Genomic DNA, 1,153,433 nt, shown 5'->3' with positions numbered 1-1,153,433 from the left:
AGTGTTGGTTAAATCAGCAGCGTGATTTACCCCTCAGTGTGGGTTAAATCTGCAGGGTGAATTACCCCTCAGTGTGAGTTAAATCTGCAGGGTGATTTACCCCTCAGTGTGGGTAAAATCTGCATGGTGAATTACCCCTCAGTTTGGGTTAAATCTGCAGGGTGAATTACCCCTCAGTGTGGGTTAAATCTTCACTGTGAATTGCCCCTCAATGAGGGTTAAATCTGCAGGGTGAATTACCCCTCAGTGTGGGTTAAATCTTCGCTGTGAATTACTCCTCAGTGTGGGTTAAATCTGCATTGTGAATTACCCCTCAGTGTGGGTTAAATCTGCAGGGTGAATTACCCCTCAGTGTGGGTTAAATCTGCAGGGTGAATTACTCCTCAGTGTGGGTTAAATCTCACTGTGAATTGCCCCTCAATGTGGGTTAAATCTGCAGCGTGATTTACAACTCGGTGTGGGTTAAATCTGCAGGGTGAATTACCGCTCAGTGTGGGTTAAATCTGCAGGGTGAATTACTCCTCAGTGTGGGTTAAATCTTCACTGTGAATTGCCCCTCAATGTAGGTTAAATCTGCAGCGTGATTTACCCCTCAGTGTGGGTTAAATCTGCAGCGTGATTTACCCCTCATTGTTGGTTATATCTGCAGGGTGATTTACCCCTCAGTGTGGGTTAAATCTGCAGCGTGATTTACCCCTCAGTGTGGGTTAAATCTGCAGGGTGAATTACCCCTCAGTGTGGGTAAAATCTTCACTGTCAATTACCCCTCAGTGTGGGGTAAATTTGAAGGGTGAATTGTCCCTCAGTGTGTATTAAATCTGCAGGGTTAATTGTCCCTCAGTGTGGGTTAAATCTGCAGAGTGAATTAGCCCTCAATGTGGGTTAAATCTGCAGGGTGATTACCACTCAGTGTGGATTAAATCTGCAGCGTGATTGACCCCACAGTGTGGGTTAAATCTGCAAGGTGAATTACCCCTCAGTGTGGGTTAAAACTGCAGCGTGATTTACCCCTCAGTGTGGGTTAAATCTGCATGGTGAATTACCCCTCAGTGTGGGTTAAATCTGCAGGGTGTATTACCCCTCAGTGTGGGTTAAATCTGCAGCGTGAATTACCCCTCAGTGTGGGTTAAATCTTCACTGTGAATTGCCCCTCAATGTGGGTTAAATCTTCAGAGTGAATTACCCCTCAGTGTGGGTTAAATCTGCAGGGTGATTTACCCCTCAGTGTGGATTAAATCTGCAGCTTGATTTACCCCTCAGTGTGGGTTAAATCTGCAGGGTGAATTACCCCTCATTGTAGGTTAAATCTGCATGGTGAATTACACCTCAGTGTGGGTTAAATCTGCAGGGTGAATTACCCCTCAGTGTGGATTAAATCTGCAGCGTGATTGACCCCACAGTGTGGGTTAAATCTGCAAGGTGAATTACCCCTCAGTGTGGGTTAAATCTGCAGGGTGAATTACCCCTCAATGTGGTTTAAATCTGCAGCGTGATTTACCCCTCAGTGTGGGTTAAATCTGCAGGGTGAATTGTCCCTCAGCGTGGGTTGAATCTGCAGGGTGAATTACCCCTCAGTGTGGGTTAAATCTGCAGGGTGAATTACTCCTCAGTGTGGGTTAAATCTTCACTGTGAATTGCCCCTCAATGTAGGTTAAATCTGCAGCGTGATTTACCCCTCAGTGTGGATTAAATCTGCAGCGTGATTTACCCCTCATTGTTGGTTATATCTGCAGGGTGATTTACCCAGTGTGGGTTAAATTTGCAGCGTGATTTACCCCTCAGTGTGGGTTAAATCTGCAGGGTGAATTACCCCTCAGTGTGTGTAAAATCTTCACTATCAATTACCCCTCAGTGTGGGGTAAATCTGAAGGGTGAATTGTCCCTCAGTGTGGATTAAATCTGCAGGGTTAATTGTCCCTCAGTGTGGGTTAAATCTGCAGTGTGAATTGTCCCTCAGTGTGGGTTAAATCTGCAGGGTGAATTACCCCTCAGTGTGGGTTAAATCTGCAGGGTGAATTACCCCTCAGTGTGGGTTAAATCTGCAGGGTGAATTACCCCTCAATGTGGGTTAAATCTGCAGCGTGATTTACCCCTCAGTGTGGGTTAAATCTGCAGCGTGAATTACTCTTCAGTGTGGATTAAATCTGCAGGGTGAATTACCCCTCAGTGTGTGTAAAATCTTCACTATCAATTACCCCTCAGTGTGGGGTAAATCTGAAGGGTGAATTGTCCCTCAGTGTGGATTAAATCTGCAGGGTTAATTGTCCCTCAGTGTGGGTTAAATCTGCAGTGTGAATTGTCCCTCAGTGTGGGTTAAATCTTCACTGTGAATTGCCCATCAATGTGGGTTAAATCTTCAGGGTGAATTACCCCTCACTGTGGGTTAAATCTGCAGGGTGATTTACCCCTCAGTGTGGGTTAAATCTGCAGCGTGATTTACCCCTCAGTGTGGGTTAAATCTGCAGGGTGAATTACCCCTCAGTGTGGGTTAAATCTGCAGGGTGAATTACCCCTCAGTGTGGGTTAAATCTGCAGTGTGAATTACCCCTCAGTGTGGGTTAAATCTTCACTGTGAATTGCCCCTCAATGTGGGTTAAATCTGCAGGGTGAATTACCCACAGTGTCGTTAAATCTGCAGGGTGAATTACCGCTCAGTGTGGGTTAAATCTGCAGGGTGAATTACCCCTCAGTGTGGGTTAAATCTGCAGGGTGAATTACCCCTCAATGTGAGTTAAATCTGCAAGGTGATTACCCCTCAGTGTGGATTAAATCTGCAGCGTGATTGACCCCACAGTGTGGGTTAAATCTGCAAGGTGAATTACCCCTCAGTGTGGGTTAAAACTGCAGCGTGATTTACCCCTCAGTGTGGGTTAAATCTGTAGGGTGAATTACCCCTCAGTGTGGGTTAAATCTGCATGGTGAATTACCCCTCAGTGTGGGTTAAATCTGCAGGGTGAATTACTCCTCAGTGTGGGTAAAATCTGCAGGGTGATTTACCCCTCAGTGTGGGTTAAATCTGCAGGGTGAATTACCCCTCAGTGTGGGTTAAATCTGCAGTGTGAATTACCCCTCAGTGTGGGTTAAATCTTCACTGTGAATTGCCCCTCAATGTGGGTTAAATCTGCAGGGTGAAATACCCCATCTTTCTAGGTTAAATCTGCAGGGTGAATTACTCCTCTGTGTGGGTTAAATCTGCAGGGCGAAATACCCCTCAGTGTGGGTTAAATCTGCAGGGTGATTTACTCCTCAGTGTGGGTTAAATATTCACTGTGAATTGCCCCTCAATGTGGGTTAAACCTTCACTGTCAATTACCCCTCAGTGTGTGGTAAATCTGAAGGGTGAATTGTCCCTCAGTGTGTGTTAAATCTGCAGGGTGAATTGTCCCTCAGTGTGGGTTAAATCTGCATGGTGAATTGTCCCTCAGTGTGGGTTAAATCTGCAGGGTGAATTACCCCTCAGTGTGGGTTAAATCTGCAGCATGAATTACCCCTCAGTGTGGGTTAAATCTGCAGGGTGAATTACACCTCAGTGTGGGTTAAATCTGCAGGGTGATATACCCCTCAGTGTGGGTTAAATCTACAGGGTGAATTACCCCTCAGTGTGGGTTAAATCTGCAGGGTGAATTAACGCTTAGTGTGGGTTAAATCTGCAGGGTGAATTACCCCTCAGTGTGGGTTAAATCTGCAGGGTGTATTACCCCTCAGTGTGGGTTAAATCTACAGGGTGAATTACCCCTCAGTGTGGGTTAAATCTGCAGGGTGAATTAACGCTTAGTGTGGGTTAAATCTGCAGGGTGAATTACCCCTCAGTGTGGGTTAAATCTGCAGCGTGTATTACCCCTCAGTGTGGGTTAAATCTGCAGCGTGAATTACCCCTCAGTGTGGGTTAAATCTGCAGGGTGAATTACCCCTCAGTGTGGGTTAATTCTGCAGGGTGATTTACCCCTCAGTGTGGGTTAAATCTGCAGCGTGAATTACCCCTCAGTGTGGGTTAAACCTGCAGGATGAATTACCCCACACTGTGGGTTGAATCTGCAGGGTGAATTACCCCTCAGTGTGGGTTGAATCTGCAGGGTTAATTACCCCTCAGTGTGGGTTAAATCTGCAGGATGATTTACCCTTCACTGTGGGTTAAATCTGCAGGGTGAATTACCCCACAGTGTGAGTTAAATCTGCAGGGTGAATTACCCCTCAGTGTGGCTTAAATCTGCGGCATGAATTACCCCTCAGTGTTGGTTAAATCAGCAGCGTGATTTACCCCTCAGTGTGGGTTAAATCTGCAGGGTGAATTACCCCTCAGTGTGAGTTAAATCTGCAGGGTGATTTACCCCTCAGTGTGGGTAAAATCTGCATGGTGAATTACCCCTCAGTTTGGGTTAAATCTGCAGGGTGAATTACCCCTCAGTGTGGGTTAAATCTTCACTGTGAATTGCCCCTCAATGTGGGTTAAATCTGCAGGGTGAATTACCCCTCAGTGTGGGTTAAATCTTCACTGTGAATTACTCCTCAGTGTGGGTTAAATCTGCATTGTGAATTACCCCTCAGTGTGGGTTAAATCTGCAGGGTGAATTACCCCTCAGTGTGGGTTAAATCTGCAGGGTGAATTACTCCTCAGTGTGGGTTAAATCTCACTGTGAATTGCCCCTCAATGTGGGTTAAATCTGCAGCGTGAATTACCCCTCATTGTAGGTTAAATCTGCATGGTGAATTACACCTCAGTGTGGGTTAAATCTGCAGGGTGAATTACCCCTCAGTGTGGATTAAATCTGCAGCGTGATTGACCCCACAGTGTGGGTTAAATCTGCAAGGTGAATTACCCCTCAGTGTGGGTTAAATCTGCAGGGTGAATTACCCCTCAATGTGGTTTAAATCTGCAGCGTGATTTACCCCTCAGTGTGGGTTAAATCTGCAGGGTGAATTGTCCCTCAGCGTGGGTTGAATCTGCAGGGTGAATTACCCCTCAGTGTGGGTTAAATCTGCAGGGTGAATTACTCCTCAGTGTGGGTTAAATCTTCACTGTGAATTGCCCCTCAATGTAGGTTAAATCTGCAGCGTGATTTACCCCTCAGTGTGGATTAAATCTGCAGCGTGATTTACCCCTCATTGTTGGTTATATCTGCAGGGTGATTTACCCAGTGTGGGTTAAATTTGCAGCGTGATTTACCCCTCAGTGTGGGTTAAATCTGCAGGGTGAATTACCCCTCAGTGTGTGTAAAATCTTCACTATCAATTACCCCTCAGTGTGGGGTAAATCTGAAGGGTGAATTGTCCCTCAGTGTGGATTAAATCTGCAGGGTTAATTGTCCCTCAGTGTGGGTTAAATCTGCAGTGTGAATTGTCCCTCAGTGTGGGTTAAATCTGCAGGGTGAATTACCCCTCAGTGTGGGTTAAATCTGCAGGGTGAATTACCCCTCAGTGTGGGTTAAATCTGCAGGGTGAATTACCCCTCAATGTGGGTTAAATCTGCAGCGTGATTTACCCCTCAGTGTGGGTTAAATCTGCAGCGTGAATTACTCTTCAGTGTGGATTAAATCTGCAGGGTGAATTACCCCTCAGTGTGTGTAAAATCTTCACTATCAATTACCCCTCAGTGTGGGGTAAATCTGAAGGGTGAATTGTCCCTCAGTGTGGATTAAATCTGCAGGGTTAATTGTCCCTCAGTGTGGGTTAAATCTGCAGTGTGAATTGTCCCTCAGTGTGGGTTAAATCTTCACTGTGAATTGCCCATCAATGTGGGTTAAATCTTCAGGGTGAATTACCCCTCACTGTGGGTTAAATCTGCAGGGTGATTTACCCCTCAGTGTGGGTTAAATCTGCAGCGTGATTTACCCCTCAGTGTGGGTTAAATCTGCAGGGTGAATTACCCCTCAGTGTGGGTTAAATCTGCAGGGTGAATTACCCCTCAGTGTGGGTTAAATCTGCAGTGTGAATTACCCCTCAGTGTGGGTTAAATCTTCACTGTGAATTGCCCCTCAATGTGGGTTAAATCTGCAGGGTGAATTACCCACAGTGTCGTTAAATCTGCAGGGTGAATTACCGCTCAGTGTGGGTTAAATCTGCAGGGTGAATTACCCCTCAGTGTGGGTTAAATCTGCAGGGTGAATTACCCCTCAATGTGAGTTAAATCTGCAAGGTGATTACCCCTCAGTGTGGATTAAATCTGCAGCGTGATTGACCCCACAGTGTGGGTTAAATCTGCAAGGTGAATTACCCCTCAGTGTGGGTTAAAACTGCAGCGTGATTTACCCCTCAGTGTGGGTTAAATCTGTAGGGTGAATTACCCCTCAGTGTGGGTTAAATCTGCATGGTGAATTACCCCTCAGTGTGGGTTAAATCTGCAGGGTGAATTACTCCTCAGTGTGGGTAAAATCTGCAGGGTGATTTACCCCTCAGTGTGGGTTAAATCTGCAGGGTGAATTACCCCTCAGTGTGGGTTAAATCTGCAGTGTGAATTACCCCTCAGTGTGGGTTAAATCTTCACTGTGAATTGCCCCTCAATGTGGGTTAAATCTGCAGGGTGAAATACCCCATCTTTCTAGGTTAAATCTGCAGGGTGAATTACTCCTCTGTGTGGGTTAAATCTGCAGGGCGAAATACCCCTCAGTGTGGGTTAAATCTGCAGGGTGATTTACTCCTCAGTGTGGGTTAAATATTCACTGTGAATTGCCCCTCAATGTGGGTTAAACCTTCACTGTCAATTACCCCTCAGTGTGTGGTAAATCTGAAGGGTGAATTGTCCCTCAGTGTGTGTTAAATCTGCAGGGTGAATTGTCCCTCAGTGTGGGTTAAATCTGCATGGTGAATTGTCCCTCAGTGTGGGTTAAATCTGCAGGGTGAATTACCCCTCAGTGTGGGTTAAATCTGCAGCATGAATTACCCCTCAGTGTGGGTTAAATCTGCAGGGTGAATTACACCTCAGTGTGGGTTAAATCTGCAGGGTGATATACCCCTCAGTGTGGGTTAAATCTACAGGGTGAATTACCCCTCAGTGTGGGTTAAATCTGCAGGGTGAATTAACGCTTAGTGTGGGTTAAATCTGCAGGGTGAATTACCCCTCAGTGTGGGTTAAATCTGCAGGGTGTATTACCCCTCAGTGTGGGTTAAATCTACAGGGTGAATTACCCCTCAGTGTGGGTTAAATCTGCAGGGTGAATTAACGCTTAGTGTGGGTTAAATCTGCAGGGTGAATTACCCCTCAGTGTGGGTTAAATCTGCAGCGTGTATTACCCCTCAGTGTGGGTTAAATCTGCAGCGTGAATTACCCCTCAGTGTGGGTTAAATCTGCAGGGTGAATTACCCCTCAGTGTGGGTTAATTCTGCAGGGTGATTTACCCCTCAGTGTGGGTTAAATCTGCAGCGTGAATTACCCCTCAGTGTGGGTTAAACCTGCAGGATGAATTACCCCACACTGTGGGTTGAATCTGCAGGGTGAATTACCCCTCAGTGTGGGTTGAATCTGCAGGGTTAATTACCCCTCAGTGTGGGTTAAATCTGCAGGATGATTTACCCTTCACTGTGGGTTAAATCTGCAGGGTGAATTACCCCACAGTGTGAGTTAAATCTGCAGGGTGAATTACCCCTCAGTGTGGCTTAAATCTGCGGCATGAATTACCCCTCAGTGTTGGTTAAATCAGCAGCGTGATTTACCCCTCAGTGTGGGTTAAATCTGCAGGGTGAATTACCCCTCAGTGTGAGTTAAATCTGCAGGGTGATTTACCCCTCAGTGTGGGTAAAATCTGCATGGTGAATTACCCCTCAGTTTGGGTTAAATCTGCAGGGTGAATTACCCCTCAGTGTGGGTTAAATCTTCACTGTGAATTGCCCCTCAATGTGGGTTAAATCTGCAGGGTGAATTACCCCTCAGTGTGGGTTAAATCTTCACTGTGAATTACTCCTCAGTGTGGGTTAAATCTGCATTGTGAATTACCCCTCAGTGTGGGTTAAATCTGCAGGGTGAATTACCCCTCAGTGTGGGTTAAATCTGCAGGGTGAATTACTCCTCAGTGTGGGTTAAATCTCACTGTGAATTGCCCCTCAATGTGGGTTAAATCTGCAGCGTGATTTACAACTCGGTGTGGGTTAAATCTGCAGGGTGAATTACCGCTCAGTGTGGGTTAAATCTGCAGGGTGAATTACTCCTCAGTGTGGGTTAAATCTTCACTGTGAATTGCCCCTCAATGTAGGTTAAATCTGCAGCGTGATTTACCCCTCAGTGTGGGTTAAATCTGCAGCGTGATTTACCCCTCATTGTTGGTTATATCTGCAGGGTGATTTACCCCTCAGTGTGGGTTAAATCTGCAGCGTGATTTACCCCTCAGTGTGGGTTAAATCTGCAGGGTGAATTACCCCTCAGTGTGGGTAAAATCTTCACTGTCAATTACCCCTCAGTGTGGGGTAAATTTGAAGGGTGAATTGTCCCTCAGTGTGTATTAAATCTGCAGGGTTAATTGTCCCTCAGTGTGGGTTAAATCTGCAGAGTGAATTAGCCCTCAATGTGGGTTAAATCTGCAGGGTGATTACCACTCAGTGTGGATTAAATCTGCAGCGTGATTGACCCCACAGTGTGGGTTAAATCTGCAAGGTGAATTACCCCTCAGTGTGGGTTAAAACTGCAGCGTGATTTACCCCTCAGTGTGGGTTAAATCTGCATGGTGAATTACCCCTCAGTGTGGGTTAAATCTGCAGGGTGTATTACCCCTCAGTGTGGGTTAAATCTGCAGCGTGAATTACCCCTCAGTGTGGGTTAAATCTTCACTGTGAATTGCCCCTCAATGTGGGTTAAATCTTCAGAGTGAATTACCCCTCAGTGTGGGTTAAATCTGCAGGGTGAATTACCCCTCATTGTAGGTTAAATCTGCATGGTGAATTACACCTCAGTGTGGGTTAAATCTGCAGGGTGAATTACCCCTCAGTGTGGATTAAATCTGCAGCGTGATTGACCCCACAGTGTGGGTTAAATCTGCAAGGTGAATTACCCCTCAGTGTGGGTTAAATCTGCAGGGTGAATTACCCCTCAATGTGGTTTAAATCTGCAGCGTGATTTACCCCTCAGTGTGGGTTAAATCTGCAGGGTGAATTGTCCCTCAGCGTGGGTTAAATCTGCAGGGTGAATTACCCCTCAGTGTGGGTTAAATCTGCAGGGTGAATTACTCCTCAGTGTGGGTTAAATCTTCACTGTGAATTGCCCCTCAATGTAGGTTAAATCTGCAGCGTGATTTACCCCTCAGTGTGGATTAAATCTGCAGCGTGATTTACCCCTCATTGTTGGTTATATCTGCAGGGTGATTTACCCAGTGTGGGTTAAATTTGCAGCGTGATTTACCCCTCAGTGTGGGTTAAATCTGCAGGGTGAATTACCCCTCAGTGTGTGTAAAATCTTCACTATCAATTACCCCTCAGTGTGGGGTAAATCTGAAGGGTGAATTGTCCCTCAGTGTGGATTAAATCTGCAGGGTTAATTGTCCCTCAGTGTGGGTTAAATCTGCAGTGTGAATTGTCCCTCAGTGTGGGTTAAATCTGCAGGGTGAATTACCCCTCAGTGTGGGTTAAATCTGCAGGGTGAATTACCCCTCAGTGTGGGTTAAATCTGCAGGGTGAATTACCCCTCAATGTGGGTTAAATCTGCAGCGTGATTTACCCCTCAGTGTGGGTTAAATCTGCAGCGTGAATTACTCTTCAGTGTGGATTAAATCTGCAGGGTGAATTACCCTTCAGTGTGGGTTAAATCTTCACTGTGAATTGCCCATCAATGTGGGTTAAATCTTCAGGGTGAATTACCCCTCACTGTGGGTTAAATCTGCAGGGTGATTTACCCCTCAGTGTGGGTTAAATCTGCAGCGTGATTTACCCCTCAGTGTGGGTTAAATCTGCAGGGTGAATTACCCCTCAGTGTGGGTTAAATCTGCAGGGTGAATTACCCCTCAGTGTGGGTTAAATCTGCAGTGTGAATTACCCCTCAGTGTGGGTTAAATCTTCACTGTGAATTGCCCCTCAATGTGGGTTAAATCTGCAGGGTGTATTACCCACAGTGTGGGTTAAATCTGCAGGGTGAATTACCGCTCAGTGTGGGTTAAATCTGCAGGGTGAATTACCCCTCAGTGTGGGTTAAATCTGCAGGGTGAATTACCCCTCAATGTGAGTTAAATCTGCAAGGTGATTACCCCTCAGTGTGGATTAAATCTGCAGCGTGATTGACCCCACAGTGTGGGTTAAATCTGCAAGGTGAATTACCCCTCAGTGTGGGTTAAAACTGCAGCGTGATTTACCCCTCAGTGTGGGTTAAATCTGTAGGGTGAATTACCCCTCAGTGTGGGTTAAATCTGCATGGTGAATTACCCCTCAGTGTGGGTTAAATCTGCAGGGTGAATTACTCCTCAGTGTGGGTAAAATCTGCAGGGTGATTTACCCCTCAGTGTGGGTTAAATCTGCAGGGTGAATTACCCCTCAGTGTGGGTTAAATCTGCAGTGTGAATTACCCCTCAGTGTGGGTTAAATCTTCACTGTGAATTGCCCCTCAATGTGGGTTAAATCTGCAGGGTGAATTACCCCTCAGTGTGGGTTAAATCTGCAGGGTGATTTACCCCTCAATGTGGGTTAAATCTGCAAGGTTATTACCCCTCAGTGTGGATTAAATCTGCAGCGTGATTGACCCCTCAGTGTGGGTTAAATCTGTAGGGTGAATTACCCCTCAGTGTGGGTTAAATCTGCATGGTGAATTACCCCTCAGTGTGGGTTAAATCTGCAGGGTGAATTACTCCTCAGTGTGCGTTAAATCTGCAGGGTGATTTACCCCTCCGTGTGGGTTAAATCTGCAGCGTGAATTACCCCTCAGTGTGGGTTAAACCTGTAGGGTGAATTACCCCTCACTGAGGGTTAAATCTGAAGGGTGAATTGCCCCTCAGTGTGGGTTAAATCTGCAGGGTGATTTACCCCTCAGTGTGGATTAAATCTGCAGCGTGATTTACCCCTCATTGTTGGTTATATCTGCAGGGTGATTTACCCCTCAGTGTGGGTTAAATTTGCAGCGTGATTTACCCCTCAGTGTGGGTTAAATCTGCAGGGTGAATTACCCCTCAGTGTGGGTAAAATCTTCACTGTCAATTACCCCTCAGTGTGGGGTAAATCTGAAGGGTGAATTGTCCCTCAGTGTGGATTAAATCTGCAGGGTTAATTGTCCCTCAGAGTGGGTTAAATCTGCAGGGTGAATTGTCCCTCAGTGTGGGTTAAATCTGCAGGGTGAATTACCCCTCAGTGTGGGTTAAATCTGCAGGGTGAATTACCCCTCAGTGTGGGTTAAATCTGCAGGGTGAATTACCCCTCAATGTGGGTTAAATCTGCAGCGTGATTTACCCCTCAGTGTGGGTTAAATCTGCAGCGTGAATTACTCTTCAGTGTGGATTAAATCTGCAGGGTGAATTACCCTTCAGTGTGGGTTGAATCTTCACTGTGAATTGCCCATCAATGTGGGTTAAATCTTCAGGGTGAATTACCCCTCACTGTGGGTTAAATCTGCAGGGTGATTTACCCCTCAGTGTGGGTTAAATCTGCAGCGTGATTTACCCCTCAGTGTGGGTTAAATCTGCAGGGTGAATTACCCCTCAGTGTGGGTTAAATCTGCAGGGTGAATTACCCCTCAGTGTGGGTTAAATCTGCAGTGTGAATTACCCCTCAGTGTGGGTTAAATCTTCACTGTGAATTGCCCCTCAATGTGGGTTAAATCTGCAGGGTGAATTACCCCTCAGTGTGGGTTAAATCTGCAGGGTGAATTACCCCTCAATGTGGGTTATATCTGCAAGGTGATTACCCCTCAGTGTGGATTAAATCTGCAGCGTGATTGACCCCACAGTGTGGGTTAAATCTGCAAGGTGAATTACCCCTCAGTGTGGGTTAAAACTGCAGCGTGATTTACCCCTCAGTGTGGGTTAAATCTGTAGGGTGAATTACCCTTCAGTGTGGGTTAAATCTGCATGGTGAATTACCCCTCAGTGTGGGTTAAATCTGCAGGGTGAATTACTCCTCAGTGTGGGTTAAATCTGCAGGGTGATTTACCCCTCAGTGTGGGTTAAATCTGCAGGGTGAATTACACCTCAGTGTGGGTTAAATCTGCAGAGTGAATTACCCCTCAGTGTGGGTTAAATCTGCAGGGTGAATTACCCCTCAGTGTGGGTTAAATCTGCAGGGTGAATTACCCCTCAATGTGGGTTAAATCTGCAGGGTGATTACCCCTCAGTGTGGATTAAATCTGCAGTGTGATTGACCCCACAGTGTGGGTTAAATCTGCAAGGTGAATTACCCCTCAGTGTGGGTTAAAACTGCAGCGTGATTTACCCCTCAGTGTGGGTTAAATCTGAAGGGTGAATTACCCCTCAGTGTGGGTTAAATCTGCATGGTGAATTACCCCTCAGTGTGGGTTAAATCTGCAGGGTGAATTACTCCTCAGTGTGGGTTAAATCTGCAGGGTGATTTACCCCTCAGTGTGGGTTAAATCTGCAGGGTGATTTACCCCTTAGTGTGGGTTAAATCTGCCGCGTGAATTACCCTTCAGTGTGGGTTAAACCTGCAGGGTGAATTACCCCACACTGTGGGTTAAATCTGCAGGGTGAATTACCCCTCAGTGTGGGTTGAATCTGCAGGGTTAATTAACCCTCAGTGTGGGTTAAATCTGCAGGATGATTTACCCTTCACTGTGCGTTAAATCTGCAGGGTGAATTACCCCTCAGTGTGGGTTAAATCTTCACTGTGAATTGCCCCTCAATGTGGGCTAAATCTGCAGGGTGAATTACCCCTCAGTGTGGGTAAAATCTTCACTGTGAATAACTCCTAAGTGTGGGTTAAATCTGCATGGTGAATTACCCCTCAGTGTGGGTTAAATCTGCAGCGTGATTTACCCCTCAGTGTGGGTTAAATCTGCAGGGTGAATTACCCCTCAGTGTGGGTTAAATCTTCACTGTGAATTGCCCCTCAATATGGGTTAAATCTGTAGGGTGAATGACCCCTCAGTGTGGCTTAAATCTGCAGGGTGAATTGCCCCTCAGTGTGGGTTAAATCTTCACAGTGAATTGCCTCTCAATGTGGGTTAGATCTGCAGGGGAAATTACCCCTCAGTTTGGGTTAAATCTGCAGGGAGATTTGCCCCTCAGTGTGGGTTAAATGTTCACTGTGAATTGCCCCTCAATGTGGGTTAAATCTGCAGGGTGAATTACCCCACAGTGTGGGTTAAACCTGCAGGGTGAATTACCCCTCAGTGTGGGTTAAATCTTCACTGTCAATTGCCCCTCAATGTGGGTTAAATCTGCAGGGTGAATTACCCCATCTTTGTAGGTTAAATCTGCAGGGTGAATTACTCCTCTGTGTGGGTTAAATCTGCAGGGCGAAATACCCCTCAGTGTGGGTTAAATCTGCAGGGTGATTTGCTCCTCAGTGTCGGTTAAATATTCACTGTGAATTGCCCCTCAATGTGGGTTAAATCTTCACTGTCAATTACCACTCAGTGTGTGGTAAATCTGAAGGGTGAATTGTCCCTCAGTGTGTGTTAAATCTGCAGGGTGAATTGTCTCTCAGTGTGGGTTAAATCTGCATGGTGAATTGTCCCTCAGTGTGGGTTAAATCTGCAGCATGAATTACCCCTCAGTGTGGGTTAAATCTGCCGGGTGAATTACCCCTCAGTGTGGGTTAAATCTGCAGGGGGAATTACCCCTCAGTTTGGGTTAAATCTGCAGGGAGATTTGCCCCTCAGCGTGGGTTAAATTTTCACTGTGAATTGCCCCTCAATGTGGGTTAAATCTGCAGGGTGAATTACCCCACAGTGTGGGTTAAACCTGCAGGGTGAATTACCCCTCAGTGTGGGTTAAATCTTCACTGTCAATTGCCCCTCAATGTGGGTTAAATCTGCAGGGTTAAATACCCCAACTTTGTAGGTTAAATCTGCAGGGTGAATTACTCCTCTGTGTGGGTTAAATCTGCAGGGCGAAATACCCCTCAGTGTGGGTTAAATCTGCAGGGTGATTTACTCCTCAGTGTGGGTTAAATATTCACTGTGAATTGCCCCTCAATGTGGGTTAAATCTTCACTGTCAATTACCCCTCAGTGTGTGGTAAATCTGAAGGGTGAATTGTCCCTCAGTGTGTGTTAAATCTGCAGGGTGAATTGTCCCTCAGTGTGGGTTAAATCTGCATGGTGAATTGTCCCTCAGTGTGGGATAAATCTGCAGGGTGAATTACCCCTCAGTGTGGGTTAAATCTGCAGCATGAATTACCCCTCAGTGTGGGTTAAATCTGCAGGGTGAATTACCCCTCAGTGTGGGTTAAATCTGCAGGGTGATATACCCCTCAGTGTGGGTTAAATGTACAGGGTGAATTACCCCTAGGTGTCGGTTAAATCTGCAGGGTGAATTAACGCTTAGTGTGGGTTAAATCTGCAGGGTGAATTACCCCTCAGTGTGGGTTAAATCTGCAGGGTGTATTACCCCTCAGTGTGGGTTAAATCTGCAGCGTGAATTACCCCTCAGTGTGGGTTAAATCTGCAGGGTGAATTACCCCTCAGTGTGGGTTAAATCTGCAGGTTGATTTACCCCTCAGTGTGGGTTAAATCTGCAGGGTGAATTACCCCTCAGTTTGGGTTAAATCTGCTGGGTGAATTACCCTTCAGTGTGGGTTAAATCTGCAGGGTGAATTACCCCTCAGTGTGGGTTAAATCTGCAGCGTCATTTACCCCTCAGTGTGGGTTAAATCTGCAGCGTGAATTACTCTTCAGTGTGGATTAAATCTGCAGGGTGAATTACCCTTCAGTGTGGGTTAAATCTTCACTGTGAATTGCCCCTCAATGTGGGTTAAATCTTCAGAGTGAATTACCCCTCAGTTTGGGTTAAACCTGCAGGGTGATTTACCCCTCAGTGTGGATTAAATCTGCAGCTTTATTTACCCCTCAGTGTGGGTTAAATATGCAGGGTGAATTACCCCTCATTGTAGGTTAAATCTGCATGGTGAATTACACCTCAGTGTGGGTTAAATCTGCGGGTGAATTACCCCTCAGTGTGGGTTAAATCTGCAGGGTGAATTACCCCTCAGTGTGGGTTAAATCTTCACTGTCAATTACCCCTCAGTGAGGGGTAAATCTGAAGGGTGAATTGTCCCTCAGTGTGGATTAAATCTGCAGGGTGAATTGTCCATCAGTGTGGGTTAAATCTGCAGGGTGAATTGTCCCTCAGCGTGGGTTAAATCTGCAGGGTGAATTACCCCTCTGTGTGGGTTAAATCTGCAGGGTGAATTACCCCTCAGTGTGGGTTAAATCTGCAGAGTGAATTACCCCTCAATGTGGGTTTAGTCTGCAGCGTGATTTACCCCTCAGTGTGGGTTAAATCTGCAGCGTGAATTACTCTTCAGTGTGGATTAAATCTGCAGGGTGAATTACCCCTAAGTGTGGGTTAAATCTTCACTGTGAATTGCCTCTCAATGTGGGTTAAATCTTCAGGGTGAATTACCCCTCACTGTGGGTTAAATCTGCAGGGTGATTTACCCCTCAGTGTGGGTTAAATCTGCAGCGTGATTTACCCCTCAGTGTTGGTTAAATCTGCAGGGTGAATTACCCCTCAGTGTGGGTTAAATCTTCACTGTGAATTGCCCCTCAATGTGGGTTAAATCTGCAGGGTGAAATACCCCTCAGTGTGGGTTAAATCTGCAGCTTGTTTTACCCATCAGTGTGGGTTAAATCTGCAGCGTGAATTACCCCTCAGTGTGGGGAAAATTTGCAGCGTGATTTACCCCTCAGTGTGGGTTAAATCTGCAGGGTGATTTACCCCTCAGTGTGGGTTAAATCTGTAGCGTGAAATACCCCTCAGTGTGGGTTAAACCTGCAGGGTGAATTACCCCTCACCGAGGGTTAAATCTGCAGGGTGAATTGCCCCTCAGTGTGGGTTAAATCTGCAGGGTGAATTGCCCCTCAGTGTGGGTTAAATCTGCAGGGTGATTTACCCCTCAGTGTGGGTTAAATCTGCAGCGTGAATTACCCCTCAGTGTGGGTTAAACCTGCAGGATGAATTACCCCACACTGTGGGTTGAATCTGCAGGGTGAATTACCCCTCAGTGTGGGTTGAATCTGCAGGGTTAATTACCCCTCAGTGTGGGTTAAATCTGCAGGATGATTTACCCTTCACTGCGGGTTAAATCTGCAGGGTGAATTACCCCACAGTGTGAGTTAAATCTGCAGGGTGAATTACCCCTCAGTGTGGCTTAAATCTGCGGCATGAATTACCCCTCAGTGTTGGTTAAATCAGCAGCGTGATTTACCCCTCAGTGTGGGTTAAATCTGCAGGGTGAATTACCCCTCAGTGTGAGTTAAATCTGCAGGGTGATTTACCCCTCAGTGTGGGTAAAATCTGCATGGTGAATTACCCCTCAGTTTGGGTTAAATCTGCAGGGTGAATTACCCCTCAGTGTGGGTTAAATCTTCACTGTGAATTGCCCCTCAATGTGGGTTAAATCTGCAGGGTGAATTACCCCTCAGTGTGGGTTAAATCTTCACTGTGAATTACTCCTCAGTGTGGGTTAAATCTGCATTGTGAATTACCCCTCAGTGTGGGTTAAATCTGCAGGGTGAATTACCCCTCAGTGTGGGTTAAATCTGCAGGGTGAATTACTCCTCAGTGTGGGTTAAATCTCACTGTGAATTGCCCCTCAATATGGGTTAAATCTGCAGCGTGATTTACAACTCGGTGTGGGTTAAATCTGCAGGGTGAATTACCGCTCAGTGTGGGTTAAATCTGCAGGGTGAATTACTCCTCAGTGTGGGTTAAATCTTCACTGTGAATTGCCCCTCAATGTAGGTTAAATCTGCAGCGTGATTTACCCCTCAGTGTGGGTTAAATCTGCAGCGTGATTTACCCCTCATTGTTGGTTATATCTGCAGGGTGATTTACCCCTAAGTGTGGGTTAAATCTGCAGCGTGATTTACCCCTCAGTGTGGGTTAAATCTGCGGGGTGAATTACCCCTCAGTGTGTGTAAAATCTTCACTGTCAATTACCCCTCAGTGTGGGGTAAATCTGAAGGGTGAATTGTCCCTCAGTGTGTATTAAATCTGCAGGGTTAATTGTCCCTCAGTGTGGGTTAAATCTGCAGGGTGAATTCGCCCTCAATGTGGGTTAAATCTGCAGGGTGATTACAACTCAGTGTGGATTAAATCTGCAGCGTGATTGACCCCACAGTGTGGGTTAAATCTGCAAGGTGAATTACCCCTCAGTGTGGGTTAAAACTGCAGCGTGATTTACCCCTCAGTGTGGGTTAAATCTGCATGGTGAATTACCCCTCAGTGTGGGTTAAATCTGCAGGGTGTATTACCCCTCAGTGTGGGTTAAATCTGCAGCGTGAATTACCCCTCAGTGTGGGTTAAATCTTCACTGTGAATTCCCCCTCAATGTGGGTTAAATCTTCAGAGTGAATTACCCCTCAGTGTGGGTTAAATCTGCAGGGTGATTCACCCCTCAGTGTGGATTAAATCTGCAGCTTGATTTACCCCTCAGTGTGGGTTAAATCGGCAGGGTGAATTACCCCTCATTGTAGGTTAAATCTGCATGGTGAATTACACCTCAGTGTGGGTTAAATCTGCAGGGTGAATTACCCCTCAGTGTGGGTTAAATCTGCAGGGTGAATTACCCCTCAGTGTGGGTTAAATCTTCACTGTCAATTACCCCTCAGTGTGGGGTAAATCTGAAGGGTGAATTGTCCCTCAGTGTGGATTAAATCTGCAGGGTGAATTGTCCCTCAGTGTGGGTTAAATCTGCAGGGTGAATTGTCCCTCAGCGTGGGTTAAATCTGCAGGGTGAATTACCCCTCAGTGTGGGTTAAATCTGCAGGGTGAATTTCTCCTCAGTGTGGGTTAAATCTTCACTGTGAATTGCCCCTCAATGTAGGTTAAATCTGCAGCGTGATTTACCCCTCAGTGTGGATTAAATCTGCAGCGTGATTTACCCCTCATTGTTGGTTATATCTGCAGGGTGTTTTACCCAGTGTGGGTTAAATTTGAAGCGTGATTTACCCCTCAGTGTGGGTTAAATCTGCAGGGTGAATTACCCCTCAGTGTGTGTAAAATCTTCACTGTCAATTACCCCTCAGTGTGGGGTAAATCTGAAGGGTGAATTGTCCCTCAGTGTGGATTAAATCTGCAGGGTTAATTGTCCCTCAGTGTGGGTTAAATCTGCAGTGTGAATTGTCCCTCAGTGTGGGTTAAATCTGCAGGGTGAATTACCCCTCAGTGTGGGTTAAATCTGCAGGGTGAATTACCCCTCAGTGTGGGTTAAATCTGCAGGGTGATTTACCCCTCAGTGTGGGTTAAATCTGTAGCGTGAATTACCCCTCAGTGTGGGTTAAACCTGCAGGGTGAATTACCCCTCACCGAGGGTTAAATCTGCAGGGTGAATTGCCCCTCAGTGTGGGTTAAATCTGCAGGGTGAATTGCCCCTCAGTGTGGGTTAAATCTGCAGGGTGATTTACCCCTCAGTGTGGGTTAAATCTGCAGCGTGAATTACCCCTCAGTGTGGGTTAAACCTGCAGGATGAATTACCCCACACTGTGGGTTGAATCTGCAGGGTGAATTACCCCTCAGTGTGGGTTGAATCTGCAGGGTTAATTACCCCTCAGTGTGGGTTAAATCTGCAGGATGATTTACCCTTCACTGTGGGTTAAATCTGCAGGGTGAATTACCCCACAGTGTGAGTTAAATCTGCAGGGTGAATTACCCCTCAGTGTGGCTTAAATCTGCGGCATGAATTACCCCTCAGTGTTGGTTAAATCAGCAGCGTGATTTACCCCTCAGTGTGGGTTAAATCTGCAGGGTGAATTACCCCTCAGTGTGAGTTAAATCTGCAGGGTGATTTACCCCTCAGTGTGGGTAAAATCTGCATGGTGAATTACCCCTCAGTTTGGGTTAAATCTGCAGGGTGAATTACCCCTCAGTGTGGGTTAAATCTTCACTGTGAATTGCTCCTCAATGTGGGTTAAATCTGCAGGGTGAATTACCCCTCAGTGTGGGTTAAATCTTCACTGTGAATTACTCCTCAGTGTGGGTTAAATCTGCATTGTGAATTACCCCTCAGTGTGGGTTAAATCTGCAGGGTGAATTACCCCTCAGTGTGGGTTAAATCTGCAGGGTGAATTACTCCTCAGTGTGGGTTAAATCTCACTGTGAATTGCCCCTCAATGTGGGTTAAATCTGCAGCGTGATTTACAACTCGGTGTGGGTTAAATCTGCAGGGTGAATTACCGCTCAGTGTGGGTTAAATCTGCAGGGTGAATTACTCCTCAGTGTGGGTTAAATCTTCACTGTGAATTGCCCCTCAATGTAGGTTAAATCTGCAGCGTGATTTACCCCTCAGTGTGGGTTAAATCTGCAGCGTGATTTACCCCTCATTGTTGGTTATATCTGCAGGGTGATTTACCCCTAAGTGTGGGTTAAATCTGCAGCGTGATTTACCCCTCAGTGTGGGTTAAATCTGCGGGGTGAAATACCCCTCAGTGTGTGTAAAATCTTCACTGTCAATTACCCCTCAGTGTGGGGTAAATCTGAAGGGTGAATTGTCCCTCAGTGTGTATTAAATCTGCAGGGTTAATTGTCCCTCAGTGTGGGTTAAATCTGCAGGGTGAATTAGCCCTCAATGTGGGTTAAATCTGCAGGGTGATTACCACTCAGTGTGGATTAAATCTGCAGCGTGATTGACCCCACAGTGTGGGTTAAATCTGCAAGGTGAATTACCCCTCAGTGTGGGTTAAAACTGCAGCGTGATTTACCCCTCAGTGTGGGTTAAATCTGCATGGTGAATTACCCCTCAGTGTGGGTTAAATCTGCAGGGTGTATTACCCCTCAGTGTGGGTTAAATCTGCAGCGTGAATTACCCCTCAGTGTGGGTTAAATCTTCACTGTGAATTGCCCCTCAATGTGGGTTAAACCTTCAGAGTGAATTACCCCTCAGTGTGGGTTAAATCTGCAGGGTGATTCACCCCTCAGTGTGGATTAAATCTGCAGCTTGATTTACCCCTCAGTGTGGGTTAAATCGGCAGGGTGAATTACCCCTCATTGTAGGTTAAATCTGCATGGTGAATTACACCTCAGTGTGGGTTAAATCTGCAGGGTGAATTACCCCTCAGTGTGGGTTAAATCTGCAGGGTGAATTACCCCTCAGTGTGGGTTAAATCTTCACTGTCAATTACCCCTCAGTGTGGGGTAAATCTGAAGGGTGAATTGTCCCTCAGTGTGGATTAAATCTGCAGGGTGAATTGTCCCTCAGTGTGGGTTAAATCTGCAGGGTGAATTGTCCCTCAGCGTGGGTTAAATCTGCAGGGTGAATTACCCCTCAGTGTGGGTTAAATCTGCAGGGTGAATTTCTCCTCAGTGTGGGTTAAATCTTCACTGTGAATTGCCCCTCAATGTAGGTTAAATCTGCAGCGTGATTTACCCCTCAGTGTGGATTAAATCTGCAGCGTGATTTACCCCTCATTGTTGGTTATATCTGCAGGGTGTTTTACCCAGTGTGGGTTAAATTTGCAGCGTGATTTACCCCTCAGTGTGGGTTAAATCTGCAGGGTGAATTACCCCTCAGTGTGTGTAAAATCTTCACTGTCAATTATCCCTCAGTGTGGGGTAAATCTGAAGGGTGAATTGTCCCTCAGTGTGGATTAAATCTGCAGGGTTAATTGTCCCTCAGTGTGGGTTAAATCTGCAGTGTGAATTGTCCCTCAGTGTGGGTTAAATCTGCAGGGTGAATTACCCCTCAGTGTGGGTTAAATCTGCAGGGTGAATTACCCCTCAGTGTGGGTTAAATCTGCAGGGTGAATTACCCCTCAATGTGGGTTAAATCTGCAGCGTGATTTACCCCTCAGTGTGGGTTAAATCTGCAGGGTGAATTACCCCTCAGTGTGGGTTAAATCTGCAGGGTGAATTACCCCTCAGTGTGGGTTAAATCTGCAGTGTGAATTGCCCCTCAGTGTGGGTTAAATCTTCACTGTGAATTGCCCCTCAATGTGGGTTAAATCTGCAGGGTGAATTACCCACAGTGTGGGTTAAATCTGCAGGGTGAATTACCGCTCAGTGTGGGTTAAATCTGCAGGGTGAATTACCCCTCAGTGTGGGTTAAATCTGCAGGGTGAATTACCCCTCAATGTGAGTTAAATCTGCAAGGTGATTACCCCTCAGTGTCGATTAAATCTGCAGCGTGATTGACCCCACAGTGTGGGTTAAATCTGCAAGGTGAATTACCCCTCAGTGTGGGTTAAAACTGCAGCGTGATTTATCCCTCAGTGTGGGTTAAATCTGTAGGGTGAATTACCCCTCAGTGTGGGTTAAATCTGCATGGTGAATTAACCCTCAGTGTGGGTTAAATCTGCAGGGTGAATTACTCCTCAGTGTGGGTAAAATCTGCAGGGTGATTTAACCCTCAGTGTGGGTTAAATCTGCATGGTGAATTGTCCCTCAGTGTGGGTTAAATCTGCAGCATGAATTACCCCTCAGTGTGGGTTAAATCTGCCGGGTGAATTACCCCTCAGTGTGGGTTAAATCTGCAGGGGGAATTACCCCTCAGTTTGGGTTAAATCTGCAGGGAGATTTGCCCCTCAGTGTGGGTTAAATTTTCACTGTGAATTGCCCCTCAATGTGGGTTAAATCTGCAGGGTGAATTACCCCACAGTGTGGGTTAAACCTGCAGGGTGAATTACCCCTCAGTGTGGGTTAAATCTTCACTGTCAATTGCCCCTCAATGTGGGTTAAATCTGCAGGGTGAAATACCCCAACTTTGTAGGTTAAATCTGCAGGGTGAATTACTCCTCTGTGTGGGTTAAATCTGCAGGGCGAAATACCCCTCAGTGTGGGTTAAATCTGCAGGGTGATTTACACCTCAGTGTGGGTTAAATATTCACTGTGAATTGCCCCTCAATGTGGGTTAAATCTTCACTGTCAATTACCCGTCAGTGTGTGGTAAATCTGAAGGGTGAATTGTCCCTCAGTGTGGGTTAAATCTGCATGGTGAATTGTCCCTCAGTGTGGGATAAATCTGCAGGGTGAATTACCCCTCAGTGTGGGTTAAATCTGCAGCATGAATTACCCCTCAGTGTGGGTTAAATCTGCAGGGTGAATTACCCCTCAGTGTGGGTTAAATCTGCAGGGTGATATACCCCTCAGTGTGGGTTAAATGTACAGGGTGAATTACCCCTCAGTGTGGGTTAAATCTGCAGGGTGAATTAACGCTTAGTGTGGGTTAAATCTGCAGGGTGAATTACCCCTCAGTGTGGGTTAAATCTGCAGGGTGTATTACCCCTCAGTGTGGGTTAAATCTGCAGCGTGAATTACCCCTCAGTGTGGGTTAAATCTGCAGGGTGAATTACCCCTCAGTGTGGGTTAAATCTGCAGGTTGATTTACCCCTCAGTGTGGGTTAAATCTGCAGGGTGAATTACCCCTCAGTTTGGGTTAAATCTGCTGGGTGAATTACCCTTCAGTGTGGGTTAAATCTGCAGGGTGAATTACCCCTCAGTGTGGGTTAAATCTGCAGCGTCATTTACCCCTCAGTGTGGGTTAAATCTGCAGCGTGAATTACTCTTCAGTGTGGATTAAATCTGCAGGGTGAATTACCCTTCAGTGTGGGTTAAATCTTCACTGTGAATTGCCCCTCAATGTGGGTTAAATCTTCAGAGTGAATTACCCCTCAGTTTGGGTTAAATCTGCAGGGTGATTTACCCCTCAGTGTGGATTAAATCTGCAGCTTGATTTACCCCTCAGTGTGGGTTAAATCTGCAGGGTGAATTACCCCTCATTGTAGGTTAAATCTGCATGGTGAATTACACCTCAGTGTGGGTTAAATCTGCGGGTGAATTACCCCTCAGTGTGGGTTAAATCTGCAGGGTGAATTACCCCTCAGTGTGGGTTAAATCTTCAATGTCAATTACCCCTCAGTGTGGGGTAAATCTGAAGGGTGAATTGTCCCTCAGTGTGGATTAAATCTGCAGGGTGAATTGTCCCTCAGTGTGGGTTAAATCTGCAGGGTGAATTGTCCCTCAGCGTGGGTTAAATCTGCAGGGTGAATTACCCCTCTGTGTGGGTTAAATCTGCAGGGTGAATTACCCCTCAGTGTGGGTTAAATCTGCAGAGTGAATTACCCCTCAATGTGGGTTTAGTCTGCAGCGTGATTTACCCCTCAGTGTGGGTTAAATCTGCAGCGTGAATTACTCTTCAGTGTGGATTAAATCTGCAGGGTGAATTACCCCTAAGTGTGGGTTAAATCTTCACTGTGAATTGCCTCTCAATGTGGGTTAAATCTTCAGGGTGAATTACCCCTCACTGTGGGTTAAATCTGCAGGGTGATTTACCCCTCAGTGTGGGTTAAATCTGCAGCGTGATTTACCCCTCAGTGTTGGTTAAATCTGCAGGGTGAATTACCCCTCAGTGTGGGTTAAATCTTCACTGTGAATTGCCCCTCAATGTGGGTTAAATCTGCAGGGTGAAATACCCCTCAGTGTGGGTTAAATCTGCAGCTTGTTTTACCCATCAGTGTGGGTTAAATCTGCAGCGTGAATTACCCCTCAGTGTGGGGAAAATTTGCAGCGTGATTTACCCCTCAGTGTGGGTTAAATCTGCAGGGTGATTTACCCCTCAGTGTGGGTTAAATCTGCAGCGTGAATTACCCCTCAGTGTGGGTTAAACCTGCAGGGTGAATTACCCCTCACCGAGGGTTAAATCTGCAGGGTGAATTGCCCCTCAGTGTGGATTAAATCTGCAGGGTGAATTGCCCCTCAGTGTGGGTTAAATCTGCAGGGTGATTTACCCCTCAGTGTGGGTTAAATCTGCAGCGTGAATTACCCCTCAGTGTGGGTTAAATCTGCAGGATGAATTACCCCACACTGTGGGTTGAATCTGCAGGGTGAATTACCCCTCAGTGTGGGTTGAATCTGCAGGGTTAATTACCCCTCAGTGTGGGTTGAATCTGCAGGGTTAATTACCCCTCAGTGTGGGTTAAATCTGCAGGATGATTTACCCTTCACTGTGGGTTAAATCTGCAGGGTGAATTACCCCACAGTGTGAGTTAAATCTGCAGGGTGAATTACCCCTCAGTGTGGCTTAAATCTGCGGCATGAATTACCCCTCAGTGTTGGTTAAATCAGCAGCGTGATTTACCCCTCAGTGTGGGTTAAATCTGCAGGGTGAATTACCCCTCAGTGTGAGTTAAATCTGCAGGGTGATTTACCCCTCAGTGTGGGTAAAATCTGCATGGTGAATTACCCCTCAGTTTGGGTTAAATCTGCAGGGTGAATTACCCCTCAGTGTGGCTTAAATCTTCACTGTGAATTGCCCCTCAATGTGGGTTAAATCTGCAGGGTGAATTACCCCTCAGTGTGGGTTAAATCTTCACTGTGAATTACTCCTCAGTGTGGGTTAAATCTGCATTGTGAATTACCCCTCAGTGTGGGTTAAATCTGCAGGGTGAATTACCCCTCAGTGTGGGTTAAATCTGCAGGGTGAATTACTCCTCAGTGTGGGTTAAATCTCACTGTGAATTGCCCCTCAATGTGGGTTAAATCTGCAGCGTGATTTACAACTCGGTGTGGGTTAAATCTGCAGGGTGAATTACCGCTCAGTGTGGGTTAAATCTGCAGGGTGAATTACTCCTCAGTGTGGGTTAAATCTTCACTGTGAATTGCCCCTCAATGTAGGTTAAATCTGCAGCGTGATTTACCCCTCAGTGTGGGTTAAATCTGCAGCGTGATTTACCCCTCATTGTTGGTTATATCTGCAGGGTGATTTACCCCTAAGTGTGGGTTAAATTTGCAGCGTGATTTACCCCTCAGTGTGGGTTAAATCTGCGGGGTGAATTACCCCTCAGTGTGTGTAAAATCTTCACTGTCAATTACCCCTCAGTGTGGGGTAAATCTGAAGGGTGAATTGTCCCTCAGTGTGTATTAAATCTGCAGGGTTAATTGTCCCTCAGTGTGGGTTAAATCTGCAGGGTGAATTCGCCCTCAATGTGGGTTAAATCTGCAGGGTGATTACCACTCAGTGTGGATTAAATCTGCAGCGTGATTGACCCCACAGTGTGGGTTAAATCTGCAAGGTGAATTACCCCTCAGTGTGGGTTAAAACTGCAGCGTGATTTACCCCTCAGTGTGGGTTAAATCTGCATGGTGAATTACCCCTCAGTGTGGGTTAAATCTGCATGGTGAATTACCCCTCAGTGTGGGTTAAATCTGCAGCGTGAATTACCCCTCAGTGTGGGTTAAATCTTCACTGTGAATTCCCCCTCAATGTGGGTTAAATCTTCAGAGTGAATTACCCCTCAGTGTGGGTTAAATCTGCAGGGTGATTCACCCCTCAGTGTGGATTAAATCTGCAGCTTGATTTACCCCTCAGTGTGGGTTAAATCGGCAGGGTGAATTACCCCTCATTGTAGGTTAAATCTGCATGGTGAATTACACCTCAGTGTGGGTTAAATCTGCAGGGTGAATTACCCCTCAGTGTGGGTTAAATCTGCAGGGTGAATTACCCCTCAGTGTGGGTTAAATCTTCACTGTCAATTACCCCTCAGTGTGGGGTAAATCTGAAGGGTGAATTGTCCCTCAGTGTGGATTAAATCTGCAGGGTGAATTGTCCCTCAGTGTGGGTTAAATCTGCAGGGTGAATTGTCCCTCAGCGTGGGTTAAACCTGCAGGGTGAATTACCCCTCAGTGTGGGTTAAATCTGCAGGGTGAATTTCTCCTCAGTGTGGGTTAAATCTTCACTGTGAATTGCCCCTCAATGTAGGTTAAATCTGCAGCGTGATTTACCCCTCAGTGTGGATTAAATCTGCAGCGTGATTTACCCCTCATTGTTGGTTATATCTGCAGTGTGTTTTACCCAGTGTGGGTTAAATTTGCAGCGTGATTTACCCCTCAGTGTGGGTTAAATCTGCAGGGTGAATTACCCCTCAGTGTGTGTAAAATCTTCACTGTCAATTAAGCCTCAGTGTGGGGTAAATCTGAAGGGTGAATTGTCCCTCAGTGTGGATTAAATCTGCAGGGTTAATTGTCCCTCAGTGTGGGTTAAATCTGCAGTGTGAATTGTCCCTCAGTGTGGGTTAAATCTGCAGGGTGAATTACCCCTCAGTGTGGGTTAAATCTGCAGGGTGAATTACCCCTCAGTGTGGGTTAAATCTGCAGGGTGATTTACCCCTCAGTGTGGGTTAAATCTGTAGCGTGAATTACCCCTCAGTGTGGGTTAAACCTGCAGGGTGAATTACCCCTCACCGTGGGTTAAATCTGCAGGGTGAATTGCCCCTCAGTGTGGGTTAAATCTGCAGGGTGAATTGCCCCTCAGTGTGGGTTAAATCTGCAGGGTGATTTACCCCTCAGTGTGGGTTAAATCTGCAGCGTGAATTACCCCTCAGTGTGGGTTAAACCTGCAGGATGAATTACCCCACACTGTGGGTTGAATCTGCAGGGTGAATTACCCCTCAGTGTGGGTTGAATCTGCAGGGTTAATTACCCCTCAGTGTGGGTTAAATCTGCAGGATGATTTACCCTTCACTGTGGGTTAAATCTGCAGGGTGAATTACCCCACAGTGTGAGTTAAATCTGCAGGGTGAATTACCCCTCAGTGTGGCTTAAATCTGCGGCATGAATTACCCCTCAGTGTTGGTTAAATCAGCAGCGTGATTTACCCCTCAGTGTGGGTTAAATCTGCAGGGTGAATTACCCCTCAGTGTGAGTTAAATCTGCAGGGTGATTTACCCCTCAGTGTGGGTAAAATCTGCATGGTGAATTACCCCTCAGTTTGGGTTAAATCTGCAGGGTGAATTACCCCTCAGTGTGGGTTAAATCTTCACTGTGAATTGCCCCTCAATGTGGGTTAAATCTGCAGGGTGAATTACCCCTCAGTGTGGGTTAAATCTTCACTGTGAATTACTCCTCAGTGTGGGTTAAATCTGCATTGTGAATTACCCCTCAGTGTGGGTTAAATCTGCAGGGTGAATTACCCCTCAGTGTGGGTTAAATCTGCAGGGTGAATTACTCCTCAGTGTGGGTTAAATCTCACTGTGAATTGCCCCTCAATGTGGGTTAAATCTGCAGCGTGATTTACAACTCGGTGTGGGTTAAATCTGCAGGGTGAATTACCGCTCAGTGTGGGTTAAATCTGCAGGGTGAATTACTCCTCAGTGTGGGTTAAATCTTCACTGTGAATTGCCCCTCAATGTAGGTTAAATCTGCAGCGTGATTTACCCCTCAGTGTGGGTTAAATCTGCAGCGTGATTTACCCCTCATTGTTGGTTATATCTGCAGGGTGATTTACCCCTAAGTGTGGGTTAAATCTGCAGCGTGATTTACCCCTCAGTGTGGGTTAAATCTGCGGGGTGAATTACCCCTCAGTGTGTGTAAAATCTTCACTGTCAATTACCCCTCAGTGTGGGGTAAATCTGAAGGGTGAATTGTCCCTCAGTGTGTATTAAATCTGCAGGGTTAATTGTCCCTCAGTGTGGGTTAAATCTGCAGGGTGAATTAGCCCTCAATGTGGGTTAAATCTGCAGGGTGATTACCACTCAGTGTGGATTAAATCTGCAGAGTGATTGACCCCACAGTGTGGGTTAAATCTGCAAGGTGAATTACCCCTCAGTGTGGGTTAAAACTGCAGCGTGATTTACCCCTCAGTGTGGGTTAAATCTGCATGGTGAATTACCCCTCAGTGTGGGTTAAATCTGCAGGGTGTATTACCCCTCAGTGTGGGTTAAATCTGCAGCGTGAATTACCCCTCAGTGTGGGTTAAATCTTCACTGTGAATTGCCCCTCAATGTGGGTTAAATCTTCAGAGTGAATTACCCCTCAGTGTGGGTTAAATCTGCAGGGTGATTCACCCCTCAGTGTGGATTAAATCTGCAGCTTGATTTACCCCTCAGTGTGGGTTAAATCGGCAGGGTGAATTACCCCTCATTGTAGGTTAAATCTGCATGGTGAATTACACCTCAGTGTGGGTTAAATCTGCAGGGTGAATTACCCCTCAGTGTGGGTTAAATCTGCAGGGTGAATTACCCCTCAGTGTGGGTTAAATCTTCACTGTCAATTACCCCTCAGTGTGGGGTAAATCTGAAGGGTGAATTGTCCCTCAGTGTGGATTAAATCTGCAGGGTGAATTGTCCCTCAGTGTGGGTTAAATCTGCAGGGTGAATTGTCCCTCAGCGTGGGTTAAATCTGCAGGGTGAATTACCCCTCAGTGTGGGTTAAATCTGCAGGGTGAATTTCTCCTCAGTGTGGGTTAAATCTTCACTGTGAATTGCCCCTCAATGTAGGTTAAATCTGCAGCGTGATTTACCCCTCAGTGTGGATTAAATCTGCAGCGTGATTTACCCCTCATTGTTGGTTATATCTGCAGGGTGTTTTACCCAGTGTGGGTTAAATTTGCAGCGTGATTTACCCCTCAGTGTGGGTTAAATCTGCAGGGTGAATTACCCCTCAGTGTGTGTAAAATATTCACTGTCAATTATCCCTCAGTGTGGGGTAAATCTGAAGGGTGAATTGTCCCTCAGTGTGGATTAAATCTGCAGGGTTAATTGTCCCTCAGTGTGGGTTAAATCTGCAGTGTGAATTGTCCCTCAGTGTGGGTTAAATCTGCAGGGTGAATTACCCCTCAGTGTGGGTTAAATCTGCAGGGTGAATTACCCCTCAGTGTGGGTTAAATCTGCAGGGTTAATTACCCCTCAATGTGGGTTAAATCTGCAGCGTGATTTACCCCTCAGTGTGGGTTAAATCTGCAGGGTGAATTACCCCTCAGTGTGGGTTAAATCTGCAGGGTGAATTACCCCTCAGTGTGGGTTAAATCTGCAGTGTGAATTGCCCCTCAGTGTGGGTTAAATCTTCACTGTGAATTGCCCCTCAATGTGGGTTAAATCTGCAGGGTGAATTACCCACAGTGTGGGTTAAATCTGCAGGGTGAATTACCCCTCAGTGTGGGTTAAATCTGCAGGGTGAATTACCCCTCAATGTGAGTTAAATCTGCAAGGTGATTACCCCTCAGTGTCGATTAAATCTGCAGCGTGATTGACCCCACAGTGTGGGTTAAATCTGCAAGGTGAATTACCCCTCAGTGTGGGTTAAAACTGCAGCGTGATTTACCCCTCAGTGTGGGTTAAATCTGTAGGGTGAATTACCCCTCAGTGTGGGTTAAATCTGCATGGTGAATTAACCCTCAGTGTGGGTTAAATCTGCAGGGTGAATTACTCCTCAGTGTGGGTAAAATCTGCAGGGTGATTTAACCCTCAGTGTGGGTTAAATCTGCATGGTGAATTGTCCCTCAGTGTGGGTTAAATCTGCAGCATGAATTACCCCTCAGTGTGGGTTAAATCTGCCGGGTGAATTACCCCTCAGTGTGGGTTAAATCTGCAGGGGGAATTACCCCTCAGTTTGGGTTAAATCTGCAGGGAGATTTGCCCCTCAGTGTGGGTTAAATTTTCACTGTGAATTGCCCCTCAATGTGGGTTAAATCTGCAGGGTGAATTACCCCACAGTGTGGGTTAAACCTGCAGGGTGAATTACCCCTCAGTGTGGGTTAAATCTTCACTGTCAATTGCCCCTCAATGTGGGTTAAATCTGCAGGGTGAAATACCCCAACTTTGTAGGTTAAATCTGCAGGGTGAATTACTCCTCTGTGTGGGTTAAATCTGCAGGGCGAAATACCCCTCAGTGTGGGTTAAATCTGCAGGGTGATTTACACCTCAGTGTGGGTTAAATATTCACTGTGAATTGCCCCTCAATGTGGGTTAAATCTTCACTGTCAATTACCCCTCAGTGTGTGGTAAATCTGAAGGGTGAATTGTCCCTCAGTGTGTGTTAAATCTGCAGGGTGAATTGTCCCTCAGTGTGGGTTAAATCTGCATGGTGAATTGTCCCTCAGTGTGGGATAAATCTGCAGGGTGAATTACCCCTCAGTGTGGGTTAAATCTGCAGCATGAATTACCCCTCAGTGTGGGTTAAATCTGCAGGGTGAATTACCCCTCAGTGTGGGTTAAATCTGCAGGGTGATATACCCCTCAGTGTGGGTTAAATGTACAGGGTGAATTACCCCTCAGTGTGGGTTAAATCTGCAGGGTGAATTAACGCTTAGTGTGGGTTAAATCTGCAGGGTGAATTACCCCTCAGTGTGGGTTAAATCTGCAGGGTGTATTACCCCTCAGTGTGGGTTAAATCTGCAGCGTGAATTACCCCTCAGTGTGGGTTAAATCTGCAGGGTGAATTACCCCTCAGTGTGGGTTAAATCTGCAGGTTGATTTACCCCTCAGTGTGGGTTAAATCTGCAGGGTGAATTACCCCTCAGTTTGGGTTAAATCTGCTGGGTGAATTACCCTTCAGTGTGGGTTAAATCTGCAGGGTGAATTACCCCTCAGTGTGGGTTAAATCTGCAGCGTCATTTACCCCTCAGTGTGGGTTAAATCTGCAGCGTGAATTACTCTTCAGTGTGGATTAAATCTGCAGGGTGAATTACCCTTCAGTGTGGGTTAAATCTTCACTGTGAATTGCCCCTCAATGTGGGTTAAATCTTCAGAGTTAATTACCCCTCAGTTTGGGTTAAATCTGCAGGGTGATTTACCCCTCAGTGTGGATTAAATCTGCAGCTTGATTTACCCCTCAGTGTGGGTTAAATCTGCAGGGTGAATTACCCCTCATTGTAGGTTAAATCTGCATGGTGAATTACACCTCAGTGTGGGTTAAATCTGCGGGTGAATTACCCCTCAGTGTGGGTTAAATCTGCAGGGTGAATTACCCCTCAGTGTGGGTTAAATCTTCAATGTCAATTACCCCTCAGTGTGGGGTAAATCTGAAGGGTGAATTGTCCCTCAGTGTGGATTAAATCTGCAGGGTGAATTGTCCCTCAGTGTGGGTTAAATCTGCAGGGTGAATTTCCCTCAGCGTGGGTTAAATCTGCAGGGTGAATTACCCCTCTGTGTGGGTTAAATCTGCAGGGTGAATTACCCCTCAGTGTGGGTTAAATCTGCAGAGTGAATTACCCCTCAATGTGGGTTTAGTCTGCAGCGTGATTTACCCCTCAGTGTGGGTTAAATCTGCAGCGTGAATTACTCTTCAGTGTGGATTAAATCTGCAGGGTGAATTACCCCTAAGTGTGGGTTAAATCTTCACTGTGAATTGCCTCTCAATGTGGGTTAAATCTTCAGGGTGAATTACCCCTCACTGTGGGTTAAATCTGCAGGGTGATTTACCCCTCAGTGTGGGTTAAATCTGCAGCGTGATTTACCCCTCAGTGTTGGTTAAATCTGCAGGGTGAATTACCCCTCAGTGTGGGTTAAATCTTCACTGTGAATTGCCCCTCAATGTGGGTTAAATCTGCAGGGTGAAATACCCCTCAGTGTGGGTTAAATCTGCAGCTTGTTTTACCCATCAGTGTGGGTTAAATCTGCAGCGTGAATTACCCCTCAGTGTGGGGAAAATTTGCAGCGTGATTTACCCCTCAGTGTGGGTTAAATCTGCAGGGTGATTTACCCCTCAGTGTGGGTTAAATCTGCAGCGTGAATTACCCCTCAGTGTGGGTTAAACCTGCAGGGTGAATTACCCCTCACCGAGGGTTAAATCTGCAGGGTGAATTGCCCCTCAGTGTGGATTAAATCTGCAGGGTGAATTGCCCCTCAGTGTGGGTTAAATCTGCAGGGTGATTTACCCCTCAGTGTGGGTTAAATCTGCAGCGTGAATTACCCCTCAGTGTGGGTTAAATCTGCAGGATGAATTACCCCACACTGTGGGTTGAATCTGCAGGGTGAATTACCCCTCAGTGTGGGTTGAATCTGCAGGGTTAATTACCCCTCAGTGTGGGTTAAATCTGCAGGATGATTTACCCTTCACTGTGGGTTAAATCTGCAGGGTGAATTACCCCACAGTGTGGGTTAAATCTGCAGGGTGAATTACCCCTCAGTGTGGCTTAAATCTGCGGCATGAATTACCCCTCAGTGTTGGTTAAATCAGCAGCGTGATTTACCCCTCAGTGTGGGTTAAATCTGCAGGGTGAATTACCCCTCAGTGTGAGTTAAATCTGCAGGGTGATTTACCCCTCAGTGTGGGTAAAATCTGCATGGTGAATTACCCCTCAGTTTGGGTTAAATCTGCAGGGTGAATTACCCCTCAGTGTGGGTTAAATCTTCACTGTGAATTGCCCCTCAATGTGGGTTAAATCTGCAGGGTGAATTACCCCTCAGTGTGGGTTAAATCTTCACTGTGAATTACTCCTCAGTGTGGGTTAAATCTGCATTGTGAATTACCCCTCAGTGTGGGTTAAATCTGCAGGGTGAATTACCCCTCAGTGTGGGTTAAATCTGCAGGGTGAATTACTCCTCAGTGTGGGTTAAATCTCACTGTGAATTGCCCCTCAATGTGGGTTAAATCTGCAGCGTGATTTACAACTCGGTGTGGGTTAAATCTGCAGGGTGAATTACCGCTCAGTGTGGGTTAAATCTGCAGGGTGAATTACTCCTCAGTGTGGGTTAAATCTTCACTGTGAATTGCCCCTCAATGTAGGTTAAATCTGCAGCGTGATTTACCCCTCAGTGTGGGTTAAATCTGCAGCGTGATTTACCCCTCATTGTTGGTTATATCTGCAGGGTGATTTACCCCTCAGTGTGGGTTAAATCTGCAGCGTGATTTACCCCTCAGTGTGGGTTAAATCTGCAGTGTGAATTACCCCTCAGTGTGGGTAAAATCTTCACTGTCAATTACCCCTCAGTGTGGGGTAAATCTGAAGGGTGAATTGTCCCTCAGTGTGTATTAAATCTGCAGGGTTAATTGTCCCTCAGTGTGGGTTAAATCTGCAGGGTGAATTAGCCCTCAATGTGGGTTAAATCTGCAGGGTGATTACCACTCAGTGTGGATTAAATCTGCAGCGTGATTGACCCCACAGTGTGGGTTAAATCTGCAAGGTGAATTACCCCTCAGTGTGGGTTAAAACTGCAGCGTGATTTACCCCTCAGTGTGGGTTAAATCTGCATGGTGAATTACCCCTCAGTGTGGGTTAAATCTGCAGGGTGTATTACCCCTCAGTGTGGGTTAAATCTGCAGCGTGAATTACCCCTCAGTGTGGGTTAAATCTTCACTGTGAATTGCCCCACAATGTGGGTTAAATCTTCAGAGTGAATTACCCCTCAGTGTGGGTTAAATCTGCAGGGTGATTTACCCCTCAGTGTGGATTAAATCTGCAGCTTGATTTACCCCTCAGTGTGGGTTAAATCTGCAGGGTGAATTACCCCTCATTGTAGGTTAAATCTGCATGGTGAATTACACCTCAGTGTGGGTTAAATCTGCAGGGTGAATTACCCCTCAGTGTGGGTTAAATCTGCAGGGTGAATTACCCCTCAGTGTGGGTTAAATCTTCACTGACAATTACCCCTCAGTGTGGGGTAAATCTGAAGGGTGAATTATCCCTCAGTGTGGATTAAATCTGCAGGGTGAATTGTCCCTCAGTGTGGGTTAAATCTGCAGGGTGAATTGTCCCTCAGCGAGGGTTAAATCTGCAGGGTGAATTACCCCTCAGTGTGGGTTAAATCTGCAGGGTGAATTACTCCTCAGTGTGGGTTAAATCTTCACTGTGAATTGCCCCTCAATGTAGGTTAAATCTGCAGCGTGATTTACCCCTCAGTGTGGATTAAATCTGCAGCGTGATTTACCCCTCATTGTTGGTTATATCTGCAGGGTGTTTTACCCAGTGTGGGTTAAATTTGCAGCGTGATTTACCCCTCAGTGTGGGTTAAATCTGCAGGGTGAATTACCCCTCAGTGTGTGTAAAATCTTCACTGTCAATTACCCCTCAGTGTGGGGTAAATCTGAAGGGTGAATTGTCCCTCAGTGTGGATTAAATCTGCAGGGTTAATTGTCCCTCAGTGTGGGTTAAATCTGCAGTGTGAATTGTCCCTCAGTGTGGGTTAAATCTGCAGGGTGAATTACCCCTCAGTGTGGGTTAAATCTGAAGGGTGAATTACCCCTCAGTGTGGGTTAAATCTGCAGGGTGAATTACCCCTCAATGTGGGTTAAATCTGCAGCGTGATTTACCCCTCAGTGTGGGTTAAATCTGCAGGGTGAATTACCCCTCAGTGTGGGTTAAATCTGCAGGGTGAATTACCCCTCAGTGTGGGTTAAATCTGCAGTGTGAATTACCCCTCAGTGTGGGTTAAATCTTCACTGTGAATTGCCCCTCAATGTGGGTTAAATCTGCAGGGTGAATTACCCACAGTGTGGGTTAAATCTGCAGGGTGAATTACCGCTCAGTGTGGGTTAAATCTGCAGGGTGAATTACCCCTCAGTGTGGGTTAAATCTGCAGGGTGAATTACCCCTCAATGTGAGTTAAATCTGCAAGGTGATTACCCCTCAGTGTGGATTAAATCTGCAGCGTGATTGACCCCACAGTGTGGGTTAAATCTGCAAGGTGAATTACCCCTCAGTGTGGGTTAAAACTGCAGCGTGATTTACCCCTCAGTGTGGGTTAAATCTGTAGGGTGAATTACCCCTCAGTGTGGGTTAAATCTGCATGGTGAATTACCCCTCAGTGTGGGTTAAATCTGCAGGGTGAATTACTCCTCAGTGTGGGTAAAATCTGCAGGGTGATTTAACCCTCAGTGTGGGTTAAATCTGCAGGGTGAATTACCCCTCAGTGTGGGTTAAATCTGCAGTGTGAATTACCCCTCAGTGTGGGTTAAATCTTCACTGTGAATTGCCCCTCAATGTGGGTTAAATCTGCAGGGTGAATTACCCCTCAGTGTGGGTTAAATCTGCAGGGTGAATTACCCCTCAATGTGGGTTAAATCTGCAAGGTGATTACCCCTCAGTGTGGATTAAATCTGCAGCGTGATTGACCCCTCAGTGTGGGTTAAATCTGTAGGGTGAATTACCCCTCAGTGTGGGTTAAATCTGCATGGTGAATTACCCCTCAGTGTGGGTTAAATCTGCAGGGTGAATTACTCCTCAGTGTGTGTTAAATCTGCAGGGTGATTTACCCCTCCGTGTGGGTTAAATCTGCAGCGTGAATAACCCCTCAGTGTGGGTTAAACCTGTAGGGTGAATTACCCCTCACTGAGGGTTAAATCTGAAGGGTGAATTGCCCCTCAGTGTGGGTTAAATCTGCAGGGTGATTTACCCCTCAGTGTGGATTAAATCTGCAGCGTGATTTACCCCTCATTGTTGGTTATATCTGCAGGGTGATTTACCCCTCAGTGTGGGTTAAATTTGCAGCGTGATTTACCCCTCAGTGTGGGTTAAATCTGCAGGGTGAATTACCCCTCAGTGTGGGTAAAATCTTCACTGTCAATTACCCCTCAGTGTGGGGTAAATCTGAAGGGTGAATTGTCCCTCAGTGTGGATTAAATCTGCAGGGTTAATTGTCCCTCAGTGTGGGTTAAATCTGCAGGGTGAATTGTCCCTCAGTGTGGGTTAAATCTGCAGGGTGAATTACCCCTCAGTGTGGGTTAAATCTGCAGGGTGAATTACCCCTCAGTGTGGGTTAAATCTGCAGGGTGAATTACCCCTCAATGTGGGTTAAATCTGCAGCGTGATTTACCCCTCAGTGTGGGTTAAATCTGCAGCGTGAATTACTCTTCAGTGTGGATTAAAGCTGCAGGGTGAATTACCCTTCAGTGTGGGTTAAATCTTCACTGTGAATTGCCCATCAATGTGGGTTAAATCTTCAGGGTGAATTACCCCTCACTGTGGGTTAAATCTGCAGGGTGATTTACCCCTCAGTGTGGGTTAAATCTGCAGCGTGATTTACCCCTCAGTGTGGGTTAAATCTGCAGGGTGAATTACCCCTCAGTGTGGGTTAAATCTGCAGGGTGAATTACCCCTCAGTGTGGGTTAAATCTGCAGTGTGAATTACCCCTCAGTGTGGGTTAAATCTTCACTGTGAATTGCCCCTCAATGTGGGTTAAATCTGCAGGGTGAATTACCCCTCAGTGTGGGTTAAATCTGCAGGGTGAATTACCCCTCAATGTGGGTTAAATCTGCAAGGTGATTACCCCTCAGTGTGGATTAAATCTGCAGCGTGATTGACCCCACAGTGTGGGTTAAATCTGCAAGGTGAATTACCCCTCAGTGTGGGTTAAAACTGAAGCGTGATTTACCCCTCAGTGTGGGTTAAATCTGTAGGGTGAATTACCCCTCAGTGTGGGTTAAATCTGCATGGTGAATTACCCCTCAGTGTGGGTTAAATCTGCAGGGTGAATTACTCCTCAGTGTGGGTTAAATCTGCAGGGTGATTTACCCCTCAGTGTGGGTTAAATCTGCAGGGTGAATTACACCTCAGTGTGGGTTAAATCTGCAGAGTGAATTACCCCTCAGTGTGGGTTAAATCTGCAGGGTGAATTACCCCTCAGTGTGGGTTAAATCTGCAGGGTGAATTACCCCTCAATGTGGGTTAAATCTGCAGGGTGATTACCCCTCAGTGTGGATTAAATCTGCAGTGTGATTGACCCCACAGTGTGGGTTAAATCTGCAAGGTGAATTACCCCTCAGTGTGGGTTAAAACTGCAGCGTAATTTACCCCTCAGTGTGGGTTAAATCTGAAGGGTGAATTACCCCTCAGTGTGGGTTAAATCTGCATGGTGAATTACCCCTCAGTGTGGGTTAAATCTGCAGGGTGAATTACTCCTCAGTGTGGGTTAAATCTGCAGGGTGATTTACCCCTCAGTGTGGGTTAAATCTGCAGGGTGATTTACCCCTTAGTGTGGGTTAAATCTGCAGCGTGAATTACCCCTCAGTGTGGGTTAAACCTGCAGGGTGAATTACCCCACACTGTGGGTTAAATCTGCAGGGTGAATTACCCCTCAGTGTGGGTTGAATCTGAAGGGTTAATTAACCCTCAGTGTGGGTTAAATCTGCAGGATGATTTACCCTTCACTGTGCGTTAAATCTGCAGGGTGAATTACCCCTCAGTGTGGGTTAAATCTTCACTGTGAATTGCCCCTCAATGTGGGTTAAATCTGCAGGGTGAATTACCCCTCAGTGTGGGTTAAATCTTCACTGTGAATAACTCCTCAGTGTGGGTTAAATCTGCATGGTGAATTACCCCTCAGTGTGGGTTAAATCTGCAGCGTGATTTACCCCTCAGTGTGGGTTAAATCTGCAGGGTGAATTACCCCTCAGTGTGGGTTAAATCTTCACTGTGAATTGCCCCTCAATATGGGTTAAATCTGTAGGGTGAATGACCCCTCAGTGTGACTTAAATCTGCAGGGTGAATTGCCCCTCAGTGTGGGTTAAATCTTCACAGTGAATTGCCTCTCAATGTGGGTTAGATCTGCAGGGGAAATTACCCCTCAGTTTGGGTTAAATCTGCAGGGAGATTTGCCCCTCAGTGTGGGTTAAATATTCACTGTGAATTGCCCCTCAGTGTGGGTTAAATCTGCAGGATGATTTACCCTTCACTGTGGGTTAAATCTGCAGGGTGAATTACCCCACAGTGTGAGTTAAATCTGCAGGGTGAATTACCCCTCAGTGTGGCTTAAATCTGCGGCATGAATTACCCCTCAGTGTTGGTTAAATCAGCAGCGTGATTTACCCCTCAGTGTGGGTTAAATCTGCAGGGTGAATTACCCCTCAGTGTGAGTTAAATCTGCAGGGTGATTTACCCCTCAGTGTGGGTAAAATCTGCATGGTGAATTACCCCTCAGTTTGGGTTAAATCTGCAGGGTGAATTACCCCTCAGTGTGGGTTAAATCTTCACTGTGAATTGCCCCTCAATGTGGGTTAAATCTGCAGGGTGAATTACCCCTCAGTGTGGGTTAAATCTTCACTGTGAATTACTCCTCAGTGTGGGTTAAATCTGCATTGTGAATTACCCCTCAGTGTGGGTTAAATCTGCAGGGTGAATTACCCCTCAGTGTGGGTTAAATCTGCAGGGTGAATTACTCCTCAGTGTGGGTTAAATCTCACTGTGAATTGCCCCTCAATGTGGGTTAAATCTGCAGCGTGATTTACAACTCGGTGTGGGTTAAATCTGCAGGGTGAATTACCGCTCAGTGTGGGTTAAATCTGCAGGGTGAATTACTCCTCAGTGTGGGTTAAATCTTCACTGTGAATTGCCCCTCAATGTAGGTTAAATCTGCAGCGTGATTTACCCCTCAGTGTGGGTTAAATCTGCAGCGTGATTTACCCCTCATTGTTGGTTATATCTGCAGGGTGATTTACCCCTCAGTGTGGGTTAAATCTGCAGCGTGATTTACCCCTCAGTGTGGGTTAAATCTGCAGTGTGAATTACCCCTCAGTGTGGGTAAAATCTTCACTGTCAATTACCCCTCAGTGTGGGGTAAATCTGAAGGGTGAATTGTCCCTCAGTGTGTATTAAATCTGCAGGGTTAATTGTCCCTCAGTGTGGGTTAAATCTGCAGGGTGAATTAGCCCTCAATGTGGGTTAAATCTGCAGGGTGATTACCACTCAGTGTGGATTAAATCTGCAGCGTGATTGACCCCACAGTGTGGGTTAAATCTGCAAGGTGAATTACCCCTCAGTGTGGGTTAAAACTGCAGCGTGATTTACCCCTCAGTGTGGGTTAAATCTGCATGGTGAATTACCCCTCAGTGTGGGTTAAATCTGCAGGGTGTATTACCCCTCAGTGTGGGTTAAATCTGCAGCGTGAATTACCCCTCAGTGTGGGTTAAATCTTCACTGTGAATTGCCCCACAATGTGGGTTAAATCTTCAGAGTGAATTACCCCTCAGTGTGGGTTAAATCTGCAGGGTGATTTACCCCTCAGTGTGGATTAAATCTGCAGCTTGATTTACCCCTCAGTGTGGGTTAAATCTGCAGGGTGAATTACCCCTCATTGTAGGTTAAATCTGCATGGTGAATTACACCTCAGTGTGGTTTAAATCTGCAGGGTGAATTACCCCTCAGTGTGGGTTAAATCTGCAGGGTGAATTACCCCTCAGTGTGGGTTAAATCTTCACTGACAATTACCCCTCAGTGTGGGGTAAATCTGAAGGGTGAATTGTCCCTCAGTGTGGATTAAATCTGCAGGGTGAATTGTCCCTCAGTGTGGGTTAAATCTGCAGGGTGAATTGTCCCTCAGCGAGGGTTAAATCTGCAGGGTGAATTACCCCTCAGTGTGGGTTAAATCTGCAGGGTGAATTACTCCTCAGTGTGGGTTAAATCTTCACTGTGAATTGCCCCTCAATGTAGGTTAAATCTGCAGCGTGATTTACCCCTCAGTGTGGATTAAATCTGCAGCGTGATTTACCCCTCATTGTTGGTTATATCTGCAGGGTGTTTTACCCAGTGTGGGTTAAATTTGCAGCGTGATTTACCCCTCAGTGTGGGTTAAATCTGCAGGGTGAATTACCCCTCAGTGTGTGTAAAATCTTCACTGTCAATTACCCCTCAGTGTGGGGTAAATCTGAAGGGTGAATTGTCCCTCAGTGTGGATTAAATCTGCAGGGTTAATTGTCCCTCAGTGTGGGTTAAATCTGCAGTGTGAATTGTCCCTCAGTGTGGGTTAAATCTGCAGGGTGAATTACCCCTCAGTGTGGGTTAAATCTTCACTGTGAATTGCCCCTCAATGTAGGTTAAATCTGCAGCGTGATTTACCCCTCAGTGTGGGTTAAATCTGCAGCGTGATTTACCCCTCATTGTTGGTTATATCTGCAGGGTGATTTACCCCTCAGTGTGGGTTAAATCTGCAGCGTGATTTACCCCTCAGTGTGGGTTAAATCTGCAGTGTGAATTACCCCTCAGTGTGGGTAAAATCTTCACTGTCAATTACCCCTCAGTGTGGGGTAAATCTGAAGGGTGAATTGTCCCTCAGTGTGTATTAAATCTGCAGGGTTAATTGTCCCTCAGTGTGGGTTAAATCTGCAGGGTGAATTAGCCCTCAATGTGGGTTAAATCTGCAGGGTGATTACCACTCAGTGTGGATTAAATCTGCAGCGTGATTGACCCCACAGTGTGGGTTAAATCTGCAAGGTGAATTACCCCTCAGTGTGGGTTAAAACTGCAGCGTGATTTACCCCTCAGTGTGGGTTAAATCTGCATGGTGAATTACCCCTCAGTGTGGGTTAAATCTGCAGGGTGTATTACCCCTCAGTGTGGGTTAAATCTGCAGCGTGAATTACCCCTCAGTGTGGGTTAAATCTTCACTGTGAATTGCCCCACAATGTGGGTTAAATCTTCAGAGTGAATTACCCCTCAGTGTGGGTTAAATCTGCAGGGTGATTTACCCCTCAGTGTGGATTAAATCTGCAGCTTGATTTACCCCTCAGTGTGGGTTAAATCTGCAGGGTGAATTACCCCTCATTGTAGGTTAAATCTGCATGGTGAATTACACCTCAGTGTGGGTTAAATCTGCAGGGTGAATTACCCCTCAGTGTGGGTTAAATCTGCAGGGTGAATTACCCCTCAGTGTGGGTTAAATCTTCACTGACAATTACCCCTCAGTGTGGGGTAAATCTGAAGGGTGAATTGTCCCTCAGTGTGGATTAAATCTGCAGGGTGAATTGTCCCTCAGTGTGGGTTAAATCTGCAGGGTGAATTGTCCCTCAGCGAGGGTTAAATCTGCAGGGTGAATTACCCCTCAGTGTGGGTTAAATCTGCAGGGTGAATTACTCCTCAGTGTGGGTTAAATCTTCACTGTGAATTGCCCCTCAATGTAGGTTAAATCTGCAGCGTGATTTACCCCTCAGTGTGGATTAAATCTGCAGCGTGATTTACCCCTCATTGTTGGTTATATCTGCAGGGTGTTTTACCCAGTGTGGGTTAAATTTGCAGCGTGATTTACCCCTCAGTGTGGGTTAAATCTGCAGGGTGAATTACCCCTCAGTGTGTGTAAAATCTTCACTGTCAATTACCCCTCAGTGTGGGGTAAATCTGAAGGGTGAATTGTCCCTCAGTGTGGATTAAATCTGCAGGGTTAATTGTCCCTCAGTGTGGGTTAAATCTGCAGTGTGAATTGTCCCTCAGTGTGGGTTAAATCTGCAGGGTGAATTACCCCTCAGTGTGGGTTAAATCTGAAGGGTGAATTACCCCTCAGTGTGGGTTAAATCTGCAGGGTGAATTACCCCTCAATGTGGGTTAAATCTGCAGCGTGATTTACCCCTCAGTGTGGGTTAAATCTGCAGGGTGAATTACCCCTCAGTGTGGGTTAAATCTGCAGGGTGAATTACCCCTCAGTGTGGGTTAAATCTGCAGTGTGAATTACCCCTCAGTGTGGGTTAAATCTTCACTGTGAATTGCCCCTCAATGTGGGTTAAATCTGCAGGGTGAATTACCCACAGTGTGGGTTAAATCTGCAGGGTGAATTACCGCTCAGTGTGGGTTAAATCTGCAGGGTGAATTACCCCTCAGTGTGGGTTAAATCTGCAGGGTGAATTACCCCTCAATGTGAGTTAAATCTGCAAGGTGATTACCCCTCAGTGTGGATTAAATCTGCAGCGTGATTGACCCCACAGTGTGGGTTAAATCTGCAAGGTGAATTACCCCTCAGTGTGGGTTAAAACTGCAGCGTGATTTACCCCTCAGTGTGGGTTAAATCTGTAGGGTGAATTACCCCTCAGTGTGGGTTAAATCTGCATGGTGAATTACCCCTCAGTGTGGGTTAAATCTGCAGGGTGAATTACTCCTCAGTGTGGGTAAAATCTGCAGGGTGATTTAACCCTCAGTGTGGGTTAAATCTGCAGGGTGAATTACCCCTCAGTGTGGGTTAAATCTGCAGTGTGAATTACCCCTCAGTGTGGGTTAAATCTTCACTGTGAATTGCCCCTCAATGTGGGTTAAATCTGCAGGGTGAATTACCCCTCAGTGTGGGTTAAATCTGCAGGGTGAATTACCCCTCAATGTGGGTTAAATCTGCAAGGTGATTACCCCTCAGTGTGGATTAAATCTGCAGCGTGATTGACCCCTCAGTGTGGGTTAAATCTGTAGGGTGAATTACCCCTCAGTGTGGGTTAAATCTGCATGGTGAATTACCCCTCAGTGTGGGTTAAATCTGCAGGGTGAATTACTCCTCAGTGTGGGTTAAATCTGCAGGGTGATTTACCCCTCCGTGTGGGTTAAATCTGCAGCGTGAATAACCCCTCAGTGTGGGTTAAACCTGTAGGGTGAATTACCCCTCACTGAGGGTTAAATCTGAAGGGTGAATTGCCCCTCAGTGTGGGTTAAATCTGCAGGGTGATTTACCCCTCAGTGTGGATTAAATCTGCAGCGTGATTTACCCCTCATTGTTGGTTATATCTGCAGGGTGATTTACCCCTCAGTGTGGGTTAAATTTGCAGCGTGATTTACCCCTCAGTGTGGGTTAAATCTGCAGGGTGAATTACCCCTCAGTGTGGGTAAAATCTTCACTGTCAATTACCCCTCAGTGTGGGGTAAATCTGAAGGGTGAATTGTCCCTCAGTGTGGATTAAATCTGCAGGGTTAATTGTCCCTCAGTGTGGGTTAAATCTGCAGGGTGAATTGTCCCTCAGTGTGGGTTAAATCTGCAGGGTGAATTACCCCTCAGTGTGGGTTAAATCTGCAGGGTGAATTACCCCTCAGTGTGGGTTAAATCTGCAGGGTGAATTACCCCTCAATGTGGGTTAAATCTGCAGCGTGATTTACCCCTCAGTGTGGGTTAAATCTGCAGCGTGAATTACTCTTCAGTGTGGATTAAATCTGCAGGGTGAATTACCCTTCAGTGTGGGTTAAATCTTCACTGTGAATTGCCCATCAATGTGGGTTAAATCTTCAGGGTGAATTACCCCTCACTGTGGGTTAAATCTGCAGGGTGATTTACCCCTCAGTGTGGGTTAAATCTGCAGCGTGATTTACCCCTCAGTGTGGGTTAAATCTGCAGGGTGAATTACCCCTCAGTGTGGGTTAAATCTGCAGGGTGAATTACCCCTCAGTGTGGGTTAAATCTGCAGTGTGAATTACCCCTCAGTGTGGGTTAAATCTTCACTGTGAATTGCCCCTCAATGTGGGTTAAATCTGCAGGGTGAATTACCCCTCAGTGTGGGTTAAATCTGCAGGGTGAATTACCCCTCAATGTGGGTTAAATCTGCAAGGTGATTACCCCTCAGTGTGGATTAAATCTGCAGCGTGATTGACCCCACAGTGTGGGTTAAATCTGCAAGGTGAATTACCCCTCAGTGTGGGTTAAAACTGAAGCGTGATTTACCCCTCAGTGTGGGTTAAATCTGTAGGGTGAATTACCCCTCAGTGTGGGTTAAATCTGCATGGTGAATTACCCCTCAGTGTGGGTTAAATCTGCAGGGTGAATTACTCCTCAGTGTGGGTTAAATCTGCAGGGTGATTTACCCCTCAGTGTGGGTTAAATCTGCAGGGTGAATTACACCTCAGTGTGGGTTAAATCTGCAGAGTGAATTACCCCTCAGTGTGGGTTAAATCTGCAGGGTGAATTACCCCTCAGTGTGGGTTAAATCTGCAGGGTGAATTACCCCTCAATGTGGGTTAAATCTGCAGGGTGATTACCCCTCAGTGTGGATTAAATCTGCAGTGTGATTGACCCCACAGTGTGGGTTAAATCTGCAAGGTGAATTACCCCTCAGTGTGGGTTAAAACTGCAGCGTAATTTACCCCTCAGTGTGGGTTAAATCTGAAGGGTGAATTACCCCTCAGTGTGGGTTAAATCTGCATGGTGAATTACCCCTCAGTGTGGGTTAAATCTGCAGGGTGAATTACTCCTCAGTGTGGGTTAAATCTGCAGGGTGATTTACCCCTCAGTGTGGGTTAAATCTGCAGGGTGATTTACCCCTTAGTGTGGGTTAAATCTGCAGCGTGAATTACCCCTCAGTGTGGGTTAAACCTGCAGGGTGAATTACCCCACACTGTGGGTTAAATCTGCAGGGTGAATTACCCCTCAGTGTGGGTTGAATCTGAAGGGTTAATTAACCCTCAGTGTGGGTTAAATCTGCAGGATGATTTACCCTTCACTGTGCGTTAAATCTGCAGGGTGAATTACCCCTCAGTGTGGGTTAAATCTTCACTGTGAATTGCCCCTCAATGTGGGTTAAATCTGCAGGGTGAATTACCCCTCAGTGTGGGTTAAATCTTCACTGTGAATAACTCCTCAGTGTGGGTTAAATCTGCATGGTGAATTACCCCTCAGTGTGGGTTAAATCTGCAGCGTGATTTACCCCTCAGTGTGGGTTAAATCTGCAGGGTGAATTACCCCTCAGTGTGGGTTAAATCTTCACTGTGAATTGCCCCTCAATATGGGTTAAATCTGTAGGGTGAATGACCCCTCAGTGTGACTTAAATCTGCAGGGTGAATTGCCCCTCAGTGTGGGTTAAATCTTCACAGTGAATTGCCTCTCAATGTGGGTTAGATCTGCAGGGGAAATTACCCCTCAGTTTGGGTTAAATCTGCAGGGAGATTTGCCCCTCAGTGTGGGTTAAATATTCACTGTGAATTGCCCCTCAATGTGGGTTAAATCTGCAGGGTGAATTACCCCACAGTGTGGGTTAAACCTGCAGGGTGAATTACCCCTCAGTGTGGGTTAAATCTTCACTGTCAATTGCCCCTCAATGTGGGTTAAATCTGCAGGGTGAATTACCCCATCTTTGTAGGTTAAATCTGCAGGGTGAATTACTCCTCTGTGTGGGTTAAATCTGCAGGGCGAAATACCCCTCAGTGTGGGTTAAATCTGCAGGGTGATTTACTCCTCAGTGTGGGTTAAATATTCACTGTGAATTGCCCCTCAATGTGGGTTAAATCTTCACTGTCAATTACCCCTCAGTGTGTGGTAAATCTGAAGGGTGAATTGTCCCTCAGTGTGTGTTAAATCTGCAGGGCGAAATACCCCTCAGTGTGGGTTAAATCTGCAGGGTGAATTACCCCTCAGTGTGGGTAAAATCTTCACTGTCAATTACCCCTCAGTGTGGGGTAAATCTGAAGGGTGAATTGTCCCTCAGTGTGTATTAAATCTGCAGGGTTAATTGTCCCTCAGTGTGGGTTAAATCTGCAGGGTGAATTAGCCCTCAATGTGGGTTAAATCTGCAGGGTGATTACCACTCAGTGTGGATTAAATCTGCAGCGTGATTGACCCCACAGTGTGGGTTAAATCTGCAAGGTGAATTACCCCTCAGTGTGGGTTAAAACTGCAGCGTGATTTACCCCTCAGTGTGGGTTAAATCTGCATGGTTAATTACCCCTCAGTGTGGGTTAAATCTGCAGGGTGTATTACCCCTCAGTGTGGGTTAAATCTGCAGCGTGAATTACCCCTCAGTGTGGGTTAAATCTTCACTGTGAATTGCCCCTCAATGTGGGTTAAATCTTCAGAGTGAATTACCCCTCAGTGTGGGTTAAATCTGCAGGGTGATTTACCCCTCAGTGTGGATTAAATCTGCAGCTTGATTTACCCCTCAGTGTGGGTTAAATCTGCAGGGTGAATTACCCCTCATTGTAGGTTAAATCTGCATGGTGAATTACACCTCAGTGTGGGTTAAATCTGCAGGGTGAATTACCCCTCAGTGTGGGTTAAATCTGCAGGGTGAATTACCCCTCAGTGTGGGTTAAATCTTCACTGTCAATTACCCCTCAGTGTGGGGTAAATCTGAAGGGTGTATTGTCCCTCAGTGTGGATTAAATCTGCAGGGTGAATTGTCCCTCAGTGTGGGTTAAATCTGCAGGGTGAATTGTCCCTCAGCGTGGGTTAAATCTGCAGGGTGAATTACCCCTCAGTGTGGGTTAAATCTGCAGGGTGAATTACTCCTCAGTGTGGGTTAAAACTTCACTGTGAATTGCCTCTCAATGTGGGTTAGATCTGCAGGGGAAATTACCCCTCAGTGTGGCTTAAATCTGCAGGGTGAATTGCCCCTCAGTGTGGGTTAAATCTTCACAGTGAATTGCCTCTCAATGTGGGTTAGATCTGCAGGGGAAATTACCCCTCAGTTTGGGTTAAATCTGCAGGGCGAAATACCCCTCAGTGTGGGTTAAATCTGCAGGGTGAATTACCCCTCAGTGTGGGTAAAATCTTCACTGTCAATTACCCCTCAGTGTGGGGTAAATCTGAAGGGTGAATTGTCCCTCAGTGTGTATTAAATCTGCAGGGTTAATTGTCCCTCAGTGTGGGTTAAATCTGCAGGGTGAATTAGCCCTCAATGTGGGTTAAATCTGCAGGGTGATTACCACTCAGTGTGGATTAAATCTGCAGCGTGATTGACCCCACAGTGTGGGTTAAATCTGCAAGGTGAATTACCCCTCAGTGTGGGTTAAAACTGCAGCGTGATTTACCCCTCAGTGTGGGTTAAATCTGCATGGTGAATTACCCCTCAGTGTGGGTTAAATCTGCAGGGTGTATTACCCCTCAGTGTGGGTTAAATATGCAGCGTGAATTACCCCTCAGTGTGGGTTAAATCTTCACTGTGAATTGCCCCTCAATGTGGGTTAAATCTTCAGAGTGAATTACCCCTCAGTGTGGGTTAAATCTGCAGGGTGATTTACCCCTCAGTGTGGATTAAATCTGCAGCTTGATTTACCCCTCAGTGTGGGTTAAATCTGCAGGGTGAATTACCCCTCATTGTAGGTTAAATCTGCATGGTGCATTACACCTCAGTGTGGGTTAAATCTGCAGGGTGAATTACCCCTCAGTGTGGGTTAAATCTGCAGGGTGAATTACCCCTCAGTGTGGGTTAAATCTTCACTGTCAATTACCCCTCAGTGTGGGGTAAATCTGAAGGGTGAATTGTCCCTCAGTGTGGATTAAATCTGCAGGGTGAATTGTCCCTCAGTGTGGGTTAAATCTGCAGGGTGAATTGTCCCTCAGCGTGGGTTAAATCTGCAGGGTGAATTACCCCTCAGTGTGGGTTAAATCTGCAGGGTGAATTACTCCTCAGTGTGGGTTAAATCTTCACTGTGAATTGCCCCTCAATGTAGGTTAAATCTGCAGCGTGATTTACCCCTCAGTGTGGATTAAATCTGCAGCGTGATTTACCCCTCATTGTTGGTTATATCTGCAGGGTGTTTTACCCAGTGTGGGTTAAATTTGCAGCGTGATTTACCCCTCAGTGTGGGTTAAATCTGCAGGGTGAATTACCCCTCAGTGTGTGTAAAATCTTCACTGTCAATTACCCCTCAGTTTGGGGTAAATCTGAAGGGTGAATTGTCCCTCAGTGTGGATTAAATCTGCAGGGTTAATTGTCCCTCAGTGTGGGTTAAATCTGCAGTGTGAATTGTCCCTCAGTGTGGGTTAAATCTGCAGGGTGAATTACCCCTCAGTGTGGGTTAAATCTGCAGGGTGAATTACCCAACAGTGTGGGTTAAACCTGCAGGGTGAATTACCCCTCAGTGTGGGTTAAATCTTCACTGTCAATTGCCCCTCAATGTGGGTTAAATCTGCAGGGTGAATTACCCCATCTTTGTAGGTTAAATCTGCAGGGTGAATTACTCCTCTGTGTGGGTTAAATCTGCAGGGCGAAATACCCCTCAGTGTGGGTTAAATCTGCAGGGTGATTTACTCCTCAGTGTGGGTTAAATATTCACTGTGAATTGCCCCTCAATGTGGGTTAAATCTTCACTGTCAATTACCCTCAGTGTGTGGTAAATCTGAAGGGTGAATTGTCCCTCAGTGTGTGTTAAATCTGCAGGGTGAATTGTCCCTCAGTGTGGGTTAAATCTGCATCGTGAATTGTCCCTCAGTGTGGGTTAAATCTGCAGCATGAATTACCCCTCAGTGTGGGTTAAATCTGCCGGGTGAATTACCCCTCAGTGTGGGTTAAATCTGCAGGGGGAATTACCCCTCAGTTTGGGTTAAATCTGCAGGGAGATTTGCCCCTCAGTGTGGGTTAAATTTTCACTGTGAATTGCCCCTCAATGTGGGTTAAATCTGCAGGGTGAATTACCCCACAGTGTGGGCTAAACCTGCAGGGTGAATTACCCCTCAGTGTGGGTTAAATCTTCACTGTCAATTGCCCCTCAATGTGGGTTAAATCTGCAGGGTGAAATACCCCAATTTTGTAGGTTAAATCTGCAGGGTGAATTACTCCTCTGTGTGGGTTAAATCTGCAGGGCGAAATACCCCTCAGTGTGGGTTAAATCTGCAGGGTGATTTACTCCTCAGTGTGGGTTAAATATTCACTGTGAATTGCCCCTCAATGTGGGTTAAATCTTCACTGTCAATTACCCCTCAGTGTGTGGTAAATCTGAAGGGTGAATTGTCCCTCAGTGTGTGTTAAATCTGCAGGGTGAATTGTCCCTCAGTGTGGGTTAAATCTGCATGGTGAATTGTCCCTCAGTGTAGGATAAATCTGCAGGGTGAATTACCCCTCAGTGTGGGTTAAATCTGCAGCATGAATTACCCCTCAGTGTGGGTTAAATCTGCAGGGTGAATTACCCCTCAGTGTGGGTTAAATCTGCAGGGTGATATACCCCTCAGTGTGGGTTAAATCTACAGGGTGAATTACCCCTCAGTGTGGGTTAAATCTGCAGGGTGAATTAACGCTTAGTGTGGGTTAAATCTGCAGGGTGAATTACCCCTCAGTGTGGGTTAAATCTGCAGGGTGTATTACCCCTCAGTGTGGGTTAAATCTGCAGCGTGAATTACCCCTCAGTGTGGGTTAAATCTGCAGGGTGAATTACCCCTCAGTGTGGGTTAAATCTGCAGGTTGATTTACCCCTCAGTGTGGGTTAAATCTGCAGGGTGAATTACCCCTCAGTTTGGGTTAAATCTGCTGGGTGAATTACCCTTCAGTGTGGGTTAAATCTGCAGGGTGAATTACCCCTCAGTGTGGGTTAAATCTGCAGCGTCATTTACCCCTCAGTGTGGGTTAAATCTGCAGCGTGAATTACTCTTCAGTGTGGATTAAATCTGTAGGGTGAATTACCCCTCAGTGTGGGTTAAATCTTCACTGTGAATTGCCCCTCAGTGTGGGTTAAATCTGCAGGGTGATTTACCCCTCAGTGTGGATTAAATCTGCAGCTTGATTTACCCCTCAGTGTGGGTTAAATCTGCAGGGTGAATTACCCCTCATTGTAGGTTAAATCTGCAGGGTGAATTACACCTCAGTGTGGGTAAAATCTGCAGGGTGAATTACCCCTCAGTGTGGGTTAAATCTGCAGGGTGAATTACTCCTCAGTGTGGGTTAAATCTTCACTGTGAATTGCCCCTCAATGTGGGTTAAATCTGCAGCATGATTTACCACTCGGTGTGGGTTAAATCTGCAGGGTGAATTACCGCTCAGTGTGCGTTAAATCTGCAGGGTGAATTACTCCTCAGTGTGGGTTAAATCTTCACTGTGAATTGCCCCTCAATGTAGGTTAAATTTGCAGCGTGATTTACCCCTCAGTGTGGATTAAATCTGCAGGGTGAATTACCGCTCAGTGTGGGTTAAATCTTCAGGGTGAATTACCCCTCAGTGTGGGTTAAATCTGCAGGGTGAATTACCCCTCAATGTGGGTTAAATCTGCAAGGTGATTACCCCTCAGTGTGGATTAAATCTGCAGCGTGATTGACCCCACAGTGTGGGTTAAATCTGAAAGGTGAATTACCCCTCAGTGTGGGTTAAAACTGCAGCGTGATTTACCCCTCAGTGTGGGTTAAATCTGAAGGGTGAATTACCCCTCAGTGTGGGTTAAATCTGCATGGTGAATTACTCCTCAGTGTGGGTTAAATCTGCAGGGTGAATTACTCCTCAGTGTGGGTTAAATCTGCAGGGTGATTTACCCCTCAGTGTGGGTTAAATCTGCATGGTGAATTACCCCACAGTGTGGGTTAAATCTGCAGAGTGAATTACCCCTCAGTGTGGGTTAAATCTGCAGCGTGAATTACCCCTCAGTGTGGGTTAAATCTGCAGGGTGAATTACCCCTCAATGTGGGTTAAATCTGCAGGGTGATTACGCCTCAGTGTGGATTAAATCTGCAGCGTGATTGACCCCACAGTGTGGGTTAAATCTGCAAGGTGAATTACCCCTCAGTGTGGGTTAAAACTGCAGCGTGATTTACCCCTCAGTGTGGGTTAAATCTGAAGGGTGAATTACCCCTCAGTGTGGGTTAAATCTGCATGGTGAATTACCCCTCAGTGTGGGTTAAATCTGCAGCGTGAATTACTCCTCAGTGTGGGTTAAATCTGCAGGGTGATTTACCCCTCAGTGTGGGTTAAATCTGCAGGGTGATTTACCCCTTAGTGTGGGTTAAATCTGCAGCGTGAATTACCCCTCAGTGTGGGTTAAACCTGCAGGGTGAATTACCCCACACTGTGGGTAAAATCTGCAGGGTGAATTACCCCTCAGTGTGGGTTGAATCTGCAGGGTTAATTAACACACAGTGTGGGTTAAATCTGCAGGATGATTTACCCTTCACTGTGCGTTAAATCTGCAGGGTGAATTACCCCTCAGTGTGGGTTAAATCTTCACTGTCAATTACCCCTCAGTGTGGGGTAAATCTGAAGGGTGAATTGTCCCTCAGTGTGTATTAAATCTGCAGGGTTAATTGTCCCTCAGTGTGGGTTAAATCTGCAGCGTGATTGACCCCACAGTGTGGGTTAAATCTGCAAGGTGAATTACCCCTCAGTGTGGGTTAAAACTGCAGCGTGATTTACCCCTCAGTGTGGGTTAAATCTGCATGGTTAATTACCCCTCAGTGTGGGTTAAATCTGCAGGGTGTATTACCCCTCAGTGTGGGTTAAATCTGCAGCGTGAATTACCCCTCAGTGTGGGTTAAATCTTCACTGTGAATTGCCCCTCAATGTGGGTTAAATCTTCAGAGTGAATTACCCCTCAGTGTGGGTTAAATCTGCAGGGTGATTTACCCCTCAGTGTGGATTAAATCTGCAGCTTGATTTACCCCTCAGTGTGGGTTAAATCTGCAGGGTGAATTACCCCTCATTGTAGGTTAAATCTGCATGGTGAATTACACCTCAGTGTGGGTTAAATCTGCAGGGTGAATTACCCCTCAGTGTGGGTTAAATCTGCAGGGTGAATTACCCCTCAGTGTGGGTTAAATCTTCACTGTCAATTACCCCTCAGTGTGGGGTAAATCTGAAGGGTGTATTGTCCCTCAGTGTGGATTAAATCTGCAGGGTGAATTGTCCCTCAGTGTGGGTTAAATCTGCAGGGTGAATTGTCCCTCAGCGTGGGTTAAATCTGCAGGGTGAATTACCCCTCAGTGTGGGTTAAATCTGCAGGGTGAATTACTCCTCAGTGTGGGTTAAAACTTCACTGTGAATTGCCCCTCAATGTAGGTTAAATCTGCAGCGTGATTTACCCCTCAGTGTGGATTAAATCTGCAGCGTGATTTACCCCTCATTGTTGGTTATATCTGCAGGGTGAATTACCCCTCAGTGTGGGTTAAACCTGCAGGGTGAATTACCCCACACTGTGGGTTAAATCTGCAGGGTGAATTACCCCTCAGTGTGGGTTGAATCTGCAGGGTTAATTAACCCTCAGTGTGGGTTAAATCTGCAGGATGATTTACCCTTCACTGTGCGTTAAATCTGCAGGGTGAATTACCCCTCAGTGTGGGTTAAATCTTCACTGTGAATTGCCCCTCAATGTGGGTTAAATCTGCAGGGTGAATTACCCCTCAGTGTGGGTTTAATCTGCAGGGTGAATTACCCCTCAGTGTGGGTTAAATCTGCAGCGTGATTTACCCCTCAGTGTGGGTTAAATCTGCAGGGTGAATTACCCCTCAGTGTGGGTTAAATCTTCACTGTGAATTGCCCCTCAATATGGGTTAAATCTGTAGGGTGAATGACCCCTCAGTGTGGCTTAAATCTGCAGGGTGAATTGCCCCTCAGTGTGGGTTAAATCTTCACAGTGAATTGCCTCTCAATGTGGGTTAGATCTGCAGGGGAAATTACCCCTCAGTTTGGGTTAAATCTGCAGGGAGATTTGCCCCTCAGTGTGGGTTAAATTTTCACTGTGAATTGCCCCTCAATGTGGGTTAAATCTGCAGGGTGAATTACCCCACAGTGTGGGTTAAACCTGCAGGGTGAATTACCCCTCAGTGTGGGTTAAATCTTCACTGTCAATTGCCCCTCAATGTGGGTTAAATCTGCAGGGTGAATTACCCCATCTTTGTAGGTTAAATCTGCAGGGTGAATTACTCCTCTGTGTGGGTTAAATCTGCAGGGCGAAATACCCCTCAGTGTGGGTTAAATCTGCAGGGTGAATTACCCCTCAGTGTGGGTAAAATCTTCACTGTCAATTACCCCTCAGTGTGGGGTAAATCTGAAGGGTGAATTGTCCCTCAGTGTGTATTAAATCTGCAGGGTTAATTGTCCCTCAGTGTGGGTTAAATCTGCAGGGTGAATTAGCCCTCAATGTGGGTTAAATCTGCAGGGTGATTACCACTCAGTGTGGATTAAATCTGCAGCGTGATTCACCCCACAGTGTGGGTTAAATCTGCAAGGTGAATTACCCCTCAGTGTGGGTTAAAACTGCAGCGTGATTTACCCCTCAGTGTGGGTTAAATCTGCATGGTGAATTACCCCTCAGTGTGGGTTAAATCTGCAGGGTGTATTACCCCTCAGTGTGGGTTAAATATGCAGCGTGAATTACCCCTCAGTGTGGGTTAAATCTTCACTGTGAATTGCCCCTCAATGTGGGTTAAATCTTCAGAGTGAATTACCCCTCAGTGTGGGTTAAATCTGCAGGGTGATTTACCCCTCAGTGTGGATTAAATCTGCAGCTTGATTTACCCCTCAGTGTGGGTTAAATCTGCAGGGTGAATTACCCCTCATTGTAGGTTAAATCTGCATGGTGCATTACACCTCAGTGTGGGTTAAATCTGCAGGGTGAATTACCCCTCAGTGTGGGTTAAATCTGCAGGGTGAATTACCCCTCAGTGTGGGTTAAATCTTCACTGTCAATTACCCCTCAGTGTGGGGTAAATCTGAAGGGTGAATTGTCCCTCAGTGTGGATTAAATCTGCAGGGTGAATTGTCCCTCAGTGTGGGTTAAATCTGCAGGGTGAATTGTCCCTCAGCGTGGGTTAAATCTGCAGGGTGAATTACCCCTCAGTGTGGGTTAAATCTGCAGGGTGAATTACTCCTCAGTGTGGGTTAAATCTTCACTGTGAATTGCCCCTCAATGTAGGTTAAATCTGCAGCGTGATTTACCCCTCAGTGTGGATTAAATCTGCAGCGTGATTTACCCCTCATTGTTGGTTATATCTGCAGGGTGTTTTACCCAGTGTGGGTTAAATTTGCAGCGTGATTTACCCCTCAGTGTGGGTTAAATCTGCAGGGTGAATTACCCCTCAGTGTGTGTAAAATCTTCACTGTCAATTACCCCTCAGTTTGGGGTAAATCTGAAGGGTGAATTGTCCCTCAGTGTGGATTAAATCTGCAGGGTTAATTGTCCCTCAGTGTGGGTTAAATCTGCAGTGTGAATTGTCCCTCAGTGTGGGTTAAATCTGCAGGGTGAATTACCCCTCAGTGTGGGTTAAATCTGCAGGGTGAATTACCCAACAGTGTGGGTTAAACCTGCAGGGTGAATTACCCCTCAGTGTGGGTTAAATCTTCACTGTCAATTGCCCCTCAATGTGGGTTAAATCTGCAGGGTGAATTACCCCATCTTTGTAGGTTAAATCTGCAGGGTGAATTACTCCTCTGTGTGGGTTAAATCTGCAGGGCGAAATACCCCTCAGTGTGGGTTAAATCTGCAGGGTGATTTACTCCTCAGTGTGGGTTAAATATTCACTGTGAATTGCCCCTCAATGTGGGTTAAATCTTCACTGTCAATTACCCCTCAGTGTGTGGTAAATCTGAAGGGTGAATTGTCCCTCAGTGTGTGTTAAATCTGCAGGGTGAATTGTCCCTCAGTGTGGGTTAAATCTGCATCGTGAATTGTCCCTCAGTGTGGGTTAAATCTGCAGCATGAATTACCCCTCAGTGTGGGTTAAATCTGCCGGGTGAATTACCCCTCAGTGTGGGTTAAATCTGCAGGGGGAATTACCCCTCAGTTTGGGTTAAATCTGCAGGGAGATTTGCCCCTCAGTGTGGGTTAAATTTTCACTGTGAATTGCCCCTCAATGTGGGTTAAATCTGCAGGGTGAATTACCCCACAGTGTGGGCTAAACCTGCTGGGTGAATTACCCCTCAGTGTGGGTTAAATCTTCACTGTCAATTGCCCCTCAATGTGGGTTAAATCTGCAGGGTGAAATACCCCAATTTTGTAGGTTAAATCTGCAGGGTGAATTACTCCTCTGTGTGGGTTAAATCTGCAGGGCGAAATACCCCTCAGTGTGGGTTAAATCTGCAGGGTGATTTACTCCTCAGTGTGGGTTAAATATTCACTGTGAATTGCCCCTCAATGTGGGTTAAATCTTCACTGTCAATTACCCCTCAGTGTGTGGTAAATCTGAAGGGTGAATTGTCCCTCAGTGTGTGTTAAATCTGCAGGGTGAATTGTCCCTCAGTGTGGGTTAAATCTGCATGGTGAATTGTCCCTCAGTGTAGGATAAATCTGCAGGGTGAATTACCCCTCAGTGTGGGTTAAATCTGCAGCATGAATTACCCCTCAGTGTGGGTTAAATCTGCAGGGTGAATTACCCCTCAGTGTGGGTTAAATCTGCAGGGTGATATACCCCTCAGTGTGGGTTAAATCTACAGGGTGAATTACCCCTCAGTGTGGGTTAAATCTGCAGGGTGAATTAACGCTTAGTGTGGGTTAAATCTGCAGGGTGAATTACCCCTCAGTGTGGGTTAAATCTGCAGGGTGTATTACCCCTCAGTGTGGGTTAAATCTGCAGCGTGAATTACCCCTCAGTGTGGGTTAAATCTGCAGGGTGAATTACCCCTCAGTGTGGGTTATATCTGCAGGTTGATTTAACCCTCAGTGTGGGTTAAATCTGCAGGGTGAATTACCCCTCAGTTTGGGTTAAATCTGCTGGGTGAATTACCCTTCAGTGTGGGTTAAATCTGCAGGGTGAATTACCCCTCAGTTTGGGTTAAATCTGCTGGGTGAATTACCCTTCAGTGTGGGTTAAATCTGCAGGGTGAATTACCCCTCAGTGTGGGTTAAATCTGCAGCGTCATTTACACCTCAGTGTGGGTTAAATCTGCAGCGTGAATTACTCTTCAGTGTGGATTAAATCTGTAGGGTGAATTACCCCTCAGTGTGGGTTAAATCTTCACTGTGAATTGCCCCTCAGTGTGGGTTAAATCTGCAGGGTGATTTACCCCTCAGTGTGGATTAAATCTGCAGCTTGATTTACCCCTCAGTGTGGGTTAAATCTGCAGGGTGAATTACCCCTCATTGTAGGTTAAATCTGCAGGGTGAATTACACCTCAGTGTGGGTAAAATCTGCAGGGTGAATTACCCCTCAGTGTGGGTTAAATCTGCAGGGTGAATTACTCCTCAGTGTGGGTTAAATCTTCACTGTGAATTGCCCCTCAATGTGGGTTAAATCTGCAGCATGATTTACCACTCGGTGTGGGTTAAATCTGCAGGGTGAATTACCGCTCAGTGTGCGTTAAATCTGCAGGGTGAATTACTCCTCAGTGTGGGTTAAATCTTCACTGTGAATTGCCCCTCAATGTAGGTTAAATCTGCAGCGTGATTTACCCCTCAGTGTGGATTAAATCTGCAGGGTGAATTACCGCTCAGTGTGGGTTAAATCTTCAGGGTGAATTACCCCTCAGTGTGGGTTAAATCTGCAGGGTGAATTACCCCTCAATGTGGGTTAAATCTGCAAGGTGATTACCCCTCAGTGTGGATTAAATCTGCAGCGTGATTGACCCCACAGTGTGGGTTAAATCTGAAAGGTGAATTACCCCTCAGTGTGGGTTAAAACTGCAGCGTGATTTACCCCTCAGTGTGGGTTAAATCTGAAGGGTGAATTACCCCTCAGTGTGGGTTAAATCTGCATGGTGAATTACTCCTCAGTGTGGGTTAAATCTGCAGGGTGAATTACTCCTCAGTGTGGGTTAAATCTGCAGGGTGATTTACCCCTCAGTGTGGGTTAAATCTGCATGGTGAATTACCCCACAGTGTGGGTTAAATCTGCAGAGTGAATTACCCCTCAGTGTGGGTTAAATCTGCAGCGTGAATTACCCCTCAGTGTGGGTTAAATCTGCAGGGTGAATTACCCCTCAATGTGGGTTAAATCTGCAGGGTGATTACGCCTCAGTGTGGATTAAATCTGCAGCGTGATTGACCCCACAGTGTGGGTTAAATCTGCAAGGTGAATTACCCCTCAGTGTGGGTTAAAACTGCAGCATGATTTACCCCTCAGTGTGGGTTAAATCTGAAGGGTGAATTACCCCTCAGTGTGGGTTAAATCTTCACTGTGAATTGCCCCTCAATGTGGGTTAAATCTGCAGGGTGAATTACCCACAGTGTGGGTTAAATCTGCAGGGTGAATTACCGCTCAGTGTGGGTTAAATCTGCAGGGTGAATTACCCCTCAGTGTGGGTTAAATCTGCAGGGTGAATTACCCCTCAATGTGAGTTAAATCTGCAAGGTGATTACCCCTCAGTGTGGATTAAATCTGCAGCGTGATTGACCCCACAGTGTGGGTTAAATCTGCAAGGTGAATTACCCCTCAGTGTGGGTTAAAACTGCAGCGTGATTTACCCCTCAGTGTGGGTTAAATCTGTAGGGTGAATTACCCCTCAGTGTGGGTTAAATCTGCATGGTGAATTACCCCTCAGTGTGGGTTAAATCTGCAGGGTGAATTACTCCTCAGTGTGGGTAAAATCTGCAGGGTGATTTAACCCTCAGTGTGGGTTAAATCTGCAGGGTGAATTACCCCTCAGTGTGGGTTAAATCTGCAGTGTGAATTACCCCTCAGTGTGGGTTAAATCTTCACTGTGAATTGCCCCTCAATGTGGGTTAAATCTGCAGGGTGAATTACCCCTCAGTGTGGGTTAAATCTGCAGGGTGAATTACCCCTCAATGTGGGTTAAATCTGCAAGGTGATTACCCCTCAGTGTGGATTAAATCTGCAGCGTGATTGACCCCTCAGTGTGGGTTAAATCTGTAGGGTGAATTACCCCTCAGTGTGGGTTAAATCTGCATGGTGAATTACCCCTCAGTGTGGGTTAAATCTGCAGGGTGAATTACTCCTCAGTGTGGGTTAAATCTGCAGGGTGATTTACCCCTCCGTGTGGGTTAAATCTGCAGCGTGAATAACCCCTCAGTGTGGGTTAAACCTGTAGGGTGAATTACCCCTCACTGAGGGTTAAATCTGAAGGGTGAATTGCCCCTCAGTGTGGGTTAAATCTGCAGGGTGATTTACCCCTCAGTGTGGATTAAATCTGCAGCGTGATTTACCCCTCATTGTTGGTTATATCTGCAGGGTGATTTACCCCTCAGTGTGGGTTAAATTTGCAGCGTGATTTACCCCTCAGTGTGGGTTAAATCTGCAGGGTGAATTACCCCTCAGTGTGGGTAAAATCTTCACTGTCAATTACCCCTCAGTGTGGGGTAAATCTGAAGGGTGAATTGTCCCTCAGTGTGGATTAAATCTGCAGGGTTAATTGTCCCTCAGTGTGGGTTAAATCTGCAGGGTGAATTGTCCCTCAGTGTGGGTTAAATCTGCAGGGTGAATTACCCCTCAGTGTGGGTTAAATCTGCAGGGTGAATTACCCCTCAGTGTGGGTTAAATCTGCAGGGTGAATTACCCCTCAATGTGGGTTAAATCTGCAGCGTGATTTACCCCTCAGTGTGGGTTAAATCTGCAGCGTGAATTACTCTTCAGTGTGGATTAAATCTGCAGGGTGAATTACCCTTCAGTGTGGGTTAAATCTTCACTGTGAATTGCCCATCAATGTGGGTTAAATCTTCAGGGTGAATTACCCCTCACTGTGGGTTAAATCTGCAGGGTGATTTACCCCTCAGTGTGGGTTAAATCTGCAGCGTGATTTACCCCTCAGTGTGGGTTAAATCTGCAGGGTGAATTACCCCTCAGTGTGGGTTAAATCTGCAGGGTGAATTACCCCTCAGTGTGGGTTAAATCTGCAGTGTGAATTACCCCTCAGTGTGGGTTAAATCTTCACTGTGAATTGCCCCTCAATGTGGGTTAAATCTGCAGGGTGAATTACCCCTCAGTGTGGGTTAAATCTGCAGGGTGAATTACCCCTCAATGTGGGTTAAATCTGCAAGGTGATTACCCCTCAGTGTGGATTAAATCTGCAGCGTGATTGACCCCACAGTGTGGGTTAAATCTGCAAGGTGAATTACCCCTCAGTGTGGGTTAAAACTGAAGCGTGATTTACCCCTCAGTGTGGGTTAAATCTGTAGGGTGAATTACCCCTCAGTGTGGGTTAAATCTGCATGGTGAATTACCCCTCAGTGTGGGTTAAATCTGCAGGGTGAATTACTCCTCAGTGTGGGTTAAATCTGCAGGGTGATTTACCCCTCAGTGTGGGTTAAATCTGCAGGGTGAATTACACCTCAGTGTGGGTTAAATCTGCAGAGTGAATTACCCCTCAGTGTGGGTTAAATCTGCAGGGTGAATTACCCCTCAGTGTGGGTTAAATCTGCAGGGTGAATTACCCCTCAATGTGGGTTAAATCTGCAGGGTGATTACCCCTCAGTGTGGATTAAATCTGCAGTGTGATTGACCCCACAGTGTGGGTTAAATCTGCAAGGTGAATTACCCCTCAGTGTGGGTTAAAACTGCAGCGTAATTTACCCCTCAGTGTGGGTTAAATCTGAAGGGTGAATTACCCCTCAGTGTGGGTTAAATCTGCATGGTGAATTACCCCTCAGTGTGGGTTAAATCTGCAGGGTGAATTACTCCTCAGTGTGGGTTAAATCTGCAGGGTGATTTACCCCTCAGTGTGGGTTAAATCTGCAGGGTGATTTACCCCTTAGTGTGGGTTAAATCTGCAGCGTGAATTACCCCTCAGTGTGGGTTAAACCTGCAGGGTGAATTACCCCACACTGTGGGTTAAATCTGCAGGGTGAATTACCCCTCAGTGTGGGTTGAATCTGAAGGGTTAATTAACCCTCAGTGTGGGTTAAATCTGCAGGATGATTTACCCTTCACTGTGCGTTAAATCTGCAGGGTGAATTACCCCTCAGTGTGGGTTAAATCTTCACTGTGAATTGCCCCTCAATGTGGGTTAAATCTGCAGGGTGAATTACCCCTCAGTGTGGGTTAAATCTTCACTGTGAATAACTCCTCAGTGTGGGTTAAATCTGCATGGTGTATTACCCCTCAGTGTGGGTTAAATCTGCAGCGTGATTTACCCCTCAGTGTGGGTTAAATCTGCAGGGTGAATTACCCCTCAGTGTGGGTTAAATCTTCACTGTGAATTGCCCCTCAATATGGGTTAAATCTGTAGGGTGAATGACCCCTCAGTGTGACTTAAATCTGCAGGGTGAATTGCCCCTCAGTGTGGGTTAAATCTTCACAGTGAATTGCCTCTCAATGTGGGTTAGATCTGCAGGGGAAATTACCCCTCAGTTTGGGTTAAATCTGCAGTGAGATTTGCCCCTCAGTGTGGGTTAAATATTCACTGTGAATTGCCCCTCAATGTGGGTTAAATCTGCAGGGTGAATTACCCCACAGTGTGGGTTAAACCTGCAGGGTGAATTACCCCTCAGTGTGGGTTAAATCTTCACTGTCAATTGCCCCTCAATGTGGGTTAAATCTGCAGGGTGAATTACCCCATCTTTGTAGGTTAAATCTGCAGGGTGAATTACTCCTCTGTGTGGGTTAAATCTGCAGGGCGAAATACCCCTCAGTGTGGGTTAAATCTGCAGGGTGATTTACTCCTCAGTGTGGGTTAAATATTCACTGTGAATTGCCCCTCAATGTGGGTTAAATCTTCACTGTCAATTACCCCTCAGTGTGTGGTAAATCTGAAGGGTGAATTGTCCCTCAGTGTGTGTTAAATCTGCAGGGCGAAATACCCCTCAGTGTGGGTTAAATCTGCAGGGTGAATTACCCCTCAGTGTGGGTAAAATCTTCACTGTCAATTACCCCTCAGTGTGGGGTAAATCTGAAGGGTGAATTGTCCCTCAGTGTGTATTAAATCTGCAGGGTGAATTACCCTTCAGTGTGGGTTAAATCTTCACTGTGAATTGCCCCTCAATGTGGGTTAAATCTTCAGAGTTAATTACCCCTCAGTTTGGGTTAAATCTGCAGGGTGATTTACCCCTCAGTGTGGATTAAATCTGCAGCTTGATTTACCCCTCAGTGTGGGTTAAATCTGCAGGGTGAATTACCCCTCATTGTAGGTTAAATCTGCATGGTGAATTACACCTCAGTGTGGGTTAAATCTGCGGGTGAATTACCCCTCAGTGTGGGTTAAATCTGCAGGGTGAATTACCCCTCAGTGTGGGTTAAATCTTCAATGTCAATTACCCCTCAGTGTGGGGTAAATCTGAAGGGTGAATTGTCCCTCAGTGTGGATTAAATCTGCAGGGTGAATTGTCCCTCAGTGTGGGTTAAATCTGCAGGGTGAATTGTCCCTCAGCGTGGGTTAAATCTGCAGGGTGAATTACCCCTCTGTGTGGGTTAAATCTGCAGGGTGAATTACCCCTCAGTGTGGGTTAAATCTGCAGAGTGAATTACCCCTCAATGTGGGTTTAGTCTGCAGCGTGATTTACCCCTCAGTGTGGGTTAAATCTGCAGCGTGAATTACTCTTCAGTGTGGATTAAATCTGCAGGGTGAATTACCCCTAAGTGTGGGTTAAATCTTCACTGTGAATTGCCTCTCAATGTGGGTTAAATCTTCAGGGTGAATTACCCCTCACTGTGGGTTAAATCTGCAGGGTGATTTACCCCTCAGTGTGGGTTAAATCTGCAGCGTGATTTACCCCTCAGTGTTGGTTAAATCTGCAGGGTGAATTACCCCTCAGTGTGGGTTAAATCTTCACTGTGAATTGCCCCTCAATGTGGGTTAAATCTGCAGGGTGAAATACCCCTCAGTGTGGGTTAAATCTGCAGCTTGTTTTACCCATCAGTGTGGGTTAAATCTGCAGCGTGAATTACCCCTCAGTGTGGGGAAAATTTGCAGCGTGATTTACCCCTCAGTGTGGGTTAAATCTGCAGGGTGATTTACCCCTCAGTGTGGGTTAAATCTGCAGCGTGAATTACCCATCAGTGTGGGTTAAACCTGCAGGGTGAATTACCCCTCACCGAGGGTTAAATCTGCAGGGTGAATTGCCCCTCAGTGTGGATTAAATCTGCAGGGTGAATTGCCCCTCAGTGTGGGTTAAATCTGCAGGGTGATTTACCCCTCAGTGTGGGTTAAATCTGCAGCGTGAATTACCCCTCAGTGTGGGTTAAATCTGCAGGATGAATTACCCCACACTGTGGGTTGAATCTGCAGGGTGAATTACCCCTCAGTGTGGGTTGAATCTGCAGGGTTAATTACCCCTCAGTGTGGGTTAAATCTGCAGGATGATTTACCCTTCACTGTGGGTTAAATCTGCAGGGTGAATTACCCCACAGTGTGGGTTAAATCTGCAGGGTGAATTACCCCTCAGTGTGGCTTAAATCTGCGGCATGAATTACCCCTCAGTGTTGGTTAAATCAGCAGCGTGATTTACCCCTCAGTGTGGGTTAAATCTGCAGGGTGAATTACCCCTCAGTGTGAGTTAAATCTGCAGGGTGATTTACCCCTCAGTGTGGGTAAAATCTGCATGGTGAATTACCCCTCAGTTTGGGTTAAATCTGCAGGGTGAATTACCCCTCAGTGTGGGTTAAATCTTCACTGTGAATTGCCCCTCAATGTGGGTTAAATCTGCAGGGTGAATTACCCCTCAGTGTGGGTTAAATCTTCACTGTGAATTATTCCTCAGTGTGGGTTAAATCTGCATTGTGAATTACCCCTCAGTGTGGGTTAAATCTGCAGGGTGAATTACCCCTCAGTGTGGGTTAAATCTGCAGGGTGAATTACTCCTCAGTGTGGGTTAAATCTCACTGTGAATTGCCCCTCAATGTGGGTTAAATCTGCAGCGTGATTTACAACTCGGTGTGGGTTAAATCTGCAGGGTGAATTACCGCTCAGTGTGGGTTAAATCTGCAGGGTGAATTACTCCTCAGTGTGGGTTAAATCTTCACTGTGAATTGCCCCTCAATGTAGGTTAAATCTGCAGCGTGATTTACCCCTCAGTGTGGGTTAAATCTGCAGCGTGATTTACCCCTCATTGTTGGTTATATCTGCAGGGTGATTTACCCCTCAGTGTGGGTTAAATCTGCAGCGTGATTTACCCCTCAGTGTGGGTTAAATCTGCAGTGTGAATTACCCCTCAGTGTGGGTAAAATCTTCACTGTCAATTACCCCTCAGTGTGGGGTAAATCTGAAGGGTGAATTGTCCCTCAGTGTGTATTAAATCTGCAGGGTTAATTGTCCCTCAGTGTGGGTTAAATCTGCAGGGTGAATTAGCCCTCAATGTGGGTTAAATCTGCAGGGTGATTACCACTCAGTGTGGATTAAATCTGCAGCGTGATTGACCCCAAAGTGTGGGTTAAATCTGCAAGGTGAATTACCCCTCAGTGTGGGTTAAAACTGCAGCGTGATTTACCCCTCAGTGTGGGTTAAATCTGCATGGTGAATTACCCCTCAGTGTGGGTTAAATCTGCAGGGTGTATTACCCCTCAGTGTGGGTTAAATCTGCAGCGTGAATTACCCCTCAGTGTGGGTTAAATCTTCACTGTGAATTGCCCCACAATGTGGGTTAAATCTTCAGAGTGAATTACCCCTCAGTGTGGGTTAAATCTGCAGGGTGATTTACCCCTCAGTGTGGATTAAATCTGCAGCTTGATTTACCCCTCAGTGTGGGTTAAATCTGCAGGGTGAATTACCCCTCATTGTAGGTTAAATCTGCATGGTGAATTACACCTCAGTGTGGTTTAAATCTGCAGGGTGAATTACCCCTCAGTGTGGGTTAAATCTGCAGGGTGAATTACCCCTCAGTGTGGGTTAAATCTTCACTGACAATTACCCCTCAGTGTGGGGTAAATCTGAAGGGTGAATTGTCCCTCAGTGTGGATTAAATCTGCAGGGTGAATTGTCCCTCAGTGTGGGTTAAATCTGCAGGGTGAATTGTCCCTCAGCGAGGGTTAAATCTGCAGGGTGAATTACCCCTCAGTGTGGGTTAAATCTGCAGGGTGAATTACTCCTCAGTGTGGGTTAAATCTTCACTGTGAATTGCCCCTCAATGTAGGTTAAATCTGCAGCGTGATTTACCCCTCAGTGTGGATTAAATCTGCAGCGTGATTTACCCCTCATTGTTGGTTATATCTGCAGGGTGTTTTACCCAGTGTGGGTTAAATTTGCAGCGTGATTTACCCCTCAGTGTGGGTTAAATCTGCAGGGTGAATTACCCCTCAGTGTGTGTAAAATCTTCACTGTCAATTACCCCTCAGTGTGGGGTAAATCTGAAGGGTGAATTGTCCCTCAGTGTGGATTAAATCTGCAGGGTTAATTGTCCCTCAGTGTGGGTTAAATCTGCAGTGTGAATTGTCCCTCAGTGTGGGTTAAATCTGCAGGGTGAATTACCCCTCAGTGTGGGTTAAATCTGAAGGGTGAATTACCCCTCAGTGTGGGTTAAATCTGCAGGGTGAATTACCCCTCAATGTGGGTTAAATCTGCAGCGTGATTTACCCCTCAGTGTGGGTTAAATCTGCAGGGTGAATTACCCCTCAGTGTGGGTTAAATCTGCAGGGTGAATTACCCCTCAGTGTGGGTTAAATCTGCAGTGTGAATTACCCCTCAGTGTGGGTTAAATCTTCACTGTGAATTGCCCCTCAATGTGGGTTAAATCTGCAGGGTGAATTACCCACACTGTGGGTTAAATCTGCAGGGTGAATTACCGCTCAGTGTGGGTTAAATCTGCAGGGTGAATTACCCCTCAGTGTGGGTTAAATCTGCAGGGTGAATTACCCCTCAATGTGAGTTAAATCTGCAAGGTGATTACCCCTCAGTGTGGATTAAATCTGCAGCGTGATTGACCCCACAGTGTGGGTTAAATCTGCAAGGTGAATTACCCCTCAGTGTGGGTTAAAACTGCAGCGTGATTTACCCCTCAGTGTGGGTTAAATCTGTAGGGTGAATTACCCCTCAGTGTGGGTTAAATCTGCATGGTGAATTACCCCTCAGTGTGGGTTAAATCTGCAGGGTGAATTACTCCTCAGTGTGGGTAAAATCTGCAGGGTGATTTAACCCTCAGTGTGGGTTAAATCTGCAGGGTGAATTACCCCTCAGTGTGGGTTAAATCTGCAGTGTGAATTACCCCTCAGTGTGGGTTAAATCTTCACTGTGAATTGCCCCTCAATGTGGGTTAAATCTGCAGGGTGAATTACCCCTCAGTGTGGGTTAAATCTGCAGGGTGAATTACCCCTCAATGTGGGTTAAATCTGCAAGGTGATTACCCCTCAGTGTGGATTAAATCTGCAGCGTGATTGACCCCTCAGTGTGGGTTAAATCTGTAGGGTGAATTACCCCTCAGTGTGGGTTAAATCTGCATGGTGAATTACCCCTCAGTGTGGGTTAAATCTGCAGGGTGAATTACTCCTCAGTGTGGGTTAAATCTGCAGGGTGATTTACCCCTCCGTGTGGGTTAAATCTGCAGCGTGAATAACCCCTCAGTGTGGGTTAAACCTGTAGGGTGAATTACCCCTCACTGAGGGTTAAATCTGAAGGGTGAATTGCCCCTCAGTGTGGGTTAAATCTGCAGGGTGATTTACCCCTCAGTGTGGATTAAATCTGCAGCGTGATTTACCCCTCATTGTTGGTTATATCTGCAGGGTGATTTACCCCTCAGTGTGGGTTAAATTTGCAGCGTGATTTACCCCTCAGTGTGGGTTAAATCTGCAGGGTGAATTACCCCTCAGTGTGGGTAAAATCTTCACTGTCAATTACCCCTCAGTGTGGGGTAAATCTGAAGGGTGAATTGTCCCTCAGTGTGGATTAAATCTGCAGGGTTAATTGTCCCTCAGTGTGGGTTAAATCTGCAGGGTGAATTGTCCCTCAGTGTGGGTTAAATCTGCAGGGTGAATTACCCCTCAGTGTGGGTTAAATCTGCAGGGTGAATTACCCCTCAGTGTGGGTTAAATCTGCAGGGTGAATTACCCCTCAATGTGGGTTAAATCTGCAGCGTGATTTACCCCTCAGTGTGGGTTAAATCTGCAGCGTGAATTACTCTTCAGTGTGGATTAAATCTGCAGGGTGAATTACCCTTCAGTGTGGGTTAAATCTTCACTGTGAATTGCCCATCAATGTGGGTTAAATCTTCAGGGTGAATTACCCCTCACTGTGGGTTAAATCTGCAGGGTGATTTACCCCTCAGTGTGGGTTAAATCTGCAGCGTGATTTACCCCTCAGTGTGGGTTAAATCTGCAGGGTGAATTACCCCTCAGTGTGGGTTAAATCTGCAGGGTGAATTACCCCTCAGTGTGGGTTAAATCTGCAGTGTGAATTACCCCTCAGTGTGGGTTAAATCTTCACTGTGAATTGCCCCTCAATGTGGGTTAAATCTGCAGGGTGAATTACCCCTCAGTGTGGGTTAAATCTGCAGGGTGAATTACCCCTCAATGTGGGTTAAATCTGCAAGGTGATTACCCCTCAGTGTGGATTAAATCTGCAGCGTGATTGACCCCACAGTGTGGGTTAAATCTGCAAGGTGAATTACCCCTCAGTGTGGGTTAAAACTGAAGCGTGATTTACCCCTCAGTGTGGGTTAAATCTGTAGGGTGAATTACCCCTCAGTGTGGGTTAAATCTGCATGGTGAATTACCCCTCAGTGTGGGTTAAATCTGCAGGGTGAATTACTCCTCAGTGTGGGTTAAATCTGCAGGGTGATTTACCCCTCAGTGTGGGTTAAATCTGCAGGGTGAATTACACCTCAGTGTGGGTTAAATCTGCAGAGTGAATTACCCCTCAGTGTGGGTTAAATCTGCAGGGTGAATTACCCCTCAGTGTGGGTTAAATCTGCAGGGTGAATTACCCCTCAATGTGGGTTAAATCTGCAGGGTGATTACCCCTCAGTGTGGATTAAATCTGCAGTGTGATTGACCCCACAGTGTGGGTTAAATCTGCAAGGTGAATTACCCCTCAGTGTGGGTTAAAACTGCAGCGTAATTTACCCCTCAGTGTGGGTTAAATCTGAAGGGTGAATTACCCCTCAGTGTGGGTTAAATCTGCATGGTGAATTACCCCTCAGTGTGGGTTAAATCTGCAGGGTGAATTACTCCTCAGTGTGGGTTAAATCTGCAGGGTGATTTACCCCTCAGTGTGGGTTAAATCTGCAGGGTGATTTACCCCTTAGTGTGGGTTAAATCTGCAGCGTGAATTACCCCTCAGTGTGGGTTAAACCTGCAGGGTGAATTACCCCACACTGTGGGTTAAATCTGCAGGGTGAATTACCCCTCAGTGTGGGTTGAATCTGAAGGGTTAATTAACCCTCAGTGTGGGTTAAATCTGCAGGATGATTTACCCTTCACTGTGCGTTAAATCTGCAGGGTGAATTACCCCTCAGTGTGGGTTAAATCTTCACTGTGAATTGCCCCTCAATGTGGGTTAAATCTGCAGGGTGAATTACCCCTCAGTGTGGGTTAAATCTTCACTGTGAATAACTCCTCAGTGTGGGTTAAATCTGCATGGTGAATTACCCCTCAGTGTGGGTTAAATCTGCAGCGTGATTTACCCCTCAGTGTGGGTTAAATCTGCAGGGTGAATTACCCCTCAGTGTGGGTTAAATCTTCACTGTGAATTGCCCCTCAATATGGGTTAAATCTGTAGGGTGAATGACCCCTCAGTGTGACTTAAATCTGCAGGGTGAATTGCCCCTCAGTGTGGGTTAAATCTTCACAGTGAATTGCCTCTCAATGTGGGTTAGATCTGCAGGGGAAATTACCCCTCAGTTTGGGTTAAATCTGCAGGGAGATTTGCCCCTCAGTGTGGGTTAAATATTCACTGTGAATTGCCCCTCAGTGTGGGTTAAATCTGCAGGATGATTTACCCTTCACTGTGGGTTAAATCTGCAGGGTGAATTACCCCACAGTGTGAGTTAAATCTGCAGGGTGAATTACCCCTCAGTGTGGCTTAAATCTGCGGCATGAATTACCCCTCAGTGTTGGTTAAATCAGCAGCGTGATTTACCCCTCAGTGTGGGTTAAATCTGCAGGGTGAATTACCCCTCAGTGTGAGTTAAATCTGCAGGGTGATTTACCCCTCAGTGTGGGTAAAATCTGCATGGTGAATTACCCCTCAGTTTGGGTTAAATCTGCAGGGTGAATTACCCCTCAGTGTGGGTTAAATCTTCACTGTGAATTGCCCCTCAATGTGGGTTAAATCTGCAGGGTGAATTACCCCTCAGTGTGGGTTAAATCTTCACTGTGAATTACTCCTCAGTGTGGGTTAAATCTGCATTGTGAATTACCCCTCAGTGTGGGTTAAATCTGCAGGGTGAATTACCCCTCAGTGTGGGTTAAATCTGCAGGGTGAATTACTCCTCAGTGTGGGTTAAATCTCACTGTGAATTGCCCCTCAATGTGGGTTAAATCTGCAGCGTGATTTACAACTCGGTGTGGGTTAAATCTGCAGGGTGAATTACCGCTCAGTGTGGGTTAAATCTGCAGGGTGAATTACTCCTCAGTGTGGGTTAAATCTTCACTGTGAATTGCCCCTCAATGTAGGTTAAATCTGCAGCGTGATTTACCCCTCAGTGTGGGTTAAATCTGCAGCGTGATTTACCCCTCATTGTTGGTTATATCTGCAGGGTGATTTACCCCTCAGTGTGGGTTAAATCTGCAGCGTGATTTACCCCTCAGTGTGGGTTAAATCTGCAGTGTGAATTACCCCTCAGTGTGGGTAAAATCTTCACTGTCAATTACCCCTCAGTGTGGGGTAAATCTGAAGGGTGAATTGTCCCTCAGTGTGTATTAAATCTGCAGGGTTAATTGTCCCTCAGTGTGGGTTAAATCTGCAGGGTGAATTAGCCCTCAATGTGGGTTAAATCTGCAGGGTGATTACCACTCAGTGTGGATTAAATCTGCAGCGTGATTGACCCCACAGTGTGGGTTAAATCTGCAAGGTGAATTACCCCTCAGTGTGGGTTAAAACTGCAGCGTGATTTACCCCTCAGTGTGGGTTAAATCTGCATGGTGAATTACCCCTCAGTGTGGGTTAAATCTGCAGGGTGTATTACCCCTCAGTGTGGGTTAAATCTGCAGCGTGAATTACCCCTCAGTGTGGGTTAAATCTTCACTGTGAATTGCCCCACAATGTGGGTTAAATCTTCAGAGTGAATTACCCCTCAGTGTGGGTTAAATCTGCAGGGTGATTTACCCCTCAGTGTGGATTAAATCTGCAGCTTGATTTACCCCTCAGTGTGGGTTAAATCTGCAGGGTGAATTACCCCTCATTGTAGGTTAAATCTGCATGGTGAATTACACCTCAGTGTGGGTTAAATCTGCAGGGTGAATTACCCCTCAGTGTGGGTTAAATCTGCAGGGTGAATTACCCCTCAGTGTGGGTTAAATCTTCACTGACAATTACCCCTCAGTGTGGGGTAAATCTGAAGGGTGAATTGTCCCTCAGTGTGGATTAAATCTGCAGGGTGAATTGTCCCTCAGTGTGGGTTAAATCTGCAGGGTGAATTGTCCCTCAGCGAGGGTTAAATCTGCAGGGTGAATTACCCCTCAGTGTGGGTTAAATCTGCAGGGTGAATTACTCCTCAGTGTGGGTTAAATCTTCACTGTGAATTGCCCCTCAATGTAGGTTAAATCTGCAGCGTGATTTACCCCTCAGTGTGGATTAAATCTGCAGCGTGATTTACCCCTCATTGTTGGTTATATCTGCAGGGTGTTTTACCCAGTGTGGGTTAAATTTGCAGCGTGATTTACCCCTCAGTGTGGGTTAAATCTGCAGGGTGAATTACCCCTCAGTGTGTGTAAAATCTTCACTGTCAATTACCCCTCAGTGTGGGGTAAATCTGAAGGGTGAATTGTCCCTCAGTGTGGATTAAATCTGCAGGGTTAATTGTCCCTCAGTGTGGGTTAAATCTGCAGTGTGAATTGTCCCTCAGTGTGGGTTAAATCTGCAGGGTGAATTACCCCTCAGTGTGGGTTAAATCTGAAGGGTGAATTACCCCTCAGTGTGGGTTAAATCTGCAGGGTGAATTACCCCTCAATGTGGGTTAAATCTGCAGCGTGATTTACCCCTCAGTGTGGGTTAAATCTGCAGGGTGAATTACCCCTCAGTGTGGGTTAAATCTGCAGGGTGAATTACCCCTCAGTGTGGGTTAAATCTGCAGTGTGAATTACCCCTCAGTGTGGGTTAAATCTTCACTGTGAATTGCCCCTCAATGTGGGTTAAATCTGCAGGGTGAATTACCCACAGTGTGGGTTAAATCTGCAGGGTGAATTACCGCTCAGTGTGGGTTAAATCTGCAGGGTGAATTACCCCTCAGTGTGGGTTAAATCTGCAGGGTGAATTACCCCTCAATGTGAGTTAAATCTGCAAGGTGATTACCCCTCAGTGTGGATTAAATCTGCAGCGTGATTGACCCCACAGTGTGGGTTAAATCTGCAAGGTGAATTACCCCTCAGTGTGGGTTAAAACTGCAGCGTGATTTACCCCTCAGTGTGGGTTAAATCTGTAGGGTGAATTACCCCTCAGTGTGGGTTAAATCTGCATGGTGAATTACCCCTCAGTGTGGGTTAAATCTGCAGGGTGAATTACTCCTCAGTGTGGGTAAAATCTGCAGGGTGATTTAACCCTCAGTGTGGGTTAAATCTGCAGGGTGAATTACCCCTCAGTGTGGGTTAAATCTGCAGTGTGAATTACCCCTCAGTGTGGGTTAAATCTTCACTGTGAATTGCCCCTCAATGTGGGTTAAATCTGCAGGGTGAATTACCCCTCAGTGTGGGTTAAATCTGCAGGGTGAATTACCCCTCAATGTGGGTTAAATCTGCAAGGTGATTACCCCTCAGTGTGGATTAAATCTGCAGCGTGATTGACCCCTCAGTGTGGGTTAAATCTGTAGGGTGAATTACCCCTCAGTGTGGGTTAAATCTGCATGGTGAATTACCCCTCAGTGTGGGTTAAATCTGCAGGGTGAATTACTCCTCAGTGTGGGTTAAATCTGCAGGGTGATTTACCCCTCCGTGTGGGTTAAATCTGCAGCGTGAATAACCCCTCAGTGTGGGTTAAACCTGTAGGGTGAATTACCCCTCACTGAGGGTTAAATCTGAAGGGTGAATTGCCCCTCAGTGTGGGTTAAATCTGCAGGGTGATTTACCCCTCAGTGTGGATTAAATCTGCAGCGTGATTTACCCCTCATTGTTGGTTATATCTGCAGGGTGATTTACCCCTCAGTGTGGGTTAAATTTGCAGCGTGATTTACCCCTCAGTGTGGGTTAAATCTGCAGGGTGAATTACCCCTCAGTGTGGGTAAAATCTTCACTGTCAATTACCCCTCAGTGTGGGGTAAATCTGAAGGGTGAATTGTCCCTCAGTGTGGATTAAATCTGCAGGGTTAATTGTCCCTCAGTGTGGGTTAAATCTGCAGGGTGAATTGTCCCTCAGTGTGGGTTAAATCTGCAGGGTGAATTACCCCTCAGTGTGGGTTAAATCTGCAGGGTGAATTACCCCTCAGTGTGGGTTAAATCTGCAGGGTGAATTACCCCTCAATGTGGGTTAAATCTGCAGCGTGATTTACCCCTCAGTGTGGGTTAAATCTGCAGCGTGAATTACTCTTCAGTGTGGATTAAATCTGCAGGGTGAATTACCCTTCAGTGTGGGTTAAATCTTCACTGTGAATTGCCCATCAATGTGGGTTAAATCTTCAGGGTGAATTACCCCTCACTGTGGGTTAAATCTGCAGGGTGATTTACCCCTCAGTGTGGGTTAAATCTGCAGCGTGATTTACCCCTCAGTGTGGGTTAAATCTGCAGGGTGAATTACCCCTCAGTGTGGGTTAAATCTGCAGGGTGAATTACCCCTCAGTGTGGGTTAAATCTGCAGTGTGAATTACCCCTCAGTGTGGGTTAAATCTTCACTGTGAATTGCCCCTCAATGTGGGTTAAATCTGCAGGGTGAATTACCCCTCAGTGTGGGTTAAATCTGCAGGGTGAATTACCCCTCAATGTGGGTTAAATCTGCAAGGTGATTACCCCTCAGTGTGGATTAAATCTGCAGCGTGATTGACCCCACAGTGTGGGTTAAATCTGCAAGGTGAATTACCCCTCAGTGTGGGTTAAAACTGAAGCGTGATTTACCCCTCAGTGTGGGTTAAATCTGTAGGGTGAATTACCCCTCAGTGTGGGTTAAATCTGCATGGTGAATTACCCCTCAGTGTGGGTTAAATCTGCAGGGTGAATTACTCCTCAGTGTGGGTTAAATCTGCAGGGTGATTTACCCCTCAGTGTGGGTTAAATCTGCAGGGTGAATTACACCTCAGTGTGGGTTAAATCTGCAGAGTGAATTACCCCTCAGTGTGGGTTAAATCTGCAGGGTGAATTACCCCTCAGTGTGGGTTAAATCTGCAGGGTGAATTACCCCTCAATGTGGGTTAAATCTGCAGGGTGATTACCCCTCAGTGTGGATTAAATCTGCAGTGTGATTGACCCCACAGTGTGGGTTAAATCTGCAAGGTGAATTACCCCTCAGTGTGGGTTAAAACTGCAGCGTAATTTACCCCTCAGTGTGGGTTAAATCTGAAGGGTGAATTACCCCTCAGTGTGGGTTAAATCTGCATGGTGAATTACCCCTCAGTGTGGGTTAAATCTGCAGGGTGAATTACTCCTCAGTGTGGGTTAAATCTGCAGGGTGATTTACCCCTCAGTGTGGGTTAAATCTGCAGGGTGATTTACCCCTTAGTGTGGGTTAAATCTGCAGCGTGAATTACCCCTCAGTGTGGGTTAAACCTGCAGGGTGAATTACCCCACACTGTGGGTTAAATCTGCAGGGTGAATTACCCCTCAGTGTGGGTTGAATCTGAAGGGTTAATTAACCCTCAGTGTGGGTTAAATCTGCAGGATGATTTACCCTTCACTGTGCGTTAAATCTGCAGGGTGAATTACCCCTCAGTGTGGGTTAAATCTTCACTGTGAATTGCCCCTCAATGTGGGTTAAATCTGCAGGGTGAATTACCCCTCAGTGTGGGTTAAATCTTCACTGTGAATAACTCCTCAGTGTGGGTTAAATCTGCATGGTGAATTACCCCTCAGTGTGGGTTAAATCTGCAGCGTGATTTACCCCTCAGTGTGGGTTAAATCTGCAGGGTGAATTACCCCTCAGTGTGGGTTAAATCTTCACTGTGAATTGCCCCTCAATATGGGTTAAATCTGTAGGGTGAATGACCCCTCAGTGTGACTTAAATCTGCAGGGTGAATTGCCCCTCAGTGTGGGTTAAATCTTCACAGTGAATTGCCTCTCAATGTGGGTTAGATCTGCAGGGGAAATTACCCCTCAGTTTGGGTTAAATCTGCAGGGAGATTTGCCCCTCAGTGTGGGTTAAATATTCACTGTGAATTGCCCCTCAATGTGGGTTAAATCTGCAGGGTGAATTACCCCACAGTGTGGGTTAAACCTGCAGGGTGAATTACCCCTCAGTGTGGGTTAAATCTTCACTGTCAATTGCCCCTCAATGTGGGTTAAATCTGCAGGGTGAATTACCCCATCTTTGTAGGTTAAATCTGCAGGGTGAATTACTCCTCTGTGTGGGTTAAATCTGCAGGGCGAAATACCCCTCAGTGTGGGTTAAATCTGCAGGGTGATTTACTCCTCAGTGTGGGTTAAATATTCACTGTGAATTGCCCCTCAATGTGGGTTAAATCTTCACTGTCAATTACCCCTCAGTGTGTGGTAAATCTGAAGGGTGAATTGTCCCTCAGTGTGTGTTAAATCTGCAGGGCGAAATACCCCTCAGTGTGGGTTAAATCTGCAGGGTGAATTACCCCTCAGTGTGGGTAAAATCTTCACTGTCAATTACCCCTCAGTGTGGGGTAAATCTGAAGGGTGAATTGTCCCTCAGTGTGTATTAAATCTGCAGGGTTAATTGTCCCTCAGTGTGGGTTAAATCTGCAGGGTGAATTAGCCCTCAATGTGGGTTAAATCTGCAGGGTGATTACCACTCAGTGTGGATTAAATCTGCAGCGTGATTGACCCCACAGTGTGGGTTAAATCTGCAAGGTGAATTACCCCTCAGTGTGGGTTAAAACTGCAGCGTGATTTACCCCTCAGTGTGGGTTAAATCTGCATGGTTAATTACCCCTCAGTGTGGGTTAAATCTGCAGGGTGTATTACCCCTCAGTGTGGGTTAAATCTGCAGCGTGAATTACCCCTCAGTGTGGGTTAAATCTTCACTGTGAATTGCCCCTCAATGTGGGTTAAATCTTCAGAGTGAATTACCCCTCAGTGTGGGTTAAATCTGCAGGGTGATTTACCCCTCAGTGTGGATTAAATCTGCAGCTTGATTTACCCCTCAGTGTGGGTTAAATCTGCAGGGTGAATTACCCCTCATTGTAGGTTAAATCTGCATGGTGAATTACACCTCAGTGTGGGTTAAATCTGCAGGGTGAATTACCCCTCAGTGTGGGTTAAATCTGCAGGGTGAATTACCCCTCAGTGTGGGTTAAATCTTCACTGTCAATTACCCCTCAGTGTGGGGTAAATCTGAAGGGTGTATTGTCCCTCAGTGTGGATTAAATCTGCAGGGTGAATTGTCCCTCAGTGTGGGTTAAATCTGCAGGGTGAATTGTCCCTCAGCGTGGGTTAAATCTGCAGGGTGAATTACCCCTCAGTGTGGGTTAAATCTGCAGGGTGAATTACTCCTCAGTGTGGGTTAAAACTTCACTGTGAATTGCCTCTCAATGTGGGTTAGATCTGCAGGGGAAATTACCCCTCAGTGTGGCTTAAATCTGCAGGGTGAATTGCCCCTCAGTGTGGGTTAAATCTTCACAGTGAATTGCCTCTCAATGTGGGTTAGATCTGCAGGGGAAATTACCCCTCAGTTTGGGTTAAATCTGCAGGGCGAAATACCCCTCAGTGTGGGTTAAATCTGCAGGGTGAATTACCCCTCAGTGTGGGTAAAATCTTCACTGTCAATTACCCCTCAGTGTGGGGTAAATCTGAAGGGTGAATTGTCCCTCAGTGTGTATTAAATCTGCAGGGTTAATTGTCCCTCAGTGTGGGTTAAATCTGCAGGGTGAATTAGCCCTCAATGTGGGTTAAATCTGCAGGGTGATTACCACTCAGTGTGGATTAAATCTGCAGCGTGATTGACCCCACAGTGTGGGTTAAATCTGCAAGGTGAATTACCCCTCAGTGTGGGTTAAAACTGCAGCGTGATTTACCCCTCAGTGTGGGTTAAATCTGCATGGTGAATTACCCCTCAGTGTGGGTTAAATCTGCAGGGTGTATTACCCCTCAGTGTGGGTTAAATATGCAGCGTGAATTACCCCTCAGTGTGGGTTAAATCTTCACTGTGAATTGCCCCTCAATGTGGGTTAAATCTTCAGAGTGAATTACCCCTCAGTGTGGGTTAAATCTGCAGGGTGATTTACCCCTCAGTGTGGATTAAATCTGCAGCTTGATTTACCCCTCAGTGTGGGTTAAATCTGCAGGGTGAATTACCCCTCATTGTAGGTTAAATCTGCATGGTGCATTACACCTCAGTGTGGGTTAAATCTGCAGGGTGAATTACCCCTCAGTGTGGGTTAAATCTGCAGGGTGAATTACCCCTCAGTGTGGGTTAAATCTTCACTGTCAATTACCCCTCAGTGTGGGGTAAATCTGAAGGGTGAATTGTCCCTCAGTGTGGATTAAATCTGCAGGGTGAATTGTCCCTCAGTGTGGGTTAAATCTGCAGGGTGAATTGTCCCTCAGCGTGGGTTAAATCTGCAGGGTGAATTACCCCTCAGTGTGGGTTAAATCTGCAGGGTGAATTACTCCTCAGTGTGGGTTAAATCTTCACTGTGAATTGCCCCTCAATGTAGGTTAAATCTGCAGCGTGATTTACCCCTCAGTGTGGATTAAATCTGCAGCGTGATTTACCCCTCATTGTTGGTTATATCTGCAGGGTGTTTTACCCAGTGTGGGTTAAATTTGCAGCGTGATTTACCCCTCAGTGTGGGTTAAATCTGCAGGGTGAATTACCCCTCAGTGTGTGTAAAATCTTCACTGTCAATTACCCCTCAGTTTGGGGTAAATCTGAAGGGTGAATTGTCCCTCAGTGTGGATTAAATCTGCAGGGTTAATTGTCCCTCAGTGTGGGTTAAATCTGCAGTGTGAATTGTCCCTCAGTGTGGGTTAAATCTGCAGGGTGAATTACCCCTCAGTGTGGGTTAAATCTGCAGGGTGAATTACCCAACAGTGTGGGTTAAACCTGCAGGGTGAATTACCCCTCAGTGTGGGTTAAATCTTCACTGTCAATTGCCCCTCAATGTGGGTTAAATCTGCAGGGTGAATTACCCCATCTTTGTAGGTTAAATCTGCAGGGTGAATTACTCCTCTGTGTGGGTTAAATCTGCAGGGCGAAATACCCCTCAGTGTGGGTTAAATCTGCAGGGTGATTTACTCCTCAGTGTGGGTTAAATATTCACTGTGAATTGCCCCTCAATGTGGGTTAAATCTTCACTGTCAATTACCCTCAGTGTGTGGTAAATCTGAAGGGTGAATTGTCCCTCAGTGTGTGTTAAATCTGCAGGGTGAATTGTCCCTCAGTGTGGGTTAAATCTGCATCGTGAATTGTCCCTCAGTGTGGGTTAAATCTGCAGCATGAATTACCCCTCAGTGTGGGTTAAATCTGCCGGGTGAATTACCCCTCAGTGTGGGTTAAATCTGCAGGGGGAATTACCCCTCAGTTTGGGTTAAATCTGCAGGGAGATTTGCCCCTCAGTGTGGGTTAAATTTTCACTGTGAATTGCCCCTCAATGTGGGTTAAATCTGCAGGGTGAATTACCCCACAGTGTGGGCTAAACCTGCAGGGTGAATTACCCCTCAGTGTGGGTTAAATCTTCACTGTCAATTGCCCCTCAATGTGGGTTAAATCTGCAGGGTGAAATACCCCAATTTTGTAGGTTAAATCTGCAGGGTGAATTACTCCTCTGTGTGGGTTAAATCTGCAGGGCGAAATACCCCTCAGTGTGGGTTAAATCTGCAGGGTGATTTACTCCTCAGTGTGGGTTAAATATTCACTGTGAATTGCCCCTCAATGTGGGTTAAATCTTCACTGTCAATTACCCCTCAGTGTGTGGTAAATCTGAAGGGTGAATTGTCCCTCAGTGTGTGTTAAATCTGCAGGGTGAATTGTCCCTCAGTGTGGGTTAAATCTGCATGGTGAATTGTCCCTCAGTGTAGGATAAATCTGCAGGGTGAATTACCCCTCAGTGTGGGTTAAATCTGCAGCATGAATTACCCCTCAGTGTGGGTTAAATCTGCAGGGTGAATTACCCCTCAGTGTGGGTTAAATCTGCGGGGTGATATATCCCTCAGTGTGGGTTAAATCTACAGGGTGAATTACCCCTCAGTGTGGGTTAAATCTGCAGGGTGAATTAACGCTTAGTGTGGGTTAAATCTGCAGGGTGAATTACCCCTCAGTGTGGGTTAAATCTGCAGGGTGTATTACCCCTCAGTGTGGGTTAAATCTGCAGCGTGAATTACCCCTCAGTGTGGGTTAAATCTGCAGGGTGAATTACCCCTCAGTGTGGGTTAAATCTGCAGGTTGATTTACCCCTCAGTGTGGGTTAAATCTGCAGGGTGAATTACCCCTCAGTTTGGGTTAAATCTGCTGGGTGAATTACCCTTCAGTGTGGGTTAAATCTGCAGGGTGAATTACCCCTCAGTGTGGGTTAAATCTGCAGCGTCATTTACCCCTCAGTGTGGGTTAAATCTGCAGCGTGAATTACTCTTCAGTGTGGATTAAATCTGTAGGGTGAATTACCCCTCAGTGTGGGTTAAATCTTCACTGTGAATTGCCCCTCAGTGTGGGTTAAATCTGCAGGGTGATTTACCCCTCAGTGTGGATTAAATCTGCAGCTTGATTTACCCCTCAGTGTGGGTTAAATCTGCAGGGTGAATTACCCCTCATTGTAGGTTAAATCTGCAGGGTGAATTACACCTCAGTGTGGGTAAAATCTGCAGGGTGAATTACCCCTCAGTGTGGGTTAAATCTGCAGGGTGAATTACTCCTCAGTGTGGGTTAAATCTTCACTGTGAATTGCCCCTCAATGTGGGTTAAATCTGCAGCATGATTTACCACTCGGTGTGGGTTAAATCTGCAGGGTGAATTACCGCTCAGTGTGCGTTAAATCTGCAGGGTGAATTACTCCTCAGTGTGGGTTAAATCTTCACTGTGAATTGCCCCTCAATGTAGGTTAAATTTGCAGCGTGATTTACCCCTCAGTGTGGATTAAATCTGCAGGGTGAATTACCGCTCAGTGTGGGTTAAATCTTCAGGGTGAATTACCCCTCAGTGTGGGTTAAATCTGCAGGGTGAATTACCCCTCAATGTGGGTTAAATCTGCAAGGTGATTACCCCTCAGTGTGGATTAAATCTGCAGCGTGATTGACCCCACAGTGTGGGTTAAATCTGAAAGGTGAATTACCCCTCAGTGTGGGTTAAAACTGCAGCGTGATTTACCCCTCAGTGTGGGTTAAATCTGAAGGGTGAATTACCCCTCAGTGTGGGTTAAATCTGCATGGTGAATTACTCCTCAGTGTGGGTTAAATCTGCAGGGTGAATTACTCCTCAGTGTGGGTTAAATCTGCAGGGTGATTTACCCCTCAGTGTGGGTTAAATCTGCATGGTGAATTACCCCACAGTGTGGGTTAAATCTGCAGAGTGAATTACCCCTCAGTGTGGGTTAAATCTGCAGCGTGAATTACCCCTCAGTGTGGGTTAAATCTGCAGGGTGAATTACCCCTCAATGTGGGTTAAATCTGCAGGGTGATTACGCCTCAGTGTGGATTAAATCTGCAGCGTGATTGACCCCACAGTGTGGGTTAAATCTGCAAGGTGAATTACCCCTCAGTGTGGGTTAAAACTGCAGCGTGATTTACCCCTCAGTGTGGGTTAAATCTGAAGGGTGAATTACCCCTCAGTGTGGGTTAAATCTGCATGGTGAATTACCCCTCAGTGTGGGTTAAATCTGCAGCGTGAATTACTCCTCAGTGTGGGTTAAATCTGCAGGGTGATTTACCCCTCAGTGTGGGTTAAATCTGCAGGGTGATTTACCCCTTAGTGTGGGTTAAATCTGCAGCGTGAATTACCCCTCAGTGTGGGTTAAACCTGCAGGGTGAATTACCCCACACTGTGGGTAAAATCTGCAGGGTGAATTACCCCTCAGTGTGGGTTGAATCTGCAGGGTTAATTAACACACAGTGTGGGTTAAATCTGCAGGATGATTTACCCTTCACTGTGCGTTAAATCTGCAGGGTGAATTACCCCTCAGTGTGGGTTAAATCTTCACTGTCAATTACCCCTCAGTGTGGGGTAAATCTGAAGGGTGAATTGTCCCTCAGTGTGTATTAAATCTGCAGGGTTAATTGTCCCTCAGTGTGGGTTAAATCTGCAGCGTGATTGACCCCACAGTGTGGGTTAAATCTGCAAGGTGAATTACCCCTCAGTGTGGGTTAAAACTGCAGCGTGATTTACCCCTCAGTGTGGGTTAAATCTGCATGGTTAATTACCCCTCAGTGTGGGTTAAATCTGCAGGGTGTATTACCCCTCAGTGTGGGTTAAATCTGCAGCGTGAATTACCCCTCAGTGTGGGTTAAATCTTCACTGTGAATTGCCCCTCAATGTGGGTTAAATCTTCAGAGTGAATTACCCCTCAGTGTGGGTTAAATCTGCAGGGTGATTTACCCCTCAGTGTGGATTAAATCTGCAGCTTGATTTACCCCTCAGTGTGGGTTAAATCTGCAGGGTGAATTACCCCTCATTGTAGGTTAAATCTGCATGGTGAATTACACCTCAGTGTGGGTTAAATCTGCAGGGTGAATTACCCCTCAGTGTGGGTTAAATCTGCAGGGTGAATTACCCCTCAGTGTGGGTTAAATCTTCACTGTCAATTACCCCTCAGTGTGGGGTAAATCTGAAGGGTGTATTGTCCCTCAGTGTGGATTAAATCTGCAGGGTGAATTGTCCCTCAGTGTGGGTTAAATCTGCAGGGTGAATTGTCCCTCAGCGTGGGTTAAATCTGCAGGGTGAATTACCCCTCAGTGTGGGTTAAATCTGCAGGGTGAATTACTCCTCAGTGTGGGTTAAAACTTCACTGTGAATTGCCCCTCAATGTAGGTTAAATCTGCAGCGTGATTTACCCCTCAGTGTGGATTAAATCTGCAGCGTGATTTACCCCTCATTGTTGGTTATATCTGCAGGGTGAATTACCCCTCAGTGTGGGTTAAACCTGCAGGGTGAATTACCCCACACTGTGGGTTAAATCTGCAGGGTGAATTACCCCTCAGTGTGGGTTGAATCTGCAGGGTTAATTAACCCTCAGTGTGGGTTAAATCTGCAGGATGATTTACCCTTCACTGTGCGTTAAATCTGCAGGGTGAATTACCCCTCAGTGTGGGTTAAATCTTCACTGTGAATTGCCCCTCAATGTGGGTTAAATCTGCAGGGTGAATTACCCCTCAGTGTGGGTTTAATCTGCAGGGTGAATTACCCCTCAGTGTGGGTTAAATCTGCAGCGTGATTTACCCCTCAGTGTGGGTTAAATCTGCAGGGTGAATTACCCCTCAGTGTGGGTTAAATCTTCACTGTGAATTGCCCCTCAATATGGGTTAAATCTGTAGGGTGAATGACCCCTCAGTGTGGCTTAAATCTGCAGGGTGAATTGCCCCTCAGTGTGGGTTAAATCTTCACAGTGAATTGCCTCTCAATGTGGGTTAGATCTGCAGGGGAAATTACCCCTCAGTTTGGGTTAAATCTGCAGGGAGATTTGCCCCTCAGTGTGGGTTAAATTTTCACTGTGAATTGCCCCTCAATGTGGGTTAAATCTGCAGGGTGAATTACCCCACAGTGTGGGTTAAACCTGCAGGGTGAATTACCCCTCAGTGTGGGTTAAATCTTCACTGTCAATTGCCCCTCAATGTGGGTTAAATCTGCAGGGTGAATTACCCCATCTTTGTAGGTTAAATCTGCAGGGTGAATTACTCCTCTGTGTGGGTTAAATCTGCAGGGCGAAATACCCCTCAGTGTGGGTTAAATCTGCAGGGTGAATTACCCCTCAGTGTGGGTAAAATCTTCACTGTCAATTACCCCTCAGTGTGGGGTAAATCTGAAGGGTGAATTGTCCCTCAGTGTGTATTAAATCTGCAGGGTTAATTGTCCCTCAGTGTGGGTTAAATCTGCAGGGTGAATTAGCCCTCAATGTGGGTTAAATCTGCAGGGTGATTACCACTCAGTGTGGATTAAATCTGCAGCGTGATTCACCCCACAGTGTGGGTTAAATCTGCAAGGTGAATTACCCCTCAGTGTGGGTTAAAACTGCAGCGTGATTTACCCCTCAGTGTGGGTTAAATCTGCATGGTGAATTACCCCTCAGTGTGGGTTAAATCTGCAGGGTGTATTACCCCTCAGTGTGGGTTAAATATGCAGCGTGAATTACCCCTCAGTGTGGGTTAAATCTTCACTGTGAATTGCCCCTCAATGTGGGTTAAATCTTCAGAGTGAATTACCCCTCAGTGTGGGTTAAATCTGCAGGGTGATTTACCCCTCAGTGTGGATTAAATCTGCAGCTTGATTTACCCCTCAGTGTGGGTTAAATCTGCAGGGTGAATTACCCCTCATTGTAGGTTAAATCTGCATGGTGCATTACACCTCAGTGTGGGTTAAATCTGCAGGGTGAATTACCCCTCAGTGTGGGTTAAATCTGCAGGGTGAATTACCCCTCAGTGTGGGTTAAATCTTCACTGTCAATTACCCCTCAGTGTGGGGTAAATCTGAAGGGTGAATTGTCCCTCAGTGTGGATTAAATCTGCAGGGTGAATTGTCCCTCAGTGTGGGTTAAATCTGCAGGGTGAATTGTCCCTCAGCGTGGGTTAAATCTGCAGGGTGAATTACCCCTCAGTGTGGGTTAAATCTGCAGGGTGAATTACTCCTCAGTGTGGGTTAAATCTTCACTGTGAATTGCCCCTCAATGTAGGTTAAATCTGCAGCGTGATTTACCCCTCAGTGTGGATTAAATCTGCAGCGTGATTTACCCCTCATTGTTGGTTATATCTGCAGGGTGTTTTACCCAGTGTGGGTTAAATTTGCAGCGTGATTTACCCCTCAGTGTGGGTTAAATCTGCAGGGTGAATTACCCCTCAGTGTGTGTAAAATCTTCACTGTCAATTACCCCTCAGTTTGGGGTAAATCTGAAGGGTGAATTGTCCCTCAGTGTGGATTAAATCTGCAGGGTTAATTGTCCCTCAGTGTGGGTTAAATCTGCAGTGTGAATTGTCCCTCAGTGTGGGTTAAATCTGCAGGGTGAATTACCCCTCAGTGTGGGTTAAATCTGCAGGGTGAATTACCCAACAGTGTGGGTTAAACCTGCAGGGTGAATTACCCCTCAGTGTGGGTTAAATCTTCACTGTCAATTGCCCCTCAATGTGGGTTAAATCTGCAGGGTGAATTACCCCATCTTTGTAGGTTAAATCTGCAGGGTGAATTACTCCTCTGTGTGGGTTAAATCTGCAGGGCGAAATACCCCTCAGTGTGGGTTAAATCTGCAGGGTGATTTACTCCTCAGTGTGGGTTAAATATTCACTGTGAATTGCCCCTCAATGTGGGTTAAATCTTCACTGTCAATTACCCCTCAGTGTGTGGTAAATCTGAAGGGTGAATTGTCCCTCAGTGTGTGTTAAATCTGCAGGTTGAATTGTCCCTCAGTGTGGGTTAAATCTGCATCGTGAATTGTCCCTCAGTGTGGGTTAAATCTGCAGCATGAATTACCCCTCAGTGTGGGTTAAATCTGCCGGGTGAATTACCCCTCAGTGTGGGTTAAATCTGCAGGGGGAATTACCCCTCAGTTTGGGTTAAATCTGCAGGGAGATTTGCCCCTCAGTGTGGGTTAAATTTTCACTGTGAATTGCCCCTCAATGTGGGTTAAATCTGCAGGGTGAATTACCCCACAGTGTGGGCTAAACCTGCAGGGTGAATTACCCCTCAGTGTGGGTTAAATCTTCACTGTCAATTGCCCCTCAATGTGGGTTAAATCTGCAGGGTGAAATACCCCAATTTTGTAGGTTAAATCTGCAGGGTGAATTACTCCTCTGTGTGGGTTAAATCTGCAGGGCGAAATACCCCTCAGTGTGGGTTAAATCTGCAGGGTGATTTACTCCTCAGTGTGGGTTAAATATTCACTGTGAATTGCCCCTCAATGTGGGTTAAATCTTCACTGTCAATTACCCCTCAGTGTGTGGTAAATCTGAAGGGTGAATTGTCCCTCAGTGTGTGTTAAATCTGCAGGGTGAATTGTCCCTCAGTGTGGGTTAAATCTGCATGGTGAATTGTCCCTCAGTGTAGGATAAATCTGCAGGGTGAATTACCCCTCAGTGTGGGTTAAATCTGCAGCATGAATTACCCCTCAGTGTGGGTTAAATCTGCAGGGTGAATTACCCCTCAGTGTGGGTTAAATCTGCAGGGTGATATACCCCTCAGTGTGGGTTAAATCTACAGGGTGAATTACCCCTCAGTGTGGGTTAAATCTGCAGGGTGAATTAACGCTTAGTGTGGGTTAAATCTGCAGGGTGAATTACCCCTCAGTGTGGGTTAAATCTGCAGGGTGTATTACCCCTCAGTGTGGGTTAAATCTGCAGCGTGAATTACCCCTCAGTGTGGGTTAAATCTTCAGGGTGAATTACCCCTCAGTGTGGGTTATATCTGCAGGTTGATTTACCCCTCAGTGTGGGTTAAATCTGCAGGGTGAATTACCCCTCAGTTTGGGTTAAATCTGCTGGGTGAATTACCCTTCAGTGTGGGTTAAATCTGCAGGGTGAATTACCCCTCAGTTTGGGTTAAATCTGCTGGGTGAATTACCCTTCAGTGTGGGTTAAATCTGCAGGGTGAATTACCCCTCAGTGTGGGTTAAATCTGCAGCGTCATTTACACCTCAGTGTGGGTTAAATCTGCAGCGTGAATTACTCTTCAGTGTGGATTAAATCTGTAGGGTGAATTACCCCTCAGTGTGGGTTAAATCTTCACTGTGAATTGCCCCTCAGTGTGGGTTAAATCTGCAGGGTGATTTACCCCTCAGTGTGGATTAAATCTGCAGCTTGATTTACCCCTCAGTGTGGGTTAAATCTGCAGGGTGAATTACCCCTCATTGTAGGTTAAATCTGCAGGGTGAATTACACCTCAGTGTGGGTAAAATCTGCAGGGTGAATTACCCCTCAGTGTGGGTTAAATCTGCAGGGTGAATTACTCCTCAGTGTGGGTTAAATCTTCACTGTGAATTGCCCCTCAATGTGGGTTAAATCTGCAGCATGATTTACCACTCGGTGTGGGTTAAATCTGCAGGGTGAATTACCGCTCAGTGTGCGTTAAATCTGCAGGGTGAATTACTCCTCAGTGTGGGTTAAATCTTCACTGTGAATTGCCCCTCAATGTAGGTTAAATCTGCAGCGTGATTTACCCCTCAGTGTGGATTAAATCTGCAGGGTGAATTACCGCTCAGTGTGGGTTAAATCTTCAGGGTGAATTACCCCTCAGTGTGGGTTAAATCTGCAGGGTGAATTACCCCTCAATGTGGGTTAAATCTGCAAGGTGATTACCCCTCAGTGTGGATTAAATCTGCAGCGTGATTGACCCCACAGTGTGGGTTAAATCTGAAAGGTGAATTACCCCTCAGTGTGGGTTAAAACTGCAGCGTGATTTACCCCTCAGTGTGGGTTAAATCTGAAGGGTGAATTACCCCTCAGTGTGGGTTAAATCTGCATGGTGAATTACTCCTCAGTGTGGGTTAAATCTGCAGGGTGAATTAATCCTCAGTGTGGGTTAAATCTGCAGGGTGATTTACCCCTCAGTGTGGGTTAAATCTGCATGGTGAATTACCCCACAGTGTGGGTTAAATCTGCAGAGTGAATTACCCCTCAGTGTGGGTTAAATCTGCAGCGTGAATTACCCCTCAGTGTGGGTTAAATCTGCAGGGTGAATTACCCCTCAATGTGGGTTAAATCTGCAGGTTGATTACGCCTCAGTGTGGATTAAATCTGCAGCGTGATTGACCCCACAGTGTGGGTTAAATCTGCAAGGTGAATTACCCCTCAGTGTGGGTTAAAACTGCAGCGTGATTTACCCCTCAGTGTGGGTTAAATCTGAAGGGTGAATTACCCCTCAGTGTGGGTTAAATCTTCACTGTGAATTGCCCCTCAATGTGGGTTAAATCTGCAGGGTGAATTACCCACAGTGTGGGTTAAATCTGCAGGGTGAATTACCGCTCAGTGTGGGTTAAATCTGCAGGGTGAATTACCCCTCAGTGTGGGTTAAATCTGCAGGGTGAATTACCCCTCAATGTGAGTTAAATCTGCAAGGTGATTACCCCTCAGTGTGGATTAAATCTGCAGCGTGATTGACCCCACAGTGTGGGTTAAATCTGCAAGGTGAATTACCCCTCAGTGTGGGTTAAAACTGCAGCGTGATTTACCCCTCAGTGTGGGTTAAATCTGTAGGGTGAATTACCCCTCAGTGTGGGTTAAATCTGCATGGTGAATTACCCCTCAGTGTGGGTTAAATCTGCAGGGTGAATTACTCCTCAGTGTGGGTAAAATCTGCAGGGTGATTTAACCCTCAGTGTGGGTTAAATCTGCAGGGTGAATTACCCCTCAGTGTGGGTTAAATCTGCAGTGTGAATTACCCCTCAGTGTGGGTTAAATCTTCACTGTGAATTGCCCCTCAATGTGGGTTAAATCTGCAGGGTGAATTACCCCTCAGTGTGGGTTAAATCTGCAGGGTGAATTACCCCTCAATGTGGGTTAAATCTGCAAGGTGATTACCCCTCAGTGTGGATTAAATCTGCAGCGTGATTGACCCCTCAGTGTGGGTTAAATCTGTAGGGTGAATTACCCCTCAGTGTGGGTTAAATCTGCATGGTGAATTACCCCTCAGTGTGGGTTAAATCTGCAGGGTGAATTACTCCTCAGTGTGGGTTAAATCTGCAGGGTGATTTACCCCTCCGTGTGGGTTAAATCTGCAGCGTGAATAACCCCTCAGTGTGGGTTAAACCTGTAGGGTGAATTACCCCTCACTGAGGGTTAAATCTGAAGGGTGAATTGCCCCTCAGTGTGGGTTAAATCTGCAGGGTGATTTACCCCTCAGTGTGGATTAAATCTGCAGCGTGATTTACCCCTCATTGTTGGTTATATCTGCAGGGTGATTTACCCCTCAGTGTGGGTTAAATTTGCAGCGTGATTTACCCCTCAGTGTGGGTTAAATCTGCAGGGTGAATTACCCCTCAGTGTGGGTAAAATCTTCACTGTCAATTACCCCTCAGTGTGGGGTAAATCTGAAGGGTGAATTGTCCCTCAGTGTGGATTAAATCTGCAGGGTTAATTGTCCCTCAGTGTGGGTTAAATCTGCAGGGTGAATTGTCCCTCAGTGTGGGTTAAATCTGCAGGGTGAATTACCCCTCAGTGTGGGTTAAATCTGCAGGGTGAATTACCCCTCAGTGTGGGTTAAATCTGCAGGGTGAATTACCCCTCAATGTGGGTTAAATCTGCAGCGTGATTTACCCCTCAGTGTGGGTTAAATCTGCAGCGTGAATTACTCTTCAGTGTGGATTAAATCTGCAGGGTGAATTACCCTTCAGTGTGGGTTAAATCTTCACTGTGAATTGCCCATCAATGTGGGTTAAATCTTCAGGGTGAATTACCCCTCACTGTGGGTTAAATCTGCAGGGTGATTTACCCCTCAGTGTGGGTTAAATCTGCAGCGTGATTTACCCCTCAGTGTGGGTTAAATCTGCAGGGTGAATTACCCCTCAGTGTGGGTTAAATCTGCAGGGTGAATTACCCCTCAGTGTGGGTTAAATCTGCAGTGTGAATTACCCCTCAGTGTGGGTTAAATCTTCACTGTGAATTGCCCCTCAATGTGGGTTAAATCTGCAGGGTGAATTACCCCTCAGTGTGGGTTAAATCTGCAGGGTGAATTACCCCTCAATGTGGGTTAAATCTGCAAGGTGATTACCCCACAGTGTGGATTAAATCTGCAGCGTGATTGACCCCACAGTGTGGGTTAAATCTGCAAGGTGAATTACCCCTCAGTGTGGGTTAAAACTGAAGTGTGATTTACCCCTCAGTGTGGGTTAAATCTGTAGGGTGAATTACCCCTCAGTGTGGGTTAAATCTGCATGGTGAATTACCCCTCAGTGTGGGTTAAATCTGCAGGGTGAATTACTCCTCAGTGTGGGTTAAATCTGCAGGGTGATTTACCCCTCAGTGTGGGTTAAATCTGCAGGGTGAATTACACCTCAGTGTGGGTTAAATCTGCAGAGTGAATTACCCCTCAGTGTGGGTTAAATCTGCAGGGTGAATTACCCCTCAGTGTGGGTTAAATCTGCAGGGTGAATTACCCCTCAATGTGGGTTAAATCTGCAGGGTGATTACCCCTCAGTGTGGATTAAAGCTGCAGTGTGATTGACCCCACAGTGTGGGTTAAATCTGCAAGGTGAATTACCCCTCAGTGTGGGTTAAAACTGCAGCGTAATTTACCCCTCAGTGTGGGTTAAATCTGAAGGGTGAATTACCCCTCAGTGTGGGTTAAATCTGCATGGTGAATTACCCCTCAGTGTGGGTTAAATCTGCAGGGTGAATTACTCCTCAGTGTGGGTTAAATCTGCAGGGTGATTTACCCCTCAGTGTGGGTTAAATCTGCAGGGTGATTTACCCCTTAGTGTGGGTTAAATCTGCAGCGTGAATTACCCCTCAGTGTGGGTTAAACCTGCAGGGTGAATTACCCCACACTGTGGGTTAAATCTGCAGGGTGAATTACCCCTCAGTGTGGGTTGAATCTGAAGGGTTAATTAACCCTCAGTGTGGGTTAAATCTGCAGGATGATTTACCCTTCACTGTGCGTTAAATCTGCAGGGTGAATTACCCCTCAGTGTGGGTTAAATCTTCACTGTGAATTGCCCCTCAATGTGGGTTAAATCTGCAGGGTGAATTACCCCTCAGTGTGGGTTAAATCTTCACTGTGAATAACTCCTCAGTGTGGGTTAAATCTGCATGGTGAATTACCCCTCAGTGTGGGTTAAATCTGCAGCGTGATTTACCCCTCAGTGTGGGTTAAATCTGCAGGGTGAATTACCCCTCAGTGTGGGTTAAATCTTCACTGTGAATTGCCCCTCAATATGGGTTAAATCTGTAGGGTGAATGACCCCTCAGTGTGACTTAAATCTGCAGGGTGAATTGCCCCTCAGTGTGGGTTAAATCTTCACAGTGAATTGCCTCTCAATGTGGGTTAGATCTGCAGGGGAAATTACCCCTCAGTTTGGGTTAAATCTGCAGGGAGATTTGCCCCTCAGTGTGGGTTAAATATTCACTGTGAATTGCCCCTCAATGTGGGTTAAATCTGCAGGGTGAATTACCCCACAGTGTGGGTTAAACCTGCAGGGTGAATTACCCCTCAGTGTGGGTTAAATCTTCACTGTCAATTGCCCCTCAATGTGGGTTAAATCTGCAGGGTGAATTACCCCATCTTTGTAGGTTAAATCTGCAGGGTGAATTACTCCTCTGTGTGGGTTAAATCTGCAGGGCGAAATACCCCTCAGTGTGGGTTAAATCTGCAGGGTGATTTACTCCTCAGTGTGGGTTAAATATTCACTGTGAATTGCCCCTCAATGTGGGTTAAATCTTCACTGTCAATTACCCCTCAGTGTGTGGTAAATCTGAAGGGTGAATTGTCCCTCAGTGTGTGTTAAATCTGCAGGGCGAAATACCCCTCAGTGTGGGTTAAATCTGCAGGGTGAATTACCCCTCAGTGTGGGTAAAATCTTCACTGTCAATTACCCCTCAGTGTGGGGTAAATCTGAAGGGTGAATTGTCCCTCAGTGTGTATTAAATCTGCAGGGTTAATTGTCCCTCAGTGTGGGTTAAATCTGCAGGGTGAATTAGCCCTCAATGTGGGTTAAATCTGCAGGGTGATTACCACTCAGTGTGGATTAAATCTGCAGCGTGATTGACCCCACAGTGTGGGTTAAATCTGCAAGGTGAATTACCCCTCAGTGTGGGTTAAAACTGCAGCGTGATTTACCCCTCAGTGTGGGTTAAATCTGCATGGTTAATTACCCCTCAGTGTGGGTTAAATCTGCAGGGTGTATTACCCCTCAGTGTGGGTTAAATCTGCAGCGTGAATTACCCCTCAGTGTGGGTTAAATCTTCACTGTGAATTGCCCCTCAATGTGGGTTAAATCTTCAGAGTGAATTACCCCTCAGTGTGGGTTAAATCTGCAGGGTGATTTACCCCTCAGTGTGGATTAAATCTGCAGCTTGATTTACCCCTCAGTGTGGGTTAAATCTGCAGGGTGAATTACCCCTCATTGTAGGTTAAATCTGCATGGTGAATTACACCTCAGTGTGGGTTAAATCTGCAGGGTGAATTACCCCTCAGTGTGGGTTAAATCTGCAGGGTGAATTACCCCTCAGTGTGGGTTAAATCTTCACTGTCAATTACCCCTCAGTGTGGGGTAAATCTGAAGGGTGTATTGTCCCTCAGTGTGGATTAAATCTGCAGGGTGAATTGTCCCTCAGTGTGGGTTAAATCTGCAGGGTGAATTGTCCCTCAGCGTGGGTTAAATCTGCAGGGTGAATTACCCCTCAGTGTGGGTTAAATCTGCAGGGTGAATTACTCCTCAGTGTGGGTTAAAACTTCACTGTGAATTGCCCCTCAATGTAGGTTAAATCTGCAGCGTGATTTACCCCTCAGTGTGGATTAAATCTGCAGCGTGATTTACCCCTCATTGTTGGTTATATCTGCAGGGTGAATTACCCCTCAGTGTGGGTTAAACCTGCAGGGTGAATTACCCCACACTGTGGGTTAAATCTGCAGGGTGAATTACCCCTCAGTGTGGGTTGAATCTGCAGGGTTAATTAACCCTCAGTGTGGGTTAAATCTGCAGGATGATTTACCCTTCACTGTGCGTTAAATCTGCAGGGTGAATTACCCCTCAGTGTGGGTTAAATCTTCACTGTGAATTGCCCCTCAATGTGGGTTAAATCTGCAGGGTGAATTACCCCTCAGTGTGGGTTTAATCTGCAGGGTGAATTACCCCTCAGTGTGGGTTAAATCTGCAGCGTGATTTACCCCTCAGTGTGGGTTAAATCTGCAGGGTGAATTACCCCTCAGTGTGGGTTAAATCTTCACTGTGAATTGCCCCTCAATATGGGTTAAATCTGTAGGGTGAATGACCCCTCAGTGTGGCTTAAATCTGCAGGGTGAATTGCCCCTCAGTGTGGGTTAAATCTTCACAGTGAATTGCCTCTCAATGTGGGTTAGATCTGCAGGGGAAATTACCCCTCAGTTTGGGTTAAATCTGCAGGGAGATTTGCCCCTCAGTGTGGGTTAAATTTTCACTGTGAATTGCCCCTCAATGTGGGTTAAATCTGCAGGGTGAATTACCCCACAGTGTGGGTTAAACCTGCAGGGTGAATTACCCCTCAGTGTGGGTTAAATCTTCACTGTCAATTGCCCCTCAATGTGGGTTAAATCTGCAGGGTGAATTACCCCATCTTTGTAGGTTAAATCTGCAGGGTGAATTACTCCTCTGTGTGGGTTAAATCTGCAGGGCGAAATACCCCTCAGTGTGGGTTAAATCTGCAGGGTGAATTACCCCTCAGTGTGGGTAAAATCTTCACTGTCAATTACCCCTCAGTGTGGGGTAAATCTGAAGGGTGAATTGTCCCTCAGTGTGTATTAAATCTGCAGGGTTAATTGTCCCTCAGTGTGGGTTAAATCTGCAGGGTGAATTAGCCCTCAATGTGGGTTAAATCTGCAGGGTGATTACCACTCAGTGTGGATTAAATCTGCAGCGTGATTGACCCCACAGTGTGGGTTAAATCTGCAAGGTGAATTACCCCTCAGTGTGGGTTAAAACTGCAGCGTGATTTACCCCTCAGTGTGGGTTAAATCTGCATGGTGAATTACCCCTCAGTGTGGGTTAAATCTGCAGGGTGTATTACCCCTCAGTGTGGGTTAAATATGCAGCGTGAATTACCCCTCAGTGTGGGTTAAATCTTCACTGTGAATTGCCCCTCAATGTGGGTTAAATCTTCAGAGTGAATTACCCCTCAGTGTGGGTTAAATCTGCAGGGTGATTTACCCCTCAGTGTGGATTAAATCTGCAGCTTGATTTACCCCTCAGTGTGGGTTAAATCTGCAGGGTGAATTACCCCTCATTGTAGGTTAAATCTGCATGGTGCATTACACCTCAGTGTGGGTTAAATCTGCAGGGTGAATTACCCCTCAGTGTGGGTTAAATCTGCAGGGTGAATTACCCCTCAGTGTGGGTTAAATCTTCACTGTCAATTACCCCTCAGTGTGGGGTAAATCTGAAGGGTGAATTGTCCCTCAGTGTGGATTAAATCTGCAGGGTGAATTGTCCCTCAGTGTGGGTTAAATCTGCAGGGTGAATTGTCCCTCAGCGTGGGTTAAATCTGCAGGGTGAATTACCCCTCAGTGTGGGTTAAATCTGCAGGGTGAATTACTCCTCAGTGTGGGTTAAATCTTCACTGTGAATTGCCCCTCAATGTAGGTTAAATCTGCAGCGTGATTTACCCCTCAGTGTGGATTAAATCTGCAGCGTGATTTACCCCTCATTGTTGGTTATATCTGCAGGGTGTTTTACCCAGTGTGGGTTAAATTTGCAGCGTGATTTACCCCTCAGTGTGGGTTAAATCTGCAGGGTGAATTACCCCTCAGTGTGTGTAAAATCTTCACTGTCAATTACCCCTCAGTTTGGGGTAAATCTGAAGGGTGAATTGTCCCTCAGTGTGGATTAAATCTGCAGGGTTAATTGTCCCTCAGTGTGGGTTAAATCTGCAGTGTGAATTGTCCCTCAGTGTGGGTTAAATCTGCAGGGTGAATTACCCCTCAGTGTGGGTTAAATCTGCAGGGTGAATTACCCAACAGTGTGGGTTAAACCTGCAGGGTGAATTACCCCTCAGTGTGGGTTAAATCTTCACTGTCAATTGCCCCTCAATGTGGGTTAAATCTGCAGGGTGAATTACCCCATCTTTGTAGGTTAAATCTGCAGGGTGAATTACTCCTCTGTGTGGGTTAAATCTGCAGGGCGAAATACCCCTCAGTGTGGGTTAAATCTGCAGGGTGATTTACTCCTCAGTGTGGGTTAAATATTCACTGTGAATTGCCCCTCAATGTGGGTTAAATCTTCACTGTCAATTACCCCTCAGTGTGTGGTAAATCTGAAGGGTGAATTGTCCCTCAGTGTGTGTTAAATCTGCAGGGTGAATTGTCCCTCAGTGTGGGTTAAATCTGCATCGTGAATTGTCCCTCAGTGTGGGTTAAATCTGCAGCATGAATTACCCCTCAGTGTGGGTTAAATCTGCCGGGTGAATTACCCCTCAGTGTGGGTTAAATCTGCAGGGGGAATTACCCCTCAGTTTGGGTTAAATCTGCAGGGAGATTTGCCCCTCAGTGTGGGTTAAATTTTCACTGTGAATTGCCCCTCAATGTGGGTTAAATCTGCAGGGTGAATTACCCCACAGTGTGGGCTAAACCTGCAGGGTGAATTACCCCTCAGTGTGGGTTAAATCTTCACTGTCAATTGCCCCTCAATGTGGGTTAAATCTGCAGGGTGAAATACCCCAATTTTGTAGGTTAAATCTGCAGGGTGAATTACTCCTCTGTGTGGGTTAAATCTGCAGGGCGAAATACCCCTCAGTGTGGGTTAAATCTGCAGGGTGATTTACTCCTCAGTGTGGGTTAAATATTCACTGTGAATTGCCCCTCAATGTGGGTTAAATCTTCACTGTCAATTACCCCTCAGTGTGTGGTAAATCTGAAGGGTGAATTGTCCCTCAGTGTGTGTTAAATCTGCAGGGTGAATTGTCCCTCAGTGTGGGTTAAATCTGCATGGTGAATTGTCCCTCAGTGTAGGATAAATCTGCAGGGTGAATTACCCCTCAGTGTGGGTTAAATCTGCAGCATGAATTACCCCTCAGTGTGGGTTAAATCTGCAGGGTGAATTACCCCTCAGTGTGGGTTAAATCTGCAGGGTGATATACCCCTCAGTGTGGGTTAAATCTACAGGGTGAATTACCCCTCAGTGTGGGTTAAATCTGCAGGGTGAATTAACGCTTAGTGTGGGTTAAATCTGCAGGGTGAATTACCCCTCAGTGTGGGTTAAATCTGCAGGGTGTATTACCCCTCAGTGTGGGTTAAATCTGCAGCGTGAATTACCCCTCAGTGTGGGTTAAATCTGCAGGGTGAATTACCCCTCAGTGTGGGTTAAATCTGCAGGTTGATTTACCCCTCAGTGTGGGTTAAATCTGCAGGGTGAATTACCCCTCAGTTTGGGTTAAATCTGCTGGGTGAATTACCCTTCAGTGTGGGTTAAATCTGCAGGGTGAATTACCCCTCAGTGTGGGTTAAATCTGCAGCGTCATTTACCCCTCAGTGTGGGTTAAATCTGCAGCGTGAATTACTCTTCAGTGTGGATTAAATCTATAGGGTGAATTACCCCTCAGTGTGGGTTAAATCTTCACTGTGAATTGCCCCTCAGTGTGGGTTAAATCTGCAGGGTGATTTACCCCTCAGTGTGGATTAAATCTGCAGCTTGATTTACCCCTCAGTGTGGGTTAAATCTGCAGGGTGAATTACCCCTCATTGTAGGTTAAATCTGCAGGGTGAATTACACCTCAGTGTGGGTAAAATCTGCAGGGTGAATTACCCCTCAGTGTGGGTTAAATCTGCAGGGTGAATTACTCCTCAGTGTGGGTTAAATCTTCACTGTGAATTGCCCCTCAATGTGGGTTAAATCTGCAGCATGATTTACCACTCGGTGTGGGTTAAATCTGCAGGGTGAATTACCGCTCAGTGTGCGTTAAATCTGCAGGGTGAATTACTCCTCAGTGTGGGTTAAATCTTCACTGTGAATTGCCCCTCAATGTAGGTTAAATTTGCAGCGTGATTTACCCCTCAGTGTGGATTAAATCTGCAGGGTGAATTACCGCTCAGTGTGGGTTAAATCTTCAGGGTGAATTACCCCTCAGTGTGGGTTAAATCTGCAGGGTGAATTACCCCTCAATGTGGGTTAAATCTGCAAGGTGATTACCCCTCAGTGTGGATTAAATCTGCAGCGTGATTGACCCCACAGTGTGGGTTAAATCTGAAAGGTGAATTACCCCTCAGTGTGGGTTAAAACTGCAGCGTGATTTACCCCTCAGTGTGGGTTAAATCTGAAGGGTGAATTACCCCTCAGTGTGGGTTAAATCTGCATGGTGAATTACTCCTCAGTGTGGGTTAAATCTGCAGGGTGAATTACTCCTCAGTGTGGGTTAAATCTGCAGGGTGATTTACCCCTCAGTGTGGGTTAAATCTGCATGGTGAATTACCCCACAGTGTGGGTTAAATCTGCAGAGTGAATTACCCCTCAGTGTGGGTTAAATCTGCAGCGTGAATTACCCCTCAGTGTGGGTTAAATCTGCAGGGTGAATTACCCCTCAATGTGGGTTAAATCTGCAGGGTGATTACGCCTCAGTGTGGATTAAATCTGCAGCGTGATTGACCCCACAGTGTGGGTTAAATCTGCAAGGTGAATTACCCCTCAGTGTGGGTTAAAACTGCAGCGTGATTTACCCCTCAGTGTGGGTTAAATCTGAAGGGTGAATTACCCCTCAGTGTGGGTTAAATCTGCATGGTGAATTACCCCTCAGTGTGGGTTAAATCTGCAGCGTGAATTACTCCTCAGTGTGGGTTAAATCTGCAGGGTGATTTACCCCTCAGTGTGGGTTAAATCTGCAGGGTGATTTACCCCTTAGTGTGGGTTAAATCTGCAGCGTGAATTACCCCTCAGTGTGGGTTAAACCTGCAGGGTGAATTACCCCACACTGTGGGTAAAATCTGCAGGGTGAATTACCCCTCAGTGTGGGTTGAATCTGCAGGGTTAATTAACACACAGTGTGGGTTAAATCTGCAGGATGATTTACCCTTCACTGTGCGTTAAATCTGCAGGGTGAATTACCCCTCAGTGTGGGTTAAATCTTCACTGTCAATTACCCCTCAGTGTGGGGTAAATCTGAAGGGTGAATTGTCCCTCAGTGTGTATTAAATCTGCAGGGTTAATTGTCCCTCAGTGTGGGTTAAATCTGCAGCGTGATTGACCCCACAGTGTGGGTTAAATCTGCAAGGTGAATTACCCCTCAGTGTGGGTTAAAACTGCAGCGTGATTTACCCCTCAGTGTGGGTTAAATCTGCATGGTTAATTACCCCTCAGTGTGGGTTAAATCTGCAGGGTGTATTACCCCTCAGTGTGGGTTAAATCTGCAGCGTGAATTACCCCCCAGTGTGGGTTAAATCTTCACTGTGAATTGCCCCTCAATGTGGGTTAAATCTTCAGAGTGAATTACCCCTCAGTGTGGGTTAAATCTGCAGGGTGATTTACCCCTCAGTGTGGATTAAATCTGCAGCTTGATTTACCCCTCAGTGTGGGTTAAATCTGCAGGGTGAATTACCCCTCATTGTAGGTTAAATCTGCATGGTGAATTACACCTCAGTGTGGGTTAAATCTGCAGGGTGAATTACCCCTCAGTGTGGGTTAAATCTGCAGGGTGAATTACCCCTCAGTGTGGGTTAAATCTTCACTGTCAATTACCCCTCAGTGTGGGGTAAATCTGAAGGGTGTATTGTCCCTCAGTGTGGATTAAATCTGCAGGGTGAATTGTCCCTCAGTGTGGGTTAAATCTGCAGGGTGAATTGTCCCTCAGCGTGGGTTAAATCTGCAGGGTGAATTACCCCTCAGTGTGGGTTAAATCTGCAGGGTGAATTACTCCTCAGTGTGGGTTAAAACTTCACTGTGAATTGCCCCTCAATGTAGGTTAAATCTGCAGCGTGATTTACCCCTCAGTGTGGATTAAATCTGCAGCGTGATTTACCCCTCATTGTTGGTTATATCTGCAGGGTGAATTACCCCTCAGTGTGGGTTAAACCTGCAGGGTGAATTACCCCACACTGTGGGTTAAATCTGCAGGGTGAATTACCCCTCAGTGTGGGTTGAATCTGCAGGGTTAATTAACCCTCAGTGTGGGTTAAATCTGCAGGATGATTTACCCTTCACTGTGCGTTAAATCTGCAGGGTGAATTACCCCTCAGTGTGGGTTAAATCTTCACTGTGAATTGCCCCTCAATGTGGGTTAAATCTGCAGGGTGAATTACCCCTCAGTGTGGGTTTAATCTGCAGGGTGAATTACCCCTCAGTGTGGGTTATATCTGCAGCGTGATTTACCCCTCAGTGTGGGTTAAATCTGCAGGGTGAATTACCCCTCAGTGTGGGTTAAATCTTCACTGTGAATTGCCCCTCAATATGGGTTAAATCTGTAGGGTGAATGACCCCTCAGTGTGGCTTAAATCTGCAGGGTGAATTGCCCCTCAGTGTGGGTTAAATCTTCACAGTGAATTGCCTCTCAATGTGGGTTAGATCTGCAGGGGAAATTACCCCTCAGTTTGGGTTAAATCTGCAGGGAGATTTGCCCCTCAGTGTGGGTTAAATTTTCACTGTGAATTGCCCCTCAATGTGGGTTAAATCTGCAGGGTGAATTACCCCACAGTGTGGGTTAAACCTGCAGGGTGAATTACCCCTCAGTGTGGGTTAAATCTTCACTGTCAATTGCCCCTCAATGTGGGTTAAATCTGCAGGGTGAATTACCCCATCTTTGTAGGTTAAATCTGCAGGGTGAATTACTCCTCTGTGTGGGTTAAATCTGCAGGGCGAAATACCCCTCAGTGTGGGTTAAATCTGCAGGGTGAATTACCCCTCAGTGTGGGTAAAATCTTCACTGTCAATTACCCCTCAGTGTGGGGTAAATCTGAAGGGTGAATTGTCCCTCAGTGTGTATTAAATCTGCAGGGTTAATTGTCCCTCAGTGTGGATTAAATCTGCAGCGTGATTGACCCCACAGTGTGGGTTAAATCTGCAAGGTGAATTACCCCTCAGTGTGGGTTAAAACTGCAGCGTGATTTACCCCTCAGTGTGGGTTAAATCTGCATGGTGAATTACCCCTCAGTGTGGGTTAAATCTGCAGGGTGTATTACCCCTCAGTGTGGGTTAAATATGCAGCGTGAATTACCCCTCAGTGTGGGTTAAATCTTCACTGTGAATTGCCCCTCAATGTGGGTTAAATCTTCAGAGTGAATTACCCCTCAGTGTGGGTTAAATCTGCAGGGTGATTTACCCCTCAGTGTGGATTAAATCTGCAGCTTGATTTACCCCTCAGTGTGGGTTAAATCTGCAGGGTGAATTACCCCTCATTGTAGGTTAAATCTGCATGGTGCATTACACCTCAGTGTGGGTTAAATCTGCAGGGTGAATTACCCCTCAGTGTGGGTTAAATCTGCAGGGTGAATTACCCCTCAGTGTGGGTTAAATCTTCACTGTCAATTACCCCTCAGTGTGGGGTAAATCTGAAGGGTGAATTGTCCCTCAGTGTGGATTAAATCTGCAGGGTGAATTGTCCCTCAGTGTGGGTTAAATCTGCAGGGTGAATTGTCCCTCAGCGTGGGTTAAATCTGCAGGGTGAATTACCCCTCAGTGTGGGTTAAATCTGCAGGGTGAATTACTCCTCAGTGTGGGTTAAATCTTCACTGTGAATTGCCCCTCAATGTAGGTTAAATCTGCAGCGTGATTTACCCCTCAGTGTGGATTAAATCTGCAGCGTGATTTACCCCTCATTGTTGGTTATATCTGCAGGGTGTTTTACCCAGTGTGGGTTAAATTTGCAGCGTGATTTACCCCTCAGTGTGGGTTAAATCTGCAGGGTGAATTACCCCTCAGTGTGTGTAAAATCTTCACTGTCAATTACCCCTCAGTTTGGGGTAAATCTGAAGGGTGAATTGTCCCTCAGTGTGGATTAAATCTGCAGGGTTAATTGTCCCTCAGTGTGGGTTAAATCTGCAGTGTGAATTGTCCCTCAGTGTGGGTTAAATCTGCAGGGTGAATTACCCCTCAGTGTGGGTTAAATCTGCAGGGTGAATTACCCAACAGTGTGGGTTAAACCTGCAGGGTGAATTACCCCTCAGTGTGGGTTAAATCTTCACTGTCAATTGCCCCTCAATGTGGGTTAAATCTGCAGGGTGAATTACCCCATCTTTGTAGGTTAAATCTGCAGGGTGAATTACTCCTCTGTGTGGGTTAAATCTGCAGGGCGAAATACCCCTCAGTGTGGGTTAAATCTGCAGGGTGATTTACTCCTCAGTGTGGGTTAAATATTCACTGTGAATTGCCCCTCAATGTGGGTTAAATCTTCACTGTCAATTACCCCTCAGTGTGTGGTAAATCTGAAGGGTGAATTGTCCCTCAGTGTGTGTTAAATCTGCAGGGTGAATTGTCCCTCAGTGTGGGTTAAATCTGCATCGTGAATTGTCCCTCAGTGTGGGTTAAATCTGCAGCATGAATTACCCCTCAGTGTGGGTTAAATCTGCCGGGTGAATTACCCCTCAGTGTGGGTTAAATCTGCAGGGGGAATTACCCCTCAGTTTGGGTTAAATCTGCAGGGAGATTTGCCCCTCAGTGTGGGTTAAATTTTCACTGTGAATTGCCCCTCAATGTGGGTTAAATCTGCAGGGTGAATTACCCCACAGTGTGGGCTAAACCTGCAGGGTGAATTACCCCTCAGTGTGGGTTAAATCTTCACTGTCAATTGCCCCTCAATGTGGGTTAAATCTGCAGGGTGAAATACCCCAATTTTGTAGGTTAAATCTGCAGGGTGAATTACTCCTCTGTGTGGGTTAAATCTGCAGGGCGAAATACCCCTCAGTGTGGGTTAAATCTGCAGGGTGATTTACTCCTCAGTGTGGGTTAAATCTTCACTGTGAATTGCCCCTCAATGTGGGTTAAATCTGCAGGGTGAATTACCCCTCAGTGTGGGTTTAATCTGCAGGGTGAATTACCCCTCAGTGTGGGTTAAATCTGCAGCGTGATTTACCCCTCAGTGTGGGTTAAATCTGCAGGGTGAATTACCCCTCAGTGTGGGTTAAATCTTCACTGTGAATTGCCCCTCAATATGGGTTAAATCTGTAGGGTGAATGACCCCTCAGTGTGGCTTAAATCTGCAGGGTGAATTGCCCCTCAGTGTGGGTTAAATCTTCACAGTGAATTGCCTCTCAATGTGGGTTAGATCTGCAGGGGAAATTACCCCTCAGTTTGGGTTAAATCTGCAGGGAGATTTGCCCCTCAGTGTGGGTTAAATTTTCACTGTGAATTGCCCCTCAATGTGGGTTAAATCTGCAGGGTGAATTACCCCACAGTGTGGGTTAAACCTGCAGGGTGAATTACCCCTCAGTGTGGGTTAAATCTTCACTGTCAATTGCCCCTCAATGTGGGTTAAATCTGCAGGGTGAATTACCCCATCTTTGTAGGTTAAATCTGCAGGGTGAATTACTCCTCTGTGTGGGTTAAATCTGCAGGGCGAAATACCCCTCAGTGTGGGTTAAATCTGCAGGGTGAATTACCCCTCAGTGTGGGTAAAATCTTCACTGTCAATTACCCCTCAGTGTGGGGTAAATCTGAAGGGTGAATTGTCCCTCAGTGTGTATTAAATCTGCAGGGTTAATTGTCCCTCAGTGTGGATTAAATCTGCAGCGTGATTGACCCCACAGTGTGGGTTAAATCTGCAAGGTGAATTACCCCTCAGTGTGGGTTAAAACTGCAGCGTGATTTACCCCTCAGTGTGGGTTAAATCTGCATGGTGAATTACCCCTCAGTGTGGGTTAAATCTGCAGGGTGTATTACCCCTCAGTGTGGGTTAAATATGCAGCGTGAATTACCCCTCAGTGTGGGTTAAATCTTCACTGTGAATTGCCCCTCAATGTGGGTTAAATCTTCAGAGTGAATTACCCCTCAGTGTGGGTTAAATCTGCAGGGTGATTTACCCCTCAGTGTGGATTAAATCTGCAGCTTGATTTACCCCTCAGTGTGGGTTAAATCTGCAGGGTGAATTACCCCTCATTGTAGGTTAAATCTGCATGGTGCATTACACCTCAGTGTGGGTTAAATCTGCAGGGTGAATTACCCCTCAGTGTGGGTTAAATCTGCAGGGTGAATTACCCCTCAGTGTGGGTTAAATCTTCACTGTCAATTACCCCTCAGTGTGGGGTAAATCTGAAGGGTGAATTGTCCCTCAGTGTGGATTAAATCTGCAGGGTGAATTGTCCCTCAGTGTGGGTTAAATCTGCAGGGTGAATTGTCCCTCAGCGTGGGTTAAATCTGCAGGGTGAATTACCCCTCAGTGTGGGTTAAATCTGCAGGGTGAATTACTCCTCAGTGTGGGTTAAATCTTCACTGTGAATTGCCCCTCAATGTAGGTTAAATCTGCAGCGTGATTTACCCCTCAGTGTGGATTAAATCTGCAGCGTGATTTACCCCTCATTGTTGGTTATATCTGCAGGGTGTTTTACCCAGTGTGGGTTAAATTTGCAGCGTGATTTACCCCTCAGTGTGGGTTAAATCTGCAGGGTGAATTACCCCTCAGTGTGTGTAAAATCTTCACTGTCAATTACCCCTCAGTTTGGGGTAAATCTGAAGGGTGAATTGTCCCTCAGTGTGGATTAAATCTGCAGGGTTAATTGTCCCTCAGTGTGGGTTAAATCTGCAGTGTGAATTGTCCCTCAGTGTGGGTTAAATCTGCAGGGTGAATTACCCCTCAGTGTGGGTTAAATCTGCAGGGTGAATTACCCAACAGTGTGGGTTAAACCTGCAGGGTGAATTACCCCTCAGTGTGGGTTAAATCTTCACTGTCAATTGCCCCTCAATGTGGGTTAAATCTGCAGGGTGAATTACCCCATCTTTGTAGGTTAAATCTGCAGGGTGAATTACTCCTCTGTGTGGGTTAAATCTGCAGGGCGAAATACCCCTCAGTGTGGGTTAAATCTGCAGGGTGATTTACTCCTCAGTGTGGGTTAAATATTCACTGTGAATTGCCCCTCAATGTGGGTTAAATCTTCACTGTCAATTACCCCTCAGTGTGTGGTAAATCTGAAGGGTGAATTGTCCCTCAGTGTGTGTTAAATCTGCAGGGTGAATTGTCCCTCAGTGTGGGTTAAATCTGCATCGTGAATTGTCCCTCAGTGTGGGTTAAATCTGCAGCATGAATTACCCCTCAGTGTGGGTTAAATCTGCCGGGTGAATTACCCCTCAGTGTGGGTTAAATCTGCAGGGGGAATTACCCCTCAGTTTGGGTTAAATCTGCAGGGAGATTTGCCCCTCAGTGTGGGTTAAATTTTCACTGTGAATTGCCCCTCAATGTGGGTTAAATCTGCAGGGTGAATTACCCCACAGTGTGGGCTAAACCTGCAGGGTGAATTACCCCTCAGTGTGGGTTAAATCTTCACTGTCAATTGCCCCTCAATGTGGGTTAAATCTGCAGGGTGAAATACCCCAATTTTGTAGGTTAAATCTGCAGGGTGAATTACTCCTCTGTGTGGGTTAAATCTGCAGGGCGAAATACCCCTCAGTGTGGGTTAAATCTGCAGGGTGATTTACTCCTCAGTGTGGGTTAAATATTCACTGTGAATTGCCCCTCAATGTGGGTTAAATCTTCACTGTCAATTACCCCTCAGTGTGTGGTAAATCTGAAGGGTGAATTGTCCCTCAGTGTGTGTTAAATCTGCAGGGTGAATTGTCCCTCAGTGTGGGTTAAATCTGCATGGTGAATTGTCCCTCAGTGTAGGATAAATCTGCAGGGTGAATTACCCCTCAGTGTGGGTTAAATCTGCAGCATGAATTACCCCTCAGTGTGGGTTAAATCTGCAGGGTGAATTACCCCTCAGTGTGGGTTAAATCTGCAGGGTGATATACCCCTCAGTGTGGGTTAAATCTACAGGGTGAATTACCCCTCAGTGTGGGTTAAATCTGCAGGGTGAATTAACGCTTAGTGTGGGTTAAATCTGCAGGGTGAATTACCCCTCAGTGTGGGTTAAATCTGCAGGGTGTATTACCCCTCAGTGTGGGTTAAATCTGCAGCGTGAATTACCCCTCAGTGTGGGTTAAATCTGCAGGGTGAATTACCCCTCAGTGTGGGTTAAATCTGCAGGTTGATTTACCCCTCAGTGTGGGTTAAATCTGCAGGGTGAATTACCCCTCAGTTTGGGTTAAATCTGCTGGGTGAATTACCCTTCAGTGTGGGTTAAATCTGCAGGGTGAATTACCCCTCAGTGTGGGTTAAATCTGCAGCGTCATTTACCCCTCAGTGTGGGTTAAATCTGCAGCGTGAATTACTCTTCAGTGTGGATTAAATCTGTAGGGTGAATTACCCCTCAGTGTGGGTTAAATCTTCACTGTGAATTGCGCCTCAGTGTGGGTTAAATCTGCAGGGTGATTTACCCCTCAGTGTGGATTAAATCTGCAGCTTGATTTACCCCTCAGTGTGGGTTAAATCTGCAGGGTGAATTACCCCTCATTGTAGGTTAAATCTGCAGGGTGAATTACACCTCAGTGTGGGTAAAATCTGCAGGGTGAATTACCCCTCAGTGTGGGTTAAATCTGCAGGGTGAATTACTCCTCAGTGTGGGTTAAATCTTCACTGTGAATTGCCCCTCAATGTGGGTTAAATCTGCAGCATGATTTACCACTCGGTGTGGGTTAAATCTGCAGGGTGAATTACCGCTCAGTGTGCGTTAAATCTGCAGGGTGAATTACTCCTCAGTGTGGGTTAAATCTTCACTGTGAATTGCCCCTCAATGTAGGTTAAATCTGCAGCGTGATTTACCCCTCAGTGTGGATTAAATCTGCAGGGTGAATTACCGCTCAGTGTGGGTTAAATCTTCAGGGTGAATTACCCCTCAGTGTGGGTTAAATCTGCAGGGTGAATTACCCCTCAATGTGGGTTAAATCTGCAAGGTGATTACCCCTCAGTGTGGATTAAATCTGCAGCGTGATTGACCCCACAGTGTGGGTTAAATCTGAAAGGTGAATTACCCCTCAGTGTGGGTTAAAACTGCAGCGTGATTTACCCCTCAGTGTGGGTTAAATCTGAAGGGTGAATTACCCCTCAGTGTGGGTTAAATCTGCATGGTGAATTACTCCTCAGTGTGGGTTAAATCTGCAGGGTGAATTACTCCTCAGTGTGGGTTAAATCTGCAGGGTGATTTACCCCTCAGTGTGGGTTAAATCTGCATGGTGAATTACCCCACAGTGTGGGTTAAATCTGCAGAGTGAATTACCCCTCAGTGTGGGTTAAATCTGCAGCGTGAATTACCCCTCAGTGTGGGTTAAATCTGCAGGGTGAATTACCCCTCAATGTGGGTTAAATCTGCAGGGTGATTACGCCTCAGTGTGGATTAAATCTGCAGCGTGATTGACCCCACAGTGTGGGTTAAATCTGCAAGGTGAATTACCCCTCAGTGTGGGTTAAAACTGCAGCGTGATTTACCCCTCAGTGTGGGTTAAATCTGCAGAGTGAATTACCCCTCAGTGTGGGTTAAATCTGCAGCGTGAATTACCCCTCAGTGTGGGTTAAATCTGCAGGGTGAATTACCCCTCAATGTGGGTTAAATCTGCAGGGTGATTACGCCTCAGTGTGGATTAAATCTGCAGCGTGATTGACCCCACAGTGTGGGTTAAATCTGCAAGGTGAATTACCCCTCAGTGTGGGTTAAAACTGCAGCGTGATTTACCCCTCAGTGTGGGTTAAATCTGAAGCGTGAATTACCCCTCAGTGTGGGTTAAATCTGCATGGTGAATTACCCCTCAGTGTGGGTTAAATCTGCAGGGTGAATTACCCCACAGTGTGGGCTAAACCTGCAGGGTGAATTACCCCTCAGTGTGGGTTAAATCTTCACTGTCAATTGCCCCTCAATGTGGGTTAAATCTGCAGGGTGAAATACCCCAATTTTGTAGGTTAAATCTGCAGGGTGAATTACTCCTCTGTGTGGGTTAAATCTGCAGGGCGAAATACCCCTCAGTGTGGGTTAAATCTGCAGGGTGATTTACTCCTCAGTGTGGGTTAAATATTCACTGTGAATTGCCCCTCAATGTGGGTTAAATCTTCACTGTCAATTACCCCTCAGTGTGTGGTAAATCTGAAGGGTGAATTGTCCCTCAGTGTGTGTTAAATCTGCAGGGTGAATTGTCCCTCAGTGTGGGTTAAATCTGCATGGTGAATTGTCCCTCAGTGTAGGATAAATCTGCAGGGTGAATTACCCCTCAGTGTGGGTTAAATCTGCAGCATGAATTACCCCTCAGTGTGGGTTAAATCTGCAGGGTGAATTACCCCTCAGTGTGGGTTAAATCTGCAGGGTGATATACCCCTCAGTGTGGGTTAAATCTACAGGGTGAATTACCCCTCAGTGTGGGTTAAATCTGCAGGGTGAATTAACGCTTAGTGTGGGTTAAATCTGCAGGGTGAATTACCCCTCAGTGTGGGTTAAATCTGCAGGGTGTATTACCCCTCAGTGTGGGTTAAATCTGCAGCGTGAATTACCCCTCAGTGTGGGTTAAATCTGCAGGGTGAATTACCCCTCAGTGTGGGTTAAATCTGCAGGTTGATTTACCCCTCAGTGTGGGTTAAATCTGCAGGGTGAATTACCCCTCAGTTTGGGTTAAATCTGCTGGGTGAATTACCCTTCAGTGTGGGTTAAATCTGCAGGGTGAATTACCCCTCAGTGTGGGTTAAATCTGCAGCGTCATTTACCCCTCAGTGTGGGTTAAATCTGCAGCGTGAATTACTCTTCAGTGTGGATTAAATCTGTAGGGTGAATTACCCCTCAGTGTGGGTTAAATCTTCACTGTGAATTGCGCCTCAGTGTGGGTTAAATCTGCAGGGTGATTTACCCCTCAGTGTGGATTAAATCTGCAGCTTGATTTACCCCTCAGTGTGGGTTAAATCTGCAGGGTGAATTACCCCTCATTGTAGGTTAAATCTGCAGGGTGAATTACACCTCAGTGTGGGTAAAATCTGCAGGGTGAATTACCCCTCAGTGTGGGTTAAATCTGCAGGGTGAATTACTCCTCAGTGTGGGTTAAATCTTCACTGTGAATTGCCCCTCAATGTGGGTTAAATCTGCAGCATGATTTACCACTCGGTGTGGGTTAAATCTGCAGGGTGAATTACCGCTCAGTGTGCGTTAAATCTGCAGGGTGAATTACTCCTCAGTGTGGGTTAAATCTTCACTGTGAATTGCCCCTCAATGTAGGTTAAATCTGCAGCGTGATTTACCCCTCAGTGTGGATTAAATCTGCAGGGTGAATTACCGCTCAGTGTGGGTTAAATCTTCAGGGTGAATTACCCCTCAGTGTGGGTTAAATCTGCAGGGTGAATTACCCCTCAATGTGGGTTAAATCTGCAAGGTGATTACCCCTCAGTGTGGATTAAATCTGCAGCGTGATTGACCCCACAGTGTGGGTTAAATCTGAAAGGTGAATTACCCCTCAGTGTGGGTTAAAACTGCAGCGTGATTTACCCCTCAGTGTGGGTTAAATCTGAAGGGTGAATTACCCCTCAGTGTGGGTTAAATCTGCATGGTGAATTACTCCTCAGTGTGGGTTAAATCTGCAGGGTGAATTACTCCTCAGTGTGGGTTAAATCTGCAGGGTGATTTACCCCTCAGTGTGGGTTAAATCTGCATGGTGAATTACCCCACAGTGTGGGTTAAATCTGCAGAGTGAATTACCCCTCAGTGTGGGTTAAATCTGCAGCGTGAATTACCCCTCAGTGTGGGTTAAATCTGCAGGGTGAATTACCCCTCAATGTGGGTTAAATCTGCAGGGTGATTACGCCTCAGTGTGGATTAAATCTGCAGCGTGATTGACCCCACAGTGTGGGTTAAATCTGCAAGGTGAATTACCCCTCAGTGTGGGTTAAAACTGCAGCGTGATTTACCCCTCAGTGTGGGTTAAATCTGAAGTGTGAATTACCCCTCAGTGTGGGTTAAATCTGCATGGTGAATTACCCCTCAGTGTGGGTTAAATCTGCAGCGTGAATTACTCCTCAGTGTGGGTTAAATCTGCAGGGTGATTTACCCCTCAGTGTGGGTTAAATCTGCAGGGTGATTTACCCCTTAGTGTGGGTTAAATCTGCAGCGTGAATTACCCCTCAGTGTGGGTTAAACCTGCAGGGTGAATTACCCCACACTGTGGGTAAAATCTGCAGGGTGAATTACCCCTCAGTGTGGGTTGAATCTGCAGGGTTAATTAACACACAGTGTGGGTTAAATCTGCAGGATGATTTACCCTTCACTGTGCGTTAAATCTGCAGGGTGAATTACCCCTCAGTGTGGGTTAAATCTTCACTGTGAATTGCCCCTCAATGTGGGTTAAATCTGCAGGGTGAATTACCCCTCAGTGTGGGTTAAATCTTCACTGTGAATTACTCCTCAGTGTGGGTTAAATCTGCATGGTGAATTACCCCTCAGTGTGGGTTAAATCTGCAGCGTGATTTACCCCTCAGTGTGGGTTAAATCTGCAGGGTGAATTACCCCTCAGTGTGGGTTAAATCTTCACTGTGAATTGCCCCTCAATATGGGTTAAATCTGTAGGGTGAATGACCCCTCAGTGTGGGTTAAATCTGCAGGGTGAATTGCCCCTCAGTGTGGGTTAAATCTTCACAGTGAATTGCCTTTCAATGTGGGTTAGATCTGCAGGGGGAATTACCCCTCAGTTTGGGTTAAATCTGCAGGGAGATTTGCCCCTCAGTGTGGGTTAAATTTTCACTGTGAATTGCCCCTCAATGTGGGTTAAATCTGCAGGGTGAATTACCCCACAGTGTGGGTTAAACCTGCAGGGTGAATTACCCCTCAGTGTGGGTTAAATATTCACTGTCAATTGCCCCTCAATGTGGGTTAAATCTGCAGGGTGAATTACCCCATCTTTGTAGGTTAAATCTGCAGGGTGAATTACCCCTCAGTGTGGGTTAAATCTGCAGCGTCATTTACCCCTCAGTGTGGGTTAAATCTGCAGCGTGAATTACTCTTCAGTGTGGATTAAATCTGTAGGGTGAATTACCCCTCAGTGTGGGTTAAATCTTCACTGTGAATTGCCCCTCAGTGTGGGTTAAATCTGCAGGGTGATTTACCCCTCAGTGTGGATTAAATCTGCAGCTTGATTTACTTCTCAGTGTGGGTTAAATCTGCAGGGTGAATAACCCCTCATTGTAGGTTAAATCTGCAGGGTGAATTACACCTCAGTGTGGGTTAAATCTGCAGGGTGAATTACCCCTCAGTGTGGGTTAAATCTGCAGGGTGAATTACTCCTCAGTGTGGGTTAAATCTTCACTGTGAATTGCCCCTCAATGTGGGTTAAATCTGCAGCATGATTTACCACTCGGTGTGGGTTAAATCTGCAGGGTGAATTACCGCTCAGTGTGGGTTAAATCTGCAGGGTGAATTACTCCTCAGTGTGGGTTAAATCTTCACTGTGAATTGCCCCTCAATGTAGGTTAAATCTGCAGCGTGATTTACCACTCAGTGTGGATTAAATCTGCAGCGTGATTTACCCCTCATTGTTGGTTATATCTGCAGGGTGATTTACCCCTCAGTGTGGGTTAAATTTGCAGCGTGATATACCCCTCAGTGTGGGTTAAATCTGCAGGGTGAATTACCCCTCAGTGTGGGTAAAATCTTCACTGTCAATTACCCCTCAGTGTGGGGTAAATCTGAAGGGTGAATTGTCCCTCAGTGTGGATTAAATCTGCAGGGTTAATTGTCCCTCAGTGTGGGTTAAATCTGCAGGGTGAATTGTCCCTCAGTGTGGGTTAAATCTGCAGGGTGAATTACCCCTCAGTGTGGGTTAAATCTGCAGGGTGAATTACCCCTCAGTGTGGGTTAAATCTGCAGGGTGAATTACCCCTCAATGTGGGTTAAATCTGCAGCGTGATTTACCCCTCAATGTGGGTTAAATCTGCAGCGTGATTTACCCCTCAGTGTGGGTTAAATCTGCAGCGTGAATTACTCTTCAGTGTGGATTAAATCTGCAGGGTGAATTACCCTTCAGTGTGGGTTAAATCTTCACTGTGAATTGCCCATCAATGTGGGTTAAATCTTCAGGGTGAATTACCCCTCACTGTGGGTTAAATCTGCATGGTGAATTACTCCTCAGTGTGGGTTAAATCTGCAGGGTGAATTACTCCTCAGTGTGGGTTAAATCTGCAGGGTGATTTACCCCTCAGTGTGGGTTAAATCTGCATGGTGAATTACCCCACAGTGTGGGTTAAATCTGCAGAGTGAATTACCCCTCAGTGTGGGTTAAATCTGCAGCGTGAATTACCCCTCAGTGTGGGTTAAATCTGCAGGGTGAATTACCCCTCAATGTGGGTTAAATCTGCAGGGTGATTACGCCTCAGTGTGGATTAAATCTGCAGCGTGATTGACCCCACAGTGTGGGTTAAATCTGCAAGGTGAATTACCCCTCAGTGTGGGTTAAAACTGCAGCGTGATTTACCCCTCAGTGTGGGTTAAATCTGAAGGGTGAATTACCCCTCAGTGTGGGTTAAATCTGCATGGTGAATTACCCCTCAGTGTGGGTTAAATCTGCAGCGTGAATTACTCCTCAGTGTGGGTTAAATCTGCAGGGTGATTTACCCCTCAGTGTGGGTTAAATCTGCAGGGTGATTTACCCCTTAGTGTGGGTTAAATCTGCAGCGTGAATTACCCCTCAGTGTGGGTTAAACCTGCAGGGTGAATTACCCCACACTGTGGGTAAAATCTGCAGGGTGAATTACCCCTCAGTGTGGGTTGAATCTGCAGGGTTAATTAACACACAGTGTGGGTTAAATCTGCAGGATGATTTACCCTTCACTGTGCGTTAAATCTGCAGGGTGAATTACCCCTCAGTGTGGGTTAAATCTTCACTGTCAATTACCCCTCAGTGTGGGGTAAATCTGAAGGGTGAATTGTCCCTCAGTGTGTATTAAATCTGCAGGGTTAATTGTCCCTCAGTGTGGGTTAAATCTGCAGCGTGATTGACCCCACAGTGTGGGTTAAATCTGCAAGGTGAATTACCCCTCAGTGTGGGTTAAAACTGCAGCGTGATTTACCCCTCAGTGTGGGTTAAATCTGCATGGTTAATTACCCCTCAGTGTGGGTTAAATCTGCAGGGTGTATTACCCCTCAGTGTGGGTTAAATCTGCAGCGTGAATTACCCCCCAGTGTGGGTTAAATCTTCACTGTGAATTGCCCCTCAATGTGGGTTAAATCTTCAGAGTGAATTACCCCTCATTGTAGGTTAAATCTGCATGGTGAATTACACCTCAGTGTGGGTTAAATCTGCAGGGTGAATTACCCCTCAGTGTGGGTTAAATCTGCAGGGTGAATTACCCCTCAGTGTGGGTTAAATCTTCACTGTCAATTACCCCTCAGTGTGGGGTAAATCTGAAGGGTGTATTGTCCCTCAGTGTGGATTAAATCTGCAGGGTGAATTGTCCCTCAGTGTGGGTTAAATCTGCAGGGTGAATTGTCCCTCAGCGTGGGTTAAATCTGCAGGGTGAATTACCCCTCAGTGTGGGTTAAATCTGCAGGGTGAATTACTCCTCAGTGTGGGTTAAAACTTCACTGTGAATTGCCCCTCAATGTAGGTTAAATCTGCAGCGTGATTTACCCCTCAGTGTGGATTAAATCTGCAGCGTGATTTACCCCTCATTGTTGGTTATATCTGCAGGGTGAATTACCCCTCAGTGTGGGTTAAACCTGCAGGGTGAATTACCCCACACTGTGGGTTAAATCTGCAGGGTGAATTACCCCTCAGTGTGGGTTGAATCTGCAGGGTTAATTAACCCTCAGTGTGGGTTAAATCTGCAGGATGATTTACCCTTCACTGTGCGTTAAATCTGCAGGGTGAATTACCCCTCAGTGTGGGTTAAATCTTCACTGTGAATTGCCCCTCAATGTGGGTTAAATCTGCAGGGTGAATTACCCCTCAGTGTGGGTTTAATCTGCAGGGTGAATTACCCCTCAGTGTGGGTTATATCTGCAGCGTGATTTACCCCTCAGTGTGGGTTAAATCTGCAGGGTGAATTACCCCTCAGTGTGGGTTAAATCTTCACTGTGAATTGCCCCTCAATATGGGTTAAATCTGTAGGGTGAATGACCCCTCAGTGTGGCTTAAATCTGCAGGGTGAATTGCCCCTCAGTGTGGGTTAAATCTTCACAGTGAATTGCCTCTCAATGTGGGTTAGATCTGCAGGGGAAATTACCCCTCAGTTTGGGTTAAATCTGCAGGGAGATTTGCCCCTCAGTGTGGGTTAAATTTTCACTGTGAATTGCCCCTCAATGTGGGTTAAATCTGCAGGGTGAATTACCCCACAGTGTGGGTTAAACCTGCAGGGTGAATTACCCCTCAGTGTGGGTTAAATCTTCACTGTCAATTGCCCCTCAATGTGGGTTAAATCTGCAGGGTGAATTACCCCATCTTTGTAGGTTAAATCTGCAGGGTGAATTACTCCTCTGTGTGGGTTAAATCTGCAGGGTGAAATACCCCTCAGTGTGGGTTAAATCTGCAGGGTGAATTACCCCTCAGTGTGGGTAAAATCTTCACTGTCAATTACCCCTCAGTGTGGGGTAAATCTGAAGGGTGAATTGTCCCTCAGTGTGTATTAAATCTGCAGGGTTAATTGTCCCTCAGTGTGGATTAAATCTGCAGCGTGATTGACCCCACAGTGTGGGTTAAATCTGCAAGGTGAATTACCCCTCAGTGTGGGTTAAAACTGCAGCGTGATTTACCCCTCAGTGTGGGTTAAATCTGCATGGTGAATTACCCCTCAGTGTGGGTTAAATCTGCAGGGTGTATTACCCCTCAGTGTGGGTTAAATATGCAGCGTGAATTACCCCTCAGTGTGGGTTAAATCTTCACTGTGAATTGCCCCTCAATGTGGGTTAAATCTTCAGAGTGAATTACCCCTCAGTGTGGGTTAAATCTGCAGGGTGATTTACCCCTCAGTGTGGATTAAATCTGCAGCTTGATTTACCCCTCAGTGTGGGTTAAATCTGCAGGGTGAATTACCCCTCATTGTAGGTTAAATCTGCATGGTGCATTACACCTCAGTGTGGGTTAAATCTGCAGGGTGAATTACCCCTCAGTGTGGGTTAAATCTGCAGGGTGAATTACCCCTCAGTGTGGGTTAAATCTTCACTGTCAATTACCCCTCAGTGTGGGGTAAATCTGAAGGGTGAATTGTCCCTCAGTGTGGATTAAATCTGCAGGGTGAATTGTCCCTCAGTGTGGGTTAAATCTGCAGGGTGAATTGTCCCTCAGCGTGGGTTAAATCTGCAGGGTGAATTACCCCTCAGTGTGGGTTAAATCTGCAGGGTGAATTACTCCTCAGTGTGGGTTAAATCTTCACTGTGAATTGCCCCTCAATGTAGGTTAAATCTGCAGCGTGATTTACCCCTCAGTGTGGATTAAATCTGCAGCGTGATTTACCCCTCATTGTTGGTTATATCTGCAGGGTGTTTTACCCAGTGTGGGTTAAATTTGCAGCGTGATTTACCCCTCAGTGTGGGTTAAATCTGCAGGGTGAATTACCCCTCAGTGTGTGTAAAATCTTCACTGTCAATTACCCCTCAGTTTGGGGTAAATCTGAAGGGTGAATTGTCCCTCAGTGTGGATTAAATCTGCAGGGTTAATTGTCCCTCAGTGTGGGTTAAATCTGCAGTGTGAATTGTCCCTCAGTGTGGGTTAAATCTGCAGGGTGAATTACCCCTCAGTGTGGGTTAAATCTGCAGGGTGAATTACCCAACAGTGTGGGTTAAACCTGCAGGGTGAATTACCCCTCAGTGTGGGTTAAATCTTCACTGTCAATTGCCCCTCAATGTGGGTTAAATCTGCAGGGTGAATTACCCCATCTTTGTAGGTTAAATCTGCAGGGTGAATTACTCCTCTGTGTGGGTTAAATCTGCAGGGCGAAATACCCCTCAGTGTGGGTTAAATCTGCAGGGTGATTTACTCCTCAGTGTGGGTTAAATATTCACTGTGAATTGCCCCTCAATGTGGGTTAAATCTTCACTGTCAATTACCCCTCAGTGTGTGGTAAATCTGAAGGGTGAATTGTCCCTCAGTGTGTGTTAAATCTGCAGGGTGAATTGTCCCTCAGTGTGGGTTAAATCTGCATCGTGAATTGTCCCTCAGTGTGGGTTAAATCTGCAGCATGAATTACCCCTCAGTGTGGGTTAAATCTGCCGGGTGAATTACCCCTCAGTGTGGGTTAAATCTGCAGGGGGAATTACCCCTCAGTTTGGGTTAAATCTGCAGGGAGATTTGCCCCTCAGTGTGGGTTAAATTTTCACTGTGAATTGCCCCTCAATGTGGGTTAAATCTGCAGGGTGAATTACCCCACAGTGTGGGCTAAACCTGCAGGGTGAATTACCCCTCAGTGTGGGTTAAATCTTCACTGTCAATTGCCCCTCAATGTGGGTTAAATCTGCAGGGTGAAATACCCCAATTTTGTAGGTTAAATCTGCAGGGTGAATTACTCCTCTGTGTGGGTTAAATCTGCAGGGCGAAATACCCCTCAGTGTGGGTTAAATCTGCAGGGTGATTTACTCCTCAGTGTGGGTTAAATCTTCACTGTGAATTGCCCCTCAATGTGGGTTAAATCTGCAGGGTGAATTACCCCTCAGTGTGGGTTTAATCTGCAGGGTGAATTACCCCTCAGTGTGGGTTAAATCTGCAGCGTGATTTACCCCTCAGTGTGGGTTAAATCTGCAGGGTGAATTACCCCTCAGTGTGGGTTAAATCTTCACTGTGAATTGCCCCTCAATATGGGTTAAATCTGTAGGGTGAATGACCCCTCAGTGTGGCTTAAATCTGCAGGGTGAATTGCCCCTCAGTGTGGGTTAAATCTTCACAGTGAATTGCCTCTCAATGTGGGTTAGATCTGCAGGGGAAATTACCCCTCAGTTTGGGTTAAATCTGCAGGGAGATTTGCCCCTCAGTGTGGGTTAAATTTTCACTGTGAATTGCCCCTCAATGTGGGTTAAATCTGCAGGGTGAATTACCCCACAGTGTGGGTTAAACCTGCAGGGTGAATTACCCCTCAGTGTGGGTTAAATCTTCACTGTCAATTGCCCCTCAATGTGGGTTAAATCTGCAGGGTGAATTACCCCATCTTTGTAGGTTAAATCTGCAGGGTGAATTACTCCTCTGTGTGGGTTAAATCTGCAGGGCGAAATACCCCTCAGTGTGGGTTAAATCTGCAGGGTGAATTACCCCTCAGTGTGGGTAAAATCTTCACTGTCAATTACCCCTCAGTGTGGGGTAAATCTGAAGGGTGAATTGTCCCTCAGTGTGTATTAAATCTGCAGGGTTAATTGTCCCTCAGTGTGGATTAAATCTGCAGCGTGATTGACCCCACAGTGTGGGTTAAATCTGCAAGGTGAATTACCCCTCAGTGTGGGTTAAAACTGCAGCGTGATTTACCCCTCAGTGTGGGTTAAATCTGCATGGTGAATTACCCCTCAGTGTGGGTTAAATCTGCAGGGTGTATTACCCCTCAGTGTGGGTTAAATATGCAGCGTGAATTACCCCTCAGTGTGGGTTAAATCTTCACTGTGAATTGCCCCTCAATGTGGGTTAAATCTTCAGAGTGAATTACCCCTCAGTGTGGGTTAAATCTGCAGGGTGATTTACCCCTCAGTGTGGATTAAATCTGCAGCTTGATTTACCCCTCAGTGTGGGTTAAATCTGCAGGGTGAATTACCCCTCATTGTAGGTTAAATCTGCATGGTGCATTACACCTCAGTGTGGGTTAAATCTGCAGGGTGAATTACCCCTCAGTGTGGGTTAAATCTGCAGGGTGAATTACCCCTCAGTGTGGGTTAAATCTTCACTGTCAATTACCCCTCAGTGTGGGGTAAATCTGAAGGGTGAATTGTCCCTCAGTGTGGATTAAATCTGCAGGGTGAATTGTCCCTCAGTGTGGGTTAAATCTGCAGGGTGAATTGTCCCTCAGCGTGGGTTAAATCTGCAGGGTGAATTACCCCTCAGTGTGGGTTAAATCTGCAGGGTGAATTACTCCTCAGTGTGGGTTAAATCTTCACTGTGAATTGCCCCTCAATGTAGGTTAAATCTGCAGCGTGATTTACCCCTCAGTGTGGATTAAATCTGCAGCGTGATTTACCCCTCATTGTTGGTTATATCTGCAGGGTGTTTTACCCAGTGTGGGTTAAATTTGCAGCGTGATTTACCCCTCAGTGTGGGTTAAATCTGCAGGGTGAATTACCCCTCAGTGTGTGTAAAATCTTCACTGTCAATTACCCCTCAGTTTGGGGTAAATCTGAAGGGTGAATTGTCCCTCAGTGTGGATTAAATCTGCAGGGTTAATTGTCCCTCAGTGTGGGTTAAATCTGCAGTGTGAATTGTCCCTCAGTGTGGGTTAAATCTGCAGGGTGAATTACCCCTCAGTGTGGGTTAAATCTGCAGGGTGAATTACCCAACAGTGTGGGTTAAACCTGCAGGGTGAATTACCCCTCAGTGTGGGTTAAATCTTCACTGTCAATTGCCCCTCAATGTGGGTTAAATCTGCAGGGTGAATTACCCCATCTTTGTAGGTTAAATCTGCAGGGTGAATTACTCCTCTGTGTGGGTTAAATCTGCAGGGCGAAATACCCCTCAGTGTGGGTTAAATCTGCAGGGTGATTTACTCCTCAGTGTGGGTTAAATATTCACTGTGAATTGCCCCTCAATGTGGGTTAAATCTTCACTGTCAATTACCCCTCAGTGTGTGGTAAATCTGAAGGGTGAATTGTCCCTCAGTGTGTGTTAAATCTGCAGGGTGAATTGTCCCTCAGTGTGGGTTAAATCTGCATCGTGAATTGTCCCTCAGTGTGGGTTAAATCTGCAGCATGAATTACCCCTCAGTGTGGGTTAAATCTGCCGGGTGAATTACCCCTCAGTGTGGGTTAAATCTGCAGGGGGAATTACCCCTCAGTTTGGGTTAAATCTGCAGGGAGATTTGCCCCTCAGTGTGGGTTAAATTTTCACTGTGAATTGCCCCTCAATGTGGGTTAAATCTGCAGGGTGAATTACCCCACAGTGTGGGCTAAACCTGCAGGGTGAATTACCCCTCAGTGTGGGTTAAATCTTCACTGTCAATTGCCCCTCAATGTGGGTTAAATCTGCAGGGTGAAATACCCCAATTTTGTAGGTTAAATCTGCAGGGTGAATTACTCCTCTGTGTGGGTTAAATCTGCAGGGCGAAATACCCCTCAGTGTGGGTTAAATCTGCAGGGTGATTTACTCCTCAGTGTGGGTTAAATATTCACTGTGAATTGCCCCTCAATGTGGGTTAAATCTTCACTGTCAATTACCCCTCAGTGTGTGGTAAATCTGAAGGGTGAATTGTCCCTCAGTGTGTGTTAAATCTGCAGGGTGAATTGTCCCTCAGTGTGGGTTAAATCTGCATGGTGAATTGTCCCTCAGTGTAGGATAAATCTGCAGGGTGAATTACCCCTCAGTGTGGGTTAAATCTGCAGCATGAATTACCCCTCAGTGTGGGTTAAATCTGCAGGGTGAATTACCCCTCAGTGTGGGTTAAATCTGCAGGGTGATATACCCCTCAGTGTGGGTTAAATCTACAGGGTGAATTACCCCTCAGTGTGGGTTAAATCTGCAGGGTGAATTAACGCTTAGTGTGGGTTAAATCTGCAGGGTGAATTACCCCTCAGTGTGGGTTAAATCTGCAGGGTGTATTACCCCTCAGTGTGGGTTAAATCTGCAGCGTGAATTACCCCTCAGTGTGGGTTAAATCTGCAGGGTGAATTACCCCTCAGTGTGGGTTAAATCTGCAGGTTGATTTACCCCTCAGTGTGGGTTAAATCTGCAGGGTGAATTACCCCTCAGTTTGGGTTAAATCTGCTGGGTGAATTACCCTTCAGTGTGGGTTAAATCTGCAGGGTGAATTACCCCTCAGTGTGGGTTAAATCTGCAGCGTCATTTACCCCTCAGTGTGGGTTAAATCTGCAGCGTGAATTACTCTTCAGTGTGGATTAAATCTGTAGGGTGAATTACCCCTCAGTGTGGGTTAAATCTTCACTGTGAATTGCGCCTCAGTGTGGGTTAAATCTGCAGGGTGATTTACCCCTCAGTGTGGATTAAATCTGCAGCTTGATTTACCCCTCAGTGTGGGTTAAATCTGCAGGGTGAATTACCCCTCATTGTAGGTTAAATCTGCAGGGTGAATTACACCTCAGTGTGGGTAAAATCTGCAGGGTGAATTACCCCTCAGTGTGGGTTAAATCTGCAGGGTGAATTACTCCTCAGTGTGGGTTAAATCTTCACTGTGAATTGCCCCTCAATGTGGGTTAAATCTGCAGCATGATTTACCACTCGGTGTGGGTTAAATCTGCAGGGTGAATTACCGCTCAGTGTGCGTTAAATCTGCAGGGTGAATTACTCCTCAGTGTGGGTTAAATCTTCACTGTGAATTGCCCCTCAATGTAGGTTAAATCTGCAGCGTGATTTACCCCTCAGTGTGGATTAAATCTGCAGGGTGAATTACCGCTCAGTGTGGGTTAAATCTTCAGGGTGAATTACCCCTCAGTGTGGGTTAAATCTGCAGGGTGAATTACCCCTCAATGTGGGTTAAATCTGCAAGGTGATTACCCCTCAGTGTGGATTAAATCTGCAGCGTGATTGACCCCACAGTGTGGGTTAAATCTGAAAGGTGAATTACCCCTCAGTGTGGGTTAAAACTGCAGCGTGATTTACCCCTCAGTGTGGGTTAAATCTGAAGGGTGAATTACCCCTCAGTGTGGGTTAAATCTGCATGGTGAATTACTCCTCAGTGTGGGTTAAATCTGCAGGGTGAATTACTCCTCAGTGTGGGTTAAATCTGCAGGGTGATTTACCCCTCAGTGTGGGTTAAATCTGCATGGTGAATTACCCCACAGTGTGGGTTAAATCTGCAGAGTGAATTACCCCTCAGTGTGGGTTAAATCTGCAGCGTGAATTACCCCTCAGTGTGGGTTAAATCTGCAGGGTGAATTACCCCTCAATGTGGGTTAAATCTGCAGGGTGATTACGCCTCAGTGTGGATTAAATCTGCAGCGTGATTGACCCCACAGTGTGGGTTAAATCTGCAAGGTGAATTACCCCTCAGTGTGGGTTAAAACTGCAGCGTGATTTACCCCTCAGTGTGGGTTAAATCTGAAGGGTGAATTACCCCTCAGTGTGGGTTAAATCTGCATGGTGAATTACCCCTCAGTGTGGGTTAAATCTGCAGCGTGAATTACTCCTCAGTGTGGGTTAAATCTGCAGGGTGATTTACCCCTCAGTGTGGGTTAAATCTGCAGGGTGATTTACCCCTTAGTGTGGGTTAAATCTGCAGCGTGAATTACCCCTCAGTGTGGGTTAAACCTGCAGGGTGAATTACCCCACACTGTGGGTAAAATCTGCAGGGTGAATTACCCCTCAGTGTGGGTTGAATCTGCAGGGTTAATTAACACACAGTGTGGGTTAAATCTGCAGGATGATTTACCCTTCACTGTGCGTTAAATCTGCAGGGTGAATTACCCCTCAGTGTGGGTTAAATCTTCACTGTGAATTGCCCCTCAATGTGGGTTAAATCTGCAGGGTGAATTACCCCTCAGTGTGGGTTAAATCTTCACTGTGAATTACTCCTCAGTGTGGGTTAAATCTGCATGGTGAATTACCCCTCAGTGTGGGTTAAATCTGCAGCGTGATTTACCCCTCAGTGTGGGTTAAATCTGCAGGGTGAATTACCCCTCAGTGTGGGTTAAATCTTCACTGTGAATTGCCCCTCAATATGGGTTAAATCTGTAGGGTGAATGACCCCTCAGTGTGGGTTAAATCTGCAGGGTGAATTGCCCCTCAGTGTGGGTTAAATCTTCACAGTGAATTGCCTTTCAATGTGGGTTAGATCTGCAGGGGGAATTACCCCTCAGTTTGGGTTAAATCTGCAGGGAGATTTGCCCCTCAGTGTGGGTTAAATTTTCACTGTGAATTGCCCCTCAATGTGGGTTAAATCTGCAGGGTGAATTACCCCACAGTGTGGGTTAAACCTGCAGGGTGAATTACCCCTCAGTGTGGGTTAAATATTCACTGTCAATTGCCCCTCAATGTGGGTTAAATCTGCAGGGTGAATTACCCCATCTTTGTAGGTTAAATCTGCAGGGTGAATTACCCCTCAGTGTGGGTTAAATCTGCAGCGTCATTTACCCCTCAGTGTGGGTTAAATCTGCAGCGTGAATTACTCTTCAGTGTGGATTAAATCTGTAGGGTGAATTACCCCTCAGTGTGGGTTAAATCTTCACTGTGAATTGCCCCTCAGTGTGGGTTAAATCTGCAGGGTGATTTACCCCTCAGTGTGGATTAAATCTGCAGCTTGATTTACTTCTCAGTGTGGGTTAAATCTGCAGGGTGAATAACCCCTCATTGTAGGTTAAATCTGCAGGGTGAATTACACCTCAGTGTGGGTTAAATCTGCAGGGTGAATTACCCCTCAGTGTGGGTTAAATCTGCAGGGTGAATTACTCCTCAGTGTGGGTTAAATCTTCACTGTGAATTGCCCCTCAATGTGGGTTAAATCTGCAGCATGATTTACCACTCGGTGTGGGTTAAATCTGCAGGGTGAATTACCGCTCAGTGTGGGTTAAATCTGCAGGGTGAATTACTCCTCAGTGTGGGTTAAATCTTCACTGTGAATTGCCCCTCAATGTAGGTTAAATCTGCAGCGTGATTTACCACTCAGTGTGGATTAAATCTGCAGCGTGATTTACCCCTCATTGTTGGTTATATCTGCAGGGTGATTTACCCCTCAGTGTGGGTTAAATTTGCAGCGTGATATACCCCTCAGTGTGGGTTAAATCTGCAGGGTGAATTACCCCTCAGTGTGGGTAAAATCTTCACTGTCAATTACCCCTCAGTGTGGGGTAAATCTGAAGGGTGAATTGTCCCTCAGTGTGGATTAAATCTGCAGGGTTAATTGTCCCTCAGTGTGGGTTAAATCTGCAGGGTGAATTGTCCCTCAGTGTGGGTTAAATCTGCAGGGTGAATTACCCCTCAGTGTGGGTTAAATCTGCAGGGTGAATTACCCCTCAGTGTGGGTTAAATCTGCAGGGTGAATTACCCCTCAATGTGGGTTAAATCTGCAGCGTGATTTACCCCTCAGTGTGGGTTAAATCTGCAGCGTGAATTACTCTTCAGTGTGCATTAAATCTGCAGGGTGAATTACCCTTCAGTGTGGGTTAAATCTTCACTGTGAATTGCCCATCAATGTGGGTTAAATCTTCAGGGTGAATTACCCCTCACTGTTGGGTTAAATCTGCAGGGTGATTTACCCCTCAGTGTGGGTTAAATCTGCAGCGTGATTTACCCCTCAGTGTGGGTTAAATCTGCAGGGTGAATTACCCCTCAGTGTGGGTTAAATCTGCAGGGTGAATTACCCCTCAGTGTGGGTTAAATCTGCATTGTGAATTACCCCTCAGTGTGGGTTAAATCTTCACTGTGAATTGCCCCTCAATGTGGGTTAAATCTGCAGGGTGAATTACCCACAGTGTGGGTTAAATCTGCAGGGTGAATTACCGCTCAGTGTGGGTTAAATCTGCAGGGTGAATTACCCCTCAGTGTGGGTTAAATCTGCAGGGAGAATTACCCCTCAATGTGAGTTAAATCTGCAAGGTGATTACCCCTCAGTGTGGATTAAATCTGCAGCGTGATTGACCCCACAGTGTGGGTTAAATCTGCAAGGTGAATTACCCCTCAGTGTGGGATAAAACTGCAGCGTGATTTACCCCTCAGTGTGGGTTAAATCTGTAGGGTGAATTACCCCTCAGTGTGGGTTAAATCTGCATGGTGAATTACCCCTCAGTGTGGGTTAAATCTGCAGGGTGAATTACTCCTCAGTGTGGGTTAAATCTGCAGGGTGATTTACCCCTCAGTGTGGGTTAAATCTGCAGCGTGAATTACCCCTCAGTGTGGGTTAAACCTGTAGGGTGAATTACCCCTCACTGAGGGTTAAATCTGAAGGGTGATTTGCCCCTCAGTGTGGGTTAAATCTGCAGGGTGATTTGCCCCTCAGTGTGGGTTAAATCTGCAGGGTGAATTACCCCTCAGTGTGGGTTAAATCTGCAGTGTGAATTACCCCTCAGTGTGGGTTAAATCTTCACTGTGAATTGCCCCCCAATGAGGGTTAAATCTGCAGGGTGAATTACCCACAGTGTGGGTTAAATCTGCAGGGTGAATTACCCCTCAGTGTGGGTTAAATCTGCAGGGTGAATTACCCCTCAGTGTGGGTTAAATCTGCAGGGCGAATTACCCCTCAATGTGGGTTAAATCTGCAGGGTGATTTCCCCTCAGTGTGGATTAAATCTGCAGCGTGATTGACCCCACAGTGTGGGTTAAATCTGCAAGGTGAATTACCCCTCAGTGTGGGTTAAAACTGCAGCGTGATTTCCCCCTCAGTGTGGGTTAAATCTGAAGGGTGAATTACCCCTCAGTGTGGGTTAAATCTGCATGGTGAATTACCCCTCAGTGTGGGTTAAATCTGCAGGGTGAATTACTCCTCAGTGTGGGTTAAATCTGCAGAGTGATTTACCCCTCAGTGTGGGTTAAATCTGCAGGGTGATTTACCCCTTAGTGTGGGTTAAATCTGCAGCGTGAATTACCCCTCAGTGTGGGTTAAACCTGCAGGTTGAATTACCCCACACTGTGGGTTAAATCTGCAGGGTGAATTACCCCTCAGTGTGGGTTGAATCTGCAGGGTTAATTAACCCTCAGTGTGGGTTAAATCTGCAGGATGATTTACCCTTCACTGTGCGTTAAATCTGCAGGGTGAATTACCCCTCAGTGTGGGTTAAATCTTCACTGTGAATTGCCCCTCAATGTGGGTTAAATCTGCATGGTGAATTACCCCTCAGTGTGGGTTAAAATTTCACTGTGAATTGCCCCTCAATGTAGGTTAAATCTGCAGCGTGATTTACCCCTCAGTGTGGATTAAATCTGCAGCATGATTTACCCCTCATTTTTGGTTATATCTGCAGGGTGAATTACCCCTCAATGTGGGTTAAATCTGCAGCGTGATTTACCCCTCAGTGTGGGTTAAATCTGCAGCGTGAATTACTCTTCAGTGTGGATTAAATCTGCAGGGTGAATTACCCTTCAGTGTGGGTTAAATCTTCACTGTGAATTGCCCATCAATGTGGGTTAAATCTTAAGGGTGAATTACCCCTCACTGTGGGTTAAATCTGCAGGGTGATTTACCCCTCAGTGTGGGTTAAATCTGCAGGGTGATTTACCCCTTAGTGTGGGTTAAATCTGCAGCGTGAATTACCCCTCAGTGTGGGTTAAACCTGCAGGTTGAATTACCCCACACTGTGGGTTAAATCTGCAGGGTGAATTACCCCTCAGTGTGGGTTGAATCTGCAGGGTTAATTAACCCTCAGTGTGGGTTAAATCTGCAGGATGATTTACCCTTCACTGTGCGTTAAATCTGCAGGGTGAATTACCCCTCAGTGTGGGTTAAATCTTCACTGTGAATTGCCCCTCAATGTGGGTTAAATCTGCATGGTGAATTACCCCTCAGTGTGGGTTAAAATTTCACTGTGAATTGCCCCTCAATGTAGGTTAAATCTGCAGCGTGATTTACCCCTCAGTGTGGATTAAATCTGCAGCATGATTTACCCCTCATTTTTGGTTATATCTGCAGGGTGAATTACCCCTCAATGTGGGTTAAATCTGCAGCGTGATTTACCCCTCAGTGTGGGTTAAATCTGCAGCGTGAATTACTCTTCAGTGTGGATTAAATCTGCAGGGTGAATTACCCTTCAGTGTGGGTTAAATCTTCACTGTGAATTGCCCATCAATGTGGGTTAAATCTTCAGGGTGAATTACCCCTCACTGTGGGTTAAATCTGCAGGGTGATTTACCCCTCAGTGTGGGTTAAATCTGCAGCGTGATTTACCCCTCAGTGTGGGTTAAATCTGCAGGGTGAATTACCCCTCAGTGTGGGTTATATCTGCAGGGTGAATTACACCTCAGTGTGGGTTAAATCTGCAGTGTGAATTACCCCTCAGTGTGGGTTAAATCTTCACTGTGAATTGCCCCTCAATGTGGGTTAAATCTGCAGGGTGAATTACCCCTCAGTGTGGGTTAAATCTGCAGGGTGAATTACCCCTCAATGTGGGTTAAATCTGCAAGGTGATTACCCCTCAGTGTGGATTAAATCTGCAGCGTGATTGACCCCACAGTGTGGGTTAAATCTGCAAGGTGAATTACCCCTCAGTGTGGGTTAAATCTGCAGGGTGAATTACCCCTCAATGTGGTTTAAATCTGCAGCGTGATTTACCCCTCAGTGTGGGTTAAATCTGCTGCGTGAATTACTCTTCAGTGTGGATTAAATCTGCAGTGTGAATTACCCTTCAGTGTGGGTTAAATCTTCACTGTGAATTGCCCATCAATGTGGGTTAAATCTTCAGGGTGAATTACCCCTCACTGTGGGTTAAATCTGAAGGGTGATTTACCCCTCAGTGTGGGTTAAATCTGCAGCATGATTTACCCCTCAGTGTGGGTTAAATCTGCAGGGTTAATTACCCCTCAGTGTGGGTTAAATCTGCAGGGTGAATTACCCCTCAGTGTGGGTTAAATCTGCAGTGTGAATTACCCCTCAGTGTGGGTTAAATCTTCACTGTGAATTGCCCCTCAATGTGGGTTAAATCTGCAGGGTGAATTACCCACAGTGTGGGTTAAATCTGCAGGGTGAATTACCGCTCAGTGTTGGTTAAATCTGCAGGGTGAATTACCCCTCAGTGTGGGTTAAATCTGCAGGGAGATTTGCCCCTCAGTGTGGGTTAAATTTTCACTGTGAATTGCCCCTCAGTGTGGGTTAAATCTGCAGGGTGAATTACCCCTCAGTGTGGGTTAAATCTGCAGATTGATTTACCCCTCAGTGTGGGTTAAATCTGCAGGGTGAATTACCCCTCAGTTTGGGTTAAATCTGCTGGGTGAATTACCCTTCAGTGTGGGTTAAATCTGCAGGGTGAATTACCCCTCAGTGTGGGTTAAATCTGCAGCGTCATTTACGCCTCAGTGTGGGTTAAATCTGCAGCGTGAATTACTCTTCAGTGTGGATTAAATCTGTAGGGTGAATTACCCCTCAGTGTGGGTTAAATCTTCACTGTGAATTGCCCCTCAGTGTGGGTTAAATCTGCAGGGTGATTTACCCCTCAGTGTGGATTAAATCTGCAGCTTGATTTACCCCTCAGTGTGGGTTAAATCTGCAGGGTGAATTACCCCTCATTGTAGGTTAAATCTGCAGGGTGAATTACACCTCAGTGTGGGTAAAATCTGCAGGGTGAATTACCCCTCAGTGTGGGTTAAGTCTGCAGGGTGAATTACTCCTCAGTGTGGGTTAAATCTTCACTGTGAATTGCCCCTCAATGTGGGTTAAATCTGCAGCATGATTTACCACTCGGTGTGGGTTAAATCTGCAGGGTGAATTACCGCTCAGTGTGCGATAAATCTGCAGGGTGAATTACTCCTCAGTGTGGGTTAAATCTTCACTGTGAATTGCCCCTCAATGTAGGTTAAATCTGCAGCGTGATTTACCGCTCAGTGTGGATTAAATCTGCAGGGTGAATTACCGCTCAGTGTGGGTTAAATCTGCAGGGTGAATTACCCCTCAGTGTGCGTTAAATCTGCAGGGTGAATTACCCCTCAATGTGGGTTAAATCTGCAAGGTGATTACCCCTCAGTGTGGATTAAATCTGCAGCGTGATTGACCCCACAGTGTGGGTTAAATCTGAAAGGTGAATTACCCCTCAGTGTGGGTTAAAACTGCAGCGTGATTTACCCCTCAGTGTGGGTTAAATCTGAAGGGTGAATTACCCCTCAGTGTGGGTTAAATCTGCATGGTGAATTACTCCTCAGTGTGGGTTAAATCTGCAGGGTGAATTACTCCTCAGTGTGGGTTAAATCTGCAGGGTGATTTACCCCTCAGTGTGGGTTAAATCTGCAGGGTGAATTACCCCACAGTGTGGGTTAAATCTGCAGAGTGAATTACCCCTCAGTGTGGGTTAAATCTGCAGCGTGAATTACCCCTCAGTGTGGGTTAAATCTGCAGGGTGAATTACCCCTCAATGTGGGTTAAATCTGCAGGGTGATTACGCCTCAGTGTGGATTAAATCTGCAGCGTGATTGACCCCACAGTGTGGGTTAAATCTGCAAGGTGAATTACCCCTCAGTGTGGGTTAAAACTGCAGCGTGATTTACCCCTCAGTGTGGGTTAAATCTGAAGGGTGAATTACCCCTCAGTGTGGGTTAAATCTGCATGGTGAATTACCCCTCAGTGTGGGTTAAATCTGCAGCGTGAATTACTCCTCAGTGTGGGTTAAATCTGCAGGGTGATTTACCCCTCAGTGTGGGTTAAATCTGCAGGGTGATTTACCCCTTAGTGTGGGTTAAATCTGCAGCGTGAATTACCCCTCAGTGTGGGTTAAACCTGCAGGGTGAATTACCCCACACTGTGGGTAAAATCTGCAGGGTGAATTACCCCTCAGTGTGGGTTGAATCTGCAGGGTTAATTAACACACAGTGTGGGTTAAATCTGCAGGATGATTTACCCTTCACTGTGCGTTAAATCTGCAGGGTGAATTACCCCTCAGTGTGGGTTAAATCTTCACTGTGAATTGCCCCTCAATGTGGGTTAAATCTGCAGGGTGAATTACCCCTCAGTGTGGGTTAAATCTTCACAGTGAATTACTCCTCAGTGTGGGTTAAATCTGCATGGTGAATTACCCCTCAGTGTGGGTTAAATCTGCAGCGTGATTTACCCCTCAGTGTGGGTTAAATCTGCAGGGTGAATTACCCCTCAGTGTGGGTTAAATCTTCACTGTGAATTGCCCCTCAATATGGGATAAATCTGTAGGGTGAATGACCCCTCAGTGTGGGTTAAATCTGCAGGGTGAATTGCCCCTCAGTGTGGGTTAAATCTTCACAGTGAATTGCCTTTCAATGTGGGTTAGATCTGCAGGGGGAATTACCCCTCAGTTTGGGTTAAATCTGCAGGGAGATTTGCCCCTCAGTGTGGGTTAAATTTTCACTGTGAATTGCCCCTCAATGTGGGTTAAATCTGCAGGGTGAATTACCCCACAGTGTGGGTTAAACCTGCAGGGTGAATTACCCCTCAGTGTGGGTTAAATATTCACTGTCAATTGCCCCTCAATGTGGGTTAAATCTGCAGGGTGAATTACCCCATCTTTGTAGGTTAAATCTGCAGGGTGAATTACCCCTCAGTGTGGGTTAAATCTGCAGCGTCATTTACCCCTCAGTGTGGGTTAAATCTGCAGCGTGAATTACTCTTCAGTGTGGATTAAATCTGTAGGGTGAATTACCCCTCAGTGTGGGTTAAAACTTCACTGTGAATTGCCCCTCAGTGTGGGTTAAATCTGCAGGGTGATTTACCCCTCAGTGTGGATTAAATCTGCAGCTTGATTTACCACTCAGTGTGGGTTAAATCTGCAGGGTGAATAACCCCTCATTGTAGGTTAAATCTGCAGGGTGAATTACACCTCAGTGTGGGTTAAATCTGCAGGGTGAATTACCCCTCAGTGTGGGTTAAATCTGCAGGGTGAATTACTCCTCAGTGTGGGTTAAATCTTCACTGTGAATTGCCCCTCAATGTGGGTTAAATCTGCAGCATGATTTACCACTCGGTGTGGGTTAAATCTGCAGGGTGAATTACCGCTCAGTGTGGGTTAAATCTGCAGCGTGAATTACTCCTCAGTGTGGGTTAAATCTTCACTGTGAATTGCCCCTCAATGTAGGTTAAATCTGCAGCGTGATTTACCACTCAGTGTGGATTAAATCTGCAGCGTGATTTACCCCTCATTGTTGGTTATATCTGCAGGGTGATTTACCCCTCAGTGTGGGTTAAATTTGCAGCGTGATTTACCCCTCAGTGTGGGTTAAATCTGCAGGGTGAATTACCCCTCAGTGTGGGTAAAATCTTCACTGTCAATTACCCCTCAGTGTGGGGTAAATCTGAAGGGTGAATTGTCCCTCAGTGTGGATTAAATCTGCAGGGTTAATTGTCCCTCAGTGTGGGTTAAATCTGCAGGGTGAATTGTCCCTCAGTGTGGGTTAAATCTGCAGGGTGAATTACCCCTCAGTGTGGGTTAAATCTGCAGGGTGAATTACCCCTCAGTGTGGGTTAAATCTGCAGGGTGAATTACCCCTCAATGTGGGTTAAATCTGCAGCGTGATTTACCCCTCAGTGTGGGTTAAATCTGCAGCGTGAATTACTCTTCAGTGTGGATTAAATCATCACTGTGAATTGCCCATCAATGTGGGTTAAATCTTCAGGGTGAATTACCCCTCACTGTGGGTTAAATCTGCAGGGTGATTTACCCCTCAGTGTGGGTTAAATCTGCAGCGTGATTTACCCCTCAGTGTGGGTTAAATCTGCAGGGTGAATTACCCCTCAGTGTGGGTTAAATCTGCAGGGTGAATTACCCCTCAGTGTGGGTTAAATCTGCATTGTGAATTACCCCTCAGTGTGGGTTAAATCTTCACTGTGAATTGCCCCTCAATGTGGGTTAAATCTGCAGGGTGAATTACCCACAGTGTGGGTTAAATCTGCAGGGTGAATTACCGCTCAGTGTGGGTTAAATCTGCAGGGTGAATTACCCCTCAGTGTGGGTTAAATCTGCAGGGTGAATTACCCCTCAATGTGAGTTAAATCTGCAAGGTGATTACCCCTCAGTGTGGATTAAATCTGCAGCGTGATTGACCCCACAGTGTGGGTTAAATCTGCAAGGTGAATTACCCCTCAGTGTGGGATAAACTGCAGCGTGATTTACCCCTCAGTGTGGGTTAAATCTGTAGGGTGAATTACCCCTCAGTGTGGGTTAAATCTGCATGGTGAATTACCCCTCAGTGTGGGTTAAATCTGCAGGGTGAATTACTCCTCAGTGTGGGTTAAATCTGCAGGGTGATTTACCCCTCAGTGTGGGTTAAATCTGCAGCGTGAATTACCCCTCAGTGTGGGTTAAACCTGTAGGGTGAATTACCCCTCACTGAGGGTTAAATCTGACGGGTGATTTGCCCCTCAGTGTGGGTTAAATCTGCAGGGTGATTTGCCCCTCAGTGTGGGTTAAATCTGCAGGGTGAATTACCCCTCAGTGTGGGTTAAATCTGCAGTGTGAATTACCCCTCAGTGTGGGTTAAATCTTCACTGTGAATTGCCCCCCAATGAGGGTTAAATCTGCAGGGTGAATTACCCACAGTGTGGGTTAAATCTGCAGGGTGAATTACCCCTCAGTGTGGGTTAAATCTGCAGGGTGAATTACCCCTCAGTGTGGGTTAAATCTGCAGGGCGAATTACCCCTCAATGTGGGTTAAATCTGCAGGGTGATTACCCCTCAGTATGGATTAAATCTGCAGCGTGATTGACCCCACAGTGTGGGTTAAATCTGCAAGGTGAATTACCCCTCAGTGTGGGTTAAAACTGCAGCGTGATTTCCCCCTCAGTGTGGGTTAAATCTGAAGGGTGAATTACCCCTCAGTGTGGGTTAAATCTGCATGGTGAATTACCCCTCAGTGTGGGTTAAATCTGCAGGGTGAATTACTCCTCAGTGTGGGTTAAATCTGCAGAGTGATTTACCCCTCAGTGTGGGTTAAATCTGCAGGGTGATTTACCCCTTAGTGTGGGTTAAATCTGCAGCGTGAATTACCCCTCAGTGTGGGTTAAACCTGCAGGTTGAATTACCCCACACTGTGGGTTAAATCTGCAGGGTGAATTACCCCTCAGTGTGGGTTGAATCTGCAGGGTTAATTAACCCTCAGTGTGGGTTAAATCTGCAGGATGATTTACCCTTCACTGTGCGTTAAATCTGCAGGGTGAATTACCCCTCAGTGTGGGTTAAATCTTCACTGTGAATTGCCCCTCAATGTGGGTTAAATCTGCATGGTGAATTACCCCTCAGTGTGGGTAAAAATTTCACTGTGAATTGCCCCTCAATGTAGGTTAAATCTGCAGCGTGATTTACCCCTCAGTGTGGATTAAATCTGCAGCATGATTTACCCCTCATTTTTGGTTATATCTGCAGGGTGAATTACCCCTCAATGTGGGTTAAATCTGCAGCGTGATTTACCCCTCAGTGTGGGTTAAATTTGCAGCGTGAATTACTCTTCAGTGTGGATTAAATCTGCAGGGTGAATTACCCTTCAGTGTGGGTTAAATCTTCACTGTGAATTGCCCATCAATGTGGGTTAAATCTTCAGGGTGAATTACCCCTCACTGTGGGTTAAATCTGCAGGGTGATTTACCCCTCAGTGTGGGTTAAATCTGCAGCGTGATTTACCCCTCAGTGTGGGTTAAATCTGCAGGGTGAATTACCCCTCAGTGTGGGTTAAATCTGCAGGGTGAATTACCCCTCAGTGTGGGTTAAATCTGCAGTGTGAATTACCCCTCAGTGTGGGTTAAATCTTCACTGTGAATTGCCCCTCAATGTGGGTTAAATCTGCAGGGTGAATTACCCCTCAGTGTGGGTTAAATCTGCAGGGTGAATTACCCCTCAATGTGGGTTAAATCTGCAAGGTGATTACCCCTCAGTGTGGATTAAATCTGCAGCGTGATTGACCCCACAGTGTGGGTTAAATCTGCAAGGTGAATTACCCCTCAGTGTGGGTTAAATCTGCAGGGTGAATTACCCCTCAATGTGGTTTAAATCTGCAGCGTGATTTACCCCTCAGTGTGGGTTAAATCTGCTGCGTGAATTACTCTTCAGTGTGGATTAAATCTGCAGTGTGAATTACCCTTCAGTGTGGGTTAAATCTTCACTGTGAATTGCCCATCAATGTGGGTTAAATCTTCAGGGTGAATTACCCCTCACTGTGGGTTAAATCTGCAGGGTGATTTACCCCTCAGTGTGGGTTAAATCTGCAGCATGATTTACCCCTCAGTGTGGGTTAAATCTGCAGGGTGAATTACCCCTCAGTGTGGGTTAAATCTGCAGGGTGAATTACCCCTCAGTGTGGGTTAAATCTGCAGTGTGAATTACCCCTCAGTGTGGGTTAAATCTTCACTGTGAATTGCCCCTCAATGTGGGTTAAATCTGCAGGGTGAATTACCCACAGTGTGGGTTAAATCTGCAGGGTGAATTACCGCTCAGTGTTGGTTAAATCTGCAGGGTGAATTACCCCTCAGTGTGGGTTAAATCTGCAGGGAGATTTGCCCCTCAGTGTGGGTTAAATTTTCACTGTGAATTGCCCCTCAATGTGGGTTAAATCTGCAGGGTGAATTACCCCACAGTGTGGGTTAAACCTGCAGGGTGAATTACCCCTCAGTGTGGGTTAAATCTTCACTGTCAATTGCCCCTCAATGTGGGTTAAATCTGCAGGGTGAAATACCCCATCTTTCTAGGTTAAATCTGCAGGGTGAATTACTCCTCTGTGTGGGTTAAATCTGCAGGGCGAAATACCCCTCAGTGTGGGTTAAATCTGCAGGGTGATTTACTCCTCAGTGTGGGTTAAATATTCACTGTGAATTGCCCCTCAATGTGGGTTAAACCTTCACTGTCAATTACCCCTCAGTGTGTGGTAAATCTGAAGGGTGAATTGTCCCTCAGTGTGTGTTAAATCTGCAGGGTGAATTGTCCCTCAGTGTGGGTTAAATCTGCATGGTGAATTGTCCCTCAGTGTGGGTTAAATCTGCAGGGTGAATTACCCCTCAGTGTGGGTTAAATCTGCAGCATGAATTACCCCTCAGTGTGGGTTAAATCTGCAGGGTGAATTACACCTCAGTGTGGGTTAAATCTGCAGGGTGATATACCCCTCAGTGTGGGTTAAATCTACAGGGTGAATTACCCCTCAGTGTGGGTTAAATCTGCAGGGTGAATTAACGCTTAGTGTGGGTTAAATCTGCAGGGTGAATTACCCCTCAGTGTGGGTTAAATCTGCAGGGTGTATTACCCCTCAGTGTGGGTTAAATCTGCAGCGTGAATTACCCCTCAGTGTGGGTTAAATCTGCAGGGTGAATTACCCCTCAGTGTGGGTTAAATCTGCAGGTTGATTTACCCCTCAGTGTGGGTTAAATCTGCAGGGTGAATTACCCCTCAGTTTGGGTTAAATCTGCTGGGTGAATTACCCTTCAGTGTGGGTTAAATCTGCAGGGTGAATTACCCCTCAGTGTGGGTTAAATCTGCAGCGTCATTTACCCCTCAGTGTGGGTTAAATCTGCAGCGTGAATTACTCTTCAGTGTGGATTAAATCTGTAGGGTGAATTACCCCTCAGTGTGGGTTAAATCTTCACTGTGAATTGCCCCTCAGTGTGGGTTAAATCTGCAGGGTGATTTACCCCTCAGTGTGGATTAAATCTGCAGCTTGATTTACCCCTCAGTGTGGGTTAAATCTGCAGGGTGAATTACCCCTCATTGTAGGTTAAATCTGCAGGGTGAATTACACCTCAGTGTGGGTAAAATCTGCAGGGTGAATTACCCCTCAGTGTGGGTTAAATCTGCAGGGTGAATTACTCCTCAGTGTGGGTTAAATCTTCACTGTGAATTGCCCCTCAATGTGGGTTAAATCTGCAGCATGATTTACCACTCGGTGTGGGTTAAATGTGCAGGGTGAATTACCGCTCAGTGTGCGTTAAATCTGCAGGGTGAATTACTCCTCAGTGTGGGTTAAATCTTCACTGTGAATTGCCCCTCAATGTAGGTTAAATCTGCAGCGTGATTTACCCCTCAGTGTGGATTAAATCTGCAGGGTGAATTACCGCTCAGTGTGGGTTAAATCTGCAGGGTGAATTACCCCTCAGTGTGGGTTAAATCTGCAGGGTGAATTACCCCTCAATGTGGGTTAAATCTGCAAGGTGATTACCCCTCAGTGTGGATTAAATCTGCAGCGTGATTAACCCCACAGTGTGGGTTAAATCTGAAAGGTGAATTACCCCTCAGTGTGGGTTAAAACTGCAGCGTAATTTACCCCTCAGTGTGGGTTAAATCTGTAGGGTGAATTACCCATCAGTGTGGGTTAAATCTGCATGGTGAATTACCCCTCAGTGTGGGTTAAATCTGCAGGGTGAATTACTCCTCAGTGTGGGTTAAATCTGCAGGGTGATTTAGCCCTCAGTGTGGGTTAAATCTGCAGGGTGAATTACCCCACAGTGTGGGTTAAATCTGCAGAGTGAATTACCCCTCAGTGTGGGTTAAATCTGCAGCGTGAATTACCCCTCAGTGTGGGTTAAATCTGCAGGGTGAATTACCCCTCAATGTGGGTTAAATCTGCAGGGTGATTACGCCTCAGTGTGGATTAAATCTGCAGCGTGATTGACCCCACAGTGTGGGTTAAATCTGCAAGGTGAATTACCCCTCAGTGTGGGTTAAAACTGCAGCGTGATTTACCCCTCAGTGTGGGTTAAATCTGAAGGGTGAATTACCCCTCAGTGTGGGTTAAATCTGCATGGTGAATTACCCCTCAGTGTGGGTTAAATCTGCAGGGTGAATTACTCCTCAGTGTGGGTAAAATCTGCAGGGTGATTTACCCCTCAGTGTGGGTTAAATCTGCAGGGTGATTTACCCCTTAGTGTGGGTTAAATCTGCAGCGTGAATTACCCCTCAGTGTGGGTTAAACCTGCAGGGTGAATTACCCCACACTGTGGGTAAAATCTGCAGGGTGAATTACCCCTCAGTGTGGGTTGAATCTGCAGGGTTAATTAACCCTCAGTGTGGGTTAAATCTGCAGGATGATTTACCCTTCACTGTGCGTTAAATCTGCAGGGTGAATTACCCCTCAGTGTGGGTTAAATCTTCACTGTGAATTGCCCCTCAATGTGGGTTAAATCTGCAGGGAGAATTACCCCTCAGTGTGGGTTAAATCTTCACTGTGAATTACTCCTCAGTGTGGGTTAAATCTGCATGGTGAATTACCCCTCAGTGTGGGTTAAATCTGCAGCGTGATTTACCCCTCAGTGTGGGTTAAATCTGCAGGGTGAATTACCCCTCAGTGTGGGTTAAATCTTCACTGTGAATTGCCCCTCAATATGGGTTAAATCTGTAGGGTGAATGACCCCTCAGTGTGGGTTAAATCTGCAGGGTGAATTGCCCCTCAGTGTGGGTTAAATCTTCACAGTGAATTGCCTTTCAATGTGGGTTAGATCTGCAGGGGGAATTACCCCTCAGTTTGGGTTAAATCTGCAGGGAGATTTTCCCCTCAGTGTGGGTTAAATTTTCACTGTGAATTTCCCCTCAATGTGGGTTATATCTTCAGGGTGAATTACCCCACAGTGTGGGTTAAACCTGCAGGGTGAATTACCCCTCAGTGTGGGTTAAATATTCACTGTCAATTGCCCCTCAATGTGGGTTAAATCTGCAGGGTGAATTACCCCATCTTTGTAGGTTAAATCTGCAGGGTGAATTGCCCCTCAGTGTGGGTTAAATCTGCAGCGTCATTTACCCCTCAGTGTGGGTTAAATCTGCAGCGTGAATTACTCTTCAGTGTGGATTAAATCTGTAGGGTGAATTACCCCTCAGTGTGGGTTAAATCTTCACTGTAAATTGCCCCTCAGTGTGGGTTAAATCTGCAGGGTGATTTACCCCTCAGTGTGGATTAAATCTGCAGCTTGATTTACCACTCAGTGTGGGTTAAATCTGCAGGGTGAATAACCCCTCATTGTAGGTTAAATCTGCAGGGTGAATTACACCTCAGTGTGGGTTAAATCTGCAGGGTGAATTACCCCTCAGTGTGGGTTGAATCTGCAGGGTTAATTAACCCTCAGTGTGGGTTAAATCTGCAGGATGATTTACCCTTCACTGTGCGTTAAATCTGCAGGGTGAATTACCCCTCAGTGTGGGTTAAATCTGCAGGATGATTTACCCTTCACTGTGCGTTAAATCTGCAGGGTGAATTACCCCTCAGTGTGGGTTAAATCTTCACTGTGAATTGCCCCTCAATGTGGGTTAAATCTGCAGGGAGAATTACCCCTCAGTGTGGGTTAAATCTTCACTGTGAATTACTCCTCAGTGTGGGTTAAATCTGCATGGTGAATTACCCCTCAGTGTGGGTTAAATCTGCAGCGTGATTTACCCCTCAGTGTGGGTTAAATCTGCAGGGTGAATTACCCCTCAGTGTGGGTTAAATCTTCACTGTGAATTGCCCCTCAATATGGGTTAAATCTGTAGGGTGAATGACCCCTCAGTGTGGGTTAAATCTGCAGGGTGAATTGCCCCTCAGTGTGGGTTAAATCTTCACAGTGAATTGCCTTTCAATGTGGGTTAGATCTGCAGGGGGAATTACCCCTCAGTTTGGGTTAAATCTGCAGGGAGATTTTCCCCTCAGTGTGGGTTAAATTTTCACTGTGAATTTCCCCTCAATGTGGGTTAAATCTGCAGGGTGAATTACCCCACAGTGTGGGTTAAACCTGCAGGGTGAATTACCCCTCAGTGTGGGTTAAATATTCACTGTCAATTGCCCCTCAATGTGGGTTAAATCTGCAGGGTGAATTACCCCATCTTTGTAGGTTAAATCTGCAGGGTGAATTACCCCTCAGTGTGGGTTAAATCTGCAGCGTCATTTACCCCTCAGTGTGGGTTAAATCTGCAGTGTGAATTACTCTTCAGTGTGGATTAAATCTGTAGGGTGAATTACCCCTCAGTGTGGGTTAAATCTTCACTGTAAATTGCCCCTCAGTGTGGGTTAAATCTGCAGGGTGATTTACCCCTCAGTGTGGATTAAATCTGCAGCTTGATTTACCACTCAGTGTGGGTTAAATCTGCAGGGTGAATAACCCCTCATTGTAGGTTAAATCTGCAGGGTGAATTACACCTCAGTGTGGGTTAAATCTGCAGGGTGAATTACCCCTCAGTGTGGGTTAAATCTGCAGGGTGAATTACTCCTCAGTGTGGGTTAAATCTTCACTGTGAATTGCCCCTCAATGTGGGTTAAATCTGCAGCATGATTTACCACTCGGTGTGGGTTAAATCTGCAGGGTGAATTACCGCTCAGTGTGGGTTAAATCTGCAGGGTGAATTACTCCTCAGTGTGGGTTAAATCTTCACTGTGAATTGCCCCTCAATGTAGGTTAAATCTGCAGCGTGATTTACCCCTCAGTGTGGATTAAATCTGCAGCGTGATTTACCCCTCATTGTTGGTTATATCTGCAGGGTGATTTACCCCTCAGTGTGGGTTAAATTTGCAGCGTGATTTACCCCTCAGTGTGGGTTAAATCTGCAGGGTGAATTACCCCTCAGTGTGGGTAAAATCTTCACTGTCAATTACCCCTCAGTGTGGGGTAAATCTGAAGGGTGAATTGTCCTTCAGTGTGGATTAAATCTGCAGGGTTAATTGTCCCTCAGTGTGGGTTAAATCTGCAGGGTGAATTGTCCCTCAGTGTGGGTTAAATCTGCAGGGTGAATTACCCCTCAGTGTGGGTTAAATCTGCAGGGTGAATTACCCCTCAGTGTGGGTTAAATCTGCAGGGTGAATTACCCCTCAATGTGGGTTAAATCTGCAGCGTGATTTACCCCTCAGTGTGGGTTAAATCTGCAGCGTGAATTACTCTTCAGAGTGGATTAAATCTGCAGGGTGAATTACCCTTCAGTGTGGGTTAAATCTTCACTGTGAATTGCCCATCAATGTGGGTTAAATCTTCAGGGTGAATTACCCCTCACTGTGGGTTAAATCTGCAGGGTGATTTACCCCTCAGTGTGGGTTAAATCTGCAGCGTGATTTACCCCTCAGTGTGGGTTAAATCTGCAGGGTGAATTACCCCTCAGTGTGGGTTAAATCTGCAGGGTGAAATACCCCTCAGTGTGGGTTAAATCTGCAGTGTGAATTACCCCTCAGTGTGGGTTAAATCTTCACTGTGAATTGCCCCTCAATGTGGGTTAAATCTGCAGGGTGAATTACCCACAGTGTGGGTTAAATCTGCAGGGTGAATTACCGCTCAGTGTGGGTTAAATCTGCAGGGTGAATTACCCCTCAGTGTGGGTTAAATCTGCAGGGTGAATTACCCCTCAATATGAGTTAAATCTGCAAGGTGATTACCCCTCAGTGTGGATTAAATCTGCAGCGTGATTGACCCCACAGTGTGGGTTAAATCTGCAAGGTGAATTACCCCTCAGTGTGGGTTAAAACTGCAGCGTGATTTACCCCTCAGTGTGGGTTAAATCTGTAGGGTGAATTACCCCTCAGTGTGGGTTAAATCTGCATGGTGAATTACCCCTCAGTGTGGGTTAAATCTGCAGGGTGAATTACTCCTCAGTGTGGGTTAAATCTGCATGGTGATTTACCCCTCAGTGTGGGTTAAATCTGCAGCGTGAATTACCCCTCAGTGTGGGTTGAATCTGCAGGGTGAATTACCCCTCACTGAGGGTTAAATCTGAAGGGTGATTTGCCCCTCAGTGTGGGTTAAATCTGCAGGGTGAATTGCCCCTCAGTGTGGGTTAAATCTGCAGGGTGAATTACCCCTCAGTGTGGGTTAAATCTGCAGTGTGAATTACCCCTCAGTGTGGGTTAAATCTTCACTGTGAATTGCCCCCCAATGAGGGTTAAATCTGCAGGGTGAATTACCCACAGTGTGGGTTAAATCTGCAGGGTGAATTACCCCTCAGTGTGGGTTAAATCTGCAGGGTGAATTACCCCTCAGTGTGGGTTAAATCTGCAGGGTGAATTACCCCTCAATGTGGGTTAAATCTGCAGGGTGATTACCCCTCAGTGTGGATTAAATCTGCAGCGTGATTGACCCCACAGTGTGGGTTAAATCTGCAAGGTGAATTACCCCTCAGTGTGGGTTAAAACTGCAGCGTGATTTACCCCTCAGTGTGGGTTAAATCTGAAGGGTGAATTACCCCTCAGTGTGGGTTAAATCTGCATGGTGAATTACCCCTCAGTGTGGGTTAAATCTGCAGGGTGAATTACTCCTCAGTGTGGGTTAAATCTGCAGAGTGATTTACCCCTCAGTGTGGGTTAAATCTGCAGGGTGATTTACCCCTTAGTGTGGGTTAAATCTGCAGCGTGAATTACCCCTCAGTGTGGGTTAAACCTGCAGGTTGAATTACCCCACACTGTGGGTTAAATCTGCAGGGTGAATTACCGCTCAGTGTGGGTTAAATCTGCAGGGTGAATTACCCCTCATTGTTGGTTATATCTGCAGGGTGATTTACCCCTCAGTGTGGGTTAAATTTGCAGCGTGATTTACCCCTCAGTGTGGGTTAAATCTGCAGGGTGAATTACCCATCAGTGTGGGTAAAATCTTCACTGTCAATTACCCCTCAGTGTGGGGTAAATCTGAAGGGTGAATTGTCCCTCAGTGTGGATTAAATCTGCAGGGTTAATTGTCCCTCAGTGTGGGTTAAATCTGCAGGGTGAATTGTCCCTCAGTGTGGGTTAAATCTGCAGGGTGAATTACCCCTCAGTGTGGGTTAAATATGCAGGGTGAATTACCCCTCAGTGTGGGTTAAATCTGCAGGGTGAATTACCCCTCAATGTGGGTTAAATCTGCAGCGTGATTTACCCCTCAGTGTGGGTTAAATCTGCAGCGTGAATTACTCTTCAGTGTGGATTAAATCTGCAGGGTGAATTACCCTTCAGTGTGGGTTAAATCTTCACTGTGAATTGCCCCTCAATGTGGGTTAAATCTGCAGGGTGAATTACCCCTCAGTGTGGGTTAAATCTTCACTGTGAATTGCCCCTCAATGTAGGTTAAATCTGCAGCGTGATTTACCCCTCAGTTTGGGTTAAAACTGCAGCGTGATTTACCCCTCAGTGTGGGTTAAATCTGTAGGGTGAATTACCCCTCAGTGTGGGTTAAATCTGAAGGGTGAATTACCCCTCAGTGTGGGTTAAATCTGCATGGTGAATTACTCCTCAGTGTGGGTTAAATCTGCAGGGTGAATTACTCCTCAGTGTGGGTTAAATCTGCAGGGTGATTTACCCCTCAGTGTGGGTTAAATCTGCAGGGTGAATTACCCCTCAGTGTGGGTTAAATATGCAGGGTGAATTACCCCTCAGTGTGGGTTAAATCTGCAGGGTGAATTACCCCTCAATGTGGGTTAAATCTGCAGCGTGATTTGCCCCTCAGTGTGGGTTAAATCTGCAGCGTGAATTACTCTTCAGTGTGGATTAAATCTGCAGGGTGAATTACCCTTCAGTGTGGGTTAAATCTTCACTGTGAATTGCCCCTCAATGTGGGTTAAATCTGCAGGGTGAATTACCCCTCAGTGTGGGTTAAATCTTCACTGTGAATTGCCCCTCAATGTAGGTTAAATCTGCAGCGTGATTTACCCCTCAGTGTGGGTTAAAACTGCAGCATGATTTACCCCTCAGTGTGGGTTAAATCTGTAGGGTGAATTACTCCTCAGTGTGGGTTAAATCTGAAGGGTGAATTACCCCTCAGTGTGGGTTAAATCTGCATGGTGAATTACTCCTCAGTGTGGGTTAAATCTGCAGGGTGAATTACTCCTCAGTGTGGGTTAAATCTGCAGGGTGATTTACCCCTCAGTGTGGGTTAAATCTGCAGGGTGAATTACCCCACAGTGTGGGTTAAATCTGCAGAGTGAATTACCCCTCAGTGTGGGTTAAATCTGCAGCGTGAATTACCCCTCAGTGTGGGTTAAATCTGCAGGGTGAATTACCCCTCAATGTGGGTTAAATCTGCAGGGTGATTACGCCTCAGTGTGGATTAAATCTGCAGCGTGATTGACCCCACAGTGTGGGTTAAATCTGCAAGGTGAATTACCCCTCAGTGTGGGTTAAAACTGCAGCGTGATTTACCCCTCAGTGTGGGTTAATTCTGAAGGGTGAATTACCCCTCAGTGTGGGTTAAATCTGCATGGTGAATTACCCCTCAGTGTGGGTTAAATCTGCAGCGTGAATTACTCCTCAGTGTGGGTTAAATCTGCAGGGTGAATTACCCCTCAATGTGGGTTAAATCTGCAGGGTGATTACCCCTCAGTGTGGATTAAATCTGCAGCGTGATTGACCCCACAGTGTGGGTTAAATCTGCAAGGTGAATTACCCCTCAGTGTGGGTTAAAACTGCAGCGTGATTTACCCCTCAGTGTGGGTTAAATCTGAAGGGTGAATTACCCCTCAGTGTGGGTTAAATCTGCATGGTGAATTACCCCTCAGTGTGGGTTAAATCTGCAGGGTGAATTACTCCTCAGTGTGGGTTAAATCTGCAGAGTGATTTACCCCTCAGTGTGGGTTAAATCTGCAGGGTGATTTACCCCTTAGTGTGGGTTAAATCTGCAGCGTGAATTACCCCTCAGTGTGGGTTAAACCTGCAGGTTGAATTACCCCACACTGTGGGTTAAATCTGCAGGGTGAATTACCGCTCAGTGTGGGTTAAATCTGCAGGGTGAATTACCCCTCATTGTTGGTTATATCTGCAGGGTGATTTACCCCTCAGTGTGGGTTAAATTTGCAGCGTGATTTACCCCTCAGTGTGGGTTAAATCTGCAGGGTGAATTACCCATCAGTGTGGGTAAAATCTTCACTGAAAATTACCCCTCAGTGTGGGGTAAATCTGAAGGGTGAATTGTCCCTCAGTGTGGATTAAATCTGCAGGGTTAATTGTCCCTCAGTGTGGGTTAAATCTGCAGGGTGAATTGTCCCTCAGTGTGGGTTAAATCTGCAGGGTGAATTACCCCTCAGTGTGGGTTAAATATGCAGGGTGAATTACCCCTCAGTGTGGGTTAAATCTGCAGGGTGAATTACCCCTCAATGTGGGTTAAATCTGCAGCGTGATTTACCCCTCAGTGTGGGTTAAATCTGCAGCGTGAATTACTCTTCAGTGTGGATTAAATCTGCAGGGTGAATTACCCTTCAGTGTGGGTTAAATCTTCACTGTGAATTGCCCCTCAATGTGGGTTAAATCTGCAGGGTGAATTACCCCTCAGTGTGGGTTAAATCTTCACTGTGAATTGCCCCTCAATGTAGGTTAAATCTGCAGCGTGATTTACCCCTCAGTGTGGGTTAAAACTGCAGCGTGATTTACCCCTCAGTGTGGGTTAAATCTGTAGGGTGAATTACCCCTCAGTGTGGGTTAAATCTGAAGGGTGAATTACCCCTCAGTGTGGGTTAAATCTGCATGGTGAATTACTCCTCAGTGTGGGTTAAATCTGCAGGGTGAATTACTCCTCAGTGTGGGTTAAATCTGCAGGGTGATTTACCCCTCAGTGTGGGTTAAATCTGCAGGGTGAATTACCCCTCAGTGTGGGTTAAATATGCAGGGTGAATTACCCCTCAGTGTGGGTTAAATCTGCAGGGTGAATTACCCCTCAATGTGGGTTAAATCTGCAGCGTGATTTACCCCTCAGTGTGGGTTAAATCTGCAGCGTGAATTACTCTTCAGTGTGGATTAAATCTGCAGGGTGAATTACCCTTCAGTGTGGGTTAAATCTTCACTGTGAATTGCCCCTCAATGTGGGTTAAATCTGCAGGGTGAATTACCCCTCAGTGTGGGTTAAATCTTCACTGTGAATTGCCCCTCAATGTAGGTTAAATCTGCAGCGTGATTTACCCCTCAGTGTGGGTTAAAACTGCAGCATGATTTACCCCTCAGTGTGGGTTAAATCTGTAGGGTGAATTACTCCTCAGTGTGGGTTAAATCTGAAGGGTGAATTACCCCTCAGTGTGGGTTAAATCTGCATGGTGAATTACTCCTCAGTGTGGGTTAAATCTGCAGGGTGAATTACTCCTCAGTGTGGGTTAAATCTGCAGGGTGATTTACCCCTCAGTGTAGGTTAAATCTGCAGGGTGAATTACCCCACAGTGTGGGTTAAATCTGCAGAGTGAATTACCCCTCAGTGTGGGTTAAATCTGCAGCGTGAATTACCCCTCAGTGTGGGTTAAATCTGCAGGGTGAATTACCCCTCAATGTGGGTTAAATCTGCAGGGTGATTACGCCTCAGTGTGGATTAAATCTGCAGCGTGATTGACCCCACAGTGTGGGTTAAATCTGCAAGGTGAATTACCCCTCAGTGTGGGTTAAAACTGCAGCGTGATTTACCCCTCAGTGTGGGTTAATTCTGAAGGGTGAATTACCCCTCAGTGTGGGTTAAATCTGCATGGTGAATTACCCCTCAGTGTGGGTTAAATCTGCAGCGTGAATTACTCCTCAGTGTGGGTTAAATCTGCAGGGTGATTTACCCCTCAGTGTGGGTTAAATCTGCAGGGTGATTTACCCCTTAGTGTGGGTTAAATCTGCAGCGTGAATTACCCCTCAGTGTGGGTTAAACCTGCAGGGTGAATTACCCCACACTGTGGGTAAAATCTGCAGGTTGAATTACCCCTCAGTGTTGGTTGAATCTGCAGGGTTAATTAACACACAGTGTGGGTTAAATCTGCAGGATGATTTACCCTTCACTGTGCGTTAAATCTGCAGGGTGAATTACCCCTCAGTGTGGGTTAAATCTTCACTGTGAATTGCCCCTCAATGTGGGTTAAATCTGCAGGGTGAATTACCCCTCAGTGTGGGTTAAATCTTCACTGTGAATTACTCCTCAGTGTGGGTTAAATCTGCATGGTGAATTACCCCTCAGTGTGGGTTAAATCTGCAGCGTGATTTACCCCTCAGTGTGGGTTAAATCTGCAGGGTGAATTACCCCTCAGTGTGGGTTAAATCTTCACTGTGAATTGCCCCTCAATATGGGTTAAATCTGTAGGGTGAATGACCCCTCAGTGTGGGTTAAATCTGCAGGGTGAATTGCCCCTCAGTGTGGGTTAAATCTTCACAGTGAATTGCCTTTCAATGTGGGTTAGATCTGCAGGGGGAATTACCCCTCAGTTTGGGTTAAATCTGCAGGGTGAATTACCCCTCAGTGTGGGTTAAATATTCACTGTCAATTGCCCCTCAATGTGGGTTAAATCTGCAGGGTGAATTACCCCATCTTTGTAGGTTAAATCTGCAGGGTGAATTACCCCTCAGTGTGGGTTAAATCTGCAGCGTCATTTACCCCTCAGTGTGGGTTAAATCTGCAGCGTGAATTACTCTTCAGTGTGGATTAAATCTGTAGGGTGAATTACCCCTCAGTGTGGGTTAAATCTTCACTGTGAATTGCCCCTCAGTGTGGGTTAAATCTGCAGGGTGATTTACCCCTCAGTGTGAGTTAAATCTTCACTGTGAATTGCCCCTCAATGTAGGTTAAATCTGCAGCGTGATTTACCACTCAGTGTGGATTAAATCTGCAGCGTGATTTACCCCCCATTGTTGGTTATATCTGCAGGGTGATTTACCCCTCAGTGTGGGTTAAATTTGCAGCGTGATTTAAACCTCAGTGTGGGTTAAATCTGCAGGGTGAATTACCCCTCAGTGTGGGTAAAATCTTCACTGTCAATTACCCCTCAGTGTGGGGTAAATCTGAAGGGTGAATTGTCCCTCAGTGTGGATTAAATCTGCAGGGTTAATTGTCCCTCAGTGTGGGTTAAATCTGCAGGGTGAATTGTCCCTCAGTGTGGGTTAAATCTGCAGGGTGAATTACCCCTCAGTGTGGGTTAAATCTGCAGGGTGAATTACCCCTCAGTGTGGGTTAAATCTGCAGGGTGAATTACCCCTCAATGTGGGTTAAATCTGCAGCGTGATTTACCCCTCAGTGTAGGTTAAATCTGCAGCGTGAATTACTCTTCAGTGTGGATTAAATCTGCAGGGTGAATTACCCTTCAGTGTGGGTTAAATCTTCACTGTGAATTGCCCATCAATGTGGGTTAAATCTTCAGGGTGAATTACCCCTCACTGTGGGTTAAATCTGCAGGGTGATTTACCCCTCAGTGTGGGTTAAATCTGCAGCGTGATTTACCCCTCAGTGTGGGTTAAATCTGCAGGGTGAATTACCCCTCGGTGTGGGTTAAATCTGCAGGGTGAATTACCCCTCAGTGTGGGTTAAATCTGCATTGTGAATTACCCCTCAGTGTGGGTTAAATCTTCACTGTGAATTGCCCCTCAATGTGGGTTAAATCTGCAGGGTGAATTACCCACAGTGTGGGTTAAATCTGCAGGGTGAATTACCGCTCAGTGTGGGTTAAATCTGCAGGGTGAATTACCCCTCAGTGTGGGTTAAATCTGCAGGGTGAATTACCCCTCAATGTGAGTTAAATCTGCAAGGTGATTACCCCTCAGTGTGGATTAAATCTGCAGCGTGATTGACCCCACAGTGTGGGTTAAATCTGCAAGGTGAATTACCCCTCAGTGTGGGATAAAACTGCAGCGTGATTTACCCCTCAGTGTGGGTTAAATCTGTAGGGTGAATTACCCCTCAGTGTGGGTTAAATCTGCATGGTGAATTACCCCTCAGTGAGGGTTAAATCTGCAGGGTGAATTACTCCTCAGTGTGGGTTAAATCTGCAGGGTGATTTACCCCTCAGTGTGGGTTAAATCTGCAGCGTGAATTACCCCTCAGTGTGGGTTAAACCTGTAGGGTGAATTACCCCTCACTGAGGGTTAAATCTGAAGGGTGATTTGCCCCTCAGTGTGGGTTAAATCTGCAGGGTGATTTGCCCCTCAGTGTGGGTTAAATCTGCAGGGTGAATTACCCCTCAGTGTGGGTTAAATCTGCAGTGTGAATTACCCCTCAGTGTGGGTTAAATCTTCACTGTGAATTGCCCCCCAATGAGGGTTAAATCTGCAGGGTGAATTACCCACAGTGTGGGTTAAATCTGCAGGGTGAATTACCCCTCAGTGTGGGTTAAATCTGCAGGGTGAATTACCCCTCAGTGTGGGTTAAATCTGCAGGGCGAATTACCCCTCAATGTGGGTTAAATCTGCAGGGTGATTACCCCTCAGTGTGGATTAAATCTGCAGCGTGATTGACCCCACAGTGTGGGTTAAATCTGCAAGGTGAATTACCCCTCAGTGTGGGTTAAAACTGCAGCGTGATTTCCCCCTCAGTGTGGGTTAAATCTGAAGGGTGAATTACCCCTCAGTGTGGGTTAAATCTGCATGGTGAATTACCCCTCAGTGTGGGTTAAATCTGCAGGGTGAATTACTCCTCAGTGTGGGTTAAATCTGCAGAGTGATTTACCCCTCAGTGTGGGTTAAATCTGCAGGGTGATTTACCCCTTAGTGTGGGTTAAATCTGCAGCGTGAATTACCCCTCAGTGTGGGTTAAACCTGCAGGTTGAATTACCCCACACTGTGGGTTAAATCTGCAGGGTGAATTACCCCTCAGTGTGGGTTGAATCTGCAGGGTTAATTAACCCTCAGTGTGGGTTAAATCTGCAGGATGATTTACCCTTCACTGTGCGTTAAATCTGCAGGGTGAATTACCCCTCAGTGTGGGTTAAATCTTCACTGTGAATTACCCCTCAATGTGGGTTAAATCTGCATGGTGAATTACCCCTCAGTGTGGGTTAAAATTTCACTGTGAATTGCCCCTCAATGTAGGTTAAATCTGCAGCGTGATATACCCCTCAGTGTGGATTAAATCTGCAGCATGATTTACCCCTCATTTTTGGTTATATCTGCAGGGTGAATTAACCCTCAATGTGGGTTAAATCTGCAGCGTGATTTACCCCTCAGTGTGGGTTAAATCTGCAGCGTGAATTACTCTTCAGTGTGGATTAAATCTGCAGGGTGAATTACCCTTCAGTGTGGGTTAAATCTTCACTGTGAATTGCCCATCAATGTGGGTTAAATCTTCAGGGTGAATTACCCCTCACTGTGGGTTAAATCTGCAGGGTGATTTACCCCTCAGTGTGGGTTAAATCTGCAGCGTGATTTACCCCTCAGTGTGGGTTAAATCTGCAGGGTGAATTACCCCTCAGTGTGGGTTAAATCTGCAGTGTGAATTACCCCTCAGTGTGGGTTAAATCTTCACTGTGAATTGCCCCTCAATGTGGGTTAAATCTGCAGGGTGAATTACCCCTCAGTGTGGGTTAAATCTGCAGGGTGAATTACCCCTCAATGTGGGTTAAATCTGCAAGGTGATTACCCCTCAGTGTGGATTAAATCTGCAGCGTGATTGACCCCACAGTGTGGGTTAAATCTGCAAGGTGAATTACCCCTCAGTGTGGGTTAAATCTGCAGGGTGAATTACCCCTCAATGTGGTTTAAATCTGCAGCGTGATTTACCCCTCAGTGTGGGTTAAATCTGCTGCGTGAATTACTCTTCAGTGTGGGTTAAATCTTCACTGTGAATTGCCCATCAATGTGGGTTAAATCTTCAGGGTGAATTACCCCTCACTGTGGGTTAAATCTGCAGGGTGATTTACCCCTCAGTGTGGGTTAAATCTGCAGCATGATTTACCCCTCAGTGTGGGTTAAATCTGCAGGGTGAATTACCCCTCAGTGTGGGTTAAATCTGCAGGGTGAATTACCCCTCAGTGTGGGTTAAATCTGCAGTGTGAATTACCCCTCAGTGTGGGTTAAATCTTCACTGTGAATTGCCCCTCAATGTGGGTTAAATCTGCAGGGTGAATTACCCACAGTGTGGGTTAAATCTGCAGGGTGAATTACCGCTCAGTGTTGGTTAAATCTGCAGGGTGAATTACCCCTCAGTTTGGGTTAAATCTGCAGGGAGATTTGCCCCTCAGTGTGGGTTAAATTTTCACTGTGAATTGCCCCTCAATGTGGGTTAAATCTGCAGGGTGAATTACCCCACAGTGTGGGTTAAACCTGCAGGGTGAATTACCCCTCAGTGTGGGTTAAATCTTCACTGTCAATTGCCCCTCAATGTGGGTTAAATCTGCAGGGTGAAATACCCCATCTTTCTAGGTTAAATCTGCAGGGTGAATTACTCCTCTGTGTGGGTTAAATCTGCAGGGCGAAATACCCCTCAGTGTGGGTTAAATCTGCAGGGTGATTTACTCCTCAGTGTGGGTTAAATATTCACTGTGAATTGCCCCTCAATGTGGGTTAAACCTTCACTGTCAATTACCCCTCAGTGTGTGGTAAATCTGAAGGGTGAATTGTCCCTCAGTGTGTGTTAAATCTGCAGGGTGAATTGTCCCTCAGTGTGGGTTAAATCTGCATGGTGAATTGTCCCTCAGTGTGGGTTAAATCTGCAGGGTGAATTACCCCTCAGTGTGGGTTAAATCTGCAGCATGAATTACCCCTCAGTGTGGGTTAAATCTGCAGGGTGAATTACACCTCAGTGTGGGTTAAATCTGCAGGGTGATATACCCCTCAGTGTGGGTTAAATCTACAGGGTGAATTACCCCTCAGTGTGGGTTAAATCTGCAGGGTGAATTAACGCTTAGTGTGGGTTAAATCTGCAGGGTGAATTACCCCTCAGTGTGGGTTAAATCTGCAGGGTGTATTACCCCTCAGTGTGGGTTAAATTTTCACTGTGAATTGCCCCTCAATGTGGGTTAAATCTGCAGGGTGAATTACCCCACAGTGTGGGTTAAATCTGCAGGTTGATTTACCCCTCAGTGTGGATTAAATCTGCAGGGTGAATTACCCCTCAGTTTGGGTTAAATCTGCTGGGTGAATTACCCTTCAGTGTGGGTTAAATCTGCAGGGTGAATTACCCCTCAGTGTGGGTTAAATCTGCAGCGTCATTTACCCCTCAGTGTGGGTTAAATCTGCAGCGTGAATTACTCTTCAGTGTGGATTAAATCTGTAGGGTGAATTACCCCTCAGTGTGGGTTAAATCTTCACTGTGAATTGCCCCTCAGTGTGGGTTAAATCTGCAGGGTGATTTACCCCTCAGTGTGGATTAAATCTGCAGCTTGATTTACCCCTCAGTGTGGGTTAAATCTGCAGGGTGAATTACCCCTCATTGTAGGTTAAATCTGCAGGGTGAATTACACCTCAGTGTGGGTAAAATCTGCAGGGTGAATTACCCCTCAGTGTGGGTTAAATCTGCAGGGTGAATTACCCCTCAGTGTGGGTTAAATCTTCACTGTGAATTGCCCCTCAATGTGGGTTAAATCTGCAGCATGATTTACCACTCGGTGTGGGTTAAATGTGCAGGGTGAATTACCGCTCAGTGTGCGTTAAATCTGCAGGGTGAATTACTCCTCAGTGTGGGTTAAATCTTCACTGTGAATTGCCCCTCAATGTAGGTTAAATCTGCAGCGTGATTTACCCCTCAGTGTGGATTAAATCTGCAGGGTGAATTACCGCTCAGTGTGGGTTAAATCTGCAGGGTGAATTACCCCTCAGTGTGGGTTAAATCTGCAGGGTGAATTACCCCTCAATGTGGGTTAAATCTGCAAGGTGATTACCCCTCAGTGTGGATTAAATCTGCAGCGTGATTGACCCCACAGTGTGGGTTAAATCTGAAAGGTGAATTACCCCTCAGTGTGGGTTAAAACTGCAGCGTAATTTACCCCTCAGTGTGGGTTAAATCTGTAGGGTGAATTACCCCTCAGTGTGGGTTAAATCTGCATGGTGAATTACCCCTCAGTGTGGGTTAAATCTGCAGGGTGAATTACTCCTCAGTGTGGGTTAAATCTGCAGGGTGATTTAGCCCTCAGTGTGGGTTAAATCTGCAGGGTGAATTACCCCACAGTGTGGGTTAAATCTGCAGAGTGAATTACCCCTCAGTGTGGGTTAAATCTGCAGCGTGAATTACCCCTCAGTGTGGGTTAAATCTGCAGCGTGATTGACCCCACAGTGTGGGTTAAATCTGCAAGGTGAATTACCCCTCAGTGTGGGATAAAACTGCAGCGTGATTTACCCCTCAGTGTGGGTTAAATCTGTAGGGTGAATTACCCCTCAGTGTGGGTTAAATCTGCATGGTGAATTACCCCTCAGTGTGGGTTAAATCTGCAGGGTGAATTACTCCTCAGTGTGGGTTAAATCTGCAGGGTGATTTACCCCTCAGTGTGGGTTAAATCTGCAGCGTGAATTACCCCTCAGTGTGGGTTAAACCTGTAGGGTGAATTACCCCTCACTGAGGGTTAAATCTGAAGGGTGATTTGCCCCTCAGTGTGGGTTAAATCTGCAGGGTGATTTGCCCCTCAGTGTGGGTTAAATCTGCAGGGTGAATTACCCCTCAGTGTGGGTTAAATCTGCAGTGTGAATTACCCCTCAGTGTGGGTTAAATCTTCACTGTGAATTGCCCCCCAATGAGGGTTAAATCTGCAGGGTGAATTACCCACAGTGTGGGTTAAATCTGCAGGGTGAATTACCCCTCAGTGTGGGTTAAATCTGCAGGGTGAATTACCCCTCAGTGTGGGTTAAATCTGCAGGGCGAATTACCCCTCAATGTGGGTTAAATCTGCAGGGTGATTACCCCTCAGTGTGGATTAAATCTGCAGCGTGATTGACCCCACAGTGTGGGTTAAATCTGCAAGGTGAATTACCCCTCAGTGTGGGTTAAAACTGCAGCGTGATTTCCCCCTCAGTGTGGGTTAAATCTGAAGGGTGAATTACCCCTCAGTGTGGGTTAAATCTGCATGGTGAATTACCCCTCAGTGTGGGTTAAATCTGCAGGGTGAATTACTCCTCAGTGTGGGTTAAATCTGCAGAGTGATTTACCCCTCAGTGTGGGTTAAATCTGCAGGGTGATTTACCCCTTAGTGTGGGTTAAATCTGCAGCGTGAATTACCCCTCAGTGTGGGTTAAACCTGCAGGTTGAATTACCCCACACTGTGGGTTAAATCTGCAGGGTGAATTACCCCTCAGTGTGGGTTGAATCTGCAGGGTTAATTAACCCTCAGTGTGGGTTAAATCTGCAGGATGATTTACCCTTCACTGTGCGTTAAATCTGCAGGGTGAATTACCCCTCAGTGTGGGTTAAATCTTCACTGTGAATTACCCCTCAATGTGGGTTAAATCTGCATGGTGAATTACCCCTCAGTGTGGGTTAAAATTTCACTGTGAATTGCCCCTCAATGTAGGTTAAATCTGCAGCGTGATTTACCCCTCAGTGTGGATTAAATCTGCAGCATGATTTACCCCTCATTTTTGGTTATATCTGCAGGGTGAATTAACCCTCAATGTGGGTTAAATCTGCAGCGTGATTTACCCCTCAGTGTGGGTTAAATCTGCAGCGTGAATTACTCTTCAGTGTGGATTAAATCTGCAGGGTGAATTACCCTTCAGTGTGGGTTAAATCTTCACTGTGAATTGCCCATCAATGTGGGTTAAATCTTCAGGGTGAATTACCCCTCACTGTGGGTTAAATCTGCAGGGTGATTTACCCCTCAGTGTGGGTTAAATCTGCAGCGTGATTTACCCCTCAGTGTGGGTTAAATCTGCAGGGTGAATTACCCCTCAGTGTGGGTTAAATCTGCAGTGTGAATTACCCCTCAGTGTGGGTTAAATCTTCACTGTGAATTGCCCCTCAATGTGGGTTAAATCTGCAGGGTGAATTACCCCTCAGTGTGGGTTAAATCTGCAGGGTGAATTACCCCTCAATGTGGGTTAAATCTGCAAGGTGATTACCCCTCAGTGTGGATTAAATCTGCAGCGTGATTGACCCCACAGTGTGGGTTAAATCTGCAAGGTGAATTACCCCTCAGTGTGGGTTAAATCTGCAGGGTGAATTACCCCTCAATGTGGTTTAAATCTGCAGCGTGATTTACCCCTCAGTGTGGGTTAAATCTGCTGCGTGAATTACTCTTCAGTGTGGATTAAATCTGCAGTGTGAATTACCCTTCAGTGTGGGTTAAATCTTCACTGTGAATTGCCCATCAATGTGGGTTAAATCTTCAGGGTGAATTACCCCTCACTGTGGGTTAAATCTGCAGGGTGATTTACCCCTCAGTGTGGGTTAAATCTGCAGCATGATTTACCCCTCAGTGTGGGTTAAATCTGCAGGGTGAATTACCCCTCAGTGTGGGTTAAATCTGCAGGGTGAATTACCCCTCAGTGTGGGTTAAATCTGCAGTGTGAATTACCCCTCAGTGTGGGTTAAATCTTCACTGTGAATTGCCCCTCAATGTGGGTTAAATCTGCAGGGTGAATTACCCACAGTGTGGGTTAAATCTGCAGGGTGAATTACCGCTCAGTGTTGGTTAAATCTGCAGGGTGAATTACCCCTCAGTTTGGGTTAAATCTGCAGGGAGATTTGCCCCTCAGTGTGGGTTAAATTTTCACTGTGAATTGCCCCTCAATGTGGGTTAAATCTGCAGGGTGAATTACCCCACAGTGTGGGTTAAACCTGCAGGGTGAATTACCCCTCAGTGTGGGTTAAATCTTCACTGTCAATTGCCCCTCAATGTGGGTTAAATCTGCAGGGTGAAATACCCCATCTTTCTAGGTTAAATCTGCAGGGTGAATTACTCCTCTGTGTGGGTTAAATCTGCAGGGCGAAATACCCCTCAGTGTGGGTTAAATCTGCAGGGTGATTTACTCCTCAGTGTGGGTTAAATATTCACTGTGAATTGCCCCTCAATGTGGGTTAAACCTTCACTGTCAATTACCCCTCAGTGTGTGGTAAATCTGAAGGGTGAATTGTCCCTCAGTGTGTGTTAAATCTGCAGGGTGAATTGTCCCTCAGTGTGGGTTAAATCTGCATGGTGAATTGTCCCTCAGTGTGGGTTAAATCTGCAGGGTGAATTACCCCTCAGTGTGGGTTAAATCTGCAGCATGAATTACCCCTCAGTGTGGGTTAAATCTGCAGGGTGAATTACACCTCAGTGTGGGTTAAATCTGCAGGGTGATATACCCCTCAGTGTGGGTTAAATCTACAGGGTGAATTACCCCTCAGTGTGGGTTAAATCTGCAGGGTGAATTAACGCTTAGTGTGGGTTAAATCTGCAGGGTGAATTACCCCTCAGTGTGGGTTAAATCTGCAGGGTGTATTACCCCTCAGTGTGGGTTAAATTTTCACTGTGAATTGCCCCTCAATGTGGGTTAAATCTGCAGGGTGAATTACCCCACAGTGTGGGTTAAATCTGCAGGTTGATTTACCCCTCAGTGTGGATTAAATCTGCAGGGTGAATTACCCCTCAGTTTGGGTTAAATCTGCTGGGTGAATTACCCTTCAGTGTGGGTTAAATCTGCAGGGTGAATTACCCCTCAGTGTGGGTTAAATCTGCAGCGTCATTTACCCCTCAGTGTGGGTTAAATCTGCAGCGTGAATTACTCTTCAGTGTGGATTAAATCTGTAGGGTGAATTACCCCTCAGTGTGGGTTAAATCTTCACTGTGAATTGCCCCTCAGTGTGGGTTAAATCTGCAGGGTGATTTACCCCTCAGTGTGGATTAAATCTGCAGCTTGATTTACCCCTCAGTGTGGGTTAAATCTGCAGGGTGAATTACCCCTCATTGTAGGTTAAATCTGCAGGGTGAATTACACCTCAGTGTGGGTAAAATCTGCAGGGTGAATTACCCCTCAGTGTGGGTTAAATCTGCAGGGTGAATTACCCCTCAGTGTGGGTTAAATCTTCACTGTGAATTGCCCCTCAATGTGGGTTAAATCTGCAGCATGATTTACCACTCGGTGTGGGTTAAATGTGCAGGGTGAATTACCGCTCAGTGTGCGTTAAATCTGCAGGGTGAATTACTCCTCAGTGTGGGTTAAATCTTCACTGTGAATTGCCCCTCAATGTAGGTTAAATCTGCAGCGTGATTTACCCCTCAGTGTGGATTAAATCTGCAGGGTGAATTACCGCTCAGTGTGGGTTAAATCTGCAGGGTGAATTACCCCTCAGTGTGGGTTAAATCTGCAGGGTGAATTACCCCTCAATGTGGGTTAAATCTGCAAGGTGATTACCCCTCAGTGTGGATTAAATCTGCAGCGTGATTGACCCCACAGTGTGGGTTAAATCTGAAAGGTGAATTACCCCTCAGTGTGGGTTAAAACTGCAGCGTAATTTACCCCTCAGTGTGGGTTAAATCTGTAGGGTGAATTACCCCTCAGTGTGGGTTAAATCTGCATGGTGAATTACCCCTCAGTGTGGGTTAAATCTGCAGGGTGAATTACTCCTCAGTGTGGGTTAAATCTGCAGGGTGATTTAGCCCTCAGTGTGGGTTAAATCTGCAGGGTGAATTACCCCACAGTGTGGGTTAAATCTGCAGAGTGAATTACCCCTCAGTGTGGGTTAAATCTGCAGCGTGAATTACCCCTCAGTGTGGGTTAAATCTGCAGGGTGAATTACCCCTCAATGTGGGTTAAATGTGCAGGGTGATTACGCCTCAGTGTGGATTAAATCTGCAGCGTGATTGACCCCACAGTGTGGGTTAAATCTGCAAGGTGAATTACCCCTCAGTGTGGGTTAAAACTGCAGCGTGATTTACCCCTCAGTGTGGGTTAAATCTGAAGGGTGAATTACCCCTCAGTGTGGGTTAAATCTGCATGGTGAATTACCCCTCAGTGTGGGTTAAATCTGCAGGGTGAATTACCCCTCAGTGTGGGTTAAATCTGCAGGGTGAATTACCCCTCAGTGTGGATTAAATCTGCAGGGTGAATTACCCCTCAATGTGGGTTAAATCTGCAGCGTGATTTACCCCTCAGTGTGGGTTAAATCTGCAGCGTGAATTACTCTTCAGTGTGGATTAAATCTGCAGGGTGAATTACCCTTCAGTGTGGGTTAAATCTTCACTGTGAATTGCCCATCAATGTGGGTTAAATCTTCAGGGTGAATTACCCCTCACTGTGGGTTAAATCTGCAGGGTGATTTACCCCTCAGTGTGGGTTAAATCTGCAGCGTGATTTACCCCTCAGTGTGGGTTAAATCTGCAGGGTGAATTACCCCTCAGTGTGGGTTAAATCTGCAGGGTGAATTACCCCTCAGTGTGGGTTAAATCTGCAGTGTGAATTACCCCTCAGTGTGGGTTAAATCTTCACTGTGAATTGCCCCTCAATGTGGGTTAAATCTACAGGGTGAATTACCCCTCAGTGTGGGTTAAATCTGCAGGGTGAATTACCCCTCAATGTGGGTTAAATCTGCAAGGTGATTACCCCTCAGTGTGGATTAAATCTGCAGCGTGATTGACCCCACAGTGTGGGTTAAATCTGCAAGGTGAATTACCCCTCAGTGTGGGTTAAATCTGCAGGGTGAATTACCCCTCAATGTGGTTTAAATCTGCAGCGTGATTTACCCCTCAGTGTGGGTTAAATCTGCAGCGTGAATTACTCTTCAGTGTGGATTAAATCTGCAGGGTGAATTACCCTTCAGTGTGGGTTAAATCTTCACTGTGAATTGCCCATCAATGTGGGTTAAATCTTCAGGGTGAATTACCCCTCACTGTGGGTTAAATCTGCAGGGTGATTTACCCCTCAGTGTGGGTTAAATCTGCAGCGTGATTTACCCCTCAGTGTGGGTTAAATCTGCAGGGTGAATTACCCCTCAGTGTGGGTTAAATCTGCAGGGTGAATTACCCCTCAGTGTGGGTTAAATCTGCAGTGTGAATTACCCCTCAGTGTGGGTTAAATCTTCACTGTGAATTGCCCCTCAATGTGGGTTAAATCTGCAGGGTGAATTACCCACAGTGTGGGTTAAATCTGCAGGGTGAATTACCGCTCAGTGTTGGTTAAATCTGCAGGGTGAATTACCCCTCAGTGTGGGTTAAATCTGCAGGGTGAATTACCCCTCAATGTGAGTTAAATCTGCAAGGTGATTACCCCTCAGTGTGGATTAAATCTGCAGCGTGATTGACCCCACAGTGTGGGTTAAATCTGCAAGGTGAATTACCCCTCAGTGTGGGTTAAAACTGCAGCGTGATTGACCCCTCAGTGTGGGTTAAATCTGCAGGGTGAATTACCCCTCAGTGTGGGTTAAATCTGCATGGTGAATTACCCCTCAGTGTGGGTTAAATCTGCAGGGTGAATTACTCCTCAGTGTGGGTTAAATCTGCAGGGTGATTTACCCCTCAGTGTGGGTTAAATCTGCAGGGTGAATTACCCCTCAGTGTGGGTTAAATCTGCAGAGTGAATTACCCCTCAGTGTGGGTTAAATCTGCAGGGTGAATTACCCCTCAGTGTGGGTTAAATCTGCAGGGTGAATTACCCCTCAGTGTGGGTTAAATCTGCAGGGTGAATTACTCCTCAGTGTGGGTTAAATCTGCAGGGTGATTTACCCGTCAGTGTGGGTTAAATCTGCAGGGTGATTTACTCCTTAGTGTGGGTTAAATCTGCAGCGTGAATTACCCCTCAGTGTGGGTTAAACCTGCAGGGTGAATTACCCCACACTGTGGGTAAAATCTGCAGGGTGAATTACCCCTCAGTGTGGGTTGAATCTGCAGGGTTAATTAACCCTCAGTGTGGGTTAAATCTGCAGGATGATTTACCCTTCACTGTGCGTTAAATCTGCAGGGTGAATTACCCCTCAGTGTGGGTTAAATCTTCACTGTGAATTGCCCCTCAATGTGGGTTAAATCTGCAGGGTGAATTACCCCTCAGTGTGGGTTAAATCTTCACTGTGAATTACTCCTCAGTGTGGGTTAAATCTGCATGGTGAATTACCCCTCAGCGTGGGTTAAATCTGCAGCGTGATTTACCCCTCAGTGTGGGTTAAATCTGCAGGGTGAATTACCCCTCAGTGTGGGTTAAATCTTCACTGTGAATTGCCCCTCAATATGGGTTAAATCTGTAGGGTGAATGACCCCTCAGTGTGGGTTAAATCTGCAGGGTGAATTGCCCCTCAGTGTGGGTTAAATCTTCACAGTGAATTGCCTTTCAATGTGGGTTAGATCTGCAGGGGGAATTACCCCTCAGTTTGGGTTAAATCTGCAGGGAGATTTGCCCCTCAGTGTGGGTTAAATTTTCACTGTGAATTGCCCCTCAATGTGGGTTAAATCTGCAGGGTGAATTACCCCACAGTGTGGGTTAAACCTGCAGGGTGAATTACCCCTCAGTGTGGGTTAAATCTTCACTGTCAATTGCCCCTCAATGTGGGTTAAATCTGCAGGGTGAATTACCCCAACTTTGTAGGTTAAATCTGCAGGGTGAATTACCCCTCAGTGTGGGTTAAATCTGCAGCGTCATTTACCCCTCAGTGTTGGTTAAATCTGCAGCGTGAATTACTCCTCTGTGTAGGTTAAATCTGCAGGGCGAAATACCCCTCAGTGTGGGTTAAATCTGCAGGGTGATTTACTCCTCAGTGTGGGTTAAATATTCACTGTGAATTGCCCCTCAATGTGGGTTAAATCTTCACTGTCAATTACCCTTCAGTGTGTGGTAAATCTGAAGGGTGAATTGTCCCTCAGTGTGTGTTAAATCTGCAAGGTGAATTGTCCCTCAGTGTGGGTTAAATCTGCATGGTGAATTGTCCCTCAGTGTGGGTTAAATCTGCAGGGTGAATTACCCCTCAGTGTGGGTTAAATGTGCAGCATGAATTACCCCTCAGTGTGGGTTAAATCTGCAGGGTGAATTACCCCTCAGTGTGGGTTAAATCTGCAGGGGGAATTACCCCTCTGTTTGGGTTAAATCGGCAGGGAGATTTGCCCCTCAGTGTGGGTTAAACCTGCAGGGTGATTTACTCCTCAGTGTGGGTTAAATATTCACTGTGAATTGCCCCTCAATGTGGGTTAAATCTTCACTGTCAATTACCCCTCAGTGTGTGGTAAATCTGAAGGGTGAATTGTCCCTCAGTGTGTGTTAAATCTGCAGGGTGAATTGTCCCTCAGTGTTGGTTAAATCTGCATGGTGAATTGTCCCTCAGTGTGGGTTAAATCTGCAGGGTGAATTACCCCTCAGTGTGGGTTAAATCTGCAGCATGAATTACCCCTCAGTGTGGGTTAAATCTGCAGGGTGAATTACCCCTCAGTGTGGGTTAAATCTGCAGGGTGATATACCCCTCAGTGTGGGTTAAATCTACAGGGTGAATTACCCCTCAGTGTGGGTTAAATCTGCAGGGTGAATTAACCCTTAGTGTGGGTTAAATCTTCAGGGTGAATTACCCCTCAGTGTGGGTTAAATCTGCAGGGTGTATTACCCCTCAGTGTGGGTTAAATCTGCAGCGTGAATTACCCATCAGTGTGGGTTAAATCTGCAGGGTGAATTACCCCTCAGTGTGGGTTAAATCTGCTGGTTGATTTACCCCTCAGTGTGGGTTAAATCTGCAGGGTGAATTACCCCTCAGTTTGGGTTAAATCTGCTCGGTGAATTACCCTTCAGTGTGGGTTAAATCTGCAGGGTGAATTACCCCTCAGTGTGGGTTAAATCTGCAGCGTCATTTACCCCTCAGTGTGGGTTAAATCTGCAGCGTGAATTACTCTTCAGTGTGGATTAAATCTGTAGGGTGAATTACGCCTCAGTGTGGGTTAAATCTTCACTGTGAATCGCCCCTCAGTGTGGGTTAAATCTGCAGGGTGATTTACCCCTCAGTGTGGGTTAAATCTGCAGGGTGAATTACCCCTCATTGTAGGTTAAATCTGCAGGGTGAATTACACCTCAGTGTGGGTAAAATCTGCAGGGTGAATTACCCCTCAGTGTGGGTTAAATATGCAGGGTGAATTACTCCTCAGTGTGGGTTAAATCTTCACTGTGAATTGCCCCTCAATGTGGGTTAAATCTGCAGCATGATTTACCACTCGGTGTGGGTTAAATCTGCAGGGTGAATTACCGCTCAGTGTGGGTTAAATCTGCAGGGTGAATTACTCCTCAGTGTGGGTTAAATCTTCACTGTGAATTGCCCCTCAATGTAGGTTAAATCTGCAGCGTGATTTACCCCTCAGTGTGGATTAAATCTGCAGCGTGATTTACCCCTCATTGTTGGTTATATCTGCAGGGTGATTTACCCCTCAGTGTGGGTTAAATTTGCAGCGTGATTTACCCCTCAGTGTGGGTTAAATCTGCAGTGTGAATTACCCCTCAGTGTGGGTAAAATCTTCACTGTCAATTACCCCTCAGTGTGTGGTAAATCTGAAGGGTGAATTGTCCCTCAGTGTGGATTAAATCTGCAGGGTTAATTGTCCCTCAGTGTGGGTTAAATCTGCAGGGTGAATTGTCCCTCAGTGTGGGTTAAATCTGCAGGGTGAATTACCCCTCAGTGTGGGTTAAATCTGCAGGGTGAATTACCCCTCAGTGTGGGTTAAATATGCAGGGTGAATTACCCTCAATGTGGGTTAAATCTGCAGCGTGATTTACCCCTCAGTGTGGGTTAAATCTGCAGCGTGAATTACTCTTCAGTGTGGATTAAATCTGCAGGGTGAATTACCCTTCAGTGTGGGTTAAATCTTCACTGTGAATTGCCCATCAATGTGGGTTAAATCTTCAGGGTGAATTACCCCTCACTGTGGGTTAAATCTGCAGGGTAATTTACCCCTCAGTATGGGTTAAATCTGCAGCGTGATTTACCCCTCAGTGTGGGTTAAATCTGCAGGGTGAATTACCCCTCAGTGTGGGTTAAATCTGCAGGGTGAATTACCCCTCAGTGTGGGTTAAATCTGCAGTGTGAATTACCCCTCAGTGTGGGTTAAATCTTCACTGTGAATTGCCCCTCAATGTGGGTTAAATCTGCAGGGTGAATTACCCACAGTGTGGGTTAAATCTGCAGGGTGAATTACCGCTCAGTGTGGGTTAAATCTGCAGGGTGAATTACCCCTCAGTGTGGGTTAAATCTGCAGGGTGAATTACCCCTCAATGTGAGTTAAATCTGCAAGGTGATTACCCCTCAGTGTAGATTAAATCTGCAGCGTGATTGACCCCACAGTGTGGGTTAAATCTGCAAGGTGAATTACCCCTCAGTGTGGGTTAAAACTGCAGCGTGATTTACCCCTCAGTGTGGGTTAAATCTGTAGGGTGAATTACCCCTCAGTGTGGGTTAAATCTGCATGGTGAATTACCCCTCAGTGTGGGTTAAATCTGCAGGGTGAATTTCTCCTCAGTGTGGGTTAAATCTGCAGGGTGATTTACCCCTCAGTGTGGGTTAAATCTGCAGGGTGAATTACCCCTCAGTGTGGGTTAAATCTGCAGTGTGAATTACCCCTCAGTGTGGGTAAAATCTGCAGGGTGAATTACCCCTCAGTGTGGGTTAAATCTGCAGGGTGAATTACCCCTCAATGTGGGTTAAATCTGCAGGGTGATTACCCCTCAGTGTGGATTAAATCTGCAGCGTGATTGACCCCACAGTGTGGGTTAAATCTGCAAGGTGAATTACCCCTCAGTGTGGGTTAAAACTGCAGCGTGATTTACCCCTCAGTGTGGGTTAAATGTGAAGGGTGAATTACCCCTCAGTGTGGGTTAAAACTGCATGGTGAATTACTCCTCAGTGTGGGTTAAGTCTGCAGGGTGATTTACCCCTCAGTGTGGGTTAAATCTGCAGGGTGATTTACCCCTTAGTGTGGGTTAAATCTGCAGCGTGAATTACCCCTCAGTGTGGGTTAAACCTGCAGGGTGAATTACCCCACACTGTGGGTAAAATCTGCAGGGTGAATTACCCCTCAGTGTGGGTTGAATCTGCAGGGTTAATTAACCCTCAGTGTGGATTAAATCTGCAGGATGATTTACCCTTCACTGTGCGTTTAATCTGCAGGGTGAATTACCCCTCAGTGTGGGTTAAATCTTCACTGTGAATTGCCCCTCAATGTGGGTTAAATCTGCAGGGTGAATTACCCCTCAGTGTGGGTTAAATCTTCACTGTGAATTACTCCTCAGTGTGGGTTAAATCTGCATGGTGAATTACCCCTCAGTGTGGGTTAAATCTGCAGCGTGATTTACCCCTCAGTGTGGGTTAAATCTGCAGGGTGAATTACCCCTCAGTGTGGGTTAAATCTTCACTGTGAATTGCCCCTCAATATGGGTTAAATCTGTAGGGTGAATGACCCCTCAGTTTGGGTTAAATCTGCAGGGAGATTTGCCCCTCAGTGTGGGTTAAATTTTCACTGTGAATTGCCCCTCAATGTGGGTTAAATCTGCAGGGTGAATTACCCCTCAGTGTGGGTTAAATCTGCAGGGTGAATTACCCCTCAATGTGGGTTAAATCTGCAGCGTGATTTACCCCTCAGTGTGGGTTAAATCTGCAGCGTGAATTACTCTTCAGTGTGGATTAAATCTGCAGGGTGAATTACCCTTCAGTGTGGGTTAAATCTTCACTGTGAATTGCCCATCAATGTGGGTTAAATCTTCAGGGTGAATTACCCCTCAGTGTGGGTTAAATCTGCAGGGTGATTTACCCTTCAGTGGGGGTTAAATCTGCAGCGTGATTTACCCCTCAGTGTGGGTTAAATCTGCAGGGTGAATTACCCCTCAGTGTGGGTTAAATCTGCAGGGTGAATTACCCCTCAGTGTGGGTTAAATCTGCAGTGTGAATTACCCCTCAGTGTGGGTTAAATCTTCACTGTGAATTGCCCCTCAATGTGGGTTAAATCTGCAGGGTGAATTACCCAGAGTGTGGGTTAAATCTGCAGGGTGAATTACCGCTCAGTGTGGGTTAAATCTGCAGGGTGAATTACCCCTCAGTGTGGGTTAAATCTGCAGGGTGAATTACCCCTCAATGTGAGTTAAATCTGTAAGGTGATTACCCCTCAGTGTCGATTAAATCTGCAGCGTGATTGACCCCACAGTGTGGGTTAAATCTGCAAGGTGAATTACCCCTCAGTGTGGGTTAAAACTGCAGCGTGATTTACCCCTCAGTGTGGGTTAAATCTGCAGGGTGAATTACTCCTCAGTGTGGGTTAAATCTGCAGGGTGATTTACCCCTCAGTGTGGGTTAAATCTGCAGGGTGAATTACCCCTCAGTGTGGGTTAAATCTGCAGAGTGAATTACCCCTCAGTGTGGGTAAAATCTGCAGGGTGAATTACCCCTCAGTGTGGGTTAAATCTGCAGGGTGAATTACCCCTCAATGTGGGTTAAATCTGCAGGGTGATTACCCCTCAGTGTGGATTAAATCTGCAGCGTGATTGACCCCACAGTGTGGGTTAAATCTGCAAGGTGAATTACCCCTCAGTGTGGGTTAAATCTGCAGCGTGATTTACCCCTCAGTGTGGGTTAAATCTGAAGGGTGAATTACCCCTCAGTGTGGGTTAAATCTGCATGGTGAATTACCCCTCAGTGTGGGTTAAATCTGCAGGGTGAATTACTCCTCAGTGTGGGTTAAATCTGCAGGGTGATTTACCCCTCAGTGTGAGTTAAATCTGCAGGGTGATTTACCCCTTAGTGTGGGTTAAATCTGCAGCGTGAATTACCCCACACTGTGGGTTAAATCTGCAAGGTGAATTACCCCTCAGTGTGGGTTAAAACTGCAGCGTGATTTACCCCTCAGTGTGGGTTAAATCTGAAGGGTGAATTACCCCTCAGTGTGGGTTAAATCTGCATGGTGAATTACCCTTCACTGTGCGTTAAATCTGCAGCGTGATTGACCCCACAGTGTGGGTTAAATCTGCAAGGTGAATTACCCCTCAGTGTGGGTTAAAACTGCAGCGTGATTTACCCCTCAGTGTGGGTTAAATCTGAAGGGTGAATTACCCCTCAGTGTGGGTTAAATCTGCATGGTGAATTACCCCTCAGTGTGGGTTAAATCTGCAGGGTGAATTACTCCTCAGTGTGGGTTAAATCTGCAGGGTGATTTACCCCTCAGTGTGAGTTAAATCTGCAGGGTGATTTACCCCTTAGTGTGGGTTAAACCTGCAGGGTGAATTACCCCACACTGTGGGTAAAATCTGCAGGGTGAATTACCCCTCAGTGTGGGTTGAATCTGCAGGGTTAATTAACCCTCAGTGTGGGTTAAATCTGCAGGATGATTTACCCTTCACTGTGCGTTAAATCTGCAGGGTGAATTACCCCTCAGTGTGGGTTAAATCTTCACTGTGAATTGCCCCTCAATGTGGGTTAAATCTGCAGGGTGAATTACCCCTCAGTGTGGGTTAAATCTTCACTGTGAATTACTCCTCAGTGTGGGTTAAATCTGCATGGTGAATTACCCATCAGTGTGGGTTAAATCTGCAGCGTGATTTACCCCTCAGTGTGGGTTAAATCTGCAGGGTGAATTACCCCTCAGTGTGGGTTAAATCTTCACTGTGAATTGCCCCTCAATATGGGTTAAATCTGTAGGGTGAATGACCCCTCAGTTTGGGTTAAATCTGCAGGGAGATTTGCCCCTCAGTGTGGGTTAAATTTTCACTGTGAATTGCCCCTCAATGTGGGTTAAATCTGCAGGGTGAATTACCCCTCAGTGTGGGTTAAATCTTCACTGTCAATTACCCCTCTGTGTGGGTTAAATCTTCACTGTGAATTGCCCCTCAGTGTGGGTTAAATCTGCAGGGTGATTTACCCCTCAGTGTGGATTAAATCTGCAGCTTGATTTACCCCTCAGTGTGGGTTAAATCTGCAGGGTGAATTACCCCTCATTGTAGGTTAAATCTGCAGGGTGAATTACACCTCAGTGTGGGTAAAATCTGCAGGGTGAATTACCCCTCAGTGTGGGTTAAATCTGCAGGGTGAATTACTCCTCAGTGTGGGTTAAATCTTCACTGTGAATTGCCCCTGAATGTGGGTTAAATCTGCAGCATGATTTACCACTCGGTGTGGGTTAAATCTGCATGGTGAATTACCCCTCAGTGTGGGTTAAATCTGCAGCGTGATTTACCCCTCAGTGTGGGTTAAATCTGCAGGGTGAATTACCCCTCAGTGTGGGTTAAATCTTCACTGTGAATTGCCCCTCAATATGGGTTAAATCTGTAGGGTGAATGACCCCTCAGTTTGGGTTAAATCTGCAGGGAGATTTGCCCCTCAGTGTGGGTTACATTTTCACTGTGAATTGCTCCTCAATGTGGGTTAAATCTGCAGGGTGAATTACCCCTCAGTGTGGGTTAAATCTTCACTGTCAATTACCCCTCAGTGTGTGTTAAATCTTCACTGTGAATTGCCCCTCAGTGTGGGTTAAATCTGCAGGGTGATTTACCCCTCAGTGTGGATTAAATCTGCAGCTTGATTTACCCCTCAGTGTGGGTTAAATCTGCAGGGTGAATTACCCCTCATTGTAGGTTAAATCTGCAGGGTGAATTACACCTCAGTGTGGGTAAAATCTGCAGGGTGAATTACCCCTCAGTGTGGGTTAAATCTGCAGGGTGAATTACTCCTCAGTGTGGGTTAAATCTTCACTGTGAATTGCCCCTCAATGTGGGTTAAATCTGCAGCATGATTTACCACTCGGTGTGGGTTAAATCTGCAGGGTGAATTACCGCTCAGTGTGGTTTAAATCTGCAGGGTGAATTACTCCTCAGTGTGGGTTAAATCTTCACTGTGAATTGCCCCTCAATGTAGGTTAAATCTGCAGCGTGATTTACCCCTCAGTGTGGATTAAATCTGCAGCGTGATTTACCCCTCATTGTTGGTTATATCTGCAGGGTGATTTAACCCTCAGTGTGGGTTAAATTTGCAGCGTGATTTACCCCTCAGTGTGCGTTAAACCTGCAGGGTGAATTACCCCTCAGTGTGGGTAAAATCTTCACTGTCAATTACCCCTCAGTGTGGGGTAAATCTGAAGGGTGAATTGTCCCTCAGTGTGGATTAAATCTGCAGGGTTAATTGTCCCTCAGTGTGGGTTAAATCTGCAGGGTGAATTGTCCCTCAGTGTGGGTTAAATCTGCGGGGTGAATTACCCATCAGTGTGGGTTGAATCTGCAGGGTTAATTAACCCTCAGTGTGGATTAAATCTGCAGGATGATTTACCCTTCACTGTGCGTTTAATCTGCAGGGTGAATTACCCCTCAGTGTGGGTTAAATCTTCACTGTGAATTGCCCCTCAATGTGGGTTAAATCTGCAGGGTGAATTACCCCTCAGTGTGGGTTAAATCTTCACTGTGAATTACTCCTCAGTGTGGGTTAAATCTGCATGGTGAATTACCCCTCAGTGTGGGTTAAATCTGCAGCGTGATTTACCCCTCAGTGTGGGTTAAATCTGCAGGGTGAATTACCCCTCAGTGTGGGTTAAATCTTCACTGTGAATTGCCCCTCAATATGGGTTAAATCTGTAGGGTGAATGACCCCTCAGTTTGGGTTAAATCTGCAGGGAGATTTGCCCCTCAGTGTGGGTTAAATTTTCACTGTGAATTGCCCCTCAATGTGGGTTAAATCTGCAGGGTGAATTACCCCTCAGTGTGGGTTAAATCTGCAGGGTGAATTACCCCTCAATGTGGGTTAAATCTGCAGCGTGATTTACCCCTCAGTGTGGGTTAAATCTGCAGCGTGAATTACTCTTCAGTGTGGATTAAATCTGCAGGGTGAATTACCCTTCAGTGTGGGTTAAATCTTCACTGTGAATTGCCCATCAATGTGGGTTAAATCTTCAGGGTGAATTACCCCTCAGTGTGGGTTAAATCTGCAGGGTGATTTACCCTTCAGTGTGGGTTAAATCTGCAGCGTGATTTACCCCTCAGTGTGGGTTAAATCTGCAGGGTGAATTACCCCTCAGTGTGGGTTAAATCTGCAGGGTGAATTACCCCTCAGTGTGGGTTAAATCTGCAGTGTGAATTACCCCTCAGTGTGGGTTAAATCTTCACTGTGAATTGCCCCTCAATGTGGGTTAAATCTGCAGGGTGAATTACCCACAGTGTGGGTTAAATCTGCAGGGTGAATTACCGCTCAGTGTGGGTTAAATCTGCAGGGTGAATTACCCCTCAGTGTGGGTTAAATCTGCAGGGTGAATTACCCCTCAATGTGAGTTAAATCTGTAAGGTGATTACCCCTCAGTGTCGATTAAATCTGCAGCGTGATTGACCCCACAGTGTGGGTTAAATCTGCAAGGTGAATTACCCCTCAGTGTGGGTTAAAACTGCAGCGTGATTTACCCCTCAGTGTGGGTTAAATCTGCAGGGTGAATTACTCCTCAGTGTGGGTTAAATCTGCAGGGTGATTTACCCCTCAGTGTGGGTTAAATCTGCAGGGTGAATTACCCCTCAGTGTGGGTTAAATCTGCAGAGTGAATTACCCCTCAGTGTGGGTAAAATCTGCAGGGTGAATTACCCCTCAGTGTGGGTTAAATCTGCAGGGTGAATTACCCCTCAATGTGGGTTAAATCTGCAGGGTGATTACCCCTCAGTGTGGATTAAATCTGCAGCGTGATTGACCCCACAGTGTGGGTTAAATCTGCAAGGTGAATTACCCCTCAGTGTGGGTTAAATCTGCAGCGTGATTTACCCCTCAGTGTGGGTTAAATCTGAAGGGTGAATTACCCCTCAGTGTGGGTTAAATCTGCATGGTGAATTACCCCTCAGTGTGGGTTAAATCTGCAGGGTGAATTACTCCTCAGTGTGGGTTAAATCTGCAGGGTGATTTACCCCTCAGTGTGAGTTAAATCTGCAGGGTGATTTACCCCTTAGTGTGGGTTAAATCTGCAGCGTGAATTACCCCACACTGTGGGTAAAATCTGCAGGGTGAATTACCCCTCAGTGTGGGTTGAATCTGCAGATTTAATTAACCCTCAGTGTGGGTTAAATCTGCAGGATGATTTACCCTTCACTGTGCGTTAAATCTGCAGGGTGAATTACCCCTCAGTGTGGGTTAAATCTGCAAGGTGAATTACCCCTCAGTGTGGGTTAAAACTGCAGCGTGATTTACCCCTCAGTGTGGGTTAAATCTGAAGGGTGAATTACCCCTCAGTGTGGGTTAAATCTGCATGGTGAATTACCCTTCACTGTGCGTTAAATCTGCAGCGTGATTGACCCCACAGTGTGGGTTAAATCTGCAAGGTGAATTACCCCTCAGTGTGGGTTAAAACTGCAGCGTGATTTACCCCTCAGTGTGGGTTAAATCTGAAGGGTGAATTACCCCTCAGTGTGGGTTAAATCTGCATGGTGAATTACCCCTCAGTGTGGGTTAAATCTGCAGGGTGAATTACTCCTCAGTGTGGGTTAAATCTGCAGGGTGATTTACCCCTCAGTGTGAGTTAAATCTGCAGGGTGATTTACCCCTTAGTGTGGGTTAAACCTGCAGGGTGAATTACCCCACACTGTGGGTAAAATCTGCAGGGTGAATTACCCCTCAGTGTGGGTTGAATCTGCAGGGTTAATTAACCCTCAGTGTGGGTTAAATCTGCAGGATGATTTACCCTTCACTGTGCGTTAAATCTGCAGGGTGAATTACCCCTCAGTGTGGGTTAAATCTTCACTGTGAATTGCCCCTCAATGTGGGTTAAATCTGCAGGGTGAATTACCCCTCAGTGTGGGTTAAATCTTCACTGTGAATTACTCCTCAGTGTGGGTTAAATCTGCATGGTGAATTACCCATCAGTGTGGGTTAAATCTGCAGCGTGATTTACCCCTCAGTGTGGGTTAAATCTGCAGGGTGAATTACCCCTCAGTGTGGGTTAAATCTTCACTGTGAATTGCCCCTCAATATGGGTTAAATCTGTAGGGTGAATGACCCCTCAGTTTGGGTTAAATCTGCAGGGAGATTTGCCCCTCAGTGTGGGTTAAATTTTCACTGTGAATTGCCCCTCAATGTGGGTTAAATCTGCAGGGTGAATTACCCCTCAGTGTGGGTTAAATCTTCACTGTCAATTACCCCTCTGTGTGGGTTAAATCTTCACTGTGAATTGCCCCTCAGTGTGGGTTAAATCTGCAGGGTGATATACCCCTCAGTGTGGATTAAATCTGCAGCTTGATTTACCCCTCAGTGTGGGTTAAATCTGCAGGGTGAATTACCCCTCATTGTAGGTTAAATCTGCAGGGTGAATTACACCTCAGTGTGGGTAAAATCTGCAGGGTGAATTACCCCTCAGTGTGGGTTAAATCTGCAGGGTGAATTACTCCTCAGTGTGGGTTAAATCTTCACTGTGAATTGCCCCTGAATGTGGGTTAAATCTGCAGCATGATTTACCACTCGGTGTGGGTTAAATCTGCATGGTGAATTACCCCTCAGTGTGGGTTAAATCTGCAGCGTGATTTACCCCTCAGTGTGGGTTAAATCTGCAGGGTGAATTACCCCTCAGTGTGGGTTAAATCTTCACTGTGAATTGCCCCTCAATATGGGTTAAATCTGTAGGGTGAATGACCCCTCAGTTTGGGTTAAATCTGCAGGGAGATTTGCCCCTCAGTGTGGGTTACATTTTCACTGTGAATTGCTCCTCAATGTGGGTTAAATCTGCAGGGTGAATTACCCCTCAGTGTGGGTTAAATCTTCACTGTCAATTACCCCTCAGTGTGGGTTAAATCTTCACTGTGAATTGCCCCTCAGTGTGGGTTAAATCTGCAGGGTGATTTACCCCTCAGTGTGGATTAAATCTGCAGCTTGATTTACCCCTCAGTGTGGGTTAAATCTGCAGGGTGAATTACCCCTCATTGTAGGTTAAATCTGCAGGGTGAATTACACCTCAGTGTGGGTAAAATCTGCAGGGTGAATTACCCCTCAGTGTGGGTTAAATCTGCAGGGTGAATTACTCCTCAGTGTGGGTTAAATCTTCACTGTGAATTGCCCCTCAATGTGGGTTAAATCTGCAGCATGATTTACCACTCGGTGTGGGTTAAATCTGCAGGGTGAATTACCGCTCAGTGTGGTTTAAATCTGCAGGGTGAATTACTCCTCAGTGTGGGTTAAATCTTCACTGTGAATTGCCCCTCAATGTAGGTTAAATCTGCAGCGTGATTTACCCCTCAGTGTGGATTAAATCTGCAGCGTGATTTACCCCTCATTGTTGGTTATATCTGCAGGGTGATTTAACCCTCAGTGTGGGTTAAATTTGCAGCGTGATTTACCCCTCAGTGTGCGTTAAACCTGCAGGGTGAATTACCCCTCAGTGTGGGTAAAATCTTCACTGTCAATTACCCCTCAGTGTGGGGTAAATCTGAAGGGTGAATTGTCCCTCAGTGTGGATTAAATCTGCAGGGTTAATTGTCCCTCAGTGTGGGTTAAATCTGCAGGGTGAATTGTCCCTCAGTGTGGGTTAAATCTGCAGGGTGAATTACCCATCAGTGTGGGTTAAATCTGCAGGGTGAATTACCCCTCAGTGTGGGTTAAATCTGCAGCGTGATTTACCCTCAGTGTGGGTTAAATCTGCAGGGTGAATTACCCCTCAGTGTGGGTTAAATCTGCAGGGTGAATTACCCCTCAGTGTGGGTTAAATCTGCAGTGTGAATTACCCCTCAGTGTGGGTTAAATCTTCACTGTGAATTGCCCCTCAATGTGGGTTAAATCTGCAGGGTGAATTACCCACAGTGTGGGTTAAATCTGCAGGGTGAATTACCGCTCAGTGTGGGTTAAATCTGCAGGGTGAATTACCCCTCAGTGTGGGTTAAATCTGCAGGGTGAATTACCCCTCAATGTGAGTTAAATCTGCAAGGTGATTACCCCTCAGTGTCGATTAAATCTGCAGCGTGATTGACCCCACAGTGTGGGTTAAATCTGCAAGGTGAATTACCCCTCAGTGTGGGTTAAAACTGCAGTGTGATTTACCCCTCAGTGTGGGTTAAATCTGTAGGGTGATTTACCCCTCAGTGTGGGTTAAATCTGCAGGGTGATTTACCCCTCAGTGTGCGTTAAATCTGCAGGGTGATTTACCCCTTAGTGTGGGTTAAATCTGCAGCGTGAATTACCCCTCAGTGTGGGTTAAACCTGCTGGGTGAATTACCCCACACTGTGGGTAAAATCTGCAGGGTGAATTACCCCTCAGTGTGGGTTGAATCTGCAGGGTTAATTAATCCTCAGTGTGGGTTAATTCTGCAGGATGATTTACCCTTCACTGTGCGTTAAATCTGCAGGGTGAATTACCCCTCAGTGTGGGTTAAATCTGCAGGGTGAATTACCCCTCAGTGTGGGTTAAATCTGCAGTGTGAATTACCCCTCAGTGTGGGTTAAATCTTCACTGTGAATTGCCCCTCAATGTGGGTTAAATCTGCAGGGTGAATTACCCACAGTGTGGGTTAAATCTGCAGGGTGAATTACCGCTCAGTGTGGGTTAAATCTGCAGGGTGAATTACCCCTCAGTGTGGGTTAAATCTGCAGGGTGAATTACCCCTCAATGTGAGTTAAATCTGCAAGGTGATTACCCCTCAGTGTCGATTAAATCTGCAGCGTGATTGACCCCACAGTGTGGGTTAAATCTGCAAGGTGAATTACCCCTCAGTGTGGGTTAAAACTTCAGCGTGATTTACCCCTCAGTGTGGGTTAAATCTGTAGGGTGAATTACCCCTCAGTGTGGGTTAAATCTGCATGGTGAATTACCCCTCAGTGTGGGTTAAATCTGCAGGGTGAATTTCTCCTCAGTGTGGGTTAAATCTGCAGGGTGATTTACCCCTCAGTGTGGGTTAAATCTGCAGGGTGAATTACCCCTCAGTGTGGGTTAAATCTGCAGGGTGAATTACCCCTCAATGTGGGTTAAATCTGCAGGGTGATTACCCCTCACTGTGGATTAAATCTGCAGCGTGATTGACCCACAGTGTGGGTTAAATCTGCAATGAGAATTACCCCTCAGTGTGGGTTAAAACTGCAGCGTGATTTACCCCTCAGTGTGGGTTAAATCTGAAGGGTGAATTACCCCTCAGTGTGGGTTAAATCTGCAAGGTGAATTACCCCTCAGTGTGGGTTAAATCTGCAGGGTGAATTACTCCTCAGTGTGGGTTAAATCTGCAGGGTGATTTACCCCTCAGTGTGCGTTAAATCTGCAGGGTGATTTACCCCTTAGTGTGGGTTAAATCTGCAGCGTGAATTACCCCTCAGTGTGGGTTAAACCTGCTGGGTGAATTACCCCACACTGTGGGTAAAATCTGCAGGGTGAATTACCCCTCAGTGTGGGTTGAATCTGCAGGGTTAATTAACCCTCAGTGTGGGTTAAATCTGCAGGATGATTTACCCTTCACTGTGCGTTAAATCTGCAGGGTGAATTACCCCTCAGTGTGGGTTAAATCTTCACTGTGAATTGCCCCTCAATGTGGGTTAAATCTGCAGGGTGAATTACCCCTCAGTGTGGGTTAAATCTTCACTGTGAATTACTCCTCAGTGTGGGTTAAATCTGCATGGTGAATTACCCCTCAGTGTGGGTTAAATCTGCAGCGTGATTTACCCCTCAGTGTGGGTTAAATCTGCAGGGTGAATTACCCCTCAGTGTGGGTTAAATTTTCACTGTGAATTGCCCCTCAATATGGGTTAAATCTGTAGGGTGAATGACCCCTCAGTTTGGGTTAAATCTGCAGGGAGATTTGCCCCTCAGTGTGGGTTAAATTTTCACTGTGAATTGCCCCTCAATGTGGGTTAAATCTGCAGGGTGAATTACCGCACAGTGTGGGTTAAACCTGCAGGGTGAATTACCCCTCAGTGTGGGTTAAATCTTCACTGACAATTGCCCCTCAATGTGGGTTAAATCTGCAGGGTGAAATACCCCAACTTTGTAGGTTAAATCTGCAGGGTGAATTACTCCTCTGTGTGGGTTAAATCTGCAGAGCGAAATACCCCTCAGTGTGGGTTAAATCTGCAGGGTGATTTACTCCTCAGTGTGGGTTAAATATTCACTGTGAATTGCCCCTCAATGTGGGTAAATCTTCACTGTCAATTACCCCTCAGTGTGTGGTAAATCTGAAGGGTGAATTGTCCCTCAGTGTGTGTTAAATCTGCAGGGTGAATTGTCCCTCAGTGTGGGTTAAATCTGCATGGTGAATTGTCCCTCAGTGTGGGATAAATCTGCAGGGTGAATTACCCCTCAGTGTGGGTTAAATCTGCAGCATGAATTACCCCTCAGTGTGGGTTAAATCTGCAGGGTGAATTACCCCTCAGTGTGGGTTAAATCTGCAGGGTGATATACCCCTCAGTGTGGGTTAAATCTACAGGGTGAATTACCCCTCAGTGTGGGTTAAATCTGCAGGGTGAATTAACGCTTAGTGTGGGTTAAATCTGCAGGGTGAATTACCCCTCAGTGTGGGTTAAATCTGCAGGGTGTATTACCCCTCAGTGTGGGTTAAATCTGCAGCGTGAATTACCCCTCAGTGTGGGTTAAATCTGCAGGGTGAATTACCCCTCAGTGTGGGTTAAATCTGCAGGTTGATTTACCCCTCAGTGTGGGTTAAATCTGCAGGGTGAATTACCCCTCAGTTTGGGTTAAATCTGCTGGGTGAATTACCCTTCAGTGTGGGTTAAATCTGCAGGGTGAATTACCCCTCAGTGTGGGTTAAATCTGCAGCGTCATTTACCCCTCAGTGTGGGTTAAATCTGCAGCGTGAATTACTCTTCATTGTGGATTAAATCTGCAGGGTGAATTACCCTTCAGTGTGGGTTAAATCTTCACTGTGAATTGCCCCTCAATGTGGGTTAAATCTTCAGAGTGTATTACCCCTCAGTTTGGGTTAAATCTGCAGGGTGATTTACCCCTCAGTGTGGATTAAATCTGCAGCTTGATTTACCCCTCAGTGTGGGTTAAATCTGCAGGGTGAATTACCCCTCATTGTAGGTTAAATCTGCATGGTGAATTACACCTCAGTGTGGGTTAAATCTGCAGGGTGAATTACCCCTCAGTGTGGGTTAAATCTGCAGGGTGGATTACCCCTCAGTGTGGGTTAAATCTTCACTGTCAATTACCCCTCAGTGTGGGGTAAATCTGAAGGGTGAATTGTCCCTCAGTGTGGATTAAATCTGCAGGGTGAATTACCCCTCAGTGTGGGTTTAATCTTCACTGTGAATTACCCCTCAGTGTGGGTTAAATCTGCAGGGTGATTTACCCCTCAGTGTGGATTAAATCTGCAGCTTGATTTACCACTCAGTGTGGGTTAAATCTGCAGGGTGAATTACACCTCAGTGTGGGTTAAATCTGCAGGGTGAATTACCCCTCAGTGTGGGTTAAATCTGCAGGGTGAATTACTCCTCAGTGTGGGTTAAATCTTCACTGTGAATTGCCCCTCAATGTGGGTTAAATCTGCAGCATGATTTACCACTCGGTGTGGGTTAAATCTGCAGGGTGAATTACCGCTCAGTGTGGGTTAAATCTGCAGGGTGAATTACTCCTCAGTGTGGGTTAAATCTTCACTGTGAATTGCCCCTCAATGTAGGTTAAATCTGCAGCGTGATTTACCCCTCAGTGTGGATAAAATCTGCAGCGTGATTTACCCCTCATTGTTGGATATATCTGCAGGGTGATTTACCCCTCAGTGTGGGTTAAATTTGCAGCGTGATTTACCCCTCAGTGTGGGTTAAATCTGCAGGGTGAATTACCCCTCAGTGTGGGTAAAATCTTCACTGTCAATTACCCCTCAGTGTGGATTAAATCTGCAGGGTTAATTGTCCCTCAGTGTGGGTTAAATCTGCAGGGTGAATTGTCCCTCAGTGTGGGTTAAATCTGCAGGGTGAATTACCCCTCAGTGTGGGTTAAATCTGCAGGGTGAATTACCCCTCAGTGTGGGTTAAATCTGCAGGGTGAATTACCCCTCAATGTGTGTTAAATCTGCAGCGTGATTTACCCCTCAGTGTGGGTTAAATCTGCAGCGTGAATTACTCTTCAGTGTGGATTAAATCTGCAGGGTGAATTACCCTTCAGTGTGGGTTAAATCTTCACTGTGAATTGCCCATCAATGTGGGTTAAATCTTCAGGGTGAATTACCCCTCACTGTGGGTTTAATCTGCAGGGTGATTTACCCCTCAGTGTGGGTTAAATCTGCAGCGTGATTTACCCCTCAGTGTGGGTTAAATCTGCAGGGTGAATTACCCCTCAGTGTGGGTTAAATCTGCAGGGTGAATTACCCCTCAGTGTGGGTTAAATCTGCAGTGTGAATTACCCCTCAGTGTGGGTTAAATCTTCACTGTGAATTGCCCCTCAATGTGGGTTAAATCTGCAGGGTGAATTACCCACAGTGGGTTAAATCTGACTCTGAATGGGCCCATTCAGAGCCAGCTCTTCAGCGCTTGATGTCCTGCTTTGCGGAAACTGCCAAAATGTTTGGCCTGGAAGTCAGCCTGAAGAAAACTGAGGTCCTCCATCAGCCAGCTCCCCACCATGACTACCAGCCCCCCCACATCTCCATCGGGCACACAAAACTCAAAACGGTCAACCAGTTTACCTATCTCGACTGCACCATTTCATCAGATGCAAGGATCGACAATGAGAAAGACAACAGACTCGCCAAGGCAAATAGCGCCTTTGGAAGACTACACAAAAGAGTCTGGAAAAACAACCAACTGAAAAACCTCACAAAGATAAGCGTATACAGAGCCGTTGTCATACCCACACTCCTGTTCGGCTCCGAATCATGGGTCCTCTACCGGCACCACCTACGGCTCCTAGAACGCTTCCACCAGCGTTGTCTCCGCTCCATCCTCAACATCCATTGGAGCGCTCACACCCCTAACGTCGAGGTACTCGAGATGGCAGAGGTCGACAGCATCGAGTCCACGCTGCTGAAGATCCAGCTGCGCTGGATGGGTCACGTCTCCAGAATGGAGGACCATCGCATTCCCAAGATCGTATTATATGGCGAGCTCTCCACTGGCCACCGTGACAGAGGTGCACCAAAGAAAAGGTACAAGGACTGCCTAAAGAAATCTCTTGGTGCCTGCCACATTGACCACCGCCAGTGGGCTGATAACGCCTCAAACCGTGCATCTTGGCGCCTCACAGTTTGGCGGGCAGCAGCCTCCTTTGAAGAAGACCGCAGAGCCCACCTCACTGACAAAAGGCAAAGGAGGAAAAACCCAACACCCAACCCCAACCAACCAATTTTCCCTTGCAACCGCTGCAATCGTGTCTGCCTGTCCCGCATCGGACTGGTCAGCCAAAAACGAGCCTGCAGCTGACGTGGACTTTTTACCCCCTCCATAAATCTTCGTCCGCGAAGCCAAGCCAAAGACAGGGTTAAATCTGCAGGGTGAATTACCCCTCAGTGTAGGTTAAATCTGCAGGGTGAATTACCCCTCAGTGTGGGTTAAATCTGCAGGGTGAATTACCCCTCAATGTGGGTTAAATCTGCAAGGTGATTACCCCTCAGTGTGGATTAAATCTGCAGCGTGATTGACCCCACAGTGTGGGTTAAATCTGCAAGGTGAATTACCCCTCAGTGTGGGTTAAAACTGCAGCGTGATTTACCCCTCAGTGTGGGTTAAATCTGGAGGGTGAATTACCCCTCAGTGTGGGTTAAATCTGCATGGTGAATTACCCCTCAGTGTTGGTTAAATCTGCAGGGTGAATTACTCCTCAGTGTGGGTGAAATCTGCAGGGTGATTTACCCCTCAGTGTGGGTTAAATCTGCAGCGTGAATTACCCCTCAGTGTGGGTTAAACCTGTAGGGTGAATTACCCCTCACTGAGGGTTAAATCTGAAGGGTGAATTGCCCCTCAGTGTGGGTTAAATCTGCAGGGTGAATTGCCCCTCAGTGTGTGTTAAATCTGCAGGGTGAATTACCCCTCAGTGTGGGTTAAATCTGCAGTGTGAATTACCCCTCAGTGTGGGTTAAATCTTCACTGTGAATTGCCCCTCAATGTGGGTTAAATCTGCAGGGTGAATTACCCACAGTGTGGGTTAAATCTGCAGGGTGAATTACCCCTCAGTGTGGGTTAAATCTGCAGGGTGAATTACCCCTCAGTGTGGGTTAAATCTGCAGGGTGAATTACCCCTCAATGTGGGTTAAATCTGCAGGGTGATTACCCCTCAGTGTGGATTAAATCTGCAGCGTGATTGACCCCACAGTGTGGGTTAAATCTGCAAGGTGAATTACCCCTCAGTGTGGGTTAAAACTGCAGCGTGATTTACCCCTCAGTGTGGGTTAAATCTGAAGGGTGAATTACCCCTCAGTGTGGGTTAAATCTGCATGGTGAATTACCCCTCAGTGTGGGTTAAATCTGCAGGGTGAATTACTCCTCAGTGTGGGTTAAATCTGCAGGGTGATTTACCCCTCAGTGTGGGTTAAATCTGCAGGGTGATTTACCCCTTAGTGTGGGTTAAATCTGCAGCGTGAATTACCCCTCAGTGTGGGTTAAACCTGCAGGGTGAATTACCCCACACTGTGGGTAAAATCTGCAGAGTGAATTACCCCTCAGTGTGGGTTGAATCTGCAGGGTGAATTACCCCTCAGTGTGGGTTGAATCTGCAGGGTTAATTAACCCTCAGTGTGGGTTAAATCTGCAGGGTGAATTACCCCTCAGTGTGGGTAAAATCTTCACTGTCAATTACCCCTCAGTGTGGGGTAAATCTGAAGGGTGAATTGTCCCTCAGTGTGGATTAAATCTGCAGGGTTAATTGTCCCTCAGTGTGGGTTAAATCTGCAGGGTGAATTGTCCCTCAGTGTGGGTTAAATCTGCAGGGTAAATTACCCCTCAGTGTGGGTTAAATCTGCAGGGTGAATTACCCCTCAGTGTGGGTTAAATCTGCGGGGTGAATTACCCCTCAATGTGGGTTAAATCTGCAGCGTGATTTACCCCTCAGTGTGGGTTAAATCTGCAGCGTGAATAACTCTTCAGTGTGCATTAAATCTGCAGGGTGAATTACCCTTCAGTGTGGGTTAAATCTTCACTGTGAATTGCCCATCAATGTGCGTTAAATCTTCAGGGTGAATTACCCCTCAGTGTGGGTTAAATCTGCAGGGTGATTTACCCCTCAGTGTGGGTTAAATCTGCAGCGTGATTTACCCCTCAGTGTGGGTTAAATCTGCAGGGTGAATTACCCCTCAGTGTGGGTTAAATCTGCAGGGTGAATTACCCCTCAGTGTGGGTTAAATCTGCAGTGTGAATTACCCCTCAGTGTGGGTTAAATCTTCACTGTGAATTGCCCCTCAATGTGGGTTAAATCTGCAGGGTGAATTACTCACAGTGTGGGTTAAATCTGCAGGGTGAATTACCCCTCAGTGTGGGTTAAATCTGCAGGGTGAATTACCCCTCAGTGTGGGTTAAATCTGCAGGGTGAATTACCCCTCAATGTGGGTTAAATCTGCAAGGTGATTACCCCTCAGTGTGGATTAAATCTGCAGCGTGATTGACCCCACAGTGTGGGTTAAATCTGCAAGGTGAATTACCCCTCAGTGTGGGTTAAAACTGCAGCGTGATTTTTCCCTCAGTGTGGGTTAAATCTGGAGGGTGAATTACCCCTCAGTGTGGGTTAAATCTGCATGGTGAATTACGCCTCAGTGTTGGTTAAATCTGCAGGGTGAATTACTCCTCAGTGTGGGTTAAATCTGCAGGGTGATTTACCCCTCAGTGTGGGTTAAATCTGCAGCGTGAATTACCCCTCAGTGTGGGTTAAACCTGTAGGGTGAATTACCCCTCACTGAGGGTTAAATCTGAAGGGTGAATTGCCCCTCAGTGTGGGTTAAATCTGCAGGGTGAATTGCCCCTCAATGTGGGTTAAATCTGCAGGGTGAATTACCCCTCAGTGTGGGTTAAATCTGCAGTGTGAATTACCCCTCAGTGTGGGTTAAATCTTCACTGTGAATTGCCCCTCAATGTGGGTTAAATCTGCAGGGTGAATTACCCACAGTGTGGGTTAAATCTGCAGGGTGAATTACCCCTCAGTGTGGTTTAAATCTGCAGGGTGAATTACCCCTCAGTGTGGGTTAAATCTGCAGGGTGAATTACCCCTCAATGTGGGTTAAATCTGCAGGGTGATTACCCCTGAGTGTGGATTAAATCTGCAGCGTGATTGACCCCACAGTGTGGGTTAAATCTGCAAGGTGAATTACCCCTCAGTGTGGGTTGAAACTGCAGCGTGATTTACCCCTCAGTGTGGGTTAAATCTGAAGGGTGAATTACCCCTCAGTGTGGGTTAAATCTGCATGGTGAATTACCCCTCAGTGTGGGTTAAATCTGCAGGGTGAATTACTCCTCAGTGTGCGTTAAATCTGCAGGGTGATTTACCCCTCAGTGTGGGTTAAATCTGCAGGGTGATTTACCCCTTAGTCTGGGTTAAATCTGCAGCGTGAATTACCCCTCAGTGTGGGTTGAATCTGCAGGGTTAATTAACCCTCAGTGTGGGTTAAATCTGCAGGATGATTTACCCTTCACTGTGCGTTAAATCTGCAGGGTGAATTACCCCTCAGTGTGGGTTAAATCTTCACTGTGAATTGCCCCTCAATGTGGGTTAAATATGCAGGGTGAATTACCCCTCAGTGTGGGTTAAATCTGCAGGGTGAATTACCCCTCAATGTGGGTTAAATCTGCAGCATGATTTACCCCACAGTGTGGGTTAAATCTGCAGCGTGAATTACTCTTCAGTGTGGATTAAATCTGCAGAGTGAATTACCCTTCAGTGTGGGTTAAATCTTCACTGTGAATTGCCCATCAATGTGGGTTAAATCTTCAGGGTGAATTACCCCTCACTGTGGGTTAAATCTGCAGGTTGATTTACCCCTCAGTGTGGGTTAAATCTGCAGCGTGATTTACCCCTCAGTGTGGGTTAAATCTGCAGGGTGAATTACCCCTCAGTGTGGGTTAAATCTGCAGGGTGAATTACCCCTCAGTGTGGGTTAAATCTGCAGTGTGAATTACCCCTCAGTGTGGGTTAAATCTTCACTGTGATTTGCCCCTCAATGTGGGTTAAATCTGCAGGGTGAATTACCCACAGTGTGGGTTAAATCTGCAGGGTGAATTACCCCTCAGTGTGGGTTAAATCTGCAGGGTGAATTACCCCTCAGTGTGGGTTAAATCTGCAGGGTGAATTACCCCTCAATGTGGTTTAAATCTGCAAGGTGATTACCCCTCAGTGTGGATTAAATCTGCAGCGTGATTGACCCCACAGTGTGGGTTAAATCTGCAGTGAGATTTACCCCTCAGTGTGGGTTAAATCTGAAGGGTGAATTACCCCTCAGTGTGGGTTAAATCTGCATGGTGAATTACCCCTCAGTGTGGGTTAAATCTGCAGGGTGAATTACTCCTCAGTGTGGGTTAAATCTGCAGGGTGATTTACCCCTCAGTGTGGGTTAAATCTGCAGTGTGATTTACCCCTTAGTGTGGGTTAAATCTGCAGCGTGAATTACCCCTCAGTGTGGGTTAAACCTGCAGGGTGAATTACCCCACACTGTGGGTTAAATCTGCAGGGTGAATTACCCCTCAGTGTGGGTTGAATCTGCAGGGTTAATTAACCCTCAGTGTGGGTTAAATCTGCAGGATGATTTACCCTTCACTGTGCGTTAAATCTGCAGGGTGAATTACCCCTCAGTGTGGGTTAAATCTTCACTGTGAATTGCCCCTCAATGTGGGTTAAATCTGCAGGGTGAATTACCCCTCAGTGTGGGTTAAATCTTCACTGTGAATTACTCCTCAGTGTGGGTTAAATCTGCATGGTGAATTGCCCCTCAATGTGGGTTAAATCTGCAGGGTGAATTACCCACAGTGTGGGTTAAATCTGCAGGGTGAATTACCCCTCAGTGTGGTTTAAATCTGCAGGGTGAATTACCCCTCAGTGTGGGTTAAATCTGCAGGGTGAATTACCCCTCAATGTGGGTTAAATCTGCAGGGTGATTACCCCTGAGTGTGGATTAAATCTGCAGCGTGATTGACCCCACAGTGTGGGTTAAATCTGCAAGGTGAATTACCCCTCAGTGTGGGTTGAAACTGCAGCGTGATTTACCCCTCAGTGTGGGTTAAATCTGAAGGGTGAATTACCCCTCAGTGTGGGTTAAATCTGCATGGTGAATTACCCCTCAGTGTGGGTTAAATCTGCAGGGTGAATTACTCCTCAGTGTGGGTTAAATCTGCAGGGTGATTTACCCCTCAGTGTGGGTTAAATCTGCAGGGTGATTTACCCCTTAGTCTGGGTTAAATCTGCAGCGTGAATTACCCCTCAGTGTGGGTTGAATCTGCAGGGTTAATTAACCCTCAGTGTGGGTTAAATCTGCAGGATGATTTACCCTTCACTGTGCGTTAAATCTGCAGGGTGAATTACCCCTCAGTGTGGGTTAAATCTTCACTGTGAATTGCCCCTCAATGTGGGTTAAATATGCAGGGTGAATTACCCCTCAGTGTGGGTTAAATCTGCAGGGTGAATTACCCCTCAATGTGGGTTAAATCTGCAGCATGATTTACCCCACAGTGTGGGTTAAATCTGCAGCGTGAATTACTCTTCAGTGTGGATTAAATCTGCAGAGTGAATTACCCTTCAGTGTGGGTTAAATCTTCACTGTGAATTGCCCATCAATGTGGGTTAAATCTTCAGGGTGAATTACCCCTCACTGTGGGTTAAATCTGCAGGTTGATTTACCCCTCAGTGTGGGTTAAATCTGCAGCGTGATTTACCCCTCAGTGTGGGTTAAATCTGCAGGGTGAATTACCCCTCAGTGTGGGTTAAATCTGCAGGGTGAATTACCCCTCAGTGTGGGTTAAATCTGCAGTGTGAATTACCCCTCAGTGTGGGTTAAATCTTCACTGTGATTTGCCCCTCAATGTGGGTTAAATCTGCAGGGTGAATTACCCACAGTGTGGGTTAAATCTGCAGGGTGAATTACCCCTCAGTGTGGGTTAAATCTGCAGGGTGAATTACCCCTCAGTGTGGGTTAAATCTGCAGGGTGAATTACCCCTCAATGTGGTTTAAATCTGCAAGGTGATTACCCCTCAGTGTGGATTAAATCTGCAGCGTGATTGACCCCACAGTGTGGGTTAAATCTGCAGTGAGATTTACCCCTCAGTGTGGGTTAAATCTGAAGGGTGAATTACCCCTCAGTGTGGGTTAAATCTGCATGGTGAATTACCCCTCAGTGTGGGTTAAATCTGCAGGGTGAATTACTCCTCAGTGTGGGTTAAATCTGCAGGGTGATTTACCCCTCAGTGTGGGTTAAATCTGCAGGGTGATTTACCCCTTAGTGTGGGTTAAATCTGCAGCGTGAATTACCCCTCAGTGTGGGTTAAACCTGCAGGGTGAATTACCCCACACTGTGGGTTAAATCTGCAGGGTGAATTACCCCTCAGTGTGGGTTGAATCTGCAGGGTTAATTAACCCTCAGTGTGGGTTAAATCTGCAGGATGATTTACCCTTCACTGTGCGTTAAATCTGCAGGGTGAATTACCCCTCAGTGTGGGTTAAATCTTCACTGTGAATTGCCCCTCAATGTGTGTTAAATCTGCAGGGTGAATTACCCCTCAGTGTGGGTTAAATCTTCACTGTGAATTACTCCTCAGTGTGGGTTAAATCTGCATGGTGAATTACCCCTCAGTGTGGGTTAAATCTGCATGGTGAATTACCCCTCAGTGTTGGTTAAATCAGCAGGGTGAATTACTCCTCAGTGTGGGTTAAATCTGCAGGGTGATTTACCCCTCAGTGTGGGTTAAATCTGCAGGGTGATTTACCCCTTAGTGTTGGTTAAATCTGCAGCGTGAATTACCCCTCAGTGTGGGTTAAACCTGCAGGGTGAATTACCCCACACTGTGGGTTAAATCTGCAGGGTGAATTACCCCTCAGTGTGGGTTGAATCTGCAGGGTTAATTAACCCTCAGTGTGGGTTAAATCTGCAGGATGATTTACCCTTCACTGTGCGTTAAATCTGCAGGGTGAATTACCCCTCAGTGTGGGGTAAATCTTCACTGTGAATTGCCCCTCAATGTGGGTTAAATCTGCAGGGTGAATTACCCCTCAGTGTGCGTTAAATCTTCACTGTGAATTACTCCTCAGTGTGGGTTAAATCTGCATGGTGAATTACCCCTCAGTGTGGGTTAAATCTGCATGGTGAATTACCCCTCAGTGTTGGTTAAATCTGCAGGGTGAATTACTCCTCACTGTGGGTTAAATCTGCAGGGTGATTTACCCCTCAGTGTGGGTTAAATCTGCAGCGTGAATTACCCCTCAGTGTGGGTTAAACCTGAAGGGTGAATTACCCCTCACTGAGGGTTAAATCTGAAGGGTGAATTGCCCCTCAGTGTGGGTTAAATCTGCAGGGTGAATTGCCCCTCAGTGTGGGTTAAATCTGCAGGGTGAATTACCCCTCTGTGTGGGTTAAATCTGCAGTGTGAATTACCCCTCAGTGTGGGTTAAATCTTCACTGTGAATTGCCCCTCAATGTGGGTTAAATCTGCAGGGTGAATTACCCACAGTGTGGGTTAAATCTGCAGGGTGAATTACCCCTCAGTGTGGGTTAAATCTGCAGGGTGAATTACCCCTCAGTGTGGGTTAAATCTGCAGGGTGAATTACCCCTCAATGTGGGTTAAATCTGCAGGGTGATTACCCCTCAGTGTGGATTAAATCTGCAGCGTGATTGACCCCACAGTGTGGGTTAAATCTGCAAGGTGAATTACCCCTCAGTGTGGGTTAAAACTGCAGCGTGATTTACCCCTCAGTGTGGGTTAAATCTGAAGGGTGAATTACCCCTCAGTGTGGGTTAAATCTGCATGGTGAATTACACCTCAGTGTGGGTTAAATCTGCAAGGTGAATTACTCCTCAGTGTGGGTTAAATCTGCAGGGTGATTTACCCCTCAGTGTGGGTTAAATCTGCAGGGTGATTTACCCCTTAGTGTGGGTTAAATCTGCAGCGTGAATTACCCCTCAGTGTGGGTTAAACCTGCAGGGTGAATTACCCCACACTGTGGATTAAATCTGCAAGGTGAATTACCCCTCAGTGTGGGTTGAATCTGCAGGGTTAATTAACCCTCAGTGTGGGTTAAATCTGCAGGATGATTTCCCTTCACTGTGCGTTAAATCTGCAGGGTGAATTACCCCTCAGTGTGGGTTAAATCTTCACTGTGAATTGCCCCTCAATGTGGGTTAAATCTGCATGGTGAATTACCCCTCAGTGTGGGTTAAATCTGCAGCTTGATTTACCCCTCAGTGTGGGTTAAATCTGCAGGGTGAATTAACCCTCAGTGTGGGTTAAATCTTCACTGTGAATTGCCCCTCAATATGGGTTAAATCTGTAGGGTGAATGACCCCTCAGTGTGGGTTAAATCTGAAGGGTGAATTGCCCCTCAGTGTGGGTTAAATCTTCACAGTGAATTGCCTCTCAATGTGGGTTAGATCTGCAGGGGGAATTACCCCTCAGTTTGGGTTAAATCTGCAGGGAGATTTGCCCCTCAGTGTGGGTTAAATTTTCACTGTGAATTGCCCCTCAATGTGGGTTAAATCTGCAGGGTGAATTACCCCACAGTGTGGGTTAAACCTGCAGGGTGAATTACCCCTCAGTGTGGGTTAAATCTTCACTGTCAATTGCCCCTCAATGTGGGTTAAATCTGCAGGGTGAATTACCCCATCTTTATATGTTAAATCTGCAGGGTGAATTACTCCTCTGTGTGGGTTAAATCTGCAGGGCGAAATACCCCTCAGTGTGGGTTAAATCTGCAGGGCGATTTACTCCTCAGTGTAGGTTAAATATTCACTGTGAATTTCCCCTCAATGTGGGTTAAATCTTCACTGTCAATTACCCCTCAGTGTGTGGTAAATCTGAAGGGTGAATTGTCCCTCAGTGTGTGTTAAATCTGCAGGGTGAATTGTCCCTCAGTGTGGGTTAAATCTGCATGGTGAATTGTCCCTCAGTGTGGGTTAAATCTGCAGGGTGAATTACCCCTCAGTGTGGGTTAAATCTGCAGCATGAATTACCCCTCAGTGTGGGTTAAATCTGCAGGGTGAATTACCCCTCAGTGTGGGTTAAATCTGCAGGGTGATATACCCCTCAGTGTGGGTTAAATCTACAGGGTGAATTACCCCTCAGTGTGGGTTAAATCTGCAGGGTGAATTACCCCTTAGTGTGGGTTAAATCTGCAGGGTGAATTACCCCTCAGTGTGGGTTAAATCTGCAGGGTGTATTACCCCTCAGTGTGGGTTAAATCTGCAGCGTGAATTACCCCTCAGTGTGGGTTAAATCTGCAGGGTGAATTACCCCTCAGTGTGGGTTTAATCTGCAGTTTGATTTACCCTTCAGTGTGGGTTAAATCTGCAGGGTGAATTACCCCTCAGTTTGGGTTAAATCTGCTGGGTGAATTACCTCTCAGTGTGGGTTAAATCTGCAGGGTGAATTACCCCTCAGTGTGGGTTAAATCTGCAGCGTCATTTACCCCTCAGTGTGGGTTAAATATTCACTGTGAATTTCCCCTCAATGTGGGTTAAATCTTCACTGTCAATTACCCCTCAGTGTGTGGTAAATCTGAAGGGTGAATTGTCCCTCAGTGTGTGTTAAATCTGCAGGGTGAATTGTCCCTCAGTGTGGGTTAAATCTGCATGGTGAATTGTCCCTCAGTGTGGGTTAAATCTGCAGGGTGAATTACCCCTTAGTGTGGGTTAAATCTGCAGCATGAATTACCCCTCAGTGTGGGTTAAATCTGCAGGGTGAATTACCCCTCAGTGTGGGTTAAATCTGCAGGGTGATATACCCCTCAGTGTGGGTTAAATCTACAGGGTGAATTACCCCTCAGTGTGGGTTAAATCTGCAGGGTGAATTACCCCTTAGTGTGGGTTAAATCTGCAGGGTGAATTACCCCTCAGTGTGGGTTAAATCTGCAGGGTGTATTACCCCTCAGTGTGGGTTAAATCTGCAGCGTGAATTACCCCTCAGTGTGGGTTAAATCTGCAGGGTGAATTACCCCTCAGTGTGGGTTAAATCTGCAGTTTGATTTACCCTTCAGTGTGGGTTAAATCTGCAGGGTGAATTACCCCTCAGTTTGTGTTAAATCTGCTGGGTGAATTACCCCTCAGTGTGGGTTAAATCTGCAGGGTGAATTACCCCTCAGTGTGGGTTAAATCTGCAGCGTCATTTACCCCTCAGTGTGGGTTAAATCTGCAGCGTGAATTACTCTTCAGTGTGGATTAAATCTGTAGGGTGAATTACCCCTCAGTGTGGGTTAAATCTTCACTGTGAATTGCCCCTCAATGTGGGTTAAATCTTCAGGGTGAATTACCCCTCAGTGTGGGTTAAATCTGCAGGGTGATTTACCCCTCAGTGTTGATTAAATCTGCAGCGTGATTTATCCCTCAGTGTGGGTTAAATCTGCAGGGTGAGATACCCCTCATTGTAGGTTAAATCTGCAGGGTGAATTACACCTCAGTGTGGGTTAAATCTGCAGGGTGAATTACCCCTCAGTGTGGGTTAAATCTGCAGGGTGAATTACTCCTCAGTGTGGGTTAAATCTTCACTGTGAATTGCCCCTCAATGTGGGTTAAATCTGCAGCGTGATTTACCACTCGGTGTGGGTTAAATCTGCAGGGTGAATTACCGCTCAGTGTGGGTTAAATCTGCAGGGTGAATTACTCCTCAGTGTGGGTTAAATCTTCACTGTGAATTGCCCCTCAATGTAGGTTAAATCTGCAGCGTGATTTACCCCTCAGTGTGGGTAAAATCTGCAGCGTGATTTACCCCTCATTGTGGGTTATATCTGCAGGGTGATTTACCCCTCAGTGTGGGTTAAATCTGCAGCGTGATTTACCCCTCAGTGTGGGTTAAATCTGCAGGGTGAATTACCCCTCAGTGTGGGTTAAACCTTCACTGTCAATTACCCCTCAGTGTGGGATAAATCTGAAGGGTGAATTGTCCCTCAGTGTGGATTAAATCTGCAGGGTGAATTGTCCCTCAGTGTGGGTTAAATCTGCAGGGTGAATTGTCCTTCAGCGTGGGTTAAATCTGCAGGGTGAATCACCCCTCAGTGTGGGTTAAATCTGCAGGGTGAATTACCCCTCAGTGTGGGTTAAATCTGCAGGGTGAATTACCCCTCAATGTGGGTTAAAGCTGCAGAGTGATTTACCCCTGATTGTGGGTTAAATCTGCAGCGTGAATTACTCTTCAGTGTGGATTAAATCTGCAGGGTGAATTACCCCTCAGTGTGGGTTAAATCTTCACTGTGAATTGCCCCTCAATGTGGGTTAAATCTTCAGGGTGAATTACCCCTCACTGTGTGTTAAATCTGCAGGGTGATTTACCCCTCAGTGTGGGTTAAATCTGCAGCGTGATTTACCCCTCAGTGTGGGTTAAATCTGCAGGGTGAATTACCCCTCAGTGTGGGTTAAATCTGCAGGGTGAATTACCCCTCAGTGTGGGTTAAATCTTCACTGTGAATTGCCCCTCAATGTGGGTTAAATCTGCAGGGTGAATTACCCCTCTGTGTGGATTAAATCTGCAGGGTGAATTACCCCTCAGTGTGGGTTAAATCTGCAGGGTGAATTACTCCTCAGTGTGGGTTATATCTCACTGTGAATTGCCCCTCAATGTGGGTTAAATCTGTAGCGTGATTTACCACTCGGTGTGGGTTAAATCTGCAGGGTGAATTACCGCTCAGTGTGGGTTAAATCAGCAGGGTGAATTACTCCTCAGTGTGGGTTAAATCTTCACTGTGAATTGCCCCTCAATGTAGGTTAATTCTGCAGCGTGATTTACCCCTCAGTGTGGGTTAAATCTGCAGCGTGATTTACCCCTCATTGTGGGTTATATCTGCAGGGTGATTAACCCCTCAGTGTGGGTTAAATCTGCAGCATGATTTACCCCTCAGTGTGGGTTAAATCTGCAGGGTGAATTACCCCTCAGTGTGGGTTAAATCTTCACTGTCAATTACCCCTCAGTGTGGGGTAAATCTGAAGGGTGAATTGTCCCTCAGTGTGAATTAAATCTGCAGGGTGAATTGTCCCTCAGTGTTTGTTAAATCTGCAGGGTGAATTACCCCTCAGTGTGGGTTAAATCTGCAGGGTGAATTACCCCTCAGTGTGGGTTAAATCTGCAGGGTGAATTACCACTCAGTGTGGGTTAAATCTGCAGGGTGAATTACCCCTCAGTGTGGGTTAAATCTGCAGGGTGAATTACCCCTCAGTGTGGGTTAAATCTGCAGGGTGAATTACCCCTCAGTGTGGGTTAAGTCTGCAGGTTGAATTACCCCTCAGTGTGGGTTAAATCTGCAGCGTGATTTACCCCTCAGTGTGGGTTAAATCTGCAGGGTGAATTGCCCCTCAGCGTGGGTTAAACCTGCAGGGTGAATTACCCCTCAGTGTGGGTTAAATCTGCAGGGTGATTTACCCGTCAGTGTGGGTTAAATCTGCAGCGTGAATTACTCTTCAGTGTGGATTAAATCTGCAGGGTGAATTACCCCTCAGTGTGGGTTAAATCTTCACTGTGAATTGCCCCTCAATGTGGGTTAAATCTGCAGGGTGAATTACCCCTCAGCGTGAGATAAATCAGCTCTGTGAATTACTCCACACCTTGTAAGGGCGCGACCGGAGCCAAATGTAATACTCCAAGTGTGGTCGAACTAGATTTTTATAAAGCTGTCACCTTTCTTACTCACCCTATGAACTTGCATGTCAACCTTGAGGGAACTATGGTTTTGGACCCCAAGAGGTCTCTGTTCCTCCACACTGTTAAGAATCTACCATTAACCATGTACTCCACCCTCAAGTTAGACCTTCCAAAGTGCATCACTTCACCCTTATCCATATTTTACTCCCTCTGCTATTTCTTCACCCAACTCTGCAACCTGTCTTTATTCCGTTGTAACTTTCAACAACTTTCTACACTATCCACAGCAGCTCTAAAACTTGTACCATCTGCAAACTTACTCAACTACCCATCCACCTCTTCATTCAAATCATTTATAAAAATCACTAAGAACAGATCCCTGTGAACGGAACTAGTCATTGAGGCCCAGCAGTTTACGCCCAATCTACTACTACCCTGTGCTTTCCTCAGCCAATACAATTCAGAATCCAGTTCAGGTTACAGAGAAAAATGCAATAGCTGCAGGAAATTAAATCAGTCGGGCATAAACTGGACAATTAACATCTGCAACAGAGTATTTAGCAGTTTCTTTTCTTTCCACATGAGCTTGTCCATCTTCCCCTTAAATTAATCCATCTATTTCTTTCAACCACTCTCTTTTTGTGAGCTCTTCAATCTCAGAATACAATTCTCCTGAATTTTCACTTAGATTTATTGGTGACTGTTTGATATATATATGTGTGCCTGCTGGTGCAAGTCTCTCCCACAGTGACCACAAAAATTCTGTGCGATTGAATTCATTTGAAGAATTCAGTTAAGTCTGGTCAGGCATTTTGCCTTCAGCAGGACTCGGCATCCAGAAATGTGATAGGCATACAAGATTGCACACTGGTGCATTGAGCTGAGTCCGTGCTTCACAGTTCCAGCAACGTTCTCCAGTCCGGATCAACTGTGATTTCTCTACGGATTTTTTCACATTCTTTCTGTGACATTGAGGTGCTCCCACAACCCAAAGATATACAGGTTGGTCAATTAATTGGTCACTGTAATTAGCCTGCACTATTGTGACATCATACTTTATTTCCACTGACTGAAGCAGTGTCAGTCATAAAGCCATTGACTTATACAATGCAAAATTGACTCTTCATCTCAACTCGTCCACACCAATCAAACTGTTTAAAACTGTTCATACTTATCTATCCATTCATGTTTTTTCACTCTCATGTGGTAATTGAATTTAATCCCATTGTGCAGAGTCCAGTAAAGTAGAAAATTGCTGATGTACAACCAGTCCACAAAAAGGGAACATCAAATCCAATCCTTCCTAACTGTTTTCAGGAGGTAATTGTCACGCATTGATTTTCATTTGGAATTCCACACGATGATTTGCGACAGACTTGGTGAAACAGGGAAAACTAGCTGAACTCTAAGCTTAAGGTAAGGCTGTGATTCTCAGCCAACAATCTATTGCCTTTCCAACTTCCATTACACAAACTCAACCAGTCAAACAAACAAATCCAAGACCAAGGCAGCAGATACACATACACAACCAGTCAAACTCACAAATCTCAGGTAAAGGCAGCCATTACACAAACTCAACCAGTCAAACTTACATATCTCAGGCCAAGGCTGCAGATACACAAACACAACCAGTCAAACTCACAAATCTCAGGTAAAGGCAGCCATTACACAAACTCAAACTGTCAAAAAAACAAATCTAAGGTCAAGGCAGCAGATACACAAACATAACCAGTTAAACTTACATATCTCAGGCCAAGGCAGCAGATACACAATCACAACCACTCAATCACACAAATTTCAGGCCAAGGCAGCAAATCCACAAACACAACCAGTCAAACACACAAATCTCAGGCTAAGGTGGCTGATACACAATCACAATGAGTCAAACTCACAAACCTCAGCCCAAGGCAGCAGATACACAAACACAACAATTGTAACAAACAAATCTCAGGCCAAGGCAGCAGATACGCATACACAACCAGTCAAACAAACAAACCTCAGGCCAAGGCGGCAGATACATAAACACAACCAGTAAACCACACAAATCTCAGTCCAAGGCAGCAGTTACATGAACACAACCTGACAAACTCACAAATCTCAGGCCAAGGCAGCAGATACACAAACACAACCAGTAAACTTCACAAATATCAGTTCAAGGCAGCAAATCCGCAAACACAACCAGTCAAACAAACAAACCTCAGGCCAAGGCAGCAGATACCAAAAAACATCCAGTCAAACTCACAAATCTCACGTGAAGGCAGCAGGTACACAAACACAAGCATTCAAACTCACAAATCTCAAGCCATGGTAGCAGATACACAAACACAACCAGTCAAACTCACAAACCTCAGGCCAACGCAACAGATACACAAAAACAACCAGTCAATCTCACAAAGCTCAGGCCAATGCAGCAGATACACAAACACAATGACTCAAACAAACAAATCGCAGACCAAGGCAGCAGATACATAAACGCAAACAATCAACCTCACAAATCTAGGGCCAAGCCAGCAGATACACACACACAACCAGTCAACCTCACATATCTCAGTCCAAGGCAGCAGATACATTAACACAACCCTACAAACTCACAAATATCAGTCCAAGGCAGCAGATACACAAACACAACCCTACAACCTCACATATCTCAGTCCAAGGCAGCAGATACATTAACACAACCCTACAAACTCACAAATATCAGTCCAAGGCAGCAGATACACAAACACAACCAGTCAAACTCACAAATCTCAGGCCAAGGCACCAGATACACACACACAACCAGTCAACCTCACATATCTCAGTCCAAGGCAGCAGATATATTAACACAACCCTAAAAACTCACAAATCTCAGGCCAAGGCAGCAAATACACAAACTCAACAAGTCAAACACACAAATCTCAGACCAAATCAGCAGATACACAACCACAACCTGTCAAATACACAAATCTCAGACCAAGGCAGCAGATACATAAACGCAAACAATCAACCTCACAAATCTAGGGCCAAGCCAGCAGATACACACACACAACCAGTCAACCTCACATATCTCAGTCCAAGGCAGCAGATACATTAACACAACCCTACAAACTCACAAATATCAGTCCAAGGCAGCAGATACACAAACACAACCCTACAAACTCACATATCTCAGTCCAAGGCAGCAGATACATTAACACAACCCTACAAACTCACAAATATCAGTCCAAGGCAGCAGATACACAAACACAACCAGTCAAACTCACAAATCTCAGGCCAAGGCACCAGATACACAAACTCAACCATTCAAACAAACAAATCTAAGGCCAAGGTAGCAAATCCACAAACACAACCAGTCAAACAAACAAACCTCAGGCCAAGGCGGCAGATACATAAACTCAACCAGTCAAACTCAGAAATCGCAGGCCAAGGCAGCTGATACACAAACAAAACCATTCAAACAAACAAATCTAAGGCCAAGGCAGCAAATCCACAAACACAACCAGTCAAACTCACAAATCTCAGGCCAAGGCAGCAGATACACAAACACATCCAGTATAACCCATAAATCTCAGGCTAATGCAGCAGATACACAACAACAACCTGTCAAACACACAAATCTCAGGCCAAGGTAGCAGATACACAATCACAACCACTCAATCACACAAATTTCTGGCCAAGGCAGCAGATGCACCAACACAACGTGACAAACTCAGAAATCGCAGGCCAATGCAGCAGATACAAAAACATAACCAGTTAAACACACATATCAAAGACCAAGGCCGCAGACACACAAACACAACCAGTCAAACAAACAAATCTCAACTATGGCAGCAGATGCACCAACACAACGTGACAAACTCAGAAATCGCAGGCCAATGCAGCAGATACAAAAACATAACCAGTTAAACACACATATCAAAGACCAAGGCCGCAGACACACAAACACAACTAGTCAAACAAACAAATCTCAACTATGGCAGCAGATGCACCAACACAACGTGACAAACTCAGAAATCGCAGGCCAATGCAGCAGATACAAAAACATAACCAGTTAAACACACATATCAAAGACCAAGGCCGCAGACACACAAACACAACGTGACAAACTCACAAATCGCAGGCCAAGGCAGCAGATACACAAAAGCAACCAGTCAAACTAACAAATATCAGGGCAAGCCAGAAGATACACACACAACCAGTCAACCTCACATATCTCAGTCCAAGGCAGCAGATACATTAACACAACCCTAAAAACTCACAAATCTCAGGCCAAGGCAGCAAATACACAAACACTTCCAGTAAAACTCATAAATCTCAGGCCAACGCAACAGATACACAAAAACATCCAGTCAATCTCACAAAGCTCAGGCCAATGCAGCAGATACACAAACACAATGACTCAAACAAACAAATCTCAGACCAAGGCAGCAGATACATAAACGCAAACAATCAACCTCACAAATCTAGGGCCAAGCCAGCAGATACACACACACAACCAGTCAACCTCACATATCTCAGTCCAAGGCAGCAGATACATTAACACAACCCTACAAACTCACAAATCCCAGCCGAAGGCAGCAGATACACAACCACAACCTGTCAAACACACAAATCTCAGGCCATGTTAGCAGATACACAAACACAACCAGTCAAACAAACAAATCTCAGTCCAAGGCAGCAGTTACATGAACACAACCAGTCAAACTCACAAATCTCACGTGAAGGCAGCAGGTACACATACTCAACCAGTCCAACAAACAAAACTCAGGCAAAGGCAGCAGATACATAAACAGAGCCTGTCAAAGTCACAAATTCGAGGCCAAGGCAGCAGATACACAAACACAACCAATCAACCTCACAAATCGAGGGCCAAGGCAGCAGGTACACAAACACAACCAGTCGAAATTACAAATTTCAGGCCAAAGCAGCAGATACAAAACATAACCAGTTAAACACACACATCAAAGACCAAGGCAACAGATACACAAACACAACCAGTCAAACACACAAATCTCAGCCCAAGGCAGCATATACACAACCACAACCTGTCAAATACACAAATCTCAGGCCAGGTAGCAGATACACAATCACAACCACTCAATCATACAAATTTCTGGCCAAGGCAGCAGATACACAAAGACAACAAGTCTAACTCACAAATCTCAGGCAAAACAACAGATACACAAACACAGCCACTCAAACTCACAAATCTCAGGCCAATGCAGCAGATACACAAACACAATGACTCAAACAAACAAATCTCAGGACAAGGCAGCAGATACATAAACGCAACCTGTCAAAATCACAAATTTCAGGCAAAAGCAGCAGTTACAAAAACATAACCAGTTAAACACACACATCAAAGACCAAGGCAGCAGATACACAAACACAACCAGTCAAACTCACAAATCTCAGATAAAGGCAGCAGATACACAAACTCAACCAGTCCAACAAACAAATCTCAGGCAAAGGCAGCAGATACACAAACAGAGCCTGTCAACCTCACATATCTCAGTCCAAGGCAGCAGATACATTAACACAACCCTACAAACACACAAATATCAGTCCAAGGCAGCAGATACACAAACACAAACAGTCAAACTCACAAATCACAGGCCAAGGCAGCAGATACACAAACTCAACCATTCAAACAAATAAATCTAAGGCCGAGGCAGCAAATCCACAAACACAACCAGTCAAACAAACAAATCTAATGCCAAGGCGGCAGATACATAAACTCAACCAGTCAAACTCACAAATCCCAGCCGAAGGCAGCAGATACACAACCACAACCTGTCAAACACACAAATCTCAGGCCATGGTAGCAGATACACAAACACAACCAGTCAAACAAACAAACCTCAGGCCAAGGCGGCAGATACATAAACTCAACCAGTCAAACTCAGAAATCGCAGGCCAAGGCAGCTGATACACAAACAAAACCAGTCAAACTCACAAATCTCATGCCAAGGCAGCAGATACCAAAAAACATCCAGTCAAACTCACAAATCTCACGTGAAGGCAGCAGGTACACAAACACAAGCATTCAAACTCACAAATCTCAAGCCATGGTAGCAGATACACACACACAACCAGTCAACCTCACAAATCTCAGTCCAAGGCAGCAGATACATTAACACAACCCTACAAACTCACAAATATCAGTCCAAGGCAGCAGATACACAAACACAACCAGTCAAACTCACAAATCTCAGGCTGAGGCACCAGATACACAAACACAACCAGTCAAACTCACAAATCTAAGGCCAAGGCAGCAAATCCACAAACACAACCAGTCAAACTCACAAATCTCAGGCCGAGGCAGCAGATACACAAACACATCCAGTAAAACCCATAAATCTCAGGCAAATGCAGCAGATACAAACACATCCAGTAAAACACATAAATCTCAGGCTAATGCAGCAGATACCAAAAAACATCCAGTCAAACTCACAAATCTCACGTGAAGGCAGCAGGTACACAAACACAACCAGTCAAACAAACAAACCTCAGGCCAAGGCGGCAGATACATAAACTCAACCAGTCAAACTCACAAATCTCATGCCAAGGCAGCAGATACCAAAAAACATCCAGTCAAACTCACAAATCTCACGTGAAGGCAGCAGGTACACAAACACAAGCATTCAAACTCACAAATCTCAAGCCATGGTAGCAGATACACACACACAACCAGTCAACCTCACATATCTCAGTCCAAGGCAGCAGATACATTAACACAACCCTACAAACTCACAAATATCAGTCCAAGGCAGCAGATACACAAACACAACCCTACAAACTCACATATCTCAGTCCAAGGCAGCAGATACATTAACACAACCCTACAAACTCACAAATATCAGTCCAAGGCAGCAGATACACAAACACAACCAGTCAAACAAACAAACCTCAGGCCAAGGCGGCAGATACATAAACTCAACCAGTCAAACTCAGAAATCGCAGGCCAAGGCAGCAGATACTCAAAAGCAACCAGTCAAACACACAAATCTCAGGCCAAGGCAGCAGATACACAAACACATCCAGTATAACCCATAAATCTCAGGCTAATGCAGCAGATAAACAAACACAATGAGTCAAACTCACAAATCACAGCCGAAGGCAGCAGATACACAACCACAACCTGTCAAACACACAAATCTCAGGCCAAGGCAGCAGATACACAAACACATCCAGTAAAACCCATAAATCTCAGGCCAAGGCAGCAGATACACAAACACATCCAGTAAAACACATAAATCTCAGGCTAATGCAGCAGATACACAACCACAACCTGTCAAACACACAAATCTCAGGCCAAGGCAGCAGATACACAAACACATCCAGTAAAACCCATAAATCTCAGGCCAAGGCAGCAGATACACAAACACATCCAGTAAAACACATAAATCTCAGGCTAATGCAGCAGATACACAATCACAACCACTCAATCACACAAATTTCTGGCCAAGGCAGCAGATGCACCAACACAACGTGACAAACTCAGAAATCGCAGGCCAAAGCCGCAGACACACAAACACAACCAGTCAAACAAACAAATCTCAACTATGGCAGCAGATGCACCAACACAACGTGACAAACTCAGAAATCGCAGGCCAATGCAGCAGATACAAAAACATAACCAGTTAAACACACATATCAAAGACCAAGGCCGCAGACACACAAACACAACCAGTCAAACAAACAAATCTCAACTATGGCAGCAGATGCACCAACACAACGTGACAAACTCACAAATCGCAGGCCAATGCAGCAGATACAAAAACATAACCAGTTAAACACACATATCAAAGACCAAGGCCGCAGACACACAAACACAACGTGACAAACTCACAAATCGCAGGCCAAGGCAGCAGATACACAAAAGCAACCAGTCAAACTAACAAATATCAGGGCAAGCCAGAAGATACACACACAACCACTCAACCTCACATATCTCAGTCCAAGCAGCAGATACATTAACACAACCCTAAAAACTCACAAATCTCAGGCCAAGGCAGCAGATTCACAAACTCAACCATTCAAACAAACAAATCTAAGGCCAAGGCAGCAAATCCACAAACTCAACCAGTAAAACCCATAAATCTCAGGCAAATGCAGCAGATACAAACACATCCAGTAAAACACATAAATCTCAGGCTAATGCAGCAGATACACAAACACAACCAGTCAAACAAACAAACCTCAGGCCAAGGCGGCAGATACATAAACTCAACCAGTCAAACTCAGAAATCGCAGGCCAAGGCAGCTGATACACAAACACAACCAGTCAAACTCACAAACCTCAGGCCAACGCAACAGATACACAAAAACATCCAGTCAATCTCACAAAGCTCAGGCCAATGCAGCAGATACACAAACACAATGACTCAAACAAACAAATCTCAGACCAAGGCAGCAGATACATAAACGCAAACAATCAACCTCACAAATCTAGGGCCAAGCCAGCAGATACACACACGCAACCAGTCAACCTCACATATCTCAGTCCAAGGCAGCAGATACATTAACACAACCCTACAAACTCATAAATCCCAGCCGAAGGCAGCAGATACACAACCACAACCTGTCAAACACACAAACCTCAGGCCAAGGCGGCAGATACATAAACTCAACCAGTCAAACTCAGAAATCACAGGCCAAGGCAGCTGATACACAAACAAAACCAGTCAAACTCACAAATCTCATGCCAAGGCAGCAGATACCAAAAAACATCCAGTCAAACTCACAAATCTCACGTGAAGGCAGCAGGTACACAAACACAAGCATTCAAACTCACAAACCTCAGGCCAACGCAACAGATACACAAAAACAACCAGTCAATCTCACAAAGCTCAGGCCAATGCAGCAGATACACAAACACAATGACTCAAACAAACAAATCTCAGACCAAGGCAGCAGATACATAAACGCAAACAATCAACCTCACAAATCTAGGGCCAAGCCAGCAGATACACACACACAACCAGTCAACCTCACATATCTCAGTCCAAGGCAGCAGATACATTAACACAACCCTACAAACTCACAAATATCAGTCCAAGGCAGCAGATACACAAACACAACCCTACAAACTCACATATCTCAGTCCAAGGCAGCAGATACATTAACACAACCCTACAAACTCACAAATATCAGTCCAAGGCAGCAGATACACAAACACAACCAGTCAAACTCACAAATCTCAGGCCAAGGCACCAGATACACAAACTCAACCATTCAAACAAACAAATCTAAGGCCAAGGTAGCAAATCCACAAACACAACCAGTCAAACAAACAAACCTCAGGCCAAGGCGGCAGATACATAAACTCAACCAGTCAAACTCAGAAATCGCAGGCCAAGGCAGCAGATACTCAAAAGCAACCAGTCATACACACAAATCTCAGGCCAAGGCAGCAGATACACAAACACATCCAGTAAAACCCATAAATCTCAGACCAAGGCAGCAGATACATAAACACAAATAGTCAAACTCACAAATCTCAGGCTAAGGTGACTGATACACAAACACATCCAGTAAAAATCACAAATTTCAGGCCAAAGCAGCAGATACAAAAACATAACCAGTTAAACACACATATCAAAGACCAAGGCCGCAGACACACAAACACAACCAGTCAAACAAACAAATCTCAACTATGGCAGCAGATGCACCAACACAACGTGACAAACTCAGAAATCGCAGGCCAATGCAGCAGATACAAAAACATAACCAGTTAAACACACATATCAAAGACCAAGGCCGCAGACACACAAACACAACGTGACAAACTCACAAATCGCAGGCCAAGGCAGCAGATACACAAAAGCAACCAGTCAAACTAACAAATATCAGGGCAAGCCAGAAGATACACACACAACCAGTCAACCTCACATATCTCAGTCCAAGGCAGCAGATACATTAACACAACTCTAAAAACTCACAAATCTCAGGCCAAGGCAGCAAATACACAAACACTTCCAGAAAAACACATAAATCTCAGGCCAACGCAACAGATACACAAAAACATCCAGTCAATCTCACAAAGCTCAGGCCAATGCAGCAGATACACAAACACAATGACTCAAACAAACAAATCACAGACCAAGGCAGCAGATACATAAACGCAAACAATCAACCTCACAAATCTAGGGCCAAGCCAGCAGATACACACATACAACCAGTCAACCTCACATATCTCAGTCCAAGGCAGCAGATACATTAACACAACCCTACAAACTCACAAATATCAGTCCAAGGCAGCAGATACACAAACACAACCCTACAAACTCACATATCTCAGTCCAAGGCAGCAGATACATTAACACAACCCAACAAACTCACAAATATCAGTCCAAGGCAGCAGATACACAAACACAACCAGTCAAACAAACAAACCTCAGGCCAAGGCGGCAGATACATAAACTCAACCAGTCAAACTCAGAAATCGCAGGCCAAGGCAGCAGATACACAAACACAACCAGTCAAATTCACAAATCTCAGGCCAAGGCAGCAGATACAAAAACATAACCAGTTAAACACACATATCAAAGACCAAGGCCGCAGACACACAAACACAACCAGTCAAACTCACAAATCGCAGGCCAAGGCAGCAGATACACAAAAGCAACCAGTCAAACTAACAAATATCAGGGCAAGCCAGAAGATACACACACAACCAGTCAACCTCACATATCTCAGTCCAAGGCAGCAGATATATTAACACAACCCTAAAAACTCACAAATCTCAGGCCAAGGCAGCAGATTCACAAACTCAACCATTCAAACAAACAAATCTAAGGCCAAGGCAGCAAATCCACAAACTCAACCAGTCAAACACACAAATCTCAGGCCAATGCAGCAAATACACAAACACAATGAGTCAAACTCACAAATCTCAAGCCAAGGCGGCAGATACATAAACGCAAACAATCAACCTCACAAATCTAGGGCCAAGCCAGCAGATACACACACACAACCAGTCAACCTCACATATCTCAGTCCAAGGCAGCAGATACATTAACACAACCCTACAAACTCACAAATATCAGTCCAAGGCAGCAGATACACAAACACAACCCTACAAACTCACATATCTCAGTCCAAGGCAGCAGATACATTAACACAACCCTACAAACTCACAAATATCAGTCCAAGGCAGCAGATACACAAACACAACCAGTCAAACTCACAAATCTCAGGCCGAGGCAGCAGATACACAAACACATCCAGTAAAACCCATAAATCTCAGGCTAATGCAGCAGATACACAAACACAACCTGTCAAACACACAAATCTCAGGCCATGGTAGCAGATACACAAACACAACCAGTCAAACAAACAAACCTCAGGCCAAGGCGGCAGATACATAAACTCAACCAGTCAAACTCAGAAATCGCAGGCCAAGGCAGCTGATACACAAACAAAACTAGTCAAACTCACAAATCTCATGCCAAGGCAGCAGATACCAAAAAACATCCAGTCAAACTCACAAATCTCACGTGAAGGCAGCAGGTACACAAACACAAGCATTCAAACTCACAAATCTCAAGCCATGGTAGCAGATACACAAACACAACCAGTCAAACTCACAAACCTCAGGCCAACGCAACAGATACACAAAAACAACCAGTCAATCTCACAAAGCTCAGGCCAATGCAGCAGATACACAAACACAATGACTCAAACAAACAAATCTCAGACCAAGGCAGCAGATACATAAACGCAAACAATCAACCTCACAAATCTAGGGCCAAGCCAGCAGATACACACACACAACCAGTCAACCTCACATATCTCAGTCCAAGGCAGCAGATACATTAACACAACCCTACAAACTCACAAATATCAGTCCAAGGCAGCAGATACACAAACACAACCAGTCAAACTCACAAATCTCAGGCCAAGGCAGCAGATACATAAACACAAACAATCAACCTCACAAATCTAGGGCCAAGCCAGCAGATACACACACACAACCAGTCAACCTCACATATCTCAGTCCAAGGCTGAAGATACATTAACACAACCCTACAAACTCACAAATATCAGTCCAAGGCAGCAGATACACAAACACAACCCTACAAACTCACATATCTCAGTCCAAGGCAGCAGATACATTAACACAACCCTACAAACTCACAAATATCAGTCCAAGGCAGCAGATACACAAACACAACCAGTCAAACTCACAAATCTCAGGCCAAGGCACCAGATACACAAACTCAACCATTCAAACAAACAAATCTAAGGCCAAGGTAGCAAATCCACAAACACAACCAGTCAAACAAACAAACCTCAGGCCAAGGCGGCAGATACATAAACTCAACCAGTCAAACTCAGAAATCGCAGGCCAAGGCAGCTGATACACAAACAAAACCATTCAAACAAACAAATCTAAGGCCAAGGCACCAGATACACAAACACATCCAGTAAAACCCATAAATCTCAGGCTAATGCAGCAGATACACAAACACAATGACTCAAACAAATAAATCTCAGACCAAGGCAGCAGATACACAACCACAACCTGTCAAACACACAAATCTCAGGCCAAGGTAGCAGATACACAATCATAACCACTCAATCACACAAATTTCTGGCCAAGGCAGCAGATGCACCAACACAACGTGACAAACTCAGAAATCGCAGGCCAATGCAGCAGATACAAAAACATAACCAGTTAAACACACATATCAAAGACCAAGGCCGCAGACACACAAACACAACCAGTTAAACAAACAAATCTCAACTATGGCAGCAGATGCACCAACACAACGTGACAAACTCAGAAATCGCAGGCCAATGCAGCAGATACAAAAACATAACCAGTTAAACACACATATCAAAGACCAAGGCCGCAGACACACAAACACAACCAGTCAAACAAACAAATCTCAACTATGGCAGCAGATGCACCAACACAACGTGACAAACTCACAAATCTCAGGCCAAGGCAGCAGATACAAAAACATAACCAGTTAAACACACATATCAAAGACCAAGGCCGCAGATACACAAACACAACCAGTCAAACAAACAAACCTCAGGCCAAGGCGGCAGATACATAAACTCAACCAGTCAAACTCAGAAATCGCAGGCCAAGGCAGCTGATACACAAACAAAACTAGTCAAACTCACAAATCTCATGCCAAGGCAGCAGATACCAAAAAACATCCAGTCAAACTCACAAATCTCACGTGAAGGCAGCAGGTACACAAACACAAGCATTCAAACTCACAAATCTCAAGCCATGGTAGCAGATACACAAACACAACCAGTCAAACTCACAAACCTCAGGCCAACGCAACAGATACACAAAAACAACCAGTCAATCTCACAAAGCTCAGGCCAATGCAGCAGATACACAAACACAATGACTCAAACAAACAAATCTCAGACCAAGGCAGCAGATACATAAACGCAAACAATCAACCTCACAAATCTAGGGCCAAGCCAGCAGATACACACACACAACCAGTCAACCTCACATATCTCAGTCCAAGGCAGCAGATACATTAACACAACCCTACAAACTCACAAATATCAGTCCAAGGCAGCAGATACACAAACACAACCAGTCAAACTCACAAATCTCAGGCCAAGGCAGCAGATACATAAACACAAACAATCAACCTCACAAATCTAGGGCCAAGCCAGCAGATACACACACACAACCAGTCAACCTCACATATCTCAGTCCAAGGCTGAAGATACATTAACACAACCCTACAAACTCACAAATATCAGTCCAAGGCAGCAGATACACAAACACAACCCTACAAACTCACATATCTCAGTCCAAGGCAGCAGATACATTAACACAACCCTACAAACTCACAAATATCAGTCCAAGGCAGCAGATACACAAACACAACCAGTCAAACTCACAAATCTCAGGCCAAGGCACCAGATACACAAACTCAACCATTCAAACAAACAAATCTAAGGCCAAGGTAGCAAATCCACAAACACAACCAGTCAAACAAACAAACCTCAGGCCAAGGCGGCAGATACATAAACTCAACCAGTCAAACTCAGAAATCGCAGGCCAAGGCAGCTGATACACAAACAAAACCATTCAAACAAACAAATCTAAGGCCAAGGCACCAGATACACAAACACATCCAGTAAAACCCATAAATCTCAGGCTAATGCAGCAGATACACAAACACAATGACTCAAACAAATAAATCTCAGACCAAGGCAGCAGATACACAACCACAACCTGTCAAACACACAAATCTCAGGCCAAGGTAGCAGATACACAATCATAACCACTCAATCACACAAATTTCTGGCCAAGGCAGCAGATGCACCAACACAACGTGACAAACTCAGAAATCGCAGGCCAATGCAGCAGATACAAAAACATAACCAGTTAAACACACATATCAAAGACCAAGGCCGCAGACACACAAACACAACCAGTTAAACAAACAAATCTCAACTATGGCAGCAGATGCACCAACACAACGTGACAAACTCAGAAATCGCAGGCCAATGCAGCAGATACAAAAACATAACCAGTTAAACACACATATCAAAGACCAAGGCCGCAGACACACAAACACAACCAGTCAAACAAACAAATCTCAACTATGGCAGCAGATGCACCAACACAACGTGACAAACTCACAAATCTCAGGCCAAGGCAGCAGATACAAAAACATAACCAGTTAAACACACATATCAAAGACCAAGGCCGCAGACACACAAACACAACGTGACAAACTCACAAATCGCAGGCCAAGGCAGCAGATACACAAAAGCAACCAGTCAAACTAACAAATATCAGGGCAAGCCAGAAGATACACACACAACCAGTCAACCTCACATATCTCAGTCCAAGGCAGCAGATATATTAACACAACCCTAAAAACTCACAAATCTCAGGCCAAGGCAGCAGATTCACAAACTCAACCATTCAAACAAACAAATCTAAGGCCAAGGCAGCAAATCCACAAACTCAACCAGTAAAACCCATAAATCTCAGGCAAATGCAGCAGATACAAACACATCCAGTAAAACACATAAATCTCAGGCTAATGCAGCAGATACACAACCACAACCTGTCAAACACACAAATCTCAGGCCACGGTAGCAGATACACAAACACAACCAGTCAAACAAACAAACCTCAGGCCAAGGCGGCAGATACCAAAAAACATCCAGTCAAACTCACAAATCTCACGTGAAGGCAGCAGATACACAAACACAACCAGTCAAACTCACAAACCTCAGGCCAACGCAACAGATACACAAAAACATCCAGTCAATCTCACAAAGCTCAGGCCAATGCAGCAGATACACAAACACAATGACTCAAACAAACAAATCTCAGACCAAGGCAGCAGATACATAAACGCAAACAATCAACCTCACAAATCTAGGGCCAAGCCAGCAGATACACACACACAACCAGTCAACCTCACATATCTCAGTCCAAGGCAGCAGATACATTAACACAACCCTACAAACTCACAAATCCCAGCCGAAAGCAGCAGATACACAACCACAACCTGTCAAACACACAAATCTCAGGCCATGGTAGCAGATACACAAACACAACCAGTCAAACAAACAAATCTCAGTCCAAGACAGCAGTTACATGAACACAACCAGTCAAACTCACAAATCTCACGTGAAGGCAGCAGGTACACAAACTCAACCAGTCCAACAAACAAAACTCAGGCAAAGGCAGCAGATACATAAACAGAGCCTGTCAAAGTCACAAATTCGAGGCCAAGGCAGCAGATACACAAACACAACCAATCAACCTCACAAATCGAGGGCCAAGGCAGCAGGTACACAAACACAACCAGTCGAAATTACAAATTTCAGGCCAAAGCAGCAGATACAAAACATAACCAGTTAAACACACACATCAAAGACCAAGGCAACAGATACACAAACACAACCAGTCAAACTGACACATCTCAGGCCAAGGCAGCAGATACACAAACACAACCAGTCAAACACACAAATCTCAGCCCAAGGCAGCAGATACACAACCACAACCTGTCAAATACACAAATCTCAGGCCAAGGTAGCAGATACACAATCACAACCACACAATCATACAAATTTCTGGCCAAGGCAGCAGATACACAAAGACAACAAGTCTAACTCACAAATCTCACGCAAAACAACAGATACACAAACACAGCCACTCAAACTCACAAATCTCAGGCCAATGCAGCAGATACACAAACACAATGACTCAAACAAACAAATCTCAGGACAAGGCAGCAGATACATAAACGCAACCTGTCAAAATCACAAATTTCAGGCAAAAGCAGCAGTTACAAAAACATAAACAGTTAAACACACACATAAAAGACCAAGGCAGCAGATACACAAACACAACCAGTCAAACTCACAAATCTCAGATAAAGGCAGCAGATACACAAACTCAACCAGTCCAACAAACAAATCTCAGGCAAAGGCAGCAGATACACAAACAGAGCCTGTCAACCTCACATATCTCAGTCCAAGGCAGCAGATACATTAACACAACCCTACAAACACACAAATATCAGTCCAAGGCAGCAGATACACAAACACAAACAGTCAAATTCACAAATCACAGGCCAAGGCAGCAGATACACAAACTCAACCATTCAAACAAATAAATCTAAGGCCGAGGCAGCAAATCCACAAACACAACCAGTCAAACTCACAAATCTCAGATAAAGGCAGCAGATACACAAACTCAACCAGTCCAACAAACAAATCTCAGGCAAAGGCAGCAGATACACAAACAGAGCATGTCAACCTCACATATCTCAGTCCAAGGCAGCAGATACATTAACACAACCCTACAAACACACAAATATCAGTCCAAGGCAGCAGATACACAAACACAAACAGTCAAACTCACAAATCACTGGCCAAGGAAGCAGATACACAAACTCAACCATTCAAACAAATAAATCTAAGGCCGAGGCAGCAAATCCACAAACACAACCAGTCAAACAAACAAATCTAAGGCCAAGGCGGCAGATACATAAACTCAACCAGTCAAACTCACAAATCCCAGCCGAAGGCAGCAGATACACAACCACAACCTATCAAACACACAAATCTCAGGCCATGGTAGCAGATACACAAACACAACCAGTCAAACAAACAAACCTCAGGCCAAGGCGGCAGATACATAAACTCAACCAGTCAAACTCTGAAATCGCAGGCCAAGGCAGCTGATACACAAACAAAACCAGTCAAACTCACAAATCTCATGCCAAGGCAGCAGATACCAAAAAACATCCAGTCAAACTCACAAATCTCACGTGAAGGCAGCAGGTACACAAACACAAGCATTCAAACTCACAAATCTCAACCCATGGTAGCAGATACACACACACAACCAGTCAACCTCACATATCTCAGTCCAAGGCAGCAGATACATTAACACAACCCTACAAACTCACAAATATCAGTCCAAGGCAGCAGATACACAAACACAACCAGTCAAACTCACAAATCTCAGGCCAAGGCACCAGATACACAAACACAACCAGTCAAACTCACAAATCTAAGGCCAAGGCAGCAAATCCACAAACACAACCAGTCAAACTCACAAATCTCAGGCCGAGGCAGCAGATACACAAACACATCCAGTAAAACCCATAAATCTCAGGCAAATGCAGCAGATACAAACACATCCAGTAAAACACATAAATCTCAGGCTAATGCAGCAGATACCAAAAAACATCCAGTCAAACTCACAAATCTCACATGAAGGCAGCAGGTACACAAACACAACCAGTCAAACAAACAAACCTCAGGCCAAGGCGGCAGATACATAAACTCAACCAGTCAAACTCACAAATCTCATGCCAAGGCAGCAGATACCAAAAAACATCCAGTCAAACTCACAAATCTCACGTGAAGGCAGCAGGTACACAAACACAAGCATTCAAACTCACAAATCTCAAGCCATGGTAGCAGATACACAAACACAACCAGTCAAACTCACAAATCTCAGGCCAACGCAACAGATACACAAAAACATCCAGTCAATCTCACAAAGCTCAGGCCAATGCAGCAGATACACAAACACAATGACTCAAACAAACAAATCTCAGACCAAGGCAGCAGATACATAAACGCAAACAATCAACCTCACAAATCTAGGGCCAAGCCAGCAGATACACACACACAACCAGTCAACCTCACATATCTCAGTCCAAGGCAGCAGATACATTAACACAACCCTACAAACTCACAAATATCAGTCCAAGGCAGCAGATACACAAACACAACCCTACAAACTCACATATCTCAGTCCAAGGCAGCAGTTACATTAACACAACCCTACAAACTCACAAATATCAGTCCAAGGCAGCAGATACACAAACACAACCAGGCAAACTCACAAATCTCAGGCGAAGGCACCAGATACACAAACACAACCAGTCAAACAAACAAACCTCAGGCCAAGGCGGCAGATACATAAACTCAACCAGTCAAACTCAGAAATCGCAGGCCAAGGCAGCAGATACTCAAAAGCAACCAGTCAAACACACAAATCTCAGGCCAAGGCAGCAGATACACAAACACATCCAGTAAAACCCATAAATCTCAGGCTAATGCAGCAGATACACAAACACAATGAGTCAAACTCACAAATCACAGCCGAAGGCAGCAGATACACAACCACAACCTGTCAAACACACAAATCTCAGGCCAAGGCAGCAGATACACAAACACATCCAGTAAAACCCATAAATCTCAGGCCAAGGCAGCAGATACACAAACACATCCAGTAAAACCCATAAATCTCAGGCTAATGCAGCAGATACACAGACACAATGAGTCAAACTCACAAATCTCAGACCAAGGCAGCAGATACACAAACACAACCAGTCAAACTCACAAATCACAGCCAAAGGCAGCAGATACACAACCACAACCTGTCAAACACACAAATGTCAGGCCAAGATAGCAGATACACAATCACAACCACTCAATCACAAAAATTTCTGGCCAAGGCAGCAGATGCACCAACACAAAGTGACAAACTCAGAAATCGCAGGCCAATGCAGCAGATACAAAAACATAACCAGTTAAACACACATATCAAAGACCAAGGCCGCAGACACACAAACACAACCAGTCAAACAAACAAATCTCAACTATGGCAGCAGATGCACCAACACAACGTGACAAACTCACAAATCTCAGGCCAAGGCAGCAGATACAAAAACATAACCAGTTAAACACACATATCAAAGACCAAGGCCGCAGACACACAAACACAACGTGACAAACTCACAAATCGCAGGCCAAGGCAGCAGATACACAAAAGCAACCAGTCAAACTAACAAATATCAGGGCAAGCCAGAAGATACACACACAACCAGTCAACCTCACATATCTCAGTCCAAGGCAGCAGATACATTAACACAACCCTAAAAACTCACAAATCTCAGGCCAAGGCAGCAGATTCACAAACTCAACCATTCAAACAAACAAATCTAAGGCCAAGGCAGCAAATCCACAGACACATCCAGTAAAACACATAAATCTCAGGCTAATGCAGCAGATACACAAACACAACCAGTCAAACAAACAAACCTCAGGCCAAGGCGGCAGATACATAAACTCAACCAGTCAAACTCAGAAATCGCAGGCCAAGGCAGCAGATACCAAAAAACATCCAGTCAAACTCACAAATCTCACGTGAAGGCAGCAGGTACACAAAAACAAGCATTCAAACTCACAAATCTCAAGCCATGGTAGCAGATACACAAACACAACCAGTCAAACTCACAAACCTCAGGCCAACGCAACAGATACACAAAAACAACCAGTCAATCTCACAAAGCTCAGGCCAAGGCAGCAGATACACAAACACAATGACTCAAACAAACAAATCTCAGACCAAGGCAGCAGATACATAAACGCAAACAATCAACCTCACAAATCTAGGGCCAAGCCAGCAGATACACACACACAACCAGTCAACCTCACATATCTCAGTCCAAGGCAGCAGATACATTAACACAACCCTACAAACTCACAAATCCCAGCCGAAGGCAGCAGATACACAACCACAACCTGTCAAACACACAAATCTCAGGCCATGGTAGCAGATACACAAACACAACCAGTCAAACAAACAAACCTCAGGCCAAGGCGGCAGATACATAAACTCAACCAGTCAAACTCAGAAATCGCAGGCCAAGGCAGCTGATACACAAACAAAACCAGTCAAACTCACAAATCTCATGCCAAGGCAGCAGATACCAAAAAACATCCAGTAAAAATCACAAATCTCACGTGAAGGCAGCAGGTACACAAACACAAGCATTCAAACTCACAAACCTCAGGCCAACGCAACAGATACACAAAAACAACCAGTCAATCTCACAAAGCTCAGGCCAATGCAGCAGATACACAAACACAATGACTCAAACAAACAAATCTCAGACCAATCGAGCAGATACATAAACGCAAACAATCAACCTCACAAATCTAGGGCCAAGCCAGCAGATACACACACACAACCAGTCAACCTCACATATCTCAGTCCAAGGCAGCAGATACATTAACACAACCCTACAAACTCACAAATATCAGTCCAAGGCAGCAGATACACAAACACAACCCTACAAACTCACATATCTCAGTCCAAGGCAGCAGATACATTAACACAACCCTACAAACTCACAAATATCAGTCCAAGGCAGCAGATACACAAACACAACCAGTCAAACTCACAAATCTCAGGCCAAGGCACCAGATACACAAACTCAACCATTCAAACAAACAAATCTAAGGCCAAGGTAGCAAATCCACAAACACAACCAGTCAAACAAACAAACCTCAGGCCAAGGCGGCAGATACATAAACTCAACCAGTCAAACTCAGAAATCGCAGGCCAAGGCAGCAGATACTCAAAAGCAACCAGTCAAACACACAAATCTCAGGCCAAGGCAGCAGATACACAAACACATCCAGTAAAACCCATAAATCTCAGACCAAGGCAGCAGATACATAAACACAAATAGTCAAACTCACAAATCTCAGGCTAAGGTGGCTGATACACAAACACATCCAGTCAAAATCACAAATTTCAGGCCAAAGCAGCAGATACAAAAACATAACCAGTTAAACACACATATCAAAGACCAAGGCCGCAGACACACAAACACAACCAGTCAAACAAACAAATCTCAACTATGGCAGCAGATGCACCAACACAACGTGACAAACTCACAAATCTCAGGCCAAGGCAGCAGATACAAAAACATAACCAGTTAAACACACATATCAAAGACCAAGGCCGCAGACACACAAACACAACGTGACAAACTCACAAATCGCAGGCCAAGGCAGCAGATACACAAAAGCAACCAGTCAAACTAACAAATATCAGGGCAAGCCAGAAGATACACACACAACCAGTCAACCTCACATATCTCAGTCCAAGGCAGCAGATACATTAACACAACCCTAAAAACTCACAAATCTCAGGCCAAGGCAGCGGATTCACAAACTCAACCATTCAAACAAACAAATCTAAGGCCAAGGCAGCAAATCCACAAACACATCCAGTAAAACACATAAATCTCAGGCTAATGCAGCAGATACACAAACACAACCAGTCAAACAAACAAACCTCAGGCCAAGGCGGCAGATACATAAACTCAACCAGTCAAACTCAGAAATCGCAGGCCAAGGCAGCAGATACCAAAAAACATCCAGTCAAACTCACAAATCTCACGTGAAGGCAGCAGGTACACGAAAACAAGCATTCAAACTCACAAATCTCAAGCCATGGTAGCAGATACACAAACACAACCAGTCAAACTCACAAACCTCAGGCCAACGCAACAGATACACAAAAACAACCAGTCAATCTCACAAAGCTCAGGCCAATGCAGGAGATACACAAACACAATGACTCAAACAAACAAATCTCAGACCAAGGCAGCAGATACATAAACGCAAATAATCAACCTCACAAATCTAGGGCCAAGCCAGCAGATACACACACACAACCAGTCAACCTCACATATCTCAGTCCAAGGCAGCAGATGCATTAACACAACCCTACAAACTCACAAATCCCAGCCGAAGGCAGCAGATACACAACCACAACCTGTCAAACACACAAATCTCAGGCCATGGTAGCAGATACACAAACACAACCAGTCAAACAAACAAACCTCAGGCCAAGGCGGCAGATACATAAACTCAACCAGTCAAACTCAGAAATCGCAGGCCAAGGCAGCTGATACACAAACAAAACCAGTCAAACTCACAAATCTCATGCCAAGGCAGCAGATACCAAAAAACATCCAGTCAAACTCACAAATCTCACGTGAAGGCAGCAGGTACACAAACACAAGCATTCAAACTCACAAACCTCAGGCCAACGCAACAGATACACAAAAACAACCAGTCAATCTCACAAAGCTCAGGCCAATGCAGCAGATACACAAACACAATGACTCAAACAAACAAATCTCAGACCAAGGCAGCAGATACATAAACGCAAACAATCTACCTCACAAATCTAGGGCCAAGCCAGCAGATACACACACACAACCAGTCAACCTCACATATCTCAGTCCAAGGCAGCAGATACATTAACACAACCCTACAAACTCACAAATATCAGTCCAAGGCAGCAGATACACAAACACAACCAGTCAAACTCACAAATCTCAGGCCAAGGCACCAGATACACAAACTCAACCATTCAAACAAACAAATCTAAGGCCAAGGTAGCAAATCCACAAACACAACCAGTCAAACAAACAAACCTCAGGCCAAGGCGGCAGATACATAAACTCAACCAGTCAAACTCAGAAATCGCAGGCCAAGGCAGCAGATACTCAAAAGCAACCAGTCAAACACACAAATCTCAGGCCAAGGCAGCAGATACACAAACACATCCAGTAAAACCCATAAATCTCAGACCAAGGCAGCAGATACATAAACACAAATAGTCAAACTCACAAATCTCAGGCTAAGGTGGCTGATACACAAACACATCCAGTCAAAATCACAAATTTCAGGCCAAAGCAGCAGATACAAAAACATAACCAGTTAAACACACATATCAAAGACCAAGGCAGCAGACACACAAACACAACCAGTCAAACAAACAAATCTCAACTATGGCAGCAGATGCACCAACACAACGTGACAAACTCAGAAATCGCAGGCCAATGCAGCAGATACAAAAACATAACCAGTTAAACACACATATCAAAGACCAAGGCCGCAGACACACAAACACAACGTGACAAACTCACAAATCGCAGGCCAAGGCAGCAGAAACACAAAAGCAACCAGTCAAACTAACAAATATCAGGGCAAGCCAGAAGATACACACACAACCAGTCAACATCACATATCTCAGTCCAAGGCAGCAGATACATTAACACAACCCTAAAAACTCACAAATCTCAGGCCAAGGCAGCAAATACACAAACACTTCCAGTAAAACACATAAATCTCAGGCCAACGCAACAGATACACAAAAACATCCAGTCAATCTCACAAAGCTCAGGCCAATGCAGCAGATACACAAACACAATGACTCAAACAAACAAATCTCAGACCAAGGCAGCAGATACATAAACGCAAACAATCAACCTCACAAATCTAGGGCCAAGCCAGCAGATACACACACACAACCAGTCAACCTCACATATCTCAGTCCAAGGCAGCAGATACATTAACACAACCCTACAAACTCACAAATATCAGTCCAAGGCAGCAGATACACAAACACAACCCTACAAACTCACATATCTCAGTCCAAAAAAGCAGATACATTAACACAACCCAACAAACTCACAAATATCAGTCCAAGGCAGCAGATACACAAACACAACCAGTCAAACTCACAAATCTCAGGCCAAGGCACCAGATACACAAACTCAACCATTCAAACAAACAAATCTAAGGCCAAGGCAGCAAATCCACAAACACAACCAGTCAAACAAACAAACCTCAGGCCAAGGCGGCAGATACATAAACTCAACCAGTCAAACTCAGAAATCGCAGGCCAAGGCAGCAGATACACAAACACAACCAGTCAAATTCACAAATCTCAGGCCAAGGCAGCAGATACAAGAACATAACCAGTTAAACACACATATCAAAGACCAAGGCCGCAGACACACAAACACAACCAGTCAAACTCACAAATCGCAGGCCAAGGCAGCAGATACACAAAAGCAACCAGTCAAACTAACAAATATCAGGGCAAGCCAGAAGATACACACACAACCAGTCAACCTCACATATCTCAGTCCAAGGCAGCAGATATATTAACACAACCCTAAAAACTCACAAATCTCAGGCCAAGGCAGCAGATTCACAAACTCAACCATTCAAACAAACAAATCTAAGGCCAAGGCAGCAAATCCACAAACTCAACCAGTCAAACACACAAATCTCAGGCCAATGCAGCAAATACACAAACACAATGAGTCAAACTCACAAATCTCAAGCCAAGGCGGCAGATACATAAACGCAAACAATCAACCTCACAAATCTAGGGCCAAGCCAGCAGATACACACACACAACCAGTCAACCTCACATATCTCAGTCCAAGGCAGCAGATACATTAACACAACCCTACAAACTCACAAATATCAGTCCAAGGCAGCAGATACACAAACACAACCCTACAAACTCACATATCTCAGTCCAAGGCAGCAGATACATTAACACAACCCTACAAACTCACAAACATCAGTCCAAGGCAGCAGATACACAAACACAACCAGTCAAACTCACAAATCTCAGGCCGAGGCAGCAGATACACAAACACATCCAGTAAAACCCATAAATCTCAGGCAAATACAGCAGATACAAACACATCCAGTAAAACACATAAATCTCAGGCTAATGCAGCAGATACACAAACACAACCTGTCAAACACACAAATCTCAGGCCATGGTAGCAGATACACAAACACAACCAGTCAAACAAACAAACCTCAGGCCAAGGCGGCAGATACATAAACTCAACCAGTCAAACTCAGAAATCGCAGGCCAAGGCAGCTGATACACAAACAAAACCAGTCAAACTCACAAATCTCATGCCAAGGCAGCAGATACCAAAAAACATCCAGTCAAACTCACAAATCTCACGTGAAGGCAGCAGGTACACAAACACAAGCATTCAAACTCACAAATCTCAAGCCATGGTAGCAGATACACAAACACAACCAGTCAAACTCACAAATCTCAGGCCAACGCAACAGATACACAAAAACATCCAGTCAATCTCACAAAGCTCAGGCCAATGCAACAGATACACAAAAACATCCAGTCAAACTCACAAACCTCAGGCCAAGGCAGCAGATACACTAACACAACCAGTCAAACAAACAAATCTCAACTATGGCAGCAGATGCACCAACACAACGTGACAAACTCAGAAATCGCAGGCCAATGCAGCAGATACAAAAACATAACCAGTTAAACACACATATCAAAGACCAAGGCCGCAGACACACAAACACAACGTGACAAACTCACAAATCTCAGGCCAAGGCAGCAGATACACAAACACATCCAGTAAAACCCATAAATCTCAGGCCAAGGCAGCAGATACACAAACACATCCAGTAAAACCCATAAATCTCAGGCTAATGCAGCAGATACACAACCACAACCTGTCAAACACACAAATCTCAGGCCAAGGTAGCAGATACACAATCACAACCACTCAATCACACAAATTTCTGGCCAAGGCAGCAGATGCACCAACACAACGTGACAAACTCAGAAATCGCAGGCCAATGCAGCAGATACAAAAACATAACCAGTTAAACACACATATCAAAGACCAAGGCCGCAGACACACAAACACAACCAGTCAAACAAACAAATCTCAACTATGGCAGCAGATGCACCAACACAACGTGACAAACTCACAAATCTCAGGCCAAGGCAGCAGATACAAAAACATAACCAGTTAAACACACATATCAAAGACCAAGGCCGCAGACACACAAACACAACGTGACAAACTCACAAATCGCAGGCCAAGGCAGCAGATACACAAAAGCAACCAGTCAAACTAACAAATATCAGGGCAAGCCAGAAGATACACACACAACCAGTCAACCTCACATATCTCAGTCCAAGGCAGCAGATATATTAACACAACCCTAAAAACTCACAAATCTCAGGCCAAGGCAGCAGATTCACAAACTCAGCCATTCAAACAAACAAATCTAAGGCCAAGGCAGCAAATCCACAAACTCAACCAGTAAAACCCATAAATCTCAGGCAAATGCAGCAGATACAAACACATCCAGTAAAACACATCAATCTCAGGCTAATGCAGCAGATACATAAACACAACCAGTCAAACTCACAAATCCCAGCCGAAGGCAGCAGATACACAAACACAACCAGTCAAACAAACAAACCTCAGGCCAAGGCGGCAGATACATAAACTCAACCAGTCAAACTCAGAAATCGCAGGCCAAGGCAGCTGATACACAAACAAAACCAGTCAAACTCACAAATCTCATGCCAAGGCAGCAGATACCAAAAAACATCCAGTCAAACTCACAAATCTCACGTGAAGGCAGCAGGTACACAAACACAAGCATTCAAACTCACAAACCTCAGGCCAACGCAACAGATACACAAAAACAACCAATCTCACAAAGCTCAGGCCAATGCAGCAGATACACAAACACAATGACTCAAACAAACAAATCTCAGACCAAGGCAGCAGATACATAAACGCAAACAATCAACCTCACAAATCTAGGGCCAAGCCAGCAGATACACACACACAACCAGTCAACATCACATATCTCAGTCCAAGGCAGCAGATACATTAACACAACCCTACAAACTCACAAATATCAGTCCAAGGCAGCAGATACACAAACACAACCCTACAAACTCACATATTTCAGTCCAAGGCAGCAGATACATTAACACAACCCTACAAACTCACAAATATCAGTCCAAGGCAGCAGATACACAAACACAAAGCAGTCAAACTCACAAATCGCAGGCCAAGGCACCAGATACACAAACACAACCAGTCAAACAAACAAACCTCAGGCCAAGGCGGCACATATATAAACTCAACCAGTCAAACTCAAAAATCGCAGGCCAAGGCAGCAGATACTCAAAAGCAACCAGTCAAACACACAAATCTCAATCCAAGGCAGCAGATACACAAACACATCCAGTAAAACCCATAAATCTCAGGCTAATGCAGCAGATACACAAACACAATGAGTCAAACTCACAAATCTCAGACCAAGGCAGCAGATACATAAACACAAATAGTCAAACTCACAAATCTCAGGCTAAGGTGGCTGATACACAAACACATCCAGTCAAAATCACAAATTTCAGGCCAAAGCAGCAGATACAAAAACATAACCAGTCAAACAAACAAATCTCAACTATGGCAGCAGATGCACCAACACAACGTGACAAACTCACAAATCTCAGGCTAATGCAGCAGATACATAAACACAACCTGTCAAACACACAAATCTCAGCCGAAGGCAGCAGATACACAAACACAGCCTGTCAAACACACAAATCTCAGCCGAAGGCAGCAGATACACAAACACAGCCTGTCAAACTCACAAATCTCAGGCCAAGGCAGCAGATACACAAACACTTCCAGTAAAACACATAAATCTCAGGCCAACGCAACAGATACACAAAAACATCCAGTCAAACACATAAATATCAGGCCAAGGCAGCAGATACACAAACACATCCAGTAAAACCCATAAATCTCAGGCCAATGCAGCAGATACACAAACACAATGACTCAAACAAACAAATCTCAGACCAAGGCAGCAGATACATAAACGCAAACAATCAACCTCACAAATCTAGGGCCAAGCCAGCAGATACACACACACAACCAGTCAACCTCACATATCTCAGTCCAAGGCAGCAGATACACAAACACAACCCTACAAACTCACATATCTCAGTCCAAGGCAGCAGATACACAAACACAACCAGTCAAACTCACAAATCTCAGGCCAAGGCACCAGATACACAAACAAAACCAGTCAAACAAACAAACCTCAGGCCAAGGCACCAGATACACAAACACAACCAGTCAACCTCACATATCTCAGTCCAAGGCAGCAGATATATTAACACAACCCTAAAAACTCACAAATCTCAGGCCAAGGCAGCAAATACACAAACTCAACCAGTCAAACACACAAATCTCAGGCCAATGCAGCAGATACACAAACACAATGAGTCAAACTCACTAATCTCAAACCAAGGCAGCAGATACATAAACGCAAACAATCAACCTCAAAAATCTAGGGCCAAGCCAGCAGATACACAAACACAACCCTACAACCTCACATATCTCAGTCCAAGGCAGCAGATACATTAACACAACCCTACAAACTCACAAATATCAGTCCAAGGCAGCAGATACACAACCACAACCTGTCAAACACACAAATCTCAGGCCATGGTAGCAGATACACAAACACAACCAGTCAAACAAACAAACCTCAGGCCAAGGCGGCAGATACATAAACACAACCAGTAAACCACACATATCAAAGACCAAGGCCGCAGACACACAAACACAACGTGACAAACTCACAAATCGCAGGCCAAGGCAGCAGATACACAAAAGCAACCAGTCAAACTAACAAATATCAGGGCAAGCCAGAAGATACACACACAACCAGTCAACCTCACATATCTCAGTCCAAGGCAGCAGATACATTAACACAACCCTAAAAACTCACAAATCTCAGGCCAAGGCAGCAGATTCACAAACTCAACCATTCAAACAAACAAATCTAAGGCCAAGGCAGCAAATCCACAAACTCAACCAGTAAAACCCATAAATCTCAGGCAAATGCAGCAAATACAAACACATCCAGTAAAACACATAAATCTCAGGCTAATGCAGCAGATACAAACACATCCAGTAAAACACATAAATCTCAGGCCATGGTAGCAGATACACAAACACAACCAGTCAAACAAACAAACCTCAGGCCAAGGCGGCAGATACATAAACTCAACCAGTCAAACTCAGAAACGCAGGCCAAGGCAGCTGATACACAAACAAAACCAGTCAAACTCAAAAATCTCATGCCAAGGCAGCAGATACCAAAAAACATCCAGTCAAACTCACAAATCTCACGTGAAGGCAGCAGGTACACAAACACAAGCATTCAAACTCACAAATCTCAAGCCATGGTAGCAGATACACAAACACAACCAGTCAAACTCACAAACCTCAGGCCAACGCAACAGATACACAAAAACATCCAGTCAATCTCACAAAGCTCAGGCCAATGCAGCAGATACACAAACACAATGACTCAAACAAACAAATCTCAGACCAAGGCAGCAGATACATAAACGCAAACAATCAACCTCACAAATCTAGGGCCAAGCCAGCAGATACACACACACAACCAGTCAACCTCACATATCTCAGTCCAAGGCAGCAGATACATTAACACAACCCTACAAACTCACAAATCCCAGCCGAAGGCAGCAGATACACAACCACAACCTGTCAAACACACAAATCTCAGGCCATGGTAGCAGATACACAAACACAACCAGTCAAACAAACAAATCTCAGTCCAAGGCAGCAGTTACATGAACACAACCAGTCAAACTCACAAATCTCAGATAAAGGCAGCAGATACACAAACTCAACCAGTCCAACAAACAAAACTCAGGCAAAGGCAGCAGATACATAAACAGAGCCTGTCAAAGTCACAAATTCGAGGCCAAGGCAGCAGATACACAAACACAACCAATCAACCTCACAAATCGAGGGCCAAGGCAGCAGGTACACAAACACAACCAGTCGAAATTACAAATTTCAGGCCAAAGCAGCAGATACAAAACATAACCAGTTAAACACACACATCAAAGACCAAGGCAACAGATACACAAACACAACCAGTCAACTGACACATCTCAGGCCAAGGCAGCAGATACACAAACACAACCAGTCAAACACACAAATCTCAGCCCAAGGCAACAGATACACAACCACAACCTGTCAAATACACAAATCTCAGGCCAAGGTAGCAGATACACAATCACAACCACTCAATCATACAAATTTCTGGCCAAGGCAGCAGATACACAAAGACAACAAGTCTAACTCACAAATCTAAGGCAAAACAACAGATACACAAACACAGCCACTCAAACTCACAAATCTCAGGCCAAGGCAGCAGATACACAAAAACATCCAGTCAATCTCACAAAGCTCAGGCCAATGCAGCAGATACACAAACACAATGACTCAAACAAACAAATCTCAGGACAAGGCAGCAGATACATAAATGCAACCTGTCAAAATCACAAATTTCAGGCAAAACCAGCAGTTACAAAAACATAACCAGTTAAACACACACATCAAAGACCAAGGCAGCAGATACACAAACACAACCAGTCAAACTCACAAATCTCAGATAAAGGCAGCAGATACACAAACTCAACAAGTCCAACAAACAAATCTCAGGCAAAGGCAGCAGATACACAAACAGAGCCTGTCAACCTCACATATCTCAGTCCAAGGCAGCAGATACATTAACACAACCCTACAAACACACAAATATCAGTCCAAGGCAGCAGATACACAAACACAAACAGTCAAACTCACAAATCACAGGCCAAGGCAGCAGATACACAAACTCAACCATTCAAACAAATAAATCTAAGGCCGAGGCAGCAAATCCACAAACACAACCAGTCAAACAAACAAACCTCAGGCCAAGGCGGCAGATACACAACCACAACCTGTCAAACACACAAATCTCAGGCCGAGGCAGCAGATACACAAACACAATGACTCAAACTCACAAATCTCAGACCAAGGCAGCTGATACACAATCACAACCACTCAATCACACAAATTTCTGGCCAAGGCCGCAGACACACAAACACAACGTGACAAACTCACAAATCGCAGGACAAGGCAGCAGATTCACAAACTCAACCATTCAAACAAACAAATCTAAGGCCAAGGCAGCAAATCCACAAACTCAACCAGTAAAACCCATAAATCTCAGGCAAATGCAGCAGATACACAACCACAACCTGTCAAACACACAAATCTCAAGCCATGGTAGCAGATACACAAACACAACCAGTCAAAGAAACAAACCTCAGGCCAAGGCGGCAGATACATGAACTCAACCAGTCAAACTCACAAATCCAAGCCGAAGGCAGCAGATACACAACCACAACCTGTCAAACACACAAATCTCAGGCCATGGTAGCAGATACACAAACACAACCAGTCAAACAAACAAACCTCAGGCCAAGGCGGCAGATACATAAACTCAACCAGTCAAACTCAGAAATCGCAGGCCAAGGCAGCTGATACACAAACAAAACCAGTCAAACTCACAAATCTCATGCCAAGGCAGCAGATACCAAAAAACATCCAGTCAAACTCACAAATCTCACGTGAAGGCAGCAGGTACACAAACACAAGCATTCAAACTCACAAATCTCAAGCCATGGTAGCAGATACACACACACAACCAGTCAACCTCACATATCTCAGTCCAAGGCAGCAGATACATTAACACAACCCTACAAACTCACAAATATCAGTCCAAGCCAGCAGATACACAAACACAACCCTACAAACTCACATATCTCAGTCCAAGGCAGCAGATACATTAACACAACCCTACAAACTAACAAATATCAGTCCAAGGCAGCAGATACACAAACACAACCAGTCAAACTCACAAATCTCAGGCCAAGGCACCAGATACACAAACACAACCAGTCAAACTCACAAATCTAAGGCCAAGGCAGCAAATCCACAAACACAACCAGTCAAACTCACAAATCTCAGGCCAAGGCACGAGATACACAAACACAACCAGTCAAACAAACAAACCTCAGGCCAAGGCGGCAGATACATAAACTCAACCAGTCAAACTCACAAATCTCATGCCAAGCCACCAGATACCAAAAAACATCCAGTCAAACTCACAAGTCTCACGTGAAGGCAGCAGGTACACAAACACAAGCATTCAAACTCACAAATCTCAAGCCATGGTAGCAGATACACAAACACAACCAGTCAAACTCACAAACCTCAGGCCAAGGCAGCAGATACACAAACACAACCAGTCAAACTCACAAATCTCAGGCCAACGCAACAGATACACAAAAACATCCAGTCAATCTCACAAAGCTCAGGCCAATGCAGCAGATACACAAACACAATGACTCAAACAAACAAATCTCAGACCAAGGCAGCAGATACATAAACGCAAACAATCAACATCACAAATCTAGGGCCAAGCCAGCAGATACACACACACAACCAGTCAACCTCACATATCTCAGTCCAAGGCTGCAGATACATGAACACAACACTACAAACTCACAAATATCAGTCCAAGGCAGCAGATACACAAACACAACCCTACAAACTCACATATCTCAGTCCAAGGCAGCAGATACATTAACACAACCCTACAAACTCACAAATATCAGTCCATGGCAGCAGATACACAAACACAACCAGTCAAACTCACAAATCCCAGGCCAAGGCACCAGATACACAAACACAACCAGTCAAACAAACAAACCTCAGGCCAAGGCGGCAGATACATAAACTCAACCAGTCAAACTCAGAAATCGCAGGCCAAGGCAGCAGATACTCAAAAGCAACCAGTCAAACACACAAATCTCAGGCCAAGGCAGCAGATACACAAACACATCCAGTAAAACCCATAAATCTCAGGCTAATGCAGCAGATACACAAACACAATGAGTCAAACTCACAAATCACAGCCGAAGGCAGCAGATACACAACCACAACCTGTCAAACACACAAATCTCAGGCCAAGGCATCAGATACACAAACACATCCAGTAAAACCCATAAATCTCAGGCTAATGCAGCAGATACACAAACACAATGAGTCAAACTCACAAATCACAGCCGAAGGCAGCAGATACACAACCACAACCTGTCAAACACACAAATCTCAGGCCAAGGTAGCAGATACACAATCACATCCAGTAAAACCCATAAATCTCAGGCTAATGCAGCAGATACACAAACACAATGACTCAAACAAATAAATCTCAGACCAAGGCAGCAGATACACAACCACAACCTGTCAAACACACAAATCTCAGGCCAAGGTAGCAGATACACAATCATAACCACTCAATCACACAAATTTCTGGCCAAGGCAGCAGATGCACCAACACAACGTGACAAACTCAGAAATCGCAGGCCAATGCAGCAGATACAAAAACATAACCAGTTAAACACACATATCAAAGACCAAGGCCGCAGACACACAAACACAACGTGACAAACTCACAAATCGCAGGCCAAGGCAGCAGATACACAAAAGCAACCAGTCATACTAACAAATATCAGGGCAAGCCAGAAGATACACACACAACCAGTCAACCTCACATATCTCAGTCCAAAGCAGCAGATACATTAACACAACCCTAAAAACTCACAAATCTCAGGCCAAGGCAGCAGATTCACAAACTCAACCATTCAAACAAACAAATCTAAGGCCAAGGCAGCAAATCCACAAACTCAACCAGTAAAACCCATAAATCGCAGGCAAATGCAGCAGATACAAACACATCCAGTAAAACACATAAATCTCAGGCTAATGCAGCAGATACACAAACACAACCAGTCAAACAAACAAACCTCAGGCCAAGGCGGCAGATACATAAACTCAACCAGTCAAACTCAGAAATCGCAGGCCAAGGCAGCTGATACACAAACAAAACCAGTCAAACTCACAAATCTCATGCCAAGGCAGCAGATACCAAAAAACATCCAGTCAAACTCACAAATCTCACGTGAAGGCAGCAGGTACACAAACACAAGCATTCAAACTCACAAATCTCAAGCCATGGTAGCAGATACACAAACACAACCAGTCAAACTCACAAATCTCAGGCCAACGCAACAGATACACAAAAACATCCAGTCAATCTCACAAAGCTCAGGCCAATGCAGCAGATACACAAACACAATGACTCAAACAAACAAATCTCAGACCAAGGCAGCAGATACATAAACGCAAACAATCAACCTCACAAATCTAGGGCCAAGCCAGCAGATACACACACACAACCAGTCAACCTCACATATCTCAGTCCAAGGCAGCAGATACATTAACACAACCCTACAAACTCACAAATCCCAGACGAAGGCAGCAGATACACAACCACAACCTGTCAAACACACAAATCTCAGGCCATGGTAGCAGATACACAAACACAACCAGTCAAACAAACAAACCTCAGGCCAAGGCGGCAGATACATAAACTCAACCAGTCAAACTCAGAAATCGCAGGCCAAGGCAGCTGATACACAAACAAAACCAGTCAAACTCACAAATCTCATGCCAAGGCAGCAGATACCAAAAAACATCCAGTCAAACTCACAAATCTCACGTGAAGGCAGCAGGTACACAAACACAAGCATTCAAACTCACAAACCTCAGGCCAACGCAACAGATACACAAAAACAACCAGTCAATCTCACAAAGCTCAGGCCAATGCAGCAGATACACAAACACAAAAACTCAAACAAACAAATCTCAGACCAAGGAAGCAGATACATAAACGCAAACAATCAACCCTACAAATCTAGGGCCAAGCCAGCAGATACACACACACAACCAGTCAACCTCACATATCTCAGTCCAAGGCAGCAGATACATTAACACAACCCTACAAACTCACAAATATCAGTCCAAGGCAGCAGATACACAAACACAACCCTACAAACTCACATATCTCAGTCCAAGGCAGCAGATACATTAACACAACCCTACAAACTGACAAATATCAGTCCAAGGCAGCAGATACACAAACACAACCAGTCAAACTCACAAATCTGAGGCCAAGGCACCAGATACACAAACTCAACCATTCAAACAAACAAATCTAAGGCCAAGGTAGCAAATCCACAAACACAACCAGTCAAACAAACAAACCTTAGGCCAAGGCGGCAGATACATAAACTCAACCAGTCAAACTCAGAAATCGCAGGCCAAGGCAGCAGATACTCAAAAGCAACCAGTCAAACTCACAAATCTCAACTATGGCAGCAGATGCACCAACACAACGTGACAAACTCAGAAATCGCAGGCCAATGCAGCAGATACAAAAACATAACCAGTTAAACACACATATCAAAGACCAAGGCCGCAGACACACAAACACAACGTGACAAACTCACAAATCGCAGGCCAAGGCAGCAGATACACAAAAGCAACCAGTCAAACTAACAAATATCAGGGCAAGCCAGAAGATACACACACAACCAGTCAACCTCACATATCTCAGTCCAAGGCAGCAGATACATTAACACAACCCTAAAAACTCACAAATCTCAGGCCAAGGCAGCAAATACACAAACACTTCCAGTAAAACACATAAATCTCAGGCCAACGCAACAGATACACAAAAACATCCAGTCAATCTCACAAAGCTCAGGCCAATGCAGCAGATACACAAACACAATGACTCAAACAAACAAATCTCAGACCAAGGCAGCAGATACATAAACGCAAACAATCAACCTCACAAATCTAGGGCCAAGCCAGCAGATACACACACACAACCAGTCAACCTCACATATCTCAGTCCAAGGCAGCAGATACATTAACACAACCCTACAAACTAACAAATATCAGTCCAAGGCAGCAGATACACAAACACAACCCTAAAAACTCACATATCTCAGTCCAAGGCAGCAGATACATTAACACAACCCAACAAACTCACAAATATCAGTCCAAGGCAGCAGATACACAAACACAACCAGTCAAACTCACAAATCTCAGGCCAAGGCACCAGATACACAAACTCAACCATTCAAACAAACAAACCTCAGGCCAAGGCGGCAGATACATAAACTCAACCAGTCAAACTCAGAAATCGCAGGCCAAGGCAGCAGATACACAAACACATCCAGTAAAACACACAAATCTCAGGCTAATGCAGCAGATACACCAACACAGCCACTCAAACTCACAAATCTCAGGCCAAGGCAGCAGATACAAAAACATAACCAGTTAAACACACATATCAAAGACCAAGGCCGCAGACACACAAACACAACCAGTCAAACTCACAAATCGCAGGCCAAGGCAGCAGATACACAAAAGCAACCAGTCAAACTAACAAATATCAGGGCTAGCCAGAAGATACACACACAACCAGTCAACCTCACATATCTCAGTCCAAGGCAGCAGATATATTAACACAACCCTAAAAACTCACAAATCTCAGGCCAAGGCAGCAGATTCACAAACTCAACCATTCAAACAAACAAATCTAAGGCCAAGGCAGCAAATCCACAAACTCAACCAGTCAAACACACAAATCTCAGGCCAATGCAGCAAATACACAAACACAATGAGTCAAACTCACAAATCTCAAGCCAAGGCGGCAGATACATAAACGCAAACAATCAACCTCACAAATCTAGGGCCAAGCCAGCAGATACACACACACAACCAGTCAACCTCACATATCTCAGTCCAAGGCAGCGGATACATTAACACAACCCTACAAACTCACAAATATCAGTCCAAGGCAGCAGATACACAAACACAACCCTACAAACTCACATTTCTCAGTCCAAGGCAGCAGATACATTAAAACAACCCTACAAACTCACAAATATCAGTCCAAGGCAGCAGATACACAAACACAACCAGTCAAACTCACAAATCTCAGGCCGAGGCAGCAGATACACAAACACATCCAGTAAAACCCATAAATCTCAGGCAAATGCAGCAGATACAAACACATCCAGTAAAACACATAAATCTCAGGCTAATGCAGCAGATACACAAACAAAACCAGTCAAACTCACAAATCTCATGCCAAGGCAGCAGATACCAAAAAACATCCAGTCAAACTCACAAATCTCACGTGAAGGCAGCAGGTACACAAACACAAGCATTCAAACTCACAAATCTCAAGCCATGGTAGCAGATACACAAACACAACCAGTCAAACTCACAAATCTCAGGCCAACGCAACAGATACACAAAAACATCCAGTCAATCTCACAAAGCTCAGGCCAACGCAACAGATACACAAAAACATCCAGTCAAACTCACAAACCTCAAGCCAAGGCAGCAGATACACAAACACAACCAGTCAAACAAACAAATCTCAACTATGGCAGCAGATGCACCAACACAACGTGACAAACTCTGAAATCGCAGGCCAATGCAGCAGATACAAAAACATAACCAGTTAAACACACATATCAAAGACCAAGGCCGCAGACACACAAACACAACCAGTCAAACAAACAAATCTCAACTATGGCAGCAGATGCACCAACACAACGTGACAAACTCACAAATCTCAGGCCAAGGCAGCAGATACAAAAACATAACCAGTTAAACACACATATCAAAGACCAAGGCCGCAGACACACAAACACAACGTGACAAACTCACAAATCGCAGGCCAAGGCAGCAGATACACAAAAGCAACCAGTCAAACTAACAAATATCAGGGCAAGCCAGAAGATACACACACAACCAGTCAACCTCACATATCTCAGTCCAAGGCAGCAGATATATTAACACAACCCTAAAAACTCACAAATCTCAGGCCAAGGCAGCAGATTCACAAACTCAACCATTCAAACAAAAAAATCTAAGGCCAAGGCAGCAAATCCACAAACTCAACCAGTAAAACCCATAAATCTCAGGCAAATGCAGCAGATACAAACACATCCAGTAAAACACATAAATCTCAGGCTAATGCAGCAGATACAAACACATCCAGTAAAACACATAAATCTCAGGCTAATGCAGCAGATACACAAACACAACCAGTCAAACAAACAATCCTCAGGCCAAGGCGGCAGATACATAAACTCAACCAGTCAAACTCAGAAATCGCAGGACAAGGCAGCTGATACACAAACAAAACCAGTCAAACTCACAAATCTCATGCCAAGGCAGCAAATACCAAAAAACATCCAGTCAAACTCACAAATCTCACGTGAAGGCAGCAGGTACACAAACACAAGCATTCAAACTCACAAACCTCAGGCCAACGCAACAGATACACAAAAACAACCAGTCAATCTCACAAAGCTCAGGCCAACGCAACAGATACACAAAAACATCCAGTCAAACTCACAAACTTCAGGCCAAGGCAGCAGATACACAAAAACAACCAGTCAATCTCACAAAGCTCAGGCCAATGCAGCAGATACACAAACACAATGACTCAAACAAACAAATCTCAACTATGGCAGCAGATGCACCAACACAACGTGACAAACTCAGAAATCGCAGGCCAATGCAGCAGATACAAAAACATAACCAGTTAAACACACATATCAAAGACCAAGGCCGCAGACACACAAACACAACCAGTCAAACAAACAAATCTCAACTATGGCAGCAGATGCACCAACACAACGTGACAAACTCAGAAATCGCAGGCCAATGCAGCAGATACAAAAACATAACCAGTTAAACACACATATCAAAGACCAAGGCCGCAGACACACAAACACAACCAGTCAAACAAACAAATCTCAACTATGGCAGCAGATGCACCAACACAACGTGACAAACTCACAAATCGCAGGCCAAGGCAGCAGATACACAAAAGCAACCAGTCAAACTAACAAATATCAGGGCAAGCCAGAAGATACACACACAACCAGTCAACCTCACATATCTCAGTCCAAGGCAGCAGATATATTAACACAACCCTAAAAACTCACAAATCTCAGGCCAAGGCAGCAGATTCACAAACTCAACCATTCAAACAAACAAATCTAAGGCCAAGGCAGCAAATCCACAAACTCAACCAGTCAAACACACAAATCTCAGGCCAATGCAGCAAATACACAAACACAATGAGTCAAACTCACAAATCTCAAGCCAAGGCGGCAGATACATAAACGCAAACAATAAACCTCACAAATCTAGGGCCAAGCCAGCAGATACACACACACAACCAGTCAACCTCACATATCTCAGTCCAAGGCAGCGGATACATTAACACAACCCTACAAACTCACAAATATCAGTCCAAGGCAGCAGATACACAAACACAACCCTACAAACTCACATATCTCAGTCCAAGGCAGCAGATACATTAACACAACCCTACAAACTCACAAATATCAGTCCAAGGCAGCAGATACACAAACACATCCAGTAAAACCCATAAATCTCAGGCAAATGCAGCAGATACACAACCACAACCTGTCAAACACACAAATCTCAGGCCAAGGTAGCAGATACACAATCACAACCACTCAATCACACAAATTTCTGGCCAAGGCAGCAGATGCACCAACACAACGTGACAAACTCAGAAATCGCAGGCCAATGCAGCAGATACAAAAACATAACCAGTTAAACACACATATCAAAGACCAAGGCCGCAGACACACAAACACAACCAGTCAAACAAACAAATCTCAACTATGGCAGCAGATGCACCAACACAACGTGACAAACTCACAAATCTCAGGCCAAGGCAGCAGATACAAAAACATAACCAGTTAAACACACATATCAAAGACCAAGGCCGCAGACACACAAACACAACGTGACAAACTCACAAATCACAGGCCAAGGCAGCAGATACACAAAAGCAACCAGTCAAACTAACAAATATCAGGGCAAGCCAGAAGATACACACACAACCAGTCAACCTCACATATCTCAGTCCAAGGCAGCAGATATATTAACACAACCCTAAAAACTCACAAATCTCAGGCCAAGGCAGCAGATTCACAAACTCAACCATTCAAACAAACAAATCTAAGGCCAAGGCAGCAAATCCACAAACTCAAACAGTAAAACCCATAAATCTCAGGCAAATGCAGCAGATACAAACACATCCAGTAAAACACATAAAACTCAGGCTAATGCAGCAGATACACAAACACAATGACTCAAACAAACAAATCTCAGATCAAGGCAGCAGATACATAAACACAACCAGTCAAACTCACAAATCCCAGCCGAAGGCGGCAGATACATAAACTCAACCAGTCAAACTCAGAAATCGCAGGCCAAGGCAGCAGATACTCAAAAGCAACCAGTCAAACACACAAATCTCAGGCCAAGGCAGCAGATACACAAACACATCCAGTAAAACCCATAAATCTCAGACCAAGGCAGCAGATACATAAACACAAATAGTCAAACTCACAAATCTCAGGCTAAGGTGGCTGATACACAAACACATCCAGTCAAAATCACAAATTTCAGGCCAAAGCAGCAGATACAAAAACATAACCAGTTAAACACACATATCAAAGAACAAGGCCGCAGACACACAAACACAACCAGTCAAACAAACAAATCTCAACTATGGCAGCAGATGCACCAACACAACGTGACAAACTCAGAAATCGCAGGCCAATGCAGCAGATACAAAAACATAACCAGTTAAACACACATATCAAAGACCAAGGCCGCAGACACACAAACACAACCAGTCAAACAAACAAATCTCAACTATGGCAGCAGATGCACCAACACAACGTGACAAACTCACAAATCTCAGGCCAAGGCAGCAGATACAAAAACATAACCAGTTAAACACACATATCAAAGACCAAGGCCGCAGACACACAAACACAACGTGACAAACTCACAAATCGCAGGCCAAGGCAGCAGATACACAAAAGCAACCAGTCAAACTAACAAATATCAGGGCAAGCCAGAAGATACACACACAACCAGTCAACCTCACATATCTCAGTCCAAGGCAGCAGATATATTAACACAACCCTAAAAACTCACAAATCTCAGGCCAAGGCAGCAGATTCACAAACTCAACCATTCAAACAAACAAATCTAAGGCCAAGGCAGCAAATCCACAAACTCAACCAGTCAAACACACAAATCTCAGGCCAATGCAGCAAATACACAAACACAATGAGTCAAACTCACAAATCTCAAGCCAAGGCGGCAGATACATAAACGCAAACAATCAACCTCACAAATCTAGGGCCAAGCCAGCAGATACACACACACAACCAGTCAACCTCACATATCTCAGTCCAAGGCAGCGGATACATTAACACAACCCTACAAACTCACAAATATCAGTCCAAGGCAGCAGATACACAAACGCAACCCTACAAACTCACATTTCTCAGTCCAAGGCAGCAGATACATTAACACAACCCTACAAATTCACAAATATCAGTCCAAGGCAGCAGATACACAAACACAACCAGTCAAACTCACAAATCTCAGGCCGAGGCAGCAGATACACAAACACATCCAGTAAAACCCATAAATCTCAGGCAAATGCAGCAGATACAAACACATCCAGTAAAACACATAAATCTCAGGCTAATGCAGCAGATACACAAACACAACCTGTCAAACACACAAATCTCAGGCCATGGTAGCAGATACACAAACACAACCAGTCAAACAAACAAACCTCAGGCCAAGGCGGCAGATACATAAACTCAACCAGTCAAACTCAGAAATCGCAGGCCAAGGCAGCTGATACACAAACAAAACCAGTCAAACTCACAAATCTCATGACAAGGCAGCAGATACCAAAAAACATCCAGTCAAACTCACAAATCTCACGTGAAGGCAGCAGGTACACAAACACAAGCATTCAAACTCACAAATCTCAAGCCATGGTAGCAGATACACAAACACAACCAGTCAAACTCACAAATCTCAGGCCAACGCAACAGATACACAAAAACATCCAGTCAATCTCACAAAGCTCAGGCCAACGCAACAGATACACAAAAACATCCAGTCAAACTCACAAACCTCAAGCCAAGGCAGCAGATACACAAACACAACCAGTCAAACAAACAAATCTCAACTATGGCAGCAGATGCACCAACACAACGTGACAAACTCTGAAATCGCAGGCCAATGCAGCAGATACAAAAACATAACCAGTTAAACACACATATCAAAGACCAAGGCCGCAGACACACAAACACAACCAGTCAAACAAACAAATCTCAACTATGGCAGCAGATGCACCAACACAACGTGACAAACTCAGAAATCGCAGGCCAATGCAGCAGATACAAAAACATAACCAGTTAAACACACATATCAAAGACCAAGGCCGCAGACACACAAACACAACGTGACAAACTCACAAATCGCAGGCCAAGGCAGCAGATACACAAAAGCAACCAGTCAAACTAACAAATATCAGGGCAAGCCAGAAGATACACACACAACCAGTCAACCTCACATATCTCAGTCCAAGGCAGCAGATATATTAACACAACCCTAAAAACTCACAAATCTCAGGCCAAGGCAGCAGATTCACAAACTCAACCATTCAAACAAAAAAATCTAAGGCCAAGGCAGCAAATCCACAAACTCAACCAGTAAAACCCATAAATCTCAGGCAAATGCAGCAGATACAAACACATCCAGTAAAACACATAAATCTCAGGCTAATGCAGCAGATACAAACACATCCAGTAAAACACATAAATCTCAGGCTAATGCAGCAGATACACAAACACAACCAGTCAAACAAACAAACCTCAGGCCAAGGCGGCAGATACATAAACTCAACCAGTCAAACTCAGAAATCGCAGGCCAAGGCAGCTGATACACAAACAAAACCAGTCAAACTCACAAATCTCATGCCAAGGCAGCAGATACCAAAAAACATCCAGTCAAACTCACAAATCTCACGTGAAGGCAGCAGGTACACAAACACAAGCATTCAAACTCACAAACCTCAGGCCAACGCAACAGATACACAAAAACAACCAGTCAATCTCACAAAGCTCAGGCCAACGCAACAGATACACAAAAACATCCAGTCAAACTCACAAACTTCAGGCCAAGGCAGCAGATACACAAAAACAACCAGTCAATCTCACAAAGCTCAGGCCAATGCAGCAGATACACAAACACAATGACTCAAACAAACAAATCTCAACTATGGCAGCAGATGCACCAACACAACGTGACAAACTCAGAAATCGCAGGCCAATGCAGCAGATACAAAAACATAACCAGTTAAACACACATATCAAAGACCAAGGCCGCAGACACACAAACACAACCAGTCAAACAAACAAATCTCAACTATGGCAGCAGATGCACCAACACAACGTGACAAACTCAGAAATCGCAGGCCAATGCAGCAGATACAAAAACATAACCAGTTAAACACACATATCAAAGACCAAGGCCGCAGACACACAAACACAACCAGTCAAACAAACAAATCTCAACTATGGCAGCAGATGCACCAACACAACGTGACAAACTCACAAATCGCAGGCCAAGGCAGCAGATACACAAAAGCAACCAGTCAAACTAACAAATATCAGGGCAAGCCAGAAGATACACACACAACCAGTCAACCTCACATATCTCAGTCCAAGGCAGCGGATACATTAACACAACCCTACAAACTCACAAATATCAGTCCAAGGCAGCAGATACACAAACACAACCCTACAAACTCACATATCTCAGTCCAAGGCAGCAGATACATTAACACAACCCTACAAACTCACAAATATCAGTCCAAGGCAGCAGATACACAAACACATCCAGTAAAACCCATAAATCTCAGGCAAATGCAGCAGATACACAACCACAACCTGTCAAACACACAAATCTCAGGCCAAGGTAGCAGATACACAATCACAACCACTCAATCACACAAATTTCTGGCCAAGGCAGCAGATGCACCAACACAACGTGACAAACTCAGAAATCGCAGGCCAATGCAGCAGATACAAAAACATAACCAGTTAAACACACATATCAAAGACCAAGGCCGCAGACACACAAACACAACCAGTCAAACAAACAAATCTCAACTATGGCAGCAGATGCACCAACACAACGTGACAAACTCACAAATCTCAGGCCAAGGCAGCAGATACAAAAACATAACCAGTTAAACACACATATCAAAGACCAAGGCCGCAGACACACAAACACAACGTGACAAACTCACAAATCGCAGGCCAAGGCAGCAGATACACAAAAGCAACCAGTCAAACTAACAAATATCAGGGCAAGCCAGAAGATACACACACAACCAGTCAACCTCACATATCTCAGTCCAAGGCAGCAGATATATTAACACAACCCTAAAAACTCACAAATCTCAGGCCAAGGCAGCAGATTCACAAACTCAACCATTCAAACAAACAAATCTAAGGCCAAGGCAGCAAATCCACAAACTCAACCAGTAAAACCCATAAATCTCAGGCAAATGCAGCAGATACAAACACATCCAGTAAAACACATAAAACTCAGGCTAATGGAGCAGATACACAAACACAATGACTCAAACAAACAAATCTCAGATCATGGCAGCAGATACATAAACACAACCAGTCAAACTCACAAATCCCAGCCGAAGGCGGCAGATACATAAACTCAACCAGTCAAACTCAGAAGTCGCAGGCCAAGGCAGCAGATACTCAAAAGCAACCAGTCAAACACACAAATCTCAGGCCAAGGCAGCAGATACACAAACACATCCAGTAAAACCCATAAATCTCAGACCAAGGCAGCAGATACATAAACACAAATAGTCAAACTCACAAATCTCAGGCTAAGGTGGCTGATACACAAACACATCCAGTCAAAATCACAAATTTCAGGCCAAAGCAGCAGATACAAAAACATAACCAGTTAAACACACATATCAAAGAACAAGGCCGCAGACACACAAACACAACCAGTCAAACAAACAAATCTCAACTATGGCAGCAGATGCACCAACACAACGTGACAAACTCAGAAATCGCAGGCCAATGCAGCAGATACAAAAACATAACCAGTTAAACACACATATCAAAGACCAAGGCCGCAGACACACAAACACAACGTGACAAACTCACAAATCGCAGGCCAAGGCAGCTGATACACAAACAAAACCAGTCAAACTCACAAATCTCATGCCAAGGCAGCAGATACCAAAAAACATCCAGTCAAACTCACAAATCTCACGTGAAGGCAGCAGGTACACAAACACAAGCATTGAAACTCACAAACCTCAGGCCAACGCAACAGATACACAAAAACAACCAGTCAATCTCACAAAGCTCAGGCCAATGCAGCAGATACACAAACACAATGACTCAAACAAACAAATCTCAGACCAAGGCAGCAGAAACATAAACGCAAACAATCAACCTCACAAATCTAGGGCCAAGCCAGCAGATACACACACACAACCAGTCAACCTCACATATCTCAGTCCAAGGCAGCAGATACATTAACACAACCCTACAAACTCACAAATATCAGTCCAAGGCAGCAGATACACAAACACAACCCTACAAACTCACATATCTCAGTCCAAGGCAGCAGATACATTAACACAACCCTACAAACTCACAAATATCAGTCCAAGGCAGCAGATACACAAACACAACCAGTCAAACTCACAAATCTCAGGCCAAGGCACCAGATACACAAACTCAACCATTCAAACAAACAAATCTAAGGCCAAGGTAACAAATCCACAAACACAACCAGTCAAACAAACAAACCTCAGGCCAAGGCGGCAGATACATAAACTCAACCAGTCAAACTCAGAAATCGCAGGCCAAGGCAGCAGATACTCAAAAGCAACCAGTCAAACACACAAATCTCAGGCCAAGGCAGCAGATACACAAACACATCCAGTAAAACCCATAAATCTCAGACCAAGGCAGCAGATACATAAACACAAATAGTCAAACTAACAAATCTCAGGCTAAGGTGGCTGATACACAAACACATCCAGTCAAAATCACAAATTTCAGGCCAAAGCAGCAGATACAAAAACATAACCAGTTAAACACACATATCAAAGACCAAGGCCGCAGACACACAAACACAACCAGTCAAACAAACAAATCTCAACTACGGCAGCAGATGCACCAACACAACGTGACAAACTCAAAAATCGCAGGCCAATGCAGCAGATACAAAAACATAACCAGTTAAACACACATATCAAAGACCAAGGCCGCAGACACACAAACACAACGTGACAAACTCACAAATCGCAGGCCAAGGCAGCAGATACACAAAAGCAACCAGTCAAACTAACAAATATCAGGGCAAGCCAGAAGATACACACACAACCAGTCAACCTCACATATCTCAGTCCAAGGCAGCAGATACATTAACACAACCCTAAAAACTCACAAATCTCAGGCCAAGGCAGCAAATACACAAACACTTCCAGTAAAACACATAAATCTCAGGCCAACGCAACAGATACACAAAAACATCCAGTCAATCTCACAAAGCTCAGGCCAATGCAGCAGATACACAAACACAATGACTCAAACAAACAAATCTCAGACCAAGGCAGCAGATACATAAACGCAAACAATCAACCTCACAATTCTAGGGCCAAGCCAGCAGATACACACACACAACCAGTCAACCTCACATATCTCAGTCCAAGGCAGCAGATACATTAACACAACCCTACAAACTCACAAATATCAGTCCAAGGCAGCAGATACACAAACACAACCCTACAAACTCACATATCTCAGTCCAAAAAAGCAGATACATTAACACAACCCAACAAACTCACAAATATCAGTCCAAGGCAGCAGATACACAAACCCAACCAGTCAAACTCACAAATCTCAGGCCAAGGCACCAGATACAAAAACTCAACCATTCAAACAAACAAATCTAAGGCCAAGGCAGCAAATCCACAAACACAACCAGTCAAACAAACAAACCTCAGGCCAAGGCGGCAGATACATAAACTCAACCAGTCAAACTCAGAAATCGCAGGCCAAGGCAGCAGATACACAAACACAATCAGTCAAATTCACAAATCTCAGGCCAAGGCAGCAGATACAAAAACATAACCAGTTAAACACACATATCAAAGACCAAGGCCGCAGACACACAAACACAACCAGTCAAACTCACAAATCGCAGGCCAAGGCAGCAGATACACAAAAGCAACCAGTCAAACTAACAAATATCAGGGCAAGCCAGAAGATACACACACAACCAGTCAACCTCACATATCTCAGTCCAAGGCAGCAGATATATTAACACAACCCTAAAAACTCACAAATCTCAGGCCAAGGCAGCATATTCACAAACTCAACCATTCAAACAAACAAATCTAAGGCCAAGGCAGCAAATCCACAAACTCAACCAGTCAAACACACAAATCTCAGGCCAATGCAGCAAATACACAAACACAATGAGTCAAACTCACAAATCTCAAGCCAAGACGGCAGATACATAAACGCAAACAATCAACCTCACAAATCTAGGGCCAAGCCAGCAGATACACACACACAACCAGTCAACCTCACATATCTCAGTCCAAGGCAGCAGATACATTAACACAACCCTACAAACTCACAAATATCAGTCCAAGGCAGCAGATACACAAACACAACCCTACAAACTCACATATCTCAGTCCAAGGCAGCAGAAAAATTAACACAACCCTAAAAACTCACAAATATCAGTCCAAGGCAGCAGATACACAAACACAACCAGTCAAACTCACAAATCTCAGGCCGAGGCAGCAGATACACAAACACATCCAGTAAAACCCATAAATCACAGGCAAATGCAGCAGATACAAACACATCCAGTAAAACACATAAATCTCAGGCTAATGCAGCAGATACACAAACACAACCTGTCAAACACACAAATCTCAGGCCATGGTAGCAGATACACAAACACAACCAGTCAAACAAACAAACCTCAGGCCAAGGCGGCAGATACATAAACTCAACCAGTCAAACTCACAAATCGCAGGCCAAGGCAGCAGATACCAAAAAACATCCAGTCAAACTCACAAATCTCACATGAAGGCAGCAGGTACACAAACACAAGCATTCAAACTCACAAATCTCAAGCCATGGTAGCAGATACACAAACAGAACCAGTCAAACTCACAAATCTCAGGCCAACGCAACAGATACACAAAAACATCCAGTCAATCTCACAAAGCTCAGGCCAACGCAACAGATACACAAAAACATCCAGTCAAACTCACAAACCTCAGGCCAAGGCAGCAGATACACAAAAACAACCAGTCAATCTCACAAAGCTCAGGCCAATGCAGCAGATACACAAACACAATGACTCAAACAAACAAATCTCAACTATGGCAGCAGATGCACCAACACAACGTGACAAACTCAGAAATCGCAGGCCAATGCAGCAGATACAAAAACATAACCAGTTAAACACACATATCAAAGACCAAGGCCGCAGACACACAAACACAACCAGTCAAACAAACAAATCTCAACTATGGCAGCAGATGCACCAACACAACGTGACAAACTCAGAAATCGCAGGCCAATGCAGCAGATACAAAAACATAACCAGTTAAACACACATATCAAAGACCAAGGCCGCAGACACACAAACACAACCAGTCAAACAAACAAATCTCAACTATGGCAGCAGATGCACCAACACAACGTGACAAACTCACAAATCGCAGGCCAAGGCAGCAGATACACAAAAGCAACCAGTCAAACTAACAAATATCAGGGCAAGCCAGAAGATACACACACAACCAGTCAACCTCACATATCTCAGTCCCAGGCAGCAGATATATTAACACAACCCTAAAAACTCACAAATCTCAGGCCAAGGCAGCAGATTCACAAACTCAACCATTCAAACAAAAAAATCTAAGGCCAAGGCAGCAAATCCACAAACTCAACCAGTAAAACCCATAAATCTCAGGCAAATGCAGCAGATACAAACACATCCAGTAAAACACATAAATCTCAGGCTAATGCAGCAGATACAAACACATCCAGTAAAACACATAAATCTCAGGCTAATGCAGCAGATACACAAACACAACCAGTCAAACAAACAAACCTCAGGCCAAGGCGGCAGATACATAAACTCAACCAGTCAAACTCAGAAATCGCAGGCCAAAGCAGCTGATACACAAACAAAACCAGTCAAACTCACAAATCTCATGCCAAGGCAGCAGATACCAAAAAACATCCAGTCAAACTCACAAATTTCACGTGAAGGAAGCAGGTACACAAACACAAGCATTCAAACTCACAAACCTCAGGCCAACGCAACAGATACACAAAAACAACCAGTCAATCTCACAAAGCTCAGGCCAACGCAACAGATACACAAAAACATCCAGTCAAACTCACAAACCTCAGGCCAAGGCAGCAGATACACAAACACAATGACTCAAACAAACAAATCTCAACTATGGCAGCAGATGCACCAACACAACGTGACAAACTCAGAAATCGCAGGCCAATGCAGCAGATACAAAAACATAACCAGTTAAACACACATATCAAAGACCAAGGCCGCAGACACACAAACACAACCAGTCAAACTAACAAATATCAGGGCAAGCCAGAAGATACACACACAACCAGTCAACCTCACATATCTCAGTCCAAGGCAGCAGATATATTAACACAACCCTAAAAACTCACAAATCTCAGGCCAAGGCAGCAGATTCACAAACTCAACCATTCAAACAAACAAATCTAAGGCCAAGGCAGCAAATCCACAAACTCAACCAGTCAAACACACAAATCTCAGGCCAATGCAGCAAATACACAAACACAATGAGTCAAACTCACAAATCTCAAGCCAAGGCGGCAGATACATAAACGCAAACAATCAACCTCACAAATCTAGGGCCAAGCCAGCAGATACACACACACAACCAGTCAACCTCACATATCTCAGTCCAAGGCAGCAGATACATTAACACAACCCTACAAACTCACAAATATCAGTCCAAGGCAGCAGATACACAAACACAACCCTACAAACTCACATATCTCAGTCCAAGGCAGCAGATACATTAACACAACCCTAAAAACTCACAAATATCAGTCCAAGGCAGCAGATACACAAACACAACCAGTCAAACTCACAAATCTCAGGCCGAGGCAGCAGATACACAAACACATCCAGTAAAACCCATATATCTCAGGCAAATGCAGCAGATACAAACACATCCAGTAAAACACATAAATCTCAGGCTAATGCAGCAGATACACAAACACAACCTGTCAAACACACAAATCTCAGGCCATGGTAGCAGATACACAAACACAACCAGTCAAACAAACAAACCTCAGGCCAAGGCGGCAGATACATAAACTCAACCAGTCAAACTCAGAAATCGCAGGCCAAGGCAGCTGATACACAAACAAAACCAGTCAAACTCACAAATCTCATGCCAAGGCAGCAGATACCAAAAAACATCCAGTCAAACTCACAAATCTCACATGAAGGCAGCAGGTACACAAACACAAGCATTCAAACTCACAAATCTCAAGCCATGGTAGCAGATACACAAACAGAACCAGTCAAACTCACAAATCTCAGGCCAACGCAACAGATACACAAAAACATCCAGTCAATCTCACAAAGCTCAGGCCAACGCAACAGATACACAAAAACATCCAGTCAAACTCACAAACCTCAGGCCAAGGCAGCAGATACACAAAAACAACCAGTCAATCTCACAAAGCTCAGGCCAATGCAGCAGATACACAAACACAATGACTCAAACAAACAAATCTCAACTATGGCAGCAGATGCACCAACACAACGTGACAAACTCAGAAATCGCAGGCCAATGCAGCAGATACAAAAACATAACCAGTTAAACACACATATCAAAGACCAAGGCCGCAGACACACAAACACAACCAGTCAAACAAACAAATCTCAACTATGGCAGCAGATGCACCACACAACGTGACAAACTCAGAAATCGCAGGCCAATGCAGCAGATACAAAAACATAACCAGTTAAACACACATATCAAAGACCAAGGCCGCAGACACACAAACACAACCAGTCAAACAAACAAATCTCAACTATGGCAGCAGATGCACCAACACAACGTGACAAACTCACAAATCGCAGGCCAAGGCAGCAGATACACAAAAGCAACCAGTCGAACTAACAAATATCAGGGCAAGCCAGAAGATACACACACAACCAGTCAACCTCACATATCTCAGTCCAAGGCAGCAGATATATTAACACAACCCTAAAAACTCACAAATCTCAGGCCAAGGCAGCAGATTCACAAACTCAACCATTCAAACAAAAAAATCTAAGGCCAAGGCAGCAAATCAACAAACTCAACCAGTAAAACCCATAAATCTCAGGCAAATGCAGCAGATACAAACACATCCAGTAAAACACATAAATCTCAGGCTAATGCAGCAGATACAAACACATCCAGTAAAACACATAAATCTCAGGCTAATGCAGCAGATACACAAACACAACCAGTCAAACAAACAAACCTCAGGCCAAGGCGGCAGATACATAAACTCAACCAGTCAAACTCAGAAATCGCAGGCCAAGGCAGCTGATACACAAACAAAACCAGTCAAACTCACAAATCTCATGCCAAGGCAGCAGATACCAAAAAACATCCAGTCAAACTCACAAATCTCACGTGAAGGCAGCAGGTACACAAACACAAGCATTCAAACTCACAAACCTCAGGCCAACGCAACAGATACACAAAAACAACCAGTCAATCTCACAAAGCTCAGGCCAACGCAACAGATACACAAAAACATCCAGTCAAACTCACAAACCTCAGGCCAAGGCAGCAGATACACAAAAACAACCAGTCAATCTCACAAAGCTCAGGCCAATGCAGCAGATACACAAACACAATGACTCAAACAAACAAATCTCAACTATGGCAGCAGATGCACCAACACAACGTGACAAACTCAGAAATCGCAGGCCAATGCAGCAGATACAAAAACATAACCAGTTAAACACACATATCAAAGACCAAGGCCGCAGACACACAAACACAACCAGTCAAACAAACAAATCTCAACTATGGCAGCAGATGCACCAACACAACGTGACAAACACAGAAATCGCAGGCCAATGCAGCAGATACAAAAACATAACCAGTTAAACACACATATCAAAGACCAAGGCCGCAGACACACAAACACAACCAGTCAAACAAACAAATCTCAACTATGGCAGCAGATGCACCAACACAACGTGACAAACTCACAAATCGCAGGCCAAGGCAGCAGATACACAAAAGCAACCAGTCAAACTAACAAATATCAGGGCAAGCCAGAAGATACACACACAACCAGTCAACCTCACATATCTCAGTCCAAGGCAGCAGATATATTAACACAACCCTAAAAACTCACAAATCTCAGGCCAAGGCAGCAGATTCACAAACTCAACCATTCAAACAAAAAAATCTAAGGCCAAGGCAGCAAATCCACAAACTCAACCAGTAAAACCCATAAATCTCAGGCAAATGCAGCAGATACAAACACATCCAGTAAAACACATAAATCTCAGGCTAATGCAGCAGATACAAACACATCCAGTAAAACACATAAATCTCAGGCTAATGCAGCAGATACACAAACACAACCAGTCAAACAAACAAACCTCAGGCCAAGGCGGCAGATACATAAACTCAACCAGTCAAACTCAGAAATCGCAGGCCAAGGCAGCTGATACACAAACAAAACCAGTCAAACTCACAAATCTCATGCCAAGGCAGCAGATACCAAAAAACATCCAGTCAAACTCACAAATCTCACGTGAAGGCAGCAGGTACACAAACACAAGCATTGAAACTCACAAACCTCAGGCCAACGCAACAGATACACAAAAACAACCAGTCAATCTCACAAAGCTCAGGCCAATGCAGCAGATACACAAACACAATGACTCAAACAAACAAATCTCAGACCAAGGCAGCAGATACTTAAACGCAAACAATCAACCTCACAAATCTAGGGCCAAGCCAGCAGATACACACACACAACCAGTCAACCTCACATATCTCAGTCCAAGGCAGCAGATACATTAACACAACCCTACAAACTCACAAATATCAGTCCAAGGCAGCTGATACACAAACACAACCCTACAAACTCACATATCTCAGTCCAAGGCAGCAGATACATTAACACAACCCTACAAACTCACAAATATCAGTCCAAGGCAGCAGATACACAAACACAACCAGTCAAACTCACAAATCTCAGGCCAAGGCACCAGATACACAAACACAACCAGTCAAACAAACAAACCTCAGGCCAAGGCGGCAGATACATAAACTCAACCAGTCAAACTCAGAAATCGCAGGCCAAGGCAGCAGATACTCAAAAGCAACCAGTCAAACACACAAATCTCAATCCAAGGCAGCAGATACACAAACACATCCAGTAAAACCCATAAATCTCAGGCTAATGCAGCAGATACACAAACACAATGAGTCAAACTCACAAATCTCAGACCAAGGCAGCAGATACATAAACACAAATAGTCAAACTCACAAATCTCAGGCTAAGGTGGCTGATACACAAACACATCCTGTCAAAATCACAAATTTCAGGCCAAAGCAGCAGATACAAAAACATAACCAGTCAAACAAACAAATCTCAACTATGGCAGCAGATGCACCAACACAACGTGACAAACTCACAAATCTCAGGCTAATGCAGCAGATACATAAACACAACCTGTCAAACACACAAATCTCAGCCGAAGGCAGCAGATACACAAACACAGCCTGTCAAACACACAAATCTAAGCCGAAGGCAGCAGATACACAAACACAGCCACTCAAACTCACAAATCTCAGGCCAAGGCAGCAGATACAAAAACATAACCAGTTAAACACACATATCAAAGACCAAGGCCGCAGACACACAAACACAACGTGACAAACTCACAAATCTCAGGCCAATGCAGCAAATACACAAACACTTCCAGTAAAACACATAAATCTCAGGCCAACGCAACAGATACACAAAAACATCCAGTCAAACACATAAATCTCAGGCCAAGGCAGCAGATACATAAACGCAAACAATCAACCTCACAAATCTAGGGCCAAGCCAGCAGATACACACACACAACCAGTCAACCTCACATATCTCAGTCCAAGGCAGCAGATACACAAACACAACCCTACAAACTCACATATCTCAGTCCAAGGCAGCAGATACACAAACACAACCAGTCAAACTCACAAATCTCAGGCCAAGGCACCAGATACACAAACACAACCAGTCAAACAAACAAACCTCAGGCCAAGGCACCAGATACACAAACACAACCAGTCAAACTCACAAATCGCAGGCCAAGGCAGCAGATACACAAAAGCAACCAGTCAAACTAACAAATATCAGGGCAAGCCAGAAGATACACACACAACCAGTCAACCTCACATAACTCAGTCCAAGGCAGCAGATATATTAACACAACCCTAAAAACTCACAAATCTCAGGCCAAGGCAGCAAATACACAAACTCAAGCAGTCAAACACACAAATCTCAGGCCAATGCAGCAAATACACAACCACAACCTGTCAAACACACAAAACTCAGACCAAGGCAGCAGATACATAAACGCAAACAATCAACCTCACAAATCTAGGGCCAAGCCAGCAGATACACACACACAACCAGTCAACCTCACATATCTCAGTCCAAGGCAGCAGATACATTAACACAACCCTACAAACTCACAAATATCAGTCCAAGGCAGCAGATACACAAACACAACCCTACAACCTCACATATCTCAGTCCAAGGCAGCAGATACATTAACACAACCCTAAAAACTCACAAATATCAGTCCAAGGCAGCAGATACACAAACACAACCAGTCAAACTCACAAATCTCAGGCCGAGGCAGCAGATACACAAACACATCCAGTAAAACCCATATATCTCAGGCAAATGCAGCAGATACAAACACATCCAGTAAAACACATAAATCTCAGGCTAATGCAGCAGATACACAAACACAACCTGTCAAACACACAAATCTCAGGCCATGGTAGCAGATACACAAACACAACCAGTCAAACAAACAAACCTCAGGCCAAGGCGGCAGATACATAAACACAACCAGTAAACCACACAAATCTCAGTCCAAGGCAGCAGTTACATGAACACAACCTGACAAACTCACAAATCTCAGATAAAGGCAGCAGATACACAAACTCAACCAGTCCAACAAACAAATCTCAGCCGAAGGCAGCAGATACAAAAACATAACCAGTTAAACACACATATCAAAGACCAAGGCCGCAGACACACAAACACAACGTGACAAACTCACAAATCGCAGGCCAAGGCAGCAGATACACAAAAGCAACCAGTCAAACTAACAAATATCAGGGCAAGCCAGAAGATACACACACAACCAGTCAACCTCACATATCTCAGTCCAAGGCAGCAGATACATTAACACAACCCTAAAAACTCACAAATCTCAGGCCAAGGCAGCAGATTCACAAACTCAACCATTCAAACAAACAAATCTAAGGCCAAGGCAGCAAATCCACAAACTCAACCAGTAAAACCCATAAATCTCAGGCAAATGCAGCAGATACAAACACATCCAGTAAAACACATAAATCTCAGGCTAATGCAGCAGATACAAACACATCCAGTAAAACACATAAATCTCAGGCCATGGTAGCAGATACACAAACACAACCAGTCAAACAAACAAACCTCAGGCCAAGGCGGCAGATACATAAACTCAACCAGTCAAACTCAGAAATCGCAGGCCAAGGCAGCTGATACACAAACAAAACCAGTCAAACTCAAAAATCTCATGCCAAGGCAGCAGATACCAAAAAACATCCAGTCAAACTCACAAATCTCACGTGAAGGCAGCAGGTACACAAACACAAGCATTCAAACTCACAAATCTCAGTCCAAGGCAGCAGATACATTAACACAACCCTACAAACTCACAAATATCAGTCCAAGGCAGCAGATACACAAACACAACCCTACAAACTCACATATCTCAGTCCAAGGCAGCAGATACATTAACACAACCCTACAAACTCACAAATATCAGTCCAAAGCAGCAGATACACAAACACAACCAGTCAAACTCACAAATCTCAGGCCGAGGCAGCAGATACATTAACACAACCCTACAAACTCACAAATATCAGTCCAAAGCAGCAGATACACAAACACAACCAGTCAAACTCACAAATCTCAGGCCGAGGCAGCAGATACACAAACACATCCAGTAAAACCCATAAATCTCAGGCAAATGCAGCAGATACAAACACATCCAGTAAAACACATAAATCTCAGGCTAATGCAGCAGATACAAACACATCCAGTAAAACACATAAATCTCAGGCCATGGTAGCAGATACACAAACACAACCAGTCAAACAAACAAACCTCAGGCCAAGGCGGCAGATACATAAACTCAACCAGTCAAACTCAGAAATCGCAGGCCAAGGCAGCTGATACACAAAGAAAACCAGTCAAACTCACAAATCTCATGCCAAGGCAGCAGATACCAAAAAACATCCAGTCAAACTCACAAATCTCACGTGAAGGCAGCAGGTACACAAACACAAGCATTCAAACTCACAAATCTCAAGCCATGGTAGCAGATACACAAACACAACCAGTCAAACTCACAAACCTCAGGCCAACGCAACAGATACACAAAAACATCCAGTCAATCTCACAAAGCTCAGGCCAATGCAGCAGATACACAAACACAATGACTCAAACAAACAAATCTCAGACCAAGGCAGCAGATACATAAACGCAAACAATCAACCTCACAAATCTAGGGCCAAGCCAGCAGATACACACACACAACCAGTCAACCTCACATATCTCAGTCCAAGGCAGCAGATACATTAACACAACCCTACAAACTCACACATCCCAGCCGAAGGCAGCAGATACACAACCACAACCTGTCAAACACACAAATCTCAGGCCATGGTAGCAGATACACAAACACAACCAGTCAAACAAACAAATCTCAGTCCAAGGCAGCAGTTACATGAACACAACCAGTCAAACTCACAAATCTCAGATAAAGGCAGCAGATACACAAACTCAACCAGTCCAACAAACAAAACTCAGGCAAAGGCAGCAGATACATAAACAGAGCCTGTCAAAGTCACAAATTCGAGGCCAAGGCAGCAGATACACAAACACAACCAATCAACCTCACAAATCGAGGGCCAAGGCAGCAGGTACACAAACACAACCAGTCGAAATTACAAATTTCAGGCCAAAGCAGCAGATACAAAACATAACCAGTTAAACACACACATCAAAGACCAAGGCAACAGATACACAAACACAACCAGTCAAACTGACACATCTCAGGCCAAGGCAGCAGATACACAAACACAACCAGTCAAACACACAAATCTCAGCCCAAGGCAGCAGATACACAACCACAACCTGTCAAATACACAAATCTCAGGCCAAGGTAGCAGATACACAATCACAACCACTCAATCATACAAATTTCTGGCCAAGGCAGCAGATACACAAAGACAACAAGTCTAACTCACAAATCTCAGGCAAAACAACAGATACACAAACACAGCCACTCAAACTCACAAATCTCAGGCCAAGGCAGCAGATACACAAAAACATCCAGTCAATCTCACAAAGCTCAGGCCAATGCAGCAGATACACAAACACAATGACTCAAACAAACAAATCTCAGGACAAGGCAGCAGATACATAAACGCAACCTGTCAAAATCACAAATTTCAGGCAAAAGCAGCAGTTACAAAAACATAACCAGTTAAACACACACATCAAAGACCAAGGCAGCAGATACACAAACACAACCAGTCAAACTCACAAATCTCAGATAAAGGCAGCAGATACACAAACTCAACAAGTCCAACAAACAAATCTCAGGCAAAGGCAGCAGATACACAAACAGAGCCTGTCAACCTCACATATCTCAGTCCAAGGCAGCAGATACATTAACACAACCCTACAAACACACAAATATCAGTCCAAGGCAGCAGATACACAAACACAAACAGTCAAACTCACAAATCACAGGCCAAGGCAGCAGATACACAAACTCAACCATTCAAACAAATAAATCTAAGGCCGAGGCAGCAAATCCACAAACACAACCAGTCAAACAAACAAATCTAAGGCCAAGGCAGCAGATACATAAACACATCCAGTAAAACCCATAAATCTCAGGCAAATGCAGCAGATACAAACACATCCAGTAAAACACATAAATCTCAGGCTAATGCAGCAGATTCACAAACACAACCAGTCAAACAAACAAACCTCAGGCCAAGGCGGCAGATACACAACCACAACCTGTCAAACACACAAATCTCAGGCCGAGGCAGCAGATACACAAACACAACCAGTCAAACAAACAAATCTCAGACCAAGGCAGCAGATACATAAACGCAAACAATCAACCTCACATATCTCACTCCAAGGCAGCAGGTACACAAACACATCCAGTAAAACACATAAATCTCAGGCTAATGCAGCAGATACACAAACACAATGAGTCAAACTCACAAATCGAGGGCCAAGGCAGCAGGTACACAAACACAACCAGTCGAAATTACAAATTTCAGGCCAAAGCAGCAGATACAAAACATAACCAGTTAAACACACACATCAAAGACCAAGGCAACAGATCCACAAACACAACCAGTCAAACTGACACATCTCAGGCCAAGGCAGCAGATACACAAACACAACCAGTCAAACACACAAATCTCAGCCCAAGGCAGCAGATACACAACCACAACCTGTCAAATACACAAATCTCAGGCCAAGGTAGCAGATACACAATCACAACCACTCAATCATACAAATTTCTGGCCAAGGCAGCAGATACACAAAGACAACAAGTCTAACTCACAAATCTCAGGCAAAACAACAGATACACAAACACAGCCACTCAAACTCACAAATCTCAGGCCAAGGCAGCAGATACACAAAAACATCCAGTCAATCTCACAAACCTCAGGCCAAGGCGGCAGATACACAACCACAACCTGTCAAACACACAAATCTCAGGCCGAGGCAGCAGATACACAAACACTTCCAGTAAAACACATAAATCTCAGGCCAACGCAACAGATACACAAAAACATCCAGTCAATCTCACAAATCTCAGGCCAAGGCAGCAGATTCACAAACTCAACCATTCAAACAAACAAATCTAAGGCCAAGGCAGCAAATCCACAAACTCAACCAGTAAAACCCATAAATCTCAGGCAAATGCAGCAGATACAAACACATCCAGTAAAACACATAAATCTCAGGCTAATGCAGCAGATACAAACACATCCAGTAAAACACATAAATCTCAGGCTAATGCAGCAGATACACAAACACAACCAGTCAAACAAACAAACCTCAGGCCAAGGCGGCAGATACATAAACTCAACCAGTCAAACTCAGAAATCGCAGGCCAAGGCAGCTGATACACAAACAAAACCAGTCAAACTCACAAATCTCATGCCAAGGCAGCAGATACCAAAAAACATCCAGTCAAACTCACAAATCTCACGTGAAGGCAGCAGGTACACAAACACAAGCATTCAAACTCACAAACCTCAGGCCAACGCAACAGATACACAAAAACAACCAGTCAATCTCACAAAGCTCAGGCCAACGCAACAGATACACAAAAACATCCAGTCAAACTCACAAACCTCAGGCCAAGGCAGCAGATACACAAAAACAACCAGTCAATCTCACAAAGCTCAGGCCAATGCAGCAGATACACAAACACAATGACTCAAACAAACAAATCTCAACTATGGCAGCAGATGCACCAACACAACGTGACAAACTCAGAAATCGCAGGCCAATCAGCAGATACAAAAACATAACCAGTTAAACACACATATCAAAGACCAAGGCCGCAGACACACAAACACAACCAGTCAAACAAACAAATCTCAACTATGGCAGCAGATGCACCAACACAACGTGACAAACTCACAAATCGCAGGCCAAGGCAGCAGATACACAAAAGCAACCAGTCAAACTAACAAATATCAGGGCAAGCCAGAAGATACACACACAACCAGTCAACCTCACATATCTCAGTCCAAGGCAGCAGATATATTAACACAACCCTAAAAACTCACAAATCTCAGGCCAAGGCAGCAGATTCACAAACTCAACCATTCAAACAAAAAAATCTAAGGCCAAGGCAGCAAATCCACAAACTCAACCAGTAAAACCCATAAATCTCAGGCAAATGCAGCAGATACAAACACATCCAGTAAAACACATAAATCTCAGGCTAATGCAGCAGATACAAACACATCCAGTAAAACACATAAATCTCAGGCTAATGCAGCAGATACACAAACACAACCAGTCAAACAAACAAACCTCAGGCCAAGGCGGCAGATACATAAACTCAACCAGTCAAACTCAGAAATCGCAGGCCAAGGCAGCTGATACACAAACAAAACCAGTCAAACTCACAAATCTCATGCCAAGGCAGCAGATACCAAAAAACATCCAGTCAAACTCACAAATCTCACGTGAAGGCAGCAGGTACACAAACACAAGCATTGAAACTCACAAACCTCAGGCCAACGCAACAGATACACAAAAACAACCAGTCAATCTCACAAAGCTCAGGCCAATGCAGCAGATACACAAACACAATGACTCAAACAAACAAATCTCAGACCAAGGCAGCAGATACTTAAACGCAAACAATCAACCTCACAAATCTAGGGCCAAGCCAGCAGATACACACACACAACCAGTCAACCTCACATATCTCAGTCCAAGGCAGCAGATACATTAACACAACCCTACAAACTCACAAATATCAGTCCAAGGCAGCAGATACACAAACACAACCCTACAAACTCACATATCTCAGTCCAAGGCAGCAGATACATTAACACAACCCTACAAACTCACAAATATCAGTCCAAGGCAGCAGATACACAAACACAACCAGTCAAACTCACAAATCTCAGGCCAAGGCACCAGATACACAAACACAACCAGTCAAACAAACAAACCTCAGGCCAAGGCGGCAGATACATAAACTCAACCAGTCAAACTCAGAAATCGCAGGCCAAGGCAGCAGATACTCAAAAGCAACCAGTCAAACACACAAATCTCAATCCAAGGCAGCAGATACACAAACACATCCAGTAAAACCCATAAATCTCAGGCTAATGCAGCAGATACACAAACACAATGAGTCAAACTCACAAATCTCAGACCAAGGCAGCAGATACATAAACACAAATAGTCAAACTCACAAATCTCAGGCTAAGGTGGCTGATACACAAACACATCCTGTCAAAATCACAAATTTCAGGCCAAAGCAGCAGATACAAAAACATAACCAGTCAAACAAACAAATCTCAACTATGGCAGCAGATGCACCAACACAACGTGACAAACTCACAAATCTCAGGCTAATGCAGCAGATACATAAACACAACCTGTCAAACACACAAATCTCAGCCGAAGGCAGCAGATACACAAACACAGCCACTCAAACTCACAAATCTCAGGCCAAGGCAGCAGATACAAAAACATAACCAGTTAAACACACATATCAAAGACCAAGGCCGCAGACACACAAACACAACGTGACAAACTCACAAATCTCAGGCCAATGCAGCAAATACACAAACACTTCCAGTAAAACACATAAATCTCAGGCCAACGCAACAGATACACAAAAACATCCAGTCAAACACATAAATCTCAGGCCAAGGCAGCAGATACACAAACACATCCAGTAAAACCCATAAATCTCAGACCAAGGCAGCAGATACATAAACGCAAACAATCAACCTCACAAATCTAGGGCCAAGCCAGCAGATACACACACACAACCAGTCAACCTCACATATCTCAGTCCAAGGCAGCAGATACACAAACACAACCATACAAACTCACATATCTCAGTCCAAGGCAGCAGATACACAAACACAACCAGTCAAACACACAAATCTCAGGCCAAGGCACCAGATACACAAACACAACCAGTCAAACAAACAAACCTCAGGCCAAGGCACCAGATACACAAACACAACCAGTCAAACTCACAAATCGCAGGCCAAGGCAGCAGATACACAAAAGCAACCAGTCAAACTAACAAATATCAGGGCAAGCCAGAAGATACACACACAACCAGTCAACCTCACATAACTCAGTCCAAGGCAGCAGATATATTAACACAACCCTAAAAACTCACAAATCTCAGGCCAAGGCAGCAAATACACAAACTCAACCAGTCAAACACACAAATCTCAGGCCAATGCAGCAAATACACAACCACAACCTGTCAAACACACAAAACTCAGACCAAGGCAGCAGATACATAAACGCAAACAATCAACCTCACAAATCTAGGGCCAAGCCAGCAGATACACACACACAACCAGTCAACCTCACATATCTCAGTCCAAGGCAGCAGATACATTAACACAACCCTACAAACTCACAAATATCAGTCCAAGGCAGCAGATACACAAACACAACCCTACAACCTCACATATCTCAGTCCAAGGCAGCAGATACATTAACACAACCCTACAAACTCACAAATATCAGTCCAAGGCAGCAGATACACAACCACAACCTGTCAAACACACAAATCTCAGGCCATGGTAGCAGATACACAAACACAACCAGTCAAACAAACAAACCTCAGGCCAAGGCGGCAGATACATAAACACAACCAGTAAACCACACAAATCTCAGTCCAAGGCAGCAGTTACATGAACACAACCTGACAAACTCACAAATCTCAGATAAAGGCAGCAGATACACAAACTCAACCAGTCCAACAAACAAATCTCAGCCGAAGGCAGCAGATACAAAAACATAACCAGTTAAACACACATATCAAAGACCAAGGCCGCAGACACACAAACACAACGTGACAAACTCACAAATCGCAGGCCAAGGCAGCAGATACACAAAAGCAACCAGTCAAACTAACAAATATCAGGGCAAGCCAGAAGATACACACACAACCAGTCAACCTCACATATCTCAGTCCAAGGCAGCAGATACATTAACACAACCCTAAAAACTCACAAATCTCAGGCCAAGGCAGCAGATTCACAAACTCAACCATTCAAACAAACAAATCTAAGGCCAAGGCAGCAAATCCACAAACTCAACCAGTAAAACCCATAAATCTCAGGCAAATGCAGCAGATACAAACACATCCAGTAAAACACATAAATCTCAGGCTAATGCAGCAGATACAAACACATCCAGTAAAACACATAAATCTCAGGCCATGGTAGCAGATACACAAACACAACCAGTCAAACAAACAAACCTCAGGCCAAGGCGGCAGATACATAAACTCAACCAGTCAAACTCAGAAATCGCAGGCCAAGGCAGCTGATACACAAACAAAACCAGTCAAACTCAAAAATCTCATGCCAAGGCAGCAGATACCAAAAAACATCCAGTCAAACTCACAAATCTCACGTGAAGGCAGCAGGTACACAAACACAAGCATTCAAACTCACAAATCTCAGTCCAAGGCAGCAGATACATTAACACAACCCTACAAACTCACAAATATCAGTCCAAGGCAGCAGATACACAAACACAACCCTACAAACTCACATATCTCAGTCCAAGGCAGCAGATACATTAACACAACCCTACAAACTCACAAATATCAGTCCAAAGCAGCAGATACACAAACACAACCAGTCAAACTCACAAATCTCAGGCCGAGGCAGCAGATACACAAACACATCCAGTAAAACCCATAAATCTCAGGCAAATGCAGCAGATACAAACACATCCAGTAAAACACATAAATCTCAGGCTAATGCAGCAGATACAAACACATCCAGTAAAACACATAAATCTCAGGCCATGGTAGCAGATACACAAACACAACCAGTCAAACAAACAAACCTCAGGCCAAGGCGGCAGATACATAAACTCAACCAGTCAAACTCAGAAATCGCAGGCCAAGGCAGCTGATACACAAAGAAAACCAGTCAAACTCACAAATCTCATGCCAAGGCAGCAGATACCAAAAAACATCCAGTCAAACTCACAAATCTCACGTGAAGGCAGCAGGTACACAAACACAAGCATTCAAACTCACAAATCTCAAGCCATGGTAGCAGATACACAAACACAACCAGTCAAACTCACAAACCTCAGGCCAACGCAACAGATACACAAAAACATCCAGTCAATCTCACAAAGCTCAGGCCAATGCAGCAGATACACAAACACAATGACTCAAACAAACAAATCTCAGACCAAGGCAGCAGATACATAAACGCAAACAATCAACCTCACAAATCTAGGGCCAAGCCAGCAGATACACACACACAACCAGTCAACCTCACATATCTCAGTCCAAGGCAGCAGATACATTAACACAACCCTACAAACTCACACATCCCAGCCGAAGGCAGCAGATACACAACCACAACCTGTCAAACACACAAATCTCAGGCCATGGTAGCAGATACACAAACACAACCAGTCAAACAAACAAATCTCAGTCCAAGGCAGCAGTTACATGAACACAACCAGTCAAACTCACAAATCTCAGATAAAGGCAGCAGATACACAAACTCAACCAGTCCAACAAACAAAACTCAGGCAAAGGCAGCAGATACATAAACAGAGCCTGTCAAAGTCACAAATTCGAGGCCAAGGCAGCAGATACACAAACACAACCAATCAACCTCACAAATCGAGGGCCAAGGCAGCAGGTACACAAACACAACCAGTCGAAATTACAAATTTCAGGCCAAAGCAGCAGATACAAAACATAACCAGTTAAACACACACATCAAAGACCAAGGCAACAGATCCACAAACACAACCAGTCAAACTGACACATCTCAGGCCAAGGCAGCAGATACACAAACACAACCAGTCAAACACACAAATCTCAGCCCAAGGCAGCAGATACACAACCACAACCTGTCAAATACACAAATCTCAGGCCAAGGTAGCAGATACACAATCACAACCACTCAATCATACAAATTTCTGGCCAAGGCAGCAGATACACAAAGACAACAAGTCTAACTCACAAATCTCAGGCAAAACAACAGATACACAAACACAGCCACTCAAACTCACAAATCTCAGGCCAAGGCAGCAGATACACAAAAACATCCAGTCAATCTCACAAAGCTCAGGCCAATGCAGCAGATACACAAACACAATGACTCAAACAAACAAATCTCAGGACAAGGCAGCAGATACATAAACGCAACCTGTCAAAATCACAAATTTTAGGCAAAAGCAGCAGTTACAAAAACATAACCAGTTAAACACACACATCAAAGACCAAGGCAGCAGATACACAAACACAATCAGTCAAACTCACAAATCTCAGATAAAGGCAGCAGATACACAAACTCAACCAGTCCAACAAACAAATCTCAGGCAAAGGCAGCAGATACACAAACAGAGCCTGTCAACCTCACATATCTCAGTCCAAGGCAGCAGATACATTAACACAACCCTACAAACACACAAATATCAGTCCAAGGCAGCAGATACACAAACACAAACAGTCAAACTCACAAATCACAGGCCAAGGCAGCAGATACACAAACTCAACCATTCAAACAAATAAATCTAAGGCCGAGGCAGCAAATCCACAAACACAACCAGTCAAACAAACAAATCTAAGGCCAAGGCAGCAGATACATAAACACATCCAGTAAAACCCATAAATCTCAGGCAAATGCAGCAGATACAAACACATCCAGTAAAACACATAAATCTCAGGCTAATGCAGCAGATACACAAACACAACCAGTCAAACAAACAAACCTCAGGCCAAGGCGGCAGATACACAACCACAACCTGTCAAACACACAAATCTCAGGCCGAGGCAGCAGATACACAAACACTTCCAGTAAAACACATAAATCTCAGGCCAACGCAACAGATACACAAAAACATCCAGTCAATCTCACAAATCTCAGGCCAAGGCAGCAGATTCACAAACTCAACCATTCAAACAAACAAATCTAAGGCCAAGGCAGCAAATCCACAAACTCAACCAGTAAAACCCATAAATCTCAGGCAAATGCAGCAGATACAAACACATCCAGTAAAACACATAAATCTCAGGCTAATGCAGCAGATACACAACCACAACCTGTCAAACACACAAATCTCAAGCCATGGTAGCAGATACACAAACACAACCAGTCAAACAAACAAACCTCAGGCCAAGGCGGCAGATACATAAACTCAACCAGTCAAACTCACAAATCCCAGCCGAAGGCAGCAGATACACAACCACAACCTGTCAAACACACAAATCTCAGGCCATGGTAGCAGATACACAAACACAACCAGTCAAACAAACAAACCTCAGGCCAAGGCGGCAGATACATAAACTCAACCAGTCAAACTCAGAAATCGCAGGCCAAGGCAGCTGATACACAAACAAAACCAGTCAAACTCACAAATCTCATGCCAAGGCAGCAGATACCAAAAAACATCCAGTCAAACTCACAAATCTCACGTGAAGGCAGCAGGTACACAAACACAAGCATTCAAACTCACAAATCTCAAGCCATGGTAGCAGATACACACACACAACCAGTCAACCTCACATATCTCAGTCCAAGGCAGCAGATACATTAACACAACCCTACAAACTCACAAATATCAGTCCAAGGCAGCAGATACACAAACACTACCAGTCAAACAAACAAACCTCAGGCCAAGGCGGCAGATACATAAACTCAACCAGTCAAACTCAGAAATCGCAGGCCAAGGCAGCAGATACTCAAAAGCAACCAGTCAAACACACAAATCTCAATCCAAGGCAGCAGATACACAAACACATCCAGTAAAACCCATATATCTCAGGCTAATGCAGCAGATACACAAACACAATGAGTCAAACTCACAAATCTCAGACCAAGGCAGCAGATACATAAACACAAATAGTCAAACTCACAAATCTCAGGCTAAGGTGGCTGATACACAAACACATCCAGTCAAAATCACAAATTTCAGGCCAAAGCAGCAGATACAAAAACATAACCAGTCAAACAAACAAATCTCAACTATGGCAGCAGATGCACCAACACAACGTGACAAACTCAGAAATCGCAGGCCAATGCAGCAGATACAAAAACATAACCAGTTAAACACACATATCAAAGACCAAGGCCGCAGACACACAAACACAACCAGTCAAACAAACAAATCTCAACTATGGCAGCAGATGCACCAACACAACGTGACAAACTCAGAAATCGCAGGCCAATGCAGCAGATACAAAAACATAACCAGTTAAACACACATATCAAAGACCAAGGCCGCAGACACACAAACACAACCAGACAAACAAACAAATCTCAACTATGGCAGCAGATGCACCAACACAACGTGACAAACTCAGAAATCGCAGGCCAATGCAGCAGATACAAAAACATAACCAGTTAAACACACATATCAAAGACCAAGGCCGCAGACACACAAACACAACCAGTCAAACAAACAAATCTCAACTATGGCAGCAGATGCACCAACACAACGTGACAAACTCACAAATCTCAGGCCAAGGCAGCAGATACAAAAACATAACCAGTTAAACACACATATCAAAGACCAAGGCCGCAGACACACAAACACAACGAGACAAACTCACAAATCGCAGGCCAAGGCAGCAGATACACAAAAGCAACCAGTCAAACTAACAAATATCAGGGCAAGCCAGAAGATACACACACAACCAGTCAACCTCACATATCTCAGTCCAAGGCAGCAGATACATTAACACAACCCTACAAACTCACAAATATCAGTCCAAGGCAGCAGATACACAACCACAACCTGTCAAACACACAAATCTCAGGCCATGGTAGCAGATACACAAACACAACCAGTCAAACAAACAAACCTCAGGCCAAGGCGGCAGATACATAAACACAACCAGTAAACCACACAAATCTCAGTCCAAGGCAGCAGTTACATGAACACAACCTGACAAACTCACAAATCTCAGATAAAGGCAGCAGATACACAAACTCAACCAGTCCAACAAACAAATCTCAGCCGAAGGCAGCAGATACAAAAACATAACCAGTTAAACACACATATCAAAGACCAAGGCCGCAGACACACAAACACAACGTGACAAACTCACAAATCGCAGGCCAAGGCAGCAGATACACAAAAGCAACCAGTCAAACTAACAAATATCAGGGCAAGCCAGAAGATACACACACAACCAGTCAACCTCACATATCTCAGTCCAAGGCAGCAGATACATTAACACAACCCTAAAAACTCACAAATCTCAGGCCAAGGCAGCAGATTCACAAACTCAACCATTCAAACAAACAAATCTAAGGCCAAGGCAGCAAATCCACAAACTCAACCAGTAAAACCCATAAATCTCAGGCAAATGCAGCAGATACAAACACATCCAGTAAAACACATAAATCTCAGGCTAATGCAGCAGATACACAAACACAACCAGTCAAACAAACAAACCTCAGGCCAAGGCGGCAGATACATAAACTCAACCAGTCAAACTCAGAAATCGCAGGCCAAGGCAGCCGATACACAAACAAAACCAGTCAAACTCACAAATCTCATGCCAAGGCAGCAGATACCAAAAAACATCCAGTCAAACTCACAAATCTCACGTGAAGGCAGCAGGTACACAAACACAAGCATTCAAACTCACAAATCTCAAGCCATGGTAGCAGATACACAAACACAACCAGTCAAACTCACAAACCTCAGGCCAACGCAACAGATACACAAAAACATCCAGTCAATCTCACAAATCTCAGACCAAGGCAGCAGATACATAAACGCAAACAATCAACCTCACAAATCTAGGGCCAAGCCAGCTGATACACACACACAACCAGTCAACCTCACATATCTCAGTCCAAGGCAGCAGATACATTAACACAACCCTACAAACTCACAAATCCCAGCCGAAGGTAGCAGATACACAACCACAACCTGTCAAACACACAAATCTCAGGCCATGGTAGCAGATACACAAACACAACCAGTCAAACAAACAAATCTCAGTCCAAGGCAGCAGTTACATGAACACAACCAGTCAAACTCACAAATCTCAGATAAAGGCAGCAGATACACAAACTCAACCAGTCCAACAAACAAAACTCAGGCAAAGGCAGCAGATACATAAACAGAGCCTGTCAAAGTCACAAATTCGAGGCCAAGGCAGCAGATACACAAACACAACCAATCAACCTCACAAATCGAGGGCCAAGGCAGCAGGTACACAAACACAACCAGTCGAAATTACAAATTTCAGGCCAAAGCAGCAGATACAAAACATAACCAGTTAAACACACACATCAAAGACCAAGGCAACAGATACACAAACACAACCAGTCAAACTGACACATCTCAGGCCAAGGCAGCAGATACACAAACACAACCAGTCAAACACACAAATCTCAGCCCAAGGCAGCAGATACACAACCACAACCTGTCAAATACACAAATCTCAGGCCAAGGTAGCAGATACACAATCACAACCACTCAATCATACAAATTTCTGGCCAAGGCAGCAGATACACAAAGACAACAAGTCTAACTCACAAATCTCAGGCAAAACAACAGATACACAAACACAGCCACTCAAACTCACAAATCTCAGGCCAAGGCAGCAGATACACAAAAACATCCAGTCAATCTCACAAAGCTCAGGCCAATGCAGCAGATACACAAACACAATGACTCAAACAAACAAATCTCAGGACAAGGCAGCAGATACATAAACGCAACCTGTCAAAATCACAAATTTCAGGCAAAAGCAGCAGTTACAAAAACATAACCAGTTAAACACACACATCAAAGACCAAGGCAGCAGATACACAAACACAACCAGTCAAACTCACAAATCTCAGATAAAGGCAGCAGATACACAAACTCAACAAGTCCAACAAACAAATCTCAGGCAAAGGCAGCAGATACACAAACAGAGCCTGTCAACCTCACATATCTCAGTCCAAGGCAGCAGATACATTAACACAACCCTACAAACACACAAATATCAGTCCAAGGCAGCAGATACACAAACACAAACAGTCAAACTCACAAATCACAGGCCAAGGCAGCAGATACACAAACTCAACCATTCAAACAAATAAATCTAAGGCCGAGGCAGCAAATCCACAAACACAACCAGTCAAACAAACAAATCTAAGGCCAAGGCAGCAGATACATAAACACATCCAGTAAAACCCATAAATCTCAGGCAAATGCAGCAGATACAAACACATCCAGTAAAACACATAAATCTCAGGCTAATGCAGCAGATTCACAAACACAACCAGTCAAACAAACAAACCTCAGGTCAAGGCGGCAGATACACAACCACAACCTGTCAAACACACAAATCTCAGGCCGAGGCAGCAGATACATAAACGCAAACAATCAACCTCACATATCTCACTCCAAGGCAGCAGGTACACAAACACATCCAGTAAAACACATAAATCTCAGGCTAATGCAGCAGATACACAAACACAATGAGTCAAACTCACAAATCTCAGACCAAGGCAGCTGATACTCAATCACAACCACTCAATCACACAAATTTCTGGCCAAGGCCGCAGACACACAAACACAACGTGACAAACTCACAAATCGCAGGCCAAGGCAGCAGATACACAAAAGCAACCAGTCAAACTAACAAATATCAGGGCAAGCCAGAAGATACACACACAACCAGTCAACCTCACATATCTCAGTCCAAGGCAGCAGATACATTAACACAACCCTAAAAACTCACAAATCTCAGGCCAAGGCAGCAAATACACAAACACTTCGAGTAAAACACATAAATCTCAGGCCAACGCAACAGATACACAAAAACATCCAGTCAATCTCACAAATCTCAGGCCAAGGCAGCAGATTCACAAACTCAACCATTCAAACAAACAAATCTAAGGCCAAGGCAGCAAATCCACAAACTCAACCAGTAAAACCCATAAATCTCTGGCAAATGCAGCAGATACAAACACATCCAGTAAAACACATAAATCTCAGGCTAATGCAGCAGATACACAACCACAACCTGTCAAACACACAAATCTCAAGCCATGGTAGCAGATACACAAACACAACCAGTCAAACAAACAAACCTCAGGCCAAGGCGGCAGATACATAAACTCAACCAGTCAAACTCACAAATCCCAGCCGAAGGCAGCAGATACACAACCACAACCTGTCAAACACACAAATCTCAGGCCATGGTAGCAGATACACAAACACAACCAGTCAAACAAACAAACCTCAGGCCAAGGCGGCAGATACATAAACTCAACCAGTCAAACTCAGAAATCGCAGGCCAAGGCAGCTGATACACAAACAAAACCAGTCAAACTCACAAATCTCATGCCAAGGCAGCAGATACCAAAAAACATCCAGTCAAACTCACAAATCTCACGTGAAGGCAGCAGGTACACAAACACAAGCATTCAAACTCACAAATCTCAAGCCATGGTAGCAGATACACACACACAACCAGTCAACCTCACATATCTCAGTCCAAGGCAGCAGATACATTAACACAACCCTACAAACTCACAAATATCAGTCCAAGGCAGCAGATACACAAACACAACCCTACAAACTCACATATCTCAGTCCAAGGCAGCAGATACATTAACACAACCCTACAAACTCACAAATATCAGTACAAGGAAGCAGATACACAAACACAACCAGTCAAACTCACAAATCTCAGGCCAAGGCAGCAGATACACAAACACAAACAGTCAAACTCACAAATCACAGGCCAAGGCAGCAGATACACAAACTCAACCATTCAAACAAATAAATCTCAGGCCATGGTAGCAGATACACAAACACAACCAGTCAAACAAACAAACCTCAGGCCAAGGCGGCAGATACATAAACTCAACCAGTCAAACTCAGAAATCGCAGGCCAAGGCAGCTGATACACAAACAAAACCAGTCAAACTCACAAATCTCATGCCAAGGCAGCAGATACCAAAAAACATCCAGTCAAACTCACAAATCTCACGTGAAGGCAGCAGGTAAACAAACACAAGCATTCAAACTCACAAATCTCAAGCCATGGTAGCAGATACACACACACAACCAGTCAACCTCACATATCTCAGTCCAAGGCAGCAGATACATTAAACAACCCTACAAACTCACAAATATCAGTCCAAGGCAGCAGATACACAAACACTACCAGTCAAACAAACAAACCTCAGGCCATGGTAGCAGATACACAAACACAACCAGTCAAACAAACAAACCTCAGGCCAAGGCGGCAGATACATAAACACAACCAGTAAACCACACAAATCTCAGTCCAAGGCAGCAGTTACATGAACACAACCTGACAAACTCACAAATCTCAGATAAAGGCAGCAGATACACAAACTCAACCAGTCCAACAAACAAATCTCAGCCGAAGGCAGCAGATACAAAAACATAACCAGTCAAACAAACAAATCTCAACTATGGCAGCAGATGCACCAACACAACGTGACAAACTCAGAAATCGCAGGCCAATGCAGCAGATACAAAAACATAACCAGTTAAACACACATATCAAAGACCAAGGCCGCAGACACACAAACACAACCAGTCAAACAAACAAATCTCAACTATGGCAGCAGATGCACCAACACAACGTGACAAACTCAGAAATCGCAGGCCAATGCAGCAGATACAAAAACATAACCAGTTAAACACACATATCAAAGACCAAGGCCGCAGACACACAAACACAACCAGACAAACAAACAAATCTCAACTATGGCAGCAGATGCACCAACACAACGTGACAAACTCAGAAATCGCAGGCCAATGCAGCAGATACAAAAACATAACCAGTTAAACACACATATCAAAGACCAAGGCCGCAGACACACAAACACAACCAGTCAAACAAACAAATCTCAACTATGGCAGCAGATGCACCAACACAACGTGACAAACTCACAAATCTCAGGCCAAGGCAGCAGATATAAAAACATAACCAGTTAAACACACATATCAAAGACCAAGGCCGCAGACACACAAACACAACGTGACAAACTCACAAATCGCAGGCCAAGGCAGCAGATACACAAAAGCAACCAGTCAAACTAACAAATATCAGGGCAAGCCAGAAGATACACACACAACCAGTCAACCTCACATATCTCAGTCCAAGGCAGCAGATACATTAACACAACCCTACAAACTCACAAATATCAGTCCAAGGCAGCAGATACACAACCACAACCTGTCAAACACACAAATCTCAGGCCATGGTAGCAGATACACAAACACAACCAGTCAAACAAACAAACCTCAGGCCAAGGCGGCAGATACATAAACACAACCAGTAAACCACACAAATTTCAGTCCAAGGCAGCAGTTACATGAACACAACCTGACAAACTCACAAATCTCAGATAAAGGCAGCAGATACACAAACTCAACCAGTCCAACAAACAAATCTCAGCCGAAGGCAGCAGATACAAAAACATAACCAGTTAAACACACATATCAAAGACCAAGGCCGCAGACACACAAACACAACGTGACAAACTCACAAATCGCAGGCCAAGGCAGCAGATACACAAAAGCAACCAGTCAAACTAACAAATATCAGGGCAAGCCAGAAGATACACACACAACCAGTCAACCTCACATATCTCAGTCCAAGGCAGCAGATACATTAACACAACCCTAAAAACTCACAAATCTCAGGCCAAGGCAGCAGATTCACAAACTCAACCATTCAAACAAACAAATCTAAGGCCAAGGCAGCAAATCCACAAACTCAACCAGTAAAACCCATAAATCTCAGGCATATGCAGCAGATACAAACACATCCAGTAAAACACATAAATCTCAGGCTAATGCAGCAGATACACAAACACAACCAGTCAAACAAACAAACCTCAGGCCAAGGCGGCAGATACATAAACTCAACCAGTCAAACTCAGAAATCGCAGGCCAAGGCAGCCGATACACAAACAAAACCAGTCAAACTCACAAATCTCATGCCAAGGCAGCAGATACCAAAAAACATCCAGTCAAACTCACAAATCTCACGTGAAGGCAGCAGGTACACAAACACAAGCATTCAAACTCACAAATCTCAAGCCATGGTAGCAGATACACAAACACAACCAGTCAAACTCACAAACCTCAGGCCAACGCAACAGATACACAAAAACATCCAGTCAATCTCACAAAGCTCAGGCCAATGCAGCAGATACACAAACACAATGACTCAAACAAACAAATCTCAGACCAAGGCAGCAGATACATAAACGCAAACAATCAACCTCACAAATCTAGGGCCAAGCCAGCAGATACACACACACAACCAGTCAACCTCACATATCTCAGTCCAAGGCAGCAGATACATTAACACAACCCTACAAACTCACAAATCCCAGCCGAAGGCAGCAGATACACAACCACAACCTGTCAAACACACAAATCTCAGGCCATGGTAGCAGATACACAAACACAACCAGTCAAACAAACAAATCTCAGTCCAAGGCAGCAGTTACATGAACACAACCAGTCAAACTCACAAATCTCAGATAAAGGCAGCAGATACACAAACTCAACCAGTCCAACAAACAAAACTCAGGCAAAGGCAGCAGATACATAAACAGAGCCTGTCAAAGTCACAAATTCGAGGCCAAGGCAGCAGATACACAAACACAACCAATCAACCTCACAAATCGAGGGCCAAGGCAGCAGGTACACAAACACAACCAGTCGAAATTACAAATTTCAGGCCAAAGCAGCAGATACAAAACATAACCAGTTAAACACACACATCAAAGACCAAGGCAACAGATACACAAACACAACCAGTCAAACTGACACATCTCAGGCCAAGGCAGCAGATACACAAACACAACCAGTCAAACACACAAATCTCAGCCCAAGGCAGCAGATACACAACCACAACCTGTCAAATACACAAATCTCAGGCCAAGGTAGCAGATACACAATCACAACCACTCAATCATACAAATTTCTGGCCAAGGCAGCAGATACACAAAGACAACAAGTCTAACTCACAAATCTCAGGCAAAACAACAGATACACAAACACAGCCACTCAAACTCACAAATCTCAGGCCAAGGCAGCAGATACACAAAAACATCCAGTCAATCTCACAAAGCTCAGGCCAATGCAGCAGATACACAAACACAATGACTCAAACAAACAAATCTCAGGACAAGGCAGCAGATACATAAACGCAACCTGTCAAAATCACAAATTTCAGGCAAAAGCAGCAGTTACAAAAACATAACCAGTTAAACACACACATCAAAGACCAAGGCAGCAGATACACAAACACAACCAGTCAAACTCACAAATCTCAGATAAAGGCAGCAGATACACAAACTCAACCAGTCCAACAAACAAATCTCAGCCGAAGGCAGCAGATACAAAAACATAACCAGTTAAACACACATATCAAAGACCAAGGCCGCAGACACACAAACACAACGTAACAAACTCACAAATCGCAGGCCAAGGCAGCAGATACACAAAAGCAACCAGTCAAACTAACAAATATCAGGGCAAGCCAGAAGATACACACACAACCAGTCAACCTCACATATCTCAGTCCAAGGCAGCAGATACATTAACACAACCCTAAAAACTCACAAATCTCAGGCCAAGGCAGCAGATTCACAAACTCAACCATTCAAACAAACAAATCTAAGGCCAAGGCAGCAAATCCACAAACTCAACCAGTAAAACCCATAAATCTCAGGCAAATGCAGCAGATACAAACACATCCAGTAAAACACATAAATCTCAGGCTAATGCAGCAGATACACAAACACAACCAGTCAAACAAACAAACCTCAGGCCAAGGCGGCAGATACATAAACTCAACCAGTCAAACTCAGAAATCGCAGGCCAAGGCAGCCGATACACAAACAAAACCAGTCAAACTCACAAATCTCATGCCAAGGCAGCAGATACCAAAAAACATCCAGTCAAACTCACAAATCTCACGTGAAGGCAGCAGGTACACAAACACAAGCATTCAAACTCACAAATCTCAAGCCATGGTAGCAGATACACAAACACAACCAGTCAAACTCACAAACCTCAGGCCAACGCAACAGATACACAAAAACATCCAGTCAATCTCACAAAGCTCAGGCCAATGCAGCAAATACACAAACACTTCGAGTAAAACACATAAATCTCAGGCCAACGCAACAGATACACAAAAACATCCAGTCAATCTCACAAATCTCAGGCCAAGGCAGCAGATTCACAAACTCAACCATTCAAACAAACAAATCTCAGGCCAAGGCAGCAAATCCACAAACTCAACCAGTAAAACCCATAAATCTCTGGCAAATGCAGCAGATACAAACACATCCAGTAAAACACATAAATCTCAGGCTAATGCAGCAGATACACAACCACAACCTGTCAAACACACAAATCTCAAGCCATGGTAGCAGATACACAAACACAACCAGTCAAACAAACATACCTCAGGCCAAGGCGGCAGATACATAAACTCAACCAGTCAAACTCACAAATCCCAGCCGAAGGCAGCAGATACACAACCACAACCTGTCAAACACACAAATCTCAGGCCATGGTAGCAGATACACAAACACAACCAGTCAAACAAACAAACCTCAGGCCAAGGCGGCAGATACATAAACTCAACCAGTCAAACTCAGAAATCGCAGGCCAAGGCAGCTGATACACAAACAAAACCAGTCAAACTCACAAATCTCATGCCAAGGCAGCAGATACCAAAAAACATCCAGTCAAACTCACAAATCTCACGTGAAGGCAGCAGGTACACAAACACAAGCATTCAAACTCACAAATCTCAAGCCATGGTAGCAGATACACACACACAACCAGTCAACCTCACATATCTCAGTCCAAGGCAGCAGATACATTAACACAACCCTACAAACTCACAAATATCGGTCCAAGGCAGCAGATACACAAACACAACCCTACAAACTCACATATCTCAGTCCAAGGCAGCAGATACATTAACACAACCCCACAAACTCACAAATATCAGTCCAAGGCAGCAGATACACAAACACAACCCTACAACCTCACATATCTCAGTCCAAGGCAGCAGATACATTAACACAACCCTACAAACTCACAAATATCGGTCCAAGGCAGCAGATACACAAACACAACCCTACAAACTCACATATCTCAGTCCAAGGCAGCAGATACATTAACACAACCCCACAAACTCACAAATCTCAGGCCAAGGCAGCAGATACAAAAACATAACCAGTTAAACACACATATCAAAGACCAAGGCCGCAGACACACAAACACAACCAGTCAAACTCACAAATCGCAGGCCAAGGCAGCAGATACACAAAAGCAACCAGTCAAACTAACAAATATCAGGGCAAGCCAGAAGATACACACGCAACCAGTCAACCTCACATATCTCAGTCCAAGGCAGCAGATATATTAACACAACCCTAAAAACTCACAAATCTCAGGCAAAGGCAGCAGATTCACAAACTCAACCATTCAAACAAACAAATCTAAGGCCAAGGCATCAAATCCACAAACTCAACCAGTCAAACACACAAATCTCAGGCCAATGCAGCAAATACACAAACACAATGAGTCAAACTCACAAATCTCAAGCCAAGGCGGCAGATACATAAACGCAAACAATCAACCTCACAAATCTAGGGCCAAGCCAGCAGATACACACACACAACCAGTCAACCTCACATATCTCAGTCCAAGGCAGCAGATACATTAACACAACCCTACAAACTCACAAATATCAGTCCAAGGCAGCAGATACACAAACACAACCCTACAAACTCACATATCTCAGTCCAAGGCAGCAGATACATTAACACAACCCTACAAACTCACAAATATCAGTCCAAAGCAGCAGATACACAAACACAACCAGTCAAACTCACAAATCTCAGGCCGAGGCAGCAGATACACAAACACATCCAGTAAAACCCATAAATCTTAGGCAAATGCAGCAGATACAAACACATCCAGTAAAACACATAAATCTCAGGCTAATGCAGCAGATACAAACACATCCAGTAAAACACATAAATCTCAGGCCATGGTAGCAGATACACAAACACAACCAGTCAAACAAACAAACCTCAGGCCAAGGCGGCAGATACATAAACTCAACCAGTCAAACTCAGAAATCGCAGGCCAAGGCAGCTGATACACAAACAAAACCAGTCAAACTCACAAATCTCATGCCAAGGCAGCAGATACCAAAAAACATCCAGTCAAACTCACAAATCTCACGTGAAGGCAGCAGGTACACAAACACAGCCACTCAAACTCACAAATCTCAGGCCAAGGCAGCAGATACACAAAAACATCCAGTCAATCTCACAAAGCTCAGGCCAATGCAGCAGATACACAAACACAATGACTCAAACAAACAAATCTCAGGACAAGGCAGCAGATACATAAACGCAACCTGTCAAAATCACAAATTTCAGGCAAAAGCAGCAGTTACAAAAACATAACCAGTTAAACACACACATCAAAGACCAAGGCAGCAGATACACAAACACAACCAGTCAAACTCACAAATCTCAGATAAAGGCAGCAGATACACAAACTCAACCAGTCCAACAAACAAATCTCAGCCGAAGGCAGCAGATACAAAAACATAACCAGTTAAACACACATATCAAAGACCAAGGCCGCAGACACACAAACACAACGTAACAAACTCACAAATCGCAGGCCAAGGCAGCAGATACACAAAAGCAACCAGTCAAACTAACAAATATCAGGGCAAGCCAGAAGATACACACACAACCACTCAACCTCACATATCTCAGTCCAAGGCAGCAGATACATTAACACAACCCTAAAAACTCACAAATCTCAGGCCAAGGCAGCAGATTCACAAACTCAACCATTCAAACAAACAAATCTAAGGCCAAGGCAGCAAATCCACAAACTCAACCAGTAAAACCCATAAATCTCAGGCAAATGCAGCAGATACAAACACATCCAGTAAAACACATAAATCTCAGGCTAATGCAGCAGATACACAAACACAACCAGTCAAACAAACAAACCTCAGGCCAAGGCGGCAGATACATAAACTCAACCAGTCAAACTCAGAAATCGCAGGCCAAGGCAGCCGATACACAAACAAAACCAGTCAAACTCACAAATCTCATGCCAAGGCAGCAGATACCAAAAAACATCCAGTCAAACTCACAAATCTCACGTGAAGGCAGCAGGTACACAAACACAAGCATTCAAACTCACAAATCTCAAGCCATGGTAGCAGATACACAAACACAACCAGTCAAACTCACAAACCTCAGGCCAACGCAACAGATACACAAAAACATCCAGTCAATCTCACAAAGCTCAGGCCAATGCAGCAAATACACAAACACTTCGAGTAAAACACATAAATCTCAGGCCAACGCAACAGATACACAAAAACATCCAGTCAATCTCACAAATCTCAGGCCAAGGCAGCAGATTCACAAACTCAACCATTCAAACAAACAAATCTAAGGCCAAGGCAGCAAATCCACAAACTCAACCAGTAAAACCCATAAATCTCTGGCAAATGCAGCAGATACAAACACATCCAGTAAAACACATAAATCTCAGGCTAATGCAGCAGATACACAACCACAACCTGTCAAACACACAAATCTCAAGCCATGGTAGCAGATACACAAACACAACCAGTCAAACAAACAAACCTCAGGCCAAGGCGGCAGATACATAAACTCAACCAGTCAAACTCACAAATCCCAGCCGAAGGCAGCAGATACACAACCACAACCTGTCAAACACACAAATCTCAGGCCATGGTAGCAGATACACAAACACAACCAGTCAAACAAACAAACCTCAGGCCAAGGCGGCAGATACATAAACTCAACCAGTCAAACTCAGAAATCGCAGGCCAAGGCAGCTGATACACAAACAAAACCAGTGAAACTCACAAATCTCATGCCAAGGCAGCAGATACCAAAAAACATCCAGTCAAACTCACAAATCTCACGTGAAGGCAGCAGGTACACAAACACAAGCATTCAAACTCACAAATCTCAAGCCATGGTAGCAGATACACACACACAACCAGTCAACCTCACATATCTCAGTCCAAGGCAGCAGATACATTAACACAACCCTACAAACTCACAAATATCGGTCCAAGGCAGCAGATACACAAACACAACCCTACAAACTCACATATCTCAGTCCAAGGCAGCAGATACATTAACACAACCCCACAAACTCACAAATATCAGTCCAAGGCAGCAGATACACAAACACAACCCTACAACCTCACATATCTCAGTCCAAGGCAGCAGATACATTAACACAACCCTACAAACTCACAAATATCTGTCCAAGGCAGCAGATACACAAACACAACCCTACAAACTCACATATCTCAGTCCAAGGCAGCAGATACATTAACACAACCCCACAAACTCACAAATCTCAGGCCAAGGCAGCAGATACAAAAACATAACCAGTTAAACACACATATCAAAGACCAAGGCCGCAGACACACAAACACAACCAGTCAAACTCACAAATCGCAGGCCAAGGCAGCAGATACACAAAAGCAACCAGTCAAACTAACAAATATCAGGGCAAGCCAGAAGATACACACGCAACCAGTCAACCTCACATATCTCAGTCCAAGGCAGCAGATATATTAACACAACCCTAAAAACTCACAAATCTCAGGCCAAGGCAGCAGATTCACAAACTCAACCATTCAAACAAACAAATCTAAGGCCAAGGCATCAAATCCACAAACTCAACCAGTCAAACACACAAATCTCAGGCCAATGCAGCAAATACACAAACACAATGAGTCAAACTCACAAATCTCAAGCCAAGGCGGCAGATACATAAACGCAAACAATCAACCTCACAAATCTAGGGCCAAGCCAGCAGATACACACACACAACCAGTCAACCTCACATATCTCAGTCCAAGGCAGCAGATACATTAACACAACCCTACAAACTCACAAATATCAGTCCAAGGCAGCAGATACACAAACACAACCCTACAAACTCACATATCTCAGTCCAAGGCAGCAGATACATTAACACAACCCTACAAACTCACAAATATCAGTCCAAAGCAGCAGATACACAAACACAACCAGTCAAACTCACAAATCTCAGGCCGAGGCAGCAGATACACAAACACATCCAGTAAAACCCATAAATCTTAGGCAAATGCAGCAGATACAAACACATCCAGTAAAACACATAAATCTCAGGCTAATGCAGCAGATACAAACACATCCAGTAAAACACATAAATCTCAGGCCATGGTAGCAGATACACAAACACAACCAGTCAAACAAACAAACCTCAGGCCAAGGCGGCAGATACATAAACTCAACCAGTCAAACTCAGAAATCGCAGGCCAAGGCAGCTGATACACAAACAAAACCAGTCAAACTCACAAATCTCATGCCAAGGCAGCAGATACCAAAAAACATCCAGTCAAACTCACAAATCTCACGTGAAGGCAGCAGGTACACAAACACAAGCATTCAAACTCACAAATCTCAAGCCATGGTAGCAGATACACAAACACAACCAGTCAAACTCACAAATCTCAGGCCAACGCAACAGATACACAAAAACATCCAGTCAATCTCACAAAGCTCAGGCCAACGCAACAGATACACAAAAACATCCAGTCAAACTCACAAACCTCAGGCCAAGGCAGCAGATACACAAACACAACCAGTCAAACAAACAAATCTCAACTATGGCAGCAGATGCACCAACACAACGTGACAAACTCAGAAATCGCAGGCCAATGCAGCAGATACAAAAACATAACCAGTTAAACACACATATCAAAGACCAAGGCCGCAGACACACAAACACAACCAGTCAAACAAACAAATCTCAACTATGGCAGCAGATGCACCAACACAACGTGACAAACTCAGAAATCGCAGGCCAATGCAGCAGATACAAAAACATAACCAGTTAAACACACATATCAAAGACCAAGGCCGCAGACACACAAACACAACCAGTCAAACAAACAAATCTCAACTATGGCAGCAGATGCACCAACACAACGTGACAAACTCACAAATCTCAGGCCAAGGCAGCAGATACAAAAACATAACCAGTTAAACACACATATCAAAGACCAAGGCCGCAGACACACAAACACAACGTGACAAACTCACAAATCGCAGGCCAAGGCAGCAGATACACAACCACAAACTGTCAAACACACAAATCTCAGGCCATGGTAGCAGATACACAAACACAACCAGTCAAACAAACAAACCTCAGGCCAAGGCGGCAGATACATAAACACAACCAGTAAACCACACAAATCTCAGTCCAAGGCAGCAGTTACATGAACACAACCTGACAAACTCACAAATCTCAGATAAAGGCAGCAGATACACAAACTCAACCAGTCCAACAAACAAATCTCAGCCGAAGGCAGCAGATACAAAAACATAACCAGTCAAACAAACAAATCTCAACTATGGCAGCAGATGCACCAACACAACGTGACAAACTCAGAAATCGCAGGCCAATGCAGCAGATACAAAAACATAACCAGTTAAACACACATATCAAAGACCAAGGCCGCAGACACACAAACACAACCAGTCAAACAAACAAATCTCAACTATGGCAGCAGATGCACCAACACAACGTGACAAACTCAGAAATCGCAGGCCAATGCAGCAGATACAAAAACATAACCAGTTAAACACACATATCAAAGACCAAGGCCGCAGACACACAAACACAACCAGTCAAACAAACAAATCTCAACTATGGCAGCAGATGCACCAACACAACGTGACAAACTCACAAATCTCAGGCCAAGGCAGCAGATACAAAAACATAACCAGTTAAACACACATATCAAAGACCAAGGCCGCAGACACACAAACACAACGTGACAAACTCACAAATCGCAGGCCAAGGCAGCAGATACACAAAAGCAACCAGTCAAACTAACAAATATCAGGGCAAGCCAGAAGATACACACACAACCAGTCAACCTCACATATCTCAGTCCAAGGCAGCAGATATATTAACACAACCCTAAAAACTCACAAATCTCAGGCCAAGGCAGCAGATTCACAAACTCAACCATTCAAACAAACAAATCTAAGGCCAAGGCAGCAAATCCACAAACTCAACCAGTAAAACCCATAAATCTCAGGCAAATGCAGCAGATACAAACACATCCAGTAAAACACATAAATCTCAGGCTAATGCAGCAGATACACAAACACAATGACTCAAACAAACAAATCTCAGACCAAGGCAGCAGATACATAAACACAACCAGTCAAACTCACAAATCCCAGCCGAAGGCGGCAGATACATAAACTCAACCAGTCAAACTCAGAAATCGCAGGCCAAGGCAGCTGATACACAAACAAAACCAGTCAAACTCACAAATCTCATGCCAAGGCAGCAGATACCAAAAAACATCCAGTCAAACTCACAAATCTCACGTGAAGGCAGCAGGTACACAAACACAAGCATTCACACTCACAAACCTCAGGCCAACGCAACAGATACACAACAACAACCAGCAATCTCACAAAGCTCAGGCCAATGCAGCAGATACACAAACACAATGACTCAAACAAACAAATCTCAGACCAAGGCAGCAGATACATAAACGCAAACAATCAACCTCACAAATCTAGGGCCAAGCCAGCAGATACACACACACAACCAGTCAACCTCACATATCTCAGTCCAAGGCAGCAGATACATTAACACAACCCTACAAACTCACAAATATCAGTCCAAGGCAGCAGATACACAAACACAACCCTACAAACTCACATATCTCAGTCCAAGGCAGGAGATACATTAACACAACCCTACAAACTCAGAAATATCAGTCCAAGGCAGCACATACACAAACACAACCAGTCAAACTCACAAATCTCAGGCCAAGGCACCAGATACACAAACACAACCAGTCAAACAAACAAACCTCAGGCCAAGGTGGCAGATACATAAACTCAACCAGTCAAACTCAGAAATCGCAGGCCAAGGCAGCAGATACTCAAAAGCAACCAGTCAAACACACAAATCTCAATCCAACGCAGCAGATACACAAACACATCCAGTAAAACCCATAAATCTCAGGCTAATGCAGCAGATACACAAACACAATGAGTCAAACTCACAAATCTCAGGCTAAGGTGGCTGATACACAAACACATCCAGTCAAAATCACAAATTTCAGGCCAAAGCAGCAGATACAAAAACATAACCAGTCAAACAAACAAATCTCAACTATGGCAGCAGATGCACCAACACAACGTGACAAACTCACAAATCTCAGGCTAATGCAGCAGATACATAAACACAACCTGTCAAACACACAAATCTCAGCCGAAGGCAGCAGATACACAAACACAGCCTGTCAAACACACAAATCTCAGCCGAAGGCAGCAGATACACAAACACAGCCACTCAAACTCACAAATCTCAGGCCAAGGCAGCAGATACAAAAACATAACCAGTTAAACACACATATCAAAGACCAAGGCCGCAGACACACAAACACAACGTGACAAACTCACAAATCTCAGGCCAAGGCAGCAAATACACAAACACTTCCAGTCAAACTCACAAATCTCATGTGAAGGCTGCAGGTACACAAACACAAGCATTCAAACTCACAAACCTCAGGCCAACGCAACAGATACACAAAAACAACCAGTCAATCTCACAAAGCTCAGGCCAATGCAGCAGATACACAAACACAATGACTCAAACAAACAAATCTCAGACCAAGGCAGCAGATACATAAACGCAAACAATCAACCTCACAAATCTAGGGCCAAGCCAGCAGATACACACACACAACCAGTCAACCTCACATATCTCAGTCCAAGGCAGCAGATACACAAACACAACCCTACAAACTCACATATCTCAGTCCAAGGCAGCAGATACACAAACACAACCAGTCAAACTCACAAATCTCAGGCCAAGGCACCAGATACACAAACACAACCAGTCAAACTAACAAACCTCAGGCCAAGGCACCAGATACACAAACACAACCAGTCAAACTCACAAATCGCAGGCCAAGGCAGCAGATACACAAAAGCAACCAGTCAAACTCACAAATATCAGGGCAAGCCAGAAGATACACACACAACCAGTCAACCTCACATATCTCAGTCCAAGGCAGCAGATATATTAACACAACCCTAAAAACTCACAAATCTCAGGCCAAGGCAGCAAATACACAAACTCAACCAGTCAAACACACAATTCTCAGACCAAGGCAGCAGATACATAAACGCAAACAATCAACCTCACAAATCTAGGGCCAAGCCAGCAGATACACACACACAACCAGTCAACCTCACATATCTCAGTCCAAGGCAGCAGATACATTAACACAACCCTACAAACTCACAAATATCAGTCCAAGGCAGCAGATACACAAACACAACCCTACAACCTCACATATCTCAGTCCAAGGCAGCAGATACATTAACACAACCCTACAAACTCACAAATATCAGTCCAAGGCAGCAGATACACAAACTCAACAATTCAAACAAACAAATCTAAGGCCAAGGCAGCAAATCCACAAACACAACCAGTCAAACTCACAAATCTCAGGCCGAGGCAGCAGATACACAAACACATCCAGTAAAACCCATAAATCTCAGGCAAATGCAGCAGATACAAACACATCCAGTCAAACACATAAATCTCAGGCTAATGCAGCAGATACACAACCACAACCTGTCAAACACACAAATCTCAGGCCAAGGTAGCAGATACACAATCACAACCACTCAATCACACAAATTTCTGGCCAAGGCAGCAGATGCACCAACACAACGTGAGAAACTCAGAAATCGCAGGCCAATGCAGCAGATACAAAAACATAACCAGTTAAACACACATATCAAAGACCAAGGCCGCAGACACACAAACACAACCAGTCAAACTAACAAATCTCAACTATGGCAGCAGATGCACCAACACAACGTGACAAACTCACAAATCTCAGGCCAAGGCAGCAGATACAAAAACATAACCAGTTAAACACACATATCAAAGACCAAGGCCGCAGACACACAAACACAACGTGACAAACTCACAAATCGCAGGCCAAGGCAGCAGATACACAAAAGCAACCAGTCAAACTAACAAATATCAGGGCAAGCCAGAAGATACACACACAACCAGTCAACCTCACATATCTCAGTCCAAGGCAGCAGATACATTAACACAACCCTAAAAACTCACAAATCTCAGGCCAAGGCAGCAGATTCACAAACTCAACCATTCAAACAAACAAATCTAAGGCCAAGGCAGCAAATCCACAAACTCAACCAGTAAAACCCATAAATCTCAGGCAAATGCAGCAGATACAAACACATCCAGTAAAACACATAAATCTCAGGCTAATGCAGCAGATACAAACACATCCAGTAAAACACATAAATCTCAGGCTAATGCAGCAGATACAAACACATCCAGTAAAACCCATAAATCTCACGCAAATGCAGCAGATACAAACACATCCAGTAAAACCCATAAATCTCAGGCAAATACAGCAGATACAAACACATCCAGTAAAACACATAAATCTCAGGCTAATGCAGCAGATACACAAACACAATGACTCAAACAAACAAATCTCAGACCAAGGCAGCAGATACACAACCACAACCTGTCAAACACACAAATCTCAGGCCATGGTAGCAGATACACAAACACAACCAGTCAAACAAACAAACCTCAGGCCAAGGCGGCAGATACATAAACTCAACCAGTCAAACTCAGAAATCGCAGGCCAAGGCAGCTGATACACAAACAAAACCAGTCAAACTCACAAATCTCATGCCAAGGCAGCAGATACCAAAAAACATCCAGTCAAACTCACAAATCTCACGTGAAGGCAGCAGGTACACAAACACAAGCATTCAAACAAACAAATCTAAGGCCAAGGCAGCAAATCCACAAACACAACCAGTCAAACACACAAATCTCAGGCCAAGGCAGCAGATACACAAACACAATGACTCAAACAAACAAATCTCAGACCAAGGCAGCAGATACATAAACGCAAACAATCAACCTCACAAATCTAGGGCCAAGCCAGCAGATACACACACGCAACCAGTCAACCTCACATATCTCAGTCCAAGGCAGCGGATACACAAACACAACCCTACAAACTCACATATCTCAGTCCAAGGCAGCAGATACACAAACACATCCAGTAAAACACACAAATCTCAGGCTAATGCAGCAGATACACAAAAGCAACCAGTCAAACTAACAAATATCAGGGCAAGCCAGAAGATACACACACAACCAGTCAACCTCACATATCTCAGTCCAAGGCAGCAGATATATTAACACAACCCTAAAAACTCACAAATCTCAGGACAAGGCAGCAAATACACAAACTCAACCAGTCAAACTCACAAATCTCAGGCCAAGGCAGCAAATACACAAACTCAACCAGTCAAACACACAAATCTCAGACCAAGGCAGCAGATACATAAACGCAAACAATCAACCCCACAAATCTAGGGCCAAGCCAGCAGATACACACACACAACCAGTCAACCTCACATATCTCAGTCCAAGGCAGCAGATACATTAACACAACCCTACAAACTCACAAATATCAGTCCAAGGCAGCAGATACACAAACACAACCCTACAACCTCACATATCTCAGTCCAAGGCAGCAGATACATTAACACAACCCTACAAACTCACAAATATCAGTCCAAGGCAGCAGATACACAAACTCAACCATTCAAACAAACAAATCTAAGGCCAAGGCAGCAAATCCACAAACACAACCAGTCAAACTCACAAATCTCAGGCCGAGGCAGCAGATACACAAACACATCCAGTAAAACCCATAAATCTCAGGCAAATGCAGCAGATACAAACACATCCAGTCAAACACATAAATCTCAGGCTAATGCAGCAGATACACAACCACAACCTGTCAAACACACAAATCTCAGACCAAGGCAGCAGATACATAAACGCAAACAATCAACCTCACAAATCTAGGGCCAAGCCAGCAGATACACACACACAACCAGTCAACCTCACATATCTCAGTCCAAGGCAGCAGATACATTAACACAACCCTACAAACTCACAAATATCAGTCCAAGGCAGCAGATACACAAACACAACCCTACAACCTCACATATCTCAGTCCAAGGCAGCAGATACATTAACACAACCCTACAAACTCACAAATATCAGTCCAAGGCAGCAGATATACAAACTCAACCATTCAAACAAACAAATCTAAGGCCAAGGCAGCAAATGCACAAACACAACCAGTCAAACTCACAAATCTCAGGCCAAGGTAGCAGATACACAATCACAACCACTCAATCACACAAATTTCTGGCCAAGGCAGCAGATGCACCAACACAACGTGACAAACTCAGAAATCGCAGGCCAATGCAGCAGATACAAAAACATAACCAGTTAAACACACATATCAAAGACCAAGGCCGCAGACACACAAACACAACCAGTCAAACAAACAAATCTCAACTATGGCAGCAGATGCACCAACACAACGTGACAAACTCAGAAATCGCAGGCCAATGCAGCAGATACAAAAACATAACCAGTTAAACACACATATCAAAGACCAAGGCCGCAGACACACAAACACAACGTGACAAACTCACAAATCGCAGGCCAAGGCAGCAGATACACAAAAGCAACCAGTCAAACTAACAAATATCAGGGCAAGCCAGAAGATACACACACAACCAGTCAACCTCACATATCTCAGTCCAAGGCAGCAGATACATTAACACAACCCTAAAAACTCACAAATCTCAGGCCAAGGCAGCAAATACACAAACACTTCCAGTAAAACACATAAATCTCAGGCCAACGCAACAGATACACAAAAACATCCAGTCAATCTCACAAAGCTCAGGCCAATGCAGCAGATACACAAACACCATGACTCAAACAAACAAATCTCAGACCAAGGCAGCAGATACATAAACGCAAACAATCAACCTCACAAATCTAGGGCCAAGCCAGCAGATACACACACACAACCAGTCAACCTCACATATCTCAGTCCAAGGCAGCAGATACATTAACACAACCCTACAAACTCACAAATATCAGTCCAAGGCAGCAGATACACAAACACAACCCTACAAACTCACATATCTCAGTCCAAGGCAGCAGATACATTAACACAACCCTACAAACTCACAAATATCAGTCCAAGGCAGCAGATACACAACCACAACCTGTCAAACACACAAATCTCAGGCCATGGTAGCAGATACATAAACTCAACCAGTCAAACTCAGAAATCGCAGGCCAAGGCAGCTGATACACAAACAAAACCAGTCAAACTCACAAATCTCATGCCAAGGCAGCAGATACCAAAAAACATCCAGTCAAACTCACAAATCTCACGTGAAGGCAGCAGGTACACAAACACAAGCATTCCAGATGAGGAAGATAAAATCTGCCGATGCTAGAACTTTGGGTAAACATGGGGAAGCTGGAGAGACTCAATGGGTCGGCCAACATCCACACATAGAAATAGTCAGTAAATATTTTAGGTCAAGAATAAAGCACTAATAATGGGTCTCAACCTGAATTGGTGAATAACCATCGACTCTCCCTGGTCCAGTTTGTATAAATTCCAGATTCTTATCTAACTACTCAATGCAACTCAAGTTGAAGGCAAGCATACAATTACACAGTCTGGTCTAACATTTCTTTATCATTAAGACTGAATTCCAAAATTGTCAGTTGCCAGAATCATTTGAGATGGATGACACATCATACTTGCATGGAAAATGACAGCAATTTTAAAGTTTTGGAAGAATTGATGGAAGCAGGCAAAGAGGGCCTTAACCACACAATTTCTTTCCATTTATGCTCCATAACCTTCATATTTGTTGAGCTCAGTAGCCTCTGATCTGACTCATTCAACTTGAAAGATTGTTAAAATGTGCAAATTCCTCAACCAACCCCACACTCCCTTCATTTTTGCAGTTCTTGTTGTTACAGTATATATTTTTTTGTTTTTGAAGGAGATACAGAAATATCTAGGCTGGAGCAGAGCAGTGTGTGAGTTAAGAAAAACATACTGCAGGCTCTCTGGTAGAATCTGGTTACATTCTGAAGTTATTCATCAAAAGAGACTAATTGCCTCTTACATTCCTTTGAATCCTCCAAAGAATACAGTGCACTTGTCCTTGTTAACCCTCAGTTCATTCTTTAAGCTCTCAATAATTCTACCTTCAAACCATGGCTATGAGGAGCTTATGACTTATTTCCCAGTTTCGTGCTGCCTGCAACTCTTTTCCATTTCTCTTTTTGTGGTACATTGACCATTTCTCTGTATCGCAGCAGAATATATTTGTCATGTACTTGAGTAACTTATTTGTCTCATATCAAAATAATTTGCTCACAAATAGTTCCCAAAACTAAATGTATTTGTTAGTTTAAGTATAGAACAATATTGGGTTCTTCTCAGTAAACCAAAGTCCATCCTTCTTAGTAAATTACAGAAAGATAAACGTTTGTTCTTGGAACATCTTAGTTTAATTTCCATTTTCTTTCTCCATTTGTTTTCCATTTAGAATCACTCTGCAATCCAAAACAATTAGGACTACCAGGGTTTGTGTGCCAGACAAAGTGAAGCATTTATATAATACAAGGCTGTTTCTTAGAGCAACCTCCCACCAGAGCCGGGCTGCCAGATTCAGTAAGAAAAAAAGAGTGAACAATTGGCAATTGTGAGCTGTCTGCAGAAACACAACCAGCCCATTCCATGTGTAGACTAAGGCAAGTCTGAACTTGGAAATAAAACATGCTCAAGCAGCTGAAAAGGGAAACCATTAAAGGTTAACTGGGGGAGATGATGTTTTAAAATAATTAAGCTGCTCAGCAACGTTCCTTTCGATGAGAGCAAGGTTCTGGCTCTCACCCAAGTTGCAATGTCTCACAAAGCCTAGTGCTCTAATCTACAGAAGCTTTACATCTTCTAATGGCAGTGAAACACAAAAGACTGCAGAACCTCCAGATATTTCCCTATCCTCCCCTCTATGACTTTCACAGGGACTGCTACCTCCATTACCCCCTTGTCCATTCCTCCCTCCCCACCAACTGTCCCTTTAGCACCAACCCCTGTGATAGCAGGAGATGCTCCACTTGTGCCCACACGTCCACCCTCACTAGCATTTGGGGCCCCAAACAGTCCTTCCAAGTGAAACAACATTTCACTTGTGAATCTACAGGGGCCATCTACTGCATCTGGTGGTCTCTTCTACATCAAAGACTAGGTGCAGACTGGAAAATTGCTTTGTTGAGCTCCTTGGCTCTGACCGCCACAATAGTGTGGATCTCCCAGTGGCCATCCTTTTCAATTCACCATTCCATTCCTTTGCTGACATGTCTGTTCATGGTCTCATGTACTGCCAGACTGAGACCACCCACAAATTTGAGGAACAACTCATCTTCTGTCTGGGCACCGTCCAACCAGACGGTATTAACATTGACCTCCAGTTTCTGTTAAACCCCCACTCCACCTGTTGCCTTTCACTCTCTCTCTCTCTCTCTCTCTCTCTCTCTTTCTCTCTCTCTAGCTCTTTCCATTTCCTTCTGTCTCCTTTCACAGCCAATTCTCACCTCTACTCTTATCATATCCAATTAACACCTTTTGTTGGTTTCGATTCCTCCTCCTGGCATTCTTCAATCTTTATTCTGATACCTTCCTGTTCTTTGCTTATACCTTGAAGAAGAGCTCAGACCCGAAATGGTGCACGTATATCTTTACCTTCTATGGACGCTGCAGACCGGCTGAGTTCCTCCAGCATTTGTGTGTTTTTATTACCTTCTAATGACAGCCTTTGACACCGTGAGCAGGAAAGGGCTTTGGCAAATACTAGAGCGCCTCGGATGCCACCCCAAGTTCCTCAACATGGTTATCCAACTGCACGAAAACCAACTAGGTCGGGTCAGATACAGCAATGAGCTCTCCGAACCCTTCTCCATTGACCTCGCACCAAACCTCTTTACTATCTTCTTCAGCATGATGCTGACACAAGCCATGAAAGACCTCAACAATGAAGACGCTGTTTATATCCGGTACCGCACGGATGGCAGTCTCTTCAATCTGAGGCGCCTGCAAGCTCACACCAAGACACAAGAGAAACTTGTCAGAGAACTACTCTTTGCAGACGATGCTGCTTTAGTTGCCCATTCAGAGCCAGCTCTCCAGCACATGACATCCTGTTTTGCGGAAACTGCCAAAATGTTTGGCCTGGAAGTCAGCCTGAAGAAAACTGAGGTTCTCCATCAGCCAGCTCTCCACCATGACCACCAGCCCCCCACATCTCTATCGGGCACACAGAACTCAAAACGGTCAACCAGTTTACCTACCTCGGCTGCACCATTTCATCTGATGCAAGGATCGACAAAGAGATAGACAATAGACTCGCCAAGGAAGACTACACAAACGAGTCTGGAAAAACAACCACCTGAAGAAACACACAAAGATCAGCGTGTACAGAGCCGTTATCATACCCACTCTCCTGTTCGGCTCTGAATCATGGGTCCTCTACCGGCATCACCTACGGCTCCTAGAACGCTTCAGAGTCCGCAAGCATCGAATCCATGCTGCTAAAGACCCAACTGCGCTGGGTGGGTCACGTCTCCAGAATGGAGGACCATCGCCTTCCCAAGATCGTGTTCTATGGCGAGCTCTCCACTGGCCACCAAGACAGAGGTGCACCAAAGAAGAGGTACAAGGACTGCTTAAAGAAATCTCTTGGTGCCTGCCACATTGACCACCGCCAGTGGGCTGATATCGCCTCCAACCGTGCATCTTGGCCCCTCACAGTTCGGAGGGCAGCAACCTCCTTTGAAGAAGACCACAAAGCCCACCTCACTGACAAAAGACAAAGGAGGAAAAACCCAACATCCAACCCCAACCCACCAATTTCCCCTTGCAACCGCTGCCACCGTGCCTGCCTGTCCCACATCGGACTTGTTAGTCACCAACGAGCCTGCAGCAGACGTGGACATACCCCTCCATAAATCTTCGTCCGCGAAGCCAAGTCAAAGAAAGAAATGACAGGTTAGTTAAGAAAACACAAGAGAGCCAGCGATACAGAAGAACTCAAGGTCTCAAATATTTTCTGTCATTCAATTGTAATTGATAGGTCAAAAAGACATTTTTCATTTTTTTTTACCTTATCTCAGAAACATAATAAATAGGAGAGGGAGGAGGTCATCTGACCTATCGAGCCTGCTCTGCTTTTTGTAAGATCATGGCTGATCTGGTCATGGACTCCACTTACCCACCTAATCCCCTCAACTGTCCAAGGATGATACACGGCAGCTGTGGCAGGGAATGCAGGCCATTACAGCCTACAAAGCAAGGGCGAACACTGTAGATGGCTGTAATGCTTCATTACTCAATGAGCTGAATGTGTTCTATGCCCGCTTTGAGAAGAACCACCTACTAGAATCCCTGAAAAGGCTGAGGACCTTGTCACCCTTTTCACACCACAGGCAAGTGGTGACCCTACTTTGTCCTGGTGAAATTCTTGGACTATCAGGATCTCCCTAGCCTTATACACTGTGGTCCAAATTCCCAGGAATTTTCCATTCTTGGCAATTTAGGGGGATCCTGCCCCCAGCCAATGATGTGTTATGCACTCAAAGGAGTAAGAGTTCACCTCCCGTGGTCACTCACTTGACTGCCCGCTCTTTAGCACCCCCCCCCACATGCTTCGGTATGTCGTGATGATGGCACAATGCTGAATGAATGACTGACTTAGTTTCCCATAGTCCCTCATGCAGCTGGAACTACTCTGGGGAATCCAGCCATGTGAGAGATTATGGTTAACAAAGGCACCCATTCATCCCGCATTGTGCTGACGCCACAATGTGCCAAAGCGGCCATTGTTTCAAGAGGTAGGTATCTTTTAATTTTAATTGAGTATGTGACACAGCATGCAAGCACTGACATCACATGGCTTCCCCACTTGGCCATTTGCCTTTTCACATCGCAGGGAGAGGATGGACCTGTTTAAAGTTCCCATGCCAACCTTTTCACACTGCAGGTTCATGGGAGGGTTCCTGGGAAAATTTTCCAAGAATCTTCATTTTACACTGCAGTGTGAAAAAGCCTTGTGATATCTGTTTCTGAGGGCGGCGTTAGAACATCATTCAAGAGGGTGAACCCTTGCAATGTGTCTGGCCCTGATGGTGTACCTGAAAATCTGCGCAAACCAACTAGCCGGAGTGTTAACGGACATTTTCAACCTCTCATTGGTGCAGTCAGAGGTTCCACCTACTTCAAAAGGGCATCAATTATCTCAGTATCCAAGAAGAGTAGCGTGGGGTGCCTCAACGACTACCGCCCAGCAGCACTAACTTCTGCTGTGATGAATTGTTTTGAGAAGCTGGTCATGGCCAGAATTAACAGGTACATAAGCAAAGATCTGGACCCACTGCAATTTGTCTGTTGTCACAATCACTCCACAGCAGATGCAATATTGCTGGCTCTTCACTTAGTTCTGGATCACCTCAAAAATAGCAATTCATACATACAGCTGTTCTTCACCGACTACAGCTTGGACTTTAATACCATAATTCCTTCAGTGCTGAGATTTTTTTCTTTATCTTGATATTTTAAACATTTAACCACTATAGAGCGAGGCTTTTCATCTGGTTCTGGTCATGGTCTATGTGCCCCTTCAATTTCAATAGGACTTTAGGTATCTGTAGGAATCGAATTGTTCTCGTTTTTCTTCTCCTTCTTTCAATCCAACTATTTTAATATTAGTTCTTCTACTAAAGTTTTCCACACATTCAATTTTTTTCCAAACATTTCTTCCTTTCAACAGATCCTACTATAACTTCATTCTCAAATTTCCCCACTTTCCTGTACATTTTCAATCTTTGCTTCCACTTTATTAAGCTTATGATTTATTTTGCCCACATCTTGCAGCTTTTCCACATCAGCTGTCAGCTTAATAAACTTTGTATTCATATGTTTTACCTCAGACCTTATATAGTATTTCTTCCTTCATTTCCATCATATGTTGCAGCATTTCCTCTTACAACCCCCTCAAGTGGAGTCTCTTTAAATTCACTCTCTTTTGTATAACCCCATACTTAACTTGTTCTTGTTGTTTCTCTTCTTCTTCTCCTTGTTCTGTATCTTCAACATTATTACTTTCTGGCTTCATCTCTTCTATTTGTTGCAAGAAATTCCACTTTGTTAAATCTTTTACCAAAGCTAGTACTTCCTCAAATGAACTGTGCATGTCTGCCGATTCGGACATGAGCAGTGGCACACTTCTTTCTTGTCCAATGTCATTTTTCCCAGTCTTGAGGAGGGATGTATCTACAAGCATCCCCTCCATCTCAGCCTTCTGACAGGACCTTGTCACAACTCCAGGTTCAGGCTCCTTCTGTGATGGAGGCTTCCCTTCAAATTTCTTGGAGATGCCACTAAACGGTCCAATGATGTTTTTTCTCTTATTTGGATACATCTTAAAAAGACAAGTATCTATTACTCAATGTTTCTTCCTGTTTTTACTTTGTTTTATTTCATTTAAATATTCTTTTTTTATCTGTTTTTGCAGGATGGTTCAGATCCCACGTCCTACATCCACCGAATGACGTGAATTCCTTCAATGCTGGTCAAGAAGCTACCAACTCTAGGCCTCTGTACCTCCCTCTGCATCTAGATCCTTGACTTTCTCATCAGAAGACCACAGTCAGTACAAATCGTAAATAACGTCTCCTCCTCACCGATCATCAACACAGGCGCACTCCAAGGATGCGAGCTTAGCCCACAACTCTACTCATTATACACCCATGACTGTGTGGCCAGGCACAATTCCAATACTATCTACAAGTTTTCCTATGACACCACAGATGTCAGCAGAATTACAAGCAGCAATTAAGAAATGCACAGGAGGGAGATAGATCAGCTCACTGAATGGTGTAATGACAACAACCTTGCACTCAATGTTAGCAAAACCAAGGAGATGATTGTGGACTTCAGAAGGAAGTCATGGGAACACGACCCAGTCTTCACCGAGGGCTCAGTAGTGGAGAGGTTCAAGAATTTCAAATTTCTGGTGTCAACATCTCTGAGGATCTGTGCTGGAGCCTCCATGTTGATGCAATCACAAATAAGGCTCTCAAGCAGCTAATCTTTGTGAGGTGTCTGAGGAGATACGGTATGTCACCGAAAACTCTCAAAAATATCTACAGTGGAGAGCATTCAGGTTGGTTGCAACACTGCCTGGTACGGAGGTGGCAACTCTCAGGACAAGAATAAACTCCAGAGGGTTGTTACCTTATCCTGTGACATCACAGGCACCAGACTTCACTCCATTGAGGACATCTACATGAGGCGGTGTCTTAAAAAAGCAGCCTCTATCCTCAAAGAGCCCCACCTCTCAGGCCATGCCCTCCCCTCTGCTCCTATCAGGAATAAGGAACAGGAGCCTAAAGACGAGCACGCAACAGCACAAGGACAGCTTCTTCCCCGCTGCCATCAGATTCCTAATAATCATTGAACCAAACGCACTGCCTTACTTTTTGACCACTACTATTTTTTTAAATTTATAGTAATGTTGTAAGATGGTTATAATATGAATGTTTTCACTCTGATGCTGCAGCAAAACAACGAATTTCATGACTTGTTCATGACAATAAATCCTAATTCCAATAATTCCAAATATTCACAAAGATTTCAGATTTATTGTCAGAGTACATACATGACATCACATACAACCCTGCATTTCTTCTTCCTGCAAGCAAGGCAGAATTAGCACTTATTGGTAGCGCAAAAACCAAACTGTACTCAACATATACATCTAAACAAATAAAAAATGTAAACAAACTGACTGTGCAATGCAAAGTGAAAAGTGTCACGTACAAAAGAGTCCTTAAATGAGTCCCTGATTGAGTTTGTTGTGGAGAAGTCTGATGGTGAAGGGGTAGCCACTGTTCCTGAACCTGGTGGTGTGAATCTTGTGGCACCTATACCTTTTTCCTGATGGTAGCAGATAGAACAAGGCAAGTACTGGGTGATATAAATTCTTGACGATTACTACTGTTCTCCAACGGCAGCATTCCCTGTTCTTTATGGTGGGGAGGGTTTTGCTTGTGATGTCCAGTGATGTGTCTACTACCTCTTGGAGGGCTTTACACTCAGAGATATTGGTGCCCCCATACCAGTCTGTGATGCAGCCAATCAGCATAAACCACCACAGATCTGCAGAAAATTGCCAGGGTTTCCGACGTCACACCAAACCTCCGCAAAATCCTGAGGAAATAGAGGCGCTGACGTGCTTTCTTCACGATGCCATTAGCATATTTGGTCCAGCAAAGATCCTCCAAGGTAGTGAGTCATAAGAACTTACATTTACTCACCCTCTCAATTCAATTACAGATGGAAGCTCAGAGTGGGTACACTTTATGTTTGGACTCAAAAGGGCCTTCAAAATTGGATGCAAACATTGTTTGGAATCATACTTAATCTAATTAATGAGCTGTTGGCAGAAATAAGAAGCAACAACAGTTTCTGAAACAAAAAAAAAAGGATTCAGTGAGAAGGAAGCATTGGATTCAAACTGTGCAGGAAAAATTGGACTGATGCTGGGGAAAGGGTCTTCGTTTCTATGGTTGGAGGCTTGCAGTCTTCCATTTACGATAGAGAAACAAACATGACTGGGGCATTTGGAGCAAAGAAACTGCAGATGCTGGGGATGCTAAAGACAAAACACAAATAATTGATTCCAGAGATAAGGAGGTTCGCCTTTGATGAGAGATTAAGTCATTTGGTGCTGCATTAGTATGAATTTAGGGGATCTTATAAAATGTATACAATTATGAAAGAAAAGATAGAGGTAGGTAAGTTGTTCCTATTGGTGGGGGAGACTAGAACTATGGGACATGGCCTCAAGATCTAGGGAAGTAGATTTAGGATGGAGACATCCAATTATCTTTTCTGCTGCCCTCACCACCCGTTGAAGTCTTTGCCGCTCTTCTTCAGTGCAATGGGAGAACCATACTGTGCTGTAGTACAGCAGGATGCTCTGTATGGTGAAACTGTAGAAGGTAATCAGCAGCTTCTGACCCACCTTGCTCTTTTTGAGCATTCTCAGGAAGTACAGGCGCCTCTGGGCCTTTTTGATGACTGCTGAAGTGTTTACAGTCCAGGAGAGGTTGTCTGAGATATTGATGCCCAGGAGGGTGAAGCTGTGGACCCTCGTCACAGTCACCATCTATGTAGAGGGGGAACGGGTCAGACCTGTGCTTCCTGTGATCAATTAGCATCAAGCTTGGGCAACAAGATAGCACTGAAGTGGAGTTCATTCAGGAGCCCAATGGCTGTGGGTTGAAACAGTCTTTAAATCTGCTGAGGTGTGCTTTTCACACTTTTAAGCCTGATGGGAGAAGTGAGATGAAATGATTGTTTTATAAATTGGTCATTTGAGGAGGAAATAAAGAAAAAAATTGGAACAAAGTAAACAGTCACATCTGTGGAGGTAGAGGGCGAAGGATAATTACCTGAAAATAATACATTCAACAATGGATGTGGAAAACTGTGACTAAAGATGAAGTGGGGACTCCCTGCTGGCTACTGATGGAGCAACAGATTTTTGAAGTTGCTCCAGCTTTCTGTACTATTGCCATCTTTTTGAAGTCCTTACTCTTAAACTTCACTGCTTATTGAACTTATTGGATAAACAACAGTAATTATCTTTAATATGGATAGAGGAGTGTTAAAGAAACTACAAGAGATGAGGATCCTCATCCGTCTTTGGATTCGATTATGGAATTGCTTCGACAACATAGAAAAGGGTCCTCTGATGAATTTAAAGGAGTATAAGCAGATGCTTAAACCAGTTTAAACTCCCTTTTGAATCTGAGATGATTATGACAAACATATTTAAAGAAATAAAGCCATTTTGAATGTTTTAGATGGAAGACTGGAGCATATTCAAGAGTTATGTAAAAACCAATAAAAGACTAATGAAGATTTAAAGCAAAATATCATTAACATAGAAAACAGAGCTTGAAAGAGTCCACTGAGAGTGGTCAAACCACTAAATTCTTTGCAAATTTTTTGCTAGAATTATTTGGTCCTGGAGTTTTGCCAACTCTCCATGTGATAGATCATGCACACAGATCACTGGTTTTTAAACTAGCTCCTGATCAGAGCCCTTAATCAGTTGCTGTGTGTTTTCATTAAATTAAAACTAAGGAGCTTTTAAGACGTGAATCTCATCGCAGCGGAATGATCAACTACAAAGGTCAAAAGATTTACATTATTGAAGATTATTCACTTGAGGTTATGAAGGAGCATGTTAAATACAAGATCATTTTGGAATTCTACAGTCAAGGGGTTAAACCTTCACTTTTTTTTCCAGCGAATCTGTGAATTACATTGAAAGACACATCTAAAATTGTTTTGATGCAGCCCAAAAGTTTCAGGATGAAGAACTGCCATCTATTATTTCTCCACCTGAGCAATTGCTTGTCTAATTTCCTGTAGATGATTCTTGAATCTTTTAGTGTTTAATTAAAAAAATGGTTTACTGAGTTAATGCCTTAAGTGTTTATGCATTTTGATTTGAGATTTTTCAGAAATAATTTGAGACTCTAATTTTTTTAAATCACTTAATTTATAATGCTTAGCTTATTAATTCTGATTTAAACATTTAAATCAACATTTTAATATTTGTGTATTTTTAGTTAAAGGTTTTTCCTTTGTTATAAATGTTTTAAAATGTTTTCTTAGTTGTGAAAATGTAATGATTATCCTGGTCTTTGTCCTTGGCATTAATAGTAGTAGATAAGTTTTGTCTCGCTTGGAATACATTTCAGGTTTCATTATAATATTGGAGTTTTGCCAACAGGGGGTCTGAGGGGATTGGAAATGTAGTTAATAGCGTGCCATCTGACTATTGGTTGGCTTTGTGGCTGAAGGAGGAGGGTGGAATCGAGGTCATTTTTTTTCTAGGAAGCTGTTTTGGCTTTGCAGAAACATCTGTTTTTGGTTTTCTCATTTTCAACAGCTGTTCAATATAACTGCTAGTCTTTTACTTTTTACTTCTATTAATTAGTCTTTTACTTTTTACTTCTATTAATTAGTTTTAATGTTAATGGGTTGAATAATCCTGTAAAACTAAATAAGTTTTTTTTGGCTATATTAAAAAATATAAGATCCCAAAAATATTTCTGCAAGAAACACTTATATGCAAAAGTGATAACACACACCTTTTTATACAGTGAAATGGGCTGCAGTTTCACTTTTCATTTCAGGCTAAATCCAGAGGGGTATCAATTTTGTTAGCTCACACAATTCCCTTTGTTGAACATAATGTTTTCTCAGACACCAATGGTTGTTTTGTTATTGTGACAGGGAAATTGTATAACAATTTCATTAATGTTTATGCTCCAAATGTGGATGACCCTGTATTTTTAATTTTTTTTTTCATTTTTGCCTGCTTTGAGTCTTTGTTCATTCGGAATGGGTGGAGACTTTAACTGCTGGTGAGATCCAGTATTAGATCATACGTCTGATAAACCAATTACTTTGAACAAATTGGCATTATTCATTCAATCTTTTTCATTAAAATGTAGTATTATTGATTTCTGGCACTTTTTTTCACCCTGAAGACAGAAAATATTCATTTTTTTCTTCTGTTCACTATACATTCTCACAGATTGACTATTTTTTTAATTGATAGTCACATGATCCCATTAATTTGTTCTGTGAATACAAAAATATAGTTATTTCTGACCATGCTTCTGTGTTACTATCTTTAAAATTTCCTGGCTTTCCTCTAATAAACAGATACTGGCATTTTAATTAGAAATTAGACAAGCAATTGCTCAGGTGGAGAAATAATAGATGGCAGTTCTTGGAGGAACAAATTATTCTCTTTTTTTTAAAAATACTATGGAAGAGTTCTAGTCATTGTTTGGGTTGCTTTTAAGGCTTTTATTAGAGGACAAATGATCTCTTATACTGCAAGCATTAGGAAAAAGGCTCATCAAGACAAAACTGATTCAGCTCACCAACTGAAACAATTAGATCAAAAGTATGCTCTGGCTCCATATCCTGCTTTATATAAATGGCATGTGGAAATTAAAACTAAATATGACCTTCTTTTAATGTATCCAGTTGAAAGCCAACTTTTAAAAGGTAAAAGATAATTTTATATCCATAGTGATAAAACAAGTAAACTATTGGCTAATCATTTAAAAGCTTCAGTAGCCAAACATCAAATCAAAGAATTTTGCAAAGGTAATGGTTTTAATGACAACTGATAATTTTGAAATAAATGATACCTTTAAAGAATTTTATTCTGAACTGTATAATTCCAATAATATTGTAATGAATTAACTTTTTTTAGATAAATTGAACATTCTTGTATTATCTGCTGCTAATTAAAGATCAATTGGATCAAACTGAAATTGTCATTACATTTTGGAAAGTCACCCGGTCCTGGTGGATTTTATAAGGCTTTTTCCTCACCACTCACACCTTATCTATGTTCTGTTCTTTCTGATTCTTTTAAGCTTGGCAAGAGGCCACAGTCTTTTTTGAGGCTCCTACCTTGCTAATTAAAAAAAAATTAAATCTAATTGAATGCTCTTCATACAGGCCAATTTCTTTACTCGGTGTTGACACTAAAATTTTATCTAAAGTTTTGGGTCATGGACTTGAAAATATTTTATCACATTATATCTGATGGTCAGTCTGGATTTATTAAAAATCAGTAATCCCATTTCAATGTATGACATTTACTAAACATTATATACTCTCCTTCTAAGGTTTCAGAGTGTATGATATTTCTGGATGTTGAGAAAGCTTTTGATTGGGTAGAATAGAATTATTTAAGACTATAGAAAAATTAATTTGGGGGTTGGTTTTATTCAATGGTTTAAGTTACTATATCTATTCCCTTCTGCCTGTGTTCTTACTAATTTTCAGAATTCTAAACTATTTAAACTTCAGCATGGAACCAGACAAGGATACCTTTTAAATCCATTACTTTTTGACCTGGCTTCCCTGAGCTATCACCTTTCAAGAATCTAATGATATTACTGGCATTTTAAGGGAGGGGCACAGCCCATAGTTTTGCTTTATGCTGATGATTTATTGCTTTTTATTTCTAACTCTGAGACTTCATTGCCTTCCGTGCTTTTTTTAATTTCTCACTTTAGTCAATTTTCAGGTTATAATTTAAATCTACATAAGAGTGAACTTTTTCCACTAACCCTCCTTTTAAAATTGTAAGAAATCAATTCATCTATTTAGGTGTAACAATTACCAAACACTATAAAAACTTAGTCAAAGAAAATTTTCTCACCTTATTCAAATACATGAGAAGGGCATTGGTCACATAATTGGTCACCCCTTTCTTTATTGTTGGTTGGTCGAGTCAATTCTATTAAAATGAATATATTACCTAAATTCATATAGCTTTTTCAGGCTTTGCCTGTTTTTATTCCTGTTTTTTTTTAGTCCCTTGATTCAATCTTATCTTCTTGCATATGGAAGAATAAACATCCTTGTCTAAATAAAGTCCATTTATAAAAACTTAAAAAGAATGGAGATTTAGACTTACCAAACTTTAGGTTCTATTATTGGGCAGTCAATATACAAAATCTGATGTTTTGGTTATATTGTATTAACCATGAACTCTGTCCAATATGGGTCTCTTTAGAATCTAATTCTGTTACAAAAATTTCTCTTATTTCCCTTATTGGATCCTCACTTTTTACATCTTTAAATAAATTAACGAATAATCCAGTGATTAAACACACTTTGAGGATCTGGGTACAATTTAGAAACCATTTTGATTTAATGTGATTTTCTCTTTCTAGTCCTATTTTTTCTAATTATTTCTTTAAACATTTCATGATTGATCTAACTTTTAATGGTATAGCCATTTGTAATGAACCGCTCATAACGAGCAGCAATAGACAATGAACCAGACAGTGTTTAATTTAAAAAAAACTAATTTAATTTCTTACTCTTAAGCTTTGGTCTTAACTTTTGAACTATCCTTAACACTAAATCTATCCCCAGCTATGCACAAGTGACATGCGTGCATGTAGGCCTTTGAAATTTAATCCCCAGAATTAATGTTAAACTGATGTGAAGATTGGAGCTGTGGATGCTACAGACTCACAAATTCTTCTTGCATTGCCTTTGAAGAGATGTCCATCCACATGAGCTGTGGTCATAATACTTCTGGTCCTTTTGTAAGCAAGACTCAAACTGGGCAGCCTCCATGAAGCTTCTAAGACCCTAGCACCAGTCTCTAAGTATTTTCACTGCTAGTCACACTTAAAATGAAGCACTTTGCTTCCCTAAAAGACCCTCTTGGCACAGGTTAATCCACCAAAAAGACCCAGTCATTCACAAAGCATGCTCTGCTCTAAATTCCACAAAAAAAAGGCTGCCTACAAAAAGTCAGAATGGTTCTCCCTTTGTAAAATCACAATGTCTTTGCAAATGTATCAAATTTTGGAACAGACTGTGACAAACTTCCCTCATTTCTTCCAATGTATCGAATTGCCACTGGGCAGTGACTCGCAGTGTGATGGTGCTTGTGTGAAATGTTAAATGTTAACTGTGAACATTCAGTTCCTCCTGTCTGTCCTATCCCTTACAGTGATAATCCCATTTTACTAAAACAGGAGCTCATAATACATGTTTTAAAGATTTATTTTTTTGAGGGGCATCTCGCTTTTTTTGAACAACTTTCAGTTAAATATAGATTACCAAATTCTCATTTTTTGTTATAAACAGATTAGAGATTTTTTGCAATCTCAATTACATAAAAGGACTGATAAAAATTTAATTGATGTGATTTTGAATTTACAACCTTTCTATAATAGTTCATATCTAACATTTATGATATGTTTTGGGTATAAGAGAGGCTCCCTCAGATAAAATTTAAAAATCTTGGGAACAGGACCTACAGCTTTTAATTTCTGAAGAAACTTGGAATGTAATTTTCTTTATGGGCTCACCACTCCCTCCTACAATTTGTCCAAATTCAAACTATCTCGTTTTTATGCATATCTATCTCCTCGTTGTGATAAATGCAACAATGGAGATGCTTCATTAATTCATGTGTTTTGGACATGTCAGTGTCTTGAGAAATATTGGAATAAAGTATTTCAAACTTTCTCTCTACTTTTTTCTTTCTTTTTCAATCTTTTTATTAATCATATTATAGGTAAACAATATTTGAGGAGAAAAGGAGTACATAATCAAGATGGAAAAATATCACTATATGACATCTTATAACATATTGCAATACACCACAATTATGTTCTCATCTCCTCAAACTGAAATCTTCAAAAAAAAATTATGTATAACCCCACCTAATCTTAAAAGAAGAGATCGAGGAGCCTATCCCAAAAATGTATTAGTAAAAAAAAATTGTCTGGTCTCTGTACTTTTTAAAGTTAATTTTAAACCTAATTCCTTAACTGCCCTATTTGGTATTGTTGGAGAGAATGACAGAACTTTAACAGCATCTGATTTGCACGTATTCACTTTTAATTCTCTTACGGCTAGGCGGGTGGTGTTGCTCAGATGGAGGGACGTTGCTCTGCCTACTCATGTTCAATATCTACACGTCATGTTTAAATTTAGAGATTAGATACTCAATTTCCAATTTGAATTCAAATTTTCAAACACTTTGGGGATCTTTCTTCAATAGCTTTCATAATCTCTAATTTGATATGAAGGTAGAAGCGTTAATTAATAAGGTAATTTATCACTGATTATAATTCTATCTTTTTTTTTTGCCAAACAGCTTTTTTGGTAGTGGGTTTAGATCTTTTTTTAAATAATAAAAGAAAATATTAATTTGTTTGATTGAAAATGTGGGGTACCTTGGATGAAATATGATTTAAATGTAATGCATCTTTTTGACTTTTAACATATATCCATATTTTTGGATATGGAATTTCAATGTTAATAAAAATATTGAAAAAGATTAAAGATGAAGTACTGTTCCACAAGCACACGTCAGGCCCTTTTAGAGCAATGGAAGAGGTTAGAGTGGGAGTGAAAAGACAATTACAATGAGATGGGATTGGAAATCCAGATTACTCTTAAAATTATACAGCTTGATAACATGCCCTTTTGGCCCACGAGCCTGTGCCACCCAATTGACCCACAACCCCTGGTATGAGTCTGGGCAGAGTTGATGGGAATGTAGGGAGAATAAATAAAAGGGATTAGTGAAGATGGAATTTGAATGGTTAGCATGGACTCAAGGGGCCAAAGGGCTATATTCTGTGTTATTCGGTTCTGCAGTAAAACAAAATTCTGCAGACCCTATGGTTGACGCAACAATCGCAATGGTGGAGAAACTCAGCAGATCAAACTGTAATTTATATAGCAAATATAGATACATAATCAACATTTCAGGCTTGAGCTCTTCATCAAGGTATGTGGCGAGCCACCTGAATAAAAGGTTGGGGTGGGGGTGGGGGTGGGGAAGGGGGAGGAGCACCGTCCAACAGGTAAGAGGAAATGAGTGGAAAAGGGAGGGAGGGCACACCAGCAAGCAAGGGGAGGGGGAATGGCTCTGTGAATGGCGAGGAATGGGGGTGGAAAGCTGGTGAAAAGAAGACAGAGGGATGAAGAGAGAGGAAACACAGGGAGTTGACTAGCAGAAACCACACAAGTCAATGTTAATGCCATCTGGCTGGAGTGCACTGAGACAGAAAATTAGGTGTTGCTCCTCCAATTATGGGTGGTTTTGGTTTGACAGCACGAGGCTATGGACAGTCACATTAGTGCGGGACTGGGGTGGAGAATTGAAATGTTTGGCCACAGGGAAATCCCTGTCACTGATGCGGAAAAAGCGGGAGTGCTCTGCAAAGCAATCTCCCAGTCTGCGTCCAGTTGTCCAAGGTAGAGAGACTATGCCTCAGGAGTACCGTTGCAATTTTTCAGCAAGTAGTCCTTACTTGAACTGTTGTTCTTCTTCTAAGTTAGGAACCTGAGAAGAACAGCAACTTTAACAACAGGCATTTTTTGCATAAAACATTCTTTAAATTAGCAAACATTGTGTGACGGAGTATAAAGATATATATATATTCTGGGAGATAAATTGGGAAAGGTTTGTTAGAGTAGGTCACATACAAACACTTTAAAAACAGATCTTATTTGAAATACTGGAGCTCTGCTAATGCTAGACACATCGGGGCCTCAACAGCTTTTGCAAGAGCTTTGAAGAGTGCTCAAGAGACTTCACTAATGGATTGTTGTTTGCAAAAAGCAACAGATCAAAGAGCATGTTGGAACCGCTACGTCTGGAAGAGCACATGATGTTCTGAGAGAGTCATATGGTTTTGTAAGCAAAGTGAGTCAAACAGACTTTCTCTTAGAGAGAGAGAGAGAGAGAGAGAGACAGAGATCACTTGACAGTGTTACAGCCAGCAGAAGTGGCTGGGACTGGAACAGGACAAGCTGGCAAGCCCAGTTGTAAGACGGCCTGGTCAAAGCCCTTGTGGTTCATGCAAAAGGAGAGGACTGGCTGCATAATGTTTCACTTGGAAACAGAGAAACAGAAAAGAACTCTGTGCTGCCCTGAAAGAAGGAGGTTATCAACTGGAGAACCCTGAAGGGGCAAGTTTCGTCAGCAAGACACTGAAGTCGCTGTTTGAAAAGGAACAACAAATCTCTCTCTGAAAACCGACAAGAACCTTCCTGAGTGGTAACCATTTAACTTTCAAGCACCAAAGCCTGATGAACTTTATAAATGTTAAATTCTGTGCACAGTAGAAGAATTGCCTGCAACCAGTGAACTTGGAGGAGTGAGAAGTGATTGGATTGTGAACCAAAGAACTTTTCTGAACTTGCATACACGTGCACTTAGAATTGGAAGGGGGTTAAGTTAGGTTAAGTAAGTCAATAGAAATAAGTTAAAGTTTGATTCTGTTTTCATGTTAAAAGATAATTAAAAGCAACTTTTGTTTAAGTAAATACTTGTCTTGGTGAATATCTATTGCTGCTGGGTTTTGGGGTCCTCTGACTAAACTGAAATTACAGAAGTTGGAATTAATAATTTCTGAAATGCTTGTGGAAGAATGTTAAGAATTTAGAATCCAAATTCATGACTCTTCCCTATTATATAAAGTTTAGGCAACTATATATCAGTTCAGACTCTGCTATTTACTGGAAATAATCTGATAAGATTATACAATACTTTGCCTCGTTCGTACAGTTTATTAGACATTTGAGAAACTCACCAGAGGCGACCCTCGGTGCGCTCTCCCTGCTCGAGCCTCCACCAGCCCGCGCAAGCGTGCTGGGGCTCCAGCAGCAAAATTCGGGACGCTGTCGCTGCTCCCTGAGTCGCCCAGGTCCGTGCAGGCGCACTTGGACTCCCTGCGCAACTTGTATGACCCAACGGAGCGCTCATGGAATCTGAAAATCTGCCCTAATACCTTTGGAGGTTCACTGATCTATGCAGCCCTTTTCTATATGTACATTCATAGCTGCAATTGCAACCTTTCCCAGGTTGTTTGGGCTTTACGAGTAAAGGCCAGTTTCTACATTGATTGGAATTGAGGGTCTGCATTCGCTGCAGAGATTCATCAGTATCTTCACTTGACCGTAATGATAGAAAAGGTAATAATAAAATGTTCAACGAGCCCCTTTTCAATCTGCTACTTGGTTCCCCAATTACATTCCATTTGGCAAACACGGTTCACGTGAAGAAAGCTGCAGTTTTCCGGAACACCAAGACGTTAATGCAGCTGCCGACACCTACCACTGATGAAAGGGAACGCGTGACAGGAGAATGAGACCAATGATTATACCTTGGCTACTTTTCCAACGCAGTGGCAAGTGCAGCCATTCCCAGGTTTTTTTTGGAGAGGCAACACAAAGTTTATGGGCCCCCTTCCCTGACAAGGAGTTGAGTTGGTCTCTCCTACCCACTACATGAAAACATTAAAAAAATATTGAGGATGTCCTGTGGTCCCTGGGGGGGCGGGGTATGCCCCCACGGAGTCAAGTTTATTGTCATCTGATTGCACAAATAAAGCCTGTGATGAAGCAACATTCTCCAGTCCTCGGTACAAAATGCACAGACACAAAACCAGACTTAACACACATGCAGGCAAACAATACAAATGCAGGATAAGTATTCATGCGCATACAAATAAATAAATGAGTTTCTGATAATTAGTGGGAACTTTCTGAGAATGGAGGGTGTAGATGGAGTCCTAGGTGGGGGCGAGGGGTTTGGATAGTCTGACCTGCATTGTACAGAGGAGTTTTTTTTTAAGTGTGAGCTCTTTAAAATTGAAGCTTTACCTGGGACTAATATTTCACAGTCAGCACAGATCAATAGGTTAACATGGTACAGTATTAGGAGAACTGTGGCTTAGTGGTTTAAGCCAGAGTTCTGGATCACTGATCCAGGGCACAGAGTTCAAATCCACCACAGCAGCAGAATTAAAGAAATTCTGAATTTAAAAGAAAACTAGACAACAAGCATGAAACAATTGGATTGTCATAAAATCCAAACTGATTTATTAACGTATACTAAGAAAGGAAAATTGTCCTCACTCAGTCTGGCATATACAATGCCCTGCATGTTTGGGCCAGACACTTTTTTTCCTTTATTTGCCCTGTGTGCCAGTTTGAAATTTGTAATCAAACAATTCACATGTTTAAAGTGCACATTCCAGATTTTATTCAAGGATATTTCTACACATCAGGGTATGTCACCTAGGCATATTGGGGGTTGACATGACGGAGGTGGGCCCTTTCGACCAAGGGATCAGACATGGCTCTTCACAATCTTCTGGACTAGTATGTCAGCCATGCTGGTAATGTGCTCCCTGTTGTAGATTTCATGGAAAAGGAAAACATATGTTCATGCTGTGTGGCATTTGTGGCAGGATATAGCAGGGACCTCTTGCCAACAGGAGACTGGGAGGCCCTTAGACCGCAAGGCCAGAAGGACTACCTTCCAAATCGCAGCACTCTCGTCCACTTGCCCATTGCCCTGAGGGTTGTAACTAGTGGTCCTGCTTGTGGCAATGCCCTGACCAACAGGTACTGGAGCAGTTCATCACTCATGGTTATATAAGGCATTGAAATGTTGACATTTATTCTCAGGGACCCTGGAGACCACTGCTGAACACACACAATGCACTTGACCCCTGGTACCCTGCCTCTGTCTTGAGACTCATCGGCACCTACCCACTGGCACAACACTGATAAGTACATACAGACACCCGAGACCATCCAGGAGCTCATTGATGCACCACAGCCGCAACTGGTGTTGCAACGGTCCCACAAACGTCCAGACTGCCTGAAAGACTGAATTTGTGATTTTTGAATTTGTAACTTTGTAAGTTCCATTTCACTCTGCTGGATTCTTTTTTTTAAAAAAAAACAAGGGGTAAATGTGGTAAACCACTGTTGCATAGAATTGTCTGGTCAGGCACACCTATTAGCGATTGTACCTGTGGTCTCTCCCCACAGGCTAGTGTATAAAGGTGACTGTTCCACAATCCCCTCCTCAATGTAGGACAGGTGAACAGTATGGATGTGCCATTGTTCTTAAGTGAATAAAACCCTGTTGGTTTCTCAACAACAGTCTTTCAAATAATTTATGGTGCATCAAGGAGTTTGTACATTCTCCCTGTACCTGAGTGGGTTTTCCCCTGGGCCTCCGGTTTCCTCCCACCATTCGAAACATGCCGGGATGTAGGTTAATTGGATGTAAATTGGGCAGCACGGACCAAAATTGCCTGTTAACTTGCTGTAAGTCTAAATTAAAAAAAAGGTTTTATCCAGGGCTTTGAACATCAAGAAACACTGTAGTTGAGAGAGTAGAGAACAAGTTCCTTAGAATTCATTTAACTAATGACCTATCATGGACACTCAATATCTCCTCACTTGTCAGGAAGGCACAACAGTGACTGCACTTCCTGAGAAGACTGAACCAGACAAGGCTACTGGCCACCATCATGTTAACCTTCTATTGAGGGCTGGCTGTATCACAGTGTGGTATGGTTGCTGCAGAGAAATGGATTGAAGATCTGTCCATAGGTCTATAAGAGAATCATTGGAGTCTCCCTTTCTCCACCTCCCCATTGTCGTGATCTACTGGGATCATTGTCTGAAAATGGCGTGCAAAATCATTGAGGACCCTTTCCACCTTGCATTCAGCATTTTTCAGCTGCTCCCATTGGGGAAGAGATATAGGATCATCAGACCCAGCACCACCAGACTGAGGAACAGCTTCTTCCCATGAGCAGTAAGATGGCTGAACAACTAAAGGAACTGCTCAAACTAACCATCCAAGACTCTCATATGTACAAAACAATATTTATTTAGTTATATAAATGATATACTTGTTCTGATTATGTATTGTTTATCTATGTAGGTATGTTATGTGTCTGCAAGTTTGGCACTGAGGACTGGAGAATGCTGTTTCATCAGGATGTACTTGTATAATCACATGACAATAAACGACTTGACTTGGAATGGAGATGAAGGTGACGTGGGTTTTTCATGTAAAGTGTTCACATAAATTGAGACTGGTACCAGTAAATGAGACAACTTTTTTATTTCATGTCCCTAGCCCAAGGCTAGCCCTGGATTTTAGTTTCTTTTCTAGGGAAGACTGAACAAGTCAACATGTGCAACACAGTGGACGAACTGAATATTGCCAGGTTACTGCCTAAAGCAGGAGCTACCTGCTGGGAGTTATTATTGTATAACAGTGAGGCACCACGTTACCGCGCAACGAGGACAGCACTTACCACTGAAAGCCACAAGCATTTCCATGAGCAAATGCAGCGAACTGACAAATCCCACGTCAGACTTGGTGCCACATGTTCAGCATAGGGCACAACCGCGTGACACGTAGAATCATTTAAAGTGCAACTCCTTATTAATTTAATCTATTATGCAGCTCCAAAGATAGAGTCGATAATTAAATTTGCATATACATTTAAGTGTACTCTCTGAACCTCATTTCATAATTACAACAGCATATATTGCACTCGGACACAGCAGCAAGTTTGATACAGTAATGATTATATTTAGCAACTTATAAATCCGCAAGGACCTGGGCAATATGTAATTCCACAAATCATGAACACCTGTATTGATTTATGTATATAGGCTATGATGTACTTGTATCTATGATGTATTAAATATTTGAGGATACTAGAAATAGGAAAAGTTACCATAGTGTGACAAGTTTCCACAGGAAGTTTTAACTAAAAATGTGGAGAATGGAATTTATAATGGAAATACAATATTAAGAACTAAATATATGGACTTCAAATGAAATCCAAGTTGATGGCATTCCCACTCTCAACTCCCTATGTCAAATGTCACGGGTCATTAAATGATTACAAGTACAAAATCAGGAATGCAACATTTGGGATCAATATCAGATCCATTAACTATTTTTCTTTACATACTGTACATCTAGAACCTTTGTATGGTTCCATTTGACAATTAACAACATTTTACAAGGATTTCTTTTGCTGCACTTCCCCATTTTACGTTGCACAAAGCTTATAGGATCAATCCAGGGCATCTAAGATTAATATTGAAGAGTGGGGACAAGCAAGATAGCTGTGAAGCTCATACTGATATAGGCTAAATAAACCTCATCATTGGAATTTCTGACTTCACATTCAGATAATATTAACCTTTGAGTTTGTACTTCGAAATAAAAAAAACTAACACTGTGCTGTCTGTGCAGACTTTGTGCATTCTTTCTGTACCATTAGGGCTTCAACTAGTGCTCCAGTTCTCTCTTGAAGATGTGTAGGTTGGTGAACTGATTGCTGTAAATTACCCCTCATAAAGGTGAATGGCAGCAGAATCAGGGAAGATTCATGGGCATATGAGAGACAACAGGTTGAAGGGAGATGTGAGTGAACTCTAAGACATGGATTAGACAGAACCGTAGAACAAAAGAACATTACAGCACAGAAACAGGCCCTTCAGCCCTTCTACTCTGTGCCAAGCTATTATTCTGCCTAGTCCCACTGACCTGCGCCTAATTCATAGCCTTCCATACCCCTCTCATCCATGTACCTGTTCAAATTCTTCTCAAATGTTAAAATTGAGCCCGCATTCACCACTTCAGCTTGCAACTCCTTCCACACTCTCACCATTCTCTATGTGAAGACATTCCCCCTAATGTTCCCCCTAAACTTTTCCCCTTTCACCCTTAACCCATGCTTTGTATCTCACCTACCCTCAATGGAAATAGCCTACCTAAATGTACTCTGTCCATACCTCTCATAATTTTAAATACCTCTATCAAATCTTCCCTCATTCCTCTACACTTATTCCTCAGTGGATAAAGTCCTAACATGTTTAATCTTTTCCTCTAACACAGTTCCTGAGGTCTGAGCAACATCTGATAAATGCTAGTGAGGGGAACGGCCACAGGGGTGCCCTACACTGACTGTCTGTTCCCTTTCCCTCTCCTGACTCTCACCCTCCTGTTTCTTAGGTATGACTGCATCTCTATAACTCCTGTCTATCAATTCCTCAGCCTCCCGAATGATCCAGAGTTCATCTAACTCCAGCTCCAATTCCCTCAATCAGTTAGTAAGGAGCTGTAGCTGGATGCACTTCTTGCAGATGAAGTCATCAAGGATAGTATTGGCTTCCCTGACTACTCACATTCTGTAAGAGGAGCATTCCTCTGACTTGGCTACCTTTCCCAATGACTAGAGGTAAAAATATACAAGATGAATAAAACCTGCCCTTACCTGTGCCTACCTGCTGAACCCTTTTTGTTCCTCGAATAGAGTGGGCCTTATTTAGTTCAACACCTGCACCACACCTCAGCCAGATGATCTCCTCTAATGAAAAGTGATTAAAAAAAGTTGCAAAGCATTTTCCAAACTAGCAAAATATTTATGCATGTTAAAATGTTGGACAGGCAGGAAAGATTTCTAAATTCAAAGCCAAACACTGCCTCAATGAGACAGATTCAGCAGCAGACCAATTGAGGTGGAGAAGGTTAGTCGATTTTACATAGCTCCCATTTGTCAGTGACAAAGTTGAGACAGCAAAAAAAGTAATCAAGCTACAATAATAGGTATAGCTCAACTTTATTCACAGGGGCTAAAATCTCAAAAGGATTTGACATTAAAGGCCAAGAAAGCTCTCAGCCTCCAACCTATCCTGCCTCTGTGACTGAAGTACATGGAGGATGTGTTCAATAAGGTGGGCTACTCCATAGAATTATGAATATGTTACACAGCAGCCCTGGTACAATATGCAAATCTGGTCTAAGGAGAATTCCAGATTATGTCTTTCTATCCCTGCACTTACAAAGTTGTTTAATATTTGTTTTCATGTTTGATCTTGAGATCATCGGTTTAATGTTATTTCTGACAGCAGGGCTGAGCTTTTTTTTAAGTGTATGCCAGCTATAGTAAGTACATGACGCAATCTGGAATGATGAGCTCAACTCTTGTTGAGGAGTGATAATCAGTAACTACCTCAGGAGGTAGTCAAAGCATCCACTTAATTTTGGCATTTTTGTTCTTGAAAAACTGAAAACAATCTCAGCTCTTCCTAAAATCAATGCTGTATCATTTGAAAGTTTGAGTTAAGCACAACCCTGCCACTTCAACAAGCCTACACCAGAGATGAATGTTACACACTGGTGAAGTAGGATGAGATCATGGCACAGGGTCAAGTTCTTATCAGATGTTGCATACCCAGTGACTGTATCAGTGACTAAAAAAAAGCACTAAGGAATATTGAAAGTCTCATGCCATCTGCCTGTATATGTTCTCCTAGGAAGGCTGTCAAATTGGAGGAGAGTTCTGTTCTGTTGACTTATGGCTGTTGGGAACTAGGTTACAAGACTGCCAGAGAGATTCAGTGAAGATATCTGAATCCCACGGAGGAACGAGAATAACCCATGAGTCTGGCAAGAAGTTAAACCTACACCCTTTGGAGAAAGGTTATGATTATAATCCATAGTACAGCTATTCTAAACATTTGACAATTCAATGTACAGTCATGCGTCGCTTAACTTCCACGATACATTCTGTCAAATATGCAATATGGACATTGTGCGAACACCCTATTACATACAAATGACAGGTGATTAGATGGGATGGGTGCCAGGGTAATTAAACCTCTCCATGATACCAACATTTGGTGCTGTGGTATTCCTGCATGAGGATAATTGTTACAGCACATTTTCACCTGCTGGGCCACAACTTCGAACATCATTAATTTTCTACTGGAACATGGTGTCTGGAGAAATGGATTTGGGCTCATTTTCTTCCTGCTGGAAGCTCAGAATTCTTCAGTCTTGTGGCAGCAGTTCTGTCAGACAAGAAGAATTTTGCAGTAATGACAAACAGTGGCTGTGACTGAGAGGATCACTGAGCGAATTGAGAAAGTTCAATTACGAGAGATACGTCCTCTATGTCCCTTTCTCCGATTGGAATTTCTAAACGGATGTATATGCGGTTGGACATTGCCCGAACGGACGTTATGTGGCACATGACTGTATAGGTAGTATATCTGTTGACATGGCTATTGTATAAAAACAAATATACTGAAACTCATGGAAAAGAACACAACAATCTCTTTCTTAATATTGCATCTTGTCCCAGGTAAGGTGAATTTAAAAGAATGGTACTCTGCCTATTGGTTGCCTTTGAAGGTTTAGGCAAGCTCAAGCAAGAGGATTCTGAAATACTTATGGGCAATATTCTTTCTGGTAAAGATCCAGTAAGTATGATTCCCATGCAAAGCAATTTAATGCAGAGCTTTCTTTATTACTTATATTAGAGATCTAACCCTCCAGAATTTTAACTTAAATATATTTTTAAACCAATAGTTTGAAACAAACATATTGTACTCAGTCTGGCCAGCTAAGATTAGAATTGCCATTTTTCCACTAAGCTGTCTTCTCTTACTGATTTTCCAATTGTAACATCTTCAATCAGATTAACTAAAATATAAGACAACACATACTTTCAAACAAATCTTGCTCCTCATGCCTTTAGCAAGGTTGACAACTTAGTGGTTCATGTCCAGGTCATTACAGATTCATAAACTGCACTGCAGTTAATTTTCATGCTCTGTCCCACCCCAGCAAAACCTGACCCTAATTTCCACATTTGCAGTTCTGTATTCTCTCAAAGCAAAAAGGGCGAACATTGCAAATATAAATTGTCTCAGGAGTCTGTAATGCCATTCTTTGCCATCACAGCAATCAGGTCAGCAGGAGCTGTCGTTAAGAGTGAGGGTAGTTAATTAGGCCTTGTTACTAGTTCGTTTAATGCCAGGCTTCAGTCAACCCTGAAAATTGAGATTTGAGGGATTGAATGCATGAGACTTTGGTTTCGGAAGGCGGGAATGCCAAACACACACTACAGGTTTTTCTGCCTGGGATTCAGAACCTTGATCCTTTGCAGAACAGTCTTTTCTGTGTGGCTGCTTTATCTGTAACCTTGTGGGTGGCAGCATCTCGAAAGAAGATTCACCTTGATGTTCAGGAGGCTCAATACATTGAGTCTCTTTATCAGATGATGCAGGGCTGGCTGAAGGGGCTGAAGTCTTCATGCTCAGAAGCGGTGAAGAAAGGGAAGGTGATAGTTTGGATTTTCTTTTTTGTTGTTCCTCTTTTTGTTCAGGAAGATTTGTGGACATTGATAGTTCGAGGTGTTGTTTGGATTCCTTTTGATTATTTATAGATGGTTGAACTTGAGAGAAAATTTCTGTATGAGAAGTTGCAACAGCATTTCTTCTAGGCCTGGTGACTTTAGAAGACTTCACTAGCGGAGTCTGGATCTTGGACTTGACATTAAAATCCTTAGAAGGTAGACACTGTTTGAAAGCAAACTTAGGACGATTGTCTTTATTCAAGCCTTCTTCTATAAATACTGAAGAGCTGGGCAAACTGACCGGCTGTACTGAAACTTGTCTGTGCCGATGTTCTATCGGCAGAGCACTTGGATTCTGTTTGGCTTTGTTAGACTCTGGGTGTTTCTGGGCAGATCCGTCACTGGAGTCTTCATTCTTCCATTGGGTTGATGGAGTGAAGCCTCTATCAGAATTCATCTGAGAGCAAACAATAATGTTTCCATCTTGGTTAGTTCGGGGGCAGTTCTCAGTGGATCCATTCTTCGGATTCTTACTGGGGTCCTCGATACGGACTGGTTTTGCTAATTTTCCCATGTTGCGATCTCTGGAGTTGTGTATGTAGCTGGAAGGCAGTAGTACTGGAGGCTGTTGAAAGAAAAAGACCATTTTGGAATATGTTACGTTTAATAAGATTTAACCAAGAGTCTGGCCCAATGCATGCGGGGTTGCTTTGCTTTTCTGTGCATCATGCAGGAGCAATATAGAGAGCCATAGAGAAGCAGAGCAGAGCAGACATAGAATAAAACCACAGCAGCCATTCATTGGAAATACAATGATGCTTTCTCAGAAAAGGAAGAAAATGTTTAAAATAACTCTGCAATGAAAACCATACAGAATGCATAATAAACACATTTAAAATAAATGGTAGCATCCAAACCTTCTTGTAAGTCTGTAACATTTATAGCAAATCAACATGGTTCAAAAAATAAGTGAAAATTATTATTTTTTTTATTTTTAAAACTATTTTATGCTACTGGACTAAGAATCCAGATATGTTCAATTCTAACCACATGAATTTAAGAATTTGGATGTTAAAATATCTAGAAATGGAAAGCCAGGAAGAGTGACTCCTGCAGAGTGTCAATTAGTTCACCATTTTCAACTGTTCTGACAATTCAGTAACTTTGTATTGGCTGAGCAAACCTACCTATATGTCAAAATGAAGGGTACTGCTATTTCTTACAGTGTAACCCCAATCATGGGCCTTCCCAATCACACTTATTAATCCCAGTGAATCTTCTGGGCATGGCTCATGACAAATCATACAAATTTTATATACTTCCAAGATTTCTAAGACATACAGTGCATATGTGCTATCCTGCTGTTAATGCAATATGTTTAATTAGACTACCATTTACAGGCCACAAAATCTAATTGGCATAAACAACCATATTCTCCAAGATCAATTAGAGGCTAATTTCTTTCATTAAGAGAATTTGCTGATTAGCAGGTGCTTGGTAATTCATAGCTCCAGATTAACAAGCCTATGTTCAAAAAATGTCTATTCTTCTCTTTTCTTTTCCTACTGTTGACACACAAATTAAAACCTTAGGTTAAAACACATATGTAAGCTGTAAATTCATTTGAATTTCCAGGCTGTTAATATCTGATCGCGTTGGTATGTGCAAATAAACAATGCATAATAATGACAGCTCTGGTTCAGAGTGCCTCAGCAATAACAATACTACCCTTTAGTGAACTTCATTCAACCACGTTAGTGAATTTATTATTTTTTTTCTACTGATTCCTGTATAAGACTCTGTGAGGCATTGATAATTCTGGCAATCTTTCAGCCATCTTTGGCATCACTTGTCCTTCTTTGTTATTCAATGAAATGAAAATAGATTGATTATATTGCAGATTTTGACAAGCAAGCAATTTAGATGGCCTCTTTTGCAAGGATTATCTGATGTGCAGCAATTATGCGACTGCAGAATAATCCTCCTTGACTGAAGGTTTGGTTGATCATGGGGTGGCTAAAAATTGAATTGCTACTCTTTCTTTTACCTTCAGCTATGTAATTTTTAACAATTGGCGATTTTGGTTCAGGTTTATCCTTAATGTATAAGGATCTGGTTTTCCCTTGCATTGCAATTTTTCTGTTTAAGTTATTCAAGTGACTGTGACAAAATAGTTGATGTTTGAAAATGTTTGCTTGAATTTCGAAGCCTTGCTTGATGAGCCAAGTCTTCCAAAAAACTCCTAAGAACCCTCTCAATTTTCTTTGCATCAAGGAGAATGATCCTAGGTAATCCATTCCAACCCACAGCTGAAATACTTCAATATTTTAAATATTCTCTGCACCCTTTTCTGGGCCTTCACATCCTACCTAAAGCGAAGTAACCAAAATTGAATGCAATGTTTCCACTGTTGTCTGACCAATCATTTCTACACGTCCAACGTAAGATGATGATTTTTTCACTTTATGCTTCTATTTATGAATGCCAAGATCCCAGATGGTTTACTAACCGCTTTGATTAGTAAGGCAAATTGGATCTTTCCTGATGGCATAAGCCACTGAAAGTACCTGACCATTTTCAGCAGATTACACCCAAACAAACCCAGTTCCCTTTGTTCCTGTAGTCCCTTGAGAACGGTGGTCATTATTTTGCCTTATATCTTTTGCTGTAATGTGTCACTTCTCACTTTTTGTATTGAATTTCAATAACCTATTCTGTCATCCCATCTATGCATTTCTTCAGTCTAACCTATCATCCGCACTATTTACTACACTTCAAACTTTGTATCTACCACAAATTCAGATATTGAAATTCACATACTTACATCTAAATCAATATATACATTAAAAACCAGTCACCCCAGCACTGATGCCAGGAGAAGTCTATTAGCCAATAACCATTTACCACCCCTCTAATTTTAGACATTAAGCCAATTTTCTCCGCATGTGCAGCCACTCTTTAATTCTACATGTAACAAAAAAGTTATTTAAAAATATACCAGGAAATTAAAAAAATTCACCTTTTTATATTTACAGTGAACACACAAATTTGATGCAGGTAGAAGTCACTGGGAACCTCATACCTGATGCATCATTTGGTAAGACCATGCTTTATCTGGTTGTAACCTCATCTCTGTTATCCCGCCTATTCCACTGTCTCTTACTTATCTGGTAACTTTTGCTCATTAAGAATCTGTCTATTTTAAAAATATCCAATGGACTCTGCTTCACCACCCTTTTGGGAGGAGAGTTCCAAACACTCACAGTCCTCAAAGAGAATAAAAGATGTCTGTCTTACACGAGTAACCTTTTGTTTTCCGCACAAAAGTGATCTTTAGTTCTAAATTCTCCTACATGAGGAAATACCCTCAACATTCACCCGTGAAGACACTTCAGGATGTTTCATGTTTTAATTAAATTACTTAGTCATTTTTCTATGCTCCAGAGAAACCTATCCTCATAGACATTCTTCCCATTCCAGATATCATCTAATAAATATCTGAACTGCTTGGTAACAATGAAAATTAATGTGATACACAGATGCAGGGCCCTTTCTAAATGAAGCATTGCCCAACTACTTTTGATTCCCCTTGTAAAAAACATTGTTAGCTTTCCTAATGACATTTTCTAATTTTCCTAATTACATTACATTAAGTCTTATGAGGCAAGATTAGCAGAGCTGGGGCTTTTTTGGAGCATAGAAGGATGAGAGGTGCCTTAATAGAGGTCTACAAGATGCTGAGAAGCATAGATATGGTAGACAGCCAGCACCTTTTTCCCAGAGTGGGAGTAGCAACCATTAGAGGACATTTGTATAAAGTGAAGGGAGGAAGGTTTAGGGGAGACATCAGGGGTAAGTTTTTTTACACAGAGAATTCTGGGTGCCTGGAATGCTTTGTAGTGGAGGCTGAAACATTAGGGGCGTTTAAGAGACTCTTTGACAAGCACATGGATGAAAGACAAATATAGGGTTACAAGGTAGGAAGGGTTTGGTTTTTAAAAATATTTTGGTAGGAATATATAGGTAGGCAGAACATCGAAAGCCATGTACTGTCCTGTAGTGTTCTATGTTCCTGCACCTGCAAACTTTCCTTCTGTCAGCCATCCATGAGGCTCACCAGATATCTTTGCATTTTTGTGATTTCCAACCAAGTCAATAAGATGCCTTTAAAACAAAATTATCCTTTTAAAATGGACTTTTTCCCATTTTCCTACATTATATCTAATTTGCTAGACATTTGTCCACCCATTTAACCTATCCAAACTTCCATTCGCCTCAAATCCTCTTCACAGCTTACTTTCGCATCTTCTTTTGTGTCATCAGCAAATTATGTCTTGGTAATTTTTTGTAAAATGTTGACACCCCAGCAGCAATCTTGTGGATACAACTTGTTAGATCTTCCAATAAGGAGAAAGACCAATTTAGGCCGATTCTCTGTCGTGTTAACCAGCCAATCTACCCACACTAATAGTAGCTCCTACATCATGAGGTTTTTTATACTCTACAATAAGATTAAAATGCCTAATCAAATGTCTCCTTGAAACCATAGTGTGCTCACTTTATTCACAGTAAATTAACATTTTCAAAGAACTGTAAATAAATTGATCAACCATGATACCTCATTCACAAAATCATGTTGACCATGTCTCATCTTGTATTTGGTGCCTTTTCTTTCAGCTGTTAGGGCTGCAGTTACTGATTTCTGTCTCCATCTCCTTTTGAACATTAGATTTACATTTGCTATTTTTTCTTTCTAATGGAACCATATCTGAATCTTTGGAACTTTGGGAAAATTATAAACCAATCTATCAATTATCACACTAGCCATTTCTTTTAAGACTCTTGAATGAAGTCCAGTGACTTGCCACCCAGAAGTTCCTACAGTGTGCAAAGCACTTGTACCCTACTGATTACAATTTCAACCCCCTGCCCCTGCCCCTGCCCCTAGGTTCCAGAATTATAGCCATTTCTGAGATGTAACTCTGTGCCGCCCAATTTACATCCAATTAACCTACATCCCCAGTACGTTCCAAATGGTGGGAGGTAACGGAGCCCCTAGGGAAAACTCACACAGACACAGGGAGAATGTACAAACTCCTTACAGACAGCATGGGATTTGAATTCCAGTCCCAATCGCTGACGCTGTAAAGGCATTGTGTTAAACACTGTGCACCGGGCCGACATCATATTCCCCACTCTGCATCTTCATGCAGTTAAGGACATTTACAATAAAACTACTACTCAACGTGCGACCATGCACTAACTTCATAAAATTTAATTGCACAGTCCAAACTCTTAGCACTCTCCTAATTTTCATGCTGAATCTTGATTCCCACATGAGCCCAGTGCTCTCCCTGAACCACCTTGCCTAACTGCCGATAGAAGCTTCCAAAAAAGTGACTTCAGCACATTAACTTTGAGCTCCCTCCTCCCTGGACCTGATGCTGAATGCAATACTATGCAAGGATTTTCTATCATTGCACTGTTTAACTGCTGATCCTAGACTTGATAAATGTGTTTAACCCTGCAATAGTGCAGAAAACATCGAGGCCGTCTGAAAACTTGCATTAAATCAAGAATTTAAATCTGAGTTTCACGAAGAAACTCTATCCAGTGGCACAATGGTTAACAACTAAAATACTGTAAATACTCATGTAATCGTTGATACTGTGTAAAAGTCGATCACCCCTTTTTGGGCCTAAAAATCATGTGTTCTGTATGACCCGTGTAAAAGTTGACCCCCCCCCCCCCAATTTTTGGCCTCGACTGCCTGCCCAACACCCCGAATGCAGACTCACCACCCATGCCTGGTCATCCAAGCTCACGATGCCTTGAACAACGCAGGTACTTACCGCAGTCAAAATTATGACTCGTGTCAAAGTCGACCCCCCCCCTCCAAATTTGACCTGAAAAATTGGTCGAAAAAAATTTGAGAATTACATGTTAAGGTACATCATATTTAAATATTGGCAAAAGCCTACAGATAACCGGTTTACTCAGCAAGCCATATTGATTTGGAACACACACTCTGAAAGAACAGTTGAACCAGATTCAATAGAAACATTCAAAAGAAATTTAATAAGCATTTGGAAAGAAAAAGTATCAGGGCTATGCCAAGAATAGGGGAACGTGCTCTGCAGAAAGCTCAAATACAAAGAGCTATCAAAATAGTGATCAAAATTATAATGAACCAAATGGTTTCCTTCAGTGTCATATAATCCTATGCATACTTCATGATCAGTTGGGTTATCTCATTCAATGATCTTCATTTGTCATCACCTGCTACATGTGACACTCACACTTATTGGTCGCTGTCTGTGTCGTTTCAGATAACAACCATGATTTCATGTTTGAACAAATCTATTAATGCAACCTGACAGAAATGAATTAATTGCCCTAATACATGGCTGTCCCCATCTCCGATGGGGACATCGTTAATGCTTTCCAGAGTGCTGTAAGGCTGCATTCTGACATGGTTCGCCAACTGTAAATAAAATTGTTGTCTAGTTTTTAAAAAGTTCTACTGCCTCAAATATTTTGCATTATATTTCTTGTGTTAGAATTTAAAGAATTTTCAATCTGTTAGTTACTGGTCTCATTCACACACAGTCCACAGGCAGGCTGTTGGCGACTTGAGGTGAGGAACCTGCACAGGCTGCTGGCAATTGTGGTCAAGGGATTCACACCAGGCTGCAGACTGCTGGAGTCTGGCTGATGGTACGAGGTATTGGAACCAGGACGTGAGAGGGTATCGAGGCTGCTGAAGGTTTCCTGATCATGTCGGAGATTTGGATCTGGAGCTAGGGCTACTAATGGTCTGGACTGTAATCTGTGTGGCTGCATGGGCTGCAGGAGGACTGCAGGTGAATCCACAGATGCTCAGTGACTCTGAGGGGACTCTTGCTTCTCCTTCTCTGACTGAAAGAGGCGCTTCAGGCAATTTCTGCTGATGGCAAACCTGTCTATCTTATGGTAGACTAAAGCATATTACATGCAATATTGCACTGTTTTTATTACATGACAAGATCATTTCGATCTGTGAGCTACTGCTCTCGTTCATTTATGATCAAAGACTTTCATGCTTCAAGCATTTTTGCTGCTCAAAAATGTGATTTACAATGCAAATGTGCGCAAGAAACATTTGCAAAGCCCACAACTCATGAAAAGTTTTAAGCAAATTCCAAACAAGGTGAATCTTCTCCTAAGTGAGTGGAAATTTCAATTGAATTGGTTATTGGAGACTGGGGGGAAATCTGGCCCAATATCGAGCATTATTGCTAAGGTCATCGTTAATGGACAGATAGGGTTCACGTGTTGGGAACAATTTCAGATTTATTGGTGTTGGTGAGGCACATCACTGGAACTAGGTGAATTTGAAAACCAACAAAAAAAAATTTATATTGGTCACAGCATGAATGAATTTTCTAGTTTATATTATTTTCCAGTTTGAGTCTTTCTAAGGATAATACCTATTTATAGATAGTACCAAAACCAACCTGTCTTCCAGGTTTGAGCTACTAATCTGCTGACCTTTAAAGTTGCTCCCCTGATGATCATTGCATGACTTGGTCCAAATGAAAGCAGTCTTTTGTATTTTCTTCCCGACTGGCTGCAGCCCAGTTTGAGTTTGATTATTTCAAGTTACGCTGAAATCAAAGACAGTGGGGCAAAAACTCTTCTCGGGATGTTTGTGTTTTGTTTTGGAGAAATACTCCAATGTTTAGCATAGATGTTATACATATGAATTCACTTAATTTCCTGAAAGCTACATTTCTACAATCCTTTGACTCAGAAGAATATAATGAAGTATCTCCCAAAGGATAATTCCACACGATTCAATTAGTCAGTTCTCCTCAGTGAATAGTTACCTATGTTTCAGTGACAGGTTGAGCTAAAAGTGAAAGATGAACACTGAATTCAAAATATCCATAACGACTACCATGGGAGAATCAACTTGTTTACAGAAAACTCAAAAAATATTTCTCATACTTCAAATGTTGTATTTTAAAGGTTAAGCAATGAACTCTGCTCATCAATCTGAATTTCTCTCACACATCTACTGCAATAAATGTTCCAGTGATCAATGGGAGAAGACACATAAAAAGAATCTAAGCTTGGGCAATTGAGAATTTTATGTTCACTTACAGAGTGGAGGGAATTTGAAACTCAATGTCTGATAAAGTGGTGGAGACATTAACCCATGTTATATTAAAAAAGTAACTGAATGAGAATTTGATATGCTGTAACCTACGAAAGCTGGGAAGCAAGGTTAGGTGATAGCAATGATTAATGAGATGATCTTGCATACCTCATTCAGCGGTGCTTGTATCTATGATAAACAATTTTTTTCAGAAATAACAGAACTTAATGACACTAGTCACCTCTTTAAATCCCTAATTCAGACCTTGGCTCCAGCTGTATGATAGCACACATTCTTTTCAGGTCTCTGCTATTGTGTTGAATGTTGTCACTTCTCTATCTAGAGCTGCTTCTTCAATCATAGCTCAGGAACTCCAACTGCAGATTTCAGAATCAGAATTTATTGTCACGAACACGTGTTACAAAATTTGTTGGTTTGTGTCAGCATTATTGTGCATTAGATTTCACCCGGTTTCCCAAATCCTCTTCATTCATATATCTACAATCTTTGAATTTGTTCTCCTGCTTTCCTCAATTTCCTAAAACTATGACAGATTTTGCTAATCTCAGGAGTAACGCAAAAATTAAAATGGTCATTATTGCTAAAACCAAACACTCTCTTATGGTTAATCTACCAGATGATGGAAAACACCAATAACACTCAGACCAATTGCGATGGAACCTTATTGTTTAATGGGATATTCTACTTGCCAAGTAGTTTCCCATGATCAGCAGAAGGAATTTAAGCTTTTGGTGCTTATAAAGCAGATGGTTTAATAACGACAGTATCAGCGGATGCCAGATTAAGGCCCCAGAGAATTTATACATTGAGTAAAATATAAAGAGTTGATGTTTATGGCATTCTCACTTTGGAATTGAATTCTGACAAGTCTTGATTTTTGAAGTGCTGACCCAACTGTTTCATAAATGTTTTTGTGATGTTCATACTTAAGCCATCATAACGGGACACAGTTGAAATGAGAACAGATATGTGGTGCGTATCTTGCACGATGGTTTTAATTTATATTTCACTCGGTTTTTCTTTTACATGTAAAGATTCGACTGTTCAGTTAAAAGAGGATTTACCTTGCTAGCAAGAAGGGAAAAAAAGCAATTGATTCCACTGTGTTCATTTATATGCTATCCTGTGATTTCACCCTTTCCAAAATTCTGTCCTTACCCAACTGGGCAGAGTCCACCAGCCATGCACAGATTGTCTTTGGGAGCAGAAAGAGAAATTTAAAGGTGATGCAAGCTTTTTTTCAGTATTGTCTGCATGCAATAAATCTGATAGAAGCAGATTATTTAAAAATTGGAAAAGGGATTTATTGGTGTCACTATTTTAATATTACAGTCACTGTACCTCACTGAATGGTGCTAGTTACTTTTCGCTCTACCATGGAGATTTCACACAGATCTGTTCACTTGTAGTCAATCAAAATATATTAAGCAATTTTTTGCACTACCAATTAGTGATAATTATGCCACACCTACAGGAAAAAAGGAACCTCAGGGTTGTATGTGATGTTGTAGCGACCCGTGAACCGAGTCATAATCTGGCTCACAAAATGGCTGGTGAATGCGGTTAACCGCGAGGGCCCCGCAGGGACCAATAACAACTCTTTTGTGAGACCTCCAGGATGGAGAAACAGTTGGCATCAGCAGGAACGCTGGCCACTTGGAGGACAACGCTGATATGATGTCACTCCTGTCATTGGAGGCAGGGAGTGAATATAAATAGTTGCCAGTGCAATAAATCAGTCTTCGACCTTGACTCGATTGCATGTGTGTCATTCTTACTTCACACTTCATGAAGCGTGCACGCAACATTGGTGACCCCAATTGGCAGTTGGACCCAAAGATGATGGACCAAGCAGCTCTCCACGCAGTCTCAATGAAGGTGCCAGCTTTCTAGGCGTTGCAACCACACATGTGGTTCGAATCGGCCAAGGCCCAGTTCCACCTTTGACAGATCGCCACTGACGATACACCTAACCAGGATACAGCAGTAAGGGAGGTCGATTTCCTACGGCAGCCTCCAGAGCAAGGTAAATAAGGTGCCCTCAAAGAGTTGCTAACCAGCACCTTTGGGCTATAATGGCGTGAGCATGCCACATGTTTCCTGCACATGGACAGTTTGAAGGACAGGGCCCCATCCGTTCTCATGAGCTAGATGCTCGCACTTGCCGAGCGGCACAGGCCTTGCCTGATCTGAGCAGATATTCCTGGAGCATCTGTCCAAGGACATCCGACTCTTGCTCACCAAAGAGGAGCTCAGCCACCTGAGGAACGTCGCAGCCTGGGCAGAGGTGCTCTGGAGAGCAGAGAAAGAAAACTGCATCCTGGTGGAACAGATCACCAAGCCCTAGTCCCAGCCGGCAAAAAGACCACAGTAGTCAGAGAGGTAAGTGGAACCCTCTACCCAACCATATTGCTATTATCATCAATGATGGGGTGTAGGGACCCATCGATCCCGCCCATCCTGCACGTTTCCGGGAAAAGCCATGGCCAACTGCAATTAATAGCTGTGACGGTTGGCCAACTTGGCAGCCTCCTCCGTGTGTGGGACTCTGTCAGGAAACATAGAAAAATAGGTGCAGGAGTAGGCCATTTGGCCCTTCAAGCCTACACCGCCATTCAATATGATCATGACTGATCAGTACCTGGTTCCTGCATTCTCCCCATACCCATTGACCCCCTTAGCCACAAAGGCCAAATCTAACCTACTCTTAAATATTGACAAGGAACTGGCCTCACTACTTCCTGTGGCAAAGAATTCCACAGATCCACCACTTTCTGAGAGAATAAATTTTTCCTCATCTCAGTCCTAAAAAACTTCCCCCTTAAACTTGTGGATATTAGTACCGAAATAAGTGTCCTTCCCCCCCATGCCCTAGGCACCTAGAATGTCAAGCTGGGCCTGGCACTGTCAGCGAACAGCACCTCCATACGGACACAGCACCTGCACCGTGCCCCTATGATTTGCTGGCCACCAATTTAAGTGGACTTTTACTGTAATGGCAGTGGCACAACTGCTCCTGGGAGCCAATTCCTGCATGCCCACTGCCTGTTTGTAGACTTAAAAGGGTGGCGTTTGGTGGACGCCAGAACTTTTAGACCATTCCTCTGGTGAGGAGTCAAACTATTGGCCCACCAACCTCGACTTCGTCACGTTGTCCAACAACACCTATACATGCATCCTGGCAGAGTTCCCTGCAATCGTGGCGACACTATTTTCCTCCGCAGGACTAAAGCACAGAGTAAGTCACCACATCCTCACCGAAGGCCCCCACTCCATGCCAGGGCGCGCTGCCTTCTCCCCTAAAAACTTGACCTCACCAAAAAGGAATTTAAGAAAATGGAGGATTTGGGGATAGTGCGCCGGTCGGAAAGCCCCTGTGCCTCCCTCCTTCACATGGTCTCAAAGGCAGCAGGAGAGTGGAGGCCATGTGGTGATTACTGACACCTCAATTAGGCCACCACACCGGACAGATACCCAATGCCTCATATCCAAGAATTTACTGCCAACTTGCAAGAAGGTTTCATAGGTAGATTTAATCAGGGGTTATCATCAAATCCCAGTGCACCAGGACATACCCAAAACTGCCATAATCACCCCCTTTGACCTGATTGAATTCATGAGGATGCCCTTCAGGCTTAAGAATGTTGCTCAGACCTTTCAGTGGCTGATAGACGTGGTGGGCTGGGACCTCCCATTTGCTTTCATCTACTTGGACGATATCCTTATTGCCAGCTGCAACCATACAGAGCACACAGCCCACCTCAGAAAACTATTCATCCACCTGCAGAAGTTCAGGCTGACCATTAATCCTGCCAAGTGTCTGTTCGGGCTGGACACAGTTTGATTTTTTGGGACATCATATTGACAGATATGGGGCGAAACCACTGCCTGAAAATGTGGAAGCTGTTCAGCAGTTCACGAAACCTCACACCTTAAAGAGGCTGCAGGAGTTCACTGATATGATTAACTTTTACCATCAATTCATAGTGGCAGCAGCTCAGTGTATGTGTGCTTATGGCAGGGATAAATAAAAGATGTGGCCAAGGACGAGGAGGCCTTGCAGATGTTCCAGAAGGCTAAGGATGCCTTGGCTAATACCACCCTTCTGGTTCACCCCAGGCCGGAGGCACCGACTGCCCTTATGGTGGATGCCTCCAACACAGTGGTTGGAAGGGTCCTCGAACAGCTGATTGATGGACAATGACAGCCCCTAACCTTCTTTAGCAGGCACCTCTGGCCACCTGAACTTAAATACAGCACTTTTGATAGGGAGCTATTGGTGATGTATCTGGTGGTCAGGCACTTCCGATACTTTCTGGAAGGTAGACAATTCAAGGTCTTGACAGATCGTTAACCACTAACTTTCACCTTCCACAAAGTGTCTGACCCGTGGTCAGCTAGACAGCAGAGACACCTTTCCTACATGTCCAAATTCACCACGGACATCCAACACATTGCCGGTAAGAGCAACGTGGTGGCCAACCCACTCTCCCATCTCGCCATTGAATCCATCCACGCCCTAACCCAGGACATAGACTATTCAGCCTTAGTCAGGGCACAACATGATGACCCTGAGATCCAGGTGTAGAGGACGGTGCCTTCTGGGCTGGGCTGGAGGATGTTGTCATCATCACTGGCAACGAGATGCTCCTCTGTGATGCTTCCATCAGAAAACCCCGCCCCATCGTGCGGGCAGTATGGAGATGGCAGGTCTTCGACGTGGTGCGCAATCTTATGCATCCGGCCATCAGAAGTACGGTAAAGACAATGGCCAGCAGGTTTGTCTGGCATGGGCTCTGCAAACAAGTCAGTCAGTGGGCCATCACCTACACACTCTGCCAGGCATTCAAGGTGAAAACTCACACTTAAGCACCTCCCGAGACTTTTGAGGCAGCACAGCGTAGGTTCAGCCATGTCCACATCAAAATTGTGAGGTGGCTACCAGTTTCCCGTGGGGAAGATACCTCCTCACTATGGATGACCGCTCCACGAGGTGGTTGGATGCGGTTCCGATGGCTGATATGACCACGGAGATCTGCACGTGGGCACTAATGACCAGGGTTTCCAGATTCAGAGTTCCGGAACATCTCATTCCTACAGGAGAGCACAGTTTACCTAGGGACTCTGGGCAACACTAGCCAAACTGTTGGGAACTCAGTTCCACCATACCAACAGGCTAGTGGAGCGGCTCTACAGACACTTAAAAGCAGCCCTGATGGCCTGGCTCAAGGGGCCCAACTGGGCAGATGAACTGTCTTGGGTCCTTCTGGGGTTATGGACTATGCCGAAAGAGGACTTTAATGCCTCCACAGCAGAAATTATCTACAACGCATCTTTGGTAATTCTGGGGGAGCTCTTGGCCACTGCCAAGAATTCAGAAACCTCCGCAGTTGCACTGAAACAGCTGAAGGAAAGACTGGGTACCCTAGCTCCTCCACAGCCCCATCACACAGCTAGCCCAAATCTTTCATCCCCAAGGATTTGCACACCTGTGAATATGTTTTTGTACGAAGGGGGGTGCACCAGGCACCCCTCCAACAGCCATATGAGGGGCCATAAAGAGACATCAGGCATAGTGGGTTGACATGTGTATTGGACGTTGCCAGCAAAGAGGAAACCTTCACCCTCCATCATCTGAAACTGGCCCATGTAGACATAAGCCAGTCAGTAAAGTCTTATTATTCCCCGTGATGCAGAGGTAGGCTCAGATTATTGTCTCTGTGGAGGGTGGGGGGGGGGAGAGTAGCGGCCCACGAACTGAGTTGTGACCTTGTTCACAAAATGGCCGGCGAATGTGGCGATTGTGAGGGCCCCACAGGGACCGGCTGTTGTCCCACATGGTGGGAAATAGTGGGCAACGGTGAGAAATAGTGGCCAGTCGGAGGCCAGCGCTGCGATGACCACTCCTGTCATCAGAAGCAGGGAGTGAATCTAAACAGAGCTGGTAGAACAATAAATCAGTCTTTGACCTCAACTCAACTATATGTGTGCCGTTCTTACTCCACACTTTGTGTAGTGTGCACACTACATTGTCATGTTTGTTCTGTGACAATAAATCTGAATCTAAAATCTAAAGGGGGAGATTGTTTTTGTAGAGAATTCTTTTTCCCCAACAAAATTCACTGCTGCCAGTCTAGGAATGGCCAGGGAACAATTTTAACAAGGTCTACACTGGGGTGAAATCACAGAGGATACAATGTAAATGATCATTTACATACCAAAATTAAACCAACAGACAGCTGCACTCCATCTATCCTGAACCTGTTCCAATAAATTAACAGCCTGTTGAGCCCCCACTGCTCGAAGGCAAGAAGCTCCTTGCATTGAGAAGATGAATCTGCTCAGCAAACAGATGTCTGTCCTTTATCAGCTATATTGGGAAGATTGGAAAAAATGTATTAAAAATGATCCAACTTTGGATTACTTTAATTAAACCAAAAGGCATATTCAGCTCATCGAATCTGCCCTGCTATTCAATCATGAGCTGATCTATTTTTCCACTCAGCTCTAATGACCAGCCTTTTCCCCATAACCTATGATGCCCTGGCTAATCAAAACCTACCAATCTCTGCCTTAAATGCACTCATTGACTTGGCCTCTGCAACCGGCTGTGGCAACAAATTCTACAGGTTCATCATGACCTGGCTAAAGATATTCCTCTGCATCTCTGTTCTAAGTGGACACCCTTCAATCCTGAAGTTGTGCCCTTTTGTCCAAAATTCTCCCACCCTGGGAAACAACCTTTCTACATCTATTCTGCCCATACCTTTCAACATTCAAAATGTTTCAGTGAGATTCCTCATTCTTCTAAATTCCTACAAGTACAGGTCAAGAGTCATCAAACGCTCCTCATATGATAGCTTTTTCATTCCCAGAATTATCCCTGTGAACTTCCTCTAATGTCAGCACATCCTTTCTTAAATGAAGAGCCCATAACTGCTCACAATTCTCCAAGTGAGGTTTCACCAGTGCCATATAAAGCCTCAACATCACATCCCTGCTCTTATATTATATTCCTCTTGAAATAAATGGCAAAATTGGATTTGCCTTCTTCACCACCAACTCAACCTGCAAGTTTATCTTCAGGCTATTCTACACGAGGACTCCAACATCCCTTTGCATCTGGGAATTTTCAAGTATCTCCCCATTTAGAAAACAGTCTTCCCGTTTATTTCTTCTACCAAAGTGAATTACTATATCCTTTCTGACATTGTATTTCATTTGCCACTTCTCCACCAATTTTCATGATCTGTCAAAGTCAAAGCCCTCCCTGTTTCCTCAACACCACTTAGTCCTCCATCTACCATTGTATCATCTGCAGACTTGGCTACAAACATAAAAAGAAGTGGCCCCCAACATCCCTGTGGAACACGACTAGCAACCAGAATATGATCCCTGTTTTCTGACTCTGTGCTTCCTGCTGATCAGTCAATGATCAACCCACACCAGAATGTTTCCTATTATACCACAGGCTCTTATCTTGTTAAACAGCCTCATGTGTGGCACCTCATACCTCCAAAATGCTTTTAATGTGCCTGTGTGATAACAATATCCCTAATCAATTATTAAAAAAATATATTTATCAATTCTCTGGTATCATCAATTTTGCTTCTATAATTTAAATTTGCCAACTCAAAGAAAGTAAATGTATTCCTACTGTTGGAAAGGAATTTTGGATTTCCATTTTGAAGTAAAATCTCACTGCATTTTACGTCCATGTTCATGCATGGCTACTTGATATTTTTTGGCATTTTAAAACAGAATATCTTGGAAATATATAGGTTCAGTAGAACTGGAATAAGAATAAGAAAAAAAAGTTCAGGGTTTGTTAGATCTTTGAAAAGTGTCTCTGAAGATTTTCCCACCAATTATGCTTTTAATTCAGACTGTAATTTTCAGAATTTTGTTTTCAAACTTTACTGATCAATACTTGACTGATTTTCAGCTGTTGAAAGTAAATACTCACTTTCAGGTCATATTTAATCACACTTCATTACCAATTCCTGATCTGAAGACTAAAAGAGTTAAGAATTTAAATACAAATTGTGATGGGGATTGAAAGTATCTGAGCCACCTGGACTACTGGATTTGATTATTTCCTATCCAACCCCTTTGGGAAATAGGAGAGGGAAACACCTTAAAAGTAACCAAAAACCATGTTAACTCATGATTCACAAGTTCACTCATGATATTCACATTAGATACCAATTCTCCAACTTAAATATGTACAGAATGCCATTTGTTTAGCAAAAGATCAAAATAAGAGAAGGAAAACAGTGTGCTGAGGTAGTGGGAAAAATATGGGATTGGTTAAAGGCTCAAAGAAATGGAATTGCGTAGGGTTAGGGTTAGTAACAAAGAGAACCTGATGAAGTGAATAGCAAATTAATAATACATAAAACATAGAATAACGCAGCACACCAACAGTGCTGACCATGATGCTAATTTAAAATACTTCCATTTGCAGGCCCAGGATCAGAATTTATTGTAATGAACATGTCATGCAATTTGTTTTATTTTACAGCAGCATTCCAGGTGAAATATTGCAACAATACTTCTCCATCCTGTTCAAGTGCCTCTTAAATATTTCTTAAACATCTCTCGGCAGCAGCACTTATCACTCAGTTTACAAAACTTGCCTCGTACATCTCCTTTAAACTTGTCGCATATTTCCTTTAAACTCTTTTCTCCTTTAACCATGAAGTTGTGCCCTCTTAGATTTGATATTTGCACCCTGAGAAAAAGATTCTGACTACCTACTCTCTCTATGCCCCTTATAATATTATATACTTCTCGACTTTCAGCCTCCAACATTCCAGGGAAACCAATTCAAGTTTATCCTTTCTCTTATTTTGGCAATTATTCTCCAATCCTGCCAACATCCGACTGAAGCTCTTCAGTGACCCTCTTCAAAGCCTCCACCTTCTTCCTGTCATGTGGTAACCAGAACTGCATACAATAGGCCAAATGTGGCCTGACCAAAGTTTGATACAGCTGCAGCATGACTTCCCAAATGTACTCAGTGCCTGACCAATAAAGATAAGAATGCTGTATGCCTTCTTTACCACCTCATTTACTTGTGCTGCCACTTTCTATGAGCAATGGATTTGCACCAAGATCCAAGCATATATCATTGCTCATAAGGCTACTGCCTTTACTGTGTACTTTCCAATTACATTTGAATTCCCAGAGTGCAATACCTTGTGCTTATCCAGATTAAACTCTATCTGTCATTTCTCTGCCCGATTCACCAATTGATCTATACCCTGCTGTATCCTTTGACAACATTCAAAATGTTTCAGTGAGATTCCTCATTCTTCTAAATTCTTACAAGTACAGGTCAAGAGTCATCAAATGCTCCTCATATGATAGCCTTTTCATTCCCAGAATTATCCCTGTGAACTTCCTCTAATGTCAGCACATGAAGAGCCCATAACTGCTCACAATTCTCCAAGTGAGTAATTTATCATAAACGGCATGATTCTAACATTTCTTAGCAGATGTGGGAAAACAGACGTAGACCAGAATATTTCTGCATTGGGAATACATGTTGCCAATCTGTAACACACTTGTTCAATATGTTATTTGGTAAAAAGTTATTTAACAAAAATATGGATACATTGTTTTGCCTTTGAGTAAAATTGCATGTTCTCCTTAGATATGACTGTGACTTTTAATGAACTCTTGATATGAAACAAACTTGTTGGCAAGTTTGATGATGGTGAGCCTCCACATTTGATAAGCACCACAGAGTCACATTCATAGTGACTTCAAGAACAATTTAATACTTAACTTTGTTGACTTTCATTCTACTAACTTAAGGCACCTCCCAAAATATTAAACATTCATGCACTACTTAGACAGTTAAAAAAGAGCAAGTCATGATTAAATGGTGCAAACTTTTGGATTGAAAGGGATGATGAATATATTGTCAACCATATGCTGACCTTATTGTAGCTCTATGGTTCCTGGAAAAAGTATTTCAGAATTTATTTTTAACTTTTTGAATATTCTTGAAAGGATTCTCTTTTTTTAAAAACAAATCATCTTGCAAGTTGACCGAAGCCCTCTGCTGAAACTTCCCAAATTCATTAGAATTTAGTGCCTACAAGCTTTCCAATGAGTTTGGGTTTATTTCCCCACCATTTGACTGGTGAAGAGGGATGGGATGCTACATCTTTCAGGACAGATTCAAGACCAACAATCCACCAGCATGCCCTATTTAGAGTCTTGAAGTTGACAGATTTATTGTTTGTGCTATTTCCTTTGCTGTGGAACCTCTTGTTAATTAAGGGAGGAAGATTTCAAAAGGATGAACAAATCAGACAAAGGCATTTTTAATAATACATACAATCTCATCATCTATATACTTTAAAAATGGATATAGGTCAATGAAACACAATATAGCTCAGCTGAGAAAATTGGATGTCATCATTGTGTAATCTTATACTCCTTAACTGAGTGGATATTAACACCATCTTAATTCAATGTATAATCTCTTTTAGTGGGTATGACCATTAAACAAATATTTCTTCAGACTGATCCAATGTAATTTTACACAGTAATGATGCATGATTGGGCAGTATTTTCATGTTGGGCCTGCTGAGCCATGTTGTTGCTCACTGTTAATTTCAGCTTGTATATACAGTAGAAGTCCAAAATTCTGGATGCCAAAAATGCTGACCACCTGAGAATCTGGCCTTTTTGAAAACTCTCAAGTTTTTAAAATTTAGTGGCCTTTTGATTGCATGCATGCATGTGTAAGCACCACAGATGCACAGTGCCAACAAGCGACCACATTTAATACAGGTGATCCATCACAAAGAAATTCATTTGTATACTATATTCTTCTTTTACAGTGAAACATAATTTCAAGCATTAGGTGCATTATTTGATGTTTACATTTTTGTCAAATATTGACTTTATTTTTCTTTAAAACTGCTCATTTTGATAAATGAAGCATCCTGTATTACTGGCCAAGATTCTGGAAAATCCAGACCGACCCAATCCCTGAGCCCTATGGATTTTCAGACTTCTATTGTAGGCAGATGTATGTGATACGTGAGCACACAGAATTCAGTCATTTCATCAAACATTGATCATATAAGTTAGTGAGTGCATGCATGAATGAATCTACCAGTCATGCAGCATGCAATTAGCAGTGATTATTTTGTATTATACCATACCACACTTTATCATAGAAGTATTGGACAACATCCTCAACTCCTTGCCCAGCCAATGAGAAGGGAGAGACAAAGAAAGACAAGGACATGGCAGTGACATCACAAACAATGATCTGCATTTATCAGAGCACTTGTTAATGCCTCAGTTGAAAAATACCTTGGGGATTCAATTCTATAAGCAACATTTTCTGAAAGGGTTTACATTATAGGAGACTGTAGAGGTTGTACTGTGTTTTATATACTGGTTAGTATATGCACTCCCTACTCAATACACTGCTGAGTCCATAGATCTCACTGTCATAGTATTTTAGGATCCTGTACAAGAATTTCTGTCTAATGTAACATTAAGAGTTTATATATGTATACATTACTTATTTTGTCCTTTATTAATCAATTGATAGGCTCTCCTATAAAATATACCACCAATAGTGAGGCTTCCCACCTGCATCACATATCATTGATATAAAGCATCCCATAATGTATTGTTTAATGTACTGTCTACCTGTAATCATTCTTAATTCAGTGAATAGCTTCACTGCAAAATGTATTAACAGTTTGACACTTTCCAGGAGATAGAAACATGATCAAGGTAATATTATTATTTTACCTGTTTATAATAAACATTGTTAACAATGCAAAAATAATTATTTGCTTTCAACTCTGAAAGCACAAATCCAATATTTCACCATCTCATTAAATTGTTGACATTTTCGCTTTAGAATTGACATTAACTACATCTCATTGAAAATAATGACCTTCCTTCCAATTAAAGGTTTCAGATAAAGTGAAAGTGAGCAGTAACTGTTGTCCTGCTGTCATTGTAACAATTCCCAACATCTCAAGCTTTATAAATCTACACTGGAGATGTAGATCATAGAACTTTATGACTATTGTTCTCTAAAGGCATCAGGTTTGTGCAGTCTAAACAGTGACTTCTCAAAGCATTTCATTTTCATATCCACTCTACTTCACTTAAATTAACAAACGATTTTTACAATTGATTATTATCATTCTCTTTTCTCCGCTTTTTCACAAATTGCTGCAACAAGGCTAAGGGGCCTTGGACTCAACGCAAGCAAGTTGTGCTGAATGATCAGCAAAAGACACGCACTGCTTGACAGAAGCCTTCATTCTGGTTGCACTTCAGATAGAACCTAGGACAGTACAGCGCTGGAACAGGCCTCTTAGCTCACTATGTCTGCGCTGACCATGTTACGCAAAATGAATTGAAACTCTGCCTCCTTTCCCTGGCAGCTCGTTCCAGGCACCCACCATTTTATGTGTAAAATTCTGCCACAGCCATCTCCTTTAAATTCCCTCTCCCTTCCCTATGTCATTTTTACACTGGGGAAAAAAGATTCTGACTGTCTATCCTATCTATAAGACTCATAATTTTATGTCTCTCATGATTTTATAAACTTTCAGCTCTCTCCTAAAACTCTGATGTTCCAGAGAAAACAACTTTGTCCAACCTTTCCCCATTGTTCATACCCTCTCATCCAATCAGCATCCTAACAAACCTCCACTGTACCCTTTCCAATGTCTCCACATCCTTCCTGTGATGGGACAACCACAATTAAACACAAAACTCTAAGTGTAGCCTAAGTCAGGTTTAATATAACTGCAACATAACTTTCTTATCAGATCCAGCACCACCAGGCTGAGGAACAGCTTCTTTCCATGGGCAGTGAGAATGTTGAACAAGCAAAAGTACTGCTCACACTGACCATCTGAGTCACTAATCTTCACTAATCCATATTTATGTATATGCATATTTTTCCTGCATGTGTATTGTTTGACTGTATGTGTGTTATGTCTGTTTGTGTGTCTAAATGTTTTGTACTGTGGACTGGAGAACGTGGCTTCGTCGGGTTGTACTTATACAATCAGATAACAATAAACTTGACTTGACTTATTCTTTTCCTCAATGCCCGAACCAATAAAGGAAAGTATGCCATATTTCTTCTTTACCATTCTATCTACTTGTATGGCCACTTTCAAGGAGCTAAGGACCCGTATCCTCATATCCCTTTGCATGTGAATGCATTTTACGGTCCTGCCATTAGCTATATACTTTCCCCTTAGATTCGACCTTCCAAAATGCCACACCTGTGCAGATTAATCTCCGTCATTTCTCTACCCATATGTCCAACTGATCTATACCCAGTTGTATTCTTTGATAAACCTCTACACTGTTCACAACTACTCCAATTTTTAGACAATTGAGGAGTGCAGAGCAACAAAGGGATTTAGGAGTTATGGTAAATAGTAACCTCAAGGCTGATACTCAGGTAGATGGTGTGGTGAAGAAGGCATTTGGAATGTTGGCCTTCATAAATCGGAGTATTGAATTCAAGAGTAGGGAGGTTATGATGAAATTGTACAAGGCATTGGTGAGTCCAAATTTGGATGACTGTATACAGTTTTGGTCACCAAATTATAGGAAAGATATAAACAAAATAGAGAGAGTGCAGGGAAGGTTCACGAGAATGTTGACAGGATTTCAGGGTCTGAGTTACAGGAAAAGGTTGTGCAGACTGGGGCTTTTTTCTCTGGAGCGTAGAAGATTGAGAGGGGACTTGATAGAGGTGTTTAAGATTTTAAAAGGGACAGACAGAGTAAATGTGGATAGGCTTTTTCAATTAAGAAAGGGGGAGATTCAAACTAGAGGACATGGTTTAAGATTGAAGGGGGAAAATTATAAGGGGAACATGAGGGGAAATTTCTTTACGCAGAGGGTGGTGGGGATGTGGAATGAGCTTCCGGAAGACGTGGTCGAGGCGGGATCATTGGTTACATTTAAGGAAAGACTGGATCGTTACATGGATAGGAGGGGACTAGAGGGGTATGGACCGGGTGCTGGTCAGTGGGACTAGGAGGGTGGGGATTTGCTACGGCATGGACTAGTAGGGCTGAACTGGCCTGTTCTGTGTTGTAAGTGGTTATATGGTTATATGGTTATGGTTATCTGCAAATTTAGTAATACATCCACTTATCTTTTCATCTGTCATTTATGTATATCACAAAACAAATCACAACACTGATCCCTGCAGACCACGGATCATGGACTTTCAGCCAGGAAGACATCTAACTACCTCTACTCTGTCTTCTATGGGCAAGCCAATACCAAATCTAAACCATCGATTCATCATGAATTCTTACATGAGTGAACCACGAGAGACCTTGTAAAATGCCGTACTAAAGATTATGGAGACAACATTCACTTGCCTACCTCATCTATCACCATCATCACCTCCTCAAAAAGCACAATCAAATTATACACCAATGTGAAATAACAAACAAACTCATTTTACAGTATTATAAATTGCTTTCACTATTTGGAACAAGTAAAACTGCTGTACATTTGAGGTTTGCGAGGGTCAAATCTGTATCAGATGAGATTCATTCTATAAAATTAAAAAAAGCTGCCTTCTGTGGAAATGGTTGGTGGACATATAAGCCAACTCACATTTTTTTTAATGAGGTCATTTCTTTTAAATTTGAGCACACGTATATTCTGAAGCAGCACCCAATCAATTCCCATATTTATGTTTTTGGGGCTCATTAATATCAATATGTTCTAATGGAACCTAATGGCTCGCTTGCATTTCCACCAGTCATAGGTTCTTGAGGTAGTGAGTTTCTGTGTAGATTATCCTTGAATGGATTCACTACCAAGGGTCTAAAGCATCCTTGCTGCTCTGCTATGCAATATTCCCATATGAGCTGATTAGTCAGAACTAACAATATGGCAAATAGACAATAAATAAATAAATATTGTTTTTAAATCTGTGAAGAACATGCTACTGCATTAAAATAACACAATCATCAGTTTACTGGTAACACTCTTTATCCAGCTTACTCAGAGTGATGGACATGGCAAAAATGATGGAAATAGTTAAAAAAAAGCCTGGAAACAAACTATGTGAGAGAGGGACATTTCAAATGACTGTGATTTTACATCTTACATCTTACACATAAAATGAGCAGCTTTAAAATTATTCCAAGATACTGGACTGAGCAGTCAGAATCCCAAAAATCAGCTCTTCGCTTCGTGTAAATCAAAAGAGACACCTGATACTCCAGGAAATGGACCATCTGGCATTGATGGAATTAGAGAAAAAGCATCGTCAGGAATAACCCTCCCTGAAAATGCTTTGTCAGGCTTATAATCCATGTGGTCGCTACACATGAAACTGATATATTAAATGGGTCCCCAGGAAGATCTTTGCATCTTTTAAGCATCATTAAACACCAAGAGTGTGCAAATCAGAATGCTGCACTCCCTGGATGTGTGCATGCTAGATATCATGTACACCAAGGATAACATAATAGAACATTTTATAATTAGTGAGAATAACCCCCAGTACCAGGTGGGAGGGAAGGTCACAGTTGATCTAAATTCCGACCAAATGACAGTGCTCAATACAGATGGTCTTGTTACTTTAGTCATGTACACAATAGGTGGCAAAAAGTAATATTTCTAAATTAATTAGACCAACCGGGAAATAGAAATTTAGAAAATATATGGCTTCAGAAGGGGAAAATATCTTACAATGGCTATAAATCAACTTTCAGTCCTAAATCAACTTTCAGTCCTAAATCAACTTTCAGTCCTAAATCAATTACACTGCAGTTGCTAATGTGTTAGTGTGGAAATGGGAGAGGGTCTGTGTATGGTCCTGGCCACTAATCTTCAACATGATACCGTAAAACCACTCAAATAAAAAAAACTAAACCAAAACTTGTGACAATTGATCCATTCAGGTATTAAAAATTGTATTTACATGCTTTTTTTCTGTCTGTTGTTTCTATTTGATTTCTGTCCACATTCAGCAATGCAGGGTCAAAATTCTGGCTTTTACGTGATGATCTGGAATTCATCCACCATGAAGAACTGAGAGGGTTATTACATTGTGGGAATCTTTCTAGCAGTTAGGTGACATCTAATCATGAAAGAAGAGGCTAGTTTATTTAATCTCCTACCACTAGACTCCCCTCATCCTTTCAATATTCCTATGGCTGGGGAATTATTCTGAGCATTAATCACTGTTTAGTAACAAAATTTTTGAGGCATCCTTTTTTTTATATTTACTTTTCAGTTATTAAAAACAGATTCCTTGTTAGAGTCGATAAAATATTAAACTAGTGTAGTTCACATTAATCGAGATGTTAAAGTGACCTGGACAACATTGATAATGTTGAATCGATGATAAATAGCAGTACATGGAGTAAACAGAATCAGTGATTAGAAATTTGAAATAAAAACAAAATGCTGGAAAAACTCAGCACTACAGGCAGAATCCATCCCTGATATCTGGTATTCAAGCAACTGGCAAAAAAAGTTATAGAAAATAAACAGGTAAAAATACGGAAGTTTAAAACTGGCACACCTCCATTCATGCAACATGCAGTCTCAAGCAACCGGAAAACTTGTTTATCTGGCATCTACAAATCCCTGTAGATGCCAGATACCAGGTGTTTTACGATAGTTTTTATGTCAAAGGTCCTCGAGGTTCTGCCTGACATGCTGAGTATTTCCAGCATTTTCTGATATAAAGACAAAATTCCCCACAGTAAGCTAACAACCTGAGCCTCAAAGTGGACAAGACGAAGATCATGGACTTCAGAGGACCAGGAATGACCACCCTTCACTACACATCAAAAATTCTGTAGTAGAGAGAGTGGAGAGCACCAAGCTCCTTGGAGTTCACGTAACTAGAGACCGCTCATGGACACACATCTCCTCACTTGTCAAGAAGGCAAGTGAGGATATGTTGCTTGAGAAGACTGAAACTGAAGCGGGCAAGGCTACTGAACGCCATTATGTCAACCTTCTATAAGAGCTCTATCAAGAGCGCTCTGGCCAGCTGCATCATAGTGTGGTACGGTTGCTGCAGAGAAATGGATTGGAGATTAATCCATAAGAGTGGCAAGGAGGATCCCTGCCTCCCATTGACACGATCTACCGGGATCGTTGACTGAAGAGGGTGTGCAAAATCTTTGAGCACCCCAGCAAAATCGCACACAGCTACTCTCATCGGGAAAGAGATACAGGAGTATCAGGGCCATCACCACCAGGCTGAGGAAAAACTTCTTTCCACGGGAAATGAGAATGATGAACGACTAAAAAACTGCTCAAACTAACCATCCAAGATTTGTTCAAAATTATATTTATTTACATATTTTTAATAGATAACATACTTGTCCTGCATATGTATTATTTGTCTGTATGTGCGTTATGTCTGGTTGAGTGTCTGTATGTTTTGCACCGAGGACTGGAGAACGCAGTTTTGTCAGGCTGTACTGTACAATCAGATGACAATAAATTTGACTTGACTAATGAGTCACTGAATTGAAACTCTAAATTCATATCTTAGTGAATCACTCTGAGTATTGCTGCACATAAACTTCACAATGATTTCACAGACAGTCCTCGAATGCCTATGTTGCTAAACTCATCAATAAATAGACAAAGGGAAATGTCCATGCAATGATCATTTTGGCTGATTAAATAAATTAGTTTCTCCTCCTGATGCAATTTCAAGCCCAATTTAATCAGCTCTATTTAATGAAAGGCACAAGGTTGGGCATGCAGCCCAACACTTGGCCAGTTCCGGCCCTAGCAGCTGGATCTGCTCTACCCCTCAATGACTAAAGAGCCTGAAAGGCCAAAACCTCTTTTGGCAGTTCACCAATTTTTCCAGCTCTCTGGCAGCTGATGCTGGGCCCATGCATTCTAATACCTCTGCACGCTCTCCTCCTATGCTGACTCCGCACTCTGAATTATCCTCTCTTTTGATTTCTGGACTCAGCATCTAGAATAGAGGGAATAAATCTGTGAGCAAATGTGAAGCATGCATCACCAATTAAAACGTGGTGGAAAAGGTCTATTGGTACAAAGCCTGCAAAATCCTCCCAACATTTGTTTTGTCAAGGGCCTTAACAATCTTGTAGAGGATTGCCTCTCACTCTTCCAAACTCTCAGGTATAGACGTAATTTGGTTAACCTTTTCTCAATCTTTCCAGTTACTGTAAGATTTTCTTTATTATTATACGCCAACCCTCTAAGGTAAAATCCAGTATTCCATTAGCTTTCAATCATAGCGACGATTGTCTTTTGTTTAGGGTGGTTAGATCTGACCGAAGAGAAAACAAGAAGATTCATTGGCTCACTGCCCTCTCCTAGTATTCTGTTAAAGACTTGGTCCAGATGGTTATTTCCACCATTATTGATTGGACTACATCTTTTACTCAATGAATAAGGTAGGTTTGTATATTTTTTAAATTCAATAGCTCTGCTAATTATTTTTGGATTGTGATGAGATTTATTTAATCAATGTGAATGGCCCTTGTCACGAAAGTTCAAATCTATAAACTCAAAATCATAGAGCAGCTGGTATTTAATCACTAAGATTTAAATATTTTTTGCCATTTTTAATCACTCACAAGCCTAAATCTTAGACAAAATACCCTGTTGGCATTCATTTTTTTGAATATTTTATTAAACATTTTTTCCATACATATAATTAATAAATCATACAATTCAATATTTAAATTGAAGAGGTTCTTTCATTACATGGTTATATCCACTCCCCCTCCCTCCCTATCCCAATCCCCATCCTCCTCACCCTGATAGAGAATAGATGTAAAATGCTATATATAATAGAGAAAATAATAAAAAAAGAAAATACCAATATAGTTCCTTGGATTGCCTGGAGTGTCACATTGGGATTAAACAGATCTTGTTTAATCATTTCATTTTAGGGGAGAAGATTAACACAGGACTAAAAAAGCTGGAAGACTGTTGCTATGTATTTATATCTAATATTTGCATATACTGGCTCCAAATTGGCATTCATGATTTGCAAACAAAATCATTGATTTGCCTTTCAATAGTTTAACAGTAATTCTCTTGAGCAAACTTCTTTCTTTTTAAAATTAAAAATCTAAAATTTACTGGAAGTAGACCTTGATAAGATTACTGACATTTTGGTGAAATTGAGAACTTCTACAGAATTAAGTTTTTTAGTCACCTGAATAATATCTAATAATAATAAAATCAAAATAATAGATTTTTTACCAGGTTACCAAAAAAATGGAATTTATTATTTATTGGGAAGAAGACATTGAAGTTTAGCATAAAATTCATGAGTGTATATTTGCATTGCTACATATCAGCTAGACTCCTTGAACTTTGATTCATCAAAAGGTTGCTCTGATGTCAGAGAATTCTGAGGAGCTTTGGTTACTTCACAAGTCTTCTTTTTGAAGTATAGATTTTGTCCAGTTTGGTGTTATTCTTGAGAATATTTTTCTTAGCAGAAAGTGATTCATAGTAAGGTAAATGTCAATAATTGGGTTTACAGCACATTTAAACGCATTACTAAATGGAATGAAATTAAATAGTTTCCACAAGATTCGTACCACCCAGTTCAGGAACTGTTGCTACATCTCCACCATCAGGCTCAATATTTATTATTGATTTTTTTTCTCTCTGTATTGCACAATAAGTTTGTTTACATTTATCTCTTGTGAAAACGTAGCTCTCTTGAGTACAGGTAGTACCTAACTCACAACCTATGCATCTTAAGTCCATCCATACATATGACTGATAAAAATCAAGAAAGAAAAAATATAGAATTTATACCTTTGGTTTGAATGTTAAGACCCTCTCTATGGAAAATAGTGTCTGTGGCGGGGTGGCCAACTTCTCACGAGAGCTGGCCTTGGTGGCCGCCATGATGTATTTGACGACCGATAAAAACAGATACACTGAATTTCTGACTCACGTCCATTTCAAGATACGACCGGTCAATCATAATGGAACACGGTCTTAAATTGAGGACTATCTGTACAGTTTTTTGCACTCTCTGACCTGTAAGAGAAAAAGAATCTAAGGCATGTCTGTGATGTCATGTAAGTACTCTGAATTGTTGCCAGATCTCTTCTGGCAATTAATTTATCTGGCCGAGTCAGGATTACTATAATCCAAAGCAAAATGATGAACAGTGTAACAAAAGGTAATTGACATGAAGAAATTTCTCTCCTCAATGCTACAACTGCCCTGAATTTGAAAGCTTGCATATAGAGTTTCACAATTTAGCACAGGGAGAAGGAAAAGACACATACAATGATAAATGTTGCTGGTTACGCTGACAGCTTTTGATCACGGAAACAAATAATTCATAAACTTCGATAGAATAAATACTCAGTTTTGCAGCATAAGTGGAGAGAAAAGCATCTACTCTGGTTTTCTCTATACTGAGATGGTCTGACTTCATGAGAATTACCAGCATTGCATTTTTAAAAAAATTTTAGATTAATTATTTTGCTTTTGAAACTGGATTCCATGCTTAAACATTCCAAAATATATAATCATACATTCAGCTCAAAGTCACACACTCTCAAATGAATTAAATAAGACTTCATTCCTTTGCCTGAAATTGCTTGTAATTTGGATTTAAGTGCATGTGTCATATGCAGTAAAACTCCTTGTATCCTGCACCTATGTGGATTGGTAGATGCTGGATGTGAAATTTCAGGTTGCTTGAGATTGTGTGTTGGGTGATTGGAGAACCAACAGTGAAGTGTGCCAATTTTAAACTTAGGTCTTTTTTCCTATTTATTTTTTGAGACTTTTTGCTGCTTGTTTGAGGCTGCCAGTGGAATTCCAGATAACAGTGGTATATTAAATTGGGTTTGGATTATAAACACTAGGCTCTTTCTCTCTAATGCATATTGTCCCTCCTGATTGCCATTGGACACTGTTTAGCCAAGTCTAAACTTTAGCACATTGGCAGCATTTCCCAAACCTATTGTATCCACTGTCAGGAGGGACAAAGAGAGCAGGGAATACTACCATCAGCATGCTACGATGAGATCAGAAATATCAAATTCATAACCCATACATGGTGAGATCTACCATTTTCATTCGAGTCATAATTGCAGACCACAGAAGCAAGCTCTTCAATCCAACATATAAATGCCAATTGTCAAGGTTTCGACACTACTCCCATTTACCAACACTTGGTCTGTAGCATTCAGCTGCTCATCTAAATACTTATTGGATGTTATTAGAGGACCTGGCTTCCACCATCTTCACACTCAGGCAAGGTTTTCCAGACTCAGGGTGGAAAGATTTTTCATGTGATCCCCTCCAACCAATGCTCTCTACTTTGAATTTCCTCAGGAATGGGGAAAAGATCCCTATCATCTATCCTGTCAAAGCCCCTCGTTAATTTGTGTACTTCAAGTCTTCCCTCAGCCTCCTCCACTCCAGGGAAATAAAACTCAGCTTATACAGCTTTTCCTCACATTGAATTGCTCCAGCCAAGAAAACACCCTTATGAATCTCCACTTAATTCCCTCCAGTGCAATCATGTGCTTCCTACAGTGTGGCATCGAGAAATGCACACAGTACTGCAGCTATGGCTTAACTTGTAGGTTATAAGCTACATTATTTTCTCAGCTTGCTCCTTGTGTTCTGGAGATCTTGACTACCTGCAGCAGGCATTTCTAGGTAATAGAAAAATACCACTACTGCCACAGCAATTTTGGGAATATTAGGACGGCATGGTTAGCGGTTAGCACAACGCTATTACAGAACTAGTGATACAGGTTCGAATCCAGGAGTGTCTGGAAGGAGTTTGAATGTTCTCCCTGTGTCTGTGTGGGTTTCTTCTGGGTGCTCTGGTTTCCTCCCACTGATGTACCGGAGTCATAGATTAATTAGTGTATTTGGGCGGCACTAGTTTGTGGACTGGAAGGGCCTGTTACCGTGCTGCATGTCTCAATTAAATTTAAAAAATTTGAATTGGTGGCTTCTAGAAAAAGGGAAGGGTTGTCACTAGGAAGACCCCATTAACAATCAGTTTTGACAGTAAAAATTAAGGTCCAATGGTGCTTAATGGCAAAAAGTCAATAAATTCAGTATTTGGTTGATGTGTTCACATCTGTCTTCTTTGGGATGTACAGAAAAGTGCTGTCCACATTGAAAATGAATATTTTACTTGGATGAAAGACATATCAAAGGAGGAAGAAAGACTACACAGAAAATTAATGGCAGCAATATTGTGAGTAATGCAAAGCAAACAGCTAGAAAGTTACACGTCCACAACATGGAGTAGGTCTTTTTCCATGGATGAATGGGCTAAGAAGTGAGGGCTGAACTTTGATAGAGTGATAGGACATTAAGAGAAAGAACACAGTAGTTGGAGATAGCTCTGACTGTGTAGCAAGGCAATGGAAGTTGAAAAGACAATGATATAGTGGTCATGAGGATTCCATACATGAATAAGAAACTTATACAGAGGCAGAGGTTAAGGCACAATGGGAGTGGAGTAAAATAGAAGAGCAAGAGCAGGCTCAGTATAAAATAGAGATCAAGGTATTACTTCCTGTCAATCGCAGAGCACTGATCCCATTGCACTATCTGTCACATTCAGCATGAAGCTTATAACAAACAGAAACCCCATCAATCACAGAGCCCCAATCCCATTGCAAACATATTGCCCATCAATCATGGAACGCCAATGCTGTTACAGACATATAACCTGATATTCATGGAATAGATCTGCCAGTACAAGGTTGTTGTTTGTCATTTTACCATTACTACTGGATTAGTCACTCAATTGATTTTCTCAGATGGCAAATTATTCCAAAACTACAAAAGGCATTTAGTATACAATGCAATGGGTCTTTGATTGTACTTTAGAATTTTGTTTTCTTAAATGATCTGGCAATTACAAACTGCCCAGCTATTCATTACTACAAATTCTACCTCAGAACATTCTTAACTATTAATTTGACAGCCTACTCTTTTCTTGAACATTGTCCAGGCATTTGTTTTTCAGGATCAAACATAAGTATCCAGTGTCAACATGAGTACAAAATACAGACCAAAATATAATTTGGGACTGAAAGCTATAAGAATCTGGGGTGTCTTAAGAACTATGCAGAACTAAATTAATAATGAAAACAATAACAACAGATAACCATTTTAAATTTATCTTCAATTGCTCTCTGAAGTATTGTAAATATTTATAAAACGTTTTTTAGTACTGAGGTTACATGGATAAAACTGAGGAATGAGAAAGGGATGACCACATTAATGGGATCTATTATAGACCTCCCAAAAGTCAGCTGGCATTGGAGAAGCAATGGCAGACAGCTCCAAGAAACATAAAGATGTAATTGTAGGTGATTTTATTTTCCACATTTGACTGGAACTCCATAGGTTAGAGTTTGTCAAATGCTGTTCAGAAAAGTTTCTTAAATTAACCAACCAGAGAGAGTGAAATACTGAATCGCTATTTAGGAATGATACAGACCAGGTGATGGATATCTGTGTAAGGGAACAATCTGGATCTTGTGATTATAATGCCAATAGTTTCAAGAAAATTATTGAAAAGAATAGGTCTGGTCCTTGGGTTGAGATTCGAAATTGGAGAAAGGATCATTTTGATGGCACCAGAAAGGATCTGGCAAGTGTAGACTGGGACAGGTAGTTTTCTGGCAAAAGTGTGCTTGGTAAGTGGGAGGTCATCCAAGGTGAACTTTTGCGAGTACAGAGTTTGATGCTCCTGTCAGAATTAAAAGCAAGACTAACAGATATAGGATATCTTGGTTTTTGGAGATATTGAGGCTCTGGTTAAGGAGATGCACAGTGGGTACAGCCATTAACGAAAAGTTAAGTACTTGAGGAATTTATAAAATGCAAGGAAATGTTTAAGAAGGAAATGAAGAGGGCCAAAAGAAGGCATGATATGGTTCTAGTGGATAAAGTGAAGGAAAATCTCAAGGACTTTTATAGATATATTAAGAGCAATGGGATATCAAGGGAAAAAAAAATTATGCATGGCAAAGAGATGAGAAAAATGGATTTTCTGCATCTGTATTTACTCGGGAGATGGACACAGAGTTTTGAAGTGAGGCAAATCATCGTGGAGCCTACACAAATTACAGAGAAGCAGGTGTGTGCTCTCTTGAGGCAAATAAAGGTAAATAAATCTCCATGACAGAGGCTGTACAGAAATTGCAGGGGCCTGAGCAGAGGTATTTAAAACATTCTTAGGCATTGGTGATGTGAGGGACGATTAGCGGACCACAAGAGAACTTTGTGAGTCAACAAAAGTGTTTCCCTTCTGAATAGACTAAACATCTTCTACACACAATTCGTTGAGAAGAGCAGGCTGATGCCAAAGAAAGGACCTTCTCCCTTTGAGGAACAAGCCCCTTTCCTAGCTGTGGCAGAGGTGAGGAGAATCCTATCCATGGTGAACCCACACAAGGCAACGGAACAGACAACATACCCAGCCGGGTTCTTAAGGACTGTGCTGACCAACTGATGGAGGTCTTTAAGAACCTTCAACACATAATTGCAGCAGTCCAACTTCCCTGTGGGTACCTAAGAGGGCAACAGTGATAGGCCTCAGTGACACTGTCCAACATTATGAAAGGCTTTGAACATCTGGTGATGGAATGTATTAAAGTTCACCTCCCAGACACTGGAACCATTTCAATTTGCCACTGATGATGCTTTTGCCTTGTCTTTCCACTTCTCCTTGATCCTCCTGGAGAATGATGCCTCATACACCAGGCTGCTGTTCATTGACTTCAGCTCGGCGTTTAATATTATCATACCCCAGAGGCTAATAGAGAAGCTGCCATCACTGGGACTCAGTGCCCCTCTCTATAACTGGATTCTGGACTTTCTAACAGAAAACCATAGTCTGTCCAGTTTGGTTACAGAATGTCAAGCACTGTCATGCTGAGGATTGTGTGCTCATCCCGCTCCTGTTCATGCTACTGACCCATGACTGCATCACCAGATCCAGCTCCCACATCATCATCATGTTTGCAGGTGACACAACATAGTTGGCAACAATGATGTCAAAATACAAAGAAGAGGTGGAAAATCTCATGAAATAGTGCGAGAATAACAACCTGAGTCTCAACATTGACAAGACAAAGGAGATCATTGAGGACTTCAGGAGGATCAAGAATGACCATCCTCAACACAGTAGTGAAGAGTGGAAAGCACCAAATTCCTCAGAGTCCAGTTAAGAAGTGACCCATTCTGGACATATTCCATTCTCCTCACTTGTCAAGAAAGTGCAACGGTGACTGCACTTCCTGAAAAGACTGAGGCGGGCAAGGCTATTGGAGCTCTATTGAGAGTATCCTGGCTGGCTACATCACAGTCTAGTAAAGTTGCTGTAGATAATTGGTTCGGAGGTCAATCCATAGAAGCGCAAGAGAGGATTACTGGGTTCACCCTCCCCCCACCCCCAATCAATAGGATTTACTGCGATTGTTGAAAGAGAGCTTGTAAAATCAGTGAGGACCCCTACCACTTCACATCTTCTAGCTACTCTCATTGGGAAAAAGATACAGAAATATTAGAGCCAGAACCATCAGGCTGAGGAACAGATTCTTCCCATGGGCAGTGAGACTGCTGAATGACTGCTAAAACATCTCTCCATGACTTGACTATTAAGAATATTTATTTATTATATGTACATATGTAGTGTGTATTTGTATCATTTCGATGTGTGTTTTTGTCTGAACGCATATTTTGGACAGTTCTGCACTGTGTTCCAGAGAACGCTATTTCATGTCCAAGTTTATTTATTATCCGATTGCACAAGTACAACTTAATGTAGGCGTGTACTAGTACAATCGGATGACAAATAAACTCAAACTAATTTGTTCCATTGTTTAAGATAGGCTCTAAGAATAATCCAAGTAATTATCTGCCAGTAAGCCTGACATCAGCATCAGGTAAGTTATTGGAAAGTATCCGACATAAAGTACTTGGACAGACATGGACTGATAAGGGATGTGTATGGTAAGCCAAGTCAAATTAATCTTATTGTTTTTTTTGAGGAGGTTACCAGGAAAGTTGCAATCCAGAGAGTGGTGGAGTTTTGGAACTCATTGCCCGAAAGGGTAGTAGAGGTAAAAATTGTCATCAAATGTTAGCAGTTCCTTAGAACTGGATCAACAGGTTTGCGGATCAAGTGCTGGAAAGCAGAATCATGTTGTGCCCCTTCCTTTGGCTATGTCTTACTTTTTAAATAATTCTATCTATAAAGTTGTGGCAGCAAGAAATCAATGATGCTGCAATCTTGAAACATATTTAGACTTAAAATTACTGCAGAGCATATTCCACTGCAAGGAAGCTAACAGGCCAGATAACAGTCAGAACACGTGAGTGCTGAAAGTTTACTTGGATTTAAGGTTTCATTAATGGTAATGGTGGGGGGTGTCATTATTCATAAGACCATCAGATATAGAAGCAGAGTAGGCCATTCAGCCCATCAAGTCTGCTCCACAATTCCATCATGAGCTGATGCATCCTCCCACTCAGCCTCACTCCTCTGCTTTCTCCTCTTAACCATTAATAAGACTATTAAGATACCTATCAATCTCTGCCTTAAATACACCCAACAACCTGGTCTTCACAGCCACTCGTAGCAGCAAATTCTCGAGGTTCACCACTCTCTGGCTAAAAATTCCTCTGCATCTCTATTTTATTAGGCACCTTTTGATTCTAAGCTGTGCCCACTTGTCCTTCTGTGGGAAACAACTTTTCCACATCTACTCTATCTTGGCTTTTCAACATTCGAAATTATTCTATGAGGTCCCTCCCCATTCTTTTGAACTCCAAAGAGTACAATCCAAAAGCTGTCAAATGTTCCTCATATGCTCATTCCTTCATTCCAGAATTATTCTTGTGAATCTTCTCTGAAACCTCTCCAATGCCAGCACATTCTTTAATAATAATATCCAAAACTGTACCCCGTACTCAAAATGACTGTCTCCAGTGTCTTATGAAACTTCAACATCACATCCCTGCACTTCTATCCTATTCCTCTAGATATGAATGCCAATATTGCATTTTGCCTCTTTGACCACTGACACAACCTGGACGTTAACCTTTAGGGTATCCTGCACGGGGACTCCCAAGTCCCTGCGCACCTCCAAATTTTGAATTTTTCCCCTATCCAAATAATAGCCTGCCTTTTTATTCTTTACTCCAAAATGCATGACTATACATTTTCTATCATTGTATTTCAGTTGCCATTTCTTTGCCCTCTGTATCCACCACTCTTTTCTCTTAATCTATCTTTAGTTTCTCTGCAGCCTCTTTGTTTCCTCATCATTATCTGCATCATCTGCAAACTTAGTCACAAAACCATTTATTCCATAATCCAAATCATTAACATTCAATGTAAAAAAAAAGGCCCAACACCAACCCCTATAGAACGCTAACTGGTAGCCAACCAAAATAGGATAGCTTTATTCCCACTCTATTTCCTGCTAATCAGCCAGAGCTCTACCATACTAGTATCTTTCCTGAAATTCCATGGGCTCTCGTCGTTTCACAGCTTCATGTGCGGCACTTTGAAAGTCTAAACATGCAACACCCACTGCATCTCTGTTCTCTGACCTGCTATGGTTTGCTCAAAAAATTGCAGTAGGTTTATCAGGCAAGATTTACCCTGAAGGAAACCATGCTGACTTTGACCTATCTCATCATGCACCTGAAGGTACTCCATAACCTCATCTTTGATGATCAACTCAACAACTTCCCAACCACCGATGTTAGACTAACAGGTCTATATTTTCCTACTGCTGCCTCCCTCCCTTTTTAAATATTGGAGCGACCTTTGCAATTTTCCCATTCTCTGGAACCAGGTTAGAAACTATTGATTCTCCAGGAGACATCTACCCTTAAACCTTTCAGATTCTCAAGCACCTTTTCCCTAGTGATTGCTGCCTCTCTTCCCTGATAATCTTGAAAGTAATGTATTCTACTAATGTTTTCCACAGTGAAGACTGATGCAAAATACTCATTCCTGCCATGTCCTCATTTCCCATTACAGTTTCACCAACATCATTTTCTATTGGTCCTATCTCTACTCTTGTCTTTTTTTTTTAACTCTTAATAAGCTTTTAGTGCCCTTTTTGATATTATTTGTTTGTTTCCATTCAAAGTTGATCTTTTCCTTCCTAATAGCATTCTTGGTTGCCTTCTGTATACTTTTAAAAGCTTCCCATTCCTCTATCACTAATTTTTGCTTCCTTGTATACCCTTTCTTTGGCTTTACTTTGGCTTCGACTTCTCTTGTCAACTACAGATATGTCATTTTTCCATTCCAATATTTCTTCTTTTTTGGAATAGACCTGCCCTGCAGTTTCTTTATTTCTCGCAGAAACTCATGCCATTGCTACTCTGTCTTCTCTCGAGTGTGCCTTTCCAATCAACTTTGGCCAGTTCCTCTCTTACACCTCTGTAGTCCCCTTTATTCCACTGGTATAACTGACACCTCCGATTTTAGTTTCTCCCTCTCAACCTGCAGGGTGAATTATATCATACTATGATCACTGCCTCCCAAGTGTTCCCTTATCTTCAGATCCCTTATCAATCTGGTTCATGACACAATACAATCCAAAATTGCCATTTCCCTGCTTGGCTCAGTCACAAGCTGTTCTCAACAGCCATCCTAAGCCATTCGATAGACTCCTCTTGGGATCCAGCACCAACCTGGTTTCCCCAATCATCCTGAATACTGGAATCTCCTGTGACTAATGTAACTTTGCCCTTTTTGTATGCCTTCTCTATCTCCTGTAGATTGCATAGCATATCCTGGCTATTGTTTGGAGGCCTGTATACAACTTCCATCAGGGTCTTTTTACCCTTACTCTTAATTCTACCCCCAGGGATTCTGTATCTTCTGATTCAATATCTCCTCTCCAGATTTAATTCCTTTTTTTTAACCTGCAGAACCACCCTAACCCCCTCTCCCTGCCTTCCTGATATACTGTGTATCCATGGTTATTTAATTCCCAGCTGTAGTCTTCTTTCAGCCACAACTATTATGGTCACACTATTACACCTGCCAACTACCAGCTATGCTACAAGATAATCTAGACATTTAAATGCAAGTTCAAATTTATTTGTCATCCAATTGTACCAGGATAACCCGACGAAACAACATTCTCCAGTCCATAATGCAGAACAGTGCAAAACACATGACACACATAAAGACAAAAAAAATTACATACAGTACATATATTAAAATAAATATCATTAATAAATAGTGGAGTCACAGAGAATCATTTTCGCATTCAGCAGTCTTACTGCCCATAGAAAGAAGGCGTTCTCAGTATGGTGGTTCTGGCTCTAATACTCCTGTATCTCTCGCCAGGCGGGAGTAGCTGGAAGATGCGGTGTGCAGAGTGATAGGTTTTGTGAACCCTCTTTAAACAATGATCCGGGTAAATCACATCGATGGGGATGGAAGGGAGACCCCAGTGATCTTCTCTTCCACTTTTACGGTCCTATGGTCCTGTAATTTTCTGGACCTCTGATCCAATGCTCTTTGGCAGCAACTGTAACCAAGACCTTCAGTGCTGTTTTCATCATCCCTTTCAGTTTTGTTTCCAAAGTACCCCAAGTTAAATACTTAATCTTATGCTACAATTTTGCATTATTGACTACCCATCCTTCCTCACAAGATTTAACAAGGATTCAAGCTCAATCATACTCTAAAACACAGCTAAACCCCTTCTCACGATGCAGGGAGTGATGGTCATTAGAACTGGCAGCATAACAGACACCTTTGATGTTGAAACATTACTTGCAAATCATATGTTCATTTTTATTGACATTTTGAGTTTGTCTTTTACTGAAAACTCAAAGTTTGATCCATTATTCAGGCTTCAGGGAAGCAAAGAATAATAAACATGGATTTTGCAAATGTGGCAGAAATGCTTGAACAAAATCTGTTGCATTTAACCAAGGATAACAAAAACATGCTGGTAATTAATTCTTCATCTTCCATTCTGCACATGTGTATTTGATATTTATTGTGCTCTGTCAACAATGATTCCCTGTAAACAGAGCTTTGATAGGGACTAATTTTAAACTCGTGGCTTGTTTTATTACGTCTGCCACTTCAGACTGGAGAAACATATTTGACATAGCAAACAGGAGGGATGACTATATGTCTATCGGGGACAGAATATAAGAAATAAATAGTTTCTGGGCAGTATCTGACATGCCCATGGTTTTGAAATCACTATGAAACAATTGAGAATGAGAAAATACTGAACATACTTATCCATAACATACAGTGCCCCTGATGTAGTCCTGCAATAGACAGTGGACACAGCCCAGGACATCACAGGCAAAACGCTCATCAGCATCAAGAACATCTACAGGGAACATTGCCGACTGAGAGCAGCTGTAATCATCGAGGATCCACACCACCCAGCACATGCTCCGTCAGGAAAGAGGTATAGATGTCACAAGACTTGCACCACCAGGTTCAGGAATAGCTGCTACCCCTCCACCATCAGACTCCTTAACAACAAACTCAATCAGGGACTTATTTAAGGACTCTTACTTTTGCATTTTATTGTTTTTTTCCCACTTTTGTACAGACAGCTAGTTTACATTTCCTCATTTGTTTAAATGTATATGTTGAGTACATATTTTTGTACTACCATTAAGTAGTAATTCCACCTGGCCTGCAGGAAAAAGAATCTCAGGGTTACATATGATGTCAGATATGTACTCTGAAATCTGTTCTATTTCAAGTTCTTTCATGAGTAGCTTTGGGATACATTTCATAGTTTTTTGGACACCTATCACATGCACAGGACCTTTAATGGGGCTGTCAATATTGACATCTGTTGCTTGAAAAATGACCTGGTCAGTAATAAAATTGCAGTTGATCACTTACTTTGTGTGGGGTGTGCCATTGCAGGATGAATTTTAGTACAAGTCAATCAATTCCAATACTGATCTACAGAGGATTACACTCCATTGGCATCCTTTCACCTTTCAGTAGTTCTGAGTTTATTTAAACATGCTGACTTGTAAAAATATGTTTAGATATACATATCCAGTCATCATTTTTTCTTAAGATAACTTCACTGATTGCTAGATTAGATTAACAATTATTCACTCCCAAGTATCTCTTAATCTCGACAAAATTAACATAATGTTAAATATGCACATTTTAATTGAACTTGAATACTGATTTGTCATTGAGAGGGAAGGACATGTCTTTCCTGCATAAAAACATCAACAGTCAGTGCACCTTGTTATATGTTACTGACTGCCGAAATTTAGTGTAGTTAATACATTCTGGCATCGTGGCTAACCCTCGTAGTCGAGGATTGTTCCATTGATCCACAGAGCGAAGACTTCTGTGCATTTATTTGTTTAACATGTACTTGATGTTACATGCCAAGAAGCACACAATACTTCACAAATCAATCAACTAATTCCAATGGCATGAGAACCACAATGAGTGGAACTGATGGATTTGTTGGAGCCTTCACAGCCACTGAGTAACCGAGTTATAACATATTATTCAGTGAACAGATGGTGGAGGACATAGCAAGATGTCAACGCTGCAAAGATAAGCCAAAACACTGAGCTCAAGTTGAGTTTTATATAAAGCACCCACTTTGTATGTAAGGGCATTCTTAACCAAATTCATTTCTTATTAGTGAATGTGCCCTAATGGAGGCAAATAAGATCACTGAAGAATTGCAAAAAGGTTGGGGTGAAGGTTTTTGTGTGGAGTATAGTCCATGACAGGTAACACAAATGTTTATGGTAAAAACACAGAAATGCTGGGGTCTCACAGCATCTACAGTAGGCAGAGATACATAACAGATGTTTCGCACCTGAGCCCTTCTTCAACATACGAGTGAAAACCAGGCAGACACCTGAACTAAAAGGCTGGGGAGAAGGGAAGAATAGGCAGAGGAGGAGTACAGACCAACAGAAATAAGGTGATAATTGGATATGGATAGCAGGAGAAGGGAAAGTTGAGAATTGATTGGGGAAGAGGGGATTTTTGGCTCTGTAAAACCAGAGGAAAGGAGACATAGGGAAAGATGGGGTGTGGTGGGGTGAGGGTGGTGGTGGGCTAATAAAACCGGAGATATCAATGATAATGCCATCCAGTTGAAAGGTGTTGTTTTTCCTATTTGCCGGTGGTCCTAGTCTGGTAGTGTATGACACCATGGACACACGTTATCAGGGGAATAGGGCGTGGAATTGAAATGGTGGCCACTGGGAGACCCCTACTATTGCACTGGACAGAGATGAAGTGATCTCCTAGTCTGCGTCCAGTCACTCCGATATAGAGACCACATCGGGAGCACTGGTTGCAACCCCATGAGCCTCTTCAACAAACATAACATTCTATGCCATTTACACTACCTACTTACTATGTGATCCCACTATTATTGGACTACTAGATGTGCGATGACTAAAAAACTGGCCATGTTGATACATGGAAGTGACAGTAAGTGAAGAGATCAAAACATGTGCTTAAGAAATATCTCTACTCTCAAATAGAGATAAAATACCCTGCAGAATTCTTTTGAAGACAGGCAACGGTTTATTCCACACCCAAAGCCTATAAGCAAAATACACTGATACCTTGCTTAGCACGCAGGATATGCTCCCAAGAAGGAAAAGGCAAGAAAGCTGTGTGCTACTGAGAATTATATATCTCGGGAAATGAAGCAAAAGCATGAAGTGTACGAATTAATTGTTTTGCTTTCTACTGAACCAGTATTTGGGCTTGGAACTTGCTTATGACTTTTAATAATAATACTGGAAGATCTTGAATGAGGAACATTTGTGATTCAGTTCAAATGCAGTAAGTATTTTCATTTTTAACATCTTAATTATAAACAGTGCAAATGGTGAAAGTATGACGAAGCATGAAATCACAGATAATTACCAGCTGTGTTTATTAAGCAGTACCTGTCCTGGATGCACAGCAACCTTATAACTGGCTAAATTGCTGCCTTGTCAATTCTCAGCAGAAACTATCACAAAAAGCAGTGGCATCATTGTTCTGTCACGATGCTGTCTCAAGAATTAGGAATCTATGCTTTTATCACAGAGAGAAGAAAATAATACGCAACATCTTGGTTTAAATGAATAATCTATTTTCTAGTTTAGATGTTGAGTTGCAAACTTGATGGGGCATTGGGGTGGGGTAGAATCAATAAAAGGAGTTGGAGCATTGTAGGGCAGTAAGATTGTACCATGAAAACCAATGTATAGTATTAAACTAATTCCACATTCTTCCAAAAACTACAGAGGAAATTCATTCTTTCACTACCATAGTCTGACATCAGAGAATTGACAGCTAATCTAGTTCGATATTTTGCTGGAGTTTTGAGTGAGTTCTGTATGGATGCAGCTAGGTGCCTCTCTTTGAATGTGCCGTTGATCAGAGAGCCTACATCCTCACATAGACTGGTGTAAAAATCCTCTTGCAGTATTGACAGAAATACAACAATGGCATGAAGCCAAGCATTTTTTTAAGAAATCGCACAAGCAACACAATTCAATCTGGTCAGCTGCCGAACACTTATTGCATTGCTTTTTGAGGGACCTTGTAGGCTAATTTACTGAATTACCACAATGAAAACACATCTAAAAGTCTCAATGATCTAACAAAAATAGAAAATACCAATTCTTTCACTCTTTCTATTGTTTTAAGGATCTGCAGCTCAAATACTTTTCCACATACATAATTATAAAGCTATATTTGTCTGTAGCAGAGCATCAAACAGCAGTTTATCATTTGTTAGATTTGCCCCTGCATGCTTCAGCTAAAAACAATTCATTTCTAAGTTCAAAATCTATTGTCATGAGCATGTCATGAAATTCATTGTTTTGCTGCATCACAATGCAAACATTTATATGAACCACCTTACAAAATAAATAAAAATAGTCCAAGAAAAAGAAAAGACAAAGTAAGGCAGTGTCTGTGGTTCATTCTTCATTCAGGAATCAGATGGCAGAGCGGAAGAAGCTGTCCTTGTGCTGCTGAGTGCTCACTTTCAGGTTCCTGTACCTTGTTCTCGATGGTAGCAGAGTGAAGAGGGCATGCCTGGGTCACGGGTGTCCTTGAGGATAAAGACTACTTTCTTTAGACACCTCCTCTTGTAGGTGTCCTCAAAGGAGTGAAGACGTATTGTTGCAAGCCAAGTTAACAACCATCAAGAGTTTTTTCTTGTCCTAAGCATTGGCACATGCATTCCAGATAGTAATGCAACCATACAAGAAGCTCTCATGGCTCTCCTGCAGAAGTTTCTGAGAGTCTTCCTCAAACTCCTTACAAACTATAGCCCACTGACGAGCCTCCTTCATGATTGCATCAACATGGAAGCACCAGATCAGATCCTCAGAGATATTGACACCTAGGAATTTAAATTTATTGACCCTCTCCATTGCTGACCCCTCGATGAGGACTGGTTTATGTTCTCCTGATTTCCTCCTGAAGTCAATAATCATCTTGTTTTTGCTAACGTTGAGCGCAAGGATGTTGTTGTGACAAGTTCCTGAAATGCAACTGATAACAGGGCAACAAGTAAACAGGGCATCAGGAACCTGAATGAGAGTATTGTCCCTCTAAATCAGTGGTTTTCAAACTACCCCCCCCCCCCCCAAACTCACATTCCATCTTAAGCAATCCCTATGCCACAAGTGCTCTGTGATTGGTAAGGGATTGCTTAAGGTGGGATGTGAGTGGGAAGGAAGGGTTGAGAATCACTGCTCTAGACCCAAATGTTAATGAAATATTTTTCTTGAGAAAAATTGTCATTGGCCCAATTCCTTCAGAGTTATGAAACCATGCACATAACGAGTCAATTAGGTACGATTAAAACAATGGCTTTAAACCTTTTTCTTTCCACACATACCACCTTAACCAATCACCAGAGCACTTATGGCTCTGCTCTAAATGAATGATTTTTAAGCAAATAACTCAGGAATTAGTGAACAGGTTCAATGTTAAATTTGGTGCAGAAAAAGTGAAGAAATATATTTGGATTAAAAAAGTAGAGAGAAAAGATTTCAAGATTCCTTTATTGTCATGTGATAATACAGAACATGTAATATTACACAAAACTGTCTTCTGCCTGCCGTAAGGCAGACACAGATTCATTATTTTATCATCAACGCCCCTTACAATAAGAGAGAAGAGAAGCAAAAGAGAGTCCCTTCAGAGTCTGCGGATTTGTCTCCAACGCTCCCTCAGACTCTGCAGCCACACAGACTGCTGTTCGATTCATGGGCAACTCGAGCTCCAGAGCCAAACTTCTGACGTAAACAGGGATGCGCCGGAGACCCTTTGGAAGCCTTTCTTGCCCTCAGCACAATCTCAAATCCTGGTTCCGATAGCTGGTTCCTATGAGCCAGTTTCCAGCAGCTCGCCGCCCATGTGAGTCCCCCGAACCCAAGTCACCCGCAGCCTGTGTGGATTCTTCAGCCACTGATTCCCTTGCTGCTCTGCTGCTGTGGTCACCTTTCCTGTAGGGTCACCTACTATGTTTCTCCTTCTCAATGTGGGGGGAGGGCACAGGGTGTGTTATTTCTGTTTCTGGTGCCCTGTGCCAGTCTACTGCTCCCCGGAGTCTGCAACCCCTCATGACCACGACCCAGCACAGTCCTCGCGGTTGCAGGATTTTACTTACAAACACCATTAGAACCAGGCAGTTGGACCCTTTGGAGCAGCACTGTGACTGCCTCCTGCTTTAAATATAGAGATAATTTTTTTAAAATCTTCAGTTAGCATCGGAAGAAATTAGATTCTATTGTTAAATATTACACTTAAATAATCAGTGTAATAAAGTTAAAGAATGGTTGACACAAAGCAATCAAAACCTATCACTTTGCTAAGAGAGCCCTTCCACTTAGTCTGTTTATTTGTCACAAAATACCTACTGTAGCACTGGAGAGGGATTCTTATGCGAGCAAAATGGTGGGTTATCTCTAATACAGTTGCATAAAGAGCTCCATTAGGATATAGGATTGCAGGGAAAAGAAACATCAGTTAGTACCAAGCAAGGGTGGGATGAGAGTACTGTGTAGGGGTTCATTCAGAAGCCTGATGTTTGCAGGGAAGAAAAGGTCTTTAAGACTGTCCCTGTGTGTTTTCACACTTTTAAGCCTTCTCCCTGATGAGAAGAAGGAGAAGAGAGTGTGACAAGACTGAACATCTTGTGACAAGTTTAGCTACAATCACACAACCAAATGCATTTCAATAGCAAAGTGGGCATGGAGGTACTGTATTTGGTTGGTAGTGAAGTTGCATAACTGGAACAGCAACCATTGGATTTCTCCATTTCAAGTCAAGTTTATTGACATCTACTTGTGCAAGTACAACCTGACTAAACAGCGTTCTCCAGTCCTCCGTGCAAAAAACATGCAGACATGCATCCACTCATAACACACATACAGAAACATATGCAGTATATATAAACACATGTATAAATAAATATTGTTTAATAAATAGTGGAATCTTGGAGGTCGGTATAAGCAGTTCAATCATTTAAATCTTATTCCCCTTCATCAGAAGTTGTTGCATTGAAGATGTGCATAATGAACCCTGAGAGATGAGAGCTTTATCATTACTTACACACCAATGTAACTTTCATACTAAGTACTGTTGCATGACTTCAATAAGCCTTCCAAACTCCTCAAATGAACTGTGCCCTTGTGATCAGCCAATTCCTCCCCCCCCCCCCCCATCCCTTAAAGTTGTGAAATCTTTCATTCTGGGTGTCAAGAAAGATCTACTGATGATCCATTTTCTCCATTATACTTCAACACAACAAACAGGGGTTATGAAAGCTGCCAGAAAAATACACTGTTTTTCTTTGTTAACTTTATGTGATAGAACGGCATTAAAAATCAGAATGTCATTCCAGCATGCACAAAACTGCCAGTCCCACTGAGGTAGATATGAGAATGTGAACGCTGTTTGATCAGCAGATTTTTGCACTTCTGATGTATTTTGTATAAATCATAAATCATTATACAGAAAAAAATTGTTCCGGCAGCTTGGTTATATATTAACCCTTTGGACTCTGTGTCCTGGCTTTCCGGGACTACCAACAAGCACATATAGTCAGTGTCCCCATTTTCCTGGACTGGTTTTAAACCTAACCATGAGTTGGTTCATATTTGTGTTTGTACTGTAGTTTACCCATGGATCCAGTCTGGAGTATGTATTATGAAAGGTTGAAAATGGCTGGAGTCCAAAGGGTTAAACTATGAATCCAGTTGTACAGGGCTCCCAATAGTAGATGAACAGGTATGTAGGCAGCTTATGCAAAGGTGCAAAGGTAACAGGGCTATTGTAGTAGTTTAATTTCTGCTATGCTGATTGGAACTTCCTTAGTACAAGAGGCTGAAGTGGGGGAGAATTTGTGAGGGTTCCTTGAAACAGTGTGTAGATCATCTATCCAGTCAAGGAGACACGCTAGACCTTGTATTGGGAAATGAGCCTGGTTACGTGATTAGGGTTTCAGTGGGAAAGCATTTTCGGAACAGTAATCACAACTTACATTTTCAGATAGTTATGGATGTCTGAATCTTAGGGAAAAGTGCTAAGTTGGGGAAAGGAGCTGAGAAGAGTAGTTTGGGAGCAGACTGTTATTGAGTAAGTTCATCGCTGTCATGTGGGAGTTCTTCAAAGACCAGTTGATCAGAATTCAAGACCAGGATCTCCAGGGAAGAAGAAAGACATGGATGGCAAGGTTTGGAAAACATTGATATAGAGAGATCTTGTAACTTATCTTAGAAAGAACGAGGAAAAGAATGTCTGGTTTCGGAAGCTGAAATCAGACAAGACCCTTAAAGAAAAGAGGAAATAACTCAAATATGGAATTAGAAGAGCCAAAAGGAGCCATGAAACACCTTTGACCAGTTCAATTAAGGAAAATTCCAAGGCATTTTAAACATAGAGTAAATAAAAGCAGGTATTCACCCGGGACAGTGAGATCAGTGTGGATATGCTATTTTTCTAGGGCATTTTGATAGTTAGAAGAAGGTAATGTAGGACTGTTGAAGGAAACTTCAACTAGATTAGTCCACAGGACCTGAAAGGATATATCCAGGTAATCGAAAGAGACTTGACAAAGACATTTGTATCCTCTTGAGCCATAGGCAAGTCTCAGAGGGATGGAGAGCAGCCAATGCGCATCCTTTGTTTAAGAAGGTCTATAAAGCTATTCCAACATATTACAGGCCAATGAGCCTTCTATCAATGGACAGGGAGTTATTGGAGAAGATTCTTCGGAATAGGATTTACAAGTGCATTGAACACAATGAATAGTGTGTGATAGTACAGATTCTATCACCAGTGTGATACATATGTACAGATGGTAGTGTAGGATGACTGTGATTGGCTGAGAGTGTAGCCACACCTACTGGCAGGTCTTAAAGGATTGCTCCTAGCCAGACCAGGTCATTCTGGACTGGTCGACCTACTTGTGATATGCTCCAGTCTTTTAGTTAATAAAAGTCTTTGGTTCTTTCGACGCGCATTACACAGTGTACACTGTTTGACCTGCTGAGTTTCTCCAGCATTGTGTTTTTACTTAACCACAGTGTCTGCAGACTTACGTGTTTTACTTCTTACTTTCTGAGTGAGTCTCAGTGTCATTCAATATTATGCAGCTTGCTTGATTGGCCCCTGTTAAACTGCCCGAAATATTCTTTTCCTTCACCATCTGTATTAATAAACACACCACTGTTTGTCCCTTTTATAGTTATGCAGACTCTCGTTCACTCAAAGACTGTATCTTTCACATGTATGGAAATTTAAACTTCAATGCTTTTATTTAAAAAAATGTATTTTTCCAGATCTGGGTGCTGCTGATAAGGCCAGCAATTGGTTAATTCCAATTATGACTTGGGTAATGGTGAGCTGCTGCCTTGAACTGCTAAAATCCTTCTAGTAAAAGGTGTTAGGTTGTTGTCCTTGGACCAGAAATAATGATAATGTTTTAAGTCAGAATTGCATGCACCTTGGAGGGTTGCAGTCTCCAGGATGCAGTGGAATGGCATGGGTTACCAGAAACAGGAAGTTATCCCCCTCCCCCCATTGAGAAGGAGAAGCAGAGAAGATGGCCCTTCAGGGAAGGTGGCTACAGCAGACCAGAGAAAGGTCCAGAGGCTGAAGGACTCACACTAGCTACAGGCGACTTGCAGTCGAGGGACTTGTACAGGTTCAGGGTGTCTGGAGAAGTTATGAGAAGGTGCTGAGGCCAAGAATGGCCTCAGACGCTGAAGGATTCCTGAACTTGGAGATTTGGAGCTGAAGCTCAGGTTTCTGATGGATCGAACAAGGGATTCTCTTTTGCTTCTCCTTCTCTCGCACCTTAAGGAGCACGAGGGTATACTGATAGCAACTCTTTATCTGCCTTACGTCAGGCAGAAAACAATTTTCTGTAATATTACATGTTCTGTAATATCACATGAAAATAAAGGAATCTTGAACACAGGTATTCCTGTGTCACTGAAATTCTTGCTCATCTTGATGTTAGAGATCATGGGTTTGGGATGTGCTATCAGATTAGGGGAGGTGTACAACTCCAGTGCCTTTTGTAGATGGCGCACATTTGCAGATATTGTGAAGAAACGGAACAATAAGGTTAGGTGGATAAGGTATGGCTCAAGCAGGCTCCTTAATATTGAATAGTGTTGTGATTCACTCATCTAGCAAGTGTAGCCGACTCCAGCACACTCCTGGCATGTGCCATGCAGATGGTGAAAAGGTGTCAGGAGTGAATTTAGTAGCTATGTCCAGCTTCTAAACAGTTCTGATTGCCACTGCATTTATGTGGCTGGTCAGAGGTGACTTCCAGGATAGTTTAGATTCAACAATGGCATTACAATGACAAAGAAGCAAAATTGTCTGACCTTCACAGCTGGCAACTGGGATAAATAAAGAGAGAATGAAAAAATGCACCTGAGATACGAGATATATTGGTGCTATTGAGACTGACATAGAGAAGAAACACAAGTAATGAAGAATATAAGGTCATCTTAATCATGTTCTTTAACAGAAAGGTACAAATTACAGAGAAAGGTCATGAACAGCGACAATGATAAATTTATGCAAGATGTGCAATGCTCTAAATATTGAATTCTGGCAAACAAACTAAGTGATTATGTGGATTTCAAGGTGAATTGTGCAAAGTTTTGATGAATTCCAGAGGCTGGACCAAGCAGAAAAAAAAATCTTGGTTATAAATATTAATGAAATAATAAACAAAATACAAGACTGTGCAGAAATTATTTTAGGTTAACTAATTTAAGTTGTTAATGTGTCCATGCAATTTTAGAATGGAAGAGTTGAACCAACAGGAATAAACTAGTATTAATATTTGCTAGAAAAAGGAAACAGTTGCCGTGACGTGGGATTCATGTCTGGGTCAGGACATTGTACGGCTGTTATAACCTTTTCTTTCTGGAGATATAATTTGTATCCAGTATATGCAGCATCCATTACAGCACGGACCTTAGAATATTATCCTTTTAAATGATTAAAAAGTCACATTGTGTTCATCTGATCAGTGCTGTGGAAGATCCATGCAAATATAAATTGAACAATGTTGAAACTCCTTCCACAGAAATAGTTTCCTAGGATTCATTCACAAGTGGAGTTGAAAATATGTAAAAAATAATACTTAGCTTAACATATATATTATGCACTGCAATGCAGTGGCATGTTGAGATTGACAAGATCTTGTGAACTGTGGGATTAAGTAAATCATTCAAGGAACTATAAAACATTAAGCATTCCCAAGCACCCTATTCTTTATGACATCGATGAGATGATGGATATTTACTATTGGAATCATGTTCTGTCTGTGTTTCAATAAGCAGTAACCTTGAGATTTATTGGAGGGAGGCATTGCAGGGATAATCTCGAGTTTACACATGATAAACTGACAGCCCATTTCTCAATCACCAATGAAATACTGTGCTGCTAAGGATGCCAAAGCCTCGTGCGCATGCTCCATTCTTCACATACTCGAGAACTTTTAATTCTACCAATGGAACCTCCAGGACAGTGTTCTATTCCATAGGTTAATGACTATCTACTCAGCAACCCTGCAAGTTATGAAAATACTCAAAATTAGTCAGGATTCATTCAAACTTTCTTCAACATAGAGGATTGTAATTCAGTTATAATTAATAATGTGGCCATAAGACATAGGAGCAGACTCTGCCCTACCATTTAATCATGAACTGATCCATTTCCCCTCTCAGCCCCACTGCCCAACCTTCTCCTCATCATCTTTGATGCCCTGGCTAATCAAGAACCTATCAATCTTTGTCTTAAATACACTCAATGACTTGGCCTTCACAACCGCCTATGGCAACAAATTCTATAAATTTACCATCCTCTGGCTGAAAAATTTCCTACGCATTTCTGTTCTGAGTGGATGTCCTTTAATCCTGAAGTTGTTCCCTCTTGCGCTGGACTCCCCAGCAGGCGAAACAACCTTTTCTACATCTACTGTGTCTATGCCTTTCAACATTCAAAATGTTTCAATGATACCCCCCTTATTATCCTGAATTCCAATGAATTCAGGCCAAGAGCTCTTCCATGATAATGCTCTTCATATGATAACCCTTTCATTCCTGAAACATCCTCGTGAGCTTCCTTTGAACCCTTTCCAATATTAGCACATTATTTCTTAAATATGGAGCCCAAAACTGTTCACAATACTCCATGAGGTCTTACCAGTGCCTTATAAAGCCTCAACATTATGCCCTTGCTCTTATATTCTATTCCTCTTGAAATGAATGCCAGCATTACATTTGCCTTCTTCACCACCGACTCAACATTCAGGTTTACCTGAACGAGGACTCCCAAGTCCCTTTGAATCATGGTATTTTCAATTTTTATCCCCATTTATTTTTTTTAAACCAAAGTGCTTAATTGTACACTTTCCGATATTATATTTTATTTGGCACTTCTCTGCCCATTCTCCTAATCGAAGTCCTTCTGCAGCCTTCGCGTTTTCTCCACACTGCCCGACTTCCACCATATTCCTAACATTTCTCTGCTGACCTTGAGTTGTAACCAGCAACTCCATGTGCTTATGGCCAGATAAATCGTTTTTTCTTGGAAACAGTAAACCTATGAGGCATCATACCACATGTACATGTTTAATATCAAGCATTGAGAAGCTAGTTACATGAGGAGAAGGGAAGTGCAGATCCTTGCTTTAAGGCTGAAATTAAATAACTCTTTGGCCATTTTTCCCTGTTTCAAGGGCACAATTATTTCATGGAAGAGACAGATGCTGAATGACTTCTTTACAAGAACGAAGAGCAAATATCAACTAATTTTCAGAAACAAGAACACAACATGAAAACTATATTTGAATACAGTATATCAGTGTGCCAGATCTTTAACTTCATTAAATATGTCACTGAGAGAGATTTCATGCTGCATCTCTGGCAGTACTCTGTAAGTCTGACTGTAGAGTGTTACACTCACTCTGTCGGCGATGGTGCTGGACAGGACCTGGGCTGCCATGGAACGTGGCCTGCAAGGGAGAGGAGGATGGAGAAGCCTGTGCAGGAGAAAAGGAGTGGGGGAGGGAAGAAGGTGAAAACAAAAAGAAAGAAACAAACACGCATTATGTCAGGAAGAGCTGAATCAATTGGATAGAATCAGACACAAAGTGAAAGCAGAAATGGGACCTCAAGACCTTGTCAGACAGCTTGCAAACTTTCAGAATTTCCAGCTGGTCTGCTTTGACAACATACATCAACACATACTGTGGAAAAATTCAGTTACCACATTGCTCATTTTATCAGGATATTCTACATGCAACAATAATATTCTTTTCCTTGCAAAAGTCCAGTTGTGCAATTTCAAAATGTGTGCAAAATATTCACAAAGGAACTTAAAAACTCGAAACAATGGCCCATTTGGATGAAGCAAAGGTACTGGCCGCTAATTTTGGAAAAAAAGCTGCCTGTAAAGACCTAATAATCTCTGTGGCATGGACGTGTCCTCATCTGCTGGCATATGTCACTGATTGGTGGCATCCTGCTCCAAGCATTTAACAACAGTGAGGAGATTAATTTGACCAATTAGTTAATCAGAGCAAAATAAAAAGTAAAAAGCACAACTTTTAATTATTTTAAATATTGGAACACAGATGATTTAAGGTAAAATGGCCCAAAAGAATCATATTAAAATATACAACAAAAGAAATTGAAATTTGCATCTAGAGAATCAATATTTTATGCCCAAAATCTTTTAAAAAGCAATATTGGTAAGTAAGTTGTTTAAAAACTCAAGCACTTCAAGAAGAAAAGCCATCCATTTTCAGGGTATTTTACAGTGGTATCAGTTTACAAGTAAGTACCTGAAGCTCTTTCCAACTCACTGAGTTTTAGAGATTACAATGAAAAAATTTGCATGTGATGAATAGGGATTGACAGCAAACTCTGCATTTCCATTTTAGGTGCCCTTGAGTGAACTTCAGAAGATCCCTTCGGTTTTGAGGAATTAGGACAACAAAAACCAAACAAATATTCTGTGATACAGCTGCATAAAATTGGTAAATAAAAGTCAGTAAGGAACCAAGCTATTCTAGTTAATCATCAAAAAATTAGTTCAGATTAGGAAAGACCTTGAACCCATTGAATCGCACCCAGAACACCAAAACTATACATCACCATTGAATATCTTTGAGTCCTGGGTCTTGATCTCAGTCATTTTCCTGGCACAAGCTGCTGGTCAACTTTGCATGGAGAAATACTTTCTGCCCCGAACTATCAAGGAGGCAAAGCTTGAGACTTAAATACTGTTGCAAATTCACTGCAAATCTCTGCATATATAGTTGTCTTCATTCAAATGAATTGTTTATTATCATGTGTTCTGAGGAGTAAAAGATAACATCAAGAAAATTGTTGAGGATTGTTTTCAAGCTCAGGTATCTTTTGCCATAGTGAAGTGGGGAGAAGAATGTAATTTCTATAAATGTGTGGTAGAAAGTGTCCTGGCCGTCTGCATCATGAATACTAATACATCCGAGCGTAAAGGGAACACTGCCATTGGAGAGCAACAGTAATCCTCAAGGATCCACACCACTCGGCACAGGCTCTATTCTCACTGCTACCATCAGGAAAGAGGTATAGGTGCCACAAGACTCACACCACCAGGTTCAGGGACAGTTGCTACCCCTCCACCATCAAACCCCTCAACCCCTCCACCATCAAACCCCTCAACACAAACTCAATCAAGGTCTCATTTAAGGTCTGTTACTTTTGCATTGTATTGATTTTTTTTTCACTCAGTATTGCATAGTCAGTTTGTTTACATTTCTTTATTTGTTTACATGTGTACATTGAGAATAGTATTTTTTTGCGCTACCAAATAAGTGGTAATTTTGCTTGTCTGCAGGAAAAATAATCTCAGGATTGTATGTGATTTTGTATATGTACTCTGACAATAAGTCTGAAATCTAAGATTTAGAGAGAATTTGAGGAAGAATTTTCTTCATCCAAAAATTGATTGCAACCTGGATGTTACTGCCTGAGGAGCCGATAGAGGAATGTACTTCTACTACATTTTTAGCTTCTCGACCAGAAGCACAGAAGTCCAAATCATCTGATTTAATCTAAATGCACAAATGCATTTACATTAAGAAAGATTATTATTTGATGTTTCTCAGTAAGGAAGGTTGGTTTGGAAATAGCATTCCAGATTATATAACTACTGTGGACCCATGGTTTGCTCCCTCAGAGGCTATGTCCTGCAAGCTATTTCAAAGGATAGCTGTCAATTTAGTGAAAATTATCAAAGGAGAAAGTTCACTGTGCCGCCATTTTAGAAATAATGTCCAGAACTTTGTCAATACACATGTGCAAGTAATTGCAAAATTAGGCAAGAGCTACTGCAAACCAATATCAAATTGATCACAGCTGTGCAAAATTATTTAAAAGTCATCCATTTGCAATGTTGGAGAACATATGGGTTGAAGGGCAAAATGAACCCCACTGATTTTATGCTGAAGCAATCACTGAGCAGATTTAACTTAGTAAATTTGGAGGGTTAGCAGAGTGGTTAGTGCAACACTGTTACAGCGCCAGCAACCCAGGTTTGAATCCTGTGATGTTTTTAAGTTTGTACTTTCTCCCCACGTCTGCATGGGTTTGCTCCGAGTTCTCTGGTTTCCTCCCACCCTTCAAAACTTCTGGAGCGTAATTGGGCAGCACAGCTCATGGGTGGGAAGGGCCTATTATTCTGCTGTATGGCTAAATATAAATTTCCCAAAAAAATTAAATATTTTAATTTAAAATTTAAATTAACCTATTTAAATTTGTAAAATTCATCACCACAAAATAGATCAACTTTTCTTTTCCTTCGAAGATGTGCACAAATTAGTTGCCACAACTCCTACCATTTCAACAGTGGCCACGCTCCCAAAAATAATTGGTGAGAAATTTGCGGAAAATTCTGAAGATGCGGAAGGCCACATATAAAATCAATCTTTTCCTTCTCTCTTTATTTGGTTCTGGTGCACAAAAATCTCTGTCAATCAGTTTTTCAGTAATCAGAAAATTCCCATCAAAATAAAACCAGCGCAGTGAAGGCTCATTATTATAAACTCCAGGGAACTGGCAAAATTAATTCCTCTCATCGAAGTGCACCTTATTGAAGTCTGCATTCCACTCATGACTACACAAACTATATTAGAGCTTTAGGCATGAAAACATTTCTCATAATGAAAGTTTGGCACTAAGAATCTGAAATTGAGATGGAATTAAATAGAGTCACACAATTGAAGCAGCCAGAATCACTTGTATATTAACCATTGAGCTTTTCATCCGCACTGTGTCATTGCTCTTATTTCCCTTTCAAATTCTATTGCCCAGAGGGCTGTGGATGCACAGTGTTGAGCTTAACAAGTCTGAAATCACTCAAGTTTGGACACCAAGAGGATAAAGGGAAATAGAATTCTGACAGGAAGACAGGGGGTGAGCCATCATCAGCTAAAAGGTGGTACAAGTTCAAGATGCCAAATAGCCTACTCCTCATTCAATTCTTATGTTTCCACAGAGGGTTAAAATGAGGGAGCTCATTTGACTGTTTTAATTGATATGTAACAAACAAATGTATGCTCATTTAATGAACCCAGAATGCAGCATATTAATGCTTTGTTTTGTTGAATGATTTATAGTATATCTTTAATTGGCCTGTAAAATTGTGTATGATAATCATTTAAGCTTTGAACTACAATCCCAATTCACAGAGAACTATTTGTCCTTCTGGTTTTACATTACTTTGAACCCAAAGGAAATGAAGGCAAATAAAGTTATTCCTTCCTTGTTTGGAATTAGCAAAAGCAAGTTCATAATGCATAGTTCAAAATATCACATGTGGCCTCAACCAATAACTTGATCCAAATTTGTAACTCCATGTAAAATAGGAAGTCTGGAAAATTTTATACTGTACAGTAAAACCCCAGGTATCCAGTGCCTATGGGGATTGGTAGATGGCGGATAAGTTAATTTTCTGGTTGCTTGAGATTGTGTGTGACGTGAATTGGCAAAGTGGCCACTAGGGGGCGCAAATTTCAACCATATATTTTTTACCGATTTATTTTCTTCCACTTTTTTTTGCCAGTTGCTTGAGGCTGCCAATTGCTTCAATTCTGGATAATGGGAATTTTACTGTATGTGGTATGGTTTATTGACGACATTACCTTCTCCCTGAAATCTGTCTTTGATCATAAATAGCAATTTCTTTGGATCAAGCTGTTAATATCCAGTAAAAAGGAGGCAGATTGCTCTATATTGTGGAATCTTACACTGGAAAGGTTTAACTTTATACATTACATTTCCGATTATCCAAATCACTCAGGACCGGACTTGTATCAGTTGACTGCTTTTAGCAGTCCAAAAGCATCAACAGAATACTTTATTGACAACTCCCCACCACTGTTGCCAATCCTCCCTGGGAACCCGAGGTCCCCATTCCTGCCATTGTCGCTGATCCTTAACATCTCCCCACCGCTGTTGCCCAACCTACCCAGGAGCCAAAGATCCCGCTCCTGCCACCGTCGCTGATCCCTGATACCACCCCACTGTCATTGCTGATCCTACCTGGGAGCCTGAGGTCCCTGCTCCTGCCCGGGAACCCGAGAGTGTGAGGTCCCCATCCTGCCCAGAGGCCGCTCTCCTTGATGATGCCAGGACAGCGGAGAAAAAAGTACAGTGGAGGGTAAAGAATAAATGGAAAGGGAGAGGAGGGAGTGTCCTGAAATGAGGACAACCTCTCCATGTGCTGCCTGACCCGTTGACTTCCTCCAGCTGTTCAATGTCTGTCTGCTTTGCTAGTTCTGAGCTCTGTTGCTACCAAACTGCATGTCAGAGCCCCACATTAGCACATCGGGTAAAAAAAAATTCAACTTGTGTCATCACGTTGCCGCCAAAAAAAAATTCAGATTAACTGAGATTTTTCAGATAATTGAAAACACACTGTAGCCCCTGTAATCTGGCTGAAGGAGAAGAGTCATAAATAAAAAAATGTATGGTCTAAAAAATGATTGAGTGTGTGCAATAGTTTGAACTTTGAAGACTATTTTTAAATGACTTCAATACATTACTTTTTACAAATTTTTGTTTCGGAGAGTTCATTTATTCAAAATTTTACATCTCATACATTTATCAAAGCACTTTGAAAAAGAGGACATATGAAAGAATAAGACATAGATAAGTGAATAACAGAAGATATGGTAAATGGAAAATAATGTGGGAAATGTGGAATTATTCAATTTGACAGGAAAAATAAACATTTATTACCTCCATCCAAAAAAACATGGGGATTGTAGATTAACTGGAGTATTTGGGCAGCATGGGATCGTGATCTTGAAGGGTGTGTTATCATGCTATAATTCCAAATTAAATTTTAAGAATTAAATTAAATGGTGAGAATTGCTGAAATCTGAGATACATGGAATCTGGGTGTCCTAGTAGACTGTTTCTGAAAGGCTAGTATTCAGGAAAGGCAAGTAATTAACAAAACCAACGGAATGACAAATTGAATGCAAGAGTGCAAGGCAATGCTTGTTTCAATGGGCACTGGTAAGATCAAATCTGGAGTAACATGTATACTATTCCAATTTAAGAATGCAGTTTAATTTACTCAATGCAATTCAGAGAAGATTTACTAGATGAGAATGGAGAAACTCAAGAACTGAAGATGCTGGAATCTTGAGCAAACAAGAACAGATTAAGTCTCTCCAGATTCCCATTGTTTAATAAGCAAGTTGTATAACTAAGATGGGGCCAAACCACCTCTGGCATTTAGAACAGTGAGAGATGAACACATACAAGACACTGAGGGTTTGGATGTGAAGCATACTTAACCTGTGAGAAAAACAAAAGATGCTTTAAAGAGGCTTATCTGTAAAACAGAGACAAGGAAACTTTTTTTCGCAAGGCCGAAACATGTGGCACTCACTTCCCCATGTCGGGGGTGGAAAGTAATCTTTGAATATTTTTAAGACAGGAGGAAGCTGTAAAGTTACCTTGAATAGACAGTATGATGTTGATAGAACGAGCAGATCAACCACGATCTTGTTAAATGGTGCAGCAGGCTGGAGGGGCCGGCCATGTAGCCTCTCCTGCTCCTAATTCATAAGTCTGGAACACGCTAATATCACTGGGCAACACTTTTGGATTTACTTTTATGGGTTTTGGGCCACTGATCACGAAAATCGTATTAAAGTTTTCTATCATGTACTTTTTTTTAGATATAACCCATTTTTATGATTTCCTGTCATATTTTTAACATGTTTCAAGCAGACAAAACCAGGAAGTGCAATGTGTCATTGAACATCATTTTCTGCCTTCGCACTTGGATGTCTTCCCTGCTGATCTTGGTGCACTCAGTGATGAATACGGTGAAAGAGTTCAGCAGGACATTGCGACAGCGCAAATGGAATCCATCGATGCTGGCTAACTATTGTTGGACACTGACATGAGAGGCATCAGATGCTGAGTACATCAGCGGCAAAATATTTTTAGGTCAGTTGAATTAACACAATGTGTCAGCATTATGATGTGATTAAACATGTTAAATTCAATAAAAGTTAATTTAATGTTTCTACAACTTCCTACTTGATTCAGTAAATCTGAAGTTATCTTTGTTCAGTTTGAATCCCTAATTGTTTTCAAGAAGCAAACCTACTGAAAAAAAATTATTGCCCAGTATTATTTTTAAGTACAGGGAATACTGTTTAGTAAGAAAACAATACATAATTCCATAAACATCAGTAAGTTGCATCTCTTGCTGTTTAAGAGAAGAAATCAAAAGATCAGAAGGATTCTCTCTTCTTTGAATCATGACCAAGGATTGTTAACAGCCAGTAAAATTAGCAAACTTGACCTTCTGTTGTTTTCCATTAACAACATTATGATACAATTTTCATTGAATCCTGTTCTAGATACATTGAGTACCTTCAATCACCAAGCTAAAGGCAGGTGTGTTACTTATTCGCAGGAAAGGTAGGGAGGAAACAAAATGATGATCTATCAGGGTGGGTTTAGAGAATTGCTTCCGTTCTGATAACTTAATTTTCAGGATTTCAACTCCAGTTCAGCTAACTATGAAACACTTTTTCCTTTCTCTTGCCCACCAAAATTTCAACTATTTATTATTAAAATAATGGACAGCACCAGCCATGGCTAGCATAAACCTGAGATGTCAGGAACAAAGTATATCTGATCTCTAGTTCAGCAACTAATGAAATACCCCAGACTCAAAGAGTGATTCAAAAGTCAGAAGAAGTGGTCAAAGGGCATGAGTGTCTAACCTCCAGAGATTTTTCAACCTCTGCCATGTTGTGAACTAGGGCACAAGACCTTAACACATTATAGCTTGCACTTCAACTCACCAGCAGTACTAGGCATTAGTGCATTTCAGACCATAGATATTACATTGTGCATCCACAACAATAATTTTGACATCTGCATATCTTTGGAACAACAATAATGAGAGTATAAAGGCTTCTGTTATATTGCTACTGAACACCATATTTTTCATAATAAACTCTGTTGTACATTTTTTAGGATCTACAAAACTATTTTCTCTTTCAATAGACTGATGCATCTTCCAGAAGCTCTACCTAATTGGTACCCTGCTCTGCATTTAGTTTTGTGATCCCAGGGCTAACAATTATCCCAGTGAAGTCATCCATCTACAGGTTTAATCATCTAAGTACTGTGTTAGCAATATACTCACAGGGAAGTATTATTATCAACAAAAGCAGCTAAAATATTTTTCCCATTACTTCTAAAAGTGAAACATAAACAGAATTTGTGAAAGCGAACAGGGCAACAATCCAATAACCTCTCCCATCACTTTCTAGTTCTGGAAAAGCAATTTGTTGAATTTGCCAAATTAATTCTTGATAAAAACAAAGACATGCACTCTTCATTTCCTTCCGCACCATCTTTCAGTCTTTGAACACCTCCCAAAATGGCTAATGGTTTTCAGAGCTTCTGTTTCTTTCAACATGGTCACTTTAACTATTAAAATTTTACTGAATACATGGCAACAGGGTACGTTCAATATATTCTCAGTATATTCAATTAGCAGGAGCCCATTATCAAATTAATTCCCATTAATACACCTTCATTTAGATGTATAACATACATGCAAAGGTATTTAAGTGCCAGTCAAAGATAATGGGCATCAACCAAATGTGAGACTTACCTAAAGATCATATGGAAACCCCCATCAAAAGGATGATGTTGTCAAACCTCTGACTTACCCCAATAAAAACCAAAGCTCTAGAGATGATGAAATGTCCAGAACATTTTATCTGGGCAAAACAAGGAGCTATGAGTGTCAGAGATCAACATTTTTTAATGCAATTTTAATTTTTTTTTAACTTAAGAGATGCAGCGCAGTAACAGGCCCTTCTAGCCCATGAGCCCAGGCCACCCAAATACACCAATTAACTACAAACCTTGTACATTTTTAGAGGGTGGGAAGAAACCAGAGCATCTGGAGGCAACCCACGCTGTCACAGGGAGAAGGTACAAACTCCTTGCATACTGTTCAGGATTAAACCTCACGTTGCTGGCATTGTAATGGTGTTGCGCTGACTGCTACACGAACCGTGCCACCCACTTTCTTGTCGATCAAGGAAGTTAGTTTTCTGGTGGACAGTGAAGAAAGTTAGACAGATAAAGGGAAAAAATTCAAATCTTTGGGCCTTGATTGTGAATAGTGGTAGTAATTAAGGAATGCATGTGACGCACAAACTGAAAGAGTACTAAAAAAAGCTCATTTAATCCTAGGACTGGAGAAAATTATGGAGAAAGAAAAGTGAGCTTACAGAGGGGTTTGAAAAGGATGAGAATTTGAAGGAAAGAATCTGAAACATTAATAGCTGATGTATTTCAAACAGATTCTACAAATTAGAATTTATGGTTGTAACACTGGGCAGATGAATCTGCTGATCATTGACCAGGGTTCCCGGTCCAGTATGGACACTGCAACTGAAGAAGGGGACGGGAAACCACTTCAGTATTTTTCCTTGTATAATCATAAACCAACTACAGTCTCAGCTCAAAAATGGAGGGGAGGCAACAACTACAATTCAGAGGGTCAGAGATTGCGATGGATGGAGAGACATGATTGCCCACGCCGAATGGCACCTGAATGAATGATGTATTTTAACTTGTTGAGAGGTAGAGATCAGCAATATTGCAAAAATAGAAGTGAGCAGTCCAGGTGATGGAAACATAACAAGACCAAGCCTGGGCTAATTGGAATCCAATATACAAAATAAATTTGGAGCCAAAAATGAAAACTGCTGGGAGAAATTAGCAGGTTGAGCAGCATCATTGGGAGTAAGAAGAATTTTCTTCTCCTAACCACTCCAGATGCTATTCAACCCACTGAGTTCCTCCAGCAATTTGCTGTTTCTTCCAGATCCCTGCATCTGAAGTCTCTTGTGTCTCCAGAAAGCAAACTTATTCAGCTTCACCTATAATGTCAATGGCGAGGGAAAGGTTTTAATCCTTGCAGTAGTTCACTCGTGCAAATCTGAGCTTGTTCAGGACTGGGTAGTCATTGAAGTAACAAGTAACATTGTTTTGTGAGGAATTTGGTCTTAAAAAGTGGAAGGGCAGTTCATTTGAAAAGTATTTTGCTACTCTCATACACTCATATTTAACAAAAAACCTCCTTAAATTGTGGGCACAAATAGGAACACAGTAAAACCCCTGGTATCCAGCACTTACAGGGATTGGTAGATACAGAATAAGAGTATTTTCCAATTGATTCAGATTCACTCTGACAATGTCTAACTAATACATTAAGAATTAAACAGTTTAAAAAACAAAAAAAAACTATACTATACTGTACTTACACTAAACAAACTACATGCATGAATATGTAAACCTTAAAGCATTTTACTTTATTTTCAGTCAGATTCTTTGAAAACATTAAACTGTTGTTGCATCTGCAGGCTTCTTCCCCTCCACAGAGCCACCCAAAAGATGAACAATAACATTATATATAATTAACCCCCTCTCCCCCAAATTTACAGATAAAGCCTCTGACCAGGGTGACTCTTACTAAGCAGGGATAAGGAGACACTTTAAGAGAATCACCCCACAAGCAAGCAGCATCAACCAGCTCTTCATCCTGGGTGACGCCATTGCTGCTTCACACAACTTTATTCAAACAGCTGCTACAAGTAAAGTGCGAACAAGGCATTCCGCTGGCTGAATATTTGCTCCCATCTTTACCAAAGATTTATGTATTACTTCAGAGAACATTTACTTTTACTATTTTAAACATGCATTTTTACCTATTATTTTATTCTTATTTATTTTAATTTTTTAAATTTATTTTCCTCAATTTTTTTTGTTGTTTCCTTGAATTCCAGAATGCTTTTCAAGAAGAACTCAAACCAGCCCATTTAATTTCAATTTATTTACCCAATATCAATCCACATTTGTTCTTCTGTGTTCTCGCAAAGCACATATGAAGTTAATGACATTCAGGAAGGTAATATAACATCTTATTGATTTTTCCCTGCTTCCTCCCCAGCTCCAGTCATCTAATTCATAAAGTCTATTCTGACAACCAACAAATTTCATCTACTCTGTTGAATAGGGTTATTCTATCCCTTATCCGCCCACCCCCAGTAACAGCTCCAAAGGCTAGGAAAGGTGACCATTTCATGTTTATGTTGTGTTATCAAAACCCATTATGCATAATTAAAAAAAACTGTATATTGTGGGCAGGAAGTGGGAATATTATTTTCATGATGACACTCACAATTCCTAAACTGAGCAGCTCACCTGTACAAAGGAAGCTGAGAGAAAATTTGCCTATTTATTTTACAAAGAAAATATAGTCATTTTATTCCTCCAAACTTCGGGGAGATACCAGCACATGATTGAGGGCCCAAAGGGAGTGAATAAGTTGTTCTTTGAAAAAAATTCTTCCCTGTTCCACTGGGACATAGGAAACATTTAAGAATCACCACAGAATTTATTTCTATAATTTGTGACCATACCTCAATCTGATGAAAAGAAAATATAGACAGAAACTGATCTCCTGCTGCATGATAGTGTGCTCCCAATCACTGGTAGTGATAAAAGATGATCTTTTATAACACAGCAACATAATGAATGGAAGCATAAATAGGACATGTGTATTCTTGAGCTGCTCAGCCATTCAGTACAATTGTGGCTGATTCTTTATTGTGGCAATATCCACGTGATCATCAGTTTTCAGAGACCAGAAGGTTTGTATCTCTCTGATATTCGGAAGCAGAATCCACAACTACCTTGAGGTAGATTTACAAAATTCTCAGTCTTCTAAGTGAATACATTCCTTACAATGAAGAATCGCTCCTTATAACTAATGCAGCAATGGCTGACATCAATAAACTGGGTACAAAGGATGAAGGGTAGAATTAATAATATCAAAGAAACACTCAATTAAAACAGGATGGAGACTATTCCTCCTTTGTAATGAAAAATAAAATCCTGAAATCATTCAAGTCAGTCAAATTCCAAGATGATCTATGTACAGATGATAAAGATGGATGTTACCAACTCCTTTATCTGTTCTGAGCAATTATTTATCTGATCATTTATTTACCAATCTTGCTCCACAACTATCTCATGCTGATGCTTCATGGACAATGTTTTACTGTGCTCTGCCTGTTTCAAGAATTTATGTAAATCTTCATTGATTACCCTCATGCTGCACATCCTTTAAAAGATGTCATTTAGCCTATATCCCCTTTCATTCTTTTCACTAAAATTGTCATTTTATTACATTAAATTTCAACTTTCATATTACATTAAATGTCACATTATTTGTCACTTCAATCAGCCTCTTCATTGTTTATGTTCCATCCAAGCAATTTGTCAACCAAAAGCTTGGATATATTTTCCCTCTATATCCACATCTATGTCATTATTAACAAAAGGGTTGTGGTCCCAGCCCTGACACCTGGGAACACCGCTATCTGCCATTCTCTAGCTTGAAATACAACAGTTGACTGTTATTCTCTGCTTCTTGTCTTTAAGCCATTTTGATATCCTTGCTGCCATTGATCCTTAACTTTGCGCAGGACTTCATCAAATATTTTCTGATAATACAGATGGGTTTATCAGCTGCATGATGTGCCTAAAACAAATCTGTGCTGGCTCTCAAACTTCCAAAGGGCCAATTATAACTTCATATTATTCTTAAAAGCTTTCCATCAAAAAAGATTAGGCTAAATGGTCTGTGTTTGCCTGGCAGGTCTTTACTTCCCTTCTGAACAAGGGTGTTCAGCAACCTCTAGTTCCACTTCCTCAGCAATTTATGACATATCTAGATTATTTAAAAAATACTAATCTTGTCTGCACTACACCAATTTCCCTCATTGAGCTAACTTTGCATTTTAACAACCTCAAATTCCACTCCCTGAGGAAACCTTTGTCGTGGAGAGCTTTGGTGACAATAGTTCCTCCTGAGCACACAATACTCATGATGATTCCTGTCTAAATTACTGGAAACCCACATCTCAAGATACAGAATTCTCAAAGAAATCAATCTCATTTTCATTTGAATTTATCAACATTAATCGGTTCTCAAGGACTACACACTCACTGAAATATTGTTTCCATAAGGTGCAACTTTCCTTCCATTGTCCTTGGGTATAAAGGAAAGGTGGTTCAACTGGTTATAGCTGACTTTAATTAGAATCTTTGGCAACCATATTATCCTTTCCTTTTCTAATTAGTGTGACATCATATTCAGAACAAAAATATAAGAACATTCAGCCCATCAAGTCTGCCCCTCCATTCAATCATAACCGGATTCATTCTCCCACTCAGTCCCACTTCCAGGCATTCTCCCCATAATCTTTGCTGCCCTGGCTAATCAAGAGCCTATCAATCTCTGTTTTAAATGCACCCAATGACTTGGTCTCCACAAATGCCTGTGGCCACAAATTTCACAAATTTGCTACCCTCTGGCTAAAGAAATATCTCTGCATTTCTGTCCTGAAGTTGTGTCCCCTTGTCCTAGACTCTCCCACCATGGGAAACAATCTTTCTACATTTACTCTGTCCATGCTTTTCAATATTCAAAATGTTTCAATGAGATTTCTCCGTCCCCTCCCCACCCATTTCTCTAAATTCCAAGGAGTACAGGCCAAGAGCTGTCAAATGTTCCTAATACAATAACCCTTTCAATCCCAGAATCATCCTTGTGAACCTCCTCTGAACACTCTAACATCAGCACATCTCTTCTTAAATGAGGAGCCCAAAATTGTTCACAATAATTGTTCACAAGTGAGGTCTCACCAATTATTAGACGTGGTTTTCCATTCGTACATTTATATGTAATGTCTCTGCCTTCAGACATCGACTCAGAATTACTGATCAGGAATGTAAATTAGAGTCACTAAAACAGTATGTGGAGGGGAAATAAGTTTTTGTATTGTTTTATTCAGAACCTAGTTGTGCTCCAAATAAAAACAAGAGTAGAGTAGGAAGACTGTTTGAGAGGAGGAATTGAGAATGTTCTGCAATTGCCAGTTCAGTTCAATGAGCACAGAATTTTTTAGGGGCCACAGCTCACCAAAAATGGCAACAAGTAGGGCTGGAGTGGCCCCATGAGATGCTGGAGCAGTCCTCTAAGGTGCCAGAGCTACCCTGCAGTGAGCTCCGGCAGCATTGCACCCTGGAACATACTATACTCTCCACTTATAAACAAGGAAAATTAATGCAGCTACTGGCAGTAATAATGGTTCTGGGCAAAGGAGGGAAGTGTGCAGATAGTCTGTAGAGGTGATAATTAGTCACACTGAGCACAACATAGATTTATATAGTTAGAATTTTGGAAGAAGGGGGTGGGTATGAGGAGAATCTCATTGAAACACTTCAAATGCTGAAAAGCATGGGCAGAGTAGATATAGAAAGGATGTTTCCCATGGTGGGAGAGGCTAGGACAAAGGGGGAAAACTTCAAGATTGAAGGGCATCCGCTTAGAACAGAGATGTGGAGATATTTCTTTAGCTAAAGGTGGTGAATCTGTGGAATTTGTTCCCACAGGTGTTTGTGGAGACCAAGTCATTATGTATATTTAAAGCAGAGATTGATAGGCTCTTGATTAGCCAGAGTAACAAAGATTATAATGTATTTCCTAGAATTTGGATAATTGAGCAGTAAATTGGCATCCTCAACATTAAAAACCAAAGTCAATGGAGAAAAAAATCTGATCGATGGAAAGATAGGTGCAGGAGATCACAACTGAAAACTGGAATCAGTCTTTTCAGCATAAGAAAGAATTTTGACCTGTAAAAAGTGGTACAATTTTAGAATGGCATTGATGCAAGGTTAGTTGTTAAGTTTTAACTTGAAATGTTCATCAATGGAATCAATATTCAGCTATATCACAGAAATACTATGATCTCATTAACTTGTTGAAAAGCCTTGAGGTCCATCCAATTTTTATTCCCCTAAGGACACAAAGATCTGATTTTAGGTTACAGGTATAACTACTTCATAGAAAGCTGTGGGGGAAATGAGAAAGCTGTTAGAAGCACCTTATAAACATGAAAACAGGGGTGTATTTTCCCCCACTTGATTTGTATTAGAATTGCAAACCATCTCTTTACTGATAATATAATATGCAACATAATATGTAACAATTTTGCATGATACAACACATTATTCTGAAGGTAAAGGAAAACCATTTTTAATTGAGAAGATAAAACAAATCTTTATTTGTTTTTGTGCTGTGATCGATGATTACTTTTGAAAAGTCTGGATTGCTCTTGACTAATCTTGACTATGTTATCTCTTTCTCTGGCACTATTTTAACTGGATAACAGGCTAAGCCATACTAATGCAGGGAGAATTGAATAAATAATGAACCAGTACAATAACCTTAAACAATTCACTTGACTACTGAAAAGTTTGATACAATTAATGACTGTTTTGATTAGAATGCCACAATCTTTGTCTCAACCTGTAAAAGTGGCAGGGCCATCAGCGACATGGCGATTCAAAAAATAGTTGGGTGCAAAAGCTACTAGCATTCAAGTCATTATTTTGGCCTCTGCATAGCCTCCTGATACCTCAACAGTTAATCTTTGGCTTGGCTTCGCGGACGAAGATTTATGGAGGGGGTAAAAATTCCACGTCAGCTGCAGGCTCGTTTGTGGCTGACAAGTCCGATGCGGGACAGGCAGACACGATTGCAGCGGTTGCAAGGGAAAATTGGTTGGTTGGGGTTGGGTGTTGGGTTTTTCCTCCTTTGCCTTTTGTCAGTGAGGTGGGCTCTGCGGTCTTCTTCAAAGGAGGTTGCTGCCCGCCAAACTGTGAGGCGCCAAGATGCACGGTTTGAGGCGTTATCAGCCCACTGGCGGTGGTCAATGTGGCAGGCACCAAGAGATTTCTTTAGGCAGTCCTTGTACCTTTTCTTTGGTGCACCTCTGTCACGGTGGCCAGTGGAGAGCTCGCCATATAACACGATCTTGGGAAGGCGATGGTCCTCCATTCTGGAGACGTGACCCATCCAGCGCAGCTGGATCTTCAGCAGCGTGGACTCAATGCTGTCGACCTCTGCCATCTCGAGTACTTCGACGTTAGGGGTGTAAGCGCTCCAATGGATGTTGAGGATGGAGCGGAGACAATGCTGGTGGAAGCGTTCTAGGAGCCGTAGGTGGTGCCGGTAGAGGACCCATGATTCGGAGCCGAACAGGAGTGTGGGTATGACAACGGCTCTGTATACGCTTATCTTTGTGAGGTTTTTCAGTTGGTTGTTTTTCCAGACAGTTAATAGGCATTTTGCTAATAGCCATAATATAACCTTAAGGAAGCATTAAGATAATTTACATGATATTGAGTTATTTTTTAATGAAAAGATCAACACTATGCAGCAACTTTGTTATAACAAAAAGGGAGAATTATTGATGGATCATCAAAAAAGAAAAAGCAGACAAATGAAAATTTAGAAAAGGAAATCAATAATCAAGAAACTCAGGGAATATGGATTTCAATGCACCACACCATATGAAATGTTCTGTCAGAATGTTGTGATCCTTTATGAAACGTGCTTGTACTGCCTTAAAATGACTTCTCTGGAAGTGAGCACATACCACAGTGTAATATTCATGTGTGTGGTTATCCAGGCCCCCAGCAGTTAAATCTGATTTAATCAGTTCATGGGGAAGAGGGAAATATTGCAGTTAAGAGCAGGAAGCAGCAGCTGGCAAAGATGAGACAATAGCCCCTTTTACACTTGCAAGTGCTCCCAGGAATTAATGGACAATCAGCCTTTAAAATGCCTAGTGTGAAAGCAAAGTCAGCTCAGTGCTGGCATCAGATGACGTCATCTCATGCCAGGGATTGATGGCCTCAACCCATAGTACAATCCCTGGCATCTGCAGATGCCAGCATTGCAATCAGTCAAGTGTGAAATGGGCAATTGCATTGTGGGATTGAAATGACCAACGATTTTGCGAGAGTGCAGGAATGTGAAGGAAGAAAAAATTAAAATGAGGCTATAAACATTGCCATGGGAAAGTCTCAGTGGGAGAGAGAGAAAGGGAAAAAACAGCAATTTTTAAACAGTATGGGAAAGTTGTAGAGTTTTAGCACACAATTTATAGACCATGGGGAAAAGTCATGGCAGACCTGGCTTCCCAGAATGCTGTGTTGCAGAGAAACCCCCCTTCGTGAATGCTCCATACATACAGCCTTTTCTTTGCTGCACATAATTCTGGGAGGGCAGGTCCACCGTCACTTTTTCCCACGGTATTTATAAATTGTACATGATAGTGCTATCTACTTTCTCTCGCTGTATAAATTGTGTGCTAAAGCGCTACCAACTTCCCCACCCTATTTTGAAAATAGTCCGCTATTGTTATTTATTGCTAGCAATTTCCCATGGTCTCTTACAAAGATATATATAAGTCGGCACATCAATAACGGGGCTGAAGGGCTCATACTGTGGTGTACATAAAGTTTAATTATGTTATAATTTTGATTAATTTTGTTCAAATATAAGATCATAATACATTGATCACGATTTCAGGCAGGTCCACCATCGCTCGATGTGTCAAGATGACACCGGTAGAAGGTAGAACAGTCCTAACCGCAGGGATGTCTCCTTGCAAGTGTGAAAGTGTTCAGTGTCCCAGTTAGGAGTAGTCAAGCGCAAAAAGCAAAACCTCCATTCCTATCCCAGGACCCTGAATGGCCGATTTAATGGGACGCAAGTGTGAAAGGGGCTAATGATGAAGTCTTGGGTCCAAAGTGTAATGGGAGAATTTGGTAAGGTTAGTGGATTATGTACATACACATATTTTAAAACAGATCTTATTTGAAAGACTGAAGAATTCATTTTCCGTAACATTGCAGGACCTTTGGAGACTTTAATGCACATTTCACAAATAGGTACTAATTGAAATGATGTCATTAAATGAATAGGCATTGTTTTGGAGGTGACAAACTGGCTGCAAGTACTTACAGTGTCCTCACAGAAAAGTCACTCCTGAGTTTTGTTTATCTAAGATGACTGCTTAACCAAGAGAGAATTCCTGTGGTTTGCTGAAGAAGGTGGGGGTTTTTGCAAGTGAGAGAGTCACATGGGCTTTCACATGGGCTCTCTGGCAGTCTCAGCTGGAGAGAGAGGGACGGAGAGAGAGAGAGAGAGAGAGAGAGAGAGAGAGAGCGAGAGGGCGAGAAGACAAGCCCTCTCAGCTTGTGTGTCTGACACTGAAAGGAGCTGAACTGTGCAAGCCAGGAAGAGCTAGTTGGAAACAGAAAGTTCCAGAGCAGTGAATGGCTGGAAGTGCTATCTGTCTGATGTTTCTCTTGGAATAAGTGGAACAGAAAGGAACTCTGCAGTAGCCTGAAAGAAAGACGTTATCATCTGGAGAACCCTGATGGGGCAAGTTTCATCAGCAAGACATTGAGGTGACTAATGGAGGTACCTCAGTTGTGGAAATCCTAGAACAACAAATATCTCCCTGCAAACCTACAAAGAACCTTCCTAAGTGGTAAACATTTACCTTGAGAGCACCAAAGCCTGGTGAACTTTATATATGTTAAATTATGTGCATAGTATAAGAATTGCCTGCAACCAATGAACTTGGAAGAATGAAAAGTGAGATTGAACAGTGAACCAAAAAATTTTTCTTAAATTTACATACATATTATATACATATGCGCTTAGAATTAGAAGGGGGTTAATTTGGGCTAGTTAAGTATAAAGATAAGTTAAAGTTTAATTCTGTTTTCATGTTTAAAGATAATTAAAAACAACTTTTGTTTAAGTAAATACTTGTCTTGGTGAATGCCTATTGCTGCAGGGTTTTGAGGTCCTTTGGGCTCGTAACAATAGGCTTTGGAAAGACACAAGTGCGTGAAATTTGTGATACTTAAAAGAATGCTTATCAAATTGTTAGCAATGAAATGCTAAATATTCACTTTGTACAGTATCCTTTGTAAGCATAGGAGCTGCATACTATTTAGTTTATTATGAGCATATTATTGGCTCCAACAATAACATTCGGCGAGCAGCAACCTCCTTTGAAGAAGACCGCAGAGCCCACCTCACTGACAAAAGACAAAGGAGGAAAAACCTAACACCCAACCCCAACCAACCAATTTTCCCCTGCAACCGCTGTAACCGTGTCTGCCTGTCCCGCATCGGACTTGTCAGCCACAAACGAGCCTGCAGCTGACGTGGACATTACCCCTCCATAAATCTTCGTCCGCGAAGCCAAGCCAAAGAAAGAATTGGCTTTAATATTACTTCAATGAAATGGCTTTCGGTAAATGGAAAACATGCAGATATTTATTTTAGCATTCACAGATAATTAAGTTTATACCAAAACAATAAATGTTAGAAAAGTATGAATTTGAAAATTCCTCACCCTTAAGCATTTTATACATATTCCTACATCTGCTTCATACTACAATCAACATGGTTGATGCATGGCATTTTAGTTTTTTTCAGTGAAACATTTAACATTTGCCCTGAAATACGAATGTAAACTTCCAGAACTGTGGACAGGATTAGTGTTAATTCTTCAAGTTTCAACAAATGCTTCATCAAACGCTCATGATATTGTGCACAATACTTCCAACTATGTTAACCACTGCTTATGTAGACAATGCAAGGTGGAATTTGAAAGGTTGAATTTTTCCATTATACAATAAAACCTATTATAGGATGCATCGGATCAGTAAACTATTAAATGAGTACATTCTTTCAAAAGGAATATTTTGTGATTGCACTCTCAACTTGCTTGCCAGTCCACGATCTTAAATATTTTAACTTTTAACTGTTTGGTGTAATAGCAGCACAAACAATTATGGGACTGCAATATGGAGAAAGAAAGACAAACCAACAAACAGAGAAAGGATACATGTGGTGAATGGAGGTCGGGTTAAGAGGAGTGGAGACATTGGACTTACAGAAATTCCTTTATTGACTGTTTGGGTAGTCTTATCAGCTTTTGAACGTGCTGGTACTTTCGTGGCTGAGTTTTCTTTCTTGCAACAGCACTTGGTGCTCTATATCCAAAAACAAAAAGGAATTAGTCATATAAACCCACATATGAAATCACGTCATTGCATCTAGGTGCCACATTTTCCACCTGTGCTCACCAGTTCCAGTTCTCCAAGGGCTTTTGATTTTAAATTTATTTTATCATGTTCAAATTTTTATTTGACATCAACTCATTTAAGTTCTGGCTTAGTTTCACCCAAAATTTAAGCTGCAAACTTCACTCATTCCCCAACCATCCAATAACAGTCAGGCTTCTCTAACTCTGCCCTTGAGTGCTTTCATTCTCGCAACTACTGGCAATGATGTTTTTCAACATTAACTCAGGAATTGCCTCTTTAAATCCCTGTTTTTACATTTAATTTATCCAAAAGGACTCTTCTTATAACCGGGCTCTTTGGTCAGGCCTTCCTAATGGCTCTTTCTTTGTCGTGGCATAAACTTTTTTTCACTAAGCATGTTGCTGAAATGCACCTTGAGGCATTTTACAATGAATGCAATGTAGCTACATTAGAGCTCCTGGTATCCAGAATTCAAGCAACCAGCAGCCTCAAGCAACTGGCAAGAAAAAATTGAGGAAAAAATATTTTTAAATTAAATATGAATAACATAATGTGTAAAATATACATAAGTTTAAAATTGTAAAAGTAACACATAAATCTTTGGTCAAGATGGGAGCAAATATTCAGACAGCGGAGTGCCTTGGTCGCACTTTGCTCGTAGCAGCTGTTTGAATAAAGTTGTGTGAAACAGCAATAGTGTCACCCAGGACGAAGAGTTGGTTGACGCCGCTCACTGTTGGGGTGACTCTTAAAGTGTCTCCTTATCCCTGCTTAGTAAAAGTCATCCTGGTCAAAGGCTTTATCTGTAAACTTGGGATGGGAGGTTAATTATCTATAATGTTATTGTTCGTCTTTCATGTGGCTCCATGGAGGGGGAGGAACCTGCAGATGCAGCGACGGTTAAATGTTTTCAAAGAATATGACTGAAAATAAAGATAAAGTAAAATGCTTTAAGGTTTACATATTCATGCAATTGAAGTTTGTTCAGTTTAAGTACAGTATAGTATTTTTGTCTTTTATCTTTTAAACTGTTTATTCTTAATGCAGGTGTATTAGTTAGGCATTGTAAGAATACGTCTCAAGCAACCAGAAAATACACTTATCCAGCATCTATAACCAGGGGTTTTACTGAATATTACTTTCTGATCAACCACATTCCTTACTTCAAGTTATTGCAAGGAAGAAAGATGGGGAAAAAAGATGCAAGTTAACTGGTAACTCTTTTGAATATCTTCCTACTTGTAGCAGCTTCTAGCTTAAGCAACAGCAGTGCCTGTATTTTTCAGCACAATATCAGATGATGTAGTGTAGATTGTTGATCAGAACATGGCTTAGTAACCACAGAAACCATAACAAACTCTTTACCTCATGACATACGCAGTTTATTACATTATCTATCAATATTTAGCAAGGCTAATAATTTGCGAAATATTAATATAAACCTATTAATGAAGCATTTATTGGAGAGGGATTCACTTTTGGAAATGTTACACCATGTTGTAAATCCTGAGGCAAAGCAATTTCTTGCAGTAATGAGTTTCTGTCCTTATCACAATATCCTTATTCTAATCAGGAACAGATGGAGTGCGCACTCGTCAAACAACGTAGACAAATGTGTTCTTTAAGCAGCAGCCAATGTCCATTTACAGTGTACTGCTCTTGGTCAGCAGTAGTTCCATCAGCTTCCAGTGAGCTGAGGGAATTAAGGAGTAATTAAAGCAAATGACTACAAAATGTATATATACTTCAGCCAAAAGAAAGAGTTATTTTACATGATATAGAATTACTCTGCAATATCAGCAATGAAAAAAGTGCAAATGAAAAATACAACAAATTAAATTGTTGTGATCAAATAACCACAAATGGCAAACATCTGAAGGCTTGGGAATTAAATATTGCAGGATATTTACATTTTGGAAAAGATAGACAAGAAAACCTGAAAAGAGGTTTTGTGCTGGGACATCAACTGTTTACAAATGATGTTAATGATTCAAATGTGGGGGCCAAGGGTATTATTTCTGGGTTTGTTGATTAAGCCAAGATGAGCATCAGCTGTAAAATCAAATGCCAAAGCTTCAAAGGTTTCCAGACATGATAAATGAACGACAGACAGAATATGACATGGATAAGATGTGAAGACATGCATGTTAACAAGTGTTATTGATCAGACGGTCTTGGCTGTCTCTACGTGAATCATTTTTAGTTAACTTGCAGATAAAGCAAGCAATTAGGAAGGCAAAAGTATCGAGACACAAGGGACAGCAGATCCAGAGCACAAAGCAAACTACTGGAAGAACTTAGCAGACCAAGCAGCATCTATGGGGGCAAGGGGGTGGTCAGCATATTGGGTCGAGCGCCTGCACCAGGGGAGCTAGCAATGCATGGAGCTGAGGAAAAGAGGTGAGATAGAGCCTGGTTATAGGTGGAAACAGATGGTGGGGGGGGGGGGGGGGGGGAAGTGCTACAATAGAAGTTTGAAGATGACTGATAAGGAAAAAGTATTGCGTGGATGAACCCAGATAGGGGAGGAAAAAGGGAGGGATGGGGAAGTGGTGGGAAGGGGAAGGGAAACCACCATGTTGGCTTCAGTGTTCAAGGTATTAGAACCAGACTAAAGATGTTTTACTACAGCTTTTAATGTATAATAAATTACAGGCAGGAACAACTGAACTAAACCTCAGTAAATTGCACCAGCAAAGAAATCCAAGGACTGTGGTGAAAATATCCAATAAAGAGGCCAAATAAAGAAATGCAAACAAATTGACTGTGCAATACAGAGAGAAAAAAAATCATTTGAATGCAAAAGTAAGTATCCTTAAATGAGTCCCTAATTGAGTGTGACAGTGAAGGAGTTCCTGAACTTGGTGGTGCAAGCCTTGTGGGACCTATACCTCTTTCCTGAAGGTAGCAGCAAGAACAGAGTATGTGCTGGGTGATGTGGATCCTTGATGGCAACTGCTGCTCTCTGATGGCAGCGTTCCCGGTAGATATTCTAGATGGTAGGCAGGGTTTTGCCTGAAATGTCCTGGACTTTATGATCTGGAGTATTGGTGCCCGCATACCAGACCATGTTGCAGCCGGACAGCACACTTCCCACTACACATCTGTAGAAGTTTGCCAGGGTTTCCAATGTCATTACAAACCTCCGCAAACTCCTGAGGAAATAGAGGCACTGGCATGCTTTCTTCATGATGCCATTAGTTTGTTGGGTCCAGAAAAGATGCTTTGAGATAGTGACTCCCAAGAACTACTTTTGCAGGGTTTTACACTTGAGGATATTTGAGGCTCCATACCAGAATGTGATAAAGCCGGTCAACACACTTTCTCATATCTATAGATATTTGCCAGCATATTCGATGTCATGCCAAACTACAAACTCTTGAAGTAGAGGCGTTGACATGCTGTTTTCACGATGCCATTAGAGTGTTGGGACCAGGAAAGGTCCTCTGAGATAGTGACTCCCAGGAATTTAAATTTACTCACCCTCTACACCTCCGATCTCCCAATGATCATTGTATTGAACACCTCTGATTTTCCCATCCTAGAGTCAACAATCAGCTCCTTGGTTTTGGTGACATTGAATGTGAGGTTGTTGTTGGTGCACCACTCAGCCAAGTTTTCAACCTCCCTCCTGTATGCCAGCTCATCGGCACTTGTTATAAAACTGACTGTGGTGGTATCATCAGCACATTTGGAGATGGTATTGTTGCGTACTGAGCCACACAGTCATAGCTGTATAGCGAGTAGACCAGGGGGCTAAGAAAGCAACCTGTGGTTCTTCTGCACTGATGGAGATTGTGGACAAAATATTCTTACCAATCTCACTGATGGTGGTCTGGAGATGAGAAAAGCCAGGATCCAATTACACAATAGGGTGTTGAGACCCAGGTCTTGGAGTTTGCTAATCAATTTTGAGGGCATAGCCTGGCAATTTGCACATGGAATAGTCTCACTAGAATTAATGATGTACCCAGTCACCCAATAGATCCAAATGGATTGTGTCTGGAATGCAATTTTATGGTGAAGTATGGGGGAAATGTACCTTCTGTAGTCCTTACCCTAATTGCCACCTATGTGTTCAGTTGCATCAAGCTGTGCACAGAGTCTGGGCATGCAAACAACAAAAATCAGCACATGCTGAGGTTCTACCTCGCCCTGGTGTTACGAAGGAATGGCCTGGCCTCACTGCTGTGAAATGTTCCATTTTGTTGGACCATATCACAACATCTGGCACTATCATTTAGTTAGTATTCTGCCCCAAATATCCTAGAGGCCTTAAAGGAGAAGTAAACCATGGATTTTGTGAGATGGTTCCCAAGGCTGAATCTCAAATTCATGTGGTAGAATGCCTCATCAACAGAACTCTCAAACAAACACAAACTCCTCACATTGGTGGTGGTAAGAAGAGCCCTTTCCATTTTCACTCTGTCCACATCAATAACAGGGATCTCCCATGACCAACTATTTTAATTCTGCACCCCATTCCCATGCCGACTTGTCTGTCCATGGCCTCATGCACTGCCAAACCAAGACCACTTGTAAATTGGAGAAGCAACACCTAATATTCCATCTGGCACTCTCTAACAGGATGGCATTAACACTGACTTCTCCAGTTTCTGCTAAACTGCTTTCTGTACTCCCTCTCTTCCCTTTCCCTTTGTCTCCTTTTCTCCAGCTCTCCATTCCCTTCCCTCTCCATTCACAGAGCCATCCTCCCACCTCCCCCTGCTTTCTCCTGCCCTCCCTCCCTTATTATCTCCTGCCTGTGGGACTGCACTCCACCTCATGCCTCCTATCCCCAACTATTTTATTCAGGTGCTTGTCTACATTTTACTCATACATACCTTGATGAAGGGCTCAAGCCCAAAATGTTGGTTATGTATCTGTATCTTTGCTGTATAAAGTGCACTGTGTGACCTGTTGAATTTCTTCAGTATTGTTTTTTACTTCAGCTCAATCCCTTAGCATGCTTCCCTTGAAGTAGCTGTAGTTTGGATAAAAGTTTTCCATCTCTATATGGATTGAGTGTCTGCCAAGAAGGTCTGCAAAGGGATGAGGTACTCTGTGTTAAGGTGCATCAAGAGCAGTTGCATAACCCAAAACTCTGCTCCACAGTGTGCCTAGATATGAATGCTGAAACAAACATCACCTGCTGCTGGAAGATCATCAAAATGTATTTTAAAAAATTAAGAATTTAAGTTCTTGGGAGTCACCATCTTGGAGGATATTTCCTGGACCCAAAATACTAATGGCATCGTGAAAAAAGCTCGTTAGCACTTCTACTTCCTGAGGGGTTTGCGGAAGTTTGGTATGACACCAGAAATGCTGGCAAAGTTCTATAGATGTGTGGTGGAAGCTATACTGAGCAGATGCATCATCTAATACCCCTGAGCATAAAGCCCGAATATCACAGGCAAAACCCTTCCGACTATTGTAAGTATCTACAGGGCATGCTGCCATTGGAAAGCAGCAGCAATCATCAAGGATCCGCATTACCCAGGACACATACTGTTCTTGCTGCTCCCATCAGGAAAATGGTATAGGTGTCACAAGACGCGCACCACCAGGTGCTTCCCCTCCACCATCAGACTCCTCATCAACAAACTCAATCAGGGACCCATTTAAGGACTCTTACTTTTGCACTTCATTTATTTTTTTATTCTCCCTGTATTACACAGTTAGTTTGTTTACACTTCTTTATTTGTTTACATGTGTATGTTGTGCAGATTTTTGCATTACCAATAAGTGATAATTCTGCCTCGCCTGCAGGAAAAGGAATCTCAGGGTTGTATGTGATGTTATGTATGTACTCTGACAATAAATCTGAAATCGGAACCTGCTGAAACATTCATTTTGGTTTGTTGGTCAACTGAAAGATGTACACAGCTAAATGCTGCCAAAAGGCACATTAAAAGGTGCAAAGGTATATGCTGGATGACACACTGAAACTAAAGGTAGCATGGCATATGTTCTGTGGGGAAGAGTCTGAACCTAGGATCCTGCCAGCATTGAACACTGAGAGACTGACAGCACCCAAGGTCAGGAATGAACTTGAGTCACTGGAGCTTCGAGTGAAGCAAGTCAAGTTTATTATCATCTGATTGCGCAGTGTTCTCCAGTTCTCAGTCCAAAACATGCAAACCACTCAAAACACATTTTGTCCACATGTTGGTGAAAGGCTCAGGCCTGAAATGTTAGTTATGTATTTCTATCTTTGCTCTATAAAGTGTGCTGTTTGACCTGCTGAGTTTCTCCAGCATTGTGTTTTTACTTCAATCATGGTGTCACCAGACTTTCGTGATTTACGACTGAGATACTGGGTTCATTGATGGAATGTCTGAGAATGAAAATTTGAATATATTGAATTGTTCGGCACAGCAAATGAAGACAATAACTCGTCCCAAATTAGTCTCGTATATTTTATGAATAAAACATAATTTTTGGTAATTGACATAGGAATAATTTTTTTTCCTGGTTTTGTCTGAAGAGAAACATGGTTGCGGAGTATTGGGAAAACTTGTTCCTCTCATTTGAATGGTGCCATCTAATCCTTTCTGTGCATCAAAATTTCATATGAAAGATTACACTTCTCTCAATGCAGCAATCCTTAAAGACTGCACTGAAGATTCACTTCTGCACTGGGTTTTGGACCTATGGCATTAGGATTGGATGAGGAAGAAAAGGAGTGCAGATAGTAAAGGAATTTGGAACCATTATTCAAAGTACTGATTGTGGTGTGGATGGCGGAGACTCATATGACCTCTCCGGAAATCACTTCACCTGCTAATTAAGGGTTACATCTGCTCACCTGTGAGGCTGATGTGTGATTGGTCCTCTGGGTATCAATCAATTGTTAAATCTGCCCACAGTTGAGGCTTATGTGCAATTGGTCCAACCAGGTCGCGTGAATAGACTTTGCATTGAAAAGCCACATGTGGGCCGGCTCATCCTCTGTTGCTGCTGTCTTGAGATCATCGAGGTCAAATGAGTCTCCACCATCCACACCACAATCAGTACTTTGAATAATGGTTCCAAATTCCTTTACTATCTGAACTTCAGGATGCCGGTCAGTAGGACGACCACGATGGGCCCATCCTGGATCCCGAGCTGTGGTCAATGCTGGAAACCAGGTTAATTTAATGTACTTGTTAGTTGTAGTTCATTTACTGTTCATTAATGCTATGCCTGTGGGTGAATGGGCATTGTGTGTTTAACCCTTGCATCCTAATCAGGAGTGAAGAATGTTTAGCAGTGATTTATTTGCACCCAATGTGTAGTTATTTGTGTATTGCTGCTGAGTATGTAAGTCTGTGAGTGTGTATCCTTTTGTGAATTCCTGTGTGTAAATAACAACCACTGTATATTCATAACACGTGTCTAGCCTTGATTCTCTTTGAACATGTCGAACCTATTCTGAACACAACTCTGTTAGTTAAGCTGCTGTCTTGACATTAGTTATTGATGTAAGATGCACAGGTATTGTTTCACATTATTTTAATGTCAACTCACTGTTGACCATGCAACAATCAAATTCTTTCAACCATGTGTGTTGACAGTTCGAGAGCAGCAGAAAGTTGGAAGCTGTAGCTGGTCTGAAAGTAAGCAAGATTTCATACCACAAAGCATGCCAATTTTTTTCTGAAAATGCCTCCCTCTCATGGTGTTTTCACAGTGGAGTATGGCTAAAATAGTGATTGCTGCAGTCATAAGTAATAAATGAGAGTTCATGGTTGTGCTTGGTATCAGTCCAAATATCCACCTTGCGACTAATACACTGTTACTAGTCTCATGTATGCTCATATTTTCTTACAAAATAGCCCCTTTAGTCCATCAAATCTATAGCACCTCAGAAAAACTCCATCTTATTTCCCTGTAATCAATTACTACTCAAATACACATCAGCCATGTGCTGATTCTCCTGCCTCTTTACTCCACATGTAGAATATTAGCTATAGAATATCTAGTTATGGGAATTATAATGAATAAAACCATCAAACAGACTTTGCCAGAGCTGGGAGGGAGGGAGGGAGGGGGAGAGAGAGAGAGAAGAGAGAGAGAGAAATCAAGGATATATACCTTGATATATAATCAATTCTCACCTCTTCGACTGAGCCATATCCTAATGTCTGCCTGATCTCTTTAATCTTTCTTTCTTTCTTTGGCTTGGCTTCGCGGACGAAGATTTATGGAGGGGTATGTCCACGTCTGCTGCAGGCTCGTTGGTGACTGACAAGTCCGATGCAGGACAGGCAGGCACGGTTGCAGTGGTTGCATGGGAAAATTGGTGGGTTGGGGTTGGGTGTTGGGTTTTTCCTCCTTTGTCTTTTGTCAGTGAGGTGGGCTCTGCGGTCTTCTTCAAAGGAGGTTGCAACCCGCCGAACTGTGAGGCGCCAAGATGCACGGTTGGAGGTGAGATCAGCCCACTGGCGGTGGTCAATGTGGCAGGCACCAAGAGATTTATTTAACCTCTTCTTTGGTGCACCTCTGTCTCGGTGGCCAGTGGAAAACTCGCCATAAAACACGATCTTGGGAAGGTGGTGGTCCTCCATTCTGGAGTCATGACCCACCCAGCGCAGTTGGGTCTTCAGCAGCGTGGATTCGATGCATGTGGACTCTGCCAGCTCGAGTACTTCGATGTTGGTGATGAAGTCACTCCAATGAATGTTGAGGACAGCGCTGATGGAAGCGTTCTCGGAGCCGTAGGTGATGCCGGTAGAGGACCCATGATTTGGAGCCGAACTGGAGCGTGGGTATGACAATGGCTCTGTACACGCTGATCTTTGTCTGTTTCTTCAGGTGATTGTTTTTCCAGACTCTTTTGTGTAGTCTTCCAAAGGCGCTATTTGCCTTGGCGAGTCTGTTGTCTATCCCTTTGTCGATCCTTGCATCAGATGAAATGGTGCAGCCGAGGTAGGTAAACTGGTTGACCGTTTTGAGTTCTGTGTGCCCGATGGAGATGTAGGGGGGGCTGGAAGTCATGGTGGGGAGCTGGCTGATGGAGGACCTCAGTTTTCTTCAGGCTGACTTCCAGGCCAAACATTTTGGCAGTTTCCGCAAAACAGGACATCATGTGCTGGAGAGCTCTTTAATGCAATAGTGCTAACTGACTACTACCTGTTAGACACAATCTAAGCTGCAATAAGCCTCCAACAACTCAGTCCCTGAATGGCATTGTTTCAGCACTGAAGTTTTGGTCATCATTGTCAATTTCAAGAATCTAAGATTACTAGCTATTTACTTATGTAAATTGGAAACCAGAAATCAGACAGGCAGAGAATAGATACTGGTGTGTAAAGTGAGCAACCTTTCCAAACCTCTGTTGATTTTTTTGTATACCAGAAGGATGAAGGATGTTCTTAATTCTAACTGGTACATAAGATTAAATGACCAACAACAAATCATTTCTCTGCTTTTAGGGAGAGGATATGCAAAATGTAAAAGATAAGCTGTAGCAATACCTTCAAAGAAATGTTATCCAATCTGTATGCAAGAAAATGCCTTAAATATTGTACTGTGACTGTGTTCTTTGAATAGGATTTTTCACGTGCATTCTCCACTAACAATGCACCGGCTCCTGTCTGTTGGGCTGTCAATTCAGGATGGCTGGCTCTCAGCTGGGACAGCCAGCGCGGGCTATCAGCGCGGAGACGTCCCGCAATGGACATCCCCACACGGATCCCGCTGCCCCACTCACGAATTCAATCCCCACACTGTTGGGCGGCCGGAGCGGGACATCTCCACACGGATCCCGCTGCCCCACTCTCTCCCCACTCACGGGGCTGGAGCGGACGGCGGTGGAGGAGCAGGAGCACCGGCGGGGGAGAAGGAGGCTGGAGCGGCCGGCGGGGGAGTACGGGGGCTCGAGCGGACGGCGGTGGAGTAGTAGGAGCACCAGCTGGGGAGCAGGAGGCTGGAGCGGCCGGCGGGGGAGTACGGGGGCTGGAGCGGCCGGCGGGGGAGGAGGCTGGAGCACCGGCGGGGGAGAAGGAGGCTGGAGCGGCCGGCGGGGGAGGAGGAGGCGCTCGAGTCGGGTACCGGCATTGTTTCGGCCAGTCCCCTTCTCCCCCGCCGGCCGCTCCAGCCCCCTTCTCCCCACTCCCGAAATCAGTCATGACAGTGTGGGGACATCCCGCACCGACCGGGAGTGGGGAGAGAGCGGGGCAGCGGGATCAGTGTGGGGACGTCCCCGCACTTACAGCCCGCGCCGGCCGCCCGACAGCGTGGGGACTGGGTGAGGAGCTGTCAGGCACTGGCCGCTTTTAGGCGGCTGCATTCAGATGGCTGGGGAGGCCACTGTGCTGCGGGGATTATCCCTCTCGGAGGAGGGTTACCAAACTCGCCTTGTAGGCGCCTCCTGCACAATCATGTGGCCTTCACACAGCGCATTTTGTCAAAATATGCGGCTTTACAAGTGGGTGCACCTGAAAGTGCCTAATGAGACCAAACAGTCTTAGTGAGGTGACCTTGTCTACCCAATACTACAGACTGCTCGTTCCCACTAGCGTTATTCGAATAAAGTCTGTATGAATTGTACTGTGAGGCTTGGTTGTACTTTTTGTCTCTTGACAGGAGCTTGACTTCAACACACAATAGATAATTTACAGTCACCATTTGGGATACAGGAGGAAACTGGAATACCTTGAGGAAAGCTAGCAGTCATAGGCAAACTCCACAAAGATAGTACCCGAGGTCAGGATTGAACTTGAGTCACTGAAGCTTTGAGTCAAGACATGAAAAATTTATTATTTGATTTCATAAGTAAAACCTGAAGAAATAGCATTCCCCAGTCCTCTCTGCAAAAGTTGCAGACACACAATCAGACATATCACACATGCAGACAATACATTTGCAGGACAAGTATATATACAAATAAATAAATATCACTTTGAGAATATGAGAATCTTGGACAATTAGTGAGAACAGTTCTTTCTGTCATTCAGCATTCTCACTTCCCGAGAGAAGAAGCTCTTTCTCAGCCTGCTGATGCTTGCTCTCATACTTCTGTAATTCTTTCCTAACGGGAGCAGTTAAAAGATGCTGTGTGCAGGGTGGAAGGGGTCCTCAATGATTTAAAGCGCCTTCTTCAGACCACGATCCCAGTAGATAACATCGATAGGGTAGTGATCCTCTCTTTATGGTCCTGTGGATTGACCTCTGATCTATTTCTCCATACCATCCTGTGATGCAGCTGGCCAGGAAGCTCTCGAAAGAGCTCCTGTAAAACAGTGACATGATGGTAGATGGTAGCCTTGCCAACTTCAGTCTTCTCAGGAAGAGCAGTCGCTATTGCGCCTTCCTGACAAGTGAGGAGATGTGTGTCTACAATAGGTCGCTAGTTAAGTTGACTCCGAGGAACTTAGAGCTCTCTACTTTCTCCACTATAGAGTTATTGATGTATATAGTGGAGGGTGGTAGTTCCTGGTCCTCCTTAAGTCCACGATCATCTCCTTTGTCTTGACCATGCTGAGACTCTGGTTGCTATTCTTGCACCATATCACGAGATTTCCCACTCTGTAGTGTGCTGTTTTTAAAATTTGAGTCAGCCGTGCTAACTGTGTTGTTCTCAAAAGCTAAATATGTTGTAAGAGATCCTCTGTGTAACTTATTTTTAAAAATGCTAAATAATTCAAGCAGATGGTCCACTCATGCACATGAACACCTCAATTCTGCATTAATAATGCCCATGAACTATTGATGTCTGTTTGGAGAATTTCAAGCAAATTGCACAGAGTTGATTAATAGACTGCTATATTTTCAAGTAAATTATTACTTTTTCAAAAGCATTTAAAATGTGGATAGAACAGCACAGACAATAAGCATTTTTTTCTGGTGCAACAATAGTAAAGCGCAGAGAACATTTGAAGTGAGTGAAGGAAAGTTTAGGGGAGACAACAGAGGTAATTTTTCTACATACAGAGAGTGGTGGGTGCCTGAAATACATTTCCAGTGCAATAGCGACATTTAAGAGGGGCATGGATGCAAAAAAAAGAGGGTAAAGGGTGTGAGGTAGAGGAGGATTAGATTGTTCTGGAGTAGGTTTATATAGGTCAGTATAACTTCATGGCTGAAGGGCCTAAACCAGCCATCTCAATGTGGGCCATATGGTCCCCTGATGACCACAGCACATTCAATGAAACTCTTAATAATGGGAGGGTGGGGCTCAAGGTGTATCTATTACACAGCGTGAGAATAACCCGTGTTTAAAGCAGCTTGGATAGTTTGCATTGAACCAAGAAAAGCCGGGTCAGTGTGACCTTTTACAGAGGAATCCGGCACACTGATGCAAAAGGAGGTAGGACCTGCAGCATTGCAGAATCCCAGGAAGGCTGGTAAGCCTTTCACACAGGAGCCATTGCGAAACACCTCGGCTCTGATACTGCCTACCTTGCCAAGCAATTACCAGGATGAAAATGGTCTCCATCCCATGATCGTTGCATTTACACAGGTAAGTGAATCGGTTAAAAGGCAGTTAATTCCCATCTTTTAAGGGCAGTGTAAAAGGGCCATAAGAAGCATTTAAATTTTTTTGTAATATGTATGTTCATGTTTTCTTTTTCCTTACATGTTACAAAAGAATGATTTCCTATTTGTCTGCTTGTTCTAGAATCACACAACACAGTCACATTCAGAGTAAAAGCCTTTTTTTAATATGTAATCAGTAGGAGAAAAGCACTAAAGAAGCCAACTTGACTGCTTCACAGGCTCGGGATCCATAAACTTTGAGCAATGTCTTCAGGGGGCCATAGCCAAAAAGGAGTTGAGAATGCAGGCCTAACTGTGATGCATGCAATGTTCTTCATCATGCCAAACTTGAGAAACCATGAATCATGCAGATCTACAACTGATGGTTGAAGGGGAGTAAATGTGCAGCTTTGCCAGGGGCTGGTATTTAATCACATTTAAAATGTCTCTCTTCATCTACACAAAGCTGTTCTGATATTGTAATTTTAGTCCTTATTTATATGAGAATCTTTATTCAACAGGTAGCTTGTGACAATATGATATGCAAATGAAAGAAGGTTAATTAACCTGGACTGTTACAGCACAAACTATAATCCGTAGACCCATTGTGACAAGATAACTGAAGCTACAACTAGGGCAAAGATGAGTCAGGATAATCTCCTGAATAATTAAGAGAAATAAATGAGAACAAGTTAACTTCACCTTCATCTTTTGTGGAGCTTTATCTTTCAAAGAGAAACACAAAAACCTCAGAGACTGGAATCTTGAGCAACCAATGAGCTGTTGGAGAAACTCCGCATCAATGGGTAGAAAAGGTCAACCTCGACAAAGAGTCCAATTTAGGGTTTTTAGACTGCAGGCATGTAATGACACAATCAACAAAATTTGCCATTACATAGGGAGTCTAAAAAGGAAAGTGCAGGAATTTTTAGTCAATTCGTGTTCCGCGATTTATCCTGCTGGACCTCTAATACTTTTCAGGGGAAGGCTGCAGTCTAAATCGCACGACAAAACTCACCTCAAGAATTCAACTCAGGCCACATTGTTCCATGTAAAAGCACCGGGACTGGCGCACACAGGAACTTAAGGCACACAGGATTAACAACCACAAGGTGAGCAATTATGTTAATTTATGTCCAGTTTTTCACAGATTTGAACACTACCGATGAACCATTTGCACCCTGGATGCTGCCTGCACAGAGTTCACCAGCAGTTCATTGTTGCTCAGTTTTCAAAGTGGTTTCTCAGTTAGATGTTCTCATTTTGATTTTATTGGCTGCTTTTGTTTACCTGATGATTGTTAGCATATCTGAACCTTCATATAAAAAGGTATTTTAGATAACAAATTACTTCATGAAATTCAGATTTGAAAGTGGTTTTGTTTGGTCAGCAAATCATAACTTCCATTCAGTATGTGTTACAAAAGTGCACAACTTTACTGATCACCATACCACAAACTTATATCCACAATTCAGATATGAAAAATCAAAACCATAAGCTTTGAACCTACAAAAATTGATTTAGGGCAGAAGAGAATAAGCATCACAATGTTAAAAGGAGGCAAGAAATTTGAAATCATCAGATTTTCTTTTATTAACAAGGAGCAAGACAGCAACATGCTATTTTTGTAAGCCACATGTACACAAAATATCTTCAACATCCTCTATCATGAAAAAATTATGATTATTTAAATCTAATGATTTTATAAATTTCTACAAGGTCCCACCTTAGCCTCCTGAATTCCAAGGAGAAAAGTCCCAATGTATCTATGCTCTCCTTATAATTCAACTCGCATTACCGCTTTTTATGGAACTATGTACCTGTACCCCAAGTCTCTTCTGCAGCATCCCCAAAGCCCCACATTCACCATGGAAGTCCTGCCCAGGAAACGTCTACCACAGTGCAATGTCTCACATTTGTCTATGTTAAATTCCATCTGCCATTCCGAGTTTCTCATTGTAACCATAGATAAATTTTTCACTTGTCCACAATACCACTAATTTGATGTCAACCGCAAACTTACTTACCATGATAACAACATTGTCATCCAAATTGTTAATACAGATGACAAACAACAGTGCACCGATTCCCACAGCACATCACTAATCACAGGCCTCCAATCAGAATAACAACCCTCCAGTACCACACTCTGTTTCCTTCCATCATTAATTCTTATCAAGTTGGCCAGCTCACCTTGATCGCAGGCTACCGAACCTTCCACACCACCTTACCCTCCCAGACCTTCCCAAAGTCTATCTAGTGCCCTGCCCTCACCTGCTTGGCCACCTCTTCAAAAATTAAATCATGTTCATGAGATATGATTTTCCATGCACAAAGCCATACTGATAATCCCTAATCAGATTTCAGATTTATTGTCAAAGTACATACATGTCATCCCTTACTTTTTCCCATGAGCGAGACAGAAATTCCACTTATTAATTAAACCTGTTCATAATGTACACATGTAAACAAATAAATGTAACCAAACTGACTGTGCATTACAGAGCGAGAGAAAAAAAATCAATAAAGTACAAAGTAAGAGTCCTTAAATGTGTCCCTGATTGAGTTTGTTGTTGAGGAGTCTGATGTGGGAGGGGGAGCAGCTGTTCCTGAACCTGGTGATGTGAATCTTGTGGCACTGATACATCTTTCCTGATGGTTGCAATGAGAAAAGAGCGTGTGCTGAGTGGTGTGTATCCTTGATAATTGCTGCTGCTCTCCAATGGCAGCGTTCCCTGTAGTTAGTTCTTGATAGTGGGGAGGCTTTTGCCTATGATGTCCTGAGCTGTGTCCACTACCTATTGCAGGGCTTTCTGCTCAGGGGTATTGGTGTCCCCATATCAGACCGTGAGGCAGCCAGTCAGCACACATTTTTTGCCTTCCAAATGCAACTAAATCCTATCTATCAGAATCCCCTCCTGTAACTTAGTCCTGACTGAAATTAATCTCACAGTTCACTGACTTGTAGTTCCTTGTCTTATTCTCACAGCCTTTTTAAAATAAAGGCACATGAGCCACTCTCTAGTCTTCTAACACCTTGCCCATCCTCCGTTACAGTCTCTGAAAGGCTCCTGCAATTTCTTCCCCAGCTTCCCATAACATCCTAGGATACATTTTATCAGCCATTCAGGATTTATTTAAGACTTCCAGCACCTCTTCTTCTATGATGTGGACTTTTTTCAGGAAATTTTCCCTAACCTCCATGTCTTTCTCATGGTGAATATAGATGAGAAATTGCCCATCTCCTATGATTCCATTTGTAATCACTTTGCTTACCTTTAAGGGCCCTTTTCTTTCTTTGGTTATTCTTTTGCCTTTAATGTCCCAAGAATCACCTAGGATTCCTCAACCTTATTTGCCAGAGCAATAACATTTCCTTTCCTTATTTCCCTTATAAGTAAACTCCTGCAAATTCTACATTGCTCAAAGGATTCACTTGATTTCAAATGTATAACTGATGTATGCCTCCTTTATTGTGTCTAGATCCTTAATATTTTTGGTCATCCAGGGTTGGCTAATCTTGCCAGCCTTGACCTTCACTAATAGGAACAGGCTGCAGGAGTGAGTGCTGAGGGATGCTCTGCGGTTTGATGCAACCAACACGAGGGTGCTCTGGGGGAAGGATCACAGACTAAAGTCCTCACATTACTGGGCACTGAAGGACTGAAGGGAAGCCCTTCAATCAACAGGGAGGGGAGAAATGACGAGGTGCCATAGTGGTGGTGACAGTGTATTGAGGGAACAATGTACCAATGTACGTTGACGAGAATGTATAGATATGACTGACATATCTATACTAACAGTTTTCTTGTTTGTAAGTAATCTATTGTGAATAAAGTACCAGTATATTTTTGAAAAAAAAACAGGAACATGCTTTCCCTGAAATTTTCTTGTTTCTCTATTAAAAGCCTCCCATTTACAAGATATCCCTTTACCTGCAAACAATCTCTGCCAATCAATACTTGCAAGATCTGATCTAATGTTATCAACATTTGCCTTGATCCGATTGAGGACCTTAATTGAGGACCAGTCCTATCTTTTTTCAAAACTATTTTAAAACAAATGGAATGAACATCATTAACTTAACATGTTATATTTATTGGTTACTACATGGATCAATAATGACTGAGCAGCAGTTACTGGAACTGGAAATGTCAATGACAGGAATGGTTGCCACATATTCATATGTCACAAAATATAGTAAAAACTCCAAAGCAATAATGGTACATTATTTTAAGATAAACAGATTGTTACTACAGAAGATAAAGCTCTTTTTTGTAAGTATGAGTGGGTAAAACATAAGTGGCTGTCACACTGCGTCATGCATTGTACAACATTCGACATCATGCAGTACCAAACTAATTTATTTGGAAGTATGCCGATTTACAATAATGTGCGCAAGTAACAGATGAAAAATTGTGTTATATTAATAATAATAATGATTGCAGGATCTGTAAAATAACAAAAAGAGACATCCATTCCAATATAAAGAAATTATGTTTTTATCTATTTGTTTGACATAATTAAAGCAATCAAACCCTATTATCAGTTCTGGCCACTGACCACTAATAAGCAACTTGAATAACTTCATCTACAGCGAGCTACATTCTCTAGAAATATTTCATGTTTTTATGACAATTCTTTTGTTGAATAAAATGCCCCATCCTAAAACCACCCAGGTACTTATCTAGGTTTCTGTTCTACCCTGTATGCTGAAGAACATGCAATTTTTGTTGCTGGACTCAAAACATGACAGGGCTCTGGTACAAAGTTATTTATTATAATGGATTTCCTTGAGCAAACTGGAGGATTTAATCTGATTTATCTGTTTTAAGGTATCAGATTATCCTTCTGATGTACAAGGATTGCTTTGCAAATACAGTTAAACACTAATGTGCTCAGTGATGATGCAAATATTTCTGCAAGCAAATACAATAAGTATAAGCCTGTGAAACACTTGACCAAAATGACATTTATTTCATATTAATTTTCAGGATACAAACATTACAGGCAATGCTAACTCCAAGTGTTCTTAAAGTATTTCTGACTTGGTGACTTCACAACAAGCTTGTCCATGCAAGTTTCTAACTATTGTGATTGTACCACATCAGCACAGATAGCTTTTAGCGCAATGTGGTTACAGGGCTAGCAACTGGTGGTCGAATCGGTGCTGTCAGTAAGTACTTGGTACATTCTCGCTGTTTCTGCATGGGTTTCCTCTGGGCACTTCGCTTTCCTCCTACTGTCAAAATAAAGGATCGGGGTGTAAATGGCCAGCATTGGCTTGCAGGCCAACAGGGCCTGTTACTGTGTTGTATGACTACATTTAAATTAAAAAAAAATACATTTTAATTTTATCACATATTATGGTTCCTGATGGTTTATAAAGCAGATCCCATTTTTATGACTATAAGTGTTTAAAAAAAACAACTAAAGGATGAATTAAACCCTGAATAATGGATTAAGGGTGCATTCATCTGGCAGAGTAAATTGTTACTTGCTTGGCTTTAGCAACTGGGAATAAGAAAATTGCCAGCCCAAAATTACCACAGAAACACCATGGTGAGCACAGGAACCATGCTCTCCAGGTCTCCTTCACAGCATGCATCATTGATAAATTATCCTCATTGGCATTGTATTGCCAGAGATGCTAAAGAGGAGCTGGTTTGGAGTTCCAACCAGTTAGCAGATGGATTTCTAGAATCTTTCTCGAGCTCATTCACCTCTCTTTCAACCATCTGCAACCAATTACTTGGCACAACACATCAAATGGCAGGAGGAATGTCAGAGGATGAAAACTGTCCACCAGTAATTGCAAATGTGACCGGATACTCAGTTCCATCATTAACTGTTGGAGTCAGCTTTGAATTTCCAAACAAATTCGCTAAAGCTCTTTTTAAAAGGTCTTGGCTTCCAGGAAAGTAGCTAAGGTGTACAGGAGATGGCATCAGTCTCACAGGACCTCAGAAGAAGTTTCAATTCCCATTTCAGTGAAAGAGTACATCAAAATAAAAATGAATTTTCTTGTCACCAGAAGCAAGTGATCCTCCATTTGGAATATGGACATAAAAGTACGAGATTTATCAAATAAATATGTGTAAAAATACCTTTTTGTTCTTAAAAAAATTATCACTAGATTGACAGATGACCTCATACACAATCAGCTTCAGTTCAAATACTGCACACTTGCCAGATTCCAATAAACAACTCATGTGATAAGTTTTAAAAAAATGTTACTTCCTGTTAAAAGCCTTTAAACACAATGCTACACTGCGCATATGGATGTGGTATGTTTAGAAGAAGGGGTGAGGAAGTGAATAGTCTCAAGCCTGTCTGCCCAATCCTATACCACATTTTTCTTACAATGTTGAACCACTAATCAAATTCTAAATGATGACAAAGCTGGTGGGATGCAAGAAAATTGGAAGCATTTCCAAGCCAGTGCTGTTTTGCTAATGAATTCAATCCATTGCAGTCCATTTGAGCCTTGTGTATTTGAAAAACCTTTTTCCCTAGTAACATACAGCCAGGGAATCCTCATTGAGAAGGACATTGCAGCTGTTTTCTCTCTCTTGTAACACACAATGAGAAGCCATTATTGGAGGATCTTGTGTATTTGAAAATTTCTAATTCATTTTATTAGAATGGACAACTACAGCAACGAATATGGTGCAAATCTCAGATGACTTTAAGGTGCACTATACTTAAATATTTTAGTGCATAACCTACCCTCTGTATTCTCTGCAAAATTTCAAACCATGTGTGTGCCCTAGGGATTTACAGAGGATGCTGCTACTGTAAGGTAAAACATCATGAGATGGGAATGTGTAGGGAGTTACCCTGTACAGGGCAGTAACAAGAAGGGGAGGTGTCCTTGTACTCCTGTTAGGTAAAACATCATGAGATGGGACCGGAGAAGGAGTCACCCAGTACTAAGGAGTAACAGAATGCATCCTTGTACTTACAAGATAAGAGAGACATTGATGGATTGAGAGGCAGGAAGCTAGCAGGGAAAGGATAGCAACAGTTTAAGAGAGACATTGATGGATTGAGAGGCAGGAAGCTAGCAGGGAAAGGATAGCAACAGTTTTAGTCATTGGACAAGTAATGATATGATGATGTTCTAAGCATGTATCCAAGGGTATAAAAAATCACCATTTTGCTGATAACGGCAGAATGCATTCTCCGACTAACTTGTTAGTCGCAAGTGTTACAATCCGGTAATAAAGAACAAAGAACCCTGATTTCGACTCAGCCTGGTGTTTGTCTCACTCATTCATGAACAAAGCAGACCTAACACTACATGAATGAACATCTGAGGGTTTAGGTGTAAGAGGCAGAGGCAGATCAAACAAGAAATTCAGGAATCTAATATCTCAGTTGATAACCATGTAAATCAGGGGTGTCAAACTCAAATTCACGGAGGGCCAAAATTAAAAACATGGACTAAGTCGAGGGCCGAACTAAATATTTATTGAAAATTTTCAACAACATCTGCATGTTTTCTCTTCTTTCAACATATGTAATTTAAACTTTTTCTTATTAAAATAAATGTTTAATAATAGTTTTGGATAAACTCTTTCATTGGCATTGGCCCATTTCCTTTAGCATCTGAAACCATGCACATGATGAGTCAATGAGGGATGATTAAAGCAGTGGTCTTCAAACTTTTTCTTTCCACCCACAGACCACCTTAAGCAATCCCTTACTAATCACAGAGCACCAATGGCACAGGGACGTGAGTGGAAAGAAAAAGGTTGAGAACTGTTGTATTGTGGTAACTCCACATCTGATTAGGTTAATTGTTAGGCAAGTGGTCAGAGAAGGACCCCCCCCACCCCAAGAAAGGTTTAAATCACAGGAACAAAATAAGCTTCCGTCTCACTGCTCCCAATCTTACACACAGTCTTGATGTGGAATGTGGGGTCGCAGCTCCACGTTCACCCGAGTTCAGGTGCTGTCGGAGTGGAGTTTGTACGCTCTCCCCTTGTCTTGGACCAACAGGTCGGTCGCCTGACGAAGGCACCCGAACCCCCCGTTGAAATGCCGGCGTCCAGGGCGGTGGAGGAATTGGCTGAGAAGAGTGCGTTGCTCCCACCCCCCCTCCCATGGTTGGAGAGGGATTAAACTGCGATCTCACGGCGCCGGGCTCGTCTCCAACAAAAGGAGCGGGAGGCAGGGTCCGCCGCGCACGGAGCGAGGGGGAAGGCATCGCCAACGAGACGTTCGGTCCGGCGTCGCCGCTGAAGCGCAGACCCAGCGAGGATGGTCCCCAACTCCAGCCACGTCTGTGTGTCCGGGAACCGGGCGGGCTGAATGCGGCGCTCCGATCCCTGGGATTCGGGACTCTGAGATCCCTCCACACCTCCGGCATCTTCATTTTCACTTTCAGTGTGCATGCGCTATACTGGCGCGGCGGCCAGCGGGCCAACTCTAATATATATTTAATATGATCTTGCGGGCCAAATATAATTTGGCCCGCGGGCCAGAGTTCGACATGTGTGATGTAAATCATTGAGAAAAAAAAACAATGGCACAATGTTCTGCAGCTGCAGTAGAAACTTTGAACATTTGATTTTATTTTAGTTTCTATTATCAAACAAATCTCTTGAGACCAAAGGATTTTCCGCCTTGTTCACATATGTGATTAAATGCTGCAAATTTAAATCCTATTTTTAATGACACTTTATTTACAATAAGAGTAGAAGCCAATCTGACCATTTAAATTTGTGCTGCCCAATTACACCATTTTGGATGGTGGGAGGAAACTGGAGCACCCAGAGGAATTCCACACAGACATGGGAAGAATTAACAAACTCCTTACAGACAGTGCCCGATTCGAACCTGTGTCTCTGGCACTGTAATAGCATCATACTAACCTCAATGCCTACTCTGCCACCTAAATAGGACTTTTGTGGGACAAATTTGTGGGAGCGTAGAAGAATGAGGGGAGATTTGATAGATGTATTTACAATTATGAGGGGTATAACACAGTAAATGTAGATAGGCTTTTTCCACTGAGGGTGAGAAACAAACCAGAGGACATGAGTTAAGGGTGAAAGGGGAAATGTTTTGGAGGGGACATTAGGGGGAACTTCTTCACACAGAGAGTGGTGGGAGTGTAGAATGAGCTGCCAACTGAAGCGATGAAAGTGGGCTCAATTTTCCCATTTAAGAATTGGACAGATACATGGATAGGAGGGGTATGGAGGACTATGAAGTGGGTCCAGACAAAAAATAATTCAGCACAGACTAGAAGGGCCAAAGGACCTGTTTCTGTGCTGTAACGTTCTAAGCATTAGAACTCCTGAAATTTATATAGAATTATGTCTCTAAAATACTGAGTTAATCAAGGCTATCCCATGCTCAGCACTAATCAAATACTGGAGTGTGTGAAACCAAATAGATTAATTAAATGGTGCATTCCCAATCTATACTATACACAAACATCCAAGAACACTTTGAGAACTTACATATCAAAAGACTCTTTTCATAAATGAAGACCTCAGATGTGTTGCCAGAATGAATCCAAGTTAATTTCAAAGTTGATGACATAATCCTTGTTGAAATAATAAATTTTTATCTTTTAATCCTCTTTTAGTAAACATTGAAAGAAAGACCATCAACATGATTAAGAGGTTGGGTATATTTATCTTTGCAACTAAACCTTGATCTTGGATGTGTTTATGGCTGATTTCATTTATGGGAGAAGTTAACTAATGGAACAAATTGTGATCACATTTTTGTCTCTATGGGATTTCAGTGCTGTGAAGATGTCAAGGATTTGCTTCATCTGCTGAGATTATAAAAGGAGAGATCTAGAGTGGGCAAGTGCAATTAATTTTAGATGAATAAGAAACAGCTAATTTTTTTCAGCGTAGCATCAGCTAAAAATTCAAATATCAGATTCAAGGACTCTATTCTCTGCCCTGATTGTGAAATTGAGGTTGAAAACCTCCAAAACTAGCATTAAATTGCCTTTACTCCCCTTGCTTATCAATGTTACAGTATCTGGGAGTAGTAGATGCTTGTGAATATAGTCTTTAAACAAGAAGTACTTGTGACATACCAACTAACACAGTGTTTTGAAAGATTGAGATCTTAGTCCAATTGCAACAAAGTTCAAAGCAATTTGAAACTAGGTCTGCTGCAGAGATTTCACGCAAAAACATCCCACCAAAATGAATGCAGTAGCTCAAGAAAGTGCCTCACCATCATGATCTCCTCATAGGCAATTAGGATGATCCAGATTTCCCTTTGCTGACTAAACTTGATCATCAAAAACCCTGAGATCTCTTTGCTCTTATAAACACTTTTAAACTGTTGCCTTTTTTTTTAATTTTTTTTATTTTTCACACTATGAACCATACTGACCAAAATACACAGAAAGCCTTGATGCATATTATGTCTTCTCATTCCATCCACCTCAAACCATTTTACACTAGATTTTATATGCCATTTGTCTGTTGATTCCACTAAAACCACATGAAGATTTTCCACTTTTTTAATTGCTTATTAGTATTCTATCATAGTGAATTTCAAAATAATGCACAGCACATTACTCATTAATACAAGTCAAAACAGCAAAGATTCTAGTTGTGAATTCTCATAATGCTCTTGTATGGTGCTTGCAACAATGTTTAAACAACAACAAACAACAGGTAAGGCTAAAATAATGTTTAATTCTCACCAAAGAAATGCTGGTCACTGCCGATTACCAAGGCTTCACGCATGCTGGGAGTCATAAGGTCCCGCTCCCACCTGGAAGCTTGAGATCCTCACTGCCACCAGGAGCCTGAGGTCCTCACTGCCAGTGTCAGGATCCCGAGTTCCGCTGCTGCCAGTGCCCAGAGCCCGAGGTCTGCTGGCGCCAGGAGCCCAAAGTCCCTGTTCAGTTCTGCTCTGAAAAAATTTTGGATAAATGAGGATTTTGTATATCCTCATTTATTCAAAATTTTAAAACATATATCCGATACATTAGAATTTAATTTATGTAATTTCTGCGGGAAGGTACAGCTGATGTAAAAAATTATATTGTACCAATGTATATCTTACATTTACTGTATAGGTCATGCAGTCCTGACATAAATTGGGCCAGTTCTTATCATCAATACTAATATTCAAGACTGATTCTTATATAACTCCTGCTTGGAAGAGCCTGAGTGAAGTAAGGAATACATCACAGATATAAATTTCCTTGTGATCCCCTTTCGAATCAAAATCTCCATTTCACTGCACTCTGGTAACATCATGGTCGGTCTTAATTCATCTTGAAAAAAGCTCTTAATTAAAAGTAGCAGAAGATTGTGTTGGTAAGATGTAATATTTATTTTTAACTGTTCAAATTACATTAGTTGCCCTTGCACATAACAATCTTCCATATACCTGATCCTTTTACATGTTATTATCCATCTAATTTGAGTCAAGTACATTTTTGGAGATATTTTTCCATTTGTTCCAATTAAATTATTCATTTGTACTTTGTTAAAGATTCTTCTTTTCGACCAGAAATAGATTTAATATCCCATTTATATATGAGATCTTCTGCTACTCTCTCTCCAACTTTGTACAGTTCAGTTTCCACCTATGAAGGTTTGTCTCTTCTGTCAAAGAGGGAAGTGACAAATTTCATCTGGGCTGCCTAATAATAAAATTTAAAATTTGGGAGTTGCAAACACCCCCCCCCCCCCATCCCCATATGATATTTCCAAGTTAAAGGAAACTTCCTAACTGATTTATTCAAATTTTGAAAAATCCGTGGTTATGGTATTGAAAGAGTTTGAAAGAGGTCCTGTACACACGGGAATGTATTGATTTTAATACAATTAACACTTCCAATCAAAGTTATCAGAAGAGTTAACCATTAACTTAAATCATCTTCAACTTTCTTAAGCAAGAAGAGGTGGTTCATTTTATATCAATATTTCAAGACATGATCCCCAAATACTTAATCCCTTTCTTCAGTCATCTAAATTGCATATTTCTTTGACAATTTTTATAATCCCCATCAATTAATCTCACTTTTATCTCAATTTATTTTATATCCGAGACCCTCCTGTAGTCTTCCAGTTGTAAATGCAACTTTTGCAAAGGTTCCGATTCTGTCAGATATATTAATACATAATCTGCAAACAGATTGATTTTATGTTCATCTTGGTCAACCCTGAACCCCTTAATGTCTGGATCCCATTGAATAATTTCCGCCAAAGGTTCTATAGCCAATATGAAAAGCACCAGAGATAAAGGACATCCATGTTTGTATGCTATTTATATTTATTCTTTTAAAATCATAATTTCCACAGCCATGTTGAAATTCTCATGATAGCAACTGCCGGGAGAGTGTGGCTAAATTAATCTTTTCACGGGCATCATTTTTCCGGTACAATTTCTTTATTGAATGTGTAACAGCAACGTATTTCACAGTATAGAAATAAACATTGGTTGAATTATTTTGCACTTGGGAGCAAGGACAATTTGTGCAGCACAGTTAGTGCAATGCTGTTACAGCGATAGGAATTAGGACTGGGGTTCAAATCCCACACTGTCTGTGAGGAGTTCATACTTTTTCCCCATGTCCGTGTGGGTTTTCACTGGGGGCTCCAGCTTCCTCCCACCATTTGAAATGTACCAGGGGTTGTAGGTTAATTGGGTATAATTGGGTGACATGGGCTCGTGGACCGAAATGGCCTATTACTGTGCTGTATAAATTTGGTTAAAATTTAAATTTAATTTTAAAATCTGCATTATTTATGCAAATTACATCCAACATTCCTGCAGGTGGGGGTAAAATTGCTTTCGATCCTAACCACTCAGTAGCTGCTGAGCTGCATCTGCGCTGGCCAAGAAAATGTGGAACAAAGGAAGATACAATAATTATTATCACTTGTCAACCTCAAATTAATTTTTGAGTTTTGTGCAAATTCCTGGATGAGTTAGTATCTTCAGCGCTGCCGTTAGTGCAGACCCATGGGGAGTGAGGGGGCAGAGATGCAGTGCTCCCACGGGGTCCAGCTACCCAGTCGACAGCTGTCAGCTCTTCAAGGGCTTCGAACGGCCCATTGAGAGCCAACGGTAGTTTTATTTGAGATCCCGTGACCTCGAGGTCTACACCCAAGATGGCGGCGCCTATTAGTCGGAAGCAGCCACAAGGGGCTGCAGACTTCGAGGAAAGAGAGGATTGGACCAGGGCACCACAGATTTGGAAGATCACCCCAGTTTGAGAAGGAGAAGCGGAAGAGATGACCCATGGGATTGTGACCAAGGAGGTGGACCAGTTAGGAGGCTCTGTGGCTGAGGGACTAGTGCAAGCAGCAGGTTTCTAGTGACTCAAGGCAAGGAACCTATGGAAACTGCAGGATGCTGGAGACTGCTGTCGGGAGATTTGCGCCAGGCTGTGGACTTCCGGAGAATATTGGAACTGGGATGTGAGGGGGTGCCAAGGGCGCCAAAGGATCCATGAGCATGTCGGAGGTTCGGATCTGGAGCTCGGGTTGCCAATGGTTTGGTCTGGACTCTGGGTGGCTGCAGAAGCACTGTAGGTGTATCTATGGACACTCGATGACTCTGGGGGAACTCTCTTTCTTCTCTTTCTCTGTCTGTAAGTCTGACTGTAGATCTGACTGCAAGAAATGTAAGAGGCGCTTAGGCAATTTCTGCTGGTGGCGAATCTGTCTGCCTTGCAACAGGCAAAAAGGAATTTCATGTGGTAGGACACTGCTTTATTACTATGACATTAAATTGAATCCTTTATAATTTGTATGTGGGAATGTTACAATTTGGTGAAAGAAAGTTGAGGAATAGAAGCCAGCTCACCTACATATAAGGAACGATTGTTAGCTCTTAGACTGAACTCGTTTAAGCACAAAAGGAGGTGGGGGAACCACATCGAGGCATTTCAAATGCTGAAAGGCCTGGCCAGAGTAGATGTGGCAAACATGTTTCCCATTGTGGTGGATTTGAGGACAAGAGGGCATCATTTCAAGATAAAAGGATGTAAATTTAATATAGAGATGCGGAAAAATTTCTTTAGTCTGAGGGTCGTGAGTCTGTGGAACTTGTTGCCACAGGTGGAAGGCTTTTGGGTGTACTTAAGGCAGAGAATGACAGGTATTTGACCAGTTGGGACATTAAGGGTTACAGGAAGAAAGTCAGGGAGTGGGGCTGAGTGTGAGGGTGGATCAGCTCATGATTAGAATGGGGGATCAGACATGATGGGCCAGTGGGCCTACTTCAGCTCCTATATGCTCTTGTGACATCAAATGCTGGGCTGATAAAGTACATATTAACTCTTTAATCTTTGAAGTTAGAAAATATATTGAAACAAGATTTCAGATTTATTGTCAGAGCGCATACATGGCATCACATACAACCCTGAGATTCTTTTTTCTGTTGGCGAGACAGAATTACCATTTATTGGTAGTAAAAATTGTACACAGTGTATACATGTAAATAAATAAAGAACTGTAAGCAGATATTGAATGTAAGCAAACTAACTGTGCAATACCAAGAGAACTTAAAAAAAAATTCTTAGAGTCCTTAAATGAGTCCCTGATTGGATTTGTTGTTAAATAATCTGATGGTGGAGCAGCTGTTCCTGAACCTGGTGGTGCGGGTCTTGTGACCCTATACCTCTTTCCTGATGGCAGCAGCAAGAACAGAGCATGTCCTGGGTGATGTGGATCCTTGATGATTGCTGCTGCTGCTCTCCAATAGCAACATTCTCTGTAGATGTTCTCGATAGAGGGGAGAGTTTTGCTTGTGATGTTCTGGGCTGTGTCCACTACCTTTTGGAGGGCTTTATGCTCAGGGGTAGTGGTGTCCCAATACCAGACCATGATGCAGCCGGTCAGCACACTTTCCGCTCATCACCTATCTTGATAATAACCCACTACCACGGTATCATCAGCAAATTTGTAGATGGCGTTATTGTCGTATCGAGCCCCACAGTCGTAGGTGTAAAGTGAATAAAGCAGGGGGCTAAGAACACAGCCTTGTGGTGCTCCAATACTGATGGAGATTGTGGAGGAGATGCTCTTACTAATCCTCACTGATTGTGATCTGGAGGTAAGGTAATCCATGATCCAATTAACACAGTGGGGTGATGAGTCTCAGGTCTTGGAGTTTGCTGATAACTTTGAGGGGATGATGGGGTTAAATGCCAAACTGTGGTCGATCAAGAGCCTCCAGATGAATGCATCCTTACTATTCACTTTTCACTTTACTTTTCATCATTGATGAAACATTAATTTATAAATACTAACCTTCTTTAGAAATGTATTGCAGAACAGCCAGTGTTGAGGGTTGAAGTAATGTTTTTAAGAAATCAATCATTCTCTTAATTATCTCCCTATTTACTCTCCCAATAGCAGGAGGTAATGTTACAGTCACACTTCATAACAAATTGCTTCAGGTAAAGGCTGAGCTGGCTCTTTTTTTAAAGCATCAAGAGACAAAGCACTCATCCTTTAAATCAATAACAGCTCAAATTTTAACAGTGCAATTGGTGTCATGTCAAACTGATCAATAAAAATCTGAACAAAAAGATCAATTGATACCAATTAAGATTTTCCTTCAAGTGCTAGTAGCAGTAACGATGTTCAAAGCATCCCCGAGTAAGTGATCTGTGATACTTAATTCCTTTGATTTTAGTCCTCTAGCACTGAACGATGAAAGGACACTGTCATTCATTTTGTGCTTTGTTCAATGCCTAAACCTGTGAAATTAACAGGTGCCACTTTATCCTATTTCAATGGCAGAACAGTGTCATTCCAAAGTCTGTGAGGATTGTAACTTAAGTCCTAGAGGTGGCACTACTCAAAACAAAGACAAATAAAAATTGCAGTATTCCAATCCAGCCCATGGTATCTAACATTAATGTTCAAGTTTAATATCATCATTCAATTGCATAAAAACAACTGAATGAAACAGCATTCTTCGGTCCTCAGTGCAAAAACAGACAAACACACATGTGGACATAGCACACATATTTACAAGCAATTTATATGCAGCACATATATGAATATTGTTAAATAAATTAAAAAATCTCAGAGGAATTGAGTGAGTAGTTTATCAGTCATTCAGCAGTCTTGCTGCCTGTGGGAAGAAGCTGGTTCTCAGCCTGGTGGTTCTGGTTCTGATACTTCAGTATCTTTATCCTCATGGGAGTAGCTGAAAGATGCTGTGTGCAGGGTAGAAGAGGTCCTAAACAATATTGTGAGCCCTCTTCAGACAACGATCCAGGTAGATCACATTGATGGTTGGGGGGTGGGGGGGGGGGGGGGGGAGGGACACCAAAGGGTCCCCTGTTGCTCTTATGATCCTGTGGATTGACTTCCAATCCAATTATATACAGCAACTGTACTGCACTGTGATGCAGTTGGCCAGGATGCTCTCACTAGAGCTCCTGTAGATGGTGGCCAGTAGCCTTGCCCACCTCAGTCTTCTCAAGAAGGGCAGTCGCTGTTGCTCCTTCCTGACAAGTGAGGAGGTGCTGAGTGTCCAGGATAGGTCACTAGTTAAGTGGATTCCAAGGAATTTGGTGCTGTCTACTCTCTACTCTAATACCATTCTCCTTCCACCTTGATACATCTATTGTGTTTGTGCTCAGCCAACTGAGGAAAAGCAGATCATAATTTACCTAAATTATTTATTGTAAGAATCAATATCAGTGGTAAGTTTTTCAGACAGTTCCTTTCCAATATTTTCAAAAGTATTTCTGTTATTTATTTTTTAACTGACAATATTTTCCAAATAGTGACTATAAACTATATGACAAATGTTTTGATGTAATAATTTATATATTTGATTTCCACAATTTGCTTCAAAAAATAATGTTATCAAGTTTACCAACTCAAGGTCAAATCCTAGAATTCCAAGTGCCTACAGAAGCATCCATCAAAACAAAAGTTTGTTAACAACCCTGCACCTATTATTCAGCCAAACATGGAATTTCTTAAATTTTAGGAGCTGCAATTTTGAACCTTCCATTGTGCAATGTCAATGGAGTTGCTAAATTAAATGAAGTTGACAATAAAGCTTCATTTGAGCAAGGTTAATGTCCTGCTTGAAGCTTCGAATAACCAAATTTTCTATTTATGGTCAGTCAAAAATGTGTGAAATCAGTACTGTCTTCCCTTATACAAAATCTTCAATCCTGGCAATTGGCTTTCCTATGCAATTAAAACATAATTCATAAACAAGGACTTCAGTTAATAATTTCAGACAGTCCAGATGCAATTTAACTCCAAGATCCAGCTCCACAATTCACTAAAATTCTGCAGACTCCTTTATTTGGAGATCTTAGGCCAACGAATTGCTTCCGAAGGACCAGACAACAAATATTACCAAGAGTATCAACACTGAATATCACTCATCCCACCGGTGTTATCAGAATAAAACTGGGTCTTGTATCTTTTTGGTTCTGCTCTGTCTTTTTGTACACTAGCAGAAGCCCAGACTTTAACAATATTACCAGAAGTATGAATTTAATGGATATGCTGATCTCAAATCATTCATTGGTAATTGGATGACAGATTTTGTCTTAATCCATCAAATAATAATCTGCACTGTTAACTTCAATTCATTCTGATTACTATCTTTCCAGCTACTCTCAGAAAAAAATTAAGAAAGCTGAAGAAAACTATTTCAGGTCCAGTGAACTTAACCAGGAATTGGTAAAAACACAATGCTGGAAATGCTCATCAGGTCAAACAGTGTACTTTATATAGCAAAGATGATGCATAACCAACATTTTGGGGTTGAGCCCTTTCATCAAGGAATTGATTTAGAAATTACACGTCTTTGTAAAAACAAACACATATCCTATCTCTGACTTCTTCAGCTAAACTGGAGAATAAGTTACAAATACTGGGAAGTTCTCTTTCTCTCTAGTCAATATAAACAAATCATTTCCACATTCAACACAAATTGAGTTGTTTTATCGACCCTCCAACCTTTCTTTGCTTGTAAGATTCCAGCATCTGGAGTTTTCTGTTTCTCTTATTCCTGAAGAGGAATAATATTTTCAATTCATACTATGTGAACTCATAGCTCATTCTTTCAATTACGTTATGAAGGTAGAACTGATCAACTAGTTTTTGATGCCTTCATCAAATCTTTACACTGTTTTAATTTAGAGGCTCCATGATTCAAGCCCTGGAGCTAATTTCAGGATCAAATGAATTGAGATCAATGCAATATGGGTGGCACAGATATCGTAATGGTTAGTGCAATGCTATGACAGTGCCGGCGACTGGAGTTCGAATACAGCACTGTCTAGAAGGATCTTGTACGTTCTACCCGTGTTTCCTCCAGGTGCTCCAGTTTCCTGCCATCCTTATAAAACGTCCAGGGTTGTAAGTCAACTGGGTATAAATGGCAGCATGGCATGTGGGCCAAAAGGGCCTGTATGTATGTACAGTATATATGTCAAAAACAGCTTTTTAAGAACCCTGAAATTATTTTATCATCATTCACCAACCTAACATCAGTTCAAACTTAATGATAATTACTGCTGTAACTCTGCAGGAACAATAACTATACTGCTGAGTTTGTTTTAATTTTCTGATCTGATCATTGCTGGCAATGGCAATATTTATTGTCCATTCTAGTGATATGATTCCAGTATAATATAGGTTGATAAATTTTTGTGATGACAATGTAAGGCCACTTTGCCACCAGGAACTTGTATGAGTTTGTACAGATAACAATGGTGAGACTAATAGCTCTCGTTGTCAGACAGATGTCAGGGATTAATTGCTTGTGCTGGATTTTCATCCACCAACCGAATACCAAACAGCTCCTGGAATGGCAGGGAATTCCTAATAATGCATCTGCTTTACCTATTCTGTTAAATGCTGAAACTCTGCCCCATGGTCAACTGTTCACCCTGCCCATCTGAGACTCTCATATTCACGAAACAATAGTTATTTATTTGTATACATGAACACTTGATGTACATATGTATTGTCTGTTTTTATGTGTGTTATGTCAGGTTGTGTGCCTGCATGTTTAGTTCAGAGAACTGGAGAACGCTGTTTCATCAAGTTGTACTTGTATAATCCTATGACAATAAACTTGACTTGAAACCCAGTTTGACCATTGTCTGGACTAATCTTGATGCTCTACATTTACCATATTTTTCTGTGAATCTTTAAAACCAATGAAACTATACTATGGTAACTTCTTGCAATGCCTGGTTTGCAAGCAAAATTAAGTTTTTCACTGTGAAATGCATCTTCCAATTCGCCTATTGCAGCCACAGATCTTCGGTGGATGCGATCTCACTTACTCAACACAAAGCACTGGAACACCTGGACAGCAAAGATGCATACATCAGGGTGTTCTTTATCAAATATAGTTCGGCAATTAACACCATCATCCTGTCAAAACTGATCAAGACCTGGGAATTGATTCCTTGATTTCCTCACCTACAGACAACAATCAGTGAGGATTAGTAAGGACATCTCCTCCATCAGTAATGGAGCACCACACAGCTGCATTCTTAGCCCCTTGCTTTACTCACTTTACACTTATGACTGTGTGGCTCAGTATGACAACAACACCATCTACAAATTTGCTGACAATACCACGGTAGTGGGTTGTATAAAAACAGGCAGAGTCAGCGTACAGGAGGGAGAATGAAAACTTGGCCAAATGGAGCACCAGCAATAACCTCACACTCAATGTCACCAAAATCAAGTAGCTTATTGTTGACTTCAGCATGGGAAAACCAGGGTGTTACGATCCAATGATCATTGGGGGATCAGAGGTGAAGAGTGTGAGCAAATTTAAGTCACTATCTCAGAGTAATTTTCCTAGAACCAACACATTAATGACACCATGAAGAAAGCATATCAGTGCCTCTACTTCCTCATGAGTGTGAAGAAGTTTGGTATGACATCAGAAACCCTGGCAAATTTCTACAAATGAGTGGTAGAAAATGTGCTGACTAGTTGCATCGCTGTCTGGTATTGGGACGCCAATACCCCTGACTGTAAAGCCCTGTGAAAGGTAGTAGACACAGCCCAGGACATCATAGGAAAACCCTTCCCACTATCTAAGGGGAACGCTGCCGCCAGAGAGCAGCAATCATCAGGAATCCACACCACCCAGCACATGCTCTGTTCTCGCTGCTACCATCTGGAAAGGAGTATTGGTGCCACAAGACTCACACCACCAGGTTCAGGAAAGGCTGCTGCCCCTCCAACATCAGACCCTTCAACAACAAACTCAATCAGGGACTTATTTAAGAACTCTTATTTTTACACTTTATTGTATGTTTTTTTTTTCTCCTCTATTACATAGACAGTTGTGTACATGTGTTTATTTGTTTTCATGTGTACATTGTATACAGGTTTTTTTGCACTGGTACCCTGGTAATTCTGCCTGGCCTGCAGGGTTGTATGTGATGTCATGTGTGTACTCTGACAATAAATCTGAAATCTCTCTGCCTGATAATAACTAAACTTGTTTCACAGGAAATTTGTTTCACAGGAAACAAATTATTGTTTCAAATGCTTTGAAAGCAAGAATAGGTTGAAATCAACTATTCACTATTATAACTAGCATGTGATTATGGACTGAAACATGAATTTACTTAACAGATCAGAAATAGTATTCTTTCATCACCATCATGTGATCAATGTTATGGCCATATGTTCCTTTCCACAGCTGCCACTCAGGAAGTTACTCAACAATTTCTGGAATTTCTTGATCATCCGTGATAAGAGTGTGGATGATTCTTCTTTTCGTTTCCTCATTAATGGAATGACCTAGAATGATGTTGCAAACTTACCAAATAGATCCTCACTGTCAGAAAAATTTGGAAATACATTTTCAGCCACTGTAAGTTTCCAATAAGAATTCTTTAAACTTCAGTTAATCTTGGGCTTCTAAAACACAGTCCAATTTCCTCTTACTTTTTTTCATCTTGCACTTTTTACCTCATTCTTCTGTCTAATTTTTATTTAGTTTTCTGTATAATTATACCTACATGATCTATTTTCTCACTTCTGCCTCATATTTTCTCGATCATGATCTGTCTACCATTGAATGAAGAACTATATTTTTTTCTTACCCTCATCTCTGAGATTCCACATCTCCTTCAATGGTCGCAGTGAATTTGAGCAAATCTCTGTTCTAAAACTTACTAATATTCTGTCACCAAATTTCACTGAGGTGACAGTTAACACAAATTCTTCTCTTTTGACCACATAATCCAGACTAATATTTCTTAAAGATATATATTTTTTAATATATAAAAGATAAAAGCAGAAATTCTCTCTGTTTGAATGACATCCTCCATCCTTCATGTTTATTACTGTCATATTATTAACTATTGTCTGCAATGATATAATGGTATCAATGATGGGAAGGGGTAATAATCATACTGCCCAAACATCTTTGCATTGTATCTTATTTATATAATTAGAAATAACCCAGTGTGCAATGTGTCATGATTACAATCAGTCACTGTAACCATTTTAAAAGATTGCCAGCTCCTTGCACATGTCTCATAACCCTGCTTATAATTTATCAATGGGAAACATCCTTCTCTTCTTTATGGTAAATTAAACCGACATCGCTTTGGTATCAGCAATTAAAGGATGAACATGGGAACAATTTCTCATCGGAGATCAAACTCACCAATTGTTGTTGTAAATGTTCAATCATCTTATCTTTTCTTTTCATTTCCTCTTGCAAAACTTGAATTTCTTCAAGTAATTCATCCGTCTGGTCATGAAGAAAACCAACAAGCGATCAGGTAATATTTAATTATAATAGCAAAGATTCATCAAACTAACACAACAGCTTGTGACAATGGCAAATATATGGAAATAAATACTATATCTGTGACATTATAGAGTAATAGGGGTGTCGCATTCTCATCTTAGTCATAGGTTGCAGGTTTAAATCTACCTTCAAAGAGAACAAAATTCCAGCTGACACACTCATACAATACTAATGGACTGCTTCACCCCAGAGGTGCCATTAAACCAAAGCTTGTTCAAAAATCAATAGTTTTTGGATATTACATGAATCAAGAAATGGGGTGAAATTAGGAAAGCAGCACCATGTAAAAGATCAGTAATGATCTTAAGGAATAAGAGCATGATCGAGGGCCAAATAATGTGTTCCTGCTTCTACTTCTATGTTCTTAAAAATTCTCTGCACTCTTCTTCAAAGAACAGAAAATCATTTCTTGTGTCTTGGTTCAAAATTCATTTCCCAACCAACAGCAGTAAAACAGGTTATCTGATTGTTTGCAATTGTCTATGAACATGGACTTATTATGTGTACATTAACTGTGGCTTTTTGTAAAATAACATTAGTGTCCACACCTCAAGGTATCCCTGTCTATCACGCACTTCAGGACATCAATGCTACAAGAGGCATTCAGCAGTTTTTTGGTGTGTAAGTCCCCAGGGGTACCCGGTCAGTTTAATAAATAAAAACATGAAGAGAGTATTCATACCCTCATTCATGCTCAGCCAATCAGTAAGATCATGGCAAGTTTACTATCATCTGACTGTACACATACATATACCTAGCTGGGATTTGAGAGGGCTGATGGCTTCCTGATTGTATTGGAGAGTTGTATCTAGAGTTCATGTTGCCAATGAATCAAACAGGAGTCTCCATGGCTGCAGAGGCTCAAGACAAATCCATGGACACTCAATGGTGCTTCTCTTTCTCTCTTTATTTGCGAGGGCCACTGGGCAATACAAATGGTGACTCTTTGTCTGTCTTACGGCAGGCAAAAGTTAAAAGTATGTTACATTTTTCATGTATTATTAGGCGAAAATAAAAGGAACTTGAACCTTGATATACATCCAGCATTTCTCTGGACCATGATACAGACACATACACACACACAATAAACAGAACATAACAATTATCCATATACATAAAGCTATTATTTTAAATAAATATACATAAATATTTTGGGATGATTTGCTCAGTTTCAGGATAATGTTCATCAATCTCACAACTGTTGGGAAGAATCTATTTCCCAGCCTGGCAGGCTTGATTTTCCAGCCCTTCACCTCAGTGCCATTTTACATGAATTTTCCTTGATTCCTTCAATGTCAAAAACTGTCTACAGTTCTGTCTTGAATATTTTCAGTCATCAAGTCTCCACGGACCTCTAACAAAATGAAATCCAAAGATTCACCACACGCAGGGTGAAGAATGTCTTCTGATCTCAAACATGAATGACCAGATTCAGATTTTGTGACACTGTGACTCAGAATCAGAATTCATGGCCATGAACATGTCACAAAATTCCTTGTATTGCAGCAGCATCACAGGGCAAACACTTATATAAACCACCTTACACAATAAATAAAAATAGTGCAAGCAAAATTCAAAGACAGGCAGTGTCTGTGGCTGATTATTCATTCAGGATTCTGGTGGTGTCCTTGTGCCGCTGAGTGTTTATCTTCAGTTTCCTGTACCTTTTTTCCTGTTGGTAGCATGGCCTTTGAGGACAGAGGCTGCTTTCTTAAGACACTGCCTCTTGTAGATGTCCTCGATAGAATGAGGACTGAGGCTGAGTTAACAACCTTCTTTTATTGTCCTGAGTGTTGGCACCTCCTTAAAAGACAGTGGTGCAACCAACCAGAATGCTCTCCATGAGATACCTGTAAAAGTTTTCGAGAGTTTTCAGTGGCATAACGAATCTCCTCAAACTCCTCATAAATTATAACTGCATTGTGATTGCATTGACATGGAGGCTCCCGGTCAGATCCCTGGAGAAATTGGCACCCAGGAATTTGAAGTACTTGGCCCGCTCCACTGCTGAGCCCTCGATGAGGACTGGTTCATGTTCTCTTGACTTTCCCATGAAGTCCACAATCATCTCCTTGGATTTGCTAATGTTGGTGGGACACTACTCACCGAGCTGGTTTACTTCCCTCGTTGTTGTTGTGATTCTGCCAAAAACAGTGGTGTTGTCAGCAAATCTGTAGATTGCACTGGAATTGTACCTGGCCACGCAGTCATGGGTGCATGGTGAATAGTGCCAAACATCATCCTTGCTCTATTCAGCTTCATCTAAGCCCCCGGACAATGTTTTACACTGTAAGGACCATAAAATGCAAAAATGTTTTTTTTTAACTTTCAGCCTGTTGGTTGAGGGAAATCAAGGTATGACTAGTTCTGATCAAAGGGCATCAATTTGCAATCAATGTGGCTTCCCTCTTCACAGTTGCTGATTGAACTGATAATATATATATATAATATTTTCTGCTTTTGTTTTTCCATATTTCTAGCCTCCACATTTTTTGTTCTCATGTATTACCAATTACAATGTAGATCAACTACATTGCTGTTGGGGAGGAAAAAATGTTAACCTAACAGACCTGGTCACATAATAATTTTGATTTTGGCAATGAAAAGAGAGAGTAATATTGGAAATATAAATTTAATGTAGCATTTGGCAGTGAAAAAAAGCAGCAATACTCTTACGAACATTTAAAAGTGTGACTTTTAAAAATGATAGAGTAAAACCCATTATCCACAATTCAAGCAACCAGCAGTTTCAAGAAACTGGCAAAAAAATTGCAGAAATTATATAGGTAAAAAATACTAAAGATTAAAATTGGCACAGCTCGCCATTAGTTCACAATCATGCAACGCACAATCTCAAGTAACTGGAAAATTCATTTATACAGCATCTACCAATCCCCATAGGTGACGATGCCATGGATTTTACTGTATTTGACACCTAATCCTAACTCAATTTCTTTATTCACTGAGTTTCCTAGACAGCAATCTGTTGAATAATAAGCTACAGCACATATTTTTTCAAAGAATTATTTTGTAAGTTGAAATCCAATTAAGAAAATACTTAACTATGGAACATGTTATTTTTTAATTTAAGAAGTATCTGCAAACTGAAGTCAGACTTCAGCAAATAATCTTCATGGCCAATAATTTAATTGATATTAAATGCAACAGTGGTTAATTGGAAATCAAAATGATTTATGAATTAAGGCTAAGGGTGGTAAAATATGAAAGAAATTGGCAATTAAATCAATTTATTACTCCAAAGCTTTAAATTGCTCTATATTAATACATGCATTTATTTTTGAGATGGGTTAATCAGCAGTTAAATAGGGATATTATTGTCAGAAACGTAATGATATTCTCAGTGCAAACTTTTCAAAACACATTGTGTGAGAACATGAAATTTTGCGAATGTAAACCTCCAGTTGCAAGAGCTTTGTAAATGCTCAATTTGTGCCAATGGAGCAGGATGCAGCTCACAATTCAATTTATTCCTGTACTTTGCATACATAAAGAAAAAGATATCACTGTAAACAGGTCAATTTGATCCATTTGAAACATAAAATCCTATGTGTTGCAGGGAGTGAGAATAGTTATAGCTAAATAACACTGAACAATGAATATTTTGATTTCTGAATACTTTTGGGTGTATTTTATGGATTTTGGCCTGCTGATCACAAGTCAACTTAAAATGTCCTGGGTCTTTTCAGATGTAATCTTGGACATCTTCCCTGCTGATCAGTGACAAACATGGTGAAAAGAAAACTGGTATCAGGACAACTGGAATGCATCAATGAGACCATAGTTGGACACTGAAAAGAGAGGTATCAGATGCTGAGAACAAATGAAAATCAGTGACAAAGCATTTTTCGATCAGTTGAACTCACACCATATGTCAGCATCATGATGCGATTAAACGTGCTAAATTCAATAAAAGTTAATTTAATGTTCCTCCAACTTTCTCTGTGATACAACAAATCTGAAATTATCTTTGAGTCCAGATTGAAGTTGTCTATCAAAATCCCCAATTTTCTTTAAGATAGTAAACCTTTTGGACTATTAGTTCTACAGAAAATCATGGAGACAGTCAACACAGAAACAAACCTTCAGCTCATCATGTCCATGCTGACCATCAACTCCCCATTTATAATAATTCCATTTTACAAGTATTCAACTAGATATTTCTTAAATATGGTTAGAATTTCACCTTCCAGCATCCCTTTAAGTTTCCTGATTCTAACTCTCCATGGGTAAAAAAAATTCTTCCTCAGATCCTCTTTAAACCTCTTATTCTAAATTAATGTTCTCTAGTTTGAGATACATCTTCTATGGAGAAAAGTTTCCTATTCTCTATCCTGTCTTTGCCACTATGTCAACAGGACCTTCTCAGCTTTCTCTCTGTTCCAAGAGAAACAAACCAAGCCCATCCAGTGTCTCCTCATAACTATATGGCGGCATGATAGGTGTAGTGATTAGCGCAAAGCTGTTACTGCTCCAGTGACCGGGGTTCAAATCCAGTGCTCTTTGTAAGGTGTTTATATGTTTTTCTCCATGTCTGCATGGGTTTCCACTGGGTGCTTAAATTGAATTGAAATAAAGCACTCCATCTCTGGCAACAAACTGATGAATCTTTTTTTTCCAAAAATAAACTTCATTCACAAATTATTTATAAAATTGAAAACTGTTTAAAGTCTTTTCACACCTATTGTGTCAAACTTATCTATCACACTCCCATCAATGTACATTGTTACATTTGTTCCCAAAATACACCATTACCATGCCCGTTACTACTTCCCTCTCTGTGGTTAGAGGGTCTTCCCCTTGGTCTCAGATCCTCAATGCCCAGAAACACTCTAGACTGTGGGTCGTCCCCACCCCACAACGCCCTCACACTGGCTGCACAAGTCTCTATGCATCCGCCAGCATGTACTCCTGAAGCCTGAAATGTGCAAGTTGGCAGCATTCCCCAGCAACATTTCCATATGTTGAAAGACCCATAGATTTCAGGCAGAACAAAGTGCATCTCATCCTGATGAATCTTCTCTGCACCATCTCCAGAACTGTGGCCAAATGACATTTTGTTTCTGCTGCTACTGAATTTGTGACAGGGTTAACAGCCATTCCTTTTAAGTCACAAAAGCAAAATCAGTTTCCTGCTTTATAAAGTTTAACCTTTTATTCGACTATTTATTTTGGATTTTGCAAGACTTGCACATATCCAAAACAACAATGGAATATTTCTCAACAATGATATATTACATTCAGAGCCCCTTTTTTCCCCACCCCCGCCCACCTCTCTCCCTTCCCTCCCATACCTTAATATCACAATGAAAAGATTATTTAAATTATTACATCATAAAATATTTCATTGCGAGTTGGCCTTCCACGTGATCGTCATACAATTGGCCCTCATTATGCCTCGCAATATAACTTTGGTAGAAAAAATTAAACAGACTATTTTTTAAATGGGGAGAAAATTGAAAATACCCAGTTGCAAAGGGACCCAGGAGCCCTCATGCAAGATAGCTTGAAGGTAATCTTGCATGTTGAGATGGTGGTGAAGAAGGCAAATGCAATGCTGGCGTTCATTTCAAGAGGAATAGAATATAAGAGGAGGGATGTGATGTTGAGGCTTTAGAAGACACTGATGAGACCTCACTTGGTGCATTGTGAGCAATTTTGGGCTTCTCATTTAAGAAAAGATGTGCTGACAATGGAGAGGGTTCAAAGGAGGCTAATTAGGATGACTGGAAATGAAAGGGTTATCAAATGAGGAGCATTTCACAGCTATTGGCCTGTACTCGTTGGAACTTAAGAAAATGAGGGTAAATCTCTTTCTCATTTCAAATGATGAAAGAGATGGACAGAGTTGTTTCCCCATAGTGGGATAGTCTAGGACAAGAGGGCACAACTTCAGAATTGAAGGGTGTCTGCTTTAAATGGAGACACATAGGAATTTCTTCAGCCAAAAGGTGGTAAATCTGTGAAATTTGTTACCACAGGCAGTTGTGGTGGCCAGGTCATTTGGTGTATTTAAGACAGAAATTGATAGGTTCTTGATTAGCCAGGGCATCAAAGGTTATGGGCAATGGGGCTGTGGGAAAATGGAAAATAGATTAAATGATGGGTTGAATAGCCTATTTCTGCTCCTCCATCTTATAACTAAGACAAATATGTATGCTTTAAGCTTCATTCTCTTGCCATATTATTATCAAAAAAGTTCTAAAATGTGCTGGTTGGTATTAATGTTTTTCATGCTGGGAAATGTTTGGAAGTTGCTATGATTTTTTGTACCGAATGCCTTTGAAAAATAGATCTAATTAACTCCTCGTCAACTGAGCACACAGATGAAAGGTACACAAATGAAATTTTGCAGATGTCAGAAAACCGAGAGAAAGTACAAATATCCAGATTAGGAGAGATGAACAGAGTCGATGGGCCAAATCATGCTGAAGTGCACCTGGTGAAATCTGGGCACCTGAGAATACACTGCCCAACTCTGCTGTTGCTTGGAGCTGTTATAGAATGAAGACCCTATTAAATTAAATAATGGGGATTGGTCATCCCGCAGAACAAGCTCAGTGATCATTCTTTTAATATTCTTAACAATTTAATTTGAAATTAACTTTTTTTAAGATTTGTTATAATTTTAATGTTTTAAATGTTTAATATATGAGACAATTAAGAACTGTTAAATTCCTAGACAGTTCTAACACTAGGGAAATCTCTCCCTTCAAATTTGCTTTTTTCAGTCTCCCTATTTAGTTGTCGGGCCCTCCATATGCCTTAGAAGAGACCTCAAGAGTCCAGACAGGAGAAAATGAGAGATGAAATATCATGGCAATTTTGGAAGATGGACCAGATTCAACAGAATTTGGCGCAACATTTCAAGTCAATTAACTTTTCATGACAACCCCATGAGCTGATGTGTTGGGAAACCTGAGAAACAGGTTTCACTTGATAGGCACTGTCTGAAGTAAAACACAAGAGTCTGCAGACACCATGCTGGAGAATCCCAGCTGGTCAAACAGTGTTCTTTATAGGGCAAAGATAAAGATACATAACCATCGTCTCAGGCTTGAGCCCTTCATCAAAGTTTGAAAAAATGAAGGTAGGTGCCAGAACAGAATGGTGGAAGGCTGAAGGAGGCACTGCCTAAACTGTTCAGTATTTCCAGATTTTCTGTTTTTATTTGGAAGATGAGAGAAGTATTACATTTTTTTTATTTTGTGTTGCACATCTTCCAATAAATTATTCATTAAATGACTTTAGGAAATGGAATTTTCAGAACATCATAAGCACAAGTCATGAAACTCCCTGGTGTCAGAATGGAATTAAAATGATCAACCTGAAGCTGAGCAACATTTACCTCTGTATTTTCAAGAATGTATTTCTAAAAGGAAGTTTATTAACCATTAGTAATGAATTATGATCACCTTGTGCCACAGTCTCTTCACTCTGCTATTATACAGTTTTTAATTTTCTCATGCAGAAAATTGGTATTTTCCAAGGTTGTAGTATTTTTAATGAATAACATTGAAGTAAAATAGCATCCACTAAGTCACCAGGAATGTAATACTGAATCTTCACATTTTATACTAACATTGTTTTAATTTTAGACACAAAGAAAGGTAACAGGCCCTTTCAGTCCACAAACCCGTGCCGCCCAATTAACCTACAACTCCCCAGTATGTTTTCAATGGTGCGAGGAAACCGCAGGACCCCTTCCACACTGTACACAGCATTTGTTCAAAAAACAAATAATATGACATATGCAGCAATTACACATAAACATGAACATTTTTTTAATATATAGAAAAAAAAGAAAAGAAAAGAATCCCCCCCCACCTTCAGCCAACTCTCCTAAGGAGAGCCATAAAGAAAGAAAAAAAGACAAAATATTTTTTAAAAAGTTATATATACATATTAAAATTTAATCAATATAAATTGAAATGTAAATATTCTGAGTATAACAACCACTTATTAATAAAAAAATATAATTATCATGCAAAATATACATAATTTTTTCCATTATTAAACAATATTTCATCTCATTATGCCATCAATTAATATCAATTATATTTGTATCTTTCCATGTACTAGCAATACATTTTTTCGCTACGGATAAAGCTAAATATACAAAAGCAAGCTGAAACTTATCTAATCCCAAACCTTTCAGAGGTTGCAAACTACCCAATAAAAATACTGTCGGATCTAAAACTATTTTAATCTTATACAGGTATTCTAAAAAAGATTGAATTTTCTTGCAAAAAGATTGTATATGTATACATAACCAAACAGCATGAAAAAAGTTCCAACCCTATCACCACATCTAAAACACAAATCTGATTCATTAAAACCATTTTTTTTAATTTTTCAGGTGTCAAATATAATTGATGTAAAAAATTGTAATTAATCATTGCATAAAGTGCATTTATCAATCTAGTTACACTATCATAACAGATATCTAATCAATCATGTTCAGAAAAAATAAAACCAATATCCGCTTCCCATTTAATTTTAGATCTATCCCAACCATTTTTATCCATACCATCCTATAATATTTGATACATAGATGAAATATAACCCTTCTCTGGTACCTTCATAAGAAAAGTCTCAAATTTAGTCATTTCAGGTAAAATCATATCTCTACCAAACATATATTTTACCAAAGATCAAATTTGATAATAAAGAAATAAAGAGTTCTTATCAATACCAAAATCTTCCCTCATCTGATTAAAAGATAAAAACTTACCCTCTTTAAAACAATCTCCCAAATTTTTCACACCTTTAAATCTCCAATGCAATAAACTTTGATTATGTATTGAAAAAGAAATAAGTTGATTATTATACAACGTAGTCAAAGCTGATAATTTACCCCTAGAACCTATCATTTTAATTTTCTTTATCCATAACTTCATTAAATGTTTTAGTATAGGCACATTATATTGTTGTGACAAATTTATATTCCATCTAAACAAAAGTTGATGCATTTCAAATTCAGAAATACTTGCTATCTCAATTTTAGCCCAACTAGGAGGCTGTACCAAATCCATCAATGAACTAATAAATTTAAGTTGGGCTGCTTCATAATAATTTTGAAAATGTGGTAAACGTAGTCCCCCTAACTCATATTTCCAAGTTAATTTATTCAAAGCTACTCTCGAAAATTTACCTCTCCATAAAAACTCCCTAACCATTTTATTCAAGTCTCGAAAAATAAATTATCAAGTAAATACGGAATAGATTGAAACAAATATTGTATACGTGGAAAGATATTCATCTTAATTGTATTTATCCTACCCATTAAATTAATAGGTAAATCTTTCCATTTGATCAAATCAGTTTTAATTTTTTTCATTAACGGAACATAATTGAATTTATATAAAGATTGATAATTAACATTCAAAATTATACCCAAATATTTAATTCGATCAGTCCACTTCAAATTAATAATATTCATAAACTGAATAATCTCCTTCACTTACCGGTAATATTTCACTTTTTTCCCCAATTAACTTTATATCCAGAAAGACATCCATATTGCATTAAACATTCCTTCAAGTGCAAAAGTGACTGAGCTGGGTTTATTAAATACACCAATACATCATCAACAAATAAATTAATTTTATACTCCTTGTCTAAAACTTTCATACCTTGTATCTGTGTATTTTGTCTTATCAGCTGTGCTAAAGGTTCAATCACTAACGCAAACAAAGCTGGTGAGAAAGGACAACTTTGACGAGTTGATCGAGTTAACTTAAAGGATTCCAAAATCAAACCATTCGTCAATACTCTAGCTACCGGTTTAAAATATAGAGCCCTAATCCAACCAATAAAAAAAGGACCAAACTTAAATTTCTCCAAAACTTTAAACAAAAAATTTCATTCAACTCTATCAAATGCTTTTTCTGCATCTAAGGATATCACCATCGGGTGATCTGAGGACTGTTGAAATCTATTAATCAAACTAATCACGCGCAAAATGCTATCTGAAGCATATCTATTCTTTATAAAACCTGTTTGATCAATATGAATCAACTTGGATAAAAATTTAGCCAATCTATTCGCTAATATTTTAGCTATTTTATAATCTACATTTAACAATGAAATTGGTCTATATGAAGATACTTTCAAAGAATCTCTATCTTTTATAGGAATTACTAATTAAAGCACTAGAACAAGACTCAGGTAATTCATAATGTTCTCCAACTTGACGTAATACATCCCCAAACACTGTAGATAAATCATCATTAAAAAATTTATAAAATTCAACCGAAAATCCATCATCACCAGGCGATTTACCGTTCGGCATTTCCAGCATAGCCATTTTAATTTCCGAATCAGTAAATGGTTCTTCTAACTCCTGTATATCTGCATCCTGCAATATCGGTAAATTCAACTGTGATTTTAAAAAAATCAATCGATCCAGTTTCTTGTTTTCCTTCAGATGTATATAACTTTTTATAAAATGAATAAAATTCATCATTAATCTCATGAGGTTTATAAGTAATAAGTGAATTCCATCTAACAGCATTAATAGTCCTCGAAATCTGTTCTTTCTTTAATTGCCACGCCAATACCTTATGTGATTTCTCTCCCCATTCATACCGTTGTTTAGTCTTATTAATCACACATTCAAATTGATAAGATTGCAAAGTATTATATTCCCATTTCAACCTAGATAATTCTATTTTCTGGTCTTCTGTAGCATCTTTCTGAAATTCCTTTTCTAACTCATCAATCTGTTTCTTTAATTCAAGACTCTGATTTAATCGATTCTTTTTTATTTTAGAAGTATAACTAATTATTTGTCCTCTCAAATCGGCTTTCATAGCATCCCATAATACAAACTTACTTTGAACAGAATTAGAATTTTCTTTAAAAAAAAATTAATTTGTTTTTTTTTCAAAAAATCAATAAATTCCATATTTTTTAACAATATTGTATTAAACCTCCAACGATAAGCCATTTGAATTTTCTCAGAAGTTGCATGTGTAAAATATAACAAAGAGTGATCTGAAATCACCCTACTTTTTTATTCCATTTGTTGTATTTTCCCTTGTAAGTGTGCCGATACTAAAAAGAAATCAATCCTTGAAAACGATTCATGTCTAGATTAATAAAAGGAGAAATCTTTCTCTGTTGCATTAAGATGTCTCCAAATATCTACTAAATTAAGATCTTTCATCAACTCTTGGACCTGAATTGCCATCTTGGATTTCTTAACTTTCTTCGGAGATTTATCTAATGAAGGTTCCAAAACACAATTAAAATCACCACCAACTAAAATATTATCATTAGCCTGACCCAAACATAAAAATGCATCTGAAATAAATATTTCATCATCTGCATTTGGGGCATAAATATTAAGTAAAGTCCAAAATTCACTAAAAATCTTACAATTCAATTTAAGAATACATCCTCCCTTTTCCTCCATTGATTGTAATTCAAAAGATAAATTTTTATGTATCAAAATTGCTACACCTTTAGCTCTAGAATTAAATGAAGAAGAATATACATGCCCAACCCAGTCCCTCTTTAATTTCATACTTTCCTTCACATTCAAATGTGTTTCTTGTAAAAAAGCAATATCAATTTTCATTTTCTTAATATACGCCAAGACTCGCTTACGCTTAATCAGACTGTTTAATCCTCGAACATTAAAAGTAGCAAACCTCAACTTCGACATATCTACTATTATTACTAAATACCAATAATATCTTTATATAAAAACTCAAATCAACGTGTATAGGCCCTCCAATTAAAAAAAATCACAAATTAAAAACTAACTAAAATGAAAATAATAAAAATAATAAAGAAAAAAAAAGAAAATCCCCCCCCCAAAAAAAAACCTACCAAAAGGTAGTAATCCCCTAAACAAAAATTGGGTTTGGGTCACCCACCAGTGGCTGATGACTAGTAAAGAACTTGGTGCAAATCTCTCCCACCCTAGCCAAACAATCAATAACATCAAAATATCATAATAACAAAAAAAATAGAGTAAGAAAAAGAAAATTCTTCTTTTCATCTAAAAGATTCCAATCTCGAAGATCTCATTTCAGAAGGAGGTATACTCTTTCCGTTCCCGTTTTTCCCATTTCTACCATTTCTTCCATTTCCAGAACAACCAGTTTTTTCCTTAGGAGATAATGGTGGACTACGTCTTTGTCCTCTTATATCTGGCAATGAATCAGGAAAAATCATTGCTTCACGATCATTTTCAAAAAACCGAAATTGATAGTCTCTATAAAACACCTTCAACACTGCAGGGTAGCGAAAAGTAGTCTTATAACCTTTACGCCACAAAACTTCTTTAACTGGATTGAATCGACGTCGACGATGAATATCCTCTTGACTCAAATCAGGATAAAAAAAACTCAGCTATTCTGAATCAATAATGGAGTTTGTCGTTGTCTTTCATTTTATACTGCAAGTCGAAGTATTGCTTCTCTATCCAAATAACTCAAACATCGAATTATTACCGGTCTTGGTAGTTGTCCAGCTGACGGTGTTCTTCTTAAAGCTCTATGGGCTCTTTCCAGTACCAATCCCCCAGAGAAAAATTCTTGCCCTAATATTTGCGGGATCCAGTCTTTAAAGAAACGAATAGGATCTTTTCTTTCTATACCTTCTGGCAAACCAACAATTTTCACATTATTCCTTCTGCTTTGATTCTCCAAGTAGTCTATTTTTCTTTCTAGCTCCTTCTCACATTCTCCTAGTTCTATGACTGATTTTTCAACCTTCAACACTTTTTCTGTGTTAGAAGCCACTTGTTGTTTGTCCAAAAAAGCAGTCCGAAATTTTTAAAATTCTTCATAAGCTGCATTCACATGTGCTTTAATCGTATTTAATTCTGAACTTATACCAGCATTCATTTGAACCATCTCATTCATTAGAGATGTCAACATAGGTTGAATAACTGCATTTAATTGCATACATTGTGAATCTTTAAATCTCAACTCTGCTCTCTCTGACATAGTGGCAGAACAAGGTAACTGCAGCTCCTGCTGCAACTCAACAGAAGGCACTTTAAAAGTTTTACTTCCTCAGGGGGTCGCCGCTGGTCTCCCCCCGCATCTCGTTGTTTTTTCATCAAATTAAAAAGATAAACAATTTCTTCAGATTGAAGTACTACCTGATGCATTTCCAATAATGGAGTCGTCTTCCTGCGTGCTCCATCTGTTGAAATCGAAAGACTTTCCAAATCGGAGTCCACTTCTTGGGAACACGCACCTTCTTCCAGAGAACGGGTAATTCCAGCGCCATCCTTCACTTGATGAGTAATAGACATTTTTTTCAGCTCCCACAGGCAGTCTTTGAGGTTTAGAGAATAAAGAGATTGAGCCTGGGGCTGTGTCAAGTCGTCTAGGCCCCAAATCTTCAGCACTTCGAAAATGTAACTTCTTCTGCACTTGAGGTTTAATCTTTTTACCATTAGTGGCCATAATAATTCCTTAATACTTTAAACTAAAATTTTAAAAATTTAAACTTGAAAGAGTTTAAAAACAGGTACTTAAAAGTCTGGCCAGAGAGGTCAAGATTACACGTCTAGACTCTACGCCATCTTGCCACGCTCCCCTGTACACAGCATCTTTCAGCTGCTCCCATTGGGAAAGAGATACAGGAGGATCAGAATCAGCTCCACCAGACAGAGAAACAGCTTTTTTCCCCACAGGCAGTGAGAATGCTGAACAACCAAAGGAATTGCTCACACTAACCATCCGAGACTAAGATGTTAAAAAAGCAAATTTTTTTATTTGTGTATATGAATACTTGTCTTGCATATGTATTATTTGTCTGTATGTGTTATGTCTGGTTGTGTATCTGCATGTTTTGCACCAAGGATCAAAGAATGCTGATTCGTTGGGTTATACTTTTTGAATCAGATGATAATAAACTTGACTTGACTCACAACCAATACACTGCAAGCAGGGATACTGGGATAACCAAACCACACCAGTGCCAAGAACATCCAAGCTGTGTTAGATGTTTATCTTTGGCTTGGCTTCGCGGACGAAGATTTATGGAGGGGGTAAAAAGTCCACGTCAGCTGCAGGCTCGTTTGTGGCTGACAAGTCCGATGCGGGACAGGCAGACACGATTGCAGCGGTTGCAAGGGAAAATTGGTTGGTTGGGGTTGGGTGTTGGGTTTTTCCTCCTTTGCCTTTTGTCATGAATATCCATTGATTGAATATGATATGATCCAAACAGGGAAAATTATGCATAAAATGATGGTTTGGGAGAATATGATCAGTAAACATTATAAAAGCACACTATAATATGGAAGAAAACCTATATTGTTGCTAAGGTATTTGATTACTACTTAATTTTCCATGTGCAAGAACAATGCTTAAATGAACGTAAACATTCATTTGCAGGTCTTCAGTAAAATACTCATGGAGATCTAGAGCAAGAATTGAAAATGTCACTCAGAAGGTCAGGCACCATCTGTGGAAAGTAAAACAGAGTTGATGTTTCTAGTTTAAGTCTCTTCATCATGCTCTTCAGCAATGTGTGTTTTTCTCCAGAAAATAACTCTCTTTTAATGTTCAACACCCCTCATCTTTCCAGATTTGTTGAAAGCAGATGGTGTATAAACAGATTTTAATCCATTTTTTTTAAACACAGAAGTTAAAACGATAATCATTTTGATATTTTTATACAACAAATGCGTGACTGCAATGACTGATTACTTTGTATTATTTATTTACTAAACTCTGTACATCCTTTGGAATGAAGGCACTGGTAAGGCAGCATGGACTTATCATTCAATAGATTTGTCACAAGTGATACAGTGAATCCCTGCATCAGATGCAAGTCATATTACTAAATAAAAATGACCTGAAAATCATTTAATACAGTGAAGCTAATGTCACTTTACAGTTAAATGATACTGGTTTCTACATATGAATCACAGTTGGCTCAGAAATATTAGCATAATTATATTCCAATAGATTTTTGAAGGCGGTTATAGATGACCATATTGAATACATAAGATTTAGGATTTTTTTTGATTTTCATGGCTCTGCTTCCCCTTTGATAATAGATCAACTTCCTTGTGTCTCTGTGTCATCCCTGACAATGATTCAGGAGCTTCAGATAGATCTACACCCAAACAGTTCAAGCATATCATGGTAATTTTGTTTGCAGAATATTGTCAAATTGCCTGCAGCATAAATGATCATGGAGCATAAAAGATACAGAAAAATCACATATTCAAGTCTGCATTCTGTTTATACAATGCTGCAGCAAATAGCTGTGGTGGCTACCCTGCAATCAAGCAACAAGAAACCCTGCATTTGTATGGTATTCAACCAAGCATTTAGTAATAGACAAAAAGGTTTCATCTACTGCCTTGATCATGGAACAGTGAATAAGATTACCACCTAATGTTAAGAAACGGAGGGATAGTTTCTTGACACAAAAACTACTTTCCAGCTCCTTTCTGTAAATTTGAGCTCATGCCAAACTCTGTTGCCTGCCCACACCATCAACACTCTTCTCCTTTACCTACACTGGCACCTGGTTAATCAAATTTTAAAATTTAGACATACAGCATTATAACAGGCCAATTTGGCCCTACGAGTCCATGCCACCCAATTTACACCCCATTAACCTTCCCCAGTTCATTTCGAACTGTGGGAGGAAACCAGAGACCCGGAGAAAACCCATGGAGTCAAGGGAAGAATGTACAAACACCTTACAGACAGTGCGGGATTCGAACTCAGCCTGGTCCTGATCACTAACCGCTTCACCAATTGTCTGCCCTAGTTTTTTATTATTTGGAAAAACATTCTTATTTTATATTTCATCACTCACCATTTCAAACCCTCTTCTAACACTGCACATTTCTGATATGTGCATTCACATTTATGATTTTCCCACTTTATCAATAATGATCCAGTCCTCAGTAATTCTCTCCCTGAACATAGAACAGAACAGCACAGGAACGAGCCTTTAAGCCCATTGTCTGTGCAAAACATGATGCCCAAATCAACTGCTTGAGAGATATCCTTCCATCCCCTTCATATTCATGTCTATCTAGAAGCCTTTAAACACCACCATAGTATTTGTTCCATGACTACCCTTGGCACCCCATTCCAGGAACCTACCACTCTGTGTAAAATATTTGCCCTGCAATTCTCCCTTGAACTTCCTCTTCCTCTTTTTAATTGCATGTCCTCCAGTGTGTACCTTGGGGAAAAGATTCTGACTGTCCACTATATCAATACCTCTCATGATTATATGAATCTCCATTAGGTCTCTCTTCAGCTTTTCTCTCCAGAGAAAACAACCCAAGTTTGTCCAATCTCTTGCTATAACCAGGCGACATCCTGGTAAATCTCTTCTGTACCCCTTCCAAAGCCTCCACACCCTGGTCTCATATTTGCTTCAAGGCTCCTTTTAAATGTTTGGTCATTTATCCTAATGTTTCCCACATTGCTTGGGAGTCAATTTTTGTATTAAACCTTATGTGAAGCAACCTGAACCATTGACTCAAAAGCAAGTTTTGCGAAAATAAATAAAAGGAATAGGGCACAAAGATCAACCCATGGCTAGACTTTCAACTGAAATTAATGAATGTGGTGATTTGTTACCAACTTATTCTCCTCAACAAACGACTCCAATTGGCATTACATTGAAATCCCAAAACATAGATTTACAATTTAAGGTAATTGATGCAAAGCAAATTGATGGTCAATTACTACTATTTTGAGATGGTAAACAAGATATTACAATGTTCTTTAATGATCTCTTCTTTCTTTCTTTGGCTTGGCTTCGCGGACGAAGATTTATGGAGGGGGTAAATGTCCACGTCAGCTGCAAGCTCGTTTGTGGCTGACAAGTCCGATGCGGGACAGGCAGACACGGTTGCAGCGGTTGCAGGGGAAAATTGGTGGTTTGGGGTAGGGTGTTGGGTTTTTCCTCCTTTGCCTTTTGTCAGTGAGGTGGGCTCTGCGGTCTTCTTCAAAGGAGGTTGCTGCCCGCCGAACTGTAAAATGCTCTTTTAGCTAATTTAGTTTTCTCATGTAGTCATCACTGTAATGTGATAAACAATGCTGAGCTGTGGCAAAAGGCAGAAACACAAAGGCAACCTTTTGCCTTCACTGCATGAGTAGTAATCAGGTACAGCAGAGCTATGAATTGTGTAATCAGTGTAACCAAAATCCGACAGATTCTACAACAGAAAATAATCAGATCAGTTTGATTCCTGCTTGTTTGGAAAAGACAAATATCTTCATGGAAACAGAGGATGGATACCATGCCTCAATTAAGAATCAAGTATTAATTTAACTCCTTTTCATTCCAGTAATGCTGAAAGATAGTATATTGGGGAAATATGCTATGGTGCCATATTGGTGTCGGAAAATGTCTCATTCTACATTAATATTTAAAGGTTTCTTGTCAGTATCCAGATGTGCTTTTCTTTCTACTGTGACAGAATATGTTCTGTTTTATAATGTATATAGATATGATTTTGGGAGATAAAGTGTAGCACGTTCTTTTTAAGTTTAGGTCACATACAGACATTTCAAAACAGATCTCATTTAAAATACTGGAGCTCTGCTCATGCTAGACAGGCTGGCTCCAAGAGCTTTTGCAAAAACTATGAAGAGTGCCCAAGGGACTTCACTAGTGGATTGTTGTTTTGAAAAGCAACAGATGAAAGAACTCATCGGAGCCGCAGGCTGTCTGAGTGCGGTTTGCTGTTTTAAGAGTGTCACTTGGGTTTTGCAAGTGTGGGGGGGGGGGGGTCAAAAAGGCTTTTCTCTGAGTGAGAGAGAGAGAGAGAGAGAGAGAGAGAGAGAAAGAAAGAATTCAGTTCTGCAGTTTTACAGTTCAGCTGCAGCTGGCAAGCTTGTGGAAAAACACCATTTTGAAGATGAGTTGTGAGTGCTTAGTTCAGCCTGGTCAAAGCCCTTGTGGTCCATACAAGAGGAGAAGACTGACTGCCTAATATTTCACCTGAAATAAGGGAAACAAAAAGAAACTCTGCAGTGACCTGAAGGAAAGAGGTCATCATATGGAAAACCCTGATGGGGCAAATTCCTTCGACAAGACACTGACGTGGCTGATTAGAAGGGATCAGTTTTGTGGGTGTCCAGCAAACAACAAATCTCTCTCTGACTGACAAGAACCTTTCTGAGCAGTAACCATTTATCTTTCAAGCACCAAAGCCTGGTGAACTTCATAAATGTTACATTCTGTGCACAGTACAAATGTTGCCTGCAACCAGTGAACTTGGAGGAATGAGAAGTGAGATTGGACTGTGAATTTAAAAAAATTTCTAAACTTACACACACATTACTTAGAATTAGAAGAGGGTTAAGTAAGTTAATAATGATAAGTTAAAGTTTGATCCTGTTTTCATCTTTAAAAATAATTAAAAGCAACTTTTGTTTAAGTAACCATTTGTCTTGGTGAATATCTATTGCTGCTGGATTTTGGGGTCCTCTGGGCTCGTAACACTATTGAAGTAAATAATATAAGATACTCCATTTGCTAACTTTTCCTATCACCTAACCTGGATCTTCTAACAGTACATCTTCACGACCAAATCTTCCCAGATTACTTCCATAAAGTCAAACTTGGATGTATTTCACTATCTTTTCATTCAAGTTAAGAATATGTGGTAAGTCTCCCCAAACCTTCAAGCCCTAATTTTATAAAGCAACCATTTGTAGAGTTCTTTATACAAAAGCTTTTGAAACACACTATGTCCTACTGGCTCTTTCAAGCTACTGTGCCAGCAATATCTTTAGAAAAGTTACTGAACATGATTTTCATTTGTCAAATTATATTATGATTTTCCCATGTTACTGGTACCAAGTGTTTAATTATGAGTTTGAGCACTTAGCTGATAATGTTTTCCAGGTTAAAAGTCCATCGTTAATTTTTTTCTCTTCCCTCCTTTTTTCTCATCACAGAATTACAATGAGGAAATTGTATATATGGGAGTTTGTGAGTTGGTTGGATTGTCTGTAAAGGGGAGGAGGGCAATGCAGATAAGAGGGGTAGCTTCTTTGCATCTATGCCCTTTTGCACATACCACATATATACATTAGCGTGCATATGCAGTATGCACTATGTAATACAGTGAACTAAATGGTGCAGCAATATAAGCTCCAGCCTGCTGTATATTTCATGATGTTCTATGTTGCCGCAGAATGCTATGGCTGTATAGTTCCTGGTGGAGTAGCATCAGTGAGTGATGAAATTTTTCAACAGCCACAGTATGTTGAGAGCATGATTGTTTGAAGTCAGATAGTTTTGGGAATGACAAGGCAGGTTAACTCATTCTCCATTCAGCCCCTCCAGATGAAACTCATTTTTATAAACATTGATATATATTTCATATGGATCCTATTAATTCAAGTGACACAGTAATTTTTAATATGCATTCTTTAATAAGCTCATTATAAAAGATTTGACTTTCCTTCTGATCCCTGAAGCTTTCCCCAAGCTCTTTTCGAAAGAGGCATTAAAAATTTACAGCTGCAGTTTCTATTTAAGTTTATTTTCAGTCTGCAGTATCAATAGCATCTGAAATATTTATCAGAGCGGCACTGTAGTAATTCCTGAGTGCATTCTGCCCACTACCTACATGGAATTAAAAGAGGCTTGTTATCTACTTTGTGAACAGCCGGAGATTGTGTCAGTACAGCAGAGCTCCTGGTGAAGGTACATACATTTATCTGCTTCCCACACATGATCACACTATTGCACTCTCAGAGTAGTTTGCTGGAAACTAGAAGAGATCATCATAATTCGAGAGATGTGCTGCTGCGCAACCTTTAATAGTCTTTGCTCTCTGATACCATGCTGGTGAAGAAGTGAGCATGAACTTTTGAACGATTACACATGCAGGTCACACATTTTACAACTGCACAAGAAACACTGTCAGTTTCCAGACAAGCGTAGAGGAAATAGAGTTGTGCAGACAAGTATTTTCAAGTTAGCATAAATCAAAAAGTATTTCTGCTATAAAATTGATTAGCACTGTAAATTCTTCAAGATAGAACATAGAACAATACAGCACAGTACTGGCCCTTCAGCCCTTAATGTTGTGCCAACCCATATATTTCTTTTTAAAAAGTACTTAACCTTCCTTTCCCCATAACCCTCTATTTTTCTTTCATCCATGTGTCCATCTAAGAGTCTCTTAAATGCCCTAAATGTTTCAGCCTCCACCTCCATCTCCGGAAAGTGATTCCAGGCACCCACAACACTCTGTGTGAAAAAACTTACCCCTGATGAACCACCCCTAAATTTCCTTGCCTTAATTTTGTACTTGTGTCCTCTGGTGTTTGTCTTGAGAAACAGGTGCTAACTGTCCACTCATAATGGTGCAGACTTCTATCACGTCTCCTCACATCCTTCTATTCTCCAAAGAGAAAAGTCCCAGCTCTGCTAACCTTGCCTCATGACTTGTTTCCAAATCCAGGCAACATCCTGGTAAATCTCCTCTGCACCCTTCTCCAGAGTTTCAACATCCTTCTTATAATGAGGTGGCCAGAACTGAACACAATAATCCAAGTGTGATCTTATCAGAAATTTGTAAAGTTGACACATGACCTCTCTACTCCTGAATTCAATCCCCCTATAAATGAGACCCAGCATCCCATAGACCTTCTTAACTATCCTATCAAACCTGAAGGTCCCTCTGTTCATCCACATTAACCTACCATTAAACCTGTACTCAGCCTTCTGGTTTGTCCTTCCAAAATGCATCACTTAAAACATATCCAGACTGAAATCCATCTGCCACTTTTCCTTCCCAACTCTGCATCCTGTCTATATTCTTTGTAACCTTTGACAACCTTCAGCTCCATCATAACTCCTCCAGCCTTCGTGTCATCGGAAACTTACTGACCCATCCTTCCGCCTCTTCATCCAGGTCATTTGTAAAAATCACAAAGAGCCAGGGTCCCAGAACAGATCCTTGCAGCATTCCACTAGTCACTGACCTCCAGGCAGAATACTTTCCTTCCACTACTTTTCTCTGCTTTCTTCCTGCCACACAGCCAAAGTTCCACTGATCCCGTGTCTCATAACTTTCTGGATGAGTTTCTCGTGGGGGATCTTGTCAAATGCCTTGCTAAATTTCATGTAGACTACATCTGCTGCCCTACCCTCATCAATTTCTTTTGCTACCACCTCAAAAAACTCTATTGGACTCATGAGGCACAACCTTCCCCTCACAAAGCCATGCTGATTATCCTTCAGTAGACTGTACTTCTCCAAACCTTCATAGATCCTATCTTAAAGAATTCTCTCCATTAGTTTGCACACCACTAATGTAAGACTCACCAGTCTATAATTCCCAGGATTCTCCCTATTACCTTTTTTAAATAAAGGGACTATATTTGCCATTCTCCAATCCTCTGGCGCCTCCCCTGCAGCCAGAAGATTCAAAGTTATCTCTTCTCTCACTTCCCACTGCAGCCTGGGGTATATCATGTCTGGTCTGGGGACTTAGCAACATTGTTGCTTTTAAGAAGATCCAACACATCCACTACCTTAATTTTCACATTTCCCAGCGCAAAGACCTGTTCAATTTCAACCTCACCGTGATCTAGGCCCTGTTCTCTGCCTCCAAGCACAATGCCTCCTTTATGCGTTAGCGTTAGTGTCCCCACTTTCATTCTTGTCATCCTTCTGTCCAAGTACCCATAAAACACCTTGGTGTTCTCCTTAATTCTACATGCTAAGGCCTTCTCATGTCACTTCAAATTCTCCTAAGTCCTTTCTTAAACTCCTTCCTGGCTACCATGGTACTACTTCTCATGACCTTTTCCTTTTTTCTGCTTCCTATATCCAATATATCCAATATGCTTCCTTCTTCCTCGACTTGTTGCCCAACCTATTTTGTCAGCCACAATTCCCTTTTCCTACCATCTTTTTCACCTATCCTGAACCCTGCATAAGTGGTCCCTAAACTTCCTCCACAATATGCCTGCATTTTCACCCTTAAAAATCTCTTTCCAATTTATTCTCATTAGTTCCTGCCTCATTCTTTCATAATTAGCCCTCCCCAGTTAAGCACTTTCCCAGTTTGACTGTTTTATCCTTTACCATAGCTATGTTGAAGCTAAGGGAGTTGTGGTCACTCTCACCAAAATCCTCCCCCACCGAGAGGTCCTCCACCTGACCAGGTTCATTCCCCAGAACCAGATCCAATATGGCCTCTCTTCTAGTCGGCCGCTCCACATACTGTGTCAGCAATCCTTGTACACAACTGAAAAATTCAGCCCAACCAACCCTCTTGATGTCAGTGCCAGTCAATATTATGGAAGTTAAAATCTGTGTGCTTATCTGCTTCTCAGTGTCCCAAGGGCTATTTGGGGGCCTATAGACTATCCCAGCGCATTGATAGCCCCCTTCCTATTTCTGACTTCCACCCACATCGACTCAGTGAACTCTCCCTCTGAAACGTCCACCCTTTTTATAGCCGTAATACTGTTCCTGACCAGTAATGCTACTACCTGACTGTTTCTACCTCCCATCCTATTCTTTTTAAAAGACCTAAACCCTGGTACCTGCATCAGCCAATTTTGCCCTTCCTCCAGCCAAGTTTCAATAATGGCCATAATGTCACAGTTCCATGAACTGATCCATGCTCTAAGTTCATCCACTTTATTCCTAGCTTTGAAAAAAGACACATTTCAAACCTTCTATCTAGCTACTTTTATGTTTTGTCCCCTGCCTATTCTTCCTCACCAATTCAGAGCACATAGCATCATGCTTTTGTCCTTCTACTCTAATCTCTACCCTCATATTCTGATTCCCACCCCCCTGACAAACTACTTGAAATCCTCCCCAACAGCTCGAGCAAACCTGCTCACCAGGATATTTGTCCCCCTCCAGTTCAAATGCAGCCCTTCCTTTTTCTACAGGTCCGAGCTTCCCCATCACTAAATATAATTTCTTGTAAAAATGCAGCAATGCTAGGAAGATACAGACTCGAGGGCTCCTCAGAAGAATCCAAACTAAAGCCTTTAAAAACACCTTGATTCACCTTCATACTAGCTGAATAGCTAGAATATGAGCAAAAAAATAAGCAAGGTAATTTAATCAATGACGAAAACTCAGTGTCTGCAGCAGAAACCATTTCAGGAATGGGCCGTCAAAAAAAGGGCAAAATGGCAGCTACATGAGCCTCAATGTCTGTGGAGGGAACCATCCCAGGAAAAGGCCATTGAGATTTTGGCATGGTAGTACCACCACAAGAACAACAACTGAAAGAGAGAGACTCAGTTATCCTGCTCCAAGAGATAAGGAAAGGTAACAAAGCTATTTCCAATAAATTGGATTCCAAGACTAAAAGAAATCGATCAATCTATCTCAGGACTTAGTAAAAACACAAAATGTTGGAGAAGCTCACCAGGTCAAACAGTGTCCTTTATGTAGCAAAGGTAAAAATACATTAACGAGGGCTTGAGCCCTTCATCAAGGTATGAGAGAATGGCAGCAGGTGTCCAAACAAAAAGGTAGGAGGGGAGAGGTGTGGCAAAGTCATGAAGCTTGAGAGCAGCATGGGTTAAAAGTGGGGAGCAGTGAGAGAGAATCCCACAGAATTCCCTTTAGAGACCAAATACGGACTTTTTCAGGGGAGGCATCCCTTGAAGAGCTTTCACTAAGTTGTAGTAGTCAGACCAAGACATGCCCTGATACACTTGTTTAAGCCTCAGGACCAGGAAAAAAAATCTTGCACATCGCCGTGCGGTGATTGAGAGAAAACAAGGGCCTCGTCACATACAATAATAGGCCAATGCTATTTTTCCCTAACCTATTGTCAACTTAATAAAGCGCAGGAGGGAGTTTGATCAAATTAAGAAGGAGCTTTGATCTAAGGACATTCCATTTGCCTTACTTCATCCTGCAACATTGAGGTTTGCTCTCCCAGATGGAGAGAGGAGATTCTTTAAAATGCCCAGGGAAGCAGCAACATCCTTGCATCTCTTACCTGGAGGAGAATGAGAGCAGGTAGAGAAAAAACAGACAGTCATAGTCCTCACAAGCTGCCGTGGATATTTGTTTTAAACTGTTGTATATTTTCCACTTACAATAGATAGACGAGTTTCAATTTATATTGTTTAGTTTCTATAGTAGCTAACTTTTATATTAATTATTTTTGAGTTGGGTGTATTCAAAATCTATTGTTGCATTCAAAATTGAATCACCGTATATAGTAAGTTATGTTTTTAGATAAGAGCCCTGGGCCGGAAAAAATGTTTAGGAATGAGGCAGACATACTGTGTCTAACAAGTGCAGAGTGCACATCTCAGTGGGGGAGGTAACGTTGAATATTCAGAATCGGCATTGGGGTGCCGGGGGTGGGGTGTGTGTTATTAACCTTGTCACTGCTTTATCCTTTTTTTTACTATTTTATCACAAGAGACATTTTTGCTTGTACAGAGAGGTCATAAGACTTCGGTATATATGGCAGAGACATTTGTCACATGAAAAAAACTGCAAACTAATACTGCTTTTATACAAGAAACCCAACTTTCTGTACAGGAACATAACATTCTCTCCTTAATGGGTAGGACATGTTATATCATCATCTTTTAACTCTAAAGCCGGGGCCGGGAGGGGTGGGGGGGGGGTTAGGCATCTTGATTAAAAAAAACACACCAGTAACAATTGGAGACACTATCATTGACCCATCAGGCCGATAAGTATTAGTTAATTGTCAGCTTTTTTAGGTACCCTGCACACTTTAAATTTATATGCACCTGACTGTGATGATGAATCCTTTATTCAGGATATTTTTCTTAAGGTGTTGGACGAACGGCAAAATACACTTCTGGGGGCAATTTTAATTTCTGCTTGGATCCTGTCCTGCACGTCAATGCTGAAGTACCCAAAATAAAAGTGGCCAAAACTACTTAGGCTTTTATGAAAAATTTAAATTTGACAGATATGTGGAGGCAAACACACCCTTGAACCAGGGACTACTCTTTTTATTCCTGCCCCCATAATTTCAATATTAGGACTGACCTCTTTTTGTTGTCAACACAGTTAATTCATAGAACATTAGAGTCTGAAGACCTATCTGGAACCATGTCAGATCATTCACCCTCAACCCTCTCTATTTTGATGCCAGAAAAACCAACTTAACTCATATCGTTATATAATTTATATAATAAAATAATTTATATACCCTATTTTCTCCCTCTAGCCAATCTCTAATCACCCTCTCCCCACTTCCTTTTCCAAATCTCTGAACATTTCCTTTCTTTCACCAATCTTGACGAAGGGTCCCGACCCGAAACATTGACTTACTACTTCTACTGGATCCGCCTGGCCTGCTATGTTCTTCCAGATTTGTGTATTTTCATTTTATTTATCCCAGTCTCTGCAGATTTTTTTTGTCTTCTAACTTATATAGATGGCATTTGAATCACCCTCCTTCAAAAACCAGAATTTTGTAAATTTATTAGAGACCAGATAAAGTTATTCTGTGAGACAAACTGTCCCTCTGCACCTAATAGTTTTATTTTATGGGGCACATTAAAAGCCTATCTAAGGGGACAAATAATCTCACATACAAAATACATGGCAGACATAGAAGGACTGGAAACTGAAATTCTGAAATTGGACAAGGAGTTCCAACAATCTGGTTCCAAGGAGGTATATAAAGTGCTTGTAAACACAAAGCTCAAGTACAATGCACTACAGGTAATTGGGACCAAAGGATCGGTTGTATCTAAAAATGGACGCAAGTCGGAATTTCGCCCCTGCACATGGAGTACTGAAGTCTTAAGCAAATTTTTTAATCAAACCTTTTTTTAATCATAGATTTTTTTGTTGCATTTGACAAACGATAACAGGGGTACAAGGCATGTAAGAGCCAAAGTGTGCGTATCTACCTTGTTATTTGGTGTTCTGGGGTCTATAGGTTGGGCACGGCCATCTTGATTCTTGTACGTATGCATTAGATTTTGGTTGGCAAGTGAGGTGTGTTCGCATATTGGAGTTTAGTTGGAGCATGCGCGAGAGTTAAGGGCCCAGACTGTATTGAATTTGCGCCCTTAACTCTCACGTATGTGCCAACCGAACTCCAATACATGAACCCACTATGCATGCGCCAACAGAACACCAGTACGCAAATACACTGTGGATGTGCCAACTGAACTTTAATACGTGAACTCACTGCACATGCTCTGGTGATTAGTGAGGACTTGCTTAAAGTGGTATGTGAACAGTTTCATAACTCCAAGGAAACGGGTCAAGACTATTTTTCTCAAGCAAAATATTTCAGTAACAATTGGGTCTAAAACAGTGTTCTCAACCTTTTTTCCCCCACTCATGAGTGGAGAGAAAAAGTTTGAAAATAACTGACTATAGATAGTGTTGATGGTAATCTCTCCAGTGATCTAAGGCAGCTGCTATAGAAGTTTTGTGATTCCGGGAGATCCCAGGTAGACTCATTGCTATGCTTAATTTGTGGTCTTGATCTTCAAACACTCTCTTCCTCAGCCAAAGGCTGTGCTGGCAGGCTGTTGAATTGCATTACCGATATTTGGTACATTGAGAGGTGGCTCCCAAGGTACATGAAATGTCTATATGCCCAGTCTCTGCTGCAGACCTTTGTTATCTGAAGGCAGTGCTTATATAGTAGGCAGGATGATAGAGGATCTTTGCTTTGCAAATATATTTTCTTTTGAGTCACTGTCCTGAATGAGTTGATGGAGACTAGGAGCCAGTACATCTTCCTTTGTACCTGTAAGATGTCACCTTCTCTCAATGATCACTCCAAAATAATAAATGGTGCATAGTTTGTGAAGAAGTAATTCTATCAATCTCTATCTCCCACTGACTTCTGTTTCTTGAGCTTCGAAATGCTTTTTTTTTTGCGGGGGGGGGGTAACCAGATCCTTGTCAATCATCTTACGACAGGGAACAAGTACACAAAATGGACATGTCCTCAACCCCTTCTAAGCCAGGCTGATCATAATGGCAACTCATTTCTTCACATGTTTGGACAGTTTGACAGGAGAGGCATCACATCAAATTTCTGTCAGCTGTATTTTAGAACTGTAACCTCGCAATCTGTAGATAACTGACTTTATCTTGTGCTGTCAAGCCTGGGTGCAAGTTTGAATGAATATGGCTCCTTGTTCTTTCAACTACAAATATCACAATTGAACCTAATCTAGTTCCTCTCCAATTTATCAGAAATCCTCTCCAATAACCATCTGCCCGGTTTAGAAAAAAAGAAACCAGGGATGTCACAGACCTTTATTTGTCCTCAATAGAGTAAAATACATTTCATAGCCCCCTAAGGTTGTTTGAGTTAGTACCCTTATCTTTGCATGGAAATAAATAAATTTCTTTTTTTTTAAATAGTGCTTAATAACCCAAGTACTAGAGAGACAAGATCCCTCAGTAGAATGTAATCTTGTACATAATCCACATCACATCTGCCACCCTGGAATATTTCACAAGAAACTTCTTTGGCTTGGCTTCGCGGACGAAGATTTATGGAGGGGGTAAAAAGTCCACGTCAGCTGCAGGCTCGTTTGTGGCTGACAAGTCCGATGCGGGACAGGCAGACACGATTGCAGCGGTTGCAGGGGAAAATTGGTTGGTTGGGGTTGGGTGTTGGGTTTTTCCTCCTTTGCCTTTTGTCAGTGAGGTGGGCTCTGCGGTCTTCTTCAAAGGAGGTTGCTGCCCGCCAAACTGTGAGGCGCCAAGATGCACGGTTTGAGGCGTTATCAGCCCACTGGCGGTGGTCAATGTGGCAGGCACCAAGAGATTTCTTTAGGCAGTCCTTGTACCTTTTCTTTGGTGCACCTCTGTCACGGTGGCCAGTGGAGAGCTCGCCATATAACACGATCTTGGGAAGGCGATGGTCCTCCATTCTGGAGACGTGACCCATCCAGCGCAGCTGGACCTTCAGCAGCGTGGACTCGATGCTGTCGACCTCTGCCATCTCGAGTACTTCGACGTTAGGGATGTAAGCGCTCCAATGGATGTTGAGGATGGAGCGGAGACAACGCTGGTGGAAGCGTTCTAGGAGCCGTAGGTGGTGCCGGTAGAGGACCCATGATTCGGAGCCGAACAGGAGTGTGGGTATGACAACGGCTCTGTATATGCTTATCTTTGTGAGGTTTTTCAGTTGGTTGTTTTTCCAGACTCTTTTGTGTAGTCTTCCAAAGGCGCTATTTGCCTTGGCGAGTCTGTTGTCTATCTCATTGTCGATCCTTGCATCTGATGAAATGGTGCAGCCATTCAGAGCCAGCTCTTCAGCGCTTGACGTCCTGCTTTGCGGAAACTGCCAAAATGTTTGGCCTGGAAGTCAGCCTGAAGAAAACTGAGGTCCTCCATCAGCCAGCTCCCCACCATGATTACCAGCCCCCCCACATCTCCATCGGGCACACAAAACTCAAAACGGTCAACCAGTTTACCTATCACAAGAAACTAGCTGCTAACCAACTTACAGGTTATGCATATTCCATTGTGATCTATGACAAATCATTCGCCAATTCATTCTCATCTATTCCCAAGATTTGGACAAAGAACTAGACAATAATTCCGATAAATGCCTTTCTACAATTCAGGTAGGTGACAAACATTTTCTCTAATTATGTAGAGGAATAAGGCTTTAGGACTACAATTTCATGGTTGTTCCTTCATTTATTGTTTTTATTCAAAAGTGAACATATTTTCTTTCGTCTTCTTTAGCTACATCTGTATGAACATTAATTAAAAGACCTTACATGCAGTCTTCCCAACTTTCACATTTGGTGGAAAGCTTCCACTTCTTTCTGATTGAAATCTAAAATTCTGCAGGAATTAAAGCTACAAATGTAGTCTTTATGCATGGAACCTCCAGCAAACTCCAATGTTTCAACGATTTCATCTTTACCTGTAGGTTTTGCCATTTGGTTGTATGAACCTCGGGAGGGTTCAAAAGGATCACTACATTCAATTGCAGACTTGACATAGTTTTTCTTGTTTAATTGGCATTTTTTAAAAGGTGTGATGCTATTCATCCCAGTTTTAGTCATACAAAGATTTACCTCTCCACTGGAAATAATATATTTCTCTCTGATCTAGTGTCTAAGCCCTTCATTATTTCAAATACTTCTATCTGATTTCCTCTATTACAATCCCTCTATTCTGAGGGGAACAATATCTTTTTCAATCTCATGATTATCTGTCTTATTAGTATTTCAAGAGTCAAGATTATTTTATTGTCATGTAATACAACACAAAATGTGATATTACAGGTAGGCAGACAAAGATTCGCCATGAGCAAATATTGCCCAGCACCCCTAACAGCCAGAGAAAGAGAAGAAAAAGTAAAAGAGAGTCCCACCAAGGTCAGTGAATGTCCATGGCTTTGCCTTCAGAACTCCTGAAGCCTCTGCAGCCACACAGCCTTCAGTCCAAACCATCAGCAACCCCAACTTCAGATAATTATCTCTAATGCAATTAGGAAACCTCCAGAGCCCTCTTGCATCCTGGATCCGAAACCTGGTACTCCTTCAGCCAGTCTCCAGCAGTCCACAGCCTTTGACCAGACACGCAAGCAGCCGACAGCCTACATGGGTACCTTGTCACCAAGAGCCCACCTCCTGTGTTCCTCAGTCTCAGAGCTCCTCACTTGTCTGCCATCGTGGTTACCATCCTGGGGGTTGTATCCTCTGCTTCCCCTTCTCAAGAGGAGTGAGATCATCCTGTTCTCAGATGCCCTGCATCAGTCCTCCACTTCCCCAGAGTCTGCAACACCCCCGTGGCCGCTGTCGATCATAGATGCCACCATCTTGAGCCAGACCCCACGCCGTGTGAATTTAAAATAAACCACTGTCCGTTCCTTTAACAGGCTGCTTAAAGCACGTATAGACTAATGAGAGTCAGACTGGACGTTTGGACCCTACAGGGGAGTGCTGTGACTTCACTTACTGCTCTGCGCAGGTCTGTACCAGCGGCAGTGCTGCCCTTACAGCAGCTCCGGCAGCACTGCCATTTTTTTCTGCCTGGTAAGAAGGAAAATACACTGATTAAGTGACAACTGCCAAGTTGCGAAGCAAATTTGCTTTAATCTGAGAAATTGCCAAATGAAATTTCATCATACAAGAAAAAGGAAATAATCCAATGCTTTGCATCAATTGTCATTCTCTCTTTCCTCACAACTAGTTCTGGACTCAATAATCACCTTTCCCTGCTGATGATAAGATCAGAAGAAGGAATGCTCCCTTTGTATATCTAGCAAAAAGACATCATAATTTTTTTTGCATGCAATATCCACATTTATGAGGTTCAATTAGTCAAATGCATACATAGCTTTGTCCCATTGATTTCACCTTTCTGGAGATCTTATATGCTGTATACAGAGCTTTCTGACTAATTGGAAGCAGAGCAGCATACCTCTCTCTTAATGTGTGCCCATTGCTCACAAAGTGCATAGTGGTAGTTTACATGCAATCAACATCCAATAAATATATATTGGTAGTCCTTAGATTTGAAGAAGGCATATTGTTGTGCAGTTCATCTGTGGACACGAAAGTGATCAATGTCGAAGAGCAGATATATACTAAGACTGGAACAATGCTACATATCTAACATAAATTGTGCACAAAATATCTGCTCATTTTACTTATTATAGACTAATTTAAAAATTCATTAAGTTCATTTTTTGAGTGGCATTGCTAATAAGAATGTCTGTTCATATTCTTCTGGGAAAGGAATGACGTCTGCTCGCTATTGACCACAGAATATTTGATGTTTCTAAGTAATTATAAATTGTTTAATTTATTCCAGCTAGACACAAACCCTGTAGTGAATCCTAATCCAATACTCAATCCCAAAAGCCAGTACTAATTGAACATTGCCAGAAATGTAGCATTGTAGTGGCCCACTAACTGAGTTGCAACCTGGCTCACAAAATGACTGGCAAACACGGTGACTGTGAGGGCCTCACAGGGGCTAACAGACATAATCCCGCATGACCTCCCACACGGTGGGAAACAGCAGGCAATGGCGGGAATGCTAGCCAGCCAACCATACCATGGCATAGCACCCCCAGGCTAATGGGTTGGTGGTGCGGTTCCACAGACACTCAAAAGCAGCCCTGATGGCCCAGCTCAAGGGGGCCAACTGGGTGGATGAACTGTCTTGGTCCTTCTGGGGATACGCACCATGCCAAAAGAGGACTTTAATGTCTCCACGGCAGAAATGGTGTAAGTTCTTGGCCGTTGCCAAGGATCCGAAAAACCCCACGATGGCACGAAGAGTGGGTACCCGAGACCTTCCACAACCCTGCCACACGGCCAGCCCAAATCTTTCATCCCAAAAGACTTGCACATCTGCAAATATGTTTTTGTGCAAAGGTGAGCGCACCAGGCACCTCTCCACTGGTAATACAAGGGGCCCTATAGAGTTGTCAGGCATAATAAGTAGATGGGTGTATTGGACATTGCCAGCAAAGAGGAAACCTTCACCCTCAACTGCCTGAAACTGGCCCATGTAGACATTAGTCAGCCAGTCAAGACACAGAGGTAGGCCACCCAAAGCAGCAACGGACACTCCCATCACTGGTTCGATTCGGTTCGGGGGGGTGGGGGGGGGGGTGGGGGGAAGGTCGTGTAGCAGCTTGCGAACCAATTCACGATTCACAAAATGGCTGGAGAACGTTGTGATCATGAGGGCCCCACAGGGACCAATGGCCCATCCCGCGTGACCTCCCACACAGCGGGTAACAGCACTCAAAGGCAGGAACACTGGCCAGTTGGAGGCAGACACTGCGAAGACATCACTCCTGTCATCATGGGCAGGGAGTGAACATTAAACAGAGCAATAAATCAGTCTTCAACCTCGAATCAACTGTGTGTGTGCGTCACGTAGCACACCCGCTATAGCATCAACAAGCTTTGTCAGGAAATTAGGGGGAGGTATAATTCTTATAATATGTATCATTATTAACATCCTGCTGCCCCCATAGATACTTTGGAGCATTGATGATTTTTGTGAATGTAGAGAAAAATGAGAAACAAGAGCAAAATAAAGATTTCACTTTAAGGTCAAGATTTCCATTACCTGAGAGCAGCTATTCAATATACAGAGCCCTCCATAATGTTTGGGACAAAGTCACTTTTTTAATTAATTTGCTCCTGTGCTGCAGTTTTAAATTTGTCATCAAACAATTCAGATGTGATTAAAGTGCACATTTCATATTTTATTTCAGGTTATTTATATATAACCATATAGAAATGACAGCACTTTTTATACATAGTCTCTCATTTTAGGATACCATAGTGTTTGGGAGATTTGGCTTCACGGTGGCTTGTGATTACTCAGGTATGTTTAATTGCTTCATTGTTGCAGGTATAAAATAGCTTTGCTTTCACCTTTGGAGTCTGTAGTTACTATTTTTTAACATGAGGACCAGAGTTATGACAATAAAAGCCATTATGAGGCTGAAAAACAAGAATAAAACAGCAAGAGATATTGCCCAAACCTTAGTATTTCAATAATCAATTGTTTGGGACTTCATTAAGAAGGAAGACCGTACTGCTAAGCTCAGCAACCATAACGGGATTGATAAGACAAGGAAAACCTCCACTGCTGATGACAGAAGAATTCTCATCATAATGAAGAAAAATCCCCAAATGCATGTCCGACAGATCAGAAACACTCTTCAGGAGGCAGGTGCGGATGTGTCAATGGCAATGACCGCAGAAGACTTCATGAACAGAAATGTAGAGGCTACATTGCAAGATGCAAACCACTAGTTAGCCACAGAAGCAGGATGACCAAATTACAGCTTGCCAAGAAATATTCAAAAGAGCCTGCAGAATTCTGGAAAAAGGTCTTGTGGACAGATGAGACCAAAATTAACTTGTATCAGAGTGATACAAGGGCAAGGGCAAAGTGTGGAGGCACAAAGGAACTTCCCAAGATCCAAAGCATCTGTGAAACATGGTGGTGGAGTGTTATGGCCTGGGCACGTATGGCGCATTTATCTTTATTGATGCTGTAACTGCTATTGGCAGTGGCACAATGAATTCTGAGCTGTATAGAAACATTTTATCTCCTCAAGTTTGACCAAATCCTTTCAAACTCATTGGATGGTGCTTCACCCTACAGCAAAACAATGATCCCAAATATATTGCTAAAGCAACAAAGGAGTTTTTCAAAGCTAAAAACTGGAAAATTCTTGAATTTTCAAGTCAGTCATCTGATCTAAATCCAACTGAGCATGGCTTCCACATGCTGAAGGGAAAATTTAAGGGGACAAGCCCCCGAACAAGTAGGAGGTGAAGATGGCCTGAGAGAGCATCACCAGAGAAGCATGTGGTGATGTTCATGAATCACAGACTTCAAGCAGTGATTGCAAGCAGAGGATATCCAATAAAGTATTAAACGTGGCTACTTCAATATACATATCATTCTTATATCCCAAATATTATGGTGCCCTAAAATAAGGGGACTATGTTAAAAAAAAAGATGCTGTAATTTCTATATGGTCAAAAACCAAAATGTATACAAATAACCTTGAATAAAATCTGGAATGTGCACTTTAATCACATGTGAATTGTTTGATTACAAATTTAAAACTGTGGGGCACAGGGGAAAATAAAGGAAAAAAAGGATCTTTGTCACAAGCATTATGGTTGACACTATATAGCAGGCTCTCTGTGACATCATTTACCTGGCTTTTTGATGAAGGGATCTAATCTACAATGTTAACAATTCTTTTTCCTTCCGAGTTCCTCTAGTAGTTTCGCTATTTTCTATTTCTCACTTCCCCTCACATAATCTGTTATATCTCCCTCCTTATCTTTTTACTCGAATAAAAGCACTTCATTGTTTTTATCCAACTTGAATGACCGCTTAATTACTCTAATAGAAATGGCACAAAATATAGCAGATCAAGTTCCTATTAAATGCAAAATTCTCATGCAACTCATAATTCTCATTACAAATGCTGCATGACCTGCTGAGTTTCACCAGCATCATTGTTCACTGCATTCATATTTCTCAGAGAGAGAGAGATACAGAGATTACTGGACAGTGTTACCGCCAGCAGGGGTAGCTGGGACTAGAACAGGACAAGCTGGCAAGCCCGTTTGGAAGACGGCCTGGTCAAAGCTCTTGTGGTTCATGCAAGAGGAGAGGATTGGCTGTCGAATGTTTCACTTGGAATAAGTGAAACGAAAAGGAACTCTGAAAGAAACAGATTATCATCTGGAGAATCCTGAAGGGGCAAGTTTCGTCAGCAAGACACTGGAGTGGCTGACGGAAGTACATCAGTTGAGGATGTCCTGGAACAACAAATCTCTCTGAAAACGGACAAGAAACTTCCTGAGCAGTAACCATTTACCTTTTAAGTGCCAAAGCTGGGTGAACTTTATAAATGTTAAATTCTGTGCACAGTATAAGAATTGTCTGAAACCAGTGAACTTGAAGGAATGAGAAGTGAGATTGGACTGTGAACCAAAGAACCTTTCTGAACTTACACACACATTACATTCATATGTGCTTAGAATTAGAAGGGGGTTAAATTACGTTAAGTAAGTCAATAGAAATAAGTTAAAGTTAGATTCTGTTTTCATGTATAAAGATAATTAAAAGCAACTTTTGTTTAAGTAACCATTTGTCTTGGTGAATATCTATTGCTGCTGGGTTTATCGGTCCTCTGGGCTCGTTACAGTATAGATTGCATGGAGTCATTGTATGTACATGTATTGTTTATTGTGACTTTCAAAATCAATGCATCTCCATTATGGCCTCCATATGCTAATTCTAATTTTCAGCTGCATGTTGCAGACAATTGATCACTGAAGCAGAAAGCTGTGATTTGTGGAATCACACACAAATGCAATGTAAAACATGAAACATATTGCACAACTATTTCTGTTCATATATGGTATAATAACACCCGGTATGATTATACAGTTTATGCCATCTCCCAGTAGAGCAACCACATTAGTCCTAATTCTATTCAATTTATTGAAATTGCCACCATTTCAATTCCCTGCCTTATTCCCTTGCTGACATACCTGTCCATGGTCTAATGCACTGCCAGAATGAGACAATCCACATACTGGAGGAACAACATCTCACCTTTCATCTGGACATCCTTCAACCAGAGATGATATTAACATTGACTTCTCTGGTTTCCTGTTAATCCCATTCCCCCTTCTGTTGCCTGCGTCTCTCTCTTTCCTTTTCCCTCTGTCTCCTTTCACAGTCAAAATTAATTCTAACAATATTCAATTAACACCTTTTGTTGGTCTGGATTCCTACCCCAAGCTAGTCTTCTCTTTATTCTGACACCTTCCTGTTCTTTGCTTATTCCTTGAACAAAGGCTCAGGCCCTTTACCTCCCATGGACTCTGTGAGACTGGCTGTTTCTCCAGCATTTCTGTGTGCTTTTACTACCATCGTAGTGTTTGCAGATTTTCATGTTTCATTCCTCTCAGCAATGTATTCTCCCTTGGATTCATCAACTCCCTGTTGAACTTTCCACCTCGAACCTATATAAAAGGTATGTGGGAGGAAACCCAAGAACCCAGGAAAAGGTCAATTAATCACAGGGAGAACATGTAAAGAGACAGCACCCAAGGTCAGAATTGAACCTGGCTGAATGAAGCTGTGAGGGAGCACTAAATGCTGTGGTATTGTTCTATCATTTTAGAATCCATAATACATAAAAATGTCCTGATATGATTTTTGAAGAGGGTATGAACAAGTTGTAGTATGGGCAGATTTACAAGTTTCTGTCTAATACCATTTATATTCGCTTTGTCCCAATATAGGATTTTAACTTGGTTTTGTCTTCTCTTTTTATAACTATATTTTTTAAATTATAAAATTGTGGGCTCTGGTCACAAAGTGTTCCAACACTGTCAGCTCAGCCGCTTGCCTAGCCACATATTCCAACATTTTCCAATGGTGCTTGTGGTTCCCATCAACACTCGGCACATATTTGAGAGATCAGTATATTGAATTGAAAGAAGTAGTAAAGGTGTCAGATAGATCTTACATTGAAGTGTTCATTTGCAGATTTTCCTCTGAGCTACAGACTGACTCCAAAAATGTTAGTTCACAGAAGGTTTGAGATTCATATCTGAGTCTGAAAGGAAAGAAAGCTAAAATAAAGCAAATAACACAACAGATATCATAAAAGTAACAATTAGCATAGCTGTGACAGTGCCAGTGACTCGGTTCAAGTCCTGTGCTGAACCCTGTGTCTGAGTGGGTTTCCTCCCACCCTTCAAATCGTACCAGTGTTTGTAGGTTAATTGGGATATTTGGGCAGCTCTGGCTCGTGGTCCAGAAGGGCCTGTTTCCATGTTGTATGTCTAAATTTTAAATGTTACATTAAAATTTCAGATTTTTAGCCTGACGTCCAGTTGCAAAATCTTGTATGTGAGGGATCGGGTATCCGTCGGGTGCGGTTATATCATTGAGCCTACGGTAATTGCTGCAAGGTCTCCATCCATTTGTTTTCTTGGGTACCATGTGTATTGGTGATGCCCAAGGATTGTTGGAGCGTTGTTACAACAACCATAAGAGGGCCCTTTCCACGTGATTAAGAGGGACGGGGTTGTGTATACTTTGGACATTGGGGGCCCGCTACACGGCCGCTGCAACACCACTCAAAAGAGCAGATATGAGAAATTGGAATATTAGAGAGATTGCAGAAAAATACAATTCAAATAATGCTCTCTTGGTACGAAAGATATGTAAAGATTCAAGACAATCATTTCTCTTTCTGCAAGATAATCGTGAGGAGAAAAGAGAGACTGATTATGTTCACACAGTGGTGATGAATTGATAGAAAACATTACTAAAGCGAATGAAGAAGTAATACTTTCAATTAACTTGGAAAAGAATGTGACAACAACCACATCTATCAAGTTTTCAGGATCAAGAAAAGAATCACCAATGACAAAGGAAAGGTCAAAAAGAATATAAAATCCAGTAAATCAATGAAATTTGACAATTTATTCATGATGTTAATTGCATTTCACTCTATTTTCTTTTGAAAAAGTGTATCAAGTATGTGATCCATGAGCATACTAAGAGGAACCTGAAATTAACCATCCCCTTGAACTCACTGCTACTTCCCACATAGCACTCTGCACAATCTGCAAATTTCTCCCCTCCAGACCAGAAATCTATGTAGCACATGCTTGACATCAACTTTTCTCAATTCTGAAACCATTTCTTTCATCACAAAATCCTGCCTGACTAGTATTTCCTGTTTCTAATTGTACACAATTGGGGCTTATTTTATAATGCTATCTGCAGATATGAATTTTATATACACACTGATTCATTTATTGTTGATGCCTTAGTAGGTTATACCATGAAAAATTATATTCCTTAATTTTGTCAGTGAAACTAAAGCAGAAAGAATGATTTATATTGGGATAGAGAGCATAAAATTGAGCTGGTACCTTGCATTTCTGTTATCATTTGTTGCAGCTTTTTAATCTTGGATGCATTTCTGTGGAAATTCTGACCTTAAGTTTTCTGAAGGTCTCAAAGGAATTCATGCCCAAGGTATAATGCAGCTCACAATGGGTAACAAAAGCCATCAACTTATTCTTATTTATGTCAAAACAATGTAATAAAACAGCTGTAGTGCATTATGCCTTTGATGCATAAATAAAATAAGCACAATAAAAACTTGACTACAAATACAATTCTCAAATTATTTTTGCTGTAGGTCAAAATAAAGCTGTGCCCAGTTTATGATGATTTTAGTCTTGCAATTCATTGAAAGAGCACCTTTTTAAAGAAGGAATTCTATTAACATTGCTTGGGAGACAAAAAAAATCAAAGGATTTTGACCATATGAAACATGTCAGAATATTTTACATTTATTTCATACGATTTTAATAGAAATTGTCTTAAATATAATTTTACAGATGAACTATTTACCTTATCAGTAGAGTTTATAGCCTCTGGTTGCTCTTGCGTTGGTGAGACAACAGCTATCAAGTCGTTTACAGAGGAACCATCACCATTCTGAAAAATGAGCATAGAGAAATGGCCTCAAGTTACACGCAAAGGTAAATAAAAGAAAAAAATACGACAAATTCATAGCTTGATTTAGAAATGTGCTGATCTGGGAGATAGGTTTTTCAATTTTTTAATCTGTGCCCATTGCACCAGAACAAAAATAGATGGGACAGGCACAATGGCTCTCTGCAGTCACATACCAGAGACATGGAAATCATTCTGGTGCATATATGCATTATGAGCATTCAGTTCAATGAACTACTGGGGTTACATCTTAGAAGACAATGAAAACATATATTTTTGCACAGAACAAATTAACACTATTTTCAACTATGACACTGATAATCCTTTCATACCTATGTCATTACCAAATAATTTTTTTAATGAGGAGTGTCTAAAGTATCCATTCTCAACATGGGAATCAGCACATTTAAAGGGGCCATGCACTGGAATCATAATTTTAAAAAAATGCTTTTTATGTGGTCAGTAGAAGAGAAATACAGTAGAAACCAACTAAACCTGACTGCTTCACAGGGAAGGGGTCCATAAACTTTGAGCCAAGTCCAAAGGGGACCATAACCAAAAAAAAAGGTTGAGAAAGGCTGGCCTAAAGCATTCAAGTCAGGAGGAACTTCAAATTTCTGGGTGTCAACATCTCTGAAGATCTATCCTGGGGCCTTCACACCAATACAATCATGAAGAAGGCTCGTCAGTGGCTATATAGTACTTCAGTAGGAGTTTGAGGTGATTTCGTATATCACTAAAGACTCTTGGAAATTTCTACAGGTGTACCATGGTGTGCATTCTGACTGGTTACATGACTGTCTGGTATTGAGGTGCCAGGGCACATGGCAGGAAAAGGCTATAGAGAGTTGTGAACTTGGCCAGCGCCATCATTAGTCTTCACTCCGTCAAGGACTTCTACAAGAGCTGGCGTCTCAAGAAAGCAGCCTCTATCCTCAAGGGCCCTCAGCACCCAGGCCATGCCTTCTTCTTACCGATACCATCAGGAAGGAGGTACAGGAACGTGAAAACGAACACTCAATAAACAGCTTCTCCCACTCTGCCATCAGAGTTCTGAATGGACAATGAATCACAGTCACATTTTCCTCTTCATTTGTACTATTGTTTTTTAATAGTGTATTTACAGAAATGCAATTTTGTAACTGTAATACACAATGATTCTGCTGCAAAACAATGAACTTCAAAACAATAAATTCTGATTCTGAAATATTTACTAAAAAATGGTCACAGACCAAAGACCCTAAATAGCATGCTGAGCTGTTGCTTTTCCCAAAAATGACTAAACTGTACTTTTCAAAATTTCAAAATATTTTTCTCCACCAGCAACTTTTTTCTGCCACTGTATTCTCCATTCCTACAGGAACTTTTCCAAGCTATTAAATTACATTGGTTTATGGAGTCCTCGAGTGCTCACTTTGAGAGCCTGATGGTCTCCGACTCATTTTATCAGTGAGTGATGAGGAGAATAAAGCCTTTGATATTTTAAGAAGATATTTACTCTCATTAAGTATCTACATCTCTGTACCTCAAATAGCTCCTTGATCTTCTCTGCCCTTCAATAGGTAATAACAAATCTTTTAAATCAAGCTCTATCCTAAGATCCTTCACAACTATATTGATCTCACACTAAATCTACTGGCTTAATTCATAAGGCTCAGAGTGGTGAGTTTAAACGGCTGAATCTTATCCAGAAACTGCAAGAAGTTCACTGCTCAAAAAGTTACATTGGCAATTTGGTCAAATTGACTGCAGGGGAAAAGATTACTCACCATCCACTCTATCAAACTGTTATATATTTCAACAAGATTAGCACTAATTCTGATAAATGCCAGAGAATATGGACCAAGTTAAAGACAGTGTTTTCTTCCAAGAATCGATATGGGACACTACATTAGAACCACAGTTGCCCAAGAATCGATATGGGAAACTACATTCGAACCACAGATGTCCAAGAATCGATATGGGACACTATATTAGAACCAACAATTGTCCAAGAATCGATATGGGACACTACATTCGAACCACAGTTGTCTAAGAATCGATATGGGACACTACATTAGAACCACAGTTGCCCAAGAATCGATATGGGACACTACATTCGAACCACAGTTGTCTAAGAATCGATATAGGACACTACATTAGAACCACAGTTGTCCAAGAATCGATATGGGACACTACATTAGAACCACAGTTGTCCAAGAATCGATATGGGACACTACATTAGAACCAGAGTTGTCCAAGAATCGATATGGGACAGTACATTAGAACCACAATTGTCCAAGAATCGATATAGGACACTACATTATAACCACAGTTGTCCAAGAATCGATATAGGACACTATATTAGAACGGCAGTTGTCCAAGAATCGATATAGGACACTACATTAGAACCACAATTGTCCAAGAATCGATATAGGACACTACATTAGAACCACAGTTGTCCAAGAATCGATATGGGACACTACATTAGAGCGGCAGTTGTCCAAGAATCGATATAGGACACTACATTAGAACCACAGTTGTCCAAGAATCGATATGGGACACTACATTAGAACCACAATTGTCCACGAATCGATATAGGACACTACATTAGAACCACAGTTGTCCAAGAATCGATATGGGACACTACATTAGAACCACAATTGTCCAAGAATCGATATAGGACACTACATTAGAACCACAGTTGTCCAAGAATCGATATGGGACACTACATTAGAACCACAGTTGTCCAAGAATCGATATGGGACACTACATTAGAACCACAATTGTCCAAGAATCGATATGGGACACTACATTAGAACCACAATTGTCCAAGAATCGATATGGGACACTACATTAGAGCGGCAGTTGTCCAAGAATCGATATAGGACACTACATTAGAACCACAGTTGTCCAAGAATCGATATGGGACACTACATTAGAACCACAATTGTCCACGAATCGATATAGGACACTACATTAGAACCACAGTTGTCCAAGAATCGATATGGGACACTACATTAGAACCACAATTGTCCAAGAATCGATATAGGACACTACATTAGAACCACAGTTGTCCAAGAATCGATATGGGACACTACATTAGAACCACAGTTGTCCAAGAATCGATATGGGACACTACATTAGAACCACAATTGTCCAAGAATCGATATGGGACACTACATTAGAACCACAATTGTCCAAGAATCGATATAGGACACTACATTAGAACCACAGTTGTCCAAGAATCGATATAGGACACTACATTAGAACCACAGTTGTCCAAGAATCGATATGGGACACTACATTAGAACGGCAGTTGTCCAAGAATCGATATAGGGCACTACATTAGAACCACAGTTGCCCAAGAATCGATATAGGACACAATTGTCCAAGAATCGATATGGGACACTACATTAGAACGGCAGTTGTCCAAGAATCGATATAGGACACTGCATTAGAACCACAATTGTCCAAGAATCGATATAGGACACTACATTAGAACCACAGTTGTCCAAGAATCGATATGGGACACTACATTCGAACCACAGTTGTCCAAGAATCGATATAGGACACTACATTAGAACCACAGTTGTCCAAGAATCGATATGGGACACTACATTCGAACCACAGTTGTCCAAGAATCGATATAGGACACTACATTAGAACCACAATTGTCCAAGAATCGATATAGGACGCTACATTAGAACCACAGTTGTCCAAGAATCGATATGGGACACTACATTAGAACAACAGTTGTCCAAGAATCGATATGGGACACTACATTAGAACCTCAATTGTCCAAGAATCGATATAGGACACTACATTAGAACCACAGTTGTCCAAGAATCGATATAGGACACTACATTAGAACGGCAGTTGTCCAAGAATCGATATAGGACACTACATTAGAACCACAGTTGTCCAAGAATCGATATGGGACACTACATTAGAACCACAGTTGTCCAAGAATCGATATGGGACACTATATTAGAACCACAGTTGTCCAAGAATCGATATGGGACACTACATTAGAACCACAGTTGTCCAAGAATCGATATGGGACACTACATTAGAACGGCAGTTGTCCAAGAATCGATATGGGACACTATATTAGAACCACAGTTGTCCAAGAATCGATATGGGACACTACATTAGAACCACAGTTGTCCAAGAATCGATATAGGACACTACATTAGAACGGCAGTTGTCCAAGAATCGATATAGGACACTACATTAGAACCACAGTTGTCCAAGAATCGATATGGGACACTACATTAGAACCACAGTTGTCCAAGAATCGATATGGGACACTACATTAGAACCAGAGTTGTCCAAGAATCGATATGGGACAGTACATTAGAACCACAATTGTCCAAGAATCGATATAGGACACTACATTATAACCACAGTTGTCCAAGAATCGATATAGGACACTATATTAGAACGGCAGTTGTCCAAGAATCGATATAGGACACTACATTAGAACCACAATTGTCCAAGAATCGATATAGGACACTACATTAGAACCACAGTTGTCCAAGAATCGATATGGGACACTACATTAGAGCGGCAGTTGTCCAAGAATCGATATAGGACACTACATTAGAACCACAGTTGTCCAAGAATCGATATGGGACACTACATTAGAACCACAATTGTCCACGAATCGATATAGGACACTACATTAGAACCACAGTTGTCCAAGAATCGATATGGGACACTACATTAGAACCACAATTGTCCAAGAATCGATATAGGACACTACATTAGAACCACAGTTGTCCAAGAATCGATATGGGACACTACATTAGAACCACAGTTGTCCAAGAATCGATATGGGACACTACATTAGAACCTCAATTGTCCAAGAATCGATATGGGACACTACATTAGAACCACAATTGTCCAAGAATCGATATAGGACACTACATTAGAACCACAGTTGTCCAAGAATCGATATAGGACACTACATTAGAACCACAGTTGTCCAAGAATCGATATGGGACACTACATTAGAACGGCAGTTGTCCAAGAATCGATATAGGGCACTACATTAGAACCACAGTTGCCCAAGAATCGATATAGGACACAATTGTCCAAGAATCGATATGGGACACTACATTAGAACGGCAGTTGTCCAAGAATCGATATAGGACACTGCATTAGAACCACAATTGTCCAAGAATCGATATAGGACACTACATTAGAACCACAGTTGTCCAAGAATCGATATGGGACACTACATTCGAACCACAGTTGTCCAAGAATCGATATAGGACACTACATTAGAACCACAGTTGTCCAAGAATCGATATGGGACACTACATTCGAACCACAGTTGTCCAAGAATCGATGTAGGACACTACATTAGAACCACAATTGTCCAAGAATCGATATAGGACGCTACATTAGAACCACAGTTGTCCAAGAATCGATATGGGACACTACATTAGAACAACAGTTGTCCAAGAATCGATATGGGACACTACATTAGAACCTCAATTGTCCAAGAATCGATATAGGACACTACATTAGAACCACAGTTGTCCAAGAATCGATATAGGACACTACATTAGAACGGCAGTTGTCCAAGAATCGATATAGGACACTACATTAGAACCACAGTTGTCCAAGAATCGAAATGGGACACTACATTAGAACCACAGTTGTCCAAGAATCGATATGGGACACTATATTAGAACCACAGTTGTCCAAGAATCGATATGGGACACTACATTAGAACCACAGTTGTCCAAGAATCGATATGGGACACTACATTAGAACGGCAGTTGTCCAAGAATCGATATGGGACACTATATTAGAACCACAGTTGTCCAAGAATCGATATGGGACACTACATTAGAACCACAGTTGTCCAAGAATCGATATAGGACACTACATTAGAACGGCAGTTGTCCAAGAATCGATATAGGACACTACATTAGAACCACAGTTGTCCAAGAATCGATATGGGACACTACATTAGAACCACAATTGTCCAAGAATCGATATGGGACACTATATTAGAACCACAGTTGTCCAAGAATCGATATGGGACACTATATTAGAACCACAGTTGTCCAAGAATCGATATGGGACACTACATTAGAACCACAATTGTCCAAGAATCGATATGGGACACTACATTAGAACCACAATTGTCCAAGAATCGATATGGGACACTACATTAGAACCACAGTTGTCCAAGAATCGATATGGGACACTACATTAGAACGGCAGTTGTCCAAGAATCGATATGGGACACTACATTAGAACGGCAGTTGTCCAAGAATCGATATGGGACACTACATTAGAACGGCAGTTGTCCAAGAATCGATATGGGACACTACATTAGAACCACAGTTGTCCAAGAATCGATATAGGACACTACATTAGAACCACAGTTGTCCAAGAATCGATATGGGACACTACATTAGAACGGCAGTTGTCCAAGAAACGATATAGGACAGACACTACATTAGAACCACAGTTGTCCAAGAATCGATATGGGACACTACATTAGAACCACAGTTGTCCAAGAATCGATATGGGACACTACATTAGAACCACAGTTGTCCAAGAATCGATATGGGACACTACATTAGAACCACAGTTGTCCAAGAATCGATATGGGACACTATATTAGAACCACAATTGTCCAAGAATCGATATGGGACACTACATTAGAACCACAGTTGTCCAAGAATCGATATGGGACACTATATTAGAACCACAATTGTCCAAGAATCGATATAGGACACTACATTAGAACCACAGTTGTCCAAGAATCGATATGGGACACTACATTAGAACCACAGTTGATCAAGAATCGATATGGGACACTATATTAGAACCACAGTTGTCCAAGAATCGATATAGGACACTACATTAGAACCATAGTTGTCCAAGAATCGATATGGGACACTATATTAGAACCACAATTGTCCAAGAATCGATATGGGACACTACATTAGAACCACAGTTGTCCAAGAATCGATATGGGACACTATATTAGAACCACAGTTGTCCAAGAATCGATATGGGACACTACATTAGAACCACAGTTGTCTAAGAATCGATATTGTACACTACATTAGAACGGCAGTTGTCCAAGAATCGATAAAGGACACTACATTAGAACCACAGTTGTCCAAGAATCGATATAGGACACTACATTAGAACCACAGTTGTTTTGCCAGAGACTTTTGTCGTCATTACTTTTCTTCAACACTCTGGGGATATTAAGAATAGTTGCTGATGTAATTATTTTATGTTAATACTCACTACCTGTGATTTGCATACAAGGATCCTCAGATATCTCTGAATGCCAATATTTGTGTTTTTTTAAAGAAGACATCAATGCACATCAACATCCACAAATATTAAATGGGCCAGACCTTCTGCCCTGGCACTGGGACTTACTGGGATTGCTTCATTACCATTGCAATGTCCAATGCAGCAGCGAGCTTCAGCAATCGTTGGCATCTTCCACCTATGATGCTGAGTTACTTTGTCCCTGTCATTCGACAATGATGTCCAATAGAGACATACATTTCCACAGATTTCACCATGTTTTGACAGGAAAATCTGAACTCAAGTTTGCAGTTTGTTTGCCACAAGTGCAGCAACCCCATTCAAGTGGACTGGAAAAATGGGTGCCAAGAATAGACTTCTTATTTTATTTAATTCAGTTGATTTGATTTAAATCTTTCATTTTTAAAAGTTTTTTTTTATTTATAAACAAATCCTATGGAGATCCTGGAGTGGGGTCATACCAGATTTACAACATTTTGCTGGAAGGGCATTTGGATGACACTGCGAAAAATCTAGCACTGAGCTGAACCACAAAATTCAGAAGCAAGTCTCCCAGTGTAAGACAAGGGAACATTATGGAACAAATAGCAGGAATAAAGGTCATGAAGGAGGTGATCTCAGTGTTAGCAAATCTGCCTCAATATCCACGGGTGCACATTCCCAGGAGTGGAGTCCAATGCTAATTTATTCCTCTCCAACAAGTGCTGAAAATATGATTCATTTCAATCGCTTACTCTTCTAAGCACGAACTATTGTGGGTGAGGCTGAAGCTTTTAACTCTGGGCTGAATATGGTCTGAAATGTATGGCACTTCATTGCCTTAAACAACAAAACTGAAGAATTGCTAATAAATTAATTTTAAACACAAAGCATCAAGTCTACGATTAACAAACAACTTTTTCTAAGAGTAGGTTTTTGTGAGGGGCGTTGGACAAAGTGGCGACTGTGCCTTACGGTCGACAAAAGTTAAAGAATGTCATGTATGTTACGTTCTAAATGTAGTATTACATGACAATAATGAAACCTTTATTTTTAAATTTATCCATCTATATTAAACTTACTTTTCCAATATGATAAAAATTCTAATCACAAACCTTTATAACATAATATTACCAGAATGATTCCATTTTCTGTACATTTCAGGATAATTTAACTAAGCATGAAAATAATATACCTGAACCACCATTCATGTGAAGTAGTTTGGATTTAAAATGCCTCGATTCAATTTTATGCACCAAGCTGTTTCTATCTCTCCCACACTGGCAAAAACAAAAATACCTTCTTTTCTGCATGAAATTAAGATGAAATACAGGCATTATGATTTAAAGACAGGATGCATCTCCAAAATTGCGTGATCAGTCATTTCTTGCACGTGAGTTTAATATATCTAGAGGCCACTTTAAAAACAGTAAAAGTCTAAAAGTCAGAACAGTAACCTGTAATGGTGCTAAGCCACTAATGCAGTTACTCTTCCTTGAATTAATAGGTGTCAATTGTTAGTTGGAGGCTGTTACACCAATTACAATACTAGCTAGGTCACAGTGAGCCTTTCATTTTGTACAATGCAATCTGCTTATTGAAGCATTCGCTAATGTTTTAACACAGCCTGAAACTACTGAGGTTGCAATGATTATTACTCAGAGAGTGAACTTGAAATACTAAGAAACTTCTTGAGCAGAACACAGTATAGTTTTCCTCTACATTTGAGCATAGGCCAATTTTAATCAACTTTGCCTCAAATAATTCTTCTTAGGATCCTAAATGATAAAAGTCGCACATCAAGGTATTTATTGTTTTCTTTTTATTGTGATTTAATTTTTCCCTACGAGAACATATCATGTCACATTTACTCCCTTGATAGTCCATCTGCTACCATTTAAAAAAAGATTTAGACAATACAGCACAGTAACAGGTCCTTTCAGCCCACGGGCCCATGCCGCCCAATTACATTCACGGTACTTTTTTTGAATGGTAGAAGGAAACTGGAGTTCCCAGGGAAAACACACGCAGACCCAGGAAGAATGGACAAACTCCTTACAGACAGCGTGGTCCTGATAAGTGCTGTAAGCGTTGCACTAATTGCTATGCTAACTGTGTCACCTTCTATGCACCATGCTGCCCATATTCCTTGCAAACTCATATTCCTCCTCACAACTCATTTTCCACCCACTATCAAATTCATGTGTATATTTAACCTTTCATAATTATACCTATAACAAGCAACACCATTTGGGTTTGGTGACTGATCTATTTTCTTTCAAACTTGTTGAAACTTAATGCATCAACCTCCAATTTATCAGCTTTCAAGTGCTCCTTCCTGGAACAAAATTCTTGGATATAATTGGACCCCAGCTATAATTTCATTAGCAGAAGTTGAAGTTCTAAGGTAAAGCATCACCAGAATTCTGAAGCATGTCTCAACACAATTTCTGTTGCACGATAATTTAATCTGTTTTATTTCTGCTTTTGATACAAAAATGTGTGGGTTTGTCAGTCAGATTGAAACCTCAGTTTTGTCACTCAATTTTCTACGTTTCGCATCAAAGGAGGACATTTCTATACTTGGCTGGGATGCTGTAAGTACAAATTAAAATATGAGAGGAATTAGTCATATACTAAAAACTAAATTGAGTGACAGAATGTCAGTGACTGTTGGGATGGTTTGTTTTCTTTATTGCTCTGTAGTTTTTATTATTCAGAATTCTAACTTTGTAGCGACTGCCACAGCAGCGCTATCAAATAAACGCCCATTACTCACAGTTCACAGTAGAATGCCTTTATTCATACAATCTGCCCTTTGTTACATGGTATGAAGTAATTGACTTCCACAGAAATCCACCCAATCAGTCTATAAGGATGATGTAAACTGGGCCCCACAATCTGACATGATGTGGGTAGGAACGTCCAGACATAGGTTTCAGCATCACGGGCGGGGAGAGGAATGGCTTCCGGCCATCATGTAAGATGGTCAACCACAGTGAGCAGATACCTCATGTCCTGGTTATTGGTAGAGGACTAATGAGGTTGACGTGCATGTGATTGAAGATGTGCTCCACGAGAGAAAAGTTTTGCACTGGGGCATTTTTACGTCTATGAATTATGGACTGCTGACAGGCCACACAGGACCTGGCCCACAGCATGACATCTCTTCTCAGCCCACGCCAGTCGAATCTCGAGGACACGAGGCGCACCATGGCTCTAACGGAAGGATGAGAAAGGCCATGGAGTCAAATAGGTGCGGTCACCAGGATAGTGGGAGAATGAGGCAGGGTAGGCTGGTGGAAGAGTCACACAATACGTGGAGCCCTGTGGGTGTGGTTGAAAATCTATCACTTTCAACCCTGGATTAAGATCCGGTCATTCTGCACATCCTAATCTGCTAACTGGTCTTCGGCCAATTTCACCACATCAAGGCCACCACTAAGTGCACAGATTGAGGGTTGGGACGATGCGTCAGCCACAAAATTTGTCTTCCTCTCCAAATTCGGGGAGTCCATGGTGAATTCTGAAATAAAAGATAAGTGCCGCTGTTGTCCGAGACCACGGATCAGAAATCTTCTTAAAGACAAATGTCAGAGTCCTATGGTCTGTATAGACCTATAACGGCCTGCCCTCCAGCATATACCAGAAATGCCCCATTGCTAGATAAATGACCAACAGTTCCCAATCAAATACACTATACTTGAGTTCTGACGGCCTGAGGTGCTTGCTAAAAAAGGCTAGAAGGTGTCAACAACCTTGAACGAACTGTTCCAACACAGCACCAACTGCCCTATCAGAGGCATTCGCAGTGAGCACCAACAGGGCAAAAGTACCAGGATGCGCCAGCAATGGAGCATCTATGAGCGCAGCCTTGGCCACCTTAAATGCAGAGTCAGCTTCTGGCGTCTAACGAATGCCCTTAGATCTGCCCTGGAGCAAGGCAAACAGGGAGCATAATAAATAAGCAGCAGCCAGAACAAAACGGAACGTCCATCAGCACTTAAGGCATGCGCCAGGTTACCATCCGTGTAGAAGGCGCAACTTTCCGTTGGAACCGTGCGATCATTACAGTGGGTCAGGCCATCCTTGGATCTTATTGAACAATCTGATAATATGGCAATCAAGATTGTTCTTCCATTTTTTTTTCATTTAAGTGCTGATCAATGAGCTCGGAATTCTAGCCTTTATTTGCTGAAGATATACTCCAGTAAAATATTCCCTTCTTTCTAGAACAATATTTCTGCTCATCTGTCACTAACTCATTGCTGTTCTTTCTTTTACTCTCTATTTTCACCTGATACTATATCATTATGTTTTGTTTTGTGCTTTCCAATATAATTTTATGGATATATTTTTCCCAACATCCTCATATTTTTATTTTTGTATGGTGGAAATAAAAGTGCAGTAAAGATCACAAGAAAGAGGAGCAGTAGTAGGTCCATTGGCCCATCGAGTCTGCTCCACAGTTCTAATCATGAGCTGATCCATCCTCCCACTCAGACCAACACCCCGGCTTTCTCCCTGTAACCTCTGATGCCCTGACTAATCAATCAAATAACCGTATATCTCTGCCTTCAATGACCTTGTTTCCACAGCTGCCCGTAGCAACAAGTTCCACAGACTTACAACCCTCTGACTAAAGAAATGTTTCTGTATCTCTGTTTTAAATTGAGGTCCTTTTTATCTTGAAATAATGCCCTCTTGTCCTAGAATCCCCTACAATGGGAAACAGCTAGTATGATGAGTATTTCCAGCAGTTTTGTTTATTTTATGTCAGATTTACAGCATCTGCATTTTTAAATGTTCATATAATAAATATTTCTTCATTATGGCAAGATAATATTTGTACATTCTAATGCTAAACAGAAGGTAGAGATGAGCAGTCATCATGCTGAATTGCTGTGGTCTGATTAATGAAAGCAATCCTAAGAGGCTGTTGAGGAATTTCAGGATATTGACAATGGTGATGGATCAAAAATGATACATCAAAAGTGTAAACATTCAATGGAAAAGGATATCTTAAGATGGAAAGAAATGTATGTAACGGCAATCAATGATCTGGGATTAAAAAACCAAATTGTATGGTACCACATACACATAATAAATACATTCTGATCACTACCATTGAGCTTCCCCCAGTGTGCATCTTCTGCAAGGTGTAATACAGGCACTTGCCAAGCCTTTTTTATCTAAAACCCATATGTTCTACCATCTAGAAGATTAAGGGCAGCAAGTACATGGGGGATATTATGACCTAAAAACACTGCTTCAAGTTACACACGATTCTTATTTGCGAATGTATCAAATTTGATCCATCACTATTGTCAACAACCTCAAAATCTCCAACAGCCTATTACGATTGCTTTCATCAATCACACCTCAGCAATTTCGGATGAAGGCAGCTCAACACTACCTTCTCATAGGATATGTTTAGCATTTAAATGTACAAATATGATCCTGTCATAATATGAACATTAGAATGTAGAAACTGAAAATCTGTCATTAAAAAAAACACAACCGCTGGAAATTCTCAGCACACCAGGCTTGATTTTAAAAGAAACATAGCTAATGTTTGAGGTTGAAGACCCTTTAAAGAAGTTTAATTATACATCACAAAAGCAATAGCCACATCAAATCCTGACGAGAATCTAGAAATTGATTTACTTAATGACCTCATCACTAACTGAAGACATGTTTCACTGTCTCTGAATGCCACAGAGATCAACAAATAAATAAGAACAGGCAAATATATTCATAAAGCCATCCTTCATCTCTGTCCAAGTATTGAAGAGCAAAGCAATTCTACAGGGAAAATAAGACATTGTAATTTATACACATTTAAAATAGATTGTCGGGATCAGTTTGGCTTAATTAAATAATGGAATGCATGGCAAAAAAAAATTCAAAACAAGCCTTCAGGTCTAAAAGGAAATTAAATTATTCATACATTGTTGTTTCCCATATCAATGTCGCATATACAGTTAAAGTCTTAAAATCTGGACTACTTGGGGATTGGGTCGGTCCGGATTTTTGGATTTTCCAGATTCCCAGGCAGTACTTTTAAAATTCAAAGTTAAAGAGGAATAAAGAGACGAACAGGTAAATTTTGATCATTTATTCATTAGCAAATACAGCATGCTTCATTTATCAAAATGAGCAGGTTTAAAGAAAAATAAAGTCAACATGACAAAAATGTAAGCAAATTTTTTCCACACCAAAAAAAAAGCATGTAATGGTTGAAATTATGTTTAAAAATGAACATGTAAGAGAAAAATACAGTATATAAATGAATTATTTATCTGTGTTAAGTGTGGTCCCCTGTTTCCGCTGTGCATCTGTGACGCTTATACATGCATGGACGCACATGAAAGCCTATTAAATTTTAAAAGTTTGAGAGTCCGGATTCTCGGGTAGTCCGGATTTCTGGCATTCGGATTTTTGGACTTTTATTGTATTAAACTAACAAGCCAGGAGGGAATATTTTATAATGAAACTTGACATTGTGTTGGAAAGCATCAGAGATGGGGAATTGATCTGATGAGATTTACAGTAATACATTAAGGCATGTTAAAGCAGCATTCCTCCCTTCTGCACTAAAACTACAATACCAGTCACTTTTTATTTTCACCCCCATTGCTAACAGCTGTATTTTGGCCTCTTCATTAGGACATGAGAGACCTTGCAAATTAACCCAGACAAGCTCTTCTGCCTCAGCTAACAACATCATCTTATTTCCCATGCAATGCTGATTGCCTATCAGACACATTAATAAAGCAGACACAACATTTGAGCTCAGTAATATTACCCTCCAACAGCTACAATTCAATCTATCTGTCAGTTCTTGGTCAATGGGAACAAAATCTCTCATTTAATTCAGTTCAGAACATGATATGAAAACTGGACTTTTTATGCTACAATGAGACAACTTTCCTTTCTTTCAGCTCTTGTTCCTACTTTCCCATCTTGGTCCTATTTTCCCACAAGAAGCTTACACAGAACAGAGAAGGCAATGAGTTCACTACTGCATCCATGCGAACAGCTAATTTCCCACTCCATTAAAGTATCCAACCGTATAGCTGCGACACTGCCACCAATATGAAACAATTACCTTTAATGCACCGACACACCGATATCAGATTAGAATTTATGTGGGTTTCAGCTGAGCTCATCTAAATTAAAATGGCTGGGGTTCAAGTCACTAGCCTCCTCTAGAAACTTCAGTACAAAAATCTAGATGTAGGAGTGGGGGAGTTGGGGTACAGCTGTTTTTCAATCAAATCAATGTCCTGTGCCCAAGAATGTGTTAAATATAGTGAATTAACTATCACCCAGGCCTAGGCTGAGTTTAGTGAGGCCTCCCCCCCACCATGGCCTGGGCTACCTCCAGCGCCCTGATGCTTCCTGCAACCCCTCTCTCCCCAGCATGTCCCGGGCTACCCCCAGCTCCCAGTCCGCCCTTGCCACCCCTCGCTCCCCAGGCCACCCCCACTGATTCTTGGTCTCCAGCGATGGCCCAGGCACCTGGACGCCACTTGCTACTGGCTTCTCATTTAAGAGTGCTTAGGATTGAGGGGTATTGGGGGTGGGAGGTGGGAAGAAGAAGAAATTGGATTAATTTAGACAAAGGAATACAACTTGTTAAATGCTGTACTGGACTGTATTACCCAATCATTGGAAAAGCCTCATCGAGTCTATGGGGAAATCTGTGCAGCTGGATGGACATCATTAGCAACACGTATACCATCATTTAAAGATAAATGCTCCCTTCTCACAGAAACAACTGGAGGCAGTGAATGCGAGTCATAAGTCCAACCAGCCCCAGTAGCCACCCAGCGGGTCCTGTCAGGGCACAGTCACCAATCAAAACCCGAGCTGCTCCAACTTCAACAAGTCATTTCTTCTCCGACCATTCCCACTATTCACGACCTCCCAACAGAAACTCCACTCACTGCTTGCACACACCGACACCGCCAGCTGTGCCCCCCTCCTGTTGTTCACTTACCTACCACAGATGACAGGCTAGATACCGCTGTTTCGGAGCCCCCTCCTCACACCGCTGCCAGCTCTCAGAAACCACTGTGCATTTCACCCTGGCAACAGCATAGGGCTGACTCTGGACCACAGTCCCCAGTTTCACCCGCGCAGTAAGTGTGAAATGATAAATTGAGTAAGCTTAACCTTAGGGGTTCAGGCCCCCTTAACCTCCGGGCCCCTAGGCTTCAGCCTAATGATTAATCTGCCACTGATGCTAGCCTGTCTAAATGACTACTGACCAGTAGCACTCACCTCCAGAGTGCTGGTGCATTTGAAAGGCTGGTGTTGAAGCACGGACGAGCAGTGACATGGATCTGTTCGAATTTGCCTACCGCACAAACAGGTCAATGGCAGATACCATCTCGCTGGCTCTACACGAAGCCCTGAAACACCTGAACAGCAAAGTCACATTCATCAGGATGCTCTTTATCACCTAGAGTTCAGCATTCAACACCATCATCCCCTCAAATCTGATCAACAAACTCCAAACACTGGGTCTCGACATCCCACTGCGTAATTGGATACTGGATTTCTTCATCTCCAGACCAAATCAGTGAGGGTGGACAAGAACATCTCCTCCACAGTCTCCACTGGAGCATCATAGGCCAGCATTCTTTGCCCCCGTTCTACTCGCTTTACACCTATGACTGTGTGATTTGAAACAACAATATCATCTCCAAATTTACTGACGATACCAAGGTAGTCAGTTGTATAAAAAAAGGTTGATGAGTCAGCGTATCGTAGGAAGATTGAAAACTTGGCTGAATGGTGCACTAACAACAACTTTGCAAAACCAAGGAGCTGATTGTGGACTTTAGGAAGGGAAAACCAGAGATGTACGATCTAGTGATCATGGAGGAATCAGAGGTGAAGAGGATGAGGAAATTTAAATTCCTGGGAGGCACTATCTCAGAAAAACTTTCCTGGTCCAAATACACTAATGGCATTGTGAAGAAAGCACATCAGCACCTCTACCTCCTTATGAGTTTGCAGAGATTTGATATGACAACGAAAACCATGGCAAACATCTACAGATGTGTAGTGGATGTATGCTGACCGGCTACATCACAACCTGGTATGTGGGCACCAATACCTCTGAACAGGAAGCCCTGCAGAAGGTATTGGACACAGCCCCGCACATCACAGGCAAAACTCTTCCCACCATCGAGAACATCTACATTGAACACTGGTGTCAGACAGTAGCAGCAATTATCAAGGATCCAAACTACCAAGGCTTGCTGTGTTCTTGCTGCTACCATCAGGAAAGAGATAAAGGTACCACAAGACGTGTTCAGGAACAGTTGCTATGCCTCCACCATCAGACTCCTAAACAACACCCAAACAAAGACTTTTAAGGATTTTTTTTCTGTATTTGCAGAAAATTTACAATTTTTTCTTTGTACATGTCCCTCTTTTGTATATGTACCTTTTTTTGAGTACAGTTTCAGAATCAAAATACGGGAATTTCCCAGTTGCTTGAGATTGCAGGTTGGGTGATTGGTGAACTGACCCCTAGGGGCGCCAATTTGAAACACATTTTTTATCTATTTATTTTCCATGATTTCTTTGCTGATTGTTTGATGCTGCCAGTTGCATGACCAGATAACAGGATTTTACTCTGTTATCTAATATTCTGCTCCTTCCCTTTATCTGGAGGATGTTGTGGCCACACTAAGTTAATCTTCCTCAGCATGATACCTGACATATTTGGTTGTGTGATACTGAATAGTTGCCCATTCAGAGCCAGCTTTAGTTGCCCATTCAGAGCCAGCTCTTCAGCTCTTGACGTCCAGTTTTGCGGAAACTGCCAAAATGTCTGGCCTGGAAGTCAGCCTGAAGAAAACTGAGGTCATCCATCAGCCAGCTCCCCACCATGACTACCAGCCCCCCAACATCTCCATCGGGCACACAAAACTCAAAACGGTCAACCAGTTTACCTATCTCGGCTGCACCATTTCATCGGATGCAAGGATCGACAACGAGATAGACAACAGACTCGCCAAGGCAAATAGCGCCTTTGGAAGACTACACAAAAGAGTCTGGAAAAACAACCAACTGAAAAACCTCACAAAGATTAGCGTATACAGAGCCGTTGTCCTGTTTGGCTCCGAATCATGGGTCCTCTACCGGCATCACCTACGGCTCCTAGAACACTTCCACCAGCGTTGTCTCTGCTCCATCCTCAACATTCATTGGAGCAACTTCATCTCCATCATCAAAGTACTCGAGATGGCAGAGACCGACAGCATCGAATTCACGCTGCTGAAGATCCAACTGCGCTGGGTAGGTCACGTCTCCAGAATGGAGGACCATCACCTTCCCAAGATCATGTTAAATGGCGAGCTCTCCACTGGCCACCGAGACAGAGGTGCACCAAAGAAGAGGTACAAGGACTGCCCAAAGAAATCTCTTGGTGCCTGCCACATTGACCACCGCCAGTGGGCTGATATCGCCTCAAACCGTGCATCTTGGCGCCTCACAGTTCGGCGGGCAGCAACCTCCTTTGAAGAAGACCGCAGAGCCCACCCTACTGACAAAAGACAAAGGAGGAAAAACCCAACACCCAACCCCAACCAACCAATTTTCCCTTGCAACCGTGTCTGCCTGTCCCGTATCAGACTTGTCAGCCACAAACGAGCCTGCAGCTGACGTGGACATACCCCTCCATAAATCTTCGTCCGCGAAGCCAAGCCAAAGAAAGAAGACTGAATAAGTGACTCCTGAGCAACAGATGTAGCTACTATTTCCAGTTGGAAGCTTCCAAGAGAAAAGTGAAAACAGAAATGCAATAACTCACTGTGTAACCATTTTTAAACTATAATGACGATAATCCCTTATATTCTATATATGATCTTATGCATATTAGTCAAGTGCCCAAGCTATCTTCAATAGCTTTCAACTAAAAGTACTGTTCACATTTTATTAACACCTGTATTTCATACATCAATTGGAAATTAATTGTTCATGGTGCCTTATCACCAAATATGAACTGAAATCCCGCAGTGAACAATCTATGGCACTTAACTTGGAAGGAGGCAATCTAAAGTTAATTACTCCAAATTTTGCTGGGATTTTGAAGGCTTTATTTCAAAATTCCAAGGGGATACATACAAATCTTATGCAAATATTACATCCAAGCATATAATTTTAAACAGAACAAACAAACCATATGATCTTATCACTGTTCCTAAAATCTGTCAGACAAAACATAAAAACCAGTGTGGAGAGAGGTGATTGAAAAAAATCCCATAGCAAACCAGAAATTCTTCAGAGCAGTTATAAAAGCAGACAAATCTGAGTGGTACCAATTGTCATTCTAGTAAAATAATGGTAGCAGCTAATACAGTAGAGTTACTAAAGAAATACAAATACACACCAGAGTAGTCAACTCAAGACTGGTTTATTGAAGCTTTACAAGTGGCTTTTATTCCCTGCCTGTCCCAGGCTCCATGGGACAAGGTGAGACCTTGCTAAGAGACGGACCAGCAGGTTTAAACTGAGACTTGTTAACGTCCTGTGCCTTTCAGCAGGGGACCCAGCTAATCAACGTGCCATCCCTCGGCACTCAGTACTGTTAGCACGCCAGCGCTTCTGTAAGTCCATGCACTGCTCTGATGGTGGCGGTTCACATTACCACACTGAGCGCCCGCTCGGCCTGCTACACAGCTAGTACATCACCCATCCCCCGAATCGTCACCGTAATTTAAAACGCCAGACACGCACGCCTTAGGCGGACGCCCACGTCATCTGGGCTGAGGGCACTGAATGGGTGTAGTAGGTCTGTATAGGCAGGCTTAAGTCAGTCTATGCTGAATAGTTGTGAATGTCCCCCAATGTCCAAGGTATACACGACTCCGTCTCTCTTAATGACATGGAATGGTCTTTCGTATGGTTTTTGTAACAGTGCCCCTGGGACCTGCCCATGAACGAATACGAAGTCAGCGTTCAGGAGTGATGGGGGCACTTGCTGTCTAGGGTTGCCGTGCCAGTTGATAGGTTTAAAAGGTGGTGGCATGAACCAATTTCCTTCGTTTCACGACCACCAGTAAGTCATGGGATCGTAAAAAGTCCGCACCCAAAATAGGTTGAGCAACAGAAGCTAAGACACAATTCCATTGGAATGTGGTCCCACCTATTCCAATTGTGATCCATCATGTGCCAAAGCCGGGAATGTTAGTTCCATTCACCGCTCGAAGAGCCAGGTGTTGTTGTTTATACGTCCTTTCAAAATAGGTCGGCGGGAGTCAACCAAGCTCAGCACCTGTGTCTACAACAAACTTTGTGTCCTCTGCCTTTATGCCCCAAAGATGAAACTGGATTTCAGCCTGAATAAGCCAAACCCAAGGTTGATGTGTCCAAAAAGTAGGCAAATGAAGTCCAACTGTGTTAACTGCCGCCATGGCGGCATCCATTATGACTGGAGATTCAAGTTTCAGCTGAATCTTGCAGTCGGAGTCACCAGTTGTAGCAGCTACTACAGTAGAGCTACTAAAGAAATACAAACACATGCCAGAGTAGTCAACTCAAGACTGGTTTATTGAAGCTTTACAAGTGGGTCTTTGTTAAGAGACGGACCAGCAGGTTTAAATTGAGACTTGATAACGTCCTGTGCCTTTCAGCAGGGGACCCAGCTAATCAACATGCCGTCCCTCGGCACTCAGTACCGTTAGCATGTCAGCCCTTATGTAACTCCGTGCACTACACTGACGGTGGCGGTTCGCATTACCTGAGTGCCCACTCGGCCCGCTACACAGCAGCTACAGTGTAATATATAAAGGAGATGCCAATATAAACATGTTTATAATTCCCCAGATGATCAGCGTTTAAGTTGTTGGATCAATGTTACATCCAGACAAAATGGAAAAGTTCTCAAACCTGTGGTTGGAGAGTTAGGTCATTCAGCTATTAGCCTAACATCATCATGGAGAGGATAAGACTAAGATGGGGTTTCTTCTACAAATAATTATTGAAACACAATGTTTGATATATTAAGAGATTGAGGCACAGACTTAACAAATAGATCATTTCTGGCAGCAGGGTCAGATATGTAGACAAACATAAAGGTAAATCCTGCTCTTATATAGAGTTGCCATTGAGATGATGAGCAGAATTAATCCTTATTTCTGCTATATCATGGCTCATTTCTCAATTCAAAGACTTTCCTACACTAACCACTTATCCTTCGATTCCCTCTGCACAGACCATACTGTCATTTCATTTCATATCAACAACAACAGGTACACATTCCATGAAATCATTCACCAAACTATTAGTTTTAATTTAATTTCACAGTCTATAAATATTAAGATTGCATTAGTCTTTAAATGCGTCTCTAATTTTCCAATGCATTGCCACTGTTGTTTTGGATCCTACTTAAAACTCATAGCAAACTACTCTATTCCTTGCAGTGTCTAATCATAATTGATTCTATTCCTGAATTTCTAAGCTATTTATAGGGATTTAGCACCTGCAATGCATGCTGGACACTCCTGTTGCTGCAAAACAACATATTTTGTGACACCTGATGACAGTAAACCAGATTCTGATTCTAAGATTAATCTTCTCCACTGCTTTATCTCATTCTTCAACATCAGGGCTACTCGAAATTTGTTTATCTCTTTTACAGAGTTCTGGATCAATTAATTTCCATGTGTCATCTTGTCTATTTTAAACCAATTTCTTAGTCTGATTATTCTAATTGGCAATGACATGCTTGTCTTTATTGTTTCTTCCTGACAATCTCACTATTGACATTCATTTTCCTACCTTCCATTCTTTTGGGTTTTCAAAATTTCCCTTCTTTAAAGCCCATCCACCATTTTGTTTAAGATCATATCTTTCACCTTAGCTAGTGACTTACATCGATTCTAGTCCCAGCTTGATACCAACAAAACCATCCTAACAGAATAGTTATTTCTTCAGAACCAGTGCCACACATTCAAATTAACTGACTTTATGTCAATTTTCACGTGGTTCCAAGCCACAATCAACCAATTCATTCTTCTGTGGGACTCTTTTTTAACTTAGTTGCATATTTCCCTTCAAAACAACTTCTCTATCCTAAAATAGCATAAGTTTTTATATTGACTAGGACAACTGGATCTTTCTCCTTTCACATCCAGTTCTTTTCCAGCCCCTGAAATAATGTCTAACCATGGTACAAGGTAGAAAATATAACCTTTGGAACTTACAGCTGCAGTTACAGAGGTAAGTATTTGTCACCTTAACTATGATGTTCTCTCATTAGTTTCTGGTCTCCCAGTTCACTTTATTTCAAAGCAGCAAAGCTCCAAAAATCACAGCCAAGCATTAACGGTACACAAAATTAGCAACTCACACAAATATTTCAAACTATATCAGAAAATCTAGATTAGTGGAGTTGGGGACAAACAATCATTTTTTTGCACATTTGAAAAAGACTGGGACTTGTCATTGCATTACGAGTTCAAGAAAACATTATCGAGAAAGAAACCTTCAGTGCCCTTCCATAATGTTTGGGGCAAAGACACTTTTTTCCTTTATTTACTCCTGTGCTCCACAGTTTTAAATTTGTAATCAAACAATTCACATGTGATTAAAGTGCACATTCCAGATTTTATTCAAAGTTATTTGTATATACTTTGGTTTCATCATGTAGAAATTACAGCACTTTTTATACACAGTCCCCTCATTTCAAGACACCATAATATTTGGGACATAGCAATGTATATTAAACTACAGAAGTCATGTTTAGTACTTTGTTGCACATCCCTTGCCCTCAGTGATTGCTTGAAGTCTGTATCATAAACATCATCGGGAACTGAGTATCTTCTCTGGTGATGCTCTGCCAGGTCTCTTCTGCTTGTTTCAGGAGCTTGTCCCCTTAAGTTTTCTCTTCAATGTAAGGATTGAATTTAGATCAGGTGAGTGACTCGGCCATTCAAGAATTTTCTGGTTTTTAGCTATGAAAAACTCCTTTGTTGCTTTTGCAGTATGTTTCAGATCATTGTCTTGTTGTCAGATGAGGTGCCATATAATGGGTTTGGAAGCATTTGTTCAAACTTGAACAGATAAGATATTTCTATGCACCTCAGAATTCATTTTTGTTACTGCCATCAGCAGTTACATCATCAATGAAGATAAGTGTGCTAGTACCTGTGGCAGCCATACATGCACAGGTCATAATACCCCCACCACCATGTTTCACAGATGAGGTGTAACGCTTTGGATCATAGGCAATTCCTTTATGCCTCCACACTTTGCTCTTGTCATCACTCTGATACAGGTTGATCTGTCCACAAGAGCTTTTCCCCAGAATTCTGCGGGCTCTTTTAAATACTTCTTGGCAAACTGTCATCTGGCCATTCTGTTTCTGTGGCCAACTAGTGGTTTGCATCTTGCAGTGTAGCCTCTGTATTTCTGTTCATGAAGTCTTCTGCAGACAGTCGTCATTGACAGACCTACCTCCTGACAAGTATTTCTGATCTGTTGGACAGGCGTTTGGGGATTTTTCTTCATTTTGATGAGAATTTTTCTGTCATCAGTTCTGAAGGTCTTCCTTGCTCTACCTGTCCCTTTGCAATTATTGCGCTCACCAGCAGGCTTTCTTCTTAATGATGTTCCAAACAGTTGTTCTTGATCATCCTAAGGGCTGGGTGATGTCTCTTGCTGTTTTATTCTTGTTTGTCGTTCTCATAATGGCTTCTTTGACTTTCATTGGCCCAAGTCTGGTCTTCACGTTGAAAAATAGCAATGACAGACTCCAAAATGATCAAAAGCTTAGAAGCAAGCCTCGCTCTCCTATACTTGCACCAATGAAGCAATTAAAAATAGCTGAGTATTCACAAACTCCTGTGAAGCCAAATGTCCCAAATGTTATGGGGCCCTGAAACTATGTATTAAGACCAAAATGTATGCAAATGATCTTGAATAAAATCTGGAATGTACATTTTAATCATGTGAATTGTTGATTACAAATTTAAAACTGTGCAGCACAGGGGCAAACAAAGGAAAAAATATATTTGTCCCAAACATTATGGAGGGGACTGCATCTTCCCTTCTCTAATTACTGCCATTTCTCTGAAACTGAATGCCAAAAAACATATCTGAAAATATTATCATGTAAGGCACCACCATAATAATCTGACTGCAAATTACTTTACTACAGTTTGAATCAGTGTTGTTCTTTCTTCATCAAAATATTACGCAATTTCAGCTTCTCACAATGCTAAATATTCTTCTCATATATCAACTTCTCCAAACTGTAAATGTCTAAACTAATAAACAAAATTACAAGTCATTGAACACTTAGCACTCCAGCTTCCAGATTATTTGGTCTAGTAAATCTCACATCATTTCTGGGGAATTTTGCAAGAGAGCTGACCTGAATATTTTACAATCAAGTAATAAGCTGCTCTAGTGTTAGAGACAATATTCTTTGACAGGAATATTTGTTTTCTACTTAGTTTAGTGATGTTTGCCAATTTTTCCATTCTGTGTTGGCATCAAAACATCAAGTCCCATCACGCTGAGCTCTGGTGGAACTCAGGGCTGTGAGTTTAGTCCGCTACTATTCAAGTGACTGACTTATGACTGGACAGCCAGATTCATTTCCAACAGGATCATCAAATTTGCAGATGATTCAACAATAGTGGTTGAAAGGCTCGTAAAATGGTGGGAGAACAACAACCCCAGTCTCAACATGGACAAGACAAAGGAGATGATTGTGGACTTCAGAAGGACAAAAGTCTATCATTCCTCACTATACATCAACGGTTCCATTATGGAGAGAGTGGAGAGCACAAAGTTCCTTGGCGTGCATATAAGGAATGACCTCCCTTGAATCACAACACCATGAGGTCAGCAGCAGCAGCAACACCTACACTTCCTAAGAAGGTTGAGGAGGCAGGTTACCAGCTGCCATCTTGACAACATTTTACAGGAGCACAATTGAGTGTCCTGTCCGGCTGCATCATTAGCCCTTTTCAAATGGCAGCACCTGGGTAGCCCTCCTTGGACCCGGGTGAGATTACTGGGTAGTCAGCACCTCCCGCACCTTTTAAACTGCAGGCTAATTTACTTGCTAAATCAATCACCCAGCGATTTAAGGAAGATCTAAACTAACCACCCCTGCGATGATGTGGTAAGTGATACGTCACGCACTCACAGGCAGCCCCACAGGGAATCCCCTGTTCCCTATGTTCTTTCTGTTCCCTTTCTGTTTAAAGTTCTCCTAAACACTACCCACCCCTCATCCGTCTGTCACCCCCTGCTCCCGGCCGTCAGTAGCCCCCAGCTTCCAGCAGTCATTCTCCTCCCCCTCCCCCCCCACCTAACTCCCATATCCAACTTCTGACTCGGCAGCAGGGGTGCAGTGCTGCTGAGCAATGTTGCCAGATGCCCAAATAATTAAAACCCCATTCAGGCAAGAAAACCACCCCACAACTAACCCTAAAATAATGGGAGTGGGGGGGGGGTGCTGTCGCAATTTTCCGTTGCTGCGAAAGGGGGAGGTGGGGGTGGGGGGTAACTGCCGTAACGTGCCGCTGGTGTGAACTGAGGGTGGGGATGCTGCCAGTGTCAGAGCGATTCCAGAGGCATGGAAGATTATGGGTAAATAAAACAGCCATTGATCCTGCATTGAGCCAGCAAGGGGTTCCCTGTGATGCATGCATGCAAGCACTGACGACACAAGATTTACCAGGTAAACCATTTTGTTTTTCAAATTGATGGATGAGGACGGCCAGTTTGCTGAACTCCTCTGAGGTAGGTTTGGGATTTGGAAGCATTTTGATCGGCCTCGCTCGGTTCGGACCTTTCAAATAGCCTGATCCCAGGGTCTTAAACCAACTAAATTGCCTGGTTAACCGCACTTTACAAGGCAATTTGAAAGGGCCTAATAATTGTGTGACATGGTTGCTGCAAAATATCATTATATCAAAATATAGCATCATAAAAACAGCTGAGAGGTTCAATGTCATCTTTGTTTTCTCTGTAGATGACATTTAAGTTTAAATTCTTAAATTTAAATTTACTGGGAATGCTGTATAAATAGGGCTTAAGGAATTACAGAGGACCCTTTCCATCCATCCAGCGCAGAACATCTTCAACCCACTACAATCAAGAAGAAGGTATAGGAGGATAAAAATCAGGACTGCCCAGCTGGGGAATAGCTTCTTTCTGCAGGCTGTGAGACCAATGAACAGTATCCTGTAACTGTGAAAGTCATTCCAAATACTTATTGATGATTATTTGGATTATTCAGTGATATTTATGTACTGTGTATTGTATGTCTTGTGCACATATCATGGTTTGGAGAGATGATGTTTCGTTGGGTTGTAAATGTACAATCAAACTTGAACTTGAAATCATATGATCTGTGAATGAGTTGATTATGGCAGCAAGATATAAAAATAGCTCTTAAAGTTTGTGCTTATTGAAAATCATCTTTCTAGAGTTTTGCCTTGGCAGTGTCTTTTGTAGCTAATAAGCAGAACGTTGGCAATAAGCTGAAAAAATAAAATTGTAAAGAGTGTACCTGTTGCAGCAACCTTTTCAATTTAAGTAGCTGGGTTTTAACAGCTGTGCAGTCATGCACCATGTGCCTCAGAGTCAGAACATCCAGCATCACAGTGCTCTCTGTCATGGGCTGGGAGGATCTCACGTGATTGGTGGGAGGGTGATAGTAACTTGAACCTGCATGCCAATCAAAATGGCCCACCGGAAGCTCCTGAGAAACTCGACTCCTGTAGAGCAAAAAAATATGCATGATCAGTAATAGAGCTAAGAAAATAATTTAAGTTCCATAATCTCCCAGAACAGTAGGTTTAGATCAGTGGTTTTCAAACTGCCCCCTAAACCCACATTCCAACTTATGAAATCCCTATTGCCATAAGTGCTCTGTGATTAGTAAGGGATTGCTTAAGGTGGTATGTGGGTGGGAAGAGAAGGTTGAGAACCACTGCTCGAGACCCAATTGTCACTGAAATATTTTACTTGAGTAAAATTGTCATTGGGCCATTTCGTCTGGAGTTATGAAACCGTGCACATAACCAAGTCAATTAGGTATGATTAAAACAGTGGTTTTCAAACTTTTTTTTCCACCTTAAACAATCCCTTACTATTTATGGCATAGGGATTGCTTAAGGTGGAAAGTGAGTTTAGGGGGCAGTTTAAAAACCACAGCTGTACATAATGCTAAATATTCTGACAAGTTACTTAAGATTGAAAGGAGTTTTAAGTGTTTTGTTGAACAAACTTAAAAAAAACAGATATGAACTTCAGAAAAAGACTATATCAAAGGAAAATTGTGTTTTTCTTAAACACACTAGAATGTAATTCAAAAATAAAAATAAGCACATCAACTAAAAACATCAACTAAAAACACATTACTGGAGAAATTCAGGTCAAACATCATAATTTATATACCAAAACAAAGATCAAAGAACGTTAATCAAAATGTTGGCCCTGAGCCCTTCATCAAGGAATAAGCACGTCACTTCCATTGTGTCTCTTCTAATATCTGTGGTGGACAATTGTAAAGTTCTGATCTGAATCTACGAGCTATTAAATAGAGAGAAATTGGAGCTTTGCTACCGCAACCTACTAATAAGTAGAAGTCATCATAGAGACCTATCATAGAGTCCCAGAGGTCTACACGACAGATAAGGCCCTTCAGCCTAACATGTCCATTGTGACCAAACTGTCCAATTTGTTCAGGACTTATCCCTCCAATAAATGTTACAATTGACCCTGCTTCTACCACTTGTGGAAGATCTTTCCATATACACACCATTGTATATATACATCTGTGTGAAAATTTTTTCCTCTATGTGCCTTTTTGTTTTAGATTCCCTACCCTTGGAAAAAGGGATTGACTGTGTACTTATTCCCTTTGTGATTTTATAAACTTCTATAAGGTCCCCAATTAGCCTCCTACACTCTGGGGAAACATTCAAGCCTACCAGTCTCTATGACATTTCTGTGGATTTTTTTTGCACTTTTTTTTAAATCTTAATGATAACTTTGCTGCAGCTTCAGGGATCAAATCTGCACACAGTACTCTGATTATGGTCTCATCAGCATTTTATGTAGTTGTACCATGACATCCTGCTCCTGCATTCAATACACAAACCAACAAAGGCAATCCTGCCATGTGCTTTCTTCATGACATCTACTTGATTCACCACCTACCTTGATCTATGTATCTGTACATCTAAGTCTATAATACAGTCCTACCATGTACCAAATGAATCTTGCCCAGGTTGAACCAATCAAAGTGTAACACCTCACACTTGTCTAATAATTTCCATCGGCAATTCCTAGGCCCACATTTCCAGTTCTTCCAGATCATCTTGTAATCTTAGATAATCTTCACTGTGCACTATACCACCAATTTTGGTGTCAATCGCAAATTATAATATCTCTGTTGTTATCCAAACTGTTAATATAGTTGATAAAGAGTGGGCCCAGCATGGATCCCTGCTGCACACCTCTCTGGTCTGAATAATAACCCTCCATTACCACACTCTGTCTCCTATTGTAAAGCCAACTCTATATCCCATTGGACAGTCCATACTGGCACCCATGCAATCTTATTTTCTGGACTAGCCTACCATGTACAAGACCTTGCTAAAATCTATGTAGACAATATCTACTGATCTGCCCTCATCAGTAGACATTAGTTCCTGCAACAGTCTCAAAAGACCTCACGGCTGAGATCAGAAGATCGGAAAAGTATTTTCTTTAATATATGGTACACGCCGGTTAAAATGCTATTCAGACAGATTTGAAGAACTTGTAGACAAAATTAGAGTACAGGTTGATCATGTTATTTGCACAATGCAACTTCATAAATAACTTGGTCCTGACTTTACATTGCACGATTACCTACCGATGAAAAAGAAACAGTTTAATTAGAAAGAGCAAAGTGGCAATTTCAGTTGACAAAACAACATCTGTTGTTTGTTCCCCAGAGTCATAAATATCATCAGGAACAAGCATTAAGAATTGAGTAATATACCAAACTATTCTAACTCTTAATATTTTGCAGTTATTGAGAACATTAACAGCCATCTGCTCAATTTAAAAGTGGAAAGCAAATTTTTACTGTACACAGTTCAAACTTCAGTGAAGAGTGATTAAACGTTCATTTACATTCAGAAAGGTAAATAGAGTTGTCCATCGCTGTTTATTTTTTACTATGAATTTCTTTGGCAGTATAATGAAGTTTAAAGTACTGTATATCCGTTAGATGTTTACTTCCACATATAATGCATAGGACTGCAAATGTTTTATTATGAAGCATTGCACTTGACATCAAGATCTCTACAGTCATCAATCCAATTATCTCTCCCAATATTATTAATATGTTCGACGACGCATATTTCCAAATAGTGCCACTAAATTGTGTCAGAAATATTTTACTCTGGTCCCTCTACAATATAATCTCCTAAACACATAATAGGTGGTGACAACAAAAACTTTGATTTACTGGTTTGTAAATGAATAGGATGGTATATTCCTATGATCGTTTGATACAAAAGCTTTATAACTCTCCAATTAGAAAATGACCAAGTGCATCCAAAAGCATAATCTATTTTTAAAGAACAAACTTATGGAAAACAATTTGTGAAATAAGTTAAGCCAATATGGAGTTAAATTTCTCAATTATGTACCAATTAAAATAGACCTACTACAGATAGCATCGATTGAGAAGAATCTTTGAGAAGAATCTTCTCAGTAAAGTGAGTTACCACACAGTGAAATATTTACTTACTTCAGAATCAGTTTTGCCTTCATGCAGATTTGCTTCAATGCTATTTTCTCCTCAGGAACCAAGAAAAGTGACATTGTGGATGGCTAAAGTATGTTGGACATTTCTCCATCAATTCAAACATATTGATATAAACAATTAAAAGAAAGACCAGACTGCAATGAACTTGAAGACTGGCTAGAACGCTCACATTGCATCTCATTTTGTTGGCAATATGAATTAAGAAAAAGAGGCAGCAAAGGACCATTCTGCCATTCTCTCTTCGAATTCTACACCACCTTTCTGCTCTCCTAAACCTCAGTGAATACAAGCTTAATCTGGTCAATCCTTACTCATGAGATAACCCACTCACTAATGCCCTGTCTATTAAAGTATAAATATATTTTTACCAAATTCTCCCCGCAATAATCAATAGAATTGTATTTTCTTGCTATGGCCAAGAACCATCTACATCCCTGAGTTCCACAAATTTTCAGTTTCCCCACCTTATATTTGCCCATTCACTACACTAATCCTTTGAAACTTCCTTGGGTCCTCTTCACAATTTAAATCCACAAATTTAGCATCTGTACCACTGGTTTCTTTATTCAAGTCATTTGTACAAAAAGTAAAGAGTTAGACACCGTGGCACACATTGTTCCACCTCACAAATCAGAAGACTCAATATAACCATTATTTCCAGACAGACGCCCAACCTTTTATCTATCCCATAGGTGTTACCTCCTTTTCATGAGATTTTAATTTCCACATAATAAACTTTGATGAGGCACCTTATCAAATAATCATTTCTAATTTGGAGAGATTGTTAGAAAGCTTTCATGTCATATGGCATTAAGAAAATGTAATATCTTTGATTATAATGAATAAGCAATAATCCATAAATTTTCTGGTAAAGGGTGTTTTTGATCTTAAACCTTTACTTTTCCATCTATAGATTGTTTACTTACTGAGCATTTTTTTAAAAAAGATGGAAGTATCTGGCCTTGATCTTACTAAATAGTGCAGCAATGTTAACATCTGAATGCTCTATGACCTTTTTTACGTTTTGAATACATATTTATTTGGGTCTCAAACATGGGGAAGGCAGGTGCAATGGGTTGTCAGAACTCTGAGCACCTCGTTAACTGTGCACTCCATAATGTTTAGGACAAAGACACATTTTTTCCTTTATTTGCCTCAGTGCTTCACATTTTTACATTTATAATCAAACAATTAACATAAAAGTGCACATTCCAGATTTGATTAAAGGGTATTTGTATACATTTTGGTTTGACCATGTAGAAATTACAGCACTTTTTATACATGGCCCCCTCGTTTCAGGGCACCATAATATTTGGCACAAAGCAAAACTATGTATATTAGTCATATTTAGTACTTTGTTGCATATCCTTTGCATTTAATGACTGCTTGAAGTCTGTGATTCATCGCCATCACCAGGTGGTAATGCTCTGCCAGGCCTCTACTGCAGATTATATTCAGCTCCTGCTTGTTTTGGAGGCTTTCACCAGTATATGGCGTGGCTTGGCTTGGCGGACGAAGATTTATGGAGGGGTAATGTCCACGTCAGCTGCAGGCTCGTTTGTGGCTGACAAGTCCGATGCGGGACAGGCAGACACGGTTGCAGCGGTTGCAGGGGAAAATTGGTTGGTTGGGGTTGGGTGTTGGGTTTTTCCTCCTTTGTCTTTTGTCAGTGAGGTGGGCTCTGCGGTCTTCTTCAAAGGAGGTTGCTGCCCGCCGAACTGTGAGGCGCCAAGATGCACGGTTTGAGGCGATATCAGCCCACTGGCGGTGGTCAATGTGGCAGGCACCAAGAGATTTCTTTAGGGAGTCCTTGCACCTCTTCTTTGGTGCACCTCTGTCTCGGTGGCCAGTGGACAGCTCACCATATAACACGATCTTGGGAAGGCGATGGTCCTCCATTCTGGAGACGTGACCTACCCAGCGCAGTTGGATCTTCAGCAGCGTGGATTCGATGCTGTCGGCCTCTGCCATCTCGAGTACTTCGATGTTGGTGATGAAGTCGCTCCAATGAATGCTGAGGATGGAGCGGAGACAACGCTGGAAGAAGCATTCTAGGAGCCGTAGGTGATGCCGATAGAGGACCCATGATTCGGAGCTGAACAGGAGTGTGGGTATGACAACGGCTCTCTATACACTAATCTTTGTGAGGTTTTTCAGTTGGTTGTTTTTCCAGACTCTTTTGTGTAGTCTTCCAAAGGCACTATTTGCCTTGGCGAGTCTGTTGTCTATCTCGTTGTTGATCATTGCATCTGATGAAATGGTGCAGCAGAGATAGGTAAACTGGTTGACCGCTTTGAGTTCTGTGTGCCCGATGGAGATGTGGGGGGGGGGGGCTGGTAGTCATGGTGGGGAGCTGGCTGATGGATGACCTCAGTTTTCTTCGGGCTGACTTCCAGGCCAAACATTTTGGCAGTTTCCGCAAAACAGGACGTCAAGCGCTGAAGAGCTGGCTCTGAATGGGCAACTAAAGCGGCATCGTCTGCAAAGAGTAGTTCACGGACAAGTTGCTCTTGTGTCTTGGTGTGAGCTTGCAGGCGCCTCAGATTGAAGGGACTGCCATCCGTGCGGTACCGGATGTAAACAGCGTCTTCATTGTTGAGGTCTTTCATGGCTTGTTTCAGCATCATGCTGAAGAAGATTGAAAAGAGGGTTGGTGCGAGAACGCAGTCTTGCTTCACGCCATTGTTAATGGAGAAGGGTTCAGAGAGCTCATTGCTGTATCTGACCCGACCTTGTTGGTTTTCGTGCAGTTGGATAACCATGTTGAGGAACTTGGGGGGGCATCTGAGGCGCTCTAGTATTTGCCAAAGCCCTTTCCTACTCACGGTGTCGAAGGCTTTGGTGAGGTCAACAAAGGTGATGCAGAGTCCTTTGTTTTGTTCTCTGCACTTTTCTTGGAGCTGTCTGAGGGCAAAGACCATGTCAGTAGTTCCTCTGTTTGCGTGAAAGCCGCACTGTGATTCTGGGAGAACCAGTATATGGAAGGCATGCTCAATTGGATTAAGATTGGGTGACTGAGAATTTCAAGAATTTTCCAGTTTTGATCTTGAAAAACTCCTTTGTTGCTTTTGCAGCATGTTTGGGATCATTGTCTAGATTTAAAATTACTCACCGTCCATTGAGTTTGGAGGCATTTACTTGAATTGTAGCAAATAAGATGTTTCCATACATCTCAGAATACATTTTGCTACAGCCATCAGCAGTTACATCATCAATAAAGATAAGTCTGTCATTTCCAATGGCAGCCAGACATGCCCAGGCCATAATACATCAACCATCATGTTTCACAGGTGAGATTGGCCAGTTCCTTTATGCCTCCACACTTTGCTCTTGCCATCACTCTGATATAGTTAATCTTGATCTCACCTATCCACAAAACCTATTTCTAGAATTTTGCAGGCTCTTTTAAATATTTCTTAGCCAACAGTAATCTGGCCATCCTGTTTCTACAAGATGTGGTTTGCATCTTGCAGTGTATCCTCCGTATTTCTTTTCATGAAGTCTTCTGCAGACAGTAGTCAAGCCTCCTGAAGAGTGTTTCTGAACTGTTAGACAGGTGCTTTGGTTTTTTTCTTCATTATGATAAGAACACTTCTGTCATAGGCAATGGAGGTCTTCCTTGTCTTCCCTTGCAATTACTAAACAAGGCCAGCACACTTGGCGTAACGGTTAGCTCAACGCCTATACAGCGCCAGTGATCGGGACTTGTGTTCGAATTCCACGCTGTCTGTAAGGAGTTTGTACATTTCCTACCACCCCAGCGCCCCCCCCCCACCCCCGTGTCTGTGTGGGTTTTCCCTGGGGGCTCCAGTTTCCTCCCACTATTCAAAACATACCAGTGAAGGTTAATTGAGTATAAATCGGGTGGCACGGACTCGTGGGCCAAAATGGCCTGTCAGTGTGCTGTATGTCTAAATTTTTAAAAAAGTTCATCAAGTATACTCTTTCTTCTTAATGATGTTCCCAACAGTTGACGCTGGTAATCCTAAGGTTTGTATGCTGTTTCTTATTGGTGTATTCTTGTGTTTCAGCCTCATAATGGTTTCTTTGACTTTCACTGGCACAACTCTGGTCCTCACGCTAAAAAATAAAAACTACAACCTCCAAAGGTGATGAAAAGCTTATAAGCAAGCCTAGCTCTTTTATAGCTGCACCAATGAAGCAATTAAACATATCTGAGTAAGCATAAGCTCCTGTCCTATACGTCAAATGTCCTAAACATTATAGTGCCCAGAAATGGGTGAATTATGTCTAAAAGAGAACTGTAATTTCCGCATGGTCAACCTTTGATTACAAATTTAAAACTGTGGAGCACAGGGGCAAATAAAGAAAAAAATGATTTTGTCCCAATCATTATGGAGGGCACTGTATGCCTGCTGTCCTGACATAGAACATACAACATAAAAGAGTATAGCATAGGAACAGATGGGATTGCAAGCAACATTTTCCCTGACGGAAACCATGATGGCTTTGGTTTATCTTGCCATGTGCTCCAAGTACTCGTAACCTCAGCTTTAACAATCAACTGACTCCAACATTTTCCCAACCACTTACATCAGATGAACCTGTCTATAATTTCCTTTCTGCTCCCTCCTTCCCTTCTTGAATAGTGGGGTGACATCTGTGATTTTCTAATTCTCCAGAACGATGCCTAATCAAATCTATTGATTCCTGAAAGATCATTATTAATGTCATCAAAATCTCTACCACTAATTCATTTGGTCCAGGAGACTTATCCACCCTTAGACCATTCAGCTTTCTGACCACCTTCTCCCCGAAATATTAACTGCACTCACTTCCCTTCCCTGATACCCTTTGACATCTGCCACACTGCTAATGTCTTCCACAGTGAAAACTGATCCAAACTACTCATTTAGTTCCTCTGCCATCTCCTTGTTTCCCATTATTATTTCTCCAGCATTATTTTCTCGTGGTCCTATATCTACTTTCACCTCTTTTTTACTCTTTATATACTTGAAGAAGCTTTTTGTATCTTCTTTATATTATTTGGGACCCTACTTTCACACTTCATCTTTACCTCTTTGTGAGTTAGATTATGCAAGTTTTAAAAATCTTCCCAATCTTCTGTCTTCCCACTACTTTTTGCTTCCTTCTATGCCCTCAATTTTGCTTTTACATCAGCTTTGATTTCCCTCATCAGCCACAGTTGCGCTATTTTTTCCATTTGAATATTTCCTCCTTCTTGGTATGTATTTATCCTGCACCTTCCTCATTTCTTGCAGAATCTCCATGCATTGCTGCTCTGAACTTCCCTAGTAGTTCACTCCTTCCAATGAACTTTGGCCAGTTACCTCTCGTGCTCTCTAATTCCCTTCACTCCACTGAAATACCGACACATCAGCATCATGGAATGTTCTTTTAAACAACATTGTTGCAGAAACATCATTAATGAATTACATTTCTTTGAGGGCAAGACTGTCAGTTTGGATGGCACGGAGAGGGAAGCAATTAATGCAATGTTGTTACAGCACCAGCGATTAGAACCGGGGTTAGAATCCTACGCTGTCTGTAAGGAATTTGTACCTTCTCCCCATGTCTGCGTGGGTTTTCCCTGGGGGTTCCAGTTTCCACCTACCATAACAGGGGTTTTAGGTCAATTGGGTGCATTTGGGTGGCACGGGCTTGGGGGCAGATAGGGCCTGTTACCATGATGTATGTCTAAATTTTTTTTAAATTACAATTTAATTTTTTTTAAAATAATTTTTCAGAATCACTGAAGATGGAAAACCAATGCACTCTGTCTTTCACATTTCCAGAGCAATCCTAAGATATAAAGCTGCTCCAGAGACCCAGATAGAATTCAAAATTAGCCAAGAATAACTTACTGATGAAACTTTTAAAATTATTTATAATAAAAACAAAATACTGTTTTACAGAAATCAGCATACAGCACATATTAGAGCAGATTAAAAATAAAATCAACTTGCTTGTTTTAAAAGCCGGCAGGTATTTATACCTTTCCTTCAAGTTAACTATGCTCTTATGGAACTATCTTGGGCACTCTGAAAAGGTTACCAAATTTAGATTTCATGCCATCTCTCTTTAATTTGTTCAATAGGCTGCAATTTCTATTGCTCCATTAGCAAGAAAGAGCTCATTTGCTCCTCTACTTCAAAATGCACAAAGATAATTGTTCTATATCACCGACCACAAACCAATACTGCTGCACTGCTGAATAATCCGTATTTTAAAACATCCTAATGAAGTGATGGACCCCTATTGTTTTACTACATTGTGTATGAACTAATGATCATTTAAGTTTGCTGCTTCAAGACAACTCAATTTCACATTTTGAATTGCACATTTCAATTAACATAAAGCACCAATCACTTTCCCATCACATTTGCAGTAAGAGTTGTCTGAATTTTCTGCTATATTTTGTCATCCTTGTTTTCTCTCATCTTTTACATCAAAATAATGAGAACACACACTATCTTGACTATGATATTTAAAAGAAAAGTATTAAAAGTGGATACTTTCCTTGCCTATCCTTCCTTTTTATTCCAGATGCTATGAAGGTGAAAATTACCATTGTTTCAATGTTGCTTTTGAATCATTAAAATTCATTTTTTCAGGACCTTTCGCAAGATACACCTCAAGTTACATTAATGCAAGGCAGATCAAAATGTGATTGTGGACACAATCTGCTAAATTGAAGTGACCAACCCAATCATGCGTTAACTGGGCACATGCCATAATCGTCAACACAAGATCACAATGGGCTAATTTGCTTTCAAATACTGCAAGTTGCTTCAAGAATCAAGGTCGAGTGAAAGCCCTTGAAACCAAATTGAGATAAGGTGTCAGATCCACCTTCAAAGGATATGAATTCGATTGCTGGCATGCTTCTTGGAGATGTTGGTCAGCAACATCTATTTTCCCTTGCAGGGTTTCAGATTGTGCTGGCTATCTCTATGAAGCTCTTTTGTCTATTTTATGACATTAAAGGCTCTCTGTAAATACAAGCTGTTATTGTACTTCTGTAAATTTCAAGTGTCAGTAATACAGGTCCAAAGAAGCATTGTGAAATGGATGGGATTGGTTTATATCCACCCTCCTTGGCATCATCAATTTCCCAGAATATATGGATGCCGCATGGTTGGCGTAGGGGTTAATGCAACGTTGTAACAATGCCAGCAGGTCGGGACCGGAGTTCAAATCCCGTGCTGTCTTTAAGTAATTTGCATGTTCTCCCCATGTCTGCATGGGTTTTTCCCAGGGGCTCCGGTTTCCTCCCACCATTCAAAAAATGTACTAGGGGTTGTTATTCAATTGGGTGTAATTCGGCGGCATGGGCTCGTAGACTGGAAGGTCCTGTTACTGTGCCATTATTTCTAAATTAATTTTTTTTTAATCTTTGAGGTGAAATGGGTTATGTGAAGGCATTTAGGGGCAATTTCAGCCATTATTTCACACTAGCAGCATTATATTTTTTCTAGATTTCCAGTATGAGCAGAAAATATGAAAAATTTAATAGCTTATATTGAAATTCTTAAAGGAGCCTTTGTCCTTCTACAAGTTGATTGTTTTCAATGCTCTTGTTCTGTTTCATATGAACTAAAAGAAGAGCATGGCTAAACTGCACAAGATTGAGTAAATAAGAATTGGAAATAGGGATTTGCTGCTTGTTCATGTCCCATGATTTTCAATACAAGGACAATAGGCAGCAAAATGTATCTATATGAATTACCAGGGACTGTATATAATTAAGATCCACCCAACAAGCTGCATAGAAGCATACTTAAAATGAAAATATAATATATGTTAATTTGCTTAAAATAAATTTTGAATAGGTGCAACATTAGATACATTAGATTGTTAAATAATTGATTAATTTGGAGTGAACTGATAATTGCTTCACTACAATTTTCATCACCTATTTCAAATTACATGGTGCACGAATACTTCAAGGAATAGTTTAGAGCTGATTGCTGGCACTTATTCAAAGCTGCAAGCATATTGGACATGGAACTCTTAATGATTTAAGTATTTACATGGTAATTATAACTATTAAATGTAGATGCAATGGGGCAGTGACTTCCTTGAATGATTTATCTGTACAATTAGTTTGCTTGGATCAGATATTCACAATGACAGAAATAACATGTTGTAAAGTCAGACATTCCCATAATGTAGTTTTTAACTTAGGTTTCTATTGTAATGTTAAAAGAATGGTAGACAAAAATAATGCTGATCAAATCATTTATTTTGTTGATGTCATTGAGGGAACATTTTGAGAATTATTCCTTTACAAACAGCAACATTTTTTTTCAGTTACTGTGAGAGATGAACATAGGCTTACTCTTATACTGTCCCTGAGAAAGTACAATATGCCCTCTGTATATCTCTCTGTCCCTGTGAAAGTACAATATGCCCTCTGTATGTCTCTCTGTCAGAGCAGCACAAACTGAATATTGTTCCCCTAAATGGGCAGCATTCTCTCAATATAGTTGGGCCATTACTAGATAAATTGTCCTGGTATAACATTTCCTTGTAATAGTATTCATCCAGTTCTGTCCCACTAACAGCGCAGTATCTCCTTGGTTTTGCCCTTTCCACAATAGTGCCCTTCTAACAATGCAGCCATTCTTCAGAAATTTCTTGCAGCAAAAAAGCAGATTTTCCAAATAGATTTTAATTTTGATTTAGACATACACTGTGGTAACATGTCCTTTCACCCCCCCCATGAGGTCGTGCCATCCAATTACACCCAATTGACCAACATTTTGAATGGTGGGAGAAAACTTACACACCAACGCCTTACAGACAGCGTGGGATTCAAACCCAGGTCACTACCACTGAAACAGCATTGCTCTGATCACTACGCTAACAGTGCCACCCACATGCAGTGGGCAAATCAGAAATCTGGCCACATAAAAGAGGCAAGTTTAAAACATTTTCTGAAACAGAATGCACTATGGCAAGCTATCTTTACATTGAATGGAAAGAGATTATGTTCTCATCTGTCCTGTAATTGCTGCAGCTGGACCAATGAGTGTTTAAGTAGTAATTATACAATTTCTCATCAAATATTTTAAACATTGAAACATTTCACATCCAACAACTGCACTGTGAAGTACAACATGATCTCACCAGCCATAACCCATTTTTTTTGTTCTTATCGGAGCTAGAACATTCACCAAATCAAACAGAGTAGAGCTTCGGGCCAGCATTTTAGCATAGTCTTGGCTTTGGCCATGAATCCCAGTTTTGAAAGGGAAAGCATAAACATTAACAACATTTAGATCTTGGAATAGTTCCTCATTGTTCATCTGTGGGCAAAAGCTATGGAATCCCTCAATATAGTAAACTAGGATAAGTCCTCTATTATTGTGGTAAAAACGAAAGTCTGCATTATTGTCCCAAATGTACTGAAAGCTAACTTCATTGAACAGACTGTAGAAACCAACATCTTTTTGAAGGGTACTGTGCTCTATTTTCATTGTTTTATGTGATAAAGTAAGATTTGAAAATTCAATTCAGACAAGGGCAAGGTGTAGCACTTTGGTAGGTGAAAACAGAGAAAAACTTTCATGATGAATGGCCAGGTCCTGGGGAATGCTGTTGCAGAACAAAGAGTCTTGGAGGTACAGGTACATCTTTCCATGAAAGTAGTGATGCAGGTTGACAGGGTGGTGAAGGTATTTAACACACTTGCCTTCATCAGTCAGGGGATTGAGTTAAGGAACAGAGAGGTCAAGATTCAACTTTACACAACACTGGTGACCTACGTTTTCCTCTGGAACTCAAAAAAATAGATTTTTGTCAATGTCACCTTCTCTTTTACATTGCTATTTCAACATGTTACTTGTTATTAGTTCCATTAGGCTTGTGACAATGCTTTAGATTGCTTTACATCCAATGTAAGCTTTCATCTTCCAATTTAGTTTATTTTGATTAGAGTGGGGCAAGAAGGGAAAATAAAATCATAAACTGTGAAGGCTTGGGCAAGGTTCACATCACGTGATGCATTATTTTATAAAATATTTTGGCAGTAATGTTTTCTCAATTCCATCCAATTTCAGTTCTAGGTGAACAGGCCACAGACTACAGTTAAACAACAAGTGAACTTGGCTGTGTAACATACAAGTAATGAAATATGTTATTAACTTAAAAGTTGCTGGAGTCAATATTACTTTCATTATACTCATTGATTTGGTTATCAAGGACATCAGGCTTGTCTGCATTATGGGCTTTTCTAAACACATAATTAGAAAATCCGAGGGATTTTTTTCCTCTTAAAAATTTGTTTTCAAATGCTTGCAAAAAAGCGATGCTCTTTATGTATTTGAATGGTTTAGTCTGTGGCAGGATTTACCATTGCTGGTTTAGTACAGATAGTATTCCACTTTTGTAAACCAAGAAATCCCTTGGCAAGAACTGAACATGACTTTCGCAGTAGGCCTTGCTTTACTCCAAGACTAAAAGGTTGGTACAAAATTGATACCACTATAACATAAGCAGAAAAGCTCATACCAAATACCTTTTGCTGAAACTGATTCATAACAAGGAGATCACTTTTCCCCTTGCCACAGATCACTACAACTTATGATTGGTATTGCGATAGGTGATGCACATTACATTAATGCAAATAGTATCTCTGTAGACACATTATACATCATGTAACTGAAATAGACAGCTTAAATTCCCAATCTCCTGCAGCTTAATTGTAAGCAGTGGCCAGTGATAAATCTCTGCTGTATGCTTCACAAATGACGGTAACTTTATAAGGAGGGTCATGCATTGGAATGATTTATAGAGCCATCAATCTGAACAGCAGGATGAAAAACTCCTTTACCAAAAAGGTCACAACAAAACATTGATTATTTGATTAAAAGCTTTAACTTTAAAGACACTTAATACAAGATATTTTAAACTGAAAACTACAAACACCTTTATTAATTTTATAAGAAGGAAAGCTAATTTATGTCCTCAGGCCTTCCAGAGCAATTTACTATTTGTAGAAGCACAAGAAAAATGGAAAAACTCACTGAATGTTGGAAATAATAGAAACAAGCTGGTTCACCAATAACTGAAAATAGTTTGTGTGCCTGATGTTTTTTTCTTAAAGTTTCAATAACTTTGATATGCAGTCTGAATAATCTCTATTTCTCTTCAAAATTCTGATGACCAGCTCAATCTACCGAATATAATGGAATTTTACATAAATGCAAACCCAAATATTTTAAGAAAATGTTTTTAGTCAGCAATAAATATACTAAGCAACATCACACCAGAAACATTTCAAACCCAAAATATTAATGTCAGCATAGTGATACAGTTAGATTTTATCTGCCACTCCAAAAAAAACCTAAAAGATATGTAATACATTTCTAAACTCCACATAGGCATAATAAAGTATAGTAAAATCAGAGAAATGATGGAGGAATTCAGCAGATCCCACAGTCTCCATTGGAGATAATGATAAATTACCGTTGTGTCAGACCTGAAAGCGTAGACATGTTGTAGTAATCCTATTATCAATCAAACCGGTTAAAAATATTGCTAGTTGTGAACAAGACTGAACCCAAGTGCTTTATTGATGTTGCTGTCCCCCACTCCCCACATTTCTACTGAAATTACCATCAGATTGGGATAAGTTGTTATAGTTTTTTCCATAAATGTCCACTGCTCTTTAAATAAACTACTTCAGCTGCAGGATCATGGGTTGACTGTCATCCCAAGCAACCACAATACAGTTATCAGGAGAGACCCAATTAAAAAATTTAATTGCATAAAGTCCTATATTTTAGGGAAAAAAAAGCAAGCAATTCCAGTTCTATTAAGGACAGCTATGATCATTAGTTGCTAATTTGCTAAACTGGCAATGTTTCACACATTTTAACAGATTCACCACTTCAGATCCAACTGGGACTTCTAAAGTCTTGGTTTCCTGCATTGGCATTAGTTTAAGATACAAGACCATAAGACCTTTAGAATCAGAAATAGGCTAATCAGCCCATTGAGCCTGCCTCACCAATGAGCTCATCCATTTTCCCACACAGTCCCACTGTCCAGCCTTCTCCCCATAACTTTTGATGCCCTGACTAATCAAAAACGTATCTACCTCAGCCTTAAATACACCAACTTGTTCTCCACAACTGCCTTTGGCAACAAATTCCACAGATTTACCACCCTCTGGCTGGTTACCTCTTCCAGCCTTCTGCTTTTTGCTGTACTAGTATTCTGCAAGCTTCTTAGCTCTCATATTGGTAGGACAAAGTTTGAGGAAATTTGGTATGTCAAGACACGCAAAAATTTCTAAAGGTGTACCATAGAGAACATTGTGTCTGGTATGGAAGTGTCAATGTACAGGACAGGAAAAAATGCCAGAGAATTATTAATTCTGACAACTACATCACAGGCACCATTCTTCATTCCATAAAAGACATCTACAAGACAGTCTTAAGAAAGCAGCCTCTATCCTCAAGAATCCCTACCACCCAGGCCATGCCCTCTTCACAGTGCTGCCATCAGGAAAAGGGTACAGGAGCCTGAAGACAAGCACCAAGCAGCACAAAGTCAGCTTCTTCCCCTCTGTCATCAGATTTCTGAATGGACAATAAACCACAGGGACTAACTCACATTCCCCTATTTTCTTGCACCATTTATTTATTTTTGAAATGTAATTTATAGCAATATTTGCACTGCAACACTACTGCAAAACAACACAATTCGTGACATATTCATGACAATAAATTCTAATTCTGTCTGATAGCCTGGGTTATACCTGTCATGTAGATCGCATTCAAATGAATGGTAATGAACTCTAGAAGGAAAGGCATTTTTTTAATATATGCAAGTTAATTTTGATAGTCAATTTTTATGATGTTTGGTGTTTACAATTTAAAGAAACTATTTTCTTATCTTTTAAATATTTTCAGCAACTTGGCATCGAAAGAATTTTGCACTGTTTCACCAAACTGAGTGAAGACATTTCATTTCATGTCAGTCCTAAATTTCTTACTTCATAAGCTGAGACTGAAATTGCTTGTTCTTGGATACTTCAGACCATGTAAATATCCTTCTAACATTTAGTCAAACTAATCTATGATAGTCCTGTCATCCAAAGAATCAGTCTGGTGAATTTTGCTGCACTTCCTCTCTGCCAACTACATCCTTTCAAACGTAAGGAGACTAAATCTATATCTGTTGAAAAGGAGGCACCATTATTAAAGCATATTTTCAATATTTGGCACAAATTGAACAATTTAATTGGATCAAGAAAAAAAAACTCCAAAAATGCTCTTGATTCAACATAGATTAATTCCACAAGTCTGATCCTGCAAAGGGATCAGATATGTAGAAGATCGTTTTGTACAAGGGCCATTAATATCATTCGAACACAAAAAAATAAATACAATATTCATAATAATACAATCTTCTGCTACTTTCAATTAAGAGCTTTTGACAGAGATGAATTAGGACCGACCACGATTCTACCAGAGTGCAGTGAAATGGAGATCCTGATTCGAAAGTGGATCACAAAAAAATTGACATCACTAATGTATTTTTTTACTTTAATCGGGCACACCTAAGTGGGAGTTATATAAATCAAAACAAAGATGGGAATTAGACTCGAATATTAGTATAAAGGTCTTAAACATGACTAATACAATTAATGTAAGATACAGACTGATGCAATATAACTTCTTGCATCACCTATATCTTACCCCACAGAAGTTGCATAAATTACATTCTAACATACCCGATATATGGTTTAGATGCAGGGAAGAAACAGGTACCTTGTTACACTCCATTTGGTCATGCTATAAACTGAAAACCTTTTGGGAAAATTTAAGAATTTTATTAAACCAGATTATTGGGAATCAATCGCCATAAAGTCCAGAATTGTTTCTTCTAGGAAATATTATGGACATAAGACCCAAAATGAGGTTGCATAAGTACCAATTAGAATTTCTTAAAATTGCATTGACAGTGACCTGGAAATCTGATTTCATTTTGGACATGGCCTGATGTAATGCAGAAAAGCATAGTTGTGTTCCTCTGGAGAAAATTACTTACAACCTAAATAAGTATAATATGTCTTTGCAGGTATGACAGCCATATTTTCACTGTTGAATACTAAATAAACACTCTATTTTTGAATATTCTATCCTTTTTCCCCCCATATTTGAGATCCAGGTAAGAAAAAGAGTTGGATTTTCTGAATTGAATTTCAGATTCCACACAGTTCCTCTTTCTTTCTTTCTTCTATTTTCTTCTTTCTATTTTCTTATTCACTTTCTCTTTATGTCTTTTCCTTTCTAATTTCTATTTTCTTTGTCTTATTAAGGGGTTTTCATTTGGGGGGAGGAGAGATGAGGTTGTTTTGAAATTTGGACAACCTGTATCAATGATTCCTTTTCATTCATTTTATGTATTTGTGATGGTTAATTCTTGATTCTTGTTTGACCGCAAAATTAAAATAAATATTTTTTTTAAATGTAAGGAGACTGAAACTAAACAATACTCCACATGCAATCTCTCTAAGGCAATGTAAACTACTGCATGATGTTCATGTTCCTTTAGTCTAAACTTTTTGCAATGAAGTCTACCTGCATGCCATTTCCCCATCACTTCAACATGAATGTAATGTGTTGGCCTTCTGTTTTTCTACCAAAGTGGATAACTTTATATCAGAATCAGTTTGTTGTCATGAATATGTCACGAAATTCATTGTTTTGAAGCAGCGTTATAAAGCAAACATTTATATAAACCACATGACAAAATAAATAAAAATCGTACAAGATAAAGATAAAGACAAGGTAAAGGTAGTGTCTATCATTCATTAATAATTCAGAAATCTGATTGCAGAGGGGAAGAAGCTGTCCTTGTGCTGCCGGGGGCTCATTTTCAGGCACCTGTTCCTTTTTTCCCCAATGGTAGCAGAGTGAAGAGGGCAGATGCCTTCTTAAGACACCACCTCTTGTAGATGCCTTTGATGGAGTGGAGACTGGGGCCCATGATGTCGTAGGCCGAGTTAACAACCCATTGGAGTTCTTTTCTTGCCTGAGCGTAGGCACCTCCAAACCAGGCAGTGATGCAACCAGCCACAGTGGTCTCCACGGTCCACCTGTAGTAATTTTGGCAAGTCTTCAGTGACATACTGAATCTCCTCAAACTCCTCACAAATTATAGCCTCTCCCAAGCCTTCTTTCCAATTGATTCGATATGGAGGGTCCAGGAAAGACCCTCAGAGATTATGTTGCAACATCTACCATTCATCCATTCAACTTATTCAAATCACTTTAAACTCTGTCAGCAACCTCCTGGCAATCTCACCCAGTCAGTATAAATAAGAAGCAGGAACAAATTTGTATTGAGTAGGAATAAATTTACACAGGCTATCTTTCGTAAGATTCTGTTTGGAATAATTTGAATAAACAAGTTGCAAGAATTATCCCTCAGTGTTATAATCCCTTAGGTTATACATTGAAATCTAAGATGCATTAGAAGGGTAAACTTTGTCAGTAAACTTTGGAATGCATAATTGAGATCACTCATTCAAATTTTATGAAAGGAGCCCAACTATGAATTCCATTTGGTCACCACCTGCCATTCTGAAGAAAAAATCCATTTATTTGTATTTTTGTTTCTTGTCTGCCAACTAATCTTCAATTCCTGCCAGCATATTTCTCCTAATCTCATGTGCTTTAATTTTGCAGATTTACCTTTTACATTTTATCAAATGTCTTCTGAAAATCCAAATGTAGTGCATCCTTGATCTACTTTACCAGTTAGATCTCACATTTTAATTATTACATCTCAAAGAACCACAACTAGCTGTTTAAAAACCTCCCAGATATTTTTAGCTTTTAAATTTAAGATTTCTTAAATTAGCCTTTTCCCAGGATGAAAGTTAAGATTTACAAGCAGTGACTATTCTGCAGAAAGCAATTGTAACAGTTGTAACAGTTATAATGAAAGTAAGCTGAAAGAGGAATGAGTTGAAGTGGTCACATTCCCACAGTGAACATTTTGTAGTGCCATTAAAAACTCCAAGGTTCATTTTAGTGGCCAACATCAGTGAAATGTTTCACTTTATTCTGAAGCATAACCCTTCTAATGCATTTTAAATTTCAATGTATAACCTAAGGGATTATAACACTGAGGGATAATTCTTGCAACTTGTTTATTCAAATTATTCCATACAGAATCTTACGAAAGATAGCCTCTGTAAATTTATTCCCACTCAATATAAATTTGTTCCTGCTTCTTATTTATAATTTAGCCATCTGCTTTTTTTTATTAGCAGGGGATAGAATGAGGCCAATCAAATCATTGGAAAATCATTTTATGTCCATCCCTGATTTTTGCATCTGCCAGCATACAGATTAAGAAGAAAACTTATAAATTATACTTTTGCAATAACTCAATTAAAGCGAGTGCCTTCATTAACAGTTTGGACTCCAGCCATTTTTAACCTTTGGTAATATAAACTCCGGATTGGATCCATGGGTAAACTACAGTACCGATACCAGAATGAACCAACTGGGGTTTGAGTACAAAACCAGTTCTGGAAAACCAGTCCCAGAAAACTGGAGTATATGTGATTGTTGGTATCCCCGTAAATCTGCGAAATGGAATATATGATCTTGTAGGTCATCCTTGAAAACAGGGGCATGGAATCCAAAGGGTTAAGGTCAGCTGTTCAAACCTCACTCTAAAACTGAGCTAAGATGATATTCTAAGTTCTTTAAAATTAAAATTTTAAATTTAAATTGTGACATACATCACGGTACCTCATAGGTAAAGGACAAGCTTGGAGGATTTAAGAGGAGAGTTCATTGCTATTGGATTCCAAGCCTCTGACCTGCTCTTGTAGCCATATTATATCTATGGCTACTCCAGTTCAACTTCTGGTCACCAGGATATTGATAGTAAGAGATTCAGTGATAGATGGATGTTGTTGAATATTGTCACTGTATGACATTTAGATGAATAAATGGTATTTTCCACTCCCAGCCAAAGGCTTAATATTGCCCATTCTTGCTGCATTCAGTATGTATTGCTTCAGAATCACATGAGTTATGAAAGGTGACAAATATTGTTAAATCATCAGGAAACATCCCTCCCTGAAGGAAGATCATTGATGAAGATGGTCAGGCCCAGGAACTATGCAAAGATGACCTGTGATTGATTCCAACCAGAGTAAGGTTCACACTCCCTCCCCTCGCTGATTCCCATTCAATCCAGGGCTTCTTGATGCTTCTCGATCAAATGCTGTCTTGATATCTTGAAAGAGCAGTTTCTCCCACTTCCCCTCTGGAATTCAGCTCTTTTATCCACATTTGGATCATGACCTCAAAGAGGGCAGAAGCTGAGTAACTTTATCTGTACCCAAAGTGAGCTTGTGCTGTCCAAATACACAGAATTAACCTCCAACCTCGGTAGGTTTTGAACAATGGGAGGAAAGCAGAGCACCCGAAGTAAACCCATGCTGACACAGGGAGAACATACAAACATTACAGACAGCACTGGATTTGAACCCAAGTTGTTGGCACTGCAACAATGTTGCATTAACCCAAAATGGAGCTCTGGAATTTCGTGGGATGTGCTTACAGTTGTTCAACTTTCATCCTCTCCCTGCATTGCAGAATGGAAACTCCTCCTAAAATAGAATTTCTGATTAGTTTTTTTTTGTAAATAACTTCCAAACATGGTACAGTGCTCCATGCTCATTAAGTAAGTCAGTGATTCACTGAAGAGTACTAGAGAGTTGTATTTAATTAACACTACCTTTTTTGTGTTTTTAAACAAAATTTAATTGAGTAAGTTAAACTAATCACAATGTCTTCAAGCTGTAGATACCCACAAAAAATATAATGCATCTGGCTCTAAAATCAGATGGGAAAGTGATTCAATGTCAAGGCATTGCAGGCAATCATCTACTTAAGTAAATGTTTTGTTGATAAATTCAACAATATACTTTTTTTTAAATTTTTTATTTTTCACACTATAAACCATATTGATCAAGATACATACATTTTCCTTCTTGAATATATACAGTGTCGTTTTCTCCCCCCCTACCTTCCCTCCTCCCCCCTCCTCCCTCTCTACTTCCCCTCCCATTTATTTAAAGTTCAGAAAATAAGATACATCATACCTGTCAAACAATGTTGTCACTCAATAAAAATAAACAAAAAATTCCACTGAGTCAGTTCTTTTCATTTCTTCTCCTTCTGTCATTTTAGATGGTAGATGTCCCCGGTAGGTTTTCTCTATTATGTTTCATGTATGGCTCCCATATTTGTTCAAATATTGTAATGTTATTTCTTAAATTATATGTTATTTTTTCTAATGGAATACATTTATTCATTTCTATATACCATTGTTGAATTCTCAAGTTATCTTCTAATTTCCAGGCTGACATAATACATTTTTTTGCTACAGCTAGGGCTATCATAACAAATCTTTTTTGTGCACCATCCAAATCAAGTCCAAATTCTTTGTTTTTTATGTTACTTAGGAGGAAGATCTCTGGGTTTTTTTGGTATATTGCTTTTTGTGATTTTATTTAATATCTGGTTTAGATCTTCCCAAAATTTTTCCACTTTCTCACATGTCCAAATTGCATGAATTGTTGTTCCCATTTCCTTTTTACAGCGAAAACATCTGTCAGATACTGTTGGGTCCCATTTATTTAACTTTTGACGTGTAATATATAGCCTGTGTATCCAGTTATATTGTATCATACGTAACCTCGTATTTATTGTATTTCTCATAGTTCCTGAACATAACTTCTCCCATGTTTCCTTCTTTATATTTATGTTTAGATCTTGTTCCCATTTTTGTTTAGTTTTACCATTTGTTTCCTTTTCTCCTTTTCTTGTAGTTTAATATACATGTTTGTTACAAATTTTTTGATTATCATTGTGTCTGTAATCACATATTCAAAATTACTTCCCTCTGGTAACCTCAGACTGCTTCCCAATTTGTCCTTCAAGTAGGATTTCAGTTGGTAGTATGCCAACACTGTATTGTGAGTTATATTATATTTATCCTTCATTTGTTCAAAGGATAATAATTTATTTCCCGAAAAGCAATTTTCTATTCTTTTGATCCCTTAATTCAACAATATACTTGATTCACAACAACAGTGGTCTCTCAGTTCAGCTTTGTGTTTTTTATTCATTCAAAGGATGTGGGCTTGGCAAATTGAACCAGAATAAATTTGCCATCCCAAATTGCCTTTGAGAAGGTGGTGGGGAGCTGCCTTCTTGAACCGCTGCAATTCCTGAGATGTGCGTATACTACAATGCTATTAGGGAGGTAATCCAGGGTTTTAACCCAGTGATGCTGAAGGTACGGCTACACATTTCCCAGTGCGTGGCTTAGAAAGGAAACCTCTGGATGACTGTGTTCCAATGCTTTCGCTGCCTTTGAACCTCTAGCTCAGTGGTTCTCAACCTTTTTCTTTCCACTCACATACCACTTTAGTGGGTACTTATGCCATCAGTGCTCTATGATAAGTAAGGGATTGCTTAAGGAGGTATGTGAGTGGGAAGGGAAGGTTGAGAATCACTGCTGTAATATTCTGTTACTGAAATATTCTGCTTGAGAAAAATTGTCATTAGTCCATTTCCTTTGGAGTTATGAAACCGTGCACATAACAAGTCAATTAGGTACAATTAAAACAGAGCACCTATGGCCTAGGGAATACTTAAAGTGGTATGTGAGTGGTAAGAAAAAGGTTGAGAACCACCACTCCAGCTGGTAGAGGTTGTGGCTTTGGAAGCTGCTGTTTAAGGAGCCTTGGGGAGCTGCTGTAGTCAGTGGTGGAATGAATGACTGGCTGTAGATGCGCTGCCGATCAAGTGGACTATGTCTGATACAATCTTGTGCTTCTTGGGTGTGGTTGAAATCTATGAAAGTATTACATCGCACTCCTGATTTGAGGCTTGTAGATGGTGGAGGAGTTGAGAGGAGAGTTCATTGCTGGTAGATTCCAAGCCTCTGACCTGATCTGGCTAATCCAGGTCAGCTTCTACTCAATGGTGACATGCAGGATACTGACAGTAGAGGATTCAGTGATAGTTGGATTTTTCCTTGTTGAATATCATCACCGTATGACACTTGGTGGTATGAATACTAGCCAAAACCTTGATATTGTTCACACATGATGTGTGTAGTTGTGGACTGCTGCAGTATCACAGGAGTAATGAAAGGTGGCGAATATTGTAAAATTATCAGGACACATACTTCCCTGAAGGAAGATCATTGATGAAGTAGCTGAAGATGGTAGAGCTTGGACACTTTACAAAGATGTTCTGTTACTGATTCCAACTAGTACAATGTACACACCTCACCCCCACCCCACCACCCCAGCTTCTCTGATTTCCATTCACTCCAATTTAGCCAAGGCTCCTTGATGTTCCTTGATCAAATGTCATCTTGATATCAAGAGCAGTTTCTCCCTCTTCAGCTCCGGAATTCAGCTCTTTTATCCACATTTGAATCATGACTTCAGTGAGGTCAGAAGCTGCGTGACTTTGTCTCTACCCAAAGTGAGCTTCTGTAAGCAGGTTATTGCAAAGTAAGTGCTCCTTGATCGTAGTATCAATCATCCCCTTCAACATTTTGCTGGCGATCAAGAGTAGACGAATGGGGAGAAAGTGGGCAGTTGAATTTGTCCAGCTTCTTGTGGACAGGTCACCCCTAGGCAATTTTCCACTTTGTCAGGTAGTTGCCAGTGTTGTAGCTGTACTAGAACAGCTTAGCCAAGGGTGCAGAAAATCATTGATACTATTGTCAGAATGTTGCTATTGCCTTTTCAGTATCCAATTTGCCTGTTCTTTGATATCACATGGAGTGAATCAAATTAGCTGAAGAATGGCATTTATCATGCTGTGGACCTCTGGGGGAAGCCAAAATAGATCATCCACTTGGAACCTCTGGCTGAAGATTCCTACAATTGAGCTGATGGGCTGGGTTCCCCTATTAATGAGGGTGCACATAATTGCACAGCCAGCTCCTCAAGTGAATTTTTTAACTATTCTTTGTGATGCAGATACATCATAAAATAGCAAACAAATGAAATCTTGTGCAAAATGCTGGAAGATTTGGCACATTTGTCTCAAAAAATGTCTACTGAACTTAAAGTCAATGAGTCAATGGGGAAATTAGTGTATGGAAAATGGAGGTCAATTACTGTACATGAGCACCAAAGGTTCCTCAAAACAATGTCCTAGCATAATTACATTGGACCTAGAATTCTTCTATCTGTCATAAGAAAATTAATGATGTTCTCTGATAAAAACCCAATGTTCTGTTAAATCCTCATCGCTACACCCAATGTTGTAGTTCTGACCACGTACTGTACTACAAAATATAAATACCATTCAGGTTTGGGCTGATGTGGTGTGGTGTTCATGTCACACACAATAAGCAATGGCCACCTCCAGCAAGATTACAATTACCAACCCATGATATTGAATAACGCCATGGATGGCATGGTGAGTGTAGAGGAATCCGCAGTGCTATCACAGAGCCAGCGATGCAGGGGTTTGAATCCAGCACTGTCTTTAAGGAATTTGTACGTTCTCCCCATGTCTACGTGGGTTTCTTCCAGGTGCTACTATTTCCTCCCACCCTTCATAAAATGTATGGAGGTTGTAGGTTAATTAGGGCATTTGGGTGGCACAGGATCATGGGTCAGAAGGGCATGTTACCATGCTGTATACCTAAATTAAATTAAATTAAACAACTCCATTATTGAATTCCTAACCTTCAGCAACCTCGGGTTCAACAACGACCAAACATTTAACTGAATTACCAATACAATCACTATGGCTACAAGTCAGAAACTGGGTATTATTTGGTGAGCGACTCAACCTCCTGACTTCCCAAGGTTTTTCACCATCTGCAATGTTCAAGAAAGGTCTGTTAAAGTATATTTGGCGAACAACATTTGGGGTTTAGTGCAGACTTGGACAGGCATCTCATCCACCACCATCTTATCTATTCATGCCCTCTTGTAGTAAATCACTGAGAGTGCAATATTCATCATCTACACAATCCAGTTCTACAACTCACCTGAGCCAGCCAGATGGAAAGACTCGGGCAGCACCATCATGTTCAAAAGTTCAAAGTCAATTAATGAATTGCGATGAATAAGATCCTTGGAAATGTAACTCAGGATTAATTTTGATAAAAGACCTTTACCAAGATAAGAATCAATATTGCCTCCTCATTGCCATCAATGGATCTACAAATTCTTTGAGTTTGCATAAACATCAGTATATGTGAATTTTAATCCATCACACTTAACTTCAAAATGTCAAAAGTTATTTAAGTAAAGCCATTTACTTTGCATAAAAAGATAATACAAATCAACAATTACCTACTGGACTGAAGTGCAAACTACTTTGTCAGAGATGCTGCATATTACCAGTTTCTGTTTTAACACCAGCTATTTTGTGTTGATTTTAATTCATATTAATGACTTAAAATATCTCTGATGGCTAGAGGTTGCAAAATTACAGCAGCTGCTAATATTTCTTTGGTAATGTCCCTTTATCATAAAAAAAATTGAAAAGACAAAGGTTAAATGCTGAAAATAGACCAATTCAAACACATTTTAAAAGTGAGACTAAACAAAAAAAGACCAACTATTGCAGTAGCTTTTATAAACTCAGAACAGCAGAAATATCAGGTGTAAAAGGTGAAAAAACAAGGGTCACGTCAATGACCACAGAACATGAGGGAAGAATTTACGCATAGGAATGGTTTCAGTCAGTGAAGATCCATTTATGTTTACATAGTATGGAGAGATATATACCAGCTGCAGTAAATGAGTGTTGAGGTGAAGGAGAAAGATAAAAGTAGTTCATGGGACATGGAATTAAATTAAAAAGGTGGGTTATAATTTTTAAAAATTTGATCCTGGAGCACCTGCAAATTTTGGAGAAACCTGGTTATATTTAATATTTGTTAGTCATGCTTCAGGCGATAAATTGCCAAAAATCAAACTTCTTTGCATTCAGTTCAGTGATATGAGCACAAGATTGAAGCTGCTACCCCTGTATAAAACCAAGGGGCTACTGTTACTGACAGGAGGCATAACTTTCAGATTTTGATAGTAAGCAATCTGCTCTTGTAGATTTTACTCTTAAATTAGTTCACTAAATCATTATCACATGACTAGTTAAAGAATCTTGTTGTGTACAAAATGATTTTAACAGTGTGTTAAAATTTCATGAAAGAGTTGTGAAAGGTCCGCACACATCCAATAATGGGATAATATTTAGGCCACAACTGATTTATAAGCATGCTCAATGTTTTCTTTTAATGTGGAACTTTTACTTTAAGAATCGTTTGCCTTCAAAAAGTGAACCCCGCATTAACCAAATAATTGTATGATTGTAATCTTATCGCAATCAACAACATCTATTGCTTAACTGTCTGTTCCCACATTCAATTAGTGAAGGTCACTTTGTCAGTAACCAGGAAGTGTATAGAAGTTGCGTGAAGTCAGAAATTTCAACTTAGTATTACCTGATGACATATGGAAATGCAGAGTTGCATACCCCTGGAGATTACTTATAACTTGAGGAAGAAGTAATAACATGTTCATCGAAGTATGGCAGTCGAATCTGAGGCACATAGGTGTGCAGATATGATCTATATCCACCACTCCCTCCCGCCCCTTGAGTAATGAGATAAGAAATAAGTCATCCACCAGGTAAATAAAGGAGAGAGCGAATTCGGGTTGTGGCACAGACGACGTGCATTTTAATTTTTATTTTTATTGTTAATCCTTTATCCTTTACAGTTTATTTAACACCCGGGGTTCTAGAACTTTGAAGAAGATCGTGGATCCTGTCGGTGCTAGGCTGTTTTACTTATGTAATTGTGTGTTTTTGTAATTGAGGAAAGGAGGGTAGGGAATAAAGGGATGGGAAGGGAAAAAAATACTGGACTCTGTAAATTATATTGCTTGACAAGAAAATGTATTGTTTGTTTGTATTTACATGAGTCTTTGAAAATAAAATATTTTTTAAAACTTTCTATTCCCAAGATGAGGTCTTCCAGTCCAGATAATCTGAAATGTCCTCCTCCTTCCACAAACGTGGCTTCCCTTCCACTACAATCAACTTTGCCATTACCCGCATTTCCTCCATTTCCTGCTCATCTGCCCTGGCCCGCACTACCCCTAGACATAGCAAACAGAGGATTCCCCTTGTCCTCCCAAATGAAGCAACACTTTATTTGTGAATCCATGCGAGTTATCTTGTGCATCTAGTGCCCCTGCTGATGCCTCTCTACAGTGGAGAAACTGGACGACGACTGGGAGAACACTTCGCTGAGCACCTTCATTCGATGCGCATCAGTGACAGGGATCTCCCAGGAGCCAAAAACTTCAATCCCGTGCCCCAATCCCATGTCTGACTATGGCCTCGTACTGTCCCATCAAAACCACCCATAAATTGGAGGAGCAACACTTAATTTTCCATCTGGGTACTCTCCAACCGGATTACATTAACATAGATTTCTCTAGTTTCTGCGAGCCTATTCTCTGTTCTCCCTCCCCTTTTCCTTTGTCTTTCCTCCAGCTCTCCACCCACTTCCCTCTCCATTCACAGAGCCATCCATCCACCTCCTGCTCTCTCCCTTACCCACCTATTACCTCCTGCTCTCTCCCTTACCCACCTATTACCTCCTACCTGTGGGATTGGGCTCCTCCCCTGCCCCTCCCCCCACCATTTTCTTCAAGTACCTGCCTACATTTTTCATACCTTGATGAAGGGTTCAAGCCTGAAATGTTGCTTATGTATCTTTATCTTTGATATATAAAGAACACTGTTTGATCTGCTGAGTTTTTCCAGCATTGTGTTTTTGTGCTAAACTGTCTTAACATTGTTTTGCAATTCCTTCTGTCCACATAACATTTTTCAATGCAATAACAAGTAGTTATCATCATCTGAATAATGAATATTTTTGACAGGACATACATAGAGAGATAAAATGCATGAGAGATGTATTATATTTTCTGGTTAATATAAATTTCACATCTACATCACTGTATTTTGATGGACTTTTACATGACACTAATTTAATGGTCTCAACGTAGCATTGCAGTCAATGCTATCTATGTGTGATTATTCTTGGTTCTATGACAAATATGACATTAAACCTTGCAAACTGCACTTTCCTCATTTTCTGCACCAATGTAGGAGTATACAATTCTAATTAAGTAGCACAATACGCTAATGATGACATGCCAGCTTTCCTACCTCCTGATTCCTCTGGATGATTGGCTACTCTCAAGGGACACAATATGGTCAAAATTAGCAACCTTGATTAAAAGGATTTTTGAGACAATTAGAATATCAACAAAGCAAATGAACTGTAGAGATACCTTTTGTCTGGCAGAATTGTACTACAAATTAATTAACCCTCTTGCTCAATAGAGTTAAAAAGTTCTCCATACTAAAGGTCATATGAGATATAGATTGAGGGGCAGTGGGTGTTACCTGATCACCTTTAGAGTTTCATCATAAGGCGATCAGAGCCTCAACAAAGTGGTTATTGTACAGTAGTGTAAAACATTTCAATGTCACTAAGCTTATTGCTTTAAACTTAACAGTGCATATCCATCTTGCTGTGTTGATGGAGGCAATCACAATGTTAAATATGGTTCAAATACAATTCATGGGTAATGTATGTTATCATCTGTAATTTTACATTTACTTCAATTAACTTTTTTCAAAATAGAGATCTCTTCACTTTGATGGTTAAATCTTGAAATCTGAAGTACAACAAGAGGACGAGAAAGACAAAGGTGACTGCAGATGTTGGAATTTGGTCTAACCCAAAAATATTGAGAGCATTCATCAGGTCAAGTAGCATCTACAGATGCAAAACACACATGTTGATGCTCTGGGTCAATATCCTGCCATAGGACTGAGAGGAAAAACTGCCAGTACGTAGCAGTAAAACATGACATGTTAAAAATTTAGAGAAGATTAGATGCTCAATTTTCGATTTGAATTCAAATTTTCAAATACTGTTGGGTCCCTTTTTGAATTACTTTCATAATCTTTTGATTCGTTATGAAGATAGAACTGTTGACTAATGAGGTAATTTATCACTCTGATAAGAATTCTGCCTTTTTTTTTGGCCAAACAGCTTCTTTCTTGGAAGAGGGTTTACATTTTCCACTCTGTATTTTTGGATGTGGAATTTCAATGTTAATGAAAATATTGAAAAAAAGATGTAACAGTAAAAGGGAGGAAATTATGTCATGCATTTCCAGAGAGACTTTGAAAACATCCTTAAATCTCCCACCTGATCATTTTCTCTGCACCTTAAAACATGCTTTATATGTTTTGGGGGGAGGGTGGGTAGATGCTGAAATCTGAGCAAAACACAATCTACTTCCACTTTCCCTTCCTTCACCACCAACCAGGGACCTAAACAGCCCTTCCAGGTTGGGCAATGATTTCTGTGCACTTCATCCAACCTCATCTCCCCAACCTCTCTCCTCCATCGCAATTCATTATGTGCTGGACTTTTCAACCTGTACCCCTTGTATCCTAGGGTGAGAACAATGCTGGCCAAGCTCATTTAAAGACATGACTCTTGAGGGAAAATTGCACGATATATGTTTCCATGAGTTAGAGTCTTGAACAAGGGTATATTGTCCCAAGGTAGGGTTCAGTTATTGAGAACAGAGGTGTGCAGCAATTTCTTCTCACAGAGGGTGATAAATTTGGAAGTTTTTTTTTAACTCCAGAGAGTTGTGCAAGTATTATATTCCATTAGACACATGAATATGAAGGGAACGGAAGGGTATTCAAGCAAAAGATATTTGGTTTAATTTGGCATCATGTTCAGTGCAGACTTTGCTCCTGTTCTGTAGTGTTCTACATTCTATCATTATTTAAACTGGATACAATTTTTTAAAATATCAGGGAAATGAGGGGTTTGGGGAAGTGGTACAGATCAGATAAAAATAGGTGCAGGAGTAAGCCATTCAGCCCTTCAACCTTTGCAGTCAATATGATCATGTCGATCAGCGACTTCACTACTTTATTCTTGCTTTCTCTCTGTACCCCTTGATCCTTTACCACAAGGGCAATATCCAATTCCTTTTTTGAATATATCTAATGAACAGGTTGTAGCGGCAGCTACCCTGCTCCTGAAAGAACACACACAACCAGACAGTTGAGCTCAGTGAGCAGACTAGTTTATTGCAGTCTGCTGGACTGTACTTATACTCCCAGCCCGGACCAGGCTGAGAACCACACTGGAGGACGCTAACGTGGTCCCCCAGCCCGGGCTTCTGAACAATTTTGGCCGGTTGCCCCGCCGCGTGGCTTACAAGCGGGGCCGGTTTGCCTGCCTAATGGTGAGCTGACACAAGGTCTCCCTTTACCTTGTAGTGTACTCTGTAATAACATAGGACAATACAGCACAGCACAGTCCCTTTGGCCCTCAATGTTGTGCCAGTCCATATATCCCTTCCTAAAAAAAAGTACTAAACCCTCCCTACCCTATAACCCTTTATTTTTCTTTCATCCATGTGTCTGTCTAAGAGTTTTTAAAATGCCCCCAATGTTTCAGCTTCCACCACCATCCCTGGCAAGGTATTCCAGGCACCCATAACTCTCTGTCTAAATAAAACTCACTCTTGATATCTCCCCTAAACTTACCTCCCTTAACTTTGTACATATGTCCTCTGGTGTTTGCTGATCCTGTCCTGGGAAACAGGTGCTGGCTGTTCACCCTATCTATACCTCTCATAAACTTATAGACCTCTATCAAGTCTACCAATCTTCTACGCTCCAAAGTGAAAAGTCTCAGATCTGCTAACGTTGCCTCATAGTTAACAACTGAAAAACAAAGGGTATCCACTAGCTCACTTGACTGTACAACAAGGTGCTGACAAAACAGGTCCATGAGGAGGCTCTGGAAAGCATGGACCACTTCCCACTTTTCAAGAACCAGCTCTTGATGAAACCAGACATATATCATGTAATTGGAAATTGCTTCACCATTCTATCTTTAAAGTTCTTGGGAGTCACCATCTTGGAAGATATTTCCAGGACCCAACACACTAATGCATTTTGAAGAAAGCACGTCAGCGCCTTATCTTCCTCAGGAGTTTGCAGAGGTTTGGTAATGACATCGGAAACTCTTGCAAATTTCTACAGATATGTGATGGAAAGTGTGCTGACTGGCCGCATCATGGTCCAGTATGGGGACATCAAATCCCTGAGGGGAAAGCCCTGCAAAAGCTAGTGGATACAAACCAGGATATCATTGGTAAAACCCGCAGAAAAAAGAATCTCAGGTTGTATGTGACGTCATGTACTATATGTACTCTGACAATAAATCTGAAATCTGAAAAAAAAAAATCTATCCAATATGTTTCCATAGTTTTGGCAGTCAGAGGGAAAAAAAAAATGTTTGAAGATCGAGACTTCAAACTTAGCATAAAACACATGGTTTTCTCTGCAGCAAGGCCTGTTCTGTGCACTCCTAAGGTATGGATTACCTGTAGCACGTTAATGGGCTGAAGAAATACCATTAACAATGTCTGTAAAATCTTCCATAGATACCAGCAGCATCAGTATCAGCTGTAGAAAAAGATCACCAAGTATTAAGGTTTGAACTTTACTCAGGCAGCTCAAATGAGTAGACAGTATTGTCCATGTGCTGATTCTACACTCCTGAGCATACATGCTCTTTTCTGGGCTGTGTCATGGAAACAGATTGCAAGGAAGACTGAAGAAAAGATTGAGGGGCATTCTCAAAAGCCTTGCTCAAAAAGCATTTAACATCCTGACTCCCTGGTCCAGGATGATGCAAATTGGAGGGGCAGCCTTCTGAAAGACATTAAGAATCTCTAATGCATGCACACAAACCACAAGCATAGACACTGGAAGGAGCAAACCCTGCTAACCCAGCCTGTCAAGCCACACACACACCAAAAGCTACTAATCCCACATTGGCCTCATCTCCCATTGAAATGGTGTGGAAGCAAAGCCGCCCTCAAGCTCAAGACTGCACTAGCAGTGACAGTTGTGGTAGGAGGATCAGAATTCCATTGGCTGGCTGGAAAGCACTTGGCAATATTCTACGGTTGCCTCATAAATACAAACTTTTCTTCCTTTGATAGGATAGAACAAGTTCAATGAGCACCTTGCTGCAATATTAATAAGCCCAGTGTTTAAAAGCTGCAAACTGTTGAAAATCAGAAAGAAAGACACTGAAATGTGCCTAACTGACAATGGAATTTGCATCTCATTTGTACACTAAATAAAGCATTCACATCCTGTTCTGTATATGCAAGGGCAGGAGAATTTTCATCTGTATATAGTTCAGTATCATGCAGTTCACAGCCAAATCCCCAAGCAACAAAAAGATTTTACCAACCTTTTCAGTGATCTTTCATAGCCAAAAGTACGTTCACTAATTTATAGATGAAATTATTTACCATCATTTGGAGTTTAACAAGTCTCCAGTGCGTTCTGTCAGAGATGGCATGCCTCCAAGGAAGTATCAGTATTTCAAGTGCACCGCTGTGCATAATTTATATTGAGTAGGAATAAATGTATTTTAATCCCAAGGTTCATGGGGCCAAAGCAAAATCATGCAAACCAAAATTGATTCTCGAGAAACAAAATCTGAAATTTGAAACGTAAGTTGGTGTTGGACGTTGCAACATTTTTCTGCTTATGTTCTAATTTTTAGACTTTTTTCCAGTTTACTTTATGTTATCCAGTTTAGAAATTTGCTTTCATGACTTATTGATTTGGAAAGAGTTCATAGGAATGGGTTGGGTTTGCTTCCACAAAAATTTGGCACATCCATAGCATAATAAACTTTGGAATAAGTAAGACTAAAACTATGCACTGCACTCCAGCCATGGCCCATTACAACTGAAAGAGTGAAGCTTGGAATATGATGGCATTTCACATTTAGCAATGGAAATCCAGCTTATCCCACTCCCCACCTTATCCCTAAGGTCCTGTATTTTCTTTTCCTTTCAAATACATATCCAGTTCACTTTGAAAGTCATTATTGACACAGCTGGTGCTGGGGGGAGGGGGGAACAAGCAAAATTGCCACCAAAAATGAGTTATTGTGCCCTCCCCCATTTGCAGCATCATTAGCATCATGTGGTTTTGTCTCCACATGTGGTTTTGTCTCCACAGGATACAAACACACAGATTTGTCTGCTACAACGGAGGGAAGGGGAAGTGTGATGGCGACGCACAGAGGAGGTTCATGGGAGGCATGGCAAGTGCCTCGCCTCCCCCCCAACTTGAGAGACCCTTTGAGTGTCAGTTTGTTTCCCCCCCCCCCCCCACTGTGGTTACCCCAATGCCCTCCCAAATAGACTTGGTCTGATGCCAACTTTAATGATCGAATTGACCTCGGCCATTCACCTGTGCATTTGACCACCCAAACAAGGAAGAACCACTGCCCAATTCCACCTTCTCTGGTGATCATCTATGGTCAGTATCTGAAGATGACGTGTGCCCTCTCCTGCCTTCAGGAGAGTGAATTCCAGGAGAGCAGCTGGTCCAGACAGATAACCCAGCTGAGTACTGAAAACCTGTGCTTACCAACTGGCCAATGTTTTCACGGATATCTTCAATATGGTACCCATCTGTTTCAAACAGGCCTTAATCATACCTTTGAGCAAGGTGTGATTAACTGATGAAATGACTATCGACCAGTGGCACTCATATCCACAGAGATTAATTGTTTTGAGAGGCTATTGTTGAAGTATATCAGCTTCAGTATGAGCAGTGACATGGATCTGTTCCAATTTGTCTACTGCAGCAATAGGACTTTGGCAGATGCCATTTCACTGTCTTTACACAATGGCTCTGAGCAGAAAGCCCTGCAAAGGTAGTGAATACAGTCCAGGACATCACCAGGAAAACTCCCTACCATTGAGAAAATCAACATGGAATACTATCTTCTGAAAGCAGCAGCAATCATCAAGGTTCCCCCACCATCCAGAACATGCTCCGTTCTCGCTGCTGCCATCAGGAAAAAAAATATGCCACAAAACTCATACCACCAAGTTCAGGAACAGTTGCTACCCCTCCACCATCAGATTCCAAAACAACAATCAGACTCATTTAAGCACTTACTTTGCACATTATTTATTACTGAAGTTTTTTTCTGTATTTTTAGTTAGTTTGCTTACATTTCTCTTTTTTACATGTATATTTTACATGAGTATAGTTAATACTACTAAAGTAGAAATTCTGCCTGGCCTACAGGGAAACAAAAATCTCATAGTTATATGTGAAGTGAGGTATGCACTCTGACAATAAATTTGAACTTTACATTCCAGATCCCAACCATTCATAAATTATGTGATCTTTTGACAATCACCTACATATCATGACATCTCTACTCTGCCTATATTCCACTGGCATCACTAGGGGGGTGCGGGGGATGCAGACCACACCAGGTGACACTATAACATTTCTAAATAGGTCATATGCATTAAATGGTAGGCTATCGAGATGTGCAGAGCAACAAAGAGATTTAGGAGTTGTGGTAAATAGTACCTTCAAGGATGATACTCAGGTAGATGGTGTGGTGAAGAAGGCATTTGGAATGTTGGCCTTCATAAATCGGAGTATTGAATTCAAGAGTAGGGAGATTATGATGAAATTGTACAAGGCATTGGTGAGGCCAAATTTGGAGTACTGTGTACAGTTTTGGTCACCAAATTATAGGAAAGATATAAACAAAATAGAGAGAGTGCAGAGAAGGTTCACGAGAATGTTGACAGGATTTCAAGGTTTGAGTTACAGGGAAAGGTTGTGCAGACTGGGGCTTTTTTCTCTGGAGTGTAGAAGATTGAGAGGGGACTTGATAGAGGTGTTTAAGATTTAAAAAGGGACAGACAGAGTAAACGTGGATAGGCTTTTTCAATTAAGAGTGGGGAAGATTCAAACTAGAGGGCATGGTTTAAGATTGAAGGGGGAAAATTATAGGGGGAACATGAGGGGAAATTTCTTTACGCAGAGGGTGGTAGGGATGTGGAATGAGCTTCCGACATGGTCGAGGCGGGATCATTGGTTACATTTAAGGAAAGACTGGATAGTTACATGGATAGGAGAGGACTGGAGGGGTATGGACCGGGTGCTGGTCAGTGGGACTAGGAGGGTGGGGATTTGTTACGGCATGGACTAGTAGGGCCGAACTGGCCTGTTCTGTGCTGTAAGTGGTTATATAGTTATATGGTGCAGTGTTTCAGCAGAAATGTATTATTTGTTATAAAAATATCTCTGTAGTTAGTTATAACAAAAATATTTTTTCATAAGCCCAGCTTACACGTAAAGCTAAAACTATGTTAATTTACTCCAGTCAGAGCTGTCATTATTACCCAATTACAATGACCCTCTGAATCACATGGTTTTGTCTGTACGCATTACAACTATGCACTGTTGTTTTCATTCCTGCTAGTATTTTTATAGTCACTGCTTTTGTCAAATGTTCTGGAATTTTAACTACAATATTACGGTAATTAGTATTTATGAACCTCTATCAATAGATTTTTTGAGAATGAAGTAGTATGATATTCTAATTTTAAAATGTAATTTTAATTTTGCTAGTTGTTTATCTCACTACTATTGTCATTACCTACAGTGATATATTAGATTTATGATTTATAAGTAACATTAGTACAAAAAACATTACTAAGGATTCTGTTTGGTTTGGTATGAGAGGAGGTCCACGGGGTGAGTTTTGTGGGGGTGTGGGTGGTGTTACCATGAGTTACCTCATTACATGACTGCTATATTTGTTATGATTTTAATTGCAAGTAAAAACACAATTCTGGAGAAATTCATCAGGCCACACAGCATACTTTATATAGCAAACAAAGATATATAAGCAAGCCCTTCATCAAGGTATGAACAAAATGAAGGCAGGGTCCTGAATATAATGGTGGGGGTAGGGGTAGAAGAGGAGCACAGGCCCACAGGCAAGAGGTGGATAAAGGAGAGAAGGCACAACAGCAAATGGAGAGGGAAATGATCTGTGAATGGTGAGGGAAGGGCTGGAGAATTGGAGGAAAGGAGACAGAGGGACAGGGCAGAGAGAGAGGAGAGTGGTTTAGCAAAAACTGGAGAAGTCAATACAAATTGTAATATTAGGTGCTGAGACAGAATATTAGGTGTTGTCTCTAGCTTCTCCAGGTCAGGCATATAACTACCTTCCCCCATCTGTGGAATCATATTACTTCACCCCCTTTGCACCCTCTCTGAAGCCATTCCTTTTCTCCTAAAGTGTGGCACTCAGAAATGTTGTTGCGACTGAATGGTATTTTATGAAGGTTCATCGTGACTTCCTTGCTCTTCTATTCTTTGCCTCTATTTTAAAAAATCCAGGACCTGAATACATTTTTAAACAATTCTTCAATTTGGACTCAATGTTCTTGCACATCTTTAAAATATTATTCCTTGAATGTTCAATATCTCTTTGAGATCAATGCAGTTCACTGCACCTCCAACTTTTGCGTAATCTGCAATGTGCACTCTGTACACCCAAGTTCCAGTTGTACCCTAAGAAAAGCAGAGGACCACTTCCTTCCAACCTGAAAAACAACCTTTCAGTGATACTCCATGTTAGTTATCCAAATGTTTAATTGGACTCCGAAAGCCAATGTATTCTACCAGATGTTATAAGTCATTCTTGTATTGTCTTATCAAATGCCTTTTGCTAGTTCATAGACCCAACGTGGCATTTTGCATTGTGGGAAACAATCTCACCCATTCACATCACTTGTCTATATTCCTCTGCACCCTCCTCACAACTCTCACTGTTCACATTGCAAAGCTCTGTATCATTAGCAAACTTGGTTATGTTACATCTCATCCCCTTATCGCCATACATTTAGAACATCTACAATCTAGCACTGATCGCCATTACACTGCACTACAGAGAACTTTCCCAAATTTAAAAATGCCCTTTATTCTTCTGTTGACCTTCAGTTAACGCTTGTATTAACTCTAATTTCCAGATGTTTCAATTTCCTTTTATAGTCTCAAATAGGCCATATCACTTATTAATTCTGGTCATTTGGTTTTTTTAAAAACTAACATTTTTCAAACATGTGGTGTGGACTCAAAAGGACAAATGGCCTATTTCTGCTCCCTCATCTTATCCTCTTTCATAAATCCTTCTTGTCTCTGACCAATCCTGTCATTATTTTAAGTGCCCTGCTACCAGCAACTTAATAATAGATTTTCTCAGCTTCTGATGTCAATTTTTTTTTCCGCTTGCCATAAAATATAGTTGGATTTACAGCTCAAGTACAAAGCTCGATGCACAGATGCTGGGAAACCTGCGTAAAAACAACTACAGTATTTAAATTAAGATGTTATGACATATTTAAAAGAAAAATCTTTTGATGCACTTATGTTGAGAGAAAATGCTCATCTTCTTTAGAGCAGTGTTGATCGGCACTCAGAGAATTACCTGTTCTCTCATGTTAACATTAATGCTGTCTAAAGATAAAAAAAATACTGCATAATTCACGCACAGTAAGGATTAGTAGTAGAATGGGAATATACTCAGCTGAATAACTGTCCAAAATATTGCAAGGTAGATTTCCCTGGACCTGCAGCCAAGCACAATGGATCACGCAGTTATCACAAGTAAGAAGAATTCAGATAGGTCTGAGGAGACTCCTGGGCAGGAAACTGCTAACTTTACCAATTTTTCCTGTACCTGAACAATCCAGTAGAACCTGGATTCAAACTTAGAAAAACTTTCCCTTGCCCATTGAACAGCACACACTGGGCACAATAACAGGCAATTCGACCACCACTTCCATTCCATGTCGATGCATTTATACGAATCCTATTTAAGACCAATAAAGTATACGAGCAGAAATAGGCTATTCAGACCATCGAGTCGAGCTGATCCATTTCCTCACTCAACCCCACTGCCTGACCTTCTCCCCATAAGCTTTGATGCCCTGGCAAATAAACAACCTCTGTCTTAAATACACCCAATGGCTGGGCTTCCATACCCGCATATGGCAAAAAATTCAACAGATTTGCCACCCTCTGGCTGAAGAAATTCTTACTATATCTCTGTTCTGAGCAGACATCCCACAATCCTGTCTTTACCTGCACTTGCTTTGAAGACTTGGCAATTGAAACAATCATCTAAATATTGTTTTAATAATGTTGGATTCTGCCTCCACCACTTTCTTATGTGCTGCATTCCAAATTGCAAACACCTCTGGTGAAAATAAATTCCTCATGTCCCCTCTGATCCTCTTTGACCTCACTTTAAATCTATACCCTCTGTTATGGGAAATTTCTTACCACTCATCTCAGTTTTGCCCATAATTTTCTATTAGGTTTCCCCTCTCAGCCTCCTCTGTTCTGAGGATAACAAACCCAGCTAATCAATGCTTTAATCTTCGAGAGCAAGCACTTTAGTTCGGTTGTTGACAATTCCAGGTACTTAGATTCCTTATTTGAATGTTTTAATGAACTTTTGTCCATTTTTTATTAATCTTCACAATATGATCAAAGCCAGGTCCCATTTTTTCATTAAATTCTGGCCTTTCAGCTCTTCTCTCAGCCTGCCACATTATGGTCTTCAGCCATCTTAGCATTTCTCTTTGGAACTCTCCAAATAAACCATTCCATTCTGAACCTCTCAACTCCTTTAAAAGATGCCCCCCAAAGCTCTATTTTTAATCTACTCCTGTTGCTACTCAATTCCTCTTTATTTATTTCATAGAAAGAGTTTTTGAAATTCCCAGAATACATGTGGATAATGTATTGTGGACTTTTACGATATACATCTTAACATTTTAATATTTCAATGTGCTTAACATATTTATGTAAATATGCTCCGTGGTCCTGGATAAACGCTATCTCGTCTTTACCGTGCGAGCATGGTAGGAATGATAATTAATGGTGACTCGACTTGAAATACAAGAGATTGTGGTTGCATCCACTCAATCTTGAGTTGCAAACAACAGTACAACAACAAAAATCAGCTAGTCTCATGTATATTTATAATTATTCAGGATTACAATATAAATTCAATTAGCTGAAAACTCCATTCACTGTTCTGACAACACAGATTAATGTTAATCTCTTTCACAACACAAATTTTGTTTAATTGATGAAAGACAATAATGATTGGCACTTTACTCAAGATAAACAATAACGAAGAAAGTTCAGTCTGTTGATTGAATGTCAATTTGTGCAATTGTTGATAATTCTTGATCATGTGAACATGATAGTCATAATTTCTCTGGGTTGAAAACAAAACATAGGTTTTCCACTGCATTAGAGAACACAAATCATAGCGCAATAAAATTTTCCAAGAAAAGTTTGAAAATGTTTCTTGCATGTATACAGTGCTTTGAAATGCAAGTTATTATAAGTCATAATAAAGCTGTTGGTTGTCGAAAGAACTAAGTTCTTTTGGTACTGAGGTATAAATCCATGATGAAAGTTTGCTTAAGTCACCATTTTAAAATGATTTCGTGGGGGGGGGGGGAGTCAACAAAACAAACTTTATTTGTGTATTTTCACATTTGTCTACGGTAACATACCTCTGAGTCTCATACCCAGAAACACTCTTAATATTCATTCATTATTTTATGGCTAAATATAGTATCTGGATTTGAATCTGGCGCACTTTGGTATGTTCTCGCCAAGTCTGTGAGGGTTTCCTCTGAGTGCTCCAGTTTCCTCCCACCCTCCAAAACCGTACGGGGCTTATAGGTTAATTAGTGTATTTTGGCCGTGCAGGCTTGTGGCTGGAGGGTCTGTTACCTTGCTGTAACTCTAAATTCAATATAAATTAAAATGATAAAAGATAACACAAAATAGGGCATAAACTAGAATGTTCATTATAGAACTCCAAAACCAGGGCTACAGTGCCTCATTTTCATATTTACTTGATTCCTAAAAACTTCCTCACAGAGGAAGTTATTCATTCATTAATTTGAATGAGGGTAATAATGTATTTTCTTAACATTGATTATTTTGAATTTCCTATCCTCCAAATGGCATAATCAGTATCACCTAATACTAGTTACTATAGCTTTCTAAATAAAACTACTGACAAAAACCATATCCATCAAATTAAGGTAAACATTTTAAAAATAATGGGTTCATGAAAGGAGTATAATTAACAGGCTTTTTTGTAGTTTTATTATCAGAGGATCTTCAAAAATAGCCATGTTGGGTTATGTTATTATAACTTGAAATCAAGTGATACAAACATGGTTTCACCTTCTTAAGAACTTGTACTTAAAAAGTGTGCACATCAGTGATTGCTCTTTCAGCGTAGAGGGAAACTCATGTAGAGGTCAACCCTCAGAATTTCCACCTAAAATGCAAGACCACTGTCAGCTCCTCTATCAGGCCACTTAAAGCCTGGATAGAACTGAAGGCAGTCAGACTGGTTGGATTGACTCTGCGGGGGAATCACTGAGACTTCATTGATAACTAACGGGACATGTTCAAGATTGCATCAGAGCCAGCAGGAAGATGGCAGTGGAGTTGAGAATTGAGACCCAGCATATAAGACAACCCTGATTTTGAGGTGCCATTTTTAAGTTCTGAATCATCCTATTCGCCAGCATATATGGTAAGCTTTACATCATTCTACAAAAGGGGAAAAGAAAGAAAAAAGAGACTGGAAATCCAGTTCACTTATTACAACCATTAAATGTGATGAAATCCTAATTGATAAAACTTGGTAACTCATGGAGCCCAACTGGATGGAGATACTCCTTAAAGTTCAAATCTATTGTCAGAGTATATGTGTGACACCACATACAACCCTGAGATTCTTTTCCCTGCAGGCCAGGCAGAATTTCTACTTAGTCATTCAGCAGGTGCAAATAAAATCTGTACTCAAAAAATAATACATATACAAAGGAGAGAAATGTGAACAAAGAAGTAAATGTAAATGTAAATAAACTGATGGTGCAATGCAGAAAATAAATATTCAATAATAAATAATAGGCAAAGTAAGAGTTGTTTAATGAGACTGAGTTTGATGTTTGATGGTGAAAGAAAACAAAATGGATGTATACAGTAATTCTGAGAACAGCTCGGGCTTTGAAGGAAATATTTCCCTTTATTTGATTGGGTCTTTAAAGAAGGAGAGTTTTAAATCTGGAAACTATGCAATTTTAGTAGAAACAGAGAAAAGACAATGGCTTCAGACAAGGGAACTAACATAAGAGTGATCTATGATGACAATGACCATAAATCAAACAACTTGGGCTAATGGGATAAAATGTAAGTGGACACTTGCAAGATTCTTAATGGTGGAAGATATCTTCGTCCATTATTATATTTTACATTTACAGGAATTTGCAATTAAGAATTGGAAAATTTATGCAGATGTTACCAAAACATGCACCTAAAAGTTTCCCACAACTCTGGTAAAAAAAACTCCTAAAGTAGTTACGATTCTGAAATAAGGGTTAGCTGCTTTGGGACAGTGAAATTATGTAGAAGAGTACATGGTGAAGGGAAATCATTTTAAATCAAACAAATTAAATGACTTCACAATTCAGCAGAAGTGAGTTTGAATGATTGCTTTCCTCGTGAACATGCAAAGCTCTTAAATCTGATAAAATCAAGAATGGTTTTGCTTATACCTGTATCTACTATAGTCCATGAAATAGCTGAAATAAATCAACTTTCTCAATCGATTTCATTAGAATTTTAATTGCACACTTAGGAAATACTATCAATTAATATAACTTGCCTTTCGTTGCTCTTAAATCTAATGAATGAAACACTTAGTGAAAGGAAATATGTGATATTTAACTAGAATAACACTCTGGAAGTAATTTCATTACTTATTAACAAGATTCTCCTGCAAAATGTTCAAAAGACAGGAATTAGCTTCTTCTGGATTTTCAATTTCAACTCTCACCCTTTTAAATAGATGATGCAAAAAATTCACTTTCTAAGCTTTTTCACAGTAAGCATTTTACCATCACAAGAGCTTTTTTTAAACAGTCCACCATGTTTCTTTTTACAAAACTCTTCAGCAAAGTCCCTTTACAGCTGGATTAATCCCAGTTATTCATCAACATTCTCATATGTTTGGCTTTAAGGCATTGGTCTGTTTAAAAGGAACAAGCACTTGTCCCAATTCCACATTAATATTCAATACGGATAGTCTCTCTGTGTAATGCAAGCACGCGGACAGGAAATGTCAATAAATTAATCACTGTTCATATATGCTGTTTCAAATATGTTGCCTGTGATTGTTTTGATTTTCATCAAGTTGAAACAATAACTTCTGATCAAAGGAATGAAGAGCTCTTTTATTCTAGATAAAGAGCAGTTTGCCATTTTGTATTAACTCATGAAATGAGTTAATAATTCAGAAACTATTTGTGAAGTGAATCCATTAATATTATTTCCTACTGACTATATCACTTGGATCCAGTTAAGTAAACTTTTATGTATATTTCCTTGTTCTGTTTGTGACTTGTATTAATGCATTCAATTGTTAGGTTGCCTAGGCCATCAAAATTACTAGAAAGACAGCTGAGTATTGCAGTTATGCCAACTTTGGTTGTTTGAACAAAAGGAATGCTTACTTTTAACTTCCTGTTTACATTTATACATCATAGGGAAGGAAAATGACAGATTAATATAACTAATATCCAGTTCTCAAGACTGCTTTAGTTCTTTCAAAGAATTTCTATCAGTGCAATTTTGAACTGGCCTTATTGCATTAACATTTTGCATATTTATTTGGGTTGTGTCCTTTTCATTAAGAGTTAAATGCAAATACACATTATACAACATAAATGCTCCATTTTCCAATATAAATTCCTCACACCATATTTAGATTGTACTTTCATAATGTGACAGAGTATTTAGAGGTGGCTTGGGAGGAATTGCTCGAGCAGTTTGCACACACACACACATTTTAAAACAGAACTTTTGCAGGACTTTTGTAGAGAGCTTTTTGCAAAAGAACCACAAAGTATCAACATACAGTTTGCCTAGGAGAGCATGTGATCTTTGCAGGCAAACCGCTTTGCTCTCAGAGAGGGAGGGAGTGAAACAGAAAGAAAGGAGACACAAATCAGTTCCAGGAGGACAAAGCTGGCAAACTTTTGGAAGGCTATCAGGTCAAAGAAAACTGGCTGTCTGAAAGGTGACCTGAAAGAAGGAGGATCATCTGGAGAACCCTGAAGTGGGCAAGTTTCGTCAGCAAGACTGATTAAACAGGAATCAGGTGCGGATGTCCTGGAACAAAAGGACTCTCTCTCCCTCTCTCTGAAGACAAACAAGAACCCTCTGAGTAGTGACCAATTGCCTGTTAAGCATCAAAGACTGGTGAACTTTGTTAATGCTAACTTTTGTGCACAGTACAAGAATTGCCTGCAACCAGTTGGATTGGACTGTGATCCAAAGAACTTTTCTAATCTTAAATACACATTACACACACCTGCGCTTCGTATTAGAGGGGGGATTAAGTAGGTTAAGTAATAAGTATAAGTTAATTCTGTTTTCTTGTTCAAATATAATTTAAAACTACTTTTGTTTCAGTACCCCTTTGTGTTGTGGTGCATATCTATAGCTGCTGGTTTTTGGGGACCTCTGGACTCCTTAACAATAAAGACCACAATTCTATCACTTCAAGACAAACAATTCTACTCTTTTATTTTCCCATACTATTCCAGTGATGCTTAACAATAATGATCCCCATCTTTCAATTAACAGTTAACACCATTTGATTCATCAAATGAGTTCAATCTTAACCATTACTTTTTCCACTTAACAGGTTCCAGTGAATTTGCACCTTGAAGTCTGTCTGTTTCTTCTTGTCCCATCATTCACTCTCTTTATCATTTATTCTCTCCTGAAATACATCTAATCACAGCTTCCTTTTTGTTTTTTTTTCCTTCTCCAGCCTCTGTACTTGTTTACCAGTGCAGATTAAGAGTCTAAAAATATAAATCAGCATCTCCCCATAGATGCAGCCTCGCCAGGATATTTATGGTAGTTAATGCGAACACTGCAATTCTGAGTCACTGAAAAGTCTGTTGACATTTGTTTCTATGTTTTTGAGCTCTCTGCCTGAAGCTCTCCATCTCTGATTCCATTTAAACTTTTGTAAAAATATACTTTTTTCAGTCAAACAAACAAATGTGGTTAACATGCAATGGAGTTATGAAATGTTAGCGCAGAGCTTGCAGTCATTTGAATGTACATCCACATTCTATACTAGTTTTAAAAGATCATGCAGTAGTAATGGAGGAAAGAAATGAAAATGATCAACAATTCACACAGCTGTGATATTGAAAATTATGTTTAAATAGTGCCAAAATTATAGCATCTAGGTAAGCTTTAATGGCCAGTTCAGCTGCATTTGGCAATACACTAATTTAGTTAAATGAGTGATCCAATTCACTTAAATGATCTGGAAAGCAAAGGAAAATCATTAAAAAATACTTTTTGCAGAGAGATCATATTCACTTATGAGGTAAATTTGCTTAGCTCTGTAATAACAATTTTTTGGATCAAAATAGAATGAAATAGATTTAGTTTTACTCCTTTAAAATGCCTCAACCTATTTTTCTCCATCCAGTTTCTAAACATCTGCAACATTCTTCATCTGTATGGGCAAAATAACTTCTCCTAATAATCTCGATAAGTGCAAGGAAATGTCCGCTGCTTTGATCACCAAACTGCAGATCATGCATGGAAATAGCATCTGTCACTTCTAGCCATTGGTCCACTGTCTTCTCTAACCTCTATCTCCAAGAGACATGTGCCCAGTTTCCTGATGATTTGTAAGAATTAGCAGAGCCAAGTGGGACAAGTAGTCTTTTGTCATGCTGCATTTGCAACCTCATACTTTTAGGCATAGTTTGTGAAAATGAAAAAAAAAACCAGCAGATGCTAGAAATGTGAAGCAAACATTTTCTGATTTTATTCAAAATAGTTCAATGATAATACAAATTTCCACTCCATGACTCACCAGCACCTCAGGTCCATTTGTTTTGCAATGAGTTTCTGCATTAAACATTTTTCACTATCAACTACATTTGTTATTTCTGTGTGTGTTCCAGACTGCCCATAGAATATCACAGGAATTTTATTTGTATGGTCAATCCAGAAAGCCAATATTCTGAGGTTTCAATGCAGGTGGTTTTGCACCACCATTATGTGGTCTCCAGTACTGTGCTAATGTTTGTGGTGGAATATCCTGACAGAAAATTACATTAACATCAACTTTTAACCATTTCAACCCAAGACTTATAATGACATTACCAGTGGCTGCTTGATTTAGAAGCTAACAGTTTCCACACTTCCTTCAAATAGAAGAATTATCAACCAATTATTTACCCTTATGTTACATTGAGACTTACAGCACTAACATGAACAAAATTAATTATGGAGCAAAACTATTTTTCAAGAATTAATCCTTGAGAATTTATTTCAATTATATTTTTAACTGACCTGTTTCCACTCAGTAATTTGTTAAAACACCATTTGCCATATTTTTCTAATACAGTTTCTAATTCGACATCTTTGATACTCTCATGACATATATGGTCTAATTTGATAATGTGAAAATGATATGATTCAAGTTTTTTCCAGGTTTTCTAGAATCACAATTTTTCTATCTTTTACCAACTGGGAAATCACCATGGCTTAGTCATCCATATAGAATTCACATAATCATTTAGGCACATGAAATATTTCAAAGATGCCTTTGAAAATGAGCAACATTACCAGTTTGAAAATAACAAAACAAACACTGTGCAAAAAAATTCGAAATACAATTTACTTTGTACAAAATCCTCGTTACTTTGTGCAAAGGCCTGTGATATTATTTTTAAAGAAACATAGAACAATATAGCACAGTACAGGCTCTTTGACCTGCAAATTTGTGCCGACTCATCTATTCCTTCCTAAAATAAACGAAACCCTCCCTATCCCATAACCCTCTGTTTTTTCATCCATGTAGCTAAGAGTCTCTTAAATGCCCCAATGTTTCAGCCTCCACCACCATCCCGGCAAGGCATTCCAGGAACTCCTGATGTCTCCCTTAAACTTCCCTTCCTTAACTTTGAACTTATGTGCTCTGGTGTTTGCTAATCCTGACCTAGGAAACAGGTGGTGACTGTCCACCTTACCATAATCTTATAGACCTCTATCGTTTCCTCTCATCTTTCTAATCTCCAAAAAAAAAGTCCCAGCTCTGCTAACCTTGCCTCATAGAAACATAGAAGATAGGAGCAGGAGTAGGTCATTCGACCCTTCGAGCCTGCTCCGCCATTCAACGAGATCATAGCTGATCTTAAAGTTCAGTACCCCGTCCCCGCCTTCTCTCTGTAACCTTTAATACCCTTATACTGAAGAAATATATCTAATTCCCATTTAAATATATTTAATGAACCTGCCTCTACTGCCCTCTGTGGCAATGAATTCCACAGATTCACCACCCTCTGGGTAAAGAAATTCCTCCTCATCTCGGTCCTAAATGGTTTGCCTATTATCCTCAAACCATGGCCCCGGGTTCTGGATTTTCCCATCATTGGAAACATCCCATCTGCATCCATTCTGTCCAATCCTGCCAGAATTTTATATGTCTCTATGAGATCCCCTCTCAATCTTCTAAACTCCAGCGAGTACAATCCCAATTTGCGCAATCTTTCCTCATAAGTCATTCCTGCCATTCCAGGTATCAGCCTGGTGAATCGCCTCTGCACTCCCTCCATTGCAAGAACATCCTTCCTTAGATAAGGTGACCAAAACTACACACAATACTCCAGGTGTGGTCTCACCAAGGCCCTGTACAGCTGCAGTAAGGTGTCCTTGTTCCTATACTCAAACCCTCTTGATTATTTCCTGGTAAATCTCCTTTGCACCCTCTCCATAGCTTCCACATCCTTCCTATAATGAGGTGGCCAATACTCTGTGTGATCTTGCCAAAGATTTGTAAAGTTGAAACATTAATTCTATCCCCATTAATGAATCCCATAGGCTTTCTTAACTATTCTATTAACCTGTGTGGCGTCCTTGAGGGATGTATGAATTTGGACCCCAAGGTCCCTCTGTTCATCCACACTCTTAAGTAACCAACCATTTACCCTGTACTCAGCCTTCTGGTTTGTCCTTCCAAAATGCATCACACACTTATCTGGATTGAAATCCATCTGCCACTTTTCTGCCCGACTCTGCATCCTGTCTATATCCTCTTGTAACCTTCGACAAACTTCAGCTCCATCCACAACTCCTCCAACCTTCATGTCATCCTCAAACTTACTGACCCATCCTTCCACCTCTTCATCCATGTCATTTTTAAAAATCGCAAAGAGCAGGAGTCCCAGAATAGATCTTTGTGGCGTTCCACTAGTCACCGACCTCCAGGCAGAATGCTTTCCTTTCACCACTACTCTGTTTTTTTCCTGCAAGTCAATTTTTTTAATCCACTGATCCTGTGCCTCATGACTTTCTGGATGAACCTCTCACGGGAGACCTTGTCAAATGCCTTGCTAAAATTCATGTAGACCACATTTACTGCCCTCCCTTCATCAATTTCTTTTGTAATTAGACTCATGAGGGACAGCCTTCCCTTCAAAAAGCCATACTGACTATCCTTAGGTGGATTGTACTTCTCCAGATGCTTATAGATCCCTTCCTTAAGAACTCTCTCCATAAGTTTGCACACCGATGACTTAAGAATCACCGGACTATAATTCACAGGATTTTACATGTTAATTTTTTAACCAAGGGTACTACATTTGCCATTCTCCAATCCTCGGACACCTCCGCTGTTGCCAAAGAGGATTCAAAGATCATTGCTGCTGATCCAGCTATATCTTCCCTCACTTCCCACAGCAGCCTGGGGGATATCACATCCGGTCCCAGAGACTTATCAGTCTTGTATCACTCACACTATTTTTTAACATTTCTCCAGCAAATTTGTAAGTTAGAAGCAGGTATTTTAAAACAAGGACACCAGTGAGATTTGATTCAACTGGATCATCAAGATCTTTAATTTTGAACTTACTGATACTTGTCCTGATTATGAAAATTGGGAATTTTTCGGCATGATAAATCCCTGAAAGAAGCAAACCATGGTTTTGAAAGTTGTGTTTTCAATATCAGATATGTTTTATTTTGCTGACTTTTATGGTTAAAGACTTGATATTGGGAAACATTGTCGATGAAACATAACACTTATAATATCCTTTGAACATGAGTGGAAAACTTTGACACTGTTCTGAAATGATACTGCTCCCAAACTTGCATCAAATGACGAACTGAACTGAACAGATAAACACTATTTTTGCTAATGCTTATTAAAAAATGAGGATTATAGACAACTCATCTTCTGCTTTAAGGAGGCCCAACATTACTGTATCTGGGCCCCTGTGGTCCAGGTATGGCTGCCAGTCCTTTACAAAAGTGTCATATTTATTCTTTAAGTCATATGTGATTTCTTCTATACAGCTGTTCATTTCTGTAGTCCATCGTGCTATGAGTAGAGTGGGGAGTCCTAGTGATCATGATTTTTTTTTGCTACCGCCAGTGCTATTTTTATAACTGAGATTTGATATTTGGTCAATTTGTCACTTAATTCCAGGTCGTCCATGAAGGCCACTCCTGTTATCCTGGTTAATTTTTCTGCGATGTCTTGCCAAAATGGCCTCACTTTCACGCACGACCATGTGGCATGCAGAAAAGTTCCAGTCTCGGTCCCACATCAGAAACACATCTCTGAAATTTCAGATTTTGATCTATATAACTTTAGTGGGGTAAGATATAATTGGTGTAAAAAATTACACTGAACCAATCCATATCTTCCAGTGAGAATTGATGTCATGCTGTCCTTACACCAATCTGACCAGCTTCTTTCTGGAATCAGCATACCCAAGTCCAACTCCCATCTTTCCCTTGACTTCTGCAACCCTGGTTATGCACTTTTGCTCTGGAGTGCATAGTACATTTTTGTAATAAATTTGGGTGGATTCCCCATCCAGACTGTTCATTCAGTTTCACCAATTTCAGGTGGGGTCAACATCTTTGAGCTTGAGAAGCAATGGGAAAAATAATGTACTTGAACCCAGAAGTGCTGCACCTTCTGCTGCCATATCTTCTTTCCAAATGCAGCAGTGGGAGGAGGTTGTGATCAGGATGGTGAAGGTCCATTACGATGCTGGCTGCCTTCGTGAGGCAGTGCCTCACATTGATGTCTTCAATGGATGGGACTGTGAGCCAAAAGTGGAATTGGCTATGTTTGCTACATTCTGCATTTCTGCACCCTCAAATGACCAAACCAAGCTGTGATGCAACCCTACTATAGCAAACTTACTAGAAGTTTGAAAGAGTATTGAATAACATGCCAAATCTCTTCAGATATTTTTGAAAGTAGAGGTGTGGGTGTGCCTTCTTCAGTTGCCACAATGTGCTGTTTTTTGTGCTATTATTGATTGACAAACTAGTCAAAAAATATACTCCAGCATATTGGACATTTATCATGAGCTATTTTTAGTGCACTAATTAATTTGATTCAAGGATTGCTTTTCATTGAAGCACATGCAATTATCCTGAAGAGTAACAGGAGGTAAATTAATGAGAAAAATTACACAAAATATTATTTTATAAGAACAAATTATTTCCACAAACACACTCTGATAATAATCTAATTGAATTAATGAATTCAAACCATCTTTGAGTTTTTAATTCATGATAAATGTCTTTTATTAATACAAAATTAAGCAGTGCCTAAAATATAGGATTATGCAAGATGGCTTTAAATCATCTACTGCAGCAGGAATGTAATTATCCATAATTTTCCTCAAACTTTCCCCAAAGAACATGAAATCTTCTTTTGTGTCATAGTTAAAGTTTAAGTATATTTTCATCTGATTGTACATTTCCCACCCAATCTAACAGCATATCTTCCAGACCATGGTGCATGCATAAAAATGCACAAATACATAGAACAGCCAGACTGAACCTGGCACAGGCTGATTTTATCAGTTCAGTACAAAATCCTCAAATTCTAAGCTTCAAATCATTACAAGACTATAAAAAAGTCAAATGTATCAAATCTTTACAAGACTATGAAAAAGTCAAATGTATCTGAATAAAGCTTCAACAACTAGAACAAGACTTTACCTGATCTAATAAAATAAGTTTTACTGTTCTTTCTGACGTAATAAAGGTGATAATTTTCAAATAATATTATGCACTTCAAGAAACCACGATACCCCAGGAGCAGGCCACATCCCCAAACATGCCTTGCCTGAGAGTCAATAACATCATAGCTGATGTTTTATCCAGTGTTATATTCCCACACTAAATAAACATCTTGATTCCCATAACATTAAAACATTTATTGATCCTTGTCTTGAATATGTTAGGAATCCAGGCATCTTCAATTCCACTGTGTAGCAAATTCTTAAGATTTACTAACATTTGGAGAAGAAATTTTTCCTCAGCTGACCTGAATGATCAATCCCTTATTTTGAAACTGTGATCACTGATTCTTAGTGAAACACAAAAGTTTACAGGCATTGTGATTGTAGTAAAAATACAGAAATGCTGGGGAACTCAGCCGGTCTCGCAGCGTTCATAGGAGGTAAAAGTATATTACCGATGTTTTAGGACTGAGCCCTTCTACAAGGAATAAGCAAAGAACAGGAAAGCATCAGAATAAAGACAGAAGGTTGGTAGGGGGCGGAGTCTAGACCAACAAAAGGTGTTAATTGGATATGAAAATAGGAAAGGTGAGCATTGATTGGCTCTGCGAAAGAAACGGAAAAGAGAGAGAGAGAGATAGAGCTGGGGAAAGGCGATATGGGGAAGAAGGGGGGTTGAAAGGAAACCAGAGAGGTTGTTGCTAAAGCCATCTGGTTGGAGGGTGTCCACACAGAAGGTGAGGTGAAGTTCCTCCTGGCCACACATTTCAATTCCCTTGCCGATATATCTGTCCGTGGTCTCGTGCACTGCCAGACTGAGACCACCTGCAAACTGAAGGAGCAACACTTCATCTTCCATCTGGACACCCTCCATCTGAATGGCATTAACATCAACTTCATTTTCCATAACCCCACCCTCCCATCTTTGATCTCTGTCTCCTTTCCTCTAGTCTCTCTTTCTCTTCCCTTTCCCGCCATCTCCTTTCAGAGAGCCAAAATCAATTCTCACCTTTCCTCATCCTAGCAAATCAACACATTTTGTGTGTTGTTCTCAGTCTTAATTCAGACTCCTGTCTGCTTTTTGCTTATACCTTGAAGAAGGGCTCAGGCCTGAAACGTCAGAAAAATATCTTTACCTCCAATGGATGCTGTGAGAATGGATGGGTTCCCAGCATTTCTGTGTAATTTTACTACTGTTGGGGCCCAGAGGACCCCAAAACACAGCAGCAATAGAAATTCACCAAGACAAATGGTTACTTAAATAAAAGTTGCTTTTAATTTTATTTAAACATAAAAACAGGTTCAAATTTTGACATATTACTATTAACCCCCTTCCAATTCTAAGTGTACATGTACGTAATATGTATATGTTCAGGAAAGTTCTTTGCTTTAATAGTCCAATCATTCACTTCTCCAAGTTCATCAGTATCAGGCAATTCTTATACTGTGCACAGAATTTAAGATTTATGAATTTTCACCAGGCTCTGGTGCTTAAAGGTAAATGGTTACCACTCACGAAGGTTCTTGTTGGTTTCAAAGAGATATTTGTTGCTTGTTGGACACAGACAAACTGATCTCCTCTGATCAGTCACTTCAGTGTCTTGCCCCATCATGGGTTTTCCAAATGATACAGAGTTCCTCTAATTTCCCTTATTTCAGGAGAAACACTCTTGCCAGCCATTTCCTCTTGTAAGGACTACTACAAGGGTTTTCAACAGGCTGAACTTATAACTCACAACCCATCCTGGGATTTTCAACAAGCCTGTCAGCTTGCCATGTTGTAGCCTCAAAAGCTACTGCAGAACTCAGTTCTCTTTAAGAGAAGAATCCTGTTTTCTTGCCTCTCTCTCTGTAAAAACCAGAAACCCTCCCAAGGCTCCAAATCCAATCCTCGAAAGATCTTTATCAGCACTTGAGCCTGGACTTTTCCATTTGCACTTGCTTTTGAAATTCCTTCCAAACCAGTTCCATTGTCTTTTGCAAAGCCCCTGGTGCCTGAATGTCCAGCTTCAACAATGCTCTTGCATTTTAAATGAGATGTGGTGTAAGTATCTGTTTGTCAAGTGACCTACACTGAACCCCCATAATCTATCTCTTTTAAACATAAAAGAGTCGGGCGGGCGAGGAGGAGAGGCCAGCAGTGCGAGTCGGGGCAGGTGAGGGGGGAGGGAGACCAGCAGTGCGAGTTGGGGCAGGCAAGGGGGATGAGACCAGCAGCACGAGTTGGGGCGGGCGAGGGGAAGACCGGCTGCGCGAGTCGGGGCGGGCGAGTGGAAGACCGGCAGCACGAGTTGGACGGGCAAGGTTGGGAGACTGGCAGCGCAAGTCGGGAGGGCGAGGTGGGGGGAAGACCAGCAGCGTGAGTTGGGGGGGCGAGGAGGGGTAGACGAAAGAGGGTGGGGTGGATATAGCAGCACAATTCAGGTGGAATTAAATCTAGCTTTCTGCAATCTGAAAAAATCTGAAATTCGGAACACACTGTACCGCAAGGGTTCCAGATAAAGGATTGTATACCTGTAATATATATAGCCCGTAACCCTATAATTACAGCATCTGCTGACTTCTGTGTTTCTAACTTTAAATTTTAAATTGGACCTCACCTTCTCTGTTCACAATGTCCTAAGCCACTCCAACATGCCCATGACCTTGGTATTAGGGAGAAAGCACACCATCCTAGAATTTCTCTTACATCCACAAAGCCATGTGTCCATGCACTTAACTAAAGTCATACTGAGAAACATGGATTAAAGAACTGGTGGCTGGAGCAGAACATCTACCTGACCACCTTGGTGGGGAAAAGGGTGAACAAAAGAATGAGCACACATCACAAGGAAACAAAAATTAGGAGGATTGTAAGGAGGAAAGCAAAAATGTTTAAACAATTAAAAATAGATATCAATATTTGTTGTGTTGAAGGCTCAGAACGGATCAGTGCTGCCCGTATACTTCATTTGTGTAGGAAGGTCCAGTTAAATATTCTCCTTCCATACATATTTTTTAAATTATGAAAGAATTTGGAGCTATAATTCCACTTTGACAGAACAGAAATCAGATTTTAAATTCTTGCCAATAACGCACAGTTTAAAAGGTGTAAAACTGAACAAATTAGTCTACTGCTGCAGGAAAGATTAGCATGAGATAGAACAAATTATCCAGTGAAGAGTAAACATGAGAATGTCAGCATAGTACACACAAGTACACACAAACACAATTAACCAGAAAAATCTGTTTTGCTATCAGGTGCCATAATGGATTAAAGATTGACAAATGTATGATAACAATGCTCTGTTTTATACACTAGATAGCTACATACTTGCATCTTTCCAGAATCATTTCTGACAGCTATATTTGAATCACTGATATCAACTGATTAACAGGCTTATTTTAAATGTATGAGGCCTATTGATCTACCCTGGATTGTGATGCTCCACAGCCGTTACCAATAAAAATATCCATCATTATGCCCTGATAGTATCTTAAATAATCCTTCTCATTTTTTTTTGTCTTTCAACTCAAGGTCACCAAATTTGCTGTCAAAGTCGGAAAAATCTATTCCTCTCCAAATAGTGCTGATTTTCTTCTTCAATTAGATGACTTTTTTTTGCCAAATATGTCTTCAATATGCATATTGATAATAATATTTGAATATCGTTACAATAGTTACGTTGAGAAAAAAAACAATCTTTTTTTGTGATGGCAAGCTGATCAATTCAAAGATGATGACAGTTAACCCTTTCACGAAACTGAAGTTTGTTAATCTGGTTTGGAAACCAACAGTACAATAATTATTCAGTTTAAATTTGAACTGCCTGTCCATTTAGAAAAATCTATATTCAGTCAACAATTTCAAAAGATATCTGGATAATCTTTGTATTCTTTGAGGACATGAATACTGAACTTACTACTTGTAGAAATCATTTTGACTAGCGATCAGACAAAAATAAAAATGGCATGATTTGCATTTCTGAGGCTTGATTCTGTTCCCACAAAAAATATTTTGTAATTGCCATCAGTGTGAGTTAAATTTAATTGTAAGGTGTGTGTGTGTGTGTGTGTGTGTGTGTGTGTGTGTGTGTGTGTGGTGCATAAATAATGCAATTTTTTTTCTGCATTGCTTTTATTTTGTCCACTTTTTTCTTGAAAATTAAGGCAGTGATCTCACTTCATGCTGAATAGCCCCCTCCAGAGCCAGAAACTAGTAATTACAATAGAGATAGATAATCAGCAATTAACATTGACACCAATATACTGTATCTTAATGGATGATTGCAAACAATGAATGGAATGATTAATTAACTTATTTGCAAACAGAGGAATGCTACTGAAACTTGGAATCAGAAAATTTACAACATACTTTACCATCATGTTCTTGATGATTAAGAAGACTTCATCCACGTCACTTGCTAACAATAGATCAATAGTTCTCAACCTTTTCTTTCCCACACGCGTACCACCTTAAGTAATCCCTTACTTACTACAGAGCATCTCTGGCAAAGGGATTACTTAAAGTGGTATGTAAGAGGGAAGGAAAAGGTTGAGAACCACTGCACTAGGTCCTTCACGTGAATCTGCAGGGGTAATCTATTGCTTCCAGTGCTCCCATTGTGGTCTCCTCTACATTGGAGAGACTGGGTGAATATTGGGAGATCGCTTTGTTGAGCACCTCAACTCTGTGCACCACAATAGCATGGATCTCCCAGTGGTCCCATTCCCTTGCTGACATTTCTGTCCATGGTCTCATGTGTCGCCAGACTGAGACAACCTGCACATTGGAGGAACAACACCTCATATTCCGTCCCAATCAGATGGGATTAATATAAACTTTTCCAGATTCTGTTAACCACGCCTCCTCCTCCCTCTTCTTCCCCCATCACCTTTCCCCCCAGTTCTCTCTCTCTTCCTTTCCCTCTGTCTCCTTTCACAGATCTGAAATATATTCTCACCTTTTCTCTTATCATATCCAATTAACACCATTTGATTGTTGGTTTGGACTCTTCCCCCTGCCATTCTTCAGATGCCCTTCTGTTTTTCACTTATGCCTTGAAGAAGGGCTCAGGCCAGATATGTCGTAAATATATTTTTACCTCCTATAGACGGTGTGAAGCCAGCTGAGTCCCCCAACACTTCTGTGTGTTTTTACTACAATAACCACATCTGCAGACTTTCATGTTACACTCAACATTAGATCCTTAGCCAAGCAAGGCAAGGGACTTCAATAGCATAGTCTATACAAGTACACACTTGTATAGTCTGCAAATTTAAATCAAGTTCCAGATTTTTTGTTACATGTACTGAGGTACAGTGGAAAGGTTGTTTTGCAAGACATCCAACTCTCTGAATTTTCCAGAATAGACGTTTAACGGACAACAGAAGTACATGACATTTCAGGTACTCTTATATGTTTAATTTTGTTTAAGATACCAATCAGCCAGTATCAGTATATTACAAAATATGAACACTTCTGATCAACAAATGCAACTAATGAAATTTGTTACAAAACTTGTATTAAATTGCACCCCTCTCCCCCACATTCCAATCGTAACAGATTTACAGTTCTCAATCCACTTGCCATTAGTTCACAATGTTACTTGTTTTGTTAGTTTTAACTTTTTTTAAAGACCAATGCAAAATATTTGATTGAAGAACTACTTGATGTGACACAATTGAACTTAAATCACAGTTCTCACTGATCTGAAGAGATTGGCAAATGGTTCAAGTGTTTTCCCAATGTTAGACTTTGCATCTAAATGAGACTAGGCATTGAGCAATTTGCCAAAACTTGAAATTTTCATGTCAGCAATCATAAAACTTGCGAGGCAGGCGATTTATTCACCAAATAAAAATTGTTTATTAAATTCTGAAAGTACCTTTCAAGCCACAATTGGAAAGTGCAGCCAGGCCTAATTAAATGTGGTCAACTCAGCTGTACAAGGCAGGAGGAGGAAGTGATAGTGAGAAGTGTTCCCAATAGTTATTAAGGCAGACGTTCATTTCTTTTACCAGAGATCAGTTCTGGGATTGGATAACTTTTCTCTGGTGTCAGGGTCTAAAACAGCACTATGTGGTTGTTGAACAATGAGTGGAAGAGAGTAAGCAGTCAAAAACAGAACAAGACTTACTGGGAATAGATAAGGGATCTGAAAAAAAAATAAGTTCCAATTAAAAAGAGTGGGACTTTCAAAACCTAGATGCTCCAGAAATGTCAAAGAATATCAGAATCAAGGCTATAAATACAGAAAACTATAAACAACATTAAAAAAAATTTAATTTAACATATTTTTCTAGTAATTTCAATAAAATCAATAATTGTGGGAAATATTCAGCAGTTGAGAAAGCACTGGAGATAGCACAAAGATGATTTTCTTTTCCACCTGGAGGATGAAGATCAGAAACTCAATTCCTGAAAGAGTGGAGGAGAAAACTTATAAAGAATTGGATGTGCTGACATGAGCCAAAGGCTGGAAACTGTGATTGTGTCAACGTGTAAAAGAACAATGATATGAATGGCCTTCAAATGTGCTATACATTTTATGAATCCAAGGTAATTGGGGATTCAACGATTGAACATTTATTTCTTCCAGCTAATTGATTTTTCTTATGTTCTTCCTTATTGTGTATATAATTGCCAGGCCAGCTGAATTACCAACAGAAAATACATATTGTACGCCTGAAAAACAATTATGTGCAATATTATATTGTGTGTCCCCCTCCTCCTTTGACTTCAGAATTAGAAAATAATAGAAAACAAAAATGTTCTTAAGCTGAAATGATGGTCGAAAACTCTCCCCTTTGTTATCTCCCCCCCCCCCACCACTCTCTGCAACATTAAATCAACCTGTTTCCTCGTTCTCATATTCAGTTGTTTCAACCTGCTGAATATTTGTAGCATTTTCTATCTTTATTTCAGATTACGACCATCTTCCATTCTTTTTTTTATTCCTGTACAAATTTAAATATTTGCAAATGCCAACTGTTCATCAACATTAATAGCTCTGAGAGACAGTGAGCTGAAATTGACAGGACCTTTCCAGCTCTCATAGGTATTCTAATGCTACAGCTGGCTACTGTCCTAAGACAACCTTTATGCATCGCGCTAGCGTGCAGTTATTGCACAGCAACCTTGAAGATAAATCAGACATTAGTGAGGAGCCATGATTAAGTTGTTGGCAGATTCGACAAAAACTAGCTATGTGGTTGATAACTAGGAAAGAAAGTAATGGACTGCAGAAAATTTATGATGCAGTCACTTTAGCAGCCAAGTGACTAATGGAATGGAGTTTGCAGAAGAGTGAGGTGATGCATTTGCAAAAGAGAAACAGAACAAGGGAATCACTATAAATAATATAATCCTTGTATTGCAATTTTCTATACCTGTTTGTAATAACTTTTTTATTATCACCGTGTCTGTAATTAAGTATTCATAGTAGCTACTCTCAGCTAATCTTAAACTAGTTCCTGACTTCTCTTTTAAATAAGTTTTCAACTGATAGTATAAAAACATTGTACCATGTGATGTTCCATATTTATTTTTTAACTGTTCAAATGTCAATAAATTATTTCCCAGAAAGCAAACTTTTATTCTTTTAATTCCTTTTCTTGCCCATTCCTTAAAAAATAAATTGTCTATTGTAAAAGGGATTAATGGGTTTTGCATTAGTAACATTTTTGGTATTTTGAGAATTTATCATCTTTCGCTCCAGATGTATTCTCTTCCATATTTTTAGTATATGACGTAGTATTGGTAGATTATTATGTTGCACCAATTCATCATCCCATTTATAGAGTAAATTTTCAGGGACCCTTTCTCCTAATTTATATAATTCTATCTTGAGCCAATCTGGTTTTTCTCCCATCTGATAAAAATCTGATAGATATCTTAAGTGTGCTGCCCTGTAATAGTTTTCTTTAGTGCTCCAATCCAATTAATTTCTGTAGTACTTTAAACAGATAATTCCATTCCACCCTATCAAAAGCTTTCTCTGCAATCTACAGCTACTGCCACAGTTAGTGTTTTATTTATTTGTGCTGTATGGATTAAATTAATAAATTTACAGACATTATCTGCTGCTCTCCTATTTTTAACAAATCCTGTCTGATTGAGTGTCACCAATTTTGGTACACAGTCTGTTAATCTATTTGCTAATAATTTTGCTATTAATTTATAATCTGCATTTAGTAAAGATATTGGTCTATATGAAGCCAGTGACAATGAGTCTTTTCCCATTTTTAGAATTACTGTAATTATTGCCATTTTACACGAGTCAGGCAAATTCTGGGTCTCTTCCACCTGTTTCATTTACTCTAAGAAGGGCAGAATTGATAGATTATTGAATACCTCATAAAACTCTGTCGGGAATCCATCTTCGCCAGGTGCTTTATTATTTGGTAATGTCATTCGTGTATCATGTATTTCTATAATTGTCAGGTGCTTTAGTAATTTATTTTGATCTTCCAATTGTAATTGGAGTCATTCAGTGTTTGACAAAAATTTATCTATTTTGTCATTCTTCCCTAGGTTTTTGGTTTGATACAATTGCTTATAATTTTTTTTTTAATTTCCATTAATCTCTCATGGGTTATATGAGATCTGTTTATCCTCCTTCCTTGTGGCTATGATAGTTCTTGTTGCTTGCTCTGTTTTTAGTTGCCAAGCCAATATTTTGTGGGTTTTCTCTCCTTTCATAATATCTTTGCTTTGTTTTCATAATATTTTTCTCCACTTTGTATGCTTGCAGTGTATCATATTTTAATTTGTTCTGTCAATTCTCTCTTTTTCTCGATATCATCCCTTCTCATGAAATCTTTCTCTCTAGTTACTATCTCCTTTTCTGTTTAAATATAGAACCAAGCATTGCACTTCCTCTAATAGAAACTGTAGAATGCTCAACAAGGGTTTCTGAATGATTGTACCTCTATTAATTTAAGCTGAATCAACACCAGAAAACATTACCATGTCTCCTTAACATCTGATGGTTTTACTCAGATGTTATCCAGGTAAATACTTGCACAACCTTACTGTATGTTTTCACCGGTAACTCTACCACTTGGGCAACGTGGTTCATCTGAACTATTCCAAGAAGGTAGAAATGGATATTGTTTGTGAGATGGTCTGGGGCAGTGAGGAAAAAAGAATGGCCAACATTTTGAATCAGAATCCTTCATCAACACCCCAGTTGATACCAAAGCTAATATTGACGCAAAATAAGCTACTCCCTTTTACAATAGACAACCTTTCCTTTAGAAAATGGGAAAAAAAAGGGATTAAAAGAATAGAAAATTGTTTTTCAGGAAGTAGATTCTTATCCTTTGAACAAATGAGAGATAAGTACAATATAACTGGAGATACAGCGCTGGCATATTACCAACTGAGATCCTACTTGAAAGATAAATTAAGAAGCAATTTGAGTTTACCAGAGGGAAGTAACCTTGAATATGTGATTACAGATACAATGTTAATCAAAAGATTTATAACAAATATGTATATTAAACTGCAAGAAAAGGAGAATGAGGAAACAAATGGTAAAACTAAACAAAAATGGGAACAAGATTTAAATATAAAGATAAAAAAGGAAACATGGGAGAAATTATGTTCTGGAACGATGAGAAATACAATAAATACGAGGCTGCGTTTGATACAATATAATTGGTTACACAGACTATACATTACACCGCAAAAGTTAAATAAATGGGACCCAACAGTATCTGATAGATGTTTTCGATGTAAAAAAGAAAGGGGAACAACAATTCATGCAATCTGGACATGTGAGAGAGTAGAAAAATTTTGGGATGATCTCAATCAGATATTAAATAAAATAACAGAAAACAATATACCAAAGAATCCAGAGATCTTTCTCCTAAGTAACATAAAAAATAAAGAATTTGGAATTGACTTGGAAGATGCACAAAAAAGATTTGTTAAGATAGCCCTAGCCGTAGCAAAAAAATGTATTATGTCAACCTGGAAATTGGAAGATAATTTGAAAATACAACAATGGTATATAGAAATGAATAAATGTATTCCATTAGAAAAAATAACATATAGTTTAAGAAATAATATTGAAATATTCGAACAAGTATGGGAGCCTTACATTAAATACAATAGCGAAAACCTACCGGGGACAAACATTACCTAAGTTGATGGAAGGAGAAGGAAAGAAAAGAATGGACTCTGTAGAATTTCTGGTGTATTTTTGTTGAATGACAACATTGTCTGACTGAATTAATGCAACCTAGATTGTATACCTAAAATGGATGAGGGGGGTGGGGGTGGGGGGGTGGCTTGGGAGGAGGGAGGGGGGGGGGGAGAAAAAGTCACTGTAAATGTGTGAAAAAGAAAAAGTGTATATCATGGCTATTGTGATTTATGGTGTGAAAAATAAAAAATTAAAAAAAAAACACCCCAGTTGATGAGAGAGTAAGGCTTGCTGGGGGGGGGGGGCATACTCTTGCTGGTCTTAAAGAAACCTGCAGCACTTTAGATGCCATTTTGATAAATCATAAGCCTGGGAAACTGAGAAATAAATGCAAGCAAATCATTGTCTCAACTGGAAGGACTGTGTGAGGCCCTGGATGATCGAAAAAGAAAAGGTAAAGCAGCAGGTGTTGACCCTCCTGCAGCTGCATGGAGAAGTGTCCCAAGGAGGGGACTGATTTGTGAAGATGGTAGAACAAATCTGGGAATCATACAGCAAGAAAATGAATCTTCAAATCGATGAATCTACACCAGCCATTTTCAACAGCTGTTCTACAAGCCCCACCCCGACCCCCAGGGAGTGGGGTGGTGGGGGTGGGTGGCATAGCATATTGAAATCAAAGCCTTGTTTTCACCACACGTAACATTTTTTAAAAATGTTTTTGAGGTCAGTAGAAGAGAAGGACAGAAGAAACCGATACTTTACTGCTTTACAGGGAAAGGGGCGTATAAACTTTGAGCAGAATCTTACGTCTGCTATAGGCAAAAAAAAAGGCTGGTCTACACCCACCAACAGTTCCTGCAGAATAAGGAGTGTCTGGTGGTAAACTTCGATGAAACAAAGATACGCGGCATTTCTTCTAACTTGCATTATGTGCTCACCATGTGGTGTGTTCTGCAATGGAGAAATCAAATTGAAACTTTGTGGACCACTTCCAAAGAGTCCATCAAGATGACTCTGAGCTTCTAGTTGGAGAATTGGGAATCAATATCAAATTCAAAAATTTCAGGAGTAAGCCCTTTTCACCTGTGTCATAACTTACCAGTTCTAATGTTAAGACCCTCCGACTTCTTTCTTTCTTTCTCCACGTAGTGTATGATCTGCTGGGCATTTCAAAAATTCTGTTTTGCTTTTAGATTTCCATTAACCACAGTGTTTTGCATCTCACAACTCCAGCACTTCTTTTTGTATTTTTTTTTCTCTCTCTCATTCATATTTTAAACAGGCAAACACCAAAATAGATAACCTTCGTCTCAACCTCATTGTAGACATTCCTTTTATTCTCCCCAGCAATAATCCTCTATTTTACTTAAAGCACACTTGCTTTTTCATTTTTCCAAATCTAATAAAAGTCATTGAACTATAATTTTGCCTTGGTTTCCCTCTCCACAGATAATGTGCGTTTCCTGCACTTCTTGCTTTTAAATCCAGTGAAATAATGGATGAATCACACAGTGAGAACTGTAGCTTCATGGTACCAAACATGATACACAGTTTCTTGCTTTAATTGCAATGATATTCAGGTGACTCACAAAAGCATATGAACAAAATTGTTTGATTTATATAGTGAGTCTGTTTAAAAGACACCCAAAGCTACATACAGCTTATCACCGTTGTGCACCTTAGCTTATCATCCATGAGAGGTTGTATCTAGCAACACGTAATTTGTATTTTGTAAGGAGAATGAAAACATCCAAGAATATTAAGCTTCCCAATAATCGAATCAGATTGTATAATAGCAAACCATTTAGAGAAAGACAGCATTGTTGATGTAGCGGTTAGCGAAACGCCTTTACAGCGCCAGCTATTGGGATTGGGCCAGGGTTCAAATCCCGCACTGTCTGTGATGTGCTTGTACATTCTCCCCGTGTCTGCATGGGTTTTCTCTGGGGATTCAGATTTCCTCCCACCATTCAAAACCATTCCGGGGTGTAGGTGAATGGGTTGTAAATTGGCAAACTCGAGGGCCGAAATGACTTGTTACTATGCTGAATGTCTACATTTTTTTAAACAATTAAAATTTACTCCTTGCTCTGGGATCTACCAAGTACTATCGAAAAGATCAGATGTATTTTTGTGCCACACCAAATACCAGTGTAATGGGCATGCTGAAAATGGTGCAGTTTGGAGTAGTTCTACTAAACTGGACTTGAAACCATGGAATGTGGCTTTCGTGGAGATTCTGTGACAGAAAACAATACAGAGAGAGGAGTTATTCAATATTGTGAATCAACGTCAGCAGCCCTTTTTCGCACATCACACCAAATGCGGGGGAGGATAGAGGAGAGGGTGGAGCCCAGGTCTCAATCACTCCATTTCTGTGGAAATCTCACTGGCGCAGACACTTGAAAGAGCTTTAGCATGGATTAAATCTAAGTTTGAATGGAGTAAATTAACAACAGAAAACTGTTCAGGTGACTGCCTGAAAGAATTCTACAGATTGCTGTTTCAGCAATGAAGGAGGAGGAGTTCATGACACATGTATTGGCAAAAAATCTGTTACATGCTTTTCAAACCAATACACCAACAAGTCTTCAATCATATCAGCCAATAACTTATGAAATAAAAATTATAACAGTTGAATTCCAGTCACTCTGTTAAAGTTTTGTGCCTTTCAACCTCAGGACAAATTTCAGCTCCACAACATTATTAAGAGTACCACTTTATCGGTTTTGCAAAACTTGAAAACTCAGTCAACATGGGGTGTGCTATCCAGCAGCTTGTCCTGCAGTAAGCTAGTCTGCCAACTGGTCAGAGACTCTTCTGTTTAAATATAGTTCTTTATGATTTCTCTGTCCTTGATCTCAGCCAGTGGTCAAGCTGGTTCCTGTTCTTATTTTATTTTTCTGACTGGCACCTGCATTCTGAAACCATTAGCTTTGATCATACATTTTTACAACTCTTCAGTCTGCACCCAAGAGATATCACAGTTCCTGTTCTTGTGAACTGTTACTGACCTAAAATAAGGCACCAACATTTGGAACCGGGTATTTGTGTCACACCTGTATGTATTTTTCACAGCTATTGTGATAAGTTCCCATTAATAATTTTCATACACCCTCTGTCGTGGCTGTTCAAACAGACAGGACCTTTACACTAAAATATTTGAGTCAAGGAGATTTTGAAGCCTGTATATTGGTGATGTCATCAAGGCGTAGACCCTGCGTGCAACATACAGCGTCATTGCGTTGACGTTGTCAGTGACATCATCATGTATATCATATTCATTAGCCCATTTTTGTGGATTCAGTTTAGACTGCAGGCTGTCCACAAAAATGTCTAGGGCGGCTGTGGGAAAAATCTCAGGATGGTAATGAGTTGCTCTTTCCCATTACAAACTTTTTACACAGGCTGCGTTGTGGGAAATTTTTGAACATTTCCTGTTATGCCGCAGCTATGTAAAAACCATAATAGTTTTAAATTTTTTCATCACATCCAAAGGATATCTTATGCTTGTTTAGAACATCAAAAGGCAAAACATCTTGTCTCTACATCAAAGAGGGACATTGCCCTATCACTTCTAAAGTATTTACAATCTTCTTAGCATCCTTTCACAAAACAATAGGACATGTGGATATTAAATAAAATTGATCAATGTAAATTAGTGTACAATAGGCAGTCCCTTACTGCCACAACTCAAAGACCATTTTTGAGTGGAAATAGCCAATTATATTGTCGATCCATTTCCTGGATTTTCAGAGAAAGCTCACCTCAATGTTTTGCCAGAAGAAATGTTATTTTTTAAACTTTGAATTTTCAGAAATCAAATGACAAAATATATAACTCATCATTTGCATACTTCTAGAGGAATTTCAATTTGAAGGAAAGAAACACCAACGATATGTATATTTACCTCCTATGGTTGCTGTGAGACTGGCTGAGTTCCTCCAGCATTTGTGTTTCTACTACAACCACATTATGTTTCACACCTATCCTAGTCAGACAACTTAAAAAGATTTCAAATTTATTGTCAGAGTACATACATGACATCATGTACAACCATAAGATTCTTATCCCTGAAGGTGAGGCAGAATTATCATTTACTGGTAATGCAACAAAAACAACTGTACTCAACGTACACATGTAAACAAATTAAGAAAAGTTAACAAACTGACTCTGCAGTACCCAAAGAGAAAAAAAATCAATAAAATGCAAAAGAAGTTCATAAATAGTCTCTAATTGAGTTTTTTTGATGAGGGGTTTGATGGTGGAAGGGGAGCAGCTGTTCCTGAACCTGATGGTGCGAGTCTTGTGGCACCTATGCCTCTTTCATGATGGTAGCAATGATTACAGAGTGTGCGCTGGGTGATGTGGATCCTTGATGATTGCTGTTGCTCTTCAATATTCCCTGTAGATGATCTTGATGGTGGAGAAGGTTTTGCCTGTTATGTCCTGTGCTGTGTCCAGTACCTTTTGCAGGACTTTATGCTCAGGGCATAGCAATAGTTGCTTCAACAGTACAAGAATTCCAGTTTGAGATGTCTAACATCTTCCTTCCAATTAATACCCAATATAAAATTGTATTTATTCAACTGAAGGATTTAGGCACCAATGGTTAAAGGAAAATATGTAACTGTAGATGGTAGGTTGGGAGAGGTTGGAGGGCTATGGACTGGGTTCAGGTCAGTGCGACTAGGCAAAAAAAAAATGGTTTGACACAGACTAGAAGGATCTGTTTTTGTGCTGTAATGTTCTATGGTAGATGTGGTATCTAATTACATGATCCTTGCAGGCCTGAGGCTTCATGGGTCAATGCAAGAATTCAGATAGAAGTAAAAGAAATCCAGTCAGGTTTATTTCCATCGTTATTAAGCGCCTGGATGAATAGCCACATACTAAATGATGAAGCCTGGTTATGAGCTCACCAGAAAAAAGTGAGTGTTCATAATGAGCTGATCATGTAGAATTAATGAAAAACAATGGACTGTGCAGTACTTGGTTCTCATTGGCTCAGTACCGAATGTCTGTACAGTTCAATTATGTGTGAGAATGCCATGTTTTGCGTATGCAGACTGCAACTGGTAAGGTAGTGACGTGACACTCAAGCAATTGCAGATGTTGGAATTTTGAGCTACCCTTGAGAAACAGGAGGGATTCAGGTGATCAAGCAACATCCTTGGAGAGAAATAGACAGTCAAAGTTTCAGATCAACCTTGATTTAAAAATGCCATGACTTGAAATGATGACAAACCATATCTCAAGTTCAAGTTATCATCTGATTGTGCATATGCAACATGATGAAATAACGGTTTTCGAGACCATGGTGCCCAAAATAGACAGGGTATAATAATCATATAGATACATAAAGATATAATTTAAAATAAATATTTATTTTGGGATGAGTTACTATCCATCAATCCCACATCTTGCAGGAGATAGCTTTCCCCCAGCTTGATAGTCCTGATTTTCATGGTTCTGTCAATCCTTGATGGTTGTGGGTCAAAGCTACTGTAGAGTGAATGGAAACGGTTTTCTATAATTCTTTCAGCCTATTTAAGCAACAGACCTGGCAAATGTCATCAATAAATGAAAGGGAGTCCCCACTGATCTTCTCAGTCACTTTGATGCTTTTCAGCTACCAGACCATGCAAAGATGCAGCCAGACAGGACACTCTCAATTGTGCTCCTGTAAAATGTGATCAAGATGGGGGCTGATAGCCTTGCCCTGCTCAAACTCTTTAGGAAGTTAATAACTCTCCTGACGATTGAGGGGTTGTGGGGCCAGAATATGTTGTCCCCTTTATATGCACACCACGAAACCTTGGGCTCTCCATTCAGTCCATGACAGAACCATGGATGTGCCCTCCAGAAGTCCACAATCATCTCCTTTCTTGTCCATGCCAAGACTCCACCATTTTATGAGCCTTCCAACTTCCTCTCTGTAAGCCCACTTGGTGCTGATGGGGTCTACTACTGTTGTATCATCTTGATGATTCTCTTTGAACTGACTCTGACAGTGCATTCCTGCATCAGTAGTATGAACAGACGTGGACTGCGCACACATTCCTGAGGTATATCAGTGTTCAGCATGATGGGCCTTGAGATCTTGCGACCAACTAGTTGTGGTCTTTTGGTCAAGAAGTCCAGGATCCATCTGCAGTGAGGAGTGTTGAGTTCCATTGAGGATAGTTTATCCACCAGTCTCTGACGTATGACTTTGTTGAATGCTGAGCAGAAGTCAATGAACAGCAGCCTGGTAGATGAGGCATCGCTCTCTAGGTGGATCAGGATGGTCAAAGCTAAGCGTTATCTGTGAACTGGTGTGGATAATAGGCCAACTGGAATGTATCCAATGTCATTCAGTTTGATTTTATGCATTCCATTGCCAGTCACTCAAAGCACTTCATGATTATTGAGGCCAACCACTGGACGGAAGTCAAATTCTGATTTAGTTCGGTTATCATTGCACCAGGATGATGGTGGCTGCCTTGAATATTGTGGGGACGATGGACCGCAGCAGTGAGATGTTGAAGATGTCCATTAGGACTTCCATCAGCAGGACTGCAGATGAAGCCTCAACTACTGAGTCCCTCTAGCTTTTCTTTCTTTGTTCTGATAAGATATAGCCAAGAATGTCAAGGTTTTGAAAATTATGCATGGTTTAGACAGAATGAACCAGGGAAAAAAACTATTTTCCTCGGGAGAGAGGTCAAAACTGGACAAGTTCAGATTGGAGTTAATTGGTAAATGGATGAGGTGAAAGTGGAGAAAACAATTTTTCATTCATATATTGCTGGTGGCCTGGACAACTTGCATGATAGGGGTTTGGAGGCAGAAAGTTTTATCACAAAGTTTTTGAAGGTAACTGTAGGAACTGGTGCAAGCTGAAAGCCCCAACTGCTGTGGACACCAGGGACTAACTATGCCTCTTATGTACTGTAAATTTAAAACTATTTGACCTGCCACACAATAGGAAAATGCTGTACCGACATGAATTTGTCAGTTCATTGAAGTGCAAATCAAAGTAAATCAAAAACATCGCCAGAATTTTTAAAAATAATTTCTGCAATTTAATATAACTATAACTTATTCTAAAGAACAGGTGTGGGTTATTTTATTCACCCATTAAATCAATTTTCATCAAATTGTCACGGTCAGCGAGCATTACGTCCCATTGCCCCACAAGGTCCATGCCAACTTTATTGCCCATTAAATACAAATCCAATTGTCTTTGATTCATTGAAGCTTTTTTTAAGATAATTTATCTCTGCTGATTAATCTGTGGAAAAATAATGGAATAAAAATAAAGCCGATTTAATCTACGGTCAAAGCATAGTAAAAAAAATTCCAAGAACAATACTCGAGGCATGCATTCAGGTAGATTCTGGGAGTGGTATTCAATTTAAAGATTTGGAGAAATAGTACGTTGGGGTGCAAACACCCATTACAGAAGGAATGTCTTAATACATTATTAAGCTCAGAGCTTGCTCTGAAGTTGACACAGGTGCAAATACTACCATTGCATTCAATTACATGAGAAAATACTGGTTATTCAAAGCTTTTTTTAAAAATGTGGTACATTAACAATAAAATGATATTTATTTGAGCTTTCCCATTAGCTTTCTTGCACAAAAATACACATGCTTCATTGTCATTTAAATATGCAAACAGATAAAGAAAAAACTCAAAAATTTTGCTTCAGAATTGATGACACCTTCAGAATATGTTACATTTGCAGATACCTGCTATAAATATTTTTGTCAGAACTAAATCACAGTTTATCATGATTACTGTTTAATTTGCACAAATTTCCTACTGCAAAGTAAACATAAATATAGTTAAACAAGAAAGTCTGCAGGCGTTATAATTTTAACGCTGGAGAAACTCAGCAAGTTCTTTACGATTAAGATAGAGAACCGATGTTTCAGGCCTGAACTTTCATCAAGGTAAGAGCAAAATGCAGGCAGGCATCTGATTAAAATGGTGAAGTGAGAGGCAGCAGGAGGAGCAGTGAGAGGAGCAGAGGCCCACAGGCAAGAGGTCATAAGTAGATAGGGCAGAAGACAAAAGGGAAGGAAAAGCTCTCTGAATAGACAGAAGGGGGTGGAGAGTTGGAGGAAAGGAGACAGAGGAAGACAGGGGAGTGGTCTCACAGAAAATGATGTTAATGCAATCTGGTTGGAGAGTGCCCAGATGGAATGTTAGGTGTTCCTCCTCCAATTTAGAGGTAGCCTTGCTTTGGTAGTGAATGAAGCCATGGATGGTCATGTTGGCGTGGGGGTCGGGCATGGTATTGGAATGGTTGGCCACAGGGAGATCCCTGTGATTACTGCAGACAAAGTGAAGGTAATCAGCGAAATTATCTCCCAGCCTGTGTCAAGTCCTTCCAACATAGAGCAGGCCACAACAGGAACACTGGATGCATAAATCACCTCCACAGATTCAAAAGTGAAGTGTTGTTTCACTTGAAAGGACTGTGGACTCCAAATGATGGTGAAGGAGGGGGTGTGGGCGCAAGTGTTTCACTTCCTTTGGTCACAGGGGTAGGTACCAAGGGAATAATTAGCGGAAAGGCATGAGTAGTAGGAAGGAGTCACTGAAGGAGTTATCTCTGCAGAAGACAGGGTGGGGGGGGAGGAGGGGAAGATGTGTCTGGTGGTGGGATCTTATTGTAGGTTACAGAAACTGCGGAAAATAATATGTTGGACACGGAGTGTGGTGATAGGTGCGGACAAAGAGAATCCTGTGCTTCTTGCATCTAGGGGAAGAGGGGGCTAGAGCAAATGAGCAGGAAATGCAGGTAAGGGCTGAGATGATGGTGGGAGAGGGGAAGACACGTTTTGAAGAAGGAGGGCAGCTCAGATGATCTGGAATGGAAGCCCTCAGCCTAGGAGTAGATGCGATGGAGATGGAGGAATTGAAGGAAAGTAATAGAATCCTTACAGGGGATAGGGTGTGAAGAAGTGTAACCAAGGTAACTGTAAACATAAATGTACATGTCAAATGCAAGTCGATTTGCCTGACAATGGATGGTTCACCATAAACTCTTGGTATGCAAAGTATAAATTGTTCAAGAAGGGAAGTTCAATTATGACGTGCAGCTATTCTACAGGCAGATGGACAGTAATCCTTTTCTAAGCTCGGTCATATTCTACATGGACAGTAATCCTTTTCTAAGCTCGGTCATATTCTACATGGACAGTAATCCTTTTCTAAGCTCGGTCATATTCTACATGGACAGTAATCCTTTTCTAAGCTCGGTCATATTCTACATGGACAGTAATCCTTTTCTAAGCTCGGTCATATTCTACATGGACAGTAATCCTTTTCTAAGCTCGGTCATATTCTACATGGACAGTAATCCTTTTCTAAGCTCGGTCATATTCTACATGGACAGTAATCCTTTTCTAAGCTCGGTCATATTCTACATGGACAGTAATCCTTTTCTAAGCTCGGTCATATTCTACATGGACAGTAATCCTTTTCTAAGCTCGGTCATATTCTACATGGACAGTAATCCTTTTCTAAGCTCGGTCATATTCTGCGTGGACAGTAATCCTTTTCTAAGCTCGGTCATATTCTACATGGACAGTAATCCTTTTCTAAGCTCGGTCATATTCTTCATGGACAGTAATCCTTTTCTAAGCTCGGTCATATTCTGCATGGACAGTAATCCTTTTCTAAGCTCGGTCATATTCTACATGGACAGTAATCCTTTTCTAAGCTCGGTCATATTCAGCATAGGAGGCTACAAAAATCAGAATTACAAAATGTAAGCAAATAATTAAACATGCATTTTGTATATCAAAGAATAATTTTCCGCAATAGAGTTTGTCAGGGGCAGATTTTTAAAATGATTATCTGGTTAGATGTATTCCAAAAACATATTACCAGTAACTCAAATAATTAGTTTAACTTTGGACAACTTTGGACATTTCTTTACAAAACAGAAGTGGTACTGAATAGCTGACATGTGGGAGTTTTTTTTAAACTCATCTGGTTGAAATTCAGGACCTGTGTACCAGCCAGTGAGGATGAAAGATAGGTTGGGAAGGTTCCAGAATGTGGATGGCAAGTGAAGGACCCCTATCAGACTTCCAGTGTTACAAGATTAGACGCTTGGCTTTTTTACAGTAACATTGTAAGATGGTTATAATATGAATGTTTTCACTCTGGTGCTGCTGCAAAGCATTGAATTTCATAACTTGTTCATGACAATAAATCCTGATTCTAATAGGGATGGAAGTACTATCGTGTCTTTCTACCTGGAATTTAGGGAGTTGTTAGGGATTCCAAATATTGCAGTCAAGGGGCAGGGTTGCAAACTGCCTTTAAATATTTTGGATAGGGGGCTGAATACTCCACTCCAGAACCCTTGTATTTTGAGGCACTATTAAAATAATGGGCGGCACAGTTAGTGAAGCGGTTAACAATGCTGTTCCAGCACCAGCAACCAGGACCAGCGTTCAAAGTCTTCCTCCCCTCCCTCCACCATCGACGTGATCTACCAGCATCAGGGTGTACAAAACTATTGAGGACCCCTTCTGCTTTGCACACAACAGCTGATCCCATTGGGGAAGAGATATAGGAGTATCAGAGCCAGCACCACTGGATTGAGGAACAGCTTCTTCTAACAGGGAATGAGAATGCTGTACAGCAAAAGAAGCTGCTCACACTAAAATCTGAGACTCTCATATTCATTAAACATTATTTATTTATTGATATTGATGGAATACTTGTCCTGCATATCTATTGCCACCCTGTGTGCATGTATTATGTCTGATTGTGTGTCTGCATGTTTCGCACTGAGGACTGGAGAATGCGGTTTCATCAGGTTGAACTTGTACAGTCAGATAACAATAAACTTGACTTGAGACACAGCCCTATGGTCATCTACTAGACAAATTTTTCCAATTAAAAGGTAAGGAGGTAACATACCTATGATTCATTCAGCAGCAGTTAAACTTGAGGATGATGTATTGAGTACCTTTAAACTTGAGGATGATGGGTTGAGCACCTTTAAACTTGAGGATGATGCGTTAAGCACCTTTAAACTTGAGGATGATGCGTTGAGCACCTTTAAACTTGAGGATGATGCGTTGAGCACCTTTAAACTTGAGGATGATGCGTTGAGCACCTTTAAACTTGAGGATGATGCGTTGAGCACCTTTAAACTTGAGGATGATGCGTTGAGCACCTTTAAACTTGAGGATGATGCGTTGAGCACCTTTAAACTTGAGGATGATGCGTTGAGTACCTTTAAACTTGAGGATGATGTGTTCAGCACCTTTAAACTTGAGGATGATGTGTTGAGCACCTTTAAACTTGAGGATGATGCGTTGAGCACCTTTAAACTTGAGGATGATGCGTTGAGCACCTTTAAACTTGAGGATGATGCGTTGAGCACCTTTAAACTTGAGGATGATGCGTTGAGTACCTTTAAACTTGAGGATGATGCGTTAAGCACCTTTAAACTTGAGGATGATGCATTGAGTACCTTTAAACTTGAGGATGATGTGTTAAGCACCTTTAAACTTGAGGATGATGTGTTGAGCACCTTTAAACTTGAGGATGATGTGTTGAGCACCTTTAAACTTGAGGATGATGCGTTGAGCACCTTTAAACTTGAGGATGATGCGTTGAGCACCTTTAAACTTGAGGATGATGCGTTGAGCACCTTTAAACTTGAGGATGATGCGTTGAGCACCTTTAAACTTGAGGATGATGTATTGAGTACCTTTAAACTTGAGGATGATGTGTTGAGTACCTTTAAACTTGAGGATGATGTGTTGAGCACCTTTAAACTTGAGGATGATGTGTTGAGCACCTTTAAACTTGAGGATGATGTGTTGAGTACCTTTAAACTTGAGGATGATGCGTTGAGCACCTTTAAACTTGAGGATGATGTATTGAGTACCTTTAAACATGAGGATGATGTGTTAAGCACCTTTAAACTTGAGGATGATGTGTTGAGCACCTTTAAACTTGAGGATGATGTGTTGAGTACCTTTAAACTTGAGGATGATGTGTTGAGTACCTTTAAACTTGAGGATGATGTGTTGAGCACCTTTAAACGAGGATGATGTGTTGAGCACCTTTAAACTTGAGGATGATGTGTTGAGTACCTTTAAACTTGAGGATGATGTGTTGAGTACCTTTAAACTTGAGGATGTTGTGTTGAGCACCTTTAAACTTGAGGATGATGTGTTGAGCACCTTTAAACTTGAGGATGATGTGTTGAGTACCTTTAAACTTGAGGATGATATGTTGAGTACCTTTAAACTTGAGGATAATGTGTTGAGCACCTTTAAACTTGAGGACGATGTGTTGAGCACCTTTAAACTTGAGGATGATGTGTTGAGCACCTTTAAACTTGAGGACGATGTGTTGAGTACCTTTAAACTTGAGGATGATATGTTGAGTACCTTTAAACTTGAGGATAATGTGTTGAGTACCTTTAAACTTGAGGACGATGTGTTAAGCACCTTTAAACTTGAGGATGATGTGTTGAGTACCTTTAAACTTGAGGATGATGTGTTGAGTACCTTTAAACTTGAGGATGATGTGCTGAGTACCTTTAAACCTGAGGATGATGTGTTGAGTACCTTTAAACCTGAGGATGATGTGTTGAGTACCTTTAAACTTGAGGATGATGTGTTGAGCACCTTTAAACTTGAGGATGATGTGTTGAGTACCTTTAAACTTGAGGATGATGTGTTGAGCACCTTTAAACTTGAGGATGATGTGTTGAGTACCTTTAAACCTGAGGATGATGTGTTGAGTACCTTTAAACTTGAGGATGATGTGTTGAGTACCTTTAAACTTGAGGATGATGTGTTGAGCACCTTTAAACTTGAGGATGATGTGTTGAGCACCTTTAAACTTGAGGATGATGTGTTGAGCACCTTTAAACTCACGGATTAAAGTTTTGAAAGAGTGACAAACAGAAGCTAAGAATGAGTTTGAAAATGTTTAATTCAATCCACTTCACAAAAGGATGTATTATTAAGTTTCCTGACAATCACCTGACAATATGGGCAAACTAATAGTTCAGCAGAGGCCACAATTGGCACTGCAGATGTACATTAGATCACGAGTATCATTGTGAGCAGTCACATGACAGCCCAAATCAATATTATTGCACCTATGAATGCCAGACTGACTCTAAAGAACAAATCAATCATTTGAGGGAGAATCCTTACATTACTTTCAATGGTATTAAATGCCATGTCAGAATGACAGTATCTCTGTCAATGCCACATCTGGATTGAATTGTCCATATTGATTCTGTGTGCTAGTCCCAAAATTGCATCTGAACATTAAAAAAAACTTTAGATTGAGGGGAAATGTGTTATGTTAAGCCAATTTAATAACATAACCCACTGGAGAAATCTAAATACTATATTCATAAATCTAGTTAACCCAAGGCTTTTTATTCAAATATTTTCAAGAAAAATCTAAGCATGCAAGAGCATCCTGCAGAGATCAAGGAGTGCAATGAAAATTGTATTCCTTTAAAAGTATTAAAGAGTAAAAAGTGAATTTAATTAGTTGTAAGAAATATTTACTTTTATTTCAAGTGTATTATATTTGGAACTAAATATTTTAAACCTTTGGAGTATACAATATGCTTTGGTTGTCCTGGGAAGTTTTGGTTAATGAGGCTTAACAGCATCAAGATTGTATTTCATTCATGAGAAAGGGTTTTATACTATTAATGTACTAATGTTGAAAATAATAGGATTAGAATTGCAGTGGCCTCAAGCAATCCTCTGTCATCATCACAAAGGATCATAGCATATACCACAATTCCAAGTGCCTGTGCAGAAGGCTAGCACAAGGACTGGATGACCTATAATCCTTTATGTGTACATTGTCTCTGCTTTAGAAAGTTCCCTGACAAGACTAGAATCAGCAAACCCAGAGGAAAAAATATATATCAAGTGAATGGCACTATATACTTGGGCTTCAGCAGCTGAGTTTAATTGGATACAGGGAAATTAGTGGAGCAAAGAGACAAATGAGATTGTTCTGTAAGTCAGTATTGGCACTACGAATTGAATAGCATCATCCTATATTTTGAGAAAATATGAAATTTTTTATCAAGTTCAAGTTTTGGAACAGGGTGAATAGCAAACTTCTGCTGGTTTATCTTTGTGTAATGTTACACCAAACTTTAAATATTAGGTCTGCATGATTAATTTGGCAATTTTGCTTGGTTTCTGACAATAATTCAATGTTATTTTTCAAACAAGATAATAGAAAAATAAAACAACAAAACTAGTTTGTAAAATAGGCTTAAATTTCTGATTGAAAATAAAACATGCCAAAATGTTTTAAAAAGGTGTTTTGTGACAATATTTCAGATCTTCAATTATTTGTTTAAAAATATCTTTATCAAAAATAACAGTGTACTCTTTTCATTATTTGAATTACTAACAGTACATTTGCCTTTTTTACTCTACCATCTTCATCACTGATAGAACAATCAGAATATAGATTGGCTATACAAAAAGAACGAATGCTATTGCTTGAGAGTTGGTCACTGATTTGCTTTCTATATCAGTCGTCACACTACAGCAGGGGTGGCCAAACTTGCATAACATAAGAGCCACATACAATAAACTTCAGAAGTCAGAGAGCAACAAGACAACTTATCGCAAGGCAATGCCCACTAAAACTACCATTGTGAACACCGGCTCATGCGATTCCTGTCTCAGCCAATATATTTCTGTGAGGTGCACATTATATATCAAAGGGCAGCTTGTGGCTCTCAAGCTGCGGTTTGGCTACCCCTCCACTAAAGGATTGGAATTGAGAATACAGGTTCCTCTAAAAGTATAACATATACAAAAACAGCCACTGCCAATATCTAATAGGCCTTCAAATTATGCTAAGATCTGCAGCAAGTGAAAACATCCTGATTATGATTCCATTTGCTAAATCAGAGTAATTCCAAACAATAAATAATCAAGCTTTTAGGGTTTGCGAGTAAATAAGGGTAAGCTTGGAAATGTAAATAACAAATTGTTATTTGCAAAAAATAAATCATTTAAAATGCAGTGGGTTGAGGAAAAATTATACCTGCAAAGTAGCTGGTGGTGGTGAAATGACAAGAGCAGGAGGATTTTCAGTTTTTTATTTTTCAGATTCCAAATCTCTGAATTGGAGGTGTGTGCTCAATGGCGTAGCTGGCAACAGAGATTTTGTGCAGCCTCCAAAGAATAGCATAAAATTATCAGTCAATAAATGTTTTATATTTAGACTGCATCCCAATCTCAAATATGCATTAAGCAGCATGCCCAAAGGTTGCTTTAGGCTTTGGAGAATTTAAAGCCCGTCCATCAGTTCAGTAAAAAGCACCAGAGAAAAAGTGCTATTGAATTTTGCTTTTTAAGTGAGAAGAGTTGTGAGCTTGGATATTGATCTGAAGAGAGTACATGTTGAGTCTGTCTTTTAAGGTGTAGAAAAAAGTGGTACATTTGAGTAAAAGATATACAATGGTAAGAGATCTTGGAGGATCAATATAATTTAGCCAGACTTTAGATTGACAAAAGGCAGAGAAATGGAGTAGACTCCACCAAATAAAAACAGCATAATAGCATTTGACAGCAAGGCTATGCACTCTCACAAGAAATTGTGATACTGTCATTAGTTGTAATGTAGACAAAACATTTGGTTCAGATGTCAATTTGTGTTACTTCCATGAGTTCCAGGAATTGAGATTTATATAAAGTTTTATACATTACAGGCAAGATCCAGATTAAATAATCCAGACCTTCCAAAATCATAACCCCTTTCACGCTTGCAAAGATCCCAAGAATCAAATGCCAATTGGCCTTTAAAGTGGCAAGTATGAAAGCAAAATCAGATGACGTCATCTCGGCCTCGACCCTAGTACAATCCCCGGCGTGTGCAGACACTGGCGTAGCAAACAGGAAAGTGTGAAAGGGGTAATTGCATGGTGGGATTGAAATGACCCAAAGTTTTGCATGAGTGCATGAAGAAAAGATTAAAATGAATGTATAAATTTTGCCATGGGAAATTCGCAGTTGGAGAGAGAGAGAGAGAGAGAAAGTGAGAGAGAGATAGAGGAAATAAATAGCAATAAACAGCAATAAATAGCAATAGCGACAATTTTAAACAGCGTGGGAAAATTGGTAGCGCTATAGTGCACAATTAATAAAGACCGTGGGGCAAAAAGCAATGGTGGACCTCACTTCACAGAATGCATTGCGGCAGAGAAACCCCTCTATGAATGCTCCATGTATGCAGCTGGGAATACACCCCTTTCACCGCCACATGAAATTCTGGGAGGGCAGGTCTACCATCGCTTTCCCCCCCACAGTATTTATAAATTGTTCACGAAAGCGCTACCAACTTTCCAACACGGTTTAAATTGTGCGCTATAGTGCTACCAACTTTCCCAAACTATGTAAATTGTGCGCTATAGTGCTACCAACATTCCCACACTATATAAATTGTGTGCTACAGTGCTACCAACTTTCCCACACTATATAAATTGTGCGCTAAAGTGCTACCAACTTTCCCACACTATGTAAATTGTGCGCTATAGTGCTACCAACGTTCCCACACTATATAAATTGTGCGCTACAGTGCTACCAACTTTCCCACACTATATAAATTGTGCGCTAAAGTGCTACCAACTTTCCCACACTATGTAAATTGTGCGTTATAGTGCTACCAACTTTCCCACACGATATAAATTGTGCGCTATAGTGCTACCAACTTTCCCAAACTATGTAAATTGTGCGCTATAGTGCTACCAACGTTCCCACACTATATAAATTGTGCGCTACAGTGCTACCAACTTTCCCACACTATATAAATTGAGCGCTAAAGTGCTACCAACTTTCCCACACTATGTAAATTGTGCGTTATAGTGCTACCAACTTTCCCACACTATATAAATTGTGCGCTACAGTGCTACCAACTTTCCCACACTATGTAAATTGTGCGCTATAGTGCTACCAACTTTCCCACACTATATAAATTGTGCGCTACAGTGCTACCAATTTTCCCAAACTATATAAATTGTGCGCTACAGTGCTACCAACTTTCCCACACTATATAAATTGTGCGCTACAGTGCTACCAATTTTCCCAAACTATATAAATTGTGCGCTACAGTGCTACCAACTTTCCCAAACTATATAAATTGTGCGCTAAAGTGCTACCAACTTTCCCACACTATGTAAATTGTGCGTTATAGTGCTACCAACTTTCCCACACTATATAAATTGTGCGCTATAGTGCTACCAACTTTCCCAAACTATGTAAATTGTGAGCTATAGTGCTACCAAATTTCCCACACTGTATAAATTGTGCGCTATAGTGCTACCAACTTTCCCACACTGTATAAATTGTGTGCTATAGTGCTACCAACTTTCCCACACTATATAAATTGTGCGCTACAGTGCTACCAACTTTCCCACACTATATAAATTGAGCGCTAAAGTGCTACCAACTTTCCCACACTATGTAAATTGTGCGTTATAGTGCTACCAACTTTCCCACACTATATAAATTGTGCGCTACAGTGCTACCAATTTTCCCAAACGATATAAATTGTGCGCTATAGTGCTACCAACTTTCCCAAACTATATAAATTGTGCGCTATAGTGCTACCAACTTTCCCACACTATATAAATTGTGCGCTATAGTGCTACCAACTTTCCCATACTATATAAATTGTGCGCTATAGTGCTACCAACTTTCCCACACTGTATAAATTGTGCGCTATAGTGCTACCAACTTTCCCATACTATATAAATTGTGCGCTACAGTGCTACCAACTTTCCCACACTGTATAAATTGTGCGCTACAGTGCTACCAACTTTCCCACACGATATAAATTGTGCGCTATAGTGCTACCAACTTTCCCATACTATATAAATTGTGCGCTACAGTGCTACCAACTTTCCCACACTGTATAAATTGTGCGCTATAGTGCTACCAACTTTCCCATACTGTATAAATTGTGCGCTACAGTGCTACCAACTTTCCCACACTGTATAAATTGTGCGCTACAGTGCTACCAACTTTCCCACACTATATAAATTGTGCGCTACAGTGCTACCAACTTTCCCATACTATATAAATTTTGCGCTACAGTGCTACCAACTTTCCCAAACTATATAAATTGTGCGCGACAGTGCTACCAACTTTCCCACACTATATAAATTGTGCACTACAGTGCTACCAACTTTCCCACACACTATTAATTGTGCGCTACAGTGCTACCAATTTTCCCAACCTATATAAATTGTGCGCTACAGTGCTACCAATTTTCCCAAACTATATAAATTGTGCGCTATAGTGCTACCAACTTTCCCACACTAGATAAATTGTGCGCTACAGTGCTACCAACTTTCCCACACTATATAAATTGTGCGCTACAGTGCTACCAACTTTCCCACACTATATAAATTGTGCGCTACAGTGCTACCAACTTTCCCACACTATATAAATTGAGCGCTATAGTGCTACCAACTTTCCCACACTATATAAATTGTGCGCTACAGTGCTACCAAATTTCCCACACTGTATAAATTGTGCGCTATAGTGCTACCAACTTTCCCACACTGTATAAATTGTGTGCTATAGTGCTACCAACTTTCCCACACTATATAAATTGTGCGCTACAGTGCTACCAACTTTCCCACACTGTATAAATTGTGCGCTATAGTGCTACCAACTTTCCCACACTGTATAAATTGTGCGCTATAGTGCTACCAACTTTCCCACACTATATAAATTGTGCGCTACAGTGCTACCAACTTTCCCACACTATATAAATTGTACACTTTAGTGCTACCAACTTTCCCACACTATATAAATTGTGCGCTACAGTGCTACCAACTTTCCCACACTATATAAATTGTGCGCTATTGTGCTACCAACTTTCCCACACTATATAAATTGTGCGCTATTGTGCTACCAACTTTCCCAAACTATATAAATTGTGCGCTACAGTGCTACCAACTTTCCCACACTATATAAATTGTGCGCTACTGTGCTACCAACTTTCCCACACTGTATAAATTGTGCGCTACAGTGCTACCAACTTTCCCACACTGTATAAATTGTGCTCTATATTACTACCAACTTTCCCACACTATATAAATTGTGCGCTACAGTGCTACCTACTTTCCCACACTATATAAATTGTGCGCTACAGTGCTACCAACTTTCCCAAACTATATAAATTGTACGCTATAGTGCTACCAACTTTCCCACACTATATAAATTGTGCGCTATAGTGCTACCAACTTTCCCACACTATATAAATTGTGCGCTACAGTACTACCAACTTTCCCACACTGTATAAATTGTGCGCTATAGTGCTACCAACGTTCCCACACTGTATAAATTGTGCGCTACAGTGCTACCAACTTTCCCACACTGTATAAATTGTGCGCTATAATGCTACCAACTTTCCTACACTATATAAATTGTGCGCTATAGTGCCAGCAACTTTCCCACACTATATAAATTGTGCGCTACAGTGCTACCTACTTTCCCACGCTATATAAATTGTGCGCTACAGTGCTACCAACTTTCCCAAACTATATAAATTGTACGCTATAATGCTACCAACTTTCCCACACTATATAAATTGTACGCTATAATGCTACCAACTTTCCCACACTATATAAATTGTGCGCTATAGTGCTACCAACTTTCCCACACTATATAAATTGTGCGCTACAGTGCTACCAACTTTCCCACACTGTATAAATTGTGCGCTATAGTGCTACCAACTTTCCCACACTGTATAAATTGTGCGCTACAGTGCTACCAAATTTTCCACACTGTATAAATTGTGCGCTATAATGCTACCAACTTTCCTACACTATATAAATTGTGCGCTATAGTGCTACCAACTTTCCCACACTATATAAATTGTGCGCTACAGTGCTACCAACTTTCCCAAACTATATAAATTGTACGCTATAGAGCTACCAACTTTCCCTCAAAATATAAATTCTGCACTATAGTGCTACCAACTTTCCCACACTATATAAATTGTGCGCTATAGTGCTACCAACTTTCCAACACTGTATAAATTGTGCGCTACAGTGCTACCAAATTTCCCACACAAAATAAATTGTGCGCTACAGTGCTACCAACTTTCCCCACAATATATAAATTGTGCGCTACAGTGCTACCAACTTTCCCACACTATATAAATTGTACGCTTTAGTGCTACCAACTTTCCCACACTATATAAATTGTGCGCTACAGTGCTACCAACTTTCCCACACTATATAAATTGCTCCCAACTTTCCCACACTATATAAATTGTGCGCGAAAGTGCTACCAACTTTCCCACGCTATATAAATTGTGCGCTACAGTGCTACCAACTTTCCCACACTATTTAAATTGTACGCTTTAGTGCTACCAACTTTCCCACACTATATAAATTGTGCTCTACAGTGCTTCCAACTTTCCCACACTATATAAATTGCTCCCAACTTTCCAAGACTATATAAATTGTGCGCTACAGTGCTACCAACTTTCCCACACTATATAAATTGTGCGCTACAGTGCTACCAACTTTCCCACACTAAATAAATTGTGCGCTACAGTGCTACCAACTTTCCCACACTATATAAATTGTGCGCTATTTTGCTACCAACTTTCCCACACTATATAAATTGTGCGCTACAGTGCTACCAACTTTCCCACACTATATAAATTGTGCGCTACTGTGCTACCAACTTTCCCACACTGTATAAATTGTGCGCTACAGTGCTACCAACTTTCCCACTGTATAAATTGTGCTCTATATTGCTACCAACTTTCCCACACTATATAAATTGTGCGCTACAGTGCTACCAACATTCCCACACGATATAAATTGTGCGCTATAGTGCGACCAACTTTCCCACACTATATAAATTGTGCGCTAAAGTGCTACCAACTTTCCCACACTATGTAAATTGTGCGTTATAGTGCTACCAACTTTCCCACACGATATAAATTGTGCGCTATAGTGCTACCAACTTTCCCAAACTATGTAAATTGTGCGCTATAGTGCTACCAACGTTCCCACACTATATAAATTGTGCGCTACAGTGCTACCAACATTCCCACACTATATAAATTGAGCGCTAAAGTGCTACCAACTTTCCCACACTATGTAAATTGTGCGTTATAGTGCTACCAACTTTCCTACACTATATAAATTGTGCGCTACAGTGCTACCAACTTTCCCACACTATGTAAATTGTGCGCTATAGTGCTACCAACTTTCCCACACTATATAAATTGTGCGCTATAGTGCTACCAACTTTCCCACACTATATAAATTGTGCGCTACAGTGCTACCAATTTTCCCAAACTATATAAATTGTGCGCTACAGTGCTACCAACTTTCCCACACTATATAAATTGTGCGCTACAGTGCTACCAATTTTCCCAAACTATATAAATTGTGCGCGAAAGTGCTACCAACTTTCCCACGCTATATAAATTGTGCGCTACAGTGCTACCAACTTTCCCACACTATTTAAATTGTACGCTTTAGTGCTACCAACTTTCCCACACTATATAAATTGTGCTCTACAGTGCTTCCAACTTTCCCACACTATATAAATTGCTCCCAACTTTCCAAGACTATATAAATTGTGCGCTACAGTGCTACCAACTTTCCCAAACTATATAAATTGTGCGCTAAAGTGCTACCAACTTTCCCACACTATATAAATTGTGCGCTATAGTGCTACCAACTTTCCCAAACTATGTAAATTGTGAGCTATAGTGCTACCAAATTTCCCACACTGTATAAATTGTGCGCTATAGTGCTACCAACTTTCCCACACTGTATAAATTGTGTGCTATAGTGCTACCAACTTTCCCACACTATATAAATTGTGCGCTACAGTGCTACCAACTTTCCCACACTATATAAATTGAGCGCTAAAGTGCTACCAACTTTCCCACACTATGTAAATTGTGCGTTATAGTGCTACCAACTTTCCCACACTATATAAATTGTGCGCTACAGTGCTACCAATTTTCCCAAACGATATAAATTGTGCGCTATAGTGCTACCAACTTTCCCAAACTATATAAATTGTGCGCTATAGTGCTACCAACTTTCCCACACTATATAAATTGTGCGCTATAGTGCTACCAACTTTCCCATACTATATAAATTGTGCGCTATAGTGCTACCAACTTTCCCACACTGTATAAATTGTGCGCTATAGTGCTACCAACTTTCCCATACTATATAAATTGTGCGCTACAGTGCTACCAACTTTCCCACACTGTATAAATTGTGCGCTACAGTGCTACCAACTTTCCCACACGATATAAATTGTGCGCTATAGTGCTACCAACTTTCCCATACTATATAAATTGTGCGCTACAGTGCTACCAACTTTCCCACACTGTATAAATTGTGCGCTATAGTGCTACCAACTTTCCCATACTGTATAAATTGTGCGCTACAGTGCTACCAACTTTCCCACACTGTATAAATTGTGCGCTACAGTGCTACCAACTTTCCCACACTATATAAATTGTGCGCTACAGTGCTACCAACTTTCCCATACTATATAAATTTTGCGCTACAGTGCTACCAACTTTCCCACACTATATAAATTGCTCCCAACTTTCCCACACTATATAAATTGTGCGCGAAAGTGCTACCAACTTTCCCACGCTATATAAATTGTGCGCTACAGTGCTACCAACTTTCCCACACTATTTAAATTGTACGCTTTAGTGCTACCAACTTTCCCACACTATATAAATTGTGCTCTACAGTGCTTCCAACTTTCCCACACTATATAAATTGCTCCCAACTTTCCAAGACTATATAAATTGTGCGCTACAGTGCTACCAACTTTCCCAAACTATATAAATTGTGCGCTAAAGTGCTACCAACTTTCCCACACTATGTAAATTGTGCGTTATAGTGCTACCAACTTTCCCACACTATATAAATTGTGCGCTATAGTGCTACCAACTTTCCCAAACTATGTAAATTGTGAGCTATAGTGCTACCAAATTTCCCACACTGTATAAATTGTGCGCTATAGTGCTACCAACTTTCCCACACTGTATAAATTGTGTGCTATAGTGCTACCAACTTTCCCACACTATATAAATTGTGCGCTACAGTGCTACCAACTTTCCCACACTATATAAATTGAGCGCTAAAGTGCTACCAACTTTCCCACACTATGTAAATTGTGCGTTATAGTGCTACCAACTTTCCCACACTATATAAATTGTGCGCTACAGTGCTACCAATTTTCCCAAACGATATAAATTGTGCGCTATAGTGCTACCAACTTTCCCAAACTATATAAATTGTGCGCTATAGTGCTACCAACTTTCCCACACTATATAAATTGTGCGCTATAGTGCTACCAACTTTCCCATACTATATAAATTGTGCGCTATAGTGCTACCAACTTTCCCACACTGTATAAATTGTGCGCTATAGTGCTACCAACTTTCCCATACTATATAAATTGTGCGCTACAGTGCTACCAACTTTCCCACACTGTATAAATTGTGCGCTACAGTGCTACCAACTTTCCCACACGATATAAATTGTGCGCTATAGTGCTACCAACTTTCCCATACTATATAAATTGTGCGCTACAGTGCTACCAACTTTCCCACACTGTATAAATTGTGCGCTATAGTGCTACCAACTTTCCCATACTGTATAAATTGTGCGCTACAGTGCTACCAACTTTCCCACACTGTATAAATTGTGCGCTACAGTGCTACCAACTTTCCCACACTATATAAATTGTGCGCTACAGTGCTACCAACTTTCCCATACTATATAAATTTTGCGCTACAGTGCTACCAACTTTCCCAAACTATATAAATTGTGCGCGACAGTGCTACCAACTTTCCCACACTATATAAATTGTGCACTACAGTGCTACCAACTTTCCCACACACTATTAATTGTGCGCTACAGTGCTACCAATTTTCCCAACCTATATAAATTGTGCGCTACAGTGCTACCAATTTTCCCAAACTATATAAATTGTGCGCTATAGTGCTACCAACTTTCCCACACTAGATAAATTGTGCGCTACAGTGCTACCAACTTTCCCACACTAGATAAATTGTGCGCTACAGTGCTACCAACTTTCCCACACTATATAAATTGTGCGCTACAGTGCTACCAACTTTCCCACACTATATAAATTGAGCGCTATAGTGCTACCAACTTTCCCACACTATATAAATTGTGCGCTACAGTGCTACCAAATTTCCCACACTGTATAAATTGTGCGCTATAGTGCTACCAACTTTCCCACACTGTATAAATTGTGTGCTATAGTGCTACCAACTTTCCCACACTATATAAATTGTGCGCTACAGTGCTACCAACTTTCCCACACTGTATAAATTGTGCGCTATAGTGCTACCAACTTTCCCACACTGTATAAATTGTGCGCTATAGTGCTACCAACTTTCCCACACTATATAAATTGTGCGCTACAGTGCTACCAACTTTCCCACACTATATAAATTGTACACTTTAGTGCTACCAACTTTCCCACACTATATAAATTGTGCGCTACAGTGCTACCAACTTTCCCACACTATATAAATTGTGCGCTATTGTGCTACCAACTTTCCCACACTATATAAATTGTGCGCTATTTTGCTACCAACTTTCCCAAACTATATAAATTGTGCGCTACAGTGCTACCAACTTTCCCACACTATATAAATTGTGCGCTACTGTGTTACCAACTTTCCCACACTGTATAAATTGTGCGCTACAGTGCTACCAACTTTCCCACACTGTATAAATTGTGCTCTATATTACTACCAACTTTCCCACACTATATAAATTGTGCGCTACAGTGCTACCTACTTTCCCACACTATATAAATTGTGCGCTACAGTGCTACCAACTTTCCCAAACTATATAAATTGTACGCTATTGTGCTACCAACTTTCCCACACTATATAAATTGTGCGCTATAGTGCTACCAACTTTCCCACACTATATAAATTGTGCGCTACAGTACTACCAACTTTCCCACACTGTATAAATTGTGCGCTATAGTGCTACCAACGTTCCCACACTGTATAAATTGTGCGCTACAGTGCTACCAACTTTCCCACACTGTATAAATTGTGCGCTATAATGCTACCAACTTTCCTACACTATATAAATTGTGCGCTATAGTGCCAGCAACTTTCCCACACTATATAAATTGTGCGCTACAGTGCTACCTACTTTCCCACGCTATATAAATTGTGCGCTACAGTGCTACCAACTTTCCCAAACTATATAAATTGTACGCTATAATGCTACCAACTTTCCCACACTATATAAATTGTACGCTATAATGCTACCAACTTTCCCACACTATATAAATTGTGCGCTATAGTGCTACCAACTTTCCCACACTATATAAATTGTGCGCTACAGTGCTACCAACTTTCCCACACTGTATAAATTGTGCGCTATAGTGCTACCAACTTTCCCACACTGTATAAATTGTGCGCTACAGTGCTACCAAATTTTCCACACTGTATAAATTGTGCGCTATAATGCTACCAACTTTCCTACACTATATAAATTGTGCGCTATAGTGCTACCAACTTTCCCACACTATATAAATTGTGCGCTACAGTGCTACCAACTTTCCCAAACTATATAAATTGTACGCTATAGAGCTACCAACTTTCCCTCAAAATATAAATTCTGCACTATAGTGCTACCAACTTTCCCACACTATATAAATTGTGCGCTATAGTGCTACCAACTTTCCAACACTGTATAAATTGTGCGCTACAGTGCTACCAAATTTCCCACACAAAATAAATTGTGCGCTACAGTGCTACCAACTTTCCCCACAATATATAAATTGTGCGCTACAGTGCTACCAACTTTCCCACACTATATAAATTGTACGCTTTAGTGCTACCAACTTTCCCACACTATATAAATTGTGCGCTACAGTGCTACCAACTTTCCCACACTATATAAATTGCTCCCAACTTTCCCACACTATATAAATTGTGCGCGAAAGTGCTACCAACTTTCCCACGCTATATAAATTGTGCGCTACAGTGCTACCAACTTTCCCACACTATTTAAATTGTACGCTTTAGTGCTACCAACTTTCCCACACTATATAAATTGTGCTCTACAGTGCTTCCAACTTTCCCACACTATATAAATTGCTCCCAACTTTCCAAGACTATATAAATTGTGCGCTACAGTGCTACCAACTTTCCCACACTATATAAATTGTGCGCTACAGTGCTACCAACTTTCCCACACTAAATAAATTGTGCGCTACAGTGCTACCAACTTTCCCACACTATATAAATTGTGCGCTATTTTGCTACCAACTTTCCCACACTATATAAATTGTGCGCTACAGTGCTACCAACTTTCCCACACTATATAAATTGTGCGCTACTGTGCTACCAACTTTCCCACACTGTATAAATTGTGCGCTACAGTGCTACCAACTTTCCCACTGTATAAATTGTGCTCTATATTGCTACCAACTTTCCCACACTATATAAATTGTGCGCTACAGTGCTACCAACATTCCCACACGATATAAATTGTGCGCTATAGTGCGACCAACTTTCCCACACTATATAAATTGTGCGCTATAGTGCTACCAACTTTCCCACACTATATAAATTGTGCGCTACAGTGCTACCAACTTTCCCACACTATATAAATTGTATGCTTTAGTGCTACCAACTTTCCCACACTATATAAATTGTGCGCTACAGTGCTACCAACTTTCCCACACTATATAAATTGCTCCCAATTTTCCCACACTATATAAATTGTGCGCTATAGTGCTACCAACTTTCCCACACTATATAAATTGTGCGCTACAGTGCTACCAACGTTCCCACACTGTATAAATTGTGCGCTAAAGTGCTACCAACTTTCCCACACTATATATATTGTGCGCTATAGTGCTACCAACTTTCCCACACTATATATATAGTGCACTATAGTGCTACCAACTTTCCCACACTATATAAATTGTGCGCTACAGTGCTACCAACTTTCCCACACGGTACAAATTGTGCGCTATTGTGCTACCAACTTTCCCACACTATATAAATTGTGCGCAATAGTGCTACCAACTTTCCCACACTGTATAAATTGTGCGCTATTGTGCTACCAACTTCCCACACTATATAAATTGTGCACTACACTGCTACCAACTTTCCCACACTATATAAATTGTACGCTATTGTGCTACCAACTTCCCACACTATATAAATTGTGCACTACACTGCTACCAACGTTCCCACATTGTATAAATTGTGCGCTACAGTGCTACCAACGTTCCCACACTGTATAAATTGTGCGCTAAAGTGCTACCAACTTTCCCACACTATATATATTGTGCGCTATAGTGCTACCAACTTTCCCACACTATATATATTGTGCGCTATAGTGCTACCAAATTTCCCACACTATATAAATTGTGCACTATAGTGCTACCATCTATCCCACACTGTATAAATTGTGCGCTACCGTGCTACCAACTTTCCCACACTGTATAAATTGTGCGCTACAGTGCTACCAACGTTCCCACACTGTATAAATTGTGCGCTACAGTGCTACCAACGTTCCCACACTGTATAAATTGTGCGCTACAGTGCTACCAACTTTCCCACACTATATAAATTGTGCACTATAGTGCTACCAACTTTCCCACATTGTATAAATTGTGCGCTACAGTGCTACCAACTTTCCCACAATATAAATTGTGCGCTACAGTGCTACCAACTTTCCCACACTGTATAAATTGTGCGCTACAGTGCTACCAACTTTCCCACACTATATAAATTGTGCGCTATAGTGCAACCAACATTCCCACACTATATAAATTGTGCGCTACAGTGCTACCAACTTTCCCACACTGTATAAATTGTGCGCTATAGTGCTACCAACTTCCCACAGTGTATAAATTGTGCGCTATAGTGCTACCAACTTTCCCACACTATATAAATTGTGCGCTATAATGCTACCAACTTTCCCACACTATATGAATTGTACGCTACAGTGCTACCAACTTTCCCACACTATATAAATTGTGCGCTATAGTGCTACCAACTTTCCCACACTATATAAATTGTGCGCTACCGTGCTACCAACATTCCCACACTGTATAAATTGTGCGCTACAGTGCTACCAACGTTCCCACATTGTATAAATTGTGCGCTACAGTGCTACCAACGTTCCCACACTGTATAAATTGTACGCTTTAGTGCTACCAACTATCCCACACTATATAAATTGTGCGCTACAGTGCTACCAACTTTCCCACACTATATAAATTGCTCCCAACTTTCCCACACTATATAATTTGTGCACTCTAGTGCTACCAACTTTCCCACACTATATAAATTGTGCGCTACAGTGCTACCAACTTTCCCACACTATATAAATTGTGCGCTACAGTGCTACCAACTTTCCCAAACTATATAAATTGTACGCTATAGTGCTACCAACTTTCCCACACTATATAAATTGTGCGCTATAGTGCTACCAACTTTCCCACACTATATAAATTGTGCGCTACAGTGCTACCAACTTTCCCACACTGTATAAATTGTGCGCTACAGTGCTACCAACTTTCCCACACTATATAAATTGTGCGCTATAGTGCTACCAACAGTCCCACACTATATAAATTGTGCGCTACAGTGCTACCAACTTTCCCACACTGTATAAATTGTGCGCTATAGTGCTACCAACTTCCCACAGTGTATAAATTGTGCGCTATAGTGCTACCAACTTTCCCACACTATATAAATTGTGCGCTATAATGCTACCAACTTTCCCACACTATATGAATTGTACGCTACAGTGCTACCAACTTTCCCACACTATATAAATTGTGCGCTATAGTGCTACCAACTTTCCCACACTATATAAATTGTGCACTATAGTGCTACCATCTTTCCCACACTGTATAAATTGTGCGCTACCGTGCTACCAACTTTCCCACACTGTATAAATTGTGCGCTACAGTGCTACCAACGTTCCCACATTGTATAAATTGTGCGCTACAGTGCTACCAACGTTCCCACACTGTATAAATTGTGCGCTAAAGTGCTGCCAACTTTCCCACACTATATATATTGTGCGCTATAGTGCTACCAACTTTCCCACACTATATATATTGTGCGCTATAGTGCTACCAAATTTCCCACACTATATAAATTGTGCACTATAGTGCTTCCATCTATCCCACACTGTATAAATTGTGCGCTACCGTGCTACCAACTTTCCCACACTGTATAAATTGTGCGCTACAGTGCTACCAACGTTCCCACACTGTATAAATTGTGCGCTACAGTGCTACCAACGTTCCCACACTGTATAAATTGTGCGCTACAGTGCTACCAACTTTCCCACACTATATAAATTGTGCACTATAGTGCTACCAACTTTCCCACACTATATAAATTGTGCGCTACAGTGCTACCAACTTTCCCACACGGTATAAATTGTGCGCTATTGTGCTACCAACTTTCCCACACTATATAAATTGTGCGCAATAGTGCTACCAACTTTCCCACACTGTATAAATTGTGCGCTATTGTGCTACCAACTTCCCACACTATATAAATTGTGCACTACACTGCTACCAACTTTCCCACACTATATAAATTGTACGCTATTGTGCTACCAACTTCCCACACTATATAAATTGTGCACTACACTGCTACCAACGTTCCCACATTGTATAAATTGTGCGCTACAGTGCTACCAACGTTCCCACACTGTATAAATTGTGCGCTAAAGTGCTACCAACTTTCCCACACTATATATATATTGTGCGCTATAGTGCTACCAACTTTCCCACACTATATATATTGTGCGCTATAGTGCTACCAAATTTCCCACACTATATAAATTGTGCACTATAGTGCTACCATCTATCCCACACTGTATAAATTGTGCGCTACCGTGCTACCAACTTTCCCACACTGTATAAATTGTGCGCTACAGTGCTACCAACGTTCCCACACTGTATAAATTGTGCGCTACAGTGCTACCAACGTTCCCACACTGTATAAATTGTGCGCTACAGTGCTACCAACTTTCCCACACTATATAAATTGTGCACTATAGTGCTACCAACTTTCCCACATTGTATAAATTGTGCGCTACAGTGCTACCAACTTTCCCACAATATAAATTGTGCGCTACAGTGCTACCAACTTTCCCACACTGTATAAATTGTGCGCTACAGTGCTACCAACTTTCCCACACTATATAAATTGTGCGCTATAGTGCTACCAACATTCCCACACTATATAAATTGTGCGCTACAGTGCTACCAACTTCCCACAGTGTATAAATTGTGCGCTATAGTGCTACCAACTTTCCCACACTATATAAATTGTGCGCTATAATGCTACCAACTTTCCCACACTATATGAATTGTACGCTACAGTGCTACCAACTTTCCCACACTATATAAATTGTGCGCTATAGTGCTACCAACTTTCCCACACTATATATATTGTGCGCTACCGTGCTACCAACATTCCCACACTGTATAAATTGTGCGCTACAGTGCTACCAACGTTCCCACATTGTATAAATTGTGCGCTACAGTGCTACCAACGTTCCCACACTGTATAAATTGTACGCTTTAGTGCTACCAACTATCCCACACTATATAAATTGTGCGCTACAGTGCTACCAACTTTCCCACACTATATAAATTGCTCCCAACTTTCCCACACTATATAAATTGTGCGCTACAGTGCTACCAACTTTCCCACACTATATAAATTGCTCCCAACTTTCCCACACTATATAAATTGTGCGCGATAGTGCTACCAACTTTCCCACGCTATATAAATTGTGCGCTACAGTGCTACCAACTTTCCCACACTATATAAATTGTGCGCTACAGTGCTAGCAACTTTCCCACACTAAATAAATTGTGCGCTACAGTGCTACCAACTTTCCCACACTATATAAATTGTGCGCTATTTTGCTACCAACTTTCCCACACTATATAAATTGTGCGCTACTGTGCTACCAACTTTCCCACACTATATAAATTGTGCGCTACTGTGCTACCAACTTTCCCACACTATATAAATTGTGCGCTATTGTGCTACCAACTTTCCCACACTATATAAATTGTGCGCTATTTTGCTACCAACTTTACCACACTATATAAATTGTGCGCTACAGTGCTACCAACTTTCCCACACAATATAAATTGTGCGCTACAGTGCTACCAACTTTGCCACACTGTATAAATTGTGCTCAATATGGCTACCAACTTTCCCACACTATATAAATTGTGCGCTACAGTGCTACCACCTTTCCCACACTATATAAATTGTGCGCTACAGTGCTACCTACTTTCCCACACTATATAAATTGTGCGCTACAGTGCTACCAACTTTCCAAAACTATATAATTTGTGCGCTACATTGCTACCAACTTTCCCACACTGTATAAATTGTGCGCTATAGTGCTACAACTTTCCCACACTGTATAAATTGTGCGCTATAGTGCTACCAACATTCCCACACTGTATAAATTGTGCGCTATAGTGCTACCAACTTTCCCACACTTTATAATTTGTGCGCTCTAGTGCTACCAACTTTCCCACACTATATAAATTGTGCGCTACAGTGCTACCAACTTTCCCACACTATATAAATTGTGCGCTACAGTGCTACCAACTTTCCCAAACTATATAAATTGTACGCTATAGTGCTACCAACTTTCCCACACTATATAAATTGTGCGCTATAGTGCTACCAACTTTCCCACACTATATAAATTGTGCGCTACAGTGCTACCAACTTTCCCACACTGTATAAATTGTGCGCTACAGTGCTACCAACTTTCCCACACTATATAAATTGTGCGCTATAGTGCTACCAACATTCCCACACTATATAAATTGTGCGCTACAGTGCTACCAACTTTCCCACACTGTATAAATTGTGCGCTATAGTGCTACCAACTTCCCACAGTGTATAAATTGTGCGCTATAGTGCTACCAACTTTCCCACACTATATAAATTGTGCGCTATAATGCTACCAACTTTCCCACACTATATGAATTGTACGCTACAGTGCTACCAACTTTCCCACACTATATAAATTGTGCGCTATAGTGCTACCAACTTTCCCACACTATATAAATTGTGCACTATAGTGCTACCATCTTTCCCACACTGTATAAATTGTGCGCTACCGTGCTACCAACTTTCCCACACTGTATAAATTGTGCGCTACAGTGCTACCAACGTTCCCACATTGTATAAATTGTGCGCTACAGTGCTACCAACGTTCCCACACTGTATAAATTGTACGCTTTAGTGCTACCAACTATCCCACACTATATAAATTGTGCGCTACAGTGCTACCAACTTTCCCACACTATATAAATTGCTCCCAACTTTCACACACTATATAAATTGTGCGCGATAGTGCAACCAACTTTCCCACGCTATATAAATTGTGCGCTACAGTGCTACCAACTTTCCCACACTATATAAATTGTGCGCTACAGTGCTACCAACTTTCCCACACTAAATAAATTGTGCGCTACAGTGCTACCAACTTTCCCACACTATATAAATTGTGCGCTATTTTGCTTCCAACTTTCCCACACTATATAAATTGTGCGCTACAGTGCTACCAACTTTCCCACACTATATAAATTGTGCGCTACTGTGCTACCAACTTTCCCACACTGTATAAATTGTGCGCTACAGTGCTACCAACTTTCCCACTGTATAAATTGTGCTCTATATTGCTACCAACTTTCCCACACTATATATATATTGTGCGCTATAGTGCTACCAACTTTCCCACACTATATATATTGTGCGCTATAGTGCTACCAAATTTCCCACACTATATAAATTGTGCACTATAGTGCTACCATCTATCCCACACTGTATAAATTGTGCGCTACCGTGCTACCAACTTTCCCACACTGTATAAATTGTGCGCTACAGTGCTACCAACGTTCCCACACTGTATAAATTGTGCGCTACAGTGCTACCAACTTTCCCACACTATATAAATTGTGCACTATAGTGCTACCAACTTTCCCACACTATATAAATTGTGCGCTACAGTGCTACCAACTTTCCCACACTATATAAATTGTGCGCTATAGTGCTACCAACTTTCCCACACTGTATAAATTGTGCGCTATTGTGCTACCAACTTCCCACACTATATAAATTGTGCACTACACTGCTACCAACTTTCCCACACTATATAAATTGTACGCTATAGTGCTACCAACTTTCCCACAATATATAAATTGTACGCTATAGTGCTACCAACTTTCCCACACTATATAAATTGTGCGCTATAGTGCTACCAACTTTCCCAAGCTGTTTAAAAATTGTCCATTTATTGCTTGCACTTTCCCTTATAAAGATGTATTTAGTTCAGCACAACAACAGGAGCTGAAGAGCTCTACTGTGCTGTACATAAAGCTTAATTATGTTATAATTAGGCATGATTAACTTTGTTCAAATATAAAATCATAATACATTGATGAGGATTAAGGGCAAGTCCACCATCACTCAATGCATCATGACATCACCAGTTGAAGTGCCAGTTGATGAAGTAGACAAAGATGATGTGGTCAAACAATAATCATGGCTTTTATTAGCTGAAACTCATGGTACAATAATGAAAGACAATGGGTGCATACACAGTTATACCCAAGGGGAGTTCCTTAACAGTAGAGATAATGCACAGCCAATGTTAGTACAGCAAGGCTTGCCAGAGGGAAGACAGGCAGCTTGGCAGACATTCACAACACCAGTAGAAGGTAAAACAGTCCTAACCCCTAGAATGGCTCCTTGCAAGTATGAAAGCATTCAGTGTCCCAGTAAAGAGTGGTCAAGTGTTAAAGCCAAATCCCCATTCCTATCCTAGGTCACTGAACAGCTAATTTGGTGCAATGCAAGTGTGAAAAGGGCAATACTGGCTAAAATATTTTACCTTTAGACATCAGGAAAGAGCAGTGGCTTTAGAAATTTCATCCACATTTCACTCAAGTAATACAATAAAATCACAATTATCCAGAATTCAAGCAACTGGCAACCTCAAGCAACAGTGGAGAGCTCGCCATATAACACGATCTTGGGAAGGCGATGGTCCTCCATTCTGGAGACGTGACCCAACCAGCGCAGCTGGATCTTCAGCAGCGTGGACTCTATGCTGTCGACCTCTGCCATCTCGAGTACTTCGATGTTAGGGATGAAGGCGCTCCAATGAATCTTGAGGATGGAGCGGAGACAATGCTGGTGGAAGCGTTCTAGGAGCCGTAGGTGATGCTGGTAGAGGACCCATGATTCGGAGCCGAACAGGAGTGTGGGTATGACAATGGCTCTGTATACGCTTATCTTTGTGAGGTTTTTCAGTTGGCTGTTTTTCCAGACTCTTTTGTGTAGTCTTCCAAAGGCGCTATTTGCCTTGGCGAGTCTGTTGTCTATCTCGTTGTCGATCCTTGCATCTGATGAAATGGTGCAGCCGAGATAGGTAAACTGGTTGACCGTTTTGAGTTCTGTGTGCCCGATGGAGATGTGGGGGGGCTGGTAGTCATGGTGGGGAGCTGGCTGATGGAGGACCTCCGTTTTCTTCAGGCCGACTTCCAGGCCAAACATTCTGGCAGTTTCCGCAAAACAGGACGTCAAGCACTGAAGAGCTGGCTCTGAATGGGCAACTAAAGCGGCATCGTCTGCAAAGAGTAGTTCACGGACAAGTTTCTCTTGTGTCTTGGTGTGAGCTTGCAGGCGCCTCAGATTGAAGAGACTGACATCCGTGCGGTACCGGATATAAACAGCGTCTTCATTGTTGAGGTCTTTCATGGCTTGGTTCAGCATCATGCTGAAGACGATTGAAAAGAGGGTTGGTGCGAGAACACAGCCATTGTTAATGGAGAAGGGTTCAGAGAGCTCATTGCTGTATCTGACCCGACCTTGTTGGTTTTTGTGCAGTTGGATGACCATGTTGAGGAACTTTGGGGGGCATCCGATGAGCTGTAGTATTTGCCAAAGCCCTTTCCTGCTCACGGTGTCGAAGGCTTTGGTGGGGTCAACAAAGGTGATGTAGAGTCCTTTGTTTTGTTCTCTGCACTTTTCTTGGAGCTGTCTGAGGGCAAAGACCATGTCAGTAGTTCCTCTGTTTGCGCGAAAGCCGCACTGTGATTCTGGGAGAATATTCTCGGCGACACTAGGTATTATTCTATTTAGGAGAATCCTAGCGAAGATTGTGCCTGCAATGGAGTGCAGCGTGATTCCCCTGTAGTTTGAGTAGTCTGATTTCTCGCCTTTGTTTTTGTACAGGGTGATGATGATGGCATCACGAAGGTCCTGAGGCAGTTTTCTTGGTCCCAACAAAGCTTGAAAAACTCATGCAGTTTGACATGCAGAGTTTTGCCGCCAGCCTTCCAGACCTCTGGGGGAATTCCATCCATACCTGCTGCTTTGCCACTTTTCAGTTGTTCAATTGCCTTGTATGTCTCATCCTGGGTGAGGACCTCATTCAGCTCTAGCCTTAGGGGCTGTTGAGGGAGCTGGAGCAGGGCGGAATCTTGGACTGAGCGGTTGGCAATGAAAAGAGATTGAGGATGGAGGATGGAGATCTTGTCGCTGAGGAGGACTTTGCCGTCTGAGCTGCGCAGCGGGCTTTGGACTTGGGGTGAGGAGCCGTACACAGCCTTTAGAGCCTCGTAGAAACCCCTGAAGTCGCCAATGTCCGCGCTGAGCTGGGTTCGCTTGGCGAGGCTAGTCCACCACTCATTTTGGATCTCCTGGAGTTTGTGCTGAAGATGGCTGCATGCGCGACGGAAGGCTTGTTTCTTCTCTGGACAGGACGGTTTTGTAAGGTGAGCCTGGTGGGCAGCTCACTTCTTTGCCAGCAGCTCCTTGATTTCCTGGCTGTTATCGTCGAACCAGTCCTTGTTTTTCCTGGAGGAGAAGCCCAGTACCTCTTCAGTGGATTGCAGTATGGTAGTCTTCAGCTGATTATGCAGTAAAGAAATAGGTAAAATATGCAAAATTTAAAATTGGCCTCCCCTTGCAGTCACTTTGCCATTTACACAACACGCAATCTAAAGTAACTTCTCCAGCATCTACCAATCCTCATAAGTGTTGGATACCAGGGATTTTACTGTATCAATTTGTCCTTTTTATTTCATACCAAACCAAAGATCACAGAGTTCTTACACGAGAGAAGGAATCAATTAGCCCATATGGTCCATATAAACTTTACACGAGGCTTATTCCTAACTTTGAAATTATATTTTATTTTTAAAATTACTGGGAAATGTTGAGGCAGCTAACCCATCAGTTTGCATCTGTAAAAGACATTTGGTCCCTAGGAGAAAACTCTGAAAACCATCACAAATTTTCAGATTTCTTTTGACAAGAAATTACAAAGCAACCAAAAAATAGGTCAATTCAGAAATAGCCAGTAGGGGAATCTGGATACTAGATGTGACATTTATCTACTCAGAACATGATGTGACACTAAAAAAAAGTAAATGCAATGTTCTTGAGGTAGATTAGTGAAGTACAGGTTAGAAGATCCCATCATAAATCTGAGCAGTATAGCCAGGTTATAGCTTACAAAATCACATTAAGGGAGCATGAAAGCCACAGAAGGGGTACAGAGATCAACAAGCAATTCCTCATGCCAAGAATTAAACTGTGAGGAAAAATCAAAATAACCTCTAATTCTAAAGCACTTTTAACAAAGCAAGGTGTATTGGGACCCTGTCGATCATTTGTTTTGAGTGCATTTGAGAGCCTCTTCTTAACTAGGGCACGCGATAGTTCATTTTACCAACTCTTACAACATGGTTAATTAAAGGTTCAAGGCATGAATCTCTAAAAGAGGTAATGGTCCAAGACCTTTTCCACTAGAATGAGAACAGTTGAATAACTTTGAACAGACAAGAGGTCATGTTTATTCCTTGATAAGGACTATTAAAAAAAAAGTCTTCACCCCCAAGTGATTGATGGCATACCTGGTAGATTCTGGACAAACAAGTCTATCAGGTATCTTTCCAATTGATCTGATTGTTCCTGAAAAAATTCTGGTTTTATAACAAAAACAACTCACATGGAAAAAATGACTTGGTGCCCCAATAAATTAAAGCCAGACACTGAAGGGCGTTAAAACTGCACAAATAAACCGATATCCCATCTCTGGTACTGGCAAATAGCTCTACGAATATCATATCCATGCATATCATATCGTAATATTACTATGAACTACATAGCACACCAACCTATTACCATGAATGTGACCTTCACTTTTATCAAAACTTCCTGCTGTCAAAAAGTGAGTTTGCTCAAAAATTACCATATGATAAACTACGAAGTCTAATTACAGAGCAGCCCAAAGCAAAACTTGATTTATCACAATGCAATGGCAACTGTGCCACAAGATAACACAGAGTATCCCTCCAGTCACAGTGCAGATTGTAGATATTTCACACAATCTTTTTTTCTCTCCTCATCTTTAACTATCAAGTTGCAATGTCTGCAATGAACAGGAAAAAAATGATTTTTCCTTTACAGACCACAGCATCCATTTACTATACATTAATGCATACTCCAAAAAATTCTAATGGTGTACTCTTCAAATTGAACCTCCAAATTTAAAATAAATTATTCTTTCCTATTATTTAATTGATACATGTTTAGTTACATGTTTAGGCTGATTAGTTTCTTCACATCAAATTTTCGTGATAGATTCTTATAGGGGAACAGATTTTACAATTAGTGCTTCAGATATTTCCCCAATGGTCAGTGGGTATCAAACTGAGATCCTGCTAATCAATACTGAAAAACTCTTTATATTAAAACAGATAAACTACTGGACATTCAGAACCCTAGCTATTTCAGGACCATTTCATTTGATTGCTTTGCTATATTTACTATCCATCTTTGGCTATCTTTAGATGAGCATTGGGGGATCAAAGTTGGAGAGGGTGAGCAAATTTAAGTTTTAATTTTAAAAAAAAATTTAAATTCAGACATATAGCACAGGAACAAGCCATTTCGGCCCACCAGTCCACGCCATCCAATTTACCTATACCCCTGGTACATTTTGAATGGTGGGAAGAAACCAGAGCCCCCAGAAGAAAACCCACACAGACACAGGGAGAATGTATAAACACCTTACAGACAGCGTGGGATTCTAACCCTAGTCTGGTCCCGATTGCTGGTGTTGTGCAACCGTGCCGCATTTGAGAGTCACTATTTCCTAGATCAAAAACACTAATGGCATCGTAGAGAAAGAATGTCAGCGCCTCTACTTCGTCAGGAGTTTGGGGAGGTTTGACATGACATCAGAAATCCTGTCAAATTTCTACAGATGTGTGGTGGATAGTGTGTTGACCAGCTAATATCATGGTCTGGTATGGGGACACCAATGCCCCCAAGCAAAAAGCCTTGTGAAAGGGAGTAGATGCAGCCCAGGAATCACAGGTAAAATTCTCCCCACCATTGAGAACATCAACAGAGAACATTGCCATCAGATAGCAGCAGCAATCATCAAGCAACCACCCAACACATGCTCTGTTCCTGCTGCTACCATAAGGAAAGAGATATAGGTTCCACAAAACATGCACCACCAGGTTCAGGAACACCTGCTACCCCTCCACCATCAGACTCCTCAACAATAAACTCAACTAGAGACTCATTTAAAGACTCTTATCCATGCATTTTATCAATTTTTTTTCTCTGAGCATTGCAGTCAGTTTGTTTATATCTCTTAATTTATTTACATGTGTACGTTAAATGCAGGTTTTTTTTTGCACTACTAATAAGTGGTAATTCTGCCTTGCCTGCAGGAATAAGGATCTCAAGGATATAAGTGCAGTCATGTATGTACTCAGACAATAAATATGAAATCTCTAAGTTGTCTGACTAGGAAAGGTGTGAAGCACGAAAATCTGCACCTGCTGTGATTGTAGTAGAAACACAGAAGTGCTACAGGAATCCAGCAATTTAAGGTGGTACAGAGAATGCACATGTCTAAACTTAAACATCTTGTTTTTATGCAGATATTTATCCACTATGTGTGAAATGCAAAATATTTGAAACTTCATTGATCCACATATTTTGGGAGTGCCCAAATTAAAAGTTTTTGGAAAGACATTTTCTAAACTTTATCCATGATTTTTTAAATCAAATAGAGCCTTGTCCTTTAAATGCTCTGTTTGGTTTTTCACGTTAGCAAGTTATAGTTCTGCCTGCAACTCAAGAAAATGTTTTAGCTTTTACTGTGCTGATGGCCAGACAAGCAATTTTACTGAAATGGAAGGATGGAGGGATGTTACCCCACCTAATCATACTCAATGGGCACATGACATCATGTCATGTTTAAACTTAGAGAGGATCAGATGCTCAATTTTTGAATTGAATGTAAATTTTCAAACATTGTGGGGAGCCTTTTTGAATTACTTTTATGATCTTTGATTTCTTATGAAGGTAGAAATGTTGAATAATGCCGTAATTTATCATTCTGATAAGAATTCTGTCTTTCTTTTCTTTTTTTGGCCAAACAGCTTCCTTCTTGGTAGTGGGTTTAGATTTTCCTTATTTTTAATAATAAAATAATATCACTACAATATAATCTGTTTGATTAAAATGTGGAGAATCTTGGTTGAAATGACATGACTTATTTTTGAATTTTAACATATGTACTCTATTACATCCATATGTACTCTATTTTTAGATGTGAAATTTCAATGTTAATAAAAATACTGAAAAGAGAAATTAAAATAGTTAATGTTTTGGTGACATTGGATGATAAATATGTAACATCCAAATGATATTCACAGAATTAGAAACTCTATTAGGAAATTTTGCTCATGCTAGAAAAGCACAATATTATACTTTACTCATTTTATTATATGCAGCAAAGCAAAATGTTAATGTATTGAGTTTTTGTAGAAATTTAAGAATAAGATGCTTCCACTTCAATAGTTGTTGGCACAATAGAAAAAGAATATGATGATCAGTCTGCAAGTCATATCTTAAATTTAGCAATGAAGTCATGAAGAAAACAAACAAAATTGCACTAAACTTTTAGGGTATCTCAAAATTTCAAAGCTTGCTGCTTTTTTTTCCCACAAGATTTAAAGAAAAGAAATCCTCAACAACAGAAAATAAATGTTTAAAATTATCTAGAATGCTTCAGATTTCCTCGGGGACATAGACCTCATATTCCACCAACTGCATTTTCCTCAACCGTATTGCTCCTGACACTTCTCATGCACTCATTCCCTCCCTTCATTAAAAAGCATGTTCAAATTTGTCACATGTACCAAGGTACAGTGAGTAAGTTTATTTTGCAATCAATCAGCTCATCAATCCACATATGGTAAGAGCTGACCAGTAAAGAGAATAGAATTACAGAGAGATCAACAACTGAAGGCACCTTGACATTCCGGGAGGGCTATCAAGCCAGTGTTTCAACTGGCAAATCAATGGTGTGCAGATCAACTCTTCTGTTTTTTTTTCCCAGGAGCTATATCAGTTGTTTTGAAAACTACTGGACACTTTCTATGTTTACCATGTTGCCAGCCTTACAAAAATATTGGAAAAATGCAATGTTAGTGACAAGATTGAAATCAAATATATCAGTAGAATCAAACAAAGTGTTATGAAGAGCATGATCAGCCAATTACTTTCAAATGCTTTCTGTAAAAATATTCACAATTCTTTACACTTGATATCCCTTTCAATGATATTCTCTCAAATACTGCCTGCAAACATTCTGAATTTATTTGTAACCAAGCCAAAGGTGATAATTAGCAATTTAAACATTTCTACTATGCATTCATCCCTTGGCTCTTGGAGTCACATGTGATGTAAAAGTTGGAGTCCCTCAGGTGAGAAAAGAGGCCTCTACAATCTATGACCTTGGTGACATCAATCACCTGTCATCAGTCAACACCAGATGGCAATTCACAAAGGTAAACATTCATGTGGCACTACTTGCACTGCTGAACAAACAACTATACCATCAAAACTCAGAAAGTAATCCAAGTGCCTTCCCCTGCAAAAAAATGTGCAACATTCCTACCAACTTCAAATTTTAAAATACTATTTGTTTTCAGTGGTTCAATAAGCACCTACACAGAGGAAAATTTGGGGGCGGTGTCAGAGGTCATTTTTTTCTTACCCTGAGGCTGAAATAATAAGAACATATTATTAGTCTTAGTCTAATAGTTTTAGACAGGCACATGGATGTGTAAAATTGGGGGTAATGAACTCTGAGGGAAGGAAGGGATAGATTGATTGCAGAGATGGATTTACAAGGGTCAGGATAACCTTGTTGGACAAAGGGTATGTATTGTGCTGCATTGTTCTATGTTCACCCTAGAGATCAACAATATTTCGTTGTTAACAATAGACAAAACCCAATTCCATGTGTGTTTATTGAAGACAACAATCTTTTCTTGTCAGGTATATTAAAGAGTTCTTTTGCATATCAGGATCAAGAAGAGAAATATTTCATGTACCTCTACTTTCTAACATGCTTCATCTTGATTGAGTTGAAATCTCGTCTTTATCTGTACAGTTTAGTGATTCCATTCATTCAGATTGGTGCTATTTAAGTTTATGCTCATTCACATCTGCTTTTGTGGTTAGACCATACCTGTGTTTTCATAAAATACGATTCCACAAGTAGACCAAATGATTCCAGCTTTAAAACATTAGAAAGTAAAATAAACAAGCCACAACTTTTCATTTAAGGCCAGCAACTCCATTTTGCTATTGTCAGTCTATTTGCACCAGATATACTTGGAACAGTGGCAAAGGACTCTGAAAACAGCAGACTGCAGCTCCCTCTATTGCAATTCTTTCTAATTCATTTCCCAGTAATGTGAACGATTTTTGTACAATCCTGATTACCGGTAATGTTTGTTCAGCAGCAATTCCTCATTCTCTCAGTCCTTAACATTCTAAAAAATAATTGCTACATTTCATACCCTTGAGTTTCCTGCACTCTCTATCAATTTAACTTTACTCCAATTTTTCAGTGTTAAAATTAATATATCACATCAACAGCTACTTTTTGTGAAGCAGATCGAGTCAGTCAACTGAAGTTCAGCAGCAGGTCAAAACCCAAAGTCTGCATGACATCAATACCCTTGTCCCAATGGAGGAAGAGCAAATCCAGCCCATTTTGACCAGCCACATAAAAGATAATCTGGGGCGACAGTCATTGATAAAGTGGTCAAAAAGTCCTGCGAGAAAGCAATGTGAAGGGAGGTCAATGTTGACCTCTGCAACATCTTAGAGACACTCAGAAACAACACCATGAAGCAGGTGGAAAATATGGGGGAATTAATCTATAGCAATGGGGTGGAACATTTTGGAGTGCAAGAAAGGAAGAAGACTACACCGATGATCCCCACTAAGCCCAGGTGGCAGAAGGAGATAGAGCGTCTGGTCAGAGAGAGGAGGCAGCTGAAGAAACAATGGAGGAAGGCCACAGAGGAGGAGAAGGAAAGCATAAACCTGTTGCAAGCAAATATCCGGAGCAGACTTGTGACACTGAGGAGAGCTGTGAACCTGGTAAGAAAGCACAGGAAGAAGAAGCGGACAAGCATAAGCTTCTATAAAGATCCTTTCACGTTTGTGAAGGGTCTCTTCACAAGGGAGAAGAGTGGAAGTCTCTCAATATCAAAGGAAGAACTGGAAAAACACCTGAAAAAGTTCAGATAACCGATGCTAAGAGATCACCATCCCATTGACATGTCACTAATCCGTCTACTGGAACACCGACGACATCAGCCCACCTAGATCGAGCAAGGTGGAGAAAATTGTGCATAGAGCAAGGGTTGCATCAACCCCAGGTCCCAATGAAGCACCATTCAGGCTCTACAAAAATGCATCAGGTGTCCTGTGGTTCTTCTGGAGGCTCATGCAGGTGGTATGGCGAAACCAGGAGATACCATCATCCTGATTCCAAAGAAAAAGGGTTCATCAGAAATCAGCCAATTTGGCTCAGTCGCTCATATCCTTCTCTGGAATGCTTTCAAATTCTTCAGGGTTCCAGTGGCCCTCACAAGCCTCATTAAGGCCTACTTCCAGGAGGTGCAGATATGTTTGACAACAGCAGACTACACCATAGCATGGCAACATTGGAGGTAGAAATCATGGCTGGTTGTACCATCTCCCCGCTAACCTTCACCATGGCCATGGAGGTCATCATTAGAGCATTTCAATGGGTGGTTAGAGGTTAGCACATAGGATCTGGTTTGAGGCTGCCTCCTATCAGAACATACATGTTTGATCTCACAACACTGATCACAATCAAGGCTTGTGCTATACACCTGTTGAGGAAATTTCAAGAGAATATTGAGCAGGCTCAGATGAAGATCAAACCGAACAAGTCCAAAAGCATCTCCATCATCAACACTTCTACATAGGCGATGAAAAGATTCCAAGCCTTCAAGAAACATGTGAAAAGCTTAGGTCGGTAATATAAAGAGCAGGTACATCAGCTCAGGAAGGATGCTGTTAGTGGCCTTAAGAGCATCAACAAAACCACACTACCTGGAAAGTTGAAGCTCTGGTGTATGCATTTTGGGTTGGGTTCTTTCCATGCCTCATGTGGTTATTAACCCTATCTGAAATTCCAGTCTCAAGCGTGGAAAAGCTGGAGAGACAGATCAACTCGTACATAAGGAAGTGGCTTGGCCTTCCCAGATGCCTTAGCACCATAGTGCTCTACGGCAAAGGAGTCCTAGAGTTACCCATTTTCAGTCATTCAGAAGAGTATAAGTGCACCAAAGTAAGATGAGATTATGTTAACAGAGGCGAGTGATTTGTAGCTTAAATTGGTGTCATCCTCGATACTGGGAGGAAATGGTTTCCACCAGAAGCAACTAAGCAAGCAAAGGTGGCACTCAAGCATAGGGACATCATGGGCTGAGTGCAGCAAAGATCTTGGTCTTGGGGCCAGTATACCAGCCTGGAACAAGGCTGTTCAGTCTCAGAGACGCAGGCTTTTGACGCAGAAAGAGGTGGCAGATAGGTACGCAAGGGCCATCACCCAGGCAAAGCAAGAGTAATGAATGAGATAGGAGAGAGTGGAGGAAAGGAAGATCTCCTAAAAAGAGCTGTGGGAGATGGAGACATTCAGAGCGACCTTCCCCATAAGATGTTTTGCCGTCTGCCATGAATCTCAGCCTGTGGTATGGAGAGGACCCCACGTTTCCTCTGCACAACTTCTGTAACACTAAAACATATTTTGGGGGGCTGCAAGACCTCGCTCATTCAAGGCTGATACACCTGGCACCACAACGAGGAGCTATGGTATGTTGCAGCAGTGCTAGAAAATCAGTAGACAAGTGTTAACATTCCACCTCTATCCCACTGGCTATTAACAGCATTTGTCTGGGAAGGTGAGGGTCAAGCTGGAATTACCACATCAAGATCAGACTCCAGTCGGCTAGGTGGGGCACTTGATTGGAAGAAGACGGCAGGCTTAGACCAGAGGCTCTGCTTCCCAATTGAAATCATGGAAACCAATCTTAGACCAGACCTTGTACTATGGTCGGCCTCACTCCATCTCCTTTACATCATCGAGCTTAGAGAGCCCTGGGAGGAGGATGTGCAGGAGCCCTATGTGTTCAAGAAACTAAAGTACATTAAGCTTGCAGCTGACGTGCAGCAACTATGCTGGAAGGCAATGGTCCGACTGGATAAAGTAGGCTGCAGAGTATTTGTAGCCACATCGACATCAAGGCTACTCCGGGAGTTGGGAGTGCGAGGTAAGATAAACCTACAAGAAGCTAAAGATCTCCCCAGAGCTATTGAAAAGGGTAGTCAGTGGCTCTGAATCCACCCCGGCTCCCAAGTGAGGGAATGGCATCTAAGGGGTAAGCCCGGGACACCGGGATTCACTGCTGAACCTTCTGGAGGTGATATGGGTCTATCAGCGAAACACTGAGGAAAGAGGGTGCCCACTTGATAACCCAAAAGATGCCACCACTCACTCGGTTACCCTGCAGAGTCTAGGCTGCAAGTCGCAGGAGTGCAATAACGGATATTAACATCTAGTCCCACATAACATACCTGTTCAGCAGCAATTCTTCATCCTCTCAGTCCTTAATATGCTAAAAAAAAATTGCTACATTTCATATGCTAGAGTTTACAGTGCACTCTATCAATTTAATTTTACTCTGCAATTTTTCAGTGAGAGTAAAAATTAATATAATCAGATGAAAGATGAGGAACATTTTGACAAATTTTGATCAATATTAATGCAAATATATTCAGAAGAAAAATTAATTTCATAATTTTTATGATGGCAGCTAATATTTTTGTGGTGTTAACAAAAAGAACACTAACACTAGACAATGAAGATTTTGCTTCCTGAACATTTTTGGGTGTATTTTATGGATTTTGGGCTGCTGATCTCAAAAAAACGCCTTAAAATTTTCCTATCATGTACCATTTTTTTAAGATATAACCTATTTTTGAGATTTCCGGTCATATTTTAAGTCTACTTCAAGCTTACAAAAACCATGAAGTGCAATATGTCATTGAAAATGTATTTTCGGCATTCACTCTTGGACTTCTTCCCTGATGATCTTGGTGCAGTCAATGGCAAACATGGTGAAAAGTTTTACCAGGCATTGTGACAATGGAAAAGTGTTATCAGGGCAAAAGGAATTCATCAATTCTGGTCGACTATTTTTGGAAACTGACATGAGAGGCATCAGATGCTGAGTACAAACAAAAATCAGCAGCAAAATATTTTTAGGTCAGTTGAACTAATGCAAAGTGTCAGCATCATTATGCGATTAAACCTGCTAAATTCAATAAAAGTTAATTTAATGTTTCTCCAACTTCATTTGTGATACATCAAATCTGAAATTACCCTTCTGTTCAGCTTGAAGCTGTCTATCATAATCTCCAATTCTATTTCAAAAATTTGAATTTTCAAATTTGAAAAATTTGTTGCCCAGTATAATTAGTCAATTACAGTCTTCCTAAAAAATGCAAACCAACCACGGTATATTAAGTGCAGAAATATTTTTTTTAAATATTAAAATGATAAGGTAATATAGCATGCATGAAAATGGAAAGAGTTGATATTTAGGTCAATGCCTTTCCATCAAAAGTGGGAAAGTTTAGAAAACAGGCAGAGAATGGGATGAGTGGGATAGTTATATGATAATGAGTTTATTGTTACATACATAGTACAATGTACATAGGCTCTGCAAGATACTTCATTAAAAAAAACAATAGTATGCAGTATTAAATTAAAAAGAAAACAAATACAGATAATAAATAAAGGGCATGAAAAAAGTGGCATTACAATAATGGAGATAGCTTTTTTTGTGGCATCATAGTTTATGATTAGTGTAGTAATGGGAGAATCAAGAGTTTCGTAGATATTGGAAAGAAACCATTGTAAAAGCTAGAGGTGCTAGTCTTCATCTAATTCCCAAAGATAGCAGCAAGACGAGGTGATGATGTCACTGCTTTCTTGAGACAGTGCCTCACAGATCTATTTCATGGATGGGAAGCGGGACTTGGCTACGTTTGCACTCAAATTACTAAATCAGACTGTGATGCAATGGAGTAATAGCCAAAACTTCAATCTTTCATTATTCCTCTGCAAAGTTAAAATTCTCAGCAATTTATGGAGGACAATAATCCAAAATTTACACATTCAATTCCCGTTTGCTTTCTCTACAATTTAAAATGTGCCAGTTTTCTTAATGTTCTTTTTTCTGAAAGATTAACTGTTTATCTCTCTCCAGAGATGTGGTCTCACTCACCTGCTGCACATTTCAAACATTCTCTGGTCTTATTTCAGATTTACAGCATATGTCTTTTTTTTGCTTTTATATATTCTGTGTTTTCCTTAATGTTGGAAACCCAAAGTAGGTCCTACGTCAGGAACGATTTCCAGAGTAAAGGGAAACTGACCAATTTATTTCAGGAATTTATGTTAAGAAAGAAATATCCAAAATGGAGGGGAATCTGCAGGGAGTGGTGTTCCATGCCCCTCTACAGCAGGTGTGATGTGCCATTAGTTTTAGATAGCCAAGACCAAAGTCTGCTAGTGAATCACAAATAATCACATGCTGTCAAATGGTAAATGGTGTTGATTTCTAAACATCATGATGTTCCAGCAGCAGTTTATCATCATTTCTTCATTGGTAATTAGGGATGGCCAATAAATAAGTCACAGTAGCAATACTCAGCAAATAAAAGACAGTTATCAATTTTGCAAATAAAATGCCTTAAATGTAGGGATTCAAGAATTAAAATACTGTTACACAGAAGAGTGGAATAGTCAAAGTCTATGCCATTGAGATAAATTCAAAGTTCAGATTGATTGATTGTCAGAGTACATGCATGACATCATATATAACCCTGAGATTCTTTTTCCTGCGGGCCAGGCAGAATTAGCATTATTGGTAGAGCAAAAAAAAACTGTACTCAATGTACACATGTAAACAAATAAAGAAATATAAACAAATTGACTGTGCAATACTCAAAATCAGAACTGGCAGGCTGTGAAGTTGATAAATGGTGCCCTGTAACCTTGGATCTCATAAATGAAGTGAGTAATTACTGAAATATTTATACTGTGGTGGCACACCACTAGGCAGGTGAACCAGCCCCGCTTGTAATCCACGCCGGCCAAAATGGAGCCGTCGGGGGGTTTCCCCTTCTTCTCAGCACAGGGCTCATAAGATCTCGCTGGGGAACCATGTGACATCCGGGTGAGGTCAGCGCCCCCCAGCGTGGTTCTCAGCCAGGTCGGGACTAGGAATATAAGTTCAGACCAACAGCCTACAATAAATCAGTTTTGCTCACTGAGCTCAACCTGTCTGGTTGTGTGTTCTTTCAGTAGCAGTGTAGCTGCCACTAAAATTGGTGACCTCGACTGGTTCAGACGTCTTTGAACATCATGAGTGAATCTGGGATCAATGTTATAGCCATCAAGCTGCCTGAATTCTGGGTTCAGGAGCTGGAGGCCTGGTTCGGCCACACAGTGGCTCAGTTTCACCTCCGCCAGATTTCATCTGGCACGACCAAATTCTACCATGTGGTCGCCGCCCTGGACCAGGCCACCGCCAAACGAGTGCTGCACCTCATTCAGCACCCATCCACTGAAGATATATATGAGACCATAAAGCGAGTCCTCACCGGATCCCTTGGACTATCCAGGCGCCAGCGTGCTGCTCAGATGCTGCACATTAACACCCTGGGGAACAGGTCCCCGATGGAGCTGATGGACGAGATGCTTGCGCTCATGGGTGATCACACCAACTGCCCACTCTTTGAGCACATTTTCCTCGACCATATGTCCGAGGACATCCAGCCGTTATTGACCCAAGAGAGCTTTACCAACCCGAGGAAGATCACTCAGAAGGCCCAAGAGCTAGGGCTTGAGCGATTCCTGGAGGGTTCGGCGGTCCAGCAGGTCACGAGGCACGGGCATGACCACATCAAGCCCTCCCCTAGTGCTGCAGTGGAGCATCCAACCCCTGCAGGGGCCACCAAGAGCATAACTAGGGCCACAGCATCCGCTCCAGGCCTCTGCATCTACCACCAGCACTGAGGAGCCAAGGCTCAGAAGTTGTCGTCAGCCCTGCTCTTTCCAGGGAAACAAGCAGGCCGACCGCTGTTAATGGCTGCGGCAGCTGCCCAAGGACACAGCCTCCTCTACCTGCAGGACTCAGTCAGCGGCCGGCGGTTCCTCGTCGACGCTGGGTCGCAGATCAGCGTTTCCATATGTCTAGGAACCGAACTCGAGGACCTCCCCTCCGTGCGGCCAATGCAACAGAGATCCAGGACGAATGGAGACAAGACAGTCCAGTTCCAGATCGAACTACGAAAGTTATCATGGAGGTTCACCGTCTCTTCTCTTCCGACCACCATCCTGGGTGCCAACTTCCTCCTCACCCACGGGCTTCTGGTGTACATTCGGGGTATACGCCTGATGGATGCCCGTACTTTCCAGGCCGTTCGCCATGACACCACCCGCACAGAGCAGCCGCAAATAGCCATGATCAGCACACCCAGAGACGAGTTCCAGCGAATCCTGGATGAGTTTGCAACCCTCCTCAAGCCACAGTTCTCCGCTGCTTCGCTGCGCCACAGGGTGTTCCAACACATCCCCACCCAGGGCCCACTGGTTCACGCCAAGGCACGCCGGCTCCTGCCTGACAAGCTCCAGGTGGCGAAGGAGGAATTTTCACCTCTGTTGGAGCTGGGGATCATTTGGCAGTCCAACAGCTCATGGGCCTCGCCACTCCACCTGGTCATTAAAGCCTCCGGGGCTGGCGCCCCTGCGGAGACTATCGATGGCTCAACGAGGTGACAGATCCTGACCGTTACCCCACCCCTCACATACAGGACTTTATGGCCAACATGGGTTTTCTCCAAGGTTGACCTGGTGCGCGGGTATCCAAATCCCAGTGCACCCTGAGGACATACCCAAGACGGCCATCATCACCCGCTTCGGCTTGTTTGAATTCCTTTGCATGCCGTTCAGGCTCAAGAACGCTGCTCAGACCTTCCAACACCTCATGGACTCAGTGGGCAGGGACCAGGATTTCATCTTCATTTACTTAAACGACATCCTCGTTGCCAGCAGGGATCGGGCGCAATACAAGGCCCACCTGCGCACCCAGCTTAGTGACTTTGGCCTCACCATCAATCCAGCCAAGTGTCAGTTCGGGAAAGAGTCCATGCAGTTCCTGGGCCATACCATCATGGCCAGAGGAGCCATGCCCGCTGCTACGAAGGTTGCCGCTATCAAGGAGTTCCCATGCCCGGACAACCTCAAGGGGCTGCAGGAGTTTGCGGGTATGGTCAACTTCTACAACCGATTCATCCCAGGCACTGCAAGCATCATACAGCCACTATTCACACAAATCGCTCACCTGGACCCCAGAGACCTGCAGTGGATTCGAGGCCACCAAGGACACCCTCACATAGGCTACCATGCTCGTCCACCGACCTGCATATGGTGCTCCCATCGATGCCTCTGCCACAGCCGTCGGCGCCATCCTGGAGTAGCAAGTGAATGGACAATGGAAGCCGCTGGCATTCTTCAGCCGGCTTCTCCATCTACCAGAGTGCAAGTATAGCGCTTTTGATGATGAGTTACTGGGCATGTACCTGGCAGTGCGGCATTTCTGCTATTTCTTGGAGGGGAGGACTTTTACCATCTTCATTGACTGCAAACCCCTCACCCAGGCACTCGCGATGGCGAAGGACCCCTGGTCGGCCCACCAGCAGCGTCACCTCTCCTTCATGTCAGAGTTTACCATCGACATTCGGTACAAGGCGGAGAAGGACAACGTGGTTGCCAAAGCACTCTCGCGACCGGCCTCATCTTCAACCAGCTCAGCCAGGACCAGAAGTCTGTCAAGGAGACACGAGCCTTCAGGACTGTCATCACGGGCCTGCAGTTCCGAGACCTCCCAACTACGAGCAGCAGAAGCACCAGCCTGTGCAGTGTCTCCATGGGCTCCCCGTGGCCAGTGATTCCCCAGCAATGGTGGAGGCAAGTCTTCCATCACATCCACGACCTTTTGCACCCATCCATCAGGTACACGGTCCAGATGGTGGCAGAGCAGATCGTCTGGCATGGGCTGCAGAAGGAGATCGCTGGCTGGGCCAGATCAAGCGCCCATTGCCAAATGTCCAAGGTACACATGCACACCAGGGTGCCCGTGCAAGAGTTCGAGCACATCCAGGAATGGTTCAGCTACATTCACATGGACGTAGTCGGGCCCTTACCCGTTTCCCGGGGCAACCATCACCTGTTCACAGTGGTGGACCACACCACTCGTTGGCTCGAGGCGATCCAGATGCCGGATGCCTCCACGGATTCCAGCTCTCAAGCGCTGTTGCACGGTTGGGTCACCCTGTTCGGCGTTCCGAATTACCTCACATCGATCGGGGCACCCAGTTCACCTCTGCGCTCTGGGCACAGCTCGCCAACAGGTTGGGGATCGAGCTACACTGCACCACAGCCTATTACCCGCAGGCCAATGGGCTGGTCGAGCGTCTGCACTGGCACCTTGTTGGCACTTATGGCCCACCTCATCAGTCCCAACTGGGTGAACAAACTGCCTTGGGTACTCCTGGGCATCCGTTCCACGCCCAAGGAGATCTGCAGGCGTCATCAGCTGAGCTGGTCTATGGCACATCACTGGCACTTCCTGGTGAGTTCATCAATGCGCCTCACAAACCCCAGCGGTCGCCACACGAGCTACTTCCCCATCTCCGGGCCACTTGGACTCCTTCGCACCCCCACCGCCGCCCAGACACGGCACATGGCCACTTCATGTCCCCAGCGAGCTGCTTTCCACAGAGTACCTTTTTATTCGGTAGGGCCCGCCCACGACACCTCTGCAGAAACCTTACGAGGGGCCATACAAGGTTGTCCAGCATTCGGGGTCTATGTTCACGCTGGACATCGGCGGCAGGCGGGAACTGTTTAGTGTGGACAGACTGAAGCCAGCACACCTTGACCCCTCCGAACCAGTAATTGTGGCCCAGCCCAAGAAGCAAGGTCACCCAGCTAAAAAGGACATTGGCGCCAGTTCTGGGGGGGGGGGGGGGGTGCTGTGTGGCAGCACACAAGACAGGCAAACCGGGCCCACTTGTAATCCACACGGCGGGGCAGCTGGCCAAAATGGTGCCGATGGAGGTTTCCCCTTCTTCTCAGCACAGGGCTCAGAAGCCCAGGCTGGGGGTCCATGTGACTCCTGGGTGATGTCCATGTGACGCCCAGTACAAGTCCAGCCCACCAGCCTGCAATAAATCAGGTCTGCTCATTGAGTTCAACCCGTCTGGTTGTGTGTTCTTTCAGTAGCAGTGCAGCTGCCGCTACAATACATACTTATTTTATATTACATGCATTCAGATGATAATAAGCTTGAAAATGTATTCATATGGAAGGCAGTTAAATTAGGAAAAACTGTGAGCAGGCGTGTACAAATTCACTCCACATTTACCTCTGCTGCTTAGTAATTTTTAAAATGACATTGAAACAAGGGGGCAGCATTTATATGATAAAGTAAAACAAACCAAAACAAAAATAACTTTGAATAACTCTATCATTTGCTTGGCGTTGCTGTTCTCTGGAAATGAGCAATGCCTGCCTATATCAGGACATGCTTTGCAGAATTTATACAAACTCAAATCTACAAGTCAAAACCTTCCACATTTCAAATTGATCAAATTTAGATATTTGAAAGATCATTTACAACTTGTCAGTTTGCCTTTAGAGATTATGAAAATGCCTGCAAAAAAACAAATAACAATTTCATGTGCAAATCCTTCTTGCTTACCACTTAGATCTAAGTTTTATTAAGGTTTAAAGAAAGTTTCAGTACTTCCACATAATTCAAGAAGCTTACCAGCATGGGAGATGACCCTAAAGGGAAGGTGACCACGGCAGTAAAGCAGCAAGGGGCTCAGTGGCTGAAGGACTCAGATAGGCTGCAGGCCATTGGTTACTTGCAGTTGAAGGACTCACACAGGCTGTGGGCTGCTGGAGACTGACTCATGGGAACCAGGTATTCAAGAGGGTGCTGAGGCCAAGAACAGCTCCTGAAGGGCCTCGGCCATTGACGGCTTCCTGATCATATAGGAGGTTTGGACCTGGAGTTCCAGTTGCCAATGGATTGAACAGGAGTCTTTGTGGCTGCAGAGGCAACTGGAGTGCTGGAGACCAATCCACGGACACTCATGCCTCTGAAGGAACTTTTTGGTGCTTTTCTTTCTTTTGGTGTTATGGGCACTGGATAGTGCACATGGCAACTCTGTATTATGTATATTATATTATTATATATAATTAAGTTACAATAAATGGAGCCTTGAACATTATTGCTTGCGCCATATGTGTGCAGTAAACATTGAGTTACTCCATCTATGTATAGCCCCTTTCACACTTGCCAGTGATCCCAGGAATCGAACGGCAACGGCCTTTAAAGTGGCAAGTGTGAAACCAAAATCAGCTCAATGATGTCATCTCACGCTGGGGATTGATGGCCTCAATCCCTAGTACAATGCAGATGCCGCATTGTAGTCAGGCAAGTGTGAAAGGGGTAATTGCATTGTGGGATTTAAATGACCCGTTTTTGAATGAGTGCAGGAAGAAAAGATTAAAATGAAGGTATATATAAACTTTCCCATGGGAAAGTCGCAGTGGGGGGGGGGGGGGGGGGGGAAGAGAGAGAGAGAGAGAGAGAGAGAGAGAGAGAGAGAGAGAGAGAGAGAGAGAGAGAGAGAGAGAGAGAGAGAGAGGAAATAAATAGCAATAGCAACAATTTTTAAACAGCATGGGAAAATTGGTAGCATTATAGCACATAATTTATAAAGACTGTGTGGGGAAAAAAAAATGGTGGACCTGATTTCCCAGAATGCCATGTGGCAGAACAACCCCTCTATGAATGCTCCATGTATGGTGCCGGGCATACAACTTTTTCTCTCCTGCATTGAATTCTGGGAGGGAAGGTCCGCTATCGCTTTTTCCCATGGTATTTATGAATTGTATGCGATAGTGCTACCAACATTCCCACACTATAGAAATTGCGCTCTACAGCGCTACAAACTTCCCCACGCTATATAAATTAAGCGCTATAGCGCTACCAACTTTGCAACACTGTTTAAAAATTGTCCAGTATTACTATTTATTGCTTGTGCTTTCCCACGTCCCCTTATAAAGGTGTATATAAGTCAGCACAATATGAGCTATAGGGTTCATATTGCGCTGTATATAATGCTTAATTATGTTATAATTATGCATAATTAATTTTGTTCAAATATAAGATCATTATACATTGATCAGGATTTCACTCGATGCGTCATGACATCACCAGTAAAAGGTAGAACAGTCTTAACCCCTGGGATGTCTCCTTGCAAGTGTGAATGTGTTCAGTGTCCCAGTTAGGAGTGGTCAAGTGTGAAAAGCCAAACCCCCAATCCTATCCTGGGACACTGGACAGCCAATTTAGTGGGATCCAAGGGTGAAAGGGGCTTACGACACCTCACATCATGACATCCAGAAATGACTCAGCTGTTCTGCGCAGAGGACAAAGGAAGAAATGTCTGTTATTTACCCAGTTACTGGACTTTCACTATTGCGCTGAAAACAAAAATTCAAAGTCAATGGAAATAGGAGAATAAATGACCTACTGTATCTAAACTTATCCATCCAAACAGTTTCCACACTTGTCATCATTTATCCAACAGTGTAGCAAAATGCTTCATGATTTTTTTTTACCTGATTTGCTTTACTAGGAGGACTGTAGACTTGGCATTGACAACTTTTTATGAAGAGGTACCTAACCATGATTTTATATGTGTATATATATATATATATATGCCGCTTTAGTTGCCCATTCAGAGCCAGCTCTTCAGCGCTTGACGTCCTGCTTTGCGGAAACTGCCAAAATGTTTGGCCTGGAAGTCAGCCTGAAGAAAACTGAGGTCCTCCATCAGCCAGCTCCCCACCATGACTACCAGCCCCCCCACATCTCCATCGGGCACACAAAACTCAAAACGGTCAACCAGTTTACCTATCTCGGCTGCACCATTTCATCAGATGCAAGGATCGACAATGAGATAGACAACAGACTCGCCAAGGCAAATAGCGCCTTTGGAAGACTACACAAAAGAGTCTGGAAGAACAACCAACTGAAAAACCTCACAAAGATAAGCGTATACAGAGCCGTTGTCATACCCACACTCCTGTTCGGCTCCGAATCATGGGTCCTCTACCGGCACCACCTACGGCTCCTAGAACGCTTCCACCAGCGTTGTCTCCGCTCCATCCTCAACATCCATTGGAGCGCTTACATCCCTAACGTCGAAGTACTCGAGATGGCAGAGGTCGACAGCATCGAGTCCACGCTGCTGAAGATCCAGCTGCGCTGGATGGGTCACGTCTCCAGAATGGAGGACCATCGCCTTCCCAAGATCCTGTTATATGGCGAGCTCTCCACTGGCCACCGTGACAGAGGTGCACCAAAGAAAAGGTACAAGGACTGCCTAAAGAAATCTCTTGGTGCCTGCCACATTGACCACCGCCAGTGGGCTGATAACGCCTCAAACCGTGCATCTTGGCGCCTCACAGTTTGGCGGGCAGCAACCTCCTTTGAAGAAGACCGCAGAGCCCACCTCACTGACAAAAGGCAAAGGAGGAAAAACCCAACACCCAACCCCAACCAACCAATTTTCCCCTGCAACCGCTGCAATCGTGTCTGCCTGTCCCGCATCGGACTTGTCAGCCACAAACGAGCCTGCAGCTGACGTGGACTTTTTACCCCCTCCATAAATCTTCGTCCGCGAAGCCAAGCCAAAGAAAATATATATATATTATATATATATATATACACACACACACACACATATAGGTGTTAAACCATATCCTATTGCATGCATTCATACCTTAGTCTGAAGCAGTGTCCTAAATCTAACTTTTCTACTAACTGAACAGATACATGGAAAGAATGAAGTTAGAGGGATATGAAGACGTGAAAGTAGTGTGGGTAGGACATTTTGGTTAGCGGGGGCAAGTTGAGCCGAAGGACCCATTTCCATATGATGTGACTCTATTATCAAAGGGAGTAAGATCATGAAATATCTGCAGGAAAAATCACATGGCTTCTTCATGGCAGTTCCACCATTCAATGAAATCAAAACTTCATGGACTCCAATACCTTTATTTTTAAAAATCCATCAATCTTGATCTTAACCTTTTTTATCGAGGCAACCACATCCCTCTGAGGGGAGAATTCCAAAAATCCTGCCAGTAAATAAATTCTGATCTCAATTCAAAAGGCCTGGCCTCTAATCATTCCTCCAGTTCTAAACACTCCAACATATACCTTGTTAAACATTTTCAGTAGTACCAGCATTTCAGAGTCCACTTTCTCTTTACTCTACTGAGGTTACATCTATCTTGATCAATCCATCTTCCAGGACAGATCTATCATCCCAGTAAATAAAACACCAATTTTTATGCAGCACTGCCTCCATATAAAACACATTCTCAAAATATTTTCTCCAACTTAATCATCAAACATTGGTCTCATGCAAAAGAGGAAAGCGGGCTGAAACATGGTTTGCTCATGTCATCAAGGGAGGAAGTGTACAAAAGCCTCATTAATGCATGGAATTCTGTGGTTTATATTTTGGGTGTAGCTGTGGGATTTTACAACAAAGCAAGAAATAATCCAGCTAAGACAAGGACCACAACCATATATGAGCATTCGCTGCAAGATTAGTTCTTTGCAAGGAGAGAGTAGAGGAATGGAAAGGGTACCTGAATGTCAGATATTGTATAAAGATCACTGGAATCCCTCGCATTCATTACAGAATAGGAATCTCCATTTGTTGGCATTTGGTTCATTTGTTCAGATGGCAGTATTCACAATACTGGCTGTTTTTGTGCAGAGGGCAGGGGACAGTCAAGCTCAGTGGATATTTAACACACCGCTACATTTTCTAGAAGATGATCAGCTAATGTTTTATGGACTAAAAATGCTGACGTCATACAAACAGTGCTTCTTTCAGGTTAGACTTCATCTTATACCACAAAAAAATTTGTTAGAGTAAAGTGAAGTAGACCACAGGACTTGCTTATAAACATCCACCACAGAGTAAACAAGTCATAAAAAGATTTAACACGAATATAAGGGCTGTCATCCACCACGTCCACACACTGACCATCAAGCTCTCATTTTACATCAATACTACACTAATCCCTTTCTTAAAATTTCTCCACATTCCCATCAATTCCTCTCAGATGCTGTCCCTTTCCCTCACAAGAAAGAGAAAATTACAGATGGTAATTAACCTAAGAAAGCACATCAGTTACTCTACTTCCTCAGGAATTTGCAGAGGTTCAGGATGTGACCTGAATCTTTGGCAAACTTCTACACATATGCCATGGAGTGTGGTGACCAGCGGCATCACAACTTGGTATGGAGGCGCCAATAGCCCCGAGTGGAAAGCCCTGCAAAATGCAGAGGACATCTCAGGCAAAACTGTCCCACCATCAAGGACATCTATGGGAAAGCTGGCATCAGAGAGCAGCAGCAATCACCAAGGATCCAAACCAGCCAGGACATGCTCTGTTCTCGCTACTGGCATCAGGAAGGAGGGAGAGGAGCCACAGGACTCTGTCCTCCAGGTTTAGGAATTATTTGCTGCCCCTCATACATCAGACTCCTAAACAACAGAATCATTTAAGGACTCTTGTTTTGCTCATTATTTATTAATGAATATTTTTATTTCTGTACTTGCAATCAGTTTGTTTACATTTCTTTATTTTGCATACATTTCATTCTTCTTGACTACAGTCTACAGATACCGATAATTTAGAAATTCTACCTGGCCTCCAGTAAAAAATAATCTCAGGGTCACATGTGATGTTATGTCTGTACTCTGATGATAAATTTATATTGGAATTTTGATTTGAACCTGCCAATACAAGTTTTTAAGTTGGGAGGAAATTTGAGCACCTTGGAGGAAACCCATGCAGCCGCAGAGCGAATGTGAAAACTCAATGCAGACATCACCCAAGGTAAAGACTGAACCTGGGGCACCAGTACTATGAGTCAGTGGGTCTACTAGCTGTGCCATTACACTCCAATCAGCATCAGATCTGCTAAATACAGCTGCTAAATTTAGGAATGCTGAACTTGGGATGAGTATAGCTCCCTAATTTTCAACTACTAGCAAATATCTTTCTCTTCATTGACTGCCTTTTGGTTCTGTGAACATTGAAGAATTTGCTCTCTGTGGCATTTCACATACAATAATAGATATTACTCTATTATCAATAATGACTACTTTCAGTAAAAAAATGAGATTCTGATTAGAAGTTAATGCATCTCACTGTGGACCTTGAGCAGATCATGAAATGTACTGTCGTAAATAAGCTCAAACGACCATTGAAATACTTTTACAATGTGATAATGTAAGTGAATACTATTGAATGCAATTATTTTCTTTTGTTTTTCACTTCACAGTCAATCCAAGATTGCTAACATTGCCTAAACAATCAACAGCTGTATTTTGCCGAGTTATATTTGACACACAGTGGATATGTGATCTACTGGCATAAGGCTGACGATTAAAATAGTCTAGCAAGTTTCTCAGTAGCCATATAGATTACTCCCAGTTGCACTATCTGACAGAGATATTGAGCAAGATTTATCTGAAGCTACTTTACAACCAAGTAATTGTGTGTATTAATACAGTCTCTCAATAAAAATCAGATACAAAATAATAAACTGAAATCCACTGAAACCACAAGGCACAAGGAGATGATAGGTGGATAAGGCAAGCCACTCATTCTTTAAAAAATAAACTATCAGAGTAAATCAGAGGAAGTAAATTTCAAGTTAAATGCTTGGAAGTTAATATATTTAGCAAGTAAAAGTACTACATGTCTGACCATTTTCTCGTGTCAATAATGCAAGCTACTAAAATTTAATCAGTAAAGTATTTCATGTCCTGTCTAGAGTCACTAAAATAAACTTGCATTTTGAAATTGTGATAATAAAATGCCAAGATAAACCAAAAACTCAGAATGCTAACATGTGAATCAAACACTTCAGTGATGTTTCTTGATGGCATTGACAAAATATCTTTATCACCGTCAATTTTGATGGATATTACATCACAAGAATGTGCTTTTCAAATAAATCCAAAACTTAGTATGTGCTTCAGTCTCCTGTAGCCTAATGGAAGCCATCTTCTGAAAGGAAACAAATAAATTCATGTCAAGTCCCCTCTAAAGGCAAGAAAATAAAAGTTCCCTTTATAAACCATTGAAAAACTCATTGAAAGGTTGTGCAGGAAATGATTATCTTCAGCAGAGGGTGAATATCCTGGAAAATTACACTACAGAGTGATTGAAAAATGTGCAAAGAAGTCAGCACAGGCAAAGAAAGTTGACAGTTGATAAGAGGAAGGGCACAACCAAAATATCATAACCGACTTTGGTGGATCGGCAATATATAAATAATTGTTTTTATTTTCATTTCCACTGTCATTTTTCTTCGATTACAATCTTTGCCAGAAACTTAAATTTAAAACAGCAGAGAGAGGCCATGTGGCCACTCATATCTACTCTTCCACAAGTAAGATCATGATCTCAGTGCAATTTTCCATGGCTGACTGTGTGTCTTCTGGTTTACTTAATTAAAAAGAATTCCCTTAATAATCTAAAATATGTACCATCATGGAGATTTTAAAAGTTACACGGGTTTTAAACCTGATCAAGTACTTTTTTTTAAAAATGTCCATGCATTTTACTTCCTATCTTTGAGGCTAAGTGCCATTCAGTATGATTAAGTAATGACTCAACAAGTAACGTGGAGCAAAATCTCAAAAAATGACCTCACATGCCCTCCATCTCCTCAATGACTTCAGATTTCCTGAACCGGACTGCCTCATCTTCACGATGGATGTCCAATCCCTTTATACCTCCATCCCCCAGAAGGTCTGAAAGCACTTCGCTTCTTCCTAGACCAAAGACCTTGAACAGTCACCCTCTACCACCACCCTCTTCCACCTGGCAGAACTTGTCCTCACTCTAAATTACTTCTATCATTAAAAAAAGTCGATACAAATCTTTACAGAAACTATGATGCACAACTTCCAAGACCTTGCATAATTACTGCAGGGATAAGAAATCAGTTCACTACAATCATTGTATTTTCTTGACTTCCTGAGAAGCCCCATTGCACAATATGAAATCTAAACATCCATAAATTTTTTAAAGCGCATAACAAACCTTTTCTGGAATTGGAGATTTCAAGTTGCTTGGTTTATGTAGCACCAGAAATTTCCAACTGAGAAGTATTTGGCCATGGTTCTGTTCATTCCCAGATGCATCTGCAACTTTCACTGAACAATGGAGGAATGGATCAGGAAGGCAAGAAGAGCATGAGGGAGCATGGAGAAACACAAAAGGAAAGAGAGTGAAACCAGGATAGAAAATATAATGAGAAACATAGATAAACAAGAGGAATGTGTGATTTTAAGAGTTGTGGAAAAAAAAATAACTACAAATCTAAATTTGAACATTTTATCATTAAAAGTTTTATCATTGGGCAGGATGGTTAGTGCAAAGCCGTTACAGTGCAAGTGACCTGGGTTCGAATATCACTCTGTCTGTAAGGTGTTTACACATTCTCCCTGTGCCTACGTGATGTTCCTCCGGATGCTCTGGTTTCCTCCCACCTTTCAAAATATACAGGCAGTCCCCAAGTTACGATCGAGCTCCATTACCTGGGTCTGCCCGTAAGCCGAATCTATACTTAAGGCAGAACACTTAAGGTTCCTTTTCACATTCGTAAGGTAACATTATGCGCATTATGCACATGTGCAAATTGGGACACAATTATGAGCATGTTCCAATTGGAGAACAGCCCCTTAGTAAGTACGAGTTGTTCGTAACCCGGGGATTGTCTATAATGGGGTTGTAGGTGAAATGGGCCTGAAGGGTTTGTTACCATTCTGTATGTCTATATTTAAATATAATTTAAACATTTTAATTTAACTATGAAACAAGGTATTACCCCGTGTCTTGGGTAAACTTGTACCTCTCACTTTGTTCGTTTTAGATTGGTCACAGTGTTCGAGCTACCGAAAGAAAATAGACACACACCGAGAGCAGTTCAGTTTATACAAGTCTTTGTTACTAAATCTAAATCTGAATTCACACTACAAAATGCAAGCCCTTCCCAATTATACTTATCAATGCCTGGACTGGTCCCAACTGCCAAAGCGAGGTGATGACTGCACACTTGTAGTAGGTTGTCTGGGCGCCGGTAGCAGCTTCTCCACCTCCCCGGACCGGGACGTTGGTTTGGAATCTTGAAGTTCTTCTTCTTGCTGAGAGATGTTGCCACCTCTTGGAGAGTCTCAAACTTCAGCAGCAAGACCATGGCATTACCCAAAAGTTATTTACTTCAGATCTCTTTGAACAAATGTTTTAATTATCTTCAAGGTCTCCTGACAGTCTGCGACCAACAAAAGAAAACTGCATCTCTGGGCCTCATGGTGGAAGTTGGATAATGTCTACTGATCATATGCATCCCTGGGCCCCATAGTGTAAATTAGATAATGTCTTCTGATTCAACTGCATCCTGGGCCCCATGGTGGAATTGAGGTGTGTCTACTAAATATGCATCCTGGGCCTCATGGTGTAAATTAGATTATGTCTGCTGATTCTAAAAAACAAACAGGTTCTCAGCCTTGCAGCTGCAGAAGTAAAAAACACAGTTTAAATCTTCTATTACACCCCGACATACAAAATCATTGGCCAATAGGGTTCCAGCAATATTTTCAATTCACTTTTCCTAATTAGAAGAGTCAACAATAAACCACCACATTAGGCATATTTGAAAAATGGTAAGCCAGCTTCTATGTTATGTTATCATCCTTCAGCCCACACTGCTTGTCAGGATGGTTGCATACTACCAATTGAAAGTGATGAGGTGGCTAACTCCATCACTCCACTGCCTATCAGGAAATACATTTATTAGGCACAGCATCTGCTCTTTCATCATTCTGACTCCACATGTCAGCGTCCATTCATTAACTGATTCAAAACTGTCATCATCAATACAGAAAAGTCTCCCCAGTTAAACCTGAGGTTATTGATCTTTAATCTATATTTAATTATACAAGCAAATACACTCTCATACTTTGGTGCTAATATTTACCAAGAAAACTAATTGATTTACTAAGTGGTCTTGGTAATTTATTTCTGTAACTTTGACAATTTTCAGAACAAAATAAATTCACCATACTTTTGTTAACGACTTGTACAGCCACCTGAAACTGGTTCTAACTAAGTAGGATGACCATCAGTCCACAATCAAAGCTAAGGTTAAACCAGGTGATATGGATTTGTTGCACATATTTTAAACCAGCATCAAACCGTGCATCTTGGCTCCTCACAGTTCGGCGGGCAGCAACCTCCTTTGAAGAAGACCGCAGAGCCCACCTCACTGACAAAAGACAAAGGAGGAAAACCCAACACCCAACCCCAACCAACCAATTTTCCCCTGCAACCGCTGCAACCGTGTCTGCCTGTCCCGAATCGGACTTGTCAGCCATAAACGAGCCTGCAGCTGACGTGGACATTTACCCCTCCATAAATCTTCATCCGCGAAGCCAAGCCAAAAAGAGAGAGAGAGAGAGAAAGAAGAGAAATTGCACACAGAAAGACCCAATACGTAAACACTTCAATGGCAAAAGGAAAGAAATGGAAAGAAGGTACAAATCCAGTGCAATTCTGTTCGACATTAGCCAATACCTTCAAAGTATATTTTCAGAATAACAGTTTAAGATTGTTTTGATACCATGTAGCTCTCAGACCATCATGTTTTCATACATTATTACACTCAATGGTAATTCAATGTGACAATGCATTTGGGAAAACCCAGAAGTTGTGAAAAATACCATGTTAGTTTAAGATATTTGCTTATTAGAAACATAGAAACATAGAAGATAGGAGCAGGAGTAGGTCATTCGACCCTTCGAGCCTGCTCCGCCATTCAACGAGATCATGGCTGATCTTAAAGTTCAGTACCCCGCCCCCGCCTTCTCTCCGTAACCTTTAATACCCTTATACTGAAGAAATATATCTAATTCCCTCTTAAATAGATTTAATGAACCTGCCTCTACTGCCCTCTGTGGAAATGAATTCCACAGATTCAGCACCCTCTGGGTCAAGAAATTCCTCCTCATCTCGGTCCTAAATGGTTTGCCTATTATCCTCAAACCATGGCCCCGGGTTCTGGATTTTCCCATCATTGGAAACATCCCATCTGCATCCATTCTGTCCAGTCCTGCCAGAATTTTATAGGTCTCTATGAGATCCCCTCTCAATCTTCTAAACTCCAGCGAGTACAATCCCAATTTGCATAATGTTTCCTCATAAGTCATTCCTGCCATTCCAGGTATCAGCCTGGTGAATCGCCTCTGCTCTCCCTCCATTGCAAGAACATCCTTCCTTAGATAAGGTGACCAAAAATGCACACAATACTCCAGGTGGGGTCTCACCAAGGCCCTGTACAGCTGCAGTAAGGTATCCTTGTTCCTATACTCAAACCCTCTTGATATGAAGGCCAACATACCATTTGCCTTTTTAACCGCCTGCTGTACCTGCAAGCTCGCCTTCAGAGACTGATGTACAAGTACCCCTAGGTCTCTCTGCACTTCCCCATCTCTTAATCTATTGGCATTCAAATAGTAATCTGCCCTCCGGTTTGTATTACCAAAGTGGATAACCTCACATTTATCCACATTGTAGTGCATTTGCCATGTATCTGCCCAGTCCTTCAATTTATCCAAATCACACTGGAGCTTCCTGACCCCCTCTTCCGTGCACACAACCCCTCCTAGCTTAGTGTCATCTGCAAATTTGGAGATATTACATCCAATCCCCTCATCTAGATCATTAATGTAAACTGTGAACAGCTGGGGTCCCAGTACAGATCCCTGTGGTACCCCACTGGTCACCGCCTGCCACTCAGAAAATGAGCCATTTATCCAAACTCTCTGTCTTCTACCTGCCAGCCAGTTCTCAATCCACATCAATACTTTGCCCCCAATCCCATGAGCCTTGATTTTGGAAGCCAGTCGTTTATGCGGAACCTTATCGAAGGCCTTTTGGAAGTCCAGGTACACCACATCCACTGGCTCTCCCCCATCTATTTTACCTGTCACCATCTCAAAGAATTCCAATAGATTTGTCAAGCACGATTTACCTTTTGTAAATCCATGTTGACTCCGTCCGATCCCTTCTCTGCTTGTCATATGCTCCGCTATTACATCCTTAATAATGGATTCCATCATTTTGCCCACTACTGATGTAAGGCTCACCGGCCGATAATTCCCCGCTTTTTCTCTACCCCCCTTTTTAAATAATGGGGTAACATTAGCAACCCTCCAATCCATGGGTACTGATCCTGAGTCTATCGAGTTCTGGAAAATAATTCTTAAAGCATCTGCTATCTGAATGGCCACTTCCTTGAGTACCCTAGGATGTAGATTATCAGACCCTTGGGATTTATCTGCCTTCAATCCCATCAATTTCCCCAAGACCATGTCCTTAGAGATACTGATTTCTTTCAGTTCCTCCCTTGCATTAGTCTCTATGTTTCCCAACATCCTTGGGAGATTATTTGTATCCTCTCTTGTAAAAACAGAACTAAAGTAAGAATTTAATTTGTAGGCAATTTCCTTATTCCCCATTATATATTCCCCTGTTTCCGAATGCAAAGGACCTACTCTGGATTTCACCAATCTTTTCCTCTTGACATATTTATAAAAGCTTTTGCAGTCAGTTTTTATATTTGCCGCAACCTTACTTTCGTAATTTATTTTTGCTCTCTTGATTAATCCCTTTGTCCTCCTTTGGTGCATCTTGAACTGCTCCCAGTCTTCGGTTGCGGTACTTTTTTTGGCCAATTGATGTGCTCTCTCTTTGGACCCAATGCTGTCTCTAATTTCCCTTGTTATCCACGGTTGAGTCACCTTTTTTGTTTTATTTTTATGCCAAACCGGTATAAACGATTTTTGCAATTTCTCCATTAGATCTGTGAATGCTTTCCATTGTCTATCCACAGTCAACTCTCCCATAAACACCACCCAATCAATCTTACTCAACTCCCGTCTCATACCATCATAATTCCCTTTATTTAAATTCAGGACCTTAGTCTCAGTTTTAATTTCATCACTCTCCATGTCGAGTGAGAATTCGATCATATTGTGATCGCTCCGACCCAAAGGGCCTCGCACAACAAGATTGCTGATTACCCCCTTATCATTGCATAATACCCAATCTAAAATGGCCTGCTCCTGAGTTGGTTCCTCGACATATTGGTCTAGATAACCGTCCCGTAAACATTCAAGGAATTCCTCCTCCTCTGTATTTTTACCAATTTGACTAGTCCAATCTATATGCAAATTAGAGTCTCCCATGATGACAGCTGTTCCCTTATTGCACGCTTTTCTAATTTCTCTTTTAATGCCTTCCATCACCTCTACACTACTATTTGGAGGCCTATATACCACCCCCATTAACGTTTTCCGCCCCTTGCTATTCCTCAGTTCTACCCATATAGATTCCGCATCTTCTGAGTTAATATCCTTCCTGTCAATCGTGTCGGTCCCTTCTCTCACCATCAATACTACCCCACCCCCTTTTCTTTCTTGCCGATCCCTCCTAAATATCGTATACCCCGGGATGTTAAGTTCCCAGGCTTGCCCACCCTGCAGCCATGTTTCTGTAATCCCAATCAAATCATATTTGTTTATCTCAATTTCCACAGCTAATTCATCTACCTTGTTCCGAATGCTTCTTGCATTAAGATATAAAGCCTTCAGATTTGCTTTTTTCACCCTCCTTGCTCTTTCTGATTTTTTACTTTTGCTGCCTAACCTAACTTTTTTATATTTTCTGTCCTTTGCCCTATCATACAGGTTCCCACACTCCTGCCAAATTAGTTTAAACCGCACCCGACAGCTGTACCAAACCTAGCTGCCAATATATTGACCCCTTTTGGGTTTAGGTGTAACCCATCCTTCTTGTAGAGGTCATGCCTTCCCCAAAAGAGATCCCAATGATCCAAGAAGCCAAAACCCTGTCCTTTACACCAGCCCCTCAGCCACACATTCATTTTTCTTAACCTTCCATTTTTGTCCTCAGTTGCACTTGGCACAGGTAGCAAACCAGAGATCACCACCCTGGCTGTCCTATTTCTTAGTTTCTGTCCTAGCTCTCTGTAATCCTTTTTCAGTACTTCCTCCTTTTTATCTATGTCATTGGTACCCACATGTACTAAGACATCAGGCTGTTTGCCTTCCCCTTTTAGAATACCCTGGACCCGATTTGAGATATCCCACACCCTTGCACCAGGGAGGCAGCACACCATGCGGGCATACCTATCTGGCTCACAGAATTTCCTGTCTGTATTTCTGACAATGGAGTCCCCAATGACCACTGCATTCCTCTTTACCTTTTGGTCCACCATGCCAGGCTCAGTGCTCAGTGCAATTATTCTAGAATCTATGTTCATTGATAATACTGGGGAATTAAATGTAGTGTACTTTGAACGGGAATATTATCTCATTTTGGAAGTACATATGATCATTTGTAGAAATAATTAATATTTTAACAATAATTGCAGAAAAATAGCTTGCCTTTATTTGGGAAATGCTACAAAATAATTCAAAGCACTCCATGGACACATAGCAAGTTAAAAATGGGCATCAGGGCAAAAGAAGGCTGATCTCCTAGCATTGTTGAAGAGGCAGGACTGAAGGATGCTATACCATATATATGCTTGTAATAGTCAAATTTTGTGGACCAATTTTTAGGGTAAAATTTAGGGAGTTGGCTATTACATGCATACTACTTTGGTCCATGGTAAGTACCTGCTTCGATCAGGGCTTCGGGAGTTCGGATGGGAGGGCGGCCGGGCATTCAGGACCTCTGATGGGAGGGTGATCTGTGCCAAAAATAGAGGGGCTCGACTTTTACAGAATATATATGGAAAATACCAGACTTTTAGGCCAAAATACAGGGGGTCAACCTTTACATGGTATCGACTATTACAGACATACCATATATTTTGGCATATGTCAACTTTCAGATAGGTTGGGTCCCCATTTTCATGGTTTTATCATATATTGTGCATATGTCAAACTGCCCCCCCAAAAAAAATTCCATTGACTGAGCTGTTGGGTGTGGCCAGAAGGTGGTTGCTATCATGGAGCCTCCAGCAAAATGATAAAAGTATGAATGATGGGATCTTTTTGGTGTTTTATGGGTCATCTTATAATTGTTGAGCAGTTATTTTTTAGTTGAATTGAAGGATTTTTTTGAATCTGGCATACAAGTCGACTCCTGATTGAGTGTTTTTTGAGGGTTTCAAGACTCGCCATATACTGAAATGCACAGTATACAGGTATACCTGCTTTACAAAAATAGAGCATTCCTATGAAACCTTTCAGAAGACAAATGGCATAAAGCGAAGACCCATTCACTACTATTGAAGACTATTTTCGTAAAAGCGAAAATCCATTCAAATTCCTTTTGTATAGTAAACACAAGTTTCTTCGTATAAGCAAATTTGCGTAAAGCGAGTATTTGTTAAACAGGGTATTCTTGTATATGGAATTGAAAGAAAACCAGGATGTTCCAAAACAATGGAGACTGAATCCTTGAAAGCACAACCAGTTACAGAGGGAGATTCAGCAAGCAATCAGAAGTTTCCAGATTTCGATCAGGCTCGGCAATAGAAACCAATAAGTAAGTTAAATAAATGGAAAACATATGTAAACTAGAAGCAACTGGAACCAATGTGAAGACAAAAATGAAGAGCAAGTGGGTTTGAAATTGGGAAAAGATTTGAACAGGAATTTTAAGCCAAATTGAAGTTTGCAGAATATGTAGAAATGAACACCAGGTTTGAGGAAGCCAACTGTGTGGAACATAAGGCTTCTTCAGGTGGATTCTCCGCTAAGAATGTGCCTGAAGAAAAGGAAGCGGCTCTCTGAGCACACTCCGGCTCCTGTCCCTTGGGCTGTCAAGTTAGGATGGCTGGCTGTCAGCTGGGACAGCCAGCGCGGGGACATCCCACGTGGAATGTCCCCACACTGATCGCTCTGCCCCCCGGTGGAGGAGAAGGGTGCTGGAGCAGCTGGCAGGTGAGTACGGGGGCTGGAGCAGTCAGTGGGGGTGAAGGGGGCTGGAGCAGCCGGTGGCGGAGAAGGGGGCTGGAGCGGCCGGTGGCGGAGTACGGAGCTCCAGTAGGGTACTGGCATTGTTTCGGCCAGCCCCCTTCTCCCCCACCAGTTGCTCCAGCCCCCTTCTCCCCCACCGGCCGCTCCAGCCCCCATGCTGACAGCCTAGCCAGCTGCCCCTGCCCCGACTTCCTACGCCGGGGGAAGGGGCAGCTGGGTGAGGAGATGTCAGGCGCTCGCCAACTGACTGTCATCCCAAATGCAGCCGCTGAATTCAGATGGCTGGGGAGGTCCCTGTGCTGTGGCGATTATCCCTCTCAGAGGAGGGTTACAAAGTTTGCTTCGCAGGCACCTCCTGCACATTCATGTGGCCTCCCAACAGCCGCATAATGCCAAAATATCCGGCTTTACAAGTGGGGCAATTGGCCGTCTGAAAGTGCCTATAGAGTGACTAACCTTAAACATTTCTCACATTTCTCATTGTATTTGGAATGTCTAAATTCTGTAAGGTTTCATCTTTAATACTAAAGTTTAAATGTTATATACATGAAGCTAAATGACTTTGCATGAATTTTACATATGCAGAACTATCCTCCCAAGGAACCAAATGAATACTTGGGAATTTCTAATTAATTAATTTATTCATGGATATGTGGATTTTGTTGCCATGCAAGGAATACTCAATATTACATTCAATACTTTTTTGTTGCCTATTTAAGGAAACTGCACTTAAATTGTCAAATTAAAAAAAACCCAGACCAACATAGATCACAGAATTGAATTTTTTTTTGTTTACAACTTATTTTTGTAGGAAAACAGCTAAGCCAAAATATTACTTATTCCATAATTTATAAATACTAAATATCCGTTGGCGATGTACTACATTTGTGCTTAGTCTTCCTTGTACACAAGTTACCCACCAGTAGCCTGATTAAATGACTGATTTGACCAGAAATTGCAATAATTTTGTTATAATGTTGTTCAAGCAAAACAATGTATTAATTACAAAACATTTCTAATACTCAAATAATAATATATAGCCATGCTGCTTTTGTATTTCGATAGCAATTGATGTGGTACATATTAACAGATTTGTTTATTGAAATTAAATTGTTATCACCCAAAATGGCATTCTTAATTGCCTTTTTATCCTGACATGTGCAGAGCGTGCAATATATAAAATGAAGTTTATCCAGTCGAACAAACACAGTAAAACTTCGTTAGAACGTGGTAGTTGAGGTCCAAGATTTCATACCACATTAGAGCTGAGTCGCGGAACAGATGCATATATGTCATGATTCAGGAAGCAGGATAACAGAATTACTGTGACTCAAACACTATCTTTCTTTGGCTTGGCTTCGCGGACGAAGACTTATGGAGGGGTTAAACACTATAATGAGGCCTTTAAACTACAAATATTAACATACACATCTTGTAAATGAGCCATGAGTCCATTTTTGAGTTTGTGGCTGTTAGCCACTGTGGCATTCTAAAATCAATGTTTGGGGTCCACAGACACCCACACTATAAGTGAGTCCGTGGATTAACAAATCACATTCTAACAAGGTTTCACTGTAATTACGCAAAACACACAAAAATCAAGCAAATACTTTTGGGAGATACTGAAGGGTCCACATCTTTCTATCCAGCTGAAGAAATGTGAACCTCCAACTCTTCTGCCTTTCAAGGACCCAAACACTGTTTCCAGGTGAAGCAGCACGTTACTTATACTTGTCCCACCTTGCATGTACTTCATCCAACCTGATGTACAGTGTCTGCATAATGTTCTCCCCTCCAGAGGTGAAATCTAACAGTACGAGTGATTGTTTTGTAAAACATCTCTCACAAGTTCACAACGGTAACCAGCCACCTTTCAGCCACTTGTTTCTCCTAGTCCCACTCTGACTTCTTGGTCTTTGTCTGTTTCCGTTGTTCCAAACGAGTCTAAAGAAAGGTTGAAGACATGACCTCTCCTTCCAATTTGGCACCTCAAGTTCTCAAGACTCGATATCAAATTAAATAATTTCAGGTAATCAGCCATGTTTACACAAAAGCATAAGAAATGGCAGCAGGAAGAAAGCATCTGATCCATTGAGCTTGCTCTGGCATTCAATAATATTGTGGATGATCTGGGTGTGGACGATCTGGGTGTGGACTCACCTTCACTTACTTGCCTGTTCCCCATAACCTTTAACTTCCCTATTCTTTAAAAATCTGTGTCCTAAATACATTCAATAAAGCATCCTCGACTGCTTCCTTGGGCAAGTTTGAATCAGAATTGGCAAGTTTGGATGAAAGATCAAAGCTATGATAAAGACTTTGTGTTAACTTTTGTTTCTCTTCCCTCACTCTGCAGATGCTGCTTGACCAGATAACTATTTCCAGCATCTGTATTTTGCTTCTCTGATGTTTTATATCCAATAGTTCGGCATTTTCTTTTGATGTTCTTCCTCCCCCTTTCCATTTATTTATCTCCTCTTACTTACAACAAAAGTGCTGTGATTAACAAGCCTTCATCACCCTCTCTCAGCAACAATCCACTTGTGGTCTTCAGTCTCACTTGGTGTCACCGATTTTCTCGATTCTTACCATTATTTACCAGTATAAAATGTGCCCTATTACTGATGGGCAGCATGGTCAACATAACGATTAATGCAATGGTATTACAGCACTAGCGAATCTGGGTTCAAATGCAGTAGTGTCTGTAAGGAGTTTGTACATTCTCCCCAGGACCCCATGGGTTTCAAAATGTACAGGGGTTGTAGTTTCATTGGGTGTAATTGGGCTCGTGGGCTGGAAGGGCCTGTTACTGAGCTGTAACTTTAAATTAAATAAAAACATTCGTTAATCTGCAATTCAGCTGTTTCTCTCTCCACAGATTCTATCTCCTGTCAAGTGCTTCCTGCATTCTTCATTTCATATGTTTTATCATTACTCTACCACAAAGTGATTTTTTAAATTTTCACCTAATACCTCATATCACTGAATAACAAATTAACATCAACAACCTATACATCCTTGGCAATATCTCAAACTTCAGAAAGAACTGATAAGTTAGTTGCCACTCAAGCTCAGAACAGCCAATATTTGGCCAGTATATGCCTGACAGCAGAACTTGTCTAGTTGGTATAGAATTATACAATTTAACATCACTGCAGTAAGCAAACCAATGGTTAATGTCAGTGCTGACTTTTATGCCAAGGCAATTCAAAATTAAACTGAGGGGGCAGGCAAAAGCTTCCCTGTGATCTAGAGAGAACTAAAAGGTAAGTATAGAGGAGATGTGGATTTTCCTGTCAAGTGCCATTAAATTTTATGGTTCTATGCCAATCAGAAAGGCACTGCCAACTCAATAGCCTCCAGTAAACATAGCTTCCGATAACCTCCTGGTAAACATAGCCAGTCCATCACAGGTTCTGATGTCCTATCTACTGCAAACATTTATGTAAGCCTCTGCCTCAAGAAGGCAGCCAGTATCAAAAGGACCTTTTGATACTTGTCACAACTTCTTCTCACCTTCTATTATCTAACTGACAAGACATTAAGACTCAATAAGTGCTGAATGTGAAATAATAGATTAAAAATTCAGTTTTCCTCCAGGCCAGACCCCACAATGATATTAAATATAACCTCTATATATATACTGTATGATTTTTTTTTATTTATTGATGGGGAGGCCTTTTAGTGGGGCACTAGTTCAGCTGCACCATGGTAAAGCCAGTATCAAAAGGACCATATAACCACTTACAGCACAGAACAGGCCAGTTCGGCCCTACTAGTCCATGCCGTAGCAAATCCCCACCCTCCTAGTCCCACTGACCAGCACCCGGTCCATACCCCTCTAGTCCCCTCCTATCCATGTAACGATCCAGTTTTTCCTTAAATGTAACCAATGATCCCGCCTCGACCATGTCTGCCGGAAGCTCATTCCACATCCCCACCACCCTCTGCTTAAAGAAATTTCCCCTCATGTTCCCCTTATAATTTTCCCCCTTCAATCTTAAACCATGTCCTCTAGTTTGAATCTCCCCCTTTCTTAATTGAAAAAGCCTATCCACATTTACTCTGTCTGTCCCTTTTAAAATCTTAAACACCTCTATCAAGTCCCCTCTCAATCTTCTACGCTCCAGAGAAAAAAGTCTGCACAACCTTTCCCTGTAACTCAGACCCTGAAATCCTGTCAACATTCTCGTGAACCTTCTCTGCACTCTCTCTATTTTGTTTATATCTTTCCTATAATTTGGTGACCAAAACTGTACACAGTACTCCAAATTTGGCCTCACCAATGCCTTGTACAATTTCATCATAACCTCCCTACTCTTGAATTCAATACTCCGATTTATGAAGCCCAACATTCCAAATGCCTTCTTCACCACACCATCTACCTGAGTATCAGCCTTGAGGGTACTATTTACCATAACTCCTCAATTGTCTACCATTCAATGTATATGACCTATTTAAATTTGCCTTTCCAAAATGCAGCACCTCACATTTATCTGTATTAAATTCCATCAGCCATTTCTCAGCTCACACCTCCAGCCTTCCTAAATCACCTTTTAATCTACGGTACTCTACCTCACTGTCCACAACACCACCAATCTTTGTGTCATCCGCAAACTTGCTTATCCAATTTTCTACCCCTACATCCAGATCGTTAATATATATAACAAATAATAGTGGACCCAGGACCGAACCCTGAGGAACTCCACTAGTCACAGGCCTCCAATTGGACAAACAATTTTCTACCACTACTCTCTGACACCTTCCATCCAACCACTGCTGAATCCATTTCACTACCTCCTTATTTATACCTAATGCTTCCACCTTTTTTCCTCACCTCCTGTGGGGAACTTTGTCAAAAGCTTTACTAAAGTCCAAATAGACAACATCCACAGCTTTCCCTTCATCAACCTTTTCTGTAACCCCCTCGAAGAACTCAATCAGGTTTGTCAAGCATGATCTACCCCTGACAAAATCATGCTGATTACTCCCTATCAATCCTTGTACCTCCAAAAATTTGTAAATAGCATCCCTCAGAACACTTTCCATCAACTTGCCCACCACAGACGTCAGACTTACAGGCCTATAATTCCCAGGTTTGCATTTGGACCCTTTCTTAAACAGAGGAACTACATGCGCCACCCTCCAATCCTTTGGTACCACCCCCGTGGCCAGTGACATCCTAAATATCTCTGTTAATGGCCCCACTAACTGTCCACTAGCCTCCCTGAGTGTCCTAGGGAATATTTTGTCCGGTCTGGGAGATTTATCCACCTTTATCTTTTTTAACACAGCCATCACTACCTCCTCAGAAATCCTTATAAGCTTCATGACCTCCTCACTATTTTTCTTTACTTCAACTGGTTCAACATTTTTTTCCCTAGTGAATACCGAGGCAAAGAAATCATTCAAAATTTCCCCCATTTCCTCAGACTTCTCACTCAGCCTACCCTCGCTATCTACAAGGGGTCCAATTTTATCTCTCACTAATCTTTTACTTTTAATGTACTTATAGAAACCCTTTGGATTTATTTCTACTCTGTCAGCCAAAGCCTCTTCATGCCTTTTTTTGGCCTTTCTAATTTCTTTCTTAAGATTCCTTCTACACTCCTTATAGTCCTCCTTCAACTTCTCAGCTCCCTGCTCTTTATACCTCTTGTACACCTCCCTTTTTCTCCTAACCAAATTTCCAATATTCCTCGAAAACCAAGCCTCCCTATGACTTCCAGCCTTTCCTTTGATCCAGACTGGGACATAACTACTCTGTACCCTCAAAATTTCTTTTTTGAATATCCTCCATTTTTCATTAACATCCTTACCTGAAAATATCCTGTCCCACTCAATACTCCCCAAATCCCTTCTTATTCCTACGAAATTTGCTCTTTTCCAATCCAGAACCTCAACTTTAGGCCTCTCCTTGCTCTTCCTTAAAAATACCCCAAAACTAACAGAATTATGGTCACTAGACCCAATTGGTTCTCCAACATTAATGTCCGCTACCTGATCTAGCTTGTTCCCTAACAGGAGATCCAGTATTACACCATCCCGAGTCGGTTCTTCTACTAACTGATTTAGAAAACAATCCTGAACACATTTAACGAACTCCAGCCCATCCAGCCCTCTAACCGTATGGGTATCCCAATCAATGTGTGGGAAGTTAAAATCTCCCATGATCACTACCCTATGATTTTTACACATATACGTTATCTCCCTACAAATTTGTTCCTCTAATTCCCTTGGCCCATTTGGTGGTCTGTAATACACCCCTATTAGCACCCTCTTGCCTCCTCCACCCCTCAATTCCACCCAAACAGCCTCACTGGTCGATCCCTCCATACCATCCTGCCACCTCACGGCAGTAATGTCCTCCCTAACAAGCAGAGCAACTCCTCCTCCTTTTTTACCCCCTGATCTATCACATATAAAACAAATGTATCCCGGAACATTAAGTTGCCAGTCCTGCCCCTCCTGTAGCCAGGTCTCACTAATTGCCACAATATCGTGACCCCAAGTATCTATCCATGCTCTCAGCTCATCTACCTTGTTCACTATGCTTCTTGCATTAAAATATATGCATCTCAGAGAATGACCCTCACATATATTCTCTTTTTTTCTACACCTTTGTAATCCTACTGGTGTTGCTTTTCATCTTTAAATCATGAGTCACAGGTATAAAACTATTCCCCAGGTCCCCAAATCTTGCGACACATCATGGTAAACTAAATTCATGGACGTAGGATATGATAGAATAGCCAACCTGTCATGCCAAGACTCATTCAGTTGAAATCGTGAACCTCAACTCAGATTTCTGCATAATGATCTAATAAACTAAAAAAATTGTTACAAACCGCGCATAATGAGCAGCAATAGACAATGAACCAGACAGTGTTTAATTTTATTTCTAACTCAAACTACAGTCTTAACTCTTAAACTATCTTTGACACTAAATCTATCCCAACTCTGTGTGTGTGTGTGTGTGTGTGTGTGTGTGTGTGTGTGTGTGTTACCCAAACCATTACAGTCTAGAAATTTACTTCAAAGTTCAGTCTTTCAAATTCAGTGTTGAAATGTAGGCCTTTGAAATTTTATGCCCAAACTTAATGTCAAACTGATGGGAAGACTGGAGTTGTGGATGCTACAGACTCATGAATTCTCCTTGTGTTGCCTTTGAAGAAATGTCCATCCACACGAGCTGTGGTCATAACACTCCTGGTCCTTTTTTAGGTGAGATTCGAACTGGGGGGTCTCCATGAAGTTTCCAAGACTCTGGCACTGGTCTCTCCAAGTGACCTTCACTATTAGGCACAATCAATTAGCTTCCCAAAAAATTCTACTGGCACAGGTCAATCCAACAAAAAGGCCCAGTCATTCACAGAATGACAAAATGGTTGGCTACAAGAGCTGCTTCAAAAAGCTGTTTTCTCTTCAGCAGTCAGAATGGCTCTCCCTTGACAAGCTTTCCCTCAGTTCTTCCAATGTATCAAATTGTCACTGGACTGTGATATGCGATGGTGCTTGTGTGAAATGTTACCTGTGACCATTCAATTCTTCCTGTCTATACTATCCCTTACAGTGATAATGCCACTTTACTAAAATTGGGAGCTCATAATAAAATGAAGACAGAATATTAAATCACAGAAAAAAACTCAACCCCAAGAACAGGTAAGGACACTGCTGAAAATAATTTTATACAAATACACAAAACAAATGTCATCCTCTGAAATAACAAAATGTAAAGAAGTTAAAAATCTTATAAACAAATTTCTAATCTTAACAAAAGAAACAAATGGAAAAAACTAAGCTTTGAAATGTGAACCCGCGGGTCCCAGTTACACACCTGCTTCATGGCAACGCCCAGAGAAATGTTTTCTTAGACAATAAGCTGGGGGAGATCTTTATAGTATCAAATGAGAGGTTAGCACTAATCCCACAATGAGAAAAAGAAGCTCCTCCCAAAACCAGTGACTTGTAAATACCAATTTCTGGAATTCCCTACTCAACCGCATGGTAGAAGTTTCTTCACCATCAGGACCGCAACTGTTTGAGGCAGAGCTTATCAGTACCTTCACAATAGCAATTAACAATGGGCAATAAAGTATTCACTTACTGAAATCAAAAGGGAAACCTGCATGAAAAAAATGCCAACCCCTGTTATCCAGAATTCAAGCAACCGGCAGCCTCAATCAACAAAAATAAAAATCACAGAAAATAAACAGGTAAAAAACACTAATTGGAGGCTGCAGAGAAGATTTACTAGAATGTTGCTGGGGTTACATTACAGGGTCTTAGTTATAGGGAAAGGTTAAATAAGTTAGGTCTTTATTCTTTGGAGTATAGAAGGTTGAGAGGGGATTTGATTGAGGTATTAAAATTATTAGGGGTATCGATAGAGTTGATGTGGAGGGGATTTTTCCTTTAAGAAAAAAGTGAGGAGATACAAGCGAGAGGACACGAACTAAGAATTAGGGGGCAAAGGTTTATAGAAAATGTGAGGGGAGACTTCTTTACTCAGAAAGTAGTGGGTGTGTGGAACAAGCTTCCAGACGAAGTGGTGGAGGCAGGCTCGATATTAGCATTTAAGGAGAAGTTGGATATGTTATGGACGGAAATGGAATGGAGGATTACGGGTAGAGTGTGGGTCAGTGGGGTTAGGTGGGAGAGAGTGTTTGGCGTTGTTTAGAAGGGCCAAGTTGGCTGTTTCTATGCTGTAATTGTTATATGGTTAGCGTAGTGGTTAACATGGCAGTTAGATTGATGCCGTTACAGTGTCAGCGATCAGGACTGAGGTTTGAATTCCATTCCGTCTAAGGAGTATATACGTTCTCCGTGTCTGCATGGGTTTTCCCAGGGACTCTGATTTCCTCCCACCCTTCAAAAACATACTGGGTGTGTAGGTCAATCGGGTGTAATTGCGTGGCACAGGCTTATGGATCTAAATGGCCTGTTGAGTGTGCTGTATGTCTACATTTTTTTTAATTAAAATTTAAAAGACAAACTATTGATTCATTGTAAAGGAGTAAAGTAGATTGTTAATTATTGAAACATGATATTCATGGACATGAGAATCATATCTTATAGATCTATTACACCATTAATTCCATGTCGGATCTTTGATAAAACCAACCAATTATCCCTGCTTACTTTTTCTTTTCTCGTACCGGATAAAAATCAAATTCTTTCAACAAAAACATTCACATTTTTGAACATCTCAATCAATTCTTTACTAAGCTTCCCTACTTCTGGAAGGTCACCACTCCAGGTTCTTTTGAGTAAATTTCCTGAGCCTTTCCAATGGGTGCAGTATCCCAAACCATTCTTCACTTCATACACAATACTATTAAAAATGTTAAATATAAATTTAAGAGCAATTTATGGTTTTCCAATATATAGCAAAAACATTATCTATAAATATAATGTTGTTAATAGTTCTGTCAAAAGACCATTCTAATGCTGTTACAAGCTGTCTTTTCAAGGTCTAAAATGCCTTTCTTTCTAAGTTACCTTAATGAAGATTTCAAATTTTTATATTGACATGCAGCATGGTAACAGGCTATTTTAGTCCACAAATCCGTGCTGCCCAATTTACACCCCTTTTTGAACAGTGGGAGGAAACCGGAGCCCCAAGGGAAAACTCATGCGGACATGGGAAGAATGTACAAACTCCTTACAGACAGTGTGGGATAGCGGTGGCACTGTAAAGGCATTGCACTAACCACTACGCCAACTGAGATGATGAATCATTCCCCATTGATAAGGTTACTATAACTACTGCTGCTTATTAGAAAGGTCAACCTATTGAGAATATTTTTCAACAAATACAGGTCTGTGGAAAAATGAAATGTTCTTTCTCAATTGGCAAATGTTTTTAGTTCAATACTGAGTTGTAAATCAGTGTTTATGCTAATTCCTTAACCAAAGATATGAGAAAAATTGAGTTGTGACCATATATCCATCAGGATATTATGGCTATGAGTATGAGAGTTATGTCATATATGTACATTGACTAGAGAGATGCACCGATGCTACAGCCACTCAGATATGGTAGATACACCAACAATGGGATAAATTAAACGGATCACATATTGAGTCAGAAAGACATTATATAAAAGGATTAATATTTAGTTTTGGTTAGTGCCAAAAAGAGATGTTTCATTAATGCAGACAGATATTTTAGTGGACCCAGAGCAGTTTATGGTTAGGGTTTGGGTAGTGTGAAGAGAGTCAAGTGCCTGATAGCTGTTTAGAAAAAATTCTTGAACCTAAAGGTGCCGGACTTCAGTCTTCTGTACCTTCTAACTGAAGGCAGTAGGGAGAAGAGACTGTGACCATGGGGACAGGGGATCCTTTATTATGTTGGTTGCCCTCTTGAGACAGCACTTTACATAGAGATTGGATATGAAATCAGTGCAACTTTCTGCAACCTTTTGTGTTCCTGGGCACATGCATTTTCAAATCGAATAGTAGAAATGATTAGAAGGCAAAGTGGTCTCCTTCTGTTCCATTCACAGATAAACAAATCAGATTTCCAGTAAATTAAGGAGCAAAAGAATGTCATATAAAAACATTAAGCAAATTTAATACCTCAGCCAACTTGGATCACTTGTGGTGACGAACTAAAGCTGCAAAGTAAAATCTTGCAACTGCGAGACATAAATATGTTTTTGTAAACTATCATTGCCCACAAAAATGGTCATGAAGTAAACAACTTTTTTTTTAAATTAACCAGTTGCATCACAAGAACAAGAATTGTATTAAATGAGACCCAATGTCAGGTTTTAAAACTACACGTCAAGCTTTGTGTTAAAACGTTTATAAACTCAATCCTGCTATAGTGTCACAGTTTAATAAGAATCAACTGCATAATTAAATTACAATTTGCTCATTTATCCTCATGCTTTCATTATGTGTGCATGACTTTTACACTTTCCATTTACATAAATTTTGAAGCATTATTGATTCAAGAGAAAAAGAAAAAAAAACCCAGATCCCTGAAATGACAAAACCAGGCAGGCAAATTCTGTTTTACTCATGCATGAAAGAATGAAGTGGAGAAATGGCCTTTTCACTTTCCACTTCCCTTCTCTCTGTGGAGCATTAAAGAGAGATCGGTTAATTACATGCATTGCTGCTCTGAATTACCAGAGACAGTGATTTGTAGAACATGATCAGAATCCCACTCTGTGTTTTCAAAGGACAGATTTCAGTTGCAAATCTTTGTAAAAAAATAAATTGTAATTGAGACGTTCATTGGTGAAGGTACTGCTCTTCCCAGTAGGCCTCAGCACATGAACAAATGCCAAAACTTTATGCACTTATCAGCCATTATTTAGGTCGTGAAATAACAACCAGAACTGATTGCTAGAATCTAGACATGCTGGACTTCAGGTCATCCATGATCTAACCTTTCAAATTGAAAATTTGTATTCATATTAAGTCTACAGTCTGTAAAATAAATGATTCTATTTTCATGTTTTAGTAAAACATGAACTAACTGGGCAAACACAAATCATAGAAAGCAGGTAACAGTAAAATCCCCATCATCTGGAATTCAAGCAACGGGCAGCCACCAGCAAATGACAAAAAAAATAGTGGAAAATAAATAGATAAACATATCAGAGTTTAAAATTGATGCACCCGAGCAGTCAGTTCCCCAATCTTCACAACACACAATCTCAAGCAACCCACAAATTCACTTATCTGGCATCTACCAATCCTCATAGGTCCTGGATATATCAGCTTATACTATGAGATGATCTCCCTGTTCTCTGATACCCTGCACCCAGTGTTTCCCCAGTGTCTGCAACCTCCTGTGGCCGCTGACGAACATAGGTGCTGCTATCTTGGGCTCAGAACTCGCGGTTGCAGGATTTTAAAATAAACTACCATCGGCACCTTTAACAGGCCATTGAAAGCCTGTACAGAGCTGACAGCAGTTAGACTGGGTGGTTGGAACTCACAAGGGAGCATTGTGTCCACATTCCCTGCTCTCTGCAGGTCCATAGCAGCACTGTCATTTTTCAAACATCAAAAAAGATGCAAATATTGTACCTGATTACACAAATGACAGATTATTTCCATGAATATAAAATAAAAAGAAATTTTGTTGCAAAAAGCCACTCTAAACTCCAACACCTTTTATCTGAAAGTCTACATTTGGATACTGCTGGCCTCTGTTTCAAGTTAGAATGATTCAATCAAAGTTAGGCTCTAAGTACATTGTCGTATTACTGTCTAGCACTTATGGATGACATATACTTCCATTATTTAACAGTTGAGGCACAGAGTAATGATTAGGAACAAGAACTTGCTCCATTTAATCTGTTACAATTGCATATAATTTAATTGTATTTGAAATTAGTTCCAATAGTGAGACATAGTCATGAAAACTTATCTCTCGACTGGCTCATACAAGTTAAAATTAAACAGTAACAAGGGAGTTGTTAGTAACAATCCCAACAAACACATTTGAAACAGGAATAGACTTGCTCTGTCACTTTATGAGATCAGAGTTGACCTTACCATAACCTCAATTCCCCATTGCTGTTACTTAGGAAATACCCGATTACCTTTGCCTTAAGATATTCAAACTTGCCTCTACTGACCTTTGAGGAAGAGATTTTTTTTTAAAACCCTTGAGAAAGTTTGAGCCTCATCTCTGTCTTAAATAGTGACCACCTTGTTCAAGATAGTCTCCACATCATTGGTTCATGATCCAGGTTAGTAGATTTAGGATGAAGATGAGGAGGAACTGTTTTCCCTAGAGTGTGGTGAATCTATGGAACTTACTGCCCATTGAAGCGGTGGAGACTACCTCAGTGAATATATTTAAGACAAGGTTGGACAGATTTTTACAAAGTAGAGAAATTAAGGGATATGGGGGAAAGGCAGGTAGGTGGAAATCAGCCAATCATCAGATCAGCCACGATCCCAATGAATGATGGAGCAGGCTCGACGAGCTGGATGGCCTACTCCTGCCCCTATTTCTTATATTTTTATGTTTCACCACCCTGTCAAAATGTTTCAGGATCTTGCAAGTCACATCAACTCTGATTCTTCTAATAGAAGTTTACTGTGTCTAATGTCTTCTTCCAAATATTAGTCTAATAAACCTCTGAACTGCTTCTATAAGTTAGCATCCTTCTTTAAATAAGGAGCCAAATATTGTACTTCAAATGCGAATTTACCAATGCCCAACATAATAGGTGTAATGTCCCTAGTTTGTAATATGTTAGCCTTCCTAATTACTTAGTACATCTTTCCAATCAAAAGGCAGCTTATTTATGGCTACAGCACCAAAAAGCCTGAACGCGCCTGGGATTGTCTGATCTCGGAAGCTAAGCAGGCAGGTCAATACTTGGAGGGGAGACTGCCTTGGAACACCAGGTGCTGCTGTAGGTTTCTGTGAGGTGGACTGGATAAAGTGGCAACACCCTTTCAGCCTTACGGCCGACAAAAGTTAAAGAATTTCATGTATGTTACATTCTAAACGTTAAAAAAAATTAAAATTTCAGATAAATGAGGATATCCAAGAAAAAAAATCAGAAATCGTCATTTATCCAAACATTTTTCAGAGCCAAACTGACCTCACAGGTTGAAAAGAAATTCACTCAACATGAAATTAGAATGACAATTGTCCTTGTTTCAGGTAACTCCCTCCCCTCTCTCTTTCCATTTCTTCTTTACCATCCCATATTGACTTTTCTCTCCAACTCTCCCTCTCATGCATGCCACTGTCTCTCAGCCCCAAGCAAATAGAAGAATCCCTTGTCCCGGCATCATAAAAGAGAGCGGCCTCCTGGCAGAAGAGGGGACGTCGGGCTCCCAGAGGAGCAGGAGTGGGGCTTCGGTAATCAGTGGCGACCAGCATTTTTTTCTGAGAGAATTAAATATTATTTCATGCTGTTTGTTGTTATTTAAACACTGTTAAACTGATTTTCTTCAACTACTGTGCTGCTTTTAAAAATTGACCAGTTATCTGTAAAAAACTCTTTATCTAACATATTGTACTGTATGACGTGACAATAATGGAACCTTTACCTATTAGAACATAGAACATTACAGCACAGTACAGGCCCTTCACCCCATGATGTTATGCTGACATATTTATGGATTTGGACCCCAATGTCCCTTTGTTCTTTCACCATGTTAGGTATCTTACCATTAACCATGTCATCTTGAAAGAGAAAAGTATTTTTTTAATGGAAGTTTAACAGATATATATTCTTCAACACAACATTTAGAAACCCCGCTGACAATCAATGAGAAAACACCAGGATTATTTGTGACAACACAACAGGAATTAGAAAGAATGATAAAACACATCCCCACACATGTTCCTCTTCTAAAGTAATCAAATAGTTTGAAGAATACAGCAAAATGTTTTACATTGATGTACTTGGTACACAAAGCATATTTTGACCTCACTTTATTATTGATAACAGTTCCTATTTCAGGTTCCATAACAGCCATTCAGATTACAGAAATGTGTCCTCACACAATTCACAAATCACAGAATTTGTGTGAATAAAGTAAATAAATCAACATTTCTTTAAACTTGTTTCTTGAAAATGCAGAGGTGATATAGTTTCAAACAATGGATTCATATTGGCTGTTGTCCAACTCCTATAAATATTTTAACTTTACTAGGTCGTACGTTAAAGCATTTCAATGTAATTTACATAATACAGACCAAACTATGCCAAATGTTTGACCTTTGATATAAACCTAATATCTCAGGAACACAATCGTGGCTTCTAGCAATTCAATTTTAAATCTTTTCAGCTAAACAATGACATCCAAACATGTACAACGTACAACTGAAGTTCTGAGCATGTTAAACCAAATCACCACATGCTATGTCAAGCACATAAATGCAGGTAGTCCTTCCCATTAGATTTTAGGATTAAAAACATCAAATAAAGCAGAAGTTGTCTCTGATCTCTTGAAGTACCTGCTGATGGCTTCTTTGTATTTAAAAAAAGATGAATAAATACTTGTTTGAAGCAAATTCCATTCCCATCATTCAGAATATGATTACATTAATTCTGTTAACAATACACAGAATTCAAATTCTGAGATTTTAAAAAGTAGAATAGACAGGATATCTGTATTAAGCAGAAGTCAGGCAATATACTGACTGTCTGCAATTCATTCAACTTTACTTCTGATAATGCAACATGTATGGCAAACTTGAGATTCAGAAAGTTACAAACTCCACCTAAAAGAATGGCAAAATAATCAAGTACATAGAGTAATGTTCATCACCTCCATTGATATTCAATTGCATGACAACTCTCTGCTTCAGCTAAAATTAAGACAAACAGAACTGAACAGAGAAAACTGATTTCTGGTCTTCCAAATAATCTTTAACCCAAGTCATCAAAAACTTACCTTTGCAATTCATTGTTCTCATGGTGATCCTGTCCACTCCAGCGTGGATATCTCTTCCGCCAGAATCCATGGTTCCTGCTTCCTCTCTCCGATCTCTCTCGCATACTCTCCATACTCGCCATACTCTCGCATGCTTCTGAAAAGTCCAATAAACATGAAATATAACATATCCTGTAATACTATCACACTAGTTTACAATTTATAATTCACTGCATGGCAAAGTAGAAATGGCAAATGTTTTGATGAATTTGATGGGCCACAAATAAATCCACACTGGAAGAGTCTTTGCAATGACAGTAACGTTTTCTAATGTGCAGTGATCTTGTGTTGGAAGAGGGCAAAGTCTAAAGGAATTTATAATTATGACTGAAATAAATGTAACGGATCACCTGACAGTGATGCAAGATGTCATGGGCAATGCAAGTGTGACAGGACTGCAATAGCTGGTTTTGAGAACTGAGCGAACCAGCAAGATTCCACAAGAATTGTTGATCCACGGATGAAGCTGAAATTCCATCTTGATAGATTAAGAGTTTAGAATCACAGACACAAATGAGGGAGATAGGTCAGTCAGTTGAGTGGCGTCACAACAAACTTGCACTCAATGTTAGCAAAACAAAGTAGCTGATTGTGGACTTCAGGAGAAAATCAGAAGAATATGAAACAGCAGAACACGAGCAGCCCTCATCGAGGGGGTCAGCAGTGGAAAAGGTCAAGAACTTCAAATTTCTGGCTGTCAACAACTCTGAGGATCTGTACTAGACCCTGCATGTCCATGCAATCATGTAGAAGGCTCACCAGTGGCTATACTGTGAGGAGCTTGAGAAGATTTAGTCTGTCACCAAAGACTTACAGAAATCTCCACAGGTGTACCATGGAGAGCATTCTGACTGTTGCAACACTCTCTAGTATGGAGCTGTCAAAGCTTAGGACAAGAAATCCCCAAAGGGTTATTAACTCAGCCTGCAACATCACAGGCACCAGACTGCACTCCATCGATGACATCTACAAAAGGTGGTGTCATAAGAAAGCAGCCTCTATCCTCAAGGATCCCCACCACTCAGGCCATGCTCTCTTCACTTTGCTATCATGGGAAAAGAGTACAGGCGCTTAAAGACGAGCACTTAGCGGGACGAGGACAACTTTTTCCCCTCTGCCATTAGATTTCTGAATGAACAATGAACCACCGAAATTACCTCACTTTGTCTTGTTCTTTTTTTCTTGGAGTCTTATTTATTTTGAAATGTGGGTTATAGAGATGTTTACTCTGTGATGCTGCAGTGAAACAACAAATTTCGTAACATGTTCATGATGATAAATTTTGATTCTGATCTCAGTGAGTTTGTGACTGAAAATAAACCTCCAAACCGTAAGAATATAGACATGCATGCAGAGCTTTACATAATGAATTTTAGTTCCAAGTTGTAAATATTGAAGCACCTTCCCCCAATCCCAGTCCAGACCCCAATCAGTATGGTTGGCAAGGACATCTCCATCAGCACTAGCGCTCCACAGGGCTGAGTACTTAGCCCCCTGCTCTGACTGCATGGCTTGGTTCGACAGCAACATCATCAACAAATTTATGAACATACCATAGTAATGGGCTGTATAAAAAAAGCAGCAATGAGGGAGATTAAAGACTTGGCTGAATGGTGTAAATAACAACAACCTCTCACTCAAAAATCACCAAAAACCGAGAAGCTGATTGTAGACTTTAGTAAGGGAAACCCAGAAGTGTAAAATTCAGTGATCATTGCAGGGTGAAAGGTGGAGAGAATGACTCTGGGAGTCATTATCTTGGAGAATCTTTCCTGGACCCAACATATTAATGTCATCATGAAGAAAGCACATCAGCATCTCAACTTCCTCCGGAATTTGCAGAGGTTTGGTATGATACAGAAAACTTGGCAAGCTTCTATATATGTGTAGAGAAAATCTACATGGAATGCTGCCATCAGAGAGCAGCAAGGATCCATGCCACCCAGGACATGTTCCCAGGGCTGCCATCAAGAAAGAAGTATAAGTGCCAAAAGAGTCATACCACCAGGTTCAGGAACAGTCGCTACCCCTCCACCATCAGATTCTCAAACAAAATTCAATCAGACTCATTTAAGGACCCTTACTTTGTGCATTATTTATTACTGAATTTTTTAAGTATTTCAACAGTTGGTTTACATTTCTCTCTATTGTATATGCATATTTTTCTTGCATAGAGTTATACTACCGCTAACTATAAATTCTGCTTGACCCGCAGGAAGAAGAATCTCAGGGTTGTGTATGTACTCTGACAATAAATCTGAACTTGAACTCTGTTTAAATAAAAACACAGAAATGCTGGAGGAACTCAGCTGGTCTTTTCAGCATCCAAAAGAGCAATGTTTCGGATCTGAGCCCTTATTCAAGGAAGTCTCAGAACTCAGACAATGCTGGCTGGGGGAGGATTCTAGACCAACAAAAGGTGTTAATTGAATATGATAAGGAAAGAGATCATGTTTGTGCACAATGATAGCAGAAACAAGGTAAAGGGGGAGAGAGAGCTGGAGGAAGGCAACGGGGGAAGAAGTAGGGTGGCTTAACAAAAGCCAGAGAAGCCAATATTATTGTCATCTGGAAGGAAGGTGCCCAGTTGGATGAGGTGCTATTGAGGTGTTTCACTCTTCTTCAAGAGAACTAATATTTGTACATTCAGAATTATTGATTAATAATGATAATTCCAATTCCTTAGCAAGCACTATCTTTCATACTTTGTTTCATAAAATCTCTTGTGTCATGATAAATAAAAATGCCAGTTTTTGGTTTGTCTTCATCTCCATATAGATCCACTAACATGAAGAGTCATGAACAACTCTTCTACTCTATTCCTTGTGAAAATAGATTGCTCATTTTCTGCTAATAATACTTTTACACTAGACAGGAATTTTTCATAGAAATATCTCCGTAAATAATTTCTAAACATATTTGAAAATGTGGTACTGAACTTAAAGGGTCATGGGTGTATATCTAACTGCAACCAATCCAGATTTCACATTACATGGACCTAATAATGTGCAGGTGAAAATCACAGACATTTCTATACTGTTGCATAAATTCTACTCATTTGCAATACCCCTGAGGGATGGTAATTTGCCAGCTGATTGAGTCTATCCTGTATATAACCCTAGTTTCCCACAACACAGTTGACTCTCAGTACTTTGAGGCCACTTGCAGATGTGCGATGATCTTACCTGACTACAATCATTGATGTCCTGAGGGAAAGAAAATTTTAACACATAATAATCATGAAGTGAGAAGATCTGAGGTTTAACCATTCATGTATACTCCAGTGTATAGAGTGGAAAAATCAGCCCAGGAAAGGGAGTTCATTTTCACTTACCAACAGCTATTAATGCTAATCATGTGATTGAAGCCAAAAGGCATACATAGTAGCAATAATGGATAAGTTTGAGAGGCAATCAACAATTGTGATAGAGAAAATCTTTAATTACTTTTATTTCATTCAACAATGAAGCGGATTGCTGAAACAAGAAATTCTGTCATGGCCTTTTCAATCAGTTATCATGAAATTTGCTTCTAACAGGTGCTCATGAAAAATAATTCAACACATCAGATTAGCCATTGTTCCCACTGTATTGTTCATTCTTTTTTTTCTCCCCAAATATTCAGTTGTCGTGTGTTTGCTTCAGAAGACTTGATGCTGAGTTCAGCCAGATACAAAGATGGAATTGGAAAGCAAATATAATGGGAGGGTACCTTCCTATATGTGGAAGTCCAGCAAATTAGCTTCCAATCTCTCTCATTTTTACATTATCAGAGAGGTGATGGGAGGTGTCACCAGCAACATAGCTCTTAGTTTGGTTTCAACACATTAGAGCCATTCAGATCCAGACCTCAGAGAACCTTTGGTCAAAGCATGGGCATAAGTTTTTAATTCTTGTGGTGAACTTTTATTTATATACATTGTATGAACTGAACACTACCCTGGGAAATAACACTACCTTTGTAGCCTGCAAAACAATTTATCAAAGTTTCTGATTTCTGCCATAATCCAATTTATTTTCCGTGCTGTCAGTGGTCCTTTCATTGTTTGAGCCACAAATCAATAAAGCCTCCATGTGGAGACTTTATCAAATGCCTTCTGAAAATCTATACAAATGATATCCACAGCATTCCTTCCTCAACCTTCTGCTTTTGATGAGATAACAGAACAAAACTTACACCAGCTGCAGGCTGCTGGAGACGGGCTTATAAAAACCAGGTACTGGATTGGTGAGGGTGCAGATGACGAAAAATGCTTGTGAAGGGCCTCGGGTGTTAACAACTAATCATATTGGAGGTACAGAACTAGGTGCTTGGGTTCACCTCTGGAATGAACATCTCTGGAATGGCTGCAGAGGTCACAGGAGGTGAATCCGTGGACACTTGGTTTTTCTGAAGGGGACGCTCTCTCTTGCTTCTCTTTCTCTTATTAGTAGCAGTCGGATTAGTAGCGCCTCTTTGTGTGCCTTTAATAAATGACTAGTTAATCTGTTTGTTGGTTTTATTTAGGGAATTAAAGCTCGCCTGCTGCTCCCATACCATCAGTCATAAGAATCAGTAGCTCACTTTAACAAAAACACCACTTCTGAAAATTCAACATCTGGACAAAAAACACAATTACCCTCAACCTTTGGAATGATGTGTGAACCCACTGGCTTTTGATTTGGAGGCAGTGAATACCATACCTCAAAATTGGAGCAAATAAATTTCAGAGAAAAATTCATCTTGTCCAAATATACATTTCAGTAAAGTCATGAAAAAGATCAAAGCGAAAAGCCATACTACATGTAATATTGAAGTATATGCGTATTAGTAAAACAAAAAAATGCTGAAAGTCCGGGAATAAATGCTGCACAAATACAAATTCATTAATTTCCTTCTTCAGCTTTAGTGATTTGAATACATTTACACAGCTATGAGTTGATTCCATTATTTCTCACATTATTCTGCTGTTAAAAAAAAATTATTTCAAAACTAATGAATTGATTAATTATGTCTTTGTGTTGTCCACATTCTTTTATCTGTCTGCTTCTACTTTTATTTTCCCCAGGCAGATTTGTACCTACCTAGTATATTAACCTGGCTTTTACTTCACAGTTCTGTCCCACATTTTTCAAAGTGAAACAACAGAAAATCCCAACCTCATTCAAATAAAAATGTTCCAAAATGAAACTAAGAAAAGTCTCAATTTTTATTTTTTTTGTAGTCCACCTCCCATGATAATACTCTTCTTCTCTCAAACTGTTTACATGTAATATATTTTCAGTCTTCAAAGGGAAAGGAAGTAACCTTCAAACCCTCAACATATATTAATATCAAGTTCAAACACAAACATAACCATGAAACTTAAAACACCAAATTATTTAGCAGCTCTGGCATCATATTCTTTTTTACAATAGTAGCAATTGCCATCATTAACTTCTTAATGTCGAACTACCACCACCTCCTGCATAGACCTGCTCCTTGGACACAGTATTTTCTACATATTTCCACAAGAATCTTTCTTTGCTGAGCTGAAGGAATATAGTAAGTTCTGAAGTACTGTGAATATAACAAATGCATTCCTTATTGAATCCAAGGAAAAAATGGCCTTTATTGCCCCACAAGTAGAACTCTCTTGCATGTCCTTAACCAGATCCTACGCCTTAAGTCAGGTGAGTAAAATATGTAACACCATTTATTAGAACAGACTTACTTGGTCTACTGCTGTCTTTCAGCTGTCTGGTTTTGACGATATTCATCGACTTCAAAATACATGATTCATACTGTAAGGAATTCACCCACCCACGTGGTTGCTGAGTTGGAAGCTATAAATACGGGCATTGCTTCTAATCTTGCACTGGATACAAGATCTTTTTCTCAGTGAGATCCGACACTTAAATTTCAAAACTTCTGTTTATTACTGGAAAATTACATTAATGGAAACTGATTTAGAACACAACAGCTCTACTAAACTATATTCAATTCTGCTTAATCCACATAATCGCCTGACAGCCAGGAAGAAATATTTTTAGAATTTAAATGTACACTGGATATCTAAATTTTAATCCTTATATTTATCCCCAATTTAATATCAAAGTCATGTTATATTTAAAAAAGGAAGAGATTCATTTGTTTTCAAATAAAATTAAGAAAATTAGAAAAATAATGAATAGTTAAACTTTTTTCTTTTATGAATTTGAATCAGTACAGGGTTTAACTCCCACAACTTAATTCAAAGTATTGCTCTGGATTTACATTTCCTTTATTTTTTAAACTTTCTTAATTTGTCGGCCACAGAGCTGGTTTCCCCTCTTTTGCAATTCAATCAGTTTAAGGTGGCCTAAACATTAACATAATTCATAAGCACATTTAAATTTTAGCAAATTTTACTAAGATTATTCAGCAGATCTATAAATTCAAATGCATTTTTGGACAGTGAAATTCATTAAAAATAGGAGTAGTATTTATTTATTGAATCCAAGGAACTTTATGGAACTCTTTCAGGTAAGACCATCTGCTGGAGAAACTCAGCAGGTCAGGCTGCAACAGTGGGAGAAAAAGAAGACTGATGTTTTGGGTTGGAACCCTTTATCAAGATCAGTAAATTTTAATTTTAAATTTAGGAATACAGCAATACAGCACGGTAAAAGGCCCTTTTGCCCTATGAACCCGTGTCTCCCAGTAACACCCAATTCACCTACAATCCCAGTCTATTTTGGGGTTGGAGGAAACCAGAGCACCCATAGGAAACCCACACAATCACAGAAAGAATGTACATACTCCTTTCAGATGGTGCCAGATTCAAATCCCAATCATGGCGTTTTAAGAGGACTGCATTAACCACTTCAATAAATGTGCCACATTTTTAACATTGAACTGTTAACATTTTTCTAATTGCTCCAAAAGTCTGCAAAAGTTTTTATCCTCAACTTTACTCCCTATTTTCCTCACAGTGCATTTGCCAAGAGATATTCATGAAAAGAGATGATGCAAGGAGTTCAATTAAACCTTTTCACTGCACTCAGATTCACTATTGTTTGCTACCTGTCCACTGAACTAATATTAAGGACAGCTTGATGAGTACCAACATTAGTTTTCAGGAAACTACACTGTTCCAGCAGCATTACTTCGATTTAGAATGCACTAGAGCAGAATTAGTCGCACATTAGAGAGAAATCATGTCTACAAACTGCAGCCAAAAGAAAGGCTTATAACGTCTTTGCCTTCCTTGTGATTATAAATGAGCAGCCAAGATTATGTACACCTTTTCTCCTCATTCTTTCTTTTTAAAATATTTTTATTGATTTTAATAAAGAACTTATACAAACAAAAAAGGTGCAATTCAATGAGATAGTATTGAACAGTTACATCAACTAGATATTCCATGTACCACTAACATACATACATTGTAAATCATATCCATAATTCATATTCTAAAGAGAATATGCTATTTTTGGGAGAAAAAAGCTCTAATAATATAAAAAAAGAGGAAAATAGCAGAAAAGAAAAATTCAAACCCCTTACCTAACTGTGTTTCCAGATGCTATATATTAAAACTAGTATTAAAAGAAAAGCAAAGGTTAAAAAAAAAGAATACAGGGAACATGGAAAAGATACAAGTCAAACAATTTAATTACAATGAAGTAAAATTATAACATAAGACGGTGAGTCATAAATAACCCCCATAGCTTCTGGAATCTTATATCTGAATTATTAATTGAACAACAAATCTTTTCCATGTGCATAACAGGACATGATATCATGCAACCACCAATCATGAGTAGTGCACAACAACTTTCCAGATAAGCATCTTTAAAACAACAAAATGTAATCTGTCCAACAAACCATTCCCTTCAAAAGAACACAAACCCCTTCTTACATTCTCATTCTAGGTAATACTTAGCATGTAGGAAGGGGTTCGTGTTCTCTTGAAGGGAATGGTTTGCTGGACAGAATTACATTTTGTTGTTTTAAAGATGCTTTTCTCCAGAAAATTGTTGAACACATTATTAAACTGGCAGTACTTCAACTCTGTGGAAGCCCAAGAGTTCAACATGAACTGAAGAGGAGGCAAGATTGCTTTGGCAAAGGAGGTGGCAGAGCTCCAGGATATTGATGAAGGCTATTGTATCAGGAGAAAACCACCATTCAAATTTCACTTGCTATCTGAAGCACAAAGACAAAATAATAGATACAGAAAATGACACTGGTGTCATTTCAAAATTTCAGTCTTTAGAGATCTTCTCTTATAAATCAGTTCTTGAGACAGCAAGTATACCATTTGAGAAGAAATTAAGTAAACTTCGTCTGAATTCCCAAAGTCAGAAAATGAGAGATGATCTTACAATAATTACATTAACATGCTTAGAATTAGATTTAATACTTACCTCACTAAATGCAGTCCTGTTAGGGCAAGACACAATATGGAAAGGTTTGGTAGACGCTGCAGATTAGCAATCAAAACACTGAAACATGTTTCAGATTGCTACCTCGCAGTGAAAATTTATTAAAAACATAACAAAATATGGTATCCATTGTGCAATAATGTAATGTAATTTTAATATTATTTCAGCAGTTTTGCTTATTGATCTACAACCTCATCCTATAACTGCATTTTTTGGACTACCAGTTTTGAATTCTGGCCACTTATCTGTTTCAGCTTGTCAAGTGATTGCATTTGATACTTTAATAGCCAGGAGATCTATTTTACTTAAATGGAAAGATCCTAAACAACCTACCATCTTTCAAAGGTTTTCCCAAACTATAGCATGTTTAAACAGAAAAAAAAAAATCATAAGTGGTACTGTTGACCCTTCGGATAAATTTGAAGAAACATGGACACCATTTATTCAACATTTTCATATGATGTAAGTTGATCCTTTCAGAATTCTCTTAACTTGTATTTGAATGTAGAGGAGCAGAGTTAACGAAAAAATAATTGTTTAACTGATGAAATATGGTATCCAACTTTTGTTTTCTCTTTTTGTTTTGTTTTTTAGTTAAGGGATATTTTTTGAAATAAAATTTGATTCTTTTTATGCTTGGCTTTTAAGAGGTTGGGAGGACCCAGGACTCCCACAGTGATTAGTATTGGGGATGGCTCGGGGTGCCACAGCCCAGCGTGGGGTCGAGGGACATTATGTATGTGTCCCACTGCGGAGCTTGGCCTTAGTTCCAGTGTTGATCACATTTTATCAAAATACAAAGCGGGAGTTATATAAATCAGAACAAAGATGGGCATCAGACATGAATATTAGAAGCGGTGATAAAAACATAAGATTTACGTCAAGACTGCATGAGAAATACAATAAATACAGATGGGTGCAATATAATTTTTTGCATCAGCTATACTTGCAAAAATTACATAAATTAAATTCTAATATACCAGATATGTGTTTTAGATGTGGTGAAGAAGCATGAACCTTTTTACATTCCACTTGGTCATGCTCAAAAGGGAAACCTTTTTGGGAAAATTTAAAAACTTTATTAGACCAGATTATTGGAAAACAATTGCCCCAAAGTCCAGAATTGTTTCTCCTAGGAAATACTGTGGACATATGATCCAAAATGAGGCTGTCCAAATACCAATTAGAATTTCTCAAAACTGCATTGGCGGTAGCCAGCAAATGTAACATTGTTACTTGGAAGTCTGATTCCCCTCTGGATATAACCTGATTGAATGCAGAAATACATAGTTGTGTTCCCCTGGAGAAAATTACTTACAACCCAAGGAAGATATTTGGGGATACTGTTATAAACTAACAACCCTTCCAATTTTTTTTGGGACCAAAGAGATTTTGTTGGCACACACACAAGAACTGCAATGGAAAATTTACCAGACAATAGTAAATTCAAAATAATAGTTTTTTAATTAAACTATTAACAACATAACATTTCTTACTTATCTCTAAACTTATTTAACTCTAAACTTAACCCTACTATGCGCAAATGTAAATGTGTGTGAATTACAGTCCCACTCTTGAAAAGTTCATCTTTAAAAGTTCAGTATCTTGCTTGAAGGTCTTAAATTCTCAGTTCAGAAATAATTATAAAGTGCTTTTAAACATTATGCCTTAAGCCTTCTTTACTCACAATGGCTATTTTCTTCCACAATGAAGTCACAAACCCAGACAAGGGTTAAACAAATGTGGTTATCTTCTTCCACAAAAAAGTCACAAGCCAGAAAATGGTTAAATGAAGTGGTCACACAAAAATAGACCTAGTAGAATTCTGTCCTCTTTTGCAAAGAGACAGCGAAGTGGTCTTCCTTATTTCAAAAGCCACTGATTCTGTGTTGCACTTTTCCCAGGAGTAACACACAACAGCACCAATTCTGGTTACGGTAATTCAACCCTGTTTTTCTCAAGGTTTCAATCCCTGTTTCACAGGGGTTTTGATTTCTGTATTCTCCAAACTGAACTCTTCCAAAACTGAACTCAAACTGTCTGAATTCAGTAATATTTTTCTCAAAATAATGTGACCATTACATCATCACTGTGGTGAGTCCCAATTCTTGGAAACCAAATGACCATCAGTTTTATTTCTACCAAAATTCTGTTCCTTTTTCAAAACCATTCCATATCCATCACATCTGACTTAATCAATGTTTAAGAGGCATAAATGGCTTTGATTACAAACTGTTGGCTTCCTTCAGCAGTTCTTGAATAATTTTTTTTTCTCACACTATGAACCATATCAACTAAAATATGTATAAACATTTCTCATTAAATATACACAGTGACATTTTCCCCCTTTTCTCCACCCTTCCCACCTCCACTCCAAAACCAATAAATATTAAATATATACAATACATTAAAACCATAAAACAATGTCTTCACACAAGAGAAAAACAAACAAGAAAAATTAGTCATCTACTTTTACACACTAAATCTAATCGTTTTTGTCTTCTTATCATTTTAGGAGATGGAGGTCTGAGGCAAGCTCTTTCTGCTATGTTCCATGTATGGTTCGCAAATTTGTTCAAACAATGTAATTTTATTTTTTTAATTATATGTTATTTTTTTCCAATGCAATACACATTCATTTCCAAGTACAATTGCTGTATTCTCAGGCTCCCTTCCATTTTCCAAGTTGACATTATACATTTTTTTGCTGTTGCTAAGGCTATCATAATGAATCTTTTTTATGCTTTATCCAAATTGAGGCCTAATTCTTTACTTCTTATGTTACTTAAAAGAAAGAGTTCTAGATTTTTTGGTATGTTGCTTTTTGTAAATTTATTTAATATCTGATTTAGTTCTTCTAAAAACATATTCACTTTTGTACATTCCAAAATTACATGTATTGTTGTTCCCATTTTTACAGCGAAAACACCTATCCGATATTGTTGGATCCCATACTTTTAATTTTTGAGGAGTGATATATAACCTGTGTAACTAATTATACTGTATCATGCGTAACCTTGTGTTTATTGTATTCTTCATAGTTCCAGGACATAACTTTTCGCATGTTTCATTCTTTATATTTGAGTCTTTTTCCCACTTTTGTTTGGGTTTATAGCTTATTTCATCATTTTCCTTACCTTGCAGCTTAATGTACAGATTTGTTATAAATCTTTTAATTATCATGTTTTAATAATCACATATTCAAAGATGTTTCCTTTTGGAAATCTCAATCTGTTTCCCAATTTATCCTTTAAATAAGCTTTCAGTTGATGGTATGCAAACATTGAACCGTGAGTTATTCCATATTTGTCCTTCAACTGTTCAAATGTTATTAAAATATTTCCCAAAAAACAATTTTCTATTCTCTAGATTCCTTTTCTCTCCCATTCTCTAAAGGAAAGGTTATCTATTGCAAAAGAGATTAGTGGATTTTGCGTCAATAGCATTTTTGGTATTGGGTAATTAATTTTTTTCCTTTCTACATGTATCTTCTTCCATATATTAAGTAAATTAAGCAATACTAGTGAGCTGTTATATTGCACCAGCTTTTCATCCTACTTATAAAGTATATGTTCCGGTACCTTCTTCCCTATTTTATCTAGTTCTATCTTAGTCCAGTCTGGTTGTTCTCTCGTCTGATAAAAATCTGATAAATACCTTAATTGTGCAGCTCTATAATAATTTCTGAAGTTTGGTTACTAACCTCTCTGTTAATTTATCTAGCGCTACCCTCGGTTTCCCCCTTTCCACAAGAATTTCCTTATTATTCTCTTTAGTTCAACAAAGAATTTCTCAGTTAAGGGAATTGGTTATGTTTGAAATAAGTATTGAATCCTTAGGAACACATTCATTTTAATGCAGTTCATCCTCCCTATCGACGTTAGTGGTAATTCTTTCCAATGTTCTACGTCTTCCTGTAATTTCTTTATTAATGGCTGATAATTTCTTTTTTTTATCAGCTCTGCCAATGGCTCTATTGCTAAGGTGAACAATAAGGGGGATAATGGACATCCCTGCCTAGTTGATCTACTTAATTTGAATTGGTTTGATACATATCCATTTACTACTACCTTTGCCAACGGTCCATTATATAATCCTCTAATCCAGTTAATATATATTTCTGGCAGATTGAACTTCTGTTAAACTTGAAATAAATAGTTTCACTCTACTCTGTCAAAGGCTTTTTCTGTGCCTAAAGCAACTGCCACATTTGTTTTTTTTTACTTCCTTGAGCTGCATGAATTAAATTAATAAGTTTACAGACACTGTCCGCTGTTCGTCTTTTCTTGACAAATCCAGTTTGATCTTTTTTTATTGGAACACAGTCGGCCAATCTGTTTGGTAACAATTTTGCTATTATTTTATAATCTGAGTTAAGGATATTGGTCTATATGATGCTGGTGTTAATGGATCCTACCCCGTCTTTGGTATTACTGTAATTACTACTGTCTTACATGACTCTGGTAAGTTTTGTGTTTCTTCTACCTGATTCATTACTTCCAGGAGAGGAGGAATTAATAACTCTCTAAACGTTTTATAAAATTCTATTGTAAATCCATCCTCTCCTGGTGTTTTATTGTCCAGCAGCTTTTTTTAATATATCCTGTACTTCCTCTATTTCAAATGGTTTTATCAGTTTGTGTTGATCCTATACTTGCAATTTTGTCAGTCCAATTTTAGCTAAAAGCTCTTCTATTTTATCATCTTTCCCCTCGTTCTCAGTTTGGTATAATTGTTCATAAAATTCCTTAAAGTTCTCATTAATCTCTGTTGGGTTATATGTGATTTTTGTCCTTTTTCCGTGATGTCAATACAGTTCTTTTAGCTTGTTTTGTTTTAAGTTGCCAGGCCAATATTCTGTTTTTTCTCCCAGTTCGTAATACTTTTGCTTTATTTTCATTATGTTCTTCTCCACCTTGTACGTTTGTAATGTTTTGTATTTTATTTTTCTGTCCGCCAATTCTCTCTTTTTCTTTATATCATCCCTTTTCTCTAGTTCCTTTTCTGTACTTACTATCTCCCTTTCCAGCTGCTCTATTGCCCGATTGTGTTCCTTTTTCATCTTAGTTACACAACTTATTATCTGTTCTCTAATGAAAGCTTTCATTGTGCACCATAGTTTAAATATATCTTTCACTGATTCTATGTTTATTTCAAAATATGTTTTAATTTGGCGTTCAATAAACTGTCTAAATTCCTGCCTTTTAAGTAGCATGGAGTTTAAACTCCATCTTTCTCTTCTTGGTGGGATGTCCTCCAGTTCTATTGCTAATAACAGGGGTGAATGATCTGAAAGTAGTCTAGCTTTATACTCATTTTTCCTGACTATCCCTTGAATATGAGGCAACAACAAAAACACATCAATCCTTGAGTATGTTTTATGCCTACTCAAATAATATGAATATTCTTTCTCTCTTGGGTTTTGCCTCCTCCATATATCAATAAATTTCATTTCCTGCATTGATTTAACCATAAATTTGGCTACTTTATTCTTTTTGCTTGTCTTTTGTCCAGTTTGATCCAACATTGGATCCAAATTAAAGTTAAAATCCCCTCCTATCAATATATTTCCTTGTGTATCTGCAATCTTCAAAAAAAATCTTACACAATTGATCCTCATTGTTAGGTGCATATATATTGAGCAAATTCCAAAATTCTGAGTATATCTGACACTTTATCATTATGTACCTCCCTGCTGGATCTGTTATTTCCTCCTCTATCTTGATTGGTACATTTTTGTTAACCAATATGGCTACACCTCTAACTTTTGAATTATATGATGCTGCCGCTACGTATCCTACCCAGTCTCTCTTTAATTTGTTATGTTCCGCTTCAGTTAGATGCATTTTTCTGCACAAATGCTATATCTCTATTTTATTTTTTCAGTAAATTTAGTAGCCTCTTTCTTTTAATTTGGTTATGTATTCCATTAATGTTTATAGTCCTATAGTTCAACGTGGCCATCTTATATCTTGTTTACACCTCTTTTCCACCTCCTCGCCACCTCCATCCCCTTTTTTCCCATTTTTGCCTTTTAAGTTTCAATTTTTCAACTCAATGTATGACAACACATTTAAAACATAAAATACTCCAACAATCCGCTCACCCAATAACACCTTAACCCCAAATGAACCCCCCCTCTCTCTGAGTTTCCCCTTATACCTTGCTGGGCAACCACAACTCCCCTTTCCATTTGGTTTGCAATCTTGTTTGCCAGCGTCAACTGATTTCACAGTGAATGTTATTCTCTCCCCCTCAGCCCCCCACAGAAAACATTTTTTTAAATACATATAACAAAGCTCTCTCTTTTTTTCCCCTTCTTCCTTCCTTCTCTTCCCTTCTCTTTTCTATTTTTAGATCTTTACATATACATTATTTTTACTTTATATTATTACATCTTTTTTGTATACTTTATTGCCGGTCTTCTTTCTTGTTACACCTCTTCATCTCTTCTTCTATCCTGCAAATGATCTGCGAATTCTTGTGCTCTCTCCGGATCCGAGAACAGTCTGTTTTGTTCCCCAGGTATAAATACTTTAAGTACAGCTGGATGTCTTAACATGAATTTATAACCTTTTTTCCATATTAAATTCCTTCCTCTTCTTTGAGAGGACAAAACTTATGTCCGGGTAAAAAAATATTTTTTGTCCCTTATATTCCAATGGCTTATTATCTTCTCTAATTTTATTCCTTGCCCGCTCCAGTATATTTTCTCTTGTCGAATATCTTAAAAATTTTACTAAGATGGATCTCGGTTTTTGATGTGACTGCGGTTTCGGTGCTCGTGCTCTGTGTGCCCTTTCTATTTCTTCATGAAATTCTGTCGTTCCCAAAACTTTCAGGATCCATCCTTTTATAAATTCCTTCATGTCTGTGCCTTCACCATCCCCGATGCTGGGTGACCCTCAGCTGGTTGCGTTGTAGCTGCCTGCTCCTCAGCTGAGCCCCCCCCCTCCCCTCCTGCCAGTGTTCACTTTATCCTTTGATTGCGCAGTTGCGCACTTTTGTTTGGCTCTGAGAGCCATTTTTGGAGTCCACCGGTCAGGAGATCACGACTTCGCAGGATACTCACCAACCTCAGAGATCGGCTGCTCTTCACCACCATAACTCCCTGCTTCTGCGTGCATATAAGGCCTTCTTCTTTCTTTTCCAGTGATTTTCCTTCTTTTTTTTCCGTTGTTCTTACTTTCTCTCTTTTGGGTGCCATCTTCTGGTTCTTCTCTGTAACTTTATCTTCTATTTCTTGAGTTTTATATTTGTTGAGCTCTGTTTTTTTCCAAACTTTTTTTTCTTTTCTGGAGAGGGCTGGTTCAACCTGACCGTCCACTACTCCATCACATGACTCCTCTGAGCACTTCTTGAATAATTAAGACACACTTGAAATCCATTAGCTCTGTCTGTCCAAGACATGTCGACTCCGAGAATGAACACTCTTCTCAGAAAACAAATGGTTCTCTATAAATGTTCTGTGACCTGTTTGTGAACCTGTACCACCCACAGCTAACTTACTAAGAATACAGATATAATATTTTCACGCTATAATTTACTTTATTAAAATATTTTTATAAAATAAATATAGTTTAACTTTAAATTAAAGGTTAACACAAATCCATTACAATACTTTGTCTGTTTCTGAATTCTACGTCCTGGTACTTTCCCCTATCTGAGATTTAGGTAAGAAAAGGAATTAGATCTCTGAACTGGATAGCAGATCCTGATAATTCATTCTTTTTTCCTTTTTTCCTGTTTTTCTGTTCTCTTTTTTTCTTATCTATTTTCTTTCTTTTCCTTTATTTTGGGGCTTTGTTCGGGGTAGAGGGGAATGGGACTGTTTGGAGATGTACCACTGATTTTTTTTCATTTTAATTTATGTATTTAAGTAATGGTTATTTTCTGATGCATGTTGTCCACAAAATTAAAATAAAGTAAATAAAGTATCAGTTTTATATAGCTAAGTTCCTTTCTGCCTTTTGGGTTCTGAGTCCTTGAAATCTGATTAATAGAAGTCCACAGCACAAACTTCTCTGAATAGATACCATCGTTAGAGAATTGAATGCAGAGTGATAATCTTAACTTTTGGAATGACCACCCTACGACCAGGCATGGTACTGAAAATCTGTGCCAACCAACTGCCCGGAGTGTTCATGGACATTTTCAATCTCTCACTGGTGTAGTCGGAATTTCCCACCTCCTTCAAAAGATTTCAAAAGCTCTCTCTGCCTCAATGACCATCACCAAGTAGTGCTCACATTTATTGTACTGAAATGCTTTGAGAAGTTGATCATGGCCAGAATTAACTCATACCTAACCAAGAAAGACTTGGAACCTTGCAATTTACTTTGCAAGTTCCATGGCAGATGCAATCTCAATGGCTCTCCACTCAACCCTAGATCACCCAGACAACAGCAATAAGTACATCAGGCTGCTTTTCATTACAGTTCAGCTTTCAACACCATCACTCCTTCAGTACTGTTCAACAAGCTTCAAAAACCTGGCATCTGCACCTGCCTTGCAACTGAATCTTTCACTTCCTCATCAGAAGATAACAGTCAGTGGAGATTGTTAACTAAATTTCCTCCCCACACAATCAACACAGGTGCACCTCAATGAAGCATGCTTAGCCTACTGCTTGACTTTTTCTACACTCATGACTGTGTGGCAAGGCAAAATTTCAATGCCATCTACAAATTTGCCAATATCACCACGGCAGAATCACAGATGGCACTGAGGAAGCACACTGGAATGAGATAGAACAGAGTTAGTTGAGTAATGTCACAACAACCTTGCAGTTAACGTCAACAAAACTAAGGAATTGGTTGTGGGCTTCAGCAGGATCACGCAGAACAAGTCTTAGGGGGGCATTAGGGTAACCGGGGAAGGGGGAACAATTTGATACACAAAACTCGCTCAGTAGTAGTGGGTGTGGTGACTATCTGAACTTTCTCCATGCAACAGCATGCTACCATCCCTCCAACTTAGCAGATAAACATGCTACTTATATTGCATGGATAGTGACATTAGTGCTGCGGTGGGGGGGGTGTTACTCATTGGGGGGGGCGATGGTCATGAGCAGGTGGGGAGAGCACAATACCTCATTTGTGGGGGGAGGGGGGGGGCGGCAAAACGTCAACCCTGGTCTTCAGGAAAGGGAAACCAGGAGAGCACAAACCAGTTAAAATCAAGGGGTCTACAGTGAAGAGAGTAAGGAACTTTAAATTCCTGGGTGTTAGCATCTTTGAAGATCAATTCTGAGGCCATCACGTCGATGCAATCATGAAGAAGGCATCCCAGTAGCTATCTTTTGTTAGGAATTTGAGAAACTTTGGTATGTCATCAAAGGACCTTGCAAATTTCTACAGGTGTACTGTGGAGAGCATTCTGACTGTTGCATCACTCTCTGATATGGAGGTGCCAATGCAAAGGACAGGAAAAGGTCACAGAGGATTGTCAACTCAGCTAGCGCCATCATGAGACATGTTCAATAAACCTGATTCTGAACATCAAAAATGATAACACTTGTCAACAAAGATTTTGCTTCCTGAACCCTTCTGGATGTATTTTATGGATTTTGAGCTGCTGATCACAAAAATCATCTCAAAAAATGTCTTATCATGTACTGTTTTTAGATAGAACCTATTTTGTGATTTCCTGTCATATTTTAAGTCTACTAGTATATTAAAGGTAAAGTTCCCATTATTGTCATGTGATACTACATTTAGAATGTAACATACATTAAATTATTTTATCTCCCATAAGGCAGAGAGTTGCCACTTTGAAAACTACAGCACTTGGTGGTCTTATGCAGTCTCCCCTCCAAGTACTGAGCCTGCTTAGCTTCTGAGATCAGACAATCTCATGCATATTCAGGCTATTAGGCTTCCCACAATGCAAGCAGTTTTGGTCAGCCCAAGTATGACTGGGCATGCACTTACTGGAGGTGCTATGCAAAAGTTGTCTTAGGTCTGGGCATGCTTAGTCAGGACAGATGCAGACATAAACATCATAAAAGCATCTCACACATAGATACAGGTGCTGGGCATTACATTGATGCAGATTGAACACATGTTCTTCAGGCAAAAGCAGAGTGAATGTACTTTACAATAGCACTTATTATCTTCAGGAAGATTCAATACAGCAGAAATGTTTTGTCAATGTCGTAACAGCTGCGATACATTCTGTTACCTTTGTGGAGAGTATATGCTTGTCTCAAAGATGCAGCATGACTGACTGCACTTATTAAGAAAGCCTCTGAGCTTCACTTCAGTTATAAAATTGGTTTCCATGACAAACCCAGGGGTCCTCACATTTGTTGTGCAGAGCATCATTATGCAATTAAACATGCTAAATTCAATAAAAGTTAATTTAATGTTTCTCCAACTTCCAATGTGAAGCAGCAAATCTGGAATTATCTTTGTATTCAGCTTGAAGGAGTCTATTATAATCCCCAATTTTTTTTCAGAAAGTAAACCTTATGAAAAAAATTATCATCCAGTGTAATGAATTTAAATTATTTGATCAAGCTCCAGCTCCTGCTTTGTCACTGGCAGGTCCTGTCACAGATCCAACTTGTCTTTTTTACCATTATCGGTTGAACAACCTCAATCCATCAAGCTGTGGAGTTCATGCTGAGTGTGTTCAGGAGTAGGTTCATTGCACTCACCATTCAAACAAGTGTACTGTCGAATATGAGCTCTTATTCACTCATTGTAGCCATTTGGTAGTATACAACCAAGTCCACTCTTCATTGATGTTTACTTTCAACTCATCAAACTAAAAGCAGCTGAAAGATAATGCTGGATTAACTCAACAGGTCAAACAGTGTACTTTATGAAACAAAGATAAAGAATAAAAACCAATGTTTCAGGCTTGAGCCCTTCGTCAAGATATGGAAAAATGTAGGTAGGAGCCTGAACAAAATGGTAAGGGGGTGGTGGTATGGGTATGGGAAGGAGTGTAGTCCTATATGTAGGAGGTAACAGATAAGGGACAGAAGAAAATTGGTGGAGGGGGGAATGGCTCTATGAATGGAGGGGAGTGGAGAGCTGGAGGAAAAAAGACAAAGGAATGGAGAAGAGAGAGGAAGAACAGGAAGTAGGCTGACAGAAATGGGAGAAGTCAACATTAATGCCATCTGGCTGGAGAGTGCTGAGATGGAAAACTACGTACTGCTTTTCCAATTCATGAGTGGTCTTGGTTTGACAGTACATCAGGCCATGGACAGACAGAACTGTTCTCTTTGCTTCTCTTTTAGCCTGCTGAGTTTCTCCGGCATTGTGTTGCTACTTCAACCACACTGTCTGCAGACTTTCATGTTTTACTTAAACAGCTGAAGGATTAATTTCACATTTATAACATTGTACTTTAATGTATGAGTTTTCAGAAATATCTATTCAAACTACCGACAATTCGCCGTTGTGAGAAATGAAAATGTTACATTCCAACATTGAAGGAAGGCAAAAAAAATATAATATTTATCTTTCCCAAGATCCATCACAAATTTTTAATAACATGGAAAGCTCACAACACAATCCTAATTGTGTAAACAAACTCTATCTCTCTTCTTTTATGTCATTTCTGTACACTGGGGATGAAACCCTCTTGAATTTTTGGATTTCATTGGTATAGGAACACCAATACCCCTGAGCATAAAGCCCTCCAAAAGGTAATGGACACAACCCAGGACATCACAGGCAAAACCCTCCCCACTAATGAATACTCTACAGGAAACGCTGCCGTCGGGGGGCAGCAGCAATCATCAAAGACCCACACCACCCAGCTCTGTTCTCACTGCTACCATCAGAAAAGAGGTGTCGGTGTCGGTGCCAGTACCACAAGACTCGCACCACCAGGTTCAGGAACAGCTGCTCCCCCTCCACCATCAGACTCCTCAATGACAAACTCAATCAGGGCCTCATTTAAGGACTCCTACTTGTGGATTTTACTGATTTTCTTTTATCTCTGTATTGCAGTTTGTTTACATTTGTTTATATGTTTACAATTATTTGATTTGTTACATGTTTACGCTGTGTAGTTTATTTTTGCACTACAAATTAGTGGTAATTCTGCCGTGTACACAGGACAAAGGAATCTCAGGGTTGTATGTGATGTCATGTATATAAACTGACAATAAATCTGAAATCTGATATTGGGATGCTGTTGTGCGAGAAATGACAGTCTTCACTTCTTTCTCCATCAGAGCATGGGTTTCAGATTATCAGAAGTTTTGCCTCAAAGCTTATGTGTGGACATCTCTGTGGTTTAAGAGGATAGTAACTCACTGGAGAAGGTAGTGATGTTCATGTCAGAGGAAGAATGAGCTCGGAAGGATGTTGCTAATGTAAGATTACTAAATTTGAAGGCACAATTATCATTCCCATATGAAGGCATATATTTAAGATTACAACCAGAAGCACAATGGAGATAATGCAATATTCATCATACAAATTAATTTAATTGAGTATGCAATTCATAAGGTATCACACATGCTTTAAAAGGCTGACAAGATTAACCTATCTGTTAGAAGAGACATGTAATGGAGTAGTGGCCGGTAGGGTAAAACCAGCCTTCTCCAGAAAAAAAGTCAAGAAAATACAAAGTTCAACAAATACAAAATATAAGAAATAGAAGATAAAGTTGCAGAGAAGAGAAAGAAGATGGCACCCAAGAATGAAAAAGTAAAAACAACGGGGAAAAAAAGAAGTCACCGGAAAAGAAAGAAGGCCTTACCTGCACAAAGGAACAGGGAGTCGTGGTGGTGAAGAATGTCCGTTCTCCGAGGTTGGAGTCGGCCCTGCGGAGTCGCGATCCCCCCTCCACCCCGATCGATGGACTGCAAAAAGGGTTCTCTGAGCCAAACAAAAGAGCGCAACTGCACATGCACAAGGAGTCACACATGAGCAGTGCGCAATCTAAGGTAAAAGAAAACACCAACGGGAGAGGGGCTCAGCAAGGAGTGGACAACCACAGCATGACCAGCTGAGGGACGCCTGACAGCAGGGCTCTCAGCTGTAAGATGAGGAAGGTGGCAGGAGAGGTAGTGAAGTACCAGGTGAGAAAGAAAGTCGACAGGGTGAATGGCAAGAGGAGCAGCAGCAGAAAGCCCAACAGATGAGCAGTTCAGTAGAAAACCAACAGAAAGAGGACCAAGAAGAGGCCCGACAAAGTGATACAATCAACTCATCAGGAAAATCAGAAGAGACATAGATACAAAGAATAGAAGAAGACAAACACAGGTACAGACACAGAAGAAGAGGAAGAAGACCAAGATCTTCACAGAGAAATAGAAGGTAAAACAGATGGACAGAATATAGATAAAGCTTTTTTCAAGAACAAAATTAGAGCATTAAAAGAATGGTTGTCATTAGAATTTAGTGCAATTAAAAGAACAGAAGATAAAATGCAAAGGTTAGAACTAATCATGACAGAAATAGGGAAAAGAGTACAAAATGTGGAAGAATGAGAAATGGCTGTAGAAATGGAAGTAAATGACGAGGAAAATTGGAAGAAAGTGACAAAAAATTAAAGAGACAAGAGTTGTTAGCTCAGAAAATTGACAAGTTGGAAAATTATACTAGGCGAAACAACATAAAAATAGTGAGTATGGAGAAAGATGAATAAGGCACAGATATGAAGGAATTTATGAAAGAATGGATCCCAAAGGTCCTGGGAACGACAGAAATGCAGGAAGAAATGGAAATAGAAAGGGCACACAGAGCATTAGTTCTGAAACCACAGATACATCAAAAACCAAGATCCATCTTAGTGAAATTTTTTCAGATATACGACAAGAGAAAATATACTGGAGAGGGCAAAGATAAAATTAGAGAAGATAATAAACAATTGGAATACAAGGGTCAAAAAATATTTTTTTACCCAGACATAAGTTTTGAATTCTTAAAGAAGAGGAAGGAGTTTAATACAGCAAAATCGATCCTATGGATAGAAAAGGTTATAAATTCATGTTAAGACATCCAACTGTGCTTAAAATATTTATACCCCAGAGCAAAAAAAGACTGTTCTCGGATCCAGAGGAAGCACAAGAATTTGCAGAGCATTTGCAGGACAGAAGGAAAGATGAAGAGATGTAACAAGAATGAAGAATGGCGATAAAGTATATATAAATATGTAAAAAACAACGTATATGTAAAGAACTAAAGAGGGAAATGAGAAGGGAAGGAAGAAAGTAAGGGGAAAAAAGGGAGAGCTTTGTTATATGTGTAAGAAAAAGTGTTTTCTGGGGGTTGTTGGTGGGGGAGAGAATAACCATCACTGCGAAATCAGTTGACGCTTGCCAACAAGATCGCAATCCAAATGGAAAGGGGAGTTGTGGTTGCCCGGCAAGGGATAAGGGTCAACTCAGAGAGGGGGGGGTGCCAATTTTCCCCTGCAACCGCTGCAACCGTGTCTGCCTGTCCCGCATCGGACTTGTCAGCCACAAACGAGCCTGCAGCTGACGTGGACATTTACCCCCTCCATAAATCTTCGTCCGCGAAGCCAAGCCAAAGAAGAATATTGGGTGTGGGAGTTGTTGAAGTATTTTATGTTTTAAATGTGTTGTCGTACATTGAGTTTAAAAAGAGAAAACTGAGAGATGAAAATGGGGAAAAGGATGGTGGTGGTGAGAAAGCGGAAATGAGGTGTAAACAAGATACAAGATGACCTCGTTGAACTATATGACTATAAATATTAATGAAATATATAACCAAATTAAAAGAAAGAGGCTACTAAATTTATTGAAGAAGGGAAAAATAGATATAGCATTTGTGCAGGAAACGCATCTAACTGAAGTGGAACATAACAAATTAAAGAGAGACTGGGTAGGACACGTAGCGGCAGCATCATATAATTCAAAAGCTAGAGGTGTAGTTACATTAATTAATAAAAATGTACTAATCAAAATAGAGGAGGAAATAATAGATCCATCAGGGAGGTATGTAATGATAAAGTGTCAGATATGCTCAGAATTTTGGAATTTGCTCAATATATATGCACCTAATGAGGAGGATAAAAAGTTTATGCAGGATATTTTTTTGAAGATTGTAGATACACAAGGAAATATATTGATAGGAGGGGATTTTAACCTTAATTTGGATCCAATGTTGGATAAAACTGGACAAAAGACAAGCAAAAAGAATAAAGTAGCCAAATTTATGGTTAAATCAATGCAGGAAATGAAACTTCCAGGAAATGGAGGAGGCAGCACCCAAGAGAGAAGGAATATTCATATTATTCGAGTAGGCATCAAACATACTCAAGGATTGATGTGTTTTTGTTGTCAGCCCATATTCAAGGGAGAGTTAGGAAAACTGAGTATAAAGCTAGATTACTATCTGATCATTCACCCCTGTTATTAGCAATAGAACTGGAGGACATCCCACCAAGAACATATAGATGAAAGTTAAACTCCATGCTACTTATTAAAAGGCAGGAATTTACACAGTTTATTGAACGCCAAATTAAAACATATTTTGAAATAAACACGGAATCAGTGAAGGACAAATTTATATTATGGGACACAATGAAAGCCTTCATTTGAGGGCAGATAATAAATTATGTAACTAAAATAAAAAAGGACTACAATCGGGAAATAGAGCAGTTGGAAAGGGAGATAGTAAGTACAGAAAAGGAACCAGTAAAAAGGGATGATATAATGAAAAAGGGAGAATTGGTGGACAAAAATATAAATACGAAACATTACAAACGTACAAGGTGGAGAAGAACATAATGAAAATAAAGCAAAAGTATTACGAACTGGGAGAAAAAAAACACATAAAATATTAGCCTGGCAACTTAAAACTGAACAAGCTAAAAGAACTGTATTGGCATCAAGGAAAAAGGACAAACAAATTATATATAACCCAACAGAGATTAATGAGAACTTTAAGGAATTTTATGAACAATTATACCAAACTGAGAACGAGGGGAAAGATGATAAAATAGAAGAGTTTTTAGCTAAAATTGAACTGCCGTAATTGCAAGAAGAGGAATAAAACAAACTGATAAAACCATTTGAAATAGAGGAAGTACAGGATACATTAAAAAATCTGCCAAACAATAAAAAGCCTGGAGAGGATGGATTCCCAATAGAATTCTATAAAACATTTAAACAGTTATAAATTCCTCCTCTCCTGGAAGTAATGAATCAGGTAGAAGAAACACAAAACTTGCCAGACTCATGTAAGACAGCAATAATTATAGTAATACCAAAGACGGGGAAGGATCCATTAACACCAGCATCATATAGACTAATATCTCAATTTAACTCAGATTATAAGATAATAGCGAAATTATTAGCAAACAGATTGGCCGATTGTGATCCAAGCATAGTAAAACAAGATCAAATTGGATTTATTAAGAAAAGACGAACAGCGGATAATGTCTATAAACTTATTAATCTAATTCATGCAGTTCAAGGAAATAAGAAGCTAACAGTGGCTGATGCTTTAGACGCAGAAAAAGCCTTTGATAGAGTAGAATGGAACTATTTATTTGAAGAATTACAGAGGTTCAATCTACCAGAAAAATATTAATTGGATTAAAGCATTATATAATAGACCATTGGCAAAGGTAACAGTAAATGGATATGTATCAAGCCAATTTAAATTAAGTAGGTCAACTAGACAGGGATGTCCATTATCCCCCTCATTGTTCGCCTTAGCAATAGAACGATTGGCAGAACTGATAAGAACAGAAAATAAAATAAAAGGGATAAAAATAAAGGAGGAATATAAACTCAGCTTATTTGCAGATGACATCATAGTATACTTAACAGAACCAGAAATATCAATAAAAGAATTATATAAGAAATTGAAGGAGTATGGAGAAATATCGGGATACAAGATCAACACAAATAAAAGTGAAGTGATGCCAATGAGTAATGCATATTTTACAGAATTTAAAAAAAGATTCACCATTTAAATGGCAAGCACAAGCAATCTAATACCTAGGATTCAGGTTAGATAATAACTTAAGCCACTTGTACAAACTAAATTATCAGCCACTAATAAAGAAATTGCAGGAAGACTTAGAACATTGGAAAGAATTACCTCTAACGTTGATAGGGAGGGTAAATTGCATTAAAATTGATGTTTCCCCAAGGATACAATACTTATTTCAATCATTGCCAATTCCAGAGAAATTCTTTAATGAACTAAAGAGAATAACAAGGAAGTTCTTGTGGAAAGGGGGGAAACCGAGCGTAGCGTTAGATAAATTAACAGAGAGGTATAACCAAGGTGGTTTGCAGTTACCAAACTTCAGAAATTATTATAGAGCCGCACAATTAAGGTATTTATCGGATTTTTACCAGACAAGGGAAAAACCAGACTGGACTAAGATAGAACGAGATAAAATAGGGGAGAAGGTACCAGAACATATAATTTATAAGTGGGTTGAAAAGCTGGTGCAATATAAAAGATCACCATTATTGCATCATTTACTTAATATATGAAAGAAGAACCACTTAGAAAGGAAAAATACGAATTACCAAATACCAAAATTGTTATTGACACAAAACCCACTAATCCCTTTTACAATACATAACCTTTCCTTAAAAGAATGGGACAGAAAAGGAATCAAAAGAATAGAAAATTGTTTTTTGGGAAATAATTTATTAACATTTGAACAGTTGAAGTATAAATATGGAATAACTCATGGTACAATGTTTGTATATCATCAATTGAAAGCTTATTTAAAGGATAAACTGGAAAACTGACTGAGATTACCAGAAGAAAGCAGCTTTGAATATGTGATTACAGACACAATGATAACTAAAAGATTTATAACGAACATAGACATTAAGCTGCAAGGTAAGGAAAATGATGAAATAAGCTATAAACCTAAACAAAAGTGGGAAAAGGATTTAAACATAAAGATAAAAAATGAAGCATGGGGAAAGTTATGTTCTGGAACTATGAAGAATACAATAAACACAAGGTTACGCATGATACAGTAAAATTGGTTATGCAGGTAACGCCTCAAAAGTTAAAAGAATGGGATCCAACATTATCAGATAGATGTTTTCGCTGTAAGAAGGTAATGGGAACAACAGTACATGCAATTTGGGCATGTACTAAAGTGAAAATGCTTTGGGAAGATCTAAATCAGATATTAAATAAAATCACAAAAAATAACACCAAAAAATCCAGAGATCTTTCTCCTAAGTAACATAAGAAGTAAGGAATTAGGCCTCAAATTGGATAAAGCGCAAAAAAGATTTATTATGATAACCTTAGCAGTAGCAAAAAATGTATAATGTCAACTTGGAAATCAGAAGAGAGCCTGAGAATACAACATTGGTACATGGAAATGAATACGTGTATTCCATTGGAAAGAATAACATATAATTTAAAAAATAAAGTCACACTATTTGAACAAATTTGGGAACCATACATGGAACATAACAGAGGCTTGCCTCAGACCTCCACCCCCTAAAATAAGAAGACAAAACGACTTGATTCAGTGTGTAAAAGTAGATGACACATTTTTCTTGTTTATTTTTCATTGTGTGAAGACATTGTTTCATGGTTTTATTGTATTGTATATGTTGAATATTCTTTGGTTTTGGAGGGGGTTGGGAAGGGGGGAGGGAGGGTAGGGGGAAAAAAGGGAGAAAATGCCACTGTGAATATTTAATGAATAACGTTTGTATAGATTTTGGTTGATATGGTTCACAATGTGAGAAATAAAAAATTATTTTAAAAAAAGATTAACCTATCTGTTGATACACAATCTAACTGAACCAAGTGAATCACATTGCATGGTAAATGAGCTATAAAAAAGCAATGAATCCAAGTAACATTTATGTTTCTCTTAACATGCTCCAATTCTGCTGATCATGAGTTTAATTAAGTATTCTTGAATTAAAAAGGACCACAAAAGAAACAAAGGTTGTTGCAAATATAATAGGCATGTGGTACAAAGAAAAATCAAATACATTTGTTCCATAGTACATAAAGGAAACTGGTGTTGAAAAATGCATATCCAAATTTCTCTCAAATAGGGCATATGAAATAATCTACAAAGTTCCAAGAACAAAAAAAACGAGGTGATTGAAAATGCAAGGAAGTATTATGATGGAAAGAACTCAAACTTAGGGGCAAGTGCGCCTTGTACATAATAGTGTGTGATTTACTGAGCTGTGAAAAACACATTGTTTTGTCACTAAATCATTGATGCAGCTCATATGAATTGTACAACAAACAACGTTCACTTTTTTATTTCCTATAAACTGTACATCCCCAGCTTGTATTCTCTGGAGAATATATTTGCTCAACATATAATGTTTCTCTGTTCAATACATTCATAACTACTGCTTCTTTTGAAGAAAGATGATGATTGGATTTCTTCCAGTTTATTCCTGTCATTTTGCATCACTGAAGATTTGGTGCTGACACAATAAACCCTTTGAGGATGAAACTATAATTTCTGTTCGAAAAAGAAAATCTGCAACTCATATTGCTTGAGATAGAGATATCAGAATCTTTTACATCAATTTGTTTTACTCTCACTTTGACGATGTTACAAAATGCAAAAGCCTCAGCAATCACTGAGAAGAATTGACTACAAAAGAAATCCACACCTGCATCTCTATGGAAAACATGATATCTTAAATTCAAAAAAAACATTTTGTTCATGTTAGCACAGTTAACATAAGAATGTTACTTTGAAAAACAGATTAGATATTTTTCTTGTTGTCGGCTTATGATTTCTCCTCACTTCAGTACTGCTAGATTTACTTCCCACTGTGATTCCTCAGTTTTGTCACAGGAAAACAGCTTGGGCTACAACCCTTAGTCTATTGGATTTGGTGGTCATGATGTGGCCTAATCCACATTACCAAGAGCAAGCAGAGACCAGGCAGCCATATTGCAGAGCACTTGCACCCTGTAAACAATATCCACCTTGAGATTCTGGTTACATGTCAATTCAACTCACCTTCCCTTTCCTCCACATTCCTGTCTGTCCTCAGCCTTCTCCATAACCACCTCATTTGTGTCTGGCCATACACCATGCTGGGTAGCCGAACATTAAATGTTCCTATTTCAGATATTCCATGCCCATGTTCATTCCCCTCGCCCACTAGTTCTCTTTCCCTTTGTTCACCCTTTCCAACAACTTCTCCCTCATTACAAAAGATTAATTTCTTCCCCAACTAGTTCCATCTGTCTATCACACATGCGTCTATCCAGCTGTTTTCCTTCCCTAATTACATCAGCCCATCATCCCTCCCTCATCTAGAAATAATCAATCATGCATGATTTGCAGGCATTGATCTGTTAAGTATTTCCATAACAATCAGAATATATTTAAAATCTCTAGCATCTCCCATATTTTGATTTTCTATTTTCTATTTCTATTGGCAGTAAAAGTAAAACATAAAGTAAAATGGAAGTAAAAAATGTAAGATTGGCAGAGTTGTGGACAGTGTAGGTGGCTTCTAAGGAATTCAACAGAATATACAGTAGATCATTTATGTATATGCACAGAGAAATGGTAGATGGATTTAAAGGAGATGTACGAGGCAAGTAGATTTTTTTTTAAATGCAGAGAGTGGTAGGTGTCTGGACAGGGATGGCAGGCATAGAGGTGGATGCAGATATGATAGTAGTGTTTAAGTGGCTTCTTGATAGACATGTGAACATGCAGGGGATAGATAGATCATGTGCAAATAGCAGAGGTTCAGTTCAGGTTTCTTTATTGTCATTCTACATAATACACAAAATTTGTTTGCCGGAATCACTGCCTCCTTAATCCAGGCATCATGTTCGCCACAGACACATGGGTTGTAGGGCCTGTTCCTGTGCTGCATTGCACTATATTTCAAGTTCTCTGTAATTCTTCTTGCTCATATAGACACATACTGTTCCGTGCTTGATCCTTTCAAATGCCTTCTAAATGGCTCCAACATAGTGACTGTATCTGATTCCACCACCACATCATGCAGCATTTTCCAGGTATCAATCACTCTCACTTGAAACTATCCCCTTTTGTTGTGATAAAGATTCTGACCATCTACCCTATCAATGTCTCTCATAATTTTATATCCTCCTTTCAGGTCACAATTTAGTCTCCTTCACTCCAAGCACAGCCTCTGCAATCTCTTCTTACAATTAAAATGTTCCAATCCAGATAACATCATAGTGAATTCTCACAGCTAATTTAAAGTCTTACTGCTTATGTTATGGAATTTCAGCAAAATTTGATCAATCTTTGAAAGTAATCATAGTATTAAGCACATACATATTTTATAAAGAAGAGTATTTCATTAATTGAGTGAACTGAAATTAGAATTTGTTTCCTGGAAGTGTATAATATAGCATTCATATATTCTCATTATTGTGGAAAATTGGTACATGAATCATAAAAATGCTAGCAGACCAAACTGATACGTTGTTGAGGCAGCAAAAGGCACATTAGCTTTTATTGCAAAGGAGTTTAAAAATGGGAATTTTTGTTACAGTTATGGTACTGGCAAGGCCACTCCTGGCAACTCCACCAACACAAATATAAATTCAGTAACAGTGGAGGATGTCCAAAGGAGGTTGACTAACCTTATTCCTGGTATGGGAGGCTGGACAGTTTTGGTTTGTACTCCTTGGTGTTGAGAAGAATGAGTGATGACATTACAAGATCCTATGAGGACTTGACAAATTAGATATTCAGACTGCTTAAATATAACAGATGCTTCCTTCTTCTTAACCAGAATCCCTTGAACATGCCACTGTCTTTATACAGAGAGGTATGCAGTCCCAGAACTCTTGCTATCTTACCCTTAAAAGTCTCCTTCTTTCCAACCATCTCCTTTCCTGCAAACATTCTCTCCAATCAAGTTCTGCAAATTGCTGCCTAATTGCTCCAAAATCAGTCTTGCCACAACTTAGAACCTTAATTTGTGGATCAATCACATCTTTTTCCATAATTATTTCAAAACCTATTAAGTTATGGTGACATCCCAAAATGCTCTCCCACTCTCCCTTCCCTAAGAGAAGGTCCACTAGTAGGGCTCTCAGCATATTGATTTGTATATATGGATGTTGTATATATGGATTTTAGTAAGACCTTTGATAAGGTTTCTCAGGGAAGGTTAGTTAGGAAGGTTCAATCATTAGGTATTAACATTTAAGTAGTCAAATGAATTCAACAATGGTTGAATGAGAGATGCCAGAGAGTAGTGGTAGATAATTAATTGTCAGATTGGAAGCCAGTGACTAGTGATGTGCCTCAGGGTTCAGAACTGGGTCCATTACTGTTTTTCATATATAATTAATAATCTGGATGATGGGGTGGTAAATTAGATTAAGTATGCAGATGATACTAAGATAGGTGGAGCTGTGGATAGTAAAGAAGGGTTTCAAAGCTTGCAGAAGAATTTAGACCAGTTAGAAGAGTGGGCTCAAAGATGGCAGATGGAGTTTAATGCGTACGAGTGTGAGGTATTACATTTTGGTAGGGCTAATAGGACATATATGGTGAATGGTAGGACATTGAAGAGAGCAGAAGAACAGAGGAATTTAGGAATAATGGTACATAGTTCCCTGAAGATAAAGTCACATGTGGATAGGGTGGTGAAGAAAGCTTAGGTATTTTGGCATTTTTAAATCAGAGCATTGAGTATACGAGCTGGGATGTTATGTTATAATTGTACAAGGATTGGTGATGCCAAATTTGGAGTATTGTTTACAGTTTTGGTGACCGAAGTATGGGAAAGATAACAACAAATTGGAGAGAGTGCAGAGAAGATTTACTAGAATGTTGCTGGAGTAACAGGGTCTTAGTTATAGGAAAAGGTTAAATAAGTTAGGTATTTATTCTTTGGAGTGTAGAAGGTTGAGAGGGTATTTGATTGAGGTATTTAAAATTATTAAGGGTATAGATATAGTTGACACGGGGAGGCTTTTTCCTTTAAGAAAGGGGAGAAAGATATAAATGAGAGGACATGAGCTAAGAGTTAGGGAGCAAAAGTTTAGAGGAAACATGAGGGGGGCTTCTTTCGTCAGAGAGTGGTGGGTGTCTGGAACAAGTTTCCAAATGAAGTGGTGGAGGCAGGCTCAATATTAGCATTAAAGAGAAGTTGGATATGTAAAGGGAAGGAAAGGAATAGAGGATTACGGGTAAAGTGTAGGTCAGTGGGGTTAGGTGGGAGAGAGTGTTTGGCGTTGTTTAGAAGGGCCGAGTTGGCCTGTTTCTTTGCTGTAATTGTTATATGATTAAGGTAGCTCTCTTGGACATCCTTAAATTTTGTACTATGGATGGTCCATTGACAGTGGATAGTTTTTTTTAAAATAGAGGAGAACTTGTGTGTGGAATTAAAATGGTTGGCCTCTGGGAGGTCTTTGCTATTGCAGCAGACAAAGGTACCCAATGAAACAATCAGCTCCTCTGCATCCAGCCTTATAAAGGTAGAGGAATTGATAGACACATTAATATGATAGGTTGGCTGCTTTCCCATATCAGTAGGAAGTGTAAACAAAATCAATCACAGGGAAGGTGGGGGTGAGGAAATAGGTCTGGTAATAGAATGAGCTACGTTCACAACTCTGTTTTCTTGTAGTCTTGGGTTTTTCCCATATCAAGGTGTTATGCAGCTGGTCAGGATATTTCCTCTGGTACATCTGTATAAATTTAGAAAAGACATTGGAAACATGAGGAAGCAGGGAGGCACTGATGCAATTATTTGGCCATGTCATTAACGAGTTTGGACTATATTGGGTTTATACCAGGCTGATGAGTAAATGGAAGGTGGTGTGAATAAGAATGCAAAGTTTTAATTAAGCTCAATTTGAAAGCAGAAGTTGGAGACTCAAAAGTGAATGAAATGAAAAAGTCTGAATGGAGCAAGATTCTGTATTGAAGGAATAGTCAGAGTTATTATTTTTATTATTTTTCATTAGAGATCATTCTAACTCAAGGAGCACGATGAACTACCATCTCTCAAATCACTGAGTGCTGCTTCAACTGAACAGTAAAGAAATACACTCTCTTGAAAATTACGTTTTCAAGCAAATTTTAGTGTTCAGATGCTTGATGACAGTTTTACAGTAACCCAGAAGATATAAAATTGGTCAAAATTTCATTCAATTGTTTTTGGCTAAACTAAGAAAAACTATCCAATTCCCTGTGAAGAAACCCTGTCAGGTAACCTGTGGGAATATGACATTAAAAACATTTAAGATACTGACTTCACGTGGTGCATCCTTCACTGTAGTTTTCTTAAAATTTTCTTCTTCTGGCTATCCATCCCATGGGATGATGATGGTTCCTTTCAGTCAGTTTATGGGGTTTGATACGATATCTTTCCCACATTCTTCATAAAGGAACAGCATGTGCGTGAATGGATTTAGGTTAACAGGAGTTGCAGAGGTCTAGACCCACCCTCTTGACATCCCCTCCCAGATCCAGAGACATGGTGAGGTCCAGGATGGCTAGGAGAAGTTATGTTGCAGAGAATGGCCAGAACAAGCTTTGATGCCAGGGATGCCCTTTCCATGCTTCACAGAATGTGTTTACTAGATAGCCGATAACCCTACAAGAAGGTTCATCCACACTTTGACAGGTCTTGTTTTTCATCCTACAGAGGGTATCGAGCCACCCTCCTCACCAGGTTGAGTTGCCGGCTGCCCGACCACGCGACAGGTAGTATTGGATTACATGGTACCAGTAGCACTCAGATGAGTGACCTAACCTGTATATTTTTTAAATACAATTTTTGAGACAAATCAAATGGAGGACAAGACAAAAAATGTGTACTGTCATTACAATGAGACTTAAAAGATGATTGTAATACCTTTTACTCAGATTCAGATTTGCAGCCTGTAAAAACCATACATCAGCACAAATTCAATAATTTATTTTAAAAACACCACCGAGATGGTTAGAACAGAAAATGGATTTATTTGACTGATGCAATAAAATTGCTGTTCCCAGCATTAAAGTCAAAAGAAGGGTTACTTTGCACCTGACCTATGATTTTAACCTGAATTGAGATTTAAAATTTTAAACTTTGAAAACAAGGGAAAATTTAACAGGGGTACTCCTAACTTCAGATACCAAGAGTCGATGCATATTATAACCAAAATAAAAGGTGATAGAGACAGACATAATGATTAAATGTTCACATCCCCAATCTTCATCAGAAAATACCAATATTCTTCCTTTATATAGAACTGTAAAAATCGGATTGTCCCAGTGGACTCCTGAGATAACACATTCAATGCATTCAACAGCACACTATTTGCTTGTCAACACCAGGACACCGTCAATGCAGATAATGTGTAAAGTTTCATGAAGAAATTATTAAACAACTTGCTTTATTTCCATCATGGGAAGTTACCAGAATATGTCTTGGGTTTCACATCTCAACTTATATGTGGAAATATATAGTAAATATTTTGGTACATTAAGTACACATTGCTTGTCTCTACAGCTGCAAAATTCTGCTATAAAAATCACAGTAACAACATAATCTGAGAACAGGGCATCAATTTGTAATACGCAGAACATTTAATATATCAAAACATCATATGGCACCATGGTGTAGCACAAAAGTCTCCCAACGCTGTGACTGTCGTCAAAGCACACCAAAACGCTGGAGGAACTCAGCCAGTCTTTCAGTGTCCATAGGAGACATTTCTTGAAGAAGGGCTCAGGCCTGAAACATTGGCATTATATATTTGTCTTCTGTGGACGTTGAAAGCCTGGCTGAATTCCTCCAGCATTTCAGAGTGCTTTTAATCATAAGGCACCATCCAAGAGGGGGAGATCTGGTATTAATTATCAACAAAGAAAAATCAAAATCCTCTAACAACAAATACTGTATTTAAATAGCACCTCTCACAGATAATTATTACAAAGTATACGGAATGTTAAGCACATTAATTTATATCTTATCTTACAGAGCAACTTAAACAGTTCATTTAAAAATAGTTTTTGAAGCCTTAAATATTTACATGCACAAATCAACTCCTATTTATTAAAATATGGTTTTCAATATTCTGTATTACTGCATCACAACATTTGTAATGTTTCCAGATAATTCAATAATCATGTTGGATAGGAAAATATTAAGACATTATCTTGAACAAATTTCACTGAAGTTATTGGTTGGTTGCTTTTCTATTTTTATCCAAGGCACCAAAACTGATGAATACATATCAAGCTTCACTCTGCCAAATCCTACATTTTCCAGGATCATCAAAACAGCAAAGATAATCTGCAGCAACATTCACCATTACTGACCCTAGCTTTCAGTCTCTTTCACCAGCCACTCATGACCAGGGAAGTAATGTGCATGTTTGATTTTCTCCAGACTTCCATTGCAGCTGCTCCCTGACTTCTCTTTGTCTTCCTGCTACCCAGCTCAGCCTATTCACCATTTGTTTTTTTTCCATCATGTCTTGATAGCTCCTTGATCACCATACATGAAGGTTGACGTTAAAGATGGTAATAAAAATTATGTTGCTATTTCTCCAGAAACAAAACCTCTCTTGGAATATTCCTTTTTTCAGTACTTGAGAAGAAAAAGCAGCCAGAAGTCAAGAGTTCAATATAGAGAGAATATTATTTCACTATTCCAGAAAAGAAATCTAAATTAGCTGTGGCCAATACCATTTTTGTTCTGTTTGTCAGGTATCCATTCGGCACATTCATCAAGGAATGATTGCTCTCTCAAGTCTATATTATAGTCAACAAAGAACTTGCTGAACGGAAGGATGTAACAATAGTTCAACACTCATTATTTCAATCCATGTTTCACAAAAAATAAAAATCAGACTTTTGATTGATTGATAACCAATCATTTCATTTATCAGAATGCACCTTTCACAAAGTTAAATTCAGTCACCTTGTAGCGGTGGCTACACTGCTAACTGAAGGATCACACAACCAGACGTATTGAGTTCAGTGAGCAAAATCTGATTTATTGCAGGCTGCCTCGTTGGTCTTATACTCCCAGCCCGGACCTGGCCGAAAACCGTGCTGGGAGCCCCGATGTCACCAGGGCATCACATGGGTCCCCAAGTGCGGGCTTCTGAGCCCGGTGCAGAGGTCGGGAGGAAACCCCCGATGACGACATTTTGGCTGGCTGCCCCACTGCGTGCATGACAAATGGGGCCGGTTCGCCTGCCTAATGGCATACCGCCACACAGCCCCCTCCCCAGAACTGGTGCCAATGTCCTTTTTTGTTGGGCGGCCTCACTTCTTGGGTTGGGCCACAACTACTGGTTCGGTGGGGTCGAGGTAGTCTGGCTTTAACCTGTCCACCGTAAACAGTTCCCTCTTACCACCGATGTCCAGTGTGAAAGTGGATCCTGAACGCTGGACAACTTTGTATGGCCCTTCATATGGTCTTTGTAGAGGTGCAGCTGGGGACGTAAGAGGCCCGTGTGCCCCGCAGCGGTGGGGGTGTGAAGGAGTCCAACTGGGCCCGGAGGCTGGGAAGCAGACCGTGTGGTGACTGCTGGGGGTTGTGAGGTACGTTGACGAACTCACCAGGTAGGGTTAGCGGTGCACCAAAGACCAACTCGGCTGATGACGCCTGTAGGTCTGCTTTGGGTTTCGAGCGGATAGATGCCCAGGAGCACCCAAGGGAGCTCGTCCACCCAGTCAGGGCCGGTGAGGCAAGCCATAAGTGCTGACTTAAGGTGGTGGTGCAAATGCTTGACTAGCCCATTGGCCTGTGGGTGATAGGCCGTGGTGTGATGTAGCTCGATCCCCAGCCTGTTGGCGAGCTGTGTCCAGAGCACAGAGATGAATTTGGCGCCCCAATCACTGGTGAGGTGGTTCAGGACGCCAAACTGGGCAACCTAACTGTTGAAAAGCGCTCGGGAGCAGGAGTCTGTGAAGGCATCTGCCATCAGGATCGCCTCGGGCCAACAAGTGGTGCGATCTACCACTGTGAAAAGGTAACGGTTACCTCTGGAAAACGGGTAAGGGTCCGACGATGTCCACATGTTTGTGGCTGAACCGTTCCTGGATGTGCTCGAAATCTTGTATGGGCACTCTGGTGTGCCTGTGTATCTTGGAAAGCTGGCAATGAGTGCAGGTTCTGGCCCAGTCAGCAATCTGCTTCCGAAGCCCGTTCCAGATGAAACATTCTGCCACCATACGGACTGTGATGAAAGGGTGGGAAAGGTCATGGATAGGGTGGAAGACTTGGCTGCACCACTGCTGGGGAACCACTGGTCGCAGGGTGCCCATGGAGACATCGCACAGGACGGTGCCCTCACCGTGAGAAGTGGGGAGGTTCTGGAACCGCAAGCCTGTGATGGCAGTCTTGAAGGCCCGCGTCTCCTCGTCAGACTTCTGGTCCCGGGCGAGCTGGTTGAAGTCGAGGACAGGTGTCAGCGCGCAAATGGCCGGTCATGAGAGTGCATCGGTGACCATGTTGTCTTTCCCTGTTTTGTGCCGAATGTTGGTGGTGAACTCTGACACGAAGGAGAGGTGATGATGTTGGCGGGCCGACCAGGGATCTCTTCCCATAGTCAGCACCTGAGTGAGGGATTTGTGGTCAGTAAAAATGGTGAAAGGCCTCCCCTCCAAGAAATAGTGGAAATGATGAACCGTCAGGTACAAGCCCAGCAACTCACGATCTAAAGTGTTATACTTGCGCTCTGGTGGGCGAACAAATCGATTAAAGGATGCCAGTGGTTTCCACTATTCATTCACCTGCTGATGCAGGACGGTGGTGACGGCTGTGGAAGTGGCATCGACGGAGAGCACCATATGGGTGGACGAGCAGGGTAGCCTTCACGAGGGCATCTTTCGTGGCTTCGAATGCCCTGCTGACCTCTGGAGTCCAGGTGAGTGTCTTGTCTTTGACCACGATGAGGGCGAAGAGCGGCTGCATGATGCACACAGTGCCAGGAATAAAACGGTTATAGAAATTAACCATACCTGCGAACTCCTGTAGCCCCTTAAGATTGTCCGGGCATGGGAACTCCCTGATTACAGCAACCTTCGTAGCAGCAGGTGTGGCTCCTTCAGCCGTGATGGTATGGCCCAGGAACTGCATGGACTCTTTCCCGAACTGGCACTTGATCGTTAGGCCGAAGTCGGCCAGTCTGGAGAAGAGGGTGCGTAGGTGAGACTTGTGTTGTGCCCGGTCTCTGCTGGCGACAAGGATGTCGTCAAGGTAAATGAATACAAAATTCAAATCCCTGCCCACTGTGGCCATAAGACACTGGAAGGTCTAGGTGACATTCTTGAGCCTGAACGGCATGCGTGGGAACTCGAACAAGCCGAAGGGGGAGATGATGGCCATTTTGGATATGTCCTCAGGGTGCACCAGGATTTGGTGATAATCGCGCACCAGGTCGACCTTGGAGAATACTCTTATGCCCTGCAGGTTGGCCGTAAAGTGCTGGATGTGAGGGATCGGGTAACAGTCAGGTACCGTTGAGTCATTAAGCCATCGATAATCTCCGCTGGAGTGCCAGCTGCTGGAGGCTTTTGGGACCAGATGGAGTGGTGAGGCCCAAGGACTGTCAGAGCGTTGAATGATCCCCAGCTCCTGCAGATGCGAGAACTCTTCCTTTGCTATCTGGAGCTTATCCAGCGGGAGCCGACGTGCCTTGGTGTGGACAGGCGGGCTTGGGTGGAGATGTAATGAAACACCCTGTGGCGTGGTGAGGCGGCAGAGAAATGCGGCTTGAGGAGGGACAGGAACTCGTCCAGGATACGCTTAAACTTGTCCTTGGCCATGTATGGCTGCTCTGTGCGGGAGGCGTTGAGGCAAACGGATTGGAAGGTACAGGCATCTACCAGTCACCTACCTCGAATGTCGACCAGGACTCCGTGGGCAAGGAGGAAGTCGACACCCAGGATGGTGGTTGGAAGGGAAGAAATGGTGCATCTCCACGAGAACTTCCACTGGCCGATCTGGAAGTGGACGGTCTTGTCTCCATACATTCGGATCTCTGTCAAATTGGCTGCATGGAAGGGAGGTCCTCAAAGCCAGTTCCGCGACTCAATAGCTGTGGCCGGGTTGACGCTAATCTGGGCCACGGTGTCAATGAGGAAGCGTCGGCCGCTGACTGAATCCTGCAGGTAGAGAAGGCTGTGTTCTTGGCCATCCACCGCAGCCATTATTAACAGCGGCCAGCCTGCTCATTTCCCTGGAACGAGCAGGGCTGACAATACTTCCGAGCCTTGGCCTCCCAACACTGGTGGAAGAAGCAGAAGCCTGAAGTGGATGACTTGCTTCTGGCTATGCTCTTTGAGGCCCCTGCAGGGGCTGGGTATTCCACCGCAGCGCTAGAGGAAGACTTAGCGTGGTCATGCCCGTGACTCGTAACCTGTTGGACTGCTGAGCCCTCTGGGAATCTTTCGAGCCATAGCTCCTGAGCCTTTTGTGTGTCCTTCCTATGGTCGACGAAGCTCTCCTGGGCAGTAACAGCTGGATGTCTTCAGGCAGATGGTCGAGGAAGATGCGCTCGAAGAGTGGGCAGTTGGTGTGATTGTCCATGAGCACGAGCATCTCATCCATCAACTTGATGGGAGTTCTGTTCCCCAAGGCGTCGAGGTGCAGCATCCGAGCGGCACACTGGCGCCTGGAGAGGCTGAGGGAGCCAGTGAGCACCCGCTTGATGGTCCCGTACTCATCTTCCACAGGTAGGTGCTGAATGAGGTGCAGCACTCGTTTGGCGGTGGCCTGGTCCAGGGCAGCGACCACATGGTAAAACTTGGTCGAATCCGTTGAAATCTGGCAGAGGTGAAACTGAACCTCTGCATAGCTAAACCAGGTCTCTGGCTCCTGAACCCAGAAGTAAGGAAGCTTGATGGCTATAGCGTTGATCGAAGGGTCGTTCATGTTGGGTTCAAAGATGTTTGAACCTGTCGGAGTCACCAATTGTAGCGGCGGCTACCCTATTAACTGAAGGATCGCACAACCAGCCGGGTTGAGTTCAGTGAGCAAAAACTGATTTATTGCAGGCTGCCTGGTTGGTCTTATACTCCCAGCCTGGCTGAGAACCACGCTGGGGAGCCCCGACATCACCAGGGCGTCACATGAGTCCCCAAGCGCAGGCTTCTGAGCCCGGTGCCAAGGTTGGGAGGAAACCCTCCCCGACGACGCCATTTTGGCCGGCTGCCCGCCACATACTTGACAAGCGGGGTCGGTTCGCCTGCCTAATGGTGTACCGCCACAACCTACTTTTATTCTATAATGTCGACATATAATTATTCAGATGATCCCAACAGTTAGTATGCCACTTTTGGACTTCAAAAACATTTTGTTGCTAACTCACTTAAAAAGGAGATGAATACCATATAATCAATAGAAATAAAATGCACTGTTTCAAAGGATAATGGTAGAAAATTCAGGGAAAAGATTCCTATCAATGAAATATCAGTTCTTTATTAAAGCTATTAAAATTATACTTTGAAAAATTGGGCTTTGTGCTGTATCAAGATATAAAGTCATTACTCTGAAACATTTTCTGTTAGTATAAATCAATGTACATTTAAACACTAACATTTCAAATTTAATCTTGCTTTATAAATGTCACAAAGTCAGAGTCTGGTCATTAAAGGACTTCTGCATTCCATTAATAAATTGTCAACTGATATTTTTAGAAATTAAACAATAGATATCTTCACAAGATAGTAGAAAAGAAGCACAGTTGTAGAATTGTGCCTACATTTCTGGTTGTCTTCCAGTGAGAAAATGTTGAAAAGCAGACAAAAGCTGGAAAGAAAATGGAAAAAGCACACAATGTACCCTGAGCCAGAAATTTCACTGTGCATCTCATGCGGAATATTAAGAACACCATCACTTGTGGAGCTGGGTGAATCTTAAAACATATTACTGTCAGAATGAGTTTGCAGAAGTTGGAGGGGATAAACCTGGTCAATCTCATTCTCACTAATCAATCTGATACAGTTGCTTCTATCTATGAGAGCCCTGATAAGGGTTACTATTTCACTGTCAATTTCGGGCCAAAGCCCCCATCCCTTCAGCAAGGACAATATGCTGTATGGCTCTTGCATCATGGTAAAAAAGGCCAGACTAATCTAACGTGATACACTGCAAGTTTTCATCAGCAGTAGCAATTATAACAACTTCCCAGTAAAGGACCAGAAATAGAGCAAGGAAGCACCTTGACATACCAAGGTGCGCTTTTTACAGCTGTTCAAGTTTCCTAACACATCCCCAAAAAATGGGCAGATATGTGGGTTAATTAACCACTGTGAATTTCCCTTCATGGAGATGTGTTATAAGAAATATAATCGAATTGATGGGAATGAGGAGAGAACAAAATAGATTAATGTAGGATTCATGGGAAAATGGGTGCTGCAGACTCATTACACCAAAGAGTATGTTTCTGTACTGTATCTAAGACCAATTTTTCATAAGCATTACACAGAAAAATAGTATACATTCTTTCTTCTTTGGCTTGGCTTCGCGGACGAAGATTTATGGAGGGGGTAAAAAGTCCACGTCAGCTGCAGGCTCGTTTGTGGCTGACCAGTCCGATGCGGGACAGGCAGACACGATTGCAGCGGTTGCAAGGGAAAATTGGTTGGTTGGGGTTGGGTGTTGGGTTTTTCCTCCTTTGCCTTTTGTCAGTGAGGTGGGCTCTGCGGTCTTCTTCAAAGGAGGCTGCATTATAGTAATGTTTAACACATCTTTATCAGGGAGCAGAAAGAAACAGAATATTGCCTGGATAAAACAAATAAGTATATAGAGATTTCTGAACATTAACCAGAAACCTGAAATCATTTTTCATGATGATTTAAACCAGTGGTTCTCAACCTTTTTCTTTCCACTAAAGTAATTCCTATGCCGTTGGTGTTCTGTGATTAATAAGGGATTGTTTAAGGTGGTACGTGAGTAGGAAGGGAAGGTTGAGAATCACTGCTCTAGACCCAATTGTAACTGAAATATTTTGCTTGAGAAAAATGGTCATTGGCCCATTTCCTTTGGAGTTATGAAACGGTTCACATTACGAGTCAATTAGGTACGATTAAATCAGTGGTTTTCAAACTTTTTCTTTCCACCCACATACCATCTTATGCAATCCTTTACTAATCACAGAGCACCAATAGCATTGGGATTACTTAAAGTGGTATGTGAATGGAAAGAAAAAGGTTGAGAACTGTTTTAAACTATACAATAAGCATTAGATCAATTAAATAGCAATCAATTTTCAATAGGATTCAATGATGTCAAACTAGTAATAATTTGAATTATCACATGAAATTTAATGAAAATATAGCATCATCAATGAATTACTAATCATGCTTCAAACACAGGACCCAGTAAAATATCAGATACATAATTTTTGTTGTTTTTCATAAGAATCAAAAAATCAGGAGTCAAACAGCACCCTCTGATCCTATTCCACTATGATGAATGATTCCTTATCACAAGAAATCCCCTCAAATCTCCTTTATCCTTCAATTCCCTTAGTATTCTAGAAATCCATCAAGCCAAAAAAAAACCAAGTGATCTTTGGTTAAAGAATTTCTAAAGACTAACAATTCTGAGTTGAAGATATGTCATGCCCTGGTTCTAATTGTCAAAACAAAAATATTTCTTCACCCCCTCAAACACTATTTTGTTCAGGTGCCTGCCCACATTTTCCTTTTGATGAAGGGCTCACACCTGAAATATTGGTTATGTATCTTTATCTTTGCTACAAAGTACAGTTTCTCCAGAATTGTGGTTTAACTTCAACTACGGAATCTACAGACTTTTGTGCTTTACCCTTTTACCCTAAAACGGGGCTCTATTGTCTGGATCTTCTAGCCAGAAGCAATGGCTTTTCTGCATCTATTCTGTCAATTGTTTTTTTTTATATTTTTTTAAATTAATTTTAAAGAATAACTTTCTCTAAAGTCAACTGAATACACATGAATCATTGAACAATTCTGTAAATATAGGCCATACCTTCTCTTTAACAAGGTGAAATAAAGTACACTCCAATGGTTTTGAAGTAAAAGCCAAAATATTGTTTTCTCTCTTAACTACTTGCTGTACATAGAATTGCTGTTCAATTCCATCTCACTCTGATTCCAATCTAGAATGTCCACATTCATGAATTATGGTTACTAAGTTTTCAGGTGACAAAATTGATGGTATAGTGAGCAGCCATTCTCAACAGGGGCCCTACCACACCCCACACCCCTCCAGGGGCCACAGCACATTTAAGTAAAAGCCTTCTTTTCATTTCACCTCACCTAACATAAATATTTTTCATGTTTTTTATGTAGTTGGTAGGATAGAATTACAGAAGAAACCAAAACTTGGCTGCTTCACAGGGAAGGGGCCATAAAGTTTGAGCATAGTCCTGCGCCAGGGATGGGGAGCAGGGGCATAGCCAAAATAAAAAAGGTTGAAAATGGCTGGTAGCGTGGACAGTGAGAAAGGTTGTCTAAGGATACAACAGGATCAAAATCACCTGGGAGAATGGGATACGGAATGGCAGCTGCAATTTAATTAGGACAACTGGAAGATGTTACACTGAATGGTAGGGCTCTGGTAAGTGTATTAAAACAAAGAGACTTGGGATTGATGCAATTGGCAACACAATGGATATGCTTGCCTTTACTGGATTTGAAATTCAGTGCAGGAGCAGAGACATCATGTTACATCAGTACAAGACATACTTGTGCATTGTGCATTGTGCAGAGTTTTGGTCACCCAGCTATTGTCAGAAATAAAACTTCTCACACATGAGTCTCTTTAAAACTGATGACACGACAAGCTTTATTTACAAGTCTGCAGAGTTGGACTCAACTGGCTTCTCACCAGTTAAGCCCCGATACATACAGTGCATTGATTTTTATACCCTTGTTGTTTGCCCTTCCCCTTCTTATTAATACTGTTTTAATTGGTTAGAATTGCAAAAGCATTCTAAGTACAACTGCATTTTTAATTATCACGTTCGTTACGTACGCTGCGAACTCTACATACACTAAATTCTGTTTCTCACCCTTCTTATCAATCTTTTGTCTCCTGCATGTCTCTCACTATGACCATGAAAAGATATGTTTAAAAAAAAACATATCCAGCTGAACTTTTTGTCCTTGGCTGCTAGTAAGCTCCCTGTCCGTTCTGGCTTCCCTTTTTATGATTAATCATCACATTTTAACTTAAGCCATTTTAACCTAAATTCTCTATCTCTAACAATCCACCCCTTTCTCTCTTTAAAATGTGTGTATTATATATATAAATGGGGATTTTAACTCAGGGAAGAGAAACGTCTCATGATAAATTAATTTCGTGCTGAAGTAAAATTCTAACAGGATCTCCCAGTTCCCCTGGTTGCATAGCCTGTTGGACCATGGAAATCACCAGGCTGCATAGACAGGGAATAATACAGGGCAAAACAAGTATTACCACATACCCAGAATAATCCATTTGGGGATACTCCATATCCCCGTTCCCACGCAGACCCAACAATTGGTTACATTAAAAGTTCCTGCAATTTTAGTTGCAAGATCTACAAAAAGGTTATCTCCCCCAACTGCATTACCGAAACTTTCATGGTTATTTGGATGGACTCGAACTAAGTCCGGCTGTCTTAAAGGGGCAGGCACTTTTGACTGTGGAGTGGAATTTCTTATTGGAACAGTACGCTGGTGTATGCAAAACCAGAGTCCATCAGGGCATGGTGGGCCTGAGTCACCCTCCCAACTGTTAAGAGGGAAAGGAGTGGTATTAGGAATCCGTATATAATGACCCATATTATTTCCTTCTTTTTCCACACAAGGGGTATATAGATGTTGGGTGGTATTTTCTGCCCAGCATTTCTCAGGAACTGAGGTATGGGAAATGAAATTACCTTCCTTTCTTCCCCAAATGTGGTCCTGAAATAGGACCACTGTGTCTCTGCATTTCTTACATTTCACACCTGATAAAGACATAGGCAAACTAAGAAAAATTAAAGAACATAACAATAACATTGTGAATCAATTCTTTCTGCGAAATTGCAAGGTAAGAGGTTTTTCTCCAGGAACACAAGTCCAATCTGAGTTCGTATCAGGGTCCTGAGGCGCCTCTACAGGTCCCTTAAATCTGGATGCGTGCGTCCACCCCTTCTCTCTTGTTCGTGCTGCAGCCTCTGTAGTTAAGAGAACTTGGTATGGACCTTCCCACTGGGGCTGGAGTTTTTCAGTTTTCCAGGTCTTGATGAGAATCCAGTCTCCTGGTTCCACTTTGTGTAAAGAAAAGTCTAAAGGCGGTGTTTGTGCCAATAGTCCTCTCTTTCGTAAATCTGCAAGAGAGCGTGACAGTGCCTGTAAATAGTTCCTAACAAATATATCCCCTTCCCCCAAGGTGGGACACCCCTCAACTGTACTCCAGAAGGGAAGCCCAAACATCATTTCATAAGGGGACAACCCTACATCTTTTCGTGGGGCAGTACGAATTCTCAATAAAGCCAGGGGCAGACACTTTATCCAAGGCATTTTAGTTTCAACCATTAATTTTGTCAATTGCATTTTTAGGGTTCCATTCATACGTTCAACCCTCCCTGAGCTTTGTGGATGCCAAGGGGTATGTAATTTCCAAGAAACCTGTAATGCATTACAAATCAATTGCTGGATTTTTGAAGAAAAATGTGGACCCCTGTCTGAGTCTATAGAATCCATTATACCATATCTGGGGATTATCTGCTCTAGGAGGAGGCGAGCTACTGTAGAGGCTGTAGTATTTACTGTTGGGAAGGCTTCCACCCATCGGGTAAAGTGATCTATTATCACCAACAGATATTTCCATCTTTGGACTTGAGGTAACTCTTGAAGTCGATCTGGATACGTTGAAAAGGGCGTATGGCTAATGGTTGACCTCCCATGGTCCCTGTCCTCATTACCTTCTTATTAATTTTTGTGCATAGGTGACAATTCTGCACCTCCTGTTGGGCCAAGGTGTAGATTCCCTTACACACATATTCTCGAAGCACTGTGTCACATAAGGCTTGGGTGCCCCAGTGGCTCTGATGATGCAGGTGTTTTAAAATATTGCGAGTTATTTCTTTATTTAGAACCATTCTTCCATCTGGTGTCTTCCATGTTCCATCAGGCAGCTGGCTTGCGCCCAGCTAAGCCATGTCCTTTTCTTCCTTAGCAGTGAAAATGGGAGCCTTCTTTATGCCTTGCCTTATTGGGATTAAGGTCAGCAAACGGACTTGTTGCATGGCTGCCCTTTTGGCTTCTTCATCAGCCAGTCTGTTTCCAATTGCTGTCGGGGTATCTCCCCTCTGATGGCTTGGTATGTAGACCACTGCTATTTCCTGGGGTAATGTCAAGGCTTCTAAAGTCAGAGTAATCATCTGTTCGTGTGCCAATTCCTTTCCTCTTGATGTAATTAGACCACGCTCCTTCCAGATCTTACCAAAGGTATGCACTACCCCGTATGCGTATTTGGAATCAGTGTAAATCGTTCCAATTTTCTTTGCCAGTATTCTGAGGGCTCTCTGCAAGGCATATAGTTCACAGGATTGTGCTGACCAGCTTCCGGGTAGTCTCGTGGATTCTACTACTTTCCAAGTATTTCCTTCTATTATAGCATATCCACTTCTCATTCCGTCAACACATCTGGCGGAGCCGTCAATGTAGAATTCATATCCTTCTCCCAGCGGAGTATCGCAAAGGTCTTCTCGGGTCTTGGTCTGAAGATCTGTCAACTCGACACAGTCGTGCTCCACCTCTCTCTCTTTTTCACTGCCGTATAAAAACTGAGCTGGGTTGCAGCTATTAATCTTTGCAAACTGTAGATCTTCTCCGACCATTAAAATGGTTTCATACTTTAATATGCGAGAATCAGTCAGCCATCGATGGGCAGTTTGTGTTAATAAAACACTCACAGAATGGGAGGTGTACACAGTCATCTTTCCTCCAAAAGTAAGTTTACGTGCTTCCTCTACCAACAGAGCAGCAGCCGCTACTCTCTGGATACACGTCGGCCATCCGCGAGACACTGGGTCCATCATTTTGGAAAGGAAAGCCACTGGGTGTCGCTGACCGCCTTTTTCCTGTGTTAAAACTCCCACAGCTGTCCCTTGGTTATGAGTGACAAATAGCTGGAAGGGCTGTTTTAAAGAGGGCAGAGTGAGTACTGGGGCTCGTGTCAGGCGATGCTTCAAGTCCTCAAACCATCCCTCCTCCTCCTGGGTCCATTTCAATGGATATTCATTTTCATTTGTCAGCTTTTCATACATAAACTTCACCAAAGCTGAGTAGTCCTCTATCCATAACCTACAGTAACCTAAGAGTCCCAGGAATTGTCTTATTTCCTTCTTATTACGGGGTAACGGCATTCTAGTGATTCCCGCAATCCGTTCAGGGGTAATCCGTTTCTGTCCTTTACTTATCTGGTGTCCCAGATATACCACAGTTCTCTCAACAAACTGTAACTTGTTCCTGGACACCCGTAAACCCTTTTTCCCCAGATAATTCAAGAGTCTAATTGTATCTCCCCTCATTTCTTGTTCCTTGGGTCCTGATAATAGTAAATCGTCCACATACTGCATTAGTTGGGAATCATCAGATTGTGGATAGTCCACCAGGATTTGTTCTAGCATTTGTCCAAACAGGTTCGGAGATTCAGTGAACCCTTGGGGCAATACAGTCCACCGAAGCTGTCTCCGTCTACCTGTCCATGGATTTTCCCATTCAAACGCAAACATATCTCTACTTTCCTCTTCTAATGGACATGTCCAGAAGGCATCCTTCAAGTCGATAACACTAAACCACTCATGGTCTGGGGGAATCCGACTCATAATAGTATAGGGATTAGGCACCACTGGGTGGCGGGTCTGAACAATAGCATTCAAACTTCTTAGATCCTGAACTAGGCGATAGGATCCATCTGACTTTTTCACTGGGAGTATAGGGGTGTTATAAGGTGACATGCATTCTTCTAATAGTCCGTCTCGTATTAGAGTCTCAATTACCGGCTGTAGCCCTTTTCTCCCTTCCAAAGAAATAGGATACTGACGTTTCCTTACCGGCTGATGACCTGGTATTAATGTGACATGTAAAGGTGGGATGTCCAGACCTCCTCGATTTCCCTCCTTATACCAGACTCTCTCGTCAATCTGCCGTTCATCCTCTTCCTTTAAAGCGCAGAGGTGGACTCGCACTTCTCCGTCCACAGGGAGAGCACCCAAACCTAGGAGAGCCTGTAAGTCCCTTCCTAGGAGGTTAAATCCAGCCGACGGTAACAACAAGAGGTCTTGTACCCCTTCTCTTTCTTCCAGTTTCACTGTTACTTGGGGAATTATTGATACCATTCTGGGAGCCCCTTCTATCCCAGAAATTGTCAAATTACTTTTTACAGGCTCAGTTCCGATTGGCACAGTTATTACACTACTTCGTTCCGCTCCTGTGTCCACCATAAACACCACCTCTTCTCCCTTGGGACCAATTTTTAGTTTTATCAGGGGTTCCCTCTTATACTTGGTCCCCAACATTTGGAACCCCTGACCCCCCTAATCTTCTTCCATAAGTTCGATGGCACGCAATTCCCTCTTGTATCGGGGGCATTCCTTCTTAAAGTGTCCTTCCTCATTGCAGTAATAGCACTTAACGAACCTCCGGGGTCTTCCCTCTCTTGGATATCTTGGATTGTTTAGAGGAAGGTTTTGTTTTCTTTCCCCTCTGGATTCGGCATTCATCTGTCGGATAGTCTGTACCATAACCTTTGTCGCCCTCTTTTGATCTTCTTCTTCTCTCTGCACATATACTTTTTGCGCCTTTTTTAACAGGTCGCTTAGGGGTTTTTCGCTCCAGTCCTCCTCCTTTTCTAGTTTCTTTCTAATGTCCTGCCATGATTTAGAAACAAATTCAATTCGAATAAGCTGTTCACCCATTGGTGTACTAGGGTCCACGCCCGCATACTGTTGGACATTCTTTCTCACCCTCTCCAAGAAATCAGTAGGGGACTCGTCTTTCCCCTGGTGGTTCCCAAATGCCTTGGTGAAATTGTGACCCTTTGGCACAGCCTCCCGTATCCCTTTAATTGTCCACTCTCTATATTGTCTCATACTTGCCAATCCCTCGGGTGTTCGTTTGTCCCACCTGGGTTCATTTAAGGGATATTTTTGTTCATGGGGTCTGGGGTCCCCAGGTTGTTCATATTCCCACATGAGGAGGGCAGCCCGTCGAATCATCTGCCTCTCCTGGGGTGAGAATAATGTTCCCATTATTGCCTGCATCTCTTCCCACGTATGTGTTTGGTCCCAGGAATTGGTCGAGCTGTTCGGCCAGTCCTATAGGATCTTCCAATAACTTTTTCATTTCTTTCTTAAATCCCCGCACCTCTGTACTAGTTAGGGGAACTTTCACATATCCCGTTCCCCCTCCCGGTCCTCCCATAGGAACTTCCCTCAGGGGATTTAGGCTTATTGAAAACTTTGATGGTCCTGGACCAGTCTGGGATCTTGTCCAGGGTCGGTTTACCGGTGGAAGTTTAGGGTCCGACTCCCTTAATTCATCCTTTTTTTCCCGGCCCCTTTCGGGGCAATCAGATTCATCACCTTTCCCCTCCGGTAATAAGCTTTCCTCGGGCGCAGTAGGCACCGGGGGAATATAAGGAGGGGGAAGGTTGTCCAGAGGTTCCCATTTCTTTTCTCCCGCTACCCTCAATTTAAAACATTTTGTTAAGGATCCTGGCCAGGGAACCCAACAAAATGCATATGCTGACTCTTCTTGATTCACCTTTGGTCTCGAATTTACATATATGTTTAATGCTTGTCTAACCCAATCCTCATCAGATCCAAATTTCGGCCACCAGACCGAGGAACCTTTAATAGGTTGTTTCGACCAAAGGAGACAATATTGGACCATCTTTTTCTTGTTTTTGTCTCGATATCTTTTACTATCCCAATTTTCAAACATTCTCCCCAAAGGGCTGTCAAGGGGAACTCCCAGGAATTGTCCTGAATTTTCAGATGAGCCCTTAGATTTTGATCCTCCCATTTTCCCACTTAGATCTGTTTATCGTTGCTGAGGACCCTCTCGTTTTGGACCCTACTCCCTTCTTCTCAGACGCCTCGTCGGAGGTGCTGTCCCTCCTTCGGTTACCGCTGAGGTTTCCCTGGGGTTGACCCCTCTCTTCTCGGCACTTCGTCGGAGGTGCTGTCCCTCCTTCGGTTACCGCCGAGGTTTCCCTGGGGTCTATCCTAGAGTCCCACGACAGGGTCCTCACGCCATGACAAAAGCTCTATACCTGATCTATTACGTTAGGTTTTTTATCCAAACAGGTGTATCCCGTTACACCTGTTACCCAATCCCCACACCACAATCGTAAGTCGTCACTTACCGGTGTCTTCCCGGGGATTGAACCGTCACCCTTCTCCTCTCCGTCTTGTCGTGTCACCTTGTCCGGATACCACTCGCTCAAGCCGCCCGAAGCGACGAGCAAGGGACTAGGAGCCGCTGAACTCAGCGGGGTGCACCGCCTCCGATGTCCCTCTTCTCGCCTCCCCTCACGGCCGGAGTGTAGATCCCGGACGAGCCCCCATTTGTCAGAAATAAAACTTCTCACACATGAGTCTCTTTAAAACTGATGACACGACAAGCTTTATTTACAAGTCTGCAGAGTTGGACTCAACTGGCTTCTCACCAGTTAAGCCCCGATACATACAGTGCATTGATTTTTATACCCTTGTTGTTTGCCCTTCCCCTTCTTATTAATACTGTTTTAATTGGTTAGAATTGCAAAAGCATTCTAAGTACAACTGCATTTTTAATTATCACGTTCGTTACGTACGCTGCGAACTCTACATACACTAAATTCTGTTTCTCACCCTTCTTATCAATCTTTTGTCTCCTGCATGTCTCTCACTATGACCATGAAAAGATATGTTTAAAAAAAAACATATCCAGCTGAACTTTTTGTCCTTGGCTGCTAGTAAGCTCCCTGTCCGTTCTGGCTTCCCTTTTTATGATTAATCATCACATTTTAACTTAAGCCATTTTAACCTAAATTCTCTATCTCTAACAGCTATCATTAAGAAAGGGTGCAAAAAAAGATTTGTTAGAATGTTACCAGGACTAATAGGCTTGAGTTATGACTGACTGGGTCGGCTGGGACTTTTCTCCCGAGAGCACAGGGGATCGAACTTAGAGGGTTTTACAAAATCATGTGGGGAATAGATATAACAAATAGTCATTGTAATCTAATATGAGAAGGCATAGATTTAAGGTGAGAGGGGAAATATTTGAAGGAGACATTATACGCATAGGAATGGTTTGAATAAATACATGAAAATAAAACCAGCATGGACAAGTTGAGCTCAAGAACCTGTTTACATTCTGTATAATTCTTTGACCCTATGTCCAAAAATATTATTGTATGCAACAAAATTATTTTTTTGCAGATTATCTGTACAGGTAATGCAGAGATATTTTTGAGTTTTTTCACTTTTCCTAACTATGGAACTAAGCAGCACAGTGGCATCAGCAGAAAACCTGTATCAGCAGTTAAACAACAACAAACAACTGCAGGCTTTTTGAGCTCCAACATAATGCCAGAAGTGGAAAATTCACATGAAATAAAATTTAGTACTTACCAAAAATAAACTTGATCTCTGCTTACAAAAGAAATGCAGCACCAAACACTAGAAATTCTCCTCGATGGTTTTTCAAACGTTTCCTCCATTGTCATCTGCCTCATTAACAATGGTGTTGGTCTTTTGCCGCCGCCAATCCCTGACATCTCACCACCGCTGCCACAAGTCCCTGACAGCTTGTCACCTCCCCACTGCCACCGCCAGTCCCGATACCTCCCCACCTCTGCTGTGGGTTCCCGACAGCTTGTCACCTTCTCCGCCAGTTTCAGACACTTCTCCACTGCCGTTGCCAGTCCCCGACCACCCCACCCCCCCCCCCCCCCCCCCCCCGCCGCTTCCAGACCCAGCTCCTGCCCAGGAGCTTGATGTCCCTGCTCCTGCCTGCGAGCCCGAGGCGACTTCTTCAATGCACTTGGCACCACATCTGATGTTGAGAATGGAGTCACCATCGCCAACTCCGGCTGCAGCCAATACTGAAGACTTGGACCCAGCTCCATTTGTTTTGTACCACAGAGCTTCGTCATTACCAAACTGGCACCAACAGAGCATCAGAGCCCCACATGGGTAAGTCAAGTGCTGATTTCTTTTCAACATGATGCAAAAACATTACATTTTTGGATCTTTTCAGTTTTCGTAACTTCGGATAAGGGGTATTCGACCTGTACTTTCTAAAAGTGAACAATTTCTGACCAATTTTATCAATACAGACAGGATCCTGTTACGATTTAACTTTCTCTTCAGGGTGATTTAGATGCACCACATTGAAACTGATGCTTTAAGGGAACATGGCAAAGATTGAATTAAGTGAATTGTACACATTTCCAATAATGGGTGCAAATAATTTGTACATGTCAAACCAAAGCAAAATTATACATCATAGCAAAGTAATATGGCTTCTTTGGTGAGTAGTCATGTTATTTGGCATTTGGATGTAAAAAGTAATCAATGCATGACCAGAACTCATCAAGCTAGTTGTGAACATGTAGGCATTAAGTTGTTTTAGATTCCATTTAATCATGGTAATAAATGACAGTTGTGTTAATTATTTGGCATTTGAAAATATTTTGCTTCTGTTGACAACTTGTAATACTAACTCATACATCTCATTTTGAGTTGCCATAGTAAAAGCAACAACTGAATATTGCTGACATTAAGTGAATCTTTTTTCCACAGCTTAGTGATTTAAAGGAGATTATTTCTTGTCTCTATTTAATAAACTGCATGCATTCATGCACAATAACACCAAATTAATGCACTGTGCTGTGAGAATATATTAATTTAAAAGACAATATATCAAATTGTAAATAAATGGACAAAGAATTGTAAATTTCAATAAGATACATTTTCTGCCAGAAAAGTATGTACAAAATTCCAAATAACCATATCCATTGCTTATTTTCATATTTTGATATACGTTTTCCACAATATGCACAACAAATGCAATTGCTGTACGTATCTACAGTAAAGCACTTAGTTTTCGGAATTCAATCAATCGCCAGCCTCAAAAAAATAAATAAGTTTAAAATTGACACACCTCATCATTAGTCTGCCAATCCACCAAAAGCATTCCAGGAGACACCTGCAAAAAGTTCCTGCTGAGTGACCAACTTAAACAAACAGAGATTCCATTTTTGCAGGACATATTTTGGACAAATTTCTCTCCTACTTTTTACATGGCTTAAGCAAAGTGTAGCTGACTTAAACAACAACCAGGCTCTAACGATCTACTTGTGATGACAAGTACAGTATAGTAATTTTTGTCTTGCCTATTCCTAATGCAGGTGTATTAGTTAGGCATTGTAAGAGTATGTCTCAAGCAACTGGAAAATACACTACCAATCCCCATAGGTACAGGACACCAGGGGCTTTATTGTATCTATGCACCAAAAGAAGGATTAAATTGATTACTTTCTGGTGTCCTTATCCAATCCCAAAATACAGGAGATACTATGTCTTGCTGAATTAATTTTCCTGTTAATCACTGTTCCTCTAAGCATTGGCATGTAACTGAGTTATGATGAATTTTTATTTTAAAAGCTTTGTCTCCAGACATGTATTTAAAATTATCATTTCACTGGAATAAAAGACACTTACATTTCTATAGCATCTTTGAAAACCTCAACCTTTGAAAATACTCCCAGTATTTTACAATTAAATATTTAAGTGTTATTACTTTTATTCCATTCCATAAGGGACAAGGTGGTAATCAAAACACAGAAATGCTGGAGAAACTCAGCAACAAGGTGATAATGTCCATTCAAACTTTCTATCCTCAAAAGTGTCATTAACTGATAAATAAACATTGGGGAATAAAACTGCAACTGATAAATGCAACGCTCCTACTGTACTTCAATACAGAGTTATAGGGATCTTATGGGTCTCCAGTTGAACAGTTCACCCTGAAAGAGTGCCCTGCCAGCAGGGTAGTACTTCATCACAATGGAGTGTCAACCCAGATTTATCTTTATTTATTTGTCAGTGGGATAGGAATGTCACTGACAATGTTGGTATTTATTGTCCAGCTCTCATTGAAGTCACAGAATGATTGAATTGTTTATTGTCATCTGTCCCAAGATAGAGTGAAGAACAAGAGTAGTGCAAAATTAAGTAAAATTGCAGAGAAAAGTTCAAATAAAACAGTGCAATGAGGGGCTTATGAGCTCAAGATATCTTGTGCTAAAGAGGAGACCATTCAGGAGTGTCATAATACAGTAAATTCACTTATCCCGCAGCTATGGGGATTGGTAGATGCCGGATAAGTATATTTGCCGTTGCTTGAGATTCCATGTTGCCTGATTGGCGAATTACTACTGGGTGGGGGGTTCCAATTTTAAACATGTCTTTTTTTTGCCCTTTTTTTGTCCATTGCTTGAATTCCAGATAATGAAGATTTTACTGTAGTGGGAAAGAAACTGCTCTTGAATCTGACTGTACATGTTTTATAACTCGTATCTTCTGCCCCCTCCATCTTCGTCCGCGAAGCCAAGCCAAAGAAAAAGATGAAGATCTTCTGCCCAATGGGAAACGGTAGAGGGGAGTGTGACTAGGGTGGATAGGTCAGCAGGAAACGTGGACCGTCAAACGTAGGAGAGTTAAACACAATCTGATGGAGGAACTCAGCAAGTCAAGCAGCATTGGGAGAAAAAGAATGGTCAACATTTTAAAGCAGAGAGTTCAGGGACCCATATGTGATGGTGAAGCAGGGAGAGGTGATGCATGACTGACAGATGCAGTAGAAGGAATTGATGACTTTGTGCCCAAATTTCCAGTTGACATGTGGCATCTTGTCAAAGGCCTTCTGAAAATTGAAGTTAGGTTAACCATCCTGTAATTTCCTATCCTTTGCCTCTATCCCTTTTTAAAGATTGGAATGACATTTACAATTTTCCAGTCCTCTGGAACCATTCCCGATTCTATCCCTTTTTAAAGATTGGAATGACATTTACAATTTTCCAGTCCTCTGGAACCATTCCCGATTCTAGTGATTCCTGATACATCACTAAATAATGTTCACAATCTCCTCAGCTACCTCTTTCAGAACCCTGGGGTGTAGCCCATCCAGTCCAGGTATCATCTAACTTTAGCCATCATCCCCCATGCATCTTCTCCTTAGTAAGAGCAACAACACTCACTTCTTGAATTTCTGCCACATCACTGGTGTCTTTCATTTTTACCAACACACCCCCTCTGCCTACCTGCTAGTCTTTTTGAAAGGAAGTGTATCCTTGGATGTTCAGTTCCCAGCTGTTATCCTCCTTCAACTATGTCTCTGTTATGTCTACATTATCATACCTGCCAATTTTCAATTGTACTTTAAGCCCATCTACCTTGTTGAGTGCAAGGCATGTATTTAAATACAACACTTTCAGTTCCATGTTCATCACCCTTCTCACATTTGTCTCCCTGTTGCCAGAGTTTAAATTTTTATCCAATTCTCAACTCTCTGCCCCATCTTTTACTCTGGATATTTCGATAACCTCTCCTGCACTCTCCTTCTCTTGAACTTTTTTTTTGATTATTGCATTCAGTTTTGTGGTCATCATGCTACAGGAAAGATGTTGCCAAGCTGGAGAGGGTGCAGAGAGGATTTATGCCAGGACTCGGGGTACAGTATGTAGGGAGTTAAGCAGGCTAAAGCTTTATTCCATGGAGTGCAGGAGGAGAAGGGGTGATTTTATAAAAGTGTATAATGTTATGAGAGGAATAGATAGGATGAGCAAAAAGAGCTTTTTGCCTAGGAGAATCAGTAAACAGAGGACATAGGTTTATGGTGAGGGGTAAGAGATTTAATTGGAGAGGTGGGTGTATGAAAGAACCTGCCAGAGGAGGTAGATGAGGCAGGCACTATTGCAACATTTAAGAAACATTTGGATGGATAAGGTAGATTTAGAGGGATATGGGCCAAATACAGAAAGGTGGGATATTTTGTTCGGCATGGGAAAGTTGGGCCATAGGGCCTGTTCCCAAACTCTTCTGTTTGGTTTGGTGTTTTCAATCATTTTAATGCTTTATTTTTGTAACTTTTTCTGTTTATTTCACTTTCAATATTCAATAGGCATCAATGACACGTAAAAATTTTTAAGAACTACAGTATTTAAAGCACATGGATTAAAGATTCAAATTTTGCTAACTATCAAAGTATTCAGGGGAATTCTGATTTCATATTCAAAGATAAAAATGGTCACTTTCATCGTAAAACATTTCAAACACTGCACTCGGGAAAAGGTCAACAAAATTGCAAGCTGTAAAGTTGAATATAAAGTCAGTCATTTCCTGCTGGCTTAATCTAATGAGTGATGGTTCTTTCATCAAATGACAGCCCTCAAAGTCTGCCAAAATGAAAACTTTCAAATGACTAACCAAATTCATCTCGGGATGTTTCTAATAAAACTACTCATTTACGGGAAAACTTGAGAAATGGCATCACAGTCTAGCATTAATAGAATAAGGATAATAACTGACCTCTGATTGTGAATGTAATGGTTAATATATTTCAATAAGTGCCAGTTGGATTTCCAGAAAGTTTTTTTATGTAACATTAATTCCCATCTTTCCACCAATTAAAGAAATGATAGAAATTAAAATATTCCCATTTGGTTATTCCTAAAGTTCGACAAAAAGAATTTCATCCACCAAATGTCATTATTGAAAAATCACACATCCACTTTACTACAGCATGTGCGCTACCACGAAGTGTGGAAAAAATAACACACACCCAAGAAATCAAAGTCGAAGACTGATTTTTTGCACTGGCAGCTCTGCTTATATTCTCTTCCTGCTGCTGATGACAGGAGTGACGTCACAGCAGCGCCGGCCTCGGATTTGTCGGCGTTCCCACCAATGCTCATTGTTTTCTGCTGTGCAAGTGGTCACCTGGGTCAAAGGTCATTGCCCCCCCCCTCCCCCGAGGTCTGTGTGGTCGCCACGCTCATTGGACATCTTGTGTACTGGGTCACGTCCTGGTTAGCGGGCCGCTACAATACTATATTTTAGCAATACAGCTTATATTTTCAGTCATGGTAAACAAGTCTACATTCTCCATAATGTCCTTTCAAGCCATAAATTCTGAAATTAGCCTCATATCCAGCATACAAATATACAACTCACAATATGTTCATCAATGCCTCAACAAAAAAAATCAAGTCTTGAGGTAAACGGTAGAAAAGGGAGTTTCTAGTGCACAATTAGCTTTGCCTTCAAATCCTTGAGCCCTAGTTGTTAACTGTAGATTGCATTGACCACATAATGTAAAACAATAAACTGCTAATACTCTATTTAAGTAAGGACTTGTGATTCTTCATTTAGCATTCTGTTTAATTTAAATTTTGAAATTCTAATTCTGGCTGCCTGCAGCTCAATTATTAACGAGTTCCAATTACAAAAGACTAATAATGAAATATTATTTTACATTTGCTTTAATTAATTACATTTCCTTAAAAATATATTTATAATAAGTAAGAATGTAAATTGGAAGTCTTGCTTTAATGCAAAAATGTGCAATTGTTGTTCTACCACTCAATCATTTGTAATAAATACTATTATTTTGTGCTCTACTGAGCTAATTATTAATAATAGTGAATCTGAATCTATCTAATCCTCTCCAAACTGACTTTTACTACCATGCAAATCATCTTGTGTAACAATAACAGTAAATTTTATTTAAAAATCTTTCCATTAACAGCAATATTAGAAATTATTCTGCTGTAGTCAGTTGCATTTACTTTATGGCTTGGACTACTTGAATTGTACTTGGTGTCAAGTTCTAAAACCACAAACTTGCCCATCATCTTGTCATCATAGCAAGGAAGCTCATAAAACTGCTTCTAAGAGTCAAAACAACTCCAATACTGATAAAGGCTCATTCAATCAGATACTGTTTAACAAAACTAACTATTTTAAAACATATATAAATTTTTTAAACTTTAAACATTTAAGCTACTGCCATTGCTTTTTTAATTAAATTGTAATTGGGTCAACATTAATACATTAATAAATGTAAACCTAATTTTGAACATAATGTGAACATGGTTTTTCAGGGACAAGAAATCCAGCACTTACCTTATCATGAAACCCTTTCTTTTGTAAAGGCAGGGAGCTTTTCATTTGGCGGAATATTAATGAATGCGTCAAATGGTCAAATGTCACACAGCCATTAACTTTACTAACTGGGACATTAAATGAAAAGGAAGAAGTCTCCCAAGAATTTTGGTCTGGCCTTCCAAGAAGAGAAAGGGATACGAGTTTTTGCTTACAATCTACGATCAATCAAGATCTAGGTCACCAGCAGCTCAGAAAGATATCTAGCTGGCCAGCGATCTTCCAATTAGCAGCAATCTGCACATTTAACTATGAGAACTGCGGGCCCGTATCCAAAGTAACAAAACTGAAAAGATCCAAAAACTGAACTTTTTTTTTAGCACCGACACGATGTCACATGTGGAGCTCTGATGCTCTTTGGTGCTGGTTTGATTGCAAAAACAATTAAAAAAAATGAAATCTTTGCTTCTGGCTGGAAGATGCCAAACAGTCTTGTCCAAGTCTTTAGTATCAGCTATAACTGGAGTCAGCCACTCCATTCTTAACATCGGATGTGGTGCCATCCGCATCGAAGAAATTGCCTCAGCTCCTTGTCAAAATCAGGGACCCTGGGCTCTCGGGCAGGAGCAGGGACCATAGTCAGGTGGCAGTGGTTGGGAGGTGTCAAGGACCAGCGGCCATCCACATCAAAGAAGTTGGCTCCAGCTCCCAGCAGGGATCAGGGTCCTCAGGCTCCCGGAATGGAGCGGAGACTGTAGTCGGGGACCAGTGGCAGAGATCAATTTTTTTTCCATTATTTCTCGTGAATTTTCATGTCATTGTTTAACTACTGATGCTAGTATTCTGTTGATGCTACTGTGCTGTTTTGGGGCGATTTTGGTTTGTTCCAAAAACCAAACAAAACCCAAAAACCGAACAAAGTCTGGTCCCAAGCACTTCAGATACAGGGTACTGTACCTGTATTAACGATCTGTTTGTTGTAGCAAATATTGACTGTTCACCTGCGTCCGATGCATATAAACTCTGTATGATCGCCATGTCTATGTGTGTGAGCGCTATCCATGTTGTAACTTTCCGCATCTGTAAATAAAGATTCTTTTTTGTGGATAAACTGTGTTCAGTCTCTTCACTTCTTGGACCCTCTGAACTTATTCTCCACATTAAAGTACTAGGCTTTTATTTGCCAATTCAAAGTACCTCTGCTGAAGGCTAGTTGAACTAACTACTCCTCCCTCCAAAGACACTGCCCAACCTGTTGAGTATTTCATCCTTTTTGTGCAAATTTCTCTTCAAAACTAATTTTTGTTAATGATACAATGTCTTCAATCTCATGGAATTAAACTGGTCAGAACTTATTGGTTGCTTTTAAGACCAAGCCACATCATACTTGATAAGCGAACAGGTTCCAGCCATTCTTAAATATTTCTGTAATTGCAACTCTAAAACAAGTCAAGAACAACAGTTAATGTCAACAATTTGCACAATCTTAGATGCAATGCAGTCCTTGTGATTTTACTGATACCTTCTGCTATAGCACAAGCATGAAAGCACAAGCATGAAAACACCATCATTTTTTAATCATTCTCTGGACTGGCCTATTACCATGTCAGCAAATACTACCTGCTCCTGCTATATTACGATAAGAAGGATTGAGCTCCTGTAATATGGAGCAGGGAGTTAATGAGCCTTCCTAACGACCACCTCTATAGCCGTTCTACTGCAGCATGTCTTTGACAGAGTAGCTAAATCACGAGGCAGCCTGGACAGTGGGGCTCACGACTGTCAGCCATGATGCATGGTTAACATTTACTAGAGTGTGCCACAAATGCATTGCTAGAATGGAGAATGACGACATTAGAATATTTCATAAGTTGTCAAAGTCTTAGAATTGGTAAGCTAACAAGAAAATCTGTAGTAATTTTAAATTAGAAATCTTGTTTTCAAATTTTTAAAAAAGCAAAGTTCTTTTATCATGCTCTGCTGTGCATGCCATAGTGAGAGAGGAAGAGATGAAATAACGATGTAGCAAAACGGAGCTGGTTCTAATTCGAAAGACAGCCACGATGACAGACAATTTATTCAACACAGCTGAAAGAGAATTTCTAATTACATTGCAGGGAACAGAAAAATAGTGTAGAGACAAAGAAAGGCAGCACATCATAATAAAAAGGACTATTGATACATTTCAAGGCCATTGCCAGCTATCGATGCAGCCATCTACTAACACTCAAAGGCATTATTGTTTCATTTTTGTGTGCATTTGCAAATTAGAATACCCCCATTTTCCCGGTGAAATAATGTAACCTTCAAATCCTTTCTACTCCAAAATAAATTTAGTATTTGTGCAAATTTGCAAATTAGAATAAGGCTGTTCTTGCACAAACCCAAACTGGAATGGCATTTACATCGGTGTGAGGTGGGTTCACATTTGCACTAATTTAGCAATCTAATGTATAGTTGAATAAGATACACTTTACTATACATAAATAATGCATTCAATTGATTTCCTTTTTTAGTTCATTCACTCTCTTTCAAGCAACAGACCAACTGTTATACATGCTTCATCAAACAAGCACATGAAATGTCCACCAGCTATTGAAATATACCACATCATCCTTGTGCAATTATGTAACCTCCCGATCCTTTCTATCACAAAAGGAATTTCGTGAGCGGACAGTTACATACCAACATTGTTGCATTTATACTCCGCCACCACATGGTTATTAAAATCGTGCATTTGCTGGTGAACAGATTAGCAATGAAGCAAGTAGATGAGTTGCACTGCATGTCAGACACTTGATTAATAAAATAATTTGTGCTCAAATTCATCAGATTGAATCAAATGGTCAAACAATTAACATGATTAGATTCTTGCATAAATTTGCAGATTAGAACCATAGAACAATTGCAGCACAGAAACAGGCCACCTTGGCCCCTCTAGTCCGTGCCGAACCATCTCTTTTCCTAGTCCGACTGACCTGCACCCAGCCAATTATTAGGGAAGGCTTTTCCCCTTTCATCCTTAACCCATGTCCTCTGGTTTGTACCTCATCTACCCTCAGTGGAAAAAGTCAATCTACATTTACTCTTTCTATCCCCCTCATAATCTTAAATACCTCTATCAAATCTCCCCTCATTCTTCTACGCTCCAGGGAAAAAAGTCCTAATCTGTTTAACCTTTCCCTGTAACTCAGTTCCTGAAGTCCGGGCAACCTCCTACTAAATCTTCTCTGCACTCTTTCCATCTTATTGATATCTTTCCTGTAGTTAGGTGACCAAAACTGCACACAATACTCCAATGTCTTGTACAACTTTACCATAACATCCCAACTCCTGTACTCAGTACTTTGATTTATGAAAGCCAATATGCAAAAGGTCTCTTGACAACCTTATCCACCTGTGACGCCACTTTCAGGGAATTATGTATCTTTATTCCCAGATCCCTCTGTTCGACCACACTCCTCAGTGCCCTACTATTTACCGTGTATTGTAGTGGCTACTACGGTAGAGCTATTGAAGTAATACAAAAACACACACCAGATTAGTTAACTCAAGACTGATTTATTCAGAGTTTACAAGCTTCTTTTGTTCCATGGGACAAGGTGGGACGTCACTACAAGTTTGCTGGGACAGGCAGGTTTCAATTAAGCCTCATGAGTGTCCTGCGCCTTGCAGCAGGAGACTCAGCAGCTCAACGTGCTGTTCCTTAGCACTCAGTATCTCTTGCATGCGATCCATTAGGTGAGTATGCAGCTGTCCATATTATGGTTCCGCACACCCGCAGAACCGCGCCGGCGACAGTTCGCGATACCACGCTGTGCGCCCACTCGGCCCGCTACAGTATGTCCTTTCTTAGTTTGTCCTCCAAAATGTAATACCTCACAATTTTCTGCATTAAATTCCATTTTTCAGTCCATTTTACAAACTGGCCCAGATCCCTCTGCAAGCTTGAAAAACCTTCTTCACAATACCTCCAATCTTTTTTAAACAATGGAACTGCCCTCCTATCCTCTGGCACCACACATGTGGCTAAGGACATTTTAACTATTTCTGCCAGAACCCCTGGAATTTCTGCATTAGCCTCCCTCAAGGTCCGAGGGAAAAATCTTGTAGGGGGGGGGATTGTATATGTATGTAATGTAATTTTTGAGTTTTAATGTTGTTATATTGAATGAATGTTAATACGTGTATGAAAAATTAAATAAAATATTTTAAAGAAAAAAGGTCGAGCCCCTGGGGATTTATCCACCCTTATTTGCTTTAAGACAGTAAGTACTTCCTCCTCTTTAATCTATGCAAGTTCCATGACTTCGCTGCTTATTTTCCTTACTTACCACGACTCTGTGCTTGTTTCCTGAGTGACTGCTGATGAGAAAAGACTATTTAAGATCTCCTCCATTCCTTTTGGCACCATGATCTTCAAAGGGTCCAATTTTGTCCCTTTCTATCCTTTTGCTCTTGATATACTTCTAGAACCCCTTAGGATTTTCCTTCACATTGTCTGCCAAAGCAACCACTTGTCTTTTTTTAGCCTTCCTGATTTCTTTCTTAAGTTTTTCTTGCACTTTTTATACTCCTCAGTACCTTATTTGCTCCATGTTGTCTATACCTGCTATACACCTCACTCTTCTTCCAAACCAGATCCACAATATCCCTCAAAAACCAGGATTCTTTCACCTTCTAATCTTTGATTCTGACAGGAACATATAAACTCTGTACTCTCAAAATTTCACCTTTGAAGGTATTCCACTTACCTCGCACATCGTTGCCAGACAACAACCTATCCCAATCCACGTATTCTAGATCCTTTCTCATTTCCTCAAAATTAGCCTTTCTCCATTTTAGAATGGATAGGCCCAGACCTATCCATCTCCATAATTAACTTGAAACTAATGGTATAATGATCACTGGACCCAAAATGCTCCCCTGTCCTGCCTCATTCCCCAATATGAGATCCAGTATTGCACTTTCTCATATTGGTACCTCTATATATTGATTTAGAAAACTTTCCTAAACACATTTGACAAACTCCAAGCCATCCAGCCCTTTTACAGTATGGGAGTCCAAGTCAATATGTGGAAAGTTAAAATCTCCCTCCATCACAACTTTATGTTTCCTGCAGCTGTCTGCTATCTTTCTACAGTTTTGGTCATCCAATTCTTGCTGACTATTGCACGGTCTATAATACAATCCCATGAGTATGGTCATATCTTTTCTGTTCTTCAGCTCCTCCCATATAGCCTCAGGTGAGCCCTCTGGTCTGTCTTGCCTGAGCACAGCTGTGATATTTTTCCTGACGAGCAATGCCACTCCTCCCCCTTTCAACTTCCCCCCAACTCCCGTTCTATCACATCTAAAGCATTGGAAGCCAAGAACATTGACTTGCCAGTCCTGCCCCTCCTGCAACCAAGTTTCACTGATGGCCAAAATATTGTAATTCCACATGTCAATCTATGCTCTAAGTGTGCCTTTCCTACAATACTCCTTGCATTGAAATGATGCACCTGAGAACATTGCCATGAGATTTCTATTCCTTTGAAGATCAAAATCATGTTTACATCTCCATTATTTCAGAAAATCACTGAATAATTTTTAATATCTGCCAAATTCCTGGCCCAGCCAAGCTTCCAAATGGAATCACCAAACATTAACTGTACACCTGGGAACAAGACTGGGACCTCTGCATGTGCAATGTCAAAGTCACTAACATTTGTAACAACAATCTAGAGCCCAGTTGCAGAGCTCAATCTGATGAGACTTCCAGTAATTACATTAATAGGAATCACCTTTTGGATCATACACCAGTTTAGAATCCATTGATTTCAACTGGAATTTTGGAGCTGCACCCATAAGCCAATTATAAGGAAAGGCAATTATTTCTTCTTAATTACTTCAATTTTTTAAAACATTTAGATGGTTTTGGGTTTCTTAGATTTGTAAGTTCTCAACGTCAAACACATTTTATTTATTTTGCTTATTTTTAATAGCTTATAAAAGAATCTTAAAATCTTGAACATTAAAAAATGCTGACAGTTTGGATACTCCATTGGAGAAGCTGAGAATATTTCATGCTATTAAAACAGGCAGAGGTAGCAGGCAATTGCCAGACAAATGAGTCTCGAGAGGCAACCCATTATATACATTTTGAACTTGCATTACTCGCAGAATGATTAATTTATCAATGAATCGAACCAAATAAAATACTTTAAATACATTTTTTCAGAGCATATCTGCTCCTAGGAATGAAATGGAATGGGTTAAGCTATGAAAATGTAAATTGGATCCTTTTCATACATAGTTCCACATAACAAAATATGTGACACATTCAAATAAGCATATTTTTCTCTTCCACACACACACTCTGTCTGGAATGTTGTCAGGAAATTCATGAGGTAGGACTTTGCTCCAGTACTTTAATGATATATTGGCCTGGACGGTTCCATTCCAAACTAAATAAAGACAGACTATCTCCAGCAAGGCAGTGCCTTTCTTATCAAATACAAAGGTCAAGCCAGAATTCTGAACTGGTTGAAATTTGTCTTTTGAGATTGTAGCTACACTGCTTTATAACAGCTTACAAACAAATAAAGGATACACTCGCTCATTTTTTCCAGCACAGCATGAAATCGACTTTCTTTATTCTACTAGTCACAACAATGAATTCTTCAACTTCCCAAACATCCACCACCAAGCCACACCCCTCTGACCTTCTCATTGGATCACTACCACACGAGTGATCCTGACATAATAATTCTCCTATTCCTGAAACTGCCCCTTGTCCCTCAGCCTCCGAACCATGCACGTAGGCGACTGATTGGAACTGACCCGCTAAGTAACAGTCTGGAGGGCTGTCAGTTTGGCCCAACCTTGTATAATAGTGCAAACCATGGTCTGACTGGCAAGGGTGTGACTTGTCCTTTGACTTTGACTCCAACTCAGAACATGGGCCATCAATATACACTGGCTTCAACCTCTCAATGGAAACTATCAGTTTTTCCATTCCTGTCAATTACAAAAGTCTTCAGGTGGCATCATAAGACCTGAAAGTACTATTATAAATGGGCTGAAGAGGTTTACGAACAGCATCATGTCAAAGGAATAATGAGTACAGTGTTGATACAACAAGGAGGTCCTTGCCCATAATCTAACATCCTTTTAACATGAGGCCAGGTAAAATGTAGTTTGATTGATGCTCTTCTACCAGGATGTAATAGATTGTGAAGAGACTCAAAAATCTCCCAACTTAAAGCCACCGGCACAAAGGATGTAGGCCTTCCTGTAAAAAAAAAATTGCAAACTAATTTTTCACCTGGTTCATCCAGGGTCACATCTTGAAGATGGGAACCAGAGTTGATTCAGCTTTACTAGATGAGATTGGAATCAGTGTGCTATGCACGAGCCATGGGTGTCAAATCGATGGCAGTATTTGTATGTAAGACATCAATATCATGCCTGGACAGGGCATCAGCCACAGTAATAACTTTTCCTCAGATGTGTTGTACATCCGATGAAAATTGTAAGGCAACCTTCCAATTAAAAGGAGAGTTTCACTGTGAGGTAGGTGGCCAAGAGTTCTGAACCAAATGTACTGTATTTTGCCTGAGCCGATGACAGCTTGGCTGAGAAAAAAAAACACCAAAGGTTCCAATTGCCCACAAACTTGTTGTTCTAACACTGCTTCCACGGCACTGACAAATGCATCTGTGGTAAGAAAGAGCAAGGCATTTGGCTTTGATGCATCGTGGCATTCACAAGCGCAGTCTTTACATCATTGAAAGCCCGCACAGCATTATCTCGCAAAGTTAATGGTATTTTGGACAAGGAGTTATCAGATCCTTTCAGTCGTGCAGTAAGGGGTAATAGAGATGCTGCAGCATTCGGCAGGAATCGGTGATAAAAATTCATCATGCCTAAAATACGTTGCAACTGGCCAAACGTAACAGATGTAAGAAAATCTTGAATCTCTCTCACTTTCCATTCATCAGGCAAAATACCATGTTGCATAACTCTCTGTCCCAAGAATGTTAGATCAGCAGAACCAAAAATGCATTTACTGAGATTGATCATAATGCCAACTCATCAAACCTCTGAAACATTGAGAAAAGTTGGCACTTGTGCTCCTCTTCATCCACGCTTCCCACTAGAATGTCGTCAATATAAACCAGCACAAAATCGAGGCCGGCGAGTACATGGTCCATAAATCACTAGAATGTCTGAGCTGCATCCCCAGAACTCAAACATGCTGAAAGGGGTAATTACTGCGATCCTTGTGACATCCAAAGGCTCAACTGGAATCTGATAGTTTGCAAATATATATGTTTGCCGTGGAGGTTTACGGAGAAATCTTGTAAATTGGGAATGTTGTATCGGTCAGACACAGTAGAATTATTCAGGTTACGATAATCACCACAAGGCCACCAATCTGCAGGAAATGTTTTTGGAACTATACGCAATGGTGAAGCCCCGCAGCAGTCAGATCTGCGAACTATGTCCAAATCTGGTATGTGATCAAATTCTGATTTCGCTATTTTAAGATGGCACAGGGATAATCTACAGGCCTGCACTGCAACCCAAAGTCTTTATATGGTGGATTATTGCTTGTTTAATGTTTCTGATGCAAGGATCAACAAAGAGATAGACAACAGACTCACCAAGGCAAATAGCACCTTTGGAAGACTACACAAAAGAGTCTGGAAAAACGACCACCTGAAGAAACACACAAAGATCAGCGTGGACAGAGCCATTGTCATACCCACGCTCCTGTTCGGCTCCGAATCATGGGTCCTCTACTGGCATCACCTATGATTCCTAGAACGCTTCCATCAGCGCTGTCTCCGCTCCATCCTCAACATTCATTGTAATGACTTCATCACCAACATCGAAATACTCGAGCTGGCAGAGTCCACAAGCATCGAATCCATGCTGCTGAAGACCCAACTGCGCTGGGAAGGTCACGTCTCCAGAATGGAGGACCATCGCCTTCCCAAGATCTCTCCACTGGCCACCAAGACAGAGGTGCACCAAAGAAGAGGTACAAGGACTGCTTAAAGAAATCTCTTGGTGCCTGCCACACTGACCACCGCCAGTGGGCTGATATCACCTCCAACCGTGCATCTTGGCACCTCACAGTTCAGCGGGCAGCAATCTCCTTTGAAGAAGACCGCAGAGCCCACCTCACTGACAAAAGACAAAGGAGGAAAAACCCAACACCCAACCCCAACTAACCAATTTTCCCTTGCAACCGCTGCAACCGTGCCTGCCTGTCCCGCATCGGACTTGTCAGTCACCAACGAGCCTGCAGCAGACGTGGACATACCCCTCCGTAAATCTTCGTCCGCGAAGCCAAGCCAAAGAAAGAATGTTTGTATGATGATACAATTCGGGTCACTAGGTGAAGAAAACCCTTCAGCAAGGCTCAGAAAAAGCAAAAGCCAGGTTGAAGGCTCATCAGGTGGCTGTTGATATTTGAGGGACCACAAATGCAGCTCACTTGCATACAAGAGCTGGTCCATGACACATTGGTTTTTCAAATCCACCGACAAAGAAAAATATGACAAGAAATCCACTCCCAAAATGGTATTTGTCACTTTTGCAACTGTAAAAACCCACCAAAAAAGTTTCTTGAGACTGATATCCAACATGAGTGACTTCTAACCATATATTTAAATATGAGAATCATTCACGGCTCACTGAACACATGACAAATTAGATTGTTTGCATTCTTCAGGAGTTGGTGAGACCACTAATATATCTGGAATCAACAAAAAATTGAACACTTGAAACACTGTCTTTGAGGAAAAGACAGTAGCTGACGTACCCATGGGCAGCAGTTATCTCTACTGCCGGGCCTGATCATTTCCCAGCTGCCAGATATAGACCACTAAAATTCCAATCAGGTTGATAGAAGAAATTTCGTTGCATGGCCAAAGCCCGGACCTGCATAATCAATGCTGCCACTTGCTGTCCCAAAGCAGTTACCTTCATTTGAGAAGGTGCTAGTGCATCACAAGGCGCAGTAAGCAGTCATTCCAGTTCCATTTGCTCCTGCTGACTAGGTGAAGAAGCCAATCTCACCATCTTCAATGCAGAGGTTGGCATGAACAGCAATTGATCGAGGGTGGACATTCAAAAGACACTCACCAAATGCCCTTGAACATGATGAGGTAAACATTGAAGGAACCTCTAGTTCCAAAAATTGCCTGAACCACCTCCTCAACATCTGTGACGGTTGCCTATCACCTCCTCAACATCTGTGACGGTTGCCTATCACCTCCTCAACATCTGTAACGGTTGCCTATCACCGATGTTGTCACCAGCTAGTATCTAGTTTCCCTAGATAATTGAATACGCTGCAGAATAGCCGCCTTAAGCCTGTCATATGGGAGATTATCATCTGGATCAATCACAGGTAATCTGCACTGGAAGACACTTTACAAGTAAACCGTACTTCATCTCCTGACTCATCATTCTGAGGGTAGAGAAGCGCGCTTCAAGAATCGTGAACCATTCTGGAGCGTTATTAATTAAAGGGGGGGAGGGGAGGTCTTCAGTTTGACCTCCACAACTACTCCTGAACAGGCTTATTCTCAACACTATCCATTTTAAATTATAAGGTATTGTGAACTCAGGGCCTCACCACGTAGCTGCACTGCTTTATAACAGCTTACAAACAAATAAATATACCCTAGCACACCATGAAATAAAGTTTCTTTTATTCCACTAGTCACAATGAATTCTTCAACTTCCAAACACCACCCATCTACACCCTCTGACCTTCTCATTGGATCACTGCCTCAAGCGATCCTGACATAATCACTCTCCTACTTCTGCAAGGTGAGATCGTAGAATCACAAACAGATACCGTAAAATAGCTCAACAGTGGTCTTTTGGGGACTAATTTTTCAGGTCAAATTTGGAGGTCAAATGGATACTACCTTTGACTGTGCTAAGTACCTGGGTCAGGAGCTCGGATGAGCGGACAGTCAAGGCAAGGCTTCTTGATCAGGGTGTCAGGAGCTTGGATGGGTGGACGGCCAGAGCATGGATCCGTGGTTGGGGCATTGAGAGCTTAGATGGACGGGAGGCCGAGGTGAGGTTTTGTGGTCAGGCGTCAGTTGCTCAGGTGAGTGGGTGATCGGGGCCAAAAGGGGGTGGGGGGGCAGAACCTTTACACTGGATATATGGAAAATACCATATTTTTGGTCCAAAGAAGGGAGAGTGGAAGTTTACACAGGATCCACTGTTACACAAGGATATACAGTATTTGGTATGTCATGAATGTGCCAAATGAAATGCTAATGAAAGCTTTGAATTTAGCAAGAAATGGATCAAAGAATGAGACCATTTCATTTCAAACAGGGCAAAAGTGCATGCAGCCAAATGATAATGAATTTGTTGTCATAGACATTGTACATATGCACCAAAAATCTTATCTGCTGGTAGTTGCTGCATCCAAACAGGTTCGTGTTTTTTTTAAAAAAACTATCATGGTAATGGAATTGAATTAAAAAAGACATAATAAAATTTCAGAGTAATCCTCATGCAAAATAAAATGACTTGCAATAGTGCAGAAAGTGCTTCCATGCTGTTAGAACAGTCCATGATTAGTGTAATAAAAGGAAGTTCAAGAATCTGATAGCTGATGGAAAGTAACAGTTCAACCAAGTGGTGCAGGTACTCAGGCCTCTGAACCTACTGCCAAAGGTAGCAATGAGTTGTGACCAGGATAGCAGTGGTCCTTTATAATCTTGAGGAAGCACCTCACATAAATAACTTCAATGGGTGGAAGTTCAGAGATAATGATAGACTTTGTTTACTTTCTGCAACTTTCTATGGTCCTGGGCATTTGAATTGACAAACCTGGCTGCAATGCCGTATACTTTCCACATTGCACCAGTAGAAGTAGGATAGAGTATCTGTTGACATGCCAAGTCTCCTCAGACGTCTTAGAAAGAAGAGTCGTTAGTGTGCCCTATTCGTGGTTGCCTCATTGTGCTGGCTCCAAGACGTTCTTCTGGACTCCCAGGAATTTGGAAGATCCAAGTTTCTCCACTTCCTTCCCATCAATAGAGACAGATGCATGGTCTCTTTGTTTCACCTTCCAAATATCAACAATAAATTCCTTGATCTTGGTGATTTTGAGAATACAATTGTTATTCTTGATCTCGATCCTGTATTCAGATTCATCATTTTCAGTTATTCAGCCAATAATGGTCATCTTGAGCAAAATTGTTGATTGAATTCATACTGAACTCGACTTTACAGTCATGGATGTTCAGGGAAAGAGTAAATGACAAAGCCCGCAGCCTTGGTATGTTGCTATGTTGCTGGTCAATGTGGAGAAGATGATGTTGCCAATCTTTATTGATTGACACTGCTGATGAGAAGGTGAAGGATGGGCAGAGTTCAGAACCCTTTACCTTGCTCAGAGGTTTTGCAGATATGACGGAATTGAACACCAAGCTGCAGTCAATGAACAACAGCCTGATGTCAGTGTTCCTGTGGTCTGGATGATCTAATGCAGGAATGGAGGGCCACCGAGAAGGCATCGACCAATGACATTAAAGCGATAGGCCATATGAAGTGGATCCAGGCCTTTCTTGAGATAGTAGTTGATTCTATATAGAAAACAATGAACGTTAAGCTTCCTCTAAATGGCAGCTTACCAAACTGTTCTTCTCTAAATTTTGTTTTGGTGTAGAATTCTTAATTAGAGAAAATCACTCAGATAGCAAGTGCTCCCATAGATAGGTCTTTCACTTACTGGAAACATCAAGATATTGCATCATTTATTCGCAAAAGATATACATCGTATATTGCAACTGTAAAAATGGCTATTAATGTCCATTTAGTCAAAAGTGAAGCACGGGATTCTGTTGACACACATGCTGGAGAAACTCGCCAGGTCAAACAGTGCCTTCATGTAGCAAAGGTGAAGATACATCACCAACGTTTCGTATCTTCACCTTTACTACATGAAGGCACTGTTGACCTGCTGAGTTTCTCAAGCATGTATGTTTTTTAATCTCTAGACATTGTGCATACACAAGAAAATGCAAACTTGTGTCCGGTCACTAATCATATATTTCGCTCACGCTAACTAATGAAACCATTCTCCTATAATTATGCATCTCTTCGATCAGTATTAGTTTATTTCATTCAAAAGGGATTGTGGATGTGATATTTTCTGTTAAGGGAATATGCTATTCTTGCTTCATTGTTTCTTGATGGCTAATGTTGATTATGATCATTTTCTTTTCTTTTATCTTGAGCTTATACCACTGTGAATATGCAATCCAATTCTTTGTTCCCATTTCTTGCATTGCACAATTTTTTAAATTTTAAACCTTGCCTACAAAAGCTGAAGGATACACAATTCTATCAAGGTTAAAATATAAAAGTGGAAGCCAGTTGTCTTCCTGTGGAGAGCACAGCATTCAAGGCCACATTTATTGCCAATCAACCCAATCTTGTTTTGCTGAAAGCATTAAAACTATACCACTAATAGTCATATTCCTCTAAAGTGGGCAACTGTGTTTTATATAATGGGGCTTCAAGGGAAAATATTTCATCACATGATGGCTTTCATATTTTACCTAATATACATGACAGAAAACATTGAGGCTTTCAAACCATATATACCCATTAAATGGAATTCCAAACAAAAGAAATCATTCAATAGTTGGCAGAGGGAAGTAGAAAAAAAAGTGACAAAAAAAAGAATAAATGTAACAAATCAAGTAGGGAAGTTTTATTGATGTCAAACATTGTTTGACACAGTTTTTCAAGCTTTGAAAGCTTTTCAAAATTAGTTTATATAAGATTTATATACTTTCTCTGAGGGAGATTAGTTTCCTTTTGTTGGTGGGTTATAGGGTTATAGGGATGCATCATAGGGTTACTTAATGAGCAATGGAATGAGATAAATGCATTATAGCATCATCACAGTTTCAACACATTATATTAGGTGTTATATTCTAAGTCTTTGGCTTGGCTTCGCGGACGAAGATTTATGGAGGGGGTAAAAAGTCCACGTCAGCTGCAGGCTCGTTTGTGGCTGACAAGTCCGATGCGGGACAGGCAGACACGATTGCAGCGGTTGCAGGGGAAAATTGGTGGGTTGGGGTTGGGTTTTTCCTCCTTTGCCTTTTGTCAGTGAGGTAGGCTCTGCGGTCTTCTTCAAAGGAGGTTGCTGCCCGCCAAACTGTGAGGCGCCAAGATGCACGGTTTGAGGCGATATCAGCCCACTGGCGGTGGTCAATGTGGCAGGCACCAAGAGATTTCTTTAGAATACTTAAAAGAATAGTTAAAAGAATACTTTTAACTAGCATTATTGGCTGAGGAACAATATGACTAGGAAGCTGTTAATACCTGAAGCCTTTCAGGATCCCTGCTTCCCTTTGGCACTCACAAATTCCAGTCCCAGTACAGCAGCCCGCAGCCTGGTGTGAGTCCTTTGGCCTCTGATCCATCACTGGTCTGCACTGGCCACCCTCTCCGTTGTGTTCCTCTCCCAGGCTTCTCCCTCTCTGTGAGGCAGTGCTCTCCCACTCTGGTGCCCTGCGCAGAACCTCAGCTTCCCCAGAACCTGCAAACTCTCTTGGTCTGCTGTGTGTTGGCATTTAAGCAACGACCTCAGTGGCTTTGCTGATGTTAACAATAGTCACTCCAATCCTGTCAACAGACCCTTTAAAACCTTCACAGGGCTATCACTAACAGTGGCAGTAGCACACCACAGAAGAGCACTCTGTCTCTACTCCCCACTCTCCCACACCAGTGGCAGTGCTGATGTTGAGGCAGCTGTACCATTTTTTTTTTCAGTGCTTGGTTCCAGTCCAATTGACTAATCATATCCAAAATGTACCCAGCAATACCATGTCCTCAGCCGTCCATATTAGTCTTGTAATCATCTGAGTTTTGCTGTCTTTACAATTATTAGCCATCCTTCTTAATACTTTTCCACTTGACTCAACATTGACTGATGTCTAATTATGCATCATTTGAAATTTGTTTTTTTGAACTACAATGATGCTGTTAAATAAATGTGAAAGGAAATGAAAATTTGTTCTTAATCACTCTGGAGCATTGCAACATATTGCATGTCAAAGCACACCTTTAAGAACCATTAATTTTTAACTCAAAGCATCCCTTTTTAATAAAAATGCAATCAGCTTGCCATAAGAATTTTGAAAAATAAATTGTGATAGTGATAACCAAACGGAGGTTCATTGAACAGCACCATCTATATCTCCCATGAATCTAACAATTTTTAATATAAGAAAAGGCACCAGTTCAATACTACAGGCACCAGTTCAATACTCCGCTCATCACTTAAGCCAAGAGTGATCTATCAGGCTCATTACCTGATTAATAAATTAAAACATGATGAGTCCAGAATATGTCATTGATTATTTTTTATCCAAATTCCAAAAACAGAAACTATTAGGTTTATCATAACTTTTAAGAGAGCCAGTGCTTCACTGCACTACCTTTAGAGTAAGGTGGCCATGGATTGGAAATGAAATCTGTTCATCAATTCCAGTGAAAATAGCACATTACACTGAATGAACAACATAAGGAAAAAAAAATCCAACTGCAAAATATCCAACTTTGCTGTCATTGAATATATCAATAAGAAACAGCAATGAAGCCATTAATGAAACAAAGAAAATGCAATATTCCACAATGCATTTTAACACAACTAAATACTACATTTAGTTTATTATATAAATATTATGTTAAGGAGCAACATCTAATATCCCATCTGGGCACTCTCCAATCAGATGGCATCAACATCGACTTCTCTCGTTTCTGCTAGACCACTCCCAGTTCTCTTTCTATCTCTCTGTCTATCCTTCTGCCTTCTTTCCTCCAGCTCTCCAACCCCTTCCCTCTCTATTCTTCTTCCCGTTTGCTGTTGTGCCCTCCCTCCATTTTCCACCTATTACCTCGTGCCTGTGAGCCTGTGCTCCTCCCCCACCTCCCATCATTTTGCTCAAACCTTGATGAAGGGCTCAGGCCTGAAGTATTCTCTATGTATCTTTTCTTCTCAAAGTACACGGTTTGACCTGCTGAGTTTCTCCACATTGTGTTTTTACTTGAAACACTATTAGCCTACTTCTGACACACGAATAATTTTTTTTTTTTCAGACACTCACGATCAGATGAGAACTATCTCTCTTAAAATATTGAAACCTTATACACATCATCTGCACTGACCTTTTTCTTAATCCAATGAATAAACTCAAATATTAATTTGCACCCAACAAATCTGCATTAACTCTACTATTCCATGCTTGCCCAGAAGGCTGTTCATTCTCTCCTGGATTATTTCTAAATGCTTCTTCACCTGAGCTATGCTTCAAGATTTATTGTTCGTTATTAAACAAATTGTAACCTTTGTAATCCTCCATTTGACTCTTCTCTCAACAAGGTAGGATACATTCTATCTATGGTAGTTTTTTTTAAAATCATCATTCATAGGTTTTATTTTATTCCATTCTTCTTCTTTGGCTTGGCTTCGCGGACGAAGATTTATGGAGGGGATAAATGTCCACGTCAGCTGCAGGCTCGTTTGTGGCTGACAAGTCCGATGCGGGACAGGCAGACACGGGGAAAATTGGTGGGTTGGGGTTGGGTGTTGGGTTTTTCCTCCTTTGCCTTTTGTCAGTGAGGTAGGCTCTGCGGTCTTCTTCAAAGGAGGTTGCTGCCTGCCAAACTGTGAGGCGCCAAGATGCGCGGTTTGAGGCGATATCAGCCCACTGGCGGTGGTCAATGTGGCAGGCACCAAGAGATTTCTTTAGGCAGTCCTTGTACCTTTTCTTTGGTGCACCTCTGTCACGGTGGCCAGTGGAGAGCTCGCCATATAACACGATCTTGGGGAGGCGATGGTCCTCCATTCTGGAGACGTCACCCACCCAGTGCAGCTGGATCTTCAGCAGTGTGGACTCGATGCTGTCGACCTCTGCCATCTCGAGTACTTCGACGTTAGGGATGAAAGCGCTCCAATGAATGTTGAGGATGGATCGGAGACAACGCTGGTGGAAGCGTTCTAGGAGCCGTAGGTGATGCCGGTAGAGGACCCGTGATTCGGAGCCGAACAGGAGTGTGGGTATGACAACGGCTCTGTATACGCTTATCTTTGTGAGGTTTTTAAGTTGATTGTTTTTCCAGACTCTTTTGTGTAGTCTTCCAAAGGCGCTATTTACCTTGGCGAGTCTGTTGTCTATCTCGTTGTCGATCCTTGCATCTGATGAAATGGGGCAGCCGAGATAGGTAAAGTGGTTGACACACAAAACTCAAAACGGTCAACCAGTTTTATTCCATATCATATACATTACATACATAAATTTTAAATCAAAAACATAGCCATAATTTGATTCTTAACTTAATCTTATCCAAAACCTTAAATCTAGGTTTGGAGTGAATTAGCAGTGGACACATTCTTCATACTATATCAGTGATAATATTGAAAAGAGCAAGAAGAGAAAAAAGATAATGCCCAATAAGGGGTAAAAGAAAAAAAAAGAAAAACCTGTGACAAAAATTATAAAGTAAGTTATTAAAAAATTCCCTTGTGAAAGAAAGGAAATTATATTTCTCAGATATTAAGTTTATCTTTATTTTTTCTTTATCCTAATATGAAGGTTTTTCTTTTAATGAACTCACCTACATAAAAAAACAATTTAACCTCAGATTCTACAAAATGTGGAATAGATTACATAATTTAGAATTGAGTGGTCTACCAAACCTTAAGTATTTTTCTCAAGTACAGTACATCTTGCACCACAAATTTATTTTTTTTATTCAAGCTACTTGAAACATTTGGTAGAGAGAATTATTCTTTTAAGACCTGATCTTTGTTTGTAATGTCATGAAAAGAGCTTTGTCAGCAGGCAACAGTCTATAAAAATATTTTTATTTAAATATTAGTGGGAATGAGGATCAGATTTAACATGAGCATTCCAGTACATCAATGTGACATTTAGTTGGTCATTTGTTTTTTTTCCTTTCTAAGTGAATCTTCTTCCATATATTGAGTAAATGATGCAATACTGGTGAGCTTTTATATCGTATCAGCTTATAAAGTATATGTTCCAGTACCTTCTCCCCTATTTTATCTAGCTCTATCTTAGTCCAATCTGGTTTTTCCCTTGTCTGATAAAAGTCTGATGAATACTTTAATTGTGCTGCTCTATAATAATTTTTAAAGTTTGGTAACTGCAAACGACCTTGGTTATACCTCTCTGCTAATTTATCTAATGTTATCCTTGGATTCCCCCGTTCCATAAAAATTTTCTTATTATTCTCTTTAGTTCATTAAAGAATTTCTCTGTTAGGGAATTGGTAACAATTGAAATAGGTATTGTATACTTGGGAAGACATTAATTTTAATGCAATTTACCCTCCCTATCAAAATTAATGGTAATTCTTTCCAATGTTCCAAGTCTTCCTGCAATTTCTTTATTAGTGACTGATAATTTAATTTGTACAGGTGTCTTAAATTATTATCTAATCTAATACCTAGGTATCGGATTCCTTGTGTTTGCCATTTAAATAGTGATTCTTTTTTAAATTCTGTATAATCCGCATTACTCATTGGCATCGTTTCACTTTTATTTGCGTTGATCTTGTACCCCGATATTTCTTCAATTTCTTATGTCGTTCTTTTATTGATATTTCTGGTTCTGTTAAGTATACTATGATGTCATCCGCAAATAAACTGATTTTATACTCTTACTTTACTTTTATCCCTTTTATTTTATTTTCTATTCTTATCAGTTCTGCCAATGGTTCTATTGCTAAAGCGAACAGTGAGGGAACAGTGGACATCCCTGCCAAGTTGACCTACTTAATTTAAATTGGTTCAATACATATCCATTTACTGTTACCTTCGCCAATAGTCCATTACATAATGCTTTAATCCAATTAATATATTTTTCTGGTAGATTGAACCTCTATAATACTTTGAATAAATAATTCCATTCTACCCTGTCAAAGGCTTTTTCTGCGTCTAAAGTAACAGTCACTGTTGGCATCTTATTTCCTTGAACTGTATGAATTCAATTAATAAATTTACAGACATTATCCGCTGTTCGTCTTTGCTTAATAAATCCAATTTGATCTTGTTTTACTATTTTTGGAACACAGTCGGCCAATCTGTTTGCTAATAATTTTGCTATCATCTTATAATATGAATAAAGTAGAGATATTGATCTATATGATGCTGGTCTTAGTGGATCCTTCCCCGTCTTTCACATTACTGTAATTATTGCTGTCTTACATGAATCTGGCAAGTTTTGTGTTTCTTCTATCTGGCTCATTACTTCCAGAAGAGGAGGAATTAATAACTCTTTAAATGTTTTATAGAATTCTATTGGGAATCCATCCTCTCCAGGCGTTTTATTGTTCGGCATCTTTTTTAATATATCCTGTACTTCCTCTATTTCAAATGGTTTTATCAGTTTGTTTTGCTCCTCTTCTTGCCATTTTAGCAGTTCAATTTTAGCTAAAGACTCTTCTATTTTAACATCTTTCCCCTTGTTCTCAGTTTGGTATAATTGTTCATAAAATTCCTTAAAGTTCTCATTAATCTCCATTGGATTATATGTAATTTGTTTGTCCTTTTTCCTTGATGCAAATACAATTCTTTTAGCTTGTTCCAGGCTAATATTTTGTGTTTTTTCTCCTAGCTCATAAAACTTTTGCTTTATTTTCATTATGTTCTTCTCCAGCTTAAACTTTGGTAATGTTTCATATTTTATTTTTTTATCCGCCAATTCTCTTCTTTTTGTTATATTGTCCCTTGTTGCTCGTTCTTTTTCTGTACTTACTATCTCCCTTTCCAACTGTTCTATTTCCCGATTGTAGTCCTTTTTCATCTTAGTTACATAACTTATTATCTGCCCTCTGATGAAGGCTTTCATTGCATCCCATAATATAAATTTGTCTTTCACTGATTCCTTATTTATTTAAAAGTACATTTTAATTTGGCGCTCAATAAATACTCTAAAATCCTGTCTTTTAAGTAGCATGGAGTTTAATCTCCATCTATATGTTCTTGGTGGGATGTCCTCCAGTTCCATTGCTAATAACAGGGGTGAGTGATCAGATAGCAATTCAGTTTTCCTAACTCTCCCTTGAATATGGGCTGACAACAAAAACATATCAATCCTTGAGTATGTTTTATGCCTACTCAAATAATATGAGCATTCCTTTTCCCTTGGGTGCTGCCTCCTCCATCTATCCATAAGCTTCATTTCTTGCATTGATTTAACCATAAATTTGGCTACTTTATTCTTTTTGCTTGTCTTGTCTTTTGTCCAGTTTTACCCAACATTGGATCCAAATTAAGGTTAAAATCCCCTTCTGTGTATCTACAATCTTCAAAAAAAATCTTGCATAAGCTTTTGATCCTCTTCATTAGGTGCATTTATATTGATCAAATTCCAGAATTCTGAATATATCTGACACTTTATCATTACATACCTCCCTGCTGGATCTATTATTTCCTCCTCTATTTTGATTGGTACATTTTTATTAATTAATATAGCTACACCTCTGGCTTTTGAATTATATGATGCTGCCGCTACGTGCCCTACCCAGTCTCTCCTTAATTTATTATGTTCCACTTCAGTTAGATGCGTTTCCTGCACAAATGCTATGTCTATTTTTTAAACTACCAAAATTATTATTGACGCAAAATCAGCTAATCCCTTTTACAATAGATAACCTTTCCTTTAGAGAATGGGAGAGAAAAGGAATTAAAAGAATAGAAAATTGTTTTTTAGGAAATAATTTATTAACATTTGAACAAATAAAGTACAAATATGGAATAACTCATGGTACAATGTTTGCATATCATCAACTGAAAGCCTACTTAAAGGATAAATTAAAAAACGGACTGAGATTACCAGAAGGAAGCAGCTTTGAATATGTGATTGCAGAAACAATGATAATAAAAAGATTTATAACGAACATGTACATCAAGCTGCAAGAGAAGGAAAATTATTAAATAAGCTATAAACCCAAACAAAAGTGGGGAAAAAGATCTAAACAAAGATAAAAAATGAAACATGGGAAAAGTTATGCTCTGGAACTATGAAGAATATAATAAACACAAGGTTACGTATGATACAGTATAATTGGTTACACAGGTTAGATATCATACCCCAAAAGTTTAAAAAATGGGATCCAACATTATCAGATAGATGTTTTCGCTGTAAGAAGGAAATGGGAACAACGGTACATGCAATTTGGGCATGTATGAAAGTGAAAAAGTTTTGGGAAGATCTAAATCAGGTATTAAATAAAATCACAAAAAGCAACATACCAAAAAATCCAGAGATCTTTCTTCTAAGTAATATAAGAGGTAAAGAATTAGGCCTCAAACTGGATGAAACACAAAAAAGATTTATTATGATAGCCTTAGTGGTAGCAAAAAAAATGTATAATGTCAACTTGGAAATCAGAAGAGAGCCTGAGAATACAACAATGGTACATGGAAATGAATAAATGTATTCCATTGGGAAAAAATAACATATAATTTAAAAAATAAAGTCACATTATTTGAACAAATTTGGGAACCGTACATGGAACATAACAGAGAGGGCTTGCCTCAGACCTCCACTCCCTAAAATGATAAGACGACAAAATGACTTGATCCAGTGTGTAAAAGTAGATGACACAATTTTCTTGTTTATTTTCATTGTGTGATTACATTGTTTAAAGGTTTTATTGTATTGTATATGTTGAACATTTAATGGGTTTGGAGGGGGGAGGGAAGGTAGGGGGGAAAAAAGGGGAGAAAATGCCACTGTGTATATTTAAGAGGGAAATGTTTGTATGTATTTTGATCGATATGGTTCACAGTGTGAATTTTTTTTTATGTGACATTTAGGATTTACTTCTTAATGCATCCACAATTTCTTTGTGCACCTTTTCAAAAATTTATCTTTCATCCACTTGAAGATGGAAAGAGCTTTAATGACTACTCTACCTTTTCATTATCACCTTAGATTCAAATGTCATTGTTTTTGGCAGCAGATTATGGATTTGTTTTAGTACAGTTTCTTTATATTATGTTTATCAATATGTAATCTTCCATCATGCATATAATTTTAATTAAATTTGATTCAAGAAAAATGCTCCAGGTGACATGCCAGCACAGAGAAAGAGGTTGGATTTCCTGCATCATCAACAGGAAAGCAATTTTGAGCTGAAGTTCACATTGGCACTAAGCATGGTCACTGTATCGAGTCAAGATCTAACATTGCAAAAACACTGCATTTAATTTCACCTCAAAATATGAAGAAATGTTTTTATATATTACCAAATGCAGAACAAGGTGCATGAAAATATATTCTAACGTAGAATAATTTCAAAACTTTTATTGACGCAATGGGTGCAGAAATTCAGTGACACGCAGACTGGTTGAAGTAGATGGCATTTAAATGGGGGGGGGGGGGGTTGATGAGGGCAAAGGAAAAGGATCAGAGGACAAAGAAGTAATCAAAGTAAGAAAGGGCATTTGAGCAGTGGAAAGGTTGATGTCAGCGCAATTCAAAACCTCAGGTTTAATTCTGCAGGATTCCATGTAGTTCTGTCTGACAGAGGGCTGAATTTCCACAAGACATTTAGTAGCACTGAATTTCCACAGCTATATTTTCAGTCACAATGTAGCATTTTAAAGTTACATAATTTTTCTTTTGTATAATAATTTTGGCAAAATTTATGTTGATAATAATTTAGAGGTTTCGCCTGTTATTGCTCTTCTGCTGAATTACACTGGTTGCTGCTTCATTTTATATTGTTTCACAACCTTCTCAGGCAGTCTCTCAGGGTAGTGAAGACTTGTTTCCAACCAGTACCTGGGCTCCGCAGTGATTATGATCCACAGACTCTGATACAGGTGCAGCAGGAGATGCTCAACATTAAAGATTAATAGTTAAGATGGGAGGTGGCACAATCTTCCTGTGACAATTTGTATACATCTAAGATTCTTGGTACCATCCTGGATGATGTTTTTCCCTTTTGATTATTAGGTTATGGCTTACTACTTGTGAGTTGCATTCTTCAAGCAGGCTTTATATTCTTGAAATATCTCTTCTGTCCTGTTAATCTCATCAAGATGAATCTCAGCGCAATGCCTTTATTGAGATTCTATGTTGGACACTTAAATAGCCATCAAAGCTGATCAACAATTGGAACCTTGAAGCTGGAGATGCTGACATGGAAAAGCTGACACTTGGTTTGTTCATGCAACCATAGAGTTAGAGGATTTTGTGGAGACAGAATGTACCTCTCCGGTGCTTTAAAGTATATCGTGTAGGTGGTTAGTGGGCGAGTGGAAATCACTGCTGCTCAGTCAATCATGAACTTTGACCCCATACTGTACTGGACTTTCTCTGTTCTTCACTCTTGGTCTTGCTTCAGCCTTGACAGATGGGCATGTAATTATTCCACTGTGAATACTCCTTTAGTGTTAGCTGCATCATGGAATGCCCATGGGCACTAAAAATTAATGTTTTAAGATCTTGGTTGGTTCTTCCTTTAATCAATATTTTCTGTCCTTTTATCCCACTCTTCACTTTTCATCCCTTTATTTCATTAATTATCTTGCATTGTACACATTCTTTTGCCAACTGAAATATCATTAATGGCCATGAAAGAATTATTTGGTCAGGACACAGGTAAGTGAACCAGTTCACCATCTTATTTTCTTTTCTCTAGAAAGCCTGATATGTTTTAGTGCCTTGTTTTTTCAGTACTTGTTGTCAAATCATTTACTCCTATTCCAAATATCCCACTTAAATTGAATAATTTATTTAGTAAACTCTATAGTCTGATGTTAATTACTCACTTAGATCTATTTTCATCAACATATTCAATTATATAATTCAGTTTCTTGCAATAACTTGTCATTGGAAATAATGCAAAAAAAGTTATTTTTTTATTTTTAATACTGAATGCAATTTGGAAACTCTGTTCTATTTTAAATGCAATTAACAATATTTTTCTATCAAGAGAATCATTTAAGACCATGAATTTTTAGATATTTAATACAGAATTTTCAACGAAGATCTAATGTCATCAACTCAACAAGAATTAGTAAAGAACCAAGCCAGAGATCATGTACAAAGGTTGTCACCATAACAGGGAAGCCAAAAGTTTTCAACTATGGCTTCCAGTGCTTATAATTCTAAAACGCTATTCCAAATAATTTTATTTCAGGTTTGGACATAACAAATGTGATATTTTTTAAATCATGAGACAAGACCAGGAAAAAATATTTAAAATAGAACCTGAGCATATTACTTTGATTTGACCAGAGTTTTCAATATTCAAGAATGTATTCATAAATTATTTTTCTCAAACATATTGGATCAAGAAACCTTATGCAAATCAGCCATGCTTTGTGACCATTCGGTTGACCAAAGGTTATTTTTCTAAACTACAGATATTCAAAATTTTTAACAGAGTTAAGAAAAGCTCAAAATTTGCCACAATACTAATCAATGTCTTTTTTCTGGTTCTTCATCATGGAATTTTTTTTACTTGGAGCACTCAGAAGACATATTCACAAAATCACCACCAAATCAAAGATCTAAATTGCAGTGATCCTAATATTTCTTCCCAACAATTCTGAAGCATGAACTCTTGATAGACAACATATTAAATAGATGGAAGAATATAGAAGCCGGAATCTGAAACAAAAAACAAACAGCTGGAGGAGCTCAGGATCTCATTCAGAATCTGTAGAGGCAAAGAGATGGTTGACATTTCATTCAAGATCCAGTGTCAGAACTGTTGATGCTGATGCAGGGTCTTATCCCAAAACATCGATCATCCCTTTGCCTTCACAGATGCTGAATGACCAAATTAGTTTCTCCAGTGGTTTTCTTACTACATTAAACATCTAATGCAGTTTCATATATTCACTCTTCACACAATTAATAAACATTTGTTGGCAAAACTGTTAAATTAATTTTAAATCTCTGAAAGGACAAACACAGTCAAGATAGTGGAAACAATGCTGAAAGTACATCTAATTAGACCTGATACCATATAATCATTAAATGGGACATTACTTTTGTAAATAAATCATATTAAGAGTATCCAAAATTGATTCATTCATGTCAATCCATTTCACTTCAACAATGGGTGGCACAGCTAGCCCAACGCTCCTACAGTGCCCACAACCCAGTTTGAATCCAGTGCTGTCTGTAAGGAGTATGTATGCTCTCGCTGTGTCTGCATGGGTTTCCTCCCATCCTTCAAAACATTGGGGGGGTTGCAAGTTAATTGGGGAATTTGGGCAGCATGGGCTCATGGACAAAAAGGGCCTGTTACTGCTGTATGTCTAAAAGGGCTATTGGAATCCATGAAATAGTTAAGGGACAGAGAAAGGAACAGAAGAAGAAACAGAAATTGTAAAAGTCAAAAGCCCATTTGAGGTGAGAGTCACAGCTTCCATCAACTCCCCAAGTACTCTTTATACAACTTTTCTGAGAAAGGGTGTGATAGTACAGATTCTATCACCAATGTGTATATGTACAGATGATAGTGGAGGATGACTGTGATTGGCTGAGAGTGTAGCCTCACGTACTGGCAGGTCTTAAAGGATTGCTCCTAGCCACACCAGGTCATTCTGGACTGGTCGACCTACTTGTGATATGCTCCAGTCTTTTAGTTAATAAAAGCCTTGGTTTGGATCAACAAGTCTTTGTTTCTTTCGATGTGCTCTACAATGTGAGCTGGCGTTTATTCTGCATTTCAGATATTCAGCTTTCGTTGATAATATTGCCCTCCATCCAATGGTTTTTCTGACTTAGTAATTCAGTGATCATTGCCCTCCCTTTGCCTGAGCAAACATTTCTGCTTCTGTCCAAGTACAGCTGCACTTGTAAACTTTGATGTCATTTGTGCAATTAAAAACTCCTTTTATCCAAAGATCATTGCCCTGATACATTCCACCATTCTGTTCCTAAAGCTGCCGATGCTGAAATTTTGTACTTCTGTCCTTACCTCAAACCCCCTCAGGCAGAACAAGGACAGAGTTCCTCTGGTCCTCACTTTCCATCCCACCAACCTCCATAACTGACAGATTATCCTCTCCCACTACCAGCCATGTCGTATCCACCTCCACCCCTATCCACTTGCCGCAGGGATAACCTCTGAGATTCACTCTTCCCTCTCCATACTACTCTGAGGCACTAACCGCTATAACCAGAATTATGTTAAGAAATTCCAGTCACAGATCTCACTGAAAAAGTCATGGAATGGGTCAGATCATTACATTATCTGGATATTAATTATGGGTATACCTACACAATGAATACTCTCCAATTAAAATAATAACAAAATAGTTTAATATAAAACTTTTAATCAGAATTATTGTTTGATTATTTATTTAGCAGATTTTTTTTAATGTGGTAATTTTGCAGGGGCTCAGAACAAAAGTAGTTCTCCAAGATAGGATTTGCCACTCGACTTTTCCTGGAGCAAGGTTCTATATTAATCTCTGTATGTATAACATAATGAGAATGAGACACATTGTGAAGATGGTTAAAAGTAATCCAAAATATAGATAAATGTCAAAATGTAAAACTAATGCAGATATTTTCCTCTACACCAACCTTTTGACTTTTCAGATTTATTTTCCCTAGAACCACCACCAAAAAAAACTACCACTCACCAAATATGTCATATTATTCATAAATAAAAATTGTAATGACAACACAGAGGTAATTGAGTGGCATTTCTAGTGTCATCCCTCTTAAGGGCGTTTAACAAAGGGTTTCATTTTGTTTCTAGTTTCAGCCATTTCAGAATTAGCTGAACCATAACACAAAGATGCAAGGCTATAGATACAGTATTTTTAAATAGACAGTGCCTCCTAATGGTAAAACAGTAGGCTTCTCTGATTGGAAATGCTATGCATGAACTTAACTACAAATAAATAACAATATCCTGTACATTTTTATGCGAACTCAATCCTCATCTTGATTATCCAATCATAATCATTAGGCAGAGGTCTCACCTTATAACTATTCCATAGAGCACAACTCAAAGATTATAATAAAATGTTTATTGCCAAGCTACAGAATCCTGTGGTTGTCTGATCCTTCCACAAACATCCTTCCACAAACATTCAACATATAACATTGCTCATTACATTTTAATGCTTGCACCAATGTGAAGCAGCCCATCTCAACATTGTGTATTTCAATCAAGTCCAAGCAGCATTCACACACCAGGAAGATGCAGCAACGAACAAATTGTTGCAATAGAATTAAGAGGAATCCACAAATGCTGTGGAATGAACTTGCTTGTCAGTAAAAGCCAATATTCAATTAGTAAACATTTTCATGAAATATCTATAACAATGTGATGTGAGAATAGAATAATACAATGAAAAATGAAAACTTTTTAATGTCAATGATGCATAAACCTCTCATAAAACCTGAAGGTTTCAAATTACAACATTTCCCTAATCAAATGCTGTAGGTTTCTGGGAGGGGAGCTGGACAAGTGGCAACTCTCTGTCTGCCTTACAGTAGACAAAAGTCAAAGAATTTCATGTATATTATATACAATGTAGTATTACTTGACAATAATGGAACCTTTATCTTCTTACCTTTAATAATCAATTACAGTGACCATTCAACTCTTGTACAGTACAGCTCCAGATTTCAACATTGAAGTTCCCTCCATCTCCAACTCAAATAAAAGATTGTTGTAGAATTGTAAATCCCTCATTTTTATTTTCAGAATATTCAATGTCATGTATTATGTTCTCGTACTAAAATCATCAAAACTGTTGTGAAAAAACTATACAAATCATCTCCTTTCTCCTTTGTTAAGAATCTTGGAAATTAAATTATTTCCAAGTGAAAAAGCACTTCAAGATTCCTTCATTGTCATGTACTAACAGACAAAATGTAATAATAAACAAAATTAATCATCTTTTATTCTTGGATCGTATAGGAGTCTGTGCAGATGCAGAGGCTATGAGAGGGCTGGAGGCAAATCCAGGAACACAAAGTGGCTCTCTTTCTCTCAGGGGTGGCGGGCGAAACTAATGGTGACTCTTTTGTGCTGTTTCCACTGGGCCACCCTTAACTGGGAAACTAATTGTTTTTCCACTGAACACAACTCATCCCTGGGGATCGGAGTGCTCTACCTTCAACTGGAAATGGCCAACTTTCTGCTGTCCCTTTTCCACTGGTTTTATCAGCAGGTCAGCGTTAGCAAATGCCAGAGATAGGAGTAGGAGTAGAGGTGGTTAATCCCCAGGGTGAAGTGATGTAATTTGACGCCAGCATTCAGACAATTTTCCTTTTCCACTGGACCTGTCCCAGTAACTTCCCAGTTAATTCCTGGGGCAGGGTGCCAGTGGAAAAGGGGCTTTTGCCTGCTTTATAGAAGGCAGAAGGTAATTTCATGTAATATTACATGTGCTATACAATTTAACAATAAAGGAGTCTTTAATCTGTAAGTTCATATTTCACTAAAATTAACTTGCACCCTTAAGATGCCCTTGTTAATCATTTTAGTCTTTGCCTACCTTATTTAAATGCCTTGGCCTGCCATAAATTAGTATTTTGTTTGATACCAACAACTAAATATAATGCCAAAAAAACTGGAAATACTTGGCATGACACGGTAAGAGTGGAATAACAATAATCATTTTTGGCTATTTCAGGGCCAAAGCCCTCGTTTGGGACTCGGAGACATCATAGTTCAAAAGTATATGAAAAGAGAATAGAGAAGTGAAATATTAAAAGGAAAAAAAATTATAAATTCTTTGTTAAATTCTAGATAGAAAATGATTACAGTAAATATCAGACATGATATTAGCTGGTAAAAATGAAAATCATCAACGCTTCAAGAAAAGTTTCATAGAGAGGAAAGGATGGCAAAAAAAAGTTTAATAATAATGAGTTTACTGTTATACACATTATACAATGTACAGTACAACTCCAATTATCCAAAATCGGATTCTCTGAAATCCTCATTTATCCGAAAAAAAAATTTTAATTTCAGATAAATGAGGATACCCAAAACAAATCAAAAATCTTCATTTATCTGAATTTTTTTTGGAGCCGAACTGACCTCAGAGGTTAAAAAAAAATTCACTCAACATGAAATTAGAATGATGATTGACCTTGTTTCAGGTAACTCCTTCCTCTCTATCTTTGTATTTCTTCTTTATATTCCCCTATTGTCTTTTATCTCCAACTCTCCCTCTCAAACTGTGCGCGAATTTCTCCCAGCCACAAACACTCGGAAGAATCCCTTGACCCAGCATCATCAAGCAGAACGGGACCTCAGGCTCGATGGTGTTCCCTCTCCTCCCTCCTTGGCACCCCGCTCACCCCCTTGGCCTTCCGCAGTAGGCTGAGGGGAGGAGTCAAGACTCGGGCGTCGGGTCGAGATCTCCAGTAACCGGGGAGACAGAAGCCCACAGATTCTCCAGTGCTCCACCGGCCCAGAAAACCTCCACAGGGATCAGTGGCAGTGGTTAAGAGGTTCTGGTGATTGGCGGTTGGGAGGTCTCAGTGATCGGTGCAGCATGAGGGACTTGGCCGCAGCCAACAATTTTCTGGTGAGAATTAAACATTATTTTAATGCTTAAGAGGCCTTCCTTTGTTGGTTGTTTGTTTGTTGTTTAAACTACAGGGGAATCACGTTGCTCTCCATTGCAGGCAAAATCTTCGCTAGGATTCTACTAAATAGAATAATACCTAGTGTCGCCGAGAATATTCTCCCAGAATCACAGTGCGGCTTTCGCGCAAACAGAGGAACCACTGACATGGTCTTTGCCCTCAGACAGCTCCAAGAAAAGTGCAGAGAACAAAACAAAGGACTCTACATCACCTTTGTTGACCTCACCAAAGCCTTCGACACCGTGAGCAGGAAAGGGCTTTGGCAAATACTAGAGCGCATCAGATGTCCGCCAAAGTTCCTCAACATGATTATCCAACTGCACGAAAACCAACAAGGTCGGGTCAGATACAACAATGAGCTCTCTGAACCCTTCTCCATTAACAATGGCGTGAAGCAAGGCTGTGTTCTCGCACCAACCCTCTTTTCAATCTTCTTCAGCATGATGCTGAACCAAGCCATGAAAGACCCCAACAATGAAGACACTGTTTACATCCGGTACCGCACGGATGGCAGTCTCTTCAATCTGAGGCGCCTGCAAGCTCACACCAAGACACAAGAGAAACTTGTCCGTGAACTACTCTTTGCAGATGATGCCGCTTTAGTTGCCCATTCACAGCCAGCTCTTCAGCGCTTGACATCCTGCTTTGCGGAAACTGCCAAAATGTTTGGCCTGGAAGTCAGCCTGAAGAAAACTGAGGTCCTCCATCAGCCAGCTCCCCACCATGACTACCAGCCCCCCCACATCTCCATCGGGCACACAAAACTCAAAACGGTCAACCAGTTTACCTATCTCGGCTGCACCATTTCATCAGATGCAAGGATCGACAATGAGATAGACAACAGACTCGCCAAGGCAAATAGCGCCTTTGGAAGACTACACAAAAGAGTCTGGAAAAACAACCAACTGAAAAACCTCACAAAGATAAGCGTATACAGAGCCGTTGTCATACCCACACTCCTGTTCAGCTCCGAATCATGGGTCCTCTACCGGCACCACCTACGGCTCCTAGAACGCTTCCACCAGCGTTGTCTCCGCTCCATCCTCAACATCCATTGGAGCGCTTACACCCCTAACGTCGAAGTACTCGAGATGGCAGAGGTCGACAGCATCGAGTCCACGCTGCTGAAGATCCAGCTGCGCTGGATGGGTCACGTCTCCAGAATGGAGGACCATCGCCTTCCCAAGATCGTATTATATGGCGAGCTCTCCACTGGCCACCGTGACAGAGGTGCACCAAAGAAAAGGTACAAGGACTGCCTAAAGAAATCTCTTGGTGCCTGCCACATTGACCACCGCCAGTGGGCTGATAACGCCTCAAACCGTGCATCTTGGCGCCTCACAGTTTGGCGGGCAGCAACCTCCTTTGAAGAAGACCGCAGAGCCCACCTCACTGACAAAAGGCAAAGGAGGAAAAACCCAACACCCAACCCCAACCAACCAATTTTCCCTTGCAACCGCTGCAATCGTGTCTGCCTGTCCCGCATCGGACTTGTCAGCCACAAACGAGCCTGCAGCTGACGTGGACTTTTTACCCCCTCCATAAATCTTCATCCGCGAAGCCAAGCCAAAGAAAAAAAAACATTGATACAAGTAGTTTGCTGTGGCTATTTGGCTGTTTTTAAAAATTGACCAGTTATCTGAAAAAAAAACATTTATCCGACAAAGACTCGGTCCCGACCACTTCAGAAAATCTGAGTTATGCAGTATATATGCACCAAAATTCAATTTGCTGTAAACAGCCTGAAAGTTTACTATAAAATAAAATGTTAATTAACAATGCAAATCACCCTGCCAATAATTTTCAGAGTAGGAATGGGATGAATTAGGAGGCTGCACATATCAAATACCAACCTGGTGCGAATCATCCCATATTCCTTGCACCAACCATTCAAGAAATTCTATTGAATGTCTAAATTTGTTGAAATCAATTTTAAATCACAGACCACAAAGTGTTCTGTAGGAAGTTATAAATGCAGCATGGAAAGGAGACTGTAAAAATGGTGAAGAGTAGAAGGCATATGAACATATGGATAGAAAATGGGTCTGTGGGGCTGTAGAAGCTGTAGGAGTTCTGGAGCTGAATCCATGTACACTCAGTGACTCTAAAGGGACTCTCTTGCTTCTTCTAAGGGAAGCCAAGCAATACTTATGGCAGACAAAGGATATTTTGTGTAATATTACATTTTCTGTTTTATTACATGACAATAAATGAATCTTGATTCTTGAATACATTCATGGTTCCTTTTATTGTCACGAAATGATACATTAAAATCTAAAATAGATGACAGGAAGGAAGAAACATTCCTATTCCGAAGTGAATATGGAGGAACTAGTCATGGTGGGAAAATGAGTAGGAGCAGACAGAAGGAAGAGGAAATCTACTGAGTAACTGCCATTGATGGATTGCAGAGGGAAGATAGAAGTGTATGGTTGAGAAAAATAATAACTAAAAAAGATTTATATTGTACATCTCAACCTCTATATACCAAAGCACTTTAAAGCCAATCAAACATTTCTGAAGTGCAGTCATTGTTATGAGGTACAAAATGCTCCAGCTAATTTGTGCACAGTTCCCACAAAGAGCATCATGACCAAGTAATCTATTTTAGTTAGGTTGATTAAAAGACAAATATTAAATATGTCACCAGAGATAACTGAACTGCTCTTCAAAATAACACTTTGGGGCCTCTCAACCTGAAAATGATGTAGCAATTCTTCAATTCTACAATGAGGAAGAGTCAGAACAGATTTTCATGCTGGAGTCCCTGCAGTGGAAATTGAACTTGACTTAGATAGAAGGCCATACATCGAATAACAGTGATGAAATAAGCACCCGTGAAGAGAAGGCAGATTGAAATTTAAGGTCGATCACAAAATTCCCCCAGCCTCTACAATTAAATAATGGTTCAACTGCCAAAGAGATCCCCATATTTTCATCTTTTGTTTAACATTTCAGTTTTTAATCCTTTCAAATTCCTTCAAAACTCCATTTTGAAATTAGTTTTGATATTTTACATCAACATGCTAGGAAACTGCCAAATAGGAGAAGGGTCCCAGCAATTGCAAAATATATAACTGAGCTTGTTTTGAATACATAATCTGTATTTAATACTGTTATGATCTCAAGATAATTAATTCATGTTCATTGCATGCAAACTGTGAGCATGGCATAGAATGGCAAAAGTTAACTTTCATTATGTATTTAATGTTCTTTTCCTCTATTTTTTATTACTTGTTTTTGCTTTCACTGTTGCATTAATTGTCCACCTGTAAATGCTCTGAACCAAGAGACTCTTTGGGTCTGGAAATAACACATAGGTCAGAACAGGTAAAAATTGCAGGTTTCATTTTTGAATAACAACAGTGAATCGGGTAAGTGTTTAAAGGCACAAACTAGAATGTGAGGAAAGGTGAAATTACTAGTTTGGTGGAAAGTATAGATTTTATTTTTCATTGCTGAGAATTGTTTTAAATATTAGTGTTTATACGACCTACACTAAATTCAAATAAATCAATTAGGAAGTAAAATCAAACCTCTGGAGAGATTCAGCACTTCAAGGAGTATTTGTAGAGGGAAAAGGATGGTTAGCGTTGCAAGTCAAGACCCTGCCTCATGACCCCTGTCTCAAGTTCTGAGGTATACAACTTTGTAATGTGTACCCATTTTGCTTGCATCAAATATTGAACAAAAACATTTAAAAAATTGAATGAATTCTACATAATTCTGGAGAAATTACCATACTGTCACGTTTAGCATTGTGAGTACTTCAATAAATTATGAAAACCTATCATTGCTGCAAAAAAAATGGAAACACTTAAGTTAGAATTCCCTTATTGTAAAGTGTTTAATCTTCATCGAGAAAACTTCAACATTTCTTAAAATGGTCTCATGTATAGGTCTGTCATTAGTATTTTTGTTTCCCATTACAAAATAAAATGCAGTTTATTTTGATATAGAAGTTGACATCACAAAGACATGGTGTTGGATGGCAAGGAAAAGTGACAATTTTAGCATTTAGCATTTCTAGCATTTAGCATTTCATAACAGTAGAACTCCAATTATCCGAAATTTCTTTTTCGGAGAACAGGTCACTTTTTAAAAACAGCCTAGTAGCAAAAGCAAATCACTTTTAACAGTGTTTAAACTACAACAAACAACAAAGTAAGACTTTTTAAAGCAATAAAATGTTTAAATCTCACCAAAAAAAAATACTGGCCACTGCCAATCACTGACACCTCCCCACCGAGTCCCCGCTCATGCCAGGAGCCCAAGTGTCACATGTCTGCCTGGAAGCTTGCGTTCCCCACTGCTGCCATGTCGGGAGCCCAAGGTCCGCTGCTGCCAGCGCCGGGACCCTGATGTCCCCAGTCAGTTTGACTTTGAAAAAATTTCAGAAAACTGAGGATTTCGGAGAATGCCATTTCAGATAATCAGAGTTGTACTGTACATTATTTTCAGTTCGAAACATTGAAAAATACTATTTCTTTGAATGCAGCACTAACGAGTTCTGTTGAAATTGAGGAGGAATGTTTGGCTTACCTATTTTGCAAGGAGCATCCTCAGGCAGATCAACATCTAACATGAGATCATCTTCATCCAGATCACCTGACTCCAAGTTGTTCAGAATATCCTACACAAAGACAAAAAGTTAAAAAAGATGCCTTAGAAAAAAACACAAAGGGAAGTTTAGTTTCCTGTTAATCAGATAGAAAAACTATCAAGCAAGTTAATCAACACTTTTCACAGTTGTGTGGCACTGAAATATACCATATTTGTTCACTTAAGTAACATCTCTGCATTGAAAATTTGAATTTATTTTCTAACTACAGTATTAACCTTATATTTGGGAGAAAATAGATGAGACACAAACAATTTTATTTTGATATGGTTCCCTAAAGGTAAAGAACAGCAGAGTGACCATATCCTAAAATTATATATCAAAGGTGATGGAAGGAGATTAATGAAGATTTAAAGTATCAGAACTGCATTATCCTTGGTCAAATTCGAATCCAAATTAAAAAAAATTACTGATATTGAAACAAAATCTACCCAAAATATACAGCAAGTCAGATAACATCTGTGGAAAGAGAAAGAGCTAACATGTCAGGTTGATGAATTTTCAGTACTATGACATAATCAGGGTTTAAAGTACTGTTCTGATGTCACCAAATAGTTAATCACTTGACTTCACCCTATTTTTCACTGCACTAACAACTTAGCATATCATTTAAAAACATGACGAAGGGCTCAGGCCCAAAATGTTGACTACTTTTTATTTCCAAAAGATGCAGCACTATTGTGAACTGCACGAGACCCCAGCAACTGCAGATTTTCTTGTTTACCACCTTTAAAACTACCCCACCCTACAAAGAGCCAGGGACAACTCTTTCTTGTATGAATGTGATAGGAAGGAGACAGTTGTCCAACCTTTTGCAGACTGTGGATTCACTAAGAGGGTGCAGAGAAACACCTTCACACCGTTCATTCCCTAGCAGCAGCATAATAGAGGATTCTTTGATTTATGGGCTGTTGCTGGTAACACATGTAGAGATAGACATCCTAGGCCGCTGGAAGGCACTCTTTGGTCTATCCTAAACGAGTTTGTTTTCCAACACATCGATGTGTCGATGAGGGAATGCTGTCAAATTGCACATTCCAGGCTCAGGAGTTCCTGCTGAGGGGCACACAGGGACATCATGCGCCAACACAATAGCCTTGTGTTGAAGGTCCAAAGTCTAGGATCTCCTGCCACCAGCCACTGACGGGCTAAGACTGGTGGGGGGAAGAGAGTAACCCCAGGGGGCCACATTAGAGACAAGAGTGCCATGTTGTAAAATAAATGGTTAACACTAACAGTACAGTAAAGGAAGGCACTTACAAATGTGACACTTAAAAAGTAAAAAGATGTTGCACTATTTTCCTTTGTATATGTTTTCAATGTGTATAATGTTTATTTTTTTAAATAAAACCAAAAAAAGCTTCAAAGCAATGCATTATGATGTAGAACAGGCTGCAGGGATCATTCTTTGAAAAGGACAATCAAGTGAATGTTTGGAATTCTCTAACCAGGGAAGTGGTTGAGGCTGCTTCATTAAACATATTTAAAATTTGGTTAGATCAATTTTTACATGATAGAGGAATTAGGGGATATGGGGAGAAGGCAGGTAGGTGGAGTTAGGTCATAAATTAGATCAGCCATGATCATATTGAATGGCGGAGCAGGCTCGATGGGCCATTTTTAGCCTACTCCTGTTCCTACTTCCTATGTTCCTAAGGCAATAAATATATTTCACGTTCTTTAGTTCATTCCTAATAAGTGATAAAGAACACAAATGAAGCCATACATTTTATAGTTTTAAGCAGTTACTAAAAAGTAACAGTACAAGCACAGTAGTACCAAGGATTAATTGGAAATAGAATCAGCCATCCTCTGAAAAATTCCAAATCTGTTGAAAATGCTCACAATGAAACAAATATCAGTATTGTTGCACATCATAAAATATGAGATATTCAGCTGATTCTCTTAACATCCATTATCACATTTTAGCACATTCTCCCGACTCAGACAAATCAATATTTCATATAAAAATGATTATCATGGTATAAATGTGCAAGGGATTTTACATAGGAATTAAATTTCAGCAAGAGTGCACTAAATACACTTTATTAACCTCAAACTATGACCAAGTCCTGCACACATGCTCCTAGTTTAACATTACAGCTATCTTAGATAAAGTTTTTAGAAATCAGCATCAATAAACTTGCCAATGCATGTCAGCAAATACTGGCTTCCTTTCCCTCAACAGTCTGAGTGGATCAAAATAAAGCTGAATTTGCAATTTGCTTCCAGAAGGGTGTCAAAACCAGCTTGCTGAACTAGTTCATTGATTCAGCCCCCAAAAAAATGTGACTCAGAAGAGGAAAAGATGCATTAACAATTTGAATGCAGACCTTCTTCAAAACTTGAAAGTGAAAGGCAGGCACCATCCGATACAAGACGAGGGGAAAGCGGTGATGGAAATCAAGTAGAATCAGGGATAAAAGTTCAAATATCCTTTCACTAAGTGGTAAGAAATCACACATAAATCACAAATTTAATCTCAGCAATTAATGAAAAGCCAATTTTGAAAAAGGACGTGAAAAAAAATCACAGAGAGTGGTAAAAAAGGGGAAATTCTAATGAGCTGGCTGACATAAATGTCCTGGGCTTTTTTCTACAGAGGGAACTGACAGATTTCAAATTAACAGCAATCAACTACATCCTCAAGCAACCAGCAAAAAAAAATGCATAACATAAATAGATAAAATATACAAAATTTTTAAATTGACACCCCATAGCAGTTAGTTTGCCAATCCATGCAACACACAATCTTGTGAGAATTATTTAGCTGATGGTGGAGTGGTGGAGCAGACTCATCGGGCTGAGTGGATTGGATACTGCCATTGATTCAGCAATACTATTCGCTGGGGAAAATAGTTTTAAAATGACAATCGCTGAATTATTCCATGGTGAATCTAGAAAATTTCAATTTTAAGTTACATGCAAGAGTGAACAAGCGATGTTTCTTAACTATTCGTACCAGATGCATCGCACAAATAGATTTTAAAATTTATGCTTTTACTGAATTAGCAGGCCTCAAGTCAAATTTATTATCATCTGATTCCACGAGCACAACCTGACAAAACAGCATTCTCTGATCCTCATTGCAAAACACATACACGCAACCAGATATAACACACATACACACAAACAACACACACGCAGGACAAGTATTCATATTTATCATCAAATAAATAAATATTGTTTCATAAATAAGAGTCTCGGTTGGTTATTGAAACCAGCTCCTTTGGTGCTGCACCATTCTCACTGCCTGTGGGAAGAAGCTGTATCTCTTCCCAGCTGAAAGTTGCTGTGTGCAGGGTGGAAGGGGTCCACAATGATTTTGTGCGCCCTCTTCAGACAACAATCCCGATAGATCACATTGATGGGAAGGGGTGGGGGAAGACTCCAGTGATCCTCTATGCCACTCATGATCCTGTGAATTGACCTCCAATCCATTTTTCTGCAGCAACCATATCACACTGTGATGCAGCTGGCCAGGACACTCTCGATAGAGCTCTCAATAAAGCTTCACCAATAAGCTAAATTTTTTCCAATGAAAATTAACTTTAACATTGTGGTTTTTTTTTGGGAGGAGTCACGTGATGGAGTAGTGGCCGGACGGGGAACTCCAGCCCTCTCCAGAAAAGTCGGGAAAAACAAAGGAAAACACAAAGGCACAGAAATAAAAGTTACAGAAAAGTGAGTATAAAGGTGGAAAGAAGATGGCGACAAAAAAAGAAAAATCGAAAGCAACGGTAAGAAGAGAGGAAGAGAAGACAAAGGAGGAAAAAGGTGAAGGCCTTACCTGTCCGAAGAGGCCCGCTGCGGAGAGAGAAACCCGCTCCCTCAGGTCGGTAAATAATGGACTACAAAAATGGCTCGCAGAGCCGAGTAAAAGTGCGCAACCGCGCATGCGCGATGCGAATGAAAAAAAAACACACCGACGGGAGGGGGGACCAGCTGGGGAGTCGATCTCCACAGCCGGCAACGACAGCTGCAGAACACCTGCAGCAAGAAGAGACCACAGAAGACATTAGAAACAAGAAAGAAGAGGAGGAAAGGGCACCAAAGAAACAACAGATGGTCAACCCAGAGGAAGAAGAGGAAGAGGAAGAGTACAGCGAAATAGAAGAAGAAAAGAAAGGCAAGGTAAAGGATATACTTGCTCTTATTAAAGGATACATGGAGTCATTTAAAGAATGGCAAACACAGGAATTTAAGGATTTAAGAAAAAGAATAAACAACACAGAAGAGAAAATAAATAAAATGGAGATGACCTTAACAGAAATGGGAAAGAAAATGGACAAGATGGAAGAGCGGGCAGTAGCAGCAGAAATGGAGGTAGAAGACTTAAAAAAGAAATTGGAGAAATCTAATAAAAAAACTAAAGAGACACAAGAACTACTAGCTCAAAAAATAGATACAATGGAAAACCATAACAGAAGAAATAACATAAAGATAGTGGGCCTTAAGGAAGATGAAGAAGGCAAGAATATGAGGGAGTTTATAAAAGAGTGGATCCCTAAGACCCTAGGATGTCCAGAACTACAGCAAGAAATGGAAATAGAAAGGGCACATAGAGTATTGGCCTCTAGACCACAACCACAACAAAAACCAAGATCTATTGTAGTAAAATTCCTAAGATATACTACAAGAGAAAAGGTACTGGAGAAGACAATGGAAAAAGTAAGAGAGGGCAACAAACCACTGGAGTATAAAGGGCAAAAAATCTTCATTTATCCAGATATAAGTTTTGAACTCCTAAAGAAGAGAAAAGAGTTCAATACAGCAAAGGCGATTTTATGGAAGAAAGGGTATAAATTTATACTAAAGCATCCAGCGGTATTGAAAATATTTATTCCAGGACAACAAAACAGACTATTCTCGGATCCAGAAGAAGCACGAAAATTTGCAGAACAATTACAAAAATAGACTGAGGGAGGAAGACGGGTAATGAGAGTTAAAATGATCACGATTGATATGTATGTGGGTAAAGACAAAAATAGACTGAGGGATGAAGACGGGTAATGAGAGTAAAAATGATCACGATTGATATGTATGCGGGTAAAGAGGTATAAGAGTGAATAGAGACAATGAGCATACATGAATGTATCTGTACTTAGAGGAAAATATAGATAGTATAGACAAGAATTAATAAGGGAAGGTAATGGAATAGAGAGAATAAGGAGGGAATTAAAAGAGTGACCTTTGTGACATATGAAAAGTGAAATCTTTTCTGGGGGAGGCGGGGTGGGGGGAAATAGCGGTCACTGCAAAATCAGTTGACGCTTGCGAGTGGATTCGCAAATCCAAATGGAGAGGGGAGATGTGGTTGTCCGACAAGGGATAAAGGACAACTCAGGAGGTGAAGGGGAGATTGGGGATAAATAAGATAGAAATAGGAGAATAAGGAAAATGTTGGATGTTGTAGGAATGTTGTCTTATAAAGAGTTGAAAATAAGAAAACAGAAATGGAAAAGGAGGAAAGGTAATGATGGAAAAACGGAAAGAGAAGATAAACAAAATATAAAAGGGCTACGCTGAACTATATGTCTTTAAATATTAATGGAATACATAACCAAATTAAAAGGAAGAAACTACTAAATTTAAATGAATAAATGTATTCCATTAGAAAAAATAACATATAGGTTAAGAAATAATATTGAAATATTCGAACAAGTATAGGAGCCTTACATTAAATACAATAGCGAAAACCTACCGGGGACAAACATTACCTAAGTTGATGGAAGGAGAAGGAAAGAAAAGAATGGACTCAGTAGAATTTCTGGTGTAATTTTGTTGAATGACAACATTGTCTGACTGGCTTAATGCAACCTAGATTGTATACCTAAAATGGATGAGAGGGGGGGGTGGGGGGTGGTTTGGGAGGAAAGGGGGGGGGAGAAAAAGTCACTGTATATGTGTGAAAAAGAAATAGTGTATATCATGGCTAATGTGATTTATGGTGTGAAAAATAAAAAATTTAAAAAAAAAACAAAAAAAAAACATTGTGGTTTTTTTTAATGAGGGTTTCACACAACAATAAGTATTATTGGTAACAAAATGGTAAAGAATAATTTCAGTAGGAAATTTCATATCACGTACAAGATTCTTGAAACTTAATACATGAAGTGCCAGTGCAGATGACAGGACACCCTCTGACCAAATTCCAACTCACTGTTCAAAAAGTCCAGACTCAAGGGACTTCAAGAGACTACAATATCATAATTAAAATTATAATTTATTTTTACACAAATTAAACAGAGTAAAAATGAGTATCCTTTGAGACAGAATTCTCAAAGATTTCTCATAACAAATTCAGCAATTCAAACCTAAAACTGTATCTTCAAAAATTTCATTCCAACTAATAAAGGGAATTGGAGATTATTACTATTTTATTCTTTTTGCAGCTTAACATTTAATTATGAATTTAGGGATGTATCAGGGAGAAGGATGGTACATTTGGGCATAAAATAATGATTGTTTGAGCATCATAAATCACAATCAAGGTCTAAAACTGCAACAGCTCAAACAACACTGCCACAACATCCAAACTTGCTTTGGAAATAAATATGAAGGGAATGGGTAATGAAAATAACAGTGTTATTATACAAGATATTAAACACAGACTTTTAAAAAAAAGACATCAGCACAGATGTGATGACTTGTTTCTGGGCTCTAAATAATGCAAGTTCTCAAATCACTGAGGCATTTTACCCTTACCAATAACTTGTGATTAAGAGAGACAATTGGAAAGGAGATGAGTACAAAGTCTACAATCTGTATGAACTGAATTACGCTTGCTTAAACTTTTGCACCAATTGGCTCCCAACACCTTTATCTTCATTTCAGTCCTCCCAAACCTCACCAATCATCTATTCTTCACAATCCTACAATCAGACACTCTACCCACAGACAGTCATCCACTCGATTTTTCTATAAATCTTTAAAACTTTTTATCTGGTCTTGTTTCCATTAGGTCTTCCCCGCAAATGAATCTTACAACTTGTCAGATTTTCAAACTGGAGTTTTTTTGTTGTTCACTTTAAATCAAATACTGTATTAATTAAATCCTTTGATCAAGATTACAGGAAATGGATTAAGCTGCTAGATACCATATGTTATTCATATTCCTTACCCCTCTACTGCATTGCTCCACAGGTTCCAACACAACATGATTTAGCCATACAAGTACCCAGGAACACAGAAGATAGCAAACATAGCCAGGTCCATCACAAACTCTGACCATTGAAGTCATCTATGTGAGGGACTGCCTCAAGAAAGCAGCCAACATCATTAAGGAAACCCATCACCCTGGTCACAATTTCTTCCACAGGGACACCTTTGGGTGAAAGGTACAGAAGTCTGTTAACCAGCACCCACCCCTAGGTTCAAGAACAGTTTCTTTCCAATAGCTATCAGACTCTTGAACCTCCCCTCAGTACACTAATCATGGACTGTCTGCACTATTGCAACACCATTTTTCTGCACTAGGATTGCTGTGATAATTTACCATGCAAATCTGTGTACTTTTTTTCTCTTTTACTTTAATTCAATTAGTTTTCTCTCATTGTTTTTCTTTTTAAGTACCTATTCAGCTGCAGCAAGTAAGATGTTTAGGTATTGTACCATGTGTATGACAAACTCATCATTATTATCATTGACCATGCATTGATTTGGTGTAAGTGCCAAATATAGAAGAGATTTTACAACCACATATTTCTTGCCTTTAAAACTTTCATTTTCTTCCCCATTATTTTAAGTTATGTTTTTATTTTCAAATTCCTATTTACACAGTTACAAAGAAAATTGGTTAAACAAATGGTCAAGATTCAATTATATTCATGCACGATTAATGTCTTCATCTCGAAAGCCCAAAATAAATGTGGACGTAATAACTTCCAAAGACAAGATCACACAAATACCTAATTTTTAAATATGTAGCAATAATTTTCTTTTATTTTCTGTATGCTGTACATTAATGGCACAAGAATCTCATCCTTTCAACTAATCCATTTGTGTGTGTGAGTCTATGATCATGTGCTACTTTGAATCCCTAATCAAATTCATTTCTCTCAAGTGTCTACATATCATACTAACAGTTTTATTATCACATCATGAATTAATACCATAAATTTCAAAAAAAAAATGATGGCATCAGCTGCAAAAAATAATTCTAAACAATTACTTCAAAAAAAAAATCACAAATCGGCCACACTGTAAACTAATGTAAGCAAACAGCACATACAAACAATTCACTCAGACCTCATGCTGAAACTTTGTCAACATTTTTTTTAATGGCTCCATGAGACAGGCCTGATATGCATTTGGCACTCATTTAGCTGCTCATCAGGTGAAACCCATTATTCAGTATGTTGATTTATAGAAACTCCCTTATTTATATTTACATTTTGCAGATTAAAAGCTCCACACATTGCCTAATTGTGTTAATTTTTAAATTATATTTCAATTTTGTTAGGCTTAAAATTTCCCAAAAAACCTTAAAGAAGTAACTTTAAATCAATGTGTGACATTCACACGGAGGACAAATGTGTTCCTCCAAAATGATAAAACAGTAAATATTATTCAATGATAAATATCACAAGTGACAATTTTGTAATGCAAATAAACATGTCTTACATTGTGGACATTCTGCCTTAAAGCACAGAGACGCAGGTTTATTCCTGACCTTGAATGCTATCTATGTGGAGTTTATACATTCTCCCTGGGACTGTGCAAATTTCAAAAACCAAAGGCCAAAGTATACACATGACATCACATACTGTACAACCCAGAGATTCTTTTTTTCTTCAGGCCAGGAAGAATTTCTACTTATCTGTAACTGAAAACTGTACTCAAGAAATAAGGTACATATATAAATGAGAGAATGTAAACAAACTGACTGTATTGACTGTACAATAGAGAAAAAACATATATACTTGTGTAATCATCAATATCATGTAATAGTCGACCCCACCCCACCCCCTTTATGGCCCAGGTTTTTTTTAAATGACCCGTGTAAAATTTGACCCCCTTATTTATGGTCCCACATCAGACATTCACACTGGCCGCCCACTTACCGGAACTCCTGACACCCCAACTGCAGACCCTCATTCCGGCCACATGCCCACCAGAGCTCCTGATACCCTGGCTGCCCACCCATCCAAGATCCTGACCATGTATTCCTTCCCCAGCCAGCCACCCACCCATCCATCCAAAATCCTGACATCTCGGCCACCCACCCATCAGAGCTTCCAAAGCTCCGATTGCAGACTTACCATCCGGTCCCAGCCATCTGAGCTCTTGAAGCCTTGGACGACACTGTTACTTATGAGGTCAAAAACTTAACCTTTGAAAAAGTTGACACCCCCCCCCCCCCATTTTGGCCTGAAAATGTAGTCCAAAATATTTGATGATTACACGATTACATATGGTAAATATTCAGTAATAAATAATGTGCAAAGTAAGAGTCCTTAAATGAGTCTTGTTGGAATCTAGGGGTTAAAACATTATAAAAGAAATGATTAATTAATAATTTTATATTTACTGCATGGTTCAGGGAAAAAGAGGAATGTGATTAAGTGGCAATCACAGCATGGAGCAAAGTTGGCTGAGCAAAATTGTCTGGTTCCAAAATACAGGGAGAGGAAATGCATAAAACGATTTAGGAGGAATGCTCAAACTGAAGGAGGTGGTGAGTAGCACAGGAGACACAGGCCAGACCAGAACAAAGAATGGCCTGCAAGAAACAAAGGGAATGGAAAACCAGTCTAGGAGGAAGTTTAAGGCATGAGGAGGTGTTAAAGAGAACAGCAGAAATTGGCCAGACAGGAACAGAATGGTGATTAGAAATATCTGGGGATGAATTAATTTCTGATCAAAACAACAGGATAGTCTGGCCTGGAGGATTAAGATAGGAGCGCTACACCCCAGATATCTGCAAAACAGGAGATGACTTGTGATAACCCTTATGCAAAAAGATCTAGCAAAGGAAGACAACTTTTGTTCTGTATGATAATGAAATCTAGCAAAGGAAGCCAACTTTTGTTCTGTATGATAAAGTTGATCTATATAAACTGAGCCAACTGGACAATAGGGGTCAGTCTTGGGGAATAGCTCACTGTGCAGGTGACCTATGAACTAACGACTGACCCAGAGCTCTGTTAAGTTTTATTCTTGTGCTGTATAATAAATTGACTGTTGAACCGAATACCTTCTCCTATCACTTCATTCAAAGAACACGCTGGACTCAGACCACACATAGACTAAATTAAGAGTAAGGTAAAGCCAGAGTCCAACAGTCTCTAAGTCTGTTGTTTAGGAGTCTGATGGTGGAGGGATAGCAACTGTGCCTGAACCTGGTGATACAAGTCTTGTGGCACCTGTACCTCTTTCCTGATAGCAACAGGAAAAACAGAGTATTACCAGGATAATGTGAATCCTTGATAATTGCTGCTGCTCTCCGATAGCAATGTTCCATGTAGATTTGGGTGGTAAATTGGTCACGGTAAATCACCCCTAGTATGTAATTGAGTAGCACAAACTGGAGAAGATAGCAAAAATAAAAATGGGATTAATATAGGATTAGTGTCATGGGTGTTGATGCTCAGCACAGATTCAGCAGGCCAAAATGTCTAATAATGCTGTATAACTCTATGAATCATATTGTTAGTCAGCATTTTCATTCCATCAAGTATTCAGTGATATAACGAAATATAACAGTGGTTAAAAAAAAGTATAATTTTAAAACAATCAAAATATTTCCCCAACCATTCAGGCGCGTAATTTACTGAAGTTCAAACCAAATACAAATATAAATGAGAATGTTGAAAATGCTTCAATTTTGAGTGGGTGGAATTGATTTTCAGTGACAGTTACTAAACCTTGTGCTGGAATTAATTTTGATGGCCTGGTATTGTTTGTTCCTTTGCTCTGGATTCTTATCAGATTAATGCTTGAAAAGGCAAGCCTACAAACAATGCAACATTTCACTTTCATTCCAACCACTTTGATTTCACAATTGGAGTTAATTTTTCAGACACTGCTTTTACCAGCAGCTTTACTTCACAGGTATTTTTTACCCCCGCCCCCCCCCCCCCCCCCCCCCGGAAGGTCTCAGGCCCAAAACACTTTCCATTTACTTCCTATTGGATTGGATGCTGCATGATTTGCTCGATTTCTCCAGTACAATTGCGTACACACTTCACCCTAGCATCTGCAGATTTTCTTTTTTAACACTTAATTTTCTGTTTCCTTTCATTGATTCAGTTTCTTTCATTTTAAAAGACAGTGACAGATGTGACTTGAAAACTCCTCTTTGACTGAAACAGATTGCAATCAAAAGTAGGGACCAGTTTCCTTTTGGAACTGCAAGAGTTTAAATCCAACCGGAACCAAGAAAGTGAAAAGAACTGTTGGCAAATTCAACAATAAATGCAATATGAAAAAAAACCTTTCTTATGCATGCATTTTGCTAATTTATAATATGAAATTATATTTAACGAAGCACTCAATAACTGGCATTTAATTTAAACAAATTTATAAGCAAAAATAAGGACACTTCTCTCCAACCCAAGTCATGCACAAGGCTGCATTATGCCTGCATGGAGACCCAGTCATGCACCTTCGCTCGGCTCCACTTTACGATGGATTTCAATATTAAAGGCTCAGATTAAATGTCCAGTACTATGAATGATAGCCTGAAATTGACCCATTACCAATTTCCATTGCCGTGAGATTAATGCCATCTTCTACTTTTCTCTCTCCTTTTGCAGCCTCTTACCACAGAGACTTGGTGTGGAGCACATGGCGCTGCACTGAGTATCAAGTATACCCCAACAAGTACAATCCAAGCTGTCCACTGCACATGACAACTCACACAACCAGCACTGTTTAGGTCAGCCATTCTCAATGGGACCCTTCACAATTCCACCGCCCCCCCCAAAAACCCTGGGGCCACAGCACATTTATGTAAAAGACTTACTTTCATTTCCCCCTCACATAATAAATATTTTAATATTATAAATGCAGTTGGTCAGAGAAATGGAAGAAACTAAAACTTGACTGCCTCAAAAGGAAGGGGTTCCATAAACATTGAGCAGACTCCTTGGTCGAAAAAAGGTCAAGCAAGAATGGTGAACTTTGTGCAGAAGAGCCTATAGACCATGAGCTATGGAGGATAAGCCTTATTCAAACAGCAGGAGAAAACAGCTGCCGAGATAAATATTACTTTCAATGTTTACATTTTAACTATAAAAAGTATAATTTTTGTTTTTTTGAAGATCTGAAACATTTACTGAATGCATCAATTAAAAAAAAAAGAAAATGGTGTTATGGTTTCATAAATTCCTGATTTAAAATCATAGGTCTTTGATTACGATTATTTAATTTTGTTTGTGATATATTTATTTTCAGCTCTTTACTGTCAAATTAACTTGGGTTATTACTCTTTAAACTGCATTTTCATGATAGTGAGATAAATAATTATGACTGGATTTGATGGCACTGGTTCATAGAATAGTTTAAGCTCTGATTCTGCAAATACATTTAAACATTACTCCATCCTAGAAAAATAACACTACTGAATAAATTTGAGGTATCGCATAGTACCAGAGAATAGCAACATGGTACAAATAATAAAAACAAATGTTCAGGTCAATTATTCAATGATATACCATGATTCACATGTCAAAAATCAAACTGAACTCTCGTCACTCCACAGAAAAATCTTAAAAAACATATGTGCAAAAAATTGGTCGCAGGCTCAAATTTAATCAAGCAAACCTCCAGATATCAATCTTGAGACATAGTTTACATTTATTTAATCCTGATACATGTAGTATTTCACAGATGACACTTTTCAATACTCTGCAGGACTGGAACTGTTCCATTGGGTATTTGATTGGCTGAGTTTATAATTCTCTGAAAAATCTTCAATTCCAACCTTAAACAGACATTCTATCTCACTTTTGAGATAATGCATTAAGAAGACAACAGCCACACAGCTACCTAATTCACCAATGCATGCTTTTGGTGATAATGAAACTCGTAATATCTGTCTGAAATTGAAAATGGAACTCAACTATGCTATTCATTTCTACACTTTGCATCAATTACTCAAATTAAATTTACTAACACGGTTTTTCACAGTGGATGTTGGAGTGCAGTTGTCTCATGGAGCATGATTTGGGGAGTGGGAGGGAGTAAAGGTAGAGAATTTCAGAGAGTTAATAAATTCTACAGTTGAACATGTGCATGCTGTGCTTTAGCTCCATCTTTATCCTACCTAATTTCTCCATCACTTTGAAGAGACCATTTATTTCTGCCACATACTGTTGCTTGGCACCAAAGCCAGTGTTTTCATACAGCAAATAATATTTTATCGTAAGACAATATTTAGCAAGCCTTTTAGGTATCACCTAATAGTAGATAACCATAACAATTCTTTCAGAGCTCTACTAGTCAGTGGCTCCAACCCATTCTCCTTTTAGGCTTCCATTTTACAAATACACAATGTGGTTAAACCATGCAGGATAATTCATTAATTAGAGGATGATTTATTTCATAAAAAGATAATGTTTGAATAAGAAAATCTGTGTTATAATTACAAAGGTCATTGACTATCATAAACAAAGTAGATTATTTGCCTTGTATGGAAATATAAACCATACTATAATTCATTGGCTTGGCTTCGCGGACGAAGATTTATGGAGGGGGTAAAAAGTCCACGTCAGCTGCAGGCACGTTTGTGGCTGACCAGTCCGATGCGGGACAGGCAGACATGATTGCAGCGGTTGCAAGGGAAAATTGGTTGGTTGGGGTTGGGTGTTGGGTTTTTCCTCCTTTGCCTTTTGTCAGTGAGGTGGGCTCTGCGGTCTTCTTCAAAGGAGGCTGCTGCCCGCCAAACTGTGAGGCGCCAAGATGCACGGTTTGAGGCGTTATCAGCCCACTGGCGGTGGTCAATGTGGCAGGCACCAAGAGATTTCTTTAGGCAGTCCTTGTACCTTTTCTTTGGTGCACCTCTGTCACGGTGGCCAGTGGAGAGCTCGCCATATAATACGATCTTGGAAAGGCGATGGTCCTCCATTCTGGAGACGTGACCCATCCAGCGCAGCTGGATCTTCAGCAGCGTGGACTCGATGCTGTCGACCTCTGCCATCTCGAGTACCTCGACGTTAGGGGTGTGAGCGCTCCAATGGATGTTGAGGATGGAGCGGAGACAACGCTGGTGGAAGCGTTCTAGGAGCCGTAGGTGGTGCCGGTAGAGGACCCATGATTCGGAGCCGAACAGGAGTGTGGGTATGACAACGGCTCTGTATACGCTTATCTTTGTGAGGTTTTTCAGTTGGTTGTTTTTCCAGACTCTTTTGTGTAGTCTTCCAAAGGCGCTATTTGCCTTGGCGAGTCTGTTGTCTATCTCATTGTCGATCCTTGCATCTGATGAAATGGTGCAGCCGAGATAGGTAAACTGGTTGACCGTTTTGAGTTTTGTGTGCCCGATGGAGATGTGGGGGGGCTGGTAGTCATGGTGGGGAGCTGGCTGATGGAGGACCTCAGTTTTCTTCAGGCTGACTTCCAGGCCAAACATTTTGGCAGTTTCCGCAAAGCAGGACGTCAAGCGCTGAAGAGCTGGCTCTGAATGGGCAACTAAAGCGGCATCATCTGCAAAGAGTAGTTCACGGACAAGTTTCTCTTGTGTCTTGGTGTGAGCTTGCAGGCGCCTCAGATTGAAGAGACTGCCATCCGTGCGGTACCGGATGTAAACAGCGTCTTCATTGTTGGGGTCTTTCGTGGCTTGGTTCAGCATCATGCTGAAGAAGATTGAAAAGAGGGTTGGTGCGAGAACACAGCCTTGCTTCACGCCATTGTTAATGGAGAAGGGTTCAGAGAGCTCATTGCTGTATCTGACCCGACCTTGTTGGTTTTCGTGCAGTTGGATAATCATGTTGAGGAACTTTGGGGGACATCCGATGCGCTCTAGTATTTGCCAAAGCCCTTTCCTGCTCACGGTGTCGAAGGCTTTGGTGAGGTCAACAAAGGTGATGTAGAGTCCTTTGTTTTGTTCTCTGCACTTTTCTTGGAGCTGTCTGAGGGCAAAGACCATGTCAGTGGTTCCTCTGTTTGCGCGAAAGCCGCACTGTGATTCTGGGAGAATATTCTCGGCGACACTAGGTATTATTCTATTTAGTAGAATCCTAGCGAAGATTTTGCCTGCAATGGAGAGCAACGTGATTCCCCTGTAGTTTGAGCAGTCTGATTTCTCGCCTTTGTTTTTGTACAGGGTGATGATGGTGGCATCACGAAGATCCTGAGGCAGTTTACCTTGGTCCCAACAAAGCTTGAAAAACTCATGCAGTTTGGCATGCAGAGTTTTGCCGCCAGCCTTCCAGACTTAATTAACAAAGAGGAAAAACCAAACTGTATCATAAATCTTTTAAAAGACTGCAAAGAAGCTAACTCAAAAGAGAAGAAATAAACAGTTAAGTGCATTTATGAATCACTTTGAGTGTGCAAAGTACATCACATATACTCAATATAAACAGAGCATTGCGATTGCTTTTAAGAATGCAAACAGAAATCTGGAAAATTACAGGTTATCACCTGCTTCACGGTTCAATATCAGGATTCATCCTTGGTCTCAGCTATACTTTCGCACACAATCCCAATATTCATCGTCAAAATATCTTTCTCTGTCTTGAATATATTCAGAGACCAATCATGTATAACCCTAACCCTTTGAGATAGACAATGTCAAATATTCAAATGTCATACCTTGAAAACAATGTCCATATCCCATGAATGAAAAAGAAATCAATTGAGAAAAACAAATAACAAATTATTTGTATACAGGAATAAATGTAACCCCTTAAATTTTATCTTTTGCTTTGTTTAACAGTCATGTAGCTTGAATCCAATATGAATCCATGGACGTTACTGGCACAATAACAAAAAAGATCTACAATAAATTCTACAGATTGGAAACACTGAGTGTATAAAATTCAGCTTTAGCTGGATGTAACATGGATGGCAATTATTAGAGTTCTGTGTTGTGTATTGGCCTGTGTTGTGTGGTTTTATGTTAAAAAGTGACAGTTTGCCTTAGAAAGCCAAGGCGAAGGTGGACTGCTGAGAGAGTGGGAGATGGACTGAGCATGCGAAGAAAATGAAAACATTTCAGGACTTGGATGATAAACCACCACTGGGTGGTGCTGTGGAGTAGAAAAAGGCCCAGAGCATGAGTCATGGTTTGGAGGGCAGTTTAGAATGTTGGGATTTCAAAAAGGATGAACATTCCGAAGGCAGCCAGAAGGATCCGTATTTAGGCTGGGCAATTTATTAGTTTTACACTGTTGTACAGATTTGCATAGTAACCAGTGGGCATTGTCATAAAAGGGTGGATTTTGAATTAAAGTTTGAAGGTGAATTTTTTTTTAATAAAGTAATTGTTCATCTTTACCCCTGTGTGATATGCCTTCTTTGTGGTTGCTGGTTTGATCTCGTAACAAAATGGACTGGTATTCTGCCACCATCCTTCATTCCATTTCCAATATTCTCTCCAATTGAAGCACAAAAAGTGAATCTGATGCAGCTATTTTACAACCAAACAGAAGAATAATTTTACATTAAAATTGAGAAGCCAGGATCAAGGTGTTTTTAAAATCTTAAGGAAGAGGTTTTGATTCCCTAAAAATTTGATAGTTGTTAACATCCAATATTTCTCCTTCAAAAATTAAGCTGTTTTTTTTCTGGATTGTACTCCGTCACCAAAAATTTCGAACCAAGATTTCTTCCATTGAACCGTAACACTACAGAACCACCAAAGATCTATCTGTGCTACTGACAACACATTCTTTTTGTGTTGTCAACCAGCCAACTACAAATATTTTTGTTTTATTATCTTTCTCTCTTGTAGCAACATAATTATACAGTACTTAAATTGTCATTAGTATGTTTTATGTAATCGGGAAGCTGTAGCAAGTATGACTTTATTTGCATTTGTACTTGTGTATATGACAAACTCTCATTCATTCATTCCTGTACACCAAATCTACAAAATAAATATACAATAAAATCTCTGGTATCTGGAATTCAAGCAACCGACAAAAAAAATTGAAACAAACATTTTTAAATAAATAAATAAATAGATACACTTTTTAAATTGTCAAAGTAAATGCTCTCTGAAGCAACACACAAGCCCTTGGTAAAGATGGGAACAAACATTCAGCCACCAGAGTGCCCTGGTAGTACCCCGCCCACATCATCTGTTTGAATAAAGTTGTGTTTGAATAAAGTAGCGCTGCCCAAAATGAAGAGCTGGCCAATCCCACTCACTGCTGGGACAACTCTCCCAAAGTGTCTCCTTATCCCGACCTGGTAAGAGTCTTTATTAGCAATGTTATTAAATATTTTAGTAAGGCTTTACTTGTAAACTGGGGGGGGGTGAGTTCATTATGGTGGCAGTATAGCTAGTGCAATGCCGTTACAGCGCTACCAACTGAGCTTCAAATTTAAATTTAGTAAATTTATGGGAATTACCTGATTAAAGTGAACTTTACATAATTAAGGACTACAATATGGATTTATTTCAAATTACTTTACATTTTGCATTTTTTGTCTTTTAAACTGTTTCTTCTTAATGCAGGTGTATTAGTTAGGCCTTGTACGTGTGTAACTCAGACAAACGTAAAATTCACATATCCGGCATCCGTGATCCCCATACGTCCTGGATACAGGGGAATTTATTGCACATTTAATTAGCACAAAAGAAGCTTTTCCCTATTGTGGTAAATGACTGTTATACTGCGATTGGCTACTGCTAGCTGGACACGCTTCCCAAGACTGATCCTATCCATAACCTCTTTGTATGCTTTGGTTGCTGCTCCAGCCCATAGTTAATAAAAGTCTATCAGCTTCACAACCTTACTCTTTTGTGGTAATTAATGGTGCATCACCCATACTTACCTCAGACCAAGAGATAGCTCAAATCCTACTCTGAGGGCTCTTGCTGAACTCAGCTAGAAATGCAAAACAGTACATCATTTTTGAATTTTTTTTCAGATGCTAGATTTCGGAGTTACTGTCAGAGTGCATATACGACATCACATATAACACTGAGATTCTTTTTTCCTGCGGGTGCGGCAGAATGACCACTAATTGGTAGTGCAAAAAAATAAACTCCATACAATGTAATCATACAATCAAAAGAACTGTAAACATAACAAATGTAAATAAACTGACTGTGCAATACTCTTAAGAACCCTTACTGGTGCATTTCATTGATTTTTTTAAAATTCTATTTTGCACAGTTTGTTTACATTCATTATCTGTTTACAGTTCTTTATTTGTTTACAGGTATACTCTGTGTACATTTTTTTTGCATTAACAATAAGTGGTAATTCTACCTCACCTTAAGAAAAAGAAACATGTGATATCATGTATGTACTCTGACAGTAAATCTGAAATTTAACTGTGCTGGGGAAGGTTTAATGGCTTAGTAACATTCACAACCTGCATTTGCATTGATTTGTTCAAGCCACACAGTCAAAATGTTACGTGCCCTTCAAAATGACTCTCAAAAAGCATTTTCAAGCAGGAAAAACATCTGTCTGAAAAGGCGGAGGTTCTTCACCCTTACGCCTAAAGACGTACATTTTAGAATGTGCCGTGGCCGGCTCCGAGGCACCAATTCCAACCATTCTCGGGGAAGGATAATCAGCGGAGCGTTCCACTTAGTCACCTGACCTGAATGCACAGCCACTGCAAGCGGCTGGTTAGAGGCGGGTTGATGATGCTGTCAGCCCTCTCCCTCCATTACCCCACTCAAGGCAGGGGCGGCAGGCAGGAGCCATCAGGGGGGAGCTGGTGTGGGCTGAGACAGTCACACCGGGCTACTTCGGCCTTCCGGGCCACTCTCTGCGGCTCAAAGCATAGCAGATCAATGGCCCCCTTCCCTACCCATAATCCCCCATGCAGCTGTAACTCTTCTGGGAACTACGGAGAGGTTCCAGCTGCATGGGGGGGGGGGCAGATTATGGGTAGGGAAGCTGGCCGTTGCTCTGCTGCGTATTTATGACAGGTGGCACTACAGCACTAGTCGCCCCACCTCCATCGGCTCCTGAGGGTGCTACGAGGCACCTCTCAATATGAATAGGACACTGGAGCAACCTTTTAGGGCTGCTATCTGAAAAGTAAGTTTTAAGTTTTAGATCCGCTCTTGCAGCTAGCCTCCAGGCGGAGGCCTGACATGAAGATGGCCTAAAAATGATGTTCCCCTCCCATCCTTTCTTATTAATCCCTTGAACTTCCTTTCCTAAATACCATATTGTTCCCAATCCTTTGGTTTTCTGCTTTTTTTAAAGACAATTTATTTGTCTTCTTTTAAATCCTAATCTTGTTCATAATTTACCTCATCATTTGAGGTTGATCCACCTTTCTAATTTGATTATCCTGGTCTATCATCAGTAGAATTTATAAAATTCAGAGTAAACTCATTGAGACATAAAAAACTATGAGAGGGATTAACATCTAAATGCTAAGAGGCTGCTTGTTCTCAGTGGAGAATGCAAAACCAGACATAGCCTCAGGATAGCAATTCAGACTTTTAACAACTAAATGAGAAATTTCTTCATGCTATTGATGGAAAAGCTTTGGGATTCTCTGCCTCAGAGGGTTTTAATGCTTAGTTAAATTTATTCACAGTGACATTAATAGATTTTTGGATACTGAAGGAATCCAAGGATATGGTGCTCGAATGGGATAAGTCTTTAGGCAAAGAATCAATCAAGATCTCACTGAATGGTCTCATTCTGCATCTCTCATTTTCTTTTGTTCTGACATATTAACCAGATTTAATTGTTTCGGGTTCCTTATATTCCACTCTTTAAAGTATAAATCCTAGTTGAATTCTTCTCTACCTGCACTCTTATCGAAAACAATATTCTGGATTTTACAGTCAATGTTAAAGGATAATGATCACCTTTAAAACCCATTTGCTCCATTCCTCCTGACATTACATTTAAATGTGGGATCTATAAAAAGCTCTCTGGAATCCATGATGCAACATGTTATTAAACTGTCTAGCCAATCATACTGAAGCATCCTCTGGATGACATAGCAATCAGATTAGAATATTCACCTTTATAATTTTATGGAAAGTGAAACAAAGATTGAAATTAAGCCAATGTGTGTTCCAAAGCAGAAATATGAACTTATGAAATAGAGAAATTTGACATTTCCATTACAATTAATTTAATCTTTTAGAGCTAAAGAAGTAATTCAGTAGTAAAAATGATTTAGATGGTCTTTAAAGGTTAGTTGGACCTCACCTGATCTCATGTGCTTTAGCAGAGGAAGGTATACTGTGTAAGAACAATGTTGTGTGCAAGAAGTCTGGTCATAGCTATCAATTTAAATGTATAAATATAGGGCTGTTGTGCTGACATTAAGATTGCAAAATTCAGGCCATTTATGTGCATCTCCAGATTCTCTCCTCACTGCAGGATGCCTGTGTTTTTTTTTAATCTTGCAAGATAAATCTCAATTTCCTTCATGTCACTTTCTCAGAATTTATGGCATTGTGGGTGCCCAGAAAGACACAGTTTTAGTCATAGAGTTGAACCAATGCCACATAATATTTTGTCCTTTTCTCTACCATTTCAAAATTAAACTCGATTCTGATTTAAAATTATTACAAGTTTAAGTCTAACTACAAAACATTTCTACTTACAATAACAAGATAAATAGTATTTTTTTTATAAAGATTGGAGTGGAAATATTCCACTCTCCACAATTCTTTCAATATTTTAACCCATTAATAATTCTCAATGCAGAAATAAGTTAGACTATGTTTTATGTTTCCAGAGTCCCCTTCCTTTATTATAGAAATTCAACAGAATGGACACCTTTAGTTATAATCCCTTTGAATATGTATGCAAATCAAACTACTTGATTCAGATGTTAATTTGTCACGTTACTGGACATGTTTTTCCAAAAGGTTTACTTACTTTAAAAAAATGGTGGATTATGTTAGACAACCAAACTGAACACAAAGATAATTTCAAGATTCAAGTTATTATCGTAGCAATTACTTGAAATTTCTTCTTCCCTGTTGCAAGACAGAGAGCTTCCCCACCGGCAGGAATTGCCTAAGCGCCTCTTATAGTGTTAGAGTCAGACTTGCAGTCAGAGAGAGAGAAGCAAAAGAGTCACCGAGTGTCTGTAGATTCACCTCCAGTGCTTCTGCAGCCCCTGCAGCCATACAAAGTCCAGTCCAACCATTGGTAACCCTAACTCCAGATCCAAACCTCCAACACTGTCAGATACCTTCAGCGCCCTTGGTACTTCCTCGCATCCTTGTACTGCTCCAGCCAGTTCAAGCCAGTCTCCAGCAGTCCACCGTCTGGCACAAGTCTCCTTACAGCAGTCCGCAGCTTCCTCACCTCGAGTCGCCAGCAACCCACCACAAGCACTGATCCCTCAGCCGCACAGCCCCTTCACCGGTTCGCCACCGTGGTCATCACCAGCAGATCATCTCCTCCGCTTCTCCTTCTCAGACAGAAGGTGATCTTCATGCCCCCTAGTGGCCTACTCCAGTCCACCCCTTACCCGGAGTCTGCCGCCTTCATAGATGCAGCTGATTAATAGGTGCCGCCATCTTGGGAGCAGACCCATGGTCGCTGAATTTCAAATAAAATTGCAGACTGCTCCCTCAACAGGCCATTCAAAGCCCATGCAGAGCCAATGGCAGTTGAATGGGCGGCTGGACCCCACAGGAGCGCTGCACCTCCGCACCCGTGACAGTGCTGCTGCTACAGATTTGCTGTATTAGGTAGGAAGTTGGAGAATCATCAGTTAATTTTAATTGAATTTAACATATTTAATTGAATAATGATGCTGACATATTGCGTTAGTTCAAAAATGTTTTGCCCCTAATTTTCATTTTTACTCAGCGTCTGATGCCTTTCGTGTCAACATCCAAAAAGAGTCAGCCCGCATTAATGGTTTTCAGTTGCCCTAGTACAGCTTTTCCATGATTGCAATATCCTGGTGAAATCTTTCACCATGTTCGCCACTGATCAGCAGGGAAGTACAAGTGCGAATACAGAAAATGTATTTTCAATGCCATTCATGTCTTTGAATCCATGAAGTAGACTTAAAACATGCCAATAAATCACAAATATTGGTTATATCTAACAAAGGGTATACAGTAGGAAGATTTTTAGGTGATTTTTATGATCAGTTGCCCAAAATCCATAAAATATGCCGAAAAATGTTCAGGAAGCAAAATCTTCATTGTCCAGTGTACTAACAGATGTGACATTCAGGGTTACATCCTTCAGAGAATATATTTCTCTAACCAACTCCATATTTTTCTGATGTATTTGAATGTTTTCTTAATGACTAGCTTGGTCAGAAAATGATACCTTGTTAAATTAAGAATTACAAACAGTACTATCTATTTCAGTTCTCTTGCCCAAATTTCTGTCTGACAAATATAAATTTCACCTTTTTTTTTTTAAATTGCAATTTTTAAGTATACATTTAATATACATTTATTTAATATTTCTTAAAATATTTTATATTTTAAGTTTTACAAAGTGCTAATAGCTGTTGCACAGGGAATTATGATGCAATTGATGGATTCTGAGGCCATTAAGAATTGTATATTGTAAACTTTGTCAGTTTGATAACAAAAGAAGATAATACCATATATTTCAGCGTTTTGTACTATATATCATGTGTATAAGTCAACCCCCAATTTTCTGCAAGGAATGTGCCAAAGACTGATGTACGAGCCTCCCAGCAACAGCCTAAAATTTGATGCAACACTCCAATTACCAAGTAACAAAGATGTAAATTAAGCAAGCAAGAAAAACACAGTTTAAAAAAAACCCTTTGCTGGCAGGTATGGCAAGATGGAGTAGGAAGAATATATAGGAAAACACCTTTCCCCAACCTAGACTGTTCAAAAAAAACCCTTTGCTTCTGGCCGGGAAGATGCCAAATGGTGCTAGGTCCAAGTCTTCAGCATCGGTTGCAGTGACGGTGACTCCATTCTTAACATTGGGTGCAGTGCCATCTGCACCGAAGAAGTTGCCTTTCTACCCAAGTGTGCTTGGTGCAGGAACCTTGGCTACATGTCATCACCTGGGCAGGAGTGGCAACCTTGGGCTACAATTATAGAATGTCTGGGTGTGTTATGGCGGCATCCAACGATGGGGAGGAATCAGGGAGCTGTAGCATTGGCAGTGGGAAGGTGCTTCTAGGTCATCTTTTATGTCAAATCTACATTGAGCTGCCTTTTTAGTTGAATTTAAGGTCCCTGCAGTGAGAGCTGATGCTGTTTTTTGGAATTGTCACCCCCACCATCCTCCCCCTTCATTGCACATCCTTCCCTATTGTAACACGAGAAGTCTGTCGATGTCATCAGCCGGCAAGCCAGTTGGAAGGCTCCCCGCACAACCAGTCACTTCTCCCACCTGTTGAGCGGTGCAGCGGATTGACGAGAGACTGTGATTTCCTGTCAGTGCGACGGGCATGCAAGGCTGCGCACGGCCCCCGGGCAGCGCGAGCCCCACGCGACTGGCACCGGACGGCCCTTCCACACCGCGAGCGCACTTCTCCCGGTCGCCACGGCCTTCAGCGCTTGCACCCGCGCGGACCCCAGGGACAGCTGGTTCGGCCCTACAGGTGAAGAGAGAGATGGTGGCTGTCCGCAAAGGCTGATCGGCAGCGCGCTGGGCCTGAGTGGGTGGGTAAGCAGGGGTGGGCAGAGGGTGTAGGTGAGGAGTAATGGGCAGGGGGAGTTATGGTGGTGCGAGGGGCAGTTAGAGGGAGGGATGAGTAGAAGGAGGGGTGGATAGGGAAGAGGTAAAAGGGGAGGGGCAGGGCGAGTAGGGGAAGGGTGATTAGAGGGTGAGAGACGGGTAGAGGGAGGAACAGGTTGAGGAGAGAGGCAGTAGAGGGGCGTGTATAGGATGGGGTGGGTAGAGGCAGAGCGAGTGGAGTGAGGGGTCAGGTAGAGGGATGGTGGGTCGAGGGTGAATAGAGGCCTAGAGCCTGAGGAGTGAGCAGGAAATGCTGAGTCCTGATGCAGGCCAAAATGGACACAGCCTGTGAATGATGACTACATCTCCACAGGGACCAAATATGTTTCCCTTAGGTCAAGCAAAGGGTGAACTTGAGCTACCTACTCCTGACCTGTAACATTATCCTCCTAAAGTTATATCCTAAAGTTTAACATTACATATGTTGAAAGAAGAGAAAACATGCAGATGTTGTTGAAAATTTTCAATAAATATTTAGTTCAGCCCTCGACTTAGTCCAAGTTTTTAATTTTGGCCCTCCGTGAATTTGAGTTTGACACCCCTGGTTTACAGTATTATTTGACATATAACTGTAGCAGTCCATCAACAGAACAAGATTTATGGAAAGAAATTTCATTTTAAGTTCTAACAAAATGTCAGCAAGCTGTCGTTGACATTGGCTTCAAATTGCTCTGAGAAGACAATAAGTTCGAGATGCAGAGTTTGAAGGAAAACACTTACAATCAAGAAAAATTACTGTTGTGATATAAAATTATCAACATTTAACATGGAATTTATTTTGGCCATAACAAGACTACAATAAGCTCCCAAAAAGATAACTGCTGACTTCCTCACTTCTTCTTGTCAACATTTAGGATTCTGATTTATTTGAACAAACTACAGCAGATACTGTTGACATTCATGAAGACAGCAAATACACAACAGTGAGGATAAACAAGAACTAATGAATGTCTTTTGATTTATAAAGTAGTTATAGCAATGGCTTAGATAAATAAAACATGCATAACAAGGAAATGTGCTGCATTTAATATCCATGAACAACAACTTAAACTTGCAAAAAGTAAGGAGAATATATTAAAAATCACAGCTTCTTACTTTCATCTATGGTTGCCAGCAGGTCCATTGCATTAAACAGCAATTTGAAGCAAATTTTAATTTATGGGAAATAGATGTTGCGAGAAAGGCCAGCATTATTACCCATCTCTTAGAGCCCCTGAATTGAATGAAATGCTGAACTAGTGAATAATTAAATGTCAGCCTGCAATTTCAAAGGCTAGGTAAAAAGCACAGATATTTGTTTTTTAATAACAAATCTTAAATTTCATAGACTCTCAGTACAGATATCATTTGTTTTTAGTTACAAATTAATCATTTATTTTTCCACATGCCATTGTGGCTTTGAAGCTTTCTATCACCAGATTATTAAATCAAGCCCCTCCAATATTACGCTTCTCCCCTAGACATTATGCCACCATTCCTCTTGAGATAGATTTTTTTAAATCTATGTGTTCCTTAAATTCAAGTTGATTATTTCACACATTACAAGAACAACCCATTTTATTCTGAATCTGAAGGTACACAAGATGAATAGATTTTCCAGCACAAATCATTCCTGAGAAATTAAAAGATAAAACTTAGGATTGATCACTAAAATACTCCTTGCTCATCCGACATACTAAATTTTTATTCTATCTGCAAGATGCAACTCTCTGGAGAAAATAATACTCACATTTATTATTTTAAATAGAAAGTAGCCATTAAAAGTAAATCTCCAATGCAAAAGCAAATATATTTTCTTTATTCAGTATCTGTACTTAACTATCCAAAATGAATGAAAAGGCAAAAACAAGATTCAGGATACCATGACCTGATGCACTCTGGTCTTTAGAACTTAATGTAACACATCAACACTGCTTGGCTTATTTCTAAGACAAACAAGCTGCCCTTTGTCAGTTACATAATGAATAAATGCAATGTCAAGTATGCATCGAACAGCTAAACATTAGGCTGAATCCCTCAATGAGATTCACAATGATCCAATGCAGTCAAATGTCATAAGCCAAATACTTTCTATTTCTCAGGAAAATGTGCAATTGTTATTTGGTGCAAAATAACGTTTCAGTGAATGCCTGTACACCAGAGGGCATGTCAAACCCTGATTATCCAATATAACATTGATTTTCAGGCTCATTCTTAGAAACAACAATATCGGATACCATGGTAACAGACACATCAGGATAGGCAATGTCCGATCATGGAAGCAGCTAATTAAGGAAAATATAAATCAAAATTAACTACAAACCCCTGCAAAAGCTGCAGATAGAAAAATATGATTTAGTATACAGACATAAAAAGGATGCAGTTTTCATCTCCTTCCTTTATTTTAGGCAAGTTTTCTAACCCAAGTGTCATTGGTCAAGTTTAAAGCATTTTTTTTTAAATCAAACCAAGAGAAATGTTGTCCATTGGAACTGGTTAAAAATAAAAAGCATTATTTTGGAGGATAATGAAATCTAACAATCTTATAACATGTTTTTACACTTGTACTCAAATCCTATGGTAATAAAGGAGATCATTCTATTTGCCTCCCTAGTTACTTCCTGTACTGAATGTAAGTGATTCAAGTATAAGAACTTCCTGACTAACAACACTTTTCAATTACCCAAGGTTTAAAAATTATTTTTCTAATTTTTTAACATCATGAATGATCTCTGATTTTCTAGATGTAATACCTGTGACATTTTGCATAGTTAACATGCTGACATCCTTCTAATGCCTCTTAGCTTCCTTTCCACACCACCATCACAGTTTAGTGTTATCATCATGTAACAATATTAATATTTGGGGAAAATTTATAAGATTTAGAGTACGTCACAAACACACATTTTAAAACATATCTTATTTGAAAGACTGAAGAAATATTGAAGATCTCTTGGAGAATGTAAGCACCTTTCACAAGTAGGTGTTATTTGAACTGACATCATAAAATGAATGACTATTGTTTGGAACTGGAGACACAATGGCTAGTGGAAGCTCTTTTCAAGGGTTTTGCCAGAGTGCACAGAAAGGTTATTCTTGAATTTTGATAGGTACTTTCAGGTGGCCAATTGCCCTGCATTTAAAGCCGCATGTTTAGGCAATATGCGGCTGTTTTGAGGCCACCTGAATGTGCAGAAGGCACTCTTGAGGCGAGCTACGTAACCCTCCTCCGAGAGGGATAATCAGCTCAGCTCTGTGGCTCCCCAGCCACCTGAATGCAGCTGGCTGAAAGCGGATGTTAAAGGATAAGGCTGCTGATCACAGCTGACACTGGGCAGGAGCCGGGGTGTGCTCAAAGCCACATCCTGTGCAGCTGTGTCCTTCAGGTGGCCAGCATTGTGCTTTAAATGCTGCCACCTGAATAGCAATTTAAATAGCCGCTTCTGCTTCTTCAGGCGCATTCTTCGCATAGAATGCACCTGAAAAAGCCTAACGATAACAACTTGAGAAGAAAGAACTCCTGTTGTTTGCTGGAGAAGCTGGGGGTTTTGCAAGACACGAGTCACATGCTCTTTTTGGAGTTTCAGTTGGAAAAGAGAGAGAGTTGAGTTAACAGCTCAGTCAGTCAGTCAGTGTGTGGGACACTGACAAGTAACTGAAAAGTCCAAGCCAGGAAAAACTGTTTGAAACTGATGAAAGCAAGTTCCAGAGCAGTAGATGGCTGGAAGTGCTATCTGTCTAATGTTTCTCTTGAAATAGAGGAAGGAATGGAACTCTGTGGTAGCTTGAGGAAAGAGGTTACCATCTAGAAGACCCTGATGGGGCAAGTTTCATCAGCGTGATCCTGAGGTGTCTAGTGGTGGTACCTCAGTTGTGGAAATCCTGGAGCAACAAATATCTCTCTCTGCAAGCCGTACAAGAACCTTCCTGAGCGGTAAACATTTACCTTTCAAGCACCAAGCCTGGTGAACTTTATACATGTTAAATTCTGTGCACAGTATGGTGATTGCCTGCAACCCAAAAACCACTTGTCTTGGTGAATTTTTATTTGCTGCTGGGTTTTGGGGTCCTTTGGACTCGTAACAATCAAGCTTAAGCCCCCTTCACACGTGCAAGTGATCCCAGGAATTAACCGCCAATTGGCCTTTAAAGTGCCAAGTGTGAAAGCAAAATCATCTCACGTCGGGGATTGATGGCCTTGTCCCTTTGTACAATCCCCTGCGTCTATAGATGCCAGCGTTGCAATCAGGCAAGTGTGAAATGGTTAATTGCATTGTGGGATTGAAATGACCCATGTTTTTGTGTGAGTGCAGGAACGTGAAGGAAGAAAAGATTAAAATGAAGGTATAAACTTTGTCATGGGAAAGTCGCAGCAGGAGAGAGAGGGAGAGCAAGAGGAAATAAATAGCAATAGTGGACAATTTTTAAACACCGTGGGAAAATTGATTGTGATATAGCACACAATTTATAAAGACCGTGGGGAAAAAGCCATGGTGGTCCTCACTTCCCAGAAAGCCGTGCAACAGAGAAACCCCACCATAAATGCTCAGTGGCTGCAGCTGGTCAATCAGCCCTTATTCTGTCTGCTGCATGAAATTCTGGGAGGGCAGGTCCACCATCGCTTTTCCCCACGGTATAAATTATACGCGATAGTGCTACCAACGCGATATAAATTGAGCGCTAAAGCGCTACCAACTTTCCATAGAGTTTAAAAATTGTCTGCTATTGCTAGCACTTTCCCACAGTTCCTTATAAAGGTGTATATAGGTCGGCCCAGCAACAACAGGATCTGAAGAGCTCTACTGTGCTGCCTTTGGCTTGGCTTCGCGGACGAAGATTTATGGAGGGGGTAAAAAGTCCACGTCAGCTGCAGGCTCGTTTGTGGCTGACAAGTCCGATGCGGGACAGACAGACACGGTTGCAGCGGTTGCAGGGGAAAATTGGTTGGTTGGGGTTGGGTGTTGGGTTTTTCCTCCTTTGTCTTTTGTCAGTGAGGTGGGCTCTGCGGTCTTCTTCAAAGGAGGTTGCTGCCCGCCAAACTGTGAGGCGCCAAGATGCACAGTTTGAGGCGTTATCAGCCCACTGGCGGTGGTCAATGTGGCAGGCACCAAGAGATTTCTTTAGGCAGTCCTTGTACCTTTTCTTTGGTGTACCTCTGTCACGGTGGCCAGTGGAGAGCTCGCCATATAACACGATCTTGGGAAGGCGATGGTCCTCCATTCTGGAGACGTGACCCACCCAGCGCAGCTGGATCTTCAGCAGCGTGGACTCGATGCTGTCGACCTCTGCCATCTCGAGTACTTCGACGTTAGGGATGAAAGCGCTCCAATGGATGTTGAGGATGGAGCGGAGACAACGCTGGTGGAAGCGTTCTAGGAGCCGTAGGTGGTGCCGGTAGAGGACCCATGATTCGGAGCCGAACAGGAGTGTGGGTATGACAACGGCTCTGTATACGCTTATCTTTGTGAGGTTTTTCAGTTGGTTGTTTTTCCAGACACTTTTGTGTAGTCTTTCAAAGGCGCTATTTGCCTTGGCGAGTCTGTTGTCTATCTCATTGTCGATCCTTGCATCTGATGAAATGGTGCAGCCGAGATAGGTAAACTGGTTGACCGTTTTGAGTTTTGTGTGCCCGATGGAGATGTGGGGGGGCTGGTAGTCATGGTGGGGAGCTGGCTGATGGAGGACCTCAGTTTTCTTCAGGCTGACTTCCAGGCCAAACATTTTGGCAGTTTCCGCAAAGCAGGACGTCAAGCGCTGAAGAGCTGGCTCTGAATGGGCAACTAAAGCGGCATCATCTGCAAAGAGTAGTTCACGGACAAGTTTCTCTTGTGTCTTGGTGTGAGCTTGCAGGCGCCTCAGATTGAAGAGACTGCCATCCGTGCGGTACCGGATGTAAACAGCGTCTTCATTGTTGGGGTCTTTCATGGCTGTACATGACTGTGCTGTACATAAAGCTTAATTATGTAATATTTAGGTATAATTAATTTTGTTCAACTATAAGATCATAATACATTGATCAGGATTTAGGGCAGGTTCACCATCACTCGATGAGTCATGACGTCACCAGTAGAAGATAGAACAGTCCTAACCCCAGGGATAGCTTCTTGCAAGTGTGAAAGCATTCAGTGCCCCAGTGGGAGTGGTCAATGTGAAAAGCCAAACCACCATTCCTATCGCAGGACAATGAACAGCCAATTTAGTGGGAAGTGTGAAAGGGGTTTTAGATTCTTGGTTTCTTTTTGTGAAAAGCTGGTTTCAAAGCATTGAACCATTCTGTATGTCCCTTGTCACACAGCCTTCCAACCTGAAAACAATTCATTCAACTCCACAGTGTTTACTGTCAATTAACCAATGTTCAGACTATGCCACTCTGCTGTTTCAATCTCAAGCCTTCTAATTTAGTTCACTAATTTATGTGGCAATGCATCAAAGACTATTTGGAAGTCCAAATGCACCATTTCCAGTGAGTTCCCCCTTAACTAAACCGCTTATTACAACCTGACAAAGAGAACAACTTTGTCAAATATGTCAAATTAAGTGATCTGTTCCCTGTTTTCTCTAGATAGTAAAAAAAAATTTAATCGAGAAAATTATATATTCCCATGTTCTGGATTTTACAAGGAAAAAATATTCTGTATCTGTCATAACAAACATAGTATTTTACATTTTGTAAACACCTCATTCAATTCTTATCTACATCCAAGGGAACACAAGTTTATGCAATTCATTTTGGCTTTTAGTCATTGTGTGCAAATTAGCTGCTGTGCTGCACTTTCAGCCTATTGACCTTCTTTAAATAAACAATTCACTAACTAATAAAGGTAGACCTCAACTATTGTAAGCCAAAAGTATAGCAAGTCAAAAAAGCATGAGAATAGGTTGAAAAAAAAGTGAGAACAAGTGTCACTATAGGACTATTGTAATTTTAAAAAAGTGTACGTCAGACCATCGTAAGTAGAGGTCTATCCATATTGAGTTAAACAAGAAAGTCTGCAGATGCAGGGTTTTTTTTTTAAACTTTATTTATTCATTCAAAAAACAAATAGTACATGACATATACAACAATTAACCATAAACATGAACGGTATTTTTTATACATAGAAAAAAAAGAAAAGAATCACCCCCCACCCTTCAGCCAACTCTCCTAAGGAGAGCCATGAAGAAAGAAAAAAGAAAAAATATTAAAGAAAAATTAAATATACATATTACAATCTAATCAATGTAAATTGAAATGTAAATATTCTGAATATAACAACCACTTATTAATAAAAAACAATTATCACGCGAAACATTCGTAATTTTTTCCATTATTAAACAATATCTCATCTCATTATGCCATCTATTAATATCAATCATATTTGTATCTTTCCATGTACTAGCAATACATTTTTTCACTACAGATAAAGCTAAATATACAAAAGCAAGCTGAAACTTATCTAATTCCAAGCCTTTCAGAGGTTGCAAACTACCCAATAAAAATACTGTAGGATCTAAAACTATTTTAATCTTATACAGGTATTCTAAAAACAAATGAATTTTCTTCCAAAAAGATTGTATATTTATACATGGCCAAACAGCATGAAAAAAAGTTCCAACTGTATTACCACATCTAAAACACATATCTGATTCATGAAAACCATACTTTTTTAATTTTTCAGGTGTTAAGTATAATTGATGTAAAAAATTATAGTTAATCATTGCATAACGTGCATTTATCAATCTAGTTACACTATCATAACAGATATCTAACCAATCATCCTCGGAAAAAATAAAACCAGTATCCGCTTCCCATTTCCTTTTAGATCTATCCCACCCTTTTTATCCATACCATCCTGTAATATTTGATACATAGATGAAATATACCCTTCTCTGGTACCTTCATAACAAAAGTCTCAAATTTAGTCATTTCAGGTAAAATCATATCTCTACCAAACATACATTTTACAAAATATCGAATTTGATAATAAAGAAACAAAGAGTTCTTATCAATACCAAAACTTTCCCTCATCTGATTAAAAGATAAAAATTTACCCTCTTTAAAACAATCTCCCAAATTTTTCACACATTTAAATCTCCAATGCAATAAACTTTGATTATGTATTGAAAAAGAAATGTTGATTATTATACAACGGAACCAAAGCCGATAATTCACCCCTAGAGCCTATCATTTTATTTTTATTCATCCATAACTTCATTAAATGCTTTAGTATAGGCACATTATACTGCTGTAACAAATTTATATTCCACCTAAACAAAAATTGATGTATTTCAAATTCAGAAATATTTGCCATCTCAATTTTAGCCCAACCAGGAGGCCGTACCAAATCCATCAATGAACTAATAAATTTAAGTTGGGCTGCTTCATAATAATTTTGTAAATGTGGTAAACGTAATCCCCCTAACTCATATTTCTAAGTTAATTTATTCAAAGCTACTCTTGAAAATTTACCTCTCCATAAAAATTCCCTAACCATTTTATTCAAATCTCCAAAAAAATATTATCAAGTAAATACGGAACAGATTGAAACAAATATTGTATACGTGGAAAGATATTCATCTTAATTGTATTTACCCTACCCAATAAATTAATAGGTAAATCTTTCCATTTAATCAAATCAGTTTTTATTTTTTTTATTAATGGAACATAATTTAATTTATAGAAAAATTGATAATTAACATTCAAAATTATACCCAAATATTTAATTCAATCAGTCCATTTCAAATTAATAATATTCTTATAAACTGAATAATCTCCTTCACTTACCGGTAATATTTCACTTTTTTCCCCAATTAACTTTATATCCAGAAAGACATCCATATTGTATTAAACACTCCTTCAAGTGCAAAAGTGACTGAGATGGGTTTGTTAAATACACCAATACATCATCAGCAAATAAATTAATTTTATTCTCCTCGTCTAAAACTTTCATACCTTGTATCTGTGTATTTTGTCTTATCAGTTGTGTTAAAGGTTCAATCACTAAAGCAAACAAAGCTGATGATAAAGGACAACCTTGATGAGTTGATCGAGTTAATTTAAAGGATTCCGAAATCAAACCATTCGTCAATACTCTAGCTACCGGTTTATTATATAGAGCCCTAATCCAACCAATAAAGAAAGGACCAAACTTAAATTTCTCCAAAACTTTAAACAAAAAAATTCCATTCAACTCTATCAAATGCTTTTTCTGCATCTAAAGATATCACCATCGGGTGATCTGAAGATTGTCGAAATCTATTAATCAAACTAATCACGCGCAAAATATTATCTGAAGCATATCTATTCTTTATAAAACCTGCTTGATCCATATGAATCAACTTAGGTAAAAATTTAGCCAATCTATTCGCTAATATTTTAGCTATTATTTTATAATCCACATTTAACAATGAAATTGGTCTATATGAAGATACTTTCAAAGGATCTCTATTTTTTTTGAGATTACTGTAATTAAAGCACTAGAACAAGACTCAGGTAATTCATAATGTTCTCCAACTTGACGTAATACATCCCCAAACACTGTAGATGAATCATCATAAAAAATTTTATAAAATTCAACCGAAAAGCCATCATCACCAGGCGATTTACCGTTTGGCATTTCCATCATAGCCATTTTAATTTCCGAATCAGTAAATGGTTGTTCTAACTCCTGTATATCTGCATCCTCTAATATCGGTAAATTCAACTGTGATTAAAAAAAAAATCAATCGATCCAGTTTCTTGTTTTCCTTCAGATGTATAAAACTTTTTATAAAATGAACAAAATTCATCATTAATCTCACGAGGTTTATAAGTAAAAAGAGAATTCCGTCTAACAGCATTAATAGTCCTCGAAATATGTTCTTTCTTTAATTGCCATGCCAATACCTTATGTGCTTTCTCTCCCCATTCATAATACCGTTGTTTAGACCTATTAATCACACATTCAAATTGATAAGATTGCAAAGTATTATATTCCAATTTCAACCTAGATAACTATCTTCTGATCTTCTATAGCATCTTTCTGGAATTCCTTTTCTAACCCATCAATCTGTTTCTCTAATTCAAGACTCTGATTTAAATCGATTCTTTTTTATTTTAGAAGCATAACTAATTATTTGTCCTCTCAAATAAGCTTTCATAGCATCCAATAATACAAACTTACTTTGAACAAAATTAGTATTTTCTTTCAAAAAAAATTAATTTGTTTTTTTTCAAAAAAATCAATAACTTCCATATTTTTTAACAACATTGTATTAAACCTCCAACGATAGGCCACTTGGACTTTCTCAGAAGTTGCTGTAATGGAAGATTTAAACCGTGTTTCTTACTTTTGCAGTCTTTGCTTCTGGAAGGCTGAGAACCTGCTTGTTTATTTAGAATCAGTAGACATAATCTAATTTACAACATGAGGCCCAGGATGCATATTTAGTAGACACACCTAAATTCCACCATGGGGCCTAGGATGCAGTTGAATCAGTAGACATTATCCAACTTCCACATGAGGCCCAGAGATGCAGTTTTCTTTTGTTGGTCGCATGTTAGGAGACCTTGAAGATAATTAAATCATTTGTTCAAAGAGATAAGATCTGAAGTAAACAACTTTTGGGTAATATAAGCCATGGTCCCACTGCTGAAGTTTGAGACTCTCCAAGAGGTGGCAACATCTCTCAGCAAGAAGAACTTCAAGAGTCCAGCTAACGTCCCTGTCGAGGGAGGTGGAGAAGCTGCTACCGGCGCCCCGACAACCTACTACAAGTGTGCAGTCGTTGCCTCGCTTTGGCAGTTGGGACCAGTCCAGGAGTTAATAAATATAATTGGGAAGGGCTTGCATATTGTAGTGTGAATTCAGTTTTAGATTTAGTTATAAAGCCTTGTATAAACTGAACTGCTCTCGGTGTGTGTGTCTATTTTCTTTCGGTAGCTCAAACACTGTGACCAATCTAAAACGATCAAAATGAGAGGTACAAGTTTACCCAAGACAGTTGCATATGTAAAATATAACAAAGAATGATCTGAAATTACCCTACTTTTATATTCCACTTGTTGTATTTTCCCTTGAAGTGTGCTGATACTAAAAAGAAGTCAATCCTTGAAAACGATTCATGTCTAGATGAATAAAAGGAGAAATCTTTCTCTTTCGGAATAAGACGTCTCCAAATATCTTTTTCTTTTTTTTTCTTTGGCTTGGCTTCGCGGACGAAGATTTATGGAGGGGGTAAAAAGTCCACGTCAGCTGCAGGCTCGTTTGTGGCTGACCAGTCCGATGCGGGACAGGCAGACACGATTGCAGCGGTTGCAAGGGAAAATTGGTTGGTTGGGGTTGGGTGTTGGGTTTTTCCTCCTTTGCCTTTTGTCAGTGAGGTGGGCTCTGCGGTCTTCTTCAAAGGAGGCTGCTGCCCGCCAAACTGTGAGGCGCCAAGATGCACGGTTTGAGGCGTTATCAGCCCACTGGCGGTGGTCAATGTGGCAGGCACCAAGAGATTTCTTTAGGCAGTCCTTGTACCTTTTCTTTGGTGCACCTCTGTCACGGTGGCCAGTGGAGAGCTCGCCATATAATACGATCTTGGGAAGGCGATGGTCCTCCATTCTGGAGACGTGACCCATCCAGCGCAGCTGGATCTTCAGCAGCGTGGACTCGATGCTGTCGACCTCTGCCATCTCGAGTACCTCGACGTTAGGGGTGTGAGCGCTCCAATGGATGTTGAGGATGGAGCGGAGACAACGCTGGTGGAAGCGTTCTAGGAGCCGTAGGTGGTGCCGGTAGAGGACCCATGATTCGGAGCCGAACAGGAGTGTGGGTATGACAACGGCTCTGTATACGCTTATCTTTGTGAGGTTTTTCAGTTGGTTGTTTTTCCAGACTCTTTTGTGTAGTCTTCCAAAGGCGCTATTTGCCTTGGCGAGTCTGTTGTCTATCTCATTGTCGATCCTTGCATCTGATGAAATGGTGCAGCCGAGATAGGTAAACTGGTTGACCGTTTTGAGTTTTGTGTGCCCGATGGAGATGTGGGGGGGCTGGTAGTCATGGTGGGGAGCTGGCTGATGGAGGACCTCAGTTTTCTTCCTGCCTGGAAGTCAGCCTGAAGAAAACCAAATATCTACTAAATTAAGATCTTTCATCAATTCTTGAACCTGAACTGCCATCTTAGATTTCTTAACTTTCTTCGGAGATTTATCTAATAAAGGTTCCAAAACACAATTAAAATCACCACCAACTAAAATATTATCATTAGCCTGACCCAAACATAAAAATGCATCTGAAATAAATATTTCATCACCTGCATTTGGGGCATAAATATCAAGTAAAGTCCAAAATTCACTAAAACTCTTACAATTCAATTTAAGAATACATCCTGCCTTTTCCTCCATTGATTGTAATTCAAAGGATAAATTTTTATGTATCAAGATTGCTACACCCTTAGCCCTAGAATTAAATGAAGAAGAATATACATGCCCGACCCAGTCCCTCTTTAATTTCATACTTTCCTTCACATTCAAATGTGTTTCTTGTAAAAAAGCAACATCAATTTTCATTTTCTTAATATACGCCAAGACTCGCTTATGCTTGATCGGACCGTTTAAACCTCGAACATTAAAAGTAGCAAACCTCAACTTCGACATATCTACAATCAACGTATATAGGCCCTCCAATAGGATAAAAAAAATTACAAATTAAAACTAACTAAAATGAAAATAAAAAAGAAAAAAAAAACAAAATTCCCCCCCACCACAAAAAAACCTACCAAAAGGTAGTAATCCCTAAACAAAAATTGGGTGTGGCAGATGCAGGGTTGAGTGCAGTACACAAATGTACTGGAAAAACTCAGCAGGTCACATAGCATCCGGGGGAGTAAAGGGAACCAATGTTTCAGGACTGGGCCCTTCATCAGGAATAAGCAAAAACGGGAGTCACGTGATGGAGTAGTAGCCGGACGGTGAACTCCAGCCCTCTCCAGAAAAGTTGGGAAAAACAAAGAAAAACACAAAGGCACAGAAATAAAAGTTACAGAAAAGTGAGTATAAAGGTGGAAAGAAGATGGCGACAAAAAAAAGAAAAATCGAAAGCAACGGTAAGAAGAGAGGAAGAGAAGACAAAGGAGGAAAAAGGTGAAGGCCTTACCTGTCCGAAGAGGCCCGCTGCGGAGAGAGAAACCCGCTCCCTCAGGTCGGTAAATAATGGACTACAAAAATGGCTCGCAGAGCCGAGTAAAAGTGCGCAACCGCGCATGCGCGATGCGAATGAAAAAAAACACACCGACGGGAGGGGGGACCAGCTGGGGAGTCGATCTCCACAGCCGGCAACGACAGCTGCAGAACACCTGCAGCAAGAAGAGACCACAGAAGACATTAGAAACAAGAAAGAAGAGGAGGAAAGGGCACCAAAGAAACAACAGATGGTCAACCCAGAGGAAGAGGAAGAGTACAGCGAAATAGAAGAAGAAAAGAAAGGCAAGGTAAAGGATATACTTGCTCTTATTAAAGGATACATGGAGTCATTTAAAGAATGGCAAACACAGGAATTTAAGGATTTAAGAAAAAGAATAAACAACACAGAAGAGAAAATAAATAAAATGGAGATGACCTTAACAGAAATGGGAAAGAAAATGGACAAGATGGAAGAGCGGGCAGTAGCAGCAGAAATGGAGGTAGAAGACTTAAAAAAGAAATTGGAGAAATCTAATAAAAAAACTAAAGAGACACAAGAACTACTAGCTCAAAAAATAGATACAATGGAAAACCATAACAGAAGAAATAACATAAAGATAGTGGGCCTTAAGGAAGATGAAGAAGGCAAGAATATGAGGGAGTTTATAAAAGAGTGGATCCCTAAGACCCTAGGATGTCCAGAACTACAGCATGAAATGGAAATAGAAAGGGCACATAGAGTATTGGCCTCTAAACCACAACCACAACAAAAACCAAGATCTATTGTAGTAAAATTCCTAAGATATACAAGAGAAAAGGTACTGGAGAAGACAATGGAAAAAGTAAGAGAGGGCAACAAACCACTGGAGTATAAAGGGCAAAAAAATCTTCATTTATCCAGATATAAGTTTTGAACTCCTAAAGAAGAGAAAAGAGTTCAATACAGCAAAGGCGATTTTATGGAAGAAAGGGTATAAATTTATACTAAAGCATCCAGCGGTATTGAAAATATTTATTCCAGGACAACAAAACAGACTATTCTCGGATCCAGAAGAAGCACGAAAATTTGCAGAACAATTACAAAAATAGACTGAGGGAGGAAGACGGGTAATGAGAGTTAAAATGATCACGATTGATATGTATGTGGGTAAAGACAAAAATAGACTGAGGGATGAAGACGGGTAATGAGAGTAAAAATGATCACGATTGATATGTATGCGGGTAAAGAGGTATAAGAGTGAATAGAGACAATGAGCATACATAAATGTATCTGTACTTAGAGGAAAATATAGATAGTATAGACAAGAATTAATAAGGGAAGGTAATGGAATAGAGAGAATAAGGAGGGAATTAAAAGAGTGACCTTTGTGACATATGAAAAGTGAAATCTTTTCTGGGGGAGGCGGGGTGGGGGGAAATAGCGGTCACTGCAAAATCAGTTGACGCTTGCGAGTAGATTCGCAAATCCAAATGGAGAGGGGAGATGTGGTTGTCCGACAAGGGATAAAGGACAACTCAGGAGGTGAAGGGGAGATTGGGGATAAATAAGATAGAAATAAGAGAATAAGGAAAATGTTGGATGTTGTAGGAATGTTGTCTTATAATGAGTTGAAAATAAGAAAACAGAAATGGAAAAGGAGGAAAGGTAATGATGGAAAAACGGAAAGAGAAGATAAACAAAATATAAAAGGGCTACGCGGAACTATATGTCTTTAAATATTAATGGAATACATAACCAAATTAAAAGGAAGAAACTACTAAATTTAAATGAATAAATGTATTCCATTAGAAAAAATAACAGATAGGTTAAGAAATAATATTGAAATATTCGAGCAAGTATAGGAGCCTTACATTAAATACAATAGCGAAAACCTACCGGGGACAAACAGTACCTAAGTTGATGGAAGGAGAAGGAAAGAAAAGAATGGACTCAGTAGAATTTCTGGTGTAATTTTGTTGAATGGCAACATTGTCTGACTGGCTTAATGCAACCTAGATTGTATACCTAAAATGGATGAGGGGGGGGGTGGGGGGGTGGTTTGGGAGGAAAGGGGGGGGGAGAAAAAGTCACTGTATATGTGTGAAAAAGAAATAGTGTATATCATGGCTAATGTGATTTATGGTGTGAAAAATAAAAAATTTTTAAAAAAAAGGAATAAGCAAAAACAGGTAGGTGCCCAAATAAGAAGATAGGGAAGGGGGGATGAGGAGAAAAGGGAGTAAAGGGTAGAGGGAGGAGTACAGACTGAAAAGTAAGAGGCTATAGGTAGGAGGGTAGAAGTGAAAAAGCCTGAGGTAAATGAAGGTCTCTGATAGAAGAGGGGAAAGGGGTGGGAAGTTGGGGGAAAGGAGACAAGGTCTGAATATTAGGTGCGCTTCCTAAATCAGACAGAATCCAACACATGGCAAATTCCCTAAAATGCAATTTATAATCAGTGAAACTGCTGTACATTTTTTCATTGTTTTTTTTTGTATTTGGCATAACAGCAATGTGATACTGGTGCAACTCAAACTACTGACATTATATATATAAAAAAAACAAAGACATTAAATTCCATTTCAGTGCAAGTGAACAGAAATGCTAGCCTTTCTATACTAAAAATGAGCAGAACCAGGTTACACTGACAAACAGCAGTCTTTAGAGCTTTATGGTCAAAGTCCCTACAACAACCTCTATCATACACAATTTTCAAAATCAAATAGCACCACACTGTGGTCAATGTATAGATTTCCAAAGTTTCTTTGGCTTCACTGAGCGATTGAGTACAGAATTTATTAAAACACACAAGTTGGCTTTTGCATACATTATAACACGATAGTTTGGGTCCAAAAAAAATCACATCACGAAAAAGAGTGAGGTCGCACTAAATAGGGGTTCACGAAAAACAGTGTTTTCAAAAAAAAATCAAGAATATATGTATGAAAACCTGTATTTGCAATCATCTTTTTATTTCTTAAAAAAAAGCGATCGAGTGTTCGTTGCTTGAACGCAGACTGTCAATGCTGCAAGTATCATCTTTGCTTGACAGCATACGGTCTTGGATTATCTTGAAGCAGAGGCCTGTTTTGTCACAGTTGTACACTTGTTCTTTGACGTAGCCACCTTCTTCTAAGAGTTTTTTTTAGTTCTGCCGGGTAATCGCTGGCGGCGGCACTATTTGCTGAGTGCATTTCTCCAGACACTAACACTGAGAAATCCCATGATGGCATTTAAACTAGCTTTGAACAGTGAGGTTTCTCTGTTGATCAGCTTGTCAAACTTCTCGGCTTGAGCTTTGAGAATAGGTCTGGAAATTGGAAGGTCTTCTGAGCACACTTGAATGAAGCACACATACAAGGCTGACACCTTTGGCTGTTTTCATGCATTTAGTCCTGCCTCTTCCTCAATTTTCCAAAGTGATGCATATAATTTATCTTCCTGAGATTTCCAGCCATGAAGTCTCTTGGTCACGTCAAGTGCATGAAGCTTATCTTTCCCAGGAAAAGATTTTTTATTTTCTAACAGTGCATTCCATTTGAAAAAAAAATTCATTTCCAGAAAGAGCAAAAGAAAAGGTCTGATGGGCTTATTGCATTATATCCGGATTCACCTTAGATCAGATCGCGCTAAATCTGGCTTCCACTGTATATTAGCTGGCCCAATCAAAACACAGTGAAACCCAAGGTATACAGAATTCAAGCAACCAGCAAAAAAAAGGAAAATAAATTTAAACATTAAAATAAATACAAATAAATTAATAGGCAAGTAAGTTTAAAATTGTAAATGTTCTCTGAAGTAACACATGAACCCTTGGTGTGGATGGGAGCAAATATTCAGGTAGCGGAGGGTCTTGGTCAAGCTTTGCCTGTTGCAGCTTTTATAGCTATGTGAAACCTTAATGATGCCACTCAGGATGAAGAGCTGGTTGATGTCGTTCACTCTTGGGGTGACTCTCTTTAAGTGACTCATTATCCCTACTTTGTAAGAGACACCTCAGTCAGAGGTTTTATCTTTAAACTTTGGAGGAGGTGGGGGGGGTGGTTATAATTATGTTATTGTTCGTCTCTATGGAGGAGGAGGAACCCGCAGGTGCAATGACAGTTCAATGTTTTCAAAGAATGTGAATGAAAATAAAGTAAAATGCTTTAAGGTTTATATATTCATGTAAGTAAAGTTTGTTCAGTAAAAGTACAGTATAGAATTTTTGTCTTTTAAACTGTTTATTCTTAATGCAGGTGTATTAGTTAGGCATGGTAAGAGCAAGCCTCAAGCAAATGGAAAATAGACTTATCCAGCATCTACCAATCCCCATAGGTGCCAGATACCAGGGGTTCTACTGTACTTTGTTTTAGAATGCAGTACTTCAGATTCTAATCACATTTTACTGTTGCCAGAGTTACATGGCTCATGGACTATTTTCTCACGTTAAAATGCTAGTTATGTAACCCAATTCAATAAGTAGATGACAAAAGAAATTCAACAGCTTTGAACAAATTTACATTGAAAACTTTTACCTTCGACCAAAGTGACTTTTCCACAAATTTGCCACAGCAAATTTCACACCTCATCCAAAATCACTTCAATTAAATCATAAATAGTTTATCACTAGCAATCACTTTTGCACAATTCATAGTTATAGCTTATCAAAAAATAATAATTTGCACCAACTGCCATTTTCCTCTCAGCCAGCCAATATTCCATGCACGATACTAGGAGATTCTGCTAGCATTTTAAGAGAAATAGATTAACTAGGGATGTGGAGCTCCATCCTTTTCTCAGTTCAGAACAATGACATAACTTCAGACTTAATGCACTTCATACCATACCCAGTCAATGAGATAAGTCTTTTGCATCTCATCGGATTAAGTGCAAACATGCAGAGTGTAAGACCAACAATTCTGGTTAATGACTGAAGACATAATCCAGTCCAATTATCCATGACTGCTTGGATCCACCTTATCATTTAGACCTCTTTCACTAGCGATATTTGCAAGCTTGTCATTCCATTGATATACAGTCTCACTCATGAAGTTTAGATATCCGTAACTAAGTGAGCCTCTTAAGGATCAGTGTGATCAGCTATGTGCTGAGCGACAGAATATGGGTGAGGTTTCAGGAGGTGGGCGACATCTTAAATTAATATTCCTCATCTTTTTTTTACCAAGGAGAAGGTCATGGACATTACAGAATTCAGAAAACAGAACAATGATGTCCTGAAACACATCAACATTATGAAAGAGATAGTGCTGATGGAGTGGAGACACATAAATGAGGATAAATCTCTCGGGATTTTGTGAGAAGCAAAAAAAATTGCAAGGAACATGTCAGAAATTTTTATATCTTCTTGAACCACAGATGAGGTAGAAGACTGGAGGGTGGCCAATATTGATTAAAAAAGCTAAAAAGAGCTGCCAGGGAACTAAAGGAAAATAACTGGACTGGATACTGAGAGACAGGATCTATCTGCATTTGGCAAGACTCAGATAGATTAGTGTTTTGAGATTGTCAGCATGGCTTTGTGCAAGGGAAATCATGTCTCACCAACTTGATCCAGTTATTTGAAGAGGTAACCAAGAGATGATGGCAGTCCAGTAGATGTTCTCTACATAGACTTCACCACGCCTTTTGATAAGATCCCACTTGATTGACTAGCCCAGAAGGTTGAAGCACAGGTCAGATATTGGAGGCCTGTGACCAGATTCCTGCAGAGATTAGTGCTGGGTTCAATTGCACCCAAATTTAGTTGGGAAAATAGTTGTTATGATGAGTAACTTTGCACATGGCACTAAAATCATGATGTGGGACAGTGAAGAAGGTAGTCTAAGATGACAACAGGAATGTAGGAAAAGAAAAGAGAGATATAATTTAACTCATCAGACAATTTCAAAATTACATATTTGGGAGTGAATCCAAGGCTGAATGACCTGGGAAGTATTGCAGAACAGACACCTAGGGGTAAAATGCATAGCTCCCTGAAGATAGGCAAGTTGATAAAGGTGGAATATGGCAAGCCTGCATTCATTTGAAGGACAGAGAGTACAAGTGTTTGAATGTCATATTACAGCTGTGCAACACATTGATGAGCCCTCAATAGTACTTTAGTTACTATAAAGCAGGGGTGGCCAACCTTTTAATTTAAAATTTTTAATTTAGATATACAGCACAGTAACAGGCCATTTTGGTCTATGTGTCCGTGGCGCCCAATTAACTACACTCCTAGTACGTACATGTGGCCTGAAATGGCCTGTTACCCTGCTGTATGTCTAAATTAAAGATTAAAAATTAAAAGGTTGGCCAACCCTGCTATAAAGGAAGGATATGGTAAGATTGGAGAGGAAGCAGAAAAGATTCACAAGGCTGGTCTTGGGACTTGGCTTAAATTACAGAGAGGCTGTTTTGTTAGATAAAGAAGTAGAGGTCATTTTAGTGTACAATGATTCATAGTTTAGCATATTACCTTTTTAGTCAATTCCTTTTTTTGTACTTGAATTGATATCATTTTATTTGAGGCATTTGTTTCATTTTAGTAAACTTTTAAAAGAGTTCTGAACTGCACAGCTGTGTTATTCAGGTTTTACTCCACTCAAACGGGTTTTGACCAAATTCACAGGACACATATGAAAACAATCTAAAGCGCCCATCATTACTTATAGCTCTCATTAACTTTGTCACTGTCAAGTCTTTCAGGGGTTTTAAGTATGGGATTCCACATTACCGAAAGAGCTACATGGTTAGTGCAACAATGTTACAGCACCAGCAATCGGTACTGGGGTTCGAATTCCATGTTGTCTGTAAGAAGTTTGTACATTCTCCCCGTGTCTGTGTGGGTTTTCCACAGGTGCTCCAGTTTCCTCCTACCTTTCAAAACGTACCAGGGAGTAGGTTAATTGGATCCAATTGGGCGGCACAGGCTATTGAGCCGAAAGGGCATGTTATTATGCTGTATATCTACAATTAAATTACACCTGTGGAATTGTAATTGTCAGCAAATGCCATCATAAGTGCATAGAGACAAGCCTTTTGCATCTTCTCTGGGTACGTGCAAACATGCAGAGTGTGAAACCAACAATTTTGGTTAATGAGTCAAGTGCAACATAATCCAGTCCAATAACTGCTTTGATCCAAAGGCTCTTCTCCACCTAATCATTTGGTCCTCATTCACCAGCCTAGTTGATTCTGAATATTATTCATCATCTATTTCTCATATCCCTGCAAATTCTATTACCTCATGGCTAAATGATATGACATCCTTTTCCAAATCTTTATTCCTTGATCCCATTATATAATGCAACAGCCCTTTCTGCCATCACTAATAGCATACACAAATCAAGATTCTGCAAACAAATTTAGCAAACAATGTGAAGCTTGAGGGTCTCAGTGGGTTAAGTGGAACTACAAAGTAAATGTGCATTCAACATTTTAGGTCAGGATCTTTTTTTGAGAATAAGGGGACATAGCAAGAAAAAAAATGGAGGAGGGGGTGCTGAGGAGGGGCCAAAAGGCAATAGGAAGTTGGATAAATGAAGGTGGGACAAGCGAAGTAGGGGAGACAAAGGGCAGAAGACCAGTAAGGGTAGAGGATGAATGAAAAGCATTAGAAAGCTAGGAAAGTGGGAAAGGTATCAATGGAAATAGTGACACTGATGAGAAATTAGAAGATTCAGTGCACATGCTATTGGGTTGTTGATTACCAGGTGAAATATGATATATTGATCTTCAAGTTTACTTTTTGACTCTCCCTGGTGATGGAGGACGCTGTGATGGATGGACAGAACGAAGTAAAATGGCTGGCCACTAAAGATTCCACCTAGATATGTCAAAGTAGTCATCCAGTCCCTCCAATACAGGAGCCATATCAAGAGCATTGCCAGTCAGCGAGGTGTATGTAAAACACACTAACTCACCTGGAAGTTCTGCTCACTGTGTTGGATGGAGGTTGGGGTGGGGGGTGGAAGAGATGTAGCAACTTCATAAATACTGTGGTTGCAGTAGAGAGTGCTTTAATGAGAGAGGGAATAAGAACAAAGAAATGGGAGCAAGAGTAGGCCATCTGGCCCATCTATCCTGCTCCGCAATTCAACAAGATCATAGCTGATCTAATGATTGGCTGATTTCCACCTACCTGCCTTTCCCCCTCCCCCCCCCCCCCCCCAACCATATACCTTAATTCCCCTACCATGTAAAAATCTATCCAACATTGTCTTAAATATATTTACTAAAGTAGTTTCTACTGTTTCCATAGATTCACCACCCTCTGGTAAAAGCAGATCTTCTTCACCTCCGTCCTAAATCTACTATCCTGATTCTTGGAGGTATAACCCCTAGCTCTAGTCCACACATGTGTCAAACTCTGGCCCGCGGGCCAAATTTGGCCCGCGATATAATTATATTTGGCCCGCAAGATCATTTCAAAAATGTATTAGAGGTGGCCCGCCCTGCAGCGAGAGCCGATGCTGTTTTTTGGTAATGTCACCCCCACCATCCTCCCCCTTCATTGCACATCCTTCCCCATTGTAACACGAGAAATTGTAACACGAGAAGTCTGTCGATGTCATCAGCCGGCAAGCCAGTTGGAAGGCTCCCCGCACAACCAGTCACTTCTCCCACCTGTCGAGCGGTGCGGCGGATGGGCGAGCGCCTGTGATTTCCTGTCGGCGCGACGGGCATGGCAGGCTGCGCACGGCCCCCGGGCAGCGCGAGCCCCTCGTGACTGGCACCGGACGGCCCTTCCACAGCGCGAGCGCACTTCTTCCGGTCGCCACGGCCTTCAGCACTTGCACCCGCGCGGACCCCAGGGACGGCTGGTTCGGCCCTGCACGTGAAGAGAGAGTTGGTGGCTGTCCGCAAAGGCTGATCGGCAGCGCGCTGGGCCTGAGTGGGTGGGTAAGCAGGGTGGGCAGAGGGTGTAGGTGAGGAGTAATGGGCAGGGGAAGTTATGGTGGTGCGAGGGGCAGTTAGAGGGAGGGATGAGTAGAAGGAGGGGTGGATAAGGAAAAGGGGAGGGGCAGGGTGAGTAGGGGAGGGGTGATTAGAGGGTGAGAGACGGGTAGAGAGAGGAACAGGTTGAGGGGAGAGGCAGTAGAGGGGCGTGTATAGGATGGGGTGGGTAGAGGCAGAGAGAATGGAGTGAGGGGTGAGTAGAGGTTGGGTAAAGGACTGTTCAGGTAGAGGGATGGTGGGTCGAGGGTGAATAGAGGCCTAGAGCCTGAGGAGTGAGCAGGAAATGCTGAGTCCTGATGCAGGCCAAAATGGACACAGCCTGTGAATGCTGACTACATCTCCACAGGGACCAAATAGGTTTCCCTCAGGTCAAGCGAAGGGTGAACTTGAGCTACCTACTCCTGACCTGTAACATTATCCTCCTAAAGTTATATCCTAAAGTTTAACATTACATATGTTGAAAGAAGAGAAAACATGCAGATGTTCAAAATTTTCAATAAATATTTAGTTCGGCCCTCGACTTAGTCCAAGTTTTTAAATTTGGCCCTCCGTGAATTTGAGTTTGACACCCCTGCTCTAGTCTTACCTACCAGTTGAAGAATGAGTAAGGGGGAAGAGCATGTCATAGAGAGTGTTTCCTGTGAAAAGCATAAAGGAGTATGGTGGGGGAGATGTGCCTAGTAGTGGGATCACATTCCCCAAACAACTTCTCATAATAAATATTGTAGAATCCTTATTATCCAGAATTCAATCAACTGGAAACCCAAACAAATGACCAAAATAAAATCAAGTAAATAAATTTAATTTTAAAAATTTTTAAGTTTAAAATTGTAAAAGTAAATGTTGTCTAAAGCAACACGCAACCCCTTGGTAGAAAACATTCAGCCTGCAGAGCACCCCAATTATGCTCCGCCCACAGCAGCTTTTTGAATAAAATGGCTTCGCACCGGATGAAGAGCTTGCTGATGCCGTTCACTGCTGGGACGACTCTCCCAAAGTGCCTCCCAGTCCCTGCCTGGCAAGGATCTTTATCTGTATTCACATTAGGTATATTAGTAAAGCTTTATCTGTAAACTTGAGGGAGTCATGTTAATTCTGATGGTGGCACAGTTAGTGTAGCAGCTAGCACAATGCTGTTACAGGGCCAGAGACCAGGGTTCAAATTTAAATTTTGTAAGTTATGGGAATTTCCTGATTAAAGGGAATTTTACATAATTAAATACTACAATACTAATTTTTTTTTTAATTACATTACATTTTTGCACTGTATTTTGTGTTTTAAACTATGTATTCTTAATGCTGGTCACAGTATGTCTCAGTTAATTGGAAAATTCGCGTATGTGGCATCTGCGATTCCCATAGGTGCCAAATAATGGGAATTTTTGCTGTACTTCCATGTGTATGGACAATAAACAAAACCTAAACCATTTGTGATGATCGTCTTTTGGATCATTTAATTTGCATTCAAAGCCCTTTAAAATTTCAAATGCGCCATCTTATTGATTAAGCAATATCTTCATTTCCCTGGGAATTTGTTCCGCTGATCCTCAAATTCGATTAGCTCTGGTGATCAATATGGAAGTATCTGCTCAAGATTCATTACCTTGAGATTCAGTTTGAGTCCCCTTTTACAAAATACAAGAATGATATTTTTATGAAGGGAAAAGATATGGCAAATGTATTTTAGTGAAAGGATATGCCAAGAAGAAGATAAAGGTATTGTAAAACATATGTTGAGTTTCCTTCCATCAAAAATTATTTACTCCACTGTTAAAACTAAAATGTATTCTCCTCAGTGCATCTCAAAGTAAACTCCAGTAAAATTAGAGGCTGTCAGGCAATCCCAGTGTCTTAATAGCTGATTAAGCTAAATGCAATAGTCCCTATCTGCTGTTTACGTGCATTGAACAATTGACGATGTCAGAGGAAGAAAACAAACAAGTTCTGAAAATCATCAGTGCCCCGAAGCAATGGTTGGAATATCTGATCTATAAAATAGGAACCACAATTGTGGTGTTCATTCCATAACAAACCACAAGCCAAGAAATTCCTTTTCAAAACTTGAAAATGTGCTGTGCCGTTGGCATTGAACAACTACCTTGAGAATATTATGAACAGAGCTCCAGAGAGTATTTTAAGATTTTGACCTACCATAAAGGAAAGGAAATACATTTCCAAGTAAGGTTTTGGAACAGTCGATGTGATTTGAGAACTTGAGACGTGCTGGAGGAAATGTTGATGACTAAACCTCACCAAATTCAAATTTTAATCATCAGATACTTATTTTGTGTCACTTAAACTTTATCTCCAAAATTCAGCTCTTTTATCTCTATTTATTCAGATGGTTATAGAGATGCATTATTTGAGACAAGGTCTCACATGATAACATTGTCAAAGAGTTCCCAAGTATTTTGATTTTCCTTTTAAAAGTCCGAGAAAGACCACAACTCAATAGGCCTTTCAGTCCACTGCCTTCATACTGATGACCAGACACCCCTATTTACACTAATCTTATCCCAAGCTACTCTACAGTTCCCACATTCATATCAACTCTCAACCAGATTCCAACATTCATCTCACCAAGGAACATTTTACAGTGGTCAATTAACCTACCACCTTGTATAATGAGGGAAGAAACCAGAGAACACAAAGGAAACCCATATAGTCATAGGGAGGAGGAACAAATTTTTTACACTACAATGCTGAGATCACTGGTGCTGTGAGGAAAAGACTTTAGTTGCTGTGTCATCATGTTGACATATTTGGGCAATTTTCATTGAATAAATGCCAGTGTTATCATCAAAAATATAGCAGTTTAGCCAGAAGTTAATTTATCATAAATCTCACCAATGAAACTAGCTTGTACTAAGCCAATAGTCTTTGCTAGATCTGCTATAGTCAGCTATTTCTGATAATTACATGAACAATATTGACTAGCAATTGATACCCAGGGTTGGTGTGGTCCCCATAACATGACTGTGTTTCAATTTGATCAACAACTTTGGCTGAAGTTGATTAGAAACATCTTCATAAGAGTGGCAGACAGAATCCCTGGGGATTCCCTCCCCTCTCCCCCACCCCAACATTGATGTGATCTATCAGGATTGGTGTCTGGAGAGGGGACACAAAATCATTGAGAACCCCTACCACCCAGCACACAACACAACATCTTTCAGCTACTCCCATTGGTTAAGAGTTACAAGGATATCAAAGCCAGCACCACCAGGCTGAGGAACAGCTTCTTCCAGCAGGCAATGAGAATGCTGAACGACCAAAGGAACTTTTCACACCAACCATCCAGGACTCTAACACTCATGAAACAACATTTATTTATATGTATATATATGTATACTTGCTCTGCATATTATTTGTCTGTAAGTGTGTTATGTCTGGTTGTGTGTGTAGGAAATGTGGCCTTCCTGCCTGTCTGGAATGTGTGTATTGTGGGTGGTCACATGTCTCCCGCTCTAAGTGTTACGGGTAAGGTGTGCACAACACTGAAGCGGAGCCATAGTAATGCAATTGATCAATACTTGCAGAGAGCCGCACCCCTGCTGGTACAGGGATCCAGGTGTGTGTAAGACAGCCTATTTGTAATGTGTGTAACCATATATAACCATATAACCACTTACAGCACAGAACAGGCCAGTTCGGCCCTACTAGTCCATGCCGTAACAAATCCCCACCCTCCTAGTCCCACTGACCGGTCCATACCCCTCTAGTCCCCTCCTCTCCATGTAACGATCCAGTCTATCCTTAAATGTAACCAATGATCCCGCCTCAACCACATCTGACGGAAGCTCATTCCACATCCCTACCACCCTTTGCGTAAAGAAATGTCCCCTCATGTTCCCCTTATAATTTTTCCCTTCAATCTTAAACCATGCCCTCTAGTTTGAATCTCCCCCACTCTTAATTGAAAAAGCCTATCCACATTTACTCTGTCTGTCCCTTTTTAAATCTTAAACACCTCTATCAAGTCCCCCCTCAATCTTCTACGCTCCAGAGAAAAAAGCCCTAGTCTGCACAACCTTTCCCTATAACTCAAACCTTGAAATCACTCAAGTGTGTGAGCGTGTCAAGTGTAAGTTCACTATTGTCAGAGTCCAACCTTGGTCTGAGGTGAATGTCAATAATCATTGCTGAAATGAAATAGTTATCGAGTACCATTTAACATTCTCCACCGAATACTCCTCCCAACACTGTGCCTGCATGTTTGCACCAAGGAGTGTTTTAACAGGTAGTACTTAAGCAATCAGATGATAATAAACTTGAACATCATTTGCACTTAGATGCCAAATTTGGCCAGAATCCAGATGGGTATGATTATGCAGCCTTCCGTCCTCCCCCTCCAGTTTCTTCACTGTCCACCATATCTCACATGGAAACAGCAGGATTTGATCCCATCTGTTGTTTGTCAGTTCATTTTGTTCTGCTCATAAAATGTTGCTTCGATTGTTGAGCTACAATAGAATTGTAACTCATTCCAATACAAGTTTAGAGACGTTCCTGGCATGCATTTCTATATGGCTTAGCAGAGTTTTCTGTCTGCCTTCATTGTCATGCTGAAGTGAATAATGCCCTCCATAATCAAATGCATGGAATAAAACATAGCTCAAACATATCTTGATTTCTTTCTCACAGGGAAAAAAATGTGGGCATTGTTTGATATCTGGTCAAAGCAGCAAACCAAAAATAAGGAAAAGATCATGAAAATCTCATCTTCCTGCTCCCTAATATCATTCATTTGAATGCAATGCACTACCCTTCAGCTCTCGATATTTTAATTTCATTTCCTGTTTAAACAAAGATGTTTATATAGATTTTACATAAGTAAACCTCTCCAATACCTAATTTTTTTCACCAGTTTATCTCTAATAACTAAATAATTATTTTATTTTTTCAATGAAAAAAAAATCACATTAGTTGAGGTCTGGTACTCAAAGAGAGAAGCTGAAGAACTCCACCTTCTCAGAATCAAACAAATTTTCATCTATTTTGTAGAATTTCATTAAATTTCAAAGCTCATTCACAATTCAAGAATTTCACAATCAAATGCAAAGACTTTACTTACTATGATCAGTTTTATTACAAAAATTATTAGTTCAATTTTATGCCATTGAATTAAAGAGGTCCTGGGTGAGAAAATAATTCTATAATCTGATCCTGAGCACGAGCCTTCAGCTCTCCATGTTTTAATTTTATATTCTGATTTTGAAACATCAGATTTATATTTCCTCCATTTTTAATCAGCTTAATGGATATAAAATTCAACCAAAAAATCACTGGGGCAAACTTTGAGCATTTGATTTAGCATGGCATGTACAATCAACCACTTGTATGTTCTAATTAGTAAGAATTCATGGGTGGCCTCTGTTTGGCAGCACATGAGGCCATGGACAGACATTGTGGGAATGGTGTGAAATTTAATATGTTAGCACTGTGAGGTCAACCCCCTTGTCTCTCTCTCTCTTTCCCTTTCTCTCCTTTCCTCCAGCTGCCACCTACTTTCCCTTCTCCTATCAGAGAGCTATCCCTTGCCCTCTGCAGTCTCCCCCAATAACCAGCTTCTTACTCTTCTAACCTCCCATTTTTATCCTCTTTTCCTATTAGCCTGTGCATCTGCCCATTCCTCTTCCTCTCTCCTCCCCAACCTTTTTATTCAGGCATAGGTCTGTTTTTTCTTTATTCCTGATGAAGGACCCAGGCCTGAAAAGTTGGTTACCTTTTACTTCCTATGGATGCTTGCGACCTGTTGAGTTTCTCGATTTGTATATTGTGCATTTGTATATTGCACTCAGCCCTAACATCTGCAGATTTTCTCATTTTAAATCCAACTCCTGTGCTCAATGTCATTAGCAATGAAGGCATGTATGCCATCCACTTTCTTCATACCCTCTGTCGCTACTTTCATGGAACCATGTATCACTCTCCATGGAGCTATATTATTCCTACCTTAGTTTGATTTACCAAAATGCATATTTCATACATCCAGGCCCTGGGAGTTTATCCACCTGAATATGCTTAAAGACTGCTATCACCTCTTCTTTTCTAATTTGCATATGATCCACGACATTGTACTCATTTGTCTCAATCCGCTAGCTTCCATGACTTTCTTCACAGTATATACAATTGAGGCATTCTTTTAACACATCACCCATTTCCTGTGCCTCCACATATAGATAACCACTTTGATTCTAAGGATAAGAATCCTTCCTGATTTAAAATTGAAAAAAAACAATTTCAGCAAATTTAATATATATTGATGCTAACCAGTATTGTATAACATTGGGCTCTGAATGCAGAAATTTATCAAATATTTAGCTCTGAATGACATAAGCATGGGTAGATGGACAGCTGTTGCCAGGCAGTAATAGAACCTAATTCTGTAAAATTTATGTAACTGCAATGATGTTAAGGTAAACAGAGCTATTGCAGAAGGGGCTGCACCAAGTCGAATATTTTATGCTTCATTTGAACAACTGGCAGAAAGAGTAATTGTTCAATGCGCATTACTAACAATCTTAAATTCAAAGGATCATTGTTAAGATGGAATTGAAAATACCTTTTTGAAAAACAGTGGGAATTATGAAAGATTGTTGGGTTAATCAGAGTCTTTTAGACTTGTTTTGAATAAGATTACTTGTTAGATATGTTCAATAATTTTAGCATATATGAGACACAAACCATGAGCAAAAATCAAACACAAGTAACCTGATCCTATACAAAGCCATAGCAGATGAAACCAAGATCTGTGAGACAAAATATAACCATAGATTTCTGTTAATCTAGGGCATCAAGAAATGAGAGGCCAAGGCAGGTGAATAAATTTTGAATATAAACAGTTATGGATCACAATGAATGACAGATAAAACAAAATAGCTCATTTCTGACACTTTGATTTTTGCAGTTGTTCATTTTGTCCACATGATGTCTCTGCTTTGTAATTATTGGTCTAGCTCCTCAACAGAATTCAATTTCAGGTTTAAAATTACAGTCATGTTTTATTTTTAAAATTGGTGGGTTTTTTTCTTTTCTTACTTTACATGATATCAGATTAACTTAATTTTAACCATACAACACGAGAAGGTTCATCATTTTAAGTTTCAAACCTTACTTTAATTTAGAACCATATATTTGTAAATAATCAACTTTTTACAAACATATTTCAAATAATGTAGAGCATCTAGGATATTCCTCTCTTCATCGATGAAAATGTTTTTTTTTAAAAAAAGGATCTGTTGAGAGAAAGGATTATTTGTACAGTGCAATGACCTCAGATGTTGAGTATGCTGTCTGTCTAAACAAAAACCAATGAATAACATTGTTCTTACCAGGCTGTTCATCTCTGAAGATTCTAGGCTACCACATTGTTGGACTGCACCAAGTCCCTCCATGCCCTCTTCATCCCACATGTACGTTCCAGCTGAGCTACTGGAAGGAGAAAGTTCAAAGGAGGAGCCCATTGCGTAGTTGGCATCTGGAGACACAAGGTCATTACCTGAAGCAGTAGTCTGGGAACTCTCCAAATCTTTGCACTGGTCTACTTACAAGACAAAAAAATTGACAACAAATAATCTTAATATTCAGGAGAATCAATCACAGCTGTCAACATCTTGTTAAAACAAAATGTGATGTGCTTTTAAAATTTGAACTGTAAATTATTTTGCCTGATATACAAGATAGCAATTGAATTTTGTAATGTTATAAACAAGTTTCACAAAAATTGTACAGAGATTAATAATTTTATAACTCATACATTGTGCATGGGGCTAGAAAGCCAGTTGTGGTCAGTTAAGCAGAAAGAAGTTCACTCTGAACTGCAGTGGTTTAAGAAGGTGACTTACCACCACCTTTAAGGGTGACTGGGAAATAAATGCTCGTCATACCCACATAAATAAATAATTGTGAGCATTCTCATGATTGACCTTTGCCACAAGGCTTTGCTGTCTAGGTTAACCCTAATTGGGACAGCAACTACAGTAGTCTATTTACAGTAAGCAGATCATTATGGGATTGATGAGACCATTAAAGGATCATCAAGATATTATGGAATATGTGTATAACTGAAAATGATGATGTTATTTCTCAGTTAATAAAGTTAAAATTTCATGAGAATAGATAATTCAATGAAAAATAGAAAAAAAATTTTAAAAATTAAGTACATGGACAGCAGAACAGTGCATGATAATAATGGGAGACAAGGAGATGGCAGTTTACCAGATGTCAAAGGGGATCAGGGAAGAGAAGGGAGTGCAGTTACTATATCAAAGAAGAAGGTACTCAGAAAGCTGATAAGTCTCCAGAACCAGATGGATTGCACCTCTAAAAGAGGTAGCAGCAGAGATTGTGGAGGGATTAGTAATGATCTTTCAGGAATTAATAGATTCTGGTGCAGTCCCAGAGGATTGGAAAATCGCAAATGTCACTCCTTTATTCAAGATGGGAGGGAGGCAGCAGAAAGGAAATCATCAGCCAATTAGCCTGATGTCAGTGGTTGGGAAGATGTTGGAATCGATTGCAAAGAATGGGGTTATGGAGTACTTGAAGGCACATGACAAGATAGGCCAAAGTCAGCATGGTTTCCTCAAGGGAAAATCTTGCTAGATAAATCTATTGGAATTCTTTAAAGTGATAATGCAGACTGGATAAGAGAGATACAGTGGATGTTGTGCACTTGGATTTTCAGAAGACATTTGACAAGGTGCCGCACATGAGGCTATTAACAAGATAAGAGCCCATGGAAACAAACTTGTGTGGGGTAGAGCATTGGTTGATTGGCAGAGTTGGAAAATAGGGACCATATTCTGATTGGTTGCCAGTTGCTAGTGGTGTTCCACAGGTGTCAGTGTTGGGGGCACTTCTTTTTATTGTATTAATAGATAATGGAATTTAAACTTCTCCCACACATCTTACCATAAAAATACAAAACTTAAAATTTTATCCTCACCTCTTGAGATACAAAATCTACATTCTATGAAGCTGAGTGTTAGCATTGGGCATTCACCCAAATTCTAGTACAGGTTGTACTTCTTTAATCCAGTGACGTTGGGACCTGGCCATTGCCGGACCACAGAAAATGCCAGAAAACAAAAATTGGCCCCTAAAGGAACCCCCTATGTAAACATATCAAAGAACAAACCTTAAAACAGGAAATAATACTGTGGGGCAGCATGGTTAATATAGCAGTTAGTGCAATGCCTTTTCAGCGCCAGGTATTGGAACCGGGATTTGAGTCCCGCACTGTCTGCAAGGACTTTGTACTAACAGTGGCAATTCAAACATGCCTAACCATGGGAGTTGCTGGACCACAGAGTGCCGGATCAGAGAAGTACAACCTGTAAACCCAAATCGTAAACTCATGTAAACTTAACTTTTATCTAGCACTGGAAATACAACATGCAATTAACATCACTGACATTTTGCTGGAATATTATTCATGTGTAAGCCAAAAATACTGATTGCAACAATAATCATAGGTTTTAGACTGAATCCAGTGGAATGCAGATTTTAATTTAATACTTATTCCTTGAAAATATCATGGATAAATTCATTGTTTATTCTTAATGGTCTCATTCCAAAATATAAAATTTATTTAATTATTAATTTAATAATTAAAAACATATTGATTTAGAAATAGCAAGTGTTGCTTGAACTATCAATGAATGAAGTTACTGAATGGATTACCGGTAATATTACCATTGCAAGTTATTTCAACACCATTGTCAATCTTCATGCTATTATAAAGTTATGAGCTTTATTAACCAAATATGCAATTAAAAATGCAAAAAAATATAAATATAAGCAGCTCTCACTTGGTCAAACTCTTCACTATGTTAAAACAGTTTGGAGGAAGTTCTGACTGTAATTTAAAGATGGCTCTCATCCTGAACTGTGATTGATGCACTGGCAGACCAGCATGAGCTCACTATACATGCATCAAATAAATAAAGCTCACTCCTTCAAACACAGCATTCAATTTATGTGTCAACCTAAACATTAATAAACTGCATGCATACGTGTTAGTTACTCATTTATCCAAAAGACAGCATTTAATATTGACATCCTACGCACCAGACAATCCAGTTTCAATCCATGCTGCGCCTGTGTATACTGACATTAGAGTTTCCTCTATTTCTTCTGATGACATGGCCTCATTTGGAATGTAAATATCATCTGGAATTTCTGTAGAAATAGAACAGTCGCTATCCACAATTTCAATGGACTCAGCACCAGAATGGGGTAACTGTTCAGTACTATTAATTATATCACAGTTGGTGTAAATTGACGAAGTCACTATTTCTGGGTCGTCAATACCTTTTGCAGAAGATGACTGAAGCTCTTCACTAACTTCAAGTTTTGCTATCTCAGCTACAGCATTAGTTTTTAAAGTGTAATCAGCAATATTTTCAGTATCTACATTTACATTATTTGAGCCATTTTCTTCAATTTTTGGAATTCCAGAAGATTCTTCTATGGTGTCAGATACTAGATTTACAGTGCTTGCTGCACCCGAATTGGTCAACCTACCACATTTAATTAATGAAGATTGTGTAAATTTCGAACCAGAAGCAGTGCAAAATGAAGATGTGGGGCAAGTAGGAAGCTGAGACTTTTTGAAGCCAGATGATGGCATTTTTAAGCATGGTCTACTAGATGAACTTTTATCAAGTGATTCACCTGCGCTTGAGCTATCAGTCGCCCTTGGGCTACCATAGCGATAAACATTTGATTTCAAGGGAAGAGTTCTCATTTGCTGTTTCAAACAAGGTCTAGAAACATCAGCAGCCTTTGAAAAGGACAAAGATCTTGGTATTACATCAGAGCCACAAGAGTTACTTCGTGCAGAATATGAAAAGCTCTGTGATCTAACAATGTTCTCTTCCGATAAGTTCTTCAGGCTTTCTGTGGATTGGTTAAGACTTCCTTTAGAACTGCTTGATGCAGTAAACCTATCTTCTTGTTCAGACATCTTTACAACTGTTGTTTTACGAAAATGTCCAAATGACTGGGTCCTTGAGATACGAGATGTTGTGAATGGCTTCCCCAGAACTTTTTCATGGGTCCCTCTTGGGGAGGGATTGAAGCTAGTGACATGCATTTTATTTTCTTTTATGCAAGGTACAACTTGATGCTGCTTTTGATGGCTGGATACTGCAGTGTATTTACTCTTAAAGCCCAGATCTGTTTGATCTTTAAGAGATCTAGAATAAAGGTTTCTCTCAACTTTAATATTTTCTTCATTAGTAACAGTGCAAGACAAGGAACTGGCTGGGTCTTTTGTACCTTGACCACTTGCTTTAGTTTTACCAGACTTCTTCCAATTGAAAGAAAAGGAACCCATTTGATCAGTTCCATTAAGCTTGTTGTCATGTTTTGAAATGCTAGAAGCATTGACATTACGAACGCAGCCTCCATTTGATACAGGTTGAGGAAGAGTTACATTCAATTTAGAGTTTCCACCACCAAACTTGGGCAATCTCGAAACAGAGGCAGATTTGCTCTGTATTTTTCCTTCCATCAGCTAACAGAAACTTCCAGTTCCCAAGGTACTTGCAACCTACAAGCAAAAAAATTGGAACAAAATGAAGCAAATCTCTTTTACCCTACCAGTGATCAACATCCCACAATTAAATCTATTGATAGATAATTCAGTGGAATACATAACATTGTCTGATGACAATGGATGATTTAGCAATGTTTTGATGACCATAGGACCAGGCTGAAGGCCACACAGACTGATCTTTATGTTATTATATCAATAAGTCAACTATTTGTTCTACAGAAACATCACATGCAATGTCTTCCCTTCTCAGCTCTCTTAACCATACAAAACTGGGCCACATTTTGAGGCCCAGTGTTAGAGACACTCAGGAATGCTGATCAAGGCCACAGACAATTCATTTTTAAAAATACTGGATCCTTTATTTCACTTTCCATTAAAAGTATACATGTACACAAGATTTATTCAAAGATAGGAATTGCAGCCAGCAAAGTAGGCTTCCCTCTTGCAGAGGGATCTGGGCCATCGAGAAAAAGGGATTGAAAAATGGCAGATGGAATTTAATGCATGTAGATAAGTGTGAGGTGTTGCATTTCGGAAGGAGAAACCAAGAAAGAACATACTTGGTAAATGGTCGGGCACTACGGAGTCCAGTGGAACAGAGGGATCTGGGAATACAGACATATAATTCCCTGAAAGTGGCATCACAGGTAGATATGGTTGTAATGAGAATTTTTGGAATATTGGCCTTCATAATTCAAAGTATAGAGTATAGGAGTTGGGATGTTATGGTAAAGATGTACAAGACATTGGTGAGGCCAAATTTGGAATATTGTGTGCAGTTTTGGTCACCTAACTACAGGAAAGATATCAGTAAGATGTCAATAATATCAATAATAAGAGAGATTTACTAGGATTTTGCCCAGATTTCAGGACTGAGTTACATGGAAAGCTTAAACAGATTAGGGGGGGATTTGATAGAGGTATTTAATATTATGAAGGTAGATAGACAGAGTAAACATAGGTAGGCTTTTTCCACTGAGGCTACCCTCAGTAGCCCCAAGATACAAATCAGAGGACACGGATTAAGGGCGAAAGGGGAAAAGTTTAGGGCAAACATAAATGGGAACTTCTTCACAGAGAGAGTGGTGAGAGTGTGGAATGAGGTGCCAGTTGAAGTGGTGAACAAGGACTCAATTTTAACATTTAAGAAGAATTTAGACAGATACATGAATGGGAGAGATATGAGGACTATGGACTGGCTGCAGATCATTGGAAATAAACAGAAAAATGCTTCAGCGCAGACTAGAAGAGGCAAAAGGGGCCTGTTTCTGTGCTGTCATGTTCTATAGTTATAATATCACTAAAATAAATATCTGGTCATGAACAACATAAACCATTCCTGCATACCACAAATATAATGCAATAGACTCAAGAGTGGTCTTACATGATAGTCTTTCCCCAAAGATCCTTTGAATAGGATGCTGCATAAAATTCAATTACAAAAGTACTGCGCACCACAAATAATGCACACCAGTTACTGGTAACTCAATAAGCTTTGTGACAGATTATGTTATATTTTATATTGAAGATAAATTGTGACAGATTTTTTTTTAAAGAGTAGGTCACATACAAACACTCAAAACAGATCTCATTTAAAATGCTGGACCTCTGCTCAAGCCAGACAGTCCAGGCTCCAAATGCATTTGCAAAAATTTGAAGAATGCCTATAGAGACTTCACAAGTAGATGTTAATTGGATATGCTGTGGAGTAATGGATTTTTGTTTTGGAAAGCAACAGATGAATGAACTCGGAAGATTAGGTCTGGAGCCGCAATCTGTCTGAGTGCAGTTGACTGTTCCAAGAGGATCATGTGGTGTTCTCAGAGTAAGAGAGAGAAGCTCACCTGCAGGTGCGGCTGGCGGAGTCCAGCTGGCACATTCAGGTGGCCACGAAATGGACGGCTTTGTGGCACCTAAATGTGATAGCTGACTGCTAGCTACCTAGCAGCGAAAGTGCTGCTGGTCTCCCCTCCCACCCTCGCCCACCTGACTCCTGCTGCCAGTATCTCCCCCCACCCTCAGCCGCCCGACTCCCAACTTTCACTGTTTTACCACTGCTTCATACTCATCATATACACATAACAGTAAAGACAATTTGGATGTATGAAATGAAACAGTTAGGCATCGATCTTGTGCATTGGTCATTTTGCAACTTTCTGACAACTAAATCAATTTGTTTGATTGAGAAATGTTAATGTTCTGTTACTAAAGCCACTGACGTTCACTACAATCCGTGTTCATATAAAAAGCAACAATACTCTTTCTTATTTTGAGTAAAAGTATATTAATTAAGATCATATTGTAACTGTAGCCTCCAATGTTACTATTTTCTACTTAATTGTGAAAATTTAAAAATCAATCAATTAACTGGCTTTTAATTCTGGAAAATCGGGGCTGATAGTAAAATTATTCGTGCACGTAACTCGGATCTGAATTTAGGTAAAACATGTTCCCTTTCAAGGACTTCACATGGCTCAGGGTCCAGGGACGTCTGAACATCCCAGCGGGCGGGCGGGAAGAGACTGGCAGTGGGAGTCGGGCGACTGGTGGAAGACCGACAGCAAGAAGTCAAGCAGGTGAGAGGGAGAGAGACCGGCAGTGGGGGGGGGGGGGGGGGGTGGGGAGAGAGAGAGAGAGAGAGACCAGCAGCGGGAGTCAGGAGGAAGGGGGGGGGGGGGGGGGGAGACCGACAACGGGAGTCAGGCAGGTGAGAGGGGGGAGGGGAGTAGGGCAAAGTCCGGCAGCAGGAGTCGGGCAGGCAAGGGGGGGGGGGAGAGAAGAGACCGGCAGCGGGAGTCGGGCGGGCGAGGGGGGGGAAGGGGGAAAGACCGGCAGCAGGAGTCAGGCAGCCAAGGGGAGGGGGGGAAGACACCAGCAATGGGTTGGTGGGGGTCGGGGAAGACCGGCAGCAGGAGTCGGGCGGGCGAGGAGACCAGCAGCGGGAATAAGGCGGGTAGGGTGGAGAGACCAGCAGCTGGAGTAGGGCGGGTGGGGGGGGGAAGACCAGCAGTGGGAGTCGGGCGGGTGGGAGGAGGGGAAAGACCGGCAGCAGGAGTCGGGCATGCGAGGGGGGGTGAAGGAGACCGGCAGTGGGCTGGTGGGTGGGGAGGGGGGAGAGAGAAGAGGGGAGACCGACAGGCGAGGGGTGGGGGAGAACAGCAGTGGCAGCAGGAGAGGGTGTGAAAAAAATTTGAGTCTGGCTTCCTTGTCTCAGGAGTCGATGGCTGACGACGTCACCGCTCCGTCATCAGCCTGCCCCCTGTCAGTCCGGTCCGCTTTCAGCTGCCACAATTGAACTCCGAGCAGGCTAGTTATACCTCTTAGAGAAGGGTTAGGTAAATAACCCTGCTGACTGGCTTTTCAAGTTTCAGATGACCACCCAACAGCCGCACAGGACTATCCCGTGCAGCTTTACAGTTGGGCTTTGTGGCCACCTGAAAGGGACTGGAGATAATTAAGTTCCACAGTTCAGCAGCAGCTGCTGGGACTGGAACAGGACAAGCTGGCAAGCTTGTGGAAAAATCCCATTTTTAAGACAGGTTGTGAGTTCTTAGTTCAGCCTAGTCAAAGCCCTTGTGGTTCATACAAAAGGAGATGGCTGGCTGCATAATGTTTCACTTGAAATAAGGGAAACAAAAAGGAACTCTGTGGTGACCTGAAAGAAAGAGGTTATCATCTGGAAAACCCTGATGGGGCAAGTTTCTTCAGCAAGATACTGAAGTGGCTGGTAACAAGGAATCAGTTGTGGGTGTCCAACAGGCAATAAATCTCTCTCTGAAAACTGACAAGAACCTTCTGAGCGGTAACCATTTACCTTTCAAGCACCAAAGCCTGGTGAAATTCATAAATGTTAAATTCTGTGCACAGTATAAGAATTGCCTGCAACCAGTGAACATGAAGGAGGAGAAGTGAAATTGGACTGTGAATTAAATAACTTTTCTGAACTTACACACACATTACATACATGTGCGCTTAGAATTAGAAGGGGGTTAAGTTAATAGTAATGTTAAGTTTGATCCTGTTCTCATGTTTAAAGATAATTAAAAGCAACTTTTAAGTAACTATTTGTCTTGGTGAATTTCTATTGCTGTTGGGCTTTGGGGTCCTCTGGGCCCATAATAGCTTTCAAACTTCACAAACCATGATTAAATCCAGATAGGAATGAAGATTCTATTTGCACAAGTTAACTTGCTTTTCACAATTTGTGTACTTTCTCTCCCAATATAAATATTCTTATACTTCACGTCTGCAACATATTGTTCAATGTATATCAGAGGAGAAAATGGTGCAAGTACTCAAGTTCAGACAGCAACTGTTCAGCAAAAAAACTTATAATGTTCACTGTCTTCAAATACACACTCCACAGATGCAGCATCATCCAAGTATTCCAGCACTTTCCCTAGTTTATTTTAGATTTCTAGCATCCATAGAAGTTTGCAAATGCCATTCATTATTGCTGTTATTATGACTCCAGCAATTTTATGGTCTTTATCTATTTTACCTTCATAAAATTTTAAATTTAATATCTATTTTTTTTTCCAAAAAAGACTATGCCAACGATATATTGGAATCAAAATCTATTCGAAACATTTCCTCATTTAACATATCAGCTACAATGGACAATGGAGATTTTTCTTCCTGAACACTTTTGGGTACATTTTATGGATTTTGGGCTGTTGGTCTTGAAAATCACCTTAATATTTTCCTATCACGTACCATTTGTTATATGATCATGGCTTACCTGATCATTGACTCAACTCTTCCTGCCTGCCTTTTCCCATATCCCTTAATTCCCCTTTTTTATGTAAAAATCTATCTAATTGAACCTTAAATATGTTTAATGAAGTACCCTCAACTGCTTCCCTGTGCAGAGAACTTCACAGATTCTCTACTCTCTGGGAAAAACATCTCCATCTTAAATCTACTCCCCTGAATCTAATTCTGATCTTCTAGTTCTCATCTTACCTTCCAGTGAAAACAATTTTCCTATCTTGTCTATCCCTTTCATAATTTTATGTTTCTATAAGAACTCCTCTTCAGAATTCAAGCGATTTAGTCTCTCCTCGTAGGTCAATCCCCTCATCTCCAGGATCAACCTGGTGAACCTCCTCTGGACTGCCTCCAAGGCCAGTATATCCTTCCTCAAGTATGGAGACCTGAAATCCACACAGTACTCCAGGTGCAGCCTCATCAGTACCTTGTACAGTTGCAGCATGACCTCCCTGTTCTTGAATTCAATTCCTCTAGCAATGAAGATCAACATTCCATTTGGCTTCTTAATAACCTGTTGTACCTGCAACCCAACTTTCAGTGATTCATGCATAAGCACACTCAAGTCCTTCTGCATAACAGCATGCTGCAGTCTTTCACCATTTAAATAATAATCTGCTCTTCTATTTTTCCTACCAAAGTGGATGACCTTGCATTTACTAACATTGTACTCCATCTGCCAGACTTTTGCCCATTCACTTAACTATATCCATCTGCAGCCTCTCCACATCCTCTGTACAATTTGCTTTCCCACTCAATTAAGTATCATGTGCAGACTTGGCTTGACTACTCTGTCCCCTCTTCCAAATCATCAATGTAAATGGTGAACAGCTGTGGGCCCAGCACCTCACTCACTGGCTGCCAATCAGAAAAACATCCACTCATCCAGACTCTCTGCCTTCTGTCAGTTAACCAATCCTCAATCCATGCCAATATACTTCTCCCAACTCCATTCATTTATATCTTATTGATAAGTCTCTTGTGTGGCACCTTATTGGTTCAAAAATGCAAATCTGATTTTCTTCAAGTCATTGCTCCAGATTGTACTTAACCTTTTCCAATGGTTCTTTCGAGAACTACTGTCTCCTGCATTGTTCAATTTCTCTCTAACTCTCATGCATACAAGTTGAAAGAAGCTGAAGGTCATATGCAGTGAAGCTTTGGTACGTTAACGTCAGGAGCCAGATGAGCTTTACACTGGGTATGACCTCATTTGTCCGAATAGGATTGCTAACATTGTGAGAAAATGCAAGTAAATTATTATCTAGCATTTTAATTTATTTTTAATAATTAATTCATCAACATTTTGTAATTGTTTATTTCAGTCAAACCCCACCCCCTCTCTTTTTCAGCCTCATTTTAAAGGTTTATGGTATGTCTGGCATATGTCAACTTCCATTTTCTGGCTGCCTGAGGTGCCCTATTAACTGGCATACAAGTCGACTCCCAAAGCTTGCGATGTCCGAGATAAACCATTGACTGGCGTATACGTCGACCCCCATAGATCGTGTGGATTGATCTGCTAGGCGTTGGCGATCATAGGGGATCCATCGACACAACACAGCATACGACGAAAATATGAAGCAAACTTTGTTGAAAATGATAGAAATGCCAAGAAAATCAATAACTGCGCTGCTGCAAGAAAATTTGATGTTCATGAGAAGAAAGAAGAGACCTTATGAAAAATACCCAAAAGGCAATGTTCTTTGAGAAAAGAAATCATTCATTGGCCAGAGTTGGAAAATCAGGTTGCAGAATGGGTACATGAACAGAGGCCAGATTGTTACACAGTCAACCCAAAATAAAATAAGAACATTTGCAGTGCAGTAGGCCAAGTCACCCCAGATATTTTGAGGCTATAGTAGGCTATTCCAATTGTTTCATGAACAAGAAAATTGCATAGAAACTAGCAAAAGTTCTTGATCATAAAGTTGTAAGTTTTCACCAGTTTATTATATGTAACCTGCAGTAACACCAGTTTGCATTGGCAAATATCAGAAACATGGATGAAACCTCCATGAATGATGACATATAGGTAATAGAACAGTGGAATGGAAACGTGCAAACCAGAAGAACAGGCCATGAAAGAACCAGGTTTATTGTGGTGTTATTGAGCATGGCCAACAGGATAAAGTTAAGACCCACGATAACCTTCAAACACAAAATTAAACTGAGAAGTGAAATTCCCTGCAGGTATTTTTGGACATTTTCATGAAAAAGGATATGGATAGACAATGTGTGGAACAAGTTTACACAAAGAACAGAGTTTGCTGATCTGGGATAGGTTTTGTAGCCACTTAACTCGGAAAACTAAATGTTGATTAGCACTATATAATACATACGTGGCAGTTATCCCAGGTAACTTGACATCTATATTGCAACCTGTCGCCTGCTTGAACACACCATTCAAAGACCACGTGCGCAAGGAATGGAATACATGGATGTTGAGTGGAAAAAAAAGGTTTTTTTTACAAAATTTTTTACATTTTACAAAAGGTGGGGCTGCATCACTTGATATGCTGTGTAACTTCATGCTCAAGGCATAGGGCATTGTTAAGTAGAGACTGTGAGAAAATCATTTTTAAAAAGTGTGGTATCTTGTGCAATTGATAGCATGGAAGATCATTTATTGTGGGACACTGATGTCGAAGCTGAAATTGCCTCATCAGGTACAGACTGGGACCCATATGACAGTTTAAACAGTGAGAGTATGGATGTGCTTGGCACCAACTTTGCTTCAGACAACGTTAGCAATTTTGAAGGGTGCTAATTGTGTTTTTAATGAAAGCTCAAGAAAATCTGTCACAGTGGGGTTTTTATTTTGGTTTTACAAGGGTCAACTTAGATGCCAGATCAGCATAGATTGGATTTTGAGCTGAATTTAAGGTCTCTAAAGTTTATCTGGCGTCTAAGTCGACCCCCCTATTTTTTGAGAGACTTTTTTGGGTTTCACAACTCGACTTGTAGGCCAAAATGTATGGTATTTCTGACATTCAGAAGTATTGGAAAACAATTCCAAAGGATTTTAACTGTGATGTGTGGTCAAAAGGCATTTGCTTAACATTTGATATAGCCCCGTTGGATACATTTAGCTACTCATCCTTGTGATGCAGCCCTCAGTTACAATGTCCAGCTTTTTGTATCAAGATCAGAACACAATAAGAGGACAGATGCCATTGGCTGCAAGGTCAGGGAAAGGGCTGGATCCAAGACATTCCAATGGTAATGCAGGTAGATGGAGAAGTGAAGGTGCTTGGAATGCTTACATTCATCAGTCCGAATATTGAGTACAGGAGCAGAGAGGTCAAGATGCAGCTGTAAAAACAGAGATGTTGGAGGAACTCACCTGGTCTCATAGCATCCAAAGGAGGTAAAGATATATTACCAACATTTTGGGCTGAATCTTTCCTCAAGGTAAGAATTTTTTTTAAAAAGACAGGTGTCTTTATACAAGGTTGGGGGGGGGAGGGGAAAAATGGGAGGGGCAGGAGTACAGACCAAAGGTGTTAATTGGATTAAGGGCACAGGAGAGAGGAAAGTTGAGAATTGATTTTGGCTCTGTGACAGGAGACAAAGGGAAAAGGGCAGAGAGAGACAGACAGAGCTAGAGGTCAGGAGATATGGGGTAAGAATTGGGGGGAGAGTGGTTCCAATGGAAGCCAGAGAAGTCTATATTAATGCTATCTGGTTGGAATTTTTGGGTGGTCTCAGACATGTCAGCAAGGGAATTGGGCAGGACATTGGTGAGACCACACTGATAGCATTGTGCCCAGTTTTGGTCACCCAGCCATAAGAAAGACATCATTAAGCTAGAAAATATGCACAGAAGATTCACAACGCTTCGGGACTTGAATTCTAAGATGCTGAAACTTTTCTCCCTGGAATGTATATGGTTAAGGGGACACCTGATCAAGTTTACAAAATCATGAGTAGCAGATATAAGGGAAAATGTGATAACCTTTCTCCCCAAAGCAGGTGACTCTGAGACTAGAAGTAATTGATTTAAGATGAGAGGGGAAAGATAGTGTTGGGTATACAGAACGAGTTGCCAGTGGAAGTGACAGAAGCAGGGATCATTGCAACATTCGAAAGGCATTTAGACATGAAGTGGAAAGGTTTATGGGGGTACAAGCTAAATACTGGCAAAAGGAACCAGTTTGGATGGCATGGACAAATGGGTCAAAGAGCTGTTTTCATCTGGAGAACTAGGATTCTAATCTTAAAAGCAATAATTGAGAATTTTATGCAGAAAATTAATAATGTTTACATCAAGCTCATTGAAGCTAAGCCTGTTGGATTTCAAAGAGCACATGTATGAATTTAAATGGTACCAACAAACTACCGTATACAGGTATTTTGGCAGATAAGAGGACGTTTAAAGCACCCAAAAAACACCCCACAAAAAAGGGGGTCAACTATTGGCCAGATAAAAAAAGTGACCTTAAAATTCTACTAAAAATACCACTTGATTGGTTCCATAAACCACCCAGACCCCACCTTAAAACAATTTTTTAAGCTACCAGTATATTTTTTTTTTAAAAAGCTGCTGAAGTGAACACAATTTTTATTTTGCACTAAAATCTATGACCAATATTGTGTTAAACTAATAAAAGATTTGTAAAAAAAAACAACGCACACATTTAAAATCCTTGAAAATCATTAGCTTCATTGTCTGAGGCAAAGAACTCAGCATCATATGGGTCCCAGTCTGAACCTGGTGATCCGGCTTCTGCTTCGTTGTCAGTGTCCCACAATAAATCATCCACCATGCCATCCATTGCACTAGAGATACTGCAATTTTTGAAATATTTTACACAGTCTCTACTTTCACTTTATCCCATGCTTTGATCACAAAATCACACAGCACATCAAGTGATGCAGAATGCATATCCCACCTTTTGTAAAATATTTTTAAGCATTCATTATCCAATTATTCCATTCTTCTTGTACATGATCTTTAAAAGGCTGATGGCTCCATGATAACAATTTGAATTTTTTTTAAAACTGGTTAAGACAGAAGCCAGCAATAGACTGAACCATGAATTGCTTTGTAACTTTGTTTGATCTACCTACTGACCAAGTCAACACACATATGGTACCAGTATGTTTGGGGGTTGTCTTATACCACCGATATGAGCTAAAACCATGGAATTCAGACTGAAATTGGGGTCTCATCTTATCTGAAGGTCTTCTTATCCTCTGAAATATATGGTAAGTCCCACTTCTCCATTATCAAAGCCCCAACATAACTATCTAAAAGATTTTAGTATCACTGAATGAGCTTTTTCTTACTGAAAAAGAATAAATTGCAATAATATATAGGTATAGAAGGCTATGGACCAAGTGTGGAGATGGGATTATACAGATGTGTGCCCAATGGCCACTGTGGAAGTTTAATTGTTTTTTGTCACATGTACCAAAATATCAACACCAACATTTACAGACTTTCTTGCTTCATACCAGGATACAATGAAAAACTTTGTTTTGCTTACCCTCCAGACAAGTGCAATAATAAAGCAAAGTGTAGGGCATAGTGTAACAAGGACAAAGTGAAGGATATAATGTACAGTTAAAAAGTACAAGGAGATTGTTTCCTACTATTATCGGTCTTTTCAAAGTGACTGACTCTGGTGGTTCACATTTTAAAACTTGCCTATCTTTGCTCAACAGAACAGGGACAAGAGAGTGGCCAAGTTGAGTTGAATGGCCTGTTTCCATGCCATAATTATAATTTCAATTATAATCACAACTCACGCTTCGATGCACCAGGACTGCCATGTTGGTAGTAATTTCTGAAACTTGGTATTTTTCTATTGCTTCATACATTAAAATTAAATTAATTGTTGACATACCTTATGAAGTCAGAAGTGGTATATTTTCAGATCAAATTATTAAACTTTAAAAGTCTCCATTGTTGTGGCAGCTGACTGTACACTCCATGGATTTGTATTTAGCACGATTCAAATTCCCTCCAATCCTATGAAAAATGAAAGAAGAATTTATGGAAAATTCAAAAAATCTTAACTATAAATGGCATTTCACACATTGCATGGTATCAAATATACATTTAACTAAAATGGAACCTACCATCCCAACAATTGCACTCAATGCCTTAACTAATGAAGGAAAATGTACCAAACACCTTTTCATCACCCTATCTATCTGAGTAGAGACTTTCAGGAAATATATCCCTGAATCCCAAGGTCTCTCTGTTCTGCAACACTTTTCAAAGGCCTACCATTTACTCTCCCCAAGTCCTACCCTGGTTTGACTTACCATTATACAAAACTTCACAACAGTTTACATAAAATTTAATTTGCCATTTCTTGACCCACTTACCTAATTGATGTAGATAATGGTTGCCCAGTGGAAACAGCACAAATGGCTTACGATCCCCCAGGACAATGTACAACCAATGAACTGGAATGCCAGTGGAAAAGGGGCTTTTGTTAGACACAATTTCCCATGCAAAAGCTCTGCTAAACAGTCCTTGTGTTTCCAAATGCTGATACATGCTGTTCTTCAGAATCCCCTCAAGGCACAAAAGTGATAGACAATGACCCTTTCCAACAAGAGAGAGTCTAATCGAGGTCTCCACTGTCAGCATCCTCTGGTGATTCACCATTAACACAACATTAACAATTGGGTACACAAACACCACAGCTACAATAGGAGGTTAGAGACCAGCTACTTTGTGGTTCACCTCCCTGTATCTCAAATCCTTTTTGCTATCCCCAAGGTAAGTCAGAAATGTGAAGAAACAGTTGCCTGAATGAGTGCAGCCCCAACAGTCAAGAAGTTTGACATCATATAAAGCAATGCAGGGTCATGATCGATACTCTTTCTACCACACAAAATATTAATTCGGTCCATCACCAGTGCACAGGAAATGCAATAGGTATCATCTACACTGAAATTAGTGTATAGACCTGTGCCTTCTACCTCCAGAGCAAATGGGAGCACCATATCTTGCAGCTTCCTCCCACATCCATTGAAGACACCTTTGTGAGGCGCTGCAGCAGGAAGACAACCAATATCATAAAAGAACCCATTAGCTTAGTTACCTCTTCCCACCGCTACGTTGAGGTAGAAGGTACAGGGTCTTGAAGACCCACATGTCTGAGTTCAGGAATCTAAGTGTGGAGTGCGCCTGAATCACAAAAAGGACTGAGCACAATCATTTTTTTTCATGCATTATGGTAACTGAATATTTATTTACCATCTTTTGTATTTATTATCTCTTTAATTTAAGGTAGAGAGTTGTAAGTTTTTTAAACAAAGTACCTATTTGGCTGCAGCAAGTAAGAATTTGACAAGGTATATGCAAATAAACTCATTATCACTATCATTTGAAAACATTGCTGCTCCTTCATTGGCCTTGGAATACCGACTCAAAAATTAGTACCTTCACCAAATCAAAGTGAAACAACCTCCAGATACTTAGGGGTAATTACGGATGTGTAAAAATCTGGCTTTGTCAGCAACACTCAGATATCCAACCATATAAAAAAACGTCACATTTCAAGGACAAAGGGCAATTCACTAATCACTATTTCTCATCTGCTGTAATTTCTTATGTGCTGCAAATCACTTAAGACATTTCCGAATATTATTATACAAATCAGATAGTCACTTTTAACATCTTTTTAAATATGCAAGGCTCCTAACACCAGGCCAGACCATATCTCAGCTGGTTATCATGTGGGTTCCTGCAAAGAACAGCTATCAAGCTTCATCTAATACTGCACTGTGCTGTACTTAGTGATTTATCTTAATTCTTTCTCTACTGACCCAGGGTTCTACAGTCATCTCCTCCCATTTATTGTTCTTTCATTTCATGATAAAGATCCTCAGGTCAGCATTCCTTCTTTCACCAACCTCAAGAATTCAGACCTGAAGCCTAATATTAAACTTTTTCCCACAGCTAAATTTTCAGAAACCAAGGTCAGTTAAATTGTCTTCTCATTTTCATTGTCTTTTCTGTTTTGTTTACAACCTTTCCAGTTTTATCTTTTGTTGATGTGATAATCAGTGCCCTGTTTTATTCCAATCCCCAAACATATCTCAAATTATCTTAACCTTAAATTATTAACAATACACTATTTCTTTGATTCACACTTAACTAGACCTTAAAACTATGGAACCCGTATTATGAAGCATTAAATATTCACTTCTTTTTCACCCGAGTTGCTTTTTCAACGGTGCCAATCAGGTTATCTTTAAAGTTTTGGAGACACCATGGCAACACTACACATTTAGTAACCTTTCAATGCAAGATATTAACTTACAAAGTTATCAAGAGCTAATAGCACAGAATCTCAGCCCTTAGTAGGCCTACTTCTCTGTTATCTTTTGGGACTGGGAATGACTTGCCTCAATTCTAGTTCTTCCAGTGCAAATTTGTTTTAACACTATTCCACATGACCATGTCTTAAGAGCAAGATCTTGGCCTAATGCTGTACTGACATGACACATACATAGACAAACAAAACAGATGTACGATCTTCTCCAGACCCTTTTCCTCACTCCATTCCCATCTTGATCTCTTCCTTTTGTCTTCACTTTTGATCCTCACCCCTGTTTCTCTTGTCTCCTTCACTCTCCTCCCTTCATCAGTCTTTCTCCCTTTTCATTCACCATTCCCTCATTGATTGGAAAACATCAGCAGGGCTCTGTTCTTGTATTGTGAAGCCTCAAGCAGCATCTCTGGCATAATACTGTAAAGGATGTGTGCTTTATGATGGGAAATGCCTTTTGAATTACAAATTGCATCACCTCATCAAAAGAATTTGGAACTATCCATGCATCATTTCAAGGATTGGAAGTTCTAAGTCCATACAGAAAAGAAAGATAGAAAGCAATTACAGTATATACAGTTTCACCTTCAACAAAAGAGATTTAAATCTAAACAGCAGAAACATCACCACCATAAATTTAGAAGGCATATAAGGGCTAAAGTATGTGCAGCAAAGATCCACAAACAGGAAAATTTAGATGATCTGCTCTGTGTTGTTGGTTGAACGAGAAATACCACATTATAGAAGTTTTTTTTTCCTTTTGATAATTGTGAAGTCAAAGCTATATAGAACTCAGTCAGTTCCTTTTAGATTAAGATAACAAAAATCTTGTTGGCAAATATCACAAAGCAGTAATAAATTATGCAAATATTTTAACTGTATTTTCAACATGTTTGTAATGACAAGCCGCTGTTCTGCGCAGAGCTCCAACAGGAGGCGCCCATTGTCGTTGCACTTGCCGACGCCATGCTTGCCCAGGATTCCTGGCCAGGTTTCTGAGTCTTTGCCGACACGAGCGTTGAAGTCGCCCAGGATGACAACCTTGTCGGCTGTAGGGGTACGTTGGATGAGGTTGCGCAGGTCGGTGTAGAACTTGTTCTTTTCTGCTGGTTCCGCCTGGAGGGTTGGAGCATAGACACTGAAGAGGGTGATGTGACGCTTGTTTTGAAGTGGGAGTCGCATGGACATGATTCGGTCCGAGAGGCCTGTCGGAAGGTTTTCGAGTTTGGAGGCAATGAAGCTCTTGACCATGAAGCCTACACCAGATAGGCGTCGTTCATCCGAAGGCTTGCCAGACCAGTAGAGTGTGTAGCCCGCGCCGCGTTCTTGGAGGCTGCCTACATCTGCCAGGCGGACTTCACTGAGAGCGGCTATGTCGATGTCAAGTCTGAGGAGTTCATGTGCAATGAGGGCAGACCGACGTTCAGGTCGGTGGCTGTCAGTCTTGTCTAGCATGGTTCTGATGTTCCAGCATGCTAGCTTGAGTTTGTGAGCATCTTTTGAGGGGGAGGACGTGGAGGGGGAGGACGTGGAGGGGGAGGACGTGGAGGGGGAGGACGTGGAGGGGGAGGACGTGGAGGGGGAGGACGTGGAGGGGGAGGACGTGGAGGGGGAGGACGTGGAGGGGGAGGACGTGGAGGGGGAGGACGTGGAGGGGGAGGACGTGGAGGGGGAGGACGTGGAGGGGGAGGACGTGGAGGGGGAGGACGTGGAGGGGGAGGACGTGGAGGGGGAGGACGTGGAGGGGGAGGACGTGGAGGGGGAGGACGTGGAGGGGGAGGACGTGGAGGGGGAGGACGTGGAGGGGGAGGACGTGGAGGGGGAGGACGTGGAGGGGGAGGACGTGGAGGGGGAGGACGTGGAGGGGGAGGACGTGGAGGGGGAGGACGTGGAGGGGGAGGACGTGGACCTGTCCTCGGGCCTGCGCAAAGGAGCTTTTAGGTGGAGTGCAGTGCCCTTTTTCAGCAGAGGGACAGCCTTAAGACCACCTGGATGCATCCCCGATCCAAACACTGGCACCTCCTGGACTACATCCTGGTGCGAGAAAGTGACAAACAAGATGTGCTCCACACCAGGGTCATGCCTAGCGCGGAATGCCACACTGACCACCGGCTGGTTCGCTGCAAGCTCAACCTTCACTTCAAGCCAAAGCCCAGGAACAATAAAGCCCCCAGAAAGAGGTTCAATGTTGGAAAACTGCAGTCAGACGAAGCGAGAGGAAACTTCCAGGCAAACCTCAAAGCAAAGCTCGACGTTGCAACCCGCCTCACGGACCCGTCCCCTGAAACCCTCTGGGATCAGTTGAAGGCTACCATACTGCAATCCACTGAAGAGGTACTGGGCTTCTCCTCCAGGAAAAACAAGGACTGGTTTGACGAAAACAGCCAGGAAATCCAGGAGCTGCTGGCAAAGAAGCGAGCTGCCCACCAGGCTCACCTTACAAAGCCGTCCTGTCCAGAGAAGAAACAAGCCTTCCGTCGCGCATGCAGCCATCTTCAGCGCAAACTCCGGGAGATCCAAAATGAGTGGTGGACTAGCCTCGCCAAACGAACACAGCTCAGCGCGGACATTGGCGACTTCAGGGGTTTCTACGAGGCTCTAAAGGCTGTGTACGGCCCCTCACCCCAAGTCCAAAGCCCGCTGCGCAGCTCAGACGGCAAAGTCCTCCTCAGCGACAAGATCTCCATCCTCTCCATCCTCAACCGATGGTCAGAACACTTCCAATCTCTTTTCAGTACCAACCGCTCAGTCCAAGATTCCGCCCTGCTCCAGCTCCCTCAACAGCCCCTAAGGCTAGAGCTGGATGAGGTTCCCACCCTGGATGAGACATATAAGGCAATCGAACAACTGAAAAGTGGCAAAGCAGCAGGTATGGATGGAATCCCCCCAGAAGTCTGGAAGGCTGGCGGCAAAACTCTGCATGCCAAACTGCATGAGTTTTTCAAGCTTTGTTGGGACCAAGGTAAACTGCCTCAGGATCTTCGTGATGCCACCATCATCACCCTGTACAAAAACAAAGGCGAGAAATCAGACTGCTCAAACTACAGGGGAATCACGTTGCTCTCCATTGCAGGCAAAATCTTCGCTAGGATTCTACTAAATAGAATAATACCTAGTGTCGCTGAGAATATTCTCCCAGAATCACAGTGCGGCTTTCGCGCAAACAGAGGAACCACTGACATGGTCTTTGCCCTCAGACAGCTCCAAGAAAAGTGCAGAGAACAAAACAAAGGACTCTACATCACCGTTGTTGACCTCACCAAAGCCTTCGACACCGTGAGCAGGAAAGGGCTTTGGCAAATACTAGAGCGCATCGGATGTCCCCCAAAGTTCCTCAACATGATTATCCAACTGCACGAAAACCAACAAGGTCGGGTCAGATACAGCAATGAGCTCTCTGAACCCTTCTCCATTAACAATGGCGTGAAGCAAGGCTGTGTTCTCGCACCAACCCTCTTTTCAATCTTCTTCAGCATGATGCTGAACCAAGCCATGAAAGACCCCAACAATGAAGACGCTGTTTACATCCGGTACCGCACGGATGGCAGTCTCTTCAATCTGAGGCGCCTGCAAGCTCACACCAAGACACAAGAGAAACTTGTCCGTGAACTACTCTTTGCAGATGATGCCGCTTTAGTTGCCCATTCAGAGCCAGCTCTTCAGCGCTTGACGTCCTGCTTTGCGGAAACTGCCAAAATGTTTGGCCTGGAAGTCAGCCTGAAGAAAACTGAGGTCCTCCATCAGCCAGCTCCCCACCATGACTACCAGCCCCCCCACATCTCCATCGGGCACACAAAACTCAAAACGGTCAACCAGTTTACCTATCTCGGCTGCACCATTTCATCAGATGCAAGGATCGACAATGAGATAGACAACAGACTCGCCAAGGCAAATAGCGCCTTTGGAAGACTACACAAAAGAGTCTGGAAAAACAACCAACTGAAAAACCTCACAAAGATAAGCGTATACAGAGCCGTTGTCATACCCACACTCCTGTTCGGCTCCGAATCATGGGTCCTCTACCGGCACCACCTACGGCTCCTAGAACGCTTCCACCAGCGTTGTCTCCGCTCCATCCTCAACATCCATTGGAGCGCTCACACCCCTAACGTCGAGGTACTCGAGATGGCAGAGGTCGACAGCATCGAGTCCACGCTGCTGAAGATCCAGCTGCGCTGGATGGGTCACGTCTCCAGAATGGAGGACCATCGCCTTCCCAAGATCGTATTATATGGCGAGCTCTCCACTGGCCACCGTGACAGAGGTGCACCAAAGAAAAGGTACAAGGACTGCCTAAAGAAATCTCTTGGTGCCTGCCACATTGACCACCGCCAGTGGGCTGATAACGCCTCAAACCGTGCATCTTGGCGCCTCACAGTTTGGCGGGCAGCAGCCTCCTTTGAAGAAGACCGCAGAGCCCACCTCACTGACAAAAGGCAAAGGAGGAAAAACCCAACACCCAACCCCAACCAACCAATTTTCCCTTGCAACCGCTGCAATCGTGTCTGCCTGTCCCGCATCGGACTGGTCAGCCACAAACGAGCCTGCAGCTGACGTGGACTTTTTTACCCCCTCCATAAATCTTCGTCCGCGAAGCCAAGCCAAAGAAAAGATTTTCAACATATTTGCCTGAAAGATCAAACAATCTCAATATGATCACTTTACTATGCAAAGTCCAATAAATACATTAAAACTACCTTTTCCCCAGGTTGTGAGGGGCATTTTAATGAGAACATATATCCTCACCAATCAAATTAATTATATCCTCACCAATCAAATTATTTTGAATATAAGCCATATTTAGTAATGGTGCTGGCAACCACCAGCACCATCTTCCTATGGACTTTATATTCTAATACAAAAGGTGCTCTGCTATTCCATTTTTCAAGCGTGACTGAAAGGAATCAACTATGGGGAAGAGAACACATGCCAACACACCAGTACCTTGACATTTATATTTCAAAGCATTATCTGTGTCTTAATGTCTGTTAACATTTTACTTATGCACTATTTGAAACACTACTAAATAGGGAAGTAATGACCTGTGATGCAGTACCAGGTGAGCTGTTCACACTGGACCATGAATTCCCTGATTTATTTGGATATCGTGGTTCTAAGGGAGGGCCCAACCTCCAATCGTGACATGCCGAGTGACGTATTATGTACTCCCAGGGCAGTGAAATTGTAGTGGGAATAAAGAACAAATGCGCACAATGTATAAAAGACCAAGGGAAAATCTACTGCAGTGGGCTTCACACTGTTCAAACTTAGGACAAACCCACAGACCAGCTTGTCATCGTTCCCTAAACAATAAAATATAACAACTATTTACATAACATTTATATTGTATTAGGTATTATAAGTAATCTTGAAATTATTTAAAGCACAGGTACATGCTAACAGCTCCGCTGGCTGCCCTATGAAATATAACTGCACTGATATTAAAACTACCAGATTGATGCATGCACATAGGCATTAACGTCACTAATGATACCCAGTTGAATGGGTTGGCCATTCATACTGCAGCCAAGTCAACTCTAAGTCAACTCGGCAGGGGTCTTATACAATCTCTTATTAACCACCGATCCCCCCCCCCCACCCCACCCCAACCACCTGGTTGGGAGCCAGGTGACCCACTAAATTGCCCGATTCAACCCATGTTATTTGGCAGTTTGAAAGGGGCTAATGAAATAGTAAATTATAACCTTGTACATGAGGAAACAAAGATTGAAGGTGCTTGGAAGTAAGTACAGGAGGTTGTAAGAGTTATTAGGTTTTTCACACAGAGAGTGGAGAGGGAATGAAATGTGGGGCCAGCAATGGTGGTGGAGTCAGTTGCAATAGTATTTTTAAAAGACTATTAGATAGGTACAAGGAACTGAGAAATATGAAGGATCATGCATTAGGGAAATTCTGGGCAGTTAGAGAAGGTTATTAATCGGCACAATACTTAGGCTGAAGGGCCTGAACTGTGCTGTATATTTCTCTGTTCCTTGTACATTATTAATGAAATAAATAGGTTTTCAAAAATAAATTGGTTTTATTTTTCATCATTGACCAAAGGTCATACAGAAAATGCTAAACATATTTTAAACCTAAGAAAATTAATCAAAAATTTGCAGTTACTGGAATTTGGTGCCAAGCTACAACAACTAAAGATAAACAATAGATTCATCTGGGCTCTTTTTCAGGTCATTGCACTGTGTGTATGAAACTGGTGAAAGACCTAAACTAAAATGATTACAGATAAAATACTTAGAGAAATATAATTCCAGCTCCCTTTACATTGCTATTATGAAAGCAATACAAGGTCATACAGTAATGTCAGAAATGCAATTTGTTACTTCTGATTACCAGTACTTCTATGCATTTGAATAGTTGAAAAAGAAACAAGCCAAGTAGGAAGATTAAGTTAACTATAAGATAGTATTTTCTTATTTTTAACCATGGAATATTTTAAACTTCCCCCAGGATTCCCATTTTAAGTGATCAACCCTTTTCATCATGAATGCTGCATCATCCACAATACCAGTTACTTCCAGAAGTTCCTACTGGCATAAATGTACGAAATAGTCATTTTTAAAAAATGTTCAGCTCTAGTCGACTCATTACAAACTCTGAGGCAATTATTATACATCAAAATAATTTGGAGGTTATAAAGCATGTTGGTACAGTCCCAAGACTGCGAAAGGCATTTAGCAAGTCTCATCGTGAGAAATTCTCCAACCCCTGAGCAGCATTTTCATCTGTGATGCAGGTTATTAAGTTCAAAGAAAGCACTGTAAAATTAACAAGATCTCCAAAACCACTCTTCTTACAGTATCAACTTTCCCATAGAGATAACATCAACATCCTGAATTTCACATAGCTCTGCTACTCACCTTCTGAATTCACCAATAGCCTGGCTCTGCAATAGTCAGAAATGTTTTTTTAGATTGCAATGTTGGGAAAAATCACTGAAAAAATTAACATAATAATTGCCTATGTGGTCATTCAGACTGGATGTCCTGGTGGTTGGACGTGCAGTAGAGTGAATGACCAAAAATAAAATTTACACTGCAGCCTGCCTCCAAAAAGTTGTAAGGGTCCTGCAGGATAAATCTCTGTGCAGGAATTGACTCAAAATTCCTTTTTAGACTGCCCATGTAGCAGAAAAATTCCTTGATTGTGCCATTACATGCCTGCGGTCTAAAAAGCATAAGAGACTCCTATTCCAATAGATATAATCAATATCAAAGCAATGCTCACTGTAAAATTTGATATCTACTATCAAAACATTTGCCATAGGAAACAACTGAATCATAGAGCCTAAAATGTAAAAATTGTGAACGTTCTGTTGAAACTACAATAAATTTGATCTTTTTTAAAAAAAGCAAGAGTGCATTCTTAACAAAGGAAAAGTAAATAAGAGTTTGGTAACATTATTAAGCTCACATACACACCCTGTTCATTTGAAATGCAATTTCAAAATTGAATATTATGGTACTGAACTGAGAGGGTATCTGTCATCTGTGGTTACATTTATACATCAAATCATATTTTAAAAGTCAAAGATACCATAAGATGAAGTGCATTAAAGCTTCAGTACATGGTGCCACAAACGGATATGGGTTTGCACATGATCACCAAACATGACTGGGTTGAAACATCAGCCATTCAGCTGTGAGACAAGAAGAGCACTTAAATCTGGAGAACACTTAAATCTGGAGAGCTCTTCAATCTGTAAATTCCTCCTGTCTATTTTTTCATGCTACCAATCATCCATTTTTAGAGCCAGATTAGAGAAGCAATAGTAGATCATCTGACTTCTAATCCTTGAAATTGTACGTCATACAAGAAAAAGGGAAAGATGAACGAATATTGGTATTCATATAACAGAAAAAGGATGGCTATTTCAGTTTTAAATTGGAGTATACAGAATTCATTAAGGAACTTTTTTATATTTCAAAAATATAGTGCCAAACTACAAATCCAAACATTAGCATTATCATTTGGCAGCACTGTATTGTAACAGTTAACATTATTACAGTGTTGGCAACCAGATTCAAGACCAATGCTGTGTTAAGGACTTTATACATTCTCCCTGTGGGTTCCCTGTGTGCTTCAGTTTCCTCCCATGGTCCATAGGTTCAGGTAATGTGATAAACCACTGTTCTGCCATGAATGGCTGCTGCCGGATGGACACAACTCCCGAGACTGATCCTACCCATAGCCCATTGCATGCTCCCTTTCTCTTTGCTTCGATCAATCAATGAGGATGATGGTTATTCCTGCTTTTAGTTAATAAAACCCTGATAGTTTCACAACTTTTACCTTTTGTAATTATTGATGGTACATCAATTTTATTTACAAAAATTTCAAAAAAAAGCATGAGGCAGCATCTGAAGTCTGAGCAGCTTGACATCAACCCTTGGTCGCCGGATGCCCCAAACATGTTCAATCTTTGACTATGCTGCTTGAAAAATTCCTGGCAGTGGCCACGGATGCCATCACCATAGATACTAACCGAATGAGACTACTACTCTCACGCATCAGGCCCCAAGTGTTCCTGATGATCAGCGATGACAGCTCATACCAAGCAGCTATGGAGATCCACAAGGCCCAGTATGCAGGAAGGTTAATGAGGTCTATGCCAGGCACCTTATGGCCACCAGAATACAGCGACCTGGTGAGTAAAGCGCTGATTACCTGCGGGCCCCCCAGATCCTGTGCAGAGAGTGCAAATGTAAGGCCGTGTCGGCCGCACAGAATGCAGAGACCTCATCAGAGACGCGTATGTGGCTGGTATCTGCTCTGGGCACATATGGCAATTACAACTGGAACAAAAAGTACTCCGCAGGTGCCGCTATCCTAGGATGGTTCATCATCCCACCCCGTAAGTGACTGGTCCCCTACACCATCCCACTCCTTTAGTGATCTGACCTCGGCTGCCATTGCAGGTGATCTCTCCAAGTGCTACTTCTGCAGGCATGGTCAGCACTCGAGGAAACAGTGCCCTGCCAAGGATGCAGAGTGCTCTAGGTGCCGAAAAAAAGAGGCATTTTGCCAAAGTTTGCCTGTCCAAACCACCTGTGAAATCTAGCAGCGCGGCATATGGTCAGTCATCACTCTGGGCATTGCAATCAGTGCCATCCTCCCTGCACATCAGCAATACCAAGTTCGAATCATGCAGGTCGCCATTTTGGACTGCGCACCAAACACCATCTTCCCAGGCATATGATACCACGAGGGGCTGAGGGCAGCCATCTCAGGTGCATGAGCACCCATCAGACTATGAATCCTTACTGGCCTCCATCACCCTGAACAGGAACCACTGCACGAACTCACCAGGTCCATGATGGACGCCCAGGTAAATGGGCGCATTATCAACTGTTTATTAGATAGCGGGAGTACAGAAAGTTTTATCCACTCAGATACCGCCTAATGACTGTTCCTTAAAGTACGTCCCGCCAAACACAAGATATCACTCGCATCCAAATGAGAACTGTGCAATATTATGAAGTTTTTTTTTATTAAATATTTCTGTGAACAGATATTTCTTCTTCTTTGGCTTGGCTTCGCGGACGAAGATTTAAGGAGGGGGTAAATGTCCACGTCAGCTGCAGGCTCGTTTGTGGCCGACAAGTCCAATGCGGGACAGGCAGATATTTAATAACATTAAAAACCAACATGAATTAGCAAGTTCTAACATTACAACCTTGAGCCTTGCAAGTCTTCAATTGGCAGAGAAAACATTCCTCAGGGCAGGAATTAATTAAATAATTAACACTGAGGAATTGTGCAGACAATGATCTAGGGAATTAAGTAACAGTTTCTTGGTTAAGAAAGCCTCACTTCTGTGTCACCTGAACCTGTGAACTAGATTAGATTTTGTCATTGGCCTTCAATAAAGTTTGGTGCCTTACTGTAGACCCAACTGTCAATTTGAGCCAAGGTATCTTTTACATACATCTCAAAGCAGCCATGATCACATTAACGTGCCAGACGACCGACACTTGCTCCTATTTATTATGTTCAATAGGCCAGTATGATATTGGTTTGGCAAATTCCACTGAAATAACATCTGTATTTATATGAATAAAGTCTGGGAGTACAAATTTAGCTCACCATCTTTTCATTTGGGTCAATGAGATTTGAGGCACTTCAACGATCCAGAAAGTGAAGTTGAATGTTCATTGGAGGAAGTGGCCTGTGTCCATATTGTAATTAATGTTCTCCAATTCAATGACAAGTTCAGTCCAGAGCACAGAAATCCAATAAACTGCAGATGCTGGAAATCTAAAATTTCAACAGTAAATACTGGAAATAGTCAGCTAGTTAAAGAGATCTCTGGAGAGACAATGTTCTCTCTCCATAGATGCTGCTAAGTGTTTTTAACATGTGGTAGTGGTTCACAATTAGCATTAATTTATTAACATTATTCAGAATTATGCTGGGGTAATGTGTCCTCATTTGCAAATTTGCTGAGCACTTTTGGATATTATGGTAATGACTAAAGCTTATTCAATAAAGTATATACACAACAGAAACTAGCAAGGTTGTTCATCCATGTGCCTGAGATGGCAGCTCTCAGCCCCTAGTGGTATCAAATGCCTGGGAAGATGGCGTTTGGCACACAGTCCAAAATGGCAGACAGTCCAAAATGGCAGCTTGAATCCCATTTTGCCTTTCTGGCTGTAGAGGTCCCATTTAAATTCCACAAAGGTTCTCGCATGTCTCACCTTTTCATCAATAGTATCAAACCCTTTTATAATTTTGAAAGTTTCAGTCATTACAAGGTCTCTCATTCTGCTTTAATATATGAAAATCTACTTTTCACATTTCTCTGTGGATTATAACTTTGTCGTGGTGGAGAAGTTTGTGTGGTCATGTGATCCTGAGAGTGATGCCGTCTAGAGCTATGCTCCTGGTAGGGTCACCAATGGCGGTAAAGTTGAGGGTGAGGTCCCTGAAAAAAGAACAATCCATCCAAGTCCTCAGTGGTGGAACAGGTGGACGAAGTTACTCTGAACTCAACAGCTGTGAAGGCGGATGAAGGCTGCAACAAATCCATCAACTCCAATCGTCGTGGTTTTCATGCCATTGGAATTAGTTGGTTGATTTGTGAAGAAACGTGATTCTTGGAGTGCAACATCAAGTACATATCAAGTACATATTAAACAAATGCATGCACAGGTGTCTTCGTTCGGTGGATCAATGGAATAAAGGCCATCATCCTCGACTACAAGGGAGAGCAACGACATTTCTCTAGTTCCCATTCTAAAATGTAGTTTGCAGAATTTCAAATGTAAACTTACCTGAGATATAGTCATGGAGTTCTACGGTATGGAAACAGGCTCTTCAGCCCATCTTATGCCAACCAAGCTAGTCCCATTTGCCTGCATTCACCCATATCACTCTAAACTTTTCCTATCCATGTAAATCTTTTGAATATAACAATTGTCCCTGCTTCCACTACTTTCTCTAAGCTTGTTCCATATACCCATATTTCTCAATAATACAGAATTCCAAAGATTCACATCCCTCAAGCGAAGAAATTCTCCTCCATAAACATTGATATCAACTATAGAATTCCTCCAAAGAACAAATATCCTCTTGCCATCAACCAGGTCAAATCATCAAAATAGAAGAGTTTCTAGCTAAAATTGAACTACCAAAATTGCAAAAAGAGGAGCAAAACAAATTGATAAAACCATTTGAAATAGAGGAAATACAGGATATATTAAAAAAGCTACTGAAAAATAAAATGCCTGGAGAGAACGGACTCCCAATAGAATTCTATAAAACTTTTAAAGACCTATTAATTCCTCCTCTCCTGGAAGTAATGAACCAGATTGAAGAAACACAAAACATGCCAGATTCATGTAAAACAGCAATAATTACAGTAATACCAAAGACGGGGAAAGATCCACTAACACTAGCATCGTATAGACCAATATCTCTACTTAACTCAGATTAGAAGATAATAGCAAAACTATTAGCAAACAGATTGGCCAACTGTGTACCAAAAATAGTAAAAGAAGATCAAACTGGATTTATTAAGAAAAGACGAACAACAGACAATATCTGTAAGTTCATTAACTTAATCCATGCAGTACAAGGAAATAAGATGCCAACAGAGGCGATTGCTTTAGAAGCAGAGAAAGCCTTTGACAGGGTAGAATGGAATTATTTATTCAAAATAGTACAGAGGTTCAACCTACCAGAGGAATATATTAATTGGATTAAAGCATTATATAAGGGACCATTGGCGAAGGTGACAGAAAATGGATATATATCAAACCAATTTAAATTAAGCAGATCAACTAGGCAGGGATGTGCACTATCTCCCTCACTGTTCGCGTTAGGTTTAGAACCCTTGGCAGAACTGATAAGAAAAGAAAATAAAAAGGGATAAAAATAAAAGAGAAGGAATATAAAATCAGTCTATTTACAGATGACATCATAGTATATTTAACAGAACCAGAATTATCAATAAAAGAATTACATAAGAAATTGAAGGAATATGGAGAAATATCGGGGTACACAAATAAAAGTGAAGCGATGCCAATGAATAATGCGGATTTCACAAAGTTTAAGAAAGAATCACCATTTAAATGGCAAACACAAGCAATCCGATACCTAGGTATTAGACTAGATAATAATCTAGGCCATCTATACAAATTAAATTATCAGCCATTAATGGAGAAATTACAAGATGACTTAGAACATTGGAAAGATTTACCACTAACACTGATAGGAAGGATAAATTGCATTAAAATGAATATCTTCCCAAGGATACAATTCCTATTTCAATCGTTACCAATTCCCTTAACAGAGAAATTCTTCAATGAGCTAAAGAAAATAATAAGGAAATTCTTATGGAAAGGGGGGAAATTGAGGATAGCGCTAGATAAATTAACAGAATGGTACAAACAAGGGGGCTTACAGCTACCAAACTTTAAGAATCATTACAGAGCAGCACAATTAAGATATCTATCAGATTTTTATCAAACAAGGGAAAAACCAGATTGGACCAGGTTAGAACTAGATAAAATAGGGGAGAAGGTACCAAACATATACTTTATAAGTGGGATGAAAAGCTGGTGCAACATAGAAGTTCACCAGTACTACACAATCTGCTCAACATTTGGAAGAAGATTCACGTAGAAAGGAAAAAAACAAATTACCAACTACCAAAATTATTATTGATGCAAAATCAACTAATCCCTTTCACAATAGATGACCTTTCCTTTAAAGAATGGGAGAGAAAAGGGATCAAAAGAATAGAAAATTGTTTTTTGGGAAGTAATTTATTATCTTTTTAACAAATGAAGTACAAATATGGTATAACTCACGGTACAATGTTTGCATACCACCAACTGAAAACCTACTTAAAGGACAAATTGGGAAGCAGGCTGAGGTAACCAGAAGGAAGCAGCTTTGAATATGTGATTACAGACACAATGATAATTAAAAGGTTTATAACAAACATGTACATCAAGCTGCAAGAGAACAATGAAATAAGCTGTAACCCCAAACAAAAATGGGAACAAGATCTAAACATAAAGATAAAAAATGAAAAACGGGAAAAGGTATGCTCCAGAACTATGGGAAATAAAATAAACACGAGGTTACGAATGATACAATATAAGTGGTTTCAGGCTATATATCACGCCCCAAAAGTTAAATAAATGGGACCCAACAGTATCAGATTGATGTTTTCCACTGTAAGAAGGAAACCAGAACAACAGTACATGCAATTTGGGCATGTGAGAAAGTGAAAAAGTTTTGGGAAGATCTAAATCAGGTATTAAATAAAATCACAAAAAGCAACATACCAAAAAATCCAGAGATCTTTCTTCTAAGTAATACAAGAAGTAAAGAATTAGGCCTCAAATTGGATGAAGCACAAAAAAGATTCATTATGATAGCCTTAGTGGTCACAAAAAAATGTATAATGTCAACCTGGAAATCAGAAGAGAGCCTGAGAGTACAGCAATGGTACATAGAAATGAATAAATGTATTCCACTGGAAAAAACATATAATTTAAAAAATAAAGTCACAGTATTCAAACAAATTTGGGAACCGTACATGGAACACAACAGAGAGGGCCTACCGCAGACCTCCACCCCCTAAAATGATAGAATGAGAAGAAGAAATGAACTGACCCAGTGTGTAAAAGTAGATGATACAATTTTCTTATTTATTTTCATTGGGTGATAACATTGTTTAATGGGTTTATTGTAATGTATATGTTGAATGTTTAGTGGGTAGGGAGGGGGTGGGAAGGACGGAAGGGAGGGGGGAAAATATGGAGAAAATTACACTGTGTATATTCAAGAGGGAAATGTTTGTGTGTATTTTGGTTAATATGGTTCATAGTGTGAAAAATTTTTTTAAATTTTTAAAAACCAGGTCAAATCATCTCAGATACTGCTATACTCCAGTTAGCTGAAGCCTGGTGTTCTCAATTGGTCTTAATAAGAATACTGTAATCTTTGAGATCAATCTAATGGACAATCTCTGAATAATCCCCAGTGCTGGCAACCACCTCAAATGTGACTGAACTGTGAATAGTATTCTGACTTGGTTCTTGTCTTCATTTGCTGCAAAAATTACCAACATTCATATTCCATTCCTCTTTCAAGTTTAACAAACTTGTTTTAATACTCCATCGTCTCCGTGAAACTGAGCACCAATACATTGCTTTAGGAAAAAAAAAGTTTAATTAACCTGATGGGTTCTTTTAATGCTTCTTTTTGTATTTTACCCCCATGTATCTCTGCTTCTCAAATTTATAAAGCAGTTGCTAATAAAATTACATATTTACCTCTGTTAATTTTTCAATTACACACTTATTTACAATTAAACTAACCACAACCTCTCACTCAATATCACCAAGATTAAGGGTTGATTATAGACTTTAGGAAGGGAAAACCAGAAATGTACAATCCAGTGATCATTGGGGAAATCAGAGGAGGAGAGAATGAACAAATTTAAATTCCTTGGAATCACCATCTCGGAAAACCCTTGCTAAACCCATCATAGTAATGCCATCATGAAGAAAGCATTTCAGCCCCTCTTGTTCTGGAGTTCGCAGAGGTTCAGAATGATATCAAAACCTTGGCAGCCTTCTACAGATCTGTAGTGGAAAGTGTGCTGGTATGGGGGCACCAACACTTTTGAGGGGAAATCCATGCAAAAGCTCGTGGATGCAGCCCAGTCCTTCACAAGCAAAACTCTCCCCATCATCAAGAACATCTACATGAAAAGCTGGCATCAGAGAACAGCAGCAATCATCAAGGATCCACACTACCCAGGACATGTTCTATTCTTGCTGCTGCTGCCATCAGTAATGAGGTATAGGTGCCAGAAGACTTGTGTCTCCAGGTTGAGGAATAGTTGCTACCCATCAATCATCTGACTCCTAAACAATAGACTCAAAAAATAGACTCATTAAAGGACTTTTACCTCACTTATGATTTATTATTATGTGGCGGGCCACCGTAGCAGCAATTGAGCTGGTGCTCTGGGAGGCAAACACAACCAAAGACCAGCAGCCAGCGCAGAGGCACTGACCCCAACAAGTGAAACGGCAAGGGCAGCTTAAAGGCCACTGACCCCAAAATAGCACTGGCAGAAGAGCATTGCTATGCAGGAAAGTACCCGCGTGCTGGAAACCTGGTTTTGTTATACATGTTATGACATCAGCCAAGGGGGGCCACGACGGGAACAGTGCAAGTATAAAAGTTGGGCCTGAGCCCTAATAAAACTCAGAGCTTAACCTGACTACACTATATGAGTGTGTCTTCTTTCAAGAAGCGCGCAGCTACAATTGGTGATCCCAACAGTTTAGACAGCATCTAAACCCAACGGTGAGCAAGCAGGCAGCAGTCAATGTGGTCGATCTCAAGCTGCTAACCTTCTGGACAAATCGACCACACGTGTGCTTTGATCAGGCTGAGGCATGGTTCCAGATCAGGCAGAGCACAGCAGAATCCACTTGGTACTACCGCGTGGTGAGCACCCTGAACCAGAACACAGCAGGCCAGGTGGTCAACTTTATTCAGGAGCTCCTATCAGAAGGAACGTACACCGCCTTCAAGGACTTGCTGATCGTGACCTCCATGCTCACAACGTGAGAGAAGGGCACATCTGCTCCACCTGGGTGGGCTAAGAGACAGGCTCCCGTCAGCCCTCATGAATGAGATGCTGGCCCTCCTGGGCAAACACGAGCCCTGTATAATGTTTGAGCAGGTGTTCCTGGACCAACTGCCCAAGGACATCCAACTGCTCCTCTGACTGATGTGGATTTCAGTGACCCCCACAAAGTCACAGCACAAGTGGATATCCTGTGAAACAGAAGAGAGAGTGCTCGGCCTCCATGGAGCACGTCACTAAACCCCACAGCCAGACCTGTGCAGATCCGCCGAGAACAGCAGCACCCCAGAGGTGATCCAGATGACCTGTGGTGTTTCAACCACCAGAGAAGGGGGCTGGAGCCTGATAGTGCAGGCCGCCATGCACGTTTCAGAGAAATGCTGGGGCTAGCCGTTGCTAATGGCTATGACAGCTAGCCATCAAGACATTTGGGACCGCCAGTCCGGACGACGCTTCCTCGAGGACACAGGAGCAGAGGTCCATGTCCTTCCCCCCCGGGAGGTCGGGTTGGGGACCGGGAGGTCGGGTTGGGGACCGGGAGGTCGGGTTGGGGACCGGGAGGTCGGGTTGGGGACCGGGAGGTCGGGTTGGGGACCGGGAGGTCGGGTTGGGGACCGGGAGGTCGGGTTGGGGACCGGGAGGTCGGGTTGGGGACCGGGAGGTCGGGTTGGGGACCGGGAGGTCGGGTTGGGGACCGGGAGGTCGGGTTGGGGACCGGGAGGTCGGGTTGGGGACCGGGAGGTCGGGTTGGGGACCGGGAGGTCGGGTTGGGGACCGGGAGGTCGGGTTGGGGACCGGGAGGTCGGGTTGGGGACCGGGAGGTCGGGTTGGGGACCGGGAGGTCGGGTTGGGGACCGGGAGGTCGGGTTGGGGACCGGGAGGTCGGGTTGGGGACCGGGAGGTCGGGTTGGGGACCGGGAGGTCGGGTTGGGGACCGGGAGGTCGGGTTGGGGACCGGGAGGTCGGGTTGGGGACCGGGAGGTCGGGTTGGGGACCGGGAGGTCGGGTTGGGGACCGGGAGGTCGGGTTGGGGACCGGGAGGTCGGGTTGGGGACCGGGAGGTCGGGTTGGGGACCGGGAGGTCGGGTTGGGGACCGGGAGGTCGGGTTGGGGACCGGGAGGTCGGGTTGGGGACCGGGAGGTCGGGTTGGGGACCGGGAGGTCGGGTTGGGGACCGGGAGGTCGGGTTGGGGACCGGGAGGTCGGGTTGGGGACCGGGAGGTCGGGTTGGGGACCGGGAGGTCGGGTTGGGGACCGGGAGGTCGGGTTGGGGACCGGGAGGTCGGGTTGGGGACCGGGAGGTCGGGTTGGGGACCGGGAGGTCGGGTTGGGGACCGGGAGGTCGGGTTGGGGACCGGGAGGTCGGGTTGGGGACCGGGAGGTCGGGTTGGGGACCGGGAGGTCGGGTTGGGGACCGGGAGGTCGGGTTGGGGACCGGGAGGTCGGGTTGGGGACCGGGAGGTCGGGTTGGGGACCGGGAGGTCGGGTTGGGGACCGGGAGGTCGGGTTGGGGACCGGGAGGTCGGGTTGGGGACCGGGAGGTCGGGTTGGGGACCGGGAGGTCGGGTTGGGGACCGGGAGGTCGGGTTGGGGACCGGGAGGTCGGGTTGGGGACCGGGAGGTCGGGTTGGGGACCGGGAGGTCGGGTTGGGGACCGGGAGGTCGGGTTGGGGACCGGGAGGTCGGGTTGGGGACCGGGAGGTCGGGTTGGGGACCGGGAGGTCGGGTTGGGGACCGGGAGGTCGGGTTGGGGACCGGGAGGTCGGGTTGGGGACCGGGAGGTCGGGTTGGGGACCGGGAGGTCGGGTTGGGGACCGGGAGGTCGGGTTGGGGACCGGGAGGTCGGGTTGGGGACCGGGAGGTCGGGTTGGGGACCGGGAGGTCGGGTTGGGGACCGGGAGGTCGGGTTGGGGACCGGGAGGTCGGGTTGGGGACCGGGAGGTCGGGTTGGGGACCGGGAGGTCGGGTTGGGGACCGGGAGGTCGGGTTGGGGACCGGGAGGTCGGGTTGGGGACCGGGAGGTCGGGTTGGGGACCGGGAGGTCGGGTTGGGGACCGGGAGGTCGGGTTGGGGACCGGGAGGTCGGGTTGGGGACCGGGAGGTCGGGTTGGGGACCGGGAGGTCGGGTTGGGGACCGGGAGGTCGGGTTGGGGACCGGGAGGTCGGGTTGGGGACCGGGAGGTCGGGTTGGGGACCGGGAGGTCGGGTTGGGGACCGGGAGGTCGGGTTGGGGACCGGGAGGTCGGGTTGGGGACCGGGAGGTCGGGTTGGGGACCGGGAGGTCGGGTTGGGGACCGGGAGGTCGGGTTGGGGACCGGGAGGTCGGGTTGGGGACCGGGAGGTCGGGTTGGGGACCGGGAGGTCGGGTTGGGGACCGGGAGGTCGGGTTGGGGACCGGGAGGTCGGGTTGGGGACCGGGAGGTCGGGTTGGGGACCGGGAGGTCGGGTTGGGGACCGGGAGGTCGGGTTGGGGACCGGGAGGTCGGGTTGGGGACCGGGAGGTCGGGTTGGGGACCGGGAGGTCGGGTTGGGGACCGGGAGGTCGGGTTGGGGACCGGGAGGTCGGGTTGGGGACCGGGAGGTCGGGTTGGGGACCGGGAGGTCGGGTTGGGGACCGGGAGGTCGGGTTGGGGACCGGGAGGTCGGGTTGGGGACCGGGAGGTCGGGTTGGGGACCGGGAGGTCGGGTTGGGGACCGGGAGGTCGGGTTGGGGACCGGGAGGTCGGGTTGGGGACCGGGAGGTCGGGTTGGGGACCGGGAGGTCGGGTTGGGGACCGGGAGGTCGGGTTGGGGACCGGGAGGTCGGGTTGGGGACCGGGGACCGAGAGGTCGGGGGGGGGTCCGGGGACCGAGAGGTCGGGGGGGGGGTCCGGGGACCGAGAGGTCGGGGGGGGGGGTCCGGGGACCGAGAGGTCGGGGGGGGGGGTCCGGGGACCGAGAGGTCGGGGGGGGGTCCGGGGACCGAGAGGTCGGGGGGGGGTCCGGGGACCGAGAGGTCGGGGGGGGTCCGGGGACCGAGAGGTCGGGGGGGGTCCGGGGACCGAGAGGTCGGGGGGGGGTCCGGGGACCGAGAGGTCGGGGGGGGTCCGGGGACCGAGAGGTCGGGGGGGGGTCCGGGGACCGAGAGGTCGGGGGGGGGGTCCGGGGACCGAGAGGTCGGGGGGGGGTCCGGGGACCGAGAGGTCGGGGGGGGGTCCGGGGACCGAGAGGTCGGGGGGGGGTCCGGGGACCGAGAGGTCGGGGGGGGGTCCGGGGACCGAGAGGTCGGGGGGGGGTCCGGAGACCGAGAGGTCGGGGGGGGGTCCGGAGACCGAGAGGTCGGGGGGGGGTCCGGGGACCGAGAGGTCGGGGGGGGGTCCGGGGACCGAGAGGTCGGGGGGGGTCCGGGGACCGAGAGGTCGGGGGGGGGTCCGGGGACCGAGAGGTCGGGGGGGGGTCCGGGGACCGAGAGGTCGGGGGGGGGGTCCGGGGACCGAGAGGTCGGGGGGGGTCCGGGGTCCGAGAGGTCGGGGGGGGGTCCGGGGACCGAGAGGTCGGGGGGGGTCCGGGGACCGAGAGGTCGGGGGGGGGTCCGGGGACCGAGAGGTCGGGGGGGGGGTCCGGGGACCGAGAGGTCGGGGGGGGGTCCGGGGACCGAGAGGTCGGGGGGGGGTCCGGGGACCGAGAGGTCGGGGGGGGGTCCGGGGACCGAGAGGTCGGGGGGGGGTCCGGGGACCGAGAGGTCGGGGGGGTCCGGGGACCGAGAGGTCGGGGGGGTCCGGGGACCGATAGGTCGGGGGGGGGGGTCCGGGGACCGATAGGTCGGGGGGGGGGGTCCGGGGACCGATAGGTCGGGGGGGGGGGGTCCGGGGACCGATAGGTCGGGGGGGGTCAGAGTGATGGGGCGGCGGGTGGGGGGGGGGGGGTAGAAGAGAGACAGGGAACAGAGGGATCCGAGGAAAAGAGGGATGGGGCACCGGGGACGGAGGCACTCGGAGATGGAGAGGGGACAGGGCACATATTCGTTTGGTCCTGGGCGGCGGTGGCGGGTGACCTGCGGAGATTTTCTCCCTGGCCCGCGGTACCTGTGACGCAGGGATGCTCAGCCTCTCCATGCCGATGTGAGCCGGGCCGGCCGGTCTGAGTTTGGGGCCTCGCGCCGCCGTTGCCGTTGCTCCGCCGCTCGCGTTCCGCACACAGCTGACGCTGACGTCAACCGTCGGCACCGCGCATGCGTCAGCGCGCCCCCTGGCCGAGGAGCAACATCAGAACCACGTCCCTCAGGTGTGTGAACAGGATGGTCGATATTTAGTGAAGCAGGAGCCATGTAACTTTCAGCAAGAACATGAGAATGGAGGATAGTCTGTGAGCAAAGTATGTTTTATACAGTAAATTGTTAGAAAAAAGACTGGAAATCTAAGTTGACTTGCACTTTTAAAATGATTGTTTAGTACTTGTATTTCAGTGATATTGTTGTTATTGAAACACACAATATCTTTAAATGTTTAATAACATTACCGTTTTGAAATATGTCATTGTTACAACTTTTATATAAATAAACGGTGGAACTTGTCCTCTTCCTTAACAACTTGTTCGACTCTTCCCATTTTCTCATGGTGCAGGGTATAGCAATGAGCACACATGGTGGCCCTCGTTATGTTTGCAAATGTTGTAGGTAAAACAATGCTGGAGAATCCAATGGCCCCAGGACTGTTTGTATCCCATTATAACAGTGAGGTATTTTTCTTCTCTGTATCAGAAGGAGTGACCATAATTTTGATGGAAATCTGGTGTCTTATTCCTCTTCTAAGTTACTGTAATCCTTACCAAAGTGGCCTTTTAATTATACTTTTGTTCACTGGTTTCTGAAATAACCAGTTGATTGTGCAATAAATCATAACGATAAAATGACTTTCCAGTGGGAATAATTACCGTGTTCGTATGGTGAAGTATTACTTTTTCAAGGCCTGTAATGCAGGGACATACATTCTGGTCTTGTTGATGATGCCCAAAACTTGTGGAAGTATATTTATAAAACATTAGCTCTTTTGATTTGACACAAGGGAGAGAAAAACACAAATGAAAGAACACTATTATCTCTATGGAGAAAAGGATGTTCAAAGAGATTCACTTTTCATTTTCAGTTAATTGTCAATAGTTCAAGTTGAAGTTTATTATGACCCCATTGTACAAGTGCAACCTGATGAAGCAGCCTGCAAACATACATACACATACAAATGATATATGTGCTGCATGTATCATTTACATCCGGTACTGCACGGATGGCAGTCTCTTCAATCTGAGGCACCTGCAAGCTCACACCAAGACACAAGAGCAACTTGTCCATGAACTACTCTTTGCAGACGACGCCGCTTTAGACGCCCATTCAGAGCCAGCTCTCCAGCGCATGACGTCCTGTTTTGCGGAAACTGCCAAAATGTTTGGCCTGGAAGTCAGCCTGAAGAAAACTGAGGTCCTCCATCAGCCAGCTCCCCACCATGACTACCAGCCCCCCCACATCTCCATCGGGCACATAGAACCAGTTTACTGGCTGCACCATTTCATCTGATGCAAGGATCGACAAAGAGATAGACAACAGACTCGTCAAGGCAAATAGCGCCTTTGGAAGATTACACAAAAGAGTCTGGAAAAACGACCACCTGAAGAAACACACAAAGATCAGCGTTTACAGAGCCGTTGTCATACCCACGCTCCTGTTCGGCTCCGAATCATGAGTCCTACAGCTCCTAGAACGCTTCCATCAGCGCTGTCTCCGCTCCATCCTCAACATTCATTGGAATGACTTCATCACTAACATCGAAGTACTCGAGCTGTCAGAGTCTGCAAGCTTCGAATCCATGCTGCTGAAGACCCAACTGTGCTGGGTGTGTCACGTCTCCAGAAGGGAGGACCATTGCCTTCCCAAGATCATGTTCTATGGCGAGCTCTCCACTGGCCACTGAGACAGAGGTACACCAAAGAAGAGGTACAAGGACTGCTTAAAGAAATCTCTTGGTGCCTGCCACATTGACCACCGCCAGTGGGCTGATATCGCCTCCAACCGTGCATTTTGGCGCCTCACATTTGGGCGGGCAGCAACCTCCTTTGAAGAAGACCGCATAGCCCACCTCACTGACAAAAGACAAAGGAGGAAAAACCCAACACTCAACCCCAACCAACCAATTTTCCCTTGCAACTGCTGCAACCATGCCTGCCTGTCCCGCATCGGACTTGTCAGTCACCAACGAGCCTGCAGCAGACATGGACATACCCCTCCATAAATCTTCATCCGTGAAGCCAAGCCAAAGAAAGAAAGAAAAGAATATAGATAATTAAAAATAAATATTAAACAATGGTTGAGTTGTGGAGGGTTTGTATGAGCAGTTCGTCAGTAGTTCAGGTTTCTTATTGTCCGTAGGAAGAAGCTAGTCTCAGCCTGGTGGTTCTCATTCTAATACACATGCATCTCTTTCCTGATGGGCGATGCTGGAAGATGGATCAGAAGATGGGTTACAATTTGAATTAAAGGGTTGTTTTTTATGATTAAATATTGATCTTCAAAGAAAGTAATTCTACTGTTTATCTTATGGATTCTATAAACTCATTTGTCGGGGTCTGAAAACTGGTGAAACATAATTGGGATTTGGAAAGAACAGTTTATATTCTCAAATTTCTGCTCCATCAGCAATTGATTTCAGGGTGAATCAAACTATACCCCTCCTTTATAAGGAATTGTCTTGAATTACAGGAACTTGTCCAGGCCCATTCCATTTGAAAAAGAACTATCCACCTGTGACAGTACAGATTCAATCACCAATGTGTATATGTATAGATTGTGACTGTGATTGGCTGAGAGCATAGACAGGTCTTAAAGTGTTGCTCCTCGCCAGACCAGGTCATTCTGGACTGGTCAACCTACATGTGATACGCTCCAGTCTTCTAATTAATAAAGGCCTTGGTTTGGATCAACAAGCCTTTGATTCTTTCGACGCGCACTACACCACTCTAAACCCAAATTATGTGGTGACTTTAACATTGAGAAATGTCTCAAGCCCTAACACCACTGGGTGAACAAACAATGGCTGAGAAGGGAAATGTTAGCACAAGTAAGCAGATGTTTATTATCTTGTAGTTTCAAATTGGGAAGACTTTGACAGAGTAAACCCAATGTTGTTTTATTGTTACTCCCTGGACAACTCCACTTTCTACTATTCACTATTCACACTTTGAATTCCACTGCCTTGAATTCATGGTAGTTTTTCTTCTGTTAAAGCAAGGTGAAACAGCCAAGCTCTTAAAATAATTTTGAACAGGATACTACTGGCAGCATGGTTAGTCAAGCAGTTAGTGCAATCTTGTTACAGCGCCAGAGATTGGGACTGGAATTTGAATCCTGCACTGTCTGTATGGAGGTTGTACATTTCCCCCTGTGTCTGTGTGGGTTTTCCCAGGGGTCTCTGGTTTCCTCCCACTGTTGAAAACTGATGTCGGGGTTGTAGGTCAATTAGGTGTAATTGGGCGGCACGGGTTGGTGGGCCAAAAGGGCCTGTTAACATGCTATATGTTTAAATTTAAAAGAAAAAAATACAACACCCACCATTCCTCCATTTAGGTACTAGTGAACACATTTCTAATGAAAGTTATAAAAAGAATTCTTGAACTGATAGCCATATTCTTCTTGAGACAACTGACAGAACTGAAGGCCCAGAAACCGCAGAAGCAAGAACAGTTGTGAAAGATACTGGCCATTGTTAATGCACATATCATTCTGTAATTCGTTGTGAGCAAGACGTCAACATTAGTTGTGATATGCCATAAGTTATTGATTTAAGCAGCTATGCTGTCAACCGCACAAAATTGGCAACTTGCGTTCAACCGCCTTTTAATTTCTCATGCAGATACAAATGAACTGCTCACCAATAAAAGAATATAGCTGGAATCTGAAATAACAGAAAATCCAGGAAGGTGTTGAGTGGGGGGGGGGGGGGAGGGTGGTAGAAAGAATCAGTTGGCCAGATCGAAGTAGAAGATGGAAAAACAGAGTTCATTTCAGAAACCTTACATCAGAACCTTGTAAATACCCATCAAATTCATCACATTCAGAAATACCTTGGATAAGTGAATAATTAAAGGCGTGAAATGCCTTTCTTTTAGGTTATGAATGAATGTTGGGAATTTTAAAAATACTTTATTTCTCTGTTGTCTCTGTTTATACAATAAAATTCTCTGCCTCTGGTCTCAGTGCAACATTTTATTTTGATTTCAGCATTTCATTTGACAGTGGCTTCACCTAGTATAAATTACACTTTCTTCTTAATCACTGCATTACTTATTTCTCAATTCAATTTAGTAATTTCCATTCTGTAAGTTCAGGTGACAACAATCCTGCTCTCTAACTACTGTTGCTACTTTTTCCACCAAGATTTACAATTTCCTATTTTCCTCAATGTTTCATTCAATTCACAAGGCTATAGCATAGAAAGGGACCATTTAGCCCATCTTGACCATACAGATAAAAAAGAGCTAACCACCCTAATTCCAGAACTTGTTTCAAAGCCCAGTAAATTGCACGCACCACTATCTTTTACATGCCGTAAGGTTTTCTATTTTCAGTGCTCTTTCAAGCAATAAATTCCAAACTTTTTTCCACGTCTGGGTGGGAAAAAAATAGCACAATTTCTCTTTCTCATTATAGCATACACAAAAGTGTTGGAGAAACTCAACAGGTCACACAGCATCTATAGGAAGTAAGGGGTAACCAAAAATTCAGGCCCGAGCTCCTCATCAAAGTATGAGCAAGCAGGGAGATGCTGAATGCAAAGGTCAAGGGGAAGAGAGGAAGGAAGAAGTACCAGGGGGGTGGGGGAACAGGCTAACAGGCAAGAGGTCAAAAATGGATATGGGTAGGAGAGTAGAAGAGAAACAAATCTGAAGAGATGGGGTGAGGGGTTGGAGGAAAGGGGACAGAGAGAGACTTCAACAGAGAAGTTACTGTTCATGCCATCTGATTGCAGAGTACCTATCAGGTGTTGTTCCTCCACTTTGCTGGCAGCCTTGGTTTGGCAGTTCATCAGGTCAGTATGGGAATGGGGTGTGAAGTGAGATAAGTGGACAAGGGATTCCCAGAGGGAAGGAGAGGGGAAGATGTATCTGGTGGTGGGATCACTTTGTTGGTGGTAGAAATTACAGAGAATCAGTTGTTGGATGTGGAGTCTGGTGGGGTGATAGGTGACGACAAGGGGGACCCTGTCCTTTGTGCATCTTTGGGGAGGACAGATGTGCAGAAAATAGAGCAGATGCAGGCAAGGGCTGAATTGATGTTGGTAGGGGGGAAGCTACATTTATTTGACAAAAAAGGACATCCTGGATCTTCTAGAATGGAAGACCTCATCCTGGGAACAGATGTGATTGAGGTGGAGAAATTGAGAGAAAAGAATAGAATACTTGCAGGGGATAGGGAATGAAGAGGTGCAGACACGGTAACTGGGAGTTAGTGGCTTTGTGGAAAACACCTGGACAGAGTTTGTCATCCTGAGATAGGTGAAACCTCAAAGGTGAAAATTAGCACCAAAGTAGATAAAGTTGATGAGCTCATCATGGAGCCAGTACCAATGTAGTTGTCATCTACTAATCCCTTCCCACTAATCACCCCCACTGTACCTACCCCAAAAAATGCTACACTTGACCCACACCTCCTCCTTCACCATCATTCAGGGACCCAAAACTGTCTTTCCAAGTGAACCAACAATTCATGTGAACGTGCAGGATTCATCTACTGCATCCAATCTCTCATTGTGGCCTCCCTACATCAGAGAGACTGGATGCAGACTGGGAGATCATTTTGTTGAGTACCTTTGCTCTGTCCACTGGAATTAGAGACCTCCCAGTGACCAACCATTTTAATCCCTCACACCATTCCACTCCTCCTGCACTGCCAAACTGAAGCTACCCTCAAAGTAGAGAATCAACAGCTTATATTCCATCTAGACTCTCCAATCAGACTGCATTAGTTCCTACTTCTCCAGTTTCTGTTAAATTCCCCCTCCTGTATTTCTCTTTCTCTATTCCTCTGTCTCCTTTCCTCTAGCTCCCTAGCTCCTTCCCTCTCCATTCAGAAAGCTACCCCCTCCTATCACTTCTAAGCTTTTATCTCCTTCCCTCCCACCATCTTCACCTATGTCCTCCTGCTTTTTAGACTGTGTTCATCCCCTTGCCCCTTCTTCACCTTTGTATTCAGGTGCCGACCTGCATTTTACTCATACCTTGACAAATGGTTCAGGCCTGAAATGCTGGTTATAGTCCCTTTTACTTCCTTTGGATGTTGCATGACCTGCTGAGTTTCTCCAGCACTTTTGTGCATTGCACAACAAACATAATTTCCGCATTATCCTGTTTAACTTTTTTTTATTAGTTGTCTTAATTACAATGATCTACCAGGAATTATAAACTCCCAGTTAGCACTTCCAGCAAGCAAGTGGGTAAACCCACAAAACATAGGCAAGCACAAACAAGTTTAGCAAACAAAGTTTGCTGGCAGAAGCCTCATTGCAGCTAAATAATTTTGAATACTTCCATCTGCAGAATTGTACTGCAAATGTCTGCTAAGAGATGAGTGCTGCTGCCTTTCTTGCCTTAATGAAACTGTGGTGGTACACCACCGGCCTACTACAGGGGGCAACCTCTGTACCTGCAGGAGTGTAAGGGGACAGGACAAGCCCCACCCGGTCGGGTGTCAATCACCCTCCGGGATAATAAGCCTGTGCCAGCCTCCCAATGCCTCATACTGAGTTGCTGGAGCCACAGCCAGCCTGGCTCTGTGAAGGTTTTTGTGGATTAAATTGTGGATTAAAGCCTGTTGTTCAGTCTTTACCTTGTGTGTGTCTGATTCTGTCTAACAGCGCACCACAGAAACTACCATACATCTCAGTTGTAAGAGAGGCTGAATGAAGCACAGAAGTCTGCAGATGCTGCGATTGTAGTAAAAATACACAAAAATGCTGGAAGAACTCTCTCTCCTCTTTTCCCTCTGTCACTTTTCAAAGGACCAAAATCAATTCTCACATTTCCACTTACCGTATCCTTTTGACTGTTGGTCTGGACTCCTCCCCCTACAAGTCTTTATTCAGATGCTTTCCTGTTTTTGCTTATACCTTGAAGAAAGATTCAGGCCCAAAATGCCAGCCTCTTATAGACACTGTGAGACTGGTTGAGTTTCTGCAGCATTTCTGTGTGTAAGAGAAGCTGATGTCAGTTTATTCATATTCACAAGCTGGTAAAGTCAGCATTTGTATGCCTTGAAAGTGAGTGAATTGCAAGGCCATCCCATAAGGCAATCAAGAGTCAACCAAATTCCAAATTGTTTGAAAACAAATTTGGATCAACTGGGGTAGGACATCAGATTTCCTTTCCCACATAGCATTAGTGAATCAAGGAGGTTTATAGCCAGCTCTTCAGCGCTTGACGTCCTGCTTTGCGGAAACTGCCAAAATGTTTGGCCTGGAAGTCAGCCTGAAGAAAACTGAGGTCCTCCATCAGCCAGCTCCCCACCATGACTACCAGCCCCCCCACATCTCCATCGGGCACACAAAACTCAAAACGGTCAACCAGTTTACCTATCTCGGCTGCACCATTTCATCAGATGCAAGGATCGACAATGAGATAGACAACAGACTCGCCAAGGCAAATAGCGCCTTTGGAAGACTACACAAAAGAGTCTGGAAAAACAACCAACTGAAAAACCTCACAAAGATAAGCGTATACAGAGCCGTTGTCATACCCACACTCCTGTTCGGCTCCGAATCATGGGTCCTCTACCGGCACCACCTACGGCTCCTAGAACGCTTCCACCAGCGTTGTCTCCGCTCCATCCTCAACATCCATTGGAGCGCTCACACCCCTAACGTCGAGGTACTCAAGATGGCAGAGGTCGACAGCATCGAGTCCACGCTGCTGAAGATCCAGCTGCGCTGGATGGGTCACGTCTCCAGAATGGAGGACCATCGCCTTCCCAAGATCGTATTATATGGCGAGCTCTCCACTGGCCACCGTGACAGAGGTGCACCAAAGAAAAGGTACAAGGACTGCCTAAAGAAATCTCTTGGTGCCTGCCACATTGACCACCGCCAGTGGGCTGATAACGCCTCAAACCGTGCATCTTGGCGCCTCACAGTTTGGCGGGCAGCAGCCTCCTTTGAAGAAGACCGCAGAGCCCACCTCACTGACAAAAGGCAAAGGAGAAAAAACCCAACACCCAACCCCAACCAACCAATTTTCCCTTGCAACCGCTGCAATCGTGTCTGCCTGTCCCGCATCGGACTGGTCAGCCACAAACGAGCCTGCAGCTGACGTGGACTTTTTACCCCCTCCATAAATCTTCGTCCGCGAAGCCAAGCCAAAGAGAAGATAGTCACCATTAATTAACTTGATTCAAATGTCCTTTCTGCCAGAGCATAATTTGAACTCCTGGCTCCAATTTATTAGTCCAGAGCTCTGGTTTTTTCATCCATATGTACAACTATAATATCACTGTCCCCTAAGATCTGAATGTGATGGGAGAGTACATGTATATTTTGGTAAGAAGCAGGTAATAACTACAGGAGGACCCACAGTTTGTTGTTTCTCTTTTAATTGGCAAGGGAACTGGTTTTTCACAAAAGGAATGTGGACATTCATGGAAAACTCATTGCTCATCCTCAATTGCCTTCAGGAAAAAAGTGCTGATGAGTATTCACACCCAGAAATGATGAAAGAGCAATATCTTTCAAAGTTAGGATGGGGTGTAATTTTGAGGGAAACTTGAAGGTGTTCCATTCTCATACGCTTTTTGTCCAGGTCTTTCTTGGTGGAGCTAGACTTGAGGAGTATCATGTGATTTTGGGAGTATCTATGGGTTTGAAAGATGGTACATTTTGTGAGCATGGTGCATCCTTCAAGGGAATGGATATTCCAAGTGGTTATTGAGTGCCAGTCAAGTGTGTTGCATTGTCTTGGATGGTGTCGACCTTCCTTATTGGCGTACTTGATATGCCTTTTAGATGATAGAAAGGATTTGAGATGTCACACCTCATCTCTGATCAGATCTTTTCCCACATTTTATTTTTCTGTTTTCACAAATTCTATAAGCAAATTTTATCTCAAATTTTTGTAAATAACTTATGAATTCTGTAATGGCTCACTTCCATAATCCAAATGGCCATTGTGGGGGGGGGGGGGGGGGAGTGGGTCACCTGTATTTTCATGGCAAACAAAACTTTGGTCAATTATGATGCCCAGGATATCAATAGTGGGTATCTTAGTGAAGATAATACCATTAATTATCAAAGTAGGTTTGGCCTGGTTTGGAAGCTGTATCTCCTTGGACCGCAAGACCCTGCATTGGATGGTGAAGTCAGCGGAAATTATCATTGGGGGGGGCTCTCTTCCTACCATGAAGGACATCTACAACACTTGATGCAGGCGAAAAGCAATGAACATTGTGAAGGACTCCACTCACCCCTCACGTGAACTGTTCTCCCTTCTGCCATATAGTAGGAGGTACCATAGGACTCAGGTCGTTATGTCCAGATTGGGAAACTTTTTTTTTCCCCAAGTCATCAGGGTCCAGAATTCCCAGAACATATGTGGATATTGGATAGTTACTGTGGATTTCTACTGTATATGCCTTAATATTTTAATATCTCAATGTGTTTAACTTCTATTCTAACTACATATTATATATGCTCTGAGGTCCTGGGAAACGCTATCTCATCTTTACCGTGCGAACATGGTAGGAACGATAAATAAAGGTGACTTGTCTCCTCTTTGTTGGAGATGATCATTACCTGGCAAGAGTGTAGCTTGCCCCATATTGTGCACGCCTAATATTGAAAAGGTTAGAAAATTCCCAAAATATTTTTCCTGCTTGCACTCCGAGTTCGCTATTGGTTGTCCACGGTATAAGTAAAGGAATACTTAAGGTCGTCTGTGGATGGAAAAAAGGTTATGAATTATTGGTATAGAACAAATAGATTTCAAAATGAATAAGACAAAAGCTACAGAATTGTATCGCAATAGCAAAGCTTTCAAGAAAGTGAATGAAGTATGAATCATCACCCAAATGAAGAGCATTAATCATGTTCTTTTGCCACACAGGCATATCCCTCTAATGACTTATTGTAAAGTAGATGTTATTGACTCATTGTGCAGATCAAAAATGGATTTAACATCCATTTAGGCTAAAAGGAAAGCAAATGGATGGAACAATCATTATAATGCGTCAACCTCACAGAATAACTGAGGCAGGGAAAATTGCCAACAATCCATCAATAAAACAAAACAGACAAATAAAATGCTGGGAATCTGAAATAGAATTAGAAAATGCTGGAAATACTTAGCTGGGTGCTGGCAGTGTGAGGGAAGAGAATCATATAACATCACATCCATCATCTTCCAATGAGTTGGAATGAGACTGATGGGATGGTGCATGATTTGTTCTATGTTTCTATATTTTTTGTCAGTAAAGTAAGCTGTCCAAACACATGAAGTGGCATCTTCTCTGGTGATGCAGCAGATTTGTAAAACCATGAGAGGCAGATATTGACTAGACCTTGCTTTTCTTTCATATTTCCAACAAAGACAACAAGACATCTAAGGCCTGGGTCAACCAAAGCACAATCTCCTTAACCAATGAAAAATAAAGAAGAGACAATATATTTTTTTTTAAGTAATTTGAATTGGTGACATACAAGGTATAGGGCAGAAGAAAAAGGAACATTTGACAATGAGAAGACATGAAAGAGACAGAAAAGACAAAACTGAAAGTTTTGACCTTTTTTTAAACTCTGAATTTTTACAGAAATAGTAGTCCATGGTTTAAAAAGTTTCTGTTTTGGGGTTTATTTTAAATCCGTAAGGATGTAAGAAGTAGCAATTGAAAGAGACAACACAACTTCATAATTCTGTTCTTGCTGTTCATCCAATCATTACCACTCTGAACTTAACTCTTTGCTACATATTTCCTTCATACACTGTTGTCCAAAAAATTGCGTAAATCAAAAAGCAATTGATTTTTTAAAAATCTTTATCGCTCCTCCATCAGATTGTGTTTAGTTTCAGATTCCAACATCTGAAGTATCCTGTGCATCTCTAGTTGCAAACACTGATGTGTTACGGAGTCCAGAGGACCCCAAAACCCAGCAGCAATGGATATGCACCACAACACAAAGAGGTAGTTAAACAAAAGTAGTTTTTAATTATAATTGAACAAGAAAAAATTAAACTTTAACTTATTACTGAACCTACTTAACCCCCCTCCCCCCCTCTAATACTAAGCACAGGTGTGTGTAATGTATATTTAAGATTAGAAACGTTCCTTGGATCACAGTCCAATCTCACTGGTTGCAGGCAATTCTTGTACTGTGCACAGAAGTTAACATTAACAAAGTTCACCAGGTAAATGGTTACCACTCAGGAGGGTTTTTAGAGATTCCTTTTGTTCCAGGACATCTGCACCTGATTCCTTTCCAATCAGTCTTGCTGACAAAACTTGCCACCTTCAGGGTTCTCCAGATGATCCTCTTCTTTCAGGTCACCTCCAACACCTAATCTCCTTTGACCAGACAGCCTTCGAAAATTTACCTGCTTTGTGTTGATTTCTGTGTCCCTCCTCTCTGGTTCACTCCCTCCCTCTCTGAGAGCCAGACTGTTCTGTCCCTGCCTGAAAAGATCACATGCTCTCCCAGGCCAGATGTATTTTGCAACTTGGTTGCTCTTTCTGCAAAAGTCTTGCAAAAATTGTGTTTTAAGATGTGTGTGTGCAAGCTGCTCTAACAATTCTTCCAAAGCCACCTTTAAATACTCTGTCACAGATGGAACAAAGAAAATTACAGAATTTTTTTTGGAGCTTTTATGATTAAATCTCAGATGCTATAACCAAAATATCAATGTAAGAATGCTCATTCCTGTCTTATTGGCAATTTCAGTGGGTCTCTTTTTATTGGTTACTGTCATAAAACTTTTGTTCCTCCAATGAGGGACATCCATTCCAGTTGATCAAGGGTTACATCAACAGTGTTGTGTGTGTGATGCTACACAGCAGACTAGTGTACTTGCAAAGATTCCAACTGACAGTGTCAAATCCAATTTCACAGAGGTCACAATTTCATACAAAAAGATTGCTAATGCATAAAATTGAAATTGGATTGCAGGTTGCTACAGGTTGTAACAGGTGCTTTATAGCTACTACTGCTAACTAGAAATTACTCCTGGCCCACAGGAAAAAGAATCTCAGGATTTTTTGTGATGTGATGTATGTACTCAGACAATAAATCTGAACTTTGACTTTGGATTGAATTGTAGAGCCCTGTGATAATAAACTTGGAATTTAATTTCAGTTGGTAGTTTCCTCACTGCATGTGGGAACTCCACTGAGCTCCACTTCATTGCTGGATTCCATTGGTCAGATTATCGATGAAGGATGGCTTGCAACTTTGGGACAATAACATTCACACAAAATTGGGAAATGGTGGCACCTCCTGGGTGTGACAAAGAACTGCTGTAATTTCCCAGCAGGACACCAGTGTCATTGTCCAAATTTACATTTTGCAGTGGGCAGCTGAAATCAATCCTGGGGTGCCCTCAGCTGGTTAAAAGTGGAACTTCTTTCAAATATTGGTGTTCTGCACTTTCCTTGGCCTCGTGCTTTGCCGACAACAAAGTGCTTTTAAAGTGTAATCATAGTTGTGTCTTTTTTTTTAATTCTTGTAATGTGGTAGGTTCAAAATTTCAACTGAAAGGCAGGCCCTCTGACGTCAAGATCTCCAGGAGCAGTACGTAAAAATGAAGTCTTGGATTTTGATATTTGTGCTAATGTGGCTTAATTAAAAAATTCAGAGCCATGGTTCTTTGAAATTAGACACAACATGCTTATTTATTTTGTTTAATGGATGTAAAAATTTGAAGTAGCTACATATTCTGAAAATACTTGTCTACTTTCTCAAGTACATCCTTAACTATTTCAGTATTCTTTCCTTGTTACCGTTCCTTCTGTTGATGCTCTTCAGGAATATTTTTAATTTAAACATACAGCATGGTAACAGGCCCTTCTGGCCTGCAAGCCTGTGCTATTGAATTACACCCAATTGACCTACAACCCCAGTACATTTTGAAGGGTGGGAGGAAACTTGAGCTCCCAGAGGAAACCCACACAGACGCGAAGAGAACGTACAAATTCCTTAAAGACAGTGCCAGATTTGAAACGCAGTCACTGGCGCTGTAATAGTGTTGTGCTAACCAACCCTAAAGTTCTGGATGTGAAATGTTCACCCTTCTCTCTGGACTAATGCTGTGTGACCTGCTTAATATCACTCGCATTTTCTCTTTTAAGTTTAAACTTGTAGCATTTGTGCACATCTTGCTTTGCTACCACATCATTGTTAACTTGGTCTCTCTCCAGCCACCTCATTGACATCGAACAGTACAGCACAGGAAGAGGCCCTTCAACCCACATGTAGTGAACATGATGCCATACTAAATGAAATCTCTCTGCCAGCACATGATCCATATCCTTCCATTCCTTGCATATTCAAGTGTCTATTTCAAAAACCTCAAGTGCTTCTATCACCACCAGAGGATGCCTGTTCCAGGAACCTAACACACTATTTAAAAAAAACTTTCCCTGCACATCTTCTATAAATTTTCCCCCTCTCCCGAGTTCTCGTATTTGACATTTTAACCCTGAGATAAAGTTTTTATTGTTACCCTAACTCTATCACTCATAATTTTACAAATCCATCAGGTCATTCTTCACCCTTTGACATTCCAGAGAGCCAGAACCTCTAATCCAAACAGCATCCTGGAAAGTCTTTTCTATAACCATTTCAAAGTTTCCACATCCTTCCTGTAACCAATAATCAGTTGCTCACAATACTCATATAAATTTTTGTATAGCTGTAACATGGTTTCCTTCTATGCTCAGTGTCTTGACTAATAAAGCCAGGCATGCCATTTGCCTTCTTCACCATGCTATCCACTTGAATATCGATTTCCAGGAGTTACAGACATGGACCTCCATATCCCTCTGCACATCGATATCGTTAACGATATCGTTAATGGTCCTGCCATTAACTGCATACTTTCCTCTCACAATTGACCTCGCAAAGTGCAACATCTCAAACTCGTTCAAATTAAAGTCCATCTACCATTTCTCCACCCATATCAGTAACTGATCTACCTGCTGCTGTAGTCTTTGTTAGCACTCTACACTGTTCAGAACCCCACCAATCTCTGTGTCATCTTCAAACTGACTATCCCACCCATCTACATCCAAGTCATTTATGTATATCACAAGCAATTGGGTCTCAGCACCAATCCCTGTGGACCACTACTGGTTATAGACCTCCAGCCAGAATGACATGCTTCCATCACCACCCTCTATGGACAAACCAAATCGAAATCTAAATGATCAATTCGCCATATCTTTCTTCTAAATCAACCTATCATGAGAGGCCTTGTCAAATGCATCCATGTACTTGATCTCCTCTTCCCTACCCTCATCCATTGCTTTTGACACCTGCTCTTCATTTCCTTCTTTCTTAACTATTCCAACCCTCCATACAGCATTGCATTTATTCTTTATTTAAAGCTGTTTACAGGTACGTTTCTATCCATGCTATTATGTTTATAGTTTCCCATGGCATAATTGCTTTCAATTTCCTGGGCACTTCAATAATGTGATATATGTTTACAAACTAGGGTGGTAATTTCAAACTTGCCAAAACTGAGCACATGCAGGGTCAGCATCAGTAACTCTCTCGGTGGGGGAAGGGAAGGGGCACTGCAGTCACACTTCCCCCTCACCGTGTGTATGCCAGTCAGCACTTCATGTGCTGCTGTCACACTTCCCCTCCCCTGCACATGCGCCAGCCGGCACTTTGTGTGCCACCGTCACACTTTCCCCTCATTGTGCATGAGCACGAGAAGAAACATGGTCATGCATGCCGCATTTAGCAGGTAAGTGCTTTCTAATGCCTACACCCCAAATGGAGAACAAGTTAACGTTCGCTGGAGGTGGTGCCAGTCGGAGGACAGAGGGCTCAAAAGCCGGACTGTCTAGCCTAAAACTGGACATTTAGCCACCCTATTACACACTTCTTGTTCCTTTTTCCCAACCTAATATATATGTCCTTTATCTCACTCTGTCTCCTGCTTGATTTTATTGATTAAGCGATATTCTCCTAACTTTAAAAAAAATTATATTTACATTTAAAATTGGAGAAGTTGTTCCCAGTGGCAGGAATGCTGGAAACTAGGGATACAAGTACTTATCAAAGAACCAGAAGGGAGAGAAGGGGAATTCTTGCTGTGAATATAACATTCTTAATAATAACTTTTAGCAGACAATCAGATAAAGAAAAATGTGAAGCTCCAGGGACATGGAAGTTGAACCATTTGGAGAGCTCTGTTACAGTGGGCTGCACTGCCACCTTCTTTATTGTACGTACAGTTTCAGCAGTACATGATGGTATCTTTCACAGGCAATTTCTTCTGTACATTTCAATTTATGAAGCAACAACATCTGTGTGAAGAGATTGTTATACTTTTAACCTTGCTCAGTGATGCTGTCAGCAATTAAATCACACACAATTATTCATATGCAAGACTGTTTGAGAATGTAGTGCAAACAAATTGCTTTAAAGCAAGAGGCCCTTAATTCACAGTCAGAATGCAGGAGAAGCTAAAGATAAATTCCTGAAATGGCCTGTGGGGATATGAACTGGTGTATATGAAATTCCATTCTCTATTATTTTAATGAGGTTTAATCAGTATTTAAGAAGAGGTCAAGTGTTCAAATCTTACGTTGGACTCTCGATTACAAATGTTTACACTAGCATTGCCAATGCAATACTGAGGGCAGGCTGCATGGTTGGTGGAAGACTGAGGGCAGACTGGACGGTTGGTGGAAGACTGAGGGCAGGCTGCACGGTTGGTGGAAGACTGAGGGCAGGCTGCACGGTTGGTGGAAGACTGAGGGCAGGCTGGATGTTTTTTTTTAAATTTTTTATTTTTCACACCATAAACCACATTGACCATGATACATACATTTTCCTTTTCAAATATATACAGTGCCATTTTCTCCACCGCCCTCCCTCCTCCCATCCCACCCTCCCTACCTCCCCCCCCATCCATTTAAAGTACAAAATCTAAGATACATTAAACCAGTCAAACAATGTTGTCATTCAATAAAAATAAACAAGAAATTCCACTGAGTCAATTCTTTTCATTTCCTTCTCCTTTCGTTAATTTAGGTAGTGAATGTCCCCGGTAGGCTTTCTCTATTGTGTTTCATGTAAGGCTCCCATATTTGTTCAAATATTTCAATATTATTTCTTAAACTATATGTTATTTTTTCTAATGGAATACATTTATTCATTTCTATATACCATTGTTGTATTTTCAAATTATCTTCCAATTTCCAGGTTGACATAATACATTTTTTTGCTACGGCTAGAGCTATCTTAACAAATCTTTTTTGTGCACCATCCAAATCAATTCCAAATTCTTTGTTTTTTATGTTACTTAGGAGGAAGATCTCTGGATTTTTTGGTATATTGTTTTCTGTGATTTTATTTAATATTTGGTTTAGATCTTCCCAAAATTTTTCTATTTTCTCACATGTCCAGATTGCATGAATTGTTGTTCCCATTTCTTTTTTACATCGAAAACATCTGTCAGATACTGCTGGGTCCCATTTATTTAACTTTTGAGGTGTAATGTATAGCCTGTGTATCCAGTTATATTGTATCATACGTAACCTCATATTTATTGTATTTCTCATCGTTCCAGAACATAACTTCTCCCATGTTTCCTTTTTTATCTTCATATTTAAATCTTGTTCCCATTTTTGTTTAGTTTTACCATTTGTTTCCTCATTCTCCTTTTCTTGCAGTTTAATATACATATTTGTTATAAATCTTTTGATTATCATTGTATCTGTAATCACATATTCAAAGTTACTTCCCTCTGGTAACCTCAGACTGCTTCCTAATTTGTCCTTCAAGTAGGATCTCAATTGGTAATATGCCAGCTCTGTATCTTGAGTTATATTGTATTTATCTTTCATTTGTTTAAAGGATAATCATCTATTTCCTGAAAAACAATTTTCTATTCTTTTGATCCCTTTTTTCTCCCATTCTCTAAAGGAAAGGTTATCTATTGTAAAAGGGAGTAACTTATTTTGCGTCAATATTAGTTTTGGTAATTGGTAATTTGTTTTATTCCTTTCTACATGAATCTTTTTCCAAATATTGAGTAGAAGATGTAATACTGGAGAACTCCCTCATTGTACCAATTTTTCATCCCATTTATATAATATGTGTTCAGGTATCTTTTCCCCTATTTTATCTAGTTCTAATCTAGTCCAATCTAGCTTTTCCCTTGTTTGATAAAAATCTGATAGGTATCATAATTGTGCGGCTCTTGGCAGTTGTAAGCCTCCTTGTTTATACCATTCTGTTAATTTATCTAGTGCTATCCTCGGTTTCCCCCCCCCCCCCTTGCCATAAAAATGTCCTTATTATTTTCTTTAACTCCTTGAAGAATTTCTCTGTCAAGTGTATTGACAATGCCGGAAATAGGTATAATATCCTTGGGAAAATGTTCATTTTAATACAGTTTATCCTTCCTATTAGTGTTAATGGTAAATCTTTCCAATGCTCTAAATCGTCCTGTAATTTTTTCATTAGTGGATAATAATTGAGTTTATATAGATGGCCAAGATTTTTATTTATTTGTATACCTAGGTATCTTATTGCTTGCATTTGCCATCTGAATGGTGATTCCTTCTTAAATTTTGAGAAATCCACATTATTCATTGGCATTGCTTCATTTTTATTTACGTTAATCTTGTAACCCGACACTTCTCCATATTCCTTCAATTTCTTATATAATTCTTTTATTGATAGTTCTGGTTCTGTTAAGTATACTATAACATCATCCGCAAATAAACTGATTTTATATTCCTTGTCTTTTATTTTTATCCCTTTTATATTATTTTCTGTTCTTATCAATTCTGCTAGTGGTTCTATAGCTAACGCGAACAATAAGGGTGATAGTGGGCATCCCTGCCGTGTTGACCTGCTTAAGTTAAATTGCTTTGATATATATCCATTTACTGTCACTTTCACCAATGGCCCCTTATATAATGCTTTAATCCAATTAATATACTTCTCTGGTAAACTGAATTTTTGCAATACTTTGAATAAATAATTCCATTCTACTCTGTCAAAGGCCTTCTCTGTGTCTAAATCAACTGCTACTGTTGGCGCTTTACCCCCTTCTACTGCATGAATTAAGTTAATAAATTTACAAATATTGTCTGTTGTGCGTCTTTTTTTAATAAATCCAGTTTGGTCTAGATTTACCATTTTCGGTACATACTCTGCTAATCTGTTTGCTAATAGTTTAGCTATTATCTTATAATCTGTGTTAAGTAATGATATTGGTCTATATGACGCTGGTGCGAGTGGATCTTTCCCTTGCTTTAGTATTACTGTAATTATTGCTGTTTTACATGAATCTGGTAAGCTTTGTGTTTTATCAATCTGGTTGATTACTTCCAGGATGGGAGGAATTAATAAATCTTTAAATGTTTTATAGAATTCTATTGGGAATCCATCCTCTCCTGGTGTTTTATTATTTGGTAATTTTTTTATTATCTCTTGTATTTATACTATTTCAAAAGGTTCTGTTAATTTATTTTGTTCCTCTATTTGTAATTTTGGTAGTTCAATTTTAGTTAAAAATTCATCTATTTTCCCTTCTTTCCCTTCGTTTTCAGTTTGGTATAATTGTTCATAGAATTCTCTAAAGTTTTCCTTGATCTCCGTTGGATTATATGTGATTTGTTCGTCTTTTTTCCTTGATGCCAATACCATTTTCTTAGCTTGTTCTGTCTTAAGCTGCCATGCTAGAATTTTGTGCATTTTTTCCCCTAGTTGATAACATTTCTGTTTTGTCTTCATTATGTTCTTCTCCACCTTATATGTTTGTAGTGTTTCATATTTTATTTTTTTATCTGCCAATTCTCTTCTTTTAGTTGTATCTTCCTTCATTGCTAATTCTTTTTCTATATTTACTATTTCCCTTTCCAACTGCTCTGTTTCCTGATTATAGTCCTTCTTCATCTTGGTTACATAACTTATTATTTGCCCTCTAATGAACGCTTTCATTGCATCCCATAGTATAAACTTATCTTTTACTGATTCCGTATTTATTTCAAAATACATTTTAATTTATCTTTCAATTAATTCTCTAAAATCCTGCCTTTTAAGTAGCATGGAGTTTAATCTCCATCTATACATTCTTGGAGGGATGTCCTCTAACTCTATTGTCAATATCAAGGGTGAATGGTCCAATAATATTCTAGCTTTATATTCTGTTTTTCTTACTCTATCTTGCATACGAGCTGATAACAAAAATAGGTCTATTCTTGAGTATGTTTTATGTCTACCCGAGTAATTTGAATATTCCTTTTCATTTGGGTGTTGTTTCCTCCATATATCCAAAAGTTGCATTTCTTCCATCGATTTAATTATAAATTTGGTTACTTTGTTCTTTCTGTTAATTTTTTTCCCAGTTTTGTCCATATTTGAATCCAAATTCAGGTTGAAATCCCCTCCTATTAACATGTTCCCTTGCGTATCTGCTATCTTCAAAAAAATATCTTGCATAAACTTTTGATCTTCTTCGTTAGGTGAATATACATTGAGTAGTTTCTACGAGGCTCTAAAGGCTGTGTACGGCCCCTCATCCCAAGTCCAAAGCCCGCTGCGCTGCTCAGACGGCAAAGTCCTCCTCAGCGACAAGATCTCCATCCTCAACCGATGGTCAGAACACTTCCAATCTCTTTTCAGTGCCAACCGCTCAGTCCAAGATTCCGCCCTGCTCCAGCTCCCTCAACAGCCCCTAAGGCTAGAGCTGGATGAGGTCCTCACCCAGGATGAGACATATAAGGCAATCGAACAACTGAAAAGTGGCAAAGCAGCAGGTATGGATGGAATCCCCCCAGAGGTCTGGAAGGCTGGCGGCAAAACTCTGCATGCCAAACTGCATGAGTTTTTCAAGCTTTGTTGGGACCAAGGAAAACTGCCTCAGGACCTTCGTGATGCCACCATCATCACCCTGTACAAAAACAAAGGCGAGAAATCAGACTGCTCAAACTACAGGGGAATCACGCTGCTCTCCATTGCAGGCAAAATCTTCGCTAGGATTCTACTAAATAGAATAATACCTAGTGTCGCCGAGAATATTCTCCCAGAATCACAGTGCGGCTTTCGCGCAAACAGAGGAACTACTGACATGGTCTTTGCCCACAGACAGCTCCAAGAAAAGTGCAGTGAACAAAACAAAGGACTCTACATCACCTTTGTTGACCTCACCAAAGCCTTCGACACCGTGAGCAGGAAAGGGCTTTGGCAAATACTAGAGCGCATCGGATGTCCCCCAAAGTTCCTCAACATGATTATCCAACTGCACAAAAACCAACAAGGTCAGGTCAGATACAGCAATGAGCTCTCTGAACCCTTCTCCATTAACAATGGCGTGAAGCAAGGCTGTGTTCTCGCACCAACCCTCTTTTCAATCTTCTTCAGCATGATGCTGAACCAAGCCATGAAAGACCCCAACAATGAAGACGCTGTTTACATCCGGTACCGCACGGATGGCAGTCTCTTCAATCTGAGGCGCCTGCAAGCTCACACCAAGACACAAGAGCAACTTGACTGTGAACTACTCTTTGCAGACGATGCCGCTTTAGTTGCCCATTCAGAGCCAGCTCTTCAGCGCTTGATGTCCTGCTTTGCGGAAACTGCCAAAATGTTTGGCCTGGAAGTCAGCCTGAAGAAAACTGAGGTCCTCCATCAGCCAGCTCCCCACCATGACTACCAGCCCCCCCACATCTCCATCGGGCACACAAAACTCAAAACAGTCAACCAGTTTACCTATCTCGGCTGCACCATTTCATCAGATGCAAGGATCGACAAAGAGATAGACAACAGACTCGCCAAGGCAAATAGCGCCTTTGGAAGACTACACAAAAGAGTCTGGAAAAACAACCAACTGAAAAACCTCACAAAGATAAGCGTATACAGAGCCGTTGTCATACCCACACTCCTGTTCGGCTCCGAATCATGGGTACTCTACCGGCATCACCTACGGCTCCTAGAACGCTTCCACCAGCGTTGTCTCCGCTCCATCCTCAACATACATTGGAGCGCTTTCATCCCTAACGTCGAAGTACTCGAGATGGCAGAGGTCGACAGCATCGAGTCCACGCTGCTGAAGATCCAGCTGCGCTGGGTGGGTCACATCTCCAGAATGGAGGACCATCGCCTTCCCAAGATCGTGTTATATGGCGAGCTCTCCACTGGCCACCGTGACAGAGGTGCACCAAAGAAAAGGTACAAGGACTGCCTAAAGAAATCTCTTGGTGCCTGCCACATTGACCACCGCCAGTGGGCTGATATCGCCTCAAACCGTGCATCTTGGCGCCCCACAGTTTGGCGGGCAGCAACCTCCTTTGAAGAAGACCGCAGAGCCCACCTCACTGACAAAAGGCAAAGGAGGAAAAACCCAACACCCAACCCCAACCAACCAATTTTCCCCTGCAGCCGCTGCAACCGTGTCTGCCTGTCCCGCATCGAACTTGTCAGCCACAAACGAGCCTGCAGCTGACGTGGACTTTTACCCCCTCCATAAATCTTCGTCCGCGAAGCCAAGCCAAAGATAAGAGATTCCAAAACTCCGAATATATCTGACATTTTATCATTACATATCTCCCTGCTGGATCTATTATTTCCTCTTCTATTTTAATTGGTACATTTTTACTAATTAATATAGCTACTCCTCTTGCTTTTGAATTATACGACGCTGCTGTTACATGTCCTACCCAATCTCTCTTTAATTTCTTGTGCTCCAATTCAGTTAAATGTGTTTCTTGCACAAATGCTATATCAATTTTTTCTTTTTTCAGTAAATTTAGCAGTTTCTTCCTTTTAATTTGGTTATGTATTCCGTTAATATTTAAAGTCATATAGTTCAGCGTAGCCATTTCATACTTTGTTTATCTTCCCTTTCCGTTTCTCCATCATCACCTTTCCTTCTTATCCATTTCTGCTTTCTTGTTTTGAACACTTTATAAGACAACATTTCTAAAACATCAAACATTTTCCTTATTCTCCTATTTATAACTTCTTTAACCCCATTCTCCCCTCCCCCTCCTGAGTTGCCCTTTACCCCTTGTCGGGCAACCACATCTCCCCTCTCCATTTGGATTTGCGAATTCACTCGCAAACGTCAACTGATTTTGTAGTGACCGTAACTCCTCCCCACCCAGCCCCCCCCCAGAAAAGATTTCAATTTTCATATGTAACAAAGGTCACTCTTTTAATTCCCTCCTTATTCCCTCTATTCCCTTTCCCTCCCTTATTAATTCTTGTCTATACTCTATATATTTTCCTCTAAATACGGATACATTCATGTATACACACTATATATATACACACATATACCCCTTTACACACATACATATAGTTCGTGGTCATTTTTACTCTCATTACATGTCTTCATCTCTCTGCTTGTTTTGTAGTTGTTCTGCAAATTTCCTTGCTTCCTCTGGATCCGAGAATAGTCTGTTTTGTTGCCCTGGAATAACTATTTTAAGTACCGCTGGGTACTTTAACATAAATTTATATCCTTTTTTCCATAAGATCGTTTTTGCTGTATTGAACTCCTTCCTCTTCTTCAGGAGTTCAAAACATATGTCTGGATAGAAAAAAAATTTTTGACCTTTATATTCCAGTGGCTTTTTGTCTTCTCTTACCTTCTTCATTGCTTTCTCCAATATATTTTCTCTTGTTGTATATCTTAAGAATTTTACTAAAATGGATCTTGGTTTTTGCTGCGGTTGTGGTTTAGGGGCTAAAGTTCTATGTGCCCTCTCTATTTCCATTTCTTCCTGTAATTCTGGTCTTCCCAGGACCCTGGGGATCCAATCTTTTATAAATTCTCTCATATTCCTGCCTTCTTCATCTTCCTTAAGGCCCACTATCTTTATATTATTTCTTCTATTATAGTTTTCTATTATATCTATCTTCTGAGCTAACAGCTCATGTGCCCCTTTAACTTTTTTATTAGATTCTTCTAATTTCTCTTTTAATTCCTCTACTTCCATTTCTACAATTGTTTCTCGTTCTTCCATATTTTCCACTCTTTTTCCTATCTCTGATATGGCCATTTCTATTTTATTCATTTTTTCTTCTGCATTCTTAATTCTTCTTTTTATCTCATTAAATTCTTGTAATTGCCATTCTTTCACTGATTCCATGTATTCTTTAAAAAAAGATACATCCATTGTCTTGCCTTTCTCTTCTTCTTCCACTTCTTTCTGTTCTTCTTCTTCTTCCTCTGGATTGACCATCTGTTGTTTCCTTGTTTTCTTTTTACCCTCTTCTTTCTTGTTGTCGTTATTGTCTGTGTTCTGCACCTGCTGCTGTGCTGCAGGTGTCTCTCTCAGCTGTGGAGATCGACTCCGCACCTGTTCCCCCCTCCCATCAGTGTGTTTTTTTCATGCGCGGTGGCGCACATTTACTCGGCTCTGTGAGCCATTTTTGTAGTCCCGAGCCCGGGACTTCCACTGACCTGAGGGAGCGGGCTTTTCTCTCCGCGGCGGGCCTCTTCGGACAGGTAAGGCCTTCACCTTCTTCTTCCGACATTCTTTCTTCCTCTTTTCTTCCCGTTGTTTTTGACTTTTCTCTCTTCGCTGCCATTTTCTTCTCACCTTTATTTTTACTTTATTATAAATTTTAATCTTGTACCTTTGTGCTTTGTGTGTTTTTTTTAAACTTTTCGGGAGAGGGCTGGAATTCCCTGACCGGCCACTACTCCATCACGTGACTTGCAGGCTGGATGGTTGGTGGAAGACTGAGGGCAGGCTGCATGGTTGGTGGAAGACTGAGGGCAGGCTGGACGGTTGGTGGAAGACTGAGGGCAGGCAGGACGGTTGGTGGAAGACTGAGGGCAGGCTGCACGGTTGGTGGAAGACTGAGGGCAGGCTGCACGGTTGGTGGAAGACTGAGGGCAGGCTGGACGGTTGGTGGAAGACTGAGGGCAGGCTGCACGGTTGGTGGAAGACTGAGGGCAGGCTGGACGGTTGGTGGAAGACTGAGGGCAGGCTGGAAGGTTGGTGGAAGACTGAGGGCAGGCTGGACGGTTGGTGGAAGACTGAGGGCAGGCTGCACGGTTGGTGGAAGACTGAGGGCAGGCTGGACAGTTGGTGGAAGACTGAGGGCAGGTTGCATGGTTGGTGGAAGACTGAGGGCAGGCTGGAAGGTTGGTGGAAGACTGAGGGCAGGCTGCACGGTTGGTAGAAGACTGAGGGCAGGCTGGGCGGTTGGTAGAAGACTGAGGGCAGGCTGGACGGTTGGTGGAAGACTGAGGGCAGGCTGCACGGTTGGTGGAAGACTGAGGGCAGGTTGCACGGTTGGTGGAAGACTGAGGGCAGGCTGGAAGGTTGGTGGAAGACTGAGGGCAGGCTGCACAGTTGGTGGAAGACTTAGGGCAGGCTGGACGGTTGGTAGAAGACTGAGGGCAGGCTGGACGGTTGGTGGAAGACTGAGGGCAGGCTGCACGGTTGGGGGAAGACTGAGGGCAGGCTGGACAGTTGGTGGAAGACTGAGGGCAGGCTGGACGGTTGGTGGAAGACTGAGGGCAGGCTGCACGGTTGGTGGAAGACTGAGGGTTGGCTGGACGGTTTGTGGAAGACTGAGGGCAGGCTGGAAGGTTGGTGGAAGACTGAGGGCAGGCTGGAAGGTTGGTGGAAGACTGAGGGCAGGCTGCACAGTTGGTGGAAGACTTAGGGCAGGCTGGACGGTTGGTAGAAGACTGAGGGCAGGCTGGACGGTTGGTGGAAGACTGAGGGCAGGCTGCACGGTTGGGGGAAGACTGAGGGCAGGCTGGACAGTTGGTGGAAGACTGAGGGCAGGCTGGACGGTTGGTGGAAGACTGAGGGCAGGCTGCACGGTTGGTGGAAGACTGAGGGTTGGCTGGACGGTTTGTGGAAGACTGAGGGCAGGCTGGAAGGTTGGTGGAAGACTGAGGGCAGGCTGGAAGGTTGGTGGAAGACTGAGGGCAGGCTGCACGGTTGGTGGAAGACTTAGGGCAGGCTGGACGGTTGGTGGAAGACTGAGGGCAGGCTGCACGGTTGGTGGAAGACTGAGGGTTGGCTGGACGGTTTGTGGAAGACTGAGGGCAGGCTGGAAGGTTGGTGGAAGACTGAGGGCAGGCTGCACGGTTGGTGGAAGACTGAGGGCAGGCTGCACGGTTGGTGGAAGACTTAGGGCAGGCTGGACGGTTGGTGGAAGACTGAGGGCAGGCTGCATGGTTGGTGTCTTGTGGGAGGATAATGGCTTCTTCGGGACCTGGTGCTTCTGTTCCTATGCTGTTAGTAGTTGTTTTGTTGTTTTTATGTAGCACTCTGGGTTTTGGGAAACGTTATCTCACTTTTTTTTAAAGTGACAAATAAAGCCCACTACTACTACCATTTGGGCAAACTGTTAAACAAAAACAGGATTTGAGCGATTTTTTACAAATTTTCACTTTCTTCCATGAGTCTAACATGGAAACCTCAATGATATTTTGCAACTGTATTCTAACAGTGGAGTGCGAATGACAAAGCAATAGACAGTTGGGACATATTACCAATCATCTGTAACAGCTGTGTGGAGGACCATTACAAATCTTTTCTCACTCTACCTTTTTCCCTTGGAGGCAACTCAAGGAGGCACCTCTTCAGCTGTTGAGAGCAGACGTGGTGGAACTATGCATGTGAACTGCAGAAGCAAAACTAAATCAAACATTGATATTAATGCAAAATAATTCCTATGGACATCAAATCATACTGGTAAAGGAAATTTAAAGGGAATACAATGAATATATTTGCATAAAGAATCTTCAGCATGTGGATTGAATATTGTAGTAAATATTGACCCTACTGGTCAAAGAATCATTCAACACAGGACAGGCCCATTGGCCAGAGTCCATGTGACCATCCGGCACGCATTTACACTAATGCCTGACAATCCCAATTTATTCTTTCCACATTCCTTTCAACTCCCGCTGGACTCCACTACTCAGCAACACCCAATGGCCAATTAACCTGATGGTTAACCCCTCCAGATGGTTCCATTTCCTCCTACATCCAAAGATGTACAACTGGCAGTGACCCATATAGTTGTTTGCACAGTGAAGTAGCAGCTGGTGCAGCATTAAATGCTGCTGAGCTTCTTGAGAGTTGTTCCAGATACACTAATCCAGGTGATTGGAGAGTACTCCATGATACTTCCATTGTCCCATGCAGATGGTGTCAGGAGATGAGCCATGCCCCAAAGGTCACCTTATCTCAGCTACTCTTGTGGCCAATATGATATCTTACCTTCTGAAAGTCCCTTTTCAAACCAGTACAGGAATCATGCAGACTTTTCTCCTTCAATCCTTTGGACTCTGGCTATTTTTAACCTTTTATTTTATATACTCAGATCTAGGTCCTTGGATAAACTATAAAACAAACTAGCTGGTGGTTGGGTATAAAACCCGCCCCAGAAAATGGGGACACAAGAGTTGAATATTGTAGTAATATTGGCCCTACTGGTCAACAGGTCACTGCCAGTTGTACATCTTTGGATGTGGGAGGAAATGGAAAAATCTGGAAGGGTTAACCATCAGGTTAATTGGCCATTGGGTGTTGCTGAATAGTGGAGTCCAGCGGGAGTTGAAGGGAATGTGGAAAGAATAAATTGGGATTATCAGGCATTGGTGTAAATGCGTGCTGGATGGTCACATGGACTCTGGCCAATGGGCCTGTCCTGTGTTGAATGATTCTTTGACCAGTAGGGTCAATATTTACTACAATATTCAACTCTGTATCCCTGTTTTATGGGGCTGGTTTTATACCCAACCACCAAGCCCTACAATATGGCACTTGTTGGTAGTCCTTGAAAACAGGGATATGGTGTCCAAAGGGTTAAAGTTATGGATAATTGAAGATGTTCTGGGAATTAAAGATTAGAAGTTGGAAAATGCCCTTTTGACCCCCTGTCAAAGAAAATAAATTGACTGTTAATATTATTCATACAAAGGAAATTGGAGATAAGTAGATCACTGAGTCATTGAGCCTGGGAAGGTAGATGGAATTAGAATACAGATCAGACACTAGAATAGGTTCAGAGTGGAATGGCTTTGTGTTGAAAACAATGCAAAGCAAAAAAAAAACTGAAGAAGCCTGAAACCTGAAATAAATACAGAAAAGTGTCAGGGTTAATCAATCTATCAGTTTTGGTGAAAGAAACAATTAACACCTTAGATCAATGACCTTTTGCCAATTGATCATCTGCCAATTGACCTGAAATATTCATTTCAAAGAAAAAAATTATTTTAGTGGTGAACAAACAGTAAATGCTATTCAAGTTTTTAGATTCTGTGATCATTGGGAGGGATCAGAGGAGGAGAGGATGAACAAATAGAGGTTCTTGGGAGTCACTACCTCGGAGGATCTTTCCTGGGCCCAACACATTGACGGGGTTGTGAAGAAAGCACATCAGCGTGTCTACTTCCTCAGGAGTTTGTGGAAATTCGGTATGACATCGGAAACCCTGGCTAATTGTTCAAGATGGGTGGTGGAAAATGGATTGACTGGATGCATAAATGTGACTCTCTGTGACTCTCCAGTTTTCCATTTGATTTATTTACAATTAACTTCTTTCATTGAATTTGTGAAAGTTTATTGCCTCATGAAAACTCTACCCTTCTTCAGAGCATTTCACATGAAGTGCAATAAAACACAATGGAGAGAGGGTCTCGTATTGCTTTAACTATACTGAATGCATAAGTCCCGCTCCAGACTTTGAATCTTTTTTGCATTTTTCAGACAGGGAGAAAGATTGAACCTCATGGTGTAAGATAAATTGAATCAGAAGCCTGTGCTAAAGCTGGATTAGACATTAGCTTTGCAAATATTTGGATTCAATCAGGCTCTCCAGTGCACAACATGTGGAAAGGATCAGAAACAAGAGCCTGACTCAGAGAGAGTCTGATAAATGAAGTGTCTGGGGTAAGTGGTCAGCGAACAGGAAGAAATTAAAAAGCTTGATTACTGGGATAACCAGTTCAAGACTCAACCTCTGCTTCTTGTGGGTGAAGAGAGAAGATTCAATGAGCCTGGTGATACTGGACAATTCAACTTCAGGTGCTTCTCATTGATTCCTCTGTGGACTTTGTCCTAACATGGTGTTGGGCACTCCCAATAATTACAAAGACAAAGACTGAGGGGAACAATAGGCTTTATTGTACATAAGACTTGAGCTGGCCCGGATCCAAGCTAGAGAAGTGCAGGGAACGGAGAGAGCAAATAGGCATGTAACTGAATGAAGCAAGCGAGAAGGACTGTTGAGTAGAACTATGGGTGTCAGCAAATTGTTGGGTAATGGGAAAGTGTGAGAGGGCTGTCCTGAACTGGAACACTGTGCGTAATGAGCTGCCTCTTGCAGGCAAGGCTCAAAATTATTGCTCACCTTGAGCACCTTCCTTTGGGAATATGGAAGATGGCAGATGAAGTTTAACCTGGACAAGTGTGAGCTGTTGCACTTTAGGAGGCAAAAAAAATGTACAAAGATAATGGTAGGGCTGTTAGAAGTATTAATGTGTCAAGGGAACTGGGGGGGGGGGGGGGAGGTTACAGGTCCATACCTCAATAAAAATGGCCACACAAGGAGATCGAATAGTAAGGAAGGTGTGTGGTGTGCTTGGCATTGTACGGGGCTTTGAGTATAAAAGTAAAGAGGTTATGTTGCTGTTAGAAAATTTTGGTTAGCCATACTTTGAATACTGTGTGTAATTCTGTTTACCCCATTACAGGAAGGATATGGAAGCTTTGGAAAGGGTATGGAAGAGGTTTACCAGGATGCTGCTTGGTTTAGAGGGGAGAGCTATGGTAAACTTGGATTGTTTTACTCTGGACTGTAAGAGGCTGAGGGACCACCTAATAGAGGTTTACAAGGCATTGATGCAGTCAGAATCTTTTCCCCAGGACAAAAGTGTCCCACACCAGAGAAGACGTTTAAGATGAGGGGGAGGAATGAGTGGCAGGTGCCTGGAACAGGCTGCCAGCAGTAGCAGTAAAAGCATGATGATGAGTTTATTCTCCTATATATTGTATGATGTATGTGTGCACCAAAATTGTGCTTACTGCAGCTAAACAGTACTTTGTGAAACAAAAACAATGAAAAACAACAGCCTCAAGCAACAATGTAGAATGTAGAAATAAGTAAAAAAATACGAGTTTAAAATAGACCCCCCCCCCCCCCTTCCCCATCCAATGGTCAGTTCACAATCAACCAGAAAATACACTTTTCCGGCATCTACCAATCCCCATAGGTGCCAGATATCAGGGGTTTTATTGTACTAATTTTGCAGTGTCGGAGCAGTCACTGATTACAGACACAATAGTAGTGTTTGAGGGGCTTTTCGGTGGACATCTGAATCGGGAGGAGATGGAGGGATGTGTTCCAGGTGCAAGCAGCAGGGTTTTTCAGTTTGATTTGAACATCATGTTTGGTACAGTCACATGGGCCGAAGGGCCTATTCCTGTACTGTACTGCACTGGTCTATATTGCTGAGAGTACTTCCCCTCTGTCAATACACCTTTTCCTCAGTCCTTCAAAAGTGATGCACTTGCTCACGCCCACTGCTCTGACAGTGCAGTGGCCCCTCAGCATTATCAGACTATTTCATCTTCTGTCAATAAGGGGGAGTGGACTTCAGGAAGACAAAGGACCACTCTCCACCACATATCATTCGATCCATTAAGGAAGTGTGGGGAGCACAAAGTTCCTTGGAGTCCATTTAAAGGACTACCTATCCTGAACTAGCAACACCTTATTAGTCAGGAAGGCATAGCAGTGCCTACACTTCCTCAGGGAGTTAAGGGAGACAAGGCTACCAGCCACCATCCTAACAATATTCTACAGGACCACAATAGAGAGTCCTGCCTGACTGCATCTTAGTGTGGTACGGTAGCTGCAAAACATCAGATTAGAGGTTAGTACGGAGGATGATTAAAACTGCTGAGCTCACTGGGGTCTCCCTTCCCTCTATTAATAATACCTACAGGGACCAATGCTTAAAGAGGGATCAGAGAATCATTACCATCCAGCCCACAATATCTGAGATAATACCTTCAAGGAAGAGGTACAGGAGCATAAAAACCAGGACTGCCAGGCTGGGAAAGTGCTTCTACCCATAGGCAGTGAGACTATTGAACAATCCCAGAAATCCATAAATTATTTTTATATATTTATTTTCGATTGTTATGTATGCATGTCATTTGTGGTATAGGGTGTATTGTGTGTCTGTTTGCACTATGGTCCAGAATCCACTGTTTTGTTATGTTGAATACGTACAATCAGGTGACAATAAACCTGAAGACCCCTCTGCTGGTGTCGTAATCCCTTATTCTCCCTTGTTAACAGTGCTGTTCTTTCTCCAAGCATTATACAGGAAAGTCTGACTAACTAGTGAATTAATCACAGTTCATGAATGTTCAAGAGAAGGGCAGATGGCAGGTTTAAACAGCTTTAAAGTAAAAGAAAAAATTGTTGTTTGGGAATTAAGTCCTTTGAATTATTTGTCAAAAGATTGCTTTCACATTTTTTGCAAATTTAATTTCGTATGAAACAATAGGGTATTATGTAAAGAACAATACTGCAGACTGTGCATTTTATAACTCTGGTTTCATAAGAATTTTGTGTGCAGAATTTTTGCCCTTTTAATATAAACTCAAAAAATCTTATCCTTCCCTCCCGCTTAACCTTATTTAAATCAATTGGTTTAGCATTCATCACATTCCTCCTCTTGACGGCCCCGTCCTCTGGGAATTGCCTGCTATTACAGAGTATCTTCGACAGATGGGATGTCCCTTGACTGTGAACTGCCATGATGCAGGGCAATGCTGTGTAATAATAGGATAGATGTGATTTGGACCCTGTTTGCACTGATTCTCTCAGAAACATCAGTAGCATCACCAGCAAATCTCACCGTCCCAGCGGGATTAAAGCTGTGCATGCATTTCATCACTCTCGCTGCCTCTAATAAGCTTCAGTGACAGATTTTTAAAAAAATTTTAGATTCTACAGTCACTGCTTTCTGTCAAACAAAACCAGTCGGAAAGGATTACAGAGATTGGAGCACTGTGGAAAAGAGGGCTGTTGGACCCAAATGCTTCGCAGGTAGAGTAAAAACAATTCCCTTGTAAACTACATATTTTGTGAAATATTTCAGTAACTTTGCAAGATTTAATTGCTTCTCCACTTCTATTCTTTGCTTGGTGCAGAAGTCTTGGTATTGCTGCTGACCCCATGTCTTTGTCAAGCACTCCATATATTTTGGTGCATCTTTTGTATCTGGCTGTGTATTTTGTAACTGTGTTTAATGATACTTGATCTGGAAGAATTGTTGAAGCTGTAGTTTTGTGTTTGCAACTGTATTTTGTATGTCTGTTTTGCAAGTGTATGCGTTTCCAGTTTTTTTTTGTATACTTGTTCTGTGTTTTACTTGTGAATGGTTTCAACATAATTTCCTTAAACAAAGCTTCTGCATCAGTGAGTGAAACAACATTAAACAATAGGTCATTTCATATTTTAGATTTCTTGTCAGACTATACACATCATATACAACTGTGAGATTCCTTTTTCCTGTGGGCATGGCAGAATTACCATTAATTGGTAGTTGAAAAAAATTGTACACAGCATAAAACATGTAAACAAACTGTAAACAGATAGCAAATGTAAACAAACAGTGGAATACAGAGAGAACTGTTACAACCCCAAAACCCAGCAGCAATAGATATTCACCAAGACAAATGATTACTTCAACAAAAGTTGCTTTTAATTATCTTTAAACATGAAACAGGATCACACTTTAACTTATCACTATTAACTTAACTAACCTAACTTAAACCCTTTCTAATTCTAGGCGCACGTGTGTGTAATGTGTGTGTAAGTTTAGAAAAGTTCTGATTCACAGTCCAATCTCACTTCTCATTCTTCCAAGTTTACTGGTTGCAGGCAATTCTTGTACTGTGCACAGAATTTAACATTTATGAACTTCACCAGGCTTTGGTGCTTGAAAGGTAAATGGTTACCGCTCAGGAAGGTTCTTATTGGTTTACAGAGAGATATTTGTTGTTCGCTGGACACAAGCTGATCCCTTGTAATCAGCCATGTCAGGTCACCACAGAGTTTGTTTTTGTTTCTCTTATTTCAAGTGAAACATTAGGCAGCCAGTCCTGTCTTCTAGTATGGACCACAAGGGCTTTGATCAGGCTGAACTAAGCACTCATAACCCGTCTTCAAAATGTTTTTTTTTCCACAAGCTTGCCAGCTTGTCCTGTTCCAGTCCCAGTTGCTGCTGCTGACTGTGGAACTGATCTCTCTCTCTCTCTCTCTCTCTCTCTCTGAGAAAAGCCCATTTGACTCCCTCTCTGCTTGCAAAACCATATGACCTTCTTAGAATAGCAAAAAGCACTCCCTGACAGCCTGTGGCTCCAAACTTCCCACTCCTCCCAGTTCTTTCATATCTATAAATCTGTCACAGAACAAAAACAAAATCAATAAAGTGCATAGTAAGTTCTTAAATGACTCTCTGATTGAGTTTGTTGTTGAGCTGTTCCTAAACCTGGTGGTGCAAGTCTTGTGGCAACAGTATCTCTTTCCTAATTTGGTTTGTACTTTTCAAAGTGGAATTAATGAACCCCAGTTGACAATTTGATCCCACTGCTCATTTAAAAAGGTTACTCCTGAATTTGCACTGATCTCCCTTATGACCTTGAAGGGTGAATGTGAACTGGAGTACACTGGGGTTTCTGCTGAGGCTAAAGAGTGAGCACTGTGCCTGTGTTTGGGAAGATTTGGTAACATCCAATCCTTGAATTGAGCAATCTGTGTCTGGACCCTCAAGTTGGTGCCTTCAGGATAGCAAAGTCCTGTGAATCTGGGGCAATTTCATATACTGAGTTTAGAATGGTTAAGTAAGGTGTTCTGGCTCCCACAGATTGTTTCAGAGTCCAGTAGGTGGAAAATAGTGCATCAGGACCCACAAGCCTGTCCAGAGTCTAGGCAGGAGAAACTCCCGAGGGGCCGCTGGCGCCAGGACCCACCAACTGTAGCCTTCCTGATCATGTCTGAGGACTGGATCTGGAGCTCGGGTTGCTGATGGTTTGGACTGAAGTCTGTGGGGCTGCAGAAGCTGTGGGAATGCTGGAGACAAATCCATATGCACTCAGTGTCTGAGGGGACTCTCTTTTGCTCCTCTTTCTCTGACTGTAAGGGGTGACAGGCAATTTCTGCTGATGGAGAATATATCTGCCTTATGGCAGACTAAAGGAAATTTCAATCATCTTTTATTATATGACCACAAAAGAATCTTGACACTTCAGCTCCATAACAAAAATCAAGTGGATCCAATACAAAGGGTACAGATGAGATTCACACTTCACCTGCATTCAGCTTTGTTTCCAATTGAAAAAAATGATCATCCTCCTCAGATAAATCAAGAATAGAATTTTAAAAACAATCAATGTTTGCAAATGTTTAAGTTTCATTTTTAAGTATTTTTTTTACAATAAAGTTAAATTTAAAAACAAAGTATCAATGTAATTTAGTAGGACTGTATGTTATATGAATGTTAAAAAGAAATTATATAGTTTGTTTGAATTTTGAGTCTATGAAAATTAAAATATTCAAAATAAAAGACCAGATAATAGGTGATAATATTCTTGAGGCGAATATGTTTAACATAACTGTGACTGTTATTCTTAGCACTTCATTGCTTCCACAGGACATTGAGAGACATTGGAAATATCAGAGGGTGTCTAAAAAAAATTTTTAAAATTTAATTAATTTGCTGCTGTCTGAGATTATTTGCACTTCTATCCACAGCTCTTCATAGAAATGAAGGCATCTCAAGCTCTTTGCCAATTTCTTCTTCACATTGCACTTATCTTCCTGTGCCAAGTTCAAAGTTTAGTCATTGCCCAGAAACAAAAATGGGGAAGAATGACCAGAGAAGCCACATACAACTACTCGCCACTCTTGCCAGATGGCACAGAAATAACCATCTTCCTCTTCAGAGACCTGCCACAGAGGTAAATACTGACTTGTCCAGCTTGTATTTGACAGGATACAGTGGGGATGCAAGCTTTGTTGGTATTCTGCTTTGTTTCCAATTGAAGAAACTTTATTACCCTCATCAGATATTACAAGAACATTTTTTAAAAATGTTTGCAAATGTTTAATTTTATGTACAATGTAATTTTCTCAAAATATTAGTTTATTTGTGTGTTTGAACTATAAACAAATTGCTGGAGAAACTCAGTAGGTCAAACTGTGTACTTTGTACAGCAAAGATAAAGATACATGACCAACATTAATGATAAAGTACACTGACCTGGTGAGTTCCTCCATCATTGTTTTTACTTGAACTAATTAAGCCCAGCATTCAAATGTTGCATCTACTTTCACTACATGTCATGTTGATGCATACAGCATATTCAATGTTACGGCTATCTGCATGACTCCTGTGTACTCAGTAGCTGAGTATTGTCCACCAGTGGAGGACAGTTGTAGCTGTGACTTCTGCCAATGTCCAACTCAAAACTGCCTTGGAGTATTTAGCTGCAGACCTATCTGTGATGCTAAAAATTTCTGGAAACCCCAGTAAACTGAGGAAAATAAATACTTTTCCCTGCACCATGCCTTACTGTCCCCTGCCTCATACAGACCCTTTGACATCTCCACAATCCCCTGCAAAGCAGTTTAAACCTCCGTAAAAAAAAATTGGGAGGACCAATTGGAACTCCAAGGAGGCCATAATGCTTCCTGTCTGTGTTATCAGATAAGTAATGACCATATATCTAAATTGTATCTACACAAATCATGGTAGAGGTAGGTAAATGGAACTTCCATATGTAAATGTGAGACTCAGAGATTATGGAACACCAAGAAGATGCGTGAAACACTGCCATGCTCGATGAAACTGATTCTGAAAGCAAGTTACTCAACTTGCTTTTGAGCCAATGGCCATTTCTGAATCAATGTGATTGTTGGAACTCTTTTTCTTTACTCTTTCTCCACAGCCTTTACTTCCAGGTGAGGGAGAAGAGCCCATTCTCCATCAGAGTGAATCCTTGCGATGCTGCCCTTGAGTGGAGCATTTCTGTTCATGAATGGCCAATACACAGTAAGGATTTGTGTAAAAAAACCTCAAATTGTCAACATTTTTCATGTGTCATCACTGCTATAATGTTGGAAATGTCTGACATTCTCCTCTCCATGTTGAAATCACTTGTGCCTTCAAAGATGTTGAGTGTTTATAGATAAATCTTATTAATCAGTGTACAATAATAGACCATCCCATTTCTTGCCAAACAAAATAAGCCATCCCTTGAATCAGGAGGTTGTAAGTTCAAGGTCCACTCTGGAGAGTTGAGAAAAATCAAGGCAGGCATTGCAGTTCCAGCATTAAGAAAATGTGGCACTGTCAGGGATGCAGTTATTGATTAGCCAGGGCATCAAAGGTTATGGGGAGAAGGCCAGGCAGTGGGGCTACATGGGAAAATGGATCAGCTTATGATGAAATGGCAGAGCAGACTCGATGGGCTAAAGACCCAATTTCTGCTCCTTTGCCTGATGGATCAGTCATGAAACTGGGATCCCACCTTCCCACAAACCTCAGTTGACTATTAAGAACTTTCTTCAAACATGTGATGCAAAGATATTGAACATGATGGGAGGTGCGATAAATAATTTTGACAGTCAAGTAGCAGCCAGCTAGTTATTGAATCCATTCATTTTTAAGGTACTATAAAGACAAAACAAAAGTGGGCATTTTGGGTGACAGATTGTGACCCAAAATCTAAACAGGCAATCTCGCATTGCTCCAACTTTTATAGCCCCTTTATACTTTCACTAATCACAAGGAAGATCAACAGGTCTGAAGGACTTTCTCTGAATTTCAGGCAATCACCCCTCAGACAATCTGGAATGGAATCGTGTTACCAAGAGAGATCTTTTCAGCTACAAAGGGAACAGAGCACAGAATTATGTGAGAGCTTCATCACACTCAGGCCTCCACAAGCTGGAGCTCCTTTCAACTGAGAGCGACACCCAAATTAGAGTCTACCTGACAACCAAACCAGAGGATGAGCCTCCTTGCCCCGAGCTTCCATTTGACCCTCAAATCAATGTTGCCTCTGTCGGCCAGACGGCAGTGACCTTGGCCTGGAAGCCCAGCCCATCGGTGTTACAGGATGAGAATATTGACTATTGCCTATTGGTCAACCAGAAGCACAACTACCAAAGTCTGTGTGCTGCCCAAAACCAGGCAGAGCGCAGTAATGGCCTTTGGCCAGATCTGGCAGTGGTGTCCATCTACTCTGGGGGTCAGGAGATCCATCCTACCAGAATGGAAGATGCCCATCCTCTCAGCAGCCCAATCTCTGGGGACACAAAGATGGACATCACGCAACTCTGCATTGGCAACAGAAATATTTACTCAGTGTTGGATTTGCAACCCAACACACAATACTACTTTGATGTGTTTGCTGTTAATGCCATCACCAATACCAGTTCTGCCTATATTGGAACCTTTGCAAAAACATTACAATGGCCTGATCCAAATATTCTTGATCTGAAAGAAGGAATTATGATCCAAGTGTATGTCCAGAAAGACAGTCTGAAACTCTACAGCTTCAGGCCCAAGACTTGGCACAGAAAAGTGCAATTTACATTCCACTCATGCGGAAGAGTATACATTAGAATTGAGAGAAATGGCAAGGTTGTTGTGTCCGAAAGTACAGAAAACTTGAAGCATTTTCAGCTGAAAGGAAAAGCCAAAGCAAGATACGTCATTGGGATCAGATCCATGGGTCCCTTGGAGATCCTTATAAAGATTCTGGTGTCCACACGTCCCAATAAACCATTCTTTCCTCGCCTCCCAGACAGCCTAAAACTAAAATCCTTCAATAGGCTCAGAACCTGTGACTCTGTCACTATTGCTTGGTTGGGAACAAATGAATCAAACAGGTACTGCCTCTACAAAAGGGAGATGGAGAGAAAGCAGAGAGAAAGAAACAAAGACTGGTGCTTTGGCCCAGAGACACGGAGCGTCTCTGAGAAAGTGGGCTGCAGACATTTTCACAACACCAATGCTCAGCGTGCAGTGGCAGTGGAGCAAGTCACAGGGTTGAAGGCAGGAACCACCTATCTATTTGATGTCTATGTGGTTGGGCACAAGGGTCATTCTGTAAAATATCAAAGTAAAATCATAAAAACAAGGAAAGCCTGTTAAATTTACCCATCTTTGGGATAAACACTGCATGAGTGTCTTGAGGAAAACAAGCTGCAGTCAAATGATTCTCGTGGATCAAAAACTGTGACCAGATAGTCTGCAAGTGTGTGGGGACATAATAAAAATATTGCCAAATTACTAAGCTTCCTCCACATACACTTTTAAAGTTATTTAGTGGAAGTCCACACAGAAATTTTTCATTGGGCACATAACAAGAGAAATTCTTGAATTATTATTGTACCTTACCTTTCCTAACTCAGGATTTTCTAATGAAGTGTTTTCTGAAAAAATGTCAGACGAAACAGGATCAATTCTTGTGAGTAAGAGGTCTCCCCAGAGTTCATCGCATCTCCCAGCAATACAGAGTCAAGTTTGAGGGCCTACTGAACCAGGTGAACTGATGTAACACTGGCTTTTGCCCACCTTGGAAACTTGTGTGGCTGCTGATGTTAGAGGGGGAAATGTGGCTGACAGCGGACTTGGATTGAGCTGGGGGATTCAAAATGAAGTACTTAATATTTTTTTAGAAAATATAAATAGTGTGGAAGACATTTCACATATTCGTTAGGCTGGTGTTTTAACAAACCTGTTAAACATTCAAGAGTAATTGCAGAAAGGGGTAACCATGGAGTCCAAATTTTATTTAACAGCAACCTCGCTAGTGCCAGCCGACCTCCCAAATCCCACAGTTTTGCAGGCCTTCATCTCCCAGCTCAGATAGGCAGTTCAAAAAGTAGACAATATTGCCCAGTGATTCAAGTCTCTTCAATTATACATAACATTTGTGAATGTAACTAAGACTTTTATAATTCAGACTACAGATAAATTAGAATGTACTTAAGCATCTGTCCCATTACCTTTTCTCTACTGTCACAAAAATTAGTTAATCTTGCATTTACCCAATATCTTTTCAGGTTGTTGTAAAGCAGTTCACATCTGAAGTGATATCTTTTAATAAAGGCAAACAAGGTGATTATTTTGAACAGAATGCCAAAAACAAATCCATGCCATAGATTATCCTTTAACTCGAAGTCACCTATTTTAAATGCTTATCCTGTATTTCTCCCCCCAATGTAGTTACAGTTTAACTTCGATTATCCGTAATCAGATTCTCCAAAATCCTCATTTATCTTAAGTTTTTGGAGAAATATGATTTATTGAATAAATGAGGGTTTCAGAATTCCTCATTCATCCTAAAATCATTTTGACTCCCAAAAATATTGGATAAATGAGGATTATTTTAAACACTTAAAAAATTAAAACCCAGCATGCTCGTGTGCATGTCTGAGTCGCCATTTTGATTCCCACAGAGCACTCAAGAGTTTTGCGATGGCAGAGAGGTCTGCAGATAGCACTGTGATTGTGACTGAGTAGAATTTCAAATATTTGGTGATTTATCTCATCATATTTTGTTCAGATTGTTTTTTGGTGTGAAAGCTTAAAAAGCCTTCCCTTGAGATTTGTTGTTGTTTAAACAAGTGATCTACTGTTGCTTTTGGGCTGTTTTTAAAAGATTACCAGTTATCCGACATCGGCATGTCCCAACCATTTCGGATAATCGGAGTTGTACTGTACTCTGCTCCAGTGTGCTATTGTTTTAAGAAATCAGAAGACCATTTTTTACAATGTTGTCTCTCACAGTCAATGTGATATAGGACAAGAAAATCTTCACGATGGTAGCTGAAACTAAGTACATTGGCTTGAGGCTAATTCATTTCTGGGACAGAGTAACTGTTTTACAAACAGCAGCATTTCAAATGTAGCGTATCAAAACTCTTTGGGACTGCTTTTCAACAGCTTACAACACTCCAGCCAACTGTGAATCAATCTAGTTCCTTTAATCTGGGACATGGTTCCCACTCAGACTGGAAGGACTAATCACAGAGCTTTTGGCAGATTAAAAATACTAATGGATGATCCATTTCTCTTCCTCTCTCTAATAACTACAGCATCGCACATTTCCCCCTCCTAGGGATTCATCCCTGGAATTCCACGGCATTTACCCCTCACAGAAAGACTATTTTGCCCACGTTTGTGGCAAACTTTGTTCTGTACAAACCTCCTGTATCCCCTTGCTCAGATGATAGTAATCTAAATACACTCAAATTCTAGACCCAGTGATCTAGCATGTGTGTTTATGCTCTCATGTAGTTAAATATTTCACTGCAAGTGATTTTAAATGTCAATTGTAGCAAGTTAAATGTGTGATTAATAATAGCTGGAGTGTGAATAATTACGCTGAAATTACATGGTAAGCGATAAAGACAGTGATTAATTGTAGAAAATAAAGTCTGTTGGAGTGTGATGAAGTACAAATTCAGGCAATTGCAACCACTGCTGTTGGCTCAGCTCAATTCCCATTCAGAATTTAACAAGTCTCCAGTCAGACTTGCAAAACTGCAATTACCAACCTTCCAAAAATTCAGCGCCAATTTCTTTTGGCTTGCAGATGCAAATCTTCGAGAAACACAAAAGCTATACATGCTGGAAACCTGAGCAGAAAAAAAACTTGCTGGAGAAGCTCAGCAGGTCAGATAGCATCCATGGGTAGAAATGGTCGATGAATGTATCCGGTGCAGAATCTTGGAAGTGAGAAGGGATTGAAAAGAATAAACACTGCCCAACTGATTGTGAAAGACCATTTGTTTTAGTTTAGAAAGATAGTAACTTGGAAGTAGCAGCAGAGGATGATGAATCCAATTGCAGTAAAAGCAGTACCCGACTTCAATTTATTACACCTTTCATTATTGCAAAGGAACATATACGATCGGGCCATCATTTCAACATCATGAATCATAAAGGATTCAAATGTATACTTGGCACGTAGGACTCTGCTGTGAGGAATTGCAGTGCCGCAATTCTCTGAAATTATAGATCAGCCAGCAAAATGCCTGTATTCCTTTCAAGAATGCAGCCACAGACAAATCCCTCCAGTACAAGTAATTTGGTATGCTATTACGAAAACAGAAACCCAAGGCCGACCTGATGAGTCATTTGGAAAGAAATCTATTTATTGCATCAAAAATTAATGTCCCGTTTACAACAGCACATTGTATTTTTAATATATATATATATTTTTACAGCAGGCTGTGAGAGTCAGCGTGGTCAACCAATCTAATAAATAGGAATGAGAAAATAAAAGGAAAGTGGCTTTGGAAATGAATTGTGCCTTTAATCTTAAGATCACTACTGATTTTCAATGGACACGTGAACAAAGATGGACATCAACTCCGATCACAGTCTCGCAATCAAAATGAAGTTATGGTTAAAGGATTGAATTAAATCATCCTTTTTTTGCACTGATATGTTTGGTTGGGACTCGAATTCTGAAAGAGCACATTAAAGACGGTCATCAGTGACTTGGAATTAAGCACATTGAGAATTCCCACTAACTGTCCCTTTCTCTGATTAGTTTCTAAAATCTGAAACAAAAATACAGTAAATTTGCAAACAATTAAAAAATTCCCTCCCACAGCACCCATCATCCCCCACCAAAGGAATTTAATCAAAGGTTAAGCATTCACAAGTGAAAAGATAACAGGTTCATTCACAAATCTATTCACGTTTAAAGACCTAATTAACAGAATCAAGAAAAAAAGGCTGTTGTACAACATAAAATGATTACTATTGATGTATATAAAAATAATTTCCAGAAGTCAAACCATGTTAGCAAAGCCACAAACTGGATTTTGTTCAATTTATTGTCTTGAAATCTTGTGTATTAGAAGTTTTTCTTCCACACGTCCATCCACACAACACATTCCTTGCCACACCTCCTCATACACAAGGGACACAGTAATCCAAGTGTTGAAAAGATCTCTCTCATATAAGATTCTAAATCATATACATTATAATGTACTATTAATTCCTTACATTACATTCAGTATTAACAGGTTAGCCACATGCCCAAGTTGCTTCCATGACAGCTGCTAATTGACAGGACTTTGCTGACATTGAGCCCACTGAGGAGCAACAGTGACACACCTTGTTCAACGTAAACTGCTCCACCCAACCTTCTTAATTCCCACCCTGCTCCCTCAGATTAGCTGAGCAATTGCCGTATCTCCTTGTGCATATGGCACAAAAAGTCCACGTATGAGGCTCCCCCATTTGCACTTTTGTCTTCCATCAGGAAATGCTTGAAGAGTACCTCCATCTTGTCTTCTTGCTTCACTATCAAGAGCTGCAAGGAGTCAAGACACTGATGAAACACCATGCCTTGAACACAATTCATTCAGTAATGTAATGTAATAAAAGCCAATGAATTAAATTTGAAAGACAGCCACCATCATAAATACAGATTGCTGTGACAGAATATAGGTATGTTTTTGGGAGATAAATATAGATATGTTCTGTCACATTGCACAAAATCCCACATACAGTAAAATCTGACAGCCTCAAGAATCCGGCAAAAAATTTACAGAAAATAAATAGGTAAAAAACATGGAAGTTTAAAATTGGTGGCCCCCCAGCGGTCAGTTCATCAATCACACAACATGCAATCTCAAAAAAAACCCCAGAAAATTCAGATATCTGGCATCTACCAATCCCCTAAAGTGCTGGGTTTTTTTTAACTGAATGAAATAACTTGTTAGTTCTGCTTAATACTCAATGTTACTTGAGGCATGGAATTTCAAGATGATGACCTGCGGCACCCGCTTTCAAGTTTGTTTTGCCTCAGACCCAGGGGAGTGGTGAAAAGTCTTTTGGTGCCCCTCCATGGAAATTCCACTGGCCATCTGCCCCACCTGATGGCTCCATGCAGATTTAAATGACTTCTTTACCCAACGAAATGCTTTCATGGAAAAAGTTTTGAATTCTGTTGGTATTTCATTTCCAGTTTCAGGACAGGCCATTCAGCCCTTCAAGCCTGCTCTGCAATTCAATACAACCTTTCATTTTCTGTTTCTCCCCACAGCCCTTCATTTCCATTTCCATTTATATCCTAAAATATATGCCACAATTTCTGCTTCCATCATCATAACTTTTCCAGTTGTGAAAATTCTCCTCATTGCTAACTTATTTTTTACTACCTATACTGAGACTGTGACCCCTCTTCAGACCATTGGGGAACTGCATCTTCTCTGTCAAACCCTGTCAGAATGTTATGCATTTTAATGAGAACCTTTCTTATTCTTCTGGTGAATACAGGCCCAGTCAATCAAATCACTCTTCATTCAGAATTCCCACTTTTCCAGGAATCAGTGTGGTGAATCTTCACTGCCTTTGTTCTATGGAAAGTATATTCTTTCATTCGTAATCAGGCAAAAACTGAGCAATTCTCCAGATGTGGTCTCACCATTTAGAACCATAGAATGCCACTGCACAGAAAACAGGCCATTTGGCCCCTTTAGTCTGTGGCAACCATCACCTCTTTAGTCCCACTGACCTTCTCCCATTCCATAAACCCTCCAACCTCTACCATCTATGTACCTATCCAATTTATTCTTAAAACATGCGATCAAGCCCACATTCACCACATTAGATAGCAGCTCATTCCACACTCCCACCACTCTCTGAGTGAAGATCTTCCCACTAAACCTTTCCCCTTTCAGATTAAAATTATGACCTCTCATATTTATCTCCCCCAATCTGTGCAAAAAGCCTATTTGCATCCACTCCGTAAATACATCTCAACATCTTGTAAGCCTTGATCATATCTCCCCTCATACTTCTTTGCTCCAAGGAATAGTCCTAACCTGTTTAATCTTTCCCTGTAACTCAACTCCTGAAGACCTGGCAACATCCTAGTAAATCTTCTCTGCACTCTTTCAATCTTTCTTGTATCCTTCCTGGAGTTACCCACCCAGAATTCCACCCAATATTCCAAATTTGTCCTCACCAATATCTTAAACCAGTGGTTCTCAACCTTTTTTTTCCCCACTCACATACCACTAAGTAATCCCTATGCCATAGATGATCTGTGATTAGTAAAGGATTGCTTAAGATGGTATGTGGGTGGAAAGAAAAAGTTTGAAACCCACTGTTTTAATCGTACCTTATTGATTCATTATGTGCATGGTTTCATAAGGGGCCAATGACAATTTTTCTCAAGCAAAATATTTCAGTAACAATTGGGTCTCGAGCAGTGATTTTCAATCTTCCCCTCCCACTCACATATCACCTTCAGCAAATCCCTCACTAATTACAGAGCACTTATGTCGTAGGGATTACTTAAAGTGGTATGAGAGTGGTAAAAGGTTGAGCACCACTGTTTACACAACTTCAGTTATTCTCAATACTTTGATTTATAAAGGCTAAAATACCAAAAGCTTTCTTTACAACCCTGTCCACATGTGATGCCACCTTCAGAGAATAATATATTTGTATTCCCAGATATTTCTGTTCCTCCGCACTCCTCAGTGCCCTATCATTAACTGTACATCTCCTCCCTTGGTTTGCCCTTCCACGTCTGCATTAAACACCATCTGCCATTTTTTGGCCCATTCTCCTCGCTGGTCCAGATCCCTCTGCAAGCTTTGAAAATCTTCCTGCTGTCCACAACACCTCTTATAACCACATAACCATTTATGGAGTGGAAACATTATCTTTGTGTCATCAGCAAACATCCTGATCCAATCCACCACATTAAAATCCAGATCATTGATATAAACAACTAACAACAATGGTCCCATCGTGGATTCCTGAGGCACCCACTAGTCACAGGTCTCCAATCTGAGAAGCAACTATCCACTACCACCCTCTGTCTTCTCCCACACAGCCAATTTTGAATCCAATTTACCTCGTGTCTGAACCTTCTGAACTAACCTCTCATGTGGGACTTTGTCAAAGGCTTTACTAAAGTCCATGTAGACAATACTCATCTACCTTCTTGGTAACCTCAAAAAACTACAAGATTCCTTAAACATGACCTACCACACACAAAGCCATGCTGACTGTCCTTAATCAGCCCATGACTTTCCAAATACCTATATATCCTGTCTTTCAGAACTCCCTGCAACAATTTACCCACCACTGACATCAGAATCAGCGGCCTGTAATCACCTGGTTTATTTTTGGAACCCTTTTTAAACAATAGGACAGCATGAGCTACATTCCAATCCTTTGGCACCTAACCTGTGGCCAAGAATATTTTGAATACATCAACCAGGGACCCTGAACTTTCTACACTGGTTTCCCTCAAGGTCTGAAGGAATATCATATCCGGCCCAGGTGATTTATCTACCTTTATTCACCTCTTCCTCCTTAATCGCCATCTGTCCCATGACTCTTCTGTTTCCCTTCCTTATGCGCTATGCCAATTTCCTGAGTAAATACTGATGCAAAAAAAAAGTTTTAAGATCTCCCCCATTATGCGAGGCTCCACACATAGTTGACCACTCTGCTCAGCTAGGGGACCAATTTTCTCCCTTACTATTCTTTTACTCTTATTTAAAATACTGGAGCTCTGCCCCATGCTAGACATGTCGGGGCCAACAGTCTTTCCAGAAGCTATGGAGAGTGCCCAAGAGACTTCACTAATAGATTGTTGTTTACAAAAAGGCAACAGATGAAAGAAGTTGTCAGAGCCATCTTCTGTCTGGAGTGGAACTTGCTGTTCTAGGAGGGTCATGAAGTTTTGCAAGCAGAGAGAGAGAGAGAGAGAGAGAGAGAGAGAGAGAGAGAGAGAGAGAGAGAGAGAGAGAGAGAGAGAGAAAACTTGGTATAACAGTTCTGAAGTAGCTTTTGGCAAGCTGGCAGGCTTATTGAAAACTCCATTTTGAAGACGGATTGTGAGTTCTGAGTTCAGCCTATTGAAAACCCTTGTAGTCCTTACAAGAGGAAATGGCTGGCAAGAAGGGAAACAAGGGAAATAAGAGGAACTCTGTGGTGACCTGGAAGAAGAGGTTATTATTTGGAAAACCCTTGATGGGGGAAGTTTCTTTGGCAAGACACTGATCGGAGGGAATTAGTTTGTGTGTGTCCAACGAGCAACAAATCTCTCTGAAACCAACAAGAACCTTGGTGAACAGTAAACGTTTTCCTTTAAGCACCAGAGCCTGATGAAAATTCATAAATGTTAAATTCTGTGCACAGTATAAGAATTGCCTGATACCAGTGAACTTGGAGGAGTGAGAAGTGAGATTGGACTGTGAATCAAAGAACTTTTCTGAACATATACACTTGCGCTTAGAATTAGAAGTTGGTTGTTAGATTAAGTTTATAGTAATAAGTTAAAGTTTGATCCTGTTTTTATGTTTAAAGAAAATTAAAAGCAACTTTTGTTTAAGTAACTATTTGTCTTGGTGAATTTCTATTGCTGCTAGGTTTTGGGATCCTCTGGATTCAACAAATTACTTGCATAATAGTAGCTAAAACATGGTCAATGTATAGTTTGCCTACTGCTTGCTACACTTCCACATTAGTTTTGTGACCGGTGCACAAGAAGAGACCCTTTTGTACATCAGTTTCCACATATCACCATTTAAATACTCTTTTCCCTACCAAAATACCTAACTACATTTATCCACGTTATATTGTGCCTGCCTTGTATTCGCCTTCTCACTCACTTTGAAGTTTGTGCGTGGTCCTCAAAATCTTTCATTCCACTTTTTTTTTGGCAAATCTGAAAGTTTTAACTTATGTCCTGCTCCCTCGTCTAATAAGGATTCAAATCCATGAATGTATAGTAACTCCAATTCCATGCATTTTAATTCTGCATACCAACTTGAGACTTCAAAAGCCTCCTTTAAACCCAAATTGACTCCTTTCATGCTTCTCCCTCAACTGTTCTACCAATTAGTGTAAAAAATACGATTTCCCCTACATAAATCAATGCTTTTTCTAATCCTGTCTACATTTTAAAATGACTATTAACATATCCTTAAAAAAGATATTCTAATTTTCCCCACTTCCTTTCATTTACTCCCCATTTTCTCTCTCCTATAGATAGTAGAATTACATTTGCTACCCTTGAACCCGCAACCACAGAATCAATAGGATTTTGGAGGATGACCACTTCTGATATTCTAATACCCAGCCACGAGGAACATGCAGTCATGAATTTCTCTACAACTTCTTTTTACTGATACCAATTTTATTTATTTTCATTGGTCTCTTGGTTCTGGGAAGGTTTTTGCACCTTTTCCATGAAGACAGAACCAAAGTATTGGTTTAACTGGTTTCTTCGTTTCCCATTTTAAAATCTGTTTCTGAACCCAAATTTGTAATTTTATTTATACATTTTTCAAGAAATGTTTACATTTCATTTTAATATTCCTTGACCATTTATTCTCATGCTCTTTTGTTCTAAAATCCCTGGACCTGTTTTGCTGAATTGTAGTAAAACAAATTGCAGCAGACACCATAAATGAAGTTAAAACACAATGCTGGAGAAACTCAGGAGGTCAAACAGAGTACTTTTATAGCAAAGATAAAGATACATAAGCAACGTTTTGGGCTTGAACCCTTCTCCCAAGTTATGTATCTTTATCTTTGCTATATAAACCAGCTGAGTTTCTCTAGCATTGTTTTTGCTGAGTTGTAAACTGCTCCCAATCCACAAGTTTGCTTACCTTTTCTGGCAAATTTATATAGGTTTCCCCTTTTTCTCACCACAGTACCCAAAGTTCTATAGCAAATATGCATTGCTGTATTTGTTAATCTTACCTTCATAAACCTGGGTCTCTGAGCACGAATTATATCAACCATGGAACGCAATTTTTTGGAATATGGATTATCTAACTGTGGCAGAGCAGCCTGAAAATGAAATAAAAGTCAAATCAGACAACTCTGCATCCTGTTTATGTGCAATGGGAGCTAACAATGAACTGAATGTATTATGAGGGGGGTAGGATTAGTGCGATGCTATTGCAGTGCTAGTGACCCAAGTTCGAATCCAGCGCTGTATGTAAGGAGTTTGTATGCTCTCCCCGTGACCTTCATGGGTTTTTCTCCAGGCGCCCCAGTTTGTTTTGGGATGGCACGGTTGGCGTAGCTTTTAGAGCAATGCCTTTACAGCACCAGCTATCGGGATGGGGGTTCAAATCCCAAGCTGTCTGTAAGGAGATGGTACATTCTCCTCGTGTCTGCGTGGGCTTTCCTCGGAGGCTCTGGTTTCCTCCGGTTGTAGATTAATTGGGTGTAAATTTGGCAGCACAGGCTTGTGAGCCAAAATGTTGTTACCTTGCTGTATATTGAAATTTAAATTTAGAAATTCATGAACTATAATAACTTGTCACAAGTTGTACTCTTTATGCATTTACTTTAATTAAAACACATATAAAGTAAACTTTTCAGGAACCAATTTCATCAATAGAATGCTTGGAGCTACCTGTTATACTGTGAAATCGACTCATTCCCAATAGTTACAATGTGAAGCAGTTTCAATTACACTGGACAACCAACATTTTGCTTCCTGACACTTTGGGGTGTATTTTATGGATTTTGGGCTGCAGATCACAAAATCGCTTTAAAATGTTCCTATCACGTACTGTTTTTTAGATGCAGGTATAACCTATTTTTGTAATTGTCGTATTTTAAGTCTACTTCAAGCATACAAAACCATGAAGTGCAAAACATTACTGAAAATTCATGTTCTGTATTTGACTTCTTCCCTGCTGATCTTGGTGTAGTCAGTGACAAACTGACTGAAAGGTTTCACCAGGACATTGCGACTACAGGACAAGTGGTATCAGGGCAACTGGAATCCATCAATGCTGGCCAACTATTGTTAGACACTGATATGAGAGGCATCAGATTCTGAGTACAAACGAAAATGAGTGACAAATATTTTAGGTCAGCTGAACTAAGGCAATGTGTCAGCATCACTGTGCAATTAAAAATGCCAAATTCAATAAAAGTTACTTTAATATTTCTCCGAATTCCTATGTGAGACAGCAAATATGAAATTATCTTTGTGTACAGCTTGAGTTTTTCTATCATAATTCACAATTTTTTTGTCAGGAAGCAAACCTTTTGAAAAAAATTAATAAATTAAGAGTCAAGACCTGTGCCCAGTTCAGCTTTTTCCACTCCAAGTTAAAAAAGTGCTTCTGGAAACATTTGAATGTTGATTCAGATGCAACCTGTGAAACTTTATCAGAATGTTTCTCAAACATCTATCATTTAATTTTTAAAATTTCATTATTTTAGAGCTTATTTAAGAATATCAAGGGATGGTGATTGGCCAGAAGATTGGTCCAGTAGCAAAAGGCTTAAAAAAAACATAACAGAGAAAATTAATTTTGTCAGCATTTATACACAAAATCAAAATAAATAAAAGTTCCTAAAGCCAGGCAAATTAAATTAGAATTAAAATTAAAATATGAAAGTGCAGGCACTGCAATTGAAGTAAAAACACAAAGCTAGAGAAATTCAGCAATTGAATGCAATCTTCCAATCCGCAGCAAGTTCAAATGAAGGGATGCTGATCTGTAAAACTCGGGTACGGATTTATATATATTAGAAGGGCTTTTATCTTAAGTTAAAATCTTCTCTGGGTGCCGCGGTTAGCATGATGCTGTTATAGCCCCAGCGTCTGGGGTTTAAATCTCATAATGTCTGTAACAAGTTTGTATGTTCTCCCTGCATCTGCTTGGGTTTTCCCTGGATACTATGGTTTCCTCTGACCTTCCAAAAAGTAGGGTTGGGTTTAAATGGCTGGAATGTTTCTACCATGATGTTAGTTTAAAAAAAAATTTTAAAGCTACAGCTAAATAAGATTTGGATCTCTGCTTTCAACCTTCAAGCAGAACAAAGAATAAATTGCTACTCATGTCCAAGTCACTAAATGTTGTGCACAGTTACTTCTGATTCATAATTGAAAATCTTTGGGGTTAATCAAAACTCTGATCAACTTCTGACGAAAGAAAGATTGACATTTTTCAGAAACTCACCATTCCAGAGTCAATCTGGCCAAACGATTGGACATTAAAGATGCTCTGGATGAGGTCATGTTGGGTATTCATTCCCACCCATATGAAGAGATTCAAACCATTCTCCAGCAAGTAGATGCCACCCTTTGATAATCGTTCCTCTGAGCAACGAATGGCCACTGGAAAATCATCAGTATCAATTTCCATTTTATGCTAGAGAGAGAGAGAAGAAGAAGAAGAAGAAAAAGAAGAAGAATTCTGTCACAATACAAGGCAAAGCAACGATGCAACTGGAGAAAAATACATTATGTTGGTAATGCAGGTACATAATCTTTTATCCAAAACCCTTGGGACACTTTCTTGGAATTTTTCAGATTATAGAACAATAGCAACGACGGTACATTAAGTAATTGGGCTGATTTCAGATTTGCGCAAAACAAAGACACACTCCACTCCAACTACAAGGGTCTCTGGGCAGAGGGAGGTGTTGAACAACTCCTTGCAGCTTGGCCAATCGGCCCCAGCTTGAAACTGCACCAAAAGCCGGACTGGCTGCTCCTTTCGTGCCGTGATTACCACAGCTCCACGTGCTGCTGCATGCAATGGTTTGAACAGATGCTTGCTGCTTTGGGGTGGGGGGGGCTAATTTTTCTCCAAAACAGAGCTATTGCTTCACCCTACAGGGTACACATGATACTTAAAATTGTGCTCAAGTCTCAGGACCAATGCTATTATTTTGCATACATACTGGAAACCTGATTTTGCACTAAATTAAACCCAATATTTGCTGTGACTGAATTTAAAGAGGAAAAAAAATAAAATGCCAAAAATACATTGGAGGGCAATCTGCACATGAAAAGAGCAAGTACATAATCTATATTTTTAAAAAATAACAAAGATCTTTGTCATACCAAGATCAATTGACCATAACCCTGCAATAATTAACTCAGAAATAAAAATGGAAAATGCCAGAAACTCAGTTGTTGCTGAAGCACATCTGGAAAGAAATAGGTAACACATTTATTGACTACAATCAGTGTCTACAGTCTTTGTTTCATTCCAGGTAACACATTGGGCTTGGAAGAGGGTCAAAACTGAAAACAAACTTTTTCTTCTAACCCCACAGAGAGTGCAACCTGTGAAACTTTATCAGAATGTTTCTCAAACATCTATCATTTTTTTTTTAATTTTCATTATTTTAGAGCTTATTTAAGAATATCAAGGGATGGTGATTGGCCAGAAGATTGGGAAGTATCAAGGATCCAGTAGCAAAAGGCTTTAAAAAAAAGAGAAAATTAATTTTATCAGAATTTATACACAAAATCAAAATAAATAAAAGTTCCTAAAGCCAGACAAATTAAATTAGAATTAAAATATGAAAGTGCAGGCACTGCAATTGAAGTAAAAACACAAAGCTAGAGAAACTCAACAGGTCAACCAGTGTTCTTTATGTAGCAAAGATAATGATACATAACCAACGTTTCGAGCCTGAACCCTTCATCAAGTATGAGAGCAAAATGTAGGCAGGCCCCCGAACAAAAATGTCAAATCAATTTTTTTTGCTATCTTCACCAAGGAGGGCTTCTCAAATATCCATTAAAAAAACAAGGAAGGAAGAATCCCAATCACAAGGAATACAGGACGAGTCAAACTCACAGGGCTAAAAGCAAACAAATAGCTGGGGTCAATGACACACACCCGGGGATTCAAAGGATGTGACTGAAGATTCAACTGGCTCACATTTTTCAAAACTTTCTAAACTCCAAGACAATAGATTGTAACAGAGCCAGTGACTCCCCTGTTCAGAAAGGAAGAAAGATAGAGGTAGGGAAATGTAAGCAGTCAAAACATTCATTGTTGGCCAGGTGTCAAAGTGGAAATAACTGTATTTGGGTTTTCAAAGCGACTGATCAAATCAATATGATATATGGGCGACACCGTTGGCATAGCGAACACCTTTACAATGCCAGCTATCAGGACCAGGGTTCAAATCCAATACTGTCTGTAAGGAGTTTGTACATTCTCCCTGTGCCTCCGTGGGTTTTCCATGGGGCATCTGGTTTCCTCCCACTGTTCGAACTGTACCGGGGAGTATAGGTTAATTGGTTGTAAATTGGGCGGCACAGACTTGTGGGTCAAAATGGCCTGTTATTGTGCTGTATGTCTAAATTAAATTTGAAATTAAATGAAAGGTAAATCATGTTTGACAAATTTGCTTGAATTGTTTGAGGGAGAGTTGATAAATGAGAATTTTTTAGATTTCCAAAAGGCATTTAAGATGCCATACAAGAGATCATACATACATTGAAAACCAAAGGTAGAAATATGTTAACATGGATTTAAATCTGACATTGAAGATAGAGTTGAAATAAATGGGTCCTTTGCATGCTGATGGGATGCAATGTGTGCAGTACCTGGGATTAGTTCTTGGCCCTCCTCAATTATTGACATTCACCACCTAGAAGAGAGCGCAAAATGCAAGGTGTCCAAGTTTGCAGCTGGTATGAAAATAGGTGAAAAGGTTTGTTGTGAGGAGGTCCTTGTGACTGCAATGGGACTTGCATTGAGGGAATGGATAAAAAGCTGGCAAATAGAGACTAAAAATAGGGCAATGCTCGTTCAAGTATTTCACTTAGTCGAATCAAAAGCTGGATCATTTAAAATGAGAGGTTGCCAATAATTTAGTCCAAAGGGGTCTACGAATTTCAGTGTATGAATTGCAAAAGTTAACAAGCAGGTTTAATACTGAAGATTGTGAAGCTGACGAATAGAGGGATTTTGTCACAGTTCGTGAAGCTACACCTGGAATACTGTACACACTTTCAGTTACTTTAATTAAAAAACAAAATATCATAGTAATGGAGGCAATCCAAAGGCGAAGCCCCAGGCTAATTCTGGGATGAAGGGGTTGTCCTATCAAGACGGGATGCACTTTGAAAAATTTTGTGGTACTCCCCAAACAAGGGGACATAGCTACAAAATAAGGGGTTGTTCCTTTAAAACAGATGTGTGGAAATTCCTCCTGTCAGAGGGCGGCGAATGTCTGGAATTTTTTGCCCAAGGGTGAAGTCCAGTGCACTGGATACATTTAATGTGGAGATAGATGAATATTTGAAAGATTTAGAGTCGAAGGTTATGAGGAATTGGCTGAGTTTAAGCCAGCAGTACAGATCAACCACTATAATTTTAAATGGCAGGACAGATGGAGGGGCCTGCTGGTTTATCTCCTGCTCCTATTTAGTGCAGATCCACATAACTTGTATATTCAAATTTAATTCAGCCACTCTATTATACGCCCTTTCAAATGCACACATCTTTAGGTTTTAAATGGCAGTTTCCAAATTTTTAATGTTTAAAAGAGCCTAGAAAATAGAAATAAAGCTTATTGGTGAAGCTTTCAGCTCTTCATTCCAGCATATACTCATAGATGAACTTCCAGATTTATTCTACATTAATTGAATTAGTTGTTACTTACCACAGGTAAAAGCCTAGGGTAGAAGAACACATTAGTTTCTGACACATCCATGCTTGCAACAAGCTGGCGGATGTAAGCCCGGTCATCAGTAGAAACTTCAGCTCCAGGTTGCAGAACATCACTCTTCAATACACAGTTCAGGTAGACTGGCAGTAGCTTCATGCACTCTGGTAAAATCAGCTGGAAGAAAGGGGAAAGATGGAGTGAAAAGGCCGGATGTGGGCTCAGTAATTTGACGTGATGAGCAGGTCAAGGAAAAATACTATCTGGTCTGAGAGGCTCCATGCGTAAGAATATGATGGACTCTTAAACAGGTGACTGAGCCATTCAGTTAAAGGATAATTTGGGATGAGAAGTCATTTTCCAGCAACACTAATTACCAAAACATGTTTTTAAAATCGTGAACAAGTTTTGTATTATAGGTGAATGAGGCTTCACATGTATCGATTGACTATTTCTGACCAAGTCACCATCAGTAAGACAGTAACATGAGGATGAAAATATACAGCACAAAATAAACGTGTGAATTTTTAGAATTATCCATGAGGGAGTTCAGGTTCGGACATTTAATTAGTTGAATACAAAACCACTAAAAATCTTGAGGCTTCATATTTTTCTTCAAATATTTTTCTCCCAATTGCAGTTTTAACATATCAAGGTATCCCCAGTGACACGTCTGGCAAAGTTCTAGCATTAGCCTCTTTTCCACTGGTATCCCAGTTAATTGGCTGTGCAATGTCCCAAGACAGGAAGCTCTTTGCGACGTTTCCATTGGGCCTCCCTTAACTGGGACACTAATTGCTTTTCCATTTAACACAATCATCCCTGGGGATCAGAATGTTCCCCCTTCAACTGGAAACAGGTGACTTTCTGCTGTCCCTTTTCCATCAGTATGCCATCATCAACAAACACAGGAGATAGGAGTAGAGGTGGTTAATCCCCAGCGTTTAATGACATAATTTTACGCCAATGTTCGGACAATGTTCTTTTTCCACTGGACTCTATCCCAGTAAATTCCCAGTTAATTCCTGGGACAGGGTACCAGTACAAAAGGAGCTATTGTCTTTGTCCTACCTGCCACACTGACAGGTTCAGAAGGTTGCATCAGGATTTCCAGGCAGGGAACAAAGCACATTTCTCTTCACCCCCATCTGAGTAATGCCAAAACAAGTTAAACCTGCTGCTAGTACATGTATGCAAACACAGAAAACTTTCACAAATAAAAATCTTCTTCAAAGAGGAAAATGAGAGAGGGAAAATCACCTACAAATTTGTCAACAATTTATTTGCAAAAGAATTACTTGCAAAATACAGGGTTTAACTCGGGTTTAAACCAAATGGAAAATGTAGACAATATTTGCTACAATGATAAGTTCAGAGTTTTGTCCAATATGTTCCATAATGTCGTGTCATCAAAACTTTGACACTCATGCCAGGTGCTTGTCATTTCAACAGCACACGGTAATCTGACACAAACACTGAAGAACAACCCATTAATATAATCAAATTGTGTTTAATTATATTAACCATCTTAAAGCTAGAAGACTCGAGCCATTTCCACTGCTGAGGCCATCTCTGGATTACAAATGTCCAATTTAAGAACTAGTTTCCTCTCTCCATTTTCAGTAATAGCTCTTTACAAGTCTAATGTGCTTTTGGTGCCATTTACTACAACATTGAAGTATGTTTACTATATCTAGTGACTTGTGTACTTTCTGACAAAATCCACAATAAGCATTGGTAAAAATGGAACCTGTTAGTTATCCAGGGCTGACCTAGATGAAGAAAACTTGGATTTCACCTCCTCAGATCTCAGAGAAAGAAATTTTTAGGGACCATGGGGAAAAAAAAACCTACCATATATTGTCCATATCTGGATGCTGGAAATTCTGGATACAGATCCTCAAAGGGGATGATATGCAGCCTTCATTATGAGGTGGGCATCACCAAGAATCCATACTGAATTAAATTTAAAAGGCCAGCATAGGATACTTTGAACAGTTCCAACAATAGAGGAGTGACAGAATCAGCTTGGTGCTGTCTTGAGTGTCCATTGACAGATTTCCATTAGTGCACACAGGTGGCAGTGTCAGTCACATTTCGACCTCATGATACCAGACCCAATCGTTCCACTTATGCAACTGCCCCCCCCCCCACCAAAGAATAAATACGACAGATGGAAAGGATAGCCAAGAATAAGCGTGCCAAATATGACTGCTATTTTACAAGCGATACAAACAAATGTTAATGGACATCAGCTAAGCACCTAAACAGATTTAAACCCTTCAATCAAAAAAAAAACATTTCAAAGAACATGGTGCCTTTTTTTTTCCTTTAGCTCCCTTCTTTTAAACTTCACTTAAACTTGTTCGGCAACAGAATTGACATGCAACTTTAAATATTTCAATGTGCTGTGTGATGAATTTTTTTTTTAATTGAAAGCTCTTAATGCAGAAAATCTGGTAGCAAATTTGTACCCAGAAAAGGGTGGCATGGTTAGCACAACGCTGTTACAGCCCTAGTGATCAGGGTTTGAATTCAGCAGTGAACATAATTTATAAGTTCTCCCGTATCTGCATGGGTTTCCTCCCACCCTTCAAAACTTAAGGGGGTTGTAGCTTAATTGAGCGGCATGAGCTCATGGACCAGAAGAGCCTTTTACCATGCTGAGTATCTAAATTTAACTTTTTTTTTAAAAACTCCTGAAGAATAACTGAATAAATGAACATTTCTTTTGCTAACAGTTGGGAGATAAAACAATAAGCTTCCCAAGCAAACATAATTTCAGACTCAAAGTAAGAGCTTCCCTATAGCATTACTGAATATTTCTGAACAACATAACTAAGCATTTTGACAGGTGGTAGTGCACATGGCAAATCAACTTCAACATTCATAAAGGAGCATTACTTCTGCTGTTTATTGGCAATGCATTCAAAAATATCTTGGCTTCTCAGGTATCAACATACTCAAGCGTTGCATAAAGTAATGGTTAATCGTATTTCATTTACTAATTGATTTTGAAACAGCTTCAGCAAGTTATCCCTATACGAGTTGAACACAAGTAATTGATTTCAGGATTCTTGAACACAAGGTAAATGTTCAACCATCCCAAGGGTCAGCCCAACATCACTAAATCTTCAGGAACCAGATGTATTTAAACACTAGACTGATTTCCAATGTTCTCGTTTCACATTTCATTAATATTTTCTTTTCCAAAAGAAAGATATTACAATTGATTAAATTTTTTTAAATTTAATTTTTAGTTTTTGAAAACTAATTGCTGAATTTTCCTCACCGCACACAATAGGTATTACTCAGTCCAGAATTGATTAGATCTCACGTCGACAACACATTTATCAGCACGAATAGAGGGCTGTTTTATGAAAGCCTTTTTCCTCAACCTGCAAAGATGTTGTTAACCTTCCAATTTCTTCCAGTTTTACCGTGCTTCTTTTAAAGTAGCTGATTGGTGTTCAAATTTGCTTCAACCAACAATATTTGATGTGACCTCCTAAATTCAGGGCACAAAAAAATGGCAGCGCTGCCAGAGAGAGCTGTTGCAAAGGCAGCGCTGCCACGGGTGCAGACCCACGGAGAGTGGAGAAGCAGTGCTGCTGCAGGGTCCAACCGCCCTGTCCTACTGCCATACCTTTGAAATGGCCTGTTAATGGAGTTTTATTGAACATTTCCGTGATGCCCAAGATGGTGGCAGACTCCAGGGAAGCAGAGGACAGGCACAGGGCACGAGAGGTTTGAGAAGGAGAAGCAGAGGAGACAACCCACAGGAGGGTGACCAATGAGGGGTTCTGCAGCTGAAGGACACACGGGCAGCAGGCTGTTGGCAACTCAAGGAGCAGAACCCGCACAGGCTGCGGGGTGTTGGGAGACTGCGGTGGAGGGATTCACACCAGGCAGTGGACTGCTGGAGATTGGCTCAAGGGATACCAGGTATCAGAACAGAGATACATGAGGATATCAAGGGTGTTGAAGGCTTCCTGATCATGTCAGAGGTTCGAATTAGTTTGGACTGGACTCTGCGAGCTGCAGCAGCGCTGGAGGAAATCCACGGACACACAGGACACTCTTGAGCTGAATGTAAGAGGAGCTTCATGAAATTTCTGCTGATGGTAAATCTGTCTGCCTTTTGGCAGACAAAAGTAAAAAGTGTAATTTTGCTTGACAATAAACAAATCTTAAATCATGTAAGTTTTGTTTTGCGTTAGCAAGCCAAAGTCTTGGATACCAAATTTTAATCCTCCTTCCCCTTCTCCCCCACCCCCCCAAAAAAACAAAGGAAATTAAATTGTTACTTAAATAAGTCTGGAATGAGGGGATCAATACCATGAAACTATAGGACAGCTATAAAATCATTTAGTTCAGTTATATCGTTTACAGTTCAATATTTCTTCTTTATCAAAATGGGTTGACAAGGCATTCAAGGATATGAAGGATGGCTGATAAAACTTGTTAATAATGCTGACTTCCTGTGAATAAAGGCAAGCACAATTACAATAGACTAGAAAAAATAGCCATTTTACCTGTCCAGCAGATGATGGGCTGGCACAATTCTTGCGGTAGCAGGCCAAGATCTGAGCAGACTGATTAATTAAGGTCTCTCGTACAGGCTTTGTGGGGTTGTTCAATACACCACGATAAGCTGTAAACATGACATTTCAAGTATCAGACTAACTACAAGTATAACATGACAGTCTATCAGGTGTGGAATGGAGGGCTTCGAAAATACATATGCTGTACTTAATATGGAATTAGAAAACTCAAAAAAAGATCCTCAAAGTACAAGGACAATAAATGACAATTCATCAAGGCCACGAACTTTCATGTCATTAATAAGTACGAATCTGTTAGCATCGAGAAAGAGGAAAATAAAAAAGGTTAAAGACACTTGCAGGTGAAACAGGACAATTTGCTGTGCAATAGAAATGCAGCAAAAATCAGTAACAGATAAGTGTACTGTACTTAAATGCACATAGAATTAGAAATAAAGTGGATGACCTTGTACAGCTACAGATGAACAGATATGATATTGTGGCCATCACTGAGACATGGCTTAACGATGGATGTGATTGGAAGCTGAATGTCCAAGAGTACACTGTATATAGGAAAGATAGGCAGGTAGGTACAGGGGGTGGTGTGGCCCTGAGGGTAAGCAATGATATTAAAATCACAAGAGAGAAAGGACATAGGATCAGAAAGGTTGAGTTAGGAAATGGCAAGGGTAAAAGGACATTATTAGCAGTTACATATAGGCCCTCAAACAGCACCAGGAAGGTGGACAAGTTATAGCTGGAAATAGGAAATGCTTGTCAGAAGGAAAATGTCAAAATAATTATGGGAGATTTTAACAATGAAAGGGGATTGGGAAAGTATGGCCAGAGGATGGCATTTTGGAGCAGCTTGTTGATAAGCCCACCAGGGGAATCAGTTGTTTTGGATTGGGTGCTGTGTAATGAACCTGAGGTGATTGGGGAATTAAAGGTAATGGAAACCTTAGGAAGCAGTGCCATGATAGGATTGAGTTCAATTTCAAATTTTAAATGAAGTTGATATCAATTGTGTCAATATTTCAGTAGAACAAAGAAAATTACAGTAGTATGAGAGAGGAACTGGCCCAAGTTGACTGGAAAAGTAAGCTAGATGGAGGGACGGCAGAGCAGAATTAGATGATATTTCGACAAAAAATGGAATCAACCTGAGAATTTTTATATGATTTGGAAACCATATATGGATTTCAACACTAAGAGTCCATCCACATAGTCCATAATACCCATTCCTCCCAATTAATATGAACAAGATATAATAATGTTAGGAATATATGAATAGTGAATGATAAATAAATTCAGATGCTCTCTTTTCTTTTTCTTTGGGGGGGGAGAGAGAGCAGGGATAAAAGGAAAAAATATGCATTATCGTTTTTATTATATTGTACAGGTACACAATCCTTTATCCGGAACCCTTGGGGGATAGTGTGTTCCAAATTTCGGATTTTTCCGGATTTCGGAAAGCCCACCCGAATTGTGCTGCCGTATCCACCCCCATCCCCTTTCCAGTCCCTCGGCCGCCTCCCCCAACCGCCGGTCCCTCGGCCGCCTCCCCCAACCGCCGGTCCCTCGGCCGCCTCCCCCAACCGCCGGTCCCTCGGCCGCCTCCCCCAACCGCCGGTCCCTCGGCCGCCTCCCCCAACCGCCGGTCCCTCGGCCGCCTCCCCCAACCGCCGGTCCCTCGGCCGCCTCCCCCAACCGCCGGTCCCTCGGCCGCCTCCCCCAACCGCCGGTCCCTCGGCCGCCTCCCCCAACCGCCGGTCCCTCGGCCGCCTCCCCCAACCGCCGGTCCCTCGGCCGCCTCCCCCAACCGCCGGTCCCTCGGCCGCCTCCCCCAACCGCCGGGCCCTCGGCCGCCTCCCCCAACCGCCGGGCCCTCGGCCGCCTCCCCCAACCGCCGGGCCCTCGGCCGCCTCCCCCAATCGCCGGGCCCTCGGCCGCCTTCCCCAACCGCCGGTCCCTCGGCCGTCTCCCCCAACCGCCGGTCCCTCGGCCCCCTCCCCCAACCGCCGGTCCCTCGGCCGCCTCCCCCAACCGCCGGTCCCTCGGCCGCCTCCCCCAACCGCCGGTCCCTCGGCCGCCTCCCCCAACCGCCGGTCCCTCGGCCGCCTCCCCCAACCGCCGGTCCCTCGGCCGCCTCCCCCAACCGCCGGTCCCTCGGCCGCCTCCCCCAACCGCCGGTCCCTCGGCCGCCTCCCCCAACCGCCGGTCCCTCGGCCGCCTCCCTCAACCGCCAGTCCCTCGGCCACCTCCCCCAACCAGATTTTTAGAGGATCGTGTACCTGTATTGTTATATATATTTATATGTATGTATTGATGCAAATGAAAAATAAAATTTTCAAAAAAAATAAAGAGAGTGCAAGATAGATATATTCCAAGAAAAAAAGAAAATTATGAATAGAAAAATGGCACAATGTGGCTAACAAGAGAGATTAGTGCTAAAGTAAATGAAAAAGGAAGCAAACATTAGTGGAAAAACAGAGGACTGGGAAACTCTCAAAAACTTACAGAAAGATACTAAGAAAGACATTAGGAAAGAAAAGATGAATTATGAAAGGAAGTTGACAAATAGCATACAAAAGGATACTAAGAGTTTTTTTTTTAAATATTAAGAGTAAAATAGAGACATGGGTAAATAGGACAAATTGAAAATGATGCTGGAGAAATTTTAAGGGGTAACAAGGAGATATCAGAGGAATTAAATGGGTATTTTACATCAGCCTTCACTGACTAGCAGTATATCTGATAGTCAGAGGTCTCAGGGATTAGAATTAGGTACAGTCAAGATTACAAGAAAGGAAGTGCTTAGGAAGCTAAAAGGACTGAGGAAAAATTAGTCTCCTGGAGTGGATGAGGTGCATCTATGAATTCTGAAGGAGGTGGCTATAGAGATTGTGGAGACATTGGAAATGATTTTCCAGGAATGAATAGATTTGGCATGGTTCTGGAGTACAGGAAGATCGCAAATGTGGTTGCACTGTTTAAGAAAGGAGAGAGGCATAATAAAAGAAAATTACAGGCCTATTAGTCTGACATCAATAGTTGGAAAGATATTGGAGTTAATCCTCAAGAACGAGGTTATGAACTATCTCGAGATGCATGGCATGATAGATCCAAACCACATGGTTTCATGAATAGAAGATCCTGCCTGACCAACCTAATGGAATTTTTTGAGGTAATCTCAAGTAAGATGAACAAGGGAGAGGCTGTGAATGTTGTGTATTTGGATTTTCAAAAAGCCTTCAATAAGGTGCTGCATAAAGAGGCTGCTTTCATAAGATGAGAACCCAAGGAATTACAATAAATATTAGAATGGGTGGAGCATTGGCTGATAGGCAAAAAGCAAAGGGTGGGAATAAAGGGAACTTGTTCTGGTTGGTTACCAGTTACTAGTGGTGTTCTGCAGGGGTCAGTGTTGGGATCGCTTCTTTTTACAATGTATATAGATTTAGCTTATGGATTAAATGGTTTTGTGGCCAAGTTTGCAGATGACACCAAGATGGGTGGAGGAGCAGGATGTGTTGAAGAAACAAAAAGGTTGCAGAGAGACTTAAACAGTTTAGGAGAGTGGGCAAAGAAATAGCACATGACATACAATGTTGAGAAATGTACAGTTGTACATTTTGGGAGAAAAAAATGAGGTTATTATTTAGATGGGAAGTACATAGGGACTTGGGGGTCCTCATACAGGATACCTTGAAGGTTAACCGCCAGGTTGGATCAGCAGTAAGGAAAGCAAATGCTTTGTTGACATTCTTTTCTAGAGGAATAATGTACAAGAGTAAGGAGGTGTTGATGAGGCTCCGTGGGGCACTGGTGAGACCTCATTTGGAGTACTGTGTGCAGCTTTGGGCCCTTTATCTCGGAAAGGATGTTATGATGTTGGATAAAGTTCAGGGAAGATTTATGAGGATGATTCCTGGAATGTAAGGGCTAACATGTATGGAGCATTTATCAGCTCCTGTACTGTATTCATTGGAGTATGGAAGAATAAGAGGGGATCTCAAAAACATTTTGAATGCTGAAGGATCAAACGGAGTAGATGTGAACAAGATGTTTCTCTTGGTGGTTGAGTCCAGGACAAGAGGAGATGAGGAGAAATTTCTTTAGCCAGAGGGTCATGGATTTATGGAATGGGTTGCCACATACAGCTGTGGAGGCCCGATCACTGGGGAATTTAAGGAGGAGATTGATAGGTATCTAATTCGTCAGGGTATCAAGAGATATGGGGAAAAGGCTGGAAATTGGAACGAGGTGGGAAACTAGTTTAGCTCATGGTAGAGTGGCGGAGCAGACTTGAGAGGCCTTTATCTTGTGATCCTGAGTAAACATGGGAAATCATCCTTTTCATATTTTGAAAATTTGTGATCCTGGAAACAAGATCAAAAATTACTGTAAGAAATAAAATACAAGGTTTGATAGGATTTTTTTAAAACATATTTGAAGCCTTTCACTTACACAACAAAAAACAAAATTCAGATGAACTAATATGCATGCTAAAATCCATATCAGTAACAGAAGAAAATATGCCTGAAGCTGTATGACAACTCGTCACAAGAATCTACGAGATCATTTTTATCATCCTTAAATCTAAAGGCAATTTAATATTGCGCTGCACGTCGAGGGAACCAGATGAACGATCAACAGGGCTGTGTGGGCTGGATTGATGTGGAGTACGTTTGAATAGGTTGGCACAATATTGTGGGCTGATGGACTGGTACTGTGCCATGTCTAGAACGTAGAACTATACCACATATCTACCATACATCCAGACTGTGGTTTTTTGAAAAAATACAATCTTTTCCCAACTCTTTCTGAACCATCAATAATCCTGTGACAATAAGTTGCATGCGACTCGAGACACATTACGGAAAGCATCTCTATTCACCACTATCTCTGTACAAGGAAACATGAGCTTGCAGTAAAGGCAGCAACTCAAAACCAACTTTCTAAGTAAACATCATTAGCTGGAGAACAAGACCAATAAAATCACCCCACCCCCAAAATTCCACAAATCTCTTGGATTCTCTGTAGGACTTATTTGTGATCTAATTAAAAATACACATGAAAATGAATGTAAGAATGGTTAAGCTTTGCATGAACATTGGGTATCTGAAACCAGATATTGGCCTTTTATTTTGCTGAATGGTTCTATTACTGACTGCAGTATCAGTTTTCTTCTCTTTTCTCTCGTCATTTTCACTTCTCCTCTTCTGCAAATTTCAAACAGGAGCTAAATTCTGTGGTACCTGGGTATCTTTAAATCAGTGGTGTCCAAACTTTTTCAGGCTGCTGTTCCCCGTTGGCTCCCAGGCCAAATCCCTAGTACCCCCTCCCCCCACCCCCCCACACACATGTATATACAACAAATACACACCTCTTTCTTGGTATTAGGTCTACTGCAAATCTAACACGATAAACAAGTGTTATGTATTTCACAAATAAAACTTATAATAAACCAATTTACAGTTGCCTTCCCGAGTGGTCCCATACCCAGCCAGTCGCCGGCAAGGCACCATCCCCAGGGAATCACCCCACCCCTTCCTCACCTGACAGATAGCGCACGATAACCGTTGAGGGCTGAGTTCACCAGAAACATTCAGACCATCCCCTTGGATCTTTCCACTGTCCTCGGAGGGGGGGGGTTAGCACCACCACTTTGGAATGACTGCTTTAGATAACACAGTCAGCATTATTCAGCTGTGTAGTCAGTTTGGGGAGAAGGATAGAACTGCCTAACCTCACAAAGTCCATTCTATCTTCATACAAGATGGATGCAAATTACCTTGACAGAAATGAGGACCTGAACCCTCCTCCCCATAACCTCAAAATAACAAAACAACAACAGCTCACCGAGATACACAAAGTCATATCACTTTTCAAGACTCGGTTAAGGAAATAGTGGTGAACATATGAAGACAATTTTTGTATTAAACAAGAGAGAATGTAAGCCACAGCGTACATACCGAGTTTTACAAAAAAGTTGATGAGTGTGTCAGTCTCACAGTTTCTGTACAGGTCAGCAAGCTGAGTACAACAATTAAGGGAAAGGTTGTGTATACGTAACCTTCTCTGTCCGCTGCAACTGGTGTAGAGTAAAGCGCACTGCAGGGAGAAAGGAAAATATACTGAACAAATGCATTCATACAAAGTTCAACAGAAACCAACATATATTTGTAGGAAATGCAACAAGTAGACCCATGTAACAAATGTGAACTGGGCAGAGAATTTGTTGAAATACAAAAATGCAGACTAGCAGTTCAAAGGCTTCTTGTGTCTCTTCTCCAACATCCCAAAGTACCTCACCAATTCATTACTTTTTAAATGCTACAATTAAAAAAAATTAAAACTTAAAGTGACAAAGTCACAACACCTGAATTTTCTCACCTGAATTTGAGCTCCGCTATCTTCATTCAATTTATCATCATGTTTGAACTCTACAGTGATAGTTTTATCACAGTCTAATGCAGCCAACTCCACGTCAGTTGTGTTACTCATGTAGAAGGAGCCAAAGAAATCAGTTGCTCGAATTCCTGAAATAAACACACACTTTATCTCTGCATGAAACATTTAGAAATAAAAGGTTTTGCAATACTTCACAGGTAAACTTAAATACTACATCTGCAGATCAAAATTTATTGCTTGATTTAAAAAAAACTAGTACATCCCCTACAGCGTGTAGTGCCACAGGCTTCAAAAAGAATTGTTTTTACTAGTTACGAGCCATCCAAGTATTGAATAAAGCATAACCAAATTTTTCAATGAGTAAATAAACATTTAACATATGTTTATGTTAAAACAGCACTAGATACTTTTTTTTAAACCAGCATCTTATTAAGATACAAATCAATTTTATTATTTATCTTGATGCAAGTGCCTTTAGGTTAACACAACAGAAATGTGCAGTCACAAACAGCTTGCATCATCAGCACTTTGCAGATTAGTGCTCTCTGTTGACTAACGTTTTATTTTCCAAATCATGCAATCTCCTCTTATTTACTCATTAACGAGTCTAACTATCCTAACCTAGCAAGGGCATTACAAATAAAAACAATGCCACGTTTCAGTACTGCATGCAAGTGATTGAGGATAACAGAAAGCTTGGGAAACAGTTTATGTGCAGAGGTTGAAGATTGTTCAAAAGTCTGCATGGACTAACACCTCTGCACATGATCGTTTAAAAATATACCACCGACAATCAAAGATATCAGTTCGTGAACAAACATACCTGTACTTGTGCGTACCCTCATTACTGCATCAAACCCAATCACCTTTCGAACATCCCTGTGCAGATCATTTAAGAAACGTTCGCCATCTGCTTGTGCCTGGTTGAAAAAACGCTGCATTAAATATCTCCACAATTAAGAAAATGCTAATTGTTTTGCTTTTTCAAAGTTCAGTTCATATAGTTAGTTCAGAATAAAATACTTGACAATTAGCTTCCTAAAATAAAATGTTAGGTGTTCGGAACCTCAATGGATTGGAAAATTTGAAGCATGTTTCAACGGAGCAGAAATCAGAAATTGATTAACACATTCAGGGATTAAAAAGCTTGAAAAACTAAAAATTTAACTTCCACAATATTGAGAGCCATGCATTATTTGAGTTCTTTCCTGAATTATTGCTTTTATCATGACTAATCAAATCAATAATTTAACATTCAAAGACCAAAAGAATTAGATTTTAAATTTAGACATACAGCAGAGAAACAGGGCCACAAGTCCATGCTGCCCAATTATACCCAATTATCGTACAACCCCCAGTAATTTTTGAACAGTGGGAAGAAACTGGAGCCTCCAGGGAAAACTCTCGCAGACGTGGGGAGAACGTACAAACTCCTTAAAGATCGCACGGGATTCAAACCCAAATCCCAATTGCTGGTGCTGTAACAGCATTGCACTAAATGGTATGCTAACTGTACTACCCTAAATTATGTGATAAAACATCTTAATGGTGGGTCGACAATGTTTAGGCAGTCTATTAGAACAGACCAATCATTTGAAGAGAAATGAAAGAATGTACAATCAAAAGTGGCAGAGCTAAATTTAAGCAAGCAACATTAAATTGACCAATTTCCAGTTGTAAACACAGGAATTGGGTTATTAATGTATTTGAAGTGGAAACTGGGAATACTGATTGTCAATTCAAGCCCTGAATTCCCAGTAAGTTCATTCTAAAAAATCTCAGAATTACATCAGTGAAGTGCATTGAACAAGGAAATAAGAATAGAGCACAGAAACAGTGGCTTTTCCCAGCAATCTCCTAATTAAACAAAAAAGGCAGCACTGCCGGATCCGCTGCAATGGCAGTGCTGCTACTGGTGTCGACCCCCCACAAAGCAACAAAAGGATTCACAGGAATCCACCATAGGGTTATACCATCCAGTCCAACTACCAATGGCTCTGTACAGGCTGTAAACAGCCTGTTAAAAGGAGCCAACAGTGGTTTATTTTAAAATCCTGCGACCGCAGGGTCTGGGCCCAAAATGGCAGTGCCTTTGATCAGCAGCTTTGAGGGGTTGCAGACTCCATGGAAGCTGAAGAATCCCCAGGCAGTGGATTTTTGGCGACTTGAGGTGAGGAACCCACGCAAGCTGAGGCAACTGCAGTCATAGGACTCACACCAGGCAGTGGACTGAAGGGGTACCAGGTATTGGAACCAAGATGAAAGGGTACTGAAGGCTTCCTAATTGCATTGGAGGTTTGGATCTGGAGCTCTAGTTGCCGATGGTTTGGACTGGAGAGCATTCTGGCTGATTGCTTCACTGCCTGGTATGGAGGCACCAACTCTCAGGATAAGAAAAAAACTCGAGGTTTGTTAACTCAGCCTGTGACATCACAGGCACCAGACTTCACTCCATCTACATGAGGCAGGGTCTTAAAATAGCAGCCTCTATCCTCAAAGTTCCCCACCACCCAGGCCACGCCCTCTTCACTCTTCTAGCCTCAGAAAAAAGGTACAGGAGCTGAAAGACGAACACTCAGCGGCACAAGGACAGCTTCTTCCCCGCTGCCATCAGATTCCTGAATAATCAATGAACCAAAGACATTTTTTCATCCTCTACTATTTTTATATTATTGCACTTTTTTTATAGTAATGTGATGAAATGGTTATAATCTGAATCTTTGCTCTATGATGCTGGTGCTACAAAACACTGAATTTCATGACTTGTTCATGACAATAAATTCTGAATCAAGAGTCTGTGTGGCTGCAGGAGATCTGGAGGCAAATCCTCGGTGACTGGAGGGACTCTTGCTTCTCCTTCTCGGACTTAAGGAAGCAACTGGCAATTTCTGCTGATGGAGAATCTGTCTGCCTTATGATAGTCTAAAGCAAATTTTATTAAATATTACACATGACAATAAAGGAATCTTGACTCTGAATTCTTCTATCAATATCAGCTCTTGGATGCTGGAAGATGACATGGTCAAGGCCAGAATGTTATGATTGATACAAATTTCATTCAGACAGGAAAAGATTCCAACCACACGAAACAATTATTTTTGCTCAGTTTTCCATACTCAAGCGTTCCCTCTTCATGGGCTCCTCAATAACCACGATTATGGCTTGAAGCTTTCTCGCCTGCACACATATACACACCAAGAGACCAAGCAAAAATAATTTGATACCTGTAACATTATTTAAGTACACAACAGCAATTTGTGAAGTAATTAAGAACCATCAGAAGAAAAACCTTAATAGGAATCAGGGTTTGAACTAATATTCAATTCTCCTCTGGTGTAACAATTTTGGAAAGAATGTGTAATATCAACTCACGTTATTTGAAGTGGAAACTGCTCCCAGATGCTTCACCCAGTTCAAATGTAGCCAAGGAATCTAGACTCCTCATGCACAACAGATCTGCATTGTCTCCAGATACATTTTTGACTCAAATGCAAATAAAAATCATACTTTCTGCTGTAATTTATTCAAAATCATGTACCTCAACACATCAACTTTCAAGAAGTTATCTATTAATAGGAGCAAAATTCACTTGAGATGTGACAAATTCAATTTTCTCATAAAAAGCAAAGGTTGAAAAGTTTGATATTTATGCATTGGTGGAGCTATATCAATGTTGTTCAGAGTTGCAAGATTCTTATGCAGCCATAATAATCTGACAAACATTACCTGGAAGTATGTGTACTTGTAAATGGAACCACCAGTATGATAAGTAACCAATCCTAAGGTTGCTACATCGACATACTGATTGGGGAAAAGGAAGAGATCCACACAGCAGCCATGTGCCACACACTCCTTGGCCAGATTATTGTAAAAGCTGGTCTGAGGTTGGAACAGAACCTGTAATAAATAAATGCCCACAGTTAACAAAAAAATTCTGTTGATGTTGGAAATTGAAAAAAAATGCTGCAGTCAGATGGTTTCTGTTGGGAGTTAACGTTTCAAATTGAACATTTGGAGATCATGTAAAATCCAAAAGATAAAAGGCCCAAAGAGAACAAAAATATTTGTCAATCAGATTAGCGGTAGAAACGATCAAAGGACAAAAGATGGTGAGAGAGAGCTCTGGAGGATTAAAAGAAGAATAATCTAATAAATGACCAAAAAAATATTGATTGAATGTTAGAAATCCAATAAGAATGCAAGAAATTTCAATTATCTGCGAATTATTGTTCTCAATGTTCAGACTGCCATGTGCCAAATCAGATGGTGAGGTACTGTTCAATTTTGTTAGTACTGTTGAAATCAGAGTGGGACTGAGGTTGATCAGTTTCCTGCCATACATGTAAACAGATCTTTATAATTTTAGACTCGATGAAATTAAATAAATGTGAAACCTGTCACACATCAAACTAAATTGGTTTACAATACTTCAGGGACATTTGAACTCTAGAAAAACACCCACTCCGTGTTACAGCGATAGATACAGGAAGTAAACATAGCATTTGTTGCATTAGATGTATCCAGAGAAAAAATATTCTAAGAAATTATTCAGAAAACACATCCTTTTCAAATACAACAGCCTCAGAAATAAATGAACATCAACAATGGAAGCCTACCTTTTCTTTGTCTGTATTGACAAGCTTCTTGTCATCTCTGTTCTTTAGCTTTCCAGGTGCTTCAGCAAGAGGCAGGGTTGAATGGAATATGAACAATTTGCCAGCACATTCAGCTGCCTGCAAGCAGAAATCGTGTCAGTGCCTTCGCAATGGAAAAAAAAAAGGCAGGGCAGAACTCAACAAAAACAAACAGAACTCATGATTGAAATTGAATCTACTCTCCCTACTGACAGCAAAATAACTTCTCCAACAAAATGCAATTTTGGATGCCCAAGGTTAATTCCAATCATTGCTATCCTGCTTCAGTAACACAATCTAAAGCCTTGTTCCTCTATTTATTCAACACAAATTGATAAAAACAAGTTGCAAATTCAAAGTTGACATGGATATAGAAGGAATATTTACCTTAAGGGCTTCCAGCCCAGCCTGAATGACAGGTCCAAAAACGGTCTCAGTTTCTCTGGTATCAGCAAACATCTCAGGGATCTGATCTAACAAACTAAAAAACAAGACTGCCATCAATGTTATTTTAAACTGAGCAGCAAGACTGCAATTCAATGACATGAACTGCATTATGGGGCATTCAACAGGTAAATTTTCAATTTTAAATTAATTTTTTTCAAAATGCAGACATACAGCGTGATAACAGGCCATTTTGTCCCACAAGTCTGTGCCACCCAATTTACATCCAATTCACCTACAGCTCCGGTACTTTTTGAACGGTGGGAGGAAACCAGAGATCCCAGGGAAACCCACAAACACGGGGAAAACATACAAACTCCTTACAGACAGCACGGGATTTGAACTCAGGTCCTGATCACTGGTGCTGTAAAGGCATTGAGCTGACCACTACACTTACTGTGTTGCCTTTAACATTCAGATTTAACCAAAGATGGGATTGACTTAAACTATACAAATAAAAAGACAGGTTCTTGAATTTTTAAGGTGCAATGCACAAGTTTCCCATTGGTGTGCAAGAACCTGGCTTTGGTTCAGCAATCCAAAAGCCACAAATTCAAACCCTATAATGACGTTATGAAACCAGACTCAATAGTTTTGACCAAAAGATATTTGAAACCAAGACAACTAAAACTCTGATTTCCTATTCACTTTGGAGGATTGGCCTATTCACAAATGCCACCATAATTCAAATGGCAGAGCAGACTCAATGGACCAAATGGCCTAATTCTGTTCTGACATCTTACAATCTTGTAACCAAGAGCTGTATCAGTACTGCAACCTGCAGTACTGATATTTAGGTACCTCATTTCTGATATTTGATAACTCAGGCTCCAACAATTACCCCTACACCGGTAGAAATAAGCACAGAACTTAAAGTTCACAGGGCAGTGAAATGATGAGTGACCACCTTTAAAACTTCACATGAACAATACACATCAGGATACATTAGTGTATCAATTATGCAGCAAGTGGAACTTTCTAATATGACACTATACTATTCCTTAGTGGATGGATTTCTCACCTGTTTATCACTGCCCGTGACTCGATCACGTTGACAAGGAATCCATCAAGCAAGGGTACAAACATGTCAGCTACATCAGACACCACCATCATTTGTGGCTGAGCCAAGGTGCTCTTAACATTATAAAAATGCAAAACTTTGTTATATGTTACAAAGCCAACCCTTATTGCTGATTCTTCTGTATTGCCCTCCCTGGAAAAGAAATGACAGGTTCAAAAACTAATTATTTCTTAGTATCAGGTATGAAATTGCAACAGCATCAAGTAAAATGCCTTAAATTGAGTTCTCTATATCCACAACCACAAACATAATGGCAATATGGAGGAGATTTTAACAAAAGGGAAAAGAGAAGTGTGATATAGTGAATGGTTGCTTTTAAGATTGGAGAGAAATGTGGTATTGCGTTAGGCAAACTTTAATATATATTTATAGGACCACAGCAAACAGACTTTGGAGATATAGAGATTTATGGTTCCAGGGTTAACAGATTTAAGTTATGTAGAGGAAATAGTGGGATTTCTCCCTTTGAAGATGTTTAATGTTTTTCCTTTTACATATGGGAAGTATGGAAGGAATTGGAACTTTTTTCAGCTGGTAATACTTGATGAGAAGATTGTTGAGAATCAATAGATTTAGTTATTTCTTTTATGCCAGTACAGAAAAATGTTCTCACCTTGGAAGGAAATCTAACAGAGATTTAAGCTCCTCACACAACAGGTGAACCAGCCCACTCTTCATTGCATTGTAGGATACATCAATCATAAAGATGAAAGCAGGTGGATTAGGAAATTTATTGCTCTGTAAAAGTAAAAGTTTGTAAGTTGCAATTGATCTATTTCGGCAAAACCCTTGGCATCAACCAAGGCACTGCCTAAGCTTTGCAACTGTCTAGGCACACTACAAGCTGGGGAACTGGAGTACATCACATACAATAAAAGCAATTCAACAGTAATAATAACTATGAAACGGTTGCAAAATTCCACTGAAACTATTACCAAAGTTTTCTGAAGATGCAATCATGAAGAAGGCTCACCAGCAGCTTTATTTCAATAAGGGTTTGAGGAAATTTGGTATGTCACCAAAGACTTGCGCAAATTTTTTTTTTTTCAGGTGTACCATGGAGAGCCTTCTCATTGGTTGCATTACTCATTGGTATTGATGAGCCAATACACAGGACAGGAACAGGCTGCAGGGAGTTGTGAACTTGGCCAATGCCATCATGGATCTTCAGTCCATTAAACATATTTTTAAGAGGCGATGCCTCAAGAAAGCAGCTTCTATCATCAAGGACCCTCACCACCCAAGTCATGCCCTTTTCTCACTGTTACCATCAGGAAGGAGGTACAGGAGCCTGAAAACATATACTCAATGTTACAAAAACAGCTTCTTTCTCTCTTAATGGGCAAAGAACCTATGAATACAACCTTATTTTCTTTCCTCTTTTTTGCAATTAAAAAAAATCTTAATTACAGAATTGTAATTTATAGTAATTTTGCACCTCGTTCTGCACAATACTGCTGCCACAAAACAAATTGTGTAACAAATGTTCGCGACAATAAACCCAATTCTGATTCTTAAAGTAACCCCGCTGGATTTCCCCAATTTTTATCTCGAAAAAAATTGGAAAGAATTATAAAACACTTAGTCTCGGCCTCCTCACGTCCATAAATGTACCCTCAGCATTTAGAAAGGGTTGGCAATTTTAAGTATACACAAGCTGAAGTAGGAAACCACATATATGAAATACCTTGCAATAGTCTACAGTAGCTAAAAACTCATAGGAACCAAGCGACAGTTCTGGTCGATCATAGTAGTCCATTCGCTTGCCAGTGTGATCCAAATGTTGGAAATAGTGAGGCAGTACTAAGGAAGGAGAAATAGTAGTTAAAATGTGGTTCCCAGAAATACTGGGAAGATGAGGTAGGGAGCTGGACAAGCAATCATAAAAGCTTAAAAAAGCTTAAAATGTTAACCATTAAAAATTTATAACCTCTACTTAAAAGTGATGCAGTTAACACAGTGCTATTACAGCGCCAGTGACCTGGGTTAGAATCCAGCGCTGTCTGAAGGAGTTTGCACATTCTCCCAGCATCTGCGTGGGTTTCCTCTGGCTCCTCCAGTTTCATACCATGTGCCAAAGACAAACAGAGCTTGGAGCTTATTTGGGTGGCACGGGCTCGTGAGCCGGAAGAGCCTGTTACTGTACTAGATCTCCAAAATTAAAATTAAAAACCTTGAAGTATTAACAGAAGCTACATTTTTAAGAGCCAAAATAATCCTGAAGATCAAGTAGTCAAGAATTTGCAGAGCTGGGGTTGCTAAACATCAAAGGCTGTTCCTGATAAGTTTCCAAACATGCCCTGAAGAGGACTAATTCCAGGACTGCCAAATGAAGTATGCAGGGCAGAGGCAGGTGAAAAGTAGAGAACATAATCTCTGACATTCAGAAATGATAATTATCATAAAACCATAGAATATTGCAGCACAGAAACAGGTCTCTTCAGCCCTTCTAGTCTGTGCTGAACCACTTTTTTTTGCCTAGTCATACTGACCTGCACCCAGTCCACAACCCTCCTTACCTCTCCCATCCATATACCTGTCCAGTTCCCTCTTAAAATTTAAAATTGAGCCCACATTCAACACTTCAGCTGGAAGCACATTCCACACCCCCACCACTCTCTATGTGAAGAAGTTCCCCCTAAACTTTTCCCCTTTCACCCTTCACCCATGTCCTCTGGTTTGCATTTCACCTGGCATCAGTGGAAAAAGCCTACCGACATTTACTCTGCCTATCACCATCTTCAATACCTCCATCAAATCTCCCCTCATTCTTCTACACTTCAGGGAATAAAGTCCCAACCTCTTTAACCTTTCCCTGTAACTCAATTCCTGAAATTCGGGTGTCATCCTAGAAAATCTTCTCTGCACTCTTTCTATCCTATTGATCTCTTTCCTGCAGGTAAGTGACTGAAACTGCACACACAACTCCAAATTCAGGGTGCTTTATGAACAATTGTGAACTTGACCTTGCTGTTTAGTTCCATTTCATGTTAATGTTAAATGAAGGATAAATAATTACCAAAAAAACTTTCATTCTCATAGAACTTGAGGGTTACCTTCAGTGACACAACAGCAGAATGCACACTGGAATCTTCGTCCTCCTTCAATAAATTGCATATATGGACACATGTAGGCCTTGCACCTGTTGCACCTTATTGGACCAGTCTCTCCATGATCTACAATAAAGGGGTGTGCCTGCAATTAGGAAGATGAAAAAAAGATCAATACAGTTCCACAATTTCATAAATTTATAAAAAGTATATAGAGTCCTTGTAGAAAAATATACATCATCCTGGAAATAATTCACAATGGATTAGATAAAATCTTTATAGCACCAATTAAAAAGTCCTTATTTTTGCAGCAACTTTAACATCCATTTTACCCCTTCCTCACCAACCTCCATTCCCCCCACCAAATACAGTAAATTATCTGTGAACTATACCTGCTTGATAAATTGGCAAGGTATCCAACTTGCAGGCAATCATGTAATGAGATTATTAATTCAAATTGTGTTTAGGTGTAAATGCTGGTCTGAAAACCGGGTAACAGCAGGATTTGGGCCCTAAGAAGTGTTTGCAACCCAAACCCACAGTGTTCTGGGAGAAGATCAAAGAGAGTAGGCAGGCACAAGCAGAACAGTCACTAACCTGTCTCAGTGACTCAGTGAATGAATCTGAACAATGTGCCCAGCTTTGCTCACCTCAGTGGTTTGGGGAAAGACCGGGGCGGGGGGGGGGGGGGGGGGGGGGGGGGGGGGGAGAAGGGACTTAAAGTCACAGTAAATTTGGATACAAAATGAGCTTAGTGGTTGCAGGCAGAAAGGGCTAGTGGAGGGCTGCTTTCCAGACTAGAGACCTATAACTAGTAGCATACCACAGGGATTGGTGCAAAATCCCTTATTTATCATATTAATTAATGATATGGAAGCTATTAAAACTGATGGTCTCTGGGAAATTGAAGGTATTTTAAATTTGCAACTGGAAAAGTAGGCAAAGGAATAGCTGATGGAATCTAACTCGGACAAGTACTAAGTGATGCAGTATGGGAAGTTAAACCATGCCAAGATTTACAAAGGGAATGGCAGCATCCCAAGGAATGCACAGATTTAAGCTGAGAGGGAAACCATTAAAGTATATTTGGGAACATATGGTGGGCATATGGAACAAGCTACCAGAGCTGGAGAAGACAAGTAAAATCTCCACATTTAAAAGACTTTTGGATAGTAACGTGGATAGAGAAGGTTTAAAATGGATGTGGGCTCCATGCAGGCAAATGGAATCTGTATGGTCAAGCATTTTGGTCAGCATAGGAAAATTGGGCTCAGGCCCATTTTATTCTATGAATCTGACATTGCTACAAAACTGCATCTACAAGCAATGATTCACCTTATACTAAAAGCAAACAATGAACTAAAGAGTTCTACATTTTCAAACCAAGACAACATTAACATAGGACATGTGGAGCATGTCTACATCTATTTGTGCTACTTGACCTCCCCCCCGCCCCACTTCCAAACTTGTAAAATACAAAGTTCAGATCCCTTCACTAGGATTAGCTCAACACGGAGGTGAAAAGGCAAAACAGAATGAAACTTCTTCAAACTCCAGGAACAAATGATGAAGAGCACTATTTTTCCAAGCCTGATTGCTTACATTCCAGACTATGATAAACCCAGAAGGATTTGCAATCAAATCTGTAAATTTCAGAAACTCAATTGAAAGTGATTACACCTGGTACAGAGAAGTGCAAAATCCACCACAAAATCCCCTTGTAATAAAGATCACATTGAACTCAACTTGAAAACGTTATTTTTATAAAGGATATTCAATTACTGAATCAGCTTCATTGAACCTTAAAGCAGTTAAGAACCAACACCCAAACACTACCTTTCACCAAAAGGTAACTTGAACTTGGCTGGATAATTAATTTTATATTGCAGGGATAAATTCCCATGACAACACAGGAAGCAATACACCCGAGAGGGAAATATCATGCTTAGCTTCGATAAAACAAGTGACACTTTTCTAACAGTTTTTGTCTCAGGTGTCACATAATAATTGCAAAGTGATTGAAAATATGAACTATGGGGTTTCCAACCACGATAACCTACTTTTACATAACTCTAATTCAGGTTTCCGATTTGGGATTTTTTTTTTAAATTTGAGTTTTGCCTCAAATCCGAAAGTGGAAAAATGCAAGTTGCACTGATTATGTGTATGATTTGTATCTCAAAAGAGCACGATACAAGAATTTTAAAAATCCAAACTGAAGTGCCTGATCAAGTCACTTCAGCTTGGTATCACTTACAGCTTTTGGATTTATTTCATCAGTTGTAGCAGGCAAAATGGAACCTCATCACAAAGATCTTCTACAAATAGGACTTTTCAGCGTTGAAGACTAAACAATTTGTTGCTGGACTGATGTTCCATGAGCGAAGACTCAAATAAATGTTGACGTTTTGTGGTAACTTGCCTCAAGGAAACCAATTTTTCATAAAATCAACATGGTCTAATTTGTCATGCGTCAAAAATTTTATGGAACAGAAAGCCAAATTTCAAGTGCATATAGAGACAAAAGATTTTTCAATCCCCACATATGTCCTGTGAAACAACTTAATCAAAATGGATGACTGACAACAACCCATAAATATACAAATGACTATTTAAATTATGAGGTGATAGACCCCACTTTCAGTTTTGATCAATTTCCTTTCTCCGTTATCTTGCTTCAGATATTGACTCCATTGGAAAATTATTTCCCACATGCCAGCTACTCCCTTGAAAGTCAGCCATGAAGCCAGCCAACATCTGCACAGAATGGTCACTCTCCAACCAGAGCTCGCGCAACTGCAAAAATCTGCAGGCAGACACCATAATAACATTCAGTAGTTGCTCAGTAAATCTCAGATTCTTGTCCTCTGAGAAGTCCATTATACATTTTGGCCTTCTTCACATATGTACAGTACATGTCAAACTGGGCTATTTACCCAAACTGATTTTTCTTTTTGCTGCTTTTATTTATATGTAATGAAGGCAAAAATGGCTCTTCCTCTACCAGAAATGAATTTAACTCCTACTTTGAAGAGTTCATCTCTTCAGGGCTATTGTTAATAATTTTGCTTTAAAGTACTTGAGCTGGTTGCCTCAATATCAGTGTAAAATAACTTTTGTTTAACACTCACATGCATGCAAAGGGAATCAAAAATCATGCGGCCATTAAAAAGGAATATAGTATGAACATTTGAAAAAAATTGCAGTGCACTTGCCTCATCAGCTGGTAAAGTGGCCAATGGTTTTATGACAGCCGTGAGGGGAACTTGGCATTGTTTTGCCATATCAGAAGTGCAAGGTATATTGTAAGTTGCACATCGCATAAAACGAGGACTCGCATTTCCTGTAAGACAACAATCAAGTTAAAAGCTCCAACATATGTAACCAAAATGTTACTTTCCATGCATATCAAATAGTTCCTAAACAGCTTCGTTTTGGTGCCTTTTCAATGATTCAACCAAAACCCTAATCTAAAAATTCTTCTCCAATACTTCATTTGAGAATAACATACCTGTACATTTACCACATGGGAAAACAATGATCTAAAATGTTCTTATAGCCTCCATTCAGACATCTTTTAGCCTAGAGTTGGAATGTAAAAGTGGTGATGGATGGTTGGTGATGGAAAATTTGGCAAGGAATCAGAATTATGGCCAAATTACAAAATAAATATTCATTGTGAGGTATTTGAATGTGTAACAAAATGTCAAACACCCTTCAGAAAACAAGTGATGCTGTTTTGAATGTAGACTTCAATAAAACTGCTTTCAACTGATAATGCAAGTTTAAATTTTGTTTTCCAAAGAAAATATTGCTCTAATGTATAATAAATCAAATATAAAACTGGAGCATAGCTAGCTAGTTCAATGTAAATTAAACAAGTTTAGTTCACAGTACTTGTAGATTTGTAATCAGAATTATGAGACAAGAGTTTATAATAATTTACAAAAATAAAATTTAAACACTGATTACTCAAAGAGCAGTAAGATGGTGGAATTGGTTAGTGCTAAAATGTGCCATGTTTATTTCATGCTGCGTCACTGAAAATTAAATCACAACCAAACCACAAGGCCTTGGGATTAAAATGAAAAGATGAAGCTCCTCATTGAGCCATCTTTAAAAAAAAACTTGTTTTTTCCCCCACCCCCAAAGATTTTTCTCACCTCATCAAATAAAAGATTTAAATAATTTCCCATTTCTCCCAAGGACCACAAATGAAATGTCCCATAATATAAAATTGGCTTGAGGAAAGAAAAGCCAACTGAAGGTAAACAGATGAACAAATCATCTTCCAAGATACAAGGTTTGCCAGACTTTTGATCTTATTTTGAATTGAAATGATTTGATTGATAAAGAACAGCACAGAAACAAGCTCTTCAGGACACATCTGTACCAACATTTAGCAGTTTACATTAATCTTATTTTATTTTCTCCACTTTCCCGTCAACTGATCCCCAATTCTACCATTAACCTACTTACTCGCATCTTTGCAAATTGGGAGGAAACCCAGGCTGGTCCAGGAAGAACATGCAAACGTATACAAATAGCAGGAGTTAGAAATCAACCCAGGTCACTAGAGCTATGAGCTACTAGCTGTGCCTCTGTACTGGCCTTAAGCCCTTAAACTGTAAACTGAGATAGTATATATAATTCTTTTTTCATTGATACAATTCATTTTAGTGTATTCAAGAATTTATATTGCCTTCTGGTGAAAATCATCCAATGATTTTAACAGCTCTATGCTATACTGACAAATGTGAAGCCTTGCATAAAAATCAGTAAAGAGTAAAGCTGAGTAAGCGAAATCTACCTTGATCTTTTACCACAAAGTCAGTAGTCACAAGAGGTGGAACTTGTCCTCTTACAGCAGTTGTAAATGGTTCAGATCCCCGATTTGACTTGTCATCCTCAATCACTTGGATCTGTCACAGCATAATATGACATTTCAGTCATTTATTGAAGTTAAGTCATACATTATAGTTTGTAGAAATGAACAGATGAACTATATGCTAATATAAATGATGAGCAGACAATTCCACAATGTAACATGGGCAAATTATCCCAAATAGTCTTGTGAATGTGTGTGCTAAGTCACAGGCTTGAGTGCTGACTTAGCTAATGAACATAGGACTACTATTGTCTTCAGCACTCCTGACAAGCCAAGAACAAAGACATTAAATGCTTAGTGTTTCTTTTTCAAGTACAGAGGTGCACATCACTAGGCAAAGGTTGGAATCAATTGTGGTATTCCCTCCATACTACTAGGTGGAACAGCCTGCCAGCAGTCTTTTGGCTCACTCAACTATTTGGACAAGGTACCAGATAGGCTTCTACTGCCAGAGGGAAAACACAAAAGCAGAGCACAGGAATTACTGGCTGGAAGAAAGTGGAAAGTCTTGAGAAGGGCAGGGAAAAGTACAAATCTTTTATACACTGAATCTAGACTTGCATGACACCAAACATTTGCACGTCAAAGATAGGGACCACTGAAGTGCTTCTCAATTAAACTTGTTCAGTAACTAATGCCCTGATATTTTTTTTCCAAAAACACATTAACATTAATTAGTTATATTTGCTACCAATACACAAATAGTTCAGTCCCAGGCAGTCTTCCTCAATTAGCTTATTTTCAGAATGTTGTCAATTTTTGTCAAATTTATTATAAACCTTCTAAATGAAGGTTACTATTAAACCAAGCTTTCTATAATTAATATCCACCCAAATACAGACAAGAGGATTTGCATCTCTTGTCTACAATTCATAAAGATAATGAAACAATGCAGAGAAATTAAAATGATTTGCATTCTTCTTTAAGTACATTGATATGAGTATAATAATAAAAATGAGAGACATCTAGCCAATAAAACTAATCAGTGCTGCAAATAAAAATTCAAACCAAAAATGCTCATCATGTACGCAAGTTTAGATCCAGTTATGAAAAATACATATGCATCTAATGCATATTAAGACATGACTGTAAGGTACCAAAGGAGATCTTGACATTAATCAAATCAAACACTATAAATTATCCAGAAGTCATTGGATTGTATTTCCAGCATTCTACTGAAAACATTTACAGTATAAATGTTTTCTTGGGCAAACACTTCAATGTTGTCATTTATCTTTTTAATAACAAGGTGGAATTGCAACTAGGAGGATGTACAGAGTGAAGGGCAACAACATTTTATGACCTTACAGCATGTAGTAATTGACATTTGCAGATCAATGAGCCTTTTGTTTTAAGCAAGATAGTGTAATGTGGAGGATAACAGCACATATAACACAAGCAGACTTACTGGACTAGGAATTGCATCTGGATCTATTCTATGTCTTGTTTTCTTTTGAGTTGGCAGTTCATTAAGTTGCTTAAAAAGGCACAAATGAGCAGCAAAACAGGAGAGAAACAAGAGTAACAATTGTTACTTCTACCTTCCTACACAGCACCATATCACCAAGTCCTCTGATAGACATCACAGCACATGCAAATCGTGCTAATCAGTTAGTGACGAGCTAAACATGTTAATACCAAATGCAAGACCTTTTATTTACATGTTAAAAGCAAACCAACATTTCCAAAGAAAATATTCTGGCAAGAACAATTTCATCCATTAAATGTGTTAGGTCCTCAACCATATGCTTTCAATATTAATTCAGAAAATTTGCTATAATGGTCCAATTGAAAGTTTGAAGACGCTTGAAGCTTGCATAGAGTGCAGTTTTAATGCTTCTGTCAGCCTCATCAAGCCAATTTCCCAGATACAGGAATCAGCTGGGAATACTGAATTCTCCAGATCAAGCACAAAAACATATATTCAATGATGAGTAAAAAGACCATCATAACATAGGAATCTCATTCATCTTTTGAGTTGGCAAACTGATAAAGAAAATAACTTCACTGAAATTATCTTCCAAAATGGTGCGAAACTCCATCAAACACCAATGGGTTAAAGTGAAATAGTACTGCTCTTTTTTAATCAGATTTGTGCCGACCTATGTAGAGTCATTGGGATACTGGGTGAATTCTTGTCTTAAACAGATTTAAAAAACCATCCATACTTTGTTCAATGCATCAAGTTAGTAAAAAGACATGACATTATTCAAACTCACTTATTTGTAAAGAATCAAGTCTTGAGGACCAAATGCAGGCAAATGGGACTAGCTAGCCCAGAATGCAACTTGGTCGGTTGGTCTATTCTGTGCCGCATGACTGACTCTGCATCACAGCAACTATGGTTTCCAAAATGATTCTAAAATTCTCATTTCTACTACTCTTCAAAGTCTCTTCCAGGAATTATCACTAATTCACTCGGTTCATGTCTCCCTAAACTACTTCAAAGATCAACCACCTGAAAACACTAACGACAGGTCTACAACCTGCAGAGGATTTCTAACATTTTCTGTGTTTTCTTTAGGTTTTATTTCAGTTCCATTTCAAATAAGTGCATTTTTTTAATTCCGAATAAAATTCTGAACATACATCTCTTAGATTGTTTCCAGATGTACTGAAAACCTCACAATATTTCATCCAAACCAGTTGAAATAGGTTACTTAAATTAATTCACAGACAGCAAAACATTGTCACACACAATTAAAATTACTTATCTCAATGTATCTGGAAAAAAAAACATAATACCGCACCATGAATACGAGATATTGAACTAGAAGATTCATTAATGTCCATAATTAAGCATCAGCTTGGATATCAGGAATAAATCTAGTGCTGCTATATTACAAATATAAAGAACCTTGTCTTAACAGCTGCTTAGGAATTGCAGGTCCAGACCTGATGCCTTGCCCAACAACTCCACCAGTCTCCTGCTCACCTCTTTCTAGATCTCAGTTTCACGCACTCCAGAATGTACAAATCAGCAGACTCTGATTGAGGGAAAACACAGAGAGAAGAGGGAAACCGACAGAAGACTCGGAAGATGCAAACTTGGCAGGAGCAAGCTTAGGTATAACTTCAAAGAGCAAGCTAGGATATTGATATCATGTCAGGGACAGTGGTAGACTATCAAGTCAAGAATACCAAGCTGGAACTGGATCCATACAAGTAACAGGAATTGCCACTATTGTATAGAATTTCATACAAGCTGGTTACATACCATACATGTCAGCGTACAAGACAGAATTTTAACCTAAAAATGTCACCCTAAAACCAGGGGTTGCCTTATACACCAAGTATAGAATCCAAACCTTAATATCCCACAGTTTAGAGTGTCCCCATGGCAATGGAGAAGAGCATAAAACACTCTCGTAACTCCTAAGGCCCTACCACTAAATACTTTTCTACTGAAACTTGTATTTGAGAAGCCGGATTAATGGTAATGTTAATATTAAAACAATAAAATTATACTATAAACCTGCCCAACAAACTTTAAAATACCAGCACAGCAAAGAAAGCTAACAGTAACCTTTTGCAATAGCTGACGAACAGTAAACAATCAGCCAGAGTCCCAGGATGACATATTGTGAATCACAATAAATCTCACAGAGACCAGTTGCCAAACACCCAGGAATACATAGAGGAGGCACTGCACACTGGCTGATTCTAGTGAAACATGTAGCAAACATGGACAGTAAGCTCTCAGCAGTAAGTGACAGACTTAGGATAGTCTTATACAGCAAATATAGCTCAAAGTCTACATATGAAGTAGAAATTCTTGGGGGTTGGGGGGTTGTCTTATACATCCAGTCAGCTTGTATGCCAACATATACAGTACATATGGCATATTGAGGTTACAAAAACACACTTTTCAAACACATTGAAAAATAATTGGGAGGGTGGTTTATATTCAAATTTCCAACACAACATATCCAAGCAAGTGAATCCTTTTCAAAGCAATTCAGAAAGTGAGAAAATTTACTGAGCAACTCTATAAACACAAAATCACACCAGTCAACATTAAAAGAAAGTGTGCTTACAGGGCTGGGAATGCTGTCTGGGTCCAATCGCTTTTGCTGAGGTTGAGGCTGACTGCTGTAATTTGGTGCTCCAACACTCGGTGCAGGATAGTTTGGTTGGGGTGCCCTCATTTGCCCAAAAGAACCTGTGACAACACATTCAAGAAAAGTAACACATTTATGTATTTCAACATCAAGTAAATGCACAGTTTTAATGCTACAACAAAAATCAATAGGGTAAGCTTTCTGAAATGGGCTAATAGAATGAAAATCCAACAAAAAATTATGTTTGCAGAAGTACAGGGCAAAGGAGGCAATCATTCACCTCATCAAACCATATTAGTCCTTTGAAAGAATTATCAGACAAGTCCCACATTAATGCTTGTTCCCCATAGCGAAAACAATTTCATTTTTATAATGTACTATCTTATCAGTCCCTTTTAGGCAGCCATATCCAAGTCATCTCTCTTATTGTGTGGTGGTGGGGGGGGGGGGGGGGGGGGAAATCAATTCCACTATTTTTTTTCTGTTATATCATTTATGCAGTACTCCTATGAGTAGGACTGATGTTATGCAGATGGAAAAGTCTTCATTCTCATTTGTACAGTTCTGAAAATCATTTTGGTTAGTATGATTCCAGAACAAACTGGTATGAGCATGTCGGCTGTATGTTTAACAGATGAAGAGAACTGTGGTTTCTTAAATCTTACAAAATACAATAACTATGTCAGCTCAACTGGTTAAAACTGCTCCAAACATTGCATACAAACTTACCGTTCTGTTGTGGTACAAATCCCTGATTAGGCGCTGGTTGCATTTGAAAGCCCTGAGTTGGTCCGCTAAGGATGACCCCTGGCATACCAGGCTGAGGATCCATAGACCTGTGGTTAGGCATGGATGGATATGTTCCTGATGGAGCCTGTCCTGGCAAAGGTAGTCCATGCATCATGGGAGGTCTCTGCATTCCCAGTGAAGGAGGAAGATTTGCTGTGGGAAGAGATGTGAAAGTTGATGCAGGGGTGGGCTGCCCAGGAAAAGGCTGCTGAAGAAGGCTATTATCTTGAGGGGTGCTGGATGGAGCATTCTGTAGTGGAGTAGAATAGGGTGTTGGGCCCACAGGCGGCAAACTAGTTGCAACTTGAGGACGAGAAGCTGGTGGGTCTGTGAACAGAACAGATTTACGAGATTAAGATTCTTACAGAAGTTAAAGTAAAAATAAAACATCTAGCTGCTATTGTTCATAATCAAGGTGGAAAGACTACATGAATTTCACAACTACTAGATGCTGAATCTTGGTTGAATAATTAACAAGGCACGGAATATTTGTGATATGAATATCAGTGATTCAGGAGAAATAAAAGTACAGCAGAAATTGTCCAAAATGTCAATAAAACCTGGGATTACTTCCAGAACATATAGCTGAAAATTTAAAGATTTTTCCTAAAATCTAAGGAACAACAGGACAGCTATGAACAAGAAAATTGTGGATGAAATTGCAATTTAAACTTCAAAACTTAAGGAGTTGATCCTTGGTAGATTCCAAATGTATGTCTGGAGTTTGCATATTCTTCCTCGAGTGTGCAAGTTTCCTCCAGGTGCTCCATCCTGAAGGCAATGGGCTGGTCACCTCTAACAAGTAGGGGGAAGGGTGGTAGAATCTGTGGTGAGTTGATGGGGAGAACAAACTGGAATTTGCACTGATTAATTTAAATGAAGGCTCGATTAACAACACAGGCTTGGTGGGTCAAAGGACAAATTGCTGTGCAGTCTGACAGAAGGGCTATGATTAACCATTTTTAAAATTAGTTCAAATTATTTTTATGAAGTTGCAAACCTTACAAAAGTTTCATTATTAATCAGTCCCAGTATGTTAATAGTCTAAGTTAAATGGTCCAGTAAACTACATAAAAGTGCTCAAGAATATAGTGTATGCTGATCTCAGAATGACAACTGATTGGCAAATAATAAAGTACATGACTATTTGATTTCCATTCATGACTGGAAATTCCCTTTTATCTTTACATACCATAACCTTGGCTGACAGGTGATGCACTGTTCACAGAAACTCCACTGATTTGCATTCGGGCCATCTGATTTGGTAGCTGTTGAGCGTGACTGAGCGGAGGAGCATAATGTTGACTTGGCATAGTCTGACTGCCAGAGCGAAGTGTATTACCAGGCATGTAAGGCTGAGACACCGGAAGCCTGTGAAAGGATTCAGCAGTTAGATTTGAACATTCTACATTACAAAGCCAGTGTGAGCTCTAATGATCTCAAGTCACGTGGAGTTAGCAACATGACTATAACATGAACAACTTAAATGATTAGCCCAATCACAGTTGAAATTATTTTGTTCCTGCAAAGATTACGAGCCGAGTGTTTTCAGGAACAAAATTCAGTGTTCCCACAAAATGCAACAACTATCTTACTGGGTTATGTTGGCCACAGGTTTCTCAACTGGCCTCCTCATGGATGAAATGGGCAGCAAATACACTGTAAAGTCTACCCACTGAAATTGTGCCAAATTAGACCTGGCGCTAGAATGCTATCTATTCACTCAACAGACAAACTTAGTAAAAAGTGATCTGACCAATTAGTCAATCCAAGAACTTAATACCAAAGTTTACTTAAATCTTTATAATTAAATGTTGTAATTAAATTTTAACACATGGTTTCATTAACATTTAAAACCAAATGTTTACCCAGATAGCTGTCAGAAAGTTCAGGGCTTTTATGTAATCTTGTACAGGTACACAATCCTTTATCCAGACATCTAAAATTTGGAAAGCTCCAAAAACCGGCATTTTGTCCTGGTATAGTGGAGGGAGGGAGAAGGAGAGAGAGGGAGAGAGAGACGGCAGCGTGACTCGGGTGGCCAGGGGAGGAAAGAGACAGGAGCGCGACTCGGGGGGGGGGGGGAGGAGAGAGAGACAGCAGAGTGATTCGGGTGGACGGTGGGGGAAAGAGAGACAGCAGCGCATGTCAGGGGGAGGAGAGAGAGAGAGACAGCAGAGTGATTCGGGTGGACGGTGGGGGAAAGAGAGACAGCAGCGCATCTCAGGGGGAGGAGAGAGAGAGAGACGGCAGCGTGACTCGGGTGGCCGGGGGAGGAAAGAGACAGGAGCGCGACTCGGGGGGGTGGGGGAGGGGGGGGGAAGAGAGACAGCAGATTGATTCGGGTGGACGGTGGGGGAAAGAGAGACAGCAGCGCATCTCAGGGGGAGGAGAGAGAGAGAGATAGAAGTGTGACGGGTGGTGGGGGGGGCGGGGAGGAGAGAGAGAGATGGCAGCATGACTGGAAAGGGGTGGATACGGCAGCACAATTCGGGTGGGCTTAAATCTGGGGCAGCTGGCTTTTGTTCTGAAATCCGGAAAAATCCAAAATTCAGAACACACTATCACCCAAGGGTTCTGGATAAAGGATTGTGTACCTTTATGAACAAACAGAGTGGCATGTCAACACGTCAACAGCGCAAGTGACCCAGGTTCAAATCCACTGCTGCCTGCAAGGATTTTATACGTTATCTGACTGAGTTTTCTCCAAGTGCTTTGGTTTCTTCACACATTCATTCCAAAGATTAAAAATTGTTTTTTTTTTAAATCACAAACTTCCTGGCAAGTCCTCCCTGCCGTTATTCAATTGTTCATCGTTCAGTACAAATCTAGAGCTCATGCTCCTGAGTTTTCCAGCTGCAAGGCTGCTCAAACTGCACCAAGTTAAGAGGTGAAGAGGATGTCCAGTGATGGAGCAGATGATGAGTTGAAGGAAATTAACTTTTTTGTTAAACTTGATGCATCTCATTTAATAGATCCAAGTGTAATCTTACTAAGTGTAATACAGTATTTCAATTTTTTTAGCTGATTTGAATAACAAAAAATAAAAAGATAAACTCAGTTTTGACAACTACTAAACCTGGGAGCATGGCTCAACCAACAGGCAAAATATTTTTGAGAAGGACTTCGCATTGCTACTGGAAGAGACACTTCAAGTAGTGTTTTCAGAAGCAGTTATATAATCCTTAAATAATATGCTAAACTGTTTTCCAGCTCTTTTTATGTGGGTGGGCTTGAATTGTCCCTATATTCTCCCAGAGGCAGTGAACTACTAGCAGCTAATTCTATGCTGAAGTAAAATGGCTACATTTGGATTGCCACATTTATCAGGCTAACTAGTTTTATTTTTAAATCAAACTTTATAATAAATAACACTAATGGTAATTAATTGCATTACATTTAGATAACCTGCAGAAACCTGCTATAGGCTGATTTTAGTGCCAAAGCATCCCACTGAAGACCCAAGATCAAGCAAGTTTTATACACAAGGTTAGAATTAGTTGCCAGCTAGCAATTGCTTTCATTTGAAATGCTTCAGTACACATCATCTGAAATGCTTGAGAAGTCATTGTGCTGGATGCTCATTGTTTGACAAGATCAGAATCACGAGAGGTTCATAATATTCGTACAGACTCTTGGGCCAAGTATTAGCTCCATCTTCTGGAGTTTCATTGATCTTCTCATTACCTTAGCAAAAATATTACATGCACTTCAAAGAACTTTAGTTAAACATAGCGTGTAATTGGTACTCTGCATAATAAAGTTCATAATACACTCATTTTGAGTCATTACATTCAGTTGATCAACTTACATTTAAACTCTAGAAATTACAAAAATGTTTAAACTTTTCCATTGAAAAAATAAATAAATAACTAGATTTCAAGTGAATAGAAAGTTAAAAGGAAACTTTGAGAGAAAGCAGGGAGCACTTTTATTAATTACACAGATGGCTTAACTTATTGATTGATGTGATATGGATGCCTAATTAGATGTGAATGAACTAGTTTCCTGAACAGCCGCCAAGCTGTTGAAGGTATTCCTCCAGTGAATAACCTTTCTGATACTTCTGTTGCAATCTACACCACTTGAATAAACTAAGAGTCAACCATTTTGTTGGAGGCTTTTTGATCATCCATTAGTTTTAGGAACACCATTATTGACAGAGGCTTTTTATTCCAGATTTATTTTCTATTATACTATATCCCAGTGAGGCTGTTGAATGCAAATATTAATAATGAAAGCAACACCCTATCAATATTTAATAATAGATTCAGTGAGCGCAATGGAAAAATCAATGAAGGAACTGGGAGCATGAAGGATTACTCCTATACAGAGCAAGCACCAACATGGCCAAAGAGCTTAAATGTGTAACTTCCAAGTAATGTACATTTTCTAATAATTGTACTTATCCATACACTCTTCACCGTTAAGCAAAAGGTATAATACTCTCAATCCTCAAGATCCTATTTGTATTCACAGGTTAGTCCCAGCCTTTACATATATACATTTATTCATTTACTAACTAAAATAATTGTATAAATACACCAATCAGTTTCCAGACCACTTGCTGATCTGATGTCTTTGATTAGGTGTGATTTCAAAACCATCCCTGTTTGCAAGTTTTAATAAAAGTATTTTATTAACTAATATCATATTCTCCTGGCTAATTAATGTTTTAATGTGTTTATTAATGGATGTTAACACTATTTGAAAATTATACAGCATATTTAAGTTAATTACTAATAACTGCATATTTGATCATAAAATCTCCAGAAAATCTGTAGCCCTATCCCTCATGAATACCAAGTATACAGAATTATCTCCAATCACAGAACTTTGCCTACAAAAGCAATAAACATTCTTATGCAACATGTTACATTTAAAATGGCCTCGTCTTGCACAGAATTTAAAAATGTATTACCTGTAGCCAACCGTGCAATAGGAATGCAATTAGCTCAAATTAAAGCAAAACTAAAGGAGCATGGGGACTGTACAGTAAAGGCCATTTGGCAGCCTTCACACAAAAATTATCACAAGGAGCCAAGGTCTTTAAAAGAGATTTTAGAACTGGCTGCAAGATAAGGAGATGGTCATATCCAGTCATGGGAAATGGTGGAGTTGGAAATTAACTTTTTTTTCTATAACTCTTCCTTCCAGTCTGCCCCACAAAATGTTCTGCAATCAATACATGTGGATATCAGCAAACAAAAAATATGGAGATCCCAAGATCAGGCCACATCCAGTTAGAGAATAAAACTTCTGCATTCCAGGTCAGGACCCTTTCTAAGAATCAGTTCTGTTCATTGACCACTTCTGTTCATGGATGCTGCCTGACCTGTTGCGTCCCTCCAACTTTTTTTAAAATTTAAATTTAAACAGCATGGTAACGGGCCATTTCTGCCCATGAGCCTGTGTCGCCTAATTACACCAATTGACCTACAACCCAAATACATCTTTAAGGGTGGGAGAAAACCGGAGCACCCAAAGGAAGCCCATGCTGACACGGGGAGAATGTACAAGCTCCTTACAGACAGTGCCGGATTCGAACCCCAGTCCCAATCGCTGGTGCTATAAGTGTGTTGCACCATAGTGCTAACCGTTTCTTTGTTTCTCATGATTCCTCCATCTGAGGTTCTTATGTTTTACACATAACTCTCTGAAGCAACAGCCTTTTGAAATGATAAAGGAATTGGCTCTGTGAAACTGACCAGTCCACAAACTGAGAGGAGAAGACAAGGAACACTTGCAATGTATTTTACCTTTCATAAAATCCCATCGGACTATGCAAATTTTGCAACTTGGTGTTAAATGGATGGCAAAGCTCAAAAGGGATCTTGGCTCAATTTTTTTTTCCAGAATATTGCTCTGATTTATCTAAATGATCAATTTCAACAAACCTTTGCATCTGGTCGGGTAATGCAGGACCATTGAGTACCTCTCCTTGTCTATACTGGTTGTATATTGGCTGCTGTGCAGTTGTTGAGGGAGGTATTGAGGTTGGGGGTGGTGCTGTTCCTGGTGGCAGCCTCAAAGGACCTACAGAAAACAATGTCATGTCAGTAATGTAATTAACAGAAAGAATAATGAATGTAAGAATTGAATTCAGCACAAAAAACAAGAGAATTAACATTCTTAAAGCAGAATTGAAATTGTAAGTGGTGTAAATTGGTGAATCTTGAAAAAAACCTACAATTTTCAATTTGTGAAGGAGCATGACGCTGCTGATGTCACAATCAATAATTCTAAATTCATAAAAACATAGAATTTAAAATGACTGTGTGTTCAATACAAAACAAAAAAAGATGAAAACAAAAGCAATTTTTCCTTAATTTATCCTGTACATGGCTAATTTTACTTCTCTAAACCAAAACAAAACAAAATTGAATTTCTTATCAGAAGCTAGATTACATGAAAATTGCCAAAACTGCTTATCTAAATTTACTCAAATTCTGTCTGATGACCAGCAAATGCAAACACATGGGAACATAGATGTAAACGATAAAATCTGCAGATGCTGGGTTCTAGTGCAGGACACAAAATTGCTCGAGAAACTCAGCAGGTCACACGGCATCCATGAGAAGTAAACATCGATTGCCTTTACTTCTTATGGATGCTGCATACCCTACTGAGTTTCTCCAGCACTTTTGGATAATTCACATACAAACGATGTATTGTTTTTGCACAAATACAGAAAAAAATCTCCATTGAAATGTTCTGGACAAGGGGCTGACAGAAGCTGCCTAATGTGACAAAACAAGATGAACAAAGAAACCTTATTCAGTTCTTAAATAAAGCTAAATATCTAATTTTAATTTAATTTTTAAAATAGGTAAAAGTTAACAGAATGGTAAAAAATTAAAAATCTGAATGAGCTAAATCTCAATTCATAATTTTCTCCAACAAAGAAACTGTTGAATTAGAGAGAATATTCATCTAATCAGAGGAGAAAAAATGGTGTTTAGGGCGAAACACAAAAAGCTGCAAATACTGTGATTGTTGTAAAAACACAGAACTGCTGGAGGAACTCAGCAGGACCTGCAATCTCCATAGGAGGTAAAGATATATTTCTGATGTTTCAGACTTGAGCCTTTCCTCAAAGTGTGCATAAAAAGCAGGCTGATGCCTGTATTAAAAGGCTGGGAAAAGGGGAAAAATGTGAAGGGGAGAAGTACAGATCAACAGACAATGTGTTAATTGGTATCATGCTTATTGTTATTTGATTGTACGTGCAACCCAATGAAATAACGTTTTTCTATCCTCACTGCAGAACATGCAGACACCCAACCAGACATAACACTCATATAAACAAACAATATGTACGCAGTACAAGTATTCCTACATATAAATAAATATTGTTTCATGAATATGAGAGTCTTGGATGAGTGTAGGCAGTTCCTTTGGTCGTTCATCATTCTCACTGCCTGTGGGAAGAAGCTGTTCCTCAGCCTGGTGGTGCTGGCTCTGATACTCCTGTACCTCTTCCTCGACAGGAGCAGCTAAAAGATGCTGTGTGCAGGGTGGAAGGGGTCTGCAATGATTTTGCATGCCCTCTTCCGACAACGATCCCAGTAGATCATGTCAATGGTTTTTTGGGGGGGGGGGGGGCCTAGACTCAATTGATCCTCTCTGCCACTCTTATGGTCTAATAGATTGACCATCAATCTATTTTTCTGCAGCAACTGTACCACACTGGAATGCAGCTACCCATGACAATCTCAATAGAGTTCCTTGCCCGCTTCAGTCTTCTGAGGAAGTGCAGTTAATGTTGCATCTTTCTGTCAAATGAGGAGATATTGAGTGTCCACAATATATCACTAGTTAAATGAGCTCCAAGGATCTCTCCATTCTCTCTACTGCAGAGTTGTAATTGTATAGTGGAGGGTGCTCATTCCTGGTTCTTGTGAAGTCCATAACCATCTCTTCATCTTGTCCACATTGAGACTCAGGTTGTAACTCTTGCACCATTTCATGAAATTTTCCACTTCAATTGGTGGGAAGGGAGGAGTGGTCAAGGGAGTCACGGAGAGAGGGGTCCCTGCAGAAGGCGGGGGGGGTGGGGTGGGGGAGGAGAAGGGAATTTTTGTCTGATGGTAGCAGGTAGCAGAAATGGCAGATATGCTGGACGCGGAGGCTGGTAGGCAATGACGAGAGCAATCCTGTCCTTATTGCATACGGGTACGGAGTGGGCCCGGGGAGATGTGGGGGTAATGGAGGATTTTCGGGTGAGGGCCAAGTTGATGGTGGTCGAGTAAAGCCACATTTTATTTTTTTAAGGAGAAAAAATTTTTTTTTGCCTATCAAATCAACCATTAATAAAAACTCATCAGGGATTCTATGATAGAAAAACTCTTGATATGCAGAGTAGATTGAATTACTTCCATTATCTTTGATTTGATATGAATTTAGAGGTGTTGACTAATAAGATATTTTATTAATTTGAAAATAAATTCTTTTTTCCTCTTTTTGCCAAACAACTTCTTTCTTGGCAGTGTGTTTAGATTTTTTATATCTAAATATATATAAGAACTCGAGGTGGCAAAGGCCGACAGCATCGAATCCACACTGCTGAAGATCCAACTGCGCTGGGTAGGTCACATCTCCAGAATGGAGGACCATCGCCTTCCCAAGATCGTGTTATATGGCGAGCTCTCCACTGGCCACCGAGACAGAGGTGCAAGGACTGCCTAAAGAAATCTCTTGGTGCCTGCCACATTGACCACCGCCAGTGGGCTGATATCGCCTCAAACCGTGCATCTTGGCGCCTCACAGTTTGGTGGGCAGAAACCTCCTTTGAAGAAGACCGCAGAGCCCACCTCACTGACAAAAGACAAAGGAGGAAAAACCCAACACCCAACCCCAACCAACCAATTTTCCCTTGCGACCGCTGCAACCGTGTCTGCCTGTCCCACATCGGACTTGTCAGCCATAAACGAGCCTGCAGCTGACGTGGACATTACCCCTCCATAAATCTTCGTCCACGAAGCCAAGCCAAAGAAGAATATAAATATATAAAAAATAATAAAATATTAGTATGATATCATCTGTTGCTTGAGAATGTGGAGTACCTTCGATGTAATACTATGATTTAATACATTTTTAAAAAACTTTTAGCATGTATCCTAATGTACTCTGTATTTTTCAAAGTGGAATTTCAATTTTAATGTCAAAAGAAATTTTGAAAAAGATATGAAGAGTAGAAATTAGATTTGATTGTGGGCACTAAATACATTAATGGGAAGTCAGCAAGGCTAATCCCCAATTTCTCCTAAATCCAGAGGTTTAGTGCTGATAGCCCTAGCCGTAGCAAAAAAATGTATTATGTCAACCTGGAAATTGGAAGATAATTTGAAAATACAACAATGGTATATAGAAATGAATAAATGTATTCCATTAGAAAAAATAACATATAGTTTAAGAAATACAATAGCGAAAACCTACCGGGGACAAACATTACCTAAGTTGATGGAAGGAGAAGGAAAGAAAAGAATGGACTCTGTAGAATTTTTGGTGTATTTTTGTTGAATGACAACATTGTCTGACTGGTTTAATGCAACCTAGATTGTATACCTAAAATGGATGAGGGGGGGGGTGGGGGGGTGGCCTGGGAGGAGGGAGGTGGGGGGGGGAGAAAAAGTCACTGTATATGTGTGAAAAAGAAAAAGTGTATATCATGGCTAATGTGATTTATGGTGTGAAAAATAAAAAATTTAAAAAAAAAAAAAAAATCCAGAGGTTTAGTGACAGTTTTAAACCTGAAGGACACTAGATGGATTTGTAAAGAAATCTGGAATCTCATGGTGACAATTAATGACAGCAGCTCTTTTTTTTCTAAACTCAAATCTTATTCCATAACTTGATTTTAAACTGTCCAGCTGTTGTGGTGGATGCCAACTTACATAGAACACTACAGAATAATACAGGCCCTTTAGTCCTTGATGTTGTCCCCACCCAGATATTCCTTAAAAAAAGTACTAAACCCACCCTACCCAGTAACCCTCTCTTTTTATTCCATGTGCCTGTCTTGGAGTCTCTTAAATGCCCTTAATGTTCAGCTTCCACCACCATCCCTGGCAAGGCACTCAGGAACCTACGACTCTGTGTAAAAAAAACTTACACCTGCTGTCTCCCCTAAACTTCCCTCCCTTCCCTTTGTATTCATGTCCTCTGGTGTTTGCTGTTCCTGCCCTGGGAAACAAGTGCTGGGTGTCCACCTTATCTATGCCTTTCATAATCTTGTAGAACTCTATTGTCTCCTCTACACTCCAGGTAAAAAAAGGCCAGCTTTTCCAACCTTGCCTCATAAGACTTGTTTTCCAATCTAGGAGACATCTGGTAAATCTACTCTGCACCTTCTCCATAGCTTCCACATCCTTCCTGCAATGTAACCAGATCTGAACACAATAATCTAAATGTGGTCTCACCGGAGACTTGTAAAGTTGCACCATGACCTATCTACTCTTAAACTCAATCCCCCTATTAATGAAGCCTAGCATCCCACAAGCCTTCTTAACTATCCTATCAACCTATGTGGCAACCTAGTAGGATGCATAGATTTGAACCCAAGGTCCCTCTGTTCATCTACACTCTTTAAGTAACAGACCATTAACAATGTACTCAGCCTTCTGGTTTGTCCTTCCAAAATGCATCACCTCACACTTAACCGGATTGAACTCTGCATATAAAACACACACACACATACATAAATCACAAAGACATTACCGAATCCTTGGCCCAGAACTCTGGGTTCTCGGCTAGTCACCTAACCTAATGTATTACCAAATAACTGTGAAGAAAAATGCAAGCAGATCAATGTTAATGACAAAAATGTTAATTTAATACCAGCAGAGTTCCAGAATTCCTTTGCAAGATAAAGCATTCAGGCAACAGAATAAAATGCTGTGCATGCAGTGCTGTGGAAGTAGAAGCATACAGGAAATAGTGTTGGGATTTTTTTTGATAAATTACAGATGTAGTTTCATTTTTAGATTGGTCACGGTTTTAAAACTGCATCAGGTCAGGAAACACAATCCTTTCAAAATCTACCTGAAAGCATCATTAACAAATGTACTCCTTTCTGCCAGGCAACCAACAATGAAATGTAATGCATTATTAAGCCCCTATACTTTTCTATTAAATTTTAAAACAAATTAATTTTTAAGATGCACCCCAAACTAAATAACCAAGGCCATGGGATTAGATATGCATAAAATATTGGTTGCAAAAGAAACAACCTATCTATTTTATACCTGACACTGAAGATGAACAGAACAGTTTGGTGATATTCAGGTATAATTTAAATAGACTTCCAAAAAAGAACAAGTGCGGAAGCAAGGTAAATGCAAACCATGAGAAACAAAAAAAGTAACATGACTAAATGAGTAGTCAGGAAATAGATTTTGTTCAATACACAAAAATTTTGAGATAAAAATCATCCTGCTCCCATTACCCTTGAAAACAAATTAATTTTTTTTTAATTTAGCCACACAGAACAGCAGCGGGCCATTCTGGCCCATAAGCCCATTCTGGCCCATAAGCCCATGCTGCCCAATTGCACATGTGACTAATTAATCTACTCAACCATATTTTTTTTAAACAGTTGCTGGTGTCTAAGGGCAAACAAATAAAAGTTGGAGGGGCTTGGACAGTCAGAATCATGGAGAGAAATGGTTAATGCAAACAAGGTCCTAAACTAAAACATTGACCATTTCTCTCCATCAATGCTTCATGACCCAAAGGCTTCCTCCAGTGTCTCACCGTTTAATTAAAAATTCCTTTTATTGTCATATAATAAGAACAGCGCAATATTACATGGAATTTGCTTTGGTCTGCCATTGGCAGAAATTGCCTGAAGTGCCTCGAGAAACCATTGGAAACCCGTGCAATCATAGGGAGAACATACAAACTCCTTGCAAACAGCAGCAGATTCAATCTAGGGTCACTGGTGCTGTATTAGCATTCTGCTAACAGTTTAGCTAACTATACCTGCCCATTATAGGAATATTGTACATAAATTTGCTATCAAACAGGAAATGCCTGTCAGAAAAATGAATTGTAGCTTAGATATGCATTTAAATTCATTAAAAAATGTATTACCTACAGTTTAAAGTTACTTCTGTTGATATAACCTGATCCCTACTTTTCATACACACCATCAGTTTTCTAAATTGTTAAATTTAGATCTCAAATATCAACCTTTTTTTTAAACTCTGCGTTTTTCTTTATGGAAATGGAATAAAGTGAAACGTCAAATAAATTCTCCTGAATCAATGACCCGAAACATGACCAATATAGATGTTTTTTTTTAAACATTAACAAAATTCAAGTAAAATATTGGGTTATGGCTTCCTTCAAGAGCAAAATAAACATTTCTGCAAACATACACGCACTTGTCAAAATGTCCAGTATGGTCCAAAGCTTATTCACTCTACCTGATATTCAACACGTGGACTAAGAAAGCCTATTGAAATTATAAAGAATCTATTTGCAATACTATTTCATGTTCAACAGGAGAGAATATCAGCATTTTACACATAAAAGGAAATAATTTACAAAAATATGCTCTCTACTGCATCAACAATATTTTATTTCACAAATACCTTGTGGCACTGCAGTCTGTTGGTAACCTTGGATGGGTCCATTGTATGGTCCATATTGAGAGGGTGGAACACCAGTCATATGCTGGTTCTCATATACAAACGGCTGGTACTCTTGGTAACCAGGCTGAGGCTGTCCGTAAGATGCCATGTGACCCTGGTGATTCATCTTATTTGTCCAAGTTCATCCCCAAACTGATGTTCCCTGGAATTTGCAAAGAAAGTATACTCATTGCAGTCATAAAATTCTCATTACATTCTCCAAAATTCTCTTCTGCTTACTTTTTCATTAAATGTACAATTAACCGTGAACTTTCCCAATTTTACATTGACTAGAAGTCAGATATTACTTTACTTCGATGAAAAAACAGGCAAATCAGCACACTTATATAGAGTACATACAACGTTTCTACAATCACTGTTCATGCATCTGACCAGCACTTCAATTTAGAAACTCATTTAAACCGTGTACCACCATGTCATCACCAGTGCCTCAGTTAGGCTCTTCTAAGTTAGCTAACAAGGTGCTAAACAGCAGCACATCATTAAAAATGACAGTTTGGAAATGGAAGGTCACATAGCATGTATTGTGATATCTTTATCAGTGAGGTCACACTACAAAAGCAACAAATGTAGAACAGAATTAAACATCTTAAACAAGAGCAACAGTATATGATAAATATTTTGTCCATTTGTATTTGAAAATCAAAACTAAAATGCATACATTGAAAATCTAAAGCAAAAAAAGTGCCAATAACAAGTTAGGCTGCATCTGCGGAAAGAGAAACAGAATTAATGTTTCCAAATTCAGATTTGTTGTCAGAGTACATACATAACTTCACATACAACCCAGAGATCCTTTATCCTGTGGGCCAGACCGCATCTGTAGTGCAAACTGTACTCAAGAAAAAGAAAAGTATCTAAAAGAGAGAAATTTAAACCAAGTAGGAAATGTAAATAAACTGATTGTGCAATGCAGAAAAAAAATTCACTAAAAATGTGCAAAGATTCTTTAAATGAGTCTCTGACTGAGTTTGGTCTTTAAGAGTCTGATGGTAGAGGGGTAGCAGCTATTCCTGAACCTGGTAGTGTGAGTCATGTGGCACCTTGTACCTCTTTCCTGAAGGCAGCAGTGAGAACATTGTTTGAGATCAGAACTGAAAAGGAGACAAATGAATATGTATTATGAATGTATGTGTCAGTTCCAAATCCATCGAGATTGGTTTTCTTCCTAACTGAAGCACATGCACACAAGTAAATACTGTTTGATATACTATTACCTCTATGTTCAATACATCTTGTCTAACAGCATGTCCTGATGCAAACAAAAAATCTTCATCCATCATTTGGGGAAACAGTGTTTGGTTTTCAGATTATTCTTAATCAACAAAAATACCGTGGCTACAATACAATACAAAGTTTACTAAATAAGGATTAACTCTTAACTCTCCAAATGGCAAAAGGAAGCCATTCAGAAACTTGATCAGTTGGCATTTATTATTATATGAATGTGTTAATTTACTTCTCGCAGCTCAATATTCCTGGATATACGACAGAAATGTTCATCCATTCTTAACTCTCCAAATGTTACTGACAGGCCAATATGGAAAAGAATCTCAGATGTCTCAAGCAAGTGAAGTTTGCTCAGTGCAAGTACAGTATAGTATTTATCTTTTAAACTGATTTATTCTTAATGCAGGTGTATTAGTTTTCCAGTTACTTGAGACTCACTCTTATAATGCCTAAGAGTGAGTCTCAAGCAATCAGAAAACTCATTTATCCAGCATCTTCTAATCCCCGTAGGGGCCTGATCAAAGGGTTTTTTACTGTATCTGTTAATCTCCTTGAACAACTGCAATTAATCTACCTCAACAGGTCTTCGGGATAGATTTCTCCAAAGACACATGATCCTCAAAAATATCTCCACCAGGAGAAATCACCCATTCAGCAAGCACTTGTTAATTTTCATCAAAACTTGTATTTTGTTACAAATACCCTGCATTCTTCTAAATTCCATTGAATGTCCAACCTGCTCAAACTCTCTTCATGAATCAACCCTTCAATCCAGGAATCCCAGTGAACCTCTCCACAATGCCCCCAAGCAGGTATATCCATCCCTAAATAAGGAGACCAAAGCCATCAGCACTACCCCACAAGACTGCCTCAAAACTTCCTACTTTTAAACTCCATGCACATTGCACAGATCTATATTTCAAATTAACAACGCAATTAAACCACAGCACCACCAATAAACCACTGATTTTTTTTTACATCTACCCACATTGCTGTTGAATCCGCATTTGTTCATAGAATAAATCATTTTCAGCAATCACTACCTGCTGATTGACATAATTTTAAAAATGTAATTTTTCTTCAGATTAAAAAAAACCCCAGTCCCACATGTACAACTTGAGACTCTATTCCAAGTTCAAAATTCTGCACATGGAGGAAAGCATCTCTGGAAGAAACAACAACTCAACATTCCCTCTCAGGTTCTTGTATGCCCTCATGAAATCTTGTATTCTTATAAGCTTTATAAATATTCTATAAGTGATGATCGAAGACACCAATCAGGCCTAGCAATGCTACTCAAAGCCATGCAATTTTTAATAAATGCAGAATAATATTTTTTTTCCCAATGGAAGATAAACAAAAATCACCTGACTTTCTATATGATGAATGCAGTGGGATTTGGAATAAAGGTTGTTCAAACAACTTTGATTGCAATTGCTTGTATTTCAGTATTAAACAACATGAGGCATACGGCAATCAGTTACACCTACAATTCGGCATTTCCTATTATTCCCAAGAGAAACAGAGTTTATGGACTCTGCTCATCTTCCACGTGATTAAAACAAGGCAACAAATGTTTTATTTCAACTTGGTTCTAAAGTCCCAGTGGTTTAATTGCAGATGAATTGATTTTAAACCTTGCCTCATAAAGACAGTAAAAACAGCAAATAAGGCAACTTTAAAATAGTCTGTCACCCTGAATTTTTTAGACGACAATGATAAAAAAATTAAAATATAGGCAATTTAGATGGGGTAAAAAGATGCACCATATAAAGATTTCCAGAAGTGTCCAGACTAGAGAACAAAGTTTACAATTTCACACCACAGCATGTAACAACTGAGGCAGCTGACAGAAGGGTGAAATCAAAGGGCTAAAGGTAATGACACAGGATGCAATGTGGTCATATGAACATTAGAAGATCAAATTCTAAAAATCAATACACTGCAGGACAAAGAACTCACGCGAGTCAAAATAATCAGCCATGATTGGTGAGATGTTATTGGGTGACAGAATGTGAGAGAAGCTGATGAAATGAGATCAAGAAACCTGTGAAAATTACCCAATTAATGTATGAGGAGAGCAAAATAATGGACAAACAAATAATACCAGACTGAACATAGGGTGAAAAGGTTGGATGAAAATGCAAGCCTCTAAAAGGTTTTAGACGTGGGGCCTGAAAGGACCAACGAAACAGACTAAATAACCATTTTCAAAAGGAAACTTTATAAATGAACAATGCATTAATAAAATTTTTCACAACACTTTGCAACATAATGTCATTAATAATTATGCCAAAAGGGATGAAAATAAAGTGGTAAAAGAAAGAATTCAAAGTTACACAGCTAAGAATGGGCCACATTAGCTCAAAGAAGTCACTTTCAAAACTAGTCTGGGGAAAGTGAAATAAAAGTGATCTAATATAACAGTAGAGACCGAAAAGAAGTAGGTGTTTTTTTTCTTGAAATAGTCCAACCCATCACTGGAGAGAACAAAAAGTCCTGAGAAATATGTTCACAAGTCAGTTCCAACAGGAATCTCTAGCTGATTTACCACAACCTTGAAGTTCTCAGTACAGCAAACTTTCATACTAATTTCTCATCATCATCCAACAGTGGCAGTGTTGCCGCTCGTGTGGAGACAACGCAGTGCTCTGAAGGGTTCAACTGCCCAGACCTAATACCAACGGTTCCATTCAGACATTAAATGGCCTGTTAAAGGAGCCAATGGTGCTTTATATTAAAATGCGCAGTGCCTGTGCTTGGCAGCAGCCACAAGGGTTGTGGACTCTGGGGGAGCAGCAGACCACCACAGAGCATCATAAATGGGGAAAACCCCTCATTGATAAGGAGAAGACCCTACAGGACATAACCACGGCAGTGGATCAACAAGGGCTCAGCAGCTGAATGACCCACATAGGCTGCAGTGACATGAGGACAGGGGATCCACATGGGATGCTGGAGACAGTCTCATAGGAACCTGGTATCAGAACCACAATTTGAGATGGTGCTGAGGGTAAGAAGGACTCCCGAAGGGCCTCAGACACCGAGGGCTTCCTCATTGTGTCAAAGGTTTGGATCCAGAACTCAAGTTGAACAGGCATCTGTGAGACTGAGGGAGCGCTGGAGGTGAATACACGGACACTCAGTTACTCTGAAGGGACTTTATTTTGCTTCTCTTTCTGTGCACTGTCAGGGATGACCAGCAACATGAATGGTGACTCTTTATCTCCCTTACGGCAGGCACAAGACAATTTTGTCTGTATTACTTTTTCCACTGAGGTTAGGTAAGATACAAAGCAGAGGACATGGGTAAAGGATGAAAAGGGAAAAGTTTCGGGGGAAGTTCTTCACAGAGAGAGATAGGAATGTGGAATGAGCTGCCAGCTGAAGTAGTGAATACGGGCTCAATTTTAAGATTTTAGAATTTGGACAGGTACATTTGGAAGGGGTATGGAAGGCTATGAACTGGGTGCACCTCAGTGGGACTACACTGAATAATAGTTCAGCACAAACTACAAGGGCCTGTTTCTGTGTTGTAATGTTCTATGGTTCTACACGTTCTTTACAAGTACACTTGAATAAAAAATTAACATCAATTTGAATCATATTAATACAAATGGAAAGAGACTTTCCAGGAACAAGTACCTTTCACAAATATGCCTGTTTAACCAAAATTTCCATTTCTAGAGAATGGCACTGATTAGTAACTCTCATAGTGCCACCGTCATCACCAGGAAAATGCTGCACCATACTGTTGTGACACTCAACCACTGCTCAATAACAATCAAGGATGGGCAATAAATGATTAAAAGGCTCATCACAGATATCCAAGCCAAAACTCTAAAAAAGAGTAACAAAGGACAATATTTGTTTAGGAGTAGTACCACCCTGCTAAGGAGTCTTCTTTTGAATAAGGAATCAATTCAGCTCTTCTCCAAGTTGAATGCAAAAAGTGATATTCAAAGAAGTGTTGATAAGTTATCTCAAAATCCCCTTCTCAACCAATATTGTAAATTGCAGGTGAGACCAACTGGTATTCCCTGTGATCCTGAAAGAAATGGTGAAAACTCAGCCTATAATTTTACTGCAGCCAATGAAATGGGGTATGAACCAAGGGTAAGCACATCGCTCGATGAGTCGGGTTAAACCAGGCAATGGTAATAGATGGTCCCGATATCAGGGTAGACTGTGACAGATTTGATATTGGAGAAGCGGGGAAATATAAAAGATCCAATGATTCAGATGCCTTTTCAGGCCCAGTCCTCGGCCTTACCCACCCAGGGGAATCGGCCAGGCCTCCGCCGGTATGCCAGACAAGACCCGGGGGGGGTGCAGGAAAGAAGCCTGTGCCTCGCATCTGAGACAGAACCGTGGGAGGATTCCCCGCCAGCCCCAGCCCCCACCCCCCACCCCCCACCCCCCACCCCCCAACCCAGTGACCACCTCCACCGGGCCTGCCTCGGACCGAGCTCCCGATCCCCAGACGCCTGTCCCACTCCACTCGCCGCCGGCTTTGGGCACAGAGCGCCTTAGTCAATCCGGGGGCCTGACTCCTGCCTAGCCTTGCACTATTCCAGGCTGGGAGACCTGACCGCATTCCCAGGGCCGCTCCCCGACCACTCACCGCCTTGCTCAAGGCCTCTCTCGGCGTCTCTCCAGCGGCTGCCACGTCCGTCTCTCGCTCGCCGCACGTACGTCCATGCTGACGTAACGACGCACGCCATGGTCCACAACAAGCTCCCAATTGCTGCGCATGCTTACTGCGCACCGTGAAGCCCTTTGCCATTTTGTGGTGAGCTGCTGTGGTTCAGTTGTATCTGGGATAAATCTCTGTCATCAGTTGAGGCTAATTCGAACCATTCAGGGGTTTATTCTTCCTCATCAGTTCCCGCTGACGAGAATCCGTTTGACTTATGGCAAATGACCTGTGATATTTTGGACTAGGGTGTCAAATCATGAACCACAGACATTACCTTACTTTGACTTTGTCTTCATTATATTTTGTTTTGTCAGGTTTGCTGATGCTGCTGCAAAACAACAATTTCGGGACACGTTCATGACAATAAATTCTGATTCTATCTCCAGAAATAATGTTAACGTGGAACATTCTAGTACAAGCCCTTCAGCCCACAATGTGATGCCAATCGATGTTAAGCCGAAAATGGTCCAGGAAGTTGAAAAATCACAAGCTGGGGGAAGGCCAGTCATCCCTGATCCAATGCTCAGAGCTGGAAAAGAAAATTAAGAGGGTTGTTAACTTGGTCTGCAATATAAGGGGACATCACTCCATCGAAGACATCTACAAGAGGCGTCCTAAGAAAGCAGCCTCTATCTTCAAGGACCCATACCACCCTGGCCATGTCCTTTACAGTCTTACCATCAGGAAATAGGGACAGGAGCCTGAAAATAAACACTCAGGAGCACAAGGACAGCTTCTTCTCTGCATGGATGGTGATCACTATCTCACTTTACATAGAACATTACAGCACAGCCCCTTTGACCCTCAGTGCTTTGTTGACCTGCCAAAAAAAATACACCTCCCTACTTCATAATCCTCTATTTTCCTTTCATCTACTCTATGTGCCTGTCTTAGAATCTCTTAAATGCCCCTAATTGAATTACAATCTATGGAAGGAAATGCTGGGAGGGTTTTAAGGGTGAATTGTAAAATTTTTGCTGAATCTTGGACTTTGCTTAATGTTTACGCACCTAACGTAGATGATGAGCATTTTATTTCTAATGCTTTTTTGTTGTTAAACCAGGCTAATGAAAATATTTCAGTTGGGGGAGATTTCAATTGTGTTCTGGATCCTTTATTAGATAGATCTCCAAAAAGTTTAAAGAAATCTCAGATGGTGATACAAATTGGGGACTTGATGAAAGACTTAAATTTGGTGGATATTTGGAGAAGAATCAATCCTACAGAGAAGGATTTTTCCTTTTATTCATCTCGACATGATTCATTTTCCAGAATAGATTTTTTTTTGGATTTGGAAAAAAAAATACAAGGAAGAGTATTACAGGTGGAGTATAAAAATAGGGTTATATTGGACCATTCTTTATTATTTTTCTCTTGTGTAAGTTCAGAAGTGGTACATTCATCTTATAGATGGAGATTTAACACAATGTTGTTGAAAAACCAGAGTTTGTTACCTTTATTAAAGAACAGATTACTTTGTTCTTGACTGAGAATGATAATTCTGTAGATAGTGGGATGTGTTGTGGGATGCACTAAAAGCTTATTTAAGAGGGCAGATTATTAGTTATACTACTAAAGTTAAGAAACAGTATATGGCAGAGAGTTTAGAAGTGGAGAAGCAAATTGCTGAATTGGAGAAGGAATTTCAGAAAGATGTGACAAGATAAAAAAAAGTGGTTTTGGCTAATCTGAAACTACGTTATAACACATTGCAAACTTATCAATTTGAGCGTTTAATTAATTGATCTAAGCAGTGTTATTATGAGTTGGGTGAGAGAGCACATAAGGTACTTCCATGGCAGTTAAAGACAGAACAGGTTTCACGGATTATTAATGCTGTTAAAAAGAATTCAATAGTTACCTATAAACCTCAAGAAATTAACGACCAGTTTTATTCATTTTATCAAAAATTATATACATCTGAGGGGAAACAGGATAGTAGTTCTATTGAATCTTATTCATCCAAATTAACTGTACCAGCATTAAAGGAGGAAGATGTTGTGGAATTGGAAGCTCCATTTACAGAATTTGAGATTAAGGAAGCTATACAGGAGATGCCAAATGGAAAGTCACTGGGGGACAACGGATTTTCTGTGGAATTATAAAAAAATTTTAATGAAGATTTATCCTCTGTGTTTGAGGATTTATTACAACAAGTAACTGAAGAGCATGAGTTACCTGAATCTTGCTCCAGTGCTTTAATTACTGTAATTCCAAAAAAAGATCGAGATCCGTTGAAAGTGTCTTCATATAGACCTATTTCATTACTGAATGTGGACTATAAAATTATAGCAAAAGTGTTAGCAAATCGACTTGCCAAGTATTGACCTAAATTGATATATATTGATCAAACAGGTTTTATTAAGAATAGAAAAGCATCAGATAATATCCTTCGATTGATTACTTTGGTCAATGCATATCGACAGCAGCCCAACCATCCAATCAATGGTAGTTGTGCTTGATGCGGAAATAGCCTTTGACAGGGTTGAATGGGAATTTTTATTTAAGGTGTTGGAGAAGTTTAAATTATGCCCTTTTTTTTATTGGTTTGGTTAAAGCTTTATATACAAACCCTATTACCAGGGTGGTGACAAATGGTCAAGTTTCATTGCCGTTCAAATTGACGCATTCGACTCGACAAGGGTGTCCATTGTCAACAGCCTTGTTTGCATTTGCTAATTGAACTGTTAGCTCAAACAATAAGACAGAATGAACAGATAAGAGGGATGAGATTTTTGGATGAAGAGTTTAAGATTAACCTATTTGCAGATGATGTTTTGATATATTTGACAGACCCAGAACGATCATTGCTGCATCTGCAGGAATGTTTATTGCAATATGGAACATTATCTGGATATAAGGTTAATTGGGATAAGAGTGAAATGTTGTCAGTTAGAGAAGGAGATTATTCAGAATATAAAATTGAAATGGTCTTATAAAATTAAATATTTAGGAATAATTGTAAATGCTGATTATCAATCTTTATATAAGTTAAATTATGTTCCTTTACTAAAAAAGATTAAAGCAGATTTAATTAAATGGAAAGATCTCCCGTTAACTTTAATCAGTCGAGTTAATTGTATTAAGATGAATATTTTTCCTCGAATTCAATATTTATTTCATTCAATACCATGTTCTCTTTCAAAGGGATTTTTTCAGGATTTAAATAAAGCCGTGAGAGAATTTTTATGGAAAGGTAAATTATCCCGGGTGGCATTATATAAACTTACTTGGAAGAATGCGTTAGGTGGGCTTCAATTACCTCATTTTCAAAATTATTATGAATCAGCCCAGTTGAAATTTATTAGTAGATTGATGGATTTGGACCTTCAAGTTGGGCAAAAGTTGAGATGGCTTGCATTTCTGAAATTGAGGTGTATCAATTTATATATATATCGATGGAATATAAATTTGTTGCGGGAATATAATATGATGATATTAAAGCATCTATTAAAGGTGTGGATTAAAAGAAATAAGATTTTAGGATCAAAAGATAAATTGTCAATTTTAACCCCACTATATAATAATCAGCTTATTCCTTTTTCAATATTTCATAATTACTTAAAGAGTTGGGATTTTAAGGGTATAAAGACATTGCAGGATTGTTTTGTAGAAGGACAGTTTCTTTCCTTTAATCAATTGAGGGAATGTTTTAATATTGCTGAAAATTCTTTGTTTGTTTATTATCAACTTCGAGCTTTGGTGAAAGATATGTATGGTAGAGGGATGATTTTACCTGTATTGATAGAATTTGAATCTTTGATTTCTTCTATACCAAAAAAGAGTTATATTTCTGTTATGTATCAAGTGTTACAAGACAATATGGATAAACCGGAATGGGAGAAGTCTAAGATTAAATGGGAAAATGATTTAGCTTTTGTTTTTCCTGAGGATTATTGGGCAGATATGTGTTACCACAGTGTAACTAAATTGACGAATGTACGATATGGAATGGTTAATTATAATTTTTTACGTCAGTTATATTTAACTCCAGGGAAATTGAAAAAATATGGTTTTAGTAATTTGGATTTTTGTTTTAGATGTGGTGTATGTACTGGTACTTTTTAAAATGCTGTTTAGTCTTGTGTTTATATACAACCATTTTGGGAAGAAATTAGGTTAATTTTGAAAAAAATTATATAACATTAAGTTACCATTGGATCCATCTATTTTTTTAATGGGTTTTATGGTTCTTTTAAAGGGATTAGGGCTGGATAAATTATAATTTGTCAATAAGTGGTTATTTGGAATATATGCATTTAGATGTACTTTGATGTATTATATATTTTTCCTTTTTTTTAGCTCTCCTTAAGAGTGCTTGCTGATGGAGTGGGAGGGGTATGTCTTTTTTTTGTTCTTCTTTCTGTGTTTATGTTTTTAATTTTCTTTTTTATAATCAATTATATAAAATTACTTGTATTGGATCATATACTGTTTTTCTATTAATGATTTTTTAAATAAATAAAGTTTTTTTTTAAAATGCCCCTAATGTAGCTTCCACCACTACTCCTGTAAATTCATTCAAGGCATCCTCAACTTTGTGTGTAAAAAAAAAAAAAAAAAAAAAAAAAAAAAAAAAAAAAAAAAAATACCCCTGGTGTCTCTCCTGAACTTTTCTCCCTTCACTTTGTAAAGATATCCTCTGGTGTTTGCTACTCCTGCCCAGGGAGAAAGGTGCTGGCTGTCTACCTTATCGACGTCTCTCAGAATCTTGTAGACCTCTATTGTCAACTCTCATCTTTCTTTTTTCTTGCACTATTTATTTTATTTTGAAATGTAATTTGTAATGCTCCCATAAAACAATAAAGTTCATGACAATAAATTCTGATTCAAGAAGATAAGGGCTGATCAATCCTAGCCTCAACACCACTTTCCTGCACTTTCTTAACACTCATTTGACTTCTTTGAATGATTCTCAGTCTCTTCGGTAACTCTCCCTCCAGCGTTCCCAGGGTTTGGTGAATGGCAACACTTCATGACCAACTGAGAATAGATTAAATGCCTGTCTTCAGTAGTTAATCCCTTGTTCTTAAATGGACCTGAAATGTTAACTGATAGGTTCTTCCAGCATTTTCTATTTTTGTTCCTTATTCTAAAAAATATTTCTAGTCTCCTTAACTAGGGGGAACATTATGACAGTACCCAGAATCTTAAAGAAAGAGAAACAAAAATGAAGCTACTGGAAATTTGAAATAAGAACAGAAAACTATCAGCAAATCAGGAAAGCAAGAAAGTGTTAACATGTTAGGTTGAGGTCTTAATTGGGGTGGATCCAAATTATAAAGGGTAGGTTTTTCGTTGGAATCTACACAGAATGAATTTACAGCTATGGATGGTAAGAAAGAGATGTGGCAATGAAAATGATTATAAGTCAACATCTTGGACAAGAAGCAAAGACAGAGAAATCCTGTCAGAGATTTGAACATAGCTTTAGTTGGATGCTCTTGAGAAGTGGTAATGAATTCAACTAGAGCTCAAGTGCTGGAAATTTAGTGCCTCTCATCCCAAACCACAAACAATTTCCCAATATCCTTTTCAACCATCATCAGAGACTGTTCAGCTTGCTCTCACTGAACTCTGAACTACCAACTCTGAATTACAACCAAGTCTCTGGAATGTGACAAATCATTTATTTCCATTTCAATGAATAGATGAATAAGTGTGTATATTTTTCCTGGGATTCGTTTTTGGAAGTATCAGACACTTTTGCAATAAAAATAGTCACACTGACAAAGGAATGCATCCACAGTGTGTCTTGCTGACAGTAATTGGTACTCCTTGACACAGATTGGTATTGGCTGATTAGACACGTTGCAGGAAAAGTGAGCAATTAATTTGGGAAATAACTGACATGAGAAGGGGTTTTGTGCACATTGCAACTCTCGTATTTTGTGCTGGCCAGTCTCCAGAGAGAAACAATTGTCTTAAAGTCATGTATATATAATTAAAAGTTAAACTGCTGACATTAAGACATTGATTTAACTTTAATTCTCAATTTCAAAGCAAACACCTCTTCTGATTGAATTTATTTTAAAAGATTATCCTTGGTGATTTCAATCTCAGAAAGCTAGCTGTGAAATAATATTCCTGAAATTTCAGACATATCAGAAAATAGGACAACCGAGTGATTTAATCTTCAAACACCTTCAATTAGTTCATTAGGAGCTTCTTATTTCAGAACAAATTTCTTTGGATTCACTCTGGCAAAAAAAAAGCTCAGCAGGTGGTATTGCACTATCCAGATGAACAAAAGGTGATTTAACCATTTCAAGAAGGGAAAACCAGAGGTGCGATCCGGTGATCACTGGGGAATCAGAGGTGGAGAGGGTGAGCAAATTTAAATTCTTTGGATCCCACACACTAATGGCATCATGAAAAAAGTACATCAAATCCTCTACTTCTGGGAAGTTTGTGGAGGTTTGGTATAAACTCAGAAATTCTATCAAAATTCTACAGATGTGTGGTGGAAATTGTGCTGACCGGCTGTATCATAATCTGGTATGGGCACACCAATGCCCCTGAGTGGAAAGCCCTGTAAAAGATAGTGGACACAGCTCAGGACATTTCAGCTTTCCACATCAAGGTTTGATCCTAACCTTGGATTCTGAGTGTATGGGGTTTGCCATTCTCCCCATGGCAGTGTAAATTACCACAAGATGCTCTAATCTTTTCCACACAACCAAAAGGCATGAAAATTGATTGTTTCATTGTCCCTCAGTGTAGTAAATGAGAACTGTACTTTTGTGAAGATGTGAGAGATTAAGGTGCAAAATGAGGTGATAGAATTACCTGCTGAGAACTAGCATGACCAGATGAGCTGAATGGTTTTGCTGTATAATAAATAAATTTGGTTCTGTGATGGTGGGAGCAGAGTAAGAAGCACAGCCACCACGTTGAGGGTCATTAACGACGGTTTTATTTGAATCTGGCATGTGTCCCTTTAAGGGCAGCGTTGGTTCGGTCACCACATGCTTGATGACATCACCAAGCTGCCTGGGGTGTGCGCCGCATGGGAGGTTTGACTGAGGAACCATCTTCCCAGGGCTGCCCCGCCACATGGCGTTACAAGCGGGGCCAGTTCGTCTTGAACAAGTGCGCCAACACTCAACCCTCCCCCCCCCAGAACCAGCTACGTGTTGCGCCACTTGGGTGGGTGGCCCCTTCGCTTGGGCCTGGCCATCTGCACCAGCTGTGATAAGTCCAGATGGACTTCCTCCCTCCCCCCAACATCCAGGGTGAAGGTTCCGCCGGACCGGTGCAAGACCTTGTACAGCCCCTCGTATGAGTGCTGCAGCAGTGCCCCCTGTGGTCCCCTCCGCACGAAAATGAATTGGGCAGATTTGAGCTCCTTTGGGAGGTGGACTGGCCAGGATGGAAGTGGGGTAGCCAGGGAGGCTAATCTCCTGCGGAGATCCGCCAGCAAGTTTGTGTCTGTGGTCATGGTGTTGGGTTCAGGGCCAAAGAACTCACCAGGCAGGGAGAGCGGTGCACCATATACCATCTTCAGTCCTCCTTGGGTGCCATCCTGATCCCAAGAAGGACCCAGGGTAGTTCATCTGCCAGTCGGGGCCGGCGAGTCTGGCCATGAGCGATGCCTTCAGGTTCCTGTGGAACCTCTCCAACCTCTCTGTTAGATTGCGGGTGGTATGGCGTGGTGTGGTGGAGTTTGACTCCCAAGTGTTTTACCATCTGCGTCCACAAGGCGGACGTGAACTATGCGCCCCTGTCGCTGGTGATGTGTGCCGGGGCTCCGAACCGGGCGATCCACTGGCTGACCAGAGCCCTGGCGCACGTCTCTGCAGAGGCCCCCTTGATCGGGATAGCCTTGGGCCATCTCGTGGCATGGACCACTACCATGAGAAGGTAATGCGCCTCCCTGGATACCGGCAAGGGTTTAACGACATCAATGTGGATGTGCTGGAACCTGCGAGTCGACAAGTCAAAGTGTTGGATGGGGGCCTGCGTGTGTCGGTGGACTTTGGAGGTCTGACACCTGGTGCAGTTCCTGGCCAGCTCCACCACCTCTTTCTTTAGTCCATGTCATACGAACCGCTCTGCAACCATCCGCACAGTCATCTTCACCGACAGGTGAGCGAGGTCGTGGATCATGCTGAAGACTCTCGCTCTCCAGTGCGGCGGGATTACCAGACGTGGTGTACCTGTCAAAATGTCACAGAGCGTGTCTGGACTGTTGGGCACTTGGACGTCTTTGAGTTCAAAGCCTGAGATGGCGATCTGCAGGGCTTGTGTCTCCGCATTGTTTCTCTGGGCCTGAGCTAGTTGAGCATAGTCCATGCTGGGGGCCAGAGTGTTGATGGCTAGGTGTGAGAGTGCGTCCGCCATCACATTGTCCATGCCGGCCCTGTGCCAGATGTTGGTAGTGAACTCCGACATGTACGAGAGGTGGCGCTGTTGTCTGACGGACCACGGGTCCTTGGCCATTGCCAGTGCCTGGTTGAGGGGGTTGTGATCCGTGAAAACTGTGAACAGCCTGCCCGCCAGGCACAGTGCCAAGAGGTCCCGGTTGAAGGTGCTGTATTTGAGTTCCAGCGGGCGCAGCTGTTTGCTGAAAAAGGCCAGCACGCCATTGTCTGTCGAGCCACTGTTCCAGGAATCCCCCCTCCACTGCTGTAGCTGTGGCATCCACAGAGAGTGCCATGTGCGCCTCCGGATGTGGATATACCAGCAGCATTGCGGTGGCCAGAGCCTCCTTTGTTGTCGCAAACGCATTGTCCGCCTCTTCTGGCCAGGCCAGGGTTTTTTCGTTGGTGGCCATGAGTGTGAACTATGGGCACATGGTGCGAGCGGCCCTGGGGATGAACAAATGGTAAAAGTTCACCATCCCCATGAACTCCTGCAGGCCTTCAGGGTGGAGGGTTTGGGGAAGTGTTGGACGGTCACCATCTTCTCCGGCACTGGGGTGGCCCCAACCGCCAAAATGATGTGCCCCAAGAACTAGAGGGACTCTCTACCGAACTGGCATTTGGTTGCGTTGACTGTGAGGTCAAAATCTGCCAGCTGGGCAAAGAGGGTGCGGAGGTGGGCTTTGTGTTCTTTGCGGTTGCGACTGGCAATCAGTATATTGTCCAGGTAGATGAACACAAAGTCCAAATCCTTTCCCACCGCTTCCATGAGGTGCTGGAATGTTTGGGCCACAATCTTTAGATTGAAGGGCATGCGGAGGAACTTGAAGAGGCCAAGGGGGGTGATGGTGGCCGTCTTGCCCACGTCATCTGGATGCACCGGGATCTGATGGTATCCTCGCACGAGGTCCACTTTGGAGAAAACCCGTGTATCATGCCGGTTGGTGGAGAAGTCCTGTTTGTGGGGTACTGGGTACCTGTTGGGGGTGGTTGCATCGTCCAACTGATGGTAGTCCCCACAGGGTCTCCACCCCCTAGATGATTTCAGGACCATGTGGAGTGGTGATGCCCAGGCGCTGTCCAAGCACCGGACTATTCCCAGCTCCTGAAGCCTGAAGAACTCCTCTTTTGCCTGCTGGAGTTTTTCAGGCAGCAGCCATCTGGGCCTAGCATGCAGCGGGGGGCCTTGCATGGCGATGTGGTGGAAGACCCTATGCTGGGGCAGGGCGACATTGAAATGCAGCTCCAAGACGGCGGGGAACTCATGGAGGGTCAGAGAACTTGTCCCTAGCGATGGCTACGGCAGCAATTTCTGGCCTGCAGGTGTCTGCTGTATCCAACCATATGGAATGGAACGTGTGGGCGCTGACCAGCCTCTTGCCCTTCATGTCAACAAGGAGACCGTGAGCCCTCAGGAAGTTGGCTCCCAACAGTGCGGTACCCACTGAGGCCAGGACGAACCTCCTGTGGAATTTTTCCCTCCCGATCTCGATCTGTGCCCTGCAGGTGCCATAGGTCTTGATGGTGGAGCCATTGGCCGCCGGCAGGGTTGGACCGTGATCGGGTGCAAGTCTCTAAGGTCGTGGGGGGGGGGGGAGGACACTCAACTCAGCCCCTGTGTCCACCAGGAAGCGACAGCCAGTGGATTTGTCCATAACATGAAGGAGGCTGTTTGTGTGGCCAGCCATCTCAGCTATCAATGGCAGCTGGCCTGCAGATCCTTGAGGGTGGTGTACTTGCCCACAGCCGGGGGGTGATGGATGAGGTCATCCACCCTCGCTGCCTTGTCTTGGTCCAGCATGCTCACGAATTAGTAAAACATCATAGCATCTGCGGAGATGTTGCAAAGCTGGAATTGAACCATGTTCTCAGGTGGTGGGTCTAAAAGGTGGGGGTGGGGAAGCTTGATGGAGATAGCATTAACCTCTGCTGAATTCATGTTACTTGAGTCCAGAAAAATGTCCAGGCTCATCAGGGTCACACTGTGGCGGTGTGAGCAGAATAAGAAGCACAGCCACCACGTTGAGGGTCATTAATGATTGTTTTATTTGAATCTGGCACGTGCCCCTTTAAGGGCAGCGTTGGTTCGGTCACCATGTGCGTGATGATGTCACCATGCTACCTGGGGTGCATGCCACACGGGAAGTTTGACTGAGGAAGAAACCCCCGACGGCGCCATCTTCCCAGGGCTGATCCACTACATGGCATTACAAGCGGGGCTGGGTCGCCGACACAGTTCTGCCTATTAGGGGAACGTGAATTCCAAAGCAGGTAATAAAACAATAATTGAAAAGCAAAATGAAGGCCCTGCAGATATTGGAAACGGGAAGAAAATCAGGAAATGTTGGAAATTAATAAAATCTCTGGAGAGAAATAGTTTATTTCATCAAAATTGGAAAGTGTAAAATTGTTAGTATAGTCACAAGGGAATGAAACGTGAAAGTCTGCAGATGCTGTGATTGCAGTAAAAACACACAGAAATGGTGCAAGAACTCAGCTGGTCTCACAGCGTCCCTCGGAGGTAAAGATATACGACCAATGTTTTGGCCCTGAGCCCTTCTTCAAGGTATAAGCAAAACACAAGAAGGTATCTGAATAATGGCAGGGGGAGGAGTCCAGACCAAGAGTCAAAAGGTGTTGATTGGGTATGATAAGAGGAGAGGTGAGAATTGATTTTGGCTCTGTGAAAGGAGACAGAAGGAAAAGGGGAGAGAAAGTGAGCTGGAGGAAAGGCAAGAAGGGGAAGAAGAGGGTGTGGGAGATGGAGGGGTTAATGAAACCAGAGAAGTCCATCCCAGAGGGAAGATTAGGTGTTGTTCCTCCAATTTGCGGATGGTCTCAATTTGGCAGTGCATGACAGATAGATATGTCAGTAAGGGAATGGGACAGGGAATTGAAATGGGTGGGTGGCCATGGGAAATCCAAGCTCATGCCGTGGTTCAGAGATGGGTTGTCAATCAAGCGATCTCCCAGTCTGCGCCCAGTCTCTCCGACGTAAAGGAGACCACATCGGAGCACCGATGGTCAGAAGCCCCTTTTTTAAACACAATACAATAAGTTGTGCAAGTAAAATTTCCTGCCAAATCAAAGTCCTTTGCATAAATGTTGTGAAGGAGTCGTTTGCACGCTCTGATTTGCATAATGAATTTATTTTCTGCGTTGTGTGTATCCGCACATTCAAGGCGTCAAAAAGCTCAATGAAATTCTTTGCGAACTAAAGTTAATTCAGACTCTGCCCGAAACTCAGTATTTGCTGCAAATCGCTGTTCTGACCCTGGAAAAAATGGTGACCAAAGTGTACTTGTATCCCACCTATATACTCCTGATGTTTTCCTTGTTTGTGACAAAGCATGAAACCGACAAGGGAGAGTTTGAAAGCGATGTGGTGTCCCCGAAGACAGGTATTTGCATTTTCTTCATGGATCTTTCCACAGCACCGCTGTGAGATTGACGCAACATGTGCTGACATTTGGCCTTCAACCAAGAACCCCTCATGATTGCTGATGCTTTGCTGTCGAGAGGAGACCGGAGACCAGTGTCTCGCACTGATCCTCCCGGCGTCTGCAAATACTCAGCTCGGACAAGATGTGAATGATGGCGAGAACGTTCGCCATGAAGACCTCCCAGGGAAACGGCATTTGCTGAAGAGCAGGAGAGGCTATGGGGAGCGGGAAAGAAACCCTCGTCACCCTGAGTGGTCGGGCGCCCTGGGGCTTCAGGCTACATGGAGGATCCCAACAAAACTTGCCGCTTCGAGTCGCCAAGGTAGGACAGAGAATCAGTATCATAATCTACCATGGTCAGAGAGAGCCGCCAATGGAAGATCCCATGGGGTGGGGGGGGGGAGAGGGCTCCCAACAGAGAGACAGGGAGAAGGAAAGACGGCACATCGATATCCCAACAAAGAAAGGGGGACCCCAGCTTCCAGAGGCGGGAGCGAGAACTCCAAATGATAGTGAAAAATCCCCTTTCCAAAGATGCAGAACAGAAAGCCCCGCAAATCCTGCCCAGTGTGAGAGAGAGAGACCTTCAAACTCTGGGAGATGAGGAAAAACCGAGTTAGAGGGAGGGGAAGAGAGAGAGAGATCAAGGAGGTTCGCTCAGCTGCTGTGAAGGTGTTTTCGCGTTCGGGGCATACACACATTGCAAATTTTGTAGTGTTACAATGCTCTCCCAATTTTTGCACCGGCCAATCGGTGTACAATTCGATCTCAAACTATAAGGGGGAAAAATGTAAGATCTGTCCATAAAATCAGCCTAACTTTGAACGGTGTTTGTGCGAACCGCGAAAAGTTTTACAGGAGCCAAACTTTTAACAGGATTTCAATATGTATCATATGCTGTTAAAGGAATTAATGTCGCCCGACTCCGGTGCATTTCCAGCAAGACACCTCAACGTACAACATGTATACAAGACAAAATTTGGATGCATTTTCAGGGAAAGGTTCCCAACCCCGTTGATTTGGTCACCCTGGCTGGTAATTTGGAATATTCACGAAGAATTCGCTAGATCAGTTTGAATCACTCTGCACTCCTGCAAAGATAAACACCCTCAGCGGCCAAAAGAGTAAGAGATCCGATGCCAAAAAAACAAACATCTTCCTTGGGGCAGAGAAGGAAAGTCGAATCGAAGACTTGGTTTCAATTCACTCCCAAGACCCCATGCTGGAATAATATGGAATAAAATTGTTAATCGAAACTAAATACCTCCACTACAAAAGTGAACTATTGGGCATTCAGAGATTCTGAAAGGCACTTTACAAATTAATTATTCCTTTGACCCTCAGTACTATCAAGCATACCCAAAGCCTATTTAAATAGCCAGTGCAAACACAATCAACCAAATAGCTTTCTCCTGTTGTGTTTTTCAATAGTGATTCCAGATGACTAGTTCATTCATTCACTGTCCTGTTCTTATAACCACTTTTGCTGAAACTTTAGAAAGAGAGAAAACAAATAGTATAAAGGACACAACAAGAAAAGGAGGTTTGTAATCTGAAGTTGAGCTGGAAGTTTGGGATCAGAATGATCCTAGCATGCAGTCTCCAGTGCCAACACCATAGATCTTTCAGGTATTCAAGGTACTTGGTTCCTCATATTTTGATGGAGATTTAAAGTAATGCTCAATTCTTTGATCCATTATAAAGATAATCAGAAATCTACACCAATGCAATTGTTTCTGATTAATCAATTATTTATCACTGTCTGCATTTTACCAATATTATACAATTTTACAGTTAGAATAAGCAATGATCCAATTGCAATGTCAATAACAGGATGTCAATTTCCCTGTCTCACAATTTAAAATAAGCAGCTGAGCAGCCTTGTCTTTCAATTAGAGGCAGCAGAAAGGATTGGAGGTGAGAGGAAAACTTATCTTGGATTAGAAAAGGTTTCGGCCACTGAGTGGAAAAAGAAAGTGAATGAATGAGAGGAATGGAGAAACAGGTCTATGAGAACACTTACAGAGAAAATGTGTGAAATAATTCAGACCAAGTTTTGTTGTTCTAATTTGGTTTAGCAGAGATATTGATGAACATAAGAATATAAGAAATAGGAGCGGGAGTCGGCCATCCAGTCCGTCAAGCCTGCTGCGCCATTCAATGTGATCATGGCTAATCTGATGATAGGCTCATCTCCACCTACCCCGCCACTTCCCCATATCCCTTAATTCCTCTACTATGTAAAAATCATAGGGTTAAGGATGTCAATTGCTGGTCCTGAGATATGTTAAAATTGTAGTCCATTTCAAACTGTTTCAAAAATTTAATCTTGTTTTTTATGGAATCATTGTTGATGACAGTGGAGGAAATTATATTATTTTTAAAATTGGAGAAAGACAATGAGGCAAATAATTGCTTGGTTAAATCCTTGGAGACTTGAGGCTACCATGATGATAGGATAATAGAATTTGCATTTATTTATTCAATCCAGAAAATAGAATCCACTATCCAGAAGAGCAAGATATGAACTTCTTGTAGAGTTGCTCACAAGCAGTTACGAGAGTTTTACAGGACAATGAGATATCTGAATTTGAATTCCTTCAAGGTGATATGCATTATCCAATTGGCTTACAATAAACAAAGGCCCAATGTATTCAAAGCTTAATCAATGATCAGAGATGCTGACCAGTATTTAGTTCTTGTGGAATTTCTCTGTGATTCCAGATGGTGAGTTTGTCTCAAGTATATGACAACCTTAGATGTGACAGATTGTCAGTATGTGTATTGGTTAGGGACAGGTTTTAATGTTAGGGGGAGCGAGCAAATAAAAAAGGTACCACGACACATACCAGATGCTGAGTCAGTGGTTGAATGGCGGGCCACACTCATATTTCAGCTTTCGACAGCATCAGACTGGGGGGGGAGGTGTGGTGGTTTTAATTCATTATACATTTTTGTTTTGTATTTAACACAAGGAACTTAAGCTACCGTTTCGAAGGAAGTACATCATGGTTATTTGTATTTAAAATCAAAACAATTTATTTATCATTTAATTATTTTACATTTTAAATGAAACATGAAAACAAAATGAAGCAAAAAAATCAGTGTGTGAAGCAATTACAACAGCCTCTTTCATCAAGGCTTCATTCTAGCAAAGTTATCTAATACTTTATTATAATGTACCTCATTAACATTATAATTTTGAAAGCCAAGGAGAAATAAATACCTTCAGAGCTATTCCTCCCCAGTTGCCAGACCGCTCTCCCTGCACCCCCCACCACCCCATTCCCCCCCAGCTACACCAGGATTAGGGCGGCACAGTTACCACAACAATATTACAGCACCAGCGATCAGGACAAGGGTTCGAATCCAGCGCTGTCTGTAAAGAGTTTCTCTGTGTCTGCATGGGGTTTTCCTTGGGTCTTCAGTTCCTCTTACCATTCAAAAGTACTGGGGTTGTAGGTCACTTGGGTGTAATTGGGTGGCATGGGCTTGTGGGCCAGAAGGGTCTGTTACAGTGCTGTATGTCTAAATTTAAATTTTAAAAAATTAAAAATTTAATATCAATGAATTTACCATTTACTGATAGTTCAATGTTATCACATGGAGTTGTTGAAACTTTGACATATGAAGTTAAAGATTAAAAATCACTTTGAAATTCATACCCCCTGTTTTCAAAGCACAACTTGCATTAATGTTATTCTTAATAGAGCAAAATATTCTGCCACTTGACAGATGTTATTGCATAAAAATAAACACTTAACGAGTGTGACTAAGATGTGAATGAAAGAGGTTGACTTTAAGGAGGAAAGGAGGAACTAACTGACAGACATTTGCTGAGACAACTTCAGAGCCCATGCAGTCAGTTAAAAAAACAACTTTTCATTCTGGCAGTTTCAGATTTCAGATTTATTGTCAGAGAACATATATGGCATCACATACCTTTGTCCTGCGGGCGTGACAGAATGACCACTAATTGGTAGTGCAAAAAATAAACTGTACACAGCATAAAACATGTAAACAAACTGACTGTGTAATACAGAGAGAACAAAAAGAAAATCAATAAAGTGCACAAGCAAGAGTCCTTAAATGAGTCTAATGGTAGAGGGGTGCCAGCTGTTCCTGAACCTGGTTGAAGTTGTTCCTGAGCCTGGCATGAAGGAAGTGGATGGTATATGAGATCTGACCTGGAGAAATGTACACATATCAAACTTGCGGTGATGCAGACAAGGACATGAAGATGATGATAATCATTTTAATTATCAAGCAAATTGAGCGGAGCCAGAATGGTAGTACAGATACTCCCCGACATATGTCTGATTTCCATTCTGGATGACCGGTCATATCTCAGAATGGACGTATGTCAGGGTTGCATACTTACCTTGATAGTTGGCATTCTGGGGTACGTAGGCTAGGCGCGGCCATCTTGCTTCCTGCGCGCATGTGCGAGTCTTCGATAGGCGCACGTGCAAGAGCAAAACGCCCTAATGCTATTGAATTCATGCCCTTAACTCTCGAACATGCACCAACCGAACTCCAATATGTGAACCCGCCATGCATGCGCTAGCCAAAGACTCGCACATGCACACAGTAATCAAGATGACCGCGCACAGCTGAAAGAGCCTGGGACGCCGATTAACAAGGTAATTATGTTTTCTCTGTATCTCTCTTATAGTTTGTCAAATACAACATAAACTGCATAAATTTTATATTTAAAAAAAAATTGGTCATATGTGCATAGGTTTGCAAGTTGTGGAGTACCTATAGTGTAAATTAGGGCACAGAGAGCAGGATTTAAATGGACTGAAGTTTAAGTTGAAGTAACAAAAGCAAGATAGATTTAGCAATAGATGGGTTGAAGTAGTGGCAGTTAATGTTCCAAAGTGGGAATTGGAACATGAAAGAGATGAATACACGATTAGAAGCTCAGTTCATAATCAGGTACGGTGCTAAGAATGCAAGTTATCAAAGTATTTTTACACATTGAAGGATTGATTGAATAGATTATTCTGACAAGATAACTAAAGTGAAAAATAATAAAACTGAGATGAGTGTAAAAGAACATAGCAAATGGACAAAAACATGTCAGAGACTTAAAATCTGCTATGCAGTCTTTGAAATAATCCCATAACCATTTGTAAATTTAGTATGAAATTACAAAGTATATAAATTGAACCACTGCTATCATTTATTTCTAAATATTGTTCTCACAATTAGTTATAGATTTTTCTCTGCTGTGTGACCATAGTCAACTAAGGAGATAAATACCGTTTCAAGTTTAATGTCTCATTATTCCTGGTAAAGTGAGAAGAATTCATTTTGTAGGTAGTCCAGAAAGTCAACTCCAACATGCATACAGAAGTACAAAATAGAACAGAAAGAGCACATTAATGTGTGCAATGATACAATTAAAGGATCAATTAGAACACAGCCAAGGCACTATGAGTTCACTTTTGTGAGATTCATTCAGGTGCCCGATGACAGTGTGGAAGAAATTATCTTTGAACTTGTTGATGTCAGTCTCACACACTTCAACCTTCTTCCCCATGGAAGGAGAGGGAAGAGAGTTTGGCTTGGGTGGGGTGGGTCCCTCAGTAGGTTAGCTGCCTTTCCAAAGCAGTAGGCGTGTGCATGGAGGTGGTGGAGGGGAGAGAGGTACAGTATGTGTGATGTTCTAAAATGCATGCACCATCTTCTGCTACATCTTCCAATCTTGGGTAGAGTAGCTCCTGTACCATGTTGTGATACATCCAGCTGGGACATTTTCAATGCTCCGTACGGACAGGAGGGACATGGTGGGGGGGGGGGGGGGGTGGTATGCTGAACTTCTTTAGGCTTCCAAAAGAGTACACTTAACGGTATGCTTTCTTGACTCTCCTGCCAATGTGGTCAGTCCACGTCAGGTCACTGAAAATGGTTGTTCTTAAAGCTATCTACTGGCTCTTGTTGTGCCATTGATGTGAACAAGAGAACGGGCCTTTCCCAACCCCTCCTGAAGTCTCAATGATGTGAGATGTGAGCCATGTCCAGTCTTTTAAAGCACTTCAGGATGATGGATGTCAGAGCCACTAGTTGATAGTCATTTAGGCCCATAATTATGTATTACTTTGGTACGGTTACAATGTTGGACACAAAGCAGGTGAGAGCTCTGGGATGTTGCAGGGAGTAATGAAAGATATCTGTGAATACACCCACCAGCTGATCTATGAAGGCTCCCAGGTCACATCTGGAGACTTCAAATGGACCACTGATTTTCTGTGAGCTCTCTCTTCGGACAGCCAAATCTGACATCAGCAAGAGTGATATCACTGAGTCCCTGTATGAAACAAGCATAGAATGCATTCAGCTCATGGGGGAGTTTTGCACTGTTGCTGCCTGGCTTTGCTTATTATTTGTTAATGAGTAGGGGGAAGGTCATTTTACTCAGCTGATGGAAAAAGGTCACCTCTTCCTCTGTTGAATGATTAATAGAGAACTTGAATATAAAGAATGTAGTTCTGGCCCTGAGAAAGGTGAGAAACTCTTCAGTCATTGCTTGCTGGCATTTTGGTTTGGTCAATGGTGATATCACATGGGTCAGTCAACAGACACACAGGAACAGTCATTGTTACAGTATCTGAAGGATTGTTTTTTGGAATGGAGCATGAACCATGTTCCTGTCTGCTTGTCAGAATGGATGGAAATAATGATAGGGGAGTTGATAGGGGAGCTGCTCGATCCTTGCAGAAAGCCCTCTCCATGCCTAATATGTCATAGAGCTCTAAGGCAATACAACGTTTCTTAAATATTTTGGTTGTTACGTATATTTCATAGATTTATGCACATTTTTGTCTGTGCTAACTCTTTGAAGGTCTATCCAATATGTCCTATTTCCCCTATTCATTCCCCACACCCTGCAAAGGTTTCCTTTTCAAATATTTATTTATTTCCCTTTTGTAAGAAAATAAATATTTGAAAAGGAAACTTTTGTTGGCTGTAGATAGAATTTCCTGATTGTAACTTCTGCTTCCACTTACCTTTGGTGTTGCAGTAAAAACAATCCTCACTTCAGAATAAGCATCAGGATTTATTGACATGAGCAAGTCATGAAATTTGGTGTTTTATAGCAGAATAGTGGTGCAAACATACATATCATAACCATCTTATGACATTACTGTAAAAAATAAAATAAAATAATAATAATAATCGTGCATGAAAAGTAAGACAGCGTCTTTTGTTCATTGATTATTCAGGAACCTGATGACAGCAGGGAAGTAGCTGTCCTTGTGCCGCTGTGTGCTCGTCTTTAAGCTCCTGCAGCTTTTCCCCGATGATAACACAGTGAAGAGGGCATGGCCTGGGTGGTCGGGGTCTTTGAGGATAGAGACTGCTTTTTTAAGACACTGCCTCATACAGATGTCCTTGATGGAGTGAAGTCTGGTGCCTGTGATGTCGCAAGCTGTGTTAACAATCCTCTGGAGTTTATTCTTGTCCTGAGAGTTGGTGCCTCCATACCAGGCAGCTGATTTATCTCCCTCATGTACACTTCCTCATTTCTGTTTGTGATACTGCCGACTACTGTAGAGTCAATGGCAAACTTGTAGATGCCATTGGAATTGTGCCTGGCCACACAGTCATGGGTGTTTAACGAGTAGAGCATCCTTGGGGTGTGCCTGTGTTGATGATCACTAAGGAGGAGACTTTGATTCCAATTTGTACTGACTGTGGTCTTCCAATGAGAAAGTAAAAGATCCTGTTGCAGAGTGGGTACAGAGGCCTAGAGTTTGTTGCTTCTTGACCAGCACTGAGGGAATAATGGTATTGAAGGCCAAGCTGTAGTTGATGAAGAGCAGCCGTATGTATGAATTGCTGCTTTTGAGGTGATCAAAAGAGTCAGCGATACCGCATCTGCTGTGGAGCAATTATGAATATAGGCAAATTCTGGCCGTGACCAGCCTCTTGAAGCATTTCATCACAGTAGAAGTTAGTGCTACTGGACGGTAGTTGTTGAAGCAGCCCACTTCCTCACCTATTGGGCAAAAATCTGACGAACAATTGGCTCACATTCTGGAGAAATTTAACTTGAGAAAAATAATTATTTTGTTTCGTTTTATGAACGTCGATCAGTCCTTGGACTGATAGAATGTTCAGATCCCATCCAGTAAAAGAACAGCCCTTTGCAAAGATCGTAAATACTTCTCTTTCTATTTTCCTTCTTATTCATTTCCCCTTTAAAAACCCTATCTAACTTCTGTCTTCCCAATGCTTCTGGTCAGATATTCCTTGTCACAGTAGCTCCCTGCATTGAAACATCTCCTAATCTACCCTCCCCAACCCTTTTCCATGACGTTTGTAAACTTATCCCCACAGTTACAATGGAAAAAAAAGTTTGTTTCTATTTAGAAATGTCTTTGAGCAGGTTTTCTCTTCTAGTTGATTATTGTTATGAAAAGAACAACAGCCTCTCATCCCTCTTCATGATGAAACCCTCTCACTCCCAGGATCAAATGTTGCAACTATATACTAATGTGGAACAATTGTTCTAATATTACAATTCAAACCCTAAATTTAAAAACATATCTATTATTTAGAGAGTGAAACAAAGAATTATAATTTTATAATGATATAAACCTTGGAGCCAATTTCCACTTGGACACAATGCAATGTCTTTAATTGTAGATCTGTCTGATTCTAAACCCGTTGACAATAAAATTAGTGTATAAAAAGATTATCCATTCACAGCACAAAGTTATTATCCAGGTGGGACTGGTACAAGTTACCCTTCATGTGTCATCACGAATCAAAATATAACGTTCAAATTGCCAGCCAGAACCATATTTAGTTCAACAGATCGTTCTCTCAGATCTAGAATACACCACCTAGCTCGTCCTAAAGGCAGCCTCATGCATCAAGTATGCAATGACTCACACAGCTTCAGGTGTGGAGGTGGTGCTAAAAGCTCAGTGGTTGGACTAAAAAAAGATACTGCCGGAAAAGAACATTAAATTAAACTGATTATTTCTTAGTAGTTTCTAGATCAACCTAAATTATAATTTAAAACGTTGTTTGGGTTTCTTTCATGCATTCACTCAGCAATGAAGATGATTGGCTTCCACTTTCACCTGTGGTTCTAAGATGACATAAGGAGCATGAGGTGCTTGGCATCAAATTAGGTTTCTCTGTGCTCCCAAAGCATGGAGTTGAAGTTCTGACAATGATTTTGATTGGTTTAACTCCACCTCAGGCAGTCATGGGATAGGTATCCCTGAAGTCAATTTTGGCAATCTGAGCACATTCTTGAATCTATTCTAGTGTCAACATGGAAGTGGTGGCAAGCCAACACTTATGATAAAGAACCTGATATTAGCAAGTGTTCACAATAGTTATTTTTTCTTTAAAATAGGATTAGGAGGAACCCTTGTGGCTCTTCAAAATTATTACATCCTCCCCATCTTCCGCTCACCACCCAATCCCCCTCAGTGTCCCAAAATTTATTGGTCTTTATGCAGTGACTGAAAATCCAGAGCCCACCAGAATATGGAAATTAAACATAATTATTCCCTCATAAGAACATCCCTCCGTTTGAGAAGGAGTAGAGGAGATGACCCACAGAGCAGGGACGACGGCAGGAAACAAGTGAGGGGTTCTGCAGCTGAAGAACACACAGGCGGTGGGCTGATGGCGACTCGAGGCAAGGAAACTGTGCAAGCTGCAGCTGCTGTCGAGGGATTCACATTAGGCAGAAGACCGCTGGAGACTGGCTCAAGACTGGTTGAAGGGGTGCCAGGTTATAAGAGGAATTTTACATAGGAATGAAGATATTCTTAGTTAAGTGCAAGCTAGAGCTTAGCCAAATTCTACACTAATCAGAGACAGAAGCAGGATACCAGAATACTAAGGATAATTGTTGGCTGATTGCTGTCTGACCACAGATTAGGGATTTGATTTGAAGTCGTACCATTTTGAACAGTATATTTATTTATTCATGAACAATGAAGTGAAAACACAACAGTTTCATTCTTTTGATTGTTAACTGTTGCTTGAAGCAGAGATGATGTATGATGATAGAAGAAAAAATTGCATTTATCTAATCTTTTATGACCTCTGGACATTACAAAGATTTTACATCCCATGCAACACTTTGGAAATGCGGTCATGGGAGTGTGAAGAAATATAGCAGCCAATTTGTACTTGATACTGTATTTTCCATAAAGATCTCTGAGATAAATGATCAGATCATCTGTTTTTGTGACGTTAAGATTAATTATCAACTCAGACACAGGTGAAAGCTGACAGTGCCACCACTGAGCTAACGTGGATACTCCTTCGCTACGTCATTGCAAAGATTATTTTTGTATATGCTGGAGAAAAAAAGCATCAAATGTTTCTTTTTTTTAAAAAAATGTTTGGAAACAGATGACTGCAATGGATTTTTGAAATTCCATAATATGACTACGTCCAATTATTTTGGTTCCCTGTTCCACCCAAAGCCGGTAAATGTGTAATCTGGCAAATAAATCCAAAGTGGCAAAGGCAAATCAAGTTGCTAAGAATAGATGCTAGAAGCTATTCCATGAACTCAGGAATGATGGGCAGGGAGAGAGGCAGAGAAAAATGAATGCAAAATAGTCTCTTCTCTGAGACGGATCCTCAGTTCTTCCATATCAGGGGGCTGTAAAGATGAGTAACTTTCATACTTGAGGTGTGGTTGAGTTAGATGCTTACAATAGTCACAGTGAGCCCAAGAACAAAAGGACTAGTCACCCAGGGAAAGACAAAAACTGCAGATGCTGGAATCTTGAGCAGGCAAAAAATTGATAGAGGAATTCAACATGTTAGACAGCATCCATGGGTAGAAATGATCAGTTGAAATTTTGAATTAAAATCCATTGTCAAAACAAAGATAAAAAGGTAACATTACATACTGTATATCGGGGAAAAGGCTGGGGGAGGGGCACACAGGTGATAGGACAAAAGGTGTGAGAGGAGAAATGGCAGAAACCATTTGGAAAGGAGGGTCAATTGGAGAGAGAAAAATGTGTTAAAGAAGAGGTGGAAACAGTGGATTCAGTTGGGGGGAGGGGGGGTTAGGGTTACTTCAATTAGAAAATTCAATGTTCATTTGTTAGGTCCAGGAGGAATAAAATATGTGTTCCTCTCAGTCACCCAGGCTTGCTTCAGCTCACTCCTTGGTTTCTGGTTGCAGAGACTAGCCTACTCCGAGTCCTGTTTCCCAGCTCCAGGTCTTCTCTTCCCACCCCAGGCCTTCACATCTTCTCACTCCTGCTTTGGTTAAGGCTAAGGAAACATCAATAAATTTCTGATCCACTTTCAAGATACTAGTTCTAGAAAAATAAGGTAACATACAGGCTTACCTATTAACTGTAATTCTCCCTGATAATGTAATACTGCAAGTAATTCATTTCAATGGAGGATCTTTCAAAATGTGCAATTTCAGGCTTGTGGTTTTAGTCCATATCTTCTGTTTTAAAAAGTTAGGGAACAGGAACTGAGGGGAATTTACTTCTCACAAAATATTTAAAATCTTCAACATAGTTGTGACTAGATAATGGAATCAGGTGATTTGATTTGGTATATTAATAAAGTGAAACACTCTTGGGCCTCCTTTTCTGTATCCTTTACTTCCTTGACCTGATGCATTATTTTATACTAGCTCAAATGTGGAAGGCTCTCTCTTGTCTCTCATGTACTATTTTTGGACATGGAATGTATACCGCAATAGTTTTTATTTTTATCCAGTGCCACATGGACATGGCATTCCAAAGCTCATTTACATCCACAAGCATTCAACACAGATTGGGACAGATTGCTCTAAGAGAGAAGACCAAGAGAATGGGAAAGACTGGCAATGTGCCAGACAAAGCTATTATGGGTAAAATGATGGGGAGCAGGTGCAGTCTAACTCCAAGCGCTATTTATGTGCAATCTACAGCAATTTCAATGGATTTTGAGCAAGTCATTTAATAGATCATAGAGACACCGAAGGGTTGTTTCAACGTAAGAAAGCAAGAAGCAGAGGCAGGAATATGCTAGTAACATGCTCCGATTCTCAAAGATTTTGGTGGATTTAAGTGAGAACCAAAAAAAAATGCAGGTGCTGAAAATCTAAAATATAGTGGAGCGTTTTCAGTGGTTTTGGTTTATATTCATGGCTAATCTAATTCTGGCCTCAATACCAGTTTTCTCCTCTCTCAGTATGATTCTTAACCGACTTTTTGGCTCAGACACAAAACTTTGACTGCTTTTCTCTTCTTCTGGATGTTGCATGACCTGCTGAGTTTCTCCAGCATGTTTGTGTACTGTCCATGACTCCATACATTTCAAATATCTGACAGTCTGTGCCTTGAATATAATCAATGACTCTCTCTCCACAACACTCAGGATTGAGTCATGTCCCTCTTAGAGAAAAAGTTCCTTCCTGGTGTCTATCTTAAAAGGGTGTCTGCTTATTCTGAAGGCAAGTCCCCTAGTTTTTAAAGTCCACTGTTACAACTTTAATAATGGATTCTAACATTCCCCAGATGACAAATATAATGTAAACTGGTCTATAATTTCCTGTTTTGCTCCTTCCTTGCAATTTTTCGCATGTGTTAATTCTCCAAAATTTACAGAGGATTAAATCCCGTGTATCAATGAGCTATTCAGTCATTTCCTTTCAGATTCTAGGATTCAGGCCATTAGATCCAGAAGACCGTATGGCCTTTAGCCCTATTATTTTACTTTTTTTCCTCCAATGGTACAGATTCACAAACAGTGGCAGAATTACAAACAACAATTAGGAACCATACAGGAGGGAGATCGATTAGCTCGTTGAATGGTGTAACAACACAACCTTGCGCTTCACGTCAGCAAAACCAAGGAGATGATTGTGAACTTCAGGAAGAAGTCAGGGGAACATGACCCAGTCCTCATCAAGGGCTCAGTTGTGAAGAGAGTCAAGAATTTCAAATTCCTGGATGTCAAAATCACTGAGGATCTGTCCTGGACCCTCCATGTTGATGCAATCACAAAGAAGGCTCGCCAGTGGCTATACTGTGTGAGATGTCTGAAGAGATTCAGTACGTCAACAAAGACTTTCATAAACTTCTACAGGTGTGCCATGGAGAGCATTCTGGCTGGTTGCATCACTGTCTAGTATGGATGCACTAACTTTCAGGACAAGATAAACTCCAGAGGGTTGTTAACTCAGCCTGCAATGTCACAGGCACTAGACTTCACTCCATCGAGGACATCTACATGAGGCAATGTCTTAAAAAAGCAGTCTCTATCCTCAAAGACCCCCACCACCCAGGCCATGCCCTCTTCAATCTGCCACCATTGGGAAAAAGATACAGCAACCTAAACGTGAGCACTCAGTGGCACAAGGACAGCTTCTTCCCTGATGCCATCGATGAACCAAAGACACTGCCTTACTTTTCGTACACGATAATTTTTATTTTTTACAGTAACGTTGTAAGATGTTTATAATCTGAATGTTTTCACTCTGATGGTGCTGCAAACCCCTGAACTTCATGACAATAAATCCTAATTCTGATTGTTTTAAATTTGTTGCTGCCTTACACTCCTTGATCATTAATTACTGGACTCATGGGGAGATGCAGCACAAAAATAGGCCTTTCAGCCCACCATGTACACCCTGACCATCGGCCACCTATTTGTACTCATTTGAGATTAATTGAACATTAATCCTAATTTTTCATCCTTCAGTCCCATCAATTTCCTGCAGATTTGCCCTCTCACCTGCACGAAAGGGGCAATTTAAAATGGCTAATTAATCAAGTAACCCACAGGAAAACAGAGCACCTGGGGTCAATCCATACAGCTACAGAGAGAATGTGCAAACTCCACACAGACAGCAGGTCTCTAGCACTGTGAAGCAGTGGGTGCACTAACCATACTAGCATACTGCCTCTATTGAGATGTGTTTAGTTTTTTTTTTACAAAGAAGTTTGATCAAAAGGGAGTAGGCACAGCTCAGTACATCACAAGCAAAACTCTCCCCATCATCGAGAAAATCTACATGGAATGCTGTCGTCAGAGAACAGCAGCAATCATCAAGGATGAACACCAGCCAGGATATGGTATAGGTGCCACAAGACTCATACCACCGGGTTCAAGAACAGCTGCTACCACTCCACCATCAGACTACTAAACACAAACTCAATCAGAGACTCATTTAAGGACTCTTACTTTGCACGTTATTTATTTTTAAATATATATATTTTCTGTATTGCACAGTTTGTTTACATTTTTTTCTTTGTTTATATTTCTCTCTTTTGTATACTTTTCTTACTTCCGATAAGTTGAAATTCTGCCTAGCCCACAGGAAAAAGAATCTCAGGGTTGTATGAGATGTCATGTATGTACTCTGACAATAAATCTGAATGTTTAATTTTGAACTTTTAACCAGAATAATTCTTTAGAATCTCTGTTATTTGTCTACTTCCCACTACTAGTTTTCCAGTTTTCTTCTCTAAAAGTTACTCTCTTACCATTTATTTATCTTTAGCTCTCAAAAAATATTGGAAATATGTGAAATACCTAAAACTGTAAAAATCTGAAATATTGAATAATTGAATAATTTTAATATTGTCCATTTTTATAAAAATCTAAAAGCTCACTCACACACAAAAGAAATCAACAGACAAATAAATAAATAGACCGACAGATAGGGCAGTATGGTTAAGATAGGATTAGGATTTGGACTGGGGTTTGAATCCCCTGTAAGGAGTTTGTACATTCTCCCCATGTCTGTGTGGGGTTTCCCTGGGAGCTCTGGTTTCCTCTCACCCTTCAAAATGTACTGGGGGTTGTAGGTTAATTGGATGTAATTGGGTGGCATGGGCTCGTGGGCTGAAAGGGCCTGTTACTGTGCTCTATCTAGAAATGTGTAAAAAAAAAAGTATAGATAGGTTAATAAATATAGATTGGTATGTAAATAAATGCATAGAAAAATACATAGATAAATAGATAGACAAATAGGCTTTTAAAAATTTTATTTACTCGCATTATCTTTTCCCTATTTTTTTAAGTGATGTGCAATTATAATTTGGGGAGTTGGAGCTGACCTGGGATATGAAGGAAATGCTCTGGAGAATAATTTTGGTTAAACTAACAATGAACTGTATTGGTCGGCAGTGGAGTGCCTAATCTTGGAAATGTTGCCTTTTAGGACAGTGGGGCATCAGTGACGGGACTTCGCCATGGATCTTGATAGAGGTCTGGTTTCCGTTGCTGGGGCTGGTGTAAACGGACAACACTAATGCCAGTTTATACCAACACCAGCATGGAGTCCACTGGTGTTGGTATAAATGGCAGTAGCATGAGTTTCCAGATTTCCAAGCTCTTTGATGGTCAGGCTGAGAAATGTGCCTTGGGTGAGGGGTAGGCAGGTTAAACATGGTCTGACTGAAACTGAATGGGGGACACCCACTTCCAGAAATGAAATAGCTACACCTATCTGTCTATCTATCTATCTATGTATTTTTTAATGCATTTATTTAAGCATCAATCTATTTATTTATTTATTTACCTATCTATACTTTTTCTATAAATTTAGACATACAGCACGGTAACAGGCCCTTTTGACCCATAAGGGGCTCTCCTTGATGCTCTGATTAGCATTTATCTCATAACACACAAGTTAAAATCATTATTTAGTTATTATCTCCCCCCCCAACCACCAAACCCCCAGCACTTAGAACATAAAATCATAGGGCTTATTTCTGACTTTGTTTCAAATGACACTAGATTCCAAGAAACATCGAGATGATAAGCCACAAAGAATTGATCGTTGCCTGGAAACGTGCACCATGATATTCTGGGGTCAATTTTTATTGCATTAACTTGATGTGTATCTGCATACTAATTTAGATATTAATTTATTTGTGCATTGGCATCGCAGCATGAGATGTCAGCTGACAGCATGTTTCTGTGTAATTTCGGAAGGACATTAGTGAATCATGGAATTAATGAGGTGTTTTTGTTCAATTTACAGGATGTATGGGTGGCTGGCAAGACAGGCATTAGTTGTTGAAAATCTGGCATCATGTTTCATTGATATCCCATATTATGATGATTGGCAATGATTTCTGAAGACAATGATGAAATATATCAAATTTAAGAACCTGGTTCCCTTGAGCCTGTCGTCCTTGGCAGTTGAGGTGGGATGGACCAAAAGAAGAGAGCACTTCAAATTCTATATCAGCAGCTGAGACTAGAGTCAGATTGTAAGAGTGGAGAATTCAGATTCCATTATCTATAGTTTTCTTTGATTTCCATTGGAAAACTTGATAACCTCACTGCTTTAGCTTTAATCAAGTAAATTGAAGATAATATTTATTCTTTCTGTTCTTTGGCTTTACAGCTTTTAGGAACTCAACTACTGGTTTCTGTTAGCCCCTACTCATCTTTCCTCTAGATCTGTCTGTCTGCCTGTCTCTCTCTCTCTCTCTCTCTCTCTCTCTCTCTCACTCTCTTCCCTTTTCCCTTCTGTCTCCTTTCACTGAGCCAAAATCAATTCTCATCTTTCCTGTCCTCTTATCATATCCAATTAACACTTTTTGTCTGTTGGTCTGTTCTCCTCCCCTCCCATTCTTCCCTTTCACCAGCCTTTTGCATATAGGCTCCTGTCTGCTTTTTGCTCATACCTTGAGGAAGGGCTCATGTCCAAAATATCGGTAATATATCTTTACCTTCTATGGACATTGAGAGACCTGCTGAGTTCCTCTTACTTTGCAACTACTCTCAACTGGGATCAGCTTTAGGTTCAAAGGATCATGAGAGTTTATGAAAGAAAAAGGATTGTGCTATCAAGTATTTACCATCACTTATTTTCATAATTCTTAACTAAAGCCAGTGCTCTTTGTCGGTATTGTTTGGAATTCTATGCTGAATATTTTTCAACATGTCAAATAGCACTTAAGGCAAGAGAAATAGGCAACAATTAATTTACTGAATTTTAATTGAACTAAATTGCTGCCCAACAATTGTATATCCTTAAGTTAAATTCAAATTAAACTTATCAACAAAGTTGCTGTCTTTTACTTGCAAAAATTATTTTCTCTCCTTTGACAAAGTGCTAATTCCAAGTTTCGAACAGTATTTCAGCCAGCACAGCTTCAATACTGAGTATAAACAGCACAGGAAGTTATAGTGCCACATAATCCAAGGATCCCTCAGCTCTGAAGAGCAACATTTCCAGAGAGGAGTGCAGTATGCAGTCCACTAAAGATATGGAGAAATGCAGCAGTTCACGCAGCACCCATAGTGTTTCTCTTATTTCCAGATAAGAAGGCTGAATGAATTAAGTTGTAATCAATAATTACAGCAAAAGATGATCTCATGTCCTTGACTCCCAAAGTAAGGAAGAGAGGAAAGAAAGAGATTAGCAAATAACAGTGTGAAAAAAAGGGATGTTACAAAATGAAGTCAACCAGTGAAAATAGGAGAACACATGGTTTGTGTGCTGTGAGTGAGAATTAACTATATCTTGAAGCTTACTGGGGAATAGCAGACACACATTCCACATAAGTTAGTGCCCTAAATAAACTGTGTGTGGGGAAATAATACATGCAAAATGACAGCCAAGCATAGTGCCTGCAATGTATGGACTGCCTGCAATGACACCTGTCATAGAGTTGCACGCTATTTTCAGGCAATGAGTAATTTGGGATTTGCCTTCAGCTTTCGACTCGGCAAAGCAGTAACGCAGGATCACAAAGACAGACATTTGCACATTTAACAGCATTGATCATTCTGTTTGTTGAGCTAACAAAACTGCTTAGAGATGTCATAACCTGTCAGATATTTTAGATTTCATTTTGACATTATTGTTCATTTAGCCTTGATTCTGAAACATGAAACAGTCTATTGAGAGAAATGCAATGACAGCTGATCTGCACTTTCATTATTTGATAAAGTCTGATTATGATGAAAATGTTGTCAGGGAGTCACATTGTTTGATAACTAAATGACAATTATTTCAAACAATGTGATTGTAAAAGAACAAGTCAACACCACTTGGCCTATTAAGTCAGCTCACTTAAAAAATTGGCAGTTTTTTTTGCCAGGTTTTATTTAGTATGGACAAGCTATTTATTTGCACCATTTTCATTGGTCAGAGAGTTATCATTTTGAACCAATTGGCAATTCCCTGCTAGATCACAGTCATTGCAATCACTGACCTTTCTTCTTATCTATCAGGAAATGTCCACTCTGTTAATTCTAATGACACTGACTTCTTCCTAACTTTCTCGATAATGTTGATCCATCTTTGATAACTGCAACTTGCCTGCATAGTCAGTGAATTTCCTGCTTCATTCAAATGGTCTTTTTTAAATTGCACCTCTTCTCATAAAGGTTCCCCCAAGTGGTGGGATCTAGTACTGTATAGCGTTTGGTCTAATGTTGCTTCCCCATTAAATTCATCAAAAACCACCTTCTGACTATCACATCATTGTCTGTGGGAATTCACTGTGCACAAATTCGCCGCTACATTTCCTGTGTTACTGAAGTACTAAAGTTATAGAGTGTGCTTATGGTAGTAGATCACTTTGAGACAATGTGAAGCTGTGAAAGATGCTGGTATTCTTTGCTTAGGTCCAGTTCAAATTCTTTCATATTGCCTGTGAATCTTATTTTCTTGTTTCTCTACTGGGCTAATTAGGCTGAAGAAACGTGCTTTGTCTTTCACGCAAGCATTGTACATTCCAAAATGTAGTAGCACTTAATTCAAGAGGGTAGGATGGATTAACTTATTTCATTCCCTCGTGTACAAAAGATATAATTATAGATCTGTTACAGTACAGAATAATGTCATCCAGTCCATTTCAGCTGTAGCAAAACTTTAATTCCACCCAGACCCTTCTCTATGATCTTGCAAATTTTTCTCTACCTTATATTCATTCACTTCCCTTTTGCAGCTCACAAGAGATCATTCTTCCCACCACGTATACAGAGAGATACATTCTCTCTGCAAATCATGTGCTGCTTTAAAAAAAATGTTTCTTCTTGTTACTGATAACTCCCTCTTTTTTATGCTTGTGATCTCTGGTTCTCAACTACTCCATTAACATCTCCCACGATCCACTCTGTCCAAACTTCTCATCATTTTGACTACTTCAATAAATTTTCCCCTCAGTTTCCTTCAAGGAAAACAACCTATCTTGTCGATCATTGTCACAGTAGTCCTTCATCTTGAAAACTAAATGTACATCTTTTCTGGACCTTCCCTGATACCTGTGACAGCCTGAGAAACTCTTAACCCTGAACTACCTCATTGGGCACCTCAGTTCTGTCTGCATCATGGATCTCCCAGAGGCAACTCATTTTAATTGCCCACCCCATTCCCTTACCGACATATCTGTCCATGGTCTCATGCACTGCCAGATTGAGACCACCTGCAAATTGGAAGAACACTTCATCTTCCATCTGGGCACCCTTCAACTGGATGGCATTGACTTTACTGGTTTCTGTTAGCCCCTACTCATCTTTCCTCTAGATCTGTCTGTCTGCTTGTCTCTCTCGCCATCTCTCTCTCTCTCTCACTCTCTTCCCTTTTCCCCTCTGTCTCCTTTCACTGAGCCAAAATCAATTCTCATCTTTCCTGTCCTCTTATCATATCCAATTAACACTTTTTGTCTGTTGGTCTGTTCTCCTCCCCTCCCATTCTTCCCTTTCACCAGCCTTTTGCATATAGGCTCCTGTCTGCTTTTTGCTCATACCTTGAGGAAGGGCTCATGTCCAAAACATCGGTAATATATCTTTACCTTCTATGGACATTGAAAGACCTGCTGAGTTCCTCTTACTTTGCAACTACTCTCAACTGGGATCAGCTTTAGGTTCAAAGGATCACGAGAGTTTATGAAAGAAAAAGGATTGTGCTATCAAGTATTTACCATCACTTATTTTCATAATTCTTAACTAAAGCCAGTGCTCTTTGTCGGTATTGTTTGGAATTCTATGCTGAATATTTTTCAACATGTCAAATAGCATTTAAGGCAAGAGAAATAGGCAACAATTAATTTAACTGTAATTGAACTAAAAAAATTAAATCTGTTTCTCTCACCATAGAGACTGTCTGACTTCAAGTTCAGGATTATTATCATCTGACTGTACATATACAAGCAAACGAAATAGTGTTCCTTCAGGCCAAGGTACACTTACATACACACATAATACATTTCTCACACAGAATATAATAATTACACGAGTGTAACACTAAAGACTGCACATGCAGTGATTATAGTAAAAACATACTCAGCCAGTCTTTCAGCGTCCAAAGGAGACAAAGATATATTACCGACATTTTGGGACTGAGCCCTTCTTCAAGGAATAAACATAATAGACACATGCAACAAAATATAACTTTTATATGTATAAATATTCTGGAATAATTAACTCAGCTTCACTAATAAAAGACTCAAGATTACAGGGTACTGTTCATCAATCTCACAGGCTATGGAAAGAAGCTCTTTTCCAGCCTGACTGTCCTAATTTTGATCCTCCTCTTCCTGCAACTTGATGGCAAGAGGTCAAAGATTCTGTGTGATGGATGGTAGGGATCGTCAATAATTCTTTGAGCCCTATTTAAGCAATGCTCTTGGTAAATATTGTCAATAGAGGAAAGAGAGACCCTAGTGATTGTCTCGGCTATTTTAATGATCCTCTGCATTGATCTCCAGTCTAATGCTTTGCAATGCTATACCACACAATGACTTGCTAGTTATTTACAATATTTTCTGTTGTATTTCATATTTCTATTATCTCCAGAACTTTGCATTAGAAATGTTAAACTGTACCGTAACATTTAAGATACATGCTAATTACCAGTCACTTTGATGGATTGTTCAAATCTCTAAGAGTTACACATCATAGAAATGAGTCCATAAGTCCTGCAGGTCTTTGCCAATTATTTTGCCCATCCACACTAATCCCACGTACTTGCATTAGGTCCTTGTCCCTGTCAGAATACTTTGTTGATACAGTTATTGTATCTGATTCCACCACCTCCTCTGACAGTGCACTCCAGGTTTAAATCATTCTCTGAAAAAATAGCTCAGGGCTTATTTCAATCCTTTCCTGGAGCTATTTTCTTGATGTCACAAACAACTGTCATTTTTTAATATTTCACTCACTTTCTGAGCTAGGGCAGAGTATTCAGAAAAGGCATTGCAGCCAATCTCTGTGTAATCTTCACCCAATAACTAATGCCATGGAATTACAATCAGGATCTGGACCATGACTAGTTTTCCCTGGTGCTATACATATAGGAGAATTGTACTGCTCTCGTAATCAATAATAGATCATAGAGTCATGGATAACAGACAAGCCTTCAGTTCAAGTTGTCCACGTCTAACGGTTAGCGATGTCTGTAAGGAGTTTGTACATTCTCCCTGTGTCTGTGTTGGTTTCTTCTGGGTGCTACAGTTTACTCCCACCATTCAAAATGTACCAGGGTTGTTGGTCATTTTTAGATGTAATTGGGCAGCATGAGCTCATAATGATGTCTAAATTTAAAAAAAATTAAATTGCTCCATGCAAAGATTAGAAATGGACTACATAATTACTTCGTGGTTTCCAATGTAATTTATAAATATTTTTTAAAAGCATGGTACATTTAAGATGTAGCTTTATTAATACTGCAGAAAATTGATATTTACAACACGGATAATTGCAATCACACTTATAACCTGTGACACTTTTCTGAATAATCAAAATTAACTTTCTGAAATAAACAGACATTTATTAGTTACATTGATGTCCAGAATATTGGTCACATTGGAATAAATTATTTTTGTATATATTAATATGTTTGAAAAGTTTGCTATTTATACTTTTTGCATCTACAAATATTTCCAAGAGCATCCTGAATGAGTTTAATTAGCAACAATATATTATGATAATGAATTTTTCCCTCTAGAATGCATCAGGGGTGACCAACCTTTTAATTTTTAGTTTAGACATACAGCACGGTAACAGGCCACATCAACCCATGAGTACAAACCATGGGTGTCAGTTAATTGGGTGGCAAGGTCTTGTGGGCCGAAATGGCCTGTTACCGTGCTGTATATCTCAATTAAAAGGATGGCCACCCCTGCGATGAAGGGGTTTGGTGAGTTTTATGGCTAAATTCAGTTGTTGAAATGCTCTCGACACTGGATGCAACTCCTACTGGAAATTTCTCAATCTTTTCCTCTGATATGGCTGATTTATTGTTCTAAAAGTAACAACCCAACTAAACAAAGATCACACTAGGGTGAATGAGCAGATTGTGAGTCAATTTTTCTCAGCAGAACTTTGGCAATATTTTGTTGCACAAAATTATGATTCATTCATTTTAATGTGAAGGAGATAAAAATTGAATAGAATAATACATTTAGCACACTTCCAGGAGCTTGGGTCTTAAATCACAGGGCCTTTTAATTGGGTTATTCCAGGTGCGGAAGCGAGGGAAAGCTTGTAGAGGTGGGCTGCGTGAGAATGATATCCTGTTGACCATCAATGGAAGATCTTGCAGTGGAATTTCTCATGCGGATGCCATGAACATCATAGATTCTTCTGATGGGACTCTACACATCTGGGTCAAGAGGTACCAAATGGTGACAATGAAAACTGCATAAACTTGGAATTTTTATTAAAGTTAATAATTCATTGAATTTTAGATAGTTGGTAAACTCAATTAAGGTTGTTAATGATAAAGGAATAGAATAGAGTGGATGCAAGGATGTTATTCCATCTGGTGCCGGGGTGGGGTGGGGGGGGAGATCCCAAAGTCTCTCCATGTTATAGTCCTGAAATATTACCATGGATCATGGTTCACTACTTTAGGTATGTCATCCTGGTTATGTACTGGGATGAAACTGAAATGGTTTTGTGATGCCTTAATGGTTGAATGTCACACTCATTGGCCAAGTTCCCAGCAGTCAAATAACTGAAGAACAGCATGTCTCCAGAGGAATGTTCCACCTCTCTGACTTAGGGGAGAGATTGGTGGGAATGAGTCATGAAGTATATTCAAGGCCCAGACATATTCGAGAGATGTAGGGAAATCAGGGATCATGGAAATCAGTCAGAAGCGACTCGGGTCAGATCAGAGTTGGGCTTAGATGATCAACTGCTTTTCTCAGTTTGGATGATCTTTCAAGTGGCCCTATTCACTAACTGTCCATCACGCCGAGAGTCACGTACTCGGACTAAATGTTGAAGGGAATGGGGAGGGATTTTGGCAGTTGCTGTTTGAACATATGACGGGCGTCGTTGCCCACTAATCCCAGTCAAGCCTGTGAGATACCAGGAATCAAGAAGGGTGCAGGTCCATCTCTGGTCAATTGTTCCAGTGTTTCTGATCCCAGTAACTTGAATCCTCTTCTAGGATTTCGTGCAGCCCTACATCTGGCAGCTTTCAATCTGAGACCAGCCTGGCCGCCGCCCCCTGTGCAAGAAGCCAAGACTCTTCAAAAGCCCCCCGGCAGATGCCGGAGCCCCCCAGTGAGAGGCAGGAGGCGCCCAGCCGCACCAGAGGTGTCCGGGGTCATCCAGAGAGCTACACGTCACCGCCGGACAGCGAGGCTTATTACGGTGAGACCGATAGCGACGCGGATCACTCAGCAGGCGAGAGGCAGCGGAGGCAGAAGAAGCGCTGGCCCGGTTCCAGGACACTGGTGCGGGGATCAGCCGAAGAGGCGTCGGAGCAGAGCGAGTACGATAGTGCCCCGGAACCAGTGCGGAGTGACAGCCGAACGCCTCTGAGCTCCCTGTCACCCGAACCGAGAGCATCCAATCGACTGGACCCTTCAAGCCTCGCCCCGGCGGGGGTGATCCCAAGGATGTTTCAACCTCGGAAGGTGGAAGCCAAGATGAACATCTGGCAGCCCAAGGTGGAAAGGGCTACTTACTGCAAGCCCAGTATCACCCATTCGTTCTCCGCCGCCCCCAGCCTCACACATCCCACTCCCAGCAATCCCACTTCCATCGCTCAGTCCAACTCCACCTATCCCAACCACAAGCCCATCACCAACCCTCACCTTAACTCTGCCTATCCCAACACCTGGTCTGCCCCGTCCAGTGGTGAGGACGGCGCCCTTCGACAGGGCATCCTGGGCACGTCAGAAGCGGACAGCGGATTTCAGGAGGTACCTCCCCAAGTTGGCTCACCTGAGCGGAAGCTGCTGCCAACTGCCACCTTGCCCAGCCTGAGGGAGACACAGCTGGTGCCCATGGTGGGCCCAGTCAACAATCCTGTGGATGAGGTGCTAACTACCACCTATAGAGAGAAGGCCAAGCAAGCTAGTAAGTATGAGTTATTTTCAGAGACCTCCTTTAATAATTTGAAACCTGAGGTCGTCTGGTTCTCTGGCTCTCCTGATTCTTTTTCAATGTGCTGCTATTTAGGGAAACATGAGATAGTAAAGGTTTAGAGGATATGAAGTCAACTCTGAAAAGTGCGTCAGTTGCTATCTGTTAAGTGATAGTTTGAGTGATCTCATTGTCAGTTGGGACAAGACTTTAAAACAGTTGTTTAAACATACCAAATGTGAAAGATCTTTGGCATGGATGTTCTTTTTTAGTTGACTAAAATGTCCTGACCCTTTAAAGCTTTTGAAATTTAAAAAAAATCTGATTTGATGGGAGGAATGTGGGTTGGTGTAAGTGAAGGACTCAGGTATATATAGATTGGTGTGAGAATGATTTAATATGCCAAACCTTGTCAATGAGATTTATATTTACATGGCAGCACACTTTAGAAGAGAATTAGCAATTGTTGCCAATCATCCACTTTGAAAAATGCAGAGGAGGGCAATGAGGCTCAGACTAGGGATTAGATTGTCAGAAAATCAAAAGGTAGTTCCAGGGATTGAGGCTTGGGGAGATTTGTTTTAGTGTATTGCAATGCTATCAAAGAGAGTAACACATAATATTTTGTCTAAAGGTTCATGACTTGCTGAGATCAACGACGCACTTAAACATCAAGTATTTAAAATTAAACATGCCTTAAATTCTATATGGAGTTAGAAATTAGCATGTTGATATTAGCTAGTGCTGCACTTTTGTAGCTAATGTTTTTTTTTCCATTCGAGTCAATTTATAGATCTCAAGTGAATTCAGCTTTTGACCATGTTTACTTGACTTTTGAAACAATGGTTTGTTTCTTGCTTATCCCAAAGTTAAAGGGTAGTCAAAATATTTCAACAATATATCTGCCAAAGACTCTGTCACATTTTATTCTTTTAACAACTTTTGATAAAAAAGTTTTTTAATCTGAAAAACAAATCTCTTGAAGGTCAAGTAAGAACAGTCAGATGCGAAAATCCATCACACAACTAGCTGGTATGTAACTGGGTAAAAATAAACTGACAGGAGTTCTTAACCATCCCATTGTCTGATCTGACAAGAGGAGTACAAGGCAATAGAGAGTTTGGCAGACTTAAGTCTTGGTCGCACTCCAACCAGTGACAGATTGTAGTCTCTCTATAGAAGTGAGAACTCAGATTAATAGTCCAAAGGTTATCAAAATGCAGAATCCACAAACTCAAGGACCACAAAAGAATACCAAGGTGCATCATATTTATGCAGGTATTTGAATGAGTATACTGTATATATTTTTTAATTATTTGCTGATTTTACTGCAAATGGCCTAAAATGAATTGTGTACTGTGCATAAAAGTTTACAAATTAATTAGTTTCATGCCAAATGTTCAATGTAAGATGGAAGGCCATAATTTCAACATAATATTATTTTATTCAATGTGCTTTAACTATTTACCACAAAGGTGTGGAATTTAAGTTTATTTTTGAATACTCTTTACTTCAGAAACATTTATTCAAAAAAGGTTGTTAGCTTTTGTCCATTTTACTCAGTTAGAAATAATAGAAATACAGTTCCAAAAATACCAATTGAGCTGAAAGTCTTTGCTTTGCAAATAACCACATCATGTCTGCAAATATTCACAATATGAAACTTCATTCATGCAGGCTTGTCTCTGAGAATGCAAAAACAAATATCTGGGCTATGTTATTGACAGTGAACAATGATATTTCCAATATTGTGGGTCATTTTTCAGTTAGTGTGAGAAGAGGGAGATGTCACATCGCACGTGATTGGTTGTAATAAAATGAACAAGTGCCAAAAGAAATTGAGATTGTAATCCTTTTCATCGTGATGCTCCAGCATTTCAAACAGACTTTTCTAATAGATATAGCTGCCTATCCCAAATATGTCAGCACCTAACACAATGATATAATGTACAATTCATCGAAGCTGCTATGTCACCCTTTCTCATGGAATAAATTGAGATGATCTCATCCAAGGTCAGATGGAAAGATAACAGTAACTTTTAAAAACATCAATTACAAGAAGTGTTTGGGTATGCTTTCCAATAAATTTGATATATAATTTTTCCTTAATCATCTTCAGAAGATTAATTATCAATAATGTTGGATTCCAGTCTGTCAACATTTATTTATAATTTTGTTCATATTCCTTTTATTGCAATTGTGGCCCAGCCCAAAATATTCTAGGGTGAAGGATTTAAACTCTCCAACAATGAACAACCAGCAATATAATTCCAAGTCAGGATGCTGTGCAGTTTGGAGGGGAACCCTCAAGTAATTGTGTTCCCCTCGAAGATGTTATGAATTCGACAATTGGTGTAACCTCGGCAACGGATTTTATAAAGAGTATAAACTACACTACAGTGCACCAATGTGAGAGGATGAAGTTTGGGATGTTTTAACCAGGCTTCCATGTCCTCAATGCTATTCAGCTTCCTGAATGTTGCTGGAGTTGCATTCATCTGACTTGAATTTTGTTAATGGTAGAAAGATAGTGTGCATCGAGAAGTGAATCATTCACTGCATAATACCTAGCTTCAGATCTGCTTTTGCAGTCACCATATTTATGTGCCTGATCCAGTTAAGTTTCTGGCTAATGGTGACTGCCAGAATGAGGAACTCTGACAGAGTATTGTCACTGAATATCAAGAGGTGATTAAATGCTCCTTGTTGGAAGATGACTATTGCCTGGCACTTTTGTGTTGCAAATGTGACCCGCCATTTATTGGCTGATGCCAATGTTATCAGGCAAGGAGGCGTGGGCTTGTTTGCTGAGGAGCTACAAATGGAATTAAACATTCAACAACCATCCCCGTGCCTCTTTCTGATGGAAGGATGATCATTGATAAAGCTGCTGAAGGTGCCTGGGCCTTTGACACTGCCCTCAAGAACTCCTGCACTGACGCCCTGGGGCTTGGATAATTGGCCTCCAACAAACTTAGCCATCTTATTTATGTGAAGATTCACACCCTCCAACAGTGGTAATAAGTTCTTTGGAAGCACCCTCCAAACTAGAATCTGAACAATCTGGAAAGTAAAGGATAGCAGGTAACTGAGTATTCCACCATTTCCACCACTCTATCAAGCATGAAGCTTGGGTGGATTGGAACACTGAAACTTCCTCTCAACAACTGCTGTGGAAGTATCTTCATCACATGTATTTCAATGGTTTAAGAAGAAAGCACTCACCATTAGTTCCTCAGGGGCAATTTAGGAAGAGTAATTAATGCTGTTTTTCTCTCTGATGGTTGTATTTGGGGAACAATTAAAAATATATTTGCTGAACTTTCATCGCATTTCCCCGGAAGTCAAGGTTAGGTATAGTCAAGGTTAGATATTTTCACCGAAAGCATTCAGTCCCTACTTTTAAGGTTAAAGAAAACTTGTCCTTTTGAATTTATTACTAATTCTTCTCCACTTGGTCAGTTGCAGTTACAACTTTCTGCCACTGATGTACTGCAGGGTTATCACTGGGGAAATGTGGAAGGTTCCAATCAACAAGTTTCTTTCTAACATAGCAATCAAATAGGATTTATATTGTGGGGAAATTCACAAGCCACTCATACAGATGGAAGGTGAACACAAAAGACATTCATAAAAGTCCTGCAGTAGTCACCATTCCATCAGCTAAGTTCCTACACCTACCTAACACCATCACACAAGCAGAAGTGCTAATTTTGCAGGTTCACAGGTAGATGTGTCCATCCTTTCACCAGCTGGTGATTAATCCCCAATACAGGGGTTTTATATTTTATATCAATTAACCAGCACAATATCTGACCCCTACCATTGGAAGTACAGACAAGGTCAAAAGGTGGAGGAACAAAAGACTATGGATGCAAGAATATGGAGCAAAAACCAAACAGTCGCAGAAACTCAGCAGCATCTAAGGAGAAAAGAGAATTGCTGATGTTTTGGGTCGAGATGCTTCATTAGGATTAAGTTTGTGTCCTGATTCTGCCATCTTTGTTGCTTGCAGTCAAACAGTGGATGTACTTCTGTTCTCCTCTGGGCTCTAGTGCATGATTTGGACAGAGGAGCAGGGTTTTTACATTAATGGAAACAACGAGCTGCTGGAAGAACTCAGCGGGTCAGGCAGCATCCATGGGTAGAATTAAACTTAGTGGAAATATGGAGACGGATGAATCAGACTGAAAAAGATTTTTCATTTTATTCCGCTCGTCGTGATTCATTGGTATCAGCACATTTACAGGGTAGAATTGGACAGGCTGAATACAAGAGTAAGATTTTGTCTGATCGTTCATTATTGTTAATTTCATGTAGTGCTGCTGAGGTGGTTGGATAATCATTGGAGATTTAATGAAATGTTGTTAAAAAAACGTGAATTTATTAAATTTGTAAGAGATCAAATTAGTTTCTTTTTAGAAACGAATGAAGGTTCAGTTCAGAGAAAGTTTATTTTATGGGATACTTTAAAAGCATATTTGCAGGGTCAGATTATCAGTTATACAGCAAAAGTGAAGAAGCAATATATGGCGAAAAGTCAGAATTTAGAAAAATAAATTGCAGTATTAGAGAAGAAATTTCAGGAAAATTCAACAGAAGATAATAAGATACAGTTATCCAAATTGAAGGTTCAATATAATACTATGCAAACTTATACTGATGGAAAAAAATGATTCAACAATCAAATCACTGTGGGTTGTGATCCTTTAATGAGACTCGATGAAGGGTCCTAACCCAAAATGTTGACTGACCATTTCTACCTATGGATGCTGCCTGATCTGCTGAGTTACCCCAGCAGCTCATGATTTGCACAAGATTCCAGCATCTGAAGTTTTTGTGTTTTTCTATTTTCATGGGCACTTTCTTCACACGATTAGTTAGAGAAACTGAATAATTAGCCTTTTTTTTGGGCCAATCCCAATTAACCTCTTTTGTTGACATCAGTTAATAGAGCTGTGTCATTGAATGGCCACATCTGCCTTTCTTTAGGTGGGGTGGTGCAGCTGGGAGAGTTCCTGGTTCAATCCCAATCTTGGGTCACTCTGTGCGGAGTTTGGACATTCCTCTCTGACCACCAGTTTCCTCCCGTGCACTAGCTTCCTCCCACATCCCAAAAATATATAGGTTGGTAGATTAAATCGTTCCTGTAAATTTCCCTATGTGGTAGAGGCTTGGATGAGAATGTGGGGAAATAATCAAAATGGATTCATAGATCTAAGTCAGTGGTTTTCAAACTGCCTCCCTAAACTCACATTTCACCATAAGCAAACCTTATGCCATAAGTGCTCTGTGATTAGTCTGTCCACCTAAGCAAGCTCCCTATGGCCTGACCACAGACTCTCGCCCAGGTCCTGGCCACCCACCAACCCAAGCTCCCAATGGTGGACTCTCACCTAGACCCCAGTTGCCCACCCCTCCGACCTCCCAATGCTCTGAATGCAGAATTACCACCAGATCCTAGCCTCTGGCCCTGCCTGCCCACCAAAGCTCCTGACGCCCCAAACATGGACTCACCACCAATCCCGGCTGCCCATCTCCCATCGGAACTTCCGATGCCTTGAACCCAGGCACTTACTGTGGTCAAAGGTAGTTTGGGTGTAATAGTCAACCCCCTAAATTTTATCATAACATTTAGTCCTCAAAATTTGATATTACGTGCCTATATATTCAGTAATTGCTGTGTGTCTTTGTGACTCAGACCTCAGCGTGGTAAAGATATATTGAGTTTTCTCTGGGTGTGGAGGGGGTCTCTTCCAATTCTCAGAGGTTGTGCTCAAGATGTTAATTCTGAACAATAGTTCAGAGATAAAGATTGCACAAGTTGTCAAAAGTAATATTTTGTGTATAAAAGCCAGTAAGTTAAATAATTAATCCCTGTGTTGCTCAATACAGGGATGTGAAGAATGAAGTAACTCCATTGAGTAGTGTGACAGCTATTGCAAGTTCCTGGTTCAGGAATGGTCAGTGTGAGTGACAACAGCAACAGGTTCCCCCACCCACTTCCTCGTATCAACCCATCTTCAAATGATTTCAGTCATCAAAGATATGGCTCTCTTGCCATTAGCACACCCGTGGCACTTTGCAATGAATTTATGAAATATAATCCCATTTTAATTTGAGTTATGCTGCATTCTGTGCACAGAAATGCACCAGCAACATATTAATAACCTGATAATCCCTGTTAGTGAAATAGAACATGTAGACATTTGAAGATGAAACATTAATTCTGTTTCTCTTTTCACAGATGGCTGCCTAAACTGCTGAGTATCTCCAACATTTCCTGTTTTCATTTTAGAGTTTTCACCATCAAAATTTCTTTTTGATTTTTAGTGTCTATTAGTGATATTGATTGGGGGGGGGGGTGCTGCAGTAAATATTACTCAGGGCATCTGAAGATCTATATGGTTTTGTTTTCTAAGTCAACCTGAGAGAATGTTTACCATATCATCTGAAAGACGACAACAATGAAGTATCCTTTGGCAAACGGTCCAGATTTTTGTGCTTTGTCTTTGCAGACAGACTGACTGAGAGAACACCAACCTTCTGAGAGTTAAATGTCAGGCGTCAGAATCAAAAGATACCTCATGATCTCTCAAACTGCTCCTTTGTTCCCCTCTAGTGTTAATTCTCCACTAGGACAGGCTCTTGTTTCAATCCTCTCTGCTCCTTTCACTGCCCTGGAATGAAATACAGTACAGCATGGCAGAGTTGGATTGCAGAAGGCATATTAAAAATAAACATTTGCCCAGTTTAATCACTTCTTAGTTAAAAGGTTTCCATATTACGCTCCAATTCTGATTAAAACCGATGCAATATAATTTCAAGAATGTCTCCGGGATTTTCTGCTGTTTCAATTCTGAAAACATCCTTTGGTGCTGCACGATTATTTCGTTAAACCAAATCAAAGACGTTTAATTCTCGCTTGTATCAGAAGCTTATTATTCTTTTGTGTTCTAACTTTGCAGAGCTACATCGGAGTGAAAGTGTGCAAGAGAAGCAAGCAAAAGAAGCCAGGACAAAATGCAAAACCATAGCTTCTCTCCTCACTTCTGCACCCAATCCTCACTCGAAGGGGGTTCTTATGTTTAAGAAACGGCGTCAAAGGGCAAAGAAATACACCCTTGTTAGTTATGGAAGTGTGGACGAGGAGAAGCAGAGTATTGACGAGGACGGAGAGTTGCTGCCTACCAGTGAGTCTGAATTTGACGAAGAAGCATTTTCTGATGCAAAGAGCTGGACAAATCAGTCAATGGGATCAGATTGGGACAGTTCTTACTTGGATATCGAAAAGCCCAAGTCTGAGCCCCAGGGTTTAACTGAAACCAAAGGGAAGGGTGTGGTGTTATTTGAGCATCAGAGACAACGCGCCACAGAGTATATGATGCAGGAACCTCCAACTCAGACGCAATGCAGTCTGCAAATGAAGCCAAAGACAGAGGCTGAAGCAACGAGTTACAGCACAATGAACGGAGACCAGACCTGGTCCAGGGGATCTGCTGGAACTCCAGGTTTGGATACATTGAACTATTATACAGAAACAAATTTATCACCAAGGGTGCACACAGAGACTAGTCTGCCAAGGCACCACTCGCAGCATGTTGTACAAGGTCCCCCTTGCCTGCCTGGAGTGGCAAATTGGACAGCAAGACCATTCACTCCAGGTTTTCAACAGAGCCACACAAGCTCTTTACACTCTGTTTCTGCTCCAGTGCTGTATCAAAGGAGTAGATCAAATGCAACTCCACTAAAACCTTGGGAACAAGCTACTGGGCAAAACAAACTCACAACACCCTTCTCACCACCAGCAATCGAATCCAGGGCAACTGTGAATGTTGTCAGTCAACCTGAGCCAAAGAAATCTTTGGCGACAATGAGGATGGAAAACAGTTATTCACCACCATCTGCTGTGATGTCGCCACCACCAGCCATGATGTCATCACCTTCAGCTGTGATGTCACCACCGCCTGTAGAGGTGGCACTGCCACCCATGGTGACGTCGCCATCTCACACAGCGATGTCGCCTCCACCTACTGTTATGCCACCACAAACCACAATCAATTCACTGCCATGCACAACATTGACAGCAGAACATACAGTGATGTCACCTCCACCCATGATGACTTCACCTAAACCTGTGGTGATGCTGACATCAACTGCAGCGATGTCACCACCGCGCACATCAATGCCACCAGGATGCACTGTGGCATCACCAACAGCTGCAGTGATGTCACCGCCATCTGCAGTAATGTCAACACCACCTTCAACAATGACATCCCTGCTCACAGCAACTCCATATTCAACATCTAAGACGCCAGTCACTAGCACTGCTACTTTTCGAATTTCTTCAACGTTGCTGCCACAGAGAGAGTGTGAAGGCCTTTCCAGTGCTGCAGTAAACATTCCTTCCATTGGAAGCACTTCATCAATAACTTGGACACCCAATCAGCCATCAGAGAGCTTGGCTACAAGAGAGCAAAGAATTTCAGTACCAGCTTCTAAAACTGGTATCTTGCAGGATGCTCGTCGCAGGAGCACCAGGAAGCCAATGTTTACAAAAACTGAAGAGAAAAAAACCTCACCAAACCCTGAGCTTCTTTCCCTGGTACAAAACTTGGATGAAAAAAAGCCAGATCACATGGGAGCAGGATTTGAATCGGGCCCTGAAGAAGACGTTTTGAGTCTTGGTGCTGAAGCATCAAATTTTATGCAGCCTCAGGCATGCAGGCAAAATATCCCCCCTCCCGTTGCCCCAAAGCCTTATTTAAAGACTCAGTTCATTGGTATTGGTTCCAATCATATGGTAAATGGAACCAAAACACCAGCAACCCTGCAGCTGAAAGGAAAGGGGGCAGAACTCTTTGCTAAGAGACAAAGTCGCATGGATAGGTTTATTATCGATTCAGTTCCGACCCACTCTTCGCAACCAAGAGGGCCATCTCCCACTCCTTCCCTTCCTGCTACATGGAAATATTCTCCTAATATCCGGGCTCCACCTCCCATCGGTTATAACCCCATTCACACCCCATCTTACCCATTGGCAGCCAGCAAGTCGCAAGCAGCAGCAGCCTCCAATAGGGAGAGGAAGTGGATCCCAGGAGGGAGCCAAAAGGCAGGGATAAAAGCCATCGATTTCATGAGACGCCAGCCTTATCAATTAAATCCAGCTATGTTCAGTTTTGATGAATCCAACTTGAGGTCAGGAAGTGCTCCAACAATGCCACTCAGCCAACAATCCTTTATCTCCACCAAGCATATCCCCGTGAAAACACCAAGAGCCTGTGAGATTAAACGCTTTTCAACCCCAGTGCCAAATATCACTCCCACAGTCATTGCTCCGCGGTCAGCCACAACACTTGCTGAGCCCGTGTGGATGTCTGCACCCAATTCTCCACCACCAGTATCACCCAAAGTATCTCACAGCAATGGGCTGGCTCCTCAGTATGGAAGGGCACCGAGAGAAAGTTCAGATGTAATGTTCGAACCTTCGGTGCTCCAATTCTCACCTATAGAAGAAATCCAGGTGCAAAAGAAGTCACCGATTCCTGTCCCTAGACCGAGGTTCTCAGCTGTGAGAGGTGGGAGTAATACCCATACATGGAGACCTGGGTCACTCCAGGAATGAAAACATGTTGATGTGAATTTTGATTCTTAGTGGATAGAAGAAGATTTTCCAATAGAAAGTGGACTATTATCCTGAAAGGAAAGGAAGACTTGAATTTACATATCACTTGTATGGACCTCAGGATATCCCAAAGTTTTTTTTTACAATTTTGAAGCATATCACCATGCAGGAAACATTGCAGCCAACCTTTATGCACAAGTAGCACTATGTTAATGACCAGGTGTTGGAGGAGGGGTAGATTATTTCCCACTGTCCTCAGGATTTCTCTCCATGTACTTTTTTTTCAAATTGGCACCATGCCCTCTTGCACATTCATCCAGGTGGGCAGATGAGGTGGTCTAGTAGAGCAGAACTGATTCAGTACTGCACTTGCATCAGTCCACATTATGTAGTCGTCACTGACTGGGACTCAACTTCATGATTTGTTGACTCACAGTCAAGCCTATATAAAGACTTTGCAACCATATAATGTTGTGAAGAATTTAATGTTTAATTATTTTTGGCATTACATGTAGGAAGAACCCACTTTTCATCTAAAAAAGTATTGGAGTGAGATGATGTCAATTTGAAGTCTCTCTGTATTGCAATTATTTAATAGAATCTATCAACGATCTGATTTTAAAAAAGTAAGATCATTCTTCCCATATCACCTCCTTTGGAGCACAAAAAGCAAGTACATCGTCCTGCTTTGCAATTCGCGGATTTGCCCTTATAATGTAACATTGGTTTCTTCTTGAAAAAACCTTTGAAACACAAACACATTCTGTAATTCTACTGTATGCCACAAATAAACATTAAATGTCAAAAATGAATAAGTAGAAATTGATCGAGGAATGAAGCAGAGTTCAAGTCTGAATATTTTTGGATGGCTTCCTGAATTTAGATAAATTCCTTGTTGTAATGCCTCACACAAGTTATAAACGGTCAGACTAATAAGTGAAGACTGTAGCAATAGAATAAGATGTTAATTCTGTTCTGAAGCATCTGTGATGGTGATAACAGTTTGAAAGGTAAAGATAAATATCAGAAGAATCACAGGAAAAAGCCAAAACCTACTGATGTGATCCTTCATTCTCAGACAGATGTTTTATCTGCAGTGAAGGAAACAGATCTAACTCTGGCACAGCTGATTGTCAGTTTAGAATTGTTTCCAATTAACTTTCCATTTAAATAAAGAACTACTGAGTTGTCGATGACCTGGCACCATCCTTTTCAAGTCGAGTTTAGTATACATTCAACTAATGTATTATAGCACTTAGCTCTGAAGGATATGTACAATATTCATCCACTCCATTATTTAACCTCAGGCAAAATAACCATTGTCGCCATCTTCAGATATGGTTCATTTGGAGTGAAGGAAACCTGACCGGATCACATGCTATGCTGATCAACCTCGTGCCATGCCTCAGTGTTAGCACCAGCATATTAAGGGAAAGATATGAAGAGCTTTGAGAAATTACAGGGGAGAAATACAAATTACACAATTTGTTCTTGAATCTGCTTCAGAAATGGGCAAATATTAACTTAAGAACTTATCAGAGGTAACAAACTTTATTATGGTCAAATATGAACTCTAGATCTTATTAGAAAACAATTAAGTTACTCTTACCTTTGGGATGTTGGAAATAAGAGGGCAAAATATGCCATGCGATTCTTAAACAAGTGCCGTAAAACTGGATGTATTTTCTATTTTTGTTGCAAAACAATTATGATGAGTGAAGACTGTGATTCATTTTGAGGATATGAGTAGTTATGGAAAGAAATGGTAGAATTGATTTGGGACATAGAGAAGATCGGATCAGATGGGACATGGATGACCTTGGTTTCTGTATGTTGTGATGGAAAGCAGAATAATTGGAACTGGGGATGAGTTCAATGATTTGAGCTGGGTTAAGCTATAATTTCTGATAATTAAAAGGTTAATTATTTTCAAAAGTTAATAATATTTAAAAGCTTTCTTCATTCTATGGTTTTTGACCAACCACTGAGAATTATTACTTATTAAAGTTCAGTAGTGAAAGCCTCCACTTTTATTTGCAGTTTCACACAAAACTGATAAGTGCCTTGATTATTAGTGTTGCCAAACTGAAGAGTTTTTTTTTTATCAGTTGTGGCACATAAAGCTACTATGATTTGTAAGCCGTAAATCTTTATTCTTCATCACCTAGCTTTGAAGAAAATAGGCTCAGGGGATTGATGCTAACTCAAGGTCTTGGTTGCATTGCTCTCTCCATGAGAACAAGGCAGTCAGCAAAAGATAACTACCAAATTATTTAACTTATATCTGTAATTCAGTCAAAATATTACATTTACATTTTAAATTTAGATATACAGAATGGTAACAGGCCCTTCCACCCCACAAGCCCATGCTGCCCAAATATCCCAATTAACTTAACGTTTTGAAAGGTGGTAGGAAACTTGTGCAGATACAGTGAGAAGGTACAAACTCCTTACAGACAGCACCAGATTCAAATCCGAGTTGCTGGTGTCATAATAGCGTTACGCTAACCGTGCCGCCCCAATTGGATTTGGAAATCTGAAACAAAATGAAGAATGGTTTGAAATACTCACTGGTTGGGCATTAATTCTGTTCCTATTCACAAATATATAATTCCAATATCAGGCTGTTGACTGAAAGGATAAATGTCACTCTCCACATATGCTGCCAAACCGACTGAGTGTTCTCAGCACACTTTGTCTTGAATCCTTAGTAATTACCAGGCAAAAGCACCTTTGCAACATTTGGCTGTTTTATTTGGAGTGTCTTTGAAGTGATGGATTGTCAGTAAATGAATGATATGCATACCCCATTTTCGGCTTTAGCGTGCTTTGGGATAAGTAAGTGAAGCAACACAGTTCTGCACTTTACCAATAGTAATAGATATGCTTTATTTCTTAGTGGTCTAGCCTTACTTTGTGCAAACTATATGCATTTATTGCAGTTTTAATGTTCAAACTGTGCTGTTTGCTGATGTAAAATAATAAAATGTGAATAATTTAACATTTGTGGGCTATTGAGAGAATGAAAATGCGTTTAGTTGGTATGGAATGAGTCCCAATTGAATGTCTGGAACAAACCAAGGTGGGAGTTGATGGAGGTTGTTTGCCTCCTGCTAAAGGAGCTGGAACAATTTAACAATATATTTTCAGGAACACATGCACAACTTTGTTCTTCCTTGTTGGAAGGCTGTGAATCTTCTTGAAACTGTGAGGCAAAAATCTTTGCAACAAAAAAATGTATTAAACTATAGAGGATCCAGATTGTTTGATGGATGGAAAATAAAGGATTCATCCTACAGGAACATGTCCTACTAAATCCAGAAACTCTACCCAAAGAATAGTTTGATTTATTTGTAACCAGGAGGTGGACAATTTATGATTTTCATTTTTTATTTAGGATGTGGGCATTTCTTTTATGAACTATCCCAAAGGCAGCTGGTGAATTGCTTTCTTGAACAGCTGAAGGACTTCTGATGAGGGTATTTAGGAGTTCCAAGATTGAAACAGTGGCAATAATATTTTGGGTCAGGATAGACTATGAATTGAAGAGAAAACCCTACAATTGGTAAAAACCTCTTGTATCTGCTAACAACAGGCTACTGGATGGCAAAGTGCAGGTTGTCAGAATAGTCTAGGCAAGTAACTGTGGTGTATTTCATAAATACTGCTCAGTTCTTCTCTGCTGTGCTAGTGATGGAAGGAGTAAATGATTTGGTCTGTATTTTTTTGGTGTTTGGAAGAAGCAGACATGAAAATGGCTTGAGACTGTAGATGTTGAGATGTTTTCCCAGTGGAAGAGTACAAAGATGGAGACAAAATTACAAGATGAACGTTGGCCATTTAAATCTGAGGTACGTAGAAAATTTATTTCTCAAAGGATGGTGAATCTCTGGATTTTTTTGGATCCTGAGGGCTAAATCATTATAAATATTTAAGAAGCAGATGGGTAAACATTTGAAAGGTTGACGGTTAAGGGCAAGTGGCAAAAGGAGGAGTTGAAGTCATTATAGGTCAGTCATGATCATATTGAATGGGGAGGCAGGCTTGAGAGACCTGGGGGCGGACTCCTGATCCTGTTGTGTTCTGTATGGGCTCTGCTTCATATATCTGAATGCCGTTTGCAATGAATTCTTTAGATGGTTCATTCTGAAACCTTATTTTCCAGTTATCTGATCACAAAACTGTTCACACTCCTGACTTGTATATGGTGGAAGCGCTTTGGGGAGATAGCAAATGAGACTGGCTATGGACTTGATCAGCTGAGAGTGTTCTATGACAGAATGCTCAGATGTTGTCGTTCCTCTGACTCTCAGCCCTTCGAGGCGTGTGGTGACCTGGCCCACAGCAGACTCCTGTTGGCACCGGAAATTCTTCCAACAGACTAGGGTAACAGGCAGAACAGTAATGTGGCAATTCCTCATCAGTGTGGCTTCTCTTCTGGCTTGGGAGGAAGGTGAAGGCAGAGATAAACTTATCTCAAACAAGAGATAGAAAGAAACAAAAGTATGAGTGAAACATAAAGGGACTGAGAACTAGTCAGAAAGCACACAAGGGTTATTAAACTGATAGTTATTAAGAATACCACCAGGGCTTTAGACATACCATTTAGTTTGTGGAGATGGAGTTGACAATATGACGATCATCTGCAGCATAACAACATGTGACTACGCAACCCTGACAGTATGTAGTGTGAGGGCACACTTGTACACTGTGACAGAGCACTACTTGATGGAGCATACCATGTCAGAGTGGAGTGTAAAAGTATGACAGGGCACTGTGTGACACGTAACATCGGGATATATGATGTTAATCAGTTCAATATATGCTGGGGAAAAGTGTGACAGTACAATATATGAATCCTGGACCTGTGAACAACCACTATTGACTAATTTGCACTCTACTGCACCCTCCCTCCCTTACCCACGCACCCCCCCACCCAACTGCACAGGGTACCTAAAGATGAGGAGTGTGGGGCTGAAGAGCAACCCTTTCAAACAGGGCTGAAACCAGTCATATACCACATAACTAGGGAAAACGGACTCTTCCAGGTTCAGAAATGGCAGGGGGCCTGGGATTCCAGGAACCAACTTACAATCCGATTGTGCAACTTTCTCCAGTCGAGGTCCTTGAGTAAAAGTAAGGCCTCCCACAAAGGGTGACCTGACTGCCACATGTGGAGACCTTCACTAGGGATCTCCCTTGCTGTTGGATGGCTGAACAGTCCATCATGAGGCAGTCCAGGTGGCAGTTAAGAGCAAGAGTATGTTGGAGCAGCCTAAATAAGAAATGTTTTTGCATAATACAGAACAGCACAGAAGGCATTTCTGAGAGATGGCATATGTTCATTGATACATAGAGTTAGTTTGTAAACAGACCTTTTAGACCAACTTGTCCATGCTAACAGATCTAAACACTAATCCCATTTACATGCATTTGGCCCATATCCCTCTAAACATTTCTTATCAATATACCTGTTCAAATGTCTTTTCAATATTATAAATGTACTTGCTTCTATCACCTCCTCTTGTCAAATATACTGCTGCCTGCATCTGTGCAAATTTTGCCCCTTAGGTCCCCTTTAAATCTCCCCCCCCCATTAATTAAAACATATTTTGCAGTTTTAGACTTGCCTACCTAAGACAAATGACTGGGGCTCCCTCTGACTCTCATAACACAATCCTCCTGGTATAGCCTAAACTATAATATGCTGTCCCAATTCATTACCTTGGCTGAGGAAGGTAAGCGCACCACATGTTTTTCTCACCATCCTGTCGACCATTTTTAAGGAACGATGTACTTGTTCCCTGGACATCACTATTCAATAAAACTTACCAGTGCCCTGCCTTTCAATGTGCCTGTCCTAGTCTGCTTTAACTTTCCAAAATGCATCACTTCACACTTGACTGAGTTTAATTCCATCACCCATTTACTTGCCCACTTTCCCAGTTGATTGAGATCCTTTTGTAACCTTAGGCAACCTTCCTCACTGTCCATTATACTGCCAATTTTGGTGTCATCCAGAAACATTAATTATGCTACCAACATTCTTTCCTAAATTATTAACATATATGATAAATAATAAAGGACCCAACACTAGTTGCAGGTCTATAAATGGAAAAGCTTCCACTAACATCTGTCTCCTCCTACCATCATGCCAATTTTACATCCAATGTGCTTTTCCACCCTGGAACCCAATCATGTTCTCCAACCTGGACCAACCTGCAATGCACAACCTTGTAATATCATGGAATTATACTGCAAGGAAACAGGCTCTTCAGCCCATTATGCCCTGAGACACCAAGATATCTATTTCTGAGCATGTTTCATTTGCCTGTATTTGGCCCACGTATCTCCAAATTTTTCCTATCCACATACCTAAATGTCTTTTAAAATGTTGTAACGCTATCATGCCCTTAAATTCTTGAAAGTCACTATCTCGGGCCCAACACACTAATGGCATTATGAAGAAACCAAGTCAGCATCTCTACTTCCTCAGGAGTTTGCTGAGATTTGCTATGACTGAAAACCGTAGCAAATTTCTAACAGATGTGGAGTGGAAAGTGTGCTGACTGGCTACATCATGGTCTGGTGTGGGGACACTAATACCCCTGAGTGTAAAGCCCTCCAAAAGATTGTGGACACAGCCCAGGTCATTGTAGACAAAACCCTCTCCACCACCGAGAACATCAACAGGGGAGACCATCATCAGAAAGCAGCAGCATTTATCAAGGATCCACACCACCCAGCATATGTTCTGTTCTCGCTGCTACCTCAGGAAAGAGTATAGGTGCCACAAGACTCAAGTCACCAGGTTCAGGAACATCTGCTAACCCTCCACCATCAGACACCGCAACAACAATCTCATTTAAGGATTCTTAATTTGCACTTTATTTTTTATTCATTCTGTATTGTTTACATTTCATTATCTGTTTACAGTTCTTTATTTGTTTTCATGTGCACATTGTGCACAGTTACTTTGGCACTACCAATAAATGGTCATTCTGCCTCGCCCGCAGGACAAAGAATCTCAGGGTTGTAGCTGATGTCATGTCCTCTGATAATAAATCTGAAATCTCAAATAACCTCCTCAGAAAACTCAGTCAAATTTGTGATCAGTAAGTTTACAGATCTCAGAAAGACTGGTGGTGTTGCAGATAGCGCAGAAGGTAGTATCAGTCTTCATATCAATGGATCAGTTCAGTGAGTTGAGAAATGGTGGGTGGAGTTTATTCATTAGACCTTTCCACACCGCCAGTGAGCTGGGACTCCAACTGGACCACGGTGAAGTTCTCAGGAAGTAAGGACCTCCCAGGCCAATCAAACCATAGTCCAAATTCCCTGTCATTTGCGCTCCCCGGCAATTTGGGGGGGGGGGGGGGGTTCTGCCCCTAGCGATGACATATTGAGTGACACATTACGTACACACAGGAAGTCGGATAACACAGCGAAGGCGGATGAGACTGACTTAATGACAGCGGCTGATGATGCAGGCACACAAGCGATGATGCAGCTTGCAAGCGCTGACGTCACAACGCCTCCCTGCTCAGCCATTTGCTGATTCAGACCGCAGGGAGAGGGTGGCCCAGGGAAATTACTCGGGAATTCCCATTTTACAAGGTGGTGTGAATAGGCCTTCTATCTCCCTCCAAGGGAATTAGAAAGAGCTAAGCTTGTATGATAATTTATCTCTTCCCTTGGCCAGAGACATTGTTATTTCCAATCACTCACTCAACCACCCTAGGCAGCACCTGTTCACTTAGTCCAGGCCAGGGAGCAAACATGTCATCTTGAACTCTCAGTGTCTTTGTACATGTGTCAGCAGGAGGGCAGCAAGACTTTGTTTAATTAGTAAATAAAAACCAACACACATCTTGGAGTTTATGACCACAGTTTGCTGCTTTGTGATTCTGAGGATTACATTTTCTTATCAATTTGAAGACCTTCAATCAGATTTTTAGTTTCTTTCCACCTTAACATCTGCAGTTTGAAGAATGCTTACATACATGGTTTTATCTTGTCTCCCTGCTATCTGAGACCCTTGGTTCAATACTATATATATCTCAATGATGCACATGCGAGAAAAACATTTGGAATCAAGTTCACTGCACTTTGCACCAGCTCTCGGCGCTGTGCAGACACAACCCGTCTGTCCTTTCTGCATAATTTCTTTGGCTTATCTCATGAACACCTTGATTTCGCAAACTTGGAGCTGAGCTTGCAACCAGTAGATTTTTTTTAAAACAAGGTAAGTCCTTGCAAACACCTTCACATTATGAGATAATGTTACATAATCTGGCAGCGACTGTATCTTCCTGGATTTGTTAGTAAGAAGCAATGAGTCTCATATTCAGAGCTTTATATGGATGACCGAGCAGAACGGTTCTCTCTAAATAACTTTGCTCTAGAAATGCTTGTCTGCAGAAAATATGAATAACACTGAATTAACATTATTTTCTTCTGTGCATTCATTTCTGTAGATGGAGTAAGTGTCCAATATATCAAGAACAGAACATTTGGCTTGTGTTTCTTAATGTCAATAAGCAGAGTATTAATGAGAATTAAACAAAATTTGATTACTTTGCAGTTTCTTGAATATTTCCCCAGGTTGAATGTTTTTTGCCAAAATGTGTACTTTTTCTTCCTCGATCTTCAGTGGCAAGAAAGGACAGACCCCATTGACCATGCCATTAGCTGGAACCCCCGCACCCTCCAAGAGGAAAAGGTCATCGAGAATCATTTCAAAAACGATGAAAAATGGTAGGTCCAACACTTGAGAGCCTCTGCACGCATCGAGGATCAGGGCATTCCCTATAAAGATACTGGAATCTCCCAAAAAAAGATGAAGCGGTTTCTCGGATTACAGGGTCACTGATGAGATTGATCGCATCTGATTTAGAACGCGGTTAACTGAGAGATTGGGACGTTTCTAAATGCCGGCATTTCAATGATTATCTGTGGTTAATAGAGAATAACGGGCTTTTTTTTTCTGTTTGAGCGTGGAATTTTGAAGGTTGCATTTATTAATAAACATGCAATCGTACCCTCTCGTTTTTTTAAGCAGCCACTGGTTGTTCAATTTACCAATAGGGAAAGATTGGATATTTTGGGATTTATATTTTTCAGTTTGCACGTCCTGCAATTTTATGGAACTTGGCAGTCAGTCTGTCCTCTCCTCTCCTCTCAGTATGAAACTTTTGATTTCGTGAAAGAGTGTCTCCAGTATTCCTCACACTCGCCTGTGATTCCAGCCTCCATGGGAATTGGCGAGGGCGCAGTCCAACCACCACCGCCCCCCGCGCCAAAGGTGGTTCTCACTAGCGCTGCCCACCCGGGATAACTGGGTCCCATTGTCCACAAACAGCCGGAGCCGAGATTAACCTCGGGAAGAAGATCAGCATACCCCGGGATGTGATGTTGGAGGAACTTTCGCTGTTGAAGAATAAAGGATCCCAGATGTTCAAAGAGCGACAACGCAGGGTGGAGAGATTCATCTATGAATCACATCCCGACGTCTTTAACCCAGATTCGATGGTATGCATTTCTTCATTCAGGATGATGATTCACGCACAAATTTTAATCTTATCTCAGAACAAATTTCGGACACATTCCCCCATTCTATTTAACCATGGCACCATCCCATTTCTCCCGAGGAATTTCCTATTGTCTGACAGTGAACGTTCACTACCTGAAATAAAGGGAATCCTAAAAAAAATGTTGTGATGAATATTGAGGTGTGGAAAGGCCACAGACTATTGCCCCAGCTAAATTTGGATAGTACCATATCCCAATGATGAACATCCCTTCACTTTTGGTTTCTCAATTACCAGGTGTGCTAAGTTTACATTCAACTGGCTGAGTCAGTCATCTCCATTTCAGGGCTAACCACATCAAGTACTGTTGGGACAAATCCTGTACTTACCCAGCACATCCCTGAGAAAGCATCTTCTGACTTCCATTGTTGTTAAAGTCTTCCTCAAATGATTGCCCCTTGCCCTCATCAACCATACCCCTGACAAGAAGGATGAAGTCAAACTTACACCAAAATGGACCCTCTCCTTTCAGTCCTAATCCACTGACTCACCTGAGAACTCTATCCCAATCATTCCTGAATTCTGATTATTCTACATTCTCCCATACATCACTTAATCTCATAAAACCCAACCTTTGCTTTCTTACTCCATTCTCACTAAACTTCTGAGTGTACAAACTTCTCTTCCAGATCCCCATGCTGTACAGTAAATGTTTCCACCTCCCTTTCAAAACCAACATGATCAACCGTACAAAATAAATCCTCAATCTCTTCATGAAATCTTCTGTCTCAGCTGAAACCTCCCTTTCCTCTCCAAAGGAATAGACTATTATATTTCAAATCCTTGGCATCCTTTCTGTAACTTCCTGTCAGATTTTCAATCAGTCTCCTGTTCCTCCTGTAGCGCTAAATTGAGTCCTTCTCTGAAAATGTGATTGTTTCATCTCTCTGAACCTCTAACATAGTCAACCATAGGCTTCACTTCCAAAGTTTCTTACCACCTTATTGGAACATCTCCTCTTTGGCTCTACCCTTAAAAATGTTCATGGGATGCTTTCTTTTATTTGTGGAAACATAGATTATAAGTGCAAGGAGGTATTGGTAGAATCTAGCATATTGCTATTAGTTACATACAGTTCTGGTCACTATGTCACAGAGGTGCATGGGAGAGTGCAGAAGTTACATGACTAGAAACTTATTGCTATGAGGATAGATTAGATAAGCTAAGGAAGCTGAGGACAGACTGAATTGAGGTATACAACTTGAGAGATCTAGATAGAGTAAACACGAATAATTTATTTTCCTTAGACAGTGGGGTCATTACTAAGGAGCATGGATTTACAGTAATTGGTCAAAAGATTAAAGGAGAGATGGAGACGAGGGGAGAACATTAGAGACCTGAGATTCACTTTCTAAAATAGTGGTGAAAGTGAAAACTCTCATCATATTTTTTTAAATACCTGAATGTAAAACTGAAGAGCCAAGATCTGCAAGGCTATAGATCTAGTACTTGAAAGTAGGGCTAGATTGGGTAACACAGTGGTTCTCAACCTTTTTCTTTCCACTCACATACCACTTTAAGTATTCCCTATACCAAAAGTGCTCTGTGATTAGTAAGGGATTGACTCGATATGTGCATGGTTTCATATCTCCAAAGGAAATGGGGCAATGACAATTTTTCTCAAGCAAAATATTTCAGTATCAATTGGGTCTAGAGCAGTGATCTCAATCTTACCTTCCTACTCACATACCACCTTAAGCAATCCCTTACTAATCACAGAGCATGAAAAAAAAATCCAACAGATCATGTGACCTGCTTTCTGTTCATGGTTCAATTATGTTTGCAAATTCAATAGAATTAAAGGGAGAAGATATCAAGGAACAACAGAATAGTTTGAGAGATGGGACTGGGTTAATTGAAACTCTATATAAGAACATTTCCAAATTGATCAAGTGAAACGGGAATGGTGAAGAGCTGAATAAAACAAAGGACTTGGTTAATCAAGGTCTGACAGGAAATTCAAACAGGAGCAGATAGCCTGGTTGGATTGTGGAAGTATTGGAGGATTATTTTTTAAAGGAAAGCATCACCATTAATCTTCAATTGGCAGTATTGCCTTACTTAATGAACTATTCCATGAATAAAGGGCCTTAAGGCTCCACTTCAAGTTTATTGGACCTGACAACACTCCATACCCTGCTCTTTCTCTGCACTTCATTTACCTGCCATATTCCAAAATGCCAAATTCACCCATAACTGGAAACAGTGAAGCCTTATTCAAGTAATAGAAGTTGAAAAACAAGCTTTGAAGCCAACTTAAATTGAAACAAACCAGAATCCTGATTTCCTCCCCTCTGAGTTTCATGTTTTTTTTCCCCAAATTTAATTTTCCAGGACAACTTCCAGAAATTCCTCCCTGGCTCTGGTGTTGTGCTGAAGACTGGGCCAGGTGGTATCCAGGTCATTGGAAAGATGCACTCCAAATTCCAAAGTGGGTACTACCATTCTGGAACACATTCAAAGGGCACAGCACCAGCACCATACCCCAAACCTCAGCATCTTGCCGCTGTCTCTGGGATAATTGGGAAACAAGGAAGTGGCCAAGGAGATGGAGGGAGCGGAGGGACTGGCGGTCCAGAGGGAAGTGGGATTCAGGGTAAGTGTGAATTAGGTTCACCTTTCAAACACTGAATAGGCTTTGCAGAACTTACTTAGCAGAGAGGATGAACGAGTGAGTAAGATTACACTTGAACCTATCAGTAAATACTGAAATACTCTGAAGCAGTGTTAGCTATTCCACCTCATGATGAATATTTATATGGTAGGGAAGGATAGATGGGGCAAAGAGTCAGCAAGCAATTCAGAGGAAAAAGAGGTGGCTTTGTTGTGTCGGTGTTTGAAGCCTACCTATCTCCACAAAATTCTAAAAATATTTGAAGATTTTAACCTTTCCCAAAAGTCACCATTTTAGAGACCCCTTGAAATCTACCATAGACTTGAAAATGCGAATGAGCATTGATCATCATTTATTGCCAATGTACTCCTCATTAACAAATACCACTGGTACGTTTTTGAATGGTGTGAAGAAACCAGAGCCCCCAGAGAAAACCCACACAGACACGGGGAAAACATACAAACTCCTTACAGACAGTGCAGGATTTGCACCGTGGTCCAGTCTCAATCACTGGCGCTGTAAAAACATTGCGCTGTTACGCAAACTGTGCCACCCTCATATGGCTTGAGTATTAGAATAAAGTCTACATTTTATACAGCTAGCAGTGCTGTAGTGAAAATAAAGACTATAACCAATTTCAAAATGATTTGAACACATGAAGTTCAGGCTCAAAATCGGTTAATATCAGATCTATTGGTTCAACAAAATATCTGCAGTAATGTTAGCAGACCACTTTACATTACATTTAATGTCAATGCATATCCTTTATCAATCAATACACAAAAGAAACCCAAATTTAATCTATAAAAATTGGGAAGACATTCAGCACCAATTTAGAAACAAGGTTTTCCCTCAATGTTGACAATGTCTAAGGAAAGATTTTTTTTTTTCTCTTGCACTGAGTTGTTGAGCAGGTGAACTTAAAAGGGCAACTTTAACAAAATGCTATCTCAGGAGTTTGGTTGACATGAGAATTGGTGGAGAGCAAAAAGGGAAATGTTTTATCCCTCCAATACATGATGATTCACACAAGCATCAGGAAGTTAGTATTGCATGTTATATGTGTTAAACTGTTTTCCTTAAAATCAAAGATAAAGGTGAACACATAGCATTGAATATATTAACAATAGCTCAGCAATAGTTTTTTTTTTAAACTTTATTTATTCGTGCAAAAAACAAATAATATGACATATATAACAATTAACCATAAACATGAACGCTATTTTTTATATATAAAAAAAGAGAAAAGAAAATAACCCCCTCCCTTCAGCCAACTCTCCTAAGGAGAGCCATAAAGAAAGAAAAAAGAAAAAATATTAAAGAAAAATTAAATATACATATTAAGATCTAATCAATGTAAATTGAAATGTAAATATTCTGAATATAACAACCACTTATTAATTAAAAAAATTATAATTATCATGCAAAACATACATAATTTTTTCCATTATTAAGCAATATTTCATATTTGTATCTTTCTACATACTAGCAATACATTTTTTCGCTATGGATAAAGCTAAATATACAAAAGCAAGCTGAAACTTATCTAATCCCAAGCCTTTCAAAGGTTGCAAACTACCCAATAAAAATACTGTCAGATCTAAAACTATTTTAATCTTATACAGATATTCTAAAAATGATTGAATTTTCTTCCAAAAAGATTGTATATGTATACGTGACCAAACGGCATGAAAAAAATTTCCAAACATATCATCACATCTAAAACACAAATCTGATTCATGAAAACCATACTTCTTTAATTTTTCAGGTGTTAAGTATAATTGATGTAAAAAATTATAGTTAATCATTGCATAATGAGCATTTATCAATCTCATTACACTATCATAACAGATATCTAACCAATCATGTTCAGAAAAAATAAAACCAATATCCGCTTCCCATTTACTTTTAGATCTATCCCAACCCTTTTTATCCATATCATCCTGTAATATTTGATACATAGATGAAATATAACCCTTCTCTGGTACCTTCATATCAAAAGTCTCATATTTAGTCATTTCAGGTAAAATCATATCTCTACCAAACATACATCTTACCAAAGATCGAATTTGATAATAAAGAAACAAAGAATTCTTATCAGTACCAAAATCATCTGATTAAAAGATAAAAATTTACCCTCTTTAAAACAATCTCCCAAATTTTTCACACCTTTAAATCTCCAATGCAATAAATTTCAATTATGTATTGAAAAAGTTGATTATTATACAATGGAGTCAAAGCCGATAATTGACCCCTAGAACCTGTCATTTTAATTTTCTTTATCCATAACTTCATTAAATATTTTAGTATAGGCACATCATATTGTTGTAACAAATTTATATTCCATCTAAACAAAAATAGATATATTTCAAATTCAGAAATATTTGCTATCTCAATTTTGGCCCAACTAGGAGCCCGTATCAAATCCATCAATGAACTAATAAATTTAAGTTGGGCTGCTTCATAATAATTTTGAAAATGTGGTAAACGTAATCCCCCTAACTCATATTTCCAAGTTAATTTATTCAAAGCTACTCTCGAAAATTTACCTCTCCATAAAAACTCCCTAACCATTTTATTCAAATCTCGAAAAAAAAATATTATCAAGTAAATACGGAACAGATTGAAACAAATATTGTATACGCAGAAAGATATTCATCTTAATTGTATTTATCTTACCCATTAGATTAATAGGTAAATCTTTCCATTTGATCAAATCAGTTTTAATTTTTTTCATTAATGGAACATAATTTAATTTATATAAAGATTGATAATTAACATTCAAAATTATACCCAAATATTTAATTCGATCAGTCCATTTCAAATATATAATATTCTTATAAACTGAATAATCTCCTTCACTTACTGGTAATATTTCACTTTTTTCCCAATTAACTTTATATCCAGAAAGACATCCATATTGTATTAAACGCTCCTTCAAGTGGAAAAGTGACTGAGCTGGGTTTATTAAATACACCAATATGTCATCAGCAAATAAATTAATTTTATACTCCTTGTCTAAAACTCTCATACCTTGTATCTGTGTATTTTGTCTTATCAACTGTGCTAAAGGTTCAATCACTAACGCAAACAAAGCTGGTGATAAAGGACAATCTTGACGAGTTGATCGAGTTAACTTAAAGGGTTCCGAAATCAAACCATTCATCAATACTCTACTGGTTTACTATATAGAGCCCTAATCCAACCAATAAAAAAAGGTCTAAACTTGAATTTCTCCAAAACTTTAAACAAAAAGTTCCATTCAACTCTATCAAATGCCTTTTCTGCATCTAGAGATATCACCATCGGGTGATCTGAAGATTGTCGAAATCTATTAATCAAACTAATCACGTGCAAAATGTTATCTGAAGCAGCTCAGCAATAGTTGAAAACAAGTAAATAGAAGCCTCAGTTGATATATAAAACAATTTGATTCTTTTATTGGCAAATTAAAATTTAACAAAAATAATTTGTGTTTGATGTTAAGAATAATATTACTTCAAAAGAAAAGGCTGATAATGTTGTCAAGAAGTGTAGTATACCTGAAGACGTTGCTAAAAGGTAACAGCGAAATTTAAAAAAAAAAGAATAAGGAAGATTATAAATAAACAGAAAAACATAAAAATAGAAAATTTTAAATCAGTAAAAGGAAGAATAATGATGGTTAACATTACAATGTGAATTGTTTGAGCATTAAATAAATATTTTGTATTACCGGTACCTTCATGCAGAAGAAATAATAAATGGAACAATAAGGGTTTCACTAAAAATAATTAATATCACAAAACATAAGGTAAGGGGATTGAAACTAAACAAAGCTGTAGCTGATAAACTACCCAGTTTTTTAAAAAATCTGTCTGAGTAAAAGCTGAATTGGTGATACTTCAAAATTCCTTATGTTCTAGAATTGGTCCAGACGTAAATACAACATTGCATTTTAAAGAAGAATGTGAGAAAATGTAAGAAACTACAAATCTGTTACCCTGGCATATGTTGTCACCTAAACATTGGAATCTATTATTATAAATAAATAAATTAATGAATCTTATGAAATTTTTAGAGGTTGTAATTTTGGCAGGAAAAGTAATGGGGATCCAATAAATGACATGTATTTGCATTTTTAAAATGTAATAGTAAGATACCACACTAGAGATATTAAATGAAACCAGGATTATTGGGATACAGTAACATTAATATGAATATAAAATATATTAATGGACAGAAAACAGAATAGTAATAAATGGGTCTGATTCTGGATTCCACATGGATCACTGTGTTTTCACAATTTATGTAAAAAAAACGTGAAGAATCACTTCTCCCAAGTATGAAACTTGGATCCAACCAGCAAAACAGCTCCAAAGAGATACAGATTATTTATGCAAATGGTCAATTACATGAAATCTAATGTGCTGTGCAATTAGAAAACAATATTTTTCAAAGGTGTAAAATGAATAAATTTTGGTCTATAGAGGTATGCTAATTCATGAACGAAGATTTTTTAAAAAGTATGCAAAAAATTAGGAAGGCACATGTCATGATAGTCTTAAACATGAGAGGGTTGGAATGCAAAAGAAAGAAAGCATTTCTAAATTGTTCAGGACTTTGGAAAAGTCTCAGACAAGTGTACAGTTTTGATCTTTGTTCTCAAAGAAGGATCATTTTGATAGATTCACTGGAATGATGGGGTTATCTCACAAAGACAGATTGAGTAAAGTTGGCCCATACTCAGGTGTAAAAAATGTGATCTATCTGGGAAATGCATTCCGAGAAGGATTGATACAGTAGATCCTAAGAGAAGGTTTACTCCACTTAATGAATCTAGAACAAGGAGGCATATTCTCTGAAACAGATTTCAGTTTCCCTGCAATTTACCTTAGAATTGTCTTGTTTAGTGAATTTAAACAAGACTAAGGCGATAGGTTTTATGGACACAAATGAATATAGGTACAGATGGGTGGGTTGTATGTGATATATATGTCTATTCTGACAATAAATATAAACTTTTCGACTTTGGGTTGTGGAAATGGGAATTGAGGACCCATAGTCTGAGATGTGGAATCAATCATATTATTGATGCTGGAGCAGACGAGAGATTATATAACCCTCACCTAATTTATGCTTTGTTCTTTTAAGCACAGAAAGGTGTAAATGGATTTATAATGTGCACGGTCACATAAATGAATACTGGTAATCTTTCATTTCTACTCTCCTGGTGATCAGCACTATATGAGCTGGAATGTTAAAATTACATCATGTTTAAAAAAACCCACAGGCCATTCAGCCCCTCACTTTTTATGATGGTACTTGCTCACTGACAGGTGCAGGTGATGATAAGAAAGGAGCTGGAGGAGGAGGAGCAGGCAAAAAATACACATCGATAATCAAAACCTATGTGTCACCCTGGGAACAGGCCATGGGGAATGATCCGGAGCTGAAGTCTTCCATGAATCTTCACATGGAACCACCAGGCTCTGCACCAAAACTTCATGCTTACAAGTGTTTCAACAGGTGAGATTTCTGCCGTATAGTGAACAGATGGAGTGAGAACTACACAGACCAGGGCATGGCATTGAGGGAGATTTTTCACCTTCACCCCTTTTGATGATTATTTGTCTAGTTATAGGGGATGAAGCCAAAGGAATGTGATCTGAGAAGCAGGTACAGGGGAGGTGAAGTGTGGCACTTGGGCAAGAAATCCACTCTGCCTGGAGTGAAAGTGAAAATGATACTACCTTTCATTTCCCCCAACTTATTCCATGGTATAATTTCACACCAACAATTGCTACTGTTTTAGTACCCCCATCCTATTTGATTTTATTGGTACTTTCTAGAACCAATCAGATTCAATAAATTATTGGTTAGCAATTAGAACTGTCCTTCTAATGTTAGAATTAAATGTCCACTTAAAAATGGTCAACCACATGTAAGCTCTGCTTCAAAGGCTTCCAAAAATAATATTTAAAATAATTATCACCATCTATTGTTCTTGATATTGAGGAAGAATGTGAAATATTGGAAATGCATAGTGAGAGAAAATAATGTAAAGCATCTAGCATTTTTAAAAGTGGATAAATAACCAGGCTTGGCCAAAATGTATCTCAGACTCAGACTGTTGTAAGAAGCAAAGGAGAAAATGGCACTGATTATCATTTTCCAATTCTCCTTGGTTGGAGACATTAAGCGAGATAAACCAGCACAAATCAACATTTGGAATGGCACAGGACATTCTTAGTCAAGAACAGTCGAAATGGATTGGTTAAGAGCACATCTGTTTGAGTCTGACTAATGATGTAATTTTTTGAGGAAGTAGTAAGGAATGTGGATGAGTAATTTTGATAACACCTACAAAGATCTTAGCAGGTCTTTGGCAAAATCCGCATAGCAGACTAATCACAATGTAAAAACTCGTGTGGTGCAAGGAATTATTACATTTTTTTTCAGTAGGAGAAAAGTTCCATGGATTCACTTTCCCTTTGTAGCACTCCTTGATCACTGGGACTTAAATGCAGGGATTGTGATTAGGAATTTTGCCAATAATATCAAAGCTGGCAAGGTGGATAAACTGTAGAAGAATTGAACTAGCAAGAAAATATCAATCAACACAAATATGATATCTGGAATTCAGTCCAGAGCATTGTGAGATCATGATTTTGAGCAGGGCAAACAACTAAAGGAAGTAGGCAATAAATAAAGGGAGTTAATAATGCATTGGAGATATTTTTCTCAAGATATTTTCCGCAAAGAAAAAAAATTAGTTAGGCTCCAGTTAGAGTATTGTTTACAGTTCTGGTCACTGCATAATAGGAAGCGTATGATAACACAAGGGAGATGCTGACAAAATGTACAATTATATCAACAGGATGGAGAATTATAGTTATATGGAGAGACCAAATAGGCTAAGGTTATTTTCTCTGGAGAAAAGAGGCTGTAGGTAAATTTAATTGAGGTGTACAAAGTTATGAGAGAACTATTAGGTACAATGGTGCAGCTGTTTGGTCTGCTGTCTCAACACCAGAGACCTTAACTTCAGTTGCTATCTGTTGTCAATTTATATGTTAACCCTGTGACAATGTGGGTTTCTTCTGGGTGTTCCATTTTCCTTCCATGATCCAATGACATGTGGGTTCATTGCCCCTAGTATGTAGGTGAGTAGTATGATCAGGGGGAAGATGAGAAGAATATAGGGAGAATTTGTGAAAATGGGTGCTTGATGTCCATTGTAGACTCACTGGGTGAAAGGATTTCATGCTGTATCTATCTATTTAAAATTACAGATAATATGAATAGGAAAAGACTTCCTATAACAAAGAGGCTTAGGTTTAAATTAATTTAAATTAAAAGAGAAGTTGACAAAATGTTAGAGTCTGAAGCTCATTGCCTTAAACGGCGATAGAGGGAGAAAGTCTCAGCTTGTGTATTAGTATACAATCAGGTTACAGAGTGAGACCTGGGAAGTGGAAGTAAATCATGCATTTATTTAATCCATACCCTATACTGGCTTTCTTGTGGCCCTAAATTTCTAAGGTTCTCTGAAAAACTAAAGAATTTTTTCTCTCTCTTTTTCTTGAGTTGAATCATTTGGTTCTTCACAAATTCTATCAGAGTATGTCCAGGCATAAAAATGGTTTCTTAAGGAGAAAATTCCACCAAGATTAGTTTGTTAACTGGGGTACTAAATGGGGAAGAGAGGAGATTGACAGTGACAGTATAACTCAGACCATTTGAATCACGTGTTAATGCATGATGGTTCTTGTGTTCATTCAGTATCCCAAGAGAATGATCAAGTGACCAAGAGGAAGTGCAATAGGCTTTCAAAGGCACTTCATGATTAACTAACAGAATTAATCAGAAAACTGAATCTCATGCTTTTTAAAAAGATAATTTGGTCATGTAATTGACATGAGAGAGAGGAGGCAAGGATCATGTTGATATGATGTTTTTGTGAATGAAGAACAATAAGCAATTGGGTGTTTTAGGGATTAATATTTAGCAGCAATGCTTTTTATGTTATTGGGTGCAAGACATTTAATTTGAAGTTTGCAGTTGCTATGAAACTTGTCAATGTGTTCAATAGTGTGAAATGGTTCTCTCTGGCAATAAGCAACCTGCAAGAGCAATATAATCTGAGTGTTTCTAATTTGAGGGAGAGATAGATTAGAGGACCCCATTTGTAGATAGCAGGGCAAGTTGATCAGGATGGATGGGGAAGTCCATGGAATACGTCCTTTGTAAAGTAGATATTGAATGTGAAGACAATGCTAAACTTTTACACCTTACTAGTTAGGTTACAGCTTGAAGACTGGCCATCAAACCACAGAAAGGATGTCAGGTTCATAGGGAAGAATTGCCAAGGATGAGACACTTCATCCATTGCCTGACTGAATATGGCGGGTTTGTTCTTCTCACAGCAGGGAAGATTAAGGGGAAAACAAATTATAAAGACCAAGGGCCATTATGGAATAAGAAGGTTGAAAATGAATGAAGTACCTCAAAGGGAGGTGGAATCAAATTCCACAGAAGAGTTCAAAAGGCAATTTGACACGTAAGAAGATGATAAATGTGTAGCTCCCTGAGGAAAAAGATGGAGAGTAGGACTAAATTGGATGTCAAACAAATTATGGGCTCAGTGAAATTTAGAAACTGACAAACTGTGGAACGATTCAGTAGAGTTTGCCCTGACAATTTTTTTCTGTATTTTCTGTGCTGAACATAACATTCTCTAATTCTCCCTGCATTAATGGCTGTACAGATCAGTAAATAGAAACAATAATGTCCCAATTCCCTGACCCTATTCTGGGTCAGGGGCTAACATTTCAACAGTACCAACTGAGGAGGCAAAACATGGATAATAGAACATGGGAAGTCTGTATGGAAATAGGAGGAGATTCTTCAGGTCCTCAGTTAAGCAATTCAATATTATGATCTCTGACCTCTTCTTCCCATTCTCTGTCCCCTAATTTCCTTTAATATGATTACATTCTGAATATTAACATAGGAAGATTTACTCTCTTTCATATTTATAATAGGTGCTTTTACTATTCATGAACCCTTGGAACGTTCATTCATTTTTTTTAGAATATGGGGTTTCACCCTATGATCCTCATTTAGGGAGTGGGCTAAAGCTATTCTGTAAGCATTTTCATCTAAAATGGATGTGAAGTGGGCACTGCTTTGGTGTATTGTAAATGTTCCCTAAGCTGCCAATTCTCCCTTATGTTCCTTCTTCCTTCCATCCCTCCTTCACTACAGAACTTGTTATAATTGCCTGACATGGTTCCCCAATCAGAAAATGTCACAATTGGGGTACTCCATCACAATCTGCAAAATGGACCACTTTCTGACCACTCATTTACCAGCACCAATCCCAAACTGTACAATTAGCTCAGCATGGGAGCACCCGATCCCAAGCTTTCTCCTACAGTTTGATTTTTGGCTGGTTCAGCTAATTCTGCACGGCGATTTAATGATATGCAAAAGAGTGTGGAACTACTGTTTTCAGGAGAAAGGTCTGTTTTTGGGATGATTTTCATCTTTTTTTCACCTCTCTGAGCATTTAGTTAAAATAAGCAAGAGGTTCATGATAGACATCTCTATCCAAATGAGTAATCGTTGCACAGACATGTGCTATGTGCAATATTAAGTGCTTAAATTACTGGCTTGGAAAAAAATTAAATGGCTGGAGAGAAATTTGGGGTCTACAGCAGCTTTTACTAATAACTGGTGCTCTGAACTTTCTCCATTTTCTGCAATTTGGAGCTGATTTTTATTTTGAACTGAGGCATATTTTCTTTACAGTGCCTCTTAAACTGCAGTAGGTGGACTGACAGCAAATTCAGGGCTGCAGTTATAATTAATGGTGCATTTGTTGAATGCTTTTTCTATTATTTTTCAATTCTTAATGAAACTTTAGTTGGAAAATAAAATGGAGTCTGGTTCATTTCCACTACTGCTGTGCCACACTTCCCAGACCTTACACGTACAAACATTCGGATTTGTGCTTTACTATACGGAATAAACACTAACAGCCACTATAGGTCTTACATTGGAACATTTCATACATCTGTTTCAGAGGTAGGTGTTTTTAATATTAATGTCTTTGTCGTGCTCTTTTCATGATTTCCCGGAGTGATAATGTGATTAGCTAATCGTGGAGTTTGCCCACCATCTTTTTTTGTGCAATTTGTTTCTCCCTCGCCTTCCATCTCTCTGTTTCTTCCCATATTGTGGCAAATTAAGGAAGAATTCTTGTGCAATGGGATATGTGATGCACTAGCTTTGGTCTATTTAATTTCAATGAAGTCAGTGCAACAAATTTCAGTTGAATTTACAACCATCAATTGGTTAAGTAAATTTGACAAAATATTCTGTCAGGAAAATCCGAAGACACTAAAATGTTCTTAATTGCATTTTTCTTATCTCCAACAAAAATTGGATCAAGAAAATTAAGTTGCCACACCAATCGTAAATACCTTCAGGGCTTCATTGTTCTGGCTTAAAGACCCTGCTGTAAAACAAGAAAAACTGTTGAATAATAAAGGTATAAAATATATATTTTAACAAACATAGCATAAGGACCTTCAACACAGCACAGGGACATTTATCCAGGACTTAGTCCAACAGATTATTTGGTGAGTAATGTTTATGAGACCCATATTTGTGTCTTTAATTCAACTATTAAGGAGAGCACAAAAACCAATCTTAACTATTGTGAATAATAGACCTAATGTTCATCTCCAGTCTGGTTTAAATCTTTGGCCTGGTGTGGACTGGATGCTAGTTACACAGCAGAGGCCTCTCATATTTCATTGCCAGACCATTGACTCTTGGAACATAATTTTGGTCACAAGTCAATTGCCAATGCTAATGTTTCTACTTTTCATCCTGTAAATTAGCTGGTTGGAAATAATTTCAGATAGCTAAGGATTTTCAGATACAGTATAGATGTAAAAATTAGAGCTAGGGGTGAGGTTTGGATTCATATCCACACAGAGAAAATAGTAAGAATTTGCAAATATTATTTGATGCAAGGTCAGTTCTTAATTTATTGATACATTTTTGTTAACCAAAATATTAATGGTAGGGGGCATACAAAGATATCATAACATTAGCCCTTATGCTATTGATTGGTGGACATACTTGAGAGTTGAAACAGCTTTCAGATCCAATATACAGCGAGTTGATTTAAGATATTCCAAACCAATCAATAGACTGAAGGTGGGGTTGGTCAAGATGATAAAAATTTTGTGCAGAAAATGCTTACATCACTGCTTTGTTTGCTTATTAGTCTTCAAGTAACTGTCCAGAGCCCACTGCCTAAAACAACTATTTGGTTGCAGGACAAACTAGCCAATAATAACCAGCCCATATTATGCCGAATGAGTGCAGGCTCAGTGCCGAGTGCTAATCTTGTAATTTACAATAAATGTAGAGCAACATGGAGATGAAGGGACTGTTTTGAACATAACTGCCCAAAAGTCTCCAGTATCTGTGTGACCTGATCAGGAGTCTTAAATTAAACCTGTCATTTGATATAGCTGTGTCACTGGATATGGTGGCTTAGTTTTGAAATTTCTGTCTACATTCTTCCAGTAGAGCTGCCTCACTTAAAGGACTTCTGTCTCCTTAAAGAATAAATATCAAATGTATTTTTTTTCAAAAATGGCAGAATATTAGGAAGTATGTGCCATAGGCTTGAATAACTGGAAAGGTAATCAATCCAAAGACATAGGTTATGTGTCTTTGGATTGATTACCACACTATTACACCATAACAGCTGGGACATTTAAATAAATTGAAATAAATAATCTGGAATTTTAAATAAATACTACTCTCAGTATGGAAGCTTGGAACCACTATTTTATTCTAAAATGCATCTTATTCACTGATGACCTTCAGAGAGGGAGATCTGCTATGCTTATCCATGACAAGCCCTTGTAGCTCCAGGTCTAGAATAATATGGTTGACTCTTAGTGGCAAACTGAAATGGCAAGAAGCCATTTAGTTGTATTAAGTAGTGCTATTTTTAAATAAAATGAATAATAATCACCACTCTCAATTTAATTCACTTAGCAATATCTTTCTCATGAGCACCTGTGGATCCTTGGCTTAATTAAAAGAACTGTCACAATTTGGTCAAGCAAGAGCATAATGTTCTTTTCATAGAATTGTTTCAGTGACATCACAGACCTGGGGTATATTTTGTCACACAGATCAGACACCCACACCACTCCCCCCCCCAACAAAAAAAGTGGTGGGACAATGGTAGATAGGTAGAAAGGAATGGCTAGGGGTTCCTTGTGGTATCAGGCCTATTGTTCCCCTCAGTTGAAGAGTCAATGCTGTTCTACGTCCAGCAATATTTGAGAGAAGCGATAAGAGTAGCAATATGAAGAAAATACTATGGGTGAGGTACTTGGATGACAAGAGAGCATCCATGGGTGACTGGGCACTGAGCCCTTGACATACCTGCCAGATTGGATTTGCAGCAGGTGATGAGTGAATCCAAATGAAGGATTATACTGGAGTTTGTCCTCACTGGTCTACATATTGGAGTTGCATCTATCCATGTCAATTATTAGGAGTGACAACACATAATTCTTGTTGAGATAAAATCCCACTTCCCCTCCATTGTGTGGAATGGGATAGATTTGGAACAGATCTATTAGTTCAAAATTAAGCATCCTCAGACACAGTGAACAAACAGCAAAAGCAGAATTGTATTTCATCATCAGCTGTAATCTGTGACTTGATACATCCCTCATTCTAATCCTTAAAATCAATCCAGGAGTTTAACACTGGTTCAGTGGAGCATAATGTGTATCTAAAAATGAAATGGCAACATAACGAAGCTGCAACATTTACTACATGCATTCTAAACAGCAAAGGCTGAATGCAATAAAAATGGTTCATTGTCTTCCAAACAACGGATCAACTCAACTCTCTGATTCCTGCCACAGCAATTATGAATTGAACAGCTAATTATGGGGAAAAGGTTCCAAGAAATCCCATCCTCAATGAAGATGGAGTCTAGTATGTGAGAATAGGTTTAAGGCACTTCCATGCTATTTTTCACCCATTTCCATCTCAGCCCTCTCCTGTCTTCATCATCATTGAAGTGAATTTTGAAATGAACCAATTTAATTCAGATCAAGAAATGACTGAGGTTCCTGATACAGCCAAGGCATATGCTGATTGTATTCTGAAGACGTGAAATCCAGGACAAGCCAAGCCACCAGCAAAACAGTTCCTTTACAGTTCTGGCATTGTCATCATTCTGAATATGTGGGAAATTTCCTCAGTCTGCCTTGTCCATAAAAACCAGGAGAAATCCAACCCAGCTTATTACTGCCAAACTAATTCATCTGCTGTCAGTCATCAAAATGATAGAAGATGTCAATAGCAGTGCAACCAGGCTTTCTTATCTATAATATCCTCATGAATATTTAGTTTGGCTCCAGACCTCCTTGCAGCCTGATTCAATCATAGACCAGAAGTGAATTCCAGAGGTGCTTTGGCCTTGACACTAACGTAGTATATGACGAGGAGTGGTCATGAAATCAAACGGTAAAACAGGTCATTGGAATCAAAGGAAAAAATTCCTTTATTTGAAATCGTAAAAGGAAGATTGGAAGTCACCATGATTCCAATAAGACTGTATCCTGGGCCCAATTATTATCAGATGTTTCATCAATGAATTTCCTTCTATTATGGTCAGAGGTGCATTTGAGTTCTATTGATTTTGTAATGTGCCACTAATTTGCAATTCCTTAGAAATAATACATATTATATGCAACCAGACTGGACAAAATATTAGGCACGTGTGGTAAATGGGAAGGATCATTCATGCTGCAGAATTTCCAGGTAATGACCATATCTGCCACAAAACACCAACTTTCATGACTTGTTCATGACAATAAATTCTGATTCTGACACTACCCTTTATATCTAGAGACATTGCCATCACAGTTCCCCAAAATCAACTACTCAGGGGTGGGGGTGTCACCATTCACTAGAACTTCAAAGAAATCAGTTACATAAATGCCCCAGCTATAAAACAGTCTCAAGATTAGATATCCTATGGCACATCAACATTTAAGGAGCTCAATACCAGCCTGCTTGACTTATGAAGCAATACCATTACCTCCTTCTACCATCAGCACCAACTTCAAAATAAACAATTAATCCATTCAGCTCCTTCAAACTGCACCATGCAAATCCAATGCCTCATTATCAGTGATAATGGGTTAAGTACATATTCCCCTCTAAATCATAGGCCATCCTGACTTTGAAATGTATTGACATTTCTTCATTGCTACCAGGGTCAACATATTTTAATTCCTGATTCAATTGTACTGTAGGAGTACTTTCACAATACAGCAGATCAGGGTTGTTCACCATTCCCTCCCAAGGGGGATTAAAAAAATAATGACCTTGTCAACAATGCACACATTCCAGAAAGACATAGAAAAAAACACAGGCAACCTTATTATGAATATATTCAATTTTCAATGTTCTTTTTGAAATTTGTATGTTTTGGTAACAGCGTTGGACTTATTTACCCAAAGGCAATTACACAGTGCAGGCTATTTTCCCCATTTGGGCTAGTTCAGTATTTTCTGCTCCTCATAGACGGGATAAATATTTAAAATTATGAAAGGAATAGAGAGAGGCAGGTGGTTTTTTTTGCCATTGGTAGGTGAGACAAGAACTAGGGGATATAGTCTCAAGATTCAGGGTAGTAGAATTTAGGATGGAGATGAGGAGGAACTGCTTTTCCCAGAGAGTGGTGAATCTTTTGAATTCTCTGACCAGGGAAGCAGTGGAGGCCACCTCAAATAACATATTTAAGATAAGATAGGATAGACTTTTGCATAGTAGGGATATAGGGGAAAAGGCAGTTAGCTGGAGATGAGCTTATAATCAGATCAGAGCTTGATGGGCTGAATGGCCAACTACTTCCCCATTTCTTATTTCTTATGAGCATCATCTGCTGATCTTCTATCCATCTGATTAACATTTCTAATAATTATTTGTTTCCTTACTATTGCTTAATTTGTTTTACATTTCCAATGGTGTGAGAATAATGTTATAATTCCAAAAAGAGTGAAAGATCAGTAGTCAATTTGAAGAATTGTCCCACATAATAAGAAAACTGAAATGTTTCTTTGCAGAACTGCTATGCCATATGGAGGGTTTGAAAAAGCAGTGAAACTGATGACTTTTCAACTCCCAGAATTTCAAGCAGCTCCCCCAGAACCTGAACCTGTGCTTGTGTTCCACCAAGACATCAGCACTCGGCCTAACTTTAACAGGACCCCCCTGGGCTGGACTCCAACAAGCACAGATAATTTGGTCAACCTTGGAATAGATCTCGAGTTCAACGCTGAAACTGATGATCTGTAGAGGTCTTGGACAAGTGCCTTGAAGCCATCTGTTTCAAGCACTCAGTTGTCCTTTGATCAGGAGCACTTGGAAAACATTGGATTCGAAATTACACCTAGCTATAATCATTGCGCATAAATGTATATTCTTTAAAAGCTGGTTGCTTTGTCCCCCATACATTATCACCACCTTTTGTAACTTTACTGTAAAGTAAAACAACTTTTGGGTTCCTCTGACAATTGGAATCTACATGATTTAAATAAAGTAAAATATGGTGGATGTACATTTATGCCTTATAGTTGCCTCAATTTATTGTCAGGCAATTATTTTCTGAATGAAATAAAAAGTTAACAAAACCTAAAGCTTCAACAAGTTGCTGGAGAACTTAATGGGTCAAGGAGCATTCATTAGGAAAAAAGGAATGGAGCTGAAAATATTCACCAAGACTCCTGTGCATCTCCAGTTTAATAAAATCTAGGCTTCTCCCCACATCATAAGACCATTTGTTAACAGGTGTGGTATTTTATATCCAAAGAAGCACCTCTCCCTGTCAGTGTTACAGAGTACTGTCTCCATACCAATGATCCTCTTTTGGACTCATATGTGACTATCTTAAATATACAACTTCGAGATTTGGACCATCCAAGAGTGGAACAATATTTGTGTTGCCTCAAATTATTATAGAATTGCAAATAGTCCTTTTGGGTTAGCCTTCAGTCAATCTTTCACAGAGCAGAGAGTTTTAGACATCAATCTTTCGTGATCACAGCATAGAATTATGGCTCAGAGGATAAAGCCCATTCCATCACATCAACAACTTCAAATTCCCTTGGCTCAACTGCTTCATATTCACTATGGATGTGCAATATTTATGATGGTCTAAAAGCCCTTTATTTCTTTCTCAACAACCTGTCCACCTCCACCATCACCCTCCTCCATCTGGCAGTACTTGTTCTCACCCTCAATAACTTATCCTTTGGCTGATCTCACTGTCTCCAAGTCAAAAGGGTTTCTGCATGGGTCCCAGCTATGCTTGCCTTTTTGTTGGATATGTGAAGCAATCCATGTTACAAGCCTACAGACAGATTCCTCAACTCTTGCTGCATTAATGACTACATTGCTGCTGTCTCCTGATCGTCAACTTTATCCTCTCTGCTGCTAAGTTTCATCCTGACTTCAAATTCACTTGGTGAATCTCTGGCAATACTCTCCCATTTTTTGATCTCTCTTGGGAGACAAACTCCACCTCAGGAGAAAAACTCTCCACAGATATTTTCTAACAATCCACCAACTCCCAAAGTTTCCTCAATTAACCTCTTCACACCCTGTTCCCTGTAAGGATTCCTTTCTCTCATTTCCTCTGCCTCCATTGTATCTGCTCCCAGGATGAGGTATTCTGTTTCAGGACATCTGAGATATCCTCCTTCAAAAAATGAGGTTTTCCCTCTACTGCCATTAACTCAGCCTTTAATGGATCTCCTTCACTTCTTGCACATCTGCATTGGCTCCTTCCGCCCTGAGATGCAACAAGGACAGGATTCCTGTTGTCCCCACCAGCTTCTGCATCTTGCAGATTATCCTCCACAATTTATGCCTCTTTATAATTTATGGTCCCACCACCAGACACATCTTCCCCTCTCCCCTTCTCCACAGGGACCTGTTCCTCTGTGGCTCCCTCACCCACTCATCCCTTCCCACATCGTCCCCTCTGTACCTACCCATGTGACCTCCAGAAATACTACTAATGAGCCCACACCTCATTACTCGCCTTTATTTGGGGCTCCAAGCAGTTCTTCCAAGGGAAGCCACACTTCACTTGTGAAATTGCAGGGGTCATCTACTTCATGTGATGCTCTCATGATGCTCTCCTCTACATGGGAGAAATTGGACACAGACTGGGAGATAATTTTGCTCAGCACCTCAGCTCTGTTCGCTGCAAAAACAGGAATCTTCCAGTGGCCAATCATTTTAATTCCACACGCCATTTCCACACTGACATGTCTATCCATGCCCTTATGGCGGCGCAATCTAAAACGCAGGCGAACCAGCTCCGCACTGTTACAGCTACATGAAGATGGTGCCACCAGGTGCGTCTTCTTCACTAATCGAGTGGCCGTGCATGTGCATCCAGATGCGCTGTGACGTCACCACCTGCACATGGGCAGGACTTACAGGCAGCCTTATAAGGCACAGCGCGGGCAGTTTGAATAAACCGTTATGAGTGCAAGTGAACTTACTGTGTGCCAGTCTCATTATTCGACTCCCCTTGAAGCTAACGCTAAAATTGGTGACCCCGACAAGCACAGACAATCCTGGACTCAACACCATGGATGCTGCAGCAATCAATGCAGTGGCCTTGAAATTGCCAACCTTCTGGATGCTTCATCCATGCACTTGGTTCGGGCAAGCAGAAGCGCAGTTTCACTTCAAATTATCTCCGACTCGACAAGGTTTTACCATGCCATCAGGTCCCTAGACCAAGAGACTGTGGCCAGGGTGGACTACCTGAGACACGACCCTCCGGAAGAAGGTAAATACCCAACCCTCAAGACACTCCTCCTAAGCACTTTTGGCCTATCCAGACGACAGCACGCTGCCAGGCTCATACAATTTCTCCCATGTAGAGGACAGCCTAGTAGACAAAGCACCATCCACCCTCATGAATGAGATGCTTGCACTAGCAGAGGGCCACAAGCCATGTCTCATGTTTGAGCAAGCTTTTTCTGGAGCAGATGCCTGATGACATACAACTGCTGTTGGCGGAAACAGATTTCTCAGACCCCTGCAAGGTCGCGGCCAGAGCAGACATTCCGTGGCTCATACAATGCAAAAATGAGTCCTCCATGCACCAGCTGGCACGTTCCCATCCAGGTCAGCAGACTGGGCCCCCCTCGAACTGAGTGCAACCATCCCCCAGCAAACCAGCAGAGGTACCAAGCGCTAGTTGGTGATTTTACCACCAACACTGAGGGACACACACGAAAATGCAGGCAGCTCTGCTCATTTTCGGAAAACTCCCAGGCCAGCCGCCGCTAATGGCTACGGTCGGTGGTTCCTTGTTGACATGTGCGCTCAACGCAGTGTCACCCTGCCAACTGCCCTGGAGACACGAATGTGTTCATGAGGTCCAACCCTCCAGGCGGCAAACACCACCATCAGGAGTTTTGGTACATGCAACGTCCAAATACAACTTGGCAGAGAGAATTTCTGGTGGAACTTCATGCTCGCCATGGTGGACACATCACTCCTTGGTACAGATTTTCTATGAGTACACAGCCTGCTGGTGGACCTGAAAGCAAAACGCTTGGTCGTGCCCAGACATTCCAAACTGTCCAGCAGCACAAGCATGGCCACAGCGAACATCCCAGAAGATGAATACAGTTGCATCCTGGATAAATTCCCATCCATCCCATGGCCGCAGTTTACCTACACTATGCCACGGCACGGGGTGCAACACCACATCCTGACTCAGGGTCCCCTGCTCCACACAAAAGCCAGGAAGCTTCCCCCGGATAAACTATAACTGGCCAAAGAGGAATTCACGCAGATGGAAGAGTTGGGCATAGTCCGCAGATCCGACAGTTCTTGGGCCTCCGCACTTCACATGGTCCCCAAGACCTCAGACAGGTGGCGGCCCTGCAGAGACTACCGCCACCTCAGTGACTCCCCACCATGCCTGACCGCTATCCAGTCCCATATATACAAGACCTAACGGCCAACCTACACGGCACAAAGGTTTTCTCAAAGGTCAATCTGGTGCATGGCTATCACCATCCAAAGATTTGGACACCAAGGGGAGAGCACCATTTCAGAAACTACGAGACAGGTTAGACTCCCTAGCACCACCTACCCACTCCCCCACCCCTTCACCAGCCCTCATTCTTGCCTCAGGACTTATTAAATGAAGACTTTGTTTTTGTCCGCTGCGGGCCACATTCCGCCCCCCTCCAACAACCCTACAAAGGCCCTTATAAGGTTCTCTGCAGTACGAGCAAAACTTTCACTCTGGTCATCGGGGCAGGGAGGACTGTTCACAGTTGACCGGCTGAAGCCCACACACCTCAACCTTAGCCAGCCGGTCGTGCTGGCTCAGCCCAAATGCCGGGGACGACCTCTCAAGGGTCAAGCCCCACTTTGTTCAGGGGTAACAGAATGCTAACGCCGATTCTGTGGTGGGGCACATCTAAAACGCAGGTGATTTGGCTTCGTATTGTTATGGCTACGGCAGAGCAGCTGCATTAAAATGGCACAGCCAGGTGCGTCTTCTTCACCGATTGAGCGGGCTGCACATGTGCATTCGGCTTTGCTGCGACATCACCGCCTGCATGTGGGCATCTCACTTTGTTTGTTTTAGATCGGTCACAGTGTTTGAGCTACCGAAAGAAAACAGAGACACACGCCGAGGCACTTCAGTTTATACAAATCTTTATTACTAAATCTAAAGCTGATTTAAAACTACAATATGCAAGCCTTTCCCAATTATACCTGGACTGGTCCCAACTGCAGAAGCGAGGCAATGACTGCACACTTATAGTAGGTTGCCGGGGCGCCGGTAGCAGCTTCTCCACCTCCCCCGACCGGGACGTTGGTTGGACTCTAGAAGTTCTTCTTCTTGCTGAGAGACGTTGCCACCCCTCAGAGAGTCTGAAATTTCAGCAGCTTATATTACCCAAAAATTGCTTACTCAGGCACCTATTCCCTGCGCAAAAAAAAGATAACCGAGCACACCAAGGCTTCTATCAGATACCACAACTTTCTAGCATATCACTTTGAATACAATGGTTTACTTAGCTTCAAGGTCTCGCCTGACAGTCTGCGACCAACAATCCCATCAATCTCAAACAGCAACCAGCTAACAAGCAGGAAGATTAAATGTTCTTGGTACCAGATGTCTTTTTTGTCAGATAACTGTATCTCTGGGCCCCATGGTGGAATTTAGCTTATGTCTGTTGATTCTTACATTATTCTCAAAGTAGGCTACTGATACCCAGCTTTGCATAAGCAAAAGCATGGTCTAAATCCTCCATTACATTCCACCCCTTGGTCGCATTCTGTCACTTACGAGACCTAACAAGCATTCGAGTACAGAAGGAGCAAAAAAGAGAAACCAAAACTACAATAATCACAAAAATAAGCAATAATGCGAGCAACCGACGGAGAATATTGTGGCCCAATCCCCCAAATGTACCAGTTAACCATGAAAAAGGATTCCAACCAAGTCTCAAACTATCCTTGTGGGCCACAATACCCAGATGTTGAAGCTCACGAACAGATTTTGAAACATGCTGAACAATATCAGATATATTAGTGAATACATCGGGCCGTGTCCCCCACGGGAAACTCCCTCGGAACGTCCTCGACATTACAAATCCAATTGCAGGCATCAAAGCAGCTGTTAAGCCAGATTAGCAGGAGCACAAGACGGAGGACCTGGAACAAAGAAGCCTGACATATGTCACTCACGATGCCGTAAATGTTCAGTATTTAAACAAACTAAACCATCCTGTCCCTCAATAGCTACCCACCAAGTGTTACCCTGGGCAGGTGTCACTATTTCCCCTTTTACAGGAGGGCCACTACCTAGTGGTGCCACTCATACCTTTTGTCCAGCATTCTCTAGCTCGGGAATGGGGGGGCAATGACTGTTTTTCCTTTGGAATAGGCTGTAGTTCAGAAACATGAAGAAGTTGGTGGAAAGCTGTACCTCCCTTTAAAGGGTGATGATTCAAATTGTCGACTGCCTGCTGAAGCACATGGCACCACCCCTTCAGGGTCTCCAGTGTGTTGTTAATAAACAAATTTGTTCCTTCAGTAAGCCGTTCATTCGTTCAACTAACCCAGCCAGCAGCCTGCGGGTAATAAGTAATAAGATACTGTTGTCAGTTGCCCAATCACAGATTACCTTCCTGGAGAAGTGCGAGCCATTAACAGACTGAATCTCCTCTGGTACATCATAACAAGAAATTAAATGGTTTAGTCCTTGGATAGTGCTAGCTTGGTCAGCCGTCTTGGTGGGAAAAGCAAAAACCAGGCCCGAAAAGGTGTCAACCATTACTAGGACATAACGTTTACCCATACAGTCTGGCATGGGGCCTATGTAATCAGCTTGCCAGACCGCAGCCAAGCGAGCTCCCCGTCTTATTCGACCATGTGGACCAGGAGGAACGGCATGGGACTTCACAAGCTGGCATGCTGGGCATGTATGCACGACCATGCGGACATCATCCTGATGGGCGGGTAAGGCATGTGTATGGGCCCACATAGCTGATCCCTTCTCCCCCAAATGGCCACTTCGTTATGTGCCCATCAAGCCAGGGGGACAGTCTGCTACTGCATTATGTGGTGCCATGTTCGTCATCGCATTGGTATGCGCGTCAACGTGATATACGGTTATCTCACGATGGTGGGAAGCATCCCACAACAGCTCTCACAACTGTTTGACCCATACTGGGCAGTCATGTACCAGCCCGTTGTTCTTTTGCCAATCAGACATCCATACCACTAGTCCATTAGCCACAGCCCAGGAATTGGTAAACAGGTGAAGAGGGTGATCATGGGGGTCTAGTGGTAAAGAGACCGCCTTCAACTCAGCATACTGGCTGGAGCCACCATCCTCCTCCTCCTCCGATAAGTGAGTTCCTGACCTGGGATGGTAAGCCACCGCTTTCCACTTCTGTTTTCCTTGCACCCACCGGCTGCTACCATCGGTAAACCAGGCATTCTCTTCTTCTGCTGGAGTGAGCGAATCATATGGTTTACCCCACTGAACTGGTGAATAGTGAAGGGGGTAGGGGAGGGGGCAAGGCAGGTTCAACATTCTCATGTCGAGACGGAAGAGCAGCCACTTGTTCGTTTATGCGGCCCACCCCTTCAGGCCCTCTGGTCGCACAACTCTGAATATACCACTTCTATTTAACAATAGAAGACTGCTGAGCCCGCCCGATCTTTAGATTAGCGTCATTAGCCAGGTCCCAGTTCATTATTGGAAGTGCAGGTTGCAACTGAACATCTGCATCGCCTGTCATTCTTTCCATCTCCAGCAGGGCCCAGTAACAAGCCAATAACTATTGTTCAAAAGCAGAATAACAAGTGGCAGCCTCGGGCATGCTTTGTAACCAGAATCCCAGTGGGACTCAGCAGCCCTCTTGTTTCTGCCAGAGACTCCAGGAGATCACATAATCAGTAACGGAGACCTGTAGTTTGTAGGGGGTATTTGGGATGCGGGGAGAAATGGGCAGGGCCTGAAGAATAGCCTACTTGGTGGACTTGAACATCCTTTCCTGATTGTTACCCCATAAAAAGTCTGTTTTCTTTTGGGTAACCTTATATAGAGGACGTAAAAGCAACGCCGTGTGGAATTTGGCATCGCAGTATCCCAATAACCCTAGGAAATGCTGGGTCTCTTTTTTATTAGTAGGAGTGGCCAAGACTGCAATCTTATTGTGAACTTTATCGGGAACCACCTGTTCTCCAGCATGCCACTGAATTCCAAGGAAAATAACCGTCTGGGACAGGCCCTGCACCTTGGCGGGGTTAATGGCCCACCCTCTTTGCATCAGGGTATCTTGGACACTCTCCATACCTTCCTGTACCATCTCTTCCGTGGCCCCTTGGATCATCACATCAATATAAAGGTGAATCGAGAGAGAAGGCGATACTGACACCGTCTCCAAATCACGGGCAATTAGGCTGTGGCAAATAGTGGGAATAGTGTACATAGCCCTGAGGGAGGTGGGTGAAGGTATACTGGTTCCCCTTCCAGGTAAAGGCGAACTGATCCTGTGATACCTCAGCTATAAGAATACCGAAGAAGGCGTTAGCGAGATCAATGACAGCATACCATGTTCCTGAGTTCCCAGTTATAATGTTTTCAATAAGGGCAACAATGTCCAGAATTGCCAAAGTAAGTGGCGGGGCATGTCTGCTCTAAAAACTATAATCAACTGTCATTCTCCAGGAGCCATTTGGCTTCTGGACCGGGCCAAACAGGGCTATTAAAGGGCGACGTTGTGGGCCTCACTACCCCTCTTCTTGGAAAGCATTGATCGTGGCAGTAATCTCTTCTTGCCCTCCAGGGAGGCAATATTGTGGAATGCATACTGGTTTCGGGGGGTGGGGGAGGCACCATCACATGATCCCACTTAGCCTGACCCATCACTAGTCTTTTTGTAATAGTCCGAATTCTAAATGCAAATCCCCCTTGGCTAGTATTAAGGGCCGTACCGGCCAACATATTGATACCCAGGATACACTCATCAGTGGCAGCCACCAGGGCATGTAACCAAACAGGGGAAGGGCCATCACCCACCGTGGCACGGACTTTTATTTCCTTCGCCAGGGTGATTGCTCCTTCCATCCCCTCTATTCAAAATGTCGGTCCAGTCCAGAGGTCGGGGTTACCCGGAATCACCGAGTCCTCCACACCGGTATCGACCAAGGCCAAATATTGGCGGTCGTTACCTCCACCCCAATGGATTGTTAATGGCATGTAGGGCCGCGGGTCCCCATGTATCCATCATATCTCAATGGAGTAGACACGGGAATCCAGCCCGCACCCTCAGGGGCTTCCAGGACCACAGGATTATCCATAGGAGCCTTTTTAACCAATTGTTGTATCTCATCACGGGTAACTGGAGTAAGAGAAGCTGACTCGATAGGAGTAGCAGTGGGAGCAGAAAGCACTGCTGGGCCAGGAGGACTCAACAGCTGGGGATAACGTTTCCCTGCCTTCCTCTTATAAAGGGCATAAAGGACTGCGTTAGGTTTCCCATCAATATCACTTTTAGGTACGCCTAACTTTAACAAGGTTAGAGAAAGGTCCTTTCTTGTCGGTCCATTATTAGCAGCAGCCCCTCTCTTTTCATCCTCCTTGTCTGATTTAACCTGGGTTGTACGTGAGTCGATTTTACCTCCCAACTCTAATTTTCGAAACCCAGATAAGGCGTGCACCGCTTCAGACACAGGGTGCCCAATTAGCGGACTAGTTACGGACAGAACCAGTCCCCGTACAGTGGGTTGGATGGAACGAACCAATCGGGTATGGATTCCAGCAGTGAATATCTCTTCGTCAGGGCTCCCCCCATATACCCACTGCCTCAAATGCCCTGCATACAAGGCAGAGGCCAGGGCCTGTTGATGAATTACTGCTATACCCTCTGGGGTGCCCCAATTGTTCTGCAAATATAAATCCCACTCTACTGGTGATGGGTATACTCATAACAGGGCATCCCCTAGAGTGGCAATTAATTAATCCACCCCTCTCATTCTACCACGTAGCTCAGCAGTGACCCGGATACCAGTAGTCAATGTTCCTAATCCCAACAATTCCTCAGGGATTAAATATACATTACTCCCTCCTTGTTCCCAAACACGCAGGAGCCAGGCCGCCAGAGTTTCTCCTGTCTTTTACCTAAATCGATCTCCAATGGCAGCCAGCTCTTTTATAGAGAAGTCACGTATCGTTGACTGCTCCCAACCCCTGTTCCCACTTTGGCCCACAGGGCTCTCTACCCAGTGGACGGGAGGAGGCTGAGGCCACCCCTTAGAGGAGGGGCCATCGAGCATATGCAGGGGTTCGGGTACCTTCCCCTGGATCCACTTGGGGGGCCGGGGCATCTATCCCTTCAATCTCTACCATTACATCAAACCCCTCTCCATCTCAGTCTGTCTGGGAAGTCCGCTGCCTTACGGGGCAAGCATGAACAGCGGGTGGAGAGGGGAGTACATCAGGCACATGCTGAGGGGTATCTGCATTATTACCATTGTCATCATTCCAGATATTCCCGTCCCAATCATCAATTACATCAGGATCGTCGCCATTCCTTATCATGGCATGAATACGATGTGGATTGGGTTCTATCCCTTGCTTTTCCTTATCTGCACGGAGCTGCTGTCTGAGTTTAATATTACGGCAGATCTTTTGGACATGCTTATTCTCCCATTCTTTGGCTCAGTCCTGAATGGTGCAAACAATCTCGCTCATCATGGAACAGCGTTGTCGCATGGCTTCTATCTCCTCCTCTAATTGCTCTCTCTTGTGCTGGGATTCTACTTCTTGCTGAACTAATTCTGCTTCACGCTGAACGGCACAGCGTAAGGCTGTGGCCAGCAGCCAAAAACTGTCCATCAGCGTCCCCTTTTTATCAGGAAATTTACTTTCTCGAAGGAGAGTGGCAACCCGCTCTCCCAGAGGTGCACTTGATGGATCTAACCTCTCATTCCAACTAATGGGTGGTCCCAACAAAGACAGGGTATTGACCAACATGCCAAACCCATCATCTTTGGAAGTCCATCCCGGAATCAAGAACTGCTCAGGGCTCACCTCTTTCTTTCGGTGAAACATCTCGAGACCAATTCTGCCGACTACGCCAATTGTCCTGGGTAAACTTGTACCTCTCACTTTGTTCGTTTTAGATTGGTCACAGTGTTTGAGCTACCGAAAGAAAACAGAGACACACGCCGAGGCACTTCAGTTTATACAAATCTTTATTACTAAATCTAAAGCTGATTTAAAACTACAATATGCAAGCCTTTCCCAATTATACCTGGACTGGTCCCAACTGCAGAAGCGAGGCAATGACTGCACACTTATAGTAGGTTGCCGGGGCGCCGGTAGCAGCTTCTCCACTTCCCTCGACCAGGACGTTGGTTGGACTCTAGAAGTTCTTCTTCTTGCTGAGAGACGTTGCCACCCCTCAGAGAGTCTGAAATTTCAGCAGCTTATATTACCCAAAAATTGCTTACTCAGGCACCTATTCCCTGCGCAAAAAAAAGATAACCGAGCACACCAAGGCTTCTATCAGATACCACAACTTTCTAGCATATCACTTTGAATACAATGGTTTACTTAGCTTCAAGGTCTCGCCTGACAGTCTGCGACCAACAATCCCATCAATCTCAAACAGCAACCAGCTAACAAGCAGGAAGATTAAACGTACTTGGTACCAGATGTCTTTTTTGTCAGATAACTGTATCTCTGGGCCCCATGGTGGAATTTAGCTTATGTCTGTTGATTCTTACATTATTCTCAAAGTAGGCTACTGATACCCAGCCTTGCATAAGCAAAAGCATGGTCTAAATTCTCCATTACAGCACAGCACAGGCATTTTGAATAAATCATTGGGAGTGCAATTTAACTTACTGTATGTCAGTCTCATTATATTGACTCCCCTTGTAGCTACCGCTACATCCTCATGCATTGCCAAACTGAGGCTACCCACAAATTGGGCACTCTCCAACCAGATGGCATGAACATCACTTCTCCACCTTCAATTAAAAATTTCCCTGTGTCTCTCTCTTTCCCTATCCCTCCTTTTTTCCACCAGATCGCCACCCATTTCCCTTCGGCCTCCATACAGAAAGCTACCCATCACCTCAGCTTTTTTCTCCTCCCATTCCTGTTATACCCTCACCTGCTAGCCTGTTCTCCTCTTCGTGCCCCTTTCCTCCTTCCTCCCCTCTCTTCCCCCACCTTTATATTCATACACCAATCTGAGTATTATTTTTTTAAATGTTTAGACATATAGCATGGTAACAGGACCCCTGGCCCACAAGTCTGTGCCACCCAAATACACCAATTAACCCACAAGCCCCAAATTTTTTTGAAAGGTGGGAGGAAACCGGAGTGCCCAGAGGAAACCCATGCAGAAAACATATAAACTCCTTACGGACAGAGCCGAATTCAAACCTGGGTCACTGGCACTATAATAGCATTGTTCTAACCACTATGCTAACCATGCCACCATACTTTGATTAAGGACTCAGGCCCAAACCATTGAATACCCTTTACTTCCCAATAAATGCTGTGTCACATGCTGAGTTTCTCCAGTACTTTTGTGTATTGCATTTATCTCCTATCAACTTCTGTTCTCCTAGAGTGGAACTGTTACACATCAACAGCCTAACCCACATCCAGCTGGTTCATTGGTTGACAATTCACTTTGAATAAAGAGGTGAGCCCTGAGCAGTTCTTGATTCCGGGATGGACTTCCAAAGATGATGGGTTTGGCATGTTGGTCAATACCCTGTCTTTGTTGGGACCACCCATTAGTTGGAATGAGAGGTTAGATCCATCAAGTGCACCTCTGGGAGAGCGGGTTGCCACTCTCCTTCGAGAAAGTAAATTTTCTGATAAAAAGGGGACGCTGATGGACGGTTTTTGGCTCCTGGCCACATCCTTACGCTGCGCCGTTCAGCGTGAAGCAGAATTAGTTCAGCAAGAAGTAGAATCCCAACACAAGAGAGAGCAATTAGAGGAGGAGATAGAATTCACTGATGAGTACTCTCTTAATTATCAGCCCAGAACCCAACAGACGCAGGGCAATATGTGACTGATTGCTCCCGACATCATCAACCCTGAATAAGCAGCTTGTTCAGGTGTCTCACTGCTCATGGGCCTGATGGTTGATTGAACCCTCTGACATCAGAAAACACTCAGCAAGGTGGGCAGATCATTCATCAGAATTGACCTGAAACTATTTCTCTTTCTATAAATGCTTCTAGAACTACTAAATGGTTTTATTTATAGCACTTTATATTGAAAAGATGCCAGAACTATTGATGGAATTGTCAGTTCAATAGTTTTAAACGATTTGCAGGCTGTTTGCAAGAGCACCGCTGCTGTTAGTCCAGAACTGGGAAGGGCAGTGAGTAGGACCACAGTCTTTCAGGCTACCTCCATGGGGGTCTTACTGCCTGACTGTCCTGCCCCGCAGCCCCTGTGCAGCTCTCGATTTCCTGCAGAATGGACCTGGTGGCAATTTTTACATTGAAGATCCTTGGAGGTCTGAATTCAAGAGGGTGGTTCCCATGTTTGGCAGCCTTGTCTTCCATGGTTACAGACTCCAAGAAAGGAGCCAACGGTGAAGGGCAACAGAGCAGAAGAGCACTCCACTCCCATTCCCACAGAGAGGTCCCTGCAGAATAGGAAACTACAACAACAAACCAGATCAGAAATCAAAGGCCTCACAACAGGCCACAGGAGACTGGTTTCTGGGAACTCATCATCAGGTCCAGGATTCATGAAGGTACTGATGGTGTGCAGGGTTCCTGAAGCACCTCAGGGGCTGATGGTTTTTCTGCTCACTATGGGGATTTGAAACCAGGGAATGAGGAGATGCAACTTGGGTCCTTAACTCAGGTTCACCGCTGGGCAGAATGGGAGACAGTGCAGCTGCAGAGGTTATAGGGATGCAGGAAACATTGACGACAGAGGAGATGGAAGGATCCATGGGCACAATGCCTCTGTGTGGACACTCAGTCACTTCTCTTCCTTGTCTTGATAATGATGCTGTATTACAGGGCAAACAAAAAAAAGTTTCCGTGCATTTTGCGCATTTCACAATAAATGCAATCTTAAATCCATGGGAATGATAGGTTGGCTGTTTACCCTTGCAGATGCAATTTATAACAGCAGGGAGAGCCCTAAATGGCTAATGGGTCTTTGCCTTGACTGCAATCTTGTGTGACAGAATCTTGTGTGGCCCTTTTATAGTGGAAAAAAAGTGATTGTAAAGACAGATATTCTCTGTCTTTAAATTGCTTCACTTACCTCAATAAAAGGTCTGAAGGAGGACTCACTGGTTGAACTCGCTCCATCTTCTATCCGCCTGGGGTGGGGGGGGGGGTAGATTCAGAGGTGGAGCGAAGTCGCTCCACCTCCTCTGTAAAAGGATTGCTGCTGTATGCGGCTCCAAGGGGAAGGGCTGAAGACTCCACCAGACTGCGACCAAAGAGTGTGAATTTTAAAGAATCCATATGGTCAAGAAACCCTATTAAGTTTTGTAGAAGGTCTGTCTGAGTCCGAAGAATGCTTGCACAGATCTCCACTAGCACTCATACCCGCTCTTCAGTTGCCATTTTTCCTTTCTACGTGAATCTTCTTCCAAATGTTGAGCAGATGGTGCAGTACTGGTGAACTTATGTTGCACCAGTTTTTCATCCCACTTATAAAGTATATGTTTGGTACCTTCTCCCCTATTTTATCTAGCTCTAACGTGGTCCAATCTGGTTTTTCCCTTGTTTGATAAAAATCTGATAAATATCTTAATTGTGCTGCTCTATAATAATTCTTAAAGTTTGGTAGCTGTAAGCCCCTTTGTTTGTACCATTCTGTTAATTTATCTAGTGCTATCCTTGGTTTCCCCCTTTCCATAAGAATTTCCTTATTATTTTCTTTAGCTCATTGAAGAATTTCTCTGTTAAGGGAATTGGTAACGATTGAAATAAGTATTGTATCCTTGGGAAGATATTCATTTTAATGCAATTTACCCTTCCTATCAGTGTTAGTGGTAAATCTTTCCAATGTTCTAAGTCATCTTGTAATTTCTTCATTCATGGCTGATAATTTAATTTGTATAGATGGCCTAGATTATTATCTAGTCTAATACCCAGGATTGCTTGTGTTTGCCATGTAAATGGTGATTCTTTCTTAAACTTTGTGAAATCCGCATTATTCATTGGCATCGCTTCACTTTTAATTGCGTTGATCTTGTACCCCGATACTTCTCCATATTCCTTCATTTCTTATGTAATTCTTTTATTGATAATTCTGGTTCTGTTAAGTATACTATGACGTCATCTGCAAATAGGCTGATTTTATATTCCTTCTCTTTTATTTTTATCCCTTTTATTTTATTTTCTGTTCTTATCAGTTCTACCAAGGGTTCTATAGCTAAAGCGAACAGTGAGGAGATAGTGGACATTCCTGCCTAGTTGACCCGCTTAATTTAAATTGGTTTGATATATATCCATTTACTGTCACCTTCACCAATGGTCCCTTATATAATGCTTTAATCCAATTAATATATTTCTCTGGTAGGTTGAACCTCTGTAGTACTTTGAATAAAAAATTCCATTCTTCCCTGTCAAAGGCTTTCTCTGCGTCTAAAGCAACCACCACTGTTGGCATCTTATTTCCGTGTACTCCATGGATTAAGTTAATGAACTTACAGATATTGTCTGTTGTTCGTCTTTTCTTAATAAATCCAATTTGATCTAGTTTTACTATTTTTGGTACACAGTTGGCCAATCTGTTTGCTAATAGTTTTGCTATTATCTTATAATCTGAGTTAAGTAGAGGTCTATATGATGCTGGTGTTAGTAGATCTTTCCCCGTCTTTGGTATTACTGTAATTATTGGCATTTTACATGAATCTGGCATGTTTTGTGTTTCTTCAATCTGGTTCATTACTTCCAGGAGAGTCTTTAAATAAGTCTTTAAATGTTTTATAGAATTCTATTGGGAGTCTGTCTTCTCCAGGCGTTTTATTGTTCGGTAGCTTTTTTAATATATCCTGTATTTCCTCTATTTCAAATGGTTTTATCAATTTGTTTTGCTCCTCTTCTTGCAATTTTGGTAGTTCAATTTTAGCTAGAAACTCATCTATTTTGTCTTCTTTCCCTCCGTTCTTAGTTCGGTATAATTGCTCGTAGAATTCCTTGAAGTTTTCATTGATCTCTGTTGGGTTATATGTAATTTGTTTGTCCTTTTTCCTTGATGCCAAGACCGTTCTTTTACCTTGTTCTGTTTTAAGCTGCCAAGCCAGTATTTTGTGTGTTTTTTCTCCTAGCTCGTAATACTTCTGCTTTATTTTCATTATGTTCTTCTTCAGCTTATATATTTGTAGTGTTTCATATTTTATTTTTTCATCCGCCAATTCTCTCCTTTTTGTTGTATCTTCCCTTGTTACTAGTTCTTTTTCTATACTTACTATTTCCCTTTCCAGCAGTTCTATTTCCCGATTGTAGTCCTTCTTCATCTTAGTTACATAACTTATTATCTGCCCTCCGATGAAGGCTTTCATTGCATCCCATAATATAAATTTATCTTTCACTGATTCCGAATTTATTTCTAAGTACATTTTAATTTGTCGCTCAATGAATTCCCTAAAATCCTGTCTTTTAAGTAGCATGAAGTTTAATCTCCATCTATATGTTCTTGGTGGGATGTCCTCCAGCTCTATTGCTAATAACATTGGTGAGTGATCCGATAACAATCTAGCTTTATATTCCGTTTTCCTAACTCTCCCTTGGATATGGGCTGACAACAGGAACAGGTCAATTCTTGATTATGTTTTATGTCTACTCCTAATATGAGTATTGCTTCTCCTTTGGGTGTTGTCTCCTCCATATATCCATAAGTTTCATTTCCTGCATTGATTTAACCATAAATTTGGCTACTTTGTCCTTTCTGCTAGTCTTTTGTCCAGTTTTATCCATCTTTGAAACCAAATTAAGGTTAAAGTCCCCTCCTATCAGTATATACCCCTGCGTATCTACAATATTCAAAAAGATATCTTGCATAAACTTTTGATCCTCTTCATTAGGTGCATATATATATTGAGCAAATTCCAAAATTCTGAATATATCTGACACTTTATCATTACGTACCTCCCTGCTGGATCTATTATTTACTCCTCTATTTTGGTTGGTACATTTTTATTGATTAATATAGCTACACCTCTGGCTTTTGAGTTATATGATGCTGCTGTTACGTGTCCTACCCAGTCTCTCCTTAATTTCTTGTGTTCCACTTCAGTTAGATGTGTTTCCTGCACGAATGCTATATCAATTTTTTCTTTTTTCAGTAAACATAATAGCCTCTTCCTTTTTATTTGGTTATGTATTCCGTTAATATTTATAGTCATATAGTTCAACAAGGCCATTTCATACTTAGTTTACATCTCATTTCCGCTTCCTCACCACCACCATTCCCCTGGTTTTCCCTGCTTGAAGTAGGACAGGAAATCACAAAAAAAGGTTATATTTAAAAAAGGTATGTGATTGGAATATTTCAAGGTGATTTACATGATCAGCAGCCCAAAATCCATAAAATACAGCCAAAAGTGTTTAGGAATTAAAATCTTCATTGTGCTGTGTAATGGTGGGAAAGAACCTGTCCTCGTTTGGTCTCACTTTGATGAACCTTCTTTCTGAGAGAGTGGCCAGAGTGGAATGACTCTTTTTAATATGGTGGCTGCTTTTCTGTTACAATAGTAAGTGTAGATAATGATTTGTGAGGTAATGCAATTTTTCCACTGCTTTTGCTCAAATTCTGTGCTTCTAATGCATGGGCATATGGCCTATTGCTCATCATTCAATCACCTATTAAATTAAATCTTGCTGGATCAATAAGAAGTCAAAAAGTTCATTTGTAAAGGTAAAGGTTCCATTATCGTCACATAATACTACATTTTGAACTTTTTGTCTATCATACAGTAGACAGAGAGTCGCCACTTTGTCCAGCGCCCCTTTTGGAAACCGACAGCACCTTGTGTTCCTAGGTGATCTCCCCTGGACTAACCAGGCCTGAGCCTGCTTAGCTTCCGAGATCAGACAATCTCGGGCAAATCAGGATATTAGGCTTCTAAAGTCTTCAGGAGCTTCAGTAACAATTCCACAGCCTGATCACCCACTTCTCTGAAGAGGATGTATCAGGGGATCTCCGAGTTGTTTTAATAGTGAGTTTATTCAAGACAGGAGACAATGCTAATTGCAGGAACTACAGAAGCTCATCTTGCTCTCTGCCATAGCAAAAGTTAATGCCACTATTTTCAACCCAATGATGGAAGAGATTTTTTTAGTTGGTGTGTAAATTTCAACTATCTAGAACTTCAGTGGATCTGACCTTTATTACACAAATTGCAGAATTTTATAGGGAGCACCACCTATCACCAAACAGCCTTTTGTGATCAAATTAAAGTCTTTAATAATCAACAAGGAGGGATTATAGAGAATCCTCAAATTTACTTGCCTACAGAAATTGGTCTGCAATTTTCATTCCATGATTCTGGTCAATTGGCCCACACAACGCCAATCAGTGTAGAAAGGTGAGAAGCAAGGCTGAGACATTACCTCAACATTTTTATTCAATCTTCTCACTACAATGCTCTATTTCCAGATGTTGGAGTAGAAATAATTTCTGTAGGATGATAGTAAAACATTTAACCTGTACACCACCTCACTATTGAGCAATGCAACTACAGATTCAGTTGGCAAGCTCCAAGACAAAGGTAATGCTGTCAGGAATTGGCCTGCAATAATCATTGTTCATTCATTCAAATATAGAACAGAATGGGTTCCACACACATCTGACAAAGTTACTATACAACCTGTCTTACTGAGGAGGAGAAAAGGATGGAACATTCAGTAGACTCAAAGCTAGAGAGGAGAAAGCAGAAAGAGTAGATTTTGTGGTGGAGAAAATAGAAATTCAGAATTATAGCCACAGGACCTGAAGATGGTAAGCAGATTTTACTTTAAACAAGTTTAAATTACAGGTTCCACATGCCTGATCAAGAATTATTAGATGTGAGTGCGGATTTCTTTCTATTCATTGTCAGCACAGGGACACACAGAATAGTTAACTTGCCTGGTGTTAATCGATGGGTAACATTCCCTTTGAGATAGTAAATGTGACAAAATGACTGGCAGGTTGCAGTTAATTAGCGAATAAAATAAGGGAGTATCAGGCCCTTTTACACTGTCCTTGAAAGACAGTAATTAACTGCCTTTTTACCTTTTCACTTACCTGTGTGAACGGGGCAAAACCGGGATGGGGGGAACGTCATTTTCATCCCAATACTTACCTTCCAAAGTAGGTAGTATCAGAGCCAATGCATTTCACATCGGCTCCTGTATAAGAGGCTGATCCACCTTCCCAGGACGCCACACTGTAATGCTGCAGGTCCCACCTCCTTTTGGACCAGGATGCCGGTTGCCTATGCAAAAGGTCACAATGAACTAGCCTTTCTTGTTTCAGTGAGAATAATGACTTTAAACACAGGTCGTTGATACGCCATTTTAGTGTAAAAGGGGTACTTGATACAATAATGCCTTGTAATGATTGCAAGGAATGATTTTAATGAAGAATTACATTATACATCAAGAACACTAATGATTCCTCAGTACAGCAATAAATTCAGAGACACATTGAATGAACTTTCTCAAGCACGAAGAATCCATGACCTGCTGTTGAGTTTTTAAAACATTTAAATTTCATTAGCTTAATACAATTTTATTTTCCAGGTGGTTGATGACCAAGATGGAGAACCAAGAAGACATTCTCACTCAGTGAATAATGTTCAGGATGTAACTGCTGTGAATTCATTGATTAACAATTAATTATTCATACACTGGATTAAAAAAAGGTGGAAAAATAGCTGTTTACTGGATAGGCAAATCAACAAAAAAGTTGCAGACATAGAAAACTGAACTAAAATCAGAAGATTTTAAAATAAAACAAGAACAAAAATGAGAGATCCCTTGGTATAACTTCCCTGTCATTCAAATGATCATTCCTGATTTAATGTCTTTAATCCACTATGCTCCAAAACACTACAGGCTCAGAATTCCAAAGTGTCCAAAAATCTATCAAACTCAGTCTTGAATATTCTCCACACAGGACTGAGGTAAATAATTCCAAAGACTCACAGCACTCGTGGAAAAACGAAGGCTTTATGTATGAAATGGATATGCTTCATGCTCTCTGATTTGAGGTTATGCAATAGCAAATCATCTAAATTACCCTAAATATTTCCATAGATGATTTTCATAGAAATATTTGAAATTTAGTGGCTTCTAACACAGAAAAAGTGTTGAAGGTTGAAAAATCAGTCATAGAATTGGGAGAATGCGAGAAGGAGTTAGAGAGGAAAATAGACTACAGAGAGAATCAAAGCAGAAGGAATAATGTGAAAATTGTTGGTTTGCCAGAAGGTATAGAAGGACAAGATTCTCTTCGTTTCTTTAAAGACTGGATCCCACAAGTATTAGGGCAAGAATTTTTTTCTGGAGGATCGGTACTGGAAAGAGCCCATAGAGCTCTAAGAAGAACACCTTCAGCTGGTCAACAATACTTCGACTAGCAGTGCAAAATGCGAGACAACGACAAACTCCATTATTGATTCAGAAAAGCAGAGTTTTTTTTAATCCTGATTTGAGTCAAGAGGTCATTCAACGTCGATGTCGATTTAATCCAGTTAAAGAAGTTTTGAGGCGTAAAGGTTATAAGTTCGCTACCCGGCAGTGTTGAAGGTGTTTTATGGAGACTATCAATTTCGGTTTTTTGAGAATGATCGTGAAGCAATGATTTTCGCTGATTCATTGCCAGATATAAGAGGACATAGATGTAGTCCACCATTGTCTCCTAAAGAAAAATCTGGTTGTTCTGGAAACGGAAGAAATGGCAGAAATGGGAAAAACGGGAATGGAAAGAGTCCAACTTCTTCTGAAATGGGATCTTCGAGATTGGAATCTCTTGGATGAAAAGAAGAATTTTCTTTTTCTTACTCTATTTTTTTTGTTATTATGATATTTTGATGTTATTCATTGTTTGGCTGGGGAGGGAGAGATTTGCTCTAAGTTCTTTACTAGTCATCAGCCACTGGTGGGTGACCCACACCCAATTTTTGTTTAGGGATTACTACCTTTTGGTAGTTTTTTTGGGGGGGGGGGGGATTTTCTTTTTTTTTCTTTATTTTTTTTTCTTTTCATTTTAGTTAGCTTTTAATTTGTGATTTTTTTTCCTATTGGAGGGCCTATATACGTTGATTTGAGTTTTCATATAAAGATATTATTGGTATTTAGTAATAATAGTAGATATGTCGAAGTTGAGGTTTGCTACTTTTAATGTTCGAGGATTAAACAGTCCGATTAAGCATAAGCGAGTCTTGGTGTATATTAAGAAAATGAAAATTGATATTGCTTTTTTACAAGAAACACATTTGAATGTGAAGGAAAGTATGAAATTAAAGAGGGACTGGGTTGGGCATGTATATTTTTTCTTCATTTAATTCTAGGGCTAAAGGCGTAGCAATCTTGATACATAAAAATTTATCCTTTGAATTACAATCAATGGAGGAAAAGGCAGAATGTATTCTTAAATTGAATTGTAAGATTTTTAGTGAATTTTGGACTTTACTTAATATTTATGCCCCAAATGCAGATGATGAAATATTTATTTCAGATGCATTTTTATTAGATAAATCTCTGAAGAAAGTTAAGAAATCTAAGATGGCAGTTCAGGTTCAAGCGTTGATGAAAGATCTTAATTTAGTAGATATTTGGAGATGTCTTATTCCGACAGAGAAAGATTTCTCCTTTTATTCATCAAGACATGAATCATTTTCAAGGATTGACTTCTTTTTAGTATCGGCACTCTTACAAGGGAAAATACAAGTGGAATATAAAAGTAGGGTGATTTCAGATCATTCTTTGTTATATTTTACATATGCAACTTCTGAGAAAATTCAAGTGGCCTATCGTTGGAGGTTTAATACAATGTTGTTAAAAATATGGAATTTATTGATTTTTTTTTAAATTTTTTTGAAAGAAAATTCTAATTCTGTTTAAAGTAAGTTTGTATTATGGGATGCTATAAAAGCTTATTTGAGAGGACAAATAATTAGTTATACTTCTAAAATAAAAAAAGAATCGATTTAAATCGATTGATGGGTTAGAAAAGGAATTCCAGAAAGATGCTACAGAAAATCAGAAGATAGAATTATCTAGGTTGAAATTGGAATATAATACTTTGCAATCTTATTAATTTGAATGTGTGATTAATAGGACTAAACAACGGTATTATGAATGGGGAGAGAAAGCACATAAGGTATTGGCATGGCAATTAAAGAAAGAATATTTGAGGACTATTAATGCTGTTAGACGGAATTTTCTTATTACTTATAAATCTCGTGAGATTAATGATGAATTTTGTTCATTTTATAAAAAGTTTTATACATCTGAAGGAAACAAGAAACTGGATCGATTGATCTTTTTTTTAAATCACAGTTGAATTTACCGATATTAGAGGATGCAGATATACAGGAGTTAGAAGAACCATTTACTGATTTGGAAATTAAAATGGCTATGATGGAAATGCCGAATGGTAAATCGCCTGGTAATGATGGCTTTTCGGTTGAATTTTATAACATTTTTTATGATGATTTTTCTACAGTGTTTGGGGATGTATTACGTCAAGTTGGAGAACATTATGAATTACCTGAGTCTTGTTCTAGTGCTTTAATTACAGTAATCCCAAAAAAAGATAGAGATCCTTTGAAAGTATCTTCATATAGACCAATTTCATTGTTAAATGTAGATTATAAAATAATAGCTAAAATATTAGCGAATAGATTGGCTAAATTTTTACCTAAGTTGATTCATATGGATCAAGCAGGTTTTATAAAAAATAGATATGCTTCAGATAATATTTGCGCGTGATTAGTTTGATTAATAGATTTCGATAATCTTCAGATCACCCAATGGTGATATCTTTAGATGCAGAAAAAGCATTTGCTAGAGTTGAATGGAATTTTTTGTTTAAATTTTTGGAGAAATTTAAGTTTGGTCCTTTCTTTATTGGTTGGATTAGGGCTCTATATAGTAAACCGATAGCTAGAATATTGACGAATGGTTTGATTTCAGAACCTTTTAAATTGACTTGATCAACTCGTCAAGGTTGTCCTTTATCACCAGCTTTGTTTGCGTTAGTGATTGAACCTTTAGCACAGCTGATAAGACAAAATGCACAGATACAAGGTATGAAAGTTTTAGACGAAGAGTACAAAATTAATTTATTTGCTGATGATGTATTGGTGTATTTAACAAACCCAGCTCAGTCACTTTTGCACTTGAAGGAGTGTTTAATATAATATGGATGTCTTTCTGGATACAAAGTTAATTGGGAAAAAAAGTGAAATATTACCGGTAAGTGAAGGAGATTATTCAGTTTATAAGAATATTATTAATTTGAAATGGACTGATTGAATTAAATATTTGGGTATAATTTTGAATGTTAATTATCAATCTTTATATAAATTAAATTATGTTCCGTTAAGAAAAAAAATTAAAACTGATTTGATTAAATGGAAAGATTTACCTATTAATTTATTGGGTAGGATAAATACAATTAAGATGAATGTTTTTCCGCGTATACAATATTTGTTTCAATCTATTCCGTATTAACTTGATAATATTTTTTTCCGAGACTTGAATAAAATGGTTAGGGAGTTTTTATGGAGAGGTAAATTTTCAAGAGTAGCTTTGAATAAATTAACTTAGAAATATGAGTTAGGGGGATTACATTTACCACATTTTCAAAATTATTATGAAGCAGCCCAACTTAAATTTATTAGTTCTTTGATGGATTTGGTACAGCCTCCTAGTTGGGCCAAAATTGAGATGGCAAATATTTCTGAATTTGAAATACATCAATTTTTGTTTAGATGGAATATAAATTTGTTACAATATAATGTGCCTATACTAAAACATTTAATGAAGTTATGGATAAATAAAAATAAAATGATAGGCTCTAGGGGTAAATTATCGGCTTTGACTCCGTTGTATAATAATCAACTTATTTCTTTTTCAATACATAATCAAAGTTTATTGCATTGGAGATTTAAAGGTGTGAAAAATTTGGGAGATTGTTTTAAAGAGGGTAAATTTTTATCTTTTAATCAGATGAGGGACAGTTTTGGTATTGATAAGAACTCTTTGTTTCTCTATTATCAAATTCGATCTTTGGTAAAACATATGTTTGGTAGAGATATGATTTTACCTGAAATGACTAAATTTGAGACTTCTGTTATGAAGGTACCAGAGAAGGGTTATATTTCATCTATGTATCAAATATTACAGGATGGTATGGTTAAAAAGGGTTGGGATAGATCTAAAAGTAAATGTGAAGCGGATACTGGTTTTATTTTCTCCGAGAACGATTGATAGATATCTGTTATGATAGTGTAACTAGATTGATAAATGCTCCTGTTCGGCTCTGAATCATGGGTCCTCTGCAGGCATCACCTACGGCTCCAAGAATGCTTCCATCAGCGCTGTCTCCGCTCCATGCTCAACATTAATTGGAGTGACTTCATCACCAACATCGAAGTACTCGAGCTGGCAGAATCCGCAAGCATCGAATCCACGCTGCTGAAGACCCAACAGCGCTGGGTGGGTTACGTCTCCAGAATGGAGGACCATCGCCTTCCCAAGATCGTGTTCTATGGCGAGCTCTCCACTGGCCACCGAGACAATGGTGCACCAAAGAAGAGGTACAAGGACTGCTTAAAGAAATCTCTTGGTGCCTGCCACATTGACCACCGCCAGTGGGCTGATATCGCCTCCAACCATGGATCTTGGTGCCTCACAGTTCGGCGGGCAGCAACCTCCTTTGAAGAAGACCACAGAGCCCACCTCACTGACAAAAGACAAAGGAGGAAAAACCCAACACACAACCCCAACCAACCAATTTTCCCTTGCATCTGTGCCTGCCTGTCCCGCATTGGACTTGTCAGTCATCAATGAGCCTGCAGCAGACGTGGACATACCCCTCCATAAATCTTCGTCCGCGAAGCCAAGCCAAAGAAAGAAGATAAGATTAAAATACTTTTAGATCTGATAGTATTTTTATTGGGTAGTTTGCAACCTCTGAAAGGCTTGGGATTAGATAAGTTTCAGCTTGCTTTTGTATATTTAGCTTTATCTGTAGCGAGAAAATGTATTGCTAGTACGTGGAAAGATACAAATATGATTGATATTAATAGATGGCATAATGAGATGAGATATTGTTTAATAATGGAAAAAATTACATATGTTTCACATGATAATTATAATTTTTAAATTAATAAGTGGTTGTTATACTCAGAATATTCACATTTCAATTTACATTGATTAGATCTTAATATGTATATTAAATTTTTCTTTAATATTTTTTCTTTTTTTCTTTATGGCTCTCCTTAGGAGGGTTGGCTGAAGTGGGGAGGGGGGGGTTCTTTTCTTTTCTTTTTTTCTATATATAAGAAATAATGTTTATGTTTATGGTTAATTGTTGTATATGTCATATACTTTTTTTTTGAATGAATAAATAAAGTTTAAAAAAAAAGAAACATTTGAAATTTGTAGATCAGCAACAGGCTAGTTGGCCCAAAGTTTATGCTCCACATGAAAGCCTCCTCCTTTTCATCCTTTCTAAAGAAACCTTCTTCAACATCCCCATAATACAACTGTGTTCTCCATCTGAACCACTTCCTGTGGTGACAATTCCACATTCCCACCACAAGAATTGTTTGGGTGTCATAGATGAGAACACATTATACAGGACACAGCTTGGTAGCTTGATAGAATTCACTATTTAAAACTCTTCTTTGAACAAGTGACATTTTAAGCAATCAGGTATATGCCTCCAAGCAGTTGATCACCATTTTAGTTAAGCAAATATATTTAAAATTTAGAACACTTATCTAAATTTTGCTTTGTCTTTGCAAGTCGATATTGCAAATGAACATTATGCAAGAAGAATTTGGAACTGGACCAACGTAATATGCTCACAATTTCACCATGTGGTCAGGTCGTTTGGTAATGAGACTTGTCCTGACACCAGGACCCAAAAACATCTTGCAGCTTCGATCACAGAATAGTTTGATTCATGACAGAAGGTTTCAAGTCAGTCATGGAACTGTGGTTTGAGACTATGCCAAATGAGCAGTAAACACAGTCAGTATATTGGGTGATAAGGAGCTGAATCACCAGAATTGCATTGACATTTACGTGCTAATGATGGATTTTCCATCTTAGCTGTCAGGTGACACCAATAAATGCCAAAACCCAAGAAGTGATTCAGTGTCTGGAGTGGTTTTGAATGCAGTTGTTGAATTTAAATATTCCAACTCTGAGTCTTGGCTTAGTACAAATTAATTCAAAACAAGTTAGAATTTGGAGAATCTGTAATTATAAACATTAACTGCCAACATAACACACTTCCAATGCAGTTAGATTAAATTTGAAAAAAAATCAAAACTTACAGTTGGTTAAATAAATTTAAATAGGTTAACACTTTGCAAATACAGCAGACATCTCAAGAGAAAATATTTAAGCTTCACACATGTGATAGTACAGACCTATCACCAATGTATATAGTTAGAGTATCAAGAGTATGTAATGACTGTGCTTACAGCGATTGGCTGAGAGCTTAGCTACTGTCTGGGCCTTAAAGGGTTGTGTCCCTAGCCAGGTCAGATCATTCCTGACTGGTCGGCCACCTGTGAAGAGCTCCTGTCTTTTGCTAATAAAAGCCTTGGTTTGGATCAACAAGTCTTTGGTTCTTTCGATGATTTCTACAACACATTATTATCCATTCCCTCTGAACTAATATTTAGTTCAGCACATCTGATTAAAATACTTTTGCAAAATGTACAACTGGATATTTGGTGAGAGAATAAAAATGTATTTTCATTAATAAATCAAATAATTCAAAGTTTTGTCATTCAGATTTCAAAAACCCAAGAGTTATACTGTTGATGACTACTTATCAAGAGCCACCTCAGGAAAATTTATTTTTCATTTTATCTGTCAATTGAGGTTTCAATGATTTCAAGATATATGTGAATTTTGGACACTGGGCAAAATAATCAAAAGGTGGAAGAAGAAGATGTGGCAACTGAAAATTCAAACCCCCTAGGTGCTAGAAATCTGAAATAAAAACAGAAAAAATAAACATTTGGCAGGCCAAGTCACAGCTGTGAAAACAGATAGAATTAACATTTTAGGTCTAAGCCCTTTATTGGAACTCAAATAAGTGGCAATTTTTTTGCGCTAGTAGCAAATTCCTCTGAGATGGAATCCTCTGAGTTGAATCATATAATTTGGAGTATCACTGACAAATTATAGTCTTCCCAAATACTGGAAAAGTGCATTCTTAATGACTAAGTTTATTGAAAATTTATTGGATGACAACTCTTGAGTGGATGTAGAAAAGAAGCAGGGTTGTTCTTTATGTGATTAACTACATTTATTTTAATATTCTTTTATTTCAATTGATTAAGAAGGAAATAAATTTTTAAAAATATTAAAATGTAATGTTTTTATGGTACTATTTTACATATTTATAAATTATACATTGCTCTCTCAAATTCATGCCTCTTAAGCAAAAATATAATGTCTCACATTACTTGGAGTCAGCAGTCGCAGCATACGTCATTAGGAGGCAGCATTGATAAGAAGAAAACATTAGCACATATGCCATGACATCAGTACTACTTGGAATATGAATTGCATAATGTTAGTGGGCTGATATCGCCTCAAACTGTGCATCTTGGCGGTGGGCAGCAACCTCCTTTGAAGACCGCAGAGCCCACCTCACTGACAAAAGACAAAGGAGAAAAAATCCAACACCCAACCCCAACCAACCAATTTTCCCCTGCAGCCGCTGCAACCGTGTCTGCCTGTCCCGCATCGGACTTGTCAGCCACAAACGAGCCTGCAGCTGACGTGGACATTACCCCTCCATAAATCTTCGTCCGTGAAGCCAAGCCAAAGAAGAAGTGTGAAATTAGTTAGTAGCAACCTGGCTTTAAATCTCACTGACATGGGAAAAAAATTGTTTTAGTGGTCGTAAATATTTAACCATTCAGTTAAAATGAAATAAGAACAAAAAATATTAAAATAATTACATAGGGAAAAGGTTTAAAAGGACCCCAAGGGGTACCTTCTATCCACAAAGGGCAATGGGTATACATTACAAGCTTCCACAGACAGTGGCAGAAGCAGGAATAATTGTTAAATTTAAAGAACATTTAGATAGGACTCTCTTTCTTTGGCTTGGCGGACAAAGATTTATGGAGGGGTATGTCCACATCAGCTGCAGGCTCGTTTGTGGCTGACAAGTCCGATGCGGGACAGGCAGACACGGTTGCAGCGGTTGCAAGGGAAAATTGGTTGGTTGGGGTTGGGTGTTGGGTTTTTCCTCCTTTGTCTTTTGTCAGTGAGGTGGGCTCTGCGGTCTTCTTCAAAGGAGGTTGCTGCCCGCCGAATTGTGAGGCGCCAAGATGCACGGTTGGAGGCGATATCAGCCCACTGGCAGTGGTCAATGGGGCAGGCACCAAGAGATTTCTTTCGGCAGTCCTTGTACTTCTTCTTTGGTGCACCTCTGTCTCGGTGGCCAGTGGAGAGCTCGCCATAGAACATGATCTTGGGAAGGCGATGGTCCTCCATTCTGGAGACGTGACCTACCCAGGGCAATTGGATCTTCAGCAGCGTGGATTCGATTCTGTCGGCCTCTGCCATCTCGAGTACTTCGATGTTGGTGATGAAGTCGCTCCAATGAATGTTGAGGATGGAACGGAGACAACGTTGGTGGAAGCGTTCTAGGAGCCGTAGGTGATGCCGGTAGAGGACCCATGATTCGGAGCCGAACAGGATTGTGGGTATGACAACAGCTCTGTATACGCTAATCTTTGTGAGGTTTTTCAGTTGGTTGTTTTTCCAGACTCTTTTGTGTCGTCTTCCAAAGGCGCTATTTGTCTTGGCGAGTCTGTTGTCTATCTCATACAAGCATAGGAAATGCTTAGAGGTACATGGACCAACTGCAGGCAAATGGGAATAGCTTGGTCATCATGGACAAGGTGAACCAAAGGGCCTGCTTCTATGCTGTAGAACTCCATGATTCTAATCCAACCCAGCAATGATTTTGAAAAATGCAATACTGCTTCTAATGTAGTTGGGTGCTAATATTCAAAAAGCACCAATTTGAGCATATCCAGTCTGACAAACAGGACAGAGTCCTGGGATACCAGGTGCCCAAATTCTCCATGATTACCAAGTCAACTATCTGACCTTGTCCCATTTGCCTATGTTTGAACCTTATCCCTCTAAATCTTCCTTATTCACATATCTATCCAAAGGTTTTTTTTAAATGTCATAATTGTACCTGCCCTTAACAGCTTCTTCTGCCAGTTCATTCCATAAACCTGCCTTTTAAATCTTTCCCCATTCACCTTAAAACTACAAATTTCAGTTTTAGATATTCCTATACTGGGGAAAAGATGGGGTGAATTCCCCTTAGCTGTATCCGACATGATTTTATATACCTCTACAGGGTCAGCCCTCAGTATTTGTGAGGAGTTTAAGGAGATTTGGTATGGTACTGAAGACTCTCTAAAACTTCTACAGGTATACCTTGGAGAGCATTTCTGGCTGGTTGAATGCAGGTGCCAATGCTCAGGATAAGAAAAATTTCCAGAAGGTTGTTAACTCGGTCTGTGATATCACGGGCACCAGACTTCACTCCATCGAGGACATCTACAAGAGGCGGTGTCTTAAAAAAGCAGCCTCTATCCTCAAGAATCTTCACCACCCTGGCTATGCCCTCTTCACTCTGCTCCCATGGGGAAAGGGAATAGGAGCACTCTGCGGCACAAGGACAGCTTTTCCCCCTCTGCCATCTTGAATGAACCACATACACTGCCTGACTTGACTTTTCCTTGCTGAAGTTTTATTTATTTTGTAAGGTGGTTTATATAAACGTTTTCACTGTGAAGCTGCTGCAAAGCAACAAAGTTGGTGACATGCTCATCTGATTCTGAAGTCTCTGACACTACAGGGAAAATTGTCTGAGCTCAAGGACATCTCATTCTCATCTAATATCACATACTCCTCCAGGTTTGTCATCATGTAAAAAAAAATCACTGAGAAAAGGGGACAAAATATATTCCAGGTCAGAGGGGTTTCAATGCTAATCTCCAAGTGGAACCAAGCTGACTGTGTGATGAAAGCTTCAGGTATTATGATTTCCAATTTATCAGAAGGTGAAAAATAAAAATAAAACCAAAATAAAATCCAAACTGAATTTAAATACTCAACAGGCCAGGCAGCATCTATGGAAATAGAAGAGTAATGCTTAAGATGGCAGTCCATTCATGAGAGAAAAATCTGCCTGACTTTTTCTTCACTAATCTATCTATCGCAAAAGTGTCTTTCAATACGTGCATTGCCAGGAGTGACCTTTTTGTAGAAGGCCCTAATTTTACAGAGGACGCCCAACGTTATTCTTTGCGGCATTAACATGATACCAACTGCACCGTCTCTCCCGCCCGGACGACCCCTACTTCACCGACCTCTCGCGAGAACCAGGCGCTCCTGCGGGCGAGTAGGTGCCAGGTCTCGCGATGTTTGGCCGCCGGGTACTGGCGATCGCGCTGTGGCTGCAGCGAGCGGCGGACGGGAGACTGCGTCCATCTTACAGGTGAATATTTCAGGCGCCGAGTGGTTCGCAGTCTGAACGTGCCCGAAGTCCGCAAGGGCTGGATCATCTGCAGCGGGTCGGGGCGCGGGAGGCTGCGATCCTCGGGTTACGTTGACTCCCGACCTGACTGGGGAGAGAGAGGAGGGGGGGAGGTGTTAGTGACCAGGCTAGCATCAACCCCCTCTCATCACCCGGCATTTCTTCTCTCAGAACTCTCCATCCATCCCCTCTCCTTCCTCCACCCTTATAACCTACCCTCAGTGACTTTTCCCATTCCGTCCAAGCATCTCCCCCCACTCACAAATTTCTCCAAATTGTTTCCCTTTCCTTCATCCATCTTCCCCAATTCCCTCTCATGCTTACATTCGCCAGTCTGCTTCCAACTCCTCCCCTCTTCCATCCACGCCCTCCTCTCTTCCATCCACGCCCTCCTCTCCCATCCCATCTCACCTTCCTCCCCCGTCCCATCTCGCCATCCTCCCCCGTCCCATCTCCCCCTCCCATCTCCCACCCCGTCCCATCTCCCCTCCTCTCCCGTCCCATCTCCCCTCCTCTCCCGTCCCATCTCCCACTCCTCCCCATCCCATCTCCCCCTCCTCCCCCGTCCCATCTCCCCCTCCTCCCATCTCCCCCTCCTCCCCGTCCCATCTCCCCCTCCTCCCCCGTCCCATCTCCCCCTCCTCCCCCGTCCCATCTCCCCCTCCTCCCCGACCCATCTCCCCCTCCTTCCCCCGTCCCATCCCCCCCTCCTTCCCCCGTCCCATCCCCCCCGTCCCATCTCCCCCCGTCCCATCTCCCCCGTCCCATCTCCCCCGTCCCATCTCCCCCCGTCCCATCTCCCCCCGTCCCATCTCCCCCCGTCCCATCTCCCCCCGTCCCATCTCCCCCCCGTCCCATCTCCCCCGTCCCATCTCCCCCCGTCCCATCTCCCCCGTCCCATCTCCCCCCCGTCCCATCTCCCCCCCGTCCCATCTCCCCCCGTCCCATCTCCCCCCGTCCCATCTCCCCCGTCCCATCTCCCCCCGTCCCATCTCCCCCCGTCCCATCTCCCCCGTCCCATCTCCCCCGTCCCATCTCCCCCCGTCCCATCTCCCCCCGTCCCATCTCCCCCCGTCCCATCTCCCCCCGTCCCATCTCCCCCCGTCCCATCTCCCCCCGTCCCATCTCCCCCCGTCCCATCTCCCCCCGTCCCATCTCCCCCCGTCCCATCTCCCCCCGTCCCATCTCCCCCCGTCCCATCTCCCCCCGTCCCATCTCCCCCCGTCCCATCTCCCCCCGTCCCATCTCCCCCCCGTCCCATCTCCCCCCCGTCCCATCTCCCCCCCGTCCCATCTCCCCCCCGTCCCATCTCCCCCCGTCCCATCTCCCCCCCGTCCCATCTCCCCCCCGTCCCATCTCCCCCCCGTCCCATCTCCCCCCGTCCCATCTCCCCCCCGTCCCATCTCCCCCCGTCCCATCTCCCCCCGTCCCATCTCCCCCCGTCCCATCTCCCCCCGTCCCATCTCCCCCCGTCCCATCTCCCCCCGTCCCATCTCCCCCCGTCCCATCTCCCCCCGTCCCATCTCCCCCCGTCCCATCTCCCCCGTCCCATCTCCCCCCGTCCCATCTCCCCCCGTCCCATCTCCCCCCCCGTCCCATCTCCCCCCCCGTCCCATCTCCCCCCGTCCCATCTCCCCCCGTCCCATCTCCCCCCGTCCCATCTCCCCCCGTCCCATCTCCCCCCGTCCCATCTCCCCCCGTCCCATCTCCCCCCGTCCCATCTCCCCCCGTCCCATCTCCCCCCGTCCCATCTCCCCCCGTCCCATCTCCCCCCGTCCCATCTCCACCCCGTCCCATCTCCACCCCGTCCCATCTCCACCCCGTCCCATCTCCACCCCGTCCCATCTCCACCCCGTCCCATCTCCACCCCGTCGCATCTCCACCCCGTCCCATCTCCACCCCGTCCCATCTCCACCCCGTCCCATCTCCACCCCGTCCCATCTCCCCCCCGTCCCAACTCCCCCCCGTCCCATCTCCCCCCGTCCCATCTCCCCCCCGTCCCATCTCCCCCCCGTCCCATCTCCCCCCCGTCCCATCTCCCCCCCCCTCCCATCCCCCCCCTCCCATCTCCCCCCCGTCCCATCTCCCCCCCGTCCCATCTCCCCCCCGTCCCATCTCCCCCTCCTCCACCCCTCCCATTTGGTACCTTCCTTCCTTCCCTCCTATTCCATCCCTTACCTCCTCTCTCCTTTCCTCCCATCCCATACCACTGTCGCTCTCATCCCGAGCTACCTCTGTGTAAATCTTCTACTTCCATACCTATATCCCTGTCTACCCCAATGAAATGGTACATCCTATTGCCCATCCCTGACCCATTCCCTTTCCCTATCTGCCCCCACCAGTCCCTTGCTGGTCACCCTCCCACCATATAACACCATGCCTTCTCTCATTTCTTCATGTCTCCTCCCATCTCTGTCCTGCTCAACCCTTCATCTACCCCATCCTTTGAAGATTCCTTTCTCCCTCCCAGATCCTCCTTTACCACTCCTAGAATAAGCCCCTTCCTCCCACAAAGATTCCTACCTCCCTCCTTCCAATCAATGCTTCCACCCTCTCAGATCAATCATTTTTTCTGAATCTTCCCCCTCCTCTCCTTGCTTCCCTTCTTTCTCATTTCCTCCCTTCCATATTCTTTCCTCCTCCCTCCCATATCAATCCCTTCTTCCCACCTTGCTTCCCTTCTTTCCCATTTCCTCCTTTCCACATTCTTTCCTCCTCCCATATCAATCCCTTCTTCCCACCTAAATCAATCTGTCACCTCTATGAGTTTAGTACATCTCACCTAAAAATGTTTATTTCACCAGAGTTGCTGTTTGACTGCAGGTTATTTTGGTGTTCTCTTTTTATTTTAGGTTTCTAGAATTAGCTTTTTGATTTTGCATTAAATAATCCAACTCTATTTTAGTTTGGGTGTAATAGCATGAATATTGAATTTTCAAATTTTAGGTAACCTCCCAGCCACGTATGATTGTTTCCATCTCTTCTTCACCTTGTGTATTTATCTTTTTTGTTTTTCCTAACTTTTCTTGACAACCCCCCCCAATTGATTTCCCCTTTACCAGTCTTCACCTTTCACACGTTATCTCCATCCCCTTGGCTCCTCCCCCATCTTTTCTTCCTTTATACAGTATGTTTTACCTTTTTATCTTGGTCTTGATGATGAATTTTGAGTCAAAACATTGACTGACCAGTTCTACCCATGGATCTAGTCTTATTTGCTGAGTTCCTCCATCAATTCTTTGTACATTGAGGCTGAGTCAACAGGTAGTAATCTGTTTTTAAAATTAAACCTGAAAACAAAACCAAAAAAAAGAAATCACAAAGACTTCAGATGCTGGAAACCTGAACAGACAAAGAATTTCCGGAGAAATTCATTGGGTCATGCAGCATCTGTGGGTAGAAATCGTCAGTCAATATTTTGGGTCTGAACCATTTATCAAGATTAAAGTGAAAAGCAGAAACAAAGAGGTGATAGGGTATAGGACAGAAGGTAAAGGAAAAAAAAGTCCAGGAGTAGGTTAAGGGGTGGGTGACCTGAAGTTTGAAAAATCGATGTCACCTGAAGTCTCTCGCACCTTCTGTCTTATACCCTATCACATCTCTGCCCTTCACCAGGTTATTTTCCCTTTATATTATATTACCCTTTAGTCTTGATAAAGAGTCTGGACCTGAAATGTTGACTTGTTATTTCATTTTATGGATACCACATTTCTGCTGAGTTTCTTCAGTAATTCTGAGCACTCATTTCTAGCCACAGATGCTGTTTGACCTGCTGAGTTCTACCAGCAATTTTTTGTTTTCTGAAAACAAAACAGCTGGTTGTAATATTGTAAAATAATTACAATTTTTAAAAAGGATGTTGTTAATAGCTGTTGCATGCTTCATCAGATTAAATGCTTTAAAAGTTTTAAATAATTTTTAGAACTATAGATTCAACTATATGGAATTAATAGATGATATGTGAAGATGCTAGTACATAGATGCATGTGAATATGTCATATTTTAAACCATATTGAAGGGTCCTGAAGGGAATCATCATGTTATCAATCAAACAATAAGTGGACTTGAGAGTTCTCTGTCGTTTGATCTACCCTTGCAAAATATTATCCAGGTGTTTGCAGAGGTGTTATGTGATGTTATTTTTTTGTACTTCACAACTAAACTGAAGGGAGTTTTAATGCAAATATTGGTGATTTGGCTTCCTTGACTTCTGCAGTAGAACCACAACTCAAAAAAACATTTTGTTATCCAAAAAGCATTTTGGATTTTCTGAAATGTGACTTGGAGTTATTGAAATTAAGTATTTATTCATGAATGAATTACATTTAACTTAAACGGGACTTCCTAAATTTGTATTTGAGGTATTCTTGCTTATCAGCTGGTAAGCAGAAGTAAAAGATTACATTTTGTCAGTTATTGTCCACAAATAATGTCTCAGAACAATGTGTAACTTATAGGTGGTAGTATTTGTATTACTGTTCTTATTCCTTATCTTGGTGATGGAAGTAACTGGTTTGAAAGATGCAGTTGAAGGAATTTTGGCAAGTAATTACAGAACATTGATCCATATTTTTACAGCATTTTTATCTGTGGTATGTACTGGGAATGTTGTAGTGAATATTTAGTGGAATATTCGTTGCCAATCAAGGTGGATCGCTCTGACCAAATGGCTTCAAACATGTTGAACTCGAGCTGCATTAATCCGTGGCAAATGATGAGAGCATTCTTGACTTCTAACTTAAAGGTAGTTGAAAGATCACGGGAGAGTTCGATGATGAATCCCTCATCGTAGGATGACAATTTCTCTCCTCCCCTCTTGATGTTATTGTTGTCATCACTGGTCATTTGTGCTTCTGGTTGTTAATGGTGTGGTATTCATCATGGAAATGCCATTAAATGTTGAGAGAAGATGATTGGATTCCTTTGTTGGGGGTGGCTCAGATCACCATGTTATTTGCCATTTATCAGCCCGAAAGATGCCAGGTCTTGCTACATGCAACATTTATTCTTGCAGTTCATGCTTTCCTGAAGAATCAGAATAAATTACATTCAGCCGAAGTATTATGCTTGCCTTCTAGAAATGAGAATGAGTTAAATTGCTTCTTATCAAAACTGAAGTGCAAACCTTTTTGGCAGTCGGTTGTGTATGTTTCCAGGGAAAGTGTGGTACCCTGGTGATGCCAACTGTCTTGAGCAAAAACACCACCTTGTTTAAACCACCAGTTTGTTTCTAATTGATTTCTCACAATGGTGTTTCAGCAATCTAAATATTCTAAAATGTACCACTCATACCCAAAATGCTGAATAAAACTTGGTGCCTATTTGAGCTCATTCAACATTTCTGTTTGTTCTAGTGTTTGTTGAAGTTGTGTGGAAAATACAGCTTTATGGGTGTGAAGCTAAATGAATGTTATGTGGAATGTTAATTGATGGTTCTAATAATACGCAAGTTTTCATGAATGCGGTATGAGTTCATTAGAAAGGAAGATTTTGTTCATTATATACTGGAAAAATATACCCAGAAATAGAATGTTCATTCTGGTTTTTTTAAAAAAAAAAGTCCAAAATAAGAATAAATTAAATAACTAGTTGTGTTTTACAGTTAATAAATACAAATTAAATTGTTAACTATTGCATCAAATTTCCAAGATGGTGTTCTACCGTTAGACAACAAATTCTCCATTTTCTTCCAGGGTCAATTTGTTTTACTCAGAATATCATTGATATGAATGTACTTTTTAAATTAATATCTTTCTTAAATGTGTATCTTTGTATGAAACCAACATATTAGGTTGTCAAAAGTAAAATACTGCAGATGGTGCAAGAAGAGTAGTAAATGCAGGAAACAGCAAGTTGAACAGGATCTGTTGACAGAGAATTAATTAGTTCTGACAGATGTAAACTGTCTGTCTGCTGTGACTGACTGGTATGTTCAGTGTTTCAATCATTTTTTTAATGCACTGTGGTACATTTGCAAAGTGCAGAATTTAGCAAACCTCATGGAATATTAAATTTAATAAAACACAGAAGAAATTGGCAAAGTATATATAGTATTCTGATCAGGCATGAAACTCTGGTTACCAAGAACAAGATGTGGTGCAGAGAAGAACCAGAAGGTTGATAGGGGAATATAAAGAATAACTTTTATTCATATCATGCTTTCTGTATTACAGAGCACCCCAAGTTGCTTCACAGATGTGTAATAAGACAAACATTGACACTGAGACAAAGGAAAAGCTACATTTTAAAGAAAGGCATGGAGAGAAGTGGTGGAGAAAGGTTAATGGAAAAATATTCCCAAACTTTAGGCCCATACAAGGAGATGAATAAAAGTTAGAGGAACCCACATATCCGGTGCTGTAGAATTACAGGAAGTAAATAATAAGGAGGCATGAAATCATAGAGACATTTTAACATGAGGAAGTGGCTTATTTTAAATTTGGGCATTAAGTGGGCAAAAAAGTCATTTGTGATGTGAGGATTTAAATTGAATTGGATGATAACATTGGTGCTAATCATCTTTGTAATAGCGAAACTTTGGAATAGTTATGAAGAACTGAAGGGGCTTGAACTTAACAGGATGGAAAAGGGAAATTATCTAAATTCATGGAAGAAGATGCTGTGAAAAAAGTTAATTTGAAGTAATGTTTTAAGTGACAACAATGAGAATGAATCAATTTTGTATAATCTTAATCTTGTCAATACATTTATAGTAATTCTAGAACTAGTCAAGTATTCTTACCAGTTGTATGTGTGTGAACTGTTTATTCTTTTCCCTATTCAATTCAGTGAATTGTCCTTGTGATGTACAGTATATTTCAAGAGAACAGATTTTGATACAGTGAAACCCTGATTTAACGCAAAATCAGATATAACGTGACTGCTACTAGATCCGGGGCTTGTGTCAGGCCAGCGAGGGGTGGAGCGTGGCACTGTGAAAATCCAGTAGCCAGTTTCCTTGCTGCAGGTCAGCCGCTGGTCGAAGCAGAGAGCCAGGCTGGTCTGACGGCAGCAGCTCGCAGTTGTAGCATGGAGGGTTGTTGACCAGCGTGGCCAGCTCCTTCAGTTTGTACAGCTGCCGAAGGTTCTGCTCCTGCACAGAGAGCTGATGCCCAGGTAATGCAGCCAGAGTGTGGCCAGGTTGTGAAGGTAGGACTGGAATTCAGCATAAATGGAGGTGAGGCAGGTTAAAAATCTGCTGCTGATGTTCTTGATGTATATGCGAAGTCCTGATTTAGCGCGATTTTGCTTTTTTTGCGATGCCATTTTATGGACCCAAACAGTTGCTTTATAACGGGGTTACACTGTAACTGGTTTGCTAATTCAGAGTTTTGCAATCAAAAAAATATTTGAGACCCCAGTCCACCATGGTGTAGTGATTTTAAGGTGGGTTCTTCAGAAACCATGTTCAGAAACTTCCCAATATTGTATCACCTTTTCCACAGGACCTCCCTGTTGACCTTCTCCCTCTGGTACTTCAACTTGATAACATTTAATTATGTTGGCATTTGATAGACAATTTGGGTTGGACTGTGGGGCAGCAGCATTAATGGCAGTACATTGGTGCAAATGTTAATGCAGTTGCTGCATAGCTCAGTAATTCATGTTTGACTCTGTGACTTTCACCAGTTGCCCTGGGTGCTCTGGTTTCCTCCCATATCCCACAATTTTTACAAGTGCATAAAATCTCTGTTATCTGGAATTCAAGCAATTGGCAGCCTTAAGCAATCAGCAAAAAAAAAAAATTATGGGAAATAAATAGGTAAAAGATGCAAAAGTTTAAAATTGGCGCCACCTCGTGGTTAGTTCACCAATCCACGCAACTTGCAATCTCAAGCAACCGGCAAATTCTCTTATGCAGCATCTACCAATCCCAATTGGTGTCAGATTCCGGGGCTTTTACTGTATCATGCTCATGTTCTTTTGATTTGCTCAAATTTATTCTCTTCTGTAATAACATTTGAAAGCACCTTGACAAATGCTTTATTGTTAGCCAAAATCACGGAAATGTCAGCAAATTTAGTTCAATGTCTTTTGTTAGGGTTTTAGCATTGTTAAACCAAATATATTTCAACGACTAGCAAGAATTTAGTTAATATGCATACCTTCTCAAACATTAAATCGATATGCAAAAAATGTTTTTTCCATCTAAAGCCAGTGTTAGGAGTTGGCATATGGCCATCTTGGTCTCCACATTTGGTTGTTTGTGTATGTGAAATACAATTAATCAATAATAATTCATGCTGAAATGAAAAAGTAGTGTAATTCAGTGCCAACTTGAATGGAATCCAGCGTCAAGATTATTTAAAACTTTATGAAAAACGAAAAGGTAGTTGATTGTAATTTATTTTTGCTTCCCTCTACAGCCACTGTCATTAACAGCTGAAAGCTATCTTGCTCCTATTTCCTGCAAAATATGGCATGAGGTTGAAAAAGTAGAGGCTGTATCTTTTTGAACTTTTAAGACCATTTGAGTGATGTGCTTAATGGCTTAAATGTTGAATAGTGAAAGCAGTCCTGCTGCTTTGCTAGCACAACTTAATGGCAAAAATGGTTCCTGTGGCTTCCTAGCAAAGGATTTAAAATTCCATGATTAGGAATTAGGAATTCCTTCATTTATGTTTGAATATTTGTTCCAATTTAAGACTAGTGAGTTTGTCACAAGATTTGTATCTTGATTTGGACAAAATGTTGCTCAATGACAATGCAAAGGAATTCAAGTTTCCCACAGTTCTCTGAAAAATTTATCTCTTCTTTAAAGTTGATCTGAAACAGAAAAGTTAGATTAATGCTGTATCTTTCTTCGCAGATACTGCCTGAATATCTTCAGCATTCTCCACTTTTAGTTCACATTTCTAATTTTTTTTTTGCTTTTAGACTTCATGAAACTGATTATATTCTTTTAGCCCATTTGACCCAAAAGCTGAACTGTAAGTGCCCTGCATACTCCATGTGTATGGTTGTGAATTTCGTTTTTGGCCTCCTTAGTTTCCCTCCATTTCCCTACACTCTCTTTAATAGTACATGATTGTAAACTTTTGAGAGTAAAGAGGTGGAGAACTGTGTTAGCTTTCGTGTTTTTAAGCAGGGAAATGTCAAAGTCTGAGGGATCGTTATCGGAGCTGATACTGATTTGTAGAGTGCACCAGCATTTTGTGCACAACTGACTGATCTTAGGATTTTGAGATGATATATTTTTGGAGCATTACTGTGAAGCTTTTTTGCATGCTGCCTTACATATAGGAAAAACAAATTATAACCTCAAAGCAAAATGAAGCCCAATCAGCAATTTGAGGACCATTGCATGGGGATCTTGTTTTGGAAGCAATTGAACATGAAAGCTACCAGAGAAACCCCACTGGCTACAGTTCTTCAGAATAACTGGAGCACAAGCAGAACTAATTAAGTATGAAGACTAATGCACAGTTTGAGGAAATGATTAAGTGGCAAAGTGCTGCCAGGTGCAGCTGGGTTGGATAAATGGTGTTTCACTCAGAATAAGGACCTCGCTTTCGTGGTTTATTTTTGCTCATGCTCAGAGGTCATTCAAAAGTTGGTTGCACTTATTCTGCACTGTGTTGCTCTGAATTCTGCAGAATAATTGCACAGATAAATGTTGGTTCCTTCTCAGGAAGTTGATGTTCTTCGTAAGTACTATACTGATTTGATTAAATTGGCAACGGCCTGAAAAGAATGGACTCGATTTTATTGTAAGTACAGCCCACGTAACAGGGGAAATTGAAAATAAATGCCTTTGTTAATTGTGTATTGTTTCTTGTGATGACTTGGTTATGTTCTGTGGTGGTGGTTCCTGTGTGGTTTGTGGTGAATGTATTGGTTTTGTGATCTTTGTTAATGTTTTCTTTGTTGTGTGGTGGAATGATTTGGTTTCAAATGATTGTTATATTTCCTCTATTTCTTCTGTATTGAGGCCAGAGATCTAAATCATTGATTATGTCACAGTTTTGAGAATCCATTGAATAGACTTTTCTCTCAATTGTTCAACAATGGTTTATGTAACCTTTCTTTGTTTGCCATAATCCAGAGGCTGTGTTTTTATATCATGTACACAATCTACCCTGTGAGTTCTATCTTCAAGGATTATTAATTACACTTTGAATAAATTGTTTCTGCACATGAAATAGTCTTGTGGTTCACTGCCTATCTCATTTCAGAGGTCAGTACACCCCCAAATTCAATAACAGAAAAACTAACATATTTCCAACTGGAAGTGTGAAATACAGATGTCAGCAAATACAATATGTGGCAGCATGTACAAGAGAGGCCATATCTTACCTCTGTACTTGTCTTGCCTCCACCACCACTATGACTGGGTTTCATCTGTTCATCATCTTCTCTTGTATTCAGTTGATCACTCTGGTTTTCTTCCTGTTACTTGAAATAAAACATAGAAATATAATAAATACACCAAAACTAAAATAATACAAATGGTAAAATAAATGAAAATGACATAAACTCTTGTGATTTATGAGTGTGAATAAATGAAGCTAGTTGTCAGATTTTTTTGAAAAACTTTAACCACGTTCGGGACATTTTATTACCAATATGATTCATGCACAGAATCCATTGGTCAATGTTTTCATAGAATTGTTACAGTTCAGAAAGACTAACCCTAACCCATTTGAGCCAGTTAGTTTTATGCAATCTTATCCCACTACCATTTTTAGACATGTTAAATTCGGGTCATGCCTCTTGGTGCCTTCTGCTGCACTGCTAAATGTTGGCACGAAATGAGTGGGCTAATTGTAAAGAGGAAGCTGTGTCTGTTTATCGGCTCATCCAACAGTTGATAGTAAAAGATAATGATGAAATCTTGAAAAAAAAAGTTTTTTCTGATTAATTTATCAAGCTGTAGTATCACCATCTGTTAATGTAGTCAACTGAAATTTTCCCATCTGTTTATGAACAGAGTCAACTAATCCAGAAATGGTTATTACAATGATGTACTTGAAGCTAGGTGATAGTGGGTACTATAACTTGGAGGAAAGGTAGTGTCTTCTGCTGCCAAGAATGAGAAAGATGTGTTTACTCATTGCCAAATGTATGGTGTAGTATATACCACTTGGATCAGAAGAAGTTGTGATGGGCTCAACATTAAACAGGATGGGTCATATAAATTTGTGGAAACCATTAACAGGTCTGCACTAAAAGCTTCAGACAAGAGCAGAAGAGGGCTTTCTTAAAAAAACAGGAAAGAAAATACAAGAGGACATTGAGAGCAAATGAGAAACAATAAAAAGAACTGGATCAGGAAAGAAAACTATTAGATGAAGAAATCAAATTAAAATTAATTATATTGTCTGAATAGCAATGTTCACAGAGTCTGTAATAAAATAAGGGAACTTGAGGAAATGCATTAAGGACAATAAGGATGGCAAAAAAATGAAGTTTGTTGTTAAACATGGCAGACTATTTGGAGGAGATAGTAAAAAAAAATAGTCGATATGAGTTGGGCAATTTATCAGTAGTGAAAAAGAGAAAGTTCTAAGGAAATCAAAACTAGAATTTACATAGACAGAGAATATGCCACAAAGATTTATTGATGTGAACAGTGAAAGAGATTTGGAAGAAATATTCAGAAAAATTAGGGAAATAATTAAAAAGAAGTGGAATAATCGCAGGATGTCAACTGGCCAACATTAATTAGACTGAAGAGAACATAATGGCATAAGCCAATGGAGTTCTCACCGGGTATATTTGAACCCTTTCTAATCCAATATGTGAAAAGCATTTTTTTTTAAAAAAGGGTACATTTGGATTTGGTAATGGGAGTGTGCCAAAGTTGAGCCAATGTTTAAAAAAAATGGTCATTATTATTAGGTAATAATGACCATAATTTGATGCACTTTAAGATGATAGAGGGACAGCAATTATTTTAAAAAAAAACAGCTTCATGGATACCTTCTAGACAATAGACAATAGGAGCTGGAGTAGGCCCTTTGGCCTGTTGAGCCAGCACCGCCATTTTACAGATCATGGCTGATCACTACCATCAGTACCCCTTTCTAGCCTTATCCCCATAACCCTTAACTCCTTTGCCCACTAGAGTCTTATCTAACTCTCTTTTGAACATAATCAGCGAATCTGCCTCTACCACCCTCTGTGGCAGAGCATTCACAGATTCATACTTCTCTGGGTAAAAAAATGTTTTCTCATCTCCGTTCTAAAGGGCCTACCCTGTATTCTTAAACTATGCCCGCTAGTCCTCATCTCTCCCATCATTGGGAACAAGTAATCCGACTTCACCCTGTCTATCCCCCTGATAATTTTGTATACCTCAATCATGTCCCCCCTCATCCTTCTAAACTCCATTGGATACAAGTCCAGTTTTTCTAGCCTTTCAGCATATGTCAACCCCGCCATCCCTGGAACTAACCTTGTAAATCTGCGCTGCACACCCTCTATAGCTAGTATGTCCTTCCTCAAAATTGGAGACCAGAACTGGACGCAATACTCCAGGTGGGGTCTCACCAGGGCCCTGTACAACTGCAGAAGGGCGTCTCTGTTCCTATACTCCAATCCCCTCTTTATGAAAGCCAACATGCCATTAGCCTTCTTCACAGCTTTCTGAACCTGCATGCTAGTCTTCAGTGACCGGTGAACAAGTACTCCCAGATCCATTTGCTCCTCCCCACTCCCTAGCTTGTCTCCATTTAAATAATACTCAGCTTTCCTATTATTGCCCCCAAAATGGATAACCTCACATTTGCTTACATTGAACGTCATCTTCCATTCAGCAGCCCACTCCCCCAACCTGTCCAAGTCCCTCTGCATTTTCCTGACATCCTTCTCACACCCCACACCGCCACCCAGTTTCGTGTCATCTGCATATTTGCTCAAGTTATTAATAATCCCCTCATCCAAATCATTTACATAAATTACAAACAACTGAGGACCCAATACCGATCCCTGCGGCACTCCACTCGTCACATCCTGCCATCCTGAAAAAGACCCGCTTACCCCAACCCTTTGTTTCCTATTTCTTAACCAATTTCCTATCCATGTCAGCACCTTACCTCCAATACCATGCTCCCTGATCTTGCCCACTAGTCTCCCGTGCGGTACCTTATCAAAGGCCTTCTGGAAGTCCAAATACACCACATCCACTGGCTCTCCCAAGTCCACCCTCTTTGTCACATCCTCGAAAAATTCCAGAAGGTTAGTCAAGCATGACTTACCCTTAAGGAATCCATGCTGACTAGCCCTTATACTATTATTTCTGCCTAAGTGTTCTGCTATTACTCCTTTTATGATAGACTCCAATATCTTTTCCACCACCGACGTCAGGCTGACCGTTCTCTCCCTCCCTCCCTTCTTAAAAATCGGCACCACATCAGCCACTCTCCAATCCTCAGGGACCTCCCCTGAATCTATGGAACTTTGGAAAATGTCGACCAGTGCTTCCACAATTTCCATAGCAACTTCTTTAAGCACCCTAGGATGCAGCCCATCAGGCCCTGGGGATTTATCAGCCCTCAGTCCCAACAATTTACTCACAACCTCCTGTTTCTGGATCCGGATATCCATTAGATCCCCTACTTCCCCAGGAAAGTTCCCCAAGTCTCTTGATACTGCATGACCACTACCCCCTAACTGACCATAACCTATACCCTCCTTGGTGAAGACAGTTGCAAAGTATTTGTTAAATTCTATTCCCTTTATCAATTTTTGTGCTTAACCTTGATTGGTATTGGATCTATATTTTCAACAGGTTTGTGATTCTATGTGCTGCCACAAAGTTTACACCTAAACACACAGCCGCAAAATTGGCAAATGGAGTATAATACTGGAAAATAAGGCTCTCTACTGTGGAAGAGAGGGAGAAAAGAAAATTATTTTTACATAGAGTGCAGTAAATTGCAACACAAATGGATCTAGGGATCCGAACACAGGACACAGTAAGTAATTAATAAGGCGAATGGAATGTTAACCTTGATTGCAAAGGGATGGGGATTAATGGAGAGGTTTTGATGCCATTTTTCTGGAAGCTGGTGAGACCAACTATGGATCACTGTGTAGCTGGTTCCATATTTAAAGAAGAATTGAAAGCAATGCAGAAAGGTTGATTTGGCTATTCCTGAGGTTAATGTATGAAATGGTTAAGCAGGTTGGGTTAAACTCATTTGGCTTAATGAATGTAGAAATGATTTTACCTGAGTTATTTGGAAGCAGGTTTCTGAATAAGAGGTCATCCATTTAAGATTAGCACGAAGATGAGCCTTCTCTGAGTTGTAACTGTGGAATTCTCAAACTCAGAGAGCCAAGAAGAGGAGTTATTGAACAGGCTGTGATTGAGGGATTAAGAAAATGAAGAAATTGAGGGGTTAAGTAAGAACATGGGAAGATGATGCTGAGGTCATGATTTGATCAGCCATGAGCTTATTTAATAGCAGAGCAGGCTCGAGGGGCTGAGTGATCTTTTTTTTTTTGCTCCTATTTCATTTTGAATGTTGACAGGGTATATACCAAAGTACATAGATGAATATGGTCAGGAATAGAATTAGGGCAAGGGGCAGATAGATTTCTAGCTCATGGGAAGAAAGCATAGTTCATCACATTTGGAAAAAGTCTGTAATGGTTCTTAAGGATCAGTCGTGGTAGTTACAATCTATAGTCTCTGTCGTGGTAGTTACAATCTACAGTCTCTGTATTCAAACATTCTATAGTTGTGGTTTATATTAAACTAGGAGAGGAGTGCAGAGATTGATTATGAGGAGACATTGACTTGTAGGATTGACATATATTTGAAAATTGAAGTTCAACAAAAGTAAATATTTTGGAATGAAGAATAGGAAGGCCACCTATCATTCAGAAGATGATAGGCCCTGTGAACTAGGTTCATTATCATCTTATTATACCTACACAACCAGATGAAGCAATGTAGAGAAAAATCACAAGGATCATACCAGAAATGGAAAAGTAAGCATAATAGGGAAATAATTAACAGATTGAGATTCTTCTTAAGAACAGGTTAAAGGATAATCTCATAGAGAATTTAAACGATGAAAGATATTAAAACACTGCACACAGAATGCTTCAAGTCATTGTGTTTATTGGAACAAGAGGCTGGGAGTAAAAGACTATCATCAATAAATCAATAAGAAATTCAGAACAAATTTTTTTTACCCAAAGAAATTTGAGAACATTAAATTTACTAAAATAAGGGATGGTTAAAGTGAATAGTAATTAATATCTTAAAAGGAACAGACTAATGGATGAGAATGGAATACAGCAAAGGGGGTTATGCTGGTAGAGTAGATTTAAAAATTAAGGAACTACTCACACTAACTATCTGAGATGTACAAAACAATATTTGTATAGATTCAATTCTTGCTCTGCATATGTATTGTTTGTATGTGTATTATGTCTGGTTGTGTATCTGCGTGTTTTGCACCAAGGACTGGAGAATGCTGTTTCATCGTGTTGGACTTGTAAATTTGACTTGATAGGAGATGAATGGGGCAGAAAAGCTGTTATGGACTTGTTGGGCTGAATTGTCTGGATGACCTTGAAATTTGTTTTCTAAATTGAGCTGCAGATTTTATCAAGGTTCTTGTGTTCCAAGGGGCTACCTATAAAATGTTCCATTTAAGATATTTGCATTCAGCTCTCTTGAAGCAGTGGTAATTTGGGGACATCAGTGGATGCAATGATATGGATCAGGGCAAAGCTCATTATTTTGCAACATTTTAATATGAAAATATTACAGAAAATTGCTGTTATATTACCACTTTCTGATCAATTCAAAATCTTCTTAAAACTTGAAATCTTCCTTAAAATCTGTGAATGCATGTTCAAATTTCTAACCTATATATTTTAAGTGGCATAGTGGATCAGTAACTTCTGAAAACCTTTTTTTAAACTTTGGAACTAGTGACAATCTCTGTTAACATTTTCTGCCTTAACAATCTCAGGCTCCATTTGGTATAAGTCAGATGTGATAAATTTCTTTTGAGTTACCCTGCGACTATATATGCCACCTAACAAATTTATACTGCACCAGGGAGTCAATTTTCTTTTGCTTGAAATGCTTCTGTGATTTCATGCCAGATTTTAAATCTCTAAATTATTGCAATGCTGTACTGTGGAATTACATCTACATGAATTATGTTTAAGTTGCCCAAACTCTCTGAAGATGTTTAACTGGGAGATCTTTTCTCATGCTTGTTCAAAAACACATTGATTTTCTGCTAAGTTGTCTATTTTATTTTATAACACTAATCTGATCTGACCTTGTCCATTTTATTTCTGGTTGTTGGTAGGATAATTTGAATATTAAGCAAATAATGGACTGAACAGCATCTCTATTTTATTTGAGTGATTAATCATTTTTTGCCATGAAACTTGGTTAATTTTGCCACATTAGAACAGTGAAAAAAATTAAATAGTTTGTTATCTGGCTTCTACATTATGCTTCCAAATGTCAATTAGGTTTAAATAGAATCATAAAATGCCACAGCACAGAAAACAGGCCATTTGGCCCCTCTAGTCTGTTCTAACCATCTCCTTAGTCCCACTGACCTGCACCTACTCCATAACTTTCCAAGCCTCTCCCATCCATGTACCAATCCAATTTATTCTGAAAACACAATCGAGCCTGCATTCACCGCATCAGATGGTAGCCTGTTCCACACTCCCACCACTCTCTGAATGAAGAACTTCCTCCTAAACCTTTCCTCCTTCGGTTTAAAATTGACCTCTTGTATTTATCTTCCCCCAATCTAAGTCCAAAAAGCCTATTCTCATCCATCCTGTCTATACCTCTCAAAATCTTGTCAACCTCCATCAAATCTCCCCTCATTCTTCTTTGCTCCAAGGAATAAAGTCCTAACCTGTTTAACCTTTCCCTGTAATTCAAATCCTAAAGACCCGGCATCATCCTAGTAAATCTTCTCTGCACTCTTGCAATCTAATTGACATCATTCTTGTAGTTAGATGCCCAGAATTACACACAATATTCCAAATTTGGCCTCACCAATGTCTTAAACAACTTCAACATAACATCCCAACTCCAATACTCAGTAGTTTGATTTATAAAGGCTAAGATACCAAAAGCTGTCTTTCCAATCCTGTTCATATGCAACGCCACCTTCAGAGAATATTGTATCAGTATTCCCAGATCTCTCTGCTCCTCCACACTCCTCAGTGCCCTATCATTAACTGTACATCTCCTCCCTTGGTTTTCCCTTCCAAAATGCATCACCTCACAATTGTCTGCATTAAACTCCATCTGCCATTTTTTGTTCCATTCTCCTAGATGATCCAGATCCCTTTGCAAGCTTTGAAAATCTTCTTCGCTGTCCACAAAACCTCCTATCTTTGTGTCATCAGCAAACTTGCTGATCCAATTCACAACATTATCATCCAGATCTTTGATAAATACAACAAACAACAATGGATCCAACACCGATCTCCGAGGCACACCAGTAGTCACAGGCCTCCAATCTGAGAAGTAACCATCCACTACCACCTACTGTCTTCTACACAGCCAATTTTGAATCCCGTTTACAACCTCTCCTTGAATACCTTCTTTGGCTTGGCTTCGCGGACGAAGATTTATGGAGGGGGTAAAAAAAGTCTACGTCAGCTGCAGGCTCGTTTGTGGCTGACAAGTCCGATGCGGGACAGGCAGACACAATTGCAGCGGTTGCAGGGTTCGTGGACCCATGATTCGGAGCCGAACAGGAGTGTGGGTATGACAACGGCTCTGTATACGCTTATCTTTGTGAGGTTTTTCAGTTGGTTGTTTTTCCAGACTCTTTTGTGTAGTCTTCCAAAGGCGCTATTTGCCTTGGCGAGTCTGTCTATCTCATTGCCGATCCTTGCATCTGATGAAATGGTGCAGCCGAGATAGGTAAACTGGTTGACCGTTTTGAGTTTTGTGTGCCCGATGGAGATGTGGGGGGGCTGGTAGTCATGGTGGGGAGCTGGCTGATGGAGGACCTCAGTTTTCTTCAGGCTGACTTCCAGGCCAAACATTTTGGCAGTTTCCGCAAAGCAGGACGTCAAGCGCTGAAGAGCTGGCTCTGAATGGGCAACTAAAGCGGCATCGTCTGCAAAGAGTAGTTCACGGACAAGTTTCTCTTGTGTCTTGGTGTGAGCTTGCAGGCACCTCAGATTGAAGAGACTGCCATCCGTGCGGTACCGGATGTAAACAGCGTCTTCATTGTTGGGGTCTTTCATGGCTTGGTTCAGCATCATGCTGAAGAAGATTGAAAAGAGGGTTGGTGCGAGAACACAGCCTTGCTTCACGCCATTGTTAATGGAGAAGGGTTCAGAGAGCTCATTGCTGTATCTGACCCGACCTTGTTGGTTTTCGTGCAGTTGGATAATCATGTTGAGGAACTTTGGGGGACATCCGATGCGCTCTAGTATTTGCCAAAGCCCTTTCCTGCTCACGGTGTCGAAGGCTTTGGTGAGGTCAACAAAGGTGATGTAGAGTCCTTTGTTTTGTTCTCTGCACTTTTCTTGGAGCTGTCTGAGGGCAAAGACCATGTCAGTAGTTCCTCTGTTTGCGCGAAAGCCGCACTGTGATTCTGGGAGAATATTCTCGGCGACACTAGGTATTATTCTATTTAGTAGAATCCTAGCGAAGATTTTGCCTGCAATGGAGAGCAACGTGATTCCCCTGTAGTTTGAGCAGTCTGATTTCTCGCCTTTGTTTTTGTACAGGGTGATGATGGTGGCATCACGAAGATCCTGAGGCAGTTTACCTTGGTCCCAACAAAGCTTGAAAAACTCATGCAGTTTGGCATGCAGAGTTTTGCCGCCAGCCTTCCAGACTTCTGGGGGGATTCCATCCATACCTGCTGCTTTGCCACTTTTCAGTTGTTCGATTGCCTTATATGTCTCATCCAGGGTGGGAACCTCATCCAGCTCTAGCCTTAGGGGCTGTTGAGGGAGCTGGAGCAGGGCGGAATCTTGGACTGAGCGGTTGGCACTGAAAAGAGATTGGAAGTGTTCTGACCATCGGTCACTAGGAATACCTAGTGTCTGGACTAACCTCCCATGTGGGACCTTGTCAATGGCTTTACTAAAGTCCATGTAGCAGTAGGGTTAAAGTTAAGTTCTATTATGTCTGATCCCTTTTCATTATTGAGTGGCCAGGTATCAGTGGGTTATTGCAATATATTGATTTTAAATAACTCTGAGTACTTGAGGGAGTGAAACGTGAAAGCCTGCTGACACAGTGATTGAAATAAAAAACACAACACTGGAGGAGCTCAACAGTCAGTGCACTTCATATGGCAAAGATAAAGATACATAACTAACGTTTTGGGCTTGAGCCCTTCATCACAGTATGGGTACAGTACTTGAGACCTATTTATATTGATGTTAGACCAGAGATGCATAAATCAGATTAAGGACAGAAGGCTTTTCTTCCTTAAAAATATGAGCTTGTTTGATCCTTGTCAGCAAGTAACACAGCTACTTCATGGTCATTTCTTCAGATACCACTTTAAAACTGAATTGGAATTCTGAAGTGATACTCTCAAAACTTTCATGCCAGGATTTGAAGTAACATTATTATATCCTAAAGCTCTGGCAAACAATCTGTTAATATTGACACTGAATTGTTTCAGTGTCTTCTTGTAGAATTTTGGGCAGGTTTATTTTCCCAAATACTTTTAGATTAATTTCAATTGCTGAAGTGGAGATTCCTGTGATGCATTGGCTAATGATCCTTTCCTCTCACTTTAAACAGTCTGTAGAATATTTATTACATTTTAAAAAAATCCTCCATATTTGAGAAACAAACTCCCTCTGATTTCTGTGTGGGTGCATAGACACTGAAGTAACCCAGGTCAGGAGAAATTCCTTTTTGTGTTTGTCGAAACACAACTATCTTTAATCCCACAAATTGTTATAAATACACAATAGCATTAATTAATATTGCATACTTTGATAATTTGTATAAATGCTGTTAAATGATCTCATATTAATGAGTTGTAATGTTTGTTGAGACATTGCAAGATTCCAGAAAGTATTCAGAAATTTGCAGTAATCAACTGTTTTGATTGTTTATGAAATTCCACTTACTGGGGTTACAGATAAAGGGAGGAGTATGTTGATAGAGGTGGAATGCACCACTGCTCAATGAAAGAAATAAAAAAGAAAAACTTTATGTACAGTACATTTATATCTCCCATGGCATCAAAACATATGAAGATCTCTTGTGAATTGTAGTCATTGTAACTGATGAAATGGCTCAGCACAGTAACAAGAACAGAGGCCTGTGGTGGTCCATGCCACTACTTATCTCACCGGAGCTTTAGAGTCATGGGTTTCCGCGGGCCCGGGAGTTTTCAAGGAATTAGTGACACTAAGGCTTCTGGGAGCCATGTCATTTCCGGGAGTCATATGACGTGGGGAGCGCGCGAATCTCAGATATTTGAACGACTGTAAGAATGCCATTAAACTGGTCCGCTTATCGGCTCATAACATCTCTTGTGTTGTTTGTTGCTTCACCACTCGCTACAGTGGTGACACTCTGCAGGCCCATATTTTTTGTCCGTGGCATTAAAGCAACTCAAAATGTCACAATTTATCATGAGGTAGATTGTTTGTGTTGTAAAATAATCAGTGTTCACTGTACAAAGATAAATGTTTAATACTTTCTCAAATATCTTTTCCCTGTCTGATTTTCGAATATTGCTTGAATATTTTTGCTCAATTAACTTTTAATTTTGCTTAAACCATACTCTGAAAATGTGCTAAAATGCTAATTCATAATGAGCCTCTTCATTCCAACCTCTAAATTATTAAGATTTTTTTGCTCTGCATTGTTGTTATTGAGCTATTTCATTTGAATAACTGTCTAAGTATCCTTTAATGACCATTGTGTAATTCTTTTGAGAGGTATGGCATGATAGTGTTGGGGACCAGTGCTTCTGCTTATCATGTGGTTTGGCTTTGTAGGTTAGTTTCTATGGTAACAGTGTGTTATACAGGGACAGTCATTTGGAATGAGTTATGGTCCATATATTCTCTTAGGCAATATAATAATCCAGCCAGTGAGATATTCGAATTGGTATATCTAGAGAATGTACTGTAAATATATGATTTAAAATACATAACCAAAGCTATGGTCTTCATACTTACTCATAAAAAAATATTTCCTGTTAGAATTTGAATTATTCTGTCTGGAAAAATGGATTTAAACTGTTGCTTTTTGTCATGATTAATGTAGCAATTTTCAAAGCAAACTTATTATCTTGCGTCTCATTTTTCTCTCTCTCCTGAGAGATGAAGGGCCAGATATATATTTTAAACATGAAGGAATTCATAGTCTTGTTGTCTGGAAATTATTTCAAACTCCATTGTCTTCCCACCTTTTATACATTTCTTCAAACTTTTCATTTAGTTTAGGTGTAGTTCTGAATGGTGTTGGGACATTTCTGATATTGTGGGTGGAATATAATTGAGTGTTATTGGCAAATATATAACTACTTCTTAAAAAAAAGTATTAAATAAATAGAACTTATTGATTCATAAACAATGAAATGATTTTGAGTAGTACACAGTATAAAATGAATATTTTATACAGGGATTAGTTTTGATTTTTGTGTTTTCAGCTTTGGTAATAGAACAAGTGTAAGGAGAATCACAGTCAATGTTTGTACTGTATTGCTAATTTTTATCTAGTTATCTCGGCTGGAAGAAAATAATGACCTTGTGTCTACATTTATAAATGAAGCTCTTCGTAAACTGCAATTAGATTTCAAGCTGGGACATGGAGGTGAACAGTTGTACATTTTTTTTACATCTAGTTGTTGACTGTAGCACATTGATCTCATAACAACTTCACCTATGGGTTCTGTTTTGCATGTGGAAATTTGCCCTACAAATTTGGCCAGTGGAGAATTCTAAAGCAGAATATCAGTGGAAATTTACTGAATGATTGTTTAAGTATACAAGGTTGCAAGGTATATGTTGTGTAACTATGGATAGAAAGTTAGCAATGATCAAAGACCATTTATAAATTGTATTTGCATGTCTGGTCAAAAAGTAAAATATAGTTAGTTAATGTTTGTAGGTAAGAACTGTAAACATTATATAAACAACAAGGTAGCATAAAGGCATTGCAATTACTGATGTATTTTTTGGTGGTTGTTGGAGAAATATGTGAGAAAAACAATCTGAGGCTAAATGGACAAGACAAAGGGGATAATTCTGAACTTCAGAAGGACCAGGGTGACCACCCACCACTCAGCATTAATAGATCAGTAGTGGAAATGGTAGAGAGCATCACGTCCCTCAGAATCCACTGAAGAAGTGACCTATCCTGGACATAAATTTCCTCACTTGCCAGGAAGGCGCAACAGTGACTGCGCTACCAGCCACCATTATGTTACCTTTCTACAGGACCTCTATTGAGAGCATCCTGGCAAGCTGCATCAAAATACTATTGCTGTACAGCATCAGATCAGGGGTCAATTCACAGGATCATGAGAGGATCACTGGGGTCTCCTCCCCACCCCCCCAAATCAATGTGATTTACTGGGATAATTGTCTAAAGAGAGCTTACAAAATCAGGGAGGACCCTTTCCACCCTGCACGTAGCATCTTTCAGCTACTCCTGTTGAGAAGAGACATAGGAATATCAGAGCCAGAACCACCAGGCTGAGAAATAGCTTCTTCCCACGGGCAGTGAGACGGCTGAATGACTGGTGAACTGCTTATACAAACCCTCTGTGACTCAATTATTTATTTAACGGTAATATTAATTTATTTTAATATTTGCATGTGTGTTTATTTAACATTGATCTGTATGTGTGTTTGCAACCGGGGATGGAGAATGTTGTTTTGCTGGGTTGTACTTGTGCACTTGGATGATAGTAAACTTGAACTATAGAGCAGAACTCTGCAGTGGGATGTTTCTTCACTGACAGTCCCACAGGATCAAGGATGACTTTCTTCCTCTATGGCATTGACAGTACCGGTCCTGAATGAGATTAATGTAGGAATTGCAGATTCTTCCATAGACGAAGCCGAAAATAGCTGACAGGGCAGGTGAGTGGCTGGTTGTGAGGTGATGTACAGTTGCTATAGCATGCATAGGTTATGTGGTTCATGATATTGAGGTTCTCAAAACCATCCAGTATATTCCTTTTCCACTTTGAGTGGTCCCATGAATGAGTGGAGATGTTGCGTGTCTTCAAAAAGGATTTGAAATCATCATTAAATCTCTTTTTCTCCATCTACTTAATAACCTCCCAACCTGGAGCATGGAGTAGTTTCAGGAGTCTGCTGTAGAATATACAGAGGACATGGTCAACTCAGCATAATTGATTGAAAGAAACTAAGGCTTTAGTGCTTAGAATGATGGACCTGAAAGAGGTCACTGAGGTTGGTTGGCTTATCCTTCCATTAAATTTTAGAGGATTTTGTGGAGACAACAATGTTATTTTACCAGCACTTTAAAATATCTTGTGTATTCAGTTCAGGTCTGAAAAGCATAGAGGAAGACTGGGATTTTTTTTTTGCCCTGTAGTTCATGAATTTTGTGTCAAGTCTAAAATCTTGGTGATTCAAATACAGTCTTCCTCAATTGTCCTGATTGAGTAACTGCATTTTGAAGATTGGTAAATTTCATCATTAATATCTTTGGTGTGTTTAAATGGAAGTCATGCCAGGAAGTGGAAATAAGATATTTGTATTCAAACATAAAATTTTTGCAAAATTTGCAAAACAAGATCTTTTGCAGATAAGTCCAAGATGTGAAAAGTATTAATATATACATGGCAGTAAATGGAAAACCAAAACATTACAATTTGTTCTATCTCTCAGGATGTTCTGTACTATGTAAGATAATGATTGTTTCAATGTAGATGACTGCATGAACCTGAGATCCTGATTGAGCAACTTGTTGACATTCTAATCCCATGCGAAGATTGCTCTGTCTGACTTTGTTTTAAAAACATCGTTCTTTCATTTAGAACAGTGGTTTTCAAACTGTTCCCCTAAACTCACATTCCATAGGTCCTCTGTGATTAGTAAGGGATTGCTTAAGGTGGTAAGTGAGTGGAAAGAAATTATTTGAAAACCATTACTTTGATTGTACCTTATTGACTCGTTATGTGCACGGTTTCAAAGGAAATGGGCCAATGACAATTTTTCTCAAGCAAAATATTTCAGTAACAATTGGGTCTAGACCAGTGGTTCTCAATCTTCCTTTCACACTCACAATAGACAATAGGAGCTGGAGTAGGCCCTTCGGCCCGTCGAGCCAGCACCGCCATTTTACAGATCATGGCTGATCACTACTATCAGTACCCCTTTCCATACCACCTTAAACAATCCTTTAATATTCACAGAGCACTTACGGCATAGGGATTGCTTATTGTGGAATGTGAGCTCAGGAGGGCAGTTTGAAAACCACTGATTTAGAAGCATACTTATGGTAGGACATGTTTGAATTTTGGGGACATGAAGTTTGACTGTTTATATTTGCAATAGCATTTTAAAAAAATTGGCAGTACAATTAAAGTTTAATTTATGAACTCTAGACATATATTACTTTATTAAAAGTACAGGTATGTGCTGATTAATGATCGTTCGGGCAATGTCCGACCGCATATATGTTTGTGGTCCCATTATTATTCAGTTACCACGAGCAAATCTGCAGCAATTTTGATAAAAGCGAAGGAAATTGAATACTGTATACCCAGACTAATCCCACTGCCCTACATTCTCCCCACAGCTCTGTATCAGTCCCCGCACTGATCCTCATAGCCCCATGTCGGTCCTCACACTTATCCTACTGCCCCGCTCTCTTTCCACAGCCCCGTGTCGGTCCCCACATTGATCCCACTGACCCTCTCCTCACAGCCCAATGTAAGTCCCCACACTGATCCTACTGCCCCGCTCTCCCCCACAGCCCCACATCAGTCCCCACACTGATCTCTACTTACAAAAATAAAAGTTTACAGGTACACTACATTATCCCATATAGCTTTGCTAAGTATATAATATGGTGTTCGCACAATGTCCACATTGCAAAATGCCCAATTTCACAGAATGGTTCGTGGATGTTAAGCAGCACATAACCGTACATTAAAACTCCTAAAATCTGGTCTGCTTGGGGATTAGATCGGTTTGGATTTACCGGATTCTCAGGCAGTACTTTTAAAATTTGAATGGAGTTAATAAAGAAGAATTGAGCAGGAACATTTTGATAGTTAATTAATGAAACTTTTTTTCACATAAAATACAAAATACAAATTAAAAAAATATTTATTGTTCATTTCCGTTTCTTCTCTGCACCCACATAAAAGCCTGGTAAATTTTAAAAGTTTGAGTTTTCGAGATGCCTGTAATCTTGGGTGGCCCAGATTTCTGGCATCCGGATTTTTGGACTTTTACTGTACACTAAACCATGTTATCTAGAATGAATTCAAGCAACTGGGGGAAAAAATTGCGGAAAATAAATGGGTAAAAGATACAGTAGTTTAAAATTGGTGTATCTCACCATTCGTTGCGACACGCAACCTCAAACAAGCAGAAAATTCACTTACCCAGCATCGACCAATCCCTGTTGGTGCCAGATACCAGGGGTTTTACTGTATTTGGATTATTTCATTTTGAAAAGGAATTTGGTGCACCCTTAACTGACAATTGTACATACTTTATTAGTGTTCTAGCTTTGAACTTGTTCATTAAACGATAACAAGAGAATTGCCTGACTACTAAACATTTCAGTCAACCTTCAGGTGACAACATAGAAGTGAAACAGCAGAGCTACACTTTGCTTAAGCAGCAAGTTCTGTGAAAAGCCCTGTTTATTAACTGCAATTTCCTTTTGGTACCTTGTGTGTAGGATTCACCGCATTAATATTGATATGAACTTTCCATTCCATGACTCCTGAGGGTCCATTGCTGTATTTCACGTCTACAGTCATACTGTTGTTTGGTGGAAAAATCAGCTAGTGACCTACTGGAAAATGGAGAGTACAACTTTGGACCATTAATCATTAGTAATTTAAAAACATTTTAAAAATAATAATTGCAGCTCTCTGTAGAGCAGATATGAGCAATTTTTGCTCAGCTCTCAATAAGCTCTCATTTGCTACTATATACAATTTCACTATAAGAGCGCAGAATGTCATTCTTGGTATTTCAAATAATTAAAAAAATATATTCTGCTTGGGCTTTTCTGAAATATTTTAAATATTTTATTACTTTTTATAAAACCTATGGCTGAATTTGGGAGTTAGTAGAAGATTGGTGGCTCTCCTGTACTTTGCCTGTTGATCTCCTGCGGAATTGCTCATGGTCAAAAGTGAAATTTCACCTCCAATGGTTTATTATTCTTCACGATTACTTCGGTAATACGTTTACTGCTTTTGAATCTGTTTGTCGATGGGGGATTTTGTGCAAGAATGAACTTTCGGGGACACCGGCCAAGTCAGTGATTCTACAGCTGCCTCTGAGGCTCAACAAGGAAGGGTGAAGTCAGACAGCAATAGTGGCAGTTAGGGAAGTTAGATGACCACAAACATGACACCGATATGGTGTGTTGTCTCCTGGGTGCCAGGGTCAAGGATGTCTCTAATGGCTGCAAGAGTACTCTTGTTGGCAAGGGTGAACAGCCATAGGTCATTGTGCACATTAGCATCAATGACATGGATAGGAAAAAGGATGAGATCCATTGGAGTGAAAACGGAGATAGGAAAGATACTAAACACAGGAGCTCATGGGTAATGATCTATAGATGCATAAAGCCGAACAAAGAACAATTACAGATCACAGTGTTACAGTGACTGTGGAGAAGAAACTGTCTTTAAGCCTGTTGGTGGTGATTTCTCTCTCTTGAACCTCCTCTTCAATGGGAGGAGGGAATAAAGAGTGCATCCAGGATGGGATGAGTACTTCGGTTTGCACACTGCCTTTTTTAGGCAGTGGAAGGTGTTAATGGAGGGGAGGGATATTTGCATGATGCTCTGAGTTGCATTCACTACCTTCTGCAGCATCTTGTAGTGATGCATCCAACTAGGCTGTTTTCTAGATTGCTACCTGTAGAGTTATTAATGGATTTATTGAATGTCTGAAGTTTTCTAAGGAAGTTAAGGCATGATGTTCTCTCTTGACCATTGCGTCAAAGTGGGTTTTTCCAGGTTAGGTTGCCGTAAATGTTTCTTTCCAAGAACCTGAAACTATCCACTGTCTCCACTTCAGTGCCATTGATATGGACAGGGGACTGGGCTCTACCTCTGTCCCTGAAGGCTATGATCAGCTTTTTTGTCTTGCTGATATTGAGGGAGGGTTTATCATCTTTCAATATTCTTCCCCCAGTAAAATGTACTGGTGCAAGCTAAGTTACATACAAATTATGTGTGTAAAATCATTCACTCACAGTAATATAGGTTCACATGTGTGACTGATAGCAACATTGCTTTGGAAACAACAGAAACTGTTAACCTCATAGGACTGATTTATGAAAATGATTGTTGGGTTTAAGTATTCAATTATGTATGGCTTGTTTTCTCATGAATTTAGCAAGTTGAGATGTAATTTTTAAAATATTTAATTATTTTTTAAAAAATTTAGGCATACAGCATGGTAACAGGCAGTTTTGGCCCAAGAGTCCATAACCGCTCAATTTACACCCCATTAACCTACACCACACCACCCCCCCCCCCCACCGATACGTTTTGAACAAGGGAAACTGGAGCTCCTGGAGAAAACCCACGCAGACATGGGGAAAACATACAAACTACTTGCAGATGGCGTGGGTTCAAACTCTGGTCCAGTCCTGATCGCTGGCACTGTAAAGGCGTTGCGCTAACCTCTATGCCAACTATGGTGGCCACACACCAACCGTGCTGCCCTAATGAGGCTGTTTCAAATGATGAAAACATTTAATAGAATGGATGTAGGCAGATAAGTGAAGACACGAGACTACAGATGCTGGAATCTGGAGCAAAAAACAAACTGCTGGAGGAACTTGGCGGACAAGCAGCAGCATCGATAGGAGATAAAGAGCTCTGTGCCCTTCATCAAGACTGAGTGCATTTGGGAGATGGCCAGTATAATGAGGAGAAGGTGAGAGGGGGTAAACGAGGGTAATAGTGCTTTCTCTTGAGGAGAGAAACCAGAACAAGAGACAAAAACTTAAAATTAGAATTATGTTTCTCTGAGGATGAAATCGGGAAGCTCTACTTAATATAAGAGGTACTAGAAGTTCTGAAATTCCCCTCCTAACTGTTGTATTAATTGAAACTGTCAAAATTGAAATGGCAACTTCGGCGTGGAATTTGGAGTCAAGCCCGGTAAATGAAATAAGGTATGAAGAAAATGTGGAAAACATGAAGCTAAAATTGTGAACTGAACTTGCATGTTTCCTTGAGGCTGATGCTTGGGGCTCATAGGTGTGGTAAATCTCCCCTTAGTTTCTTTTGATTTTAGTTTTGTGCAAAATTACTCAAGAGTTTGATGTGGACTGACAAGGCATTTGTGATACACTGAAGAGACAAAACAATGGGATTTTTGTCAGTAAATGCATAAAACTATAACTTTATTCATCCTTGATCTGGAAAATGAAAAGGGCTGCACTTTTCTATCATGGCTGCAATGAGGATTAAAATATGAAAAACATGGTAAAATAATTGTGGTTGAATCAGTGAATTATTCAAACAGATTGAGTGAAGTTATTCATTATGACTAAATACAAGAGACTAATCTGATTTGTGATAGATTAAAAAAATCCTGGAGAATTGATTTCAAATTTGCTTTAGTTACAGTGGCAATGACAGCATTCAAGAATAAAATAACATTTATCCAACTTCAATGAGTCATTAGGATTTGTATTATCATCATTTTAAAAGAAAATTATAAGATGGTTCCTGATTTTCAAATTTCCATAGTTTCAATTTGACTAACTTTGATTGATTCAAGTTATTAGATAAGTTGCGTAAAATAATTAACTGTATAAAAAGTGTCTTTTTTCATGGAAACAGTCCCTTTTTGTTAAGCTATCACTCAGTTTTTATTTTAAACATTGGGATAAGTGCCCTGTAGAGGTTACTGAGCTGACAATGTAAGGAAGCTGAACAGCAGTTAAAATGACACCAATTGATGTATTAATGACTGAGTTCTTTGACCTGTCATGTTCTGATTCCCATCATTAATTGGCAGTCTTATGATCATAAAAATATTTACATTGACTGTTTTTCTTTCTGTGTGTTGCCTTGATGTTTAAGTATCACCTTTTTTTCTGCAAGATTACTTCTGTGCTGCTAAAGTATCTGTCATTTCTATTGGCAAATATATGTAGGCATATTAATTAGAGTGTGACTGTAGTCATGTATTATGACTGATGACTTCACCATTGTGTGATTTGCTATCCTATCTGTTGGCTATTGCCTGAGTCATTTGTATTTAAAGGTTTAATTGTTTGCAGTGGAGGCTGACGTCCTTTGAGGAAGTGTGAGTAATACATTGTTTTTCAATTCATTGGGTAACTGAAGTTCCTGAAAAGGTTTCAATGAGTTCTGAGTTTTTCTTGTCCTTTGGATTGACGTGGCATACTTCACGGGAGCCACCATTAAAGAATATTTGAAGTGTGACAGTACACAGTCATCTCGCATCTGTGCAACCTGCAGAAGTTAAAGTAAATCTCATTTAACCAATGAACTCTTTTGTTTCAGATTTTTGTCTGATAAACTCCAACTGATTTGAACGATTTACCAGAAGAACAGACCACAGGGAAAGGGAGGGACTTGTCAGAGTGTGCTGACTTAGTCCAACTAAGCCTCAAATACTTGATTAATGATCTTGAAAAGGATTAAGTAATACTTTGTGGAGTTTCTGGCTGCTGGTGCAAAACAATGAGTTCATAGCCATCTTATCAAGGAAGCCTAGTCAAAGGCAGAAGGCTGAACAAAATAAGGAATACATGATGCAACAGTTAAAGAAGTGCTCTGGCAGAAGGTGATGTGTTTGCATTTTCCTGAGATCTCCCTGTGCTTTACAGAACATGAAGAATTCTGAAATGAACTCTGTATAACTGTGACTTCTATTAGGCTATCAAATGTTACAGGATGATGGGATTGTGAGTTTAAAAAAAAAATCTGCTTGTGGTGCAATGAAGTTTCACTGCATTTAAAACACTGGAGATGGATTCCTGATTCAAATCGATTGTGGAATTATACAACTCAGATTGAAGCTATACAAGAGACAAATTTAAAATTTACTGTATGTTGGAGCAAAAGGAAGAAATGTCTGCTACGGGTGTCATCTACAGTTATGTAATGGAATTTCAAGGAATAGATGCTCATGGACTGCCCCAGTGATGAATTTCAATGGCCATTCGTAGGACAACCTGATGGAATTCAAATTTGTACTTTCTAATCTAATGTGAGATGATTTTCCCTTTGTGTTAGCTGCTACTGGAAACAGCAGTTTTTGCTATAAAACACTGTGTGAGAGTGTTTGTGACAGCTAAGATGTCCTGGAAGAAGAATTATTTCACACCAAACAATAATCTGCAGGGGATGTTTATGCCCCGGAGCACAACTTCTATCGCGGCAAGTAAAGGACTAATGAACGAACCTGGACAGAACAGCTGCTTTCTCAATAGTGCATTACAAGTGAGTAGCTCTTCATGGTATATCTGAAAATGAAGATTGCATCTATTGATGTTTTAATTTATGGGTTTTATCTTCACAAATTGATATTCCAGGGTAATTTTTTAAAATTGTTTTACCTTTGTAAGTTCAAAGACTAAAGTGTAACTTTCTTCTTATAAGTACATCACTCCCTTGCTGCACTTCATTAATTAGAATATTTGTTCAGATACTTGGAGAAATTCTAACCAGATAGAAGAATGATGACTATTCTGATTACTTAACGTTCAAACACAGTTTTAAATGCAATCTATCGATTAAAATTCTTGTGTGTTTGGTGGAATCATTTTGGTTTTAATTAAAATCTACATAAAATTCACAATTGAAATATTTTTCCTAGCTATCTCAGTTTTGTTAGATTAATGACGCCAAGTTTCATGACTTACATTTGACTTTCCTCCCATCTCCATTTTTTTTATCCTCTTGGGTGCATCTGGGACATGTTACTTTCTTGCAATCTAACTGAAATGAAGAACTCTAGTTGCAAGAAGGGTTCAGGAGTGTATGTGATGTTGAACATTGGTCCATGTATTCCAAGCTCATGAACCTTGCATATTAATTTAGCAAGATAGTTGAAAGTCAGATTTTATTTTTCCAGATTTTATGTGATATGCAAGGTGAAAGAATTTGTCATTTACAGTAAAAATCCTAAAATCTGGACTGCTCAGGGATTGGGTCAGTCTGGATTCTCGGGCAGTACTTTTAAAATTCAAATAGAAGGAGAATAAACAGGTAAATTTTGATAGTTTATTTACAATTGGTGTACATTCCATTTAGATACTGTTAACATTGGAGTATGGTCGCTCACTGGACATGTATTAGGACTAGCAATCCCAGACATGGACCAATAATCCAGAGGCCTGGGGTAATGATTTGGTGACACAAGTAATTGAAATTTAAGCATGGCAGCTGGATGATTTTAACTCAAATAATCTACAGTTTAAAAATAATATTTTTATTTTAACAAAGACCATCACAGATTGAAGACCCTGGATCACTGAATTTTAGGGAAGGAAATTTGATGACATAACCTTTACACTTCCAATTTGGGAGACATTTCATTGCTCGCAGAAGTCATTAACTTCTAAAATATAGGAGTGAACCACAAATGTTGGTTTTCCCTGACATATCCTATCTTATAAATAAATGAAATACAGTAAATAATTCCAAAATGTAAGCAGAACACATTAGTGGCTTAAATGTTTTAATCTTTGCAGATGATACCAGTGTATAAATCTACAGATGTCCTTTTGTTAAGTTTAACAATTACACTATCCACTAGAAACTTCTGATGTATATATGTCAGTCATTAATTAACAATGGGGAAATTGAGAGTTCTTTAGGCATATGTTAGCATAGATTTAAATGGTCTGCAAACTCTCTGTCTTGTTTTGCAAACAGGTAAGAATTCAGAGAAGGTCATTCAGTTAAAAGCAGGTTGGGGTTAGGATAACCTCATTATGCTTTAATTAAAACAAATAGTTTTTACAATATTAATAAAAATAAGATTTAAAAGTGTAATTGAAAAACCTGAGGTATTTCCATAAACATTTCTCCATAGGTTCTTTGGCACCTGGATATTTTTCGAAGGAGTTTCAGGCAGTTGACAACCCATAAATGTATGGGGGATTCCTGCATCTTCTGTGCACTCAAGGTAGGAGATTTGCACAATGCTGATTATTGTAATAATTTATTTGAATTTATTTACTATTGTTTGTTTTGCTTTGTGGTTATGATTTAGGGAATTGTAATGTATATTTAGGAAACTTGCTTATGGTTGATGGTTTTTCGAGTAGTTAACAAGGGATGCTGACTGGCTAAAATTGAAGAATTAGTTATCAAACCCATCGCCCTATCATCTTTGATCTAGAAACTACTTTGCTCTTGGTAACTTTTTGAAAATCCTGCCAATATTTCTATTAATTATTGCATTAAAGCAAAATTATTTTTTTTGAAGAAAATATTTCAGAACAATGCCGCAGAATTATTTAATTTCATTATTGGTCGGACTTTGTAGTTGTTGAGAAATCTCCTCAGAGATTTGTGTTAAAATGACATAACCACTAAATGTGGTCAAAGTTTCGTCTTTTGAGCATGACGGCTTTCAAAGAATGACTTGATGCTCTGAGATTTTGCTGTGTGATGCCAAATGTTACATACTATCAATGCTTAGACTACAAGCTACTTGAAGTCTTTTTACTCAGTTTGGTTTCGTTTGGCTTTCAATGCCTCCTGCTGGTTGATCTTCTTTAAAAGTGTAATGGATTGTCTGGCATTTTTCAGATGGATCTGAGTTTGTTACAATATAATTCAGATCTTGTGATTTTACACACAAAGAGTTGTATCCTGTAATCACATTATACATCTAATTTTTCACACCTTGAGAGTCCTTGATATACCGTATATTTCGGCATATGCAAGTCTTGAAACCCTCAAAAATTAGGGGTCAATTTATACGCCAGATACAAAAATTAGACCTTAATTTCAATTAAAAAACCGCTGATGTAGAATCTGTGTATAAGAATACCCTGAAATCACCTCCCCACCATGCACCGCCACTCCCCGACACCTCCCCACCACTGCCATAACCCACTCAGACGCTTTACAATTGTAGAATCCGAGGTACCTGCTCCTGCCCGGGAGCCTGAGGTCCCCACTCCTGCCCAGGAGCCAACACGTAGCCATGGTTCCTGCACTGAGCACAGTTGGGCAGCATGGCAACTTCTTCGATGTGGACAGCACTGTACCCTATGTTGAGAATGGAGTCGCCGTTGCCGACTCCAGCTGCAGCCAATGCTGAAGGCTTGGACCCAGCACCATTTTACATCTTCCAGGCCAGAAGCAAAGGTGTTTTTTTAACTGTTTATTTTAACTTGCTTAATAAAAGATTTGTTACTTAGCAATTGGAGTGTTGTAACAAAGTTTGAGTTGTTGCTGGAAGGCCCCATACTCCAGGCTCCAGCATGATCCTTGCAGAAAATTGGAGGGTCAACTTGTATACCAAATATATGAAAAAACCATGAAATGGGGATCTGACAATCTGAAGGTCAACTTATATGCTGAAATATACGGTATTTGTACATAAATACAATCTGAAATACATCTTCCAAATCCTTACTTAATGAATCATATCTGCCTTGGGACCAATACTGGTGCCTTTTTTAAATTTCTATTTTAATGACATGGTCCACATTTTCAGATGGTACAAAACTTGGAACTGTGGTATACAGTGAGGAAGAGAGTAATAGACTGTAGGAATATATTGATGAGATGCCTGAAATGTAATACAGTGTAGTTAAGTGTTGCTTTTCAGCAGAATGAGTAAAGACAGAGATTATAAACTAAATGTTACATGTGTCCATGCATGAAGAATAATTTGAAGCCTATTTCCTGTATGTTGCATGTCAATGATATACTCTAATGTGCAGAGCAACTGGTTGAGCAGATCTGTAAATATTTGATGAGGAAATGCACATATTCTGAGATGAACAATCACTGAACTTTTGTTATTGGATTGTAAATTTTAAAACAAAATTAAAATCTCTTGCAGTCAAGGCAATTTTTAAAACCTAACTGGGAATATTCAAAGTGTTAATATTTATTTGCATCAAGAGAAAAAGAATTGAATTCCACTTTATACATTTGTTTCCTTGAGTTAGTCTGAAGCTTTGATCAAACATAAGTGGTGTCATGGGGTTGGTGCCTTTAAATTAAGCAAAGAAAGACTACCTGTAAGTATCCGAGTCCCCTTGTGATCATAGTAAACTTGGAACTTGTCCTGTTCAGCTGGAAACTTGTTATCACTCAATACTTCAGTCAGAAAAAACTTGGTGAACCTGTACTGCTGTTAGTCCTAGTTATGCATCAATGCTAAACTGTGAAATAATTCACGCCCAATGACACGCCAAAAAACTGGCTTGACAGACCAGCAGGTTGTTAGTTCAGGAATTGGCAAATGATTCTAACTTCTGTGCTTAATAATTGAAGTTACAATCAGGAAAAAAAATCTTAGTTGAAAATAAACATGGCTACTTTTTAAATGTTTCCATTCATTTTGTCAACTAATTATTCTATCAGACCCACAGAGCAGCTAATCTTGTTTCTCATTTCTGTAATGTTTGAACATTTGAGTCTTTCCAGCAATTTTTCATTTTTGCAAATGTACATTCTTGTTTCTTGCTGATTGATTCTTAATAAGAAAAATTAGAGAACCACAACAGTATTATTATTAATCATTTTAAGATTAAATTTAGAGCCAAAAACATAATAGGAATTTACAGTACTTTTATTACTGTAAATTACAGTAGTGATTGATCCAAGATTATGGAGTCTCAACTAAATTCACCTTCATAGGCATTGGAAAATAGGTGAAAATAAAGCAATCGTCCTGGCTAAATTGCATATACAAAATAATTGAGTACGAACAAGTTACTCAGACCTCCACCATTAAATTAGCCAGGATTCAAAATAATGCAAAGAACTCAACTTGGAAAGATTTTGAAAAGACTACCCCAAGAGACCAATCAAGGTTCACTCCCTTTCAGAAATAAGCCTCAAAATTTAAGGAAGTAATTATGTAGAATTAGAGATTGGCACGAATTTACTGATTGAATTTTGATGCAGCTGATCAGAGTAAGATCTTAACCTTCTAAAGTAATTGTACTTCTGTAATTCAGTGAAGGTGAAAGAACGTCAATGAAGCATTGTGTAATTGCATTTAAACACTGCATGTTTTCTAAGAGTTTTGCAGAGAAAAGTACTGTAAAAGGAAAAATGGAAAATACGAACCAAACATTATTCACATCTGGTCCTGAGAATTACCGTAAATATTCGAGTATAATGCGAAAAATGTTGTACCGAAATTCGAGCTCAAAGAAGGGGGGGGGGGGTCGCATTATACATGGGAGTAAAATTTTTTTAAAAATTCCTGCCATGTTTAACAATGTAGTCGGCTGGTGATACATTCGATGCAACTTGAAGATGGAACCATTGAAAGCTCTGTGGGCAGTACGATGTTTGCTGGTTCATTTTGAACCACTCATTATTAGCAGCCGACTACATTGATGGCAGTACAACTAGGTTGGGGGGAGGGGGGAGAGACAGCAGCGCGAATCAGGGGGGAGAGATGGCAGCGCGAATCAGGGGGGAGAGACGGCAGCGCGAATCAGGGGGGAGAGACGGCAGCGCGAATCAGGGGGGAGAGACGGCAGCGCGAATCAGGGGGGAGAGACGGCAGCGCGAATCAGGGGGGATAGACGGCAGCGCGAATCGGGGGAGAGACGGCAGTGCGACTCGGGTGGGCGAGGGCGGGTTTTATTATACACGGGGGTAAAATCTTTTTTCCCTCAAAAGTGGGGGGTGGGGGCTTGCATTTTATATGAAACGCATTATACACGAATATTTACGGTACTGGAACATTTTAAAATCTCCTGGTGGCTCTTGCTCTCTATTTTAAAACAAAATTTCAGTTAGTATTTTCTTAACCCACTCAGCAAAAGGCTGTACCTTCCAAACACAAATCTTGAGAATTGTTTTTTTTTTAATTGTGCACACAATATGTGATGTATTGTAGCTAAAAATATTAACAATTTAACTACTGTCCAAAACAAAATTTGAAGTTTGTCTGTAGTTAATGTTTAGAAATCTGAGCCCTTTTCCATTCATAATCTCCATTTGGATCCAACAGAGGCACATTTGCATTACTTCTAACCAAGAAAGAACCGATCGTGTGGGCATCACTAAACATTATGAAATGAGATACAGGTTGTACCTATTTAATCCCACAACTTTGGGTCCAGGCCATTGCTGGACCACAAAATGCCAGAAACAGAAATTGACCCCTAAGGAACATTTAATAGCACTAGAACCATCTTCTGCACCTCTTGATCTCTTGGATAATTCCTGAAGGCTAAAATACAACTGAATGTAAGAAACTAACAGATCTGTACACTCAACTTTAGTGTAAATGGATTTTGGCATTTTAGTGCTGCTAACAGCGCCGCCCTAGTGGCCGATCCACAAATTAATGACGGCAGATTCCAAAACGTGCCGACCACGGGAGTTGCCGGGCCACAGAGCATCGGATTATAGAGGTACAACCTGTGCAGAAATTTATTGTCATAAACATAAATACAATTACAGATGAACTGAAATTCTTTCTTGTTACAGCTACACAGGAATATAAGATGCACCAACAATAGTATAAATTAATTTACCATAATGTTCAGAAAAATAGATAATAAATATAAAGGGATAGAAAATTAAATCTCAGTTACAGATAATGCAAAACTGTGAAGTTTCAATAGTGTAGGCAAATCTTTTGGTGGTACCTGAGTAGTTTATGGTTTATGATAGATTGGGGAGGTTAAAGAGCATGAAAGCTGTTTGTTGGGGGGTGGGGGAGGAGAACTGTTCTTGAACCTAGAGTTGTTGGAGTAAAGGGTTCTCTATCTTCTGCCTGAAGGTAACCGAGAAAAGGGATTGTGACCAGATTGCATAATCATAGGGGTACTCGTATGCTACAGGTGCATGCATGGGTCCAAACTTTGCCTGCCTTTCATTGGACATGTGGAGCAATCTATTCTGCAAGCCTATATTGATGACTATATTGATGCTGCCTCCTGTATCCAATGATGACCTTGTCAACTTTAGCAACTTGGCTGCCAACTTCCACCTTAACCTTAAATTTGGTCCTTTCTCAATCTCTCTGTCTCCATTTTAGGAGACCGTCTATCTGCAAACATCTATAAACCCATTGACTCTCACAGTTATTGGCAACACCTCTTCCCACTATCTCCTGAAACGATCCTATTCCTTTCAATTCCTATGTCTCCTCAGCATCAGCTCCCAGGATGAGGTTTTCAATTCCTCCTCCTTCAGAATATATAGCTTCAGCCATTAACTCAGTTCTCATCATACCCAAACATCAGCCCACCATTTCCCCCATAGACACAACAAGGACAGGGTTGCCCTTGTTCTCACTAACCACTTAACAGCCTCCACATCCAACATGTAATAATCTACAAATTCCGTTACATAGAATGCGATTCCACCACATCTTCCCCTCCCCTCTCAGCTCTCTCTGATTCTCTCATTAGTCCTTCCTTCCTACCAATTGTCCAAACTATCCTCCCATTTAGTACCTATACCTGTGACCACAAGAAGTGATATATATCTGCACTCACACCTCCTCCCTCACCCTTTTTCATAGCTCTAAACAATCTTTGCAAGTGAAACAACACTTCACTTCTGGATCTATAGGAGTCATTTACTGCACCAAGTGGTCCCAGTGCAGCCTCCTCTACTGGGAGACTGGACACAGACTGGGAGATCATTTCAATTTGCACCTTCACTCTTTCCACTGCAACATCAAGAACTGGCAAGTGGCCAACCATTTTAATTCCATATAACATTGCCGCTCTGGCATGTCCGTCCATGGTTTTGTAAACATAAAAACCCATAAATTGGGGGAACAATTCTTTATTTTCCATCTTAGCAGTCTCCAACCAGATGGTATTAATATCAACCTCCAATTTCCCTCCCTTTCTCCAGCTTCCCAGCACCTTCCCTTATATCTTTTGTAGCTCTCTGCCCTCTTCTATCACTTTTTCTTCTTTCCCCTCCTGTCTGTATTCTCCTATTACCTGTTAACCTGTGCTTCTCCTTCTTCACCCACCTTTTTATTTGAGTGTTTGCCTGATTTTCAGCATTCTTGAAGAAGGACTTAGACTTGAAAAGTCAACAGCCTTTTGCTTTCTATTGACACTGCATGACCTCTTCAGTTTCTCCAGCACTTTTGTGTACTGCACTAGATGCCAGGTCTGCAGATTTTGTGTTTACCCTAATCATATGTCTAGTTCAGAGGTAAGAATTCAATCAGACATATGCTGTCATTCAGTTGTAAGGGTCGTCAGTTGTCCTGGAGTATTCAGTCTCTTAATTCAGGGCACCTCAATTCAGGGAATACCAGCCTTGGAAGGTGTACAGGTTTATCAGGATGACACTAGGTCTTTACCTCAATTTAATACTTTAAGACCTAGTCTTAAGAGACTGCAGATGCGAGAATTTGGATCAAAAATCAAGCCTCTGGAAGAACTTAGCAAGTCAAGCAGCATCGAAGTGGGTGAAAGGAATTGTTGATATTTTGGATAGGGGTTAGGGTCTCAACTCAGTCGGACCTGGCCATGGAACCCTGTTCTGCTGAATCCATTATGAAAGCTGTTGTATCAGTTCATGCTGGCACTCCAAAAATAATTAGTTTATATATATTAAAATTTGGATCAACTACATGGTATCAGGCCCTTCTAGCCCATGAGCTCAAGTACATTCATGTGACCAATTACGGTAACCTACAAACTCTGTCTTTGGAATATGGCAGGAAACTCGCATGTACACAGGGAGAACATGTAAAGTCCTTGCAGACAATGCTGGATTTGAGAGGGTCTCTATTCTTGTTCTGCCTGGGGGTGGTGGGATGAGGATGGAAGTATGAGAAATGGAGGAGGTACAGGTGGGGAGAATCCATCTTTATTTAAAGAGGACATCTTGGATGTCGTGGAGTGGAATGCTGGAACCTGAGAGACAGAAATTGTGTCCTTGACAAAGACATGGTGGGAAGAGGGAAAATTCTGGTTGCTATGGATGTCATTGGTTTTGTAATAGATGCTTGTGATGACACAACTTTGGTGGTAACAGACAGAATACCTCCATGGCAGTTAATAGATGTTTAAGAATATTATATATCATAGCACATGCCATATCATAAAACTTGGCTTCTGTCTGTCTTTCCTTTCTGAACCCTGTTTTATATATTCAAATATATTGCCTCCATTGGTTTTGAATGACCAATATCTCATTAAATCCTGAAGATTTAATTTATAATTTTGTCCTTGGTGTATGTTTTTTAGTTCAGTCATCCTTGTTTTCATAAGCTTCAGAATTTCTTTGAAGTGTAAATGTTTAGTGCTGCTTTAAACCCAGTTTGAACAAGAGTTTGCTGTGAAAATATGTTCTGAGCCATTTTATTATCTAATCTTTCAGTGCCTATTGCCTAAACCTTTGTAGTGGCCTGAGAATGGCATAGTTCCAAATGTCCTTGCTGAGTTGTGGATGTAACTATGTTTCCTGCTTTTATTTCTGTTGAGAATTATATACAGGTAAACTAAGTATATCTTGCATAAGCGGCAAGGAAGCGCCAGTGGGGTTCGAATCCCATGCTGTCAGTAACGAGTTTGTATGTTCTCCCTGTATCTGTGTGAGTTTTCTCTGGGTGCTCTGGTTTCCTCCCACCAATCAAAATGTACCAGGGTTGTAGCTCAATTGGGTGTTATTGGGCGGCACAGACTCGTAGGCCAAAAGGGCCTGTTACCATGCTGTTGGGTGGCACGGTTAACATAGCGGTTAGCACAACACTGTTACAGCGCCAGCAATTGGGACTGAGGTTCAAATCCTATGTCTGCGTGGGTTTCCTCCGGGTTCTCTGGTGTCCTCCAACCATTCAAAAAGTACCAGGGGTTCGAGGTCAGTTGTGTTTAATTGGACAGCACAGGCTCGTGGGCTGAAGGCACTTGTAACTGTGCTGTATGTCTACATTTAAAGAAAAATAAATTAAATTTTAAAAATAATATGGGTAAATATAATGGGTTGGGTCCAAGGCTTTCCTTCAATCAGTGCTTGAATCTCAAACTTTTTGAAAATCATATCTGCAAAGCATATTCACTTTGGTTGGATATTCCCAACTCTTCCTTCTTCATGCCAACTTTCTGGGAACTATGCAAGTTTCAAGGCCTAGCAAATTTGTTTCATTAAGATATGGAGAACTATTACTGTGAATAGAACAAACTTTTTTATTCTTTATGCCACATGATGATTCTATTGATTTTGGCAACAAGTACTTGAATATGGGCGTATCATAAAGTAAAACCTCCATAGACTTCTACCCACAACAGAGACTTTAGCTGCAAGGTCATAATCAATATTGCTATGTTCTTAACCACTCCCTTCATGTGTGCATCAGCTGTTGTTTCATACATCAGCTGTTTCTTCACTTATCCGTGCTTTGATCTTTAACCAAGAATTTTTCCTCCAGTTCTGATTCTTAGCTTCTGATTTAAAATGAAATTTCGTCTTCCTGTAATCTGTCCTGCTGCATTGTTTCAAGTTTTTAAATCGATGCTAGCCACTTGGATCAAACTAACAAAGAAAAGTTGTAATTTAAGCATTAAACAGAGTGGACCCATTGTAGTTAAACAAGAAAGTCTGCAGCTGTGATTGTCGTTCACTTTCAGTGTACACAAAAGTGCTGGGGAAACTCAGCAGGTCATGCATGCTCTGTATGTAACAAAGGTATGATTCCAGTCTTTAGGGCCCTAGCTCTGTCGAGATGTGACCAAAAAGCAGCCAGGCACCTGAATAAAAAATGGGCGGGGGGAGCACAGGCCCAAATGCGAGTGCTCCCCACTTTCAAGTTTTTTTTTCTTCTGCCCTTATCCATATATGACTTCTTGCCTGCTGGCCTGCACTTCTTCCCCTGCCCCTTCTCTCCTCCTCTCACCTTTTTATTCAGGTGTCTGCTTTGTTCTCATACCACAGGCCTGAAATGTTTGGTTATATATCTTTTCTTTTTATGGATGCTGTGTGACCTTCTGAGATTTTCCAGAACTTTGGTGTATTAAATTACAAACACAGCATCTGCCTATTTTCTTGTATAACCCTTGACAATCATATGGAGATTGGCTTGCTTTAAGGAAATATTAAGAGATGACCCTGGATTTTACAAACATTATGCTGTTTATTAATTGTGACCCAGAATATGTAGCTAGCAATCTTGGTATTCTCATATTTTAAGTAAGTTTAATTATTAAAATTTGGAGTTGCAGCATGCAGTAACTGCCCCTTCCAGCCCATGAACCCATGCTACCCAAATACCCCAATTACCTTTCCACCCAGAAATTTTTTGAAGGGTGGGAGGAAACCCATGCAGACATGGGAGAACATACAAACTCCTTACAAATTGTGGATTTCAACCTGGGTTTCTGCTGTTGTAATAGCATTACGCTAACCAATTAAATCAGCAAGTAAGAAGGGAGGCATTCTGGTGTGTTAAGTTGGGGTACAATGGTTGGGCCGGGCCCTAGGGTGCGATACAGAACAAGACTTGTGGATAATTCCATGAAAGTAGCAACACTGGTAGAGAGGGTGGTGAGGAAGGTGTTTGGTATGCTCGCCTTCATTGGTAAGGACATTGAATACAGGAGCAAGGATGTCATGTTGCAATTGTATTAAACATTATTGAGACACACTTGCAGTCGTGCACAGTTCTTGTCACTCAGCTTTGGAAAGGTGTCATTCAGTTGGAAAGGGTGCAGTAAAGATTCCTGATAATGTGAGCTCGACTGGTAGGTTTGAATTATAAGGAAAAGTTGGATAGGCTGTTACTTTTCTCTCTTGAAGCAGAATGATCTGTTCCTTTGCTATGTACTCTGTGTAGCTCAGTGAGGAAAGTAGTCATTCTTATTGTGTTGTTTCTTGGGAAAAGAAATTGTTGCGTTTTCATCTTTGAATCACTGGACTGAATATTCTGGTCACTTGATAGTAATTGATATTATTTGAGTTGGCTGATGCTGGCTTTGTTCAGTTGGAAATTTGCACTCATTAAAACAAACAAAGTGATTGTGGAATTCAGGGAGGGGGAGCCAGGAGCTCACAAACCAGTCTTCATTGAGGGGTTAGTAGTGGAGAAGGTAGAAACTTCAGATTCCTGGATGTCATCATCTCTGAAGACCTATCCTGGAACTATCATGTCAATGCAATCATGAAGAAGGCATGTCAGTGGCTATATTTCATTCGGAGTTTGAGATTTGGTATGTCATTTAAGATTCTTGCAAATTTCTACAGGTGTACTGTGGAGAACATTCTGACTGATATGGAGATACGAATGAACAGGACAGAAATGGGCTGCAGAGGGTTGTAAACTTGGCCATTGTTATCAGGGAATTAGTCTCCCCCCCCCATCCCCAATTAATGCCTCAAGAATGCAGTTTCTTTCGTCAAAGACCCTCACCACCCAAGTCACGTCCTTTTCTCATTGCTACCATTAAGGAGGACGTATACGTGCCTGAAGACGCACAGTCAAAGGTACAAAAACTGCTTCTTTCCCTCTACCATCAGATTTCCGAATGGACAATCAACCATCTCACTTTTTATCTATTCTGCACTTTATTGATTTATTTAGTTGTCGATCTTTTATTTACATAATTGTAATTTTATGGTAATTTTTGCACTAGTGATGTACCATACTGCTGCAGACACAACAAATATCATGATGTGAATGACAATAAATCTAATTCTGAATAGACATTGTCTGAGGATTAAGTATTTGGTTTTTGTTGCAGCTGTTTATTTACACTTGAAATCTTTGAAGTGGGATTTAAAGCCACAAAATTCTGATTCTGTGGTTGGGAACTACTCACAGAGCCACAGCTGATACTGAATTAGTTGTTTTCTTTGATCATTTTCAACATCATTGAAAATGACAGGACCTGTAAGTTTTGTTCATGGTAATCAATGGAAGTAACTGAATCGTTTGGGCGTAATTTGTAATGAGATTTCCTTGTGGAAGAATGTAATGGTGCCAACTATCTTCAATGTCCTGTGTCATCGTGAGCTGATGTGCAATGTCAGAAATGTAAAAATCAGAATCAGAAGGTATTGTCAAGAATGTGTCACAAAGTTATTGTTTTGCGGTAGCATTGAAGTGCAAATATTTCTGCAAATTACATTTCAAAGATAAATAATGCAAGAAAAGTGAAGTTGTGCCTGTGATTCATTAACTATTTCAAAACCTGATGTGGAGGTGAAAAAGCTGTCCTTGTGTCACTGGGTGCTTGTCTTCAGGTTCCTGTACCTCTTTAAATGGCACCAGGCTGAAGAAGGCATTTGAAGTTCTTGTTGTTCTCCACTGCTATCCCTTCAATGAGGACTAGTTTGTGTTCTCATGATTTCATCCTGAAGTCCACATCAGCTCCTTGGTTTTGCTAAATGTTGAGTGCAAGGTGGTGGTTGTATGCTTCCCTTCCTCATTGGTGTGTGTGATTCTGCTGACAACCATGGTTTGTCAAAGCGAGCATAAAAGATGCCCAACTCATCGGGTAGAGCAGCATGACAGGCATTTGTGGTCTGTTATGATCTGTTCTGGGGCCTCCATGTCAATACAATTTACGAACAAGGTTTGCCAGCAGCTGTCTGTCATGATGAGTTTTCGGAGATTTGATACGTCATCAAAGACTCAAACATTTCTACAGGTGGAGAGCATTCTGTCTGGTTGCATCAATGTGTAAGATGTAATGGCCTGCAATCCCTGCCTTCGCTGGTGAGTATCTGACTTTGCTGGAGAAACTTAGCAGGTCTTTTATATACCAAAGATAAAAATGTATAACTGATATTTCAGCCTTGAGCCCTTCATCAAGGTATTCCCTTGGAATTGCCTCTTTGTTGCTGAAGTAGCCTGCCTGTAGAGATCTGGATCACCAGCCTTAAGTACCCACAATCTTGCCCTCAGCAGGTTGTGAATCTTTAGATTCATTTATGGTTTCTCGGAACCCCGATACTTTTGCATGGGCACACATTCATCCCTATAGGTCTTGATGAAATCGGTTACAGTCGTTGTATATTCGGTCAAGTCTGGGGATTAGTCCTTGAATATGGTCCAGACAACCATAGTCCCTCAGATGCACCTCCACCTTCCTTGATCATATCATCATTGTTTCTATGGTCCCGAGTCTCTGCTTGTACACCAGGAGTAGAAATACAGCGAGGTGATCAGACTTGTTGAAGTGCAGTAGTGGGATAGCTCAGTAGGCGCTCTTCCTGGTGGTGTAGCAGTGGTCGAGCGTGTTTGCTTCTTTGGTCTGGTGGTAGTTCATGAGGGACTTCTTCATGTTGGCCTGGTTGAAGTCTCCAACAATGATTAAGAAGGCATCAGGGTGTGCTGTCTCCGGGCTGCTGATCACAGGGCTCACCCCCTCCAGTTAGCCTGGGGTGGAATTTACACTGTGACCAGGATGATGAGAGTGAACTAACTCCCTTGGCAAGTAGAATGGGCGACACTTGATCGTCAGATGTTCCCGGTTGGTGGAGCAGGACTGGGACTAACCTTCACGTTTGTGCACCACGATAAATTGATGATGATTCAAATGTTTTTTCCTGGTGCATGTTAATAGCCCAGAACCTACTACATGAAATAATACTGGAACTCAAAGTGTTAAATTTTGAGGACAGATTCTGTATGACTAGTTTTATTTTCACATGAATGTAGATTAAGAGTTGATGTAATTGAGGAGTGTAAGCTGATTAAAGGATTGATAGAGAGGGCAGATGCATCTGTGACATGGATTAATGTTGAAGTCTAGTGGATTTCTCTGCTGTTGATTTTCTTGCCTCCTGCATTGGATTTTCTTGGTAGGTTGGAAGGCTGGAGGTAATTACAAATAAAAAGACATGGAATCACAAAGAGAAAGGTATGTTGGCCCAAGCATGCGTAACAGAACCACTATACTCTAGGTACTTTGTGATTCAACTAAAATTGTACTGATTCTTGATTGGAAAGTGGATAGTGGAAGTAACGGCAAAGATACTGGGTCAAATAAATAAAATATTCAAAAAAGATACCGGGTCAGATACTGTGGTATTTAATGTGCCACCACTTTGGAGAATAGTTTTGATTCAGTCTGAAACTTTAAAAGGGGATTGTTGACAAAATGTGTTTTGTGGTGAAACTTATCTTGTATTCCTTATGACATCTAACAGACCATAATTTTGGACTAAAAACCAAAAAATTCCACCAATTAAGTTTGAATTCATTCTTTACAAGGCCAGTTATCAGTGATAATGAAGCTGTCAGATTTCAAAAGCAACTTTTTGTTAGGGAGGCAGTCCTAACATTCATTCTTTTGCTGGGTCTATGTTACTGAAAATTGAGGGTTCATTCTTTACTGAAATACTCTTTTAACAGTATTTTCAAATATATTGGAGCAACTAGGAATGGATAATTTTCATTTATATGCTCACATACATCTACTTCTACAGAATCAAAATAAAGATCTATCCTGGGGCCTTCATGTCAATGCAATCATGAAGAAGGCAAGCCAGCAGCCATAGTTCGTTAGTCACCAAAGACTCTTGCAAATTTCTACTGGTGAACCGTAGAGAGCATTGTGACATGGCGATGCCAGAGAGTTGTGAGCTCGGCCAGTGCCATCACGGGCACTAGTCTTCACTCTATTAAGGACATCTACAAGAGATGGTGTTTCAGGAAAGCAGCCTCTATCATCATGGGCCTTTCACCACCCAGGCCATACCTATTCTCAGTGTTACCATCAGGAAGGAGTTACAGGAGCCTAAAAATGAACACTCAATGTTACAAAAACATCTTCTTCCCCTCTGCCATCAGATCTCACATTGGAAAATGATCCACGGACAAACATCACTTTTTTTTTTCTTCTTTTTTGCACAAATTTATTTATTTTTTAAAAATGTTTAACAATTTTTGCACGTGTAATGCTGCCATAAAACAACTAATTTCATGATGCTTGTTCATGAAATTAGTTGTTCTGAGTCTTACCCTGAAGATTTGGAACACTTGCCCTTGTGGTCAATAGCAATTAATTAATTCCTCCCAGGTTGTCCTTTTTTAAAAAAAAAATGCATTTGATTTAATTTACAATTTTAGTCATACCATCCTCACACAAGTTCATCCAGTCATCCTAAGAAATAGATGTGGACAAATCTTTTTCCCATTTTAATTTAGATTTATAAACATCGGGCTTAACTACTTTATTCTGCAATAAAGCATACATCTCAGACATAAATCCTTTCTTGTCACCATCAGAAAGTAAAATTTCAAATTTAGACCGCCTAGCTAACTGTAACATTCACCCAAAATTATCCAACAATAATGCTTTAACTTGATAGTAAGAAAAAATATATTTCACACTTATCTTTCATTCTTTGAAACGAAATAAAATAACCTGCTTCATAACAATCTTCTACCAGTTTAATTCCTTTCTATTCCCACAACTTCAAAAGTTGATTATTTGTGTAAAAGGAAAAAGCTTATTTTGAAACAAAGGCGTTCTAGCCAAAATTTTACCTTGGGTACCTATAATTTCATTATGCATTTGATTTCAATTGATGAAAAAAAATCAAACACACGCTTTTGCATATTGTTAGAAATAGTGAATGCACTATTTTACACATACTGAAAAATAAAGGCTCTGTGATTACTGATTCTATTGACCTTTCATGTTTGAGGTATGTAAATACTTTATAAAGACCAGAAATTTTAAGTAAGGTTGAATGAACAAAGTAGAGGAATTATCCTTCTTCACTTGTTTAGATGAAAATATTGTCTTATCTCTTTGTATTTTAACATTGGAATCTGCTGCAGTATTGGTGAGAGAGGAGCAGGTTACTGTCCAGAGCAAGGAATACAATTTTGGGACACTAGTGAGAACCATTGTTCCTTAATGGGAGAAGAGATGTTGATCCCTTATATTGGTCCTTGTAAAAGTACAGGAAACAACAGAAGGACAGGTCATAGTGAGATGTGGAATTAAAGTGGTAGGATGGTTATGGTAACTGGAGCATATAGTCTCATCAGCAGACAAGCACAGGTGTTCTGTAAAATGATCACCTGATTTGCATTTGTTTTCTCTTGTACAGTTGAGACCACATTGTGAACACCCAATGTGATACACTAGGTTGGAAGAAGCACAAGTGAATTGCTACTTCACCTGAAAAGACTGTTTGAGCTCTCGGATGAGTAGGAAGGGAAGAGGTGAAAGATCAAGTATTGCATCTCCTTTGGTGCAAGTAATGGGACGATGTCTCAACCTGTTACCATCTTTTACACCTCTGTCGAATCTCCTCTCACATACTTATTCCAAGAAGGACAACTCCAGTTTTCGTACTTTAACCTTCCAGGTGAAATCTCTCATTACTAGAACCATTTCATTAAATCCTATCCCAAATAGGGTTTATTTCAAAGCAAAGTTTACTAAGATTCCTACCCAATTAATTTTTCTAGGTGCTAAAACATTTAAGAGAATAGATGGTGGAATACACGATATTTTGTTTCTTTTAGGGAATCTTCATTCAGTTTCAATATAGCAAAGAAAAAGTCCTACCATCTGATGCTTTGAGGAGTGCTCTTGCCAAAACGTTTCAAGATGAACAACGTTTCCAAATGGGGATTATGGATGACGCCGCAGAATGTTTTGTAAGTTAAATTACAGCCACCTAGTTCACAATTTGACTGTTGATCCATTTTGCAATGAAGGAGCTAATTACTTCTGGGAGTAAAAACAAGCTGTTACATTGGGATGGTATAAAACTCTGCAAATCTTGCTTGTCTTGCATTTTCAAAAATAAAAGTACCACTAGAGAAAAATGCAAGAGAAACTCAGCAGAACACGCAGCATACGTAGGAAGCAAAGGTATATACCACTGAAGGCTTGACATTTTCTTCTGATAATTTTTTTAAAAACGACTTCATTTTCTTACCTTGCCGTACAGGGGAACCCGAATTCAATTTCAACAGCTAGATTTGTTCAAGAACTATCATCCCTTAATTCTTGTGGTCACGACAGCTTTCCACAAATATTATTTGACAAGGTGTTAATGGTGACTTCAGTGAAATCTGTTAATATCATTTGATTGGGTGGTAAACTTCTTTACGTTATTGAGGATATTGGGTATTTGAGTGAGAAGTGGATTGGAAAGAGGAAAGTACTTAAATGGATCCACAGTTCCCTTTTACTAATCATTTGACAGTTTATGGAGGATTTGGACTTGTTGAAGATCCACTGAAAGACCTGCTATCACTGCCCCAGTAACTTGCATCAATTTGACTTTAATTTCTAGTTTTCCCTTAAAAGGCAATATTTGATCCACAAGGAAAATTTACTAGGACTCTGAAATAATAAAAAAAAGCAGAAAATGCTGGCAATACCCAGTGGATCAGGAAGCTTTTGCAGAAAGAAATACAGACAACATTTCAGGTCATTGAGAAGCTGCCTGACTTGCTGAGTATTTCCAGTTTAGATGGTATTGTCAGGAAAGTGGCTTTGAATTCAGTCGAAGCAAATGGTTCCCAACCTGTGATACATGATCTGCTTATTGGGAGATTAAACATTGTCGGAATCCATGGGATAGTTCAGTTCATTTTTTAAAAGTAAAAATCAAATTAAAAAATACACTTGTTACACTAAAAACAGAAAGAAATGCTGGAGGAACTCAGCAGGTCTCACAGCCTCCATAGGAGGTAAAGTTATATTACAAGGAAGACTGGCAGGGGAAGGAATCTGGATCAACAAAAGGTGTTAATTGGATATGATAAGAAGAGAGGTGAGAATTGAATTGAATGGATTCAGTGTTCCATCCCATTCCCTTGCTGACATGCCTGTCAATGGTCTCATGCACTGCCAGACTGAGACGACCTGCAAATTGGAGGAACACGCCTCACCTTCCAACTGGGCATCCTCTATCCTGATGACATTAACGTTGACCTCCGATTTCTGTTTAAACCCTCCTCCCCTTCTTATCCTTGTTGCCTTTCCTTCAGTGTGTGCTCTCTCTCTCTCTCTGAACTTTGTTTCTTTTCACAGAGCCAAAATCAACTCTCATCTCTCAGCAGATCTAATTAACACCTTTTGTTGGTGGTCTGGACTCCTCCCTGGCCCAGTCTTTAGTCTCTTTATTCATACATCTTTCAGTTCTCTGCTTCTTCCTTGAAGAAGGGCTTAGGTTTCAAACGTCTGTAATATATCTTTACTTCCTAGGGATGCTGCGAGACCAGCTAAGTTCGTCCAATATTTCTGTGTTTTTACTACAATCACAGTGTCTGCAGACTTTTGTGTTTCACACCTGTTCCACTGACAGTCCTGGCCTTCACAGTTTAGTAATCCACAGGACAACCTAACTGTTTAATGATGAGCTACAGATTTTCAGATTTTCATTGCTCCTTCTTCAATTGTGCAGTGCCTTGTACAGCAAAAAACAGTTTATTTATTTCATAGGAAAATATCCTCATGAGAATACACTTTCATATCGCTGATGAAACTAAGGAGGATATTTGCACAGCAAAGCACTGTATTCCTCACCAGAAATTTGCTATGACTTTGTTTGAACAGGTAGGAAAAGTTAATCTTCTATTATGTTTTGCATGTACAGTTTTCTCTTCACATCACTCTCAGCCATGTTTATCTCTTAATGCTTTCGACATTATACAAAAGAAAAATTAACGTTGAGATCATTCAAAATATTACACTTGAAATAGTTCTAATGATCCAGCTTCCATCAATAAATAATTTATATAAATAATTTGGAAAACACCTCCAAAATGATAGATGTTCAATTGATTGATGATAAAGATAAGAGAGGAAATTAAGTTGTGAAGGGGGCATATGGAGGTTACATTGAATGTAGGTAGGTTATGTGAAGGGACAAAGATTGGCAAATGGAAATATAATGTGGGGAAATCTGAAATTTGCCATTTTGGCAAAAAAAGGAAACAAATTGCAAAATGGAAAATGGGAACAGAACATTGTCATGTAAATATGCCTGATTTACAAAAACAAGTTCAAGGAAATCTGTTGCATATTTGGAAGAATTGAGTACAAAAGAAGTTTATTCTTCAGTTATTTCGGGAATCATAACGTCACAATTGGAGTGTTGATCTTTAAATAAGAAGAATATTAATACACTCGAGGTACTTCAGAGAAAATTTACTCAACCAATAATTAGAATGGGTTGGTTAACTTATGGGGAAAGATAGATGGGTAAGACTTCTTTCTGCTGGGCTTTTTGCGGGGGTGGGGGGGGGGTGGAAAGAGAAGGGATATGAGATCCTGAGTGGGTTTTGATGGGGTAGATGTTTTCTTTTGTGAGAGAATCTAAAAACAGGGTCACTAAAAATATTGGTTTGCAAACACGAGAGAAAAGGGGGGAAAAAATAACTTTCATGAGTCATTTACATTCTCTTCCCCACCAGCTCTTGAGTTATTTTTAAGGCAAAGCTAGATTGATGATAACTGGGAGATAGAAAGTTAATATGGGAGTGACATGATTTTATTAAATGGTGGATCAAGTTTGAAGATTGAATGATCTATTGCTCAATTTGTACAATGTACTTTGTACATATATATATACATATATCACACACACACACACACACACACACACAAACACGCGCATGTGGGTTGTAATTTGCTCGCAATAAAATGAAGTTGGAAGCCTTTACTTTCACTTGGTAATGGCTTTGATGGATTTTAAAATATTATCTCGAACGCCAAACTAGAAAGTATGTTTAACTTTATGCTTGTGAAATATTGCACATTCTGTTGGAAACCTAATCATGTTTGTTTTCTCTGATGGAGCCATTCTTTCTTGCAGTGTGTTTGTACCAGCTGTGGTGCAACATCTGATCCATTGCCTTTTATCCAGATGGTGAACTACATTTCTACAACTGCATTGTGGTAAGCAATTGCTCAGGTCATATGTATTGAACTTTCTTACACAAGATGATTTGAGCATATTGGGAGAAATGAAAGATGAGAAAGCTGATTGAAATATATGTATTATTCCTATTCATGAGTTAGTGTACAATTTCACCTTCTGAAAGCAGACACCTCAACTTTAAACATAATTTTAAGTGAGAATGGAAATCAACTGATGTTTAGTCTGCATTCATTTAACAAAATTCTACTCATCAAATTCTCATCATAAACACTTTAAAGAACTTTAGTTGCAAGCTTTCTTGCTGATGATGAAGAATCTTATTTAATAATAAATGTTGTGGCATTTGTGGTATGTTCTGGCAGAATGTCTCAAAACCTTTAAACTGGGAGTGGCTTTTAAATGCAGACTTTGCTCTGTTTGCAAAATATTGTAAAGTTAACCCATCAGGAAGGAGATATGGGTGCCACAAGACTCGTGCATGAACAGTTGCTACTCCTCCACCATCAGACTCCTGAACAACAGATTCAATCCGAGACTCACTTAAAGACTTACTTTGCACATTATTTGTTTTTTTTTTCTGTATTTGCAAGGTTTGTTGACATTTTTCTCTTTTGACATGTGTGGTATATATCTCTGACAATAATTTTGAACCTTGGACTTTATGAACTTACACAACGTGATGCTGTGAAATTGTTGAAATTCTCCAAGGAGGAAATAGGAAAAAGGGTTTGGAATTTGTAAAAATAAAAGACAGGACAAGCCATTCCTCCTTTTGCCAGCAGACAAGGAACTTTAATGAGTAATAAATAAATAAATTCTAGATACGTGGATGAGTGGCTTGAGAGTTGTGATCACAATGTTCTGAGATTTCTGACTGCTTTATGCTCACTGATACCTCACTGACAAAAGACAAGGAGGAAAAACCCAACACCCAACCCCAACCCACCAATTTTCCCCTGCAACCGCTGCAACTGTGTCTGCCTGTCCCGCATCGGACTTGTCAGCCACAGACGAGCCTGCAGCTGACGTGGACATTTACCCCTCCTTAAATCTTCGTCTGCGAAGCCAAGCCAAAGAGAGAAGAGAAAGATGCTGGATATTATTTTTTGATGCTACATTCAATCAAGGAATTGGAGAATATTTCATCATATAACTAACGCATTTTACAAATGGCATAATTAAGGCCCAAATTTGTATCTAAAACTAAGTTAGGTTGAGTTTTCATGGGTACACTGAAAAGGTGGTAGAATGGGGGAAAAATAGGTGATAAGAGTTCATTTTCAGCAATTGTGACGTGTAGATTTTGATAAAAAATTTGCATGATCTTGAATCCAGCTTTGATGTGGAAGGGCAGAGTCATATGAGTTTTGATTGACAATATTCTAAAAAGCACAATTTGAATACTTTATACTTCAGATTCCAAAATGGAAGGTGTTTGAAAAATGAAGAGAGCATAAAGCATTCATTGGAATGGACACTGAGATTGAGTTGGATAGGGCAGAGATTACAGGGTGATTTGACCAAAATGTTGAAAGTTATGGAAAAAAATGAGACAAAAAGATGAAAAAGGGATTTTTTAGTGATTGGGATTGAAGTGATGGATATGAGCAAATCCAGGGGATTAAGAAATGAAACAAGATAAACATTTTATATTTACACAAGGATCACAGATCTGTAATTGAAGCCAAGTATACTAGCGTTGAGACACAAGTTATGTGGAATGATTAAACAGATACAGTAATATAATCCAACATGTTATCCTCCTCAATTTCTGTCATCTACAACGTGATCCCACCACCAAGCACATTTTTCCATCTCCTCCCCATCTGCTTTCCATAGGGATTGCTCCCTCCATGACTCCCTCGTCCACTCATCTCTTCCATCTAATCACCCCTTTGGTAGGTTCCTCTGTGACCACTGGAAATGCCACACCTCTTCCCTCACCACTATCCAGGACCCCAAACTGTCCTTCCAAGTAAAGCAACAATTCACTTGTGAATCTGTGGGAGCCCCACTCCCGTGCTGGCATGTCTGCCCATGGTCTCATGCACTCCCAAACCAAGGCCACCAGTAAATTGAAGGAGCAACACTTACTCGTGTAATCGTCGAAGTTTTGGATCACTTTTTTTGGCCACAAAAGGAGAGATCAATTTTTACATGGGTCAAATCTTTAACCTTCTGAAGTACATGTGTCATTCAGGCATCAGGGGTTCAGATGGCTGGGACTCCATGGTAAGTCTGTGGTCCGGATGTCGGGACCTCAGTAGGTTGTGGAGAGTGTCCACAGTCGGAAGTTTGGATGGGCAGGCAGCTGGGGCCTCAGGGGTTCGGATGGGCTTGCAGCCAGGGCGTCGTGAGCTCTGATGGGCAAATGGTGGGGGTGAGAGTCCACTGACAGGATGTTGGAAGGTCTGGTGGACGAGTAGCTGGGGCGAAGGTCCACTGTCGGGGCGGGGCGTCTGGAGCTCAGATGGGCAGGCAGTTGTATGTTTACATAGGTCATACAAAATCACCCAATTTTGGTGCCAAAAAGTTGGTGGGGGCGGGGAATCAACTATTACATGATATAAACTATAACATGAATATATATGGTAATATTCTGACTGGGCACTCTGCAACTAGATGGCATTAACATTGACTTCCCTGGCTTCTGCTAGACCACTTCCCTATATCCCTCTCTTCCCTATCCCTCTGTCTCTTTTTCTCCAGCTCCCTTCCTCTCTCTATTCACAGAGCTATCCCCTCTTCCCTGTTTTTGGTAATGCCCTCCCTCCCTTATCCACTTTGTGCCAGTAGGCCTGTCTGTGTTCCTCCCCCTCTCCCCAAACCATTTTATTCGGGCACCCGCTTACATTTTGCTCATACTCCAATGAAGGGATCAAGCCTGAAAAGTTGATTATGTTTTGTTATAAAAAGTACGCTGAGCTTCTCCAGCACTTAATTCACTGCGTCTGCAGATGTTCACGTTTTACTACTACGTTAATATAACACAGAATATGGCACACTGATCATGTTGAGGAAAAGTTCTAACTTGCCCGAGTTGCATTGCACAGTCTGGTTGCATGCTGTAATTCTTTGTAATTGTAAACTACTTTTCCAAACCACCCATTAATTTTCATGATTTTAGAATGAATCATCTGTGTGCAACTTCTAACCAGATTTCATCCTGACATTTATATTTGTGTTCTCTCAAATTGTTAAAGAAAATTCCAGAAATCTAAAATAAAATAAAAAATTATTGAAATTGCGGCCGTTCATTATCTCTGGAGAAAGGATCAGACTTGATGTTTGTGTCTGCCTTTAAAGAACCAACGTGTTCCTTTCTGTTTCTCTTGCACAGTTAATAATTCATATAATATTCATAGCTGATTTCGTCAGTTTGTCCCATTGAACCTGTGCTTCTCCCTCAATCTTCTGTTGTTAAAATGGCAGCATGGCTAACATAGCAGTTAGCACAATGCTATTATGGTGCCAGCGACCCAGGTATAAATCCAGTGCCGTCTGTAAGGGGTTTGTACTTTCTCCCCATGTCTGTGTGGGTTTTCTCCGGATGCTCTGGTTTCCTCATGCCCTCCAAAAATGTATGAGGTTTGGAGGTTGATCGATGTATTTGGGTGGTACAGGCTCGTGGGCCGGAGGGGCCTGTTACTGTGCTGTATCTCTAAATTAAAAATTAAATTAAATTTAAAAATTAAAATTAATTACAGAGGAGCTTGTGGCCGCTTTGCTAATAAGACCTACCCACAGTATATCATTAAAGACGGCCTTCCACAGAAAGCCCGCCTGCTACAAGTAACTCTGCCCACACAAACAAATCTGAACACCAAAAGAATGTAATGGTGCAGCCAATTTTTTATTTTGAAAAGGCTGCAAAAAAAAAACTTTGCATACTCCTCTTTCTCTCTCATTGCTTATTTTGTCCTGTCTCTTGTTTCCTCAATTCATTGTTTTTATCTTCTTCCATCTACCTCCCCATGCCCCACCCCTGCCATCCTTCTGTGTCTTGTTCTCCGCTTACAAGGCGAAGATTGAACCTTAAACCCAACTTCTCCCAGCTCATGCTGTTTATCCTTCATCAACTATCCAGGTTCTAATTGGAATAGAATAGCATTGTCTATTGCATAATGAAACTCCAATCTCTTTATTTCAGAAAAGATATTTTATTTACTTGTCAGTGTTGTGTACAATGGATGTCCTACAGAGTCTTTGTTGGTTTTCATGGGAACCAATTCATGTCTCTTTGTCCCTTTGTTTAGTAATCAAGCAATTCGCATGATGGAAAGACGTGAGAAACCAACGCCTGACATGTTTGGGGAGCTTCTGCAGAATGCAAGCACAATGGGCGATATGAGGAACTGTCCAGTATGTGTCAATTCATTTTTGTTTTTCGTTAATTGCACTTGTTTAAGTTCAAGGGAATTCTGCATTTAGACATTTGTTCCTTAAGAATGCTCAAGTTAAAGGTTTTAATTCACTCCTCCAATTATGTATCCATTTCATAAATCTGTTGCAGTGCAAAGAATTTTCAAATGCACTGATGCTTCTAGTTCTGTGGAATGCAAGTTGAACAAGACCACTGACTGAGTTTTGGTTTGCTTCTGTATTGTTGGTTGAAAATCCTTTCTGGAATTTTGGTTGCTTGCCCTTTATGGTTGACTTGGAAAACCTGTTCCGGTCACTGATTAGAATATTCTATTTTTGGCCCAGGGGCATCCAGTTCAATGATTCTCCATTGCAGATCAACTTCCTGTTGATTAGTTGACCACATTTAACATCTTAATTATGTTTACATGAAAGCTATGAAAATGTACATCAAATATAATCCAAAAATTAATATTGAAATAAAAGGGAAATTAATTAACAAATAAGTTTAAAGGCAAAGGTATGTTGAGAGTATTAGTGTTTTATAATATAGCTTAATTTCAGATGATTTTGTCCTTGCACATTACAAAGCAAGCAGTTTAGTAAGTTACAATGAAATCTGGTCAGGCTCCATTTGAAAGCTTGTCCAGCTCCATGGTGATATTTGCTTCCTTTGGAAGACAGAGTGGGTATGTGAATAGAATCTTAATGATTGCAGTTCATTGTTAGTAAAGAGAAGTTCAGCAGTGGATGCAAAGTCATTATTGTCTGCTGCCTGGTCGAAAGTGTAAGAGTGCAAGCGTCATGAGAAAAGAAATGTCATGATGGGACCTGATCTGTTAATTTTGTTCAGATTACTGAAGTGGTTTAATGCAGTCTTAGCTTTCAAAATTAAAATGATACATGTATTATCCATGTGGGAAAGAATTGTTTTTCATTTGCTTTTATGTCAAATTCAAGTTGACCCCTAAATAACTTGGGTTCGTCATTTTAGAAAACAAAACAGTACAACGCAGGTCCACTCTGTCTATGCCAACCATGATGCTAATTTAAGCTTCACATCTGCCTGTACATGGTATATAAGAACACAAGAAATAGGAGCCCGTCAAGCCTGCTTCATCATTCATGGCTGATCTAATTACAGGCACCAACCTGCCTTTACCCCATATCCATTAATTCCCCTACTTTGTAAAAGTTTTGTCTTAACCTTGTCTTAAATATACTCACAGAGGTCGCCTCCACTGCTTCAATGGGCAGCAAATTCCATAGATTCACCACTCTCTGGGAAAAGCAGTTTCTCCTCATCTCAGTCCTAAATCTACTACCCTGTATCTTGAGGCTATGCTCCCTAGTTCTAGCCCCCCCCCCCCCCACCCCCCACCAATGGGAACAACTTACCTAAGTCTGTCATACATACTGCCTTTCATCGTTTTATACATTTCTATCAATTTCTTTCATATTTTTCTTTCATATTTTTCTAAATTCAGGTAAGTGCCACCCCAGACAACTCAATCTCTCCATTCCTCTATTCTGTGGGAAGAGAAGCAAAGTTACTGTTTCAGGTCAAAGGCCCTTCATTAGAGTTCAACCTAAAATAGTAGTTCTCTTTCTCTTCCCACAGATGCTTTCTGACCTGCTGAATATTTCCAGCATTTTCTGTTTTTCTACCTGAAATTAGTATTTTGCATTTACTGACATCATGTATACTAATCAATAGATTGGTACTCAATTATTGACAATAATGAATTTGTTTTTTTTTCTTTTTTTTTTAAAAAAAACCTTAAATTTATTTTGAACCATTATGCTGGTTTCTATGGAACATTTGCCCAAACAGTGGTGAGCCCAGATTTTTTTTTAATACAAATACCACAGCATTTCTGCTGATGAAGTGCATTGAAATGGAGATGGTACTTCTGGTGGTGTTCTTCTCCACTGTTAGCTTCACGGAAATATACCTTGCTCTCTGGCTTCTTAATCAAATATTTTGAGCGTTGTATTAATAGATAACCTTAAAACATTTTACTTTATTTTCAGTCACATACTTTGAAAAAATTTAATTGTCACTGCATCTGCAGGTTCCTCTCCAAACCCCCCACACATGGAGTTAGCCAAAAGATGAAGAATAACATTATAGATAATTAACCCCCACCCCCACCCCCTCCCCGTTTATAGATAAAGTCTCTGACCAGGGCGACTCTTGCTAAGCAGGTATAAGGAGACATTTCAAGATACTCACTCCAACAGTGAGTGGCATCAACCAGCTCTTCATCCTGGCTGACACCATTACTGTTTCACTTAACTTTATTCAAACAGCTGCGATAAATAAAGCATGACCAAGGCACACTGCTGTCTGAATATTTGTTCCCATCTTCACCAAAAGTTTGTGTTACTTCAGAGAACATTGACTTTGACAATTTTAAACTTGTGTGTTTTTTTTAAAACCTTTTATTCTTTATTTATTTTAATTTTAATTTATTTTCCTCATTTTTTTTGCCAGTTGCTTGAGGCTGCTTGTTGCTTGAATTCCATATTCCTGGGGTTTTATTGTATATACTTAATTTGCTTATAGAGGACATCACTTAACTAGCTTTATCTGACCTAATCTAAAACTAATGAGCCTGCAGAGAGAGGGAAAGCCAATTTTTTATTTTACTCTGTTCACTTTTTTTTGCCTGTTCATTGTCATCTTTTCATAATTAATGTAATATTGCTGCAGTGCACATGGCAACTGACCACACACCTTTTTGGAGTACAATGCTGTGCTACATGTTATGCACAATAAACTTTCATCTGTGTTTAGAATTTTACTTTGAACTTGCATTGAATGCTGTATTACTCAGTGGTTGAGTCAGTATCGTGTAAAGAACTTGGTTTTTTTTAAAAAAATAATTATTTTCTTGACAGAGCAACTGCGGTGAGAAGATTAGAATCCGCAAAGTATTGATGAACTCTCCTGAGATTATCACTATAGGCCTGGTTTGGGATTCTGATCATTCGGATCTTGCTGAAGATGTCATTCACAGTCTCGGAACTTGCCTCAAACTTGGAGATGTAAGATGGTTCTCACTATTATTATTGTATGCAAATGAAATGCAAAAATTGGGGCTGAAGTATTCATATAACAAAGTAAGGACAAAGTGCCAACAGTACAAGATGCTTGTTTGAAGTAGCAAATTGTGGTGATGGGGGAAAACTAAAGGTGGTCAAAACTAACTACCGGTAGTTCCACTGCAAAGATTGATAAATAAAATGTTAAGTGAATTTGAGATGTTTTGCCCAAAGCTCTCCAAACTCCGATTTTTGATTATAGATGAATAGAAGAAGGAAGAATCCATTTTGTCAAAGATCCATTCATTTTGAAAATTGGGTAGAAAGTAGAATAGTTCTAACCCCTGGAATAGCTCCTTGCAAGTGTGAAAGCATTCAATGCCCCAGTTAGGGGCAAGTGTGAAATGCCAAACCCCCATCCCTAACCCAGGACACTGAACGGCCAATTTAATGGGATGCAAGTGTGAAAGGAACTTCACTCTCTGTCTCTGTGTCTCTCTGACTCTGTGTCTCTCTGTCTCTCTCTATCTCTGTGTCTCTCTCTATCTCTGTGCCTCTCTCTCTCTCTCTCTGTGTCTCTCTCTGTCTCTCTCTCTCTATGTGTGTCTCACTCCATCTCTGTGTGTCTCTCTCACTGTCTCTCTCCCTCACTCTCTCTCTCCCTCTCTGTCTCTCTCTCCCTCTCCGTCTCTCTCTCCCTCTCCGTCTCTCTCTTCCTCTCCGTCTCTCTCTCCCTCTCCGTCTCTCTCTCCCTCTCCGTCTCTCTCTCCCTCTCCGTCCCTCTCTCCCTCCGTCTCTCTCTCCCTCTGTCTCCCTCTGTCTCTCTCCCTCCGTCTCTCTCTCCCTCCGTCTCTCTCACCCTCTCCCTCTCTGTCTCCCTCTCTGTCTCCCTCTCCCACTCTGTCTCCCTCGCCTACCGTCTCCCTCGCCTGCCGTCTCCCTCGCCTGCCGTCTCCCTCGCCCGCCGTCTCCCTCGCCCGCCGTCTCCCTCGCCCTCCCTCTCCCTCGCCCACCCTCTCCCTCGCCCACCCTCTCCCTCGCCCACCCTCTCCCTCGCCCACCCTCTCCCTCGCCCACCCTCTCCCTCGCCCACCCTCTCCCTCGCCCACCCTCTCCCTCGCCCACCCTCTCCCTCGCCCACCCTCTCCCTCGCCCACCCTCTCCCTCGCCCACCCTCACCCTCGCCCACCCTCTCCCTCGCCCACCCTCTCCCTCGCCCACCCTCTCCCTCGCCCACCCTCTCCCTCGCCCACCCTCTCCCTCGCCCACCCTCTCCCTCGCCCACCCTCTCCCTCGCCCACCCTCTCCCTCGCCCACCCTCTCCCTCGCCCACCCTCTCCCTCGCCCACCCTCTCCCTCGCCCACCCTCTCCCTCGCCCACCCTCTCCCTCGCCCACCCTCTCCCTCGCCCACCCTCTCCCTCGCCCACCCTCTCCCTCGCCCACCCTCTCCCTCGCCCACCCTCTCCCTCGCCCACCCTCTCCCTCGCCCACCCTCTCCCTCGCCCACCCTCTCCCTCGCCCACCCTCTCCCTCGCCCACCCTCTCCCTCGCCCACCCTCTCCCTCGCCCACCCTCTCCCTCGCCCACCCTCTCCCTCGCCCACCCTCTCCCTCGCCCACCCTCTCCCTCGCCCACCCTCTCCCTCGCCCACCCTCTCCCTCGCCCACCCTCTCCCTCGCCCACCCTCTCCCTCGCCCACCCTCTCCCTCGCCCACCCTCTCCCTCGCCCACCCTCTCCCTCGCCCACCCTCTCCCTCGCCCACCCTCTCCCTCGCCCACCCTCTCCCTCGCCCACCCTCTCCCTCGCCCACCCTCTCCCTCGCCCACCCTCTCCCTCGCCCACCCTCTCCCTCGCCCACCCTCTCCCTCGCCCACCCTCTCCCTCGCCCACCCTCTCCCTCGCCCACCCTCTCCCTCGCCCACCCTCTCCCTCGCCCACCCTCTCCCTCGCCCACCCTCTCCCTCGCCCACCCTCTCCCTCGCCCACCCTCTCCCTTGCCCACCCCCTCCCTCGCTCTCCCTCCCTCCCTCCCCCCCTCTCCCCCTCGCCCTCCCTCCCCCTCGCCCTCCTGCCCCCTCGCCCTCCCGCCCCCTCACTCCCCCTCCCCCCCTCTCTCCCCCCCTCTCTCTCTCTCCCCCTCTATTTTACAATTCCTTTATCGATGATGATTCTGTAGTGGCCCACGCCTCGGGCCACAGGAAATGACTATCAACTGTGGCAACTGGCAAAATCGTTTTGGCTGAAACGCCTGTTTCCATAGGCCGCCAACAGAGCAGTGAAACTGGCTAATCACCGCCGGTGGGTTACGGGACCCAATCGGGGCCCAGACATCCGAGGTAACCAATCGGCAGGCAGCCTGCTCAAGCCACATCCCAATGGTAAAGTGGCCAAGCTGAACATAAAAGGCAGAGCTAGCACTGAATAAGCTCAGGGTCAAATGCATTCTATTGGTAAGTGTGGCTTTCTTCTGTGGATTTGAGCTATAGCCTTGGGGCTATAAGAGAGAGCTGTAACCTAGCTGTAGCCATAGCAACCTTGCTACAATTCCTTATTAATCCCATTAGGTAACTTGCAAAATGTTCATGGGCCTTATTGTCTATGAATAGCATGATTTTAAACAAGATTATATCTGGAACAAACACCACACCGTGTTGTTTCATCAGAGACTTTGGATTGCATATAAAAATGACTTTTTTATTAGTCATAGATTAATTAATAATTGCAGTGTTCACTTGTTGATGAAATTAAGTATTTTGTTTTCTGAAAACTAGATATTAGATGAGTTGCTATGGTAAACTGAATCTGATTTAAAAAAATAGTCTGCCAATTCCAAGCTCCTTTTATTTTACAGCTATTCTATCGAGTGACGGATGACAAGGCTAAGCATACAGAGCTCTATTTGGTTGGGATGGTGTGTTACTATGGTAAACACTATTCTACCTTCTTTCTGCAAACAAAAATTAGAAAATGGATGTATTTTGATGATGCTCATGTGAAAGAGGTAGGAGCTCTTTTCCAAAAACAGTATATATTTGTCACTAATCTGGTCCAAGTTATTATTACTGGCCTCAGTGGCTGATAGCCTCAAGGTAGCCAATAATAAAAGCACATGACTAATGTCGACAGCCTTTTCTTCAGATGTCTAATGGCTAGCTCGTGTCTTTACTTCCTCCATACCTGGTTTGGACAGTCCTCTGGGAAAGAATTTCCCCAAGATTCTGAACTGTTTCTCTTTGAAGAAGATGCACAGTTTTAAATGTGGAGATATCAGAGTGGCAATTCTGGGAACACCATTCAATTCAGATCCTCATTTCAAATGTTGAAATATGTAGTGTTATCCATGATTGCCTGTGACAGTGTAGCCTTTCTTATTATTTGTTGGTCACCTTTGCACTTTCCACTTCATTGCTACATTCAGTTCCAAGCTGGGATTTACCAAACAAGGAAAGTGCTGCTTCTTGCTCTCTTTCATTAAAGATATTTCTTTCAGAACCCAGATCTCAATGCAATCAGATGAATGTATTTTGATTGCTACGGTTGTAAACAACAACTTCAGTTTCCTTACCACACTTAGCAGCAAGCAAGTTAGCATTTAACCAAGATTCAGCACAATTTACAATTCTGGAGGCCATTGTAAGTTTATATGTGAATTGAGACATTTCGTTTAAAAACAATTTAAATTTTCACTGCTGATGATGGAATGGAAATTGTGCAACAATAACCAGTGTTACAATTCTAAATGTTTCCAATTTAGATTGGACCCAAGTGGAAGGACGTGGTTACCCGATGCATTAAGAGCCACTACCAGCCATTACTACTTTTGTATGCAGATCCAAGAGGCACAACTGTGTCTGCACAGGATCTACCCATTTCAGATGCCCATCAGTACACTCGAACCTGTTATGACAGTGAAGATTCAGGTAATTGTGATTTTTATTATTTGTGGTTGAAATTTCTCATTGACTGTGATTGTGACAAGATTGAAAGAACAGAATCTTGTTTGACTTCCGAAGAATTAAGAGTATCATTTTTGAAAATTAAACTATTTTTTTTTTGTTTTCCTTCCTCATATTCTATACAATGTTCCTTCCAGGCAGTCAGGCAGAAAGGATCTGGCAGATTGCTGGCACTATTTTACATACAGTAATTGTGTCTTTGAACAATCAGGAATGAGAACAAGTTACTCTTTTGTGAGGTTGCTTCTGTTTCCTCTCCCTGAATTATCCAGAATGAGATTGTAAAACTTCTTTAGAGGAGGACAATTCCATATATTCTTGAAACTGGGCACAACAGTACCCAAATAGATGGCGGATGTAATTCGTTAGAAAATATTATGTGCTCCAGACAGTATTACTAATACATTTTTATGGCTTTTGCAGGAAGAGAGCCATCTATATCCAGTGACAGCAGAACAGATTCTTCGAATGAGAGCTACCATTACAAGCACGGTCATCATGAGTCTATGGTCAGCCATTTTTCCTCTGATTCACAGGGCACAGTGATTTTCAACATGGAGAATGATACAGCTTCTCAAAGCAGCAGGGACACAGGTACTATAAATTCTTAAAAAAGATAGGTGACTAGAACAATAGAAAATTAATCTCTGATGTGGCAGGTTCTGGTTGAATTAAGACATTGCAGTTATTGTTTTCAGAAAGTTTCTTTCATCTTTTTTTGAAAGGAAAGAAAATCAGAATGGGTTAAAATAGAAATGTATAAAATTGCAGCGTGAAAATCAGAAGAATTTATATATAAATGGGATTCAAGGTTGAAGGTTGGAGAAAAAGAAACAACATTGTTGAAACATCTGATTAATATGTGAAAAAAAAAATGATGAAATTGGTGTAAGAGTGTATATATCACCTAAGATTCTTCGGACCCAAAATTCCCATGTATCTTTTTCAAAAGATATTTGGTTTCATAAGGGGATTATAAATGTTGAAGTTTGTTAAGAAAAAGATCAATTAATGACATTTGGACAATTGAAAAGTAAATCTGGAATACCCCAAAATACTCTGTTAGAGAGATAGGTTGCTACCTGCCTGTAGTGAAGTAGAATTTTTTTATTAGAAGAGGAATTAAGAAATTTTCTTTTAAAATATATTCTTTACTACAATCAGGAACTCCTAAACGTGGAGTTCATGTATCTACACAGAGATGGGAATTGGATTTAAATGTTGAATTTGATGAGCGAAGATGGGTAGATCTTTGAAGAGATTGCATGACTAATACTGTTAATGTAAGATATAGATTAGTTCAGTATAATTTCCTACATCAGTTATATCTTACACCACAAAAATGGAAGAGGTTGAAATCAGATTTATCAGATCAATGTTTCAGATGTGGTGAAGAAATAGGAACTTTTTACATTCAACTTGGTCCTGTTCCAAGGTTTTACCTTTTTGTTGGAATTAGCAAACTTTTTGGAACAAGTTACAGGGGTCATATTTTTGAAAAATCCAAATTTATTTTTATTAGAAAATATTGAAGGAACAAGACCTAAATTAAAATTATCAATATACCAATTAGAGTTTGTTAAAATTGTATTAGCAGTGGCAAGAAAAAGTATTGCAGTTGGAAATATCCATTTGAGTACAGAAATAAATATGTTGTGTTTCTACAAATTTAGTGCCCGTATACCTAAACATTAGGTTTAAATTTATAATGTTTGGCTTCCAGTACCTCTGAACCCTTGCAAAATTTTCTCTAGAATGTATTAAAAGATTTTGATAAAGTAGGTATGTTGGAAGAGAGACCTCTGTGCAATCCTCAAAGTTTCTTTTTTTTCCCCCCTTCTATATAACTATATTTTATTCTCATTATTCTGAGGGTGGGGGAGATTTGGGGGGAGGGGGTTTTCGGATGGGGGGAACTATATACTATCATGCATGTAATTTTAGATTATTATTTGTTTCTATTTTGAATTAATATGTTGAATTTGATCATACATTTTTGGAAATATTCAAAAAACAGCAATTGAACAATGAAGGAGAAAGTAATCAAAAGTAATAGATGATGTAGAGTTCAAATTTCAGTTGGTCCATTTCTGTGTCTTGAGTTGAACATTTGGCCATCTTGCCTAGTTTTATTACAGGTGGAAAATTTGAATAAATGTCCTTTTTAAAAAAAATTAAAATGATGACACGCACAAAGTTTTACATGAGAAATAATTTTACTTTTAAGAGCAAAATTATTTATAAATTATCTTTCAACGCACAAATGTAACATCCTTTGTTTCTAACAGCTGGGTGCTAAAGCACTAATTTAACTGGTGAGTTTATTCTTGGTGAAAGGACAAAGCAAGATAAAGACAAGGATAGTAAGGAGATGTGAGACAATATTCTTTACGCAGAGTGTTGCTTCATGTTTGTGGATTTGAAAATAGTTGGAGACTACAGGTGACATCATGCTGTGAAAATATAATTTTGTATAGGGAGGGAAGCTTCATGCAGGATTGCAAAGATGAGGTCACTGACAATGGCATAATAATACCATTGCTTGATAATAACTGGTGTTAATGCTATGAATCATGGGTACCATCACAAAATATTGGCACCACTGTGGCAGCCAGTCAGTTAAAAACAGACTTGGCTTGGAACAAACTGTCTATTCAGCTTCCAATTGTGAATCTGGTAAAAGATCTGTGAAAAGAAGTGAACATTCAATAATAGAGCTTTGTTTTTAAAATAGGTCTACAGCAAGCTACTGCATTTTTGTTTCTTCAATGGCTTGAAATTTCCCATTTACTTGGTTATGCCATATTTTCTTACATTTAATCTTAAGAAATTGATATTTTGTCCCAGGATATCTTACTGGCAGTGAATCTAACCCATGCTCTACTTTCAAAAAAGGGATTTCAGTGGATAGAAGGCGGAGTTCAAGCCGACCTCGACGTCCTGACAATCGAGGGAAACCAGAGAAGTCTGATGAAACTCCTATCTGTGGTTATCACAGTGAAGGTGAGGAAGAAAATCTATCTAGAGCTGTTGCAGAAATACCATAAGCTAGAAGTGCAGATTGCCATGGGTGCGGTTGAGTATGCTTGTGAATAATTAAACTGCAGTTCTTTTGTGTGCTTCATAGTCTTTGTATCTCTCACATCCAAAATTTTAGGCGAAACACTGAAAGAGAAACAAGCCCCAAGAACTGGACCAAAACCTGCTACAAGTCGATTGAAGGACTTCAGAGAAACAATGAGCAATATTATTCATAACCGACCTTTGCATCATCAAGATCAGGCTAACAATAAACCCATTCCAACAAAAATGACAGATTCTGTAGATAATGCTAACTTCCGAATGTCAAGTGGACGCTCTAGAGACTGGGAAATGGAGAGCACCAGCAGTGAATCCAAATCAAGTTCTTCAAGCAGATCAAAGACCTACTTGTGGAAACCTAAACGTGAGGTTCTTAACATTGACAGCATCTTCACAAAAGAGAGAAAAAAGGCTGGTTCCAGCACACAAATGACTGCGATGTCAGAAGATGGTGCTAAAGACTCCAACCACAATAAGACTGAAAGTTCAGTTGGAGTTAGAAGTATCCCTTTGACATCAGACAATTCAAAGAATGAAGGAAAAGACATTCAGTTGAATAATAATGAGAAATATGAGAAGGTTGGATGTCCAGGTAAAGGTACACAAGTCGGGATCCAAAATTCAGGAGAAAATGACCGTTTTATTCAGAGAATGGAATCTGGCTATGAGAGCAGTGAGCGCAACAGTAACAGTCCAGTCAGTTTGGATACTTCAATTCCTGATGGAGTCCCAAGTGGAGTGCACAATTCCAGTGTCAATCCTTTTAGGTAACCTCTCTGTTCACTTAACATGTCTTGCTCACTTTCAGAGCATGAGATATTATATGTCAGAAATATAAATTCAGAAAAATACTTTTATTTTGAATTGTTACGAGAAACTGTCAACTTTTTAGAGTATTTATTTTTTCCCCCCCAATATCAATATTTTAAATTTAGAAATTAAATTAAAATCCAGTAAGCTTAACCGGGTGTAGTACCTAGTAATGGCTGTGAATATTCTGTTCTTTTAATACCTGTAGATTATTCTTGCTATAGAAGACATTGCAATTTATTTCTATATCACTTTTATCAGTACAGAAATTGGTATACCCCTTTGGTCATTTGAATACTTGTGTGTCTGACAATAAATGTTAATTTCTCTTTTGATTTATTTCTTCTGTGTGAAGGGAAACAAGTGCAAAGAAGGGAGTCATTTCTGGTCCTTCGTGGAAAACTGTCCCCAAATCCAAGAGCAGCAGTGCCTTACAACAGGAAACATGCGCAGCTGCCAAGAGCTGGGTGAATTTGCCACAGATTTCCAGTAAGAAAATTTCCAGCCTATGTTATATTGCAGAATGTTTTCTTTCAGTTGTCTATTGTATTGAAATTATTGGATATCTCACTTGCATATATGACACAAAAAATAATTATCACTTTCCCTACATTGCCACAAAATAAATACATTAAATGCTTTCTATTTTCCATGGGTTGTTTGGTATTCTCAGTAGCAGACAAGTTATCACCAAATCTACCTATATGATTGGTGTTGAGTTCATTAACCCAAATCAATGATGGAAATGCACCTATATCGTCTCTATGCTCAAATCATATAAAATTTTAAACACTTTTATAAACAATTGCAAATGTCTTTCCTCATTTAAATTCACTTGACTTGAATTCTGAACCAATAGTCATGCCAATCTCAAGAGCATGCAGCTGACTACTGTTAGATCATCATCAAGAATGCCTTTCACTCCATCCCACACCCACAGACCACCAGGCTGTGTATCTCCTAACACAAAAGCAGAAGCTGAGGTAAGAGGACCCAATCATCTGAGAAAACAGATGACATCCTACGCAACTGCTTTGAGTTAGTCAATTGAGCTGTAGTCAAGGACTCTGTGACTAATCTCAATCAATAAACCACCACCGTCTTCATCAGGAAGCGTATGGAGGACTGCATGCCAAAAAATCTATCATGCATATTCCAACTGGAAAAATCTCTGAAGTCCACTAGCTACTGAAGTCTCGGAGTGAGGAGTTCATCAAGTGACCTGACCTTATTTCAAGCAATCTAGGTGTGACCTCTCCAGGACCATTAGAGATGTCAAGAGAACTTGAGTTCTAGGTGAACTTTGTGGATACCTGACAACTGGCACATCATTCATGCTATCACATGCTACAAAGCAAAACTGGCCAAAATAACCAGCAAATCATATCCCTCCCCAATGTGCTCAATGCATTTTTTGTTCATTTCTCACAGGAGGCCAGTGAGCCAAAGGGTTCCCACCACAACATCCTTGTCCACTCCTGCACCCATGGTCTCTGTAGCAGATATCAGATTAACCTTCCTGAGAGTGAACTAGTCCAGATGAAGTCCCTGGACATGCTCTGAGAATCTGCATTCACAGATCTTTCATCAAATTACTACAGGTTTTAAGATTAGGATCCCTGTGCGAAAGGAGAACAATAATAGTCCTTAATAACTACAGCTGATGGCTTGATTAGCCATCATGCTTTGAGAGGTTGGTTGTGGTTCACATCAACTCCAGCCTTGACCCACTTTAATTTGTCTACTGTCGCAGCTGACATATGGCAGATGCCACCTTCCTGGCCCTCCATTCCGCCCAAGAACACCTGGTCAAGGATATCCATGCCAGAGTACTATTCATTAATTCCAGCTCCTCCTTTAACACTAGTCCCAAACAGACATCCCAAAGACTAGGACCTTGGTCTCAGCATCCCCGCCACCCCACAACTAGATTCTCAATTTCCAGCTTGGCACACAGCAAGCAGTGAGAATGGAATCAGAACCATCTCTGTTATCTCCATCAATACCAGTGCCCTGCAAGTTTGTGTACTCAGCTCTCTATTATACTCACTGTACACCCATGACTGCGTAGCCAAACGCCACTCCAATTCCATCTGTTGTAGCCAACAGACAATGACAAAATAGCATACTAAAAGAAAATGCAGGGTCTACCGGCTTGCTTTCCTCAATGTCAGCAACACTAAGGAGCTAATTGTGGACTTCAGGAAGAGAAATAAAGCTCACTCCCCTGTTGACGTTAATGGTACTGAGGTGGAAATCATAGATAGCTTTAAGTACGCATGAGTAAAAATTTCAAAATGATTCGTCCTGTCCCAAGCACTTCAACGTGAAAGGTAAAAAAAATGCACCATCACCTGAATTTCCTCAGGAGCCTCTCCACCCTCCAATGACTCCATATACATCTCCCAATGCCTCCTACCCCTGCTGTACTCTTCTCTCTTATTCCTGTTGGGAAGAAGACTGTGAAATTATTGCACCACCAGAATCAAGGATAGTTTCCCACTATTATCAGGTTACTGGTAATCTTACACTTGTAAAATAATGTTGCCCTTGATTTATAATCCTGACTATTTGAACTGATCTCTCACTATAGCTCTACTCTTTTTACTGTTTTATTCTGTTGCATTTCTATATGGATAGACTTACTAGAGAATATTCAAAACAAACACTTTCACTGTATCTTGGCACATATGATAGAATGTTGAACATTCTGTAACAGGACTTTAAGGTCTGTTCCCTATGACCTGATAAAGATGTATTTCTGGGAGACCACAACTAGTCTCTGTGATGTCCTACTCCAAAAAAATAAAGCGAAATCAGAGACATTTTATAATTCATTATGGCTTTGTTTCAAGACCATAGAACCATAAATTCTCTTCTCAGAGGCATAATGTTGCTTGTTTAAAGATATGGTCAGCTAATCCATAGACAGTTTTGCCCTATGAAATGAATCAATCCTTCTACATGTAAATTCAAACCTCTACCTCAAACAGCTTCTCTTCACAGGGGATTCTGCAAGAATAATTTAAAAAAAAAAGCTTTCCATTTAATGTAGCAGGCTTGAAAGATGTGTGCATATCATTCTTTAACTGACCTGATTTCTACACTCCTGTCCGATTTGAACAATTTTTATGCAGCTGACTGGCTGCATTGAGGTCTGGTATAGGGATACCAATCGCACTGAGCGGAAACTGCTGCAAAAGATAGTGGACACAGCCTAGGGCATCACAGGCAAAACCCTTCCCACCATCGAAAACATCTACAGAGAACGCTGCCGTTGAAGAGCAGCAGCAATTTTCGAGGATCCGCACCACCCCGCTCTGTTCTTGCTGCTACTATCAGGATAGAGGTATAGGTGCCACAGACTTGCACTTCCAGGTACAGGAACAGCTGCTACCCCTCCAACATTCACTTCAACAACAAACCTGAATCAGAGACTCAATTAAGGACTCTTACTTTTGCACTTTATTGATAGCTTTTCCTCTCTGTATTGCACGGTGTGTTTACATTTCTTTATTTGTTTACATGTTGTGTAGTTTTTTTTTGCACTACCATTAAGTGATAATTCTGCCTTGCCCACAGGAAAAAGAATCTCAGGGTTGTATGTGATGTCATGTATGTCCTCTGACAATAAATCTGAAATCTGAGCTATCCTGCTGCCCAGAAGCTGACTGCTTGTTTTGGTTCCAACTCCTCCATTTAACTTTAATTTGATTTCCAGACCACGGGAAGGTATTTAAATTGACTCAGGAAGCACAAGATAATCAGAACAATCAGTTATATTGGAGCTGGTTTGACGCAATGGTCTTTCAGCTGCTGTCCGACATTGTTGCTTCTTGTTGTTTAGAAAATGTTTTCAGTCAACTTCATATTTGATTTTTGAAATATTCCCTCTCTCAAAGACAGAATGTAGTTTCCCAGTTGTTTTGTTTTAGTAACAATTTATTCTCACAGGTTGTACCTTATGTTAAGAATCAACTGTAATAATAACCAATTTTTCTTTTATTAATATGAAGGCTGTATTTGATATTCACCACTTGTAAAAAGGGTGTGTCCAACCAGACCAATTTTTATTCATCAAAGCTGACTCTGAGCACTTTAATAAAACACGAAAGTCTGCAGACAGCATGATTGAAGTAAAAACACAATGCTGTAGAATCTCAGCTGGTCAAACAGTGTACTTATATATAGCAAAGGTAAAGATACATAACCCAACATTTTGGGCTTGAGCCCTTCGTCAAAGTATGAACAACATGCAGGCAGGTGACTGAACAAAAATAAAATCTGAGCACTGGAATCTGATTTTGCCTTTCCTAATTCTTGAGTTGGTGTTTAATTCATATTGTGAGCAAGTTATTAGTGGCCTTAAAGTTATGTGTGAAGGTTAATTCACAACAAAAGATACATGCACCATCTAGTGGATGAAAGGTGTTGTGGCCAGTGCTTCTGCCTCACTCAAATCTCTGAGCACCGCCGAGTGGGAATGCAGTACCCTCACATTTGTTAAGGCCTATTACTTGTGAGAGCCTGGATTCATGATGAATAAACTTAACATTTAAGGCAGGATGCTTGGACATGGTGGCCAGCATTTTGAAACTATACTGTATTGTTCTTCTGTTAGCATGTAAACTATACTATGCTGTTTGATCAAGGTTCACTATGTAAACAAACTGTGCCATGACCATTTGGCACCAGTGTGATCTTTGAACAGGTCCATTAGATGTGTTAGCTATTGCTCAGTTGTTGGCACTCCAGCATCTGAATCATGAAGTTGTGGTCGAGAGATTCACATCGGGTTATTGGTCTGGAGACTGGCTCAGGACTAGCTGAAGGGGTACCAAGTATCGGAACTGGGATGCGAAAGGGTGCCAAGGGTGCTGATCTTGTTAGAGGTTCGGATCTGGAATTCTGGCTGTTGATGGTTTGGGCTGGACTTTTAGTGGCTGCTGGAGCACCAGAGGCGAATCCATGGACACACTGTGACTCTGAAGGGACTCTCTTTTGCTTGTCTTTTTCTGATTGAAAGAGACACTTCACGCAATTTCTGCCAATGCCGAACCTGTCTGCCTTCCGGCAGATGAAAACAAATTTTGTGCAATATTGCAGTATCTTTATTACCTGACAATAAATTGAATCTTGAAGTGTTTAGGCCCACTTTTCAAATGGATTTAAAAGATCATTTGGAAGAAGAACAAGAGACTTTCTCAAATTTTCTGATTAATATCATGCCTCAACTAATGTCACTGAAGTGGATTATCTGGTCATTGTGACATTATTGTTTATGGGATTATGTTGTGTATAAATTGGCTGCTGAGCTTCCATCATAATAATGAGTCAACATTAAAAATGCTGTAAAGTTCTCTGTGATATGTCTTAAAAGGTCCAGTATAAATGCAATTCTTTCTTTGTACTCGGTCTCTTCTGAACTGAGTTTCTGTTCTAGTGGCTCAGGATAGTATTTAGTACTTTTTCCACTATAATTTGTTTTAATTTTGTCAATAAGCAAATAGACTCAGCTTGAGTGAAATTATGTTTGAGAAATGAACTGCATCCATGCTGGAAATAGAAGTGAGTGCTAAATATGTTAGGATGAGCTCACTGTTGCAGTTCTGTTTTGTACATGAAGCTTTCATGTCCGTGAATGGTAGAAACACTGACCTTCAGTATCTGGTGGTTAATGGTATTGCTGGAAGAGCAGTTACAGCAGCTGCCTTTGACAAATGAGAAAGCAAGTTTGTTCATTCTTACTTACACATAACACTGGAGCTTGACACCATGTCTATTGATGGGACAAGTTAGTGATGTGCTGCTGTCTAGGTACAATTTTGTATTTTGGTGATGTTATACTTCCTTCAGTTTGATTGGCAGTCTGAAGTTACCCCATTTCCTGTCATACAAAACATATGGAGTAATAAGCTTAAGCTTCAGGTCAAAGATCTTTCTTCAAGAGAGTTCTGATGAAAGGCCACTGACTTGAATTAAACATTAACTCTATTTCCTTCTTCTAAATTATGCTTAACGCTGACTATCTTCAGAAGTTTTGCTTTAATTTCAAATTTCCATCATTAAGAATATTTTACTATTGTTCAAAAGATAGTTGACTTTTGAAAGAAAAAAATCATACAGTAGTTAAAACAGTGATCTTTCTCAACGGGTCCCCAGTAAACCCAGAGGGTGCATCATTGCCCTAAATCTCCTGTTTTCACTTTTATATAAAAAAAAGTTTGCACCTCAATGTCTGTTTCTATAGTTGCAAGAAGGACTGGAGTTTTATGTAGAAAATTATAATGGTGGTGACAAATTTTAAATTTTTTCAGATGAAAATCACAGTAATCCCATGCGAAGTGAACTGGATGAGCTGGAAGAGGAAATTAAAAGAAGGACTAAAGAGGAGGAACTAAGGAGAAAGAAACTGAAGGAAAAGGAAGCAGCAATGGTATTCAACCCCCGGCCTAGCAAGTTCATGGATCTGGATGAACTACAGAATCAGGGCAAGTGCTTCCTTGCTGTTTGTTGCTTGTAAATCAATATTTGCTTTCAGTCAACGTGAATGGAAATAAATTAATGGCTCAAACTACCAGGTTTTCAATAAATATCAGAACAGAGATCTGAAGCCTACAGGCAAATCTTCCAATGTTGTACTCAGTAGTTGAAAGGCTTTTGATCTAACTGCTGGCATCTGACTTTATTGGAGTTTGCCTGTTCCACTTTAGATAGCCGTTGAGAATTTTGGCTCCTCGCGTTCTTAGTACCATTGTTATAGAAGTTCCTTTAGGCTTTCCTGTGGCTGAGAAATGTGATATTGGTGTGAATGATTACATGTAAGCCTACTAATTTCTGAATTTCTCTTTATGCTGATCATAATATATGATCTACAAAACAATTAAAGAATAACATCTGAAAAATTATCTGTAATTGGGTGGTGAATTTGAACAACCCAACAGGAGAACTCACTCACCTTTGATCCACAGAGGAGAACTATGGGGGCAGAAACTTGTGGCAATATAAATTCCCATTTTGTTTTGAACTGTGAATAACCAGCTTGTAAAACAGCCTTCAGAGAAAAGGTACTTCCACATTTTTCACCTGAATGCTCCCTGCAGAGTTTGTGATTAAAATACATATAAATTGAGGGGAAAAAAATTATCTTTACAAAGGAACATCAGTAAAGCAACTGCTTAATTTATCAGTGTAATTTGGGTTACATTTGAAATTTGTTTTGGATTGGAGAACTGCTTCTATTATCAAGTTTATAGTATTTAGCTTCATTAAAAAGTGGTCTTCATAATTTGCTTTTACACAAGTATATACAGTATAATAAAACACCACAAATAACTTAAAAAGCATAATAGTTTTAATGTTAAATTTACAGGGTCGACTATTACATGGATACTACTTTTGAGGGGCTGAAATTCATACTAGAGTGGAAAATTCCATATCAATAGCAGAAATCCAAATGATCTCTAAATGAATTAAAGTAATAAAGACAGAGTCTGTGCATCAAAACATGGAGGGGGGTGGAGAGGATGGGAGGAAGTACCTGCCTTTTTGGAGGTTTCTGGAGTTCCAATTGGCAGGCATCCGGGGACGAGATGGGAGTCCACAGTCGAAGCGTCAGGAGTTCCATCTGGGGCAGGGGGCAGGGGGCAGGGGCGAGAGTCCGCATTAGACATATTGGGAGCTCTGATGGCGACCGGCTGAAGCATCAGAAGCTCTGGCCTGATAGCGTTTGGCCTGATAGCGTTTGGGGCCGGGGTGAAAGACAATAGATGGACAGAAAATTTAGATTTTAGTGCAAAAAAAAACCAGGTCAACTTTAACAGGAAAACAACTTTTACATGAGCATATACATTCTAGCGTTGAATAGATGAGAAGGTTGAGCATTGAATAGATGAGAATAAGATGACATTTTAACATCCTTTTCTCTTTTTAAACTTTCGGCCATTTCCACATTCCCCTTTCTTATTTCCACAAATTGGCTCTACAATGTATCAGATCTGATTGTCACTGGATTACCATTTAGTAGTTTTCTTTCTCCTTTGATAGAGCTATACTGATGGTACAGTTTATTGAATCATCCAAAGCTGTGCATATTGAGGGATTGAAAATGGTGTGTGCTTTTATGCAGTGTGCTCCATTCATCTAACACAAGTAATTTTCAAGAGCACACATTGGTAGGCTTCTATTGCATTATCTTCAAAAGTGCAAAGGCAGAGTTGGTTCCTTGGTACTTCAATTAAATTTATGATCTTTGATTACTAAATGGATCCTATTCTTTCTGTCTCCTTGTAGATCCTGAGACAGTGCTCATAGTATTTTGCAACAAAAAAATTGTTCAGCCACATGATAGTCTACTCACTGCTTGTTCTGTTAAGTCATCATGTGCAGGTGACTAGGTCGGAATTTAGATTTAATTGAGGAAAATTTGTAGTTTGGAATATGTTTATTAATTTCTCTCACCAGATAAACATAAGTGCATAAAACTTTTAATTAAATAAGTACCTTCAAAGCTCTTAAAGAGATGAATTCATAACTGTTCAAAGTGAATTTTTAAGTTTAAAAGAATTCATTGATGGTTAATAAATTTCTGCTTCTTTAAGCTTTGATATTTCATTGCAGTAAATGTTTAATTAAATGTATGTGGGGAAAAAAAAACCTGCTGTTGCTTCTGCAGGGAAGACTGACAAGTTTGAGAGATCATTGCAGGAGGTAGACTCTCTATTAGAACAGTCTTTCCGCCTTGAACAAAAGGATGACTTGGCTGCAGCGCTCAATCTCTGCAATGAAGCTGTGTGTAAGTAACCCTAACTGCCTCTGCTGTTCACAGACTAAAACCTGCGCTAACCAGTAATGAAATTCTGCCTACAATAATCTGTTCTTCACTTGGCTAATAGAAACTGAACCTAAACTAGTTGCCCACGTTTATTTCTTTTTGAGCATGCCAAATTCCCAAATGCAAATGCTACATCCTCAAAAGTGTTCTTGAAATCATTTCATGAAGTACTTCATGGAGAAGTTTTGTTTTGATATAACAATGGAGTATCTGAATTTTCATATTTAATATATTACTTAGACCATAGTGTCTTATCATTTTAATTATTCAAGACTAACAATAGATTTTTAAAAAATGTGTATTCTGAAATGCACTTTTAACGGGAAACCTATATAAAATGCTTTACTTTGAACTTCTCATTTAATTTAAACCAAAAGAGGTGCAGACTGATTTTTTGTTTCTTTAATTGCTTTAGTAAGTTAAAAGTTTTGCCATTTGATACAGAGTGAAAATACAGATTCTCAGTGCTGCAAATTAAGTTAACTTTATTGCACATTTCCTTCATGCTTTTGAATATTCCAAGTCTTTGAAATCTCTTAATTTAATTGAAGAGTGATGTCTGTGCCTCGTTCATTTTATTTTGGCTTTTGCTTAGCTGTGTGGAGTTGAGTGTATTTTTATTATGTGTTCATTAAACATTTGATAAGTCTTTGTTTGCAAGCATTTTTTTGTAATTAAAGCAATATAACAGAGCTGTTACAAACACTGCTAACATTTCATCAGAGCATTTTGTGAGTGCCTCATTACTTCTATTTTACAACTGCATGTGGTTTGAGTCTGTGTGTGCATTTTTTTCTGCTGTTTTGCATTTTAGCGAAACTAAGACTTGCTATGCATGAAGGCAGTACCATCACACACAGCAGAGCCCTTGCTGATAAGAAGCTGCATATTTGCATGAAGAAGGCTCGAAGTCTGCAGGAGAGCATGCAACAATCCATCCACTCCCCTCCACCTGGGGAACCCGTGACTGAATGCAAAAGGTAGTATCTTTAGGGTTAAGAGGCAGCAAAATGTCAGATAAATGTGGTTTAATCATAAAGGAAGCTATCATATGAAATGAGAGAAAGATGCCCTCATTTAAGCAAAATATACAATCACCACAAAGTATTTTGATGTCATTTATATAAAGAAATCTGCAGACTGCTTCATTGGATATTAAATTGGCATAGAACAAATTTTAGTCATGCATCCATAATCTAAAGTGATTTCCACAGAAGGCTTTGTCATTTTGGCCACTTCTTCAAGGTTTGTCATAGTTTCTAATCCTTTAATCACAACATTTGCAAAAGATATTTTGGAATGTGCATGGAGAATCCACCGCAGAACATTTGTGGTTTTCATTTTCTCGTGAATGTTAAAATGTTAATTTTTTTTTTGCCCTTAAAATTCTTTAAATTGAATTCATAATTACTCTTTGTGAAATAAATGGGATGCAAATTTAAGATTTTAGATGTTTTCAATGTTTTAATTGTACAGTAAAGCCCCTGATATCTGGCACCTATGGGTATTGGTAGATGCTGGATTTGGAAATGTTCCTGTTGCTTGAGACTCACTCTTACAATGCCTAACTAATACACGTGCATTAAGAAGAAACAGGTTAAAAGATAAAAAATACTATACTCCACTAACACTGAACAAACTTCACACCTTAAAGCATTTTACTTGATTTTCAGTCACATTCTTTGAAAATATTTAACCGTCGCTGCATCTACAGGTTTCTCTCCTCCACTCAGCTATCTGATTAATATCATCATAATTACCCCCCCCCTCACCCAAGTTTACAGATAAATCCATACTAATATATTAATAATATACTAATAAAGAAAAGGACTCTTACTAAGCAGGGGCAAGGAGAAACTTTAAGAGAGTCACCCCAACAGTGAGCGCAACAACCAGCTCTTCATCCTGAGTGACACCACGTTATTCAAATACAACTTTATTCATATAGCTGCTGCAAGCAAGCTCTTCATCCTGGGTGATGGCATTTTATTCAAACACAACTTTATTTAAATCTAAATTATTCAAGCAACCTGCTCCGATCAAAGCATGACCAAGGCTCTCCACTGGCTGAATATTTGCTACTATCTTCACCAAAGGTTTATGAGTTATTTCAGAGAGCATTTACTTTGCAATTTCAAACTTTTATATAATTTTTCATTATATTTATTTATTTCTGTTGAATTTTTTTTTGCCAGTTGCTTGAATTCTGAATAACAGGGGTTTTACTGTCTTTAAGATTTTAACTAAATTAATTTGTCAGTCAAGATAAACAAGTAAGTGTGTTGTGCATTGACATTGAATAATATTTACAATTAAATTGTGTGAGTAACACCATTCTTTATTTCAGTGTGCAGGCTGGCCAAGTCCAAGTACTGTTAGCATTGAAGAGTGTAATGGAACCCATCAATGAGCCAGACTACAGGCCCAAATCTTCCCCAACCCTGCCAGCCTCCCATCACCAGCTACAAGTCCAACGTGCACCCGAGTTACACAGCCCTCACTCTGAATTGCATGGCCAAGCTTCTGCTTCATCAACCTCTGAACTAAAATGGAACCAATCTGCCAGATATACCCATGAGCTTCCATCTCTCCACAACTATGTTTGGGTTCCAGGAGAGAAGGTGGGGGAGAAATGTGCAATGGATATTTGTCACGTAAAAAATAATGGTGAACTGTTGAAAGAAGAATCATTGGATTCTTTTCCTCTCAATTACGAACTGAAAATGAACAAACATGGCTCCTTGCCTTTGCTCACTGCTGAATATGGAGGTGTGAGTCACACATTTTCATCGCCATCTCACAGTCATGCATTAACACAAAAGGATGAAAAAAATACGTATTCAAAAGGCAATCCTTCTGCTGTATATTTCAATTCAAAGCAACTTGAATTGAACATCAGTGAGACCAATACATCTCCATGTACAACTTTTTCTTTCACAAACTTGAACTGGTCCCCTGTACAGTCTTCACACAGAAGCAATTTGAATTTGGAGTTCAACTCTGAGATTGAAGGTGTCCGTTCACCGAAGATGAAGACAGCAGTTGATACGAATAATCTAAAGTCAGTGATAGCACAGATTCAAAGCCCAAGTGCCAAATTGGGCCAGGGAAATGATGAAGGTATTTGTAAAAGAGCATATTCCAATTTTCAGACAAAGAAAATTGATCAGGACTTATTGCAATTACCTCTGAATATTAATCAACAGGTTCCGATTCTCCAGGGCAAGGATCAGTTGGACGGTGCAAAGTGGTCTGCTGACAACTTGTATTCTCCCCATGTTTTAGAGGAACCTTCAGATCGTAATGTGGAGGCATCTGTTCCTTCTTGTAGAGCAAAGACTGTTACTGTTGCAAGAGATCTGAGCTGCCTCTCTGGAGGATCAGGTTTTCCATCTGATTCTCTAGCAGATGAGACATATGAGCAAAGATACCAAAATACTGTCCAGTTGCTTTTCAGAGAAACGTGTTCTAATAACAATTCTGAGTCAATGAGACAGCAGTATGAGCATTCCACGAGTCCTTCTGTACCTGTAAATGAACGGTTTGATGATATTAGAAAATATTATGGGCCTCGGTCAGATTGCCAAAACAGTGAGCAGCAACACTTTCATGGCAATCAGGCCAGTCAAGAAAGTAACATGTATGGTCGTGGGCAACAAATGCATCCAATTAACAGTAAAGATCAGGATATGCAGCTGAAATTTTCAGAGCTGGAATCACTCTATCAAGCAAGCCTGCAAGCCCCCGAGAGCAGGAGATACCTACCAAGAAGACAATTAGCTGAGAAGGCCACAAGGCAAAGAAGCAGTAAACCAGGTGAGAAAATTAAATGCATTCCGCATATACTTGTCCAACAGTTGATCCTGTGTGTATATTGACCTGCCCCACCCCCCTCCCCCCCCAAAAAGTTTGGGCCTGACCGCTCGCCCATCTGAGCTCCCGATGCCCTGACAATAGATCCTCTCTCTGGCCACCTGCCTATCAGAACACCTGATGGCCCAACCTTGGATCCTCGCCCCTGACGCCCACCCACTGGAGCTCCCAACGCCCCGATCGCAGATTCTTGTCCAAGCCGCCCACCTATCTGAGCTCCCGACGCACCGAACATCGACTGATCACCCGGTCCTGACCATCCAAGCTCCTGATGCCTTGAACAGCACAGGTAGTTACCACGGTCAAAAGTAGTAAACGTGTAAAAGTTTACCCCCATATTTCATCTGGAAAATTGGTCCTCAAAACTCAACTATTGCAAGAGTATATACGATAATCAACAGAAAATGACACCTCCTATATTTTGGAAAGTACGCAAAAAGGTTTTGTGTAATGTTTATGGTATTCCGTATTTAATGACAAATTGCCCAAGATTTGAAGTTTCTGTTGATGCACTGAGAAGGAGCCAACCAGTTTTATGAGAGGGTACAAAACCATGACAGTCCAGGATAGATCAATGATTTGACTAGATTATGGTGAAATTGAACCAAAAAATAAAATTACTGATTTGGTATCCTGTCAGCTTCACTATTCTGGAATATTTTCATTTTTTTTTCCAACAAAACTGGATTGTGCTAAATGAGAATAATTCTTGATTTCATATTTAGTTTGACCACTGTTCCACTTCCTGGCCTTTGATGCTTGTTATTTTAATCCTGGCTGGTATGAATTGATGTCTCAACAGCCATTTCTTTAAAGAAGAAAACCACCGAGGGCCAGAGAATGCTGTTTCGTTGGTTGTACTTGTACATTCAGATGATAATAAACTTGAAATTGAGGCAAAATCAGTTAGGTGGTGAAAATATGTACATAACAATTCTTGTTATGTTTCATGTGTCGTCAGTGATAAGATCTCTTGGCTTCAGCTTCCTTCTAAATGTTGTGCAGTAAAACACCTGATATCTGGCTCCTATGGGGATTGGTACATGCTAGATAAGTGAATTTTCCAGTTCCTTGAGATTGCATGTTGCATGGATTAGCAAAGTGACCACTAGGGGCGCCAATTTTAAACTTCCATATTTTTTTAACTATTTATTTTCCATGATTTTTTTTGCCAGTTGCTGGAGTCTGCCAGTTGCTTGAATTCTGGATAACGGGGATTTTACTGCAATAGCCACAAAATTTTGCCTTTATTAATCTAATCCCTGAAATTAAGATACTTCATATGAACCTTATCAAATAAAATCTAATACCAAGCTGCAAAATGAGGGTCTAGGACAGGTGAACAAAGTATTAGTTTTTTTAAAAAAACATTAGGCTTTAAAGGTGAGTGTTTAGTTGAGGGAATGTCAGAACTTAAGAAACTTGGCAACTGAAGGCACGATGACCAATATTGGACACATTAATTTTGGTAGAGTCCCAATTGGCGAATACAAATATCTCAGTTGCTTACAGGAAAGAGTTAATTAAAGAGGTTAGATCATGGAAGAATTTGAAAGGTAGGATGAGAATCTAAACTCATTCGAAAGCTTAAATGAGATCCAGTATAAGTCAAGAAGTTCAGAATCATGGATGAAAAGGACTTAGCATGAGTTAGAATGTGGACAGCAATTTTGCAGAGTAGAACATGTTAATGAGCAGCAAAGAATGAAGTTGGTGGACACCTTACTTTGGTGGAGTTGTATGCCAGAACTTGTAAAATAATTATTAAAGAGTGTCTAATAGAAATTTGTCTTTCTTTAAAATATGTAATGAATTCTAAACCTACCCCTGAATCCATCTCAGTCATTAATTTTAAGAATAATGTTACATGCAAGTGAGTTCATACTTGTGCTAAAATTGGAGGACAAAGTTGAAAGCCTTTGTTTGATTCCCATCAGAAGCATTCCTTTCCTGGGAGGATAGAATGACATGAGGACAGACTGGTTATTCAAGTTTGTAATGTAAAACATTCTTCTACTCAAGAGTCATACAATTGCGTAGAAGACTGGAGCAGTATTTCTCAAAGGTTTTGACCCGAAGACCAATTGACTACTATCCTAAATTATTCTCTTTTTAAGGCCCTGACATTTTTGACAGTTTTGCTTTGCATCTAGATTTGTGTACCTGAGCTTGAACTTAGATGAGGCTATAATTAAGTTGCATGTACTGAAACTCTTCCTATTTAGTACAAATAACATGTAACATTTTGTTTTCTGGAACTGGAATATTTTTAAACCTTTGACATGGATGAACATTTTATTTTTAAAAAAATCAGCTCTATGTCGATAGCAATGTCAGGGAGAGCACTTAATTTCTCTCTCACAATTAATTGCCTTTACCAATTCTTCATTTTTGCAAAAACACAATTAAGGTCATAAACAAAATAGCCTTTCTAATAGTCTTAATAGAACAGTGTTCTCTTTTACTTCACATTTGCAGATTAGAGGCACATATGCATTTGCTCCTTGATTTTATTTTTTAAAATTGGACACAAAGCACTGTTACAGGCCATTTTGACCTGACGAGTCCATGCCACCCCAACCTACACCCCTGGTAAGTTTTTGAATGGTGGGAGAAGACTGGAGTGCCTAGAGAAAACCCACACAGATATGGGGAGAACATACAAACTCCTTACAGACAGCGCAGGATGTAAAACCAGGTCTAGTCCCATTTGCTGCTGCTGTAAAGGTGTGACACTAACTGCTACACCAACCATGCTGCCAATACATATGTACACATGTTCTCAAGTAAATGAGCCCTTTCCCATGCCTCCCTTCTTAATCTTCAACCACACTCTCATACATGCTTCCTGATGTGCATGGGCCTCTAGCTCCTGATCTTATCTGCATCTTTTGGATACACAACTGTCCACAATTCCTTTCACTGTCTTTCACATTCTCCAGCTATTTTGCACAGACTGGCAAACCTACTGCTATAGACAGACAGTAGTCCAGAAGCTCTGGAATAAAGCACCATTGTGTCCAGAAGATCCACGGCCACTATTAGAAGTTTCCAGGAAATATATATGTTATAGCAACATTTACCTGCAATTGCCAGGATTAAGTTCAAACATTTGTGAAATTTTGGGAGCTACTAAGCAAAGAATAAAATTGTTCACTATTGGGTTACCATTTGATGGCCAAATTAATTCTAGAATATCATCTCATTATATACATTTATTTCAAATAAAAGAAATGTTAATGTCTCTTCTTGTGCCACTAGTTTCTGCACAAAATGTTACAAGAAAACATTTCTCTCTGCCTGAAAGAGGGCGATCAAAGACTCCAACTGCAGAGATCGAACGCAGTGCTTATCAAGCGGCTGTACCAGTGAGCACAAAGGTACCCAAAAACTTTGTAAGACATGACACATTGTTCCTAGCCTTCATAAATTTTAATCTGAATTGAATTAAAGTTGTTCTATCTGTTTTAATTTGAAATAAAATATCTTGTGGTCAATCATTTACATTTAAATTTGTGATTTCTCTCTGGCTTTGTATATTTAATTTTGGAATTGCAAATGTATAGTGTACTGGGGAGAAGTTGTGCATATATAATAGGTAAATGGAAAATGTGTCATTACACCGGACAACAATTTTTTTCAAAAGTTTTGTCCAGTGTAATCATTGAGGCTTGCTGCATGAAACAGCCCATTCATTCCAACTCATCATGGCAAATATGGTGGCATCTGGGCTCATCCCATTTGCCAGCATTTGACTCATGTTCTTCTTAATGCTTCCTATCCATACATCTGTCCAAATGTCTTTCGAATGTCATAATAGTACCCACTTCTATAGCTTCCTCAGGCCACTTGTTCCAGATGCCTTCAACCCTCTTGAGTGAAAATGTGACACCTCAACCCCTTCTCAATTAAAACTTTCCCCTATTGTCCACCCATAAGAAAACCTGAGCATTCACTTTACAGATGCCCTTCATGATTTTATAAACCTCTGTAAAGTCACCCCAAGTCTCCTATGCTCCAGGGAATAAATACCCTCTTTCAATAGTTTTAGCCTCTTTCAATAGTTCAAGGCCCAGGAGCACCCTGATTGATCTTTCTGCACTCTTCCAACACTGATGACCTTCATAAAACCAGGTGACCAGAATTTCATACGTATTCTAAGTGTAGTCTCATAAATGCCTTGCACAGCTGAATCATTAAATGGCATGGCAGACTCAATGGGCTGAATAGCCTATTTCTGCTCCTATATCCTTTGGCCTAAATAATGAAAACACCCCAATTTCCATTATTCAGACGAGTTCACTGACCTGAAACACAAAACCTGTTTCTCTCGCCACAGATGCAGTTTGATCTGCTGATGACCTTCATAAAACCAGGCGACCAGAATTTCATTCAAGTATTCCAAGTGTAGTCTCATAAATGCCTTGCACAGCTGAGTCATTTGTACTCGATGCCGATTGAGGCAAGTGTGCAAAACACCTTCTTCACCACCCTCTCCACCTGAGTGTTGCTATTTTCAGGAACTATGCACCAGCGCCCCTCTCTTTGTTCTATATAGTTCTCCAGGGTCTTGTCCTTTACTGTACAAGTCCTTTCCTGGATGGAAAGGGCTTTGAAGAATAGAAGTCAGATGTAATGGTACTAACCCAGAATACCATTGAGCTGGAATGGAAAAGTTGGGCCAATGAGTCTCATTTCCCTCTAAGGTCACCAATGCTCCTGGGAATGAAGACCCAGCTCATATGGCCTCTCCCTATATTCAAGCCCTCAATTCCCAGTAACATTCCAGTGAATCTTTTCTGAACCCTTTACAACTTAATGATATCCTTCTTAAAGCCAGGCAACCTGATACATTGTATATAGTCTTTAATTGCCAATTTAAAAAATATATCTTGCTTTTTTTTTCGGGAAAAGTTTGGATTATCTAAATGTTTCCTCATTGTTAGAGATTTGTCTCCTGTTTACATATGTATATTGAGAATAATTTTACCACTAAGTGGTAATTCTGCCTCACCTGCTATGACAATAAATCAGAAAGCTGGCTACAGTAGTATTGCCATCGTTGGGGGAATCATGATTCTCCATAAATTGGAGACTGAACTCTTCCATCATTGCTGTAGCATGTGTTTGGAGGGTTTACTCCTGATGACATAAGTTCACAATGGGAGCAGGTTAGAGCTGCCAAAACAATGGAAAAATCAGGCCTGCTTGTTTGGGTGAAGCATTAATAGGTAGCACCAGTTTTCTCATGAAGAACAAGTGGAAATAAACCACAAGCAGAAACTGCTGAAACTGCATCTGTGGAGAGAGAAACAGGTTTTGTGTTTCAGGTCAGTGAACTCATCTGAATAATGGAAATTGGGCTGTTTCCATTATTAAGGCCATTCAGCCCATTGAGTCTGCTGTACCATTTAATCATGAGCTGTAATGAATGACTTAAGGTTGGTCAAGAAACAGTCATTGATGTTGATGGAAAATTAGCTTCAGTTAAGAATTTTTATGCAGTTGTACTCTTGAATAGCCCTGCACATGAATAGTTAATCCATGATCCAATTGCATTTCAAGCTCTTCTTTAATCTTTGTATTGTTCTCCAGCAGTTCGCTTTCAAATATTTATTTGTACGTCTCATTTTTAAGGTGCATTTCAATGAGCTTTCTCCAAGAGATAATGTAGAAAATGACAATTACAGTGTAGAAAATTTCCGACGCATCGCTCGCAGCCTGACTGGAACCATTCTTCCTAACAGAGAGAGCCCTGTGGTTATTCCTCACAGTGTTGTAAGTAAAGTGTCCTGTAGCAACAGGCAAAAAAGGCACAATTGACCCTCAGTGGATTGAAGAAAGTAGCTGAGGAATAAATTTGAAGCGGTTTATTTCCTTTTGTTTATATGAGATGTCTCTTCATTTTGTCATGTCTACTTGTGTTGCAAGGAATCAACAATCCAGAGAAAGCAAGTGGAGCCTCAAAAAAGATCAGTCAGTTCTTCTTCCTTGACTTCGTCCCAAGACCCCTCTGATCCTCTTGTGTTAGCCTCTTACCCTCAACATCATCCCTTCCTATCACCGCACCTTTCGTCTGATCCACTGCAGCCCAATATGTCTGGTGATACAAACAGAGTTTCAGGTAATCTGGCTTCTACAAAGTACCAGCTTTTGCATCTTCTTCAGTGTGGGTTTGTCCATAAAGTCCTTGTTTAGATTATGTTATTTTCACATAGCATTATTTCACATACCACTCGATCTTCAGATATAAAATTATTGACATGTAGAAGCTGTTGAACAAGGTAGCTTCAAATGACTTTAGCAATGTAAGAATTGCTTAGTCATTTGCTGGCCTTCAGCGTTTGGCCATTAAATTGAAAAGCAGGATCATTCTGACAATTTAGTGGCATTTGTTTTATTGTAATAGCAAGATTCAAAATTATTGCATAGCTAGGAACGTAATCAGGCTGTGGATTAATTCTAATTATGGATGAGTATAATGTTGCATCTTAGAGGGCAGCATGATGGCTCAGCAGTTTGCACTGTTGCTTCACAGATCCAAGGACCAAGATTCAATTCTGACTTTAAGTTTAACTTTATAATTATCATCCAATTGTATAAATACAACTGGATGAAAAAGCGTTCTTCAGTCCTTAGTGTAAAAACGTGCAAACACATAGTAGAGCCTCAAAGGGTTTGTACGAGCAGTTCATCAGCCATTCAGTAGTTTCACTGCCTGTGGGAAGAAGCTGTTTCTCATCTTTGTGGTTCTGGCTCTGATACTCTGTATCTCTTTCCCAATGGAGTAGCTGGAAGATACTGAGTGCAGGGTGGTAGGGGGTCTGACAATTTTGCGCCCCCTCTTCAGACAACAATCCCGGTAGATCACATTGATGGGGGGAGGTGTTGGGGGGAAGAGACCCCAGTGATCCTCTCTCTCAATCGAGCTCCTGCAGAAAGTTGACAGGATGGTGGCTGGTAGCTTGCCCGCCTCAGTCTTCTCAGGAAGTGCAGTTGCTAAATATGTGGAGTTTATACATTTTCATGTGAATGTTTATGTTTCCCAGGTCCTCCTATTTCATCAAATGTGAATGTTTATGTTTCCCAGGTCCTCCTATTTCATCAAATGTGAATGTTTATGTTTCCCAGGTCCTCCTATTTCATCAAATGTAACAAAGGTGCTCTTAGTATAGGTAAATGGCAAAGATATCAAGAGACCAACAATTAAAGACAATATCTTGGCAGTTTTATGGAGATTCTTATGAGCTTCAATTACTTCTGCAAATGATCATTTGGGGCAGTCATTTCTCCAAGCTTTCCATCAATTATGATGAATTACTGAGGAATCAGTCTAGAGTAGACTGTAGTTATTGCTATTTTGGATTAGATCAGTGTAATGATCTTAATTTGTTCTTTTTTTTTTGGAAAGCAGACAAGAACATCGAGAAATTTCTGGCTGTGTTTGACCGGGGTGAAGCTTCCAACTACAAGAACTTCCAGAGTGTGGCTGTGAACTATGCTACTCTGCCACGCTCACAGAAGCCATCAACCTTGGGACAGAGACCCATGAGAAAAGACCAGATTAATGTTGAAACTATAATCAAGCAGAGACAATCTCGAGCAGTTCTTCCTGACAAGTCTAAGTTAGAGCAACTTTGCAAGGATCCAGTGAGAATTACATCATTGTACCGGCTGCCGCACCAAACTAAGCCTGAGGTGCCTGATAATTTTGACATTTTACCTGTGCGTTACAGATCGGGACATGGCATTGGTCAGAACACTTTTCCAAAAAGCATCAGCATGGCAAATACTTTGGACTTTCAGAAATCTTCTTTCATTGCATCTTCACGGTCCAACATTCCAGGTCCTCTCCGTCTTGATGTTCCTCCCGATGAGGATTGGAGGAAGGCATTTTACACCCACCCTCAGCACTGTGATAAGAGGTGTTTGCCAAGCCGGACTGTTACAAGAACTAGTGGGGCTGGTCCTAGTACAAGGTGGCCATCAGCTGAGCAAGCTACTTCACAGCCTGCCACCAGGGGTTGCTTGTGTGCTTTATGTCAGCTAGAGCTCACAGATGCTGGTAAAGTCTACTGCCAGAACTGTAGTTCGTATATGGCACGATTTAAGCCACGGCATTTGCCTTTGTGATCAAGGCCAGGCTAAACACCAATGATGGGGTTCACAGCAATTATCTTAAAGTAGACTAATGCTAGAACTAAAGATTGGTACTGCTACTAACTGAATGTATAGTAACTATAAAAGTTATCACTTACCAGCTGTGATATTGAAAACTGATAATGCATTTAATGATTAGTATAAGTGAAAAATAATGAAGGCTTAAGATAGAATGTATTTAAGTTGTAAAACTCCAAAATTATTCATTTATTTTGAGATTAAGTTTAAAGTTCTGATGCTGGATGTAGCGACTATACGGCTTTGATGCAGATGTGCACAAAATCATTTTTTTGCAATGTAATTTGAGCAATGAATCACTAGACACTGACATTTGGATTTCTACACTGATGTGAAATGTGCAACACTATCTACTGACAGCATAACGATCCGACACATTTTGTGGTTTTCACTTTGTCAAGTTGTGCTAGAGGTTTTCTGATGTGATCCCAGTGTACAATTTAGGTCACTCATTTAACTCCATTTGAAAGTAATTATTGGAATATTTTGTATTAAAATAAGTACAAGGAGGCAACCTTTAGTAATGTTACTTTAGTTTAGATGCGACTGTACCAAGATCTGAAAATCTGTGTAGGGTTTGATCGCATCTCAGACATCTTAAAAATTTTAATCTAGCTACTAGATTGAATTAATAAGAGAGTGCTGGATATATTCTACAGTTTAGGTAGCACCTGTGAAGAGAAAAATAGTTAACATTTCAATCATCAAGTTGAATTGTTCACTGTTTTTGTGCCTGACCTACTTCCCATTTTTGTTTCAGAATTTCAGCATCTGCAGGTTTTTTTTGCTATTAGACTCTTGATGTTTAATGTTTTGATTTAAGATTTATCTCTCCAATATTAGCAAAGGTGTTTTCCCATTTAATATAGTTTGCTTAATGGTTTTACTAAAATAGTTGAGTGATTAATTGAATGGGTCAGCAAGCAATTGTACCAACTCGGTTATTCTCTGATCCCTGTCCATTCTTTCAATGTGTGTTTCTGCAGCAAGTGACTGTCGATTACACATACACTTTCACACTGTTGAATTCAAAGTGTATTAAAAGATAAACTATCAGACGAATAGTTTTCTACGCACGCTTCTTACCATTTATTTGGTTGCACACTTGCTTCTTGCCAATTGTGAACAAGTTTCTTTTTCAATAATGCACATGAAGGATTACAATGCATTGGCATTTTATTCATTGACCTGTTGAAATGAAAATAATAGAAAGGTTTTTTTTTATCATGGGTCTTAAGTGAGAGTATGGGCACTGTTTCTCTGAGGGCCACCAGGGATGAGATGCGACTGTACACATAGAATAATGAAGGATAGAGGTTAAATATAATTATTGAGGTGCTTGTGTTCTTGGACACTGGGCTTGAGTATAATGACGTGACAAATTGTGGATGGTTAGCAGGAAGTCAGAAGGCAGCTAGATTGTCATATCCAGAGGGTTCCAGACCACAATCTTCTGTGGGACCCAGAAATTGACTCTGATTGTCTTCAATTTCCTCCTATTTTTATGCTGCTTCGTGGAACTTTGTAGAGCCTTGCCAATATTCCAACCTGCTGAAGGTCTGTGTGAAATGACACCAGTAAAAGCTTTTACAATAAACTGTTGTGATGTCTGCAGATTCATGGAAGTAATTGTGTCACTGGAGAAAGGAGACTGCAAAGTACCTTTCTGCAATTCACAGTCCTTGTGTATATCTTATAAGATTACTGAAGACAAAAGTTACGGGTGTACAGTTGTGAAGTTGAAGATTTTATTGTAGAAAATGGTTTACAGATTTTTACTGTACTTTCATACTTGTCTGCTTAGAAGTGCTTAATATTATTGCTAATGTATTCTTGTTAAAACGTGTACAGCTTTTACAGCCAAGAAATGTGAACTGGAAAATTTATGTACCAATTGGTATTTAATTGCAGTGCTAGGAAATGCAACTCATATTTTTGCAATAAAGAGTATCAAATGTGCTTTTAATTGTTATTGATCTAACCCTTATAATGTGCAAAAGGTGAAAACATTTTTATTTTTCCCTTTAGTGAATTGGGATTGACTAAGGAGGCTTGTTGGTCTTTTATAAAGGTCTCAATATATAGTCACTTGTTCTAAAAGGCAACATGGCAATCAATTTGTCATAAGTTTCCACACAAGGATCAGAGAAATGGCCAGTTAACTTATCGTGAGTAAGTCCATTTAAATCAGAATATCACCCAGGATCCTGTAAGAAGCAATGGTTGTGTCAGTTAATTCATAATATTTAAACATGAAGGTCTTAGTTTATGTTTCATCTCTTTCTTTTTCTTTTTAAAATATCTTTATTGAGTTTAATTTTTTAAAAACATACATACATACATACATGGGCTGAAATATAGGAAAAGACAGATAATTTCTACTTCTCAAATAGTACCTTAATAATACTATAATTGTGTGTACCCTTCTCAGCCAAACCCATTTTATCAAAATAAAAAAAAGGACCCCTCCCCCCCCAATTAATGAAGCCCCTCCCTCTAAACTTGTATATCTCCTATACATAAGAAATGAGGGACGACATTCGGAAACCAGACAACGCTGCTCAGGTGCATCCAAACACCCTAATTCTTTAAATTAAGATAATACTCCCTGTCTTGTAAAAATACATCTTTCACATTATATCTTTTTTTTCCTGTAACCATTGAGTGGAGGAGGAGGTGGAGGAGGTGCAGTTGCTGTCTTTCCACTTCATCAGAATTGCCTGTCCAGCTAATCCAGAAGGTAAAGACTAAAATTCTCTTCCTCTTTTTGAGATAAACCAAAGAGAGCAATTAAGTTTTTAATTTGACCTTTAAAAATGACTGATAAAATAATTTTTTTCAAAGTTTTTCTAAAATAGAGAAAGCCCAAAACATATGTATCAATTAAGCCTCGAAAATTTTACATTTATCACAATGGATCAATAGCAGAATAAAAACGAGGTAGTTTAACTTTTGAAATATGTGCTCTATGCACTACTTTGAATTGCAACACTATCAGTCTCAGAGGAGGATTCATTAATCATATTTAGAACAATATCCCAGTCCTCATCTATGTGACAAATCCATCAAATTATTATAAATAATTGATATTGAGCCTCTATAAAAAAATTAAAGTAAAAAAGTGAATCAAGGTTTGTTTCAGAAATCTGTGGAAAATCAGAAAAATTGGACTGAACAAAATCTCTGACTTGTCGATATCTGAAAAAGTGACTATTGCGTAATTTAAATTTTGCCCTCAATTGTTCAAAAGAAGAAAAATTATCTTGAATAAAAAGATCTTTAAAATTTTTGATACCCTGTCTACACCACTCCTGAAAACCTGCATCTGACAGAAAAAAAAGTTTCATCTCTGAGAACATCATTCCCCTTCAGAACTGTGCTGAAGTGTACATTTACAATAATTGGAAGTCCATAGAATTTCATCCCGAATAGTGTAGTGATTAAATTATCACACTAATGATCCATAGACCTGAATTCAAATCTATCATGGTAATTTTGGAAATTAAATTCAGTTTCATAAAACTATTAGGTTGTCATAAAATGTGATGGTTCAGTAATGTGAGGGGAACAAATCTGCTGCCCTAACCTGTATGTGTCTTGAGACACACCAACATCTTTGACTATTAAGTATTCTGAAATGGTTCAGCAAACCACTCATTTCAAAAGGAAAGGAGATGGGCAGTAAATTGTGGCATGTCAGTGAAACTCTCATTACAGAAGATTAATGAGGGCATGCTACATTGGTCTTTTGAGTTACTGCCTTTGAAGAACATAAAAGATCACAAAACACTCTTTCAACGAGGCAGAAAGCATTCTGTAATTTCCTGGTCAATATTTGTCTCAGCTAACACTCCAGAAACAGATTATTTGATCTGATGGCAGTTTCTGGAATTGTCCTGTCCTGTTTACCACATTTCGACATTGACTGCATTTCAGGATATCATGTAGTCAGCATAATTAGCAACTTTATTTCACCGCCAGCGACCCTGGTTTGAATCCAGTGCTATGTATAAGGAGTATGTACGTTCTCCCTGTGTCTTCATGGGGTTCCTCCTGGTTCTCCAGTTTCCTGAAAACACACAGGGCTTGTAGGTTAATTGGGATATTTGGGCGGCAGGGGCTCGTGGACTGGAAGGGCCTGATACTGTTTTATATATTTAAGTTTAAGATTTTTTTAAAAAGACATCAGTATTTGAGGTGTAATGAGGTTGTGCAAGGAGGTTCGAGCTGCTTTCAATTTCACTTGTTTCCCTGCTTTAAGTAGTCATACTGACTGAGAAAGAGAACATAAGGTAGAATATCATTGTACATTTTGGTTAGATTATTTTCTGATGTACATTTGTTCAGGCAGGTAGGTGGTAACATCTATCTAGTGGTGCCTCCTCGATTAATGGCAAGTTGATCATTCTTCCTTCTTGCTGTATTGACATTTTTAACAGAATGAAACACAAAAGTCTGCAGGTGCTGTGATTATAATAAAAACACAGAAATGCTGGAGAAACTCATCAGGTTGATAAAGAAGTAAACTTAACATTTTGGGCCTGAGCCCCCTGGATCAAGGTCTGAGTAGAAAGCAGGCAGACACCTGAATTAAAAGGCTGGGGAGAAGGAAAGAAAAGGCAAGGGGCAGAGCACAGACCAACAGTCAAAATATGATAATTGGATGGGGATAGGACAGGAGAGAGGAAAGTTAAGGATTGATAGGGCAAGGTTGGGGGGGGCTTGTTGGGGATTGACTCTGGGATGATGCTTCAGCATCTTTAACAGCCTTCTGACCTCTGCTATACACATTTGTATTACTTTTGCTTCCTCTTTTAGTAGAATGGTTATTAAGTGATACAAATATAATGCAACCCAGATGGATGGATGTTGGGAGACAATATGGTCTAAACCAGGGGTGGGCAAACTTTGTTTAAAAAAAACTCACATTCCGCCTTAAGTAATCCCTGAGCCATAAGTGGTGTGTGATTGGTAAGGGATTGCTTAATGTGGTATGTGAGTGGAAAGGGAAGGTTTGAGAACCACTGCTCTATAGACCCAATTGTTACGGAAATATTTTGTTTGAGAAAAATCGCCTTTGGCGCATTTCCTTTGGAGTTATGAAACCATGCACATAACGAGTCAATTAGGTACGATTAAATCAGTTGTTTTCAAACTTTTTCTTTCCACTCACATACCACCTTAAGCAATCACTAATCACAGAGCACTTGTAGCCTAGGGAATACTTAAGGTAGAATGTGAATTTTTTTAATAACGGTTTCCCACTCCTGTTCTAAACTGACCGTGCTCAAAGTGAAATTAGCATTAACTTAATTTTGGAACCCAAATATCTGCACTTCATTTACCACAATATGGCTCCATATTCCCAGTGCTCTCATTCTGCAAAGATTCTTATCAATACCCAAGTGCATTCACATACATGTTCACAGGCAGCTTGAATGGTTTTCCCAACAGCCAGCCCTATCGTGGACACACATCTCCCTTGTCATGAATGCGCAACAGTAACTGCACTTCCAAAGAAGACTGAAGCTGGCAAGGCTACCGGCCACCTTCATGTCAACCTTCCACAGAGCCCTATTAAGAGCATCCTGGTTGGCTGCATCACTGTGTGGTACGATTACTACAGAAATGGATCGGACACAGGACCAGAGAGGATCACTGGAGATTCCTGTTCCCTCCACCCACCCCCCCCCCCCCAAACCTGCCATCAATGTGATCTACCGGGATGTGACGAAAGCATGGAAAATCAATGAGGACCCCTTCCACTCCGCGCACAGCATCTTTCAGCTGCTCCCATCAGGAAAGAGATAGAGGAGTATCAGAGCCAGCACCTCCAAGATGAAAAACAGCTTCTTCCCATGGGCAGTGAGAATGCTGAACAACCAATGGAACTACTCACACTAATCAGCCAAGGCTCTCAATATTTATTTATTTGTACATATGAATACTTGTCCTGCACATGTATTGTCTGACTGGTTGTGTGTCTGTGTGTTTTGCACCAAGGACTGGAGAACATTATTTCGTCAGTTTGCCTTTGAGCAATCAGATGACAATAGACTTATTTTTTACTGCTGTGTCCACCAGCTGCAATTTGTAAAATATATCTGCAGCACTGAATTAGCCAATCCTTCAGCAGAAGAAATTGCTTCCATCCTCGTCCTGTTATCAGAGAGACCTTTACAAAGATCTGCATCATTTTGCTGGGAATATGATCACCTCCCTGTGACCCTGGAATAACTAGGGTGCAGCTGAGCACAGGTAGGGAACATTAGAGCCATTAAATCTCATGTAAATAAGTGGAAGACAGAGCAAATACAAATTCTCCCCATCAGACCAGACCCGCACACACCTATTTTCCCTGGAGGATTAGATCTACATATGCTTTTGGAAGAATTGCTTATACAGTAAAATTCCTGGTATCTGGCATCTATGAGGATTGCTAATTGGCAGATAACTGTATTTTCTGGTTGCTTGAGACTCACTCTTACAATGCCTCACTAAAACCCCTGCATTAAGAATAAACAGTTTAAAAGACAAAAATATTATACTGCACCTACACTAAACAAACTTCGCTTAAAAGCATTTTACTTTATTTTTAGACACATTCTTTGAAAACATTTAACCATCGCTACATCTGCAGATTTCTGTCCCTCCACAGAGTGGCCAAAAGACAAACAATAACATTATAGATAATTAACTCCCCTTTCCCCCCTCAAGTTTACAAATACATCTTACCGGGATGACTTTTACTAAGCAGGGATAAAGATACATATTAAGAGAGTCACCCCAAAAGCGAGTGGCAACAACCAGCTCTTCATCCTGGGCGACACAACTTTATTCAAACAGCTACTACGATCGAAGCATGACCAAGGCCCTCCACTGGCTGAAGATTTGCTCCCATCTTCACCAAGTAAGTAAGCAAATCTTTATGCTTACTTTCAATTTTAAACTTAAGTATTTTTACCTATTACACTTGATAGTTGTCTGATATGATGGCATGTTTGATGTTGGAAATAAAAATTAGATGCTCCACTACTGAAATGGATCTTAATTTTGTTGCTTTATGGGATTCTTTTCTTAATTATTTTCAAAATGTGTAAAATTAGTTAACTTTTGATTGTTTTGACCCCATCGGTTACCTTCCTTTTTATTATCAGATTGTCTATGTTTAGCCAGTAGCCTCTGAAGGAAGGGGGTTGACAATTAGTATAGTGAGTTTTTTCTTTACTTCTTCCCACTGTAATGTTGGTCTCAACACCATTTTTATTATTATATGTGATTTGTTAATACTTTATTATTATGTACCTATGCAACATTTACTTGATGAAACCAATAAAAATATTGAATTATTTCCTCCAAAAAAGTATGAAGTGATATTAGTTTGGAGCAGAGAGTTGGGAATGATCTCTGATGTAAGTCTGGGGTAAAACACAAATTCTGTTGACACCGTGGTTAAGTGAAAAAACACACAAATGCTGGAGAAACTCAGCAGATCAAACCCAAAATGTTGGTGATGTATCTTCACCTTTGCTACATTAAGGCACTGTTCGGTTTGCCGAGTTTCTCCAGCATTTGAGTGGTTTCTTTTCTCTGATGTAAGTCTTGTCAAAGAAGGTGTTTGAGATAAGATTACTGGTCAATCTGTGGTATCAAATTTGTCAGCTGATCCATTTTTCACTACCTCAAGAAGTATAAGGTATTATGGCTCAGATTACTTCATATCCATTATCTTTGCACTGCCTTTATCTCAGTTTTAGGTGAATGGAAATAAAAAGCTGTCCAGCCTTATTAGTTGAAAGAAAATGAATCTACTGTACCTTGAAGAAGAACTGAGACCTGAATCGTGGTTATACAGTATGTCTTTATCCTATGGACGATGCAGGACCTGGTGAGTTCCTCTAGCATTTCTGTGTTTTTACTCCAATAACAGCATCTGCAGACTTTTGATTCACTAAACAAAAACTCCTTCATTGAGTTGAAGGTGCTGTTTGTCAAATAATACCAGTAATATTTGTTCATATTATTCTTGAGTGCAGTTCTTTTGTATGTGAATGTAAAGGGATATTGAATAAGCTTCCATTCCATATTTAATTATATCTTAAAAGTTGTTCATAGTTTAATGCAGGTTTATAATTGTAAAAAAAAATTCAATCTTTTATTCACAAAAATATAGAAAATAGTCACAGGAGGGGTTACTGTACTTCCCAAAACTAAAATTCCTCATCATTCCCTTCACTATCCTGATGCTGCCTTCTTGACCTTTAGACCCTGACTCCCACATGACCCTCACTTTAAATTTCTCCATATGCTTGTCTAGTCATCTCTTGAATTTCATCAACGTACTCCTCCACCACTGACCCAGGTAGTGCATTCCACGCACCAACCACTCTCCGGGTTAAAAAAAAACCTTCCTCTTACATCTCCCTTGCATTTTCCACCCATTACCTTAAAACCATGCCCTCTTGTATTGAGCAGTGGTGCCATGGGAAGGAGGTGCTGGCTGTTCACTCTATCTAATCCTCTTAATATCTTTTATACCTCTATCATGTCTCCTCTCATCCTCCTTCTCTACAAAGAGTAAAGCCCTAGCTCCCTTAATCCTGCTCATAATGCATACTCTTTAAACCAGGTATCATCCTGGTAAATCTCCTCTGCACCCTTTCCAACACTTCTACGGCTTTCCTATAATGAGGCGACCAGAACTGGACACAGTATTCCAAGTGTGGACTAACTAGAGTTTTGTAGAGCTACATCATTACCTCATGGCTCTTAAACTCAATGCCTCGACTTATGAAAGCTAATACACCATAAGCTTTCTTAACTACCCTGTCCACCTGTGAGGCAACTTTCAGGGAACTGTGTACATGGACCCCCTGAGATCCCTCTGCTTTTCCACATTACCAAGAATCCTGCCATTAATTTTGTACTCTGCCTTCGAGTTAGTCCTTCCAAAGTGCACCACCTCATACTTCTCTGGATTGAACTCCATCTGCCACTTCTCAGCTCAGCTCTGCATCCTATCAATAATCCTCTGCAATCTTCTACACTCTTCTACACTATCCACAACACCACCAATCTTTGTGTCATCTGCAAACTTGCCAACACACTGTTATACCCCCTTATCCAAGCCGTTAATAAAAATCACGAAGAGCAGAGGTCCCAGAACTGATCCTTGTGCGACACCACTAGTCATAGCCCTCCAATCCAAATGTATTCCCACCACTACAACCCTCTGCTTTCTCTTGAAATGTTTGTATGACGCTCATTCATTTATCAAGACTGAAACACAAAAAGAGAAAATCCGCAATACCATAGAAGGCCACCGAGTGGCGCATGTTGCTCACTTTCTGCACCTTGAAAGGACCAGATCAGCACCCAAATTTTCACACAACTTTATTCCTGGTCATCGTGAAAATACACAAAGAGATATACAGTAAAGAAAAAGTATTCCTCATGATCAAAACATATTATGTAATCTATTGTTTAAATCAGTGTTAAAACAAGCATAATTAAATGATGCTACCAGTTTCACAATAAGATCACTGACAAAGTTCAACAGGCATGCAAGTCCCACAAATTGCTGATAAATCTTATTGTTTGGCCACAGCCTGAATATTGTGGAGAGTAGTATTCACTGTCTGGTAGGGAGGTGCAAATGCTTAGGACAAGAAAAAAACTCCAGAGGATTATTGATTTGGTTTGTGACATCACGGGCACCAGTCTTTACTCCTCGAGGCAGTGAATTAAGAAAGCAGCCTCTATCCTCAAGGACCCCTACCACCCAGGCCATGCCCTCTTCACTCTGCTACATCAGGAAAAAGGTATAGGAGCCTAAAGATGAATTCTCAACGGCACAAGGACAGCTTCTTCCCCTCTGCCATGATCAATGAATCAAAGACACTGAATTTTTTTCTTGCATTATTTTTATTTATTTTTTGTCAGGTGCTTTATATAGATGTTTGCACTGTGATTCTGCCACAAAACGACAAATTTTGTGACATGTCCATGAAAATAAATTCTGTTTCTGAAATGGGCAGTGTTTGTTGTTAAACAAGAAAGTCTGCAGACGCTGTGGTCGAGCGCAACACACAAACATGCTGGAGATCACGCAGCATCCATTGGAAGCAAAGGCTAAACACCAATTTAAGTCTGAGCCCTTTGTCACTACAAACCTATGGCTGCTGCATGACCTCCTGACTCTCTCTTGCACGTTTGTGGATAGGGCTTGTCAATGGCTTTGAGAAGATCTGGTCCTGAAAAGAATGGCCAACAAGAAAGACTGCAGTTGCTCAAAAACACACACAAAATGTCAGAGAAACTCAATCTGAAAAGATTGAATGGGCTCTATATCATCAGTTTATCCTGACCTGGCAACCTTTGTGGTCTAGTGTCACTCACCTGTAGCATCCAAAGACAGGGAAGTGGGCAGGTGGCTGGATCAGCCAATCAAATCAAGTCAAATTGTAAATTTACATTTTTTTAAATTTAGATGCATGGAAACAGGCCATTTTGATCCACGTGTCTGTGGCATCCAATTTACACCCAGTGACAGATTAAATACCAACTGATCTTTAGTAAGGCTCCCTCTGACATTGTCCCCCACCCACATCTCCCGGGTGGTGTTCTCCCCTTACATATTTATCCACCGGGTATAAACTCAGGGTGTGCGTGTGTACTCTGTGCTCAGCGATAGCAGGATAGAATTGATGAGCCAGGTGGCAATAGGGGTGCATGAGGAGGGGAGGGGTTGGGCTGGTAGTGGGGTGCCTTGATGCCAGTCGGTGGCATGGACCTCATTGCCAGGCTCTGACACTGAAGACCGCCTATATAACCAGTTCAGCCATGTTTGCACTTTATCCTCTGAGCCTCCGGCTTGGGTTCAGAGAAATAACTGGAGACAAAACCGAGCTAGGTAAAAATCAGGCATCAGCAAATTTCTAAGATGCAATCTACTTTTATATAATCTGCTATTAAATGTATATTTCTATTTCTGCACAGTTCCCCGGCCTCGCCCTTCCTCTAATTACAACGATTGAAAGAGAATGCTCCGTCCAGGGTCTGCTTTTGCTCGTGCCTTGACAACACGATTAAAAGCTTCTCAGTCGATCGATTCAAATTTATTAAATCATAAATACTACACTGAAAATACACAGATATATTGCTGTTCGGTTGGGTGACTTGCAAGAATAAGGTTATTTTTATGAAGCATGTTAACTTGGAACTCTGCTGGGATGTGAGAGGCTTGCAGGAAATGGTGAAGTGACTGCAGTTTACATTGAGAAGTGATGACTTTACCCCTGTCTTCATGGCAAAGCATACGCTAAGACAGTGGTGTTCTTCAGGGAATGAAGATAGATTGTCCCCCTCCTCTGGTCTCTTCCCCATCCCACTGCTCTTGGGAAGAAGCTGTTCCTCAGCCTGGTGGTGCTGGCTCTGATACTCCTGTAATTCTTTCCTGACAGGAGCATCTGAAAGGTTTTGCGCATCCTCTTCCGATAATAATCCCAGTAGATCACATTGACAGAGAGGAAGGAGACTCCAGTGACCCTCTTTGCCACTCTTATGGTCCTGTGGATTGAACTCTGATCCATTTCTCTGCAGCAAATGTACCACCCTGTGATGTAGCCACCAGATGCTCTTGATAGAGGTCCAATAGAAGGTTGACATAATGGTGGCCGGTAGCCCTGCCAGCTTCAGTCTTCTCAGTAAGTGCAGTCGCTATTGCGCCTTCCCGACAAGTGAGAGCGAAGACGTCACAGTGTGAACTGATTGTAAAGACCTTGATATAATTAAGAAAAGAGATAAATTCTGGAAAAAATCAGCCAGGCACCATCTCTGGAAGAAAAAAAACTACTTGATGTTTTGGGTCAGAAAACTTCCCCTTTCCACACGGAGAGTTGAGTAAAAGGAATGAGCAGCCAGGGAAAGGGTGGAGGCAGGGACAATTGTAACGTTTAGAAGACGTTTAGATGGGTACATGGATAGGAAAGGTTGAAAGGGAATGGGCCTAACACAGGTATGTAATGAGCATTGACAGAACCAAAGACTTGTTGATCCAAACCAAGGCTTTTATTAACTAAAAGACTGGAGCATATCACAAGTAGGTCGACCAGTCCAGAATGACCTGGTCTGGCTAGGAGCAATCCTTTGAGACCTGCCAGTAGGTGTGGCTACACTCTCAGCCAATCACAGTCATCCTACACTACAATCTGTACATATACACATTGGTGATAGAATCTGTACTATCACAAGGTAAGACTAGCTTGATTAACAAGGACTAGTTGGGCCGTAAGGCTTATTTCTGTGCTGTAAACATCTGTGACTATAACTGGAAAGATCTGAGATCTAATGAAGGATCACTGACCCACAGTATTAACAGGGTTCTCTTTCTATCGATACTGCTTGACCAGCTCAGTTGTTTTAGACATACAGCACAGTAACAGGCCATTTTGGCCCATGAGTCCGTGCCACCCAATATTCACTCAATTAACCTACAATCTCCAGTGCATTTTTGAAGTGTGAGAGGAAACCAGAGCGAAAACCTATGCAAACACAGGGAGAATGTAAAAACTCCTTACAACATCATGGGATTTAAACCCCGGTCTGGCCCTGACTGCTTCCTGCATTTCAACATCAGCAGTTTTATTTGTTTTCTATGGATTGAATTTAGGACCAAGGAGGTAATCCTGCAACTGTACAAGGTACTGGTGAGGCTGCATCTGGAGTACTGCATGCAGTTCTGGTCTCCTTGAGGAAGGATGTACTGCCTTATGAGGTGGTGTAGAGGAGGTTCACCAGATTGATTCCAGAGAAGAAGGAGTTAGCCTATGAGGTGAGATTGAGTCATCTGGGACTGTACTCACTGGAATTTAGAAGAATGAGGATCATAAATGTATAAAATTATAAAAGGCATAGATACGATTGAGGTAGGTAAGTTGTTTCCATTGTTGGGGTAGACCAGAGCTTGGGGACATAGCCTCAAGATTCAGGGTTGTAGATTTAGGATAGAGATGAGGAGGAACTGCTTTTTCCAGAGGATGTTGAATCTATGGAATTTACTGCCCATTGAAGCAGTGGAGTTAACCTCAGTAAATATATTTATGAGAAGATTTTTACATAGTAGGGGAATTGAGAGGTATGGGGAAAAGTCAGGTGGGTGGAGTTGAGCCTATCATCAGATCAGCCACTGAATAACGGAGCAGGCTTGATGGACCGGATACCCTTATGCTCCTATTTCTGATGTTCTTATAATAATTAATATTTTTATTTGCTTTACAGAAACCAACATCCATCTTAGTAGACCCTGGATACATTGTGCAGCTCCATTCTTAACTCCACCTGTGCTGCTTGACCCATTGACTTCCTCCAGTTGATTGTTTTTTTTTGATCCAGATTTCAGCCTCTGTGGGTTCTCATGTGCCTCCCAGCTTCGGACTGTGGACAGATTGTAATGGGGAGTTGGTGAAACCAATCGGTGCAGTGCTGGTCTGGCTGTCCAGTGACTATTCAAACAACTCACTTCTCAGAATAATGACAGAAGTGGTGGTCAACCATGTTACCAAAGTACAATCACTCTTCACCAATGCTCAGTTCAGGTTTTGATGGGAGTTCTCACCCCAGAATCTAATCATAGGTCCAAACCTAAGTGTGAGTGGGAAGATAAGTGACTGCTCCTTAGATATCAAAATCAGATTTATTGTCATGAACATGTCATCAAATTTGTTGTTTTGTGCCAGCATCACAGTGCAAACATTTGAATAAATCACCTTACAAAATAAATAAAAAATAGTACAATAAAAAGTCAAAGTCAGGCAGTGTCTGTAGTTCATTGATTATTCAGGAATCTGATGGCAGAGGAGAAGCAGCTGTCCTTGTGGTGCTGAGTCCTCATCCTCAGGCTCCTGTACCCTTTTCCCGATGGTAATAGAGTGAAGAGGGCTTGGTCTGGGTGGTGGGGGTCCTTAAGGATAGAGGCTGGTTTCTTAAGACACTGCCCCTTGTAGATATCCTCAATGGAGTGAAGTCTGGTGCATGTGATGTCGCAGATTGATCTTCCTTCTGGAGCCTTCTAGAGATTTTTTCCTTGTCCTGAACATTGAACATTGGGACCTCCATACCAGACAGTGATGCAACCAGCCAGAATGCTCTCCACTGTCCACCTCAAACTCCTCACCAAGTATAGTCACTGGCAAGCTTTCTTTGCGATTGCATCAACATGGAGGCTCCAGGACAAATCCTCGGAGATGTTGACACGCTGAAATTTGAATTCTTAACCCTCTCAAATCAAGACAGCAGAATGAGGACTGAACTGCAAGCCTTGCTCACACAAGAAAGGTGGTAATGGTTGTTAGACATTAACTCTCCTCAGGACAGTGTTCTCAACCCAGCCTTTTTCAGCTGCTTCCTTCAGGTCAGGAGTGGAGATGTTCGCTGATAATTGTGTAATGTTTAGCTCTATTTGGAAACCACTCAAAAGTCTGCAGACGCTGTGGTTGTAGTGAAAACACAGTAATGCTGGAGGAACTTGTCTGGTCTGCAGCAAGACTTGGATCACATTCATCAGTGGACTGATGTAGCAAGTGATTGTGGTGATATGTAATTACACCACTAGGTCACCAGGGGTCATCCCGGTGACCTTGTATATAAAGCAGATCAGAGCTACAGTCTAGCCTTCCAGGTTTGTCTTGCAGAGAGACAAGACCTCGTAGTGTACATATTAGTTTATTAAATTATACTCGCATTGCTGGTATGGTTATTGTCAGTACACTGATATTTGGGCCAAACAGGTTCAATAAAATCACTGACTCTAACAAGAGAATCTAACCACCTTCCCTTGACATTCGATGGCATTTCTGTTCATGAATTCCATGACATTGGTACCCTGTAACCAACTTCACTGAACCAGCTACACAAATTCTACAATGGCAGCCTGAGTATTTTGTGCAAAGTGCCTCACCTCTTGACTTGCCAAAGCCTTTCTGTCAAACTCAGGATGATGATGGAATACTCTCTGCTTGCCTGAATGAGTGCAACACTGAAGCAGCTTGACGCCATGCAAATTGAAGAAGCCTATTTGACTGGTACCTCAACCCCCATCCAAAGCATGCCCTTCCTTCCCCACCAGGAGTAAACACCTGGAGTCCTTACTCTCTGCAAACCACACTGCAGTTGTTCACAAAGTTACATCAGTACCTCCTAAATCCACAACTTCAACCTGGGAGAACTGGGGCAAAACCCAGCTCCAGCAGATCCTCAATTCAAATGTCATCATGATGCGGAAATATATTAGTTACTAAACTCTGCAACTCCCTATCCAAGTGATCGGCAGAGAAGCTTCACCAATCACCCACAGTGGTTCAGAAATGAGGCCCACCATCTTCTTCATGGCAGCTAAGAATGGACAATAAATAGGCATTGAAATTTGCATTCTGAAAAAAACTATAATGCAGATAGCTGCATCTGCTCAATGAGGTATAAGGAAGAATCACAGTGGTCTGTATGTTTGGGGATGGAATAAGTTTGACAAAACCTGGCCACGATCAAGAGGTCGAAATTGGAGAGAGAGAGAGTCCAAAATATGTAAAATTCAGTTGAACTGTGGACTTACCATCCATGTAACAACAGCCTCAAGATTCAGGGTAGTAGATTTAGGATAGGGATGAGGAGGAACTGCTTTCCCCAGAGGTGGTGAATTTGTGGAATTCGCTGCCCATTGAAGCAGTGGAGGTGACCTCAGTAAATATATTGAAGAGAAGATTGGATAGATTTCTACATAGTAGGAGAATTAAGGGATATGGGGAAAGGCAGGTAAATGGAGATGAGCCAATCTCAGATCAGCCATGATCACAATGAATGGTGGAAAAGGCTCAACGGACTCTCCTGGTCCTTATTTCTTATGTTCTTACGTTTGCTTCCCCATTGCTGAGAAGAGAGAAAAAAAAACACCCATTTGCCTGTCTGACTCCATCAGCTGCCAAGGATCTAGATTCCATCCTCAAATATCTCACATTCTGTATCTTTCTGTTGGTCTGAGATTTTGGCCACTTGTTCATATCGATTGATGCCAAATCCTTGCTCAATGAAGCAGAAAGGTATATTGAAGCATACGATAGTATGTTAAATGAGCCATATAAATGGAAGTAATTGTTCAAAAATTATTGACCCATTTACAGCTGACAGTGAACCTCTCATTATTAGGGAGTTACATGTGAATACTTGAGCCCTCCTGGGATTTTTGAGTGGAGAGTACAGGGGACAGGGAATACTTGGGCTGTGGCCATATTCCTTCCTTTTCCTTTCCCCTCACTAATTGTGTCCAAGAATGATGATAAATCTCTGCAACGGTATTCACAGGCAATGTGCGAGTTTTCTATGGGGTTGCAATAAATTTAGTGGTTGTAGTCGGCTGTATTCACTTCGCAAAGTCTCATAAATACAACTCCAGGGTCATTGTCAGAGATTTGAGCAAATGTGCGCTTCAGTATTCAGACATTTTAATAACAGAATCCATAGGTTAGGGATGTTTTATGTTTACTCGACAAGTCCGCTCTATCCCATCTTAGAAGCTCTGTCAGGGGTTTTCTCTCTCTTCTCATTTTTCACGCTTTATCTCTTTATTTTGGATTTCAGCACTTCTTTCTTTGCCCACTTTATAAATCACTTGGACTTCCACTGACTCCCGCCACCATGTTAGAGGCTGTGGAACCAATTGCTTAGCAACGTGACCCTGACCTAGTGTGAAGCGGGGAGGTATTCTGGAGAAGCCAGTGGAGTCACGGTGAATGGCAGTGTTACATTTAAGCCCAAGAAAAGATGTTATCTTCTTTTTAAAAATACTTTTATTGCTTTTAAAAAACAACTTATACAAACAGAAAGGGTACAATTCAATAAGATGATACGAACAGTTACACAAACTAAATAAGACATTCCATATATCATTAATATCCATAAAGTGTAAATCATATCCATGATTCATTTTCTAAATAATATATACTAAAAAAGAAAGAAAAGAAAATAATAAAGGAGAAAAGCACCTTACCTAACCCCATTGACAGATTCTATATATGATTGGTATTATAAGAAAAACAAAGATTAAAAAAAATAATAAAAGGAACATGGAAAAGATACAAGTCAGACAATTTTAATTACATTGGAGTAAAATTATAAAGTAAGATAGTGAGTCATAAGTGGACCCCCATAACTTCTGGAATATTTTAATCTGAATTATTAATTGAATAACAAATCTTTTCCATGTTCACACAGGTAATGATGTCAGGCAACCACTGGACATCAGTAGGTGGGCAGTATCCTTTCATTTAATTAAAAGCACACGCTTCCTAAGTTAACTTCTGATGGGAGAGTATTGATAGAACTGAGCATTGGTTGTTTCTTTTTTCTGAATTAAACATTCTACAGCCACTAGATAAACATCGCCAACAGAATAAAATGAGTCAAGTAAAACAACTAGTGGCCACTTCATTTTACTAAAGGCTCCCACTGTGTTTCCTGTAAGAGCTATGTTCACTTTAAGTTTGTCTGTCTCCATTGCACTCCACCAATTGTCTTCACCTTCAGGCCCGGATTATGGCCAACTGATGCCCTAATCACAGCCCAACAATGGTTCCCCCTCAACCCTTCCATTATCTAACTGACAAGACAGTAAGACTCAATAAGTGCTGAATGTGAAATAATAGATTAAAAATTCTGTTTTTAAATATATTAAATATAACCTATATATATATATATATATATATATGTGTGTGTGTGTTTTTTAAAATTTATGTTTGGGTCCCCCATTTTTGTGGGGCCCTAGTAAATCCAGCACTGAAAAAAAATGTTGTTGTGCTCCCTTGGTGCCCTTGGTACGTGTATATTTTGCTTAATGATTAGACCAGGCCTGCTCACCTTCCACCACCTTCTCCAGTCAACGTTAAGGTCTAAGTGTAGTCTAGTTGGCAGATTTTAATGAGGAATGTGAGGAAGGGAGATTGGTTGTAATCTTAATAAGTGGTGGTACAGGCTCAAGGGGCAGAAGAGCCCCCTTCTGTATCCATGTTGAGTTGTGCAATAAAAGCCTGAGAGACGTGAGTTATTGATCAAGGTTTTTCTTCACAATTGGATGATTTGGATCATGCAGAGAAATGGATCAGAGGTCAATCCACAGGAACATGAGAATGGTGGAGAGGATCACTGGAGTCTATCTCCCCCCACCCCCCAGTAATGTGATCTACCGGGATCATTAACTCAAGAGTGTGCACAAAATCATTAAGGATCCCTAGGATCCCTTCTACCCTGCACACAGCATCTCTCAGCTGCTCCCATTGGGAAAGAGATACAGGAGTATCAGAGCTAGAAGCACCAGGCTGAGGAACAGCCTCTTCCCACGGGTAGTGAGAATGCTGAATGATAAAAGGAACAGCTCACACTGACCATCTTAGACTCTCATATTCATTGAACAATATTTATTTATTTGAATATATGAATTCTTGTCCTGCGTATGTATTTTTGTCTGCATGTGTGTTATGTCTGATTGTGTGTCTGAGTGTTCTGCACCAAGGACATAAGAACATTGTTTTGTCGGGTTGTACTTGTGCAATCTGATGACAGTAAACTTGAACTTGACTTGATGGTTTCTGCAACATCAGGGCAGTCCTTCATGTTAATGCCAATCAGTTCTGGTTATTGATGGTTACTAATGATCAGAGCAGATCACTACTGATCAATGCTAGCCATTACTGGTCACTATTGGATAGTTCGGGTCATCACCAGTCAATGGGAATCAGTGACAATATCTCCTCCTTATTGTCAATCAGCACAAGCCCATCTCAAGGGTGCGTAGTTAGCCCACTGCTTTACTTTCTCTACACCCATGACTATGTGACTAGGTATAATTCAAAAGCTATCTACAAATATTTGCAGGTGATGCTACAGTCATCAGCAGAATTGCAGATGGTAATGAGGAAGCGTACAGGAGGGAAATCGATCAGCTCATTGAGTGCTATCACAAGAACAACCTTACACTCAACATTAGTCAAAACTAAGGAACTGATTGTGGACTTTTGGTCGTGAAGACAGGTCTTTTTGGGGTGAAGGTTTCCGCTGCAGAGACAAACAGAACAGTCTATAATTCCACTGAATTATCTTTACAGGATATAGCTGTAAGATTCTGAGTGAAGTTTAACATGGCCAACAACCAAAGTTCATCAGTTCTGCAGGTAGACTGTGAAGTCATCTGACTGTTAGGGAAATATTTGCTGCAGATATCATAACATAACATAACAATTACAGCACGGAAACAGGCCATTTGGCCCTTCTAGTCCGCACCGAACCAAACACCCCTTTCTAGTCCGCACTGAACCAAACACCCCTTTCTAGTCCCACCTCCCTGCACAATGCCCATAACCCTCCATCCTCTTCTCATCCATATACCTGTCCAACCTTTTCTTAAATAATACAATTGACTCCGCCACCACTATTTCTCCCGGAAGCTCATTCCACACGGCTACCACTCTCTGAGTAAAGAAGTTCCCCCTTATGTTACCTCTAAACCTCTGCCCCTTAATTCTTAACTCATGTCCTCTTGTTTTAATCTTTCCTCCTCTTAACGGAAATATCTATTAATATTGTCTAGACATCTTTGTTCTGAATACCAACAAGAAAAATTATGAAAGATTTATTTGAACAGATAGTTTTAAAGAGCATCTAAAGGAGGAAAGAGAGGAGAGGTTTGTAGGAGTTACAGCAGTTCTTGGGAACTAATAGAGTAACAAAGGCTGAACTGATCATGAGATGAATGAGATAACTGCAGGGATCTTAGATGATTAGAGACATGGAGGAGAGGGCAGAAATGGTGAGGAGTGAGACCATGGAGGAGTTTGAGAAGAAAGCTGAGAGATTTGCAATACAGATTTGGGATCTTCATCAAAGAAAAGGTCTGCTGACATTGGAAAGGATTCAAAGGAAGTTTTCTAGGATGATTCTGGGAATGAAAGGGTTGTCATATGAGGAATGTTTGAGAGCTCTTGGCCTGCATTTGTTGGAAGTTAGGAGAATGAGGGGTGATCTCATTGAAACATTCCAAATGTGGACAGAATAGAAGTAGAAAGGTTGTTTCCCATGGTGGGAAAGTTTAGGACAGAGGGCATAACTTCAGGATTGAAGAGCAACAGCTTAAAACAGTGATGGTAAATCTATGCAATTTGTTGCCACAGGTGGTTGTGGAGGCCAGGTCATTGAGTGTATTTAAGACAGAGATTGACAGGTTTTTGATTAGCCAGGGCATCAAAGGTTATGGGAAAAAAGTCAGGCAGTGGGGATGAATGGGGAAAATGGATCAGCTCATGATTAAAAGGTGGGGAAGACTTGATGGCCTGATAGCTTATTTATGCCCTTATGTCTTATGGGTGTTGGTTAATTGGATACCAATGGCCATGTAAATAATGGGATTTGTTGTAGGCCAAAAATTTAGCATTAAATAGGAAGCTTGGGAGAATGACAAAACTATGGATGAGGTTTGGACTAGTAGATAAATAGGGGTAGGCATGTGATTGGCATTGCTACAAGATCAAATGTGTATCAGCTTGATGCTTAAGTGGATATGAAATCCAATGTTCAACCCAGAGAGCAATGGTGGCAAGCAATATTTCAGCTTCAAGCAGCTGTGAGGGACAGAACTGGCAGTTTACGCCCTCACAATATTTAGTTGCAGAGAAGTTCTCCCCTTATGGTAATGGATGTTGGACAGATTTTGATGAATTCAGAGCACTAGAGTACTCAACAATACTCAAGGCACTTAATCGTCATGCCCAAAGCATGAAACAATGGAACAATCACAATGGACTGGGTCCTCTAATTGGAGTCAACACCAGCCTGCCTTATTTCTTCTAGATCAGTAATTTTCAAACTTTTTCTTTCCACTCACATATCACCTTAAGTAATCCCTATGCCATAGGTGCTCTGTAAGGGATTACTAATCTTTAGATTTAAGAAATTAAGGGCAGCCATTCTTAACAGGGGTCATACAGCCTCCCTGGGGATCATAACACATTTAAGGGGGGGGGGGGGCTACATTTTTTAAATGTTTTCATGTAGTCTGTAGGAGAGAAATACCAAAGAAACCAATTAAACCTGACTGCTTCACAGAGAAGGGGATCCATAAACTTTGAGCATAGTCCACAGGGGCCATGGCCAAAAAGAAAGTTGAAATTGGCTAATCTAGAGAATTTAGGGGAATAAGAAATGAGAAGAACACTATCCCCCCACTCACATTGAGAAGGAAAAGCAGAAGAGACGACCATACAGGTTATTGATTGTATTTAAGACAGAGATTAGTGGGTTCTTGATTGGCCAGAGCATTAAAGGTTATGGGAAGAAGACCAGACAGAGGGGCTGAGTGGGGGGCTGAGTGGGGAAATGGATCAGCTCATGATTCAATGGCAGAGCAGACCTGATGGGCTGAATAGTTTACTTCTGCTCCTATGTCTACAGTGGGCCACTAAACCCTGTTTTTGTAGCCCCTTTTGAAATAGTCCACTATAAATTTTCTTCTTGCAAATGAATCCTTCAGCGATACGACTGTTTTAAAAAAAAAATCTTTTTCCACCACACTAGTAGCCCATGTTCCTAATGTTGCAACATGCCCATTTTATAGAAAAACACCTTTCTGGTAATTATTTGAAATCCAATATCTCTGGGCAGTCTTTACTATAAGACCACAAGACAGAAGCAGAAGTAAGCTATTCGGCCCATCAGGTCTGCTCTGCCATTGAATCATGAGCTGATCCATTTCCCCTCTCAGCCCCTCTGCCTGGTCTTCTCCCCATAACCTTTGATACCCTGACCAATCAAGAACCCACCAATCTCTGTCTTAATACAACCAATAACCTCACTTCCACACCATCTGTGGCAACACAATCCACAAATTTACCTCTCTCTGGCTGAACAAGATGCTTATCCTAGATGCTTCCACCATGGGAACAGCCTTTCTACAGCTACTCTGTCCATGCCTTTCAGCATTCAAATATTTCAATGAGATTCCCTCTTCATTCTCCTAAATTCCAAAGAGTACAGACCAAAAGCTGTCAAATGCTCCTCATATGATAAGCCTTTCATTCTTGGAACCATCCTCGAGAACCTCCTTCAAACTCTCTCCAATATCAGCACATCTTTGCTTAAATGAGGAGTCCAAAACTGCTCACAATACTTTAAGAGAGGTCTCACCTGTGGCTTATAAAGCCTCAACATCACATCCCTGATCTTATATTCTATTCCACTTGAAATGAATGCCTGCATTGCAGTTGCCTTCTTCTCCACTGCCTCAACATGCAAATTTACTTTTAGGCTATCCTTGAACTCCATAAGTGATCTACTATTAATAAGTATATCACATCCATCATTGTGAAGGATGCAGGACAATTCTCCAAGATAATCTCAGAAAAAGGTCCCAACTCAAAACCTTGACTGTGCATTTCCCTCCATGGATGCTGCTTGAGATGCAGAGTCACTCAATTTTCTCATTGTTTGCTTACTCCTTCAAGATATCTCAATGGGTGCTGAGTCTCATCAGAGATGATTGAAAATGTAAGCACTTATTTCACCAAGTCCTCTCAACCCATCAAAGTAATTCTGTTTCTATCCCTTAGAATTTCAGAAGACAACCCCATCACCATTTCATTCAAATATCAAAGCCCACAGAGCATGCTGACACAGACCTTGCAATCATCAGGTTCCTGAATGAACCCCACCACAGTGCCAGCAGGCTGCTTTTGCTTGGTAATAATTTATCTTACTTTTCAGTGTAACTCTGTACTTTACATTGCATCACATGGTTGCATGAATGTTAGCTATAACTTGTTAGACTGCTTGCAGAAGAACACTTCTCACTAGTCCAGGTGAAATGTGACCAATGAACTTAAACTTATTGTGGGCAGTGACTTCACTTAATCCAATATTTTGACATTTCAATTTAAATGGAGTCCACAAATTTCCTGATGTAATGTTCCAACACTGGAACACTTCTCCATTTGAACATTGCGGGAGAGTTGACAATCCATCCCAGCCAGTTTCTGAATAGAATACCCGCCCAATGCAGACAGCAATGGCCTGAATTATCATAATGCGAGTGTTGGGGGGAGGAAGAGAAACCAAAGTGTGTGTGTGTGTGTGTGTGTGTGCGTGCATGTGTGTGTGTGTGTGTGTGTGTGCGTGCATGTGTGTGTGTGTGTGTGTGTGTGTGTGTGTGTGTGTGAGGGGTGAATGGGAGTGGGGGAAGCGATTCCTCGCACCTACACTTAAAATTTGGGAAGCCCTATTATTTTCATCGAGCGAGTCCAGGTTACACTCAGTTTAGGTGGTGACAGTTCACGGAATGAGATTGGAAAGCGAGAACCCCCCCGAAAAATCGAATCTCTCAAGACAATTTATTTTAAAACACCAAATTTTTTAGAACACCAAATCTGCACAACCTTGATAAGGGACCAAGAATAGTTTTTGTTTTGCATTAAAGTTTATTCTGCAGACAATCCAACGGTTCGGGCTCCGAGCGCTTTAAAACTTTCTGCTGCCTTTCACCACTTCTCAAGGATTCTCCCGTGCCTTGTAGCGTTTGAATTAAATCCTGCAAAATCCAGGGTCATCCGACTAACCCACTCTCTCGGAACAATTCTGTTCAAGTTTGTACTCCCTGGAGAAGAAAGTCGTCTTGGTAAATAAATGCGCAATAGTTCCGAGAGAAAAAGGGAGGTTGTGCCCCCATCAATGTAGCTTAGAATCCAACGCAGTTCAAACAGAAAGAAAATTTCCACAGCTAACCTTGAAGGTGTTGGCCTCTCGAGTCGGTAGTGGTTACCACAAATTATATATTATTAGTAAATGTTGTTAAAATTGAACGAAATGTTTAATGGAGTCACTGTGGAGAGGGTTAAGGTGAGAGTGAGGTGGCTCCCCGAGGAACTACCCCACTCTCTCGCCCCTGATGAAGTGAGGGTCTCACTGTGGAGCTAGGGCAAGGCGACAGGAGAATCCGGGCAAGATATATCGACAGGGCATTGTCACCCTCGCCCATTTTACACACTTCATTCAAAAATGTTTGTTTGCTTTGGCCGCGTGTCTCGGTGCTTCTCTATTGGAGACAAAAAAACGCCTCAGAAAAGGCGCATATGTGGATCTTGCGCCGGCATATGGGCTCGATTGTAAAGTGTGATATTTTTGTGTCATCTTGTGTATTTTGCAACAACGTGCATCTGTTTGAGGCGCAACAATAAAGGCCATGAAATACGGCGACGTTCGCCGAATAATGCAGGAGCCGGGTCTCAAGGCACGATTCTCGACTCAGGTGAGATGGACAGCTGCTCCGTGTGAAGGGTATTCAGCTATTCGCTCAACATATGTCGCTACAAATCACTGTATCTTCCTCACAGTGCACTCATCCGCTCAGAGACAGTAGCGCGCGTGAGACAAGCTCTTCCTGGGACAGGTGTCGGACGTACCATTCACCTTTTTTTTTGTGATTCAGCCCTCCAATTCGTACGTGCCTGACAAAAGGAGGGCTCTTTTCTCTTTTAAAAAAGGTGCCACGAGCGACCTTTTTCCCACGTTAAACACAAAAGTTTCTTGATTCTCGTTGCTGTCCCCCTTTCCCATTACCGGACAGCTGTTGGCCCGTTCTACCTTATCCAAAAGTCACAATAACGCACACAATTCACAAAAGCCTTTTCATTGCTCACTGAGGTTGTTGGGGAAGGGCTATTAATGTTATTTAAAACACCCGAGACTATAAACTGTGATATTTGTCCTCGGCGAGCCCATTCACAACACTGCAAAATTGTTCCCATTGCCATTAAATTGGCAAAATAAATACAGGAACGAGAAATTATCTACAAGCCATATGCTTTCAATAAAAAAAGACAAATAAGGGAGAGATAGGAATTGCAGTTTGCCTGTTATAAAAAGCATTAAATAATCCAAAGTAAACTGAACATAGCCGTCTCTGAATAGGCCATTAAATATCAGGGCTCCATGTGGGTTTTCCAGACAGGTGTACGCTTGAACTCATTACTTTCCCCTCCAATTTTATCAGGTATGTCTGCAATATTATGCTTGTTATGCTCAGAGAGTAAACACTGGGCAGCAGTTGCTGTGAGAATGGGCACAGTTATCAGAAAACGTTGGTCTGAAGGTGATTTAACAATAAACCATCCCTGTACCAGAGCAGGTGATACCTGGTCGGGTCTCCGTGACTAATGTATCCAACAATACTCCACTTTACAATCTCTCGCAACTATTTATTGAACGAAATCTATTTATTATTATTTTAGCAAACAGTGGGACCAGGTGGGGCTTTATTTTCTTCTTCAGCTTTTGTTTGAAGGGCGTTTGAAGTGGGCAATCTGAGCAGAAGCTCGCTTTGCAGATTTTTCGCTGCCCGTTCACTGTGTTAATAAAAACCCTGCGAAGCTGCCATTCAATAGATAAAGCAGGAAACGAGGGGAGGGGGGGGGGGGGGGACACGTTCATTTTTAGGTTAACAATTCAAAGAAAATCCGAGCTCTGGACAATTTGTGAGGCGCCAGTTTTTAATTGCTGACCCACAAGAATTTGTGACTTGCGCTCCGGAAAATTCCTGTCCGTTTTAACCATGCGCCCTCGGTGACGCACGACTCCGACGAGTTCGCCTCTGGGCGAGGAGACAGATTCCAGGTCGCTGGCCATTCTTAATCCCTTCCAAACACCCGTGACAGGGTTATTAATATTTCTAACGGTGACCACCAGCCCCAGCCTGATGTGAAAGCCGGGGTTTGCAAAACAATGTTCAGAAACACTGCAAACTCCTGGTTGTCTAAGGTGCAACTGGGTCATTGCTTGAAGCCTTGAGTAACCGTCTCATCCCCAACTTGGCTCTTTCCAGCGGGAAAACGAGTGTTTGAAATGCTCAGTTCAAGCCAATATAGAGCTCAAGCGAACCTAAAAGAAATCGAATTGATGTTTCTGTGGAGATGCGTAATCATGAATACGTTGTGCATCCGCACTGACCCTCCAGGATACTTTATTGCACGGTGATCTTTTTTTAAAAAAAAACATTAAAATGCCTCATCATATCTCGACTCCTACTGTATTCCACACAGTAAACCTCTTCCACAAAAGGATAGATTGTCAAAATAAACATTACTGTTTGAATACTAAGGATTCCCAGTGGCATGTGAAATGGAATTTGCAAACATTGACACTTGTTGCATTTTAAACTGTATTAAGATAATGTACATGGAGGGTTAAATTGATACAACGAAAGCTTATTGGAAATGAGTAAGGTTGAGACCCGTGGCGGTTGTTGGAGAGGTTATCTCACTCTAGAGTATAATGATTCGGCATCAGTCGAGGGCCCTTTATTTCTCCAGCTCGGTCTGTCATTTGAGAGCCACAGGAGGGATAGTGCACGGCTCGCGTGGCCTCTTGCCGTGCGCCTCGCGTCTCGTTAATTCGGGGCACGTTCCCAGCGCGCGTTGCCCGCCTCCTCTCCCTCAGGGGACCCCCGCCAGCCGCGCACACGCTCAAGTCCAAATTCAAGCAGGCGTTTTTCCGTCAGTGGGTGCAGCCCCTCGAACCTCGCCCTCCCGCAGCACACTTTGCATTCCCAGCCCTACCTTCACCTCCCCACAGCCCCCCTCCCCCCCCCTCCGCTCCCCGAACACAGGCATTGTCCTACACGCTATATAAATCCAACAGCTGGAGTCGTGTGCCAGACCTCACGAGAGCGCACTTCACAGTTCGGCTGTTCAGAGGCCCCGGGGGCAAGGACAGGCGCGTGCCACTGCCCGGGACATCTTCACTGGCAGACAGGTCAACCTCCCCTCTCTCATCCCAGCCATTTCCCAGGTGGGTGCGGATTGGCAAACTTTGCATTCTACCCTCCATCATTTCTGACTGCTAGAAGCAGGGATTTGAGGCAGCCTGCACTGGTTCTACCTTTGCAAACAATGCTGGATAGATTTCTACCTATCATTTTGATAGATTATCACAGAGTAGGGGAATTAAGGGTTATGGGGGAAAAGGCAGCTAGATGGAGATGAGCCTATCATCAGGTCAGCCATAATCTCATTGAATGCAGACTCGACAGGCCGGATGTCCGACTCCTGCTCCTATTTCCTCTATTCTTATTTCACGGACAGCCTCTGAGAATACCGGTGTGTTCGTGCGCTCTTACGCAGCGAAACCCTATCACTTCTCTCTCTCTCTCTCTCTCTCTCTCCCCCCCTCCCCCACAGGATGCCCCCTAAAACCGATTGCTCGCCCGCGCCCTTCAACAGCGACCGAGAACAGTTCTCCACCCTCTCCGAGGACGACAGCAGCTCGTTCGAATCCAACAGCGTGGTCCTGTCTCCAGAAGGCGCTCCGATCCCTCGCCTGGGCTCCGGGGACGAAGCGAGAAGCTTGCGCAGCCGAAAGGCCGGCCAGGGTGCCTCAGAGGTCAGGAAGAAGAAAGGGAGGAGCCGCGGCAGAGCGAAAAGCGAAGCGTCGGCGACCAAGCAGAGGAAGAACCGACGCATAAAAGCCAATGACCGGGAGCGCAACCGTATGCACAACCTGAACCATGCACTGGACGCCCTGCGGGGCGTTCTGCCCACCTTCCCGGACGATGCCAAATTGACCAAAATCGAAACGCTCCGCTTCGCCCACAATTATATCTGGGCACTCACCGAAGCTTTGAGGATGGCGGAGCAAGGGCGGCAGGCTTGCGTGCCAAACGGCAGAGGACACTCCTTCGAGCTCGCCAGCTCCCCGGGCGTCTGCCCGCCCTCACCGACCTCCTCGGATTGGGATTGCTCGCACTCCGCCGAGTCCCTGAGCCCTCAGAGCTCCGCCGACGAGATGTTCCTGTCAACGCAGCAGGAGCAGACCCTGCCTTTCCCCGGCTTCGTCTGATCTTTCCCCTGGTCCCCGTGTGTAGATTACACATCGGTGCGTCGGCTGTAGAAAATACCGCTCACCTTCCTTCCGCGGGGCAGAGATCACACTTGCCTTATTCCCCCGGAATAGTTGGCCCTTTTGGACATTGCACTTTCTCCTGAGGTTAAGAAGCGAATTTGGCTTCAGTGTGTGATGTAGAGGGTTGCTGCGCTTGAACAGAAATTCCCCATCGCGAATGGCAAAGGATTGGAGAATCTCTCCCGAATGTGTGGCACCGACAAAGAAGAATCACGCCCAGTCACCGAGTTCCCGGCAATTTTTTTTATATATAATTCCAAATGATAAATTATATCGCCCACGCGTTCATTAAAAAAATATTTATTGATGCAGAATTTTCTAGTAAATATATATTGTATATAAAAAGAGATTATTCTGTCGCGTTCAGTCATTGTACTGCTTTTGGCATTTTTCTACATTGTAATAAAATGTTGACTTTAATCCGCACGGTTTGCGGTTCCCTTCCTGTTGGAGAATGTGCGCCCGGAACAGAACCGTCCAAACCCCACGGACTCTCATCGCTCGCACCTTGAACTGCATCGTTCTCACGTTCACCTGATCGCGAACCGTTGGCAAAGCGTCCTCGCACAGCGTCAGATGTGACTTGGACTGGGGTGTGAAGTAGAAAGCGCTCCGTTTCCGAGGGCAAATGTATCCAACTTGGACGAAATGAAAGAGGAAACTGAAAAACAAAGACTGGACGTAATTAACAGGTAAGCAGTGAACGGGGAAATGGTGTTCACGGCTCAGTGACCATTCATCTGAGAAAATTATAAGCCTTCTTCGCATGAAGTACAAAAGCTCCGCCTCAGATCTAAACCAATGGAATCTCAACCCACAAATCTCTTTGCGCCTTCATTGCATGGTTCCTAGCTTTGTGCTTTGTGCAGGCGCCGAGTTCTTGCTGGAAGTCGATTGAGTGACAATTGCGGGTGGTATTGTGAGCTGACCCCAGTCACAGATGTTAACAGTTTGGGTTGGAGGAGGGCATGGGGTCGCCACTCGGACACCCACCGCAGGCGCGGACATTGGCCTCAGTGTCACTCAGCACTCTTTTCCATTAAATAAATCGCAGGTGCCGGAATCTTGACCAAATACCGGGCCAGGCAATATCCATGGGTAGAAATGGTCAGGGGACGTTTCGGATGATGACCCCTTGATCGATGAATACTGTTCGACCTGCTGAGTTCGTCCGCTTTTCATTCTTTTACAGAGAATGAAATGACATTTAGGTAAATCAGCTGGGGCAGGAGAGTTGGAAGCAAAACACGAACGTCTGCAGACACCGTGATTGAAGTAAAAACTCAAAGTTGGAAACTCAGCAGGTCAAACAGTGCAGCAAAGATAAAGATACAAAACCAACGATTCAGGCTAGAGGCTTTCATCAAGGAACCTCGAACCCACATCCCTTCTCGATAATACATTCCAGAGAAAACCATTCAACCCTTTGGACTCAGTGTCCATGTTTTCAGGGACTGGTTTAAAATCCAACCACCAGCTGGTTCGTACCAGTGTTCGTTCTGTAGTTTACCCATGGATCCAGCCGCGAGAATGCGTTATGAAAGGTTAAAATGGCCGGAGTCCAAGAGGTTAAACTAACCCAAGGAATAGATTTAACATCGATAACACTTTGAAGAGAGAGAGAGGGAGAATGAAGCAGTCATCTCACCGGTAATTTTATGTTAAATAAGGAATTCACATCATTGAGTGGCAATCTCTCTCTCTCTCTCTCTCTCTCCCCCCCCCCCCCCTCCCCCTTCACGTACACACATGCACAATAAAATTGGTTCTACACCAACTGCGATGTTCTTTCCATTCAAACGGCGGTGTGCAGGGACGGAGGGGTCATGTATAGATAACCAGTCAACTTAATAATGACCCTTCGCGCTCTATGACCGGAGGCAACGGGATTTAAAAAATGTAAGACAGACCACCTCGGAGAATTCTACTGCATTCACAACTGCCTTCAGTTTGGAGGGGGTGGGGGAGAGAGGGAGAGAGAGAGAGATGAATTTGTGTTGGTATATATTTCTTTGCCTCTCCGTCACAACCAGGGAGTCATTCACGCTGGGAACGCCCTCGGGAACCACATCTGTAGTGATACCGATTCCACGTAACGATAACATTGATAGAGTTTATTGTCATATGTTCATATACACCGAAATTATTATTTGCTGCAGTCAAACAGATACATTTTTTTTAGATTCAGACACTGTAACAGACCAAATTGGAACAGGCCAATTCGGCCCACGAATCTGTGCTGCCCAATTTAACCGACGCCCCATTAATCTACACCCCGGTACGTTTTGAAGGGTGGGAGGAAACCGACCCTCCAAGAGAAAACCCAAACAAACACAGGGAAAACGTACAAACTCTTTACAGACAAAAGGGGAGGATTCCAATCCCAGTCTGGTCCCAATCGCTGGCGCTGTAAAGGCGATGCACTAACCGCTATGCCAACCGTGCCGCCTTGACATTAAATTACCCCAGTGGAAACATAGGTGATGGGAGCAGGCCATTCAGCCCATCGAGCCTGGCTGATCTGATGATAGGCTCATCTCCACATTCTTCCCTTTTCCCTATATTCCTTAAGCTATAAAAATTTATCCAACCTTGTCTTAAATATATATACTGAGGTTGCCTCCATTGCTTCCATGGGCAGCAAATTCCACAGAATACCACCCTCTAATTCGATGGAATAAATATAAAGAATACATACATAATCTATTAGATGTGATAAATATAAAACATACAGTTGGAGCTATTGCAAGGAAAAAGTTATTACAATCATGCCGACAGGTCTTTTTTCGGTTTCAGAGCAATTTAAGGTTAGGGCAGTAAGAGGAGGTTCAAGCTTGATAGCTGGGATTTAAACTGAACTATTCTCCAAGCTAGAAGGATTCTGAACCTTCTTCCTGAAGGTATAAGCCAGAAGAGATGAATAGGCTGATGGAGGTCCTTTATGATGTTAGGAGTAAAACACGAAAATCTGCAGTCACCTTGGTAGAAGTGCTGGAGAAACTCAGCAGGCCAAGTAGTGTCCTTTACTTAGCAAAGGTAAAAAATACATAACCCATGTTTGGGCTCCAGCCCTTCATCAAAGTATGGAAAAATGTCGGCAGGCTTCCGAATATGAGGGAGGTGTGATTGCAAAGGCTGGAGATGATAGGTAAGGTGGCCTTCACAAAGTAGTGCCTCAATGGATGGGAGGACAGAGACCATGTTGGACATTTGCTACTTTCTGCAGCCTTCTGCATTTCCAGGCACTCAAATGTCTAAACCAGGCCTTGATGCAAACCTGTCAGCATACACAGTACCCCTGTGGAAGTTTGATAGAATATTTGACAACATGCCAAATCATCTGTCGAGTCAGAAATCTGATAAACTTGATTTGGCTTGTCAAAATTCATTGACCACACCTTCCATGCATTTTAGATATGTCAGTGGGGACTGGAAACGTGTAGGCTCTTCTCAGTACATGGAGTGGAACAAAAAAGTTTGCAGACATTGTGATTGCATTTAATAAGCAAAAGTGCTCGAGAAACACAAGGTATACCTTAACAAAGGGCTCAGGCCTGAAACATTGTCTTATACCTTTGCCTTTCTAAGGAGTACTGAGGGACCTACTGAATTTCTCCAGCACTTTTGTGTATTAACTCTTCACAACAGATGGTATCTTTCTGAATTCTCTTCTGATTGGGATCTCAGCCCGTGTATAAAAATAAACATGTCAAGTAGCCCAAAGGCAAATCTAGAGACCAGATACTAATATACACAATATGTCCACTGGTGTCTGACTTAGTGCAATGGTGTCATACTGCACCTGGGGATGGACCATGACAATGACCCTTCTCCATATAATCTGAGCAAATATACATTCAGTAAATAGGTGAGCAACTGTCTTCACAGTCATCTCAGGGACAATGTGTGATACATTTTTAATAACTATTTAGATATATATAATGGTAACAGACCCTTTAGGCCCTCGAGCCTGTGCTACCCAATTCTTTGGCTTGGCTTCGCGGACGAAGATTTATGGAGGGGGTAAAAAGTCCACGTCAGCTGCAGGCTCGTTTGTGGCTGACCAGTCCGATGCGGGACAGGCAGACACGATTGCAGCGGTTGCAAGGGAAAATTGGTTGGTTGGGGTTGGGTGTTGGGTTTTTCCTCCTTTGCCTTTTGTCAGTGAGGTGGGCTCTGCGGTCTTCTTCAAAGGAGGCTGCTGCCCGCCAAACTGTGAGGCGCCAAGATGCACGGTTTGAGGCGTTATCAGCCCACTGGCGGTGGTCAATGTGGCAGGCACCAAGAGATTTCTTTAGGCAGTCCTTGTACCTTTTCTTTGGTGCACCTCTGTCACGGTGGCCAGTGGAGAGCTCGCCATATAATACGATCTTGGGAAGGCGATGGTCCTCCATTCTGGAGACGTGACCCATCCAGCGCAGCTGGATCTTCAGCAGCGTGGACTCGACCCAATTACACCCTATTAACCTACAACTCCTATACATATTTTTTGAAAGGCAGGATGAAACCCAAAAACCCAAAGGAAACCCACACAGACATGGGAGGACAGACAAAAATCCTTACAGACAGCGCAGGATTCAAACACATGTCACTGGTACTGTAATGGTGTTGCACTAAACTCTATGCTACTCATACCTTGGATGATGTTCTGGTTGTACTAGAAGGATCTGACTGGGAGGGCTCCTCTCACGCGGGCCGGGTTAAGTCCTAGTGCTTGTTTGTGAGCTCTGGCAATGAGCCATTCCGCCAGGTGACCTCAAGGAACCACCCCACTGGGTCCATCGAGTCCCCTCTCTCATCGTTCAACGTTCTGTCAGCGATTTGGCATTTGCTTCATATACTGGATGTCTTTGTTTATTGGAATAGGCACCTTGGTAAATTTGCAGAAATTGAATCCTCTTGGTGTTCTGATATTGTCGCTAGAGGCAATGTTTCTCACTCTCCAGACCTGCTCCATGAACTCTCAGAATTCTAAGAACAGTTGCTTTGGCAAGATTAGGATCTGACGCTGCTCGCGAGTAAACTCGCACACTCCAACAATGCCCGCGATTCGCCCAGGGAGTCCCCCCCACCCCCCTCAGTGTTCCGCAAACACACAAACCGCTTAACTCCACGCACGGATTGAATTTTTTTTTAACTTTCAAAGAAATCCAAGTTCACACATTTTAAATGCAATTTGAAGTATTTCTACATATGTAATTAATTTCCATCAAATTCCTCTAAATATCACAGATCAGCTTCAGAGTTGTGTTTATATTATAAATTGTTTACACATGATCGACAGGGAAAGTAAGGCTGTAAAGGCTGGGTTTCGACCAGGAGAATGGTGTGTTTGTGTGTGTGTGTGTGTGTGTGTGTGTGTGTGAGAGAGAGAGAGAGAGAGAGAGAGAGAGACTGTGAGTGTGTGTGAGAGAGAGAGAGAGAGACTGTGTGTGTGAGAGACAGCCTGTGTGAGAAAGAGAGAACTATGTGAGAGAGAAAGAGACTGTGTGTGATTGTGAGAGATTGTGTGCAAGAGAGAGTGAGACTTGTGTGTGAGACTGTGAAAGAGAGTGACTGGGTGTATGTATGTGAGAGACTGTGAGAGAGAGAGAGACTGTGCGTGTGCGCGCCCATTTGAAGGGGTGGACGGTGATCTATGACTCGACCTGACGAGTGCGAAGTGAGGCTGAGATAGCAAACGTCCAGGATTCCAAATCCATGCTCTCCGGGGAACGATAATTACTCAAAACAGCACGCATTGACAGTCTTAAGGAATTATTCGGAGAGCGAATTCCCTGCAGGGTTTGGGGATATTGAATTAGGGACCGTTACCTTGGCGATATACACCAAAGTAACTGTGGCAAAGTATGGAGAGGGTCGTGGCTGAAGTGGCAGAACATTATTTTTCACTGGCATTTGGCTGCGAAGTGAGGTCGCCCATCCATCCCATCGCGTGCTGGCCGGCTCCCAACAGCGCAATCACATCAGTCCCATGACCCATCTAATTTCCATGTAGCTTTGCAAAGTACTTTTGCTCAGACCTGCCCACCAACGTCGACTTAATTCTTTTCCCCAAAACACAATCTGCTGCAAGAACACAGGGAGCCAAGTAGCATCAGTGGGTGGAAAAGAATGGGAGATGTTTCCAGCCGCAACTCTTAGTCAGGACTGGTGAACATTTCGCTAAATTGGTTATGGGCTTTGAGGTTGGGAAGGGTTAGATTGATGCTGGAATAGGTTTATATGGGTCGGCACAACATTATGGGCGGCAGGGCTCACACTACGCTGCAGTTTTCAGTTTTAAGTTCTACTTAAACACTCAATTGTTGACTATATGCTTGAAACAAAATATTTAAAAAATAGTAATTCTGCATAAGGATATTTTTTTCAAACACAACATTGTAACAGAGATATATCTGGCAAGATGGAATCGGTACTGAGGCGGGCTTGACGTTGTTCCTCAGTTTCCCGCTGCCTGCTCCTTGCCTGCCTGGAAGCATCAACCGTGAGATGAGAATGATGTTCCTCCGTTGTCTCTTGCTTTCTCCTTTGTTTAATTCTACGGCTTGTGAAGAGCTTCTGCCAATGTTGCTTTGCTTTTTTGGGAGGCTCATATTGAACTGGGTTTGGCCACTTGTTTTTTATTCGGAATGTACATTGATGTACACTGTAGCTAAATGTCGTGTCGCTGGTGCAAGTTCAGTTTTTTTTTGAATTTTTGAAATTCAATGTGGTCATGACATTCAGCATCAAATGTTACCACAATTATAGTAAACAGTGCAAGTCAGTGCAATCTGGTTAAAAAAAAACAAATTTTTGAACTTCATATGACCTTAAAGGTAAAATTTGAGGTGGTCATGACATGAACCTCCTTGAACATTTCTAGAGTGCTCCATGAGAACAGACAAGCAGCAGATATACATGGACAAATACATACAAGATATCCAAAACTTTGATCTGGTAACACTGTACTCTTCATTATATAACACAAAGATACCACATCTTGTTTTATTATTGCACAACCTGCTGTTCTTAAGAATGGGTTGACTTACCTGTAGAATGCACAGGACAAATTTTTTTCACTGTATCTGGGTGCACATGTCAATTCAAAAAATATTTTATTGCATTGGGTTACAGATTGATAGGGAGGTGTAAATATTTGGAGTGATTTTACCCCATAGGTGTTTGGGTAGTCAATCACATCCAATTCAATTTGCCTACAGGAGAAACCGTTCTACAGATGATGCAATAGGGTTGTCTCTTCATTCTGTCCTGACCCACATGGAGAATGACACCTCATATGCCAGGGTGCTGTTCATTGACTTCAGCTCGGTGTTTAATATCATAATTCTTCAGAGGATGATGGAGAAGCTGACTTGATTGGACTCATCACCCCTCTCTGTAACTGGATTCTGGACACTAATTGAAAGACCACTGTCTGTCTGGTTTGGTAGCAGAATGTCAAGCACCGTTGAGCATCTCTAGGCTATGTGCTCACCCCTTCACCACCACCCCCCATTCATGCTATTGACACATGACTGCATTGCTAGATCCAGTTTCAAAAGTGTGATCAATTTTGCAGATGACACAACAATAGTTGGTCTCATCAGCAACAATGATGAGTCACGCTGTAGAGAAGAGGTGGAAAATTCGTGATATGGTATGAGAGCAACAACCTGAGTCTCAACTTGGACAAGATGTGGACTTCAGGAGGACCAGGAATGACCACCCTCCACTGACCATCAATAACTCTGGAGTGGAGAACAACAAGTTCCTTGGAGTTCACTTAACAAGTGATCTATCGTGGATACTCAACATCTCCTCTCTTGTCAGGAAGGCAGAACAGTAACTGCACTTCCTGAGAAGATTGAAGTGGGCCATGAATATGTTAGCCTTCTATAGGAGCTCTATTGAGAGTGTCCTGGCCATTGGTATCACAGTGTGGTATGGTTGCTGCAGAGAAATAAATCAGAGGTCAATCCACAGGACCATAAGAGTGACAGAGAGGATCACTGAAGTCTACCCCCCCCCCCCATCAATGTGATCTACTGGGATCATTGTCTAAGAGGTGCAAAATCATTGAAGACTCTTTCTATCCTAGAGGGGACAACTTCAGGATTGAAGGGAGTCCACTTAGAACAGAGATGTGTAGAGATTTCTTCAGCCAGGGGGTGGTGAATCTGTGGAATTTGTTGCCACAGATGGTTGTGAAGACCAGATCATTGGGTGTATTTAAGGAAGAGATTGGGGGGAGTCACGTGATGGAGTAGTGGCCAGTCGGGAAAACCAGCCCTCTCCAGGAAAATAGGAAAAAAGTTAGGAAAAAGCAAAGCACAACAAAAATAAAATATAAGAAATAGAAGATAAAGAAACAGAGAAGAGAAAGAAGATGGCTCCCAAGAAGGAGAAAGTAAAAACAACTGGAAAAAAAGAAGTAGAAAAGTCACTGGAGAAGAAAAAAGAAGGCTTTACCTGCACGAAGGAACAGGACGCTGTGGTGGTGCGGAGCACCCGACCCTCAAGGTCAGTGCCTGCCCTGTGTAGTCCCGGTGGACTGCAAAAATGGCTCTCGGAGCCAAACAAAAATGCACAACTGCGCAATCAAAGGAGAAAGAGGACACCAGCGGGAGGTGGGCTCAGCAGAGGAGCAGGCTGTCACAGAGCAAACAGCTGAGGGATGTCGACACCAGGGAGCTCAGCTGGAGGACGAGGAAGGCAATAGAAAAGGGAGTGATGAAACAGACGAGGGAGATAGACGGAGGGATGACCAACAAGAAGATCAAAGTCAGGAAGCACAACAGATGAGCAGCCCAGGAGGGGAGGACCAGCAACAAGAGGCCCAGCAATAAGAGGTCCAACAAAAAGATAAAAGCAGCTCATCAGGAAAAACAGAAGAGACACAGACACAAAGAAGAGAAGAGAGAGACACAAACATAGGTACAGACACAGAAGAAGAGGAAGAAGACCAAGATCTTCACAGAGAAATAGAAGGTAAAACTGATGGACAAAGAGAAATAAAAGGTAAAACTGATGAACATTATAGATAAAGTCTTTTTTGAAGAACAAATGAGATCACTAAAAGAATGGTTATCAGTTGAGTTTAATGCAATTAAAAGGAAAATGAAAAGAACAGAAGATAAAATGCAAAGGTTAGAACTGGTAATGACAGAAATATGGAAAAGAGTAGAGAATGTGGAAGAGCGGGAAACGGCTGTAGAAATGGAAATAAATGACTTAAGAGAAAAATTGGAAGAAAGTGGCAAAAAAATTAAAGAGACACAAGAGTTGTTATCTCAGAAAATTGATATGTTGGAAAATTATAGTAGGCGAAACAACATAAAAATAGTGGGCCTGAAGGAGGGTGAAGAAGGCACAGACATGAAGGAATTTATAAAAGGATGGATCCCGAAGGTCCTGGGAACAACAGAAATGCAGGAAGAAATGGAAATAGAAAGGGCACACAGAGCATTAGCTCAGAAACCGCAGACACATCAAAAACCAAGATCCATCTTAGTAACATTTTTGAGATACGCGACAAGAGAAAATATACTGGAACGGGCAAGGAATAATGTTAGAGAAGATAATAAACCATTGGAATACAAGGGTCAAAAATATTTTTTTTACCCAGACATAAGTTTTGAACTCTTAAGAAGAAGAAGGAATTTAATACAGCGGAATCAACTTTATGGAAAAAAGGTGACAAATTCATGTTAAGACATCCAGCCGTGCTTAAAATATTTATACCTGGGGAGCAAAACAGACTGATCTCGGATCCGGAGAAAGCTCAAGAATTCGCAGAACGTTTGCAGGACATGAGAAGAGATGAAGAGATGTAACAAGAATGAAGAACGGTGACAAAGTATATATAAAGATGTAAAAACAATGTATATGGAAAGAACAAAAAAGGGAAAAGAGAAGGGAAGGAAGGGAGTAAGGGGGGATAGAAGAGAGAGAGATTTGCTATGTGTGTTTTTAAAAAAAAGTGTTTTCTGGAGAGGGCTGGGTAGAGGGGGTATAACCGTCACTGTAAAATCAGTTGACGCTGTGAACAAGATCGCAATCCAAATGAAAAGGGGAGTTGTGGTTGCCCGGCAAAGGATAAGGGGAAACTCAGAGAGGGGGGGGAGCATTTGGGGTTAAGATATTATTGGGTGTGGGTACTGTTGGGGTATTTTATGTTTTAAATGTGTTGTCATACATTGAGTTTAATAAGGGAAAACTGAGAGATGAAAATGGGGAAAAGGGATGGAGGTGGCGAGGAGGTGGAAATGAGGAGTAAGCAAGATATAAGATGGTCACGTTGAACTATATGACTATAAATATTAATGGAATACATAACCAAATTAAAAGGAAGAGGCTACTAAATTTATTGAAGAAGGGAAAAATAGATATAGCATTTGTGCAGGAAACGCATCTAACTGAAGTGGAACATAACAAATTAAAGAGAGACTGGGTAGGACATGTAGTGGCAGCATCCTATAATTCAAAAGCTAGAGGTGTAGCCATATTAGTTTACAAAAATGTACCAGTGAAAATAGAGGAGGAAATAATAGATCCAGCAGGGAGGTATGTAATGATAAAGTGTCAGATATACTCAGAATTTTGGAATTTGCTCAATATATAGGCGCCTAACGAGGAGGATCAAAAGTTTATGCACGATATTTTTTTGAAGATTGCAGACAAAGAATGAAATATATTGATAGGAGGGGATTTTAACTTTAGTTTGGATACAATGTTGGATAAAACTGGACAAAAGACAAGCAAAAAGAATAAAGTAGCCAAATTTATGGTTAAATCAATGCAGGAAATGAAACTTATGGATATATGGAGGAGACAACACCTAAGAGAGAAGGAATATTCATATTATTCGAGTAGGCACAAAACATACTCAAGGATTGATATGTTTTTGTTGTCGGTCCATATTCAAAGGAGAGTTTGGAAAACTGGCTATAAAGCAGACTACTATCAGATCATTCACGCCTGTTATTAGTAATTGAACTGGAGGACATCCCACCAAGAACACATAGATGGAGGTTAAACTCCATGCTACTTAAAAGGAAGGAATTTAGAGAGTTTATTGAATGCCAAATTAAAACATATTTTGAAATAAACACAGAATCAATGAAAGACAAATTCATATTATGGGATGCAATGAAACCCTTCATTAGAGGACAGATATTAAGTTATGTAACTAAGATGAAAAAGGATTACAATCGGGAAATAGAGCAGTTGGAAAGGGAGATAGTAAGTACAGAAAAGGAACTAGTAAAAGGGATGATATAACGAAAAAAAGAGAATTGGCAGACAAAAAAAACCGAAATATTACAAACGTATAAGGTAGAGAAGAACATAATGAAAACAAAGCAAAAGTATTACGAACTTGGAGAAAAAAAATATAAAATATTAGCCTGCCAACTTAAAACAGAACAAACTATAAGAACTGTATTGGCATCAAGAAAAAGGACAAACAAATTACATATAACCCAACAGAGATTAAAGAAAACTTTAAGGAATTTTATGAACAATTATACCAAACTGAGAACAAGGTGAAAGATGACAAAAAAGAGGAGTTTATAGCTAAAATTGAACTGCTGAAATTGCAAGAAGAGGAACAAAACAAACTAATAAAACCATTTGAAATAGAGGAAGTGCAGGATATATTAAAAAAAGCTGCCGAACTATAAAACACCAGGTGAGGATGGATTTCCAATAGAATTTTATAAAACATTTAAAGAGTTATTAATTCCTCCTCTCCTGGAAGAAATGAACCAGATAGAAGAAACACAAAACTTGCCAGATTCATGTAAGGCAGCAATAATTACAGTAATACCAAAGATGGGGAAGGATCCATTAACACCAGCATCATAAAGACCAATATCTCTACTTAACTCAGATTATAAGATAATAGTAAAATTATTAGCAAACAGATTGGCCGATTGTGTACCTAAAATAGTAAAACAAGATCAAACTGGATTTATTAAGAAAAGATGAACGGCGGATAATGTCTGTAAACTTATTAATCTAATTCATGCAGTTCAAGGAAATAAGAAGCCAACAGTGGCTGTTGCTTTAGACACAGAAAAAGCCTTTGACAGAGTAGAGTGGAACTACTTATTTAAAGTATCACAGAAGTTCAATCTACCAGAAAAATATATAAATCGGATTAAAGCATTGTATAATGGACCGTTGGGGAAGGTAGCAATAAATGGATATGTTTTGAATCAATTTAAATTAAGTAGGTCAACTAGACAGGGATGTCCACTATCCCCCTCATTGTTCACCTTAGCAATTGGACCTTTGGCAGAACTGATATGAATAGAAAATAAAATAAAAGGGATAAAGATAAAGTAGGAGTATAAAATCAGCTTATTTTCAGATGACATCATAGTATACCTAACAGAACCAGAGATATCAATAAAAGAAATACATAAGAAATTGAAGGAATATGGAGAAATATTGGGGTACAAGATTCATGCAAATAAAAGTGAAATGATGCTAATGAGTAATGCGGATTATAGAGAATTTTAAAAAGATTCACCATTTAAATGGCAAGCACAAGCAATCAGATACCTAGGAATCAGGTTAGATAATAACTTAAGCCACTTGTACAAACTAAATTATCAGCCACTAATAAAGAAATTGCAGGAAGACTTAGAACATTGGAAAGAATTACTGCTAACGTTGATAGGGTAAACAGCATTAAAATGAACGTATTCCTAAGGATACTATACTTATTTCAAATGATACCAATTCTCTTAACTGAATTTTTTTTAACGAACTAAAGAGAATAAAGAAATTCTTGTGGAAAGGGAGAAAACCAAGGGTAGCATTAGATAAATTAACAGAGATGTTTAACCAAGGTGGTTTGCAGTTACCAAACTTTAGAAGTTATTATAGAGCAGCACAATTAAGGTATTTATCAGATTTTTACCAGGCAAGGAAAAAAACAGACTAGACTGAGATAGAACAAGATAAAATAGGGGAGTAGGTACCGGAACATATACTTTATAAGTTGGATGAAAAGTTGGTGCAATATAAAAGCTCACCAGTATTGCATCATTTACTTAATACATGGAAGAAGATCCACTTAGAAAGGAAAAAACCGAATTATCAAATACCAAAATTATTATTGATGCAAAATCCACTAATCCTTTTTACAATAGAGAACCTTTCCTTTAGAGAATGGGAGAGAAAAGGAATCAAAAGAATAGAAAACTGTTTTTTGGGAAATAATTTATTAACATTTGAACAGTTGAAGTACAAATATGGAATAACTCATGGTACAATATTTGCATATCATCAATTCTTCTTTCTTTGGCTTGATTTCGCGGACGAAGATTTATGGAGGGGTATGTCCACATCTGCTGCAGGCTCGTTGGTGACTGACAAGTCCGATACGGGACAGGCAGGCACGGTTGCAGCGGTTGCAAGGGAAAATTGGTTGGTTGGGGTTGGGTGTTGGGTTTTTCCTCCTTTGTCTTTTGTCAGTGAGGTGGGCTCTGCGGTCTTCTTCAAAGGAGGTTGCTGCCTGCCGAACTGTGAGGCTCCAAGATGCATGGTTGGAGGCAATATCAGCCTACTGGCGGTGGTCAATGTGGCAGACACCAAGAGATTTCTTTAAGCAGTCCATGTACCTCTTCTTTGGTGCACCTCTATCTCAGTGGCCAGTGGAGAGCTCGCCATATAACACGATCTTGGGAAGGCGATAGTCCTCCATTCTGGAGATGTGACCCACCCAGCGCAGTTGGGTCTTCAGCAGTGTGGATTCGATGCTTGCAGACTCTGCCAGCTCGAGTACTTCGACGTTGGTGATGAAGTCACTCCAATGAATGTTGAGGATGGAGAGGAGATAGCACTGATGCAAGCGTTATGGGAGCCGTAAGTGATGCTGGTAGAGGACCCATGATTCGGAGCCGAACAGGAGCATGGGTATGACAACGTCTCTGTACACGCTGATCTACATCACCTTTGTTGATCTCACCAAAGCCTTCAACACCATGAGCAGTAAAGGGCTTTGGCAAATACTAGAGCGCCTCGGATGCCCCCCGAAGTTCCTCAACATGGTTATCCAACTGCACCAAAACCAACAAGGTCGGGTCAGATACAGCAATGAGCTCTCCGAACCCTTCTTCATTGACAATGGTGTGAAGCAAGGCTGCGTCTTTGCACCAACCCTCTATACTATCTTCTTCAGCATGATGCTAAAACAAGCCATGAAAGACCTCAACAATAAAGATGCTGTTTACATCGGGTACTGCACCAATGGCAGTCTCTTCATTCTGAGGCGCCTGAAAGCTCACACCAAGACACAAGTGCAACTTGTCTGTGAACTACTCTTTGCAGATGATGCCGTTTTAGTTGCCCATTCAGAGTCAGCTCTCCAGCGCATGACGTCCTGTTTTGCGTAAACTGCCAAAATGTTTGGCCTGGAAGTCAGCCTGAAGAAAACTGAGGTCCTCCATCATCCAGCTTCCCACCATGACTACCAGCCCCCCACATATCCATCGGGCACACAGAACTCAAAACGGTCAACCAGTTTACCTACCTCGGCTGCACCATTTCATCTGATGCAAGGATCGACAATGAGATAGACAACAGACTCGCCAAGGCAAATAGCACCTTTGGAAGACTACACAAAAGAGTCTGGAAAAGCAACCACCTGAAGAAACACACAAAGATCAGCGTGTACAGAGCCATTGTCATACCCACGCTCCTGTTCGGCTCCAAATCATGGGTCCTCTACCGGCATCACCGACGGCTCCTAGATATCATCAATTGAAAGCTTATTTAAAGGATAAATTGGGAAATAGATTGAGATTACCTGAAGGAAGCAGCTTTGAATATATGATTACAGACACAATGATAATTAAAAGATTTTTAACCAACATGTACATTAAGCTGCAAGATAAGGAAAATGATGAAATAAACTATGAACCTTAACAGAAGTGGGAAAAGGATTTAAACATAAAGATAAAAAATGAAGAATGGAAAAAATTTAAGTTTTGGAACTATGAAGAATACACTAAACACAAGGTTACGCATGATACAGTATAATTGGTTACACAGGGTATAATCACTCCTCAAAAATTAAAAGAATGGGATTCAACATTATCAGATAGATGTTTTCGCTGTCAGAAGGAAATGGGAACAACAATACATGCAATTTGAGCATGTACGAACGTGAATACGTTTTGGGAAGAACTAAATCAAATATTAAATAAAATTACAAAAAAATAACAGACCAAAAAATCCAGAGATTTTTCTTTTAAGTAACATAAGAAGTAGAAAATTAGGCCTCAAATTGGATAAAGTGCAAAAAAAATTCATTATGATAGCCTTAGTGATAGCAAAAATGTATAATGTCAACTTGGAAAATGGAAGAGAGCAAGAGTGTACAGCAATGGTACATGGACATGAATAAGTGTATTTCATTGGAAAAAATAACATGTAATTTAAAGAATAAAGTCATATTGTTTGAACAAATTTGGGAACAATACATGGAGCATAACAGAGAGAGCTTGCCTATGACCTCTATTCCCTAAAATGAGAATGAAAATGATAAGAAGACAAAACGAACGAATAACATTTTTCTTGTTTATTTTCCTTTGTGCGAAGATATCGTTTTATGGTTTTATTGTATTGCTTATGTTGAATATTTATGGGTTTTGGAGGGAGGTGGGAAAGGAAAAAAAGGGACAAAAGACCACTGTGTAAATTTAATGAGAAATGTTTGTACATATTTTGGTTGATATGGTTCATAGTGTGAAAAATTTAAAAAAATATTTAAAAAAAGAAGAGATTGATAGGCTCTTGATTAGCCAGGGCATCAAAGGTTATGGGGAGAAGGCCAGACATTGAGGTTGAGTGAGAAAATGGATCAGCTCTTGATTAAAAGGTGTGGCTGACTCAATGGGCTATTTCTGCTCCTATGACTTATAGCCTTACAGTTTTAATAAAATGGATATCTATATGACTACTGCAGACTAACTCACCTAAAGGCTCTGATAGCTCAGTGGTTAGAGCTCTGCCCTTGTAAATCAGGGGTTGTGAGATTGATCCTTGTTGGAGCCTCATTTTTGTGAGGGGTGTTGGACAAAGTGATGACTTACAATAGACAATGTAAAAGAATTTCATGAATGTTACATTCTAAATATAGTATTATGTGACAATAATGGAATCCTTACCTTTACTAGGTTTTCATTTTAGATATGGGAACAGTTCCACCTTGTCAGGATTGCACTGTTTGTGGGTGTTACACGGTAAGTCCAAAAGACTGAAGGAAATCTGAAATATAAACAGAAAATGCTGGAAAAACCTTTCAAAAATATTTGTGGAGAGAGAACCAATGTTGTCTTTTAATTGGAACCAGGACAAACCAGATATAATACTCTATTGCAACTTCTATTGCAACTTGACTGAAGTGATCTAACATTCTAATCCAAGGACCAATGTCACTTCCTGTGGATGTTTCATTTAGGTTGAGAAAGAAGACAAGAGGGTACAACTTCAGGATTGAAGAGCGTCCACTTAGAACAGAAATATGTAGCAATTTTTTCAATCAGAGGGTGGTAAATCTGTGGAATTTGTTGCCAAAGGTTGTTGTGGAAGCCATCATTGGGTGTATTTAAGATAGAGATTGATAGGTTCTTGACTACTCGGGGCATAACAGGCTATGGGAGAAGGCCGAGCAGTGGGGCTGAGTGGGAAATGGAATCAGACTCAATGGACTGAACAACCTATTACTGCTTCTATGTCCTACGGTCTTATAACTCAAGTCTGACTGAGTTGAGGCCATGAGCAACATAACAGACCCAGGTTATTAACTAGTATGACAGCTACACCTATGACAGTACATGAATGGAATGCTTTTGAGGGAGCAAACAGAAAGTGAACAGATTAACTCTGATCCATGCAGATTGGTACTGTTGGATACGTAATTGAAATTTTAAAAAAAAATCAGGAATTCAGTGGAAAGGTGGACAGTATGATGCATTAGGGAGCTCTTTTGGAGTGTCAGCATTGGCACAGCGGTTTGAATGTTCCCTTCTTGTGCTCTAATATTCTATTATACATTGCACTGGTCATTGGTGATCTTAATGTGGTCAACATCAACCAGCGACAGGTATTCAACAATGTTTCAATACTGTTGTTTGTGTTGCTAAAGATGGTCATGTTGAATCCTCTCCCTGATAGAAAGAATTCAAGGACTGAACTGAGGAGACCGGAAGTTGAGACAAAATCCCTTTCCTTCAGAACAGCAAACCTCATGGGAATTGGAATAAAGGGAGAAAGTAGAAGTGGGAATAAGAGGAGAGAGATAAACATCAAAATTAACAGAAGGTGGCTGGATTGAAAAATACCATTAAAAGTCAGACCTGATAATTTGATATGAAAACAATGCCCTATTCATTCAATTATTTTGAATTTTATGTTTTAATATCCTTTTGAAGGAAGTGGACATCAGTGACAATGCCAGTATTGACTGTCTCGACCTGATTGTCCTTGAACTAAGGAAGTAGTCAATTGTGTCCACCCATAGGGCAGACCAGGAAAGGGCATCTAGGTTGGGTTGTGTGGTCATTGTTGCAAAACTTCCTTTTATTTTTATAATTATTCAATTACTTGAATTTAAATTCTCCATGGTGAATGTTCTAATTGTTCCCATATCAATAGAACATGTATTTATTAACAAATCAAGCCTGCATTTGTACAGCCCCTTGACCTAGTATGACTGATCTGATTGTCAGCTCAATCCCATCCTCCTGGTTAACCCCTCATTTATCAAGAATATATTGAACTCTGCCTTAAAAATATTCCAAAGGACTGCTTCCACTGCTTTTTGAGTATCAAAACATTTTGAAGGAATATAAATAATCCCAATTCCTTATTAATCTAGAGCAGTGGTTCTCAATCATTTTATTCCACTCCCACACCACCTTAAGTAATCTCCTACCAACCACAGAGCACTATGGCATCCTTTGCCATAGGTGCTCTGTGGTTAGTAAAGGATTGCTTAAGGTGGGTGGCACGTGATTAAGAAAAAAGGTTGAGAACCACTGATCTAGAACTAGTGGCAACACCTTATTTTTAAAATTGTGGCATCTAGCTCCTAACCCTGCAACAAGAGGAAACATCTTCTCCACATTAAAATGTCAAGATTTGTCTCTGAGGCACAAGGTGATGTTGGGGTAGGTGGACACGAGAAGGAGATTTTAAGGAGTGCTCTAAAAGGAGCAGAGAAAAGCTTGTATGGGTAATCCAACATATGGTGAGAATTGCAGGAAAGTAGAAATTGTAAAGGATCCCCAGTTGATTATACTGCAAGTTATATTCAAACATATATTTAAGATATTATTTTGCTAGTCTGACAAATTTCTCATGTTACGCAGCAAATTAGGCTTGTATGTCCTCTATGTTTAAAAGGTCTGCAGTTAGGTAACTGCACATACTTTTCAAGTTAAAGACAGAAAAGTTGCCATGATTATCTTTAATTTATGACTACTTGAAAATGGGGTCCATAACTTTCCCTGTTCATTTCCTTTTGATCCATCTACGCAATGAAAACTGACCACTGCTCTTTTTATAGGCAGAAGGGTCAGTGCATTAAAAGCCCAGATCCTGGAGGAGAGTTCACTAAAAGATCCCTAACAAATATGAGCAGTTGTAATTTCTTAAAGATATGAGGCAATTATTTACAGACAACATGATGTTATATTTAAGAAGGAAAACTGATCTAATGGTGGTAAGGTAGAAGTGGATTAGCTGCCTGAGGGACGTGATCTCAATGGTCCCAGGAAAAAAAAAAACCCAGATTTTCTCGCATGGATGAGATTGAAAAGTGTTATAGGAAATGCAGAGTTCTTGATAGGCTTTTAAAGGTTCAGCAATTATTCAGTTCCCGTCAAGCATAAAGATCACTTTCTTTTATATTTTCTGTGCAGTCGACCCCATTATTGCAGCAGTGTTCCAGGCGCTCCACTTCTGGTGGCACCTCCCACTCTTCCCTGGATAGTGTCTTTGCCATAACAATGAGATGGGGTAAAAGTCCATCTTGCATTTCCCTGCTGATGTCTGATTAGAAAAATGTAATGACTCCCTCTGGTAGATAGCAGAACCGACTTTATGGGAATTGACACATAAACAGAGGCGATGCAAATAAATCTTTATTCAATGAATTTCTGTAACCAGAAATTTCTGTGCTACGAGCAAAGAACAGAGGAGTGGGGTTAATTCAATAGCATCACTAAAAGGATGGCACAATCACATCTGCAACATTTGCAGACTAAAGCTTTTCCCTCAGCTAATGTGTGACTGGAACCCCAATCCATCCCTTTGTTACATGTAGACTCGACTACTCCAATACATTCGTAATGAGCCTCTTTAATTTAATCTCCGCAATCATCCAAAACTGTGGTCCCTTTAACTTGCCCTGTCCAATATACACCTGAACTTATTGACTTGCTATTTCAGCAGTATTCCACCTTTAAAATTGTCTCTTTTCAATTTTCTAATGTTTCCCAGACCATAACTGCTCAACTGTTGCTTCATTCAGGTCCCTTAAGTATTTCTGAATCTACGCACATCACCTTACGTTCAGCTATCATGATCCCAAGCTTTAGGGTTCCTTCACAATCTTTTGGCCTTCTTGCCTTTGTTTCTTTAAAACAAAGTCTTTTAAATAGTTTATATCTGCAGGAATGGACAATTTTAAATGGAGGTGATATTTCAGTTTTTGACATCACAGAAATAACTGCAAATATTTTTCTGGATATTCTGCTATTTGCTGAATAGCACCCTTGATCTAACATGACTGACTTGATTGTAAACTCAATTTCATGCTCTTGGCAAAGCCCTCATTAATCAAGAATTTATCAACCTCTGCCTTAAAAATATTCCAAGGCACTGCTTCCACTGATTTTTGAAACATTGTTAAGAAATAAAAAAACGTCCTCAGATGTTTTGACAGAATATGGCTGGGAAAACTAGGACAATTTCAGGATTGGCAGCTTCAGTGGAAAACTAGATCAGGGTCCAATGGGAAGCCCAAAGGAATTGGTAAAAGTCCTGACATCCTTGAAGTTGGGTCGCATGGTTGGCATAGCATTTAGCCCAATGCCGTTACAGCACCAGCGATCGGGACCCAGGATCGAATCCCACACTGTATGTAAGGAGTTTGTATGTTCTTCCTGTGTCTGTGCGAGTTTGGGCTCAGGTTTCCTCCCACCATTCGAAATGTACCGGGGGTGTAGATTAATTGGGTGTAAATTGGACAACATGGACTTGATGGCCAAAATGGCTTGTTACCATGCTGTACTTCTAACAAAAAAGGGAACTTGGCCCTGTGCCTCTTAAAGCCAGTTCTCTTGCCAACAAATTGAAGATCCCTGTCTATTGATTATTGCATCTATTCACTCAGCATACAATTAATGTTTAACACCTTCACCTTACGGAAAGGCACAGCCTTGATGTAAGATTTGAGAGAAAGAGACCAACAAAAAGGATCACATTTTATTTGTGGGTCAATACTACTCTTTTTATTAATTAATGTTTCTAATTTGTCAAAGGGTATTCTCCTCATTGTCAATATTGACCCATGCACCTCCAATCTGTACCATGACAATGAGGTGGTGGTGGTGGGAGAAATAAAGAACCTGTGACTACTGACAAACTTATATCAAGGTGAATGGGTGGGCAATGTACATCCCATCATTTTCCAAGTTTCAAAACAGAACATCGAGGTTTATTAAGTTCACATAAGATGCTAAAAGTAAGATTTCTTTCTTTCTTTGTAGATACTGTACCCAGATTTATATAACCACCATTTTCACTGTAATAAGTAAACCAAGCCATTTGAATGTGGTGAGATACATGGACTCAACAGCAAACCAAGAATCAAAACTAATAACTTGCAATTATATCTGCTTCATGTAGCAAAACATTCTAAGGCAGTTAACATGATATTATCAAACAATGATGGGAAAATACAGGAGGACAAAAAGGCATGAAAGTTTAAAATTAATCTGTGCAGTCACCAGAAAAGCAGCACTGGGTGTAGAGGTTAAAACCTTGTGTTTATGATTTATGGTTGTTTTTTGACTTTCCCTTTAAGGATTAATTGTTTTTGTAGAGTTACCATAGTTCTTTTTTCTTTGGCTTGGCTTCGCGGACGAAGATTTATGGAGGGGGTAAAAGTCCACATCAGCTGCAGGCTCGTTTGTGGCTGACAAGTCCGATGCGGGACAGGCAGACACAGTTGCAGCGGCTCCAGGGGAAAATTGGTTGGTTGGGGTTGGGTGTTGGGTTTTTCCTCCTTTGCCTTTTGTCAGTGAGGTGGCCTCTGCGGTCTTCTTCAAAGGAGGTTGCTGCCCGCCAAACTGTGAGGCGCCAAGATGCATGGTTTGAGGCGTTATCAGCCCACTGGCGGTGGTCAATGTGGCAGGCACCAAGAGATTTCTTTAGGCAGTCCTTGTACCTTTTCTTTGGTGCACCTCTGTCACGGTGGCCAGTGGAGAGCTCGCCATATAACACGATCTTGGGAAGGCGATGGTCCTCCATTCTGGAGACGTGACCCATCCAGCGCAGCTGGATCTTCAGCAGCGTGGACTCGATGCTGTCGACCTCTGCCATCTCGAGTACTTCGACGTTAGGGATGAAAGCGCTCCAATGAATGTTGAGGATGGAGCGGAGACAACGCTGGTGGAAGCGTTCTAGGAGCCGTAGGTGGTGCCGGTAGAGGACCCATGATTCGGAGCCGAACAGGAGTGTGGGTATGACAACGGCTCTGTATACGCTTATCTTTGTGAGGTTTTTCAGTTGGTTGTTTTTCCAGACTCTTCCAAAGGCGCTATTTGCCTTGGCAAGTCTGTTGTCTATCTCATTGTCGATCCTTGCATCTGATGAAATGGTGCAGCTGAGATAGGTAAACTGGTTGACCGTTTTGAGTTTTGTGTGCCCGATGGAGATGTGGGGGGGCTGGTAGTCATGGTGGGGAGCTGGCTGATGAAGGACCTCAGTTTTCTTCAGGCTGACTTCCAGGCCAAACATTTTGGCAGTTTCCGCAAAGCAGGACATCAAGCGCTGAAGAGCTGGCTCTGAATGGGCAACTAAAGCGGCATCGTCTGCAAAGAGTAGTTCACGGACAAGTTTCTCTTGTGTCTTGGTGTGAGCTTGCAGGCACCTCAGATTGAAGAGACTGCCATCCGTGCGGTACCGGATGTAAACAGCGTCTTCATTGTTGGGGTCTTTCATGGCTTGGTTCAGCATCATGCTGAAGAAGATTGAAAAGAGGGTTGGTGCGAGAACACAGCCTTGCTTCACGCCATTGTTAATGGAGAAGGGTTCAGAGAGCTCATTGCTGTATCTGACCCGACCTTGTTGGTTTTCGTGCAGTTGGATAACCACGCTGAGGAACTTTGGGGGACATCCGATGCGCTCTAGTATTTGCCAAAGCCCTTTCCTGCTCACGGTGTCGAAGGCTTTGGTGAGGTCAACAAAGGTGATGTAGAGTCCTTTGTTTTGTTCTCTGCATTTTTGTTTGAAGTTGAGTATCATTATCATTTACAATATGCTTTGTTTTGCTCATCGATATGAAGTGCAAAGCTATGAAATGTTTATTTGCTTTTATCAACGGAAAATTAAAGTTATTTACAGCTGCAATTACAAAATTTGATTTATTTGGATGAATAAGATACAATTCTGAATATCGAGGCTTACTTCTCTCAGAGGGTCATGTGTTTTGAGATTGAGAAATATTAGAAGCTGGAAAGTATCACCTACACTGGGGAGGTGAAAATCATGTTATTGAGGGGGATGACCAATTTTGTGGGTGTTTCTGAGTGAAACATTTATTTTGTTGGTTTACAGCTTGCTTATTTTTGCGGCTCAAAAGCTATTTACCCACATTGGACTGAATTTTTACAGGCCATTTTTATCCACAGAAAACTTTGAATAATGCTGGAGGCTCAAACTAAACATTATGTAATGATCCATCTCTCCTGTGGTTGTGGGCTGACTGCTACATCCCACCCGACCATCCAGCCTCAAGGACACTGATCCAAACTGACAGGTGATTTCAGCAGTTTCCCCATCAAAGTTAAAAGATCAGAAATCCTGTAAAAATAGAAGTGATTCCATGTTCCATGGATGAGAAATTATTAAACACGTTCTCCTAATATTTGCTCTATTTGCCCTGCCGATTTGCAATGACAAAGCCCAGCAATGCTGCATTCTCCACTGGATCAAGAACATTTTAATTAAGTATGTTCTCCTGAGAGCACTTCAGAAACTACTCCCTCACTTTGCTTCTGGATTGTTATACCATGTATGAGAAGCAAGTAGAAACGATGGATTACAATATCTGCTCCTATTTTTGGTTTTTATGTTTCTACGTTATCAGTCACTGGTTGCATTCCCAACTAGGTTCCCAGACCTTGACCTCTGTTGGACATTTTAATACATTTCCTGACCCACAGCTCCATCCACTCATCTAATGATTTCCCCAGCCCTTGCTCCAGAACTTGGCCCCTTGCTCATCCAAAGGCCCTGACCCGTGTCTATGGCCATATATTGTAATCACAACTCTGTGCACACCTAACCAATACCCTGAATCCTGTCTATAGCCATGCATCTAAACCATGTTCTGTAGCTGCACATTGATCACTGCTGTCGTCCCTAGTATCTGGCCACAAACCTCACACAGCACTCAATTCTTGGCTCCGGCTGTACAAATAACCACGTTCCTGAACCCTGCCTCCAGATGCCTACTCATCAGGAACCATGATGTAGTTCAGCTAAAAAAAGGTAAAGAGCGAAGATAAATAAAAATGTTAAATGAAGGTGAAAGGAAATTCAAAAGCATGCTGTCAGCATATGAATAGAAAAAGAGTCAGAAGGTCAGCAGAGGACAGGACTGAAGTATGTTTTTGTGGCATCGGTTCTCACCAAGAAAGAAATTGCTGCAAACAAAAATATAACTGAGATTTTGCATGAGCCAATCATTTAAACAGATCCAGTACTGGTAAAGACAAATGGATAAATCACCTGGTCCACATTGGGATGCATCTTCAAAGTTCAAATTTATTGTCAGAGAACAAATACGACATCACATACAACCATGAAATCCTTTTCCCCAGGTTGTTGAGTCGGTAAGAGAGGAAATTTCAGAGGTCCTAGCTATAATTTTTTAACATCTATGGATTCAAGAATGGTGACTGTGGACTATAAACTGTGTATGTTATATTCTTGTTTAAAAACTGTCCACAGACCAGTCAGTGATGAGAAAAGTTCTAGAAATAATGATCATGGACTGATTAGAGAAAGCCATCAGGAAGTTGTGAGAAGGAGGGGGAGGGTAGGGGGGAAATTGGACTCGACAGTGAAGATTGTACATAATTGGAGAATGTAGTGTGCTTTTTTTATTTATGGATTGTTGACATTGTTTGCGTTTGAAAAATTATAAATAAAATATATTAAAAAGCCATCAGGAAGTTGTTGAAGGCTAATAGTGTTGAAAGAGTTGTTTCTTGATGAAGTCACAGAGAAAGTTGATGAGGGAGATGTCAATCCCAATCAATTGATGTTGTATAAAATGGATTGGAGAACATGAGGGGAAATTTCTTCACGCAAAGGGTGGTTGGGATGTGGAATAAGCTTCCAGCGGAGGTGGTTGAAGCAGGAACGTTATTTACATTTAAGGAAAGACTGGATAATTACATGGAGGTGAGAGGATTAGAGGGGTATGGACCAGGTGCTGGTCAGTGGGACTAGGAGGGTGGGGATTTGTTCCGGCATGCACTAGTAGGGCCAAACTGGCCTGTTCTGTGGTGTATATGCCAAATTGGGGCTGGATCTGCGGGGGTAGAAAGTTAACTGTGTAACATGACACAGAGAAGTCATGGATAGTTCCTCAAATTACAGAGAAAGACAGAAGTTCAGGAAAGCAGATCAACACCATCTTCTCGAGGGCAATTAGGGACGGGCAACTAAAAATTGGCTCGAGCCCTCATCCCTTGAATGAATAAAAAATATAAAGTGAATTTTCTTTTGGGTTGGATGCTCAAGCAACTTAGACTTGGATGAACAATGGCACAAAATCAATATATTATGAACTGTAAGAAGTTTAGTAATAGACTTCAAGGAAATATAGACAGGTAGGAAAAATGGGCGAATAAGTGGGAGATGAAATTTGACACTGAAGTTTTATATGTTGGAGGGAAGAATGAATAGAGTCAATATAAACTAGAGGGTATAACTCTCTAAAGAGAGATATGGAGATACAGTATACATACATTGTTCCTTGCAAATACTTGAACAGGTTGAGAAAATGGGTTCCCAGCCTTTCTAAATAGAGATGTAGAGTACAAGAATCACAATGAAGTTTTATAAAACACTACTCAGCTACAACTGCAGCATTGTATCTGGTTCTGGCTGCCATGTTTAAACAAAGATGTAACTTCTTTAGAGAATGTATAACAAATATTTACTGAAGTAATTTCAGGGATGACAGGCTAGTAGGCCGACTGGAGAAGCTGAGGCTGAAATTGGAACATAGGATATTGTGACAGAGTATTTTGAGGTGGTTTGGGAGGAATTGTTAGAGCAGGTTGCACACACACATTTTAAAACACAGAATATTTGCAGGACTTTTGCAGAATGCTTTTTGCAGAAGGCAACAAAGTATGGACAGCAGCTTGCCTGGGAGCATGTGATCTTTGCAGGCAGAAGAAAACTGTTTTGCTCTCAGAAGGGGAGGGTGTAAAACTGAGAGAGAGAGAGAGGAGACAGAAATCATTTCCAGAAGGACAAAGCTGACAAACTTTGGAAGGCTGCCTGGTTGAAGGTGAAGGCTGGCGGTGTGAAAGGTGGCCTGAAAGAAAGAGGATCGTCTGGAGAACCTTGAAGGGGGAAAGTTGCGTCAGCAAGACTGATTGAGAAGGAATCAGTTGTGGATATCCTGGAAAAGGAATCTCTCTCTGAAAACCAGCAAGAACCCTCTTGAGCGGTAACCCTTTTGCCTGTTAAGCACCAAAGACTGGTGAACTTTGTGAATCCTAACTTCTGTGCACAGTACAAGAATTGCCTGCAACCAGTGAGATTAGACTGTGATCCAAAGAACTTTTCTAATCTTAAATATACATTACACACACCTGCACTTAGTATTGGGGGGGGTGAGGGGGGGTGTTAAGTAGGTTAAGTAATAAGTTAAAGTTTAATTCTGTTTTATTGTTCAATTATAATTAAAAACTACTTTTGTTTAAGTGACCCTGTGTTGTGGTGTATATCCATTGCTGCTGGATTTTGGGGTCCTCTGGACTCCGTAACGATATCACTATGTAGGTATTTAAAATTATGAAGGGTATTAGGGGAAACAGTTAAGAACCAGGGAACATAGGATGAAAGTGATTTGCAAAAGAAACAAAAATAATATGAGGGAAAACTTCTTTACATTTCAAGTGGAAAGTCCAAGAAGCAGTTATCATGCACATAACTAGCAGCTTTTGGACAAATCTCTCTTTGCTACTATCATGGGAATATACTCTGAAATACAGATCCATTATAGAGTTAAAAGTAAAATGGGTAAGTATCTGAAAGGGATCCTTGTGCAACTCTCAGGAAAGGATGGGAAATGAGATGAGCTGGACTACTTCTACATTGAGACAGTTATTCTGTAAATTGGAGAAAAACAGCTGATAGAAGAGATAGTCCTGATAGCATGAGGTACCTCTGCACCATACAAATCCAAGAGTTGGACTCCTCTTGCATTGGAAGTCAGCGCCACATTGCCTCTTTGAAACCTTGTTTTGAGATCCTTACAAGGGATTTCTGCTGAAAGAAGCCATAAATAACACCTTTCTACCATTTTCTATATTGCAAAAGTCAAGAAAATCTCCATCAACAAAGTGGGGAACTCTTGATTTCTGCTAAATGAGTTCAGTAAAACACTCATATCATTATGACTTCTGTCTGTCCTTTTTCCTTCATAAAATCAAATCGAGTCAATTTTATTGTCATCTGATTGCACAAGTAAAACCCAATGAAACATTATTCTCCGGTCCTCGGTGCAAAACAGGCAGAAACACAACCAGACATAACGCACATAATAAACAATACATATGCAGGTGAAGTATTCATACATACATACAAATAAATAAATAAATAGATTTTGTTTTGTACATATGAGAGTCCCAGATGGTTGGTATGACAAGTTCCTTTGATTGTTCAGCATTGTCACTGCCCATGGGAGGAAGCTGTTCCTCAGCCTGGTGGATCTGGCTCTGATACTCCTGTATCTCTTCCCTGATAGGAGCAGCTGAAAAATTTTGTGTACGGGGTGGAAGGACTCCTAAATGATTCTGCGTGCCTTCTTCAGACAACAACCCCGGTAGATCACGTTAGTGAAGTGGGGGTGGGGGGGGGGGATGACAAGGAGACTGCTTCCTTAATGCACAATTCATCAGACACCTCTGCAGGCTCCTCTCTTCCCCAGGAGGAATCTATTAACCCCCCCCCCCCCAAACTCCTTGTGCTTTGAGGGCTACTCCTTAAGATCAAGAGCTGCAAGAAAGATGCAGCAAATGGTATAAATTTGATCCATTGCTTGCGCAGGTGGCAGGGCTGCAGTGAGAGGGAAGGGTAAGATTATGGAGGATTTTGAAAATAGCTGGGTTGCTTCACAAGAGGCCAACATGTGGACAAGATTAAACATATCTCAAGAGAGGAGTGAGGATTGAATGATGATATCCAGAAGAGTTTTCAAAGCAGAACAGAGGTCTGGGACAATGGGATACTTTAGCTACAGACTGGGAACGTGCATTTACACTTGAATCCACGTGAGTCTGCTCTATGGGCATGGAGTTTTATTGGAGGGACAGAATGAAATCTCCGAGTGCTGTTTAACTTTAGCATTATGTATTCTATTCCTTACACACCCCCTAGGCAACGGATCTAATAAATTCTAACATCAGCAGCTGCCAAAGAAATGGGGTCAATTATTTCTTCTTTGAGAAAGAATAGCAGTGGATTTCAGTCTCCATAGCATGGTTTTTGCATATGGATTTGGCCAGAATAAAGGCACTATTGATATTAGTCCGGGAATTAGTGATTTTGATTTTATTACTGGGATTACTGCGCTGTAGTTTGCATCCTTGGCCGACAAAGCATCGATAGGAGTTTGGAGAAAACCCAGAGTTGCAGGCTGGATAAAAACATGTCGCACCTGCTGGGTCACTTGACCCCAATTGGGGAGGGGAGGAGAGGGGAGGGGATGGGGGCAGATTCAGTCTCATCGCACAGCTCCTCAATGTGTGGTTCGCCTCTGGTTATTGCAGGAGAAGGGCAGTAATTAAATCTGAAATAGGAATTAAAGACGCAAGGCACAGGCTGTTCACACTGGATATTTGCATTAATGAGGCTGGAGTTTATGTCCAACAGAAGGAAGCTATTCACCAGCCAAATCCCTACCGTCCGTGTGTGCCAGTTCAGCTGTATTTAAAACAAGAAAGGAGATATGAGCTGTGCTGGGGGTGCATTACAGCTTAAAGCAAGTGAGAAGGACCTTGGGGTGTTAGTCCGAGCTGAATCCAGATCCGTACTCCAGGGATAGGCCACTGCAGAGGTACCCAAGTCCTTCCAAGAGAAATGGAGCACCCCAAAATATTGACGGTTTGGGAAATACTGAGTAATGCACATCAGTGTGAAATATCCAAATTGCCTCAATTTGAAAGAAAGACTTTGATTTATATAGCAGTATTTACATCATCCCAAGACGTAAGGAGCTGGCAGAAATGGAGCAACCAATGTGCAAACAGAAAGCCCCTGTAAATAACAATGTGGCAATGACCAGTACAGTAATGTTAAGTGGGGAATAAATATTCATGAGAACTCCCTAGAAAATTCCTGTACTCTTCCTCCAAATAGTACTATACTGTGGATCTTTTATTTTTTCCCAATGAAACTGGTGCCAGTAAAATTCTTTACCTCTGGCTGTGCTGCACTTCCCTTACAGCACGTATTAGCCTGAATACGCCTGGGACTGTCTGATCTTGGAACCTAAGCAGGCACTTGGAGGGGAGACTGCCTAGGAAGACCTGGGTCTTGTAGGTTTCTGTGAGGGTTACTGAACGTAATGCTACATTTAGAATGTAACATACATGAAATTAAAGAATCTAAATGTAGTATTACTTGACAATAATGGAACCTTTACTTTTAATACAATACTGGAACATTAATCTAGATCAGCCTTCTCAACGGAGGCCCCGGCACATTTAAGTAGAAGTCACGTAAAATTGATATTTTTATGTTTTTTATTTAGTGGGTAGGAGAGATGTATGGAAGAAACCAAAACTTGACTGCTTCATAGGGAAGGGGGCTCATAAACGATGAGCAGAGCCCTAGGCAAATAAAGGTTGAGAATAGCTGGCTAAGATCTATACACTGATGTGAATCATTGGGAGATAAATAATGAGCATCTGGAACAACTGAACCAGATGTTACAGCTTCTGCCCAATAGTCACCCATCTGATAATGAATCTCAGCCCTGAAAGGTTGCCTGTTTCTCTTTTCACAGATACTGCATGACTTGCCAAGTATTTCCAGCAGTTTTTGTTTTTAGATTTCCAGTGTCTGTTGTTTTTCATATTTTCATAATGACCCATCGCCAGGATATACTCTTTTCAAATTGTCACCACATTTTGGGCTCTGTTGTTCTGATACAGGTGCTCCCCTACTTATGATTTTTCAAAGTTTACCAAGTTTCAACTATTTATTTTCAGTGATTCTTTTGGCTGGTTGCTTGAATTCTGGATAACAGGGGTTTTACTGTATTTTCCATAACTCAATTAGGGATTATATGTCAGAGTATAATTTGAAAACTTCAGCATGATGCTGAACCAAGCCATGAAAGACCCCAACAATGAAGACGCTGTTTACATCCGGTACCGCACGGATGGCAGTCTCTTCAATCTGAGGCGCCTGCAAGCTCACACCAAGACAAAAGAGAAACTTGTCCGTGAACTACTCTTTGCAGATGATGCCGCTTTAGTTGCCCATTCAGAGCCAGCTCTTCAGCGCTTGACGTCCTGCTTTGCGGAAACTGCCAAAATGTTTGGCCTGGAAGTCAGCCTGAAGAAAACTGAGGTCCTCCATCAGCCAGCTCCCCACCATGACTACCAGCCCCCCCACATCTCCATCGGGCACACAAAACTCAAAACGGTCAACCAGTTTACCTATCTCGGCTGCACCATTTCATCAGATGCAAGGATCGACAATGAGATAGACAACAGACTCGCCAAGGCAAATAGCGCCTTTGGAAGACTACACAAAAGAGTCTGGAAAAACAACCAACTGAAAAACCTCACAAAGATAAGCGTATACAGAGCCGTTGTCATACCCACACTCCTGTTCGGCTCCGAATCATGGGTCCTCTACCGGCACCACCTACGGCTCCTAGAACGCTTCCACCAGCGTTGTCTCCGCTCCATCCTCAACATCCATTGGAGCGCTTACACCCCTAACGTCGAAGTACTCGAGATGGCAGAGGTCGACAGCATCGAGTCCACGCTGCTGAAGATCCAGCTGCGCTGGATGGGTCACGTCTCCAGAATGGAGGACCATCGCCTTCCCAAGATCGTATTATATGGCGAGCTCTCCACTGGCCACCGTGACAGAGGTGCACCAAAGAAAAGGTACAAGGACTGCCTAAAGAAATCTCTTGGTGCCTGCCACATTGACCACCGCCAGTGGGCTGATAACGCCTCAAACCGTGCATCTTGGCGCCTCACAGTTTGGCGGGCAGCAACCTCCTTTGAAGAAGACCGCAGAGCCCACCTCACTGACAAAAGGCAAAGGAGGAAAAACCCAACACCCAACCCCAACCAACCAATTTTCCCTTGCAACCGCTGCAATCGTGTCTGCCTGTCCCGCATCGGACTTGTGAGCCACAAACGAGCCTGCAGCTGACGTGGACTTTTTACCCCCTCCATAAATCTTCGTCCGCGAAGCCAAGCCAAAGAAAAGAAAAGATAATTTGAAAACTAGTGCATGAACTGAGGTGATTCAACTTTACAAGTTGTTTAAAGAGTTAAATTCTCTGCCAAAATATAAGAAATAAACCCGTTTGGCATAGTGGTTAGCTGAATGCCTTTACAGCACCAGTGATCAGGACTTGGATTTGAGTCCTGTGCTGCCTGTAAGGAGTTTGTACGTTCTCGTCGTGTCTGCATGGTTTTTCTCCGGGGTCTCCGATTTCCTCCCATCATTCAAAAGCATACTGGGGGTTCAGGTAAATTGGGTGGCATGGACTCGTGGGCCAAAATGGCCTGTAACCGTGCTATATGTCCAAATTAAAAAACCTTTAACTTATTAAATAAATTTAACTTATTAAATTTCAAATGCCTATATTCTATGGTATGATCTTAAGATATTGTTTTTCCATTGGTTTGTTTTGATTCTCTTGCATTCAACTGACCCTGCCCACCTCCTGAAATCACTGCCCACTGCAATGCTCTACATTTACCTGACTTGAAAATAGAGGATCCAATCATCTTGCCAATTGCACCTTGGAGATGGATGGCAAGATGTAATGATACATCATCCAGCTACCACTGAGACCTCCCTTCCAGGACCATCTAGGAGACAAAGCCAGGGTTGACGCTTTGTTACCTGTCAATCCTGTCAGCTGTTTTAAAATAGAGTTTTAAAATTACTCTGATATCATTGGACAATGAAGAATTTGCCTCCTGAACACCTTTGGGTGCTTTTTGTGGATTTTGGGCTGTTGATGATGAAAATCACCTTAAGATTTTCCTATCACATACCATTTTTTAGATATAACCTATTTTTGTGTTTTCCTGCCATATTTTAAATCTGTTTTCAAGCAGACAAAACATGAAGTGCAACATGTCATTGGAAAATTCATTTTCTGCATTGGCACTTGGACTTCTTCCCTGCTGATCTTGGTGTAGTTAGTGACGAACATGGTGAAAGATTTCACCAGGACATTGTGACCAAGGAAAAGTGGTTTCAGGGCAACTGGAATCCATCAGTGCTGGCTGACTATTGTTTGACGCTGACATGAGAGGCATCAGATGCTGAGTACAAATGAATATCAGCAGCAAAACATTTTTTAGATCAGTTGAATTAATGCAAGGTGTCAGCATCGTGATGCGAATAAACATGCTAAATTCAATAAAAGTAAATTTAATAAAAGTTAATTTTCTCCAACTTCCTAAGTGATGCAGCAAATCTGAAATGATATTTGAGTTCAGTTTGAAGTTGTCTATCATAATTCACAATTTCTTTTAAGAAGCAAACCTTTTGAAAAAAAATCTCCAGTGTATTCAGAGATATTTGAAAACTATTACACATGATTGATCTAAAAAATCAGTTTATCAATAAAATTATGAAAGTTAAAATAAAACATCATCATGCCTCATTCACCAAGGTGAATCACACACCCCCCCCCCCCCCTCCACCCCCCCCAACCCCCAGCACTTAAATGAATGGGGACTTTAGGATTAGACTCTCTGGTGTATGATTGGAGAAGTGAATTCCACAATGACAGAATTGAATGGCAGATATTTTCAGAACCCTAGAATATTACAGAACAGAAAACAATCCCTTTGCCCCCTTGGTCTGTGCAGAACTATTATTCTGTCGAGTCCAGTGGTTCTTAACCTTCTTTTTCCATTCACATACTACTTTAAGTAATCCCTTACTGACCACAGAGCTGTAGTCATAGCTCTCCTTTCACTCCCACTCATGTATATGTCCACATTTCTTGGCAGCTTGTTCCACACTCCCACTACTCTCTCTGTATGAAGAAGTTCCCCTAATATTCCCCCTAAACCAGTGGTTCTCAATCTTTCTTTTCCCACTCACATACCACCTTACTTATCTCTTACTAACCACAGAGCACTATGCCATAGGTGCTCTTTGGTTAGGAAGTGATTACTTAAGGTGATATGTGAGTGGTGAAAAAAAATTGAGAATAACTACCCTAAACTTTTCCCCTTTTACCCTTAACCCATGTCCTATGGTCTCACTTAATCTCAGTGGAAAAAGCCAAGTGGCATTTACTCTATCTACACCCCTCATAATTTTGTATACCTCCATCAAATCTCCCCTCATTCTTTTACGCTCTAGGGAATAAATTTTATCTTTTAACTCAGTTGTTGAAACCTGGGCAACATCCCAGTAAATCTTCTCTGTACTCTTTCAATCTTATTGATATCTTTTCTGTAGCTAGGTGACCAAAATTGCACACAATACTCCAAATTTGGCCTCAGTTTGACTCTCAGTAAGTCCCACTCTGTTGAATTTCAGGGGTTGTGTGTGTGTGGCAGTGATGGACTGGCGCGGTTCAGAGCTCTCAGCTACAATTTGGCCCAGGGTTTCTGTGCAGGAGTTATTGTGTAGGATCTACCCTTGATTAAAGTTTCCAAAGGCAGGTATTATTGCAATCAAGTTGAAATCATTTGTGAGAGTGAATTAGTAACACAGATGGGAATTAGGAACAGTGACCCTAATAATATTCTGCATTCAGAAATGGTCTATGTCAAAACAAAATTACTTCTAAGTGTGGTAGATGGTCTAATGAACACAAACAACATTAAAAGAGCATCGCAGGGACAGCAGTCCATCACTACAAAAATTAATTTGCTTAAGCAAAGCAAGCATATTAATTAAATTAGCATAACAATGAAAAGGAATGTCAAAGAAATAAAGGAAACTCAAATTATGGGCAACAACATAACTGTCAGAACCTTTAATTGGAAAAAGTTCTGTTTGGTAGACAGCTGCTCAATCCAGGGAAATATAGGCATCAACCTCACAAATTAAAATCCTAAAACAATATATCCTTCACTTTCATAATTTATAAGATTGGTTGCAAGATATAATCGGTAACAATGTTCTCAGGAAAGCTCCCATTTAATGCAACACCTTCATTCAGTCCGTAGCAAATCATAACACAGTGCGATGCAAACGTGTTTTGCAATGTAATGATAATGAGTTTATTATCGTAACATTGTACAATGTACAGAAGTTCTGAAATTCTTTCTTGCTGCAGCCAAACAAGTACTTTGTAAAAAAAAGGCTACATATATAAATAAGATACATAAATTGAATTAAAAAGAGACAATAAATACAAGATAGCGAGATAATAAATATTCAGTTTTCCTCATGCAGTGGTTCTCATCCTTTTCTTTTCTCACACACAAACCACTTTAAGTCATCTTTTATTCTTTTCCATTTAAAATATTTTTGAGTTTAACATATAAGCTGACATACAGAATTTTATAAAAGAAAGCACTTGTGGCAGAACGCCATTAGGCAGGCGAACCGGCCCTGTTTGTCACGCACACGGCGGGGCAGCCGGCCAAAATGGTGCCATCGGGGGTTTCCTCCCGACCTCGGCACCGGGCTCAGAAGCCCATGCTTGGAGACCCACGTGATGCCCCGATGATGCGGTTCTCAGCCAGGTCCGGGCTGGGAGTATAAGACCAGGCAGGAGGCAGCCTGCAATAAATCAGTTTTTTGCTCACTGAACTCAACCCATCTGGTTGTGCAATCCTTCAGTTAGTGTAGCCGCCACTACAATTGGTGACCCTGACAGGTTCAAACGCCTTTGAACCCAACATAAATGACCCTTCAGTCAACGCTATAGCCATCAAGCTTTCTGACTTCTGGATTCAGGAGCCAGAGACCTGGTTCAGCAATGCAAAGGCTCAGTTTCACCTTCGCCAGATTTCATCAGATTCGACCAAGTTTTACCATGTGGTCACCGCCCTGGACCAGGCCACCGCCAAACGAGTGCTGCACCTCATTCAGCACCCACCCGCGGAAGATAAGTACGGGACCATCAAGTGGGTGTTCACCAGCTCCCTCAGCCTCTCCAGGCACCAGCGTGCCACTCGGATGCTGCACCACGATGCCTTGGGGGACAGAACTCCAATCGAGTTGATGGACAAGATGCTCGCGCTCATGGGCGATCACACCAACTGCCCACTCTTCGAGCGCATCTTCCTCGACCATCTACCTGAAGTCATCTGGCTATTATTGTCCCAGGAGAGCTTCGTCGACCCTAGGAAGGTCGCTCAAAAGGCTCAGGAGCTATGGCTTGAACGATTCCCGGAGGGCTCAGCAGTCCAGCAGGTTACGAGTCACAGGCATGACCACGCCAAGCATTCCTCTAGTGCTGCGGTGGAACACCTGGACCCTGCAGGGGCCTCAAGGAGCATAGCTAGAAGCAAGTCATCCATTTCAGGCCTCTGCTTCTTCCACCAGCACTGGGGAGCCAAGGCAGGGAAACGAGCAGGCCAGCTGCTGTTAATAATGGCTGTGGTGGCTGGCCAAGAACACAGCCTTCTCTACCTGCAGGATTCAGTCAATGGCTGACACTTCCTCGTCGACACCGGCGCCCAGATCAGTGTCATCCCGGCCACAGCCATCGAGTCCCAGAACCGGCCTTGAGGACCTCCCTTCCATGCAGCCAATTCGACAGAGATCTGAACGTTTGGAGACAAGACTGTCCACTTCCAGATTGGCCAGTGGAAGTTCTCGTGGAGATACACCATTTCGTCCCTTCCAACCATCATCCTGGGTGTCAACTTCCTCCTTGCCCACGGACTCCTGGTCGACATTCGAGATAGGTGACTAGTAGATGCCTGTACCTTCCAATTTGTTCGCCTCAACGCCTCCCACACAGAGCAGCTGCAGATGGCCACGGTCAGCATACCCAAGGACAGGTATCCGCGTATCCTGGATGAGTTCCAATCCCTCCTCAACCCGCAGTTCTCTGCCGCCTCACCACGCCATGGGGTGTTTCATTACATCCCCACCCAAGCCCGCCGGTCCACACCAAGGCTGCCGGCTCCCGCTGGATAAGCTCCAGATAGCGAAGGAAGAGTTCTCGCATCTGCAGGAGCTGGGGATCATTTGACGCTCCGACAGTCCTTGGGCCTCATCACTCCACCTGGTTCCGAAAGTCTCCAGTGGCTGGCGCCCCTGCGGAGATTATTGACGGCTTAATGACTCGATGGTACCTGACCATTACCCGATCCCTCACATCCAGGACTTTACTGCCAACCTGCATGGCGCGAGGGTTTTCTCCGAGGTCAGCCTGGTGCACGGGTATCACCAAATCCCGGTGCACCCTGAGAACATACACAAAACAGCCATCATCACCCCCTTCGTCTTGTTCGAGTTCCTACGCATGCCGTTTGGGCACAAGAATGTCACCTCAACCTTCCAGGACTCACATCCAGGACTTTATGGCCAACCTGCATGGCGCGAGGGTTTTCTCCGAGGTCAGCCTGGTGCATGGGTATCACGAAATCCCGGTGCACCCTGAGAACATACACAAAACAGCCATCATCACCCCCTTCGGCTTGTTCGAGTTCCTACACATGCCGTTTGGGCACAAGAATGTCACCTCGACCTTCCAGCGCCTTATGGACAGTGGGCAAGGATTTGAATTTCATATTCATTTACCTGGACAACATCCTTGTCACCAGCAGAGACCGGGCACAACACAAGTTTCACCTGCACACCCTCTACTCCCGACTGGCCAACTTCGGCCTAACGATCAATCCGGCCAAGTGCCAATTCCGGAAAGAGTCCATGCAGTTCCTGGGCCATACCATCACAGCCGAAGGAGCCACACCTGCCACTATGAAGTTCACTGCAATCAGGGAGTTCCTACACCCGGACAACCTCAAGGGGCTACAGGAGTTTGCGGGTACGGTCAATTTCTATAACCACTTCATTCCAGGTGCTGCACGTGTCATGCAGCCGCTCTTTGCCCTCATCACGGCCAAAGATAAGGCACTTGTTTTGACTTCATAGGCCAGCAGGGCATTCGAAGCCACGAAAGATGCCCTCGCGAAGGCTACCTTGCTCATCCACCCACGCACTGACCTGCATATGGCACTCTCCATTGATGCCTCTGCCACAGCTGTCGGCGGCGTCCTGGAGCAGCAGGTGAATGCACAGTGGAAACCACTGGCATTCTTTAGCTGACTTCTTTGCCCGCCAGAGCGCTTTCGATCGTGAGTTGCTGGGCATGTACCTGGCGGTGCGTCAATTCCACCATTTCTTAGAGGGGAGGCCTTTCACCATTTTTACTGACCACAAACCCCTCACTCAGGCGCTCGCTATGGCAAAAGATCTCTGGTTGGCCCACCAACAGTGTCACCTCTCCTTTGTGTCAGAGTTCACCACCGACATTCAGCACAAGGCGGGGAAAGACAACGTGGTTGCCGACGCACTCTCATGACCGGCCATTTGCGCGCTGACACCGGTCCTCGACTTCAACCAGCTTGCCCAGGACCAGAAGTCCGATGAGGAGACGCAGGCCTTCAGGACTGCCATCACGGGCCTGCGGTTCCAGAACCTCTCAACTCCTCACGGTGAGGGCACCATCCTGTGCGATGTCTTCATGGGCACCCCGCGACCAGTGGTTCCCCAGCAGTGGCGCTGCCAAGTCTTCCACCATATCCATGACCTTTCCTACCCTTCCATCAGGTCCACGGTCCATATGGTGGCAGAACGTTTTGTCTGGCACAGGCTTCGGAAGCAGATTGCGGACTGGGCCAGAATCTACACCCATTGCCAGCTTTCCAAGGTACACAGGCACACCAGAGCGCCCATACAAGATTTTGAACATGCCTGGGAACGGTTCAGCCACATACATGTGGACATCGTCAGACCCCTACCCGTTTCCTGTGGTAACCCTTACCTTTTCACAGTGGTAGGCCGTGCCACTCGTTGGCCCGAGGTGATTCCAATGCCAAATGCCTCCACAGACTCCTGCTCCCGAGCGCTTTTGAACAGTTGAGTTGCCCAGTTCGACATCTTGAACCACCTCACCAGTGATCGGGGCATCCAGTTCACCTCTGCGCTCTGGGCAAGCTCACCAAAAGGCTGGGGATCGAGCTACATCACACCACGGCCTATCATCCACAGGCCAATGGGCTAATCGAGCGATTGCACCGCCACCTTAATTCGGCACTTATGGACCACCTCATCGGCCCCGACTAGGTGGACGAGCTACCTTGGGTGCTCCTGGGCATCCGCTTGACACCCAAAGAAGACCTACAGGCATCATCAGCCAAGCTGGTCTTCGGTGCATTGCTAGCCCTACCCGGTGAGTTCGTCAACGCACCTCACAATCCCCAGCAGTCACCGCACGGTCTACTTCCCCACCTCCGGGCCCAGTTGGACTCCTTCACACCCCCACCATCGCCCAGACACAGCACATGGGCCTCTTACGTTCTCAGCGAGCTGTACTCCGCAGAGTACGTTTTTATCAGGTGGGGCCCATCCACAGAACTTCTACAAAGACCATACGAAGGGCCGTACAAAGTCGTCCAGCATTCAGGATCCACTTTCTCACTGGACTTCAGTGGTAAGAGGGAATTGTTTACGGTGGACAGGTTAAAGCCAGCCCACCTCGACCCCCCGAACCAGTAGTTGTGGCCCAACCCAAGAAGCGAGGCTGCCCGGCAAAAAAGGACATTGGCACCGGTTCTGGGGGGGGGGGTGCTGTGGCGGTACACCATTAGGCAGGCGAACTGGCCCCGCTTGTCACGCATGTGGCGGGGCAGCCGGCCAAAATGGCGCCGTCGGGGGTTTCCTCCTGACCTCGGCATCGAGCTCAGAAGCCCGCACTTGGGGACCCACGTGGTGCCCTGGTGACGTCGGGGGCCCCCAGCACGGTTCTCAGCCAGGTCCAGGCTGGGAGTATAAGATCAGCCAGGCTGCAGCCTACAATAAATCAGTTTTTTTCTCACTGAACTCAACCTGTCTGGTTGTGCGATCCTTCAGTTAGCAGTGTAGCCGCCGCTACACACTTAACAAATCATTTATATATATTTAAACACACAAAAGAAAGAAAAAAATAGATGAAACTAAGTCAAGAATTTCTTAATAAATATAAGGAATAAGGAACAATAATTTGAATTGATCTATAAAACCATGTTAAACTCATTTGCTAAGTTAAGCCAAATAAAAAATGAAATAAAAAACCCTAAAAACTACATCTAGCTACTCCCTTCCTCTAATCAAGGATACCTTATATAATAAATAAAAACAAAAATGTGGATCCAATGGTGACCCCCGCAGACATAAGACAGTTAACCTCTGGAGCATACGATAATTCTTAATTCTTCTAATTCTAAGAATGGACCCCACAACATTCTATCCTTAATATTATATCTAAATTTCTCCAACTCTAAATAGGAGATTACATCATATAACCACTGTAGGGGATGAATAATTTTTTCCATTTCAGTAAGATTACTCGTCTGGCTATCAATGTGGTAAAAGCTAACACTTTTTCCTGAGATGTCGACATAGGCTTATCTGGGTCACGAGAAAAACCAGAGCAATTAACAGACAAGGTTAATTAATCTTAAGAAATTTCAAAAATTTTACATTTCTCACATAGTGAATCAATTTCTGCATAAAAATGAGATAATTTGTTAAGACATGACTATCCCTTACTACCACAGAGCACCTATGGCATCCTAGGTCCTCTGTGGTTAGTAAGGGATTACTTAAAGTGGTATGCGAATGGAGAAAAAAAGGTTGAGAACCACTGTCCTAGTGCAATATAAAAAATGATTGAAATAATGTAGGCAATTCTTTTGTGGTGTTGTAGCAGTCCATGATAAGTGTAACAAGGGACTGGGGGTTCTAGGTCAAAACCCTGAAAGCTGTTAGAAATAAACTGCTGTTAAATCTAGAGTTGCTGATCTTCAGGTTTGTGTACTTAATTAAGTTGATTTTTCTTTGCACATGAGATTTTTGGCCAACCATAGTGTGTCAGCCCTTTATGTTTAAGGTGAGAAGGAAAATGTTTCTCCTTTGTTCCTTTGTGAGTATTTCTCCTCTCACCTTAAACATACGCCTTATCTTTTTAGACTTCTCTTGGAATTGCACCCTCCTCTGGGTTTATGGAATGAGCTTCCAGAGGAAAGTGCAATTCCAATGCTAAAAAGCTTATTGGACAGATACATGGATAGGAAAAGCCATACTCAGGTAAATGGGATTAGTATAGATAGCCAGCCTTGGTCAGCATGGACAGGTTGGGCTGAATTTGTAAAGAACTCATAAACAGCAAAGAAATGACCACATAATGGACAAATGTGGACACTTTACAACCCTCTGAATTATCTGCTCTCTGTTTCCCATTTTCATGCTTAATTTCCTTTCTCACTCTGTTTCCTTAAAATATCTTGTCAACAGTCAGTATTCCTGATCCTTATTACCTGATCAATCTTAACCTACCTCCCTGAAGTCTCTTGGCTCGAAACGCCAGTTTTGATGTAGAATTTGGGCTCAAAATATCAACCATTCTCTTTCTCCCACTGCTGCTGCTTATCCCACTGAGTTCCTCTAGCAAATATGTTCGGCTCCAGATTCCAGAATTGACACCTGGGTGTCTCTTTCCACAGATGCAGCTTAACTGGCTTAGTTCATCCAGCATTTCTCTTTTTGTTTCATGACCTCATAATTGTTTCCTACTGGCATTGGTTGACAATAGAGGTGCCAATGTCCCACAATTTCAAAGCCAATTCTCCCACACCAGTCGTTGGGCCACACATTTAACACCCTAATCTTATCAATCCTGTGCCAATTTACTCTTAGCTCAGGTAGCAAACTAAAGATGATTACATTTT

General features: G+C 41.3%; 7 protein-coding genes and 1 long non-coding RNA gene across 43 annotated transcripts; 5 read left to right on the top strand and 3 right to left on the bottom strand.

Annotated features, from left to right (window-relative positions):
- Nucleotides 1-293,567: 293,567 nt before the first annotated feature.
- Nucleotides 293,568-793,125, bottom strand: ccser2a (coiled-coil serine-rich protein 2a). 10 transcript variants are annotated; one of them, XR_011340229.1, is made up of 14 exons: nt 792,993-793,125; nt 770,340-770,464; nt 758,226-759,711; nt 755,486-755,694; nt 702,238-702,328; nt 610,552-610,687; nt 466,747-466,954; nt 440,814-440,900; nt 402,753-402,839; nt 368,493-368,591; nt 314,122-314,256; nt 312,683-312,834; nt 306,708-306,820; nt 298,857-298,928 (listed from the first exon to the last, which is right to left on the bottom strand). XR_011340229.1 is itself a non-coding variant. In XM_069885631.1 (12 exons), exons 4-12 carry the CDS (start codon nt 759,670-759,672, stop codon nt 297,993-297,995), a joined length of 3,300 nt encoding a protein of 1,099 aa, XP_069741732.1. In that variant the 5' UTR covers nt 759,673-759,711; nt 770,340-770,464; nt 782,892-783,062; nt 792,993-793,125; the 3' UTR covers nt 293,568-297,992. The 10 variants fall into 10 exon arrangements, 6 of the variants coding, with proteins under 6 accessions (XP_069741732.1, XP_069741731.1, XP_069741733.1 ...); XM_069885631.1 differs by lacking the exons at nt 306,708-306,820; nt 312,683-312,834; nt 314,122-314,256 and adding an exon at nt 782,892-783,062 and having other exon boundaries at nt 293,568-298,928; XM_069885632.1 differs by lacking the exons at nt 306,708-306,820; nt 312,683-312,834; nt 314,122-314,256 and adding an exon at nt 349,009-349,084 and having other exon boundaries at nt 298,739-298,928.
- LOC138736321 (protein NDNF-like) lies at nt 792,907-833,637 on the top strand. 4 transcript variants are annotated; one of them, XM_069885638.1, is made up of 7 exons: nt 792,907-793,281; nt 820,862-821,044; nt 824,115-824,216; nt 826,926-827,131; nt 828,122-828,225; nt 829,004-830,726; nt 832,784-833,637. In XM_069885638.1, the coding sequence occupies exons 4-6, from the start codon at nt 826,938-826,940 to the stop codon at nt 830,332-830,334; spliced, it is 1,629 nt and encodes a 542-aa protein (XP_069741739.1). In that variant the 5' UTR covers nt 792,907-793,281; nt 820,862-821,044; nt 824,115-824,216; nt 826,926-826,937; the 3' UTR covers nt 830,335-830,726; nt 832,784-833,637. The 4 variants fall into 4 exon arrangements, with proteins under 4 accessions (XP_069741739.1, XP_069741740.1, XP_069741741.1 ...); XM_069885639.1 differs by lacking the exon at nt 824,115-824,216; XM_069885640.1 differs by lacking the exons at nt 820,862-821,044; nt 824,115-824,216 and having other exon boundaries at nt 792,907-793,191.
- Nucleotides 808,346-894,136, bottom strand: LOC138736318 (protein transport protein Sec24C-like). Of its 8 annotated transcripts, XM_069885628.1 has the most exons (25): nt 894,047-894,136; nt 888,133-888,334; nt 881,434-881,572; nt 876,729-876,907; nt 875,477-875,863; nt 874,724-874,848; nt 872,095-872,163; nt 870,609-870,720; nt 869,014-869,141; nt 865,805-865,943; nt 864,436-864,551; nt 863,362-863,486; nt 862,689-862,880; nt 861,611-861,704; nt 861,206-861,322; nt 860,316-860,486; nt 857,413-857,509; nt 856,572-856,717; nt 856,151-856,289; nt 850,164-850,282; nt 845,626-845,805; nt 842,172-842,363; nt 839,944-840,033; nt 818,692-818,768; nt 808,346-808,459 (listed from the first exon to the last, which is right to left on the bottom strand). In XM_069885628.1, exons 2-24 carry the CDS (start codon nt 888,296-888,298, stop codon nt 818,712-818,714), a joined length of 3,279 nt encoding a protein of 1,092 aa, XP_069741729.1. In that variant the 5' UTR covers nt 888,299-888,334; nt 894,047-894,136; the 3' UTR covers nt 808,346-808,459; nt 818,692-818,711. The 8 variants fall into 8 exon arrangements, with proteins under 8 accessions (XP_069741729.1, XP_069741726.1, XP_069741722.1 ...); XM_069885625.1 differs by lacking the exons at nt 808,346-808,459; nt 818,692-818,768 and adding an exon at nt 823,814-823,939; XM_069885621.1 differs by lacking the exons at nt 808,346-808,459; nt 818,692-818,768 and adding an exon at nt 833,325-834,517.
- Nucleotides 894,137-906,045: 11,909 nt separating this feature from the next.
- Nucleotides 906,046-942,850, top strand: synpo2lb (synaptopodin 2-like b). Its single transcript, XM_069885620.1, has 4 exons — nt 906,046-906,249; nt 928,367-928,518; nt 929,302-930,218; nt 937,193-942,850. The coding sequence occupies exons 1-4, from the start codon at nt 906,145-906,147 to the stop codon at nt 939,847-939,849; spliced, it is 3,831 nt and encodes a 1,276-aa protein (XP_069741721.1). The 5' UTR covers nt 906,046-906,144; the 3' UTR covers nt 939,850-942,850.
- A 4,594-nt stretch (nt 942,851-947,444) lies between these two features.
- LOC138736316 (myozenin-1-like) lies at nt 947,445-967,723 on the top strand. Of its 2 annotated transcripts, none has more exons than XM_069885619.1 (6): nt 947,445-947,466; nt 948,503-948,606; nt 949,211-949,380; nt 951,774-952,035; nt 957,372-957,561; nt 967,224-967,723. In XM_069885619.1, the coding sequence occupies exons 2-6, from the start codon at nt 948,531-948,533 to the stop codon at nt 967,453-967,455; spliced, it is 930 nt and encodes a 309-aa protein (XP_069741720.1). In that variant the 5' UTR covers nt 947,445-947,466; nt 948,503-948,530; the 3' UTR covers nt 967,456-967,723. The 2 variants fall into 2 exon arrangements, with proteins under 2 accessions (XP_069741720.1, XP_069741719.1); XM_069885618.1 differs by lacking the exon at nt 947,445-947,466 and adding an exon at nt 947,502-948,094.
- A 29,630-nt stretch (nt 967,724-997,353) lies between these two features.
- LOC138736314 (ubiquitin carboxyl-terminal hydrolase 54-like) lies at nt 997,354-1,086,756 on the top strand. 11 transcript variants are annotated; one of them, XM_069885607.1, is made up of 23 exons: nt 997,399-997,453; nt 1,011,225-1,011,411; nt 1,027,162-1,028,103; nt 1,029,701-1,029,793; nt 1,045,280-1,045,414; nt 1,047,213-1,047,326; nt 1,048,588-1,048,670; nt 1,052,910-1,053,015; nt 1,055,920-1,056,066; nt 1,058,918-1,059,067; nt 1,059,821-1,059,986; nt 1,060,446-1,060,616; nt 1,062,918-1,063,025; nt 1,063,180-1,063,870; nt 1,064,269-1,064,402; nt 1,070,231-1,070,404; nt 1,072,588-1,072,707; nt 1,073,561-1,073,726; nt 1,075,094-1,076,562; nt 1,079,881-1,080,014; nt 1,082,257-1,082,397; nt 1,082,551-1,082,743; nt 1,084,034-1,086,756. In XM_069885607.1, the coding sequence occupies exons 3-23, from the start codon at nt 1,027,960-1,027,962 to the stop codon at nt 1,084,750-1,084,752; spliced, it is 5,358 nt and encodes a 1,785-aa protein (XP_069741708.1). In that variant the 5' UTR covers nt 997,399-997,453; nt 1,011,225-1,011,411; nt 1,027,162-1,027,959; the 3' UTR covers nt 1,084,753-1,086,756. The 11 variants fall into 11 exon arrangements, with proteins under 11 accessions (XP_069741710.1, XP_069741708.1, XP_069741709.1 ...); XM_069885608.1 differs by lacking the exon at nt 997,399-997,453 and adding an exon at nt 1,004,423-1,004,608; XM_069885609.1 differs by lacking the exon at nt 1,011,225-1,011,411 and having other exon boundaries at nt 997,354-997,453.
- LOC138736315 (uncharacterized) lies at nt 1,002,064-1,153,219 on the bottom strand. Of its 6 annotated transcripts, none has more exons than XR_011340221.1 (7): nt 1,153,042-1,153,219; nt 1,128,942-1,129,041; nt 1,069,666-1,069,800; nt 1,045,323-1,045,487; nt 1,023,322-1,023,449; nt 1,007,789-1,007,887; nt 1,002,064-1,002,517 (listed from the first exon to the last, which is right to left on the bottom strand). It is a non-coding gene; the product is annotated as an uncharacterized lncRNA (long non-coding RNA). The 6 variants fall into 6 exon arrangements; XR_011340225.1 differs by having other exon boundaries at nt 1,045,323-1,045,484; XR_011340224.1 differs by lacking the exon at nt 1,002,064-1,002,517 and adding an exon at nt 1,005,981-1,006,258.
- On the top strand, nt 1,112,056-1,112,712 carry LOC138736833 (neurogenin-3-like). Its single transcript, XM_069886915.1, has one exon. It carries the CDS (start codon nt 1,112,056-1,112,058, stop codon nt 1,112,710-1,112,712), a length of 657 nt encoding a protein of 218 aa, XP_069743016.1.
- Nucleotides 1,153,220-1,153,433: the final 214 nt, after the last annotated feature.

The sequence above is a fragment of the Narcine bancroftii genome, chromosome 6 (genome assembly GCF_036971445.1).
Source record: "Narcine bancroftii isolate sNarBan1 chromosome 6, sNarBan1.hap1, whole genome shotgun sequence".
Classification (NCBI taxonomy): Eukaryota; Metazoa; Chordata; class Chondrichthyes; order Torpediniformes; family Narcinidae; genus Narcine; species Narcine bancroftii.
This window is presented reverse-complemented; position numbering and strand designations above follow the sequence as displayed.

What these genes read in the sequence shown, in the direction of transcription:
- LOC138736318 (XM_069885621.1), bottom strand. Translation starts at nt 888,298, where the DNA reads ATGAATCACCAGGGTCACATGGCATCTTACGGACAGCCTCAGCCTGGT. An exon ending in CAGACAGCATTCCCAGCCCT is followed by an intron (nt 872,164 to 874,723) that starts GTAAGCACACTT and finishes TGCCTTTTTAAG; the next exon opens with CAACTTAATGAACTGCCAAC. An exon ending in GCCCATCATCTGCTGGACAG is followed by an intron (nt 845,806 to 850,163) that starts GTAAAATGGCTA and finishes CCTTTCTTCCAG; the next exon opens with CTGATTTTACCAGAGTGCAT.
- LOC138736321 (XM_069885640.1), top strand. Translation starts at nt 826,938, where the DNA reads ATGAAGGCATCTCAAGCTCTTTGCCAATTTCTTCTTCACATTGCACTT. An exon ending in TTCAGAGACCTGCCACAGAG is followed by an intron (nt 827,132 to 828,121) that starts GTAAATACTGAC and finishes CTTTCTCCACAG; the next exon opens with CCTTTACTTCCAGGTGAGGG. An exon ending in TCATGAATGGCCAATACACA is followed by an intron (nt 828,226 to 829,003) that starts GTAAGGATTTGT and finishes TCTGAATTTCAG; the next exon opens with GCAATCACCCCTCAGACAAT.
- synpo2lb (XM_069885620.1), top strand. Translation starts at nt 906,145, where the DNA reads ATGGGGAGCGGGAAAGAAACCCTCGTCACCCTGAGTGGTCGGGCGCCC. An exon ending in CTACACATCTGGGTCAAGAG is followed by an intron (nt 928,519 to 929,301) that starts GTACCAAATGGT and finishes ATCCTCTTCTAG; the next exon opens with GATTTCGTGCAGCCCTACAT. An exon ending in AGAGAAGGCCAAGCAAGCTA is followed by an intron (nt 930,219 to 937,192) that starts GTAAGTATGAGT and finishes CTAACTTTGCAG; the next exon opens with AGCTACATCGGAGTGAAAGT.
- LOC138736314 (XM_069885609.1), top strand. Translation starts at nt 1,027,960, where the DNA reads ATGTCCTGGAAGAAGAATTATTTCACACCAAACAATAATCTGCAGGGG. An exon ending in CTGTGGTTATCACAGTGAAG is followed by an intron (nt 1,063,026 to 1,063,179) that starts GTGAGGAAGAAA and finishes CCAAAATTTTAG; the next exon opens with GCGAAACACTGAAAGAGAAA. An exon ending in CAAAGGTACCCAAAAACTTT is followed by an intron (nt 1,080,015 to 1,082,256) that starts GTAAGACATGAC and finishes CTCATTTTTAAG; the next exon opens with GTGCATTTCAATGAGCTTTC.
- LOC138736316 (XM_069885619.1), top strand. Translation starts at nt 948,531, where the DNA reads ATGCCATTAGCTGGAACCCCCGCACCCTCCAAGAGGAAAAGGTCATCG. An exon ending in TTCAAAAACGATGAAAAATG is followed by an intron (nt 948,607 to 949,210) that starts GTAGGTCCAACA and finishes GTCCACAAACAG; the next exon opens with CCGGAGCCGAGATTAACCTC. An exon ending in GCTTACAAGTGTTTCAACAG is followed by an intron (nt 957,562 to 967,223) that starts GTGAGATTTCTG and finishes GTTTCTTTGCAG; the next exon opens with AACTGCTATGCCATATGGAG.
- LOC138736833 (XM_069886915.1), top strand. Translation starts at nt 1,112,056, where the DNA reads ATGCCCCCTAAAACCGATTGCTCGCCCGCGCCCTTCAACAGCGACCGA.
- ccser2a (XM_069885631.1), bottom strand. Translation starts at nt 759,672, where the DNA reads ATGGAAGGAAAAATACAGAGCAAATCTGCCTCTGTTTCGAGATTGCCC. An exon ending in GAGAACAATGAATTGCAAAG is followed by an intron (nt 466,955 to 610,551) that starts GTAAGTTTTTGA and finishes TTTGCTCTACAG; the next exon opens with GAGTCGAGTTTCTCAGGAGC. An exon ending in AACATTTACAACAACAATTG is followed by an intron (nt 368,592 to 402,752) that starts GTGAGTTTGATC and finishes TTTTGGATATAG; the next exon opens with AGCACCAAGTGCTGTTGCAA.